The following is a 1,144,367-nucleotide window of genomic DNA, read 5'->3' as shown; positions in this document are numbered from 1 at the left end:
GTATCCTGTGGTTATTTGTGTGTGAAGATCCGGTGAGGGGGTGCGTTAAATGTGACACATTTGTGCCTTCTGATCTCATCTGACAGAGCTGAGACAAAATGGTGGTGGCAAAACAGTGCTGATTTGTGCAGATGTGGACAGTCCCGAGGGAGCCCTTTTGCACACGCGCTTCATTGATTTCGCAACCAAGGCTAAGAGTGGAACCAAAGGTCAGACCCCGGTGCCAAGTGCACAGATATTCACCATTTTTATGAGAATGGGATGCACACGGTAAAGTGTGTTATCACACGTCGCCGCTCGTGTCCCGTGGCCTTCTGTCGCAGCGAATGGACAGCCTTGAGGATGAGGAGGACGTTTCAGAGGAAGATAGAGAAATGTAATTCCAGTCGGTAACCCTTGGCGTCTTTTGGTTGGTCTAGCAGCTTTCCTGGTGAAGAGCATTAGGAGCCACCACATCATTAGTCCCACAATGTCAGCCCAGAAGTGGCGTGCGACTCTTTCACTGCACATTAATCATGCCGTTAAGACTGGGCTAGGCCAAGGAACGAAAAAGAAGAAAACATAATTTTAATGGCATTTGGAATTGATTTCAGTTGTCAGTGCCGACACATCAAGTAGTGTTCATTGGACCAGTAGTTTAATATCATGGCCTATTCCATCAATGTCGTTTCTCAATTCAAAATCATCAATCTATTTGTTGGCTGACATTATAATAGTAGTATATTTTCTCTTTTCTTCAGCCAATCGGTGTTATTTCCAAAATACTGCATTTGAAAAGACAACATTTCACAATGCGTTTAAAAGTAGATCTGGGCTAAAAAATTCAGCAGCTAAATAAAAGTAGCAATTTCATAGCCATTTATGACCATGATTTGCTTTTTTTGGATAAAACGGTTACCTGCTGACGTGCACTCTTGGCCGGCCATTTTTAGGGGTTCTTGTGCAATCACAACCTGAAAGACATGGTTAGATTCATGAACATAGCTCTTTCTAACTGGAGGTGTTGATAGACCACTCGTCACACAGCACCTCATTGCCGGTATCGATGGCTCTGTATTTCAGGGTGGGACCTTAGATGCTGTCGTGAATTGCCTTACTGTCACGGTCAAGGGTCAAAACTGCAGAAGATGACTCACCACTCTGTTTCCAAGTAGACCAGGATCTAAATCTGTGTACGTTGAAAAGTAATGTATACAAATTCCACCATAGGGATGGGTGCAAATTAATGTTGAGCAATGCAGCGTAAGAACTACACCTTCGCTCACAAACACACAGATATGCTTCAGAGATTCACACCACAGCCTGTGCTGTACACTGCACCCCGTCTGCACTCTAAACAAATGTTAGCTTGCCTCTTCATGAATGAATTTGTGTTTACATGTGTCAGTGTGCGTGGACAGTTCCATGTGTTTTGCTTAATTAAAGCGTCTTGAAATATCACAGGTTTCAATCATTTGTGCTTCTGTTTATGTTTGTGTTGGCACGGGTTGGACAGCTCTGGACATATGACAGGTGAAGCCTCCACCTGGCTCCGCTGGGCCCACCTGCTCCTCGCTGGCAGGTGACGCAGGAGGGGGGCGGTTGCCATAGGGAATGGGCGGACTGGTGAAAATGTTTCTTCTGGGGGCAATCTGGAGGACCATGGGTGAGCACTTAGTTCCTCGGGGCTACTGACGCCGCGTGTGGACTGGCACAAAAGGTAACACGTCATTAACGTCATTACGTTACCTGGCATCGTTAGTCTGGTTGAGAACATGTTTTTTTAACCTTTGTGCCGTCTGCACTAAACACAAGCTCATGCATCAGTGTGCTCTTTGCCTCTGTGACGTATTTCAGTCTCCTGCTTATGTTTCATTGGAGCGCCTCCCCTGAAGCCACCACCCCCTTTCACGTCGGTACCATTATAGCTCCTATGATTGCACTTCTCTCCGTCTTTCTCTCTGTCTCTCCCTTTCCATGTGTGTTTTTGTGCATCTTGTGCCAATGCACGCAGAAGCTTCCACTGACGTCGTGTGCGTGTTGCTGCCCGGCCACGTGACTGGAAGGAATCCTGCATGTGCAGTTGGAACGCATGTCCTGTTTCTGAAACACACAGCTGGCCGCAACGGATGACGATATCATGATGAAGAGATGACTAATGCCTGGGAGATCTGTGATGGAACAATACGGATGGATGCCGGTTTTGTTTGCGTTGCTTTTCTAAGTGCACACAGTGCCAGGATGCCAGAGTCAACCTGATGACCTCATGTTTGATGAAACAATTCAGAACATACAGCTCTAATTGGAAACATCAGGGAAAAAACAGTGCATCTGCCATCCCAGGATTTTACTACGCTATGTTTCTGGGTACATGAGGGTCGTGAACCCAAGACTGATGGATGTCCTTTTCTAATCAGATCATAAACAAGGCCAGGAGTACAGCTTGTGTTTCAAAAGAGGGTGCCATACTGCATCTATTGACTGGGGAAGATGCCAGTGAATTTGCATTTCTCAGCAGGATTTGTTAAAGGAGGGATGTTGGGGGGGGGGAATGGGGAAACCCCCTTGAATTGAACAAAGCCGACAGAGATTTTTGGTCCGCTGAAAGTAGGCCTCACGGTGGTGGCAAAACGAATGGCATCTACACTGTGTCTCGTGAGTGAGGCGTGGGTTGGTACAGAATTACTCCACAACATCACGCTCATTGGTTCAGAGAGGAGAAGACAGCTCAATCCACTTCTGGGGGGGAGGGCTTTGGTGAAGGGTCGACAGCGTGGAGAGAGATGCGTGTCCAGGAGAAGAAGCGCACATAGGAAAAAAAAAACCTCCACGAGGAGAGGAAATGCCGTCAAATACGGACCTGTGCAAAACCGATGATGAGACGAGAACCACAGAATGCACTGAACACGGACGAGAAGGCTACATTAGACGCTGAAGGCTTGCAATATATGGTTGCCATGGAGATGAGCAAGTCTACCAAGCCTCGTCATTTCTCTGACTCCTCCCGTGAACACCGGGATAAAAATAGACACGAGCAGAGAACAAAGAGCTATTTAAAAAAAAAGAGAGAAAAAAAAGTCTGGATGAGTAAAGAAGAAAAGGCTGTGGAAACATTGGCACATGTGTGTAGTGTGCAAGTGTGTGTTTTTATGTCTGTGTGCCATTGGTGAACGAATTGGTGTGAAGGAAACTTGCAGCCACGTCTCTCTGTCCGACGGTGGAGCGCAGAGAGTGATGGACAGAGCCAGCTTGTCTGGCCGAGGAAATCCCATCATTACCATTTGTTGTTATTCGAGCGACAAAGGAATCGTGTGAGGGGCCGTTGACACTACTGGCAAAAATGGCCACACATACAAATACATTTTCTTATTCCTCCTTATCCTGTTTTCATCCTCTTTGATTATTATTTTAATTCGAATGATTATTGTAAATATTGTTATTACAATAATTATCTTAATTATCAATAGTAGTGGTTGTGACATTATGCAGATTGTGTGTGTATTGTGTGAAATTCTTTTGTAATATTCATTCCTTTTTATTTTCCCTTTATTGTCTTATTTTCATAAATACAATAAAATACTTTACCAGTAATATTATTAATAATAATAATGACACAATAGTTCAACAGTGAATAATAGAAACAATAATATTTAAAAGGCATAATGATCATCATCATCATGGCATCAAAATCTACTTTTTGTTTCTGATCTCGGGTTACAGATGCAAGTGTGTGTGTGTTTGTGTGTGTGTGTGTGTGCGTGCGTGTGTGTGTGTGTGTGTGTGTGTGTGTGTGTGTGTGTGTGTGTGTGTGTGTGTGTGTGTGTGTGTGTGTGAGTTGCAGGGCAGGCCAGGCCTTGTCTTACTCTTTAAAATCAAACCTTAACTGTGAAACGATTCTTAACGGCTGCGGATGTGACACTATGGACTCCTGCATGCAGACTACCTTCACTGCTTCGTAAAACGCAGCTTCATGTGAGCAAGATCCGCTGGCAGGTCGTCAGAACAACAAACCGTGAAGTCAAAATGGGCTCATTCTGTCGACTCAGGGGAGAAGACGGGCCCGCAGAGAGACCTAGAGAGTGGCAGCTGGCCCAAGCTAACAGGACAACTGCTAATGGGACAACCCATCTGCTGCTCTGCTTTTCCTGCCCAGCGCCCGTCCTCGTGCCAACCTCTGGGCTTCTGGAAAATGTCCCAAGCGGACCTGCTGTTTGGCGTACATCATCTCATGACATTATTTACATCCACATCGCCATGAACAGCTGACCTAGTGTGTGGAATCATATTGCAAGTGATCAGCGGTGGACGGCGCATTTAAGAAAGTACTGCACTCAAGTCTAATGCTGGATTGACTTGACTGTTTTCAAATTGAAAGATTTTATACTTAATTCAGTTACCTACTTATTTACTAACTGCCCGACGGGGGGAAATGACTACACGTGCAACACTAACAAGTTTCTGTGTTCGTGTCAACACATTAACAACCAAAAGTAAAAAAAAAAAAAACATTTTCCCTTTATTCTGATACATTTCAAATGCAGGACTTTTCATTTATAGATAATAGGTTTTATACGGCGCTAAAACCAACCTTCGAAGTTGCTTTAAATTAAGAAATCCACCATTACTGTGATTGTCCTGATTAGGGGATTTTACCTATTATCTTGTTAATTGTCTTCAGCTACATTTAAAAAGCCATAACCTTTTACACATTTTGCGTCTCAGAAGCAGCTCCAAGAACCGTGCATCCATCCGCTGCCATGCAACCACTTTCAGAATGGTCTGTTGTGGTAATACAGCTTTTCCGTTAACAAGTGAACATTGACCCCCCCGGACCCCCCTTATTTCTAAAGTGCAAAGCATCCCTCTCCCCCACAGCATATTTAATAGCCTCTTTTCTCTCGCGCTGGATTTATAGCCGCCATCAGTCAGTTGTCGGCACGCCAGACACGAGAGTTATGATGATTATCGTGTAAACCCTCCACTTCCACATCCCTTCATCCTCCTGCCTGGAAGAGCAACACATCAAACCTGCCTTTGCAGCACCATCTGGTGACCACTGCTGTGATTCAGGAAGGTTAATCCCAGTTCAATGAAGGAACAGAAATTCCTGCACTCTTTGCTTCACACCTGTAATACCACTCTGGACCTCTGGGTGGTGTCTCAAACCTGTGTCCTCCCTCCTCAATGGTGGCCTGGGGGATGTCGGAACCTGCACACAAACAACCATTATGAGAATTGTGATGCTTTTCTGCTTATTTACTGGCACAATTCCTCCTGAAACTATTAATCTTTGCTGCATATGGATCGACTCCGCCATGAAGGATGTGTGTTGGTCCTCACACGGCCCCTGTTAATATCTCACCTCCACCCACAACTCGAATTGAAGCTGCTTCCTCACAAGCCACTACTGAAGGCACAAATATTACAATTAGCAGCCACAAACAACAAACAGTGGCTCTTCTTCTAAATTATGTTTTTTTTGCATTAACAAAATTCCAATTGATTTCAGCCATGAAAAGGTTTCAAAACATTTTAAAATCGCACTTCATGGTTTATTGGAGAGATATGAATTTCGACCAATGAATGAAAACTGTCCTGTTTTGTGCGTATGACATTAAGTGGATAAAAAGGTCATCGCTCTTTAAATTCAAGGTTCTTACGGTTTCAATCTCCTATTTTTCACATTGCATCTGGAAAGCCAGCTGAGACTTGAGAAGACGACCCTGATCTCGGACCTCTCTCAGGCGAGGACATGAGAACAAGCTGTGTTCACATGACAACGGAGGCAGTCATGTGATGTGATTTCAGTAAGTACGTGTTTTATTGGAGAGGTTGCCGTACTCTGGCGTCATGTACTTAATTGAATTGCGGAATGTTGGCCGACTTAAACCCATCTGATCAGGCCAAATCTACATTGTCTCTACGTGCCGGATTAGCGGAGGTTTTGACTGTTGAACTTTTAGTGAGAAAGAATGTTATTTCTCAAAAAACTACCACAAATAAGCTTATTTAGCCAAACATTTTATATACTAACAGAATTACTTAATATTAAAAATGTAATCCCCTGGGCTTTAGGAATCAGTATGACCTTATCGTTCGCACATAATTTACATGTAGATGATATGTTAAATTGTCGTATAAAATTTAAAAATAATGTATATTTGTGATTGAATTATCAAGTGTGATAAAGTGGATAATATGTTTGACTTTTCATAAATCCTCTTTGGAGGATGTTAGAATTTGCCAATCGTAGAGTGGGAGAGAAAGTGTCAAAAGAATATGGATTTTGTTGATGATTGTTGTTCTAATAACAAAAGATATGCTGACCAAAGTTTGACCAAATGACCCTGATGTTGTGATCATCTGTGTGTCGAATTTGGCCCCATGCCTTCGAGGCACCAGAGATGGAGGCTGGTCTTGTAACAAACTCATCTCCTTCATCTGTATTTTCAGCAAGGTAAAATTAGCAATGCTGGGCACTGAGCACAAATAACCTTTTTACAGCTGAAAACAGACTTTGATCCTGTTCTTAGGAAAACAGTTGAAAAAGGCTTCACTGTGATTGACATATCAAAGGCAAAGCACTGAATTACGTCTGGACTCATTTGTAAAAATGGGATGTAAACCAACAAGATGGCAGGTGTGAGTACCAAAACAGGAATAGACTACATTACAAGTAAAAGTACAGAATTAGAATCAATGTTGCCAAATTAAAGTTCTGATTTTGCATATATATCATATTACATCATTCAAATTTTACAGATGCTGTGACCTAAATGCATTGTAGTGGGTAGTTAGTTGTTATTACTTTATATACAGTTTGGTGACTTGTTCCGCTGGTTTCCAAAGTACTGCAAGTAGTCAGATTCACTCACTCCCACAAGTGGGTCACAAGATAAATCTCATTAAATTCAAAATATATCACTACTGTACTTGTACTTTTTTGAATGTAATCTTTAAATTAAATAGGCCTGCAGGGGAAAGATCTCTTTGGTGGAACTATCAACACTTATACATGTTGTTTGTAAGGTGCCAGAATGTGTGTGTTGTATTTTACACCAATACATCAGCTAAATCCTAAAAACCCGAAATCACAAAAAGTCAATCAGTATGATCTGAAAGGGTAGACTGCTGGATTACCGGCCTATTTACTTTTACATTACTTTAGATTCGACAAACAATAATTAATATCAATTATGTGCAACAACAGCTCAACAAAACAGAAATAAAGCTACTCTGACATCTTCGAGAACGCTAAGAATACCCTTTGTGCAAGATGTAGTTTACTCCATCATTTTGTGCAGTGACTGGAGACCTCGGATTTCAATAGTGATTGTGATTCATCACTTCACTGAGCTGGCTTCAGGGGAAATAAATATGACTTCATTTGTGTGAGCTATTCTTGATCTCGCATTGACCTCCTGGGTCACGGAGAGTCGGGCCACGTTGGGCCGTCTCTCATCTAAACTGCGGTTCTTTGGTGCAAAAAAAAAAAGACACTTGTCTCAACACTAATTTCCCTGAGGCCTTTCTGTATGAAGGCGTCTTTAAAGACGGGTGTGAGCCACACACCCACACACAGTACACCCATCCAAACACTTCTGTTGTTTACTTCCTCACATGTCTGCAGTACGTCTGCGATAAAAGTCTGTCCTATTTCAACATTTGGTATTTCCAGCCTCTGTTTGTCATATTGGTTGTGATGGCAAGTCAGCGGGAGTACACCGTGTGCTTGTTCTATTTACCAAGGACACACATACCCTTTTAATTCAACGCATAAACCTGTCATTCTGTCTTGAGACCTGTTCCCGCTACGCAGATGCGTTATTTGTGGCCCTTTTTGCACCCGTGGACTTTGACCGTCCTCCGTATTTTGTCCGGTTAGACTGTATAAGGCACTCTAATCAGCTTAAGGGGTATGTGATTTACATTCACTGGCAGTTCTCCCCTCCTCTATCACCATTCCACACATGGCCAAGGTCACTTTGCACTCGAATCCGACAAATAGTCGGTCCAGCACTGGCTGTTAATATTACAGACTCTCCTCTCCTTGACATTTGTCCCTTAACAGGAAAGGAGGCTGTTTACACGCCATGTATGACTTATCTATAGACAGTGCATGTAATACCTGGGTGTACTACTGCATATGCAACCAGCGGTTTGTCTACGTTACCCCACTGGGCAAGATAAGCCACTTCAAAGCATTTGTCATGAAAACAGGCAGTGACATTCCTGTGAAATATTGCAGCACAGCAGACAGTTAAAAAGGTGACCATTAGCCACAGTCAGCGCCACGGCGGAGGGACAGCAGCCGCTGTGGCGCAGGCAAGAAACTCTAGATAAAATATAGACATATAACAACAGGCCCTCTATGTAAATGAACACAAATGGAGAAGAACTTGTTTCGAGCTAAGAAAGTTGTCCACCCTTAATTCTAAATTGCCCTGTTTCCATGGTAACGATCTCCGTGATACTTGCTGCCCAGCGGCAGCCAACGACAAAAGAAGAAGAATATGCTCTATTATGTGTGGTAAGTTAAGGTGAGGAGAGACAGAGAGACTCTCTGAGAGATTGCAGCAACCTGTTGGTAGAACGCAGCGGCCTGACGTACGAGTTAACACCGAGCCCACGCGCAAAGAAGCTCCTGCAGCTCAGCTCTGCTAACCGTCTGCAGGTGGTTAGCAAGCTCAACACATCCGACTGCAAGGAGGTAATCGTTTTCAGTCGATCATCATTGCTACAGGCCAGCCGATACCTCCCCGGAGGGGGAGCTCTGGGAGAGTCGGCATCAAAAGAGTCGTTTGCCTTTAAGCGTGGAGGAAGGTCTGTGAATTTCATCTAAGACAGGTCAATAGATTTGATCTTTTACAGTGTGATTTATGACCCGATGAATATATCTGGGTTACATACATACTCCCTTATTTTACTTCACATACCATGTCATCAGTTCAGTCATGGCTTGGGTAGAGGAGAGCAGACAGGATCAATCAATGGCGAAAAACGGGCTTAGAAAGTTATGTTGATTAGAAGTCTCCATTATAAACACTTTTTTTTTCAAATTAAGCCATTTAACTTCTTAAAACCAGCCCATATTTTAGGCTGCTCAGAATTTACATACCCATTTTTTTAAAAGAGTACATCTCTGCAACCTTTAGGTCTATTTAAATATTTTTTGTGATAGAAGATAGATAGATAGAAGGGAAGACCTATAAGATTTGTTCAAATGTGTAAATATTAGTGTATTTGTTACTTGTTACTAGAAATATGTAATCAATAGATCTAATAGATTCACACTGAAAAGCATTTTAGGCAGGTTTTTTATTTTTATCGCCTCCAAATCACCAAATTGATGCTTATTTCGATTAATGATTTATGAAAATGTTGATTCAGTATTTTTCGCAAATTCAATTTACCTTTTTTAGTAGCTCCTTTATGTGTTTGGATCATGGTGCAATGAATACCGTTTTCAAGGGATTGATAAAAAAAATGAATCACAGCAGTGCACAGAGCGCAGCAATATCCATCACACCATAGTCTCAAAGCGTTGGGAGAAAGACGGTACAAGCAGTTTCTATCACACCAGCTGTCCAGAAACAGAGAGCGGGCAGACGGAACAAAAGCTGTTTTGCTAATTCATTTTGGATGTTAGGTGCTGATAGCAAAAACAATTACTGTGGCTTTAGGCAGCAATTTCACAGAGTGCTCGGGTGCTTCAAGAGCCCAAATAACAAGGTAACAGATCCAGAATGCACCCACAGATTAAAGAGTACCAAGGCAACAGTCAGCTGATGGAAAAGCCAATCGACCTGAATGGACAGGGCGCTATGATGAGTGAAAGACAACATCACCTCCCCATTATAGGCCGTGTGAAAAGCAAAATGACACAGGGTCATGTGCACATAGTAAAAAAAAAATCAACATTATATAGGAGCAGAAGAATGGTGGAAGAATTGTAACGGGAAAAAATGAAAGCGAGAGCGCAGCACACACACTGAAATACCTTCAGCTCTGCAGTACTTTCCTTCACGGCTTAGCGTTAAAGCTGCACCAGCACCACGATTAAATTATCATGTGTGTTGGGCTCATGCGAGTGCATCGAGGGTTGCGATACAGTAATGAAGAGCAAAGAAGGAACAGGATGAGAAAAGCGCAGAAACATGTGGAGAAGTAAAAGAGCTTCTGTACTGTAGTGTGAGCAGGAAAAATAGGCCAGGGCTAATCCCCATACAGCTCAGCATATGATTAGGGGGTGCAGGAGTATTTGTGTAACGGCAAATGCCATTGAGTCAAAAAAAGTGTTACTGTTTGTCCGGTTTTTCTCATTATGTGTTTCTCAAATCTACATCCCTGTGTTAATCTTTTATTTAAAAAAAGGTCAAATCTTACCAAAATCCCTTAAACTAATTCTTTAAGCATGCAGGGCTAAATATTCACATTTTGGTTGGAAGATGTGGACCAGGACTTAAAGCTTGAATCAAATAAAAAAAAAGTGATGTCTAGCCTTTCATGAAAGAGTGAAATAAACAAGTGCAAAACAATCAAAAATAAGCTAACATTTTAAAAAGCTAAAAAGTCAGGCAATACTCAAAGGAGATCAAAAAAGAATCACAAATGAGGTGCAGCACATTTAAAGAATAAACCTCATTACTTTTACATTACAATGTCCTGGGGGGGGGTTAGGTGCCAATTTCTTACACTATCCCATGTATTTCTCTGTCATATCACAAAGAAATTAAATCCGATATTTAACATCATCTATGAAGATTATTGCATGATTGTTTTTTGTATTTCATCTGAGGGAAATTCTTCCTCACTATTTATTTCCCGCAAAAACAAGCTCCATCCCTGAGTCGTTGGCCAGCTGAGAGGGTTGTTCCAGATAAAATAAAGGAAATGCCCAACATGTGTTATTACAATCAACGGTGATGAAACAGTTGGCTGGTGGTCGGGTTATACTGCTGGGAGAGTCGGACACGCACTGCTGGACCTGATCCAGTCTTTTGATGTAAACTATGGGAGGTTTTCCTTATTTGTTTGTTGATGAAAACACATCAGACGTGACCGTGTTTCAGATACTAGAAGTTGTGGTGTCGGAATCAGATTCGGAGCAGGCTCTGTATGACTCGTCAAGCTGTGCTCACTCTTCCTTGGAAGAAATGAAAAGGGTGGTGCTCCAGGTGAACAAGTGGATGGTCAGGTAGATACCACGCTACTATCTGGAGAGTGGAGAACTAAATCATTTAGTGTAATGAGTTCGTACCTTGATTTTATCAACCCGGTCCCCCAAACTGTCCTCTGATGTTTCCTGTCTCAACATCTGTACTCAGCATTCACGTTTACACTCAAATGTGCTGCGTCACATCTCCAGCTTTTACGTGCTTTAGGAAAACACAAGTTAAAATTCTTCGCCAAGAAAATTGTTTGTATGACTCTGATTTGTTGTGAATGTAAATGCAGTTATTTACTAGTAAATCATCAACTGGTATCTTTAGTGATGAGAAGGACTAACAGGACGTGCGTTGATTATCTAAAAGGATATACGAAGCCTCTTGGGACCCGGGGATCTCCGTCTAGATGATCTGAGGTTGCACACAAGCTCACAAGGAATTAAAAGGCCTAAATGTGTACTTTCTGAAGCACACCAGAGCAGCGAGGCTTACATGGGCATGATATAGTCTTGACTTTGTTGATTGGTACAGCGGGTGCACGTTGCACTAATTGCAGAAGGTGGAGTGCCTTCTGGGAGAGGATGGGATCAACTAATCTCGACTAGAGATGAAAGCAATGATAGCTTTGTTGAGGGCAGTGAGGGATAATAAAAGGAGGATGTACTGAACCACTGTCTTCACTTCATCATTAAAACAGAGATTGCAATGGGATACCCAGTGGCTTAGCTCACTAAACCGTCCACTGTGAAAGCAGCCTCCCATGTCTCACCCCAGCAGCCGTTTCTATCCCTCTCAATCAACGCCCTTGCATTTCAGCTATGAAACAAGCTAAAATGTCCAAAACTACTGTTGAAAAAGCAAAATAAATCCCCTTTTAATCTACAAAACAAAAGTGCTATTGCGAACGGTTCAATAATTTAGATTGTTGTATTTCTAAATGTGCACCCGAATGTGTCACACTGTGCTGCAGCATCCCATGCAGCTCCCGTGTAGGTGTGCACGCTCTGAGACAACCACGATGAGCACTTGCAGCCAGACGCCATCAAAATTTATATCCACTACGTTAACCTCGCTGCTGTTTGTGGCAAGATCCCTGACAGGCTCTCACAATTTATACTGTTCCACCATCTGCACAGCTCGGGATGCATCACTGACAAGGCTAGTGCACTTATGGTTTCAAATGGAATAAACTCTAACATGTCAGTTCCTACCCAGAACAAGAGGAAGATTATGTTCGGAATATGCTTCAAGATCGAGCCAGTGATTCATCTGTCATCCGTCTATCGGGCAAATTTGAATTTACTTGTGTGATTGGGGGAAATGGATTTCTCTGACATTTCTTTTGGACTTTGTGCCAGTACCTCAACTGGAACAGTTATAAAACAGAGACGTACCAATGTCTACTTTTGAAAGACGTGGTGGTGGGACTGAACAGGTCAAAGGTAGAGCAAAACAACAATAAATATAAGATTAACTTGATATTAAAATGATATTCAAGGTTAGCCGGATAACCATACGAGCTTATTGGTGAGGCAGACATCACCTCTGTCGTTGGCATCCGGATATTAACACAACAACTGTGGGATCACTTGATGTTTGGGAAACGTGGAGTTAAATGTTTAAAAACTAAACTACAGGCAGATCTAATTAGTGTCTTGGACATGTGTATGAATAAATCCACATATAATGCTGTAGGGAATGAGATCTAATTTTCTAGGCCAAGTGAGCATCGGACTGGTTCCCTCAACAAATGCATTAGCAGTGGATGTTTTCCTGATTCAAGTCTGCATTTCTCACCTTGACAGTCCCATGGCCGCAGTGGTGGAGGATTAATTTTATAGCAAACTAGCTTACTCTTCTGCAACTCTGTGCCCAAAGCAAACAGGTTTTGTTTTTTTCCTGTTTGAAATGTGTTATTGAAAATAGTGTCCTGCAGTGCAGACCACACAGCCAGCTCATTATGAAAATGTTCATTCATCAAATTCAGAGGACAGAGAGTCCTTCAATGTCGAGCCATGTGTACAGTATTAACCGAGTAACTGAAAACCTGACACTGTTTCCTGGTTACTGTCCCTTGTGGGAGCGCATAAAGAGGAAGGATGGTTCCAGTGTGCTTCTTTGGAACCAGGCACTGTTATTAGCCCCAATCCATTCATTTAACAGAGCATCTCCGTGCTGTGAAGTACTGCACTCAGAGAAATGAAAAGACATTATCATATACTAAAAATAAAAGGCCCCACCTTGACAAAAACCTTTGAAATTCCAGCAAAATGTGTGAGGCTTAATTATTTAGCAATTTTTGGGGATTTTTCTTTAAGACAAATTGTTTTCAAATACATCTTATTCTTAAAAGTTAAAGGGTACAGTACTTTAAACGTGAGAAATATTGAGATTTCTGAACCAATTAGAAGAAAGGCACAACATTTAGGAAAAAACACTGATTTTATTTCTCGAAAAAGGAGATTGATATCACTCCAATCTGTTTTATAAATTTTGCTTATAATAAAAACATTTTTTTTCTGGAGAAATGACACTGCAAACATATAATGTGCTACCATCCCGTCTTCAAAGTTTGAAACATTTCCGAGCAATAACAGCCGACTTGTACTTAATGCAGTAAGTTGAACAATCAGCAGTTTTGATAATTACTCAATATTCTCCAGCTGTTCATTTGATATCATTGTAAATTGAACCTATTTATATCAAAATAAATGAATAGCAAAATTAAAGCAAAGAAAAAATATTGTCTTGAGTGACAAAAACCCCTGTTCACAAGTAGAGCTTTGCTCTCTGACCTGATAGACCACAGAATGAGTACCGGTGCTACGCTACCACACCGTTGGGTTTGTTGACTTTATATGCTCCACTGCAGTCCTTGCTGCTGTCGTGACTGCACACACTACAATGGCTTGTGTCAGATCTCCGCACACCTCTGTGACACACACACACACACACACACACACACACACACACACACACACACACACACACACACACATACACACAAACACATCGCTCAAACCACCACTTGTCAGATCTCAGAGCTGTGCTGATGTGCTTTTGAAATGTGACATTTGAATTGAGGCTTAAAGTCACAAAAACTCCCCGGTGGGGATTATCGCACCGTTTTCTTTGACCGGGAGGCTTCAGAAGACTCCATGTGATTGTAGACATGAGGTCACATCGGTTCAATGATCATACAGAGAATCCCGTAGATGACAAGATAATTGCTTCAGAGCCTGTCATTACAATACCTCCTTTGCTCATTGTGAAGGTCATGAACCTCCTTGTCACCCTTTTTTCTGCCACCTTGTTGATTATTCCAGTCATCAAATGAGCTTTATTGATTTTCTGTAAATGGGCTATGATCAATCTTTTTTTTTACTTCTTAAGAATGAAACATCCAGTGGGGATTTATGTTAACCTCAAATGCTCAAGCATTTGACCTAGAAATAAGGGTATAGAGTGGTCCAGTCCATCCGGGAACTGCATTACACTAAGCACAAACTGCCATCACTCTGTATCACAATCGGCTGTAAGCCGCCTACAGTAACCCCTGAGATGCATTTGCAGACTCCGGGTCCCAGATACAGTAAAGTTGTTTTTCTTCCACCACAGGCGCTCAATGCACTTTTTTTATTTTTGTATCTGCCTCTGAAGATGCCTTTGGCTGTTGATGAAAGCCCCGGCCACATATTTCCAAGCTGTAAATTGTTCACTGTTCAGCATTGGCTGCAGGCTCAGAGTGTTTCCGCTACTTTTATGCTGTTTCCTTCCATATGCCTGATATAAAGTGTTTACTGCATCTTCCTATTGCACAGTGAGCCCCCCCCCCCCCCCTCCCCTAAAGTAAACAAAAAGCCAAATGATGGACTTCGGTCTTACAGGCTAGTGTGCAGTGTACTTCTTGCATTTCCTCGTGTACCTCTGCCTACTCAATAGTTGTTGTTTTTTTTCCTCACCTGAAATGCCATAATGATGTATGGTTGTCTCTCATAACACATCAATAATTCATTTCTGTTAGTTTACTAGGAATTACCACGTCCATGCACTGCAGCATCCTCAATCCTTGGGATGTTCACAGGATTTGAACCTCTGCTGTTTCTCTTTCTAGATAGTTTCTTTCCCTCATTTGCTTCTGAACTCATCACATTTTTCCACTTGGGAAATGTGTTAAATACCAAACATTTGTGCAAATAAAAGGATGATTTCAGCTCAGATCTTAAGTTGTTATATCTGTCTGACTGCTTCAGGATATTTTCTCTGTCAGAAGACATCTATCAGGTGAAAAAAATCTTGAAAGCACATAGTTTCTTGCTTGGTAAAATCCACAACACAGCAGCAAAACTCTTTGAAGCCTACGAGCTGGCTGCTTCTTTCCCAGTGATGTGGCCACAAGGGCCGGCCCGGAGATGAGATGTAACAACGTGGTTTTTTGTTTTTTACTCAGTACAAGATAGAGATTGAATTAAAAAAAAGGGTGAATTATGAAACGGGCGTTACAGTCGGCATGCAGGTAGATCAATAATGTGTGCAGCTGGCAAAATGTGATGCGTGCTGCGTGTCGTCCTCCTCATCCTTCCTGCATTGATCCGGGAAGACAAAAACGTTGCTAGACAATAGACGTGTAAATCTTTTCCCATCACCCAGCTTATCTAAAATCACATAATTAGAATATGACAAATACATCTCATAAATCCCTCTTGTATTAAAAGGAGGCATTCATAATGTAGCTTGTGTTCCAACGTTATTAGAATTTCGGGAGCAGTATTAGCAGATAGTATTCACCCTTGAATTGCTATTGCCATCGCATTCCTACAGCGCCGCGTTTTTTCTCGATTTCTTCCCTAAAATGAACATTAGTTGAGCATTATTCATGAATTCCTTATTATTCTATTGAACTTGAGAGGCTTATATACTCACGATAGCAGAGTTGGCAGCTGAGATTGATGCAGCTTCGCATAAAGAGTTCTGGGTGAAAACTGCAGCATTATACAGTTTCAGCTCTTGGGGTTCTGGTCCAGAGTTTCGCTGTCCGTTTGTGGTTGTAGGAAAACTGTTCTGTGAGGATTTCAATACAATATGTTTTTGAATTTGGGGAAAATCTTTTTCTTTGGAGACAAAAAATGTTCTGTCATGAACCACACATGATATGGTGATGATTTGGAGTATTGACCAATAATACAAAAATTCAATCTATCTTAGTTTCATGGAGAAGAAGTTTGGAAACCATCTGTGTTCGTGTGTGTAGGTTTCCTGGTATTTTAATTGTCTCATGAGATGGAAGATTGCCGCATCAATCACAGCGGAATTAATGAGGCTGATGAACAGACAAGACCGGGCTAAGTTCGTTAAACCTTCAGTTTTAGGGATATTAATAATGTCTACTTGATATAGAGTTAAATTACGTGAAATGTTTTCTGATAGATCTGAAGCTGAAACAGGAAACGTCATCCATATGCCAGTTTTTAATTAAGCAGATACTCTTACTTACTGCTCATCGAATAAATATCTGCATTTCTTTTTTCTTGAAGGCGGATGGTTGTTTAGGGACACAACTTATGTACGTTGTTATGAAGGGTTCTTATTAGCATCTATAAAGATCAATAGAACTCAAGTGACCTGCACTTTTTATTGCCAATAATACAATTTTTTGGGCCAAATATGTACTTGGACTTGGTATATGGACAACAAATTAGGCTACAACACAGCTGTGGGGCAAGCAATGCTCACCTAGTCTGACGGGCCAGCAGTATATAAACACATGGACGGGGGGGCTTTTCAGTGTGAATGTGTTCTTGGCGGTCATTTCAGCCTTGTAATCGAGGGGCTGATTAAGGACTGAGAGAATGCAACAAGCTCCAATTAACGAGATGATGGGATGGAGAATCAGCCGTACCACCAGTGATGAGAACCGGGATTGAGGAGCATCGGCGTGGAGCGGCGTGGAGCGGCGTGGAGCGGCGTGGAGCGGCGTGGAGCGGCGTGGAGCGGCGCGTTTGGCCAGGAGCACCTCTCGTCCTCACAGCAGTCACACATCTTGCGTTGAAAATGCCACAGTCCCATCTGGGATCATTCTGAGCTAATTTCATCTGAATTCCGATGGTGGACACATTTAAATTGAATCGTCGCCGTTCTGTACGTAACCTTAACAAACCCGAGTCATTTGCGAGCGCACTGCCAAATGATCTATTTTATCGTTGTGTTTACTGTATGAGTAATGAGATGGGGCGAGCGAGGGCCACAGAGTGCACAGATTGATGGATGGACTGAGGATTGTTTGCGAGCAACAATATCTTTCCAAAGCAATTAGCATCAAGCTAACCGCGTTTATGTGCTGAATCCCAAAGCACTTGGTGATTAATTATAGGGCTGACAATGATTTGTGACGCTTGATCTTTGTGTGATGATCGCAGCACTTCCTTTGTTTACCACAACTCCTCCTGAAGCAATATTCGCAGCACTTCAATGCAAACTCTCTGTGGTTAGTGTGCCGATTTCAATTTAGAAAGCATCTCAGGGCGCGCAGAGCCCTTCAAGCGCATATCACGAAGGTGTAGAAGTTATTATGAGGACAAGCTCAAAAACATACCACTGCGTGTGTATTCGATTACCAGGGAACCAACCAGAATGGGAAGAGAGCCGCGTGATGAATCCACACAATGAGCAGCGCGGTAGAACCACTGAATGACAGACGCACTGATGCCGTAAATGAAGGGCTGACAACGTCGATGAATGGCCTCGCATTAAATGCTGACAGTAATTAGCGCTACTTACAATGGGCTGATGGCAAGCTGATGTGGCGTGCATAACTTTTATTTCCTGCCTCAACGCCAGCTTTGCATGCAAGTATATGCGTTCAACACGTCGCCTACATGACACCGTCTTATGCATCGTGTTGGGGCTGATTGGTCATTAATTTGAGAAGCTACTTAGGGCTTTCACAGGGGGTTCCAAGGTGGGTAATATTAATGGATGCATGGATCTCGTCAGACAACACAACGCCGCTTAGTCTGTGAAACAAGTCTTCAAACTGCCTCGCATTTATTTATGAGCCCTTTATCAGCAACCTTTGCACTTGTGGCTCAGACCTGCCAAAAACAACGACAACAACAACCACCGCCCCTCGGGTGAGTTTTCAATATGCGATAATGAATGTGGGAGGAGCCGCCGCCTCATTTTCAGGAATACGGAATGTCGAAAAGGTCACGCGCATTAGATAGAAGAAGAAAGCGAGTGAGAAAGCACAAAGCCAGGCGCTGAATGCAAGAGCCAGCATGACACGAGGGAACACGTGTCCCCGCCTCAGAGCCGCCAGGTGCAACCTTTCTGCAGTGAGCACCTGTCGAGGCTCGAGTGTCTCACCGAGTGACCCCTCAAAGGGAGATGTTTTTGCCTGTCACAAAGTGACAATCTTTGAGTCAGCTTCTTGAACAATGTGGCCGCAACGATTTCAGAGTTTGGAGCTGCAATCTGCGGATCCGGAGATGAGGTAATGGTAGCATTTCATTCATGCATCAGCCAATAGGGCTGAGAATACACTCCACCGCTAAATCTTTCTCACACAGTCGGTTGTACATGCAATATTTTTCGAGAGTGTTGTTGAATAAACTACGGCACATTTTCTCCAAACAGTTTTTTTTTTCTTCGAAAAGCTAACACATCTTTGTCTGCAGGCCGGGACTAATTAAGAAAGAAGCCGAGACATACACATATCTCAGTGTCAGTTTTCCAGAGTTTTATAATTGTGAGCTGGAGGACATGATTATGCAGGCTCAAGGATTTATTAAAAGGGAGCAAACTGTAAGGCACTTGGTAACTGTACTAATCGGTGCAATGGCACATTGAGTTTGATTCGTTGTTCCGCTCCAGCCCAACCCCATATATTAAAGGAGAAAAGACAAAAACATGCCGTGAAAATGTCATGCTTTCAGCTCGCCCGCGCTTCCAAGTGGAACGTTTTGGGAGGGGACACATAAAAAACAAATAAGATGAGAGATTAAAGAAATTTTCCAGAAGGCAGCGCACACAGCGGGTGGCATGGATGATATATAGGGATCGTTTAGCTTTGGGGAGGAGGGATGAGTTTCACCCGACACCCGAACTGTGTCTCAATAGGCGGCTTCCAGGCTCCTTGGTAGAGCCGGCCTGCACCTCTTCTTCTTCCTCGCCCACAGGAGCAAATCAGGTTTATTACAGCCTCTAATTACAATTACTGTCTCAAAGGGCTTCACAATGAAACAATAAATGAAATTGATAGATGAAAAGGGCACCAACAACCTTACACCCAGAGTGAGAACGAAGGGGGAAACCCTTTCACAGCAACTTAATTAGCGGCGAGGAAGGCGGATCTCACAGAGAGGAATCCCGCAGTCCCTTCGATGCAAAAGGTGGCCAAAACGGAGATGTGTGCTGGATTCAAATCAAAACAAAAGTGAGGTCCATTGCGTGCTTTTTAGAAATAAACAGTTAACCCAATTAATTGTGTTAAAGTCACGCAATTTCCTTAAATTATGGGGTTTTGAAAGTTGCCAAATGTAAATATATAGTAATCAAACTTAAATAGTGTCTGTTAACGGCTATTCAGTTTTTTTCCCCAATTATTACATTACATTACATTACAAAGTTTTATCGTCCATCATATTAAGTGTATTTAAAACTAATGGCTGCAATTTAAGTGAAGTCACCAAGGTTTGAGCACCGAGCAAGATGATCCGATAATTTCAATCCCAGAGGGCTCGGTTGCAAAAATCAGGAATCAGGAAACATTTATTGCCATAAAAACAGTGCAAAAGGAATAGGTCGTCTACGATCTTTCTAGCTCGCTTCAGGCTCATAGAAGCGAACAAGTCCTGCAGGGACGGCAGATTGCAGCTGATCACCCTCTCTGCAGAGCGGATGACGCGCTGCAGCCTGCCCTTGTCCTTGGCTGTGGCTGCAGCGTACCAGACGGCGATGGAGGAACAGAGGATGGACTTGATGATGGCCGCGTAGAAGTGCACCATCATCGTCTTTGGCAGGTTGAATTTCTTCAGTTGCCTCAGGAAGAACAACCTCTGCTGAGCCTTCTCTGTGATGGAGCTGATGTTCAGCTCCCACTTGAGGTCCTGGGTGATGATGGAGCCCAGGAAACGGAAGAACTCCACAGTGGTGACGGGGGAGTCACACAGGGTGATGGGCAAGGGTGGGACTCTGTTCTTCCTGAAGTCCACAACCATCTCCACTGTCTTTAGAGCGTTGAGCTCCAGGTTGTTCTGACTGCACCACGATACCAGATGGTCAGACTCCCACCTGTAGGCGGACTCGTCCCCACCGGAGATCAGTCCAATGAGGGTGGTGTCATCCGCAAACTTCAGGAGCTCGACGGAAAATATCTCATTTATTATTGCTGAATGTTAAAGCTACACTGTGGTCAACGTTGAGAAAACCATAAAACAAAGCTATATTCTAACTATCCAACTGAATAACCAAAACAAGTGTGGCCAGCTGCTGCAGCAGCTATCAGCAATACCCCCAAATGATGTTAAATCCAATTATGTTGTTCTGTAAAATAAAATGATTGGACGGGCTTATGAAAGTCCTGCAACAGACACCACATGTGTTTCCTATTTTTTGTTAGGTCTTTTGATCCCTATTGGGATCAAGATATAGCAACAATTTATATAGGCATTAACACTGTCATAATCTGAATCAAAGTTCTGTTGAAACACTACAAAATGTAATAAGTATTAGAATTGTTCTTAAATTGTTATGAAGCAACTCGGCTCTGCAGTCACTTGAGTGCCATCACTGAAATGTTAAGAGTCAACAATTATTTTAGATTTTCATGTTCAACAAAATAACACCATGAAAGTCATCACAGCAGGGTTTTCTTTTCTCAGGAAAATGGGGCTGTTGAGGCACGGCTGAAAAACTGAAAAGCAACCGGTGTGGTCTCAGGAAGGAGCAATTCAATATCTCCGAGGGATGCTGCAATCAGCAAAGCATTGAGCTGAAAAAGTTCGGTTTTTTGCCTTTCATTTGTAATATTTGATCTCGTAACGAAGTCAGAGCCCAGGAATGAAGTTGTTGTACCAGCAGCCGCTGCATGAGGGTCAGACGTGACATTACACGCCTTGCACAAGGGCACCTTGCGCATATGTTGAGTTGATGGAGTGATGTGTCTTCCTTTCTTTTTTTCCCCTCACCCCGTGCCAGACCCCCCCCCCCCCCCACACACACACACACACACACACGCCCCCCCCCCCCCCCCCCCCCCCCCCCTCCTCATCCTGCTGCTCCCGGTGATTAGACCACACCAACCCAAGGTCACGCAGTGGGAGTGATCCGCTGCAGTGACTCGGATCAGGGCGCTGGATCACTGTCAGCGCGTTTTGGACCTCGGGCACCTGCGTCAGACCCTCGAACCGCGCGCAGCCCGCTGAACAAGTGGGCCCACTCACCGCCGCGTCTCGCCCGGGAGGCAGCTGTGCAATAACACACGAGGAGGAGGAGGAGGAGGCGGGGGAGGGGGGGGGAGTCCCTTCCAGCTTCCGAGAGAAGCACTGACACAAGCTGGTCGGTTAACAGTGAACCCTCGCGCACGTCCACCGCATGTCCACGTGGGCAGCATTGATCGTGACAGACCCTCTAATGAAGACCCCCACCCGGGTCCAGGGTTCGCCCCTCCTCACCGGCGCCAATCTCTAGATGAGTGCAAGGAGGGGGGCGGGGAGGTTAGTTTGAAGAGAGGAGGGGGCGCGGGGGGCTTTTTGTGAGAGGACGCCGATTTCCCGACTACTTGACCGCCGGAGGAGGAAGGAGAAGAAGAAGAACAGTAACAACAAGCAGAATAACATGTCCAACCCCGGTGGACAGTAACAGCTGGGGGAGAAGAGAGAAACCAGTCGGACCGCGCGTCAGAAGAACCTCATTAACTCCAGGGAAACCCAGAAAGAGGGAGAAAGCGCGAGAGAGGAGCCAGCGAGGAGGGCGCATCGCTTATTGCTGCTGGTGAGCTTCTTTTTAATAAATATTTTTAATGATTGTCATTCCCGAATCCCGGTGTTCGGTCTCACGTCGCGTCATTCATTGGGTTTGGCGCGCGTCGCCGCTCCGGAGGAGAGCCGGAGATGAAGGGAAAGCTTCTCCGCGGCAATGTTTCATTCACATGCAACAACTGCAGTTTGTGCACAGCTACCGCAGTATAATTGATGGCTTAACAGGTCCCCCATCCCCCCCCCCCCCCCCCCCCCCACCCCTGAAGAGGACGTGGTGCTGATGTGAGATGCGGCGCTGCATGCTGTTGTGTTGTCTGCCATGAGATCCGGTCGGGGATTTAAGTGTTGTTTCTGGGGTGTAAAGCAACACATGTTTTTTTCTTCCTTTTTTTGAGGGGAGGTGTGTGTGTGTGAGGGTGTGTGTGTGTGGGGGGGGGGGGGGGGGATGCAACTGGGACAATGGTGGCGTTCAATGCTTTCTCCAGCTTGACTTCTCAGAACGGTCAAATGCAAAACAATGCGACACTGTGAGAGTGTGTGCTGTCCTTTAATGGCCAATTAAAGGACGGAGAGAGGGGGGGGGGGGGGGGGGGGGGGGGCTGTGACCGGTCAGAAAAACACCGCAACCAGTGGCAAGACTGTTGAGCAGATGCTTAACCTTGGAACCCCCCCCCACATCTCCGTGTGGCCGCCCCCCCCCCCCCCCTCCCCCTGACAGACAGGTTTCTCCTAATGACACAATGTTGTGTGTTTGGCCGAGGAAGCGTAAACCCGCCTCTTCAGTCATCTCTTCAGCCTGTGATGTAGTGTTGTAACAGCCACACATGAGCAATGATGTCTAATCCCAACACATCTCACACCCCCCCCCCCCCCCCACCACCAAAAAAGAAAAAAGTGAAAAGCTGGTGAAATTGAGTGGCATGACGACTACACAAAAACAACACACACTTAAATGGCTGTTTCTTTGACCCCCCAACAAGAAACAGAGACGGGCAACAGAGGAGGGGTGGGGTGGGGGGGGGTAGTGTGGGCCCCCCGACTCGGCGCCCATTGATGTCTAACAGCATGTGCGCCGCACCACCTCTGTGTGCACAACCTGCTAATTGCCAACAAACCTGTTGCCGGCCTGAGTAAAAAGACATCGTCGCTCGGCTTTTGTAGCGGTACCGACATGCAGACGGATAATGACGGCCCCCGTGTCACAGGCCCTGCCCCCCCCGGGGTTTTTTTAATTGCTGGACATCACCAGCGAGGAGTCCCCCGCTCGGAGCGTGAATCCCCCCCCCTCCCGCACTCCCACTATGTCCTCTGTTCCTCCTCTGCACATCCCACATGTGTTTACCACGGCCTCTCTCGTTTGATGCAATGCACAGTCATCTGTGGCTCCTCGCCGCCCCCCCCCCCCCCCCCCCCCGCTGCCATATCTGCGTCTGCACGCCGTACAGGGCCCATAACGCGATGACTCCCTGCACTCAGGAGTGTGACCAGAAGTAAATGACTTTTCTCTGCAGTTTCTTCATCTGTTGAGACGCACACATTGCTGCCCCCCCCCCCTCCTCTCCTCTTATTTTCTCCTCACAGCAAATGGCTGCGTGGTGGAAGGGAAGCACCCTCGGATGTATTGTCCAGCGTGGAATGTGTCAGCGAGAGCAGATTTCTGTTGAGGCAGGTGTCCTCTTTTTCAGAGAGACGCAGACGGACAGGTTGAGCCTCCGTGGCTCGACTGCTGTGAAGCTCCGTCTGAAGCGGCGTGATGGAGGATCTCTTTGTAATTGCTGTTTTTTGGGATTCTGCACGCGGACGCGGGCTGCGGAGCCGGAGGCAGATTGTTTGCGAGGATTTGACATTGTTTCTGGGAGGCACAGTAAGGCGCGATGCAGTAAAAACGGAAAACACATCAGCGATCACAAAACAAACGTGGGTGATGTCCCCCGAGAGACTTAAGGGAAAGCAGGAGGAACATATGCTAACCATAAAGTAAAGTCAATGTTCGCAAGATGTTTGTAAATGGTATGCTAAATACTATGGTTCCTCCCCCCTGCTTGCCACACACACTTCATTCCGGACCGGAGGCCGTGGCGTCAAGCTACTCGAATAATCGCAACGATCGCAGCTGACAGGAAGTAATCACGGGAGCTCTCCAGGTTTGTCGACGCCTCGACCGCGACCATGTCAGTCGTGACCGAGGGACCACGAGGAGAAAATTTTGCAGCGCCTTTGCCGCAAAGGGGGGGGCGAAGGGGCAGAGAAGTGGGACGAGGCAGTACGAGGAGAAGGAGAAGGCCACGGCGGGTTAATGCAGATGGGTGGGAACAACCAAAAAAATCATTTGTAGGAATGAAGTGAAGAAATGGAGTATTTCAAAGTGCTGCTGCGTAAGTCTTAATTCCCCAACATTTCCAACCGCTTCCAAGAATTTCACTTACCTTATTCATTCTCTGGCTTGGTGGGCTTCCATCATATCCCCATTTATGTGCAGTGAGATTGATCACGGAAGCTGTTCACGCCGGAATAATGTTTCCATCAGACGCCCGCTGATTTATGATCATTTGTGTGATTGCCACTGATCTTAATCCTGCAGATTCCTCTCCCTTAGCTGTAATTTCTTACGTAAAAACCTCCACAAAACAAATGATCCCTGTTACTGTATTTCCGGCAGAGATGGAGGACTCCTGACAAGAGCAAACTCATGTGAACAATATTTCCGTGATATAGGGAAAGGACCCGCTTGCCAAAACGGCATAAAACATTTTCAATAAGCACATTCTGTGCAGAGCAAATAATCGACTAGTTGTTTGATGAAAGGCTCCTGGAGCTGCCACGGTTGCAGAGCCGCTGCATGCTGTTGAAATTGTTCTCGTTAGATTATCATTGATATTGGATCCGTTATTTAAAAGTATTTAGCTCTAGAATGCTTGTCAAAAGGAGGTTTCTTCGGGTTTTTTCGTAGTCTAGTTGAAACACGACTCCCTGATTTTGATTGAATACGTTTGTTTTAGTGAAATCTATATTTAAGGAGAGGTTGAAGCAAACATAATGCCACCTTGCTCTTGCTTATTTCACCTGCTATGCTCCCACCTGCTATTTTTATCATACGCATATTATTTCTATGATCTTACACAGTCCCAAATATTAGTGTACAGGAACCCTCCAAAATGAAAAAACTAGATTGAAAAAACTCAAATCAGTGATGTCCTAGATGTGGAAATAGAATAACCTGGTAAATATGTCATAGATAACACCGAGCTCCCGTGGGAATGGACTCAGGCGACGTTTTCTGGTTCACGGCTGACTTCACATGTCTGAGAGTCACGTCTCTATTTTCTGGCACAGAAGAGAGTACAGATGCTCATGTTCACAAATATTGATTGTACGTTCCAAGGGCATGGAGATCACATGTGGGAATTCTTCACTTAGGTATTGTTCCCCTTTACGCCTTCCATGATTCCCTCTGACCTTTTGAAGGTTGAGAGTCAAATGTCTCAGAAGCAGTACTGCTAAACTGTGCTACACACATCTTAGAGCCGAAATGAAGCCGAACAACGGCGCTAGTCTGTCGTAAAATGACTGTAGATCTATGCCTCTCGTGGCTTACTGCTTAATCCAAAACCGAGAAAACCTCTTTAAACGTTTTTTCGTTCAGGGAAGATTGGCTCAAGTCGTGCATTAATTTGATCAGCCGGAGAAGGAAGAAAAGGATGTTAAGCATTAAATATTGGGCTTTTGATTGAAGTTGGCGGAGGACCGAGGGCTTTTAGGCTTTTTAAGTGTAACAAAGATTCAGATTCTGTTTGTGATCCTGATGAGTTGAGAAATGAAGAAGAGCTGGAGGGCGCGTAGACGATCGTTGCGCGCGTTGTGACTCGAGGTGCACAAATCGCAGTCAGGTGCGGTATGTGCAGAGGGAGTGGTGGCGCACTCGGTGTTCTTTTGATGCTTCGGGCAGTTATACACAATTAAACTTCTCCACGGTTGAATAACCTCCGGTACTCCCTCCCCCCCGCCTTCATATCTCTCTGAAATATAACCACCACAGTTGCAGAGTCATTAGGCTCCAACACATCACGCTGACCATCTCAGTCACAGGTGTCTCGACTGCAATTATAAATGTGACGCTTCGGGCACCGCTTTCGCCACACATGCTGGAGAGAAAAGAGACGACGCGCAAAGCTGTTGCCTCGGTTATCCTTTGTTTTTGGCTTGAGATATGGAGAGGGGGATTATTGGGAACCGATGGTCCTGAGGGCTTTCTGCGATGTTAAGAGGAGAGAGAAACTTTAATTGTCTTTTTTTTTTTTTTATGGACCCTGATTAAATTGAGTGTGTCCCGAGTGCTCCGGGGGGGAGACACCAACTTTAACACCGATCATTTTTACGGCTTGGGAAGCTGCGCAGGGACATCGAGACATAAACCGTCCAGTGGGACGGGAGCAAGGCGACATGTTTTTTTGTGGTTATTTTGCAATCGCCTGAGGCGCGCTGCACAATATGTAATGAAGAAAAAACGGTGAATCTGCTGTGTGAGCCCCCTTTGGCGCGGCGCAATGAATCTTGATCAAATTTCAATCACAATTTTGACATGTACCTGACTGAGTGAGCGTCCACTTCCATCACAGTGCAATATAACAGGAGATAAGATAACACATAGCTGGGAAATATTGTAATGTCAAATAGGATGGGAAGCTGTGCAGCTTATAAATGAGCAATTACCAAACATTGACACTGATTTTTAACATTTTATAGTCTGTACATGAAAAAGAGGTGAGGGCCTGTGCAGAGGCACGTTTGTAGATTAAGCCATCTGAATAACTCTCCATCACATTGTGCGGCCAGTTGAATGTACCATTGTGTTACATCCTATGCAGAGGACTGCAATGTTCTTATGTAACTATAAGTACTTTCTGCACAGACATCAACAGCTCCCTTTATTAAAAGTAAGCTCACTACCGAGACCATAGTGTTATTCTTTTTTTTGTATTTTTTTAATTCCAGGCCGCCCAATGATTGTGTTTTTTTTTTTAATGCGCGTAGCGTTTGGCCGCCCTCATGTTTATTGCACCAGGCATGGCAAAGCATCACTTCCTTCACAGGGATTGTTTTACATCACCATTGCATTGCAAAGTCTGTGTAGGTGTGATGATGGCTGCCAAAATGTATCTTTTTAGTGCACAAGGGGGATTTTACTGCTTAAATTGTACCATAAATGATTCCTGTCAAGAACAATAACTATCAGATTTTCTGCATTTGCCACAGGACATCTGTCAAGGTTATAATGACTGACTAACGGAAAATGCCCCAATATGAAGAGGGAGTCATGGGGATAGCTAAATGCAAAACACCCAGATCAGACGAGGCTGCAGGGATGCGAGAAGAGTAAACATCAAATATGATTAAAAAAAATGGATTTAATTGCGATGCTACTTTGCTCGAAGCTTGTTGATAAGCGGAGGAGCCCTGACAGCAACAGCATGGTCACCTTTAGTAGACAACCTTGACAGAGAGAGAAACAGTCTGCAGGATCATGCTTGAGGATTTTACGTCATGGGGGGACCCTTGAGTTCAGAGATAAGCACATCAGCAGTTCTAAAAAAAAGAAGAAAAAAAAGAAAAAAACAGGCATTTAATGACAAGATGCTAAAACAAGACAGATGTCACTCAGCCTCTTTGCTTTAGTTAAAAGCCTTTGCTGCAGCCTTTGTAGCAGATTCATGGTTCAGGCGGTCAACGAGAGCATTGAGGTATCGGAGTCATTGCGAGCGCGATGGCGCATTATTTTCACGGTTATTTGAAATTTTAAACGGCCACTCAGTCATTTTCTAATAGCGGTGAAATAGTAAGTAAGCTAATCAATTAGATTGTGAATAATGTAAACGCTAGCACTAGCTGAGCAAGAGCCAAACCTCAAAACGAAAAGCCTCGCTAGATGAATCCATCCAAGTGTGCGTTTAGTTATTTGTGTATATTTAGCGGCTTCAAGTTGCCGTCAGAGACCCTGCTAATCTAAGCCGTTATATCGCAGTCTCTAAAAATAGCATTTAGAATCTTAAGACATACATACTTTCACCATAACTTGAATGTTTGCATTTGAAAACATAAACACTACTAGAAGCCACAGAATGAATTACAAACCTCGACCAAAAAAAACCCTATCAACACATAATTAGATTTCATTTAAAGAGCATATTTCTTTGTCTCACCCAAGAACTGTTTGCAACTAAGGGAGATGTAATAATAAAACGTATTTTCTCAAATGTCCTGACCCGCAAGCACTTTCATCAAGAGACACTGCTATTTTATTGCATTTGACGGACCATGAAAGTGAATTGTAGACACAATATACCTCAACAAAATATCATTCATGCATCTAAAGGTTAACCTGGTTGGGACCGGCATAGCAGAGGAGCTTTTATCAGCTTTTTATCCAGCCGGAAAATGTTCACCATCTTCTCGAACTGCAGCTTCTAAGACACTTACAGCATCCGTTTAAGCCCCTAACAAGAGCTACTGGGCATTCCTATGAATACTGATTCAATCCTTTGTTAATCTGAAAACCAGGGGCCGTGCAAAAGACTTTCTCATTCCCTCAAATAAAAACAAATGAATATATGACGCGGCTGTCAGTGCGGCGTCACTTTGTCCCTTTATTGCGCAATAGTGCAAGCTGATACTTCTATTAAGCACAATAAGGACTTATATGCGTATATATCAATTTGCACAAACGTCCCATCCTAATGTCACCGACGGTCAGACCTTGGCTTTGCCTCGATGCGTATCCATGCACATCACAACCGGCCACAGAGACAACTCTGTCAGACTCTGACACACACCTTCAATGCGCTTGACTCGATGCCAAGACGGCAACTCGGGACAACGGGGTCCTCCTGTAAAGCCTGTCACAGGTTCCCGGACAACGTGCCCTTTTCCAGACCTGCCGCTTCTGCATTTGGAGGCACGGAGAGCAACGCAATAACAGCGTGACTTTTGTTTCCGTGGAGTCATGTCAGGATAATACCGTTGGACAGGATTGATGATTACAAATTCTAGCGTTAATGATTAATTTCCTGATTATAGTCGCAATTAAATTTGGTCTACCAAATGGGGGGAAAAGTGAGAGACGCTGGTCTCCTGTATCTTTGAGAACAAGATAACATTATTTAATAGAAATAACCAAACGAGACCAAGAAAACTAAATTGTAACATTTGAGAACCTTCAAATCTTTGACTGCAGGTTCAGTTTTGCCACAAATGTTTCAGACATATCTGCTAAACATTTATTCCCTGAACTATACTTCGGCATAGTAGAACAATAATATATTTCAAGATTAGCAATGCTGTTGAAGCCATATTCTAAACTAAAGATAGTATCAACTGTTCCCTCGGTTAGGGTGTGAGGCGTGAAAATAAGCCGTGCTCAGCAGTTATCGTGTTATGGATTTGATATGAGAACAATGAGACACGAAACAGGATTTCTGCCGTACACAGCGATATTGCCAGCAGTGTATCAAAGCTGTAAATACCTAATATTTGCATCTTTATATATTCCGAATTCCTCTATTCAGATTGTTCATTTCGCCTTCAAAATTCCAAATGAATTATTAATGTACTGTACTTGTGTTGTTTACATTCCTGGATCTCAGGGCACCAAAAGTATTTTAGTGACAAGCGTGCTTTGTTTTTTCCGATCCAGTAATTTTGTAATGGTGTAGTAAAAATTCAGTACCAAGAAGGACATAAATAAATATTGTAGTTGGCAGACTTCATGCCATCACGCTGTGCTGACTGAGTTTTCAAAAAGTACGTTTTATGGATAAAACATGAAAGGGCTGAGCGGCCTTTGCGAACAAGGAATCTGTCGGTGGAGTCTGACGGACTCGTTTTAGTCTTTTCAATGAAAGTGCACAGAAAAAGTGGAAATTAAAGTGACATGTCAATTCAAAACCAGAGTCCATGCTGATAATGACCAGTGGGAAACACAACGACAGAACGATAAATCAGTCCTTGGATTGAAAATCAGTTATTTTCACTTCATTAGGTAATTGATTAATCAATTCTTTCCACGGCAATCTCATCAGACTCAGAGTTTTCTATTGATTGGCGATGAGTATAACGGCGAGTTAGAGAAGATGAAAGCACCGAGGCTCGGCTTCAACAGCAGACGCTGCAGTAAGTTTCAATCGCATCCTAAAAATAAAAAAGCACAGAGGGACCCGCTTCTTCACAATATCTTTATTGATCAGGCGTTGGGTTTGGCCGGTGTTATTAATAATCAAGTACTCTGTTAGTCATGGTGATAATCACTACATGCCTCTGTCAGGGTATCTTAAGGAGTTTTGTCGGATATACACCATGATATTACTGAGTGGATCCCCGGCAGCACTTGTTGTTCTTTTCTTTGGAACCTCACACTTTTGAATGCAGTGTGTTCTTATCGTTGTGTTACTGTAAGAAGTGCTTCGGGAATTGAACGTACCCGCCGCTTTGTGGGGAGTGTCGCCTTGCCGCTCATTTGGAGGCCGGACTGTGATCTCGGCAGCGAGCCGCATATGAGCGGAACCAAAATAAATGAAGGCTGCCTCCCCTTTCTGAGGCGGGAGAACGATAATCAAACACCAGGCGCACTTAGGGATGATTTCTGTACAGGTTTTAGTGTGTAAAATAATCAGTTAAGGATTATTCTCCTTTGGGCGGGAAATATGCGTCCATTCAGTTAGAAAAACTTGAATTACTGACGCGCCATCGTACCTCGCGTGTATCCGTTAAGTCAAGGTGTTCGAGAACAAGTGGCAGCATGGAGGCCTTGTCCACGGCCCGCTTACGTCCGGGAGGGTTTCTGACAGCTACCCAACGTGCTCCGTGCACTCTGTGAACTGGAAGTGGCTTTTCATAGCAGCACAACTGTTATGCACGAACACCTCCGAAAGCGAAGGCATCCCGGAGCACTTTGTCAAGACGGCAGCTGCAGCAAGACAGCGGCGCTCTGTTTACTTGTTGTCCTCACCACAGCGTGATGAATTAGGATTATCAACACGTGGAATGTGTTCCTGGTGGTGGGAGTCACTGACAATTGACTTCCCAATGTTTGTTCATGTTAACGCTCGTTTATCTGCCGCAGCTGTTGTGGTAACGTAACTTTACACCACGTGTCGCTTGATGTTGTTATTGTTGTGTAGAAAATGGTTTACAACGACATCAACATGTTCTTTGCAGAAATAGATTTGATCACGGAAACGGAAATCTGCTCTAGTGATGAAATTCATCCATTCCATGATCATGGAAAGTTTCAATTTAAATACAAATAAAACAAGAACACAGATTTAAGTAGTTTTGTCTTTTTGAATTTTCTGATCGTTCAGAAAGTTTTTTGTATCATTTCTGGAAGTAAATAGATATGAAATTGAAATATGATCTTTAAAATCATTTGTAGGCGTGACTTAATCTATAATAATATAACCGGCAATTATACAACAATATACAAAATGGCTCCAACCCTTGTGTGCCGGAGCCGGAAACCCACTCACCTGTGTGTGTGTGTGTGTGTGTGTGTCCAGATTGCACCAGTACTGGAGCCTCTCAGCCTCGCACTCGATTGCCCCTAGAAAAACAGAGTGAGCGGTGCTTAACCTGGATCTCGCTCGCCCTGCTGCAGTCAGCCGCACTTGCAGTCGTGTTCATCTCGGGCCACAGTGAAAACTCTGCCCCCTTCCATCAGCAGGAATAACCTCGCCACAGAATCACACCCGTCACAGCTTCTTCTAAGTCGCACACGTAGCCGGCTGCACCGCCCCGGCCTCCGCCGCCATGATGCCACAGTGGCGGCCGGCGTTGCTCTCGCCGCGTTCAGCATTCGGCTCGCCCCGGAGACGCGCTTACCTCGGTATACTCGTGCTCGCCCGGAGTGCAACGCAGCCCGAGCAGCTGCAGCGCCGTGTGCGGCGTGAGACCCAGCAGCCGCGGTGTGAGTCGCTGTTGCCAGAGGCCGCCTCACAGCTGCCATCATTCTCCGTATAGTGGGATCCTACCGACACAAAAGCCCCCCGCTAAGCGTTGCGTCCACAGAGACGCTCAGCAGCCCCGAAAGCTGCTCACGGACCCCCGTCGGGAGTCTCACTCGGCTCATTCACATTGAAGGGAATGTTGATTATCATCTGGACCGGGGGGGGGGGTGACTTACAGGAAAAAGCTATGAATTGGATTATGTACTAACATTCATGGGACATATATTGTCTACCCATCCGTGCCGTGTAATAACAATGTAATAAAATGTGATGCGTGCGCATGTCTTTATTGGTGGGATTCAGATTTGCTGCGTTAGGTCTTTTTTTTTCTGCTCTTGAGATAAGATGAAATATTTCTTGCAGGCTTAATGTATTTCAGGGAAGAACTCCACCAGTAATATCCCTCTGTGTCATACGGGAGAAATGGGTGGCCAACTCTCGCCTGTGGCACACGCGCCTTCATATCTGGCTGAATGACGATACGTTAAATTATGAATTGGTTATTTAAAATTCAGTCAAAGGGTTGTATTTGTTCAATGAATGGACTTTTCTAATAACACACGTGACTCTGCACATCCGGTTCAAAGTCTTCTCAAAGCCTGAACTGCATTAGATTGTGTTATTTCTCTTTTCTTCAGGGCAAATCTTTCAAAGTTTAAAACATATTACTGCATAACCCTCAATGTGAAAAACTCAACACGTGCATGCATATGAGAAACGTTCGCTGATCTTTTTCCTGTCTATTTGATACATCATGTTAGTCAACAATTGTGCTGAGAGAGTGAAGAGAAAGTGAAGGTCTGTCCTCTTCTTTTCCTTTAAAGACTAGATACATGAATCACTGAAGCAGCAGGTCAAACTATTTCCAAAAATACAATATGCTCGCTGCTTTTAAAAAACGGCTCATTTATTTCTAAGTTACAAAAGTCTTACTGTACATCCCTGTTTGGATTTAATAAGAAAACACGATCAGAATTCAACACAAGTACCACCTAAGTTGCAAAGATGAGCCAACAGAGCTTCAAGGTGAACCCAAGGCATGGATGTTTGATTTATGGCTTAAATTACTCTGTCGGGCCGGTCTAGTGCGTGTGTTGAACCCTGCTTCTCTTTGCATGGCCATTACCAGAGAGTGAAACATTGCATTCCAATTACAGCCGGCCCATAGAGCTGTCCTTCACGTTAGCAACGGCAATTGCTTCTACTTACACTGAATCGCCAACCTGCCCGTGAATACTTTACCGGTTAGTGTGATCGATAGCTAATGATCACACTACTTTACAGACGCACCCTTAAGTTGGATGGATTCAGTGACATTAAAAGGCCCTCTCGACTCAAAAGTAAGCAAACAAAATGTGGTGCTTTGCATGAAGTTTCAGGCTTCCAAAAAATATTTTATGGGCTCATTCAGGGCGAATGTCACTGTTTGATGGACCATTTGATTTAAAAACACCATTTTGACACATTTAGAGAGTCAATAAGCTCTTATATTAAAAGGACTCTTACGCATACTAAACTCCTGCAAAGCACTTTACACCTACAACACTTAAGTGTATTCAGAAGCAATCAGCAATCCAATGGCAACCAATCCAGTAGTTCGAGGCATTTTACTCAAAAATCACAAATGTAAACTTGGAAATCATCAACGCAGGAACTGATTATCATCACCAAAGTCGTTCAGTGAATTCAGTGAACGCTGCCAATCCATCAAACCGATATTTCAGCAGATAAGCCGAAAAGTCAAGAGGGGTGGAGGTGTGGACACCTGCCATGTTCATACGCAGACCATTTTGTTACAGTAGTGAAACAAAGTGATATATGGGGCCTGTGATTGATGGCATGGAAGTCACATCGATCGGAAAACAGCCCATTTCGTGAAATTGCTGCGCTGCGTCTTAAATCTTTGTGAAACCACGAGGCGCAGAAGGAAAGATGAAGTCCAGACAGCTATTTGCCCTGTGACCCGTCATCACGTCTTACCCTGGTTCTCCGATGACTTTGGAGGACTATCCGTCAGCCCTGTGAATGGACGACATCAACATGATGTCACAGATGCAGCGTTTCCTAGTGAACAAAAGGGTTGTAAACCTACGGGAAACATCTTCAGTGTTGCACAACATCTCTCTTATGTTGCTTTTTGGACCAATGGTGGTGGCGTTTAGGCCTGTGAAGATCAAACCAAATGCAGCACATTCAATTAACAACTCATTAGTATAAGAATGTGATCCGAGTGGTTCAGAGAAAAACCAAAATGTGGAAAAGGATCTTTTTGCCGAGCGCCCAAAAACCTCAATGTGACATTCTGGGTTTGGCTCGTTAACAAAACTAGACAGTGTGAAAGTTTGAATAGCCGGGACGCAGGAGCTTCTGGGCCCGTCTTGAAATGTCTCGTTAGCCGAATACTTTATTGGATACTTAACACTAAAAATGAGCAAGAATGTAACCTGTACACTAATGATTCATTATTTATTGCTTCTTGGCTTCAAGCTAGCGTTCCTTCGGGGGACAAATTTGATGGAGCGGTGACTCAGCGTCTGGCATAGTGGACAATGGTTTGTTCTGCAGTCGAGTGATGGAAATGTTTTCTCTCATTCAAAGACTTTGCACATAATTAGTTTTTAGACAATTTCTTGATGATAATTCAATTGTACCAGTTAGCATATATTGCGGTTTTATTTTGAGTTGAATTTTCATTTAAAATGTAAATTTGTGAAAGAATTTTAGGGGGAAAGTCTTACCATATTTTTCCATTTGAGAAAGCACGTCACTGCAGCATTTCGGATTCAATGCAACTTCTCAGCGCCTTTTTTAAAGCTAGCTGTTTTTATTCACCTTAAATAGATTTTCCCCAGATTGTTATGTTTCAATGGCTAACAACAAGCACCGCCGCCCTCTCTTCATGCTGCTTCACATGACTAATAATGCATCATCATCATTTGAAATAAGATTTCTCAGGTGATAAACACACCCATCACGGCACTGACAAGAACGTGGAGGGATTTTGCGGTTTTGCTCAGGGTCCAGGGTGGCTTGGCTCCACGAGGCTTGTTCAGGAACTGAACGCCTGGTTGACCCTCGTTCAGTGTATCTACTGCACCATAAAGTCCACAGCGACTTCCTTTGTTCTCCTCCTCTGACACGGCACCAAGTGCCGTATTGCATCCTTCGCCACTCCACACTCATTTGTATTCCCACAGCGGACTGACAGTGGCGGGTTTACGGTGCTGACCCGCAATATCATTCCCCGCGCGCAAGTGAGCGGTCTCAATGCCACTGTGATCCGACAGGCTGAACACGTGTGTCCATGCGGGCGGCACGAGACAAGCCTCTCTGTGCTCAGCCTTCGGTGCCGTTTGTTGGTCACGTCACAAGTGCACTCAAACTCCGCCGGGCATCTTTCCCTGCTTTTGTCTCCTTTGCTCACAGGAGTAATAACAGTAACAGATGGGTCGTAGTTTAACTGGATGCTTCATTTTTTGAGTGGGTTAGTTTGAAAAGTTGCAAGAGATGAGGATGAGAGAAAAAAAGCTGTTTATTTACTTTATGAACGACGTGAGTCAATGGCTTGTCCTTTAGCGCCACAGCAACAAGCAAATAACAATATGACGATAGAAAACACAAACACACATGTGACAGAAATGATAATGTAACAAAGTTCTTGCCTGTAGTTGCCCCCACAACACACTGGGGCAATTTCCAAGATTGGACAGCGCACGGCGGTGGATTGAATTGTACGTCTCACTTCTCAATCCTTTCCTTCTTGTGCCCACTTCTCGTCTTTGTGTGCCAGTTCAGCCGCCCCTCCTAATTCCAATGGTCCTGTGTTCCAACTGTAATCATAATCCATTGAGGGGATGCAGAACTTGTCACAGTCTGAACTGAGATATTAATTTCCCTCAGATGTGGGGCCCCGCTCTGCTGGCCATGTAATGCTATCAGCTTTGAAGGAATCTTGTCTGGTTAAGCCGTTTACAAACGGTCTGTTTGACATCAATTCTCTTAGAATTCAATTTAGCTGACGAAAATTGAAAATTGCTTTTGAGAATAAAAGCAGCACGGCTGTAGTTTGTACTTTAGATGTCTTCTCTAGTATCATCGAGTGAAGAATCGTGGGTTACTTTTCATAAAATTTATAATTGACATATTTGACATTTAACTGTATTAAACATACAATACTTTGGTGTTGTGACATCCAGACAAAGAGTCACAGCTTTTAACACTTAAACCTGCCGAATGAAATAAGTATTTCTGTGTGTATTATAGTTTAAATTTAAACCCAGAGGAAACATTCCTGCCTTTCCAGTATCCACCTTGTAAGCAACATTAATTGTGTTTTTATTTTTATTTTCTTGTTTTCTCTTGTCTTGAGCAAAACAGTGGCTTTATTTTCTTGCTCTGAAGCTAACAATAAATCTTAGCAGTAGAAGCATTGTTCCTTTTTTTCTGTTTATTAAATGATGATGGTGAAACAGCATTAGAGGAGAATTAGTTGAGTGTTTCTTCTAATCAAGATTTGTCTTCCGCATTCCAACATGTGGCCCCAAAAAAACGCCCCTTTGGCATACTTATTCTCCCTTACACAAAAAGGTTATTTGTGAAATGCAAATCATTAATAACGATGTGGTCATCAAAAGGAATAATCAAATGTAACAGTATCAACGTCGGAGGCCTGCATTCTAAATTGCGCCGGCATTGAGCTGCAGACAGCGTAACAAGGCCGGAGGTAACACGTGTGCGCAGGTGGCGAGTGCTCGGCGAAGGTATTGCTCTTCACCGGGAAGCTTGATGAACTGTGACAGATTTCACCTACGAGGCAGGCGCCCTGTCCGAGGCTCAACAGCTGCTTTCCGCTTGTAGTTTTTGCTTCGTGGCCGCATCGACTAGAAAGCCGATCCCCCATTGGTTTAGTGTTCCATACTCTCTAATTGTTTTGGTCACAGAGGACATGATTATTCTTTTTATCTGATCAGATCCTGTTTCTACCAAACAGTATAATGCATATTTACTGCAGGGACAAAAGCCCCATCAAGGTTCCTTTATAATCATGTGTAATTTCAGGAACAAATCAGAGGTATTTTCTATTTATGCAGAGGTTGGGACATGTCAATTATTAATGGGAACATATTTAGATTGAAGGCAGGTTCCCATGGGAATGTGTTTTTTTAATCATGACGGCATTGCGTGAACACAGTTAAAGGAGCTTGGTTGGTGCCAGTGTCTGGGAACAGTCTTTCTGGATTGTATACTTTACAGATTGGATAAATGAATATTAAATATTGTAGAGCAAATTACCCACATGCTCAAATAGATAAGCATTATAGGTCTTAGCCATTATTGACTTGACGGGTTGACAGCTTATAAAAATATTGAACTAAAAAGGTGGTTTGCCATATCAGCTTCATTAGGAAACGGAAGGGATTTCCAACTTTCACATGTGAAAGGGGATGAAGACATGGGTTCAAAACACACCATGCAGGCCAGGGAGCAGTGCTATAGCACATGAGGCCATTTCCAGAGCAGCAAGCCATCATCATTTTGTGGGAACCAAGGTGGCATGTCAGTGGGTTTAAACACTTCTGTACCCTAAAGTGCTGACAGGAATTTTCAATTCTGTGGCCGTCTCTTGCACAGCCTTGAAGGGATCCTAAGCGCTTTAAAACCTTGTCGAGTATCAAGTTAGAAATCACTGTCACATGCGCTGCATGCACACCATTTTCTTGCGCCAGCAGTTTAAATTTGACTTTAGGGAAAAATGTCTGAGCTCCTACTGAACATCAAATTACAAATGTTTAAGGGCTGTGACAACCTTTTGCTTTTAAGCACTCTGGCTTAATAATGGAGAACAGATTTCTGTTATTCTCCCTCTACCTTTGGGTGAATTCACCCACACGACACAGTCCAAATCTATTTCTGAGTTAAAAAAAAAAAAGAATCCATCTGGTATGTTTTTTTTAATTCATTTCTTTATGCTAATGAGAGACCACAGCAGGTTTAGAGACGTCGTACAGTATTACAGCTTGATAAAGTTGCAGTTGCAGAGCTTTATCCACGAAAAGCTTGGCAATAACAGCCAGAGACTTTATTCTTTAGATGCCTGCCAAGTTCAGCACTAACATCAACGTATATATCAAATCACTTCTCCTTTTCAGAGGAGATAAAATATGTTACGCTTTGATCAAAATGGACCACTTGGGCTGTTTCACGCAACCGTTTTATAGTATCATATACTGAAAATGAGTCAGTAAACCCTGAGCATGATGAAAGAGACAGCAGTGCCTGCCCTAAAAGCAATAAAGGAGGTGCAATGTCATACAGTGCTTTGCCCATAATGTATTCACTGTACTCTCATTACAAGTCTGTGAGGAACAACCTAAATCTTGACAAATGATCACTGGTATAACATCATAGAGATGCGCCCTAGTGGAGACAGCCTTGCCCGGCGGCCCGATACATTGATCATTCGGCAATGATCATAATGCTCACGCTCACAGTCCCAAAAGAAAAAACAGGAAAAATTGTTCTCGCTCATTATTAGTTCCACCTGTGTTCCTCTCTTGTCACGGACACCAACCTCCATGTTCCTAATGTGGCCATTTGGAAGCGCGTTAAGGATGATGCGTTTTACTGATTAGTGATGAAAAGCCAATAGGAAATTTCCATTGGATTTACGTTTTTTTTGCAGAAAGTAAGCTTTGTGGCAAACAGAGTTGATGATACAGGCATGTTTTGTTCAGCAAGATAATCTTGCTCACAAATGAACACCATTTAGATTTTTGGAAGCGCATTTGCACTGGCAGAAATAAAGGGACTGTAAATGAGCCGCGCTGCGGTAACATGAGCTCAGTGTTTCATTATCTGCCTCTACATAACCACATTGGGATCACATTCACAATCAAGACAGTGTTTACAATAGTACTCGTACTGGTTAAATACATTTATTTCCCTGAAAACTGCTCACCTTTAGTTACCAGCAGGTGAATACCGGCGTGTGATAGTAACGGCTGTCTGATCTCAGTATCTGCCATGAAAAGCAGCTAATTATCGGTGTTAACTAATAAACGTTGTACTATCACACTGAATACAACATCGGTTTCCCACCACTGTGGGTACAGTTTGGAACTAGGATTTTTAAAATATGTTGTTGAATTTGAGACCACTGGTAGATTCCCAGCGCTAGACTGTCACATCAAGCCGAATGTGACAGGATTTAAGGCTATTTTTACTGAACAGCCACTTGGATTACGTGACTATAGAGATGTGTCCTAAATTCGACAATTACTGCAGTCGGTGTTTATTGGCTGATGAGGTCTTTAGCTGCTCTTTGACTTCCTGAGCAGTAACTGCACCACTGGGGATTTAGCTGAATAGAGAACATACCATTAACTCTACAATATGACATTTCAGTTCCCTTTAGATCATGACTGACTGGAAACTAAAAAAAATATAATAACTGAACTGAATTGGCCCCAAATGGCGTTTTTCTAAGAGCAAACTAGGCCCTGCCGCTTATTATTTTACCCCTTATTATCTGTGTTGTTTAACAAGTCACCCAGCATACTCACTCAGCCAGATCATTCAGCTAATTTGCATCAAAAACATTCAGAGCCTTTTAATTCTGTCAAATGTGATTACATTACTCACTGCATAGAAAACAAATGTTGGAATAGTGGAAAATGGAGAGTTTCGTTCCTGTCACCTTCGGCAAGCTATTTTTAATTTGCCAACAAAAGGACCGTTATTGTTTTTTGCTTTCCTTTATATTCTCCGTTTCAAGCACAATCCGAGCTCTGGGGACCGCTGACGCACTGAGCCCCTCATTTGCATGACAGGTATTTGTAAATCGGGTGCACAATTGTAGGCCGCGGCCGGCAGTCAGTCTGTTCATGCCCGCTTTTCTTTTTTTTCTTCCCTCTCTTGTAGGAGTGCAGTCTAGAAAGCTCTCTGGGTGGATTTTATTTCTGCTCTAATTGGTGCTTGTGCTAAGGAGACGCGTACTGAAGAAGCAGAACAGACATCCTATAGAAGATCTGACTATATGTTTTTAGTCCGTCTGAACTTTGCTTTTCGTGCTTCTCTTTAATGAGGACTCACCCCACTATTGAATTACAAACTGTAAAGACTATCGGTGTCGAAACAGTGCTGGGACTGAACTTCTGAAATCTGAGCATGTTCATTCAGGAACTCATTTTGTCACAAAAAAGATTCATTCTTCCAGGACATAAAGCATTGGAAATGGGCAAAGGTGATACTTGTACGACTGGAAGTGTCTTGAATAGGTGCCGATATTTCAGGAAATTAGCAATGCGCTTTTTAGAAAGATATTCAGACACCAGACGGCATCCAGTAGTGTTTATGGGGGACATTACATGTTTAATGGATAACAATCCGGAATGGGTTTTAACCTAAATCTGCTTTGCAAAATGTCGTGCATGAACTCATTTTAGGGTGATAAATAAATAAGAAACCTGGATACACACATATTCGGGTTAAGATCACATGGCTTGCTTCACATATATACAATATGCAGATGTTTCTAACTGGGACAGAAGTAAGCCACCACAGTATGTTTCAGCCATAAGAGGAAAAGTAGATAGATGGAGGTTTATATCAGCAACGAGGACACTCACAGGCGTGTTAATAACAACGACAGTCAATATTGTTACATCAATAACACCTCATGGTCCCTGGATTGATGGAGCAGTGTGCCCAAGTATATTGGTTACTGTCAAATCCCCATTAAACCAGTAGATTGAAACCGTAAGCGTTAGAAAGACTTCTGAAATCCCTAAATACCCAAAGCATCGATGAGAAAGTCTATTTGGCAGAGGAAAGTTCTTACAAGTGGCTCTTGTCGAAATATTGTTGGGTTACACACTGCCAAGAAATTACAGATCTAATCACCCATTCACAAATACACAACTTATAATATTTGGCGGGTATTTCAGAGCTTTTTGGCTCACAAGCATCGCTGTCAGAGTAAAGACTTACTAGATGTGAAGATCATTCACTTGGTGCTCGGCCACAATCGATATGGAGACAGGCCTTTATAGAAAATGGCATCGCAGCCGTAGGAAGATGGTCACAGGTTGCAGCATTATATAGTTTCAACGCTAACCTATGTGTCCTCACATGTTTACTCCTCAGTAAAGGTGGGCAGATTCTCACAAAAATCACAATGCAAGCCCATTTCGTTGGACGCAGCTGCTATACGTGTGTGTGTGTGTGTGTGTGTGTGTGTGTGTGTGTGTCTGAGCGCTCGAGCGGCCGTCTAACCGCTGCAGACATTTAACTTCCTTTTCCCCCTCCTCTCCCTTCTGTTTTCAAGCTGCGCTCGTATTTGTCACGAGATGTAGTTTCATCTTTCTGCAAATTGCCGGACTGCAACCGGTGTGTCATAATTATCAATGATTACAGTGTCGTGAATGCAGCCGCTATGCGCTATAATGTCCATAGAGTGGAGACAAGGAGGAGACTGTGCTGCATTGTGTTTGTTCCAGTGTTTGTGTCTAGTGTGCTGCTCAAAATGTTGGAGCTGTTAAGCTTCGTCTTCTCTCGTGATGACCGAGGGTCACGTGTGCGAGTGGAGACACACATACTCACAATGAATGTCATTTGGCTCAAGAATATTTAGGTGGGTCACTGAATATTTTATGTGTTCGTTTTGATTATTTTGTCACACATCTCATGATGTGATGGATGGATGGAATAGTTGAAGCTAAAAGTAGTTTAAGTTAAGTCAAGTTAATAAATTATTTGTGTGGGGATCTGATTATAAAGGCGTCTTATAAATATTGTATAACCCTTCCCATCACCTAGAAAATATAAATATTATACATGTTTTACCCCAAAATATGATGGAAGAAAAGCAGAAAGAATAAAATCACAAAGAACGAAAGATGATCTACAACAAGAAATTAACATTTTGAACCTTCAAGTCCCATTAAAAATGGAAATGACCAATTGCCGGCTGTGCAAACATAATAACATGGTCCGTATCCTGAGCTGATTGTATGAAGCGGTCTCCGACTACGTGGCTGCTGACGGCCTTGGGCATCATTAAATTTCCATCCCACTGAGGAACTAAATAAATAATAAAACTAAACATGAAGTCTTGCCTAATATGAGCTCAAGTAATGAGCAGCCAAAGAATCAGAGGAGATCGTTTCCTCCAGACAGCCCAACAACAAATAGCAGACATCACCACCCAAAAACAAACAGACACTTTTAATCACATAAATCCATTTGCGATGGGATCACCCAAGCCGGGATGCCAAATCAGGGTAGGACCGGACTTCCTACCCCTCTACTGTTGTTGCCCCTGAGTGAACAACCCCATCTTCATACTCAGTCTCATGTGTGTGAAACCTGACTTGATACATTAGCTCAGTAAAACTCGCAAAGCGGAGTTCATGGTCTAGATTGCTCATCAAGTCTTCTTCAAAACAGCACCGTTACGTTGTGGCTACGTTGTGATTGACAGTTAACTGCCGCTGCCAGAGCTGCACACGCCGTCCCTACGTCATTCCTTCCTAGCCCAGATAGGGTTACGTTACCAAGAAGTCGTCTGCCAAAATACGATGAAAAATGTCTCCGAGCTGATAACAACATGATACAGATAAGCGAATGCAGGTTAAGGAGAGTGGCCCACCGTGAATGAGGCTTACAAAATTTAAAATAAAATATCAATTTGTCAATCATTTGATGACAAACTTCTGCATTTCCCTGTTAAGTCATAAACATTTTTTTCAATTCCTGTGACAAGTATCGTTTGTCAGTGAAAACTGTATGACATCATCTCCCTCTACCTTTCCGCAGGAGTCCTTTTTTAAACTGATATGGCTGCTGCACTTTGGAAGCCTAAACCACTGGATTTGGGCTTGTGGATCTTCCTCCTGCTCCTCAACTTCCTTGCTGAAGCCAGGTACAACAATACACCTAATTTCACTTCTCAGTCCCCCCCGACACCCCTGTTGACCATTCACCTACTCCGCCCCATTTTATTCCGCACACTACGTCCCTGCGGAGGATGCTCAGGCGATGCGTTTTGAATAATACCTTTATTAATCAGGCTCCCTGCTGCAACACACTTTCTATACCCGACGTCATTAGAAGCTGCAGTTGATCTGTATTGTAAGCAGAGAAATGGAATGAATTGTGTTTCTTATTACACAGTGAGATGGTCTTAGCTGTAAATGTCACTTTGGCATATTAAATAACCAAACCTCTGTAATGATGTTGACAAAAAATGGATTAAAAAAACCTGCAGGACTGCCTCGGAAAACCTTTGGAATTGATTGATCAAGGTAAGGATATTCTTCCTTCTTTTCTCCTGCATTCCTAGTAGATCCCTCAAGGACCTCCAGGGCAACACTGTGGCTTTAGCATGTTGTCCTAAATTATGGTCTTAAAAGATCAAACATAAAGAAGTTAAAAAAAAAGCTCCAGCATGTCTCGAAGTCATTCTAACCAGACTCCTTGTAATTTCAAGACCAAGAGATTGCACAGGGAGCCGTGGTAGCATTGTTGATAAGGTAGGATGTTATGGCGGGGAAACGTGGCGAAATGTAAATCACTTTAAGATTTTGCACCCTAGGAAAAGCTCATCAAACCTGGAAGAAGGCAGAATGGGGGAGAGAAATCAGAACAGTGTGCAAAGGGATTAGCAAAGTTTGCTTTTGTCAATGTGCCACTTGGCCCTCCGTGCTTATCAGGAGCACACCGAGTCATTACTCATTTCAAATGTGTAGCCAGGAAAAAGATGCTGGCAAAAACTGGAGCGAGATCATTCACGAAAACATGCCATATGTGTTATTGTAATCCTTTCCTTTTAAGGATATCCTGGTTTACCTGAACAACATTGTGATAAACCTGCACACTGTCATCTTGTGGCCATGTAGGCCTACTTTTCATGGCTTGTGCTAAAACCCTTGAACATCATAATGACCTGACATGTGATTTTAGTGTAGTTAAAAAGGGTTTTCAGGAAACAAAACCACGCACAAAAAACAGAAAACCGTTTTCAAAGTTAGGCGTGGGAACATTTGACAGGTCCACATACAGCGGCTGGCAACATTCGAAACATTTAGGATGAACACCGATTCTGAGCCAGGCGTCATCACCCAACATCACCAGCTGACTTCACTGCTTCTGATTCTCCCCCCGAAAACATATTTGTGGGTAGGTTTCCCAGAGGAGCGGAGGCTTGTCAAAGTAGCATATCAATGCCCATGGTTCCTGCGTTGAGACGTAATGCTCGGGTGTCCAGATCCATCTAGATCCGAGGTTTTCAAACTGTGAGGCGGATGGGGGGGGGCTGTGGGCACAGGCCGTTTGAGGGGATGGAAGACGCTGAGCCGCAATTTGTGACAAAATGAGTTCTCCAGCTGCAGACATAATATACAAATTCTTAGATTCAGTGTGAAGTTTACTCTGAGGATGCCATTTCCATCTAAGAGTTTAAAGCTCCAGCACTTGCCCGAGAACTGCATCACGTTGTGTCTGGGTGCATTGTAAACCGGAGATGCTAGAAGGTGCTTCTGAACACATAATGGGGTCAAAAATGTAAACAAATATAGACAGAAGGACAGCTCAAGTTGTAGTAAAACTTTCTGAATTGTGTAAGTTGGGCTGTGACAGGTCTTGAATACAGTTTTGATAAATGGATGATAAATACTATTAAAAAAAAACCACACACACACTCCCCCTTTGGCAACTCCAACAAAGATTAGGTAACTGATAATTACGATTTCCATAGACACATTTGCTCCGAATGTTGGGGAGCCTGTCTGTGGATTTGGTTTGATCGTGCATAAGGAGGCCAGAAACAAAGATTGAGGACAGAATTATTTACATTAGTATTCAGGATGTTAATAAATAATATGGGAAACCATTAGATGGGATGAGAGCAGCAGGTTAATAATGGAAATGTACGTGTTGACATATTCAGGGCCATTACACCCTTTCCAACTGGGCCCGAGCAGCCAATGCAATTCATTATGCATGGACCTAACACAGCATGTGACAACGGTTTCCACAAACGTTAATCCCTCTGAAATTACTTTAGACATGATGTTGTCCACATAGGCAAAGCCCTTGCACAGCAGTCTCCATTTAACATATTTTATTCAGTTTAACCTCTACTAAATGAGGCTCTGCCCGGGTTCAGATGAAGCAAGACGCCGTGCTGCCTCTGGAGAAATCCAAACTCCTGGAAATTTGTATCTGAAAGTAAAAAGTGCATATTAATTGTCCATCAAACTCCCAACTTGCCGGAGTTCCGAAATAATCCTCAGAATGTCAGCGTGCAAATGCTCTCAGAACATCTGCATATCAGCAGAGCCGCTTCTCGCTGAGAGCTTCCTCCTCCCCGATGCCCACTGATGCTATCGGCAGGCTCCAAATCGGCTTTACGACAGTTGAGTCAGGAGACTTTCCTAATGGATTAAGGTGTAACAGACAAATCCTACATATACGGGTCTGTCATTCTGCACATCACCACCAATGTCCTAATTCCCCGCACACACAGAGAGACAGGGCTGATTAGGCCATCATTCGCAGGGATCCATGTATAACATATAAATGAGAGGGCTGTGTTCGTTTCCTTTTGGGAAGTTCTTTCAACCCCTCCAGCTCGCCTCTCCTCCAGCCGCTGGCCTTCCAGTCAACACTTAACAAGTGTGGACAGTGAGGATGTCTTGTTGTCTATTTTGTCGGTAATCTGTTGCCAAGCTTCTGGCCAACGTGGCACATAATCAATAGCTATAAGGACGAGAGTGCTACGTGTACACTTTGCCTATGGATTGGAGGGACGTTGCCTGGCCTGGACTTGCTTTCCTCCCCTATCTCACATGAATTATTCACGGCATGGCAGAGAGTGGCGTCGCTTTGAGATGTGACCTGGTCAACAGATAACGTTCTGTTTCGGTAGTGTTGTCAAGGTTAATGTGTCACAGGTCTGCACAAGGGTAATGTATTCATGGCTGAGCCACTTTGCTGATTGAATGACCAGGCAACTACTTCAAAAGAACAGAAAGTCAAAGGTTGACTCGGCGTAGCTAACGTCAAATCAGAGACGACGAGGTGATACGTGTGAGACCCTCAAGTGATGGGAACGACTATTCATTATAAAAGGAATTATTTTAAAAAAGCAGCTTTATTCTATAAGTGTAAACCCACCTTGTTAATTATCTTGAAGTTGCATTGATCCATTTTGGCCATTACCTTGAGTTACTGTTTATATTCTATTCACAGTGGAACTGAAAAGTTCAGCAAGTGACAAAGAAAAGTCTGGTTTCCTGGAGAATGTGCAGACTAATGTAGAGACATTTGAAAGCAGACTTGTCATTGCTTTTGATTGATTTTCAGTCAGAATTTATATTGATATAGTAAGCATCTGGCCAATGCTCTTCAAAGTAACCAATTAGCGAACAACCCTAACAGGCCTGAATTGAACTGAAGCTGGATTGGATTTGCCAGATAAGGTATCAGCACATGCAGGTTGAACACTTGAGCAAGGAAATACACGATCGACCAACTTAGAATGGACCCTAACGATTTTTCACACTGGTTCGGTTGATCTGTTGCTGTTGTTCTAACATCACTAAAGTCGTATCCTTGCACGTCGTGTTCATGCCGTTTATTTCACTTTCTGCCTCGAGGAAATGTGGCTGTCACCCTCTTTTCGTGCAGCATTGTCTATGAAACCATATAATTGCTTTATACCACATACCTGCCACCAGCAACATCCTCCGTCAAATGTGCCTGAGGTAACGTTGTAGATACAATCCATTCAACACAGCTTCAGAAAATGTTTCACCTGACGGTGTACGGAGCCAGATCCAGGCCAACAAAAAACAAACGTGAGCCAGAAAGTTTAAGTTTTGGTCTTGAACATTGAAAAATACGACAATGTATTCAAAATAAAAGTAAGTGGATAAAAAGTATTATCGATAAGTAGTTCAGACTTTTTTCCCTGATCGTAGGGGGCGGGGCATCAACTGAGGGGGGGTGTAACCATCCTCAACCGCGTTGCCTCCGGGAGACGTGGGCACATCGAATGATCAAAACTTTTGGCCTGGATTTGACTCCACAACGGTGGCGTTGGAAATGCTGCACAGTCAAAGTATTGTGATCAAAGGTTTTGTAATGGCTTTTCATGGAAAATGTAGGCGTACAAGGAAAGAGTAGCTGTAGGATTTACAAATTGCAATCATAAATAATTACATACCACACAAGGCAGGAACATTGTCTGCTGCTCAAGGCTTATTGTCATGTTTTAAAAAAAAAGCTCCTTCCTGTCATGAAATCCAATTCAATCAGAATATCTAAAGACACTGATTTATCCACCAAAAGGCTTTTTGGGGGAACAGGCCTTTTAATATTTCCTTCAGGCTGAAAAATCAGAAAGGATCAAGATAATCACAATATCTTTGACCTTGAAATGAAATAATAATGAAATAATGATGTCCACTATTTAAGCTGATAACAATCTCATCTGCATTTGTTTTATCGGCTAGCACATCCTTTTATTGTTGTGATTGTTTAATAAACTATTGCTGGATTTGCTCACAGATTAAGAACATACAGTCAATGACGTTAAACTGCTATTAATCCCCCTTAATTCTGTTGATTCATGTTACTGTTGTTTTGAGGCTTTGCCTTTCCACTCACTACTCACGGATGTTGGGTTTAGGGCTCAGCAAGTATTACTGCTGTTGCAGAGGGAAAAGTGGGACAAAATGTGGAACAAGATGACAGCAAAGTGAGCTGTAGACGCGGTAGTGTTCTGCAGGCTGCAAGAAGAACAGCCACATTGTACACAGTCTGGTTTGGAATTAACTGGACATATTAGTCAACTTGGTGTCAGATGGTGTCTGGTGCGTTTAGACTTGTGTAAAGTACACATAAACATACTGATACCATAGTACAAGTTCCTGTGTAGGTATTTATACACAGCTGTATTTTGGTTTCTTCAGATATCTTGTAAAATGTGTTCAGTGTCTTTGATTATATATTGAAAGTAACTTGCCGCATCATAAACAGTGTTGCTTCCTTTCCAGTGCACTTCAGTTTAAAAGCAAAGCAGTAACTGGAAGAAAAAGAACAGTAGGTCCACAACGCATTATGCATCACACTTTGTTTTGTAACCCTGTGGAATCCATTAATCAGTAGGCCGGCAGAGTATTAGAGGAAAAAGGGAAATATGAAGGTATTTATCTGTTCTTGATCTCAACAGAGCAAAATAAATGTCCGGAAGTTCAATTTTCCAAACCTTGACCCTGGACAGTTTTACTACTCTGTCTGTTAAACTCGTCACTGGTCAGACAGTAACACTTAGTCATGTCGTGTTGTCGTGGCAGTAGAACATTTACAAGACGAGATTCATGACTGGACAGCGACGCGTGACTCATAAAGTCATCCGCCAAGGACAAAAGACGATGCAGCTGGCATCTAATCGGGGGGGAGCTTGGGCCGCTTCTGTTCTAGTGTTGGGTGCAGTCCAGTTATTAGCTACGCTTGACTACTCTTCTTTTATGGATTACTTTTTAAATTACTCACTGTTTAAATTGGCAGGATAAAGTGTTTTCTTTCAACATTATAAACCCAGCTTCTTCTCATACACTGTGTGGGTGTGCACTGTATCTTCTTCTGTATAGCGGGAAGCCATTTTTCCTTGAGCGTACAATTAAAAAGACCAACAGCTCAAAGATACCAGCAGTGCTGCTGTTAAATTGCCTCCCTGTTTTTATTGGAACCTGTAGCTCTGCCACCTCGGTCTCGCCAGTGGAGGTGTGATGTGCGCCACCGGGTTGTCGTAGAAACGTCTTGACATATTGCCCGTAGTTGTTCTGTAGGCGAAGTAGCTGCCAGGTTTTGACATGGAAAAGTACCTGTGTATTGAAAAAAAGATGATATCTCTGGATCTGCTGCATCGACTTTAAAACCTTTGCCTCTAAAATGTCCATAGACTTCTGTTATTATTGGGGTTACTTCTGCAATACTTGTATATTAAATGTACATTAAATACATATATACTCTGTAATTTCTTGCAAACATTACACATTCCTTTAAATGTATTAAAGCAATATTCCACTACGTTAAATCTATTCCAGAAGGTCGTATCAATGTCCTTGACGTTGCACAGTGGTTGGCATGCCAAACCGACGGCTTTTACATGCAGAGGCCATTCTTTCTGAACAACGTGCACTGGTTCAATAGAATGAGAATCCTTTACATCTACAAATGGGCTGAAAAACGGAGACACTGGAGTCGGCAAAACAAATAGAGTCAAAAAGAACATAGCGATCAGAGATGAGGACAGAGAACACATGTTACGGAGATGGAGAATGATGAAAGCATAACACTGCTGTCAGGGACGCGAGTAATCAGCGAGACCAGCGCCGATATTTTCCTCCTCCCGTTCCACTGCGGACCAAACGCTCTGACACACGCTGCCCTGCCAGATGGGGAGTCATATGTCGGCTGAAACATTATCTTACTGTATGTGACCTGTGGCTTCAGCATCACTAAATCATAGCAATTTAGCTTTCCTGGGGCTTCATAGGGAAGTTTTACCATATGAACCGTACGAGTCTACTGCTGCCCTCCCAGAGGTGGGGGAGGTTTTGCACAATTCTTACTATCGAGCACGCGTGCAGTTACAAGAAAGCTCTTCTCTCATTGATGCTGAGGCAAGTGATGGCGCTTTTGTAATCCCTGGTAGATATCAGTGCTGCGTGTGACGGCGCGAGGCCGGGCCTTTCTTCTACGAACGCTTTGGAGAGTAGGTTGGTGTCACAAACGTTGATATCACGCATCTCAGATCCTATCTTATATGTTAGATAATTTCCTGCTGCCTTTTGTACACACAGCCAAGGCTGTTGTCCTATACAACCTTTTTCAATTTGTGGTGCTGGGTTTCCAAAAATACATTTGTTTCCTCTTCCAAAATGTATGTAGTTTAATCACAGTTAGTTGATTGAAGAAAGGTTTGTTCCTTTCAACGACATGTTAAATGAATTCATTGCAGTAATAGCTCGCGTGCATCTACTCCCTGAGCCTGCGCCACAGTTTCTGATTACGTTGGAATTGTTTGCCATGTTTTGATGGGAACACTGAACTTAGCTGACCTAGCTCTCATTATTTGTCAACTAACATTTCTCATTTTTTTTCTCCTTCTATGAACACAGAGCCTTTCAGATGGCGGGTCCGCTTTCTTCTTGCAGCTTAAAGAGACACCGGAAAGACATTTCCCTGCCCCTCTCTGTGACCTTGGTTGTCATGGCAGTGTATTCAAGCTAGTTAAAGATCAAGGATAACACGAGAGGCAAAAAACTGAGAGGCTTCTACAGCTATGCATTGGAGGATTGAGGGGTGTGGGAGGCAAAGACGGGATGAATGCGTATTGAATTTAGAGAGAAACACATTTCCAGACAGGAGAAGAAAAAAAAAGTGTTGTTTAGCTTAAGAAAGGAAAATGCACCAAAATAATACTGTTCATTTAACTACAGCTCGACGCATGAGATTCATCTGCGTCATAACCCAATATGGGATTTCTCAGTGGATGACATACAATCCAGTGTTTCCCCTACCATTATAACAGCCCCCCCCACCCTCCCCACGCACGGCAGTTTCCGCCCGACACGTGCCAACTGCACTTGATTGTGCCTGTTAAAGAATATTCTCCAACTTGGCTTGTCTCCGACTTCTTCCTTCAAGTGTCAAACAGATGCTGGGGAGGAAGCGCCATTGTTGCTGAGCACCTATCGAAAACATTGAGCTCGTTTCAGCACAGCGCTGTTCTGAGCAAGAAAGCCAATGCAGATCTCTGGCACCCTCTGAAATTGTCAACATTTTTGTCCATTTGTAGAAGATATATCCCCCAGGTGCCATGCTGTGCCAGGCACGGCCAACTGGGATAAGGCCCAGGGGCCAACCCATAAACATGCTGCAGGGACTCCAGCCCAGCTGGCAGGGGAGCTCGTGGGCATCCCGCAGGAAGAGCTGGAGGAGGTTACTGGGGAGAGATGGGCGGACTTTGTACAGCTTTTGCTCGACAGCGGATGTTTTGTAAACAGCTTGGGAAATCAGGGCCCTTAGCCTGTTTTTTGGCCTCGAAAAAAATGTCATGGCCATGATAGAAAGTGTGAATACTCTTGAACTACCTTGTGTCTCCGGATGATATTGTGCGTGTTCTGATGTGAACAAATAAATCAATATAACTATATAATTATATAAGAATTTTGAGAATGGCCTGAAAGAAAATTAACTAACGACCCGTTTAGTCCTATAAAACGTGGAGATACCAGGCTAACATATGTAATCGATAGCCCAGTGTGCGGACAGTAATGATGGAAAGTTTCACGTTGAAGAGGCTTTTGTGCAGGCCTCACGGCAGAGAATCCTCAAGTCAGGCTCTGATTGGCCGAATCGTACGGTTCAACCACTTTTTTTGATCGCCTGATCCTATTCGAACCGACTTACACCACCTACTTGTTTGTGATGAATACACAATATTGCTGTTGGAAGTTGGTTTTGGCTCAGTTCTCAACCAAATTGATTCGGTTCACACCTTTGTGATTGTGGTGAGTGTGCCATTCTGGTACTTGTTTTTAGCGATGCCCCCCGTAACTCTGTTCTAAACGGGAAACATTGTTACATTTGTAAAAAATAAGGACTATTAAAAATCCTGGTTCTGCTACCGGTACTTTAAAAGTACTTCTGTGAGATCTCCACAGAAAACCTCCTCTCTGTGACACTGTGCCCATCTTTGCCCGGCAGTCGGATTGTGCTTAGCGTTTACTGAGCGCTGGGTCAGTACAGACACACGTCATGAGAGGAGAAAAACATCGGACCCTTGGATACATTTTACCCAAGTATAATGTTGATAACTTTCGTTGCCACTAATGCAACAAAACACTCACAAGGAGGTAATATCTAAACATCTGGCAAACAAGCAGAACATGAATCTTATATAAGAGCAGCCATCCATCCTTGTCCATTGCAGGTGAAGTGAGCGATGCCATATAGAGTTTGCTAATACGAAAAGGTTAATAATTGACAGCCAATCACTTCATAAATGTTTGCAACATTCTAACAATCTCACTAAAGCGATGCTAAGATCCTGAAGCAGGTGTAACATTGACCTTGCTCACCGTCTAAGTATAGCACGTTTAGCTGAGGGTGATGGGAGTGTAATTCGTTTTACAGGCCTTTTTTTATTATTCAGTGACTCACCACCTAATTACAATTCATCCAGAGAGGAACATGAATACATGTAAATCTCATTTCACGAGGAAAGAGTCATGGCAATATGTGCTGCAGCACATATTTCAGTCTAGGCCAAAAAGGGCAAGACCAACATTGTCATATATGGACTGCTGTGACGTTCAAACTCTTTAAATAAAAATAAAGGTTTGATCAAGTGAAGAAATATATAAAATATGAATGCTTGTCCTGTAAACTAAAAAAGGGACTTGACAGTTGACGTCTGGATTCAGCCAAAGCTACCACACATAGCAACGATCAACCCCTTCAGTTTCTCCCCACGTGCGTATTATCTGCACAAAACAGGCAAGTGGAAAGCGTAAACAAAGAAAAATCAGTCATACTTCAAAGGCTTTGAATGTTACAAGCCCTCCATTGCGAAGGGACAATATGCTGCATAATGCGCCTGCTGCATAACATCATCGGTATATTGTTGGTAGACGAGGAAATATGAGCGGGAGGACCTGGTGAGGAAGATTAGTTATGTTGCAAAGGTTAACACATGCATGAATTCAAGCTTGGAATTTACTATTTATTTATTAATCAAGAACGTGCTAATTAGAAATATCCTTCCCTCCACCCCCCCCCTCCATTGTGGGATTCAGATGACAGGAAAATGCAATTAAATATTTGTTGCCACATATAATAAATAAACCAGTGCCCCGACAACCACAGTCAAGACAAGTCATCATCTTTTTCCTCAACGCCCCGAGCAGCCTCACTAATCCCCCTCCATTGGATTCTCGGGTCGGCCTCTGCTCTGAGGAGTGGGACGGTCCAGCGAGTGCATCGCCCGGCCACATTATAGCCGAGTACGCGCGCGGGGATTCTCAGGGCGACACTCACAGAGCGAGATGAGGTGGTTCGGGCAGAATGCAGAGGTGTCCACTCTGAATTCAAGACGCATGAACAGCAGCCGAGTGTTTGTTGGGACGGGAGCGCCTTCACTGCAACATCACCGACTCCACACCCCCAGTTTTCCCCCCCTCGCTTTGAAATTTGTAGTCTTCAGCCATAACCGGCTCTGACTCAAGTGACATCACTCGAGGCAATGAGATTTCACGCAGCTCCATCTGGAGCCACCGGGTTGGTGGGGGGGGGGGGAGAAGATTTTGTTTCATTGGGCTTCAAATATTTAACATCCAGAGGCAGTGGGGTAGAATAACTGGCTTCATGAAAAGCGTCAAATGAGTCAATGAAAATAACACACATTTGCCGTTTAGCTGGCACTCCTCGCTAAACTATTTGCCATCGCTGTCAAATCGCGAAGCACCTTCATCCCACACCGCCCGCCCGACAGCTCTCGTTACCGCCCGCTTTGCTCCCGCTTGCCCACTTACTCCACACCCCTCCTGGCCGACAGCTTGTCCGCGCACCCTGGGAGACCACCGCTACACCTCCTGCCTGGCAAAGCCAACCTGTCACACTGGTTCAGTGCACTAACCCTGAATCAGGTCTAAAGCCACTCATTCAGTTCGTGCGCCATCCACCAAGTCGGACTCCTCGGCCCACACATACATTATGGGAAGGCCAATAACGGATAGTGACGAACTAACTACTGCCTACTGCCCTCCCCCCTTCTGTCTCTGGTTGGCTGTTACCTATGGGGTCAGATCGGTCGCAGTAATTGCAAAAAGGCCCACTAATGCAAACAGAAAGATTCACAAATGCGCAGTTTCACAAATATATAAAATTTACAAATGCACAAAGAAGTATTTACAAATACATTCCAATGCACAGAAATAAATTACGTTTATTTATATTTTTTTGTGGATCGCATTTGTGTATGTGTGGGTTTTTTTAGACTACCCTGACGGTGGCTTGATTTGCAAATGCGCTTTTTTTTTTTCGACATGGACCCATCGATAGCCAGCGGCCCGTGCTCGATCTTTATCCGACATACATTAAATTAATAAGACGGTGCACAATCTTTTCTGTCAATCGTGATGATGATATTCGGCCCATTGAATCCACATCCGTGACCAAGAAACAAGTGTTAGAGCAGTGCACCTCAGCTGAATTAAATGAACCGGCTGACCCAGAGGTCCCTTAGCAGTTTACCCACCGTTTCATTGCAGCGGGAGACACACAGCTGATGGATGAGCTAATTAGAGCAGTTCAACGCCAGTTCTCACAAAACACATTTCATGTATTTTTAACATATTTTTTATTACTTAACTTTTAAAGCCAGCAAACCAGTTCACACTCAATGCATAGTGTTATACCAAATTAACATGATCTATTACATAAAACCCATGACTGATCTAAATATTTAGTGAATGCAGGATTTAATATTCAGCACCACGTTGAGTAGATTTACATCTCGTCAGTGCACCTTTACCTTTTGTGCCCTGCGTTGCAACTTGTCGTCCTGTGGGCAAAACTCTGACCAACATTCAACAACGTCGTTCCCGACTGAGTTCTTTTAAATGTTTTTCTTTATGTGTGAATAGCTGAGGAACGTAAATCACTATTCTTGCCTTAATTTCTGTATTGGGAACAGCCAGCTGAAGAAGTAAAACAAGCGGCCGGCTCGATAAACAAACCCAGTGTATTTAAATAACGATGGCATATTCAAAGGGAATGTGCCATTTCCTCGCCCCCCTCTGGGAATCTGAACAGCTGGCCGTTACTGAAAGACGTTTGAGTGCGTGTGTACTTCAGCACACAGATGCTACAAACCACACAAGTACTTTGTTGTCCTGTGGTGGGTATATTTATTTTAGGGTGGAACACTCAATGCTTCAGAGGGACTAAAGGTTTCTCATTCATTTTTGACAATCCACAGATGCTTCTTTTTTCTTAAGTTTCTTAAGCTTTTTGTATTTGTTGTTGCCTGAGTTGCCTTGAACACGTCTCTTTTTGATGAGCCCGAAATGTATTCTTCTTTCGAATATATTGTAATTAGACTACATTGTTATGCAGTCATATTCTAACCCATTTGACAGAGCTTAATTATACTCTTGACAACCAGAATATATCAAACTGTGCTCTGCTCAATGAAGTGCAAATCGTGAGCTCGGTGTTACATTTTTTTAGTCTCAGTGGAGATGTAGAGCCTTGAATATCTGACATCATCTGGCTAATCAGCACTTTCTTCTTAAAGTTGTATTTCTTAAGATTTCCGTCTTCTCAATTGGCATCACAGCGTCACGGTGCTAACGGCATGTTGGGTTTCACGTTTCAGCAAACAGTTGTGGTGTTTTCCTTTCTGTTGAGGATTACAACTTTAACCAGCAAAACAAAACCCAAAATGTTTTCAAATTGAAAATAAGTGGGCTGCCGTTCAATTAGAGGATTGGTGGTTTGATCCCCGGTCAGAAGAATTGCTCCTGTAACAGAAATAGAATAGAAATACAATCCCCTTTACCATCAATACAAATGCATTTAACATGAGGAAGCCATGATGCTTGATTGATGCATGTATTTATTGCCCATGTAATAGGCACATTTTCCCATAAGCCTCAAAACTATTTCAGGACATTCTTGTGTGCTCTGAACAGCTGTTGTAGTGACCTTCACCTACTTCGTTTTAACGTTGTTGCAGCTCATATGGAGTTGTTATTACAGGACACATTAAGTTTCAGAAAGCCGTTCCTATTGAAGATAGATTTGCTATGGAGAGCTTCCCTTTGAGCAACATTCAGACCTCGAGCGCTGCATTCCTCAAAGCTCCGTCTTTACCGAGCAGCACGATACGGCACGTCGGCACCAGGGCCACATCGTAATGGGGTTTATTTAGATATTACAGGTCAGCTCCTCTGAGGGGTTTTGGTTTAATTAATATACACTACTAGTTAACTCATCAGCGTTCCACCTACAGTACAGTGGCCTTTTTTTAGGCCTTAATTAAATCGAATTACAATATTGTTCTGCAGGAGGTTGAGGGTTGAGGTTTCAATCTGTTAAGACCAATACAACAAAAGGCAAACACAACCACTTACTATCCAAATATTGATTGAAGCCTGTGGCGGATCGATGCAAGAGATTTTGACTGAGAGAAATGTTAAAACAGGGGATTGTGGACTCCATTGTTTTTTACCGGGGAGACGAGTATTTTTTACAACTGTGGATTGTATTAAATATAAAATGGTCAAACTCAAAACAATAGATGATTTATATTTTTTTGAGCCAACCTTTCTGCCCCGATCTCTCCCTGCAGGGAAGTCATTGGACACAGAGAGCCGTTGCCTGATGACAGTAAAGACAACATCACCATTTTCACCCGAATTCTTGACAGGCTGTTGGACGGATATGACAACAGACTACGTCCTGGACTGGGAGGTGAGCAACACTAAATGGTTATCGGACCACAGATGGATTATTTTGTCATGGTTTCAGCTCTTGGAAAGAAGAATATAGGTGATTGGCCAACAGGAACATATCCACCGATTACTTCAAGTCTACAAGCTGCTGCAAACAATATCCTAAGATCTAAACTGTATAAACTATACCTCCTTTCTTTTGTCAGCATTCTAATTTTATGGATATACTTTATAATTCCAACACTAAGATCACACTGATGTCAGGTCGCTTGGTGCTCAGTAGGTGGGAGTCTTTGTTCTACAACGTCCAATTGGGAAATAAGCACATGTCAGTGGAAATTATTTCTCTAACTATTTCATCCAAACCTTCGCACCTGCCGGTGCTGCATAACAGCAAGTCCACACGCTCAAGCAGGCTTTCCCTTTCCTCAGTCAGCCAGCTGGAAAAGTCCTTTTTGCTCTGCTGCGTGCCGCTGAAGCCACAAGCTCGGCTTTCAGGCTGCGAACCCAGCAGGCCGGAGGACCTGGTCTCCACGACAGCAGCTGGAGAAAGGAACCAGACGCCGGCCGTTCTGGTCGCATTCTGCATCTCCAAGGGCACGGAGAGTGAGAGGACTGTCGGTCCGGATGGTTTTCCTTTTGTAGTGCAGACACTGAATGTACAGAGCGGTGTGGTGCAGCTAAACATAAACAGGCTTTTCCAGCAGGCTTGAGAGAATATCGCAGGCCGGAGACAAACACAAGAACAGCAACTAGAACAGTATAAGCCACAAGCGCTGGAAGGACTGTAAACCTCCAGGGTTGGTTGAAATGTTACACTTCATTCATATACTAGAAGGACATTTTAGCTCTAAGCAGCCTGATCTCCAAAACCTGTTTGTAAAAATTTATACGAAAATCTTGAACATACAAATTCATAGTGATACATACGAAATAAATACGGACTGCAACTGTCACCCTATTCAAAGTGAATGGGGACCTGCACCCCGTAAACACACTTTGTGAAGTATAACGATGTAAAATAAACGTGTTATGATTGCATTTTTAACCAGAAATCAATGTTAATCTGTAAGAATACAATACTAACCCTAACCCCTTCAAAAAATCCAACATGGCGGAGAAACGTTCACTCAAGAATCCGACATGGTCCGCGATGTTGTTCACTCAAGGGGCGTGGTTAACCACCGCCAGTTCGTATGTATTGTTACGAATTTGTATGTTCAAGATTTTCGTATACATTTTTACGAACAGGTTTTGGAGATCACGTTGCTCTAAGAGATCAACAAATGCTTAGCAATGCCAACATTAGTATGAAACCTTATGTTGTAGAGCTATTTGTATGATTTATTAAGCAGTAAGATGGACACAATAAGATGAATTCCTCTTTACGTCTATATTTTTTAGAATAATAGTGTCCCCTTTGTGTATTTAAGTAACCAGCAAATAAACGTATCTTTCACTTCAGATAGAAAGAAACAGAAACTCTTGACAAAGATAGCAGTACTCAACACTATGGATTATTCTGGTTTAAATCTAGTTGATATTGCATGTGCCATATAAATTTAATTGTTTTGTGTTGCAGTTAGATCTTTTTTTTAATCTCATTTTTTAAAATATATCACATTACAATTAAAAGACCTTTGGTCTAGAATAAAGACGTTGATAGTACAACCATCCACAAGCGAAAAGAGTCAAGAGTCAGTCAAAGTCCACAGCTTCAACGTGTACATTAACAATCTTCCTCCCCCTGCTGCACCCCTCCCTCCCCCACTCAGCCACCGTCCTAGTGTGACAAGAGGGGGTCGCCTCAGACAAGACGGACGGGATAGAAACTGTAGAAAACCCATTTCATTTAATTTTCAGCACCATATATTAGCGCTGCCCTGGTGCTCTGGTGCTTTGTCATAAACAGAAAACAGGGCAACGCATTGTGTTCCCCCCACCATGCAAACTGCTGACCGGCTGTTGTGATAATCACGCATTTGCGGGAACCATTTGTGTCACAGGGATGATTAATGTGGAAGTGGATACCCCTCCCTCAAGGGGAATCTTTGCCAGAGGATTGAAAAATTCACCTGTGGGTGGTCAGTTAGATCTGGGACGCAGTTGGAGCCGGGGATCTGTTCACTTTTGGAGAAAAGCCTCATCACTCTACGGTTGCACCACAGGGATCAGCTATTTGTCTCACCAACAGCCCAAAAGCCTGCTTCACACATTTGCCCCAGAGGAGCTGATTCAGCCCACTCTGAAGAGGGGGGATTTTGATCAGTCATGACTATCACATCAGGCCCTGCCTGATGCTGTGTTCAAATCATTTGAGAAGTATTTGGAAAAACAATTATTACACAGCTCGCGATTAATAAAGTCCTGACTAATTAACCATATAATGATGAGTTGGAATGTCTTACAACAATGATTAATCAACCCCTTTGGACGCTGTAACGGAACAAAGGCAGCAATGGAGCCTGTAATGCAACTTAACATGCAACATTAGATTAGGATTTAAGAACAGTGGCTCTCTACAAACGCACAGAGCAGACAAAGCTTGTAACCGTCATGCCCGATACATACAATAGACTACAACATGGGATTACAATATGTGCATAGAATTGTGTAATATTAGTAAACTGTTCCCATTATTTGTGTAAAAAAAAACACGCGCACACAGCTGCATTCTGAACAATGGCTGCTGTTTATTATCCCTTAGCCAGTCGTCCCTTTGGGACTGGTAAATGTTTTTGGGGCAAGCCAACTCAATTTGTTTTGGGTCAAAAGGGACGTCTTTTCTCCAAAGACACAGACTTGAGCCTGGCCCAGAGCATGTTTTATGCTGTAGTGGACAAAACTAGGTTTAGCTAAATAAATGGTAGTTTTAACCTACTGAAAAGGACTTTCCAAAGCATCTACGATGCTGCTCAGCAACATTTTGCCCCAGAATCAAGGTTAAAGAAACCCTCCTGGGACAACACTTGAGAATACTATTACCAATGCCGACTAGCAATGCATTTCTGGAAAAGGCCTTTAGCATACTATTTGTTCAGCATTATGTTCCCAAACCTGCAATCGCTGCCACAGCAAAGTTGTCACGGATTTGAGAAAATGATGCACAAAGACGGCAAGAACTCAGATATTAAGCCGTCCAACAGGGGCACGAATCCTCCACCGCTCCTACATGAATCTAGTTTGTCCTCAGTTTGATGCGTTCTTCTAACCCTTCGTTAGGAATTTTTGTGTGAACCGGCTTAGTTAAATGCCAACCGGCAGACTTTACTGACGTGTACACAAGCAATCAGCTTATCAAAGACAGAGCTGGAGCAAAGCTTTTTGTACATAGACTTCACTGTAATGTTTTCTTTTTTTTCCTTCTTCATTTTGTCGGGTTCTTGTTTCTTTCTTCAGAGAGTGTGACAGAAGTGGGGACAAACATCTTTGTTACAAGTTTTGGGCCGGTGTCGGATACAGACATGGTGAGTATGTTTCATGTTTCCATGAGTCATCTCGTCTAAGCATATTATTGGAGTTCACTTTACTGTGACAGAACTAGTTGGAGAACATTTGTCATTTTGGATTATTCAGAGTATGAACCTTCCCTGCACATTAATACAATTACATTGAAGCCAGCTTCTCTCATTTTCTTTCTGTTCCTAGTAAGTGCTGCATGCAACATTTATGACTTCCTCTTCAAAAACTTCTTTCTTTTGTAGTATGAAAAAAATATATATATTTTCCCTCTTGCATGTAGTGCTATCTAGCAGTCGGGATTGCTTTGCCCGGAGTTGCATATTTTTGGAGATTTCAGTGATGTCCGCCTCCTCTCGAATATGAGGAGACTTCATGGCACTTGATATTAATAAAGTAACTATCTATTTATTTAACCAACCGGGGTCGAGCGACACAAGACCCCGGTTGCTTAAATAAATAGATAGTTACTTTATTAATCCTGAAAGGGGAATTTATTTTGCTCATTTATACACACACACAAACAATAAATTACACAAACATAAATGACAAAAATGCTAAATGTATACAATTATTTTTTTTCAAACTAATCAATACTACAAATATCTAAGCAAACAAAACAGTGTAGTGAGGATAAAGTATAGGCAGGTTCCCACTGGAAAATGCTGTTACTGTCCCCTATTGAATATTTTAAAATCGTCTTATGGCAATATTGTTGTAGCCCAACAGTAGTAATAAACACTTTTATTTAATTAGTAGATCATTACTAATGCGATTTGTAGACGATTGTCCTCTAGGTATAAGCAATTAGGCCTTACAATGTTAATTTCACTACTCGGCTAAAAAAGACAAAATCAACTGCGGGTCAGTTTTAACCAGCAGGGAAATATTACATTTATGTGATGACATTGTATTATGACAACCGCCGTTGTCTGTCTGCAGTCAACGTACTCTCTTTATAAATGGCACTGTTCTGTGTTAATTCCATTTTGGGCCCCGGATGACCTTCTTTAAACAGCAGATGCCGGAGACGGTTCATGCTTTGTCTTGGGACCTTATGCAGCATTTGACATATTTGATCAAGCCGCTCTAATTGACCGCCTCGAGCACCGGGTTGATTCTCCGGCTCAGCGCTGAGATGGCTCCACAGCCTGTATGACGTAGCATGATTAATGGCTTTGTGAAACATTTTTTGTGGTCTCACCAGAGGGCCATTGTTACAAATCTCTATATATGATCTCCTCTGAAAAAAGGCTTTCTTTTTGTTGTCTATTTTCATGTTTTATTGCTCATTACATGGTCATTTAAGGGCTACATCTATTTAGCAAAATGGCCATTGTTTATGATTATTTCTTCTGGATGAATTACTCTTAATTGTTGCTAATGTGTGCGAATTGGCAGGCTCAACCCCAACCGGATCCTTTGCCAAAAAAGAAAATATGGTTGCCCCTTTTTGGGACCTTATGTTTTGATTAACAAAGACAATACGTTGTAGTACTTTACCTTGAAAATGAATATTTGACAGTTTATTTTGCTCCATAAAGTCTCTCTAAAACAGATGATTATTCTACACACACACACACACGCACACCAAAGCACATGCAATGTTGGATAGCTCTGGTTCTTATTAACGTATTTGTTTGAGATTTTTACATTTTGTGGGGCTGACCGACGGGGGTGTGGAGGTGGGGACAGACAGACGGACTCAGTCATCTTCCAATGTGCTCTCTGTCCACTGGTAGAAGTGTGCACACCTGTGTGTGCGCGCGCAGACATGTCTTCTCCACACATCTGGAGAAAGCTGCAGGTCTGCTGAGACTCTCAGCTGCTTCAAATCAAGACTGAAGACTTTCCTGGTTGCTGCTTTTAATTGAACCGGATTCAAGTCTGTCTGTTTTTACTTATTATTTGAAATGTCATTTTCTTTTGCCTGTTTTAATGGTTTAAATAGTTTCATGTGAAGCACTTAGAATTGCTTAATTGTTGCTATGCTATACAAATACATCCGTCTTGCCTTTAATGCAGAGACCATTTGACAACATTTTGTCGCAATTCATTTATAGCTGTATTATTGTGACTAATGGGCTTCTACCGTCCCCCTGCTATTCCAAAACACCCACACACGGTAGGTAGCTTGCATTATTCAGTGACAGTTAAATACTTAATCACATTACCTTTTGCATATTAACTAGAGTGATATCCCCGAGTGACTGATTGTTTCAATCAGCACAGCTCTGGGTGACATCAACTGTGAACAGAAAATATGAAGACATGATTCCAAGACCACTACCTCGGTCCCCCGCTCCACTCTCCCCACCTGTCCCCCTGATATGAAATCATGAATGGAACAAAATCTCTATTGCTCACCACTTTCAAAGCCCTAAACAACGTGGCCCCTCCCTACCTCTCAGACATCCTCCCCCTCAACGCCCCAACCCGTTGCCTCCGGTACGCTGAAAAAAAGAAAAAAAAAACTCAAGACCATCAGGAGCGTGGGCAACAGGGTCTTCTCAGCTGCTGCACCTCTCCTCTGGAACACCCTCCTATCATTCAAGCACACACCTCTTCAAACGTGCCTTCAACTGCTGAAACCTACACCCCCACCATGGACCACATGACCCACTTTTTCCTAAGAGTATTTGTTTGTTTCCCTGTTTCTCTTTCTCTTAATATTTGTAAAGCGTCTTTGGTTTGGGTACTAAGAAAAGCGCTATATAAAATTAACTCATTATTATTACGATGATGCACGTTCTGTTGATTTCCTGTACACGTAGGTATACAGTAAATGCAGTGGGTTCTGCACTGTAAGGATGACGAGATTTCAATTTAGCACAAAACATATTTTGCCGACTCTGGCAGGCACTTGTCTTAAACTACCTTTAATACAATATACAATAGCCATCTAACACCGTTGTGATCTCTTTCCTCTCACAGGCATTAGGTGTGAAGCGTTCGTGTTTAGTCATCAACATTGTGCGTTTATCTTGAGTGGTCAGTGTTGCCCGAGCGTGGCTGTTTGGATTAGGTACTCTCTGTGAAGTGGCTTGTTAACAGTTGTTGGATGTCAAACAACTACAAAGAAACAAGAATAAAAACAGATGCACACCCAGAAAGAGTTGCAAAATAAACACAAAGCGAACATGCATCGCTTTTTACACGTCCCTGCTGCGTTGTCTTATGATCCGTACATCAGTCAGACTACTGAAGTTACAAAACAGCAGATTTTTATTTATATTATAATGTATACGGCCGTTTGGCGTGGTGAGGATACAATTAGTAACTTTAACTTTTGTCTTGGCACCTCCCCCCCTTAAAACTGCTACAGTCTATATCTGTTTTAAGGTGCTGACAATAGTGGGTTGAACTTTGTGAGAGGGCTAGCCTCTTTTTTATCCATTACAATAGAAAGTGATTCATCTTCTTCAACAGATTTCACCTTTTGGGTCTCTTTGGGCTCAATTGGAGGCCATATTTTTATTCTCCTCTCAGTCTGCACTTGGCAACATCATGAATCAACTCCACAGAGGACAGTCAGTGGGACACGTGATGTCTGTACAGGACATGGCAACCCACTTGTGGTAATGTTTTGTTACTGAGGGGACATCAGGCGTTCATGTCTACTAGTAATGTCCCAGGCAAAAATACCGGTAGTCCCTACACACTCATGCTTTTGGGATGTATTCAATGGGCCTGTAGCTGCCAAGGATTCCACAGTTTTGGTAAATATCTGGAATGTTTTAGGAGTTTTAGAAGGATTTCACTGATCTTTACCCAAATTAAGGCTCTGGCTTTGGGCTACGCTGCCTAATCTGTCTCCTTCTGCACAGAACACTGCATTAAGAGTTCAAGCATCGCCTTTCAAGATTTTCCACACCTTACCGTCAAAATTGTTCAGGCTAAAGAGCCCTCAGGACGCATCACGCTACAAAACAGACGGCTTAGTACACGTTCCAAGTTGGTAAATATACATTTGAATGTAGATTGCACATGTTTACATCTATGATGTAGTGGTGTTTAAAGCAATTTATTCCTCGTTTCTTTCTATTTACATTGTTGTCGGCACACCGAGAAGGTTATCCTGTGCAAATGTCCTACTGCATCCCGTATTTCGTCCTGCACAATGGCAGAATTTGTTGCAGAGCTAGTGAACATGGTTGCATGATATCCACAGGAATAAACCGTTGGACACAGATCCGCTCTCGGAGCTCTGAGGCACTTTAAGCAGTGGAGGGAATCAGAGGACAAGACGATTCTACAGTGCAGCGAGCAAATGTGGACAGTTGGCTGCACTAAATAAGTCGGCCCCGTCCGTGGACTTCAATAATGAGTGGCCTGATTTGCTGAAACCATTTCCCAAAAGTCAGGGAACCCTCCAGGAGTGAGTGGGTGGCTCGGTTTGAATTTGGAATTTGAAGAATAGAAAGTACTGTTGCTTCGGCGAGCGGAAAAGTGCACCAGGTTTACAGATCAGGTAAATGTGTGAGGTGCTGAATGGCTCGTTGTTTTCCTGATTTTTAAGAAAGTTATTTTTTGGCAGAGTCCTGGTAGTCTGAGCCAATGAAGTCAAATCTGCAGGAGGTCAGGGCCGTGCGATGGTGTCTTCTGGTTTGTGAGTGTGATACAGAGACGGGTGTGTTACGTCGATGTGGAGTATTGTGCATTGCAGTGATCGGTTCTGGGAAACAAAAGCATGGGCCAGATTTTTCTAGGTCAGTTAAAGGATCTCGGAGGTATTTCAGAGGTGTAGAGAAGCTTTTTAAGATCTTTCCTTGATGTGTTCCCCAAAGGAAAGTATTCTGTATCGGAGACAATTCGCCAGAGTTTAACAGATTAATTTAGGGCAGCTATCTAGTCATTAAAATAAAGTAGGCGAAATACCGCTGTATGCTGCCAAGGACATGCAAATGATCTTTTAGTCCTCGCTTTGTGTTATCATGATGTTACCGCATTGTTTCGCTCAAGATTCTTTTAATCATTCATTTGATAAACCTTTATAACTGTTTAATGAGTTTTAAATAGAATTAAGTGGCTCCTCGGTATGAATGAATAACCCATGCCAAAAACGCCACCGTTGCTTTTGATGCCACGCAAGTGAACCCAGACTCACCCTTGCTGCTTGAATATCTGTTCACACTCAAAAAAAAGGTGAAAACATCAGCTTGTATGTCAAGGTGGAAATAACTGGTTATCAGTCAATAATTAGTAACCGTGAAGCTTTAAAACACATAATGGGATGTTTTCATGGTTAGCGTTTTAGATTAAACCGACATTTAAGGATTAGAGCAGCGGTTCCCAAACTCAAGGATGCTGCAGCCCGATTTGAAATCTGAAAATCTTTAGCGGCCCACCCAAACCTTTAATCACAACTCTGATCAAAACATAAACTAGGGATGATTAAATGACCATAAGAATTTAACCGATTAAAAATCTATTAACCGACAATGCATGATTTGTATACCATCTTCTCCGCAGCTCATATATATTTACTTTAATACTGCAAGACGGCGCCCCATTTGACCTGTTTCGTTTGGCGGCGCCTTTTGTTGAATAACGACAGGCGGACAAGAGCAGCCTTTCCGAGCGAGAGCCTTATTGTTTCATTAATCTGTTCGTTTAAATTGTTTGTGCTTCATCAATTAATGTTTCACATAACTAATGTGCTGCTAGAATTGTTCAAATAATAAACTGAGAAAAAGATGTGCGTTTTGTAGATAATCAATTATCAATCGTTTTAAGTAAAATACAGAAATTTGCAACCCTAATGTTACGACCAGGTGTTACAAATAGGTTTATGGTACAACTATATACACAGCAAACAGATCCAAAAGGGCAAGGCAAAAATCAAGGCCGGAATAACACGTAATTTAAATCATAAATATTTTTATAGTCATTTCAAATTTTTCAAAATTGGAAATTAAAAACATTTTATTTATTTATTGTAAATAACCTCTCGCGGCCCACCAGTGGGCCCACACTTTGGGAATCGCTGGATTAGAGGATGGAGTTCAACCTGTTATTTTGTGTAAGGCTAGCGGACACAATGGGACACTGGAACAGCGCTGGATTGTACGTGGTGGCGCCAGAAGAGGAAGTCCTCAACATTCCATCATGATAAATCACAGTCAGGCAGCACGATACATCACCTGGGGACCATGATCACACATTTTACAGATGCATAGATGGATTTGTGAAAGTTCGGATCTGCTACAGTGATGTTGAATAAGAAGTCAGGAGATCACCAACGTTCTAAGGATTCATCCCGTCAGGCTTCTCGGGGTCACGCCGCCAGCGCGACCGAAATCTGAAGCATAACCCCGTGGAGAAACTTATACAACTAAGATACTGCCAGACCGAGCACACTTTATACCCTAGGCATCTCATCCTTTACGTTGTGAACATCGAGTCGTCCAATTACCCATCTCAGTTACATCAAGTGTCCCAGAAATGTCTGCTTCTCGCTCACCCTGCGGGCCACACGTTCGGCTTGCACTCGGACCCAAATACGCCGCATCTGCCTCCAGTGTGCCACTATCGCAACAGGAGGGAAGCAAACTGCATAAATCGGAGCGAAGCTCGAGTATTAGGCCGATAACGGGGGCCGTTGTTCGGAGTCGTGTCGGATTTCTGCAGTGTGTCACACGGAGACCCAGAATGTGGGTTACAATCTTGATGCTTATCTCCGGTAAGTAGGTAAGTAGCTTGTGCCGCCCCCTTTTTTTTTACTTACTCTTCCTTATCTATTTTTCTTCGGCCTTTTTTCCAGTCCCCCCCCGTCCCTCCCACATGAGTTGCATCTCATTCATGCAGTGTCACGGCACATTTAGCAGTTTCATGTTGGGATTTGACAGGTCTGCTGTGAGGAAATGGGACGCGATTGAGGCTGTCACAGGTACTGAACTGAAGCCTGGTTTGACAAAGATGTCAGTGATGGCCAGGTCACACCATGGTTTCAAAATCTCTGGAAACTCCAAACTCCAAAACACCTTAGCAGCTCAAGGTCTTTTGAACACAACAGATGGAGCTTTGTGTTACTAAAAATGTGTGAGTGAACTCTCGTATTCTGCATCAATCATCCTGACCCGGTTCAAAGAGTTGCTATTCCAATTGAGCCGTATTCAACATTTTTTTTTATTTGTCTTATAGCACCTTTCAGACAAAAAATACTTTTTTTCACACACCATTCATGTCATCGTGTTCCTTTGAGTCACAATCTGATTCATGTGAAGGGCGAGAACAACTTGAAAGTGGAGCATGCATAGTCCATTAACAACCTTAAACTTAATACGAAAATAGGAGTCACAAGAAACCGAAGGCTTCATAACCCTGCAATCATATTTCAAACAAACGGCAGGAAGTGATTTATTTTGGATTAAGAGCAACCCATTGTATTCGCCCTAGTTTCAACGTGTTCATTTTCTGAGCGTCGAGAAGATTACCCACTGCAAACTGCAATCACATCGGTGACGACAACAACATCGGAACAAATGGTGTAGGAAGGGACATTCCTCGCTTTTGGCATCCTGCGGACGTGAAACATGTGTGTTTGACTGATAGGGAAAAGAGAAAAACAGGGAAAAGTAGAACATGGCAATCCGTGTTCCACAAAACACTAACTCGGATTTATTCACTATATCAATTATCACTTCTCGGTTAATTTAATCATCGTTCCAACTGACCTTTATCAGTCAGATGCGTTTTGATATTGATTATAATCCACCCTCGTCTACAGTGGCATTTGAAATGAATCTTCAAAATGTACAAGAATGTATTTTCAAATTTACTGTAAGGAGTTACGTTCATGACAACCCAGTCAACACAACTGCAACACAAATTAGGTTTTGGACAAAATGTGATACTGTCCAGATCATTTTCTTTTTCTTAACATAGGGTGGAAACATGAATAAATATATGCATTTGTACTAATGCAACTAAAGAAACTAGTGATTTTTGTGGTTATATTTAGGTTACTCAGACCAAGCCCAGTTTAAACCCCTCACTCATTGACCAAGAATCATTTTTTCGATCAGTGGTTGTTAGACATGCAGCTGGATGCTCGATGACATTGGCGCCTGATCAATAGCCCAACAATCAATGGCTTTCTTGTTCCAAAATCTAGTTTCCAACATGGAAAAAAGAGGTGTCGTAAACTACAGTGAGCTGTCAACATTATTGGAGTTATAATTAACATGTAGTGCTAAACAGCGTTGTCTGCACTGTGGAATAGCGTGACCATATCGATTGTATCCTTTTCCAACTTACAGCTCTATATTTTTTACTTTACATTCAAAATCTTAAGACACACTTGTCTCACTTGAATAGAACTTTTAACAGTCAAATGATAAACCCACACTGCTAGCTTTCAAGCTAACGCGGAAGAGCGGCGCAGGGTACCGACAACGTCCGTGTAGACCACTGGATTGATCGACATTTCTGCCGCCCGCAAAATGTGGCTGAAACATTGCCGTCTGGAATCAAGGGCTTAGCACTTTGTGGACGCTACCAGTCAATAAAATAAAAGAGTGAATCTGCTCTGAGTGTTCTGCTTGTCAAGTGACAGCCACTTGTGTTTATTTCCCTGCAAACTGCTGCTAAAGAAAAGAAATCATTTTAATAATATGCCTCAGATTTAAAAAATACATCATGTCGCTGTTTTGAAACCGTTCCGTTTTGTTCACTGCAACGTATTCTTGTCTTTACCACCTTCAGATTTCAGGCTGAATATATTCGATGCCAAAGATGTTAGTTGGGCACAATGAAAGTGCTAAAGCATGTTTGTGCCTCAGAGCTGCAGAAGCTGATGAGCACTGGAGATAATTTGAGTTGGTACGGGATTCACAGCTCATTGAAAAGTCTCACACAGGTTACATTCCCAGCAGGGAAAAGGTGAATAGCACACAAGAAGTGAAGCGAAAGAGAATAATTGACAACCCGAGAGCCAGAAGGACCAGTAATTAGACTAGACATTAATCAAGTTCAGCAGAGCAGAGTCGCATGGATGCACCGCCTCCAGCAAGCCGCCTACATCATCACCACGCCCAATAATCAGAGTGTTATCTCTGGTCTGCTGTTTACTGTCGAAAACAAGATATCCTACCATACATCCCGTGCTAAATTTATACACAAGAATTGTGGAAACGATTAGTTACTGTGCAGAAATAAAGACGGATGTAATACCTAAATGTTTAGAATTTGATGAACCTATTAATTGAAGACAAAAGGCTATTAGATATTAGACACAACCTTCCCGCCATCACCAGAGAACCAGACACTGTCGTTTCTTTTCCCGAGTCTAGACTCATTTGGCAGTGTGGTGTACATTCTACCTTAACTGACACTCCTATCATTTTCCTCATTTCCTTTCCAGCTCTCTCACTCTCTCCCCCGCTTCCCTCAACGCTAAGCAATGAGAGCAAAGGAGACATGTTTGCATGTGCGTGACAAGCTTGTTCTTCCCTTTGTTTCCTAATACCTATTTTTATCCGTTTGTGCGTTCTTTTTAGCACTGCTGTGACAATCCTGCAGTATTTACTGAAAGTGTTCGGTAATTGACCTTGACTTGAAAACATCAGGGATCCTTTTAGTTATGGCTTACAGGACGATGTAAATGACAATGAATCATGTAAATTAACTAGAGATCGTTTCACCTGATCATTTGAATTTATTGACAATGCAAAAAGCTGAAAAATTGTTGTCTATATGCAGCAACTAAAGCAACTTTAAATTAAATTTGTTATCAAAAACTTAAAGAAAGTGAAATCCTACTGAGCCATTTTATTGCCCAATACATTTGACACGGCGCAAGTGTCTTATTTATATCGCTGCAAATATTTGGCTATCCAGTCGCTAAAAAACACGTGTGCACCAGCTCGGCCGCTTGTCTGTCTGCCATGTGGCGCTGGGCAGGACGTGCACATCGGGTCAGTCACATCCTCACAGCTGAAAAAATAGCTGCCAGCTGTGTCTGGAAATAATCCTGATAAGAGAGAAATCAAAACAGCAAAACTGTAGACCAGACACATAAAACAATGAGCTGAAAGACGGGGAATTGCGCCGCAGAACTGTGATGAACCGCAGAGTCATTGTCTTTCTCTTTGGGTTTGTCCCCACTAGTGCCTCCCCGCTGGAAGGCTTTTGATCCATTGTTTGTAGAACTCGAAAAACGCTCCACCTTTTAGGTCCCACTTCTAATCCATCCCGGGGCAGTTGTTGAATGCCCTTTTTTCTCTCCCCACATGTCCTTTCTTGTACAGGCGGGATTTCAAATATGCATATACACATATTTGTATGTGGGTGATTTGGTGTGCATTCTATTCAACAGGTGCCATGAATGCCATTTAAATTACAGTCGCTTGCTACAGTAAATCCATTCATGATCCGCGTCGCTATAAAAAAATAAGACTTGAAAAAAGATTTGAAAACTTCTGTTGGACGGAGGCTCAGCTCGGCCTCCTCTGTCTAGGAGAAATCAATCACTCACTCTGGAGGAACACCAGCTGGCATTTCAACCCATTGTGCCATTTGGACGAGCGTGGAGATTGACCACGCTTTTCCTCGATGCCGTCTTTCAATCTTCAAATGAATTCACCGTGTTTGCAGGAGTTATCTGTTCCAAGGGAAACAAACAAACCATGGCTGAGATGAGCCAAAGCCACTACCGTCTGTTTATTCATCGCTGGATGCTTTACACTGATTGGGATGAGGTTTGGCAGTGTAGTTGGATCTCAAAATGAAAAGGACAGAATAGTTAAGTGCTTACAAGAGTTTAACTATGGTAATGGAGATTTAAATGGCTAGGGTGGCTCTTGTGCCAGTATAAAGGTATTAAAAAGGAAGCTTTCTTGTGCTGTTGCCAAAAAAACACAGGACAAAGATCAACACATCACGAGAGTGTTCATCCTACTGCCTGTATGCGGTTTCATCACTTTCCTGTGATCTGAACAATTCTTCCTGCATTGGGCATTTAATGCAGGACTAAACTCGATGTGTAGTAATTGGTGGGAAAGAAGATAGATTACCATTGAAAGAGAGTGAATGTAATTTGTTACTTGCCCCCCTGAAAAAGCTTTAAATCCTTTTTTTCTACCGAAACTTAAAGGAAGAGTTGGAAGGATTAAAGTAGCATTTATGGGCAAAAATTCAAAACACAATATTCATAACCAGCCTTAAGGAGCCTAAAAGGCTTGATGCGCCCACAAGCATTTCAGCATCCACAGCTCGTTTTATCTATTGGTTTAATTACAATTTTTTTTTAAAAACAAAGTTGTTCTTTCAGGTAATTCAAGTAATATTTGGTGTCAATCCGCACCAGTCGGAAAGCGTTCTTTAATTCAATAGTTGTATCAAGCGCCATCATTTTACTTGAGTAAAATGTATTAAAGGTAATTAATTACTTTTCTTATATATATAATTCCAGCCCTCTAGCCATGACTATTTTTATTGGATGCGTTTATTGGAGATTGTGAGAAGAACACATGTGCAGAGTACACGTCTCACGGCATTATATGCAGACCACCAGGAGGCCAATCCCATCAATTAATAGGCGACCACCCTGCACCGTTCAGAGGGGCCCTGTTGATGGGTTGAGTGGAAACTGTACACCTCTCCCGCTGAGGATAATGTCTTTCTGTTGTGAAAGCCACTGAAAAATTACTTTATCTTTTTTTTTTTCCTTTCTCTCAGGGAGGTGAAGCCGGTTGCAGCTCACTGGGGAGCGTTGCACTACGCGAGCCCCTTTCACAGCGCGAGCAAAAGCCCAGAGCAAAATGAGAGAGAAGCACATACACGGCGTGCTTTTATTGATCACCAGCGATGTGTGCTGTTGCGTGAGATACGACGTAATTCCATCTCACTCTGTTAAAAACAGCTGCGTTCGGTCCTCACAGCCAGTGTGCACAGCTGATGAGGGAAGTCTGTTGCTAGGACACCAAGTCCCATTGAATGAATGATGTGAAATAAATTCCTTTTGAGGGGCTACTTCCTGCAGTAGTTTCATTTTTTTATTTATTTTTTCTCCGTCTGTTGGTTCAACACAGAAACACTTTCTTACATATTAATATTTCATATATTGCATAACAAGAAAACATGAAACAGATGTATATCAAGGTTACTAGACGGGGGTAATTTGTGTCTCGGGCCTAAAACACTACATCATTAACATAGTAATTGTTACATGATGGGAGACTACACGACTTTGAAAGGGCAGTATCTTTTGCAATGACTGGTGAAAGATGTACATTCGTCTGTTGGATAGAGGATACTTGGTGCTCGCCAGTTTGTGTCTTTTAGAGCTGTGCGTTTACAGATGGCGAAGCAATCGTCGGACTACAGCACATTCACACACAGCTGGGAAGTCGCGTTTCCACACAAAACAACACGTGTTATTTCTGTTATCAAGCTTTGCACTGTACTCCCCTTTAGGAGTACACCATCGATGTCTTCTTCCGGCAGAGTTGGAGGGACGAGAGGCTGAAGTTTGACGGACCCATGGAGGTTTTACCCCTCAACAACCTCTTGGCTAGTAAGATCTGGACTCCCGATACATTTTTCCACAACGGAAAGAAATCGGTGGCCCATAACATGACGACTCCCAACAAACTGCTGCGGCTGGTCGACAACGGAACACTTCTCTACACGATGAGGTGAGACGCTTTTGAAATCACTGCTCCCTTTAGAACACGATGGAGACTTTCTACAGCCGTGCCAGTAGTCATGGTTTGAGCTGAATGCTACAGTTAGCACCCCAACCTGCACCGGGTGAAAATGCCAACATGCTTTTGATCTGCAGGTGTAATTTTGGTCTAGTGTGCGTGTGTGTGTGTGTGTGTGTGTGTGTGTGTGTGTGTGTGTGTGTGTGTGTTATCATGCTACCAGTACCATTGAGCACTAAACACAAAGCACAGTTGTGGTGGGAAGGGTCTCTTGCTGGTGACTGAAAGCCATCAGCTCAACTCTAAAACTGCAAAGTTAAAAGCTACATGAAAGACTGCAACAGAATCATTCAACCATTGCAAACAGACGTACGTCTGGTGAGTTGTTAACTTTATAATAAAAATATAATAATGCTTGTATTGGCCTGATTTTGTACTGAAATGAATTTGCTTGAGCAAGCAGGGTTACGGTTTACAGAAAGGCAACGCGTTAAAGACAGATGGGCCCGCCTTCATCTGAAGTCAGCTGGGATTGGCTCTGTAAATGTGGGAATGATTTCGGTCACCTCCATACAGTGAGGCATACAGATTATTATTATGATTAACTGCCTTCTGATCTCATCTGACTAGCGTAGTAAGTATTGAGGGTGACATGAATATCTGGACCAAACTTTAATGGAAATTCATCTGATAGATGTTAACCACATTTCACTTAATCACACAAGAAGTCCAGGGATTTAAACTTAAGATGTGTGCAGCCAGTCTTATGTGCCACATATGTTTCCCATGCAGACAACTCAGTGAATAATTACTTGATCAAAGAAGTAGAATGTGCTACCAAGACAGTCACAGTCTGTGAGCAACACTGCTCGACTGGACAACGTGATCTCCAAAAACTGTTCGTAAAAATGTATACGAAATATTTGACATAGAAATTCGTAACAATACATACTAACTGGCGGTGGTTAACCACGCCCCTTGAGTGAACGTCTCTCCGCCATGTTGGATTCTTGAGTGAACGTCTCTCCGCCATGTTGTATTTTTTGAGGGGGTTAGGGTTAGTATTGTATTCTTACAATTTAACATTGATTTCTCGTTAAAAATGCGATGATAACACGTTTATTCTATTTATATTTCTATTTATATCGTTAGACTTCACAAAGTGTGTTTACGGGGTGCAGGTCCCCATTCACTTTGAATAGGGTGACGTCATCAGTTGCAGTCCGTATTTAGTATGTGTCACTACGAATTTGTATCTTCAAGATTTTCGTATAGATTTTTACGAACAGGTTTTGGAGATCAGGCTGGACTGGAGCAGTGATTCATTGCTTTTCTACCCATCTGATAATTAATCATTTTAACTTGAATTAAATACTTTTTAGATGCACGGCAAACAAGGTCAGTATTTTAAACCGTGGAAATGAAATAATGAAAAGGAATAATTGTGTGTCACAAAAGAATAGTTTGGTGATGTGTTAGCAGTTCTGCCAAAGGCCAAGAACGTAACATTACAAGTACTGTTGTGGTTGTATTACCAAGTACGTGTTTGGTGAGTGAAAGTGTAATAAACCACTATGAGACTTAAGAAAAAAGTTCATTTTCATGTTCAGTTTACTGGCCATGACATATCAAGGTTAAAGCGATATTTCTATCCAATTTCAAGAATCCATTAAAAATGTCAGTTCTAGAGTGGCTTTCGTTAGTGTTGCATTGGGATTTATTTCGACCCCGTGGTTTATTAATGGCATCAAAATCCACAAATTATTCTTTTTACCTTTTCAACTGACACATTGAAAAATAAAAAAAACCTTAATAAGTACTTGAAAGAAAGGCTTGCACTTATCATAATAGAGCATTGGCTGATTATTTGAGGGGGCTTTACTCCAAATTTATCTTCATTGTTAGAGGCATTGAGTACCACTCCAAAAGGAGACTGATAACTGAAATTTGTCTCAGCATCCTTCTCAGGTATTAGGTTTTAGAATATAAATCCATCCATTTTTATAGGACGTTTAGTCAGATGTGCATCACCATGGCTCCTTGTGTTGGTTTACACTGCGCCCAAAACAACCGCTTGAATCCATTTAATGAGCACGTCTGCAGCCTCCGAACTGACACATTCTGTGAGGGCCTCCGCTCTGCAGGATTACGTCATTATTTTTGGATTGAGAGAGCTGGTATTGTCGTTCAGTGCTGCTTTAGTCTTGTGTTTTGTGTGCAAGAACTAATTTCTCACTCAGTTCAGCTCCAACTGCTTACTGAAGCAATTATGTTCCAGTTTTAGACAATAAATAATAATAAATATACTCACTTTAAAAAGATAGTGCTGTATATTTTTGGTTTAAACTTTTTGCCCAGATTTGTTCTTAAATCTCCAGATTGGACTAAACAGCTCATGAACCACCAGACGCAAATCATCATTTGGTGCAATACTTACAATACTTTTCCCGCAAAACGGAGGCGCGCTTCCTGCGACAGGCGGTTTGCGCGTTCAGCTCAGTGCGGCTTGTTTGTACAAACTTCGCCTTGCTTTTACGTGTACATTGCGAAACAAATGTGTTTGTTGCACAGTTATGGGGATGGCAATTATGACTGAAGTATGTAAGTAACTGTTGGACAGATGACATTCATGTCCGCCTGAGGATGAGTTGCAGGGATTTACTCATTACTTTAGATGTCAGATCGGAATATTCTTTCTCAATTCTTAGGTTTATGACCATATCAAACAATACTCACCAGTCTCAGTAGGACTGTGTGTTTAGAGCTAATTTGCAAAGGTTAGCATGACAATGGATGTTGCTAAGATGTTGAACATCCAAATCATATTTATTAAACAGTGCCATTATGAGCAGGTCAGCACGCTGCCGTTAGCCTCTAACTCAAAGCACTGACGCGCTTCAGAAGCCCGCTAGCTTGGCTTTAGACCTCGTTTTGTTCCCTTTATACTTCATGATTCCACAAACACAGCCTGCTTTGTTGTATTTGATCAAAGTCATTTCATGTTGTTCTGCGTTTCTTACATTTTGTTTTTCTCTTTTTTTTCCTTTTTTTTTTAAAACATCAGTACAGCCGAGAGGAATGAGATGAATTTCATCACTTAGTGGCTGGGTTAAGTGCTCTATGATATGCGGCGGTGCGTTGCTCCAGTTTGATTTATGCTGTATTGCGTCAATTTGGGTAGTTACTGAGCCACTTATCAGTAATGAGGCAGCACCACAGAGCAGTCAAGAGGGTGTAACAAGGGTCACAAGGTTGTTGCAAGTGCAAAACAAGGAGCTAATTGGAAACCGTAAGTTTGACTGAAGATGTGGTTTGTGACTTCACTAGCGTTAATGCTTGGGCTGCAATACAGTCCAAACTGTTTACAATGGTGAGTGTACATTGCTTCTTTCATGACGTCTACGAGTCTACATGTGAAATCTGTTAACACGTTAAAAGTACAATAACTAATACTGGGATGGCACTGTAGAAGCGACATGTTTTACAAATGAGAATTACATATACTACAACATTTACTTCAGATATTAGATATATACTTAAGAAATCACATTTTTTCGCTCCACCTACGTGCACTCCAGTCCACTGCAGGATGGCTCCGCTGTTTGGTTTGAACTCAGCAAATGTAATCCCCCATGTTGATTAAACATGTATGAGAGTGCATTGTGTGGCTCTGCTGATCTGACAAAATGAAACAAATAAACTTTGGTTCTCTCTGGAGATTTTTGTCTTTGTCGTCAGTCTACGCTGACAAAGTGTCTACCGGAGGGAGGAGAGAGAGCAATGTGTGTTCTTCCTCCGGCACACCTCACCAAATAAACACCACACCAAAATATTTGGACTGGTACTGATATATATATATATATATATATATATATATACAGACACACGTATAATATTGTATTCAACATTACTATTACAATAATATATGTAAATGTGTTACTGTTCTATGACATTATGCGGTGTATTTATTCACACTAACACAATATCTAATTAAATCATTACACGATCATGTATAAATCATTCCGTTGTAGGCCATGATACTATCTCACACTATCTACATTGCTTGTTAATAATCACGCCACAACAGTATGACACATTGGTTCATATACCTACTGATTGTGAGTACTTTGTTTACTGCTCTTGCAATCTTGAGTTAAATTGCTCTTATACATTTTCTATTTGCATTGGTATTCAAAGAACAATCCAGTTATTACTGTAAATATATATTTAGCAATTTGTACTTTTATCTTTCTGCTGTCCTTTTTTCCTTTTTGCTGCTTCGGCACCTGCTTTTGAGGATGAATAACAGCTAATCTTATTTCATCAGTAGAATAAATACAACATAATGTGGATTTAAAACAGCTTGAGTACTCGGTTATTAAACCAGTTACTGTGACATGTAAAATTAAATCATTCAATTATCGTGTATAGGACATTCACATAACGTGTGACTGTAGAATTGTGGTCTAGGAAAATGCCCGGCTTTGTTTCTGGTGTGTTTGTAACTCAACCCGCAGCAGCCTGACCGGTGGAGTGTTGTCTCTCCCGCTCAGGTTGACCATTCACGCCGAGTGCCCCATGCACCTGGAGGATTTCCCGATGGATGCACACGCCTGTCCTTTGAAATTCGGAAGTTGTAAGTCAGTTCAGTTGGTCACAACAAAACAGACTTTAATGGGACAGACAACGCACAGCGGGAGGGTGGGCATTGTTCTCTACAGGCCTTTCCTTTCCTGGAAACACTTGAGGGGGGGGGGGGGTACAGCCACCGGCATGAAGTGAAAGTTTCCTTCCGTCAATTCCTACCAAAGAGTCTGTGTGAGTGCATGTAGCCGGTAGGGTTCACCATGCTCATCATCTTAGAGTCACATGCTACCATTTGCTAATCAGTAGCACTAAACACAGCTGGGGCTGATGTGAATGTCATTATTTTTGTTTTTTTGCCATTTTGTGCCAATTGCTGTTCTCTCTGTTGGCCAGATGCTTACACCAATAACGAGGTGATCTACCTGTGGAGCCATGGAGACGAAAACTCGGTTTCTGTTGCGGAAGATGGCTCCAGGCTGAACCAGTATGACTTACTGGGACATGTTATTGGCAAAGAAACCATCAGTTCCAGCACAGGTACATGATATACCCTCCTCAGCTCAGAGAGCAGTGTACAAGGTTTGCGAAGTTGAATCCAATTTGGTGCGTTTGAACGGGAAGAAGGTTTGGTCCAGAACCAAACAGCACACCGCATAACACACTGGAAACCCAAGCAAACCTTATTCCATCTAGAGGGAGCAAAGAGCAAGCAGTGAAGCAAATAAAAACTATTATTGCTCTTACTGCATTATGTATGTAGTAAATTAAATTGCCTTCCCTGTTTCCGTACACTGGCAATCTTTTGTTTGTTTTCAAAAAGAAACCGTGTGCACTTTTCTCCTGTTTCTGTCATTTCGTATTCAGCTTAAATTATTCCGCTCTGGCAAGAAAATGTCTCGGTTTTCGGGGAAATTGTTCAGCATATTTACAAAGATAATTTGAGGAGCTGTGCCGGGGGGGCTGCAGCCAAAAATCAACCTCGGTAGGCATTTTGATCCAACAGGAAAACATAAATATAACATTTCTAACATCAACCTCCGGCTTGAGGGAACAGTGCAAGAAGCTTGATGAAGTGCTACAATACTGATTACTGCAAAGCCATAGAAAGGTCGCTTCTGAGGGGTTGTTGGTAATTACCAATTGAGCAACACTGGCTTTCCGTTCTGAGAGATTTAACCTCTGCAGTGAAGCGGTTTGCTCATGCAGTTCTCAAGAGGGGAGCCATCGAGTCCCACAGATATATCGTGTTCGGAGTCTAAACCATCATGGAGCCGATTTGTCGGGTGGCTCTCAGACCGTTTCCCGCGGGAGGCAGAACGGCTGACTAAAGTTGTAGAGATAAAAGCCCTTGTGTCGCCCTGCGGAGGACACTCTCTGAGCTCATCTTGATTCTAGCGCTGCTCGGTAGTTTAACTTTAAGTCCTGAAAACTGCAGAGGAAAAACTAGTCCGAACTACAAACGCAAAAACTGGAAGTGGACTAAACATGATTTGTTTTTTCATAAACTGGTGCAGCTTGCAGATGTGGGGGGTGGGGTTCTTTAAACCTAATGGACTGCAGTGAGCCAAGGGAGGGGGAGGATTTGAGCCAGTTCGGCTCTGGTTAGAGTCTGCTCGGAAAAGACCCCTCAAGGAACAATGTTTTTCCTCGTATCTTTGCAACACAGATCACAGACATGGCAATGAGAGCTAGTGCTCGGGGGAACATTTGCTGCCGTCAGTGACCAAATCTGAGCTGAAGGAAATGTTGAATACCAAGGGTTAGAATGACACAGGCCACCGATCGTCACATCTACAACTGTGGGAAAATGTAAATGTATCGAAAGCAGCACTCCACTGAAAATGTCCGGTGTAATTGGACGTGGCATTGTTTCCCTATGCGGACAGCGCAAGCACTGCTTTTCCACGACCTCGTAATCCTTTCACAGAAAGGACAATTGAAGCGTCAAATCTGAACCAGAAACACTCTAACCGGGGATGTCTTCTGTCATTTCATTTCTTATTCCACCCGTCCAAATTCCACCTTTCATGCTTGTCTGTTCGGATCACAAGTCAAACTGAGGCTAGGTCGGTCATGTGACCAACATGTACATTACATCTATTGGAATACTGGAGCAGCATTTTCTACGTCCCTTCTATGGTTCACTTGCTCCTCTAGGAGACTTTAGAGAATACTATGAGCTACTTTAATGATGTAAATGTTCCACCTTGAATATTTCAGCTTTTGCATCTTCAAACTGTGCAAAGCTGTATTAATAATTATGAAACTGTGTCTCTCTCCGTCTCTTTCTATGTTTCTCTCCTCCCCCTCAGGAGAATATGTAGTGATGACAACATATTTCCATTTGAAAAGGAAAATTGGCTATTTTGTGATTCAAACCTACCTCCCGTGCATCATGACTGTCATACTGTCTCAGGTCTCCTTCTGGCTAAACAGAGAATCTGTTCCCGCTCGCACTGTATTTGGTAAGTGCCATTTTGTGTTTGTGATATAAAACATGCACTTAATGATTGATTGGACAGGTCAGATCATTCTGCGGCGCTTTTAAAATCATGCAGCAAAGTACTAAATGTGCAGAGCCGCATTTATTCACATCAGATGATTCAGCAAACAATTTGAGGAAAAGGTTTCTGCTCAAAAAGTTACTACTAACAAAAGAAACCAGGCTGGGTGTGTTAAACCTCCTCTTAAGTTACCATAAACCACAATCACACGTTTGCTGCAATGGGAAAAAAAAGCTGTTTAAAGAAAATGTCACAGAATCAAATCCTCACCATTAGAAAATGCATTTTAGTATCTAATATTGCGCAAATAAAGTACTCTGCTCCATATGTGACACAGCATTTTGTACTGTTATCAATGTATGCAATCTGTCCATGCAGCACCATTCACGATGACACCATTGTGTCTGCTTAGATTTGGGGCTATACAAAATAAAATGAATTGGATTGAATTAGATCACCCTATGCTTAAAGAGGAGATGTAATTTGCTCTTACTGTCCCCGCCTCCCTTGACCTGTGCTTGTTGAATAATCAGCATTGTGATCTGGAACTTGAGCACACATGTGCATGGAGTAGCACACGCTGTACACCGTAGGTGGTAAATGGGATTGCAAAGCGGGGGGGGGCATCGTCTTCATCGTGTTAGCCAGGAGGGAGAAGCCCATTACAGCTGCCTACCTGTCCCACTGGGAATTTCTGAGTAACCAAAAGGTCCTTCAGTTGTCCACAAACGCACGCCTACACAAACGGTTTACCTTTACCTCAAACGGAGGAGTTTGAGGAGCCGCAAGTGTCACTTAGTCGGTGGAATGATTGAGACTTTATCCGTGAGGGACACGGTTCCCTGCAGTGCTCACATCTGTTTTTCTTGTGCGCACAGTCGCATTGAGTAATCAAGTTATCATGTCTCACAGATTCAATGGACTTTTACCATAATTTATCTTACCAGAAAATAATGTCCAACAGAAAGTGTATCAACATTTCTTTCTTTTAGTGCTTTAAAAATGTCAAAGATATGCAAAATGCAGTAGCCGACAGTAGATCAATCTCTGTCCTTGATGAAAGTGAATAGTTACCCATCAATCCTTTTAGTCCGGAATTAGAATTTCTCACCTATGACTCAGTGAAATTGGTTGACTTCCCTGTTCTGCAACACAATATTCCTTTCTAGAGCCTATTGTGTATCTATTTTTCCATCAGATGAGATAGGCTGGAACAGATGAGGCGATTGCTTTAATGTGGTTGGGTGGGCAGCCATTGTCCGACCCACATTTCATCCCCTGCAGCACAGAATGTAAAGGCCAGGATGTGAAAGGATATGTGTAGATTGGGTCCGTCTTCCTTTTCAAGTTTGTTTTTTATAGACCTTTGCACTTAGTTATGCATTTGACACTTTATAAATCATCTATGTTGTTTGCTGGAAAAAAGTAATTCAGATGATTAAGCTAAATCAGATGTCCAAAGTTGCTCTTACATGGAATTCTGGTTCCTAAAATATTCCCCCACCCCACAACAAGATTTGACCTGGGTTGTAGATTTAAACTTTGATTTAAAGTGTTGAAAAAAAAAACAGAAGACATTTTCTGATGTTCTTGTTTTCATCCTCAGGGGTCACCACTGTCCTGACCATGACCACCCTGAGCATCAGTGCTAGAAACTCCCTCCCTAAGGTGGCATATGCCACTGCCATGGACTGGTTCATGGCAGTGTGCTACGCCTTTGTCTTCTCTGCCTTGATTGAGTTTGCCACAGTCAACTACTTCACCAAACGCAGCTGGGCATGGGATGGGAAAAAAGAGGGCATGGAGATAAGGGTGAGTGATTCTTATTTATATACTCTTTTCTTTTTTTTCCTCTTTTCTTTTTTTTTAAATTGATACGACACGGCCACACCTTTGCGCTGAATCAACATCAATAATCACAAACGCCTTTCCCGAAAATAACAAACGCAACAGTTTTTTCAGAGACGGGTTTACGTCCGCCTGTTTCCTGCAGATGATTGCAATTGTTCCTCGTCTTTGGATCTGATAGCCTTGGTAAACATGCTCCAAGCTGCTCAACAGGTCCTTATTTACTCCAAGAGGAGCGACGAGAGAAAATTGCACTTTAAAAACCGAGAGAAAACTCCCTCCTTAAAGCAGCCTGTAGTCTTTTATAAAGAGCTTTTATTTATTCATCAACAGCCAAATGGAACAGGGACAGTGCGGCGGAACTGTGGGAGCAGAAACAGAAGTAAACTCCCAAAGACACTGGCCCTGATTTACGATGGCAGCGTACGTCTTATCCTTATAGTCAATGGAAGATGCCGCCCCAATTCCCTCTCAGAGATTGGGCGTTGTGTGCATCATCTAAAATGACCCACCCGAGGCTGATGCGTTTATTCATAAACTCTAATAAATCACAGCCAGTGATCGTGTCAACAGTCTGTGCAGTTTGCTTGTTGTTTATGAGGACGTTGAGTGACGGTGAGTTTTTTTTTTCTGGTGCTCTGTTCAATACAACGAGAGGTTTTGCAGGCGTCCCTACGAGATGCCGTTTACTGAAGCAATGATGCAGTTGCATGAATGAATCTAATTCGGGCGTAATAACCTCAGTGCTTGAAGTCAACATTATTTCTATGAGTTTTTTAAGTGGTCACATCAAAAGTGTAATATATTTCAGAACCTTGAGTTAGTATTAAAGCTGATACTGAGATGCAACAAAGGGAATTTAAGCACTTGGTCCCGTGCTGAATGTATGAAGTTCTCCATCAATTAAAGCTTCAAAAAGGCTCATTTGCACTTGTAATGAAAAGAGCAAATACATTATTTCCTATTTTGGTTTGGGCCGCATCAGGTGTTGGCAGCCCTGTGGTTTGATTGACAGTGCTGAGAGGTAGAATATGAAACGTAATTTTCTCCCATTAAAAATAGCCTAGACTATAAAATATATATATATTTAAAATAACTCTCATTGAATGGTTTGCCCAGATCTGTGTACATCTGAGTGTTTAGTGTATTGTAGGTATTTCATACATGAATGAAACTGCATATATAAATAGTGGCCATATAAAAGATAAAAAAGAAACATGAAACGTGAAATATGTCCTACAGTGAAAAATATTGAATGGAATACTTCTAACAGCCACACATACAACATACCTCCTCTACTGCGACAGACATTGCCACAAATCTATTTTCTGATACTAATGTACAGACAGCTTGACACAATCAGAACAGCCTCTCCAGTGTTTTTTATAGTTTGACATTTGGTCCTCGGAGTGATTGGCACAAACGCATATTGCTGCCATGGAACTTTTCAGTTGGGGAGAATAATTTGTTTCATTGCAGGGGTTTTTTTCCCCCCTTTTGATGCCTCGTCTAAATGGTAACAGCCTGGGCTGCGTTCTCGGGTGCTGTGCTGAGCATGCAGTTGTCATGATAGATAAAAAAAGAATGGGGTCACAGAGGGAGACGTGGCGCTCCCATCACACTCACCGCTAGAACGGGCTACTGGAAAGCAAAGCGATCCGACTACACTTGCCTTTTCCCCTTTTATAATATATCTATAATAAAAACTTGAACTTATAAGAGGATGCCTATCTATTAGGCTGATGTGTTTTTTCAGTGAGAGAAGTTTGAGATCCCAGTCATCGCCCTTTACAGGACCAAACGATGACTTCATCATCATCAGGCTCCATCTCATTTGAAGACTGAAATGGCCGCAGAGTCAATGTGGACTAATTTACTTGCCTAGTCACAGTTTCTTTGACATTTTCTCTCTCTTTTGTCGCCCAATTCTCCGTATGACAAGCCAGCCACCCAATTAGAGCGCCCCTCGCCGGCCGAAGGTGGGCTTATTACCGAAATTAGCCAGTGGGGAGGTGGGTTGGATCGAACGCCCGCGTACTCTTGGTGACACATGATTGGACTCCGCTGTGTTGGCCGTTATTCGCTGGTTTCAGCAGCACGCGCAGGGGCACCGGCTCATGTGCAGCGGGCGTCGCTGCTGGAGCCAAGGAGAGATCGCGGTTAGACGTGTACAGTATGGCTCACGCCTGCAGCACAAACCACTGCAGATATTTTTCAACATTAGTGGTTTGGAAAATTGGAGGCACAGCCTGTCATCATCATCATCATCATCATTCCTGGCAGTCACATTCCAGCGCGACACTGAAGCTCATTTTTCCCCTCCAACAACAAGGGAAGTTTAACCAAACTTTTATGTGGTTAACACGCAGTGTGCTCGGGTGAAAGAAAAGACGAAAAAAAAAGGCCGCCATTTCTTGAGGCCGTTCTTGTTAATTGCCCTTTTGCACACTATTTCTGTCCGAGTTGGCAGTGTTGTGACGCTTGATTATTTGCCTCTTGGCCAGCTTCCTCCGACTGCCGTGACTTGGAATAACCTCTTTAATATAGAAATACAAGGTGGTCATATCTGACCACCGATCTTAAATATCAACACTAGGTTAGGTAACCTGTAACACACAACCTGAGAGATTAAACTCATGCAACTACAACCTAAATGACACACACAGGGACACGTTGTGGTCCCTAAAACACAGCGTGCATGCTCACTTAATACTTGAGGCAACCAATATGCCAAAACTTCATCGGCAATCTTAGACAAGGACAGACTGTGACAAGGTTCCGTTACATGCACACATGCACACACTGAGCTGCAGACAGCAGGACACAGCAAGACATCATAACCGCCACGATGCGCCACACTCATGAGGAAATTCTGATGCAACAATCTGTAGAAGTAACAAAGAGAAGGTCAATAGATGCATTGTGTTTGAGGTTGTATTTTTGCCTGCGGCCAGCCAAATTGGTTTGAATAGTGCGTGAAAATCTTTGGCCGGAAGTAAATTATGTGGTGAATCACATTAGGTTCATAACACACACACACACACACGGCCCGCTGCCACATGTGGTTTCCCCAATAATTCGGCTGGCAACAGCTTGGCTAAATAGCGACAGAAAGTAAGTTTGCTGGGCTCGTTTGTCAGGTTTCTGTGCAAAGAGCATCCCTACTACCGAGGAGAGAAGAGTTTAGGGGGCTGTGATTAAGGTCTTAGGACACAATTCGGAAAAACGGCCAGACGCTCTTCCTGCTGACGTGACGCCCTGGCTGTGACAGACGAGGCTGGTGGAGGTGTTGAGCGTGGAGGAATCCATAACCTGGGAGAGCGTCAGGTTACCCAGGGGTCGCGTCGAGCGTCTGGTTACCCATTAGAGCAACTCTCACTCTCTCTCTGTACTAATTGACTTCAGATAGACCCCTTCAGGCAGCGTCTCACCATTCCTCTGCTTAATGCAATCAACCGTCTGCGAGCTTTGTTCGGTTCTCCAGCAGACTTATTGTTTCTGCAGAAGAGCTTGAAGGATTTTCCTCCTCCTGCTCACTTGAGGAGTAATCATCGATCGCACTGAGCACTTGTCCTCCTCAATCCTGCTGCCTCCATCTCCTCAGACAGATATTCTGAACATCACGTGTAAAGCCATTTTTCCGCCTCCATTTTTGAGGAATGGTGAATAATGAGGATAAAGACCAAACAAAACCGTTGGTGATGAGCTGTGTGTGAAAGAGATGCAGCGTGTAAGGGGATGGGGGAAAGAGGGGGGCGCTACTTGTTATGCTAATTTAAGAGATTGAGTCAAAAAGAAAGGAAAAGTAAAATGAAATAAAGCTAAAAAGTTAAAGCTGGGCTCAAAGTGAAAGTTAAAACAGGGAGCACAAACGCTCGGTTACGTGACACGTAGTGCTTCACTGGGGCCGAATGGTGCGAAGCGAAATTACCCAAGTCCAGGCTTACACGCTTCATGCCACACAGGACACTAAAACTGTGCCCGGTGATCAATCTCGGTGCCCTACTTGTTTCCTCACATCTACCTTGTGCTCTGCACTCTTTTAGTGCCGACAGATAACTGAAAGTAGCATCACCAGAGGATTCCGAGTGTATGAATTTAGCAAATAAAATTCTAAATTTCGATCCGGTGTTGTGAACAAAGCCGTTTCTCCAGCCAGCTGTCACACACAGCCTTCGTTGCGTTTGCTGTATTGCGAGCTGTACGAATGAGAGCAGGCAGGCCTCTTCAGGCCTCTTTAGTTTTCAGGCACTGTTATTTTGCTTCCTTTCCAATGCGTCTCCATGATGTTATTGTTAGCGGTATCAGACGGCCTTCAAACCTACTTCTGTAGTGAGGCAAAATATAGAGTGCTGCAGGTTTGACGTATTTTGTAGACCATCACACTGGATCCATTGACAAGATGGATAAATGGCAAAAAATAACCTCTGTAGCAAACATGCAGGCTCGATAATATTTACAAAAAACGACGACACCTTTTATGATCGTTAAAGCGTCGACGCAACCGGCGAATGTAAAAAGCTTACATTAGACTATAAACAAAGTACACTACGGTCACATGACTTGCCGTCACCATCGCTAAGCTAAAGTCATTTAGCAGTACATGAAAGCGTCAAAATTCCCGAGAGGGGTATTTATGTTGTGGAACAAAATGTTGAAATCTCTTAAGCATTTCTGAACCACAGAACTTATATCATTCATCTAAAATAAAACACTTATTAAAAACATTGAATTCATGGGACTGAAGGTGCAAAAATGCCGACTCAGTTCTTAGTTTTAGAACTCATTCCTGCAGCACAATATTATTATTATTTCCACACTTTAATTTGGTCTGGAATTTTTTTCCCAAGCTTTTTCTGCAACCCGGATATATATGATTTAAATCACCATACTAATAGCGTAACATGTTCAAAAGTACTTCTAGCTAGATACTGATGAATAGAGTATGTAAGTTGGGTAATTTTAATATAATTGGTAAACTTTTTTTCTTTTCTACTTTTCTTTTCAGGAACCGTTTCAGGCTAACATGGCCAGGATTAACGATATGGTTAGGCTTTTGTTTTGTTCTTGTGTGTGTCGTGTCTCGTGGTGTTGCTTCTATTTCCTCTTTATGAGTTCAAATGGAAGTATTGTTCAGTCTGGTGCGTCGCCCCTGACAACCTTTACCTTTACTGCCTTCTTCCTTTTCAGAGAAGAGAATCGTCGACGTTGTCCAAAAAGACAAACAACACCTTCAACATTGTTGGAACCACCTACGCCATCAACGAGGCTAAAGACCAAGGTTTAACGACCATTGCCAAGAGTGCCGCCGCAGCGGCGGCCAAACACCAATACCTCCATAAAATGGAAGACCCCTACACGGAGGCCAAGAAGTCCTACAACCGTGTCAGCAAAGTGGACAAGATCTCACGCATAATTTTCCCAGTTTTGTTCTTCATCTTCAACTTAGGCTACTGGGCCACGTATGTCAACAGAAAGCCCGCCATCATGAAGGCAAACAACTCAAACTGAATTTAACCAAATGCTAGGCTTGATCTGGAGGTAGACAGGTTTGCAGGAGGCCAAGTCCATCGCATCTCATTGTGTGCGGGCTCGTTTTGTGGGTCTGTTTTTTCTTAAGAGTTTGATATGTTGCACGTCTGTATAGATGGAAGGCACATTTTAACATGCAGTAGATTCTCATACAGTCGTGGACCTTGGAGGCAGCACATTTTCACCCCAGACTGTGTTTGCGTAGATTTACTCCCCCCCCCCCCCCCTCTCCCACTTAGCTCTAGCCCTATTCCCTGTTGTGAGTAACCAAGTGTCCCTTTGCTGTATCTTGATGCCGGCCGTTTTGTAGAGTAGTCAAACTATGTTTTGACATGTTTGTGCTTTGCTTATAATAAGTTAAGAGCAAGCATGCATTTGACGTTTTCATTGAAGCTCATTAGCAATGCCGATGACGTTTTGACGCGTCCATCGAAGCTGACAACACGCATGCACGCAACCAGCAATGCACACCAGAAGAGCCATTCGGTTTTGGGCTTTACCATGCATCTGTTAGCCGGGGGCAGCCTGTATCGTTCCATAGGAACATCATTAATAATAGTCAGCGACTGGCCTTCAGCTGCTGCTGAATCTCAACAGGCCCGATGGAGAATCATTTTGAATTGCTGGCACGTCGCGTGGGGGCTGCCTGTACATTTTCTAGTCCGGTGGCGCTTATTGTTTTTACCGGGCCGCGTACGCTCAATGACGGAGAAGCTGTGTGCCTTGGTAAATACACGCAAGGAGGAAGGCTTTTAGCCACTCGCATTTCCAGCGCGGTGGTCTGTGTGTATACATTAAATGCACACATATACTGGTGTCCACAGGTTCCGCACTCTGCAGTATGTGGCTGCCCCCCCCCCCCCCCCCACTTATCCCAACCCCCCACGGGCATGGGCACAGAGTGTAAAATTGCCCATTATAGTGGAAGGTTAACAGACCTCTGCCTGTGAAAAGATGACGCAAAAGAGATTAAAAGGATGCAGCGTAGTCCAGAATAATTATCATGTGCATTTGTGTTTTGGCTCGTGAAGTATCCATGAGCTAAGCAGTCATAACAAACTGCCACCATTACCTCAGACTGGAGTGGAATTCTGAATTTTTTATTTTGCGTTTTCCATGGAAATGCAAATAACATTAGCTTTTTTATACATTAGAATCATGATTTCTTTCATAGGCAGGCACCCTGGTGCCTTTATTTCTTTGTTTTCTCAGCAGTGTTTGCTCCATTTTGATTTCTCTGCATTGTCATAAAATAATTAGTTTCATGTTGTACTTGATTGTGTAAAGAATATTGGTGTCAATTATTTGATTGTCTACATATGCTTTACCGTTTTTGTGTTTTGAGGTAGACAACCAAGTCCAATATGTCTCAATCATGCAGTATTTCTAAACAGATTATTGTCACTGGAGACTATCATACTACAAAATACTGTGAAACAAAATAACAAAAATTATGATAAATAATAATTGTTTTGAGAGCAAATTAATCAAAATGATTTATTTTTTTAAATAGCAGTTTGTCTGTAGTTCTGGCTGCTGTCTCCAACTTCGGTTTTCTGTTTGTTAAGATCTGTATTTGGTTTTGTATTGAACTTGGTATGCGTTTTACACAGGTTTGATGTCATTCTAAAGTAATTTCCGTTTCTGCTTGATGCATTTATGCATTGTCTTCATTATGAACTCTTTGATGACCACTTGCTACATCCAGTGGATTCAAACTGTACCTTCAGCGGTACAGTAAGCCTGGGAGAATGAGGGAACTGTGCTGTGGCCTCTTAAAAAGGTGTGTTAGTAACACAAAACATGTACAATGTATGCATCATAGTTTCATGCATGACAATCTGTACATGTGTATGTCTGCAACCTCCAATAATGAGGTTTGTCACACTGGAATAGGGCTAAGTATCAGTGATTCTCCCCAGTTAGTTGCCATGTACATACTCATAACATCAGCAACATCTGCGTAAACACCAAAAAGCCCAATTATTTGTGCATATTGTTAGGATGCTAATATTTTACAGCTTCTGAAAGTGTTGTTAGCCTTATTTGGTAACACGTCTCACTTACCGTAAATTAAAATACAAGGTGAGAAAAGGGGAAGACGGTTTGCAATCGACTATGTAAATACATGACCACTCAACTTTTTAGTTTCCGCCGCGGAAAAAGCATCAAGGCCACATTTCAAGGTTCTTCAAAACCTGAATGATATAATTAGATGAATTTGTTAATCAATGATTGAATGTCGGTTGGCATCAGTCTCATTATCTCTAGTCCTGCAGTGATTTTTCAATATTTGACTTTGTAGTAAATTAAACACTGCACAGGACCTTGGAACCTTTAACTCAACCAAAATGCATGTCAAAAGTCATAGAGAGAACATTTTGTTCACGATCTAAAAACTCGCAGCACAAATGGAACAGCATGAACTGGTAAACCATTTAAGTTCAAACCCATACACAAACCCAAACAATGACAAGATAAATGACAACACTATAAACTTTTGATGAGATTCGTGAGGCGCTTATAACATTTTAATAGTCGCGATAAATCCCATTAAATTCATAATGACAAACCAGGTGAAAATGTCCCTTCTAAATAGCAATTATTTTGTACAACAATCAGACGCCATGCTGCGGACACGGTGTGACTTCTGGAATTGAATCCACTATTGCTGTGAGGATGACTGAGGGCCAAGTCTCGGTATAAGACTCAATTTTGATGATTTTGTCTCAAACAAATGGATTCCCGTCTCAAAACAAAACTGATAAACATCTGCTGAGGGTGTTAAAAGCCGACTGGCTGCTGCTAATTCCATATCTGATGCAGCGTTATGTTTACGCATGATTATCTGGCTAATGTGATCTAGGTCGTAAACAGTCATGAGAAGAAGCCGCCGCCGAGTATTGGATCGGCCTTCGTCAGCCTCAAAAAGACAGTCATGCTGAGTGACAGTCTTCTCATTTCCAAATGTCACGAATCAAGCCAGTTGACATGATAATTATGTTGTAAAATGTGGGTATCAACGATGCACTCGCATTTTAGCAGTGTAAAGGAATACAATGGAATTAGATCGTAGAAAAGATGATAAAATGATAAAAACCCTGTCCAAATATCTTTAAGATGTGAATTTCGGAAATATTTTCCTGCTGCATCTTCACACATAACTGATCATAAATGGTTTGCCGGGGGATCTGTTTGGTCCATTTGGTGTGTGGGTGACCCTTGTAATCTACAGGTATATCCTGTATACAGAAGCCTCTGCTTAAGACAACTAGCTTAATACATGTCCCAATTTGGCCAAAATTACATGTTTAGCTTGGCACGACATATGAGATAAGTGTGAAAAAGACTTTCAGATACACAAAAGCCCGACCTGCGGCCTCCGCAGCAGAATCCATGTCATCCAAACTGCTCAGACCGATAACTCTACAGCCATAGCAAGTAGATCATGGAGTAGTTCAAAAAGTATTAGATGACGGATCAACTTTAAAAAGAAATAAACTAATAATGCAAGTATTTCAATGAGTATGCACGTTCATCTGGCATTATAAATGATGGGCTTGTGGTATTTTGGGAATTATTTCCACATATCCGTATCCGAGGGGTTTTGATGGACAGGGCTCTTCTCTATTGTTGCCATTTAAGTTTGGTAATGACTTATTCGTGTCATTAATGTTATAAATACTTTCCTCGCAAGACATATCATCCTATAAGATACTGTATATTAAGAGTGTATTACTACTGTATATGAATCTATCTATTCAGTATAGCATTAAATATAATGTTTTATACAACATAACCGCTACAATGATGCAAATCTCTTGATGGGTAGAAAGCTGTAGACTAATAGATTACCTAAACGACGTATAATGAACTAAATGGCAACAATTCTAATCGCTCAGAATAGAGATACCAACTTGTGAATTTGTAGATATTGTGAAATCAATTGCTATAGTTTTTGTGAATATTGATAAGTCACGTCATTTATTTTTGACATCCAATAGGTACCGCTGTCATGCATCGCGCTCTGTGACATCACGTCTTATGGTACTTTAAAAAAAAAAAGACCCACAGTAGAGACGATATTCATCAAGCTACTTACTCCATCTGTACCTTGTGTGCACTTTTCAAACCCAACTGTGAATTAGCAGCTGTCTGCAAGCAGAGTTGTACACACTGTGCTCTTTCTCCAGCAATTTCACTGCATGTCTCTACGCGTTGAGAGATCAAAGACGTCCTCCACAAAGACAGCGGCGGACATCGTGGACTTTGTGTTTTTGTTGGGACGTCGCTCTCTATATGCTCAGTGACTGGACTCTGGATGTTGCCCTCTCGCTCGTTCATGTTCTTACTGTATGACATGTAGCACATGGAGGATTAAAAAGGAAGTTGTATTTTGTCTTTGAGTTGCAAAGACCCTTCTTGGTCTACATGGTGGACGCGCCCGATGCTTGTTTGGGAAATGTTTGGGTGCGATTCTTTTGTGTCATTGTCGGGAGTTGTTTTCTCTGCGGTGCTTACACTGTGATTTGTTGTTCGAGATGAAATAAAAGCAGTGCAGTCTGAGGATATCCCACCGGGAAGAAAGAAGGTGTCACTTACATAACAAATCAAACCAATTAAAATGTCTTTCTGGGACGTTTGGCATCGTGCAACGTATAATATCCAGAAGGACTGTAACATATTACACACAAAACTGTCAAACCACAAACAGGGCTAATTTTACATTTCAGTATTGGTGACACAAAAATACATTTTAGCAAATTGTGTTTTCCTATAAAAGCTGCTGGCAGGAACACAATAAAAAGACTGAATAGCGTGTGACAATGAAGTATGTTTTAAGGCTTAACTGGACGACTATGGTCAGAAGGTTCTGCAACACTCGATCCATTTAGAACTTGTGTATTTTTAAGCTCTATAAAGTAAAATGACCCACAAAAAAAAGAATATGGTTTGGTTTTAATATGTAGCGAGAATTAACAATACGAACATCTAAACCAGACACTCTGCGATGGATCAGTTAAAGATATAATATAGTCCTAAAACATTAAATCTCCTGTTGTGTGTACAGAGCACTGAACTAAGCTGAAGGTTTTCAGTGTGTGATTGTTTTCAATAAATAAACGCTGCAGCTGTCGACAGACGTTGAAGGTCCCTGTTCCTGTCTGGCTCCTTTCTACTCCTCACTGCCCTGAAGGTGCCTTAAATTAAGTGCACAGGAATAGTATCGTGTTTAAAACTAAAAACACCTTTTCTCTCTGCAGGCCAGGAGCAGGAGCTCTCAAAAGACACCTTCACGGACACGGAAGGTCGTCTGTCAGACCTGGACTTTAAAGAGGACTCAGATGCAGGAGGATGAACGTGTTTAGCTGTCTTTATTAGGATCTCCCACACTCAGTGACAAAATAAGCAGCTGTGAAAATTCTATATAATCTATAAAACGCATTAACAAAATCAGAAAGAAATTAGAAACAGAAAATCACTCTTCACAGAGGAGTACCTATAAACTCAAAATCAGTCCCTTTGGAGGAAAACCACAAATGCTATGAAAAACTCGAGACTAATCTATGAAAACTTACAAACAGAAAATCACTTATAAGAGGCAAAAAGAATCGGCTAAATGTTGTTAGAACAAGCAAGGCGAGAATTACTGTGGTGGCAGGTTTGGGTGAACGAAAGATCGAAACACTCGGGCACAAGACAAAGGGAGACGCAGACTAGAAGACACATGAGAGAAATGGGGAAACAGGTGGACACCATCAGGAATCAGGGAAGACAATTTGACTGGTGATGCATGAGGAAGAACAAGTGACCTGAAACGAGAGGAAGGTTAATCTTTCAAAATAAAACAGGAAATGACAAGACAAAACCCCAACTTGACCTGTGACAGTCGTCTGCGTGCGATGTTGAATAAAACTATCCATTGCACATGGAGTGGCTTTTAATAACAACTCCGTGACCGGCGCTTTTCTGTTTGTGAACTTGCGCTGACCTCAAACGCACAAAAAGTAGACGACTTGTTTGAGGATTTGCACATTCATTTTTAATGAAAGCGAAGGCCGAACGCTACTCGGAGGATATCTCTATTTGTATAGCAGGAGAGAGAGTCTTATATATTAAATCTTTGAATTGTTGTGCCATTGCCAGCAGATTGGGTTTTACCAGAAACATACACATTACTTGTGAATAATGACAGTGGTATTGTCGCAATCTAATGAAAGTTTCAGCAAAATAAAGTTTGTGTAACTTAAAGCAACTGGGAATTCTGAGTGTTTAGTGCAAATGAGTTTAATTTGTACGGACTAAACAAACTCATGAGCTCAGCCTTTCGTGGTAAACCAATAAACATGCAATGCTAAACATGCAACCAAGTCGAATGTGCTTTTTTCTGTGACCTCAAGGATTTGTTCTTTGTGATGACAGGGTCATACAAAAAAAAAGGACTTGGGCACCAGGACAGGAGGGAAGTTATCCGATCTCCACTGACTGCTTAAGGTGACGAGGGGAAATCTCTTCAGACATCAAGTAGAATTCTCACTCACTTTCAACCTTTGTTAACCGTCATCCTATAAAGGGTCAAACTTTTTTTTTTTTCCCCACGGAGGTTTTATGTGAGGAGCTTCTGATAAACTGTTCCCATCCCTCCGTCCAGAAATTGCAGTTCTTCACAGTGAATAAGGACAAAGAGCTTTCACGTGTCAGTTGGTGTGACCGAGTGTTTGGAGAAATACACGACAGCTTCCAGTTAATGAAAGACATTACTGAGAAAACTGCAGCCCAAAGACATCCACAGTAATAGTCTGGTCGACTGAAAGCCATTCGGAGGAGTCTTCAATCTCACAGACATGCAGTTCTGCGCGGGGGGGAGGGGGTTGATGCCATTACACTGCAGACAGCCGGGGGGGCACTTGATGTAGTTCAAAAGTTCCAGGAACAATTTTCAAATTTAGGTTGGCCGAGTCGCGTTGGAACACATTTACATGAATGCAGACGGCCAAGTTGTGCGTGCCGTACCCGAGAACGCACCAGTATCATCACAGCAGAAACCACAAAGGGACCATAAGAAACCCCCATGGCACCACAATCACATTAGGCCACCTGATCTGACCAGATTGTGTCAAATTCACCGAGTGAGGATGCCGACCGCCACGTGGCCGTCACCCAACAAATCACCTCCAAAAAACACTGCAGAGAAAGAAACCACGATTTAAAATACCTAACCCAGCAATCCGGCTGACACGCGCCAACAGGCAAGATCTTTGCAGCAAATTATTTGGAAGGAAAGGATATTAAAGTGTGTGGCTTTGAAGCAGACACTCTGCTTATAATGGGATGCAGTGCTATTAAGCAGCAGATGAACTCAAGTATGTGGAGACGGGTTGAAGACGGTGATAAGTGGAGCGGAGTGAAACCGCAGCATTAGGGGGGAAAAAAAGACAAATGTGTGTCGAGGGGAGTTTTCTACAAAGCCAATATTATGAGGGGAATGTTATGTGTATGAGACAACAGTCACATTTACATCCTGAAAGCCAAAAGGCTCGCAACATTATCCTCTACAGTGTTCCCCAAAATAACAAGAGGCTTGGGGGGGGGGGACAATTCAGCTCATTCAGCTCATTGTGCTTTTGACATTTGAGTCATGTTGGGGGTCAAACAAACAGCCTGTGGGAACTCACCATGTTATAAAACTACATGAAACCCTTATAATGCACCGGCCACATAAAACCAAAAGGAGAAAGCTTCAACTAGAGCTTCACTCACGTTGATTGAATCATAAAAGCCGATGCAAACGCTCCACGCAGACAGCAGGACTGTGGCAAAAAAAAGTGACGTCATCAGATGCCAGAAAAGCAACCACGAGCAGCTGTACGACGGGAGGAGCAAATGACCAGACACACCTGGCTGCAGCCTCAGCATTCTGCAGAGCACACGAGCCAGACGAGACTCCCCACAATGCAACATTCGCCGGGTCAAGCACTTAACCTACCTTGCTTGTGTAGCTGACGCAGTTGCACTCTGTGACTTGGTAAGTGTGAAGAGGACTGGAGGGGTGTCCCAATAAGCAGGGAGGGGAGTTGGTTTAAGGCGAGTAGGTGACAGATGCAGCATGATCAGGGGTGTGAGAAGTCCAGCCTGAACTTAAACCGTCACTCCTCCACAAATTTCTCCTCAAGACGTTTTTGGCTGCAGGTGAGCCGGATTACAAGCTGCAGCGTTAGTGGCACGAGTTACAATAGGCCTTCATCACACAAAAAGAGTGTTGCCCTTATTTACATTAAAGACGTATCTGTGTCCCAGTAATCCATTACTAACGGAATATCACCATCACATTTTCACCTACTTTACAGAATTACTATATTCTTTTACACGTTTTATATTCCATCATATCATTGCATTAATTCAGTTAAAGACAGCAAGTTATGTATTTCTTTTTTCTGGAAGTACAGCTAATAACAATATTATTGTAGTTTAGAGTAGTTTTACTCGATGATTTTTTGAGTGCCAGAATATGAATGCCACAATTAAGACAAATTGTGCATAACATTGTCATGTTTGATTAAAAAGACCGATGAATGTAGCAAACTAGTCCAGCTTCATCATATTAGATATATAAAAGAGAAAAAATGTAAATCTATAAAAGTACTAATCTCTCTGGGAGGTCCAGCTCATAAATTGTCAAGTTTTAAAATTGGACTGACATTTGATGAGCCAATCATTCCTTCTATCCTTCAACTTCTTTCAACTTAAAAGCCTGACCTTTCCTCCACCTGATGTCACCGGCAACCGCATTATTATATTTAATCATAGCGAGCAATTGCACTGCCTCCCCATCTTGGAGCAGCTCCTCCGTGCCAACTCCAACTGTCACTACAGCCGGCTTCTTTCCGCTGCTCGGTTTCAAGGATTCAAGTGGATGTTTTTTCTAATAGTCCTGGCGATGTCATCTAACATTTGTACGGAATCATTTTCAGCAATTCGCACTCTATAGTTCCTGTGTTAGCACAATGCACAGCATGACTTGTATTGTTATTACAACATTATTCAGATGAAGTAACCTTTTTCTTATCTAAGAGGAAAATTGTCTTATAGTGTCCTCGGTAGTGCTTCCCTAACAATGGTCTGTATGAAGTAACACGTCAGACATGATGCCTGTTCTATTTGAAGGTAATTATTGCTTAGAAATAATACCATAAGAGAATGACCTAAAACTTTCAACAGAAAATGATCCTCCCAATTAAATTACAATGTACCATGTATTAACTGCAGTAAAATAATAATACAGGTATTATCATCAGGTCAGTGCAATAGAAGTGAAAGCCATTGTGATTTATTATGTCCTTTACCACGAAAAGACCGTCCACACATCCCGCAAATGTGAAACGTATTCCCGGACCAACCAGCATTTGTTTACTTTGATTTTTTTCCCCTCCGGGGCGCCTTTAGGTCCCCTCTACTTTGACGACACCTTGTTCACTGAACCTTGGCTTGGCGTTTTTTCGCTGAACAAGATTCCCGCTGGCCCCAGGTGTTTGCTACTTTTCAGAGATTTGTTTAGGTGCTGGAGCGCTGCAGACAGGTACTCTGCCTGAAGGGCTTGTCGGGAGCTTTGTTGTTAATGAGGTGCTTGTTTTGTACACTAGTAGAAAATATTGCTTGAATTGTTCTGGATGATAATTCCTATTAATCAAGTTAATCAAAGTGCTTTATAGACTACCAGCAAAAACTATTTGTGTGAATTGCCCTGTAGTGGAATGGGAGAAGCTCAATACGTAATGAAGCCCAATCCTCCAAAAACCTGAAAAATATTGCAAGTTTGATTCATTTGGTGGCATTTTGTTGTTTTAGATGATCTTGTGGATGAATATTAAACTAGGGGATGTGCATTTGCTAGTTTCCTACAGCCACCAATAGTTCTCACTGAAGAGTCTTTGAAGGCTCCAACCACCTGGTTTGTGTTATGAGTATTAAACCTGAACCAGTTCTGCCCTGTAACCACTGAATACAGCGAATACCTCTTGTCCCCAATATCACTGGCGCTTAGTGGACGGCTACCAATGGTGGTTTCAATCAGGCGCTGGAGAGCAGTCCTGTTCTGGGCCGTGCACCTGCCAGTGTGTAATTTTTCCTGACAGATTTCTATTTGCTCCTCTGTTACTGAACTTGGCACAAGAATTTGTACCTGCGCCAAATGCTGAAGTTACCTTAAGGAATACAGAGGTTTTTAAACTTTTTTCCACAAGAGTTGAGAAGAAGTGATCATCATGTCAGATTTGAATCTCCTTTTGCTGTACACTTAGCTAAAAGGACATTTTACACAATAATCTTTGTTAAATAAACTATTGCTCTGTTTTTTTCTTTCTGCAAAAGGGTGTATTTTATGTTTTTTCATTTTATCTGCCTGGGAAGAGAATGCCTCGTAATCTTTATTGATTTCTCCAGCACACTGCAGCAGACTGCCTGGTCTAAACAGCGAGATGAGGCCATTCATCTCCTTCGGTTGTGACAGTGCACTCTGTTGCCGAGACAAGCAAAGACCCCAGCGGCTTCAGGACGACTAACAAAGGGGCTTGAAAATGAATATATATTACGACCCAACGAAAACTTGGGTCGTAATATAAAACATGGAGAAATGTTTGCACTTACTTACTTGCCTTGGATGAGGTGGAGAGACAGGATAATGCAGACTGGGAATAGCACATCACATCACATGGGCATCGGTGGAACATCCCATGACTGTCGTCACAGCTGCGGAGAGCTGTCACCAGTATGCAGTGAGTTCTCCAGTTTAGAAATACAGAGACTGACATAACAAGGAGACGTGACTTGACTCTGCCGAAACCTCTGCATCCAGTCGCATCATTACGGCTGAAGCGGGAATCGGTTCTAAATTGGCTTCTTTTCAGGCCGACCGTGACTCCAGAGGAGTATGATTTCAAATAAGCGCATGAATCTAAGCTTAGGCTTTGCCATTGGTAGGCAAGTTAATATCGACTGTGCTGAAGTGTTACTGTAGCCGTTGACAGTCGTGGTTCATTAGACTCGCTGGGGAGTGTAAAGCTCAGATGCCCTGTGATAGAATGTGCTGCCCGCACTCACATTAACACGTTAGTACGACGCATTCCTCTTTTCCCACACCGGGGCCCTGTGTTGATCCTTGCTGGTTTGGACTGTGGCGTTCTCAGATCTGTCTGACGCATTTCTTTAATGCATTTAACGGATTCTAATGCGGTCCGGTGCAGCTAGGCGTGAATTTCAGTTTTGATGGTGCCAACCTCTTCGGTTAGGGGGGATTTTATAGTCTGTGTGCCTAAAGTCAGCCCACATCACATCTGAGATGATACCCTGACATACTTACCAATTCAACTCTCTTCCTCAAAGCCCCCCATAGCTCCCCCAGGAGATGCATGGGTGAGCAGGCTTATTCTCCTTGTGGGGTGTTCCCCATGCATGACTGATGTTTAGATTAATATCCTTGACTGATTCCTGCTCTGCGGTGAAGAGGAGTAGGCCTATCAGAGTACAGCCGCCCCCTCAGGAGTCCATTGATTTTCGCACCATTCTGACAAACATAAACCTTCTAGACCCAGAAAATACTTTATTTGTTGTCCATTCAGATGCCATCTCCTCGGGCCCAGCTGTCCGCATCAGCTTTTGTTTTTTTTAAACATCATCTATGTATGCAAAGTAGAGTCTGCTGCCTGCGTGATATTCATCGTTCATATTATTAGATTATTTTTTTCAAATGTATGCGATACGTAAACGCTGAATTTTAATAAAGACAAATACAAATCTGGTTGCTTCGAACTTGCTTATTTATTTGTTTAATTTGGAGTCCAGATAGCTTCTTCTGAAGCACTTAAATGATCAAATCAATATTTAATAAACAGAACTATAAAATGTATTACCTCAGACAGGGGAAGGCAATCAACAGCATAATGTAAATGGAGACAAAACAAACTAAATCATCATCAACATTCGTGTTCTATAATGACTTGCATAGATTCATGTGTAATGGGAGTTCTAAATGTGGTCCAGCAGCTGCCCAGTGTTGATTTGGCTCCTAACGCTTCAGTATTTGCAATTGTGTAAATGATTCTATTACAATAAAATGCAGCTCTCCGTCATTAATATCGTTAATATAAGTGCAGAATAAGCTGCTAAAGAGCAACAGCCATATCGGGTCTGTAATTACACTGTATTTGTAAAAGGTTCATATGCACAATGTATTGCTGCTTTTTCAGATATCATCCAAAGAGCCTCAAGTGGTAAAAGCTGAATGCCAGGACGGGGAAAATGGTAACATCGCCCCCTGGTGACACTAACCAGACAGCAAAAAAGCACTGTGCTTTTGAAAGGGGATCAAACTGCGTTTCAGCACAATTCAAACTCTAAAGTCAAATGTATTTTGTAACGACTGTTAATTTGGTTGTCTATCTCTCATTAGCTTTTCTTTCACAAAACAGCACATTAGATGCAGCACTGGCACGTGTGATACAGGCTTCTGTCCATCCCTTTGAGCTTTTTTTGCTTCAGACATAATCCATTTCAGCTTTGAATGAGGGGTTCATTCAGTTATGACAACACTTCATCTCATCATTTGAGCAGGAGAGTGAAACCAGCTTTCCTAATGCGTTTTGCTCAGAACTTAAAAACCGACACGCCGCTCAGAAAGTCTTTTTTTTCAAGGACAAATTGTCTTGGATTGCAAAATATATCAAATAAGTATCAAAGTTACAAAACATAAACGATTATAAGTGAAAGCAGCACTGCAGCTGCATGCTGTAGCAAAATCAAAAAAATCCCATCAAATTGTTTCTGACACATGGGTTACACTTGCACTGACAGAATGAATTATCCGTCGCTGGAAAAAACAGGCGAATGCTGCAACTGACAGCTTTTAGGCGAGAGGAGCTGTTGTTAGGAAATATTGCATTTTTATTTCACCATTGGGACTAAACTTCTGCTGTCTGCTTCCGAACAAATGAGCAGCCGTGAACCAAACTGAACTAACAGTGTATGCAGAGAGTTGAAAAATACATTGTGTGACTGAGGTTGTGCAGCTGTTTTTCCTCCCTGTTCAGCTGCTCTTCCACAGTCTCCTCAATCTCCAACTAATTGGACTGTTTCAACAATACCTACAGGTCTTCATTTCACTACATTGCTCATACGTGACAAGTTATTTCTCACGTTCCGCCTCTCGAACCAGAAGGCCTGACTCGCTCTTCATCCCTCAGGATCAAGTGCTGTGAAGCCAGTTGGTCTTTAGCCTCCTCTCTGGTCCTCTCCGCATCATGAAGCAAGGCCCAGAGTTTACAGCCCCCTTTGGATTATAAACTGTAAACATGTATACCACTGTTCAGGATGTTGAAAGGCTCCATTTCCTTCTTTCTGGCCATTAAAAGTGACGAGGAAAAGTCTACTGATATGACATTTCCTTATCAAATGACGCCAGACCGTTAAGCTCCCAAATGGAGTCCTGAATAATCCTGTTTGGCTTTTACTTTCCTTAATTTCCCCTTTCTACAAATATGTGTGAAACGTCGTTTTATTCGTCAGATCAAGTCACGGATCGAAGTCTATGGGGCCTCTTGTCCATCTGTGTCTATATACCAATGAGTCACATTACATGTCATTTAGCGGACGCTTTTATCCAAAGCGACGTACAATAAGTGCATTCAACCACAGGGATACAAACTCAGAAAAGCAAGAAACAAGAAAGTGCAATTTCCGCAAATAAGCCAATTTACAACTTGCTATAGATAATTGGCGTTAAGTACAATTTAAGTGCTACAATTTGTAAGTCTTTTAGTCGAGGTAGAGTCTGAAGAGGTGTGTCTTTAGTTTGCGGCGGAAGATGTGAAGGCTCTCTGCGGTCCTGGTGTCTTCAGAGAGCTCGTTCCACCATTTCGGAGCAAGGACAGCAAAGAGTCGTGATCTAGTCGAGGGATTTGCTCTCAGTGAACCTTGAATTAAAACAATGGGCCCCAAACTAATGGGATCTTTTTCCCCTCACATAAATATGATAGCTTGTGTTGAAGTGCACTGGAATATTTCACAGTACACATTTTTACACCAATAGTTTTTTTTTGTGTTATAAATGAATAGTGACACGTTTACCTGTGAGGAAAACACATTGGCTAATTTAATTCTCTAAAATAATAATCGTTCGGGGGGGAACTGCTTTATATTAATCTATGCTAACTCATGGCACATGTATGAGAAAAATCTACATTTCTATCTGCACTATCCTGTGTTTGTGTGAACAAAAAGACCGAAATCTATAATGTAAGCCATTAGTTACACATCAGTATTAATATTGGATGGCGTGATGGATTTGGTGATTCATTCCTGGGAATAGAGATGTTGCTGTGCATAAGGAATGACCAGTGTATACCTCACCTGTTTTCCTCCTTGTACGTCCTCTTTAAGCATTTATCAGTAAATCCTGTGCATGTATCTTTTCATTTAAAACGTATTTTATTCATGCAATTAGAAAATTAGAGAGCAGGAACTTCAGGCTTTTAGTCACAATTACAAAATGTCAGCGCAGAGTAATTTGCTAGACCTACTTTCAAACAGGCCGTACACTGCTGAGTACTACACACACACACACACACACACACACGCACTAATGGAAGTCTGTCAGCGTGGGGTTATTGGGGGAAAAAAAGGGCATCAGCCAACCAAAGCAGGCGCTGTGGGATACATTAGATGTCTCTCAAATATTATTCACTTCTCCTCTTTTCTCCGTTCATACCCCACGCCCTCGTTCATTCCTCTTTGTCTCCCCTGGCTGGTTTGCGAAAGATATTCGCCATATTGAAGCAAATCCCAAACCAATTAGTGTGGAAAGTACGCCCCCCCCACATGATGGCAACACAATGCCAAATGAGCATGGAGGAAACCAGCTGGCAAATTAGTTCTCTGTGAACTTTCATTTGGCAAGTATATATTTTTTATATATGTATATATATTCACTTTAATCAGACATAGCTGTTTTTTAATGAAGTAGTTTCAACGAGATGTATGGCTCCCAACCAAGTCATTCAACTTTCCTGTTAATGTGGCCCTTGATAATGTTTTATCCTAATTAGAAGGATACGAATTATGTGATAACAGTGGATTTTGATTTCATAACACAAATTGATAGCAATATTTTCTTCCATAAATCCGTTATGGTTCACAGTCTCTTTCTTGCCGACTGCAAATTAGGGACACCTTGCCAGGAAGTGACAGTAAGTATAAATGAATAAATAAAAATAAATACATTTTGCTCTTAGGATAATAAATATCCACTTGCACAGATAAGTTAATGCCAATCTGTTCATTTGTTTTGAGGGTAAACTGGCCCCAGTCAAACAAACAGTAAATAGAATTAGAGGTTACTGTCAATGTCTGACCTCCACAAATCCTTAAAACATTGTCCAACGGAAGCTTTATCTGGTGGGGAATCGCAAAATGCACACAATGTTGCCACCTTATGATGAAAATATTTGTATTAATGTGGTCTAAGATACCACACTTAATGTTTAACGGTGTCCCCTCTATGTAGAGGCTACATCTGCTCAGAAATATTGCTCTGAATTAAGTGCAACACATTATTTAACTTTATAAATGCAGGTAGGAACGCATACCATAGATTTGAATTACTGTTGTTTCCACCCTGGAGAAGGAAGACAATTATAAACATAACGATTATACAGTTTCTTATTTGGCAAATGTGGTTTGAATTAAAGTTGTTCTCAGTTGACTTAGGAGCCGCTCTACTGATGAAGCGATGTAGGTCAAAATGGAAACATTAGCACCTCCATTCACCGGCGATTTACTTTTCAAGAATATGAGAAGTTTCCGGATAGTTCTTGAACACACCATATTGGACATCACGTGGGTTCAGAGTCCTCCGTGGTTTTTACCTGAGATAGAATTTCCCTCATATTTGACTCTCAGGCAAAGTACACATTTTTTCATTGTATCTGCCTGGGAAGAGAATGCCTTGTAATCTTTATTGTTACACACATCATCATTCATCATTTATCATATTATTATTTCATATTTTATACATAAATCAACCTTTTTTTTAATTGCTGAATTATGCAGCGGCTTCCGTCAAACCATACATGCTAAACGTCTGCCCGTGATTGCAGCACTGTGCACCCAGCGATGCCACTAGCGAGCGTGCTGAGCCTGACAAGCCACGCTCAGGGTGACACGGACCCTCGCCTCCAGTTGAGGTGGGATTGGTAGCTAAGCTAGCGCCCGTCCCGGTATCCACGCTGTTGCTAACACGCGCTAACTCGCCTTCCAGCAAGCCGCCGCGCCGCACTTGACACTCGGGAGCACGTAGACCGTTTCTTTCGCCGCAGATCTGATTGTCGACGTGTTAGCCGTCGACCGTGCGAGGGGGACGGGAGGAGGGACGGCGGCGCGAGAGAGAAGACGGAGCCGGTAACGGTACCAACTAGCTGCGGCTACGGGTATTGTCGACTTATCGCCCTGCCTCCCGCTGCTAGCCGAAGTTCCTCATCTGCCCCTCGACGCGGGACTTGGTAGAATCAGCTAGCTTAAAAGGCGCCGAGGGGGGTGGATACATGTCCGCCTCTCAACCGCCACGACAGGGACATCTTGCAGTTCATGTTTCGTCAAGAGGTCGGTGTGACGTCTTTTATTCCATCCTGTTCGCATCTTTTCCAACACGAGAAGAGGAATATGTCGAGATATAACATTTACAGCCTGTTGGACTGGATCTACGGCGGGGTGGACCCGAAGTTTGAGGGCAACGGGGGCCCCGAGTGCGCCGCCTTCATCGCGCCCCAGCAGCGCGTCAGCGAGAGTCTGGTCATCGTCCTCATCTCCGTGGTGGAGATATGCGTGGCGCTGCAGAAGATCAACCTCTCCAAAGAGCTCAGGGTGGTGGGGAAGGAGAGCGCGAGGGCGAAGGAGGACAGCATGGGCAAGAACCTGTTGCTGGTGGCCCTCTGCATGACTTTTGGAGTGGAGGTCGGGTTCAAGTTCGCGACCAAGACCGTGATCTATCTGCTGAACCCCTGCCATGTCATGACGATGGTTCAGGTAAGGATGAAGTCGTGTTTACCTGGACTGACTGAGTGTGTGTGTGTGTGTGTGTGTGTGGGGGGGGGGGTCTTCCAAGCAGAGAGCGGTTTATGATGTAACTCATATTGCAATCTGGGATCTGACTCTGGCACTCAGCTGCTCGTTGGACCGACCTCACCCATCTAGAATATGATCATACAATTATGCCTCCATAAGACTCCAAGCTACAAAACAAAACGGGAGCAGACACACAGTTTTTTCTCCTTTTCTCCATTTTCTTTTCTTTTTTCCATCCAGCAGTTTGTGTGTGAACTTTGCACAGCATTGACACGGCGTGTGAGTCGGTAATCATCCCACTGAAGAGACGGGTACGAGGCGAAAAAGTGGAGTCTGATGGGAACATTTTTTTTTATTTTTTGTTGAATTAAACAGCACCTGCACGTCCCGCCTCCTTGTTGGCTGACCTTTGTGGCGCATGCTCGCGACCCCTGGGTCGTGGCCACTGTGCTTTAAAGTGCAGTCAGTGTCCCACGCGTGCGTGATGGAGAACAAAGGAGAAGTGTTGAGTCTTCCTGATCGTGTAGCCAGAGGACGTTGAGGAATTGGCCGACGGTTGCCTTTGCAAAATGGCCCCACGGTTGAGACCCCAGCGGGTATTTCCTCATGTCACCCAAAGGAGGTGGAAGTTTAATTTTTCACTCGTCTCATTTCTGTCTTACTTTCATAATTCAGGATAACTGAGGAAGCATTCTTTGTGTCTGCAGAGATCCTCTCGAGTTAATTTGTAGGCGAATGGGCCGGGGGTCTGGCTGCTGATTTACTTTGTGGTTCCAGGAAAACCGGTGGAACAGGAAGCGCCGTGCGTTTTTTTTCTTCTTTTTTCTTCAAAGGTGATGGGCTTGTTGGTCCGACATTAGTGCAGTTCGTCCTATAGATGGTTTCTCAATGAGATGGCTGGACCGAGATTTCACATTTGTGGAATTTTTTGAGATCTTTTTCCTGTGAATCGTTTGTTCCCCGGATGCTACTTTGTCTGCCTGTAGACATGTACCACGGTTGACTCATTTGGTAATTGGATTCCACCCACCCCGGTCCACATTACAGTTTTGTATTAACAGCATATGGGTGTGGTGGCACATACTTTAATTCCCTACTGCCACATTCGGGCCATTTTTCCATGTCCCCTTTTAGCTTGTTGATCCAGCAGAAGTGCATAAAACATCAGTAGAAAAGAGAGCGAGAAGTCCCGACGAAGTGTCCATTTTACAGGCTGAAAGCTGTCGGCTCTCGTAAAGTTCGACTGTTGCTCAGGGACGAGTGCCGAGACGAGTGTTGCCGTTTCCAAAGTCACCTCCGCCCCTTTGAGTAATCAAGGCATCGACTCCCTGCACGAGTCGTTGCATCCAATGCGAAGGAATCTCGCCTTGTTTTAATTCACACTGCCGCCAAAATAATGCTTTGTTGACGCCTCACATCTGACAACACTGTTGTCTGTTCTATTTTTTCCTCCACTCGTGAAACGAGAGCAGTCACGTCGCCGCACCACCAGACGTCCGGGGGGCTCCATACACAACCAAACCCGAGGGTCTCGGTGGGCTTAGCACCGCTTTCTTTGGGTTTTTGTTTTTTAGGTCTAATACGAGCAAAAGCTGCTGTAACATGAAAGCGGCGTGACGTGTTCATGTGAGGAGTCCAGTTCGGAAACATAAAATCCAGTCTTTAAATGCCAGGAGTCCAATTTTAGATGCTACAAGGGCCAAGCAAATCTAGCGATAGTCCTGATTTCATTTTATCTTGAATGTTTGCAACTCGCATCACCGTGAGCACGCCGTCCCCAAGCGGTGGGTGTTCTCGGATGATGGAGGAGGCTGAGGGAACTGAACCCCCTCTGTGGCGTCTACGGGGGAGACTCCCCACCTCCTACGAGTTTACTTTAAGCCAGACAAAGACCCCCCCTTTTTTATCATGGGAACTTTCTTCCCTTGTAGATCTTGCCATGGCTCCAGACTGGCGGTTTGAAGCGTGATGGATCTGCGGTAGGCTGGTGGTAAATGCTGCTCCAGGCTCCAGGAGAGAATAACTCATCCCTCCGGCACCTGAGCAGCAGCTCAGACCGTGTTTGATGGGAGTTTTGAACTGCTGCTCGTTCGCACACTGCAGCGAGAACACGCAGCCGCTGGGCTTTGTCTTTGACCCGTAGTCTGGAGGTTTGCTACTAAATTGAAGTGAAAATAAACCGTGTGCAACATCATAACAGATTACACGGTTACAGTATCAGCATTATCTTTTGAATACAGCCACGTTATCAGCTGTTCACATAACACCTGGCAGAACACGTTGTTGACTCAGTCATTTGGATCGACGCTCAGTGCTCTTTACCGTATTACTTAATGACTGGACTTGTAAAGAGGAAGTGGGGTTTATCAGTAATGAATTGTGTCAATCTGTAAGTAGGCCATTGATCTTTTTTCCCGATGTTTTTTTATTTATTTACACAGTCACAACTGGATCGATTAAACAACACTGCAGGGATTTTGTTTTTTTTAGTTTTGTTTTAGCTTTTTAAATGGTTTTATACTTTCACTAAACGTGTGTGTGTGTGTGTGTGTGTGTGTGTGTGTGTGTGTGTGTGTGTGTGTGTGTGTGTGTGTGTGTATTTTTATATATATATGCAAAGACTCCCTTTTCACTTCCATATCCAATATTTTTCTGAGAAATTTCTTTGTTTGGAGATTGTCAACGTCTGTCTTTATGCCTCAGCCTGCTGATCCTCCAGATAAATGTATATTTCAGTCGTAAAAATGAATGAAGAGAATTGACAACGCTGTTGAAGCCGGTTTGATGCTCATAAATGTGATAATCAATGCAGACAGAACCTGGACCGGAATGTTTGCTGGAAGTGCAAATTTCTAGAATCATTGACGTGCAGACTCCTTGAATTGTTACATTATCGTGGTCACAAACACACACACTTTGCTGTTGAGGTTCAGACACAAAGCAAAAACCTCCCATTTTTTTCCAATGACTCGTGCCTGTTGCCACAACGGCTTTCTGGGGCGTCGCACAAAGTGTTCACACAACACAAGCACAAACTGCGACGTGTCTGAAAGAACCAAACCAACTCCCTGTAAACACTAAATGGGAAAATAAAGGTTAATGGCATGAAATGACTGAATTATACTGTAAAGAACAACTTCAGAGCAACTCGGGGCATTTCTTAGATAACAGATGAGAGGCCAAACACCTAATTACCTACAGTCACACGTTTGAGGTTCATGTGTATTATTATGACATGAAAGGAAGTGCTAACCCTTTCCAAAGAACTAAGACACACGTCCCATGAAGGCTTGATTAACTTAAATGAGATAATGACAGACAGGGATTAACCCCACCTCCACACTGAAGTGGCCTTTTAAATTACATTAAAGCAAATTCGCTTTCCCAGGCGCTTTTTGTGATTGGACCTTAATTGAGTATAGTCTCAAATAAATTGGACCAATTTATGAAAGAATATCAGTTGGTCAGGATGTGGACGGTTCAGCTGTGGACGAACACGCCGGACCAGTATTTACTGACAGTCATTTGCATGACGTCCGTTTTCTTGTGTACGAGGCGGCTGCAGTACAGGTGATGGAACAGGCGACCGGCTTCTTACGCAACTCTTTCCATCAGCTAAATGTGTTTTGGGTTCCATGTAACGTAAGAGAATGTTTGCATTACAAAGATCTGCTAGATTTCTACCATCTACCCTTTGTGGACTGTGGCCTGCGTCCAATTTTAATTCAATGTGAGTATTACTGAAAAGAAAAGTTACAAATCAATGTATTCTACAAATTCTCAATAAGAAAATATTTGCTTTACGTGCTAGTTGCTTATTGGTTTTAACTAGCAAAGTGGGCTGGTTTTATTAGTCGTTAACCCATTTTAAAATTAAAAAAATAAAACTATATGTAATAAATAAATACTGACATACTGCGTAAAAGTTGTATAACTGCCCTCTTGGCTTGGTCGTCTGGTCAGTCATCAAAACTCAAGTTCTATTACGCTCTCTGTCCTCTGTCTCCCTGCAGTCCCCCCTCTGGTTACATGGGGCTTTAGTTCCTCTTCTGTTCCCTTTTGTTTATTGTATTCAGCTCGCAACTGACACACACACACACACAACACTACTGACACCACTTCCTATGCCTTTAGACGATCCAACGGGTGCGTCTCCCACCTCGTCACGCCCTTAAGAGCCACCATAAGGATTTCTTTGAAATTTGTTTCAATAAAATGAAATGCACACCTGTCCGCTTTGGCAAACCACGTTCATAAAAGCTACATTAATGTCATGTTCCTTTCTTTTGAAAACAATGTCCTAACATTTAAGGAACGTCTATTTCTCTTAATAATAATTTAGATTAGACGAAAGGATCATATATGCGCCTTATCTCTATTAATTACCTCTATAAATCTTTTCTACTTGAATGAATCCTGCTCGGCGCTTCTCTTGGTTGCAGATGGCGTCTGCAGAACCAACCCTCGCTCCTCGTGCAGGCTGACAGGAGTTGATCGGCGTGCTGCAGATCGGTCACTGAGACATGTTGTCCCCCCGGCCAGTGTGTACTTGTACAACAGATCTCACCTAAATTGCTTTCTCGTAATTCTGTTTGCAGCCTTTGGCTTCCCGGCAGGCCGACTCTTTCCGGAGTCAGATGGCGTTTCAAACCAATCCATGTGTGCGGTATCCTCCAGGAGCCCAACGGCTCGGCCGCTGAGCATAGATGAGACCTAAAACCGGGATGACGACCCCCCACTGTGACCTGTATTCTCATTCAATTAGAAAGCCAACGCGTTGATGTGATTGCTTTTCGAAAGAGGAAATGAATGAATCGGAAACCAATTTTAAAATGTGAAATTAAATATGGGCCGCTGTTATGTGGAGCTGTGAATATATTGTTGTGTTCTGGTAAATCGCTTGTGGTTCTGCTGTAAAGTGAACCTGGACTCATAAGTTCAAGGGTTGAGTCCAGAGCCTGAGCACAATGCACCACTTCTTTCCCAATATCAGACACAATGGCCGACGGGAACTCTTTGAGTGGACTGATTCAAAGCATCATCAGTCTGGGATTTATACGCGGCCACGGTCATGATTTTCTTGGACAGAAATTGATTATTTTCCCCCAGGTTCCAGTGAGTGGTAGGCTGCTTCGATCGACTGCCCTGAAATCCGATAATAAAGTACATTAACGGGATTGTTTGCATCGTTGGACGCATGAGACACTCGTCCGCAGCCAGTTCATTACACGATGTTCCAAATTTGAAAGAAGACTCACTTTAGCCTCCCGGAAGAAAGACATTCGGTTTTAATTTCCGTACAATGTTCATAACCTTTCCCCCCGCTTCGCCTCTCCATCCGACGGCTGAGCGGAAGCAGTTTTCTGTTCGCTCCTCAAAGCCACTGGGCTCCTTTTCAACCAAAGCTCTAATTGCGCTGTCGGTCTACCGCTGCCTGGAGCTGCCCGTTAGATTGCGTTATTGTGTGACCCGCCGACACCTGTCAGTTATTTGAATACATTCAAATCCGCCACAACCGTTGGCCCAACTTCCCTGCTCCCCGCGCTGTGGGTTTTACTCTCTGGAAGCAGGAAGCAGCAGTCTGCTGTGGCTCCGCTCAAGGCTGCTGCGCTCGTTATATTAATAAAAACTTGTTAAAGCAATTTGTTTTCCTTTCCTTGCAGCGCTGAGCGCCAGAAGCTCTTGAAGCAGTTAGAGTTAAATGTGATAATGTGGTTTCTCATCTCCCTCTCTCTCCCTTTCCTGAACAGATCTTCCTGCTGGCCTGCCCGCCGTGTAAAACAGCAATGGTTTTATTTAGGTGAGTACATTCTCGCCCGGCTTTGGTGTTAATAAATAAATATTCGGTAGAAAGAAGCAAATTATACCCCAAGTCTACAGATGTTTATTCATGGTGTTTCATTGTAGTGGTCTTGTTTTAATTTAACCTTGTTTTTTTCTTCTCCACAACAGCTCTGGTCCGAGCGCTAAATTATTTACAGGCCACAACAGTTTTTTTTTCGCCGTGTGGGAGCACAAAGTTGGGTTTTGCATAACTACACACCGGCTGGGTCACCTGGCTCATAAAGGCCAGGTAGTGAGGAGCTGTGGCCCTTTTGTCGGCCGCCTACCCGTCCAACCGGTACACCGGTTTCAAATTTCCTTACGGTTATGAATTCTTCTCACACCGTCGTACCGGTGCGCAGCCGTAACAACCGTTGACGCTCTTCGGCAGGCGACCGAACAGATTGATCCCCGCCGAGGGCGCCAGAATCATCACAAAATACCGTGATATGAATTTTGGTCACGCTCTTCCTTCTCATAGTTGTTGTGATACCGTATCGGCTTACCAGAGGTTTCACCGGTATTTCCCATGAGAAATGCTTTTGTGGTTTATATCCTTCTTCAGGACATTAAAAGTTGTAGTTTGTTTAAACATGGCATTTTATCTGCACATGGATATGAAACCTGCAGCGTGCATAATATCTGTATATTATATTTACCTAAGATTAGAAAGAGCAAACGGCTGTGGTCACCTTAGCAACAGCGAGGGTGGTTTTAATCCAAGGGCAAACCCTGTTTGAGCGGCACACGTTAAACTCTGTCCCTAAAGTTGGGCCGCCCGTCTGTGTAGGAATATTTAAGACCGCAGGGAATGAAATCTGTAAACGTCATTAGTGTGATTATGAATGTGTAGTTATCAAGATAATCACAACATCGTAGAGCTTCTTTATACATGCGTCATTTTGAAATAAAAACTCTTCCTCGCCGTTCGAGGGTCGCTCACGATCGATAACCGCGGTGTATTTTAATTCTAACAAAGCGGCCCGAAAGCCCGCCGCGCCTCCCGGAGTGACAGCCGGGCTCACTTGAACAGACATTGCGACAGCACCGCTGTTCCCACGGTGACCTTGGCTGTCGCAGCAGTTACCCCGGCTCATCTCAAGAGCAGTGGCACGCACCCCCCCCCCCTCGCGCGCAGCGGCCCGTCAGCTCCCCGCCGTCTGCGTGTGCCGCCTCTTGGAATAATTGTTGATTAAACAGAAATGTGCATCGGGTCGTTGGATCGAAGGGTCTCTACGACACACGACCCCCCCTCCCCTCCCCCTTCCAGCTGTTCCTCACATCAGCTCTGAAATATGTCATAACAGTGTTATGCTAGAAGAGTGATAATTGTCTGCATTGAAGTTTAACACGTGGAAAGCAGAATGGTGCGAAGTTTTCTTCAACTTTCACTCGAGGTGTCTCGCCTGCTTTGTGAGGGTCATGACCTGGTTCATATCTCCCTATACGGTGTAGTGGTTGGGATTCGGCGCCGCTGCGGGATGGATGACCTTAGTATGTGTCGATAACAGCTCTGCGTTGTGACTGCTCGGAGACGCCGTCGCCACAGAGCGCTGTAATACGTCCTCGTGTGTTTGACCTCCTGCTCGCAAGCAATACATCGATTTTCACAACTTTGATCATTCGTCAAGACTCCTGTCCTGTTTTTATCAGATAAACATTGAAACAAATCATCCTCTTCTCCCCAACCATCAGCTCTAGTTCAGACTAATATGTCAATAATGCACTGATGTGTGCGATGCGTAAATGATTGTTAAAATGTTCCTCAGGCAGGTTTGATGGAGGACGTGAGGTTTATAGGAGCGTTTGGTCTTAAAGTGTTCTCCCCTGTGTGTTCCCAGGCTGCAGGTGCACATGCTGAACGGCGCGTTACTGGCTTTAATATTCCCAGTAGTCAACACCAGACTGGTGAGTCCTCTGCGCCACTCTTCTGTCTCTGGAGTTCGCATGGATTGGTGTTTTGTTCATATTTTCTTCTGGCAGCCCAACAGGAGAGTTTGATCAGCATGATTACTATTGATTCCTCTCAAAATGTAGTTCCTGTACCAGAGTCCGACTCTGAGCAACAAATCCCAGCTCACAGATGACTCAATGTCGGGCATGATGTGGCAGAAGATTACGGCTTTAATTGATGCTGGAACTGTGCTTCTGTCTCATGCAATCTGAGCGGGTTGAAATCCGGTGACACTGCCTGCTTGAAAGACTCTCACAGCTGCAGACCGTGTGCAGTAGACAACATGAGGACTTCAAATTCCACGCGTTTGCTTGAATCAAATCAAGTCTTGGCGGTTTGACCTTTTGTCCAATTCTAACGTGATCCCAGTAAACTTCAGATGGTCCTATTACAAAACCCCGCTGACCCTGTTCCTAAAGTTCGTTTGTGTGGCCTTCAAAATATCTTCCAATAATATCTATTAAAGTGTGGGAAATTAACCCAAATCAGTTGTAATAATTTATGTATCATATGTGTTTAAAACGAAAGAACGAACTGTTAAGCATTTACAGAAGAACTACTAAATGATTTAATTGATTTTAAAACCGTAGACTTGACTATGTGGAAATATCTGAATAATGTCTTTGGTATATTATACCATGAATAATATGTCAGCTCTGTGTGTCTAGAAGGGTCACTTGGTGGTCTAGTAGTTTTTCATATTGTTCATGTTCTACTCATTGGTGCACTCTGATCCCTGCGTCACGCCCACTAATGACTCCGTTTCACCAGCAGTAGAATGATGGACTATAATGAGTCTCACCCCGGAAACGCCTCCTCCCTTTTTCTTCTAAGTATCTCCTCCAAGCTAGAAGCTCATTTTTGGTCAAAAAAATCAGCAAATATCATTCCTTAAATGTTCAGACACGCCTTCTTTATCGCCGCAAAAAAAGCAATACTACTGCAAGGAGGCCGTAGGTGAGTGAATACTGTGTGTTGTGAAAAAGTTTGTTCTCTCCTCAGCTTCCGTTCGAGAAGGAGATCTACTACATCCAGCACTCCATGTTGTACCTGGTGCCCCTTTACCTGTTCAGGAAAGGAGGTAGGTGTTGCTTTTATCCTCTAACCTTAATCCTCTTTGTGGAAGACCTTTAGAGTGGCGGCAGATTACCGCTTTGCATTTGTCCGTTCAACCGCGCGGGACACCGCCGCCCTCACGGTGCCCTGGGAGGCAAACGCTGCGAGGGAGAAGTGGGGCTGTGCAGCTGCCAGGTGTATGTCACGTGAAGGCAGGCCGGAAGGATTCCGAAAAACAGGTTTCCTGCTAAAGAATTGGTCATTGCAACATAAACCAACCTATGCAGTCAGCCCTATTTCCATAGCTCCATAGGTTGAGCTGACATAATCGGTGCACTTATCTAACCCTTCTGGTGCTCTTGGCAAATGACAGCAGGGCAGAAACCGGAAAGACCAGTATGACTACACATCCTGTTACAAGCTGCGCTGCGGCTGCAGGTCGTTTCACCTGTTTTCTCGACTAGCGCGCAAATGTACCAGCAGAAAGAGGGAAGTCAAAGGGGCCTTGAGCAACCGGTTCACATGTGTCTCTCTGCAGGTGTGTACAAGCCGGAGCCTCTGGGGGACATGTGGTGGGCACTGCTCTCCACCGGCATCCTGTTCCTCTACCACTTCCTCTTCCTGCAGGTCCTCGGCTTGGTAAGACAGAGCCCCCTGCTGGGCGTTACGTGACACCTCACTTTGCAACGTGCATGGGGGGGATCACACACTTGTGACACGGCTTTCATGGATAAGAAAAAAAGTAATTTCTTCAAACATAAACAAGGCAGACATTGAGACATGATGCACTATAATTGTGCTTTAATAAATAACGGTGGTTTTATTACACACTTATCTGACAATATTGTTTAAGAAAAACAATCTAGAGAATAAGGAAATGAGTTATGCATACACATGCTTAAGCCTAGTTTATGCTTCTGCGTTTTCAGAGCGATGCAAGGAAACGCAGACGCAAGACCCCCCTTGCGTGTCCCTTGCGTGCCTTTTCACACCTCCTTGCGTGCGTTGACCCATTTTTCTAGGCTTGCGTTGACGCAAGCCTCCCGCAGCGCACCAGGCTGTGATTGGTCTGCTAACTACATCCTTTACGGAGTCTCACATTTCTGGTTTCATAGCCCGATACCGCCATTATTAAGATTAAGAATTAAAGAATGTTTACGAGAGAATGAATCAGATTGAAGAACTTTTGTTGGAAGAAATGCGTAAATATAACCGTCATTGGAACTCATTTCATTTCTGCAGCAGGTTCCGTCACAATAAATATGTTCTGTGCCACGCAATTATTTCACTTTGAGCAGAATAACAGTTTTAAAGTTTTAAAAGTGAGTTTCTAAGCTTAACAGAGGTGAGGCGTGATTGCTGGATCCAGTCGTCAGGGTTTAATGCAGTGCCACTGCCTTTTTGCGGGGGGGTTTCACTCTCACAGATCAAACTGACAAAAGCCCCGGAAAATCCATAGAGGTCCAAATAAATTTGAGATCAGCAGTCAGGGCAAAGTATGCAGTGGGATAATGAGCTGCGGATGCTTCGCAGGCCACGGACTCATCCTTCAGTGACTAACGATTGTTGCAGCAGATGATCAATGACCGTGCCATTCGCCGGAACCTCATTATCCAACCGAGTTACGCTTATTATTCCAATTTCTGTCAGCGTCACATTGAGGCTGTGTGTGTCGCCTCCCCCTGCAGGCGACCGAGGTCAACCTGAACAACATGCTGTGCCCCGCCGTGTCCGACCCCTTCTACGGGCCCTGGTACCGGGTGTGGGCGACGGGCCACCAGACCCTGCTGACCCTCGTGCACGGGAAGGCCCTCACGCTCCTCTCGCACCACACAGGCTCGGCGTGCCGCGGCCTGAAGGACGCGCTCCGATTGCGCGGCAAGAAGGTCGACTGAATGTCCGCGAGGACACCACACAGAACTAGCCTTTCATTCAAAATGCCTGCTCTTTGAGATTTTTTTATTTTATTTTTCAAACATTCTAATGTATCTTTTAAGACTTACTATCTGTTTCAATGAAAGAAGCGAATAAATACGCCGTTCTTTTAGTGGTGGTGGCGGAGGCTTGCTTTCACACGCATGAGCGTTTCAAGCCTGGAAGTTCACATTGTGCAGTTAGGCGGATTTAGCCTTTTTTTTATACAATTTTAAGAAACAACAGAAGTGACTTTTGGGGAGACTTCTCACGCTGCCTTTTTGTAAATGTGAAATTTCAAGGACAGGATATCGGAGTCACTCAAATGTCTATACTGACCTGCAGTTGTTACTTTTAGTTCTGAACGTCGTAGTCATGGTCCGGTCTCAAGTGCATTTTCAAACCGATTGAATGTGTGAGCTGTTGTAAAAGTTATTGCCGGTTTAATGTTGGAAGATTTGGTTTGTCATGAACGAGTACCTCTCATGACTGAAAATAACCCAGTAATTTCATAATACGAGTGAGACATCTCACTCATATTACTCAGAGAGCCGGGGTTATGTAAATAACCTAGTTATTTATGGCGGCCCTCGGTTCCTCTTTCTCCACACATGTACTGTTAAAGCAATTTGGCCTCCTGTGCGTTTGTGTCTCCAGGCTGTTTAGATCATTCCAGTTGTGATAATCAGGGAACATGAAGATGTGTTGCGATAAATCAGTTCAATAAACAAAATGCATCGGATGATCCTTTGAGGTCACCATTCGCCCGTATTAACCAGCATTGGCAATATTGAAGTCATGGTATATCATTTCAAGTGTATAGGGTGTGTATTACTGTATTTCACTATCAAAAAAGGGATAAAACAAGCTTTTGTATTTCTATTGGTTCCTGTGTATGTGCTGTATTTACAATAAAAGTGGTTACAGTTAACCAAGGTTCTTCCAGTGGATGTTTTTGTTTCTAATCTGGCCTCGTCCAGGATGTGTTCTCCCCCTCATCTGTCCCCTCACAATTTATGAAAGCTGCACACGGAGCTGCGTAAGGCCGGACACGGGCCTGTGCCCCCAAGGCATTACCGGTAAGAGCTCGGGGGGGCTGCAAAGACTGTGAGGGAGGATCGAGAGCTAAACTGAAGCCGGAGGTGTAAGACAAACCCGATTCACCCGGTTCCGTAGTTATTGGAGTGCGCAGGGAAGGCCGCAGAGAAGCCTGATCTCAGACCAGCACTGGGCTCGTGTGTGGTTTCTTGCAGATCGGTGCGCTATTACGTATCGGAGCGCTCTGCCCTGAATATCAGGTAACCGGCAGCAATGTATTTTCAGACTTCTCCTGACCTGGAACTGACACAAGCATGTGGTAGTCCTCCTTCGCACAGCCACATGTATTCACCCTTTATGCTGCAATGCGAACAAAAGTACAAGCAGCAACAGGTATAAAAACATACAAGTGAAAGGACTTCGGTCAAAGTTCATTACCCATCCACCCGAGCTTTCAAATTGAGAAAATACAAAAACACTGCACCTACCTGTAGGCGTGTTTGCTGAAAGAAAACAGAATGACACGAGTTCTCTTTTCTGCCGATTTATTTTTTTTATTGAATAAATGATTTTAAAAGGTAATAACAATGTTTTAAACTACATTATCTTCACAGCCATTGCTTACTCAGATAACCCATCTATATAAAGTCTTTAAACACTTTAATTTTTTTTGTATATCTGTTCATTTTTTCTTTTGGAATCATACTTATCTTAAATGCCCATTTCAAATAGTCACACCAACAGCAATTCAATAGGAACGAAGGGGTTGAGCTCTACAGGGATGAAGTTCCCAGTTCATATTTTTCCACCAACATTTTTCAAATTTACCAATGAAAAAGGATCAAATTCAAAAGAAAATCAAAACATAAACCAAGCAACCCTCCCAGCCCATCAAGCCACTGCAAAAGTTATTTTGTACAGTGAGATGTCTTAAGAGGTCAGTGTCTCAAAATTTCAGAAAATCATTAAAATAATTTTGAAACTAGATCCAAAAACTTCTTTTGAAAAGAATTTATTTTGATGTACAAAAAGTCATTTTCTTTAGTTTTTTTTTTTTTTTTAAATAAAAGCTTCAAACAAGTTTATTGTAGTTCTTATTTCATTTGTAATTATTATTAATAATTCATTTATTCTTTTTTTTTAATTTGTTTTTATTCATCCATCAGTGTGATTGTACACCAGTGCAGCCAATGGGTCCAGAGTAAAGAAAACAGGCTTTTTCATCTTTAATGGCATAAAAAATAAGGAATCCATCTTTTATACAAAGTATAACTGCTGGTCTTTAGGGAAAAAACATTTAGAAACCCATAAAGCTAGGAGGCACACCATGGGATTTTCATTTTTGTAAATTATTGTAATACTAATAATCCTAGTACAACTAATAATAATAATGATAAACAAACAACTACCGTGACCACAATTTGTTTTCTTTTTTTTTTTTTTTTTACTATCATTGATTCCATGTACGGCTTCAGAGATAGACTCAATAAAAATTCGTTGAAAAAAAAAATAATAATTGGGTTGCTCAATAACAAAAAACAAAACAAAAAACATTTCGTCAATTGCAGGGATGTCTTTTGGAAGGACAGGAAGCCAGGAAGCGCAGCATTTGGGCACGGCCGCTGGCATCTTTGGTTCAGTCGAACATACGAAGGTAACATGAGCTTGAGCATTCCACAAAACATGAGAATGACCACACGAGGAATGCTGAGGCTGACCTCTCACCCTGGTACGGAACCAAATCTCAATCTGCTACAAGAAACTACGAACGTCGCTCCACCATATCCTATGAGGTATCAATGCTTTAAAACAGTTAAAGTCAGTACCCAAGCAGGACCATTTGCTCTTCTACGTGAAACGTTAACTCTGCGTCCCGTTGCAGGAGATGCTCACCTTCAGCACAGCTCGGGAAGCTGGGAAAAGGTTCTGCGATGGGATCCTTCGCTCATCGACTAATCAAACCGCCACCTTCACCCAGGTCGTAACAATTGAGCAGCTAAAAAAACAGGAAAACGGAAGGCTCTTCTCTGAAAGGAAAAAAAAAAGCCGCATTTTATCTTCGAGGAGATAAAACGGCTCCTACTGCTGCCGCTAATCTACCAAACGATGCACGCCGCACCTTGACCGACCCAGCCATGAGGATGGGACACAGTGTAGGGCGGGATCGAGGGGCGGGGAGGCTACATGTGACTTCGTGTCCTTTCAAACCCTGCAGGGGTGTTGACTTGCACTGGTAGGGGGGGGGGGATAAAAAAAACACAAAACACCTGTTGAACAGATCTGCATATATCAAGGATAGTAAAATGTAACACATGTAGGATTTTCTCTAAACATGTCACTGTTAAATTGCACTGACGACCATGAACAGTACATTCCGTAGCCCCTATGAGGTGTTTGCTGCAGGGAGCGTCTCCTTCTTCGTTACATTTGTCAGAGTATCGGTCTCAAAGTGGCCCGCGTCGCTCAATGAAAGCAGATGCTTGGGGCTACCGTTTGTATCGGCGCCGTCACAAGTCAATTCACACCAACACCCCCGGGAGAAAATCTTACATGCAGCATCTTTAAGTATGATATGATCAATGAGTCCGCATGACCAGTCACCAGCTGTGACCACCCCAATATGAGGTCCGATAGCACCATATTTGTCTTTTAAATCTCTTTAATGGTTAAAAAGAGCGTCTAAGCCATAGATCAAGCATATCATGGATAAAACCATAGGTCTCATACTCATACATACATGCAAATAAATACATTGCATGTGTATACAAAGACATATGTAAAAGAGCATGGTCAATTTGGTTTTGCAGCAGAAGAATTCACGTTGTGCTGTGCTAAAAGTGGACCTGGAAATGAATGCCGGACTGCTCCTCTTTCAAGCTTTTTGTTTTGTAGTGTGTTCATCATGAAGGCGTACATCAGATGAGGCGTGATGCAGTCTTTCCATGCTCTTTGAACATTTGAGGGTGACGACACCACAGTGCCCGACATTAGTTCAAGAGAATGTGTCCATGTGGGGCTTTCAAAAAACGAAAGAATTGAGGGCCAGCAGCTGAGTGCGACGCGAGCAAACAGGAGACCGGACAGGACAGGAACCCCCATATGTCCAAGACGGTCTTAGCATTCACATGACGGAAGCAACAGCTGAGGCCCGTTCCTACACTGTGGTGCGTGAAAATGGGGGTGGGGGTGGGGGCACGGGATGGAGGAGCAGTCAAACTTGCATCTACTGGTCCACCATTTACTAGATCATTCATTTAAGGCAACACAACTTAAATCTGGGTTGTTTCGGGTTACTGTGGATGGAGTTCCAAAAGCCCTTGACTTTTTTGCATAACAAATAAAATAACCTGTCAGTTAGTAAAGGCTGTTACGAAGTAAGATGTCATGTCACGAGAACCTCTCAAATGAGTCCCGCGAGCAGAACTAAAGCCCAAAGCCGGCGGGTCGCGCTGATCCTCGACGGCTCAAACCTTCCACAGAGGGCTCTCCGATCGGCCGTGTGAGACCCACGACAAGTAAACGGATTAAATTAAATGGCTTCTTGAGTCCCGACAAAGCCCCGGCTTTGTGTTCGTGGATTTGGAACTGCAGGCCGACGGGCCCGGCGCAGGGATTCTGCTCGAAATCATTTCACTCGGACTTTCGCTAAACGGCTGACCGATCTCACCGTTTCCTGCGCCGTGGAGACGCAGATCTACGGCTGACCGGCGGAGGGCTGGGTGTTTGAGCAACTCACTGAACCGGCTGCGTCGCTGCAACCGCTTCAGACTCCGGACGGCACGATGACACGGACAAACGGCAACTTGAACCCTCTTTGAACTAGTGACAGATGGGTCAGCTGGAACCTGAAGAGGCTAGACAAGGTTTCCACGGCGATTCGAGCGATGAACAAAGCATCCGACTGAAATGTTCAGCGATGCCGCCTCGTCCGAGGCTGGCTGGTGTTTGCATTCAGAGAGGGAAGACTATGTGTTAGAAGTGGACCACTAAGTTGTGACAGACGCACACGCCTCAAGCCAAACAACAGATCGCTGTTACAATGTGTGGAATAGAAAGAGAATATGGCTTTAAGTAGCTTTAGCATTTCCCTATCAAGTGACTCCCTGCAGGTAAACTCTGAAGGTCAATTCAAATTCAAAGCAATGCAAAATATATTTTTTTCTTCTTTTAGCAACCTGCTGTTGTGCCCGCTCACCTTCACCTCCAGTCAAACCCACTTGAAGCCCATTGTAACATTAAGAAAACCCCTGCCCAGATGTGATTATCCACAGACAAAATGGCTTCTTCCGCAAACTAAGATAAATTTTAAAAAGTAAAAATACAAGAGGGAACTTGGCTGACAGCTCTAGCCAAAACAAACTCGATTTGATGTGTAACAGGTTCCACCACAAACCACTTCAAATACTAGGGGGAGATTTTCACAAAATCTCGGTGGGGAATCTTTAGGTAAAATCCAAATTGTAATTCCCACTACTGGTTTTCATCTTGTGGCACACAAATATCTATATCCACACACAGAGATACACACACACACACCAGCGGGAGCTCAAAGAATACACACTACTATCAACGGGCATCACAATCCTATCTACACTTGAGTATACAGATCCCGATATATAGTTCCAACTACAACACTACAAGAGTTTACAAAGCCCCATAAGTCAGTCCGTATTTTTTTTGTTTTTTTGAGAGGAGTCAGGATAGAATCGACACAGCCTTTGAGAACTGCAGTTGCCTTGCTACATGGCATAGATGTCTGGATAGTAAAATAAAGAAAAATGGAAAGAATGTTTTTTTTTTTTTATATATATAGATAGTATAATATTGTAGCAAAGCTTTAACAATGTGCAAGATTAATCCAGCGAAAAAGACTTTCTTCCATCCACAGAAGCAAACACCTGATTAGGTTTGCTGAAAAGAATCTAATAGTGGTTTGATTTCCAGAAATGTTATTGATAGGGGTGTGTTCTAAATATTCGAATACATGAGCTGCAAAGGCAAAGAAAAAGAAATGTGGATCTTGCCGTAATGATGCTTCGTTGCCACCCGTTGCCATGTCAACGTCTGGGAGACGGCCAGCATGGCAACGGAAACTATCATCATAAAATGGTACAGTAGTAGAAATAGCTAGACCAGGAGGGGGCTGGCTCTCCTGGGAAAAGGTCCGCAGAGAGGTCCAATGATTGGTCATGCGGCTCGCTGTCAGGAATAATGGTTGTAGGGTGGTAGAGGGTGCCCAATGCCATTCTGGTAGTGATGGTGCTGGCGGTGGGCGATGTACTCTGCATAACCCATTGTTATCTTCTCGCTACGGTACCTGGGGATAAGACGAGAGGTGTTGGTAAAGGCGGGCTGACCTTCACGGAAGGAAAGCTGGGATCAGCCGCCGCCCGCATCGATACACAGGACCTGCTGTGACCCGGTTTAGCAGACGAGTCAAAATCGGGCTTTGAACTTCAGTCAAAATAACAAATGTTCATTTCAACTGCACATATTCCACATCATTTGTTTCACATTGGAACTTTGTTTTTAGGTAATTCCATACATTCTTCTTCCTTGTCTGTTACATTACCCATAATGCTACTGAACCAAGAACAGTTTATTTTCGGATGAGTTACTCTAGCGTCTGAGTCTGTTAAGGCCACTTCTTCCCACTGCAGCAAGTTGCTGCCTCAAATGACTTAAGTCCATTGAATCAGATTTAACAGCTCCCTCTGGATCCATAAAAAGCATTACAATGCTTAATATATGAGATACAGTACCAGTCAAAGGTTTGGACACATTTTCTTATTTAATTCAATGAGTCCAAACATTTGACTGGTACTTTTTGAGATAGTAATCCCCAAGACTTGACTTTGATGTGTTTAAAACGTATGGAGATCCCCTCTAAGGGCCAGAGGATAAAATATATACAGACATTTTTATGTTCAGTTAAATTGACTTTGCTTGCAAAACAACAAAACATACTTCTAGGCATTAATCATTGACTTTGTAGAATTTCAGGACTTTCCTTGGCCTTTTATTTGGGGACACCGTTCCAAATAAATGCATACGGTGAAGTGTACATCAGTGACACAGTAAACTGATGTCGGCCGGCAATACAATCCACGAAATCTTACCTGGTTAACTTAATGGTCTTCCTGAAGTCGTTTGTGATGGGAGCTTTGTAACCTCCCTTTCGTAGTAAGGAATCTATGGTTTGAATATGGTCCCAACCTTTATAAAATAAGAGTTCATGTGTCATTACACGTTCCTGACAAAGAGCAGACTAGGATGAAATGTTAAGATCTTACCTTGCTCCTTCGCAACCTCTGGTAGATAGGTGGCGGTGCGCTTTGATCCTTTTTCATTGAAAAACTCTATCCTAATACCGTGAACACCCACCTACAATTCAAAAAGGAAATACCATTTGTAATTTTGTCACACAATGTAAAAGCTTAAAAGGAACAAGCCTTAATGAAATACATTTAAAACACAATCATGTGTAACAGTTCAAATGGGTCAAAGCTGATTACAATTAAGCTTAGCTTTATTCGTGTTGGAGTAAGCCGATGTGGAGGAGCTGATAGTAATTGTATTAATTGCAGGAAGACTGAGCGTTGAAGCACCACAGTTATAAAAAAAATTATTATAGAATTATTTTTTTTGTTTACAAACCATGTCTCCCTTACCTCCCAGTCAAGGTAATCACCAACGTCTTCAAAGTTGGTGAGAAGAGACACTGAGCAGAAGAGGCGAGGCAGCTCATCCCTTGTCATAGGGGGGAAGCGGCTGTCTTTAAGGGCACTGCAGGCACAGAAGCACAAAGAAAACACCCTTACAAGAGGTCCACTGGCGTGACAACGCAAAGCACTCAGAACATTCTGTTTTTTCTACTCCGGGCCGTCTGTAATGTGTATATTTGTACGCGGAATCAGTAGAAGACTGTGTTCAGATACATTTGACACGTCAGCTGTCTGCCCTCTGGTCAAAAATGCAAGTGAAGAAATTCCACCCAAGGTAATTACAGATGACCATGTGTGTACACTGCAGGCACTCTCCTTCTCTCCCATTGGCTTATTGTAAATATCAGTAAGTAGATTTCTATTTAAAACACTTTACCACCGGCGCCAAAAGGTGCTCAGCCGGTGTTTAACCCACCAACGGGGGTTTAACCTGTGTTCGTCTGGTCCTCCCAAATACAACTACACAAGGACTCTTTATTGTCACAGCTTTACATTTCTTTGCATTAAAAACATGTTTACAACAGTCCATACATTACAGTTATAGTTGAGTTGTCAACACGTTTCCTCTGCGTCACTGTCTGTCCTTTTGATCCCATGAGTGCCAGGCCATGGAGGCAAAACTATTTTGGTATCTTCTACATCACATCCGTGTTGATAACAAGTTGTGTTGCTAGCATACTGTAACTGCAGTTTGTCTAACTATTAAAGAAAGTGCTTACACAGACAGTAAACTATATCAATTTCTTTTTCAAACAAATATATGTCAATGGAAAATTGTTAATGGAAAAACCTACTTAAAGACATTAATAACTTTTGAATATTTTTTGAAGCCCCAGGACCTGGGATCAATGGAGATACGCACTCCACACAGCGTTACAGCGGGCTACATGAATGAAACAGAACAAAAGTAAATACTATAAGAAAACAGAAAATTGTGTTTTGTTTTTTTGCACTCATGCACAAGCCAACCATACGTTCTGGGCGTTATATACTACTGTTGGTACAAAGTCCCCAGTGTTGGGGCTCTAGATTCTAACATGCTTGTTGTTCACTTAGATTTACTACTTCACTTTTGTACCTTTGCAGAAATTGGTCTACAGTTTTGAAACAATAGAAAGGTGACTTTGCATTGTTGCTTACCTGGTAAGGGTGTACTCCCTGAGTCCTGAGTGCAGATTCATGGCAGAAAATGTACCTATACAACCCCTCAACCGCTTGTCTCTGCCTATTTTCCATGTGACAAACAGCGGGCTGAAAAACAACAAGGGACCATGTTTAAGCAGTTGAACAATTGATAACGTGCACATCCTTTCTACATTCCTGCAGGACTCAGAAGTTGGTTAGGAGCACACATTGGTTAATTGTGGTGCAGTAGGCCACAGCTGCGGTTCACATTTGGCAGAATAGGCACACTGGTCTTCTACACTCTGATTGGATTAGCGTCAATCAAAGAAAGACTGCAAGCTTTTGTTAATGATGCCTGGCCGACCATGACCAGGCAGTAACTTTATATCTTCCACAAATAGGGACTACGACTTCGTTTTGCAACTGCTTCCAAAATGGCATTTAGATAAGCCTAGCGTTTGGATGAAAAAAATAATTGTACATGTCCAGATCTTAAAAAACGTATTACTAGATGAATAAAATGAGTTGAGTGACAATGATGAACCCCATAAATGATTGATAATAGAAGCCACCGGTTCTACCGAGGAGTAAATGATGATAACCGGTCAGGGGTATATAATTTGGGTTTGCACAACTAATGTCTATTACACACACACACACACACACACACACACACACACACACACACACACACACACACGTACGTCTGGTGGAGCAAATCGTTTTTCCTAGAACAGTCTACACGAGCAGCACAACAGCTGCTGCTTCAATGTAACCTCTTTTATGTTTCACTGTACTTTCTGCCAGAGCACTGCAATGTTTGTGTATTTTGGTGAGTGTTGTAGAGCCTTCAGGTCATATTCTTCTACCCGGGTTGCTCAGCAGTGAATGAAAGCTCTGGTTTTGATCATTCACTGCGGAGCATGTCCATTTTAAAGCGCATACATTAACCTCAGATTCAATTCAACACATTTCAGGCTTTATTTCTGTCTGTGTTACTTGATTAACACAGATTGGATAGCTGATTTGATCAGAAACAAGGGTTTTCTCATCTCCTTCAGAACTAAGTGACTCATTACAAGCGCAGAGACGTTGCTACTACTTTTGTTGTCGAAAATAGACAGTTATCAAGCCTCTGCATTTTCTGTAGGTCTTCCTTTATTAATGAACATGAAACCTTTTAAAGAGAAAGGAGAAAAGAGAAAGAGCTTAAGAGTGTTTCCTTGGTAAAGAAATGTTCAATACCAATACAAATACTTCAACACTGTCTTGCATGTTTTTGGTATAGTCCAGTCTTCAGCTAGAACTCCAATACTGTTAAAAAAAGGCTTTGAAAGTCTTAATTTTTTACAAAAAAAACAAAAAGAAACATACATGAGACATTTTCTCTTTGAACATATCTTGAATTTTATTTTTAGCTTCTTCACATATAAAACCAATGTTTTACAAAAACAAAATGTTGCTTTCTTACTCAAAATTCCAGTAATAAAAAAATACAAAAAATGTACAGCTACAAGCAGGCAAAGGGTGCAAATAGTCTCATGAAAAACAATGCGGCGTCTAACGGTCACCGCAGCAGACTGTCTCACTAGACTTGCAGTCCCTCAGAAAACCTGTGCTGCTGTTGCTTCATTATACCTTTCCTGGAACTTTTCCCTCCTCCTCCAAAAGGAAACGCTGTTGTCTTCCGGTGTCGTTGGCAAAGGCCAATGTACAAAAGAGACGATTGCTAGTATTCACCAATTGGTAATACAATGGATGAGATAACATGTATTCACAAGTAGCATGTTTGCAAACTAATTTTTTACTTTGTTTTAGTAGTTTGTTTAGCTTATTAAAGCTATGCAACTTAAGTAGCTGACATCTATATACAAACATAACATTACATAGATATTAAATAGTTACCCAAGAAGAGACTACATTTGCTGCATCTAATTCAACAACCTTTCAACCAAAGAAAGCTAGCTAAATTAGCGTACTAGATATGCTCACGTACCTGCAGCAGCGCTAGCTGACTAGCATGGTCCATTGGTCTTCTTGTAGTTTAAAAATGTCTGCTTTGTTGGTGCTCCTTGAAGTAGCTACCTTTGCGCATATATTGAGTCACAACTTTCAGGGGGGTTTTTTCTTCTTTTTTTTATACTGAAGACCAACAACAGCCAGTCTAAACAGCAAAAGTTCACACTGCTTATGGTCATCCACGGACTGCAATGAGTTTACCGTTACGACTTGAAATGAAGATTGCATTTACAAAGAGGCAAGAGCTCTTGTTTCTAGAAACATCACAGCATGTTTAGGTTTTGGGGCCCTGAAATGCTGGATAACCTTGCAGAGCACCGTGTCAAATGCCGTAGTGGTTCGGAGCGTTTCAATAATTAAACGCCCCCCAAAAAAGGACATGTTCAGGAAGCCATAGAGCATAATTTGTGAGTTTTGACTCATGAACCTGCTACTTTCCTAGTCATGATTGGTTGGCTTTAGACCATGGTTTTCAAATGGTGAGGTTACAGTGAAATCCAGATTGCACACAGAAATGGGATGTTGGGAAGAAAAATATTGCATGAGAAGATCTAAAAATGTGGGTGGGCCTTTAAAATAATTTAATAAAATAAAACATTTTCCAAGTCCTGTATGAACGGTTTCCACATGTCCCTGACCTAGGATATGATACAAGACTTAAGTGTTTTAACATTGGGGAGGACAGGAAAAAAAAAAAAAAAAGGATGAACTATTTGTCCGACTACGACCACCCCTAAATTTGTTGGACATTTCATTGTTTGAGATTTGCCTCATCCATTTCAGTATTAAATAGGAGTGTAGCGATTCATTCATTGAATTGATTAATATTCCTGCAATCCGACTGAATCGATCTGTGCTCCGCAAATCGGCATTCCGGACGACATATATTGATTACAAATCGATTGAAATGGTACATAATCCATTGTATCGATACTTTAAGTACAAAAACGGTATGGATGTGTGTTTGTTTGTTTGTTTTTTAGCACTTCAGACACGTTAAACGTTACTGGATTCAGTCTGCCTGTCTGTGACGTCACCAGTACGCAGCAGCCGCCGCTCAAATCTCGGAACAACAACAAAACACAGCGTGGAGGAGACGACTGCGAGCGAGACATTTACAAACTAACTTATCGATCCAGAGTGTGGAAACATTTTGGCTTTTGCAAACACGGAGGTGTTCTAAATAAGTCGGTCGCTTTTTGTAGAATATGTAAAATAAAAAAACAAATAAAAAACCACGGAAACACGACGAATCTTTCCGGCCATCTACTAAGGCGCCGTGGGATTAAACAACGCCGACAATCAGGACCTCTAGCAGTGTCACCGCTGCAGCAGTTTATCTGTAAAGACATGCGACCCTACAATGTGGTTGAAAATCCGGGTTCTGTAAATTGATCCAAACATTGTGTAATTATTGTGTAATGTTTACATTGAAAATGGCAAGTGATTCAAATAAAAGGTTAATACATTTGCCATTAGTTGTTGTTTGCTTGTTTATAATATCCATAATTAATTTAAACCTGATTTCCTTACAAGAAACAACAGGGATCTCGGAAACTTTGCCTGCACTGTCCAGTAAAGTTACTGAATCGATTTCAAGTCACTGAATCAAATCGTTCTGAATTAACCCAGATCGTCAATGAATCGAATCGGCAACCATGAATCGCGATTCGAATTGAATCGTTAAAATGAATCGTTACACCCCTATTAAATAGTGCTCATATTTAAACGTGTATAAAGCCATTTCCCCTGGGATTTTCTGGAGGTAATTTTAAGGTTCTAAATAGAAGTTAGTGTGGTAATTAAAATGACTAAAAAGGTCCAATGTGTTGGTTTTTCCTCAAAAGGGTCAACATGCAAGGTTATCATACTGTCAGTTTTTGTATCTGAAAACTAACATGCTTCAGTTATATAACGTATTGTTTGTTTAATCCTTTCGGGATCATTGTAACTGAGGTTAATAATAATAATAATAATGTTGTACCTAACTATGTTTTTTCTGAGATGGTAATCGTACTTGACATATACAGAGGGATTGTTGCCAATAATATATAATGATTAACGTTACCTGCAAACACCAAGAGAGTGTTCGAACAGTTTACGTAAACAAACACATAAGCAACTGTACAAAACATCTTCAGTAGTATCATGCTAAAGTGAAGTAGTACCTTTATGAATAAATATATATTCAAAATTATAGCCAGTGACGGTTTTGATCGTTGTGATTTATTTTAACGTGGTCCCCCTGTCAGCTCAATACACTAGAATAGTACACCGGAGATGCAAGTAAAATGCCTGCAAAGTCATTTGCGATCACATTACAGCGCTCCTCTGAGGTGCGGTCAGAATGCTTCAGCGGAGGGCGCACGAGTGCGGCTACAGGCATGAAACATACATGTATGGATACAACTGTTAATTTACACATAAAAACATAAAAAAAGGAAAAGACAATTTTCAGCCAGTTCAACACATTATTTACTACTATATACGTTTTATTTAAGATGAGCTGTTTATTGGTTAAAGGTGGGCATACGGAATGCTTGGGACTGCTTAACGCTATTAACGTTAGGAAATAACATTCTCTTTGTTGTTTTGGGCTAAAGTTGTCCCTTAATTCAACATCAGGCTTGACGTTACCGAACGTAAACTAATCCTGCTGCAAACAGAGTTCGTTGAATGAGCAGTTATCCAACTGCACGGGAGATTTCGAAGACATATAACGTGTTAGTGTTAAATTATTTCAGGTTTTCGTTGCTAAGCTAATGTAGCTTGTAGGTAACAAAGCTAACCCTGGTGTGTGGCAATCGAGAGTACATAGCGGGCAAGATATAAATAAAGATTTGTAACGTTTTACGTTTAACTTTTAACATTTTAGTAGTTTCATTGTTAAATCCTAACTGCTCAAGTTGAACCAAGAAATCTATTTTTCACGTTACACCCTCTCTTTTAGCTTAATGTTAAATGTTAGTGGCTAGCTAGCATAGCTAACATTAGTGGCTTAACGTTAGCCAGTGTTTCTCGTGTTGGACAGTTTTCCCAAATTATTTTTTTTTACCAGGATCATTCGTGACGGGAAATGGGAAAGTACATCGTCTTTTTACATTTATGGATAGTTGACATAGAGAACACATTTCATTCCGTTTAAAGTGAACATTAACGTTAGCATAGTGCTGCCGCGGGCCAATGCCGACTGGGCCCCACATTCCAACTTGGCCAAATTAATTATGATCGCGAGCTTTTCACGTAAAATTCATTTTAAGTTCCTGTTATTTCGACGTGACAGTTGCTGCCCCGAACACTTTAGCAGCTCCCGCGGGCAATCCCTTCGAGTGTGCCGCAAAACAAATCTCTCTATAGATTACACAAACAAGCTTTGACATGCCACAAAACAACAAAAGACAAGAATACTCACTAGGGATCATTTGTAAACCTGGGTGTTCTCGGGGGTTGGTATCCGTACAGATGGCAATAAAGAACGTCAAAACAGAAGCAGCACATCTCCGCCGAGACGACCATCTTCCTGCCGCCACTTCCCGAACCAGGTCCCGAGCTGAGATTCGGGGAGAGGCCGGATGAAGAGTAACCGGCCGGGGACAGGGAGAGAGCGTTCGTGCCGCTGCTACCACTACTGCTGCTGCTGCTGCTGCTAACGTTACCCCCAGGTCCCCCCAGGCCGTTGGCTCTGCTCACGTTCGCCGCTGTCGCAACGGTGGCCGAGGAGCCAATCCCCAACTCCGAGCCACAATGCCCGGTTCCTGCCACCCCGTTTGCCGCCCCCATCCCGCCGGGACACCCCGACCCAGGCGATCCCGACAGTTTCTGCTTCTTCACCCCGCAGCACCCGGCCGCCATCTTGGAACAATCTGCACCGACACACCGCTTCCGACCCATAACCGTCACCGCGGGAAGGGTGGGGGGGGGAACGCCGACCAGACGTAGAAATCCCACTGCGCGGATACGTAGGACGGACAACACTCCACTTTCACGCTTTTTCTTTTTCTTTTTTGTCGGACGACAAAATAACCGATGTGTTGAGAAGACTGCAATGTCACCCTAGCCTTGCCTTTAAAAACGCGTGACTTTGCTACGCAAAATCCATAGCTGGATAAGCGTGTTTTTCCTTGAGTGGTAAGCCAGTCCAGCTTTGGACCACGGTGTTCCTTCCGATCACCGATAACGTCCAAGTCCAAGCCAAATATTCACCCCCCTGGTTGTTTTGTTTTGCCTTAACACGACACCACCCGAGGCGATCCGGTTCGGTACCCCCTTACACATACAAGTTCGTGGAGTGCACGGTCGGAACAGGCCGCAGATGACGGCAGTCAGGCGGTCCAGATGTGAAACCGACAGCCAGTGCGAAGTTTCCCAGCCGCGAACCTCTCCAAGTGGAAAGCCGGGGAGCTCGAGTACGCAGGACCCATAAGCTTTCAGCACGAATGGCGCACGATGCCTTCGACGGCGCAGCTTGTCATTGCGCCAGCTCGCTTGCCAGCTGCCTCACGAACTTCTGCTCGCACAACGGGCCCAGTGCGTTGGAATTCCGGTCGCTCGGGTAACGCAGGGTAAAATGGCATCTGACGATGCGGGGTTCTGCGGCCACAACGAAACGCGTCAGCGCCGAGCTACTCATTTCAGTAACGCCGGCCCGACCGTTTGCACCTGCACGATGCTCTGCTCTTGGTACCTGGTTGACAAAACACAACCCCCACCCCCCCAAAAAAAAAATCGCAATTCCACAGCTCCGCGTCAAATTCGGGGTGGAAAGTTTTCAGCGTAGGTTTGTTCTGGAGGCTGTCATCCGTTCGTGGGGATACATGTACAACAGCATTCTAGTCCGCGAGCCGTGAGAAATCCTGCGGGTCTGGCAACCCGCGCTCCGCACTCGCCCCTCAGCTGCTACCATTGAGTGCTGTGCGGGTGGAAACCCCGCGATCGCTCCGTGGGCACCAGCGTCGGTGTCGTCGGCAGACGCCCGGAAGCGGATTCAGAAAGTGCGCTGCGCCCGTTTGCTACACATCCTGCGTAGCTTCTGGGGGGCGGTGGGGTTGGTGGTGGTGGTGGTGGGGGGGGGTCGAATTTGTGCAGTTTTGAAGAAGTGTAGGATGCCGTGGAGGCAAGCGCGCTCCCGACGTTCGTGCGCGTGCACGGGGAGGTATCGGAATCCGGCAGCTGAAAGGCGTTATTAAGGGTCGTAGTGGTCAGTCTGAGCTGGGCCTGATTATTTAAATTGTCTGAATTAGTGCCATGAAGGGAATTGATTTGATGCTCCGTTGGCTTCAAACAAAGGTGAGTTTTATTAGGTTTGACGTACGACTGCCATACAAACATACATTCCTCATACAGATAGAAGCACAATAAAATTGACAGTTGTTTTGGTTTTCATTTGTCAGGAGAGTCATATTACATTACATTACATGTCATTTAGCTGACGCTAAATAAGTCCAAAGCGACTTACAATAAGTGCATTTCAACCACAATATTTGATCATAAATTTTGTTTCTTTGAGGTTCATGGGTCAGGTTGATTTTAAATCTTAGGCAAAGCTGCACACATCTGGGATAAAAATAGGAAAAGACAGTGTTTATCGTCCAAACAATCATCAGTATTCCAGACAGAGTAAACCATCTCAGAGAAAATGGTTTCCTGTGGCTCATCCTTATAAAAGAGACCACGGGTTATGTTAATGTTTACGGTGGAGCCTGTAATATCCTCAGTGCTATTTGCTTTATGTGCGCCATTGACTCTGATTAGAGAACATCACCTACCATTCCTCTGCTTTCACTTTTCAATGTATCAAGAAAACATACGTTGTACAGAAAGCAAAAAAAGACCATTTTAAGACTTTGTATTTCAAATGAGGCACCAAATGGCAGCAAATCCCTTAAAATTCATTGCGTCACGTCTTTGCCATTTGTATTCAAACTTGAGATGATGCATGTACGATCGCTCTATTGTCACATTCAGCCCTGTTAAGTTCCAAAGTATTGATTTATTAACTCAGATGCGGAATTTAAACAAACGACTTCAAACTCATTCATTTAGTTTTATAGCAAAATAGTCATTTTAATTAGCTGATACGGAGTACTTAATTAATTTAGCAACTTGACATAGATTGCAGTTCTTTCATCATACATTACATTTTCCACAGTTAACGGAAAACCCCATCACAAAAAATTTAGCTTACAGAGCGTGAAGCTATTATGTGCACGTTGCCTGCAGCTGAGCAGAGTGTATCCTCTTTAAAACCTCATTCATTCACCCATTATATTTTGGGAGTGGAAGGTTGCAAAGTGATGCACCACAGATGGTCTTTGGAATGTAATCCAGAGGAATCAGGCTGCTCTTCCTCCCATCAGCTACAGCGCCAGAGGGGACAATGCTGTTCAAGGTCAAGGTGGCTTTACAAGCCAAATAGGATGAGTTGACAGCATTATTCCTGCCTTTTTAATCTTCCTGTTTAGGAAAAGTCCGCATGCACAATCCTCCCTTACAGTATGTTCCATTCATTCTCTTTGTTCTATTCTTTGGCGCAGAGATGATCTGGCATGTTCTTATTGGGCCTTGTGGTGGAATTTCCTGCAGCAGCAGGACTCACTCGCCTCCAGTCTATGAGCACAGTGCTGAGTGAAGACAGAGAGTGAGCCATACTCATGATGATTAAAATGTTCTGTTAAACGTCAGGGGTTCAGGAATTTAGCTGATGGCATACAATGATTACTTCTTCAGTCTCCGGTCCGGATCGTTACAGTATCATAACAGTTACTGTTGACAAAACCGCATGTTTGGGCACAAAACCTCTCAATTCGCCAGAATTTGAAGGCGTTGTGAATTCCCCCAACCTTAAGTAATATTGTAGGGTTTCAACGGCTCAGTAACGGCTGAAAAATAATCTATGCGGAGCCAGCAATCAGCATTAGAAGATACTGTAACACGTGTTAAAGACCTTTCTGCTCGTACCGTGAAAATGTGCCTTCATTGTTCCTGTTCTGTCACAGGAGGGGTGGAGGCTGCGCCAGACATCTGTGTTGGAGAGGGATAAGCTCTATCGGGGTTATTGTAGCTCCACGTGGTGACAAGGTTAACCGATAGAAGCCCTGGACTGCTCAGTTACAACTCCGACTCAGTGTGTTTACATGATGTTATGATGCTCCGGTATCTCGTACATTTAATAAAGCTTCTGTTGCGTGGCTAAAACGTGGACAAATTGTTTTTGGGACTCAATGTTGTGGAAAACATTTTCTGGAAATACTAACGCAGTTTATCAGAAGCACACAACTGTAATATGAGTCCATGCTCTTGTCTTCCGGCAGTATATTGCCTACTTAGCTCTCTCTTTGCTGCAGAAACCCCCATCCCTTTATGTGCACTCAGATTCCCCTCTGGCTCAGAGTGCGATGGCCTTTCTCTTTCATCCACAACAGAGTCACTTCAGCCTATTTATTTCTTGACATAGCATGTCTGTCCTACAAGATTAGTCACATGCTGTTGCCTGCAGCAGTGTTTCGATGCTCGTTCCCTCAATTGTCTCTATCACACCCTTATTTTAAATTGTGATAACGACCATAAAGGAAGGGACAGAAAATATTATCACGTCAAATAGCAGCGGTGATTCACTTCCTGCCTTCTCGTTGACATGCTGCATAAAATTGTGGATTGTTGGTCAATTCAGCTTCCAAGTCACCAAAGAGACTTCAGTTAGGTAAGTTAAACTTGCAAACTTGGGTTGAACAAAAGTCAACACAGGAATCGACTTGATTAACAGAACGAACAGAAATGTTATTATTCTTACGGCGCTGCAAAAGTCTGACCGATAGCTTACTGAAATAAACATTAATCTTATATGTGCGTATCGCCACAAATACTTGAATGCTTAATCATTTAAGACAAGATGAGGGGTTGCTTTAGTCACAATTAACAACGTTTTTGGCCCTCAACACCTTAAAGAATATCTTACCACCCAGTCCACGAAATAGTGACCAATTCCTAGATCATACATTGAACTTATGTGTCATTTTTACCGTTGAGTTAACAAATTAAGGCGATCGATTAGTGCAGGATTGATTTTTTTAAATGGTTTATCTCTGTTGCGGTGTCGTGCAGATACTGTGTTTCATGTTCTGTCCTGCAGAGGGCGACCATGCTGCCGAGTTGCGTCGACGCAACAATAGAATGACCAGTAGAAGAAGAAGCAGGGGGCGGGGCCTGGCGTTTGAAAGTCGCGGGCAGTGACAACATGCATCGCTGAGATAATGGTGGCACGAGCAAAGGACAGTTCTTAATCACGTTATCCGGAATCAGTGACGATCTAATTTGCCCTTTTTTTTAATCAAAAGCGTTCTACATCCTTGCTGACTGCTAACAACTAGAACACTGAATGCAGACTTTGTGATATCCAAACTTTGGAACTGGAGGAAACGTGAAGGTAACGTTGAGCTAAAGATGAAGTCGTCTTCTTGCTCATAACTAACGCTAGCTTGCTTGCTAAGTCAAGACGAACGATCAACCGACGCCAACTTAAACGTATTACACCAACGTGATGTCAGCTGGGTCGAAGACTTAAGTGGTCCCCCGGCAACGTTTTCATTTCAATACCATTAAATGATTTCATTGTTACTCGACCCTTCGACCAGTGTGTGGTGGTTTCTCAACATACAGTCGCTGCAGTGATGTCATGTTTTTTTCACAACAAAAAGTTGTCACTTTTAACCATATACGTTTTTTGTCTTTGTTGCACACCGTATTCAATCAATATGTGTCTATTCTGTTGACTTGAAATGTATTCCTTATTTTCTCACCGAAGAAAAATATAATTAGCTCGTTAATAACACCGCTAGATTTGAGTTGTGTCATTCATTAAATGGTAAATGGTAAACGGAAAAAAGGAAGGGTTTCAAGAGCTCTCATGTCCCATGACTGGGCCGATGTTGCCAGGTTTCATTGTGATGACCTTTTTGTGTTTTGTTCATAGGTAGCTAGTTTTTCATCATGAAAAACGAAGACGATAAGGTGATCCCGGTGAGGGTCGCCTTGCGATGCCGCCCGCTGGTCCCTAAAGAAACCGACGAGGGATGTCAGTGCTGTCTCACTTTTGTGCCTGGAGTGCCGCAGGTTTGTGCTCTATTACATCCGTGTACATAGTGTGTTTTTTTTTCTTCAAAGGCTGTGCAAGCGAGTCTTATGTGTGACAATAGTTACATTACTATTGTTTGTTTTCAGGTGATCGTTGGCACAGAGAAGGCGTTCACGTATGATTACGTGTTCGATCCCACTGCTGAACAAGAAGAGGTCTTCAATACGACTGTGTCCCCCTTGCTGTCTGGGCTTTTCAAAGGTAGCTGTGCTTTTATAACACAATTGATTCAATTCAGTAACAAAATTCTCCTCTCTTTTTTACCCCTTTTTCTCTTTAAAAGGGGTAAAAACAAGAGGAGAAGACAGGTCATTCAACATTACAAAAAATCATGGTTCGCTAAGACGCTTCAGTGAGAACTTTCCTGACCATTGGCTGCACACAAATGAAACATATAATTCAATTAAAGATTTAAGATGGTTATAGGGATTGTTTTTTCTATTTGTAATCATTTGACATCCTCACTGACGTGTCCTATTTCTAGGCTACCACGCCACAGTTCTTGCATACGGACAGACCGGGTCGGGTAAGACCTTCTCCATGGGAGGAACATACACATCAACTCAAGAAAATGATCCTTCGGTCGGAGTTATTCCGCGAGTTATCAGAAGGATCTTCGAGGAAAGGGAGAAGATGACGGCCTGTGAATTCTGTCTGGCCGTGTCTTACCTGGAGGTTGGTGGAAATGTTGCATTCCTTGGCTTTCAGCAGTAGTTTGCTTTGTTGAAGTTATTTGAATGCAGTTTTCCCTTTCAACTGTAGATCTATAACGAGGACATATTGGATTTACTCTGCACATCTAAAGATAGATCAAGCCTCAGCATCAGGGAGGACCCCAAAGAAGGCATCAAGGTGAGTTCCTGACAGAAAGAGAAACTTCCATCTCTCCCTTTGGCTACACCTTTCGCTAGTACGGTCGCGTTATTAATATGATAGTGTGACCGCTTCCGTTTGGATTGAGAAATACCCTGTTCCCCAGATCGTGGGTTTGACCGAGAGGCAGGTGTTCTCCGCCCAAGAGATGGTGGGGTGTCTGGAGGTTGGGAATTCTGCCCGCACCGTGGGCTCCACGGCCATGAACTCTGCGTCCTCCCGCTCGCATGCGATCTTCACCGTCACGCTGGAGCAACGCACAGGGAAAGACAAGTCAGTTCGGTTTGGTATTTTCTTACACCGTCACTTTTGATCCACGTGTCTATTAAGTGGATGAACATTGCACTCTCAGATTTAATGGCAATGTAAATACTTTGCGATAAACAGAAGTATGAATTCTCTGTAAATCATTGTATTGGCTCTCGTCTTATTCTAGATCTAACCATATTAATCTTGCATTCATTCAAAACAGTGTTTTTTTGTTGAATGATCAGATTTGGGATTATAGGAAGCAGTTTTGGGTTTAATTAACTTTTCTCCTAATTTTGATTGTGAAGCCCAGAGAGAGGGCGGATGTTATCAAAACGATTATGTACAAGTAAATAACTGAAAACTGCTACGGGGCAAAAGATAAATATTTGTGCGGTCTTCTGTGGCAGGTCCGACTCGGTAGTTTCAAAATTACACCTCGTGGATCTGGCTGGTTCAGAAAGGCAAAAGAAGACCAAAGCAGAGGGAGACCGGTTAAAGGAAGGTAAATAAATACATTTGTATTCTCCCAGTGCTATATTCTGTAGTGTTTTCTCTCTGTGTTGTCTCTTTGTACGGTAAAAGTGCCCTTTAACTACAGCACTTTGGTTTTGATGATGTTCATTTTGAATTTATTTTTTATCTTCAGGCATCAGCATCAATCGGGGCCTTTTGTCTTTGGGTAATGTGATCAGCGCCTTGGGGGATGAAAACAAGAAAAGTAGCTTTGTTCCTTACAGAGACTCCAAACTTACCCGCCTGCTACAAAGTAAGCTTTCATTTACATGTTCAAAAGTTCCTTGGTGGTCCGAACATTCAAACCCAAGTTTCTCTTGGCTTTCACTGTCTGATGGAAAGTTTTCCCCCTGTGCTCCACTGATCACTGTAATGTTGAACAACATCTATGTACAGCTTTAGTTTTAAGGCTAATCCAACACAGTTGCTGGTTAATACACATGACAGCGGGCTGCCTGTTCAGAGCCCCGGCGATGCCGCGTGGTAGACGACTGCGGGAGGATTTCACTAAAGCCCCTTTGGAAATCGCTCTCCTTGTTTGTTGCCAGACGCTTTGGGAGGCAATAGCCACACCTTGATGATTGCGTGCATCAGTCCTGCAGACTCGAACATGGAAGAGACCATCAACACGCTGCGATACGCCGACCGAGCGCGTAAGATCAAAAACAAACCCGTAGTGAACGTCGACCCGATAGCTGCAGAAATGAAGCGCTTGAGACAGCAGGTAAATAAGTTTGTGCAGTTACTTATTGTACATGTTCAGAACCTTTTTTTTAAAAGATGCATAGAACAGAACGTGGTGATGCTGGTATTACCTGTTGGACTAAATGTCCCAACTGTATTTATTTCTACACTTGTTTAGGTTCAGGAGCTGCAGGTTATGCTGCTCCATGCGCGTGGAGGAGTTGCCCCGGTGCTCTCTGGGTAAGACCTAATATTTTTCTATAGACTAATGTCTGACCAGGATAAGGACAAATGCGCCAAGGAAATGTGTCACCCACAAATAAAAAAAGACTATTATTATTACTATTATTTTAAGACTGTTTTCCACCTTTTTACTCCTCATGCTTAAAGCATTTTTTAGATTTTCTTAGATGACCAAATATGTAAAAGGCTGATTTAGTTTGAAAGTGATAAACGTTTCTAACGGCCCCTCTGTCGCAGGCCCGAGTCGACCGAGAAGGTGGCTAAGCTGCTGGAAAGGAACCGCGCTCTGCTGGATGAGAACAATAAACTAAGCCGGGAGCTGAGTGAGGCAGCGGGACAGACTGCCCTCATGTTTGAAAAGATCATTATGGTGAGCCAGAATCTCCGGTTTCTCTTTTACGATGTTTCTCTGACACGTTGCCGTTTCACGTTGTCACCCGTCATGTTCATCACTTGGTGTTTGCTTAATCCCGTAGACGGAGCTCGCGAACGAGAAACTGCAAAGCAAAATGGAGCAACTGAGGGAGCATTCAGCGTGAGTAAAAACACATGCTGGCAGAACGTCGGGACGGGTTTAACCTGAAGAGGAGACTAAGACTTTGCTTGATTTTTAACGACAGTCAGTTTTGTTGATTGTCGCTATGTTTCTTTGTTGACGAACTCCACAACGACCACGTCAAGCTGCAATCTTTATTCACCTTTTTTTTTTTCTCTTTATTTTTTCAGCTGCACGGTGGATCTCGAGAAAGTGCTGGAGACACTGGAGGACCAGGAGTTGAAGGAGAACATTGAGGTGATGAGGAACTTGCAGCTCGTCATCAAGGAGCTCAAGGTAACGAAGTCTCCTGGCGCTCCGTCACTTGAATGCAGCACCGTCGATTTGAAGGTTCATAATACTGAATACTGTGGTTTACCGTCCGTTGTTGTGCATCAGAATGAGAGTGAAGGCATCGCCGCCTCCATTGACGCCATGGCTGCAGGAGATGGGGGCGCTGACGTGTCCCGGAATGGCAGTAAAAATGACGACTCCGCGTCGGTACGTTGGCTCTTCTGAACATCGATGTTCACGTTAGATGTTGGTTAATATCAAAGCTTTACGGTATTGAGCTTTATCTTTACTCTGAGCGTGCACATTTCGTTGACGCGCTGATGATGATGATACGTTTTCATTCATTTTTTTTTGTAGTACCACATTTAATTTTTATTGAACGCGCTCATTGATCAAACAATAGATTCTTCTCAGCTTTCATTTTATTTCTTAAACGGATGTTAATGAAGATTGTTCCCATCGAATAGGAGGTCGCCGGCCCTGCTGGCAAGGACTGTCCGGAGGGCTTTTCTACCCATCATGCACTGCGACAGGCTCAGCTCTCCAAGGAACTGATCGAGCTGAACAAAGTGTTGACCTTGAAGGAAGCTTTTGTGAAGAAAATGTGCCAGAATGACACTCAGCTTGAGCCAATGCAATCGGAGCACCAGGTAAGAACTCCCACAATCCTTTTCAAATCCTTTTCATTTTTGGGCAATCCTTTTTTATTTGTTTCATAATGCTTCAATAAATTGGTGCGAGACTAAGAGCAAGGGAATCACCACCAAACTGACTTGCTCTCACATTCTGTTTAATGGACACACATATAGCAAATAACAAAACATGAATGAAGCGTTGGCCTACACCTTGCAGAATACATGTTACATGCAATAGTTGGAGTTAGCGCTGAGGTGCAACACCTTTGGGACGATATTGCCACGAGAATGAAGTGTTGAATGAGTTTAAAGAATAGTATTACTGTTTGAATATGCTAAAATGACCCATATTGTATCACTTTGCAGAAATGCTGCACAGGTTTGAATCTATTTGGCATCATGTCTTACAGAAGAATGTTCAGACTCTGCAGACTGCAGTGGATTCTCTGCAGAAGGAGAAGGAGGATCTTGTCTTCGCACTTCAGTCTGCAAAGAAAGACACAAACCAGGCTAAGTATGAAAACCTCTTTTGTTGGGCTGAAGCGGGGGGGCTTTTTTCGTTTGTTTGTGCCTGTAGCTTCATCATTTGGCAAAAAATCTAATTTATTTTGCAATCTGTTTTCCGTTCCCCCTTTGTACCACTGACACTGCATTTTTCCAGGCTCAGTGAGCAGCGCAGGAAGAGACTGCAGGAGCTCGAGGGCCAGCTGGGCGACATGAAGAAGAAGCTTCTCGAGCAGTCCAAGCTGCTGAAACTCAAAGAGTCCTCTGTTAAGAAGGTTGACAACCTCGTGCAGGAGATTCAGGTATGTTTTTTTTCTTTACGTTTAGTACTTTTGATGGGGAGCGGTGCCTTTGGTATGTTGCATGCAAATGTGCACTACTACCATACTGAATGGATGGTTGTGTTCTTACTGATGCTGGGCAGCGGTTGAATCTTTTTAAATCTTTCATGATTTCAAATAATCAATTAATTCCAAAGTAGTGTATTGCAAACTTTTATTTATGCAAACACTTTAAAACAAATAGTGCTTTTTATCAGCAGCATCCCCTCACCACAGTCCCCTTACCACAATATTGTAAATCTCAACTTCCAAATCAAATATAAAAAGGAAATATAAAACCAAAGCCAACTGCCACTGCCAGGGCATTAACATTGGATCTATTTTGTTTGAATAGCTACCAGTAGAAACACAAACCGTGTCTGTTCAAGCGTTGTAGTATTTCTTATAAATGTTGGTACATTGATGTTTATAATGCTTCCTGATGTTTACAAGAAGCAGTACATGTAGGGACATACCAACGGTATTGGTGCCTAGAATATGGGCGTAACCATCTTTTTCCACTCATCTCAAGCGTTCTCGTGTGCATTGTTTTGGCACAGAGCTTCGCCGATGTTCAGTTTGACTTGTATCGCATGTTTGCCACAGTTGCCCAAATCAAAATGCGTTACTTTTTTTGTTCTCCCAGGGCATGAAGAACCAGCGTACGCAGCTCATGAGGCAGATGAGGGAGGACTCTGAGAAATTCAGACAGTGGAAGGCCCAGAAGGACAGGGAGGTGCTGCAGCTGAAGGAGAAGGCATGTAGAGTCCTGTATACCTGCAATCAACACTTTATTCATGGAATGAAATCCTTATTGTTATTTTTTTTACTGCTTCATAACATCACGTTTTTGTTTGTTTGTTTGACAGGACCGTAAACGGCAGTATGAGATACTTAAACTTGAGAGGGACTTCCAGAAACAAGCCAATGTTTTGCGTCGTAAAACGGAGGAGGTGAGCACTTTTGGTTTGCAGTCTTTGCAATTCCATTAAGATCTACCAATAAATATGCTGTATTCAATGTATCCAACATCCTTAAAGTAGCACAACCACCAACCTGGCTGCAAAGTCACTTCCCTTTGTTTCTACATTTCTGCCAGTAGTTGAGTCTCAATAGTGCGCTTATGTCAGACTCAGAGGATTCAATGTCACTCGAAATTATTCAAAGCAATTTATTGAACTCTTCACCTCAGGCCGCAGCTGCAAACAAGCGACTGAAAGATGCGCTGCAGAAGAGAAGTGAGGCATCAGAGAAACGCAACAAAGGAATGGAGGGAGCTGCTGCGAGACTTAAGGTAGAAAAACTTGCTCTGAGGAAAGACCTGCACCTGTGGACAAAAATCCCAACAGTATTTTTCATGCTTCCGATATGAGAGATCAGTTACAATGTTGCTGCATTAAACTCTGATTGTCTTTACGTGATCAGACGTGGCTTCTCAACGAAGTGGAGGTGATGGTGAGCACTGAGGAGGCCCGGCGCCACCTCAACGATCTGCTGGACGACAGGAAGGTGTTGGCTCAGGAGATCAACCACCTCAAGCAGCAGATGGAAGCAGGGGACCGACCAGCCGCCAAAATTAGGGTGAGACGTAAATTCTTGTATAAAATCCGTAAGAGACGTCCAATGCGCCAGAAAAGTAGAAACACAGGATCAATCCTTCTTCTGTGCAGCGTCGGACACTAATCATCTCCGAGCTGGAGACCAACGGGGCGCTGGAAACGCCTCTGACCAAACAGGTGGAGAACCTGGAGACGGAGATGGCCCTCAGGTGACTTGGACGAAAGCGTTTAAACTGCTTCTTAAAACTCCGTTGCGCTCGTCATCGATACGGATTCTTTGTCTGTTGTCTCCAGGAAACACTGGAACGATTCGGGTCAGATCTGAAGAAAATATTTGTACCTTTACAGGAACGCACAGATCGCTGACCTGCAGCAGAAGGTTCTCGTCGCCGACAGCGAGGGCCGCGTGAAGCACCGCCTCGATAGCGTCCAAAGCATAGTCGATGCCAAGTGCGCACTCAAGGTCCTCTTGTCTGAGGTGAGGGAATGCTAATTTGCATTTATATTTCTAAGTAGATAACGTTTGTGTTTCTTCAAAAAAACATTTTCCCCCCCTTCTTGTTATTTAGCTGGTGTCTGCTAAAACAGCCAGCGGCAAGCTGGAGAGCGAGCTCAAGCAGGAGATGGGGAATGCTCAGGATTTGAGGAAGATGCTGGCGGATGAGAGATGCGTGATGTCCACCATGGACGTGGAGCACCAGCAGCTGCTGTTGGAACTGGAGCAGAGGCACCAGGAGAAGGTGTCCTTAGATGTTACTCCTACTCCAGTACCAGTATCTCTTTTCAGAGACGCGTATACTAATGAGAGGTTCTGTTCTCTATGCTTTTCCATTTATTTTTACAGGTCTGTTACCTCCTTAGTCAGGTGCAGCGCAAGATTGTATGTGAAGAGTCCGACGAGGCAAAGCAGAAGGAGGAGGAGGATTCAAAGCAAAACGAGCTTCTCCAGCGCCTCAAAGTTCAGGTGAGGCTTCAGTCAGCAATTTGACAGAATTTTCCACTTATTTTGTAGGAGCAACGAAATAGTGATCATGTGGTTATCTGGAATGTCGTTTTAGGAAGAAGAGCTCGGAAAGCTTCGAGAGTTAAGTGAGCAGAACCAGGCCCTGCTGGAGCAGAATGAGGAATTTAAGGAGGTAAACTTTATAACTTACTTCGGTAGATGTATACCGTGTACCACACACATACTGTGGGTTTCATTGGCTGTTTTTGTTTTACTGCCAAAGAAACTCTCATCGCTCCAAGTGCCAGGTGGAAAGAAAATTCTTGCGCTCACAAGCAACAATGAAAAGACGCTGGACGACTCTTTTGAATACATTCCTCCAAAGGTAATTACAAGTATTGTACCTTCTACCTTCCTGTTCACCTTTTATTTTTATTATTTTTTTCCCTACCAGGTTTCATCAGTGTTTAAGTTTTCCCCAAATTCATTGAGGGTAATTTATTCAGAACTGATGTCTACCTGTCTAAGTTTTCACCATTAGTGAATTATTCTGCAAACAATACCCAGTAAATGGAAAATGTAAATATAGTAACAGTCAAAAGTTTGGAAACACTCATTTAATTGAAGGAGAAAATGTGTCCAAACTTTTGACTAAAATCGATAAAGAAATATTCATTTTAAATCCAAGTGTGCATTATTTTCTGTGTTTTTTTTCTGCTGACCAGCCTAAAGGGAAGCGCTTCACAACGGCTAAATCGCAGAATATGACCATCAATGTTGAAGAGCTGATGTCTCCCAGCGAGGACGAGAGCGAGGGGGAACCGGACGAGTGGCGTCCTGAGAGACCCAATAAGGGACGCAGAATATCAAAGACAGCCAAAGTAACTGGGGTAAGACTGATCGGGGGCATCTTCTATAAAACCGCTGGAAGACACCGTCTGTCCTCAGCGATATTAAATCAGCCTTCCAATGAAATGTCATATCACTGAAACAACAAACGCACAAAATAAGAGTTGCTATGAAAAAAACAAAAAGCAACCTTTCTTCTGGTGCTGAGCTGTGAACGCCTTTTTTTATGAGATCAGTATTAATTACAATAAAAAGAAATGATATCTTTCTTTAGTGTGCGTGTAAAGGTCGCTGCGGCAACAAGCAGTGCAGGTGTCGCAAAGGAAAGATGACATGCGGGGAGAACTGCCAGTGTGATCAAGAGAAATGTCGAAATCTGGAAAGCCGCGTGCCTGCTGAGGTAAGTCCTCTCATGATTCACACTCGTATGTGTAAATACACATCTTGCGTGTGTTTCATCCACACTGAACTTATTTATCCTTACTGAAAATATTACATAATAAGCATTTCTCCACGTAGTATACACTGAATGTAATAAATAATAACAATCAAAATCCAAATTGAATTATAGTAATTCTAACAACTATGTTGCAGTCATTAGAAAATACTAATTAAAAAACAGGTGTGTAATTTGGGCTTTATTACATCATCCACATTTCTTCTTTCAAGTTAGATGTACTTTATGCCAAATACCTTGATTTGCTTTGTTGATGATATTCGAGCTATTTTGGGAGAATACAATAAAGAAGTTGTTTTACTTTTTTACCCATTTCAGGATGCAAGTCAGACGGAAAGCGCCTCCAGAGGATCTGTGTCTCTTCAAGATCCAACTTGCGACAGTCCCGACAACACCACCTTCTTCAAGCCGCCGTCCTGTACGCCTACGAAGAAGGTGAGATACAAGGAGGAATGACCGGCGTGCATCGCGTCGTCGTCCTTGACATGCGTGTCGATTTGTAACTGTGTATTTTGCCGTGTGGTGTCGTGTCTGCAGTGCTCGTTGCACACAGGACCTTAAAGGATGTAATCCTCATTACATTTGCTTATCTGCACTATTTCAGGTACTGAAAGAAATCGGAGACATGGGACACACCACTGCTGACCTGAAGTTGGTCAGGAAACCTTCCTTACCGGAGGAAGAGGACGAGGAGGAGGAGGTGGATGAAGACGATAATAAGGACAGAACAACAGTGAGCTTCCTCAAGAAGAAGAAAAGACTCCTGACGAGTTTTCAGAACAGTTTCTTCTCCGGATGCACTCCGATCAGAGAAGAATCTTAATCAGGACCGAGCCGTCTTTAAATGTTCTCTGCCTGTCTTTACAACTGCAATTAAACTGTCTTGTACTGTAATGAATAAAGTCTCACAGTCAAATTGTGTTTTTAAAGAACAAACTTATTTTTTGTCTGAATATGTACTAACATTTAACATCCATCATAAGTTGATGGAAAATAATCTAATTTGATTCTTCAGTCGTTAATGATTCATTGTTTACGTTGCAGTCTCTTAGTGACGTTTTTAGTGGAAGTGTAAAATATTAAACAAAAGGAAATCTTAAATCAACTTGTATTAATGTTACACTAATCTGAATTTGTAGTTTAGTACAGCAGTAGTTTTGGAGGAGTGCATGTATCCTTTAAATGCTATAAAGAACAAAAAATTTGTTTGACCCTGTTTTGCTGTTTCTTAACTTAACTATGTTGTGCTAACTTTTTTTATTTATATTTCCACCGGGATGAAAAGCCTGAAGTCATTGAGATCTGGTGACCAATTGGATTGGATCTTATTGGCTTTTCTGTAAAGATGTTCTACAGTAACATATTTGTGTTATAATGAAATCTTCACATCTGATTCTAACGTTACCTGGGAGATAATACATAATTACGTTGCTTTAGAAGAAACACAGATTGGAAAACGTATTTAACCTAGCACGCCTTCCAAGCATGTAATGGCTCCAGCTTCTCATTTGCTCAGCGACCTGCTTTCATAATTTGTGTTATTTAAGATCTTTGGGGTTTGGGACTTTTTTGGAGCAATAATTTCCCTCCAGAGCCAGAAACATCAAGGAGGGTTTATTAAAGAATTCTCACCATAAAGTTGCCGGTCTGAGGGCTCATCGATTTGACACAAACTCCCTTCACTGTCTCAGGCAGAGAGTTTTCACCCCGTAGAGATCCTCATCTGTCACAAGCCTCAAGAAACCGCCTCTGTGTTATCAAGCCTTGACGCACGTGGCTCCGTAGCGGAGAGCGATCCGATGGCTTCTGCTGGGAGGATGTTTGGCTGCGATGGCTTCTTCCCCCCCGGGGCCAAACCGACCCACACAATGCAGCGTTGTTCTACTGCACAACATCTGTTGTTTCTGTTTATTGATCCTTTTATGACCATAACGCAAAGTACACTCAGACTTTTGTGTCCAAAAGCAGAGAACATGTTGCACCAGACAGGAACATAGAGGAGGGGGGGGGATTACAGAAGGAACACTGTACGAGATTCAAGCAAGAAAAACAAATCCAGGGGCTCCACATGAAAGGGTAGCAGCACACAGAGAGGGGGGAGAGTCCGTCCGGCCTCGGGGGAATAGTTTATGAAGGCTCTCTTCATGATTGTGGCAAATATTCACCAGATCTCTGACAGACAAGGTTCTTTTTGTTTAGGATCCTATAAATAATTTAAGAAGGAATGAGGACAAGTAGTGTAAGCGGAGTCCATCACAGACACAGTTCAAACATTCAAGACATTGGGTGGATTTAGGTGGAAGTGTCCAAGCTCCAAATATGATATTGCCCGTTAAAGACTACCTCATTGATATTACATTACATCACAGGTCCTTTTAGCTGACGCTTTTATCCAAAGCGTCTAACATTACACTTTAAATCCATGGCTTTTTACATTTATGCCCAGGGAGCAATTAGGGGTTAGATGTCTTGCTCAGGGACACTTCGACTTGAGACAACCACCAACGTTGCAGTTCCCAGTGCACCCGCTCTACCCCCTGCGCCACGACGACCCATAGAAATCCTTTTCCTGCCAAACATTTACCAACGAAATGTACTTTCACAAGTCCCACTGTGTTTTGTTGGGGGGACCTGAGAGCTCATCGTGCATCGTGTCATCTCTGCTGTGGAGGGAAGATAACAAGGTGGCTGAGCGCTCAGGAGGGGCCGCTGAGCCAGTGGCCTCCTTCAATGCCTGCTGGTCACTGCTGGGGGGCGATAGAGGCCAGAACACACCAAATAAAATCCAGAAAGTGGACATTTGAATACTAAAGTGTATTTCTACTGCTGTGTAAGCGCTGTTAGATCATCAGCCTGCGGACTCTCCTTGTATGAAATGGGTGCTTGTGTTTGTTGCACACAATATTGTGGTTTTAAGATGCAATATGATATTGATCGCTCCAATGATTACATTACAGGTCATTTAGCTGACGCTTTTATCCAAAGCGACTTACATTACATTTTTAACCCATGGCTTTTTTACATTTTGCCCAGGGAGCAATTAGGGGTTAGGTGTCTTGCTCAGGGACGCTTCAACATGGAGCACCCGGGGCTCAAACCACCAACCTTGCAGTTCCCGGCGAGCCCTCTCTACCTCTGCGCCACAACGACCCCCTGATTATGAAATCTATTGTGTGTAAATCAATTATTTCATGAGTATCATTTTCTTAAATACTGCTGTAAATCAGCAGCAGCCAAAGCGCTTTAGCCAGTCAGCTTGTTAACGCAACCTACAACCTCTTTATGTGTATGTCTCTTGAACTGTGCGTAGAGAACCCAATGGAAAACACTAGGGTTTAAAGATCAAATGAGCTAATGGGGAGGATAGTAAAATAGTTTCCACGACTCAGGTGAAGGCTGACCACCTGTGGGAAGACATGGGTGTGAATCCGAAATGGGTCAAAAACAACTACTGTAGGTCCACGTTAAAGACAAGATTAAGATATTTTAAAGCCCGTGAAAATGCTTGAAGCTCATTTCAAGGTATCGTAACACTAATCTATGTCGTATGCAATGTGCGGGTGGGGCTTCATCAGAATCGAAACGAGCAAACAGTCAGATCATCAGATTTGATTCAAATATTGTAAAACCCTGATTGGTGCAAAGAGGTATGTGACCTCACCTTTTTCCAACCGAGTTACGCCCACTCCAAGGCTGTGAGAAGATAATACTCTCATGAAACTAAAACGTTGCAGACGTCGTCCCATTCATTCCATTTCAAGTTTCTCGGTAGTACGTACTAACCCGAACCCGAACCCGTGGGTAGAAGAAATGAAAGAGGAGATGTGATGCATCACACGTGCAACATATCAACACATGCACAGTGAGAGCTGGCCAGCGTTGGTGAAAGCACAGATTGTGACAGGTGACAAGAGAAGGTGAGCTGCAACCAAACGCCGATTAAGACTTTTTCAAACAACCAAAATGCCACGATGAACTTTAAGGAACTGAAAAAGGACACTGAAAGGGTAAAAGTTGGAAAATTAAAACACAAACAAACTCCCAGACTAGGCAACACCGTGGAAGAGACCTGCAAAGAGGACCATCGGTTACTAAATTAATCACTTATGAACAGCGCTTAAAACCTTATAGAGAATCAACTAATATCTACAATGTTTATTGAGACTCGTCCCCTCATGGTAAATGGAAAGAATTGGAAAGTTCAAGCCACTTTGACACTAGTGCACTTTCGATTGATTTGATACTGATTTGTATGCTGGAGGCATTGCCGGGGGAGGAACAGTCAACTATGTATTGTTGATTTGTAAACGTTGCTTTGTATATTGGCCCTTCCCCACATTGATTCCCTCACACCCCAAACGCTGCAACCAAATACACTTCCAGCGCCATTTGACCATTTGACGTAACACCCGGTGACGCGGTGGATATATGCCGTGTACCCCATCGCTTCAGAGCGCGTCCCTAGGCTACATTACGACCCAACCTTTATCGGTTGCTCAGCCAAATGTGTCTTGTACTCAAAGGCTGCTCACATGAAGTGACACATGACATGACATATTGTCTTACCATCTCAGGGGCCACTGTTTAACTACACAAAAAAGAAACAGGCAAAAAAAGTAGCATTTACTAAATCACATTATAAAAAACACTGATGGCACAATATGCATCCAACAGCCATCAATGGATGGGACCAAGTACATGAGCATTTTCTTTCAATTTTTTTTTCAATATGTTTTCAGTGTCTATTTATTTTTGGACTGTAGCTCACTGCGAGTTCTGTTGTCACGTACAACTACCTAACAGGGTCATAAAAGTATATGAAGTAAAGCTTATCTGGGAAGCTTAGATCGGAGCAAAGTCCAGTAAAACTGTGAGTAAAATATACAAACAGCAAAGAAGTAAGACATGTGTAAAAGAGGTAAATCGGGGCTTACATCATGTCAGTGACCACCGGGTCAAAACTTGACTAAACATAATTCCTGGATGCAAAACAAAATGAAAGAAACCGACTTCAACTAGAGATTGTTTGAAAGTAGGAATAGCAAGTTTAACTCGGGAAACGGAACTCCATTAATAAAACAGAGTCAATCATTTCTGAAACGAGAACTTTGTGCGATGAGATTTGAGCAGCACACGTGACTCTCGTGCACAAGATAATTGGATGCTGAGCAGATTGATGTCGTTATCTGATCTAAAAGTGCAGCATAAGTGATGATGACCTTGGGCACTGTAGATTCAAAGGGGCAACAAAGGACTTTATCTGTGCAACAGATTAATGCTGCGCACATATTCCCTCTCCTGGAGACACTGGACTCTGCACTCGGGCACAGCAACTTTTGAGATAAGATAGTATACGAATGAAAGAGGAGGCAGAAGGTGTCCGAGATGCTTTAACTTAAGGAGCATGTCTATATGCCAGTGCATATTGAATGTCTTAAGCTACATTTAAGGGGTTTATGGAGGAGACCGTGAAACTGTGACATCCATGAGGAAACTGTTTGCCCACTTGAGGACAACAGCCCGACCTGCTCACACACATTCTGTTTCATTATGAATCTGCTCATATAACTTTTGCCCCCATTAGGTCAGATAACATCTCCTTTATCCCTCAGGCACTCCTCTACCCGATTACAAAGGAGAGATGTTGGAATCATATTAATGGCAGAGAGGAGTCAGATAAAGAAATGCAGGGTACATAACAAAATATAATAAAATATAACACTCTGATGGGAAGAGATCCTAAAGGTTGAGTAAGGTCGAACCGTTTATGAGCGGCAGTTTGTGTCACACATCATGAGTTACTTTTACAGGGCCCTAAAGTTAAAGAAATACATATCTGATAGAGTTCATCATTCAGTTTTTGTCATACCGTAATGTCATATGTAACACGATACAACTTTTTTTTATTGCTCTCTTTGCACTTATTCTGAATATTTGGGACATTTTGAATACTTTGTATGCCTCAAATAGTGCCCCCTGCTCCTTTCTCCCAATTTTTAGGAACCGTGAGTTTGCTGCTTTTTTATAGCAGTTGTGTGTCGGTGTGTGTGTGTGTGTGTGTGTGTCCATCAGTAAATGTCGACCGGCCTCACTTGCTGATACTCCAATGCATCATTCTGTAGCTTGTGTTGTGCCACATTTCAAAGTAAAGCAGAAAAAGCAGAGAGGTTATAGTTCAACTCGTCTTGCCGTGACCTTTTATGCGAAGGCCAGTCTTTGCTATAACCTCAATTCATGTGTAAAAAGTCTTGTGAGTTACGGTAGATCACACGCAGGGTATTAAACCATCGGGGAGACTGGTCAAAAAGCACGTATGGCACTGGGTGCAGTGGGATTTTCTGCGGGCCTTGAATACATATGTTGTGAAGGTGACAAAGGAGATGTGCTGGAGGCCGGCCCTACCCTCTGTGTCAGTCAGTGTGGAATCAGGATGTTGGACTGAGGGGCAGGGCGCTAGGCCTGTTAAATATTGACTGCAGGTGTAATAATTAACCATCCACCAACTCCCGATCACTTAAACCGGCCGCTCGGCCTCGGTGCCATTGCTTCGCCGCCTTTGCGGACATCTGCATCGACGTGCGGCTCTTTTAGCAGCTTCCTGCTGTTGGCAAAACCCTCCGTGTCTCCACCGGTCTTGGTCTTTTCTGCTCCGTTTCTTCTTTTTCTGCTCTTCCCCACCGCTGCTCTGTTCCCGGCAGCCTGCGCCTCGTCGCCCTGCGGCTCTTGAAACCTTTGGCCTTGTTCGGCGAAAGCCTCCGGATGGGCCGTGCAACCAGAGGTGAGTACAGCTTCCACCCAAAGCCGAATCAGTCGCTGAAATGTTCAAGATTGATACAATGCACGACGACAAGTTCAGTTATTTTTTTTGTGCTAAACCAGAAAGATAAATATTGTCAGAATACTGCATTTTACATGGAAATAGCTCCGTGTTTCAGGAAACATTATGTCTTATAACACAAAATCGGTCGTTTTCTATTTTCTGAATATATATATTTTAAATAAATAAATGTAATAAAACCAATAATGTGTAATTATAGTCATTTTCAAATTGGTAGCACTGTTTCCTTCTTCAGAGGGGCCAGGGGTGCCGTCTGATTGCTTTTCTCAACAGAATAAAAAATGAATAATTTAATTGCTTCATAGTTTTATTGCAAGGCAAACTCTACAGAGGCATCGCTCTGTACGCTGCTGGCAGGCTGAACGAGAACAAAACTCATCACAGGATTTGAAAAATAACTGAATTAGTTTCAAACAGATTGCATATTGGAAAACTATGGAGCCAATCTTTTAGTAATCGTGAGGACAAATGTGTGTGCAGGCAGGAAATGTCGGGCCTGCAGGTACATAGGTCAGCCACACCCAAATATTCACATATTGAAAAGAGCCCTGATGTTGACAGCAACCATAAAATCTGTGTTATCTGCTCAGGCCGTGGCCCTTTGGCCGGGGCGATTGGAAGAGCGTGAGGAATGGTGGCGTCTACTTGAGGCAATAAAACTGGGCGGAGGAAATTGCCGGGGTCAAAGTCACTCGCGAGTGGAGACGCCTCTCGTGCTAAAGCAAGTGCCTCCAAGTCTAAATCCAGAGTTGACCTTGTGCTGTCTCTTGCTCCTTCTCTCCGCTATCCCCCTAACCCTCATCTCAGGTATTTCCACACTGAGCGTCCTTGTAGGTCTGTCCATCTGCAACACGGCCGACTTGGACAACAACAACCGAAGCAGATGCGGTTCGCTGTCGGCTCTTGTGGTGTTCGCTGGATGTAACAGCAACTCCATGTGGAAGCTGCGTCCAGTTCCAGTGGAGGTGCTGTTACCTGCAGAGGACCACCCAACGCAACACCAAGCCTCAGCTCTTCCCGAGAGGGCGAAAAAGCTGGTCGGGTCCTTTTCCGTTTGTAGGTGCAGCCGAAGAGCGATGGGACATAAAGCGATGACCTATTAATTGACAGCCAGTGGTTGTAAACTCTGCCTGTCAGTTCTCTAGGCCACTGCTGTGTTTCTCCCTCCCGAACGCCGGCAGAGTCTGTAAACAATGTGCATTTGGTTTAGTGGACGAGCTAACCGCTTCTCTTGTGGCTGTAATGTAAATCAATTGTTTTTTAAATGAGGTTTTATGATGAATAAAAGCCGTTACGTTATGTGAGTGTGAGTCGGTCATGTTTGCTCTTTTGGTCTGTTGATGATTATTATTTGTTTGCCAGGTTAGTAAACTTTTTTTTTATTTATGCAACTCAAAATTACTTTAAAGGGATTGAGATAGCAGAACGTTAAGCGAACATCTATGGTACACTGGAAGAGGAATATAGTATTAATATTTAATTGAATATGGATATATATCGGCTGACACTTATACGTCATGACCATGAAAATTGCCGTAATAATCTATTCAGAGTGTCTTTAATTGAAATCAGAAAAAAGTGTGTTTTCAAAATACCCTTAAAGATGCTCAATACCAAATTCATCTGTGTCCTCCACACAGCTCCTAACGTGTCGGCTGAGCTGGTCGCTGCTAGCAGCGTTCACAGCGCGAGCAACAGCAACAGTGCTGAGAGAGCATCAAGCGCTGTGTACTTCTTTGAAAACACAGTCAGGCAGGTCGTTAGAAGCTGTATCGCCCAGAAAATGTTCATTTTGCATTCTTATATAAATTAACCATTTAGACAGTGGGACATGTTCAAATATTGTTCATTATCAGCAGCTAGTTAGTCGGTCCATTCCATATGCTTCAATATTTCTAGGTGTAATCTAAATAGCACAAGACTCAGCTACTTATATTGGCTCGGTTTTCCTTACAATACAATATTCACAGTTTTTACATATATTTACCTCTAAGTGTCAACATGTTGGAGTACTGAAGGGCCGCCTGGTCCAGTAACACAATTGGAGTGACACCACTCTGAAAATCTGCTCCATTGAATCATCAGCCACAGTTATTTGATAAAGTGTGTGCACATGAACCTCATGGTCACCAGCAATATTATTTAGTTGAAAACCACACCACAAAATTATAATAAATACAGTAATCATTAAGGTCACGTCCCTGTGGCACCAGTGAATCACTACAAAAACATGACTGAAGGAGGGGTTTTGATTGAGAAAGGCAGCCGGCAGCCGTGTGCCAGAATGTGACTTGGCCGCAAGTACATTTTGGGTCACCTTGTTAGCAATGTTATTAAATGCAAATATACATTGAAATATGCACCAGGAGTGTACAGCTGCCTTTGGTTCTACCCGGTAGCCCGATGGAAACGTTGTTGAATCCATACTGGGTGTGATCAGCAAAGACACCAGACCTATTGTGTCCAATCCGACGTGGCCGCTGAGGATGGGGTGGAGCGACTCTTTTGGACAAAAGACCTTACTAATGCCTCGAGGCAGATCGAATTTATCAAACTGCCTGAGACGTGGTGAACGAAGGCAGTTGCAGTTATTTAAAAGCATTAGATTTGAGCTGCTAAAAGGGGGGAGGACCGAATATTACAGTTAGGTTCAGTCCGCCCGTTGATAGAAGCGAATACGGAAGTGCAGAGGAGTGAATCGCACTGCATTCGTGTACTCTTCGTAAATAGTGACGACGCCTCCGCGAAGGTCAATCATTTAATGAGCTAAACAAAGCTAAACAAACAAAGACACCGAGTTACGTATAATGTCCGCGTGGTAGTTAATTGATTATAGACCAGGTTAATCATAATTAATCATTATAACTGTGCCCGCATCGGACAAACTGTGTTTTGAGACTCGGAACCAAGAGCATGAGGGGAGACACGGCCACCTGGCGGCGCGCGAGCACTTCCCGTGACGCAGAGAGAAACGCGGTAAAACGACGTTCCGGTGTGTGAGAGCAGAGCAGCAGCAGCATGGCATCCGACAGCAGCGAGGCTAACGTTAACGGACGGGAGACCGTCTCCCTCAACGGGGAGCCCGTCGTTAAGCGGCTGCGTGTCTCGCACGATTCTTCCCTCCGCATCCCGAAGGAGCCGCAGAACAAAGTGACCGTTGTGCTCGGGGCTCAGTGGGGCGACGAGGGCAAAGGGAAAGTTGTGGACTTGCTCGCGATGGATGCGGATATCGTATGCAGGTGCCAGGTACCCAGCTACTCGATTGTTAACGTTCACATTCAGACGGACTGCTTCGCGCTGTGTTACTTAAACGCCCGCCATCCTGTGCCACGGCTTGTTTGGTGGAAATAGTGCTCTCTTCCCTCCGTCGTCCGGCGGCCGTTAAATATTAATGATCCGGTTCCGACGTCAACAACCTTGTCTGATACCCCGGATGTGGACGTGCTAAGTTAGTGCTAAGTAGATGCTAATAAGAACTGTTAAGAACCCCCCCCCCCACCACACACACACACACACACACACACTCTCCCACACACACTGCGGCTGTAACAAACCGACCGCCAGCTGTTGCCCAGCTGTTCTGCTCCCCTCCGCTTTTCACCCAACGACATTTAACAGAAATGGTGCAAATGGTGTAAAAATTAGCATAGCTCTGTAATGCCACCCACAGGCGACATCAACCGTCCCCTGGGTGCATGGTCTCTGCTGTTTTACCCTCCTTTCGGTGTAGATACCCTCATTGCGCCGAGCTGACCCCCCCCCCCCCCCTGGTGTTTGTGCCGTTCGCAGGGAGGCAACAATGCGGGTCACACGGTGGTGGTGGACTCCGTGGAGTACGACTTCCACCTGCTGCCCAGCGGCGTGCTCAACAAGAAGGCCGTCTCCTTCATCGGTACGAGGCACTGCGTGTGTGTCTTATCAGTTGTTGTGTCGTGTGGGTGGGGCACACTGTTTATGTAGTGCACTTGTTTTAAGAGTATGCTTGTGTACGTACAGAAAAGTCTGCACAACTGCACGTAAGACTTGTGCACATGGGTTCTCTTGATTTCCCCATTTTGGTAGATGTGTTTTTTTTATTTCTACTAGGGAAACAGGAACCATTTAAGGAACAGTTTTTGCTTGAGAAATGTCTCAAGCACGGGTCTATGACTTTATTCCTCATGTGGTTTGTTAAGTTAGATTTGTTTTTTTCCCTTGTTTTAGGCAATGGAGTTGTGATACACCTCCCAGGCCTGTTTGAGGAGGCTCAAAAGAACTTGCAGAAAGGGAAAGGTAAAGTTTTCTAAATATGAAGCAGTTTTTTATTATCAGTATGATAAATGGCCCAAAGCGTAGTAACACTACATGTCAAATTTCACCCCTTTCTCACGCATTTATACGCTGATTGTAGAGTCTACCATGCAGGGGGATAAACTGCTCGTCACACGGGGGTTAATCAAACTTATAGACTTGATATTTTTTTTTTTTTTTTTTAAATGACAGTTTCATTTGCATTAGTTTTGAGACTTTTAGAAATGTGTATAATTATCTTCTAATATGAAAACATTGTATTAGCTTCGGCTTCAAAGACATCGAGGCGTCCCTAAAACGCTTGAAACCTGCAGTGAAATGTGTGTGATGAGGTCATAACTAATCATTTGGATGAGGTTCAGCCAACATGGGATGTGTTTTATTGCGTGCAGGATTACAAGGTTGGGAGGAGAGGTTAAAGATTTCCGATCGTGCCCACCTCGGTGAGTCAGCATTTCCTCACTCATATTTTTGAATGAAAAATGTCCCTTATTTTTTTTAATTGACGACCCTTTCTATCCCCCTCCAGTGTTCAACTTCCATCAAGCTGTCGATGGAATCCAGGAGCAGCAGCGGCAGCAACAAGAAGGAAAAAAGTAAATCTCCTGTAGTTTAAATACTGTATAGATTTTATTCTGACGTTGATATTATGATGGATAAATTGGAGTGATTGCATTGTTTTAAGCAAAAAAGGTTGTTATGAAAATTAAGTTTGCCATTCTTTACTTGTCCTCCAGTTTGGGAACCACCAAAAAGGGTATCGGTCCTGCGTACTCCTCCAAAGCTGCTCGCAACGGTCTGCGAGTCTGTGATCTTGTGTCCGATTTCAAGGTTTTTGAGGACAAGTGAGTTTTCTGTTTGTCTCTTCAAATTTCATTCACTTTCATATATTCACCAGTGTTTACACTATTATTATAACAGGAGGGTGCTCCTCACCAAGAGTTCATCAAGCGTTAATCACATTTTAGTCATCTGCAGTGTTGGGCAAGTTACTGAAAATGAGTATTTAGTTACAGTTACTAGTTACTTCATTCAAAGGTAATTGAATTACTTACCAGTTACTGTGTATCAAAAGTAATTAGTTACTCTGGACAGTAACTTAGGTTACTTTTATGTCTGCTTTTTAAATGTAATGAATATAAATAGTACTGAACAGTCAAACACAATAAACATATTTTTTAGACCTATTTATTGTAATCAACAGGGCAACAGGCCTTCAAATCAAGCAATAGTACAAAAGTCCTTTTTAATACTTAACTTAATACAAAATAACTGTCAGGCATTTGCCTGAAGGCAACTGACTCAACAGTTGACAGGATGCATCTCATCTTCAACATAGCGAGCAATCAATCTATTCAGCTCTGCCCGGTTTATCGGCTGCACTGCAGTCCGTGTAAAGTGGAGCCGTGGTTGTTTGCGTGGAGCAGCGCCTGCAGTGTGGTATATTGGATCGAGCACTCAGTGCTCAATTGTGTTTGACTGTCACTATGACGGAGTTTTGTGATTGTTTGTTCATGCCTGCCGGTTGTGTGATTTGAGCGCCAGTAAATTACCTAACTTGTACTTCATCCTCGTCTCCGTGAATTTGTATCGATTTAGATAACCCACGTATAGTATACGACTATAACAATGATTATGCATGTAGCATAAAGTCACAACATGCAGCATCCGCGGGCCTGCGGTCTTTCGTCATGAGCGACGCGATGCTGTTTACATGCACGTACGGCGACTATTCTGTGACACAAACGTTTGGTGGCCACAACTATTTTGTGCTGACAGGCAGCTATTTACTTACTATTTGCCGGCCCTCCGCTTCGCGTCACAAAAGAGAGTAACGCGAGTAACAAACTCATTTCAGTAATTGTAACTGCGTTAATTTATTAAAAAAAATACTTTGTTACATGCTCGTTACCGCTAAAAGTAGTGGAATTACAATAATGCGTTACTTTGTAACGCGTTACTCCCAACACTGGTCATCTGGGGGTCCACGGTTCTATTTAGTGTCATAGTAAGTAAGTTGCCCTCATAACTGTGTCTGTATCTTCGCCTTCCACCAGGTGGCAGCACTTGAGACAGAAGCATTATGATGCTCTGTATGTCATTTGCACTTCTGATTGTTGATGATGGTTCTGATGTTGCTTACAAATGTCATGCGCATAAAGTTTTCAGCAGCCTCTTAAACTCTGTCCTCCACAGGTTTCGCATGTTGGCGGAACATTTCCTGACAATGTATCCAAACCTTAACTTGGAGGTTGACAGTGAACTGGCGCAGCTGAAGGTGAGGACGGGTTAAAACTTCAGTGCCTGGAAATATGTTTTCACTTCTGATAATATATCTTCTTCGTGGCAGACCTTTTTCTTTTTACCCGTCAGTGGGCGACGCACACGTTTAAATGTTAGAATGAAGGATTGCTGAATTGTGCTGCCGCTGTTTCAAGGTCATGATGTTGTGCGTCCCGGCTCGCTGAGACTCTAGAAAAGTTGTTACCAACTACTCAGACAATTATACACCAATAAAACCTGTTTCATTTGTTTAAATGTTGATACGGTAATGCCACTTTTAAGACTATAATAAATAGGAAATCAGGATGATGCTATTGTTAATTTACCGGTTTTGTATTCTTATACGGCTGTTACTTCTCACCTGTGAATTGTGGATGGTTGTAGTTGGTATTTATTGCTGAGCAGTATTCAGTGTTTTCATTCTTCTGGTAATATGCTGGTCACTGTTTCTATTTGTTAGGGTTTTGCAGAGAGACTGCGCCCCCTGGTGACTGACGGGGTGTACTTCATGCACCAAGCTCTTAATGGTCCCAGTAAGAAAATCCTGGTGGAGGGAGCCAATGCTGCTCTGCTGGATATTGACTTTGGTGAGCACCTCTGTATATGTGGAGTCAATTCTAAATACAAGTCTGAGTCTCCCTCTTTGGTTAACTGGCGTTTCTCTGTCCAGGAACGTATCCTTTCGTGACGTCTTCTAACTGCACTGTGGGCGGAGTGTGCACTGGTCTTGGCGTGCCTCCGTCATACGTTGGCCGAGTGTATGGCGTCGTCAAGGCCTACACCACCAGGGTGGGCGTCGGTGCTTTCCCAACAGAGCAGAAAAATGTGAGTGAAAATAAAAGCCTTTTCCCAACTTGTTGATGCAAAGGCTCCCGCAATGACCGATCAATGTCATCGGAGTGAGCGAACATCGAGTTGTGATTTAAAGAATCAAATTCGCTGGGAACTACAGCAAAATGATGATTGCATAATGTCTTAAAACATCCAGAGATTAAATGTTTGTGACCAAATCGTGTAAGCTGTCTTGTCTTACAAATTGGCCTCAGAGGGCTTTACACATTACATGCGTTAAATAAAAGCTCACCTTGTTAGCAGTAGCCCCCCCTACTGTGAGCAAAAACGACACTAATGGCATCAGCTTTCCAGTTCCGAGTCAGAGGCAGACTTGTGGTCAGGCGTAAGCTCAAATCGAGGAGCTTCCCGGGAGAAAGGGGAAAAAAGTCTGCCAGCTTTTGCATTCTTCCGTCAACGGCAGCGGAGGGCAGTTGTTCTGAGCAGCTTCCACGCGAGTTCACAAACCAAAGCCACTTGAAAAAGGACATGTGCACTGTCCCGACACAACACGAGCCGAATCAACACCGTATCTCTTTGGTAAAGTAAACCATGTTTCTGATGTCCCGGTAACAGACGACCGCTTGTTTCGTTGTGTTTTAGGAGACTGGAGAACTCTTACAGACCAGAGGGAGAGAGTTCGGTGTGACGACGGGCAGGAAGAGGCGTTGCGGTTGGCTCGACCTGGTCTTGGTCAGATACGCCCACATGGTCAATGGCTTCACTGCGTAAGGAACAGTCCCGCCATTTCAGAATACTACGCTATTAGTGAAGCTGCACTTAAGCTTCATCACAGCTGAAGGGAGGGACTTCTTTCCTTGCAGAATCGCCTTGACCAAGCTGGACATTTTGGACACGGTGTCAGAGATTAAAGTGGGCGTGGCCTATAAACTTGATGGTGAACCTCTACCAAGTTTTCCCGGTAGGCCAAAACTTTTATAGATCAGTTCTTTGTCTGCCCTTTACAGAATAAATTGTATTTGATTTACACAATGCATTCAAGTAGGGGGCAAAGATGAATGAAAAGTAGGGCTGCATTTGATCACTGTATCTTCATGTCATTTATTTGTACAATTAATGGCTTTAGAAGGAGAAAAATATGCACCTCACAAGTCATGGAAATTCAACATACCTTCCTTTTAAATTTCCTTCTTGGTTTCAGACTTCACATCCCAGAAGTTATACGAGCATCATTGGTATAAAACTGTGCTGGTTAAGCAGAAAATCCATATGCAATTGAGAAGCTGTAACCAGTCCTATCAATTCTCAAGGATTTTTTTTGTACTCACTAGACTACAATACAAGGTCATGTGTCATCTCGACTTCCTGATCTCTGGCCGATACATTTTCATGTCTAAGACATGATGGATCCACAAACATTCGGCAGAACACTGACTACTGTAAACACAGGAAAGGACCTGTTCTCTCCATGGATTTATGTTTCTGAAGGACTACAGCTTTAATGCTCCCTAATGTGTTGTTTTACACAGGTCAGCTTCTACTAGCGGGAAATGCAACATCTTGGCTTTTCGAAAATCTATTTTTCAGCAGATTCGATGGAGCGTTTATCTTCTGCGTATCTCTGCTCGCACCGTCAAACGGAGCAAATTGAATTATTAAGCCAATGATCCAGAGGAAGATGAAGCAACGCTTTGTGTGACTCTGTAGCTGCTCTCTGCCTGCAAGTCATCAATGACGCCCTTATTTATTTATCATCTGCATTGAGCTGAACGTTCGAGTCGCCTGTTTTGTTCCTGATCTAGATTTGTTTCTGAGAGTGCTCTCTGCTTGTGTATTAGATCGATTTACATTCTGGAGTAAGGGACCTCTGATCGGGCGCTTTGTGTTGATTTACGGAACTGTTCAATGATTCTATGGCATATTTGAATGATTGTGTATTAACTTTTTTATTAACATTGTAAAGTATGGTTTACAATTCTGGGATCAGTATTTGCAGACGACACAGGAAACCTGTTTCCAGCCGTGCCGTATGGACCACGGCTTGACCAAAGTAATTTATGGTCGACTGTCCAGATTCAACAGTTTTTAAATCACAGATCTGTAAAAATGTGATTCTCAGTTCCACTCCAGAAATGTGCGTAGTGCTTTTGGAGGCAATCTCACATCTCCTGTTTCATACAGAGATGCTGCCGGCTCAGCGACAATGTCCCTATTCTGTCTCCGTGCCTTTTTTAAAATACAGGACACTGAGGCGGAATCGCAGCGCACCAGTCCTGCCTTGAATAACAAGCGACCCAGAAGAACACCCTCACTCAGGAGCATCCCATCCTACCCGATAATAAACTGTATGGGGGCGGCTAAAGGGCCGCCTTCCCGTGTGTTGTTTGGACTGAACATGTGACGATGCCAGAGCTGTAAACCCGATCCGAACTGATCCCTCACTCGACGTTCCAATGTGCTTCTGCTGCAGCAAACATGGACGTTTTGACGCGGGTGTCGGTGGATTACGAGACGTTGCCCGGCTGGTGCTGCAGCACCGAGTCGGCCCGGAGCTTCGAGGAGCTGCCGCTGAAGGCACAGAACTACATTCGCTTCATCGAGAACTTCCTGCAAGTGCCAGGTTTGTTAAAGTGTCACTTTTACACCGCCACTGTTGGCACGCTTTGCCAAACATGCCAGTCACACCTTGTCATTTTTATTTTTTTTATTTCAGTGAAGTGGGTTGGAGTCGGCAAGTCCAGAGAGAGCATGGTGAAACTTTATTGATCCGCCTGGATGAGTTCAGGTTTTGTGAGGATTACCAAAGGAGTTTAAAATGCGAACTCCTCAAGGAAACACGTCACCAGCAAGGCTGTTTGTGAAACGTTCTGTTGCTGCTTGTGCATCACATTTGCAATCATTCCCTCCCCCCAGAAATAATTTATGCATACACATAATGTTTCCTGTGTTTATTTGGGTGTTAATTTTTAAAACATGGTGCAAAGGGTGGATCGTCCTTATTCCATTCCACAGTAACAGTTTTTTTTTTTTTAACATTTAAATTGACATTAATGCATTTAATAGCTGTTTGCTGTGTTTCTTTTTTTTTTTTTTTCCAACATATTTGAAGAGCCATTGCTGAACAGAAACTTTGAATTAAGGGGCAGATTATAGTAAGGGATCATTTCAGGCTTTGTAACTAGATATAAAGCCATTGGGCGACCACTTCGATAAGTAGCTTTTCTATTAAACATTTTTAAAACACTTTAAAAACATGAATGCATCTCAGTTTGACGTTTGTCATGTTTTAGAATGAACGTGGTTCTTTTTAGATCATCCTCAAAATGGAAAAATCAATACTAGATGCTACCTGGGGGTTGAATAGCTGTTACTTTCTAATTGTGGAAAAGTAAGAAATTCCACACGGACATTGGCTGGTCTTTAAGAAGTTTGTCTAAATGTGAAGAAAATGACAATATATTTCAATGTGTTTTCTAATCCATTCACTGTCAATGATGTAAAGACCCAGCTTGCTGTTATCAATAAAATTTAAACTAAAATTGTTTTAATTTGTCTTTTATTTAGGTTGATGTAAGTGTGCAGCAGTTAATTCAATTGTCCCCAAGTGTTAAAGTGAAATGTTTTAATCTAAATATAATGGCTTGTGCTGTCTTATCATCCCTGCCTTGTTTTGCGGATACAGATTTGTTATAGCAGTATTTCTTGGAGGCCTTTAGGCACTATTTGCAGTGTTATTCATCATCTCTGAAGGTCTCGGTTCCAGTTTTAAATCTACTCCAACCAAAATTGTTAAATCATTGACCGATCATGTGTAGAGCTGTCACTTGGGGGAAACCAATGAAGAATTGTAATTAACTGCACTGTCCGGGGAGCTTCGGTCCGTTCGCTCAGTTGCGTCTTCACGTGCAGCACGTTTTCTTTCGAGAAAGCCCTCATAGGACACGGTGAAGGACACAGTCAGCAACCCTGTGCATCACATAGAGGCCCATTTAGCAGCTGAAGTGCTGGATATTTTAGTGTGATGGTGGACAGATGTCTGCATTCTTCTTGTGTCATATTCTCCTCCCACTCTCTTACCATACGCCCTCCTCAGTTATCGTACTTCCTCTCGTGATTTAAAAGCTTCTCGTCATGGGGGTATTAGATTAAAGTGTGGAGTGGATATCTTGGCAGATCGAGGATTTTAGGTGTAACAGATTCCTGGAGCTTCTCAGATATTAGTCTTATGCGTTAAAGTGTGGAGCCAAATCTGAAATATGATTGAGTGTGTAGTCACTGCGCGTACATTGATGTCTGTCCTGTCTTCAAACACAATTAATCCAGCTGAAGTGGCTCTGTTCAATTGACTGGAGCCCGACCGCAAAGTGTTTTGAATTGTCCGCTTGCTTCTTATTTCTATTTATAGTGAATTCAATTTGTATATGTCTTTATTCGCCGTGTAAACATCTTGTTCACTTACTTTGAATGTTTGTTTTCTACCAGCATGGTTTAAAGGTCAGATATCTTATTAAAAGAGTCAAGTCGTCTCACGCAACCTCACAACTCAACACAAAAGCATGGGCTCATTGAAATGGGACATCACGAAATACGAACACAATAATGATAAAAAAACTTCATCTCCAATGACTTAATGTGAAAATATGATTAGACGTTGGACATTTTGGGGCTGTACACGTCACCGCCTTTTACATCCCGCATGAATCATAATGTAGAGGTTTATAATTTAAAACTTAATTACTTCTACAGAGTTACAAAAACATCATTACTTTCCTTTTTAACGGGAACCTGACTGAAATCATTAGACCATTCTGCCAAATGGAGTAAAAAATATAATTTTCTGACGTTTTTTCCTTCTACTGTTCATCGAAAGTGCATCTCCGGTTAAATAGGCAAAATTGCAGACGTTTGCTAACCAATCAATTTCCAGTGTAAGAATTCCCTGCGTCATCAGAAATGGCAGAAAGAAAGTGAACTTACAGTAGATGACTTAATTGAAAATAAAGTGCTCATATATCGGTGTAGTCCTCCTCCCCCCCGACGCCTCTTTCGGCCCCCTTCCTCCCTCCCTCTCTTTTGTTTACCACCACCTTCCTTTACTTGCGATTGAGAGCACATGTATCATCAGAACAATCAATCGGAGCCTGTTATTCAAGTGTGGCTACTTCTCAGATGCTCAAACTCACCAATTGTTTTTTCTGCCAATAGCTGGAGGCTGTTTGATTTACCTTTAAACTGCCAGCTAAATCCTATGTGATATTAAAACGACACCGGGAATTGAAGCCATCAACCTATAAAAGTAAGGATTTTCAGATTGTCTTTTCCTTTGCATGTGTGACGAGGCGCGAGATCTGCTTTTCTGTGAGGATCAGAAGGGATTATGGAGGTAATGTAGATCTTCAATTATGTTTTATAATAATTAACATATCGGCATGACCTTTTTTTTATCAAGATCACCCTTTTAAAATATTTGAACTATTTTCTGTTATTATGAAGACTACGATTCATGCTGTAGGAAGGAAATGTGTGTGAGCAAAAAGTAACACGGTTGGCAAATATTTTTCCTGCGTATCCTTCAGAGCTCTCTGATCAACATTGACCACTTAAGTTACAAACGATCATTACTTTATTCCTTCTTCATCCTGCACCGGGATGATAATGATTTACTGTATGTAGCCATAGCAATCAGACACCTGATTCAATGGGGTGGGACTGTCTTCAGCTTTCGTAGGAAGAGAGAGAAACAAAAGCTCTCCCAGATTGAACTGAAGGAGCTAAATGTATTTTATTGGGTGAGTGCATGGAAAAAAATAGACACAAGTAAAAAGTATTTGGAGGGAAATACGGGAAATGATGTCCAAATACATTATGACATAGTGTTCTTGTTGAATGGATTAATACTTGTGTAAGCTTCTGCCAGCAAAAATACTATCGTGTGCCAGCACAAATACTATCATGTGCCAGCTTAATTTCCAATCGGTGACAAGAGCTCATCTTTTTATTATAGTCACCAAGCTGGTAAATCACCTATCAGTGTTTGTAAAACCTTTCCCTTGCTTACAAGATGTGTAAAAAAACGTTAGTATTTTGTAAAGTAAAGCCATATCACTCAGAAGGTACGTTAACATTTCACTAAATCCAATGTGAGAGTTCTGCATCTCATGATTTTTCTCTCACCTTGTGCTGTTACTTGTACAACAGCCCCTCTTAGCCTGGAATGTTGCGCTGGCACACGTGGCCCTTTACCCCCTGAAAGCTCAGCTGAAGTAGCTGGCAGATAGTTTGTTACTTAATGGCCCCTGATTAGTACGAATTGTATTAAATAGAAATGTCTTAGGACTGTTTGACTTACTGATTGATCACCAGCATCCAAGCAGCTCCAGATTTGATTCCTCACTTCCTTGAAGCAACGACATCGATTCAGTCAGCAGGAAACGCACGAAAGCCTCATTCACAAAACAATGCATGCATAATTTTTTATGTTCAATTAAAAAAGTGTGGCCAGCTAATCAGCATCAAGTTCCTGTTTATGTTTGCCGATAAAACGCTTATTTTAACAGACTAATGCATCGGATCTCGTGGTCGGCTCAGACTGAGCAAACACTGGAGCGTCTTGGGAATTTGTCAACTTGACTTTGTGACCCCAATGAGCCTAAAGTTCCTGAGCCTAAATACTGCAAAACTATTATGAGGGACAGCAATGCAACATTACACAGTGTATTATATATTTCGTAGTATATCTTGTATGAAGATAGTTTTTCCATATCATTGGAGAACATACTGCATATTCCATTTGTTGTGGTCTATTATGAACCGTTAACCAAAAGATTTTCAGAGAAATCTTATCCTCACCCCTGCAAAAAACACACACACACACACACACACACACACACACACACACACAGAAAAAGAAAGAGAGCAGCAGTTCTGTCAAGCAGATTGAATCAAGGATGGGACAGCAGGGTGAACGGAGGGCTGAGCTCGGCTTCCCGCTGCAGTTGGCAGTCAGATCTCAAGTACCAAGTATTGATATGACCACAGCCACCACTGCACTGGACATTCAGTCTGACTCACAGGAGCAAACTTCATGGAATAAGAAGAATTCTACGAGGAGACTGAAGCAAATCAAGCTGCATTTTGTCTTCACATAATTATTAACAATAATATCTTTATTCATACACTAAAAGAAAGTGAATTCCCAAACTCCATTATCATCTCTGCCTCATCCCTGCTGCACCCTTTCGCCCTCTCTCTTTAATTCACTCTCTCACACTGCATATCAAGTCAATTTGATTGAGTATCTTTTTCCTCACTTTAGTGCTCAGCAACAGCATCCCTCCCCACCCACACACACACACACACACACACACACACACACACACACACACAGACAGACACACACACCTCCCTGTATGCGGCTGCCTGAAACACCATGCATGAGACGACTGGTACCCAGGATTCTTATGATTTTTCCTTTTTAAGGTAAGCACAAATGGGCGTGATTCTCCAGCCCGCCGGTCGCTATCATACATTTTTATTAATCAAACAGGATCTCTGCGGCTTTGTCTCGGTTGCAGCAGCAGCAGCAGCTGCACAGTTGGCAGTTACAGTAATGCAAGCGTGTTACAATCTTCTTTCTAGTGGTGCGTAATCTTTTTTCCATGTATGTATGTATGCAGAACATAATGATGTTGTGAACGGCCACAAAATACTTCAAAATACATTTGAAAAGTGGATCAGTTTTCTCTTCAACTGACTAGTGTATTTTTGGTATGTTTTTTTATGGACAATCACACATGTATCGTTGTGTCCGTCTCCTTATGTAAATACTGCATGTATATAAAAACCAGCCATTTAAATAGTACTTTTAATATGGGTATGATTTACTCTGCTAACTTGTGGTTGTAAGTGAACAGTCTTTTATTATGAATATTCCCTGCTGCTGTAAATCTGTGGAGAGAAGTGTGTATTTTGTTGTCAAGCGGACACACTTTATTGTTCTAATTTGATCAGATCTGCTGACTAAAGCTGGTTTTATTGTTCGGGCTTGCAGTCCTGCGGGTCAATTTAAAAAGGCAAGCTCACTGCTACAAATCTTTGCCCCTTAAATCATTTACAAAATGTGGTGACAAAGGGGAATATCGGACACATTTAATAGTTTCTCACCACCTCGCTTTAACATGGCGAAAATCAATTAAAGTGCAAAGCCTTGGCTCCAGTTTCAGTTTTAAATGAGAATGCGTCTTGGTTTGAGCCGACAATAAGGAACCGTATGGCGCTGAACCTCAGGAGCTTCTGCTTCTCCAAAGAAACGACATACTCTGTAGTCCATATCTGATGCATTTGGAGGTACCGGCCCATTACATTTCTTCTGCAACTGCTGGTCTGCATTACATAAAGAAAATCGATCATCCTCTATGATTGTTTTCTCCACCCTGATTCTACAAAGGTGTGACGTTCCAAAGACTTACCGTTTGCGTAGGATTAGAAGATGGCCACAAATAAGGTGTAACCATCAGGAAAACAACTGGTGTTCTGTGTGTGACGCTGTCCGGCCTCAGAGCTTCACCTTGTTTTTCACTGAGGATTTCTCTCACCAATGTCAGATTTGGCGTGAAAGTGAAGTTATTGACGTAAATGCTGTGAATTCCAAATATCCCGTGGAAATAGGTGCCTCTGCTTCTATCTAGTGTCCCCTCCCTCGGAGTGTGAGGTGGGCGGCCTCCCCATCGGGTACGGATCCAGGGACTCCATCCTCAGGCCTGGTGACAAGGAGCACTGGAAAAGACGAAGGCGTGGCCCACTAAGGCGGATCGATAGGTAAGCTAAACTATTATGGGGGCATCAATCCGTCTATTTATGACATGGATCGCGTACGTTGTTGTACTCGTCCAGACAATTGGCTTCAGAACGCCAGGCGGGTCCAATGAAGGCCGTTTTATCGAGAATGTTTCATTCAACGTGTGCGTCGGCGGTGCGGTGCTGCCTGAGTCCATTTAATGCCTCATGCGTGATGTTTCAGCTGCAGCAGCTGGGATCCAGGCCACACCGGCGGCGAGGCCGGCAAAGACAAAGCGCAGGCTGCGTTCGGACTGAGCAGAGGTGCAGCAATGCGCTGCTCCACCCTACTCGGTATCCTCACCGGGGTGCTTCTCTACTTGGTGCTGGGAGCCGTGGTGTTCCGCTCCTTGGAGGCTCCGCGAGAGGAAGGCAAGCACATGCGTCTGCAGGACGCGCGGCGGGACTTCTTGTTGAACTTTACCTGCATGGGCCCAGATGACCTGCAGACGTTTATAGAGGTACAGCAGAGCTTCTCATGACATGGCTATTCACAACATAGATTTCATTTGGAGCTCCTTTGGGTCCTTCTCAAGTTTAAAGCCCTGAAAAAGTATTATAAACACAACTAGCGAGCGACAATAGCGCCTCAGTATTATTAGTGGAGTGTGTGCGTGATGCAGGTGTGGTCTGAGCGGCTTTGTTTGGCCTCTCGGGACAGAGTGGAGCCGTCCCAGTCGTACATCACCAGTCACTTCTTTGTCGCTGACTGCCTGCGGCTGATACCATGACAACATTAACATGGTTATTTAATTGGATAATAAAAACAAACTAATTTTACTGTCAACATGTCAAAGGGGAACTGTGTGGGCTGACTGATGAATTGCTGAATTGTTACATGAACGACCCACTAAACTCTCCTCCATTTCGCCGTGACAGGAAGTAGTGGAGGCCGTCGGCGCAGGCGTGGATCCCGGCAGTAACCTAACCTTCGTCAGCCAATGGGATCTGGCCAGTGCCTTTTTTTTCTCAGGGACAATCATCACAACCATCGGTGGGCGTCCAAGAGGAACAATAAGCCTGCCAACATGAATTCTGATTAAATAAGACTACTTGTGCGCAAAGTGTTTCATTTGTGACCTTTACGTTTGGCTAATCTTCCAGCTCTCGCATCTTCAGGTTTTGGAAACATCTCTCCCAAGACGGAAGGAGGGCAGCTGTTCTGCATTTTCTACGCTCTGGTGGGAATCCCGATGTTTGGCTTCCTGCTTGCTGGAGTCGGGGACCATCTGGGTACTGGGCTGAGGAAAGCTGTTGCCAAAATAGAGACCCTCTTCCGGGTCAGACCCTCAACAGAGCTTCCAATGTCTTTTTTGCTTGCACTGCACACGCACTGCCTTTTATTTGTCTCATGCTACTGTGTTGTTTCAATCTGCTGACAGAAATGGCGTGTTAGTCCAACCATTGTGCGGGTGATCTCAGCCGTCCTGTCCATCCTGCTCGGTTGCCTGCTCTTTGTCGCTGTGCCTATCCTGATTTTCCAGGAGGTGGAGGACTGGACTTATCTGGAGTCGGCGTACTTTGTCGTTATCACCCTGACCACAGTGGGGTTTGGAGACTATGTTGCAGGTATGCAACAGTAATGGAATATGCACGTATTTCTTGTGGTGTGCACATGACAAAGGGTTCATCTTTCGTTCCATCAAGACTTTACCATTAGGCCTGTTTACATACAAAGTATTTAAGTTATGATCCCATTCTAACATAACATGTACTTATACAACCGTCCAATAACTATTATTTATTTATTTATTATTATTTATCGCACTGTCATTATGGAAATACAGGACATGGAATCTGGATTCAAGAAAAGAGATAGAAAGAGGGAGGTATAAGACAAGATAAGTGTATTATTATCAATCTAGGAGAAAAATAATATAATATTCATCAAGTGCAATCACTTCAAATTAGCCGGTCTTATCTGCTCAGGAGGTGAGTCCTCGTCCCGGAGTACGCCATCTTGCACCATCATATTCCGAGTGAAGCCCAGAACCCACGAGCCGAATGTTACATCCAGAGCTTTTTGTGTTCCCCATTTCCTGAAGGCCACCGTAGTTCTATGACGTCACTGGACATATGACACAGATCAATAAATATTATAATACATATAACTGTGCAGAGGCTGAACTTTAACATTTCCTTTTTTATATATCCGACTTGCGCTGCCTTTTTAATATTATTGCTTTTTCACAGATGAGAATGAGCATGATTTGATTTACCGCCCATAAATATAACTGTCAGTTGTAATGCATTAAGTTCACTGAGTACAGACAATTTTCATTTGCCTCATATATAATTCAGGATGACTTTCTTTGATGAATTATTGATGATCTATTTTGCTATATAGTATCTCGTATCTTAAATGTTTAGTTACTCTTTAAAAACAGGTGGATGGATGAATGCATTGCCTCTACACAATGCTACTGTGTAATGTGTCTCTCTATATTCTCAAAGGGGATTCAGGAAAGGCGGGCAGTGACCATTGGTACAAGCCTTTAGTATGGTTTTGGATCTTGCTTGGTCTTGCCTACTTTGCGTCCGTCCTGACGATGATTGGTAACTGGCTTCGGGTTCTATCTAAGAAGACCAGAGCTGAGGTACTTCTCCTCCTTTGGCGTCTGTTTTTATCTCTTCCACTCCCTCTTCTTCATCTCTGCGTTCATCCTCTTCTCTTAGATGGAGGAGCTGCGAGCACACGCGACTGACTGGACTCAAAACATCCAGAATATGTCGGTGGATTTTCGCATAGCAGGCAGAATTGATGACCCCTTCAAACGGCGTCGCCGAAAGCGCCGCCACGGCCCTCGCAGCCAAGGTCACGCAGCGTCGGCCGACGGGGCCCCTGAGGGTAAAGATGAGCAGGGTGAGAGTCAGACAGAGTCGGGATCTTACTACTCTTCCTCCTCCAATGAGTCAGGGTCTGAATCAGAAACAGACTCTCAGGTCACTCAGACGGAGGCAGTACCCGAAGAGAAACCCGCGGAGACTCCTCCAGATCCTCTGCTGTCTCAGCCTCTGGACCACTTCGGGGAGAACCTCGCCTTCATCGACGAGTCTTCCGATGCCCAGAGTGGTAAACTACATTTGGATCCTCTGCTGGATACGTTACAATCCAACCGCACACGCTCTCGGATGCCCAAGAGGAGACGGCAAAGAAGGCCAGTGCCGCAGAGAAGCCCCAAACTCAGGAGCTCCAGCCGCGATAAGAAGGAGCCCAATGGGAACCCCCAACCAATTCCAGGTCTTCCAGTGGAGCCTTAAGAATGAAGCTGAAAACAGACACCCCACTGCTAGCACAAGTATCAACCTAAGAGATATGAGAAGCGCTTATATACTTTCAGAGAAGTTGTCAATATAGGCACAGGTATTTGTGTATATGTGTGTATATATGTACTGCTTACCTACAGACACTTAAGGGGAAAACCTGCGGCAGCAGCTTTGGCCCCTTGCGGTTTGCATTTATTGCTCTTAGCATGCAAGCGTGTGTTCCTCAACAAAAGATGATGAAGCGATTTGAATGCCAATGTCCCCACTACTTTCTGAGGAGTTACTGCCCTCTACTGGACCAAGAAAGAAACACACTACCACTCTCTCTGCCTTTCACTAATCCCAAAAATGAAAAGCCACCAAGAAAACGCAGCAGTGGAATTCTCTTGTTAAAGAAAGGTAACGTTGGTTAGACAGTTACTCTTAAATATTGAATCCTGCCATCAACTAAACGGTTACTAAATAGGCTCTTTGGTATGTAATAAAACCTTTTTAAAATACTGTGTACAACCAGTCTGATGGCCAAATACATTGATCCTACTGTAATGCATTTTCCTAATAAAGTTTCCTTTTTTTAAGGGAGCTGCATTGAGTCTTAAGAGCACGTTTAGCCTTTTTTATTTTTAAAAGTACTGTACTTGCTTTTTCAAGATGCTGTCACAGCACATTTGCTCCTGTGGGAAACATGATAATCAGCAAATGTGTTTTATGTCATCACATGTTGGGTTGGAACCCCAGTGCACAAAGAATGGTGTTCCATACACAGGAGGTCAAAGCTGAGCATAAGAGAGAGCAGAACCGTGATGGGTGTTTCCCAGAATATGTATATTTTTATAGACGGGTGAATTGATAGATGGATAAATGGAAAATTAGATAGACAAAGATAGAAAGCTCTCTCTCACTATAAATATTGACGTATTTTGTGAAAATTATTCAGGAATCGACAGCTGTTATATTCACAAAGAACTAAATTAAGTGCAACAATATGAATATTCTGCAGCCACGGTTAACCCGATGCTGGCGCCAGATGAAAGGTCACGGGATCACCAAAGACATTAAAACTGATCCTCCGGAAACCATAAAAGTCTGTAGGAAATCTCATTGTAATCCGTTGAGTTATAGTCGGTAATATTTAAACTGTACCGTCTAAATAGATGTGCCAACTGCCATTTTCAGGGCAGCTATAAGCGACGCTAGAGGAATATTAGTTATTAATAACATGAGTTTTTTTCTGAATGAAGTGTGGCCAAAAACTGAAATGCAGGCCATATTTGATGCATAAAGAGGGGGGTGAGGATGAAATGACATTAATGATCACTCTAGAGAGGCTTATGCTGGTGGCGACAAGCCAGACGAGCTGCGCGCTTTTAACAGCATACATACAGTTCCGTATTACGGATGTACTGTATAGATGACCTTCAGGTTGTCAATATGGCCCTTTTAGCATGTGCTGTTGCTCCTCAGTTGATCCGTGTAAGTGATACTCCGCTGGAAACCCTACCTTTGTGTTTCAATCTGAAAATGGCACCAAAGACAAACATGGTGCTGCAGCAAACTGTAACTGCAGGGTTTTTTTATGCCTGTGTTTTATTTTCCAAAAGTTGATCTTGCATAATATCCACATAAAAGTTGATAGTCATTTGTGATTGCCCCTCCCCTCCCTCGCTAAGTAAATGAATGTCGATTTGATTTTCTTTTCTCTCCTTGAACACAACCAGCAGATGGCACACTCAGACATTTCCCTCCCTACGCAAATTCAAGACTTGTTAAAACATCATGCTTTCATTTATCCAAGGTTTTATGACAGAACTTGTTGTTTGTTTGTTGATGTCCAAATGAGTTTGAAATGATACAAATCGAACTATGCATTCGGTTGGTGAGTCAGCACAATATTATGGTGAGTAAGCGAAATGTGTTTTGAAGGAGCAGAAACCAAGTTGACTGTTGATCGGCCCCTTAGAAATCTGACACTTTACTGCGGGATGTGTAAAAAGAAAAGGCCGCGTTCTGGCAGTGCGATCAGGAAGTCAGCAGGCAGTGATGATCTGCTGTGGCAGTGGGTGACCTTTCACTGGAGGACATACACTCAGCTGCTATAACGTCATCAGTTCCGCTGCTGCGGGTCCCCGCCTGCTGCCACTAGAGGGCCGATAATGGGCAGCGTTAGTAGTGCTGATGTAGGCGACACTCCTGACCCGGAATTAAAGGGAAACTTCACCCTAAATTTATAAACAAGACAGGTTTGCACACCTCAGTTTGATGACAGAACTACAGACTGTAGTGATCCCCTGTTTGAGAGACAAATCCTGCAACTGTTCCATTGGACATATTCTACAATTCACAAAATGGACAGCGTGGACTAATGGGATTAGACATCTTAGACAAAACCTCTTTGAACACATGTAATTAGTCCTTGCAGTGGTGTGAAACACCATCAAATGAGTTACCTTGATGGCATTGATACTCTGATCTCCAATTTAGTCAAACATCTGTCAGCATTTCTAGATCTAGACTTTTAATCATTATAATATATAATGCTCAGTTTTAGGATACTTTCCCTTTAGACTATACCGCTATACGAATATGTATAAAATACATTACGACAAAGACAAAGTTTTTGTTGTTTGGCCACAACAGATTGAAACGAGTCCCATATGCAGACCAATGTGTTTGTAGAATAGGTGGAGGCTGTTCTCTATCAGTTGCAACTCACGGATATAGTGCCCAATGCTATTTGTATATCAGGCACAATGGCGTCTTGGTATTCATGTAGCCTATCAGCCGACACCTGTCTGGGGTCACGACCTGCTGTAAGGAGCACGCTTGGGCACCTCAGCTGGCATTCAGAGTTTAGCCTCTTCCTCCACTTCTGCTCGACCACAAATCCTCAGCGACGACTAGAGCTGTCAAGAGCAACACCGATGTACTCGTACCTTTAGAATGCAATGAATCTCAGAATAACATACTGTGGCTAACAAATCCCATCTTTTTCATTTTTATTTGGGCCTGAATCTAATGAATATAGCATGCCCGGTTTCCCCTCTGACAGGCTGTTAATGCAGACTCTGCACCAGTATGATGCAGCCCCGTAGAATTGCAGTGTCTGCAGCAGAGCCTGGATGACCTTGCTTCAAGGTCGCAATGACACTGCCGTCAGATTTTCCTCTCGTGCGCGCACACCACGAAAAAAAAAAAAAGATCACGCCGCGCCTCGAGCGCGCTGCAGAGCCTGCACGCAAACGTCTCAGCGCGAGCGCAGCTCTCGCACTTATTGGTTTAGAGAGACCAGACCAACGTTTATTGGTCTATAATTAGAGGGATAATGCTGCGCTCTTTGGGGGGAAACACTCACTCATCCAGAGTACGAACGTGGGCTTCCCACGTGTTCTCTACCCAACGTCCTGTTCGTATTCTTTAGTGGACGAGGTTCTCTCAACAACTCTTGTGTGACAACTTCTGCGCCAGCTGTTAGCAGGCATGTTGCGGAGCGCATGGGGCGGCCTATTTCGAGAAGCGCTGTAGCCTCTCAGTTAACCAGAAAAAAATAATTTAATCGTTGTAATCGGCTCCATCCAACACAAGAGAATGAGACCTATTCGATGGTGCTATTTTTCTGAAAACGTACCTGCAGGGTGGTGTTTTATTCCCCAAACTACTATCCCTTAATTATTTCCCCGTCTCATCCCATTGCAGTGATCTCCTGATCTCCTCTTCCTTGGCTCCTGTCCAACTAGTGTAGTGGCGGAAAGGGCCGGTTCAGTGTCACAAGACTGACAGCACGACTACATTTTCCAAAGATGTGCACATGTGACATGTAACCCATTATTTAGGTCTGTTCTGAAACTGTCGCTTAAAGCGTGTGGTAAAAATAACTATACGCTACTATACAAGGAGAAATGTAACTACAATGAGGGGCAAAGAAAAACAAAGCAAAATGTAATCGTAGTTTCATTGTCGAGAGCCGCTAAAGTACTAAATATGTCCCTGTAGGAATGTCATGCATTTTGTTTTACGGTCGGAAATGTATGCCTCAGATCTTAATAAATATACATGGACAGCATTTGTAGACTGGGGGATATTTTATTCACGAGTTGCAGGCCCGCATTATAATGCTGATGACGCCAGTGGAAGGTGCGTGCGGACGTAACGGAGACTCAGCCGACGCAATTTGGTCAGAGGGAGGAGCGAGCACGCGGGGCTGGAGGCTACGTCACTGAGCTGCGTCAAGCTGAGGAAGAGGGTGGAAGTCGCGAGGGAACCGGAAGTTGATTCGTTTGAGCTTGTTCAAATAAAACCACGTTTGTGAGTTTGTGTTGATTTCAGTGATATACCCGTTGATTGTGGATGTAGTGTTATGGGATGGCCAACGTTGTAACCCTAGAAATCGCTTCGGTTTTATTATTGAATTGTTATTTATTATTATGCGAGTCGAGTCAAGTTTTGTAGTGAAGCTTTTTTTTTCTTACCGGATATTCAGTGTTGTTGCTACAACCTCAGCTGGCAGCAAGGCAAAGAGAATTTATAACCCCCCCACCGTGTACGGAACCGAACAGGCGGACAAGACCGTCGCCGGTTTTTGTTGTCACCACCTTATCCGCACGGCGACACGGTGATGCGATGTGAGGAGCCCCGCGAGGACAGGACGGCCCCATTAAACCGGTCAACTGTGGATTTACCAGCCGCGAGGACGTGATTCGCTACAGATTTTTTTTTTAAAAGAAGAAGGAAAAACACATCAACAACCCTGCGATGCTTCTGCGTTTCCCGGTGAGTAGCCTCTCATCGCCTTCCCCTACACCGCAGCGATGGAGCCGGGCTATTATTAATCTTAGTGCGGAGCTGTCAGCTGCCTCGGCGGCGGGCTGATGTGCACACGCACGATCCGCCCGTCGGAGCTGATTTCGCGTGGCCACGTTGTTTGGGGCTCGGGGGGTAAAGGTTTAACAGACTGCATTGTGAAATCATTTTGCAGTTAGAAACTACACTCTGTCTACTTCCCACGGAAATACGTGCCGTACTACCATATGCGATAGCCAAAGCTGCACTCCGACCCCCCCTATACCCACACACACACACACGCACACACACACACACACACACACACACACACACACACACACACACACACACACACACACACACACACACACACACACAATACGCCTTAATACATGGGATGCATGCCCACTTATTGAGTAAATAAAGAATGCATGGTTGAATGAGATGCCGCGGGTGACTGTCTCGGTTCCCCCGCAGGTCCACACGTGAAACGGCTCCTGTTTAGGGAAATAACACCCCGCACTTCTGCAACTGTATACAGTAGCTTCTTTTTGTTTATGTGTCCTAACCATTCTGAGTGATTTCTTCTTTCTGTCTCAGCACACTAAACTATGCATGACACCGAGCCTGCGGGACCCGGGATTGAGGTCGCTGATCTTTAAGCATAATCCACTGTGGCAATTAACCTTTCACCGGTCCGAGATCAGTAGACAAGGTCACCCCTGGGTGCTGTTCTCTCCGTCTCCACAGCGCGCCGCATTTAAAACCTTCCAACTGGGCTTTATAGGCCGTGCAGTCAGTGTGATGGATTACCAGTGAAAAAAAAACTATGGATGCCTAGCAAATTAAGTTGGATGAGAAAGGTCTGAAACCATTAAGGACTGGCTGGTTTTACAAAATGTGCTGGTTATTCAGAGATATACATTAATAGCCATTTTATTTTTAATGGTCATTTAAACAATCTAAATCCACATCTTTAACTTCAATTAATATTCGTTATTAAAGTGTCCCCTTTGAAAACTAAACTTGTCACACATTACAGCCTTGAAAGTTGCTTGAAGAAAACGTTTCTTTGTGTTTCAATTTAAACAGTAACTGAATTATGCTGTGTGTGTTTTTTTTTATACATTTAAACTGTTCTCTTTAATTATTTACAGAGAGTTATCACCAAACTTCAGCTTATGACATTGCATGACTAAGAGAGACAAGGTGTTGGCTTTGCTCTTTCTGTCCTTCAAGCATTCCTGTGACTGTGACCTTTGGAGTTAGTCATGGGGGGGGCTTTTGCAGCGTGCATGAATATGGACGGATACATTCAAATATGTATTTTAGGAAGGAGAAATCAGTCATAGAAAGTGTGGGCCCAGTTACAACTCATTAGTAATCTGATAACTTTAAGACTTGATAGAATGTTCTGTTGTGACCATTGAACTGACAAATGGCCGCTGAGAACACAGAAAGTGACTCGGCTGCCCGGTGACGGGCCTGAACAACTCTTGCTTGCTTTGCAGGTGTCCTGATAACTGCAGCTTTCAACCCAAAGCAACGGCACTCGTTTAAACTACGACTGGGAGCAAATACTATAGGCTTCAGACTCCAGCTCGTCTAACAGGTAATGTGTACATATTATCTTTGATGAAATATTTATGCCGCGCTCCATGGGAGATATTTTGTCCTTTATTTCTGAAGTTCATTCTTCTAAGGCTTTGAAGGAGTTGAATGTCTTGTTTTTAAAACACTTATGGCCACATGAGGGATGTGGACTGAGAAACGCATCAAAAACACCAGAGAAAGATTTTGATTGTGTTGGCCTTCCATTTCACATCCAGAATATTAAGATAAAAAAGGAAGTGGCTTGTGATGCTTATCATTCTGTTGCAATCGATAACTTTGTGTGGCATGATGAAAACATGGGTGACTGCCCTGCGACTGCAAAGAGGACAAACAAAGGACAAGTCGAGGAGATGGAAGATCACTCTCCGCTAAACCAGGATAAATCAATTTGTTCCCATCCAAAGTCTATGTGTGAGGAGAAAGGCGCAGTCCGAGGGTCCCAAAATCTATTTCTTTTGTGGATGCTGAATGTAGCCTGGGACAAATAAAACCTCTTACAGCAATCAAGATGTGTGCCTAACACAACGTAAAGCAAGATGCCTGACATTTGCTAATATGCAAAAGGAATGTACTTTGTATACCGCTGAGGATTAATGGCTATAATACAACGTTCTAGTGAGCACATTATGAGCCTATATCACGATAACAACTAGGACTTAACATATTTATCCAAGGACGCCTCCTCTCTTTTATGGCATTCAAGCCAATGCAAAAAATACACGTCTACTTACATTTCGTTCATTTGGCAGTGAAACCACGATGAGAAGGGCTTCTACAGCCCCTTGACCTTAATGTGTTACAGCTTCACTATATCCAACCATTATCATCTGCCAGCTGTTAGAGGAAGCGAGTGTAGCCCGGCCCATTCTCACACACACACGCACACACACGTAGACACCTTTCACACACACAGCAGGCACCGGCAATCTGCAGACGTATTTTCTGTCAAACTTGTGTCATGGTGTCCCACCGTGGAGAGACATAGAGGCCGTCCTGGTCCCCGCTATCCGGTAAGATGCAGCCTAGTCCGGGTCAGGGAGACATAAGTACGCGTAGGCCGCAGCGGGAGAGCGCCTGGTCAGTCAGGATTAACGCTAGCTGCTACTAGCTTAGTTAGCTAAGCTAAGCTAACCCGCCGTTATAAGGCGTCCGCGCTGAAGCTAATGCTAACGCCACTCACAGCATGCTGGTGTATTAACTTTGTTCGCGGGACACGTTTCACGTCGAGTGGCCGAACCGTCGTGACTGAGACGAACAGTAACCACGGAGTTATTACGGCTTTCTTTAGAGGATTCCGCTTCTGAACGCGATGTTCCTCTTTTGCTCGAGGAGATGCCGGAGTGGCCAGCGGTGCACATGGGGCAGTTTTACTTGTTGTTGTTGTTGTTTACTTGTACTTGCTTTGGACGAATCCGTGTCCCACTGTGTAACATCTGGGCTCGTGTAGCAGCGGGGGTGTCACTGGCTCACGTACACCCCTCGGCCCAGGTGAGCTAAACTTTAAACCAGAGTTTGCAGTGACCCTGTTTTTGCTGCTTGCCAAACAGCTACAATCAAGTCCCGAGGGGGCAAACTCCACAGAGAAGACAAGTCCGCTGCCACCGGGCTGGATTATCAGACGGGGCAGTAATTATGATAAAAGGCACACTTGTTTTGCCATGGTTTATAACTGTTCCTGGACGTTAAAAGTATTTTTCTACAGCCATACTTGTATGCACATATGTTGAGATGTTGTTGTGGCATCATAGTATCCATGTAAATAAAGCCTGCCACTCTTTTCCTCAGTCGGTAACCAAGTCTGATATTTAAAAAAAAAAAAAAAAAGACTTTGATTGCTCAGATTTCCTGTACTTGCTCTGACTGAAAAAGGAGGCAAATCTATCTAACAGATGGATTAACAGTGTCTCTCATCTGTTGTATGTTAGTGCAAGTACAGAGCATCATGATAGGAGTGTCAGGTCTCTGAAGTGTATCAGAATGTTGACTTATCAGTTATGTATGTTATACATGTCCATAAATAAGTAAAGTAATGAATATGCATATCAGATTGGCTTGGAGAGATCACGTACACCCCAGGTCAGGATTGAGCTCCTATTGATTTTAGGCCTCAAACACACAGATTGATTGACACAAAACAGGATGATAGTTGATTTGTTTTGAGACTGCACAAAAATTAAAAAAATGATAATTTGATATGTTGTAAACGGTATGTACCGTATAGAAAACACTAAGAGCCTTTTGGCGGATTACACCCATACTGACATATAATTACGTCAGTAAACCATAACGGCGCGTACAGAGTAAACAACCACACGTAACGTTGTCGTTGTTGGCACGGTGAGGGATTTGAGCATTGAACCAATAAGCAATGCTTTTCAAATATTGCACCGCTTTGAAAATACACAGCCTGCAAATGTATTGTCACCTTTACTGATGAACAAGGAAAAAATCGGTTGTTAATCGCTGTCAGTTGCCAGTTTTTATCAGTATGAAAATATCCAAGTCACTTTTGGTTCTTAAATGGATTAAAGCTATTTAGGCTGCAGATATCGTCCTCACACAGGAATCTATTAAGTTGGAACAAGAGCACAATCGTTGGAGTGTGGCTCTGCATTAACGTATCCGCTGCTCAGTTGAAACCCAGAAACGACCTGCAATTCACGCCCCGCTGTTCATCCATTTTTCAGATCCCTGTTAATGGGGCCAATCAACAAAAGCGTAATCTATGTCTCTATCATCGTTTGCTAATTTCAGAACAAATGGACATGCACACGTACTGACTTGGTGCCCTCATTATGCAACAGGTACACCGATTTATGAAGTGACTGACATGGTTGGGGGCATGGCAGAGTGGTGGTCACGTTAATCTCACACTTACTCAAATATTGACACTCCTTAAAAGCACGAATTGCAAGAGTTGTCACTCCTGACATTGAGTTAATAGAATTGTAATGGATTTTGTGATCATTGTCGGTGACAGGAAAATGTGAAGAATACATACAATAAATTAACTATAATCTTGGAGCCATGAGTATTGTGTAAACCACGGCTGTCTCTGCATTCAAATTGAGAACTAAAGACGGCCCTTGGCAGGCGAGCAGGTTGCCGCAGTACTCTGGCCGCCTTATAAGTTATGTGTCTGACTCGGGAAGAGCGGTCACTGTTTATGAGCAGAGTGACCTTCATCCAGTCACCTTGGCTATTTTCATGGCTGGAAATGTCACAGACCAAGACTTCCCACTGCAGGGAGAATTAGAGAACCTGTATAGTTATATTTCAGACGTAAAAGGTTCTGTTTGAGTGAATCTAAGGTTTTTTTTGTCGGCCTCAAGAAAAACTGAACTGAAAAAAAGGCACGTACGACACAGGAAATAATCTGCCGTAGAACAAGATAAGGAACACGCTGGCCCTTTGTCATGTTAGAATGCTGATAATGTCAAATCTCGGTGCTTTTCACAAACCATGAAGAATACTGACCGTGATGGTAATTTGACTTAACCACAGTAGATTTGGCTGCTATACACCAGGGGCAGTTTAGCGTATGTTGGGCTGTAAATCATTTTAGATGCTGTTCTCTGCATAGGTACTTTTGTTTTGCAACCAGATTAGGGCAACAATCTCACTACAGCTCTTTATTCCCAGTTCTAGCCGGTATCCTTTTAGCGTTTTGCATGCCTGTTCCCTCTAATTCCTGTCTACTCTCAAACAACCCCGTATGCTTAAACTGTCAGTGATGGTTTTCACCAGGTGACATGACGGTATTTTCAAAGAGAGGAAGATTTTGTATGCCTTTTTTATTTACCACGTTGTTTATTGTTCCCCCTGTGTAGATAATAATGTCTTCCAGGGAGCGTCGGTCAGACGTCTACATAAAGGCAGAACCCAGCAGTCCAGAGGGAGGAGGGGGTGGCAGGATCAGCCCTGGCGGGGCGTCTTCGGACTCCTCCCAAAGTGGAGGTGGAGGAATCCGAGGCGACGGCGTTAAGCGGTACTCCCCGCCACTCTACACACCGGCGCTCCGTTGCCACTTCAAAGACGAGGGCGGGGACGGAGCGGAGGAGGGCTCGGCCGGAAATGGAGCGGGGCGATGCAAGTACGCCCTGAGCACGCTGCCCAAGAGGCTGTGCTTGGTGTGCGGGGATGTGGCCTCCGGGTACCACTACGGCGTGGCGTCATGCGAGGCCTGCAAAGCCTTCTTCAAGAGAACCATCCAAGGTGTGTGTTGTTGAGAAGTTACCCGCCGTCTTATCTTCTGCAAGGACTTTTACATCTGGGGAACTTCGATCATGTTAAATGTGAGGTCATTTCCGTGATACGGACCACAACGACCCTCCACCCAGGGGCGGCGCACTGAATGGAGGAGGCTGTACTGTATGCAGGCATTCTCTAAGGCATTTCCCTCCCTGCCTCCATAACTCTACATCCCAATAGCTGTGTGGGTCTTTGTGTGTGGAGGGACCACAAAGCTACTAGAATGAATAGCTTAGGAAATTATTTTCTTTGAAGTGCTTTATTTTAATTTCAACCATAAGGGCACTGCCAGTTCAAATGTCATGGTAGCCTGATTAGAACAGATATCACATTTGTATTTAATATGATCAAAATCGGTATAAAGTTTCTCATATTTTCTAAATATGTCTCATATTACTTTCTCGTCTCTTTGTGATCACACACTGTAGAACTGTTTCTCTACATGTTGTAGAGAAAACAGGGTATAACATTTAAAGACGGTAGTTTTCATTCGCATCAAATGCTTGTTCGTATTTGGATTATTTGAAATGTAAGTAGACGTGTGATGAAATCTTACGTGTCTTACTGTTGTTCCTTCATGAAGGTAACATTGAATACAGCTGTCCAGCATCGAATGAGTGCGAGATAACCAAGAGGCGCAGAAAGGCTTGTCAAGCGTGCCGCTTCACCAAGTGCCTCAAAGTAGGCATGCTGAAAGAGGGTGAGTGTCGCTGGTGTGCAGAGGTCCTGTTTCCGCTCTTTGAAATCAAGTCTTACGGGTTTTTTGAATGCGTGATATGTTAATTCCTGCGTCCCAATGCAGGAGTTCGTCTTGACAGGGTCAGAGGTGGAAGGCAGAAGTACAAAAGACGCCCAGAAGTGGAGAATGCGACATACCAGAGTGCTCCTCTCCCACTGACGAAGGAGAGTGAAAAAGGTGTTGTTTATATTCCTCTTGTCATTAGCGATTTGCTCAACAATAAGCAGCGTAGTGTAATAAAATGAGGTGAAAGGGCATTTCTTCAAACTCAGCAAAAAAAACGTCACCTTGGAGCCTCAAGAAGGCTCGATTTCAATTTGGCACAAACTTCCACTTGAACTTTGGCAGGAACTGATTTTATTATGGAGGTCAGGGGTCAAAGACACTGTGAGCTCCCTTCTGTCCCATCCTGTACACGAGTATCCCGGAAATGCCTTCAGGAAAATACTTAATTTTCAAATAAACCTCGACTTCAAGGTCAAGGATGTATTCATTTAAATTGGGTGGTCAAAGGTCAATATAAAACCAAATCAATTATTACAATTCAGCACAAATGTTTAACAAGTTAAAATGACTAAGTAAGGCTATTTTGGATTGAATCTTAACTGGTTAGAGAAGGAACACAAATATGAGGCAGTAATTCTAGTTTGTTTGTTTGTTTTTTAACTTGAGGACCATGTTTCTCTCAAACATGCGGGACATGAAACATGAGGTTCCCAGAGCATACAAGCAACATTTGAAACCGTAAGACAACGGCGCCCTCTACTGCCAAAGAAGGGATGCTGGGCCTGCCTGTACTTTGTTTCTGTGTTCTGGTGAACTAACCGGATGCTCCTGGTTCACGTACATCACGTAGTACAGTAAACACTGGTGCAGTTTTTCTGTCTAGCTGTATGTCCATAAATGTACTATGCACCTGCACATCATATTAATCCCTCGTTTTGTGTCTATTTCGGGACATAGGTTCCTCCAACATCATCGTGTCCCACCTTCTAGTGGCAGAGCCAGAGAAGTTATTTGCCATGCCGGACCCTCTGCAGCCAGACACAGCTCAGCGCACGCTCACCACCCTGTGTGACCTCGCTGACCGGGAGCTAGTTGTCATCATCGGCTGGGCTAAACACATTCCCGGTAAGAGATGCTCCGAGGGGGGAAATGATAAACCCACTGCTGGCTTTACAGGTCTCCATTTTTCTTATCTTCTGCTTCTCATCAAACCTGCCACCCGCCCAACTGCAACGACACGCATTGCAGAAAAAATAATAAATACATATATGCACACATATATATGATATATATGCATATGTATATATATGATAGTTAAATACATTTAATGGAAATTTAAAACTTCTGCTTACACTATTCTCTCTCCGTCTATTCCTCTGCAGGCTTCCTGTCGCTGTCCCTTGCAGACCAGATGTCCGTGCTGCAGTCCGTGTGGCTGGAAGTGCTGGTGCTGGGTGTAGCGTACCGCTCGCTTGGCTGTGAGGATGAAGTAGTGTTCGCAGAGGATTTTGTCCTCGATGAGGAGATGTCACGTGTTGCTGGACTGACGGAGCTAAACGGCGCAATTAGTCAACTTGCTCGCCGCTTCCGGGCGCTAAACGTGGACCGAGAGGAATTTGTCATGCTTAAAGCCATCGCACTCACTAACTCAGGTACTTACAGTACTTCACATTTGTTAAGAATACAAGGAATTACAGCCATGACAGTTTTTGTGTACCCTTATTAGCTATGTTGTTGATTTTCATGACCTGGAACTACCCCAAAAAATGTTTTTCTGCAGCCTTTTCATTTGTTCCTGGCTGAAATCAAGAGTTACTCAGTTTAAGTCAGAGGAAATTATTACATTTATAATTTTAGACTTATTAAGGTCCAGTGCTCACCGGCAAACACACTCTGATGACATGGGAAAATAGAATATTAACAACGTTTTTGAAAAAAATACAGTTAGTTTCCAGTTTATTAGGTAATTTATATCAAAAACAAATCCTAGTAATGACGGTTTTAATGTTCAAGTTCTGCTGAAACTGTTTTAGAGAGGTGCTCATTGAACTTAAGGATCATTTCGGAGGCTACAGTTCTAAAGCAATGACTGTTGCAAAATGAAAAGAGGTCAAACAGAGAAAAGACAAACCTACAGGATAGAGTAGGGCAGTTTTGTAATAGTTGATGCAAGGTCATTAGTTCCACCTTCATGTAATTTTCCCTTAGGGATTGACTCAGGATTACTGTCAACAAAAGTTGACGCAGCGTGTCCTGATTGCACCACAGACGCACTTTTTGTTTTGTAAATAAAGCCCACAGTTTGTATTTGTGGTAAGTCAATGGGCAACATGCTATCTTTCTGTGGCAAAGGCTGAGAGAATGTAAACACCCTGAATGCCTTTCCATCTGCTCCCTGCTGTTCTGCTAGACTCGGTTTACATCGAGGACACGGAGGCGGTGCAGAAGCTGCGGGACCTCCTCCACCAGGCCCTGCTGGAGCTGGAATGTCAGCGGCACCCAGATGACTCCCAGCGGGCAGGACGCCTCCTTTTAACGCTGCCTCTCCTCCGACAGACTGCTGGCCGTGCTCTTACCACCTTTTACAGCATCAAGACCCGCGGTGGCGTTCCCATGCACAAACTATTCCTGGAGATGCTGGAAGCCATGATGGACTCTCCGTAGAGCAGAGGGCAGCAGTAAATAGGATGCAGAGAGAGACCCAATGGAGATCTAGGTTTCACAAGTGGATGAGTGGTTTGTGAGAAGATTTTATTAGAGAATTCTTAATGGCGGAAATGGTCCCTTTTTCCCGTTTTCCATAGGCTCCACATGAAGAAAGGAAAATAATATGAGAGAATAAAAGGCTCATGCATTCATGTCCTGAAGTGGGAATTGGGTATTTGCAGTAAGACTTTTGTAAAAGGCTTCAAGAGTGATGACATTTAACGCGAATGCCAGAATGCTACATGGTTTCAACCATTTTCATGGTGAGTTCCATCCTGGCATTGCTTTGCAGTTCCATACTCATGTAGGTGGCCGAGAACAGACTGACACATGTGGCTTATGAACTTTTAAAAACAACACTTACTCATGGAAGTCATAACAACGTCAGGCAAAAGACCGATCGATACGCACATGGAGTGCTTGTATTTACTATAGTTTAGTGTGCCGTTGTCAGCAAACTCATAGGAACTACTCGCAATATGTTAAAGCAATATAATGAATCAATTTGTTGTCCGTCACATTTAAAATGTGGATAAAAGTGTCCGGCATCTAGTTGTGTGTGTGTGTGTGTGTGTGTGTGTATGTGTGTGTGTGCGTGTGTCCGTAGTTCTCCACTCTCAGAACCCCAAGTGCTGATTTTTGAAATTCCCACTGCTAGCAGAGAGTGCTAAAAAAACACTAGTACTTTAGGGGCAAATGGCAGAGTTGGGAACTACTGATGTACCAAGTAGGTGGAGGACTCTTTACAAAAGGTTGTGCAGTCAATTTGTAGTGAGGGAGAAGTGCATACAAAGATTGTGGTGATTCATTCGGTGCTGCACGTACGTCCTATCGGCACGCAAAAAAACTGGCTTCCTTTCTAGTGGGCGCGTGCGCTCGCGTGCAGGCGGAACCAATGAGCTATCTGAGATCAGGGAAGAACGCAACTCTTTGACAATAAAGCGCGGCTAACAGCTAAAGAAGTGGTTAAAAAAGAAATGCAACGGCCTCATCTGCTTTTTTTTATACTGTCCTCTACCAGTCGATCTAACCAGGGTTTCTGACTTCAGCAGCTGTGCTGTTCAAAAACAACTGTCTGACCTGTTCAAATCGTGGGCTCTAATACTTATCCATATGATTGATAGACGATGGACAGATTGTGCTGCATTTTCCGCAGCCGTGATGAGCGTTGCATATAAGACCTGAATGGTTTCAATGAGAGATCCCTCCTTTGTATGTGCACATCGTGTGAACTCAAACTTGCAAGTGTCCGTTGTGGACTCAGGACAACAAGAAATGCAAAATATGCAACATCTTCTTTTTGGATGTTGAAACCCTGGACAAAAAAAACCCTGAAAGTTGATCATTATAATAAGCTTCACATGCAATGCAAGGCTACAGTATCTGATCAGACAGAGTATTTAGTGGCCAAAGAGCCATTAATCGTTCAGCCATGTACAGTTTCAATTAAATAAACCGAAACATGCAATTTCTAGTGGAAGACAATAAAGCCAGCAAATATGATAGAAATTCCCCATAACAGTTATATTTGTGCAGCTTACAGTGCTCTGAAATTTGTAAAGCTTTTTCATATATTTTCCTTTCTAGGATTCAAGGGTATTTTATTTACATTGTGACACTGTTGTGGGTTTGGTATTGAAATTACGCTTTCCATTCAGGATTATATAAATACTAATTGTTTTTTTATGTAAGCAGTTGTTTTTTCTGAATCTGATTGTCATTTTAGGGATCACTTCTACCTGGCTCTATCGATTTTAGCGGCATGGTGAGGCTACAGAGGGCTCCCCCAGGTTGCAGAGAAAGCCAGACGGCCAAATAACTGTGGAGACAAATGGATCTTTCTAATTGGTCAACTGAAATTTGAGCATTGGGCTCATGAAATATTTTGGCAGCTGTGAAAAGCAGCCAAGATCATGTACTTCTTTGTTTTCACATTATATATGGCTGGTTAATCCTGCTTCTCGGCATACATGTTCCGTTTTTTTAACAAATAAATATAGATGCCACGGTCCAACTAGAGCTGTTAATATTTCTTCATATTGACTCTGCCATTTACACGCTGGAAGCTTCATTAGCGTACAATTGTGTTTTAGGTACGATGGATTTTGGAGGAAGGCAGGGCCGTTTGCAGTGTCACCGCTATAATGATAGTCATTTGTGGTTTTCTGAAATATGTGCGCATTAATATGAATGAGCAATACAATAAATTACCAAACCTCACACATTTCCTTGTATAGCCTGTGTAAATGTAACAACGCCAGTTATAATGAAGAATAGCTACTAAACGTTATATTATTTAGTTCAAATTAATGTTTGTATTTTGAAAAACTATTTAAATGATTAAATTCTATTTTTTACTCAATTTACTGTTGTTTGTTGACACCGCTTTGTTTTTGCGCGTGATATTGGCTGTGAATTTCTGTGTGTAGATTTTTTTTTTTCTTTTCATTTAGATAAAACGGTTTGATGTCCTTGTCTAAACATGTCCACATAAAAATCACTGTGAAAAAAGTGAGATCATCCACTGTCTGACGCAACGGGGAGTGGATTATTGTAGGTGCTTTGTGTTGTGTAATAAATGGACACACCACCGCCACATATCATTGGTCTCATCTCTACCTGTGTGTGTGTTCGTGGTGCGTGTTTGTGTGTATTACATTGAGGCCCATCATGGGGGGGGGGGGGGGCGCAATACTGTTTAAACTGTCAACTTCCTAATTCAACGAATTTTGACACTCTTAAACCCACGATGAGGTAGTCGCTGAAGGAACCAACATGACATACAAATACTCCAGAATAAAGTACTGCATGGATGCTAGTAGTTGACTGCATACTTGAGCGTACTGCCACTGGGAACTGTGGGTTTATTGAGACCGCATTAGCAGCGTTAACCTTTACAGCTGCATTAACCTTTCAAGTCTATTGGTGTTAGGATTGCCAAAGAGTATTGCAAAGCGCCTAAAGTCTTTACTTTTTATATATATATATATATACAGTTTTTTTTTAAATACATGATAGTCCTACAGTGATAACATGACGCAGTACAACTGACCTACCGAGTAGTAAACATTTACTTTACAAACTACAAAGTCAATATTACATTAAGATGTCCTCACACCATGTTGAAGTCAGACATTTCCTCCCATTTTTATTTTTGGATCATTTGTATTAAATATCTGTCATTCCATTCCCGTCTTAACAAAGGCTACATTAGGCACGTGCTTTCGTGCTGCCAGATGGCGCAGTAAATAAGAGATTTAGCAGGCCCCAAATCAGGGAGCTGCGTTGAGTTCTACGCAGACAAAGTCAACGTGGGACAGCAGTGGGAGTCAGAGAGACAAGCAGGCCGTACGTCTGACAGCGCAAACACAGCGCACGCTACGTCGCACGCTGCTGGAAATCTGCCGCAAGGACATTTTGCGAGCCACAATGCTTTCCGTCACGGGCACCATCGCCAGACGCAGCCGGGCCCTCCGTCTGCTACACACGTCTCCCCCTGTCAAAATGCCGATTCAGGTAGGAGCCGTCGGCGTCGAGCTGACGCTTAGCGCGTTTCGCTTCACATGGCGCAGAGAGAGCGGTCGATTCACGTCGTTGAGGAATAACTATCCGCTTCCCGTGTTAGCTCGCCGAGCTAACTGTCCTCGCGAGGGCCCCCTCTTCGTCGCCATGACGATCATACGAGCGGTTGACTATGTTGGTTTCTGGCCGATACCCTCGGCTTGGTGACGTCACTGTGACCGGCAACTGCTGGTCAATTGAACGTTGCACCACGCAAGCTGTAAATAACTGGTCCAAAGGCCCGTCTATGCGTTACGTTAGTCGGTAGGATAAACGTAGTTTGTTCCTTATAGTGGCGTCAGTAACTGTGACACTATGTGAGAGCGTACGTTACGTATTATTTTTATTCCCAAAGTAGCTTATTTTTGGAAGTAAACTTACATCTATGGCGTGCCTGACCTTCTCACGTGAAAATATTGCGATCATACCAATGGTCAATGATCTTTTTTTAAATCATTGACTATATATATATATATATATATATATATATATATATTTTACAACATGCATGTATTAGATGTGGCTGAAAGTGTCACGTCGTAGACGCTCAGTATTCGGGTTAAATTTAGAATAGGTATTCGGCCATTTTAACCGAACGCATGCATTTATAATTCTTGTGATTTGTCGCCCTCCAGTGGCATTAAGTGTGCGGTTATTACAGCTCAAACGTCTGTCCTCTTCAGATTATTTAGTCTTCGTCATTTGCTAAACCACTATGTTCATATCTTTCTTTATATTTGTGTAACTTTGTTAAGGTGACCAAAGAATGCGGCTCTACTTTGATGCATTGCTGTGTTCTTAATCCCGGACAGGTTGGTGAACAGCTCCCTGCCGTGGAGGTCCACGAGGGGGAACCAGGAAACAAGGTGTCCATGGATCAGCTCTTTAAGGGGAAGAAGGGAGTCCTCTTTGCTGTACCTGGAGCTTTTACCCCTGGTTGTTCCAAGGTTGAGACCACTATGTCATCTCTTTTTTTTTTCTTCTTTTTTTTGTTGCTGTGTCTCACTTTGCATGATCAGCTTATGTTGTATTTCTTCTTGTTGCTTTCAGACTCACCTCCCAGGTTTTGTGCAGCAGGCACAGGACTTGAAGAGCAAAGGTGTGCAGGAGGTCGCTTGCATTTCCGTCAATGATGCATTTGTCATGGCTGCCTGGGGAAAGGAGCACGGGTCAGATGGCAAGGTATGGAGTGTATTTTTTGGTGCAATGGGCAATCTCCACGACAACGTGCATCGAGTCAAATTGTGAAATAAAGCTGACCACGTATTGCCATTTTTCAGAGCATATTAAAATTCGAATAACCATAAATTCCTGTCAGTAGCAAATAAAGTAGGAATTCTAATTAGTGATGGATTTGACCAGGAGGCAATCCCAGCGATCTCTTGAATAAAAACATACTGTGCACCAGAGAGGATTTTGAAAATAGTAACTAATGGCACACAACTGAGCAGTCGGCTTACTGTAAGTGTCTTCGGCAGGTTCGAATGCTGGCTGATCCTACTGGAGCTTTTACAAAGGTAAATCTAAATATCTGGTACATATCAATTATTCTTTCCTGTGACTGTATGTACTCATTTTTTTTTCTTCCTCTCAGGCAGTTGATCTGCTACTTGACAGTGATCAGATTGTGCAGGCACTTGGGAACAAGCGATCCAAGAGGTATTCATCTTTTTGCCAATTTCAGTTTTTCAGCACCAATTGTATACAATTGTATCTGGTAATTTTATTTTGAGAGTATAATTTCTAGAATAATACTGAGATAAAACCCTAAAATGTGTTATCACTAGTGCATTATAGTCAGTGTGTGGCTTTTACTGATATATTTGAGGTCCATAGCTACAAATCCTTGTTCTTCATTCTGTCTTTCAGATATGCCATGTTGGTGGAAGATGGCGTTGTGAAGAAGATCAATGTAGAGCCGGATGGCACCGGACTGACCTGCAGCCTGGCTTCCAATGTTCTGTCTGCGCTCTAAGCTTATTTAGAGCTCAATAAACCCAACTGCAAAGACCGTACTTGTAAAAGTTGCACTAACAAAGCCCAGCCTGTTCAATCTTTCTCCTTTTCCCAAAGACGGATGCAAAAGTCACATGACATTTGTTCTTTTCTAGTTCTGTCAAACAAAACTTAGGTTTTTAATGCGCACAACTGATATGACTGGCAATCCAAAGCAACTGCGTTCCTCCTCTGTATACCAGTGAGTAAATAAAATTCAGTATGAAAGCAATAATCACGTTGTTGGTGTGCATGTATGTGCGTATCCGAAAGCTATGATCTTACCATATGAACAATATTGACAGTTGTTAAAGGCGATCCGGTATTTGCGCCGCTCCACCCAGAATTTAACATTATTAATGACCGATCTCTAAATCGCAGGAGGAGACCAAGCGAACCATTAAACATTGTATGGCAATACATGAGTACGACTATCATAGACCTGCTCTCAAATAGATGTAACCGAGGCAATCTATATATACATAGATATCTACACATCTCTATATGTGTGTTTGTGTGTGTATATGTGTGTGTGTGTGTGTGTATATATATATATATATATATATATATATATATATATATATATATATAGATGTGTGTAGTGGCTCCCCGCATCCAGTTCAAAACATTGGTACTCACATACCATGCTGTATCTGTCTCTCTCTCTCTCTCATATATATTTATATATATATATATATATATATATATATATATATATATATATATATAAATATATATGAGAGATATATATATATATATATATATATATATATATATATATATATACACCATATATATAAGATTTGGGTTCCTCACCATTGGGTAGCTACTGATCAAGCTCTTCTCCAGGCACAGTCTGTTTCTTTGCTTGTTTTTGATTACAGTTGCAAAGAAGGAAGTCTGACAAAAATATGTGAAGGCGAAAGGGTAGAAGCTGCTTGTAAGCTTTCTGTTTCAGGTCTGGGTGCTCCTGGTTCACACACAACCAAAACTATGTGTGTGTGGATGTGGCAAACTTCATCTGGAGGCCACAGTCACAGGACACTCTCATGCAATCCAGCTGTGCAGATTTCCCCCCCATCTCAGGAAAGTGGGAATGAAAATCTTGTCCCGTTATGACCAACATGACTGCTGTCCACATCCTGACTTGAGATGAAAGCAGGTAAAAATCCCCCTGTGTGGATGCTGCTGCAGGTTTTTCAGCTCTTTTCACAAAAGAAGGTGTTGACAACATCAAAATTTTTGCAGAACAGATTGCGTTGTCAGTAACAATGTATCTCACAAAAAAAAGTTGTGCATTCCCGCAGAGATCTGTGGATTCGTCCAGCTGGAGTGAGCCATTGATAAAGTCTTTAATGTCTCCACTGGTCTGCAAAACAATGGCTGGAAGGAGCAGGTCCGTAGGGAACGATTTCTTGGCTTTAGCTCTGAGCAAAGACGCTGTATGATCGACCTCCAGGGCTTTTGCCGATATAGCGGAGGCTTAGGGGGCCTACCAGCATGACAGTGATTGACAGGTGATGGCAGGTGGTGTGTGCCAGGTTGGGTCAAACCATCCCGGTTTGGGGGAGACTCTGGGGTTTTAGGATAATTAAATTGAATAACCTACTAAATATAAAATTCTGTTCATGAGCTTATGTAACAGATGTGTTTAGGGCATGGAAGAAGTCGACTCAGACACTGATCGTTCTAGCACTTATTTGGTCCTGCAGAAGACAATAAAACACAGACATTGCCTTCTGGTCTCTCTCTGCACATCAGCTCTCTGGACACATTATCTGCAACAGAGTAACACTTCTGTGAAGGAAGAATGGACCGCTACCCCAAATCTAAATTATAACTTGTCAAAAATCTGAATCATGACAAAAGGGCAAAACAACAACCCCAAGTGAACAAAATAAATTACTGAGTGACAACTGCAAAAATTCCAACATTAAAGAAAGGAAAACACATACCTGCAGGAGACAATAAAACACAGACATTGCAAATGACAAAGTGTATTTCTAACTCTGTTACACTTATATTATATTTTATTGAATATTTATGAAGTCATTATCTTTTATAGAATTTTTTTAATGGATGATCATATCAAATATATATATTTTTAAATCTTACGTACCTCGAAGGGTACGCGTGCCCCCCTTTGAGAACCAGTCCTATAACTTGTCGATCAGAAGCGCAACCCTCACACGCATCTGGTGACGTAAGAAGCGGCCGCATTGCATTGTGGTCTCCGGTGCCTGACGGAAACTGAAAGCATCCAACTTTTCAGGCAGCTACGCTATTATTCTGTCAGCACGGGGAAGCAGTTGGTAAGTTAATAATACTCAATAATACGGCCATTGGCCCCGAACATGCCGTAAACGAAAAGTAGCATCACGCGACAACAGTTAAAAGTGTTTATCAATGGCTCCTGCTTAATGCTTTTGAGGGCGCCTGAATTGTAAGCTAGCTGCAGTACTCTCTCGGGTCAAAATGCTAACTCAACGTTAATCGATAACGAGTTGAGGAACATAACCCCATTCATTAAAAAACGACTGGACCGCTAGTAAGCAGCTGCTGTGATTCGTAGTGAAGCGAACAGTAACGCGGTGTGAGCCTCGTGAACGTTAGCTCTGTGTGCTACAACAGTTAGCAATGGACTGTAGCGCGCGCGCAAATCCATAGCCGCGTACCCGCTTTGTCGCTGTAACGATGAGCGTAAACTCCTCCGGCGCGGCAGTATATTAAGTACCACGCAAACTTTTATACTTTAAGATATTTACCCCAGCGTGCAGGCTGCTCGTCTGCTTCTTTTGTCAAAACGACGTGTTCTTGTCAAATATCTAAAGCTTTAAACCTTTTGAGTCACGCCAGTTACTGAAAAATACATCGTAACGTTAATCCATAACGATCTCTGACCCCCTACAGCGCAGCCATGTCGTCGACATCCCAAAAGCATAAAGATTTTGTGGCCGAGCCCATGGGGGAGAAGCCTGTCGGGGCTCTTGCAGGCATCGGAGACGTGCTTGGCAAAAGACTGGAGGAGAAAGGTTTCGATAAGGTAATGAGATTCTTTCTTTGGCTTTTATGTAATATACAAATGTTTACAACATATCAAATGCACTGTTTACAGGGGGGGGGGCTTAAACTCAACTCTATAGTGTGTTTTATATGTATTCAGTTTTGGAAATTCATACAAAAAATAAGCAATGCAACAAGTTCTGATAGTTGGTCATATTACTTTAAGTATGACCGTCTGTAATGTAACTAAAGTAACACATCAATTTTAGTTCATGTAATATTTAAGTTATATTTTTACTGTCATATATATATTTTTTATATGAACCAGTATGTGGTTGTTAAACCCAAAGAATATGTACTGTATCATACTGGCAGTCAAGACATCAGGCAAAAAGTAATGAACAAACCATTCAGCGCTCTTTTTGGATACTCAGAGAAACTGCATTCACAGGGGAAATGTCCTCAACCTCTCTTGTCATAGAACTGTAAGGTATCTCAAGCCGCCCCCTTTCTATAAAACAATCATCTGTTTGTGCATTCATCACTATGCAGCTGGAAAGATGTATGCGTCATCACATTGACGGTTTGACAACAGGGCCGTCAATGTGGTTAATACTGTGACGGATACATTCTTGGCTTGATTCAATTTTTTTAAATTGTTTTGTTGCTTTTATTGTATTGATTTTATTGTTTCTGTCTTCACAGGCGTATGTCGTCCTTGGGCAGTTTCTAGTGCTAAAGAAAGATGAGGAGCTTTTCCGGGATTGGCTGAAGGACACTTGCAAGGCAAATGTGAAACAACAAGGTGACTGCTATGGCTGCCTTAAAGAATGGTGTGATGCCTTCTTATAAGGTATTCTGCAATGGGTTTGTACTTCTGAAGTCCAAACTGTACATTACCTCTTCTGTGACCTTTGTTCAAATCAGCTGCACCATATTTATATGAACCCACTCTTCACACAAATGGGGTTGTTGAGGTCAATTTATTTTGTACTTCTACCCAAAGCTGTTGGTGTATTTCTGAAACCCTTTGACAGATTTTACATACTTACTTTAATGGTCTATCACTAGTATGTCTGGACTGATACATGCTCAATTTCTTGAAATTGTCATTGTAAAAAAAAAAAAAAAAAAAGTTAGGTGGACCAAAACGTGACGTTCGTTCTGCCCGTCTGCCCTCCTTATTGAAGTCATTACACATCTTTGTACTAAAAGCACGGGTGAATCTAATTATAATAATAATAATGGAATGGCCATTGGCTCCATGCTCGCGATAAAATGGACAGAGTACATGTTGGCAGAACTGTGACACTAAATGTAATGCAGGACACGTGTCATTGGGGGGCGGGGGCTGCTTCTGTTCATCCTATTCAATTTTTCAGATCAGTAAAATACTGCATGTACTTTTTATTAAAGGTTGAATTTTAAATTTGTGATTCATCTATTGTCTATGTGCTGAGAATTTATTTTTCTCAAGCCAAAATGACCACGTTGTTCTACATTCAAACCTTTAGTGTCAGCTCGCGGCCTTCGTCCCCCAATTGCCTGTTTTTAAAGCCGTTGGAAAGTTAATGTAAGCTGTGTTATTTTAAATGGTTCATTGTTGCACAGTTTTCCATCACCAACGATGTTAAAAGGATTTCTCAAAGAGGTGGATGGTCTGTTTGAAGTATCTTGCAGAAGATGGAACTGTTTTATGTGACAAATACAAAACCTCCAACCTTATGCCACACTTGTCTCGGAAAATATGTAGATCTTTTTTATTTTATTACAAAAATGTTACTTGATTTTGTAAATCAAGTAGTAGCATGGACTTGATGGGAAAGTATCTAAATAAAGATGCAGAAGCAATGACTCAAACAATGTCAAATGTGTCAGTCTATTGCAGATGAGCAGTACACGTCTAGGCTCACCATCCAATCTATGGCTTCTTCTAAACAAATGTAACTTCTGGTAGCTTTAACTGATGCAAGCTGAACATGTGGCGTGTGTTGTACAACCCACAGTTCTCATAACTGGTCTTGATATTATCATTCAGCTGTGTTTCCTAAAGATGCCTTAAGATTTGTTCAGCTGAGCTATCAGACCTGCATGTCCAGGCTGTTTATCTTCATCTCCCACAAGCAGTTTGAGGATGTCACCGGTGTGTAGCAGCAGCTTTTTGTTGAATTCTGGCTGAATGTATTTGACGGAAAAACTCTTTTTAATGCTCATCATTAAAATCTAAGACCAGTATTGAATTTGCAGATGTGTTTTTTTTCCTAACCTGTCCATCTAAATTATTCCATTTGTATCAAATAAAATCACAAATGAGAATCTTTGATAGCAGGAAGTTTTATTTCAAGACATGATGTTCCATGATCTCTTTAGCCAAAGCTCATCATTTGGTTTTTGCCTGATATTGACAAAGCATCGGTCCATTGTTTTTAAATGTTCACGATCTGGGGTTCACAAAGATTGTCATATTGAGCGTGCCATCAAACTCTGTGGATATGATGGAACAGACCTAAAGCCTAATTGCCTTCACAGTGACCGTAGATTGAGGAATAAACCCACAAGTGACTGACACCTGTGTAATTAAAAAGGAATCCCCCAGTCGAGTAAAGACGTCCGGCTGCTCTGCAGAACCTCACGTCTGATTGTTTAAAACAATGACAGACAATTTGTTAAAAGTACATTTTAACTACTCTGGTTTGTCTAAAACGAATATGACATTTCTTTAAAGGCGCAGATTTTTATGTCCTTATGCCCTGGAATGTTGTTGTTTTGTAGGGAGGAGCTGTGCAAGCGATTTATAAAATGTTGATTTAAATGAACCGATGCCCCTAAGCTGCTTACCTTTGACAGTAGCACCTATTCACACCCTCGCAACAGCATAGAAATCAGCTAAATGCTAACATTGATGATGATACTCAAATCATAAGCGGCTGTTGTCTTGAACTGTCGAAAGTGGATGAGGAATCCAAAATGTGTACACAAGAGATGGGATGTTTCTCTCAAAGACAATCTAAATGTTGGACAGAGAATGAAGACCTCTACCTGTAAGTGAAGCACATTGAAGCGTTATTACCTCGACCTGCAAGTAATCACCACGTGGAAAGTACTTCATTACCTCATACAGGCCGGTCGTTTTTTTTTTTTTTTTCCCCTCATCACTCTCACCGGATTTCAAATGCACGGACAGCTTGTTATGGCAGAACTGATCCCCCTGACTTATCAGAGCAGCAGCTGAGACATGTAGCACCAACACAATCCAAAGACCTAATGTGGGAGTTCCTCCCAGAAAGAAGAGTCACAAGCTGCAGAATCCATGAGTCTGTTTTCCTGTGACCATTAAGACACTCGATGCCCACAAGGTTTTTTTTCTTTTTTTTTTCTCCTAGTTACCTGTTATATAAATATAATGAAGATGAGCGTGAAAGGTTTTTCCAAAGAGATGAGAGCTTTTTCTTGCAATGATCCTAAGACTTCCGGTCTTATTTTTCATAATGATATCTGACTGATTTGCTTTCTGGTTTAGTTTTTTTTTTCTTCTTTTCTTTCTCCTCTCAACACCGACAGACCTCTGCAGGCAAAGAATTTAGTTCGAGACGCTTTGTAGTTGATCATGTGTTCTGTACATCGGCAGCTTTTATGCAAGGTTACTATGGTACATCGATGTCTTATTCTGATCAGTACATGTACACACTGTGCATACATGTACATACATGTACAGCTGTACTATCAATCACAACAATCCCTGATTGGTCTCAAAGGAGAGCGCAGAAGAATTTCTTCTCCCTGAAAGGGTTCTCTGAGGTGGGCACGGGGCTGATGAGCGGGTCGTCACGGGAGTGCGTGTCGCAGTACGCCATCAGGTCGGCCGCTGCCTTTGACACCTGCAGATGAGGAAGATCACATTTAGGGAGGATGAACATCAGTACATTCCATATTCCCGTTTTCATGTGATTTAATTATTCTCTCAATCTGGATTTATATTTCTTATGAAGTGAAAGGTTTCCACCTTAGTCTTAAATATTGTGTGTTCAGAAAATATTTTTTGTCAATGCATTATGTTCCCAAGATGTTTCTTTAACCTTTTTCCTCTTTTTGTGGAATGTGCCGCATGTTCAACTGTTCATTTAACTGCAATTATCAAACACACTTTATTCAGGGTGATACAGATGTAGCAAAGTTTATAACAAAGATCTGTTTTAAAACCTGTCTGTTTGACCCTCATGAGGATCCCTGGTGAATTGTCTCATTTCCTTATTTCATTTACATTTTGTAAGCCTCCGTCTTGTTTCAGTGTCTTTTATTGGCAGCTGAGATTGGGCTGAAGAAGATTAAACAAGTCAAAAGCTAGAATGAATCGTTTCAAATGTTTATTCCACCGAAGCTGCAATGATGTCTGGACATTTGAAAATGCAAATGACTATACTGACAATAGGACTAACAGGATGAGCAGTTAAATATTGATTTATTTGAAGATACAAAGTTATGGCGGTAAAGCAACAACAGGCGTAATTGAGCAACGGAATGATACAGAATCCGTAACAGTATTGAGTTGTAAATATGGGCATCAGTACACAACTGATTGGATTTGAGGGGTCGTCGTGGCGCAGAGGGTAGAGAGCGTGTGCTGGGAAGCAATGTAAGTCGCTTTGGATAAAAGCGTCAGCTAAATTACCTGTAATGTAATTTGAATTTGAGCAGTTTTTAGAAAATATATATTTATTTTTTTCTCTGAATTTGACAGTAAATTAAATTTTTTTAACAGTTCCACTTGGAAAGCTGTGCTGGCTCTGGCAAAGTCTTGGAGTAAAGTGAAGAAAGTATATTTTGGAAAATGTGCTAAACATGATATTATAATTATTTTGTATGTTTAATATGTTGAGTTTTTTTTAAAGAGGAAAGAAACCTCTGCAAGGGGTTTTTAATGCCATTAGGAACACGACAGAAGATGGTAACCTTTATAAACTCCAAGTCCATCCCAGTTTTATCTTTCACATCAGGATCCAAGGTGTTTTCTTACCTTTATCCTGCAAAAACTAGCTTCTATCTTCAGTTGCTCCACCAGCTTCCTGGCTTGGCCGACACTCATGGCGCTGTTCACTGGGGTGTCTCCTTTCATCCTGGCCACAAAGACACAAACATTTAAGTCCTCGTGGATGGAAATACTCTTTGTAAACCCTTACATTTGTTTCTTAAAGTGTTTTATGAAATAGTTCCCCTGTAGACCTGCTTCTCGGCGAATGGTGCATTCATATACCCTAGTACCCTTTGAATAGGTCTATTTCTAAATAGCGACATTTGAATAAATCATGTTTACAGACTGCAATTAGTTGTGGTCCAAACTATTATTTCCTATTGATTGCAAAGTTTGCTTTTCAGTGTGGATCAAATTAACTAAAGTATATGTGTGAGCTAAAAGTCTAAAGACAAATACAACTTGCAATATATGTCACATGATAAAATCTATACTGATCAATTATAACATTGATTACTTATTAATATATTTAATTGCATGAAACAAGTCAGTCCCAAATAATGGAGAATAAATACTGGTCAACATTGTGTTATAAAATTGTCCCATCTAATACCTTGTGTCATCCCGTCAAATGCAAAAGAAACATAACTAGGCCGAATGGTCACCATGTTCAACAGATTCTCCCACTACAAGAGTAGCCACAAAAATATCAAATGTAGGATGAAATGAGCAGCCATATATATTCCTTAAAATTGTGAATAAATGTGCCAGAAAATGTGTCTCAGGTGAGAAAGTAATCAAGTAGGATTAATTGTCAACAGGAGGGATGGGGGGCAAAGCAGCAAAAGGAACAAATCTATTTGAACCATTCTCGACCTTTCTCCATTGTCTTTTCCCAACCATCTCCATTAACCGCCCCTTTCTCCTTACCCGTATTATAGTTATCCTCAGGTGCAATCCTCCCCCCTCTTCTCTCTCCTGTTTTCCTCTCTTTCTGCCCCTCTGTAAGCTTACGTTTGGTGGTATCGGTGTAGCCGGACCCCACCCCTCACAGACAACAGCCTGGCTGGCACCCTGCGTTATACAGTCCAGTTCACCGCAATCCATCCACAATGAGCACTCGGTTTGTGGTGGATGGATAGCATCACCCCCCCTCCCCCGCAGCAGTAAGTGGTACATGCCAAACAGAGGGAGGGGGAAACCATTAGTGAGGGTTTTATCGTGAGGGTGGATTGTACCATATCTGTGCCTGGGAAATTGGGGCTGATGGATATCTCTCAGGTTTCAACTTATCACAGCGAATAGGATGATTTTGTTTTTAGGGCTGAAAGATTATGTACGGCTTGGGTTTTGAAATAATGTGCCCAAGCTCATTACGTATCTCTCCTTTAGCCCTTTGTGATGCGCACCCTCTCCTCTGTTGCCATGGGGACTACTGCAGTCTGATTTAGTGGTTCACCACTGTTGAAATTGTGAATATCTCGCAGCCATTTACTGTGGATGTCATAACCTACACATGGGAAGAATGTGTGCTTTCTCAAATACGTTTATACAGATAAAATGAAATGTATTTGAGGAAAAAAAGCGCAGTTGATGTTTTTTGTCAGGAACTATTATGAGGCTTTCAGACCAAAGACCCTGTAGAGGAAAGAGTTGCATTATGCCACAACAGCTCTGTCTAGGTTGCAACGCTATTTGAGTGAATACAAATCATTTTCCGTGTGTGTCTGTAACTGTTGCTTTACAAAGATACTTTCCCTCATGTGATGTTTTCCATTGTTTCAGAGGACACACATGCAAAGGGGCTTCGTCTTACTAGCAACGGATGGCTAGAAAACAGTCAGCCTCCATCTTTGCTGGCTAGCTTTGAGCTTTGCGCTATGAGCATGTAGCTTGCTTGTGTTTTTCGCCGGTGACCTCTCTCTCCAGTTGTGTTGTCTCTGATTGGTCGAAACAGGCTCGCTCGTTCTCGCTTGTTTATCCTTAGTTTGTCCTTAGTGCTTGCCGTCGTACACTTCTGGCAGTAGTCGTGGGTTTCATTTAGATCTTTTTTTTTATAAAAGCAACGTTTTAAAAAAAATGTATTTACATTTCTGGGAATTCGATATAATTATAGGTATAATAATGTAACAAGAATGGTTTAAAATTACCATGAGTGATGTTTAGAATCCACTAAATATGAAAATATGCGTTGATCACTCTTATGATTGTAATTTTTAAATTTAATTGTTGTTAAACATTGTGTTGATTAAAGAAAGATTAAAGGTAATTTATATGTGAAATAAATGACTGTTTTAGTTGATTGTAATGAATTGAAGGCCAAAAGGATAATTATGAAAACGAACTTTCCCAGCATAAAGTAAAGAACTGTCCTGCTGCTTGATCTCAACATTTTTGTTCTTCATTGTGTTGAACTGACCGATTTTGATCTTGATTACCTTGCTTCATTTGTATTTTTAAACTGCGGCTGCAGTTCAATGACTCCATCTGCTGGATGGTACTAGCAGGTTTAACGTCATCACTGGCCTGCAATGACCACATTCACAATTAGCCTGCTCCTGATGGACCAGCTTGGTGATATGGGAACCCCAAGCTTCTTTTGAGAACACAGGGGAAATCTTATTTGAACTTCTTCTGCTGGAGTTGGATAGCCGAGGTTTCCCCAGAAAGAAAGGAAGAAAGAATTTCAATAGGAACTCGGTTTATATAGTTGTTCACATAATTTCATCGATAAATATGTTTTATAGCATTTGTCTGCTGTTAATTCATGCTTCATTGATGGGTTATAGTTGTTGACATCATTAATAGCCATTTAAACATGTCTTTATTTCTGCCTAAAACTAGGCCACAGTGTGTTATAAACCTTTATAATGCACAATCCTTATGACTTTCCGAAAGGTAAATGCTCTCGGCTTATGAATGAACTAATTCACAAAACAATTCTGATTTATCTTTCGGCTGTTTTAATAGCAACTATCAACTGTCACACGCCATGTTTTTTCCATTCTTCTGCTGAGCAGGTTAAGCATTTATTAATTCAGCAGGGACTCCCAGAGAGCACCTTCAATCCTTGTGATTCCTTTTCTTGTTGTTGAAAATACTGAAAAACAGTGGCAGCAGGTACAAATCAGTGCATGACTGCAAGGTCTGTGTCTACACGCCCCAGATGGTCCAAGAGACCTCCTGTTTCATCTTTGCAGATTATGGTGTAACTAGTGGGGCTGCTTTCTATCCAACAAAGTCATTTGATAATTTTCTGCAATGATGATAATGATGTCACGGTTAAAAGTGTAAATGTATTTTCTGTAGAAGCGTACAAAATTTCAGCAAAAATCTGTGAATTATTAACTCATTTCTATGTGTAATTATCTATTCGTCTATAAATATTACAAATAATTTACACCTAGTTTATTTATTTAAAACTAATTAATAATCCTAATTAAGTTGAAGTTAATTACTGTCATGGCTCACTGGAGGCCTCAAGTCCAGAGACCGGAGGGCTGACAGCCTCACTGGATTTCTAGATTTTATTCGGCAAATAAAATCTGCAAATGCAAATCTAAGCAGTTTGGTGAGTTTGACTAATGGAGAATGAGACCATGAAGGTATTTTGTTACCCAATTGTGTAATATTGTTGGATCATCATTGCCATCTCAAACAAAAACTGTTTAAAATATAGCCTTCATGACCCGGTCAAATGCGAGTGACATTTAGATTTGAATCCATGTGGACAATAGGGGACTTCTCAGCCTTGAGGTTGATGTCAATACATATTGGACCGATGTTGATTTTCATTTCAACCCATTTGAAGCCATTGATCCCGTGATTGGCTTGCAGACACTCAAATGCTGGACAGGTGACAAGCTCAACGGCAAGGTGTTGATATTGAAGAATAAAATGTTTGATGCATTATGTGTGTGACTGCGAGCGTTAATGTCTGATGATTGAGGGATTTTAACAGCTGCTGCACCTCAATATGCTACAGAATCGAACCACAGTAAAACATCCACTACAATAAACCATCACATGGCAGTGGCTGATGAGCTATTGTGTTAACCGCTACAATTCGTTCACATAAATTAAATGTAGTGAAAATTTCCTGGAAGGTGAAAACAGATCTGCCAGCAATCGGGATGCAGGTAACAAAATGTTAATATGGAAACACTGGGGCCGATCTCCACGGAGTACTAGATCAAAAGTCTGTGTGTTTTTTATATTGAATTAGGTGGATCAAAGATTCCTAATTGTACAGTATGTTATATTTTGAGTTATGGGGAATTAACATGCTCTCCATACAATTTCTTTTATAATTAGATTGTCGCTAACAGATTTTAATTATTTAAATCGGAGCCAATGTATAGTGGATCAATACAAGCAGAGCAACATGACTATTTCTAGAGCAACGCCTGTAGCATGGCTAAACATTTAAATATAGTTTTAACAGGAACAATTCTACATTACTACTTGCACTGGGATTTTTTATATAAGAGATTAAGTCAATATCAAATTCACAGTAGCATGGAGTCGGCCCAGTCGTGCCTTTCACGGCTCATCCTTTTTTATCCACAGTGGTTATTGGCAGGCAGTGAGTTTCTTTTTAACCTCTCACCAATCAATCCGCCCCGGGTGCTCAATCACACGGCTGTGAATCCCGAACCAGCTCTTATGTCATGATGGGAAATGGTCTGGGTGGGGTGATCATCTGAATCATCAATTGCAACTGGCCGTTTGTATTGACGGCAATGTAGACTAGTCAATACTTTCCAAATAGACACTTCTGACTTCATTCAGAGTGCTGGTGATCTGTCGGTAGAGTTAACTCCAGCCTATCATGTGTTCATTGTATGCTCGAGTTCACCGAAGCTTTCAGTGCACGCAGGAAAAGACAAACATGAATAAAAACAAAAGACTCTCAGGAATGATTAATTTCTCTTTCTCTTTTTTTCTCTTTTCTTTTTTTTTTAATGAAAAGAGCCAGTTCCAGTGTGTTTACTAGAAATGGACATGGAGAACAACTTCACAATCCAGCCGTCAGTTTATGGACTGCACACTTTGGAATGCGACTACGGTAACATTGTATCATATTTAGCTATAACCAACATAACAGGAAGGTAAGACAGAAACTAAATCACTTGATGGGAGAGCATCAATCCTGTCACCCATTAAGGAACCACAATTATCAGAGGTGCTACTAATCAAACATGTAAGAAATGGCGGGAAAAAATGTCATGTGTGAACTCAGTTGATCCAGAAAGCACCTCCTCAAACGTCTTTATGTGAAGACTGTGTCCATGTACTCCCCAACTGTTCTGCCTGGTTGGGAATTGGACTTCATGCCAACAAAGTCACATCTACACCGTAATAAATATCACGTTTCTTGTCACCTACATCCTTGTGACTGCATGGGACAGATGCTGCTGTCTAACTGTGAAGCTTCTAAACCTCATTCTTCTGTGGGAGGAAACGGATACATGGTAGCCTGTGTATACTTGAGATGATAATTTTGCCACAGATCTCAGAATTGTACAGTATAACTTCACTTGATGTTTTGCATTTTATATAGTGCTACACAATGGTTTAAAGATGCTAGTTTAGGGTCTTTTTATTTTTTATTTTTTAGATAGACTTGAGATTCTCAAGGTTTGTACGACTAAAGCCCCTTTAAGATTAGAGTATATCTGGTTGTGTAATGATGCAAATTAAACCAGGTACAATACTCTATATGTTAGTATTACTGAGTGCATTATCATTATACATGTGGTGTATATACTGCAGATATTCCAGTTTTTTACAGTTCACACCAAAAAGATACTGTAAAAAAACGTTTTACCGTAATGATCGTAACTCGATTGAAATATAGCAACTAACACAAATGCAGGTTGTATCACAATAATGTTAATATGAGCTGTAAAATTCATTTGGCAGATATACCTCTGTAATTTTGACAGCTTTTGTACTTTTTTATGATGTGGATTAGTCTCGAAAAAGATGTATACAGCCATGCGGGTGGCCGCAGGACCAGCTTGCTTTGAGCTAAATGCTAATGGTAGCATCCTAACATGCCCACAGTCATGATGCTAACATGTCGACTTTTACGTTAAACATCTTGATTCAGTTTAAAAACGATGCTGCATAAGAAGTCATTTTTTACATGGCCCCCTCCGGGGGCCATGAATGTCTGTAACAAAATGAATGGCAGTCCATCCAATACGTGTTGAAATATTTCATTGAGGACCAAAGGACGTGGCCAAAACATAATTATAACTTTTTTTTTTTTTACTATGTTAATGTACCTTTTCTCTGCTGTATTTGATATAACTTAAATTATGAATCTACACTTAAAGCTTATCGTATTATGTTGCACATATCAAAACCGTATAATACGTATGTCGACAGAGGACAAAGTCTAAATTTGTGCTAAATATTCCCGTGGATGGACTTTCCCTCACATACTGCCTGAAGTTAGTCATAAAACTATGACCAAACCAAGGCAACATTTCCCACATAATAAACACTGTTGCAAGAAGAGCAACATCACAGTTTTATTGAGCACAGTGAGCGAAGACATAGGCCATTAGAAATACTTCACTGCTACATTTTACTCTCTTTTCCTCGTCTCATGCATTTAAAGGAAGACCAACAGGAACAGCTGCAGATCCTGTTGTGGTGCACACAGTCAGTCTGAGAGTGACACACTGCAGCAAGGCAGCACAACAATAAAGCCTGGATTGAGTCGGAACAATGTAAGCAGTGCCTCTGTATTCAGGCCCACTTTGCCAGGGTCACCTTTAGCAATATTCACCACTTTTGCATCGGCTAAATGTGACATACTAAATAAAAGTCATTGTAATATAGCAGCATTGTATTTGTCACAGTGCACCTCAAAGAATTCTGAAGAGTATAGGTAAATGGAGGCAAAAACATTTTCTAAATACTAGGACCAGTAAATACAATAGGAAAATATTACATTGGCTTAAGAGAAAGAATCCATCATTGAAAGGAAGAGCATAACAGGTTAGATAACATGAGTTTTTCTTTTTTTTGGAGGCGGTGGGGTGAAACAGCACAGCATTACTATGATAATCGTACCTGAAGAGTTCTTACCCCCGTTAGAAGGGAGGTGGTGATCTGCTTTTTTTCTTCTCATCATCATCATCAGTCTTTTGAATCAATAGCCGTGAACTCATTATTTGGTACAGGAAAAAGCACAATTATTTAAATTGATTAAGTACAAACAGGAATAATCATGTCCCCATAGATAAGAAATTCACGGATATACCATGTTCTCAAAAGCTTATCAGTCAGACTGTAACAACTTTCCTCTTTTCAAATGCAAAACAAAAACTAGAAGGTTTTTTTTTTCTACACACACTGAAACTCCCAGAAACACTGGCTTTACCGTTTATATGACGAAAAGGTCCGTCGGCTTTTGATGCATCTACAAACGTCTGCGGTCAACACTGACCAAGTCCATACAGCCTGGAATTAAAGAAATGGCTTTGACAGCCATTTTGCATATAAAGTCTGTATAAAAATCAAGGAGCAACAGGCTTTCTTCAATGGTAAATACTACACCAATTGTGAGCTGAGCTGGACAGACTGGGGGAAGAAACAGCATGTTTGGTTGGAAGTCTCTCCAACTAAAATAAAGGCGAGAGTTAAAAACAGGAATGCGGTATGTTGACCCACGTTTACTGAGGTCTGATAACAGTGACACTGCAGTGCTGCAACGCACAGCACGGCTCAAGATCCTTATTGTTGCTACAGAGTTGGAAGATGGCATTCTGTCCAAACAGCCTTTCATACAAAACAAAGATTCATGTAAAAAAAAACTGTAAATACAGAGTCAGAGTAAGTTTGTATACTAACACAATGAATCAGTTTGACTGTAGAAAAATATATAGCCTATATCAAAGTCAGTTTGACAGAAAACAAATACACCAGGCAAAAATCAGGACCATTCTACAAAGTCATAAATATGATGACAACATGGGAGGACCAGATTACATATGGCTAAACCGAAGGCATTTTGGTTGAGGAAACTTGGAACAGGGTATTTTCCTAAATTCTGGAAAAGGGCAACTAGAATCTGGTGAAAACATTTAAATACATAACAACAAATACTGAGGAACTCTTAACTCAAGGTGTAAAAGTTTGTATTTAGTTACGTACACTCGGTTTTGATTTGACTATCCTGAGTCCGACTGCACAACTATTTGTTTCCGCAGTTGAAGAGAAGAGAACACAAATAATAACACATGTGTTCCCTCTTCTTTAACCTGAATCTTCTCATATCTGACAATTAATGCTGTCAAAAACATTGAAAATGCTGGAGTCATAAAGTACTGTTTTACATTAACAGCATTTATGTATGTGGCATTTATTTAGAAAATGTGCAAAATAATTCTCATCCCTTTGCAACCGGATTAGAAAACCGTATTAATCCAAAAGTCAGTGATTCTCCTAAAAGTGTGGCTGAACTGATATAATATTGAGTCTGTAGATAGTATGATTTTGTTTCACACCATGTACTGCCCTATATTAGTACACTATAAGTATCAATCTGCACTTACTTTCTATATTAAAGTTGATGAGCCAGTGTCTTATGCCACTGTTTATTATAATAATAAGATTCTAAAATCGTTTTGGCCAGAAAGGTTTTGTATTACTGTAAACTATAAAATTGAACATGCAGGCGTTTGAATGTGTATTGAATACAACTCAGGCCATGGCTGTAATATATTACATAACTGTAATAATATAGTGTATCAATCTTCTCTAATTAAACCAAAGCCTACATAAAAAAATGCATAGTCAGGAGGGACACAGTTAAGAACTCCAGTACAGACAATAAGGCAATAGAACAGGGAGTAATGAATATCAACCACTCAACTTTCAGAATCACCGTCATTAAAAACTGTTTTTTTTTTCCAACTCGTTCACAAAGGAACTAAAATAATAAATATAGAGTAGGTTTGACTTTAATATTGTTCATGGCGCCGGGAAGCCAACCATTCCTATGTCGGTTCCCTTTGTACCTTTCTGGGACTGTGGGAAATAACATGTATAATCTGCCACAGGATGTTAAGTCAAATCAAATATCTGAAATAAGGGTTACAAAATAAAAGCGCATACTGTCGAGCAGTTATTAACACATAACATATTGTCTCTATGTTCCCGACCAGACGGGGTAGGTGTTAAATGTGGCCTCCTTTCTGTTACTGTGTTGTCTCCTGAATATCAAACTACCATGTGCTTTTTATACATGGCAAAATACCTGCCTGTGCACCATGACAGGCCGCTTCCATGCAAAACCACAAAAAGATAGTTTTATATGAAATAATGCAGTTTCTCAATGAATTAATAGCGAAACCTACACTGCACAGCTTGAGATGGTAAGAGAGTACCTGCCAACGTACAGCTACGGTCAAATATACTGTAAACCATAGTTTGCACAAATAACCTCAAAGTAGTCTTGAGTTGTGGTTTCAATTACGCAGTAAATGTGTTTAAATGTACATTTTTACTCACACAGATTGCTACAGTTATGTGTTGTATTGTTTAACTCTACCCTGTCAGTGCACAGTATGCTAGCCGCTTCAGTGAACCAAACCATTCATACGTATTTTCATGAGCTGTTTGTCCCTTTTGCAAAAGGTTTCCCGGGTTAATCCCGTCACGGCTCTCCTCAGTTCATAGCACTGTATTGCACAGTTTCCAAATAGAAAAACACATGATAAATCTGAGCAGAAAACAGTGACTGTGGTCTATGCTATGAATTCCTCTCATCTTTGTGACAATTTAGTCAGTGATAATGAAATGTAAAGTTTGCATTAATATCCTTTTTGCTACGTGTGATGGGAACATCAACCTGGTGTCGCAGAGGGGGGTGGCACATTACCAGTGATCCTTTTCCACAGTTGCATATCCGTTCAGCGTGCGCTTACGATTTATGGCGACCCAGTCATTGCATTTCCGTTTAGTGGCTGTGAATGTAAACGATGGGAACCAAAAGGAAGAGGCATCAGAGAAAGATGAGATCAGAGACTGATGTTAGGTCCCTACAAAATATTGGCACATTACTTTAGGAATAGTATACTGGGTGATGGTCGTGTGATGAAGCATCCGGTCTGTTGTTTGGTTCTTCGTCTCATGTTTCACAGTATTAAAAGTGCACCGGCCGCCCAAAATACCACCGTTTTCCCACCAAAGTATTTGTGGCCACGTCACTCTTCTAAAATCTGCTGCACTCTTTCAACGCTGCTTCAATCTCTTCGTCACCAGCAGTATCTCACGCGCTCCTGACCTTCCTCACACTTGCGTCTCCACACCGCTGAGCTTAGGCATTAGGATACGAGGAGTCACGCCGGAGTTGAGGTCCCTTTCGAACTCCAAAAGCTGGCCCATGAAGTTTAGATTGGGGGAGACCACTGGACGACGACTCCTCACGTATTTGTAGGCGTCTGTCATTGTCATGAGGGTGTGCTTCATAAGGTAGGCAATGACAATGGTTGCAGAACGGGACACGCCGGCCTGGCAGTGTACCAACACTCCCTGTCCACTCTGATATGCCTCCTCTGTTGATGAGAACGACAAACCCGATTTAGAATGAGGCAGAATTAAAGAAGTAAAAACTGGCCTAACATTGCACGCTGATTATATAGAAAATGTCATCACTGTCATAAAAAGGAAGAATTTGTCAACCCCATCTCTATCTGATTGAGGGATGTAGTGTTCGAAACGCCTGCTTCTTTTTGCCCATGTTCTCTGTCTTTGGGACGCAGCTGGAAAAATCTGTTGTTTTTCTGTGTATAGTGACATGACAGTGACGTTGCAAGGAAAGGAAGAAATACAGAGTTTTACGTGGCTTAGTTTGTGTAAGAAAGAAACTTGAATGGAGAAGGTGCACCATTGTATGTATCAGTTCAGGTGTAACAATATTTCCTTCATTGACATTTTGTATATATATCAGATTTAGTGACCTTGCCTCATGTGCCATGCATCATGCGGCCGGAAGCACATCTACGCAGGAGAGATCAGCTTCACCGCTCAACAGAGCATGCACCGGTGACATTATTCTTACAGCAATCTTATATCTAGCATGTTCTATGACGCGTATCATTACATCCTCAATAAGCAGTTCAAAATCTATAAACCAGTAACACCCTTCTTAACAATTCATCTGATAAACCACGTTCTCTCTGTCACACAAAACCTGTCTGAAGGTGAATCTCTTCTACCACAGCGTGGTGGCACAAGCAGAGTCAGTGATAACTGCTGTTGGAAGTCAGATTGAAATCAATAGAATCTCTCCCTTCTAAATCAACTCACAAAAACAATCAACAAGACTCTCACCAATGAACTCAAAAACCTCCTCAAAGTATTGCCGAAGGTTTTGCTTGCTGTTATCGGTGGCTGGCAGCCTTTTGTAGCGCAATCCAGAGTTGACGTGGTAGAGCGGCAGGTGCGTGGTCACGTTGACCACGAAGCCAATGTTGAGGCGCAGCAGCAGGTCCAAGTTCTGGGCGTCTCTCTCGTTCCCCAGAAAAAGGAAAGGCAGGATGGGACTCACCACGGCGTTCTCCGCATCAGGACTCATCGCGGTCTCATCGGACAGAGAAGCCGGCAAAGAAGAGGACAGCGGCAGAGAAAGGTGCACTGGATGAAGAGAAGACAAAGAGAAAGTGTGGTGAAATATTTTTCTGCAGTCTGTGCTGCCACAGAGCAAGAGATGAGAAAGGAAAATACTTTAAAACGTTCTGTTTTAAAGGGGCTAAATCACCAATAAAATCACTGATTCAAAACCGGGTCCTATTGGTCAGAACGCTGATTATCTGTATTATTTGTTGAGAGGTTGGGGGGTTTGCCCTTTGATTATCTTATAAAACATCTTGTTAGATGTTTCTAAATGTAGGTAGATATAAAGAAAAACCCTAATATTTATACCAAAGCCAGAAATGTTGGACATCTCTAACTAAAAACCAACCAAACTGCTAAATGAAGTAAAAGATGAGTTACTTCATAGATATTCTGAATATTTTCCCACTTGTACGTGAGATGTGAATTGTAAGATATTCTTACTTCTGCTTTTTTCCTCATCTTGTTCTCTGTTCAGGGAGTTGAGAGCCAGGTGAAGGGACTGAGCGGATGGCAGGGAATGTCCCCCCTCCCTGTCTCTCTGCCAGGGTTTGGGCTTGATTAGTGTGCTGGGAGCGGACGGTGGAGGAGAGAAGGACACAGGTGACGGCGGAGAGGCTGAGCGGGGAGAGGGGGAGCGTGGATATGCTGCATCTCCGTCTTGCTCTGTTCCTGCATCTTCTGTTTTGTTCAAGAGCCTCTTCAGTGAGTTCTGTCCCTCGTCACACCCGGATCCCGTCCTGCGGCCCATGAAGTCAAGGGCGGCCATTTTCCCCTGCTGAAGCCGGCGGCGGCCGGCACGGTCTGTAAACTGGGACTGCGTGTATTCCTGGAGGTTTTGACAGTCCAGGAGGGCAAGGCCTGGTCTGTTACTGCCATTTTGGTCCTGGGTTGCAGGGGCCTTCCTCGCTCCTACTCCCATCACGGTGCAGTGATTCTTTTGGGCTTTAGAATGGGTCATTTTCTTGGCCAGTTCTTCAGGCCAGATGGTGCGCACGCTGTAGTCGTCATCATCGGCTTGGAACGTACCCATCTGAGGAGTTGCTCCTGTGCCTCTGCCTGGGGGTTTGCACCTGCGAGGGTTAAATGTCACCACTATGGGGTCGCTGCTGCAGTAGCTGCAGGTGGAGCTGCCTGTTTGGGAAGCTTTGGGGTTGCAGCCTGTGACGCAGCTCTGTATGGCCCGGAGAGGGGCCGAGGAGGACAGCGGGGTACAGGGCAGGCATCCCCCAACCAGTTTTTTGCGAAGGATAGCTGGACTCTCAAAGTTTCTAGCCTCCCCAGAGCAGGAGGCACAGCGGAGAGGTTTGAACAGGTTGGCTCGGCAGTCAGACACGGTGCTGTTAGAGGAGGAGGTGGTGGAGGTGGTGGAGAGACACCCGCCTAGATTCCTCAGGCCCATTTCTTTGCCTCCTCTCTTCACTGCTCCGACATTATGAGCTCGTGGAAATGAGGTGGAAGCACTCCCTCCACCTTCTTGGCAGTTGGCAGAGTGTCCCTTACAGCCTGTGCATCTTACTAACCTCCAGCAGCCACAGCTGAATGGGTGGGTGCAGTCGATGGTGCATGTGTGGTCAGGGCTGGGGAACCCTCCGGCGTGGGAGGAGCAGGGGGAGAGGGGAAGACCATGAAGAATGTGAGGGCGGAGATCCCTGGTGCGGGACGTTTGCGGCTGGCTGACCTTCTGAAAGGGGCCCGGGACATGGGTGGGTTGGGAGGGAGGGGACGACGGATAGTTGGAATTTAGGATGGAGGCACGGGGCACAGGGACGGAATTTTGGTGGTAGGGTAGATTTGGGCTATTATGGCTTTGACGGACAGTCCCCAGTTTGGAATTCTTCTTGTGACCCAGTGAAGGAAATTCTTGGTCACTTCTGTTTAAAAAACTAGCGTTTTCCTTTTCTGTCCTCAACCTTTGCTGCTGCGCCTGGGCTGGGACGAATTGCAGGATGCCCCCGGGGGAGGGCGACTGCTGACTATGGCGACTTCGCTGGGGCTTGAGTTCGGCACCACCCGGCCTCCCTGCGGCTCCAGTCCTTCTCTCACATTGTCCTTGATCCAGCTGTGAAGAGACGCATTTCTCCCTGCCACCTTTTACAATTCCGCTGCGCCCCAAGGAGTTGCTGATTCCTCCTCCACGTCCTCCTTTGTCCACCGTCACCCTGATATCAATAGTATGTGTGTGGGAGGGCAGCCGTGGGGCGAGAGTGACTGTGCCGTTGCTATGGCAGTGGCTGGGGACGTGTCTGGCACCTGCTGGGACGACAGGTTGATCGCTCTTGAGTCTCTGCGTGCGAGAGGATCTACGCTTGCATTCGAGAGTCAGAGGATTACACGAAGGTGCATAGAAGTGGGACTTCGAGGACTGGAGATGGGTAGGGTGTCCATTGGACGAGGCTGATATTTGAGAGGAGCGCTGAGGGATGGTTTGTGGGGAAGCCTCACACAGGGCCAAGTTTTTAGGGTGCTGAATGACCACTATACGCTCATCAAGAGGGAGGGGAGGCATCTGGGTTTATGCACAGCTGTCCGACGACGAGGGAGAGAGAGACAGAAAGAGAGTCGTCAGGAAACTACTGTCATCTTACAATTCATGGAAAGGGCACACTTTATATTCCATCATTTTACACACAAGGAAACGTGAGCCGCACTTTACATACCATCATTTTAAACACGAACAGCACATGCTGATGCGAATTACCAAACATTGCAGCTACTAAATATGTATATGAAACAGTGAATGATGATTAAAATAATACTGTGTCATTATATTATAAAAGAATAAAGGCAAAGTATTTGTGAAATGTAAGGTCAAAACCCAAATCCACCAAAAGAATGACAACACACTGTTTACTTTCTCTTTAAGTCCGTATAATCTCTTAGATTTATCTGAAAAACAAACCAAGAAAAATGACAAAGCCAACAACATCCTTTTTTTCATTAACATGTCACACGTATTTCCTTTTACATTTGCTTCAAATGAAAGGAGAAGAGAAACCCCACTGAGATTCATGTTTGATTTGAATGAATTTGAATGCACATGTACATCAGTCTTTTAACTTAAAACAGGGCCACTTACATTAATTGCTCACCTATGTTTGTAGGGTTTCAAAATGAACCTTTGCCTGAGTGTGAACCTGTTTGCTGTTAGCCGCAAATGATCCCATCTGATACTGATGGCAGTGAGGCTTCTCAAAAGCTCAGTCACAAAAGCTGCATCAACAGAGCTGCAACACACTGCATCCTTCCAATGAGTCCTCATTCTTAACTAGACAAAATAATGAGTCAAGCCATGGCTGATGGTAAAAATAGCTTAATATGCTATAAAAAATAGCTGTAGTGTGCATGTTCACTGCTCTCGTTGGAGAGGCTTTTAAATACAACGACAAGCCACACTGTGACTCTCAAAAGCTCAGTGGGATTCTTCACTGTAAAGACAGCTGTATGCAAAAGAGCCATGCGATTACCTGAAATTAAAGTACTGTACCAGTCAAAAGTGTGGACTGGTACAGTATTGAATGAGAACATGTGTCCAAACTTTTGACTGGTACTGTACTTAAATTGAGTTTTTGCCACACCAGCTGCAGGAAAAGCTATGGCAGTCCGTTTGGATGATGTTACTATATCAATGTTAGTATTGAGTTCAAGGCGCAGCTGGGGGAAGTGGAATGGACTTCCCAGTCAAAAGTGAGTTTTAACACATAACGAGTATGTCGATGGTTTGGCATTGCAATATGTTGAGGCTATTTGTGTCTCTGCCTCCCGATGAGATTGTGAGAAATTGGTAAATGAGGACCTGCTCTTTGATTGTGATGGACTGATTCCAAAACTTGAGGTTTCACCTTGACTATTTTGGCAGTTTTAATGGATTGAAAAGGTTGTTTCACATTACTTACAGAAAAATACATTTGAATCACGTTAGTGGCTCTAGAATTGGAAACAATGTCAGTCCGCCCACAACTTTGGTCCAGTCCAAAGTGCCTCAATAACTAAATTGTTGGATTACCAGGACATTTTGCACAAACATTAATGGTCCCCAGAGGTAAATCATTGTGACTTGGCGTTGGATAAATTCCAAAACTAAGACTGCAAACACTGTAAACGTTGTACAGTTCATTCTTAAGGTCAGCATTCACATTGTGAGGATGTTAGCATGCGGTTGTTAGCATTTAGCTCAAAGCACAGCTGTGCCTAAACACTGCCCAATACGGTCGCTAGCATGGCTGTAGGTCCTCATTCTTTTCACATAACAAAACTCATCTTTTCATCCCCTTGGAATTAAGCAAGACATTTCAGAGATAGATAGCTCAAAATCAGGACAAATAAAAAGCCACTGGGGTAAGTAACAAAACATATTTTTTCTAATTTTAAATAAGTCACATTTTAAGGTACAAAACAACATTGTTTATATTTGCCCACCAAACATCATGCTAGCCTGTAATTGCACTGCACATCAAATACAGTTGTTCAAACAGTGTTTGCTACGGTGGATTTTTGTTTTAACCAGAGGCTCATCAATCCATATTTAGCAAGAATATCTTGCTAATGGAAGACCACGACATTAGAAGAGGGACTGGGAAGAACAGATACTTAAGACAACACTGGCCGGCAGAAACAAAGTGGGTCGTGAGAAAATACAGGGGGACAGATTACAATGTGACACTGTAAACCACAGACCACAGGAGAGGAAGGAACACGTCAAATTAATCTGGGGGACGCCTTCAGTCCCAACACAACGCAGATACCAACCCATGGAAAAAGCAAACCAAGCTCCAGTGTCCCCATATCCACGCACTGAGTCTGGTGACGGCATCCTCTTCTTCCCCCCCCTTTTTTTCAGACTTGCCTGTGGTGAAGGGGGTGGGGGTTACATTGACCCAATTTATCATGGTGGAAGTCACTATCACTCTGATCACTTTGCTCTCACACACTGTAAACTGCGGGCAGGCTAGTGGCCTTTTCACTCAGTCGTAGTCACAGCCTCAGCAGAACACACAGATATGGAAAATGTTACAACAAAGAGATGTCTCTTGAAATTTCACTGCCACATGTTGACACTTCAGAGCAAAATTAACACAAAATGCAAGACAGACTTTAGTGGAGCATTACTCCATTACTGAACGGCTTATAAAGTGCGTACAATTCTACAAATGTAAGTAAATTTTTCAGATTAAGACGTGTGAGTTGTTAGCAGTGCCACCAAAGAGGGTTTTAATTCTCCATTCAAATAATCCACTATTCCTTTCCTGTCCCTTTGATTAGATTACTTTTTTTGTCATGCTTTAATGGGGCCTGACCCCTATGTTGGGAACCACTGATTTTAACAATAATAAAAAATAAATATTTCAGTCAGTCACGGGGGAAGTTTTCTTTTAAAACTGCAGATATTGGTTTAGGTTAATTAGAAACTTTGGCGGAACACTGTTAAAACTTGAAATATCCTGGCATCTTTGTGCGTTTGTTCACTGGACCTGAGGGCAGAAAGTTTCCACTTACGAGAATTAAACTGTAAAGTGGTATGCGCGCTGTTGATTAGAAGTTTAATTAAAATTGTGTTTAATTAACCGCATTAATGTGACATCCCTCCAGTTGGTCTTTCTAACACATTAATGGAATCTGATAAAAGGCTGTAAGCTACTTAATCAGCCAACATACAGCCTGCTGAGTGCCGTTGTGTGTTTGTTTGCTTGGATACAACTCAGCACAATGATAAACTCCTAAACCTGTCTGTGTTTATGCTCCATCGGTAGCTCATCGCTTCGTAAAAGTCACAACTGAATACCATTTTTATGACTCCAGCGATGTTCTACATCAGACAGCTGGTATCTGTATGTGAAGATGCATAATGTATCTTCCTGCTATTATTGACTTCAGAAGTTTGCACTAAAGTGTGAATGAGTCATGAGTTCCTCTCAGAAGAACTGAAACGTAACAGCCACTCAGTACCCTATAAGAAGGTTTTGACATCGTTAGATTATTCGGAGTAACTAAAAATGTCACAGGATGGATCATGGGGCGGAGTGTAACAGGTATGTGTGCGATTAGGTGTATGTTAACATTTGAGGGAAAGGCTAACTTGGGAATCACGTCACCGGCCTCCAAATTTGAGCACATGAAAGTGTAAAAGAAAAGTATGATTCAGATAAAAGGAGTGTCACTCTCTTTCTGTTAGCGAGAACTGCACGAGCCTGCAGGAGGGATCCCGGCGCCTCGCTGCTTCCCCACCAGCATGATGAAGATAACAGCCTCACAGTCACAGGGAGAGGAGAGCGTTACACATGCTAATGTGTTTCCAGATGATTTCCCTCTTTACCAAGCACCTGAGCAAAACCTGCAATATCACAAATAGTTATAATTGGCTTGCTTAAGGCCCCGAACTGTGTAATATTTCGTAAAAATTAAATTCAATGCGAGCTGATGTCATTTTGACGGTTTCTTGGGAGGAGAAAAGAGAACCGATCACAGAGTGTACTGTTGAGATGATGATAGGACAGGGCATGACTTATGGTCAATGATCTCACAGCGCTTTACAATAATTAGGCAAAGTGTGGATTTTAGGGGCACACAGTGCGTCTCCAGCTGCAGAGGCAGTGAAGCGAGTATTTTCGTGGACAAGTTGATGTTTCCGGGAAACAGATGGCTCTCTGACTGCGCAAGATTGACGGAGATCGTTCCGTTCCCCTTCTCCCCCCCGGCTTGATGTAGCACCTTTATCAAAAATGCACCTGAGAGCCAAACACCCGTGTCAAGTCAAGTCATTTTATCATTCCCGTGTGGGAGAGTGGTCCACACCAGAGCAAAACACAGGCCATAATATCGGCATGTGCAGCTCAACTACGGGCTTGTGGAGTTGCTTGAGTTAGAGAATGTCTTCCTCTGGAGTCGAACAAGATTATTTTTCCATTACAGTGAAAAAAGAAAGAAAAAAAGGCTCATGAGATTGTAGATGGTATGAAAATGAGTCATCGGAGTTACTTTCCAGGGGCAGATGAGCAGGACATTTTTTTCTCCACATTTTTGCTTTTGCTCGACATAAAAAGGACGGAAGTCGCTCCAGTTCTCTCGTTAAATGGCCGTTCACACATACTGTGTAAGCACGCTGAGAGGTGGCCACTGGACACAAAGGGGAAAGGCACCAGCATGTTCACAATGAAAGAAATACCTAACAGCATTGAAGGTTGAGCGCAGATCCCACAGTATCGTCTACGTCCACACAAACTGTTGCTATTGTAACTGAAATCAATGAACAGGTTGGAGGAAGGAACAGACTCCCACTGAGGAGGACGCCGTGTCAACATGGGAGGGCCATGAAAAAAGGGCCTTGACGGATTTGCGCTGTCAGCAAACTGTTAAGGGTCATTGAGCAGATGTGCTGTAGTTCTAACAGGCGCTGGACGGCGTGAACCGTCTCAGGTGTCTCTGTCCTCTCGCCACTGAAACCTCGTCTCGCATCAGCGACCGAAACTGTTTCTTTCGTATGGATTAACTGTGAAAGCTACAGTTGGTAACTAATATATAGAGAACCTTTGGTCGGTTTTGTCAAACCTTCGCTATGGCCTGAGTAGTATATGGTAAATAATCGGTTGAAGAAATATACGGTTCCTCTGCTTTCTGTTAGCGATCCTAACGGATTTACAAGATTCCGCTTTGTCTGAAGGAAAAATGAGCAAACCAGCCGAGGAGTCGCCAATCACTGCATCACTGTGAAGCTCGTGAACTCCGCTCAAACTGTCACTGTAGACAGGTTTAAAATAATTTGAAGATGGTTTATATCGCCAGAACAAGTGGAGTGGAACAACAGGTATTAAAGGACAAAAGTATAAAATCTGGCTTATACAGAGCATTTTGATTGACAGTAATGACTCACTAACTCTTTTCAGGCTTAGGTCACACATCTAATGATTTGGGACAAAGTAGAATGACTTGCAACTTGAGGTGCTGCTGGATGTGATGACTTGGTTGTGATTCAGAAGCCCGAATGATAATGTGTTTTGTCAACAATGGCATGATAATAGTACAATGATGGAATAATGATGAGCTCTATGTTGCCTGATGTCTAAAGAACAGGTCCTGTTAATTCATCGGTTATGATTCTCAACTGAATTAATGCTGAGTGATTTGAAAAGGCAAATTAATTCAAACGGCTAATCTTTGTTAGCATGTTGCTGAATTTGCCGTTTCACTGTAAACTGATTTGTTTTACCGTCTCATCAGAACTCACAGCACTGCAGGCGACTGAGGGGAAGTCAAAATAATTACATCACCCAATCTCCACAGTCAGCTGACGGAAAGTGATGGAAGCAACTGCAGAAACCGGCCAATCAGTGGCCAGCGGGATTGGGAACATTGAGCTGATCTCTCATTTCCCTTCTCTATTCAGTGTCAATTTAAACACTGATACCTGCCTTTGAGGATAGCCACTGTTATAGTACAAGGCTAAGCTATTTTTATGTTTATTAAATTCTTAAAGCAGCTAAAATTAGATCTGTGGCACGTTTTCTGCAGAGCAATTTAATTTTCCGCCTGTGCCCCATTTTAGACATTTAGTCAATCAAATATTTGAATCAAGGAGCAGACCAATGCTAATCAGTTGCACAGCGCCAACAGCACAGGGATTTCAGGCTACTGTGTGCCTGCACAAAGCCACATTGTGATGGTAAAAGCAATTCAAATTTATAAGAAATCCAAAAAGACAACTGAATCCTAAAATAATATACTAAGAATAGAAAGTGACAAAAGACGTTTGGAGAAAGGATTTGTGGTCGGATTTTTACCTCTGTCACATATAGATAAGAACAGCAGCAACGTGCTTTTAATATACTTTAAAATGTTTGAAGTATCTAAAAAGCATACTGTGACGGTTACAGACTGAAATATGAACACCACCAAAACGTAATGTCATTTTCTGACAGGATGTTTTTGCAAACAAACAGTCAAACAGACAGGGATGAAAAACGTATTCAGATTAATTAAGTTAGACAACAGCCGATCAAACGTGGTCTAATATTACATGGCGAAAGCCTCTGTGTATTCTGTATTTGATCCTTTTTGGTTTCAGAGTGTATTCTGATCCGAACTACAGAAAGATTTTCTGCTTCATAAGAATCCTCAGAAAAATAACCCCTAAAATGATACAACAATTCTATTTGACAGAAGCTTTCAAAAAGAAACATCCGTCTGTTTTATTGCGGTAATAACGTTCTGTTTATTTTACCCCTCTGGAAATGACACAAGGCCACCCTCATATCCTCAAAGAAAACCTTAGAGAAAGTAAAACTGCACGAAAACAACAATCACATGAAACCCTGAGGCAGACATGGTCGGCCTGCAGCGTCAACATTCTGAGGAAGGTACCCTGAGTGAAGTTATCGTTATTAATGGTGGGAGGGATTCTAACATAAAATGGATCATTTTAATTCTTCCTCTATTGTTCAGTCTGCAAATAATCCATCCATTGTTTATCTTTTTGTTTTGTTTCAGAATCACCAAAGATTATCCCAGCATGCATTGGGTAAAAGGAAAGGTAAGGTCGACAGTATGGGGGACCGGTCCATCACATCTGTAAGCTGCCTGTAGACTGGAACAGTTGGAGAAGAGGAGGATAGCATGTGTAAACTAGAGCTGATACAATTAATCAGCAACTACTTAGAGATTATAGTGGTTCTAAAATGTGAAGATCTGACGGTTTTCTTTGTCTTACGCCACAGTAAAGTCTCTTACTGGACAAAAAGAGACAAGATGTTGTCTTGGCCTGGAAAATTTGACCAGGTACATTATTAAGAAGATTTTTCACTTTGTTCTAGTTCTAATTATTCAATTTGATTGATGACAGAATGATTTTGTCAAAATATTCGGTACTGTGTTTGTTCTTAGCAGTAAATTTCATAAATAGCTTTTAACCATTCACAGGGTCATTACGTTTCTCTCTTCAACTGTTCCTTGGTTTCATTGTAAATAGATTGTTGATTAAGAAATGTTGAATTAGTTATTTTGCATTTTCTAACCTTTGCATTTGCTTTGAATGTAAGATCCAAATAAACACTGCATCTTTCCTTAAAGATTCTAAGTCATTTGAATCAATGTTCCATAAGCATGACACTACCAGCGATAGTTTTAAAATGGGAAAAGCAGTGAGTCACCTTGACAGTCTCTTTTGTTCAGGCCAGAAAGCCTAAATCTGAACAAAAGCAGCTCTCACAGCAGTGACTCTTATGTGTCCTGATAGTTAATTCCCCATAACAGATTATTTCAGTTTTTTGAACAAATACATTGTGACAACAAATACATTCAACCGTAGACTGAAAGTTTGATCCAAATGTAATCTTAGCAATCAACCACTAACACACGTGTGTGTCCGCTCCTTCGTATCCTTCTATGAGTTCTACTAGATTCACTCACTTAGCCTACTGGCAACGCCGATAGAGACAAACCCAAGCTGCACATCTCTCCTGCTCTGCTCTTTGAAGCATCTCATCAGCACCACCGCCAGCAAAAATAAACCAGCTATTTATATGTACCTTCTTCTCCTGCATTGTTCTTTCGAGGGCTGCTGCTCTGCGGTCCAGCGATGAAACATCTATTAGTTCCTATTCATACAGCCGCTAGGTGGCGCGCTGCAGCCTGGCTTCTCGGTGTTTTGAATCGCATCTCCGGTGCACATTCTTTGAACCTTTACCTTGATGGCAAATAAAGCTGATGTGTGCGACAGCACCCCCCCCCCCCCCCCCTCGACCCCCCCATGCAGCAGGCCTGTGCACATGTGTATAATTAGCGTCCATTTGTTGGCTCTTTTCACATGTCTGCGGTCCTCTCTCTTCCCCCGAACCATAAAACACGCGCATCACGGGGCAAACGATCACAACTGCGGACCTGCAGAAGAAACACGAGGGTGCAATGCGCGGGTGTTATCGTGTGGCATCAGTTTGACGGCCAATGCAAACGCTTCCAGAGACATTTAAAGAGGCGCCTCCTCTGCGCTGCGTGCTAAAGCCGACCAGCACGTAGCGATGTGACAGCAGCTGCACTCGGGGACCGCGAGGCCGACCGGGACGGCGACAAGTAACCTAACCAAAAAAAAACCAAACAATTCAAAGCATCACTTACATCAAGCGTGGCAGCCCCGAAGTGTTTCCATCATATGAGCGCGATCGGAATGAGACCACCTCATGTCTGGAGTGGGTCGAGTAGCGCGACCCGCTGCGTTGGTTTGATCCAGATGTGTAACACCTTCCCTGCCTGCTCGTTTGTTCATGTATTTCAAAAAAAAAAAAAAAAAAAGGAGGGGAGGGGCGGTGGGAGGTGGGGGGCAACAAATATTTAGCCTGAATAGAAGATGCACAGCTCTGTTGGACTGAAGATAAGTAAGATGGCAGAATGAAATGTCATCTGGAGTGCTTGGCTAACTCAGCTGGCGTCACGTCACTCTGAGCTGCGATGCGCGTGTGAGGAGACGCTGACGGGGAGGTGGGCTCTATTGTCTCCGCTGTGGATGACATCATCCCAGACCAATGGCGAAACACACGAGATGGAGGGCTCGGGGGCGAGCACGCAGCATTTGCGGACTGGTGGAGGAGCAAGAGGGGGGATGTTGAACCAACAACACATCTTCAAGGAGGAGAGAGAGCAACTCAGGGCACAGCTGGTGGTCCAGTGAAAATGTAAGGTCCTTCTTGAGCATTTTTATACAATTTTTTTCTCTGGGAAGCAGCATCTTGTGCTTTATATTCCACTACATTTACAATTTAAATTACTACAATTTAACTCAGCATTTTAAGTGAACGCAGTGAAGTGCTGCTGTGTAGAAAATAAACCAGATATGCACTATAGTGTGACATGTCTAATATGTTGCAGTGTTGATATTACTTATTACTTAAAACTCTTCCGTTCACTATTGAAACGCTCTCACACACACAAATGTTGTATATGTATTGTTTAACACTAATACATTTGCAACAGATATCAAAAGTTTAGATACAAATGCAAGTGTTTGTATAAATGTTTAAATGTGTATACATTTTTGTATGTATATGCGCTTACATGACGATATGCAAGCGCATAATGATCTGCTTATTTGGTAATATGAATTATTACTTACTGTTAATAGGAGTGTGCATTTCAACCTTTGAATGTGTCATAATGATCTGCTTATTTGCTAATATAAATTATTACTTACTGTTAATAGGAGTGTGCATTTCAACCTTTGAATGTGTCATAATGATCTGCTTATTTGCTAATATGAATTATTACTTACAGTTAATAGGAGTGTGCATTTCAACCTTTGAATGTGTCACAATTAAACATACAGATACAGAAAAATACCTATGATTACAAAAAGTATCCAGAAAACATGTAATCTTATTTCATAACCCATTCTCAGTCACTGAATGAAACATTCCCTCAAGAACTTATGTCCTGGTTCATTATTCATTAGTCATTTCAGAGCAGCAGTAATGGACGGACAGTGATAAATTTCAATATGCCTTTCTAACCTCTTCATATCTGTTCAGGAAGTTAGCTCACGATCTCTGTCACTCGTTTGCTCGCAGGAATTTGTTTAAGCTTATTTAATTAGTAAAAGGGACCTCATATTAAGGATGTCCAAGTGATCTGAGCTAAAACTAACGAGATTCTGTATATGAAGGAAAAAGTAAATAAAAAGAGGATTCTAACTTGTGCAAAACCGCAATCTTTTACTAACCATAAATATGTATTTGCTGAACTGTCATATACAGTATGTATGGTAGCTGCCGTGAAGCAAGGTAATCAGAGCATATTCAATGAAAACAGCTGCCTACTACTGCTGGAAACAAAACTGATTAGAATGGTAAAGCTAGAAAATGAAGTGTTCAAAAGGGAAAAGTCTCCACCTTTCACAGTAAATATAGTACATTTATTCATACATCCAACTTTTCTCTCCTTTAAATTATTTTCTGTAGTTTGTTGCCGCTGCTGAGCATCAGGCTGTTTCTCTACTCAGACAGCAATCTAATGGGTTTTGTAATAACTCACTTTAATAAAAGAGTTAATAGACTGATTCATTCTAAATCAAAAGGCGAGTTTTTTTTAACTACATGTTTTGGTATTTGATAAAGACCCAGTCTTGATGTAATCATTGAAGGATGTGAAAGTAAGACATCACAGAGTTTTATGGCATCATGAATGAGCAATATTTATTTCCACTTTTTGAACATTAAACATGCATATCAATAAAACTAAATTGATCATATAAATACTTACACCGTAATACTGTTACAATAAATATGGCTTTAAATATTCAAGGTTAAATAAAAAACAAACTTCAATATCAACCGCTGTAATACACACTCAGGAAAAACTCCGACAAGTCTTTGCTTTTATCACATGTTTTGATCCCAGATGATGGAACAACAATTATTATGAACAATTATTAGGTGCTAATTACTTTCATTACGACACTCATCTGAAAATTGACCCTTTGCTGAGCTGTGCTTTTTCTAAATTGATGTTGAAAAATAAAAACTGATATCATCTAATTTTGTTGTCATCCACACAATTTCGGCAAACATGACACAATAGGGCCATAACTTTTGCCAATTTGTGCTGGGGAGCACAAGTGCACACACACGCACACAAACACACGCGCACAAACGCACACGCTCAAACACACACGCACCGTACACAAAAAATTGTAAATGTGCTCAAAGAATATATACTTCATAAACAATTTTAAGACTTATTTTGTAAAAAAAAGCCTTTTTAACCCTGGCGATGTCCAACATGATACTGAAACTCTTTGTGCGAGAGCGGACCAGGCAGTTAAGAGATAATGATACAGCTGAGATTCACGTGTACACAAAAACATCAACACGTTAACAGCCATATCAAAATGTTACATACAGTACTTTAAAATAGATTACCGAGAAACTCTTAATCTGATCACGTGCAAAAGCAAACACGCCTACTCTTTCACAAAACTCCCACGCACAATGTTCATCTTTTACGCAATATACAATGAATAGTTAATGTATAGATTGAGTAATAAATATCAACACACACTTATGTAATTTGAGCCTCGGTGATGGCTTTCATTTTAAGTAAATTTCAAGAATAACATCCTCCCATGCACTCTTTTTAACTTTCCATTTAATAACACCATTAGAAATATACTGCTCCAATCGTTTAATCTTTAACACTTAAAATTAGCAATGATTGGATAAATGTAAAAAGTAGTTAATAGTTAAAAAAAAGGAAGGAAAGTTGAGAAGAGGCTGATTTTCAGTGGGTGGTAGCAAAGTTCCAAAGTCCAAAGATTCAAAGTCAATCAAATATTGTGCGGTATCAATGATGAATATGATAGAAATAGTTATAAACCGTTGTGAAAGTAGACAAAAACCGAGAGAAAACACGTTCAGCAGACTTTAAAAACAAGGAGAGGAGCCGTGTCTGTGCGTTTCCCTCTGTTTCAGAAGACAGGCAAATGGCAGTAAGCCTCCAGGGAGGACAACAGGATGTAGATGAACCACAGGGAGAGGAACATGAAGAAGGTGAGGAGCTTGGGTGTCCGTGGGCCCCCAAGCTCTCCGCCTGAAACGCTGGGACGGCGGCGGTAGAGCAGCACCATCACACACACCAGCGCCATGATGGTGAAGACGGTGACGGAAAAGGCCAGGGAGCCCGGGTCCACCTTGAACACCTCTCCTTTGCTCTTCCAGTAGACGGCAGCGATGGTCCACGCCACCCCGATGCCCAAGAACACATTCACCGCATTGCTGCCCGTCACGTTGCCGATGGAGGCGTCGGCGTACTGGTCCTGTATGGCAGCGACTTTACTTGCAAATGTATCTGTAAAAGAAAGAGATATAATTTGAGCATTGATAAGAACAATAAGAAAAACAGGTGATTTATTTTGAAATGAACTCCTCCCTATGGAGTTCTTTTCAGGCACAGCCAGCTGGGAAGACTCAGGACTAACTGGGGAGATTATATCTCCACCCTGGACTTGGCACGCCTTGGGAAGCCCCAGTCAGACCTGGTAAATGGGGAAAGGGAAGTTTAGGGTCCCCCGCTGGAGCCGTTGCTCCCCTGCGACCCGATAAGTGGTTAAAGATGAGATACATGAATAAATAGCTCCATATTAGAGAACCCTCATCTACCAGGGACTTTAGAGCAAATATTACAGGTATTATGAAATTAAACAACTCAGTTGACACAAAGTGAGTGAGATCATTTCAACTAACCAAGAGGTGTGGGGCATAAAACTTTGGTACAACTATATAATAAGACACATTAAGATGATTGTTACTAAGTGCAGAAGTAAAAATGAATTGTATGCCTTTATTAGATAGTGGTAGCTTTGTAGAAACAGGGATTCCCTGGATAACTAATCTGCAAACTTTATGGAAGGTTTATGGGGCTCACTGACCTGTCAACGTCTAATTTAAATATTCTGATTTAGGCCTCCCTGCGGTAGTGCGATGGGGATAAAATGAGGTAGCACGGAGAGACTGACATGCAGAACCGGCTCTGTCTTTGTTCACAACTTGTAATGTTCCAGACAAGCGCTCAGGAGAGAATTAGTCTGACAGCACAGGCCGAGGCAGAGGTTATACAAGTCGTCTACTGCAAGCCCGAGAGGAAACCCAGGACGAGGCTACGATACAGCTGTTAGAAACCACAGCGCCCACCTGGAACGGAGGTGCCGAGGGCCACGAACACCACCGCGGTGACTGAGTCTTTGAGGCCGACGGTGCAGCCGAAGTGAGAGGCCAAGTCCCCGGTCACAGCCGTCAGAGCGCCGATGAGGGAAATGGACACGATGAAACAGGCCCAGCCGTTCCAGTACTCAGTCGGTGGGACAAAAGCAAACAGGACTTTCCAGAAAACGGTCAGGAAGTGCATAATGTAGTCGAAGCAGGACGGCAAACGTTCTTCCCCGCTCTCTTCCTCGTCATCGTCACCTTGCAGAGACAAATAGATGAGTTAAGGCCCGAATAACGAATGAGATCATCATTGTTCATGAATTACTAATAAATCATAAAACAGTTACAGCTTAATTCGTCAATCAATCTTTGACAATTACAGTCCAATAGAACAATATATATAATACAAATATAGCTATGGTTTCTGTGAGTGCATACTATCTCTCTCTTCTATGCCTCCTGCCTATAGATGCCTTTGTTATGTTACTCTCTGCATGAAAATATGTGTGACCTCAACAATAGAGAGAAAGAATGAAACCCGAGAGAATCACACATCTCTGGTTTCTACGATATGCTTTTAGCCCAAATGCTTTGTGCACTGCTGCAGACCTAAAAGGTTCACAAAGCCAAATTAGCCATTAATCATCCAGGCGGTGCTGGTCAGTTTAGAATTTATGTTGAGCCACACAAGGAATTTTCCCTGTCATACATTTTTAATAAAATGTCTGGGTTAAAAGAGAGTAGCATATAAGTACAGGATTGCTAAAATATATGAAAACAGCCTGTGTTTTTCTAATCTCTTTCATTCATTATCCATTCAATTAGGCCTGCTAATTCTGCCAGCATTTGGGATTTTATTCGACACATATCTAAAAAAAAACAACAACACTAAAATACAGCACAACAGTGAGCAGCTGGTGGGCCGGATCCAGCCTGCAGACTCAATCTTCCACAGGTCTGGTCTCAGCGGGATGGACAGATGAGAAACTCACCTGCACTGACAGTGACAGCACTAACAAACTGCTCCCTCCAGCTGCTGCTCCCCACCACCAGAGCCAGGTTCGTCTTCTTAATCAGCTTGTCCACTGTGCTCTGTCGACGGCCACAAAGGGGACAAAGACAGCATGAGGACAGCTTGTTAGTAGCTGTCCTTTTATAGTCATGCAGTAACAGTAATAATACAATCTTAACGTCATGTGAGACGCTAATGTGGTAAACTAGGTGGCAATTCAACCAAGTCACTCTTCCCACTGTGGTGGGCAGTGAGTCAGTAAGGCAAAAAAGTTCACTACCCCCCCAGGAAAAAAAAGGTATTGAAAAGTATTGAAATAAACAAACGTGTAATTGGTGAGTGCGCATCCGAGGTAAAAAAAGCTTATGTTAAGTTACCTTGAATTCATAGGACTCCTCGATTACCACCTCCAGCTTCCTGTGCTCGCCCAGACTCGGGCAGCCCATCTTTGACACGTCCTCCGGTCCCACTGCTGTCTTGTTATCGTTGGTGTCTCCTGCGCCACAGAGACAGGTGTGTAAGCTATCAGCCAGTACATCCCACATTACTACAACCGTAAAGCAAACCTGTTGCATGAGAATTAAGTATACTAAGGATCACATGCAACATTAGGATCAGGGATAAAACCTTCGCTGGGAATGGAACACATTGGTTATATAACAAAGTTCTGCCTGAGGAATTTCATACATACATCTTACTATATTAGATTATATATACCACACTGCTGTATGACCTCAGCAGGTTTGATAACTGCTTTGATGGGGCAATTTTTGAGGATAGTGGTTGGTAGTAGTGCTAGTATCGAATAGATATCCCACATTTAATGAAAAAAATAAAACTAGAATAGATTGAGGACAAATGCTCTTCATCAATGTGCTGATATAAGCAATACACAAATGAAAAAGGACCAAATGTGAAATAAATTGAGTTTTGTTTTGCAATATAGTCAGCCATTACAATATTTAAAAAATATGATAAATATAGAAGGCGTTTAAAAAGGTGAACATACTATGAATAACTCCTTTCTGCCTTTTGGTTCTAACTTCTAACCCAAGCTTTTTTAAAGTACCGCAATTAAACCCTGTGTCCTCCAGGATGAGGCCATGAGATGCACCAAGAGGACTGACGACATCACACCTTAGTGTTGTCTCAAGGTCAAGAGCAATTTGTATCAGTCAATACAAACTGCTCTAATCCAAGAATTAAAATGATATATAAACGACAGGAGACATGAAATAATATTAGTTCACCGTGTCTCTGTCCCACGTCCAGCAGGATGGGCTCCGCCAACACAATTATGAAAGTCTTGTTCTTCTCGTATTCCTCGTCATCAATGACCTTCACATTCAGCATCTTCCTGAAAACAGAGGGGTCAAGGGACAAGAAAAGAATTCAGCCAAACAGAGAATCGTAAATTAGCGTAAATCATGAAATATCTGCAGCAGTTAATAAGCTTTAACCAGCAGCGTGCATTTTATACTCAAATCCAATAAAAAGTATTCCTCAATTCTAGTAAGAGGAGTTCTTGCCCATGCTTCATACAAATTCAAAGTCTGTACCCAAGAGGTAAACTGCCTACTCAATAAAATACTGATGTTAGATTACAAGATGGAAGCTGGAGATTTGACAAATAAACAAATATCCTGTTGAAAAGAACACTGTGTAAAACATTGAAAAAACACATTCTTTTATTTTATTTTATTTCCAGCTGTCCACAAGAGGGCGGACTCCTTCTACACCATTAATTCCAGTAGAGCACAGGAGAAACATATAGCCCACACCCCTCCCACACACTTCAAGCTATAAGTCATTGGAAATTGAGGTATGTTGTTCTCAGTGGAATTCAAGCACCACCGATGTAGGAAACCAATGCAGCTTTGGGCAAATTCTTAACACACATTTACAAATTCAGCTCTGGTACTAAAATCTGGGTGCTACGAAAACACGTGAGGACGTGGTGTCAAACTGTGGTCGACATATTTGCCTCAGCCCGCTTCGTTCTCCCACACTGTCACACAGTGAGTCTTTCTCTCCCTCTCCCTCCATCTCCCTAATGATATGTGGGTGGCTGTCTATTTCTGTCTACTCGTGTACACTCAGAATTCGACATCGCGCTGGTAGAGCTTTTTGCTTTGCAGAAAAGAAGAAATTTTATTTTAAACATGAGCGATACGTCATCTGCAGTCTAATGTCAAGGAAAGTCATGCCAGTGGGAGCAAAGGGAATCGCAGCATAGCCTACAGTCCTTTCAATGGAAAAAAATAGTAAATCTTTTGAACAAGATGATATTTCAAGTGTGGTATGTACGTAAGTTCACTCTAAAGCATCGGGGAGAGGCCGTGGAATAAAATGTGTATTAGTTGCTATTGAATGTATTCAGACTGCAGCATTTTTTCAAGTCCACATCTCACTTTAGGTGGATACTTTATTGTTGAGGATGTAAAAGATACAATCGACAGGGATTAAACATTTACATTTGTGCAGACCTCTCGCTAAAACCTACTTTAGATTCCGCATTTAAAAAAAAGATGAATGTGAAAATACTTTATTCATTACGTTTACCAAGTAAAATGTAGATTTTTTTTCCTGGTTTAACCCTAAATACGTGCAAGGAAAACATACTGGTACCAAGTTAAAATGAAAACTCAAGAAGGCATTTTAATTGCATTTCCACAAAACAAATCAAAATTATAACTTTTTCTGGTTGGGTTAAACAGAGACATCTTTTGAATAGTTTGAAAACCTGATGTGACATATTCCAAATTGGGAGAACATGTCCTACTATCATCGCGTATAAAGGATGTCACTACTGTCTCGTCTGACGTCTGGAGTTCAAAGGAGTTTGTTGATTTTTCTCTGGCAATCTATTAAATTCCAAAATGTGAATACGTCTTGTTTGAGCATCAGGTCGCTTCCTCCCACAGCCAAAAGACATTTACACCAAGTCATGACGAAGGAGTGGGAGTGAATTTATGCCTCCACGTTCACCTCTGCTTTCTGCACTCTGCATGTCTTTATGCCCATGAGTGAATGGGCCACTGCCAAAGTCATGGCATGTGCCGGGCTTGCTAGAGTGTCCTTGAGCAAGAACTCCAACAGCTCCAAAGAAACTGTATTGTAGCTGAAAACAAAAACAAATGCAGCAGCGCAGGGAAGAGATGTGTTTCTCATATGTGCAGCAGTTAAAAGACAATCACGTTTTCTCTACAGTGAACTGCAAAATACGGTTGTCGCGGCGGTTCCGGCAGTGACGACACATCCTGCCGTGTCATTGGGGAACTGAAGCGGGCCCCCAAGGGAGCGGCGGAGCAGACATCCAGCGTAATGGTGCGGCCCCCACCTGCCGCTCCAAGCTGCAACACTCCCAACATTGAAGCCGCTATGTATGACATCCATAGCATCGCCGTAGCAGCAAACAACTATTTGCAGAGGTAGAGCGGATTAATGTCCACCCGAGCGGAGAATGAAATTGCTTAACCCTCCACCCTAACCCTGTGTTGTTTTCCAGGCTTCTCCTTGCTTCGTGGACATAAAGCCGGGCTCGCTCAATGCCGCCACTCAGCACTGTTTTGATATGGTTGTTCCAAAGGATAAGATAACCCTCCGCTGCTCCACTTTGGTTGTTTCTCACGAAATGCAGAGCGATATTGATGCCGACCACATTGAGCGTGAGAAATAAAACATATGAGGGTATTGATTTTGCTTTTCACAAGTGATCCCCTCACATCTCTTTCATCTCAGTTTACATAACTGCCCCCGTTATCCACCTCAGCTTCAACTGGTGTGTAGTGCCACACATTTTGAGGCACTAACGGAAACAGATACAAGAGGAAGCTACACACAAGCATCAAAGGGTCTTTGTAGATCTTCCTCTAATCCATAAACACAGAACGTAAAACGGTTCAGCCTGTTTATTTTGGCTCGGAGGTTTGTGTCTCTATCATAATCTATTTACTGCAGCGCAGAATTTAGTTGGTAAATTATTATTTAACTGCACGCCCAGATTTTAAACCATTCCTGCTGGTTCCATGCCAAGAGCTTAAAAACTAGTCTTCTTCCTCTTTCGTTTCTCTGCGTGCACAAACATCGTCCGGGTCTGGTATGTGTACAGAAAGAGACACAAAGCAAGAGGCACTGTAACAAACAAACACACACACACACACACACACACACACACACACACACACACACACACACACACACACACACACACACACACACACACACACACACACACACACACACAAAGCTGCCTGGAGGGCTTCTGCAGAGTGTCAGCTCTTTGTCCTGAACGCCCAGGGAAACACTCGGGTAAGAAAAGACAGGTTTTTTTTAAGGCTGAACTTTGGCAGCCTGCTGAGCAGTAAGATATAGGAAGATACATATTTAACACGGAGCATTTGCGAGCTTGTTCGCACAAAGACGCAAATAGATGGGTTGCTACTAAAAGCCAAAATGCTTTAACAGTGATGTGGCTTCACCTGCATCTTTTAACAGGACTGAGAGAACGCTTCCAATTAAACAACCTCATAAAATATTCAGTCCAACTTGAGGATCTCAGTAGCATGAAGCAGGAAAGAAATGTGATGATGCACAAGACAAAGATCCTTGTAGACTGGTTCATCAGAGGCTCATTTGGCTCTTCACTGATGAATACTTTGTTTACTGTGTTTAGAGATGTATGCTGCCTTCGATTCTCTGACCTCCTGAAGATGGAGCTGGCTAAAAACATAAGCATGCTGGACCTGGCCATTCTCATTCATGTCATATGCAAGACGTTTTCAGCTACGATCAGAGTGCCGCTGCATTTGTCTTTAAGTCCTTGTTTGCTATTCAAAGGAGCACAGGAGCAGCTGAGGAGGCTTTGGCATTTCCTCGTTGCCTTTGAATTTTCTATTCATCTGTTTTCCCGGAGCAAACTGTCCTGCTCTGCTGGATCCTTCTCTCCATAGTGCTTCTCCTCCTCTCGCACATCGCGATAATGTGAATCGTGCAGGTGCTTGTGTCACTGTCAGCTTGCTACAGTTAGATGAACAGAGTGTCGGCTCAGTAGGTTAGGATTTCATCTAAATCCTGATACAAGCTGCCAGCTTGTAATGTTCATGCTATGCACTGCTGTCTCATTAACCACAGCTTCTGTTGCCACCTGCGCTGTGTTGAGAACTTTTGGGACTCCTCTAACGCGTCTTCACTCTCTGTAATTAATTTTGATGTTCTAGAAGCTCTTTTTAGATCCCGTTTGGAGCGACTTTTTATTTGATGTGAAGTTAAAGTGGATTCAGCGTACAGACACACACCCTTAAAAACACACGCAGACAAATGCACAAAAAGCTATTAAAGATGCATACAAATGTGCAAACAAACTGACGTACATGTAATAAAATTTCCACTGCACTGCGCGGCAAATAAGACAAATAGGGAGATCTGCGTTCTCTTTGACACAGTGTATTCACCTGCCTTTCCTCCCACTCAGCCAACCTACACAATACACCCACACACAAGACCTGAAATTCTCCTCACACAGACGTATTCATCCAAATCATTTTATTCCTTTTTTAGCCCTTCAGTGTGCTCTGAATTGTCGGTGTGTGATGAGGTTGATACAAAGCAGGGCATTCTCTTTTTAACCAAAAAATCGCCGCTGTGGATAATTGCCGGGTCCTTTGCTCGTCACATCATAAAACAAACGCAAGAGCACTCGTCCTGCTGCCAAACCCTCCGCACAGCGTTGAAGAGAAAAGCTGGAATAACATCAGACTTGAACCTCTCTCTGTGCTCTTCCTCCCTCCTCTTTTAATATGCTTCTTTGCCGGTGCATCCAAGAATCCTTTTGGCAAAAAATATCACACAGGTCTCATTGTAAACACCTGTTTCAGTAGCTGCTCAACCCTCATCCCCCTTCTATTGTGCAGTCACCTGCCGGATTTTCTTCCCTCTTCTCTGCTGCTAACATTTACTTCCTTTGTTTTCTGCAGTGGATCTTTCCTTTCCCTCCATTAAAATTAACTGCATCCTGTTTTAATTCATCCATTGAAAGCTGCTTCTATACGTCTTTCTTCTTCTCTTCTATACCTTCTCCATTGTTTCATTATCTGTCTCACAATTTTACCCTCTTATCCTCCCACGTCATCGCTCTGATCTAAACTTCTCAGAGCAAACGTATCTGTGACTCATAAAAATAGTCCTTTTATCCTTCGCCAAAATAGATAATTTACGGTAAGGTCCACAAGGACTGTTTAACACAGGGGCCCCCAACAACCAATCGGCTGATTATTTGTTTGTCATGTTTATCCGCCGCACCTTCAAGACCGGTAATATTTTCTAACATGAAACCGGTCTGTGAGGCAGAAAAGGTTGGGGGCCACTGGTTTGAAGGGTCAACGTGTGGGCTGTGATGTTTGATGAAGCGATGAGAAGGAAACAATTGTCACTCACATGGTCTCATCGTTCTGGAACTCCAACTTGCCGGACACCTCCTCGTAGTCTTCCCCGGCTTTGGCGGTGCCCTCGGCGGTGTGGTAGGGCACTGCCACCTTCCCCCTCGCCCCGGACGTCCGGTGGACCTTCACTTGCATGCTGCCAATGCTCTCGCTGACCCTCATGGAGTTACTCTCGAATGTGAATATACCAGCGTGGTCGTCATCGTAGATGGTAACCGTGGCCGTGTGAGCGCTGCCCAGCGCTGCCTTGGGAGGGACATGTGAGATGCCCGCCGCGCTGCTGCTGGAGGTGATGGAGCTCGGCTCCAGGACGGAGACCTCAGCCCGGTGTGCGATCCGGGGATTACTCAGACGCACGTAGAAGTGCTCGTCCTCTTCAAAAATATCATCATCAATGACGCCAACGGTGAACTCTTTGGTTGTCTCACCGGGCTTGAAGACCAAAGTGCCCTCAGCAAACTCGTAGTCTGAGCCAGCGTTGGCCGTTGCGTCCTCGGTGCGGTAATCCACCTGGGTGGCAAAAGCAAAGAAACACAAACGTTATGTCCGCAGGTTTAATAAAAGGCTTAATTATTGAGAATTCTTTTTCCTCGAGCCATTGCATTTGATTTTAAATTGACCTTTTACAATCACTTCTTCTCATTACCTTCACAGTGCAACCACTTTCTCCTCCGTGCCGGGTCACTGACAGCTTCAGTGAGCCACAGTTCTCAAAGCACTGGTAGTGAGATGTTTCAAACTGCAGGTAGATGGTGTTGGGATCTTCCTCTTGACCAGTAGCCTCGTGACAGCTCACCACCTTCCTGGCTTGGTCGGCGGCGTGCTTTTTCAATATGTTCCCGGCTCCGATCATCATGCGCGTGGCTTGAATCCGGTAGAAGGCCCGGCTCTTCTGTTGTTGGACCAGCACTTGGTAGTTAGCCATCTCGATCAGTTGCTCCATGTCCTTCTCCGGGTGCCGTTGCTTCAAGTCTTTTAGGGTGCGAGCCATGTCCCGCCGGGCCTCTTCCTCTTGAATTCGCTCGGCGCTCATCCCTCCGCCTTCCTCCACCCCCTCCAGCATTCCGTCCAGAGCGTCGCTGGGGTGAGTGTGGGAGTTCACATCCTGGCCGTCCATCTCCAAGTCCATTTTAGTGAACATGGCGTCTCCCTCGGACTCAATGATAATGCCGCGGGTCTTGTCGGCACGGTACCGCTTATTGACATACTTGTAGAAGAGAAGCCGCCGGTCTGCAATCCAGGCTTGCAGCACACAGAGAGGGAAAAAGAGGAAGGTAAGGACGGCCTCCCAAACCTCCACCTCTCCGGGGGAGACCACAGAGAGGATGAGATACAGCCAGATGTAGGCGAACACGCTCCAGGCAGCAGTGACAAAAAACACCCGCAGGTGCTTTACCTTGCGAACTTCATTTTCTGGCACCACATAAACACAGATAGCGATGATAATGAACATGTTGAATGCAGCACTCCCCACGATCGTGCTGGGACCCAAAGATCCAGCCTCGAAGTTGTGGCCGACCACTTCAATGACGGAGAGCAAGATCTCTGGTGCGGATGAGCCCAGCGCCATCAGAGTCAGGTTGGACACGGTCTCATTCCAGATGCGTACAGTTGTTGTCGTCGTCTCACCGTTGGGCTTCTTGATTGTGATCTCCTTTTCCTGAGAGGTGATTACTTCAATCGAAGACATGAAGCGGTCTGCAATGATGGACATGCCCAGGAACATGTATATGAGGGCAGCAAAGTAAACGATGGCGCGTGCCACCTTGTCACCCACCGCGGGGTTTTGGGGGTTCCACATGGGCAGCACCACTCCCTCGGAGCAGTTATCAGTACTGGAGCAGTTGCCCGGTGTGCTGCCAATGTCTTCATGGCTGGCGCTGCCGTGGGAGAAATGAGTGACTCCCGGGAGCAGAACCAGCAGGAAGGAGATGAACATATACGGCGTGAACGGTGGAGTGAAATTCATGATGCTCTTGTGTAGAGACATTGCAGCGGGACGGAGCTCGTAGTCTTCTGATACCGGAGATCGATCCGTGTCACATTTGAAGCTCTATCCAAATGCCTGGGAGACAAAGGAATAAGAATATTTGCGTGTGAGGTCGTCACATTCCCAGGGTCCGATGATCAGCATTCGGGGTTCTATTCTCTCTTCAACTTATACCAGCATATAGCATCACAGAAGTACTCAAAGTTATGCGCTTTTTTTTACAAATCTTGTGGGATCCAACAGTTTTGTTGGTCCGAGTTTCGAAGCCAGAAATATTGGCACCCACTAATCATTGAGTCATTGGTATTGAACTATCCTGTCAAACTCCCACACATATAATGTGGTCATTCGGTGCTAAACAGCAGTGGAAATGTTACCCTCTGCAACTGTAGTATTGAGGGAAAAAGTGACTCAGTCCTCCATGTATTGTCAAGTTAGAGGGGATTCTAAAAATATTCACTGACAACATAACAAAGAAAGAGCAGTTGTTCTTAGGCAGCATCACCGACTTACCAATAAATATATTACACTATTATTCATAGGAAAAACAATCCTGATCTCCGATGGAAGTACAGCAGGCCTCTCAACTCTACTCATAATTTATTGCTAAAAATGTTGTTAATAAATTTAATGTTTTTTATTTTACTTAAGCCATTTAAACTATGTCTTGGCAGCAGCTTGAGTGAACAATTAAGAGAGTACAGCATCAATGCTGTCCAGAGGATTAACATCTGCATTGATGTGAGCAGAGAGAAGGAGAGGGGAAAATAGCCCTGCCATGTAATCCGGGTCTTCCTAATTAAAATTTCAAGACCAACTCTTTCACAAAAATAGGTTGGCCACCTAAAGCAGATTTGACAATGCTTTATGTACAGCACACGCTTCCATTGACATGCAGGAGAGAGCAGCAGCATTCCCTTCTCCGACCTGCATAACTGGAGTGCACATTTTTCCATCAAGGCAACATTTTGGTCCGAATCACAGATATAGAAATTAAGTTGTCCATTTTTTCCTTGTAAATAAACCACCAACAGATTTTATTGGTGCAAAAATAGATTCCTGTTACAACTCAGCATACTGTATGTCTGCCTATCAGATAGAGTTAATTCAGAACCATGGACAGCGTCTCTTGCGACAAGAAGAAAATTGTGAAATATCTGATCCTCAGTCATTTTTTCGAAGATTATGTCATAATTAAAAGACGTTTTAGAGAGGTGAGAGTATAATATTGTGTACTTTCATCATTGAGTCCTTTCTATAATATAATATGAATCTACTTTTGTCTGGCACACAAACCGTAACAAATTTTGAGTGGGTGATGTTTCTATGGGAAAAGCAAGCTCACAAAACTGGTTGTTAGCCTGGAATAAAACAGTACGATATCAACAAAAGGTGTCAACATGTTTTTATCTGTCCTGGTGGTGCCGTACAAAGTTCATCAATATGCATTTCTCACTGAAATCACCTGGTGGGAACAAGCTAAGACAGTAGAGAGAGATGATCTGTCTGTTTCCATGAAGAATCCAGGATTCATTAGCCAAAGCAACGAGGACAGTTTTACACCTTACATTGACGAGTCCCATCAGAGACATTTAATAGATTATCTACAAGCACAAAACAACAATTCTCTGCACTGCCGAAATTTTACATTAATCTTTTAATCAGTGCAAGTTTTATGCCACTGAAAAACCCACCAAGATGCTACTTTCCATTTCATTAAGTTTCTCATTTAACCTTTAAAGATTCCCAAATTATCCAAACTGAAAAAGATGCCTCTGACCCAATTAAATGTATGATAATTTAAACCCTCAAATGTGTTCCTGTTTGCTAAGCAGAGGCTTCAGGTTGGCAAGTAAACACATAATGAGTCACACTTCGATGCCAGCCTCTTTTTTTTTCAGAGATGTTTTTTTCTTTTCTTTAAATGGTGGCAGTCTCAATTTGTAATGATACTCCTGATAAATGCCATTTCTACTATCTTGGTAATGGGAAGTCATCACAAAAGAAACAGGAGAAAAATTAAAAGTAAAACGGACATGAATCCCTTGAGTCTTGAACAAGAGCACAATAAATGATCAAAGATAAGCATACGGTAGATCATGTGCATGCAGATACTATGAGCTGTTAGATCTCAGCATAGTAGAGAAAACCCTCGATGCTCATGCAGGAATAAATCTCCTATTTTTTAGATCCTTGGATCTACATTACTCACCTGAGTGCAGTTGTCAGGGAGTCAGCGCAGTGTGGAAGTTGTGGCCTCAAGAGATTAATTTATTTTTTATATCCCTCTGTGGAGAGACAGCTTATTTTAAATCAAGAAATTGTAGAAATGTATAATCACCAAAAAAAGTAACCTAAAAGAATTCCACATGAGTTTTAAGAAGCTTATTAAAAGCCAGATATGTGGGCCAGCAGATTAAGCAAGAGTAGAAACACAAACTGTAACAGACGATCAAACATGTTGAATTACAAACGTGTACTGAGAAGACCAGAACATTGGACACAAGACCATCGCTGCAAACGAGGGACAAATGGACCTGCCCGTTTGTTGCGCACAGCGTGGGTCCCACAGGATACTCACGGAAATCCCCGAATCTCGCGTGGACCCCCCTGGTCTCAGCGTGGCACCCTGCAGCAGTTCACGACACCCCGTGTGCCATCCGCGCAGCGGGCTGCTGTGATGCTGTGGGCTTGTTGCGCTGGTGCCTTGGTGATGACGCGTTGCTTTCCACGGTGCTTCTTCGCGATTTTTCTTTCTTCTTCTGACAGGTACCCTACCTCAGCTAACTTAACACCGCCCGATTAGTTCTTTTGGGTTGAATTCCACTCGCTCCCGCACGGCAACACACCTTCCGCGAACCTAAGTCATTTTTTGTTGTTTTTTCAAAAAGCATAAAACGTTTTCAGTGTTCTCCTGTCCAGGCAAACGTTACGTGCGATTGTTGATGCGTAACATCATACATGAAATCATTCGTCCCGCTCCAACCAGTCAGATATTCTTCCAAACTGCTAATTTATGATTTAAAAAAGGCTTTTAAGGGCGTTCTTTGCATTGGAAAAAATAAAAAATAAACTGAGTGAAAAAAATCCCTGTTTTACCTGTCCGAGCTGGATGAGGCAAAGAGCCAAAGAGGACCGCACATGAGAGGAGGCGTGAATGAATGAATGGTGAAGGGTTGAAGAGAACGCGAAGCACACGGAACACGGATCAGGACAAGATGGAAATCGAGCACAGGGATGGTGGCAGACAAGAAAGAGGAGTGTGGTGGTATGCAAATGGTAGTCTTGTCTTACTCTTCTTGCGGGTGGGCAGCTGTGAGACAAGAAACGATGAGCGAGGTGGAAGCACTGCAGAAACAGGGGAGGAGACGTTCAGAGACAGCGCTACACGCACGGATGGTCCTTCTGACTGCGCATCGGGAGTCCAGGAGGAATGGCCATTTCACTCCTGAATTCTGATTTTTTTTCCCCCCCTTCATTTTCTTTGTTAGTCATCATCACAGACAAACCTCCAGTGAGCTTAGAGCTAAAGATCTGGTATGCGAGTCAGGGACTCAGATATCCCAGATGTTGCTGCTTGAAGGACTGTTGTGTGTTGGGTTTTTATTGTAATCTGGATGCTTATAGGCAGAGACATAGGAGAGAAAAAAGCACATACCCTGAAATCTTGATACATGCTATAAAAACCTGTAGAACAATTTAAGACAAATACTAACTTTGAAGATGAGGGAGGAGGGAGGAGGCTTTGCAGTCACATTGATTTCAATATTGACAGTAAAATGTTTGATGACACGTCAATGGCGTCATCAGAGGTTTTGGGTGCCTTCATAAAGGCATTTTGAGGCTGTACAGTAAAATATTCTTTAAAAGTTACAAATAATTTAAATCAGTGTGGATGACAGCCGTTATGATGAGACTCAAGACTTTAACAACAGGCCTGTGAGCAGTCAGAAAACAGAGGTTACTAAGGTTTCCATTTAGTTCAAATGTAACCTGTGCTTCGCTTAATGTTGTTATAGCAAACAAGTTTCCCATTCACTGTGCTTGGCTTGTTTACACCCCTCTAAGAGAGTAGTGCTCGTAGTAGTGCAGTAACTGAGTGATAAACTTTGACAGAAAACATTAAATTATGGTCTACAATTGAGATGCATTGTGGGAATTGTAGTGATTAGTATTTTTGGAGTTTGGAGCTACGAGCCAGGATTTCGCTACCTTTGCTGCAGATGTTGACCATCAGTTCTTTTGCAAATTAATTTGGGGAAAATTAAACTCTGTGCATCCCCCTATCATTAATCCATAAAGTTGTATTGGTCAGAATTGGCTAAACCGTCTTTAATCTATTTTGTACTGGCAATTTAGAGGCAAGCTTTTAGTTGTTAGAAATTCTAAACATACCTAAAGTCAAAATTCACAACAATAACAATATCATGGAGATTTTTAGCCTCTAAAATGAAAACAAATTGCAATGCTATCGTTTGACTTAGTCCATTTTGTGTTTTGTAACCTTTTGGGCAATGAATTGCAATCAAAATACAATTGTAAGAATGTAACAAACGGTTGATCCGGCCAATACTAATGTTTCTGATAATGCCTGATAGGTTTGACTATTTTTTCAGCCTCATAATGCTGAATTCTGCAAGGGTACCACCAAATGCAAACACAACATTTAGAATCACCTGCAGACCCACTATCTGCTTAATTTGTCATGGAACAATGAGGGAAGATGTTACACCTGGTCATTAAACCGGCTGGCAAACAAGTGTCCAAATACCTCTGACCCTGTCACGGTGTGGTTCACTTCCTGTTGTATTTTGTAGTTTTCTGCCACTCGTGTCCCCGGGTAACTTCACTTCCTGCCTTGTCCCGTCATCCCCTGTGATCGTCTAATAGTTTCCACCTGTGTCCAATCACCTGCACCTCCCTTGTGTATTTAAGCCGTGTGTCTCTTGTGTCACTGGTTGCGTCATTGTCTATTGTCGTGGATGTCCGTAGTTTCCTGCCTGCTGTTTTCCCCCTGGTTCCTGTGTGTTTTTGCCCCTTGGCCTTTTGATTTTGCCTTTTGACAATTAAAGTCTTTTGTTTCCTGAGAAGTCTGCGCTTGAGTCCTGCCTCCTCCACCCGCATCCCTGACAGACCCTGTAAGAAAGGGGATGTAAAAATGGCTGTGATTCCTAACCTGTTAATGTGGTGTTTTCCGTTATAGCCATTGAATTAAAGCGTTGAAACAAATATTGAATGTTCCAGTCCAAATCATTTGAAGTTGTTTGAAGAGGCAACATTTAGAAAATGTTGTCGCAGTTCAATTATTTATGTTCCTGAATGTAGCAACGCCTCCACTAACAACTAGCATGCATGCATTAGTAAATTACATTCAGCACATTATGCTCACATGTTTTGTTTGCACTCTTTTTAAAGTACATATTCGGTCGTTAACTCAAATATTGGACAGGTGACAATTTTAATTGTGATCACCACCATAATTACCATCAATCCCCCAGGTCCTATGAATGTCTATATCCAATAACAGCCCCCAGTATTTGAACCCCTGACTGACGGTAAATTGTCTTCATTGGAACTATACAGCCAGCGAAGCTAAAAATATAGCTTTCATTTGGATAAAATTAATTTAGTTTTTATTGGTAGATGATTGCCTGCCGTAATGACAGGATTGAGGCTGCGGACTACCCACCTCAAGCGATGATTACGGCAAACCTAGGGGAGGAATAAAAATGATTAGACTGATGACGAAGGAAAAGGCCAGGGGAGGGGTTAGATTGTTACTCTTCTTTTAAAAAACTTTACACTGACCAAAAAAAGGAAACACGATCCGATGTCCAGTCCAATCCTGCCTGTCTACCCCTCTGCCTGCTCATATTATGCTGGTGCATGCTGCTCAATTTGATGAGTAAACAATCGTTTTTTTTTAATGGATTTGTATAGAGATGCCTTCAATCTTTCTGTGGGTCAAATCCATTTTTCAGCAACCACTGCTTAGTCACGTGGCGTGATGCTGACTTTGACCTTCGACCGTTTGTGTAAGTAAGACGCTGAACAGAGGATTCATGAGTTTAATAAATAATTTCATAATCTTACAGAGTGAAGATAGAGATATAACTCTGCAAATAACGATGGCAACAGGCTGGACAACCAGAACGCCCTTTTAATTTTTCCCTCGGTAACATTTCCCTTTGACAGAAATTCCTCATAACATGTGTTTTAAATGGGTGTTGGTGAATTATGACATGTTGGTTTAAAGCACTTTGAGTGGACAGAAGACTAGAAAAGTACAGAACAATTGAAAGTTCATTAGCCTTAGTCTTGATATTTGTCCGATTGGTGATAAGAACCCCTGATTAACAGAGCACAACTCATTTAATTTTTCTGCTTGAATGAAAGAAAACCTTAAAGTGTTTGCTTTTGTTGCTGTGGTAACCGCTCTGCTGCTATGTATCCACGGATGTTGAGGACCTTTTAAACAGTGCTTCCGAGCATTTTTTGTCAGTCTCAATTTCAAATTCATTTCAGCTTTTTTAATATCAACTGTCTGTATTTTCTGAAGTTCATTTCAGCTTTCAGCTTTTAGCATTCCAACGCATTTTCATTAAAAATGCACACGTTAGGTCTTAATATACCTCCTTGTTGTTTTTCATCTCAATTATAAATAAGAAAGCTATCTTAAAATGAAGTAGCACAGGGGCCCCAAAGCCCTATTGTGCGGAAAGCAGAAACACTGCCAGAATTTGGAATAGAAGCCTTGCGAGCGACTCGTGTGATCACAAATCATTACTGCAGTTAGACGCCTGATATGACCATCTGTTGCTGCTTCTGCTGCTCGAATATTGCCATCTTGTGGACAAATTATAATTGGTCACTCATTTAAATGTTTGTTGGAATTGCATATGCAGATTTGAACACGGTGATTTTACAGCCTCGGTCATCAGTGCAGTAGAATCAGTAACAGTCAAAAGAACTGACAGAAGTGCAACTGTAAACATATTTAATGGGAGGAATTTTATTTTGAAGCAATACAGAAGATTTTTCATGTTCACTTGTGAAACCAGTAGTTTTCCAGTGATGAAAACAACAGACCAATGTTAGACTTTATGATAATAAGAACATTTTACTTTGATGTGAACATGATTTATACATTTGCACATCTGGCTTAAAGGCTAAACAACTCCCCATTAACATTTTCATAAAGATTGGCAGACATCTCATTTAGTACTTTTACGCGCAGTATTTCAAATATTTAATTCCTCTCAAAATACCAAAATATCTCTGTCACCAAGTATCAAAAAGGAGAGAAATGTATGCTTCAAATATTCTCATCACTGAAATATAATAAATGTAATCTTGGTTAATAGTGTGTATATCTATCTGAACGATAAAAAAGATTTAAAAAATACCTTCAGCCCACATTAGAGCATACGTGATCCTAACATCAGTTATCTGGGGTTTCACTCATCGGATTTCATTTCACGCCTTTACAGAGTGTCAAGAATGTGGAAATGAGTGAGATGCAGTTACTAATCATCACCACTAGTCTGCAGCCTAAAGCTAGCAATGGGACAAAAGTAAATCTGCAAGTGAACAAACATCCCACTCTTCACTATTTCATTTCGAGTCCACTGATCAATTATTGGGGGCTGTTAAAGGGACTAAGGGCAACATCTTTGACTTCTAAAACTTTGACAGAAAACATTAAGCTATTGTCTACAAGTATGGAATTTAAAATTTGAGTTAATTTAACAGATAGGGAAAGATGTGATTTAGTTGCATTATGGGACTTGTAAACATTGTTTTTGGAGTTTTGAGCTAAAAGCCAGGATTTCTTTACCTTTGATGCAGATGCTGACCATCTTTTCTTTTTCAAAATCATTTTTGGGAAATTTACTCTGTGCATCCCTCATCATTAATGACCATGTATTTGGTCATAATTGGCTAAACCGTCTAAACTATTTTGTAATGATTAAACCGATAAAAATGATAAAAAATGATTACTCAGTGTTCCTAAAGGGAAACTTATTACATATTTTTATTTACACACACTTATTTGTTTTCCATGCCAAAATGTGCCCCTAGATCCTTGTTAAATCAGTGCTTGCATTTTTGGCTCTAGATAAGTATAGTAGCTGTTTTACATTGGGCCCTCAGCAGTCTGCTTATTGGCTGGATTGAAGAGTTTCGAACTGTGATTTGTCGGTTAATATAATGTCATATTCCAGCTTTTTTGAGGCATTATTGTGAAACGCCGGCACTGATCAGGACATGGTTCCTGTTTAAATATGCACAGGTTGATGCTAAGTCTCAAGTGTTTTATACACCACAATAAATACTCTGACTCTTTGCATGTAAGGTTTTCTGGCACACCTATATGATGACCATGTGCAGGACGTCTTCAACGGTTTGCAGACATCCTACGTAGAACTTAATCCTCATTTTGCATCGCAAATAACTTTCCCACAAACTCTCAGTGAAACTCCTCACTCTGGATCTGACACCTGCCCTCTGTAACTGGGTGCTGAGCGTCCTCTCAGGCAAACCCAATTAGTCAGAGTTGGCATTCGCAGCTCCAACACAAGAACTGTGAGCTCAGGCACTCCCCAGGGGTGAGTACTGGGTCCCCTGCTACACCCTCTTCACGTACGCCTACGTGGCCTCCAAGGAAAAACACCAGTACCATCAAGTTAGAAGAGGACACTACGGTCACTGGAATAATCACTGGTGGGGCCGAGGCTGCGTACAGAAGAGAAGTGGAGGAACGTGCGGCCTGGTATCAAAATAATAATGTCTCCCTGAACCCCTACAAGACCGAGGAGATGATTATTGACCCAAGGAGGTGCAGCACACACCGCTTTACATTGGTGAGACTGAGGTGGAAAGGGTGAAAACCTTTACATTTCTGGGAACTCACATCAGCGAGGACTTCACCTGGTCTCACAACTCATTCCAGATCACAGAAAAGGCCCGGCAGAGGCCGTACTTGCTAAGAAGGCAGAGGAAGTTTGGTATGCAAGCCGAAATTCTCAGCAACTCCTACAGAGGTACGGTTGAGAGCGTCCTCACCACATCAATCACCATGCTGTATGGACACTGCCCAGGACAGGAAGGCACACCAGTGTGTAATAAAAACAGCATAGTTCATCTGAGGAGCAGCCTTCCCCTTACTACTAGGACATTTACTCCACCAGGGAGAGAGCCCACAACATGATCACGGACAGAACTCCCCCCCAGCACAGACTCCTCTCGCAGCAGTCTGAAGTCCAGAACCAAGAGACTAGCCAGAGACTAGCCAGGGCCACCAGTGATCCCCCGGGTGAAAGAGCGGCTCTTCACCTCCTGCTCACCTGCCCCCACTTCCCCGTTTGTGAGTCCTTAGTTGTTCAAGCCTCTGTCCTCTGTCCATTACTCTTCTCTTTGTAAGTTTCTTCTTGATTAAGAATATTTTTAAAGGCTATTTTATTACTTTCACGACTTTGAATATACTACGCTGCCATTTTCACATCCTGACTTGAGAAAAAAAACATCTTTCATGATGTCTTAGTCAACACAATATCACTGATTCTGCTAAAGAGACAGATATAGTTTTCAGTTAGTGGAGAAGAAAACTGAATTAAAAGCAGTGTCGGGCAAGTTACTGAAAATGAGTATTTAGTTACAGTTACTAGTTACTTCTTTTAAAGGTAATTGAATTACTTGGTTACTGTGTATCAAAAGTAATTAGTTACTCTGGGAAGTAACTTTTAAGTTACTTTTATGTCTGCTTTTTAAATGTAATGAATATAAATAGTACTGAACAGTCAAACACAACAAACATATTTTTTAGACCTATTTATTGTAATCAACAGGGCAACAGGCCTTCAAATCAAGCAAGGGTACAAAAGTCCTTTTTAATACTTAACTTAATACAAAATAACTGTTTCAGGCATTTGCCTGAAGGCAACTGACTCAACAGTAGACAGGATGGGTCTCATCTTCAACATAGCGAGCAATCAATCTATTCAGCTCTGCCCGGTTTATCGGCTGCACTGCAGTCCGTGTAAAGTGGAGCCCTGGTTGTTTGCGTGGAGCAGCGCCTGCAGCATCCGCGGGCCTGCGCTCTTTCGTCATGAGCAACGCGATGCTGTTTACATGCACGTACGGCGACTATTCTGTGACACAAACGTTTGGTGGCCACAACTATTTTGTGCTGACAGGCAGCTATTTACTTACTATTTGCCGGCCCTCCGCTTCGCGTCACAAAAGAGAGTAACGCGAGTAACAAACTCATTTCAATTTCAGTAATTGTAACTGCGTTAATTTATTAAAAAAAACACTTCGTTACATGCTCGTTACCGCTAAAAGTAGTGAAATTACAGTAATGCGTTACTTTGTAACGCGTAATGCAAATTATACAAATTGTACTTTGTAATGCGTTACTTTGTAACGCGTTACTCCCAACACTGATTAAAAGTATTAATGAACCAATATTCATTGAGGGGACAGATTATTGCTATAGACAAATAAAGTTCCTCTGTTTAGGGAAATTGAGACATGTTAAACATGACATGACATGAGTTTACAACTTGTTTCTATTTCTCCCAAGCAGCCAGAAAAGTTTTTTTACTGGTATAAAAAAAGGTTCTTAACATTTTTTCCTGCTAAAGAAAAATTATATTGATAAACATTAGTTACAAATGTTGCATCTTCATAAGATCTGAAAAAACAAAACAATGCTCAAAATACTGTCAGATAATTTATACTTAACTCAGCATGGTATTCGCTTACTTCTACTGTGTATAAAAATGTGAATTAATTATTCATACTTATAATCCTGAGATCCACTGCAATAATATTATGTCATACACAGCAGAGCTCTTAAGATCGCAGACTTTCGGCACCCTCTTGCAATGGTAACTGTGTACGCCATGTCAGCTGGTAGAAGACGTCTCCACACTATATGTCCTTGGGAAAAGAACATGGCGGCCCGGCACTCGGATGTGCACAAAGCCCCCTGCTTCTTTATGTTATCTTTCAACCATATATTACCGCTCCGAAGATAAAGACTCTTTAGCCTCGGCGCATGACGCATGACTATTTTTCAAACATCCAATGAAAGTCAAAGTCATAATAAATATATCATAGTATTTCATGAAAATATCTGAGTGAAGTACGTCACAAAAGCTTAGAGGAAAGTTACAGTACAGTTGGAAGAGACATATAAAAAACAAATGTCATAGTATAGTGTGTCTTAAACGGACATAGTATTGATTGTCACAAAAAAGTAAGAACATTTTTCAAAATTGCATGATAGACAGTGCCGAAAGAGTGCCACTATGTTGAAGAAATGTCATTGAAATATATACTGTGGCTGTCATTAAAAATGTAATAGCATTGTATGTCACTAAAAAGTCAAAAAAAGATAGGTGCACTTTGTCACAAAAATGTCATATATGTATCCTGTGGTAGAATAAAAGTCATTGCATAGTATGCTCGAAGAAGCAATCAGCCTCAGGCCTAACATAACCTGTCAAAACGTCCCATAATATAGTATATAGTATTATTTCATGAAAAAAATGGAATAGCTACGTGTTGAATCCATGAAAGAATCCTGTAAACGTAACTTTATCGTATTTCAAAAAGAGATGTGAAAAATGATTATCACAAAAAATGTTGTGGAATGGCATTTCATAAAAAATGTCTTTGTACAGTAGCATAAAACGCATAATGAAGAAGTAAAAATCTTCAACTCTTTCAACTAATCAACGGTACACGTTCAATAAGCAATGATCTCTGCCTAAAAACGCTTTGTACCAATTACTTAATGCCACGTGACCTGAAGAAGAGGAACTGGTTAACTAGCTGACACACAGTAGCACAATATTGAAATCCCTTTACTAATGAGAATGAGAAATCAAAATCTAATGTGTGGTCATTTAAGCTGCGATCGTGTCAGACACAAAGGATTTTGAACTCCATTACATCATCACATTGTTTCTGACCTCAGGTTAACAACAGAGAACAATGACTATAAAGATATAGGGGTAAAGTCCTATAATAAATGCCATCTTTGTTATGCAGTTGCTCCTCACAGGCTTTGGTAAAAGGCAAAAAAATACTTACTACGCATTTCATAAAATGACGGATGAATGAGGGATCTGATGGACGGGGAAGACAGACGGAGGTAGAGAAATGCAAAGAGAGAGAGAGAGAGAGAGAGAGAGAGATAGAGAGAGAGAGAGAGAGAGAGAGAGAGAGAGAGAGAGAGAGAGAGAGAGAGAGAGAGAGAGAGATGCAAACAAAATGAAAAATGTTTGCAGGCTGCCCTGCCCCCTCATCACTCCCTGGGGAACAAGGGATTATGGAAATGTATAAATGCAAGGGAGAGGGCGAGTGACAGACAGAGAGAGGAGGGAGAGAAAAAGAGAGAGAGAGAAAGGAGAGAGCAAATAAGAGCGAGGGAGACTGCGATGCTATTGGTTGCCCGTTACAACATCAAGGCTGATAGAAATATTTCTCTCGCAGTCTAAGAACCAGAGGGTGAGACGGACAGACACAGTAGACTAAGGAAACACATTCAGGTGTGTTCCTAAAATCTCTGGAAGAGATACAAAAGAGGACTATAGAAAGGGAAATAAAGAGGGTGAGACCATAGAAAGGTGGACTAATTAACTCATGACTACCAAGAGCGATGGAGATTTTTTCTTAAGAGCAGAAGATATTTCTAAATCAGAATACATGAGACTCAGCATGTAGACGTTCCGCAGGATTTGGTTTAAATTTCCTCTTCTCCTCCCTCACCCAGAATTGAATAATTTATCCTGCGTATCAGCAGACAAATCTCAATGTTTTTGGAGAAATCCGGGGGATGCGTCTGAGAGAAAGATGCTCAGCAGAGAATTCTGACATGGTGACGATCCAAATTGAAAGAGACGAGGAAAGAGTGGACTGTTGAGTGGCAGACACGTCTCCAACAAGACACAGGTATTCTCTACTCGATATTAAGATTGGTCAAGATATTAATCCGTCCTTACTCAAATTGTTATAAATATTGTACTCTTGTATTTGTAAGTCGGTGTGCGATTTTGGCATTGTGATGATAATCTGATTTATTTGATCATTTGAAAGTCAATCGCAGTATTTGTTGCCTCGCAGGTTCATATTATTAAGTTATTTTATGACATCATTTTATTCCAAAATCACCAAAAATTTGCAGTGGCAGAATATAAGCCCCATAACTATTTAGCGTGCAAAGCAATACCTTGTATCTTCAGCAAATTATCAGTTTCATGCAGTGGTAAATAAATATTCTTCCCCCAAAGCTGTGAAATAAGTAATATAGCAAGAGACTGTCTCTGTAAATAACTCACTGGTGACCTGCAACCTATAGTTGTTTACACCTGTGTTAAATAGATAAGACAGATAAACCGAAAGCCATTCAACAAACTCATGAACTATCACAAGCCATATCCATCTGAGACAACAATCCTCACTGTTATTTAAAGACGGTCCTGTGCTTAGTATCGACAAGAATCCTGTGCTTCTGTTGACATAGCGTCTGCCAGACACTTTGGGGCTTGCGACACTGTGAAAAACAGAAATGTGTTGGCTTTGTCTGAAGAGAAACTACATGGAGGAGGAGGAAACAGACATCTTGCCTGTCAGAGGCTGAAAAAGGGAGCATTAGGCCAGTGGCAGACAACTGTGGCTGTGAAAAGACATTTAAGCGTTTTCCTATATCAAAGCTGGGCTCCCCCCTGCCGCCACAAATACAAAAAAGAGACAACAGCACGAGTGCAACAAGAAAAGCCAAGATGATTATTGATTTTTGCTAAAAACGGAGGCATCTGCCCTCCTGGACGACACAGACTCCGCTCGCGTCGGAGGGGGAAACAGAAAATAACCTCCACTGAACGGAGGCAAAACCACAGCCAGAGAGATAGAGAGCAAGGGATTTCCCTTCCTCTCTCTCTCGACCCATCTCGGCATCAAGCTGGCAGACTCAGCCATGGCATTCACCTTTGCGGCCTTCTGCTACATGCTCACCTTGGTGCTGTGCGCCGCTCTCATCTTCTTCGTCATATGGCAGGTGAGTAGCACCGCGCACGGCGAAGAACACTGCACTCACACTGAAAGTGAAATAGGAAACACGTAGGGGCCTGCGAGCGTCCACGCTCCATCCCGCACACGCAGACACACACATCCACCAACGCAGGAGCGAAGCCAACACGTGACACGTTCAGGTGCTCTACAGGTAATGGCATGTATAAGTGTGTCGGCTGAATCTCAGTGGAATTGTGCCTGACTGACATTGAGAAGTGTCTCTTGAAATCCACCAAATAACGCTTTATTCCTTTTAATTTCAAACATTTAGCTGCAAAGCGATAATCGGTTGAAACAGACCACAGAGGATGTGCATTGTTGTTAAAGTCATCTGTGTGTTTCATTGTTTCCATACAGCATTCTAACCTGCTTACCAGTGTAATTTACCTGAGCTTTTCTGACGCTGACATATTTGACAAAAAGACAGATTCCAACCACCTCCATCCCTTCACAGACAAGCAACTTAGTGACAATAAACAGTTCCTCAAACAAGGTGTTCACGCTTCAGCAAACTCCAAAAAATGCGTACAGGGAGGCGGCAAAACACAATAATCATAAATCTGTCTGCCAGGGTGTTGTGAATCGCTCCGCCTGAGGCATTGTGACTGGAATTTGCCTGCACAAGTGCTGACGAAACAAACACCAAAGCTTTCATCCCTGACCCTTAACACTGGATCCATGGAGGCAGGAATGTGAAATATTAAACACATCATTATAAACACAAGACTTGAAATGACTAACGTGGCAATTGACTAAGTGGGTGAGACTACACATGAGTCAGTCGGTGTGCTGTGTGTGAAAGAGACGGGTAGAAGCGTGTGTCTGGCTCAGCACACCAACCATGTGATGGAAGCGCTTATCAAACTACGGTAATGTTCACCCCCTCCCCCATCTGCCTCCACCCACGGGTACAGCACCCCAATTCTCTCTGGCTCCCAACCAATCACAGCGTTTGTTCACAGCTACAGTAACCATGGAGCCCACAGAGGGGCTCACCATGTCGCCATGGAAACTGCATCTGTTTACAACAGAGCTAACGTTAAGTGTGTGAGGGGACAACGGGGAGCCTTCTGGAGTCTTGTAGAGAAATTACCTCCAGGACTGCTGCAATTTCAACACGTCTCATTGTTAACACAAATCAGATGCTTATCGGCAAAATGCCTGCTTTTTATTCGTTTTCATTGAACAGACCGAGTTGAGCGTTGCTAATTTAAAAGCTGAAATGATGAACAGCACGTCGGATGGCCTTTACGCTGAGAATTATTAGTACTCTTATAGAGCTATTAATCAGGGAGCTGTTCATATTCACCACACAGGGAGTAGACAGCAAGATATCAGCCTATCACATCTACACAATGACATTGCTATCTCTACAGTGAATTTTTGTTTTAAAAGGAGAAATAAACAAAATAGTACCACATTCTATACAGATCTCCAGCCGACTATAATCCCCTTAAATACAAACAAAGCACATTGCTTAAGTCTATGCAATAAATGCATGCATTATTAGGAATGTGTGGGTGTTTTGATGGTCATTTCATTGTTTTTAATATATATATATATATATATATATATATACATTTTAATATATTTTTAATATTCATTATAATTGTATAATGAAGAGGAGCTCCTTAGATAGTGAGAAACCACATAATGGCACGTGAATCACATCACAGCTCATACATGGCATAAAGCAGGTGCAAGGAGGTTATTACACATCCACACATTCTCTTGTGTGTTTGGCAAATGTGACAATGTGGCTGCAGCTGCATATCATGAAGTGTGTGTGCACTACAGTTCTAGTTAGTTATTACACTATTGCACAACAGACTAGACTATAGTTTATTAACGATACCGACTATGTATTAGTTCCATATGGATGCATTTCTGTATGTGCATTCATTAGTGCGTGTGAGTAACTCCCTGTGTGTGTGTCTGTTATTTTTTAGATCATTGCATTTGACGAGCTTCGCACGGACTTCAAAAACCCCATTGATCAGAGCAATCCTACCAGAGCGGTAAGAACTCTCCTGTTTCCCTTCGAACCATCAAAGGCTTGGTGCACAGAAACCTCTTCCTTTTAGTTCCAAGAAGAACATTCAATGATCTACGCGTAAGCGCTTAGAAGAAACGGAGGGTTCCACTCCAAAGATTTTATGATGACCTTTAATTTGTCAGTCTACTTCTGAACTCTGTTTTGATAAAAATTGTATTGAGTTCAAACAAAAAATAAATCCTTTAATGAGAAACCCACAGCAAACCTCCTGAGTGCCTGTTAAGGAAGCCACCAATCATCTTAAGTAAATGAGGCTTTCGAAATGAAATCTTTGAAACATTTATTTTGCCACATTTAATCAACATCTAATATTCGTGAGACGTTTAATAGAAATCCTACTATTCAAAGCTTCCATCTACATGCATTTTTGAGCATTTTCCCTGCATACTCATTTGTATGCAGATGAATGCATTTTTTAATAGATACCCGTTTGCTTAATCTATTCAAGGGAGGCTTTGTTTATGTAATGAGATACAACAATAACGAAAAGTGCAGATAAAAGGCTTCAAATCTGTGTGAAAGAATAGTTACTAAATTCACATTTGAAAAAGCCTGTCTCAATCTATTTTTGCAAAACCATAAATTTACATCGTCATGTAACAACTTGCCATTATTCACTTAGCAAGTTGACAGCAGCTGTGAATGTCGTTTTCACAAGTTAGCTAATGTTCCAGCGATCATGTGAACCTACATCTGAACTACAAAGACAGAGAGTGATGAGCAGTGGGAGAGGAAACTGTGAAAGCAGACTGTGGGAGTGTGGAGGCACGCCAGCTACACGGGGGTGGACACAATAATTGCAAAACCTGTCAAAGTCAATGCATTATCCTTTCACTCAGGTACAGATGAGGTGATGAGAAATTATGAACATTGCAAGCTTCTTGGTAACAGCAAGGTTACGGTTCAAAGCTACTTATCAAGGCTACGTCAGCTGTTTCCCAAAAGCAGTATATATTATATTAAATTATTATAAAACATTGTAACAAAAGAAACTTTGCCAGTTGCCAAATCAGGTTAATGTTTCAAGCCGTTGGCAATGTTTGAAACTTGGTAAAATCGTACTGTACAATCGTACAGTACAAAAGTTAACATTAGCATTAACATGTTTGACATTTGCATTTATAAATTACGAGGCTGTCGGTTATTGCCCTGCAATTTATTTCATTTGTTCTGTGTATTATGAAACATTACTCTTTGAGCGTGTTGCCCTGGAACAGTAAATGATTTGCAGTGAAGTGTCTGACCGGACACTAATCACGCCAACTGAGGCTGTAAAATAGTAGCTACTGCAGGACAACAATTTCAAGTGCAAATGCTATCATAAATTGTTGAGTAATGTAGCGGGCAGATCCAGCGCTGAGCTCTTCATGTTTCAACACCCAATGTTGCGGAAGGATGCACTGCACAAAGCAAGCAAAAGGGAGAGAACGACACCTACGCCAAACACACACCAGTGTCTGGCTTTGAGGCTGGATGTTGTAGATTCAGGGCAAAATCCACTTTGAGATCACCGGGGGAGTTTGAATTTACGTCCACAGTTTCATGAAATTTGTAGCCTGTGGCTCAAAGGCAACGGACATCAGAGAGGCCTCAATACTGGAAGCCATCGTTCCTGTAACTAAGATTCCTCAATATATCAGTGTGAGAGTCTTTCGAGTGTTTCAGTAAATACATAGGCAACAAACACCAGTATGGTTTCCTCACGCTAAACATATCCGCATACGTATCTATTTAATATATTTGTGTTCTACAAGATAAAATTGACAAACTATTTAATTACGAATCCGTCAACAAGTCTCTGACTATTGCTACATTTGTTTGCTGATGGACACAGATTAAATTAGGTCGATGAACAGCAAAACTCATTTGAAGAGCCAAATAAAAGATCCCTCGAAGAGGCCACAAGCAGCTGGCTAGAATAAGATGGATGGTTTCATTTGTAAAACAGATCGTTGAGCCCTCATTGCTGCTAAAAGTATATTAAAACTGCCATCCTTAGGGCAAAATGTCAGTACCAAACAGCCCTATGCCTCAAATGTAAACGTCTTTATGTGCTGATGAACCATTTGCAACTGTGTTCTTACTTAGTTTGGGGAAAAATATACACTCAAAGAGTTTGAGATACAGGGTTTTCTTGTGTTTGTATTTGAAACCACTCACTTGGTCTATTTTCGTTATGTTATTATTATATCTGCCTTGAGATTCATTTTCATGGATAGACAATTCATAATTAGCGAGGATTAAGAGGATGAAGGAACACAGAGACTGTTGATCAGCCTTTCTTTGTATCAACAGAGGGAACGGATTCTCAACATCGAAAGGATCTGCAACCTGCTCCGCAGGGTAAGTACTACTCATTCATTACCTGCTGATGGTGGATGACTGAAATAGATGTGCTTCAGACATGAGCCGTTGCATATGCAGGACCGCGCCGCACACTGTTCAATCCCCACTGCCCACCATCACCGCTATATCGTATAAGTATAGGTGTTGTGTGTGTGTGGAGATGTTCTTCTATTTCAAAGCTTTCAGAAAGAGAACATAATGTCGATGATATGAAATCAGACTTGCCGCAGACAGAGGCCATTTAAAGCATGCAGAGCAGGAAAACGTGTAACTCTATTGGCCACAACAGGGGACTTAAAATGAAGAAAAGTTATTAAATCAATAAATAAACATATTGCAAGAGGAGGTTTAGGGAAGGTAGCACACTAACGGTACCATTGAGACCAGTGACAGGAAGTTGTTTACACTATTATCTAAGGGTTGCTCACTTTGAACTCCAATGTACATCTTTAGTGTAAAGATTACTTTTTTTTATGGTTAAATTGAATGAGCAGTTAGTCAGGTAAAATGTCAATAGTTGAATAGAGCTTTTCCTCTTTTAATGGCAAAGAGATGAAGATGATGTTGTACAGATTGTATTGCCCTCTAATGCAAATTTGAATTTAAAAAGAAATGTTAGCCTCAAAAAGAGGAAAATGTTTTTTGGAGGTTAACCTATATTTAGGCACAGATTCATATTTTCTATTGGTTGATCAACATAGTATAATTCATTGATTCATTATTTTTCCCACAGTGATCTAAATGCAAACAGGGCAAATATCTGTCATGCGCATTTTTTAACTGAAGGAGGTACATTTAACATCTTCATCTTGGATTTATTGTGTAAAATGATGCAGTGTTACTAATACAGCTTTTCAAGTAGAAAGGTGATCAATCTCGCATGGTTTTCAGACAAATAGTTTTTTTCTCTTCACTTCATTTGTCCGACATTCAGTTCATGGTTTCCAGCCGGCGGTTTGTTTCGCCCCAATCCAAGTCGTCACAAATCTGTCCCGTAGAGAATATTGTCAATCAAAGGGAAGCTATGAAAATTGATCGGATCAGTTAAAAGGCTTCATTTATTAATGCTGATTTAAATGTATCTCTTCAAAACAGCATAAATAAAGTAACAGTAACATGAACATAGTGAAGCATTGAGCCGTGAAAGAGGCAGATATCTTTCAAAGGGGGATGAATATTGGACTCACATCAATCAACATGACCAAATAGCTGACTTAAAATGAACTTACAATCAAGTGTTTCTCAGTATCAGCTCCATGTGCAAATAGTGTTTGCCATTTTCTACATTTAAAATGTTCTAATATGTCACTGATTCTGTAGTCTGGAACCTGAGCCACCTGAACCATCTCTGCCAAAACTAGCCTACGTCAATTTATACTAACGTCCAAAACCAGTCTACACGTACACAAAACTACATTTGCACTCGTAGCAGCAGCGAGCTGTGAGTAACATCAACCCCCTCAGTGTGAAAGTGTTTGCCTCACAGTGTGATTCTGGTTTAGTAGATTGTGGCTAAAAACCCATCAGCGTTTCAGTGTCTCCCCCACCGGTTGCTGAAGCGTGATTATTGATCTCTGCGGCCTGACTCCCCGTGTCTGTCCTGCTCAGTTGGTGGTACCAGAGTACTCCATCCACGGGCTCTTCTGCCTGATGTTCATGTGTGCCGGAGAGTGGGTCACGCTTGGACTGAACATCCCGCTGCTCTTCTACCATCTCTGGAGGTACATTCCCATGACGGATGTGTGACAGTTCTCCTGGCGGTCCGGTGCCGGCGTCGGCCTAACGTCTGTGCTTCCCTCAGGTTTCTTCATCGGCCGGCTGACGGCTCGGTGGTCATGTACGATCCCGTCAGCGTGATGAACGCCGACATTCTCAATTACTGCCAGAAGGAGTCCTGGTGTAAGCTGGGCTTTTATCTACTCTCTTTCTTCTATTATCTCTACAGGTCAGTTCAAATTCACAATCTACTCAATCAAGTGTCGCTTCGTTAGGTTTCAGTGATGCTTTCTAGATGTGTTGCAATGTTTGATGAACTTAGTGGGAAAAAAAGCAGCACAATTACTTTTTTCTCCCAATGTTTCCGTCTTTTGCCCCGGGTTATTTCCTCCTGAAGTATGGTCTACGCCTTGGTGAGCTTCTAACACACAGGACATCTGGTGGAATGAAAGGATGTATCTGTAAGAGAGACTAAGATGAACAAATGGGAACATTATTTATTCCTCTCCATCCTTCTTAATACTTTTTCAAACGAGAAGACCAATCTGAGTGATGATGTGAATGTGAACTCGATCATGCCGCTTTGACCTGGAGACTGCTGTCACACAACTGGACAAAGTGTTGAAGGATTGAAACTAAACAGAAAGAGGACACAGCAGGTGGTTTGCCTTTGAACAATTACACAAACTGACAATATATCTCTGAAGGGCTGGAGTTTTCCCTTGCTGCTCTTACTGATCCAGTCGTCAACTCACTGTGAAACTCCTATCTCTTAGGGGAGGGAAAACAAAATGATATGTGTATTTGTTGGTTTTAAATGTACTGAAAGCAGGATTGTTTTGGTATCATTCCGTGTATTTACGCTGATTGACCTTCAATTTCACACAGGTTTTTCTTTTGGGATTATAGGTATTTAAAACTATAACAAGCAAGGTAAAAATGTACGGGAGAAATTTAAAGCACTGTAAGAAATTCAGGGGACAAGACACCGAAAATAACTGATTGGTGTGTGAATTCTGAACTAAAAGTAGGATGAAGCATTGACCTTGATGCCAGCCTCCAAAGTTAAATTTCACACTGTCACAAAAGCAGAATTAATCTTAAATTTGACTGCAAAGGTCAGTCCTTGTAATGTGTATTCAAAATAAGTACGTCCATTGCTGTATTGACATAATTTATGCTACACCTTGGGTTCATGCTTTCCAAAGAGCTTCACGCTCAGACATTTAATGCCAAACGTTTATGTCATTAAATATCAAAACATTGCACCAAATAAAGTCATTAACAGGGAGTGAAAAGAAGAAATGACGGCACAGTATCATAATCTACATGATAAGGCGCTGTGTTACATTGACTTCATGCCAGTAACTCACGTTCATTTTAAACTACTACTTATTTATTATTTCAAGGTGAATCTCTTACTCATTTGCATTTATACTGTAGTCCTTTTTGCTCAGCAACTTTACTCTGATCCGAGGTAGAATATATAAATCTTATGTACAAAAAGCAATTAAAAACAGCAAACTGTCAATGTGGTATGATTAATAAGACATATCGATGCCGTGTTATTCAGTGTTTGTTATACCGTTGTTTGAGACTAGAGTGGCAGATGAGACAATAATGACTCTTTGACAACGTTTTAGTTAATTCAGGAGTGTAAAGACATTGACGTGATTATGATACATCGACACAATCACTCAGCTTAATAAGGGACAGACGTAAGACGGTCATGTTGCTGATGACCAAGATTTGTATGGAAGCCTTTCCTCAGCTGGTGCTGCCTTTGCTATCACGTGTTCATTATATTGATCTATAAGTAGATAAAGTGATGGTTGAAATGTGTAGTTTTAACATCCATAGAAAAGCCGAGTGTGATGTTTTTCATACGCCAGCTCCCTGTGTGGTAAACTGTGGTGAGAACGTCTTAAGCCTAATGAGGATGTCACTCATTATGTCAAAAAATCTAGGTTACATGATGATGATGATTTGACAATGGTTGTTTCACTTATATTGGTATTCATACTAATACTGTTTTGTTACTCTCACTCTTTAAATGGCAAAATATATTCTAGAAAACTTAACCACAGAACAAAATCTTTTTAAAATAATTCACAAACATTTTTAGTTTTAGTTTGGTAATTTGTGAATGTAAACATATTTGTGACAGGTTTAACAAAATTTCAGTTGGAACAACAGATACCAATATTAGTTGGACAATAGCGTACAGCTGGGAGAGTTATTTTGTTTGTGTGTTGTTAATTAAATGAATGAAAAGACTGAAACCAACAATGTCTTCTTTACTTCAATTTCTCGGGCAGCCGCAAATACATTTGTTTTCCGCAAAGTGTAAATTTTACAAACGTTCGTCAAAGTCAATAGGTAATTAAAACCGTCAGTAGTTTATTTGGAAACTAAAAGAGGAGCAAATAGAGCATTTCTTGGGTTCTGTTTTTAGCAGCAGATATTAGCAGCATATTTGCGGCACGATATTTTATTCCTGAGATTGATTTTAAAAAGTGCTTATTTTAATAATTAAGGATTTTTTCCCTAGTGTAAACTTGTACTCAATCACTTTGTTAACATTCACGCCAATTTCAAAATATCATTTTAAATATGACAATGTTCAGAATCTGATACAGGTCATAAAAACCGCATATTACCGTTCGATTAAGCATTTTCAAATCTTCATTCAGGTTTTAGGGACATTCTTAGGACACAACGCATTCAGAATATACTCAACTGACCCCTTGCTTTCCATCTGCAGGTTTTGTGTGTTCTACTGATTGTTGTACATAAACAATCTTGCTAAACAAACTTGCTAAAACTTGCAGAAACTTATGACAGAAACAAAGGGACACATTTTTTGAATGTTTTCATTAGCCATGTAAAGAGCTAAGAAGGAATAGCGTCTATGGGCAGAAACCTAAATATTTGTGTGTCAACGTTGTGATTGATGAGATCTTAGCGGTTAGATGAGTTGGATCAGGCTTTTGCTACACTGGCACTGTTGGTTTTGGTCTTTTCACAGGATTATTGACAACAAAATAATAAATCTATAAATAATCAGAATGTTTAAAAACGTAGTCATTATTGTCAAATTATGTTTAAAATGAATCTGTAGTATCTGCTTCATACAGTTCGTTCCATATGCTTTACCTTTCAAGACAAACGTCACATAATAGCGTCACTGCAAAAGATGATGAAAAGATGATTAGAAGACATTTTTTGCTCAGTGGCACTGCAGTAGTTGCATCATGAATGAATGAAATGCCAATGATTACAAAAAGCTCAGCCAACATACACAGTTCTTATGTCTATTAAGTCAGTTTAATGTCACTTTGGTACCAATGAAAAGTTTTGAGAGAGCAATTGAAATGGCTTGTGGGATTAGAATTTCCACAACAACAGCACCGAAGCAATTTGTAGTCTTTTAGGGTTCCCGAAGACAAACATTAAACAGTATACATACTGTGCCAAATGATGCTCCCATGTAAGTAATCAAGGACTCTGAAACCTCAAAACTCTGCCAACATTGTGAGTGTATGACAATCACTATTAAAGCACAGGAACATGTGGGAAAAAAGGAGAAAACAGCTCAGTTGAATGTCATCATGTAGTTGCTCTAGACAAAGCATTTTAGAAAATTGTATTTAGATATATCTATTTGTATCTATCTTTTATACATTTATCATCAATGTACGCTACAGTAAATTTGGTGGATTACTTAAAATTTATTAGGTTACTCTATGATGTACAGTTAATAAAAAGCGATTCTCATGCCATATTCTAATAAAACAGTAATGCCATTAAGATTATCTACAAGTTTCTTGCTTCCTGCATGTTGAAGGTCAGTATTGTTGCCATCTGTGTTTTGCAGACATGATGCTCTGCCAACACCAGAGATGTGCAGGGGGAGAAATGTATAACTGAGGATTATGTGGGCAATTCAAGGATGCAAGGATGCTGAGTGGTGCATTGGATGGAGTATACAAGACAAACTGCAATATCAAAAGCTGTCGAAGGGGTCTCAGAGACGTTCACCCGAGCTCTTAAAAAGCACCAAAATACTCAATTGCCTAAAAAAACGTTGCTGATGTGAAAAGTGCTTTGACTGGAGAGGAGGTAAAGAGAGGATGATAGTCTTTCAATACTGCCTGCGCCGCCATCATACTAACATATGAAATTATGGAGCACTGGATGCCTGTTGGCCTGCATAACGAAACTTAGTTGAAACAAGTGCATCGGAAAGAGATTACTGACAGCTGTATGCTCAGCTACATTATCTTTTTCTTGGCTTCAGAATAAAAAAGGAGACACTGCAGAAAGAGCATGTCTCTAAATCGCCGCAGGGAGTCATTTGTAGGTTCTGCAAGGTTTGCTGGGTTCTAACTTGTCTAAATAATGATTCAGACAGAAAAGTGCAACAATGAGGCTTCGAGCTGGCGTTCTCGCTCTGTTTGAAAAGGACATATCATTCCCTGTCTGTTCGCTGTCACCATGGAAACTACATTGTATTAGAGATTCCTGTTGACTCACTGTGAGGCTCTCACTCAACACACACACACACAAATCCAATACAAGTTGGCTCATATGCCCGGTGGCATAGTTTACCTGCAAAACACATTCTTTTTCAATTTCACATTCGATCCCTTACATATTTAACATAATCTATGTGTGTAGTCATGACGACCAAAACCTTAAGGCTTCCATGCAGGACACCTGTTAATCACAGGATACACACAGCAAGACGCACGCACACAAACAACTCTTTGCTCACTCATGAGACACGATTCTCATGCCGTGGTTCACACTGTTCACACTCTCGGGCTCTTCCCTTTTCAGCGCTCTCCACCACTATAATTGTCTCAACTCCTTTCCCCGCTCTCCTACGTCTCTGCTCTCAGAGAGATGTTACCATGGAAACTGGTTGAAAACTGATGGGCCTGAAACGTCACGATTGGCATACACATTCGGCAAGCGCACGCACACATGCAGAAGTGCGTGCGTGCGGATGCACAGGACACACACATTTTGCTCATTCATTATTATGCGCGACGCTCCGGGATGCTGCATATTATTATTGCTGTACGGACATGCATACATAGAGGAAGACCACAAGGACATGCTGTACTGTACAGTGACTTCAGGTAGGACAAGATAGTTGATACGTCGTCAAATACCTGATTTCCATTTTAAGAATTATTTTAGTACAGCGTTAACGTACAGACAGGTTTTTCTTTTCTTTCAGTCAGACAGGTGGCCTTGCAAGACATTTGAAGATATAACTTAAATGATAATAAAGGTTCTATGAATGGGGCGCTGTTAAATCAGATGTTTCTGCAATGCTTCTTCTGCTCTTTGCAATGATCATGACAGTTTATCCCAATGACAGACTACAAGCAATGTTGATCTTCAGTAAAAAAATAAAAAAGACAACTTATATTATAGAATGGAATATAAGATTAGTAAAAAAAAAACACATTTTGTCAGCTTAGACAATAGCAACTGATTATATGTTTGCTGCATGGTATTAATATTGGAGTTTGGGTGTTTTGGTCAAAATGTTGTCATTATCGTCACTAAGAAATGCTGCTGTTTGTTTGAATCAGCAGTGATAGAAGTACTATCATTTGCTTAAGAAAAACACAATGTGTCAATGTTAGTTACGTCGGGGGGGGAGGGGGGGGGTCTATCCCAGCTAACATCGGGCGAGAGACGTTAAATAAAAATGAATAATGCCAATAGCTAATAAAAACGAGGCACCACGGCAGGAGTCGCGAGCACATACGTAAATCAATGCCCTGAGGGTCCTCAGGGTACCATGATGGGTACAAACAATATACATTACGTTTATTGTTGACTTTCCTTCGTAGTGATACAATCATCCCGGTTGGTTGTATCACATATTTGCGTAATGCTTAAAAAGAAGGTACTCGCCCGTCTTGTGCACAGTAAAGTCTTCCCAGGTTAGGTTAAGATATGCGATATATCTTTGACTGGTCCACTCAACTTACCTGTCTAAATAAGCAGTCTACTCAACATGTTTGCCCACCAATAACTTATCCACTAAACTCGTTCCCACTACAACCAGTCCACTCGTCCTCTCTGTCACAGTCTCTCTAACTAGTTTCTCCACAGGTTTTCAAACTGAGACACTCAGGCTCAAGATACATACATGCTAAAGATGATGCAGAAATGATACCTCTTATGCAAAGTAAATCTTTAATTTGAATTGGGGTGCAACAACAACAGTGATGAGAAATGATCTATCATGATAACCCGCCATGTACCACAAACTGTCACATAATATAGAATCATATTCACACATGCATTTAGTATAAAACTATTCAACATTCAAATAATTAACTATCAAATGAGACTATCAATAATATTACATTATGTTGTTTTCTAACAGAAGTATAACGTGTTAAAATGACAAAACAAAAACCGAATCAGAAAAATACATATGTACATAAAATGTAACAATATTATGTATTAATTCAGCACGAAGGCAACCACAATGTTGACAAGCCATTCCTAATTAGCACTAAGGGTATGAAACACAACAAAAAATAGCTCAAGTGCTACGTGGGCAAGATCAGGGGCCAACTGTACTGTAAATGGGCTTAAAAGGTGAAAATGAAGGTGCACATCAGCGGGGAGCTCTGTCATCTGTGTGGGCAAACCTCGCTGCGATGTGACAGCAATATCATCTGCAGTGTAAATGCTCAGGGATTTATATATTTTTTAAAAGGCCCACTTTGATTTTAGACTGGCTGTTAACATTATAAATAAATATGTTAAAAGGGAGAAACAGACTTGTTTTTGAAATGCCATGTGAACCAATTTAACGGCCGTAATAACCAACCTTAGTAAGCGCCTATTAAAAAAACGTTCCTGACTGCAGGTCCGTTAACAATCCAACCACCTGGCACAGAGTGAATCAACCTTCTCTGGAGGAAGGTTTGAATGACGATTGGGGCTATTAGCTGTTCTAATGCAGCCCATAAACTATTTGTTCCTTCGTAGTCATCAAGACTGAGAAAAGGCCTAGAAGCTGGTGGGACGTCTGCTATTAAGACCGTAATCCTGCAAAGAGAATACATACAAAGAGGCTGATGGTGACAGTTGGAAGACGTCGTTATAAACTTACACAGCTATCGGATTTTCTCCACAGTTTTGAAAGGACATTGATCCTGCTCTTCATATACAAGCTTTTTGAGATCCATATTAACACAATACGATTGTGTTTCCCACAATGCTGAGATTCTAATAAGGGCGATTACAATACATGATCAAGTGTTTGTTTATTTATTTTATTTCTTCATTTTAAAAGTATTTCCATCATACACAGAAAAATGAGATAGTAAAAAAAAAAGAACAAACAAACAAACGGCCATGATAATATTCTGTGACCCATTCTTTTCCATTAAAATAGGTTCTAGAGTGTACAGGGGAAATGCATTTTTCTTTTTCTGGAATTACATTTTCTAGATTCAAGATTTTCTCAAAGTTATCACATTTCTTTGGGGTGAACATACCCACAAGACCATGACAATGTCTTCAGACGTACAACAGCTAAACCAAAGTCGAGTGAACGCAGGCTGATATACAAATATTAGATTCCTCTGAGGTTTAAAAGCAAAGTCATTATTGATATTATGAAATCCCTGCACGGGCCCAGTAACTGAACTAGGTCATATTTTGTGGTCTGTACAACTGAAAAGGAATCTTCATTGCAAGTTATTGCTGAATGTGTGATGGGCAGTTTTGGTCCCGTTTCCCCACGTCTGCTTTCCTGTTCAGTAGATATAAGGGAAGATCCTGTAGGGGACACGTCGACAGTAGGTGTCCCAAGCCAGTCCGTATTTGGCTCTGCACTGTCTCTCATCACGGTCCTCTCGGTGAATCAGCAACACAGTGAAATATATCACATAGAAGTAAGGCAGAAGATGGGAGAATCCTACAGAAAAGACAGAAAAGCATAGCAGACTGTGAGCAGCAGTAAACACAACATAATGATAACTAATTTAAATGTAGCTGTACATTATCTTTTCTTACTGCATTATACAAGAGCCCTGCAGTGAATTCCGCTTTCAATAAGCTCATAATGTTTCAGGTGTTGAGTCACCTCAGGGGTCATTTTTTTTAGGTGTAGAATGTTTTTCAGAAAAATGTTTTAGCCTTTCAGTCAAGGTCTGGATGTTCCTCCTTCTCTGTACGGGTTTCTTATCGCTTCATTTTTTAAATCCATAATTTAGTTGGTTATGACTTTCGCAATGGAAATGGAGGCAGATTCTATCGTACATCTCAATTACAAAGGCAGCTCCACCAGTGAGTCACATTTAGTTTGAATAATGAGCAGAATGTGTCGGCTGGAACAAAAGTCTGACAAACTCCTTTAGAGGGAGTGCGTTTTCAAGGGAATATATGGCAGTTTACAGAAGAACATGGAACTGAAGATATTGACCGATTTTAAGTTTGTACGTCTTACTGTGTTAATTTGTCGCTGAAAAAACGGTATTGTCATAGTTGCAATGGTTTACATTATTACGTGGACTCACATACATCGTTATGACGTGACAGTTTCCCAAAGATTTCAGGCATATTTCTCTTAATTGTTTTTTTGTTTTCCAGCCAGCAGCTTTATTGTATTTGGTTCAGCCTCACTGCTCTGATAATGTGGTTTTCAGGCGCTTCGTCCATCTGTTTTCAGTGGAAAGCTTTAGAAACCCACTGCAGACTATTTGCACAACATTTAACAACAGACAGAGCGAGCAGCTAAGCCCGGAGCATTTTGTATCTGGTTGGTGGACGGGATGATTTTGGACAAACAAATAACAGAATAGGATCTAAATCTGATAGAAAAACGGGTCAACAAAGAAACTAACCCCTGCTTTCAAATGCTATATGAACCAAATGGCTCGGCCATGTAACAGACCATTACAGTAGATGTACTCCTTCATGAGCACCAACTCAAACATAACTCCCCTCAATGGAACATTATGTTGCTTAAAATGACCTTCTCAATCCCGATGTGAATACCAATATTGGGCTTTGGCTATCAGACAATACAAAGGTTTTCATCAATAAGCGCCTCACTGTGTGGAAGAGACTGGGAGACATACGGCAACATTGTAGAAAAGAAAATGGAACAGATAATTGGAATCCCAGAATCAATTTGAAATAGTAACCCTTTTTAGTGCAGCATCACAATGATTAAAACTTAACAAGCTATTTAAGGCGACATCAGCAAGGCCTCCAATAGTGGAATCTGTGCAAGCGGCTTACATTCCCTGGGAGACGGCAATGACGTTGTTGTCGGAATCAAAACCTCATACCCTGTTAGCAATGCATAAAATACACTTATATATACTGAAATGAGCAAACTAATGCAGGGTCGCATTACTGTTACTCAGCTGACGTAAGATGTAGTGATTCGTCCACGGCAAACAGGAGGAAATGACAGTCCGACAGAAGACTGCAGATCCCTGGCAAAGCTGTTTTTGAAAGATTTTGACGCACGCCGTGACCTGACCGGTCCACGTCTCACGGAGCTCAGCAAGGCATGTAAACGGGCTAAAACTCTAGCGGTTTGTCAGCTAAACCGTTCGTCTTCCTTATTTCTTTGATTATAAAAACAATATCATTGTACCTCGTGCATCACGGCTTTGGACGCCATATTTGCCAAGTGAAAATGCTTCAGCTCGTTAATAAGTGCCAGTGTACATCTGTCTATGACATTATGACAGTGGCGACTGTCATGTAGGAGTTCCAAATAGCAGAAAAAACACCAATTCTTGCATAATATTGCTTTAAGGTGACAACGGTTTGAACATTTGCGTGAATATTTGACAAACATTCCCCGAAATGAAAGCTACTGTTGCTCACAATTTGAGCTGCTTTTGTTTAATATGAAAGAGTTTGACAAAAAGTAAAGTATATTCTTTTGTGTATATTGGGCATAAGTCATTCAGCCTTAAAAATATATTTTAAATTGTAAGATACACACTTGACATTTGGATTAATCAACACGCTTTTCTAGATCATATTGTAAGTTCTTTGTGTTATTTTATCCAATTTTTGTAAATATCTCATGTTTTGATTGTGTCATTTAAACCGCAACACCATGTTTTTTGGTTTCTAATAATAAATATCGCTGAATAAAATGAAACTCTCAATCTGTCATTCATGACCATGTCCACATTTTCCAGTTATGTCAGAGTGGCAATGCGTGAAAAAAAGGCCTTCCAGAGGCTTTTAAGGCTTCCTACCACATGGCAGGGACCACGCCAGAGCCATGAGGAGGTCTCCCAGGTAATTGGGATGTCGGACGAGCCCCCACCAGCCAGACACCAGCAGACGTTTCCCCGTTGCTGTGGCGATGGTCTCCAGTCCTGCAAGTGGAGAGCGGTGATATTTCTGAGTGCGTGAAGTCCCTTCACATATCAACACCCACTTCCCTCTGTTATATGCGGCATGTGTCGGGACACATAATCATGAGTGAAAGAGTGCAATGTGGGAGTATTTGTCTTGATTCAGAAAACACATCGAAAAGGCCGGAGTCTTGAAAGATGACTGACTTGCAACACTCGGGTGTGTAGGGTCTCGTCTGAACTGGTTCTTCTGTGAGTTGGATTTTCTGAAAATATAATATCCAATACCTGATGGCAAAGAGACAATTGTTAACGTTGCGATCTTTAACCATGACACACAAATATATGAGAGCTAAACAGTGATTACCATTGAGTGCTATAATGGTTAGTGATCCGAGGGGACTTAGGGTCTGCGGGTGCTCAACAAGGAAGGAGGCCTGCAGGCCGTATGTGAAGGGAACCCAGGCCAGGTCGCCGAAGACCAACATGAAGCCAAAGCCATCATGCACAATGTCCATGGTTGTCAGAACAGCCTCCTGCATTACAACACAAGGGCATTAGTTTATGACTAATAATGAAGTTATAAAGATCTCTCACCTCGCGGCGTGCCATTCATTTGACATGTGCGAGGACTGAAATGGTAATGCGCGTACGGCATAAGGATGTACGGTACTTTGCCTCACCTCATTCCACAGAGCATCTGCCACGTACAGCAGCTGGAAACTGTTGACCAGCATCATGGCGAGCGAGGGGGAACCGCGGAGCTCCACCTCCTTCATCAACATGCCAAGGTTAAGGACCACCTGAGAGGTGAAGTGAATACTGATGAACAAGCTCTGCAACATTTTTCAAGTACTTGATGCCAAATTCATTATGTGATTAACTGGGTGCGAACAAAAAGTCACCAACAGGGGAAACATCAGACACGCGACAAACAACATGACAGAGACTCGCATAGAAACTGCAACCCAGCACGAACATTCAGTCCAGAGACAATAGCCTAATACTAAGTGGCCTCATAATGAGCTTCCCATTTGAATATAATGTATTACATCAGCACTACCATAAATGATCCATCTGTTATGATAATTGCATTGTTGGTTTTAGAAGTGCTCCTCTGTATGTGCCCCTCTCATGTATGTAAATAAGGAGGAAAAGAAATCACCTTTGACTATGAACTCAGAAATAAACATTTATTTGAAGTTCCACATTTTCCAAAAATGTCACTAAAAACTGAATATCGAAGGCTTTGTAAGAACAGAATGTTGCTCTGTAGACTTGCGTTAGATTGCACAGCCCCCCGACTAAAGTAGCTAATGTCACCATTAAATGAAAAACAATGTTGAAATAGACAGAGAGAGTAGAGTTTATTTATGCAAAGTGTGTGAATTACTAATCTAATGTATCCATGACTCCAGGTTGGTAAGTTTGTCATGAGAACAAAGTGGTTGAAATTATAACTCAACTCACTTCTTGTCACGATTAGCTCAAAAACTATATAACTATATAATACTTACTTCACTGAATTCATCATTATTGTTTTAATTTCCTTAAAATTAAGACGTATTGTTCTCCCTGCAGCATCCAATGATTTATCTTTCCACTAGTGGAAGGATCTAACATCTCACACATGCTTAGATAATACATGTAATGACAATCATCATTTAATATTTAATAATTTTGATTGAGAAGCTCTTTATTGGTTTATTTATACATGTCTTTAAAGCATCATATGTTAAGAATATATGAATATTATACCTTAAAATGTAAATTCTCAGCAATTGTAAGACGTTCAAAGTTAAAAGTGTATCCTTTAAACATTCAGGAAACACACATCTCCCACACACTGTCTGTAGCCAGTTGGCGAAAGCTGTTTCTGTCCTCTCCTACGCACCTGGCTCGAGAACATTCACATGTGCAAAGGTTTTACTGTTTATACGGTGAATGCAGAGACAAAACAACTTGAATAAAGCACTTTGTATCTTGACAATTTCCAGAGTGACTCACTGGTTTTACTGTCTCTTAAGATTCTTTTTTCGAACTAGTGAGGATGCAGAGAAACCTGCTGTAACCTTGTACATTTCACCTCATGATTATGACTCAAACATAAATGATCAAGCCTGCCCTGGAACAAATGTCTCACTGTGTCAGGTCTTCAGGGAGGAAGGCTTTGGATTCTGACTGCTAATTATTGTGGAAGATCAGTGTAGAGCAACATTGCCACCTGCTGGTTGTTCGGCTCTAAAACAAATCAGCATTAAAGTATGTTTTTCATCTGTATGCATTTTTTTTTGTTCTAATGCTTTAAATTTAATATTACTAATTACTTAAAATGAGAATATTACTTATCTTTTTATGGAGAAAATGACAAAGGCGTCGTTTTCTAAAATGAAGTGAAAATTGTTTTACAATTTGTTTTACAAAACAAATTGAAAGTGAATTGATAGTGCAGATTAACTCACCCAGCCAATCAGACCCGGTCTGAGCTCGCAGAAATACTTAAAGTCGAAGTTTCCGATCCGGGGGTTCAGCTCCCGTCCGATGAAGAAGTCATAGAGGGGATTTCCTAGACAGGACGGAGGAATGGAGGCTACAATGAATCCACCGGACAACAGGAGTAATTCTGTGCTTTCAGCATGCATCTACATGCATTTTAACATTAATGCAATGCTCACCACCTTATTGATTAAATATTAACTAGGGTGTGCACACTGACGGCTCAATTACATGGCACGTACGGAGGACATATTTATTATAAGGTGCGTTAAATCTGGTAATTATAATTTGAAACGATTGTTGTTTATTACTTTCTATCCTTTTAAAGAACTACCGCACACGGAGGAAGAGTAATGAAGGCCGGAAAGCATTTGTATTTTCCATTTTGTTTCATCTTACAAAATGAAGTGTGCACAGCCGGCTTGCAGCTCTGTGTGTATCTTCATCTCATTTATTCACCTTTCTCAAACCTACCATCGGTTAATAATACCATCTACGACTTCATTAGTTTCATGTGAACTGAAGCATCATGACGTTATAGTATGGCACCATCTCAAAAACTAAGACAAAACTTAATCATCAGCTAGCAGAATCTGAATCGCACTACCAGATGGTCTCAGCTGTTTGCCTTCAGATACTACACGGCGTAGCGCGGGGGGGTCAGCTTACTCGACGAGAGGATTCACTCGATGCCTGCAGGCTCCTGAAGAGCTCGGCCGTTAGATAATTGCCCACAGGAATACCAAAACGATCCTCCGAAACAATAAAAGAGCCCCGAAAATGCACACTGGCATCTGTTATAAAACAGTGCTCTAAGACGGATGCTTGGTTCAGTGATGAACCTCCTCCTCTCACCTGTGTTTCCCCCCAAAGCAAGAGCATGAGACGGAGCCCAAAAGGAGCGGATGTAGAGGTAGATGGAGAAGAGGAACGACAGCGCTATCGCACACACTGCTAGAGGCAACAGCAGCTCAAACAGAGACCCCAGCGGAGCCCCGAGCTCCAGCAACAATATCAGCAACACGCCGCTGACGCACAGGCCAAGAAAACCTGAGGGAGAGAAACAAACAAAGCTAAATGCTGTAGCCAAGGGGAGAGAGATACACAGACACACACGGGCAGGTTTAAAGAGAAATATAAAAAGTTGGAAGAGATAAAACTTCTGATTGTGTAACTTAAGTAAACTTTAGCTCAGGGTCACACTGGCTTCAAAGGGTTAAGAGGCCAAACTAAAAGTAAGTAAAGAAACATAATTTTCGGATCCTGCTGGAAAAAATATGACAGCAGGTAAATTGCAGCGCAGCCAATGTGAAAAAAAACACATAAACTGTTAAATATCCAATGATAACATTAGTTCATAGTACTACAGGATTGTAGACAATAAAGTTCAAGAGCACAAAAATGTACCATCAAAGCTAGAAAATTAAAACAAACAATATGCTGCAGGGATCATGTTTTGTAAAGATCAGTAATGTATATACCATTTATGGGATACTTGAGGCGTGTTCCATCCCTCAGAGTTAATCCTTCAGACACCTGCAGGTTAAATACACTCATTTTTAATTTGAACAAATGAAAAATTAAAATAAAAACCTGAACAATTGAATGCAACATTAAATCTGGTGATTATAATTTGGTAGTTTAATGTGTCTTACCTTTCCTAACGGCATCGCGTAGAGGAGGGCATGCAGAGCAATCCAGCCCAGCAGGAGAACGAGGGCCACAGGGTCCCATAGCTGGTGGGTGGAGGGAAGGACCGGGGGCCACTGGAGCAAACTGGCCTCAGGGGATCGACTCACACTGATCAGGAACAGCACCGTCAGCGGGAGAAGGACGGGTATGCATACAGCACCTGGGAGAGATGATGTAGTATCAAGTGGTGAAATGTCCTAAATGAAATGATTTGATGGTCGCCTGCAAACAGCTGTGACTCACCCAGAGTTCCTCCAAATTCTCTCTCTGTTTCATGTAAGGATCTTTGTTTGAGAGCTTGACTGTTTGGCCTCATTATTGGGCTCCTGAGGAAATAATTTGGAAGTTCTATCAAAATAAAGACATTTGGTGGAGAAGTAAAATAATTGTAATTAGAATACAATTTGCACACATGCCAACTAGCCAACAGGTAATACCAATTAATTAGTTCAACGCAGCATCAATTTACCTGATACGTTAAAATGCCAAACGTATATCTTATAGCACATCAGTTGTACAAACAACAAAATTACAATAGATGAATATAATACATTTAACACTATGAAAGAGGTCACTTTTCAGGGGCTTTTACTGGTATATTTAGACGCTTAGATTAGAATAAAGGACTTAACGTTGTTACAGAGTGTTGACTAATAGGTGCAAGGCAATTAACGATGACATAAAGAGGAAAAAAAGTGGAAACTTTTATTTTTAAATCTGTAAAACAATGTAGCCCTCCGGATTGTATTGTAGTGTTATTACATTGGGATTGTAAACCACCGAGACAAAGTTCAGGTTGGTTCTTGAGCGTGCGAGCGGTTACACCTATTATGAGACGAGAAGTCGTTTCAGGTTACTGTCCATTACCTGCGGATTATCGAGAGAAACGATGTCTATGCCGTAAAATACAGCTCAGTACAAAAAACCCAAAAGTTGTGTGTCTTGTAGCAAATGCAGCGTCTTACCGGTGTGAAGCACGGAGGTGCAGAGGGGATGATACTCCAATCAATCCGACCATCCAGCAGCCCGCACATGGAAACGCCCCCGAACCGCGACGAAGAGCAGGAAACTGCCTCTAAGCCAATCGGATTCTTCCGTGGCTATCAGAAGAGGGTGGGTACAAGAGCGTTACACCAATCAAATGAGCGCATCAGGTGGCGACAGCGCACACTGGAAAGGGGAATGGCTACAGACGTTGAGAAATAATTCATGTTTTTTTTTTTTTTTTTACATAATGCAAGGATAGTGACTCATTTGTGATTTATAAAACATATTAGGCCATGTTAAGTAGTCAAGTAATAATTCTTATGTATGGACTGTTAATAATGGACTACAATCCTAATAGGGAGCCCCAGCCCTTCAGCCCTGGACACATGAACATTTTTCTAAATGATAATTAAAGGGAGCTTGAATGTGGTGGAGGAGCCATTTAGCTTCTCTGCTAAAGGTAGTCTTAATTTGCTTTCTTCAAATGTTTTTTTTCAAGAAGGAACAGTATTATTAGTCTTACATTCATACTTTTATTGTGGACATAAACTTTTAACAGATTCCTCAACAAGTATATTTGTGAAAGAAATGGACAGAAACAGAGACTCTACCAACCTCAAAGCAAGAGTTACAGTAAATCTGTTGTAGTTACTTTAATGCAGGGATTACATCATCAAATGGCATTCAGACAGATCGTTTTTGCTGAATAATTTGCTAGCGGAACTTAATATTACAGCAGAATCGTCTCTTCAGTTATTTATATTGTGTATTCACATTAAAGAAATTTTGTTTAAGACACGTCTTATAAAGTTGCTTTTATTAGAGATAATTCATTGATTTTTATCTTTGTAGATAGGGGAGATGAGAGGGGTGCATATTATTATGCTCTATATAATTGTGTAAATTACTGTAATATTAAAATCAAGTACTCAAGGCTCATGTGCACTTCGTATGGCAGGCGCCAAGATGTAGTGTTGATTGATCTCAAATTAACTGACTGACTCATGTTGGATGATCTTCATTGTTGACGCAGTTCTGCTATTGCTATTCTTATGCCAGTTTTACAGGATACCATGAATCTCGATCAATACATTGAACAATCAACAGTAATTAAAGAGGAAGTCTTGAAATTTGGATGCACGATTCCAGGGTGTATCGTCCTTCTGTCTGGATTTGTGATCAGGCATTTGGAGAAGACTCGCTGGCTGTGGTGCACTTTGAGCTTTAACCCCGCTCACAGATGACTTCGATCACACTCTGTTCCATCGGGGCGGGATCCAGGCAGCGGTGGGCGGAGCTTCCCACTATCTCATCCAGCAGGAAGTGTACAAGGTTCTCGTCGGAGACGAACCGCCACAGGTACATCTGCAGGTAGTGGCAGTCAACCTGGATCTGCTGCAGCCCGAAACGGCCGAAGGTGCGCAGGCGAACACACTCCAGGAACGTCTTCAAACTGATTTTGATAATTCCAGTTATCACGGAGACCTGGGACAACAAAGGGCTGTGTGTGAGTGTCTGTGACACTAAAGACTACACAACCCTGAAGACCTGCACCCACCTTGTTAAACTCAACCGAGCTGAAGATGTCAATCCTCTCAGAAAACAGCTTGTGTATATTGCTCAGTAGATTAGTATCCATGGGAGCGCTGCAGGCAGACAAAAGACACATCACTAAAGTCAGTCCACAATTAGCATAAATACCTCATTTTCATGATTAAAAAAAAAAAATCTCACACAATGTCTCGTGCAGTCGGATGTGTGGTCAACATATTAGAATACCGTCTCTAAACCAAACTAACTGAAAGCATTTGGAGGACGGCGCTTTGTTTCAGGACGTTGACAGTTTATTTTACCGCACGGTTACCTTGGCGTGTAGCTGGCGGCGTAGCGAGCTTGCTGCCTCGAGCTGCTGTAGACGGAAAAAGTCCTTTTGCTGGAGTCACTGCTGTGGGCCTTCCTCACACCTTCCTCATACAACAGACCAACCTGTTGGTAGAGCAGAGACGACTGATTAGACGGCCTACTCGTACGCGGTGAGGAAAGCAAAATGAGTTTTATGTATTGTGAGCAGTGACCTGCACGTCAATCGAGGTGGTATCCTCTACGACTCGCTTCATCACAGCACGGACATTTCGAGGCTCGATGGTGTTGACCCAGTCCCGCGTTTCAACGCTCTTTCTTAACATTTGGGAGATTATCAGGCCTTGAACCTACAAAAACAAAAACGTTTGTAATGATTCATTTGCTGCATGTATGTCTCTCTTTTCCCTCAGTAAGTAAGGTTGGAAGTGAAAGCCTTCGCCTACCTTTACATAATGGTTTAAGAGTTTCTGCGCTGCCTCCCTGGCTTCTGCACACAAAGTTGTGACGGGTGTTACAGGACTGTGGTGCTGAGAAAGAACAAGAAGGATAAGAACTGTTTAGTAAAATATGTCACCTTTTGGGAGTGATATATGTCAAAGGTCAATAAAGAAAAGTTTAGTCCCAATCACCAGTTCTCACACACTTACAAGAATGAATGTTAGATCGTGTAATATTAACTTTTGTACATGAAGCTGCATTCATTAGTTGAGGGGCCATTTACCTGCACAAGGAACTGCTCATCTGTGAGAGTAAGTATGTAGGTGATAGTAGAGGTCTCGTAGTCCAAGCACAGGCGAGACAGCAGCAACAGAAGGGCCGGAGGAGTCGAGCCCCCCTTGTCTCCGGCGTTGTCGCAAAACTGCCGAGAAGACTGGCACACAAATTTGATGAAGTTTACCACCAGGCTCTCACGTACACCCTGGCTGCAGAATTCCCCCTATTAGGAGGAGAAGAGACTGGATCAGCTATGCGGAAAATTACTTTCTGAGGCACCTGGTAAATAAAGAAGGAAAAAACATTTACCTTAAAGTATGGCTTGTTGGAGAATGTAATGTCCTTTGCTGTGAAGAGATGCACTGACGCCAACACTGACTTAATCTGATTAAGAATGGAGGCCGATAGGGAGGAGAGAAGCTCTGGCAGGCTGGTCGGAGCATCTCTGCCGGAGGCCGCCGCCCCCCCGAAATGGGCTCCGCCTCCGGGCCCTGAGGCACCGGCAAGCCGAGGTGTCGCCAGGGCCTGCCGCACGTCCGTCAAGCTGTCCATGTAGAAGCTCTGCAGGGCGGAGAGATACTGCTTGACTCGCTCCGTTGCAGCCCGCATCACAATCTCAGTCCCCCGGTGCGCCACGGCGGAGCCCGGCAGCAGTTTGGTCACAGCCTGAAGTCTTCGGTGGAAGCGGTCGAGTGCGCGGACCAGGAGGGAGTTATCTCCGACCCCTTTCTCCTCTTGAATCCTCCGCTCCACGAGCGAGAAATACCGGGCAGCCAGATCGTCCACGAAGGCGTTCAACTTCGCACTCGCCATCTGGGGGATGTTTTTGGACGCGAGCTCGCCCGTCTGAGCGTGGGTGATGAACAGTTCTTGATAGGATGTTATGACTAAACACAAGCTGCTGACAAACTCGTTGCAGCCCCTGTCAATGAATTCCAGGATGTCGGTGTTGGAGGTGGGAGAAGGGGTCGCGCCCGTTTTAGGGAGGTTATCGGTCGGAGATCCGGCGGCTGCAGCCGACGGCAACCTGCGTGCAGGAGGATCCTTCACGGCCGAGGCGGACGGGCACGGTGTTATCTCTGCCTCCAGAGCCTGGAGCTCCAACTCAAGGCGAGACCTCGCGTGGCTCAAGAATTTATCACAGAGCTCCTCAGCTGGCTCATCCAACTGTAGCAGCAGCTCCACACACTCAGATAAATCTTTAGCGCTTGACCCGCCATCCCTATAAGACCACAACAAAACGGGTAGAAATAAAAAACTGTGTAAAAATGAATTTGTACTGGCCAGCACGACATTGAATATATTTTTTTAAATGTCATTTTTAGTTGAATGTAGCAAATTAGCAATATTAGTTTCATTTTCAATGCATTTATTGCTTATTTATTTCTATAGTTCATAAAAACCTTTTTCTTTTCAGCGATAAGTGTGACTTTTAGGTGTGATGTTTCCGAACAGTAGAGTCTGCAAAGCGAATGGAAGAGATTCCTACCTGAACTTCTGTCGAAGCTCCTGAGCCAGTTTATCCATGATGGCGTGACAGTCGTCCTGGATTCCCTTGAAGGAGGGCAGGTGGCTGTACTGCTGCAGCACACAGCGTGCCCGGCGGTGGGATCTCACCGCCTGAGCAAAAGCCTGCAGCTCCAGACACTTATTTAATCTGGCCGGCAGTTCAAATAGAAATTGCAGCTTCCTTAACAGAGTGTGAACCCCTAAGGTGGAAAACGAGACAAAAATATTAGAGTCTCCACCTTGACGTTGCCAAAATGGACACAAAACAAACAGTTCAGGCCTCACCTGAGAGTTTTGTAATCTGTGCATGCTGGTCTTGCAGAGTACCACTGATGCTGGCACTGAAATCTGTGATTGCCGCCATGTTGGCAGACAAGCCATCCATTTCATCCTCCATCTTTTTGAAATCGTTCTTCATCTTTCTTATGGTGTCTGAAAAAAAAAACATGCAAACAAAAGTTCAGCGATTCACAAGTGGACAATGCAAGAAAGTCAAACTACATTTCAACAGTAACTTAATAATGAGCAAGACGTTGCCTCACCTGTAGCAGATATGAACTTATTGTAGTTTTCGTAGACCAGCGTCTGCATGTCACTGTCCAAAGAGCGGATCTGCTTGACCATGCAGGTTTCCTGGTCCATCAACTCTGCAAGGGAGCACTCCCTCCTCAGCTGCATTTGGACACAAAACCAACAAAGGACAATATTATATAAAATACTGAGAAAACAGCTGTCTTCAAAGCATTGCATCTTTCAACGGAGAGCAGAACGTATGCAGTGTGTGTGTGTTTGTAGCACGTCTCTGATGATCATACGCGTCCCATACACAAAATGACTTTCTTTAAAATATTATCATAATATATCCTGACCACTTAGCAGAAAATTGCATTATGGGTTATTGTTTCATCAGCAGTGGGCTACGCAACTATGGTACTAAATTGAGATTGTGCTAGAAAGAAATGGTTCGTCAAATGAGTTGACACGGCAGCATTGGTCACCTTGTTGAGGAAAACTTCGTGGTCAAAATGCGGCCCGTTGATGTCGCAGGGATCCAAAGACTTCGCCTGCTCTGCGGCCTTTCCCTCCTCGTTCATCCCGTAGTACAGCTTCAGCATGCCGTGCACCCTGCGCTTCCTGCTGGATTCCTCCGACTCTGACATCGCCACCATTCCGTCCTCCTCCCCGTCCATTGCGCGCCCGGTCGGCTGGGAAACAAACGATAATAAACCAAAATGACGAAGGCGTCCAAGCCGGAAGGAGAAAACTGACAACTACAGGCTTAAAACGTAAACTTTGTTCTCTAAAGTGACTGACATTCGTTTAGCTGTCTGCTCTGAATTCGCTTATATTGCTAAACAATTAAATAGAAAATGGGATGTTTGTCCTGATACACAAGCTGCTAGCTTGAAATCGTCACTTCTTCCGGGTTTGTAACCTATCCGGTGTTACGTCGTCAAAGAGTAAATGTAGTCAAGAGAATAAGCTACGTGCTTGCGTTAGGAACGTAATTCTAGTTTGACACTCCGGAAGTGCACTACGGCGCACGTGAACTTTTACACAAATGTAAAGGTTTTAATAAACAGGTACTATAGATATCTATCTTCTCTAGATTGTCAGAAGATTACAAAATATATCAACAATGAAATTAAAAAATGTTAAAATTCATTTATTTCCTAATGTGGGAAGTAGGCTGCATTGTTGACGCTGCCATGAAAATAAGTACATTAATTTAGAAATGAAATATAATAAAAATAAGTTTACTAGTTGATCTTAACTCATCAATCGTCAAATCCTAATGCTAAATCGTAGATTAATAATCATATAGACACAACAAAAATGTATTTTTACCATACAAGATATAAACCTGAGCCTAAGATGCTGAAATGGAATCTAGAAAAGAAGAAACATAAATCCAAGAAAAAAATATGGCTTTTCTGGTTTTGTCTTAAGAGAAAGAAAATTCATTTTATTGGTCAAAGATTAAAAATATAACAAAAGATACATTGCAGCATGGACATCAAAAAGGGAATAATATCCTCTGATTCACTCAGGCCTATAATAAGTCATTATTTATGCCCAATTCTGAAGTGCCTGTTAAACCAGTTTGGAATTAGAAGTGTTACATCCCTTAAGCCTCTGCACATTTTACAACCAATATCGAAATGTAGTACTACATGGGTTGGTGAGTTATAATAGGGCGGTCAGAAATGCAACTGTACCTTTTGGGAAGACACTGAGCAACCATCACATAAGTTGAAGTTGAAGTTCATGAAATAAAATACATTGTGACCGAATCTCTGTTTTAAAAGGAAGTTTTCGCCTTATTCAGTGCCTCAAACCAGAGCAAGACCTTTCCCCCCCCCTCATCAGGCTTTCATCAACAGCAGTTGACAGCACTTACTGCAGAACAGGTCAAAATTTATAGAAATACAAAACGTATTGCAACAAAATCTCACAAAGTAACAGTTAGTGTTAGTTTCAAGCAAAATGACGTCAGTACATTAAGGCAGTAAGTATTAAACACTTTTTACCATTTCTTTTCAGAGAAATTAGCCACACTTTGCATCTGTTTATTTAAAAGAAGGCATAGATATTTTGATAAAGGCAGACTGACCCCTTCAGGAACGCGCACATCAGGCAGGGAGAATAAAATGTACGGGCTGAAAATGTGTGAGATATATTACAAAACCAAATACTTTTTTCAAACAGTCATTCAGATCCCCACTCGGTACAAACAATAAAGGCACTTGATGCTTCTGCAGAGTGATTGCATGAGAAGATTTCAACACTTTCAATGACTCATTTTTTCATTGTGTACCAACACAGACGAGTATTTGTAAATTAAATAAAAACAGTTCTCTTATAAAAGCCAACAAACAATACAAAAAAGGGTTCATAACAGTGTATTAGTTTTAATTGTGCAGTATCACATGTGTGGTCAGATGTGGAATGCCTACTCTATATTGTGACATGCATAGTGTTAAGTTAGCAACAATATATTGGACTGCTGCACATTTAAGTCCAAACATATAAAAGTAAAAGTTTCCAATTTATAAATGGCCATTGTTGAGGTGAACTTGTTTGTTAAATGTACAGCAAAGACAGGAGGTGCCTGTGTCAGCATTAGGGCGAAGGACTCGGCCACGAGGTGGACCCGGCGGTCTTCCTCTGGAGAGTTACGGCAGCTCACTGTGATGCAGCACATTAAAGAGGCTTTGGGTACAGACAGATTGGAACAGGGTCATCAAGCTGTCATATGCACAGAGCACATAGTTGTGTGCTCTGTAAAGCACTTGCTCAGAAAATGGGGATTTTATATTTCCTAGAACAATTGAATCAGTGATGTTCTTTAACAATGAACCGTGTGCTGATTTTAGACTAAATAGCCCCTCCCCCTTTGAGAAATGCTGAAAACAGACAGAAACGACAATTTTATACAAAGGTAGCGTTCCTCTGCCTTTTTCAAATTATTCACATGATTGTGTGAACGAGGGAAAAAAACATTTCTAAAAGGCAAATCTTTTAGGCTGCAGTTTTAATTAGTCAGTTATTCATTAGTCACTAATTAAAAGAGCTGTTAGTATCTTATCAGGGAGAACCCTTTATTTCTTTGGTCACTTGTGGCAGAAGATTAGCGTGCAGATGAGATTTTTTTCAGTTAAACTGAATATGAAATGCTGGCCATTCACTAAGAGGAGGAGGAGCCTGGTGCCAGAAGACAGCGTTCTATTGAGTAATCTTATTATTTGTACCGTTTGGTTTATGTGGTCCTTGCCTCCAATTTGACTGTTTTATTGGTACAAATCAATTCAAGCTTTCCAATGAGGACTTGATACTGGGTCATTTTTGCTTCACAACTTGATGTCGTGAAATGTCTATTTTATCACAGACATTTGTGGACTATTTTTTCAAAGTGCGATGTCCCAACTGCACTTTCTCTCCACAATGATAGTTGCGAATATCCGCAAACATTAAATGTATATTAAAATCCTGTGCTTACAAGAAACTTCCACAACACAAATAATGTGCTCGCATGCGGACTCCTATCGATCTGTAACACCAACACGCCTTTAAGTTTGCCCCCTGACAAATGTCTGTTAGATAAGGATATATTGTTCTTGATGTCCAATACAAGTAAAAAGAGGTAATGCAGTGGTTATACTCTAACGAGGTTTAAGATGTTTTTGTAATAACAGGTCAGAGTGATGCTAAAGGGTCAAAACTGCCATGACATACCATTCACTCATCAATTTGAGTTGTTGTCTACAGAGTTGTGTGGCTGGTCTCATGAAGGAGGTCCTCAGAGAACACTATATTGGCTTTATGCAAGACCATCTAATGAACGGCCACTTCAGTTTAACCTGGGAAGCATACGAGTTAATAGACCATTTGGTTTTTCACATTACTGCACTCTTAATACACACACACACAACGTCAAAAGATAAATAACATCACTCACACCTTGGTCCTTTGCATATTCGTATGTCATCAGTTATGGGTCTTTTTCTTTAAATCTCAGTGTTCAGGTTTGGTCTTCGAGAGGCACGGGGCGGAGCCAGACAGCGAGTTTAACCTTGTTCCAGACTCTCCGCCACTTGCACAGCGGAGTATGAGGGAGCAGACACCTGGCGAGTGAAGAAGGACGCAGCTCTTTTCGGCTTCAAGCGTTTGATTTCTTTCCCTGGAAGACAACAACAGACGACAACAATTGACTACAGGGAACTTCTTGATGTGGAAGTAGATCACTCTGGAAAGATTATACCGTAATTATGCTTGGGCTGAAAAGGTGCACTCTGGGCTCACCATTGTCCACGTAGCTGATGGTATTAAGCGAATGCACCCGACTGCACACCACGCTGCTTTGCCTGCGCAGCATCCCGCGGCGTCCTTCCCGTGCGTTCTTGTTGCTGCCGTCCTGCTCAGCAGGCTGCGGAGACCGACCCCCCTCACCGTCCATTTCCGCTGCAGCTCCCCCCTCAGACACCGACTTCAGCTCCACACAGAACTCAATAAATCCGCACATCAGCTCTGCCTGGTTAACGGAACAAAAGTAAACACCGATGAGCCAAAGACGTATAAACATCATGACAGCGGTGTTCTCTTTACAATGTCCATTTCTAAACCACTCGCACACAAAGGTTCAGATTATCAGCCTGGGATTAGGCCTCGCAGGCATTGCATTATATAACATCTCTTCCCCGTCTGTTGTTAGGTAGGAGATTATATAATGTGCAATCGAATCACATCGGATGATGTTGTGACGTTAAATTAGACAAGCATGTTCAGACCTGTTTTGAGTAGATCTTAAGCAACTTGTTGACAGGAGTGCCGTCTTCATCTCCATCAAACTCCAGCCACAGAATGTGTGAGTCGCCCTGCTCCTCAGGGTAGCTGTGGTCCCAGGAAAGCTCATTGAAATGCAGGCCAAGCAGCACATGCTGCAAGTGATTGGGTTCCAAACAGAGAAATCAAGTTTTAGCTCATGAGGAGAAACAAAAACTGCTTCGAGTGTATCAGCGGTGGGGACGGTGATTATCCAAATATGCACACACGAAGGGTGAAATGTGGCTTCACGGTGTCGCTGCTTTACAACCAAAAACTCACTTTCTCTTTGACGTCCATCACGTAAACTCCCTCCAGGCAGATCCCGACATTGACAGCTTTGCGTTTGGCCCTCTGGAGAATCCCTTGCGCTGGTTTGTCAATCTCGCCAAAGAAGAAAGCGCACCTGTTTGTGCAGATAATGCCAATTAATTCCTAATAAATGAAGAGATTTGACCGAAAAAGAAACCAACGCATGAGTGGCCCGTTGTCCCAAGTCCTACCCGTAATAAGGCAGAGTGTGACATGTGTTGAGGTACTGGTGTAGGAGCTGTGTGGGCTCTGCAGAGTTTCCAGCAGGTGGGATGATCTTTCTGTACTCGTCCATGAGTTTCTGCTCCAGCCCCGTCTGACGGTTCGACTTCCCTCTCAGAGTTGAAAGCAAACCTCCAGTCCCCATGGCAACATGTGCAGGCAGAAAAGAAGACAGCTTCTTCTTTCTGTGGAACCAGATGAGAGTGCTTCCATTATGCATTAGGTCTAGGGCTGTCTCAAAAATAAATATTCGCTTTAAAAAAAACACAGACATTGTTATTGTTAGATATAACAACGAGACATAACTACTTGTATAGGTAATTTATTTAAGCTTAAACCGATTTAACAACATATTACCTCGTGCCCACCCGCAAAGCAGACTGTCGCGCTTTTTTTTTTTACACTTGAATATTAATTTTCACATTCGAATAGTTGTTTTTAACAAATATTCAAATAAATATTCGAATATATAATATTCGTGACAGCCTACTTAGGTCCCGCTCATCTGTGGCAATCTGGGCTCGGTATTATGGTAAATCCACTATTCATTTTATACAATGTACTGTTGAACGGTCTTTACGATTTTAAGCACAGGGTGCTTAAAGAAACAAAAGCTAATGTTGATCTCAATGCCTGTGGATTTTCAAGAAATAAAAGCATGTTGGTGCTTAATCTCCTAGCTTCTCTCTAAAAACATGTGGGTTGATCAATCAGCTGGGTTGTGCATTTCACAACCAGCATCATTTTCTTCCCCTACATTTTGGCTGAAGCGAGGCATCCGCAGGGGCCAGTAAATACTTCTCCATTTTCTAAAAAAGGCAAACTTTGAGTCAACTGGGAACTCATCAAAAATGTTCATGCAAGCAGAACGTCGGGTAGGATCTTGTGTTGAAAAGAACAAACGCTCTGTTTTGTCGTTTTATTGGCATGCTGGGGGATGTGACTGGCTGAGATATTGTTTAACAATTGCCAAACCAGCTGATCTATATTCGCTTTCACCAAGCGTGTCACGCTGCCACACATATATGAGCCAAAGAAGGTGCATGTGGAGAGACTCCCTTGAGTGCATTCCTTGCATTTGGGTAAAACTGTTTAAGCAGCCACAACATGTTTAGCGAGATTGTGTAAAACTATTGAGCAACTTCAACTTACCTTAAAGTAGTACTAAATTGTTGCCCGTCAAGCCCGGTTCCCTCATCGAGAGCGAGAGACAAGGCTCCCAGACCAGTCCAGTGCTCGGGGTCGCAGGGGTAGCGCCCCGTCAGAATATTTCCCCTGGCCTCCTCATAGAGAAGCCTCAGCACACCCTCGTCATCGATCTGCTCAGCAGTACCAGGACGACAACAACTAGCCATCAGTCAACAGGAAAGCGAACTGCAACTTTCAGACATGAACCATAAATCTATATGAAAACCCACATAGCCTTTTGTGCGTCAACAAATTGACAAACTGTACCTGTGATAAATAGCAATGTCTGAAAGATTTTCTCATGTGTGATTATTGAATGTTCTTGTAAAGAATTAGGCTTAATGCTACCTGCAGCTCTTTAGATTTGGGATAAAAGACGTTCCGACGGTACTGGAGACATGGTTCATCTGAGGAAAAAGCAGAGGACGATGATTGATTAGGGTTTGGTGGACCTGTCATTTCTTTGGGTATGTTCGAGCCGGGTGATATTCATCCCAACGCCCAGAGTGGAGCAGTGAAGGTATAGTGTTTGACACTGTGGTGAAAAACACACTCCAACACAGTCCTGTACTGCGCGAGAAAGACCTACTCAACAAAAAGTACTCAGTATTGACTGAGTTTATGATTTTTTAAAATTTTTTATTAGTGGTCAGTTGCAACTATCTACCAAAATCCAAAGACTTTTAGTTTAACATGAAATAAACACTTTTGAGGGATTATATTTTTAATCCATCCATCCATCCATTGTCAAACCGCTTATCCTGCACACAGGGTCGCGGGGGGGCTGGAGTCCATCCCAGCCAACTTCGGGCGATAGACAGGGTACATCCTGGATTGGTCGCCAGCCAATCGCAGGGCTACACAGAGACACACAACCATTCACACTCACATTCACGCATCTACGGGCAATTTAAAGTCCCCAATTAACCTGATCCCCAGAGCATGTCTTTGGACTGTGGGAGGAAGCCGGAGAACCCGGAGAGAACCCACGCAGACACGGGGAGAACATGCAGACTCCACACAGAAAGGCCACTGGGTGGAATCGAACCCAGGACCTTCTTGCTGTGAGGCAACAGTGCTAACCACCACGCCACCGTGCCGCCGTATTTTTAATTGAACAATTAAAATTATTGTTCATCAAAAATGTTGCCAAATAGGTTTCTCTCCATGAGAAAATTAACAAATTGACAAACAGTTAATATTTGAGAAAAACAACTGAAGGTTTGGTCCAATTAAAATGTTACATGGCCACTTTTATATGAGAGGATGGTCATTTATTTTAAAAACATTAAACTTAAACCATTGTACATCAAAAACCACTTAAACTCTACCGTATAATGTCTTATTTTTCCCCCAAGTGGTTTCTCACTCCATGTTCCAGGTTTTAGTTCCTTGTCCAGCCACAGCTGTTTATATCAACTTCTCTTTTCTTTTATTTATTTAAAAGCAAACCTGAGTGCAATTTTACACTGTGCAAGCTACTAAGCACCAACAATTTAGAAGTAAGTAACTGATAATAATCTGCTTTTATGCAGTGAAAACCAAAACAACCGATAATAATCTGCTTTTATGCAGTGAAAACCAAAATATTTTTCAATTTAATTTGTGCAAGTACTCCAACCCTTACCGGAACCCGGTTTATCCTTCAGATGACTTCGGGGAAAAACAGTCCATGCAATGCAGTAATGAAGTTACATGATGCATGCGAAGACAGCGGCACACAGACATAACGCTCACCTTGTGAGATGTCTTCTTCTGAGGCCTCAGTGAAGCGATACAGCAAATCCTGCCACTGCCGACACAGTTTGTATGGTTGATGTCTTGCCTTTAACTGCAATTCTGAGGAGCAGAGAGGAGGCAAGCGTCTGAGATGTGTCTGACAGCCTTCTCCGCTTTATATCAAGCTACTAACATCAATGTGAGGTAAAATCATTGAAAAAGAAAATATATGCATGAATAATATGTGACATTTTGTAGCCAAACTACAATATATTTTTGGAGAAAGAAGCACATATACACATTGCCAGATAAAAGGTTGCAGTATTTATGAGAGTAAAAAGTGTGTGTGTGTGTGGGGGGGGGGGGTTCTTACCAAGCAGTGGAGAACAAAGCCAAAAGGCAAAAGCATCCTGCGCAGTGTCGGGAATATGGAGCGCCTCGCGAACACTGCGGCCCAACTCCTGCACGGACACACTGCCGAGCCCTTCTAAAGTTAAGTGCACGGCACTGTCGCCACAGATGTATACTAGCACATCTTGAGCTGGGGGGGGAGAGGGAGGGCCGGGCAGAAACACAAATGAACAAACAAATTGTTTTAAATGACACCACATCAAAACAATTATATTTAATGCACTGTACCACGCAAAAGTGTTGCAGAAGAAGCAACACTTCCTCTTTGCGAGTGATCATCCGATGAATCTGGAGGAAAGTTGCAGTCGTCTCCATCCATCTCTTCTCTGAAACCCAATGAGCAAACGCAAGAGGGGTCACAAGACACACACGATGAGATAATGATTGTTATCATGGAACATGGAAACTCTGCATGTTTGAGAACTTTTTAGCCAAATACAGGATGTGGTGGGACACAAGTGTTGCATGCTTGTCAACACAGATCGACATTATAAATATGGCTAACAAGGGACAACAGTTAAGAGGTCATGTGTCAAGGACTCAAACTGCACCTGCGCCACCAAATGGTATAAAGACCCCGATTAAGCAGAACATCCTATTCGACTGCTGTTGACCTCACCCCGTTAAGCTCCACGTACCACATGGCCCTGACCTGTACATGCTATTAAGCAGCGTTTGTACGGCACTTTGGGCATTGATATAACGTTTATACGACGCACCAAATACAGAGGATACAGTTATAAAGACAAAACGGTACAATCCCGAGGCCCGTGGAAAAGCGCTAGCTAGCTAACGTTCACCGTGTCCTGTCGTTACATTCCCAAAGAAACACAAACAATCTTTGAAATATCCCGGTGTATTCAAGACCTGCTTAGTGCTTCGGGTAACTAACGAAGCAGCCGTGCTAGCTAACGCTACTTACGAATTGAGCTGGACGTTAAACCTCATTGCGACTCTTTTAGATGCAATATTTCAGGCATCAGTTGATGACGATTTGGTCACTTTATTAGTTCGTTAGCTGCCTTTAGGTGTTTTCGTCAAACAGTTTGACTTAACGTTAACGAGTAATGTACAGAGTGAAGCAAAAAATATCACTACCTACCAGACGTTAAATGATTTTGTATGTTCCCCTCCTCTTGCTGCCTATGCGGTCGCCAGGAGACTTAACGTTACTTTTGTAAATACCGTCGCTAAAGACACGTCAAGTCGACGGTTCGCTGTTACCAAGTGGCTACAGCTAGCCGCTACTCCGCAGCTAACGTTAGCGCGCTACGGGCAGCTGAGACGCTTAACGGCGAACGATCCGTTCATTCTGAAACGCCCTTTACTGGGCGCGACCACCTGAGTTTAAACAACACTTTAAAAGAGACGTTCATGAGCGAGGTAGATATTAAAAGAGCCGATAAGAAAACGTACAAAGGACACGTTTGGAGATCATTTGAAAGGAGCCCAGACACTGTTTGAACGCTTTCTCATGGGGAAGGTCCAAAAGGTTTGATCTTCTAGATGAGTCGAGTTCCGGTTGACTGACGTCATCGCGTCTGGCGCTATGCAGGCAGCGGATTCATTTTCTTTACATTCTTTTTCTATGACAGGTTGTTACTAATATATGGATTCACAAACAAAAGTTAAAAAGCTAAAATTAGATATATAGTAACAGAAGTGCTCTCCCAAACTGTTCTGTACACTTGAGCACACACAGCCACGCATCAAATTTATGACAAGCCTAGTGTTCAGAGCCAATGGACCGGGAGGTGTAGAACCATGATGACATGTTAGTTATGTCCTGCACGTGGACAGTAATACTATAGACGTCACTGTCATACAATAATAATAATACCATTATGTAAGCAACCTAGAAAAGTACAAAATGACTGGATCAAAGAAATAGCGTACACTGACCTTGACAAGGGGACATTTATTTCATGGCTCTGACCTACAACAGGTCTGGCGTTGTAACATCAGAGTTATTGTATTTCATCAAGCTATTGGCAGGTTTATAACTGATAATAATAACTGATGACAATAATAATAATGGACAGCTTGGGGTGGGCTGAATCAGTACAATTAAAAACCAGGTAACATAGATATTATTAAGATACTATAACAGATTGGATCTTCTGCCATAAGAGTGCATGGGAAGCGTGTGAGATCTATGCTGGTGATTGCTGACTTGTTTTGAGTCAGGAGGTCTACATATCCCGAGAAAATTACTCAAGATACTCATGTTTTTGAAAGGACCTAAAATAACACTATTCACTTGGATTGAAATGAGAAACTTGGATTGAAATTAGAATAATTATCTTTTATATCATATTAAGCTGCCCAGTGACATCGCTAGGGAAATCAAATTCCATTTTTTTCTGTTGGGTATAAATTTAAAAGTTAAAAAACTCATTACATTACATATGCAGACAACATATCTGACGCAGGTGTGTAACTGCATGGACAGCAGGTTGAGCATTAACAAATGAGATTATAAGCTTAAACAAAGGTCTCAGAGTAGAGGACACACTTGACGGCTTTCACGGCATTACTGACATGGTTATATCAATCTTCACAATCCCATCTATTACTGACAGGGAGAAGACAGGCAGGGACACACTTTAAAAGTGGAGAACCTATTATTGATGGTGACATCTGACATTTTAAGAAGGTATGCATGCTTTTAGAAAAAAGAAGTAAGTGAATCCACTCAATAAGGTATTCAATAACATCAAACTTTAATAATACATTGTTATATTATGTCCATTAGTCTTGTTGTGCAGCAGAGCATAGTGCCTCATGTCTACCTGACCTTATATAACATAAAAATAAAACTGGGAAGTAATTTATTTTGAATGAAGATCTTATTGACAATTAACTGAAAAACCATAGGCTTACAATAAGTCCTGCGGGTTATCAATTCCTCATATGGAATGTGAACAGGAAAGAACAGTAATATAGGAAAAAATTCACCTTCACCTGTGATGGTGATTGGACAATAAAAAACACTATCATTAGATCTTTGAAATTGCTGATATTTGTCATTAATATTTTGCTTTTTAAATTAAAATAATGAATTATCTCTGTGTAAAAATTATTTACATCTGTGTCCATCATTTGAAATTTAAGCGGAAGCTGGGTTTTCAGGATTGCCCTCCTCCACCTGGTTTGTGAGCAGGAAGAACTTCATCACTGGTTCGATGTACTCCATGACGGTTTCTTTCACCGATTTCTCCAACAAGTACCCTTCTGTCTCAATCTCTGTATTCTCATTACCGGCCACTGCCTCCATGGCAGTCTGTAGTAACCGCAGGCTCACCAGCACAGAGCCCTGGCAGGGAGACAGGTGGAGAGAATGTGGGTGTGGGGGGTTTAGATGTAGAAGCAGATTCCATACGAGAGCAATTATCAAGGATCTAAATACACGACCAAAAGCAGGCGGAAATACATTTTTCCCATCAGCACCAAAAGAGAACGACAAATTAATTTGTGATCATTTCTATATCAAGTCTGGATTCTCATGATTTAATGGCATTTTTATCCTGCGTGTGCTGTATTTGCATAATTGTGGGTTGTTGCAGCCCATTGTCCCACCGAGCTTGTGAAGACATGAAACAATATTAGATTTTAGAACGAATTAGCAGTCCCCAAAAAAGCCAATGTTATCCCTCTGCGCCTGACATTATGGTAAAAACACATTGATTCTTCCCAAAGTGTACCTGTAAGAGGAAGACTGACATTACTCCAGCCCCGATGGTGTTCATCAGGCCCATGTAGTAGTTGACCAGAGCCTCCCTGCAGCCTCGGAGGTAGATATTGAGCTCCTCGGTTTGGTAGTCATAGTTATAGTGAGCCGAGTTGTTGGTTAGCTGGTACTGGAGGCATGGCCGTGGAGAGCTGGGGTTGCAGCAACTGAACGGGACTCCATCTAACAAGTATCGGCCATCCACGTTGCTCTTGACGCGGCTAAGAAAACAAAAGATACATGATGTGGTTTTCACATTGCAGGTACTTTACAACTATCAGAGGTCTTTGTTTTTCCATACATATCCTCAGGATGGGAGTTGGTAATAACTGTGCACAACTCACTCTTTCACTTCCTTGGAGCTGAAATCAAGGTAGCGGTTGCTGATCCACTGGACCTCAAACCAGTCCCTGAAATCAGTGTTTCCACAGCACTGAAACTCCATCTGCAGCCGGTCAATGTTCTGTTTTAGGAAGCAGCGTCCCGGGGTGTCTGTGTCCTTGTAGAAGCGGACGCCGTTCTTCAGGCCAACCTTAAGGGATGACTCCAGGCTGCCCTTCATGGCATAGCTCATGATGACGGCTAGCAGCATGAGGACAGTGAAGAAGCAAGAAACAGCGAAATAGGGCTTCAGCATGGTCTTCCAGCGAGGAAACCGCCCTGCATCCAGAGCATCCTGGCAGACCCTCGTGGCAAAGTAGTTGATGCCCAAGGACGCCAGACCAACAATCACGAGGGTGTTGGGCACAAGATGTATATCTGAGTTATCCATTACCTGCAAGTGAGTCCCATAATAATAACATTCAATACAAATTGTTTTTGTTTACTATAAGTGAACATAGATTTTGTTATAATGACGGATAACATTTCAACAATCGTGAGAAAATACGCTGCATATAAACAAAAGTAGTGTCAAAGTCAAATTCGCCACAAATTACCAGAAAACCCACCTGAAAATACATGTTGCACATCAATCAGAAAAAGCTCAAGAGACTTCAACCTTTATCTATAATATATACCTCCGGAGATCTCCGAAATCTATGTGTAAGGATTTTTATTAGCAGCATAACAGTCAGTCACAGTTTGAACAGAGTTTAATGAGCAATTAGTTGCTCACTTCAAGCCATTGGAGCTCAGCTGTGTTGCTTAAATGCACACACAGTTGTTCTCTTGCATGGTCTAAATTCTGCTGGCAGGATTGTTAATATACCGTTAAAAACATAAACAATTGCAAGTACATAGACCAAAAGATTTGAAATCAGTTTTTATCTGTCCCTCGTTAATCTAGAAAGGTTAAATATGCATATTATATATTATTCTCCAACTAAACTTCTAAACTTCAGAGCAATATACAATATGACATGACATGTTATAAGAACATTTCTGTGGGCCTCGTAGAATTTTATATTAGTAAAATAATAGTTTGTTTTTAGTATTTTATCTTATATCTCTTTTTTTTTTAACTGTTAATAATAATACGTATAATAATAATACAGTGTATAATACTCACACTTACATTTTTCACAGCAATACCAAAAAAAAAGGTTCATTACGTTTTTCCCGTTCCAATGTGAGGGTTTTGTGTAAAAAGGCAAATTTTTAATTTGTGATTTTGGGCTATAAAAAAATTAATTGAATTGAAAATAAATATTGTATTTTCATAGTTGATTTAAAAAAACACCTGAGAGGGCGTGAATAACAAAGTTTAAAATGCATCGCAGTTTTTAATGCTGCAAATTAATGAATTAGGCAAAACTACTCACATTTGAAATACACTAAATTAAAATAAGGTTGATACAAGGTTGTGATGGCGGCCTTCAACTGGATTAAGGTGGTTAAGACTGTCAGATCATGGTTTATTAAAGGATGAGTCAGGATCCAAAGTGAGTCACTGGTGCGTTAACCTCTTATATGTCTCTAACAAGGACAAATCTTTCATCGTATCAGATTTAATCAATGTTCTTGATCTAGACATGTTTTCTCCAAAAAAGATTACAGCAACGTCCAAAAACGCTGTTCGCAAATGTAACTTTTATTGGAAAACTTTACAGAGTTTAGAGGTGTATGTGTCATTTGTTACTATGTTGGTTTTCCTCCCAATAGGCACACGGTTGGTCTACTCCTTTATAGTTACACTGAGGAAAATGATGTCACTCACTTTAAGTTACTACACTACTGATTGTTGCAATGTGTTAAAGACATATTCATAAACCAATAGGCTATAAAATGAAATTAACCAAGCTTCAGTAAAATTTGAATACCTCTGCCCTCCTGCGGAGCTCTGTCTTGAGGATGCAGCCCAGGCTGAAGGTGATAGCACCAGCAACTGTGGCACACCAGGAGAGCAGCCACAGTCCTTGGGCTAGCTTCACCCTTTTCTCAAAGGGGAACTTCATCTTCATGACCACCATGGTTGCAGCGAGGGAATCCGAGTCTTAGCGCGGGAACAGGGGAAGGAGAGCAACGAAGTCACAAGGGTTTCTTCTGCCAGGAGGAAAGAGAGGTCAGAGGCAGGACTCAGAGATGATGATGACAAAACTGATATTCAACACTAAATTTGAAAAACAAATTTCTAGATACTGAGCGAGCACAATTAAAAATATACTGATTAATTTTTTTGGAGATCAAACTTTGACCCAAGGATTACAAAATCAGTGGCGGTTTGTGCAAAATCCTTGGAGAATAAAGTTTGACAGCTTCATAAATTGTGCATGCCCATTCAAACAGATGGTAGAGCATCCAAATTCACCTTATTTGCCTCCCCAAAAAGTCCAGTAAAATGTCCAGTTATCTCCACCGACAACTATGTACCATCCAGTGTGCCACACAGTGGATTTGGCACACTGGGTTTGGCCAACCTGGATGCTGCGAGCGTCTTAACACTAATGCGTACCTATCCTATTAAAGTGGTCCGTGAATCCAGGCCATTGTCTGCTCAGCATCCATCACTCATACGAAGGGACATGGATAACAAAACAAATTGAACCTGACACGGTGATATCATAAGCCAGTGTCTGTCAAACAGTTGTCATTGAATGAAAATATAAACTAAAGTTGATTTGACATGGAAATGACGATATATTATATCTATTTAGTTCAATAAATTCAAATTTATATTTTACTATTATATCATATTTTTATGTTCTTCATTTCTGATTTAGGTTCTGTAGAATTCAAGGATGTTTCAGTCACAGTCTAGACAGCATGATGAGGCTCTTTTTGCCACCTTGACATTGGTTCAGGTTTACTGTTAAAGTATGCATTTGGAATTAAAGTATGCATTTACACTTAAAGCATGCATTTACTGTTAAATTATGCATTTACTGATAAAGTATGCATTTACTATACGCAACTACAACAACTACAATCTCAATGGCATCCTTTCAGGAGAGATCTGGTACAGTCTTTGTAAGTTCTGCCTGTCATTAAAAACCTTTTTCATTGACAGGCCATATGCACCTGATTTAAGAGAACCGTATCTTTCTTATGCTCAACTTCTCCAAATCTTTCCTACACAACTCATTTAAAAAAATGTTTTTAAGGAAGGCTAATCAGAAGTAAAACAAATGTAGGCAGTTATTTTGGTTTCATCCGGTTTATTTAATGTAGCATGGACAACGGCAATATATGGAGGATATTTACACAAGCTCATGGAATGTGTTTAATTGGGAGCAGGTTAATTAGACTGAATATAGGACAATAGTTTTAATATGCAACGATATTTAAATCAATTTCGTATATGTATTTAGAATTACACCATATTTTATACAGTACAGGCTAAGACTACATTTTACAACAGTGAAATTCATAAGCAAGAAAACAATGAAAACTTTTATTCTCTAATATTTTGAGATGGATTGGATTGTGCTTGACACTTTTTGCATATAGCATTAAACACTGTTTAAAACAATGCATGGATCCTATAACATGAATAAACTATAAATGAATATATAATGTTATCTACAATAAAGCTAAAAGAATAAAATGTTAGAACACGTAAGTAAATGGCTGTATCTGTTAACATAGACCAGAAATAATCATTTACATTTTAAATCAACTATATTTCAGCTGTAGAGGATGTTTCATTGTAGAGAAAAATATAGTTTCATTATGTCCTTCACTGCCCTTCAATTCCACTTGACAACTACTAATATATTTATCTTGTGTTTTACAGGCTTGTTTAAAACTACAAATATGTGTTTGTGTCTCAGAAGACTTATTGCAGTTTTGACTCCCCGGTTAAGTCTTCTAAAACTAAATGTTAATTAGAGGGGCCAAACCTCCAAGCCACAAGAGCTTCATTTAACTTTTTAGGATAAATAACGATTAAAGTCAATTATATTTAACACCCAGTGAACGTTGCACTCATATGTGGGTCACAGCTGTGTTCGCTCCCCTTTCAACACGTCATCTGGAATACCTCCAGCCCTGCCGTGAACCCCGGCCCTGCCGTGCCCTTGACCTTCAGCGGGTGGCGATCCACATATGAATTGACTGAGCATTCGCTCGGCCGACTCCAGGGTGGCCAGGCTGCTATCCGTCTCTGATTTCCTGCTTTCTATTGGCCGGTCGTTGCTTGATCTCCAGTGATGAATGATCTCATTATCTAAATCCTTGATAACTTCGTGCCCTTGCTGGTGGAGGTCCATCATGGCCTCCGTGTCTCGTAGCTCCTTCTGCGTGTGGTGGCGAGCCAGGGGGATTTCCTCCAGGCTCGCTGAACGGATCAGGATGGCAGAGCCGATGTTCGGGCTTGTGGTGAACCTGTATGTGCCCTCGCCTGTCATGCCATCAGACAGGTCCTTGTTGTGAATGGTGAACTGGAAGTGCGGTACCTGCATTGGGCATTGAGAGTGTCGTCTGACAATTTCCTCACCCCCTGACTCGCTATCTTTGTCCACGTCTGCTCCCCGCTGGCTCCATACTTCACCTCTGTTTGATCCTGTCAGTGTAAATCGTGGGGTCTCATCGCCCCTCTCTGACCAGTCCGATTCCTCCTCCTCCAGAACTGGCCCGAGGGATGGCTCCTTTTCGTAGTTATTATGGCCGTCCATGAACTGCACCGGAGGGGGAGTGATGGGGTGAACCATGTGATCGACAGCAACATCGGACTGAAAATGGAGGTCACTTTTGTGGAGCTCTGGTGTAACCTACAGTAAGTAGAGGTTGGAAACCAGTCAGTTTTTTGAATAAATGACGCAAAGGCATAAAATATGCACTGTTTAAATCAGTCTGTTTTGGTATTGGTATTCCACCCCTGCCTCTGGATACATTTTTGAAGCCACAGAATGTTGTCTATACTTTAAGAGGGAAGTAAATATCTTACACTAAATGGTTCCACACTGTTGGCAAATTTAGCATCTGCAAGCTTCTCTGTTAGTGCTGAAATACGCTGGTTCAACCTCTCACGTTCTCCTTCCATACTCTGAGCCTGAAACAGAAAGTACAGGAAGCACAATTGTCATAAGCAAACCTTCAGTAAGTGCGAAATTTACATCAGAATTACACCTGCCAGTTTTCATAACTCTTCACTGCTCGGTGAAACCAGTTTTTATAATCATTTTCATGTTTTTGATGCTTCTGTCTCACACTCAAGACACACAGAGATGCTTTAATTCTCACCACTGAATGAAGCTTTTGCTCTAGGAGGTTATTTGTCTGTTGTGTGGAGGAGCAGTTGTCATGTAGTCTGAAATTTATATAAACACAAAGAGAGAGAAGTTACAATGAATTGCAGTATACATAAACATTCTATGAGGTGGAGTAATTCTGCGTTCATTGCAGCTATACTTTTAGGTCTGAACCTTGAGACGGATAGCAGTGACAAATTGATTTGATTGATTGCTCGTTCAGCTCTCTATTACTGAGATCTGCGGGAATTGACATGTCTCTCCAAAGGACATTTAAAGATGACTTAAATTATCTGTGTTTAATTGTGTTTAGTGAAAGGAAAAAAGTGTTGTCTGTGCATTTGTTACCTCTTAAACCTCTCTGTGAGGTTGCCAAGCTCAACACGTGTCCACTGAAGTTCTGCCTCCAAAAGCTTTTGGCTGCTCATGAACTCTTCTCCTAAACACTCCATTCTCACTGCTGTCTTCAGCAAACTGTGATGCAGTCCTTCATTCTGCCCCTGAAGGTCCCTACCAAGTATAGAAACAGAGAAATTGAAATGAGTGAGAAAGTGCACATTAGAGGAATTAATTTAATAATTCTTGATGAAACATTTTGGTCGCTCTCATAACTCACATTTTAAAAATTAAGCGATTATTTTCTGTGACATTTAAATGAAGAATAATATGTGTGTAACAAAATAACAGTTGTCACATGGACTGCAAGTTAACAAACCCAAGATGAATTAGTTGAATTAGATGAATTAGTTGAATTAGACCTACTTGATTCTACCAAGTTCGGGTTCCTTTTCCTGTATGAAAGAAAACAAGATTACTTCAATGACTAAATCTGAAATTATTTGAATAATGGCCAAAGAATAAAGCAAATTAATGAAAATTGAAAGGGGAATAAAGAACCTCACTGTTGAGTGTCAATTTGATTACCATTAGTTTGGGTATGATAACCAATCTATTGTTCTATAATAACTAATCCATTGGGACATGCACACCGTGGGGCAAATCAATAGACATACAAATGAATGGAGCATTCTTACATAACCAGTTAATCAAACAATGTACTACAAGGGCAACTATTGACTTGCCAATAATTACTGTGGCCTAACTTAAAGAGAAATGTCATACTTTATGTAATGATGAGCCAGTGAAGCTTGTCTGCTCCTCGTCATGACTGGAAGGGCTGCTAGTGTTGCTTGCTGACCCCGCCTTCCTTGAAAGACATTCCAGCTGCCTCTGTGAAGGGGAAAAGCTGAAGGGGGCTAACTGACGGTTGTGGTCAAGGTCAAGATCATTATTTTTAGAGTGGGGCTGGTCAATATGGGATTCAGGTTGATGTTCCAGATGATGATTTTTGCTATGGTGATCTCCATGGTGATGCTGATGACCTGGATTATTGTGGGCTCCGTGGTGATGCTGATGGGCTTCACTATGGTGGTCGCGATGGTGATGCTGATGGTCTGCAAGTTGAGGTTGATGGTCAGGACTGTGGTGGTTGCCATGGTGATGCTGATGAGCTTTACTGTGGTGGTCTCCATGATGATGCTGATGACCTTCACTTTGCTTGTCTCCGTGGTGAAGCAGATGGTCTGGACTGTGGTGGGCTTCATGGTGATGCTGATGAACTTCACTTTCCTTGTCTCCATGGAGACGCTGATGCTGTGGACTGTGCTTGTCTCCATGGTGATGCTGATGGTCTGGACTGTGGTGGTCTGCATGGTGATGCTGTTGAGCTTCACGTTGCTTGTCTCCATGGAGATGCTGATGGCCTGGACTGTGCTTGTCTCCATGGTGATGCTGATGGTCTGGACTGTGGTGGTCTGCATGGTGATGCTGTTGAGCTTCACTTTGCTTGTCTCCATGGAGATGCTGATGGCCTGGACTGTGCTTGTCTCCATGGTGATGCTGATGGTCTGGACTGCGGTGGTCTGTATGGTGATGCTGTTGAGCTTCACTTTGCTTGTCTCCATGGAGATGCTGATGGCCTGGACTGTGCTTGTCTCCATGGTGATGCTGATGGTCTGGACTGTGGTGGTCTGCATGGTGATGCTGTTGAGCTTCACTTTGCTTGTCTCCATGGAGATGCTGATGGCCTGGACTGTGCTTGTCTCCATGGTGATGCTGATGGTCTGGACTGCGGTGGTCTGTATGGTGATGCTGTTGAGCTTCACTTTGCTTGTCTCCATGGAGATGCTGATGGCCTGGACTGTGCTTGTCTCCATGGTGATGCTGATGGTCTGGACTGTGGTGGTTGCCATGGTGATGCTGATGAACTTTACTGTGGTGGTCTCCATGGTGATGCTGATGAGCTTCACTGTGCTTTTCTCCACGGTGATGCTCAAGCCCCGAATTGGGCTTTTCTCCATGGTGATGCTTATGGTCTACACTGTGGTGGTCTCCGTGGTGATACTGAAGAGCTTCACTGTGCTTTTCTCTGTGATGGTGCTTATGGTCTGGACTATGGTGGTCTTCCTGCAGATGCCTATTCGATTTACTTTGGTGGTTTACATGGTGATGCTGATGAGCTTTGCTGTGGTGGTCTCCATGGGTAACTCGAAGGTCTGAAGTGTCTCGATCTCGCTGGTGATGCTGATCGTGTCGACTGTGGTGGTCTCCATGGTGACGCTTATGATCTGGACTCTGTTCTCCATGGGGATGCCTACAAGATTTACTGTGGTGGTCCCCATGGTGATGCGGGTGAGCTTCACTGGGGTGTACTCTATGGTGATGTAAGTGAGCTCCACGCTGGTGGACTCCATGGTTATGAGGAATTGTTGAGCCGTGGTGATCCCCATAGTGACGTGGTGTTATAGGGCCTTCAATGTTTGGTTTGTTGCTGTGGCGGCGGTGAGCTGAACTGTGATGGTCTCCATGGTGATGTGTTGGCGTGTGGTGACCTTTACGATGTTCCGTTGTGAGGTGGTGGTTGCCATGTTGATAGATTTGACTACGGCTTTGGTGGTCTCCATGCTGATGGTGAAAAGAAGATTTATTGTGGTTGCCATGTTGCGGATATATTTTTGCACTGTGATGCTCTCCGGGTTGGTTATTTGGGCTCGAGTGGTCTCCACAATGATGGTCTCCAGAGGGACGGCGGTGGGATGTGTTGTCATGGCTTTTGTGATGATGGTCATCATAATGGTAAGTTGGGCTGAAATTATCCTTATGGGGATAGACAGGACTGTGGCGATGTCCGTGGTGATGTTGATCAGAAGGGCTGTGGCAGTCGCCATGGTGATAATGATGACTGGAAGTGTGATGGTCTCTCCGGTGATGGTGGTGGTTGTGCCCATAGGACGGTGAATGGGAGTGGCGCTGGGGATTTTGAGACCATGAGTGATTTCTTTTTAAAGAGCTAACATCAATGCAGCTTCCTGGACTGTGGTCTATGCGATGGGGTGAGTCCGGAGAACGGTGATGGTGTCGGAGCGATTTAGAGGGACAATGACCTGAGTGTTTGCTGGTATGGGAATGCTCGCTGGACGTAACTGACTCTGCACTGGCATGCCGACTTCTCTGCTGTGTGTGTTTCTCTGTGCTTTCTACTCCTTTAGTAGATCTAACAGAGACCCTCCCTGTACTCCGGAATCCATGAGCATTTGTAACCCCAAGAGTGGTCAGTCTCATTGGGCTGAGAACCTGCCGAGTGATCTCATTGAGGAACGCAGAGAACTTCATTTTTTCCTTAGTTAAATTCTTCTTAGCTTCACCTTTTCCCCTCTCTAGTTCAATTCCATCTTCGTTTCCATGCCATTCCCTTTCTTTGGGTCGAGCGAGAGCCTCCATTGATTTGGCTTTGCGGAAACATCCATAATTTCCTGAGCCTCTTTTGGTTCTCTGTCTGTTCTTCAAGGTGCCATGAGTGGGGCCATTGTGAGAAGACTTGCCTTTCTCCTGTTTGCCACTGTGCCTGTTTTGATGACCTCTTTTATCTATCAGAGGGGCTGTGTCGTTGTCTTCATTTGCAAAGTAGTTGTGCTTCCTGGAAATGTCTGTACAAGACTGTGAATGCTGGGGCTTCTCACTTGGATGCCTTTCTGAACACTTGTTGCTGGTGTCAGAAGACAGGCTTGAGGACGAGGAAGATGTTGAAGAGGAGGAGGACAAAGAAGAAGAATTGGAGGAGGGTGTTGACGAAGAAGAAGTAGAAAAGGAGGAAGAAGAGGAAGGTGTTGATGGAGAAGAAGAAGAAGAAGAAGAAGAAGAAGAAGATGAGGAAGAAGAAGAAGAAGAAGAAGAGAAGGAGGATGAAGAGGAAACAGTTGAGAAACTCAGGAGACTTTCTGAAAGAGAAGCATGCCGATGGTTTTGCTCGTGATGGTTGTGGTGAGGATGATGAGTTTTGTCATCATCCCGCTGCCGTTGATGGTCGGGTTGATGATCACTAAAAATGCCTTCCAACACTAGATGGGTGCTGAGAGAAAACACAAGTGTTAAAGACACCCTGGATACCAATACAGTTGCTAAAGAAAATGATAACAGTGGCAAAAATGCAATATAATAAGAAGCAAATATATCTCTGGTATTGTAATTCTTCTAGGTAAAAACAAACGAAAATTTAAAAAAGAAAGAAAGTTTTGAAAATCATATCATCAACTGTGGAAAACATTTCCAAACTTACTCATAGCTAGCATTTTCATCTGAATGATGTAACTTTTGACGATGATGAGGGCCTTGATTCAGTGAATGTTGCTTAATTTGCTGAGATTTTGAGTTAGCGGTCTTTATGTGTTTGCAGTCTTTTTCTTGATGGTCGCTCATTTCGGTCTTGTGGCCTTTGATGCCTCTGGTGTGAGGAAGAGGATGTAAAGGTAAGAAATATTTCTATCAACTGCCGATGCAGCAGAGAATCGTCCGCGGCAGCTCGCACAATATTGATCCCTACGGAAATGGGAAATAATTCAGTAAGCAGTCAAAACTATTTTCCTGTTTGGTTACAGAAATAAAAACATGGCAATACATTTTTATTCATACTATTATTGCTGCAAATTATAAAAAACCAGGTGATAACATAACAGGTTATCAATAATTACAAAAAAAACTATACCGGTTTACTACAGTAGTAACTGGATAGCTGGTCAGTTTTTAGATTTAATTAATTATTTAATTATAGTGTATTCATAAGGTTTCATATCTACTCTCCCAAACACATATGACGCTCTCTGCACTATGAATGCCAGTATAGAGGCAACTTACAATCAATTATATGTGCAAATGTCTTATGGATAATCTTGACTTTTTATAAACAAGAGGTCGACTGATGGGTTTCTAATACACTACAACTACCTGAACTCCCCTATACATACCTGCACAATTAGCAAGCACTCATAGTATGCTATAATTAAAAAGAACACACAGAAATTATCCAGTAAGTTCAGCACATAAGGATGCATCGGTGATAACGCATGATTTATCACAAAACCTCATTTTTGGTGGTAAGAAAAGAGAATTTGCGTTTCAATGCATTTAACACTGTCTACTGCATCAAAAGTGAGAAATTCTATAATCAATTTGAAAAAATCATGAAGGTTGTATAACACCCACTGTTGATTGTTCATGCAAATCATAATAAAACCTTTTGAAAGAATGAATAAAGAATGCATTATTAGACATCATCAATATTTACTTCACTTCACGCTCAACACATAGTCACAACTATGATGTTTTTGTGTGCCACATGACGAATTAGAAATGCATTATAAGTCAGTACGAATGCCCTCGTAATTCACTGTGGTTGTCTTAGAAAGTGTTACCAAAATCTTCGTATATATTTTCTGCTAAATGTTAATTAAGGCAACGAGGTTACATGAGGTGCAAATAAATCACATGCATACTTTTGTTTAAAAATCAGCTCACGAACAGTGCTGTGAAACATGTTATCCCAAAAGAAGTTATCAGTTTTTAATGCAAGATAAATCTTATAACTCATATATTTCATCATGAGGCCAATGTCTGTACTCACGTTTTCAAAGAAGCCTCGGGAAAATGACAGGCAATGGTCTTCATTGAAACACAACTGAAATCTGTGATGATCCGCCTAATTGAACTGGTAGCCACATGTGAAGACCACTAGGACGAACTCATCAATATATAGTGCTGTGCCCTCCAATGACAGAGGGGGCGGATGTTTCCCGTTGCTACTTTGAAATGTATCAATGAAGTTTATTTTTTTGTATATGACGACTCATGCTAGTAAGATATTGAACTATGAACATATTAATATCACTTAAAATTCAATAATCAGATGATCAACACACAATATACATTTGCATAAACTATAAATAGAAATATTACTGTACAAAACAACATTTTTAATGGGTTTTTGGACATTGGCAGCCACATGAGTGATCCTAAATTTTCAATTAAATCTAGTTTACTGTGTTTTTTTGTTTTAGATTTCCTTAAAATTTAGGCTGGTCTTCCTCAATAATTTCTCAGCCTGTACATGGGTTACAACAAGGGGTGTTCTAATTGATAATAGAAATCCTCTCTTTTGATGCAGTAGAATGTGTTAAATGCATTACAACGCATTGGTCTTTTCTTACCACCAAAAATGAGGCTTCATGGATAACTTCTGATGTGTGTTCTTTTTAATAATAGCATACTACGAGTGGTATGTACAGGGGAGTTCCGGTAGTCTAGTATACTAGTATACTAGAAACCCATCAGTTATACTCTTGATTATAACAAGCTAAGAACCAAAAAACTTTAAGGTAACAGATATTCTGTCCCACTTCTGATTGTCGTCATGTGAACAGAGGCGAGGAACTCTGTGCTGCCCACAGGATGCACGTAACTACAGTGTCAGGTTATTGATCCGGATGTCCCTATTATGTCAGAGCAATGGGCAATCTAATAACTCACAGCTGACAAAGACATTGAACTCCAATAGAGTGACAATCGCATTTACACATTACACGGCATATGACGTTATATCACATATATATATATATACACATTTATAATGTTATAATGTCAAGAAATATATCAGACATGACTAACCACAGCTTTGTGGCGTGTACGAGTGCAAGATCTGTCATCCTTGATGTCATCTTGTAGAGCGTGTGGTCGTTGCCGCTGGCAGGTTTCCCTCCATTAATGTGAAATGAAACAGATTCACAGAGAATCAATGAAAAAACCCACACTGCTCTGACTGGTTGGCCAACGAAATGGAAAGTTACATGAGGCAACCGGCATTCACACGTAATCACGTGACGTATTGGGAGGGGGTTGTGACGAGGATTCCCAAGGACAGCGTGTGACAATGTTGCATTAAACAGGATGTCCAGTAATGATTGCAGCGCCCTCACTGTGAAACATTTTTTGTCAAATGCTCATTGTTGCTATACTTTCAGAAAAAATAATACTCATAGGTAATAATACCTATGAGTAGGAAATACTGTTTGACCTCTGTACTCGTCCTTGCTATGAACTCTTTCAGGTTGAACAATACCGTCTCACAGTTGCAATCTATGGCCAACTGTTGGGATGACAAGATTTCACATCAGATCAAGGTTTATGAAGAAAAATTATTCAACTTTCAATATTGTGACAGTACAAGATGGAATAGTGAATGAACATTATTTGTTTTACTGTAGCGTAGAGCAAAGTGTGTGGGACTTGCGGAGGCCACAGACCTAACGCTGGTCCCTCTCACCCGATGTATTATTGTATTATTATTTCTGTAGCATTTGCGACTGTCTCGCAATAACTGTATAGCTAATATTTTTAAAACTTAAGTTCAATTTCAGTTTGCTAGTTTAGCTCACTCTAGAAGTGAGCTTTTTGGCACAATCACGTACCACTACTACTGCTACTAATACGTTTAAACTTTCACCCAAGTAAAAGTTGCAATACCACAGAGTAGAAATACTACTTTTTTTCTGATTAGCTGCATCAACGAGGAGGAGGAGGGGAGATAAGTAGGGACTGGGTTATTTTTAAATAACAGCAAGTGATTCAATATTATCTAAGTTTTTGTTTTATTGTGTTAATTTATTATTTTTTTTACAGAATTTGATTTCAGAGGCCAATGCCAAAAAAAGTAAATGTTGACAAAGACTGATTTGAGAAAACAGTAAAATAATAAGTTAACTGCAGCAAGTTTTGTTTTATGTTTTAAGCTTTTTACACACGGTAACAAACTGCCATCAATTCTTTCGGTATATATAATTTCTGTGTATTTTGTAACGTTTCCATTTAATTTCCTGTTATCTATAACTGTTATGATCTTGTTTTTTAACTACGTCTGTGTGAACTTCAGCCCTTTTGTTGCTATAATCCCGTAAATCCCCCCCCTGCCGAGCTAATAATGCATTTTACCACTTAATATTCATTGTCTTGAAAATGCAACTGACAAGTCAGATATTTTTCACTTAATTCTTCCAATGCACAGCGGGAGCTAATGGTCACTTTAATGGACATGGAAAAAACAATTGAATACTGACATTCTGTGGTATTACCATTTAATAGACAGTCAAATAAACATCAGGAAAATGTACATACAGTATGTATCGCAAATCTAAAAGCAATGCACTCAATTTCAGAAGTAATGCAGACACCCATAAATATTTATGTGTTCATTTTCCGTGGGGCATATTTGATTCAAGTCGTGACGGCCACATCATCTCTAAAGGAGAAAACTCTACAGCCGCTCAAAGCAAATCTGCGAGAGGAGTCAGTTTACAAACAGGTCAACGTTACTCAACGTTTATGCAGCGGATCACATACATGTTGACTTGTCTTTCAGCTAACCGTGTTCTTTCCACATCCGAAGGGTTTATGGAGTTTCTACTGCACTGAGATAAAAAAAAAAATCAACTAACAAAGATCACGTACGACTTGGAGTTAGATTTGTGAACATAAATACTACCCCTCTTCAGAACAATAAACAGCTTTTACGTGCACCTGCCATTGGTCCCCCTTTGCGTTTGCGAGTTGCTTTACTTGGATCAGAGGAAACTTGTAAATGTTGTGAGACGCCTTTATGGTCTGAAGGTCCGCGCCATGTTGCTAACGCCTGATGCCAGAGATTGCATCCATTACAAAAAAGGTACAGTGTCTCGTTCTGTTTTCCACTCAAGTTTGGTAAGCGGCTCCCTCTGCTGTGCTAACCAGGTATTAGAAAGTCCCATTTCAGCTTGTTCGACACAGGCTTATATTGTGTAACACAGAAGGTAAAGGCGGAACCAATGCTGGTCATCAGTTTTTCCCCACACGAATGTTAGGGTTAAGAAGAGGATCTAAATTTGGGTCGGAGCTAGCGGAGGCGCGTCCGAGTTTAGCCATGATGATTATCAACGTAAAGAATCCCAGGACTCCCACCACGAGGAGCATGAAGACCCGCTGCTTCCAGGACAGAGACGTTCGCTTTCCACCCGTGCGATTTCTGACAAGATAATGAAAATGACAATAATTAGGGAACACAATAACATTTGCATAGAAATTTGTTCATAGTGCATAGCAGATCGTGATACTAACTTGAGAATTTGAGCAAACCAACTTAACGCTGGCCGTCGGCGGTACTTGTCATCGTCAAAGTCAATCTGGGTGACAGAGCTGTGATCGATGCCCCGCGTGTCGTAGATCTTTCTGGGCGACGATGCTGGAGAATAATAAAGAATGTATTATGATGGCAGGCTACACAAAAGGTTAATTCTTCGGTATGTGCTAAATATAATTTCTTCACTTTAAGGCCCTTTGTAAAGATGGGCATTACTTAAAGAGCAGCAAGCGTGAGATTAAGAGGGCCTTGCATTGATTTACCTGTGTGTAGTGTAACTGTGTCACGTGTAGTGTCATTAGGGAAGTTGACCATAGACTGCTCTTGCATATTTGGGTCCCCATTTTTACGAGGACCTCCGAGGTCTTCCTGTGCCTGAGATGGGACGGGATGTGGTGGAGGGTTGAGGCTGGCGTCGGAAGACTGGTTGGGGTAACAGTTACTTTTTTCTTGAGCTGTGGAAAGAAAGAAAAAAGTTTTGGATTAAACCACTTGAATGATGTTGTGTAATTAACAGCTAAAAGTGTTTTGCATTTAAATAAAGTGGACTTTGAGACTCACCATCAAACGTTGACCAGTCAGTGTAATCAGTGATATCATTAGCTGTGGTCTCCTCAACGATCCCAACGGGCTCTTCAATCTGTCAGTCCAACATGACATTTTATTAACATCTTACAAAATCCGTATGCTTTAAAGTTTATGTAAAAGAATAATAAAAATGTGATTGTTTTTCTGGAGGTCTATCTAATGGTTTATAAATCATGATGCAACAGCAATAGTCTGTTACCAGCGGCAGCCCTAAACCTGCTCTAGCCCAGTTAACAGATGACAGGTGTTGTTTCAGCACATCGGCAATTGGGCTGGCAAGGTTGGAAGGGGGAAACACTGGACCCTGACAGGTGGGGCACTGGTATCCCGCTGGAGCCGTATGGAGGGGCAGCCGAGAGGCCAAGTTATTAAGACAGGACCAGTGAAACACATCTGGGGAAGAAAGAAAACAGCTTTACGTAACAGCGACAATGCTGCATTGTCTATTTCTCTTAAGACAAAATGAGATGAATATCCATTGCTTATCATCTCTAGACGCAAACGATAAAACAAAAAATATGTTTACTGTACATTGATTTCAGTTAAAAATTGGTGTATTTGCGTAACACAAGTGAATATATGTATTCTCAATGGAGTTCATACTGAACAGGAGGATAATCTTACCATAGCAGACCAGCCTCACGGTGTCTTGAGCATTTAGTGGATGATTACACAAAGTACAGTTGGGGTTGTAATCGCTGTCCTGGAGCCATTGCAAATATGACTGGACGATACACTGTAGGGCACCAAGTGAAAATACAGAAGTTTAATGAGATGTGATCTTTTATACAAACATAGATGGATATGAATGAATACTCATTGACTCACTGACCTTGTTGTGGTTGGAGACCAGGCAATGCTCGCACACATTTACGCGATGCTCAAAGCAGAATAAATTGGTCACTTTTCTCTTCGGACACTTGCAGAGACCCATAGCCACATTCGCTGCGTTGCGGCAAAACAAACAGAAATGCAGGTTTAATATGAATGCAACAACAAAAGCAACTCAAACTGAGGCTCCTTCTTCTCATCAACAGTCCGCCGTCCTGTTTAGTACAAGTTAAATCCAGAAGCATAAGACTCTTTATTCGAAAAAGCTAATTATATTAAAACGTAATTGTATTTAAATTTCACTGAAGTGATGTATCATGTGGCTAATGTCATTAATGCAGACTAGAAGAAACACAAAAGAGCCAATCATTAACATGACTTCATCTCTTCCCAGAGTGATGCCTGAAATGTACACCATGAGAAGTCTATGAACCCCAACGGGTTACACAATGTGTAACTTCCAAACCAGTGATGTAAAGGTTACAAACACGACTGTTTGATTATCCTGATGTTTTTTTGAAAACTAAGGGGAGCTAATAATATAGTGCAAAAAAAAATTACAAATACGCTGAGCTTTTTATCCTCAGTACCTACTTGTATTTGGTCATTTAGATATAACGTTAGTAGGCTATGAAAGTTGCCATGTCAATATTATTGGATGGATCCTAAATGCTCCCTTTGTAGAGATTGCTGTAACTTGAGTAATGTTGCATTTGAGGAGCAATATCGACAGTCAAATCTTCCATATTATAGTTATCAAGGGAGGGTAAACATAACACACACGTTTCTCATTAGCTAACGTTAGCAGGCAATGACACAGAGTAGTAACATTGGATGCTAACGTCACACGTCACCCATGTTCGTGTGAAAGCGCAAATATTCTGGCTGTTGCAAAGCTGACATCAGATTCATAATCAGCTGTATTGGTCATGTATGATTACGCCCCACATGCGTGAGTAAACTTAGTCGAAAGTCCGTTGTTCTGTTACACATCTGTCCGCACCAACAAAGAAGTCATACAGCGAGAACACCTCCAGGAAGTAGAATCAAATAACATTGATCTGAGCTAACATGTAGCTGCTACCGTAGCTGGAAGTTGTTAGGCGAGGAAACGTTGGCGAGCTAATCCGGCTAGCTGTTAAGACTTGAGGAAGTTCCCACGTAACGTTAAATGAGAAATAACGTCATATTACCTCATACACTGACTTTAATCAAGTCCCGTTGGCTTCAGGTATCGTTCTAGGACCGTCATTTAAGCCTTGTTGTCAAATGCAGGTGGAATGCGTCTCCTGAAGCTGTCATCAATAAAGTTCACAGCAGCTAGCTGCTTCCTTCCTCTCACTGTTTATGTGCCACGTCTCTTCCGCTTCGGTTTCTTCTTCGTGGATTCCTTAAAGAACCCAACATCTTTACTCCACCTATTGACCCGGAGTTCATGTTTCTCCAGATTCCTTTTTTTTTAAATGTTGTTTTATTACAGTTAATTCTCTGTATGATTGCTGTACGATAAAAACATTTAACTCAATTTCACTTGGGATATGCGGTTCAGTTTCATGCAAAATATAAATTCGTTTGTTTATATTTTGCACACCGCCATTTTGTTTTTTCTCTTCTTCTGTTGTTGCCTAGTGTCATTAATCAATGTGAAAGGACGTGTCGATCATACTGCACTGAAGGAGGCCCTGCTTTATTTTACATGCACAGGTGATTTACAAAATCCAAACTGACACAATGACACTGTGAGTTATATGAACGAAGATAAATGATGTGACAGTTTACCATCATCTTCAGTAAGGGAGATTTATGACTTATAATGAATTATTCATTATCCACATATGTCTCTCTGCAGGTTCTACAGATTCTTGTGGACACTATAATGTATATGCATTTAAATGTTTGTCATTCTGCAGAAAAGAGGTTTATTATGATTTCTGTTTTGGTTGTGTGGAAAGGAGAGTCATCAGTGTGAGGAGATTGTGTCATGTTTCTGAATTAATTAAATGTTGGGGATGTTCTTGCAATGGCTCCAGACAGTGGCAAAAAGGCTGTGTTGTTTTTCTCTTGGTTTTTTGTACTTTGCAGGTTTATGTCACATTGCAGTTAGTTGGTTTAGACACCAGATGGTGTACAAACTGACAGCCAATAATGTATTGGCCATTACCAAATGTACACAGAATGTTGGGTTCAATCCTTCAACCATAACAACCATGTCTCTGTAGATCAAAATATTCTCCTTGCATCAGCAGAAGAAAGTACAACATTTAGTTATTATAGATATTGTATGATTTATCATCTCTGTGTATGTGTATATGGCTGTGCTTTATTGCAATGACTTCGTTAAAAGTGGAGATATATGTATATGTCTTCCTTTATCCTGATGGTGTTCTCACAGTTTGAGTTGATCTGGCCGAGAATGTCTACCTGTCATAAATGTAAATCAAAATGAACAAAATCATATTAAATAACTGGAAATATAGGACATTTCCTGCTACAAAAGAAAATAGGCCATAATTGAAACAGTGGTACAATGAGCCGCAGCTTTAAAAATTGAAACTACGTTCTATCCAGCTGTGACAGGTGTTTAAAAAAATACATATTAATGACATCAATGTTTGCACAAGGCTGTCCTTTCATGCGTGATAATGATTTTGTGTCTCTACAGTATGCATGCTGTCTGTGTAGATGGCCATGCCTGTATTTGAGAATGAGAGTACATTTTGTGTGCCTTCACAGTTCACTGCACATGCAAAGTGCCTGTAGGGGGAAGCAATGGAAGTAAAATGGGAAAATGAAAAAGCCAAAGAACAACAGTTAGAGTCCCAGAAGTGCAAAGGAAGGAGGCGGAGATGTTCTGTACTATAAATCTTACAAAGTCTAAGGCACTAAATCAAATTGCGCTGCATTAAGTAAAAAACGTGTTAAATAAAGTATTGACTGTAAAATCCTTCTTCAAATTTTTGCATGGCAGTTAAAAAGAAGTACATTTGCAAATGCTCTTATTCCTTTAAATAGGTAACATTTAGCAAGTAGTAGATTCAATCAGTGCTGGGGCAGAATATTAGCATCCACTCCTCCAGACCTTTCCCGATTTGGGAACTCTTTAAGCAGCAGACTTTAACAACTATGGATTTGTGTTCAAATTCTCTAACTTATTATAAAACTAAATTCCATTATGCTAATGAGCATGAACTTGTAGTGTCCTCGGTGATGACCAGACACACATATAAATCACTAACAGGGGGTAAGGACACTAGGAGAGGGCATTTGAAAAGCACTGAAGCTATCAGATGAAAGGGAAATCTAAAGACAAATGACAGAGGCTCTAGAGGACAAATCAGCCCTGGAGCTGAGGCAGCTGGGTCTGAAAAGACAGAAGAGGGTTGTCGGGTTGGGGGAGACGGTGGGGGCATTGATTGATCGAGTCTGGCAACTATTGATCAGCTATATCTGTGGAGGAAAGCGTAAAGATTCCTGCATGACTTGTAACGCATTGGTTTTCTGATGTTACTGTGAAAGGGATTGGTCATAAATTAGATGAGTGCTGAAAAAACAGATGGTCCCTGGGGGCTGTTGCTGTCTGAAGTTATGACTTTTTAGGTCTCATACTTGACACCTACTTGCATATGTTGCATTTGCAATACTGCAATAAAAAAAACGGTAAGACCAAACATTATACTGACAACCTGCAGTTCATTCCCTTTGGGTGTCTTTGGGGATTCAGGACTGTCTCATAAAACAGTGAGAAAAACATTTTTTGTAAATTCATCTCAGGTTTGTCAATGTAACTTTGGACGTGTTTAATCATACCATCATTTTTTATTTTTTTTACAAACCTTTTTATGACTGTTGCCAAAAGTATGTTCAGTGCAAAACAGGTTAAGTAAAGCAACAATAAACTATATTTTGTCAAATATTTATTATTTTTTGCACGGATAGAACCATCTTTGCGTTTTGCAAGAGGTGGGACATTTTTTGTTTTTTCCTGATGGAAATGGTTTTCTTGAAAGTGAAACGTTTTATTCCATTATTTGAGAAAGCATAGATGGAGGAGTCACGAAATGTTATTTCACTAAAAAGACAATATCTTTGTGGTGGTGTGGCATGAGCATTTTTCTTCCTCGTAAGCAGGTCGTGACAATGATTTATAGACAGCCTTAACGAGATAGAACCCAATCATTGATGCACTAAAAATTAATAGAATTATTCAATTTTCTTTCCATAGATGGTCATCAAACTCAGTGTGGTCATTTTAGAACTTTGTATCTGTGACTTCGCATGATATGAACATGTTTTTGTGACAAATTATCACTGTAAACTGTGCAACAACATCAAGGATCGAATTGTTCATGTGCATCTATTTCTAAAAACAAAGACTACAAAGGTATTGTGGAGTCACCCCATTTGAGTGAGTTCAATCCATTTAAGTATAGAAGTAATAAAAAAAGTCAATGATTCTTTTGTCCGCGTATGAGGTCCTGTTGTGTTACTATAACAAACAAGTGAAAAAAACATCAGCATTTAAATGAGAAAAAAAATCTGAAATAAACAAAAGCCATTTGTTTAGAAGAAATGTGTTTTATTTGTGTTCCATATTTGTCTGGAGTGCCTGAAACAATCCATCACCCCTTTGGGGGTTCTGGTCTCAGGAATAAAATGACTGCATGCGTTTACCCCATTTCACAGTCAGCTTAAGCCATGAAATACATCTCGCTGGTTGCTGTATAGTTTTCTTTTATCCGCTTTGTTGTTCTCCCTGTACGTATGTGTGTGGAAACCAAAAATGAAGCGAAATCAAATCCATGGTCATAACCACATCGTTTAATTTCTAATGTAGTGACGCGGTGGATACTCTTACTTTATGTGGACGGTGGCTTGGAGGCGAATCCATCAGCCTTTGCTCTGAATGAAATTGGATTGAGTGATTGATGTATGTATGTCAAGTGAAGGGCAAAGAGACGGACAAAAAGAAAACCGCAGTGTTTGAGCGGGTCAGGGGAGGGGAGTCGCAGCTCTGTGGGTGAAGCATGGGCCCCTGATGGGGGAAGGAGAGCATTGAATCAGACAGAGATAAATGGAGTGTGTGAGACAGAGAGAAAGAAATTCAGACATATGCCTGCTGACCTCAACCCTTTTTCCGCCCCAACTAATCAATACAGGGAAATGTGTGTGTGTGTTCGTGCTTATGTAGAGGGAGGGAGGTTCTGTCTGTGTCCCCCCCAATAAAGATCAGCACCACGGTGACATTACCTCAGGCCTGTCCAACTCATCGCTGGCCCTATAACCTTTGCACATGCCTCTATTTAATTTCAGAGGCTGTAATCTTGTAAGAGGACTGAGAGGTCTGGAGCACTTAGCTTGTCACAGCGCTTGGTGAGGGGAGCGGAAGATAAAACATAAAACATCACTGCTGCACAAAATAAACATGAGTCCTCAGGTCATGCATATACTGCATGCATGCAGCACCAGTCAAATGTTTGGACACATTTTCTCATTCAATTCAACGAGAACGTGTTTGACTGGCACTGTATGCACCAGTTTGCTTTCCTTTCTCTTGCTAATGTGTCTTAATAAGTAGAGTGAGCAGCATTTTTCACCCAAAATAACTAAAAAGAAAAGAATAATATATGACTTGTTGAATATTAGAAGCCTTTTGTCGGACTGCCATATCTGTCTTATAAACACACATAGACCAATTCCATTTAAGTCTGAAAAAAGGTCCATTAAATCACCCAGACTTCTTGAAAGGACACAGAGTGAAGGAATATACATGTCTTTATGTGAAATCATGACAGGAGACAGTAGCAGCCCAAATTGGGGCAGCGGTGGACCGAACACATGCAGGCGAGGATAGTGTGATGTGGCTGAGAGGGAGTGAAGGTGTTCTGGATGAAGGTACCCTCCCCAAACCAGCACTCAGCTGCTATTGGTTCCTGTAATCACCGTTAAGTGTGAAACAAGCCCGCTTGTAAGCTAGTAAATTAAATCCACAGTGTGAGCTTCACCGGCTGTGATTGACAGAATAGAGCGGGGTGACGGTGAAGGGTATCATCAGCGAATTTTCTCCCCTCTGTAATCTAGTCGGCTATTATGACAAGACAGCGTCTTCAGCCTCGCTGGCAGCTGATGCTCGGTGGTTTATACTAAGCAGGCTAACATACAGTGATGTTTACCAATCTTCACCGCCTTGGTAGCATTTAGCTACGCACTTTATATTTGAGGCTTATAAGACTGTCATTGCTGAAGAGAGAGAGAGAGAGAGAAAGATGATGTTTTGCAATCTGAACTTACTGCTGTTTTGTTTTCCTCAGTTGTTTTGTTTGTTGTGTTAAAACAGCCTGTTTTTTATTATCTTAAATCCGGGTTTTTTACAGTGGTTTGTGATTACTTTGGTTTTATTGTGTTAATGCAACCTTTTCTTAATGATTTAAACAAACGTGTCTCTGCCTCATCCACACTGACTTATCTGTGTGCCTTGGGGGCTTTTATTTAAATCTTACATTAGTATTTCTTGGGATGATCATCCCCTAAAGCCCCGTCGCATAATCAAACTGAAAATGTGACCATATGATGACGCTAGAGCGACAGTCACCAGCTTGGCAGCTTTGTTACGTCCCTTCCTGGACAATGCAGAGGAGAATGCAGTGCTTTGATGACTATGATTTGTAAACTCTCTGGTTTGATGTAATTTCCAGCAGCTGCCTGAGAGTCAGCGAGCCATCTGTGACGATCCTCACCCATGGGCTCTGTTGGGCCACGGTTAACCAAGCTGAAATTAAACTCGACCATTCAATGTCAAAGCACAGCCGTGACATCTGTGATGCTAAAAACCTGTTAATTTGATTACATCCTGTTTGTCCACCACCACACCCTCCGATCCTCTTCCACAAGTGTGGATAGAAAAGGACCGGAGCCAAAATCAAAAGATTAAAGTTGTTTTTAGCGCAGTTGATTGGAGTGATATACGACAGTGTAATAGATATGCTCAGTCTAAGCGGAGGTTGATGAACCATTTCAGTCATGTGTCAGAATCACTCACCTTTGAGTTGTTTGATCACAATGGCTTTGTTGACAATATCAGAGGGTGATTAAACGTGAACACTCCGCGTGATGTGCAAAGAGAAAATAACTCCAAATACAAAAATGAGTAGTCATAGCAAATTTGTCATAACATTTTATCTGACTCATGGACTGGTAACGGTTCACCCACTGAGAATTTTCAAAGCCAAAAAGAAAGACTCGATTAAAAAAGGGGGCCTGTGGTTCATCCAAGAGGGCGGTTACGCCATTAAGTTATGAAAGTGGTTGTCCCTTTGTTCAGAATTAAGATTGAATTGGATTTTTGCAATAAATGAGCAAATAGTATTTTACTAAATTAAATGTAATGCACATTATAAATTAAGGTGTTTAAGAAGGGGTTATTTACATTTTAGTCTATAATGAGGTTTTGGGAGTTAGAATTGTGTCAACAGCTGGGCTGCTGTGTAAACATCCATCAAAGGGAAGGCAGGGAGACAATAGCAATGAAAATCAATGGTTTCTCTACACGAATCCACGGTGCTGTTAGAATTTCCCTTTTCAGGAATCCATCGATTTGTAAATACCAAAGGAATAGGAAACAAATGGTACCGCTGTGTGTCAGGAGAACATAAAGAAATCCGTTAACCCATTGATTATCTGTAACCAGGCCGAAGACAACCCTAGCTTATAGAGGACATAGAAAAGTACACAGACAGACAGACTGTCAGGCTTTCAAAGGGCTGACACATAAAGACAGTCAACACTGACACCTCGCATCAACAGTCATCAATTAATGAGCAAGCTCCACATAGAGGGACCCAAGCCAGTGAGCGTGTGCAAAGCCGGAACCCTGATGCTGTAAGGTAACAGTACTAACCCTTCTTATTTAGCCTACAGTCTATTTGCTAACCACTGTGCCCGACCCAACATAAGGTAATGATAATGATTAAGCAATACTTAAACAGGTTGATGTGTTGAGCATCCATTAATGTACAATCGTGAGCCGAATAGAATATCAATCATTTCATACAGGGGTCTTCAACGTTTTTCAGGCCAAGGTCCCCCAAACTGATGGCGAGATTCTATGGAGTCCACCATCTTTTATTTTTGAGCTTCGCGCTCTTTAGACGTGAGCATTATTTTTTTTTAATTGTCTTATCAACCAAACATTTTTTGAACAAAATTCTTAATACAATATTAAATAGTGGGTTGATGTCTGCTAGAAAGGAGATTACATTTTTTTCTCCATCTCCGTTTGACGTTATTCCAGTTCTCCTGGCTTTGTTGACATGCATTTTATTTCATGTGAGTGTGTCGCACATGTTCACCGCCTCACCGCCACTCTGCACTCTGCTAACATGGCGGTTGCGGCTACTAATGTCCTCCTGACCGACAGCGTTGTAGCGGAAGCATCGCAACCAGACAATAGCTGTTTAGCACTTCCACTGAGGATGATGGGAATTTTAATGGCTTTGCAATTTTGCTGTTTTGTCATGAAGTATAGATGATAAATCAACTCCTGAGCACAGTGGGGAGGGGGGCTAAAAAGATTTCTCTCTAAATGTAACAGCAGGTTTTTTTGTACAGAACGACTAAGAAAATAGCCAAATTGCAATGAATCAGTAACGTAGAAACAGTCCAACAGTATCTGTTTTATTAAGTGACACCTGCAGAGTCCATTTACTATCTGAGCCCTGCCAGAACCACTGCGTGAGTAATGTCCTCCTGATCTAATTGTTGAACAGCTAGGATAAATGGATTTACAAAATGGAATCGTATTGTAGTCTGGAGCACTACTTCAGTCATCTGAGCCACATCCTCGTGATTACTACCACTACAGGATGAATAGCACACTTCATAGAGATGTCAGGTTACCCACAGCAGATACGTGCTGCAACGAATCTCTATCGCATAATTCTTCTTAAATTCACTCTGAGAGAAAATCTCCTACACCTACACAAACATTGTGTCTCCAAATTCTCTTCTAAATTAACACTTGTAAAAAAGATGGCAAGCTTAATAGTAACAACACAAGAAAAGAATACAATATGTCTACAGAATAAATCTGGAAGCTAAAACCTGGGAACTAACAATAATAATATGTGTGGGCTCGTATTGTTTGACTCGTGAGGTATGAAATCCCAATTGATAAAAAATTAAAGATGCATTACACAAGACCCCATAGCTGCTCGTGGCTAATGATGCTACCCGTGCTGCCTGCACACACTATGGCAGAAGAGGTTTAGAGGGGAGCGACTTTATTCACTGCTCTGAGTTCTCAGAATTGATTTTGTGAAGATAGAGCAACAAGAGATTTTTAAAACATGGTATAACCTGTTGTAGCAACCTCTCTGAATGCTCTTTGTCATCTCCAAAGTAAAACGTAACACTGAGTTTGGGACAACTATGTTGCTGTCCCTATTTGTGTATGTTAGTGTGTCTACAACGTTTTGTGATAGTAGCAAATGCAGTCTCTTTAGGGGTGATAAAGGTTTAGGGCTTTTTTTAGGTTTAAAAAAATAATAGGGTTGTTCCTTATTTGTTTTAAAGAAATTGCATTATAATATATGGACTATAAAAAAGTGTTTTTGTTCATGAAATATATTGAAATATTAAAATTTAAGTTGGGACTACTGCTAAAACGTATATTTCCATCAAACACAACATTTTTCCAACCATTTTTTCTGTGTCACACTGTGTCTTTTCACTGTCTCTCTCCTCTCTCTCTCTGCCTCTTTGCTGCTTTGTCTGCTTGTAACCTGAGCCGCTCTGGGGGGCGAAGGTTCGGACACAACGTTTGTCTTTCTTTCTTTTAATTTTTTTTCTTTTAGGGTTGGTGATGAAGCTGTGACTCCCCCCCCCCCACACACACACACCGCACCCCGACCAGTTTTGGAACCACTGGCCTAAATTATGGGAGAGACATTCTTAAACCGTCTGTGTTAGGAACCAAGCAAGTCCATCTGCTGTGAGACTTAACATCTCCACAATCTCTCTTGCTGCAATATTCTCCCTTCTGGCTTCACTGCCAGTTTTTCTCATTTTTCATTCCTCACCGCTTTTTCTCTTTGCGCCACAGAGAGATTTACAGGGGGCGGTCTTAAGTTGTCCAGGAGTGAGGCAGGAAACAGCTTGGCGGCCGACCTTCAGTTCACAGTTATTTGAGTAGTGATCCAACTGACCGTGACGATGGGAAACTCTTTATTCTGTGAGCACGAAAGATTTTTCTGAAGGGAAGGGTGCCGTCCAAGACCCGCAGAGACATGTGTTCTGCTGCCAGTGAAGACCTCCATGACGACCACGAGCCCGGTGTGGGCTGCCCTTTGGACAAAGGCGGAAATATGTGAATTATGATCTTTCTTAAGCAACTTTTGTTAATACAATACACGTCCATTGGCTGTAATGAAACAGATTTCTTATGTAAGCATTTTCATCTCTTCATCTCTTTCATCTCTTTTTGGACATGATTACACTAAAATCAGAATAAGTCTCTTTTAGTGAGTATCTTTTCTCATGTTTCTATTTCTTAAAATTCATAATATTAATGTAGCATTACATTCCTATAAGATTGTGGGATTGTTAACAACTGGTTCTTACATTTCCCACAATTCAGTGTGATCACCAACTGTTCTGGTTGTAGATTTGGATTTGTAACCTTTGGACAAATATTTCAATGTATATTGAAGTATAAAGGGATGGACTCCTTCAGAAACACACTCAAAGCAAAAACGGAGACTTTAATGCAGGAATGCCCAATAAGTCGATCGGCAGCGCAGTGCCGGTAGTTCGCCTGCCATTGAAAACAAATCACATCGGGTCTCCACGGAAGAGAGGCTTGTTATTTTTTTAAATTATATCTACCTGTTTTGCGCTTCCGGTACACAGCATTGTTATTCCGTTTGGTTACCGCTACTACCTGTTTGCTCGACTAAAAACATTTGGCGGTAATTTAAGGACGTTTCTGTGGTGCACAGAAAGAAATGGATCATTAAAATTCAAAGGTATGTAAAGTATTCTCCCATGATACTTGCAAACTGTTAATGCATCCATACCCTTTTTCATTTCAGCACGTTTTACCTGAACCACACTTGCCCATAGACGTCCTGGAGCGTAAAGCTGTGATAAGGTGCTTTCCAGATGTTTTACTTCCTCTCTGCTGATCATTCAGCCTTGGTGTTGTTTTATTGACACAATAACACCAAGGTAATCACAGGTATACAATTGATATATTTTTATCAACATTGAAATGAATTAAGGCTTGTTGCATCGACTCACAGCTCATATATACTCTGGGTTCTGCCGTACGCTGTGACCTCGGTGTTCTGGGTGGTTACATGTGCAACATCGCACACCTCTAACCAAACCAAATTACTCTTAAATGCCAGCATTGTTTAGTTTTTAACTTAGATTGGATTTGTACTAAAATGCAAATAAAACAACATTTTCCTTTATTAAAATAGCAACTGATTTCAAAGGTGAAAGGAATTCAGAGGTAACTGAAGGGTAGAAAGCAGAAACAAACGTCGGTAGAGAGAGATTTTTTAATCTGTTTTAATGAAGTCTACATTTGGAGTTGGAGCCCCAGGCTCAATGTAAATGTGGGGTCACTGAGGGCAGCAGCCTTTTTGACTATTCTAAGCTTCATCTTAAAATCTCAGCTGGTTTCAGATGTCTGGCCTCAGGCCGCAGTGGGCAGTTTTATCTATCCCATAGCTGTTCAGAAACAATCCAAACAGTATGTACGTTTAATTTTTACACAAAGCCGGCTTCTTGAGATAAAATATCATCGTCAACCAATATTCATGACAAGTCATAAAAAATATTCTGTTTCATAAGGTGAAATGACGAAATGAGGTTGCAGTAATAACAAGATTATAAAACTTTTTATTGATCCCTCTGAAGATGAATTCATAAAGCAAATTCCACACATATCTCAGGTTCACATAATACTTTCTTCTTCTTTTTTTAACGCAAAGTTATGGCACCATTACTTTCTATAATTTCACCAGAAAAAATATTTATGGCCATGGTTTTATTTATACAAATGATAAGGAAGTATGTCTCTTGATTTGACCCACTGTAAAATAGCAATTACACCATATCAACATTCCCCAAAACAGAATTAGCCGGGTCAGTAGGATGTTGAAGCCAGTGAGTCTGGGTGCAAGTTAAAATATACATTCCACTGACGCATTGTCTGACACCAGTGTAAACCTCGGGCGGACAGAACAGTCAATGAAGCACAATTGGTTTCCCCATTGTAAGCAACACAGTGGTAAACAACTGATGGACAATATTAGACCTAAGGGAAGAAGCTGAGTATGACAAACAGATTTATGCATGGGTGAACTCCACTGCGCCAAAGCCATCTATTATCCATCCCTGTCAGTGCCTGGAGATGTTTCCTTTGCCTCCCTCTCACCGTGGCTGTCGTTGCATGTATTCCTGTTCCTCTGCTAAGTGCTGATACATTAACATTTTTAGTGCTGCCCAGTAATAAAAGACGTGGAATGAGTGGAGGCCTTTTACCATTCCTAAAGCAAACACCAATGAACTCATCTCAATGAGAAATACCACCACCTTCAAACAACCGTAAAAGTCCACCCACCCTCCTGCAGTGGGGCCACTGCTCCACAGTGCAGGTCAACAGTGTCGCGGTTTGAATCTCATCAGTTTTCACCCACAGTTCTCTTTCTTCTCATTTTGAGGTTCACTCACAAGAGTCTGCCTCACACGGGAAGCTCCACACTGGTCGTTTCTCCAGTCTTGATTCTCTGTGAACGCCTTTACGATGTGGAGGAAGCGTTTTGTAAGCAACATTTTCCAACTATAGTCCCAGGCTAAGCACAGAGGCACAGAAGAGCAGAGAAGGGGTTGAGCTTGTCGAAACCGTCTCAGTGGACCGACATGCTAGTCTTTGGGAGGGGTCTAATTTTTATTGTGTTGTTCAGATGAAACAATTCCATTGCCTTCATATATCGTAACCGGGTTTCATCAGTAGGGGTCAAAATTATAAAAAACAATTTCAACAAAGACAAAATCACAAAACATCACTTAGAAAAAATAAAATAAATAAAAAGAGCTGTGTAGGATTTGATTACTAAAACAAACAGCAAAAAATAGCAAAGCATTTTTCAACACAGCCCAGTCGCTTTCTACGCATATTATCTACACGCCTGTGCTGCATCTCATCTGATACAACACTACAATACTGACCTTAGGTGAATGATTTCGAGAGGTATAACCAAGGCTGACCAGCCATGATAAAATCTTCACCCTGCCAACAACTGAACAAGGTAATAACAAGCCTACTTTAAGACAAGTGGTTACTGGGTTGTTTGAAATAGAACAATTCACAGCTTTACAAAGCCCTTTCCTTGGATAGCTGGTAGGGCACATCAATATAGTTGAGGCATTTGGAACAATGACTTGATAAGACTACATAATGTGTATGATTGGTGAGCAGGGAAAGAGTAACAAAAGTATGTCTTAATCCCTTTTGAATTGGCTGTTGTGGCTCGAGTGTTTGAGACAGGAATTCTGAACTTTGCAGCACTGCTAAGTTTGACCTCTCCACAGTGTATACATTCTTTGTTTACATGTCACACGGAAAGAGCAGAGAAGAAAACATACACAGTCCATTACTAAGATGGGGAAGAAACCGTCAGCTGTGCATTTACACCTGGGGCACTGGCTTCCTGCAGGGAACTATTCTCACACGGTTGCAGTTCCAGTTAATCACACACAGTACTTCCGTTGTTATTTTGGAATGGGAGACCAGAAAAAGAAGGCACAGAAGGGTGCTTCAGAAGTGTCCATGCGAAGGGAAATTGTGCATCTATACAGCTTACCAATAACACTGTGAATAGGATCTGGTGGAGTACCTCATGTGTAACAGTAGTCTACATCTGGGATACCTCCTTCTCTATAGCCGCGGTTGGTGCCATGTCCTGCATTAGAAACCTGGTTGTCACCCTTGTACACGCCGGTGCCATTGGAGGGGAATATGGTATGAATGATATAATCCTCTCGTAGGGGTTTTGGCTGCATTGGTGGGCAAGCTGTCATGGGTGTCATCTGGAACCCCGGACTACGGATCTCCAATATGGTGTTGTCCTTCTTGGTGCCCGACTCAATGTAATCATCATAGGTCTTGTTTTTTCGGGAGTTGCTGCGAGTGTAGTGGTCCCGAGAGCACAAGTGCCCAGTCCTGTGTCCACACCAACAAAAGATGCAAAAAATAAGAGCCAATGATACAATGATGGTAGCCCCACCAATAATCCCTGCCAGAGCCAGGACCGTCATGTGCTTTGAGTCTTCACTCTCTACTTCCTCCAAAGGGGTGAGGTCAGATGTCTCAGCTTTAGCACACACATGAGCTTCATCAGAGTCCGGATCTCCAGAAATCCCCCCTTTGCTTTCTGAACTTGCCGCCAGGGGCACCATGCAGATGATGTAGCTAGAGCGTGGTTGGAGGGAATTAAGAAAGTATTCTCGACGGTCGCCCGGGACCAGCGTCTCAGTGATTGATCCCATGGTGCTCCCAGTGCCCAGTCGGAGCCAGCTTAGCCTGAAGGAGGAGCTTGGCTGGGCCACGCTCCAGGTGACACGGACGCTGTTGTGAGAGACAGGCTTCACGTTGAGGGCCAGGCTCTTTCCCACACCGCTGCTGCTAAGAGTGTAGTCCAAGCCAGAGTCAGGAAGCCCCAGACCTGGTCGCTTTGAGCGCAGGGTGAAGAGGGAACCCTGTGGGGGGGTGTGAGTCGTGGCGCTATCGACTCCCCCTCCGCCCACTCTGTCTCTGGTCCCCGCTGTCCTTACCACTTCACACTCCTCCATCTCGCTGCCCAGGTCTATCAAAGCCATATCTCGCACCCGGTCAGGCCCATGGCAAGTGAGACCTCTAACAGTGATGGAGTTGCCTCGGGCATGCAGCCAGTCATACAGCCAACGCAGGTTGCATCCACAATACCAAGGATTGCCTCTCACCAGCAGTTGGCCCAGGCTGTCCAGGTCTTTGAACAATCCCCTAGGCAGCGTGGTCAAGTTGTTTCCTGACAGGTCCAGTCTCAGCAGCCTCCGCATGCCATCCAAGGAACCACGTGGCATATGAGTTAGGGCATTTTCCTGTAGAGACAGGCGCTGCAGATGGGCACTGGGCAGATAAACAGGTGGGGTCTGGAGGGAGTTACGGACCAGGGACAACTCGGTTAAGTTGGAAAGGCGGGAAAACGTATCATCTGCGATGCGCTGGTTTGCCAAAAGGTTCCCATCTAGGACAAGACATCTAAGTGAGGCCAGGCCTCGGAAGGCGTGGGTTGGGATAGTGGAGATTCTGTTGTCATCCAGACGGAGTTCTTCCAGTGAGGCAGGCAGTCCTGAGGGAATACTGGACAGGTGGTTGCGTGAAAGAAAAAGAAGGCGCAACCGTGGGTTGTCAGCAAAGGCTTGGTCCTCAATGCTGACAGTGGAAATTGAATTGTCATCCAAGTGGAGCTTCTCTAGCAAGGGCATCCGAGCCAACGCACTGCGGGGAATAGTGCGTATGTTGTTGTCCTGCAAATGCAGTTCACGGATGGAGGGTGGCAAGTGAACCGGAAATTCATCCAGTTCATTATCATACAGGTAAACTACACGGATGGCAAGCTGGCGTTCCAAGGAGGTGGGCAAACCAGGGTTGTTTATCTGGTTGTTTTGAAGGTAGAGAACGGACGCCGAAGGAGGCAGTGGAGGGATGAAGCTCAGCCCACGATCATTACAGTAGATGAAGTCCTCGTCACACCGGCATACAGACGGGCATATCATGTCCCTGTCCCCTATGTACCCTTGTAGCGTGGCTGTAGCGAGCTGATGCATGCCGGCACGTAGCGTCAAGCAAAGAAACAGCAGAAAGAGTCGGGCCCGCAGCCTAGCCACACCTACAGGGGCCATTATGGTGAACATAAGCGCCGTCTTTATTTTCAACGTGTTTTCTTAATCCTCAAATCGTCCCGGTGAGCTGGAATCCTGAGACCTCCACCCTGAGAGAGAGAAGGAGAAATTACAGTCAGCACCGAAGCACAAATTAATTAGTCATTGGTCAGAGGCTACTCAAGTGATTTTAGTTCCGCTTTATATTATACTTATTGCCTTGTGTCTTGAACAGCATTAGAGCCTTCATTCATGCTACAATGATCACATCTAAAAATGAGCTACAGAGATATATTTTAATTAATGGCCATTGTCTGGCTAGGTGACTCTAAGCCAAAAAAAATGAAGGATAACTGCACAGCCAGCCATGGTTATGTTGAATTACCGACAGTAATCCAAGATTAGTCACAGCTAGAAGACTAAAGTTTACTTTAGGTGGTAAGAACATTCTCTGCTTCTGAATTAGTTAAAGGACCTTCAGATAGTCTATAACTTCATTAGTAGTTGCCAGCGGATGGCTGCATTAGCCAGACAGAACTGGAGATAGTTTTCACAATCAAGATAAAACAATGTGTTTGAGCTCAAGGCAATGGTCTTCAAGAGCTAAATCCTCATCAGGCAGTAAGAATACCACTCAGCACTAAAAAACATCTACTTAAATGATGTCCTCTCAATCTGGGGGTATCAAATTAATAAGGAACAATAAAATGCTAATGGGAATGTCAATGCCCAACATAATGCAAATTATGTGACAACTAATTAACACATTTCTACTCAGCGGAGTTGTGGGAGTCCACATGAGCTGTACTCAGAATTAGATTGGCATAACAATTTTCTTTTGTTATTGATTAAGCGATATGCGATAGGCCACAACAGAAAGTCAATTTTTGACTTCAGATATTTGGAATTCTGAGTGACAACTTCCGTCCATCACAGTCTTTATTAACCAGGGCCATTTGTTTAAACCAGTAAGGCCCAACAGCCACAAACAGTCAGGTTGTAGTATTGATTTACCAGAGCCAGTTGGCTCTCGTGCATATTACAGGATTCGCAGGTAAGTCACACAGCGCAACAATCAACCATAAGAATGACAACTCTGCTGGGACAGGTGAACATTTTCAAACGTTAATCTGCGCTTATTCACTACCAAAATATTGAACATTATGAAAGCAATCTTTGCTGACACTACACTCATATACACTTCAAGTGTATGACTGAAAAACAATGAAACCCGTGAACAGTTGTTCAGTTGTTGCTGGTCAGGAATCATTTAAAAGCAATTACTGTCTATCCTTTCAAACTTAAAAAAAATCTTCTTTTAAACAGAGGATTGTGATATTGTCCACTGAGAATAAGACACCTTTAAGCTGCCAATATGCTTCTTCAGTATTGCTTGTCAGATGGGATACGTCTTCAATACTCCTTCCCTTCACATTGTTCAAAACTGTCAATCTCAAATTCACCCCCACATTAGGTATTGGATGGCGGCAGCACATTGTGTCGCTTCATTTGACCTCACTCCTTTAAAACAACACAGAGACATATTGTATTTGATTTTAAATTAAAAAATTATCATACTATAAACTATCTTTATAGTTCAGAAGTAGTATGATAAAAACATTTGTGACTTTTACATGTGTGTTCTTTTGCTTATCGTTCCCCTGTTCTATCCAGATATTGTTCAAATATTTCAATATTTACCACCCTGGCAGATTATTACAGAAATCTACTTACAAACTTTCAATCATGCAGATAATCTGTTCTCCAAGATCGCATTTGTATTATACTGATCAAGACACTCCATTTTTGTACCTATATCTACTTCAGTCATCTTGAGAGGGAAGTGGGAAAATTTAATTTCAAATTTCGCAGATTTTTTGTGACATTTTTGTATTTTTATGACCAAGAAGGCATTCAGATGTGAATGTGTACAATTTACGGTGTTTGTAGATTGACGTGTTTTATGTGTGTCTGTGTGTGTGTGTGTGTGTGTGTGAGGGGAGGAGGGGGGGGGGGGGGGAGTAGTGCTAAAGAATGAATGACTGAATCCCAGGAGGATCAGCAGCGATTCTCTTGTACACTAGAGTATTTGGGTCATCCCTTAAAAACATTGTAGATCTTGTGTGAGATTGTGAGTGCCAGAGGGATTAATAGAGCATATTGAGCTGTGATTCTCTGGATTAAACAGGTGCTACAAAGAATGGAAAAAAACGTAATTTCAGGACTTTTCTGCCCTATGGTTGCTCATTTTCCCTCTTCCCTATATTAGAGAATACTGTAAAAGCGCACCTTAATGCTCTTTGTGTTTGTGAATGTTTCTACTTTGGATGTGCTTTGTGTTTGTCTGCCCATGCATGGAGACAGTCCATATGGTGGCAGTCCGTATTTCAGTGGTCTGTAGAGGGTAAAGAGGGATTGTAGGGTAATGTATTAGCCAGACAGAGAGCCGCCTTAGGCAGAGTACAGGACACACACAACAACCTCCAATCTAATGCTGGAACCCAAGACTGGATCGATTTACATAGAAAAACAGGGAGCAGGAGAGAGTGACAGAAAGCGGCTTTGAGCTCGACCTTTGAATCCCATCTCCCCACTAAGTCCCCCACAGAGGAATAGGAATGGGAAATCTGGAAAACAGGATTTTTGCTGACCGAAGGGGCTACTGATGCATCAGGAAATCCACTTTACTGATAGCAGGGAAAAGATAATAGTGGCCAACAGCTTATCTTACATGCCATGCCCATGGATCGTATTTTAGAGAGGATGACGCAAAATAAGATGCTCATGGTGATGATAGGAGCAAGTCCAGGGATCTGACAAGGAAAGTAATAGGGGCAATAAAAAGTATGGCCTTTTCATTTTGTTTAATCATAGAGGTGGTTGGGTTTTCTATCTGTGCGTGTGTCATATTTCTGGCAACGCTCAAGCTAATATACCACGTCTTTGTAATAATGTACTGTAATCTTCAATGTGTTAAAACATGAAGTTAACAAACATCAACACAAACTTTAATCCCCCCAAAAAGAAACAAACAAAGCGTAAATACACACTGCAGCGTGCATCAAACAAAAAAACATTTTCCTTTCTTTATTCTCATGTCTTCATTGTCACTTTTGCAAAAATAAACTGACACTGCAGTCATAATGGATGTTCAAGTGTTGTGAATAAAGCCATCTGTATTCATCACCTCGCGTATCCCATTCAAACCAAATGAGCATGTGAGCCGGTTGCTTAAAATGAGTTATAGTCTTGAATTATTTGATGTGCCGGTGAATTGCAATCTGTTAAAATGTTGTATTATCTTCTCTCCTTTGAAAACACGCCCGCCATGCTATAGAGGCAAATTGAATAACATGTTAAAGGCTGAAAAAGTACCGGATTCCTACCGCCACAGTAACGCAGTTTTATTCTGGGTTTAAGCGCCTGTTTCCTGGTATGAAGGATTGATTGGATTTGTACTCAGCAGTTTCTATTCGGAGCTGCCGACACAAAAACCCGGGGTATGGGACATATATTAAGATTTATGTCTTTCCAAATGGACTACATTTTCTATTTTTTGACATATATATAATAACACTCAATGGAGAAATACCTGTATTTTCTGCATTGTTGGGATGGAAAAGAAAAGGAAAAAATACTCAATCAAGATTAAACAATTTGATAAAGTTTCTTATATATTACATTTGTACATACAATTTTGTATACGGTATATCTAAAACTAGGCCAAACATTACAGTACACAAAGTACTTTCAGAGATGTTTACATCCAATTGCTATATAAATTTGACAAAAACACATACAAATAAATAATGGCCCTACCTATTGACAGTTCACAGAGTGTGTTGTACTCACTATTTCTTTGAAAATATGCTGTGGGCAAAGTAATAGAAATAGTACAGCAGCAATATAATGCTTAGCCTAATTTACATTTGGGGCTTCACCTTCACCATGCAAGGAAGTAAGTTGATATGTAGCGCCACAGCACTACAACATGTTTTATCTTTACAGCTCTATAATATCTTCTGTCGAGGGCGAGTCACCAGTAATTCCCCGTCCTCTCCACTGCATCTACTGAATAATTCTGACAGTGGTTCCTCCTCCAGAAAGCCACTTTACAGGTGAATCATTTCTGCATTAACCAAAGGGCTCATTGCAGCAATGTGGTCCTGCATTGTGTGCAAAAGTGTGGGGGGGATTATTTTGAAAACGTAATTGGATGGATCAGTCATCAGTATGTTTTTTCAGTTTCTCAAGAATAGGTTTGGCTTAGTAATGTCCCTCATTCTTTGGTTTTTAAACTGAGTAATACAAACATCTGATGTTTACGTTGGCGTTCTACTGCGTTCCAGACTGAAATACCTCCCAAACTTTTCCAATATGTTGATTTTTGTACCCAATAACCTGCAATATTAATGACATTCCCATCAGCCTCTGCTGTACTTTGAGGTTGATGCTAATTAGCATGCTAACACAAGTAAATGGGATACCTGCTAAGCATCACAATTATGTCATATGAATGAAATTAATTTATTCTCCTTTTCTCCCTTCAGGGTGACTTTCACATTTCTTATTATTTCATATTCTTAGGGAGTATAAATTATACATGATCTTATTGTTAGTCTATTGTACTTAATATAACTTTGAATAATATTTGAATATCTGTTTTTAATGACAATATTGCTGAACTTTAAACCTTTTACCACCTTTTAAGTCTTTGATCAATGCCTCACTGGCTTGGCAAATCATTTGCACAATCTTAAATGTTGTTGGTTTTTCTTAATGCTGCAAAAAATAAAGGAATTCTCGCGGGAAGAGTCTTCTGCGAAAAAAACAAACAAACTTGATAATTTAAAATGGTTTAAGTCAGGGGGTCGGCCTGTTGTTGTCACGCTTCAGCTAGGATTTATATATAAAAAAAAGAGGGGCTGTTGGGTAGCTTAATTGGTCAAATTTGAATTGAATTCAAGTAGTAATATAAATACAGGGCTGAGGGAGGCCAGGCAGCGGAGCCACATGACAAGACTGTGCTTTCAAGTTAAAAATGAGCCCACGTCGGAAAAATTCAACAGGGACATGAAAAAGATCAATGAAAATGCTTTCTGTGTCCGACATCTTTACAAGGCTGTGGGGTTACGTCTAAAGGCCATATTGGAGCTTTAACAACTATGAACTGAGAACACCTGTAAACTCTTTCACCTCTGCTGAAATGATGTGAAAAACGTATGTGCCTTTACAATGATGCGATTAATTGATTGATTAATAGATTTCTATGGGATCATTATCAAGATTCATTTTTATGTTAAATCATAAATAGAATTTATACATTTTTTTAAACTCACAAATATATATCTCAATAAGGACTGAAAGCACATAACTACATGCAAGTCATCTCATCAAGGAATGAAAATCAGGGCTTTGGCAGTCACACAGATACCACGTGAGGACCATGAGAACTGCTTTGGGCTTATTGTTCCTCCAACAAACAACATTAGGTAAGTTGAAATAGCAATCTGCTGCTTTTCAGTGACACCCTGACAGCGCTTCTACGGCCTTGTGTCAAGTATGAATTGACTTAACTTCTCAGGTTGCCTCTGCTGCACGGTGCATATTCCTACATATACTATTCGTGGAAGCAGTTCAATTCAATGTGTCCTTGTCCACAGGGACATTTCCAAATACAATTCACATCCTTTACCAAATCCACAAAAAATCGAAAGCACGAGCAGATCACAGGCCAGGTTTTAAAGGCCAGTTGCATGCTGGTTCCATGATCTCAGCCTGCTGCTCCCAGTCTACTGCATGACTCATATCCCTGAAGGCTGTTCGCATCTCATCTACACCCTCTGTATCGCAATTTACACATCAAATCCCTCACTGTATTTTTCTAATTCAAAACATGCTTGTGCCAGCCTTTGTGCCCACAGTGTGAATGTCTGAGGACTCAGTTTCAAGCTAATTCATTGAACAGTTCTGTTTTCTAGTTAGAAAGAAAGATCTCAGCTTGTGTATCTGTAAGACGCTTGTCGGATAATTGCGTAATCATCACGCCTCCCTTAACAATCACTGCTTCCTTTTTACTTTTATCTGGCCTGTCAATCCCAATCCCATTTTAAACTGTCCATATTTCATTCCGACAGAAACCTAGAGACAAACAATGAAACAATAAAACACAAATGTGGGAACATGCCATCCTTTTAGGATCAGCTTTCATCGAATGAAATCTTTTTAGCAGGATGCATCTTGACAAAAATGAATTACAAAGCCTAAAAATTAAGATAAACAAAATAAAAGTGAGTGTGCCGGGAGTGTATATATTAGTAAATTGGAATCTTATGGATATTAATCATTTAATTTTAGATGCTCATTGTGCAGGAACTAAAGACTTCTAACATATATTCATAGCATTTTATGTTGGATTGACGCTCCTTGCGTGTCTCGATGTATTGACGTTATGAATGCAGCAGGTGCAACACAGAAGAGCTGCATTAGGCACGAGAGCTTATCGTTTTTCTACCGTGTGACAGAATTTATTATTTGTATATTTACTGCTTTGCTGCATAGAATAAAGACAAAACTAAAAGAATCGAACAATATGCTGTCATTCACGTAATGAAATGACATCACTGTGTCTGCAGCTCAATGCAGCTTTTTGACAAACAACACCGAAGCAACGTTCTGTTGTATGATGTAGTTATGGTTCAAAAGGCACTTGTTTTGTTTGTTTGCTTGTTTGAGGTCTATGTGTTTGTCTTTTACCATATGAGAAATCCCAGTGGATGAAAAGATACAGGCTGCCTCCGGGGCTCAAAAAAGATTCTTGACGTTGACTTCTCTGTCAGTGTGTGTGTGTGTGTGTGTGTGTGTGTGTGTGTGTGTGTGTGTGTGTGTGTGTGTGTGTGTGTGTGTGTGTGTGTGTGTGTGTGTGTGTGTGTGTGCGTGGGTTTCTGCTACATGACACTTCAGCTGTGGGAGTATTCAGATCTCAAAACAAAGTTTCTCTGAACACCGAGTTGTCTCACTCTTCACGTGATCTCACTTTCACTTCTGCAATATGATCGGACTGTTCTTGTTGTGCCTTTGCTGAAAAATCTATGAAAATGGTACATTAGAATGTGATTTCTTAAGCATCATGGATGATATTTTGATGGTGATTGAAAAAACTAAAGTGAGGCAGTCATGGAGTTAGTATATTTACCTTATTGGGTGCTGGATTTTAGTACAACCTTTACTGATTGCTTGGTTTGGCCTCTTGCCCCAAAAGAGAAAATGAGGGAGATAATCGAGCTCTGTTGCCAAATGTTTAACCGTTAATAGGTGTGTTTTTTAATAGCTTAATGTATCTCTTATTTAATTACTGACACTATTTGAGAAGATACAGTTAAAGTGCTTCTCTGGCTTTTGCTGTTATAACATTTTGAGGTGAATGGTCAATTTTTTTTTTCCATAAAAATACTGGATGAAAGAAAACTGCAGACAGTTGTCTTACTTACGAGGAGTAACTGCATTGCATTTTGTGCATTTAAGCAAATGTGTTAATGCTTGCCTAATGCTTTAGAAATGTCGATTCTAACATTGACACAGTTTCCCCGAAGGTTGATGAACACATTCACATTTAATATTCTCTGTAAAGACATTCATGTTTAATTTGATCAAATTTTCCCCAGCTTCATTTCCATCCCTTATGTGCTTGCTCCTCTTGTAAAACGCATGCAAAATGCTCATTCATTTAGAATGAAAGTATAAAATATTTGAAAGAAATAACAATAGACCAGCATAACATTTGTACAATTCATAAAACTGGTCCACATTGAGCAATGAGATATGTAATTTCCTGCTGACATCTTTTTAAAAAAATACCTCTTTGTAATATATTGTCTAATTCAAGAACAACTGAATACATGCTTACGTTTTGATGTGGGGTTGCCAGGAAAGGTGGTGCTGAGGCACCATTTGCACTAATCCTCCCAACACGATGCCCTCAAAGTCTGCAAACTGTATCTTCTCCAGCTTTTGTCGAAATGCAGTCCATCAACTCGGGTGCGCGGGCGCTGGTCTCAGGAAGAGTTCTTCCTCCTGGGTTTTTGTGTTCAGCTTTTGTGTCGCTCAGTTGTCACCACTGGCTTCAGATCAGTTCACTGTGGAGATAGAGAGCAACCGAAAAAATCATCAAGTGAGCACAGCTTACCTCCATTGGCAATCGCAGAGGTCAAGGTGTTACATTTTTCTGATGAAACTGTAATGGCATTAAAATATATTTTGAGTCAAGAGTGTGTTTGCTAGTCATTCTGTATACAGCATCCTGGTTTATTACTTTCATGATTTACTCTTGGTTAGAGGATTTACTGATTTATCTTTCATTTACCAAACTTTCATTACCTTATTCTAAATTAATCAGATGTGGATTTGGGATTCAATTTAATAAAAAACTGAACTTGCTGTTTTAATGGCAGTTAGAAAAGTATAAAGTCAGCCAACTTTAAAAACGCATTACTTTTCCCTAGATTTTCAATCAAGTTTAATGCTGTGCTCTTTCCGGCTGAGTCGGTTATTGCACCACCATGATAGTCCGACGGTTGCTTAATAAACTTCAGAGAAGCTGTTAAAAGAATGTCGGCGTGAAAGGTTTCCATCTAAACTTTTTCCCAGATGAACCTCAGCCAGCATCCTCCTCCACCCTGATCGCACCGTCCTCATCGTGCTGATCAGGTCTCCTGCTCACAGCTGACTGCTTTGTGACACGAGACAGCAAGCCGTCTTCCTCAGTTCCACTTACTCCTATGGTCATGGAGAAAAACCTCACCTGATCACAGACTCAAAACGACTGAGCAGTATTGCTCCCTTAATATGTATTATTTTTAGATTCTTCAACATACCGCCTCCAAAGACCTCAGAAGAGGATTTTTTCCAACACAAACTTTGGAGGCCACCTGTTGGATTATTTCACTTAGGTATCGGCCAAACGTATACATGAAGATTTCATAAGACTGATGAGTCCCCACTTGTTTTACACTCTCTCAGGTATTAAGAGTCCCGGTTCATAACCAGTGCTGCTCATTCAACTCTTTATTGTGTTTGGACCAAACTACAATTACTAACGTCACATTTTTATTGAGAAGGTTTATAGAACCTTCTCCTCATGTCAATCCATCCGTTCCAACTCAACCCCCCGCAATATATCTAACTCCCCCTGCATTGAAGTGCAACTCTTTGAACACCTCGGACATTAGCTGAATTCTTAAGTGAAACAACTGCAGCAGCTGCCACGTGTTCAGACAGTGCTCATCGCCTAACATTTAATTCCAGCATACCGTCAGTTATACGGTTGGCTTATGATTAAACAATCCTCCGTGCCGACAAATCAAAGTGACATACTGGGGCGTTAGAGTGTGGTTAACATGGTGATGGTGTTTAACTTGTATATCAGAGAGCAACACTTGTGACATACATAAACAAACACATTTGGACAGTAACAGTTTTATCTACAGAATAACTGTCATGTGGCCCCTTCATTGCCAGTAAATGAACACAGAGGCAGATTGTGGGAGGAGCAGAAGCAGAGTAGGTAGGTGTCATAAAAAGGCTATTTTCTTCTTCGGGGAGGTCCACTCTAAACCCCTCAGCATTGTCAACACATCCCATAATTCCTCCATTCATTGCCATGACACTTAACCGACCCTTTGATTCCCAGCTCTGAGACGCAGGTTGGGTTGCACATCTCCAACTCCTAGCCGAAATCTCCAATTGGATTCCTCCCAAACACCTCCCGATCGACCTTGACAAGACTGATCCGCTGTTCCCCTCTCAGAAATCCTGCTCTTAACAAGGGCCGTCAATCACAGTTACACCCGCGCGGTCGCTCTTTCCCAGACTGACGTTTAGTGCGATCCTGGACAAACAACTGCTCTTGCAGATGTGCTGCTGACTGAGATGCAGTTTTTTGTACAGACGCTCTGTGTCTCATCTGGACTGCTGCAGCTCCAATCCGGCAGAGAAACTTTCAAATAACAGAGACAGTTGTCCGACATAAGCTTCATAATGGACTGAAAGCTAATTTCTTATGTGCAATTCAACAGCATCTGTGTACAATTACTAGTATTTCCATTTCAGTATATCCTCCCTTTTGTGCTGCCATTTGAGAACAAATACAAAGGGACATTTTGGGAAATATGTATATTGCTTTATTTCTTATTAAGAACACACATAATACCCATTCTACGTTAGGGTTTGAGGTTAGATGCGTATAGTTTAGCTTAGCATGAAGCAAGGAGACTTGAGGCTGCTTAAATACACATTTTCTTATGTCAATCATGTCCAATCAACTGAATTTAGCACAGGTGGACTCAATCAAGTTGTAGAAACATCTCGAGGATGATCAGTGGAAACAGGATGCACCTGAGCTAAATTTTGAGTGTCATGGCAAAGGCTGTGAATACTTATGTACATGTTATGTTTTCGTTCTTTATTTTTAACAGATTTGCAAAAATGTGCAAAAAGGGCCTAATTGTTCCTCTTAATGTTTGGCCTCACATCTTGCAAAACACTTTTAAATACACACAACCCTTTTAATAATGATATTCCCTTTTTTGTAAAGCATATATTCAACCTGCTAGTTGTTCTTTCATACACAACATTGAAACTATGTACAACACTTACTATCGTTCCTCATCGTACTCCCCGGAAGTAAGCATGCCAGCATATCTCCCAAAACATTAACTATTCATTAAGGTCATAATCGCCATGTCACGCTTTAAAAAACAGCAGATGATTAATGGTGTACAGTGATCGTTTTTGCCTCCATGCCAGGCGTCCATGTTGTGGGTCAGGCTGCCTCACATATCGTGGTTGCTATAGTGAACCCTTTGGTTGCTGTTTCTATGGAGGTATAAAATAAGAATCTGTGTGTGCACGAGTGTTTTAAATTGTTTGGAACTCGCTGCGCTTTAATAGTGACAGACAGCGAGGGTGCAGAACCTGCAACTGGAAGGATTTGACACACACACACACACGCGCGTTACTCTGACACACAGATACGCTGCGATGTGATCAGACTGTCAATGCGGGCAGCACATAATGCCTATTCACTGACAGGGAGGTGGCTGAGGGCAGCGCGGACCGGGATGACAAAGATGACGGATAATTGAGACGGAGCCTACTAAGTGAGATGATTTCACACGAGCGGCTGGCCGGACCTTTCGTTATCATTGTGCCCAACGTGTCCTTGCTCTTTCCCATTCTGTGCTCTGCTGTTTCCCTCTTGAGGCCCGTCTCAATGACAAGCCGAAGAGCGTTCTCTCTTCGCTCGTTAACCGAGGAGTGCATCAGTGCTAATAAGAAAGCTTTTACACGGTTAATTAAGAGACACAGTAATGCAGTATGTAATGCTCAATTTACTCATCTCACTCTCCCTCTGGTCTTCTTTAGTTTCGTTCAGCATTAATCCGTCGGACTCTCCTTTTTCTCCTATTATGTGGACTCTTATTCATCTTTGTTCCTGTGCTTATGTCAAATTTGCTCATGCAGGCTCCATTTTGAGCCTCTACAATGCCCTCCTCTCTCTCTCTCTCTCTCTCCCTGATCGTCCATTTCTTTTAAATCTCAACCTTGAAGTTACTAACTCGGGCAGAGGAGAGGGGAGAGAAGGAATAGAATAGGAAGAAGGGGAAAAAAGGGCCAAAGTTAAATAAATGAGCTGTTTGATAAAGATATAAAGATGATAAATTACTAGAAAAAGGGGGCAGCATTCACCACAAGAGAAATATTGGCAGGCACTGAGCTGCAAGGACTTGCCAGTGAAACTAACGCAAACATGGAGGGAATATAGAGCGGAAGAGGAAAGGGGGTCTGTGAAAATAAAGGGATGGTATTGAAGTAAAAAAACGGATGAGTAAATAGACCAACCATGATCGAGCGGGAAAGGAAGAAGAGGAGGTGGGTGAGAGAAACCAACCGAGAGAGAGGCGAGCTGAGGCTGCCGATTTAAAAGGTCCCCGCGATTCAACATTAATTAAAAGTTGTCCACTGATGAATTGCCCTGTGATGAATTGTTTCCCTTATCATAAAAACTATGCACCACAGAGGGACAGCGGTAGGCCAGTAAATCTGTCATCCATGTTTTTCATGCTCTCTGCCTTCGACAGTAATGAGCCAGGCCAGTATGATTGGCTGCTCAGCTGCTGATTAAAAGCAGTTTCCTCTAATACATGGATTTACTTTGACATTTCTTGCGCAGGACACATAATGGCTTCATTACAGCGGTGAAAGCAATAATTATCTTCATTTGCAATTCTTCTCTCATTTGTTGTTCTGATTAATGAATGAATTTTTTTTTTCCCCAAAGGTCAAAGAATTGTGAAAAATGCCCATCACAGGCCACGGAGTCAACTGGAACTAACTGGAACAGGTAATTCAGCTCAGCAAAATTAGCCTGGCAAAAGGCATAAAATGCGTAATAATGAAGAAACAGACATGTTGCTATTTGCTATTTGTACACCTTACAATGAGATCATCTGCGTTACAGAACTTTAAACTTTTGAATCTCAGATTGACTCATTAATAGATTAGAAAACAATAAAAACAATTCTAACGTAACAAACCAATTGGGAAGGACTACTAGGAATATATTTGTATTGATTAATCAATACATTCAATTTTCCTATTGGGAGCCTGACCGTGTGCCAGCTTTCGTTGTGCCCTTCAGTTGACTTCACTATTCCACGTCCAGATGTGTGCACATTTGGTCCCACTTCTAAGGATTAATAATCCGTAGTTGCAGCCCTACAAATAGACTAATCAATTAATCAATGATTTATTTTAGCACTTCTTCATAATGGCTTCTCCGGAGACTCATATCTACTAGGAAGCCTTTATCCCCAAACATGCATTTAAAGCAAATTCACAGAATAAATTAAATTACGTTGACAGCGACACTATAAAACACTTTGTCATGCAAACGGTTGATTTGCATCTCACCATTGATTAATTCAAATATACCCTGCAACAGGAAGACACCTACAAAGGCGGGACAATCAGGCATTTTGCAAATGTGCACAAGCAAGCCACATTGAGGCTGTTATGTGACGCAAAGTGGGAGACAAATTGCAGAGTTGCAGCCCGAAATGGTTCATGGCCTCGGCTGAGTCTGATAAATTCTGTCCGTTGAGCTCCACTAATCACTGCAACCTTTCCCAGACACGCCCCTCTTCCCCGGAGAGCTGACGATCACGCTCCCGGGCTCAGGGCAGCCACTGGCAGACCCCATATAACACACCCATGGAGCCCCTCCACTCACTCAGACGTGTGCTCTTTATGCATGGATTCATTGATTGTAAGAGGGATCACAATCAAAATATGGTTTCCTCTGCTTCTCTCCCTGGAAACAGAAAGAAAAAATGCAACCGTTTGTCCTTTTTTTGTGACTCGCATGAATCAAGAAACCGCATACGACAGCACAAACATTTCCATACGTATCATTCTTAATTGTTTTTTTGTTCTACCTCCATCTCACATACACACGCATAGTGCTCGTTTGTGACCTGTATCAGAGTAATTGATGCAATGACTGGAAATAAACAGGCAATTTAAGTGCTGGACACCTCACTGCTCTCTGTCACCTTTAGATCCTCTTGGTCCCCTCTCTCACATGCACACACAAACGCACACGCACACAAACACAACGGCATAGAGGACCGTCTCACATTCAAGCATGCTGTAATAAGGGACAAGGTCAACATGCTGGAGGGAAATAAAACATTGGAGTCGGAGAGGAAATTAGGAAGGATATACAGAGTGACAGAGGGCTTGCAAAATAACAGAGAGCAATCCTACGGATTATGACTCATGTCTAGGCGGCCTGTTTATTAATGACAAATTTACAGCCCCACGAGAGAGAGCAACAGAGCGCAAACTAAACTACTTATTTCTTTTCATCTTTGATGCTGTGACCACTACAGCCTGCAGAAGAGGTGGAGCCCAGTGAGCACTTTCACCTCCCTAAACGTTTCCTCTAAAAATTCTTCCCACTTGCGCGACGGGTCACCCTCACCCGACCCGACCCGAGCAGACAGCGTTCCAAACCTCTCCTCCCTGCAGCGAGCTCGGACCAAAAAAAAAGACAGAAATAGCCGTCGCTGATCCGACCGGCTTACTTTATCTTTTGACCGCCTCAAAAGTCCCTTGTGCTGTTCAGTGCATGTATCCACATCCTGAGCCATGTTAGCACTAATTGCTCAAAGAGGCTACACGTCACAAATGTGTCCTTGCTTGTCTTGTTCCACATGTGCATGAGCTGGCCTTAATTTGAGCCCACTTGCTCCTGTGAGCATCATTTGGGAACAGTCATGCTGCATAAATATTAAAAAGTTGCAGCCAATCGCGTACACTGCACAGTTCATAATAAACAAGGTCTAATAGTTGAATACGTTTGCATGTTGACGTGCCCTTAGGAGCGCCGTACTGTCTGCACAGTTTTAGGAATATAAAGTCAAGCATAAAATGATGGAGCAGTACTTGACAAATGGAGTGTAAATAGGAAATCATTTGAGAAGTGGTTTCCATAAGAGAATGCTCTAATCACCCTCGTCACAGGTCAACAAAGGTTGTATGCGCTTATTCATGCAGGAAGGTCAATTAAATTAAAAAAAACATGACTTTTTTTTTTATGTATCGTAGGGGTTTGAGTTTCTTCCATTTGAATGATGGGATTTTCACTACAGAGAATGAGGTCTCAAAGGAGTCTGTGTAGTTTCTATTTCCATCATCGCATCTGTTGACTTTCTGATGACTATTTCTGGGGAGAAAAAAAAGCTGTGTGTGTGAACACTCATATCATGACCTTTGACCTCAGCACTGCAGCTCAGCCATATTTGTCAGGACTGATGACATTTGGGCTGATTTCGAATAGTCCCAAAAATGTCCTACTAACATCTATTGCTAACCTCTTTTCCTTGACCTCTGTGGAAAACGTCATGGGGTCAAGAAGAGATGGTTGGGAGAATGCATGTGGAGTTTAGACATAAAGGATGGTCCAGAGGTTCCTATGCTAAAGGAGCTAAGTAGGGAAGCATTGAAGCGCCTTTCCTTAGAATTTGGGGAATTCAAAGAGCTCTTATCATGGCGGCCACTTACAACTTTCGAGTCATTTTACTCAGTTAGGACCTTTATAAAGCAAAAATGACTATTTGAATCAAGCCTCAGTTGTTATCTTTCAAACCGCGTGGCCTTCACTCTAACAGAGCAACACGGCCTTGACTTTGACAGTGTTCTGCAGAACAAAGTGACGGTTCAATTCCCTTAAAATAATTCTGGCTCCAGCTCTTGTTTTTAAAGTGAGAGTACTGCTCTCTAACCTCAGATAAAAGTTGAATATACTGTGCCGTCATAGTACCCGTAGGCATATTTCTGCTGTGGACTCCTTCTGTCCAGGTTTTTTGCGATAAACAATATTATTGTAATTTTCAGACAATTTTATGCCACTGATTACATAATGACAATATAATAACATGACCACGTCCTTCTTCTTCCTCCACTAAGATTAACCTCTGTCTCCTTTACTTCTTGGACACGCTCCTTTCTTCCTTGAAAGATTCCAAACCCTTTCTGTATGGCAGCATCATCATCGCAGCCCCCTGATAAAAACAAACCCCACTCAAACAAGAAAGCACACTGACGCACACTCGTACTGAAAATACAAAAACACAAACACACAAGCACACACTGCGTAGGCTCTCTGCAGTGCTTTCACCTCATTGGCCACAGCATTATACTTCATTAACTATAGAGCAGATTTTACCATTCTAAGTGATTTGCTTCCTTTGTCTTTGTTTAGCCTCGGAAAAGCCGCCTGCCATAAACCCTCTGTGCCGTCTCAGAGTCTCAATGTCACAACATTTTACGTTTTCCTTGCAATTTTTTTAATTATCATTTGCTATTCATTCCTTTATTCCCAGAGAGAGAGAGGGAGAGCACTGAAAGAAATCCACGGCCATATGAGTGATTGGGACTCTTGACAATAAAAATTGGAAAGAGATAAAAAAAAGACGAAGGACTTCCAGAGGGGTCAAACACTGCCATTGTGTTGATGAAAAAACAAAGAAAACAGACACTTTCATAAAAAAGGTGTGATGTAATTTTCTAAAAAGCTCATAAATTATAAAAATATATGTAATGTGTTTATATATTTAACAACTCTCTGAAATATTAAACACCTTCAGTATTAAAAATCACACTGCTTACGGCTGTTACATAAAGGGTCGCCATTTGTCTTTCTGCACAGAGGAAAGTTAAACAATTCAGGAGGCAGAGCGGGGCCACAGAACCATTTTAAACCTTCTGAGAAACTTCCAGTGCAATTGATCATTGCACTTCATTTCACAAGGCACAAAGCCTTGCAGCGCAGAACGAGGACAGCTCAGAGGCAGGAGGAGGGGAGGAAATCAGAAACAGTAAACCTGTCCATCTGGGCCGCGTCTGTGTGGGCGGCAGTTATTGCCCCCGGACGGGGCTTCCGCACCGCCAGCGCCCGGCGTGTCGCTGTGATCTGACCCGGTGTGGGCGGTGCAACAAGCTCCGATTGCTTCTGTGTTCTGGTCTCGCAAAGTTTAGGACGGGCAAGTTATTTGTGACTGTTGCTTTACCACAGCTGACCGCATGCAAGCACTCAAAGGGGAGCAACAAACTGAGACAACACACTGGAAATGTCACAAGAAAAATAGAGCTGTGAGCACAGATTTTCCGCTTCAAAAGGAAACAGGCAATTATTATATGTGAAATTGTGAGGTGCTGCTGCCATACAGATGACACATAATAATCATATATGTATGATATTGTATGTAATAAGTCAAGCATAATGCTCATTGTTATTCCGTTATTCATTTTTCATCATTATTATACAATCAAAATAATGTTTTCCTTTTTTTTACTCATTTTTCTAACTTTCTAAAACATTCAATAATACATTCTTATTATGAAGAATAGAAGTCTGAATTATTATTTTGTTTTGGAAAAAATGTACCTGCTGCGTCTGGACTGTGTGGTTTGTCGGAGTCAGATTTCCTGGACAGTAACCAAAAAACTGATCAAGCATTGAAAGCAGATTATCACACCACATCATCCTCTTTTCCCACCCACCTCAAAGCAGTGAAATGAAAAACTAACTCTTAAACATGAGCTAAAAACTGACTTCACTTTTATAGAAAGTGTGTTCATGGTGGCTCCAATGACTCATAGCACAAAGCTGGCTGACGAATCAGGTTTGCAGGGTCTTTGATGTTCCGTTGGGCGGCAACCAGTTGTTCGTGCATATGACAATTGTGCTTTAAAACAGCCCTTTCTTGGAGATGATTACTGATAACTCGTTAATCTTGTGGCCCACAGAGCGTCTGAATACATCACTGATTTACATAAATGTTCCCTTCACTATCCCACTTTGCAATTTATCCACTTTTATTGCAGTACAGGGCATGTTTAGTGCCCTGCTAGTGAGCCTCTTCACTAAGCCTTCTGTCATGGTTTGTGAATAATTCATTTAAACACGATTGACCGGGGGATTGAATTAGGGGATTGATTGACCAGTGGGCTCGTAAAGAAGGTATCCCAATGACCACTGAGACCCAAGTGTCGCTTAAATGGCTATTGGGCAACGTACTCAACCAGTGCAATGCATCACAACAGCATGCATTGGAAATATATGAAATAAGCATGAGTAAAAGCTATGGCACATCTGTGTAACGCTCCCAATGTGGAAATGTAGAACGTTTATTGAGGAGGTATATAAATCATCAGCAAATCATGACAAATACACTTTTCGAAACTTTAAAGGTATTCACAGTGCTCTCCAAGGAATCAAGGATAATTTGTCATTAAAACTATTTATCACATTTCTAGAGAGAGAGAGAGACACACAATGTGTGTTTGTTTTGACTGTTAAACAAATGTCTCAGCTGTTATTAGTAATGGCAGTAATTAGTGTCAGGAGGCTGGAAGTTAACACCTTTAACTGGTGCTACCAACAAGATTCACACAGACATCAGGTTGGATAAAAACTGTCTGTCAACGGTTTCCAGGGTATTATCATTGCCACTGATTCTGTCTTTGTCTCCCTCTGTCCGTTTCCTCCATCAAAGAAAAAACAACAAATCCCTGTATCCCTGATCTTCCATTACTGCCTGTCTTGCTTTATCCCTTCAGGTTCAAGTCTGAGCCTCATGTTTTGTGTTTCTTTTTTCGATTTTGTGCATTTCTGTGTTAAATGAAGTGCTGGACATGCCCTCCTTCTACAACAATACCGGATTACCCGTGGATATTTTGTGTGTGTGTGTGTGCGTGTGCGTGTGCGTGTGTGTGTGTGTGTGTGTGCGTGTGTGTGTGTGATCATATTGTGACAGGAGACACATCTTGGGGTTTTTTTCTCTTTCTGTATGCTAAATGTAATCGCGTGTCTTGCAATTTCCTCTTCGAAACAACTGACCTCCGCCTGAAAATTGTTGTAAAATTCAGCCATCCAGCCTCCACAAAGCACTAATCAGATCTTGGATTTCCAGAGCTGCTGTTCAGTCTACATCAACCAGAGAACCTGACCCAGATGTCACTTCCCATTTAGAGGGAAGGAATGAAAAAAGATTGCCATCGGGGAATTCTTGAAAAACAAGACAATTGTGGAAATTGTTACTGATGCTCGTTTTTCATGCAGGCTCCTCCTGTATTCAACACCACTTTACAGTCAAGAATCTTATGATATATCATAATCATATGTAAGACTCAGTTTAACGTCAGTTGTGCTGTCTGTAGTCTATAGCTGAATTCTCTATGTATGTATATATATATATATACATATATATATACATATATATATATACATATATATATACATATATATATATACATATATATATATATATATATATATATATATATATATATATATATATATATATATATATATATATATATATATATATATATACATATATATATATATCAAAGATACGCACAGAGGGGAGAGCGGAATGGCATACGCTGTTTGTATAATAAAAGGTCCTGTTTGCATTTTGCAGAGTCATTTGAGGAGGTGTCTTCTTTTTGCTATGAATGAAGCTCCGGCTTTCTTTTATATTAGGAGAAAAAGGGGAGGAAAGAACCCACACGAACAACAAAGCAGAGCTTAATTATTGCTACAGTAAAAAACACAAAGAAAGTAAACCCACTAGCCTTCCCGAGACAATGAACACAGATATCTTCATCATAATATGTGAACGTATAGGGAATGGATTTCAGTATGTTGATCCGTTTCCATCAAAGAAAAAAAAAAAACCTGAATCAATCTAAATTTCAAATCCGCCTATAAAATAACACAAGTGTTTTAGTTTAAATCAATTCCTCTGTGTGCGCCGCTGCTTTCAATTATTGATTTTTCTGGCAACTGCTCGCGTGGCCCTGTGCCTCGAGTCCCTCTGGATTAATTTACAGGCCTTTTGTCAACGTGCTTTTGCATGTTTTAATGGCCACAAAGCTGTTTGAGCAGCAGGGACTGCAGCGTGTTTGCTGTGTGCATTAGAGCCACCCTTAAAAAAGGCAACAATAGGAGACTCAGAGTTAGTGAGTCACGTTCATATGTGCTTTTTCGCGAGTCAGTTGGCAAATATCTGTGCTTGTCTTGGCATGCCCGCTGCACCCCACTGGCTGCCTGTTGTCACTCAGGGGAACAGAAAGATGGAGGCTAGTCAAGGGAGTGGGGACGATGTGAGGACCAGAGTCCCGAGGCTTTCTTTCTCTATTGTTTCTCGTTTGTCTCCCTGATGATAACAAAAAAACATGGCAGACCCGAAAGAAGAGAGGGTGTCATAAGAGAGAGAGAGAAGGAAAGAATGCTGAAGGGAAAGAGGGAGGGAGTCTTATGTGGAAAGCAAACATGACAGCGCATTTTTCATGTTAATGGAAAAAATTACCACAACATGGTGATTCTCAGTGCATTAGTCCACATGAGCGCACCCTCGGGTTTAACACGACACCAACCACACCCAACAATGTGTTAGTTCATGCATACTCTGCATGGGAACAAAAATCCATCAATATGAAGGAGGAAAAGGGGTTGTGATTGATTCCACGTTTGGCGTCGCACTTTGGCGGAGAACACAGGCTGCGTTTAAGTGGAGTCAATCATGTTGTAAGAAGTGTGCCGTCCTCATTACGATCCAAACACAAGCACCCTACTGTACAAATACTAATAATGAGGCAGAAAAATGACAGGTCAAAAAAGCTCTTTCTTCTTGTATGAAGCATGACGACTTTTACCCCTCAAGTATCCAGCTGCACTTACTAACCAAGCAACACGCTTTACAAAGCCTGTTGTCAGGGCTACTCGCTCATCAACAATCAACCTACAGTTGCAAAAAGAGCATTTTACAATGTCAGCAACATGTATGGGTTGAGCATCCTCTGCATAAACACTTACATTGGATTTGGCATAAAGTATCTTGGTAGTCTTTGCTCTGCTGCAGCAGATTTACAGATTAATAGATTGTTCTAAGCCTTTCATGTTACACGACCAGCCACGACACACGCAGATACAATCTGCTCGTATTCCCCCTCATTGGAAACTTGAATATTTAATACATTTGCCCCAGAACAGAGCGGCATTCGGCAGCTTTAGAGTCATTTGGACTGTTCTGAACCTGCGTGTGTGTGTTTGGTCGAGCCGTGTCCGATGCAGCTCTGTTACTAACAAACTCAACTGAGCATGCATTCTCAGGCGATTCATAGGACACTGATTTCTGTGATTTACAGGGTACAGGGGGGGTTTAACAGATCACTAAATCACTGGAGGACACCTTCTCTAACTGGATTTAAACGCTTTAGTGTCTACAAATGTCAATACTGCTGGGCCTCAGAAAGCCTCCTCCAAGTCTCATTTAGATAGAGATGTTGTTGTTTATTTAGATTAAGCAAAGCCAACATTCAGGTGTTGTTATTTTGGCATATTTCTTTTTACTATTACTTTGGGGATTTTCCAAATAATTGTCAGCATGTTCTCCTTACTTTAAGCTGCGGGCCGTTTCTCCTTGCGTTGCTCAAGATGTTTTGGATTAATATACCATGAGAAATATTTCAGATTAAACACGAATAGCCAACAACAACTATCGGCCAACGTAAAGATTACAAGATGGCATTCTTAGTAGCTTTGGGGTTGTTTTAGCTGACGACTGTTAATTTACACTGCATGAAGTAGCAGTAGAGGACAAAGCCCCCTCTGAGAGCACCCTGCACCATTAAATGAAACATTGTTTCCAAGGCTGCATGAGACTACATTGTCAAAGAGATATTGCTAATATACTTAGATAACCCCTATTTCCACATACACAAGTTGTGTCCCAGGTTGTGTTGAAGCAGTTAGGTTGATTTTGTTTAAAATATATTGTATTGTTTGTTTGTTTGTTAGATTAAAAAGGCCTCAAGAATACGTAGGATCGAGAAAATCCAGACGGCAGAAGAACATATTTCCAATGGGAGGAGCAGAATGTTTGATTTGCCACATTGAATATGATGGAGGTTATATCCCCTGCATCAATGTACTCAGAGCCGGTTGAAGCAGAAATGAAAATTGAGCGAGGGCGATGTGAGTCTCTCAAGGTGGCACTGTAATTCATGAAGCAGGAAGTTATGCCAACAAAGGCTCTTTTGAGACGGAAGAATTGGGATTTTAATCCAGCACAGGTCGCTCTTACGGCATCAGCTTTAAGCTACTGATGTCCGTTCCTGCAACTCATGCTATTCCAGCGCATGTAGAATGACACTTTTTTTAAAGTAAAGTCACATACTCGACAACGTCAACGCAATGAGGACGACGCCCGCACCCTCCTGCAGCTTTCATCAGCGAAGGGCTTTTATCTGAACTGGTCACTCTGCATGCGCAGCGGAAGAAAAGCTACTCAGTCACTCGCAGCGTTAAGCCGTCCGCTTGGAAAAGATTGACACATCACAAGTTTTTTTTTCTTTGGCTTCTGTAAAAAAAGGCAGACATTCATAACACTCAAAAATACATAATGAATGCAGGAAGTTGTGTTTTTTCAAACCTCAAACCACAGTAAATGGTCATATCACCACCACAGCTGATGTAACAGGGGGAAGATATGCAATGCACAGAGAGCCAGACTGAAGCACAGCAGGGGGGGCGGAGCAGTTCCTGTCGGCTCTTTTTAGCGATATCATGTCAATCTCTCGTCTTTGCACCTGCACTGGCTTAGATTCAGTATTAGAATGTGAGCTTGAACCTCATAGATCTTACATATTTATCAATGCATTCTGATAGGTGGGATCCATAGGAGTGTCTGCGTGCGGTGGGACTGCCTGTTAGTGTAACAGTGGTGGTTATCATCCCACCAGATGATCCCAAGCACCCCTTCAGCACCCTTTATGCCACGAATTGGCCTTTTAACAAAATAGGGCATTATCAAAATAATTTAAAGTGTCAATTAAATAATTTGAGCCATCTATATGATCTGGTTCATCTATTCATTCAATATATTCATTACCTTTTTCAACTCCTCCTCCTTCTGTGATGCTAAAACAATTCAAAATTGAAGCAATCTGCAATCCTTCCTGTAACCCTGAGCAACATGAACACGTGCCAGTATTGGTGGTTTTGGTGGTGCCATCACACATGTTTCGTCGAGCTAAAACATCTCCATTGAAGCTTAATTTTAGCCGCTCCGCTCCAACATCCTTATCAATATCTAAAAGAAGCTGAGGAGGAAACAGCTGAACCACCTGGCTTTAAACAAACTCATCTCAGAACTCATCGGCTGTGGTTCCAGCAGAAGATGAATGCAGGATCTGATTATAGAGATTTTATTGGAGATACCAACCCAGTTACAAAGCGGGCATAGAGGACGGTGTTGCTCATAATCACAGTTTTGACACCAATGTTTTTGGGGTTGGGTTGTTAACAGCTTGACATGCTTTGGTATTTTTCTGCTCTTCACGATGACACCATAATGAACTAATATCTTGTTTACGAACATCTGATTTAAATAAAGTAGACTGTGTTTTTCTCTCAGTTGTCAGAGAGTGAGACTGTAGAGAGCATCAACACTAATGGACACCACGCATTGTATAATAGGGGCTATGCTTCATTATGGATTTTCTTTGTTGACTTTCAGATGCTTCATTTTGCTCTGTTTCACCAGAGAAGATTCATGCTGTCTTCTTGAGGCCAGTTATAGAGGTTTTTGAGTTGTACAAAACTCTTTTCCTTTTCTTATTGCTACATAACCTTCTAACAACATCTAGGACCACATACTGTTGGAAGTACTAAGATCTTGCTGGCGGTTAAAATTGATTCATTAGTATATCATATTTCATACTCATTTTCAATCAGCAATCAAGAGCCATTAGGGAACAATCAGACATGTCCATTTGTATTTAATTTGCCTATGGGCCGGAGTGCATGTGCTGATACCCCTGTTCCCGCTCTGCCAAATAAATAGTACTCATAAAACTCCTGCGTCTGCTGCACAGGATGGCAGGAAGTTTACAATAAATGTCTGGATAGATCTATGAAACACTGTATTGCCAACTATTTGGAAATGAAATACACTAATGGCTGCCCAAAATGTCCCACAAAGGATATGATGTAATACCTCCATTTACGTGTAAATTACATTAATAGGAGCTAGTCATCAGAATGGAAGACTGCAGCATGAAAACAAGAAAGATGGATGTTGAGGAGTGAAGGGTGAGCTCAGACTGGGCCGTGAAGATGCTTCATTAGCTGCTAGTAGAGAGACACAACGAGCCACAAACTGACCCTTTCTTGTCTCTCCATCACTGACTAAACCTCCGTTTCTTCCAGCAGAGGTTCAACGGGCGGTTTGCCCTGCAAAATGTAAAACTAATTATTTTGTGGTTTTGGCCAAAGATAGAGGCTGTCCTGTTCAGCGCAGGCCCTATGGCAACGGTACCAACACCACCCCACTGGCTCCAGAGAGCCATGCCAAGCCTTCCCTTCCATTTCCTTTCCTTTCCTTTCCCTCCTTTCCTACCCTGCAATGCTTGCAGTGGAGAAAAGGGGAGAGGGACTTTTTTCCTGGTAGTAGCTTCAGAAAAGCTTTCATTAAAAACAACAACAAAAAACGGTTGGGTGCAAAATGCAGGTTACTATGACCAATTCCATTTAAAGACTTTTTTGTAGAAATTAGATCTCTAAATGCGACTGAGAAAATACCACTTTCTCTTTTGGCTTAATTCTCCCACATCATTTTAGAGCCCTTCAATTTCCCCCTGCCGTGCGAGAGTAAATCATCTTCCGATGTGTTCCATCACATAAATGTGGGTGTGCTCTACATCATGACACACGCACATACATTTTGGATTTTGTTTTGGTACTAGTTAGTAATCAGTTTTAGCAATATGGCACCACACTGTGGAGTTCTCTTTTGGATTGACTTAACCTGCAATGAGCGAATGGTGAGTAAGTATAGGTGCTTTTTGTCTAACTCAATCTGAAACCATTTCCATGTCCTGTTTTAATCCCACTTGTCAGTCCAACTCCAATCTGCTACGACAGGTTTCCACCTACCGACCAGCAGGAACACTGCAAACCATAAATTTATCAGCGGTTAATGGTGACAATGGGCAGCATGAAGGCTGTCATTCCCATAATGACTGGGCTGTCATGACCGACTGTATAATAGCTAGGCTGTTATGTTTAATAGACAGGAAGTTTGCCTACTCAAAGTACGAGCAAAAAGTAGAGTAGGGTGGTTTAGTCAAGGCCATCTAGCTCAGCTGAGCCGACGTCATCAATCTGTGACCCCAGGGATATTTTAATCTGTATATTGTTTTGTTTTAATTTTTCCATGCAGCGTGTTCTTGCTCGTTTTTATTATTATTATTAAGAAAATTATTTCTACGTGGATAAAACATGTTAACAATCTAATCTGCCAAAGTTTGGGAGAAAAGGCATTTGGAAAAAGAACATACGTTTATAACGTGAATAGGTAAAAAATGTGCAGGTACTATACACTCACAATTGAAACAGGCCTGGAAACTGGCTGATCACCGGCAGCAGCAGCACGAGGCTCTGATCCGCTACATGTTGCCAAACAAGGGGCGCTTGCAGGTTGAGGTGGTCATTATCGAAAGTAAGCTCCTAGACCAAGTGCAATAATGAATGGTTCCGTCTACATTATCCTGCTTATTACATAGCTACTTAAAAAAGGCATTAATCAACCGACACAATATACTGATTTGAAAGGTTTGCAGTAATGCAATGAGGAAAATCAACGAGGCAGCTCAGCAGCGGGGCCATAGAGACGCTTGTAACTGGCATGCATGGCCACGTGCAGAACCCGCTGCACAGAAAAACAGCTCAACAAATAACACACTGTGGGACCTTTGCACTACCGATACCTTGTGCCTGATGATTTTACAAACGAATGACTAGAAAGCCACTAATCCTTTAATAGCCTTGGTAGAAACTTCATCGTTTGGTCATCTCATAGCACAATGTACATTTCTCGCATATTCACTGACATGTGATGAAGCCGTGCAATGGACCTCCGTAGCTCACCAGACAGCCACTTCAGAGTACCGATCCAGCAAGATGGATGCATCGGTTAGCGAGTGATACGTGTTGTTACCGTTAAGTGCATATGCAACAATAAATTATATGATAACGCGATAGCAGCTCGTAGAGTAGACTCGTGTTTCCTCCGAAACCTTATATAGCATTTCAAGTCTTATCAGCAATCGTTATCGGTATCACAGCAACTGTAATAAGCATTACGGCTGCAGTGCAACTCCAGGGATTTTTTTTTCCTTTAAAAAAAGGTATAGTTTGTGGTGGAACATGGGTAAGTCATAAAAGTGAGCAACGTTATCAGCAAGGCCATTCACCACGGCTGCCTTCATTACTGCCAGAAGCAGGAGTCTGTGCCAATGAGTCAGAGGGTAGTCCATCCAAGAATATCTCTTCCAACTTCCACAAGATGAATTCCTCTGGAGATGCCATCTGTTTGTCTATCGCCCTGTACCATGTGCCCAGGTTGGATCAAGTTGTGCAGCAGGCATGTCTCAAGCCTCTGCAGCTCTTTATTTCTACGAGATTGGTTACGGCTCTCTGAAGTGCCCCTTCATTGCGGTTTCACGCGCAACGTCGACCCTGATCCTGATATTCAGCACACAGCATTTATTCATGTGTTGCATCGGGCAGCTGTGTCGACATCTTTTACCCAAATGCTGTCACGATCAGACGTTGATGCTTGAAAACTGATTCTCTCAGAGGTGTTGAAAGAGCTATTGTTGCTTGACTTTTTGCACTGCGCTGAAAAATGTGACGTTTTCTGATATTTACTCTGGATCATAATGTTTGTAATTCACATCTTTAGATCTACTGCGCGATGTGTTGATTCCAGCATGCCCTGCTATTACGTCCAACTGTTTTACCAACTTAATGACAATTTAATGGGCATTCATGGTGGGAGGCACTGCTGCAGGAGTAATAAATGCAGTCATTCCGTCCACAAGTCAGATAAGTCAATGGGAACCCAGCAGTGGGGGTGGGGTGCGGTTGCGTTCAGGCTATTCAGAACTCACCAACTTCTTCATTCCAAATAGTAGGCTAGGTATTTTTTTGTGATTTTTCTTTAATGCATTTGCTTTGATACTTCTCCACCCAACTGGCATTAAAATGCCGACATTGATCTATTCAAATTACAAGTGTAACTGCATTGTGTTTTATGGCATCAATATGCAGGGGTTTTTTGCTCGTTTTATTCTGACATGCCCATCACCCTGAAGCTTTAATATTGTGTCTTCTCTCCTTTTGTTGTTTGAATTATATCCAGCCTGGGCCTTTGAACCACAATCCACTTCTCACATTATCACTCAAACAGGAATCCTCAATCAAGTGGTTTGGCATTTGCAAAAAGGCGACGGTGTCATTTCACATGCAGACCTTATTATTTCTTGAAGTGATCCTCAAACGTCAGACTAGAATACCTGTTGGGGGCTACAACGCACAATGGAACACTGAAGGGGTGATTTTACCCCCCCCCCACCACCACCCTCCATGGCCAGATCCCATGATGAACAGCACATTGTCAGTCCGCGCACATCGACAATCAACGCTCACCTACCGGATTCCTCTCGCTTCTTTGATGCAATGTCCCTCGCATTTGGCCGCCTCCTTTAGTGTGTGTGTGTGTGTGGGGGGGGGGTATGTCTCAATCCCACAGCACGGGTCCTCCGGTGTCCTCCAGAAGCAGGTGTGACCACAGGCTCGCCTCGTTGTATTCCCTTATGTTTGTCGCGGGCGCAATCACGAATGCTGCGGTTCGACCGGTGACCGGAGAGCCGGTGCGATCACTCTCTCTCTCTCCCCCGTCTCCGTCTCCTCTCTGCAACGGCTCCCTCCGCCCGGCTACCTCCCCGCTGCGGCACTGCCTACATGGTAATACGGAGGAATAAAAAAAAGATCAGGACAAAAAAAACAAAAAAAAAACGTGTTGCTGGCGAACTTGCGCGCCTTATTATGGCAATTAGTCACCGGGCCGGCGCGTGCTCGCTCATCCGTGCTTCGTTTGCTTAATAAAAAAATAAAATAAAACAACGACAAAATGTGCTGGCTCGCAGCTATATCCGCTGTATGCGATGAATAAAGCGCCGAAACGTGTTTTATTCTCCGGAAGAGAGGGAGAGAGACAGAGAGGGAGAGAGAGAGAGAGAGAGACTGAGGAAGAAGAAAAAGGATGGATGGAGAGGATTAAAGGAGAGGGAGGAGGAAGCTGGAATACATTTGAGAAAGATTTCCTCTATGTGTCCTTTGAATAATAGTGAGACATGGTGCATATTGCACATGTCTCACACTCTCTCTCTCGCTCTCTCTCTCTCTCTCTTTCCCTCAGCTGCTCCTGTGCTTTGACTGTGCTCTGAGCTCGTGCTAAATGAGACACAAATGATTGTCCATCTATCTGTCCGTCTGTCTGTCTCCATCAAGAAATCCATCCTTTGATGAACAAAACCCAGAGGGAATGTGTGCAGATGCATTTTCAGTTCTCCACACGTTTCTGCACCGTCTGGTCTCAGTCTCTTTACCTTTTTGTGATGCATTTTATTTATTTATCCTTTTTGGGGGGAGGTAATTAGAGCTCCACTCTGATTTGCGCAGCGTGTTTGGCAGGTTATGTGTCTGTCCATTGGTGGCACTCTTTAGTCCGAGCGTTAACAGGGAGAGAGTGTTTTCGAAGTGGTCCTCATAAGTGGTTGGACATCTGCTGCAGTCCCCAGAGTGATGTGGGACCCGTCTCACTGCGGGAGGAACCGAGTGCTGTGAATCCCACCGGCGTGGCTGAGCTCAGACCTGCTGCTCACACTTGTGCATCAAAAGCCAAAACTTGCCTGCATTACGAGCCTCCCAAGAAACCGCCAGTGTGAATAGAAGTGGTCCATCGATAGTCACTTTGTCCCCACACTTATTTTTGAATTAGCAAAAACTGTCCCTCAATGAAGCCAGTTTTGTGAGATGTTCAGAAAAGCTGAATTGTACGCAAAGGTAAAACTTTAAGCGAGGATCCGAGGCTGTTTTAATTACAACGTTGAAGATCAGTGTGCAATGCCAATGATTCAGAAGGACCTTGAAAAATGAAAAATACAGCTACACATTTATTTTGTCACCAAGCTTCCAAGAATGAATAAAACACAGATGATTTAAGAAGGTGGAGAGAAAGTAGGCGTGTTTGTAGCTGTCACAGGTGCTAATCAAAAGTGCCTGTTCCATGTCAAACTGAGACACCGGCGTGGAGCTGAAGGGGAGTCAGGGGAGCTATCCGTCATTATGTGCGTGCAAGCAGAGGCCGCACCGAGTCCTTGTTTTGTAAGTCTCGAGCATGCCTCGAGTCCTGTGGAGTCCTGAACTTGGTGTTGCCAGTCCTGCACAAGTCACGATGCGCTCTTCAACAAATGAAATGCCACAATTCACACGTTTCGCACCCTGCCATTCGAAATCACCACTGGTGTGGTTGTTTTCCAACATGCACCATGGTACATCTGTACCATGATGTTTGTTCTTTGGGGTTCTCTCCTGCAACTTGGCGAGATGCTGTTGTGTTGGTTGACGCTAAGTTGACCGGGTAGATTCCGGTCGAGCAAAAGAAGGGAAGTTCATCGATTTGTTGCACACTTTTTAAATAACATTTAACGTTTTTTAATCTTTGTGCTTTAGGGAATGTATCCAGTAGTTTATAATGAGTAAAAATGCTCAAATAACAGTTAATTTACCAGTTGTTGGTGACGAGTTCCAAGTAAAAGTCTTTTTTTGTTATTGGCAGGCTGATGTCATTAAATTTGTGACTCAAATCTGACTGGCGGTCCGGATCATGCGACTCAATCCTACACCTCTTTGTGCGAGTCATCGACAGGTCCAATCACCGTCAAGCTGACAGCTGCAGACATTACAGTGGCTCCGCTGCCTCAATGGTGACTTTCACAGCTGCAGTAAGGTGATCTGATCCTCGTGGTCTCTGTACTTCATTTATTCTTCTGCATGTTGAAGCCCTGAGAGGACTACAATACTCATACACCAGTTGTCTTGTACTGGCTAATATAAACTACATATGACCTAACATAATATATGGGGATGTATAATGGGCGTGGGTCTTGCCAATTTGCATTTTTTATTTATTTTTATAATATTTTTTTTATGTGTTGAAGTGTGTATGTGTGTGTATACATATATATGCATATGTACGTGTGTGTACATCGATATGTAAAGTCATTGTTACGGATGGTTGATTTTAATGCACATCTTGAAAATCAATAAAAAAAACATAGTTTGAGTGCACAGCTTGTCAGCAGTTGACATCATGGTTTCAAAATGTGATATTTCAATTTGCCTGGACCTCGTAATAAAGGCCATACGCTCAGGCAGATGATGCTGCCATCCTTAAATGCCGTGTGCATCTGGCTTTTGTTTAAAGCCTGCTGTTAAGATCCGTTTGTGATAAAGGGGCTTTGAGTCCATCCAGTGACCTATTGTGCTGCTAAATGTGATTTGCCGTTAACGCGGCCACATTGGCAGATAGAGCGAGAGCCTCGGCGTGGCCTTATGTTTGACTGCTTCGAACAGAACATTGAATATAAATTCAGAGGAAATGGGAGTTTGCCGTAGTTTAGTTGCAGTATTTGTTCTTTAAGACCTAATAACCACTACGGTGATTGCGATCACGGAGTTCAAAGTCACCTTTCAACCCCTAATCTGAAGGGTCCCCATCCAGCACCAGGAATTTAGTGAAGGCGAGAATCTGTTGTCTGACCCCTCTTATGATGTTTTGTTTGTCTTCTCCCTCACCCACTGCCACGGCTCTCCAGCTCTACTGCATTGTCTTCCTTATCCTCCCTCTCCAGGGCGTCTCAGTGGGAGTGGGAGTGTAATTACGTAGTCAGACCGTGTTTACAGACGCAAAAGCGCCTTAATTTATTCTAACAGTTAGCAGTAATTCCTCACTTTAATTTATAGCTCCACCACCCAGTGGGAGAACGAGAGAAGCAGATAGATTGAGCGGGTAAGGAGGAGGAGGAGGAGGGGGGGGGGGGGGGGTATGGATGTTATTTTATGGAATACAGTTGAGTAGCTGCTATAAACTCACCCTAGAGCCCTCATCGTTGGTTTTACTGCACAGTAGGTGATTTTTTTTTCACATCTATGGTTTGCTTTAACTTGCTCCGAGAGGAAAGAAGAGCGAACACTAAAAGATGTCGATGACGGTTTTATTTGTAGCTGAAACATTATCATCTTGCTATTTTGTAAGAAGCAGCAGCAGTGATTTCAGGTCAGGCTCTGAACCGTGTAAAGCAGACGGGTAAAGGGTGGTTTAGTTTGTCTTTACTGCCATTTAATCAACACTGCAACCCCGTGCAGCACTTCTCTTCTTGTAAACAGGTCTCAAACTGTTTAATTCACCACAAGCGGAGAGTCTTTTCACGCCAAGGGTCCGTTTATTCCACTGTTTCCTTTACAAAGTCCCTCTAAAGCTGTGAACACTGGTGAGAAATCTGGCATTGATTACATTCATAGCGCCGCCTCAGCACAGATACAACGGGTCCTATTGACTTTTTGGAAACCGTGTGAGGTACAAAACCTTAATGGCCGCACTAAAAGCCAAGATACCTGGAAAAAACTACCTGTCCCAACTAGCGTAGGAAACAAGCCTCTCCACCCCGAGAATGAAAGAGTAGTATCGATGCAGCAGTTGATGGCCATTTGAAACAGAAAGAAAGGAAACAAAACATGAACCGGAACTTAGTTTGTCAATGAATGAAACACTCACTAAATACCTCTCAAGTTAAACTCAAATTATAGGAAGTGTAATGCTTGAATAAGCTTACATTTTACCAGATAGTCAACATTACAGCAAGTATTTATAAGATCCTTAGGAGTGTAAAGGCTTAAGCCACATCGGGCTATAAAAGGTAACAGAGGTAAGAATGATGATTTAAAAAAGAAACAAGAAGCCACAGTTCTGTTGCTAAAGGAGAAAGATGACCGAGTGCACTTCAGTAAGTAAGCTGCTCGCACATGTCAGCAGCAAAACCACACAGAATTGACGGAGATTCGTGTCATCTGGCAAGTCTCGCTCAGTAATTAGGCCAAACGATGTCACCGTGTCGCCATGTCGAGCCAGTGGTCTCCACCCAAGCTGTAGAATCCCACCCAGCTTTTAAGCCTCCAAGCAAGGAAGGAAACGCTGGATGTCTGTGAGTCTTAGTCACAAATTGCAACACCCAAACACCTCAAAATGATATACAATGGTACCGTAGCGTAGGTTTGCTTCTTTAATCCAAAGGATACGTTGACAGCCAGCCTGGCAAATTATCTGCTTTATTCCCTGTCATAGAATTATTCTCCTAACAAGGCGCAGTGATCGACCCGACCAGCTGGGTAACCCCCACCGCAAAAGCTACTATGAGTCCAACAAGCAAACCAATCCAACCAGGAAGGACAGCTGTATTTGAAATTAACAAAAAACATAGCATACCTTCAAAACACAAATGTCCAGCGATTCAAAATAATCACATCTTTAGGGACAAAATCAATCAACTGAAAGGTCTTTTGAGGAAGGTCTTTATGGTAGGAGTCCAGATATTGTCAATTTGTTGTATACGAGAACAAGTAGAGTGGTTGGGCCGGTGTTCTGCTACAGTACTTATTTCAATTGACTTCACCCACAAAACTTTACATTTGTATAACAAAGACTCAACCGCAGTACCTTTGCTTCAAGACTTTTCTTGATGAACTGACTTGACTGTTGATTCTCCATTCACCTTGGAGGCCAAGAGAAAAATGTTTTCTTAAATAATCTGAGGTAACTCAGGGTGAGTGGTGTTGTGGGTAAAGTAGTCATTTAAAAATGAATTACTATAAGAGGCCAAGCTTACGGAATACAAGATCTTACCCTCCATTTGCAGCATTCCACTGATTCAGCATATTATTGTCATAAAATCATAAAAATATTATCTATTTTAGCCCAATAAAGAGCTAATCTGCTAAATCGGGATTGCATGGTTTGTTCAAAGATGATACAGACATAAAACCCAAACAAACAAACCAACTGCCTGATTTGTATTATTGTTTAAATCCGATGGGTACCTGACATCCCTTTTCGAGTCCTGCCCACGTCCAACCACTGAGAACAGCACGGAAAAACAACACTGACATAAATTAGTTAGTGGAATAACCAAAAACGTACAAGCTTTGGCAGAAAATAGTGTGCAAGTAAAAAGCGGATTTAGAAAAAAGGATTTCACAGCCTTTAAAGTCTTCTGAAACTTTCAGAGGGAATATTTGCAGCGTTGAGGCAAAGACAAAAGTGCTGTATAAGCTCCAAAAATTGTGAACAACACGTTCCCAAAATATTTCCACCATTTGAAAGAATCATTGCATATATGACACTTTAAGAAGCTTTTTGTCACAAGATTTAGAAAGGCAGCCATTTGTTTCTCATCTCGGTGCAGAGTCGTTATATTGCGGATGCTTCAGTCACAGAATGTTGTTCATCTGGCAAAGAGTAATTTGACAGAAGTCGTTTGGAATGTGAAGCCAGTACTGAATGTTATCATCGGATACCACGGAAGCCCATAAACACTGCAGAGCGGGAGATGGATTGATCTTTGTATTACATGTTCGGATGGTATGGTTCGTTTTACGTTTTTTTTTACATCCTTTTGGGTCACCAGGTATTAGGAGGGAGGGGAGATATAAATCACTGCAGTAAATCTCCACAAAGACCCTCAGGCCCAATGGAAGTATCTCATAAAACATAATCACAGAATAATTTGTGGATAATACATTTAGTGTACAGTGTGTGAAGCCCGCAAAAGTGCACTTTTTCACAGACACTTTTGGCAAAAAATGTCTCAAAGCTTTCTTCATCTTTAACACATTTACATATTCAGAATTGCTTCAGTATGAAGATTAAAGAACTGAAGTAGAAATTCCCCTACCTGTCACATCATCCAATTTTAAACAGGCAGATAAAACTGAAAAAAGCATGTAATGTTCAAAGGACTGCTTATAAAAGTGCAAAATTTCAGTAAAGGGAAAGTAAATGGGTTTTGTGAGAAGCATAACAATGTGAGTTCCAACCATATCACCTCTCTATGGGCCCTCAAACACAACCACGTTCCCTCTCTGTCATTAGACATTTCAGAGCTCCTTCTCCCTCCAAACAAAACCATCCAGCTGCATTGTCTAAACATTAGAGGTGCATGAAATACGCAGTAGATGGGGAAACCATGTCGATAAGCATTTGAACAGGAAAGGAGGAAATAGAAATGTCTTAAACGTGATAAACATGCATAGATGGAAGGAAGGAAAAATGCAAAATGTTCATTCCTCTGTCCTCCTATTCATGCTAAAAACAATCCATTTAACCGTACTGAAAAGGGTAGTGATCCATTGCAGCACAACAGTCGCTTTGATGAGATGAAATGAGTCAGACCGCTCAATTAAACCACCAAGCAGCTGAAAAATTCTACTGAAATGACATGACTTGCTAATTAATAAATCCTAATTGCTGAGTACAGTTTATTTGTCCTTGTGGGTAAATTACATTTATAAAAAAACAATGACTGACCTTGTTTCTCTTACATCACTTGTTGTTGCCGGGGAACAGGACTCCCCGGGACTCTCTTGTTATTTTTGCCACACGCGGAGTGGCATTTCCCCACGGGACTCACCAAGGCTTGAGCAAATATTTACACAGGCGCATATTCTTGAATCCACGTCGCAGTCATAATGTGTCCCCTGCAGAGGCAGAGGTGAAGTCTTCTTGGCACAAGCCAGGCCGGCACAGCAGGACGGGCGGAGGCAAGAGGAAGCGAAAAGGGAAGGTGAGCTAAAGAGGTGTTTGGGATCAGCATCGCCTGGTGTTAGAGGTGCAGCAGTGGTAATAAGGCCGTCGACATTACACATTTTTTCTTATGAAAACATAATTCTCGCAAATACTGCTTCTGTGGTTAAAATCTGTTATGTGTTATATGTTGTATTCCTATGTGCTTTAGAGCTCCTTTGTTACTAAAAGGTGCACTGTTGCCTTGTCGTTGATGCTTTATTATGGTGAATATAGTCAATCCCACATGCTGGAAATACTCCCAGCGTGTATTAATCCACTGCTGAAAACAGTTGCCAACAAAACCAATATTTATTCCGGTTTGACAATTGCTAAGCAATTAAAGTGAGGACTTATATCTTCAGGCTGAGAGCCAAAGACGGGTGGTATTGAGAGACAGATAAGGCGCTGTTGTTTTTTTTGTAAATGGGATTTGACAATAACTAAATCATAAAATATTGCCAGCTTTATCCTTTGATAGAAAATAGGGAGGGAGTTGTTCTCAGCATAGAGCTCATCCCCCACAGCCACTAAAGACTCGCTGAATTACTTATCAAAGATTCTTCGTTGATGATTCCCAATTAATGATGTAATTTTCCACACCACTGAGCTGATTTACTCCGTCCAACAACATACGGGACAAGAATACTGGAGGCAGGGCAGAAGACAAAATCACCACAATTACATATTGTCGGGGGGGGGCGGGTGAGTGTTAAAATAGAATACTCTCTGTTCATGAGGAAAGAAAGTGATTCAACCTAAATTCATGCCTCGGAATGCAGTCATACAATCACACCAAAAGTCTCTCTCCAAACACCAGTGAATACCACACTGTATTATGTGGTTTAAAAGAAACTCTATTTCTTTGGTTGTTTGCTCCCCTCTAGGCATGTTGGTTCGTTAACTCACAATTACAGTTTGAGCTTCTTTGATTTCAAAGCTAAAGTCAGTGCTTCCAATATCCATTCAGTCTTAGCATCAGTGGCTCCCGCGGCACCCCAGGGTGCCTCACGAGCTGAGGGTGCAGCATGATGGATCGTGTCATGGTTCATATATCGTGCGTATCGCCTTATTAAGAAACCTCATTTTCAAACCCATCAAAACACAAGAAAAAAAACATAAATGTTAAAATCTCTATTAAGAGACTGTTTAATGTGCAGTAATGTAAACCACGGTTGCCAGTTGTCATGGTAACAGAACACGCTTTCTCTCAGCAGTCAGAAAAATACCAAGGCTGTTGGAAAGACCAAGAAAAAAGATGTCAACGTGAACAGAGCTCAAAGACGCCCTGACACATCTCAGCCCGTCAGCCCGTCTGACGGGAGCCCGGCATCAAAACAACAGTGAGAAAAGCAGATATTCAGCGTTGTCCACTCTCGCCGTGGTTCAGTGTGTTCCCAGTAACTTGCGTGTGTGATGTGGCTCTTTCGTCTCTGGTATTCACAGGAACCAAACAGGGAGTTGGGTTGTTGTCTCTTCACACGTCACGTCTCCCGTGATGATGCATGCAATATTTTGTTGTTGTTGTTGGGTTTCTTTTCCGTCTCCACCTTAAACATGCACTCATTTTCATTTTATAAAATAAACACAATCAACACGACCTGTTTTCAGTGTCAGTGTCTCTCCCCAAGTGGGAGCCACTGGGGAGAGAAAGTGAGGGCAGCTATCGATCCTGTGATCTGCTCCGCATGTTGGCAGTGAGTCACCAGTGCAATACAGTCCTTTATTCTCCACTAACCTGCTGGAGGACGGTTTTATGGCAGAAGAAGGGCAGGCTTTGCGAGGACAGCCGCGCTCCCTGGTGCAGTAAATGGCTTCTCACCGGGCCGAGCAGCTCCGGATGTTGTGGATTTCTTTTGTCACACCTTTCACATCTGTCCGGCCAGGGGGAAACGTCTGCCTGAGCGAGATCACAGAGGTCGTGAGTGACAGAATTACGCTGAATTACCTTTTCATGAATGTGAGCTAATTGGATTTATCAAAAGTAAAATACTAAATGTGTAATCAACTAATGACTGACTTAATTTGTCATTAGTTAAGTCTAGCATTTCCTAAACCAGGCGTGGAGTGGAGAATTTAGAAGAGAGCATTTAACAAGAGTAAACACGGCATTTGGTGAGGATTATTTTCAGCCATGGATGAATACGCATTTGGTGCGATTTCAGTGTTTTCAGCAGTAGCTGAATGATGATTGAAGGATTTTAAATAAGCTTCAGTGTCCAGCGAGTTCCAGATCTATCTCGGGTTGAAATTTCTAACGCTAACTAGTTCTGGATTGTGCAGGTAGATTTTCTTTGTCAAGCAAAGAGGCCGAGCCAACGGCCCCTTCTTCAAATAGGGAGCACAAATATATGTTTGTACCATCTATGAAGGTAAGAAACTGTACATGCAAATGATCACATCAGGCGATACACGTTAATAATGAAGATACCACAACAAAAGATTTTTCTAATGCTTTGTCAACAGCTTCCACATTGTTCCTTCACGCACGCAGACACAACAGTCTTCCTGCTGCCAGCGCGTGAAGCCTCTCGTTGGCGTTTGCTATGCTGTTTGTGCACAGGAGCAGAAATGCATTTCACGTGTCCTTCGGCTATCGTGTACCAGTTTGGGCACCAACGTGGCCAATGCATGCCTAGTTGCCGTGAGGAGCGAGTGGTAGCCTCAGGCCCCCCGTCGGCCGCCGTAAACGCCAACAAGAGCAGCGCCGCAAGAGTCCACAATAGAGATGATTGTATTTCCTCTGGAACGGTGGTCCAGTGTGCTGCATGAAGGTCTAGTGCTCGCCTGTAAAGGCACTCATGCATTACAAGGGCTTGACCCAGATCACAGATAGACGTAATAACGCATGACAGGTTGTCCTTTTGAAAGCCCTGTGTCCTAAAAGGCAGACTGGCCATTCGCAGCCTCTATGTCTGATACCCTCGTGAATAAAGGAACAGTCTGCTGTGAATGTCTGAGATTCCTTTTGAGTTCCACCGGAATCTGTAAAACACGTCCCCACTATTTTGATATTATTACACATTGCTTCAGTAACTGTTTGTCCCTACATTTATTAACATCAATATGATGTTTTCTTTGAGGGAAACACTGGATAATGTTGCTGTTTATTTAATATCCCGGGAAACTTAAATAAAATCGTACTGTAAATGAGTTGAGTTCAAAAGGACGTTTATTGAAATGTCCTCGGAACGAGCGCCCACATTAATTAGTGGGATTTGAGGATGTCAACTTAAGCAGTTTCCATGGCATCTGTGACTGTATCCAGATTACAGTTATTCATTATACATGGGGATGTGCATGCACGATATTAAATATGCATACAAACAACTTATTCCAAAGACTTTCAAGGCGCTCCTCCCCGAACAAAGACGCTGTATTATTTAAACGATCTCATGTTGTGAATCTGTATCACACAATCCTCTGCTTTGAGTTATTCAGGGTTAATGAGGCTGAACTTATCCACTGAGTAGTGCAATCGGAAGGGTGTGCAAGAGGTGAAGGGGCAGTTGATCCTCATTTACACTTACTTCACGTAACTAACTCTACCTTGTGAATGGCAACCCAACAATCTGACTGCTCAGAGGATCTTTAGTAGGATTGCAGTTAATTAAAGGCACATTGTGCAGGATTCAAGTTGGTCCCTCCTCCCCAGCTGAGGCTGGATTTAGGGTTATTGAATGTTACCATTGTTTCTGCACTGTGACGGACCTTTTTGTAGCTTCCCCTTGGATGATTACTCCTGGTTTGGCCTGTTGGGCTTTTTGAAAAACAGTGAGCGCTGAATAGGAGATCAAAGTGTTACAACTAGCTGTCAGGACTTGAAAACCCAGTGTGAAAGGATTAAAGCACTCAGTAAGAAAAACGCAGACAACTCCCTCAATCGCACTACAACAGAACAAAACCGATGCAAATGGTGAAAATATCTTTCCCCCGGGCGCATTTAGAAAGACACTCTGCTAAGAGAGATGTTGCCTTGCTTTCAGATTTCTGGGCAGTAGGTTTTCAGTGAGGACACGTGTCTGACATTTCAGTGCTCTAGATGAAAACGAGATCCATGCAACACAAGTCGGAATGTTCTTTTGCTGTGGCTGGATACTGCATGTAGACATGCTTACAAAACAACAGCGTTGGTTATTCCAGCTGAATCCACGTGCAGGTTGGTATTCATCTCTCTCCATAATCTAGTCTGTTAGCGCTCCTCGCTGTCTCCTGAAGCGTTTAACCTTGTCAGAGATAGGCTGGGATCCATTAGGATTTCCTGAAAGGGTTGAGCATTACAGGCTCATTTAGAAGGACTTCCATTTTTAATAAACTGCTCACAGCCCTGCAGATCAGATACGGAGGAGGTGCACTTAACAATGCCGGAGAGATAGATATGCCTCATAATTTATATTACACAATAGCTTAGGGAATCATACCACTGCACCCACCATGAATTTCCCCCCTGCTTTCATTTTGCTGCGGCTCCTTCCTCGTCTTTTTGAAAGCACTTTTCAAGCCCCACGATCAACATGTGGCAACGCTTCCTAATCCTCCCTTAGTTTGCCCTGCTGTAGCTCTCTTTTATACGGTGCAATACTGTTTGTCTTAGCTTTTTTTTTAACAGACTCAGGTTATTTGTTTTTCCACGGCATCGCCGCTGCCAACTGCATCCATAACAGCAGGAATAGGCTTGTTAAAGTGAATTTAACTGTCCCGTGGTTATAATCATCCACCATCGGGGATTTTGCATTTTGACACAACGCACATTACCCTGCTCTTCGCATCGCCGCACTATCGTGCCCAAACGGGGACGTGTGCGGAAAGGTAATGGTCGCTCCTCAGGTATCATGGGATAAGAAGAGAGGGGACAAGGTTAACGGACAGTGATGCGGGGGGGGGTGATGGGTGCCAGGGTGTGTAGGGCGAGGTTAATGGAACTGGCGGAGTAAAAAAAACGCAGAGATGGCTGTTTAAATGGTATGTGAATTGAAAAGGCCTCTTTAGCCGCTGAATCAATACACAGTTTCTCTGTTCTGAGAACATGTCGGTTGGCGTGAACTCCTAGTAAAGACCTTTAAATCTACTACGTGCCTCTTTTCTCATCCCATTTTGTCGATATATTTATAAAGCATCTCAGGTTCCCCTCATTTTCCCCCCCTCCTTTTCTCATCTCCGTTGTGATCCTCCCAGTCAATACAGCAAAGAATTATGCTGGCAGACGATTATATAAGTCTTTATCCTCTGAGTAACTCTTGGGTCAACCTGCACGGTCGAGTGATGTGCTCAGCGCATGACTCAGTTTTCTGACATCTATTCATAGATGTTAACTACTGCAAAATTAAAGTTGCTTGTGTAAATGTCACAGTCAGAAGATGACAATGTTAAGAGGGAGTAGCTTGTTGGCCAATGACGCACTCTGCTACTCTGCGTGGTTTCATAAAGCAAATACATCCTAACACTCTCCACCGCGATACAGAGAGAAAGATGATTCACTCATTAGCCGCAGAGTGTTAATTTACGCAGTGCCGTTAGATTCCAAACTGTCACTGCCGTGTAACAACCGCATATGGTTGTTTTTAATTTAAAAATTCCATTACAGAAAGATGTAAGCAATGAAAATGTGTTGACCTTCGGGTTAATGAAACCTCTTTGATGCAGTGACACGGACTCAAGCTCAAAATGTCCGGTCGTCCGGTTCAAAACTCCTTGGATCAACTGACAAAAGTAGTTTTGAACAACGGCTGTATTGTGACACGTTTGTTACTGCTTCTTGTTTGCACAGTAATTTACTCTGTTAGAGCAGCAGCATGAAAGGAATGTGTTTAGAGAGAGTGTGGAGTTGACTTTGTGTTTAAAGGGGTATTCCGTTAATATTGCTCATCCATAAAGTTTGGGGTCAAGCCGCCATTCCCCAGAACACAATTCAACATTTGAATGATTTTTGTCATTTTTTTCAACTCGTGTCCTCCGTTTGTAACAACTTTTATGTCGAAAAGTCTAGAGCCCAACTTCGAATATCCCCAAAGACATCACTATGACATCATCTGGGTTATTTACTTTAGGCTCTCAAAAAAGGTCCCACAGAACACATTCTAACTGTACTGCCAATGATGAGTAAACCTACCGTACATGTAAATAAATGTACTTGTTAATTCACTTGTCACATCAACCTCATCATTTATCATTCATCCTTCTCATTCGTGTAATGTTACTGCTTCAGTTTCCATCATGTAGCACAAGTCAATATAGTGTCTTTGTTCCACTAGTTTCCACATGGAGCTTTGCTCAAACTCACGTTTTGTGACTGTTGAACAGTATAAGACTACTACTGCATCTGTGATTTGCTCTGAAAACTCATCAATAACTGACATCCCAATGGTGCTACGGGAAAATGTCTCCCCTTTTTTGTGTGTGTGACACTGGCTGAAGAAGCGCATTCAGTCCTTGGGTCATTAACAACCCGCACGGACTGTAATTGATGATTTTAAGCGAGCGTTCCACCCAAATCCATCTTTGTCATGCTCAATATATTACATTAACTCTTTGCAAATCATCCACCTGGGGTATTGATTTGATTAATGACCCAATGTTATATTCATGTTATCCATTGCCTCTCCATTGCTCATTGTGCCATCAGTGCCAAGCGCCCTACTGACCCCCGGTGGCGTGGAATTTATGGTGCAGTGCTCAGGACCACGGACAGCGTCAGAGTTCATCAAACTCCAGTGAAATAATAGAGCATTGTGGGTCCTTGACAGCAATTTGTGACACATAAAGCTGCATATTTTAATAGACTGTTAAATATTTCATTAGGCACTCTAATCAGTTAAAACATTTAGTGCGGTTTCTTAACATAAAGCTTACAGTGGACTGATGCACAAGAGCAGCTAGTCGACCAAAGACAGAAACGTGCAACATTATGTTTGCTTGCTTCGTTAAAAGCTGCTAAGCCTCGTACTATTAAGACATGTAACACAACACACGATTGTTTCCCTGTTAACTGTAAAACGCTCACATCTCCAAATGATCTTCCTCTCAACCAAAAAATGGCTGTATGCACGCCTGTTTAAGGACACTATTAGACTGCCTGATTATTAAAATGTCATTCTTTACACAATCTAAAACACAGCTTCAGCCCTCTGCGGCCAACAGAGATGTTTCCTCTCCCAGCGGTTGGGAAACAGGGGTCTTGCCCTACAGAAAGTGCAACTGTTTGTTAGCTATGAACGGCCAGAAACAGCAGCCAGAGGCACATGTGTGAAATATGTGCAGCGATGAGTTTGATCAGCCCAGAGGCTCGGCTGGTCATTTGTCTGCTGCCAGCGATCAATGAGCGGACTGCCAAGCATGCCAAATCAGTTTTTAGCACTTTCTCCTTGGTTTTGCGTTCATCCCATTCATCAATCCCCCCTCGGTTATAAAATCCCCCTTTGTGGCCACGTCATTGCTCCACGCGCACACTTCACACTGTCCTATACAGGCTCCACGCTTGGTGGTATGTGAGGAAAAGGTGTAATTAAGGTGAAATGAAGGTCTTCTATCGTTAGGTGCACTCTAAAAAGTATCACCGTTAATTAACGGTATTTTTCTGGCAGCAAGGACGCCAGGAATTTACCATTATTGTACATTATAATACCGTAGATGGTTTTTACACTATGTTACCGTAAAATGGATTACTGTATGTTACCATGAACTTGAACAAATTTTACTGTGAATTAACTGCAATTTACTGGCAGTCGACTGTGGTAATTTACTGTTTTATTTACAGTGCCCTACCGTATATTGGTATACACGGTCGTATATTGGATTACAGTTTGTTACCATACAATTACTGTTTTTGTGTTATAAATACCAGAATGTTATCGTTTACTTATAACCGTATACTTTTGCATCGAATTCCCCACAGATTAAAGAAAGACAACCAAACTAATTTCGGTCATAGTGGTTGGAGTTTATTAGATGCCTTTAAGACAAAAATGTTAGGCATTTGGAACCAAGAACAAAACATAAAATATGCTGCATGTATACAATAATAAAAAAATGAATCATAAAATGATTAGGAACAAGGTAAACTAACTGCAACAATACGCTATGGAACACTTTCAATTGACCGCAGCAAACGGCTGGCGTCCTTAATCCAGTCCCTCTGTAAAACAAACCAAAATAAAATATTTAGAAACACTGTCATTGGTAAAATATTAAAATTACAAAGTTGAGGAAGACAACAAGATGAAAGGAAGGAGAACATTAATCATGCTAGGCAAATAACACTTACCAACGTTACTTGGGAGACGAGGCAATGAGAAACTCCTCCGATGTGGAACTGCACAGGTGTTCTGGATGAACTGATATTACGCGTCTGACGTCACGTTCAGGAGCAGTCAGTCACGATTAACACTCAAATGACTTTTAGGCAATGAACACTTTGAATAATACAAATATTTATAATCTTTATATTCCAACCACTGAAACGACAGCAAAGGCAGCGCATGGGATAAGGAGGGTGTGCTGTGCAGCACAAGGTTGGCGGTTTGAATCCTGGCTGCTCCCTGTGCCAAGTTGAAGTGTCACTGAGCAAGACACCTAACTCCCAATTACTCCACATAAAATTATGTCAAACCATGGGCGTTTTGGATAAGAGTGACAGCTGCATGTATAGTAATGTCCTGTAAGTCAAAGTCATCTCATTATGATGACTTACAGGACCTGTTTTTCAGTGGCTGACATGGGCTTCCATACATTAACCTACAACAGATGTAGATGGATTGTGATTCACTGCACTTGTATGTGTATTTCCACCACTTCATAAAATATATGTAACATGCAGTTGAATTACGGTAGTCTGCTATTATTGTAAATTGACAGCTTTAACTGTTTATTCATGACATTGGCCGTTAATTTACAAGCAAGGGATGGAAATTTAACTGTATGTTACAGTTATTCTGACATACTGTAAGATACCGTTAGAAATGCACCGTAAATCTACAGCAATTTGTTACAGTGTGGCCCCTGCGTCCTTCTCCATCGTGTCCCGTGTTGACTGCGTCTGTTGAACATCAAGGTCAAGTTGTGAAACAGGAATGATTTAGCAAAAAAAAAGCTCAGGGTTGGTAAGATTAGAATATTGTACTGTATATTGTAAAAGAACTTGAAATTGATGAGAATAAAACTTACAACATCATTTTAAAAAAGGGGGAGGGCCGGGATTGCATTTAATGTCATGATGCAACATGAGCCAAAATACATCAGTACATCATTTTTTTATGGAGGTCACTTTTCAACCTGTGTGCAACTTTTTTATCAACTCCTTACAAAGCGTGTAAGAATAACAGCGTGAGGCCTGGCGCCTCTGAGAGGATCATAAGGAGATCAAAACCTGTCCATACAACATGTATAATGTAGTAAACTATAACGTTAAACAGTTTAAACAACGCAGCAAGTAAGCAAAGGGAGAGACGGCTGCACGTTCAACCCGGCACTGAGTGCACACACAACTCTACACTGTTAAACAAAGCAAATCATCGGTGTTGAGAGTTAATGGAGTGTGTTGTTGTTGTTGTTGTAGTTTTACTCACTTTGCTAAAGGGCACTCTGGGAATTTATGCACCTCAAGGTCCCACTCAGTCTCCTTTAGGTTCTTTCTCTCAGTATTGGCGTTCCTGAAGAGTCCCACAGGGTGGAAATATATCAACTGACTTTTTGTAATTCTCTGCTGCAATGATGGGCATCGCACAAGAGCCTGAAAGTCGAGCCCGGAGTTTCCTCAGGCGCACCATAACGGCACGCATTGGGGCTGTTTAGCTTGGATCTAACGGATGCAGTTTGAATATTAACACTTTCTATAAAAAAGTTCATTTAAATAGGTTAACATTGAAAATAGTCTAGCCTTTTTTTTTAAGCCTACACAACTAATAGGCATAGAAAACTTGTTTTTGTATAATTGTACACTGACATTTCTAATAATAATTTGCGAATTGTATGATCCTTAGTAGGTTGTCGTTTAAAGCATTAGAGCACTCCCAGAACATAACTATCAAATGACTCAATGCACAACCAAGTCTTATTTATTTTGCACCAAACTAAAATACATGGTGCAAAAGATAAATTCCCAGTTACAACATCAGTGACAGTGCATCTCTGTAAAATAATAATGCTCAAAAAAAGGAAGCAAAATTTCATCAATGCAACAAAAAAACACCAATTAATTAAGAAAAATAGCAAATGTCCAAACACAAACAACCTTACAAACAGACAAAGAGGGAAAGCAAGAAGGAAATAATACAGTAACTTGCAATATCGATTCATCTGGTACAGAAATATTGGTACGACCAACTTCCCAGCACCATTCATCCTCCCACACAATCGTTCAGTCCCACACACACACACATCCTCTCTTATGTTGCTGGTACACAATAACCAATTCAATAATTAATCCCATTAGCACAGCATTAATATCAATTACATGTAATAAATATAAAGGAAAGCACCTTTAAAGCTGAAATGTGTTTAATTGATCAACTGTCTGTGCAACACGTAAAAAAACAAAAAAACATCAGAAGACTAATATACCATAAAAACAGTTTTCAAATCTTAAAATCATTCCATACATTGCTCTAAATCAAGAATGAGTATATACACAGAAGTTGCAAGATGGGCTCATTGGAACCATATTAAATTCATTATTAAGTGTCTCTATCTGTGAATTTCAAAGCCATACAATGTTTTAAAAGCACATCTGCAGAAAGACAAATTCGGGAGAACCTTAAATCACAAGTGGCATCCCAACGGGGGACATAAAATGTCACTTTATCACATCAGATCCTATTTGTGAGAGCTGCATACGGCACTGGTCTGACAGGGCAGCAAAGATAACTAAAATACCCTTTTCACAAGCGAAAAAGGCGATGGACACATTAAACCACAAAGATGGATTGTTCTCCAAATCTACGTACAAAGACTCTCGTGCACTTGCTAACATTAAAAACATCTCCATAGCACACTTGGGATACCAAAATATTTTTTTTTTTAAAAAGGTTTTTACAGTTCATCTCCACAACACATTAGGATGCTAGAAATGGTCAGAGCGGCACAACAATGCGGATCATTTACAGTACGAGGAGAAAACCACACACATATTTCATAACCGTTTCTGTCGCCATCTGCGTTTACTAGTCCTACCGTTGGGTTACGGTCAGCTCTGCGACCGCTTTGAGTGTAAAAAAAAACTAAACAAAAACGTTATCAGAGGAATTGATGGAGACGTGCAGTTGAGACTGCGTCCAATAGAGACCACTGTGACAACAGCCTGCTCTGTGATCGCAAAGGTCACACGTACAGAAGCGTTTTCCTCTGGGCTTTTTTGGATCATCTACGCTCTCGGCAAATAGTGCAACAGCAAGAAAAAGATTAGTGCTTTTGTGTGGGAGAGCACTCGTGGGCTGAGTTTTAGACAAATTGTTTTGCGTGCAGTAAAGTTCAGAATAAATACACTATCGAAGGATTCAGTTTGTGAATTTTCATTTGCAACGTACAAATCTGTGTTTTCTCATAACGTTTATTTCACTGCGTTGCTATAAATATGGCTTTGACTCATTTATGGCTCCGTTTTCCCTTTGTTCCTATATAGCCAGGCACGGTTTCTTATCAAAAGTGAAATCAGGCAAGTATCTTTTTTTTGACTTTTCAGTGTGAGCTATCCTCAAACTATAGTCAGCAAATACTGGATACAAATGTTTTTCTCAAGGCCACAGATTTCTGTACATCTTAATGATGTAAAACTAGACGTCTACCATCTACTCCATCCATTCAAAGAAAAAAACTGTTTGGTTTGGGGAGAATATGGCATGATGAACAATTTTGCGTTGCTGTTTTTTCTACCGAAAACAACCAACCTGGACCGGTCTTTTGGTTTGTCAGTGGGGTTTTTTTTGGGAACTGGGTGACCCCCCCAGAGGACACTGCGTTAACGTATAAGCATATACCTCTTTATTTCCCTTCCGTTCTCTCCGCGCCATTTCGGCTAGCTCGTTTCCTTCGGGGTCCCGCTTTTCTTCGGGGTCCCAGTTTGTTTTGGCTGAGTCTTGGATGTGGTTGCAGAAGCAGAGGAGGACGTGGAGGAGGAAGACGATGAAGAGGATGAGCTCCAGCGGGTCTCGACGCCCGTGCTCGTCATCTTCAGCTTTCTGCGTTTTGCAAGCGGAGCATTGTCGACACTCTTCAGGAAGAAACCTTCTCTCTTACCGAGGTTGAAAGCCTGGCAGGGGGCGGAGGGGGGGCACATTGAGTTCATGCAATCGTGTATTTTCAGTACTCAGCCAAATGTTATACACGATGCTCCTACCTTGTAGGTGGCATTGACATAGGTGCGAACAGTAGGCCCGCTAGACTCTAGCACATCTGGAGTGCACAGAGGAGTGGTGGACATGGACGCTGCGCCCTGCAGCCAGCTGTTCTCTTTCAGATCCGACAGTTTGAGACGGGTCTCTGGGTCCACGGTCAGTAGGCCTTAAAAGAACCGCATGAAAACAGTCAAAAAAGGGGAAGCGGACAGAACAAAGAGAAAAATCCTTTCTCTGACTTCAGACGAGTGCTCTGCTCAGAGGGAGCTCACCAACCACACAGCAGGCAGAAAATCTACCAAACATGGACCAAGTCCCTTATGTAATGTTGCTAAAGCAAACTGAAAACTAAAACGTATCAATCACATACCTTTAACAAGCTCTTTGGCGTTCTCCGATACGCCCTTCCATGCCTCCCCATCCAATGAGAAATCACCCTCTTTAATCTTCTGCATGATGTCAGCAGCGTACGATGAGGTCATCCCCCGCTGCTCACTCTGAAATGGCACCTGGCCTGACAGCATGGTGTACTGATGAACCCCGGACACACACACACACACACACACACACACACAGAGTCATTAGTACTTCTATTAGTGCAACTTATTTGACCGAATCAGCGGTTGTAGGTCAAATTACCAAGATGACCCCAAGACTCCAGAGGTCGCAGGCTTTGTCGTAGCCTGCACTCTCAAAAAGTTCAGGTGCAGCGTACTGCAGCGTGAAGCAGGGAGTCTGCAGGGGGGCGCTGCCTGCTGGGCACAGGCGGGCAAATCCAAAATCTATTACTTTCAGCATGGAGTCCTCCGCCTCATCTGCAAACAGCACATTCTGCATGGGAAGAACACATTTTGTGATCACTTTTCATTAATTTTACTGAAGACTAGAGTAGCTAAATAGCACGAGTAAAAGAATATTACAACTATAAATAAGCTTTCCTGTGCCAATTTCCGTGCGCAGTGCAGCACATGTGGTGCAAAGCTAGCTGTATAGGGGGAACAGATGGGAGTTTCATAAAATAAAAAAAATAATAAAAAAGCCTCCCAAAATTTGTTGATATCTTGGGGAAAATTTGATTAGATGCCGGAGCAGACCAGCTATTTCCACATTGCCCATCTGACCACAATTCATCATTTGGTGGTTCCGTCAACAAGCGCAAGCCCAATACTTTTTGGAATTACGGAGTAATGTAGACAAACAATTTTAATTAAAACACTCTCCAACCAATCAAAGCCTTCAGGTTGGCATCAAATATAAAAGTTTATGTGATTACGACAGCCGTCTCAGTGAAACGTTTGAGCGTTACTAAAAGTTAATGGGTGATTCGTACCACTATCTGTCATTCACAGCTGCTCTGTACACCTTCCGTTAATTAAATCCCACTGCCATCGGAAGACGGGAGGATATGCATGTGATAAATCTGCAGCCTTCATTTTAAAAAGTGCGGCAGCGCACCAGAGACATTATGCACTGTTGTCCATTGTAATTCTATCGATCAAATCATGTGCAAAATGATGTTTGCAAAAAGAAAAAAAATAATAATAACATCCCTCCACATCACATGGATTGCTTATGTCTCTGTATTAAGCTGGTTTATGAGAGCCATCCAGGGAGAAAACAGAACACATACAGTTCACAGAGGAAAAACACAGAGAAGATTAAAACTTTGTTCTGTTCTCACTAATTCTCTCCGGGCCCATGATTCCACACACCATGGCTTCGTTCTAAGCACCTAAGCTCTCTGGAAAACATTTTAACTACTGATATGTAATTGCAATTTGAATATGATGCGATACAGTGGAATTACAGATGCAATGACTTTGGACTGATGATTTGTATTTGGAAAGCAAATCACACATACACGTGTGCACAGAGCTTTGTGCTATTGAGTCATCCGGTTACTCCTTTTTCAGAAAGAGAGACTGAACATTTGGTGGAATGAATCAAGTCATCAAAGCACAGCTCACTTCTGGTTTGAGGTCTCGGTGCACGACTCCGGCCTCATGCATGAAGCTGACCGCCGAGACCAGGCTCTGTAACAGCTGACTGGCCTCCGCCTCTCCAAAGAGTTTCTTCCTCTTAATCCTTTCCAGCAACTCCCCACCTCGCAGAAGCTCCATCACTAGATATGTGTGGTACTAACGGAGGAGAGGAAAAAAAAAAAAGAAAAGAGGTTTCAACATGGGTTCTGTACACTAAATTCATTTGTTTTTAACTGCACATGTCGTCCTGTGTGTGTGTGTCATTGGCTGTACCTGATCAGTGTACACTTCATGCAGCTTGACGATGTTTGGGTGAGTTTCACATTGCCGCAAAGCAGCAACCTCCCTCTGGGTGTTGGCCTCCATTCTAACGCAGAGAACACAATGTGCACATGTTAACGAGGACGTTCTGTGACTTGTGCTATCAGAGGGTACGGTGATACCGACGAGTACTCAAAGCTGAGATGGTGGAGCAGGATCTGTGAGTCATTTGTTCTCTTCATGATAAACATGGAATAGAAAATCAGAGAACAGTTCATTTGTGATTCACTTAGAAACGCAGCACAATTAAAAAGGTTTTGAATAAAGAGGCCTCTGATTCAATTCAATTTGGATTGGATTTAATTTGGCTCTCAAAAGCTCACAACAAGGAGTCACCGTATGTGCATACTGGGAATAACAGATCTTCAGATTTCAAATTGTTATGTTAAAGTGAAGCAGGCAAAGAAGTCAGTCAATTCCCGGTCGCACAAATATAACATTCTAACTTAAAGAATTGGAATCAGCCCGTGGTTTGTTTTTTTCTAAATATATTTGGCTTGAACATAAGAATGAAAGCAGAAAAAACAAGCTTCTCTTTGTTTTTGAAATTCAAAACAATGTGAATTCATTTCAATTTTGTATCCTCCAATTAAATATGAAAGAAACCAATAATACACAATTATTGCGGCGTCACATCTCACCTTCGGCTGACGATCTTGACGGCAAACTCGTTACCAGTTTGCTTATGTCGGCATTTTCTGCACACTGAGAAGCTACCCTCACCCAGGGGTGGCCCATGAAGGCACAGCTCATAGTGCTGAAAGAACTGGGACTCCTGAAAGAAGAGGTGGAATGAGTCACATCGAGCAGAGTGATTTTCCAGCAGAGTTAGAAGGACCTGACTTTGGTGTGCATTGACCAATTTGTGATACAACCTGAAGTCTATATTTAAGTACTTGAAAAGGGTTCGCTGAAGAAGAAAATGGACTTATAGGAGGGATGCACGGACACAGATATAACATTGTGCTAATCAGCATCACAACATCTACCTTTTATCTTCTATCCCTGCAATTATTTGATATAACAAGCTGTGATTCACATCAACACAGTAGTTTTAGATGCAGTGTAGGACGATAAATAAAGACTAGACAAGCTGACCTTGGACTTACCCTTCCTTAGCAAACAGTCCACCAGCGTATAATAAGTTATATTTCTTCAATATTGCAAAAGTAGAGTAAATAAACTTGGCAACAACAAGTGTATCTTCCTCTCTTCCTTCCCGTCTGTCCTGATTAGGAAACACTGCTTACAAAAACACTAATGGCTTCATGAAACATGAACTAGCGCTTTAAGCTCTGTACCTCTAGTATTGCACTACGTTGCACCGAGGCTGAAGCCGGACGATCATTGTGGGATTTAACAAAGTCTCCCATGACCGCATTCTTGTTGAACAGGATGGAAGGGGCAACAAAGGAGTAACCCTAAAATGAAAGGTAGGTAATATTAGGTGTGTGACACGGTAATAACAGTCTGCTTAGAGAGAGAGGGAGACGGAGAAAGAGAGAAATTACAAATGACTTAAAAAAAGCTTCAGCATACCCCAAACTCACAACGGTATCATTAGAAAAGGCACATTACACCACTATTGGATTTATAAGCACACACGTTTTTTAGTTGCAGTAATAGTATCGTATTATAATATATCAAGTGGATCCAGCGTCGATAAGGGCAACAGGTCGCGAGGCGGCGAGGCTGACCTGGAACAGGCGGTCGGTGCTCGGCGGTGTGCTCGCCGGAGAGTACACGGGATCCATCCCGGTGAATTCCTCAGCAAAGTTCCCGACATCGAGTTCGCTCTTCAGCTCGGGCCTGAAAGGACTCTGCACCTTCCTCTGTGCCAGGTCGGCCCAGTTCAGCCCCTGTGAGGAAGCACAGGGAGAGTTGTGGATGGATGAGAAGGAGGCGACCGGGGAAGGTGATGTGAAAAAGACGGGCAGTCGCGGACCTTGAAGAAGGCGTGTGTTTTGATGTCTTCGGACCCCCGTGGTCCGGAGCCCAGCCGCCGGTGAGGATCTTTCACCAGCAACTTCCTCAGCAGGTCCTGAGCAGTGGGTTCGATCATAGAGGGAAACGGGGGATCACACCGAAGAATACGTCTGGGAAAGGTGGGGGGAAAAAAATGGTCACGGAAATAAAATAGTGTCCGTCTCGTCGGCTTCTAAGAGCATACTGCAAAATCCCAGAGTAGACTTCATGTGGGATGTACAATAAGTCCAATTTGTGCTCGATGTCTGAGATAAAGGATATGGCCTGAGAATAAGGCACGCTGATCATTTGAATACATGTTTATGGATTTGGGAGTCACTCACTTTGACACCTCGCTCTGGGAGTTTCTCTCGCCCTCCAGAGTAAAAGGAGAAGCGCCTGTCAGAAGCTCAAACATCAAGATGCCGAGACTCCACCAATCTACCGACTGAGGGAGAAGAACATAAAAGGAAAGAACAGATGCGTAGTTATTCACCGTGGTTTTCTGTCAAACTGATTGCCTTGCATGATCACGAAAGTCAATCTTCTCTCTGATCTAAAGGTTGCCTCATGGCCTCTACAGTGACTTGAGATTATTTTGAACCTTGCACAGGAAAACCACAGCTATCCAAATCCAATACCGCATTTAGACTAGCATTTAATATCAAGAGCTACACTTCCAGTCCCAATGGAGCGATTGCTTTACAGCTCAACACACGGGAGAACTTGGAACATTTAACATGATCGAAATGAGGTGAACACTGAACATCTTCCATGCGGTCATAGATTTACCTTGCCGTGCCCCGATTTCCCCCGGATGATCTCAGGTGCCATGTACTCGATGGTGCCACAGAAAGAGTAGGTCCTTTCCTTCTGTAATGAGGACCAAGCAATAAAGATAAAGTGAGACCATTAATGAACACAGCGTTACGAATGCAACGACAGGTCTCGCATTGTCTGCCCACGCGTTAAGATGTTGGTATCGTGCTTACGTACCTCTTCCTCCAGAAACTCCTTGCTCAGCCCGAAATCGGTCAATACCACATGGCCTTCACTGTCCAGAAGAATGTTTTCCAATTTGATGTCTCTGTACACAATCCCCAGCTGAACAAAAGCACACCGCGAAAGGATCCACGGTAAGTGTGTGAACAGAGACGGCAGGCAGTACACAGCTTCACAAGTAAAGATGACAAAGATCACACATTCTCGACTGAATACTTCCATCGCCAGTCAGTAGTTATAATCCATAAACCTGTAAACGGGGCTTTACGTTGTTAAGCAGGAGGCAGCAACACTCACCTTGTGCAGGTGCTCCAGGGCCAGGATTATTTCTCCAATATAGATCCGCACCGCGTCCTCGGGGAAGTGATCCCGCTGGTACAGGTGGGTGAACATCTCCCCGCCGCTCACATAGTCTGTCCTCACACACACACATACACACACACAGCTTGAATAGACATCATAAAAACCGCCTTCACACAAAATGCCAACGGAGTAATCTGACAAACAGTAACAGGCAGGGATATAAAGACGACATTCATTCAGCCCTTTGAAGCTGAGGAAATGAGAGCGCTCCACATTTGGTTGAAGCAGGCCATCGCTCACCCAGGATGAGATGCAGCTTGCTCTGCGTCTGAAAGGCGTAGTGAAGCGTGACCAGGAAGGGGGACTGGCGGATGTGCTCCAGCACCTGCCTCTCGGTGCGAGTGTGTTCGGTCGTCTTTGCCTTTTGAACAATAGCTGCTTTCTTTAACACCTGCGGTAGTGATGAAAATGAACTTGACATCTCACCATGTGCAGGGCAAATATTCAAAAGGCTTTTTTTTTTTTAACAGGATCGGTGAATCATTTGCATAAAGATCATAGTGGGTTCAATAGTGGGTTCAATTTTAAAACATAGCCCAGTAATTTAAATGTGTGTCTAAGGAATTGTTTTGTACGAAAGTGTATTAGGGGGATAAAAACAAATTCTAACTTAGCCATGCAAATTAATATATTTATGAGAAAAAAACTCAGATATTCTCTGAGTAAAGTAGCAAGTTTACGAGAAAAAGATGAGGGGTCCAAAATCGTGGTAATGAAAACATTTTTCTGATATATGTCAGCACGATATAAACAGTCTCACCTTCATAGCATAAAGCTGGCCCACATCGTGACCCGTATTCTTCCGGACCAAAAACACCTTACCATAAGCTAGAAAAACACAAAGAAATATCTCATCAAGTTGTCTAAATTTCTTACAGCACACAAGTGAAACTGAATTAGAATGTGAGCAAATATTATCTTGCACAGAATTTATTCTGTGCTCTCTAATTATTCATTACGAATGAGCTCTAATAACAAAGACGTCTACACCTTATGGTCAACCTTCAGAAAAGCAAAGTACTCGCTTGAGAAATTTACACCTGCCAAACCAGGAAGGGAATGTTTCACTGCACATTTTAGTTCTCAGGTATATTTTCTCCTTACAGTCTATTATGAAAATAATATGATAAAATTATGAAATAATTACGCTTCATTTAGACACTCACCTCCGGTGCCCAAGACTTTAAGCAGCTCAAAGTTCTCCATACCGACCCTCTCAGTGTGACCTGTGAGGTTAGCTAGAAGCAGAAAAAAACAGTAAAATATATATATTTTAAATCTATACAGTATAGGTATGTATATTAGAACCATGAAAACACTGACATTTTGGTTTCCAAAGGATATAAAGACACATTTAAATAATATCTTAAAATATGCTTGAACCTAATATTGAAGAGAAGGCATATTTTAATTGTGGGCAAATCAATTTAGCCAACAGCGTAAAATTGACACTTATAAAAGGCAAAATAATTTTAATTTTAAGCTTCATACAGATACAGTGAAACCACACATCTATGGTGAATATGTATTCAACTATACAAGTGAAGGTTTTAAATATTTAGTAATTATTTGTTCACATAAATATAAAAATACATATAACAATATATAATATATGTTTTGACATATATACATTTATATAAGTCCTCGTATTGTATTGTATTTACTTTTGTTGCTGCTGCTGTTTTATTTGTCTGGAAAAAAAACTAAAATATATATATATATATATAATCTGTTCAATTCCAATACAGCCACACCTGATTCTACTTATTGAGGTACTGACTAACCAGTGTTGTGGCCATCACTATTATCTTGCAAGAGGACCAGCTGGATGGCAAAAACAGTACCAGTTGTGCCTCAAACCAAAAGAGTTTAACATAAAAGGTTCAATTCTGGTTTTACTGGCACAGGGATCCAGTGAGCGTTGCGTTGCTTCCAAAACAAAGCGTGTCTGCCAACTGGTTCAAATGTCACACAACAACCGAGGGGTGACATCAAATGACCTCCAAAAAGAACAGCAAGTGGCAGCTGGGGTGAAGTGCGCGACCAGGGCAGTTAGAAACAGGCTCCTACGGGTAGAACTGAAGTCGTGCAGCGCTGGAAAAAAAGCCCCTCGTCAATGAGAAGCAAAGAAGATTCAGACTGAGGTCTGCAACACACCATTACGATCGGACCACAGTAGTATGCCATCTTCCTCTGATGAGTCAAACCTTCAGCTTTGCGCAATACCCGGTAGTCTCGTGGTTAGACGGAGACCTGGAGAGGCCATTTGATGGGAAATCTGGGAGTGGTTCAGCAAGAGCCACTCCCAGATTGGGAATCTGGCAATTGCTTTCGTGTTCTGAGGAGTGTTTTTTACTCCACAGGACGATGCTCTACGCCACGGACAGGTGTGTCAAGGTGTGGATGAAGGACTCCCGGATCAGGAGCCTGTTATGGTCATCCCGATCTCAGACCTGAATTCCATAGAAAACCTCTGGAATGTTTGGGATGGTCAGAAGCCATCAAACAAAGCAGAGCTGTTAGAATTCTTGCTCCGGGAGTGGCATAAAGTCACCCAACAGCCAAGTGACTGATCTGTAGAAGATCAAAACTACTACTACATACTAGTAGATGGTAAAACCATAGAAACTGAATATTTCAGAGCTGTATGTTCATCCACACACAGCTATTTTTCATTCAAATTCATTAACCGTGTCCAAAAATCGATGCATTTAGAAGGTTTAATAAATGAAAGGATGGAATGAATGGCCGGTGCAGTGTGCAGGGCTTGTGCTTGCGCAGTGTACAAACAACACAAACACTTACCATTGGTGATCTGATGCTTGACGGTACAGGCCATTTCATTTGTTTTTGCATCGGAGTCATCACTACTATCGGATGTGTCCCCGGACATAATTTAAAAAAGAAAGAAAACACTCTCGCCTATGTAGACTGCTGCCAAGTGAACTTGGTGTTCAGATGTCCTAGATTGTGCGATATTCAATTTACACTTACACGCTGAGCAATGTAAAGCAACTATTGTGTCTGCAGTATAAGAGGTATTCGGGGATTACAGAGATGCGCGCAAAGCTGTGTGTCCTACACAATACCGCTGCTTCAACGTTGATCCCCATTCGGTTGACATCTTAGTGTTTCGCATTATTTATCTCATGTTATTGGCCGCTGTCGATCAGAAATCGCAGTCTCGTAGAAATGCAGGTTACAGCTGTTAACCAGCTGCTGTCCGCTTTATTTTAATATTAACGTTAGCACCGAGAAAGGCATTCAGTAACGTTACTGGTTTTGAGATACTGTGTTCATCTTAGTTAAGAGGAAGTTGACGTGGGTGACGTTAGCATAGGCTGCTTAACAGTTGTCATTTTCCACAATTTAGCTACCCTCGAGTAATAATAGCGTTAACGCGGATACGTAAATACACACGATGCTAGTTAGTTAGCACAATTGCTACGATAACAAGATACATTTCCTGGGCTAGCTGGATTGATAGTAGCAATTTGACAAACTAGCAGCTGGCTAACAAATTGTTGCTAGTGCTCGTCAAAGTTAATATTTAGTTAGCAGTGATCACGAGCCTGTTCGGATATCCGCTATTCAACCATGTCAGAAAAAAAGGCCGTTTCGGTTGTTTCTTATCCTCTTTGTCCTGACTAGAGCTTCGTTAATATTCGCCCAATACATAAAAAAAAATGTTGACAAATGTAAATGATTAGCGGTAAGCTAACTGCTATCACCAGGATGCTTTCGCCACAACCTGGGCGACGGTCCGTCACGTGACCCGCTCAGTGTGGGAGGAGCCAAGCAGCTCGAAACCTCGAGAACTGCTCAGACTCTTTAGATCATTTTTCTACGTTGGTACTTGTACATTCTTTCCATATAAATAATAGATCATATACAACAGCTGCACTAATTACAACATCAGTATCCAAATGGTTGAGAATGTGCGGGTGGGGCGATACGTTCACGTCGCAGTCATAAGCACGTTTTTGGGTTGTAGCTGACTTGCTCATTTAACGAGTATTGACACTTCAACCGTTTGTCCTGCAAAACGTTTCGTTTTTGACAAACAAGGCATTCATTCACCTTTGTTCATGCCTGCGGCACGTAACGCGTGTCCATCAATAGCGCGTTGACGTTTGTAAGAGTAAAGATTTACACATTATATTATGAAGAATCTTATTTCACTTTTCATTGGCTTTTAATGTAAGGTTTGAATCACATGGAATAAGACCTTACCATTAAATGTAGCTCTACCACTGTATTAAGTCAGTTAACATGGTTTGGTCTTTGAAGGAAAAAGACAAAGCTGACCTTTGAAAAATACATTCAGATGTTGTACAATTGATTGCCATTAAACCTTTTGAGAAAGTTTCTTCCACATCTACTGCGTGTGGTTGATAATTACAAACTTGTCTCATAACCCAATTTCGGTTGTCAGAAGTTAGAGGGAAAACCAGATGCAGCAAATCTAATGTGGCTATTCGACAACATGTTTATTTGAAGGTATCCGGAGCCATGTCGCTCAGCTATATTAACACACATGTGGATTTCCTTTCCAAAAACAGAAACTAAACCGCCACGGCGCCACTGTCACGGGGCAAAATTAACACAAAGTAGTGACAGCTAATAGCAGGGCTTTAGTACTCAAAGACAAGTCAAAAAAATAATAAAGACACATCATAAAGTGAAATAATTGGAACCCCAATATCTCAACCACTAACTGCTGGTTTAGAAAGGAAAAATCCACCCTAAAATGTCCGGTTTTTCACACGTTGTGGAAATACTCCAGCCAGGGATGTAGTCACATATTGCACAGCAGAACTCTACTTTCTACTTTCGGAGTGAGGAATCTCAAGCCTGTCAAAAACATTCACTTGGACTTCAGTAAATACAATGGAAAGTTTCAACGTGATCACCAGATCAGAACACTGTGGGAGGACCGTTGCGTCACGTAAACACACGCCACAGTATTCTTAGATACTTCAACTGGCACAAGAGCATTGCACTAAAGTTTACGTTTATTCTAGATTAGTAGTATAGCAGATTTCAAAACAATAACTTGGGTGCCTCGATTGCTGTCTGACATTTTAAACCCCTTTAGCAAAATACCCCCTTCCCTTATGGTATCAAGTAACTTTACCATTTGATTAAATCCATACTCTTACCAGCAAATTCAACACGCCCGATATTGGCTGTAAACAAATACCATCGTCACTTGGGCCCAAAACAGAAAAGCTAAACAATAAAAAGCAGAAATACAAAAATGATGCCTAGCATGCTTACAAGAGTCAGGACCAGAAGATTAACCAAACATGGTGCTTAAAGTTCAAAAAAGGACCAAAATAGTTCGTTCAAATGACCAATGTTGACAATTTCAGTTGTGATCTACATTACAGTCTTTATTTTTTTCTTTCCTTAAACCAATAGGAACATGTGATCTGAATCAGGGTGGATTTCCCCTTCAAACACGGCATGTGTTAGTGCACTAAAACTGTGCGGTTTCAGCATCTGTACACATTAATGCAATTGTTTTAAGAATTTTTTTATGGAGTCCTGAAGTTTTCCAGGAGAACATACAAGACGGTTTCTCAAATACAATGAAAAAGTTATGAAACTGATTTTAAAAAATAAAGAAACATACACATCAAGTCTCAGGGAGACTGACAATAATATTATTTTGAATTTGAAGGCAAAAAGGAGGCTGTAATAATCGAAGGGATTTTCACGTTTTTCCACTGTTGTCTTGGTCTCTTGGTTCTCATCAGCGAATGGCTATCAGTCCAATATCAATAAGTTTCTGGATCTTCTGGGCAATGACTGGATTCTTCAAGTGGCTGAGGATCAAGCAGCAAAAAAATAAAACACATTAGATTCTTCATGCAGAGAGACAGAAAGCAAGATTAAAGAATTGGTAAACATACTCGCTGAGCGCCTGAGGGTCCTTCTGCATCTGCTCCAGGATCATGCGCATGGCTGGGTCACTCATGATCTGCTGCACCTCAGGGTCAGACATGGCCCTCTGCTTCACTTCCTCCGGAGTGTCGTTCCTCGTGTTCTGACTGACCATACAGCGCTGAATGCCTTCTGTGGCTTCCTGGATTGGGAAAGAAAGACAAAAGAAAAAAAAACAGCAATTATGTATCAGACTTAATATTCCATCATCAAATACCATTCAAAAATGTCCCTTTGTTGCATAGATTTGTGTTCAACATGTATTTCGATTGTAGTTTGACGGAGCGAGCAGACGGGCCACAGAAGGACGAAGGGTCCTGCCTTCATTGAAACTCCAGAACTTTCCCACATACGTTTTTTTACTGAATTGAACTGATTGAAAGTAAAGTAAACTGTCAATCACAACAATTTAACTACATACTACACATAAGAATTAACTATCAATTCACATTACTTAATCGTTTGACGATGCGAGTGCTCAACGCCTCGGATCTCCTCCAGACTGTTTTTTCAGTGTTAAATACCTTTGAGGAGGAGTCCAGCTCCAGTGCCTTCTGGTACACATCCACAGCTTTAGTGAAGTCTTTCATGGCCTCCAAAGCAGCTCCTTTGCGTGTGTAGCCTTTTACTGTGGAAAGAGGAGTGTGAGGTGTAGAACCAAAACGATCTAGTCCTGAATCCAAGTTATGAAAAGGTTCTACTTGGTGCTTGTTTCTGGACTTCTCATATCTGGGAAATCAAGCAGTGTCTGGTCTGGGTGCACAACATCTATCATCAATGGGTTTTATCGAACCACACGTCAGCTGGACGAACCCAAAATAAAGAGATTACGCTGTTATTTCATAGAGGCAAAAAGGGCTTAAGGATGCCCATTTGTAAAAAGTATGAATTCATGTTGTTCGAGAAAATAGATGAAGAAAATCACTGTCTTCTTCACACTAGTTGAAATATGTGAATGCGCTCAGGTTCGCATTCACTATTCCTGGCTTTGCATTCACTTTATATGGAAGCCAGTCGCACAAAGATTTGCTACTCGTTTAGTGCGAACGCGTAGCAAACACGCTTGATTAAATTTCAAGCCAAATGCGTTTAAAAATGGTAGTACCAAAACCACGTGATACTTACTGAAGGAGGGCTCCAGTCGGATGCACTCTTCACAATCCTGACAAATGAAAAAGGGTTTTTTTGTCAGGTTAGAATGTCATTAAGGAACTAACGAAGACGCTCGCTAAGGAAGCACTGTACCTTTAGGGCAAGTTGAAACTCCAACAGCTTTGTGTAGCAGGCGGCTCTGTTACTGAAAAGTTTGGCATCCTTGGGGTTTCTCTTGATGGCCTCCGAGTAATGTTTCATGGCTAAGGGATAGTCGCCTGGAGGAGGAAAAACAGTGGTTCCCCTTTATTCCAGGTCTTGAACAAAGAATGAAATGACAATGAACTATGAATTTGAGTTACAACTATTGCGCCTGTGTGCGCGCCCACACACACCCCTACCTTTCTGGAAGGCGTCGTTGCCCTTGGTTTTCGCTTCCAGGGCTAAGTCGGGGTTGATGTATGCTAGTTTCTCCTGCTCTTTCAATATCTTCTCTGCCTGCAGAGCAAATTCAAGTTTAGAAAAAGAATGAATCAAGAGTGCACTTATGTTCACATACTCTGTCCAGTAGCCCTCTTTAAATAGTTTGGATAAATTGGAATCCAAAAGCTTCATTGGGTGGGAAATTTGCTTGCACTGCACCTGTTGACACCTCTTCAGGACGTCGGGTGTGCGATGCTCCGACAAACTCTTGTTCAAATACTGAATAGCTTCTTTATATTTCTCCTGCTTGAAGTACGAGTTTCCAATCCTAGCCAAGGCCCTGTACAAAGAAAAGGAGAAGATAAACATATCAAATGGCAAGACAGGATATGGTTCTTTTCTCAACTACACTTTAAAGAAAACATCGTTGACCATTATGAAACCACTAACAAGAACCAGTCACAACTACCGTTGTAACTCATGTTCTTTGGTCAGATGGGAGTGATAAGTAATAGGGCAACACGGTCACCTAATGGTTCTTGTACAATACATTTTCTCTGGTGATAAACTGGTTAGATGTACGTTGTTTCACATCCAGATGAGAAAACATTTTTTATATATATATATATATATGCTACAGGAGCAACAAACCACCACTTCATCCTCTAGGTCAGAGAGCAGAGTAGTTATATTCACTCCAGTAAAGACAGAAATCAAGATAATAAACCAAAACAGGCCAATACTTCTGGACTCACTTAGCGATTTGTCTGTAGTCTTCCCGGTTCTCTCTGCCAACATCGATGGCCTTCTCACACAGCTCTCGGCACTTCTCGAAATCTCCCATCTCAAAGTACACAGCTGGAGGGATGGAAAAAATGAAAACATGATTAACACTCACAGCCTAAACTAAAGGTTATATTTGGATCAATTTTCATTGCATTTGTAAACACTGGAGCTGTCAAAGATAACGCGTTTATCCATGAGATTATTGTAGGCGAGATTGAAGTGCTATATTATTTTAACGTGACTTTATTTACTTCCGGTATCCATTGACCCCTGAAACGAAACCGCTGCATGCTGTGGTCAGTTAGACCGGAGGGAGAGAGATGGCAGTCGAAAAAGTTAAAAAGAAAAAAAAAAAAAAGAAGAAACTGAGGCGCGACACAGAGCGGAGAACTGTGCAGAGTAAGCTGTCCACGTGTCGAACAGAAGGGGGATGAAAGGCAAACAGACCACTTTAGGACCCGGAGTGCCCAGAGCAGGTTAGTAGCTGCTAGGCTACTTCCATCTCAACATCTACCCTGCACAGCACAGTCTGCAGAGGACCACCACTGTGTGCCTAAAAGGCAGTGGTTTGGAAAACGGCCTGGCTAAATGTCGGCTGTCAAATGATGGAGTTGAGAGCACAGCAAAGTGCACGAGGACAGCAGAAAGAGTCACTAGTTCAACATGTTCCACGTGGTGGAATTCTGCCGTGGAGAAGATCAAATGTGTGTAGTTTCATGTTAAGATAAAATACACGCTTGCTGAAGTGATTAGTAAACTAACTTTTTAATCTAGATTAATGAATTTCAAAATGTGAGATCAATTAGTAATTTTTTGTAATCTATTGACAGCCTTAGTAAACACACTTGTCACTGGATGTACCTGCTTGATTAGATATGTAGGTCATGTTGGTGGGGTCATGTTTGATTGCTTCTTCGTAATGCTTCAGCGCTGCATCAAAGTTCTTATTCTTATATGCGTCATTCCCAAGTTCCTTTTCTTTCAAGGCCTATAAGAAAATGGAAAACAAGAGGATTAATAAAACTCATAACACAGAGAAGGCACAAAATTACTTTACAAGATTGATGATTCAGTTAATTGCCTTTTTGTTTTTCTTTACCTTTCTCTTGTTTTCGGGAAGGTCTTCCTCTTTAGGAGGAGGCGGCTGGGTCTCTTTGGGTTTGGGGGGAGGAGGGGGAGTAGGCTCCTCTTCTTCCTCCATCTCAGAGAGGTTCAGCCCCAGCAGCACAGAGAGAGTGGTCATCACTCTGGGATCCTGCAGCTTCCTACAGAACAGTCAGGCCAACAAATGCATTTCTAATACAATACCAATCAGGATTAATGCACGTTTTTTAAATTAACTTGAGATATTGATTGATTTTTATATTTGTTGTATTACATTGTCGAATGATGATGAAAATTATAAAAAAGGGAACAGCAAATTGTATGTATTGTTGTACATTTATCAAGCTATAACTCTGTGCAATCCTATAACTTACCTATAGCTTTCTGTGCAATCTTATTCAAAATAAACATATTTTGGATTATCTGCCTCAAACAATTTGCAGACTTAAATCAAAAAAATGTTGTTAAATGCACATACGTGCCAAGCTCCGACGGTTTGTTCCTGAGCTGCTCCAGCAGTTCTCTGTAGCTGGAATCTGACAGTAGCTCCCGGGTCCGAGAATCATTCTCCAGCTTCTGATACAAGTTGGGCATGGCAAAGGGGTTCATCATTGACTTCTCTGGTGAAACAGAAAGAAAAAAAAGTTCATTACTATAACTTGTATGGTCACACAGAAACACATCTTGCACTGGTCTAGGATTAACTTCAGCAGAACGTTCTCCTTGCAACCCACACTACTTGCATCCTGAATTAATAATAACACTCAAAACCCAAGTGGGCTACCTACTCTCTTTGAAAACTTGAGCACTGATGATGATTTCACTTCAGTGGTCCCCATCAACAGTCGTATCTAAACTCTCTTTACATGTAGGTGGCAAAAGTGACATACTATTTTCAATGTTTTTTTCTCTAGAATGAAAGGCATGACAAATGTAAGAGTTTTTACCAGCAAGCCGGGCCTCAATGTTCTGCAAACCCTCTTTTAGCTGCTGATTAGCAGGCTCTTGCCTGAGGCCTTCTTGGTAAGTTCCTTTAGCATCCTCCAATTTGCCAAGGAATTCCAATGCTGCAGCTTTACGGGAGTAACCCTAGTTGATAAAAACAACAATGTTGTAAATGGCCTTCAAATTGTAATTCAAACATATATTGTCCACAGAATAATGACAGAGCAAATGACGTCTTACCTTTCCCCAGTTAGGCTTGATCTTGATGGTCTCACAGGCATCCTTGAGAGCACTCTCATAGTTGCCTTTCTTAGCGTAGGCAGCAGAGCGGTTACTGAACAGGACATGGTTTGAGGGGTCAAGAGTCAAAGCTTCGGTGTAGCATCGTACAGCCTCATCAATATTTCCTGCACTCAGTGCCTTGTTGCCTTGGTCTTTCAATGCTGAAACCTGGAAGAGTGGAAGATAAATCAAACTAAGCATCAACTTCACGAGAATATGGCAGAATATTTATACAAAGAAGCCCTCTATACCATTGTCCCAGGAAAAAAACCTGTTGAGTGGCATTACTTTCTTTCCACAGCTAACAGACTTGATTTAAATCATCAGATGTAACATATTTGAAGACATAATGTACAACATAGCAATCCCCTGTGGTTCTGTGGGCTAGGATTTACTAGGTATACTGTGGAGAAAATTTTCAGTAAAGTGCAAAGCAAGGGGAGACATAAAAAATGTTTCTAAATAAACTCAGTCGAATTATCAAATCTGTACAATACATATTTCACAAACTGTGGCACTATTCAAAATTATTAGCAGAATAAGGCATTGTTCAGTGAGGTCTAATCATCATTGATTGTGGTGCTTTCTTTTGAAATACTCATTTGTGCATCCAGAAGACGTAATGTCAAAAATAAGTCAGGAAGCATGTTATTCGGTACAAGAGTAAAGATGGAGAAATACACTTTAATCACTGTCATTTTTTTCTCCAAATAAATTATGCCGATAATTTAAAATATATTTTAAAACAGAGTAACAGCATCAAAATGAACGGATCACCAGAAGTATATGAACCGCACAGTTACAGAACCGTCAAGAAGACGCAGCAGGTGACAAACTGCGGCCGTAGCCATGACAGCGGGGCCGTGTGCATCTAGAATGATCCTCCGGTCTGAGTGAGGCTGCTCAGACCAACGCTGAAGCAGATCCAAAAATACTCCTGCAGCATGTGCTACAGACGCGCTGTCGCAGTTTAGCCGTCGGTCCTGTGCCCCAACATTTGAACAAAAGGCGTTCACGGGAGAGCTTAATGCACGGCTTACATTTGTCCCTCGTTTAATTCAACGTTCACGTTGGCTGTAACGCAGTTTAACGCTCGTAGCCGTGAGGGTAACGTCACGTTAACGTCAGTAGTATCTTAACGTTAGTTAGCTTAACGTTAACACAAGAATATCTTGCCGGGTATTGGAAAGGGGGGTTAGCGAAGTGCCGTGTTGTATCGAGTCACAGGCTCGAAGTGCCAGGGCCAAACCTGCTGTGGCATTTTCAATGATAAAGCAGCTGTGGTCATTTGTTAAGTCATGAGCGCTAGCTTAACAGTTAACGTTAGCTAACCTTGACTTGTGCATTTATTAATTAGCCACAACCGCTATTAGTTAGCATAACGTTAGAGAAGTTTGTACAGTTCGGAATCCAGCTTAAGCCCATTGTAAATTCGTCATTCAAAATATACGCCTTGAACTCATTCAGACAACATCGGCTAAACAGCTACAGCACATTAACGTTACTGCCAGATTGACGCGAAGCTAACAAGCTAGTCAGCTCTCCGACGTTAGCAAACAGTGAAGTTAAGGTGTAAAGCGGTGATTTACTACACTTTCAACGTTAGTATTTCATTGGAGACACGCATAACAATAGCGAATCCTCAATAATTCAAGATAAATTAAGTTTTCTAAATAATTACGAAGACGGTTGCATGACACTCACTTTCTCCATGGTGCAAGCATGAGGTTCCTTCCAGAAACTACTGCGGACAAGCGCCTCCCCCTGAACAACACGCAAGTTGCCAGGTTGGGATGTACAAATTCCGCAAAACAGCCCCACTATTTACGTCTCACAGGATGTTCCGAGGGACATGTTATATATATAGGCCGCAAATGGAAACTTCGAGAAGATGACGGAGTAAAACCAGGATGTGTTAACGTCACACAAGATGAAAGCCTTGCCCTCTGTTAACTGTTTAGAGATGGGCAATTGCAAATGCTTTGAGTTTGTTGTACGGCTTGGAATGAGAAGGCAAAACCCAATATCTCTAATGTGAATAATTTATGTTTTTAACTTTTGAAATGTGTTAGTCTACCTAAAATGGTAACATGGTAATAGCTAGAAATGTGCATGGATTTTTAAGGAAATCTGTAAGGTCATATCATCATAAAAGACACGTGTTATCAATATATAATACAAAATGCAATATTTTATACCTCTCTGCCCCCGATCTTACTCCCAAGTCATTATAACTACAGGGTGCTACACATCAGTCCATTTGCTTTGTCAAAGTGCAATCTCATTTTAGCAGACATTGTAAGAACTGCTATAATTTTATTTATTCATGTTTTACTGAAGAACATGAGTTGTGCTTCAGCAGTCGTTGCTCAGTGAACTGTTTTTGACTCCAGTGCAGAAATGAAAGAGATTCAGAGGATTCGGGAAGCAGCTTAAATATTGAGTTGTTTCTCACCTGCAATAACATCCAATACAACACAGAACTTGTTTGAAGATTGATCATTTCTCAGAGAAAAAAGGATGTTATGGAGGCCATCCTGAATAGACCATTTATGCCGCTGTTGCCATGGAATCACGAGCAATGATACACAAGACTAAGAAGCCATATGTCAATATCAAACACGGTCATATTGTAATATATTTATCCTTTAATATAATATATTTATTACATGATATTTATATTGTATATTTATAATAGTTGTGGTAGTTCTGAATATTGCTATATAGAGCATGCCTTGTCTTTCCATATGGACTCTCCAAAAAGATGTCCCCCATCTGTATCTACTGTTCATCCCCTGATCTCAGCACCACCGTAAAGAGGCAAGTGAGGTCTACTGACGATAAGAGCATTGCAGCATTATGGACCACGTCAAATGAGATTGAGGTCACAACATGAGGCTGTGGCTAGGACGATCCTATCATGGATGAGGGAGACTTACTGACACATGGGGCTGGAAACAGGACTAAAAAGTCAAATAGAAGCCCAAATGATTCATTCTTCTTTTTCATTTTAGTATGTGTATTATAATACCTCTAGTTAAGGTAATGCAACTAGTTGTCTATTTGGGGTTAGTAGTACACTGTTCCATGTAAGCAGGGAGGAATAGACCTAAGATCTGAATTTTCAACTGCTTCTTCAAAGTCTAAACTATCACTTATTGTATTGAAAAAGAAAATTGAAGTTGTGTTATATTTATAGTCTTATAACAAGCAATGTGGTGTTAATTTTGCATACCAGCAAAACAGTAATCTGAAGGAAAAAAATTGGCAACCAGATTTTTTTTACTAATCCTAATAAAAGTGCCAAATAGTTAAAGTGTGTGAGTTGTTGGATAGACCACCTGTCCATACAAAGACATCGGTGACATGTGCCTATAATGTTGTGCTTTTTTGTCTGTATTCAGTCAGTATTCTCAAAATGCACCACAAACAAGCGCTGCGATTCACACAAATAGATTGCCGGTACATTTAACTGAAGCAGGACCTCCGAGCTCGCTCGGGGTCCCTGAAGGCGTCACGCGTCCCGCGGTTTTGCGCGTTCTGCTTTTCAAAGTGCTGAACGACAAACTAACGTTACATCTCTTTATAAAAGTATAAGGGTCGCGACTTTTGTTTTTGCCAACAAAACGAGTGAGTCATTTTGTAGTGTGTTCATAGAACTGGTGACTGTATATTAACTTGTATAACAGCTGTAACATTTCCTGTTAGAGACCTCAGCTAACATATTGTTACAGTGTTAGCTAGCGTTAGATTGTTAACAGTGTGCTACACTCGCTAACGTAACGCTACTTTACCCTAAATAGACTAAAAGACATCAACATTCAAACTGGCTTAACTTGTCAAGGTATTTCCATCTGAGTGGGTGACCAACACTTCCCAAAGTGTTTTCCATATTTATTTGATGAGCTTTGATGATTTTTTTCCCCCAAGCACCACAATGAGGAGACAAGAAAACCAGCCAGCCAGACCAACAGCAGGTTAGTAAGAGACATATTTCACAATCCCATAACAAGTAACGGTGTGTTCTACTTGTTGTAGTATTTGTATGACAATATAAGCCCATTGAGGTACATTTTGATTAGTTTGACCATGTTCCAACCATCCTCAAATCTGAAACATTTTATTCTGTCTTGCATAATGTACTGATGTTTTCTCTGCTGTGTCCACCAGGCTGCATGTCTGTCCCACTGTTTAACCAGAAGAAAAGGAACAGACTCCCTCTGACATCTGCGCCCTCGGAGAACGAGTTCTTCTCCCACAGTGAATACACAGCAAGCGGCTCAGCTGCATCTCACAGTGCTTCAGGTGAAGCTTAAGTCGGGCTGTTCAAGCTTCTGCTGTATTTCAGACACTAGGTGGCAGTACACCCCCAGAAAAACATAAACTATACACATAACACTACACAAAACATCAGAATTACCATCTCCTGCTAAATGACACCATTGAGATCACTCTACATAAAGGATAGGACCACGTTTTGGAACGTCTTTGTGTGAAGTAGGACGCACGGCTAGAGACAAAGGGAGGGCTGCTCCAAAAACCTTCCCCTGAGAACATACCTTTCCTCAGGTACCTACGGACGTTACCAGGCCTCCGGTCCGACCTGTGCGGCTCCACAAAGCCAGCAGTGGAGCAGACAGGGCATCCCATCATCTACTCCGCCCCAGCAGTATGGCAGCAGCAGACCTGCTCCGGGACCTGCCCCTCCAATTAGAACCTACGCATCCATAGCCCACCCATACAAAGCTGGAGGCACAGGGTATGTTAAGACCATTTGTATGATGGTTGGATATTTTTATTATCAAAATAAGAAAATGTTAGTCACCCTTTGAGAAACCAGATAAACCGTTGGATAGGTTTACAGAAATATGTCATTTAATTTAGGCTAAAGATATTATAATTTTGCTATTTAACAGTTTAACGTGGCTAGTGATTTTATGTATGCTGGGTTTCCATTTTGGATCCTAAAATGTGAAAATAAGTTAAAATATCTTTATTTTCAGCTCTGAGATGGGAAAGCCCATCAACTCAATGAGACAACTGGATTTTAGCCCCAGTGGTCATTCTGGACAGAGCAGCTATCAAGCCTCCCAAATCAGGCAGAGTGCACAAATTAAGCCAGTGCCCCATCCAAGCTTCTCCCCAATGGGTCAGCAGTCATCTTACAGACCACACAATCCCACACACCAGTATTCTCCGCAGCCCAGACCTCTGTCTGCTCCTGTCCCGCCACCCAGCAGGCCCTCTGCCGCTGCAGCAGAGCCACAAAGAAACTCCTGGAAGTTTACTAACAGCTTTGGGCCGCAGAGATTCCCCTTTGAGGGAAACAGGGGCACAAATCAACCTCAGACTCTGCGACAAAGTCAAACTCAGGTAGAAAAATATATGATGATAATATTACTATGCAATGATTCTAAAATGTACCATTAATGTGTCATGACATTGATCTGATACGTCCAGCATTTGTGTTCACGCTAAGCAGGACAGATTTCCAATAAAGCCAGCCATCGAGAACTCACTGAGGATCATGACTTCAGTTATTGATGGCATGAGACACTGGAGCCAGTTTAAAGACAAGGTCCCATACCTGTTTGAGATATTTGGTCAGTTTTTTTAGGAGTAGCTATGATCTCTGATGTGCACGTATTTTGAAACACCATTAAACGGGCAGGCTGTGCTCCTCCCTCAGCTACTCTGGACTCTGCGGTCACGCTGGGTCTCCACGGAGCAAAGAACTTCCTCATGAGAGACGGGAAGGAGGTGGTGCTGTGTGTCTTCTATGAAAATGTGAGTTGAGAAACAAGCTTCTTCCTAATAAGTAAATGGAAGGAATTTGTCAACGTCCATTTGCTCACATTAACTTGCCCCAAGCCTCCTCAGCTCAAATCATATAAAGTCACGGCTTTCACTGAAAGGGATTTTGTGTTAACCACGTTTGGTGTGAGCGCTGGTATTTGATTTAATCGTCAACCGCCCCTCCTTTCCAACAGGAACAGGAACTGCCGCGTCTCATCCGTGGTCAGGTTCACCGCTGCGTGGGGAACTACGACCGCAGCAGAGACGTCCTGATGTGCGTGTCCATCCGACCCGGCCTGCCCTCAGAGCTGAGAAACGCTCCGGAGGCCGTCAAAGCCTGCGACGCAGAAATGAGAGCGCTGGTGAAAACACTCAGTGAAGTCTGAGCATGAGTACTGTAGGTGTCTTCAACTAGTATACCAGTGTTTGATGAGAGTTCATTGTATTGATAGATAACTGGTGTTTTGGGTCGGAGTCACAGTTAGTTACAAAAAGCATGTTTAAAGAATAATAATTGTTGACGTGTGAAGGGCGCTGTTGCGCTGATGTACTGGACTTTAACAGTTGAATTCACTTGCGTTTGCATCCATAAAGAGTTATTTCCTTGAACTCAAACCTGAATGGAAAGTAAAGCCTCTCTTCTTTGTAAGTTCTGAAACATTTTTATTACAAAGAAAAAGTCACAGAACAGCAAACATTGTTTAGATGTCAATAAAGCAAACACTATGAGGTAAGATCTCAAAATATGTCTTTGAAAAACTGGGCAGTCTGGATTAACATGTGATACCAAGTACAGTTAGTTTATTTACAGTCAAACATCACAATGGAAAAAAAACAATAATTCTACTCTACCAGAACAGATCCACCAGCGCTGAGACTTTACACACAAAGAGGGGAAGAAGTCCAGAGCCGCCACAGCGCAGCACAGTTTGAGGTCCAATACGAAACACGTCCCTCCCGACCTTCACTCAAGTATGGCAACAGAACCACAGTCACTTTCTTAATGTCGGGACACGTCGTCATGGGAACCTAATTTGGGAAATATTTAAAGATAAAACCATTAGCAAAAACCAACCCATTATTCAACACTAATACGCACATAAACACCCACTAGGAAAAGGGAGTCTAGCTTGATGAAAATCGGCAGTGTGAATGGAGAAGTAGACGTTTTGTCCTTGGGACATGACAGGAACGGTGCCAGCGCTTTGAAGAGGAGAAGTGGATCGCCGCAAACACGGCAGCACGTCAGCGCACTTCAGGAGCAAATGATTCCGAAGCACGTTCTGCACATAATGTGAACGATGCGTCAGCCTCGCGCAGATAACCCAAGGCAAAGTTCAATCTGTACAGCTCCCTCCTCAGCCACTCACTTTTTAAATCACGTAAAACAAGGATGCCAGGAACTAATCCGCTAGCTGCACGTCACAACCTTTTAAGAAAGCAATTGAAGTGATTTACCTCTTCTAGGTAATTGGCTCGTACTGAACACGAGTTGCTTTTTTTCTCTCCTCTGGCTGAGAGGATTAGGAGACGTCGTCTTTTTTTTTTTTTAATCCTCTGGAACATTTTCTCAAGTTAATGAGATCACACTGCAATGAGTACAGGAGCAAGACGTCATCACTGAGAGCAGAAAATATTTTACAAAATAAACACATACGTACTCAACAGGATCCAGAGTTTCTCAGCAGAAAAAGATGCTAACCTGATAGTTGTAATAAACGCTTGTCTTGGTTATGTTAAAAGGCACAAGTTGGTCTGATCACATTTAAAATCGAGATCAATCGTTCTACCGTTAACAAAGCCCATCTCATGCTGCCTTTCTGACAAAGTTCCTTCACCTCTGTGCCTTTTTCTTCCTGAAATAAGAGTGTTTTAGTATTGTGTGTTGGGAGACATTTGTTTCATAATTAACAAGCGGGTTACACAAACAGTTCTGGGGAAAGGGTATAAAAAAAAGAGCGCAGTATCCCAATATAACATTTTTTTGACCACACAGCTCTGGTACCACCACAATTTACAATTTACATCCTGGTGATAGGAGGAGAAGAGGAGATTCCCATTTGTCCTCTTCTCCCCGAACGCATCGTCCTTGAAAGCTAAAACGTCTTCTTGACCCTCACTGGTTCGACGCCTGGTCACGTGACTTGACGGCAGATAAAGTCTGAGGAGCAAACATCTTGCGACGCATCAGATTTCCCCTTTTCGACGTGGTACTTTGAAGGCTCAGACACCAGCTTTGTAAAGTCCAGACGACAGGTTCAGTCCAGTGGGAAATACATCTTCAGTTGAACCTTTTTCTATTTGTATTCTCGGCCTTCAAAGTCGCCACATAATCTCATGCTCACATTCTTTATGCCCCGAGCCTGTAGTCTGTTTTGTGATGTCACATCTGTGGACTTGCTTTGCACAAACTGAAAACAAAACAAAAAAACATTTTTTTATTATCTGTAGTCACCTCCTTAAATCGTTTAAAATGAGCTCCTCGCATCTTCTGACCGCATCTTCCCCGTAAATCACTAAAACACAAAAAAGTTAAACTGCAGAAAACTATAACCACTGAGTAAAATCTTAACATAAAACATTCCATCTATACGAACTGAACTTTGCAGTAACCACGTAACAGACGCAGGAAGACGGTGTTTGCTGTCGGGTGTTCAGCCTCGGCCGAGTCCCAAACAGCATCACTTTTAGGAAACGGGATGCAGGCGTCTGTCAGTGACGTCACGGAGGGACGAGGTGCACTATAACAGCGTGGGCAGAGGGGTGGGGGACAGCTGCTCCTTCGGCGCGTATTTGGCAAAAAAGGGCAAGAAGACAGTGAGCATGACTCCGACAATAGCCAGCATGTAGCCCCATCCGATCTGGCACTCGCCGGCGTAGTAGATGTCGGCGTCCCCGCAGGAGGACCGCACCAGTGAGGAGTTGAGGCCGAAGGGGTAGACCAGCAGTCCAGCAGCCATGATGAACACTGCAGAGGGAAGCGGATAGACATTGTCATTCGTTAATGCTCTCGGAGGGAAAGATTTCAGGCAACAGCGCGAGCAGGAAAGGACGATTAAAACAGTTATTCATTCATATAATTATATAATCATGTCAATCCTGTGGATTTATTGAGAATACAAAAGAAATGCAAATAGGAGATGACTGACTGACAAAATAACAACAATAAAACACATTTTCTAGATTTGAACTCTGGACCTGTGTGCCAGCTGGAAGCCACTTGGTGGCAGTAGAGGATTTGTCCACAACGCTTCCGCTGCGCTGTGTGAATGAGGTCCTTCATCAGTGGCCCCCGCCGGCACTTTTGCTGCATTCTGTCCCCTCAGACTCCGTCCCCTCAGACTCAGAGGCCGCATAGCGGCTCACTTTTAACAAATGGAGTCAAGTCTCCCGGTCCGTGTTGCCAAAGCAGTTATTGGCCGCGCTGCCGGCTCTTGGTGGTGCTCGGAGTCACTCTCGAGTGCCGGCTGGATTTCCATCACAATGCCAGGTTCCATGGTTGCCTTTACCGGGGGGCGTGCGGGGGGGCGGGGGGTTACTGGCAAAGCTTGAACCTGAGAAAGCGAGCAACTTTCCATAAACGCAACAAAGCAAATCTGTTGTCATGGACTCCTTTCTTCATGTGAGAGCAGCTCCACGGTACCTGTGGGGACATCACGTGGAAGGTCTGTGTGGGCAGAGCTTGGCTGGCAGCACAGGGGCGAGCGGGCCGGGCCGCTCATACCGATGTTCTAGTTGCACGCTGGCGGCTTTGGGATTTACTGTTAGGTGGCGAAAAAAGGTATGAGGGGAGGAAACAAACACCAGAGGCATCTCCCACGTGTTGTTTATGAGGCCTGTCGTCTCTCTGTGGACCTCAGTGAGGATCCTCCGCTCCGCTCAAACAGTTCAGAGTGGCCCCCGTGTTTTATCTGCCTGGGACCAGCGGCTCGAAGCTTACCCGTCTAATGGCGCTTTAATGACCTTCTTTATCATTTTATCGCTGGTTTTAGTGGAAGTAACACAAAGGCCTCTTCCCTTCCACTCACAAAATGATGGAAGCATCAGAACAGAAGAAAACTTGGACACAAAACTGGAACGATGAACCACACAGCATGACCCCCAAATAATCAATACGGGAACAAAATGCAGGGGCCCACTTTCTAACAAGCGCCAGGTAAGCAGGATGAGGATTGGATTTTATCAATCACACCAGCGATACGCAGGGCTGGATCAGAGCTCTGCAAGCCCTTAATGAGAGGAGAACTGTTGAAACACTGGAAAAATCAACCTCATATCAAAGGCTAACACAAAAATGGATCCATTTCATCCTGCAGGTCTGAGAGGGATGAAAGCAAACCAAAGTAGACTTACAAAGGGGAACTCTGGCGATAACGCACGTCAATGTGTTTGCAGGTCTCGGGGTGTACTGCTGCTGTAAAACTCTGTCAGTCCAGAGGGAGCCGTGTAAGTCTGATAAAGTGCCGCAGGTGATGTCATTTGAGTCAGAACTGCATGGGGCTGGAGACCAAAAGCTTGAAAATTGGAAAACTCACAAGATGTGTAGCTGGAAAAAAAGTGGTTATACGAGACGTTTGTGGCTCCTGAATATACAACATATCTGTTGGCCGTCAAAGAAGTTTTTTCAAAGGCTTCCGCTGTGGCATTTATCTACAGTGTCAAGGAAACCTTATGCAGTACAATGAGGTCTATGTTTTGTGCAAAACACTCAATTAAGGTAAAGAAAGCTTGAAGGACAATTCCCCTCCAGGCTGGCTTAGCGTATTTTCATCAGGGTCTCACATGGAGAGTTGGTTCTCTGATGAACGGGCAGTGTGACGAAAGACGCTGACATGACGCCAAGACGACCATGCAGGGAAGACTGAAGACGCAAAGTGTGCATTACTGGTGCAGCCAGGAGAGCGATGTGCATGTGGAATTGACGGCACTGAGATAAGATAAGAAAGACGGGATGACAACGCCGTACTGTTGTTATGAAAAGCAACTTAAAAAAAGAACAGAGACTCCACTGGTCGACTGGTAAAGACTTGAATTCTCTCTTAAATGCAGTTAGGGAGTGTATGAAAAGGTACGTACAGTCCACCGCACAGGAGGACTGTATTATAAAGAGCGATCCACATCCACAGCAGCGGACAGTTTACTAACCCTTCCGACTCCTAATTAGCGCTCTGCTTTTGTGAGCTCGAGACTGGGAAGAAAGTCCCCCCACAGAGAGGAACAAAGTGTCGGCCCCGATCAGATGAGGGCCCGCTGAGTGTGGCTGGCTATCATAATGTCTCAGGGATGATGAGACAGTGAATAACGACGATGCATCCATTTAGCTGCATGGAACTAACGTGTCCCAGTTTCACGGGTATAAATCACTTTGTCTTTTTTATTTATCTCAATTCACCCTAAAGAGGAGTCAGAGCAGAGTTTCTTCAATTACTCCTTCATGGCTTCTGCTCATCATGGCTGTATTTCTCATTACCCATTACAACTTGTTTGAATGGACACTTGAGTAGCTCTGGAGCACGCACAGGACTCGGACCGAGGGAGTAACATATCGATCTGGGAAGGAAAACCAGCCAGAGGCAGCCAAGAGCACTGCACATCATTGCTCCCCGTCAAGCCGCTTCCACGGGACGCTGCCAGGCTGCGCAGGCCTTTGTGAGCACTAATGAATAGCGAATAACTTCATGGGCTGGCTTCTCTGTTTTTGTTCAAAGGTTTTTTTTTTTTTGTGCGCGCGTACGAGCCGAAAGGGTCGAAGAGGAGTCGCAAAACCAAATCAGAACCTTGTACTGCCACACAAAAGACTTTTGTGCCACTACGTGACCTAAATGTGCCTTGAATCTCTTCTGGAGGAATGAAAGCTGCTCCCGGAGGCGGGGAAACGGGTCCGCGGCAGCAGAGAGCGAGAGAAAGAGATTGAACGGGTCTGTGGGATCGGGAAGGTGTGCAATAACCAATCACTTTCCTCACGGGCGTCTCGCACACAACTCCCTGGCTTAGATCATAACACCAATCGCTGGATCGCTCATGCGTTGTTTTAGGATTTGCTCAGCTGCAGTCGGCTGGAATCTATACTCTTCAGTCAGATAGCGTCAGAAATCCAATATACTGTACCCCCAGATATTCATACGCCTGGTATCTGATATTGAATTTCATTCTTCCCACCAATTCTGTGATTTTCCAGGGCCCTTTCATTACAATTGGCAGACTTCTGCTTTGGATCAAACTGTATTGGCCTCGGTGCTCAGTGTCAGAGAGCTGAGTTGAGTTGTACTCGAGAGGAAATATCTGCTGTAGATGCTGGGCTCCCTCTGGCAAAAACACTCAACATTATTCTATCATATTTATCATTGTTTTTTTTTAGGTACAGACACACCAAGAAAATGGAAAGTAGAATGGGAAACATTCAGTGAGTGATTAAGAGATGTGCAAAATACCTGACAGAACCGAAGCGACGGTTTTGTCTCACCTGGATTATTACTCAGTAGTTTGGTATGATACTAAATAAAGGTCAAATTGCAAAAAGTAAAGGGTCTTATTCAAATACGTGATTGTTAAAAATCAATCAATGTATTTGTTGGTGTTGTTGTCATTGTAACAGCTCCATCATTTTATTTGACAAAAACAGAATTACACATTAGACGTCCGCCATTGGTTTGTGGACTGCTGTTCCGTGTGAATGTTGTGTAGATGGAATGTAGGTATGTGGTAGATTGTGGTAGATTCAGTCAGTCTATTCTATATCTGTGACGTGTAATCTGAATTGTGTCAGTGGTTATTGTTTTATTTAATAGTGCATCACAACGTGTTTAATTAAGAGGAGTAGAAAATGTGTATTTCTTTATTTCCGCCGTGCAAACTGCCCGGACCGTAGGAGGATTTGCTACTCCATTTCAAAAACTAGGGTTTTTGATAAACAAATAGTGCACTGATTATTGCCCAGACAGAGAGACAACTTGCACAGAAGTTATACTAATAACTATACTAAATAATATACGAGCCTTGCCGCCAGCAAGAAGCAGAACGTACATGAAGAGACTAATGCGCTGCAGATCTTCTCCTGAGAGTCAGACAGACAGCAGTCCAACGTGTGAGTGCAAAAAAAATAATAGCATAAGATCCACAGTGCACCTTTGCGGGTCACCACTGCTGGCTCTCACTTCTGAAAGGAACGTCTCATCCGGCTGATTTCCACACGAGGACAATATCTGCTCTCCACCTTAAAGATACGTGAACAAGTGCACACACTAGACTGTCGCCCGACACTCGCCCGCACGTCTTTGATGTCACATTCGCTTTCATCCTGAAGACACCACAAGCCAGTGTGAGGACAGAAAGTAGTATTTTTTCTTGTGAGGATGCTGCCCGCCCTCTTCAGAATATTAAAAGAACCCTTCGATGGGGAGAAAAGGGTAAGAAATGCTTAGGGAGAACGGCAGAGGAAGATGGACTGCGATGGATGTCATGTGTACAGAATGTAAACAGGGTAAAAGATGTACAATACTAAGAATAATATAATATTATGGTCTTGAATTCCTCATATTTGTTCATAATCACCTCCTGCCTGTCAGCTGAGAAAGAAAGAGACTCTTCCTTTGAGTTTATTCGCCGTCGTACTGTTTCTGTAATCGACTCTTCCCCCATTTTGAAGCTGGCAAAATTATTCTGATGACTGAAGTTTAGTTGGAACTAACGAGACTGTTTGAGCGAGGATCAGCCTTTGAGGAACCGAGATAGCCTGACTTAAGTCATCGTGTTAATTTAAGCTGGCTAACATTGACACTGTTGATCGACTCAGTTGAACCACGTTCGAGGAACGGGGGGCCAGGCCCCTAAGGGAGCATCTCTGGATCTGATCCCGGTCTAGTCCCAGCTGAACATATACACAGCCGACACTGCAGGAAAAGAGTGGCACAAAAACACTTTGTGGTCAATAGCGGTTTACCAAGAAACCAAGAAACGATTAAGATCTCAATTGAATCACTGTGTGTCCAGTAATGAAAGCATAACAAAAAAGGCAGTGGATAACAGGCGTGTGTCTCTAGGAAATTGCATTTTCATCGGCAGCACAAAAGGAGTATTTCCAACCCCCCCCTCCCTTATCGAACCCTTATCCAGGCAAATGGAAGATGGCGATGGATAATTTCGGGTTTCCCTCGAGTGAGCGCGCTCTTTCTTTTTTAAATATCCCCTTGATCTCCAGTCTGCAAGCTTGGGAGGAGGAAGCGGCGGGACGTCCAGCACGTTAAGGAGATACCACCAATGAGGCTAAAAGGAGGAGTGAGGATCAATCAGCGTTAAAAGAAAATGAGTTGAAATAACAACAACTCAGCTCTGCGCTGACGCATCTAAATGTGCATTGACTCTGCTCCACCACTTCACTTGTCCTTCTCCGCAGGTTAAAGGGGAGGAATCGTAGCAAGTTGATGGGAGTTGAACTGCGCCAGTGATGAATCTCCCGGTAGTCGACTGGGACCTGGCGAGGAGTGGGCACAAACAGCAGGGCCTCCATCCTAATGTGAATTCCAGTCTGCACACAGCCATGGTGATTATTAAGCTCAGTGCTCCTCTGGGAAATTATGCTAATGACGCCCCTCCCACCGCATACATTCCTCAAAACATTCGACTGAAAGTGATGTAGTCCACAGCAGCGATTACACAACAAATGTGCTAATAAATGTTTCTGAGCGTGATTACGGGGAAGAGAGAAAAGGGACAATGCGGACACAGAGGGAGAGGGAGAGAGGGAGGAGGAGCTCAGTTCTTTGGAAAAACACGACAGCAAGTGCAAGGAAAAAGTGTCTAGAAACACTAAAGTAGTCGAAAGTGAAATATTTAACGGTGAGTGGCTTTAATGACCAATAGGTGTTGGGTAATCGATTAGTTAAGTCCAGCTCGCCCTTTTCAGTGAGCGTGTGGCACAACGTCCACCGAGTTCGTCTGACACCGAAGGGGAATTACCTGTTGGATTCTACGCGAAAGCGACTTTTTAGAGAGAGAGAGGATCAAACCATTTTCGGGGGAAACGGTCCGGTGCTGTCAAACGGGGGAGGAGGGGGGGGGGGGGGGCTGGGGGAGGAAGCGGCTGACCTTGACCTACGGAAAGAGATAAAAGCGTGACAGAGCGAAGAAAGAGAAAGCCAATGAGGAAATAAAACAGTTGGGAGAGATTAGCGGGGCAATAAAATGGCTTCTGCTATCTTCAGAGTGAGCAGGCCTGCCTGTGGACTGGTCAATCAGCGCAGTAATAGCTCTGTTTATCACCGACTCATTCAGACTGCTCCAAACTCTGCAGAGGTGGTTAAAGCCCCCGGTCCAGAGTGTGTTTTGCGTAAATGTTTAGTTTAGTTTCATAGACTCATGATCGCTTTGTGTATCTTGGAGATCCAATCAGAGGATTAAACAGGGCTTTGATGATTCCCTGTGTGGCACTGCGGCAACCGAGACACTGATACAGTCGCACAGAACTGAAAATAAGACAATAAGCAGCTAACATATCACAAAATAAAGATGCCTTTGTGCAGGGATTACAGGTGAATAAGACATTTTCCAAAAAATAGGCTTCTTCACTTTCTATCAGAGGGTTTGATGACCACACAATACCACATGGCTCATCATCAGCCTACCAACACCTCTAAAGCTCACTACATGTAACACTAACTGGGAGTCCCTTCGCACTGGCTTTATGCTAAGCTAAGCTAAACAGCTGCTTGCCCTCGCTGTGTATTTAGTGGTATCTACTTTCTCATCTCACTCTCCAGAAAACAAATAGGTGTTTTTTTGTCCGGAAAAAAATGAGCTCCTGGAATTATCAACCAGAGGATCATGTGAATGCAAATAGTTGATTGAGCAGCACAGCTAAAGAAAAGCAGTCCGTGGGGCTTCAGAGGTTTAGGAAACAACAAGAGAAATGAAGAAATACAAGATGCCCAACATGCAATGCAGTTAGTTGGTTGGGCACCATTTTGCCACTTCAGGGTCTCTCAGCTCCCAGCGCATGCGGAGCCATCTGAGCGCTTGCTTATGACTGTGGATCTCCATCCTGGGAGCACTGTAGCGATGACACATGAATCTCACACGCTGCATCCAATCTGTCATTTTAATTACTTTCATTTCCATATCACCATCTATTTTTTCCCCCCGACGATGCAAATGAATTTACACCTCAGACAAATTGCTCGTCCTTGACTTTCTTCTATGAGGCGACCCGCAGCGCACGTGTCGTTGTTTCAGCGCGCAGCCTCCGCCAACCTAATCCCTCCCTCCCTCAATCCATCCATCCTCATCTCGCAGATTGAATTAGCAGGGGAGACAAAGCGCCTCATGCGCACTGGATGAGAAAAGAAATAATAATAACGCAAGAGAGCAAGCGGCGAATAGATTGGAGACATCAATCAACTGTGTAAAGTTGCGCTCAGTGTGACGAGGAGTTGTTGTGTGAGGAAGCAAGGAGGAAACAGCGGTTTGTCTGGCGAAACCTGAAGGTCTCTGTGTGTGTGCGTGTGTGTGTAAACAGCCACGTGTCTGACATTTAACTCCCTGATTGTGTTGACAGCCTTTGGGCCAGAGGCTAAGCCCTTAAGTTAGACGTCTCCTGGTTCAGTAGCTGCCTCAGGTCCAAAGGGGGAATGTCAGAACGCAGGTAGGTGCATCGTGCATCCAGCTGTGCTGTGGCACCACAGTTAACATCTGTGTGCGGTAGAGTGTGTTGGGGGCACAATGAATACGGTATGATACAAATCCTGATTTATTCTTTATACTGTCTTTATTATGAAAAGCAGATCGAGCTACTTTAAATTAAAATTAAAAAAAAAAAAAAAAAGGTTTCCTAAAAGTTAGAAGGTTATGCATAACAGCTACAAAGAGACACAAAACAACGGCAGAGACAGACAAGAAACACCAGGAACAAAAGAAAAAAATAAAGGAACACAAAAACAACAAGAAAGAGAAGAAAAAAAAGACACAAAACCACAACAAAAAAACCCACAAGGAAGTAATTAAAAGACAACAAGAAGATGCGTACTGACCACAAAGTGACTTGTTATACAACTTGAGACACAATACGTAGCCGCATCATTTGCACTTGTTGGAGTAACACAAAACAGAAATTTGTTGATATTATTTCAGATTGGAATCTTTTAAATGTATTTGTTGCAGAATAAACAATGTAGCCACAACTATTGAATCCAGACCTTAAATTTTAATCTTCATACCATTTTTCCATTTTCTATTTACCATTAGAAATTCTCTCCGGACAGGATACTCATTTTCCAAATTGAATGCCAATGATTTCTTTAAATGGCGGTATGTACTCGGAATGTGCTTCCTGCTGTCGGGGGTCACCGAGCTCGCACACGTGTGACCCTGTAACTCAAGTGAGAAAATGTGACAAAGCCTGCAGGAACTTCACCTCTGCTTTGTGTGAATTCATTTTGCATCCATGGGCAGTTTTAACAACATGCCTTGGCAGCGAGTTGTTTATGAAGCGAAGGAAGTGGGGGAAGTGGATCAGTGTGAATGTGCTGTCTGCAAGGCTGCTGGAGACAAAAGGAGACCAGGAGCCCTGCACCTTGGTGCAGGAACCATAAATATGAGCTCCCATTAATCAGCCTGTGTGTCGGTGTGTAGAGAGAGAGTGCGACACACAGATAAAAATGAACAATTTTCCATTGTCTGTTCTATAGCTTTTAAAATATATGGTATTTGGCCAAAAAAGAACTTGATAAAGGAAATACCTTCAGAATATCAGGAGCCTTTTGAATTTTCACTTTATTTTTAACTAGTTGAGATTAAATCTCCTTTACTATTAAAAGTGCACATCGATTTCATACATAACCTTAAGAAAAAAGATCGCTACTGACAAAAATTGTCAAACAGACATGAAGGACTCTGGATTGAGGCGAGGCCAAAGATCATTCTAGACTGGGCCGTAGTAAAATCCCACTTCTGAGACTTCTCCGGTCTCAGTGTGCACAGACGTCCCCTTAAAGCCCAGCCAATTACTGCACCTAAGGTAGTGGTATTTCCTACAGCGCTGACAAAGGCTCTTCGTACCTGTAATCATCTAAGCACAGTGATGGACGAACCCACTTAGCTCTGTCTGTGGGTCCAGGTGGTCTACCTGCAGTGAATGAGACATCCCGTGAGACGTCCTCTGAAACATCCCGTCCTCAGTCGTGATTACTCGAGGAGTTAGATTAGTTAGATTAGGCAAATAGGATTTTATCCTCATGGGATAAAAAGTCCTGCTGTGGTACAAGCCTAGAGGATTGATGTCTGACAACATGTGGAAGAGCGCCGTTTGTGTGTGTGTGTGTGTGTGTGGGGCGGGGGGGGGGGGGGGGGGGGGGGGCAGCAGCTACCGAATGAATCCCTACAGGAGATGTGGGTCCCTGCTGAGCTGCTGTAATGAAGCTCTGCCCTGCCATCGCTCTCTGACCCACTGGCATTAAGGAAACCATTACCCTCAGCCTCCCCCCCGCCTACCAAGTGGAGGACCCGGAGCATACATGGATGTGTGTGTGTGCGTGTTAGGAATGGTAACGAAATGAGGTCAAGATGGTTCCTATGCGGGGATGCAGACGACGTAGAGCGCCTACTGTATATGAGGACTATTGACAGGCTATTTTAAAGCGTGTTGGTGTTTGTGGGTCATGTAAAATAAAGCCATTCATGCCAAAGAGAAGGTTTAAAAAACGTGCAAACAGCTGGAACAGCCTGAACATATTTGAATTCAGACACACAACGGTTAGTTCAGAGGGTGTTAAAGGAGATTGGTTATGGCGTTTCAGTCTCATTCCAGAAGTCTCAACAAGTGTGTGTGTGTGTGTGTGTGTGTGTGTTAGCTCCGCATTTAATCTCATCCTCTGTTGAATGCATCCTAATAGGGCTGAAGTGTCCATGTTCCTTATGGATTTCCAACAGAGTAAAGCGACCATGCTTTTCAGATATGCGTGTGCGCGCATCTAGAGGCCACGACACCCCGAGGGAACGACAACAAAAGGGAGCCTTTTGTCTCAATTTTCCACAGATGATATTTTTGCGGGTTGCCCGGTGTCAGTGGCAGCGTCCTCCTCTGCTGGGTCCCTCAGATTGGAGAGACAGCAGATCACTGCAGGATCAAGTTCATTACAAGAGATGAGGCACCACGGCCGCCCGCCCCAGATGAACACTTCAGATAAGATGGGCGTCTTTCCCAGTGGCTCAGCTTTTCCTTCATCTCTTCTTCACTTTGCAATATAAATATTTGTTAGTGGCGTTATTATGGTTTTCACAGGGGTTCACATTTCCTGAAATATATTCTGTTTGAATCTTCTCAATCTTCCCTAAAGATATTAGAACCTAGCGAATCTAATGAGCCTTCTGCTTTTGAATAAGGGGAAGGGTGTTTTTGTACAGAAACTAGTGAGGATGAAACTCCCTTTTCAAGCTTAATGCAGCTGACTGTCACTGTGTTTTATGGCTGTTTACCGAAGCATGCAGAAGTTTGCCAGGCTCCATGCCAAACCTTTGACATGAGTTAAAGTGTGGGAGTGGTTGACAGCTGATGATTGAAACACTGTCACAAAACGGTGTGCAGAATCTCCTTTCATGATAAACTGTGGCTGTTAAATAACACTTATTTTTAAGTGCGGTTCTGCCTGAACGCATGCACGTAATTCATCCGGCATATTCATGTAGTGTCTGCTCTGTTTAAAGGTAAACTGCAGGATTTTCAGTCAGTAAGCAGTGTGGGCAGGTCGCTGGAGAGCTGACAGTCCACCTCCTGGCCACTGCCGAGGTGTCCTTGATCTAGGCATCGAACCCCTAACCGCTCCCTGAGCTCCTGACTATGTGGCAGCCCCATCACACAACGTGCAGATGACAATGTGTGCGTAAAAATTAAAGGAGGGAACATTTAAAATGTCCGCCAAGGGGTTTAATGAGTTTTTCTAAGGTTACTAATATAATATCTGGGCTTCTGTCCTCTTAACTTTGGTCACCTAAAGGTGAGATTTTATTAAGGTGTCATTTATATAAATCAGAAATGTCTTCTATATGCTTTTAGGTGAGATAAATACCTGCAGTACAGCAGTGAGTATAATTATAAAAATAAATTTAATTCTACCAAAATGCATTTATTTAGTCTAATTTATATTACAGATATTCAAAATATTGTTTGCATAAAACAAAGTGCTAATTCGTCAACCTGATCAATGTTGGTTTAAGATATTAAAAAATAAAATAGAGAATAGAGACGGTCAGGAAATTTCATTTAGAACAAAAGTCGTTCTTATCATGAATTTGGTTTCCATGGTTCGACATATTCAAAAAGTGGGTCACCTGAAAGATTTCGGAAACACTCATGAAGATGATTTTGGTTTACGCATCATGTGATCGCCTGTTTTGACTAGTTTATTCTTTTACAAACTCTTATCTCTTACATCTTTAATGTCTTCCTTCCTCCCTTCGACCACGAGCGCGACACACAGGTGCATAAAAACCCACGCGCGCAGATCCTAATGACCTCTCTTGAAGCGCCCACGTTAACAGGTTAATAAGGGACATCAGCAGCTCCCCTCAACCTCTTCTATAGTCTTCTATAGTCTCTTGCTCTTCCTGCTCTTTAATCACCAATATCTTTTCCTCAGAAATCTACCTTCAACCAGGCCGATAAATGGCTTCCATCTCTCATCTCAAATCGATACCATGCTTTCAGGTCCGTAAGTGAAGGCTTGGGTAACAAGAACGGCAAGAGGGGTAATCAAGAAGACCACCGAGACACAAGGGAGGGGAGCGCTAATGTGGTGAGAGCATTTCCTCGGTTACAGCAGCACTTCATGAAAGCAGGCACAGCAGACGTCTCTCTCACACACACACACACACACACACACACACACACACACGTGCATACATTGACTTGTGTGTGACTGGGCGACATTTGGCCCTCCTTGGGAACAGAGTCTCTGAGACAACAGCGTGCCCCACTCTCCATTATTTAAAGCGCCGTCCTGTCTCTGCCACTCACGCATGCAGGGTGTCAGCGGTCCGGGTCAAAGGTCGACCTGTGTTCATTCAGGCGTGAGTCCGGAGCTTAATCACGCGTGCTTTGTTGTATCGCAGCTCTGGGCGTCTATCATGGGGAAACTGACAGACATCAGGGGAAATGGCGTGGCAACTTATGAAATGTTCATTTGAAAGTAAATGCCATAATAATTGTTTATTATCGATAATAGTCCTTGTGGGAAAAAGTGATGCTACATTATTATGAGAGTGAAAACACCATGTAGAGATTCAGCGTCTTGATTTTTTCTGACGACTTGCTTATTCTCTCAAGTGTTTCACAGAACTTAATGGCATCGCGAATGATTTATTAAATTGTATGTCAACACACACGCGAGCAGGGTCACGTGTGATTGCAAACGCCACAGCTTTGTGATGGGTTCCACCCCTCTGGTTTCCCACTGTGTGGTTACGAAGCTCAATTTCAACGCCAACTCCCTTACAAATACACAATCACAGCAAATAACAGCACGCTAAAAGGTCTGTCATGGCTGTGTAATCGTGTCAATAACCAGGTACAAGGTGTCCTCATAGCAGGAGACGTTTTCAGAGTACAATGATAACAGGATTTTTTTTTTTACTAAGAGTTCCAGTTCTTGTTTTTTCTTTCCAATGGCTCAATTTATCACCATGTGACAAGTCTGGGTTTGTTTCAATCTGATAAAAAAAGGTGCAAAAGGTGGTTTCTGTTTTTTGTGGTTGATGTCCACAAGTTGCAGTTGGTTTGTCAACCCTGCTGCTGTTTCCTCTAACAGATCTACTCAAACTACAGATCATTTCAGATTAAGCACCTGTTAGTAATGTGATCAAGTTGAGATTACCTCTTAAATGCGTGTATTTAGGATTCCGAATTCTCGAGCAGGCACAGCTTTATCTCTACTCTCCTGAACCCCTTCCACTCTATGTTGCCGCTTCGCTCAAAGGAGCAAAGCCACCTGGTCGTCTTGACGTCTGTGGGAGGATAAATAGGCAGAAGACAAAAGCCGGCGGCAAAACCGACCGGTCGTGCGTAAATGACGCGGCGTACTCCTTGTTATTAAGGCGTGCAATAAGCACTTGTCTCTATTCTCTGGACAAACATTCCCTCATCCTAAAGCATCTCACGCGCGAGTGGAAAACCTCTCGGTTAAAGGATGGTAAGACTGCAAAGCAAGGAAGATGCAGGATTTGTACTATTACACACCGCTGTGACCCTAAACCTAAATGCACGCACAACATTCTCCCAGTACAAACACTGTGCTGGGCTCACTTCAATCGATGTCAATGAATCATCATAACTGGAGCGTTCATCCCGCAGCACAAAGACAGGTAAACATCTTCAGTGGTTACTCTATCAACAGCTTCATCACTGAGCAATAGAAGCCAACCTCACCCCCCAATATCTCTCTCAAACACACACACACACACACACACACACACACACATGCACTATCACGTTAAATGTATTGGCGCAGTGTGTATTTTGGAGGGTGTTTGACAGACAGCATTTTAATGACCCAGCGTCTGGGTGAGGACTTAAGCTGACAGAAGCATATATGGGGCCTCTATTATGTCATAGAGAATTACTTTGAACAGTCAAACAAGCATCAATGTAAGGGAGTGTTGCTACCATCATAACATTCAATCCAAATATAGAACAAAATGCAAAGGCCATACAGTGAGACATTGAACACCAAGTCAGCCCTTCTCAGCATAATGCTTTGGCACCCTGGGAGTAGTGAGTGGCATGTAATGAGAATAGCCATGACGCTTTAGTCATGAAATGCCTAATTAGGCATTAGCATGCACTAAAAAGCAGCTATGAGACCATAACGTCTTGTCCTCCACCATCCCCCGCTGAGAGGATACAATACAGCAAAGTATTGTATATATATCCGATATCGCTGGTCTAGCACAGCCACACAAACTGCGCGCCTCCTGCTCCTCTCATTTTGAGGGTTAATTAGAGTGAAGCTGCCATATGTGGTCCAGATAAAGCCCGTCAACACTTGTGTTGTGTTCAGAAGAATGGGCTTCAGCGAAACACACAGATGTATATACGAGCAAAATGTCACACAGAAACCCCCTGTCATTAGCAATTATCCTCCCCCTCGGTTTTGGGCTAATTAAGCAGAGAAATTTGGTGCACATCGTGGCTAATGAGAGGCGATGCGCTGCTCAGTCTGTATGTTGGGGCAATAATCTAGATAATTAGAAAAAGACAACACTAATCGACTATTGAGTCAAAATAATACTGTTGTCCCAAAAGAGAAGATCTCTTGCCGCATCCACAGGGAGGTCAGAGGTCAGGTTTGGCTGCAGCAAAACACCACCGAGCACCCGTCAGCACGGGTGATTGTCAAACTGAATCGGAGCCCTGCGGCTCAGAGGCGGTCCGTCACTTTGCCCGCAGTTGCATCTTTTGGCCCTACAACAGTTCAACTGGTATGCGTAGGTTCCCACTGAATACATTTACACTCATTAACGCTGACATTTGCCATTGTGGCGCATTGACGTGGAGTATTAGCTCTTGCTGGGTGAGTGATTAGTCTATTGATGTCTGAGCTTGGAAACCACTGAGTGTGTGTTTAGCCGGTAATGACGGTGTAATTTTGGCGAGGAGCAGAATCAGACTGAGGTTCTTCAGGTCCGATGTGTCACGGGTTGAAAAAGGACGACAAACTGAATATGCAGACCTGCACTCAGAGACCCGAACAGCGGGATGAACTAAATATCCCCATGAAACACATCTGTTAAGCCAGTCACTGTGCATGAGATCGTACCTGATCAGTACAGGGTGAAGTTCAACTCTCTTCAGGCCTCTTTATCTGTGTTGCTGTCTGTGCCACAAATTGTAGAACAAATAAAAAAAATAATGATAAAGTCAGTGAATACAGTGACGCAGTAATATCTAGCGTTTTACTAGCTTTAGCCACCATGAACTACGTCTTGAAGACGCTGTGAGGGTGCATGTATCAGATTGCACCTAAAACAATAAATTTGCACACGAAAACCCATTCAGAAGACATACTATCCTTCTGTGGCATGCACATAACATAGGATTTAATTTGTTTGATAAGTTTGTTTAATAAGTTGAAAATCCCCTTCCCACTTTCGTGCAAAAACTCGACGCGCTGCCAATTCCCACAGCCTCCAATGTGCAGCCCTTTAAACACACGCAAAATGCACAACCATGAATCCTGCATTACCTTCCCTCACTAGTAAATATGACCAGTGTGCCCGTTGAAAGCCAAAGCATGTCTGTGTGCCTCCATCAGCCACATCGCTGCCCAGGCACATTTCATGCCCAGCCTGTAACCACCCAGTGTACCATCTGCCTTGGCAGTCAACCGCACCAAACCAGACCACTGCTCGAAAGAGGGCTGGGTCGGCGATGAAAGGAGGGGGGGGTCTCCAGATGCTCCCCAATCCAGCTGCAGCCTGTTGGCTGGATTAATGTCCCACCTCCCACACACTGCTTGTTTCTTGGGCCGCTGTGCCAGTATCTGTATGGTGCCTGCCAAGCCCATTATCCATGCCCGGTTTAAGTCAAAATGCCACGCGCTCACGAACTGATCGATGGCGTCGTAAACAGCGGGGGAGCCATTTAAACAAGGGGGCCGGGGGTTTTGTGCGCATTTACTAAGAGCCAACCAATCACGATGACGGACAGCTTGGTGGAGAGCGCACCTTGGCTTTTAATAGCAATGCCCGTGTTCAAGCGGAGAGCTGAGAACAGATAATAAAACGCCGGATCAAACACAGCGCGACACCCGGCAGGCGGCCGCCGTAGCCTTGTGCATCGGCATGAGACGGACGAAGACATAGAGGCCGACGCCCTCGAGCAACACACACACACTAACACACCAAAGCAATGCTTCTCAAGCCAAAGGTTGTTTCGCTTTTCTCTCGTCCTGTGTGTGCCACTGGTAGACTGGTATTACAAAAATACTCGGCAAGGAAATGCAAATGACCTTGTCTCATCTCAAAGCAAACACTGGGAAATTAAATTAGGGCTCCCTGCGACTTGGGAAGTGCTGTTTCTTCAGTCTTGTTGGTTACGCGTGTGTGTGTTTTTAGTGTGCGTGTGTATGTGTGTGTGTGTGTGTGTGTGTGTGTGTAGCCCGACTGTGAGCAGCGGGTGATTATCTTCGAATCTCGTTAAACCCTTTTTCACTTCTGTATTTCTTTAAACCTGCGTGAATAATAATCAAATTTGACCATGGCAATTTCCAAACATTTGTGTGTGTGTGTGTGTGTGTGTGTGTGTGTGTGTGAGAGTCCAGAAACATGGGAGTGTTTTCAGTCTTGTATGTGTGTATGTGTGTGTGTGTGTGCAGTCTGTGAATCCAGCTCTTTGTCTGGCCTGCTCCATTGTCACAACTGCTAATAGGAATTCACAGCCGTTTAATAATTCACGCTGAGTTAGTCGGCTACAGTAAACTGTCAACAACACAAGCGCCTACTGAAATCCCATTAACTGCCAATGAATAATTCCCACAATACATATGTCCAGGCATTTATGCACACAAAAACACACACCAAAGACACATGTGCGCGTGAATCGCACTCCCTCACAAAATTCCTAATGGCCCAACGCTAAGCTGGGTAAACCTGGAGAACTGGCAGGGCTCTGAAGCACTTTCCATTATCAGAGCGGTGAAATGGAGATCCCACTGGCCTCTGGGACGGGGTGCTAAGCCCGGGGACATTATGCTAATGGGGGCTGTATGTGGAGACGATGCCTGTCTGGTGATAGCATACACTAAAAGCACCCTTGGGTTGGGGTTGTTCCTTCTTCATCTAAACAGTTCTTCCAAGCTTATCTGATTTAATGTCCTCTGCGGCATATTTTGCTTTGTGTGGCTTGTGCTTCACCCTCACTTTTTGTTGGTGTGAGAAAACCAAGTTGAGTGTGGAGAGAAGCGCTTGATGTCTTTTTATTGTATTTGCATTTCCTGTATTTGAGTTGGCATTGCAAGCGTTGATTCAGGTTAAATAAATCAATACAATTCTAATTTAATCTAATTTAGTTAACTATTGAAATTGAGCACCATTACATTAATTTATTATTCATAATATATCCTTTTTTTCCCACCAAAAACTGTTCTCCCAGAATCTTGTCGTCACTGTGAGGTTGCCAGGCAACAAGTGGAGACTGCAGGAAGTCGCTGCTCCTGGCCAAGAAAGACTGCTACAAATAACCCCCAGTAAACAACAGGTGGTTGATTTTACACTGAGCTAACAGCTTCACACCGAATGGACAGCTATAAGTCTGGTTCTGGTATTTTCATCCGACCCTCGTTAAAAAAAGCTAATAAGAGTTTACCAAAATATCCTTTGACAAGCAATATTTGTGGAATAAACTCCTGAGATGCGGGGTGCTCACCGCAAAACAAAGTTACACAGTGTTTGATTAAAATCAATTTCAAGCTACAGTCATCTCTAATAATTAGTGGCTTAACAAATAAATGGTCCAATTATTAATGTACCATTAAAACAAAGACACAATTTTATTCTAACTGGGTGGTATGGGAAAATAATAACAGTTTCACCCATATATATAACATATAAGTTTAGGTTTTAAAACTACCTAATATTTAGTACACTGGGTGGTTACAGGCTGGGCATGAAGTCAAACTGGAGCCTTCACTATCAGTCGTTCTGGGAGAGATATATGCGTATAAATTTAAACTAGCAAAAATTGTGTATGAGTTTGCGATATTAAAAAATGGTCCTGAGAAAAGAAATAAACAACAATGTATTACTCTACATCCCCTGTGTGGTGGAATATATTATTTAATTTGAAGGGACACAGCCTTTCCTCAGTGTTTCCACATGCAGAGCGTCTGCACAACAGCCTTGAACAACTGGGGAGGGAGCGGCTCTTTGTCCGCCTGCATTCAGCTTGCGCACACAGTGACACACTGTGACGCTCCTCCAGCAGACAGTCGACTTATTTGTCAGGTGCTGAGATTATACCTTCCATCGGCAGCGCCGCAAAGCTGATGTGAAAGCTTTATGGATTTGTATGTAATGGTCGGGATGCACCGGTTACCCGAGTGGAAGACTGGAAAGGTTTTGGGATCCCCTCATTGTCCTTTTCCTCTCTTCAAGGTAGATTAGGACGCTTTAAACTCCCAAACTGGCAGCACAGACCACTTTGGCCAAACCTTTCTCCTTTTCGGTGATCGCTAACAGGAATCGAGCTATTAGGAAGCTGCAGCTCAGCGCTGAAATTGAATGTGTTTTATAGCACATACGCACCTGCTTCAGGAGCCAAGAAGCGTCGCCTCAATACTGTCCATCCACTGAGACTAACTGCTTCGATTTGAGATGATGGATCAGAGGTGGAGGGGCAAATTAACAGCTACCAGCACAGCCCATAATCTCCCTACAAAGACACCAAACTTATTTTCCTAAGATGACTGTGGCTTCTGATTTCCTCAGGAGCTCATCGACCAAGGTCATCGACACGGTTTCTACAGCCTGCGGATGAAATTTGTATTTACCCCGCAGACGCAGACCGGTTTGGAAAGTATAATTATAAGTGTGCATCATAATCCCGTCGTAAATGCTTTACACATGCACACAAGCCCTTAAAGCAGCATCAGGGTTTGGAGAACTTGTATGTCCTTGGAAAGGGAACACTCCGGTGATATGATGCTTGAAATGTGGTTACCCAGCCAACCACAGCTGTTGGAGCCGTACAGAAGCCACAGTTAAACTAACACAACTGCTGGACCTGCTGCATGGCCGGAGGGTTTGGGCGACTCGGTCAGAGCGTATAACCTTTACACTCTGTTACAGTTCACTAATCTTTTGCGCGCGACACCTGGGGGCCAGCGGGGGCTTCAGAGCGTCACCAATGCTGCCACGCTATGAAAAAAAACAACACATTATAGCACCACATGTAGAAGAGCGAGCGGCCATCCCGTCGGCATCCTCCACCCACGGCTGGCTGCAGCACTACATTAGCAACAGTCTTTATTGGTGCTATTAGGACGTGCTATTAGGCGTTTTTTTCATATCCAGGCCATGTTAATGTGAGGTTAGATTGATGATGATGATGATGATGATGCTGCTTGGCGTGGAGACCTTGCTTCTGATTTGCGGAGGGCGACAATGAGGGCTTCATTTTGACTTCATTTCCATAATGAATCCTCAGTGCTTATTTGATGGGCTGTTGACAGAGGAGAAAACAAAGTGTCTTCCAAAGATAAATAATGGAAGAGGGGAAAATGAGAAGTCCAGTAAACGACTCAATCGGAGAGAGTTTTTTTTTTTTATTCCTTTTTTTTGCTTCCTGGGAATTCTAATTGAACAAAGTAAAGTTTTAAGGCCACTGCTTACAGGCACAACCATCTAGCCTTAAACCTTCTGTCGAAGACAAAGCCTTGTCTCTCTTCCACACATGCCCTCACACACCCTCCCCAGCTCCAAAACAGCCTGCCTTCCAGCCTTATTGCCAGAGAGCGCCTCTGGTTAGATGAGATCCCCACACAGCTTAACATCTGGGCACTTTGCCGCAGATGCCCTCGTAAATAAGAGATAACCCCTGCCTTCCGCGCACAGTTGCAAAGGTATAAATCATGTATATGGGCTTTCACTCTCTCTTACAGTCCCTCAAACCCCTTTCCTTCATTCTGCCCCCTTTTCCATAATTCTTCCCTCTTGTTTTTCTCCCTTTGCACCCCAGCAGGACGTTCGCCAGACAAAGGAAGATGGCAGGTAATTAGAAACTAAAGCCTAGTTTATGCTTCCGCGTTTTCAGAGCGACGCAGACGCAAGACCCCCTTGCGTGTCCCTTGCGTGCCTTTTCACACCTCCTTGCATCCTTGCGCGTGTCGAGCCATTTTTCTAGGCTTGCGTCGAAAGCGACGCAAGCAACGCAAGCCTCCCGCAGCGCACAAGGCTGCGATTGGTCTGCTAACTACGTCCTTTACGGAGTCTCACTCCGAATGCACTCTCGGTACATTCTCACATACCGCCATTATTAAAACGAAGAATGTTTACGAGAAAACGGATCAGTTTAAGAACTTTTGTCAGAAGAAATGCATAAATATGACCGCCTATACAAGCCGTCATTGGCGGGTTGTCTTTTTATTTTGACCACAGACCTCCGAGAGGGGCTCGTCTCACAAGACAGACCGGACACAGAGTCCTCACAGTGGCAACAATGGCAAGTCTAACACTCGATTATTACCCAAACAAGACGTTTCATAACGCGGTTGATTTTTAGATCGTTTCACTCTTGAACAATAAATTATATTATAAAGCATGATAACTCTCTCTCATTTTCTGTTTTGGCTTTACTTACATTTTTAAAAAGAGATGCATCTATTGACCGAAGCAAAAAGTGTACCAAAAAATAATGTTGACAATCCCCAATTAAGCCATCAATTATCGTGTAACGAAGCCGTACAATGAGATCTCTACCATTTGATGCATAGTCAGACAGAAAATGAGTGCCGGGTAGTTGAGCCTCCAAACCTTGAACCCTCATTTTTGTTTTAAGCAACATTCTCACTATTTAATAGTTTGTGTGATGTAAAATGTTCAGGGTTCCGGGCTCAGTGTTTAAGAACAGTATATTACATGCCTATTTCAATGTGTAATATTAAACTGGGAAGATGATCTGTTGTGAAAATGAGGTCTGGGAATGTGGCCTCGCCAATAACAACACAGCTTTATTAATGTTCAACGTGATGCTTCAGTGAAGCCTGAGGGAACATCTTTTTTCACCTGCCAACCGAACACGCCACATCATATTATCGTAGGCATGGAGGAATTGTGTGTCAGGTCATGAAGACAGACACACAACAGGGTTAAGAGATCAATAAAATAGACCTACAGATAAATAACACAGGTCAGGTCATGGAGGAGTCTCAGGGCTTGTTTTGGGGAAACTGCAGCCTGAAGGTGAATAGTTGAATGATGAGTTGAATGGCAGATACATATAATCCCCAAAGACAGGGGGTCCAAATCAGCCAAGTCTCCTTTGGCTGATGATAAAGGATAATTACTTTTTTTATTATTCTCGCTAAAGCCGAATACATTCCCTCAGATGTGGCGACGTAACCTTTAGTAAAAGCTGCGTGATTGATGAGGCGCCTCATTTCCCCCTTCCAAATGATTACCGATCAATGTTTCCCTCCTTAGACACACACACACAAAGAATGAACAATAAACAGTGAAAACAATCTATCCATCCTCTTGACCGGCCACAAACAAGTTTGTGCGTGACACTTGTAAAGGGAAAACATCTAATTTCAGGACCTTCATCACTCATAACATCTGATACCTACATCTGCAGCTCGCCGAGATACAATCACAAGGGGAAGAGAGGGGGCTCTGCTTTATCTGTCCAGGGAATGAGATCCATTCAAATCCACAATGAGCGTTTTTGACAACAGTGTCAGGCACATACAATACCCTGCTATATCCATCCGTCTCTGGCGGCGAGACACTCGGGCGGTGGGAGCCGGTGATGAATGAGACATCGTCCTGCGTCAGATACATATTTCTCATTTCTATAAAAAGCAATTCAGATGTTCTGAAATGAATACCGCCGGCTGAAAGAACAAAACTCACTCAGCAGGCAAAAGGAAATACACGAGGAGACCTGGCTGTGATTCCCCAAAAGGTCACAAAAGGTCCCCAAAAGGTCACAAGAGTCAAAAGCCGGTAGACTTTCACCACTACGCATTGGTAGAAAAACGTTGGGGCACCAAACAAAGCCCAGGATCAATGGGCAGTTCGTCCTACTTTCTGCGTGATTGTTTTAACATTATTGTTGGGTCAAACCAACTTACTATTTTTAGCCTTTACAATATGCAACTAATGCCAAGTTTACGATAGCATTGGTTGCACATTTGAGGTGGATGTGGATTGAATGTGATTTGCGTGTTAATATTTTTCTATTTCTATTCATGGGTATTGGGTTAAACTAACCTAATATTGCAGCAAAAGCTTCCTCGGACAAGTTATCCTCCCGACCCCCACCCCAAAAAAAATCGTCATCTTGGCCTAAGGAAGACTATTAACTTGTACGTTCAGCCTGTGAGATTAAATGAAATGAGACGGCCTCCCCTCCGACCCCCCGTCATCCTAACTGCTTGTGTGAATTCCTACGAGCCTACAGATCAACGGTACAGTATCTGCTGGCTGTGCTTCAGCCCCGACACTTGACAAATGTGGTGTTCCCCTCTTAACCTGGTTACCGGCCGTTTGTCCAATGACGGCAGCCATTCGCTGTTTAATGCCACCAAATCCGATTATGCCTTTACGGGGTGCATTCTCTAGCCGACAGAGATAGATGGAGATTAAGGGCTTTGGCCGAGTAGAACATTTTTTTTTAAAGGTTAGGAAAGACATAAAAACCGTCGGCTCAAGGACATCTGTGGTTAGATCCAAGCAACCACGGTCAGCATAGTCACAGTGGAGGCAACGCTAGCTGGAGCATGGCAGAGTATTTGGCGTCCTGCAACGCCACTAACCTGTCCAGAACAAAGACTTTATCAAATATTATCATGATCATTTTAAATTATGACCCCACGAAGAAAAAGGAAATGAAACAGATGGAAAGACAGCAGGAGGGATGTTTGTCGTCAGTAGGAAGACACCATGAAGTCCAGGTTCTTTCTAGATTTATGGCTACAGGTGAGCTATGAGCAGGAGACACAGATTCCTATCAGGGATCAATACAAGCTAATCAAAAGCTAATCGCCCCCATGGCCAGAAGCTGTTCCCAGAGAGGGGTGTTTTCATTCATCTGCCAGTTGTTTAGTGCGAATGTCAAACCACCACACGTCCAGCCGAGACAGTTTCAGATTCCAAACAGGCCTCAGTGAACTCTTTCAACCGAATGTTTGCCAACACAGTCCCTGGGAAATCCAATAATCGCATTCCTCCTCTTGTTTTGTCTTGTAGCCATTTTCAGCTGCTGGAAGGCTCCTTTCAGAGAAAAAGGACCATTCTACGTCCTCTTGAAAGGCTTCAAACCTGCACCTCCGTTGCTCAATGGCTGAGAACGGACTGGCCCGGGCTTTCTCTGGGAAACACAATTAGCCATGGGGCGACAGGGCCAAGCCTCCATTCACATGCAGCCTGTGTTGGATGGCCAACTAGCCCCATGACTTCATCTAAGCACACTATCAGCCTATTGCCATGCAAAACAGCAGCTCCTTCTCCAGCCCCGCGCCATCTCACATGGCATCCTAAAAGGATCTCCCCCGCTCTACTCGCGCTTTGTCCCACAGCTGCTAACGCGTGTAATTTTTGTGCGAACGAGGGACGGAGACTGTGAGCAAACACACCTCATTCAACCAGAGCCATTATAGGATTTGGCCCATATGGTGGGAGGAAGATTTGTAATAGTGGCCCACTGGGGAAACAGTGGGAAAGACAAGGTTGAGGGGAGCGGTGTGAGGGGGTAGTGTGTGGCATCCAGTTGATAATAGAAAGAACTGAATTCATGGGGCACTAATTGCTTGTGTGGAATACTGCGATAATACTCATAGTCCATTATCCGAAACTCCAGAATAGATGTACGTTCCAAACATAAATGAGAAAGCTGAGAGCGAAATGTGTCAGTTTGTACCATTCCTCTCAACTTCTCAAAGTTTTTCTGTCTAAATCTTCAAGCTGCTTCCCTGTTAAATAACCATTTCAGACTCTCCTTTGTTCCCATAAAACTTCCACACATGATTTCAGGCTCCCCAGTAGAGCGAGGAGGAGAATAAAAAAGCCGACATGAGCTTCAGTGAAGGGTTGAGACACTTTTATATGATTAAAATTGACTGGCACATTGCACGGGCCCACACCCAACACCCACCCATAACAGATATTGAAGACCCCCCTGAGAGGGCAGGCAGGCAGAACCCCTCCATCCATGAATGAGACAGGTGCCGCCATAATCAATTCTCTTCCTTTCTTACTTGCAATGCATGCATCTGTGTGTGTGTGTGTGTGTGTGTGTGTGTGTGTGTGCTCTGTCCTTGTACTGGAGTACCAGGCACCAATTTCATCAGCTCCATAGAAATATAACTGAAGCCCCCCTCGCCATATCTCCCACCCTCTACAACAGTGGCGTGGAAATAAATATTTATCACATCAGAGGACAGAGAGGCAGGCCGAGCAAAACTGGAAAATAGAGAGAGAGAGAGAGAGACACACACACACACACACACACACACTTGTGGTTACGATGACAACAGCTTTCACTTGGCAGAGGACAGAAACTGATGGAAATGGCGCAGACTAAAAAAAACAATTAGGAGCAACAAGCTGAGGAGCTGTGAGGGCCTCAAAATGAACCCACAGTGGTGAGCTCCCATCCAGACGATCCGCAGCGCTGGTCAATTCCCCTCAGTGAACTCGGCGGAGTGTTTTTCTGGGGTTTGTTTCCAGTAGAACAGTGATTCTCAACTGGTGGGTCGCGGACCCGCTTTTAGTGGGTCGCGGGCCTTTGCCTGGGAAAATAAAAATTTGAATTAACAGCTGGCTGTTTTGTTTTTTTCATTAAACTTGTTTTTGTGTTGGCATACGTATTCTGTCTCCATACTATCTCAGGTTCAAACTGCACCATATTTTCATTAAATAAATTTGAGAAGTTGAGAATGTTCCTCGATTTGGGTCGCCGCTTGTCATTAAGGGGTGATGGTGGGTCGCGGAGCCAGACCAGTTGAGAACCACTGCAGTAGAATATCGAAATATTTGCAATTCCACCAGTCACATTCCACTCGGCTTTTCCTTCAAGTCCAATAAGGAATTAGAATATTCGCAAGTGAGGAATTGGTCATATTGTTAATATTTAATAATGTCTTGCACACACACAGAGGGATATGTAAATATTGGAGTGGTGAGCAAACTGTAGTCTTACCGAAAGTTATTTGGAGTGCTTAAGGTTGTAGGTGCACACTTTTCTGGGTGGATGAAACCTTAGACTGTCCCCTGTCATATGTGGAGAACACGCTGCCTTGTGTGGCCAACAATCCCCCAGAAAATGGGTATTTAATAAGGACGGGATAACATCAATATGCTTTGACATGTTTTGTCATTGTTGATATGTTTGGAAGGAGAAAAATCTCCATATGATCGCAGTTCACTATTTTGTTAATTGACCCTGATTAGTGAGTTTAACTGGTTGTATATGGACCTGAATGCAACACACAAGATTCTAGGGATCTTTGGCTTTTATTACCGGCGGTCAGTCCACGGGAAAGTGCTGGAGACTACGGCATGGAAAACCAAAGAACAACCTGGGAATGTGCGTCTGGGGGCGGAGGAGTCTCTATAGCGACTTGATTAATGATCAGAGGCAGGTGGGTGAACAGGTGACGGGAGTTTAGACTGATGAGGAGGGAGGGTGGGGAGCTAAACTGTCACACTGAGTGGTGAACCTGGGCTGGATTCCAATTGTCAAATAAATTACCCCCTGAAGTCTTTTCGTAACCGCTATTCCTTGACTTCTGTGGAAAACGTCACAGAGTTAAGGAAAGATGGTTGGAAGAATTCATGAGGAGTTCAGGGAATCCCCAGACGATTTGGAGCTTGAGCCAAACTAAAAGTCTCTGCCTCTGTTACTTTAAATTTAAATTCTCTTTTTACTTTTCTGACCCACCTACTTCCTGGAAGTGCTATGTTAGACCACCTGGTTACTGCTTTAGTAGACCAGCTGATTAATCAATCAATCAGTCAAAGAACTAAATGTATTTCACTCACTAATTCATGCAAACAGATACAAACCCATTTATATCAATTCCTTGATAAATGTCAGAAATCAGCCATTAATTTGATGAATTTCTGTCATTGTGTAGGCTTATCCCTTCAGGCTCTAAATCTGCTTTTATGTTAATAGACAATTTCCTTTTTGTTTCTTTAATAGGGGGTTTAATAATGCAAGAGCATTCTTACAATTCTGTTAAATTAAATTGTGCAAATCAAGGCCCGAAGCTTTTCTTGTCCACACAATTCCACGTTGACAACCTGGAGAGGTCTTTGGCAGTTGTGTCCACAATTGTGATCACAGATAAAACCATTCTCTCCTGTACTTGATCCACCTCAATCCTCCTCCAAAATTATATTTCCTAATTAAAGAAGGTGTGGGGGAGTGCAGAGCTATCCCTCAGGTCTTTTCCCCGACTCGCCACCATGTTACCTCCATCCTTTGCTCAGCCGTCTCTCTGTTTCACTCCATTCAGTCTCACTCCGCTCTCTCCTTTGATTCTCTATATGTTTTCTGTTCTTCATTGCTTTGTTCTTCTCTTTTTTTGTGCCCCTTATATGTCTCTTCTCTTTCAACTCCTCGCTCTCTTATTCTTCCGCGGGCAGCGGGCTCTGACAGCCGAGGATGGTTTTTTGAGGAGACGTAAATCCCCAGGAAAGCCGTACAGGAGGTGACACGGGTGGGAAAGATAGAGTCAGTCAGTGTGGAGACAAAGCGGAGCGAGAGAGAAACGCCTAAAGTTCAATTTGCAGTAATTCTGTTATCTGTGGAAGGCAGCGCTGGGTCACGGCTTCAGCGAGTCCCCGTAGTCCCATGTTCACCCATGTCCAACTCTCCACCCCAGTCTGATGTCCCACTGCTGTTTGTGTGTGTGTCCTTTAGAGCGAAGATATTGTCAACCGGAAGGAAGCAATGGGACATCTTTGCCAGCCAATTTCAATAAGGGGACCGTATAGTAGGAGAAGAAAGAGCAGAGAAGTATGCAAAACTTTTGGTCATTGTAGCTCCTCCAAATACACAACCCGATGGATTCTTCGGCCATGCTTGCGGCTCTGTGACGCTGTACTTAGATAGTGCTCTGGGCTCAGCATGCTACAGTTTGTAAACTACCTTAACTATAATAAAGGTATCATGAAACCGCTTCGGCTGTAAAACTAGTGGCCATGTGGGAAATTGTTCCAATTGGCGCCACGCAGGACCTTTTGTCCTCCTACCTCTTTGGAAATTAATAAAAGAAATGAGCGAGAACCGACGCCAGCACTAAAATATAACTATCTGTGATGTCTAAAAGATTCTCACAGGCTTCACTGCAATCCCTCGCGTAGCATCTGAAAGTGTGTTTTCACCGCTGCTAAATCACTCAAAACCATCCTAGCCGTCATTAAGCCAGGCAGCCAACACAAAGGTGTGACCTTCAATTACTTCCCTGCACATTTGAATTCACCGTTTAAAGCAGGAGAGATAGTGGGTGAGGAGAGACATACAGAGACAGAGAGAGAGAGATACACTCAGAACATATAACAGGTAATGGGATACAACAAGAGCACTAAGGGCCAAAATCACACAAAATGTGTTTAATGCTTTGAGACTAACCGCAGACTTTAATGAGCCTGAGATAAACCCACTTACATATTACCCAGCAGGTCAGAGCTCAGTAAACAAATTAATAATGAATGTGTATGCAGTGAGACTCTATCACTATGTGGCTGCTGTATTTGCATACTGAGTGCACGGGTGTCGCTAAAGCCAACAGATAGAAACCTACAAAACATCCACACTTTGTTTTAAAGCGGTGGGGGGCCTGGATGGGGGTGGGGGGGCGAGGGAGGGACGGGGATTCTTGTGTGCTTAAGGGCTGCCGTGGGGCAAAGAACAGATATCGACTGGCTTGGGCAACGTGTTGGAAAAAACAGCCCACTGTGGAGCCGGGCGTATTGGAATCTTCTCAGGCAGGGTTGTTTTAAGTGGGAAAGTGAGCGGTGCTGCTGATGCTGAGCATGTGTGTGTGTCCCTGTGTGAACGAGACACAGACAAGCGTGAGCGCTGCTGTTGATGACATCTCCATGAATGAGTAAATCTGCTACTTTGCGCTCGTCACTCCGGCGCTACTACAGGTTTACTAGGAAGTGGAGGGCCAACAGCTGCCGCACTTCCATCTCAAACGCACGTGGAGAATCCGGCACGCACACAAATTCACACACACACACGAATGTGCAGACAAAAGCAGCGCTCAGAGACGTAAGGGGGTGGGGGGTGAGGGCGTTGAAAATAAGAGTGTGCAAGCTGTGACGTTGTACATTAATGGGGACAGCAGCTGTAGAATTAGTGAGGCACATCTGGGGGGACGGAGCAGGAGGGCGACTGAGGCTCTGAGAGGTAGCGATGAGGAAGAGAATGAGAAAGATGAGGTGAGGGAGGACAAAGGTATGTTTAAGTGTCCCACATCAGTCTCTCTTGATGTTGTCTCTCTTGTATTATCAACATCTGGCTGAAATATTTTTGAGAACTTAGAAGCACTTTAGCCATGAGAACTTTTATTCATCTAAGGAAAATGAACTCTATTTAGACGCACGCCCACTATAACCTGGGCAGCTCTGTGGTCTCACAGCTACATTTTGCTAAATAATTTACCAACGGCATCCTGAGGTAAGTGGGCAGTATAATAAGCTATGAATTTAACCACAAACGAGAAGTGGAAAAGCCTGGCCGACATATCGAAGTCCATGGGGATATCATGCAGCAAAGGAATAAAAACCAGAACATGTTCACAGAGCAATTAGGCTGACAGCAGAGGGCGGATCTTTGTCTTTTCTCCTGTAGACAGCCACCTGGTTGCCACCGCTGGGACAACAAATACAACTGGGAATATTTAGAGGGGATTCGGTGTAACAGATTCATCAACCATTTTGCTTCAAGGCAAGGTCTTCTTCTCCCCGCCCCACCCAAGAGCTCACCTGGGAGCTCCATCCAACAGGCATTCAGAGGGAAAACCTCAAAGGCCTACGCAGCCTACAACCTCTCCGCTGCTCGTTTGTTGGGTTTAGCACCTTCACAGAAGGTCCTGAGTAGTTTGGAATAGATATCTCTGCAAGAGTTGAAAGACACAGGCGGGCTTCAGCGGCTTTACTAGGTGGATGAGCCAGAGAGCTGCTCGGATCAGCCAGAGGACACACCCACAGGATCGGTAGAGCAGATCCACGTTACATTTGAACCGAGCAGCGCACGGTATCAACAATATGTGGAAGGGAGAATGAGACAGGAGGAGAAAACATGAAATAGACTTCAGCCACGCTCTAGATACCCTTTAAAACCAAAACATATGGTCTGATGCTGCTCATCCGCGCCTCGATGAATGAATGGGCCTCTTTATTGGACGCTCACAAATACCCAGTATTCACCTCTGCACTTAATATGTTTTTAACTCCGAGACTGAAGAATAACAGCTGACCCGCTGACGGTGAATATTTGACTGTAATACAGAATGAAATGGCTTGAACCCGAATCTGGGTTAAGGGTGTTTGCCACAGCCTTTGTCTGCAGTGCATGAGAATGTTTGGGCACGTTGCAAGAAACCAGCTAAACTTTGCATAATCTCAAGAGCAGCATCAGAACATTTAGCAGTAAGTCGTGCAATGGTTTCCAATGTTGCCGCGGCGCAACGTTTTGTTGATCAAAGGGCCGACTTTCCAAAAACCTCATGGTACGTCTTTATAAATGGAGAAGAGCACAGGAAACAGAGGGGCCGAGAGTTCAGATCAAGACTTCTGATGCTTACTTATTCCCTATTAGAAACACTGTCTACAGGCAAAAAGTAACGACCAGTCTGCAAGGCACACTTAAAACTGAGATGAGGATGTAGACCAAAGTTTCCTTTAATTGGCTGATTTATTCTGTGCCACACGCGGCTTGATGATGGGTTAGCGTGACGATGGCTGTAAAGAAAAGCTGATAACCAGTCTTTACACTCTCCCCTCCGGGTCTCTTTTTCTCAGATATATTGCGCCATCAATCCCACGCAGCAGAAGCCAGACAAGGAAGATGAATAAATTAATATGGAATAAATGGCCACCGCTTGACACATAATCACAGATTAGGCCGGGTCGGCTGGGAGTGATGGATTGAGCCGAGACGTGGGTTTTGCGGGCGGGGACGGGGAAGGTGCAGATTAACCCTTAAGCCCAGCGGAGCCTCAGCCGACGGGGAGCGGAGCTGTGAGGTGAGCAGGTCTGCGATTTAAAACCGTGGGAGGCGCCCCCTAATAAGTGGTTCATTAAGAGGTCAAACCGGCCCTGTTTACACCTCGCTCTGCCACGAGCAACCGTAGCGTGAAAGCCAGTGGTAAAAAGGTCTTGTTGAACTCACTGAGCACATTGTGCGTTTCAACAACTCTTAACATATACCGAGCATACAAAATCCAGCCGGCCATCGTCACGCTGCATCACAGTCCCAAACCACCAAAAACATCCTGCTGAGCGGAAACACGATTAAAGGTGAGCGGGAAGATTCGTCATTTTGATTTATCCCACACGTCACCTAATGAAATTTTTAGCACATTCCCTTTCGAGGGAAGTGGCTGAAGGGGTGAAAGAGAAATGAGAAACTGAGGATGTGGCATCCCTCCGCACCCCTCGTGCCTCTATTTAGATGAATGAATTACACCGCTGTTCCTTTCATTTCTCTCAATTAAGCGTTTGCCGTTTGGAATTCTTCCCGGCTTCGAGATCATTAAAACCTTTGCATGTCACAGCGGGTTGAGGAGGAGGAGGAGGAAGAGGAGGAGGAGCATGAGAGGCACTCAATTCAATTTCACAGACTTCATTGCTGCCGGCCCTCATCGACAGTAAGGAGGACAATGTGAGACAGGGTTGGTTTAAAAGGGAGACAAATAATGACAATAAAAAACTATTAATCTGAGGGAAGCTGCAGACATAAAAAAATATTATCCACAGTACAAATCACTTCTACTTTGTCCAGGAATGAGTCTGAAAAGCTTGAGATAAGGAAAAAGAGATTCTGATTCTGATTCAAAGTTTAAAAATGTAAAACACTAAATAGACATTTGCCTCGTGGAGGAACTTCACGTTAAACTCAACATGAAATGTTCATACTACAACGAAGACAATATGACAATATGTGTCAGTGGCGACCGGTGGAAAATGTTCTAGGTGGAGCAATCCGATGAATTTCAGCAAACATCCCAGGTTGATTTAATGCAAAACAATTAAGGTATTGAACACATCACTACTTTGCTGTTAAATGTTTAATATTTATTCCAACATGATGAAAACACTAAATAAAACTTTGACAATCGTATTTTTATAAACCTCACAGGCAATTCAGTTTAATAATATATATATCTTCTAGCCTTGGCAAGAACGCCCAAGCTCCAGCAAAACCAATGTTGCCCCAAGTCTATTTAGGGCGCTGATTGTAAATGTATTTTTTAATTTAATCAGCAAATGGCTAAAGTGCTTCTAAGACCTGCCTTCTGCAGGCATTCTTGAGATTGCCCCTAGCGCAGCTAAAACAGGCGTGAAGACGTGCGTATCACAGGCAGGGATGTGCAGGAAAAGCATTGCCCCTCTTAAGATTTTCGAAAGTGAAAAAGAAACGAGTTGTGAGCCGACATTCGTCTTCCTGGAACCCGAATAAATTCTGCACAGTTTCTTTATCTTCCTCCTGATGTTGCATTGACCGGTGCATAAACAGTGAACTCGGCGCGCTTCAGCAGTTAACGTGATATATATTCATATGTCGATAGCAGGAACGCAGGGGTGAAATCGATGCAGATAAAATACACTCACATTAAGAAGAGACAAAGCCCAAGGAAATAAAAGGTGTAAAACAAATGACGGGTTGAAATGAGATTTTAAACCAGAATAGTGAGTTACTTTCTCTTGCAAAAGTGAGACAGGCCACTGGAACTGTAAATCCCTAAAGGTTTCATTTAGAGGGGAATGCTAATTCATATCGACCCTCCAGTCAAGTCTGGAAATAAGTGATGGTAGTCGGGCGCTGCTGCCTCCCCAACACCATCACAAACAGAGGAGGAGGAGGAGGAAGAGGAGGAGGGCGGGGGGGAAACACCTCGGGCATAATCACATTCATGGCTCTTCCACCTCAGTGATTTGCAAACTTGGGTCTCGTGCTCCCAGGGACCGACAAATAGCGCCTAACTACTACATAAATTAATTTTAAGTTTGATTTAGTGTGCAGAAAAACTGGTCTCCAACTAGCAGCTCGGTGGCGTCGCGCTAAATGCGCCGATGTTCAGCAGATAATGTTAATGATGACGGTACGTCCTGCGGGGGAAGTGAGTGTGGGCACCAAATTTCACGGCGAACCATCGCGCTGTCTGAAGGTCGTTAAAGTCATCTTGATCCATAGATGTGGAGATATTTAACAGGGAAAAAAAGAAATGTCATGCAATCACCAAAGTCATTACAGAATTCATCCTCCAGAGACCACGAATATATGGACCACATTTCCAAGGCGATCTTACTAAATCTCAATGCAAAACTAATTGTTATTGGGGTTATTGAGGGAATGTGAGGGGATCAAAGTCAGTAGTCCTCGTCCTCTGGGAATACCATAACATAACATACAGCATTTCATGGCAATCCATCCAGTAATTGTAGAGATATCTCAATCTGGAAAAAAATAGGGCTAGCCATTGTCCCCGGAGTCACTACCATCCGGGAATGTGACGATCTAAGAGCAAACCCCTTTGAAGCCATTGTAATGTCCCAGTATCTCGCCACACTTGCTAACCTTGTCAAACGAGCAAATGTGAGGCAGCGACTACACCAGGTGACCAAAGCACACCTGAGGCCTCTCTTTGCCTTGAACTTACCCGAGTTCATGAGGAGCAGTTATGGGCGGCTTATCAGCTTGCCTCCGATGGGACTGAAAGAGTTTCAGAGGGCAACAACACGACGTGTGCGCTCCTCTCTCTCCCTGTGACCCACTTCAGTATCGAGCAGCAGTCACCCTGTCGACATGCACCCATTGATTTATACCACCCCACCCCCCCGGCCCGCTGTCTCCACTCTGCATTCCTCCACCCTCTCTGGATGACTATATGTCGGCACTGGGTTGTCCAGCACGTGGATTGACTCTTAATATACGTCTCACACACATGGACACACACACACACACACTCAACAGTCTCCCCACCAGGTTTGATTAATTTGGCTCGTAACGCGTGTGAGCAGAGCTATCAAAGACATCCAGATGTTCCACAGCCTTTTTGTCTAAACCCCCCCCCAACCGCTACACGCACACACACACACACACACCTGCTTTCATCCCTTCCCCTTGCCTCCAGTAGCCGAGGATGTGATGCGGCGTGTAGTGTGCTGCTGTTTTGATTATTTCTAGGGGACGCCTGAATCCAATTTCCCAGCTCTCTCTCTCTCTCTCTCTCTCTCTCTTGCCCCCTCCTGTGTGGCCCGATACAGTCAGACAGCCACAGCGAGCGCTGAAAGGGATCCTGCGTCTGCTCCCCACCTCCGAATCTACTGTTATCACGGGGCAAACCCACCCAACCGCCCAAGGCTTTTACCATCTCGTAAAAAAAAGGTGGGGTCTGGACACGGGGAGCAGGCAAGACAGAGAATAAGAAATGGAGTTGAGGAAAGAGGGCAAGCGTGAGAAACACTCGGAGGGTCCGGGGGAGGGAAAGATAGATCGCAGTCATTGGGGATGTAGATCAGAGGGACGATAACCACAGTGTGGATGGAGGGCAGCGCTAAAGTTATGCCGCAGGGGCTCTCTTTGATATAGGAGCTGTTGTTTTTACAGGGATTTGACTTATTTGTTGTACCTGGCATTTCTCAGAACAACATGAAGAAAAATGTTACAGCTTTTTGACTGTGCATCATAAATGAAGATGTATAATAATTTAATTTATGGTGTCAGAAGCTTAATATACTATTTATTTATAATACCGGTTTGTCCATGATTTAAAAAAGACCTTCAATTAAAAGTCTGCACTTTTCATCTGATTAGAATTTTAAAAAACATTAAGCCGTTACTTTAGTAATGACTTTTCCAAATAACACTGACGGATCTGGTCGAGTACTATCTTGATTCCCACAGATCTCAAACAACGCGGTATGTCATTGTGTAAATGTAAATATTTACGCTATTAAGTGACAATTACTTTTCAGATTTCCAGATATTAAATTGGTAATTATTATTTTCTGTCTATAACTGAAAATAGGACTTCCATTTACTCCTACAAATTAGTCTTGATATTTTTAGTGCTGGTGGCTGGTTGATTCTTTTTGATTTTATTGAATTCCATATTTTGTCTCTATGGTCTTTTATTAACTTTTGTAGGTTTGCTGTTTGCTTACAAAGTCAAGGTAGGACGATAACAAAATCCAACAACTCATGCCAGCTTAATTGTGATAAGGAAACGCACACCCATGCAGCAAATGGCAGATGCTGGCACACAAGGACACATGCACACACCCTCGGGGTATTTGTATTTCGGAGGCATATGTGTTGCTGTTTTTACCAGTTGGAGTTAATACGGCTCCGTATCTCAACAAGCAGCTTCAGTCTGTTCTCTGATGATCTGAGGAGAACACAACATGCTGCGTGTGTGTGCGTACATGTTTGTGTGTCCTCGGATATGCAGAAATACCAGAGCACAGATCCTCCCGCTATGTTTCGTTCCTCCACGCGCAGAAGGGGAGGCGGTTCACGGTGTTCGTTGGAAAGCGGCGATATGAAGCTGATGTCTCAACGCTAACATCCCGGCGCTCAAAAGCTTCATAGCGCGGCGTGTATTTGCATACTGATGGCTTAGATCCACGACAGCAATCGTAAAGAATCCCCAAACGCACACTTTGTTAACGCAAACTGGGAGCACACACACATTTTCCCACAAACAAACACTGGAGCCAAGGATGGCGTGTGCTACACACTACAATCACTACAAACACTACAATCTGTCCTCCACTTGGTGCAGCAATATGAGCAGTCCTGTAAAGTACTGAGTATATACAGTACATACATATGTATGAAGAAAACGTGTATTTCAGACCGCGACGTTGTGAAGCGGGCGGGTAGCAGTTCATCCGAAGCCCGGATAGGCAAGAAGGTTTCAAACCTAAATCACCCGGGTGAAAGAGGAGCGACTACAGTAAAAGTGTGACGATACGCAAATAGAACACAAGGCAACAAGTTAAAACACAAGGCGACAAGTTAACCACAACTGCAGAAAGCCTTTGGTGTTAGGAAGCAGCCACCCGTGAACATCATCACAAATTGTTTCACCTTGGGAATTTACTTTTGGAACACTACGTCAAAAAGACAGCAGGTCCCCCCCTCTCGCATTGAAGGTTGTTGTGAAGGAATGTGAATGAGTAGCAGGCAGCCGCAAAAAAAATCATTTTCCTTAAAAGTATCCTGAATAAATTTGTGCTGAAAAGAAATAAAGGCAACTGTGGCTTGTTCCCCACCAACACAAAAAGGGTTCAAATCCAGCTGTAACGTCTGTTTGTTTGTGCACATGGAAGGTTGGTACGTTGGTTCAAAGCCCTCGCACAGTTTGACAGCCAGGGCGTGCGACTGGCTTTGATTGTACATGACTGACAGAAACGGCGTCACTGTGGTTGCAGGATGTGTGTGCGAGAAGTGTACATGAAGTGGATGCGACATTTAGCCATGGGTGAGGGAATCATGTGTGTGTGTGTGTGTGTGTGTTTACATGCCACTTCCGTAATCCGGGTATCTGGCACTGTGAGAGCTTGTCCATGTGTATTAACTCTCCTGGACATTTGACCTTGTAAATAAGACGATTTCCACATATGAAACTCCATGAATCAGCCAACTCGAGTGCTGCGCAGTCGCTTCTTGAACTTGATCCACTGCGAAATATCTTGCAGTCATTGGTCCCCACGGTGTGACAAAAACTGGTGTGTGTGTGTGGGGGGGGGGTTGCAGAGAGCTGAACACAGATGACACTGTGCGCTTGTATGTTCGTTCAAATGGACGTGTTGCTTCCGTAAACAACAGCAGAGAGAAAGAATGTTCCTGATTGTGTCCATTTTTATTGTCACATTTCATCATGTTTGCTTGTGACGCAAACATGATGAAACCCCTCTTCAAACCCCTCTTCCATGTGAATTCATTGTTTGAAGAATATTCAGGGTAATGCACATTTCCATTTCATTATTTAACAGTTCTTTGTTGTTCAGTTTCTTCAGTAGAGTTATTGTTAATGTTAATGTATGGCCTGGACAATGGTCAAATGGACCAAAGATCAAAATGTTATTGTTGCCTTTTTGTTGTCTCATTTGGTTTGTGTTTTACAAACAAACCAAGAGATGTAAACGTGAAGTCAGACTTACAGGTAACTCGTTAATTGGAGCGTTTAGGCGACAGACAGCCGTCATTTATCTTCTCTGATGAGTTCACCGAGAAATGATAGGAGCATTATTGGTGTAGGCTGAAACTGGACTTCTTGCATAACACATAAATGGGATGGATGGTATGAATGAAGACATCTTATATCTTAACATCACGCAGGTATGGCTACTGTGTGGCCACTACAACTTCAACAGTAGTGTTCTTAACAGCTTCTAAATTTCTGATCATACTGACATGACATTGCTTAAGTGTATAATGTGTTTGTTTCCACGGCAACCACACAAGCTCACCAGCTTTCACATCAGCGTCGAAAGCAAACGGCTAAAGTGCAAAGTAACCAGTGTTTGTGTTAATTTGATGTGATCTACAGTAAACTAACGTCCGGATGTAAACAGCTTCGTTCACTAACGCTGAAGTTTGTTTGCATTGCAGAATAATATGTATATAAATAAAATAAATAAATGTCGTCCTCCCCAGGAGAAACACAGCAGCCACGTCTCAGGTGAGGCAAACATTTGGTCGAGCAAGACCGAGGACGGGTTAAAGAAACCCACACATACACAAAGAATTTTACTCCTTTCGGGACAATTTGACACTAACAGCAACTACTCGTGCACAAAGACACAGTCCGTCTCTCCCTCTCGCTCTGACACAAACACGCACAGAAACCTCAGGCCCTATAATTTACACTACAGCACGGCCTGCAGCTTAATGAAAGGCCTCTCAAGCAGAAAAGGACAGAAACTAAATGAAAAAGTAAAACAAACAAGAGTAAAGCTTTCGGATCAATAGCCCAGAGCGTGGAGCAGGCTGACAGGCAGTGAGAGGGTGTGAGTTCATTATCTGTGAGCCCGGGTGTTATCCACCGGCCTTCTGCCCCGTCACCGGGGTGGAGAACTCATCCTAACACACCGCTATCTGGGAATCAGATCTACAGCCGGTGAATCAGCGCCCCTTGTTCCCCGTCGCTCTGGTCTCTCCTCCCTGTCCCCGTGTTTTTGTTTCTTTCTGTTTGGTTTTGTGCTCATCCATCCCTCCCTCATCTGGCTGCTGTGAAGCAGGGAGGTTCTGATTACAGATTGCTGGCACGGCGGCGGGCCAATACCGTGACACGGATCGTCAGAGAGAGAGAGAGAGAGACGGAGAATGAAAGGAAACCTGGCGGTAACACACAGACTGCCAACTGCACAAACCCTAACACGAAGACAAACACGGCTGCAAACAGAGGGACTAGGACTATTTGAACTGGCACTGCGTGTGTGTGTGTGTGTGTGTGTGTGTGTGTGTGTGTGTGTGTGTGTGTGATGTGTGGCTCAGCAAGGGAGCGTGTTCGCCAGTCATATCACCGGGAGCACAGCAGCCCAAACCTGCCATCGATGCCTGACATCTTTGTCCAGGCAGCCTGGCCGCCTCACCCGAAAGCCTCCACCACCCGTCCAAGTCACCTCCATCAGATCGCAGTGATGCAGGGGCCGTACGCACACAAACACACACACCCAAGATTAAAAGCATTACTCATCTGTTTACTTCCACCAGAAAACTGTACTTAAGAGTAAACTTGGTATTTGGAAATGACTGTTTGTTAACAGTAACACTTAATGACAAAAAACTTCATTCTAATTATGTTAAAAAACCAGACCAGAAAACCACACAAACCTCAGAAATAAACTCATTTCTTGTAGGGGACGGGACGCTTGCAAACCACCCTAAAAGTGTTGTTAGGCTCATTTCGATGTGACACAATTATAAAGAGGTCGGCCACACGCACACATGGGATTTGACTCCGGTTACACTTTGGTCTCAACGAGCATACACAGAACCTACTAATAAACAAGCATATGTCAAACATTACATGGGATGTCAGCAAGTTTAGCAAATAAATACTAACATTTGCTTACATTAGCACTATATAGCAAGTAAGGTCACAGACCACAGACCTCCTGGTAAAAATTCATCATAACTGTCCATGAATCCACCCCTTTATTGTCGAGAAGTGTGAAATATTGGTTAAAAGTAGCCATTGACCCTCAAGTTCTTGGAGCTCCACAGAAAAATGGATACCAAACAACCACACCACTTTAACCTATTTTAGGTCTGCAGCGGCGGGCAGCCCGACAGTGCACAGACAAGCAAATAAACAGGCGGCCAGTGCCTTGCCTGTGCAAGGCACTGATTAAAAAACTGCAGGTGGGGACAGACGGGGGGGGGGGGGGGGGGGGGGGGGGTATCATTATTATTCATCAGCCCAATATGGCTTTTCCAGCACAGGTGAACACACACCGCACGGAGCATGGAAACAAAGAGCAAAGAGCTGCTGTAGCGTTGGGATGTTTGATGTGCAACGATGGGGGCAAGAGTCAACGTTCAAAAACTTAAAATCAGCTAAATCCTTCACTGATCAGAGACCATTGGATCAAATCGGCACTTTCGAAAACGAGTCAGGACCATGAGGCGCTGAAAGGGGGGGGTTCCTACTCTGGTGAAGAAGCTAATTGCACTCAATCCCACTAATAGAGTCACGCGTCACCAATTAAAGACAGCAGAGACGCAGCGCGGACATACACAACTCATTACTCACACAAGCAGCCACGGTTCTCACAGGACAGGGAGATTAATGGCACTCCTCTTATAGCACATACATAGTGTTTGTATGACGCAAACACGAGCGGCGGGGACAGAGGAGACGCGGCGCTCGAGTGCGCTCGCGTGCGGTTGAGAAATTACGAAGCCAAAGCAAACGAGTCTACACTGTAAGAGAGTCGGAGTCGTCAATCGACACCCATTTCCCCGTCCAGGGTCCTGGTTGCTAGGCAAGACAGCAGACTCATTTTAACTTCAGAGAATTTCAAAAGATTCCCCGGGGGTGATGTGCGGGGAGGGTTAGCGGGGGGGGGGGTTGGAGGGAAAGATGAAGAGGCGATGGAAGGGGCGATAAGAGTCGGGAGAGGAGGGGACAAAAGGAAGAGTTGAAAGGATGAGCTGAAGAACAGAAGGCGAGAGCATATTCCTGAGAAATGCTGCACGATGTGACTATCATTTTCCCGTTACATCTCTCTGTGAGGCCCACCTATGAGGCACTGTGGTGATAATTGCATCCCCACTTCAGCTGTCAGGAGCTCCTCTGATCTCTTCTGATGCATGCCGGAACATCTCCTCGTTTGCCTCTCGCTCCCGCCCTGAAACAGCGGTCAGAGTGGCGGCCTGCTGACATGCTGACATGAACAAATGCAGATCGGGTCCTGGGACTGAGAAAACATGGCTATCCTTTTGCTGAAGCTCTCTCAGTGGACTGAAGGCTGTGTGCTCCTCCCTCAGCTTCTGACAGGCTGTAATTCTCCTGCAGCACAAAAAAAAAACCTCAGCAGGCCATCATCTCTTTTATTCTTCTTCTTTTAGTATTTTGTGCCTGGATTAGATGAATAGCGCGTCCCTCCTCGGTCGCACAGTGTTGATTGTCCTTGTGACCTCTCATGGGGGTTGTTGACTTCCTCTGGCCTCTGCGTGCCCACACCGTGTTAAACAGCCGGGCTGTAAAAGGCAAAGCGGAGATGATAGAGGGATTCGGGCCGTGGTGTCACTCCCGTTTCCTATTAGACCTCTGATCTCCACCACTGTGTCTCCAGTGACGAGTAGTCATATATAATACTTACACAGAATCTGTCAAAAACCAGCATGGGTCCAATTATATTTTAGCTATATTTCACTATGTGGATGGCCTAGTTTTATTCTATCTTGTTTTAAATGTAACCTTTATATTACTGTTTTATTCATGGGCTTTATTAATAAAACACCAACTTATATGTCTGCTTTGTTCCGACTTCCCTTCAGGGATCACTGAAGATCTTTTGATCTTCCAAAGCCAGCAAGATACTTTTGTGATTATATGAGTATTCCGTTTCATTTTATTTTCAGTTTTGAAACTTTCTGATGAAGAAATTATGAATGTGGTTATCAAAAATAAATGAAAATGCGAGTTTTTTCTACCGTGTATATTAAGGAGAAAGATCTGTTTCTGTATAATAACAACACCTAATGCACTATTGCAGATGTGACTTGAGTAAAACGCTAGCATGTTGGCATGATTATATTGGGTAAGAATAAAGTTTTCCATCCTCACTACGGTGTCTTAAGTGTCCTTTAGCGACTTGTCAGCAACTTTCCATTTTTAGACGAGATAAAGTGGATGAAATGTGAAGGGGTCAAGGTGGGCGGGACTATCTGAACACTCGCACTTCAAACCACAAATGTCGACTTCGTAGTGACGCTACAGATTTATGAATTCATGAAGTTCATCAATGCCTGTTCTGTTCAAAATGCCATGTGATGGTAAAGATGTTTCACTGTTCCTATTCTTCAGTGTGATCGAGGTGAGTACGGTGAGTGGGCTGTGCCTGTGTTTGCATGTGTGTGTGTCCTCTCCTCACTGTGTGGTGACAGATTGAGGGTGCTGGGAGGCTCTGGGGACCATTGACACCTCTTCCCCTTGTTGCTGCAGCTACAAAAAAAGGAGCTAGAGAAAAGAAAGAAATAATGAAACATCAACCCGCACTACTTTCTCTCCTTCTGTCTGGTCCCGTTCTTCCCTCTCGTTTGTCTTCACCCAGGAGACAACTTGATTCGCATCGATGTCTCCTGCCTGAGAAGCTTTGCTTCTCGTCATTAAATTGCTTCTGTGTGACAGACGGAAAGAGGAGCAATTTGCAGCCAGTTTCCACACCTCATATCTCATCGCAAAAGAAGGTAAAAAGGAGTAAGACTTGTCTGCAAGAACAGCACTTTCTTTTCTGAATCAGCAATCATTCTGATAAGTGAACACCAGTAATTCATCTGCTTTTGGCCCAACAGAAGATCCACACTCCTGGAAACTGGAGTTTAAATCCAGATTGTGAATTTTGTTTTTCTCCCTCTACCAAAGCAAAAAGAGATCTTTAAAAAAAATCTGAGAAGATGAGCACTGTTCTACAGCATTGGACTGCCGAGAAGAGGATGAGAGTCAAATATACTCCCTCTCCGTACTCACCTTCCCTTTGACCTGCTTTGGTTAGAAGTTGGGAACCTGGGGAGTTTCAGCGATGATGAAAGAGTGCAGCCAACTCCAGAGTAAACAAGGCTGGACCCAAGTGAGAGACCAGCGGAATCATTAATGCATCAAAGGCTGTCAAAAGAATACCGTCTGAGAGTCGGAAAGTGTAAGCACAGCAGATGGCGCGCCTCTCATCCTTGGACGGGCGACCCGCTGACACGGTATCAGCCCCGACTGAGGCCGTTTGTATCAGCCTGTCAGGGAGAAGCCACCAAGGGGGGGAATAGTTGGACGGATTACGAGATGAGAACTGGAAATGACAACAAGGACTACCAAAAAAAGAAAAAAGAATTATTATTATTATTGTAATACACTTAAAATGATGTATTACAGTCTTATTTTGGAGGCTTTGGTCATCGCATCGGTTTTGATGACACTGTACTCTAATAGAGTCATCGCGGAAAGTGACGCTACGAGAAAAGTCTTTTTTTTGCCTCGTGGCCGCACGTGACGGACGAGGAAATCCTAATTCCCAAGGAATTTATGTTGAAATAATGAAATCGGTCTAGGAATATTTCTAAGGGAACCATCGAATCAAGCATACTTCAACATGCAACCTCAGCCCCTGACTTGGTTAAAACAAAATCCAACAAAAAATCGGCAATGAAGGGTCTGGTTGAGCAATGCGGCCGTCAGAGTTCTCCTATTTCATTCATGCTTCACTTCCTGCCCGACAGGCTCGGCTCGACCCCACAGTCACATGGCGAGACGTGCGGTGAACAAGGGACCTGGTGGGGGAGACCGTTTGGTCCAAGACTGGCGGCTCGTCTTGCTCCGCTCCTGTGAGCTGGCGTCTTTAAACCGCATTCAGGGAGCGGCGAGCGAGCTGAGGGAGGTGTTGGGAGAGAAAGAGAGAAGAGGAAATACAGAGGTCTCTCTCTTTGTCTCCCACTCTATGTCTCCCTCCCTCTATCGATCTTATCCTTTCTATTTTCAATGTGTGAACTTCTTTGCTGAAATGGATTAAATCACAAGCCTGACAGCATCCATCCCATCGTTCAGCTCAATCAACGTGAGCCGCACCAGCGCACATGGGACATATTGATGAACAGGTGTGTGTGTGAACAGTGTGTGTTTGTGTGTTTTACACAGTATCACAAATCCAATTTGGTTTCATAAAAGGTTGATACCAAGAAAGTGAACGCATTTCCTTAACTCACTTGAACAACAGAGGGACTCACCATGAAAAATCTGTAAAAATCCTGAGACAAACCTTCAAATTACAATCAATTCTTCAGCTGTCACCAAGAAAATAAAGCGATCTTCCCTCTACTCACTGAGATTGAATGTTCAATATATATGACTAGCTCCCTAATGCAACAGGCCACGTGTTCCATGGAGGCAAAACCTCTCCACACACACCTAGAGCTCACGATCGATGGCGATGAAGTGGATCAGCGGCTGAAAAGACGAGGACAGATTTCATTACGAAAATGATCGATGAAATCAATAGACTGTGTGTGTGTACGTGTGTGTGTGTGTGTGTGTGTGTGTAAATAGATAGGTCGAGAATCATTTACAAGTCTGGTCCTGTGATGTTAGGAGAAAGAACCGTCCACACCTGACTGCTTATGTGTGTGTGTGTGTGTGTGTGTGTGTGTGTACGAATCATGTGGCCTCTCACAGAATACTTGATAATACATCCAAGCTCTATCTTTGTGTGGAAATATGATCGCTGCTTATAAATAAGCTCAGAGGCGATGCACATATCACATCCTCCGCAAAGCCAGAGATACACATCTGCGGGGCCGACAACAAAGGTGCGTATGTTTGTGTTGGTGTGTGTGTGTGTGTGTGTGTGATCCAGACCGGGAGAGAATATTGCATGTGTGTGAGTTCAGCCACATGTCTGCCTGCCTGTGTGCGCGAGAGGGCAGCGACGTGGAGTCTACACCTTTTATACCTTTTAGCCGTGTAGCATGTAGTCGTGTGTGTGTGTGTGTGTGTGTGTGTCACAGAGGGGTTATCATGCACCTGTGGCTGCCATCTTTGACACAAAGATGGAGAGGTATGTGCGGACTCATGGCTTGAAGGAACACCTCATTAAAAAACACACACTTCGGCTTCTATAATATCAGTAAGTGCCATCCGTCTTTCACCGGGGTGGTATATTGTGGTGTGTAGAGTGGAGAGACGGACAGATGTGTGTGTTCATCACACTGCAAGCTTCGTTCTCACTGAGCGAACAACACGTGACACATCAGTTAGAAAGTGCTAGTCGGCGCATGAAACAGACAAAATGAATAACATAACATTCCAAAGTGACACTGGGATTGAGATCCATCCTGTTGCTGCAAACGCATCCGATGTAGCAGCTGTGGAGTGCATCAGCAGTAGCTTCCTTATATTAAGTAGGAGTATTGACATCAGCTACATCAGCATGCACCACCACAGCAATAAACTCATACACGGCCATTAAGTCTAAAAGCATTTTTTAAGAGACCAGAGAGATTCATTGCAACCCTCAGGAAACCGATTTGTGCTCAAGACAAAAGATTTCCTGTCGGCCCTGAAAGAAAAAGCTGCTACACACATAACATAGCTTTATAAAAACATGTATGTATGTACTTTATAAGATTTCCACATGGCTTGAATTTTTGCTTGACTTCCTGAATGACAGCATAGTGGAGTTGATCTGTCCACTTTGTGCAACATATTCTCTGTATACAGTCAGTCCCCAGCCAGCACGCCGCTACTGATGTCCTTGTGGGAGAAAATATTCCCCCCACTGCGCTCTCTCTGCCTGTATTGCAGACACATGAAAGGACAAAGTAAGTTCATTCAGTTCATTTCTATCAGAAGTTGTACAAAGAAAACCACCAGTTAATTCCCTTGGATTCAGCTGCAGATTCTTCTGGGTTTCTTAACATTTTAACATATATTTTAAGCAATAGTCTCACATTTTTTTAGAAGCAGATTTTCTTTCTTGCAAGATTTATATTCATCTTTATGCAAAGCGAGTAGCGAGGCTGCTACTGGATGCAGATATGAGAATGCATATGAAGGGGATAAGCATATTTCCCAAATGCAATGAAGACTGAAGAGACTTTTTGACTTAGTTTTATCATTGCTTTACTGATGGAATGATCAAAGAGCCAAAACTGTTGAAAGCTTTCTTGAGTTTGAGCTGAAATCACTTTGTTCTTTATAAGTACATCACAGTTCAGTGTACATGTACACACCCGCGATCCTCAGATGCAGCCGTTTTAATTCACTTACCAGAGCGCAGCAAAAGCAGTAGTGCGACATTGCCTAATCAATCACTGTGTGTGTGTGTGTGTGTGTGTGTGTGTGTCGCAGGCTCCCGCGCCTTCGGTTCTTCATATTGCTTACAAAAACTAATTCCCGAACAACACAGATGGTACAAAGAAAAACACAACAACGCGGCGCTCTCACTCATCACTGTGCACTCATGAGAGGCCTCTGGGCGGAGGATCAATCACTGCATGAGAGGCAAGAGGATAAAAGGACATGAGAGAAATGAGACGGAAAGGAGAGCATGTAAACTTCCACACACACAGTGTGTGTGTGTGTATGTGTGTGTGTGTGTGTGTGTACGTGTGTGTGTTTTCACAGCTAAGGGCCCAGTGTGCAGGAATAAAGCAGCTGCATTCCAGCAGCCACAGTCACAACAGTGAGTCATCCCGGCTGTTTTTCCCATCCAACAGACTGTAGTGGGAAATCCTGAGATACACACACATACTTGGGAATGATCGAAACTAAGTCATTCTGCTATCGTGCCTGTAACCAGCGACCATTTAGAGTCAGTAACAAACTGGTCAACAGCCCCACAGGAGCAGAGGTGCCTCGTCCTATCGAGTCTATCGAGCACAGGAGACGGTTTCCAGTACAATTTAAAGGAAAAACAATAAGGATTATTACAGAGAAACACCAGTACATCAATAGAAAATAGATTTTCCTTAATTTCCCGTCTCAAGTTCAATCATTAGACAAAGACATTTGGGAATGACATATTCATGTTTTCTGGCCTCTGCAGCAGCGTAAGAGAAATAACCCTTAAGTGCAGAACTGGCCTCATCATCTCCGCTGTGAGTTACAAAAAGGAAAGAAAAAAAAAAGCTGAGGCCTTCGGAGGTGGAGAACTCATGTAATATGCATAGCCACTAGTTCCTTGAGTGTGTTTGAGTGCGAGTGTGTATGTGTGCGTTTTCATATGGCAGGATGACGGAGGAGCAGCGAGACAAAGGGAACGGGAGAGGAATAAGAAACAGCCGAACACGCTTTTGGGACGCTGCAGCGCTTCTTCTCTACCTGACAACCAGTGAGAGGACCAAGTCGGTCCACCGGAACACATACGATAACATTCCTCTTCCTCCTCTCCTCTGTCGACTGGTCATTTTCTGCTTGCTCAGGGGGGGCGGATAGTGTTATGTATGTGTGTGTCTAGTGGCAGAGATAATCAAAGCGTATAGAAGATAAAGAAAGTTGATTCACATTGTGAAGAGGGTTGATAGCAGAGGAAAAAATGCCCCTTCTGGGCTACTGTAGAAACATTTCTGCCCCATAGATTCCCCCTTAGTGCTACAAACAGACTCTTTAAATATACTGGTATTTGCCTCACATTTGATGAGGAAGAAAATATAAAAGCACATGCACCCTCCCAAAGAGCAGCATTAGAGATAGACTGAAAAAAGATACAAGAGATGATCTCACACAGCTGCATGTCTGACATCATCTCAGACATCTGGGGGACGAGTGTGTGTGTCAGTGAGCGAGCAGAGTGCAGCCGTCCTCATGATTACAGCGGACATCAAAGCTTAATATGCACAAACAAACATACAAACACAGGCTCTGATCATACGTGGATATTAGGACTAATTAAGCCATTTGCAACCTTGATAAATGCTGTAATACAGCGACGAAACATATTAAAGAATGAATCAAGCTGCATTGCTTGTGAATGCGCGTTGGCAGAGGAAGTGGCCGGGTCGTGTTTCTCCAGTAAATATGAAGGAGTTCTGCTAGTGCCTTGTAAAATTAATGGGATTTCTCCAGCTTCAGCACAAACCTAAAGAACATTTAGATTACTCAGTGTGTGTCTGAGTGCAAATGGCGAGAGACAAATGTTGCTCTGGTTATCCAAAAAGTGGCACTAACACTGTGACTGACAAGCGGCACATCTATGATTAATCTCTGCACACAGGGCGCTGTGAGTCATGCGCTGTGAGTCACAGGTGAAAAGGTCACAGTGTCAGCGTCGCGCTGCATCTAAACTGGGTCACATTCTGTCAACATGTGCCAACGCAGGAAGGTAAATCAACCTTTTTTTCCCCCGATTCATCTGCAAGATAGATACGGCTCGGTGGTGGAACAAGTTCTCCCTGCAAAAGTGAGGGTTCAGGGCGTGCGAGAGCCTCGAGCCGGGCCGACTCATGATGAAACGGAATGAAACATCAGTGACGGAACAGAAAACAAGCCCAACGAGGATTGGGGGTTGTGAATGTGTTAAAGACGTGCTTGTAGGGGCTACTCCTCAGCGAGGGGAGAGCAGCCGAGAGAACAGGATGAAAGAGAGAATTGGATGAAGGAGTGAGTGACAGGCCGGATAAATGAGCGTTGATTTGAAACACACACACACACACACACACACACGCACAGCATAATAAAAAAGAGGGAAGCAGCCTTGAGGGCGGCGCAGAGAGATTCGGACCAGAAATGAAAGAAGCCCAAAAACAGTCGGCCTGCGAGGAACGCTGACATGAAGTTTCTGACCCATCACACAGACAGACAACATGCCGCACTGGACAGGAGCGGCTACATCTCCTGCCTGAAGGCTGCTGGAAGGAGCTGGAAGGAGACTGCACCGGTAGTCAAACAACACCTGAGTGGTTTCTGCTCTCTAGGAAACCTTCTCTCACTCAGACTGAAGCCGGTGCCACGTGGGCTCCGGCGGCCACTGAAATAACACGGCAGGTGCTTTGATGAAAGGCAACTTCCTATTTCCATCGTCGCCCTTTCGGAGGAGATCTGCATGGCAGCTTTGCCCAGAGGAACGCTGACACAGCAGCCCGGGCTTCCTCGGCATCAGCACAATGCAACTGGATGCGAGTGTGTGTATGTGAGGAGCACACATTTACACACTGCCTTTTCTGCAGAGCAAAAACATATTCTGATGCAGATGCAGATTAGGGGGCACAGCTTCACAGCGGTTGAACCGGGCGGGGAGCTTCACTGGGGAAATGTCCACCGGTAGCCGGGGTTGGATGGAGTTTAGCTGTAAATTAGAAAAGCTCGTTTGGCCAAAAGTAGGCTCACTCTACGAATGACGACAATCCCCCACAGATCACTCTCATTCATCCTGCTGAGACAGCAGAACATGTTCAGTCGGTGCCAAGAGCGGTGAAGGTGGGGCGGTTTTGATTTGAATGAAGTCCTGCGGATGAATCAACGGTTTAACAATTTAACCTGCCTCTGCACACATCAAACACTGCTCTTAATTAGTGGTTACCTGTATGGGGGTTGAAGCCGCAAAGGACGTCTGCAAAGGACGCAAAATAAAATCTAAGGGGTAAAAGTTAAGCTATCAAACCAAGGGGGAAATACTGTCCCCTGTTTTGGGGGACGATTATCGCTTTGAAAAGTCACGTAAAAGATTTCTATCTTCAAAACAACACTAAGAGCTGCTCTGTAAAGCTGTACTTGACCACAGTTGTGCTTTTAGTTCAATGTTAATAGCAGCATGCCAACATGCTCGCAGTGAACGTACCCAGATGTTGGTGTCAAACAAGCAGCACCTTTACCATGTTTATCATCTCACCTTGTTCTTCATTCAATGTTTGCATGCTAACATTCGCATCCTGAGTGAGAAATTAATGAACTTCCACATCAATCTATCCAATAATTCAGTTCGGTCAGGACCAAAGTAATAGAGCAACCAACTCAAGGTCAAATCAACTTCAGCCGACAAATGTCTCCAGATAAAGGGACTCCAATCGGATCTTATTTTGGAAGCATTCAGGCAGCAGAGCAAACGAAGCATCCCTCGTCACCACCCCTGTACAATTTGGGTTCACATATTGATTGTTTGAAGAATCCGTCAGCAGAAGTAGCTGCCAAATGCTGCATAAAAAAAGCCAGATTTCACTCGGGGTTTGCCCATCGTGCTGTTTCTTCCCCTTTTATCTCTCCATGTAAGAATGAAAAGCCACAAGCAACACAAACATCTCTAACTGTACAGAGAAGAAAAAAACACTTCAGCCGCTTTCAAGTCCTCAACCCGAGTATCTCCCAAAGAGCCGTTTTCGCAGGAAAACATTTTTCTTTTTTAAACTAGAAAACTACTCCCATGCCGTCCCATCACCAAAAAGAGAAAAACAACAGGCAATCAATGCAGCTCATAAAATGCCCTGCACATTTTTATGTAAGCATATAATGTAAATGATCTCCATATGTTAATATGGCAATAACCCTGCAGGAGGAGCGCTGAGATTGAGCTTGTGTGTGCAGCGAGCGCTTGTACACTCAGCCGAGTGTGACATGTCTTCAGCCCTGAACAGATAAAGCACCGTGAACGTCGTACCATGACTCCTCTGCACATGTCGCGGGGATGAATCTTCTGAAATTTCTACTTTCACTTTTGTAGAAATTTTAATAAAACTAATGATTGTATGTCATTCATGTGCATTAAATCAATAATGCATGTATCTATTTCCCTTCCCTCTAAAGTGTGGAAATTCATATGCAAATACTGTCTGTTCCTCCTCTAAGCACACGCGCACACACAAACAACTCTCACACACACCGAGCAAAGTGCCATCCATCCAATGGTACCTGACCACTAAGAAGAACAGGCCCATGAAATATGCATGACAGGAGAGAAAGCTCCCCGCCCAGACACACAGAAATGTTCTGCCTTCCCCTCTCTCTGGGCATGAAACATTGATGCTTGCGGCTGAACCGCTGGATGCAGCGCTGAGCTTAGCAAGGTTTAGCAAGTTTGCATCTAATTCTGGACTTTCCCTCCAGGACCCCGAGGCCAAGAAAGGAAAGGGGCGCCAAAAAAGGGTTTTCCTAGTTCAAACCAGCCCTCGGCCGGCAGTGTGTGTGTGTGTGTGTGTGTGTGTGTGCTCCGCAAGACATGAATTGTGGATATGTAAGGTTGTGTGCTTCTACCTCTTAGAGGGCTGACGGATGTTCTTGGGTTGTGCCTCGTGCATTTCTAGCTGTGTGATAGTAGCAGTGAAAGAGCAGATGTGGCAGATGCTGTTAGAAATGGGAGCAGCCAGTGTTGCAGGTGCATTTCAGGGTAAATGATGATTGCGTACTCCTTGACATTCCTCAGTCTGAATAACCATATATTGGTCGGACAGGGATCTGCAGATGTCAAGCATGTCTAGAAATTTGGTTCAAGTACTTTAAAAAGTCCTCCTCTATTCCATCAGGATATTGGTATTCACCACAACATTTTGATGTGGTCTTAATTAAAGCTACAAGCTGATGGTGGAAAGATGTTCAAAATGTCAAGCAGTTAATATGACCTCAACTTGTAACATAAATAAAGATAGCGCACACACACACACATTTTCGAAATGAATCAATATTTGCATCTTCATAGAATAATTTTTTTAAAGTGTTTTACTTTTATTTCTAAAAAGCTAATTGTGGCATCCACTTGTTTAAGTACAACAGACTAAAGTTGTGAATTATGGCCTTGTAGCTGTAATAACATAATATATATAGTCTCTAATCTGTACATTCACTTTCTGCAATCCTACCGGTTTATAACATTCCAGTCCCGGCCAAATAAACCCACCCCTCCCTTCCTATCGGAAACTTTATTGGTTTACACTTAATACTCTGCAAAAGAAAGAAAGAAGCTCTCAAAACGCTGCTTCAAAGGGACTTCAACTACAACCTCTACCCTCGTCTTTCAGAAAAATTCTCAACCTTTAAAGTTACACCCGGCAATATTTCCTCACTTGTTTAGAAAATCTCTTTGTATTTTTGTCCTCGTAAGGACTTCATAAGAAAAGTAACAAACCACACACACTGCTGTAAGCAGTATTGTAGTAAACATCTGGATCCAAACAGACTTCTAGGTTGACAAGCGTCTCGTCGGCAGTTCATTCCTCCCACTCGCTGGGGAAACACACAACTTCTTGTGCAACCCTAACAAGATGCACACTTCCAAGAAAAGCATTGTTCTCTATCTACCTGTTTCAGGTCACCGCACTGTTCCCTCTCAAACGCACACATCGCACACGCCAACGCCCCCTGCTCAGCGCTGGGAAAAGGTACCAGGCACTGGTCTAATCTGACCTCATCTTCTATGAATCCTCTGCACACCGAGACAAGACTTCGACCCGGAGACGGAACATTGATCTGATTCTGGTGTCAGACAGAGACAAGAGTTTAGCGACACTTTATGCACCATTAACGCTCTCTGTGACAGCCCCCGTTCTGTCTGTAATGATTTAACCTTCCCGATGAATCCAGCCTCTGATTACAATTAGTTAATTGCCACATGAAGGGATTTCAATTCCAACAATTCATTGTTTGTGGAAAAGTTAAGCTGCTAACAGCCTGAAAGCCTTCAACATACACAAAAACAAAATACTGCTGTTGGGCACGTTAACGCGGAAATGCGCTAATGTGGCAATCCATCAACGCTGGCAAGGATTTTATCATGCGTTGGCGGCATTTCTTTCCTTTTTGTTTTGCGTTGGGAGGGGCTTAACACTGCTGCGTAAATTAACCGCGAAAATAGATAAAGGCACTGCACTCTTAAACGGATATTTTAATTTGAAATCTCTTCCAGGCGGCATGGTCGATGAAAGCAAAGCTACTTGTAACCACGGCAAACCGGAAGTATCTTATCACCAGAGTACTATGAGCCTGAAGTACTATTAAAAGCGTCACACAGCATTGATGCAGCGAGACCTCTGCAGACTACGTTGGATGCGACGTGCGGGAGCGTTGTTGACAAACCAACGCAATAAGAATGAAGCGTCCTTAAAACTGCAACAAACGAGGCGCGGACGAGCCGCTCCGACGTAAGGAGAACACACTTGATTGTTGTATGAGTTGTAAAGTCGGAGGAAATGGATATAAAAAGTGGACGTTAAAAGTACATTTTTTCATTGTGTATCTGTTCAACCTGCATCCCTGAAAGGTTTTTTTTCTTTGAGTGAGATTCAAAGGAAATCCACAGACTTTACAGACTTTAGCTCACTAACGGGGATCCTTACTACTGAACATATGCTGCATTCTGCACCCTGCTGTTCCCCGATACAAGACAAATGTTTCTTGTGTTGTATGTTAACCGTTGAGCGCACAGTAACCGTATCCGTACCGAGCAGCGACACGAGCTGCGCCGCTTTAAGGGCTTTAGAGGCCGCCGCGCTGACGTGACCGTGCTTTGTTTACGAGACTACTTCTCTGTTTGAGTGAGAGCGGCGGTTTGATAAGTCACACGCGACCCTGAACGGATGACCTGTGTTAAGGAGGCATAATTGTCTTTTCAACAGCAGGCTCTAAATCTATCCTCGCCCTTCCCTTCGCTGGTTCACCCCTTCAAGTGCTATGCAGACACGGGTTGCCTAGCAGCAGCTGTCCTCGAGCTGCTTTCTATTCTTCCTCCTTTTTTTGTTTGGCTGACTGACTGACGAGCAACAAAGTCAGCTTCTTTTTTCTGGAATAGAAAGCGATGTCAGTGTTGGTTGCAGAGATAAAAGAAGGGACATAGTAATGCTGTTTTTGAGAGGGATCTCAGTTTGGATCGGGTAGGAGCAAGCTTCTGCTGTTTGTCTGTGTGCGCATTCACATCTGTACCAACCTGCAGCCATCTGCATGTATCCCGCCAGGGTGCAGATCCTCCTCTCGCATCCTCCGCTGGGCAGGAAGATGGTGATGATGGCCAACAGGGAGCTGACGGCCAGCAGGGCGCAGCCTCCGGAGCAGAGCACCGCGCTGGTCTGAGGAACAAAAAACACACAAAAATGTCATTTCTGCTCCGTTCTTTGACAGAAAGCAACGGACTGGCACTCGTACAGTTGCACTCATTCAGGGCAGGAAGCACATTCTTCTTCTACAGGCCGTTGTCATGCAGCCTCACACAAATAACGCTCAAGTCTGTGTTTCTGGGCAGGTTGTTGTGCATTCGGGTCAATGGGGCATCAGGTTAAGGAAGGTCACATACAAACGGGGAATTCATTCCCAACTTTCCTGACGAGCAAGAAGGATATTTTATCCTGCGGCTGTGAGAAAGTCGTTGGTACAATGTGCTAAACTGGCCTCTGCTTTTACAGAAAGACACTTGGGAAAGAGTGCGTTCCTGGACGAGTGGCAGCTTCAAGTTTAAAGCACTTAGGAGGTGTGTGTGTGTGTGTGTGTGCAGCATTTGTAAGTCTGTTCCCACAACCAGCATGTCGTTCTGGTGCCACTTGATCTGCATGACATAATAATACTCTCCAGCTTCAACAGCGCCACCACACGTCCTCCTCGACGCATTTCCGAAAACACAACAAGGCGCGGCACTTTAAACGCAGTCAGCGACCACGTTGGTGATTAGCATGCAGGCGGGGGGCGATGGCAGGGACACGTCTAACGCACACAAGGGAATTGCAGCCCCCAAAACACGTGTTGTTGTGCACGTTCCCGACGTGACGGATGCAGATAGAGGGAGGATGAAAGCCTGACAGAAAATTTAATTAGCTTGATCTGGGTGTTTGGCAGGAAGGCAGAGCGAGTGCTTGATGAGGATGCCGGTAGAAAATGATGATGATTGTTCGTCTGACCTTTACTCGCGCGTGTTTGATGAACAGGAGTGTTGTTCTCGTCTCGATTATCGCAGCGCGAACATAAACAGTGACTCTCCCATTGGGTTACAGATCAGCTCCTTGGGAACTGCAGGGAGGAAAGTGTCACGCACCAGGGCACCTCGACCGCAGCCAACGACCGCAGCAAACGAGTGTTGTGTTTCAGTACTAAATAAACAACATTATTTGCATGCTTACATGGAAGACTTTAATTCAGTTTTTGAGACTGAGGCTGAGAATCACCAATAGTATGGATGGTGCTTGATGTAACGTGGTGCCAAAGTTACATCTCATTAATGTTTTTTGCCTGGGGACGTCTCAAGGATTTCAAGGGACAACTTCTCTATAGCTGGACAAAAAATGGCTAACACAGCCTTCCTTAATATTATTCCTTCAGCCAAAGGAGATGTCCTTTGACTTCCTGTCCGATAGGAAGCAGCGCGTGAAGCTGGGGAAACACGTCTCAGCCTCTCGAACCATCAGCACCGGTTCCCCCCAAGGATGCGTTCTTTGCCCTCTGCTCTTCTCCCTGTACACCAACAGCTAAACCTCCAGTCACCAGTCCGTCAAGCTCCTGAAGTTTGCGGATGACACCACCCTCATTGGACTGATCTCTGGTGGGGACGAGTCCGCCTACAGGTGGGAGTCTGACCATCTGGTGTCGTGGTGCAGCCAGAACAACCTGGAGCTCAACGCTCTAAAGACAGTGGAGATGGTTGTGGACTTCAGGAGTCCCACCCTTGCCCATCACCCTGTGTGACTCCCCCGTCACCAATGTGGATTTCTTCCGTTTCCTGGGCTCCATCACCCAGGACCTCAAGTGGGAGCTGAACATCAGCTCCATCACCAAGAAGGCTCAGCAGAGGTTGTTCTTCCTGAGGCAGCTGATGAAATTCAACCTGCCAAAGACGATGATGGTCCACTTCTACACGGCCATCATCGAGTCCATCCTCTGCTCCTCCATCGCCGTCTGGTACGCTGCAGCCACAGACAAGGACAAGGGCAGGCTGCAGCGTGTCATCCGCTCTGCAGAGAGGGTGATCGGCTGCAATCTGCCGTCCCTGCAGGACTTGTTCGCTTCCAGGTCTCTGAAGCGAGCTAAAAAGATCGTAGACGACCCCTCGCACCCCGGACAAAAACTGTTTGTGCCCCTTCCATTTGGCAGTTTCTTCCCGTCGGCAGTCAGGCTCATCAACAGAGCCGGTCCCCCACTGTCTGACTGTCATTCCACTGGTCACTTTCTTTGACACTTTCACTTGTCACTTTCTGTTCGCTGGTGCACTTTATTTTTAATTTCTAAATATTTTTAATTTTAACTTGTATTCCTTTATTTTGAAACTAACCCATAACCTTATACTACTAACCCCTAACGTTATATTTTATTTTACTCCTCGTGCCCTGTTGTCTTGTCGTCCATTGTCGTACTGTCTGCTATTACGCACCAACCGCCAAGTCAAATTCCTTGTATGTCTGACATATTATGGCAATAAATGTTTCCCGATTCCTGATTCCTACTCATCTCAAACCTTCTCAGACAGCATTTGTGTCAGATACTAAGAGAGGCGGCACAGCTCGTTACCACTGCTTAACAATCATAAAGGAAGAGGTCTGTATAATCATAAACAAAGTAGCGATATAAAACAGCAGCAGCACACCGAAAGATACAGAAAAGTCATTAACGTGGTGGGTCTGTTATTCTCCATCTCACTTGCTGGAATGATATTCATGTATGCATGACGGAAGTCTCCTTTCCCTCCCTTGCTTGATCTTGCCGTGCCTTGTGGGCACCCGGTGTGCGGCCTCCCTCCCACCCTGCTGTTCTCGATTCCCCACAACCCCTTGAAGGTGTCTCATGTAGGTGAAGCGGAGCGCGTTAGAGAGGGAGGCCTGGCCACGCTCAGGTATATCGGCCTCACTCATTAAACAATAAAAAACCTTACGATGTTGTAGTACGCTAAATTTAAGTTGGACAAGAAATATTTGCATAAAGATGTGTTTGTGAGTAAAATAAAGATTTTTTTCATGCTGTAAATCCAGCTGCTTTGTTCTGCTGTGTTCAGCCACTTAATTATAGGCAAGCACTAACAGATTCATACACATGACATTTTCTGTTTGCCATTTAAAAATAGCCCGAGAGACTAAAAAAGGCTATCACAGCGCTGCACAACTGTTAATACGGAAAACGGCCAACATTTCAATAATGCTGTCCCAATTAATCAGCTCCCCGATGAAACAAGCTCATAATCATTACCACTTTTACTTACAGACGATACAGAATGATTTTGCAGGCCTGTTTCCAACACTCTGCTGGCTCTGAGCACAAGTTAATTTAGTAGAAAATGAGCCGCAGCACTGGTCCTCGCAGTGATGCTTCCTAAATAGATAATTGTGTGCTAATAACGGATACAGCCACAGCAACAGCTGGAGCCGCAGAGTTTTCATTTGGCAGAAGGCAGAAGGATGATTCTTAATTGTCTCTTTAGATCGCTTTTTGTCTTTTTCTTTGCTGTGGTCCAAAGACTTGATTTTCAACATCACGTTGGCAGATTTCACCCAAAGACGCAAATTAATCTTAAAATGATGGTAACCAGCCGTGAGCATGCAAATGCTGATAAAGTTAAGATTGGTTTGTGGAGATATAGGGAAATATACTGTATATATCCGCCATGGTGCGCTTCAGGGACTACTTGGCGCCATCATAAAGAAACGACCCACATATTAACAAGCCTGTTGGAGACCAATAACTACACTGTTACAAAAACCCTCCATCCGGCTGCTTAATAAAGGGACAGTCTGAAAGGGACTCTTTGGCTTCCAATTACATTAAGGAAGTCGGGCACTATACACGACAGGCCAATGAAATTTCATTGTCCCCTCAATTGGGGTTTACAAGCCGAGGATGGCAGGGCATGTCTCATTAAACTCACTTTTCCTTTCCAAGCCGTGGCTAAAAGTTTCAGCGCAGGGTTGTGAAAAAAACGGAAGGTTTCTGCCCCCCCAAGAAGGGCCAGAAGACTCATCCCCTGCGCCTTGCCAGAAATAACCCCACCACTTTAACAACAGACGTCTCGCCTCTATGGAGGACAAGCGGCGAGGCAGGAGCTGCCTAGTTTGCTACATTGCTTGTAATGTACGCAGGTATGCCGTCCGCGGTGAGCTTGCCTCCGCCCTCCCATCACTAATCAGCATTCAGCGGCGCGAGAGCTCGGCGGTCGCACTAAAGCATCAGCCTCACCATGTTCTGCCTCTAGAAGGCCACTTGCGCAACAAACGCAGCTTCCCAGAGCATCGCTGAGCCGCCAGAGGTGATTCTGCACCGTCCACCGGCAGGCCGCTGTGTGTAAACCGCTTCCCTTCCCCTGTACTTTCTCTCTCTCCTTGCGCTTCCTGTGGCTTTCTGTGGAATCCTGATAATCCTGCAGAGTGCCAACACAAAAGCAAGCAGCCCCGTCCACCTCTAAAATGAATACGCTGAATAATACATCCATCTTCCTCATTGATCTTCACTGGGCGGAGACTGGCAGAGGGAGTGCAGTAAGCGCCTGTGTGTGTGTGTGTGTGTGTGTGTGTATGACAGTCCTCCGAATGGCTGACAAAGCTGCGTGTACAGAGTGAATACGAGATGGAAAGGAGATGAGGGAGAGAGAGCAGAGCGGAGATTAATCACCTGACAAGTGGATGGAGTGTCCATTTGTGCCTCAGGGACAGGCCGCAGATAGGATGTGACATTCAGGAGCACTTAAGAGGACATGGAAGCGCTCGCCGTACCCTCTCACACACAGAGACACGTGCACATGCAGTACAGCATGCAAACAACTGTACATTCAAGAGGGGGGGGGGATTCTGTTACGGTAGATTGAAAAGTTGTGACACATTCTAAAGTCCTGAGTAGAACACTGAGGTGCATCTTCAGGCCAAATAACACCTGTCGGTTAATGAGTGAAGGCTGGAATAAGGTTTTGGATGTATGGCTAAATATCAGTTATGCATGTAAATATGACTAACGGCTTTACTTTCATGAACCATGTGCAGATTGCAGTGAGTCAAGTGTGTCAAGATTATCATACATCCCGTTAGAGGCATCCTCAGGCATGATATTGTGCGACATCTTACAAAAAAGGCCCTCCTCATTTTTTTCATCTCTTTTCCTATGAAAGACAGCAACAAGTCAGGTCAGATGCATACAGGCCTTTCAAAATAAACGTCTCTCTTCACTGGAAACTACTTTTGGGAAGAATTTGGAGAACTTAATTTAAGGAAAGCGATTGTCATCTGAGGTCAAGACAACCACAAAAAAAATTATTACGGAAGTTATATCAACATAAAATAAATCAGTTTTGACTTCTCATTTCCCACGGGGAACAAACAGCAGTCTCCTGGTTGAAGGATTTTAAAACTTTGAAGATCTCATTGCCGCAGTCAGTCCATACACTGATCAATACAATAACTATCTGCCATCAAATACAACCATACTGCGATAACTAAAATGGAAATGTAGCTAAAAATGTGGCCTATATTTTTGCATGTTGCAAGTCAGTTAAATTTGAGTTTTAAATGCAAAAATATATAAATAGTCGCCCCTTTTGCTACATGGATACGAACCTTGGACTGAGGGAGGAAGCCGGAGTACCCAGAAAAGCCCACATGAACGTGCAAACTCCACACACAAAGACCAGACCCCCCCAGAAGCTGGACAGGTTTGAACACCAAGACCTTTGTGCACTGAGGCGACCATCACCATGTCACCATGCCGCCCTCCATGCAATTTAAATGATTCTCAACTGATTGTGAAGTCCGACTCTGTGAGGAATAAATCCCCATATCCCACTACGGTTATTCTTTGAGGTATGCTTCTACGACACATCCATCTTATATCATTGTCTGCCTCAAGCCTGCCTCTGTAATCATTCCCTCAGGGGGAAAGAAGACTTTCAGAGAGAGATGTGTTTCCAAAAAGGAAAAAAATACTTTGTGGCGAGCATGATGTGTGCAAGAAAGACTCTCTTCACACGTACTATACTCCCTTAACTCTAACGTTGGATCAGCTGATTGACACCATCGGTTGTGGAACGTAAAAAATCCCACCGCTGATTTCAGCCTCCTACAGTTTTTAGCAATTTGTGGTCCCATTGTATAGTGCCTGATACACAGATATATTTGAGATGTACATACAACTCATAAACCTTCTCGTCACGTATGGAGAGAACACAACAATGTATATTTCATTTGTCTACTTGTGTTCCACGGCTTTGACTGACAGGCCTCTCGTAGTTGTTGATGTTAGCTCCTTCGCTCACTTGATTAGCATTAGTTGCTATAGAACGGTTAACTTGCTAACTGAAGTCGATGTTTCCTACGACCTCCCATTCTGCTGCTGCAGTGAGACAGAACAACTGACAAGTGACTTTCTTAGTGTGTAAGCGGCTACAAACATAGAGGGGGCAGAATTTTTTTATCAAAGCAATAACATAAAAATGAATAATTTAAAAACTGAAATGCTTAAATAATTTAATGTGCTCTGAGGGACATATTTTTTGCATTTCAGCACATTCTTCTTCAATCTCACCATAAGAGCTGATTTAGTGGAGCTGTTTTGGTCTCATGTTCACATTTTACCAACAGAAATGTTTCTTCCCGTCTTCACGGTATCTCCAACACAAGCTTCCGCTCAGTTCGGCCCATGAATTAGGACATTTATAACGTTTTGTGTCATCGCTGCTTGTCAGTATCTCTGATCGTTCCCCAACGAGAGTCAAGAAACGCTGGAAGGAGTTCACACGAGAAGCTCCCTGCTGAAAGCAACGCTTTAAAGCGGCGTTGAGTCTTTGGTGCCGTGTTAAATGAAAACACTCTGGGAATCTCTCGTACAGTGAGACAGAGTGACGCTTTCACACACAGTGAGAGTTGAATGAACTGGGAGAAACACAATATGAGAATAGTAGATCAATCTACTCTTGTTTCACCTGTCAATGAATCACTGCAGGGAGTCAGTTAACTCATGAAACATCATCACGTCATCTGACCGGGTCGTCCCTGCTTCTGGTGTTCTGGAGTTCCATTTGACGTTAAGGATAATTGAAAGTAGTGAGAGAAGATTCTTTATGAATGCAGTGTTTGGTCTTGTAGGCGGGGGTAAAAAAAAAAATCTATTTTATAAATTATTTCAGATTACATTTCGCTCACATTGTCCTTATGAACAATTCAAGTTATGTTTAATCAAAAAACTCCAAATTGATCGACATGGCAAAAACCCGGGACCAGGTATCTTGCTGGTTGTTTTTAATGATACCGCCATTTATAGTGGGAAAGTCCTTAGGGGCTCAACAACAGTTTCAATATTTCAGCAGGTTAAATCCAGCGCTCTTATGTAGCCGGCCTGGTTCCAGTTTGTCCACAGCTGAACTGAATGCCACCATCTGGAGACCGAAGGGACGCCTGGGCTCTGCGGTGATGAATGAATGCAAGTAATTGTTAATCGATGTGACAAAGCTGCTCTATGACCCCGTGTCAGGATCCACAATTGGCTAACTGTCTTCACACTAGCCCCCATTTCCATAAACGTGCGCTACGCACAGTTCAAAGTATCGTATTCAAAAAGCTGTATGGAAAAAGAAAAAATCCACATGAACAGCTTATTCCAGAAAAAACAATTTCATGCTTCAGGTGTTTTTTTGCTGGACAAAACGTCTATCTAATATAGATTTTCCCATAATGCACCAAAATATCTGCAGTAGCAACAACAAGTAAATGTGAACCAATGAGCATGTCAAAGTGGACTGGCCTTGTTTTGTTCGATTAGCAACCACCAGTCATTTTACTTGTGGATTAAAGGCCTTAACTAACAACGTCTCACTACTCATTGCACAGCCGAGTTAATTAACTCCAAACCAGTAGATGGATATAAGCCATATTTGTTTTACGTTTGCCTGCAATTAGCTTGACATTACACAACAAAATCCAGAGAAGCATCTTAAGGCTCATATTCCAGTTACTTGTGGGTCTGAGAGATGACATGTGGACTGAATCAATACTTTATTTACGCATTGTGTAATTTAATATCTTTAACTGCAAGATTGTTAGCACAATGCAGGGTAATGCAGTTTTCATTCTTTCTGATTTTCACATTAACGTTAAACACTTAACTACATTTTTTGGCACGTTGGAGCCCCTCCATCTCCATTGCGTTCTCCGTTTTCAAAAGGCCGTTTAGAAGAAGATTTATTTTCTGTCTGGTTAGAATCTGTATGAATGTAAATTGCCTCGGGGTACCTGCCAACTTGCCAGAGAACTGCAGTGAGTCTCGGGTCCCACAACTGCTGGAGAAAGACATAAACCACAGCTTCAGTTTCACATCAGCGGCGGCACAGAAAGAGGAAATAGATGCATTCTGGTATGTTTCATCCCAGCGGAGAACCATCCTTATAAAGAACTCTCTGGTGGAGCAGCGCAGACAATGACTCACACAGAGAATGTTATGGAGGGTCTATAGGACACAGATAAAAGCTTCTATTTTAGGCACATCGCTCTGAGAAAGAAATACTTCTGTTTCCAAACTACGAGAAGCGCTGAAGTCCCGCTGATAAACAGCACAAGAAACACGGTGGAAAGTTAGGAGATGAGTCAAGTCCCTCCTTGATCCACTGATCATGACGATAATGAGGAGTTATCAAGAATTATATGACAAGTGATTAAGTGATCAGTTCGCTCACACACACACACACACACACACTCACTCAGCTTCTTTATAGGCGCCTCCTCTCTCCTCTCCACCGCACTCTTCTTCACAATAGGGAGGGGGATCCCTTACCGTCTGATGTAATGATGACATCCTCAAAAGAGAGGAACCCCGGGCAGAGTTACTCCCTTCTCCGCTTTCTAAAAAGATGCCGTAATTGAATTATAGCGCAACTGATATTTTTGATCCACCCCCACGAGTCTCTTCAAAAGACACCAGCAGTGGAATTTGTCTTGTTTTGTCTCTTGTCTTTGCAAACAGATGGTAGTAAGAAAACAGATTATGAAGCGTAGTGTTCATGTTAATATTTTAAATGAGTTGAATACGTTCTTTGGAGGAAAAAAAGAGAGCAACTGTTAATCAGCAGTCTGTTTGCTCAGAAAAAAAAACTTTTGGCATCCCAACAAACAGTGTAGTCTAGTTGGTGCACAAAGAGGCCCGATCTAGATATTATGTTCAATTTTTTTAAGCACTGCAGGAGGGAGAGCGACAGAGAGAGAGGTGGGGAGATGAAGGAGGAGAACTTTGCTGTTTTTTAAGTGAAGAAGAAATACTGTACTCTCACGACGGCATAATAACACCACAGCCCACATACGGTACGGATCCATCTGGACATGTTATCCGCAGCTGAGCTCACTCAGTAAGATTTACAGATAAGCAAGATGTAGGAATCAAGTCTTTGTAATAAAAACATCAGTCCGCCTACTCAAACTGTCACCTCTAAGGTAAAAGCAAGCATAACATCTGACTTGAAAGGTTTGTACACACACACACACACACACACAATGTACCTTGGAAAGCTGTATATAGAATTACAGCACAGAATCGGTACATCTATTGATGAGCAGCCTGTGATGCTGTCACATATATGCATCTAAATAAGGCTCATGATTTTACACGAGTCCGCATTTCTTTAAAGCTGGTATGAAATGTATCTGGAACTTGTCAGAGCAACAAGTCCTCATGAAAGCTGGATTATAAAAAATACATTTTGGACTGAAAAGCCGTATATGAGGTCATATTCAGATACAAAACACACGAAGATGCAGTTTATTAAGAAACCAATATGATCTTGTTGGTGTCATTTACACCATTTATCTTTAAATATACCTGATGAAATAAACACATTGAAGTAGTGAACTCAAAACAGGTTATTGTTAAAAGGCATTTAATGTAGTGTCATTTAAACAGTATATCTTGGGAAATACGATTATTTCCCCAAAACGATTTTACTTCTTGAAAGACATTAGCAAGTTTTCAATTAGTCCAAATGTGATTAGGATGTGGAGCTAATATTCTAAAATGTAAATACTTCACAGCATACAGGAGAATAATTAGCTGGAGCAGGCTGATAATTACCACTTCAAAGTGATGTACTTTGTATTTCTAAACCTTTTAGAAGGAGCTCATTATTGCACCACAGTACCACACTGACTTGCTACACATAATTGTTGTGTGGAGCGCAACGTAAACCGCAGTAACACATCAAAACAGACTTGTCCACGACCAAAGGGTCTGTGCTGTAGACCCCCCCCCCCCCCCACACGCACACACACACCAGCACTAGCTGCGTGCTGATCGTGGTTTTGACGCTCTATTAATGCTGCCTTTATTCTGACTCTAACTAACCAGGACTGACAAAATAAAAAAAACAAATAGTTTTGTTATAATTTAGAGGATACCTTCACCTTAATAACATTGTGTTAGCCTGAATTAGCGAAGCCGCATTTGAACAGCAGGGCTGTCAGATATCCTTTTCATTGAGTGTTAGAGATGTTAGGATTAATACCACATGCGGTTGAAACTTTACCTGAGTTGCAATCTATAAATCGCTCTGCATAGAGGAGAGCTTCTTCTAAAGAGTGAGCTTCTTTCAACGACGCGGTTGGAACCGGACGGCTAATCCCGGATGAATGTTGGGTTTGCAGGTTGGCGTGACAAGAACAGATCTCTGCACCGGTTTGTGATAATACGTTTGAACAGATAGCGGACACAGAGTGTGGCCAACAAGGCCCGGCCTCCTCCACCTGTAATGGAGATGTTTATAGGAGAGCATGTGGAGGGGGGGCTTCCTTCAGCTCTAACACCCTCAAACACTCACACAGCACAGCTCGCTCTTACATTTATGCATGATCTGCACCGCAACCGGTCCCGAGTGCACATTTCATAATTCATGCATACTGTACTGTAGCGACTCAAAAATGCTACTTCATCAGCCTCCCCCACTCTGCTTTATTTTATCTGCAAGTTGAACTGGTCCGCGTTACACTCGGATTCCAGAAAACATCCAACCGTCCCCGCAAATGGGCTTGTGGTGCAACATTCAGAAAGGTTTCAAATCACCTAATGAATATCCTCAGAAACCCCACCGCTAAAAGTGTTATCTCTCAATATGGAGCAGAGTGCTTTTCTTAATGGTAAATAAGTCAGGAATCTTCTTTTTTCACACAAATAAAAAAAAAGCAGATCCTCCTTGGATCAAACAAACAAAGCGTGTTACCGGGTCTGGATCTCTGTTGCATCAGCCTGATGAAGTATCAGAAGGAGCATCTGTGGCATGTTAAGCAGTCCAAAGAGGCTTCGAGGTGAACGATGAACGAATGATGTAACTGGACAACAACACGCTGCTGACAGTTCATCAGCAGACGGTGGGTCGCTAATTACGGTCAGTTATGTGATCTGATAAATGAAACATAAGTTAAGCGCGTGTGCGACCATAAATGACCACGTCAACAATTGTATCTATCTAAAAGCTTGATGCAATTCGCAAAGACGGCTTTAGAGCAAAGGGGAGTTGTGCAAGAATAACGGTCAGCAATTAGCAGATGATTTTATTAAAGTCATTACTTACTGGCGCTCTAAAAGGGAATAAACACAGAATGCACAGACCGCCTTCGTCTAGCCTTGAGAGGGTTGCGACATTCACAAGCACAAAGGACTTATTATGGTAAATCAAGCTTTTAATCTGAGATTTTACACTGATGTACAAATTGACCTGCATCCTAATGGCTTTATTATAACGCTTTACTCATGACGTGCTGCGTTTGCCCACATTCTTCTCTTCTTTTCATTCAGCTATCTCTGTGGAGCAGCGCTTTAGCACAGCGACAATTTCACTTTTTAATCAGGGAATATTTACTCCTCCTTACTTTCTTGCGTGAGAGCGAAATGGTGTTTGAATCAACTTGAAGGGCACCCGGTTTTCCAAAGCGGTTTTCCATAAGTGAAAAGTTGTGTGTCTGCCCTGTACTTTCATAGTAAACTTTCCCTTGGCCATCAGCAGTTTTTCTGTAGTCCAAAGATGACTAAACCAATAGCATTTGATCATAAAAATACCTTCTGCCGTCCATTTTAACTGTGTGCAACAAGCTGTAAAGGCAGCTTCAGTCTACATACAGTCAGTAATCACAGTATCAGAAATGCGATGACATTCTCATTGATATAACACTGAACAAGTGTGCACACTCTAGAATTGTGGATTTTCCTCCACTGAAGCTGCACAACTCGCTCTGGGACATGAGGTGAAGTTATCTTTTGGAACTGGATCCCGAGAGCTTTGTGTTTTGTTGCAGGATTTTGTGAAAAGGTGAAGGAGTGGAAAAAAAACCCACATCCGGACACAGTGAGTAAGGTACCACAAAAATGTATTTAGGTGCATCACACTGGCGGCATCGCCTGCAACTAGTATCTTGCAGATGTATTTACTGTGCCAAAGGGTTCCATTGCAACCCCCTGTGCTTTGACTACTGATGGAGCCTCCAGTGCATCCAGAGCCAAGTGAGCCATCATTTATGTTAAAAAATTGAGGAAGGCTCTTTTCTTTTTTTAAATCAATACATAAACTACCCGCAAGATCCACAGGGAGGGCAGCGGAAGTGACAGTCCGCTGAACAAATGGGCGGCGGCCTCCTGGAGCCTGCTGACTCAGCCATTTCCCCCATGGAGGAAACAGCGCTTGATTATGCTTTCCCATATGCCCCCCGCACCCCCCCCGCACCCTCTCTCACAGCCGGGCAGTTTGCCGTTTCTACCTGGACGCCACTGGTCAAAGGAGGTTTAATTCAGAAGAGAGATAAACTCTCTCAGTGTCGACGCGCGTGTTGTTGCTGCTGGAGTCCAATCTTTCCCTCAGTATTTTGACTGTTTTGCCGTGACGCCCGTTATACCAGATGTAAAAAAAACAGCAGCAGAAAATGATGTCCTGCTGCACTGTGCATCCATCCATCAAGGCCGATGAGATCATAAATCCTTCTCCTCCTCGGCCGGACTGATTTCTCCTCTGCTTCTCCTAGATGGGTTTTGGAATGCATGTCAACATGTTTCCGCTCTGTCTCCTCTGCTTCTTCATCACCGTCATCATCATCATCCCACCACGCTACCTGTTCTATCCATCATCTGGACACCTGCTCCTCTGCACATTCAATTCCTCTCTCCCGCGCGCTGTGTTTGACCTCGTGACCCGACACACTCCCTCGAATCATCTTAGAGCCAGCGCTTTGGGAAAGAATCTGCAGATGCTGGAGTGGGACTGGATTGCCTTGAGTAGGACGCACCTTTCCCCAAGGTAGTGAGGCGATTCCCGCAATTTAAAATTTGGTCATCTAGAGAAAAAGAAAAAGCATTCAGCTGGCAGCTGTAGCTCAGGCAGCAAAGGCTTCCTTGAAGGACGTGTCCGTGTTTGTGTGGCGATGGTGGTGCACGAGGCAATCGAACGGACAGCCGCTACTCTTCGGAGCCCTTTCACTGGATTTCTCGCATATTGTTCTTCTAAACCGAACTAGATTGGATCATTTCTGCAATGTGAGATTGAAACATTGATGTCGGACGTTGGGAGAAACCTAGAAGGCATCGCCTACATTGCGACAACAGTGTCCGGTTGTTGCTGTATTTCCATTTAAATGTGATGTTACAGTGTGTTGTCATGATTAGCATTGGAATTGCTAAGGCCAATAGAAAGCCTGAACAATTGAAGAAATGGCCTTGAGTTGCTCCTAAATACTGTTGTTGATGAGAAGGGGACGATCTGAAAACATCCGCCAGCATGGAGGCATAAAAATAAAAAGACCAAGGCACGTCGTACTCTGCATTATTTTTCTAAAGCAAGTCGCTATTTGTTGAATTGTATCGTGAGCCAACATTTATAGGTACGGTTAAAAAATGAAATTTGTGTGACATTTTAAAACTCATGGTGCGCTTTCCATAAGGATGAGCAGTTATGCATCTAGTTTGCACCATTTGTAGTTAACGGTGTAGTAAATGCTAGCTGCCAGGTCCTTTTAGTGTCTTCCACAGACATCAGTATTGACAAATTGCTGCTCATGCAAACAGCAAAAAATATATACCGGTCCAACATCTCAGCGCACCATTATAACCTTCTAAACCATTCCAACATCTATTGTATTCAAATTGCAGGCGTAAACACACTGGAGGTTTGGTTTATAGGTCAAACGAGGGAAAATGCAAATTGTGGTATTAAAAAAAGAATCAGGAACCATCCAAATGGCGTATATTCACCCCCAAATCTATCAGAGCAAAATGCTCCTCTGTATACACATAAACGGCCATTAGTTCTGTAAGCTGGCAGATGGCGGCCCTGAAGTAAACATGCACAGTGTGATAATAAGTCAGCACACCACACGTTTCATGCGGGACTTGCTGTCAGAAGGACCACACATCCGTCTCTTGTACCGCGGCTTCTCCTGCTCCACACCGTCCTAAATGTGTGTACCTGCTAGAAGTCAAGGTGAGAAGACAATCAACAACAGAGTACTTTCGATTACATTTACCCCCCCGGGGCAGTGGTTACTGTATGTGATTTGCCACCAGTGGGAAGGGTGGAGGCGAGGGAGGCCGTTGCTCTGCTCCTTCCGCCCCGTCTTCACGGGCAAATGCGCGGACAACAAGAGGCCGGGCCAAAGGTCAGGGGGGAGCCGGGGGGGTAAATGGACTGGAGGCTTTACAGGTAGAATTTGTTCTATGACACCAGGTGAAAGGAAGCTCACTAGATCACTGAGAGAGACGGAGGCTGCTCTGTGCCTGTGCAGGGGGGGGTTACTGGTTCCTTGTTTCAACGCCGTTAATGTGCCGCTTCAAAAGGAAGGACTTTTATTAAATCAACTCACAACAAAAACTAATGAGGTCACAGAGAAAAGGCAGCCAGACAAGTCTGCCTTGTGTGTCTCGTGCCACCCGGGCAGTGGGGGGGGGCACATTGGACCTCATAACATAATTTATTACATTCAACCACACTTTCACACAAATGGCTTTGCACCGCAGAAGGTTCCACCAATGGCATCAAAGGAGAGAGAGGCAGAGAGAGAGAGAGAGAGGGCGGCAGAGAGAGGCAGAGAGAGAGAGAGAGAGAGAGGCAGAGAGAGAGAGAGAGAGAGAGAGAGGCAGAGAGAGAGGCAGAGAGAGAGAGAGAGAGGGCGGCAGAGAGAGGCAGAGAGAGAGAGAGAGAGAGAGGCAGAGAGAGAGAGAGAGAGAGAGAGAGGCAGAGAGAGAGGCAGAGAGAGAGAGGCAGAGAGAGAGAGAGGGAGAGAGAGAGAGAGAGAGAGAGAGGCAGAGAGAGAGAGGCAGAGAGAGAGAGAGAGAGAGAGAGAGAGAGAGAGAGGCAGAGAGAGGCAGAGAGAGAGAGAGGCAGAGAGAGAGAGAGAGGCAAAGAGAGAGAGAGAGAGAGAGAGAGGCAGAGAGAGAGGGGCGATTTACTGCTACAGTAAATCTGAAGGAGCAGCTCCAGCCCGCATCGAGGACGAAAGGAAGGCTTTCTGTTCACTGGGGGTTTCACAGCCCTTTGCTAGTCTGTTGAACCATGCACCGTATTTGTCAGCAAGCGGCAGGGAATGCATCAACCTCCTCGGGAGTATGTGTGTGTGTGTGTGTCATAGGATCTCTGGGGCCGCCGGCCCAAAGCTCAGATCCTTCAGTTGTGTCTCAGGTTGTTCAGAGACGGAGGCCGACCCTCGTCCATCATTCTTTTATTAGTCGGCGCTCTGGCGAGTCTCTGGCTGAACTTGCTGTCCACCTCGCAACAACTCAACTCCTTCTCTACGTGATCTGATCGACTAATCGTGTGAACGCTTCGACTGTCAGGAGAGCATATTCTGTGACAAAAGATTCTGAGTTGAATCATGTAATGTATATATAAAATTTCAATTTAGGTCCTTCAAAATATGTGAACATAAGTGATGTTGACTTTCTTGTATTCGGTCAAAACTACTTCATGTTGAGGTCTTGTAGACTCGCTCCTTTCGATCTACACATGCCTGACTTGTCGTCTTCAGCGCACACTGAAGCTGAATTCATCAGATTTCATTCAGCTCCCTCTGGAGCCACAAAAAGGATTCACACCACTCTTCCCCCCACATCAGCAGTACTTCTGCCCGGGACCTATAAACATACTTTGATGTGTAAAATTGGTGGAATTGCCTTTAAGGGACCATAGAAATGATCAGGCTGGTGAGGTGAGATAAGTTTCGACCCCCCTTATTAGTGCTTTCTTTGACTTAACAGGTGCTTTCACTTCTTCTGGCTGATTGGACCTCTGTTGAAAGTGGGTGGAGCGAAGATTGCAAATGTTATACCAATAACAATCATACAAAAAAATAAAGAAAATCTATTTGTCCCGCCCGAACAACATGTCAATCATTTATGACAGAAGCTGTAGACTCGAGGAGAGCTCAATTGACTTAAGATTAAGTGCACGTAAAGATACCAAACCAAACCAAGTTGAGTAAAGTTGAAATAGTTACTAAATGTTTTGTTTGTCTTCTGTTAGAATCTTTTTTTGATGTCTTTGGAACCCACCAGACATTAATTGATTTTTCGATCATTTAATTGGTAAATTGAAGCTGTAATCCGTTTCCTCCCCTGAATATAGTTACTTAATATTTACTGTTCTACTAGTAGAATATTTCTTCAACCAAAGAAGCGTAAAACCTACAGCACGGTGCTTTAAAATCATTTTACTATTGACTACAAAATGAAACAGCTTTCTGTGTGAACGAGCATCCTTTTTCCTGTTAAAACTATTCTCATTAATGAAGGGGGGCCGAGACCGCAGCCGAGCAGCAGCAGCAAGACCAGAGAAGTGATTTCCATTAAACGAGTTATCCATCTACTTAAAACTAGCTGTGGCTCACTGGCTGGTGAAATGACATTTAGAGCGTCTTGCAGGGTTTCTGCTCCAGTAAGTGTTTTTCATAGGTAGATGCAATTAGGCTTGGTAAAACATCTGTAATTCATCTTCCTGGCGCGTGTGCAGCACAACGATTGTTTTGTCTCGTGTTGTCAGGCGGCGGCGGCGGACAAAGGACGAGGAGGAACTCGCGCCGCTTTCCAATCAGTGTTCCTGGAGCTCGGCCTGCACTCGTTCACCTTGACATTCAGTGGCAAACACACTGTGTGAGAAGCCCAAAACACGGGACACCAGACGGCTGGCAGACGCCACCTCCTGTGTGCGCGCAAACACACACACACACACACACACACACTACGCTGCTGGCTGGTCACCACAGAGGCCGAGCTAATCCAACTCCAGTGTTTAGCGCTGTGAAGCAGCTGGAAGCACATAAGCCGTTAACAAGTTAAGGTGAAAACGTTTTCCGGCGGGTCCTCCTCCTCCTCCTCCTCCTCCTCCACGCTGCAGCTTGCTGCACATCTCTTCCACGCTTCTGTTTGGCACATGTGCGCTCAGGCTTGCGTGTACACAAACATGCTCGCACATCACTGCTACACATCGGCCTACGCCGATGGGAAAGAATTAGCCGACCAAGCAGAAACAGGCAGAAGAAGCACAAAAAACTAATTTGGTCAGAAAAGACCGTTTACGCTGGCGTTGCCGTGGCACGCAGCCAAATGAGCGCTGCGATGATTAAGACTTTTATGGACCATGGATTACGTTACAGCAAAGACCATTTTCGAACACTTATATGGCATCAATGCTTCTTAAAAGGAGCAGGCTGTAAGATTTGGCGTGATCTAGCGGTGAGGTTGCAGATTTTAACCGACTGAAAACCCGGCGTGTCGAGCGTGCAGCACGTGGTGTTTGGTTTGTCCGCTCTGGGCTACTGTAGAAACACTGGCCCTGTGTGAAGACGACTGCCTTACTCTAAAATGTAACTGAAAACACTTTTCTTATTTTCAGTTAATGATGTCACACTGCTTTTCCCCCTAAATTCGCTTTCTGCACGCTTTATTTCTGCTGTGCGTGTTGAGATCAGATACCTTACTTATCAACAATGTGACACAAGTCCCACCACCCTTCGCCCAAACTCAATCAAAAGGGGTTTTTTGCCGACCTGTTCTTGATCTCACAGGGTTTGTCCGTACGTGTTCTGTGTGTTTAAATGGATAGAAAGAACCTGCAGGTACCCTGCCAGCAGTGGGCATCTAAGCGCCAGAAGCAATGGACGGCAACGCGGTCCAAGCTAAAGCTTTTTGACAGCGTGAAGTGGCAGCGGACGGGCCAGAAGGAACCACAGCTCAAGTAGGCCCGCCTTCCAGGGAGCCTTCTCCCCTTCCTCTTCCTCTTCCTCCTGCCCCCCATCCTGGCTCCGCTCGGGTTTTCAGAGTGGGCCAAGAGTCCACTCCTCCATTCTGGATGGACAGTTGTCTTCTCAGAACACAAACACAGGTGGGACTAATGTGTGTGTGTGTGTGTGTGTGTGTCTGTAACATTTGTCGCCTACATGTGCAGGTTCAGAGTCTCAAATGTGCTGTTGTGTTTGGGAAATGGAGGCCGTCAGCACAACGCCCTCTTGTCCTCGAGGAGTGGTGGAGTAATAAAGTGGCTCTGATGAAAGCCTAATGGCCACCTTCACCTTTGTTAACGGCCGTGGCAGCGTCCAACCCGCCGGCAATAAGGCGCGTGTTGGATCAGCAGCTCCGTCCGCCCCTCCTCCACCTGCGCTCACTAACAAACTGTGGGAGAGAAAGCTCATCACCGATGCTGCTAATTGACTCCCTGGATGCTGACTAACTGGCCAAATGATGAGCGCGAGGCTGAAAACACTAAGTGGGCCGCACTTCCGCTCGTGGCGACGCATGTGTCTCGGCGACGGACGCACACAACCTGCTGCGTGCAGTCTTAACAGCCTCCCCCACCCCCCAACCCCACCTACTCCTTCCTGCAATCACAGTAGTCACTTATTAATATATCCCTTTCAAATGCTAATTCTCCTTCATGCATAAATCATAACTCCAGAGGTGGCTGCTATAGTCTAACAGTATATTTAGTTTTGTTAGTTTGTTTGTGTGTGTGTGTGTTGGTAATCACCCGACACAGCTTTGTGTGACAGCGAGCACCCCAGGCATTAAGTTGTCACCCTTGTTGTTTGCTCAGTCAGGGTGTCCGGGTCAGGCAACCTTCTGTGAGGTGAAATCTCTGGGCTAAAACATCTGGAAAGTCACACGAAACCGCTGTGGAGGCCCTGAGGTAGCAGCTGATGGAGGAGTGGATGTTGGGTTATTTACATCCAAACCTCTGAAGTCATTTGACCCATGGAACTAAATGATAAACGAGTTGTTGTGGATGCAAAGTGTGATGCAGGTGTGATTTAATTTATTTGGTTTCTTCTTGGGTCAGTTTTAATAGTTTTTTCTAACTTATGGGCGTTAATACCAGTTACACTCTTTCCCGCCATGCCCTCCTCCACCCGACGCCCGCGCTTCTTCCGTCCACGTGTGATGGACGCGCATGGTCACCTACCTGCCAGGAGCTGGAGGGGATCTCAGCGAATTTGCCCAGTCCGCCGAAGGTGTAGCAGCGGTACATGTGATCCAGAGACTCCGAGCAGTGCCACAGCAAGCCGAAGCTCACGGAGTCCTTGTGGTGGTGGTGGTGGTGCTGCTGGTGGGGCTGGTTGCTGTTCCTCAGCTGGTCCTTAACAATCCAGGCAGGGGATATGAAGCTGAAACTGCACAAGGCGACCAGAACGGAGGAGAGGAGAACCCAGAAGCATCCCACGCAGCTGAACATGGTGGCAGCTTGGGGCAGGAAGCCCGGAGACAGACCCAGATCGAACCCGAACCCGGCTTCTTCTTCTTTCTTCTCCCGGCACAGGAGCGAATGCATTTGGAGCTGACGCCTTCTAGAGCAGGACTTCAACTTCAGCCCGCCCGACCGGCACTAGAGAAACCACTGGACACCCGCAGCGGCGCGCCTGGAACGGATCAACCTGTCTGGACGGATCAACCACGAGGGGAAAGGTCCAGAGCGCATCAGCCAGAGTGGAGGCGAGGCAGTGGGTGAAAACAAGTCAAGTCATCAGCGTCTTCACTGCTGGATAAGCCTGAATTAAAAATTAAAAAAACGACGCACACACGCGCGCCCGAGAGATGTTTGTCACACCCCAAAACTGGATGCGCAGTTGTCACACCAATGCAGGTGGAGGAGCAGTTCAATGCGGACCTACAGGAAGGACCATGTCCCGGAGCCGCGGGTCTCCTCAGTGCGACTTGTCCTGCCGCGCTTCAGGACGGACAACCGCGCACTCCGCGTCTCTGAAGAGTGCGCCTGCAAAGCATCAAGCTGGGGCAGCTTAAAGAGGGGCAGCTTCAGGGTGGGACTTTCAAAGTAATACTCCGAGCGAAGATGCGCAGCGAGGTTAAAGGCAGCGCTCTATCGTGGAGACGTCACAGCAAAACAATGTTTACATTTGAACAATTTAAATAAATGTGATTACAGATAACTGTAATCATCATGACGACCAGTCTGCTTCTCCTCAGTTATTTCAAATGTTTTGGTCATATTGTGTGCGTCATCTTATTGTTTTTACTGGGGACTTTGAGATGTCCTCCATGTTATGGAGCACTTGGACCTAACTAATTACCTCACTTGAGATTATAAAGTTGGTATAAATCTGATAAGTTTATTCATGGCGATTCAGTTTTATGCTTCCTATTTTACTGTGTCTATAGCAACATTTCAACCGGATTCAATGCACAAAGTGAATTTTCTGTGTTTTGGGGAACCCAGCATGAATGTAGATAATGTTCAGTTGTGTGGATGTGATGTTTATTGGCAGGACGTTTGTTTTATGTAGGATCTGTGGCAGGAGTGCCGTGAAGAACAAAACTCACTTTTATTCTGAAGGCAAACGTTCACTTTCCGGTATTTTGCACATGTCCTTTGCAACCTGACAGATTAGCCGGCCAGTCGCAACTGCTTGTCAAAATGCACCTTGCACTCATTAAGCGCATTGATACCGCGTGCATTAAGACCACGAGCGACATCATTTTAATAAACACAGAAAAATAACTTTTTCTTTCACCGTTTTTTAATTTGAATTATTTGTTATACTCCGAAAAACAACTACTTCTCAGCATCGACACGTACAGTAAAAGTCGTCACAGTCACCTTCTGTAACAGCACCTCAGCCAATCAGGGCCAGTTTGTATTGAGGTGGGCGTGGCCTCCGTGCAAGTAGCATTCAGTCTGAAGCTCGTGGGGCCTCAACCAGTGAAATAGCATATCGCTACTGACCTCATTTATGTGTGAAATATGACTCCCACCAATTACCTTTAGAAGGACAGTTAAAGCGCTGAAATACAGTTTTGAAAATAATTCTTTTTTAATAGTATTTCGGTACTAGCAGAGATAATTCTTCTGCATGTTTAGTATGTCTGACAGTAAAACGAAAAGAAACAATGACAGCGTTTTAAACGCTGTTGTACTGGACCGCAGGTGACTTCTGTGCTCTTTGGGATAAACTGTACTTTACAATTTGTGGATATTTCTGGAGCGGCCTCATTGAAAGCAGCCATATTAAATTATGTTAGAAGTACTTTTCTGCTATCGATGTTGTTTTCTTTGTTTTACCTCCAATGTTGCGATGCAGCTTACATCGCCCCCTGCTGGTCAGCCGTGATACTACTTCTCCCTTTGACTAGTCCCCTTCTCCCACATTTATGCTGTTATGAAAATTATTTTAAAAAACAAAACAATTTGCTTGTACACAAAGGACAGTATCAATGTAACCAAAATAGTAGGATTCAACCACAAGAATATACCAATATTGAAATAGAAAAACAAAATGGGGACGGACAAACATTTCATAATATATGTATTTAAATCAAACACAATTTAAATATATTATAGATTAAGTACACATACATACATGTCAGAAAACATTAGTGGTACATAGTACCAAGAGTCTTTTCTGGTTCTTTTCCACATATTGGTAATGCTCTAAAGAAATCATTTATTTTAAAAAAGAACAAAAAAAGTAAAATGTATTTACTGAGCAGTTTCCAGTTGAACAGTCCGATCATCAATGCTGTTTGTTTTACAGATGCATTAAAAAAACAAAACAGCCATGACTATAAAAAAAGACAAACTTTAATATATGGTATAAACCAGAAAAATCTACATTAAGGACATGGAGTTGAGTTTTCCGACACATCTAGAGCACTTCAGTTCATTAAGGGAGTATTTATTCTTCTACGCTCTTTTAAAAAGGTCCCGGGAGGTTCAGATGGGAGGCCAGCCAGTCTGAGGGACTGAGTCATCTCTTCTTTCATGTCATTGTCCTCTTTCCAAAATCTTCCACAGTACAGAAAACCAATGGCCAAGTGGCGGCGCAGCTCACGCCAGCCAACAGCAGTCAACCTTGCTCCTGGGGGGACGAGGGCGGCGCCCAAAACTGTGCAGCGCTGATTACCATCTGCTTCAGCCTTACCTGGCTGACCCAAAAGAGAGAATTTCATCTAAAACCAGGAACGGCGATAAAAGGAGTTGTGTCATGATGGAAGGGGGGTCGGGGGGGGGGTAATGTCAGGTCCTGTAGCGGCTCTCCATGACGACAGGCTGCTTCTTTGTGTGTGCGCCATGTGTTCTTCTCGTCTGATTGGCTTTACCTTTGGTCAACTACGCACGTACCTTTGGAGTGTTATGGAGTTGGAAGATTGGAACAACGGTGTACTCCCACCTCCATCCCCCGCCAATAATCCACTCATTCCCAAGCTTAACGTACACTTAGAGACAAATAGGAGGTATGATGGGGGGAGGGAGGGGGCATGATAGAATGCCTTGTTTCGTTCTCCAGTAATGCAAGTTAATGTGTGGCGAACCCGTCGTGCAGTTTGCCATGTGCCTGACCAGCGTCGGAAAGGAGCGACGGCCCTCTGGGTCCTCAGTGGGGTCATAACTACAGACGGAACAGAAGACACCACTTAGAGCAGATCACACACACAGCGAGGGAGGGAGACTACCGAGGGGGGCTTCGTACCTTGGTGGCCTTGCCGGGGCTGTGGTTTGACTGGTGGACGACGTCGTTGACGATCATCTTGGCTATCTGCCACGCCATCTCCTCCTGGGCCTTGACGCCGAGAGACAGGGCACATAAGGACAACGCGGTTAACCACAGGGGCTGAAGTCTTCAGTCAAATTAAAAAAACATGCCACCGGGAGGGGCCGCACTATGAGCCTCAGACCCCGGGATCATTCGTGAATATCGCGTGGCATCACCTCGTCAGAGTTTCCTTGGACCCATTTCTTCATGGCTTGAGAAAATATTGAGCCTAAATGAGAGGAGAGGGAAGAATGAGTGACACATGATCTTAATCTGAGCAAAGAAACTCAACAAACTCTTGATGTATTGAAGTGTATTTTGACCTAGTTATTCTGTAGCCAAATGTCTGGCAATCTATTCTAGAGCGAGAAAAAGCACCGTTGGAAATAATAAATTAAGATTTGATGTGCTCTTCAAACTTAAGGGCAGTGGAGGCTGGGTGGTTCTTAAATAATTCAGAAGGCGGTCGGGAGAACGGGAGCAGCCACAAATGAGGTTTATATTAACGGCAAGAGAGTCGATGTTTTGCAGGAGGAGCAATGGGATAAAATCTGACCGAGTGAAGGAAAGGAGGGCAAAGACACAATGACGAGACAGAGAGAGCCGAACAGGTAGGAGATGGTGGGCGGCGGGGAGGGTGTGTGTGAGGTCATCGTGCCTTTAGATTTCTTCACGTCCGGCTCTGGCTCTGCCTCCCTGATGAACTGGCCCATCTCGTTCACCTTCCCAAACGTCATCCTTCTGAGCGGACACAGAGAGATGAAGACAGATCCGACACACAACAGCGTTCTCTTTTTTTTCCTAGATCATGCTCTTGAATTATTTCGTGCAGGATATTGCGAATATATTGCGAGACAATCCAAAGAGCGAGAAAGACAACTAGGAAAGTGATTTGAAAAAATGGATTTAGCTGCCCATGTAGCTTCGGCTACATTCGCCACACGGAACTCACCCAGCGTAGGGCCGCTGGTACAAGGACTCAGGGTCCAGGCTGGCCACGTCCACCGTGATCGCCTCGTCAAAGTTCTTTAGGATCTTGATCGCAGCCCTTTTGGCCTGTAGAGCAAGGAAACCATGAATTGGATGTTTAGCAGCATTACAGGGATTATATGTGTGGGAGAGGGGGGGGGCAGGTATGGCCGCAACCTTTTGGCATTAACAAAAATATCTCATGTAACGAGGCGGAGCGCGGTCTAAATGTCAGCAGACAAGAGGAGCACCCCCACAAGGGCTAAAGACGTAGGTTAAAGATAGAGGGGGCGGGCGGGGGGGGGGGGGGTTCACCTGACACTGCGAGGCCTCGCCGGCACTTGAACTCGAGCGTTCGTTGTCTGCGGGACCGCCCTGGCCTGCAGCGCTGACATTCACAAACTCGTCCGCCCGCACCGAGTTGATGAGGTCACTCAGGTACTTGTAGTAAAGGTTGCTAGACAGGAAGCCCAGCATGTAGACCTGCACAAAGGCAACATTCACCGGCAATAATGAGCTCCGGCATGCATGTGTGGGCACACGCTACAAAAGGTCCGTGCCTGACCTTCGTGTGCCCACAACAGCCTTCACTCCTGATCTCATTAGCATAAAGTGCATTTGTCAGCATAATGGGGCAATTCATCAGTGAGTTAAAAGACAAAACCTTTGGGAGGATGCTATTAACTTCAAGAAAACCACTTGAGCAGAGGATATTGGGTTTTTTTTTTTAGAAAAATACCTTATTAAGCCCTTTAAAAACGGTGATGTGAATTCATTAATTAAATGGTTTAATGATTTCTTGCAGAGTAAAAGGACATGAGAGCTGGACCTTCTCCATGGTGGTCCAGGCCTGCCTCAGTGGTGTGGTGAAACAGTCGGGGAGCGGCCCCCCCTCTCGGCAGATATTCGACTCAATCTCCATCCGCACAGAGTCGCCAAAGCCCAGTGGGTTGGTGGCCTGGAGTGAGAAATACCTGGAGAGGAGATCCAGATTATAATCAATACCCAATCAATCTTTGGAGACCCAGAGTTAACCCTTAAATGGCCACGCTGACACCAAATTCTGAGTTTAATTCAGCCAGGTTATTAACACAATAACCACAAGAATATAAACTGTAGAAACACTAGGAATTGTATTAAAAAAAAATCAATGTCAGGCTGTGTACACGTTAATCTAGGAGATTAATGGGATAAAATATTTTAAAGCAGTCAACGCCACTTGTTTGCTTGCATTGACTCCTGACCTAGTTTTGTGTTTATTACAATTACAATTTTTGTCTAAAATACATGCAATCTGAAGTGATTACTAGTTAATAAAAAAATTACGCTTCAGAAGAAAAACAAACTAGATTAATTAATCTAGATTAATGAATTTCAAAATGTGAGAATAATTATTTAAGTCTGTTGACTGCCCTAATTCAAAGTAAGCATATACTGAAGTGTGGGGATCATGATCGATGTCGCCATGATTCCAGTATTTTTGAGGCACAAATCTTCGTACATTTGTGATGCGCATTATAAAGTGACGTGAACTCAAATGCCGCATTTACAATCATGGGAGCTAATTAAGAGTGTGGAGATTATTAGATTATTTTCCTAATAAAAGACGAGTGTGTGAGTGGAAAAGCACCAAGAACCTGGTGGGAATAAAATAATCTTTGTTGAATTAAAATGCAGCTCCAATCATCACTGTGCGTTAACCCTCCACTGGTTGTAAAACAGAGGCTGGAAAAAGCAAAACCCGGCGGACTTTTTAATACTCGTCACATATAAACCGTCACTGTAAATCAGGGTGAGGAGGGACGGTTATTGTCTGTTATCTGATTGGTCAGCGCCTGTTGGTGCAGGCTGAAGCCCTTCACCGAAACATGACTTTGTGAAACACAAACTACTTAAAAACTGACGTCGTTTTTTGTTTTTTAACTTGGTTGATGTATCAAGATGAATCTCAGGCCTTTTTTTTTTACAGCCATCTGTAGTTTTTTTTTTCTTTAAGGAATTCCCTAGATAAGACTAAACCTACTTAATTAAGCAAGTACCAAGTCAAACCCAAGAGCTTTGCTACAGCTGACTAAGCGTTTTGGAGCACAGAGGCGGAGAGAAGGCGTACTTGTCGTAGAGGATCATGGCATCGTTCTGAGCCTCCTGGCCGTCATACTGGCCCTTTTTAGCTGCCAACTGGTTCTGGAAGTTGTCCGCCGCCAGCCAGAACTGCAGTACATTCATTGCCTCCTCCTTTTCCATGTACTGCAGGGATGAGAGGAAAAAGCACGGTCAGAAAGTCAGCTTACCTCTTAACTGTGCGTCCGCAGTACATGCTGACACCGAATACCAGCTGGGCCCGCTCACCTCGGAGAAGTAGAAGAGAGCCGACTCGCAGGACAAGATGTCAGCCAGGAATACTGAGCCGCTGGTCAACACTTCGATCTGGTATTTACAGAAATGATGGCTCCGCAGGAATTCACTAAAGTGCCTGGAAATGAAAGAGAAAGTGGAAGTTGAATGCAGGCGCCACTGCGGATGTCCAGGAGGCGAAATGACAATAGCAGGCAGCATTTGAACTTTTTCTCTTGATGTGGAAACCCGGCAAAACCCCCCTGAATGAGAGTATCAAGTCCTGTAGAAAATGAATACTCACTGTTGCTCCAAGATGGCGAAGACTACCGACTGTGCAATGACAAAGCAGTTTGGGTCCACCATGCCGTCCTCGCCACATATCTTAGCTACACAGGGAACAGGACGAATGATGTGAGGGATGACTTTTTGTGACTCAAACCAGTCAAATTCTTATTGCCGTTGTCTGTGTCTTACCAACTATGTCGTTTCTGATCTGTTCTGTGATGGGGATGGGCCTCACTGCGTCCGGAGAGATGTACTTGGTGAAGATTGTAACTGCATCTTTCTCTATACCTGAAAATAAGAGACAATTAGCTGAGCATCAAGTGATGCTACAACATACATAGAAGTGATGTGAAGGAGGCTTCAGATCACTACGACTTCTAAATCTTTACATATAAAAGGGCATAAAGTGCTGATATTGAAGTCAACAAATATTTGCTATGCAAAGATATAAAAGGAGTAATTGTTTGTATGAGAATAAAGTCTGCTCGTCATGTGTGTGTGCTTGTGGTGTAAGTAGGTCAATGTGTGTGTGTGTGTGTGTGTGTGTGTGTGTGTGTGTGTGTGTGTGTGTGTGTGTGTGTGTGTCAGTCAGTGCGGGCAGTTAATCGTCACGACTCTCCACCACTTACAGCTGCTGGCTTCTAGCCGTTCCCATGTTGAGAGCGATTTGTGAAGACAATCCATCAATACAAGATATGCTCGCAATTTTGACGAAAATACATTTAACTTAAGCTAAAATTTACATACAAATCCAGACATGAACCTCCTTTCTCCAGTGAGAACAACGGGCAGTATTGTTCGTTTGGGCATGTTGATATGGTTTAAAAATAAACAATCTTTTAAAAGCAGCAAAAGATAAAGTAGAGCTAACAAAAAGTCAAGATATGACAGAAATGAAGTAGAATGCGTTCGTGGTCACATTGGATTTTATTTGAGCAAAAGATGTCAAGCCACTGGTGAGAAATATTTTGAGTGGTATCAGCAAAAGGAAGTGCAATCAATGCACTATTGCAGCGATTCCCAAAGTGTGGCTCACGAAGGTACTGCAGGTGGGCCGCGAGAGGTCATTTACAATAAATAAATAAAAAGTTTTTAATGTTCAATTTTGAAAAGTTTGAAATTAATATAAAATAGGTATGATGCGGCACATTAGTTATGTGAAACGAAACAGATTGGTTAATCGGTTGATCCATACTGGTTGCACACGGCGCTCAAGGCGCTCTGCCAAACATGCCAAAGCTCGGTCTACGGCGGCGAGATGCTGAGCGGGCGCTCAAGCGCGCGAGCAATGGAGCTTGTTTCAGGGCGCGTCGGAGAAACAAAGCTGTCGTTCTCTCCGAGGACTTCATGAGATTAAAGAGCGAGAGACGGCGGCCTTTTCTTTACAGTAGCTGAACCATCTTAACGGGGAAAATAAGTTATTCTAAAAGGAGCCCTTGGTAGGCGGCGTGGCTGGAGAGCAGCCGAAGATGTAAGGCGTGGATGGCGAGGGGGGCGGCGGGAGCGGACGCACCTCGCAGCATCGATGAGACCCTGAAAGCACCGTCTCCACCTCCCCACACCCCCCCGCCCCGACGTCAAATGTTTGACTGCTATGGCGGCAAATCACCAGCCGGTCTGCGAGCTGGACGCATTGGTCTTAATGTGCCGGTAATGATGGTAAATGATGGTTGTAGCTGGTTGTCATCTACGGTCCACTACGGCTACATAAAGGTGTCGTTTGTGTTTTGACGTTTTATCTCATAATCTTGACTTGCATCGCTCCAGCCACTCCAAAGACGGGGTTTGTAACCAATCAGATGTAGATACCGTGGTGACTGGCTCCGCCCCCTCACTGTCAGAAAGAACAACAGCGAGCGCGTAGAAAACTCCTTTGAGCGCGAGCAGAGATTCTCCTCGCGAGCAACGAAGTTCACGTTTCGCAAGCGAGCAAATGCCTCGCTAAAGACGGACTTTTGCTGGCGGATGTTTGATTTACGCGCGCGCATCAACCTGATTTGCGCTCTCAAATTTTGACAGTGATTTGCGCTGATTGACTGCAGTATCTTATGCGCCTTATTGTGCGGAAAATACGGCACATGAGCGCCGGAGAAAATGGTATACAAAACATACATTGTCGGTTAATACATTTTGAATCGGTTAAATTCTTAAGGTCATTTAATCATCCCTAGTTTATGTTTTGATCAGAGTTGTGATTAAAGGTTTGGGTGGGCCGCAAAAGATTTTCAGATTTTCAGCATTCTTGAGTTTGGGAACCGCTGCACTATTGTAATGCAAATTGGGTAGAAATTCTCCACTCTGACAACTTTTTAAAAAAGGTTGTAAAAGAAGAGGCACAGATTGGATGCACATCATATACATAATGTGTTCCCTGTGCAGCCCACTGTTATTTAAGAAAGTCACAACCTTGAATCAGCACAAGTATAAAGCGAGACGTCCGTGTGAAGGTGACTCACTTTTCATGAGTTGGTCAGAGAGGTCTCGCAGGGTGCTGATTGACTGCACCTTGTAGGGAGTCCCCGTCCTGGAGTTTGCCTGCCTGCTGGGGGTGTCTGCTCGAGGAGTGCCAGGTCTCGAGTCTGCCTCGGCACCGGAGGAATCCAGCCGCTCCGAGGGCACCGCCGGCCGCTCGCCAACGACGTCCCGGGCGAGAGCGTTGGCTGTGTGTTGGGCCGGCTCGGAGCCGCCGGGGGAGGCGGGGACGGGCTCAGCCAAAGAGCTTTGTTTGACAGAGTTCAGGCTGTGGGCTCGGACCCGCGACCAGCTGACGGAGCGGAAGCTCTCAGCCTCGAGCCAGAACCGGACCAGGTGGACGGCGCCCCGGACTTCCATGAAATGCAGGTAGTGGGGTATCGCCACGTTGTCCCGGAGGACGTGCTCCATCGTCTTGGACAGCCGAGAGCGGTCATCCTGGGGGTGATAGTTTACACTGGAGTGACCTGGAGGGCACAAAGGTACACACGTTCATATCAATAAACTGAGCAGAGATCACTTTTTAAAGGCTTCAAAAGACACAACTTAAGAAAATAAACACAATTTATTTGCACATTTTAGACATTTTAAATTCACCATTTGCATTTTGAACTAACCTGTGATACAGTACAAACCTGCATGTACGTAAAGAATGTGATTTGTCACAAATTTGATTTTGCAAAAGGTCTCAAGTTTTAATGGTAAATGATACACTGCAGCCCTCCGATACCCACCTGAGGAGCACATTTCTTAAAAGGTACAGGCGAAAAGTATCATACGAGGAGAAAGATTCATGGTGCCGTGTATTGATGGGACTGGTAACGTAAAGTGATTATAAAAAAATAAAAAATAAATGTTTGTGTACAGCTCTTTGGTGACTGAAGCTAAATCTAAATCAACCAACAACATCGCTCTTCCTCTCTCTTTCCTGGACTGAGCAATTTTGAGTCAACTGTAAAGTCAAATGATTCGTACTCCTGAAGGAATGCAGTTTAATTGACTTGGCGATGTCTGAAATGGAGTGTTTTTCTGGGTAACGCCATCCGCTACAAGCAAAAACACAATCCAAATAAACAAGAGAGCGTTTTCATTGGATACAAACCCAGACGCTCACTGGATCCTGAATCAGAGCCCATCAGCTGTAGCTGAACCTGAAGTGTGGGATGAGGCTTCTTGGGTGTTTTGTTTGTGCTTTGAAAACAAAATAACGCTTTAAGAGGCGTCATCCTGTGTAAGGCGCGTATCAAGCAGCCTCTCCAGATTCACTAAGACCGCCCAGGCAAGCCCACCTCAATACTGACAAGAAAATCAACAACCAGTGCAGCAATCTGCATCTTCACTGGATCATAAAAAATAAAAAAAGAGCCTCATCTAAATATCTTTTGAGCGTCAGTCAACGTCTGTTACATAATCGGCTCTATAAGCTTTCAGCCCCGAACAAAAGAGAGAAGATAAATCCTAAGATCATGTTCAACATAATGGTTCTAACAGCCATTACAGCTTTGAGAACTGACTCGTTGAGTCCTCCCCACCTAGCATCCTTCCGTCCGTCCTTCCTTCTTTCCTCAACCCTTGTTAAAACCAAAAGTTGGGAAACACTGGTTGTGCTGTGCAGGCGGCGGTGCAGGTTAGTCCACCTCCATCTGACACACCCCAGATACTCCCCGGGCAACTTGCTGGTGCAGTTCTCGTGGCTGCTGTCCTTGATCATGCCGTTTGGTATTTAACCTCCCCATTTTGTAACATACGAGAAACGAATTGACGAGAAGCCGTGCTGAGCTCCCGCGTGACCTCTTGAGAAGACGGACTGCGGCGGAATGTCTGTGAACGCATTGTGAACGTGATGCATGAGGCTGAGTGAGTGCGTCACACAGGACTAATGATGGGGTGTTCTCCGCCAATTTTCACAATAATCAATAGTTAACAACTAGTTAACAACTCAACTACTTTTGCTGCCCCCCCACCCCTTTCTGTATATTGTTTGGATAAAATCAGACAAGAATGTTTGTAATGAACTTATTTTAAATTCAAATCAGTCTGGGGTTTCAAGTTGAGAAACCCCAGACTGCAGATGTACCGCTTAGAAACACCAACTCTTTAGTTACTTGTCAGAATGTACCTCAGACGTTTATTGTTGAGGTCGGACCGCCAGGCAGTCGATGATGCTGCTGCCCTACCTAGATCTCCGAAGTGCGCAGCCTCCATGTGGCTCGGCTGTTTCTTGAGGATGGCGGTGCGACCGCGGGCAAAGGAGTCCATGTTGGCGGAGATGGCGTTGATGGCCACATGGCTGGGCCCGGCAGCATCCAGGACAGCATGGTGGTTCCTCAGTCCTCCTGATGGAGAGTGAGGGCTGGGTGGTGCTGCCGGCGGAGGACAGCAAAAGAGGCGTTAGGCAACAACAACCAAGAAAAACAAAAACAGAGGAAGAAGGGTTTTAGTGGAGATCTTTCAAACAGCTGACTGTCAGCTCACAGCAGCCTCGGGGTGGACAGGGGACATTTTTGAAAAGACAAGACGGCTCTGTGTTTGTTTCAATGTGAGCTGCATGTGTTTCACTTGTAGCCAGCGGTTTAATATGTTAGTCCTTGTGATAGCATGGAGAGCAACGATCAAACATCATAAACCAACTCAAACAAAGACCCACACAAACACAAAAACTACTCGGATACGTCTCTGTGCCGATGAACTCACCTCTGTTGGCTTTAATGTCCGTCACTCTCTCTGGTTCTTTGCTTTTGGCTGTGGGGAGAAAGACGAGAGGTGAGATGCAACTGGAGATGGATACTGCATTGTGATTCACAATACAGGGCGAGGCACATGGGGACAAGGTGACACCAAATACGTGCAACGGTAAAGTAAACACTGGACCTCACTAGCAGTGAGGAAAACTGAGATACCAGAGAGGCAAACAAATTACTTCCTGCTTTCCTGCTGCTGCAGAAAGACGAGGAGCGAAATACGGAAGCTGTGTCCTCATGCTTGAAAGTCCTGCTGTAAGTCAGTGTCAAGAGTCCTTCGTCACCTCAGCTGCGGTGGGTGGAGCGGACAGTCTGACAGCTTACAGCTTAAGTGTGTCTGACTGTCAAAAAAATGATGATTACAATCACATCTGTGGTGTAATTCAAAACTATTTAGCGCGCCACTCCAAAAGCTCTGTGGCCGACTGTCAAATCCAAAATGAAATATGTAAGTGGAATAAGTGCACAGCGGCTGACGTGGTGGCAACCTCCCATCAGAGTGACTCACCATTTGTACCTTTCTGCGGCAGCAACAGAGGGCGTCCAGGACGCATATCCATTTCGAGCACCAATATGACAAATGGACTGGGAGGCCCAAGAGTCTCAGTCGGTGGGCACTGAGAGGCTGTCACAGCTACAGAGATGTGGAGCTCCAACAAGGTACATGAAGAGGCCATTGCCTGGCCCCTAGAAGACAAGCCCTGTGACACCATGGTTGTTAAGAGCAGGCCGGTAGTGTGGGACAGTGGAAGGGAGTGCAGCGCTCTGGTAATTTACCAGGGAAGAATACCACTCTAGAGGACATTATTAAGGGCTTCTCAGAGCAGAGCTGACCATCGCATGGAAAGAAGGCCTCGCTCTCGGGGAGGAATACAAACGAGACCAGGTTGGGAAGCCCAGACTACGGCCCTACAGTTTACAGCCTATTTTCTTCAGATGTAAAATGGAGGGAAATATTGCGAGGAAGTGGACACGGCGAAAAACCAAAAGTCAATCCAGTAACATCACTCAGCGTGGTTACATGGATTCGAATAACTGGCTTATTCGGACTGAAATCGAATTATCCGTTTCATGTAAACACCTTTGTCCGACTATGTGCGGTCCGACTACGATCCGACTAACACCCCTCGATAACTCGATCCGATCGAGTTGATAGTTTGACTATTGCGGCATGTAACGGTGAATTGGATAAGGAACTGGACTTTGCGTCTTTGCGCATGCTTGAGATCCCGACGGCGTCTTCTCTCCGTTATCAAATCAGCCAATAGCGCCATTCGCATTCACTGTACTCCTATTAACGTCATGCACAAATAGTAGACGGATGTAGCTTCACCTTGCTCTCCGTTCGCCATCTTTCTCGTAATGTTGATGTTGTTGTTGTTGTTGTTGTTGGTAGTGGTGAAGCGGTCAAGCGGAAATGGCTGTATCACAACTAGTTGTAATGAAAACAGCGCCACCTATCGTATCGGATATGACATGCTTTCGGCCAATGATTTGATTTATTCACTGCTATGTATATTGGGAAAATAACACTTGCCCCGAAAGATAGCATAGTCTGACTAAGCAAAGATTCGAATTATACCATCATGTAAACACACTGAATGCATCTATTTAGGAAAACTGGCCACCTCGGATGCGATGAGCCAGGCTTTCTCTTGACCATAAGCGGTTGCTTGAGCGTGCGGTGGGTGAGTGTTGTGCTTCACAATAGTGACTTGATCCAGACTGGAGGGAAGTATCTCAAGTGTACAGATTTGTACGTAGCAGAGAAAATATCTGCAGCTCGGATAGTGGGCAGATTTACAGAACACATACCGGGTGATTCTGTTGCCCAAGTCTAAGCGAAAGGAATCAATCCAGCATCTGCTGATAGCTGGTTCACTCATTACCTGCAGCAGTCGTTGAAATGTTGCTGGCCGATTACACACTCCAAAAAAGGCGACCAAGAGCACTGGTACAACCCAAAGGGTGTCGTAAAAGCAGCCAGCTCCTGTTACCCAAACGTTTGCCTCTGGAAGTGGTTGCTGTAGATTTCCCTGTCTTAGGGCCTGCTTTAGATGTCAGAGAGAGTGTTTTGGTTTGTGACAGACGTGTTCACCAGGTTAACCCAAGCCTTCCCTACCCGTGATCGGAAAGCTAACTGCCAGGATTCTCCTCCAGGAGTGGTTTATCAAGTACAGTGTGCCTGACAGACTACATTCAGACCAGGGTCAAAACGTTGAGAGTGAAGTAGTTGCAGAGCTCTGTAAACTGTATGTTGTAAAGAAAACTTGCACAATGCCTCATCATCCCCGTGGAGATGGACAATGTGAGAGATACAATAGGACCCAACATGATGTCTTGGGTACTCTTCCCCAAGAGACGAAGCGACGTTGGCCTGAACACTACCTACTACCCACTACTACAGCGTGCAACCTACTTTTTGGGGGTCCATCAGCACCTCTCAGTGGATGCCCTGATAGGGCAGGAGCAAGCGCAGGACAAGAAATGTGATTGGCTAATGGTACATCAGGAGCGTCTCAAGGCAGCCATTGCTAGAGCTAAAGAATATGCTGAGCAGAAAGCGGCAGAAAGGGTTGAGTTGGACAAACGCAAAGTTTACTGTCCCTCAGTTGACGTGGGTCAGTTAGTGTACTTTCGCCACAGGTCACAGGGCAGGTAGAAGATCCAAGACACTTGAGGTCCTACTGTAGTAGAGGTACAAGGTACCATTCATACTGTGGAGGGTGGTCCAGTCAAAAGAGTCCATGGACCAAGTTTCAGACCTTGTGTAAGGTCTATGAAGTTCATGAAGATGTAGTGCTTTTACAAACCTGTGTCCTGTGTGGGAGAATGAGGATGTCCCTGGTGATCAGGTGATCAGGACAGAATGGACACGGAGTCTGGAGACAGTATTGAACCAGTAAATCTAGTGGTGAAACTGTCGTAAATCCACCTATTCCTACAGCCAGGAACATCTCTTGTTCTAGCAATCCAAAGGAGCAAATACAGGAGTACACTCAAACCTGCACCATGTCCCGAAATCACCATGTAATGCCATTTCACCCCATCCCGACGTGCTGTCCCGGTTGCTAAGCAGCATAGGTGCTGTCTTCTTCGGGAGAGCAGCTTTTTTACGCGAGCTTTCTCAGGAGTACAGCGGCTAGTGGCTTTAGTGCCAGATACATTGTTATTTGACATCAGGGTTGTCACTCGGCTGCATGAAGAATTCAACCATGCTCTACAGCAAACACCAGGTTCACTTCCCGTAAGTACAGGGCGTCATCATGGTCCACAGCAATGTAAGTGCACGGTCTCTCCACTATTGCCTCATTTTGGAGACCGGCTGTGTCAGCTGCTTCCGAGGACTACCTCCGGATCTCGCTGATGCAGATGAGTGAGTGTGGTCCAGAGTTGACAGTGAACTTGACGGGGTTCCTTCATGATCTGCCCTAATTGATAGGAGTGGTGTGGACACAATAAGGGATGCGCATGAGATCATCGTGTAACCACGCGGCCTTCCACATGAAGCTCAGCCTACAAACCGGTTACAGTGTCATCACACACTGGACATTACATCCATCCGTAAGCGTTTAGCTGGGTGCACAGTTTGACCATTATGAGGTGTCCACCAGCAGCTCTCTGAGTTGTAGCGGCTGAGTAAAGATGACCTGATGACACAGCTGATATAAAGTATGAGGGGGTTTTATCCTGAAATCATGCGAGGCCATGTCGGGGTTTGAAAACAAACCATTCAGGTTCAATTAAATCAGATCCTTCAACTTCACGTTGGAAATCATCTTAATCGCTGCCACCATTTGCATCCAACTTGTCCTTACGAAGTCTGCCCGATTTCTATACGACAACTAGCAACTCTGATTTTAAGACAGTATATTGAATGTATTTTCTTTCTCTAGATCGCCGGCTGTATGTATGGAAATGCTACGACGACGCTAGCTAACGTTAGCATTCCACAGCCCAGTTCGACACTGGTGACAAGTGGAGACAATCAGGTGGGAATAAGCACTATTTACCACTAACAACGGCCTATTTACCACTAAGAACGGCCTCGCCGGGTCGACGTGCCGCTGACAGCTCGCCGCGGTGGATGCACCCGCACGCCGGCGCGAGCCTCCATCTCGGCCCGGCTGGAGAGGCTGGAGAGGCCACCGCTAGGCTAACATGGCGGCTGAGGGAATCTCGTCCCCCCCGACACAAAACCCCACGGTGTCCGCGGGCAATGGGGCTCGCGGCCGCAGTCTCGCCCACACCAGTGGCATCTCAGCGGGGAGGACGTCTCTCCCCGGGCGGACTCTCTCTCAGGTTACCCGGCTTGGGCTAACGCTAGCTAGCCGTTGACGTTGCAGCACTCAAACAGGGGGGGAAGCTTCCTCACCTTTCCTCTTGAAAAACGACATGACGGGTTTCACGCTGTGACCGTTTCCTCAGCTCACTGACACCATCCCGTAGATCCGCGGGTCCCTTCATTCACATGCATCGGTTCCGTACACTCCTGAGGTTGGAAATGGGTTTTTTGTTCTCTCAGCCCCCGGCGGGTGCTGTCAAATTCCAGTTTTCGCCAAATCCAAACCCAGCACAGCGGCCATATTGTCAATAAACGTCTTACTTCCGGGCTGGTGCGGCAGCAGCATTGTGGGACACGGTGTGTTATTCCTGCTGCGGCCAGAAGAGGGCGATGTTTCAACGCTTCACAGTTACAGTAATATGGTTTCTACTTGTGTATCGCGTTCATTTAAACGCATCCTCTTGGCCTCCGTTGTAAGTAATCAGACATTTTCCGAGCAGATATCAAATACGTAAGTATTAAGTTTAACATCACATTTGAGACAGTTTTCATCTTAATAATGACCATGCGTTGAAAATAGAAATTGTTTTATGATGAGGTGTGTGATGCTGTACCAAGGAAAAGACAGCTGGAAGTCTGAATGAAAAACAAAAATAAATGTGTGGGTTTGTAAATGAGCATTTATTACACACATTGTTCAGTCAGTTTTTATACGGTCATTGTGTGTCCAGTGTTGACAGTCAATGTGTAACTTCTAATAAAAATAGAAAACATAGAAGTTAAAAAAACAAGTGAAAGCAACAGTGTCTTAAAACAATTATTGTTCTAGTTTCCCCTCTGTGTCGACTGTGCAGAAATGACATCTCCCGTCGGTTTTGTCCGAGGTCCAATGTCCCACTTTTGTTATTCAACTACATTCATTGTACAAACAGCCACGACCATCAGACTGCAGTTTAGGAACACACAGTGCTCCATATAAATCACACATTACTTGTTCAAGACTTACGAGAGACGACGTGCTGCAAACTATACATTTTTATTCACTCGTCAATCTCGTCCAACTGCGTGGGTTTCTTGGGGCCGGTCGATGCGGTAGACAAACTCGGCCGGCATGAAGTAGCCCAGGTACTCCACACTGTCGGGTGTGGTGTCTATGTAGTAGTGGCCCCCTTCTCCGTGGTGGCTGAAGCAGTGGGTGTGCTCCACTCGCAGGTCCAAACCCTGCAGCAACAGCAAATGCATGAACAATTGCGCATTACAAAGCGGTCTAATTTACGGAGCGGCGCTCATCTTATGCCCGGCCACCTGAGCGAGAGGAGCGCTCGTTTTACTCACGGGGTCTCTGGAAACTAGCACTGACTGGCAGATGAGTGGTGCGCTGACCTCAAAGTGCTTGAGCCAGCTGTTGACGTCGTCGTCGGAGTTGAGGGGGCAGGCAGAGAACTCTCTCGGCTAACGATGTGAGGATATTCAATGAGATGGGATTTTGTGACATGGAGCTGTCAGCAACTACCGATCCTGTATTGTGTTTAAATATCCAATATTTACCATGATGTGGATTTTGGCTTTCCCTTTCTGGATGATAAAGGTGCCCCCCAGAGCCAGGCTTTTATCGGGGTACCGATCTCTAAGAGAGTTCCTCAGGGCCGTCACGAGACTGTGGCCTCCTGTTCTCTTCTTGGCCCGCACCTCAATGACCTGGAGAAGAAGAGGTGGCACGACAGCTCAGCCACTTTCCTTTTGTTAATGTTTATCCCCTCATGGGGCTGAAGTTCACACAAGTTACTAACCTACAGATCATTCAGTTTAAGTTCATGTACAACCAGAGGTGTTTATTATTCAGAAATGACAAAGCGTTTTTCGAAGAAGCCCCAGAGGTTGCAACACGGGTCGCTGTGTCAGAGACAAGAAGTTGCAGAGCTTGTTTGATTAGACTCGTTACCTTCCCAGACTTCCCCTCACAGGCGTACAGATTTCCCAGCAGTCCGAAGCTGCAGTCCGAGAATTTGTTGCTGTATTTTTCTTGCAGACACTGGCCATCAGCCGGGTTGATTGAGGAGACGTAGCTGCTGTTAACTGCAGGCCTGCCCTCCGCTTCTGTTAGGACCAGAGGCACCAGCTGCGGACGAGAGTATTTAGTGGGGTTTTCCCCTCTGATTTCCCAATTCGATTTTTCCATCTTTTAATATACCCAATGACACCACCCAGAATCAAGTCAGTTGCTTTATAGTAGCTTTCAGTTTCCACAACTACCAAAACTTGACCAAAAGTCAAGTTTCAGGGTTAGGGTTAGGGTTACGAGTACAAAACAAAGCTGTCCGAAGTAGGACGTTAGTTATCATTTTTGGGCCACCGCTTGAACAATGTATTGTCATTTTGGAGATAACTCCATGGAGAAAGACTGGAGAGCTGCAAAACTGACCTCTGCATTCATGCCGACAATTCTGCTGGGAGCAGCTGCCGCGCCGAGGACGAAGCCTCCTGGCAGCTCCAGCTCCTTTGAAATGGTGTTCATGTTGTATTCCTGGGAGGATGACAGGCCACAATTTTATATTCCCATCCCGCTGCAGGTCATTGATCATTATTCCAAACTGTTTTTTTGTGATGAAAAAACTACCTTGTGCTTTTGAACCAAGGGGACAAGGTACGGCACACCACCCACATCAGTGATGCGAGGCTTTCCACACAAGCCTGAAGCACGAGCACAAAGGTGACTTGATTTGATGAACAACATGTTACAAATCCTAATTAAACAATTTCACAATCCAGACAAAAGGCTTTTTGTAACCATCAATTCTAGATACAATCATATATTTTTCATATACAATCAAATAAATTAACAAATTGACAGTTCCTGGCCCCCCAGTGTAAAGGTAACCCAAATATCAAAATATGCGCAAGTGGACTAAATACACAATGTAGGGCATGCTGCCTCCCAGATGTACACGGAGTGTATCGTTTAATGTATTACATTAGTGAAGCTGTGACTGCACACTGGGGGAAAGCTGTGTACTTGTGCTTTTTTAAGGCTCTTACCTTGGACAGGAAACTGGAAGGGCTCTTTGGTGAGATCGGGACAGTCAACAACACTCACCTCAACTTCTGCAAAGTTGTCTTGTAGTCCTGCTTGCAGTACTGCAACCAGCAATAAGTATGCATTTTTCGTATTATGTATGTACATATTAACATCCCGTTTCATCAACAATCCTTTGCGGTGCGCCCTGTGCACTTACCACCACGCAGTTCGTCTAAATCGGGCACGTCCAGCTGAACCTTTTCAGTTTTGCTGATATCTGCCATAACTGTTTTGTTTTGCCTTAAGAGGACCAGCAGACCGTCAGCGGTGCAGGAAAGGTGGACTGCTGAAGTAAGCACACAGCGAATGTTTGAGGAACCGCCAAAGAGTAAATATCAGCAAGATGTCTGCTACCCCACACAATTCTGTCTTCGTTTTTACAGCCCATTTATAACGTTTTATAACAGTGTCTATGGGTACAACAGTAAGAGTGGAATTTGCCCCTTAGAGGTAAAACTGGTAACACGCTCACTTGTTGATGGTAAATAAACGGAGCAATAGGGTGACTCGTATTTCCTGAGGAAATCACAGACAAATAGACTAAACGGAAGTAGATGGAGGGAAACCTCTTAATATTTGAGCGAATACTTCCTTTTCCTGCAAGCTCGTTGCTCATTGGCCAGCTGACTATTCGTCACGTCGGATGCTTTCACCGGCTTCCGGATTGGTTTGTATACACGCACATGTGTGTTCAACGATGGTCTCCTCGGTTTTACTTTGATGCCCGATGTGGTGCAACTTGACATTTATGTGCGACATTAGGGAGATGTTCAGTTAATAACCACCCGCATCGATCTAAAGTCAACACTTAATCGCAGATTAACTAACATACAAAGAGCGTCTTATTGTTGGAGGCTACATGCTACTGTAGCTTAACATCAAAGACCTCCTCGTTTCATCTCTGTCCCACTCAAGCCGAAGCCATGGACAGAGTTCGCACATCGCAGTCACGCCACAATGTCACGGGAACGTTGCCGCTTGGCCAGAGGGAGAAAATATCTCGATATTTTCAGTCCTCCGTCGGACACGACGGACAGCATAAAGTATCCGAAGCACCTGCAGACGAAGATAGGTGAGCGTGTAACGTTTCTATACGTGTCACAATGAGGCAGCAGCCCCAAAAGAAAAGCTCCAGTTTTCTAAATGTTGTGCTGAACGTTGTGCCTCCTCAGTGAGTCGGGAAACAGCCTGTTCCTCACCCAAGCGGATGTAACGTTACCTGTGGCCGGGAGGTCAGGAGGGCAGCGGCATGACAACACAAGAGCAAAGCCCACGTTTCCCACAGATCTGGAGGAAAGAGATGACCGTTCATTGTCGTCCTCTTCCGACGAGGGACAGTGGAGAAGGAAGAAATGCTCCCTGCCAATATTCAATTTCCCTTTCCTTGAAAGTCAGAAGAGGAGGCCCAGAAGATCTCCGTTCCCTGACCAAAACAAGGACCTTCATGTGAGGACGACCAATGCTCCCACACACATTTGTTTGTTCGCTGTAAAAGTGCTTTATAAATGTCGCTTGACGCTAAAGTCGATGCCATTTCTCAGATGTACATGATAGGAGGCTTCTTTAAATGCCTCGGAGAGCTGAGGCAGAGCGGTGAAAGAGGACCGGCTGTGGAGTCGTCTTTACCAACGGTTGACGTGGACGGGGAGCACATATCTCCATTGTCAGAGTAAGTTCATTTCAAGGAATAATCATGCTTCTTTGAAGTTACACGTATATATGTTCTAGTGGCTCAAAAAACAGCAACAGACAGACTTATTTTTAATATTCCTTTATTAGGTCCTGATATAGAGAAACTCTGCAACAGTTTGACAGTAGTTTGAATGAAATATAAATCCTTTGTAAATGCATTAATCTTGTGTTACGCCTCTTATCTGTCAGGCTGAGAATTCTCTATTGTAATAAATTAAGAATATAATAAATAAATATATAATACATTTTAGGGCTGCCACTTTTTAAATCTGAATTCTTAATTCTGTTGCAGAGAAGACGGAGAGAGATCAGAGGATGAAGACATCAAAGTGGTGGTAAGCTGTTAGAATCGTGCACATCCTTGCACTTTTTGTTTGTGAACTGGGCTATAATCTGCCTTTCGCCGTACAGGGGATCAAAGAGTTTGTGGCATTATCCACAAAAAGGAGCAAACAGAACTGGTGCAACCAGTTGAAAAAACAACACCGGGGGAAAGGCACCAACACTGGAAACCCCCCACAAACAGAGACGTGTTATAACAAACAAATCATGCCCTCCGTATCTTCAGATGCCAACAGCTCAGGCATTGGAAAATCTTCCTGCAAAGTTCTGGCCCAGAAAGGGACGACCGCAAAACAGGCAACAGTGGACGCAAACTCTCTGGCCACAACTGACACACGAAAAACAAAGCGATGCCTCGCCCGAGGCGACGGGAACGTTTCATTTCTGCAAAAAGCAAATGAGGGACAAAAAACGTGCAATGGGAATGATGCCGGCGTTTTGAAGTCTCAGAAAAGTTTGAGACATGCCACACAAAAGGGAAGTGAAGCATCTCAGCCGGTAACGGGACGGGAAGGAGACGGACAGGAAGTGGATGGAAACGTGGAGAGTGAAGTGAGAGTGGAGAATGATGGAAAGAAGAAACGCACGAAAAGAAGTGGCGCAGATGTTGAGCATTTACAGCCCAGCACAGCTGCCGAACCACCAAATGATTGCGTTAACATACAGAAGAAGAAGAAGAAGAAAAGGAAAAAAGATTTGGGAATAGTAGTGACAGAGGAACGTAAAGCAAAGGGGGCATTGAATAGGTCTTTGGATTTGCCGGCGGTATCAATGGAACAGTTGAGGGAATCAGAAAATTGTTTAGATATTGTTGCGACCTCTCAAGAAACGTCAGGGTTGAGTTTTGTAAAAAGGAAAAAGGACAAAAAGAAGCAACAGTCACTTTCTAACGATGCTCCCGACAAGGGAAAAGAGGTTGTAGATGTGAGCTGCTATCTGGATGACCCTGTTACCACGGCTAAAGACTCCAGGGCGACACCAAAGAAGAAGAAAACTATCTTTGAGGAAATTAATGACTCTTTTTCCACCAAGAAGAAGAAAAAGAGTGAAGGAGTAAGCGGGGATAAATATGAAGACACACAGGCACAAAGTGATTATTCAGCATCTACACGGAAAAAGGAAAAGAAGTCATCCTTCCCCGTTGCTGATGTAGAGGAAAACAAGGTGCCGACAGACAGCAAACTAGGCGCTGCCTCTGCGCCCCATGTCGGGGGCCCAGAGGAACTGGAGGTCATGGCCAGCGATCAGGAGGAACTTCTCAATGGGGTCACAGAACAGAAGAAGAAGAAGAAGAAGAAGAAAAAGAGTGAAGGAGTTAGCAGGGATAAATATGAAGACACACAGGCACAAAGTGATTATTCAGCATCTACACGCAAAAAGGAAAAGAAGAAGAAGAAGAAGTCATCCTTCCCCGTTGCTGATGTAGAGAAAAACGAGGTGCCGACAGACAGCGAACTAGGCGCTGCCTCTGCGCCCTGTGTCGGGGGCCCAGAAGAACTGGAGGTCATGGCCAGCGATCAGGAGGAACTTCTCAATGGGGTCACAGAACAGAAGAAGAAGAGGAAGACGTCTGTGGTGCAGGACAGAGTGGAAGAAGATCACGAGCAGAATAGACAGGAACCAGGCAAAACACATCGGAAGAGGAAAAAGAAACGTGCGGGAAGTGAAAGCGAAGGATTAGACGGTGCACCTGACGCGGGGTTTCCTCCCCTTGACGAGGCCTCTGGGCTGAAAAAGAAGAAGAGAAGGTGTGATGTTATTGAACAGGATCCGCCGACCCATAACGAAGCGACCACGGAAGCGCCGACCTCAGACGAACGTGATTTAGCATCTTTGGAGACACCCGGGAATCAGGCGTTGGACACGAGAAACAAGAAAAAGAAGAAAATTAAAAATGGTGGGGGCGAGTCGGCTGAGTCAGAGCGCAGAGAAAAGAAAAAGAGGCAGGAAAGAAATGAGAAGTCTACAGTTGCAGAAACTTCAGACATTATGAAAAACAAGCATGGAAAGCTCAAGCGGAAACTTTTTAATCCAAATGACGAGTTCTTTACCGGCTATTAATTTAAAGGCGCCGATTGAAGGAACAGTAATTTGTTTGATTGGTGGAGGGATTCTCCACAAGATAAAGCAACTGACAACTGAAGCAGCACTTTACAGGACACCCTGTATCTTTTTAGATGGACGGGGTACCAGGGAAAACATTTCTTAAAATAGGAATTTCATCAACATACATAATGTTCATGGTTGGTTATCATGAGGGGTTCTTCTTCAATTCATCCCAACTTAATTATTTTCTTTTTTTAGATAAATGTCATTTTTAACACTTGAGGAAGAAATGACAAAATGTTGTTTATTAAAACTACATTAAATGAATAGAAACACTGAAACACCTTCAATCTGTGTTTTTATTTTGAGTATGTTTTTTTAATGTTCGTTAATATACAGCCACCGCATTGTCAACCACTGGGGATGACATATCTGTACACAGCCTGCCACTCGATGGGGGTTTGGCTCCCTGTCTGATGGGGAAGTTGTGTCTTTTCCTTAAAACGTTCTTGTATTTTGCCCTGCCATAAAATCACACAAATGTGACTTTCTGTGTGTATTGGAAATAATATTTCCTTTTGTAGCAGCCGTTTCCACACGTATGACTTTTTATTGGCAATGACCTTATTTTCTAGGTGGCTATTGGTGTAGGTTAGAGCTATAAAAAAAATGGGATTTATAGGAAATAGCCACTGCTTTTGTTTTTTCATGAAAGTGGTTCATCTTTAAGGGACATTTTGTTGTATGTGTGTTTTCTCAAAACATATATATATGTACAGTCACCAAATATTCAGTTATTAAAAGTGTGTAAAGCTCCTTTTGTATGAAAACATGCAACCGATCAAAAGCCTCCACCTGTCACGTGTGTTTACGTGTCTGGGGTGCGTAGTGACGAGCGTGCGGTGGCCGAGAGGGGAAAACGATACATGCACAATACAACGATTGTGGGACGCTTTTGTTTGATGTTAATTATCTTAGGAGAACAACATTTATACTGAGATGTTGAATTAAAAAAATTTTTTAGACCAAATTCCTCGGGGTAGTGATCGATCATAAAGTAACATGGACAACATATTGACTATCTGAATGGTGAAAAGTCAATAGCAATACTGTGTAATAAATTTACTAAGCTAAGACCTTGCATATTATCTATCTCGGAGTCAGCCTATAAAACACTTATAAACTCTTACATACGTATAGCTTGTTTTTGTTACAAGACTATCATAAGGCTGTTTTTATGAGCACACAAACACATTGTTTGTCAGATCTCATGTCATAAAAGTTAACAACTTGATAAACTACAAAATTGTGCAAACAATGTTAAAAGCAAAGTCACTGCCAGACGCCGTACAAAGTGTTTCTTCTATACATGAGTCGTAAATATGGTTTGAGATGTTTTTAAGTTCCTCGTACAAAAAGCTACAAAAGGGATTAAAAGATGATTTCTATTGTAGTTCTAATTATGGAACAACGCTACAGCAAATGTAAGAATGTGTACGTTTTTTTTAAAGGACTGTTTATTAAGCTTTTTTGAGGGTTACAAGTGCAAAGGAAATGAGTTTTGATATGCATGTGGTTTATTTTTATTTTTTTTGTACTTTGTGACTTATTAGAATATATCAAGGATGTTTAAGCAGATCAGAATTGGCGGGGCGAGTCACATCCGGGCATTTGAACCGGACGTTTGTTCACAAGTCCACGAAAACAGAAGAACGCACACTGAGAAAGGGCCCTAGTAGTGTTTTGAATACGATTTTGGATTTCGGAGAGAATTCACCGGAAACGAATAGTTAGTTCTTCCCGTGAGTTTGGCGGGTCAAAAAAAAGAAGTAAACAACGGGAGGAACCTTGGTAACTGGAGATTTGCGTGCCTCTGGAGATGACGCGCGCAAACTCGCGCAGCTCACGCGCGCCGACTGTTCCCAACAACCCCGCGGGCACGTTACGTAAGCGCGCGGCCGCGGCCGGCATTTAAACAGCGAGGCAGCGAGGCTTCGCCTGGAAACTTTCTCCTCTGAAAAAGTCTGCGTGTCTCCATCCGGATCCTGCGCAGTTTAGGAAGCAGGCCATGTCCTCTTACGGCAGCAGCGTGCGCGTCGCGGAGGCGAGCAGGGTGGCAATTTTCGGGGGAACGCACGGGAACGAGATGTCCGGCGTGACGCTGGTTAACCTGTGGGTGAAGAACAGCGCCGAGATACAGAGGAAGCGAGTCGAGACCAAGCCGTTCATCACCAACCCGAAGGCCGTGGAGAAGTGCAGCCGATACGTGGACACCGACCTGAACCGAGCCTTCACCCCGGAGAACCTCAGGTACACACGGCGCACCGCGGGGAACGTCAGGTACCCACGGCTCATCCATGGCGCACCCCGGGGGGGGAGGGGGGCCTCAGGTACCCATGGCGCACCTCGGGGGACCTCGGGTACCCACGGTGCACCACGGGTCTGCTGTCATACGTGTTGAACGGGAACTTTCTCCTGGAGCGGATCCACAAAACACGTTTACGTTTCACGACTTGAATTTTACTGACAGGAGTATGAGATCAATTTGGTTAAGATACCTTTTTGCATGTGACATCTGGATGGTCCCGCGCGCGTTGTGGCTGCGAATGAAATGACTCAAATCGATCTAAATCAGCGGTGACCTTTTCTATGGAAATGTGTTGTGACTGCGCCATTACGCAACATAATTGACATGCCAAACCGTGTTTGTGTGTGTGTGCTTTTGTGTATGCGACCAGATCAACTATAGGGCGAACATAATATTATCTCCTGCTTAGAGGACGTCTGTGTGACACGGTGGGAGAATACAGAATACAGCACGGACGAACGATGCACTACGTTACAGCATTTACACCGTTTTCCTGATAGGAAATCCTACAGTATTGTGGTCACGTGGACATGCCCATCAAAATGATGTTATCTCAGGTTGTGCGTGTGTTTACCATTGGCCGTGCTCCCCCTCCCACCATTGCCAATAAGAGCAGAGCAGCGTGTGCCCCCTCCCTCCCTCCCTCCTCCCCCTCCTCCCTCCCGGGGACGCGAGCTGACCGTCAACCTGCAGGAGAAAACGTGAGCGCAACGTGACCGAGCTGCAGATGAATTAAGGAGATTTTCTTTTTATGCGTGTGCGTTGTTGCGGAAGATGAAGTCTTGCGAAAATGCTGCCTCACATCGCCAAGCCGCACGAATAGACCCAGCAGGAGGGGGGGGAGGGGGATTACATCATCGGGTCCCACTACTCACAAATCAACGTCCGGTCACAAGAACCCCAAGGTGACTGTGGTGCGCAGCCCTCGTCCCCAACATGACTTTATAAAATTCTGATTCATAATTTACCCCATAGTATATCTTAACTATCTCTGTAGTAGTATTTATTTTTTAATTGAAAATATGGTAAACCTTTGCATCACTGACTGGATTAACTGTCCGTCAATTTAAAATGATCTTTAGAGCTCTCCCAAACGCTGAACGACACATGTAAGAAGATTAAGCACATGGAAGCTCTTTCTGTCAGGCAGGAAGGAGGAGGACTCGGACGCAGAGGGTTCAGCTGATATTGCTTTTTTAATTAATAACAAGAAAAAACTGAAAATCTCTCTTAACGAGGAAACACAGGTCGCGATCAAAGTTCAAAAGGAAAAAACTCAAAATCTCTCTTAATGAGGAAAAAGGTTGAGATCAAAATTCAAAAGGCAAAAACTCAAAATCTCTCTTAAACGAGGAAATGTAACAGGGATCAAAAGGACGTGACAAACGTTATCGGACTTGACTTGACTCGTGACGTGAGGGCTGGTGTGCAGGGCAAAACAACAAGACACACTGGCACAGGACAAGGGGCGACGCAGACTATAAGTACCCATGAGGGAGTTGTGGGAACAGGTGGACACAATCAGGAATCAGGGGAGACAATCAGACTGGTGACACATGAGGAAGGGCAAGGGACCTGAAACGAGAGGGAGTTAGTTTCCAAAATAAAACAGGAAGTCAAAAAACAACTGGAGACAGGACAAAAACGCAACTTGACATACAGGTGTGACATTACCCCCCCCTCAAGGCCGAATACCAGGCGGCCTTGGAATGTCCGGGTGTGCTCTATAAAAATCTCGAATGAGATCCGGGTCCACTATGAAGCTAGACGAGACCCATTGTCGTTCCTCTGGGCCGTAGCCCTCCCAGTCCACGAGGAACTGCCTGCCCCGTCCCCGCTTACGTACCGCCAGCAGTTTCCTCACCGTGTAGACCGGCCCCCCCTCGACCATTCGAGGGGGTGGGGGTGGCTTGGGGTTTGGCACCATTGCGCTCTCCTTCGCTGGTTTGATTTTGCTGACATGAAAAGTTGGGTGTACCCTCAGGGACCGGGGCAGACGGAGGCGCACAGCTGCTGGATTGATAATCCTCGAGATGGGGAACGGGCCGACAAAGCGAGGGGCCAGCTTTCGTGATTCGACCTGCAAGGGTAGGTCCTTGGCTGAGAGCCATACTCGCTGGCCGGGCTGGTACACTGGGGCCGGTCTCCTCCTGCGGTCCGCTGCTTTCTTCACTCTGTCCCCTTGTCTGATCAGCGTCTGGCGTGCCGCTGCCCAGATGCGGCGGCAGCGGCGGACCAAAGCCTGGGCGGAGGGCACAGACACCTCTGGTTCGGACTCGGAAAACACAGGGGGTTGGTAACCAAAAACGCAATGGAAGGGAGACATGCCAGTGGCGGAGGTGGGAAGGGAGTTATGGGCGTACTCTACCCACGTCAGGTGTTCGCTCCATGACGCAGGGCTCTGGGCCACCAGGCACCGGAGGCTGGTTTCCAGTTGTTGATTGAGGCGCTCCGTCTGTCCGTTGGCCTCGGGATGGTACCCCGATGTGAGGCTAGCTGTGGCTCCGATGAGCTTACAGAACTCCTGCCAGAACCGCGAGACAAACTGGGGCCCCCTATCGGACACAATGTCTCTGGGGAACCCGTGGATCCTAAACACGTTGTTCATCAGGCAGATAGCGGTCTCTTTAGCGGTGGGCAGCTTGGGTAGGGCTAGGAAGTGTGCCATCTTTGAAAATCTATCCACCACGGTCAACACCGTGGTGTTCCCCTTGGAGGTCGGTAGCCCCGTGACAAAATCCATCGAGATCTCTGCCCACGGCCGGGACGGGATGGGCAGCGGCTGTAGCAAGCCTGCGCGGGCTCTGGAGGAGTTCTTGTTCCTGGCGCAGACGGAGCATGCCTCAACGTACTCCCTGACCTCCGGCTCCATGGACGGCCACCAGAACCTCTGCGTGATGGCGAACATGGTTCGACGTACGCCCGGATGGCAGGTGAGCAAAGACGAGTGAGCCCAGTGGATCACCTGTGGGCGCAGATTAATAGGGACAAACAGACGATTATCTGGGCACCCACGAGGTGGGGGGGTCTCACCGTTGGCCTGCTTCACCTTGGTCTCTATAGGCCAGGTAACCGCTCCAACCACACAGTGTAGTGGGAGGATGGGCTCAGGTTCCCTGGCCACGGGCTCCGGGCTGAAAAGACGGGATAAGGCGTCAGGCTTGGTATTTCTTGATCCCGGTCTGTAGGAAAGGGAAAAATCAAAACGGTTAAAAAACAAGGACCAGCGGGCTTGACGGGAATTCAAACGCTTGGCCTTCTTGATGTACTGCAGGTTCTTGTGGTCTGTCCAAACCAAAAAAGGGTGCTGTGCCCCCTCGAGCCAGTGCCGCCACTCCTCCAGCGCCGCCTTCACTGCCAGCAGCTCACGATCTCCCACGTCGTAGTTCCGCTCCGCTGCAGTCAGTCGTCGCGACAGGAAGGCACAAGGATGAAGCTTGTTGTCAGACTCTGCTCGCTGGGAGAGAATGGCCCCGATCCCATTATTGGAGGCGTCCACCTCCACCACAAACTGGCGAGCCGGATCAGGGAGCGTGAGGATGGGTGCTGTAGTGAAGCGCCGCTTAAGCTCCTGGAAGGCTGCGTCTGCCTCGGCGGACCAGTGAAACGCCACCTGCGGGGAGGTAAGAGCATGGAGCGGGGCTGCTGTCGCGCTGAAGCCTCTGATAAACCGCCTGTAAAAGTTAGCAAAACCGAGAAATTGCTGTACCTTCTTGCGGCTATCAGGAGTTGGCCACTCTACTACCGCGCTTACTTTAGCCGGATCCATCTGAACCCTCCCAGGGGCTACGATAAAGCCCAGGAAGGAGACAGTATCGGCATGAAATTCACTCTTTTCCGCCTTCACATATAACCCGTTGTCTAAGAGACGTTGCAGGACGAGTTCAACATGGTTCCTATGGGTGTTTAGGTCGGGGGAATAAATCAGAATGTCATCTAAATACACATACACAAACTGGTCTAAAAAGTCTCTTAACACATCGTTTATCATCGCTTGAAAAACTGCTGGGGCGTTTGTGAGACCAAAGGGCATGACCAGGTATTCATAATGTCCAGACGGCGTGTTGAATGCCGTTTTCCACTCATCCCCTTCCCTAATGCGAACCAGGTGATAGGCGTTGCGTAAGTCCAGTTTGGTAAAAATCTGCGCCTGTTGAAGCTGGTCGAATACTGAGGTCATGAGAGGTAGAGGGTATCTGTTCTTAACGGTTATGTCGTTAAGCGGGCTGTAGTCAATGCAGGGGCGAAGGGTTCCATCCTTCTTTCCCACAAAGAAAAAACCTGCCCCTGCTGGGGACGAGGAAGGTCGGATCAACCCCGCCCTCAGGGAGGATTCGATGTAGTCCTTCATGGCCTGCCTCTCGGGCCCGGAAACAGAGTAAAGACGGCCCTTCGGGATGGTGGAGCCGGGCAGAAGGTCAATGGCGCAGTCGAACGGGCGATGAGGTGGTAGAGCTGTGGCCTTGCTCTTACTAAAAACCTCAGCGAGGTGGTGGTAGCAGCTTGGAACTTGAGTCAGATTGGTGATCTCCGAGTCTGTGACAGGGTGAGTGACGACACGGTTTAGCGTGGGGTTCTTCCCTTGGGGGCATGATTCCCGACATTGGGTCCTACAACCCTCCCCCCATACCATAATGTCCCCGGTGCGCCAGTTTATGTGTGGGTTGTGATGAATTAACCATGGGAACCCGAGGATGAGATGGTGCAGAGGTGAGTGTATTAAATACAGCTGTATGCGCTCCCAGTGATTGGTGATGCGAAGCTCCACCGGTTCTGTAACATGGGTTATAGTGAACAATGCACTTCCATTAAGTGCGCTCGCTTTAACCGGTTTACTCAATGGGTCAACCCGAAGCCCCAGTCTTTGTGCTAACCCCCAGTCGATTAGGCTCTCATCTGCCCCTGAGTCAATCAATACCCCCAGCTCTAGGTTCTTATCCCGGTGCTTAATCCTCACTGTGGTCAATCGGCGTGGAGTAGGAGTTACTTCGGCGACTTGACTCACCGACTGGTTGGCCTTTACTGGACAGGCGGTGATGAGGTGGCCACGCTCGCCGCAGTAAAAGCATCTGCCCTCCTGGTAGCGTCGCTGTCGTTCCTCTTGAGAGAGCCGGGCCCTCCCCATCTGCATGGGCTCCTCCTCGCCTCCGGCACGGGTTCTTGAGAGTCGCTCAGGGGAGGTTTGACGCGATGCGGCGCCCCAGAGCGTCGGGGAAGAGCCAGGTGCAGCGGGTGTCCCTCTGGGCCCACGCTGCCGCCTCCGTTCCTGTAGGCGGTTGTCGGTGCGGATGGCGAGGGCGATGAGGGAATCGAGGTCCAGAGGCAGGTCCAATGGGACCAAGAGGTCCTGGATCTGGTCGGAGAGCCCTCTCAGAAAAACATCGTAGAGGGACGTGGTGTTCCACCCACTCTCCATCGCCAGGGTGCGAAAACGTATGGCGTATTCACAAACGGACTGTCCACCTTGCTTTATCTGACTGAGCTCACGAGCCCTTTCTCGGTCTGTTGCCACAGGGTCAAAAACAAGTCTGAGAGCGTCGGCAAACTTCTTTGGTGATGAGCAAACTGCCGAACTCCTAGCCCACTCAGCGGTGGCCCATGCCTTGGCCCTTCCCGTGAGATGGGACATCATGAAGGCAACCTTGGACCGTTCTGTGGGAAAGTGCATCGGAGAGTGCTCGAAGTGCATTTCACATTCAATGATGAAGGACCTACTTTGTCCGATGGTTCCGGAGTATCGTTCCGGAGGTGCCAGCCTCGTGCACGCATCTGCTGGTGTGGCTACGGGAGGGGGCTCAGACGGCGTGGGGGGTTGTTCGGGAGAAGCCGCGGGGTTCCTGGAGAGCAAGGTGAGAATTTGTTCTACCTGACTGTTTAGGAGTCCCACCTGCGTGGTCATGGCAGTCTTAAACCCCTCCTGGCTTTGAGCAAGTCCCCGAACCCCTCGATCGAGGTCAGCAACAAGGTCTTCATGCTGCGCCAGTCTTGATGCTTGAGCGCGCAGCGCCTCCGTCAGCTGGTCCTTCTCTGCCGAGTCCATTCTGGCCAGTGTGTACTGTCAGGCAGGAAGGAGGAGGACTCGGACGCAGAGGGTTCAGCTGATATTGCTTTTTTAATTAATAACAAGAAAAAACTGAAAATCTCTCTTAACGAGGAAACACAGGTCGCGATCAAAGTTCAAAAGGAAAAAACTCAAAATCTCTCTTAATGAGGAAAAAGGTTGAGATCAAAATTCAAAAGGCAAAAACTCAAAATCTCTCTTAAACGAGGAAATGTAACAGGGATCAAAAGGACGTGACAAACGTTATCGGACTTGACTTGACTCGTGACGTGAGGGCTGGTGTGCAGGGCAAAACAACAAGACACACTGGCACAGGACAAGGGGCGACGCAGACTATAAGTACCCATGAGGGAGTTGTGGGAACAGGTGGACACAATCAGGAATCAGGGGAGACAATCAGACTGGTGACACATGAGGAAGGGCAAGGGACCTGAAACGAGAGGGAGTTAGTTTCCAAAATAAAACAGGAAGTCAAAAAACAACTGGAGACAGGACAAAAACGCAACTTGACATACAGGTGTGACACTTTCTAAAAACAGCTCATGGTGTGCTTTTCTTCAACGTAAACAGACTGAATGCACCGTGTCCTCTCGGTCATAGCGCATGTTGTATTTGACACACTGTGGTTGCGGTGCCAAAGCGCTGGCAGTCCAGACAATGCCAGATGTTCTCTGAAAACGGTGGTCTAAAGAGCAGATGTGAGAGAGGCGAGACAATATGCGCAGCAGAGGTGCTGTTCTACAGTAGTTTGGAGAAGGTCCTGGACCAGGGTGTATTCTGAAACGTGTTGAAATAAAGAGCCAAGAGAGGGAGGGAAAGGGGGAAGCTTGCATTCTCTGCTCAGAGTGCGTAGAATGTCTGTTTGAAGGACAGGGGGGGGGGCAACTTGATCCGGGCTGACAAAACAAACCTTTCAGTGGTCCTCAAGAGCAGTGATGCAAGGACTGGAGAAAGTGGCTTGAATGACATAGCATCATAATGCTCACAAAAGGGTGGGTGGTTCCCTGCTGAATCCAGTTCATATAAACCAGCACATAAATGAATGGCAGACGGGATTTCATGCATTAAAGATTAGGTGGAATCATTCAGTCACCACCAGTGCATCAGTTTTGCTTTTATTTGCATTCATTAAAATGATCCACACCATACGCCTGACCCAGAAGTCGGTGTGATATACTTTCAGTAAAATGTACTCAGTAGGTATTTTTAGTGAAAGGGTTCCAGAACACGTAGGACAAGCATACAGCCATGTGTGAATAATTAACTCATTGTCCCCTTCTGGAGAATGGTCTGATAAGCTGTAATGTGAATTTCTGACGTGTGGGTGTGTGTGTGCGTGTGTGTCTGTGCCTTGCAGCGCCCCGGCAGGAGACGAGCTGCCCTACGAGGTGCAGCGAGCTCAGGAGATCAACAGGATATTTGGGCCCAAAGGAAGCCCGGAGGCCTATGATGTCGTCTTTGACCTCCACAACACCACGTCCAACATGGGCTGCACCCTGATCCTGGAGAGCTCCAAAGACCACTTCAACCTGCAGATGATGAACTACATCAAGGTGACAACCTTAGAATTATTCTTTTTCAATCAGTCAGTCAATGTTCTACTGAACGGTTTCTCTGGAGAGGTCCAGTATATGCGGACAACCTGTCTTTTCCTTCACGTCTTAAACAAACTCATTAAAAGCATCAACCGCCTGAACACACAGGCATGTGTTCTTCTTACCTCTCGAGCCTCAGAGGACCCATTATTTGCATTATTCCTTTGTTTCATACAGTATATGTAGAAAAATAAGTACGGCCCATGAAGAATGTCAATCTGCCCACATTAGTCCACATTACATTTGTTTTACACTTGTTAGAACACCGGAGTCTGAGTGACAGTCATTTAACCTGTTAAATTAGGATAAATTTCCGTTTCTGGCTATATTGACGATATTATCTGTAAGCAGCTCTGGATCTCGCTCCTCAGCACAGAAAAACAAAGGCCCGCAGAGCAGAGACCCCCGGAGAGGAGGAGAGCAGCCAAAGGCAACACGCACTCTGTGACTGTCAGCAATAGAGGTTATGAGAAATACGTTTTGTTGACTCCCGCTCATTCAAAGACCTGAGGCCAAGCAAGTGAGAGCAAACCATCTGCTCATATAATATTTTTGAATTTTACTTCAGTCAAATGACGCTGTTAATTATAATGACAATACTCCCAAATCAGTCTCTGCCATCAACACTTAATTGTACTTTTACTTTAACACATATTTGTGCGCGTGGGTGCTGGTGTTGGTTGTTGTGCATGTTATGTCTGCTCCAACGTGAGCTCGTGCAGAATAAACTTGCTGTGGAGGAAGAGGCCTTGTAGCTCCCGTTGGTTTGTGCTTCGGACAGGTTTCTGACGTGTATCCCTCCATGCGACTCTGTGTTTCTTTTCAAATTTCTTTTTAAATATCTGCTGCTGAGATCTCGCTTCTGTTGGCTTCGTGTTGCAGAAAGCCATCGCTCCAGCCAGTTGTCTCGTTCTGCTGAATGAACATCCTCTTTTGAAATATTCCACTTCGCGCTCCGTCGCCAAGCACCCCGTCGGTGAGTCTCTCGAGCCCGGGCCCCGGCGGCTTCTGGGGGCAACGGACGGAAGATGCGGCCCCCAAAAGACGTCCACCTTAACGCACGCCTACAACAACAACAACCCGTCTCTTCTGATTTTTTGACTGCAGGTTTGGAAGTGGGTCCTCAGCCTCAAGGGGTCCTGAGGAGCAACATCTTTGAAGCCATGAGGGTGATCCTGAAACACGCGCTGGACTTCATTGAACTGTTTAATGAAGGTATTTTTTCAGCTGTGACGTAGCAGATGAGGCTCGTGTGCGGGAAAAGTGTCTCTCTGGATTTGGGGGAGGACTAAAATGGTTCATGTTTGTCATGCGATGTTGGTGACGACAAAGTGCCCACGGGTGCCTTGTCTTATTCGTCCAGATGCACCTGCTCTCAGATCTGTACAATGTATCCCCGGCTCATCGCCCCTTCTCTACCCCCCCGGGGTTTGCTAGGTCTAGGTTCTCCTCTTCCCGTAAACAAGGCAAGCCGTGCCCGGCCCGGCCTGGCATGGCATGGCCCGGCCTGGCATGGCATGTCCTCGCGGGTTGAATGGCCTGTTTGTTGTCAGGATCCGGCTGCCAGTGGTGTGGTGATGAATCAGTGTCCCTGGAGGAACTGCTCGTTGCTCCTTGACAGAGCGAACGGGTCTTACAGCTGAAAACAACTTCCTCTGAGAAAAAAAAAAGTGTTTTCTGTGTGTGGGTGGTGTGCTGCCAAATGCATATTAAGGCGGATAAGTGTTTAATTACTGTCTAATCCGGGCCAAATTAAAGAAAATCCCAGTGCACATCCTGTTCAGTTCCAGAGAGTGAATGAGGCCCCTCTGGCTGCGCGTGGCCCCTTCCAGCTTCTTGCTTCAACACCCCTTAGCAGAGGGCTGTAAAGTTTCCGAGACTCGAGGGATCCACAGGAACTTGAGACTGGACTTGCAAAGAACGACTGGCGGCCATCTCTTGATTTGAGACCGAAGTGGATTCTAAACTGTGGCTGGAGATCCCGTGTTCATCATACGGCGTTATTAGTAAATAGGTAAAAAGGTTGTTAATATCACTTGCCTAATAATCTAGCAACATTTTCCCATTACCCTGAGTAACTTTAGTGCTACTTCCATTTGGGGAAGGAAAAAATAAAGTTAACTTCAAAGGAAAGCTTTTCATCTTTTTTAAATGATAGTAGACCAACAACTAATCAAAGCTAAGACTGTGTGCTAATAGTGAAGGAGTGATCAATGTATGATAGAACCCTAATGACAACCTTAATAAACTTGATGTATATCAGAAATCAACTAAACGGACACTTTGAAATAAGAGAGTAACAACCTCATACCTGATTTGATTAGTTTAGAATATTTGCAGGATCTGAGTCAGCATTTTTTTCCTTCCGTACACTTAGTTTTGATCTCAGTTATGAAGCAGACGCAACGAATTCCTTTCTGTTTTTGTTTTTGGCGTGTACAGTTTGTTTTTTTTAACGTCACATCTCAGTGCCTGACAAAGAAAATACATTTATTAGGATACAACTTAAATAAGTTGTTCGTTTTTAAATTAATTGGTAATCCCACTGTGCCGTCAAAAAGCACACTGGGTTCCACATAAAGAGGCTGTAGGAAGCCCGTCCTTAGTTTATCGTTATCTCAGAGCTCCCATGGTACGCCTTGTATGTGTTACGGCCTCTCTTCTTTCGGTTCCATATCCTTATTATTTCTCGCAGGAATCCTGTTTACAGAAATCCCATCTTTCTTGCAGGAAAATACACAGTATTGGTAGTCCAATGATTTTATGGGTAGATGATTTTGCAGGATGCTTACCATGTTGGCCGTGTGGTCTTTGTCGGCGCGTTGTTCAGGCATGGAGTTCCCTACCTGCACAGTGGAGGTTTTCCGTGTCTTGGACAGGATCGACTACCCCCGAGATGCCAACGGAAACATCATTGCCATGGTGCATCCCAATCTGCAGGTAAAACTAGGCCGCCTGTGTATTCGACCTTTTGAACCTGTGATTATGAGCTGTTACGAAAGAGGAAATGAGACCGCTTTGCTCAATGTGTAATTGTATTCTGTCAGATTGAGGGACACACTCAAGTTACTCTCCTTCGGCCTGCCGCTTGTTGTTTCAGGACTGTGACTGGGAGCCGCTGAACCCCGGTGACCCTATGTTCCAATCGTTTGATGGGAAGACCATCCGCTACCAAGGACTGGGCACCGTCTACCCCACTTTCATCAATGAGGCGGCCTATTATGAAAAACAACAGGCCTTTGTAACCACCAGACGAGAAGCCTTGGTGGCGAGCGCCATCAGAAAAGTATAAAAACTGGTTGCCGTTAGCCGCAGCAACAACCTGTGTGTAGATTTTGCACTTTGTTCTGTTAGCAAATGACAGACTTTCCCCTCTCGCAATGACTAGATTTTCTCTTTTTTACACACTGATTTAGTTTGCCAAACATTGACTTTCAAAGAATCTATTAACTATGCAAAAATGTGTGTGCAAGGTTTTCAAAGAGTCACTGTGAAAGTATAATGCTGTGGTAGCTATTTATGATACCGTTATTTAAGTACACATATATATGGATTTACATTAAATCAAGTTTTTTTTGTATAATATTAAAGTCCAGGCCTAATCATTGGTGGCTTATAAATCACTAACTATCTCTCTAAGTTTCTTACGACTCCCTAGGCTACATTTGACCCAAAACTGTAGTTGTGAGTCCTCTTACACACACACATGAATATCAATATATATATAAAGATGTGTGTGTATGTACGTGTTTGTGTGTGTAACGTCTTGGTGAGGGTTTGTGGCCTTTGATACTGCCTACCTGTAACTCCAGTGGTTGCATCTGTGGTGCTGTCCTATCCTTTGCCTTAATAGAGATTTCAGACAACAACAACAACAAAAGACTTTCACAACCGATTTGCATTGGAATTTTTAGATTATACGTGTCAGGTGACAAGATACTATTTTGATAAGAAATTGCGTACATGCTGTTCACTTAAACAACTGGGATGCAGTAAACCGTGTTTTATAATAATATACCTGTATATTTTGATATAATTGTCCTTTTATGTTTGTTTTAAAGTGATATACATAGTACCTTGATCTTTGAAAACATATGTGCTTTTTAAATGTTTTCCGTCTTTTTATTGTGTCCAAGTGTATCAATGTGGTCTCACAGAAACTTGTGTTTCAATTAGCAATATTTTGGTTGTAACATTCATATTAGTAACGTCTGCTGTCCTTGACGTCCTGTGGAAATGATCCAATCAATAAATGTAGTGCTGCGCCACACTGTGCTGTTTGGTTCGATGAGGCACCCTTCATGTAGTGTTGCACTTGGACCACTAGGGGGCGTCACGCACCCACTGATGGAAGGTTGTACCAGATGAGCCAGTTGCACACTTACACTAAATACCACGTGACGTGACTGGTATTTCAGTTTCATGACCCCAGGTTGTTCCTGACCTTTCCCATCTATGCATTGGATGCAACCCAATTGGAGATCTCAGGGCAATGGTTCCTCCTGGCTTCTATACTGAGCGCCCATCCCCGTGTCCATAGTGGTGGCGTTTTCTGTTTTACTGGAAGCCTTGGCTGCTCGCCAAGGTGGCATCTGTTTGCAGCTGCATTTATCCTGCTGTAGGTGACTGGGGTTTTCTGGATATTAGAAATCACTGTGATCAAAAGTCTCCAAGCTTAGGTAAAATAAATGTCTCCTTTGCTTGATTTAACAATGCCTAAGTGGTAAATGTAAAGTGTTTGCCTGATGGGCCACACAAATTGAATGCGGTTTGACAAAGAGCATTCTGCAGAGATAAAATAGCAAGTCAGCCAAAACAATCCAAATAACAATGGCAGGTGTGTATCTGATGTGCATGCACAAATGCGTGGGAAAATGCAGTGTTGTCATGGATGCCGGGTAGCACGCTAGACACCACCCTTGGCTTCCTTCCCTGTCACGGAACAGTCCTGTTGTGCAATAATGCAAGGTAGTAAATCACAACTATTGTCAGCGGGAAATGCCTATGTCCGTGTTGTCAAGACAACGCGTGAGACGAGAGAGCAACTGAGTCAACACAAAACAGGAGGGTCCACATTCCAGTTTTCCTCAATGCAAGTGATACCACTCAGCCCGTAAATCCTGGATTTCTTGATAGTGCTTTTAATGAGCAATAACAATCGAATGTGTTTATCGGGCACGTGCACAGATTTTGGGGGGCAGGTGCTCAAACCAAAATAAAAGGGCACCGATTACCTAAATTACTTATGAAATCAAAAATAATATTAATAATTAATCTAATAGACTAATTAAAAACACAGTATGATATTTTCAACTTCTATATTTATTTTTGTTAAAACTAACTCAATTTATCTAATTGGTTAAATAAATGAATACCAGGCAAAAACGGACTAAACAAGGTCATATTGTACTAAGCAAGAGTATCGTTACTTACTGTTTCTGACGTTGTTGAAGCATAAGCAGCATTACACTAATAATATACCACAATATACCTCACCACCAGACTGTCATGTAGCTCTTAAGACCTTTCATTTCAATAATTCAATTAAATTAAACAAAACTAGTGGACTACTGAACTTGTCTAATTTGTAAAATGAATGAAAATTCTCTGCCTGTCTGTATCTCTCTCCTTCTCTCTCTTCATTGAACATGACACACGTCAGTAAACAGCTGGACAAGCCTTTGAAATCACGGATTTTCGACTTTTTTGTTTATTTTCTAGGAAACGGACCAGTTTATTGGTAGCGGCAATTAATGTGGTTAATTTATAACCAAACAACGTCATTACCTGTTTGTCTGATGCTGCAGCCGTTTGGTGCTCAGCACTGCACTAAGCGGAGGAGGAGGGAGGGGCGTCCCGACATGCTCACAAGAACTCGAATAAATGCCCCATCAGATATCAAAACACATTTTGGGGGAATCGACGACAGAGAGAGTAGTTTTTAATAGTAGCTTTTTAATTCTTAAATATTGAAAAAAAGTGTGCTCCAGCAGAAGGGGCACTTTTCTCACCCAGGGCAAAAGGGCAGGTGCTTGGGCACCACTAGGGGTCTATCTGTGCACGTGCCTGGTGTTTATATCATGCATATGTTCAGGTGTCTTTGTATGAGTACCTTAAATTACTTTTCTTTGACAAAAAGGCGAAGCCAGCAGATCTGTGGAGACGCACACCATCAATTTCAGTTAATATGCCCCCCTATTCCCTTATATATATATATATATATATATATATATATATATATATATATATATATATATTTTGTCAAATGAATTTGAACAACTCTTCCGCCTCAGCAACGCTCGTTGCATTCAATAACTATCGGAATTATTTTGGTACTGCTGCGCATTATAGGTAATGTCTCGCGGTAGCCTGCTCAAGTGCTAGCAGATGTGTTATCTGGAGATAGAGGCAGTGTAATCGTTTGATCATCGACACTTGTCGATCATACATCTTACTATCATACAGCAGGCAAATTATGAGCCATTTATATTCTACAGAGCATCGCTGCGTGGTTGAAATGTTGAAAAAGTTAAAGGAACAAGGTCTGGGTATTTTGCCAAAGAAAGTCAAACGCATCTGCTTTAAAAAGTCCGACATCGATTGCTGACTAGTGAGTTGATATAATTTACTGTCACACAACTATGGTGCTGCTCATTTTTTACGAGTAGCACCTGAAGGCAGCACGTCTAAATCCAGGAAGTCTCGAAACTTTTCAGCGTAGTGACAAACTTGTTCTGCGCATCACTGTCCGCGCGCACAGTGCGCGCGCTGCTCCTACGTGTGGCAGGTTGACGATGGTCAGAAAACGGTCGAGTTAAAAAAAAAACAATCTTAGAAGACGAAGGCGGCGAAATGCGAAGGACACGCCGCTAATTGTCGCTGAAGAGGTGGGTGCGCAGAACATTTAACTCCCAACGTTTGTCTCTTGACTGTCGCGAGCCCCGGGCTGACAAGACGCCCGGTTTGAAAAAACGATATGTGGGAACAAGACGAATTTGCAAAGCACTGGAGGAACGAATTCCCCGATGGGAAAGTACCTCACATGGCGTTTGAGTCCGTGGAGGACATCGAGTCGGAGCTGGAGGCGAGCAAGGCCAACCTGAAGAGGCTCCAGAAGGCGCTGGCGGAGGAGAAATTCAAGGTGATCTACCTGCAGACCACCATGGCTCAGCGGAAGACGAGGTTCCGCGGGAAAGATGAGAACGCCAACGTGGACAAGAGCGGGGAGACCAGGGGACCGCGGCGGCGGGTGGACGAGGTCGACGGGCAGTGGACCGCGGCGTGCGACTCCGGGTGCGCGAGGCTCAACGCGGGGGGCGTCATGAGCTCCTTCGGGCGCGAGCGGGGCAGGTTCAGCGGCAAGACGGGGAAGCCCGTCCCCATCCCGGTGCCCCCGCCGAAACCCAGCTTCCAGAAGAAGGACCCGGCGCCGGCCGGCGGCGAGGCGGGCAGCGACCGAGAGTACGAAGACGCGGAGCTGAACGAGAACTTCGTCCGGAGTAACTTGTTGGCGCCGAAGGTCGTCTGCGGCGACAACCAGAGGACGCCCGCCGGCTACCGGGAAAACCGGTGGCCTTTCCGCCTCAGCAGGGACTTGGACTCCGGCGACGAAGGCAGGGTGTCCCCGTCCTGCCTGCGCGTTCCCGGGAGCAGCACCCCCGACAGGAGGAGCGACGGGTACCTGAGCTCCGACCATGACGACGACTCGTCTGCAGGTATTCTAATGGAAATTAGGAAGTGTGTGTCTATCATATATATACAAAGCAATGCTCCAGTGGAGCCGATTGCATTGTGGGCCTGACTGGATGTTGAGTGACATCGGGCAAGTAAAGCATCTTTACAGATGGCTGTGACTTCCATCACCTCAATGTGCTCAGGCTGAGCAGCTGCTCGCAGTTTCAGCACGAACCTCACTCATTTATTCATTCTTGCCGTGTCTTGCCGGCCCCTTTTGACATTAGAGGGCCAAAGAGAGTTTGGCTCTGGACCAGAAGACCAAATGCGGTAAGTGGTGTTGAATGTGTCAGGCCTGACTAGAGGTCGATAGTACCTATAACCATTAGGCCCGCTGCAACAAACCACCGTATTTCCTGTTCAAACCTTCCTGCTCATGTTCCAGCATCACTGTTATTTTTGATTATGTAGCGTTCACCTCTAACTGTGGTTTTGGTAAAGAATTATAGCATTTATACACTGATAATTTTATAGTTAACAATACACTAAACCATCAACAAGGTAGAACATGACAGTCTTGTCCTAGTATTCTGTCATCACGCTGCTTCATTTTTTTTGCATTTGTAAAAGGACATTTATATGTCATTTCTGTTCATGCAGCATTGACATGAGAGCTAATGAACACAACGCAAAGTCTGGTGATCTGACACAAGTAAAAATCGAAATAGTCAATGGATCTCAATTTAGCAAATTGAGTTTGACTTTATTGGGTAAGATGATCTCAACGCATCTCATCAGGAATACTCTGTTGATTCACACAGACTTCCTCAAAGTGTGGCAACATCCATGGAAATTGTCTGAACAGCATTAGTCAAGATTCAATGAGTAAGAGCATGAGAATAGATTTTCAAAGGCTATTGGAGCTGACAAAACATTTTGTGACACATTCTTCTTCCCAGTCTGTTAGGCCCTTGTTTTTTGAGGATAATAGGCTTGTGAGGCTCAGTAGTAATTGTCAGCTAATTGCTTTCCTTTTTGTTGTGGTTCTGTTTATTGGTATTCAATAATAACTAAAGGGATTTGCTGCACATTAGCTGTCAAAATGATAAAAAAAGGATTTGAGGAAATTGTCTGGGTTCAGTGTTTGAAGCAAGAAGTCCAAAATGTAGAAGTGGTTTTAGATAGACCTTCGTGCCCAGTGAGCAGCAACCAGACACCAGTGCAGGATTGAAGCTCAAGCTCTGTCTTTGTATACAATTGAATGAAGAAGGCTCTTCGTTTGATTCGATTTTTAAACCAGGTTAAGCAAAAACGGCATGCGTCATATTTGAGGGGGCCGCCACTTTTATGGAAATGTCCGACGTCACAGAGGAGCAGACACGATTGTGTGGGGAAATGGCTCTTTAGTAAAGTCACTGGAGGGGGAGATCAGTGTGGGGGGGCCTTGTTTGTCTCCGAAGCCGGCTGCTCGTCTCAAATCCACAATTGGAGAAACACAAGCAGCGTCGCTTTCTAATTAAGACGCACCGTTTGTCCAGTGAGGGAGGATATAAGGGATACGTATTAGGGGAAATATTTTCCCTTAAAGCTGTGGGTCACTAAAGCGAATCACTTACTGTTCCATTTATTCAATCTTTATTCTCCAGCAGGATACGGATGTTTTGCTCTGGCGAATGGGGAAATAATCAGTGCACAGACTGTAAACAATGAAGGGCGTGTAGTCCTGCGGGAAGTACTCAAAACCTTTTTTTGGGGGGGGGGCTCTGCACTCGGCTGTGAGGTCAACGCTTTTTAACAGCGGTGACAGCAGTTGTCCGGCGCCCGGTCGCTTGGCATCATGGGATGCTCGTCCCAGCAGGGCGCTTGTGCCACGACTCTTGCTCACGCTGATGCCTTTGTGCGTTCCCTGGGAAGGGGTCAGTCATCAGCTCGTGTGCGTCTGAAGCTGCATGTCTGGCTTCTCTGTGAGCCGTGATTCAACCTGTGATTCACGCCGGCTGTCGGTCGAAGCCCGGAGCCGTCCATTGTTATTTTAAGACCTGAGCTCAGTGGAGTTTGATGGATTTGGTGGTGCACAAATCGCTTTTTGTGCAAGCAAGCACAGGGAGCCTGTGTAATACCTTGTTTACTTTTTGACCGACATACTTCTTACTTGCAGTTACAGCTGATGAATTGGATGTGACAGTTTAAGGGGAGTTTGTTGGGTCAGTTGATTGAGTTTGATGTGTTTTTTGTCAGCTGAGGGCCCCGGTTGCTGTTTCTGTTAACACACTTAAATCACAGGCCTGCCTTGAATTCGAAATTCAATGTTAAAGTATTTAAACATACATTTCTTTCCAGCTGACCTAAAGGTCTGTTGTAATTATTTGAAAAAACTAACTTAAAGGCGACGTGAGAAGGGACAATACCCAAACAGTGACTCCACTAGAGCACATTCAGTGATAACAAGCATTTTGTCTCATGCTCTTTTTGAAAATGAAACTCTTAAGTTGAAGTTCCTAGCAGAACATACAATTATTTTGCATCACGTTTAATACCGGCACGGCTTCGCAGAGGATTGCAGTCATGATTTTCCAGTTGCTTTCAAATAAAATCCCTGCCTGCTTTTCAGAGATTATTCTACTGGATTAGGTGTTTTTTTGGCAGGTTTTTGGCACAATGAGCAGCTTCTGTAATAAGATGAATAAAAGAAGGCTGATGTTGTCATCCTGCACATAGGTTTAGTTCTCATTGCTCGTTTCTTTTTTCTTGAGGCAACTGAATAGTGGACAAACCTGTTCTCCACACTGATTTGCTGAATACGACACATATTTCACATCGTCCCTCAGATAAGCATGTCTTGTCCAGACCCGTTCTAAATAGCATGCACTGATTGGGGGAATTGTGGGCCCGTCGTAACGTTTCCATTGTAACACTCTGTAGCTTGAGTGGCAGCTCTGAATATTCAGTTGAGTTGCTTGTCAAATAGACCCGCAGGCCTTATCCCGTACACGCACTTCGAGGCTTATTGGACAGTCTGACGGCTGAAGGTACGGCGGTTTACTGCGAGGTGAAGGCTTCACACTCTGCCAGACGATCCTCCAAGAATTTAGGCTAAAAGAAAAGCAGCAATCAGCGTTACCCTCCCAAAAGATATTTCCCAGGCAATACTGCTGCTCGGATATGTGTGCTCCCGATAGTAGCTCGCTAAGGTAAACACAGGGTGCATAACATTTCTAATACCATAAGCTTAGGCTCCTTAAACCTTTTTACTAGATATGACATTTTCCAGACTACATGAACCAATAGAGCGAAGATAGAAAGTATCTTTCCAAAATGAATGCAGTAAAATAATCCACGCTTTACATCATAACTAAAATACTATTTATGGTCTTACTTGTTACCGTGGTGACGAGTGTGTCGTTGTGGTTGTGCGGGCGTGCAGACAGGATGTCTCTGTGATGGAGTAGGTGGTGTGAGTTTTGCAGCATCACTGCTCGTTTTCTAAGATGGATGCGGGAGTTGACCTTGGTTCTATGTCGTCGCTGAGAAATGCAAGGGTAGACCTTTGATATTGCCTTGTGCGCTCATATCTATATTTATACCCCGCACACCACGCGCAAAAACACATTCAGGCGTACAAAAATCAAGCTCTAGATCGGCGCATCATCATCGGCGTTTGTGTGTGATTGCTTTTGTTAGTAATTCACTTAACAGAACCTCTGTGTAATCTCGACCTCAAATAACACTCAGTGTAGATTCTGTTACCCGGCGTGTCATCCTGTGAGTCTGCAGAAGTCAGCAGCTCCAATCCTTAACTGATGAGACAGTGATGAGCACACACACACACACACACACACGCACACCCCTTCCCAGAATCAACAGAGGCGTGGACCTCCCTCAATTTACAAAAAAGCCTCCCCCTCCCAGTGTTGCTGCTCTGAGCTCCTATTTCCCTCTATCTTTCGTCCACCCCCTCCTGCCCTGAGTGCGTCTCCCTCGCCGCGAACAGAAACCAGACAAATTAACTGACACGCCCATATCTCACTTTGTGCGTTTCCCTCAGATTGAGGCTTGGCGCTGGGGTTTTACATCCTGGGGAATACAGGAAAACACAAACTCATTCTCAACCTCTGAGCCCCCCAGTCGAACAGTCGCTCGAGATTTTAATGTTGACCTTTTGATCTTAGTTTCTCTCAGTCAGAAATCGGCGGAAACCCCAGCCTGACCGCAATGGGGGGGAGGTGGGGGGCTGTAGAAGCATGTGTCTGTGTGTTCTGCCAGTGGGTGTGCACGGCCACAAGTATCAGTTCATTACTCCCAAATGATTTATTCAGCTACTCTCACTTTGACTGGAGCGGAAAGCGGAGGGGTCTAGCATGCAACCGTTTGATCAGGATCCTCCCTGGATTTTTGCATGTTCAATGAAGCTCAAAAGTGTTCAATTTAGGGCTGTGCGGTCAAAAGTCCATATCACGTTATTTAGAAAGATTCTGAGCGAATCCCGGTATGTGACGGTGTTGCTTTTCCAGTAAACACATTAATCTATTGACCCCGAAAAGGACCGCCGGCTCCCCGAACAGCTGTTCGCTGCTAGCTGGCCAACTTGCTAGTAACTGGCCGACGAGTTAGCGCGTTAGCTCGTTGTGGCTGCTAGTGTTGCCACCAGAGGCCCAATCGTTTTCTGATCCAACGTAACTTATGTCGGATTTTCCAAAACCAAAAACCCTCCAAACAGACACAGCTCCTCTCTTGGGCACAAGTTCTGTTGGTGCATCTCTGTTCCTCCTGTATCGCTCTTTTCCGTGTTTTCATGTAGCAACAGAGTTACCTCTTGTTGTGAGCTGTACCCAGCATGCACTTTGGCGGGGTCATTTTATTTATAAATGTACAATTCTTAGTGTTACAAATTGTTTATGTGTTACAAGCTGTTGTGTCGTGGTGTTTTACCCTGTTAAAGAGTGGTTGTTGTGGGTTATTCATTATAAAGTTATAACTATGACTCATTCTCACACACGTAAGACTAGTTGCTCCAACCGCTGCGCGCTCTGTGATGACGTGTAAAAATGCATTCTGCCGCCTGCCGAAGAGCGACGTCCGTTCTTATGGCGAAATTCATACCGTACGGAAATCTTATACCGTTTGAACCGGTATACCGCCCAGCCCTAGTTCAATATTTAATCATTTCTTCATTTATTCCCAAAATGATTCTTTCATATTGTTCAAATAACTATTTATTGGATAAAAAATGAAAATTATCTTTTGTTAGACTGAACACTTTGGTGCTCCAAAGCCTTTGTCCCTCCTTTGCTTCTGTGTCATTCTTGGGAAAGTTGTCTTTGTTATCAGCTACACACCAATGAATCAAAGTGGTTTTGAAACACCTTTACCGGCACTCTCAGTTCTCTGTCTCTGTGTGCTCCGGTTTATGCCTTGAGGACTTCCTTTTGCTGCACTCAGCACATTCACTTCCACCCATAGCCAAACAAATACAAAACAAATACACAGGAAGCTGTATTGAAAGACTTGAGACAATGAATTGTATAATAGAAACCCCGTGGTGCGGGTAGTTCTCCTGCACAGAAGGACATTCTAATGGTTTATTATGCACTTGGACAAGCAGGGTGGTCAAGTTACCAGTTATGTGACGAAGTCAATATCCGGATGGCAGAAAGGAGCGAGTTTGAGGTCACAGGCTCCCCAAACGAGGGTATCCTGTGTCATTGTGTGTGTGTGTGATCCTTGGTGGGGAAACACTAGCTTCACTGAGCCTGCAGGCCCGGGGGCCCTGGGGTAAAAGTATAGGCAAGGCATTATGCCAGGAGGGAGATCACTGCAGTAGAAAGACCTCTTCCCTTCAAGCGGTTTGGACATTTTCGATCACGTAGGACCACATGTTGCTTAATTTGTCTCGCCACACAAACCGCTCATCACCCGAGCCCCGTCCCTTTCTGACTGACATGCCGCGCTTCACACTCCACATGCACATACACTTGTCACATACACTCAACACACCGTTGTGTAGAGTATGGTTATCCGATCGCCTGTGCACATTATTTTTAACTTTTTAGTTTCAATTTTATTTTTGTATCTTTATTTTTATTCTATATCCCCCTAGCCTATAGCCTTCTATTTTATACAGTGGATTTGGCCATGGTCTCACAATGTTATGGACCAACCGCCATGTCAAATTCCTTGTATATTTTGGCAATGGATGTTCATGATTCCTACAGCTGTCACCTGTGGGTTTTCTCCAGCGCTCGCTCGCGGCGGAGCAGGTGACGCGGTGTGTCGACTTTCACCCTGCAGGTGGCAAGAAATAGTTGTTGACTGAATCCATACATGTATCAAGAAAGGGATGTGGTTGAAAGGTTGAAAGGAAGTGCTGCTTTATTCCTCTTGTCATGGGGTGAGCGTCATTCCTATGTGTACATTTGTGCGTCCTGATGATACTTCAGGAGAGCCGGTCACATGAGCACCAACACCATTGTTCAGATTGCAGAAAACTGAGAGGAGCGCAAAGGTGTGGGGAATAATGGAAACAGCGCCATCATGTGGACATGTGTAACAATGACCGTTTCACTGTGGTGTGTTCCCTTCTCTTTGTACAGTTTTCATTGAAGGATTTTATGATAAGTACGCCTAAAAATTCTATGCAGTACATTCTCTTTTCCATATGTGACTATTGTCACACACGTGTTAACACCGGATTGGTAATTTCACTGAGCTCACGCTACCGTAACCCATACGGCCCGACCCACAATCTCTGCTGTCACACATGTAGTAAGGGAAGGAGTTGAAGTTTAAAATGTTCTGCCGGTTACGTTCAGTGAGTCAAATGCTTGCTTACTGTAGCGCATCATCATGTCATCTGCATCACGCACACTGAACATATTGTCGTGTCTCATACGGCCGGTGTTGACAGGAACTGAACACTAGAGTTCAGTATGTCTTTGTTCAGTTATCGGTACCTTTACCTCCCTCGTCCACTTCATAAATGGTGTGTGTGTGTGTGTGTGTGTGTGTGTGTGTGTGTGTGTGTGTGTGTGTGTGTGTGTGTGTGTGTGTGTGTGTGTGTGTGTGTGTGTGTGTGTGTGTGTGTGTGTGTGTGTGTGTGTGTGTGTGGCCACGGTCAGAAGTCACACGTGTGTTCATTCGCACGCACACACACACAGACAGACAAAGACGGAGAGCTCTGTTTTTGTTGCTCATCTCGTTGATAGCTCGTTTTCAAAATGCCAGACAAGCTTCCTGTGCAAGTGTGTGACGCTCGGCTGTGCTACAAACAAAGACGATCAGCAAACAGTATAGATAACACATGAGAGGTTTGACAGTGTGTGTGTGTGTGTGTGTGAACGGCAAGTCCTCTTTATCTGGTGTCTGTCCAATCACAGCATGATTCAGATGATTTCCATGTTGACCTCAATAGATCAAAGTGAATTCAGCTGGCAAGGAATGAACACACACACACTCTCCTCCACTGAGGAGTCCCTTCTCTCTTTGTCCCTTCTTCAGTCTTTCTGTTGGACACAAGATCGTATTCAAGGAGACTTGGTGGTCTAATAAAGAGGCAAATGAGGTGATTGTGGATCTCGCATGCCAGAACACATACTGGGATGCGTCACACACACACACACACACACACGCGCACTCACGCATGTACACACAAGCTGTTTTTTTTTTGCTGTAGATTTCAGATAGAATTGCTTGATGAAGAAAGGTTAGTTGACATGACGAGATAATAATTACACTAATGTACAAATATCCTTGTTCTATTGACACAGACGCACACACACATATTGGAGTAAATGAAGGAGTGGTGTGAACAAAAAAGTATTTGTTGAGAGAATTATTAATCTTTCTCAGTGGATAAAACTAATTAATAGAGAATAAGGTGACTGACAAATGCAGGCAGACAAATCACTTATTTGTGCATTTTATATTTAAAAAAAAGGCTTATCACAAGAAAGACGCAGGCATTCAAATTGAACAGACGTTAATCACAAGTGCACTCTGGGCTTTTTAATAATACATAGTCAGTGCTCACTTCCCCCCCGACCGTCCAAACAAAGGGACATGTCTAAAAACATATAGCAAGCAAATATAGTCAGCAGTCTCCATAGAGTGTCCACACTTTACAGAGCTCCTCGGAGCACAGTTGTTGTGTTGTGGTTTTTGTCTCTGCATGTTGTAAATGGATCAAGTGTGTTCAACCATGTTTTCGTTTTATTTTTATTTTGGGTTCATTTTGGACTCAAATAGTCAAATAGAGTATATAGAAAAAAACCTACAATTTCTTTATTAATTTGCATTAATAGTTTTAATTATTTTGTCAACTGACTGCTTAATTCCAGCGTCTCTCTTTGGTAAAATACATTTCAGACGAAAGGATTTCTACTTCTATGAATTCTGTTTCGCTCCAGCGCTTCGTTAAGCTTTTCTGAAGCCATTCAAATGGAAACGCAGCCTCCCGCACCCCCACCTCCCATCTCGCATATATTGTACTTTCACACACAAACCGGTAGTGCTGGAAAACATTTTAATGTGGGATGCAGGAACGGGTTGTGAATGATCTTGTTTAAATAGGAACAGATCATTTTTATTGTTTTAGTAGTGATGAGGGGGGGTGGGGGGTGGGGGTGGGGGGGGGGGGGGTGTTATGAGGGTGGAGTGGCACAAACACACATACTGCCACCACTCAGGATGCTGCCCCTGAGAGCTGGGGGGGATGGGTGGAGAGGGGGGGGGGGGGGGGGGGAGGGAGGACGGGGGGGGGACGGGGGGGGGACGGGGGGGGGACGGGGGGGGACGGGGGACTGGGGACTGGTAAATTAGTGCCATCAACAGTAGCACCAGGCCTGGGGGGTTGGATCGAAAATATATAGAAGAAAAAGTAATTGGGGGTGAGGCCCGGGTATCTGGGTAGAACCGAGTCAATAGATGGGTGGCTGTCTGGTGGGCTGCCAGGCTGCCAAATTACACACACACACACACACACACACACACACACACACACACACACACACACACACACACACACACACACACACACACACACACACACACACACACACACACACACACACACACACACACACACACACACACACACACACACACACACACACACACACACACACACACACACACACACACACACACACACACACACACACACACAGGGAGGTGACCACCATCTCCCTCCTGACAATGTGACAGAAAATCTTTAGTTGTTAAAAGGTCGCGACATTGATCGATAGAACACAGTAACGGATGGACCTGACAATCATTGATGATCCTAACACAGGTCATGTGTCCATCGTAGCTGAAACCACGTCAACAGCAATGGGTAGTATTATTATTATAATAATAATTATTTATTATAATAATAATAATTATTATTATTATTATTATTATTATTATTATAATAATAGGGATGTGGGTGACCTTTAGCCTTTAACCAAGAGCTGTGATTCCCCAAAACAGGCAGAGGCCGTTTTAATAAGTTAATTAATTAATTTTAATTAAAATACCTTGTTTTCCAATAAACCATTTCCATCACCATCTGATGAACTTTCAGTTGCTCATTGTGTGAAGATTGTCATTCTGTATAGACATTCACGTGATGTTTTTATTCACTTTTACTTTGGACTCCCTCAAGCACAAGCTGTTTTTTATTTTTATTTTAGGTGCCCTAGAATGGGGCTTATTGTTTGCAGCTTAACAGAAATGGTGGAGCAAAGGATGAGATTTCCCACGGGAGGACGTGTTGCAGGAGACCTCCAACTCCCATTTGACTTTGTGGAGCCTAAAAATTCCTCTAAGGCGCAGTCAGTCGCATGCAGCGTATTACAGGGGTGATCAAAGCGTGCTGTGGATTTTAGGCTCTTTTGTTCTGTTTTAGTCCATATTTCTTGCTGTAATGAGACATGATGTTTTGTATTTCTTTGTGTGTTACGCCAACTCACAGGCTGCTTTCCCGACATCTGCATGAGTACGTGAGAGTCTAGATCTTATCCATTCATTCAATTCACCTGCTCGACCCACAGACACACTCATTCTCCAGCTCCCTCAGTGGAGGGGTGTGTTTGTGTGTGTGTGAGAATGATGAGCCATTTGGGAGGAACTCATGCACCCACTGTGTGTCCGTCCAAGAGAGAAACGTGTCTTTTTGTTGTGCGATATATTGCACCAAAAGGAATTGCGATTAACAATATTATATTTCTATATTTTTTCAGACCATTTATTGTGATTACATTTATTTTAATTATGACAATATAATCTCATAATAATGCTGCCGGCTGGGCGGAACGGAGGACGGAGACGTCGCCCTGCGCTCAGCCCTCCCGGCTAAAGAGACGGACCCTCGGTGGGATGGTTGTGTCTTGATTGAGATTTTTAGGTTAGTTGTGTTGCCTCGTCTCATTGCCACTGTTTCTAAACAAAGTCAACATACAGGCTTGTTCAAGTTAATTAGCCCTTTTCTCTCATGCGGCCTACTGCCAAACTGCCAAACCCACACCAGAGCTGAAGATTGAGGCTTCGAAACCGTGTGTGGGTGGGTGGGTGGGTGGGTGTGCGTGCGAGTGCGCTCAAAATCTTGAGGAATTGCATTCCAGTGTAATTTCCCTCCTCCATAATGACACATTCATGGCCATTAATAATAAACCTGACATCCATTAACACATGCAGGCTTACATTAAATGCCGTGGCCCATCATATATATATGGGGGGGGGGGTTCCCTATGGTTGAACATGTGCATTTCCTCCAGCCGGCACATAAGAGATGTGCAGCCAGACAAAGCGCGGTGCTCGGGGGGGCCTGGTGCTCAGCCTGCCGAGGGGAGAGGGGTGCGGGGCTGCCTCCTGTCAGCCTTGTGGCCTAATTGAAGTTTTTCTGCCTCTCCAACCCTCTCGTCTTTCCTCCCCCATGCTGGTTTTAGGAGGATCACAGGATGGGGGGGGCAATGGACCCGACAGGGGTTTGAGTGGCGGGGGGCGGGGCTTCATATCAGGCTTTGTTGGCGATGGCACGATCCTCGTTTGATTTCTCTCCGCCGGAGCACACGCGTTGCGGAGCGAGGGAGGCCGTCGGCTCCGTCTCTGGGAGCAGGAGAGCAAATATGCTTCCCAAGCTGATGCTCATCACAATCTGAACGTTTATTTGAAAATCAATAAAGCAGTCTATGAAATTCTTATTTATTTAATGAGAATGATGATGTGTTGTGCTTTAGTTAGCAGATGGAGGTTGTACTGTAACTGTTTTTATTTCTGTCCCTCTGTATTGTCAAATTATTTTATTTTACAAGGAAAAACAAATTGCTACATTAATGTCTCTTTACTAGTATATTATTTATTGTGTCAAATTCCAAACACACATTTGTGTCTGTGTGCCTGGTGAAGTTGAGCTGATTGTGTTGTGCCATTTCCCATATAAAAGCCATCCTCTAGATTAGGTAACCTAATCTCCCTGTGGACTAGTTCCTCCTCAACTAGTTTTACAGTCAAAACAAACATGATGTTTTACAGTTGTTGGTTTCCCACTGTTAGAACGTAAATTCCCTCTACTTCTACTCCTTTTGCGCAATTCCATCTCAATCAAAGCACAAAATGACGAGGTAAGAAAGAAACTGCTGCTAATGGTCGCAGAATCCGCTGCAAATGTTTTTTTCTGTTGGCTTTGTCGTGATTGTCACAGCATTTCTTTCTGTGATGCTTAAGAATTTAAGCAGTTTTTTTAATTTATTCCTCAGGCAATTTAATTTGCACACTGCTGGAAGGAAACCAGGGTTTTTCTTAAAAAAGAAGGACATGGTAAAAGTGACTTTGCATCCATAGAAAAGATCATTAACAGTTGTCACAACGCACACGTTATCATCTCTTCAGAGTTACTGTGAGGAGGAGTGGGGGGGGGGGGGGGGGGGGGGGGAAGAGGCTGAACAGCCATTCGCGCAGAATCAAGAGAGAGAGAGCCGGGTTGGATGGGAGTGAGCGAGCAAGCCAAACAGAGAGGGAGGGAGTGCTTCTCCCTTCCCCTAGCAACGGTCCTCGGGTGGTTGTCTCCAGCCTGTTGTTTAGTCTCTCCCTCATGCACAGCACTCACCCATACACCTCCTCTCTGCCTGCCCGCCGGACCCCGGAGGTGTCTTTCTGAACATCCATTCCAAATGCTTCTTTGAGCTTCTCCTTGTGGGATGAAGGCGGTGTGTCAAGGATAAGGATAAGAGAAGAGGGGAACGCGAAAGGCGGCGACAGAGGAAAAAGAAGAAGGAAGGAACAAGGAAATCTGGAAAGGGAGCAGAGTGACAGGAAGAAGAGGATGGAGCCCCTCAGTGCTCGCGGTCTGCCCCGGCTCTCCTGGATCGACACCCTCTACAGCAGTACGTACCCCATCCACCCATCTGCTTGCTCCGCTCCACACGCTCCTTGCATGCGTCTTTACCTCTAGCCATTTTACCCAGCACCCCTCCTTCTCCATCTCACAGGCTGCCTGTTCGCGTCGGGAACGCAGCAGGCTGAAAGCACTTTGCACTTTGACTCAGCGAGAATCAGTGTGTACCGACACGGTCAACATTTCATCCCCCTTCAGTGGTACCAACTTGCTGTTGCGGAGCTCGTTGCTGGCCAGTAGGCACAGAAGGGGGGGGCTGGAGGAACTCTATTGAGGGGGAGTGCGTTCATGCCTTTCATGTGCCAGGAGGTAGAACTTCATGTTCCATCCTATCGAGGACACGGCTGCCTGACGAATATGAATATTTAATCTGCTCTGTATGGTTGTTTTTGCGCTCTGTTGTTGTCTGACACGTCGCACTGTACGGTGGATCCCTTTGCGCTGCTGTGATGTCAAGTTACCAAGAAAAAGGTTGACAAAACACATTTTGAAAAATTTGCTAATTTTAAGGCTTTTAAATAAATACAAATTCCCATAAAAGGAATAATTTAAGAAAGCTGTGTTAAATAGACCAGGATATCTACAATGGGTTCTCGCGCTTTAATTCAGAGTGTGTCCCACTTAGCCAGCGATCGCACACATCCCGTCATGCGCAGCTGCAATTCTGTGTTTGTGCCGTTGAGATTCTGTGTTTGTGTTGTCAGTCGCGTGCACATGACGCAGCCTTTTGGATTAACTGTAGTGTCACCCTTGTTGCCATGCGTTAATCTGCAGCGAGGGAGTGAACGGGAGAGGAGGGGGGGGGACCAGGGTCGTGGTGTTTCTGCGATACAGAAAGAACGAAGCCCAGCTTGTTGGAAGTGTAGTGTGTGTAGCAGTTACTCTAAAGCAGCCAGACTGTGCGATAATGTCGTTATCACCGCGTACAGTCATCTACGCTTCAGCAGTCAATAAATGTGTTTAAATGTATTATTATTTAAAAATCTATGATTTGCTAAATGAACGTGTAATTGTGGTGACGACGATGCCACGATGACGAAGACGCTCTGATTTGCTTTCCCACTGACCGCTGAATAATTGGTGCCACCTTTTATGTTTTGCACCTTTTTATATGAAACCAGCCGAAACCATTTTGAGGTCCTCTGTGTACGTGGCCTTACAAACTCCTAAAAGACTCCAAAACAGTCCGCGCGGGCTAATGAATCACGCTGCAGTAGCCCGCATCACTAACTCCTCCGGTCTGATTGAGTGGGAATATTTTAACTATATTGGCCTTTTCATCAGTGACCATTAGTCGGCAGTAACCGTGACTGACAGGGAGAGTAATGGGGACGCTCTGGTCCACTTTTCCAAAATGGATAAGTTTATGTAACTTGCGTGACTGTGCGGTGATGCTTCAGTCACCGGGGACTGTACGTATTCGTGGCCTGTGTACTACGTTCACGTTGCTATTTGAGTTCTTGCCTTGCTGTGAGCAGAAAGGGAACGCATCATAACAAATGGAGTGGTCTTTGTTTACGAAGCACTTAAACACATTTGAGATTCAGTGAGCGGCTGGCTGTGCAACAAAAAGAGACTATTAACACAACCGGCTCCGTATGAGCTCTGAACCAACAGGGTCACAATCCTTTTAAGGGCTTGTCATTTTATCGTCCTCTTGCTTCCCCATCATCCTTTTTTCCCTTCATTGGCGGAGTAAATTGGGACATCAAGGGCCGCTGAATGGAACACCTCCCGCCACTGGGGGGGGGGGGATACACAGACAATGTTGTGAGCTTTTCTTGAGAAAGGGTTACTTTCTCAGTAGTCCACTCCCTCGGTACCACCACTCTGACCATGAAACAAACCGCTCAGCGCTTCACACGTCAGGACCAGTCCCACCCTGCCTGCAGTGTATTCTGGGAAAATGCAGTGGATTACCAATCACGGGGCTGTAATTGCTTCCTCTCTGTCTCCTCACTGTGTTAATGGCTCAGTGTTAAGCAAAGACGACACGTCCTCCACTCGCCAAGCAGAGTGGGGGAGTGGACGCTCAAAGCCACAACTGCCCCGTTCCCCCAGGAGGCTCGGCTCCGCCGTTGGGCCTTCTCTTCCCGGTTGCGCTGCATCCTGTCACTGCCCTGTGTTTGTTGTACCGATGATAGTTTCGAAGCACACGGCCCAAAAAAAATGTCCATCCATCCATCTTCAACCGCTTATCCGGGGTCGGGTCGCGGGGGCAACAGCTCCAGCAGGGGACCCCAAACTTCCCTTTCCCGGGCCACATCTACCAGCTCTGACTGGGGGATCCCAAGGCGTTCCCAGGCCAGTGCAGAGATATAATCTCTCCACCTAGTCCTGGGTCTTCCCCGGGGCCTCTTCCCAGCTGGCCGTGCCTGAAACACCTCCCTAGGGAGGCGCCCAGGGGGCATCCTCACCAGATGCCCAAACCACCTCAACTGGCTCCTTTCGACGCAAAGGAGCAGCGGCTCTACTCCGAGCTCCTCGCGAATGGCTGAGCTTCTCACCCTATCCCTAAGGGAGACGCCAGCCACTCTCCTGAGGAAACCCATTTCGGCCGCTTGTACCCGTGACCTAGTTCTTTCGGTCATGACCCATCCTTCATGACCATAGGTGAGGGTAGGAACGAAGATTGACCGGTAGATCGAGAGCTTTGCCTTCCGGCTCAGCTCTCTTTTCGTCACAACGGTGCGGTAAAGCGAGTGCAATACCGCCCCCGCTGCTCCGATTCTCCGGCCAAACTCACACTCCATCTTCCCCTCACTCGTGAACAAGACCCCGAGGTACTTGAACTCCTTCACTTGGGGTAAGGACACATTCCCTACCTGGAGTAGGCAATCCATCGGTTTCCTGCTGAGAACCATGGCCTCAGATTTAGAGGTGCTAATCCTCATCCCGACCGCTTCACACTCGACTGCGAAACGCTCCAGTGAGAGTTGGAGGTCACAGACGGAAGATGCCATCAGGACCACATCATCTGCAAAAAGCAGCGATGAGATCCGCAGCCCCCCGAACTGTAGACCCTCCTCCCCCCGACTACGCCTCGATATCCTGTCCATGAAGACCACAAACAAGATTGGTGACAAGGCGCAGCCCTGGCGAAGGCCAACCCCCACCGGAAACGCCTTCGACTTACTGCCGAGCACCCGAACACAGCTCTCGCTTTGGGCGTACAAGGATTGGATGGCCCCAAGCAAGGACCCCCTCACCCCGTACTCCCGCAGCACCTCCCACAGTATCTCTCGGGGGACCCGGTCATACGCCTTCTCCAAGTCCACAAAACACATGTAGACTGGTTGAGCATACTCCCAAGCCCCCTCTATGATCCTGGAAAGAGTGAAGAGCTGGTCCGTTGTTCCACGACCAGGACGAAAACCGCATTGTTCCTCTTCAATCCTTGTTTCGACTATCGGCCGAACCCTCCTTTCCAGCACCTTAGAGTAGACTTTACCCGGGAGGCTGAGTAGTGTGATACCCCTGTAATTGGCACACACTCTCTGGTCCCCCTTTTTAAAGAGGGGTACCACCACCCCGATCTGCCACTCTTTTGGCACTGTCCCAGACTTCCACGCAATGTTGAAGAGGCGTGTCATCCAAGACAACCCCCCAACACCCATTGCCTTTAGCATCTCTGGACGGATCTCATCAATCCCCGGGGCTTTGCCACTGCGGAGTTGTTTGACTACCTCAGTGACTTCCACCAGGCTAATTGACGATGATCCCTCCTCCGCCTCCAGCTCCGCCTCCACCAAAGAGGGCGTAGTAGTTGGATTCAGGAGTTCCTCAAAGTGTTCCTTCCACCGCCCGATAACCTCCTCAGTCGCGGTCAACAGGGTCCCATCCTTACTGTACACAGCTTGGATGGTTCCCCGTTTCCCCCTCCTGAGGTGCCGGATGGTCTTCCAAAAACACTTTGGTGCCGACCGAAAGTCCTTCTCCATAGTTACCCCGAACTCCTCCCATACTCGCTGCTTTGCCTCCATCACGGCAGAGGCTGCTGCCCTTCGAGCCTGTCGGTACACTGCAACTGCCTCTGGAGTCCCACCGGATATCATAACCCGGAAGGCCTCCTTCTTCAGTCGGACGGCTTCCCTGACCACCGGTGTCCACCACGGAGTTCGAGGGTTACCGCCCCTTGATGCACCTAAGACCTTGAGGCCACAACTCACCGCCGCGGCTTCAGCAATGGAGGTTTTGAACATAGACCACTCTGGTTCAATGTCCCCTACCTCCACAGGAATGTGAGAGAAGCTCCGGCGGAGGTGTGAGTTGAAAATCTTTTGGACCGGGGCCTCCTCCAGACGTTCCCAGTTCACCCTCACTACACGCTTGGGTTTACCGGGTCTGTCCCGAGTCTTCCCCCATCCTCTGACCCAGCTCACAACCAGATGGTGATCAGTTGACAGCTCTGCCCCTCTCTTTACCCGAGTGTCCAGAACATGCGGCCTCAGATCAGACGATACGATTACAAAATCGATCATTGATCTTTGGCCTAGGGTGCTCTGGTACCACGTACACTTATGAGCATCCTTATGTTCGAACATGGTGTTTGTTATGGACAATCCGTGACTAGCACAGAAGTCCAGTAACAAACACCCGCTCGGGTTCAGATCAGGGAGGCCATTCCTCCCAATCACGCCTCTCCAGTTATCTCCATCGTCGCCCACGTGCGCATTGAAGTCTCCCAGTAGGACTATGGAGTCCCCTACAGGAGCCCCATGCAGGACTCCATTCAGGGTCTCCAAAAAGGCCGAATACTCTGAGCTGCTGTTTGGTGCATATGCACAGACAACAGTCAGAGTTTTCCCCCCCACCACCCGAAGGCGTAGGGAGGCGACCCTTTTGTCCACTGGGGTAAACTCCAATGTAGCAGCACTCAGCCGGGGACTTATGAGTATCCCCACACCCGCCTGGCGCCTCACACCATGGGCCACTCCGGAGTAGAATAGAGTCCACCCCCTATCCAGGAGTTTGGTTCCAGAGCCGAGGCTGTGCGTAGAGGTAAGCCCCACCAGATCCAACTGATAACGCTCCACCTCCCGCACAAGCTCCGGCTCCTTCCCCCCCAGAGAGGTTACGTTCCACGTCCCCAGAGCCAGCATCTGCCGCCCAGGTCTGTTCCGTCTAGACCCCCCACTGTCACTGCCACCCTTGTAGCAGCGCACCCGACCCCATCGGTTTCCTCCACAGGTGGTGAGCCCATGGGGAGTAGAGTGTTGGGCTGCCGCGTCACTCCTTCGGGCTGTGCCCGGCCGGGCTCCGCGGTAAACCCGGCCACCAGACGCTCGCTGTCGGGCCCTCCATCTGGGCCTGGCTCCAAATGGGGGCCCCGGGCTTCCTCCGGGCCGGGTAACTCCTTCCCTCTTCCGTTTTTTCATGGGGGTCTTGAACCATTCTTAGTCTGGCCCCTCGCCTGAGACCACTTTGCCAAGGGTAACCCTACCAGGAGCACAAGGCTCCCGACAACACAGCCCTCAGGTTCATAGGGACACACAAACCTCTCCACCACGATAAGGTGACGGTTCCCAGAGAGGGAAAAAAAAAAATGTATTTGTTTTAAACCACACAGAACATACTCATCAGCAGGATGCTCAAACACTGGCTCAGACCTCTCATCAGTCATCCTCAGCCCTATTTGTCCAGTCAGCAGCATAAGTGGCAGACTCCCGGGCTGCTATTAGTGTTGTTCTGCGTGTGTGTGTGTGTGTGTGTATGTGTGTGTGTGTGTGTGTGTGTGTGTGTGTGTCTGTGTCTGTGTGTGTCAGTTACAAATAGTGCTTCCTCAAAACCCTTTTTATTTCCCCTCTCATCCTTCGCTTTTGTCTTTCCTGTTGGGGCCGTTGTCTTTGCCATTGCCTGCTTGTTGTATTTCTCCATTGCTTCAGCGGTCTGTGTAATTTTGAAATTGTCTTAAGCAGCTGCTTTCTATCACTGGAGAAAATGCGTTAATTGGATATAGTAAGTTGTTCTAAAGTTGCTGTGTATGATTGACCAAGAGGGCTTGCACGTTTGCCAAATTTGACCCGACCTGAGACTCTGAGGCTGAGTCAGCTGGCGGGAGGAGACCTAGATGATCGGAGAAGAAAGGCAGTAATAACTGAGTAGTCTGTGTTTAACATGAGTTTCAAATACTGCTCTTTGTAGGAGTGTAATATTAGGGCCCATTATGTTACACCTGTTCATATCAGCCGGCTAAATGGAGCTAACATGGATTTATGAACAGCCCTGTTGCAGCACACAGGCACTTTTGGTTGAAAACCCCAGAATGAGCACCTTTCAAAACCACATGCATTTAAGCACACGCTGGTTTTAACTGGTTAGAATCACTGCATCACCCACGGGAGCATTTGAGTTTCCCTTGTTTTCAATGAATCATCCTTTCTGAGCCACGTGCCAGACTAACTTCTGACTCCGGCGGTCGGCACGGTAACCTTCAAAGATCTAGCCGGCCTCCTCTCTGGCTCGCTTCGGTGCCATGTGATGCCCAAGCAGCATGAGAGGACAGCCAGATTACGCAAGAGTCGGAATATGGCCGCTTTGGCAACGCAGAGCCGAGGTGGCACGTGCACAGAGACTCTCGGGCGCGCACGTATGTCAAAACAATTTTCCCTAATCCGAGTCTCTGTGAGGGAGGCTTGAATATTTGTATTAAAGACTTTTCTGTGCATCCTGTGAGTGTGCTGTTCTAGAGCACCACTGTGTGAGGAGTCCGGTCGGGACGATGGAAGTGCAGCAGATCCTATTATGGAACAGCATGTTTTTATTGGGAAGTAATCCTCTCTCTGTCTGGGTGCCATCCAACTCGTGCAGTCTAACTGCAGAAAAACATAAATGCAGTGTGGACTCGTAGGTCTCAGAATATCCAGATCCTGTTTGGAACAAGGCATGACCAACAGTGTGAGGTACCTGACCATCGAGGCAAACGCGCTTACTAACAAATACCCACTAAAAATATATCTCATCGGCTATCAGCACAAACAAGGGAGAACAATTTTGATCATGAGATTTCATCACGAGCCACTACTGGATCCACCAGTTCCACCTGTTGGAGTGGAGTTTTTGGAGCGTTGAAAGTTGTTTTGACGTGACCGTTGGGGCTTTAGGCTGAATGTATTCAGAGTCAATTTCATTAAAAGTGAAACGTATTACTGGTTGTAACCTCCCCCCCTGGCTGGGTGTCAACTGCTCTGGGTCTCCTCTGCTGCTGTGATGGATGGAGTTCACTTCCCTGGCGGCTATCTGCTACTGCGCTCCGGTCCCAGTTCTGTCTTAAAGTGTTTGATGGTGGTTATTTGGCGAACAAGGGCCCGGCAGAGTGATTCTGGATGGCTTCCCAGCAGACTCTCATAGGGGAGTTTTATACATTTATCACACCCTACAAAATCATTCTGAGCTGTTTTACCCAAACATGTAATTTGTGGCTTGACTACAGAGAAGAATGCAACACAGGCCAAAGGGTCCCATTGCACCGCTGGTTCGCTGTGGAAATACGCCGTTTTTTCTTGTCATTACGGTACTCCTTACTCCTTACGGTACTCCTTACTCCTTACGGTACCATTTAGCCAACTGAACAAATTATATTGAAATATTGTTGTGGGAGGCCCTAATGGAGCCTCAAGGAATCAAATGATTTGTGTTCCCAGGAAAACTTGAGAAAGCCAAACTAACCAGTATCACTCTCCAACCCTCATCGGGGGCAGAATGTTGAAGCGCAGCTTTATGAATTAATTGCTATCAGCACTACGGCCGCCGCCACAATAAAGTAGCTGCAAGGTAGGACAGAAATGTGTGATGTGCAATTCAATCTGTGCTGAATGTCAAGTGTTGAATCAATGTCTTCCTGCCGTAACAGCTCCTCCATTATGCTGGTCAATAGACGAAGCTGTTCCTTCCCTTCTCAATACCGTAGCTATAGAAACAGACGTTTAACTCTGTTCTCTTACACACACACACACACACACTCGGAGTCAGCCCACAGCAGTTGTGTTATGTAATACCGTCAACTCTGCTGCCTCTTCGATCCCTCTCTGCTTTGTGTTTGAGCATCTTTCTCCCATTGGGGTTCACACTTATGTAATCTGCTTCATATTCGCTCCTCCAAAGCACTTGTTGTGCTGAGGGAGATTCAAACATTTGGTGTTTTGAGTATTTAACAGAGACTCTGAAGTACTGATGGCAAAGTAAAGGGTTTAACTGATGGGTGTGTCAGGATTAGTCTGAATGTGGTCTGTGTGCCACGGCCGCGTGGGTTCATCCTACGACGACCTCGTCTATAATAGATGAAGCTTTTGGCCCAGCTGAGTATGTTGTTGTGGCTCTTTCAGCTGGAGACGTTCTACTGTGGCTGAACAATTTTCTGAAAAATACTGCAGTTTGAAATTTTTTTTCAAATGAAATTAAACTAAATTGCTATTAATAACTTGTTTTATAATAATGATGAAGTGCTAGCATTGTAAATGTTTGTGTTACTGACAACATGTAGCTGCTCTATAAAGGCTGGCGGAAGATTCTGCGTCTGCATATTTACACGCAGTCGTGTCGACGCACTCGTTTCAATTCATGGTCCTAAAAGTCTTGCGTGTGTTGCAGAGCAATTCACCGGCAAAACAACAGGCGGAGTAACGTGTTTTTGTTGAAGACGACCTAGAGAGTCACGTCTTTGTGTGTGGAAATCGTTGGTTTGTTTATTTATTTATCATAGACTTTATTGCCCCGTGCATGGACACTGCTGCTTTTCATCGCGGACACATTTGTCCCGTATTTTCCTCCACAGCTTTGTGCACCTCTCGACCGGCAAACCGACATTTGCAGAGATCTCCCTCCGTGAATCAGAGGCCATCCGCGCCTTATAGTCCGCCAATGAAGGCTTGTAGAAGCGGTCATAGTTACGCATTTCTTCTGAAAAAAGCTCTTCAATCTGATTCGTTCTCTCGTAAACATTCTTCGTTTTAATATTGGCAGTATTGTGCTATGAAAACGGAAATGTGAGACTCCGTAAAGGATGTAGTTCGCAAACCAATCGCAGCCTTGCGGGCTGCAGGAGGCTTGCGTAGCTTTTGACGCAAGCCTAGAAAAATGGGAGGTGTGAAAAGGCACGCAAGGGACACGCAAGATGCATAAACTAGGCTAAAGAGCTAATGTAAGCTCATAAGCAGGACTGTACCAAATAGCAAAAGAAAGAAAAACAACCCCCATATGATTGAAAATGATTCAGTGCCCTCAGCTTGATTGTTCTCTGCCATGTATTCTTTTTTTTAAACAACAATTAATAGTGAAAATATCTTATACGGAAAGTACTGTTTAGTCGCAGTAGTAGAGTTTCACAAGCCAGAGGAGCCGGCTTTGTTTGTGTTTTTTAATATGCGTTTTGCATAGAAATGAGTGAATTATGTAAATATGGTAAACGGGCTGTAGAATCCAGGAAATTGCAGCATCAGCTGGATTCTCCTTTTAGTGCCAATTGTCTCGCCGTCTTCACGTGGGTGAAGCTCCAAAATCCCTTTTGTTGTGCTTGATGTTAGAGGGTGTGTCATGTGTCTGAGAGTGTTTGTGTTCTCAGTCTGTGGGGACATTAACCATGTCCTCAGGGGCTAGAGCTGTGTGTGTGTGGTTTGTTACTATGCGGGGCGATGGTAACCACCAACCCTCTTCATCTTCTCCTCCTCCTGCCACCCATGCCCTCCCCTCAGCCAATCCGCACAGACTAACACCACTGTTCTCAGCCAATGGTGCGGCGGGCGTGTTTACGCGCTCCCGGAAGGCCGCGGCCACGATTAAGCATTCAGGGTAGTCGAGCGGATGAGAGCAGCGAGTGAGAGAGGAGGGGACAGGAAAGGGAGACGAGGCCATTATGAGTTGAGAGGGTTGATGGATGCACTCCCGCACCGGCCGGTCTCTCCCGGGCGGATTCAGGTGAACAGCCGCGTGCAGGTCGTATGTCGCCTCAGGTCTCCTTAGACAGACTTGAATTCTAAATCATGGACATAAATCTTAAGTGTAAATGTTTGGTCACATGTTCACAGGCTGTGTTAGAAGCTGTCAGACCAAGAAGCCACCAACCTGCAGGTAGGCCCCTCTCTCTCTCCTCCCCCCTCATTTTCTTTGTGTATATTTAACACCAGTGTTTGCGGGGGCGTCATTAAAGATTAATGCTCCCCATAAAGGGTTGGTGTTCTGTAGCTCGTCTTTCAGCGTGGATCGGATGCTGGCACCACTATACACTATTCAAGGCTGTCCACTTTTTATTTACCACTTAACTGTGACCTTTTGGAGACGGATTAAACTCTCAATCAATGCAGTGATCGCCACAAGGTCTCGGCCTCGGTGTGTGCGTGCGTGCGCGTGCGTTCCCCAAATGGCTTTGTGTGTCCGAGTGCTCTCTCACTTTATAAGGCATCACACTTTCTTACTTTCTTCTCTCTTCCGTCTCCCTTTCCATTGTGTCGTTGGGTGAAAAAGCTCAGAGGAGGCCGCCCGCTTTGTCTGTAAAGGCCGGTTGGTTGCAGAGACTTCACCTTGTAGTTGTTCTCTGCAGGGCAGGAACAGTCGGCTAATCGATGGTTGGTGAGAGAGAACAGACAAGCATCACTGGGGGAGTCTGCAGAGGCAGCAGGTGTTTCTCCTTCTAACTACACTCCGGCCATCAATGCTCTGCAGGGCCGAGGAGCTGCAGCAACATGGGACTGTTTTCAGCCCTTTTTCTCTGAATAGCTTATTTTAATCTTCCGATCCAGTCTAATTGACAGCAAAATATTCTTTACGTCTACAGTTACGTACGTACAGTTATTTAATTTTTTTGCTCAGATGGGTTTTATCTTCCTGTTTACACCAGCTTGAGCTCTTATTAAAGCTTGAACTGCTGATGTATCTGGCTTGGTATCGTTTCACATGGGTTGATCTGCAGACAAATTTATAATGTTTTTAAGCCATAACAATGACACAATTTAATAACACTAATTCTTTTTCATTTAAATTCTCCATGAGCCAGCTAATCCAATCTGTCTCACAGAGCAACTTAATTGGTGTACATTGTCCCTGCAAAATAAACAAATCCTACTGAAAACTGCCTTTTGAAGTTAATCACAATAACTTTGTCAAAGCGTTCTCCCTTGTGGTGTTTACACCCACCCACAGTTTTTAGTCTTTTAGTTCTCATCTTTGTCTCCTTTTGACATAGTTTCCTGATGTAGCACACGTGACTGTTTGATTTCCACGTATCCACACAGGCGCGTATAAAAGACGTGATCAGTCGTGGGTTGCGTGTCTCTTTTGTGCGCGTGCATGGGTGCGTCCGTGTTTGATTGTGACCTCTCGTGTCCGCGTGTGCAGACAGACACGGCTTCGGGCCCCCTTGTTGTAAAGTGGGGGCCCTTTTAATCTATGGGAGCAGTGGTCTGTATCCAACCGGTCCGAGCCTTGGGGATTTCAGGTCGGCTAATTATAATGTGTAGTGGTTGGCTGCCATGGTGATGTGTGGTGGAAGCTGCCTGCCGGCGCATGGCACGGGACGATATGCAGCTGCAGTGGAGCTGTCAATAACGTGAGGTATGAAGGGACATGCTGGTGTGCTGTGGATGTGAGTGCACAGGTTGTAGAGCGGATAACGGCCACACGTCTTCATCATCTTATCGGACGGCTTATGCAGCCTGAACTATTCAAAGTCTGCCAGCACTTGCTTTTGAGGTTGTGGATTGGCGGCTTTCCTGTCGTCTCCCGTTGAGGCGCGAGGCTTTAATTTCAGTGCTTCCTTTTCTCTTTCTGTATCCCCTCCTGCAACTCAGTCATAGAAAATATGCTGTGATACAGTGATTATACAGCATATTTTCTATCTAAAACAAATGAATACGCAGAGAGTGAAATTCTTTAGAGGTCAAATTGGATTACACTTATTTCAAGATGAAGTGATCCGAGTTCAATATAATTCAATATAATTATCGCAGGCCCGTTTCCATCAATGTTCTGTTAGCTTTCAACGTGTGATGCAGCCACTCAGTGCCATGTCTTCATCGCTCTCCATACCTGGCTCCCACCTTCTGCGTTCATGTGAGATCCATGTGTGTGCAGTAGTTATTTTTAGAGCAGCGATTCCCAAAGTGTGGGCCGCGAAGGTGCTGCAGGTGGGCCGCGAGAGGTCATTTACAATAAATAAATAAAAAGTTTTTAATTTTGAAAAGTTTGAAATTAATATAAAAATATGTATGGTGTGGCACATTAGTTATGTGAAACATTAATTGATGAAGCACAAACAATTTAAATGAACAGATTGGTTAATCGGTTGATCCATACTGGTTGTACACGGCGCTCAAGGCGCTCTGCCAAACATGCCAAAGCTCGGTCTACGACGGCGAGATGCTGAGCGGCGCTCAAGCGCGTGAGATATGGAGCTTGTTTCAGGGCGCGTCGGAGAAACAAAGCTGTCGTTCTTGCCGAGCACATAATGAGATTAAAGGGCGAGAGACGGCACCCTTTTCTTTACAGTAGCTGAACCATCTTAACGGGGAAAATAAGTTATTCTAAAAGGAGCCCTTGGTAGGCGGCGTGGCTGGAGAGCAGCCGAAGATTTAAGTCGTGGATGGCGAGGGGGGCGGCGGGAGCGGACGCACCTCGCAGCATCGATCGGACCCTGAAAGCACCGTCTCCACCTCCCCACACCCCCCATCCACCCGCCCCGACGGCAACGTTTGACTGCTATGGTGGCGAATCACCAGCCGGTCTGCGAGCTGGACGCATTGGTCTTAATGTGCCGGTAATGATGGTAAATGATGGTTGTAGCTGGTTGTCATCTACGGTCCACTACGGCTACATAAAGGTGTCGTTTGTGTTTTGACAACGTATTATCTCATAATTTCAACTTTTTATCCCCTTTCTTCAGTGCGGAAATGAGCTTCTATAGTTGTGTGAATGCATCGCTCCAGCCAATGCAAAGACGGGGTTTGTAACCAATCAGGTGTAGAGACCATGGTGACTGGCTCCGCCTCCTTACTGTCAAAAAAAACAACAGTGAGCGCATAGAGCGCGAGCAGAGACTAACCTCGCGAGCAACGAAGTACCTCGCGCGAGACAGACTTTTGCTGACGGATGTTTTACATTTTTACATTTACACGCGCGCATCAACCTGATTTGAGCTCTCGAATTTTGACAGTGATTTGCGCTCATTGACTGCAGTATCTTATGCGCCTTATTGTGCGGAAAACACGGCACATGAGCTCCGGAGAAAATGGTATACAAAACATACATTGTCGGTTAATACATTTTGAATCGGTTAAATTCTTAAGGTCATTTAATCATCCCTAGTTTATGTTTTATCAGAGTTGTGATTAAAGGTTTGGGTGGGCCGCAAAAGATTTTCAGATTTCAAAGTGGGCCGCGGCATTCTTGAGTTTGGGAATCGCGGTTTTAGAGCATTAGAAGCTCTCCACTTGTCTCCAGCATAAGTACACGCAGCATGTACCGTGTGCAGTAGCTCGTCAGTTCAATCACTTGAGCCTGGTCGGCGTTCGATCACCGTTCGATTTCGTTAGCTACTTTTGGTTGCGTTTCTTGAACAATTTGCTCCAATCTAACATATCACATAATGAAATGTCCTATTGTCCGTCTGCTTCCCTGTTAACTAATCTCGTACTGAATCTAAAAACATCATCAGCGGAGAGAACAATCCAAACTGACTTTAAAAGCTGATATTTTATTAAAATGCACACTACTAAGCTATTCAGATGTGGCCCCTATGTACCAATGGGCCTTAAGTGTCTTAAGTCTTCCATCCTTTGTTGAATTCAACTCCTCGTATAAGACTCTGTTGTGGTGCAGCAGACAGTAGCCTATTGTGTGACACACGTCGTTAACAGAATGCTGCTAATAGTGTCATTTGTCAAACAAAAATCCAATTGGGGGCTCAATCAGCAGAATAGATTAAAATCTGTCACTGTGCAGCGAGATTTCCCTCTGAACACCTGCTGTGTGCGCACATACGTTTGCGTGTTCAGTCACATGCGACTAGTCGTGTGTCTGTACAGAGTGGAGAAAGCGTCTGCATATCTGGGTGTCGGAAGTCTGACTTATTATCGTTTTGACGGCTCCCGGGGAGAAGCAACGTGTAGAAAAGGACACCATCTGTTGCTGCACCTCTATCACATCTGGCCAGCTGCTGTTTTTTTGGTTGCTGTACGGTTTTCAATCAGAGATCGTATGACGAAAAATCCTATTCATCCCTTGTGGTGCAAATAACGATAAAACTCACAAATAAAATTTACAAATTTTATTTGGACGGGCGGGCGGACGGGCGGACGGGCGGACGGGCTGGCTGCTGGGAGCTCGATGGCATCCGGCTGTCGCATTATGAGTGAGAGTCCTTTGCATACAAACATATTTTGTGGCAAAACGGTTCATGTAAATGGTTTATTATGCACAAAAATAGTGCAGCTCTTCCAGGAACGCGGCGACCTCCCGACACGACCAAACTGCTTCTTGGCGAGCAGGAAGCGCCCGTGTGCCACTGCCAGCCTTCGTCCTCGCCATGGAGATAAGGGGCCAGTGATTGAGATGGACAGGTGGATTTAGAGGCGTCCGCCAGGGGCGGTTACCCGTAACAGTGATGTGAGATGACGTTGGGCGGAGGACATCGGGAGGTGGGGGGACAGGGATGAGACAAACCGGGTAGTCATTCAACTATCTTTGATCTCGACAAGCGTAGCTGATCACCACGAACGAACAAAATTATTAAAGAGGTGATTGTTGAACAGCTCTCTCTACGATGTCAACATTTCAGAGCTTCCTTGAAGGCATCAGGGAATAAAAATAATGAATGGCATCAGAGATTGACGAGCGCCATGTTTTACTAATGAGTGCTGAGGTAGTTTTCATTTGCCACTCTGCCGCATACACTGAACTGCTGGCTTCAGAGTGTGTGTGTTTTTGTGTGTGTGTGTGTGTGTGTGTGTGCGCGTGTTCTGCCCCCATGAAAGCTTCCCGGTGCTCCTTATTAACTGGAGCCTCGGTGATCCAACCCGCCGAGCCTACGCATAATTGTGTAGAGCACGTTTCTATGATGTGAGCGAAACGGTGTCCGTTTTGCCTGATGGGCAGCACTAATTTCCCTCAGCGCCATGTGGAGTGCTAGCAGGTGCAGAGAGGGAACAGCTTCAAATACAGAGACACACACAGTGGTGTGGTTGGTATCCAAAGAGGGAACAGGAAAAATAATCAGATTTTTCATTTATATTTTAATCCGGTTCCCGTGGGTTACTGGACATACGGAGATTACGTAACACCACAAGTTTCAGAATGTGACCTTTTCAGTATTTTCAGTATTATAGAACATTGAGGCAAATGTCAGGTTTTGCAGTCAATCCCTCTGAATCAATCTGTGTTTAATCTGACATTGCACACTGACTTTTGATGAAACTCTCAGCAGTAGTCTCACTAGACCAGAATGCAATGCAGGGGGGGGGGGGGGGGTCAGATGATTGGATGTGCGACGGAAGCTTTCTTCAGTGATCACGGAATGTTATGCTGAGCCACAACATTTCAAAAAGTAGGTTTCCTCATATTAAGGTGTTGACCTTCAAAGGGAACTTTGAGTGCCTCTTTATTGTGTTGGTTGCGACAACTGTGTTTGTATTCAAACTAACTGTGTGCAAAGTGATAGAGACTCCTGAGCACCACCAGCTTTAAGGGGCGACGTGCCGCATGGGGCTGGGGAGTTTGTGCTGGTAACTGCAGGGTTGAATCCCGGCTGCTCCATGACTTTAGTCAAATGTCCCTGAGCAAGACACTTAACCCCTAACTGTTTCCCGGGCGCCTTCACGGCAGCACACTGCTCCCACGGTGTTGGATCCCACGTTACTACAAATTATCAAATCTAACATTTTCCACACATTTTTTTCACATTTTTGTGCAATATTTTAGTTTAATGATGCAATATTTGGTTAGTGGGAACTGGGAGGCCTGGCATTGCATAGTATACTGTTCACCAATGTAGTGTAATCTGGTGTATAATTTGAAACTGCAGCTCTGAGTGAGTCTTCCAGATGTCCATCAGTCAGGCGTGTTCTGTGTTTGTTCTTTATGAAGTTCATGTCAGGTTGATCTACAGAGATGGGTTGAACTAAAAAGACAGGCAATTGTCATTAGGGTTGCAAAGGGGCGGAAAGTTTCCGGTAAATTTCCGCGAAAGTTTCCTCGGGAATTTTGAAAAAAATAATGTGCTTTTTTTGCAAAAGCATATAACAGGGAACATAAATGTAGTTGAGAATAAGACTATCCACGTCTAGCTTAGCTGGACCCTGAATGCAGCTGGTTGGGAACATTGTCTGCCAGAAACGTACACGTAAACCAGTGGCAATTTTAGGCTGAAATTTCTGGTGGGGCAATTTTGTATGACGTCATGTCACCGTCACAAAAATAGAGGTAGCTGATTATTATAAGCAGTAGGCCTATATAGACCGGTAACATATAGTATGGGCTGCATTTTGAGTGCCAGCAGGGAACAGAAATCCTATTTCAAATACATTTCACATGCTTCAGCGGCGAGTCAGATGTCGACATCGACATGACATTGATGAGGTCCAGGAAGAAAGCATTTAGACCTAAAAGGATTCAGGGAAAAAATTTAGGTTGGGGGTGGTGATTTTTTTATTCAACGTTCATGTTTTTGTTGTTCAATGAGCATGTCTGCTTATGACAAGGTAAATACAGTTAAATTACCCCCAAATTTCCAGTTTATTCCCGTTAATTCCCGTATATTCCCGTTAATTCCTGTTAATTCCCGTGGAAAGTTTCCAACTTTGAATATTCCCGGAATCAACCCTGATGGTCATAGCTGCTGTGCATACACTCCGTACTTCTCTGTGTACACAAGGCCCCAACTATTTGGCGTCAAACGACTTGCATGAAAGGGTTTGAAGTGAACAATACACACGTGGCTCAAGTTGATGAAAGTCACAACCTGTTCTCAAACTCTTGACTTCTTTTGTCTGTAAATGCACAGAGAACATGTTCAGCTTGGCTTTAAATGCATTGACAGCGCAAGAGATTTACCTTCGCCCTGCAGCTCACAGTGCAAATGGTTCAGTTTCTCCGCGATGTGCGTTAAAAATGCAAGGTCAAGTATCTGCTCCGTGTCCTCCAGCAGTGAGCAGCATCTTCCCCTCTGGATTGCAAAAAAAAAAAATGGTCACCTGCTGAGCCATTTGATTTCTGTGTGCAGTAGCAGGTCCCCATATTCAGCTGACAGCTTCTCTAATAGCACTGGCTCTTAAAGCAGATGCCATTTGTGATCCTTACGACAGGAGTCATCACATAATCGAAGCCGGTTAATTTTGCACAATGCGCTTGCTGGTGAATGACAGTGGTAATGTACCGGTAGACATTTTGGGAAGTCTGGGTCACCTTTTGCATTGCACGGTGAAGCCCTCATGCCGGCCCGTCAAGCTCTGCACTGCAATGTCAATTCCCCTCGCTTGTTGTCTTCAGAAGCAGAAGTGTCAGGACTTCTTCTTTTGTGGAAGAATCATCAAACACCATTTGGATAAACATGATCAGCTGAGCTGTACTGGTGCGGTTCACAGACTCCTCGCACTGGACGCTAAACCGCCTGCACTTCAGATCCCCGTCCAGTTGCTCCGTCAAGTTTTCCGGCATAGCCGACACTCTTCTAACAGTCGTGCTTTCACCCAGTCGGATGTTGGAGAGAGTGGAGATGGCATCGGGACCCTTTTTCTCGTCTTTGAACACGGTGTTAGCAACTTGCATCATTGCTTCTTTCAAGACCTCCCCGTCCGAAAAGGCTTGTGCGGCTCTAAGCGAAGCTTCAGTCGCCTTTTATGATTTTCATCGGCGGCCTCATGAAAACAGACTCTTGTTGGCCCAAAGCTGCTTTCAAGTCACTGGCCTTTTCTTTCCGCAGTTAGCATCGTAGCTTTGGTGACACATACTGAAGTGTGTCTTCACATTGTGTCGCTTGGTTTGGCCCACAAATGAGACACACATGTCTTTAATTTGTACTGGGGAAAAAAAACTTCAACAATCACTGTGTAAATCGAAGGTTTTCTTTTGCTTTCTTGCCCATGGTGTCAGTAACACAATATTAAACATTGACTTCTGACAAGGTCCATATAAATAAAACATTTCAGTTTATAACATTTTATATTAAATATTGTCATTTTAAAGTATACAAACATTAATGCAAGTGTTTTTGAGTAAAAAAAGAAACGCAACATAAATTTTAGACCGAGCTTCATAGTGACCAGAGACATTTTTGATCATGCCAGCGGGCGACTCCGTTGGCGACCCCTGATTTACATTTACAAATGAGTCTGGTTGCATGACGTACCTGGTTCCCTATTTGAAAAACAGTGCAACAGGCTGGTGTTTGTTGGAGTTACAGATACAGTCTTTTAATCTGCCACAACAGGATTGGAATAATTTCCTAACCAGCAGTCTTTTGCTCTGGTGCGCTTGGCTTTTCCTTTACGTTGATGATCATACAGTGTTGGTTGACTCCCAGTTGTGCGGTACGTGTAGTGTACTTATTATCAATGCGCACGCACTCACGTTGTTAATCTAAAAGGTTGCGTGACCAATAAGTCATCAAACCAGGCTGTCTTTATTGGCTAGCAGGGAAGTGACGTGACACTATTTAGTGGAAAATGTTTATGCATCCAGTACAATTTGTGCGCACAAGTCTGTTGCTTCCTCCTCCTGCCTCCTGTTGCTTTTTCGGATGCAGCGGCCAGCCCTCATTTGAATGAGTTTTTTTCCATAAAGGATACCGCATGTATTCAACGGGGAGCACGTCCAAACCATAACGCTCTCGCTGCGGTGCAGCTTTTTAGGCTTTTAAAGAAACGGGACCAGTGGGACTTAAGCTGAGACACAAGGTTCTCCTCGCGGTTTTGGTGACATGGATCCCGAGCAGTGAAGGAGCTCCGGTCAGACGGCGTTCATCACTTGCCAGCGCACTCATGACTTTCTTCTTCGAAGCCCTGTGTTTCGTCCGTTCTCTCGTGTCCTATGACGGTGAGTGTGTGTGTGTGTGTGTGTGTGTGTGTGTGTTGATTTCTCCATAGGACCTTCCTCCTCTGCAAAGCGCTCCTTTTTCCGGACTTTATCGCCTGTTTCATTGCCTTCCCCAGTTTATACCCTGTCAAATGTGGCTGTTTGGAGAAGTTTTTAACCGGTTTGGGCTGATGAATCCTCTCCACAGAAATGCTCTCCAATGACCTGACAGGGCGGCATTGTTTTTGCCGTTTGTCACGCACGGACGGGGTTGTCAAGTCAGACAACAGTCGGACGTAGAGCAAATAAACATGAACACACGTGACTGATATTCATTTTTCTAACCGCTGCAATGATCAACTTACTTGTAGATTATTATGAGCGCTACCTTCAGCTGGTCGTAGGGGACTTTTTGCTGTTGAAGAGAAGGAAATGCTTGCGTGGGCAGTTTTCTCTGCTTTGTCCTTCAGTATGTATCAAATCTGTTCTTGGTGATGGACTGGCTCTCTGCACACAGCAGCCAACTCATTTCTCAATGATTCCTGATGCTTATTGATGTTTCTGCAAATAGTTTGTACAGGAGGGACCAGACCTCTGTGCTGTTCTACACACACGTGCCTCGTTGAGTGCACCGTGTGAGTCTTTCTGTGCTACCAATCCATCCCTGCAGCTCACAGTTGAGCTTACAAAACATCCACCTTGTGTTGCGCTGTTTTACTTTCGGGTAATTATCTTCACTTTCATCACCTCTCGTCTTTTTATTTTATCCTACGCTCCTAACACTAATCCTAATTCTAATCCTAACTCTCACAAATATATTGACATTAGACAAACTAGCCTGTCCCGATGTCAGAAGGTGTCAGTGAGGAAACGAGAAAACAAACGCGCACAAACGCGCTTGCAGATCTTTTTCTACGGAACGATCACAGCACAGTTGGAAGTGTACTAATGTCCTGTCCCGATGACTGCCGTCTCCTGGGTGTGGTGCGAGTCATCCCGTTTTGTTTTCACATTGGTTGTCGTTTGCGGTTCGTTAGTTCTTCTTGCATGTTACTTGCACATGCAACCTCTCGGGCACATTTGTGCGGTCATCGAGGCTCACCCACGCACGTCCCACATACTTTGCATTTCAAGCATTGTGTTCTGCTTTCTCACCAGCCAACGGCTGTATGGCTGAAGTTACACAAACCGTGGTGCATGTTCTGCTTTAATTCTGTGTAAGTGTATACGCAACCCGTTTTTAGATATTTTTTAAGTTGCTTATGGTAAAAAGAGCTATTTGTTGTAGTACGTCTTTGGTTCTCGCCGTCACACATCTCCTCTAATAAGGAATCGCATTTAAAAAGCATCGACCAAGCTTCTTTTTTTTCACAGAGGCTTTTTATGTATTTTTATTTCACTTCTTTAATGTGTGTTATATATATATATTTTTTTTTTTTGTGCGTGTGTGAAGGCCGAGCAGGAGTGATTTCGGAGTCTGAATTGTTCCTTTCCACTGTAGCTGCCACTGCTACTCAGGCATGACTGCCAGCCTTGTCAATGGCCACGCTCAATAAGCTCAATGTATGAATCCAAAAGACTGAAATGCGTGGACACAACAATGCAACTTTGAGGGACAGACGTACATGTGCAGTGTGCTGCTTTGGAGCATCCTCAGCACAGGGGAAGATTCGATATCTTTAAAGAAGTGTTTGGCCTCTTGCCTTTTTCATAAAACTACGTTGTCTATGTGGTGGAAAAGGCTCCCGGATTTCTGAAATTAATGCGTCAGAGAAAAAGTAGTATTCCGTAGTATTCTAAGTTCTGGCCCTGAAACCAGTTCATCTGTGCTCGACTGTTTCACGCTGTGCTTTCAGCTTGTTGGGTGTCGTTGAGCTTCACACCCGATTTAGCAATCCAATGCTATTCTGTGTGATTAAAGAAGTTTTGGTGTTTTTTCTTGTCACATGTGTCGTGCCACAATAACTGTTGGGTGAAAGGAGAATCCCGGTTTGCTAAAAATAGCCTTGAGGAAGTTCCAGATTGTTCCCACTGAGTCGTGGTGGCGTTCTTCACCGCGGCCAAAATGCTAACTGGCCCTTCTGCTTCGCTCTCTCCCTCCCAGACTTCAACTACAACACAGATGGCTACGAGGGGGACGGAGCGGAGGACGGCAAGTCCCAGGACGGCTCGGAGACGCTGCCCTTCATAGACGAATCCCCCACCATGTCGCCCCAACTGTGCGCGACCCAAGGGCCCGACGGAGAGGCGGTGTCCCCTACACCACCCGAGGGCCTGCTGGCAGGGGTAAGAGTATGCATGTATAGAAATAATCATTTCAATGTCTATTTATTTGCATGAACGTGCATGCATCCGCTCCCCAACCGTATTGCCATATGATGGCCATGGGACTTCAGTTTAAACCTAAAAGTGACTAAAGGTTCAACGTTATGAGCTTTTTAAAATGTTTTACATGATGTTTTGCATCATCGTTAGGCCTGTCAAGATATGCAATATCGCATCAATATGGGAAAATGAGCGCGATCTTTTTTGGTGGTGCGATATTCATTTTACATACATTTTCATTGTCAGAGGCGGGGCTTAGGCAGCGCCTCCACACGCAGAGCGGACACACACAGGGGAAGCGAATGCGTGAACCCACCGTGTTATGAAGTGTTATTTTTCATCTGACATCTACAGGCAATTAGGATAAACAAGTCCAAATGGACCCGGTTACAAAGCAGCAATCTTGTTGTATTTATTTAGGATTTTTTTTTTCAAATTCCGATTCTAATGTCCACCTGTTCGTTGAAAGAGCGTACTTGTATTACTATGCTATTATATTGTCATTATGTGATGAATGGCAATAATATCGTATGTCGCAATAAAAGTTGATGCAATACTTGCACAACAAAAATTAGATTTCGTGACAGCCCTAATCACCGTGTCGGGACTTTACTCCAGTTGAAGCTGGTTCCTCCTCAGTCGGTGTTTCACCTTGTAATAAGCAGTAGGAGGAGTAGGATCTGTACCAAAGTAGACCCGGTTTAACTGTTGGCAACTAGCCACATTGAGCGCACCGTGTGCAGCACACCACAGGTTGTGTGTGTATTCCCAGGTAGCAGGACGCTGCCTGTGACCCGTATGGGGATCCACAGGAGCGGAACCAGTCTGCCACACTTATCCACACACTGTGTGTGGATGAGGAATATATGTCACACGATTGCAGTTCTTATTTGCTCATCAATTGGCGTTGAGGGAAGTGGTCTGTTTGGAGTTTACACAACCTTCTGACCAAGAATAGCAATAAGCACGAATATAGAAACGCTGAACGTTTCTTTATTTTGAGCTGCATTAATTCAGCTTCCTGATATTTTCTCATTACTTCCCTCAACGCCAGCCTCCACCTTGCTCTGCCTGCTCCCTCCCATCGGCTATTTTCTTATCCTTTTTCCAAGCAGCTCTGTTATCACCGTATATCTTGGTAATGTAAATACAACGTGGCCTGGAGAATTGCCTTTATTATAGTGGTGATTAATGAATTATTAAACTTCCTGTTCTCTTGAATTTAGCCACTCCTTGCACAGCTTAGGTCCTGTAAGTGAAAAGGAGTCTCCATCTAGTGGACATGTGGCATAAGAAGAGGCATGATGAAACCATCTATGAGTTAAAGCAATAGTTCAATGACTTGTTGCAAGAAGCAAAGTAGAATTTAGTATTTTCACTGGTAAATGATGAGTTCCACTTACACCACCAACTCCACCAATACAGAGAAAAAAGGTCGCTATAAAAGATGGTCTTAAGTAATTGAAAAACGTGTGTTGTGGTGTTAAAGGCTTTCTTTTCTTTTCCTTTTCTTTTTTTTGATCAGATTGATCAAAACCAGATTGCTCTCAAAGTAGGTTTTCACACAAATTCACAAAAAATAGATAAATTAAGTACTGGAAAATATAAAGAAACAATAAACAAAATAAAAATAATAACGTGTAAAAAATTATATAAATGTAAATAGAAAAAAAATACAATGCAGACAGGAAGCGATACCTTCAATATGTGAAATAAAAGATAAGGAGCTGCATAGTATTATTTCAATTGCGGTGCTTTTGGTTTGTGTAAACTTTAAAAAAGGTTTACAGTACAAAGTCTTATTACATTACATTAGTTCAAGAATTATTACAAGCATAATGTTGCTCTTGGTAATCTAGATCTAAAGTTCTGGATGGTTTATTCTCCGTATTCTGCGCTACCCTTTAGCAGCACGCTGAGTCGGAGCAGCTCACGCTGCTTTCATGCAGCCAGAGACTGTTTGTCTGTGGAGGCTTTGGATCAGACGCTGCAGCCACGTGGACTATGAAAGTCTATTTCCACTGAAGCCGTCCATCTCCTCACCACCTTGTTAAGTCGACCCTTTTCCGCTGAGTTTGCATATCATCTGCTGACGTGAGAGCCAGCGCAGACGCCACCGCGCCAGGATTCATAGATTCAGCGTGAGGAGCGCGTTTGTAAATCACATGCATGAGGGATAAATAAACTTAGAGGTTTGTATTCTGGGACGCTTTAGAACCATAGTTTCTTTTCTGTTTCTTCTAGAGAATTGAATTCCCTCCCTTCGGTCAAAGGGTTCACCTTGTTTTGACTGCAGGGTCAAAGGATACAGGATGCTAAATGAGGCAAATTTGTGATTTGGGGTGATGTCAATCTAATGGACTTGACTAGTTTTAAGCTTTTGTTTTCTCCATTTTCTTTTTTATTCTCGCTGTATTTATTCTTTTTTTGGCCCCCAAGTTCTGTCTTTCTTTAGACCTCACGTTATCTTTTTTCTTTTGTCTTCTTACTTTCTTCCGCCCTTAATAATGGCTTAAAATGAAAGAGAATATATTCACAGGCATACATGTGCTCTATTTAAGGCCTGTGCTTGTAAAGTAAGTTTGACGTTTGGGAACCAGACTTCCTGTGAAGTGCTGCCTACGAGGCAGCAGGAGGGTGCGAAGAGTACGCACAAGCTCATAGATGAATCCTCGCCTCCTGCTCGGGACAAGTCAATCACTTCCTTTTCTAGCAGCCAGAGTTATTGATTTCCCTAAACGCTTCTCTTGACGCCTTCATCTTCCTCATTTCATTGTCATTTTATGTTCTGCACGCTATTTTCCTCCCCGTGTTCTGCTGTAGTTAACCGCTGTCTGACCAGCAAACTGCGTGACCTGTAATTACAATCGGCAGCCGCAGCACATCAGCCATTTTCAGCCCCACATCCCAGGCTCAGCAAATCAATAAAGACACAATGGCCAGAGGGGGGGCGGGGGAGAGGGGGGAGGCATAAGCACTTGGCCACTGGAGGAACAGAGAGCCACTGTGCGTCCGAAGCAAGTGCCTTTTTGCCTGAAGATATACAAAAGAAGGAGGCGAAGGGAGAGCGGAGCGACGGGGAGGAGCAGACCGGAGTGCTTCACACTGAGGAAGTGGCTGGATAGTGTTTGCTGTGAGGGGAGGGGCGTGAAGAAATCGACCGAGGGGAACAGTGCCACACACACACACACACACACACACACACACACACACACACACACACTGAAAGAACGCACACGCACACACCAGGAAGCCCAGCAGAGGAAGGGGGTGGGGTTGCGTAGGCGGAGTCCTCTCTCTTTCTCTCCCTCTTTCCGTCTCTCGGTGTCCAGATGACTTGCTCTGAAGGGAAAACCTCGATGTGTCCGGGCAGGCCCTGAAGAGAGGGAGTCTCGGGCAGAAAGGGGAGAGAAGGGGAGAAAGACAGAATCATGGAGGAGGAAGAGGAGGAGGTGCTGTGCTACTTGGACAGGGTGCTGGAGGAGGAGGAGGTGTTTGAATATGGAGATGGGGAGCTGGATCCCATCACTCCGACACATAGACAGTTCAAGGTGAGACAGCGGCTGGACTGCTGGATGCAGGGGATACACACACACACACACACACACACACATTACACACTTGTGCGACTAACATCCTCACAGGACCTGAGCGTGACTATATATAGCAAAGTTGAAGTCTTATTGGTATCTTTTCCCGGCAGTGCACTGCCTTTTTGCGAGCAGTCTATGCTGCAGGAGAGAGTGTGTGTGTGTGTGTGTGTGTGTGTGTGTGTGTGTGTGTGTGTGTGTGTGTGTGTGTGTGTGTGTGTGTGTGTGTGTGTGTGTGTGTGTGTGTGTGTGTGTGTGTGTGTGTGTGTGTGTGTGTGTCAGTCAGCGTGGCTTGATGAGGCAGCTACTCTTGAGCACATATTCTAACCTTGCTTTAAAAAAGGCCTGACACTAACTTATGTTTGTTAAGAAGCCTGTGTTTGTGTGGGAGTGTGTGTACGCACGTGTGCACTCCTCCCATAGATGAATGGACAAATGGCAGGGCTGCCTGCAGTGACTCGTTCCCAGTCACTCTTCTAATCAGCTCCTTTTATCACACCGAATCAGAGCAGAGGGCGCGATATAATACAGAAAAAGGTGTAGCTGGAAAGTGCACATGGCGTAAGTGAGCGTGTTCCAAACAGGAGCAGGTTACCATGGAAAGAAAAATCCTTTCACCGCTCATCTATTTCTCATCTCGCCCTCTCGCCACACAGTAGCTCTTTGTACAACCGACGGAAAATATTCCCACTCTGGTGGAAAAAAAGATATTTTCCTCCACTTCTAATTCTCTTTCCTGTTTGCTTTTTTTTTGGTTTGTTTTGTAATCTTGCTGCGGCGTGTTTTTTCACTGAAGGAGTTGAGCTCTTTAACGTAATCAACACATACTTGTTTGCTTTGACGGTGAAACTGGGAGAGTCCACGGATCTCGTGTCATTTCAGCAAAAGCACAATGTGCTTTATCGAAACCAAGGGGTCCGGAGACATGCACACATGGTTTGTGGTGCTTAGAATAAACGATGAGCCTGCAGCCTAGCATATCAGAGACGCATCTAAGAGTCTCAAGAGGAAATGTGACTCGTCTGTAGTGCTGCCTTTTTTGTCAGAAAGGAGAACTTTTCTTTCAGCTTCTCAAAGAGGAATACCAGCATTGGAACTCTCACAGGCTCCACGATAACGCATCAATAGAACTTGAATATGTGAACTTATCTCCTTAACAAACTTTCCAAAAACGTCTGTGTATGGCGCCCCGGCTACACACTGTACCTCCACCTGTGAGGAAAAACACAAGGGACAGAAAGTGGATGTCAGTGGTGATTGGGTTAATAAAATGCCTCAGTCTTATCAGGAAGCGCCGGTGTGCCAACTGCATCTTAAGGATCTGGTCGTGTTAATAATTAATCTTCCTTTCTGCTATCATGGCTGTTCTTTGACCTCCCTTTAAGTCCATATGACACTATGTCCCTCTGGCTGTAGTGTGTCTCTATCCGCAACGAGTGAATGTGTCGATTTACTGTCAAATGTAAAATAAAAAAGGATATAATATTTTATTTTTTACACTCTTCATTCACACAAATAATTAACGTATTCACGTGTTCCTCCAACTTTGTTAGGAACAAGTTGCGTAGATGGTTTTGAACACGAGTTGAACTAAATGCTTAAATCAGACCCCCCGGGTCGCCTGGTACACAAGAGTAAACACCTCACGCCTTTCAAATCAAGGCTGAAGACTTTTTTCGTTTGCTCCTGTCTTTTATTCAACTTATTATACAGCTAAACTATTCATTTCATACTGGTCTTATTCTATTTTTAGCATGTTTACTATTCCCTTGGCTCTTAAATGATAGTTTTTAATTATATTTACATGAATGTGTTTCATTTGCACTCTGTCTTTTGACATTTCAGTCACGACGCTTTGAATTGTGCAATTTAAATAAACTCGCCTCTTTTCTGTTCTGTATGTAATGGATTTATATTTTAAAAACTAAAATAGGGTCAAATAAGTAGGAGGTGCATACTTTGAAGTGCTTTTTAATCAAGTATATGTTTGGCTTTCTTAAGGGCCGTAGTACTTTTGGACCCCTTTTTCTTTTAAAACCACGTGAGGTGTCTATAGTTCCACCCAAAACAGATGAATTACAGAAAAGTACGGTTCTCCCGTTTGACCTTTCTGTCTCACTGCCTGCAGACACTTTCTCTCCTTTAAATCCTTTTAAGAATTCTCACTCCCACTAGCGTTTTCCTCACCGAAGGAAGAAAGAAAATCCGTGCATTCTGTTTTGCTTTTGCTTCATGACTTCCCAAAATATATTCAAAATAAAACTGTCTGGAAGCCATAGGAGTACGATTTTCCCACAGAGGAAACGAGTCATCTGCATGTTTATAGACTCGCTAATACAGCTTCTGCTCATTCGTACACACTTTGCGTGTGTGTGTGTGTTTACCTGCTGTGGTAAACTGCAGTACCATCAGTCAGTCAATGAGCTTGAGTCACCGCACCGTCATGGAATTAATCCGGGATACAAGTGGTTTACCTGAAGGATTACGCGTGTACGGTAACGCTGTTATTACATCCGTGTCTCCTGCAGGGAGGAATAGAGAAAGGACTGGAGATGAAGAAACTGGTGCTGTCTGGTTTCTTGGCCAGCGAGGAGATCTACATCAACCAACTGGAGGCCCTGCTACTGGTACGACACACACACACTGCAAAAAAACAAAAAAAAACACTGTTTTGAAACAGACCATGTGGGAAAACCAAGCAGGACCTGATGCAGGGAAGGGGCCTCTGAGAACTGTCAGTTTATTAGTGGCTGATGGTCAAACCGAAAGCAAAGACCACATTGGCTGCAGTTCGCAGTAGCGCTCTCTGAACATGCTTCCCCAAAGCGCAGACATATCCCGTCATATCCTGCCGCTCTCAACCACATGGTGCACTTTGGCCAACTTGTAGTCAGTTTGACATCAGACACACTCTTTCAGCCACTAGTGACGACACCAGTGATGATACAATATCCAGCAGTACAGAGCCTGTCTGTGGCCTCTCGCTCACGGAAGTCCCGTTCTTAAATCTAGCGCCACATCGTTAAAGTCTGCTAAATTCAACACGGAGCTGCCTTTTCTGTGTTCCATGAACCGTAACCCATCTTCTACAATATTCAGGACAACATTGCATGTGTCACAGAGTAAGATGATAAAGACAAAAGGATTTGAGGACATTCTGAAAAGTGCACTGCCGAAACAGTCAGTTATAGTAAACATGATCACTGGGTGATTCATAGAAAGATACAGATTGAGATATGTTTTCCCTCTTTCCAGACACAGGCCCAATTTGGCCTCTGACTGGGCAGATAACTGCCTCAAATTGTAGTCGTAATCAAAGTCTGCTCCTAAATTAGACATTTTTATCAGAACCTGATGCCATAGTGCGATGCTTTGTACAGCTTCACAAAGGATGTTTGAAATGGACAAGAACACAAAAAAAGTTGTAATAAACCTAATTTCTCTGATTATCCAGCCCATGCGTCCGCTAAAAGCCACGGCCACAACCTCGCAGCCCGTCTTGACCATCCAGCAGGTTGAGACCATCTTCTACAAAATCCAAGACATTTTTGAGATCCACAAGGAGTTCTACGACGCCCTCTTGCCCAACATCCAGCACTGGGACGAGAAGGTCACCGTGGGACATTTGTTCCAGAAGCTGGTGAGTCGTACGAGGGCTCAGATTCTCCAGCGTGTTTCTTACTATTTAATTCTTTTTCACCCTCTCCCATCATTTGCAGGGTACAATTAAATAAGCGTTAGAAGAAAAGTTGTGAGACGCTATTTGTACTCTGGGAATCACTTACTTAATCGTGTGTGTGTGTGTGTGTGTGTGTGTGTGTGTGTGTGTGTGTGTGTGTGTGTGTGTGTGTGTGTGTGTGTGTTCTTTTTATAGAATTAGCACAGTTCCACTCCTCAGCTTTAAATTGTCACATTTGCTTTAAGAGCGACTCTCTTTTTAGATGCTCATTACATCCTGTCGGCACACTGTGGAGTGGCTGACAGACACTTTCAGCAGGGATGTAAGAAACTGGACTTCGCGCAGGAGAAGTCAGTCCACGTAGAGATATAGTATACATGAAGGGTGTAAAGAGCAGAGGCAGTCATCAGGAGAGGTTGTTCACTTCAGTACTGAGAGCAGTAGGTCAAATAAACCGTGACTACGTCCCACTGTGGGGACAGAAAATGGCGGGTTATAATTTTCCTGGAATGGAAACTAGACGGACAAACGTGTTCTCTATTTAGAGAAAGTGTTTGTGAACACCTGCCAGCCTCTTTAACCCAACAGGAAAAACAGGTTTTTCTCCACAGTTAGGAACTCTTTACACAGAAAATGGAGAATGAAAGGATTTTGGCCATTTATATTATTAATTATTTCAGTTATTTAAATGTTTTGTTATCCTGGTTGTATTACTGGGACGTTTACAGCCTCATTTTGTGTTTAAAAAAAAAAAAGATAATGTACAATGTCTTGTCATTTATAGAAATGAAATAAAGCATCATTCCACACAAATATGTAATTTAGTGACATGGGATCAGTGGACGATGTCCCGGCTTCAGCTCGCACCCTGTGTTTGGATCTTAGGAGACGTCATTTATTCTCACTAATGAGCTGCATGTTACTTAGATGTCTCTTTGCGAGATCCATTTTTCCAAATCACGAGCATGCTGTTGTTGGGTCTAGAGGACAAGAATAAGTGCCGTGTCAGCTCGGACAGATTAACTCTGGACATCTGTTTCGCTCTTTTTAGAAAGAAAGTGGAACGTATGAAGAGTAACTATGTCTTGGTGGACAGTTTGACTGCAGGTCTGAACTTATTGTCATCATATACCGTATTTCAAGGCAAAAACAAGGTGTTCCTGTTGTCTGTAAGGTTGAAGTACATGCTTCTGCTCCGCTCAGCCAATCGTCAATGACTCAGCTACAGTCTCTAACCAAGCCGAGGCTTCAACAGATGTTTATCGCCACTTATAACAGCATGTCAGTGTGCTGTTATACTGCAAGGGGAAACACTGGGTTCATATACATTTTTATGTAAAAAACAAAACAAAACATGGGTTATTTTCAGTAATCCACTGTGACTCAATGATCGCAGCTTGAAATTCAGTCAGTATGCACCGATGAAAAAAACCTGATGAAATTATCAGAAATTTAAGTCAAAGGAATAAACCAAGGAAACCGCTTTCCCTTTAGCTGTTTTTTAGCACTGTGGTAACTTCCATCGACTTTGCTACTCTGTCGTGCTCAACTCTGATGTGTTTACTACAAAACAGTGAATTGACCTAAGTAACTAAAATTAGCTCGCTAGTTAACTCATAACTGAAAAAACTGCTGTAGTGGAAAACAAATCATTTACAGAAACAACGCCACAGAAATGAACCATTTCAGTCTACGTTGCTGTTCATGGTTCATGTTTCAAGCACAGACTGATAATTGGTGTTGAAGTTTGATAACTCTGAACTGATTTTTTTTTAAACTACTGAAATGTGTTAACATGGTAACACAAGATCTTTATCTTGTCACTTGGGGTGATATTTCCTCCTTAAATCATTATTGCGATGATCACAGACTGTACAAATGTTGATGTTTGGAAGGCGTTTGCAGCTCAGAGTTTGATCGGTAGAAACAGAATCCTTTTAAGTACTTGTGCCCCCCCCCTTCTCTCTTCTCACCACCAAGTGACACCTATTAGTGTAGTCCTCAGCGGCCATCTGTCCGTACATGAGCGAGTCATGAGGCGGCTAAACATTTAGTCAGAGTGACGATGTGACAGTACAGATGGCGTGTAATTATCTGGTCGGCTCCTGGTCCGCAGCATGGGGGGGCGCTGAAGCAACAAAGAGTGACGAGAGGCAGGAACCAGGCAGAAGGGGGGGGGGGGTGAAAGCCTGCCACAGTTATTCTCACCTTCTTCTGACAGAAAAGGGGCTCAGCTGAAGCCCCGACTGCTAGGTTTGCATTTGATGACATGTTAAGTGGGTTTAATCTCTCGCCATGACCGTTGGATGCATCGAAACAGAATGGTCACATTAGGTTGACATTATTGGCTTAATGTCAACAACTATTGGATGGATGAACATGTGGCGCAAACATTGATGTCACATTAATGACGTTAGATATGGCGTATTTCTTTCATTGCTCGCCCACATCAATCAGTTAAAGTTAAATCTGTGACCAAATACGCCATCATCCTCACTACTCGTCTAAATGAAGACATGGTCGTATCGTGCTAAGGTGCATCATTGTAAGCATCATAGCATGCTGATGTTAGTATTTAGGTCCTTAATTTGGCAACAAGAGGATCTGTGGCCACTGTAGACACCATAGTGCTGCATGTAAAATATTTTTGATTATGCATTTCGTTGTTTGGTTGTAGTCAAACCTGTCCACAATACAGATCTTGCTTATTTAAAAAAGCTGATTATGCTGAATATAGCTTAATAGTTTTAATACAAGTGTTGAGTTGTTGACATTCAGTCTTAGACTACATAGTTGTGCGTTGCATTTAGGGCTTTAGCAGAAGATATAGTTAGAAACTGTCGTTGGGCTCTCAACGTGCCAGTGAGGATTCAAGTTATCTGAAGGGCATTTTGAACCACTAGAAAAGGTCTATTTCTAGACGGGACTCCAGCGTTGTCCTCCCCTTCTCCCTCCATCCCGCCTCCGCTCTCAAACACGAGCTGTTTTTTTTCCATCCCGCCACTCTGACCCGTGATCTCGCTGTATGAAGTGTGGGCGCTGTGCTCGGAGCGTTGCTCAAAGTCCTGCGTCTCCAGTGACGGACGTAACTGGAGAGGTGAGCCGATTTAAAAATACCCCGATCACGTCACCGCGTTTGATTTGTGCTTTCCAGCCGAGCTGCCAAGTCGAATATCCTCTCTTCATCAATCTCATGGAGGCTTCTTCCTTCCCTCCAAGACTGACTTGGTGAAGTGTCCAGTTATGAAGAGATGATACACAGACAGGGAGGCTTGTTTAGTTCTTGTCCGAATAAGTCCGTATGTGGCTAAATGTTTGGGTCAGGAGTTCATCACAAAACCACTATTTTCTTTGTTTAATTTTCTCCGTCATCTGCTGCTTTTGACAACAGCCGTTCTCAAACGGGGGGACTCAAATCCTTAACATTATTTAATAAATATTCAGTAAAACACAAGACAAGTTCATAAACTGAATTTTAGATTTATTAGGCTATTCAATTTTATTGTCCTAAAAACTCCAAGTCAGCGATGTGTGTTTCCTCTTTTTCTCTACCAAAAATTTCCCCTAGTACGTGGCAGGGAAAATATTTCACAAGAGGTACATTGCTGAAAAAAGGTTGAGAACCACTGATTTACGACATCATTTTATAAGGGTCATATAAGGCCGGTGGTTCCTTCATGGCTCCTCTCTTCACACGTCGAGGGGAAGTAGAAGGAGAGGGAATTAAAATTTGGAGCAAGGAGGCCTGTAAAAGACAAAAGTAACAAGTCTTACTCATTTACTCTATTCAATTGAAACCAAATCTGGTCGCAGTCAGCTCTTCAGTACGTCCATTCAAGCCAGGCTGCAGCAGGATGCATATTCCTGCGAATCTGGTCTGCAGCTTGTGTTACAATGCGCACACAGCGTGGCTAATGAAAGGGCCCAGGAAGTGAAGACCGCGTGCAAGTGAAAGCAAGCTGATGGAGCCAAAGACGGTCTGCAGAACTCTTTGCAACCTCCTGATCTACGCAAAGATCCCAATGGGAAAGTTAAATGAATGAATCTGCCCCATATAAACTTGAATAGGTATATGGGACATTTTGTACGTCAGAATTTATACAAATGATATTTGAAGTTGACTGAAAGCTGCAGTCTGTTCTCTATGTGTTGGTTTCTTGTGTGGTAATCGTTGATGTTCTGGGCAGTAAAACGATTGCTCATAGAGTTGTCTTTTTACAATTACAATTCCCAGCAAATAAAGGAGAGGTGCATGCCACTATCATTGTCTCACACCAGCTGGTTGTGTCTTTTTCCACAGGCCAGCCAGTTGGGGGTGTACAAGGCCTTTGTGGACAACTACAAGGTGGCGCTAGAGACGGCAGAGAAATGCAGCCAGGCCCACGTCCAGTTCCAGAAGATATCTGAGGTAGGTCCCTCCGCAGAAGATGATCAGAGACTGAGGGAAGGCCTGTGTGAATGACGCAAGAGAGACGTGTCTGAATAGCAAATATGCCACGTTTAATAGATTCTGAATGTCTTTTTCCGGTCACATAATCTATTGTTTGGTCTCTTAAGCCATCAAGTTAATTGCCTTCGGTAAAGTGAAGGAGAAAACAAATGTGTATGGAACGACAGCAGAGGAGGAAGCAAGACCGGTAGAAACATCCTCTTTTTGACTGGAAGCAACAGTGTTTACGGGAAGCGTGGTCTTATTTTGAGGAAGACGAGCTTAAAACACAATCAACAGAAACACTGTTGTTAAAATGTCCTCCACTGAGTACATGCTGGCTGGTCAGTGTTCAGGCAGATGAACTGAGAGAACAACAAAAGATTCCCTTTAGTCTCTGAATATAAAACCCTCCTTTTCCTGTTTAACATTTAAATGTAAATTTCACTCTTGTGGCAATTTTCCACAAAAGGTATGCTGACACAATGTACAGCCGACTACACCAGTAGTAGCAGGTAGCAGACTACCTGTACTCTGTCTCCCCCTCCTTCAGCCGCCAATGCAATGACCCTCTAATACGCTGTTACTCCATCAGCTGAGCAAGCAGAGCGCTTGGACACACGGGAGCAAGAGTGCGGTTGATTAAATTCATCATCCTTCTCCTGTTTGTTTTTTTCCAGAATCTCAAAGTTAAAGGTCCCAAAGACTCCAAAGATTGTACCACAAGTGTCTCAATGGAGGGTAAGGTGTGTGTGTGTGTGTGTCTCTCTCGCTCTCGCTCTCTCTCCCCCTCTTTCTGTCTGTGCGCGTGCGTCTCTTCCTGAGAACGGAGGCAGTGAGCAGGGGAGCACGGTGAGGAGAGAGGATGAGGGATATGGAGGTGCTTCTGGTCATCAGACTGTGTTGCAACTGCACGTACGGTAACGTTATTTTATGTTTCGTCGGATTGTTTTTTTCTCTCTGTCGTTTCTCTCTCCGTCGTCATTGAATCTCTATTGATGGATTCACGGTGTGCGCTGTGAGCTCGGGACAGCCGTTGACTTGATTTGTATTCGGAGCGTTAACAACCGGTGCTGGTGAAGCACAAATAGTATCGTTCTGCTACGTTAATGTGCAGCAGTCCGCGTGATGAGGTGATGAAATCTCTCGGAGCGCCGGAGCTTTTGTGTGCTTGCTGAGTGATGATCCTCTGAGAATATGCAGCTCATAAGGACTCACAGGCTACAGTTGTTCATGCCATCTCAACTTATAGAATAACGGAGTTACAATAATCAGACCTCGCTAATCGACAGAGGATCGGAGGGAGTGTGATCCGTGTGGGAGTTAATATCTGTGTTCGTTTGATTGTGCTCTGCTGTTTTTTTAGAAGCAATAATAGACACAATGAGTAAACTGTGGGTCTTTGCCAGGCTGGGAGAGGGTGTGTGTGTGTGTCGGTCAATTAACAGCCTCATGTACCTGTGAAAAGTCTCTTTAATTTGTGCGCTGTAAATGAGGATTAACCCAAACTTGCTGATTGTTTTACATTAGTTTTTCCCCCCGTACTGCAGAGACGGTGTCATCTACTGAACTGCTTTGTGATTGCTCATATTTCCTCAGTGTTCCTCAGCTCCCGGCAGGGCCAGTTGCTTTGATTGCGCTTTGTGCTCCTTAATTACCTGGCCAGGTAACACCTGCGCCCTCTTTTTTTTTTTTTAAGCGGATACCTAACCTTCCCTAAGCCTTTGCACATTTTCTTCATTAAAATTAATCAATTAGTCAGACAGGTTTACATATAGCTCACTGCTTCATCTGCCAGCCCCCGCCTATTGGTTCTACAAATAGCATTATGTGTGTTAAATCAAACATCCTACATCCTGTTTTACATATAAATTGTGACTGCTTTTTGCTCCGTTTTCTTTTCCCTCCCATCGCTTTATCCTCTCCGTGTCCTCCGTCACGGCTCCTGCTGCACACTGGCGGCTGAATGTCTTATGCCATATAAAGCTGGCAGCCCCCCCATGCAGTGTGATGTTGCTCAAAGGCCTCGCCCACATGGTCCGCCCCCTCCTTAGCAAAGACTAACTGTCCACCAGACAAGTCGCCGAGACGACCTTGAGAACAGGACCAATCGGAGGCACCTCGCTGCCACGGCTCATCGACTTCCAATAATCCGCCTCCTCCCTGATTCTCTGTCTTCCTCTCGCGTCCCGTCTCCTGACTAGACTTTGAAGTTTGCAGTGGAAGCTGTTATTGATCTCTCTATGGCCGCAGTGGGACCTCGTCCGGACAAAAATATCTCCTCTTTTTTTTGATGGATTAGATTTGATAGATATTCGTGATCCTCCACGGACAGATCATACAGACTTTTGGAATCCCTTAACTGACGGCACCGTCATTGTTATCGTTCTCATTGCGAGCATGTTAGCCTGCTGACATTAGCATGGCATTTTGCTCAAATGTTAGCATTGTTGTCAAAACTAGTTTCGCACATGCGGCACAAAGTACATCCAAACAATCCAGCTGATGTACATATAGAGCACAGTACTAACACTGCACCCAAAGTCACCTGGACAGCCGAAATCTCTGCACCTGAGGTGATCACGGACAGGCTCACCCACATTACGAAAGAGTTGGTGGCCGCCTGGTTGTCCGTGTGCGTGTGTGCATTGCGCATTTGAGGGTGTGTAACGCTTGCTGTGACCAGCCCTATCGGGGGATAGAAACATGCTCCCTGGAGGTCCGTTTTTTTTACTTCTTTTCAGTTAAAGAAGAGAAAAGAGGTAGAGCACTTGTAAGTGAGGGTACAGAAGAGAAGATGAAAGGAGAGGAAGGTGTTGCTGTACAATCCACTGCAGCAATGTTCAACGGGTTAAACCGAATAGTGTGGAGTGTTTCTCCCTCTTTCTAGGACGCTGAGTGCTGCCTGTCTGGGACGACTAGCCGTGCATACACAAGTCTCTTCCCTTGGCTTTTATTAATTAGTTGCGTTAAGTTTGCTCTATAATGAAAGGAGATTAGCTTGATCGGCGAGTGGAACATTGTCAGCTGCTTCTGTTCCCTCGCAGGCCTCGCTCTGTCCTGACGGTGGGAGTTTGTCATCTACAGCTCTCTTGTATGTCAGATACAGACAGCAAAGCTTTCCATAGAGGAAACTATCCATGTGAGGCTGTGCAGCCTTAAACTGTGTTGAAAACATTGGAATACTCCCTTGCACGCAGATAGAGGCATACAGCTTATTGGTATTAATCCAAAACTCCGGTATCATTAATAGGAATAGAAAGAATTATCGGTTGCGTCCCGGCAATGAATGCTGACTGTCACTAAGTTGAATGTCGTCAACGAAGGATCATATAGTCAGTCTGAAGTTTAACTTGAGATCCGAGAGTGAGTCTTTGTCCCCATTAGAGCTGTGGAACTGTGACCTCGTGTGTGTGTGTGTGTGTGTGTGTGTGTGTGTGTGTATGTGTGTGTGTGTGTGTGTGTGTGTGTGTAAGCGACAGTGACTCACAGCCCTCCCTTTCTCTCCACACAGCTCTCCTTTACAAGCCCATTGACCGTGTGACCAGAAGCACCCTGGTTCTACATGTGAGTACAGTGCACTTCTTACCCTCCCACGACTTTAAAAGATCGTTCCCCCCCAATTTATAGAAAAGGGGCGCGCTGATCATTTATGTCACCGTGAGACACACATCGTAATGGTTTGGCACTATTTGAGGAACTTTTACTTTACCTTAGTGTTTAATAAACGCATACTATGGAAATATAATACACTACATTTGTTTGAATGTATTGTTTACTTTTCACATTCATATAATTCCTATATTTTTATGAATCAGGGGCAAAACTAAACTGGTAGATCTTAATATTCTTGGGTTGTTGTGACCCCCATCCGGGCTTTTGTGCCTGGTTGTGGCCTCGTGTCACCTTTCAGATGTCAGTGTGTTGTTACTAGTAAAAGAAGGATTTTCCCTTTTTTAGTGTCTCAGTCTTATCTAAGTAATTGTTTGGGATTAGAGGGGCGGCGTTATTCCATATTGCACCAAAAGTGAGAAAATATGTTTCGTGGTTTTGTTTTGTAAAATTGGTGAACTCTCTCACACTCACTCACACCCAAATAAACAGTTACTCAGTACTCAGAGTTCTCAGACTCTTCTCTCCTCCCAGAAAAAATCCCAACTACAAAGCCTTAATTAATGTTTAGCAATTCCACAAAGCAGCCCAAGAGCTGAAGAATGTGAGCCTGCTTTGTGTTGTTCATCGCAGCCTCTCAGCCTGAATAGGCCTCCCTCTTTGGATGAGTAATAATGAGGTGGTAACTGCCAATCAAGCAAGCAGAAAGACATTTGTCTAGTCACGGACTGCGCTTGCACGAAGCTGTCGAAGCAACAACCTGACCAGGTGCATGCAGGACTGCTTCTGTCATTCATGCAAACCAAGCGGTGATTGTTTTGGAGAGGAGGAGCTTCTGTCCTGCTCTCCATCCTGCTGTGCTGATGACAGCAGCTTCAAGCAAATTGGACTTTCAAAGATCACTTAACTATTCATAAGAAACCCGCAGCACAATTATGATATAAATTAAGAAAGCCACATTCAATCAGGGTTACTGCTAATGCTTTGATGGATTATTTTGAAGTGAAAGGATTTATAACAATATGGAGGATAAGACGTTTGTTTACCTCTGCAACAATAACTGTTTATGTGATGTAAAGTTGTATGCATGGAAGGCGTCTGTGTCACAATCTCTGTTTGTGTGCGTTCTGCAGGACTTGCTGAAACACACTCCGAAGGACCACCCGGACTTCCCGCTCCTGCAGGACGCTCTGCGGATATCCCAGAACTTCCTCTCGTCCATCAACGAGGAGATCGACCCTCGCAGGACCGCCGTCACCACGCCCAAGGGAGAGGTGTGTGTGTGTGTGTGTGTGTGTGTGCGTGTGTGTGTGCGTGTGCGTGTGTGTGGTTATTTGCAGAGGAACTTTTTTTTTTTTTTCTTCAGAGCCCAAAATATGATGATTGACTTGATTGAGTTAGATGCTGTCATTTGGCTCAATGATTTAAATGAATTGTCCAATGATTTAAGAGACCCCTCGAATATTTGCGATTTTGTGGGGTCTTAAGTGTCAGCCAAGGGATCTCGAATTGCATTTCCAATTCAGGTGAATACATTCGCAAAATGTTTTGATCTGTTTTTTTTCACTCAGCATTGTTTATTCCGCGTTGTGTTAAGCAGCTTTGCGCATGCGCTGGTAGTACACGTAGAAGTGACACCTGGTGTTCCTCTAGGCTCGTCAGCTGGTGAAGGATGGCTTCCTGGTGGAGGTGTCGGAAAGCTCAAGGAAGCTCCGGCATGTCTTCCTCTTCACGGACCTGCTGCTCTGTGCCAAGATGAAGAAGACCGCTGTGGGGTGAGTCCGCTTCTTCTCTCCATCCAGAGGACCATAGCCGTGTGTAAGCACAGAGCCATTTGAACATCCACCCTCTCCGGGTGTGTCCCATCAGTGTCTCATTTATTCTGCCTTCCTCGTCGCCGTCTTTTTGAAGCCACACTTAGACAGGGAGACTCACATGGGGGATAGAGCGAAGACAAACGTGTGTAGATACACAGGACTGCGTGACATTAGCTCCTTCAGCGCGGCGGAAGCTGTTGGCCTGATTGGATCTTTTTTTTTTTTATTGACACTCCCCGGGATTTTTGTCGTCTCATGTGAGAATTTCATTCCAGCGTGGATTCTCATTAACGAGCGAATCAAATGGCCTTCTGGTCTGGTAATGAGTTGACTGTGCACCCATAATTCTAATAGGGGTGTCATTAGGGAGGATGTGTGTTGTTCAATTAATCAATTCTCCTTTTCCCTCTTCAGCTTTTAAAAAAAAAACGTTCTAATGTTACATTTACGTGAACAGTGATATCATCTCTCTCCAGTAAAGCTTTGTCCAATTTACCCAGAGATTATGATATCTGGTTGGTGGTCATCATGACGAGTTTAGACAGGCTTTTTTTCTTTGCACTAGTCCTGTGGATTCACAAATGTTAGTTTCCACTGATTTGTTGATTTGCTGTATGACCCTTTCACTTATCGTGTTCCTCTGTCCACCTGCAGTCGCCATCAGCAGTACGAGTGCAAGTGGTACCTCCCTCTGGCGGACTTGACTTTCCAGACCCTGGACGACTCAGAGTCTTGCCCCAGTATTCAGGTCCTCCCCGAGCACGAGATCGAGGAGATGAAGATCAAGATCTCCGTTCTGAAGAGTGAGATACAGAAAGAGAAGGTAGTCCTGTTGTTCAATGGGATTTTTTGTCATCTCCATGGCCCTTCCAAAGCTCCTTTTAAAATGCGGGGTTCATATTGTTACAATAAACACATACGACTCAGGAGGGAAGTTTCCACTGGTCAGTTCTGTTGAACTTTGCTTGCCACTTATTTATTGATCACTTCATACGGCAGCTTGCGACTCTTGTGAGGGCATGCAGGTACATCTGAAAATATGTAGTATATTCTCAAACTGGGGGAAAATGCTAAATCAACCTGTTTCAATCAGTGCGGAAACCACAGAACTAGAATGAGTTGCTGTGGTCATTTCACTAGTTCAAAGGGAAATGATGCTCAGCACTGAGCATTGGCCAAAGAATCAGAACGGGCCAGAACGGGCCAGCCAGGCTGAGACACACTGGGGGCTTCAGGAGCAGAGAGTTCCTGTTATTCCCCTCACAGCGTGTAACTCGCCCCCCTCCACCTGGAGGCACAACGAGTGACCGCGGCTGGTGTTCGGAATCAGAGGAGCTCCGAGCAGTGGGAGGTTCAGCTGATTGTATCCGGGCTCTGACTCACGGCTTCCTGCTAAGGGCAGGGAGGAAGTGTCTATTTATTTTCCTTCAATGCTGACTGGAAGCCCAGATCCTCGAATTACATAACTACATGACTCTCACGGCACAGTGTTGTTGTCTTCGAAAAAATGGGAAATGTGTCGTTAAAGAATACTACGCTGATGCAAGTAATGACGTAGTTAAAACTATTGTATTTTGAATAGGTTATTAAAACATTTTCGTCTGGGATTTCTGAGGAGATTTGTGGATTGTTAAAAGGTTGATTTGTATCATTATGTTGGGTGTTAATAAATAAATGCCAGCTAGACCAGCAGACTCTCGTTGCCCCATAACCTCTGTTTTAGAGGCTCTATCGCAATGTTTAGTATTTCACTTGATGAGTGTTTCAGGTCTAAATGAGATTCTGAATGCCTGCACGTGTGTTTTAGAAAGCACCGAAGGGTCAGAGTCGCGTGGAGCGCCTGAGAAAGAAAATGAACGAACAGGAGTCGTGGCTGCTCCTGCATTCTCCCACCATCCCCTTCCGCATCCACAACAGACATGGAAAGGTACTGTGTGATCCAATCCCAAGTCTCACCTCTAGAGGGAGACACTCCCTTTTGAAATAGCCCCTCGACAGATTTGATTTAAGTTCCCAGAATAAAAATACTGTTTAAACGTGCGATAATTACACATTTTTGGGGCTTTTTGTCAAAGTTAAAATGATTCTTTCACAGTCTTGTCCAATAATAATTTCTGTGTTGGTTCTTGAGGTCTTTAACATTCTTGGTTTTCTGTGTGCATCAAGAGCTACCAGTTCCTCATATCCTCTGATTACGAGAGGTCGGAGTGGAGGGAAAGCATCCAGAAACTCCAGAAGAAAGGTAACATTGGCCTACAGGTCATTTATGTGGTTAGAAAACACTGAGCTTCCCCTAGAAGCGGGTTACAACCACTCTTTACTCACTCTACCTCAAAAAAAGGAAAAGTTTGACACTGTGTGTGTGTGTGTGTGTGTGTGTGTGTGTGTGTGTGTGTGTGTGTGTGTTTCAGATCTCCAGGCGTGTGTATTGAGTTCTGTGGAGCTTCAGGTCCTGACCAGCTCCTGTTTCAAACTGCGAACCGTCCACAATATTCCGGTCACAAGTAACAAAGACGGTAAGAAACTTGCACACAGCATCTTCTTTGTGTTCTTGTCCCCTCATGCTCGGATGCTTTTCGTGTGTCTCGGTTTTCTCCTTCTCTTAAGCCGCATTCGAACAAACACCTTCCTCTTTGCTTTGAGATTAAAAAGGCCTATTACACTCAACACAACTAGCAGCCATGCAATGAGGGGAGGGGGGGAGGGGGGCTTGCAGGAGAGAACTAGGTTACAATATGTTTCTCATCTAGCTCCTAGCAGTCAATGCCAGGCAGTGTGCCGGCGGTGGCCTGCGCTCTTGGCCTCTTTGTGTTTGTTTTTTCTCCAGGTCTCCACATTGCACCACTCTGAGGCTGGTGGTGACATTAAAGCCATCTGGTCGACCTTCTCTGATCTCCCGAAATGGCACGAGGGTCTCTGCTTTCACATGCACGCACAATACACACAAACAGCCACGGAGCTGACGAGGGGCCTTAAAGCCACTGAAGGGAACACTGTCCAAATCTTTCTCGCGTTGTACAGAGAAAGAGACCCGTGTTTGCTTCTCAAACAACGATATCTCTGTACGAGTAAGCCTGGGGCTTTATTTCAATTTAGCATTTTGATGAATTTTGATGAACTTTTGATGAAGTTAGTGAATTTCCAGCACAGTACTGTGACCGATTTTGTGCTCATATGAATTACCAGCTTCCTTCTTCTATTCCAGAAATTAAACTGCCAATGTTTAACAAATGGTTTTGAAAAAATTTTTGGAGCCAACTCAGGAGCAGATACTCCCCAAGAGCTTAAAGTGTTATCAGATAAATTTTCGTGGGAACAGCCTGGACATAAACTTGCTGTAAAATCATCTGCTGCTGCCTATCAGCTCCTACGGACCCAACGGATTATCCCACAAACACAGTTTACCGCTTTAACCCTCGGTTCACTTCTGTGTTCAATCAACTATTCATTTATCCATCTAGCTCTTGGTCAGCTGTGGGTTACACATGTACACACACACACACACCTAGCACATCACGTCATGTAAACACTAACTCCTCAATCAGAAGGCAAATAAAAGGAACATTACAAAAACCATCGTCTAATGTTACAATCAAAACATACCTTTAGGCAGGACATCTCCTCTAACCCGGATGGACTGTGAGGTCAGGTAACAGGTCTGTCGTTTAGTTTCAGGTCAACGTGGTACCTTCCGTCTTTTCCCAGGCAGTTGATATTTCCCCGGATGTTAAAACAGAGCTCAGGACTCGCTGACTTTGGAAAACACTCCTCGGTGTAAAGCAAATGTAAACCCACACCTCGGGGACTTGAAGAAGCAAAGTAGGGGTTTAAATAGAGACCAGCTGGTGAAGGAATGTAACAATGACCATGAACGATGTTGCAGAGACCATTAGACACACTTTTATTTAAATCTTTCCCATAGTGGTAACAATTGTCACGTATTACTTCATCGATCAGGGGCTGCACGGTGGTGTGGTGCTGCACAGCGAGAAGGTCGTGGGTTCAAACCCGCCCAGCGGCCGGGGCCTTTCTGTGTTGAGTTTATCCCCACGGAGAAAAGGCACATGGGCCACCTCGAAGCTGAACCTTTGCACCGTCTCCCCCATTGTTCAATACAACACACAACACACACACACACACACCACACATTGTGACCGGCTTCCTCACAGCCGCCTGCACACATTCAGTTTATTTACCAGGATTCACAGGCCTCAACCAAAGCAAGAGGCCACCCAACACACGTCCACCAAACGTCCAGCCGCTTGTTATGGCAGAAGACTGCTTGTTGACGTGAGGCCTGATACTGATCTGATGGGAAGCTTGACGTATGATAACAGAAATTGGGGACTTGGTGTTGGAAGGGGTGAGAACCGTTGTTGGACATGATAGTCATACGTTTGTGCACATTTCAGACCACCCAACCTGAAATGAATAAAAAAAGCACCCAGGCTTCCCACTGAGCAGGTATTTGTTGATTATCCGGGTCTTTTTTAACGTGCGGATGTTTCTATACATTAAGAAGAATAGTTAAGTCTGTGTCATGTTGTATTCTCTCAAGTCTCAAGTGCACAAACTTGTCTTTTAATGTCTCCTTTCTGCCTGACGATTCCCACGTGTCAGATTTAAAAGCCGAAAGTACCATCCAATATGTCCATATAAGACTGTGTGTCCTGCTGCGGTCGTTGACAGGTTTCATCTACAGAAACCAAGGAGAAACCTATAATTGGTATTGGTTTACAGAAATTAAGAGGGGATGCTTAGCTATGAAGTTAACGCTTACATGCCGTCATGGCAACAGAGGATGAAACTGGACAGCATCTGTTTTCTAACTAAAAAGTATCTTATTGTATTTGTAAGTATTTCTATTGTGTACGATATCTGCTGCAGATTGAAGCGACACAGCGGTGCCTTTTTCTACACAACCTGATTCTGAAAGACGTTATAGTATAGTTATAGTTGTATAGCTACAACGCCTCACCGCTCTCTGTGTGCTTGTTTTCCAGATGAGGAGACTCCCGGCCTGTACGGCTTCCTGCATGTGATCGTCCACTCGGCCAAAGGATTCAAGGACTCAGCCAGTAAGTCGGCCACAAACGTCTTTTTTTTTTTTCACCGCACGTAGCTGCCGTACAGGTATGCGTCTGCCAGCAGAACGTACGAGGTCAGATGGATGGACGCCGTTTCAGAGCATACATGATTAGAGAGGGAGCAGGGGGGAGAGAGAGAGCGAGAGAGGGAGAGAAAGAGAGAGCGTTTCAGAGGAGAAGTGAGGGCCAGAGTGCAATTCCTGTGGTTGTTTTCACTCTAGCAGTCATCATAAAATCACTCACAAGACACATGAATAAAGAGAGAGATCATTTTGGAACTGAACTGTTGGCAGTTGTCTCTGACAGAGCGTACCTCGGACACGAATGCCCCTTTGTATAACAATCAGGCGAGTGTGAAGTTTGCAGAACCAGACAGACGTGTGGACAGCTGCTTCGGTACTTTTTCTGCCCCTTTGCACCAGTTCAAATAACAAATATCTGAAAAAGAGAACGAGATGAAGAAATGTGATTTTGTCTGTTGCCATGACAGCCTTTGGAAAATGAGATATGGCCCGCTAGAATTTCCCAGGAAATGTATTGGAAAGCTCTCTCCTCTGAACGTCTGTTTGATCCTCAGTGAAGCTGAGGGGGTTTAAAATGAAGACGGTGTGTGTTGGTGCGTACGTGAAGGTTCGGTGGCGCCGCAGAGACAGTTTGATGTCAGTGTGTTCAGTGAGGCGTGTCGAGGTGGGGGGGCATCAAAGCTAGTGCGGGCTATCTGTCGCTGTTGCTACTCTAGTGGTGGTGATGACGACGACAATTACACAAGCGGCTTTCTTGAAAATAGATGAATGTTACACATCTGTAGCTGCCGCAATTATTTGTCCTAATAAACCACCACACACGGGAGTCAACACTCCCATGTGTGAGAGGTGGAGAGCAAATCTGCTTGAAAATAATGACACCGTTTGGGAACGAACGGGTCGATGACACGGGAGAGAGGCGGAAAGACACCGAGGACTGATCCTATGTGTTCAATGAAATCATAACCCAAGAGCATGAATGTTATTAATATTTGCAGCTAAAGCTTCAGAATCAACTGCATGAATCCATATCAAGGGAAAAGAGACGTATCTGTGGGTCAGGTTGCTCATGCCATAACTCATTCTAATTTATGCTTCTGCTCAGTCCACGCGACACGTTGTTCACTTTGCTCGAAACGGACTCTCATGCTGCAGCACCCACAATGCAGCTGTATGTTACTGGTTTTGGAACTTGCTGTGTGGGTGCTTAAGTGTTTATACATCTGTAAGAGTGTACCGGCTGCAGCCATGATGCTAAAACAAGGTTCACCCAACCTTTCATTCACCGCAACAGCTGTTTATCGGTAGTTAAACATTTAATGCAAAGTGTACAGGGTACACTGACGCTATTATCACGCAATCAATACCTTTTATGAATATAAACCGTTTGCTTTTAACCGCTTACAACAGTTGAATGATTCTGATAAAGTCTCTGTATGGCTTATTAGTTGACTTAGCTTTGCGTTGCAATTGCATTGACGCTCAGAGGTTATGAGACAGTTGTGTCAGCAGTGCGTCGTTAACACCGTTCAGAGATAGATGGATGTTTGTAATATTTTTTCTGAGTGTGAGTGCGTGCATGCGTGTGCGTGCCAAGTAGTCAAACTGGGTCACAGAAGGAAAGAGCAGGAAGTCGAAAACTCTGTGGTAGAATAAAAAAAAAAAACAACTGTGGAAAAAATGTTCACTTTGCTCTTGATTTATTTTTAAGTATCCACAAGTGACATCCCCCATCCTCCAGACGGGCTCAGCAGCTGCTGCTACCCGTGCTGCATTCAAAGATTCAAATCAACAAAATTCTTGCGCTTTTACATATGTCGCTAATAAAGGAATTACAGGTCTCTCGCTCCCGAACTAACATTTAACAGTGCTTTTTGCACATGAATCAGAACAAAAGTTTTTGTCACAATGAAGTGTCCATATGCTCTCAAGACTGTTGTGTGATGAAATCTGCATTGCTGTTCGTTCTGCTTTTATTAGTTCTCTCCTTCTGGATGCTATAAAAAAACAATTAGATTACGCCTCTCCCCCTCATTGTGTTCTCCTGGAACGTTTCGAGCAAACCACAGCTGCTCTGGTGAATGTGACTTGTAGCTTTGGAGACGCTGCTCACTTTAACTGACTTGTCTCCTGGTTCTGTGAACCCGCAGTCTGACCCAGCATCCAGCACCGCCTCGGGCCGAGATTAGCCTGCTGTATAAAAACACACGCGAGGCCTGCAGTTAATTGAGATGGAAGAGGATGGTATTCGTTAACCCATGCATTTGGGGGTCACCGACCGATTTACGCCCCCCCGAGCCAGTCGCACAGTCAGAGCCTGCTGGTGACCTGCCAGGAAAATATATAAAGTATGAGGTTCCAGGGCTCATGGAGTCCGTCCTACTTCCCGTAGCCCTCTTGGATTTGCTGCAAGGACACAAAAATATCATTTCTAAATATGCTCTCGCTGGCCTTGTTTGAAATTTACGTCCAGGCCAAATAAAGCCATTGCAGAGGACTTTGAGTTTAACATAAAAGTGGGAGCTGCTCAAAACTATGAATGCGCTCTCCCATCGGAGAGAACCCATCAGTTCAGATCGCAGCCGTGCCTGAAGGAAATGCCTTTTATTGGAGGGGTTTTGATCGGCGGAAACGTCCGACGATCGCTTCATTCAACCAAATGTCCCCCAGATGGGTCGCGCTGAATTCCTCCCTGCCAAACGTCCCTCATGCCACCGGCGCTGAGCTCTTCCTCATTGGGAGCAATGATGCCAGAGCCCTTCAGGATGCTGGGACAACAAACAAAGGGGAAATGAAACCAGACGGGACGCGGTTCCAGCAGGCCGCGCAGTGCCGTCAGGTTATACGCGGTCGTTGTCGTGACAACATGAAGCAAGGCCCAGCTTAGGCTGTTAAGATGGCGCCGTGTAAACCTCCCTCAGTGTTTCGTACGCATGTGAGATTCGTAGTGAAAGGTCGGGCCGTGCATCCATCCGTCCATCCATCATGTTGTCCGACGGGGGAGGGGAGTGCACCCCGAGGGACGGGGTCCACTGACACTTATCAGACAGCCGGCAGCGAGGTGTGCAGCCGCATTGTAAAGAAACACATTAACAGACTTAATTGCTCCGTGTAAGAATTGAGCGTGAGTCTATCCCGAGGGAGAGGGGGCGGCGCGGGGGGGGTACGTGGCTGTAGCGGCAGTGTGTGCACACAGGCAGGAGACTGATGTCGGTCAACACGTTGACAAAGTGAACCTTTTTAGGGCCGAGTCATTAAATCCGATGCCAGAATTAGACGCTCAACTCCTCAAAGCCTCTTGAGAAGTTTTTGCTTTGACACATTTTCTACTTGATGACACAGGTGACACTTTTGAAAGAGAAATTGAATCAGTCTGTATTTATATTTTTCCTGCTGCTTATGCACATGTTACAGAGTGACGCCTTTAGCGCAGCAGACATGGGGGGCGGCTTTTGGCAGCCCAGAGGTTCTTTCACTCAAAGGGATGAGTCGTCCTGCATATGCTGCAAGTAAATAGCTGAAAACGGATGAACGCATGACTTTGAACAATAACCACCTCGCCGTGGTCTCTGCAATTGGGAAAATAACTGGCAGATTGTATGTAATTATTTTGCGTTTTGGACAATATTGATACATGGCTTTAATGTAGAGAAAATTGAATATAATTAAATGGAATTTTTGCCTGTAAGTCTTCTTTGAGTAGACAGCTATACAGGGACGTCTTTTCTAATGGATGTAATAACTGGTCAATAGCGGCACTTTTGCTGCCAGATGACAATGGGATTAACAAACATGTCCTTTGACTCCACAGTGAAACTCAATTATTCTAGTGTTTTCCAGTGTTCCTAATGGATCTGTTTCCCCTCCTAGATCTATACTGCACCCTTGAAGTGGATTCGTATGGATACTTTGTCAGCAAGGCCAAGACCCGAGTCTTCCGGGACACCTCCGAGCCGCAGTGGAACGAAGTCAGTTCCCTTCTGCTTTTACCACAAATCCTCTGCATTTCTGCCGCTAAGCGATCGCTAAGTGTGCCGTTCTCCTTTTCTGTGCTGCTGCTCAGGAGTTTGAGATCGAGCTGGAGGGCTCCCAGTACCTGCGGATCCTGTGCTACGAGAACTGTTACGACAAGAGCATGCTCAACAAGGACGACAACGAGATCGTGGACAAGATCATGGGCAAAGGGCAGGTCCAGGTAAGCGGGTCGCGACGGAAACGCCTCCGTCCTCTCGGGAGACGTCTCTGCGCCTGTGACTCATTTTAAATCAGCAGTCTAGCCACGACGCAGAACGCGGCGGTTTTGTCTGGCCTCTAATGATGCTGGTTGGCTCACTGGCCTTAATGTGAGTTTGCTATGAAAATGTCTGTCTTGTTAAGTGGATCCTGCCAACCCAGTGGAACCTGTGGGTGCTTTGGAAGTGAGGCCTCAACACCACTCTTTGTGCGCCGTTGTTCAAGTTTTGCATGAGCAGAGCAGTCTTGTTTCCAATTTTCCAGAACTTCTTCTACTCAAGTGAAGCTTGACCCCTGTCATTTTCCCCTCCACGGTTCAATCCAATTGCTGCCGCTGCAGTTTTCCTCCTCTGCAATGGGCAGAGCCTCGTTCTGTGAATCAGGTCAACTGTGAGGGGGTTTCAGCAGCTCTCATCATCAGCTAGTGTTTTTCTCAAGTGGTGCCAGCGGGTGAGCTGGAAGCGGCTTATTTATGAACCCTCAAAACTTGACAAAAGTTATGAATCTGTTAACTTTTAACAGATCTGTTGCTGCTGCTGCACGTAGAATGACATGGTAGTCACAGGTAAGAGCAGCATCAGTGGCAGGTTGCACAGGGAATACAAAACTGCAGTCTTAAGATGGAGAGGAAAGTGGGGCAGACATGAATCATTCATGTCTCATCTTGGAGGAAGGGACGCGACTCAAAACATCTTAGAAATTCTATGTTCTATTGATATTATCTCCTCTGAACTATGGTTGGTGAAAAAAACACAGCATATTTGCTGGAGAATTTCCTGTTTGGCATCACAACTTGCTTGCTTGCTTTTCTCATTCAGTGTGATGATTTTAGTTGTCTTTGATTCCTTCTGAAGAGCAAATGGAATCATCATTTCTTTTTCCACATATCCACATGCATCTTACTGTGGCATTGGATTTATTACTTTTACCATTGGATTAATGGCTACCAGCCAGTGTCGGAGCATATTTAACCCTGGCCGTGTGATTGGGATAATTGGGTCAGGGGTCAACTCCGGATAAAAGATTGGTTGACCTGTGAGATGATCAGAGTCATTGTGTGACATTTTTTCTGTGTGTAAAGCCAGTAACAGAACGATAACGTCATCACTATGAAATGTTTATTGGTTAGCTCTGTTTTTAAACCGTTTTTTCCTGCATAAGAAGAATCATAGATATGACGGTGCTCTCATATCTATCTATATCTCTATCTGATTCTGGGCTCTATTAAAGTGGTCTATCCCGTTTCTCCACAAACGGTCCGTTGGTTCACCAGTGGTTCAGTGGACTGTATCTTATGACAGTAAAAACCCAGCCTTTCTGCTGTGACTGCCGGTAGGAGACACAAACGCTGCTGCTGGGAACTTCAACTTCCAGCCAACAACAGTCCAAAAAAAACAAATAAACACACCACATTCACGTCCTCTGGCTCGCTGGGTAAAACAGAGACGGCGATAGAAATAGATAGAAGAGAATGGCACGTTCTATCACAGCCTAATGGGGTGTACTGTTGCTGTGGAGAAAGCACTGCACTTTTTGTTTGATAGATAAAACAATCCCCGATAACTGCTAGTATCCACATTGTTCTGAGTCCCACTCAGAGATCGGGGCCAAGATAAGAATGTGTGTTTCATCACACGGATGTGTCATGTCATGTGCGTACATCAGCCAGGGAACCTAATTACTGTACATTTTGGGAAGAATTAGCCGGAGGGACCTCCGTCTGCTCCAAAGTCTAGAGTGGGTACTGAAAGACTTTCTCTTGGACCCGAGCTGTTTGCTTTTGTGGTTGAGCCGAGTTTAAAAGGAGTCTTCAGTGTTTTGCTTTCCTCTCTGGAGACCCTCTGATTTATTTAACAATCTTTTGGAATACTGACAGTCTGAATACTGACACACCGTAAAAGGGCATATTGGGATGGAAGGTTACTTTATTCCGTGCTGATTCTCCACTTTGATACTCGGCCATCAGAGGACATTATGTTCGGGGCCAGATCTTATTATTATTTTGATGCAGTGTTTTCGTTAAAACGTGATGCCTTTTTAAATGCACGGGAGTGAGCACATTCACACACAGCCGCGTTATCGCGTTGCCAGATTGAGTTGCTTGTCCCCCAACTGATAACCTCTCAATTTGGGTTGGGTTGTGTTGGGTTTGCTCCCCCCCCCCGTCTCCCAAATCAACATTACAAATGGATTTTTTAAATATCTCAGAGCAGGCGATTTGCAAAATTGATTAGTATCCGCTCCCACAAGTCGCTGCCTCTGGCGTGTTGTCTCTTCGGCGTGTTGTCCCTGATGTTTTCTGCTCTGTAACTGTCGATTGTCCTCTGGCTAAACACATTTCTTGGGTGCTCACAGTGTTTCTGATTTCATTGCCGGTGTTCCGCTCCATAAATCTCTGGCTGCCGGGGTTTCGTTCAGTCTGTCTTTAAAGCAGCACCAAACAGATCTGACTTGAAGTGGTCACGGGTGGAAAGAAAAAAGGCTCCTTGTGAGCCTCCCAGCTCTCCCCAGTGACCCTCGTGTGTCGGCTGCAGCTTGCGATACTTCAGAGGACCGGTTATGTAACCGTTTAGGTTGACCGCCCCAGTGCTGCGCGTGGCAGGGATGCGTCACATGACGCGGCGTCAGCCGTCCGTTTATCTGCTTGTGTGGCTCCTTGTCCCCCCCCTCAGACTCCTCTGCGTTCACCTCTGAACCCCTTTATCACCTGTCTTATCAGGGACCCACCCACCTCTCTTGGTCGTGCCACCGTTAAGGAAAAGGGGGAAAGAGGTTCACTGGACATTTGGTGCTTCTCAGGGCAGTCTCCATAGCAGCACTACACTTTGAATCCCCAAAGTTTCATCAGATCATTGGGAGGCTGCAGAGGTTCCTGGACCCTTCCCTTTCTCTTCCCATCACTCGCGCCCCCACCTCTGTTATTAGCTCCTCCGCATCCAATTTTCTACGACTTCCCGGAGATAATGTGAGTCAGAGAAGTTGGGCATTAGGAGCGAACGAAAGCCCTTAACGAAAGCCGAGGAGCTGGACTGGGGGCGCACGCATTAGCCGGGAGTTACTTTAGAAGTACGGGTGCAGAGGGGTTGTAAAGTTTAAGGGCGAGCGTCTAGCTGCACTCTCACTGCCACTTAGGAGTCGGAGCGCTTCCCTCATTAGACGCAAAGTTTGACATTAACAAGCTACGCGACGGGCCGCCGTTTCGGGCTAATGGCTGGAGGATTGGCGGTAAGGCTTGTGGACCAGTGTTACTCAGCCAGTGCAGAATTGCGGGCCTGGTCTAATCTCTTAGCGCTGGATCAAACATCATGCGGCCCTCAGGCTGTCATGAGGCGGAAGTAAAGCCTGCGGGTGCTTTCAGTAATCCGTACAGCAGGTACGAACACCGTGGAGAGGCCCGTCAGAAAAGTAGACGTGATGGAAGGCAGACGGGAGAGGTGACAGGTCGAAACTAACCTGTTTTGGATTATTTAAATTTTAAATTCAACTGAAAAAAATATATAGCTGTGCAGCACATCGTTAACACTAACGTGAACAAAATAATCATTTTCTGCCTTTTGCTGCCCAGGACTCAGGTCTGTCTTCAGGGGGATTTTCAACAGAAAATGTCTCTGTTGCCGCATGGGGGTATTTCATGTGGAATTCATTTTGAAGATGGAGCTCAGTGGTTTTAATGAGGGTGTGGGACTGTGTGAGAGATGAATACACACACACACACACACATATATTAATGTCTATGGTGTCATTTATTTTCTGTCATTTGGGGTTTTCTTCTGTTTCCATCTTACACACCCCCTGCAGCCACAAACTCTCACCCACACACACACACATAATTGTCAACAATGTTAACAGATGGGGCTCTGCTGTGTGTGTGTTCAGTTTCCCCAGGGGACGAACCAGATACACACACACACAAATGAAACGGCTTATATATTGTAAATGATATCAATAACTTCATTACACTACATTTACTGGTGTGTTTACTGGCTTGTGTCTCCTTTGTCTGGCTATGAGTTATATGGGTGTGTGTGTGTGTGTGTGTGTGTTGGGTGGGGTTGAAGGTGGGTGCAGGTTGTATTCGTTCATTACTAAAGAGCGTCCCAGACGTCATTGCTCTTTTCCTCATATACCCACTTAATTCAGGCTTTCGGTTCCCTATAGTTTTATTTTATTCACGCATTCTTCTCTTTAATGAGGCTCATCCCTCATAAACTGTCTGTGTGTGAGCATGTGGTGAATTATTTTATTGATGAGTCCCAATTAAGGCGACTTCCTCATCAGACGATGATCAGTGGAGCTGATAGCAGTGTTTTGATGGATTTTAGTCTTGTCATCTTTCCACAAAGCAGCTTCTCCGTCGCAAAGTCTCACTCAGAAGGTCTTTGTTCCCACTTAAAGACATCCACTCCCCGCCGCTTGGGACACGCGTGCCCTAAATAACTGCACGCACCGCTGTAAGCGTTCTTAAATCATACAAAGACGCAGATACCTGCTGCTTTTCTCTGTCTGGGTAGAACAGGAAGAGCCCCTGACCTGCCGGATGTTGATGTGCATCAACGCATTTGTCGTCCGCTTTATTTTTGTTTTTGTTGTTTTGTTTTGTCAGTCGTTTTTTCCCAGCTGGGAAAAAGGCAAGAATGAAGAATTGTAATGTTGCCATCTTATAGCATATAGATCTTATAGAAAATACCATAAGGAGGAAAACGGCAAAACCAAATGTTGTTGTTGGATGTTCCAGTCTTATGAAAGTGACTTTGCTTAAACATCCGTCAGTGGAATGATGTTAATCATGGAGAGCAAATAGGTCTGTGTGTCACTCAGTAAAAACTGAGACGCATCCCTGCCATGCCAGTCGAAAAACAAGGTTTGTACATTATGTCCTTGTCTACCTGATGTACTGAACATCTTCTACTGTGAACTATCATTTTACACAAAGAACAGATGAGGCGAATTGGAATCCATTTTGTAGGTATTACGTCATAAACCAAGGTATTGAACATCAAACTAAATCGTGAGGGAGCCACGAATCCATCCGGTATTTGTTGAGACATGCGTAGAAAACAAACCTAAGCCGACTGTGACACGATGGCTGAAGTCTTCATTCACTGCTAACATTGCTAAACAAAAACCATTACGGATTTAATCTGTGACAGTGAAATTCTGAATGCAACCAGTTCTGAGAAAAGTGGTTAAAGTCTCTGTGCAAGTCGCAGGCGTTTGATTCAGCCGAGTAGAACGAGTTCTGTGACACCGTGTAGGAAGAGCAAAGCAAGTGCAAATTGAAAGGCTAATGGGTCCCTGTTAGACCTCCTCCACACCTCTTCGCCTCAGATGTCGAAGGCAAGTGGGCTTTGTAATCTGCCCCCATTAAAACGCTCCATAATGTTTCAGGGAAGACTAAAGGGTTGAGAACAGATGTAGGATTACCTACCGTGGACATCATGCATGTGCTGCACACGTTGGTGGCGCGTCCCAGCCACAGAACAGAACATGAAGAGATGGAGGAGGAAGAGTGGTGGGACGAGAGCCCCAGATGGTGGCCAATTATGTGACGCTGAGAGTTAAATGGAGAACAAAGGAGCTCATCACAACACGAGAAAGGAAACGCTCTCCAGAGAGACACACCGCGAGTCTCTCCGTGCATTCACAACGCCCCTTTTGTTGGGCTTCAGAAATAATTGGAAACTTAAGGCAGAGGGGGAGGGGCTGATATTCAGAGCGTCACATTCGGTGGTTGATGTTTGCGCTCTGATAAAAGGCGGGAGAGGTGGCGTAAGAGCTCGACCCTTCCGTGGTCACCGATCGGGATCAGCTGCCACTTCCCAGTGGCTCTCTTATTGTTTCAGCCGCAAGGCGTTTAAAGCTGGAGGCTCTGCAGTCTGAGACCAGAGCACGGAGAGAACCGCCCCTTAATAATGGCGCGTCATGTCGCCCTTTGTGTTTAGAACAATTCGCTCTCTTACAGTTTTCATAGCAAGGGGCCGCTGCTGGCCGACCAACCGCAACAATATGTTCTCTTTCTTTTGGTTAAACCCTGTGTTCCCTCTTTGGTGATCGCTCTCTAACAACAGCTATTCTTTCTTCATATCCTGGGACATTCTTAATGTAGTTAAGGTCCCCCCCCCCCCCCCCTCGGCGTAGTGCAGTCATCTTTTCTATTAATTGACACACAAACGTTGCATTCCCCGGCTGCTCCCAAGTTGCAGATTTATAGAAAGCAGATGACATTGGGAGCTTCACCTCGCCCCTCTCATCACGGTCCCGAACTGACTCTAGGGGAAAATCTCATTTCATGCTCGACTCTGCCTGCCAGCAAACTGAGAGGCTCATCTCCTGGATTGACTCGGGCCTGTGAAACCCCCGGGTGGTCATTGGCTGGGTGTCCTGAGTGAGGAAAGCTGCCTCAAGTTGCATCCTTTGTTTCTGCTCTGCCCCGATTGGTCTGTTTCCAGGATTCATCCGTGGTCTTATGCTGGTATTTAAATCTCTATGATATGGAATTCATAGAGAACATCATATGAAGTAGTTTCAGGACATGTCAAATGAAGGCACAACAGGAATAATAGGACAAATGAAGCTCAATGTGTTGCTTTTGTTATGGTTTTTTGAAACCAATGATTGTAGTTGTTCTTTAAACGGTTTAATTTGCACAAAAACGTCACTGAAAAACGTAGTTTTATTTTACAGCAGGGTAATGTGACAACTACATGAGAGTGGAATAGATTTTGTCATCTCAATCTGTCCTGAAAGCAAACACCGTCCTTGGTTGACAGCTTGGAAAGTTCTACACAGTGTGCCGCTGTCCGCCTCGTTTCTCTTTCTTCATCATCAGATTTCACCTCTCCCACCGCCCAAAGCAGCTCCGTCTTCTTCAACCCCCCCGCAAACAACCCAGTAAGACCACAACACTTTCTCCCTCCCTGCATCCCTTCTTCGTCTTGTTGTCGTTGGCAGACTTCTGGCCCGTGTTGGGGTGAATGGGCCCCAGCACCACACTGTGTCCCAGCGTGGAGAGGGAGCCCATTCCGGCTTTCAAGTGGCTAGTCACACGGGATGAATACATCTACAGCTGACGTTCGCTCCGGGCTGCTTTTGTTTTGGGGGGGGTCTGTCGATTGGGTTAGACTGTTCCGAAGACGTAGGCCACTTTTGTTGGGGCGCTTTCCTCTGCGGGTTTGTTTAGTCGTGATGCTTTCCACATGGCCAGATCTGGGCTCTGAGATTGAAGTATTGCCCAGCGTGGTCCTGCACCTCATTAATCAGGAGGGGGGAGCTGCTCCGGGGACAGGTTGAGGTTTGGGCTCTTTGAGGAATTGGAGATACGGTGGGGAGGACGCTGGTCAGACCCGGCACCAAGAATGAAGTATTAGGTATTGTGTGCAAATGTTGTTTTCTCAATTTTAGTATCCTGCATATTTGGAAAAAACGTATTTAAATTATTATGGTATTATCTTTTTTTTGTGAGATGAAAACAACAATATTACATTTTTAATAACGTTTTGACACATTTTCTCTCCTCGAGTTGAAATCTCATTTCAAATATTCGGGCAGCCATGGTCAAGTAATGTCTGTAGAGCTCATATAAATTCAATATCTTGAGAAGGACGGCCGGGTGCTTTTCTGTTGAACGGTGAGCTCCCTGTTCGCCACACGTCCTGTCCGCCGCGTCGCCTCCCACCGTCAGTGGTTTCCCCAGAAGCGTCTCACAAACTCTGCAGTATAGTGAGTCACAGGGATTACCGACATGCAGGGATGTTCTTTGCAGCATGGCCAGAGCTGGGCGGAAGAAAGACAAGACATATCGGCAGAAGTAGTAGACGTAGTCAGGCGACCTCTCGCGAAAGGACGGCAGAAAAACGACAAATGGTTTCTGCCAAGAGCTCATTCCCCGGGTGCACTTTGTCCTCGAGCCCCGTGGTCTTTGCTGAAGTGTGCGTGTGCGCGTGCGTGCGTGTGTGTGTGACTCGTTCATGCAGGACCGTAAGTGCTCCTGCTTGTTGCAAATCTGTGAAAGAAAAGCAGTGTTCGTTTCTGAGGTTTTGGGGTGAAGATGAGTCCTCGGCGGTGTTGGGTTGGTGTTTCCTTCGCACCTCCTGCGTGTGAAACAGTAGTGGGCTCTTAATCCGTAGCTTGTGGTACTGCAGCTGTTGTTCTCGGGTTCCTGCGTTCAGCCTTTGCACGTGGCAGACGCATCTGCTCGGCTCCTTTTGGAGATCTAACCGTGTTTGCGAGTCAGAAAGCCCCCAGACACAAACGTGTGCGCGCGCACACACACACACACACACACATACTGATTTTACCTGTTAGACGGGGAGGAAAATGAACATGAAAACAGCTTGTTGAGGGAAATAGGCCATGAGCAGGATTTAAAGGAATGCAAGGTCTCTGAGCTGTTCCCCATTTTCTAAAAGTTAAGACCGCAAGATTTAGAGGTTATTCTCACTAAAATCAGTTCACTTTTCAATGTTTACTGCGTATGTACTCATCTTAACTAGCTAAAAACCTTTGAATGCTATTTATATAGCCATATAAATACTCCTCGAGAGGTGTTTTGCACGCTAGTTCCAGGTCAGTGCTTAAACCTGCGTGCTCTCCGGTTTGTTTTTCCGTATTCCGTGCACTCCGCTTCTCACAGTGGCTCCATGTTTAATGGGAAAGTCAGCAGTGCTATCTCTGAGATGACTGATCCATGAGGATGGGGGGCTCCACGGGCGAAACCCCCGCCCCCTGTGAGGGGATCCACTTTTCATAACTTGGGTTATTGCAGCCGGCTTTGAGACGTTACACCGTTGATATGGCAGCGCCGCCAGCAGCCTGATCCTGCTTTAGCACTTCCTGTCCCAGGGCGACCGAGCGAGGGAGTCTGCCCATTTCCTGTCCGGACTGGGAAGACCGCTTGAACTCTGTGTCGACGTACTAATCGCAGAGGCCCTCTTCGTCTAATTCGTTTTTATTTCAATATCGGAAACCCCTCCCACTGTCTAAGGCTTTACTGACTTCCAGCGGACGGACGCCCCTCTGACAGGTGTTTAACCTTTGCGGATGTAACTAAACATCTGCTCACTTGGCAGATGTACACAGGCTGTAATGAGTCCAACTAATGTCAACATATAGTGATGAAGACTACAAGGCGGATTCTTTGTTATTGTTTAACCCTTTAATGCTGCTGTAAGCTTGTTGAGTTCTGTCCTGAGGCCTGGGCATCGCCTCCCTTTACCCCCACAAACAAGGCTGCTGGTGATGTAAGTCTTTTCATGTGGGGGAACTGATGATTCTGACCCCCGCCCCCCCCCCCCCCCCTCCCCCGACTCCCTGCAATGTTGTTTTCAACTTGTCAGCTGTGTAATAGATGACGTCATCGCCCGTTGTGTTTACAACCTCGTCAAATCCAGCTGCCGTTCAGCGCGGATCAGACCGAGGCCCCATGTGACGTGTCAGGCATCGAAGCATTGTCGCTAGAAATGTTTAACTTCTCTGTTAACAAAGGTTTCTTCTAATGTCAGCTATTTACATCACTATTTTGCTGATGTTAAACTTGAGTGCGGCGCAAAATATCCCTTTTTAAGGTACCTTGAGGGAAAAAACACGGTCCTCAGTGTTTCTCAGATGACTTGTGCTCTCGGCGCTTTGCGGCATCTTGCGGCACCAGCTCGTCATGCTGAAATCCTTTGAGCAGATTTTATCCGGCGGAGGTGTTGTACCGGCTCCCTGTGCTGGTGCAGCTTTCAAAGCGCCGAGTGGGTGTTTACGAGGGAGGGCCCCACAGGAGTGTGTTTCACACAGTCACAAAGCGTCCGAGTTATGTAATGTGTGTTGTATAACAATTTGCTAGCATGTGTTACGGGAGCTGACCAGGAGTTGTTTGGGTTGATTCTGCTTGTATCTTCTCCCTCCAGTACAACTCTCCAGCGTGGAGGAGGCCGGGTCAGCTCGGGTTAGATACGAGTCACAAACATCGCCTCCGGGCTGCTCGTTGACGAGGGTTAGTGGGGGGAAAAACCTTCTGGCCGTTAAGCCGTCTCCTTTATCTGTGAGTTTAGAAGCAGAAAGACGGAGGATTAAAGTAGATGAAAGAAAAGAAGAGACGGAGAGCAGAGAGAAAGAGTGTAGCCACAGCTGGAGGGGGTTTAATGTTCTGCTCCGCTAACACCGTTAAAACAGAGATTGGTCACCATAGCAACCCACTCATCAGACTCTCCATTAACTCATTGATTTACCTCTTTGATGGCTACTTCACCCGCTAATGAGGTTTGACCCCGACACTAATTTATTTATTTATTTTACTCATAGTGAGGGGCGGGGTGACGCTGCTGTGATTTACAGTTAATGTAACAGCTGACGCAGTTTTGATGGAAAAGAAAATGTCCGCTTATAAAACATATTTCTTTGATGATTGGGGTTACACGTCCCTCGTCAATGCTGACTCAGCACGCCACCTCGGTCTCGTTCAGCTTGCTCAAAGGAATAGTTTGAGCAAGCGGTGGATTTATACTTTTAAGAGTGAATTATTCAAGCGGGTAAGCAGCAGCAGCGTCTCCCTGTGAGGCTGCACGCTCCTCATCACTGCAACTGGGTCAAACTACTTGGTTGTAACAGTTACAGTCAAGCAGAGGGCACAACACTTCAGCCTAAAGGCATCACATCCACAATGTGCTAAAAGGGCAGGATTGTATGGACGGTTGTATGAGGAAGTGGTACCCAGCTCCAATGTGCATCACAAGTTGAGAAGAACGTCTCACTGAGGCTTATGTCTGACCTTTGCCCTATTTACACAAAAAGAGAAAATTGAAGTGTTGAATCTACAAGTGGGATCTCTATGTTGGACACGTAGCGATGGCTGAACCAGTCTCAGATTTGTGAATGTTCTGATTGCAAAAGTTATTTTGCTTGTCATCTTTTTTTTTTCACGCAAAATATCTGTCTTCAGCTTTATTTTGAGCTTTGGGTGTTTTTAGTGAAAGCAAACCCAAGTTTCAGCTGCACTCTGATATTGTGGTTCAATGTTTGCCGGGAATGTGTGGATCAGTTTTAATTAAAGTGTGCTGTGTTGTTTAGCCATAATAAACTCCACTAAGGAGGATCTGGTGAACAAATACACTTTGAGTCGAGGAGCGGCGCGTTTTAATCTCGTTGCTACTCATACAGATGATCAACCGTGGTGATCCTCACCGTGGCAACACGATAAACGCATCGTCCCAAGGAATCAGGACATCGGAAATGAGAGTAAATCAAGATCGTTTTGATCAAAGTGACTGTTAATAGTTACAATCAATAAGGAGGAAGGCGAAGTAAGGAAGTCAAAGTGTGAAGCACTGCATGTATAACAGGTATGACCTCATTTAGTTGTTGTTACTGCTTCACCGTTTGCTCTTGCATCACTCTGCTCCTCCACATCTTTTTGCGCTTGGTTTTTCTCTCTGGTTTTCTTCCCCTCCTCCCTCTGATCACAGCCCAAAATATTCCTTAGAGAAACAATAGTCATAACACAGCTATGCTGCTACACTAAGCTACCACTTAGTGAAATGGAATTTTGGTCCATTCATATCATTTCGTATCCCGAATTCTCCCGTTCTGCACCCTCTCATCCCAAGCACACACCCAACAACCCACTGCAGACTGCAGCTACATGCCAATGAAACTATCCCATTTGCTTCCTCCTCTTCGCTCTCCATCCTCACTATTGTTCCTGTGCTAAATAAGAGATGGAGGCTGCGGTTAATCTGAGGAGGACGCCCCCCACTCCCCACCCCCCACCCCCATCCTCCCAATAGCTCAGATGAAAGGGAAGCAGGAATAATCTACAGAGCACCCTAAGGCTGTGATTTCCCACCCTGCCAAACCTCTTCCCTCCCCTACACACCCATTTTAGCACACCCACTGTACCCTGAAGGACCCTCCCTTGAAACACACACACACACTCTCGCACACGCACACATATGCTTCCTTTATTTTTTAACCCATTTTCTCTTTCCTCTTCCCAAGCTCCAGTGAAGGCAGCAGGAAAGATGAAAGCGGTGTGGTGGGTCATCCAGTCAACATACTTATATGGGCCGTTTGATTTAAATCAGATTGAATTATCTGCTCGCTACAGTCACCTGGCCTGTTGTTAGCCAATCATAGGCCGCACGTGGCGCTCGCACCAGCGAACAAACGGACTGTAGCGGACTGTAATAACATTACATACATACATACATACATACATACACACAGACCGACACTGTGCAGAATGGGTTTGGGCTGCAGTTCAAAACCTGTATGAACAGAAGGATACTGTTAATCATATTTGTCCACAGAGGTTGTAACAGAACAGCAAAGCCCTGTGTGTTCACTATTATAGTACAGGTGCACTTTAGCCGTCTGCGCAGACAGTGAATGTATTGAGTGACTTGATTTTAAATGCTAAATGGGCTGTATTAAATGCAAAAAGAAAAATAGATGTCAGCATCAAAGAAATAGTTAAGCGTCAGATGACATTTCTTCCACTCATGTCAACCAGGAGCATAATAGCTTAGCTTAGCCCAAAGAGTAGAGCAGGGGGAAACCGCTCATCAAATCAAACTCATTGATTACCAACCTTTATTTAGAATGTTAAAATAACACAATGCAAAGTTGCATGTTGAAACTGCTCTGCGTGCAGAGAGCTCCCTGAGTTACTGACTGTTGTTGAACACATTTTCCAGTATATCAAAACATTCCTTTAACCATCGAATGTACAAGCCACCTAACCATACACCACAAGTCAGGCAGAACACAAACACACAGAACGACTGCGCTGGGACCTTCTCGCTGTGAGGAGAGCCTCTGCACAGCTTCCTGCTGGACAATCTGGAGTTGTTGTTAAAAAAATCTTGTTACTGTGTTTTGGAAGTTGCCTAATATCATTACGGACTGCTTTCCATTACTCACAAGCTTTCCTTCACACCAAAAGGGAACAAACAATGGAGGCAAACTACAAAAACATTTACAAGCAGATGTTTTCAGCAGCTGTGCGATGTTCCCAGGATGTCCACCGTACAGTCGCCGGAACTCCTCACGTGTTGGGACCGTCCCGTGCACATTAGCCAGGCACGCTTTAGGAGCAGCTCCTTATTTGTGACGGAGGACCAGAGCCTCACAGCAGAGCATCAGTTAACCCTCGGCTCTCGGACCTGCAGAAAGCCAGCAGGAGCGCAGGCCGGAAAATCCCAGAATCAACATAATGACGGTGGCGTGGCGGGAAACAGCCGCAGTCACGCATGGAGTTTAGAGTGGAAAACAGGACACATCTTCCACACTCGCCTCCCCCCCTCCCGCCTGGTCGCGGGGCGCGGCTTTACGAGCGGCCGTGCCACGCAGCACATCTATAATTAAGATGTCCTGATGTCATGTGGACACTCAGGGCTCAACCATCTGCTTATCATTTAGTTCAAATCAACTAGATTTTTTAGTATTTTATTCTTTAGTAGTGATTTAATGTCTCGGAACATCGTTCAGTTGCCTTAAAGGTCGAGGCGTGGTTGCCCTCGGGGGACAAATTTCCTGCAGGGAAAGCGTGTTGTTGAAATAGAGGGAAAATAATGCGTGAATTGAGTAGCTGATATGACCCACAGAGTCAAAGAGTATACAATAGAGGGTCAAATATCAGACGAGTCAGGTGATCTCTGAAGTCCCACTAACATCTCAAGAATTACCACTTTTTCTAATTACTTTTTCCTCCTCTTCTTTCATGTGGCCTCCCTCAAGAACCCTTAATCTCATCTCCCTGTTGGACTGCCTCCTCCCCTCGCATCTTTCTTTTATCAACCTCACGTCTCCCAAGCTCAGGGCCTCGCTCAGTTCACCCTCTCAGACGGTTAATTGATCTATACAGTACGATTTTCTTTTTATCCACACAAGAGCCTTGAAGGAAAATAAGTGCGCTTTGTTGCCCTCCTCACACGCACAGCAGCAAAACACAACCAAGCAGCCAAACACGAGCGTTTGCCTCCAACAAGGCAAATGATATCCACGTACGTCGCTATTCGGTTGTTTTATTTTAGCAGTAAATTTGGGATTTGAGGAACGGTGCATGACTGGCTGGTCGGTTTTTGGTGTGTGTGTGTGTGTGTGTGTGTGTGTGTGTGTGTGTGTGTGTGTGTGTGTGTGTGTGTGTGTGTGTGTGTGTGTGTGTGTGTGTGTGTGTGTGTGTGTGTGTGTGTGTGTGTGTGTGTGTGTGTGTGTGTGTGTGTGTGTGAGCGAGCCCACAGTCCTCAGCGTGTTTTTCATGCCGTGAATGGTGCACGAGCTGACCCTACAGCAGAGGAGAGCGCGCACGAATGTACAGTTCTTCCGGGTGAGGGAGTCTGTGATTTCTCCTGATCTGACTCGTTGTGAAGTGATGGACTCCATGTGACCCGTGGCAGAGACGCCGCTGCTCCAAAGCGCAGCCGTGCTCGGGCGTCTTGTGATGGCGGGTGTGAACATGCAGGAAGAAAAGGAATTTTGGGACTAGCGACAATTTTCATTGTCTCTTTGATGAATGCTGTGGTCGCAGAAAAAACCTTTAAGTGTTTTAAACACTTAAAACCTACAGTTCTATTTCTGAGTTTTCCTTTTCTCTCTCTCATTGTACCCAAGTATCTCCCGCCTCCCTGTGGGGTTTCTTTTCTTAGCCCTCCCATTTCCAAAACATGGTTTTCCCAGACATTCCTTCCAAGTTGTGACGCATGGAGAGTGCCCGTCTTATGTTTCCGAACCCTGGGAGTTAAAAATACTGTGCCCCCCCCCCCCCCCCCCTCTCTCTTCCGTCGGTCAGACGGACGCACAAACCCACCGCGCCGCCATACCGCCTCTGGCTCTCTGGGGCTCATTGGAATCTTACCGTGACGGGTTGCTTGGCTGAGGCTCGTTTGACGTGGACATGAAAGTAACCACTAAATATGTTCTCCTTACACTTTTTCTTCTGGCATCTGCTCTTCAGACGAAATATACAAATCGTAAAATGTTCGTCTGGATTATCAATAACCAATAACTTGCCATGTTGGTATTGGATAAACATCGATGGTACTTGTTGACATTGAGCCGAGCAGGTTGTGTTGCAGAAAACGTTATTTCTTCGTCTGCTCGTGAACACAGCTGTGCTCCTCGCTTCTTCTCTGAATCCCCTCATGAGTCACCGGCCAATCAGCATCGGCGCACTGACCAGCAGACGTCCTAAGATGTGGCCCCAGAGTCTGTAACCTCTCTCCCAGCAGAACACCTCACCCCCTCTGATTCTCTCTTTTCAATGGGACGGGACATGACAGAGTGTGAGAGGCATATACAGACAGACCCCCCTCCCCCACTCCCACCCTCATCCATTATACAGAGGACCACTACCAGCCAGTCCTGTTGAACGAAGATGCTGATGCGTGCAAGTGTGAATGTAAGAGCGTGGTGAGGAGAAGTCCGTGACAGTCGGAATGGAGGAGGAAGGGGAGAACAATGGGAGCTCTTGGACGAGATGTTAAAGCTGTAGACGCTTTTTTCCCCTGTTTTAGACACCAATATTTAGTCACCTTAAAGTTTCAAGTCTTCCTCCACCTCTTTCTCCTCGTTCACATTCCTCTTTTTGCTCATTTCCTGAATGCGCTGACCAGCTCTGGGAAAGGTTGACAAGAGGTCAAAGCGCTGAGCAAAACACAGTGCAGCATCCCTGTCTCTCTCTGCCTCCCTCCCTCCCTCTATCTCCTCTGCTTCTCATTTCTCATTGAATGTCTATTGCTCCCTCCTCCCTTTTGGTGGATCTTTTGGAGGCGTGTCCATCAACATCTGGAGAAGCAGGGCGGCTCAGCGACAAACGTGAGCTCATTGACGCCCCCAATCTCTCTCGCTCTCGCGCTCTCTCTCTCTCTCTCTCTCGCTCTGGTCTCTCTCGCTCTGCCTCGCTCCAGCGCTGCGTATCTGTGTTTGCCGTTGTGGAAGTCAGATTTGCACAGCGGGAGATGTCGGCAGCTGACTGTGGAATGAGCTCACAGAGGAATTATTCTCAAGCTTATCAAGGCGACCATGGCAGCATCTCGCTCTCCTCTCATCACTCGTTCCTTGTTTTAAGTGAACATCTTTGAACTTTGCATCAGCCGCGGGACACTTTTTCGGTTTGTTTTTTTAGAGAGCGACGCTTGGCAGGGATCCTTCCTCCCCTCGTTTGTTGTCGGCAGCGTCCTCTGTCCACCTGCGCTCCGGTCGCAAAGGACCTTCTAAAAGCTTCTGGGATGACGGAGATCTTGGTGTCGGATGTAAACTTGAACTCAGTGTGCGAGCGCCTGGAGCAGCACTGCTGCGTGGGCCAGAACCAGCACAATCTGTCCAGCCAGCCGCAGACCCCCGTGCTAAAAAAGCACACCAACACCGGGGCCAAGCTATGGGGCCGCGTCCGCAGCAAGCTGCTCAGACAAAAGGTCTCTTGCTTTTGCATTCAACATTTGCACACACACACACACACACACACACGTAACAGACACACACACCAGCTGTGTTTCCTCTCATTTGTGTTCTCTCCTGTTGACCACTCTGTCACTCCCATCAGTTATCTGTGTCTCTCTCTTATGCTCATTATTTACCCCTCTGTGTGCTCGCTCCCCCTGTGTGTCACAGTTGACTATTGTTCTCATCGGATGGCTCTGACCCGTCGAGGCCGTGATGTGGTGGTGAGATTAAGACTGATCAGCTTTTCTACTTCTCTATGTCAAAAGCTTTACTATCTGCTCTCTCATCTCCGTAAATGATATTGTTCTTTAATAGTTCACATTAATGGTGAAGAACAAGTGCTTCCTCTTTTTAACATATTGATTAATTGCACAAACGCTCGCTAAAAATCTCCCATCAGTTTAATAAAACCACTGCTTCGGCGGTTTAATTTCCTCTCTTTCTTTCCTGAGGTTTCATGGTTTGCCCTTCCTACATCCTACACTGTTATTCCTTAATTAAAGCCACTGATGAGTTCATGGTATTTCCATCTAAAGCGTCTCAGTATCCGCTGAGCTCCCCCTGCTGTTTATCGTATTCGCCGCCCCCCTGTGGCTGAGCACTTTTGGCATTTCAGGAACAGCTGGCCCTAATTAACCGTCACATTATCCCAAATGACCTGCAGAACACACGACCGGCATCAGATGTAGCTACACAATACGCAGTGCGGGGATACAGTTTGAGTCAACTCTAACTAAAAACTATTGCCTTGTCATTATGTTTGTATGAAGCGTTCAGCACAATCCTGTGTTTGTCATGAGGTTCATTCAGACCCAAAGATACACACACACACACACGCAGGTCAGGTGTGGATGTTGATTCCTGCGTGGGAGCAGGTAAAGGGCTTTTTTTTTTTGTTCCGGACACTTTCTGTATATGAAAGATGGAAGAGAGACTGCATGCATAGTCCTGCACACGCAGCAAAAACTCTTGACACATTTTCTTTCTTTTTTCACTGTCTTGGCACATGAGTGCATCGCCAGCATTTAAAGTTGTAAACCGTGTGCACTGACCAGGACAGTGGAGACTGGGTTTGACCTTTGCTTCAGTGTTTCCTATTTATTCAACAGGAAGGCTGAACACTGGTCACGAAGCTCGATGAAGCGAGGATTACATACTAAACCCCGGCTTCACTGCATCGACCCGAGGGTCCTGTATCGACCCGTCTGTTCATGCGTCTCCACATCTTCGTGTTTTGTTTGCAGCCAGATTTGAGTTATGAAAAGGGGTTTTATATGAAGCCAGGACAGGTTAGGCATAGTTTGTTTCGCTGGGTTTTTTTTAAATGGTGCAAAGCCCTACCTGGAATATGTCCTCTATGGTGATTTTTTTTTAATTACATGCGAAGAAGGAGGATAAATTCTAATAATGACCGAAGGGGGCAGGGAAAGAAGATTCCGAGGTTATTGCTTTTTTGTGTTTGTGTGCATCTGTGGCATGTGTCGCCTTTTTAACAGGGAGTTGAGCGCAATTTTGATGTTGTAGGATTTGCGGGAGGTGGGTGAGGGGGGTGTACACCGGGGAATTGTCCCCACTCATTCCGCCTAAAGCGACACCTAATTAAGACGAGGTGTGATGAGAGGGAGGCGGGCTGGGAACACTAATTAGCATGAAAGCAGACACAACGCATCATTTTTGTCCCACCAGAAGAACAAACGATGATGAAGCCAACTTCATCATCGTACAACTTTGGGGTTTTTTGGCTGGCTTGCCAGCTTGGCCGTGGAAGACAATCGTCATCCGCCCGGCTGCCTTGCTCATCCCATCTCTTGCCCCTGCTGCATTTTAACCGACCCACGAAATGATGCTTTTTAATTTGAATATGTTGATTAGTGCTGATGAGATATTTGGGTTTAATCCCTCCTGCATGCCTAAAATGCCAGCCAGTCCCCTAATGGCATTTTTATATAGGCCACATGAATCTCCGTCTGTCCCCACCGGAGGGCCGAAACCTTTTATTTGCCCCAATCCATCCATCTTCAGTGCGCAGAATCTGCGATCGGTTAATGAGCTCCAGGAGGGGCGCGGCAGGTCAAGTAAAGCGGTCTCTGGTTGAGACCCACGATGACCTCATCTGATAAATCCAGCCTCATTGCTCCTGGCTTCATGCACGGTGGCATTAATCTCTGCAGGGTGATAACACCGCATTAATCATTTAATTAGGTGGGAGGTGGGCAGGGAATGTCTGAAATAGTCAAAGACATTGAGTTCAGGACTTTTTTCCCGGTTTAAAGTCACAACAGAGGAAGTAATTGCTTATTTGTTTGTTTTTCAGCTCATGGGAGCGCTAACGCTTCGTAATCAAACTTCTCTCCAAGAAAGTTGATGAATGTTACATCACAACCGAAAGCAAGACGCCTCTTGGTGATTTCGCTGGCACCTGCTTCAAGAGAGACACGTCACACTCCACCTGGAGATGAGCTGACGGCTCACAAATGGGGCCTGCTGTTGTTGGTTAAGTGCCCGAATGACCTGAATAGTGAGGCAATGACCGAGCCCACGGCTACGTGGCGTCTCCCCAGAGGCAGGCGAGTGGAAAAACAGCCCTGCAGCTCTGACCAAAACTAACACAAGCGGTTCATCACGGGACAAAAATGGGACTCAGATGACAGTCAAAAATTATAATCATATTTGTCTTTCTCTGTACCTAAGTGCAGGATAACTCAGATTTTGTGTGCAGGCTGCAGGCAGATTTGTGTGGCAGGATTGTGGCATGTGAGTTTGTGGGTGGGTGCGTGTGTGAGAATCACATAATGCCCTGCAGAGATGCAAAGGCTACACCGTAAATAACAACTGTCTGCCGGCCGAAAGACTCGTGCCGATAGAACAAGGAAGCGAGGGACGAAGGCAACCACGGTTCACGAAGGGACGCGGTGTCTGTTGAGTAAAGAGGGCTGCTGATGCAAAACATTATGCGAGTGTGCTTATTTATCTAAAAATAGTCACGCTGCTTACTATTCTGTGCAGCAGATGCTCCGCGGCGCTATGTGTTAGCATGGTGGGGGTTAAAGGCTCAATCACTGCACAAACACTTCCCATGATTCAGCTAAAAAAAACAGTGAGCCGTGCAGCTTGAGCACTGTTCTAATTAGAGGACTAATAAAAAGCTTTCTGCAGCTGAATGAATATTTAACCTGAGAAGATTGCAGGGCAACACCAGGCTATGAAAAATGAAACAAATTAATTAGGCATATCAAAAAATCAAGTTGTTTTGAATACTGTCGCCAGCTTGCATTAACTCTTCCGCACAGCAACACAGGCTAATTAAGCACGTAGAGATTTTACTGTGAAAGGTTTTTAACATCCTTTAATTCGCTGACTGTTTGGCTCAATCATCGTTTTTTCTTTTTCTTCCTTTGATCAGCAATGAAGGATCTACACTCTAAAAGGAAATCCAGTGAAGCAACGCTTTTATTCACCTACCGCTTGCACCATGCCTAATGGGTAAAGCATACTTCAATGTCCAGTGTTCTGTTGGACACGTCCCTGAGGGCCCTTCAGTTGTCACAATGGGACAAACATTTCCCGAAAGGACCTCTTGCATGTTTCTTGCATGTGCCCTTATTCTGACACATCCAGACCCTGGGTGCTGTTCTCCTGCTGTGGTGCTGCCTCCCTAGAGCCTTGCGTGTGCTCGGTAGGAACGTGAACTGTGCCTGAGCGTTTGCAGACCTCTGACCGCCTTGCTGCGTCACTCTGCTGCTGTCAGTCCACACAGGCTGCAGGAGTCCACGTCACATGCCCGGTGCAGGATCGAGTTTGGAATATGACGTTAGCTTAGCAAGTGAAGGGTCCTCAGTTGTTAGCCTGGCTGGAATAGCATATTGTGGTACATGTATTTTAAGGGGAATACATTCAGGAGCAGAGTGTGCAAACATCTTTGTTCCATGTGCGTGCTGTCTCACGTCTCTGTTTTTCGCCCCATTCTTATGAGGGTACCTGAAATCCAGCCTCCAGTTTTGGTGTTCAAATTTTCAGATACACATTATTTTTCGAAAAGCTGCATCATCTCGTGGCGCTCTATGGAATCTTATCAAGATCTGAAGCCACTTCCTGTTCACCACGTAACACTGTAACTTATCTTATCGGCTGTGTAGATCAGTGGAGACAAAGTGCAGGCTGCCTGAACGTCCTGCCTGCTTCTTTTGAAGTTAAGACTCGTGCTCGCTGTACATACTGTCCTGCTTGAGGGGAAAGACACTGACGCCAACCACAAATCTTAAGTCTTCTGCAGAATGGGGAATCAAGGGCGGCCATGTCTCGTGGAAGCCACGTGCCTCCTGTTGCATTCGCTCAAACACACCACAGGAGTAAAGTTCATAAGGGCCTCCACGGTGCGGAGAGATGAGCCTCTAACCTGCTCAAGGAACAATGAGTTCACATGTGACACACAGTGATGCACTGGTTTAGCTGCTCCTCCAAACACGCACACGTCTACCGAATTCTACACGCGGGCGAAAGCTTAAAGCGTGTTCCTCGATCAGAATCTGTTTGCTAGATTTGAAGCGTTTCTGTGCTTTTTGCTCACGGCTGGAGCTCGTTGTGTCCTCTGTCATCGATATCTTTTACGGTCCAACAATGCGCTTTGCCGCTGGCGTGATTCCATCCTAATCCGAGCAACATTAGCCTGAGGGATTCTAATAAGAAATGGAAAAGGGAGAGACACTATAATGCACAAACCTACTTTATAGTAAAAGCTCATGGGTTCAAAACCGCCTTCAAGCTTTCCTATGAGCGGAAATCAGTCTCCTCTTTGGACTGAGATGAAAGGGGACTAAAGCTGTGCTGGTTTTCTTTCTGCTGATCCTTTTAAAGGGTTTTAAAAGGTGTCACAGTATCCAGTAAATAAGTTCCGTGGAAGTCGAATGGTTACTGTGCATGCTAGGGATGCATCATATATAGTTACCTGAAATGTAAATCCTGTTTAAATTAGGACAGATTTGTTCCCCCATTGAAAAGATTTACACTTGAAATGTAATTTCTGTTCGTTTTGAAAATTGATTGATTACCTGGTGTATGATTTATTCGTTTTTTACAACAAATTACAATGCACTGAATTTATATCAATTATGTTTTTGGTAACATTTTGTTTTGCAATGTCCCGAAAGCCATTTTTAAGTCAAGCACATTAAAGACGGAGGCCAGTGTCTTCCACCCAATGAGGCGGACGTCATATTGGCCTGTAAGTCAGATACAACTAAAGACGTACCGGCTTCGATTCCAGCTTAGGGGATTGTTGTTAAATCCCTTCTTGTTGGATACGTTATTCCCTTGTAACACCCTGACTTTTCTTTTGTCGTTTCCTACCATGTCCATAAGGTCCATCTTCAGTCTGATTAAGTCCTGTCACCCAGGATAAAACCTCAAATCCTCCGCCTACTGGGCGCATTCCCCTTTAACGTCAAACAATTCATTTCCGAGAAAGACACGACTGTTGTCATGCAACCCTTCTCTCCTAATTCTGAGTGATCTTTAGCATGACCTGTGAGTGCAGTCATCCCTTTAAACCGACTTGTTTCCCAGGAAATTCAATTTATTTTATTTTTTTCTTTAAAAAGAACCCAGCTGAGGATTTAGTTTGCAGAGGGGTGAATGAGTGCAGCCACGGCCCGTAAAGAGCCCTCTTTGTTTTTACAACCCTTTTGCGGTACATTCATTTTTAATCCGTTTTTTTTTTTTTTTTGTTAGGGATTAGCAGAGAAGTAACAGGAAGGAAATGGGTGGGAAGGGTAGTCTTTGTTTTTTCACTGACGGGAGGCGTCTGGAGCTTTGCCCAGTTCTCTTCTTGGCAGTAGCTGTGTAAAGACCCGTTTGCAGTGATTACCCGTCCCTCGTCTCAGGCCCGTGTCCCGCTGGGAGACCAGGCCTTAACGATAATAGCAATGCATGAAACCGATGCCAAATGGCCTTTTTACGAGGTAATGAAATACTCGCACTGAGAACTTTTAATGGTTGCTGCCTAATGTTGTCAATAAGAGAAGTGTGCTGCTCATCCAACCACCATTGTTTTTTCTCCCAAGTCGAGCACATCGGCACTCAGGGTTGTAATCACATAGCTGTGTCTAGTGCGAACAGCCTATTAAAAAAAAGTGCATTAGCCGCTGTGGGCGCACACAGAAACACACACTCCAGGAGACTTAAAACAACCGCATTGTGTGTCAAAGGGCGTCATGAGACGTTGAGAACGTGTTCGGTGAAGTGAGTCCATCCGCAGCCCTCGCTGGACCCCAGCAGACTGCAGGAGGTATTTGTCAGGAAGCTTAAGTGGCATCTTTTCTTCCACCCAAGTCGACTTTGTGACTCAGTTGTTGTGCAGCCGCAGTGAGCGGGGGAAAGGCCACAAAGACGAGCAGGCAAGAGGTGAACTTTGTGTTTAAGTGGATGTTGCAGCGCTGTATTTTCTTGTTCCAACATTGACGTGGCCCCATCTGGGTGTATGCGTTCCATTAGTAAGCGTTTCTGCGTGCCTGCTTTAGGGTTGTCTATCTTTAACTCTTGCCTGTTTCTTTAGGGTAGTGGTTCTCTTGTTGCCATCACCTCATGTCTTTCTGTCTCTGTTGTGTCTTTCAGCTGGATCCTCAGACTGTGCAGTCCAAGAACTGGCACATGGACGTCATCGAGATGAACGGGGTAAGACGCAAAACCCGCTTGAATCTAGCTTCCACTATGACACGTGTGTGGATATTATCATGTGTTGTGTTTGCTAAAGGCAACGCAGGTGTTTTTCTCATTGGTCGGCATCTTCCTACATCCGTGCAGGAAGTCAAAGTGATTTAGGATTCCAAGTACACCAATTTGTGTACCGCATCTGTATGGCTGTGGTGTTTACAATAAACTCCAAATGTTTAGCCTGAAGACGTCGGATATTAAATATTTATTCCAAGTGAAAACAAAGAAGTGGTTTGTGAGAGCGATGCCAGTTTACTTCAGCTGTCTTGTTTGTTTATCCTCAGATCAAAGTGGAATTCTCCATGAAGTTTACAAGTCGGGACCTCAGCTTGAAGAGAACACCATCCAAAAAACAAAGTGGTGTGTTTGGAGTCAAAATCAACGTGGTGACAAAGTAAGCATGTCCAAATTGTGCAAAGGAAATTCCTCCGACTTCATTGCTGACAATATCGCGGCCCAGAATTGTTTCCATCTCCTCAATTTCCCTCACGTCATCAGAAAGTTAACGTGGGTGCACTTTCTGTTCACATCCTCAGGCGCGAGCGCTCCAAGGTGCCTTACATCGTCCGCCAGTGCATTGAGGAAGTGGAGAAGAGGGGGATCGACGAAGTGGGAATCTACAGGATCTCCGGGGTGGCCACTGATATCCAGGCCCTCAAAGCAGCATTCGACACCAGTAAGTCCCCCGCCCACTGCCTCCTCCCAGCCTCATGACCGGAGAACATTGTTAACCAGCAAAAGGGTGACCTACATTTATTAATTCCTGTCTTATTGTATAATACCATTTTAGTAATAAAGCAATTTACTACTTTACATTGCCAGTGCTATTTAATAAATTGGAGGCACATCTGCTCTGTCAAAGTGACTCATAAGAGCAACTTTTCAGTGGGGATTTGCCGTGGCGCTCCGTACTGAAAAGAGATAAAGAGAAAAGAAAGAGAAAGGGATGAGCAGCACCAGATGTCACCTCTTCCTGTTGCATAACAGTCGCTGAGCGTAGGTCCCACGGGCACAGTACAGTGCCACCTTTAGTTGTTCTGTGGCCTGGATGTGGTGTGACTGCCAGATTTACATCCTTACCGGAAACTGCACCTGTGTTATCGTCCGTCAGTAGTCATGCAGCGTGCTCGCTTTCTAATCTTTGTCTCACCTGCAGATACCAAAGACATCTTGGTGATGCTGAGCGACATGGACATCAACGCCATCGCAGGAACCCTGAAGCTGTACTTCAGGGAGCTGCCGGAACCTCTGCTCACCGACCGCCTCTACCCCGCCTTCATGGAGGGCATAGGTGCGACCTTTAGGCCCCCGAAAGTGTGTGTGTGTGTGTGTGTGTGTGTGTGTGTGTGTGTGTGTGTGTGTGTGTGTGTGTGTGTGTGTGTGAGTGTGTGTGTGTGTGTGTGTGTGTGTGTGTGTGTGTGTGTGTGTGTGTGTGTGTGTCGTCAGTGGGGAGTTGAGCTCAACCAAAACTGGATTCGACTGACTTGTCGAGTTCGATCTAACGTCCCCCCCGTCCTCCCCTTCTCTCTCGCAGCGCTCTCAGATCCGGCAGCCAAGGAGAACTGCATGATGCACCTCCTGCGCTCTCTGCCCGACCCCAACCTCATGACCTTCCTCCCTCTGCTGGATCACCTCAAACGGTACGTACACACACACACACACACACACACACAACCGACCCTCAGACATAGAGAGACTCTTACTTATGAGAAGTCTCCTCAAATCGGATATCTGGAACATGCGTTTAATATTATTGTTGGAATGCATTGAGATGCATTCCAAGTATTGTTCTTCGAATCTTTATTGTTGGAATGCATTAACGATGCATTCCAAGTATTGTTCTTCGAATCTTTATTGTTGGAATGCATTAACGATGCATTCCAAGTATTGTTCTTCGAATCTTTATTCTTCATCTTCTATTTCTTCCGCGGCACCTTTCAACTCCTTCACACTTTCAGCTATTAAAACCGTTCAAATATTAAAATGTTCAGCTCCTTTCTGGCTTGAGGGCTATGACTTTTCAGCTTTCTACCTCTTATGCTTGAATTTATATAAATCAATAATCATTAATATTTTAACATGGTTTTCAAATGGAGTTTGCTTTCAAATCCTCCTAAACTTCTTCAACTTTCAGATTTTTCAGCTTCGCGAATCTTTCAGCTACAGACACCATTTCAACTCTCAAATGTTCACACAAGTCTCAACTATTTTATGAAAAAAACTGCTTCTTGATATCTATTGTACTTTTTTCATAATCACTGATTATGTTTCACTAGTTCTTCGCTCCGTTTCTGACTTTTACATGAGTGTGTATTGCGTCTGCTAGAGGGGGACCTCGACGGCTAGAGTGTGGGGCATCGCAGGAATCTGGTAAAAAAAATATGGAACTTCTGTCCTTGCAGCCAAAGTATACACTCTAGAGGCTTCATTTCTTCAGATTAATGAGGGTATGGTTGTGCTGATTGGATTAATGTGTTCATGGAATCCCAGAGTTCTTTAGTTTTGGCGCAAGGAGTGTTTGAGTGACACAACCTCTGCCAAAAGCCCCATAGGCTCCAATACAAATCTGCCGACATATTTCTCACAAAAATCCACAAGGTACACGTTTTGTCAACGGCCATAGGAGCCGTATTTATTACCGGACAGACATAAAAACACATCCACGCGTTCGGTAGAGTCTTGGGTCTCATACAAACGCCGTATTTTTTAGATAGCTGTTATAGTTTTGCGCTGGTTCTCATTTGTTTGAGGTGTGGATTCTGTGTAACTCGCTGTCCTGTGTCTGCACTTTTGCAGCCGCACAGGTGCGTCGTTGTCGTGGTTACGAGCACTCACATGCTGCAGGATCTGTCTGTGGCTCACAGCTGCTCCTTGTGACCTGATTAGTGGAGTCACATGACGCAGCTATGCTTTCTGTCAACAGACCAATATGATAAAGACACTCGCCCCCCCTCCCCCCTCCACCCTGACCTCTACTTACTGTTAATCACTCTCAGTCAGTCAGTCAGTCTAATTCTCCTCCCCTCTCCCTCTCTTCCTCACCACCATTCCCTTCCTCACCCTCTCACCCTCCCTCCCTCTATCTACACCCCCCACCCCACCCAATCCAATAGGTGCGCCGTTGCCGTGGTTACTCGTAAACACGCTGCAGTATCTCTGTGTGTGACTCACAGCTGCTCCAATGACGTGATTAGTGGAGTCACATGACGCAGCTATGCTTTCTGTCAACAGACCAATATGATAAAGACACTAGCCCCCCCTCCCCCCTCCCCCCTGACCTCTACTTACTGTTAATCACTCTCAGTCAGTCAGTCAGTCTAATTCTCCTCCCCTCTCCCTCTCTTCCTCACCACCATTCCCTTCCTCACCCTCTCACCCTCCCTCCCTCTATCTACACCCCCCCACCCCACCCAATGCAATAGGTGCGCCGTTGCCGTGGTTACTCGTAAACACGCTGCAGTATCTCTGTGTGTGACTCACAGCTGCTCCAATGACGTGATTAGTGGAGTCACATGACGCAGCTATGCTTTCTGTCAACAGACCAATATGATAAAGACACTCGCCCCCCCCCCCCCCCCTCCACCCTGACCTCTTCTCACTGTTAATCACTCAGTCAGTATGTCTGTCTATTTCTCCTCCTCTCTCTCTCCCTCTATCTCTTCCTCACCACCCCTCCCGTCCTCACCCTCTCACCCTCCCTCCCTCTATCTACACCCCCCCAACCCACCCAATCCAATAATTTCAAAATAAAAGCCACATGGAGGGAATTTTTACTGTAATGTTTGTGATGAGGCCTATTAATTAAAAACTTCTTAGTTTGAATAACAAACATTCTGTCTCCCACTACGAATATTACTCGTACTTCTAGTACTACAACTGATACTTCTACTACCATACTACTAGTATTTCTACTGCTATTAATACTACAACTACTACTAATGTTATTACAAATACGACTATGGCTAATAGTATTACAGCTGTTTCTACTGCTATTGATACTAAACCTACTATTACTGCTAGTACTACTAATACCACAATTATAACTAATACTACTACTAATATTACTACAAACAATTTTAAACAAATTTAAGCTCCTGCAACTTCTGTTTTTAGAAAATCTATTGAAATTCAGCTTCCCCACTTCCTGTATTTTCAGCAGTTCTTTAAAATAATTTCAGCTATTCTTATGCCTCTATCAACAGCAATTTTTCAATATTCATTTCTGTATTTTTTTGCAATATTTCAAATTTATTTCAGCTGTTTTCATTTCTGCTTTTTCAGCAAATCTATTGAAATTCCTTTCAGCTTCTCCCATTTCTGTATTTTGAGCAATTTCAAATTCATTTCAGCTTTTCTAATATCTATAATTTCAGCAAATGTATTCAAATTCCCTTCAACTTTCTGTATTTTCAGCTATTTTAAAAAGTTCATTTCAGCTTTCAGCTTTTTGCATTCCAACGCATTTTCAGCAGGAAATGCATTTTCTAGTTTCTTCATCTTCAACTTCTATTTCTTCCGCGCCACCTTTCAACTCCTTCACACTTTCAGCTATTAAAATCCTTCAAATATTAAAATGTTCAGCTTCTTTCTGGCTTGAGGGCTATGACTTTTCAGCTTTCTACCTCTTAAGCTTGAATTTATATAAATCAATAATCGTTAATATTTTAACATGGTTTTCAAATGGAGTTTGCTTTTCAAATCCTCTTCAACTTCTTCAACTTTCAGATTTTTCAGCTTCGCAAATCTTTCAGCTACAGACACCATTTCAACTCTCAAATGTTCACACAAGTCTCAACTATTTTATGAAAAAAACTGCTTCTTGATATCTATTGTACTTTTTTCATTATCACTGATTATGTTTCACTAGTTCTTCGCTCCGTTTCTGACTTTTACATGAGTGTGTATTGCGTCTGCTAGAGTGGAGAGCTCGCGGGCTAGAGTGTGGGGCATCGCAGGAATCTGGTTAAAAAAATATGGAACTTCTGTCCTTGCAGCCAAAGTATACACTCTAGAGGCTTCATTTCTTCAGATTAATGAGGGTATGGTTGTGCTGATTGGATTAATGTGTTCATGGAATCCCAGAGTTTTTTAGTTTTGGCGCAAGGAGTGTTTGAGTGACACAACCTCTGCCAAAAGCCCCATAGGCTCCAATACAAATCTGCCGACATATTTCTCACAAAAATCCACAAGGTACACGTTTTGTAAACGGCCATAGGAGCCGTATTTATTACCGGACAGACATAAAAAGCACATCCACGCGTTCGGTAGAGTCTTGGGTCTCATACAAACGCCGTATTTTTTAGATAGCTGTTATAGTTTTGCGCTGGTTCTCATTTGTGTGAGGTGTGGATTCTGTGTAACTTGCTGCCATGTCTCTGCATTTTGCAGCCGTTAATGAGCACAGGTGCGCCGTTGTCGTGGTTACGAGCACTCACATGCTGCAGGATCTGTCTGTGACTCACAGCTGCTCGCTCCTATGACCTGATTAGTGGAGTCACATGACGCAGCTATGCTTTCTGTCAACAGACCAATATGATAAAGACACTAGCCCCCCCTCCCCCCTCCCCCCTCCACCCTGACCTCTACTTACTGTTAATCACTCTCAGTCAGTCAGTCAGTCTAATTCTCCTCCCCTCTCCCTCTCTTCCTCACCACCATTCCCTTCCTCACCCTCTCACCCTCCCTCCCTCTATCTACACCCCCCCACCCCACCCAATCCAATAGGTGCGCCGTTGCCGTGGTTACTCGTAAACACGCTGCAGTATCTCTGTGTGTGACTCACAGCTGCTCCAATGACGTGATTAGTGGAGTCACATGACGCAGCTATGCTTTCTGTCAACAGACCAATATGATAAAGACACTAGCCCCCCCTCCCCCCTCCCCCCTGACCTCTACTTACTGTTAATCACTCTCAGTCAGTCTAATTCTCCTCCCCTCTCCCTCTCTTCCTCACCACCATTCCCTTCCTCACCCTCTCACCCTCCCTCCCTCTATCTACACCCCCCCACCCCACCCAATGCAATACGTGCGCCGTTGCCGTGGTTACTCGTAAACACGCTGCAGTATCTCTGTGTGTGACTCACAGCTGCTCCAATGACCTGATTAGTGGAGTCACATGACGCAGCTATGCTTTCTGTCAACAGACCAATATGATAAAGACACTCGCCCCCCCTCCCCCCTCCACCCTGACCTCTTCTTACTGTTAATCACTCAGTCAGTCAGTATGTCTGTCTATTTCTCCTCCTCTCTCTCTCCCTCTATCTCTTCCTCACCACCCCTCCCTTCCTCACCCTCTCACCCTCCCTCCCTCTATCTACACCCCCCCAACCCACCCAATCCAATAATTTCAAAATAAAAGCCACATGGAGGGAATTTTTACTGTAATGTTTGTGATGAGGCCTATTAATTAAAAACTTCTTAGTTTGAATAACAAACATTCTGTCTCCCACTACGAATATTACTCGTACTTCTAGTACTACAACTGATACTTCTACTACCATACTACTAGTATTTCTACTGCTATTAATACTACAACTACTACTAATGTTATTACAAATACGACTATGGCTAATAGTATTACAGCTGTTTCTACTGCTATTGATACTAAACCTACTATTACTGCTAGTACTACTAATACCACAATTATAACTAATACTACTACTAATATTACTACAAACAATTTTAAACAAATTTAAGCTCCTGCAACTTCTGTTTTTAGAAAATCTATTGAAATTCAGCTTCCCCACTTCCTGTATTTTCAGCAGTTCTTTAAAATAATTTCAGCTATTCTTATGCCTCTATCAACAGCAATTTTTCACTATTCATTTCTGTATTTTTTTGCAATATTTCAAATTTATTTCAGCTGTTTTCATTTCTGCTTTTTCAGCAAATCTATTGAAATTCCTTTCAGCTTCTCCCATTTCTGTATTTTCAGCAATTTCAAATTCATTTCAGCTTTTCTAATATCTATAATTTCAGCAAATGTATTCAAATTCCCTTCAACTTTCTGTATTTTCAGCTATTTTAAAAAGTTCATTTCAGCTTTCAGCTTTTTGCATTCCAACGCATTTTCAGCAGGAAATGCATTTTTGTTGGAATGCATTAACGATGCATTCCAAGTATTGTTCTTCGAATCTTTATTTAGTTGGAATGCTTTAAGCATTCCAAGTATTGTTCTTCTAATCTTTATTTCAACTTATTCTTATTCTATTTCTTCCGTGCCACCTTTCAACTGCTTCCCATTTTCAGCTATTTAAACCGTTCAAATATTAAAATATTCAGCTCCTTTCTGGCTTGAGGGCTATGTATGTTCAGCTTTCTACCTCTTAAGCTTGAATTTATATAAATCAGTAATCATGAATATTTCGTCTAATGGTTTTCCTATGGAGATCGTGTTTAAATCCTCTTCAACTTCTTCAACTTTCAGATTTTTCAGCTTCGCAAATCTTTCAGCTACAGACACCATTTCAACTCTCAAATGTTCACACAAGTCTCAACTATTTTATGAAAAAAACTGCTTCTTCATATCTATTGTACTTTTTTTATAATCACTGATTATGTTTCACTAGTTCTTCGCTCCGTTTCTGACTTTTACATGAGTGTGTATTGCGTCTGCTAGAGGCGGGACCTCGCAGGCTAGAGTGTGGGGCATCGCAGGAATCTGGTTAAAAAAATATGGAACTTCTGTCCTTGCAGCCAAAGTATACACTCTAGAGGCTTCATTTCTTCAGATTAATGAGGGTATGGTTGTGCTGATTGGATTAATGTGTTCATGGAATCCCAGAGTTTTTTAGTTTTGGCGCAAGGAGTGTTTGAGTGACACAACCTCTGCCAAAAGCCCCATAGGCTCCAATACAAATCTGCCGACATATTTCTCACAAAAATCCACAAGGTACACGTTTTGTAAACGGCCATAGGAGCCGTATTTATTACCGGACAGACATAAAAACACATCCACGCGTTCGGTAGAGTCTTGGGTCTCATACAAACGCCGTATTTTTTAGATAGCTGTTATAGTTTTTCGCTGGTTCCCATTTGTCTGAGGTGTGGATTCTGTGTAACTTGCTGCCATGTCTCCCCTTTTGCAGCCGCACAGGTGCGGCGTTGTCGTGGTTACGAGCACTCACACGCCGCAGGATCTGTCTGTGGCTCACAGCTGCTCCTTGTGACCTGATTAGTGGAGTCACATGACGCAGCTATGCTTTCTGTCAACAGACCAATATGATAAAGACACTCGCCCCCCCTCCCCCCTCCACCCTGACCTCTACTTACTGTTAATCACTCTCAGTCAGTCAGTCAGTCTAATTCTCCTCCCCTGTCCCTCTCTTCCTCACCACCATTCCCTTCCTCACCCTCTCACCCTCCCTCCCTCTATCTACTCCCCCCCACCCCACCCAATCTAATAATTTCAAAATAAAAGCCCCATGGAGGGAATTTTTACTGTAATGTCTGTGATGAGGCCTATTAATTAAAAACTTTTAAGTGTGAATAACAAACATTCTGTCTCCCACTACGAATATTACTCGTACTTCTAGTACTACAACTGATACTTCTACTACCATACTACTAGTATTTCTACTGCTATTAATACTACAACTACTACTAATGTTATTACAAATACGACTATGGCTAATAGTATTCCAGCTGTTTCTACTGCTATTGATACTAAACCTACTATTACTGCTAGTACTACTAATACCACAATTATAACTAATACTACTACTAATATTACTACAAACAATTTTAAACAAATTTAAGCTCCTGCAACTTCTGTTTTTAGAAAATCTATTGAAATTCAGCTTCCCCACTTCCTGTATTTTCAGCAGTTCTTTAAAATAATTTCAGCTATTCTTATGCCTCTATCAACAGCAATTTTTTAATATTCATTTCTGTATTTTTTTGCAATATTTCAAATTTATTTCAGCTGTTTTCATTTCTGCTTTTTCAGCAAATCTATTGATTCCTTTCAGCTTCTCCCATTTCTGTATTTTCAGCAATTTCAAATTCATTTCAGCTTTTCAGCAAATGTATTCAAATTCCCTTCAACTTTCTGTATTTTCAGCTATTTTCAAATATTCAGTGCAGCTTTCAGCTTTTTGCATTCCAACGCATTTTCAGCAGGAAATGCCTTTTCTAGTTAGTTGGAATGCTTTAAGCATTCCAAGTATTGTTCTTCTAATCTTTATTTCAACTTATTCTTATTCTATTTCTTCCGTGCCACCTTTCAACTGCTTCCCATTTTCAGCTATTTAAACCGTTCAAATATTAAAATATTCAGCTCCTTTCTGGCTTGAGGGCTATGTATGTTCAGCTTTCTACCTCTTAAGCTTGAATTTATATAAATCAGTAATCATGAATATTTCGTCTAATGGTTTTCCTATGGAGATCGTGTTTAAATCCTCTTCAACTTCTTCAACTTTCAGATTTTTCAGCTTCGCAAATCTTTCAGCTACAGACACCATTTCAACTCTCAAATGTTCACACAAGTCTCAACTATTTTATGAAAAAAACTGCTTCTTCATATCTATTGTACTTTTTTTATAATCACTGATTATGTTTCACTAGTTCTTCGCTCCGTTTCTGACTTTTACATGAGTGTGTATTGCGTCTGCTAGAGGCGGGACCTCGCAGGCTAGAGTGTGGGGCATCGCAGGAATCTGGTTAAAAAAATATGGAACTTCTGTCCTTGCAGCCAAAGTATACACTCTAGAGGCTTCATTTCTTCAGATTAATGAGGGTATGGTTGTGCTGATTGGATTAATGTGTTCATGGAATCCCAGAGTTTTTTAGTTTTGGCGCAAGGAGTGTTTGAGTGACACAACCTCTGCCAAAAGCCCCATAGGCTCCAATACAAATCTGCCGACATATTTCTCACAAAAATCCACAAGGTACACGTTTTGTAAACGGCCATAGGAGCCGTATTTATTACCGGACAGACATAAAAACACATCCACGCGTTCGGTAGAGTCTTGGGTCTCATACAAACGCCGTATTTTTTAGATAGCTGTTATAGTTTTTCGCTGGTTCCCATTTGTCTGAGGTGTGGATTCTGTGTAACTTGCTGCCATGTCTCCCCTTTTGCAGCCGCACAGGTGCGGCGTTGTCGTGGTTACGAGCACTCACACGCCGCAGGATCTGTCTGTGGCTCACAGCTGCTCCTTGTGACCTGATTAGTGGAGTCACATGACGCAGCTATGCTTTCTGTCAACAGACCAATATGATAAAGACACTCGCCCCCCCTCCCCCCTCCACCCTGACCTCTACTTACTGTTAATCACTCTCAGTCAGTCAGTCAGTCTAATTCTCCTCCCCTCTCCCTCTCTTCCTCACCACCATTCCCTTCCTCACCCTCTCACCCTCCCTCCCTCTATCTACACCCCCCCACCCCACCCAATCCAATAGGTGCGCCGTTGCCGTGGTTACTCGTAAACACGCTGCAGTATCTCTGTGTGTGACTCACAGCTGCTCCAATGACGTGATTAGTGGAGTCACATGACGCAGCTATGCTTTCTGTCAACAGACCAATATGATAAAGACACTCGCCCCCCCTCCCCCCTCCACCCTGACCTCTACTCACTGTTAATCACTCAGTCAGTCAGTATGTCTGTCTATTTCTCCTTTCTCTCTCCCTCTATCTCTTCCTCACCACCCCTCCCTTCCTCACCCTCTCACCCTCCCTCCCTCTATCTACACCCCCCCACCCCACCCAATCCAATAATTTCAAAATAAAAGCCCTATGGAGGGAATTTTTACTGTAATGTTAGTGATGAGGCCTATTAATTAAAAACTTCTTAGTTTGAATAACAAACATTCTGTCTCCCAACCCCCCCTCACCCAATTCCATCATTACAAACTAAAAGCCTGAATGATTATCTGTACCTTAACCATGAAGCGGTTTCGTTGAAATACGCATTGCTCTTTCAAATACTACTATAACCACTACGAATATTACTAGTACCTCAGTAGAACTACAACTGATACTTCTACTACCATACTACTAGTATTTCTACTGCTATTAATACAACTACTACTAATGTTATTAAAAATACTACTATGGCTAATAGTATCAGTATTCCAGCTGTTTCTACTGCTATTGATACTAAACCGACTTCTACTGCTAGTACTAATACCCAAATTACAACTAACATTACTACAAACAATTTTAAACCTCTTTTTATTCATCTCAGCTTTTGTTATTTCTGTACTTTTTAAAATTCATTTAAGCTCCTGCAACTTCTGTTTTGCAATATTTCACATTTATTTCAGCTGTTTTCATTTCTGCTTTTTCAGCAAATCTATTGAAATTCCTTTCAGCTTCTCCCATTTCTGTATTTTCAACTATTTCAAATTAATTTCAGCTTTTCTAATATCTTTTATTTCAGCAAATGTATTCAAATTCCCTTCAACTTTCTGTATTTTCAGCTATTTTTAAATATTCAGCAAATGTATTCAAATTCCCTTCAACTTTCTGTATTTTCAGCTATTTTTAAATATTCAGCAAATGTATTCAAATTCCCTTCAACTTTCTGTATTTTCAGCTATTTTTAAATATTCAGTGCAGCTTTCAGCTTTTTGCATTCCAACGCATTTTCAGCAGGAAATGCTTTTTCTAGTTATTATTATTATTATTATATTTCTTCCGCGCCCCCTTTCAACTGCTTCCCATTTTCAGCTATTTAAACCGTTCAAATTTTAAAATATTCAGCTTCTTTCTGGCTTGAGGGCTATGTATGTTCAGCTTTCTAGCTCTTAAGCTTGAATTTATATAAATCAATAATCATTAATATTTTAACATGGTTTTCAAATGGAGTTTGCTTTTCAAATCCTCTTCAACTTCTTCAACTTTCAGATTTTTCAGCTTCGCCAATCTTTCAGCTACAGACACCATTTCAACTCTCAAATGTTCACACAAGTCTCAACTATTTTACGAAAAAAACTGCTTCTTGATATCTATTGTACTTTTTTCATAATCACTGATTATGTTTCACTAGTTTTTCGCTCCGTTTCTGACTTTTACATGAGTGTGTATTGCGTCTGCTAGAGTGGAGAGCTCGAGGCTAGAGTGTGGGGCATCGCAGAAATCTGGTTAAAAAAGTATGGAACTTCTGTCCTTGCAGCCAAAGTATACACTCTAGAGGCTTCATTTCTTCAGATTAATGAGGGTATGGTTGTGCTGATTGGATTAATGTGTTCATGGAATCCCAGAGTTTTTTAGTTTTGGCGCAAGGAGTGTTTGAGTGACACAACCTCTGGCAAAAGCCCCATAGGCTCCAATACAAATCTGCCGACATATTTCTCACAAAAATCCACAAGGTACACGTTTTGTAAACGGCCATAGGAGCCGTATTTATTACCGGACAGACATAAAAAGCACTTCCACGCGTTCGGTAGAGTCCTGGGTCTCATACAAACGCCGTATTTTTTAGATAGCTGTTATAGTTTTTCGCTGGTTCCCATTTGTCTGAGGTGTGGATTCTGTGTAACTTGCTGCCATGTCTCCCCTTTTGCAGCCGCACAGGTGCGGTGTTGTCGTGGTTACGAGCACTCACACGCTGCAGGATCTGTCTGTGGCTCACAGCTGCTTCTATGACCTGATTAGTGGAGTCACATGACGCAGCTATGCTTTCTGTCAACAGACCAATATGATAAAGACACTGGCCCCCCCTCCCCCCTCCACCCTGACCTCTTCTCACTGTTAATCACTCAGTCAGTCAGTATGTCTAATTCTCCTCCTCTCTCTCTCCCTCTCTCTCTTCCTCACCACCATTCCCTTCCTCACCCTCTCACCCTCCCTCCCTCTATCTACACCCCCCCACCCCACCCAATCCAATAGGTGCGCCGTTGTCGTGGTTACTCGCTCACACGCTGCAGGATCTGTCTGTGACTCAAAGCTGCTCCTATGAGCTGATTAGTGGAGTCACATGACGCAGCTATGCTTTCTGTCAACAGACCAATATGATAAAGACACTCGCCCCCCTCCCCCCTCCACCCTGACCTCTTCTCAATGTTAATCACTCAGTCAGTCAGTCTGTCTAATTCTCCTCCCCTCTCCCTCTCTATCTCTTCCTCACCACCCCTCCCTTCCTCACCCTCTCACCCTCCCTCCCTCTATCTACTCCCCCCCAACCCACCCAATCCAATAATTTCAAAATAAAAGCCCCATGGAGGGAATTTTTACTGTAATGTCTGTGATGAGGCCTATTAATTAAAAACTTTTAAGTGTGAATAACAAACATTCTGTCTCCCACTACGAATATTACTCGTACTTCTAGTACTACAACTGATACTTCTACTACCATACTACTAGTATTTCTACTGCTATTAATACTACAACTACTACTAATGTTATTACAAATACTACTATGGCTATTAGTATTACAGCTGTTTCTACTGCTATTGATACTAAACCTACTATTACTGCTTATACTGTTAGTACTACTAATACCACAATTATAACTAATACTACTACTAATATTACTACAAACAATTTTAAACAAATTTAAGCTCCTGCAACTTCTGTTTTTAGAAAATCTATTGAAATTCAGCTTCCCCACTTCCTGTATTTTCAGCAGTTCTTTAAAATAATTTCAGCTATTCTTATGCCTCTATCAACAGCAATTTTTTAATATTCATTTCTGTATTTTTTTGCAATATTTCAAATTTATTTCAGCTGTTTTCATTTCTGCTTTTTCAGCAAATCTATTGAAATTCCTTTCAGCTTCTCCCATTTCTGTATTTTCAGCAATTTCAAATTAATTTCAGCTTTTCTAATATCTGTAAGTTCAGATGTATTCAAATTCCCTTCAACTTTCTGTATTTTCAGCTATTTAGTTGGAATGCTTTAAGCATTCCAAGTATTGTTCTTCTAATCTTTATTCCGACTTATTCCTCTATTTCTTCCGCCGCACCTTTCAACTCCTTCACACTTTCAGCTATTTAAACCGTTCAAATATTAAAATGTTCAGCTCCTTTCTGGCTTGAGGGCTATGACTTTTCAGCTTTCTACCTCTTATGCTTGAATTTATATAAATCAATAATCATTAATATTTTAACATGGTTTTCAAATGGAGTTTGCTTTCAAATCCTCCTAAACTTCTTCAACTTTCAGATTTTTCAGCTTCGCGAATCTTTCAGCTACAGACACCATTTCAACTCTCAAATGTTCACACAAGTCTCAACTATTTTATGAAAAAAACTGCTTCTTGATATCTATTGTACTTTTTTCATAATCACTGATTATGTTTCACTAGTTTTTCGCTCCGTTTCTGACTTTTACATGAGTGTGTATTGCGTCTGCTAGAGTGGAGAGCTCCAGGGCTAGAGTGTGGGGCAGCGCAGAAATCTGGTTAAAAAAGTATGGAACTTCTGTCCTTGCAGCCAAAGTATACACTCTAGAGGCTTCATTTCTTCAGATTAATGAGGGTATGGTTGTGCTGATTGGATTAATGTGTTCATGGAATCCCAGAGTTTTTTAGTTTTGGCGCAAGGAGTGTTTGAGTGACACAACCTCTGCCAAAAGCCCCATAGGCTCCAATACAAATCTGCCGACATATTTCTCACAAAAATCCACAAGGTACACGTTTTGTAAACGGCCATAGGAGCCGTATTTATTACCGGACAGACATAAAAAGCACATCCACGCGTTCGGTAGAGTCTTGGGTCTCATACAAACGCCGTATTTTTTAGATAGCTGTTATAGTTTTGCGCTGGTTCTCATTTGTGTGAGGTGTGGATTCTGTGTAACTTGCTGCCATGTCTCTGCATTTTGCAGCCGTTAATGATCACAGGTGCGCCGTTGTCGTGGTTACGAGCACTCACATGCTGCAGGATCTGTCTGTGACTCACAGCTGCTCGCTCCTATGACCTGATTAGTGGAGTCACATGACGCAGCTATGCTTTCTGTCAACAGACCAATATGATAAAGACACTAGCCCCCCCTCCCCCCTCCCCCCTCCACCCTGACCTCTACTTACTGTTAATCACTCTCAGTCAGTCAGTCAGTCTAATTCTCCTCCCCTCTCCCTCTCTTCCTCACCACCATTCCCTTCCTCACCCTCTCACCCTCCCTCCCTCTATCTACACCCCCCCACCCCACCCAATGCAATACGTGCGCCGTTGCCGTGGTTACTCGTAAACACGCTGCAGTATCTCTGTGTGTGACTCACAGCTGCTCCAATGACCTGATTAGTGGAGTCACATGACGCAGCTATGCTTTCTGTCAACAGACCAATATGATAAAGACACTCGCCCCCCCTCCCCCCTCCACCCTGACCTCTTCTTACTGTTAATCACTCAGTCAGTCAGTATGTCTGTCTATTTCTCCTCCTCTCTCTCTCCCTCTATCTCTTCCTCACCACCCCTCCCTTCCTCACCCTCTCACCCTCCCTCCCTCTATCTACACCCCCCCAACCCGCCCAATCCAATAATTTCAAAATAAAAGCCACATGGAGGGAATTTTTACTGTAATGTTTGTGATGAGGCCTATTAATTAAAAACTTCTTAGTTTGAATAACAAACATTCTGTCTCCCACTACGAATATTACTCGTACTTCTAGTACTACAACTGATACTTCTACTACCATACTACTAGTATTTCTACTGCTATTAATACTACAACTACTACTAATGTTATTACAAATACGACTATGGCTAATAGTATTACAGCTGTTTCTACTGCTATTGATACTAAACCTACTATTACTGCTAGTACTACTAATACCACAATTATAACTAATACTACTACTAATATTACTACAAACAATTTTAAACAAATTTAAGCTCCTGCAACTTCTGTTTTTAGAAAATCTATTGAAATTCAGCTTCCCCACTTCCTGTATTTTCAGCAGTTCTTTAAAATAATTTCAGCTATTCTTATGCCTCTATCAACAGCAATTTTTCACTATTCATTTCTGTATTTTTTTGCAATATTTCAAATTTATTTCAGCTGTTTTCATTTCTGCTTTTTCAGCAAATCTATTGAAATTCCTTTCAGCTTCTCCCATTTCTGTATTTTCAGCAATTTCAAATTCATTTCAGCTTTTCTAATATCTATAATTTCAGCAAATGTATTCAAATTCCCTTCAACTTTCTGTATTTTCAGCTATTTTAAAAAGTTCATTTCAGCTTTCAGCTTTTTGCATTCCAACGCATTTTCAGCAGGAAATGCATTTTCTAGTCTAGTTTCAACTTCTTCTATTTCTTCCGCGGCACCTTTCAACTCCTTCACACTTTCAGCTATTAAAACCGTTCAAATATTAAAATGTTCAGCTCCTTTCTGGCTTGAGGGCTATGACTTTTCAGCTTTCTACCTCTTATGCTTGAATTTATATAAATCAATAATCATTAATATTTTAACATGGTTTTCAAATGGAGTTTGCTTTCAAATCCTCCTAAACTTCTTCAACTTTCAGATTTTTCAGCTTCGCGAATCTTTCAGCTACAGACACCATTTCAACTCTCAAATGTTCACACAGGTCTCAACTATTTTATGAAAAAAACTGCTTCTTGATATCTATTGTACTTTTTTCATAATCACTGATTATGTTTCACTAGTTTTTCGCTCCGTTTCTGACTTTTACATGAGTGTGTATTGCGTCTGCTAGAGTGGAGAGCTCGCGGGCTAGAGGCTGAAGCAGCGCAGAAATCTGGTTAAAAAAGTATGGAACTTCTGTCCTTGCAGCCAAAGTATACACTCTAGAGGCTTCATTTCTTCAGATTAATGAGGGTATGGTTGTGCTGATTGGATTAATGTGTTCATGGAATCCCAGAGTTTTTTAGTTTTGGCGCAAGGAGTGTTTGAGTGACACAACCTCTGCCAAAAGCCCCATAGGCTCCAATACAAATCTGCCGACATATTTCTCACAAAAATCCACAAGGTACACGTTTTGTAAACGGCCATAGGAGCCGTATTTATTACCGGACAGACATAAAAAGCACATCCACGCGTTCGGTAGAGTCTCGGGTCTCATACAAACGCCGTATTTTTTAGATAGCTGTTATAGTTTTGCGCTGGTTCTCATTTGTGTGAGGTGTGGATTCTGTGTAACTTGCTGCCATGTCTCTGCATTTTGCAGCCGTTAATGAGCACAGGTGCGGCGTTGTCGTGGTTACGAGCACTCACACGCTGCAGGATCTGTCTGTGACTCACAGCTGCTCCTTGTGACCTGATTAGTGGAGTCACATGACGCAGCTATGCTTTCTGTCAACAGACCAATATGATAAAGACACTCGCCCCCCTCCCCCCTCCACCCTGACCTCTTCTCACTGTTAATCACTCAGTCAGTCAGTCTGTCTAATTCTCCTCCCCTCTCCCTCTCTATCTCTTCCTCACCACCATTCCCTTCCTCACCCTCTCACCCTCCCTCCCTCTATCTACACCCCCCCACCCAATCCATTAGGTGCGCCGTTGTCGTGGTTACTCGCTCACACGCTGCAGGATCTCTGTCTGTGGCTCAAAGCTGCTCCTATAACCTGATTAGTGGAGTCACATGACGCAGCTATGCTTTCTGTCAACAGACCAATATGATAAAGACACTCGCCCCCCCTCCCCCCTCCACCCTGACCTCTTCTCACTGTTAATCACTCAGTCAGTCAGTCAGTCAGTCTATTTCTCCTCTCTCTCTCTCCCTCTATCTCTTCCTCACCACCCCTCCCTTCCTCACCCTCTCACCCTCCCTCCCTCTATCTACACCCCCCCACCCCACCCAATCCAATAATTTCAAAATAAAAGCCCCATGGAGGGAATTTTTACTGTAATGTTAGTGATGAGGCCTATTAATTAAAAACTTCTTAGTTTGAATAACAAACATTCTGTCTCCCAACCCCCCCTCACCCAATTCCATCATTACAAACTAAAAGCCTCAATGATTATCTGTACCTTAACCATGAAGCGGTTTCGTTGAAATACGCATTGCTCTTTCAAATACTACTATAACCACTACGAATATTACTAGTACTTCTAGTAGAACTACAACTGATACTTCTACTACCATACTACTAGTATTTCTACTGCTATTAATACTACAACTACTACTAATGTTATTACAAATACTACTATGGCTAATAGTGTTAGTATTACAGCTGTTTCTACTGCTATTGATACTAAACCAACTTCTACTGCTAGTACTACTAATACCACAATTACAACTATAACTACTACTACTACTAATATTACTACAAACAATTTTAAACCTCTTTTTATTCATCTCAGCTTTTGTTATTTCTGTACTGTTTTAAATTAATTTAAGCTCCTGCAACTTCTGCTTTGTTTTGCAATATTTCACATTTATTTCAGCTGTTTTCATTTCTGCTTTTTCAGCAAATCTATTGAAAATCCTTTCAGCTTCTCCCATTTCTGTATTTTCAGCAATTTCAAATTCATTTCAGCTTTTCTAATATCTGTAATTTCAGATGTATTCAAATTCCCTTCAACTTTCTGTATTTTCAGCTTTTTTTAAATATTCATTTCAGCTTTCAGCTTTTTGCATTCCAACGCATTTTCAGCAGGAAATGCATTTTCTAGTTGAAGTTGGCGTTATCACTGGTTACTTATCAACGATTGATAGGTGTAAGAATTAACGGTGTGTGTGTGTGTGTGTGTGTGTGTGTGTGTGTGTGTGTGTGTGTGTGTGTGTGTGTGTGTGTGTGTGTGTGTGTGTGTGTGTGTGTGTGTGTGTGTGTGTGTGTGTGTGTGTGTGTGTGTGTGTGTGTGTGTGTTCGTGTTCCTGCAGGGTGGCTGAGAAGGAGCCCATCAACAAGATGTCCCTCCATAACCTGGCCACCGTGTTCGGCCCCACTCTGCTCAGGCCCTCAGAGTCTGAGAGCGCGAAGGGACTGCACATCACCTCCGCCTCTGACATCTGGTCACACGACGTGATGGCGCAGGTACCTTTGCGCAGAAGCACTTTCTTTTTGGGGGCGGACACAGTAGCACATAGATGTTTCCGGTCGCAGCACATGTTTATCTGGATGAGTTTTTCTCCCACGTCCCCAAGTGACCCGTGTCGCTGCGCTGTTCTCTCCCGGCTCTATTTCGGCTGCAGGCCATCCCCTCCTCTCTGCTCCATAGTAAATCATCATAACGTGGCCAGCATGAAGATGCAGGAGGCCCTGTCAGTGTTTGTACTGGGACTTAAATTCTTAATGTTTACTGCATAAGTATACAAAATTTCAAAAACCAAAGGAAGGCGCTTTGGTTGTTATATTCTAGATATAATATAATAATGGGGATTGATGATGTTATTAGAAGAACCATCTAGAAATCTAAATAGAGATCTAGAGACATTCCTGGACATGTTTATGAGGATACAATTAAGTCCACATACTCCCAAAATATGCTTTCTCAGAATAGTACTATAATATTACTGAATTTAAATTCAGTTACACGCTAGCAACTGTTTGTTACAGTATCAGCGTAAAAAAGCCTTTGTGACTTATGCTATATGCTATAGCCATGCTATACCCAACTTTAGACACATTCACATGTTTAAATGAAGCTGAAACAGCAGACTTAAAAAAATAAAATAAGATTGAATCTGCTACATTACATTACATGTCATTTAGCTGACGCTTTTATCCAAAGCGACTTACAATAAGTGCATTTCAACCATAAGGATACAAACCCAGATTAACAGGTAACAGAGAAGGGACTTTATTTCATCAATATAAGCCAATTTACAACTTGCTATAAATCAAGCTTGAAAGAGATACCAGAGTAATTAATTAGTGCTGAATTAGGCAGAGGACCAACGTAAAAGCAGCCGAAGCTACTTAAATATGAACTAAAGTTCTGTGAACTAAATACAGCAGTTGAAAATGAAAAAGCATTTGAAAAACAACAAAAGAGAGCAAAGTCCTTTAAATTGTTCTGTATTGAGCTTTAGGATGTATGCTTCCCATCATGAGGTACATCTTCAGGGGGAAAAACAAGTGAAATCAAAGACACATACTCATTGGTAGAAGGTAAAAGGAAGCCAGCCATCAGCTACAGTCTGGCTGATCTCTTGTAGACGTCCCACGGAGGTCCTCAGAGTCAGACCTGCCTCGGCAATAAGGGCTCATTTGGATTGAAATGAAAGGAATTTCTAATCAAACCAACGTGTTTTCTCTCCTCCCAGGTCCAGGTGCTGCTGTATTACCTGCAGCATCCTCCCATCTCCTTTGCCGAGCTGAAGCGCAACACGCTCTACTTTTCCACTGATGTCTAAGCTCCACCCACCTCCCTCAGGGCGCCATCTGGAGAGGAGAGAGTGAGAGACTCCGTACAAACCCCGGCCCTCATTGCTCACTCCTCCTGCCTCACCTCTCCTCCCAGCAGGCAGCGCATCTCGACTGTACAGAGCCCGCCCCCTTCTCCCCCCACGTACCCCACACACACACACCCCTCTCCTGTCTGCCCCCCCCAACTCACAGTCAACCCCCGACCCGCCCAATCCTGAAAAGAGATGTAGCCCAGCTTGAGGGAGATGGGGAAGGAGATTTGCCGGTCGTCTCCTTGTCACACGTCACGTCCCGTTGTTAATGTGAGGAGAGCCGCCGGGCGCCTCGCAACGCCAAGACGACAAGGAATGCTTGGACCGGGTGGGGTAAAGCCGCGGTCCCCAGCGGCGGCCCAGGATCAAACCTGTGTGCATGTCTCGATCCCAGAAACCATTCGACTCTTTATTCCCGATCAGAGGCATTCCAGAATAAATGGCATTTACATGTTTAATAGTTCTGTTCAACAGCTGTTCTGTTTCCTTTTTCTGTCGTTCTGACTTTGTGCATGTGGTGGAGGCCGGGCGCGTGTGGTTCTACAGGAGGGACCATGAGAACATGTGAGGTTTAGAGGTGGCTGGGAAGCCATCCTGCTCAACGGCTGGCAATGCGCCTCTCTGTACTGACAAACAAGAGGGAACCGGCCTCCCCAGTCATTCTCGGCCAAATTTGCCCTATTTATTTGAAATATATATGATATTTGTGCCTGTACAGTTCCGTGCAACTAGAGAAATGCTCTAAGCAGTCTGTTTTTTGAAGTTTATTCAGGTAGTGATGTTATTTTTAGGCAGGATTTTTTTCTCATTTACCATGAGGAGAAAAAAAAGCATAAATAGGAAGTCTACCAGTTAATGTCGCACACTTTGTAGAGGAGAAAGAGCACTCTGTGACAAGACGTTTGTTAGGAGTGGAACATTTATAAAAGATAATTCTCATTGTTCCATTGCAAGCCTGTTCCAAGTGTTTTACTGCACCGTCCATAGACTCGATTTGTGTATAGTTGCCCTCATTGCATGTTCAGCTTGTCAAACAGGCCAGGTAACACAAAGCCAGGGCCAGAAGGATTTGGACCTGACACCATTCCTCTACATTTTGCCTCCTTACGCAACCCGAAAGGATTTAAACTGAAGAGGCCCAATTCTTCTGTCCCTGACTGTTGGTCAGGCTCTCGCCACGACTGGCCCAGCTTTCTGCTATCGAGCCTGCGACATATCTTAAAATACTGTAAGCACCGCTAGATGAGTTTTATTTGATATTTTTAATATAATATATTAAAAAGGAATAAAAAATGTTGTATTTTACCTCTACGGAGAAGACATTTCAATATACTGTAATATTAAGACTCGATGTGAACTTTTTCCCCTTTTTCTTTTTTTTTTTAGTAAAATAAAAGTTACCAAAACACTCTCACTTTGTGTCTGTCTGTTTCTATATTACCGTGGAAACAATAAGGTTTATTTGTCAGTCTACTACCGGGTTGTACAGAACTATTTAGATTGTCGTCACAATTTGATACATGAGAAAGAAAATGTAAAAAAATCAAAAAACAACACTACAGTTGGATGAAGGCGTCACACAGGCAGAGAAAAGAATCTGATAAATGTGATTAGTGCTCATAGAGACGGCAGCCAGCCGCTTGTGGCTTTTTGTCTTTTTAATAACATGTGATTGTCCTTTTCTCACCAACATCACTGATGAGCAACAGATGAGTGCCAACGGTGTTCTGGATGATCGACACATAATATTACACTGTAACAATTTCATATTCATGTATTGTGAGACCATGCAGCTAAAATAACTATTCACATAGCACATTTTTAAAATCATGTTTAACATCGTTTCAAAGAAACCAAAATATTGATTTATGAAATAGGTAATATTGTATATATGAAACGTGACGAACAACCCAACTCTAATTCCAAAGGCACTTATTTGCTGTTTTGTAATCTCTAATGGATCATTTCCACTTTTAGACAAACCCACTAATACTTCAGAATCGCGGCTTCCTTCTTTTTATGATTTTCTTGTCCACATGATTCAACTAAACCTCATCATCTAAAATGAAACGATTCAAGATTAAACTAAAAATTTAAATTTAAAATGTCAGATCTTGGTGTGTTGCACCTCCTGCTGGTCGATTTAACACATTGTCAAAATGTGTTAAACTCGATCACGTCAAAAAATATATGCTATGATGACATATTTAGGGCAGCACCCCAGACATGTGCCCTCTGGAGCCGACCTGTAAGCAACCATCAGAAATCACGGCTGCTGTGAGAAGACTCACTCGAACAAAAAAAACCAACATATATATATATATATAAATATATATTCTATATATTCTTCTGGTGTAAAGTCTCTGACGTGCGTCAGGATAAGCCATGGAAACGACACAACTGAGGAAGAAACAGGTCAGCAGAGTCCTCACTTTGAATTTGAAGCCGGAAACCAGTTGACCTCTCGCGAGGCTGACGGAGGAAGCAAGACTTTTATTATACTGGAAAATCAATTTAGTTAAAAAACAGTAAAACAAAATGCGTCTCTTGACAAGCAGTGGAATACCAAAGGACCCAAAAATGTCCCCCGATAGGCCGCTGATAGACGAGAAACCCCTGCTGAAGGACGGCCACCACCCAGTGACACAATAGCCGTGCCGGTTAGATAGCCTTCACATTTATTTTATTACAAATCATTGTGTTTTTTAGTAAAAAGGTCAATGTTTTTTCTGACAAAAAGACCCAAAAGAAAACTTTCGCTCGATGATTATGCCGAATAAGGTGAATATTTGATGGACAGAATGTTCTAAAATGTGTTATTTAGTCTAGTTGTTTTTAGTAATATAAATATTTAAATTCTATAGAATTAGAAGTCAAACTTGCAGGTGCTGTTTTCCCCTCAGGTTGTATAATCTACATCATTGAGCCTCCTGCTGAATCGGTGTCATATTAAGTAAGTCTGGTTAACTTTTTACGACGTTCATCAGCTAGTGGAAATATCTGCCACTATGTCTGCGCACAAAGGTTTGATTTACACTTAATTATTTATTAGAATTGTCTTTTTAGCCAGAGTTCTGTAGACATGGTTGTCTCTGGTCGGTTTATGTGAGCACAAAATGTTTCTGACAGTAAGCACTTCATTTGGGTTGTTTTTCTTTAATTCTTCCCATAAAAATGGAAATTTTGTCTGAAACCGCTTCCTATGTGATAAACCCATAAAAAGAATGTGACCCTCGCAGGATGTGGTCACATTAGCGTTCAGTGCCTTTGACCTAAAACCAGTTTTATGACGGTATTAATGTTAAAGCATCGGTTAGGATATTGTTCTTTAGACAAAATGCCACACTGAAGCCCATATAAGCTTTACATAATGTTCATTCTGATATTAAATTAACACTTTAAATATGTCCATTTAATCCCTTCGCACATGTAGCCAATATGACTCACTCCCCGTTGTTTAGTTATTTCACATCTGAACGTCTTGAGAAAAAATACAAATAATTCATATGATTTGATTTTTGATGCAGTTCAATTGATCTGAAATGCTCCTGATGTGACACATTCACCTCAGACAACAGTATGTTGGTTTATCCTAAAGCCGTCTAACAACACGAGCCTACTGGCACTATACTATTCACTTTATTATTTTCTTTGTTCAATAATAATTGGATTGTCATGGACACTTGTGTGTATACTTAAAAAATAGAAGTTCTGAAAAATTCAACAAAAAAAACAAACATTTTTAATTAAAATGATTTGATGTGGATTAGTCCGGTAGACACATCATACAAATGTCCTACAGTAACAACAGTAATAAGAACATTTTATGCCTTCAACATAGAAGCAGAGATCCACTCTGGTCATGTCTGGAAAGTCTCGTCAGGAAGCTGCTCTGCTTTTCTCAAACTGTGATGAAAGAACCGAGTCTCTTTCCCCACCACTGTACACAAATCCGTCGCTCCCACCCAAAACATCAGCTCTGCTTTTTCCCCGCAATCCTCCACGTGCAGGTAAACAATCCCATTGGTCACACGGCTTGTCCACGCGCGCATCCCACAGAGTCCCGATAAGAGTCGCTCTTTTGTGGTTCACCGTAAATAATATTCAATGGCGGCGGAGAACGCAGCAAAGCCTCCACATCCGAGCACCCCGGCTTTCAGGCCAGCTGCAAGAACAGAAAGAACAACGCAAGTGAGGACCAAAGGAAACTCTCGTTTAAAACATCACAGCCAAAACAGACGCGGTTACGTACCGCGGAATCCGATGGCCCCCCCCGTGACACAGCCGCTGTACACGCCGTTCTTCCAGTCGGACTTCCCCCGGTGCTGTAGAAGAGAAAAAAAAAAGGTTAACAATAAGAATGATCAGTTAGCATAGATCCAACAAACTTTCCTCTGTCACAGGTGTGCGGCAGAGGGAGCTGTGAAGAGGAGGCACAATGCAACGACCCCCAGGTCCCCGAAGCACCTCAGACCCTCTACATGGGATGTCAAAATGCACCACATGCAACAGCAACGGCTAAGTGCCATCAGAGACCGTTTAAAACCCGGCTGCTACATCACCACTGTGCAACATAGAAGCCAGTACGACACTGCTCTCAAGTCACTGGACACAAATAAATAAATACATTGCATTGACTGATTTCCCGAATATTTGGAGCTAAATCACAAAATTAAAAAAAAACAAAAAAATACATTTCCACCTAGTTTGAAATCCACCTTCTGATTAACGTGATCAATTTAGCGATCTTGTAGAGCATCTTAGACATAATTCAACATGATTGAATTCGTGACCTACTGATTCTATGATGCACTCTGTGCAGGAGAACATGGCGCCCACGATGGCAAAGTTCTTGGCGTACGACATCCCCCTCTGGCCCATGTCTTTGAGGACTTCTCGCGCTGACGGGGTTTTCAGGGGGTCTTTGGGGTCGAAGCCAACATTGGTATCGATGCCTGCAGTGAAAACACCAAATGCTCCTCCGAGGACAAACCCTGTGGAGAACAAAAAACACCTGAGAAATCACAACACAGTTCACAGGTCGAGGGGAATACAAGATACTACTCTACTGTGATGTGAGAGATATGTTAAGGTTATTGACCAGGTATGTGTAATGTACAGCATACGTTGTGGTGCCACTATTAATATTATTTAAAGAGAATATTGTTTTCTGTCAATCGGTTAATCATTTGAGCACTACATCAGAGAAACCACATACTAATGTCCCAAAGTGTCCCCGTCATATCCACTTCCACATACGCATTAGAGCTCCTGCAGCAGATGGTTGACCTGAAGCTGGACGGGAAGAGACGCACGGGTACCGATCGGCTGCCACAGCTTACCTCCCACGCAGGCCAGAACCGACTTGAAGGCGCAGCTCTCCATTCCCCTCTCGATCATCTTCTGCTCGTCGCTTTTAAAGGGCACCGGCAGTCCGCCCATAACGCCGGGACTCAGCTCCTTCACGGCCCTCTTGTCCCCGACGAGGTGCTCCAGGATTGCGCTGTACTGGATCGGGGGGTTGTCCGTGCTCGAATCCGCCGAAGCTGGACCGCGTAAGTCGGAGGCAGCAGCGTTTGCAGCACCCGTGGAAGCAGCCATGTTTCTCAATGACAGACGTCGGTGTAGGTAAATTGAGTCAAAGACAAGTGACTGCAGATTCGACACGTCGGCAAATCGTGCTGATGTCGGAAAATGGAAATATTATAACCACTATTTAAGACGTTGTATTTCTAAATTTTTAGCAGAACTACTAACTTGGATTATTATTGAATTGTTCATATACAAGCAAAACAAAACTACTTTGCATTATGTACTGTACTCGTGTCAGCACATTCTACCCAAGACTTCAGGAGCCCTGCAGCGGATTGTACCTTTTTATTTTGAGTTTTTTTTCTTGAAACCTTATGGTCATTATTGAGTTTGTGTTGTGATGTTGACTATCACCGTCTAACTGTTTTAATACATCCTATCTCTTCAATAAATCATATTTGGTCCGATGGAATGTGTATATTGTTCCCTTAACAGTGTCAGTCAGTGGAATGAGTTATTCAATAGAAATACTACATTTCCCAGAAATACAAAAAAATACTACATTACCCAGAAATCTCCCCGCTCACTGCACCAAACTCGCTGCGCGCGCTCCACCTACTGGCTCCAGCACGCGCTGCTGGTGACGCTTAAAGGACTCGCGTGCGCGAGGCGGGCATCCTGATCAAACGACGGCGGCGCGACACCGACCAGGTGAGCGTGAGCTGGGACTCGTTTCCTTTACACCACCGGTGTCATTTGCTCTTCTTGTCATCAAAATGTCTGGGTTTAAAATGTGTGAACTTGTTACCGCGGCGCAGCTGTCAGAGAGAGAGACGCGCGGTGTCCCCTCGTGTCCTACTGTCTCTGTTTCCTCTCCTTTACCGACGGAGGCGGACATGTCTCTCCCGATGCGACAACGGCTGTCATTTGATAGCAGGAGGACAGGTGGTTTCCCCGCTAATTGGACTTGTCCCAGCATTTCTGTGATCTCGGTCCAATAAACGGGAGGACTGCGGCGCACGAGGCGCGATGACGCGGCGGCGCTCCAGATACTCGTCCCCGGTTCTTCTGTTTACTTGTTAACGTCGTCCGGTGTGAAGTCGTGAGTTCAACAGGAGCCGTCGCTCGGTAACGTTCCTCCACATATTTTCTTTTAACATCTCGTTGATGACCTCAATTCTTCTTCCTCTTAGTGTGATGCGCTGGTCATGTTCTCGTCAGGTAGTGGCGTGTTTTATTTGCTGTCCGACGTGGATGTTGTTTTATCCATCGAACATACTCGTGACGATACACGGACCATCCTTTACGAAATGAAGAAACTATAATGTGAATTATTTTGCTATATTTTCTTTAAATTGTACTGGAAGAGTAAGAAGTCATGGTGTCAGGAGGAGAGAGGAGCTGTGGCTTTTATTTCTAGTTTTTTTTGCCTAAAGTAATTCAAATTGAAATACATTGACGCTATAATATATTGGATTAGATTATCCATGTGTAGTCCCCTCAGGTTGCTAAAACTGCAAACCTCTCCTTGAAATGATTGAAGACCTAAACTCTATGCCCTGAACCCAAGCGGTTTTAACTATGCAAACATTTACTTTCCCCATTTAATTTGAATGATAGGATCAATATGAACGGTAGCAACAAGGCACCGTTTACCACCTCTTTAACAGCGTTGTCATAGTGTGCTTCTTTAAATAACCGTGGGTGGCAAATGTATTTATGTAGGGTTTTATGTACATTTAAAATTTGCTGCTCCTGGCAAGTTTCCCTCAGAACCGCTTGTGCACTGCAAGCTGTTTTTCTCCACATGATCATGCAGCCATTTGTTCCTCATTAGATCAGTGCCATGTGAAGCAGTCAAACAAGGCCTTGTTGTGTTAAGTGCACTGGTTTTTGAAAGGTTGTTTTTCATGTCTTCATTAGGTCCTTAATTTCTTAATTCTAGCAAACTATCCTGGCGAGGCTCCTGTAGTTCTACTCTTGCCACGTAACATTGTACCTGTAACACAAAGCCTTTCAGAAAACTCAGATCCCCGTCCAAATGACTGATGCTTGACCTTTTTTATTTTGGTCATGGCTTTGCTGTGATACAAAATTGGACATCTCAATAATGACAAGGTCGCCTCGCAATTAAACGCGCATGTGTTCTTTGGGGGAAACCAAATGGGCAACAAATGACAGCTTTCACTTTCTGTTCCTTTTGATTATGCCAGTAGAAAGGAGATCTCAAACACAAGCGGCCGTTGATGTGAATATTGTCGGTTGGTAATTATACCCTTTGTTTTTCTCATGGTTAACCATCCAAGAAGGGGAAACCGTTGAAGTCTGTCTGGGTTGTCCTCAGGATAGGCGGTGCTGGACACAAAAAGCCCCAAAGGAGGCTTATGTTGATGTAATGATGGCCTAGTAAAGTGATGGAACAACCACTGATATGCACTGATGGATGTCATGTGAAGGGGCTCCTGTCTCTTCTGTGTCTGCGGTGAGCGGGAAATCACATGAACACATCTGTCAACAATTAATGAAATTCATCAATTTAATATGATATCTCTCTGATTGATTTCATGATGTTCTGTTTGCCATTAATGTAGGTATAGGAGATGTTAGATGGATATTGGCGTGTTCTTGTAGAGCCTAAAAGACTGAATCTCCCTCCATTTTTTTTTTTTTTTTTTTTTTTGTGTCTAGAACTGCTCTCCTCCGCTGCTCAGCGTATTCCCCAGGCAGTTCCTGTCATTGGTTTGCTATTTATAGCCATGGGTTATGTGGGGAGCACCCGTGTCTGCGTCGGTAGGTGCTGTGGCTTGTTTTGTTACACAGAAAATGACACCCGGTGATCTCGTGGTGCGCGTGGAGATCACCGGGTATCATTGGTGCTCGATGACTCACTAAAGGAAATTCACGTTCACCGACATGCTGTGACGGACACGTGAAAGGAGTAACGGTGAAGGTTGATAAACCCAGTTATCGTGACCTTGTCCAGCGGTGGGGAGAAAAAAGGGGGAAAGGTGCTGCAGTGATGTAGTTACTCTGTAAGTCAGAGGCTCAGATGTTGAATCCACGTAGAGAGGATGAGAAGATGATTGCACCATTATAACGAGCTGCAGGCGCACTATCACCGTGTAACACATCGATCCGGGTTCACACTAAAGAAGGCAGAAAACGCACACTTCATAGATCCGGCAATGTCTTTGTGGCAATTCTAAATGCTGTCAAGAGATGCAATCACTGTCCAACTATATGGTTATACTACTTTATCGAGTCAAAAAAGTGCTGATCAAGCTTTTAAGGTGAAATGAAGACTTCACTCCCCACATTGATGAGGACCAGGGAGGATGCTGAGCTGGACCGATTTGAATCTGAGCTGACGTCAATCAATCGGTGGCTGTTTAGTGTTTCCCTGAATCAATGTTGGGCGACAGTTCTGTGTTTTCAATTTTAGTTAGACGGGACATGAAAGTCATACGCACACGTCAGACATATTCTTCAGGGCACATTCACAATTGCTGAAATATTTTGTTCGTGAGAATGCCTGTTGAGTAAAGCAGTCCGTTAGTTTGAGGCTGAGCCGCCCTCAACCAACGGAGCCCCGTGTTAACCGTCAAACAATTTGCCAACATATCATTTTGTTGAGTTCCTCCACAAATAATCCCACAAAAGCATTGGAATAAGTTTGGTGTAGACCAAAGATGTGTTCATATGTTTCTTGGACTGAAGTTATTGTAGTTAATGTAAAAAGAGCCCAACATTTGTACGAAGTGGCAAAGTTTGCGGTATCGAAAACAAACCCCTGAGAGAGCAGAGCAGCTTTGGATGCACACGCTTCTGGTTCATAAAGGGATCAACCTAGCAACCATTTCCCCGGCACATATTATAAAGTCATTAGGAGTATACGGTTCGAGGCAACGTGGTTGCTCAGATGGCACGGCGTCAAATTTGAGGTTCAAATATGAACGAGGCCCGAGATGTTGTGTTTGGATCAAAAGTGACTAGATAAGTTAATGCTTTTGGAGAGAGAAGCTGACTGCACACCGTTGATGAATCCTGAGCAACGCAACTGTTCAGCTCCTCACAGGACGCTTCATGCTCACACCACAGTAGCAGTAAATGGGTTGTGTTGAGGTCAGGTTGCTGTAGAACCCGGCTTTGTCCCTGCGTAGCCCCCCTACTTAACCTTTTCCAGCGGGGAATGTCGACGCTCCTGTTCGTAACGGGATTAGCCTTCAGCGCGAGGATCTCTGGAAAATACTTACACGGTGAAAAGCAACATTTTCTCTCTTCCACAGAGAGACCCACATTGAGGGGAAATAACTAATCAAAGAAGGAAGCCCTGTACTCTGTGCTGAGGAGGTCTGCGTACAGTTGGAGTGGCACGTCCTTCGCTGCGGCGCAGGAGGCTCTAATTGAGGAGATAAGAGGAGATGGACCGATTGGCGCAGGAATGAGCACCGATCTGGCCTTTAATCCGTTAGTTGAATCAGTACGCCGTCAGCAAGTTACCGATATGCTGCGTGATATTTGAACTACGTGCCGTTTGCTCGGCAAAGACAGATGGGAGCAATGTTGTAATGGCGTAATGGGGGTTGATGCATCGGTTAGTTGTGAAAGTAGATTTTGTCTAAAGCATCGTCTTCCTCTGGCTCTGTCTTCTAGTTCAAGAGCGTCCAGGAAGCCGGCCGCATACTTGACGAGCACAGCAGTCCAACTCGGTGGCCCCGAGGAACGCTAGAGTTTCTGTAAATGGGTCATCCAGGCCACGGAGTAAAGCAGTAAAGCTTTTTGAATTCTCCGGCCTCCAGAGTGGATAAGACTAATGATTTGGTTTATTAAATGAGTTATGTCATCCAGCTGAACAGGATACGCAAGTTCACCAGCGTGACGTTTACACGCGCCAGTTGGGAGTGTCTGCGTCTTTGATGCGTCGTCTCTGGTACCGGAAATAGTTCTGACCCATTGTTGTCTCTCGCACGGGTTACATGGAACACGCCCACAGCATTGTGTACATCGAGCAGCTCTCAGGCCACACGTTTGTGTTCGGCCGCAGGGCCAAAAAACAGAGCAGGGATTGATCCTTTCAGTAGCTCTACTAACTGGCACTATTACTCTGATTATTCTGTTTCTATGGGATCGGCCCACACGCTGTACATGCAGCCGGCCGAGCGGAAAGCAGCTGACATTCTGCCGTGTGGCTCTGACTAACTGTGTATTAGTCAAGAACTTTGACACTATCTGAGCAGGAAGTCGAGCCCTCGAGGGAGCGCTGCTCTGAGGAAGATAAAAACCCGAAGATGAAGTAGATGAACTATGCAAGATAACAGTATTTATATCAAACCCTATTCTTCATGTCAAGGGCATCCATGGACACTCGGTAGTCGTTTATAATGGGTACACTTATTATACTCAGGAGTCATTTCTTATTATTATTATTTTTTTTTTTCAGAAAGCAGAACATCTATGCAGAACAACCACGAGTGAAATAGTATTGAGGACAAACAATTTAAATTTGAGTTCAGGATGTGAAGAAAAATTGCCCAACTCGCACGAATTAAAGTAGCAGAGTTGAAGTGTGAACTAACAGGATGTCATAGTCAGCACTTATTTTTTTGAGTTTTGAAAGCCCTGCTCTATAGGCTCAAAAGCCAAGCAAACAAGAACCTATTGGTTTAAATCCAGATCTAACGCGGCATCGCTTTCTTCTCAAGCGCTGCTTTCATCTCTTCTTGAGCTAAACGATGCCGACTTAAGCAGCAGCTTCCCTCTGCATTTCAAATTCAAACGCTGACGTGTAGTTTTTCTGTGTTTTGGATGAGGTTCTTGTATTACTCTTTCTAGCAATAATTCACATCAAAGTCTCCACATGGAAAGGCAGTTGGCACACACAGCCTCACACATAACGCACACACACATGCATACCACTTGTTTTAGGTTCAGGGCTTCAGTGTGCAGTTTGAACTTTTTTTTTAAAGTGTTATATTTGTACAGCTTTAGGAATTCTGGTGTTTTTGATTCTGCTCATATTCAACTCTTAGAAATTGCCACTGCAGACAATGTCACGCATTGGGGAAGGACGTTTGCGTGCTAGTTTCATATCCCTTCAGTGCAAAGGGAAAACCCAGGGGGAGAGCAGAGACCGTCTCACAGTGGGAAATACAGACTCGACCCGCACTCACTTCCTGTTTCACTTTAGCTCACATACTGGCTCTGCACGGTTTCCTCCAACCCACAGGTGCTGTACAGATGCGTCTGGGCTACTACGTGGTCGGGCTCTAATTAATAAATGATGGCATAAACTTAGTTTATGACTATTTGAATGTTACGTGTTTATGACTATTTGAATGTTACGTGTTATCAGTTAATGTCTCCACCTTTGATCCCTCAAAAGGTAGTTGAGCAAATAACCGTTTGCTTCTTCATTCATTTGCTCCCTTTCAGACTTAGTTTTTCTGGACCTTTGTGCTGCTTCTTGTGCTGAATCTCGCATACAGCTGAAGAGGCTGACTAATCGTTATGTTAGAAAAAGGCTGTGAAGCCCTGAGCGTCAGTTAGTATTACACGATCAATCCTTTTCCTAACAAGACTGAAGCTTTGCATGACGCTTGTATGAATTTGGAATCCTACAGTATCTTTAAGTATTCTTTAGCACACTTTCTGATTGTATTATGAGAGCAGGCACTTTTGTCAAGAACCATGGAACAAGCTGTATTTTAAGCAACACACTCACCGTTATTTAGCGTTCTACGTGTGTTTTCACATCCTTTTGCGACGGTGTTGTGTCTATGAGAAGAGTTTGACTCTGTGCTTTTTCCTGTGGAGGGAAAAGGAAGAGAATAAGAGGCTGTCAGCATGTCTGCTGCCACCTCACCTGGTGAGTGTCCAGCCACATCGCTCTATACTCCATTATTTCATCATGTTCAGACACTTGTTCATACTCCAGTTCTTTGGCTGTTTCCTTTCTGCAAATGTCGGGTTTTAATTTAGACAAAGGATCCTGGCAGTATAGAAGCTGCTTTCAGTCGGCTGTTTTTATGGCAGAGAAATGGTCCAGTTGCTGGAAATTACAAGTCTCCAGTGGTAAGCTTTTCCTCCCAAGTCCATGTCCTATATTGGGACTCTTTGGACTGTGGTATTGTTCCTAAACTATATGGCCACCTACCAATGGAAAAGTGATGTACTGTTGGCTGCACAGGGGACTCCTACAAGCTAGTCGGGATCCCCAGACTTTTTATTTAGCACCAACCTCATTGAGGTGGAAAAGTTTTGTTGCGTCCCTTTGAGTGAAATGTCTCCGCAGCGATCGCCTGGATTGCTGAAAGTCTTTACTTTTCTTTTCTCTGATAATAGAAATACGCTTCCCAGGCATGTTTGTTCAAACTGTGGCCATCCATGAAGAGGTACACTGGAATAGAAAAAGTCACATTAAATAAGTTTAGCAGTGTTTCAAGTGTCGTGACCTTCTAAACATTAGACACATCATTGTGTACACTGGACATGTGTATCTGCAGGGGGTGAAAACCACGTTCTAAACATTCCTCAATCCTTCGCAGCATCCCTTTTTGAAAAGCCCTGTCTGTGGCGGTGTCGGAGTGTGGGCCGACCGAGCTCCTCGGTTAACCACTCGCCGCAAGCTGAAGCCGGTTTCATCCCGGACCAGAGTTGCAGTACGCGCTCCACATGCTCCGCGGCCTTGGCGTGCCATACGTCGTGGGATCCAAATTAGACCAGTGTTGTACAGCAGGAAAGGCAGAGTCCTCCACAAACGACACGCCCTCGCTTTAAGAAGCGTTTCTCAAACAAAGAAGGTCTTTGTCGGCGCTGCGGGCTGCTGTTTGTGCCCAACAGCCCGCAGCTGATCGTAAAAAGTCAGCCATAAAGTTAGACATTTTACTGTGGTGATACAAGTATTTACATGGTGCTTTTTAAAAATTTAAAAACCCACACACACACGGTCCCGTGTTAAATCAAGTTACAAGCCACTGCCCTGAGAACAGAAAGTGCCGACACCTGCACTTCTAACGCCACCGTTTTTGGGCTTTGTGATCGCGATGAAGCGCCGTTACCCTCGTTCACACAGTGCTTGGCCACAGTAGTCGCAAAGAGCCATATGTTGGAGATCTGTCCCTCTTCTTTATCCACCCTCCCTTTCTTGCTCTGTGTCTCAAGTAAAAAAAAAAAGGTCTGGAAAAACTGAGGAAAAAAAAACCTTCCCACATCCGAGACTCGTCCTCCCTCTCTGAGTAAGAGTAAAAGAGGCGGCGGCCCAAACGGCACAACTTCCTTGTCCTGACTTCCGTGGTGAGGCAGACAGCCGGTGGCGCGGCCACTTCCAATTGGCCCTCGTGGTCTCTCCAAAGAGCGCCGCAAAGGACGCGTATTTTGGTGTGTTCTGCTGCGGCAGAACATCCAGTAACCCGACACGTGAGTGAACTGCACCTCTGAGCTGTTTGTTGTTGTTTTTTTTAATTTTCTGTGACACCAATCTGTCATCACCCTCCTTCTCTTTACTCATGTTTTCGTACGTTTTGACGTGGTGTTTCACGTACAGCTTTATAGGGACGATGGCGTTTGTTTGGGCTTAAAGATTAGTGAAGGTTTTGAATATTTGAAGAAGTTGGAAAGAAGAACACCTGCTAGTCATGCTGCTAGCATCCTACATCCTTTTTTGTTTTCCCAATGCTGTCAGGAGCATAAAAGATGTATTCGTTGAATCGCTGAATTGAAATGTCCGGGTTCTGATGGTAAAGAAATACCTAAATCCAACATATGCTCCTGTTGTTTTTGTCTAAATGCTTGAATCTTTTCAAACGTATTTTCTACAAATAGAACAGGATCAATTCTATTGATTGAAGCTGAGCAGTGCAGTCACACCTGAGGGCACCTTGTCCGATTAAGGCAGCGGGTCTTTCTGTAATGTCTCTGCAGTCCGTTTCCTCCCATGACAACCATTTATGCGGATGTATAAAAAAAATAAAAATCAGTGGCAGGATGTTTGTACTTGTACGCGGTTCCTGGTGACGGGAGGAAGCGTTTCATTCGCTTCTGCTCCATTTTGTACACAAACACAGGGACTGAATAATTGAAGAGCAGCTTGCATGTCCTGCACCGTACCGGGGGAACCGGCCTCTGGTGGCAGAGAGAGCAGTCAGGACGGGTCGGCTCTGTGTAGCAGCTGTTCGATGTTGGCGTTTGGCAGTACGGAGTAATTATTGGTTTTGTCTCAGCTGCTGTCCTATTTTATGCAGTTGACTGTATGAGAGTTGATGTTAAAAAGCACGCCGTCCATACTACCTCGAGTCTGCATGGGATCAGATGATGCGTGAGAGACTAGTTGAACCAGGACCACTTGGTGCTTTCTTCTTATTTACTTTCTTTAAGTACTTTCTTACTTTCTTTACTTACTTACTTTTTGGAAGTGATGTAATTAAGTCAGCTGACAGTATATCTGTGTGGTGCTTATGAGTTATAGTTGGTTTTCTGATTTGGGATTTCTTTTTGTCGATATTTAGCTTTTTCCCAGCCTCGTGTGAGCCACGATAACGCCGTCCATGTTTTTTTCATTCCGGGTAAGCGGCAGTGATCGGTATTTGCTGAGCTGCTTCAAAAGGAAGATGCCCAACTCACACACTGCACATTCTCTTGACTGCTTGATGTCTAAAAAAAACAACCTGCCGTCTGTCCCTCAAAGACATATGGGTTCCTATTCCTAACTAGGCCATTGTAAAGTAAGTGGGGCACAGTTCTGGCTCCTGGGGATCTTATCCCTGCATGCGGACAATTATGGTGAGGTCATATTTGCAGAAAGTTCTCCCCAAAAAGGTGAAAACAAAGAATATTCAACTAAAACTGGCCAGCTTTTTGATGAACTTTGATTTAAACAGCATGTTTGTGTCACAAAGCTGGAATAATTTGGTTGGTTGTTGCTCAGTTCCCTCCTATTTGAAACAAATAAACTACTATAATCTCAAGGGTAATATCCTCCTTTTGCCTCACTTCCTCATGAAGCCTTCACAGGCTTCATAGCAATGAGTGTGACCTGATCTACAATGAGGTGAGATGTTCCATGTTAGACCAGCGGGCCAGGCAGGAGTTCATCACGGGTTCTTGCCCGGAGACGTCTTTGTAGCATATGACGGGCCAGCAGGGGACAGACAAAAGCTCTTATATGAGCAAAATAGAAAAATAAAAAATAGTACATGCAGTGTGTTCCTCCTCAAATATGTCCTGAAGCACCCAGAGAAGTCACCTGATAAAAAAGCAGTGTAAATATGCCAAATTGGATGAACATTTTATTAATGAGGATCGCATATGTTATTGTCTCAAGTGGTTGGTGTCTACCTCGCTCCTATTACACATCAGGACATTATTTATTGAACTGCCAACTATTAGTTTCTACAAATGTTTGTTTTTGATGCTACTCTTTTCTTTCCGCTGAACTGTTGATGAAATATGTAAAGCAGTTTAGAGCAGGTTACCTGAAGCCGGGTCAATGACTTAGTTAGTCCTTTCCCTTTGGTTAGGTGCACGTCCACCAGCATCTAGTCCTCCCCCAGATGAGATTATTTCCCTCTGGACACCGAATGCACACCTTTAACAGTCTGTGACAACATGCTGTTGAAGATGGAAGAAACAAAGCCATTATTCTGTTGCTTTTTGATTGTTGGACATCTCTGTGGTGTTTTGGGGACCAAATATAATTTGTACTTTAATCCGGTGCTATTTGCATCGCTAAACATGTTTGCATTTGTTATATGGTTGCCTAATATTTTCTATATTGATTTGGTGTGTCTTTTCCTGCAGTAGTCATCATGCATTTAGTTAAAGGAAAGGAACAAGGAGAAAAATTGGCTTTTGTCAAAATGATTCACTTAGCATTTAGTTTCAATTAATTAATGAAAAGTTAGTCAGTGAATTACATGTATCTGGAGCTAACAATCTCATGAAAGTGTATTTACAATGTAACAGGATTGCACTGAGGATTCAGACAAAAATGTCAGCGCAGCAGTCAAGAGGCAGATGGCTTCTAGTAGAAAGTGTTATTAGAACAACAACGTCATGAAACAAAACAGATAATCAAGTTCAGCTCCAGTCTGTTCGCTAAACTAAACTTAAGGAATTCGACTGGGCCGCTATCTGACTTACTGGGATTTCTTTCGCCACCCTGGAGGTCTAAGGGAACCCCTTAAAAGGAAAGGAAACACTCCTTTCCTCCTTGCCCTGTGATGAGGAGATGACATCAGGTGTGTCACCTGGCACACCGGAGATCAATTCCCCTGATGGAGTACGTGAAAGGCTTTTGGCTGGAATGTTCACTCCCTCCACTATTCGGCCCCTTTACAACGAGCGTTTTTTTTTTTTTTTTTTTTTTTTTTTTTTTTTGATAAACGCAGTTTTACAAGTCAACCGTGTAGTTTTCAGATGGATTTTCTAGGAAGTGTAAAATGACGTGTTTATCTTTTGGCATTTTTTACTGACACGTGGGTAAAGAGAGCAACTTTGAATGAGCCTACTGATCATCTGCTGGGGGAGCTGGATACACAGGCACTTTAACGCATGAGGATAACGTCCCAGGAGGTTATTGAGCAATAGCTTCTCTTCTCTCTCAGGTGTAGTTCGCTGAAGCACAGCCATGATGAAATCGGGCGCCACAAGGGTGGGGCTGCCCAAGCCGGGACTCCAGGAGTGGACGAAGCAAGTCTCCGTGGCTCCGTCTTCCTCCAGCACCACCTCCACAGCCATGAAGACCTCCAGATCCTCCAGCACGCTGGCCTCGGACCAGCGCCACAGCAGGGTCGGTCACAGTCGCACTACAGCCTAACATGATGATACCTTATCACATGGAACCGGTCAAATCACGCTTTTGTTTTGACATTAAGCCTAATACTTGATACTAACAGCAGATGTGTTTCTAGCTGAAAAGAGCCAGCAGCGACGATGCCTTAACAAAGCCTGCTCCCGGAGCCGCGGCCTCGGGCTCCCGGATGAAGAAGACTGTGACCACTGGAGCCATCTCCGATCTCGCAGAGGCCCGCCCTCGCAGCCTGTCTGGTAGGAAACCATCACTAACTAACTCAGCAACTCGTTCCAGACTCTTTGTTTAGTGTAAAGCAATATGATGCTAAAAAGCCGCAGAAAACGGCTGTTCTCTTCACAACTTATGGATGTGATCTGTATATTGGGTCCAAGTTTAGAGGTCATCATACTTGAGTATGAAAGTAGTGGCACGAACCACATGTGACCGCTAGATGGCCACAGAGCGCCGCTGTAGCTGCCAGCTGCTGGTTGTAAGTGGAGGCTTGAGAGACGCTCCGTCCCCTGCACCTGGCGTCTTTTTCTAGAAACTGAAAGACTGGACGCGTTCACAGAACCTCCTCACACAACACCGGCTCAGCAGGCGATGTTTTAGATGACAGAGAATTTTGGTGGTGTTTTTGGCCGGTCTTTTGCCTTGGGGGTAAAAAATGGATGCAGGCAGGAGGATTCATAAAAGAATTTTGTGCTTGTCTGCTTGTCTTGTCTTTTGTGCTAAGTATTAACAACGTTCATCAAAAACACGTTTGTATGTTACGTTTGACAAACTACTTCTCCTGTGTGAGATTTACTGCATTTGTTTGTAGGGATTTTTTTAAGACTGACGTCACTTCATTAGAAAATTTTCTACAAGGGTTTTTTTTAGCGCCCGTCAAATGTCTCCCTCTTTTGCAACAAAGTTGTGCACTCACACGCTAATTTAGGAAACAGTGTGGAGAGGAATCTCGTGAAAACACGTCAAACTGCTCAACTTTATTGACTTGGACCGAACATTTGAGTCGTGCTCCTCAGATATGTTTAAGATTAAAAAAACAAAAAACATAGCCGCTGGTAAACGCTATATTGTGTCTATTTAACATTAGCAAGTTAAGAGGGCAAGCAGCTAGGGCAGGAAAGCCTTGGCTTGCTTGTTACAAGTCTCTGTGTTTATTGTTGGTGTTGCATTGAGGATGTGCTAAGGGAGTCCAGAGGAAGACCACCTCTGCATTTAGTGTACACGGGAATACAGCAATGATTCTAGAACTGTGTAATCATGTAATGAGAATATTGTAAAACCACTGTAATTTGTAATTATGAAACTAATCTATAGAATAATGCCAATGTACAGCTATATTGTATTTAACCAACCGAAATGCATGCATGTAACACTCGATCGCACCACAACGGATATTGACTGATAGACATTCGAAATCCGAGTTACATTGAACTCGCCAGGAGACCACTCCCAGGGGTGTGGACACTAACTTTCACACCTTTTTACTGGTCCGTATAAATGCCTGCAAGCACCCATTGTTCTAGAGTTCGCTGGTAGAGGCAACAGACCGTCCCTATGGGAGAGTCAATGAGCCCTGGGGCCTGTTTGCAGAGAGACCAGCGGCACCTCAGCCGACATATTCTTTTTAGCACAACACCCTTTTCTGTTATTAAATACTTTTGATTTTAACTCTTCAATACAAGATGTCTTCTGTCCATCCGGCGTTTCTTCATTTTGGAAAGTGTTTGCACTGCTTCACCAGAACCAGCTAGCTGTCTCACTGGTTTTGAGTCCTTTCCATACCGTTCACCCTGTGGATGATGTTAATCACGCCCTTGTTGGGGCCCCCTCATGTGATTGAAAAGAATACAGACATCTGATAGGCTACAGATAATTCCCCCGTAGGAAAATAATACTTAACGAATCAAGCAAGCGATTCTCAATAATACACACATACGTGCAAATAGGTAGACGTGTCAAGCAGTTTGTAAATGCAGGTTCACATTAAACATGTCAAATATACTGATCTACCATTCTGCATTGACAGATCTGTTATGTCTCTGGTCTTGCATGAGAACGCTGGAGGAACTGTTGAGATACCCGACAGTCTTAAGCTAATTTATGATTACATCAGACGCCGGGATGGATGGTGCCGTCTCCTGCATTTAACCACATTGCTGTGGACGGAGATTTGTGGTCCGTGCCATTTCATTTTCTACACATGAATCACACTTTCTTTCCTAGTCACTGAAAACACTTTTGGCTGCATTATCAACACGATGTCACAATAAACTCTTCTACGGTATTTTTATTATCTCTTAAATTGTGGGTTGGTATCGTACTTTTTTCACTGGAATGAGCACAGTAACCACAAATACAACTGATAGCAAAACATGTATTACGCGTACGGTAAACATGGCGGTTGACTATGGTTGCGATTTGTTTGCAGTAATTAGTGTTGTTTCCAGCATGTGATGGGAAAATCCTCTGAGAAGAGTTAAGTGTGTGGTTTTTGTGGCTCATCTACATATTGTGTGGATACTGTGCTCTAGCTAAACTCTCCTACAAAGTCTTGTGCTGAAGCAAAGGTAATTGAATTCTACTTGACAAAAGATTCAGAGGAGCTAAGAAACGACGGCCAAGTGAGCCTCTCCATTCTTCAAACGCAATCAGACCAGGATTTCAGCCGACTTTCATTGGATTGGGTTCGAAGTGTTTCCACACTCAAGGAAAAGTTTGTGATATATTCATCCTTGATACATGCTTCTAATGCAACAGTTTGACAAGCCAATCTCCACTAGTCAACCAGTGAATATTAATAATATTCTTGGTTCCAATTTTTTTTTTTTTCTCCCAGTTTTGATGCTGTTATGAAGTGAAGATCGGGGAGAGTGGCATCCTTTATCTAAAATAAATGATCTAAATCTGATCCAAAGCATCAGTCGGACAAAGCATTCTCTTTTTCGCTTCAGCAGAAACCTGCATTCTTTGCTTTTATGTGCTCCAATAAAGAGAAAGTAATGACATTAAGCGCAGTTACGCGTAATCATGTTCTCATGTCATGGGACAAATCCGTTTTTTCTGCACCTGGGTTGGGACTTTCCACATCAGTGCACAACAAGACATTTAACGACAGACGCGTTAAACAGGTCTCAGAAATCCAGCCAATCAGCAAGTGGAAAATACGATCCGACACCTGAAAGGGCAACAATGGTTAACTACGCGTGCAAGCTGTGACTCAATGCCCAGTTACTCAGCCTGACCTCAGGTTTCTGCTCGAATAGCCACACAGCATGCCATGATTTGAATATAGATTGGGGTGGTGATCTGTGGTATTTTTGAAGTCATTGATGTCGAGATGCAACGCCCTGTAGTGTCTCAAGTATTTGCATTCATTGGTATTGAGCTGGAACGCCCTGTAGTGTCTCGAGTGTTTCCATTCATCGATGTGGACGGAAAGTCTGTGAAGCACTGTTTTTGGGTGAAGAGAAGAAGAGCGAAATTTGCATTTTCTTCATGACATTTTGGAATAAACCCATTCATACTAATACGTGTCTTCAGGGTTTTCTTAGTGATAGGTCCTGTCATCAGTGCCGTCAGGTTCTTCATAAGCCGATCAGGCTCCGGCCTAGTAGATGTGTGACATTACACACTGATTTAATCAGGAATAACTCAGATCTGAGACCAACTGCATTAAAACTGTCATTATACCTTTTAGGCAGTAATTGAGTATTTTCTCAGAGGACGAGTACATCTTGTGATGACAGAATCCTCACTAGTGGTGAGAACCTGGTACGGTTATTAAGCCACGTCTCTTGTAATTGTACATTAATTTAGCAAATCATTGTTGGTTGGAATGACGACTGCTCTTTTATATCATTTTGACTGTACTCTCTCTCATCCACTTGTCCATCCAGGACGTGAATAAGCTGAGATGTGAATGATGGGTGTCATCGGACTCTGTCGTCTTTATTGTTGAGCACAAAAAACAAGATTGAAGCTCAGTGGCTACACATTGGTATTTGCTGAACCGTTCAGCTGACTGACGGTTTGCCCCCCCCCTGAATGCCCTCACAGCATGGTGCGCTAATGAGTCAAAACTGTTATTTTTGCTAATGGAGTCCCCCCCTATCCCACTTGGCACTTAACCAACTGGACCGTGCTGCCAGATGAGGAGTTGAACCCAGCCTCTTCCTGATGACTTATTTAAAACTCCTCCATTAATATTTCAGCAAAGCTTTCACTTGGAGAGGAGTCCCTGTGGAGTGTGCAAGGGGACGAGACCGGAGGAGACGACCCCCTCCTGCTCCATAAATAACAAGCCTGGTGGGGGCGGGGGGGCCGCAGGCCACAACGTCACAAATGGCAGCTTTAATGCGCTCACATTGATCGTTAACGTTTCGGTTGCAGCTAATGTAGCCTCGAACCACTAGCCTGATGCAGAGGAGGAGCAGGCCACAGCTGTCCGGTGACATTCACTTCTTTCTTTTCTCACACAACCACATTTTCAAGTTTTAAGTCTTCAAGTCAAACCGCTGACTCAAGTGTTATTACTGTAATGAGCCAGGTTTGGATTAGCTCCCGTCCTCGGCAAGAAAAGGCTTTTGTAAACGGTTATAAGCAGACTTTATTACCTGCTTTAAAGCCCACATTTGTGACTTGTAAGGTTACTCGGAATATCTGATCCACTTGGAGAACATGATTGGAAATAGAATACACAATTATTATAAGGGACAAAAGTTCTCACCCTATTTATTTTGCCTCATTTCATGGTTTATTCCATGTTGAACTTGTTTGTGTTTTGTCACAGCACCAGTTTGCAGGGAAGTTGGATGCAAGTTACAGTTAACGGTCACCGCCAAGGACAAGCAGAGCTGTGCATGCGCTTTACTATGCACAACTCAGACACCAGACTCAGCCGTAACATGTGGTCCCAGCAGGCCCGTGTTTGGGAGGCAGCAGAGAGAGAGAGAGCGAGAGAGAGAGCTCTCTCCTCATATCTGTCAGATGAATGAATCAAACACGCCTCAGTCCACAGCAACACCTCAGCCTGCATAAGCACTCAGCTGTAACAGACATAAGCTGACACACATGTACATGCAGATGGACACACACAGAAATAAGCACGCAACATGATTCACATCCTCTGTTCATTACACAACAAGGGTTATGGAAGGAGGCAATACCCTTACTCCTGTTTCTGTCTTCAACCATGACATAAACACACCTGGCAAACTTGGCTTCGACTTTGGGAGTTGCCCTTTATGAGAAGCTCGTGCCCTCAGCAAGTCCCTTAAAGATGGACGACAGAGAGAAATGGTCTCGCCAGATCGAGCAAGAGGCCGGTTTGGGCTCGCGGAGACTGACATCCAGTGGGGGGGGGGGACAGACATTCTTAGCTGGATTAGAGCCGTGTTTGTTTAACAAGGTAGATGTGCTGCTCAGAGATGAGGAGACATTTAAAAAAAATTGCCAGTTTATGTAACATTGATAAGATATAAAAGGAAACCGTATTGTATCAAAGGGCAGAATATTCAGCCTGACGTGGGCAGAATCTTGCAGCTTTTGTTCACCAGCTATGGGGGATTTATTTTTGCATACTGTAACAGCAAGCACTTTAAATGATATTGCTCTGGTATTCTGCTTATTCATTCTTATTTCCATGGATGTTTTCACCTCCTCAGAGGGAATAAACCATCCTTTGGTTGTTTAAGTGTCTGCTCTGTTTATTCTTACAGTTAAGACCGGGACATTAGTTGTCATTTCTCCAGTTTTCAACTGCTGTAAAGGTATTTTTGTTACTGGGTATTACACTCATATAAATGTTTTTGGCCCATATATGAATCATAATGATCACTTAATTAATGACAGCAATTTGCCTATGGCGTGTAGAGGAGGAAATCAGAACGTTCAAGTGGCATTTGCAGTGGTTCTCCCGATTAGAAACAATGAGATGGGGACCCAAAAAAGAGACCAGAGCAACTGAAGACAAGTCATTCTTCCCACTTGCTTTCTCCATGTAGCTCATGCCATGATAAATATTTAACATGTGCATACATTGTGAATGAGAAAGGACCGAACAAAAGCAAGTCTTGCTGCAATCGCTAAAAATTAGAGCACCACCCCCGTACACATGCAGGCACATACACGCTGGCCTCTTATCCCCTTGGACCCGCACCTCCGTCCCCTGACGATAAAGACTTTTTGTTGGGAAATTGCAGATGTGATTTTGTGAGCGGGGAGACTTTGTGAGATCGCTGTCTAGTTCTCTTTAAGAGACCCGAGCTGCACTGTCCCCCTCTGCCAAAAATTCAAATAGGTCCTTCCTGCTTCCCTCTCTCCCTTTTTATTAACTTGTCTTTTCAGTAGCAGTGGGAGGGCCGGTGCATCTCACCATTGTTCAACTGGTATTGATGAGAGTAAACTGTCGGACTGCAGTGGAGGAGGTGTGTTAGTGTGTGGGTGTGTTTGTGTGGCCACGGCAAGCCACTCCCCCTCTGGGCTGATTCCAGTCATCACAGCAGTAATGAAGAGCACACGACGCTGCCCCTCCACCCTCCTGCCAGTGTGACATAGTGTCACGCACACATTCTCTCACACACACACACAAGCAGTCACTCCTCACACATGCATGAACACAGTCATCCGCACAGCCCTGGGAGGGCGGGCAGAACAGGCAAGCAGAGCAGGAGGAGGGAAGGATAAGAAGGATCCCTCTCTATGTGACTGACGGCCGCTGGTTGTGGGCGCTTCACACAACCCACTCACACACACGCACGCTTCTCTCCTCCTCCTCCCCCCCCCCCCGCAGCCACGGATCTTTGGACTAGTCCGCCCCGGCGTGGAGAGTGGGAGACGCAGAGCAGACCAACATGGGGAACCAGGCGGGGAGACCGGAGGAAACTGAGTCAGGTCTGCTTCTGTTGTTGTTGTTTGCCTCAGGATCACATCTCCCGTGTTTGTGTGTCGACCTACGAGACAAAGATGGGCGTTTTTTTTTTTTTTTTTTCATGAATGCAAAAGAGCCGATGAGATCATCTTTTGTCTTGTCGTGTCAGAGTGCATCTCTGACACGACAAGTCCTGACAGATGAGTGAGGAGCGAATGAGTGACGGGTACCAATCGTTGTGTTATAGGAGCACAAGTTTGGTTCGTTAAGCTCCGATCTTGTGCCATCATTTGTGATGCGAGCACGGCCACGTTCCCTGTGTGTGAAATTACAAATTTTGTGTGTGGAGGCATGGGAAGGGGGGTGAAAGTGCTAAGTGATATTTGCTTGACGGTAAGCATGAGGGGACGTGTCAGAGGAGATGGTATTAGCAGTCTCATCACTCCGCTTTCCCCCGAGCTCACTGCGCCTCAGAAACTCCTCCACCAACCTCCTGAATCTAACAAGGATTTGCATCTTCTTTGTATATGTGCGCTCTCTTTCTCTCTGTCTCTGTGTGTGTGTCCATCTATATTAAGAGATATATCTGTAGCCTAGTGTATTTACTCTGTGTATTTGTTAACAGAACTTCATAATGTTGTGATTGTTTTCATACAAACATAAATGGATGCTGGCGCAACATACCAGAAACAGTAGAACCATGCTAGGGCCATAGGCATGGACACACACACACACAATGCCAAATAGAGTGAAGTATTTTGTCAGCAGTGGGTGTTGAACTGCATCACTTCATGGCTGTAGTGTGTGTGTGTGTGTGTGTGTGTGTGTGTGTGTGTTGCTTGAAGATAGAGCATGGTATGCTCGCACCGGGAGGCAATGGTAGCAAGCTGCTGCATGCTTGAAAAGATTAGCTGTTTCCTCCCCCCCCCCCCCCGTACCCCCCACACACACACAGACATACAGCGTGAGCAGGATATAACCTACACGAAACCAAAGATTGTTTAGTCAAAAAGTAGGAACAAAGGAGGATAACCTATCAGTCTTCAATGTCACTAATTATTCTCCTAAATATTAAGTAAAATTGGTCTGTTTAGAGATTTTCATATTGGTTTGTGGAAGCATGTGGGATTGAATGATGAAATGAGTAAAACGTCTGCTCAGCCAGAGAAAACAGTACGCCATCCGTTACACTCCCCATAATCAATCATGTTCTGAGAAATATTCAAACTCTGCTTGGTACAGTCCTTCATGATTCCACCTCCACTGTGAAATTAACCAGTCGGCAACAGTTTTAATTGAGTTACTCATAGAAATCAGCACACTCTATTTTCTCAACTGAGCCTCTATAGCAAATGAATGATTGATTTTCAAATGGCCTGATTTTTATTTATTTTGGTTGCCCCTGACAAGAGGCTTTAAATGCCAAGAGAGCTCCCCAAAGAGACGCAAAATCATCACCACCTCCCGAGGCCCTGCAGAAGTCTGCAAGTAAACGGGCAGACGTTTAAAAACCTCTAACAGAAACGGTAGCTCAGTGTCATCATTTGTCAATATCCATCTTCAGCTCAATTTACATGAGCTTAACTTCTGCCCAGCTGAGGCTCGGAAAGCACAAAGTTCTGCTGCTGGAAGTAAGGAAAGAAATGTGGGAACGGGAGGAACCCGTCCTGATTTGCTCGACACCGTTATCTCTGAAGTGGGAGGCCAAACGCGTAAGCTGTCCGCTGCCGTGATAAGGAGGTCGTTATCGAAGCCAAATTACAGCCAAGGCTACTGCAGCGAGCCTCTCTGTCTCCCCGCTGGCTCACTGCATTACATTACTATTCTCATTCTGCATTGGTGCTGATAGAGGTAACTCCGCTCAGATGAGGCAGATTTGATCACTATAATTGCAAAATGAAATGTAAATCCAACCCTTTCTGGTGAGCTTCAGTCAATCTGTTGGTTCAGGTGACCTCTTAAATCTAAACATATTGCCAACCGACAATATAGTGAGAAACCGCAGTCATGCGTGTGCGTCTGCTAAAGGACATTTTTATTGGTTTCAGTTTCCTAGCAGAGTTAAGTGGCTCTTCAGTGACCGCCAGGCAACAGTATATTGTCTGCTGCTGGCTTCAGAAGCTTGGTGACATTGTGACTTCTTGCAGGTTTTATGACTGCACATACGATTCATAAATCTCAAACGAGCAGGTGATCAAAAGCCTTTTGTGTCGTGCTTAAATAGAATCAGGTTCACTTGGTCCTTTCAGTTCAGGCATTTCATCCTCCGCTAAACGGCCGTCCTCTCGGACTCATAGTCTTCTTCAGACATTCCGATGTCTTTGCCTATTGCCATTATTTTACCAGCTGCCTTTTATGTCAAATATATCACAGCATTTAACTTCTAACACTAGTGTGAAACGCGAATGTTTCTGAGGAAGCTCGGCTGCAATGTGCCTGGCGGGTAGCTCTCCCATCCAGAGCAGGATTCAACAGGACAGAACGTGTAAATACTGCACGTGTGTCATCAACTATCACAACATCTTACCGGAGCGCATTGACGTCGAGCAGGGATTCAACGCGAGGAAGCGAGTTTGTCCAGCCTCTAATCGCCGGGACGCTGGGAGGAAGTTACATCAGTCATACTTTCCACGGCAGTTAACAGTTGGTCCAGTGAACAAACACACCGCGCTTTCCTTTTAGAGCGGCGTGTTTGCAGAGGAAGGTGTGTGTGTGTGTTGTTTAAGTGTCCTGAACTGGAAGCTGCAGCCCAGACACCAAAGTTGGTGTATCGTAGGCTGATTTGTGGCTGAGCAACTAACAGCGGGTGTATAGAATTGACACACCAGAGCCCTTTGAGTTGGATCTGACGTGAGACCGTGTGTTGATGATATGAGCATCTTCCCTCTCACCGCCTGGCGTTTCTCTGGATGACTCTTCCCTGAGAGTGGACTTGGGGATACCAGGTGCCATCTTGTTGTTGTTCTATGAAGTGACACAGCGGAGCTCCCTGTGCTTGAATGCAGCGCTTCTCTTTACCTTGCCATCTTTTACATAATACTGGTTCGACTGAGCTCTCTTTGTTGGTTTTGTTTTAAGCTGCAGAAAGTGAGCCAAAGCAGACAAAGTATTAGAAATTTCTGTTTGTTTTTTTGTTTACGGCTTAATATTTCTACAGAATTTGTGTTAGTAAAATTTTTGTGGCCAATCCAGGAAAAAAAAAGATCACATCCTTCTTCATCCTCCGGCTAAGATGTAAATTTTTAAAACTAAGTTTAGCAACAATCAATCTGTTGCCCATCACACACACTGATCCTATAAACCGGCAGTCATGTAGACGGCATTCTGCTATTCCGTCAGTGAGCTCCTTCTTAAACTCTTTTCCATGTGAAGGATAAAGAAGGTCCTCTCTCCGTTGGCCAGCTCTTGGATATCTCTGGAGGGTATTTGCTCCATACATGGTGTAAAGCGGAGGGGATCAGCACAAGGATACTGTGTTAAAGGTCTTAACGTGCAGGCCAATTGAAATGATTCAATCAAAATGATTAAAGGAGCCTAAGGAGCCGGGCCAAGTGGCCCTCTGTGGCTTGCCAGGTCTCTTGTTGCGCCTCCACGCTGTGCCGCAGCGGAAGCACAGAGCTGTTCACTTCTCAGGCAGGAAAGAAACCCCTCAGATTAAACCCTGTGATGTCTCTATTCATAAAAGCAGGGTGAGGGGTTTGCCTGATCAGTTGTAAGCACGATTAACGTGCCACCTGCTGACTGGAGAGGCATGGTATTGACATGAACCAGTCAAAGCTTAATAATTTCTTAAGCCTTTCCTCTTTCCTCTTCATGATATTCCTTTTTGATTTTTCAAGTTTTGTTATTTTATATGCTATATTATTGTCCCATGAACTCTGCTAATGAGCATTTATCTTCATCTCCTCGTGTGTCCTGCACATCAGCTACTGAAAGAGCAGACTTTCCTCTGACTCCCATCACACTAACACACTTCCCACAAATACTGTTCGTGTTATTACAGATGTTATTTATTTCCAGCTTATGTTTTGCCCTCATGCACTTGGTTATACTGAAGCGTTTGGACTGAGCCTGCAGATCATATCGTACTGTAGCAACTTCGATATGCAGATTACAAATATCTTTTGCAGTTAGAAAAATATTCTAAAACTAGCCAAAATATCGGTGGTCCAGCTGACAAAATAAAACCTAGTGGATTTAATGGGTGTAAAATTCACCATTTTATGAATGCGCTTAAACATTTAGCCAAATGTAAATGTTATTTTTGGATGAACTCACATCAGTCTTTTTAAACTCTGCTGCAAACAGTCAGTGAATCTGCGCCGCTTCATCATGTAGTTGAGAATATCTGGTTTTCACAGCCGACAAGTGCAAACACTGCTCCTAGAAAGAAATCTGATTGTCCTGTTTGCTTTATTTATCACTTTTGCATAGGATGTCCTCTCCTAGGAACAAAGCAGAGTCAGATTCCAACAGTGTTTTAGGAAATATTGTGTGACACCGGATAAAACATTCCTGTAATCACGCCACGTTTATCTCTATTACAAAACGTATTATTCCAACTTGTGTACTTTGGGTTTGAAGATGTTATAATGAACACATTTGTATCCTCAACAAGTAAGTGTTGTCATGGTTCCCTGTGCTGTACCGTGAGGTTTTCATGCAGCTTACCGTGCCGTCTAATGTCTGCTCAGTCACTGACGGCCAGTAAGAGGAAAGGAATGCCTCCGAGTCCCGGTGTCTGACCCGTGGGCGCCTGTTGACCTTTTTCATGCCCTGGCAGTTGGACAACAGGAAGGCCAGAAACACACACACACACACACACACACACACACATGCGCTGTTTTGTCTCTTTCCATTTCCACCTGACTGAAAAAACCTCACACAACATTTCCTGGAACACTGAAGGAATGGCAAAGGAAAGGCGGCGAGACATTCCCGTTCCACGGCTTTGTTTGTGAGGATGACGAAGCAGTGCGTCATTTCAGGTGCCAACTCTCTGACACTTGACCATTAATTCACAACGGCGGCGGCGGCCGCGACGACTCCTCCCCCGTGAGCCCACTGTTCTCTAAATTGAAGACTCTGTGCACTCTGCTCACAATGTACTCTGTCACTCTGTACTCTGGCAGGGAGACTGGCCGCTGTTAACCGGCACGGTGCTGGACCGCGTCCAGCCACACGGCCCCGGCCGTGATTTGAAAGCTTATCTTCATTAGACAGAAACCAGTAGAGTGCATTACTGTGATCAGGGAAACGACTTCCCTGGGAATAACTGACTAGTTGGAGTATTGGAAGTCAGTTTGTGCAAATACTTTAGATTAAATGTAAACAACAGAATAAGTCCCTAGTCTCTCTCTTCCATCAGGTTTTGGTATTCGTCTGAGCCGGAGACATCTTTGGCTGGTGGCGTTGTCTCTTTCGTCCATCAGTCTCTTTCTTCAGATTTGGCATAAAACGTCCATTCGAGGATGAACTGATTTTAGTTTTGGTGGTCATGTTATACATGTGATGTATCTAGGTCAAATTTTAAACACACGTCCACTTGGATTCGAGGTCTGACGGATTAGATTTAAGTGGTCAAAGGTGACTTCTATATAAACGATGACCTTTATTTAGGCTTTTAAACGTACTATTATTAGTGTATCTGAAACTGTTTCTAAGATATTGAATATAAAAGATTTCCTTTTCCTCCAAAACCGGTGATTGACTGCATTTGCTCTTTGGAGCTAGACACCGTCCACTGCTTGAGGATTTATTCCTTGCTGTATGAAGAGAAGCTGTGAGCCAGTTAACTGCCCACTCCGCTCAATCTCGTAGATTTAGTGCTTCTCGGAGCTGGCCATTGATGGTCCTGGAACTGAGCCGACCTGCATCAAAAACTGCACTAAAGTACAACAAAGCTAACTCTTCAACCATCTTGCTCTTGGATATTTTTGTTTTGAATTGTAAAAGAAAGATTTGTGCCCTAGACGTCTTTTTCTGTGAGGACCGTAGAGAGCTGTAGTTATTGTGGCCTCTTGAGCACCAAACAGTGTACAGATTTCACCACATTAAACTGACCTGGCTGAACAGCACTAATGTGATGTGTGTGGGTTTTATGATGGGGCGGACATTTCATTTGGAAATCCCTCTCTGCATTTCTTCCACCATTAATCTCAGCTAGAGCAATTGGAGGTTAATTGCCTCTTTTCAGGGACGTCTCCGCCTCAATTCATCCAATCTTTGTCACCTTTTTATTTTAGATGATGCTGATGGTTGTCAAATGCATTCAAGAGACGTCTTGTGGTGTGATGTCAGAGACGTTCCTTTGTTATTGACTCTGTCTGGCAATGTGGGGATGTAAAAATTGAAATAATAAACATCCAGTTGCTGTGTTGGTCCTGGAAAGAGATTGTTGAACTGAGGTGCCATTTTTGGATCGACCAGATGCACTCGTTCACCGTCAGCACGGACGGCCAATTTTAGCATTAGAAAATATCATTTTTTACCATTGTTTTCATAGCCAACTGTTGATCTTTTTCTGATCTTTATTTTAGGCTTATATTCCCAGAAATAGAGATCCTCTGACTATCGGATTGTACTCGAGCAGCGGTTTCTTTCTCTCCAGGATACTTCAGCCTGTGCGGACTCCTGGCATCTAGTGTGTGTTGTCAGTTCTGTGTGCACACTAAGCCGCTGTGATGATGTCACTGTTAAAGACGTGGACGATCCACATCAGATGAGTGAGTTCATGTGCTCCATCTGGGCTTTGTTCACTAAAAGCTTTAGAGGAAAACCGAATATGAAGGAATCCAACCTGATCGGACTGATCTTAATCCCATCTAACAGCTCTCTCTCCCCCCAACAAGGCCCTGACGTCCCTGTATTTATTGCCACGTCCAATCTGTATATGGCCATGAAATGGCTGAAAGGGAAAGGTGTGTCATTCTTTTTCTGCCTCGTCTGAATGAAGCCTTCTGGTAAATAGTAATTTATCTAGTCTTAACATCTCCCATGTGGCGGTACGTAATGTCTGTCAGTCACAGCTCCATCCTCCTCTGAAGTGGAGTTTTGAGTGGCACACTGGATCTCTGTCAGTGCAGCAAGTTCATCAAAGTGATCGGGATGAAGTGCCGCATTTGTTAATGTGAACTTTACATGAAAGCTATTATTTTTCAAAGAGTGCCTGATCCCACTGACATCCAGAACTGACGGACCTGAGGCTTATTCTGCCACTCTTCCTTTCTACAGTGTCTGTTTTTACTTAAAATCTCACCCTCTATTGTTTACTCAACAATTATCACCAGCAAGCCCGCATAACTTTTTTTAACCACAGCTGCACACTCTGAGAATGCTAAACGGCTTTGAACCCCAGTGTTTGTGCCGGCGTTGGCAGCTTCTGCCACAGTTGCCTGTTTATTCAATGAGTTGCTACAAAGTGCCCATCAATGTGCTTAAAGAACCCACAGGGATTTCCATCCCAAACTAGGCCATTTGTTTGTGGATTTTGGGTTGTGCGTGTTTGTGTGTGCACGCTGCTATGGCCGATGTGTCACAGCCTGTCTAGCCTCTGCTCAGTGGGTTTGTTGATGAGGAGGATAATGTATGCGTGTGAGAGCCACACAGGGCCACTCTGTCTGAGCACGGCTGAAACAGAGTGCACGTGCACAGGGACCTTTGTCATCCTTTGAAAACAAGCAGCCCCCTTGTGTCCGCGTCGCCATTCGCGCTGATGTTTGGAAAATAAACAATAAACCGTTGTCGGGCGGCACCGTGCTCACGCTGAGTAAATGCTCTTCATATCTGAGAGGGGTCTGGAAAAAGGCTGATGACTTCTGAAATGCCACAGTGGAGCTGTGCTGCAGCGATGAATGACGATAGGCGCACAGTGGCAGGCAGATGCTCTGTTGTCCGAGCAGAGGACAATATGTGACTAGGGTACAGGGACCAGCGACATAAAACCGCTGAATGATGCAGGCATCTGAATGTGACTCGCTGTCCATTGAACTCATCCAACAGTGTCATTACGCGTTGTTAACAAATCCACGGTCCCAGCATGTCTGCACCCTGATTCCATTGACCTTCTCTTCTGAAGGGCAAGCGTGCTGCGTTGCAATTCTACTGAGAAATGTTTTATTTTCTAAACTTTACCATTTCCTGACTGTGAACTGGAACCCTTGTCCAGTCAGTGCTGCCAATATTGCAGTCCAGGTGAATCAACATTAGATTATCTAAATCTAAAACCATGTAATGTTATTGATTACTTTGTTTTTGTAGAGTTTGCAGGGATTGTAGCAATACTTCCCTTTTTCATTTAAACAATATTACACATTTCTATTGCAAATTTGTGAATGTAGGTTATAGTTATTTAAATGTATTGCTAATGTTTCAAGATTTGAACTTGAAAGGGATGTATTGACAGTATTGTATTAGTCAATAAAGTGTAGCTGAAATAGGAATAAAAACCCATTTTCTCCCATGTTCACATTTTTAAATCAGAACACTCTGCCGTCTGCTTTGCTTCTGGTCTACGGCAAAAGGGGATTTGATCTCTGAGGTGCTGGAACACGATTTCATTTGTACCCGTTTTGATCTTGTCTGCAGGTGTACACGCAGCCAAGAAGTCTGGTATCCCGGCTCCTCGAGAGATCCCTGTATCCATAACGAGAGACCGCATATCTCTGAGGGACCAGCTTCGAAGCTCCACCACTAAGAAGATGGTCTCGAGTGCCAGCACCTCCAGCCTTTCCACCCTGGCAAAGCCGACACGCAGTTCAACCAAGTCCCGGGGAGATGCAGAGGGCCAGGAGAGGGGCCTTCTGGAGAGCCAGGTGAAAGAGCTGCTGGCTGAGGCGAAGGCCAAAGACTTGGAGATCAGCAATCTCAGGACGGAGTTGAAGTGTTGCAAAGGCAAAGCCTCCAACTCTGTTTCGTGGGAAAAGCCCACTGAAGTTGGAGAGCAGGGACAGGCGGCGGAGGGCCTGGCGCTGGTTGGGGAGCTGAGAGAGAAGAACGGGAAGTTTCAGAGAGAGCTGGCGGCACTTCGGGAGGAAAACCAGGCACTGAAGCAAAAGCTGCTCTGCTTGGAGGCCTCCCCTCTCTCCAGTACAAACTCAAGCAGCCCTTCCAAGCCTTTGGTGAATGGCCTGCACTCAGAATCCAACTCAACGCCGCAGGACAGTCTTCCGTGTGCTGCCAGACCTCTCAAACCCTCCGTCTCTTCCAGCTCTGACATCACCAAGGACTCCCCATCACCCGACTCCTCAGAGTTTGAGAAGATCCCATCTTGTTCAGAGTCTGTGTGCAGCGGTGTCAGTGAAGAAGTCGTTGCAGTAACCAATGCGGGGGGGGCGCACGCGTCAGTGGAGAGCCTGAAGGAAAAGATTAACAAGATGGAGGAGAGCCACCACAGTATGGCCGAGGAGCTGCAGGCGACTCTGCAGGAGCTGGCCGACCAGCAGCAAGTGGTGCAGGAGCTGACGGCTGAGAACGAGCGCCTGGCCGAGGAGAAGTGCCTCCTGCAGACCTCCCTTCAACAGCAGAGGGAGCGCCTGGAGATGCTGGCCCAGAAGAACGAGGCGCTTGCTGGTCGACTGCAGGAGCAGGCGCAGGCTCAGGCCCAGAGGGACGAGGAGCTGGGAAGTCAAGGGCCTCGGCTGGCCGAGCTGGAGCAAAGGTATGCCGAGCAGGTTGAGAGCTCGCGCTTCGAGCGGGAAAAGCTGGTGGACATCCAGCAGCAGCTGACTGGCAGCTTACGGGCTCTGGAGGAGGAGAACCAGGAGGCCCAGGGCCAGGCGCGCTGCCTCAGAGAGGAGGTGGGCAGGCTGCAGGCCCAGCTGGACAGAGCGTTGGAGGCCGGAGGTCAGTCAGCACAGGCTGCCGAGGAGCACAGAGCGGCAGCAGATGGTCTCAGGCTGGAAAACGGCAGGCTGAAGGTGCAGGTGGACATCGAGAGGCAAAAGGTCGGTGAGCTGAAGGCCATGCAGAGCGCCAGTGACGGCACTGAGGTGCAGAATTTGCTGAAAACTGCGCACGCTGAGAGAGACCGGCTGGAGGTGGAGCTGACGGAGCTCAGGCAGGAGCTGCTACAGGCCCAGGCCGACACTGAGCAAGTGCGCTCCACCATGTCCAAGGTAGGAGGCAACACACAGTGCAGTAATGGTAGATATTACTCTATTTCACAGTTACTCACAGAATTCAGTCATGGTGTAAAAAGGGAATTATTATTTTTCCCTGAATAGAACATGTTTTTGAGCCTAATGTCAACAAAGCTTCAAATGAACCCTTTAAAAACTAGACTATGTTGGTCTCTTCACAATGTTTTTTGCTTGGTTGCTTGTGTTGTGCTAAGGGCTGGATGTGAAAACTGGGGATGGAATTATTCTGTGTGGGACTCCCTATTAAAAAAAGTATTATGTTAGTAATCTCATTAGTCTTGTATTTGTTCCCGAAACAACAATCTCTCCATATTGACTAACATTGGAGAAAGTGAAGGTTCACTCGTCCAGAAGCAGTTCATTACTTTTAGTTCAGATTCTCTGTTGGCAAAGCGTTTATTTTCAGGAATAGTTTTCAAAGTGAACAGAATGCATCTGCGATATGTTTATTACTTGCTAATGGATTAAAAAAAGGGGTCAAAAGGGCAAACATGAATGTTTTTGATCATTTTTGGCAGACCCACACACACACACCGATTTTCCACAGTGTTTCAGACTTGCAGTCCTTTTTTTATCACTTCACCACATGAAGTCATGTTCACTCAAATAGTTTTCAAATGATCCTCGGGAGTCACTTTGGTTTTCCCCTTCAACAACAGAACGGCTCGGGCCGTGTAAGTTCATTTCGGGGGTTGTGGATTCCAGATTTGGGCGTGTTGCCGTCATCTCAGGGATGTTGTCATTGTTGGACTGTAACTGTAGTGCCGACCCGAGGGACGGCCACCAGTATGTGGTCCTCCTGAGTCACGCTCCTGTCCTCTGCCACATGGGCGTGAGGCCGTTCCACACATCATCCCGATCCATTAGAGCCACGTGGTGAGAGGGACGCAGTCCTGCTCAACTACATGACTTATTCTAGTATATTGTGCTTTCTGGGTGACAGCGAGCATCATGGAACACTGACTTCAGCTGGTACGTAATTCAATAGTTGACGCAATGAACACATTGAAGCGGTCGGATCTGATCAGCCTGAATCCATATTTCCATGACTGTCACCTTGCTTGTTAGTATTGTGCCCAAACACTCGTGGTCAGACATAGTTAAGCTCTCGGTTAACAGCAAAACAGGTTACATTTACCCTTATTTATATGCAGCTTTTATCATATTTGAAAATCTGCTTTACTTGAGTGACAGATGTGGATGCTGCACCAGCCTATGCGAAAAGAATACGATGCATGAGGGTAATCAGAATCACTGTGGTTACTTTTACTTTACTGCTTGATTTTAAAAAGTTTCTTTTCATCAGATCGACTGGGGAAGATCTAACTTGGTAGGTGAAGGACCGGTAGGGGTGATGTGGTTTGGGGGGAGTGAATGTTGGGTGAGCAGACAGTCAGAGTGAGAAAATGATGCAAGGCAGGTTGGATGTAACACCAGTAGTTTATTTCCTTTTTGTAAGCTTGATATTTATCCTGTGTGCTGCATCAAAAACATAAACAAAGATACAATTAAATTAAATAACTGAGTGGTCAATCAAACAACAAACAATCCTTCGCAGGTCACAAAAAGGCATCACAAAGGCATACAAATTAAACAATCAAAAGGATAAATTGAATTGACCACTCACGTGAACTTGAATACGCACACTTCAGGATACGCTGGAGTACTGGCAGGGAGTGGAAAAAGGTGAACTGCCAGGGGAGCAGACTATTTATAGCCAGCAGGTGAAGCTTGATTGAGTCCAACAGATTCACCAGTCATTCATAAAGAAATTAACAGAAAAAAAGCCCAGGTTCCAGGGAGTCTTTTCAGTAGGTGAAAAAAGGAAGCGTTGAGGCCGATTAAAACACATTGCTGGCAAAAAGAACCCCCTTTAAGTAATGTTCTATAACTTGCTGACACACAATAAGTGCATTGTGTTTAGAGTTCATGTAGAATAGAGACCATGAAACCCCCCACAGAATAAGCACACAATTTAGATCAGACTTGCATAATGGACTTACTTGACTTACTGACTTTTTTTCTAATTGCACCATCAGCCTTCAAACGGTACCAGACCTCGACACATTGAAGCCAGCTTTAATTACGTGTTGGTCAGTGGCTCCCGCACACATACGGCTTCTCATTTTCATCCAGCCATTAAAAAGTCAGATGCTGCTTCATATTTGTCGAGCTCATCTTTTATCTAATGATTGGAAAGACATGAATGTAAGAAAACGCCAAAAGGAATGTGATCCCTGCACCAGAGTGATGTCGGGAAGGTCATAAAATGACATTTTATTGAGTCAAATGTGACTTTAACGCTTCCATCTAATGACGGCCGGCCATGAGATTCACGTGACACGTTGCCCCTTTTTCTTTTCCTCCATTTCTGTTCCTGAACCCACGATCCTCTCACAAATACGCACGCGCAGGTGGAGACCAAATGCCATCAGCTGCAGGAGCGGGCTGAGATGAGGGAGCAGGAGCTCAGCAGCCGGGTGTCTTCGGTAGAGGAGGCCGGGATCCAGGCTGAGAACCAGGTGAAGGAGCTGAAGGAGACCATTTTTGAGCTGGAGGACCAGGTGGAGCAGCAGAGGGCCGTCAACTGCCACACCAACCAAGCCGTCCTGGACATGGAGAGTATGTTCCTCTCACTGCCGATATTATTCATGGAGGTTTGGTTTATTCAAGGGCTACTGTGTTGGATGGGTTAGTTTCAGCCGTGTGTCCCTGATGACAAACCTTGCTGTCCCCAGCTGAGTGAGAAACTGCCTTAAATGACTGCACTCTGCTCCAACTAGGAGACATTAATACAGATGGGTCTGCAGTGGTTTCTATATAGACTTCTAGAGTGGTCGAATATGTCCAGATGTAACTAACTTTTATGGGAGCATATTTGTTAAAGCTCGACTGATAGTTTGGTTTTGATTGCTGTGATTCTGCCCTGAATCTACAGTACGATGTCCCTTGAAACACTTTGAATAACTTCTCATTGCAGATCTCGTCAAAAAGCTGGAGGAGCAGAAAGGCGAAGCAGACCGACAACTGAAAGTCTTGAGCAGGCAGATAAAGGTAGGAGTCTTCGATATGAAAACCCATGTGTTTGTTTGAATTGAAATTACAATTTTTGGTTGGAAATGGTTAAGGTGGTTTTTAAAGATAGTTTGGACACACCTTTTCAGAATAAGAAAGTGTGTCCAAACTTTCGACTGGTTCTTTATCAGGGAAATTAGTATTTTTGCAATCTTTTAAGGGCAGGATGATGTTCTAGTGCTCAGTTACCTTCTTGTCGTTTTGCCACAATCATCTGTCCTGCGATTGTTATTCCTGTAGCGTCCATGTAGGCTGTTGAGACCGCCTGCAGGTTTTTTTTTTTTTACATTATACATACAAACTTCTTTTTTGTTCCTTACAATAAACATGAAGTTTCCTGCTGTCCCATCTTTATAACTGTGTAGTCTTCTCTTTTATCTTTATCACTAGAAGATGCTAACGTACAGCTTAAAGTCATAACAAAAAACAACTTATTGTTAGTTATGGCTTTAAGCTGTTGTAGTATTGCTTGTTTGTTATGCCTGGGTTTTTTGTACTTTGAGCTATACACAAAAATTGGTTAATTTTGTCAAAGAGCTTGAAGAGCAGAAAGATTTTCCCACATGTTAAACCTGATCATTGTTACGGCTGGATGTCGTTTTCAAAAGGTTGTAAACTGTATTTTACTGAACAGTAGATGTTTGCCTGAACAACACTGAATACAGGCCTACATTTTATTTCCCTGTTTAAATTTAAGCAATTCTAAAGGTTCCTGAAATCTGGTTTGGATATTTTTTTCCCTTTTTACCTACTCAGTGAAATCCTAGAAAATCGCATCCAGTTAAATCCAAAGAATACTCAAACAATTCCTCCTGTCTGTGTGGATTAGCGGGTCTTGACTTGCTTCTTCCAGTATGTTAAACATAGATATCCATACGCTTGTTACTTTAGGACGAAAAAGAAGAGTGGCGTAGGTTCCAGGCAGACCTCCAGACGGCAGTGGTGGTGGCAAATGACATCAAGGTGGAGGCCCAGCAGGAGCTGCGTATGCTCCGGAGGCAGCTGCAGGAGGAACAGGATCGCAGTGCAAAGCTCTCTACGGACCTCGAAGCCCTGCAGGGTGTCAGGTACCATCTCCTCCATACAAATTTGTATTTAGGCCCCTCCCACTCCACCAATCACCCAGCTCCCGTCTGTTTAGCATCGGGCTGCAGTTCCTTGTTCTCTGAAGCTAATGGAGACATAAAGTACCTGCCAGAGTCTCGCCGTATCCCCATCCAATGATGACACGAACAGTGACATATTACAACTTTAACTCTCAAGAATTGCTTGCTTAAGAGGTTTTCCCAAATTCCTCCCTGTTGTTAGAGCAATATGAAATATTAAACTGGATGTGTTCATGTCTTGGTATTTTAGATTTTACAAGATTAAATCTTATTTTAGAGTTTAGGTTTCTGGGATTTGGCAGACTCTGTTGGCAAATTAGTCTCCTGCGGTATTTCCCTCTGTGTATTCTCCTTCTTTAAGCTGCTGCCCTCTGTCTCCCCTTTCCACTCTGAGCATTGCCCTATAGGAACATTTAAAGCAGTTCACAACAAACTACAGAAGGTTCATTAGTGGAAATAATGATTGTATGAGAAGGCGGAGAAGTGTTATTTGCACAGAAGCTGCTTTGAAGGGTTTTGCAGTGCAACACAGAAGACAGTTCTTCTCCGCCAAACATTTCACGCTAGTGTGTCACAGAATGTAGGGTTTGCAGTGGGCTTGTCGTGGCCATGCAGTGATGTGATCGATGTACTTAGTGTTGCATTGGTCTTTGTATGGTTGGACTGTATATACACATATATGTGTGTCCAAATGTCATGGTGTTTTTGACAGTTTTGTCCCCTTTAATTATGATGCTAGGTCACATACTTTCTGTGGCAAATTCTGTTTATTATTTTATTTGTACTAAAACATATTCAGCGTACTACACCAGCTTAAAAACCTCATTACAGCCGTATTGGTCTATGAGAAATATTTGGTTTAAAACCAAATATGTCTTTTTGAAATTTCATGCAGTCCAATTTAGTGTAAGATTTTGTTGGTCTGAGACCACGGCTAAAACGAGATTAGCTGTTACGCTGCGTCCGCCCCCCACCTTCCCCACCATCAGCAGCTCCCTGTGAGGACCCTGTCAAAGACGCCCCTATGACCCGCCTCCCTATGTAAAGTCCAGGTGAGTTCCCTGTCAGCCCTGCAGCATGCATCCCCCTCCTCTGTGCTGCTGCTCACCGAGTCTGTGTTTGGCTTTGTGTTGCTGCTGCACCTGTGTCACTCTGTCAGTCTTTCTGTTTGCTGGCTGTCTGCACCTTCGGGAGTATCTTAGATTTCTGGTTTTCTTTGCCCTCATTCTCTAAACCTGCAGTTCAAGTCGATGTATCTGGTGCCACCTGCAGTTCTTTGAATGAATAACCCTCCCACGTTTTGGTTGAGATGGCAGGTTTGGCTGCACGGCATGACTGGATTAAACTCATGCTATGCATCACGTGCTCAGAAAAGTGTGCATAGCGTCTTCATCACTGAGTAAATTAGCCTTACTAGACATTATGAGGGACCTTATTGATTCTGTTATGTATGCATGGAATGGAGTTTTTAAAAAGACCAAAAGTGCTCGGAGGTCTGCTTTTCATAAGGGCACTGTTCACAAGAAATGTAAGATCTCAAGATTTGCTGCACATGAACAAATACAATTTGAATACAGTATAAATGAGATAATCTTCCCTCTTCTTGTCTTTTTTTCAGAAAAAGCACCGGAGCCACTTTTGACACAAAGACGGCAGTAGAAGGGCACTAGACAAATAACCCCCCACTACGTGAAGACAGTGTTATTGTTGCACTTATTTACTTTCTGCACCATTCAAAATGCAATGTGTTGAACCGGTCTCATTCAAAGACATTTTGACCAGATGTAGTACAGAGTCTCACCATCCTCAAACTAGCTTCAATTTCTTTACCTGTCTGAGGGAACCTTTTCAAAAGGAATTCTGTTTTTTTTGTTTCTCAATTAAGCTATTTCTTTGTTTGTAAATGTGAAAGAAACCGAAGACTCCTTTTCATACTGTGCAAAGCTGATTTGTGCCTTTTTAGGAAGTTGAGATGGTACAGTAGAGGGTAATAATCTGTTATATCAAAAAAATTCCACTTGGACCTCTGCCTGCTTACTTTAAACTCAACATGTAGGATCACTTAATTTGAAGATTTAAGTTTTTCTTTGGTCCTGAAATGAAAGTGAATGCAGTACCATTATTGTGCCAGTAGGTGGTAGTATATAACACACAATTACATACAGGGGTCATCAATGTGGACAGACTGGCATTATTGTCTCTGTCGCTTTTTGTATATGTATTGTTGATGATTGCTGTGTTTCTTTTTTTTTATCCCCAGATAGAATAACCAGGATGAGTTTAATGTCAGCCATGTTGGAGGATCCAGATCACTGCCAAAATTAGATATTAAGACTTCCACAAACAGCCGTACCTCAGAGTCATGTTTTACTATCTTCCACTATGCCAAAAGGTTTATAGTCCATTTAGACACAACACGTAAGATTACTGTGCAATCTATTTCTGAAATGACTGTTTCCGCTGTAGGATGAGTTGCTCATTTTCTATCCTTCCCCTTTTCAGCAATGTTACTGATGAGGATAGAATAGATAATCAAACACATGAACCTTAAAAGGACACAACTCTTTAATACATGTTGATCAATGTTGAATCGCTATTTTAAACGTATTGAGAGATTTCTTCAGCATCCTTGTTGCACACTTGATCACTTTTCACATGGTTGATTTATTTGACCGTTGAGCCAGACTCGTACACATTGTCCTGTGTAGTCGTAGTATAAAAGCATATTGCAGGATCTCAGGTTCCTTTTTATCATAAAAATTCAATACTTTTATTGAAAGCCATGAAGTTCTACCAGATAAGGTACTGGGGCTCAAAATGTAAACATTTGGATGTGCTCGAAAATACCATCTATAGATCAACAAGATGGTGAATGTGTAATACTTCCTTTTGTCGCCTCTGTAAAGCCATTGACTAAACAAAACATTGAATGTGTTAATTTATTGTGCAAAAAGAGGCTGTTTCTGTGCCTGTGAAAGAATACTTAAGTGATCGTATATCTGTTTGACTGTTGCTTATTAGGCAAATGAATAAATTACATTACACAAGTCCAACTGTAGTCGTCTCTCTTTCAGTACATTCTATAGGGGTGAGTATAAGAAACAAATTCCTTACTTGTCATTTCTCACTGATAAAGAAATCCCAATCCCCTTACTCTGTGGCCTGGAGTCCAATGTCCAACGGGGGGGAAAGGGATCCAAAGGGCCTTGATGACGGCTCAGATTTAGTGTTCCAATTTTAAATCTGCTGTTGCTCATTTGGTTATTGACCGTTCTTCTGTTCACATGTTGTTTACATCTTATCAATGCACTCGGTAAACCTCTTATTCTAGAACAAACCAGCATGAAATCCTAAAATAAACTGTAAAGTTAAGTTTACAAATGCACATGCGGTCTCCTCAGACTTTCCCCTCTTCAGGTGTATTTTTAGTACATGTCTCTACACCACAACCCTGTTCATCTCTGTCGGTTAGGTCCCACGGTAACGAGGTGATGGTGTCCGACACCTACAGCCAGTGGAGCGGCACCTGCATGACCCCGACCACACCCTCCGACGCCAGCGGAGATGCCGACTCGGAGCCTGGAGCTACTGTCAAATCCCTCATTAAGTCCTTTGATACTGTTGTCCAGAGTGAGCGCGCACACACACACACACACACACACACACACACACACACACACACACACACACACACCAACCAACCGCTGGTCCGATTTCTGTCATTTCTTTACAGGAAAGTAATTTGTAGTTCATTATTTTGGAGTCTGTGTGATCTATGTACAAATAGGAAAACCTGAAAATTGTAGACACAATTGTTGCTTTAGGCTGTATTGGTATACTTAATAAATGGGACATTGCATATAATAAATAGTAATAAGTAAACAAGGCTAGGATTGTGACTCTCCAAATGAATGCCGATTGATTGTAGAGGATTCAAAGAGTACATGTAGGAGTAATTATTTGGCTCCTGGTTTTGAATACCACAGTTCTCATTTTTTTAATTTTGTTTGTCAATCCGTAGTTCTCTTTCCGCACAGTAATCCATGGGTGTGATATCCGGTCTTTCAGATGGACCAGGCCTCACCGTTCAGATGCATTCCTCTCCCAGGAGCCCGCTGAGTGGGATCCCTGTTCGCTCTGCGCCTGCTGCTGCGGTCTCTCCTGTCCAGGTATCCTCCGAGAGACGCTTCCTGCTCAGATGTACAGAAATCGACCTTCAAGATGCGATTCTGTTTCACACTTTGACGTGATGAGGTCTCTATTCTGTTTTATGTTCTTTTAGAGACACACGAACATAAAGCCACTCTCCAAGTCATTAGAAAAAAGAATCCACCACGGAGAATTCCCTCCTCGTCACGGTATGTATGTATGTAACCCTAAAGTGGTTTCAGCTGGATGTCGTGATGCTTGATTTACGTCTATATAGATATTTCATTTATGATAACAAATAAATGGCCTCGCCCACTGCTTTTAAGATCAATGGACGGTTAACCGAAATGCTGCTATGAGTCAGTTCCTTTCCTGAAATGAAATCATGAGATAAATAAACGGGAGTTTTATGATTTTATTTTCTAAAAGCAAATCGTGTATACTTAAAATGTCTGCATCTACAGTTAACAGATGCTCCAGCTCCTCCTGTGATAAAGAGACAGTAAACTGTGCACACCCATGTCTATAATGCATTAGAAACATATTTCTAATGAGTTATATTCTTCTTGTAGCATTGGATAATTATAGATAGAAGCAGTGGAAACAATGTGCAAAGGTATTATAAGTGCATGTAAAGTCACTTCCCTGATCTTATTTGACTGCCTGCCTTCTCCCAAACGGAAACTTCCCCCTTGTGTCTTGGTGTCGACAGTGGACACAGTATAGACTTGTGCTGCGGGATTTTGAGTGTTTTGAAGAATTGGCTGGAAACAGAAGGTGGCAGTGTCTTCTTAGTAGATTTGTCCTTTAGTAACTTGAATTGATTTCCGTCTCCATTTCTCATTTCAAAACCAACTCGTGAATGTTTATTCTCACACATACTTTTGTTGCAATCCCACTTTACAAATATGTAATGCATCTTACAATGTGCGTTATAAAAAGCGTTACGCTCTCTGTGTGTCTGACAGAGAAGTTGTCGAGCTTCGGGGACAACCTGAAACCAAATAGCCTGATGAGGAAGAGCCCTTCTCTCGAGTCTGTAATCAAACCCCTCGCCTCCCTCCGCAGCCGCACAGCATCCTTCAGCTGCAACCGAGGCAACAGCAAACTCAGGTGGGCGAAGCAGAAGGATTTTGTTCAATTCACTTTACACCACTTTACATATTGTATTTCACTACACGCAACATGATTGTTGGTTGAAATAGAGCAAAGAAGAGAAAGAAAGAAAGCGTCCTTTATTATTAATATCGTGGGGGATTTATTCTCTGCGTTTAACCGATCCCACACAGTGGCAGCAGTGTAGCGGGGTGCTGTTGGGGGCTTGACACGGAACATATAGCAGCCGAGGTTTGAACCGCCGACCCTTCCATTTACCGGCGCATCCTCCATACTCCATGTGCCACAGCCGCCCAAAAACGCAGCACATCGGAGAGAAATACAAGTTGAATGTTGTGAGACCAGGTGTGTGCTGTCTGCAACACCGTGCCATCACTTACACATGATCTGACTATAACAAAAACGCAATAGAACAGCTCAATAATAATAATGAGTTCAATTAAAAAGCACATTTTGGTAAAACGGGTTCCCCTTCATTATTTGGAAACAGGCTATGTATTAATCTGTTATTTTGCAACATGGTAGTCTTCCTAAGTGACAACATATTGTACTGCAATTCCGTTTTAATTATTCAAGTCCCAAATGAAACCGTTTAACTTACAACTTTTCTTGCCCACAGTGTTGACACAGATGGCTTCACCAGAGTAAATGGAGTCTGGCTTATCAGATAGGGAAGAGAGTCAGATGTTAAACAAAAATATTCCCTCTCCTGACCTCTGGCATTACAAGCATGTTCCCGTACAGACCGCCTATCTCTCTGTGCACACAGAAGAGGCCAACGGCAGGGCTCCATTTAGTTTCACCCATGCTCAACTCCCGCTGCAGGCGGTTGGGTCTGAGCTAGTTTTTGAGTTTTCAGGTACACGTCGTCACACTGAGACGAGCCGAAGTAAGAGGCACTAAAAAAAACGAGGTCAGCGCACAGGACGAAACCTCCGTCTCACACCAACGTGGTATGAACTCACATTCATCAACTGTCAGTGTCACGCCGCTTCTCTCTCTTATCGTGATGTTATTTATTATTGAATCCATCAAGCTTTCTAAATCCCTTCACATATTAACACGTCTTTATGCGCTATTATTGTAAATGTGTGCAACTGTGTGGCAGACCGTCACGCAGGCCTTCTCTCAGAAACCGCAGATCAGCAGCAGAACATTTCCTTTTGGTTTCTTGCTGATTACACGATGCAGCTAGTCGCTCACTGGGGATGAATGTACCAGCCCTCTCTGGCCCCTGCAAAATTGGTTTGGAAAGGGCCTTGCTGCCTCTGGGCCTGCGGATCCTTAAACAGAGAAATAATGAATTTAACAGCAGAGCTGCTGCGCGTTGGGAAATGTTTACCGCGTTCATAGCGGCGGCCGTGTCTCGTGGTCTTCCCATGGCCTCGGCTGCAGCGCCAACCCCGAGGGAGCAGACCCTAACTGATAAATAAATAAAACTTCAGATTCAACACTTTCCTCGGACACTGACATTAGAAAGTGGTACACCAGACCGGTCAGTGTAATGTATAGAGATGGAGAGAGATGGAATCAAGTAGAAAGAAAAGAAAAGAAAAGAAAAGAAAAGAAAAATGGAGGAAGGGATGCTCGCCTGTGCTAAAGCTTTATATTCCGCTCTTAAAGCCAAACTTGACACTGAGCTGTGTATATATAGTGAAGCCACTATATACACATACTGTATATATATTATATATATGTATATATATTAGTGGCTTCACTTCAAAGCAATCGCGAGCCAACTCTAGACTCGATTAACACTAATACACCAAACTGCAGAGCTGCTTCAATCTTGATCTTCAATCAATGATAACATATAACACAAGATCAAATAACAGATGTATTTTTGTTGAGAGAGAGCATTTGGAAAGTAATTAACTAGGTAGAGTAAAGGAGTAACAAATTAATCACTTTATTTCTTTGACATATTTTCTTTTTCTCCATTTTTTTTTTTTCCGAGTACGTTCTGTGAGGACCATTATACACTAAAATCATTTATTACACCTCTATCTTAATCGTATTAGCTTTTAAGCTGTAGAGGTAATATGTCGAATACATCCACTTTCTTTGAAGACATATTTAATGGTGTCATTATCATAATTTGATGCACAATGTTAATGGCCGCTTTTTTTGCATTGTGTGGTTTTCAACTATTTTGCTGTGAACAGGATTACTTAACTTTTTTAACTTTCCTGATTCCAAAAAATATTTACAAAATAAGAAGTAACATTTTTAGAAGCATGAGACCATGAGCAGTAAGGAACATCTGTTTTTTTACATCAAGGCGTCATAGGAACTATGCCATCTATGGCAGACGTTCAAATTAGTTACACAACATTTTTCTGGAAAAAAAAAAAGTCAGTTAACCGTGCACATTCTTAAACTATGAGTACCTACTTGCAGAACTTATTGTTTTGACTTTATAAAATCATAATCGTTCCCCTCTCTCTCTCTCTCTCTCTCTCTCTCTCTCTCTCTCTCTCTCTCTCTCTCTCTCTCTCTCTCTCTCCCCCTCCCTGTGTGTGTGTGTGTGTGTATTACTGTTTGTGTTCCCGTGGTGACAGTGTGGAAAGAAAGGACCCCTTGGCTGCACTGGCGCGGGAGTACGGAGGATCTAAGAGAAACGCTCTACTGAAGTGGTGCCAGAAGAAAACAGAGGGCTATCCGGTAGGGACCACAGGCCACGGACATCTCCAACACAGGGCGGGGCTCCGTTCACTTTCACACCCTGCCTTTCTCTGCCTCGCTGTCTGAAAGCCTTATTTTAGTCTTATTGCATCCGTGCAGCTCGGGGCCGTCTGTGCCCGCGGGTTCGTAAGGCTATTTGTCTTCAGTCATTACTACGGCATTAGTGCAGTTGCACATACATGTTTGCAGAACCACAATTCACCCACCTGTCATCTCACTGGGAGGATGAACTGTGGCCCAGAGGCAATGGAAACACTGATGCCAAGCACTAAATGTTACCCACACACTTGATTTTATACAGCTGTGTATTCATATAGCCCTGCTGGTCTTTATGCAAGTCCATTTGTTTATGCATTGTTATTGTGTCTTGTCCCCATCTGTGTTTCCTGTGTCCATGGAGCCGAGTGCTGACAATCACCTGGTTTAGCTGCTCCCCTAATACCCAATTTAAGGAGCCCATTGAGTCCAGTGGGATTAGAGATTTGTAATAATCAGGTTGTGTGCCAGATTGCCAGCTAGTTTATGCAAAAACTCTTACCGGTAGGCAGAGCGGTCCCAACCTCCGAGTCATTTCAGGCCTGATGAAGTATGAAAAGGCGTGGGTGTCGATTACCGCTAAAAATAGACCCAGCTCTGCCACTGATTGACGCTCTCAATAATAGGATGAGTTGTCAGATCAATAGTTTCTACTTTTCAAGCACAATGCTGCTCAGTGAACTTTGAGTCACCCTTCCTTCATCTGAGGATGTTTGATGGTCACACAGGGCAGTGTTGTTAAAACACACACAGAAAATCACCTGTGATGGAAATATCTGACCAGATGAGATAAAACTGCCGTTGAGCAATAGACTCTCTGATGATCTTCTGTCATAAGATGACTAAGCTGTTTGCAAGCAGCCGGGGCTGCTTCAGTTCAGTTACCATTTCCACCTCCAGCTGCAGAGGGAAACTAAGAAGAAACTTCATTATATTGGTAGACGCCGCACTGTAAAGTAAACCAGCTCATTGCAAATTCAAGTCGTTAAGAGATTAAAAAGGCTTAACAAAGTCATGCGGTCGGATGTTTTGAGGCATTTTAAGTTTCCCTGTAAGTAAGAACAGCAGCTGATATCCAGGGAAAGAGGAAGTACTCTATGCTATTGCTTATTAGCAATAGTCCTGAATTCAAAATATTACTTTCTAAAATTACAGAACTGCTTTCTGAAAATGTACAGAAGTGTTAATGCGGAATCATCCCTTACTCATATGTGATGATGTGTATATGGGGCTTGAGTTTGTGTAGTTTGAACCAGAGAATATTTTTGTTTTATTTTCAAATGATTGATCAAACATTGCTAATATTGATAGCTCTGCAGTCAAGGGCGAGCTCATTTTAACCACTGGACTTGTTGGAAATAGTTTAAAACTAAAAACACCGGTGTTCTTTTGTGGTTTATCATATTTCATGTAAAATGTAATAATCTTAATATGCCAACTACAAATGTAAAATCGGTACAGTAAAGGTATATGTAGCTTTTAATTAAAGATGACTTAAAGATAACTTACTCTAGTACTTGAGGGTTGTACTTAAGTGTAGAACTTAAGTGAACGTGCTTAGAAAGGTTGGTGTCCAGTGAATTGAGCCTCATTTCCATTCCAGTATGGAATCTATGATCCCTTCTCGCCAAGGCTTAGCAACACAGTGTGCTTAAAAGTATCAGGAATGCAGTAAGAAGATTTGGCGTAATCAGTCCCCTCCTCGCCTCGACCCTTTGTGTTTGTGCCTTTTCTCTTCGTGTTTCATGTGCCTGACCTGTAGATGGTTTCATTCACAGACTATTAGGCAGTTAACCATTAAACGGTCTATTTTCAGAAAGAGTGTGACTGCACACACTAATTACAGTAAACCAGTATTCATGCAACTTCAATTTTCCCAAACATTTTGTATTTTACGTCATTTAAGTTTCCAAGCAAAGCTCAGGGTGACTGTTTCTGACCTCCTGGGATTTTTGTGGTGCATTCCAGCACCTTCCACAGGAATTAAGGATTTCTCCACTGCGTGGACATCCGCCGCGTGTTTGTGTGTGAGACGTGTGGTGTTTGCGCGTCACTTAAAGCAAAGTTGGGGTGCTGCCACCGGCTTTGGTCTGGCGAGCCTCAGCAAAGGTTACTGTCAGAGGACGTGTCCGGTGAAGGTTAAGCTGTTACTGTGTTATAAGGCCACCGTGCACACGAAAGCCACTAATTACAGAGCTAATGCCCAGAGACCGTCTGACCCGTCACGCAGTTTGTAGCTCCAGGACGGAGACTACGACGGCCGCCTGAAATACAACATCCAGGTTGCCTGCTTTGTCTTTCTTTATCTCTGTCATGCTTGTGTTCTGCTCTGATAAAGGTCAGCGAGGTTTAGCTTTATCAATACACCCAAATGCAATTTGCAGTTCTCCTCTTCTCTGCTGTGAAGTAAGGTCACAGAGGTAATAACTCAACACTAATTGGCTCTTAAGTTCGGAGTGAAGCAGTTGTAATTTATGCTTGGCCTCTTCAGGCTACATAATGAATGGTTACTTGGAAGAGGCAGCTGTTTACTTTGATAACCAGCTCTTATATCGTGCTCATCTGCCATCACGCAGTCAGAAATGCTGCTGCGTGAGACGGGGACAAAGCCGACGGGGGTTCTGCCCCGTGCCGCCTGTTATTACAGTCACATTGTTAGCGGGCCTTTCTGTCAAACAGCAGCGTAATTAAAGTGAAACTGAAAACCGGAGTGATTGTAAGCACGCCGGGAGGTTATTTGATGTTTAGATGCAAATGGCTGCCCGGGGCACAATGAATCAGTGCGGTTATAGATGGAGACAAAGCCTGTTCACTGCGATCAATAAAGAGATGAGAGAGATGAGTGCTTGTACTCATCTCATGAAGAAGATTAAATTCGACCACATTGTGGGTTTTGATGGACAAACAAGAATTAAAGCGTCTTTGCTGATCCATGTGAGCTAAGGTGTGACTCTAAAAATGCATGTTTATCTTTCTCTTTAATGCAAATAGGTGACAATGGGGGGAAATAACGTGGCTTGAATCACGCATCATGAGCCGTGCGTGCGTGTGTGCAAATGTGTTTGTGTGAACAGTCGGTCGGGGAAGGGAAAGCACACACAGGATGCATAGGATGACTGTGCCGTCGCCATGGAGAGGACCCCTCGAACCCCTGAGGGGGGAAGTGTGGCGTATGAAGGGGTGTGTTCACCCGACATCTTCATCCACACTCTCAGCGAAACGTCGCGTCCTCCGCGCCGTGAGTCCAGTCAAGCTCGAACGCTACAAATGTCAGATTCTGGGAAGCACGGATCGATCGGTGAAGACCTTAAGCTCTCTCTGATTAACTCTGCCCCGTGGGAGTGAGGGGGGCCTCTCACAGGAAATTGGTATTCACAAGGGATTCTGTGTACGTCAGCGCTGGATTGGACACGGGCTTTAAAACACAAGAACGCTTCCATGGCAATCTGTCGAGTGGCTCACGTTGCTGCACATCCTGTCGCTGGACGTTTTGTGACTTGTATACAAAACCAGTCAAAAGTTTGGACAGTGTGTCCAGACATTTGACTGGTACTGTATGTGCATTACTTTGCTCCACAAGTCTTTACAGAGCCATTTAATACCCGCCAGATTACAAACCAAATTACAGTTTATATCAAATTCTACATTTTTCGATCTCTTCTTTCTTTCCTAAAACTTTTGAAACCTCATTTCAAAAATATCCCCCATTTTGACAAAATGCCTGCTTGTTGTGGTTCCAGTTTTATTAAAGCGGCCATTGGCTACAGTCAGATTCTAGGACGTCAGATCGGATGGAAAACACGCTGAATATTTATCAGGCTCTTTGATGTCTTAATTTAGGACAGCTCCAGACACTTTCAACTTTTTTTTTCTTCTCTCAATTAACCATAGAAGCCAAACAACAATAAATACGCTGTTTGTTCATGATGGGAACAATGAGCAAAGGCTCTGAGCAGCGGGCTCAGCTGGGCCTGACGGAGCACAGCTCATCCGGCTACGTCTGGGAAAGTCGGACGCACATGCACATGCACACGCATGCACATGCACACGCTCGCTCAAAGCCGCTGAAGGGACAGGAATGGTCCCGAAGAGTACATGTGGAATAGAGGTCAAACATTGAGGGGCGACGTTTGGAGTTTAAAGAGTAGCCATTAATGTATATTGGAATTCACAGTACGGGTGCTGTGAGTGGGATCATCAGTATAAAACCATATGTAGTTATTAATATATGGGGTTTTCTTTTTATTCCTCAAATTATTATAGATTAGAATTTCTGAACAGTAATCTGGTTTGAATTTCAATTGAAACTTGGTTTGTCTGTACTTAAGTGCATAAACCAACACAACATATTAAGTCACCGTTGACATCCGGCAGGTGTACTAAATAGTAATATCTGATTTCCATGCTTTGAATCGGATGGGAATAATAAATCAATGCTACAGCAGCAGCAATAATTGTGTGTAGCTCACAAGTCTCCTCGAGATAAAGATTATAGAATACAGGATATGAACATTTTCCATCAAATGTAGATCAGCCATAAAGCACCCGTACAGCTCATATGTGCCCTGTTTAACCTGTGTGACCCCTCCCCACTCTGTTTCCTGTTTTCTGTGCAGAATACAACCATTAGATCCTACGGAGAGACAGGCTGATTCTATGCAGAGCAGCTCTGTGACCTTCCCCGTTGCCCCGTCTTTTTCCCCCCCAAAAGTCCCGGCCGCCTTTCATCCTGTCGTCGCTCATGAGGCTGATTCATTGCATCGCTCTCAACTCTCTCTTTTTGTTACTCAGTTTCAAACTTTCTGATCCCTGGTCGTTTGTCTCTGTGACGCCCTACTAATTCGAAGCAAGGCAGAGAGAGTCTATGACACTAAATATACTGGGACCGGCTCATCAGTCGGATGGCTCTCTGCCTCGCCGTCTTCTGCTTTCACTCTTCAGACCGATGGCTTTTTAGGGAGCCGTGTGTTACACACCGCCTGTTGCAGCGTGCAGGTGTTTTTTGTAAGTGAGCTCAACATGCCATTGTGTCATGTTGACATCAGGGGGCCAAGTGTCATGACAGCGGGGGGGGGGAGAGAGAAGAGAGTCCAGTGCAAACTTTGCTCCCACTGCTGCACGCAGTGTTAAAGTGCTGCCGGTGTTGTTGTCGCTGCTCGGCTCGTGTCCAGCTCGTCAGTCTGTGAATTCCAACAGTGGACGGTTTACAAAAGAGGGCTTTTGCTGTGCCCGGTCTGTAACGTAAAGTCTCATGTATAGTGCCGGTAAATGTTTGGACACACCTTCCCATTAAAAAAATAGAAACCCTATTTGCGTGAAACTACCAAGGCTCATTTTCACTTGAACTGTATCTGGTGATGCCATAGAACCTGCTTCGCTCTTGGAGGCAGACCAAAGCAAATACGGGCCTCTACTGATCACTTTTTCTTTTTCTTTCCCATAAGCCCTAAAAAGTTTGAGCGAGTGAGACACTTCCTGTCGCTCAATGCTGTGTTTGCTTTTTCGAGCCCAGAGAGCTGAGAGCTGTCCGCTGCTGTTTTAGCATTCATGGCATAGCATGGCTTCCCCTCTGCTTCTTCCCGGAACGAAGCTCAGCGCGCACACACACAATGCACTCTGCAGCCTCTCCTATCAGCGTATTTGTCATTGTCTATCAGGATATCAAAGTCTGTGGTGGCCGATCAATCCCCATCAGTCCGTCCGAGTGTGCGTTTGTCAGCATGCAACATTAGCACACACAGTGCAAGTCGGGCTGTTGATGAGCCAGCTGAGAGAGGGACGGGTTGGGGGAGTTATGAGGAGAATGTGGGATGACATGACTGCACAGGTCTGCCCTCCAAACATAACAGAATGCCATTGACTGAGGGAGAGGAGACTCAACCATCCAAACATTTCTCATTTCCACCCTGAAAGCATTAGATGACAGAAATGTTATCTGCAGTATGGAGATCCTTTTTAGGCTTGATTGAAAACATTATAAACTTGTACTGTAGTATTAATGTGGTTTTTTTAGTGCATAAGAATACCAGTGTTGTTAAAAAATGTTCTTTTGAATTGATTGTGGCTGTTTCCCCTGAGGTAATCATTAGTTTGTGACTGATTCTTGATCGAATGTGTATCGCCTGAAATATTTTTTTTAAAACAGCTGCTCCCTCACTTTTTATTGTGGACACAACTGCCCGATGACTCATGTTGGACAATGATTGTCTGCACTTTTTACAGCTATTATATTCAGCATTTTAATCCTATTTAAGGCTGATGGATGCTCGCTGCCGTGATATGAGGCACATTCAGTTTCAAATTTAGGGAGACGTTCAACAGTAACAGAATTATAGATCTTCTGCATATTAATATAGAACAATTGTTCAACATTTGAAGACATTTAATAAAGACCGAGTCTACAACCACGCTAGCAGCAGTGTGAACTCTGGGAGGGGAAACGCCTCTCACCTTGAAAGCACAGCTGGTGTTAAGCAGCGGTAACTGACATCCTGACCACCAAAGCAGACGATCAGAAACTACAAATCTGTGAACAACTCATAGGCTCTCAGGGCAGAGTCATTACTGAAGCAACTCAAAAGTGGGATTTTTAACTCGTGTGGCGTCACATTTATGGCCCAGTCACTAGTTGGACTAGCTCCGCTCCTCAGGGTCAGCATTGAAGACCAGTGGCTGCGAGTAACAGTGAACAACACATGCTGCATTTTCTTTAACATCCAACTGTAGCCAATGTGCACGGACGCAAAGACGAACCCAACGGGGATTAATAAAACTGAGATTAATAAATGACAAGAAACCGCAATTACCTGTCTGACAAGGAGCCAAACAATGACTTGGGGGTTGTCAACCGGCTGACAATGCGCTGTGAATAGCGCGCGCACACACACACACGCGCACTACAGACCGGACATGCTGCTGAGCACCCTGCGCACACAGAGGAGAGATTACAAAGCGCATTGGAGGCTTCAATGGGATCCAAGAAGAACCTCCCAACATCCTCCAAAGGAAACACGACCTGGAACAGCATTTGATTGTAATAATTATATTCTCTTTTGTGGTTGTGACTTAATGGATTTCTTCATAGCTTATTCATGCTGTAAAGAGGTTATTTGCTCTCTTACACAAATTATGGGCACTCTAAGCTCATTATCAGTATGTGATATTGATTTTGACTTGTCTGTAACTTCTTTGTGTTTACTTGCCTTTTGTCGCCTCTTCTTTGCCGTCTACAGGATATCGATGTGACCAACTTCAGCAGCAGTTGGAGTGACGGCTTGGCGTTCTGTGCTCTCTTGCACACATATCTGCCTGCCCACATCCCTTACCAAGAGCTCATGAGTCGAGATAAGGTAGAACATAAAGGAGAATTACACGCAATCTCACACTAGTCTCAGTCTTGAGACCAAAAGTGCACAGAGGGCATGGAAACCAATGTGTTTATGGAAAGGAAGCACACGCATCCTTTTCCAAATAAAGTGAAAACTCGATGGTTTCTTACCCGTTTTTACCAGAATTGTGAGGTCTGACTTGTAACTTCAGGGGAATTCAGATTTGTAGCCCCCCATTTTGACGGTATCAGAATGAGGGGAATCGTAGGTGGATAAAAGGTAGAAAAGAAGGTTGAGAAGCTCTGAGAGCTCTGAGTCATACAGACTGCACGATGATGACGGCGAGTGGGCGGTGCCTCGGAGCGCTGCCGTTTTAAGCCAAATGAAGAAACGCTAACCAGGTTAGCTACAACAATCTGGGATTTACTGTGATCGGATCAGAGGAGCAGGAACGGCTGTGTATATATAGGAGAGGTTACTTTCCATTGTCCCGTTGTCGGCACAGTATGGGACGACTCGTAGAACACGCGGAGGCCTTGACAGCAGCTAAGGAGTCGGTTCCCACCTGCAGTCCTTTGTCTGTCATCCCCTCTCGCATCCTTCCTGTTATTCCCCAGCTGCAATTATACGGTTATTATATGTTATTGTAAGAAATACAGAGAATTTCAGAGAAAAGTGGTGTCAAAAGTATTTTGACAGGGTTTCATAAAACTTCATTAGAAACCAGAGAGGAGTTTGATATACTATGCTGGGACCTCTTTATGGGGGGGGGGTTCAACAGCCTTGTTACGTTTTTTGGACATACTACACAATGACTTTTTTTAGACAGAGAAAATTAAAATGTTATGCCTTTTTTCAGCATGCTGGGTTATGAGTTGTCAATTTTTTGAATGATGACATGTACAGTAGTGTCCATTTAACTAATGACTGTTGATATAAATAAAGCTCCATTTAATAACTTACTAATATTTATTGTCGGATTTCAAATGAAACTGGGTTCATACACTATTAATAAATGTTATTCTGATTTGAAGTAAAATATGCCCTTGATTATAAACATCTATATACATAACAGGAAGTTTAGGAGACAGTGACTAGAAAGACGAATTTAGCTTAATTATCCTAACAATGTATTCTATTCAGTTGGGAGGTGATCAATCAAAAAACATTTCCGGCACACTACACTTTGATGTTCTGGGATAAATTAAACACTGACTTTAATGACTTTTATGAGTTTTCTTTCTTTCGACATTTGATATTTCTTCTATTTATTTTTCCCACTTATGTAGAAAGAGTTACAGTTCAGAGCAGTTTGTTATCACGTCTTATGTGTATTTAAAAACGAGTACAAAGTATGCAACTGTGTTGCTATTTTATTTATGAAATTTAGTTTATAAAAGGATTTGACACTAACTGGATTAGCGGTTCATCATTTGTGTCTGGTTGATTTAAACAGGAAGAAGAGGTGAATAAATCAGGCACTGAGCGTGTATTACATCTCTTATAATCCTCTGATGGGCCCTTTTGTCACTTTGTGTCTGTTGGAAATCCACTTGAGGTTTATATATATATATATATATATATATATATATATATATATGGGAAAACTAAGTCCTAAAAAGCATATAGTTTGTGATGTAAGCTGTGAATACATCATACCTGAATGTATGAAGAGAATGATCTGAGGAAAGCAAACAAAGTGCATGTTCAGTCCTATGTTGTCCTCTGTGCACATGCAGGTGCAAACAATACAGTTCCTCTCTGGGGACGGCCAAGTCATTAAAACAATAGACAATAGAACAACACCTCGAAGCCAGGCCGGACACCTCCTACGTGACAAATGAGTCATATAGGTGTGTGAATGCGTAACACCGAGCTGACGACGGAGACATCTCTCTGAATAATTCAATAGACCGCTGTTGGCTTTAATAACTCTTGCTGAGTGACTTTTCCTGAGGCCCAAACACCCGACCTCCTCCCAGTCTAATCTGTTCTCCCAATAATCCCATTACTGCCCGCCTATGCCCTTTAACATAGGTGTTTTAAGCAAACAATGTTGCAGTTGGGTGAAAATTGTTCTCTGGCTACAACAAATTGTCAACTTCCATGACGTCTACCGTCCGAAGTCTGTTTTGATTTCTCATTTCCTTTCTTTGGAGAAGTGACCTTACAAAAGTCTACAGTTTCACGAGGATAATTGGGGCTAAATCTAAAGGAATTTAGCTCATAAGAATGTTGATTAGGCTCCCCTTATAGCTTCACGCGTTCAAATAAACACAGACGATACTATAACACACTGAAGGGCTCGTTCAAACAAGCTGAGGCTTACATATGTCCTCTGCTGTCTCCTGGGTGTTCGGAGGTGTCAAAACACGTATTTGTTGGCGGTCAAACCATGGAGCGTTTCGCTGCCTCTGAACGGCCGATGATTTGTTTTTCCTCAGGGCCGGAATCTGACCCTTGCTTTCCAGGCGGCCGAGAGCATCGGGATCAAAACCCCTCTGGTGAGTTGAGCTGCCACAGACCACACACACAAAGAGGGATAACACACAAGGACCCTTTGATTCCACAATTGGAAACAGCGCATTTTGATTTAAATGTGTGAAGCTTCAGTACAAAGATGTCCCACAAATATTTTATCTGACCATCGGACAGTCTCCAGCTCACCTGTTTCATTTTACTTGTAGAGTTCTTTCTTGAGAATTTAAGAATTGAAAAATAGATTCCACTGAAAATGCAAAGCTAGGGGCTGCAATTGGCTTGAATAAAATGCTGAAGCAGAGGTAACGGCCGGCTTGACTCCTGTAGACACAAGACAAATGTGTAACAAGAATCATGCTGGTGACACGATGAGGGGGACAGAAATGTGTTAAAAGTTATAAATAAGCATCTGCAGTGTTGGCAAAAATGTCCAATTATTATTTTACTTTTTATTTTAGTAAAAGCATGGTACAATTTTTCTTTAAGCCGCAGAAAAAAGGTTTTAATAGAAATTGTTTCTCTATAACATACTGAATACTAGAACAATTGACGTTAACGTTAAAGTTGGGGAAAAGACTTTCTTGGCAACCGTGTATTAATAACTGTCCAACTCTCTTTACAGGACGGTGTGGGTGTTTTTTGATCAAATGATTGACAGTAGCCAAGCAGCATTGGCAAACATCGCCGTTACCTGTTGTCATATTTTGATTAATCCTTATTAGTGATAAAAAGGTACATGAGTTTCTATCTAAGCCCCGCCCTGTTTAAACCACTGAGAAAAGCAGACAGGAAAACTCACAAATTTCCAAATCTAATTAGGACAATTCAATATGGGCTGAGTGAAGGGAAATCCTCTGTTTGATAATACAAATCTTCTGTAAACGTAATCAAACGGATCAGAATCTAAGGGGTATCCATCCTCTCTGAAAGCCCAACCCTAAAAAACTGCTCCAAAATGGCTGAGAGAAAACACACAAATCAGGTTGAACAGTCTAAATGGGTCCGAGCCAGCTGGATGTCAGCAAGGAAGTCAATTAGGCTTAAATGTTTCCCTGGGACCAAAAGTCACACTTCTCAATAATTCTCCATTATTACCAGATAGGTAGCTCGTTTCCATGCCAATGACTTTCGTCGTTTCAACGGCGTCCCGCTCTGCAGCAGAAACGGAACCGGGGACGCGGCCCGCAGAGTAGCTGATCGTTCTCCCGTCAGGAGGCTGAGACATCGCGGCAGCGACTGTACCGAGACCTCTGTATAAATCTGCAGGAGAGGAGGCTGCTGTGACGCCAGCTCGATACGGAGTCATGCGAAAGCCTCGGCTTGCGGTCTGACTAAAGCGCCATAGGTCAGGATTTATCGGAGTGGCCCACTGCACTCTCACAGCACCGTGGAGTGCTTTTTGTTTTTCACAGTAGCATTAAGAACATTTTCGAAAACACGGTGTCGTTCTGGGCAGCACATCACTTTCGTACGTCCTGCAAAGACATCATTTTGGGGCCGTGTGTGTCTGTGTGTGACGTGAGCTTGGTGGCTGCGCGTTTGGTTCTACATTACAGCTGATTGCACTAATGGCAGTGCAGTCATTTTTCATGGACTTTGACGCCCTTTTCAGAGGGGCTTCATAACAATGCTGCTCGCGTTACATTTTTTAAGAAACTGATCAGAACAGGAGATGATATCTGATGTACTTCATCATTGCTTGACAGGTGCACTGCTCGTAACGCTCGGAGATTACGGTCCTAACACCCCTAATCCACATGACTCTTTTTCTTTTTCATTAGCCCTTCTTTCTGGTCCAAACAGGACATGGAGGAGCTGATAAAGACGGACAGGCCAGACTGGCAGAGCGTCATGCTGTACGTCTCCCAGATCTACAAGTATTTTGAGACCTGAGCGAGGAGCCGGAGGCCGAGGAATCGAGGTCACTGCAGCACTTTGAGGTGCGGCGTCGGTCAGCACTGCGATGACCTTCCAGACGACCGAACGCTGCCACGTGAACACTTTTCCTGCTCACTGCTCCACTTCAGGGACATATGAACACACTCTGTGTGTAGAGGTTCAAAAAGTCACAGAAACACTCATGACATTTCTTAACGGGACACTACAGTGAGGGCTGAGGCCCAAATTGATAAAGACTGCAGCAGGGAAACACGTTGACTTTTTACCAGCCGTAAAGTGGCCATTGAGCATCTGATTCTCAAAGAAATGAGAGCACACAAACACATTATGCTGAAAGATACTTGTCGCGCCTTGTGGCAGTTGATGGAATGACTAATTTTATTTTTAATCTCCCTCTATTGACAAAAATACATACAGTAACAGTCAAAGGTTTGGACACAAGTTCTCATTAAACCAAACTCCTAGAGTCCAAACTTGTAGGCTGCTGTAGTGACTTTTGTCCAGAGAAAAGGTACTTTTCCAGTATTTTTCAACATGTGCCAAATGTTCCTCCAATAAGCATCTCGCTGAAGAGCGTTTGCATGGCGAAAGGTGCACCCTAACCTCCAGTCGCTTTTCCTGAGCAACATGCAAAAAACAGTTGGGTTCCATTTGCTGAAATGTCGCTTTAAATAATTTGTCTCATTTCTCATACTGAGTGATTGTTGTGAGCTACAGTGTTTGGAGCTGTACTTTGCAGAGTATTTTGAGCTGAAGGGTTTGAGTAGAACTGAATTTATATTTTTCACCTTTAATTGTGTGCATTAATAAGAATAGAAACTAAGCAGATCTGAGATGTCATCTTGTGGAACTTACATACGATTCAAGGACAGGCAGAATCAACCTGTTTTCTTCACATTTTCAATGAAAACTGTCTAAATAATGGTACTGTAGCTACTTTGCAAAATATTTGGCATTGTCATGTCATGTCAATTATGAAGGAGATGACTGATCACATGTCAGGAAAGAGACGCACTTTCTATGTGATCATTTAGACTGGCCTCTATTTGCAAATGCCCTTGTGTTTGGGAAGATAAACGTGGTGTTTATTTATTACAATAATTGCACCCTGAAAATGAACAGTGTGCAGTTTTCTATGTGCGGCTTTCAGATTTGAAGGCCTAGTGGATGGACAATAAAAACTGGTCAAGTTTTATATTCAATTATCCACTTAAACAATATATTATTCAGGTTATGTTTTTACACGAAGATGCTGCTTTTCCACGGTTCTCGTTAAATGTCCATGGCAGCGTTGTGAAACATTTGGGCATTCGCCGACATTGTGTGGAAAAGTGTGGCTTGCTTTTCTCCCCACACCTTTTCTACTTAAACACATCCCGACACAAATGTATTAACGCAATAAAAAGTCTGAATAGAACTGCCAGTGGATCAAACTTTGCGTTTCGGGAATGTTATGCGCGTTTTCCTCTCTTTAAAACTTCTATCATATGCATACTTTTCCGTTCTCTTTGGTCCCACGTGTCAGCTTCAGCCAACAGTGCGCGTGTGTGCAGCACAAACACGACAGCATTTGCATCAAACGAAAAGAGTGCACGCGTCGTTGCATCGTGTTAAATGGGCGCGTAATTACGCACGGCTGAACTCTCGTCGGGGATTCCACCCATTTTGCGCTTCTTGTGTCGGTTTTGGGGCGTGGCTTTTCTGAGTAATTGAGGGATTTATTTTCATTAGCTGTTTCTTTTTTCTTTTCTTTTTCTCGTCCACTTCATAGCCGATGTCAGGGGGAAGTTGTGTGACGCGCTGCCTGCGTTTCAGATGTACACATGCCGCTTAAGCGGATCGGTCGCAGAGAGCGAAGAACGCGCGTCGCCCGGTGCGCAGGTCGGATCCGCGCGTTACACGCCGCTGGCGCAGCTTTCGCCAACTCGGCGGTGCAAGAGAGCTGCTTTAAAGTGAATTCCTTTCCTTTCAACAGATGGCTGGTTCGGCGGCTCACACTTGTGGGATATTCCTGGATTACAGCAGAAAGACTTCTTTGCTCCTCTGTGACTAGAGGCAGCGCGCGCGTGTGACTTGTCTTCTGTAATGCTCTGCCTGCAGCTTTTAGTCCTCCGACACACATTGCTGAGATGGATAAGTTATACATTGTGATTGAGGTATTAATTGCTATTCTTTCTATATCCGGCAACATTCTGGTTTGCTGGGCCGTCGCCATCAACACCACTTTGAAGAACGCCACCAACTATTTCCTCGTGTCTCTGGCCGTGGCTGATATTCTGGTCGGTTGCCTCGCCATCCCCTTTGCCATAACCATCAGCATCGGCATACACCTGGACTTCTACGGATGCCTCTTCCTGGCCTGCTTTGTCCTGGTGCTGACCCAAAGCTCCATCTTCAGCCTTCTCGCTATTGCAATTGATCGATATTTGGCTGTGAAGATTCCTCTGAGGTGAGTACTGTTATTGTCTATGACTGGTGTGAAATTAATTTGAATATTCTTTAGCGTGGGAAAGTTGTTTTTCCCCATCTGACGAGGTAATAAAAGAAGCCAGTTGCTTGATTAGCCTATTTTTTCTTTTAAATTAAAAATTAAAAGTTAATTAAGGCGTGAGGTTTTAATGAAAAGTGTTCTGGTGGTTTAATCACTTGTTAATACACAATGTGCCAATCACGCAGAAAAATGCTTTCATAAAAGTACCACTAATTGACACGTGTCCCCTATGTAAAGTAATCTAATTCAGATTCTGGAAGAGGAGTACATCAGCTGTGTGATCTCATGAATCGTTTCCTGTGGGGCTTTAAGCCTTATGAGAAAACAGCACAGTTGGCGTCTAAATTTGGAATGATAATCAGATAAAACCTCTCTAGACATTTACTGAGTCTGGTGTTTGAGACGTGCTTTGAAAGTGACTGTTTCACAACCCTGATTGAATAATGTCAAGGGTTTAGATAATGTCCCGTTTACGTACAGTATGGTGCCGACGGTCAGCGGCAGGGAGCCAATAAATCGTCCTTGTTATCTGACGCCTCCCGCAGCGCATAAAAACACGCAAAGATCTGTCGTGCAGCAGCTTGATGTCACGCGCCAGGAGAAGCCTCTCGGATCAATACCTGTCCACACTGTGTCACCTCCACAGGCAGCGACGACAAAGGCCACCGACATCCTGCTCCGCCTGTGAGCCGTGTCCGTGCGTCGCCCAAAGGGACAATGTTACTTGATATTTCTGTAAAAGCATGAACACACGCTTTGTAATCAGACCGCAGCTCTCGGTCTCTCGGAGTTGTTGTTTTTGGGCCTTTTACCGCGTCCGAGAGTTGTCCGTTTTTTTTCAGTCACTCTCTGCAGTGACTGTCGTGGGCACTGAATGTGTTTCCGGGGGCTGTCTGTGCCGTCATTTCCATTAGGCTCAAACGCTGGCAGGAAAGGACAGCTTGTCACCAGTCTGGGATTTAAGTGGCTTGTAAAATCACCACGTCCCGTTTCATAGTTTCATCTGGAGTCGCAGCATCACGACACACATGTGACAATGAGAGCAGTTTTTATATCCACCGCAGGCTACATGTGCACATGGATGTGGCGGCTGCGTGTGAGTTTGGCCGGTCTGCAGGCCTTTAGGGCGCTCGGGTGAAAGTGTTTTCACAGATGGTTTTAGTGGAAGTAAAAGGCCAAAGCCAGATGTTTTTAACCCCTTGAGATGACCGAGGCGCACGCCCACCAGACGCCTTTTCTTTTTTTTTTCAAGCCCCCGTCTTCATTGTTTGCCGTCCCCAGAAAAATACGCTCGAGCTATTTTGTCCCTCTGTTCTTTAGAATAACCTTTAGCACATTAGAGGCCTCAAAAGGTTTTCCACCCCAACGCAAACACTAGTAGCACTGCCTCGGGGTGGTAAGTGGGAAGCATCGTTTGAATAGACATGTCATCCTAGATGTACATCCTGCGGTAGTCTCTCACAAATAATGCAAAAAAAAAAAAAAAGAGTTAAAAAAACAATCTGGTTCTGCTGATGGGCTCACAGGAATACGAGACGCTGGTGGAAATATGCTGTAGTTGTTGAGCTTGACGGTTAAATAAACTTGTCACAGAAATGTAGTCAAAACTACACACATCCTAAAGTGACTTTCAAGTGATTTCAAAAACATGGCTTTATTAATGTGACTTTACCTTTGTTATACAACTTGTTTTTTAGAGCCATGCTCACAAATACAATTCATAATGCAAATGCTGAACGACTGTTTGCATACACACCCTAAGTAACCCCCCCCACACACCCCACCCCGCCTGTGTGAAGGGCCACCTGTTAGATTGCGTTTGAAGCAGGACACTGTCGCACATTTAAGCTGTGTGTGTGTGTGTGTGTGTGTGTGTGTGTGTGTGTGTGTGTGTGTGTGTGTGTGTGTGTGTGTGTGTGTGTGTGTGTGTGTGTGTGTGTGTGTGTGTGTGTGTGTGTGTCCCTGTCCCTGTCCCTGTCCCTGTGCGGAAGCACAGCAGCTGAGAGAAAAGGGGATGTATGGAGAACGGATCAGGGGAAGAAAGCAAGTTAGCTGCCAGCGTGCTGTTCTCATGCCAGAACTAATCCAGCCGCTCGCCGCCTGTGTCCAAACAGAAAGAGGGCGCGAGGGCGGAGCGGGTGGCCGCCGGAGATGGACCCCGCTAGGAAACGGACCCTGTGCCGCCAGCTGTATTTGTGATTAACGTTTACAGGGAGAAGGAGAGAAGCGGGGAGACGCTGCAGAGATGTGGGGAGGAACTGAGCTGTGGAGCCTTCTCTCCTCCCTCTGAGTGCTGTATTATTCATGGAGCCCGGGGCGACCCACCATGTCCCTGCAGGGGGTCGCTGGACACAGTCAAAGTAGCTCACCGTTGATAAATAATTGAGTGTTGGCAATATTAGTTATGGTAAGGTCCCCATATTATAATAATAATATTTTTTAATATTTTAGGTGGATTTCGGCCGCCAGTGATTGGGAAGTGTCCTTGCAGTGCACGTTTTATAATAATGTGCTACTGAGCACAAACGTTGGTTGCACATACTTCCTGCTGTAAGAGTACGAGGGATTTGCATCACCCATTTCCTCTTCGCCCGGCTTCATCATAGTTTCTTGCTTCTCTTGTTGGACGGCTTAATTTTATTTTATCTATAAATTCCACAAAGAATGATGAGTCTGTAATGTAGATCGTACAGCCGTGGCACACAGATACGTAATTGTCCTAATAGTCACAAACTTGGAAAAGGGACTTATTTTGTCACTGGATGAACTCTGTCCTAACTCAACACTATCTGCACCTACCTAAGCAAAACAAACACGGGGGGGTTGCATCTCCAACAACTCACACAGAATAGTTCAATCGGGGGCGGTTCATGTTTATACTGTAAAAAGAGGACAGGCGTGATACTCGTAATACGTCTGGAATTGAAGTGCAAATGCTTTGGGGGGGAAAAACTGAAAAATGGTGGAGTGAAAAACCATAGTAAAAAAATAGCACGAAAAAAACATGGGTTTTGTAAAAAGGAACACACCCATCGCTGGTATTTACAAGGTTGGAGGAAACTTAAAACACCACTTCTGCCACTGAACACTGTGGCAACGTGAGGTGCAGAGTGCAAAATATATAATGTTGTAACCGACAGAGGCAGGAGAGCAGGACCTGCTACTTCCCAAGGACACTCAGGGCATTATTCACCATATGTGACTTCTCTGTCTTGTTCTCCCTTCACACTTACAATGACACTTGGGCACAGCCCCTTAAAGGAGTCAATGTGTAACCGTGGTAACGCAGCGTGATTGGAGTAACGTCTTCACAAAGATTAGTTGGTTATTGAGTTGTCAGATTCAAGTTCATGAAAGAAAGAAGATCTTTCAGCTCCTCGATGCAGCCACTCGTAATGTAATATCTATGTGTATTTTAAATGTAGAAGCTCAATGTAAAAAAAAAAAGCTTATACTGAAGGACCATTCGCACACAACATCACAGGAGTTTGCATTTAGAATAGAAACATGTTACTTTAGAAAATGGAAGGAAAAGGAATTATTTTTAGGGATCAGCGTACTGACTAAATGCATCTTGTGATATTTTGTCATTTTTTAAAAAGTATGAGATTAGATGCATGCAGGGTAATATTCAGTGAAATACATTTTTAAAAGTCGTCTGTGCTTTCAAAGCAGTGGAACCTTTCTACTTTTACTTGGCATAAGTTTTGTCATTAATTTAAAGCAACTGGGTTTTGATAAAAATGTCCACTAGAGCCAAATAGACAATCAGTTGGAATTCGATGAAGCCTTTTAGATGTTTAACAAAATTCAGGACATAATAGCCAGTGACCCGGACAAATGAGAACTTTTAGAGAGATGAATTTGATTCTTAATATAGTAAATTGTTTCACAAATAATTCACATTACTTTAATTGAGCTCACCACGTTTCATGTGGACTCCCTTTATATGTACATTCCTCCGCTCCACAGCTTCCCCTGCCATTGTTCCAGAGAAAGTGCTGCATCAGCATTATTAGGCTGGACAGTAGTGTCCTTTCCTAAACGGCCTCTGGCCCAGAACCTGATGGATACGTGATGGATGCTGTTGTATTGCTGGTAGTTGTTGCTGTGTTCGGGGTACCGACCAGTGTTGGACAAACCACTGGCCTTGCCTTCTGTGGTTAAGAGGCCAGACGAATAAGGGTTTGAATTGTGCACCTGAGACATAGAGCAACTTTTTGTGTTTTCCTGATGTATTATGAAGAATATTTAACATACTTTGTTTGTCATTATGTGAATAATGTGAATATGATGGAAAGCAGATTATTACAAATGATAAATACGTTAAAAGGTCATAGACATGGGCGTTATACAGTAGTTTGTGTTGGTTAGGCTTCTCATTAAAATGATTCAGTTATCACATTATGAGGTGCTGACCCTTTTCCCTTTTGAGATCCCGGAGGTACCGCCCGCATTGTTATGACGCACTATGATATAATGTTGTATTCTATGACCTTTCTAATGACACAATATAAAGACATAAAATGCTCTAATTGGACATATTTAAGACTGTTTAATGGCTTTTAATATGGTGTTCAATTTCTTTCATATTATACATGACATTTTTATGACTTCTTTTATGTCCTGTGGCCATAAAATAAACACACTTTAATCCCTCCCCTCCCCCCCCCCCACCCCTACTCCCCCTTTGCTGCACGGGCCGCTATCACTCGCTTATTCAAAGTTTATTAATATTGAAAGCTTTCACAGCAAGTTCTTGATTTCCTGGCAATGGACCCAGAGAGTCTGCACAGTTCACAGGATATGTGAAGGATACGACCAAACGGACCCAGACAGACTCCTTGATTTATGGTTAGATGTGAACCTTATCGCTCAAAAACCTATCGCATACTTAATTATCCATAAATGAATAAACAACGCACACACACACACACACACACACACACACACACACACACACACACACACACACACACACACACACACACACACACACACACACACACACACACACACACACACACACACACATATATATATATAGAGAGACATGGAGATGTACATACACATGATTATTTCAGATCATCCATGGCACCTCCAGCTCAGACTGGCGTGTGTGTATGTGTGTGTGTGTGTGTGGGGGGGGGGGGGGGTTGTGTGGCTGTCAGCATGTGGATGAATCATTAGCTTGCGGTTTGCTGCCTGATTCACTTCAAGGAAATGGCTCCTTTGGCTTCAAGCGCTGTTCATATGATGAGTACAGCCAAGACGACACTGGATGAGTCAGCCCCAAACCTCCACACGCTGCATCTGTGCCCCTGACCTTCATCATTTCATACATTACAGTGAGAGATGAGCTCTATATGGAAAACATGGGTAATCTGTGTTTATCAAGAGCAGACAAACTGAAAGACTTTTTTTTTTTTTTAAGTGCCTCAACACCTCGAGCAAAGCACGTCTAATTTTAGCAATATGTGTGTTAACGGAAGTTGTATGTCAGAGTTTATTGTTTCATTTAGCAGCGGATATGATCTTGATATAAACAGATTCTGATCTAGTTTTCACTGACTCCTCCTAGATGAGACAGTGATATTGAACTGGGATGAAGGTAAACTCGTATAAGGTTCATTCGATACGATTTATGGTTGTGTGACTAGTGGTTGAACCGATTAAAAACAAAAACTGAATACAAAGGGCCTTGTTTATTTGAGGGTGCATTCGTGCACCAGCCTGAAGCTCTGATATCAGGCCCATTATTGGGATGTTAAATGTTAACATCTTCAGGTAAATCTAACTTTATTGTTAAAATTAATTCGGTAGCTTTTAGACTTTGAGGCTAATCTTTGTCCAGCTTTCTGTCGTCGTTTTTAGCAACGCTCAATAGATTATTAGATGGATTTTTGGATTGCATATGCCCGGCAGAATGGAGGCTTGTGTCTGTATTGTCTTTTGTTGTTTAGTTTGAAGAAAAAAAAATAGTAAAAGAAAATGAATGAATAATGTAATAATAAATAATGCAAAGATAATATACTTTCTACAACATTTGAATGCACCAAGTCACAGCAATTCAACATCACACTTGATCATTCATAGCCGGCCTAATTCATACCCATTATTGTGCATTAGAATAATGTGTGTATTTGTATCTGTTTATAGCCGAGTGTGACCTTTGTCCAAAACGTCACCGTTGTGGAAATGATTAAGAAAGTTACCTGTGCTGTGTTTTCTCCAGATACAAGGAGTTGATGACGGGAAAGACCGCCAGAGAGATCATCGCTATCTTATGGATCCTTTCCTTTGTCATTGGCCTCATCCCCTTCTTTGGCTGGAACTTAAAGTCCACGGGCTGCGGGAACAGCATCTCTGACAACGCCACCAACGGCGGCCCCGTGGACGGGCCGAGGGGCGGAGGAGACTTGCTACAGAGCTGCAAGCTCCAGTGCTTCTTTGAGAGTGTGGTGGACATGCGCTACATGGTCTACTTTAATTTCTTTGTGTGCGTGCTGCTGCCGCTCCTCATCATGCTGGGCATTTACATGAAGATCTTCACTGTGGCCAGAAAGCAGCTGAGGCAGATCGAGCTCAAGTGCGTGGGCAACGGGGACAGCCCGCACCACGGGCTGCTGCAGAAGGAGATCCGGGCCGCCAAATCGCTCTCCATCATCGTGGGACTGTTCGCCGTCTGCTGGCTGCCCGTGCACATCCTCAACTGCCTCACGCTGTTTTACAAGGAGCTGCCGAAGGACAACGTCGTCATGTACGTGGCCATCATTCTGTCTCACGCCAACTCCGCGGTCAACCCCATCATCTACGCTTACCGCATCCAGGACTTCAGGAACACCTTCCGAAAGATCCTGGCCCAGCACTTCCTCTGCCGCAGGGAGGAGCTGTACCTCAGCTCTAACGGCAGCAGACACAACAGAGACCAGATCCACATGACCATCGACCCTCTGCTATAAAGACGGGTGGGGGGGGGGGTCCATCTTTGTCGACTCAGTGTTTCAGCCTTGACTTTCATTTCCACTGAGGTTTATATGTTTACAGAACAAGGGTAATGTGTGAAGAACCGATGTCAGGCGCGCCTTGAATGTGGACATTTATTTATGAATCGGGTCAGGCAGTGCAATGTTGAATGGCGAGTCTTACATAACCCTTTGTCTTGTGAAGGATTTGTTTTTCATTTTTTTAATCACATTGAAGCTAGCTGGATTTGCTGGACTGTGAACAGAATCCAAACATTTTAAATCCACTCTGACTAAACTCTTTACACTCATTTTCACCTGCTATTTTATATTGTCAGTGTTTATTAATTTATCTAAAGATCAAAAACCTTGTGTGGCTTGGACTGTGCTTGTGGACCTTGAGAGGCACCCAGTAGTTCTTTTAGCCTCACTTACGTGAATTCCTACTCGTGATCATCACCAGATTCATCTAAAAACATATTTTTTGTACCAATACTTTCTTTGATCGCAGAGATGCTATTGAGCTGTTGCTTCAACTAAGTGCCCGTATTGTCCTGCTGCTAGTAAACGCTCCACAACGAAACAAATGTTACGCCCGAGGGAGAAGGTCGTCCAGAGAGGATCGACGATCACAGGGACTCTCATACATAAAACAAGCATGATCTGATTCAGTCGTGTAGACCCAGACAGAAGTGGTTAAACATACCTGCGGCAGTGCTCCATATATAATGTATATGTTGACATTTCTTCAGACAAGCTCAGGAAGTGAGAAAATGATTGTACCCTTTCTAAAAATGTGGCATCTGCAGAGACGTTTTGCTCTGAGCCATAAAATGTCCAATTTGACACTTTAAATCAATGCAATTCATGTTTTTCCTCATCGCCCATGCTTCTGGCACTGATGTACCTTGTGGCTTACACCGCTTAAAGCACTATTTACAATGAAACCCCCCCCCTCACACAGCTGGGAACCTGAAGCTCTCATCTGCCCTGTTGGCAGTGAGTCCTCCAACAAACCGTTAAAAGGCACCGACTCAGATGAGCGGTTTAAACGGTGAAACCTCTAAAATATGTTGCACTGAGGACTCAATCCACTTTAATCGTTACACTTTATTCGTTGTTTGAGGCAACACAAAACTTAAAGCACCTGTGCGCTGTCTTTGTATTTGTGTTATTTATTTTTGTGTGGTGGCAGGGGTTAGCATTATCGTGAACGGTCCAGTTGTGCTTATGGAACGTAAGAAATCTGGATATGGTGATTAATATAACAAACGAGCAGAGTTCTGTTTAGAGAATAACCAGTAAAAAAAAAAAACGAGGGTTACCCCGGAACCATCACTACGCAAATGAAAACACATGCACTGACATTTGAGACTAGTTCCTGTTTAGTGTGCGTTACTGGTGGTGTTGAACCATGTCGTGTTGGTGTTCTAAGACGTAGTGAGCCTCCACTATTCACCATCGCCCTGCATTTGTCGTTGTGTAACACCTCCAAGGGCTAAATACAGGAATGTGCCAAAGTTTTAGTACATTCCAGAGACATCTATACTATAACTGCACTGTACTGTTGTGTTGTCGTTGTGTGAGAAATGTACCGTAGGTATCCAACTTTCTACAAGCTATTGATTAATGTCAAACTATTGCCTTTTGTGATTCTTCAAGGTAAGATGGACAAAAACATGTTGATCTGGTTCAACATTCCTGCCTTTCATTCCGAAGTACCTGTCAGTGTGCCAGTGTTGTTATTCTAATCAGGAGAAACATCCACCGCGGTCAAGCTCAACCTTTCAAGAGGCCATCCTATATTTCATTCAACAAAACTCCAACTGCGAGCGGATACTGATATTTAACATGATACAACCTGTGTGTATGGTGAATCATTTTGTTGATAAAGGCAATGTTTATATTGTTACAGATCAGTCTGTATTCCTTCATTTCAATTTTTACCCATATGACAATTTATTTTTACACGTTACACATTGGAAGCATTGGAGGATGTAAATGTTTCTGAAGAGCCTAAAAATAAAGGCAAACATGCTCGATGAACAGCTGCATAGTTTACCCCGAAACCGATTAAAATTCCTACCAAAAGATGAATAAATAAGGCAACATCTGGAACCTTTCAGAGGGACAAAAACGAAGGAGCAGAAAACTCATCCATAGGTCCCAGGACGACGCGTCAGCGCGCCTGCCGCGCTGCACGTACCTGGGGGGTCACGGGGCTGCTGTCCCGCTGAGCAGCGCGGACATCTGCTGGTCGGACACGCTCTCCTGCAGAGTCCCACCTACGGCCTCACACAGGTAGATGGCCAGGAGGTGTTTGCACTGTGAGGAAAGGCGCGCAGACACTGACTCAGTACAGGGACGTGGGCGATGAGGTCGACGGCACAAACATGAAGCCAGGAACAACGCTTCAATAATGTAAATTAAAATATCTCCTGCAAACAGCAGAACACGGAGGACCTGCTGGAAATTTACCCCCTGAGTAAATTTCAATCCAAGAATATTAGTCACAAAGCGAATGCAAAACAACTTTCTGATATTTACATAAAATTATAAAAATTTCCAAACAAGAAAAATGCAGTGATTGAGAGAGTATTATTGTCTGTGTTTTTGTCCTGAGGGGCCCTTTGTGTGATGAACAAGACGTAACTGGTGACGTTAAATACAGGTTTAATGACAGTTGCTGCATCTGTGTACATTCGTCACTGGACTCATTCTATTAACGTGGTAATCATGATCTCAGCCTATTAAAGAGATTTCCTCCACACTCCCCCGCCTGCGGCTTAGATGTTTACATAAAGAGCCAAAGGCTGGTGAACAGGACAAAAGGTACAGTCGTTTGTTTACCAGCTTCTTAGCTCATTAGCGCCTGGCTGTCTGCTGTCGCTGGGAGAGCTGCTTTATCTGTCCTGTGGCCCACTCGTCAGCGCAGCGTGGACCTTGTTTGGTCTTATCCAGTCATGTTGGAATCTAGAGAGCGGCTCCAGCGGGAGAGGACTGCGACTCCAGAGTACTTCATGACTGGAGAAGTTATGTTGAAACACAGAGCCTTATTTTGCACCAACTACATACTATGGAGTCTAACTTTATCCAACGGGCTATACGTGTTGGTTGAGGGGGTGAGCGGTTTTATTTCTGTCTTTTCATGGGGAATGACGTGCTCGTGGGGAGTCTCCACGGTCCGTTACAGCTCTCCGTTTCTCACACTGATCTGAGCAGCATCCTCCAGGGAGCCGAGTTTCCTCGATACTCGGAGCAGGAACGGAGGCGGTTTCCTAACAGATATTTTGAGCAACAGCAAGTCAGAGAGAGGGGAGACCGCCTATAGTGACCACGAACACAACCTGACCACAACACATTCCGTGGTTTGCTTTGTCTTACTTTTGAAAGATTTCTCACAATGGCTTTCATGTATTCTGTGTGATCATGCTGCTGTACACATCGTGTGCTTCCAAGAGGGTCTTTTTTTATAAAGATCCACTAAACGTTTCGTCCGCTTCTGTCTCAGGCCTTGTTGCTAATTGGGGAGGACGTTGTTAATGGAATATTGAGGTTGAGCATGAGTGTAAAATAGTGGCAGGTCATCTGCCATCAAGTACAAAAAAAAACTTTGAGTAGTTTTTGTGCATGAAAAAGTCACATACATTCTTTCTACTTCTACTTTCTTTTTATATATAATATTGAGAAAACTATGAAAAATCTGAATTATTTCAACAACCATTAAAGCATTATGGACAGATATGTCATGATCACATTTTGTGATTACTAACTTTGAAACATGTATGTCTACAAAATACTAAATACAGAAACAATACTAGGTTTAAAAAATGTTGTAAAATGATCAAAGTATACTGGAAGTAGAATCAAAATCTGAACAAGCATCAAGTGCCAGCCTTCGCCTGTGAGTGTAGATGTTTGAGACTCACCAGCAGGCCGTCGTTCCTGCGCAGCACGCTGTAGGCGAAGGCCGGGCACGGGCAGTAGTGACAGGACGCAAAGCAAGTGTACAAACGCCCCGAGCCTCCGATTACCTGCAACAGATCATGCAAAGTACATTTAAATATGTGGCAACACGTTTGTGCATCGACCTCATTAGAAAAAGAGACAAGTGGGAAGATGGTCGCCAGTCAGGAAGAATCAAAATCCTATTTGTACTGCCGCTCGTGCGTAATGGAGCTGAGGAGCACTGAAGGCCCGAAGGAAAACAAGCTCTTCCTGGACCCCAGATGTTCCCCAAACTGGTCCAGACAAGACCGGCTGGCCGAAGGTCCTCAGAGGAAACCTCTACTGAACATTTAACTTGGGCCAATTCCTTGTCTATTTTTCTCCATCCCCCTACACAAACCTTAAAGATCGTCACAAATCATCATCAGTCGAGACTAGCGATGATGTCGTCCAGTGACGAGTCCTGCAGCTGCTTCATGTATGAACTCACCCTGTTAACACGCAAGTACACACAACAGTCCTGGTATTTAACTGTGGTAAAGGCATCTCTTCTAACCAGTCCCCAATCAGTCGTGATAACAGAATTGTAAACAGAGTTGTTTTGCCGACCGCTTATTGATTGGAAGTCACATCATCCCCCAAAACTCTTTGATGTGATTGAGAGAGCTGATGTTTTTTGTTTTTTTAGTTCTCACTGCAGGGACATCCTGTGTAATTGTGTTCTTTTTACTTTTGAGAATCAACATAATGCACAAAAAGGCACGTCTTCTAAATCACAGCTCAGCAGTCAGTCACAGAGTCACATCACCTGTCGACGTCACACATCCAAGTCTCCATGCAGCAACTCCCCCTTTTTGACCGACTTCACAGTCCAAAATCACAGTAACATTCCTACTTCAACCCTGCTTCAGGGTGGACTCTGCTTCTGCATCTGTCCAAGAAGTGGCCGACTGATGGTTGGGTTGAAGGTGAGGTTTGCCCCCACCATCATCATCGTCGTCGTTTTACATTAGTTACCTGGAGGAAACGATGCATATTTAAACAGCTCGTATGTGTCGTCTAATGGCCTCAGCTGACAGAAAGTTCCGTCCAGGATGCTGCCGCTGCATCTGCGCAGCTAGAGACAGTGATTTAAGTCCTGTCGTCACGCCCATGAGGACACGAAGTCGGCGGATTAGCTTGACACTTCACAATAACTAATGCCTCCCAAGGTAGCACAGCAGACTCCATTATTCTCCGGAGCATCGATAAATTACCTTTCCCTGTGACCTACACAAGCAAACACGTCCCATTTCTTCAACGTGACACTTCATTATAAATAAGACACATCGGAGACGATCGCATGGACCTAAAGCACCTGAGTGCAGATGAATAAAGCGCCATTGCACAGCGAGATGAGGATGAGAGAAAGCACAACTGTGGGTTCCAAGCCGAGGACCCCTGCGGGTTCTGAAGAGTCAAGTTCGTTTAAAACCAGCTCACACTTGGGCCTCTTCGTCGTACGCGGTCATCATTGATTGTGTGACTCTGTGCCAGCTCACACCGCAAAGTCGTCAGCAAACATCGTCAGCGCAGCACAGTAATCAAGAGTGACGCTGTACATCTAGAGGTTCCATTCAGTCGCCGCAGGGTTAAAGCCACAGCAGAGCTCCGGCTCCGTCTCAGCAGCGGCTCTCACGGGGGAAGCAGCCAGAGGACCCGGACTTTGGACGGCCCTCCATCCACTGCTTCCAAGCCACAAACACGACGTCAGGGAAATGTAAGGCTCCGGGAACTCGTTGAGCTGGGGAATCTTTGTGTCTGTGCAGCATACTGCATGAAGTCCTTGGCCGACGGAGGATGTTTAGATGCCTCTCCTCACAGCCAGCCACCCGTGTTTACAAAGCGTCATCACAACTTACGAGGCCACTTTTGCTCCGTTGCCCACGGACTAATCAGACATGTCTCACAGATATCTTTTATTGTAGCCCACAACTTTATTGGTTAATTTGGTTAATTATTCTAGCATATAATGTCAAACTGCTTGTTTTGATCAGCCTACAGTCCAAAGCCCAGAAATTTTCTATTTCCAGTTATAGAGGAAAAACATGAGCTAATTCCTCAAATGTGATGAAGCTGGAACCTGAACATGTTTGGCATTACAGCTCTAATCTTGTTAGTGATTAATCAGTTATCAAAACGGTCCATGTAATTAACACTTGAAAGAGCAAACCCCGTCATACACAGACGGGTTGTGGTTCATTACTCAGTCAGTCTTCAGGCTAAAATAATATTAACCGGGAAAGGGCAACATTTGTAAACTTCAACTAATTTGGCATCACTGACACAGTTCGCACGCGCGTCACAGTACTTCCAGTAAACTCAACACTCAGCATTGTCTAAGTATACATTTATATTTTTTCGGGAAAGCGTATGAGAAAACGTTCCTCACACAGGAAACTCGTAACTACCCTTGACAGGCTAACCGCGGTGGGGCTCCATCTTCTAAGTGAGTCAATGCTTCCCAAAATGTCATTACTGCTTTCACTCTCTTCAAGAAGTTCAACAACGTCCTTCCAACTGTCCCATGCTGCCCAAATATGGTCCACCCAGAGGGAAGAACATACGGGCTGACCTTCACCTCCTTTCCTCCAACTTTTATATCTTGAAAGTCTGGTTACATTAGCTGGGGCCTTGTGCCGTGCCATCCACCTTCTGGTTCCAGATGAGAAGCATGAGAAGAGCACGGACTGTTTTCAACAGATGCTTAATGAAGCACTCGATGTCATGTTAAAAACGAGAGTAGGCTAAACATTTCTGTCATGCCTTTAGAAGACGCCGTCCGAGCAGACGGCTGACATCAAAAACGATGTGCTCAAAAGAGAAGCCTGTAGTAACTAGTTGGCATTAAAAGTGTCGTTAGGAAGATTCTTTCAACAGAGGCTGGCTTGATTTTTCCAGCGGCTTTTTTGTTTCAAACCGGTGTGCGTGGAACAGCGCAGCGACGGATCAGAGAAAACATGTGAACCACCCACATGTTCCCACACACAAGACTCCCACTGCTCACTGCAGTCTGCGAGACACTGCATCCAATGTGTTGTTTGTTCTCAACAATCTAATGCCGTGAATCAGTGCTGCAATGAGGAAATGGACTGACGAAGGCTCCAATTACCCTCTCAATTCAGTGATACATTTTTTTATTCTATGGCACTATGTTTTCTCCGACATACAAATTATAAATCTATTTGTATGGTGAAAACTTTCTCTTCTCGTTCTCCCTAAAAGAACAAAAGTTGAAAAGGGTTTGTGACACCAGATAACCTTGAGGGAAATGAAGTGGAAAATGTCAACAGATGTCTTTATTTAGCTGCATTGTTCTTTCCTTTCAGAAAACCATTTTTTGTAGGCTGAAGGAGTTTACAGGAAATTTGGGTCACAATGACCACAACCTCAGTGTGGTGGGCTGCCTTGTTTCTCCAAAAACAAGTCTGTCCACTTCCCACTGAGATTCTGTTTCAAGAATCAAGGAGCCCAATCACATCTATGGCAAACACTCAGTCAGTCGACATTGTTTCAGGTTTGTAATTATATGTTTGCATTGATATATTATAATTTAAATCACAATAAAAAGGTCTTACTCTTTTCTTCCGTGAGTTTGAGACACTAAAGTACATCAGTATCCATCTCTAAGGGGCCAAAAGATCAACGGAAATAAACACTACACTATTGCGTAGAACTATTTCACTTTTGAAAAACACAAAATAAATAACCCTGAGTTACCCGGAGTCAGAAAAGAATGTTAAAATGCAATCAATTAGTTTTATGGACAGCATGACATACCTGGAATGCTTTGCGTCCACTGGGCGAAGACAGACAGGTGACTGAATGATGGTCAACAAGGTCCAAAGCCTGCAGCGCACACGACCCAAAAACAAACTTCAGCCTGAGAGAGGAAAACACAGAAGAGAGTTGTTGTTAGCTCTGTTTAAAAGATCTAAACATGAACATTATGCATCCAATGAAAAATATCAAAAAGAAAAAAGAAAACAGTTTTAATAATTGTTCTGCCAGTGTCAAACGTTTACTATAACTACACCTGTGTAGATCACACTATGACTGGACCCCCTTTCCCTTCAGAACTGCCTTAATTCTTCGTGGTTACTTTCAACAAGTTGTTGGAAACATTCCTCAGAGATTTTGGTCCGTGTTGACATGACACCATTACGCAGTTGCTGCAGATTTGTCAGCTGCACATCTATGATGAGAATCTGCCGTTCCAGCACATCCCAGAGGCGCTCTATGAGATTGTGCAGTATAGTGAACTCATGGTCATGTTCAAGAAACCAGTTTGAGGTGATATGAGCTTTGTGACATGGTGCATCATCCTGCTGGAAGTAGCCATCAAAAGATGGTACACTGTGGCCACAAAGGGTCAGTGACAGTACTCTGGAAGGCTGTGGCATTTAAAACATGCTCAATTGGTACTAAGGGCCTCCACACCATTACACCACCACCACCACCACCACCACCACCCTTGATACACGGCAGATCCACGCTTTCATGTTCATGCCAAATTCTGACCCTACCATCTGAATTTTGCAGCTGAAATCAAGACTCATCAGACCAGGCAATGTATTTAAAATCTTCTATTGTCCAATTTTGGTGTGGTCTTCTGCTGCTGTAGCCCATCTTCTTCAAGATCTGATATTTTGGCCCGTTCCCTGTAAACCCTAGAGATGGTTGTGAGTGAGAATCACAACCATCTTTTGTGACGCACTCAGCCCGTCTGGTACCAACAACCACACCACGTTCAAAGTCACTTAAATCCCCTTTGCTCCCCATTCTGATGCTCTTTTTGAACTTCAGCAAGTTGTCTTGACCACGTCTACATGCCTAAATGCGTTGAGTTGCGGCCATGTGAATGGCAGACTAGCCATTGGTGTTGACAGGCAATTGAACAGGTTTAACTAATTAAGTGGCCGGGGGTCTTATATGGTCTTTATCTATATATATATAAAAGAATATTACGGCAAAAGGATGAGAAATACCATGCACGTTTATAATAATGACATTGAAAGCAATAAGCAGAAAAACTCATAGATCAGACTTTATTTTTGCAATAATTCATTTTTTTCTAGTTTTCGAAGTTACTTTTTTCCACCGAGGCAAAGAGAGAAACCAGGAAATGAATGAAAACAGATCGATGTCTGGTTGTAAATACCCACAGAGTGTGATGAAGAGCCCCTGAAGTAGAGGCTTCCTGACAGACAGACGGACAGGATGTGTCGACTAGACAGTGAGCATCCCTTCACTTGCAGAAAGTCAAACAACAATGCCAGGAAATGTCTCGGTAAAGACACAGCGCAGCATTGTGACTTTGTGTCCCAGTGCTACGTCACTTTGGTAAATCCAGGCAGTAAAATATTTCTCCCTTTTTCCTCCGAGTAGTGGTTTCTGCACTTAGTGTAATTGATGTTTGCAGAATTATTGATAAATATCAGTGATGTAAGTCAATGGGTAGTAATGGAACAAACAAGATTGATACTCACGCAATAAGCAGGTCATCAGGAACTGCAATGAAACAGAACAGAGTATTTGTTTTGATACAACTAAAAAATCTCAACAATTTAATCTAATTAATATTGGTTTAGAAGACATGAAACACAATTGACCTCTTATTAGAACCCTGCTTTGTTTTGATGTTGAGGTAAATATACTATATTCAGATACAAAGACAAACATTTTACTTCTTGATTACATGTTTGACTTTGCTTGTTAATAAATGTTAATTAGCCACTGGAGAATTTTGCCCAGACATGAATGCTTAGTGCTTTGGTTTTGTGATGCATTGTTATATTGACTCCTTTAATATAAAGTGTGCAAATTTAAATCAGGTTTACGTTCTGTAAGACTTTTACATTGTGGTAATTCCACTTTTTGGTAAAGGTTTTGATTATGTTTCTATCCACTCCAAGTGAGCGATCTTTCATTTGTGTAAAAAAAAAAAAAGAACAATTGCTGAGATGGCCTTGCGTTGACTATTTAAACCTCCAATATTGGTAAATCCCTCGGTGCACAACCAGCTTTTCTCAAAGTCAAAGCTTCGGTGCGCTTCAGTTTGGAAGATTAAGCGTGGCCAACTAACACTGGCATACCAAGCAATATTTGGATTTGTTGCTTGGCATGAGGTTATCCTTTATGGACAATATACACAAAACCTTGTTTTAGGTTTTTGACAGAATTACATTTGCATATTTTATGGCATGTCAATAATAGCGGATTGTTTTATGTAATTAATGTTCAAGAACTGCAATGTTATCTGCCTATTTGAGAGCTTGGTGCAAACAATACTTTTACTAATAAAAGCTGATTTAACTGCTTTGGCGCCATGCATAACGGGGGACACATAAAAATAACAGAGCTGTTGTTATTATTACTGCCTATTGAGGTTTGACAAGTTAATATGTCTGCTCTCAAAAATGTCTCATTCTGGGACCCTGGAAGTGACCACCTAAATGATGTCCTCAATTACACAGTACGGTCCCTTCTACGTGTGTGGAGTGAAAGGTACATGTGAAGCTCTGTGTCGGTGTGCAGACAGAAGCCTGCTGGATGGAGAGAAGAATTTGTGTAGAAATGTAAGACGGCAGCGCCACCCACAGTCCAAATAATGAACTACATCGAAGTAAACCGCTGAACGCAGATAAAGTGAATCAACAAATGCTATAATTAAAGACAACTGGATTTGAATGAAAGGGGGAAATACACGTTTGTTATACCGAACGTAACGTTATATTTGACTGGGTTTGAGTCACGTGCGGCTCTATTAGCGCTTAATGGTTAATGTTGCAGCTACTTGCAGCTGCAGCTCCCCTTTTACGTGTATCTGATTCACAACCCGTGACTTACTTTGGGAAGTTTCCTGGTGTGTCTTTTGAATATCTCGAAAAAGCTGTTCGGCCACTGCAGGTAAAAACGAACGCATTTTTAACGCCGGTTCGTTTCCGGATGCCACGGACTTCAGTGGCCAATGGGGGCAGACCACAACATTACGACTTCCGGTTTGAACTTTTTATTTCCCTCCAAAATAAACTGACGTGAAGGGAAAATGTGGATATTATTTAAACAGCTTTTAACAGCTACTGTACGAAACCACCTGCATCATTTTTGTAAAACAGACTTTGTCATTTCATAATATTCCGTACAGAGCTGCCAACTCTCACGGTTTTGCCGTGACGCGTTTGCATGTTTTCACACGCACACATTCAGTTTCTCACGCAAAAAAAACAAACAGAGTTCGTTCCTTTTCAAAGTCCCCGACGGTAGAAGGAGCTGTAACGCTGTATACCCCGCTGCATAGACGTCCTTTCTCAATACGGCAGGCTTGTGTTCCCAGGAGAATCAAGTAGGAGAATAATACAGTTCTTGACTGTTAAGTATTTTACTATCAAGCTTGTTTCGTTTTGTTTTTTTAATAAAAATGGTATATAACGTTATATTATGGAGCACTAGATTGTGTTGCTGCAGAACTTTACTGACAGGTGTACATTTAATTTGTATTCATATACGATGTATGAAACCCATAAAACGTTACTGAGGAGAACATTAACTCAGGGCTGTTGTATTACATCACACTACAATAGCTTTATAATGGTTTCAAAAAGTAAGAGGAGGTTGTCATCCATCATATTGCTTCAAAATGCTACAGTTTAGGCACTTTTGTGTTTGATGAACGTGTGTGGGAGGCTTTGAATAATGAAAAATATGTCTCCCTAACTAATCTTGCCATTTTTTGTTGAACATAAATCATTAAGTGCTCTTAAGAATATAATTGTTAAGAATATAGGTTGGGTTTCAGTTAAGAATTGGTTGAATACCATTGTAATCAAAATGTCACTCTACCTCGGTCAAATCTTAAACACAGGTCTATTAATTAGGCTTTATTGTGGTACATAGACCGTCATTGAGGCACAACAATAGTTTTCTGGTTGAATGTTCAGCTCAAGTCTAGAAGCCCATACAAGTCATGAACATGAACATGAATTGGAAGTTCTTTAGCATATCAAACATAGTTTGTGGTCACTTGCCATGTACATTTTGTACTAGTATAATTAATATCAAATGTATTACATTACAAATAGTTTTGGCACCAAAACACAAGTAATTATGATTAAAATGTACTTTTGTCCCTTCACTGTTAGATGACAGGGGAAACTGTTGAAACAATTTTGACCCCTTATAACCTTTGATTTTATGTTCCTAAACTACATTAACGTAGATAATTCAGAAAATAAAAATATATAATTGTTGATTTCGGACTTTAAGTACTAGGTAAGACGTTACTTTTGAGCCTGTGCAGGGATGAGATTGAAGAGGCTTATACCATAATATTTCAGACCATTGTATGTTTAATTAATGTTCTGTGATCCAATTCATATATTGGTAATTCTACACTGACCCTGTTCTATTAAGTTTTTAAAAATAAATTTGCTTTCAACTGATTACCATAGTCAATTTCTTCGTATAATTAATGCAATATGTTTAAATACTAAACGAGAGGATTGAGTGTATCACATTTCTACCTAAAACAAATCTCCTTATGCAGGAGTGTATAAAACAATCCAAACTGATAGATATCAAGTTAGAAAAAAAAAATATTGCACCACGTAAAAAAATGTAAATGTCAAGCCTTACTTGGTTTGAGTAAATGTTTTAATGCACTTATGTTGCCCTAGAAGGCCAATCATTATAAGCTAATGACAATAACAAAACATACCAATACTTTGTTGCTGAGTATCTTGTATAGACTCTTCTCGACATCTGTTGAACTAAAGCAGAAGAATGCAGGTGTCAGAACACAAACTCGGCAGAAACAGGGCTCATAAAAGGCATTTTGCTTGCCGAAAACCAATTTTGCTTTTACCTGCTGCTGCGAAACATCCATACAAGTCGAGGTACGGCACTGGCTCACCGAAATGGAAAGCATTCTAACACATCCTTTGAGCCAGGTATAACGATGTCCCCCATCTTGCACTCTGCCAGTCAGTCTCAGACAAAAAGACTAGTAGGACACTCCATCGACTAAGCAGTAGCATTCTGCAACACACTGCGATTCAAAGAAAATCCCCACCATCATCTTCATTTAGCGCTAAGGCACATGACGTAATGCAAAGTGAACCCATGTAGCTCAAAAGCAGATTTTTCACTTGGCTCAGGTTTAAAATATGTGGAGTGAAAGGATAACCTGCCAGCAGCAGACAGGTGTAAAAAACGGTTTCAATACTGGGGAAATACTGTCCAGTCGAAGTCTTTAACTTATAAATAGCTGATCTATTTCAAATGTTGTCTTTTCATATGAAATTAATTAACTTGAAAACGTTTAGTAAAGAACCTGAACCTTAAGAACCTCTCTTTTCAGTGGTGGAGAACTGATCCACTTTATTTGATTGGTCTGAACTCTTGTAATAGCCTACTAAGAGACATTGTGCGATACAAACATTGCATTTCAACATCAGGATACACGGGTTTTCAAGCCTCAATTGCAAAAAGAAACAACAAAAAAGTCACCACCGTGTGTTTGATAGAGAGCTGAAAAGTTGCTCCAATTCTTTTTCGGCTTCATGTCAGATTTCCTTAAGATTCAAGTTTGTAAACTTTTTTGTCATTACCTTTGTAAACACATACCATCCGGTGTAAACAGGATTAATACCAAAGATGTTGAAAATGACAGAAAATTTAAAATCTAAAACAATGCGCTATAACAATGATGCAAAATGAAAAAAATATCTAGTTTAAAGCAGAACGGTTTGTTATCTGAGAAATGTGAAAGCTGAAAGCCAAAGTGTGGTATTTTCTTCACATACTTTCAAAGGAACATTACTACCATTTATGAAGTTGACCTATAATTCATATTCAGCGCTGTATGACATGGCAGGAAACTCAAACATTTAACAGTACCATACACTTAAAATTGATAACTATGATGCAAGTGTCAACGCTACAGAATCATGTACCAGGTACAAGAAAAAACAGGATGTCAAGACATCCAGATTTCTGTGAGTGTTGGAAAGTTCAAGCACAGCTCAGTATACTCCTATGCTGGAGGTTGAATAAGTTACACAGCAGGTAGTATGCTTCTTTTGTCGCAAGCTACAAAGCAAAAAAAGTGCAACAATGGTGCAGACCATTCTTTATGTTTGGTTAGTTGTTTTTTTTGTGTGATGAAAAAAACAAAAACGTACAGAGTTCAGATTTTTAACAGGACAGTATCAAAAAGAAAAAAAGGTAACAAAAGACTACAGAAACAAATACATACAGCAAACACAAACGTATATCTCTGAGAAAATTAGTTAAAGCTGCCTTCTTTCTCAAGTCACAAGGCGTAGCAAAACCTGACTTACTATTTTATTTCACCACGACAACATTGCAGAGCAGATCATTGTGGACAGGTTGGAAACTGCAGAGACATGTGACACACCATGGACAGCTCTATTGAAAAGAAAAAAAACATTGGCTCACTTTCATTATTCAGCCGGGTTCAGAAGTAGAAATTAGAATATATTTTCCGGTAAGATTAAGCTTATATCAGACTTTTCATCTTTCTGCTATGACACCAGTGTTCTCAACTTGTTTTGAAGACCCGTCTCCGTCTAGAACGGCCCGAGAAGTTACCGCTACCATCTGATCGTTACAACCCATGCATCATCTCCACTCTGCGTGACGCAGATGGTCATCGAATATCGTTGCTGTTTGAAATGCCAGTCTGTGTTTTGTTTACATCCTCGAACGTTCACGCTCTGGTGGCGCAGAGATGGCACAGTAGCTCTGTGCTCCACTCGTGGTCAAGGACAAACCAAGTGTCCGATTGGCGTCGCTATGGTAAAAATATTAGAGTGGCTGTCAGGTTGTGGAGTTGGGGTGGACTGGGAGAGACCAACTTTGATACTCAAGTTTACACCCTCATTCTTCCCAATTAAAGTGGATCAATTTAAAAGCAACATTAAAATAAGAAATCTTCAAGTTAAGAAAACACTGCAAAAGGTTACTCTATTTACATACAATGGTTTTCTTAAAGACATGGTACATCTTTACAGAAATCTCCAAAATTAGGAAATAGTCTCTCATTTTAAGCTCCTCCTCTTTACTATAGCTCACCCGCCTTAGCTCAGGGTATCCCCTTAGTCAAATCTCGTTTATTACAGGCTGGGTGTGCCTTCAGAACAAAGCCAGTTTTGCTCTGGAGAGCCCCCCCCCCTCCCTGTCCGAGAATGTTGCTTGAACTCTCATCTAACAGCCAGTGGGCACCATAGCACCAAAAATAAAAAAAAGGACACAGTCACCATCAAAGATAGTTCTGGGAGAGATGGTAGAGGGTTTGGGGGGGGGGGGGGGGGGGGTAGACCTTGACACAGGCCTTTCTTCTGGTTTTTGGGGCTGTATTGAGGGCTCAGTCGTCGCTGTCAGACAGGGTCTCGTATTGCTCCGACAGCAAAGACCACACACGCTGCTGGGCCACCGGGGCTCCAGCTGGAGGCGGCTGCAGCTGTTGTTGTTGCTGCTGCTGCTGCTGCTGGTGGTGCTGCAGTTGTTGTTGATGTTGATGCTGCTGTTGATGCTGCTGCTGCTGCTGCATGGAGGGGGAAGCCATGGAGGTGGGTGGCGTGCTGCTCAGTATGCGCATGGTCAGCGGGTTGTAAGGAAACTGCATGGATCCTGGGCAAAGAGAACATTTTGGAATATTTGCATAAGCTAGCATCAGGAGCCAGTTTTTCATGAATTTTCAGAGCAGAGGCAGGGCAGCTCACCTGTGGACGAAGGTCGATCGTCCCAGCCCCACTGGGGTTGGGCTTGTCTGTGATAATCTCCCTCTGAGTGGACGGAGGACACAGAAGACGGACGCTCGCCTCCAGCGTAGGCCTGACCAAGGTTAGGGGACTTGGCTTTCCGGCTGCTGGCTTTGCTGTGCTTCTGCTTCCCTGTGGATTCAACAGGCAGAAAGCGGAAATCAGCAATGTGTAAGACAACAGATCCCCGCTGATCACGTGCCAAATTGATCATGTAAATTGGGCCTACCCATGCTGGGTGACGGGTTGGCCTCCTGGCGTGCGTCGCTGCCCTGGCCCGGTGTGTTGCTCGTGGCCCCGTGAGTCCCTACTCCTCCCTGGTGCTCCTCCTGTCTCTCCTCCAAGTTGCCCATCAAGGCTTTGCGGATGATGTCCTCCAGGCCCAGGTTACTGGCCGGGTCACTAAAGGAGTGATTCCTAGGATTGATGCTGCCTACAAAGCACAACATAATAAATAAAATATACAAGGAGATATCCAATAGAAGGTGGAGTGCTTGAGTGAGATAGTTGAATTGTTACTTGAGCTGGTAACTGCAGGCAAGTTGAAAATTTCTGTGCCTGGTTGTGCGTTTCCTGCAACCACAAAAAAATACTGGAGTTTAAGTTGTTCCTGTGTTATCACAATGGTTATTTAGCTTGAAAGATCAGATGTAATGAGTTAACTGCGCACACAAATGTTTTGCATGCACACATATCGGTGTAGTTTGTCAGACCGTAGAGGTCTGCACGTTATTATATGCACGTTAGATTGAACGAAGAGGATAAAAAAAGACCCACTTACCAACATCAGAATCACCGACACCAGAGTTGGAGTTCAACTTACGAAAGATCTCCTGCTTCTTTGATTTCACCATTGGTGAGGTGTTCTCCAGCTTGGTGAAAAAGGAAGGCAGATAGCTGCCACTCCCTGGGGACCGCGAGTCATTCCTTGAACAAGACAAAAGGGCAAAAAGTCAAATAGCCATTTGGCTCTTGGCACAGGGGCCTCGCAACCTTCCACTGGAATGTCAGACTGCTGACAGGGACGACGGTTCTGCCTTCTGTCTCAATTCATACAAGTGGCAGATTTTATTTTCCTCAAATACAAAATTAACCCTCAAAATGTTACTCCTCCTATTGCTACAATGTTAATATCAATATCAAAACTGATTCTGAATCAAAGTTTAATTAAACCAGATGTTTTTCTTCCTCAGTTTGGAGCGTATGATAAAATAGAGTTTCATAGAAGAAAAAAACAGGGTAAGATTATGAGGAATCTGAAATCCTGTACCTGATCTCAGAGTTGTCAGCCTCTCGCCTTTGGGGAGGAGGTCCGCTCGTCTCCGGTTTGTCCATGCCTTGGTAGCTCTGTGGTGGAGAGATGGGTTCATAATGCTCCATCTGCCTGACACCACGCTCTGGAGATTTACCCGGCCTAGACAGGGAGGGGAGAGAGAAAAATTGTTGACAGATGATGAGTAATACATTAGATGCATTCTGCTTATTTCAGGTATAACAGGCTGTTCCACGTACCTTGATCTAAGCTTGTCAGAGGTATTCTCTGGAGAAACTCTGCTGGAGGGTCTCTGGTGGTGTGAAGCCGGGACCTGATTCTCAGGACTGTAGCGGCTGGGCATCTTGGATCGCCCTGAGGAGGAAACATGTGGCACCGTGCTCTGGAATGGGGCCGAAGATGAGGAGGAGACGGGAGGAGGGTCCTGATTCCGGGCGAAGTCCTGGGTTATAATATGCTGCAGGAAACAACAATTATGTATGATGGGTTGATAAACATGATAATGTCCTGCTTTACTTTTATTTAGATTTCCCAACGTTTTTTACCGAAATGTGGTCTGCCAAGGTCATGACCCTGTGAGTCTTTGTAACCTGGGAGTAGCCATCAACATGGGAGGACGGGGTCTGGGGTGGATCCCCTGATGACCGGTAACGACTCATGTCGTAGGCCCGCATGCCAGCTGGCGAATGTAGTCCAGAGACAGAGGTTGGAGACAAGAGTAAAGATGAGGCGTAGAGACAGGGAAGACAGACAGGGAAGAGCTAATACACTGTATGCCAACAACAAATGGTCCACATTTGTTTGCAGGAGACAGGAATAACTTCAAGTGGAGTCTCGTGACGAGACTGGTGCAGAGGAATGTAACTGAAAGTCTCACATGACAAGGTCAGTGGGGTAAGTCATTTCAGTTAAAGCCAATATCCAAGCAGCTAAATTTAGCCGCCACAGCTAAATCTGATACGTGTCCTCCAAAGCACAAAATCTTTGATACAATCTTTGAATGAAATTAACCATTTTCATTGAACTACTTACTCGAAAACATCATATGCTCAAACGGAGTTGGTGTGTTCATACTTGCTGCCTGTTGTTGCCCTTCCTCAGGTTTGTCCTGTTGAGGCTGGACTGGGGAACTAGCAGGGCTTATCACCTCAATGGCTCCTCCGCCAGGGTTTTCGTATCGACTGGATGACACTGCAGGACAAGTACGGACCAAGAGTTACTATAAATGCACAGCCCAAGATGCAATCTGAAGCTTTGGTCATTATCTTCTATGAAAAAATAAAAGGTGCCAGTTCTATGAAAGCTAGTTCCAACACATGTGGCCAGTTTGAATAATATATAATTATTTGAAATTATATAATATATCATTATTTGTAATAATTATTTGCATGTATCCAAAACACTCACAGCTGCTAGAGGAGTCAGAACTCTGAGAGCCTCGCTCTCGTGAGTCTTTGTCTGAGGCTATCTGCCGTGTGATGATGACATCTATGAAGTTAGCGGCTGTAATAGTCGTCTTTCCACGAGTCCGAAGCTCCTCCTCGATGCGGGACTTTGAGGTTTGAGGGCCCTTGTCCTTATTCCCAACTCCAGGACCCTCAGAGTAACCTGGATGGGGTTTACCCCCTGGCAGAGACATAACGCCATATGGTGACTGCATGGATCGCCTCTCTGCCTCCTGCTGCTGCTGCTGCTGCTGCTGCTGTTGTTGTTGTTGTTCGGAGAGGCTGGCCGCTCGCCGGGATGCAGTCGACGAAGACATGTCGTCATCCCGTTCGTGTTTGCTCTCCTTCACCTTGGCCACATCCATCTGTGGGGCAGCGGCAGCGGCGTCCACCAGAGCAGCCAGAGCATCAGCTGCAGTACTGTAGCGCGAGCTACTCTGTGCTGCTGCTGCCGATGATGCTGCTGCATGGGGTCTGAAAAGGCAAAATAAAGATCAAAGAAAGTCCATATTTCCTTATGAATGGGTCCAGTTAAAAGAGGCAGTTTGAAACATGTGTACAACTCTAGAACAAACCCTCATACATACATGAGCGGACATTTTATAGAGAGTACGAGTGAGCTCATCTAAATGTAGCCTGAGACTTACATTAGAGCGGTGATGACACTCTTGCCCTGGAAGATGCTAGGTCGCTGCTGAACCACAACATCCTGCGTCCTGAGCGAGGGAGAAGGTGAGTGCAGGTAACCTCGACTCCCTGGCCGTCCTGGCTGCTCTGGTCCACCTGATGGACACGCAATTGTGAAACATTGAAAAAGTGGGTTTTAGAAAATTCAGTCCAGTTACTGTTTAACATTCGTTGGGGTAGTAAGCTACTCCACAAATAGATTACACATAGAGAAAGAGAGGGGAGCGGTTCTGAAACTCGGGCCAAAACCATCAATGTTCGTGTGTGGCCTTTTGAAAAGTAAAAAAATTAGATTTTCACAACTTTTAAAACATCAATGAAACAACTCACCCCCACGGAGGTATTCATTGGTTCTCTCCCGCTCTCGCATTTCTCGTTCCCTCTCTCGATGCTCTCTTTCTCTTTCCTTTTCTCTTTCTTTATCCTGCTGCTCCCTGTCCCTCTGCTCCCAATCCCGCTGCTCCCGTTCCCTTTCCACATTGGCAGCGGCAGCAGCAGCAGCAGCAGCAAGGTGGGCTTGGTGGCCTGGGGACAATCATGACAGACATCATACACACAGACTACACATATGTTAACTCAAAGGGACTCAGCAGGAAGGATTGCGCTTCCTCTTGATATTGGTACCAAAGGCCTCTCTTTAGTTCTGAATTCACCATATCACAATCAAGGTACACAGTATACATCCTATTTTCTGTGCCACTAAAGATGACGTATTGAGGAGCACAGGTAAAATAAAAAAAACACTACTGACGTGGGACAATCCAACATTCTTGAGAGAAATCCCTGCAAGATGATTAAGACTCGACCTGTCACTGGGCAAGTAGAGCTGATCTTTGACACCTCAGGCCAGTGCAGGGCTGCACTCATGCAGGTGTGAGTGAACGCAGAGAACGTGGCGGGTAGATAACGGAACAGGTGGGGATAGGGAAGGGAGGGGTCCTCACCTGGCGATATGGAGGTTGGGTTGAAAGCCCTAGAAGGGAAAGGGGGCTGAGCTCCGGGGAGGTAGGCGATGCGTTCCAATGTGGGTGCACCTGTTCCCCCAGGGTGAGGCAACAGGATAGTTGGAGGCATCTGGGCTAGATCAATAATCCCTTTTACAGACAGAAGCAAAGGGCCAACGGTGAGCAAAAATAATCGATCCATCAATTTCCGAATATACACCGTTTACATTTAGCTGTAACCCATCACCTTCATCTGCTCAGTAACAACAGGGCTGCAAAGGGAGTAATAGTGGTCAACTTGAAAGAGGCAACCAATCAGAAAATAGAGACTTTGATGACCGGACCCAATTGATAAATAGAGTATTGCAGCCCCAACACGAAGAGCAAATAGGATCAATTTGACCAGGTAATTTGCTTCTGGGCGTCTGGAAAAGGTATCCACGAGCACACAGTCTGCATACTACAGCCCCTGCCTGTCGAGGCAGTCAAGAGGGTCAGCTGGTGCAGGTCTGTACCTCGAGCCCCGGCTGCGTAAGGGATAGCGACAGGCTGTTCCCGTGGTGACAACCCTCTGGCCATGTCAGGTCGGATGACTTGCATCTGCTGGGAGGTGATGTAATCATTGAGGATCGTCTGCCGTGTGTTTTCCATGGCGTACAGCTGGTAGGTGTTGTGGTAGCCTGTTGGAGACGGCTGCCTGGGGAACATGAACGCTATAGCAGACGGTAGGAGAAAAAAAAGAACATAACACAACATATGAACAGAAGGCTCACAGATGCCAATCGCCATTGCTGACGTCTTCAGCTGAAAGATATCCTGGCCACGCAGTGCCTATGAATTAGTGGGCCTGAGCTGCCTTTATCAATTTACCCAGAGACAAGGCTATTTTTGGTGTTTCAATTGATGGTAGAAAGGAAATAAAGACTGTACCAGGATCCAGCCCTCTGTGGAGCGTCATAGCCATGGCAGGGTCGAGATGTGGAGGCAGGTGGGGTCTGTACACTTCCCCTGGACCGACGGGCCGGTGGTGGGGGTCGAAAGGGCTGTGAGAGGCTCCTGGGTGAGGGTCCCCGCCCAACACTGGAGACTTTGCTGGAACATTGTCCCTCTGTGTTGGTGTGATTGTACTTTTTCTTTCATGAGCAGCAGGTTTCACAGAGCTTAAAACACCTTTGTAGCAGAAAGGAACACACAAGACCCAAATGGGTGCTTGGTTAGGCAACAACTGAATATCATCTCCTGACAGTATATCCGTGTAATAAATGCTTGCCCAATGCACTCAGCACTGGGTGCACATTTTCATTATGAAAGATGACCTGGTTTAGTGAGATAAATGCCTCAATATATTTAGTTTGGCTCTATAGGGCAACTGTAGGTGAGTGGAGAGCACCTCCGTCCTTCAATCAGAGGATTGTTCATGTGTTTAATGGTTTTATTTAGAGTAGAGCTGCAAAAACAAATCAATGAAATCGATCAAATTTGATGAGACTGAGTGGAAGAGACCAGAGCAAAAAAAGAAAAAAACCATTCCTGTGGTGGAGGGCTAACAATGACAGATATCCCATGATGGCGAGACTCGCCACGCCTTACCTATGTATCCCTGCCACCACAACGCCATCTAAGCGGCTGAAATAGCCACCAAGAAAAGAGCGAGCCTGAGCCATGAGAGAGTGCGGACTTGGATGCAAAGTGTCTGAACAAAGGGAGTGAGAGAATCAGTGCTTGTGTGTGTGTGTGTCTGAGTGTGATAGTTTGTGAGTGTGTGCATCTATACAACTGATAGTTTGCATGTGTGTGCATGTAAATGTAGTATAGAGAGCAAGTTCTGACATTCAAACAAATCCTGTCTAGTTTTCTGAATTGGATTTCTAGATAGCTCAGAGATGTTGAGGAGCAACCTGGTCGCATAGCTTTGCACTGTGAATTTGCACAAACAGTTCAGTTTTTGAATAAAGGGTTGGAAATTAATGATTTTGTTATTCTCAGATTAATTGAAAAAATAATGGACAGATTAATCGATTATTAAAATAATTGTTAGTTGCAACCCCAATTTTGCATGAACTGAGACGGTCAAGTTGGATAGATTGTCAAAAAATGAGTTTAATATATTACCCTCTGGTCCACGTCCCAACATGGGTGACCCTCTAGATACGGGATTGGTGCTGTAATTGAGAGGGGTCCTGCGAGCATTAGCGTCCTCGTACATGCTTGGGCTAAGTTGGGATTTGCTAGCCTCCTGATGAGTGGAGCGCAGGACAGAGCCGGTGGAGTTGACCACGGTGTGGCGCACTGCCTTGCCCTCCTCGTACTTGGCCCGTTCCATGGCCTCGAGCTGGGGCATATTGTGGGGAAGCTTAGACGGACTGGTGATTAAGGACTTGACGTTGTGCTTAATAGTTGACTGGTTCAGAGGGTGAATCTGGTAAATGAGAGCAACAACATGTCAGTAATCAATTCCATCACCCTCATCATAGGTTGCATCAAGTGTGTTTATTAGTTAATTCAGTATATTCACCAATTAACAGATTAGAGGTCAAATACAGCTTCAACGCCCAGAATATGGTATTTGTTCGCTGAATTGATCTAAAAATGCAGTAGTAAATACTGGTCTGCCGTAAAAAGGGTCAAATTGGGTTACCTGAGACATGGTGCCATCCATAACCCTCCTTTCTGACAGGTCTGGGGTCTTGCAGAGGTCCTGTCCTGGCTGATCTTGTCTGGGGATTTCGTGAATGGAACGTCCCATCTCTTTGATAGTATTGACTCCCTCATAGGGCTTTCCCTTTCCGATGCCCCCTTCAAAGGAGCGGATCGGTGGGCTTTCTCGCTTTATCTGTTTTCCATATTTCATGGCATCTTCATAAGTCTCCGCGGCTGTTCTAGGTGTTCCTGGAAAAATGATGGAAAAGTATTACAGCCTTATATCGTAATTCGGTGCTACAAGCAGAGATGGGAATCGTTTCGGTTTTCGGGGGGCGGGGAGGGGGTGTAGTTTTGCGAAAGCGCGCCGGTGTGTGGGAGCGCAAGTGTCTTTGTGTGCGAATGTGTCGGCCTGTGTCCATAGGGGAAAAAACTTCAAGCGTTCAATAGTGGTAGGGGAAATACTGACTTAAATAAATATAAATGGCTAGCTTGATACTGTGGCTTTCCTAACGGTAGGCTACCGTAACCTGCTGCAAGGACGAAGACATCAGAGTAGCGTAAATAAAGTATTTCAGCTCAGGCACCGAATGAAACACCAAAGTTTTTGTTTCATTACGTAGGTACTGGTGGTATAAGCCCATATGGCAGCGGTTTCCGTTACCCAACCCTACTTGTAAGCATGAGTGATTTACGGGACTGTGGCTAACTTTACAATGATCTACCTTGCATGATAGATCCTGTGATCAATGGTCTTTCCTTAGGCTCTCCATGTGGACCTTCTCTTGGCATGGCTCTGCTGATCAACCCTAAGAAGCAAACGAGCACAATCACTCTTCTGATACAGAACGCATAAACCAGGACACACTGCGTATACTTATAGTCACCGCAGCAGTACCTTCAAATGGCGCTCCTTCCCTGCCTGGGTGTCCTCTGCCCATTGGTCCCTCCATCATGTCATAGGTACGTTTCAGCTCATGGCCTGTTCTGGGGCTGCGGGTGTTTTCCCTGGGGTTCTTGATAGCTTCCAAACACAAAGATAGATGATGAGGTATGTGTGCGGGGTAGAGAAATACCAGATATAATTTCAAATATCAAAACACTTACCATCATACGAGAGTATGTGACCACTTTTGCCTTCGTAGATGACATGACCTTTAGGGAGCTGTTCTCCCCTTGACTTGTCTGGGTTGTTCAGGTCCTCCGTGGCCAACTTTGTGATAGTGCCCTTCAGAAGGTCAGCAGCAATGCTGGGCTGTGGCAGGGCCGGTGTGCCCTATTTTGTAGAGAAGAAAAAATATATAATACAACATAAAAAGGAGTCACTTTTGCAGTAAAAATAAAATAAAAAAATCACTCCATCCATTTATTACCTGAGTGATTGATCCTCTCATTGTCAGACCCTCGACCATCTTCGACGGGTTGCCTCTGCCATCTTGTATGGATGAAACGGCACCTCCTTGAAAGTTAGAGGGAAAAACGAAGAGCTTAAGCAACAAACGTCAAACCTGTCAAATAAGGTAAAAGACCCCTCTGAAGAAAGCTCTTGCAATCAGTAATTAATATATTTCTAATTTTATGTTTGAGCTCATAAATGTATTATTCCATAAAATCTTGCTTTAGTATAATGTTATAATGCAAAGAAATAAAATAATACAGCTTTCAAAATAAAGTAATCCCTCAGGAGGTGTTGTCCATAACTAGGCCAGGTTGGGACTTTATGGAGCCTACTCGTGGTAATGTGACGGTCTGTGTCCTACCAGGCTTGTTCAGATCCTGCTGCCGAGGCAGACCCAGAGAGATGGAGCCCACTGTGCTCTTACTCCCCTCTGGACCATAAAGAGAATGGGACGTCAGGTATGTGCCAGGAGTTCCCTGGAAAAGCACGAACAAAGATAGCATTTCAAGGTCAGGTCAATGAGTTCATGAAAACAAAAAAGTAATGCCAAGTGACATTGATTTCGGTTATTAATTTACTTACTTACTTTATAGGTCAGTTATTTTACTGTGGTCTAGTTTTTAGGGCTGCCAACATTAACGCGTTAATCAATGCGATTAATGCGATAAAATATTTTATCTTAGTTAGCGCAACTTTATTTACTTACCGGTCTGCCGGAAGTAAATAACATGGCTTAAATCAGGGGTCTCAAACTCGCGGGCCAATTGCGGCCCTAGGGACGATATTTTGTGGCCCCATCCTTAATATGAAAGTGTAATGTTAGTGCGGCCCGCAAGTTTTATACTGTAACCCCACTGTCAGCTGCTGTGTGGGACAGGTTATGATGTTCTGGTTTCCTACTGTGTGCTTGTCCAGTGAACGTGGCATGCATGTGACTGACATGGGGGGCGGGTCGTGTGTGTCGGCCGAGGTGCAGAGAGCAGGAGGGTGAAATTTAGTTTCCTGCCCTCTTTCGCGCAGGTGATCATGTGACTAACCGTTAGCATCGCTCGTTTGATAAAGTTTTCCTTTACGACTCACACTAACAACACATGAAGCATCTGACGTCACCAACGAGCGTCTCCGTCCATTACTACGCAGCTTCGATTCACGTAACTTCACGTTTGGCTATAAAGGAATTCCACGGTCACATGACCTTAGGTCTCCCCCGCTGAGTTAAAGGAGGACTAGTGTTGTAGTCTCATTCGGACCGATCCCCCGGGGTGGGGTTCAATGACTGCTTTTGAAAGTGAGTGTTAAGTTGTGTTATTGTCGACCATGCCGTTCGGACGCTAGTCTGGCCCGCGTTCGGTTGAAGTGGGCTGCATCTGGCCCGCAGCTGATTTGAGTTTGAGACCCCTGGCTTAAATTAATTTAAAATAACTGGAAATTGTTGTTCTCTCAGCCTGAAATGTATCATGCTCCGGAGGTGAAGCATACCTTCCAATAAGACAGATTACCGCCTCGATCTGTATTGAATACGTTTTTGGGCATTAAGGCTTTTACTGCTAGGCAACGAGAGCAGCGGAGGTAAAGCTGATGACGCAAGCAGGAAGTCCCCACAGTAGGCCAGACGGTCCCATTTAAGAGACCGCTTGGTTCAGCATATGTGATTGTTGGGAGGACCCAGCCCAGGTCTACCGCAAAAGGCTGGGTCCTAAAAGGTTAAAGCCCACCGAATTGAGACATAGCGATAGTCTGCCAACCACTGTTACCCTAAAAGACAGTCGTTTTGAAAACGTTCAGGCCAAATGTCAGGAGACTGTTGGCACTTCAAACACAGCCCGTCAAATGATGGAGAATCGAGAGCAAAGCAAAGAGTCGCTAGTTCAACACGTTCCACCCGGTGGAATTCTGTCTTGGAGAATATCAAATGTGCGCAGTTTTTTATGTATGAAAAAACAACAGTGTCTAAAAACCACGTTTGCTAAAAGTAATTTCTTGTTAATTTATAAGATTTAGTCTTGAAAAATAGAAAGAAGAATAAACAATCAACAGCCCCGATTAAAATGTAGATGGTCCTTCATTCATTGGAAGACTAAGGCATTGTGTGCAGTATTTTGCCGAAGTTTGTGCTTACGTCAACAACATGGTTACAATCTGCTTTATGGTTTTAATTTAGCACAAATTAACCCTTACAATTTTACAGCAATGGTCACGTTGAATGGGAGACCTTGATACAACGAACAGTGTTTGGTGTGCCATGGTGTCTTTTATGTTCATTCTGTCCTCACGTTGGAATAAAATGATTTAAAAAGTGCTTGTGGAAATCAAAACATTGTGCATTCTAGCAAATGTGTTTTATGTATTTCTAGAGGTTATTGAATATCTCAACATTTCAGTAACAGAGGAATATTGTGAAACTATTTGAAGGAACATGTATTACACCCCCCTCGCGCATCACTGCTTGCATGAGCAAAACAAAATGGGAACCCACTTGGGAAAAAAAAAAAAATTGCACTGCAAGAGGTAAACAAAACTCCAGAGATCCTTTAAGGTTTGTTCTCATGAGAATGTCAGTGGTGTGGGGTTTACGTGTCCAACAGTAGACCTCATCCACTTGGTGCCTTACCTGTGAGATAGAGCCACCCTGGATGAAGGAGGGCTTGTCCGTGGGCTTGGTGGTTGGAATGAGAGGAGGAGGAGAGGGAATGTTGGGAGGTCGACTGGGTCTGCTGAATGTCACGCGGACTCCATCTGTCATGCTCTGGACCAGCTGGTTGGCGGCAGGGTGGAGGACTGTTGACAGTATAAAAAAAACAATTAAAAAAAGTAATCCGAGGTGGCTATGAGCAGATATCGAAGGACAAAATACATACTTAAACAGCATAGAACTACAAACCTTTTCCAGAGAAAGAAAGCCTTATATCTGCTCACACAGTAGTTGATCCACTAAAGGTTCCTGTCAGACACCAAAACCTCAACCAACCCAACATAAAGGGTTCAATTAAGCTCCATTTTACAAAAGATCCCAAAATAAAATATCCATCTTAATTCTGAGTCACTCCAGCGTGTGACAAAGTGACCACTGAAGACCTCAGTTGATAGTTTATCCTTAACTTGAGGTGACCATGGCCCATGCCTGCATTCAAAATGGATCATAAAAAAAAACAAGACCGGGCGTAATCTCCATGCAGTGCACTACATGCTCTACACTCAAAAATGCAAATGATTCAACAATCCTGCCGGCTCATACGAGGACAGACAAGTATACAAGCAGCTCTATGACAAATTTACAAATACTTGTTGGAGGGAGACCGTGTCAAACATTAACATTCATGCTATGGTTCACCATCAGGGACAACGCATCTGTCAGGACATGGGAAATATGTTTGCCCAAAATGATAGCACTATCTTAGTACAACTTAAGGCAAAATCCAAAAGTGATCTCCACATCAACAACAGCTGTGAATATTTTTTATAAAAAATGTACTGCAGCTGAAGCAATCCGTTGCTCCTCACCATGAACCGTATTCCTCGAAGTCCAGTAAATAAATGTGGATCTTTGAAGAAATTACCAGCTATTTTACCAGTGGGATCATCGTCAAACTTCTTCATAGTTTTCATTCCACTACTGTTCCTGTCATGCCTTATTGCATTTGTATCACTATACAATTCTTGTAAACATCTGAAGAAAGTCCTGCAGAAGAAAAACCTTGGGTGAACCACCGTATGAAGCTTTCATTGAGGCAATTAAAGAAATCATGTTTTAAGGGGGGTATAATCACTGATGGGCCTGGGGAGGAAGAGCACTATCCATCTTTAAAAGAAGGAAAAAGGAATTGAACTGAAAAAACGTATTTGATACGAGTCTCAAAACAGTTCATTCTTCTAAAGTGGGTGTGTGAGAGCATAAAACCTTGTCTTTATTCATATAAAATAGGCAAAGTTATGCCCTCATTAATACTGAAGCCCAGAGAGGCAAATACACAATAATTCTGGTGATACATTTTCTAAGTCTGCTTTAAATAGTTCTCTCCTGTGTTCATGACTTTGCTCTTTGCTTCATAGAATAATGTTATAATTGGTAAAACATGATCAATTGGGACGTAAATACATTAGGGGTGTTTTTGTTAGGCATTTATGTTTTTCCCCATTAAAAAACTAAATTTACGTAGTTGCGCCATGTTAAGGGTAATATTATTCACAACAAATTGAGCTCATGACATACTACATTATAAATAATAAACAGAAAGTGAGGAGATGGGGATTTATGGAGAATTAAGGACCGGAGGTGATTGACAAAGCCAACGCAAACAGAAATGATGCTCCTATCTATAAATGTCATCATATTATAACATATATATGAAAAAAAGGCAGAAAAATAAATAGGTGATGATGGAAGTATTGACAGGGAGGGATTCACACACTCACTCAGCATGTTTCGGAGTCAGAATGTTGGACAAAGGCCAAAAAGTTGGGAGAAAGTAGTGTGCTACGGTGCTTTATGACTCATGCACATAATCGGCGTTATAAAATTAGATTGACTGCCAGTGCACATTTGTACAAGTGCACATTGCACTTTTTTGTAATGTTGTTTACCAACAAACCAAAACATACTATGCAGAAAACGGCACGGTCATAAAACTAATAATCTTTAAAATAATTTAAATTTGTTCACAACTTTGGGGGGGCGGAGAGACAGTCCAACACACTAGAACTTGGACTTCAAATAAAGACAATCAACAAAACTGTATACGGATGTAAAAACAAGCTGTGCTGTAAAATATAAATAGCATAATACATGTCAAGTGAGATAAAAGAGGATCTCAAACATAAAAGTAAACTCCAACCGGTAGTACACAACATTCGATTGCTAACAGAGTCCAGAAGGGCCGCCATTGTCAAACATAAGAGACTCAATTGGAGCGAGGAAAGCAGCGTTTGTATCAGCAAAGGAAGGGAGGAGGCCAAAAGAGGGAAGGAAGGAGTTGGTGAACATGTGTGCTTTTACCTGGTGGCACACTGTAGCGGGAGGAATTGGGGTCAGGCTGGGGTGAGCCCTTGCTCAGCTCCCTGGGGGAGAGTCTGTAGGGAGAGCCTGGCCGACCAGAGTGGACCTCCTGGTCCAGAGCCAGCTTCATGTCATAAGGCATGTACGGTAAGGGCTTACCTGCAGTACATAGGCATAAACGGAAGACATCCACTATTAAAACAAGAACCCAATGCCGGTGAGCATTGCACCTGATCTAGAATGGACGGCCCTGTACAACCAACCCCGCCAACTGGACTCACAACCGCTGGAACCGCTGACTAAAAGGTGCTAAAAGCTTTGCAAAAATGCATTTGCAAAGTAGTCTGCCTAGTGACTTCACCAGCCTTCACTCTGAAGCGAAGTGGCAACTTTCATTCAACTTCTAAATAACACCAGAGTCCCATTTGTCATCCAAAAGGCATTTTAAGGGGGACGATTTTGCCTTGGAGTTTGCATGAAATCATCAACGCTTTTGTCTCAACTCCGGCTGAACCACATTTCGGCGGTCCCAATCACCCACAAATGTTTTCTTTTTTTGACAGTGAATAAAAATGAATGTGGGCTATGAAATGCACCCGTTAAAAATAGTCCAATGCTGGCAGCGACAGGGGGGAGAAGGCTGAGTGATGAACAGGACGAGGGAGCGATGAGGACAGAATGAGGATATTGTTTTTCTTTTCCTCTTACCATCTCTGTCTATCACGCTGGGGCTGCGGGTGTTGAAGGGCGCTCTGCGCTCCAGGTCTCCCTGATCCTGCCTCTGCCTCTCCTCTTGGTGTGCCGACTCGTGCACGGCTTTGATCTGGTGTTGCAACATGGCAAAGCCACTGATTGGCACTCCACCAGGGCCGAAAGGGCCCGGCACCTGCATATAAACAAAGGAGGGAAGGAAATAGTGGTCTATTGACTGCAACCCCAATGCATATCCTGCCTCTGTACCGGTCTAAATGGATCAACCTGAAGCACTAACTAACCATAGGTGGGATGTTTGCAGCCCGCTGCTGCATCTGCTGGATGTTGTGTTGTGTTTGCTTGGGTGAGGACACCAGCACAGAGCCTGGTGGGTTGAGCAATGTAGGCTTGTCCGTGGGGAATATTCTGCAGAGGCCCAAAGCATAACGTACATGTCATACTCAAAAAACGTAAAAAGGTCCCTGTTCTTGTCAACCGCAGTCATGTACACAGACATAACTGTGAAAACTGAAAACACACCTCTGTCTTTCGGACTCTGCTTCCACATCCTCGTCAGCACTGCAGGTGGCGCTGGAGTCATTATCTGAGTGGAGTTCACTGTTCCTCTCACCATGATCTCCCTTTTCTCCTCTCTCCCTGATGTCAGGCTCCATCTTGATCTGAACCTCTCCGGTCTTCATGTCCACGTCCTGAGGTTCAGTCTTGGGATGCACTGGGGCTGCATAGGAAGCCATCCTGGCCTTTTCTTCCTGAGATCCTGTCTCACTCTCTGGGCTTTTCTCTTCCTTGACACAGAGCCCTCTGTATAAAGGCTCCGGGGCCTTTCCATTACTGGTTTGAACTTTGTCCTGGTCAGAGCAAGGAGCATCTTTTGGAGCGCTGTCGGCCCTCTTGGAGTCGCCAGACTGAGAGGGGGATGGAGCACTCTCTGTATCGGAGCTGTTGTCACCGCCTGAGGAAGCATCAGAAGATGAATTAGTGCACGTTAAACAATGCTGTTAAAGCTCTACTTGATCAGGAATTTGACAATACACTAATAATAATAAAATCTGATAATCTGTTCTTTGCACTTGAGTTTAAGTATCTTAATTACAAACTGCATAGACAGCAAAAGCAAGCTTGAACAAATCACACTTTTTAAAGGGCTAAAAACACGAATTTGTGATATTTTTTCTTTTCTTTTTTTAATATCAGCCTTCCTCTGTTTGCTTATGGTCTACTGCTGCAGTTGTTGCCATGACGGTGGGGATGGCGGTCCAGTTGGTATGATGCAGATGCAATTTATATCAACAAGAATCAGGAAACATTACATTGTTAGTATGAACACTTGCAGAGCTTTACGAGTGTGCCTCAGGCCTTTGGCCTTTATGCTCTGATATATTTAGTGTGAGATCAACAGGGTGCTGATCACTAAGACCTCTGGAGCACAGTTTGAGTTTCCATGGAACATAGTCAAATAAACACGACAGAAAAACTTGTGACCTCCCACCGTCGCCACAGCGATCATGTGAACTGGAAGCGGGTTAAATTACACATAACTTGTCTGAGCCTTTAAAGAAAAAGGACTGTATTACTTTTATTTATTTCGTAGTTATTCATCCATTTAAATTTGTTGCTTGTTATCTTTATTCATAGGAGGCTGCATTCATCGTGCAACGCGAGCAAAGATAAGGACCTCTGGAGAGCAGGGAGACGGGTAGACAGGCAGTCTCGCTGGATCAAACAAGTGGACCGGTACTTTGTGTTCAAAGAGCAGCCTTTGTTGAGTCTTCAAAGCCAAGAATTGTTATGCAATAGGCGCACATGTACTCAGAATTGGTTCATATCTTTTATCTCCACATCTCCCCCTCTTACTTCTTTTCATTTGATCCTTTTTATTCTATCGCTCGCTCTCTCATTAAAACTACAGTAAGTAGAGACCAAAACAAGTGCCATCAATTGAAATGAAATCATTACGCGATAAGTCAGACAGCATTTACGGCTTTGCACTGTACTTATTGCCACGCCGTTTCTGTCCACACACTCTTGACTGAACGGTGTGTCCTTCACCCGGGACTCAGACGAACGCGTAGAAAAGTCTAAAACAAATGTGTTTGAGCATGGGTGTCTGCGTGAATACTGATGCACACGTGTGCCATATCATTCATCTCCCTGACCTTCACTGTCATCTGCGTTGTCGTCGTCATCGTCATCATCAGGTGACGCCGAGGCAAGACCTTCACCGCGAGACCGATCAGCACGAGCCCGCCGTGTGTCCTGGGAATCAGAAAAAGTAGCATTTAGAATTCATGGTTCAACATTCATTAATCTCACTCAACAACAGTTGAATGAGCTAAAATAAGATATCGAGCAGCTTACCTGCTTATGCTGCTGGAGCAGGTTGTCCAGGTTGTGACGTCTCTTGTAGTTGAAATAGAAATTCTTGCACTGTGCCTCACTTTTGGTGCCCACCATTTTGGCAATGGCTGTCCAGTTTCGCCCGTGCTCAACAAGCCCTGGTGCAGGAAAAACAGACATTCAGCTTGGTAGACTTTCTGTCTTTAGACACTTGAAAGAACACAAATGAATGAGGAAAAAACACCATGTCAGATGTTATAAGCTGATACTATCAGACCAATAAAGTTGGATTCAACTGAAATGATCTAAAGGAAGAGGGGTGAAGCAAAGCCATTTAATCCAGATACTGTGATTCAAGAAGATGCTCTCAATGCATTCCCAACCGTTGCAGTTCAATGCGATCAATGAGGGCAAATCGTTGGTATTTCTGCAGAATGACCCTGTACTCCGTTGCCATGGTTTCACTGCTGGTCTTGCCCGTGCCGTTGAGCACTGAGCTGTGCACACAATCAGCTTTGATGGCCTGGCTAAACGTTGACACTTCTCTGCCAAGCTGCAGTGAACTGGAAGACTGCCATTTAACTGTGACATTAGGGCCTCTAGTCTCTATCCTGTGACCCCAGTGACCTCCCCCCTTCTGAGATGAGGGATACTGGCAGCTTGACAAATCACCAGAGAACTAAAACACAAACCCCCATTACTGCGCGAGTTCAATGAGGGAATGTGGGCATTGTGACTTTTCAGAGTGACTCATCTTTGAGTGGGAAAAAAATAATGTTCATGTAGCCTCCTTTGTTTTGCCAACTATGGTATCTCCATCCAACCTCTTAAGAATCTGCACTGTTGAAAGTGATTTGTTAATGGCCAAATCAATGAAAAAAAACACGCTGGCACTTCAATTTGATTGCAGATGAAAAATGTTGTATACAGGATTTTGCAGATAGTATCAATAGTTTTAACGTCTAACTAACGTCTTAGAGGGAAACTGTTTTATGTGCTTGTATGACCATCCATTCCTGGCAGCAAGGAATAAAAATTTCTGAGTGTGCTTTGTCATCTGACTTCAGGAGCTTGTGCTGGTCTCTTTTAAAGTACTAATCCACAGACATATCTGGCATAAAGGCCTGAATCACAGCAGGGTGTGTTTTTGTTAAGATGGAGGCCAATCTCAAAGAAGGTCTTAATTAATCAACATTAATCCCTTTATTTACTTCCCCGGCCTTTTGGTTTTGTTGCTCAGGGAACCCTACATCAACAAAGCTGAGCAAAAAGGGGGCGATGGGGCATACTTGAGTGGCAGCGGTGCAGTGAGAGACCAGGCATTGGTATTGAACAAACATTTTGAACAATTTAAGGATAAAGTAACTTAAAATTGTAAAGAAAAATGTAAGTAGTAGATAGTGATCTTTGGAGGAAGGCACAACTGCCACGGTCTATTGCTTGATGGATGGCCTTAATAGATCACTTCTGAGACGCCAGCGCAAAAAGTACAATGAAAAGGAAAAGAATCCCCACAGCCCTCCAAGGGTCTCTGACAGCTTCAAGCAAAGTAGCAGCACAAGCTCCTATTTGGCAGGGCGATGCAACATCTGATAATCAGAAGGAATGGAGAAAGATACGTGAAGGGGGCGCTACAGGAAATATCATGAAAAGAAAAAGCCACAGCAATGCAGAGAGAGAAGGACTGATTGACAAAGAAACAAAAAAGGAATACATTGAAACACTACCTTTCTTGGCGACTTCCATCTCCTCCTCGGTCCAGCGAGAAGTTTCTCCAGTTTCACCAGCTAAGTTGCAAAGAAAAAAGACACGGCCCCGTCAGCACTGACAGAAAGAAAGAGGCGGACAGAGAGAGTAGAGTGACAGTTCTCCCTTTGCCTCTCTGCCTCGCTCTCCCACAGGGGGAGGGCCTTGGTCAGCTGATGTGGCTCCAGACAGAGAGTGCCCCCCCTCATTGGGAAATGGCCTTGGCTGGAGACGAATGGAACAGCCAGCACAACACCCGCACACACGCTTTCTCACAGTTGGACCCCCCCTCACATACACAAAATTCACAGAAGTGCAAAAAGTCACATGTTCCGCTCTTGACAGTTCCGTCTCCCCATCAGGTGGCACACACACGCCAGCCACCACGGCATTAAACAAGATCTCAACCCCCACAGATCAGCAGCTTATGCCAGCTTTACTGGCATAATTTCAACTGGACAACACTGGCAGATAGATACACTTACTTCTGAGAAGCACCACAGCTGCAGGGGTTACAACATAGCAAGCAAACAGACACACAAAATCCACAATAAAGTCACTAAAGGAGATTACGGTTGACATAGAGTTCATGATACGGCCAGAACAGGGCCAGACCAGGTCAGAGGGTTAAGAGGATGGAAGGACACGCTGCAGACAGACATTTAATCACATTATAAGATAGACCCAGCATAACTCAGCCTGTTGGGAGAGGTAGAGCTCATCAGACAGCAGAGGGAGCAGGTGGTGGAAAACCAGAGCGCACTTACCAAACTTAATACAGGTTCACGCCACAACAGGTTTAACACACAAAGACTTGGACACCTGAAAATCTGAGGTAGCATTGTCTCAGCTGCTGACAACAGAAGGGTGGGCGAGTAATCGTCCAGGACCGAAAACCATGACAACAGCTTAACCAGAGCAGCACATTGCCATGGTGATACGGGTGATATACGGCTTCCTGAGCGGAGTGCAGCCCAGGACAGAATCAGAAAGTCAGCAGATGAACACAGACACAGGTTTTTAAACAAGACAAAAATCCTACTGTATAAACACGGTGCCCTAGACCAGGCAACCTGATTATTCACTAGGGAAACAAAGTATCTATTTGCCTCCTTTGACCTTTAAGAAGAAATGAGATACCAGCAAATGGACAGTGTGTTTACTTAAAAGTAAATGTTAATGTGAATTGCCATTGGCTCCCAATGGATGACCAATGTTAATATCATAAAGTCCAATTATAATTAAAATACAACACTGAATGTTTCTATATTGTGTTTATATTATCATTAACTTGCATTGTTAAAATTACTGTGCAAATAGCTCACAAAGCTATGCAGCTAAGGGCTACATGGCTTTCTTGCATATTACTGCAACTATGCATGTAGCCCGTAGCTGCATGCACAAAGACCACACCAATAATAAAATTGGTAGAAAAACAGAGAGAGAGAAAACTATTTATAATTTCATCTACAGGCCCTAAACAACAAGGGGGCAGCAGCATCAAAACTAGTGTTTTTGCCTTATTTGTGCAGGGTTGTCAAATCATGTGAATTTGCAGTTAGCCTAAAAAGTGTAGTGACTCGAGTAGTGCCACCAGAAAATGTGTTATGTGCCTATCCAAAATAAATAGTGAAAGCATTATATTTATATGTATTCATGCTTCCTTGCTTCCTTTCCCTTACTTCTGCGTCACTAAGCGTGTAGCTGGGGCTTGACGTTTTTGCTCACCTGCCACTGCGGCTAGTGGTTTTCCAGTCAGTTACTAGCCACTCAGCCATTTAAGTAGCCACAATTTCTCTTGTTGGGAAATTGAGTTTAGTTTGATTAAAGTTGACTACGGTTTGCTACAGTTTACTTAAACTAAATTTACAATCCTTTCAAATGTAAATGACCATTGTAAACACCCAAATCCAGACTATATAAAACGTATATATGTAGTCACCAAATCTTCACCTTCACCTTCAGTGTGTAAAGCGCTTTACAAAAAGAGCTCATTGCATATAACTGGTGCAGGGGTGAAAAGCTCTGCTGCCTTCATGGAGGACAGGGACCTTATTTACACACCTTTTGAGTCCCGTATGTCCTACAATCAGGGCAATATATTCTCTTCTTGCCTGGATCATAAACCAGCCGCTCTCGACTGCACGTTTTCTTGGTCTTCTCTTCATTTTCGGTTTCATCACCAGTTTTCCTCTTTTCTGTCGGCCCTCCGGGTTTTCCTACACCTGCTCTGTGCCGGCACATCCTTCACTTGCACGGAGCAGGTCTCGTTCTATCAAAAACCTCCACTTGTCACATGTGTTTGCTCGTCTATGTTACTTAGTTACGAGCGCACTGTGGCCCAAACTGTTTAACACAGTGCTCTCAAGATGTTGCGTGTGAACTGGTTGAAATGCATGTGTCTCACGGTCAATGCATGAGGATTGAAACCCCTGCAATGAGGTAATTATTTTAGAAAGAAGAGCATGCAGGTCCACAAATCTCTGCTGGCCGACCGCCTGCCTAACAGCCCTGAGCTGTGAAACAGATCTTCATCTCCTCCCACATGTCTCTGAAGGGCCGCTGTTTTAGCCTGACAAACAGCAAAACTCAGACAGCTGAGCTAAACTAAGGAAGTGCGCACGCACGTCGCCGCGGTCTGTAGTCGGTGCACAAGACCATGTGACCGAGGGTTCTGGGTTCGTGGATGATGCGCTCAAGACACATTAATAACCGCCGTTACACTACAATATTAAAAAATATATAGAGACACATAGAATTACACCCGGCTAGTGAGTGAGACTGCTTTACCTGCCACGGCCCGAATTCTACCCGCATTGGGCGGGTTCTAATGTCTCGCACTGCGTGTAGCTGTGTTGTATGAAAACACTAAAAGGACTCACCTTTATTCATATCCATGGAAGATACTGGAGTCTGGGGTTTGACAGGCTCCTTCATGGACTTTTGCATTGGATCAGACTTTGGGAGCTGCGGAGGATCTGGCAGGGCGGTCTCGGGGGCGGCGGGAGGACCCTCCTCGGCCGCCACAGTTGCGGCCTCATTGGCCATGGAGCGTGTGGTGATCCTTCCCTTGCGTCGGCCCTGGCTGTTGGCAGTCTTCCTGCCACGCGGTGTGTTCTGCTCCTTTCCGTCCTCGTCCTCCCCACCGTCACACTTGTCTTTGTCCTTGCCAATGTCCCTGTGGTTTTGGATGGGGAAAAAATACATGGCTTCAGAGACTGTTGGTAGAGAAAAGATCCATTACCCTTTGACTCAGCAGTAACAGGCCCGTCGGCTAATCCGTTCTTTTCCTTCATGACTTTGCACAGACTTATGGACAAGTTAGCGAGTGGTCATGTTGTTGGCCACGTGCACAACAACATGACACAGTGCTATCGCCTTACAAGTCACAAGCATCATCACTCCAACAAACTGGGGATGTTAAATCTTCCAATCACTTTATTTGTTTTAATAATTAATTTAGTTTACTACAGTCATAATCAGTTAATGACTCATAAATAACTACATTAATGTTACGATGTGTTAAAAGTCAGTCTACTTAGTTATAGCACAAAGTGAGAAAAGCTTTGTGAATATTCTCTCATGTTCATTCACAGTTCCTGGTATGATTGCTTCATAAAAAGCACAAGCAACAGGTGTGTCTAATTATTGGGTGGAGAAAAGTCGGTGACAAAACACAGACAGTAATTGTACTGGGTTGACAGACTAATAGTTATGTTAAATAAGAGGATAAAACGTCATCTAGCAGGAATATAATGACTACAAGAATTAACTGAATGGACTGACTAAGGGCAGCCACATTTTAACAAAGCGTTTCCTTAAGTTGTATGGAACCAAGACCGACACCACATGGGGAGAGCTTTAACTTCAAGGCCTAGTGGACTATAGAGAACCCAGGACCAACACATATCCAGAACCTCACCTAGGATCCTCCTTATCATCTTTCTCTTCCTCGTCCTTCTTTTCCTCGTCCTCTTTTTTCTCAGATTTCTCGGTTTTCTCCTCTTCGTTTTTTTCGTCTGACTTTTCTTCTTGTGAGGGACGTGTTATTTGCTGGAGACAAAAGAGAAAATATTTAGCAGTTTCTGCTTTGGGAAAGAAAAGTGTCAATGAGTAGATTACTCAGTCAACAAAAAAAGCAAGGAATCATTTTCAGTCCTTAAAGATATCAGACGAGAAGCCTGTTATACATTTAAATGGTCATTCAACCACAAGAATTCAGTTTTGTTTGTTTTTGTTGCATCTTCCACTAATGGCAACTGCCATTAATGCAAACTGTCTGCTTCAGTTTCCTGCATGCTATCAAGCAGTAGCAACTAAGTTGTAAAGCAGTGCCTGCATTGGCCCTTTGAGCCCAGAGGACCTATCTGAAAATGCAAAACAGGGTGAAAAAGAAAAGAAAGCTCAAACATTCAGTGATCAGCAGACAGACCACGTCAGGAAGAAGGCAGACATGTATGCTGCAATTTCCTTATATGACTCCTTGCTGTCAAGCTGCACACTTTCCACAAAATGAATATGACCAATGATAATATAAGAGCAGAATTACAATGACTGAAGGTGAAAATAAGGGTCTACGGTTTAGAGCTTGAGGGGTGGGGAGGATTTCCTAAGTCTAAGGCTATGCTGTGTATTGATCTTGACAAAGTACAAACATATGACAACGTTGTAAAAAGAACGCAGATACTTTAATTGATTAATCTGCTTTACCTACAAAATGTCAGTTGCAATAAACACATTTAACTCCGCTTTTAGATTGCTTTCGTATGAGCAGTTTCCTGGAGTCTTGCAATGTCACAAAATTACGTGAGAACTGCCGGATCCCACGAAGACACTTCATGCAATGTGTTTGGGTCTGCCAAGCCGGTGATCGGGAGCTATACTTAGCCAGTTGCTAAAAAGTATCAATGTAATTTCTTTGCAATGACTGTTCCCGGTAGGACAAAAATAGCAGACGGTGACCAAACCAAAGTTACTGTGGAAAACGAACCGTAGTGTGACCTGTGCAGGTTTGCAGACTCTAAAACGATGACAGTCGCTGGCACGAGCTCCAAAGGTTTGTGCAGTCATCTCACACACGTACAAGACAAGCCAGTCAATTGAAGTCGGCCCTAGTGTTCACCGTTAAAAGAATGTGGCACAGACCATTGTACTGTTTTCTTTGCAATCAAATGTCATTGTGTCCTTCTGGTGTCTCGGGTGAACTCAAACCGGTTTGTGATCTGATGCCAGGTACAAGCAGGACCAAATTTTCTGTAAATCCCGTCAAATAATAAAAGGGCTCGACCGTGACGATCGTTACAGATGTGACAACACTGATAAAGAAAGAAAATTATATATCTGATGTAAAAGTGATCATCTTAGTATTTCAAATGAAACCAACTGGAGAGTCGGGTTCAGATACGAACTACCAGACTCGAGTGAAAACACCATTCAAGAGTGATTTTTTTTTTTAAATGGATTGAGGACAGAGAGATATTCTTTATCATCGGCGCTGGCGCGGTAGCCACAGAATGCTTCCTCCTGCCTGTTCCATGAAAGCCTTGTGCTGGAACAAGTCTGGCTATGCCAAGCCAAACATCCCATGCTGGTACCAGATGGGGACAAGGAATGTGCTCCACTGGTAAAGGCAAAACATTTAGTCGAAGGTAAAAACCCAAAGAAAACGAGGAAAAAAGCAGGGTTATAGTTGCCGGCCTTTTCAACAACGCTCATCTGCAAACGTGGTTTCCGCCTTCCACGTGCTTTAAAGTGTGATAAAGGAATGCTTGGCAATTCTTTAGTGCGTAGTACTGATGCGTAGGATGAGTTAAAAAAAAAAAGAGGTATATGTATACTACATGTGCGACAATTGAAATCAAGTTTTTAAAATGGGTTTTACTGGCGGTTCTAGCCAAAGACTCAATAATCACAGGGGTTTTGCTGCAGTTGAGCAACATCAATCGCTAAATCACATTTTCAGAAATGGAAAGAAAACCGCATGTGATGCTCTCACAGTCTTATCCCACATATACTGTTGAGTTCATGTTTCAAGCTTAAAAGGTCAAACTTTAAACCAATTGAAGACAATACTGGAGTTGATGTTGCGGTTAGCTCCTTAATAGTCACGATATTGCTTACAAAGAACTTATTAGTCTAGGACTGTACTTTTTACAGTGATTGAACAGGGTGTTAACTCTTGTTTGAAATATCACAAGCAAAAACAGCATGAGAGTATTTACAGTAACTTTGTTATGATGTTCGTAAATGACAGTATGACAACGGAGCTCGACTGACATTTTTTGAAGGAAGCCCCGCGGGTTCGGAGCTCACGTTCTAGGTGCATATATGCAGAGAACCATGTCAAACTTGGACCGCCACATCAACTCCGGACTCATTTTCTGCCTACAGTCGTCAGTGTACGGATGCTTTTGGCACTCAACAATTTCAGAGACTTTTTGCAGGGCGGACCAGTCTGTTTCAGATCAGTTATGCTGCACCGTACACGTCTTTCAGTGAGACGTTGTTCTGGTTTGGTCCGGGAGCGCTCGTGTTTGCTTTGGAGGTAGTCAGAGAGCCGTTGCATTCCCGGCTCTGCTCCCACATTGCTTAAAAGAGCCTCTACACAGATGTTCTCCAAATGTCAATGAGGCCCTGTGGTCTTTCACTGGTTTTAAATGAAGCGCTCTCCTGACATGGCTGGAATATTTCAATTTCTCATATTTCCCCTTTTTTGCTGATTAATTTAGGAAATGACAGAGTCACAAGTCAATCCTCCCTTTCCTACCATAGAACTTGGGCTACTGGAGGAATGTCTCACTTTTGCTTCAGGCCATTTCAGTGCAGGAATGGAAAACTATCTGACATATCTGAAATGATTGATATGTATCGCCTCAATCATTGCAATTCATTATAGATATTGGATTCATCTAACAAAACTACAAACATTAGTTTTGTAACAGAATGAAATGAACAGGAAATGAATGTAAACCAAAACATTCAACAGCAGCATTTAACCTAATAGTACATGGCTTGCATTCATTCTGGATAAAATGCATTATCCAGCAAATTGAACTCTCAAGCGATCATTGAGGGGAAAAGGGTACTGTCAAATAGAAATGGAAAAAGTATTAAACATTTTCCACAGTTGCCCTGGTTACTAAGAGCTCTGCGAGGGAAGAACTGCTCATAATAAGTGTTATACAAGTAACTAGTTCTACTTGAAAAACGTTCCCACCAGGTAATCAAGAACGGAGCTCTTGGAGGTACATTTTTCCCATTTGGAACCCCATTGAAGAGCACTGACTGATCAAATAGTGATGATAAACATGTAATAAGTCATGCTTTATATAGAGCCTACTGACCATAATTTACACAAAATAATAATTATAAACTATAAACAGCCAGGAGACGGTTCCCGAGGGAAGATTTCTGTCAACTTTATTCCACTTGACCAACTGGGAATATTAATTCAGTAATATGTTCATAAATTAAACATTTGGCGAGTTTTCAAAACACTACCAGCTAAATAGAGTATAACTAGTAAAGCGTTGCAGTGACAACTGCACATTTCTCACATATTTATTTAGAAATGCTGATCTTATGTTCATTTGGCCAATTACCACAAATATCCTCTGGACTTTTGCTCTTCTGATGAACGTATTCCTTTTGCAAATTCAACTATGTAACATGGCCGGTTGCTAGAGTTATGTTGAACATCTGATCTAATTTAAGGGATTTGTCTAATAAAGTGCAGGAAACAAAAATTCAATACTGTAACGTAAACGTCATTCTTGCCTTAACAATGTGTCAATTTTAAAAAGTGATGAACCACTTCTCTAAAATATGATTTAGTGGATAGTGAATTGTTGTGATCAGTGCTCTATTAAATGACTGCAACTTTACGCTGACAAATAAACTGTAATAAAAAGAAAAGTACTTTGTTTTCTGCTTTGGGAGTCAGGAAATCGGTGTCATAAGTTGCAGCATATATCTAGTTACATATATGTGATCATCATGACTGGCTGACGGCATCTCTTTGAAGGCAGATTGATATTAGAAGTCCATAAAGATTTAATATTGATTACAGAAGGTAACGTGCCACACCAAACTAACAAAACTTTTGCCCACCGCAAATAAATAATTTGCATGCTGTTTCATTTGATCAGATTTATATGGCGTGTGACATCTTATATCTTCAGATTTATATGTGAAATGTAAACTGTTAAGTGGGGCACTAAGGCTTCGAACAAAAACCACATGGGTATTTGGCAATTTCTCTCTGTTCTAACTTATTTATACATAAAAAATACTTGATACAGGCACTTTAATAGAAATATACGGGCAACGTTGTAATATTCTGGCACCAACAATGGTCCGCATGTCAAACATTTAACTCTTTATTAGTGTTGTGTAGATACTTTGAGAGAAAATTCATTTTATAAAAAAAAGGCACGTGGGGCTTTCTGGTATATAAAAAAAAACAATGTTATTTTTTTGCAGTGCAACTGTTTGAAAAGCACACATTTCATACTGTTCGTCCAGTGAGAGGTGGCCGGACACAGGGGGGTGTAGCCTGCGCAGGAGTGTTGTCACCACCGCGTGCGCTCATAAACCGAGCGCGAGCGTTCATTCAAGTTATTTAGATTCAGCTGACATGTTTCCACAATTGAAACACATTCCTCAGAAGGAATTGTTACGAAAGCTACCAGCGTGCCTAACGCTTATAAGCACTATGATATGTATATTTAAAATCTAACTAATACAGAATATTAAATGGTCCCTCCCCAATAGCATGAACACGATTACATATTCATTCCACAAAGCTTTAGCTTGACTGCTAAATCTAAAATAATTACACGTCTCCACGTGTCCCGGTGAAGTGCATTTGACCGCCTGCGAGCCTCAAGTAACGTCAGAAGTCAACTGAGCCGAACAACACAAAATACGACACAGCAACAAAAAAAAGGGGCAAAACAGAGTGTTGTATCGACTAAAAAAAACCCCGCAAACCCCTCGGTTTCAAAGCCGGAGACGTTGACGTTACCTGCAGGCTCATTTGCTGGTCATAAAATCCCTTTCGCTGCGCCGCGAGCCACAGTTTACTGGCGCGGAGGAGGCGAGTTTACCCTCCGGCGCTTCCATAGCGGCTGAAACGGTAGCAGTCGAGGGGCAGGACCGCACCATAGCAGAGCTCCTTAGAAGGGCTGCCGGGCCACGCCACTGCCGCACGTATTCCGGGAAAGCGTGTCACCGGGCCGCTTAAGCCGCCCAAAGAATTGTCCATCTCACATGCACGCACTAATCTATGCAGGGTCACCCAAGGTAATCCCTGCCGAGCGCTCCTCTCTGATTGGCACTCGCAGCAGCGCACGGAATTTTCGGGCCTGTCTGAAGGCTGGACAGTACCAACTCCGCTCTTCCAGAGGGGGGGTGACTGTATCTATCCCGCTCTCTCACCCCCCCCCTCCTCCTCCTCCCAATAGGAACAGAGGAAAAAGGAAATGGAAAGTGGGGAAAAATAATAGCGTGCATGCGCGCGCGCACACGATGAATTGCCAGCTCTGACCTTTTCTCTCTCAGTTTCACTCACTCGGCCTACATTCCACCGCTGTGGCGCACTCGGCCATCTTCCTCTCCTCTCCAGTGACTCGCTCACACTGCATTTGCTAAGTCACACCAGTATCTTGGAAATCAACTACACTCTGACGTGTGTTAATGCGCGCACACACACACACACGCACACACGCACACACACACACAAACAGCGGTCACCATGTTCTCAACAACCACAAGACGGTTTGGAAAAAGAAAAAAAAAAAAACAGTAACTGACCAGAATCTCAAGCTGTTGGTGGAGGCCATCTGCAAATATTGTTTTAATTACAGTGACAACCCATCAAAATGCTGCTTTGGTGTTCCAGCCCTGCAGCACATGTCAAAAAAACATTCATGACACCAATGTTAAGTGGTGCACTAAAGATGCTCAACTGGATTTTCAACAACCTAATTTTGAGCGTTTCAGCGTTCAAAAGTCCAAAGAAGTACTTGGCCAACCATCCGTTTATTTAACTGGAGATGGTGAATTATGACGGTATAACTATTAGAACAACAAAACACACGTCGCTTAACAAACCAAAACGAACAGACAACCAAAGCTGGAAGCGCACAAAGCAAGTACTGATACACTAATTGAAATACCTCTCATCATGTGAAGACAGTCTTCAACAGCAACACAAGATCAATAACACAAGAGACATAATATGTCCTGTACAAGGTCTCTGGCGTCATTGCAGTGGGGGAAAAGCCCAGTAAAGAAGTAAAAAATAAATAAATAAAAACATCCAACTGAATGAGTGATATCAATATTTAATGTCAGCCAAGACAGGGTTGTGTGATTGTGCATCTTTTTCTACTGAAACTTGGTGCAACAACATTCATATGAAGCCCACTGCAGCCATTTTGTAGTTTTTTTCCTTGGCATCTACAACGTTCAAATTCCAGGTTTCAAGTATATTCACACAAAGGCTTTAGAAGGAAAATGTGGCTTCAACTTGTCTATATGCTTGATAAACAGGTTTGATACAGTGACAAACACATTTATGGAGCCACGTGCAGCAGAGAACACATGTTCACGTCTTAAAATTAATCCGGCTTCTTCATATTTGTCACAGTATCAGGAATAGAGAAAGAACTGGAGCGTCGACCTTAAAAGCTTCAGTGTGCAATTATTCTTTTGATGGAGAAAAGGGATCAGCTTTGTTGCAAACTAATCCTTGATACAGCACGGCCATTTGAGGATGTCTGACGCTCAAAAGAAGACAGAAGACTTGCTTGTCAACAGACTCAAAACCTTGTCCAACAATAATTTACGGGGAGGATTTTCTAGAATGAGCAAACACCCATCAATAAAACGAAATACAAAGTGTATAGTTCTATATTTGATGAAGTTTACATATTCTATCTTTGACAGATGTCGTTACAGGTCACATGTATCTGTAACACACTAATTGCACAGAGACCTGACAGAGTCGTTAAACAGGTGTGCCAAAGTCTGACAAAACCAACGAGGCAGGTGAGACCATCACACCCACAGTTGTAAACGCTCTGCAAATACATCTGTGGTCATAGATCTGGTGAAGGACAGGAAAGGAATAAAAAAAAGGTTATCTAATAAAGTCTCAGGTTTACCTGGTTCCTTCCTCTCCGTCTTCCATAGTTCCGCCTCACTAGCGTCTTGTAGTTGTGGTTCTTCTTGGTCAAATAGTAGTAAAGGACACAGTCAGCCACACACTGAAACAAGAAATGGCATTTTATTACACACGCGACAACCAAAACTGGAGACAACCTGGCCAAGTCCGTCATCATCAAGATGTAAAATGTAAAGTTGATATACGTGGGACGAATGGGTGAAGGATTATTTGAGTATTTGATATATTTATGTTAATTTAGAAAAGCCAAAATTGTACACATAAAGACCAAAATAAAATGCTTGGATCAGCCTAAAAGGGTCTTAAAATAAATAAATAATATTGTATATATATATATATATATATATTTATCACTTCTTGTTGTGAGCTGTACCCAGCATGCAGTTCGGCGGAGTGATTTTTATAAATGTACAATTATTAGTGTTACAAATTGTTTATGTGTCACGAGCTGTCGTGGTGTTTTACGCTGTTAAAGAGCGTTTGTTGTGGGTTATTCATTGTCGTTATGAAGTTATAACTATGACTCAATCTGTAATGACGTGTAAAAAATTCTGCCGCCTGCCGAAGAGCAACGTCACTTATTATGGCGTAACACCGGTATGAACAGTACGTGAGAAATTCACACCGTACGGAAATCTTTTTTTGAACCGGTATACCGGCCGGCCCTACGACCTGCAACAATCACAAGCTTCGATGATTTGAACCGTTTAAGTCAACGACACGTAAACCTCCTCCCGTCCTCTGGATTGCGTTGTACACATGCACACACGTATTTCTCAGAACATTTGCTGTAAAGGTTTATAGAGCATAAAGGTCATGAACCAAAAGGTATTGCATATCTAACTGCATATCTAACTGAAGGAGGTTGTCTTTAGTGGATCACCCAAAAATATATTGATAATATCCTGCAACACAACCAAAAAAATGGGCACATTAGACTCAGTTTACCTTTCTCTCCAGGTAGGAGGCAATCAGGCCAAAGTTCTTGGGGTGTTGGACGAACCTGGAAAGAAATGCCACTCGTTATTCTTGTGCTGAAGCCAAAAGGAACATCAGTGAAAGTCCACGGTGGCATCAAGGCCTACGAACCACAGGCGCTGCTCAGGCTTCACGGGGGACAAGCTGAGGCACTGACACGCTTGTGCCACCGACGAAACAAAACCACTCACTTCTCCTTAAAGATCTCCTTCTCGTGTTCGGTCCAAACATTCATGAACTGCCGGGCTTTGTAAACTTTCATGGGGTCATCCATCAGGCCGTTCATGTTAATGAACTTCACTCGCCTCTGCTCCGAGTCGTACATCATGGGAGGAATAACTGACAGTTGCCTCATCTGTTTCTCGTTGTTCTGTGGGACATGCGCAGGGGGATTTGCCTCAGTTACTCCAACAAAGAACAGTCTGCCTTGTTCAGCAAACACACTCTGCCTTTTTACATCTGCTTTGTTTTTAAAATGTATTTACACCCACTAATTAATTTCAAAAGAAACTCAAGATGAGACCTACCTCCTGTTCAGAAAGGCCATCAATGATTTCAGAAATCTCATGCTCACTTCTTGCAATTGTTGCAGAAAGGCCCGTTCCTCTTTGCCCAACCCTGTGGAAAACATGCCCATGGAGTGTTACCAATAATATATGTATTTGATTTAATTTGTTAAAAGATGCAATTTGTATGCTGTGCAAATACATTATCAGGGCCCTGCCCTTTCTTTTCTTTTAAGAGGGAATACAATTTTTTTCTTTTAGGCACCAATGATCTTTTCCACCCAAAACCAGAGTGAAAGTGTTAAAATGAGCAGTAGACAGACTTTGAAAGCTATGTAAACAAATACAAACTGACTAGACAGTTTGCATTAACAGTACGTATTATTATTCTGGGATTTTAATGAAAGCACAAAGCCCGGGAACAACCAGACGCTGGAGCCTGGTTCCCCTTCCCTCCTTTCCCAGAAGCCCCCAGACAGCCCGTAGGCCCAGGTAGGCCTCTATTTAGGCAGTAGCTGTACAAACATTGTTTAAATGGAGGAGAGCATTTTTATGTCCGGGTGAGTCTGTACGGGTCTTTTCAACATTAGAGAAGAATGAAAACAATGACTGATAATGATTTCAGTATAGTGCCTCCATCTTTGACCACATTCCCACATTAAGTAAATCCCTCACTGTTTAAAATCAAATGTTTTTCTACTTGTGCTGACAAATTTGAGGCGAAGTGCATAATCTAGTGCCAACAAAAAAAGGCCCACTCCTTTGTGAAATGCAAGCAAAAGCTTTTTTTCCACTGAAGGCATCAAATTTGTCCGATGTAAAGCCCTGCTGTTCGCAGCATAAAGCCGCAAAAATATGTGGAAAGAATAGTGTGTATCTCCTTCCACCACAGCAACAGCTGCTCCATTAACAAATAGAAAATGATAATGTAACTTCAAGAATCTATTAAAAATTGTTGCATAAACAGAATTATACATATTAAATGTTTTCACATTTCAAAGTTCTACTGATGAATCAATAAACTGGGAAAATAATCCTCATTTTTTAGTTGCAGCCTTGGCCTGTGTAGTATTGTATAATGCTGACTCTTGACTCTTGCCAATGTAGACCAATAAGCACTTTGGAATGAAGGAGGAGGACTGCAAAGCAAAAGAGACTGGAAACAGTAATATTCTGAACCTCCAAACTACAGAAGAATTGTAGCAAAACGCACGTTGTTCCACAGCGTGCGGTATAAGGTCATGGCGTTGGCCAGTCACGGTTACCTCTGGAAGCGCTCCTGCTGCTCTCGCTGCTTGCGGATTTCAGGGAATTGCCTTTCATAGTACTCCCGTGTTCTGCTGTCCTTGGCTTTGCGTCTGGGGTTGTTCTCCATTCGCTCAACCTTCTTCTCCCACGCTTCCATCAGCTGGTCGTAGCGCTGGCAAATATTCTGTTCCTGCGTACACAGCATAGGAAAGGCCCCATCAGGATAGCTCACGCCAATAGAAAGAGGATACAAAACCATGAGGGAGCAGATAGTTTTGTATTAAAGCCACCTGCATCTACATTGTTTCCATAAACCCCTGACCGATACACACTATACCAGAAAGTAGTCTCAAGATCTCCAAGATTCTCCAAGTTGCATCCCAGCACTACTGGGATGCAACTTGGAGAATAAATTCTCTGGTTTCTGATGAAGTAGAGCTTAGTTTAGTTTAAGGTGCCTGAGAAAAGGAAGGTCAAAATAATTATTCAATTCTAACCATTGCACTACCTGGCAAAAAGGCTGACGTCCCTTATTATTACAGTCCAGAGGAGGAAATAAATCAGAGAATGATTTTTCATTGTCAGTGCACCTGCAATTTATGCAATGTTGTTACAGACATGTTCTTTTCCGTAAGCACATTTCTGTACTTTGTAAATGCATTTACGTTGTGTCAAATTATAATGTAAAGGGGAAACCGCAAAAAAATAGCAGTTTTACAAACTGAAATCAGAAAGGAGTTGAACTGTTGAGAAGATTTGCAAAGATTCCTGTATTGGGCGAACAATACAGCCTCACTTCCACTTCACCTTCCTCTTGGCATGATGTCATGTGCACTGTGCCATTGTCCAGAGTCCACAATGTCTGTCAGAACCCAGCAGACAGACTCACTGAACCGTTGGAAAACAAATAACTAGTTTCAACATTGGGACATTCAGAAATATTGAAATCACTAGTTACTGATAAGAGACAGAAACAGTCCATTTCCCGTAGATTGGTTCTTTGATGTGGTCATATTTAGATAAGAATTGTACTGCTGAATAAAACAGGAAACCAAAGCGTTTCCTGTGCTGTAGATAAAACACATTGTTTTCATTAGCCGTGGTAACAGCGTGGCTCCAGTGATGTCAGTCCACCACTTCAGACAGAAATAGTTTTGATTGCCATGAACCTTCTGGAGACAGTCATGGCCCCCAGATAATAGCCCACACGCTTGGTTGGTGGTACAAGGGAAATGTCTTAAAAAATATTGGATGGATTGCCAGGACATTTTTTATCATGTCAAAATTTCAAATACTTTTATACGCTTAATACCAAATACCTGCTAAACTGATGACATTTCCATCATTCTAAGCCGCACTTTGTTTCAGCAGATGTCAGCGGGGAGAATGAAGATGGGGACCCGTGTGTGGTAAACATTATACGTGGTGAACAGCGCTGTCCTTCTGAGCATGTTAGCATATAGCCTCATAGACAAACAACCACACCAATTTTCTGAAGGCAAAAGCTAAAGTTTGCCGTAAAATGATTTATGTGTTATATTAAAACGGTGTTCTCTTAGAATTGGTAAATGTTAATACTCAACAGTTTGTTGAATCAGATTGTGTCAATATTGCGTACCTTTAAGTAAACAGTGAAGAGAGCATCTATCACAGGTTTCGACAGACCCAACAATAGTGATCCTATCCTGATCAGCGGAGTTCAAACACACAGATGGTGTGATGCGACTGTGAAGCGGACCATGGGAATGGGCGTCACCTCTGAGGTGGCGTCTGGAGCACGGACACAAGTACCTGAAACTTCCACAATGCCTTCCTAACAGTGGGGAGACTTACCCTTTGTTTACGAGCATGGTTCCTCCTCTTAAAAAACAAAATCAGCTTCTTCCGCATGACTTGGTTGCTAAAAATAAAAAAGAAAGAACACTACTTAACTTACACATAAGAGGAATGCAGGTATCAATATGTTCATGAGTAAAATGAAAAGAAGAAAATAAAGTTTCTTAACACATAAAAAAGTTAAACCCAACACAAAACACCATTATTCATTATTTCAGCAGAAAAGATCCAGTCAGTACAAAGGCAAGAGAGACGTAGACCTTTCAGCTGGTTAGCTCACGTGCACATTACATTGTAAGTTTGACCATCCTTAGAGCGATAGCGCTTGGTTTATTTCTAAACACCCCCAATAGAAACAATCATTGTTTATTATAATCCTATAAATAGCAATAATGTAAATCTTTATAGTACTGTGAAGGGTTCTGGTGGAACCCGGTGGTGGTTGTGGGAGAGTAGACCTTGACAGCGTGGACTGAGCAGCCAGATGGGCCTCTCCCCCAGACCGACCGACCACCCGCACACAGATAAGCGGTTTATGCTCGACAGTCTTTCCTTTGAACCCCAAACACGATCCTTCTATGAAAACACACCTAATTCAGGCACATGTTCTGTGCTTGTCGTGTGCGTTTGTTTGTTTGTTTGTTTGTCTGTCTGTCTTGCAGGTTCCCGAGCGGATGGAGGGCAAGGTCGTTAGCCAGATTGGCGGCAGCTGGCCAGCGCGTCCGTCCTTTTACGCGCAACATGATGCAGCGGCTAGGTGCACGGTGTTGTCTGCAAGCATTCCCTTCATGAATGCCCTTTGATGTTTAATTTGAAAAGTATGGTTTATGTCAGTGGAGCAACTCGATCGAGAGACTCGGCAATCAGATCAGACGTAATGATTAGCTGGGCTCATCTCGCTGATTTAAGCACTTCATAAAACTACCTTTCCAAGCAGGCATCATGTCTGTTGGGCTTTTTTTGCACATTTCAAGTGTGACAGGTGTCCATGACATCTAATCTGTAAGAAATGTAGATACTCACGTCTTGATGTTGTCATGGTACACCTTTGTGTCTGATGGCTGATTGTAGAGGGGCTAAAAGGACAAAAAGCAACCAGTGGATTAACAATTAGCTATTAGACAAGCAGTAGTAGTAAAGTGCCACTGAGTTAATCCAGTGCAAGGACAAAAAGCATCATTAACCAATAAATCACATACCAGCTCAACCTTAGGACCAAGACCTTCCAGTACTTTATGGGCCTCTTCAGCTTTTTTCTAGAAAAAAGGAACAATAGAATGAAACTTGATTATAAAAAAAGGTCCACAAAACGTAAAGTTCTAAAACAAAACATTTCACCTGTAAAAAAGTCCCACCCGACCATCATTATTAGAAGTTATACTCCTACAATAACTGAGACAGAGTAGCGGCTATAGGAGCAACGGCAGCTTCACTTCGTGGACTAGCTTAATGTGGCCATCAAATGCATGGCCACATTAAGCTACAATTTTCAGGATCAAGGATGTGATCTGTAACATAATTAAATAGGCAAAGCTTCAAAAGAGCGGAAAACTCAAACCTAAAAAAAAAAGGTAATGTGCAGACCCAAATGTAGCCCAGATTCATAATTTTAAATGCATTCAATTTGCTTTTGAAGAATGAGCTTGTAGCTGCAGCCGCCTTAAAGTGGTGACATATGGGGACACGGGGTTGGCTACGACAGTTCCCCTGGATCAGTGAAGCCTGGGAGCTTATTCAAGATCATCAAAACGATACTGAATAACTAACTTCCATTTTTAATAGGCCCCATCTACAGACTGGGACAAACAACGGTGTCTGGCAGACTAAACGCTGCAGCAGCTGAACAGCCTGGAGCGTTAACGGGTGACTGAGAAGGGAGGCGTGTCTCAGCACTCTACCACAACATCGTCTGACACACATGAACTACAGTGACCTCCACCAACACACACTCACCCGGCCCCCTATTGTTCAGCTAGAATATAGATAAGCAGGATGGCCTGTCCTTGCTCGACTTCTAGTAATAAGTGATGACATATCCTTTATTCAGTTTTGGATTCGACCCCCCCCCCCCAAAAAAATATCGAAGAAAAACATCATTAATGCATAAATTACAATAGAGTCTGACATATTGAATATTAGCTATTATATTTAAAGCATTGCTATGCCACACGCTCCATTCCCGGTGAGGATACTCAGAGGGGGATGGGCCTTGAGCAACCATTCAAAGAATGATCAAGTGCGTACTTTTATTGAAGCACTTGGAACCACTAGAGAAGTCCTATTCATTCTGGCAACTGGGACCACCTACATTTTAAACCAGCAGCAAGAGGAAAAGTTCTGTTTGCATTAGCAGTAACTTCACTTTCAGTTGTATCTGGGCAGTAACATAACAGGAATACGTGATAGCTTGAGCAGGCACATGAGGAAACTACAACCCCAAAGAACAAAGATCCAGTAAGAAATACGAAGTCGACTCAGACAGTTTAGCGAAATATGGTTTGAGGGGGGAGACTAACTCTTTTGCCGTAGTCGCCATGGTTATTCCCTGCTGTGCTGAGCTCGGGCAGCTTTGCACAATTTTAGAAAGTAAAACCTGGCTTGTGAAAAAAAGAATGGAAAAAAAAAAACTGTAGCTTCTTTCTTTGAGCCTTCAGGATGCACAGAAAAAAAGAAAGAAAACAAAAACATATCTGCAATTGTTTAGGACACAATACAAAATGGCCCGGAGAAGAAATAGTCGACGGCATGTCTTTGAGTTCCCAGCGGATTACTAACCCTGTTCTCATCGTAGATGATCTGGACGATGCTGCGATGCTTGTGCTCCACTGGGGGAGGGGTCACTGGCTTCTCTGGCTCTACTGGCTTTGCTGCTTCCTCCTCCAGTTGTTGCTAAGAAACAACGGCAACACAAAACATTTTGACCAATAGCCCAAAACACCAAACACACAGGCAAATATGGGGAGCCTCATTTTCTTCCTATTCACGAAGGAAGAAATGGTGGATAAAAGGGATGCAGCAACACGGTGTTGAGCTCAGCGCTGATCTATGGCATGATTACTCTGCACGGGTTTCTTCGAGGATAGAAATGTGTAAACAGAATTAAAGATTTCAACTGGTGAGTTTTTAATAGATCAATGTTTACAGGTTAAAGGTAACATAAACCGGGTCATAGAGACAAGATTAGGAGCAACTGCAATACCTCAAATAAACAAACAAATCCATGATAGTCTTAAGAAAAAAACAAGACGTCCTCTCTCTCCGAGCAAAGCTTCGAGGCGGAATTCCCCAAAAAGATATCTGGAGAAGAACGGTACAAAATAATTAAAAAAATAATCCTGCCTGGTCTTTCAGAGCACCTTATTGGGCCAAGACATACCGTCAGATGATGGTAACAAGCTTGTTAAGCCATAGATCCAAAGGTATCTTATGAATTGCTTTCAAGGACTGTTAATGTGCCGATTAAAACCAAACTAAAACAAGTGGGCTTTGTGTGAACGTCCGCAAGCAGGCAATTTGTCATGACTGCCACTAGGTTACAAGTGTTAGAGCAGCAATGTAGAGTAAATGTCTGATAAGCGCGCTCAGGCGGACAGTTTAAACACAGTTGCTTCGTGTCAGCACGTACGTTTGAGAGTAGAATTGAGGCCTGAAGGAACGGCATGTAGCACTGATTTTGTTTAACAATATTTTTATTCAAATGGATTAAAGTGAGACCGTCGCTGGATAAACCATGAGTCACACCTGACCTCAATCTCACGGGTTACTGCTTGATTATAATTGCAAATAATTACTTTACAGACATTTTTAATGTGTATTTTATTTATTCACTTATTTGTGCTTAGTGACACAATGCCACACTGGATTAGGTGTGTAGTTAACCAACCTGCTTTTTCTTTAGCTTGAAAATCTGCTGTTCCACCTTCGCAATCTCTCTGTCCACACGGTCCATGCTTTGGATCAGCTCCTCTTTGGATAGTTTGGAAGGAGACGCATCCTGATCATCGCCCATGTGTAGAGGATGTCCTCCTGAGGACCGGGACTCCTCTTTGACAGAGAACGGAGACTCCTGGCCAAAAAAAAAAAAGAAAAAAAGAAAGAAAAAAAAGGTTCGTTGAGCTTACAAAACAAAAACAGTTCAAAATCTGTAGACAACTGAATGATTACATCTCGAATTTCAGGAAAGTCAGAAGTTCTTTTTCATTATGGGGAGAGGGATGAGAGAGTTCACTACAATCACGCGTGCTGTAAACCCTGTTGTTTTAATATCCTTTAACTAGAACTAAAGAAATTACACAAGTACTGTCTCTGTCAGGACAAAAATGAATAAGTTACTTCTTGGGTTGCAAAAGTAAGCGGAAAACGCACCTTTTTGACTTCATCAGCGGTTCTCAGACCGTCCTGTACCGAGTGGGTCATGGGCAGCACTGCACCCCCAGCGGTGGGAGGCGCTCGGCTGATGTGGCCCTCAACAACAGTGTCCATGCGAGGACGTTTAGCATCCAAGGAGTCATGTTCCGATTGGGCCGACATGGAGTGAAACTGCTGTTCGTAACCATGGCGCCTCTCTGGAGGCCTGAGAAACAGAAGTAAACAAGGAAGTTTACAGAAGATACACCTGGTTGTCTGGATGTACGATTCCCAAACTGCAAAAACAAATGTGGGGAGATCCATTGCATACGCGAGGAAGAGCAGGAGCAGGAACCACTCTCCAGTGCAAACCAACATAAGAGTATTTTAGGAGAAGCCTTACCTTTCAGTTCCAGGGTGGAATTCAGACAGTAAAGAGGGTCTCCTCCGACCCTGTGCATCTTGCATGTGAGTCCGATAGTCAGGGACGGTGAAATCCTGAAGGTATTAGGAGCATACCAAGACAAAATGTATAATTCAATCTGATCAAGGTCAAATTAGTGTGAAAGAGGAGGGGGGAGGGGTCAAGAAACACACAGGTCGGCAGTAGAAAACACACACACGCGTTGCTGCAAGTTTTTGCAAGTTAAAACTACAACAATGCACTTCATAGCTGAGGTAACCACATCACGCTTCTAGAGAGACAAAGTCCTGTCCAAACTGAGCAACTCATCCATCTTATGCAACAGATACGCTTCAGTTTGAATCAATACAGCGGTCTACACTGGCTGCTTTATGCACACTACAAAAATTCTTTCTTACAACTTGCACAACACAGATTGTGTATTCTTCTGCGAGCGCTGATAAAAGCTGTTTGAGGGGCATCCTGGCGGCCTGGGGCTACGAGCCACTCAACATTTAATTGCAACGTCCCAAGTTCAAGTTTGGCTGGGGACCTTTATTGCACACCACCGCCACCCCACTCATTTCCTGCAAGCACTCTGCCTTTTATAAGATTGAGTACAGCAAAGTTCCTAAGTGAACTCTACGGGCGTTTCTACCAGTAAATGACGCTCTGACACACAATGTCATGATGAGGTCTATTAGTTGAAGATTTTTTTTAAATGAACGCTGGTTATCCCCATTGGTTAAAAAAAGGGAGGTTTGCTTATTTGTTACCAGTCCCAGAAGAGATGCCCGGTGTTACTTAAGAAAAAATAAATGCTGGAAAGAGGAAAGAAAAAAAAAAAAAGCCGTAAACTGCAAACAACAACTGGCCAGGAAGGGGGCGGGACTTCGGCCCTATTTAAAACTTCTAATCAGTCAGAACACAATGGAATTGCCAGTAGCACAGCTGTGGTTTGATTTGGCAAACTGAATTTTATTCTGTCGATGTCAAGATACTTGATTAGGCACCCCTTGAAAAAGTGCAATTTTGGGGGGGGGGGTATTTTTCCACCCACACACTGACATGAATATGTCGCAAACACGTCCGTGTCGCTCGTAGCAGCAGGGCAGGGAGCAGCAGAGTGACTGAAGTTGTAAACCTTGGGAAAACACTGCTTCCTAATACACCAACGCTGCAACCAAAAAAAGCTTTGGATAAAGACGCCACAAGCGCCATCAGCCCTGCTGGACCAAACAAACCTGAACAAGCCTTTACAGGGAACCTTTCACAACTAATTTTGTCCCAGATTTAATTAAACAGTCCTAATGCCTTAAAACGTACTATAGACAGTTTTCTGTCAAATTAATCTTCTAAGGATGTCATCCAAAATGGCTCAGAAACATTATCCGATATTCACAATGATTTAAAAAAAACTTTTGATTATGATCGACCTGAATACCACAAATATTTGGTCAGTACTGAGACAATATGTTTCACCAAACTTTTTTTTGTTGAAAAAGTTGTAAACACCGCAAAATTGTTCTATAAAAAATGTACGGTCTTTCATCCAATTTAATTAGTCTTATTCAAGTTCAAATACTAATAAAAAACATCAATAAAAATACAAATCCTAATAATCATCCACAGCAGGTAATTATATAAAAAATCAGCAAACGTCTCACTAGCAGCCAGTCAACGCTATGGAAATACAGTCTCTGCTGCGTAAGTGGAACCAGACGGCACCTCCGACTGTGTGCAGCTGCAAATCAGCTGTGAGAAGGTGAGCGGACTGTAAGTATGAGGCCAACACACTAAGGCCAATAGGTGGGCCGGAGTCCAAATACTGTTATTATAAAATCTGACAGAATCGGGCTCCAATCCTGCGTCAGGATGAGCCGACGAAAACAATGAGAACGCATTACCTTGAATTCACCCCCGACCCAGTGGGAAAGTTGTACCTGTTGGTGGCGCGAGCCGGAGAACGTGTACTGGACCGAATGCTGCGGGTAGCGTCCCTGCTCGCTGCTGAAGCTCCCCTGGCTGGGGGGGTAGCCCGAGCTGCTGGACATCCTGACTCAGTGCAAGCGGGCTGCTTCTTCTTCAGAAACCTTAGCTAGACCATGTTTGGAGACACATACCACCTGCACAAAGACACAGAAAATGTAACTTTTGTAAGCCACATTTTAGATATCAAGACGAAGAAGCAGTGTGGAAAAAGTTTATTAAGCATCCATTATGCTAACAAGTTAGCATGTACTACCACAGGGAGCTCCACAAATCGTACTTAGGTTTAAACACTGACGGTATTATTTGACAAAGAAAATCAGAGATGTCCAGCATCACTTTTCTCCAATATTTCTGTTTCTGTGGAGGTGAGTAGAGGCGTGAAGGAACTGTCCTGTGGAGATCACCTCGTATTGCCACTGTGCTTAAGTTAGAATCATATCTAAAACATCCCACTCTTAGCTCTTTCTTTACCTGCAGTGCGGCAATCTAAATAAAAGGCTATTAAACCAAAAGTGACAGGATGATAAATAAAAAATGGATTTCTGGAAAACCCCAAAACAGCATCTCTCTGGGTGGAAAAAACAGTGTCCTGTTTATTGGAAATGGATATTGGAAATGACTTGATTTGAGGGTTGAATTTGTTATCTGCATTGATTGTCTTTTTTATCTTTGTAGTGGTCTTAAATATCATAATATGGTGTCTCAGTCCATCAAACATTCAGATGTCTTTTTTATCTTTGTAGTGGTCTTAAATATCATAATATGGTGTCTCAGTCCATCAAACATTCAGATCTACTTCACAGTTGTATGAACCCAATTATGTTAGGCGTGGTTGAAAAGAACAGTTCTCGGTTTGAACAGCTTGGTTTAGTAAAAACGTTGCCAGTAGGATTTTGCGGATGTATTGAAATTACTTGTGTTACTTGTGTTGTGTATGTTAATAGAACACAATTTTTGCACACAAAAAAAAACAAAAAACTACTTTGTAGTAGTTTTACCTTTGTACGGTAAAATGGTATGTATGTCCTTCTGCACATGAAACATGCTAACAAATTATTTGGGACCGGGTTAAATTGTAAATTCTGATCACAGAAACTACATCAATCTCTTAGATAATTAAAACAGGACTTTTGTAAGGGTAGGGTTTTGTAAGAGCCATTTCTCAGCTACACATACTATCATTAGAAAATTCCTTAAATTTTAATGAACTTCAGCCATGCAACCGGGGTAAACAGGAAAAACCTTACAAGTCATACCAACCCATCACACGAACAGAGATCACGGTTTCAGCTTTCCACTCAAGTTTCCATTAGGCGTCTGAATAACATCCCATGGTAATCGGATTATAATTTCATTCAAGATTGACAAATAGATTTTACAGCTACATTTAAGCAGATTGATGTTAGGAAATTATTTAGTACATTTTAGCTGCTTAAAGTCCTGTTGGCTATTCTTCACTGTACTTTTCAAATGAACAAACACTAAACGTTTTGCTAGGTTTTCCCTTTATGGACACCAATCACACAGACGACACGTTTATGAGTCACTGGATTTTTTTGTCACGGGGATCAAACATATCAATCTGTGTTCTGCTGGCTCAAGCGTTTTTATTCTAGGCATGCACGGTTTACAGCATGGCCACAATGCCCAGACATCACGATGCTGACTTCAGGGATGGAAAAGCACCAACCGTTGCCTCCACAACCAGAGTGGGAAGCTGTTATTTTATTTCAATCCGCAGGCCACATCGTTTGGTTAGTCCCATAATTTGAGATCCTCTTTTTTTTTTACAATATCCAGAGTTATACTTAAAATATCTCAGTGACTAGCAAAAAAACAGTGGATGACTGCGTTTTATTTGCTGAACCATGAATCAGAGCCTTTACCCTTTTTAGAATAACAACTCCGCATCATACATTTGAAAAGCATGAATGCAGTACAGCAAGAGCTGTTACGCCATGATTGTGTACACAAACATTAAACAGTTCGGGGATCTGGTTTTTCAGTGTGTATGAAGTTTCATTTTCAGCAGCACCTTTCGGTTTTGAGCCAAACTAAGAGAGAGCAAATCCTCTAAATGCTGAATTGTCCTCATTTGAGAGGCAGACATGAATGACCAACATGTGAGGAGAAACAGAAATGACTAAAAAGAGCACTTTGCATCACTACAGCGGCCTCAAAAAACCACAACTACTAACCACAATTTACTTCTACATCATTTTGGGGGTGTTTGTTCAATGTGATACACCGAAAAGATAATTAACCAATCAACCTTTCATTGACAAAATTAAACCAAATTCACATGGATCTGTAATAACTTGTAAAGAAATCCACGAAAGGACTCAATTAGTGGACCTTTAATTAGCACACGGTGTGCAGTCTCTCTTCGTCTCCCATCTTTTTAAATGAAGCATGAATTTCTTGGAATATAAAATGTTATGTTGTGACTCTAGCACATTGGTGTTTTCCTACAGTTGCCAATTACATTTCGTGTGTTCGTTTGGTTGCATTTATAGAAGAACATTTTGAAAGTCGACGCATGCAGTTTCAAGCACAATAAAAAGACTCACGCGAGTTAGCTTTTCGTTTCACGGTGAAGTTCGCAGAGGAGATCATTTAGAAATCATTTCCGATGGTCTGTGCTGATTTCCATGCAAACCCAGCAGCCGTGGCAAACTACCTGGCCTCATACACGGCCTAGCAGTGACAAATACTGCTTTTGTGTGTTGTTATTATTCTCCTCCTTTATGCCACACTGTCATACAAACGCAATTGGATTGGTAGCTTATCTTGGGGGATGGGTCTATTTCCACAACAGAGCCCGACCGGAAATGCACCGAAAACCCGAACACTAACCAACATTGGCTTAAATGGTAGCGCTTCTTTAACGTTGCAGAGTAGAAAGACAGCGTCTACGGTGTTGTTGTTGTCGCTAGCTAGCTAGCCTGTATTTCACCTTTGAATTCTCAACCACGTCGCCATCTTGCAAGGCAAATTTCAATCGCAGAACGGGGCGCTTACATTTCGTGCCAATTAGACATGTTGCTTTGCTTCTTACGGGCAGTGTGCACTCACCTCATTAAGGAAGTATACCGATAAGAGATCAATGTTTCCCGGGCAGGTGTATGTGTCAATTGTTGATTGTAAATCCGCGGGTTCTGAGCTGTGGACGACTGGGCAGACTGAAGGCTGCGCCGCATTTGTCGGTCGATGTCCTGGAAGGGTAAAATACATAGTCCTGAATCCAAGCCGTTCTAGTTGTCATCAACGCATATTTATGTACAATGAATCTATAACTTTTAGTTTATGCTAGTTAGTGGACTGTTGTGTCAAAATCTTCCGAAATATAAGGCATTCTCGTTTGTTTAGTTTATACACCTGGAAGGATAAAACAGTGTAACGGCTAAATGGTTCCTTCCAACACGATAACGTTCCCTGAGTTTGTTATTTTAATTTTTTGAAAATATGAATTTCGTTTGAGACAACTTTGCACGTTCTATTTATTCAAATATGCAATACAAATTAATCACATTAATGAATTCGTTCTGTGTAGACGCAAAAAAATAGTGAATAGTATTCAGAAAGCGACAGTGACTTCAACTCAGAAATACTCTACCGGGTGCCTAAAAGTTGGCAGCTATTGCTAGGATGAACTTAATCGTAATACTTTTTTTGATGCCATATCTAAATACGGGATAACATAACGTATATCAGACGAACTGTGTTTGTATTTCTTCACTTGGAACCACTGCCCTGTTTGTCCTTTGTCTTTACACGGACGGTTTACGGTAACGTTCAAAATAATGATTGTTTACGTCGTTGTCGCCATAGTTTTATCCTATCTGATTTGGATAAAATGCATTTACTGTCGACAGCGTCCAACGTTGGTGAAGTCGTTGAAACGTGCTATTAACGTTTTAACAAGCAGAGAAATAAACGGCGACGACATCAGCGCTCTGCTCGTAACTGCGCACCCGGATGATGAATGTATGTTCTTCGCGCCAACGATCATACGACTGGTTGAATTAAAAGCCAACGTTCATTTGCTGTGTTTATCTGAAGGTAAGGTGATAGCACATTATTGTTTTCAGACGTGTTTCATACATGTTTTCCTTAATTGGGGAAACTGTTTGCAAAACCATGCAGGTCTTATCGACTTAGAAGGAAATCGAAAGAAGAGCTCACATACATTGAGAGTCACAATCTGTACATTTCCATCAGTCTCAGGTTTAAGGATGATTGAAATGATGACCAATAGAAGGGTAAAGCAGCACACTTAGTGCGTAACATAGTTACCCAAGCAACTAAGCTTGCTTTTATAAGAAATGCCTAAAATAATGTTAAACAACAAGGGTTATTGGGTGAAGCTATAGGCAATGTAATGTTATGATAAATTATGAGCTAAATAGAAGCACGGATACATATGAGTAGATGTAATTACATCTGCACAGCATCGTATTTTAGCAATCAAGCATATGTCATTTTAAAGCCATTGGAAATGTTTCACCCAGACATCATTTAGAATTGCATTTAGATGCTCTTGTCATTACGGTGTAGCCATAGCCTAACTTGTCTTCCAAATATGTACAGGAAACTACTACAATCAAGGAGCACAGCGCAGACAAGAACTTCTCAACAGCTGTGCCGTGTTGGGGATACCAGACTGCAGAATCACCATAGTGGACCATAAGTAAGCCGTCGTCTGCACGAAATACAAACAAATTACATTTCCATTGTGTGCCTTTAAAGTTGTAAACCTGCTCACGCCTCCCCCCTTCCTGAGGTCAAGTCTCAGCATGTCTGCCTATTAGAACCCATCCTGTTAGAACCCACCTTTCCATCTCTTTACAGTATATATCTGGTTGTATCCACCTATAAAGAGCGTAGTCTAACATTTCTTTGAAATTATCTGGTTTAATTTGCCATTCAGTGATAAAAAATGACTTCTCCTTACTGGAACTATGACACTGTTTTGTAGTGTCGGTGATCTCTACACAGGGGCAATTGGGTGCATTTGGATGACTGGGGCGGATTAATATTATTATTTTCGAATCAATTGCCTGTTACATTTTCTTCTTCACCACTGAATGAAATGATTTAGTGCTTCTCTCATTCATTCATCCATAACTACTGAGCCAGGTAGTTAAGACTTCTCTTGTGTACCTGTGCCGGGCAAAATTCTGTTCAAAAATGAAACCATACTTTTAAAAATGATTTTCCCAAAAACTTGTAATGCTATAAATGCTGTACAGAAACGGCTATCAACGTATGTATATATCTATATATATGTATATGTCATATCCACACGTATGTAATTTCACAATCAAAGCAGTGAGCAGAACCAGGGGCAAGAACTTTGAACAGTATTGTTGGCCAAATTCCCTCGGGAACTTGCTCCTCTTGCTGTTGATGCAGCTGTAGGACTTTCAGCCTCCTGGCTCTGGCTCCCGGCACGGTCTAGTTACAGAAATTTTAGTGTTAGAAGGTGATGTTGAAAAGGGGAATCAAGCCTGCTGCTTCTCTTGAAAATGTTTTGAGTTTCTAAGACCGCAGGCTGACTAAATGTGAGTCTCTTATACATGTTGGCTCACCAAGAGGGCTGTATGAACTCTGGCACTAACCGTGAACTCACAGTAATAATTTGGCAGCCTGCACAGGTTGTCTGCCCTCGAGAACATTGTTAGTCGTGTGTTTGCAAACACACACAGACTTTACGCTGTTATCATCTTGTGCACACAGAATTTAGCTGAACTTTGATCTTGGTGCGGTCTGCACCTGCTGAACGGGAGTGTAGCCCATTTTCCCCTTTCTGTGTATTCTGTTGTTTGCCCAAAACACACAAACCTAATCAGCACTTCTGAGTGCCCCACTCACACAACCGAGCTCCGTTCCTCGCTCTCTTGTCATTGCTGTCCTCGTCTGTTCCACTCCTCCACTCCTACGCCTTCTACTCCTTCTACTTCTGTTCATGTCTGCTGAAGCCAACTGCGGGATACATTTTGGGAATGCTCTGAGCACTGCTAATGTTGGTCATTTCAATTTTTCCTCCTTGTGCGCCTTTACATGGGTCTTCACCTTCTCTGCCCAAGTATGTGCAGATGCACACCCGATGTGTTGACTTTCTCACTGGTCTTCTTATTGTGCACAGCAAAAGTGCATGCAAAACAAACAGTTTTGTCAATGATCTGATGCATGATGTATGTGTACAATGATTTCATATTATTCCAAGCTGTCTGCAGTTGGCGGTAACCTATCAGGATGTGCAGCAATTACCAGCAAAGACAGTGTGTAGACTGACATTGTCTTAATGGGAGATGTGAAATCAAGCTATTATATTTTGTACTGCATGAGAAAGAAGCAAAATAAGGCAGTCAATGCCAGAATAGATTCATGTCAATATGCTTTTTATTGTAGTTTTAGCTGTGGCTGCTATACCATCATGTCATTTCTCAGGGTAGTGTGACAGAACCGCCGTACTTTTTGTTTTCTTAACTTAACAACCAGTCGAGAAGGAAGTGTGGATTGCGCTTAATGACGACACATCTGGACGGGACTCACAACCGCAGCCCGGAATGAACCGGAGTAATGCGTGAATCGTATGAATTCCACCTCTGAAACGGGATTTTCCCTTGCTCACTGAATAGGACAGCTGTGTGGACAGTATGTGGGGCCCCAGTGCATGTTGGGGCCTTTGTGATCAAGCTCACTCTGAGCACGCTCTGCTGCCTCTTTACTTGCACTGGCTTGGCCTCTGTCTGCTCCCTGGACTCGAGTCTAGCTGCTCACTGCACAAATCTACATTTGTCTGTTTGAACTGACGCAACTTTCTAGCTTCCCCCATCTCATTTCTTTTGAACCGTAATCTGACTTCTTTCACGACAACGCACTTTTGAGATAATATTTCAAAACACTTGTTGCAGGGACACTAGATTGTATCCCTGCACTAGGGTTTAGATTAGATAGATTGATTGATCAGTGGTAAAAATAGCCCTAGCCTATTTCTAAGCATGCGGCAGGGCTCTCTAACCAACCCCCCCCCCTCACTGTCCTCTGGCTGTGCTTTTATCCTCAATACATTTGTCACTCGCTGGCCACGACATAGTCATCTGTTGGTTAAATGCACTTATTGTAAGTCGCTTTGGATAAAAGCGTCAGCTAAATGACATGTAATGTAATGTTGCCTTTCCCGTGTACTGAGTCTTGTGGCCGATAACTGATGCATTACCAAAAGCATTAGCTCCACAGTTGACTGTTGTTATTCTCCATGATTGTTTATATGAATTTTATCAATATAAAAATGAACAAAACTACAACCACGGATCTCTGGATCATTGTGAAACCGCATGCGTGTCTTTTGGTGTAATAACTATGGTTGTAACTGCCTTATTACAGTGTGCCGTTGTGGGCGTGCTGACGGTTTGTATTGGCATCTCAGCCTTCCAGGCAGGACATATAATCTGAGTTTGTGGACAGAAGTCTGGCACTTTCTCTGGCTTGTGGTCCATGTGACCAGACTAAACAAGCCTTCTGTAACACACACACACTCACTCTCTCTCTCTCTCCCTCTCTGAAACCCCTAACTGGGCCAAAGTTCAAAATTGCATACAGACGCCTGTAAGCAATTAAACATCCACATGCAACGCTACAGAAGGGGGAGTTTGGGGGTTACTTTAGGACATTTGGCACTGTTGCCATGGTGAAGTTAACACATCCTGCTTGATAATGGTCAGCTGTCTTGTGCCTTTTTCCGTTTTACTTTTTTTCCCTTCCCCCTGTGTCTGTGCTTAGCCGCGGCTGTTGAACTCTAAGGCAAAATGTCTCCAAAAAAACATGAATAAATACAACAGCAAGGAACAAAGCCTGTAAAAACTTAATATTCATGGACTTTTGCCAAATTCTCCCCAAATCCTGTTCTCAGTTTTGTTAGGACAATTAACGTGTTTGATTAATTCAAGCAGCATTAAACATTATGTGAGATTCCCTGTGTCATCCTTCTCTAAAACACACACACACACACACACACACACACATCCTGGTGTGACAGCAGTCCATTCAGTCTATGAAAGACCGTTTTAAACTATCTCTGAACCCCCAACCCACCCCTCCTCCCTGTGACCTCCGCCCCTCACGCCAAAGCCTGACCCTCACGTCACCGGCGGCCCGATAGATGTGCAGCTTAATCCATCACTTCCCTCTACCAGTTTGACTGTCCTGAATCATTGTTAACAACGAAGGGGAGGGGAACAACTTTTCATGCCCCCCACCACACACACACACACACACTCTATTTTTATGTATACACATATAAATATAACACGTATGCAGGCAGTGTCATGTGCTACCCTGATTGTACAGAAACACCTCTCGTCTCGTTATTGTCAAACCGAGACCCCCTCAAAGTTCAGTGTTGTTGAGTAGTCAGAACAAACTGGATTGAAAACTGGCCTCCACTTCAACCCCAGGACTCCTTGTGTTGGCTCAACTCGTATGTGAGTTTCGTCATGTTTAAAAGCACTTTTTCGTGGCTGCTTTGTCTGCAAGGGGAACATTGAACTATCGAACAAAGCGATGCCTTTCGGTCTTAAAACAGCAGGGAAAATAAGCAGTTTGTACTAAAAAAAGAGAGTCATGCATGTTTAGTTGGCCAATAGCTTGAGCTGGCCATGTGGGATGTTCCGTTTGTACGTTCTGTTTTGTCTCCGGGCTGTAGTTTCAGCTGAAGACGATGCTACGGGCCGTCCGACCCTTTAACGCCCTCGTGCTTCCCAGCACTCCCTTGTGTTTGCATTCTACTGGCGGCCTTTTTAGCAGTTAAATCTGCTCTGCAGAAATGTGTTTATGACAGCTCGGCTTGAGAAACGCCTTGCATGCTTGTGTTGTGTACAGTTAACTTTCAGTTGCAGTGAGGTTACAATGCAAACATAATGCCCTCTTGTTTCTCAGTGAAACACTGAATACTTGGTAGATAATACTAGATAACCAGTCTCTTTGTTTTTTGCCTCTTCAGAAAACTTCCAGATGATCCCAAAGCAGAATGGAGCGTCTCACTGGTCTCCTCTGTAATTGTGCACCACATGAGAGCTCACTCCTTCAACATGGTATGCCAGCTGCGCACTGTATTTGCTTTTCTCTCATTTAACACATTGTTTCATGCCAATCAGTAAACAAAATCCAAGTATTTGCACCACAGCTCTCCCAGTTTATGCAGTTTCACTGCAGTCTGCACAATAATCCTGCCCGTGTTTTTATTTTGGTGGAACTGAGAGCGTATTTTCAACCTCCCTTCAGGGGACATGTCCTCTGCTGCAGCGGAAAGTTTGTTTTTATCTCCTGTGTTTACACACAGCGTCTTATCTGCCCCGGTGCAGTTCCGCAATATTTGCCGACGAGGAGGAGGTTCATTTAGATTCAAAGAATTTTCCTCCACTCATTTTCGACAACGGCACAAGCATAGCCAAATGCGAAGAAAAGCTTTGGGCGAAGCAAAGAAGAAAGAAAAAATGGCAACCCTCAGTTCTTTAGGGAAGATCATTTCACACAGCCGGGTGCCTCTATGCTGCAGTCTTTGTTATCAGAGATGACAAACAAACACACAGTCTCCTCCCTTCCTGTTAGGCTGACCAGCAAAAAAAAGCCTCTCGCCAAAAAGTAAGCTACAGAAAAATGTCTTAAAAAACAAATCCAGCATTATAAAGAAAAAAATTCAGCACAAATTCAGCACAGAAGCACACGGAGATAAACATGTGGATGTACAACACTCTTACTGCTTTTAAACAGAATAACTGGTTTCCTTTTCCTGACCCAGTACCATTCCTTTTCTTTTTCTATGTATAAGCCAGCCAGTATGAGGAGAGAGTTCATTTGTTATAATGTGCGGTTAGGAGCTGAAACGTATGCTTGATTGCAACGGCATAGTTATGTTAGAATACGCCTGAGCAGAACAAATGCCAATTCCTCAGTCAAGCCCTCCTTTTTTTCACTTTGACCTGATTTTTTTCCACTGGCTTCCTCTGGCGTGCAAACATGCACACAGGATATTAAAAAAAAGACTTTTAAATATCGGTTGTCATCTGCCAAGCAGCTCCACATTCAGGCCCCGTAAACCATTCCACTAACCCAAGAAAACTGGTCTGCCCCCATCTATTTAAATTCCCGTTTAGATAACCAGCTTCTGGCTTTTCACCCACACAGTTTGCTATTTTGTTGTTTCAGGTGCTGACCTTCGATGAGAGCGGCGTGAGCAGCCATGCCAATCACACGGCCATCCATAAAGCTCTCCGGTACTGACTCAACTGGCTTTGGCATCAGGAAAAATGCTTCCTCAGGGACATTATGTGGCTAACACATGCACACTAAAAAACAGCCCACTTCACATCTGTAAAATAAAGTATCAAGGAAAACATTTGTACTATGATCTACATCCATCTTTCCAAATGTTTCTTCACACACACCATTTATGTTTTTTAGAAGCCGCCTGTTACATAGCTTTAATCCAAACAGAGTCCCCAGAGGATCTTGGCTTTGCTCCCAGAGGGCAGCAGTAAATCCCGCCCCGGAAGTGGCGAAGCGGGTGCGCAGATCTGGTTTGGGGAGGCCAGCCAAGCAAGTTGCATCGGGCCGCTGGTTTTGCAGCGTGACGTGTACGTCGCCGTCCCTGTGTTGCCTCTTGATTGCACTGCCGTGTTAGTCACGGGGTTTTCCCTCCCTGAGCCCGCACCGCCCTCCGTCCATCCGTGGGCCTCATCTATTGAAAAGATATGAGCGCTCGAAATCACAGCTCATGATTCCCATCAGGCGCGTTCGTTTTGCCGACCTCAACGGCTTGTTGTGGGGTTTTCTTTCGTCTAGGACTATTAGTTTGGAGACTTGACTCCAACCGAGATTTGCACGGTTTACTGCGTGGCCTTTTCCTGGGCTTTTACAGTCATTGACTTCTCACCCAATTTGTTTTATAATCAGCGTAACCAGATCTCTAATCTCCGTTACATATTGGCCACCAGAAACATTACACTGAGGTCAATTCTTTTGTAGAGGTCGCCAACAAAGGAGACCCTGTAAGATGTAGCACCTCCTCAACGTTTGCCTCCTTGATATTTTCTGCTGGTAACAATGTTATTTTTTCCATTTACAGCCATCTCGCTTTCTCCGGACAAGTCCCCAATGGTAGGTGTGTCATGACGAAAAACCTTTGAGAGCCTCATGTTTGTGATCAACGAGTCACAAGTTGGATTTTACTGACTCTTAGAAAAGTAATCTGTAAAAGTAGTTAAGTAGTAAATTCTGGTAAAAAAGTGTTTTCCAGAATATGCCTGGAAATTGAAGCATTGAGCTGAACAGATCACTCCCATGGGGAGCGCCACACCTCCTTTAGAGAACACTGGAAAGTTGTTTTTTGTTAATGTACGGCGCCCTCTACTGTTCAAAAGGGTTACATCAGTGTTGGGTCTCTGAACGTTTTGGTCTGCTGGTGGCAGCATAAGGCCGGTTAGATATTTCACCTCAAAAAACATAATGATTTCAGACTGATGTTAAAATCAGTGCATCTGACTTCTGACACGTTTCCTCTTGAGGCAAAATCTATGCAAATTGTATGCTTTCCATTTTCAACAAATGCCAAAGTCCTCTCTGGGTACATGAAGGTAGACGTTGGACAGAGAGAGAGAAGACAACAGGCTACAGAAGACTCGGGTTATGGACCGCACCCGCATTAAAGTTTGAGATGACAGCACGAAAAGAAACAGGCACAGCAGGCCGGAGCGGTTAGTCATACATAAGATGTCAATGTATGCACCGTGCTATCGAATAGAGATATCGTCATCTCGGGGCCTTCGGCCACAGCAAACACGCACCAGCCCACGTGTCCTCGTATTACATCATATATATATGTGTATATATATAAATATAAATATAAATATGTAACTGACAGGACTTCTCCTCACGAGATCCAACAGAATGAGAGGACGGCCCGCTGCTGTAGTCGACCTACAACACATTAACTGGGTCTCTTATCTGCCGCAGACTGCTGTTTGCTCTCCCTGGTGACCGTTGGCCCCCTCAGGAAGTACATCTCCTTCCTGGAGCTTCCCTTCAGCTGGCTGCAGCCCGCATGCCTGCGCTGCATTATAGGCTCACAGGGCTACAGGCGAGCCAAAGTAAGCCTCCAAAAGACGCTTTGTTGGCGTGAAGAGGTCGACGGCCAGGTTTTTTTTAGTAGATTTAAACGTGATTTAAGCAGTATGTGTGCTGAAGAATTGTATAAATCTGAGATGCTTTGCTGCAGTTGAGGGTCCCATCAAGCTAATGTTTTTACATCAAAGATATAAATAAATTAATACTAAGCAGCAGATTGATTTTCACCACGATTGGCTGTTATTTTAGGATGTAAGCAATAACTATTTAAATAACTTTGGACAACACCTCTTTCCTTTTTCAGGACGCCATGTTCTGTCACCGGTCTCAACTCCTGTGGTTCCGTTACCTCTACATCACCTTCTCTCGCTACATGTTCGTCAACACGTTCCAAACTATTCCACAAGGACCAAAGAACCTGAAGATGTATTGAGTTTTCACCACGTTACTGCAGGTGTTCTGCTCCTTGATTACTGTGCAAGGAGTACAAGTAGCCTGAATATCTTTTGTGAAGCACTTTCCGTAAACCAACGCTGACCCAAATCAATCAATCAAAAAAAATGATTTTGCGTTTATTGCTACAGAAACGTCTTTAATGTCTTTACACTGTATAGAAACAACTCCAGGGCTTGAATGAGTTAAGGCTTTTTTTTTACAATATGTTAAAAATACTCTAAAGCATTTCTGTTGATTCATAAAAAAGGATTGATTCTCCCATCAAGTTGGTGTTATTTTGTTTTGCTCTCCGCCGGGTTTTGGGACATGTCTCTGATGCTCTGATGGGCCGCCATGCTTTCCTCCCATTTCTCACCACAAAAGTTCTCCACTGTGACGCTGCGCACAGTACCGGGATCCAGACAGTGCGGCGCAACCCCTGAGAAGAAAAAGCAGGAAACAAAGCTCCATTATTTACATGAGAGAGAAAAAACTTTGCCTCCAGTACATTTCACTCACAGCTTATGGCTCAAAAATATTGGGTTCCCATCACAGAACTGTGGTGTCTCTTACAACATTTTCATGATGAAAATAACAGTGCCACAAATCTAGTAGAATGGGGCGGTTAGTTTGGAGTAAACACGCCCAGTGTACAACACATGAGAACGGTGTGACTGTGTTTGCGATCATACCGTAACCATCGGGGTTGGAGCGTGGAGTGTAGAAGCTTTGAACTCCACAGGTTTTACAGAAGGTGTGCTTGGCAATGCGAGTGTTAAATGTGTATGTGGTCAGATTGTCAGACCCCTTTGAAGATAAGGAAAATACTAATTATTCACTTAAATATTCACTTGGATCGAAGGTTTGCGCTTGAGTTTACCACCTGTAAGAGTGTGAAGAGATTCTTTGGAACGATGAAATGGTTGTTTTGTTTCTTCGTGCAAATGCTGCAGCTGGAGAAAGATACATGATACAAGTCTGTACTACCAATTAATCCTATTTATAATGATACGTGTCTTGTTTTTGTCGCTACACGCGTATTGGTGACTTAATGTCCTTAAATGTAATATCCGTACTTGCACTGGAAAACATGGAGGTCCGGTGAACTCGTGACTTCAAATCTAACAGCCCCACAGTGGCAGCCGCCCGTGTGCTTCACAAGATCCATCCTGTGGGTACAAAGAAAACAACAAACCATCACAAGGAATGAATAGGTACTGATTTGAGTATTCTGGGATTTTAGAACTTACTTCAGCCGTTGTGAACAAGGATCAGGCGTCTGTTGTTATGAAACTGGTGACGCGTTTCTTGTGAAACCTGTTGACGTGGAACTGAATGTCCCGATGCCCAAAACGGCTCCAATGACCCTGCTGATAAACCAGTTGACCACTGATAAGGGCCTCATTTACATTTCAAAAAAAGTTAATTTAATTTAAAAGGTTCCCACCTTTTAAATTGAATTAAATTTGTTAGCCCCGAGCCACTTGACACTTATTTCATGCGATACTAGAGTCGGCGTCCACAGTAATCAGCTAGGATTATGCCCTGCTTTAAAGATTGCTTTAACTAGAACACTCTGGGGCATTCCATAAAAACTCAAAGTCACGGGTCGGAGCAAAGTACAGAACACTTGCACAAACACATTCCCCAGAGGTGGAACTAGTTGACCCAGACGCCCAGTTTTGTGTTGGAAAGTAGTTGCGTAGGGCATCACGGGTTGGGTGTCATATGACAAGGTTGCTGTCGGGTTGGGGCAAAAGAATGCTGTGACCCAAATACATACGTTAGGACTCTCCCAGCTGCATCATATCCATGATCCCATTAGACTACAAACCCCCATATGAGTTTTGTTCCCTTTCTTTTGTAATAGAAGCTGAAAGCACTGGTTAGAATATGAGCATTTATGCACGGGTCCTCTGTTGGTTGCTTTAACCAACTTATCTTTGCTGCCAAGTATGTTTAACAAGGAACTTCCTGACACCAAAAACATATCACATATCTGGGCGTCGACCCCATACCTGGCATTCAAACGCAATGCTTATGAGTAAGAGATCAAGCCCTTGCCAGTTAGTTTTACAATACACTTAATCTCTTGCCATTATACCGTGTGAATGAATACTTAACGACAAAAATAACCAAAGACTAAAAAAGGGTTGAAAGGGGTGTGAAAACTTCCATTACATCCCTATGAACTAGTTACTCAGCTTGAGGCACAAAAACAACAATGTCCCCATAAGGCTAAAAACATGATGTAGAGAGAAACCTTAGACCACATTTACACAATGGGCTTGTGGATGCTTTCTTTACACCTGTCATGCAGTTCTCTCAAAGGACTGGTGACGTCATTCTTTCTGTACAGTATGTACATTCTGATAAGCAGGAAATGGTCACACCCGCCTCCACTACTGTCACTCAACTGCTGCCATCAACATGTTTTCAGACGGATGAATGTGGACACGTAGTCACACCTAATTGCCTAATTGCCTCGTACTGAGAGAACACTTGTGGTTGTCGAAAAAATAAAGCGCCAGTAATCCAGAATGTCTCCTTTACTAAGAGGACTTTTGTACCACGGAACTCAAGGTTGTTATCTCTTTATCGCAGAGACTTAACAGCAGCTGGCAGCACGTTCACCACGCATGTTTCCATCAACAGGATTCCTGTTTGCACACGTCCCTCTGTCGTGTCACATGAATGCAGTGAGATGAGTTCCTAATAAACCGCGATACGTGTGATATAATGTTTTTCAGAAAGAGGGACGATGGGAAAAGCCAAAGTATGTGTATGGCTACGGTACCATTACCCCCTTCCGCATCTATTTACGCTTAGGTCTTGAAAAAAATTCCCGAATTATCTGTTCTATAACGCCACAGTCATAAATGTCACTTTAGTCATCAACCCTTACTTACTGTATCACAGCAACCAATCGTTGTTCAAACAAACAAGACTGCAAACCAATCAGAGGCTCGGGGATAGTTTCTGTTGCTATGGTCGTTCTAGCAAATTCTAAAACCTGAATGTACGCTTGCGATATATTACTCCGCCACCAAGATATGTCACAATATCGTTTTCGCTCACACTATTTTTTGCTAAGTATTTACTTTTATGAGTAATCGTAATCGATTGTTTGAAACCAATATGCTGTCACCATAAAATAAAATGTTTTGGAACAGTAGGAACTACTTTCAAATGCGGACGGATATCAACACATGACGTATGCAGACCCGGTGTATAAGTACACTGCCGCAGTCCATTGCTCAACATTTCTCCTACACTGCAGTACGAGATCAGACGCTAGCATTGAACAACAAATCTAACTGCGTTACTATTAAGTAAGTACCCTTATTAGTTTTATTTTTACAGTATACCGGTTTGTTCAATATATATTGCCGTTGTTTGGTTACCAGTGCTTTACTAATGTAACCTCTAGCTACAGCTTCGTAAAAGATCATTGAAGAGACGTTGACAATAGATAAGTCCGACCTCAAGTTTACGTAACATTTACGCTACAATACTTTTTTAATCATTGTTTACCGGTTTCGACGTACGTAGTTCGTCGATTTCGTGATAAAGGAGCGTTCGGTACAGCAATGACTCAACATATCCAGGAGCCTCCATTAACTGGTAACGTTAGCTGAACAAAGGGGAGGTCCGTATGATCTCAAAATGGCGCTGGGACCGCGACTGCGGCGTATGATTCAGAGCGTCGCGTAGTCATTTTTTCTTTATACCGTATGTTCGCATGGTAGTTTCATCGAAGAGTCTTATAATTTATATTAATTCATTTTATACGTTTGACGGTTTGTTTTTTGCCAAATCCTGACTTTTTTTTTTCCAAAGGTAGAAAATATGCAGATCTTTGTGAAAACCCTCACTGGCAAGACCATCACGCTGGAGGTCGAGCCCAGCGACACCATCGAGAACGTGAAGGCCAAGATCCAGGATAAGGAAGGCATCCCCCCAGATCAGCAGAGGCTGATCTTTGCCGGCAAGCAGCTGGAAGATGGCCGCACCCTCTCCGACTACAACATCCAGAAGGAATCCACCCTCCATCTTGTGCTGCGTCTGAGGGGAGGCATGCAGATCTTTGTGAAGACCCTCACTGGCAAGACCATCACGCTGGAGGTCGAGCCCAGCGACACCATCGAGAACGTGAAGGCCAAGATCCAGGATAAGGAAGGCATCCCCCCAGATCAGCAGAGGCTGATCTTTGCCGGCAAGCAGCTGGAAGATGGCCGCACCCTCTCCGACTACAACATCCAGAAGGAGTCCACCCTCCATCTTGTGCTGCGCCTGAGGGGAGGCATGCAGATCTTTGTGAAGACCCTCACTGGCAAGACCATCACGCTGGAGGTCGAGCCCAGCGACACCATCGAGAACGTGAAGGCCAAGATCCAGGATAAGGAAGGCATCCCCCCAGATCAGCAGAGGCTGATCTTTGCCGGCAAGCAGCTGGAAGATGGCCGCACCCTCTCCGACTACAACATCCAGAAGGAATCCACCCTCCATCTTGTGCTGCGTCTGAGGGGAGGCATGCAGATCTTCGTGAAGACCCTCACTGGCAAGACCATCACGCTGGAGGTCGAGCCCAGCGACACCATCGAGAACGTGAAGGCCAAGATCCAGGATAAGGAAGGCATCCCCCCAGATCAGCAGAGGCTGATCTTTGCCGGCAAGCAGCTGGAAGATGGCCGCACCCTCTCCGACTACAACATCCAGAAGGAATCCACCCTCCATCTTGTGCTGCGTCTGAGGGGAGGCATGCAGATCTTCGTGAAGACCCTCACTGGCAAGACCATCACGCTGGAGGTCGAGCCCAGCGACACCATCGAGAACGTGAAGGCCAAGATCCAGGATAAGGAAGGCATCCCCCCAGATCAGCAGAGGCTGATCTTTGCCGGCAAGCAGCTGGAAGATGGCCGCACCCTCTCCGACTACAACATCCAGAAGGAATCCACCCTCCATCTTGTGCTGCGTCTGAGGGGAGGCATGCAGATCTTTGTGAAGACCCTCACTGGCAAGACCATCACGCTGGAGGTCGAGCCCAGCGACACCATCGAGAACGTGAAGGCCAAGATCCAGGATAAGGAAGGCATCCCCCCAGATCAGCAGAGGCTGATCTTTGCCGGCAAGCAGCTGGAAGATGGCCGCACCCTCTCCGACTACAACATCCAGAAGGAATCCACCCTCCATCTTGTGCTGCGTCTGAGGGGAGGCATGCAGATCTTTGTGAAGACCCTCACTGGCAAGACCATCACGCTGGAGGTCGAGCCCAGCGACACCATCGAGAACGTGAAGGCCAAGATCCAGGATAAGGAAGGCATCCCCCCAGATCAGCAGAGGCTGATCTTTGCCGGCAAGCAGCTGGAAGATGGCCGCACCCTCTCCGACTACAACATCCAGAAGGAGTCCACCCTCCATCTTGTGCTGCGCCTGAGGGGAGGCATGCAGATCTTTGTGAAGACCCTCACTGGCAAGACCATCACGCTGGAGGTCGAGCCCAGCGACACCATCGAGAACGTGAAGGCCAAGATCCAGGATAAGGAAGGCATCCCCCCAGATCAGCAGAGGCTGATCTTTGCCGGCAAGCAGCTGGAAGATGGCCGCACCCTCTCCGACTACAACATCCAGAAGGAATCCACCCTCCATCTTGTGCTGCGTCTGAGGGGAGGCATGCAGATCTTTGTGAAGACCCTCACTGGCAAGACCATCACGCTGGAGGTCGAGCCCAGCGACACCATCGAGAACGTGAAGGCCAAGATCCAGGATAAGGAAGGCATCCCCCCAGATCAGCAGAGGCTGATCTTTGCCGGCAAGCAGCTGGAAGATGGCCGCACCCTCTCCGACTACAACATCCAGAAGGAGTCCACCCTCCATCTTGTGCTGCGCCTGAGGGGAGGCATGCAGATCTTTGTGAAGACCCTCACTGGCAAGACCATCACGCTGGAGGTCGAGCCCAGCGACACCATCGAGAACGTGAAGGCCAAGATCCAGGATAAGGAAGGCATCCCCCCAGATCAGCAGAGGCTGATCTTTGCCGGCAAGCAGCTGGAAGATGGCCGCACCCTCTCCGACTACAACATCCAGAAGGAATCCACCCTCCATCTTGTGCTGCGTCTGAGGGGAGGCATGCAGATCTTTGTGAAGACCCTCACTGGCAAGACCATCACGCTGGAGGTCGAGCCCAGCGACACCATCGAGAACGTGAAGGCCAAGATCCAGGATAAGGAAGGCATCCCCCCAGATCAGCAGAGGCTGATCTTTGCCGGCAAGCAGCTGGAAGATGGCCGCACCCTCTCCGACTACAACATCCAGAAGGAATCCACCCTCCATCTTGTGCTGCGTCTGAGGGGAGGCATGCAGATCTTTGTGAAGACCCTCACTGGCAAGACCATCACGCTGGAGGTCGAGCCCAGCGACACCATCGAGAACGTGAAGGCCAAGATCCAGGATAAGGAAGGCATCCCCCCAGATCAGCAGAGGCTGATCTTTGCCGGCAAGCAGCTGGAAGATGGCCGCACCCTCTCCGACTACAACATCCAGAAGGAGTCCACCCTCCATCTTGTGCTGCGCCTGAGGGGAGGGCAGTAAAGTGATTCAATGTTCTTAATTCTCCAACATTAATGTGCTATGTATGACATGCCGTATTATAAAGTTGTTACACAAGACTAAGATGTTCACAGTTACATGACAAAGTTTAGCCACATTTAATAAACTCTTAAACTGAATCTCCTGCCTTGTTCGTCCATGTTTCATATAGTGTAATATCAGGTTTTTTCTATTGGTCAAACGCCTTAATCTAAATCTTTGAGACGTTTCAAGTAAATCTCAGGTTTACAACATGGCAATAATAAAGCTAACCAACCGTTTGGATTTTTCATGATTAATTATGCAACTACGAAGTGCTCCATGAGTGGTAATCGAGTAACTTTTTTTGTAAAATACACACAAATTGTTAAACAAGGTCATTCAAAAGATCAACAAATATAGGATGGGACTTGAATACATTTAGTCTACTTTATGATTGTTTTCAAATGAGAGCAGAACTTATTCTAGTATTGAGTGCATGTAGTTGTGACTAACTGAAAAATGAGCAATTAATCTGTTTACAGTCTGAGGTTCAGAAACTTGCAGAAAAATTTGACAGCTACCCAGCATGAATCATGAACTTCCATGAATCCTGCTTTTAATTTTTCTTCATAGTGCCCCATGAAAAATAGTTTTGTGAAGCAATGTATAGAAAGGAAAATCTAACCCACATTTACATGATTAACAAATGCTCACGTGGTCACAAAATTAGTTTTTAATCTGACAAAGCATTTCTTTGTAACTAATAACCTGCGACTATAGAAAGATTCTCTGCAGAGCTGGCATATGTTGATGTGTATCTAGATATCTACTCTACTTGGTTCATAAGGGAATTAATGACGGGTTAATTTAAACTAAAATAATGCTCCTTGCTTAGTAAATAAAGTCAAATAGCTCTTGCAGAGGGTCCGTTGATCTGGAGGAGAGCTGGTGAATCACACAATACTTGGAAAGGTACTTTTCTGTTCCTGAGGCTGTAGCGCCATCTACCGGGTGCAGGTTAGCATGATAAAATGTGCACCATATTCATAGCAGATTTCAGTACAAATATCTAGATTGTCTAATGTCGTGGGTGTTCGCAGGCAGAAAGAAGCCCGTGGGGCGCGGTTGGGTGTGGACATGAATAGGACACAAACTAAAAACAAGTTAATGGTTGGTGAAACATCAAGACGTTAACATTAATCAGTAGCAGACAAATGCATACATTACACCCTAACACGTCAATTAGGTATGTGTGCAATTACTTTTGTGAATTTACAGTAGAATAAAAAAAGTTCAAAATAATTGAACCCCTGGAGAAAGCAGCCTACAGTCTCCAGTGGAGAAAGTAGTGTGGGTTTTGGATAATAAGAGGATTATTTTCTGCTATTCACCATCTAATCCCAAACCAGACTGGCTCAACACTGTTGGCTTCTTATATATATATATATATTACATATATCAACATATTAGGCCTGGGGCAATATATCTCATATTGTCTAAGCCTAAACTTTTGATTATTGACAGTCCTATAGTTGGTAAAACAGGCATAAACCAAACCGTATCCTAGAAATCGGAACTATTTTGGAGGGCGGATGAATATTGCCGGATGGCGCGTCTCCCGTATAAATACTCCTGTTCCCTTGGTAACAGGCAGAGGGAGATTCTACGAGCCACAGCAGCACAAGATACCGAAGCACATTGTAAGTATAATAGTCCGTATAAATACGTCAACATTTTAGGACAACTGCTTTACCATCCGTTTACAGATGCCTTAAACCAGTTGCTTTTCTTTTAGTAGCTAACGTCGGTTAACTGCTTTGTAAACAACGTTGAAGATAGGCCGCAACATCGATGGCGCGTCATATGCGAAAGAGTAACAGTTGGCGAATGTTAATTTCGATAACCGTCAAAACGATTAAGACGCCAACATTACCGTATTCCACAAGTTGAACAACAACGCGACACCGTTGCAAAGGTTACTCAACGTTACTAACAATGGTTGAACATTTCTAGTTGGGTCTTCCGTCAGATGGTGACGTTAGCTGAACAAAAAAACGGCAAACAATAGCTAACGTTACCTTATTGTAAAATGGCGCTGGTGCTCGAATCAACGACCTCCGACCAGTGAGTTCGTGTTCTGCAGTGGGACAGCTCCGTTTTATAAATCATGGTAAAATATACTGATAAGTAACGAGTTCTCGAAAATGGCGGCTGTATGCAAAAAAAACCTGTGTTAAATGTACTACGCGATTCGACACGTAATGTACTTATGACAGGAAGAGGCCCTCAACGAAATGGCCTCATAATAAACGCTAGACGTAAGATGTTCTCTTTAGAATGAGATCGCCATCATTTAGTCCTGATGTAAGCTGGTCAAATTAATTTGATACCCAATATAGCTTTAGAGTATACCAATGTTAGTTGGTTATAGTCCATTTTAATGTAGTTTTATTGGTAACATTGAACCTTTTTTGATCTTTAACAGGAGAAAACATGCAGATCTTTGTGAAAACCCTCACTGGCAAGACCATCACCCTTGAGGTCGAGCCCAGCGACACCATCGAGAACGTGAAGGCCAAGATCCAGGATAAGGAAGGTATCCCCCCAGATCAGCAGAGGCTGATCTTTGCCGGCAAGCAGCTGGAAGATGGCCGCACCCTCTCCGACTACAACATCCAGAAGGAGTCCACCCTCCATCTTGTGCTGCGCCTGAGGGGAGGCATGCAGATCTTTGTGAAGACCCTCACTGGCAAGACCATCACGCTGGAGGTCGAGCCCAGCGACACCATCGAGAACGTGAAGGCCAAGATCCAGGATAAGGAAGGCATCCCCCCAGATCAGCAGAGGCTGATCTTTGCCGGCAAGCAGCTGGAAGATGGCCGCACCCTCTCCGACTACAACATCCAGAAGGAATCCACCCTCCATCTTGTGCTGCGTCTGAGGGGAGGCATGCAGATCTTCGTGAAGACCCTCACTGGCAAGACCATCACGCTGGAGGTCGAGCCCAGCGACACCATCGAGAACGTGAAGGCCAAGATCCAGGATAAGGAAGGCATCCCCCCAGATCAGCAGAGGCTGATCTTTGCCGGCAAGCAGCTGGAAGATGGCCGCACCCTCTCCGACTACAACATCCAGAAGGAGTCCACCCTCCATCTTGTGCTGCGTCTGAGGGGTGGTCAATAAATGGTTTCATCTTTTATCTTGCTTTACATGACAACCTAATCGAATAAAAGGTGATATTAAATTAGTTTTGTTTTTGTCTCTAATGTGACCAATGGAAGTGTCAGTGTTTACAAAATGTCCTCACTGTAAATCTCAACACGGTTGTACATTTAGGATCTATTAATCCTATCCTCATGGAATAATTTGAACATCACGATGCCATCTTTGGCAAGTTGGTGTTAGTAAATCATATTAGGGGATTCTCAGTTTTACTGGAATTACAAATACATTGATAATGCATACATATGGTTTATAATGTACTTTTAAAATCATTCCAAGATAGCTGCACAATGCTTTTTCTATTTCCATCACAATATGCAGGCAATTGATAAAGGCTGTGTGTGCTTCACATTTTTTTGGGATCTGGGAATTTACAGAACTGAAGAAAGATGTAAAAATACTGTAACTTTTCTACTCTCCGCACATACCTCAATTGATATAGCAATTAAGTCCCTAACAGGAATTCAATCTTACTGCATATGTTGGTGACTACTGTGTTGTTTTTTAAAGCATGCAATGTCACATACAGCCACTAGATGTCCCTAGCAATTACCCTGCAAATTGCAGGTACATTCTCTCTACAACTATACAAATCTGTGGTTAAAAGTACCAGTGCAGCCGGGCTCCCATAAAACTGCTTGTGATCACATAAAAAGCAGGTCAAAAGCAGCTGCTTGCAGATATCCACAACTGGGTTGGCGTAGCTTCTGCATGTAGCATGAAGTCTTGTGATACCGATCATAAAAAATCACATTTCGATAACTGATTTACAAAAGTATAGGGACCCAATACCAGATGATGAAAGCCCGTGGCAAACATTTTAAAGTAGAAAGATGGAGAAAAAATCAATATTTTCACTGTGGAATTCATTGAATTGCTCTAGTTTACACTTATAAAATACAACATGGAAAAACACATTTTCTTCAGTTCTGTTACTGAAAGCATTAATTATCCTTCTCATTCAGTATTCATAATAACACAAATTCTTATTGTCCTACAAGTCCCTTTTTGAGTATGGTACCTGTCCAGTATTATAAGGAAACATCAATGCAATTATCGTATTGCAACAAAAATAATTAAATCCGTGAACTACCTTAATCACCTGAGATTTTTTTATTTTATTTTGGAATTTCACAGCAAAATTAGCCAAAGGAGGCCATATACGGTCAGCGATCACTCCTGTGGAGCGTTTCGCGGGGACCCAAAGTGACACATCGTGTCCCATCGTGTCTCGGGGGGGTGGGGGGGGGGGGGGGTGTTGGTGCTTTACAGCCCCTCTCGCGGTGGGTTTGCCCGTCACGTGACGCGCTGGGGGCAGCAGGCTGTCTGTCAGCAGGGAGCGGAGCGCCTCACTCGGGTCCGGCGTGCAGGGGGGGGGATGGCGGGCTGGGGAGGCTTCTTCGTGTCACTCCTCAACTACAAGACAGAGAAATATGTCATCGCGGAAAACCGGAAAATCGGGATATTGTTTCGACTGTATCAGCTGGCCGTGCTGGGATACATCATCGGGTGAGTTTTATGAGGGCCACTAAGGCCCCCTTTTTTAGGCATGGAATAAAGCAACCTTTTAAAAATGGATTCACAAAGTTAAAAATAGTTAAGCTTCCCAAATGCGTTGAGGGTTTTTTTTTTACTGTTAAAGTCACAGTACCATAGAGTGTCACATTTAACTATTTTGAACTGTGTAACTATTGTGTGTCAAAGAGTTTTTGTTGTAGACAGGAAGCCCTCGCTGAGTGACGTCACGCTCGTGTGTGTGGCAGGAATGATGGAAAGTGAGCAGGTGACTCGGGCCGTTTGAGTCCATATATCCGATTTAGCCAATAAAACTTAAGTTTTAGTGAATGGCTGCAGGGGGAGTGTGCGGTATAAATTCCTATTTGGCTTTGTGTCATGTCCTGTACCTCGGGAGGGTTCTCTGTGGGTGCGGCTGACACCCCCAGATGCAAATGGATGTGATGAATAGTTCAACGCGGTTTAAGTGGAGATGCAGAAAGTTCCACGATGCAGGGGAGGAGATATTTACACAGCATGACATCAGCATGACGCTGGTGATGTCCGACCAACGCGCTGCGCCGATGCATGGAACCCCAACTCACCATAACGCGTCAGGATGTTTTGATGAACGTCTCAGGTGGGTGTTCGTGGTGAAGAAGGGTTACCAGGAGAGAGAAGAGGCCCTCCAGACGTCAGTCATCACCAAGCTTAAAGGTGTTACACTGACCAACAGCTCAGAGACCGGGCTTCAACTGTGGGGTGCTGAGGATTATGTCGTACCCCCGAATGTGAGTGAGTCTGTCTGTCCACATATCCATTGATCTATAAAGCCTGATTACTGCTGCCTGCTTTAGCTGGTTATCATTAGCCTCGTCATCTGTCGCCACAGATTTGGCAATATTGGACGTTTTAGAAGTCTAATTTGTTTAACCTTTTGCTTCTCAATCACATTGCATGGTCCTAATTTTATTTCACAGGGTGAGCAGGTGTTCTTTGTAGTAACAAATTACATAGAGACCCCAAACCAGAGGCTGGGGTTCTGTGCTGAGGTGAGTAAACGGAGGGAGGCAAATCAAATTATTATTATTATTATTATTGTGATTGTTTTTTCTCCATCTTAACACAGTAACCATAGGGTAAACTGGGCCTGATTGCTATGTCCACACGAATGTATTTTCACATCCCACAGAGCTTCAAGGTGCCAAGTGGACGATGTCAAAGTGACGCTGACTGCATCGAGGGGGAGACCGTAATAGCAGGCCATGGTGAGTCATTTCACTCAACTCAAAATCTTTGTTTTTTTTTCATTTTGGTTATTAACTATCTTTTTACAGTAATAGTTTACGTATTCCAATTTGTCTTGGTGTAACAAACTTTCCTAAAGCTCAACATGGCTAAGAGTCTTTGCGCTCTCCGTCAGGAATAAAGACCGGCTTGTGTTTGAACAGCACCGGGACCTGTGAGATTCAGGCCTGGTGTCCCGTTGAATCCGGCCAGAGACCCACGTGAGACCCCTTGTCCCTTCTTGCAGAGCTCTAGAAATGTGCCATTTCTCTCTCCTACATTGACACTCACTCTGATCCCTCACAGGGGCCGAGATATTTCACAAGTTCTATTTATTAATGCAGCCTGTCAGCTCCGCTCGTTTTGTTTTCATTTCACACAGCTGCCTTCTTCTTTCCCCACCGCAGAGAGCCCTTACTCAGCGAAGCGGAAAACTTCACCATCTACATCAAGAATTTCATCAGGTTCCCAAAGTTTGAATTCTCCAAGTGAGTGTCCGTAAGTGGCGCTGATGGCTGGTGGTGCCTGTGGTTTCAGAGCGCCGTGACATAGATCACCGAGTGAGACCGAAGGCCGCTGCGAATAGCTTTAGGGTGCAGAGAGACGTCTATTTATACCGGCCTATGCATTGCGCTCAGCGAGACAGTGAAACAGTCATCTGAGACGCCCTTGACAGCAGGCCTGGCCCCGGACAGGTGTCCCATCAGACGAGGTTGACCCGGAGAGCTGAGCCGCTGCCATCTATACTGTCTGTTAAAGTCCTGCAGAAAGAGAAGGCAGAGAGACGCCATGAGCGTCCACCAGTGCATCTGTCACTCTCCTATTCTAATTACGCAACCATCTCACTAATCTTAATTAGGTTAATTGGCCGGTAGTTACAAATGTGTTGTGACGGGTGTTACCAAAGTCAGCAGCAACTTAGTCTGTCTTTCTCATCCTCAAAAGTCATATTTGTCGTTTTTTGTCATTGGTCAAACTTAACAATACAGACTGCATTGCATAGTTCCTGAAGATGTGACATATGGAAGTTGTGCTTTGTGTCGGCTGACCTTTTTTAGGTCCAACGTCCTTGAAACCTCAAATGACAGCTACCTGAAAAGTTGCACCTACGACAGCCAGGACGACGTGTACTGCCCCATCTTCCGCCTCGGAGATCTGGTCAGCTGGACTGGATACGACTTCCAGGACATGGCTGCTAAGGTACCGAGTGCACCAACGTGCCACTTGAGAGTGTGTGTGGGAGGGATTTCAGTTCCCGCCTTCTTTGCTATCATTTCATATAACAATTATTAACCTAATCATTGCTATTATTGACGAGTACGCACGGCGGTCAGATTTAAGGGGATCAAAACAAAAGTCTGACTACATTAGACTCTAAAGGAATATTTCATCACGGGTAAACCTTTAGAAAACATTTAACTTCTGCGCCTACTAAACACAAGAACAATACTATTCTGATGGATTACGGCTTCATTGGAAATCACAGTGGTTGCGCAGAAATAGTAAAATATCAATTTTGGACAATTTTGTGGCTTTATAGTCTTCACAAGTCGTTCCTCAGATGTCACGGAGCTGTTTGAACATTATCACGTGACCTAACAAGCACGGATGTTTGGTCTGATGAAAAAGAAACAATTATCTCCGGGCGTAGGTCCACTTGATAGCAGCCGAACCGTCCTCATAGAAACTGGGCTCCCTGTGCTGACGGACTGACCCAGTCACAGGGCCCTGAGGCCCCATCGTCATGTCTTACTGGGATGGAGCCCTCGTTAATGTTATCAGCAACCTGTGGTTTAACATCACACCGTTCCCATCAGAGCTCAACCCAACGTCAATCTTAATTAAGGTTTACTCAGCCAGACGGAAGGCAGGGATAAGACACCGAGCTCAGTGGAGAACCTAAAAGAAACCAACAAAAAGAGATGGGCTGCAGTAGGATGTGTGAGGCTGCTCCGATAATCACAATGGTCCCTGTCTTCGTCCGGCAGGGCGGGTCCGTCGGCATTCTCATTGAGTGGGAATGTGACCTGGATAAGGACTCCTCACAGTGCAATCCACAGTACAGCTTTTCCCGTTTGGACATGAACTTGAACAATTCGGTCACATCGGGATACAACTTCAGGTATGTGGCTTCACACATTCAGCAAGAAATAAACCATCCGACAAATAAACCCCCTGTGACCTGCTTTATTGCCATGTTTTATCGACTGATTTGCACCTCCAGATATGCCAGGTACTACAAGGATCAAAATGGTGAAACCTTCCGCACTTTGTATAAAGTGTACGGGATTCGCTTCGATATAATGATCAATGGACAGGTACAGCAGTGGTAGGATACGGTTTGTTTCAGATGGAGGTACATGATTCCAGTGTCACTTGCAGTTAATGCGTGTTGTTGTTTTGCAGGCGGGGAAATTCAATATTGTTCCCACAATAATTGCCATCGGCTCTGGCATTGCCCTGCTCGGTGCAGTGAGTAATTAACTAGGATATTACGTTGATGTGCGAATTGGTGATTAGCAAGATATGACAGGACAATGGATGATGACCAGCAACCTAAATAATGATTCCCTGCACCTTGTGAAAATCCAGTTGATATGATTTTCTTTCAGGGAGCCTTCGCGTGTGATATGATACTACTGTACATGATGAACACAAGCTCCTTCTACCGAGAGAGAAAGTTTGAGATCATCAACTTCAAGTAGGAGTAGCTGTGTTTGCACAAACATCAACGGTGGGCATTCTTAAAATCAGCCATTTTCCAAACGTTTAACACAACATTTCTTGGCACCTCTCCTTCGAACTGTATGTCATAGGAATGATAAGAGCAAACCCAAGGATGGGAAGACAGGGCAGCGGGAGAGAAGAAACAAGAAACCAGCTGCGGAGAAGGAGGCCGCCAACTCCCTCAAAAAGCCAGAGGACACCGAGGCTGCCGCAGGGAGCCAGCTGCCGGAGGACAAACGGGGTCCCACAGTCCCACGCAACACAGGACAGCGATACTCTGCCATGGTCCCTCCCCACGGTGCAGAGGCGAGGCGTCACATCACCATATCTTCACACAATTAGGTTAAGCAGGCAGACCAAGACCAATCACCTGCAGCAGTCTGCGAGAGGTGGAACCCAAAGACGGACAGATGCTCAATTGTCACCTACTGGCACGACTGCTGGAATGCAGAGTGATGCTTGACCTGAGTACTAGCACATTGGTCCAGAGAAATGTAAATGTTCAGCACTGGAAGCAAGCGCCAGGAAGCAGATACATACACGATACATCCAAAGGGTCCAAACCTGTCCAAAACAGGTCCGGGGATAAAATGACAGAAGTGATTCATCTAAGACTTCAAGTCGAATGCCAAATATTGGCAGATTACTTTGTGAATAATAATGCAAATAATTCATTTTACCGTGCAAATGAAGGTTTGGCGATTATTTGCCTGTTGACCAGACTAATTAAGCAAATATACAGTTTGCATCATATGATTACTAAGGATTTATTTTGACATTTCATGGAAAAGTACTAGCTGTGAAGTCATCAACTTCAATAGCAGGATTGGATTAAGTAAAATAGACATTGCCGGCTAATAAATAAAATCAAGTTGTCCCTGCTAAATCAAGTCACAAAACCCCTTAATGATTGAAGTATAGATAAAAAAATTAACTGCACCAAGAAGCAATATGAAAAAATAAGTTAACGGTCTTAATTGTTGGCACTTCTGTTGAATGCATCATGCACTTCTGTTAAATATGAATGTACTGTTAAACACTGATCCTGCTTTCTGTCGACGTTGAGCTCAGCCAGGCAAGGTCTACAACACAATCTTATTCACGATACTTACACGTGAAGCTGTGGAATGTAGTTGTAATGTCCTACAAGTCTACTGAGTGCTAACGTTCACTGGCTGATTGTTATTGAATGGTGCAATGCACAGACTCTTTTGTTTGTTACTATTTATTAAATGGTCTTTGAAATACAATTGTAATTTCATTTCATGTTGTCAAAAAAATGAAACTGCCTGATGACAAACTGATAAAAAGATATAAAAACAAGTTGTACAGTGTCATTTATCAGATGTTATAATTTAACTATAATATTGTACATGGAAAACGCTAACATGTAGGATATCATCTGGTTTGATCTATATCACATATGGGCTACATTATATTAGCTCTCGGCGTGTTATGGATGATACGGAGCACAGAGCAGGGTATACACGTTGAGTCACTTAGTCCTGTGGAGCAGGGAAAATAAGGTTATTCTGCGTACTATAATTGACACATCACATTTAATCAGCGGTTCAAAATTGAAAAATGTATTTTACTAATGGCTTATCTACAAACAGCAGGGCAGACAATAGTGTTAGGCTAATTCAAGGTTATTTGTGATGGATCATTCTAGTACACATGCACCATTCCGTAGAGGAAAGTCCAAAACAGGACATAAGTGAAAAGACCGCCGACAAGGCCCCCGGTGAAGAGCAGCCGCCGTGATTTAAAGAACTTATTCCACCGCCGTCCGGCCTTCAGGATGAGCAGCAGGGAGAGTAGGAAAGAGGAGAGGACATAGAAAACGAAGCCGTACAGTCCAGTCAGCCCGAGGATGCCAGCGGTGGCTCCGGACAGAGCGGACACAGAAGTGCGGCAGTAATCCAGCACGGCGGCGTTCCCCCTCACAGCGACTTCACTGATGAACTGTGGTCCCTCACGCTTGGCTACAACTGCTGCCATCTCGACTCAGGTCAGATATCAGAGGACAATTATCCTGTTTTAAAGGGAGATTTAGACAAAAATAGTAACATTTACTCATACGATCCAAACAAAGAAAGTGTTTACTCAGCTAAATATATTTCAGAGACATGGAGAATAAAACCTAAAAAACGGTAAAAGGACTGTATATGTAAAGCTTTTATGTCATCAGTCACCGATTCATACACTGATGACAAGGGCCAGATTGTGATGCATAAATGACAAATGTCCTTGCAAATGACACGGTAGTACAAAATGAAAGCCAAACTTTGGCGTTTCATTATTTACTTTCCTTATACAATGGATTGTGAAAAAGGTTAAAAAAAAAAAAAAAATCTGAACTCAACTCGGACCTACATCTGGTTAAATTCGTCATACACATTATATACAACACTCACTGAATCCACACAGCTTTTACCTTTAAGGATTTTTACACTGCTGGAAATTAAGGCCATTGAATTATCGCCGAAGCTCATTTAAATAATGACTACAGATGCCAATAAATTGACATCTTATGTGACAACATATTCAACGACTATGGCAATAAAATGACAAAGGTCGATGGTTTTCGGTTCAATGACAGCCCCTGATTTGTGTGGCAAAGACAAAATGAGAAGAGTCATGTCAGCGGTGGGTAATGTTAGCTTAGCCCAGTACGGACCACCATCGATCAAAGTAGATAACGTTAGCTAACCAACATGTTAAAGCGTCATGGTGACAAACACATGCCCACATAAGACCAGTAAGAGACAAAAGGACGCGTCTGGAGAGCCTGATTGCCATGATACACTGCGTAACCTATGACGCTAATAGGCTAGCATTAGCCACTAGCTAGTCAACTGGGCTGCTCAGACGGTAACAGATGACAGATTCTCACCGGAAATGCACGCAGGGACTCGTCGCTCTTCACAGTAAGATTACAAAAACATAATCTGTACGTGCAACTTGACAGGCTTGAATAACAGATTGCTTTTACGAAATGTCAGCGTATATGGCACGGAAACGGCACGCTCATTCTCCTCTGGACAGCGCACCTACAACACGTTCCGCCATGTTCTTTCGCAGTGCATTGTGGGACGCGTCCAAACCGGATCAAACCAAACAGGCGGCGACGATGTGATGCGTTCTCAACACATTCAAGAGTAGGACACTTTTATAGTTTGGGTAAATACGTTCTAGCATTGCTAGCCAACAAAACAGATGAAATTAAGTTAGAATATCATTTTTTTTAAACGATAACAGCGGATATTTATGTTACAATTGCAATTATCAAGCATGGGTAGCATGGGTAAATTATGCCGAGCGACAAAGGCTTTCTTTCCCATTTCCTTTCCCTCCTTATAATCTGAATATCAGAGACCAATAAACAGCAAAGTCTGGCTTCATGGCTTCTCACAGATAATGGTTGGCCTTGTCATATCATGAAGGTGGAATTGACCAATAAGTGAATTTCATACAGTGAGCCAGCCACTAAATTGAAAGCAGGCTTTATTCTGCTGAAATGTTTCTCCCTCTTCGGCATGAAGGCGCAAACAGAAATAATTGGGGTGGTTTTATTTATTCTTTCTGAGATTTTTCTTCAGTATTTTATAGAAGGAAGTAATCTGTGGGTGTAATGTGTAATTGTCAAAATTACTACATCATTGAATGCAGCATAGTGGATTTTGCCCGAGTGACACAACACAGTTTCATCATCACCAATGTCTACCTATATCCTTGGTGTGGACGTTGGCACCACGTCGGTAAAAGCTGTTTTATTAGAAACTGGCTCCAGGTCGGTGGCTGCGAGTCACGCTTTGCCAACTTTGTCTGATATAACAGACCACAGCGGAATAAAGGTGAGTGCGTTCCGTGGTGCGTTCACGTAATGCCAAACAGTTCTTCCTAAAAGTGCAGCAACATTGACCCCGATGTGCGTGTGTCTCTTTCCGCGCAGGCGAAAGAGCAGCAGACCGGTCGGATCATAGACACTCTGAACCGGTGCATCGGCCTGCTGCCAAGTGACAAACTGCAACATGTCGTCGGTATCGGGCTGTCCGGGCAGATGCACGGGGTTTTACTCTGGAAAGCACGAAGCGGTAAAACAACAACACTACTACCCACTTACCATGCACACTTTGCGTTTCAAAAGTTGTGGCACGTGTTTTGGAAAAAAACAAAACGGATGTGAAACATTAACCGTTTCAGCAGCAAAGAAACGTTTCATTGTTGAAGTCATTTGAAGTGTGATCAAAGAGGAAACGTCAAGTGGTTGTAAAGTGTCAATGTTTTAAACCATGTTAGTTTGATGGTCCCGGCTTCCCAAATTTAGATACCTGTCCAAACACCAATTAGCCTGAAATAAAGAGGTGGCCCTGTACAGATGAATACCCATGTCCCGTGAAGGAAATCCCTCAGGCTCCTGCGTTATTGGGTCATTCACGTTGTGGCCCCTACATTTAAACAACGCACATCTGCCCAAGAAGATCTTTAATATTATGACGCTGCAAGGGTCCCAATATAAGGGTGCCAAATCTCACTCTCATAGCCGTTGAATGTATTCTAAAGAGCTGCATTCATTCAACCTTCTTCTCATCACTATTGGGAATCAATTGGTTACACTATTTAAATTAACTGTAGAGTGACATTTTTGTCTCAGTGTAGCTTCTATCACGCAGTCTCACTGTTAAAAGGGCCTCCCGAGTGTTAGTCACCCCCCCCCCCCCCCCTTATGCTTGTTCCCATTTGTGATCAATGGGAACAAGCATAACGGTGATTCAAGTTGGAGACGGTTTGGATGTGTCACGGTTCTTCTGGTTGCAGTGCAGTTGTTTTTCTTTGAGCATGTGCTCCTGACAACCTCTTCAGTCTTTACAGCCCAGAGATAATTTACTATTACATTTTTGACAACAGTTCCAATAATGTTTAACTTGAGAATTGTCTTTAGAGAAACATTTACTAGTGAAGGCCGTTGTGATTTGTTTTCCACACTGTTCAATCGCACTAATTTTCCACTCTGTAATACTGGTGACTTTTTAAGTTGCTTTTTGAACATGGATCGTGGAGCTGGGAAATTAGAGGAACTGGAATCTTCTCATAACCTTTAAAACAGAAACTTGTTGCTCGTTATAGCTCTTTAACAACTACGCCTTCTGCTGGTTGAATATGATATGAAAACAAGGTTAGTTGTCATTATAAATATACCATTAAGGCACATGCAAGTCATATTGTCCCCTGCTTTTTGAACATGGATCGTGGAGCTGGGAAATTAGAGGAACTGGAATCTTCTCATAACCTTTAAAACAGAAACTTGTTGCTCGTTATAGCTCTTTAACAACTACTCCTTCTGCTGGTTGAATATGATATGAAAACAAGGTTAGTTGTCATTATAAATATACCATTAAGGCACATGCAAGTCATATTGTCCCCTGTATCTGTCCATGTACCTTCGCAGGTTGTGTTTGGTCCAAGAGGAATTTCTTCACATGCGGCGACACCAGTCAGCTGATCACCTGGCAGGATGGGCGCTGCAGCAGCAGCTTCCTGTCTTCTCTTCCAAAACCAGACTCGCATCTCGGCGTAGCCACGGGGTTCGGCTGTGCATCGATCCTCTGGCATGCAAAGCACAGGTCGGCATGCAGCGTTTAAAAAAAACAATCCCACGTAGAGTCGGTTCAGTGATATGAAAGTGAAATGTGTGCTTTCACTGCAGACCTGAGTTCCTCGAGGACTTCACCGCGGCAGGTACCATTCAGGACTATGTGGCGTCCATGCTGTGTGGTTTGGAGGGGTGTGTGATGACGCCCCAAAACGCAGCCAGCTGGGGCTTCTTCAACACCTCCTCCAACCAGTGGAACTTAGACATGTATGTAAAAGGAAGAACTTAGTGTTGAGTCTAAGTACTAAATACATAAAACATTTTTTTATAGTTTGTGCACCTTGGTTGTAGTGTTGTTGTAATGCGTAACAGCGTAAATCGTGTGTGTGTGTGTGTGTGTGTGTGTGTGTGTGTGTGTGTGTGTGTGTGTGTGCGCTCTAGCCTGAAGGGTGCCGGCTTCCCTTTGCACCTGCTCCCTCAGTGTGTGCCATCTGGGTGCGTGGCGGGACGAACGTGCTCTGAATGGCACGGGATCCCTGCTGGTACGCCAGTAGGCGCCGCCCTGGGAGACTTTCAGTGTTCTGTGTACTCCTGCAAGAGTGCTGGAACAGATGCAGGTGAAACAGGAGGTCTTGGTGTTTCTTTCACTGGCTAAGCTTATACTGCTTTACTTTATTTAGGTACATTTTCATGCACCTCAGATAAAAGAATCCATTACGGCTTTCGCATGTTTTAATGCATTGATTGTATTGCTTGTAATGCACAACCAGTAATGCTTCAATACAACATGCCTAAGTTTAACATAACAACGAAGAAGGTACACAGCAGCAAACACCCGCGTCTTTGTTTGTACTCATTATGTTTGATCACGCAGATGAACAAATGTACACATACGAGTGTATTCCTGTCCTCCGTGTCTCTGGTATCAGAGGTTAGTTCATACTCCACTTATGTCAGTTTGACTCTTATTTTCGCAGTTCTTAACATAAGCACTTCAGCCCAGCTAAGCTTCGCCATGCCAGCCAACTTCAAACCTCCAGATTCTCCTCAGCCCGCCTCCTCCGTCTCCTACTTCCCCTACTTCGGCGACTCGTACTTGGCGGTGGCGGCTTCGCTCAATGGCGGGAATGTGATGGCCACTTTTGTGGGAATGCTCACTTCCTGGATGAAAGAACTTGGTAGGCATTTTTCGCCATGCTAGTAGTTTGGCTCTTCACGGCATTGGTCCACACCAAAGTTATTATATTTAATATGGGCATTCATGGTCTCCAAATGATCGATCCTAATGACTTCGTTAATCCTGACTTTTCCTTTTCCATGAGATTGACACATGTAACTTTGTGTGAAATGGCTCAACAACTATTGCATTGATTGCTAAGTGTTGTACACACATTCATGTTCCCCCTCGGGAGGAGTTATAAATCACTTTGGTGATGCTTTACCTTTTGGTCTAGCGCCATTGTCGAGTCAATGAGAGCCCAGAGAGGGCAGGGCCCCGTTTATCCTTGATAGATTATTTCCATTTTAAGTGTTGAATCACTCCTCTCATCCCTGGCAGGTGCAGAGGTGAGTGATACTGGCTTGTACGAGAAGCTGATTGACTGCGGCCTGAATGCGGGAACGAGCGACCTGAGAGTGAGTCCTACAATCCTGGGCGAGAGGCACAACCCGCTCGGCCTGGGTCAGGTCGCCAACATCTCCCCTGCCAATCTCTCCCTGGGTCACCTGACCAGGGCGCTGTGCCGCGGAGTCCTGGACAACCTCACCTCCATGATGCCCGCTGAGCGTTTGGAGCAGGCCGGCGTCAGCAGGATTGTGGGCAGTGGGAGCGCCATCGCCCGCAATGAGGTGCTGAGGCAGGAGGTGGAGAAGGCGTTCACTCAGCCGGTGGTGTACGGCCAAAACGCAGACTCTGCTGTGGGCGCGGCCATGGTCCTCTGTGACCTGCTCTGAGTCGTAATCTACAAGGCAGTCGAACATATATGCGAACATTTGGACGTAAAAAAAGAAGCATTAAGAACTCAATTGCTTATTTTAAAAAGGGAATAATCCGGCAAAGTAAAAGATGCTTTATGTAAGGTTTATTTTTTTCAGATGCATCTTGTTCATTCTCATTGACCCTCTATTCCGGAAATGCATTGTATAAATTCATGAAGTTGATCAAAATCACTGTGCTGCTGGACTGCTTCAAAGATCCCAGACATTCTGAAAAACAGGATTTCCGGTTGGACTCCTTCTCTGGATGAAACCATATCTGCTGCATGGTTTTATCAGCGAGATGACGGGTTGCAGCTATTAGCGTGTTGGCATTCATGCAGAAAATAGGCTATGATGGGGATGTTATTTTCCTCAGTTCAATTTCCTTCATATCTGCCTATCAATGTTGCATACAAGGAGCTTATTTTCTTTTAATTTCCACTCAACAATAAGTCTAAAAGATGTAATTTCCAAGTCACCACATTACAGTGGTCCTGTGTGGAAACATGGTTGATGTGATATGCAATAGGATTGATGGGACAATAAAACAATTAGTTAGCCTGTTGCAGTTTGGTGTATTTAGAAGCCTTGATTTGATACCAGAATCAATATGAAATATTTATCACATGTCAACTTATTGTAAACATAAACATTCATCTATGTCGGATCCTGTAGGAATGACAAGGAGGATCGTTTTGTTAGTGAGCTGATTAGAGTGAATATTTTGCTCGGACTGTTTGCAGATCGTTGGATTCAAAGATTCTGGTTGTATTTTCTTTAAATGTTGTACTTCCAGTGTCCTCGTTTTGGGAAGGAGATCTTTACGTTGGATTGAAATTATTCATGTTGTTTTCTATTAAGGTCTATGTCTAAATTAATGGATACTGCTCTTTTCTCATTTTCTCTTAATTTTAAGCCTTGACATTGACTTTGTAATTTGATCTTATCACTGTTGTGTTAGTTGGGGCTTGTTGACACATGGTGTATTTCTAGTGACAATGTCTATAGTATAATAATAAGTAACTACAGTTGTGACAACATCAGTGTTGTTAGAAGAGGAAGTCATTTGGGTCAAAACTCACTATTAAAGTGACCACAGTTATATGTGTAGAAATACATAGGGTAATTAGCTCACAGGTTATGTGGCCATGTAACAAAGCACTAATAATTTAGTAATTAATATTGCTTTGTTACTTAACATCTGACACCAAATGGTCATGTATTTCGGTACCATTATACATTTAAGAGGGAATAACTGAATGCAAAGGCATTCATAATGAAAAGACCTTAATGTAAAGTCTTAGTTGCCGACTTGGTTGACATTTGAATCCCTTGAACCATCCGGTGCAAACTGTAACCATGTTAATATGTGAGGCTCTGTGCTCGGTAAAAAGGGGAAGTTATCTCAGGAGTACACGTCAGACGATCTCGTGAATGCAGATCCAAACCCTGGTACGCGCAGCCGCTGTAACCACACGGTCACAGCAGCGCTGAAAAACAAACACACCCACATGAAACTAGAAGACACACACAAGGCAACGTTACGGACACAAAAAAAGGGTAAGTTCATTTATTTAGTTTTGTCAAAGAGCCACGAGGACGTTTTCCTTTTTTGACGGGGCCAATAATGTTCCTGCTCGAATGCCTCATGAGAAGGTCAAACCTCTGCGATTTGCCGATCATGAACCATGTTCCGTGTCCAATAACATGCTGTTACTTTGTTGTATCATGTAGCTGTCTCAGCATACTCCGAGATGGTCAATACATCCTTTTAAGCACTCCAGCTCCAGTAATGTGCTCTGATATTCTCTAGGGCGTGTCACTTTATCGCTCCTCTTCCTGCCCTCTCCAACCGATTGTTAGTAGATGAGCATCTGAGGAGGCCTCGGCTTTGTGCTTGGAAAGCCTCTTCTCCAAAGGTCTCCATTGTGTGCACCGGCGGCTGCTGTTTTGATCTGATTTTTAAATCAAGAAGACAATCTGGAGCAGGAAGACTTCTGGTGAGTCAAATGATCTGATTTTGTATCCCCGGTATCCTCTTTGTCTGGACGTATTTTGTACATGTTGAACAGAACTAAGATGCAATGCACTGCTTTGTTTATCCTGTTATTTATTGAGATGAAGATGATATGGGAAAGAATGAAAGTGTTTTTTAATCGATTGTGTCTCTTAATATTTGTGATATTAGTATCTTGTACATCTGCAGGATGCCGTGGAAGAATGTGCTTTATCACACATAATTGAATAACAAAGCGCAAAGGAAATAGTTTTGTCAGTGAAAACGAAATAATTAAAATCAAACACATGTTTTTCATTTGATTTGACATGTTTCTAAAAATAAGACACGCGCGATACATACTTCTGCATTTTAGATCCTTTTGTAACTTGCTGAACTACACATTCCTCTGGATCTTATGATCAGAGTCTCACGGCATTCTGATGAGTCACCAATTCCCCATTGAAAAGCGGAACGAGACGCCACCAAAAATTAGGTTCTCATTATCCTTAAAACAATATTTTAGGTCAAAATGTCAGATGTCCTTTTATTGTGATCAGCAGAATTCTGCAGGAATCTTTTCATGCCATTCACACTGCGTCTTTGCATGTGATCTGATTATTCCGCAAAGAAGTGGCTGCGTGCCCTGCTGCCATGGAAATCCTTTCCTGAATACACTCTTTTGTTAGTCACTTGGGCTGAAACATCACATGTCTGGAAATATGTCAGTGATGTGATCCCATGTGGCAAAGATGTCTCAGACCCAGCTGATCCAAACACATAGTAACACATGATAAAGCACCAACACGACACCTGGGGACCGCTGGATCAAAGCCAAGCGCATGTGTGACACAGTGGTGCGCTGTTCAAGCAAAGAGAAAAAGATTTCATGTAACCTGGTAGAATTGGTGTCTTTTTTTTGCCTTCACTTGAATTGCTCCCTCGAATTGGAAACCGAAAGTTTACAGGAGGTAAAGTTCCCTAGGATTCAAAAAATCAAATTCACTTCACACGATGTGTTGGTTGTCTGAATGATGCACGCTCGTGCTTTACGCCCATGCAGACCATCGGGGCAAGAGGCCAGGATGGAGAAGTCAGAGATTGGCTTCTCTCTGGAGGCAGACGACCGGACCGAGGAGGAGAGAGCGCGGCAGAAAGCGTCAAAGAAGGGCGGCGTGGCCTCTGCCTTGGGATTGGGCAAGGAGGCGCCCAAGGTGCCCATGGACACGGATTACCAGGAGGAAATGGAGAAGCCCAAGCCTCAAATCAGATTCAATCTAAACTTTGACAAGTGAGCCTCGCCATGCAAAGACAAATTGAGTGCTGTGCATCACCAAACCCCACGGCGTGAATCTTTCGCACCCTCGTTGCGTTTTGTCAACAGAGGCATTCGAGGCGAGCAGCGGAACAAGAGGGACAGCAGCACCTTTACCATCGACAGGCTATTCGAAGCGGCCGCTAGCGGGGATGTCGGAAAGCTGGAGAACCTGCATCAATACCTGCGGCAGAACACGAAGAAACTCTCCGATTCCTTGTGTGAGTGGAATGAGTGAGACCCGATATCACCGGACAGTGAGCCGGAGACCTGTGTGTCATCTCCCTCAATGTGTGGCCACACCTGCAGATCGGTCCTACGGTAAAACCGCCCTGATGAAGGCTCTGCTGCACCTCAGGAACGGCAAGAACGAGACGGTGGAGCTCTTAATCGACATTTCAGAGAAGATGGGCGACATTAAGGAGTTTGTGAATGCAGCCTACACCAACAATTATTATAAAGGTAAATTGTGTACATAAAATGATTGCTGTGAGAACAAACTTCATCAGATTTGAATCTGTTTTAAATTGAATGCACTGTGTGAATGTGTGACTCTGGCAGGCCAGACAGCTCTCCACGTTGCCATCGAGAGGAGAAATATTTCCTATGTGAAGCTGCTGGTCAGTAAAGGAGCAGATGTCCATGCTAAAGCCTGGGGGTTATTCTTCCAGCCACACGATGGCCCCAACTTCTACTTTGGTGAGTCGGAGGTGCTGCAGAGAGGAGCATGCAACTCATGAGCCTCCCACGAGGTCACGTACTGACTACATCCACATTTCCCTGCTTATGTTATTGACTTTTTTTGTATTTTAACAGAATCTCGTTGACAATGAGCAACATAAAGCAATACATTTTTTTGTTGTAAAATGTTCTAATAATTTCTTTGCGGAATTCAGAGCTAATCTGCTCCAAACGGGTCACAACATAGGAGTGAAAATCCAACAATGCCATGAAAAAGCTAACAGCGGTCGTTATCCTTCTAGGCAGAGAGTGACCCATTCTCTGCTCATAAAAAATATATATTTTGTTAGCTGGATCTGAATCCCCATTTAGCAAAATTAGCAGAGTCAAAATTCAGTTTAACTTCTAACATGTCTTCAAAGATATGGAATGTTTAAATCAAGTCATCTTGCATCCTTAATAACTATTTTCATGATTTACCCTTAATACTCTCATTATTTAAGTTATTTGTGTGTGTGGGGGGGGCGCGCTCATGCATTGATGGATTCAATTTATGCATGTTTCACGTTCAGACAGCTGCATTCAAGTTATGTATATTTTGAGAAAGTGTCTCTCTGTGTCCTCAGGGGAGCTGCCTCTGTCTCTGGCGGCCTGCACCAACCAGCCCGCCATGGTGGACTTCCTCATGGAGAACGAGTACCAACGAGCGGACGCTAAGATGACGGACTCTCACGGCAACACGGTGCTGCACGCCCTGGTGACGGTGGCCGCCAGCTCCAAGGACCAAGACAAGGATAACACAGAGTTCATCACCAAAATGTACGACCGCATCCTCAAGACCAGCGCCAAACTGCACCCAAACCTTAAGCTGGAGGACATCGAGAACAACAAGGGGCTGACGCCTCTCAAAATGGCTGCCAAGACGGGCAAGATCGGGGTAAACCCTCCAATGCAGTCCCTTCAGACGCAGCAGAATATACATGTTTTGGGGCCCGGGACCAGGAATATACTACAGGCCTCTAGCTCCTCAATCGTACAAATACAATCGTTTCTTGCCTTGGGAGCTTCTGGATCGGGTCATAGACAAGTCTCAATGTAGTACTACATGGATTGATGTGATTGAATTCGCTCTAAACTCCCTTTTGTTTGTCTGCAGCTTTTTACACACATCCTGAAACGAGAATTCCACGAGAGTCACACAAAACATTTGTCCCGTAAATTCACCGAGTGGGTTTACGGCCCAGTCCAGAGCTCCCTTTACGACCTTGCCTCCGTGGACTCGTACGAGGACTGCTCCGTCGTGGAGATACTAGTCTACGGCAGTGACATACCCGTGAGTCCCAGCATCATGAGCCGGTGCAGATACCCTCGTTGTTCTGTGCTCACGCATCCGTCTCCTCTCAGAACCGCCACGCGATGCTCCAGATGGAGCCGCTGAGCCAGCTGCTGGAGGAGAAGTGGAATAAGTTTGCAGGTCGGATGTTTTTTCTCAACTTCCTGGTCTACCTCGTGTACCTGAGCATCTTCACTCTTGTCGCCTACAATAAGAAAGTTGGACAGGTAAGCTGGCCGCTACCAAACTTGTGACTGATCCGTGTCGCCTTCCCAGACAGACCTGTGCCGATTGTTGTGCTTTCGTTTCTTTTGTGTCCCTCAGCTGCCGTATCCCATCGAACACACCACCAAGGGATACCTGTATGTTTCGGGCCAGGTAGTGACAGCGGTGGCCAACTGCTATTTCTTTTTCATAGGGGTATGTTTGTGTTTTAAAATACAAAATCCAGTGGCTCCTGTCACCACGCAGTGGCAGCTGTGTTCAGCTGATGTGATTAATCAAACATGTTATGTAAATTCCTAGATCTTAGACATGAAGAGGAAACGTCCAAAGCTGCAAACGCTGCTGATTGATGGATATTATGAGTTCCTTTTGTAAGTATGGCTAAATAGTAATTGTTTCTATAAGTATATGCCCATGCTATGTCTGGATTGTCTGTCCCCTTTAGCTGTGAGGGATCCTCTGTCTTTCCGGTGCAGGTTTTGCCTACAAACACATGATCTCCATTTTACAACCATCCATTTTACAAATGACGTGGCCTGTAAAAGCACCTGGCTGCACCAGTGATCATTCAAAGGACGAGTCTGGAGAATAACCACTTTATTATTTAAAATAGTAGCACTAAATGATGGTCGTTCACTTAACTGACCACTTTTAATCACGATATAACTCGGGGGATTTATTGCACAGCTCGGACTGGTGATGTGTAACAGATTTGGATGAACTGGGAGGGATTATTCATGTGCATTGATGGAATGTATAATCACACACCTGTGCAGGTTCACAGGGACTTCTCTGCTGTTAAAAGTTTTGTGCAGGGCGTCCTCTTCCTGATCACAGCTGTGCTGTATCTGTGCGGGAAGAAGCAGTACCTCAGCTTCCTGGTGTTGTGTCTCGCTCTCAGCTGGGTGAACATGCTCTACTTCTCCAGGGGCGACAGACACATGGGCATCTACAGCATCATGATCCAGAAGGTAGTCCACACCGGTCCCACCGCAACACAATTAACATCAAATCGAACGGTTCCCTGAAGCGCGTTGACACTTTCCATCCTCGTAGATGATCCTCAGTGACATCCTGCGCTTCCTCCTCGTCTACATCGTCTTCCTCTTTGGCTTTTCAGCAGGTAGTGTGGCGGCAGCGGCCTCAGTTGGGATCCAACAATGTCACGGCTGGCGGTTGCACTGTACGTAATCGGTTTCCTATGTCTTGTCACAGCGGTGGTCACCTTGCTCATAGAGCCTGAAGTGAAAAACTCAACTCTGAGTCAGCCGTCGAAGGGCCGTATCTTTGGTCCCCTGGATCCTGGTGAGGAGTGTGTCAAACCCTCCTTCACAAGCATCTCCTACACCACGCTGCAGCTCTTCAAGTTCACCATCGGCATGGGCGACATGGAGTTCACCCAGGAACACGAGAACACCGAGGTCTTCTACCTGCTCCTCATCGGCTACATCATTCTCACCTACATCCTGCTGCTCAACATGCTCATCGCCCTCATGAACCGCACCGTGGAGAAGACCACCGAGGAGAGCACCAGCATATGGAAGCTGCAGGTGAGGTCTCCAGCCAGGGCTCTGTCGAGGACGAGGGGAAGGTGTCTTTAGATGGCGGACGTGAGCTGATGGTGAGTGCTGTGACTGTTTTCAGAGGGCTATCACCATCCTGGAAATGGAGAAGAGACTGTCTTGCTGTCTGAGGAGGAGGTTCCGCTGTGGGGTAGAGAAGAACCTCCGCACTGCCCTCGGAGACGACCGTCGCCGATGTTTCAGGTGTGCTTGTTTAAGTTCCCAGAGGCTCTGCCAGAAGCTGCGTGTGAACCAAAAGATAAGGAACCAAAGTAGCCATTGCTGTGTACGAAAATTACACCTTTTTTTTCACACCACTAAAAGTGGATGAATCGTAAATCTCAATCGATTGATCACATAATATCTTCAATTCCATTGCATCAGCCGTGCTAACATTCGAGGCTACGATGGTGCAAACTTTAAACATTATACGATGTACATGTTCATTGAGTAAATGTAAGCATGCTGAATTCTAACTTCAAGAGTAGAGGTACAAGGTTGGTGGGCAAATTATAGTGAAGCAGTCTGCTGTTTGCACCGCGTAGCTGGCAGGTAATTACAGGATACACACATAATAAAGGTTTAGGTTTGAAGATGAAACACTAGATCCAGCTGTGTGAGAGGGATCGATTGACTCGCAGCACACTGTGTTCTTCACTAATTTGCCTTCTCCGGAAGCCAATTGATGCATCACACCGCAGACATTAATTGGAGCATGTGTCCTCTTGTCGTTTCAGAGTGGAGGAAGTCAACTGGAACAAATGGAACATCAACCTGGGCAAAATCAATGAGGACCCCGGCTGCTGGGATCGCGGCGAGCAGCCTGCCTCAGACACCGCGCCGCACAGAGTGAACAGAGGTGCAGAAACATGAACGCAGGCGCAAGCTTACTTAGATCAAAACATGTTTTCATGCCGCGTATTTCCTCATTCATCCACAGGGAGGAGCTGGAGAAGTTGGAGGAGGCTGACAACTCAGTCCACAGAGATGAGCCTTCTGAACACCACAGCGGTCTAAGAGACAACACAGTACCTCGGCCTGGCTGACCCGAGCATCGGGCCATTCAGACCTAAAGACATGGTTCCCTTTACAAAGAAATGGAACTGTCAAATGTTTAAACTGCCTTTGGGACTGGTAGATATTGCAAGTTAGCCTGTTTTTGAATTGACATTTTCCTTGAGGCAATATTTTACTGAGACGAGCACATCTTTGTTGACATAATGGTGTAAAGCATGTGACCTCTCAAAGGCCGGAAGCTGCATTAAGAGCAGTTTAGTTGCAACACATTTAACATTTAATCCAAAAGGCTTCTGCAGATGCCGTTTCTCCCACCACCTGAACAGGATGCGAGGCCGCTGTGCACAAAGTCCACAGCCTGCAGGCACCTCTGACATCGCTCAAAATCCTTCAGGGAGTAATACTGATTACGAAGGTGCTGATCCTGCCCTCCTGCGGAGTGCCCTTTATACAAGTCCCATTTTCATCACAGCCAGACAAGCTAAATCTACTGCAGCCAGATAGTCCTGTGGATTTCACAGCCTGCTTTGTCTACCCTACTTCCCTTTTTCGATTTGGCAGAGGCAGGCTCTGATAAATGGCATGAAAGCGCCGCAATTGGTGCAACAATCGCCACCTTCTGCACTAGCTGTCTGGGTTACAAATTATATGTGGTGTAGGCAGGGCGCTTTGGACCGTTGTAAGGCTGATTATGCAAGACAGCGATCTGTGAATAGTAACCTACCCGAACGGTCAGGCAGCATGAACTCATGCAGAATGAAGGGAGCAGGAGAAAAGAGCACACCTGTGGTCGGCGTCAGGTTAAATCAGTGTTGCAGGTAATCTACACAGGGGCTCAGAACCATTTCAAAGCATAAATTAGAACTTTATTTTATTATTACAATATTACAAAAAGAGTAGCACAACTCTCACGCTCTTGCCCCTTCTCTGTTGTACAGAATGACACAAAAGAAAGGCTCGTGGACCTTCTTCCATTTCACAGCAATAGTACAAGAAACCAAAGGAAACACAAATTAAATAACAAGCAAATCAAGTATTATAAATAGTCACAACTGCAAACTGAAGCTTTGAGAAAAAAAAAAAGAAATGTTACTGTAACTACACATTACTAAAATATATAATTACAAAATATTACTCCTTTTTGCTTTCCATAAGGAACGGCTCTATTCATCAAAACCTCAATAAAATAAACAAAAAAGAATTGCTGTTTCTGCTTACTCACCATCCTTTCATTATTTGGGGTTTTCATTTAAACCATGCTCTTTTTCAAGGGAAGTCCAAGGACCAAACACTTAAGGCTTTTTAAGGGCTGTTAGGGAGTTAGGTGAACAAAACATGGGCGCCAATGTGTTCATTCACACCCGCACTCTCACACACCCGCACGCGCACACACACCCACCCTTAAATCTACCCACTTCAGCAGGCAACACTCACACAATCGTTAACGTTTAAAGTTACGAGTAGGTAAGCCAGTGTACAATAAAATAAACAATGCATTTGCTGTTTCACTTGAAATTTAAAAGTCAGTTTTGTTTACCTTCAAGTGATCTTGCAAGTGATCAATTTGGTCTTCACCTCAGAATCAGTAGCAACTACATATAATTTAAGTTCCTGTGGTCAGGATAAAATCTCTGTTGAGGCTCGTTGTTCCGTTCTGCGTGACGTTAGAAGCACGATCATTTCTTTGAGTTTTTTCCTCGTAACCCACCTGTCCCCTTCAATAACTGCAAAACAAAACATCTCAACATTCAAGTAATACATTTGTGATGGTTACAAAAAACGATGGTTACATCGGAAACAAACACAAAATGGCACATCTTCATAACAATGTGTCCTCGTTAACACGACTTTGGCCATTTTAAAGTATGACAGTTGATCTTTCAAGACCTATTCTGCGCCTATCATTTCACTAGCTTTTTTGCCAAACCTTGACAGAGACGGGTTTTTTTCTTCTTTTAAAACACCTGAATTAATTGCAGCATTTTCAGCAGGACAAAGCATCGCCTTTACAACCTACTTGCTCCCTGCTGGATCATGACTATGTACAAAACAACCTGATTACATGCTTCCTTAACTGACAGAGGAATCAATCTTGAATAGTCCTATGATACAAATAAATAATTACATTTCAATGGAACAAATGTGTACATGTGCATACCGCAGGTTTTTCTAACTGTACTCTGTAGTCTCCACTATCTGGTGGCTTTGCGCCGTAATAAGATTATTTTTCTTTTCTGTGGGTTAAAACCTGCAGTTACTATGAGGTTGGAGAGTTTCCACCAATAAGAAAATCCCACAACTAGTCTGAGCCAAATGTTCCTGACATGACCCTGTAAAAAAAACAAAAAAAAAAACATCCAGCACTAGATGTTGTTTTTGGGATTTGTTTTTCCTTACATGCATAAGAAAAGATTATGGATGGATCTGCAGCAGGAATAACACAGGATCCGTTCTGATCCAGTCCCACAGAGAGAGGAGGGAATGACACAGTACAGATGTGTTTACACACGCACATTAACAAATTCCCTAAAGTGCCAGATCAACGCACTAATTTAAAAAAGAGAAAAAAGGGTAGCAATTGATCACTTGCAAGATTTATAAAAAAAACAACCACAAAAAAACTACCGCTCTTTATTAAATATATTAATTGACCCTCTTCAACATTAGGTGTTTTGTTTACGTTATCCATTTAGTTGTATTTCTGTGTTTCCTTAAGACTAAACAAACGGGTTTTGAGAACTCGTGTAGACAAGGCCATAGCTTATCTGTACCCTGGGTGCTGGGTGAGAGCGGTTCTGCCGTCCCCCACCTCTGCACCGACCCTGCTCAGAGGAGGCCTGTGCATCTTGCTCACCAACCCTATATTCTGATCGCGGAAGTAGGGAGTCTGGAAGTCCCCAGCAAAGTAATCCGCCGTTTGCATCAGATTACTCTGGGCCGAGGAGGACGAGGTGGATGAGCTCGATCCTAGCCTGTAATGGGGGGCCACAGGGGGCCCGCAGTCTAGTGTGGTGCACCCCCCTGGGCCCGCACCGTGGAATGGCATGGGTATGTCCTGAGACCCGGAGCTGTCACTGTTGGGTGTGGGTAGGATGCTGTTGTTCCAAAAGTGGGACTGGAAGTAGTGGCCATTGCCGTAGTGGGCCATGGGGCCGGGCATGCAGTTGTTGACAGGAGGGGAGGGGGTGGGCCTCTCTACGGGAGGTTTCAGTGTGTAAGGCTGACCCACACACACCTCTGCAGGGTAGCCCATGCCCTTAAAATGGAAGGCGTGGTCCCTGGAAGGCTGCATGCAGAGATGGCTCCCACCGTTCTGAATGAGGGGTAAGTGACCCAACTGGTGCTGATTCCAAGAGCGCATCTTCTGCTGCTGTGTGTTATGTTGCTGCTGCTGCTGATCCTGTTGTTGATGCAGATGCTGCTGCAGGTGGTGGTGGTGGTGCTGCTGCTTGAGATCTGTGTGGTTGGAAGGCAAGTGGGTCATAATAGCCACGCCGTGTGGCGGGTGGGCTCCCACAGAGGCGGCGGCATTCTCTTGAGCACCGATGATGCAGTTGGCCGGGGGAAAGCCAGAGGTGGCGGGGTTGCTGTGCATGGACACCCTGGAGCAGGCGCTGATGAGCATGTTGCGACCGATCGGGTTCGGGTTGGCGATCTGGCCCTCGCACATGGAGTTGGCTCCCACGCCATGGGCCCGGGCTTGGCAGAACTGGTTGATCTGATGCACAATGGTGCTCAGGTCAGCCTGGCGGCCCTGGTGCAGCCCGGCGACCATGGAGAGTGGAATGGTTGAGGTAGAGACGGTAACATTAGGCGGTGCGTCGCCATCTGGCAGCTTTCTGCTCCCCTGCAGGCCGGGTGGTGGCTGCTGCTGCTGCTGGAGGTGCTGCTGCTGAAGCATGACGGTAGGGGGCCCCTGTGGGAGACCAAGGGCCGGGATCTGAGACAGAGTCTGGAGTCTGGGTGGACCCTGAGGGTGCTGGGCCACGTGGGCAGGGTGTCTGAGGCTCTGGGTGTGACCCTGTTGTTGCTGGAGGGGCATCTGTAGAGTCTGAGGTGGGTCCTGCGGCGGAAGGGGTGCGCTCTGCTGGAGCCGGGGCAGAGCCGGGTGATGGTTTAAAGTGCTGGTCGAGGCCACATGGTAAGGTCTGCTAGAGGGGTTCATGATGACGTCGGAGTGCAGGCAAGCCCGGCTGCCGTCAAAATCTTTTAGGATGCCTTTGACTGTGGGCACCTTGATGATGGCGAGGAGGCCCGTCTTGGCAGTGGCCTGAGCGGAAGGGTACGGGCTGTAGCGCTGCCCCGACGTATCCAGCCCGTTGACCGTGCGGCGCACGTGGTTCCGCTGGGGGACCTTGACGCTGTTGGGGAAAATCTTGATGGTGAGGGGATTGTTGGCAACCTTCTTAGCAAAGGCATCCAATTCTGCAGGGGTTGGAAACGGAGCGGATCTCATCCTTTGCGTGGTGTCCCCTGGGGTGGTGGACAGGACACAGCAGAGACAGAAAGAAAAAGGAGAGGGGAATGGGGAGAGGGAGGAGGGACACAGAAAGAGACAACTTAATCCAGGTGAAAGTGTATAGATCGGTTATAACTTGAGCAGCTGAGAGCACAGTGCTCATATTCCATACCTCGCTGTTTTTCTCCTAAAACCCTCACAGCTACCGTCTCATGAGGCCAAAGAGAGAGAGATCCAATCTCATTCTCAGCTGAATTATTGCGGTCGAAACATTTCCCAGTTTAAGATCCAATCTGGTGGTGGTGGAGGTCAGTGGCTTTCAGTGGCCTTAATTGACGCAGCATACGTGCAAACAATTCAGTAGGCATCTCAAGGGGAAGGGGGGAAAGAACGGGGCTGCGTTGTTTGCTCCTGACTCACAGACTAAACAAAGAATATAAGAAGCAGTGACGGTCCCCTGCGTCTGCTTTAAAAAGATCGTCGCAGTGAGCGGAGCTCCGTGACAGCAGACAAGTAATCAGACGGAGCGGCTCGTCTCTGATCTGCAGGAGCACCTCCCAGGCCTCAGCTCGTTCGTTACACCTGCGAAGGGCCGGGGCCAAATTTAACCCACGTGACAATGTGAATACAATTTTGTGACTGTGCAAGCGCGGTTTCATTTTTTTTTTATAGCCTTGTTTAAAGATGCACGACAGGAATAGTTCAACGTGTCGGCTAATGATCGCACCTTTCCATTAAACGCAATATGCTCAGCGCCACTTCCTTCACGCAGACAATGAAAGTCAGTGATAATAAAGAAGGACGGGCTCCTCTCCCGGCTTAATTCGGTCTCCACCTCGGCCCCCGCCAGTCTGACCTACTTACATCACAGCTTTTGGACTGATGGAGATGAGAGGGGCTGATTCGTAACAGTGCTTCATTTCATTTTCTACCGAGGACCATGTCACCATTACAGCACACAGGCCCCTTCCCCTTTCTCGCTCAATGGCTGGCAGAGGTCCGCGGGTTCGATGCGCCCGTGGCTGTTCCGCTCACGCTGCCGGCAGGCATGCTGGACTTCAGGGACGAGGCACAGAGCTGAACAGCGAGCTCTCACACGCCGGCGCCGAGAGCCGTGCCAACTTGGCTAATTAATTCCCGCTTCATTTGTGAACTGGAAACAATGGGCGGCGACGTGAGGGGCCCCAATCGAACACAGGGGTCCACTGTGACCGAGTGCTAAGCCTGCTAAAAGCAGTGGTTCGGGGCTAATGCCTGCCGCTAAATAAATGACTGGGTAAGCAAGCGCAGATAAATGAACGCTTTGACACGAAGCTAATGAGGTTGGAGATCACCTGTCAAGCTAATAAATTCAATCTCGGGTCAATGTAACAGAAGGTTGGAAGAAAGCCGTCAGCTCACGCAATGAATAAAACATCTTGTGTCATAATTTCCTGGCAAATAGATTCCTCTTCAAACCAGGTGTAACGTGATCTCTGTGTCCACTGTTATCAGAGGAGCATGGACGGAGGGAGGGGGGGGGGTAAAGGGTGAAGTCGGGGTAAATGATGAAGGCTCATCAAAAACTGCTACAGACAGAAACTTTTTGCTTCTCTGGGGTCGGATGTGTTCCTATGATCTAAATAATTGATTCAAAATAATATAACAAACAATGCAATTTAACACCTGAAATGAACGGCACATAAATATAAATGTTATAGTTTCATATCTGGGGTATTTAGACAACGTTGGAAATGTAGCAATGTAGAAAAACATCTGCGGCGAGCGTGTGGCTGTAGTTTGCCACAGGCACTTGTGTAATGAGTTTTATACTCAAGTGTGAGACTCCGGCAAGTAGCAAAGAAAGCAATGTCAATGTCTGGAAACTGACCAATCCATTAAATTGAAAAAGGGATTATACATTGTTAACAAAGCTTAGGCAGGAATTTTGAGATAAAAAAAAAGCAAATCAGAATGACGGGTTTAGCAGAAAGAAATGTGTAGTAAAATTGGTAAATGCTGTTTAGTTTCCCCCAAACAGTGGATAAAATATTGCTGTTTAAAGCTCCTGGCAGCTGTTGATCGTGTGTTCTAGTGAGCAAGCGTAGCTCATTAGCATTTCAACCCTAACCTGAAACCTGGATTAGTTGAACAGCTTAAAAGTATCAAGGGAGGGTTAATGAGGATATGAGTGAAGTTTGTAGGCGGCTGCGAGCATCTCGTCTCTCAGATCTCCAACGGAGCATGTTCTCAAGGAGGGAACGGGGGAAAGAGGCCAGTCTGGCCGAGCGCTAATTACCCCGCTGCCAGCTAGCTGGCTGCAACACTAGTGCAAAGTCAGCAGGCAATAATTAGGGTGTCTTTTATTCAAACTACTGTTTTTATTGAACGCGGTTTAAGCAGCAGGAGGACCGGGGCTCGCGCTGTTGCAAATTGCAATTTTCACACAAGAGCAGGAAATTAGGTCTGATGCTTCGGCATTAAATTAGACATGCGCTTTGGCTTCCCACATAAAACCCACCTCCTTATCACTTTTAACAGACATTTGAACAGAGCCTCCCACGCTGATAACGTGAACCCCCCCCCCCCATAAAAAACGTGATAAAGGGGAGGAAGAAAAAAAATGGCGGCTTGTGATCTCGGTGGCGATGGAGAATAAGCCAAAGTGGCCCAGCTGCGCTCGCCGTTTGTTCTGCCCGGGAGAGGCAAAGACGAGGGCCACTTTGCGGCGTTCGAGTCATCCGGCCCGGAGCATGAGCCCTTTTCTTTGTGACCCACAACCGTCTAATCTGCTCCTCGGACGTCCTTTACGTTTCCGAGCCATCCTCTGTAAACAGCCAATACCCGGTGATAAGTAGAGCGGCTGCTCTGCCCTCTGACGGCGACCCCGCAAGCTCGTAACCTTAAATGACTGTGACTCACCTGCGGGAGAAGAGGCCGGCCATCTGGGGCTCTCGGTGCGCACAGAGGGAGGGGAAAGTGGCAGGGACGTCAGTCCGTAACCTATGCGCCAGCATCAGAGTAGCTAAAAGCATGGAGCTCGAGGGCAAATTAACGGGAACACAAACTAGAGTTAATCATGAGCCACCTGAGCCTTTTTTCTGTGGGAACCCGTCAGAGTATTAAAATCAAGATTTCAAGTGACAACTAGTCCATGATTTTATCTAAAAGCATCCGGGCACACCTCCCATGGGGTTGAGCTGTCAAATTCTCCGCCACGCTGGGTAAAGGACGGGGCTCTGCAGAGACAAGGAGTCCACTGGACGGGACGGCACGGGGGGTGAGGGTTACCTGATGGCTGAGGCCCAACTCTGGACAGGAACAGGAAACTCAAAGAACAAACTGTAGACCTCCATACGGGGTTCTGAGGCTGGAAGCTATGGAGCCCACGTGAGCTTCTAAAGATTGTTTTATTCTTCTTTTATTTTATTCTTCTTTTATTTTTTAATTCTATGGCACTTTGATAATAAATGACTTGGCCTGAAATGAGAAGCAGCTCCACCGCTTTTGATGTAACACCATGTCTGTTAATAGTACTTTGAAGAGCGGATGAAAAGGAAAAGCGTTATAAAAGAATGACGAGGAGAAGGGAAAAAACATTTTTGATAGAAATTACACTTCTAGGACGGTGCGTGCTGCGGGAAGCGCACTCCATCACCAAAATGGATTACGGCGTTGGGCAGGAAAACGAATTGATCTCGAGTGGGGCCTTCGTGCGCCGACGTGTCACGCAAAGGGAGAGCAGAGACACGGTGCAGCTGATGGGGTCACAAGGCTGCTTCGGTGAGGCAACAGACGCTGGCACTTAGCAGACTCCCTCACACGCACTGATCTCCTGGGGGTTGGCTGATTACTGTGATTCTGAAATTACAGTCTTGATGAGCTGGAGCATCTTACACAAAAAAAAAAAAAAGCTGCTGCAGAAATGGGTCAAACCGGCGCTGCGTTGTCACTCTTAGATAAACAGGCAGGACGAAGACGAGATGAGATAAATCTGACCAGCTGGATGGGATTCAGTTGTTGTTCGGGGAGTGATTGACTTTTGGGTTTAGGTAAAAAGATTGAGAGAAACCCATGACTACGCGACGTGACCGCTTTTCAAAAGTGATCAATAATTAGGAAACTGTCACTGACTGTGACCATTTCTATCGGTGTGTCTGTCGTGGATAAATCTCAAGAGCCGGTTAGCAGTTGGTCCTCAACACTGTAGAGTCTCGATTTGTCAGCAGCAGAGTTGTGAAATTCATAACACATTGAACGAACTGGGCCAGCTCCGACTAGTCTGCCGTTAAACCGGAGCAGCAGATTGCTCCTTAAATTCACTCATTACGAGATCATCGGGGCAAAACCACTCAGCCGCAATCTGTCTGACAGCCTGACAGAGATCGACTCCTCCTGATGGCGAGAAAGCATCCGAGATGGTTGAATCTTACACGTGACGCTGGCGATTGGACGCGCGCAGACAGACACACACACACACACGGGCCGCACTCTCGTGGCTGACAGATCTTGAGGGGCGGCGGGGGAGGAAATGGGGCACAAAAAAACCCCAGCAGGCCCGGGTTGGCACGGACATCCGGCGCTGGGCAGCAGCTCGGCTTGTGTGGGATGGTGATGGTAGTTCATGCTTTGCGCGTATGTATGTACGTGTAAGATACTTACATTTCTGATGTCCAGTGTTCATCTGCGTGTGGGGGAGAAGCTGGATGGGGAGGTCACCTGGCCGTGGCAGACAGGCCAGCATTTCACACAGACACTAATGCAACATGGGACACGCACTTCTCCTCACACTGCAGAGAGAGAAAGGGGAAGGGGGAGGCAGAGAGGGGGAGAGAGGTCAGCAGTCAGACATAACCGCGAGGCAGCACATGGTGCGTGGCGATACAGCGGCTGGCTCCGCACTAATAGAACTCTCTGGTTGATCCCCGGAGGCAGAGGGCTGACGGAGACGTGGTTACCTTTCAATTAGAAACCCGATTCACACCTTGAGCACCAGGTAAGGTGACATTTGATGCCAATAACAACTTCAATTAAACATCAAACAGCTGAGGTAAAACGAGCGGAGAGCGCCCGAGGGGCATGCAGCTTTAAATGGACCCTTCCCCTCGCCCTGCGTGTTAGTCAGCCAGCTGCACCCTGCTGCCTGCGCCTTACCGCCGTACCCCGGCGAAGGAAATGAAGGACTCATGTGCGCTGAAAACACACTCGAGAGACCTGGCGCTAACAAGTCAGCGAGTCTCTGATTGATTCTGAAGTCCTCTAGACTTCAAAGATGCCTTTATTTTGACGACATTAAACAACTGAGCCGGCTCCGAAAGATGCCCGCCACTTTCTGCAATAACCTGATGCAATAGAGGGGGGAACAAACGTTGGCCGCGCTGCACTTGGCTTACCGCTGTATTCAAAAGAGGGCAGATGCTGGCTTAATCAGCGCCGAAGAACAGTCGGGGAGCGAATTAAGTCGACAGAGTCCGCGCCCTCCCCTTTCGCTGCGTGGCATCAGAGGAGGGCGGCGAGTGTGCACAGACAAACAGCGGCTGTGAGAGAGGCAATTACCCACAAAACAACCTTGGCGTGCCTGTCTGCCGCAGGGTGATGGCTTAAAAGTGTCTCCCCCCGCAGGGGTAAGAGACAAGTGGAGGAAGGAGTGACAAAGCGGGGGAGAGAGAGAGAGAGAGTAGGTGGAAGGGGAGCGAGACGGGTGCTGGGGTGGTGGCAGGGGGGCTGAACTTCCTTTAAAAAAAGCAGGAGCTCAAAAAGGTCACGATGACAGCTCATTTAAATCCTCCCAGCAAGAGGGGAGGAAAAAAAAAAAAGGCTTAATGAAGCTGCCGGCTCTACACAGATACCTACGAGCGTTGCACCTTAGGGTGCTGCTGGGCGGCAGGAAGGGTAGAGGGGAAGGAAGGGAGGGAGGGGGGTGGGAGGCTGTGGTCTTCAGAGGGGATTCGTGGGAGTTTTGTGGCGTTGATGCTACGTCACTCTCTTTCTGATTTACAGCCTGGACCAGCATATGGCAGCTTTCCTGCCCTCCATCCAGCGCTTCACTGTGCGTTAGCTTGGATTGGCACGATATCTTATTCTTTTCCATAGTTTATTTTTTGTTGTTTGTTTTTTCAGGTACACAGCGCCTTGATGTGAGCAGGCAGGACTTCCAGGGCTCGCATCACCGTGCCAAGATTTCACACATCTCTTTGACAACAGGCAGGTTCAGGGAGGATATAAACTAAATATCAAATGATGGCAGGAGACTGCAATGAGCGGGTGGGAAGGAGGGTGGAGGGGGTCGGGGCTGCACGCACGCACGCACGCACGCACACACACCATAAGCTGTCAGTGCATTTGTTATAAAAGCACACAAAAAAAAGAAAACAGCCACCCGCCCGCCCCCTTCCTGCATCCCCCACAGCGCCCCTGAATGTCAGAAAGCTGTGCAGTGGGGAGTGCAGCGGAGAAAGGTCAGCCTATGGTAATGCCCCAAGCTGACAATCTGCTTTACAGAGGAGAGCAGGGGGAGACGGAACCCAGCAGACAGAGCCGACGTCTACCGACTGGCCCATCAGCACCACGGCGGCTTCAAATATACATCAGACGGCAAACCGCGGCACTTTCTACAAAAAGGCACCTGCCCCCACAGAGGCTTTTCCCAGTCTGTATCAGCAGCGGGATGACTACAACTGATGGACTGTCGCGCCCAGACGGGCACAGAGGCCCTAAACGCCACATGACTGCCTCGGCCGCTGGCTGGTCCTGATGTCCCGCTGTCCATGCAGGGGAGCGGGTCAACACTAGTCTGGACAGAGGCCGTCTCTCCTGTCGTCCACACATCCAGGCAAACAGGTGTCCTCCCGGATTGGCCTAACTGCCTTTATGCTGGGGAGACTCCCGAACCGCCTCCGCCCCCCCTCGCTGTCCTTCCGGAAACAGGGGTGCGCCTGTGGAGGCCGAGCCGAGCCAGCCCTGGCAGGCCTGTGGAGCAGGGATTGGGCTTGATGGAGTTTAGCCAGGCGTCTCACACTATCAGCCCTGTGCAGACAGACACTGCGGGGTTCTCACAGTATTAGTGGGGGAGCCCGTGACTCGACAAGTCTACACCAGCTACTCATAGAATCGGAATTAAAGTGTGCGAATAACTGTGTGGCTTTCATTAGACGCATAAAGACGAGCAGACAAAAAGGAGGACTTGAGCAAGTGATACGCACGGCTTGTGTCACGTGTCAAATTGCTCACATAAAGGCTGACCTATATTTACTTTTCGTTCCTCAGAGGGGAAGGATAAAAAGAAAGCCATCAGAAAGTTAAAAAAAAAGGCGCAAGCTAGACGGGAGCCCATTTAGGAAATTGGACCTGCTGATTGTTTTTATGTCCAATCTTTTGATCAATAACCTTATCATCAACTAGGATCTGCATTTGTAGGCAATTTGGGAATTGCATCAGGCTAATTACGTAGGAAGTCATCTATTAAAATACCCACCAGCAGTAGAAGGCAGGAAAAAATGCGAGGATTGTGCACCAAAAATAAGCTCATTAAGACACACAAGCAATGTCAGAGCAGACAATAAACAAAGAAAAAGCACTTAATAAACAGTGAGAAAAAGGTGAGAAAGTACATTCAGTAACTAGTGGAATATTAACAGCATTTCTACAGCAATTAAAAGCAAAGGCAATTAGGAGAGCCAAGTCACCATGTTGTACATTGCGTGTGCTAACGGCTGAAGGAGAGTGGAGGAAAAAGCAGGCTGCTGTTATTCTAATTGCATGTTTACCCGCAGGTTATGGGTCTGAAATAGAGCCAAGAAAAAAAATGTTGCAGTAGAAAAATTCAATGCAACATCACTGTGCCTATTCTCTCAGGGACAGAGGGAGCGAAATTACTTTTCTTAGCGAGCAGAGTCTCTGAATAGGAGGTAAAGAAAGAAATAAAGAAAGAAAGAGCAGGAAATAGAGAATAGCTTTTTGCCCTTGAATACCAAGCCGGAGCACTCTGTCAAAAGAGCGCGGGGAGGGAGAAAGCGCATGTTAGGTAGAAATGATACATCAGTGTGGCCTTCATTACCCCGTCAGGTCCACAAACAACGGCCCGACAAAGGGATTCCTGCCGCTAGCAGGACGCGTGTTGGGCTCCACGGCCTCTCACAACGGATCCTGATGACTCCAGCACATCCCGAGGCGCTCAGGACGGGTCGTTTGCTTTTTCAGTCAGCAGAGACCCCCCAACCCCTCCTCCCCCCTTCCCACCCCAAATCAACCCGAGCTGTTATCTGACCCCAAAGGAGAGAGGGCGAGAGAGTTTCCATGTTGCCATCCATGGGGTGTCAGGCATAAAACTGTCAAAAAAGCTGCAGCAGTGTACGAGAGGAGAGGGGAAGACAGCTACTTGAAACTACTCCTCTTTCGGGACTGGAGGGGCGAGGGGTGCGGCGGTGTTGAGAAAGAAAAAAACTGTGAGTCAGTATGAATGCTCAATAAATAACTGGTGATGGAGTGACAGTTCCCCCGAAGGTGAGCTGGTGGATGTGGAGCGGAGAGAGACGACGTACCCCTGGAATAATGCAGTCCACAGCTTCGCCGGCTAAATCTTTGCACAGGCGTGAGATGTGGAAAAGTTGGGTTCCACGGTGAGAACCCGGGCTCTCAGAGCCGCTCTGCACTCTGGGAGCGAGAAGAGGAAGCAAACCGCGAGGCCTCTTCTCATCAGAGCGAACCTGATTGGCCTGATTGGCCTGATTGGCGCGGGGGAGACGGCAGCAACGTGTCATTGGAGCCATCGGAAAACGGGAGGTAAGCGGTCACGCCGAGCCGGTCAGACGGAAAGCGCAGTGGCCGCGCTGCATGCGTGCGTGCCGAGGGCCCCCGGCTGTGCCGTTTGACGGACATGTTTACACCTGAAACAAAATCCAATGTGGATGGCCTGCCAAAAAAAGAGGGGATCCAGAGTGAAGGGGGGCAGCCTTGTTATTTATCTGCTGCATATCTATCCAGAGTGCAGCCAGAAGCTCTCAGGCATGACACGCCTTAAACCACTTGAGGGAGAGGGGGGGGGGGACTTGACGTGGAGTAAAGGCAAAGATCCCGCTCCCGAAATTTGGATTGGATTTATACACGCTCTTAATACATCACAGTAATTAATGATCAATACTTTAAATAACCCGGATTAATTGGAGGCCGGGCCTGCTCTTAGTCAGCATTGAAATTTAAATAATTGGATGAGGTCGACGTTAACACAGTGAGGCATCGCCATCCCTCGCCAGCTTGCACGCACCGGACGAGAACAGCAGAGAAAACACCATGAAAGAGACGCTTATCCTCTGGAGAAACTTCAGCCTTGTGGTAAACATCAGATCACTCAACTCAGAGACCACCCTCATACATATGAGAGCAACCCTGCTCCCTTTCATCTGCTGCGTGTTGCCAACACACCTGTGTTATCTCCACATATCCCCATATCGCACCAGACAAGTCACATGCTGCCCTGTCAGATGTCAGACTACAGGGCTTGGACTAGGACGGCAAGATTAAAACAACACAGACATACAGGTATTAGACATTGATCTACTGCCTGTGTGTGTGTGTGTGTGTGTGTTGCAGTGATATAAATCCTCAAATTGCTTGGGAGCATAGTTGTGAAACGGGCAGGATGAAGAAACCTAAACATGAGAAGGTCTAACGCAGGAGCGCCCAGACAACCAAGTCATGGTTCTCTTACCCCCCCCTCCGTTGTCCCGTTCGGGTCCACCCCACCCTCTCCAGGCTGTTCGGCCGAAGATCAGTGATAACGACTAGTAGCGGTAAACAAGTGGAACAAACGGGCCTTCAGTCCGACACATGGCTTATACCCTTGCTGTTAATTCCTGTCAGGTCTGAAATAGATATGACAGGACTGGATATGACTTCTGAGCATGTCGTAACTATCTGACTGCAAGTCAGCCAGTTAGAGGGAAATAACTCAATGTGCCGAGAGCTAAAGCACGGCAGCATTATTCCAGCTGGCGGGAAAAAGGGGAAATGAAGATGGAGTGGTTTGATTTCATTTGTTAGCAGGTGCATCCATTTTGTGTTCCTCCCCACACCCACCTCGCCTCTCGCAGTTAAAGCGCTTATCCGAAATTGGACACCCCAGTGACAAATTGAGCCTGCGATTAAAGGGAGAAAGAGGAAAGCTTTGTTAAGTGCTGCTGATTGGGATCCCAGGCCACCCTTGCACATCAGAGGTGTGCATGTGCATGAATTGTGTGCGTGTGTGTGTGTGTGTGTGTGTGTGCTTGGAACAGAGCCAGGAGCAGAGCTGACACCACCACCTCCTCTTCCCCCATTTCCCCCTCTCTCCAGGTGTTCCCACGGCTTACATTTCTGCTCTGAGTACTCGGCAAACAAAAACCAAATCAATGCAGCTGTTCCCCAATCTTCTCACACACAGTCACACACACACACACACACACACACACACACGCATATCTATATATGCATAGTGCATGCACAGGACATTACATAGGCAAACCTACATGCACACCAGTGACTTTCCCCTGCGGGAATAGTGACCTCTAGCATTTCAATGTTTCCTTATTGACATGTAGACTGTGTTTAACGGAGAGAGAAGTTAAGCCTCTGTTTATTTGTCCCACCCGGGCCCATATTATTGACCCAGCATTAACCAGCCCTGGCCTGTTTGCAAGCGCAGCTCGGCTGATTTAAGAGCGGGGTCAGAGCGGCTCAGCTAGGCATATCTGTGCGAGCGCCAACTCCCACAAATCATCCTAAAGGGGCTTAACGCACAAAAACAGCCTCCAGTGTTACACAGGCCTGCTGTGAGAGATTTATCCACTTTGCCATTATACTAACTGGCCTCTCTCCCGTATGAGCCGCATATACTAATGCACACAAGGACACACACACACACACATGCACATAAAGAAAACACCCTAATTAAACTCATGCCTGTTCCAGCTCTGCAGGAGGACACACTCAAACAATGCAACCTTTTGTCATTACGCATTAAAAGCATAATCTTGTTTACCATTAGTCTGTATGTATTTACTGCTGACACGCTGCTCACGTGCGGTCGGTTTAAGCACATTAATGTTGTAAATGTAGCTTGGGACAGAATAAAAATGGGAGCAGTGTCTACATTCTAAAGTTACCATTAATTTGATGCGCTCAGGAGCTGTAACATTGAATAATTATGCGGTCATTAATAAGAATGGATTTTAACTGTGTCATTCCATGTGCAGTTAAATTTGTAATCACTTGTAATTGCTGCGGTGGCAGGATTTTCTTCAAATCGAACACAGATCTTATTAATGCAGGCAGCAGAAAAGGAAAAATGCAGGTCTGGTCTGCTGCAGCCCCACAAGTCAAAAGCAAGTGGCTACATGCCGATAGCAAACCCTGCTGCGTACAGATAAAAGCCAATCCGTCCGCATCCTGTAGCTATGCTAAGGTTGGTAAGGTCAGCCGCCCGCACGGCAGCTCTGACATTCATTCTGGCCTCCAGCGAGACCAAACAAGTCCCCCTCGCACCTACAGACCAGCCGAGGAATGAAAGACGGCCTTTTTTCCCCCCACAGAGACAGGCTTGTATGAGGTGGGCTCCTCTCGCCCTTTGTGACACCCCAGACGTTTGTGGTCTCTCCTTCTATGGCCTGCGTGTATGTGAGAGCCTCTCTGCCCCCCCAGTTCTTCCCCCAGCAGACACTGGCTCAGGCCACCGGGCAGCCAGCTGGTGAGCCAGGCAAACAGGGTCCCGGCATGGCAAACATCTCACGTCTGTGTCTGCGAGGGAACATCTGGCCCTCCCAGGCTCGCAGGACTCGTCTGTCGGTCTGTCAGCACAAGTAGGTGCGTGTAGTTTTTTACTACTACACAGGTACTGGAATTAATATCCAAAAAGCAAACGAGCTAAATGTCACGGAATGATTTCTGATAAATATGAGTGAAATAGTTCAATGTTTTGCCCAAATAGGTAACTGTGTCTGCATTTTCCTCAGGCCTGTCCCGGCGAGATAGAGTGGTGAGAGTAATGGAGTTAGCGGAGATGATAAAACTCCTATTCCTATTGCTTACTTTCTCTTGCTGTCTTGCATCATGCCCGCTCTTCTCAGATCTCCCGAGGCCATCTGATGATTCAAGACTGATGAGGCATGCTCACAGGTCTGTGCCATTGAGCACAGCATTAATGCACCCAGAAGCAAATTTTTTTGCCATCGACCCCCGTTCGCCGCAATAACTGACGGAGCCATCAATCAGGACCAAGATAGCGGACGCCAGACACGGGCTGATGAAGTAGGGGACTTTGGAGCTAATGACAAATGGATCCCTCAGATATGGTCAACGAATACGATGACAGTCCGCCGAGAACACTTGACCTTTTGCAAAAATTCCAGAGCAACTTTCTGCCAACACCCCGCGAAGCAAGATGGAGAATATGCAAACGGCTGTGGAGCGAGTGTGTTTTTTTTGAGCTTGTGGGTCCAGCTGAAAGTCTCAGAGCTGCTCCTGATCGCCACGGCCCTCCTCTGTTTTCACACCAAAGCTCCGGGGGTGACCTTCAGGAGGCCTGCTAGTCGTGGTAATTGGGGTCTCTACGGAGCACAGCAATCACACTGCACTGGAGGGGGGAGCGTGAGAGAGATAGCAGGGTCTCTGTTGTCTGTTTGGTGGGGGAAAAAAACAGGTGGAACTTTAGAATACAGAAATAAACTTGGGCTGCACGCAGGTTTAAGAAGAGTCCTTTGTAAGATGGCTGACCGACAACAGACCCGGAGATATTCTGCCCCATCAAAAAGCCAGCTAATCCTCACAGTGGAGGAGTCACTGAAATATGAAATGTTTCTGAATACATTTGAGATAAGAAAAAGGCAATGAAATCACCATGAATTACTGTCAGAATATAGCGACAGTTTGAGCAAATATGATGCTGGGAAGATTTAAAGATAGGCTTGCCAGAAACTATAAAGGAGAGAAAAAAACTGTAAATACTAATAAAAGTAAATAATGGAACAAATAAAAGTAAAAATACAGTAGCCACTATAAAACAAAACCTTAAAAATGACTATGAACTACTCATTTAAACCACTAAAAAAAAAGATGGTGGTATTTAGAAAAAGAGATGGGGAACGTATGTTGCATATCGCTCACCAACACGCCGTCACAGCAGGGGCCACTTCCCATCAGTGATCAGCCCTCCATGAAAGGGAAAGAACATGTACAGGAAGCCATCCTGTAAAAACAATATACTGAGAGCCCCAATGTCGGGAAAGCTGGAGGAGTTTTAAAAAAATGCATTTAAAGGGCAAAAGACACTCTTCATGGGAATTTAAGGACATACAGTGAACCACGTAACCGTTTTAAAGTGGTTTTGCCATAGATCGAGTAAATTAGACTGAGCGAGGATGGCCATGAATGGAAAAGTCTGCATTTAATTTGCTAATCCATCACTCCAATTGTACTGTGTAACAAAAAGGAGAGTAGAGTGGTGGGGCATTCAGAGGCAACGGAGCATGTTGAGTGGTGCGTGTGTGGTTCTCCATGGAGCCAGTGAGGCCGTGGCCCTTGGCCCTAAAAGCCCGGCCGGCTCCCGGGAGAATGGGCTCTGATGAGCTCAGCGCAGGCAAGACTAATCCCCCCCCAGGTCCAAAGAATTGTTTAACTATGTCCGACTGATTAACCCAAACCCCAAAATTGCACTCGCAATCTATTTGTCCAATCAAGTCTCCAGCACTCATCACGCTGCACTGTGTGGGTGGCGAGGGAGACAAAAAAAAGGGGGTCGCAAAGCAATCCATTTGGAGGGCGCATACAGAAGTCAAAAGGACAGGGTTCTTTTTTTTTTTGTTCCACTTGCAATTCTCCAAATGCATAAAGCAAATGGGTCCCAGCAAACCAGCTGTTGGTAACATTCAAAGGTCAGAGGACTATTGCCTTGAGAGATTTCAAGTAGAAAGTCAGCCTTTGTGTGCTAGCATGCCGCACTGACTAGCGACATTTAGTTTTTTTTGTGCCAGCTCCTTGTGGAAAAAGGGAAATGTAAAGGCACTGTCCCCTGTATGGAAAAGAGGCTGCAGGGAAGATTAACCCCGCTTCCTTTTATAGCCTCCGACAAAAGGTTAAATCACACATTAAACCGCTTCAAACGTCTCCTTGTAATTAGATCAAGAATATTGCTCCCTCTCTCCTTCGACTTGCAGACTGCAGCTGATCAAAGCCTAATGATGGTGTCAGTGCAGTGCCGGCTGGTTAAATCTCCCAATCTGTCAGGTCTGCCAGGCCCCGCTAAGCGCAGCACAGGACGGGAGCACAATCGTGGCCCAAACGAGCCGCAGCTCTCACACTGAAAATCTGCTGAAAGATGATATTTGTGCGGCGAGCGCAGAGCCGGAGAAATGCAGGAGACACGTGTGTGTGTGTTTCTTACCCCGGTAACAGTGAAACCCACCGCCGGTACATTTCCATGCCAGTAGTAGATATAAACACCACCTGGTCCCTTGATGGGGGTTCAAGGGGCTACTGGCTATTAATTAACAAAAAGCCGACATGCCGCTCAAGCAATCCCTCGCTATGACGCTTCCCCGTCACAGCGGCAAGACTCTTTACAAACCAGCACCTTTGAGTAGGCCGCGCTCCTTCCTCTGCCTCGACCACTTTCTGCAGATGTTCCACTACTTGGTGGGGATATTTTCTGGCTGGTGCCAAACGCCTATGCAGTAAAATGATACAAAATTGACATTTTCCTTCTCTGATTCAACGCTCCTGTTGTAAACAATGCTTTTTTTTAATGCAAGCACTTCGCACATAATAGTCAATTTCAACCTTTTGCCGCCGTGCTCGGCAGTGGCAAACAAAAGGGGGAAATGGCAGGAGATGTGCCAATCATTTACTCGTGAAAGATGTCCGACAAAAGAGGCCCTCTAAGCCTGACAGCTTTTCCTCTTTCACGTCGGTCCTCCGGCAAAGGGGGCCCCCAGACAACAGACCCCTGCGAATGGCCTGACCCCAATCTTAACCCCATACAGGTGGCACGGCGCGAACACAAGATGCAGGAGTGCCATTGACGGGACGCAGGAAGAAAACTTTGTTCTCAGCCAAAGAGGTCATTAATACAGGCACAAAGACGCCTCAAAGCCAGTAAAGTGCATTCTAACGGGCTGAACAGCAACCCCCTTGAACACATTTATGGCTAAAGACTTGCTCTCAGTGTAGACTAAAAGCATCTGGTCATGGGGGTTTGAGAGTCCCGGTGTAGGATGTGGACAGCTACGCTGTATTATATCCCTGAAGGCTGCTAATCTTTAAGTGGCAGTAGAAATGTAACGGTTGTGGGTCAAAGCTTTAATTAATGAAAACTTTAAAACCTCTTAGTGTTGGAAAAGAAAAAATAAACTAAAAAAAAAAAGGTATGCTCCTCCTAGAATGGATAACCTCCATAATAACAATCCTGTTAAGATAACCCGCACACAAACAGCCACGTCAGGTGTGGTCCCTCTGGCTCAGGAGAATAACGTGACTCCTGGTCGATTGAGAGTTGAACTATGAACCCCCCCCCCGCCGCCCACAAAGCTACAACTGCATCTCTGCACATTCCAGGAAACGCAGGCAGCGTCAGACAGCAAACAGTCCGGAGAGGAGGAGGCATGCGCGACAAGGGCCACGCCGATGTTTACCGTCTCGCTAAGTGCATTTCATCCCCGCCGCTTTCACAGCACCGGCGGTATTTCAGCACGCAGCTCTGCTGATGCCACAGGTCTGTGTGCAGAGGGCTCACTCACAGGCTGCAGAGACCGTTTGGACATCGTAGGTGTCAGACACGAGGCCCGTCTGGAATAACGATTCAGTTCAGCTGCAACAAAACAGCCCCCCCCCCCGGTTCCTCAACAGCGGAGGCTCGATTCAAAAGAAAAAAACAGAAACTGACTTGACCGTTGTGTGGCGTGTAACTATTATAAAATCCAACAGGAATTTCTGCCCGGTTTGACTTGCTGCGTTGCTATCAGGGAGAAAGGTCGGCGTTTGCCTCAAACAGGCACTGAATGACATGCCAGAGATTAGCCTGTGAAGGTCACAGTCTCCGCCAAACCTTTCAGCTGCTTTTCACAACACAACCCTGGGCCCTTTGGAACAACAGGAAGAATGTCATCTGGTTACTTTTCAAGGCACGGCGAAACCATTCAGCGCGGCCAACAATGGTCGCAAACAGGGCCAGGGGGGGGTTAAGAGGTTATGAAAGGGCCCCATTCTATGCGCGGCTCGATCTTCAGTGCGCCGCAACGCACGCGGAGAGAAAACACGCCTACGCGGCGAGGACCCGAGGAGTGATGCGGGCGGTGATGAGCCGAGGGCCGGTCGCAGCAAAGTGCGGCATGTAGACCGCTCGCCTCGGCCGCTCTGCCCAGCAGAGCTCTTGACAAAGCAAAGCCTCCGAGCATCACACGCCTCGCCGGGGCTTCACACTCACTGCCTCGTAACTCTGGAGAATATAACCGTCAATACCCAGAGGTCCTCATTTCTTTTCTAACTGCCATTTTTAAACGACATTACATTTAGCATTAACACTTTTAGCCAAAGAAACTTGCAATAAGTGGACTTCAACCATCAGGATCCAAAAATAAGTAGATAATAAATACTTACAAATGCACTACTTGCACTGCATTGTGATTGAAGAGAGAGAATATGAGGGAACGATGCTTGTAATGAGCCGCAAATGATGAAATGCACCTATGTAACACAATTCAAAATGTGGGTAATCAAAAGAAGCATTCCTCTAAAACGCACTACACCCTGTGTTTGATGACTCGGGATTAACAAAAAATGATCGGATTATTCAGGTTTTAAAGCATGTTCCGAAATAGACACCCAAAGACTACAGCGGAAGCCCAAATGCATCACCAAAATATTAAAAATAAAGCCCAATTAGCCAACAGCATTTTACATCTTCTCCCTCTATAATCCTCCGGTGGTTCAGTCTCACCTAACGTCTGCGCCAACTGAGCCGTCTCTCCCTCCGTCCCTCCGCTTGAGATTCCCAACAGCTTCACAGGCGCCTTGTTGTGGCATTCTCTCTGACCCCGCACGCCGCCAGCGGCTAATGATGCGGTTGGCATAGACGTAGGAAAACTGCGGCAATGAACGGTGGACATACTAATGGCACCTATTAGGATTACTCAGGGGTGATACGGGACTCGCCTGGCAACCCTCTTATTTTACAGGGTTGGTAGTGAGGATGCAGAGTGTCAGCGATCCGACTGAGGCGGCCTTATCTCGTGCCATAAACAGATAGCAGTCCCTGGCCTGCTCGGCTGCTGTTCCTGTGAGATGGAGGCAGATAAACAACCCTGTCGTCTCAGACAGACGCCTTGCCAGACCGGCTTCTTCCTGCTGCCGCGACTGCCAGTTTTGCCTCGAATGTCCCCGCGAGGCTTAGATCTCTTCCCCGATTGCCCTCAAGCTAAAAGACACAACATTTCTCAGACATTCAACATTTTCTCATCTCGTCGGGTTGCAGCACTCCCTGGCTTGGCTTTTCCTGACTACACAAACTACCCAGCGGGAGCAGGGTTTTTTTTTTTGGTCCTACGTGGAGCTGCCGGTTAACATGCAAATCCATGCAAAAAGATGAAGGTACACCAAAATATAACAAACAAAGATACAGAGCGCATCTTCCAAAAGGGTTGGTCGTCTGTCGTCACCCCATAAATCAATCCCTCGGGAACTAAACTAAATACAAGCTGCAGCTGAGCGGCAGCCTGAGCCCGCCGGGTCGGTGCCTCGTCCTCAGACGCATCCAGAGGTTGCCCCGTGATGTCACAGACACCTGATCTGCGTATGAACGAGTCACGTGACTTTCCCACAAAGCCTAGGCAACGTCTGTCTGGAAACAGACTCGTATAGCGCTGGGTGACCTCAAAGAGCGCCCCCCCCCCCCCCCCCCCTCCATGCGGTGGGTGGCTGAGCACGGGCTGACAGCTGACCTGGCGGCAGCTGGACTGAAAGGTGGAGCCTGCTTGCAGATTATTGTTACTTGGGAAATCTCTGACCTGCTGCCTGGGACAGGGGGTAGGGGGGGTCAGCATTATTTAGCAAATTGACGGGGAACACCTGCAGGAGATTTATATTACACGGACCCGGGCTGAAAAATGAAAAGGAAGAGCGTACTGGCACACATTTCGAATTCAAGTGTTTCTGAAATGCAACATCAAATGGCTGGCTTTGAATAAACCAAATCGAGCATCAGCCGAGCGGCTCATTGCATTGCAGGAAACCCTCTGCATCAAAGGATACGCTGGTTAGTCCAAGCGCTCCACGCTCAACAATCACAGAAACACGGCCGTCACCAATCAACGCATTCTAATGAGCTCCCTGCGAATCCCAACAAGAGCTGAAGCATACAAATCTGTTATTCAGTGTCTCAAGTCTCGGGCCAAACAGAGCAGAGCTTTGATGGCGTGCTCCTAGCTGCTGTGGGCTAGTCCGACGCGGGGACCGGACCGTTTGGCGGCCGGGCGGAGAGCCTCCTGCAGCGCTGAACGTCTGGGATTCAAAGCAAGGTGCTCGGGGTGATGGCTTTGGCTTCATGAACGCCATCATCACTCGCTTATATCTGCTTTGCCTCTTGCTTGCATGAAGAAAGTTAGAGTGAGATTAGTATCTAGAGAGCCGTGTGGGTGTGCCAACTACACTCACACCAAACTACTCACTACTCGGCTTTAAAGCGGCCACCCAGGTGCCCTAAACGCGCAGGTGTGGGTGTGATTCTCTTTCTGCGGAGGTTTAACCTCGTCTACATCTGTAGACTGAGGAGCTACAGCAGCCGAGATGCTACGCACGTATTTTAGAGGAAATTACTCTCCTCTGCCCACAATGTAATCAATAAGTACCAATACATTTGTCCGGCGGGTGGGCTGACAAAAAAACAAAAACTAGGCAACTTGCTTTGTTGTCAGTTGGCCCTCAGCAGGGACTGAGGGATGGCTGTGACAGGTGTGAGAGTCAGCACAAACCAAGCAGGAAGACGGGGGGAGACACTTTGAAAAGCACATGCAGAGATTTAATCAACACAGCCATTCAAGTGGCATTTCAATTTCCTCCAATGCTGACCAGCATGACAAGAACAAAGGAAACCAGGTGCTCGTCTGCCGTGTTAATAAGTAAGAGGCGACGCACGAAATCATGGGAGTCCAAGTCAAACTTTTACTTCCACGCTGGAAACGGCTGCCGCAAGCCTCCGCATCGCCGTAGCTCAGTAACTTCGGAGCATTTTACTGTCATGCTTCCAGGTATGTGTCATCGCCGTCATTAGAGGCGACCTGCGTTTTAACAGATGGGGAGAGGCCTGGCAGTCATTTGTTTTTAAGACCTAATTAATCTTCAGCGGGATGGGAAAGATAGCACCCCGATGCAAAAAGGGATCCTTCTACCCGATAATTGCAGGCAGTCTCGGGCCGAGTTTCCCAGACAACAGGGTCTGAAATTTAATTATCTGCTCTTTGGGAAAGAGAGCTACAATGCAAAACTGCACTTTTGGGCAAGTAGTGTCACAGAACACTGAGCACAACCTCCCTGCTGCCACTAACGAGACACCAACGGACTCATCGAACTTTAAACAAATAAAATAAAATGCTCATGTAAATGCAGACATCATTTTTTTACGATCTCTTGACATGTCACAGTCTTATCCTCTTACCATGTGCAGAGTAAACCCAATCACTTCCATAGTCCAGTCAATCGCAGGAGTGTTGCTTTACTGCGTTTTGGGGGGTTTACATTTTTTATTGAAAAAAAAAAAAATCATATCCGTCAAGCTCCATGACATTATGGACCCACTACGAACAATGAAGCCGGACTCGGAGCAGCTCAAGACAACACAGGCGGTGGCAACATGAACATTCCGCCGTGTGCACATCAGGCGCTGGTTTGGTTTGGGGGGCGGGGGTGTGGGGGGACATCGATAGGATCCCATTAGTTAAGTGTGCCCTTAGGTTACCTAGAAATTTGATCAGAGCTAGACCCGCTCCTCCCAGACACGAACCATTAGACGTTATGGCAACAACAACTAAAACGAAAGAACGAAAAAGGAGCTGCTCTCCTCGCGCGAAGCTACCACCTCCTGCACGCCTCCTCCACCGCCTCCCCTCGGCGGACGGGGTTGTGCGGCAGCATCAGGATGAGCACTGGGTGACGTCAACCTTTTGTTTGTCACCTTTAACACTCGCCGTCGCGAGGTCTCCTCCGGCGTTACGTGGAGACGTGCTGTTCACGCGGGGGACGGCGCGAGCGAGGAGCGTGCACAACATCTGGATCACGAGGGAGGACGACATGAGGGTGCGTGCGTGTCCTAATGGAGACCATGGGACACCACCAGTGGGAGACAACATGCCGGACGGCTATAGCGTACTTTACAAAGCAGGAGATAAAGCACACGTCCAACTTCGTAACCGCGGAAAAAAGGAACTTATTGTTTCTCTCGAAACAATCGGCTCCATGTCTATGAGAATCAGTGAGGAGAATATATCAGGGGGATGATTTGGCAGGCCAATTGAGCTCTGCATCACCCTCACGGGTTGTTATCGCATGCAACAAAAAGAAAACTAGCAAGAAAGCTCAACTACACATTCAGTTTCATTCAGTTAACACCAGCTCGTAGCAAGATTTTAAAAGGCTCCTTCGGTGCCTGAATAACATTTGTTTGGCTCATAAAAGACAGTTGGAGCCGCCAGGGCTTACAGTGAGCAAGGGGGCACTACCGGGGGGCAGTTCCGCGGATATACCCCTGCGTGGTGCCAGTCGGGTAGTGTGCCAGCTGACTGCCCGGGCTCCTGGCTAGCTAACCTAGCCAGGACGTACACAGTCCCATTGTTGCCTTCTCCGGCGTTCCTAATATTTATGCCACGATTCAAGAGGATGCCACGCGGTGTCAGGCAGCGGCCGTGTTATCAAGATACAACTCAAGATACTTACTCTCCGTTTAACTCTGCGAAAGCCATCGTTTAGTACGTCGCCATGGTTAAAACGGACCGATTTTCTCCCGTTGCCTGCGCCGCCGAATCACTGCTGCTGCTGCTGTCTGCGGCAGCAACTTCCGGCGCATGCGCAGCAACGTGGGGGCGTGCCAGACTCTGGTGACGCGCTGCGCATGACGGCCGGGAGGTTTAAAGGGACAGTCGGTGTGGGCTTTAATTGGAAGGCTGTTATTATCAGGACTACACTGTAGTGTTAGCAGGACGTTTACCAAGCGGAAGGTGAAAATAACATGTTAAATCATTGTGCCGACTGCGAGACGTAAAAGTACATGTGAATCATTGGATGTATTCATATTTCAATATGTTTGTGTTAACGGAAATGTACTACGACTTAAATTAAAATGAAAATCCCCCATAATCTTGGCTATATTCAACTATTCGCATTTTTAACAATGAGTAAGTGTCTTTTTGTAGCACTTTGTTTATCTAATAAATGTTGCAGCTTTTATTCTTAGGATCAATTGGGACTGTAAGACAGTGTACCCCTCATCTTTCTGGTGAAATCAATAATCCCCACCTTTGACGTTGGTATGGAAGCAGATTTGTTATACAATAATGACGTAGCATTTAGTAAGCAATAATAAGTTATAACATGTTTCAGTTGGAAAAAAAACAACTTAACATTTCTTACGGTAATGGGCATCACAACCCTGCAGAGCAGCTTCAATGTGCATTAATGGTTTCACTTTTGTTTGTTGGATTGACTTGAGGTTTATTGGCGGTAGTGATTTGACATTTTGCTCTGGATTCATCTCTCATGATTCCGTTGAAGGGATCAGGTGACTTTGAAGGCCATTCACAAATCATTTTCATAACCCTCAAACCATTCAGTGAGCCTTGATGCTCCAAAAGCAATATTTATAAAGGTCACCATATTACTTACTTACTGAGCAGCACTGAGAATCAGAGACATTTATTTGCATAAGTATATTGGGAAATTGTCATGGTGGGTGGTGCATACATTTCATTGAACAAAAGAGAATCATTTACAGTTAAATTAACAACAGAATATAAAAATAATATAAAATAAAATATATATTTTGCTCGCTTCAGGGTACTTGAAGTGAACAAGTCCTGGAGAGACAGCAGATTGCAGCCGATCACCTTCTCTGCAGAACAGATGACACGCTGCAGCCTGCTCTTGTGACGGTAATGGCGGAGCAAAGGATGGACTCAATGATGGTGGTGTAGAAGTGCATCATCATTGTCTTCCAGGAAACGAAAGGACTCGACAGCGTCGACGGGGGAGTCACCCGAGGTAATGGGAGAAGGTGGGGCTGCATTCTTCCTGAAATCCACAACGCAAGATGTTGCCTATACCGTAACAATAAACCTAAATCAATTAAAATACAGCACCATAATTTAGGTGAACAGACTCTTTAAATTAAACCCCCTGAGGAACCAGTGTTTCTGAGGAAGTCACAAATCTCTAATTCACTCAGTCATTTAATACTGATAATCATTCGTGTTTGCATTAAAGCACACATCTTGTTCATGCGTTTGACTGGTCCAAATACTCATCTGGTACACCGCCTTGCCTTGAGCTGTATCAACCTTACACCTTGCATCGCTGCGCTCTGCACACATCGTTCTGTGAATCTTGTGTGGGTAAGACAAAAACCCAGAAAGAAGACTCTGCGTTCAATAGTGTCACATGCTTTGTGATTTGATGAAAGATTCTATTTGTGCAGCCTGATGTGTGTGTGGCTCCCTAATCAAACACTTATATTTCTGTGACAACCAAAATAAATGACTCCATTACAACCACCCACCTGCCCTCTCCACAGTATTGATGTTATTTTATTACCAGAGAGAGACAGATGGACGATAGTGAACATTGTGGCAAGTCCTAAAAATGTGTGACCTCACTACGTCATGTTATCTCAGGCTAGAACCTGCACAAAAGTAATCAAATGACCTAGAGGGAAAATTACAAACGTTTAACTCCAAAAACAGTCCTGAGACCACGCACGGTGCAGGCCTGGGCTCCAGTACGGACCGGCCATATTACAATACTCCAGGCATGCAAGCTTCACTTCCTCCATCAGCAAGTGAAAGAGGGGAGAATTCGGTCTGAAAGCCCAATCACACGGAGCGCTCAGAGTTCAGCAGGTGGGGAAGTAGCAGCAGCGGGATCCATCACGTAATAATACAAAGTTAATGATGCCGAATGGTGTCTTTCTCCATGCCGAAAAAGACATCAATACGGGATGTTTAAGGACGCTGTTCCTAATTACACTTTTTATATTCACCACCGACGTGATTGATGATTTCAAAGAGAGGCTTTATTGATCCACTTCACAGACAAGTCCCGTCGATTGCAGGTCTAGAATGAATAAAAGTTTCTCGCCCCCTTTATCTCCCCCACCGAGCGAGAGATTGTACAATCAGAGCATCAGTGTGACCTATATGGGTAATTTGGGAGCTAAATCACCTCCTTTTAAAACACAGACGAATGGAGTAGTGATTGCTGAATGGAGGGACCTTGGGGGACCTTTGGGGCATCAGGCAAGAAGTGACAGTGAAATATCACCGTTTTCTCATTCCTTGTGGGAAGGTTTATCCATCCACCCGCTAATCTGCGGGAGCCTTTGCTAATAGCACATATCTACGTTGGACTCCGCGGCGTGAAGAAAATTCAGGAGCTGCTGTTTCACAGAGAGCCAGCTGCACAGCATCACGTCTCTCACAGCAATCAGCGGTGATGGAGCGATGGAGCGGAGGATGCTCTGACGCAATGACAGATTGGGGTTTTTTTTGCTTCCTTTTTAAGTTGCCCCATGGCATATTACTCTGAGAACTTTGGTATTCATGAGCAGGCAGATCTTCCTATTACTGCAGAAGCTGCCAGTAACTGCATGTCTAATCCCAGCACGTGTTATCAACAAGAGGCTCTTTCAGAGCACAGGCCCATGTGAAAGAAAGTCTGACATATCCAGCAGAGAAATGCTGTATATTCAGGGCAATTTGACCTATCCCCCATCAATACAGAGAGTTTAGTTTAAATTACAGAAAACAAAATTGATTAATTGACAGCACAACAAATTGGAGCAGCACGGGGAGGATTTCCATCACACCGCGGTGAATCTCATTGGCAAGTGCACTTCAGATGGAAAAGTGCGCTACAGCTTATGATTAAATGGTCTGCAGGCGAAGCCTTTTGTCTTTTTTCGTGGAGAGCGAGAGAGAGGGAGAGAGAGAGAGGAAGAGAGAGAGAGAGCTCTTTCTGAAGGCCAAAGTTAATGCAGTCATAGAAAGAACTCTGATACCCTCCCACGTAAAATGGCCATGTGAGGAAAGCCCGGAGGGAGAAAAGGGCCTTGAATGAATTTGAGAGGGAGAGAGAGTGGGAGGGAGGCCGATAGAGAGAAAGTTCAAACATTACTGATCCTCAAATATCCTTTTGGTTTCTAGTTCAATTGGAAATTTGGCAGTAAGTGTCTGCTAAAAGCTCCATTTTTCGTTTCCCCTCTATTGCTACCGAGCTTTTAGAGTTAGATGATGACAGATTGTGAGCTACCTGATATCCTTCATCATCCTCCCCAGTGGAGGTTTGTTCCGCCCTGAGCAAGTCCTCGAGGACTCACAGCCGGCGTGTTTGATGGACTGCGGGGAGACATCTGCTCTGCCTGGCTTTGCCACACAGAAGAAAACAACATGTTACAGTAATCAATCAATATGCAAAACGGTGTCCATTTAGTGTGACAATTAACCTTACAGACATTATATCAGCTTGCCACCGGGAATTAGCGCTGAGGAGCTGCAGGGTGTGAGCTCCTGCTGTGTTTTTTTTGCCTCGAGCGTGGATGTTCGATATATCCTCAACAACACTGACACCGCTGGGCTTCAAGCCCCCCCGGGTATGAGCTCTGTTTTTTTGTACTCAAGGGACGAGGAAGGGATGGAGAAAAAAAAGTCTGCACGGTGCAGAATGATTTGTGGTTATTGACGCACCATCCCTCACAAAGTCATCCACAAAATGTCCCCCCAGTCTAAAGATCCTTTGAGCGCTCTCATTGATTTTGAAATCTGTGTTGCTCAAGTCGGCGATGTGTTTTGTGCACTGTGACAAGCTGTATATATATATATATATATATATATATATATATATATATATATATATATATATATATATATATATATATATATATATATATATATATATATATATGTATATATACACACGTTGGCTACATGCAGCATAAGTAGCTTACGTGACCAGCACTTACTTCCAGTCGTGTTCCAACTCATTTGGTCCTGAAATTGATGCCAAATCCCGTGCATGTCTAACATATTTTGGTAATACATGTTCCCAGTCGCCAGGGGGCGCTGTAGGCTCCACGCGAGCATCCGCGAGCACCTTCTTCACAGCGGAAGAAGTCTCCTCTTCGGTCAAGGCAACATGGTTCCCCCCGGCAGTCAATGTGAACGTAAACAAGCGGTTCACCTCTGAAACGACTGACAACCGTGTCGCATCGTCTCCGCGAACAGAAGCGGTCCAAATGGCTCTCAGAGTGTGCGGTCGCCTCCTCCGAGACGGCGCCGTCCTCTCCCGGCTGGCGGCCCCGGAGGACCGGGCGTCACGGCTCCTCGCGGCGGGTCAGTCGCAAAGCGCGTCCCCTTCAATCCACTCGAAGCAATGTGTAGAGCTGCTTGCTAAGAGATACACGAGATTAATGCGAAAGACGTTTACTGCGTAAACATGTATTTAAAGGGAGCAGGGTGAGAGAATACAGAGAACAGTATCTACTGTACATTATACTGTACACTGTATAGGTCATATATTAGTGTATTTATACTGTACATTATGTATATAATATATATATGGATCGAGCAGAGTAAATGAATAATGGTGCCAACATGAGAGGTGAAGAAGTGGGGATTTGTTATTCGTAAAACTAGACCTACACACGTGGTACTTAAAGCCCCGCCCCCACTCACAGGCGTGTGTCTGTTTCATGGCTGATTCAGCTGGATGTCCGAGCTTCACTGCACACCAAACTGCTGAAAGAGGAACAGCTCTTCTGTGCTCACCTCGAATCGGAGGTTGATGTGTCATCTCTGAAACTGCCCTGAACAATAGACAGGATGGACTTTATTTATTAATAAGCAGAATGTGGCTTGAATCCACTGGTCACGCATGTGTTTTTCTGCACACACATGCAGGGCAATCGCTCTACAACACGTTCCTGCACAAGATTTTAGTTTTAGTTAACTCCAAACCGTAGTGATATAATAATCACTATTATATATAATAAGCTCTAGTTTGATCACCAACGACAATAACAATACTTCATGGCTCATTAGCTACAGGCAGAGTTGTCATTTTTGGGGTAAAACAGTTTAAAGCTTTTAACGGTTACATTTCTGCAGTTCCCAGGTGACGGCACAATCTGTGCTGTCCTTCTGAGGGCTCTGTAATGAATTTATTGACTTTAGGAGGAGATTCACACGAAGCACTACTCTGCATGCAAAGTGAGCACATTGAATCAGGCAGCCAGGTGATGGAGATGTTGATGTCTTTACAGGAAGGGCGACCTGCGGCCGAGGGGGGGCGGCCGGATGCATCTTCACTCCGGCTTGTTTCATTACATCAGAAGCGTTTCTCAACAGGCTGATTAAAGGCAAAGCAGCCGAGGAAGACGGCGCTCTCTACCGCCTTCCAGCCTCGGTTCCGCCGGACAGCGGTAATCCATCAGGCGGCCTCCGATATTGTGATCAAACTCAATAATATGATGCCATACTTACTGTTACAACGCCACCAGTGATACGTTCTGTTTGTGTGTTTTCAGGCGAACAAATGTCTTTGTTACTGAGACATCCAGATCAACCTGACAACCCAAAGGTTTTGAAAGTGGCCGTTATTGGCGCCCCAAATGCTGGGAAGTCCACACTGTCCAATCAGCTCCTTGGCATAAAGGTGTTTGTCTCAAGTGTCCTTCTCTTGAACCCGCACACATGGAGGTCACTTTGTAAAGCCAACAATTATCTCTTCAAGGTGTTTGCTGTATCCAAGAAAGTGCACACAACGCGGTCCCGAGCCATGGGCGTCCTAACCGAGGATGACACGCAGATCGTAAGGGCGTTCTTGTGTCTTTTCTGGTATAATACAACAACTATAATATATAAATATAAATATATATACACACTTTTAAATTGAGTGCTCTTCATTTTTTGCAGATTTTACTGGACACTCCCGGTCTCACCTCTGTATCGAAGGTCAAAAGGTGTGTTTTGGTATCCTCAGTCAGCAGTCTATACGCAGTGAAATCACACAGTCTAGTATATGAGAGGACCCTCTGTTTCCACAGACACCAGCTGGAGAAGTCTCTGCTCACGGATCCCTGGAACACGGTCAAAGAAGCCGACCTTAGTATGTTGTAATTTTTCACTCTGAGCTTTTTAATTAGTTTCCTTTTTGGCACAGATTTAACGTTGAAAGAGAAACATGGCGCTGAGTTTCTGGGGCGTATAAAATGAGACTGTGTCCATTCCCAGTGGTGGTCCTGGTGGATGTATCGGACAGATGGATGTGCAGCAGGCTCGACTTCGAGGTGCTCAAATGCTTGGCCCAGCACCCTGACATCCCTGCTATCCTGGTGCTCAATAAGGTATTCCTCCCCAGATTGATACAGGACCAGTCAATGCAAGTTAACACCTGGATCTTAAAAGGGTCATGGATACCTTGAGAGTCATTTCAGTAAACTTTACTTACATAGGAGACGTTACCGGATTCATTGGGGATTATTTTAGAGTCCAGATTAATCAATATGGTGCTCTATTGAGTATTTACACCAGCAGGTCGGTGTACGTGAAATCAAGCCTGTCGCCATGTTAGTTTTGTTCATTTATTGATGGTTTGGGGCTTTTCTTTGGATCTGTTGACAATCAGAAACATCTAGATTATCGCAGGACTCAAGCAATTACCCAAAACATTGAAAGAGTTCTGTTCCTCTGTTCTTCAGGTTGACAAGGTCAAGGCCAAGGACCGGCTGCTGAGCATCACGGCCGAGCTGACGTGCGGAGTGGTGAACGGACGGCGAATGCGCGTCAAGCCGGCGATCAAGCCACCGTGGGCTGAAAGAAGAGAAGAGAAGGATTTTTCGGAGTCACCGGCTGACGATGACGGCACGGAGGGGCCCGCCGATAGCGCGGGGGGTCACCGGGGCAGCGACGGGCCGGACTCTGCGCTGAGCCGAGAGCAGCTGAAGGCGCTGAGTAGCCAGCGGGGCTGGCCTCTCTTCAAGGACATCTTCATGCTCTCCGCTGTGGACAGAGAGGACGTGGAGACGCTGAAGGTAAACAAGACAACAAGTGTCATAAGTTCTTCTTGCATTATCTTTTTAATGACTGATAACAGAACATACTCGGTGCAGCTTATCTGTATGTCTTTAGCTCAGTGCCGTTTTTATTTTGTATCAGTTAGTTTTGATTCGATGGCATTAACCATAATTCCATATCTTTCTTTTCTATCTTGTCGCCATAGAAATACTTCATGGCCGGGGCCAAACCAGGACCGTGGCAGTACCACAGTGAGGTCCTGACCGACCAGAGTCCAGAGGAGGTCCTCAGCAACACCATCAGGGAGAAGCTGCTGGAGTACCTGCCCCAGGAAGTGCCCTATTCAATGACACAGGTGAAGCAGTTAGTGCGAGGACCTGCTGTGAATCAGGCGTGATGATAAGCTGACTGACTCCACCCATCACATCGCCCCCACACTGTTTATTTAATGCCTTTTGCACTCAATTTTACTCCCCGTGTTGACTTGCGCTCCGTTGAGGATTTTGGCATCAGTATCCATCTGCTACACCTTTTATATTTATATTGCTCCCTGCATGTTAATTATCATGGATTCTTTCTGCATTTACTGCTTCTGCAGAGTCCCCAGAGCTAAAGGTGTTTCATCGCACCCTCTGACTGCCACACACACACACACACACACACACACAGATAGGCTCACCGGCCACTTTATTAAGTGCACTTGTTACTTTCAACAAAGTGTTGAAAACATTCCTGAGAGATTTTGGTGCATATTAACACAATAGAATCACAGAGTTGCCGTAGATTTGGTGGCTGCACATCTATGATGCAAATCTCCTGTTCCGCCACATCCCAAAGGTGCTCTATTGGATTGAGATGTGAGAACTGGAGGCCATTGAAGTACAGTGAACTCATTGTCATGTTCAAGAAACCAGTTCAAGACAATATGAGCTTTGTGACATGGTGATGGTGCTGGTGGTGCTGCATCCATCAGAAGATGGTACACTGTGGTCACAAAGGGATGGACTTGGTCAGCAACAATACTAGTAGTCAAATAGTTTGACGCCCAATCCCAATCTGCACCCGTAGGCAATCACAGAATTTGAGGCGCTCCCGGGTTTAGGGATGTCCCATTGTCAAATGGTTGAGGGTTCGATGGCTCTCAGGCCGACATCATGCAGCCTTTCCGTGGTTCAGCATTGGATGGTGACTTAACCCCAAGTTAATTACCCACTGAGTTCATTACCCATAATAAAATGAGACGTTCAAATCAGACAGTAAAACGTAATAAATAAATACCCTTTATTGTATAATAAGTCATAGTTTTTGACGTTGTCATGGTGACGGGACATGTTGCAGCAAAGTGCTGTCGCATTCATTTTTACACCATTTAAAGCCCTCACGACTCTCACACTCAACCACTTACCGGGTGACGTCAGTGAAGTCCTTAAGGGTTCAGGGTTTAGGGGGAGATTGGGACCTCGGCCCCCTGTTCTCAGCTGACAGGAGTGGCACCAGGTGTGGTCTTCTGCTGCTGTAGCACTTTTTCTTCACAAAAAAAATAAAAGTTCTGGGATATTTAGCGGTGGACTCTCAGCCAACGGCTGCTGTTCCACAGTGACCTCATGTAGAAGTTATAATAATCAAAAGATTTTCCCTTTCAGTCAATTGAACTCTGGCAAGATGGAGAAAACAGCGAGCTGGACATTTGGGTGAAACTTTATGCAAAGAAAGACACTCACATGGTAAGTGCGATGGGGACACTGAAATAAATGTTCTCTCCTGGTCTTGAATCAGCCGTAACATGAATGCAGCACGAACAGACGACTCTGTAAGAAGTACCGCTGTTTGAAAGCTGGAAGTGGAGTCTTTCCCTCCACCTGTGGCCTCTGATGGGTTCTAATATTTATTTTCCATTACACAGTTTCTCCACATTCCTTTCTTTGCCTTGTGTTTTTAACTTTGTAAATATTTGAGCAGACTTTCGAAACCATACATATTTAATGAAAAAGAATATTTAATGCTGTATCTTTGGTGCTGAAATGCTTGCATCTGTCTGCAGGAATGTCTGCAGAAATCTCCTCTGTGTAACAAATATTTTCTGGTATAACAATAAGTCAACTGAGATTACATATCTATCAATTTGTGAGCTTGTTGCAATCCCTAAGATAAAAAATAAGCCTTGGACAGAAGCCTCAGTGACGCTATTCAGTAGATATTTAAACAAAGTAATTCATATTATGCTAAATGGACCAAGTATCTTTTATAGAAAGCAGTGATAAAACCTCTGGTTCTATATGTGTGCTACTGGTGCCTGATGTATTTCTTGTGTGTACAGAGGATGGTGATCGGCACAGCCGGCCAGATGGTAGCACGCATCGCCCAGGAGGCGAGTGAGGACCTGACCCGTGTCTTCCTGAGGGAAGTGAAGCTGAAGCTTACAGTCAAGCTGAGGAAGTGAAGAGCGATGGAAGGACTTTAAATGGTGGAGAGGCGACTCATTGTCCCTACAAAAGACAGCATCCCAAAGCGGAACAAAGGATAAGATCCCATCGTGAGTCAGACGTGGAGCTGAGATGGACCGTTTAAAGGAACTATTTTGATTCAACAGTAGCATTCTTCCACACACCCTCAGAAGACCTGGCTGTTGTAATGACGATAGTTCATTATTATTTACCAAGGCAAACTCAAGTTTGACACATCTGCAGAGTGATGAACGTATTCACATTAAAAGCAGGCCACAAATGCTTGTAAAATTGAATTATTGGCCTTTATTTAGCCGAGGTATATTTCAGGCACCGAACACGACACACACTCCCACCAAATGGATGTTTTGACCCTGTGTATCCGTGGATGAGCAGGTCCGGTGACCTGTGAAGAGGGCGGTGGTTTATCTCTGCCTCTCAGAGCGAGCGGGGCCTCCAGTCATGTTCACTCAAACGTCCCTGATGTACCATCCAGCCCTGTTCCCTCCACTCCCACACCACTTTAGCCCTCTCTGCGGCCTTTTCAAGTGTGGCCATCCATCCCCGCGACTATCTCTTTTTTTTTTCTTCTTTTTTTTGTTACGCCGCTTTCTTCCCCCTTTTCTCTCGTCCTGCCCCCCACTCAGCTTCTTTTTCGGGCTCTTATAAAGCCCAGCTCGGCCCCCAAGGGCCGAATCGTCTCCCTAATGGATGGCAAAATGGAGCACTAACGCAATGCTAAAATGGGTCAGATAATGGTGATTGGATTCGTTCCCGCTTGCCTGTGAGGTAACTCAGCAGTTACTCTATCCGGGGCATCTCGCTGAATAACCAGCTAGTGGCCTAAAGCGCTGTGCGACAGGAGGGAGGGAGGGGGGGGAGGCTTTGGATGTCCCACAGAAGCTGCGTCAGCCCCTCAAGCGCTCCCCGCTCTGCGCTGCGGCTGCTTCCCGGTGATTAGATAAAGACGCCCTGCGCAGCGCAGATCCCCACTTAGACAACTGCTGCTCGCTCGTTCTGCAGCCTAATGCACGTCAGCCAGCACATTAAAGGAATCCTTACAGACATTGTATATATTGTTGAATATTTGAAACCCTGACTTCAACGTTGTTTTCTAAATGAAAGTAATGAAGAAACTTTTTGTTTTGTTTTGGGAACCACAATGTTTATTGACATGCGGATGCCCTCCAGGGGTTCACATACAACACGTCCATCACACAACTCTCCTCGTCCTCCCGGCGCAGATGACATTGAGCGAGGGCCGTATAACCCTTACCATAACTGAAACTCAGTAATGGTAACGGTTTGACGGCCTCTCCTCTGAGCAGTCGGTTAGCGTGCGCTGATGGTGTCGGCGGGGGGAATGAGACCCTGGATAGTACATCATCTATACTGTAGTGTCTCTTTAATAAACTTACAGTATAAGATGATATCCTGTCCGGGGTACAAGACATAACAGTTAGCAGCAATTTCCTGTGTTTGTGATCTGCAAGGCGGAGGTTGACGGCTCATTAGTGATGCTCGGCAGAGAAGGTCAACCAGTGAAAATGTTAATCATCTGGAAAAGATGGTCTTTTGGAGCGAATAAAAAGGAACGCCTTCAAATGCCAGCCAGAGAAATAATATTTTACAGCAATAGAAAAGAAAATGGTAGCGCTGGAACCTGCTGCGGCGCCACGAAGCGCCCTCTCCTTCTGTGTGTGTTCTCACCTTCTGGCGTCGGCCCGGTTCTGTGGCCTCTGCGTGTCCACGTCTGGAGCTTCTCACCCTTCTGGCCGCTGGCCGCCGACACTTAAAGGCCCCCGGGCTCATTAGCATACTGTGATGGCATCTGGGGTGGACCAGACAGCAGGGGGTGAACTTTTTCTTATCTAGTCCTGACCTGGTTGCCTCTGGCCCGATGATTACCCACACCCTGATTACACACGGCAGGAACTACACATTGTTCCCCGTGTGTATCTCTTGATGCATGTATCATGTTAGAAAGTACAACTGGGCAAAAGCAAGAATGAACTTATAAAAAAAACAACCTTTTTTGAGCAAACACTTTTCATCCATTTGTTAATATTTTAGGAAAACATTTTTTTTCATCATTCATTTACCATTTTCAATGAATTAATGTAATTTTGTGCCATTTTTTGTTGTTGTAGTAATCAGTTTGACTTGCAGCAGCCATAAAAAAAGGCTTTAAATGTTTGTTATATTTCCCAAAATATTATTCATGTCTGAACCACTTTGCCGAAATCCCTGGTGAGTTTAAGCCTTTCTTGGTCAAACGTGTGTAATTGAGAGCTCCCAGCAGTAAGCCAAAACAGCCATTAAAGAGCGTGGATGTGGTAATGCATCGTCAATCCGCTGAATCTCACAGCCTTGTGATTTATGCGTGATGGTCTTCATGGGTTGCAATTTAGTGCTGCGATATGTCAGCTGATGTCATGTCATCCGAACTGTTTTTCATGCACTCAGCTAGATTCCAGGAAACGGAGAGGAGCTGCGATGATCTTTTTTTTCTGAGATGTGTTAGTTGACACCGCTTGTCAAATTCACAGCATCAAATTGTGCCTGTGCGGCGATAACGCTGTCGTTTGTCTTCTATCCCTGACATTTTGTCCCTTACTTATAAGGCCATCTTTGTCTTTGCAGGGGACTTGAACTGCGACATTATGCTCTTTAGCAATGTCCGAGTTAGGCGGGACATGGCAGTTACCATGGTAACGCCCTCCCCATTCAGGGTGTGGAAGGTCATCTTGTGGACACAGATAAAGGTGAAAGTAGGACTATCCTTCCCTCCAACCCCTTATCTGCTGCAGCAATATAGCACTTTATCTACACATTTTCCATTTGCGTTCATAGATACGTGTTTTTAAGTTCTCACCTCACACGTAGAGATGAAAAGGAGGAAGCTCTCGTTACGACATAATTATGTTTCATTCAGAGTGCTCAGGAGAAACTTGTTGGGGGGGTTTAATCCAACTGTTTGCAGTTAGCTGAATGGGAGAACAGCTTTCTCTGAATATTGAACGCCTCAAGTAGAGGAATTATTTAAGTAGCCATCATGTAGTGTCCATCACCCTCATCCCCGTGCCTCCATCATGTTCCTAGCTTTGTCTTACCACGCCTTGCTTTTTTCTCTTTCATCTGAACGTTTTTTATTTATCCGCCACTAACCATGTTCGTGTTTCCACGTATGTGTGGAACATCTGGCCTGGAGTAATGTGAGCCACATCGTTTTTATGTTCTATCTTCCAGGTTCAAGCGTGAGGGCCCCAGACGGAGCTGTACACCAGTTAAAGTCTCTCCCAGTCTGGCAGGTTAATGCTGGCACTTATTCTACACTGTGGATCAGGTCTCCTATTTTGATCCGTTAATGCATTTTGAGTTTGATCGACTTAAGATAAAAGCCCTTTCATGTTGCTAGAAACCCCGGGTATCCTTCAGAGGCGTCGCGCGGATCGGATGTTCTGAGACGCGAGAGAGGATTTCTCCAGTGGCATCAAATTCCAAGTTGTATCCATTTTTATGCACTAACATTTATATTTACACACTGACATTTTATTTCATCTTTGGCCACACGTTGGTTTTGTTAGAAGGAAGTGTATACATTTCTTTTTCACTATTTTTCCTGACTCAAATAATTTCCAGATTATTCATGTCTGATTCTCCTACAGTACAGAAATAAATAGTAAATGATCTTAAACGGTTGCCTCCACTGTGAGACATCATTTGCTCGTGTGAACACACGAGCCGTTGACCCTTGTTGTAGTTCTAGGATGAGCGCTGGTAGTGGAGTTTGTTTCTGCAGCCTCCGTGTCCTCTGTGAGGGGACTGCCCTCTTCAGGTGGAATATGGACTGTGAGTCGGCCATTTAAACACGTTCCCCTATCAGCTGCATGGCCGCTGGTGGTCTAAAGACACGCACTGCTCACATGAATCAGCATGTCTGTTACGTGCCAGCTCCCTAACTAAGGGAGGAATACGACCGTGGCACAGTAGGAAATGTCCTCTGGTGAGGAGGGTGTCCCGCTGTCCCAAAGCTAAGCCTCTGTGACTCAGTGCTCGTTTTTCCATAACAGCGTACACATTATCGTGGAAGTTTATTTGAGAAGTCGGGCCTTCGCAGTCCTATTATCTGGAATAAACGAACAGAGAGGCCAACAGGATGTGGTATAATGTTTATTATAGGGTGAAACACAACACAGAACAACATGAAGACGTGCATAAAATGACATGCTTGACAAGTTATCCAAAGGCCAGTGTGAAGCCACAAGATAAATCCACAATATATATATATATATATATATATATATATATATATGTATATGTGTTATTAATAGAGATAACAGATGATTTACATGACAGATGGACATGTTTCAGGTGAGTTAAGGCGTAGGTCTGTCTAGTGTTTGGTCTTTAATCATGCTCTCCAACATTTCACTTTGAGCAACAGAAGGTTGCCTCTTTTCTTATTAGACAAATCAAGAAATTGTAATTTTGGCACAAAATATAAGGTTCAAACAAATGAAACACTTTGAGAAGTCCAGATACCAAAAGTGAAGCTATTTATTACATTGTCATTAATTTACCATTTAAATAGATGGTATATATATATATATAATGATGTTCCTCTGTACATTTAGATCACAGAATGTAAAGTTAATAAACAGAAAAGGCAGGAAGAATAAACGTACAAGTGAACATTATATGGATGTTTTAGAAGCAGGTCTCTGTTTTACAGTAACTCCTTAAAACTACTCCATTCTTAACGGTGCATCCGTGTGTGTTTTACCTCTTCATTATCTGAAAAAGGCACTGTGTACAAAAACAATATACTTTTATAAGTAAAGGATTTATTAAGTTAATGATTTAACCTTATGCCAGTGTGAAAACAGAACACCCAAAGTTTACTAAAAAAACACGGGAGTGGCCACTTTTTAAACCGTCTTAGATTCTGCAACTGCTCCAATCCTCATCTGAGATGTATTCATAAACTACAGTGAGACGGTAGCAAGTTTCTGTATTCTCAGTGATATGACAACGATGACAACGATCACATTTAGAAATGACATTTGTCTCAACCCTAAAAGAACCTGCTGAGATGTGGCTTCTCTCAGCATGTAAACAAGACCATGGTGATCTTGGCTGGTGACCGATATCGGATGTAAAAAAAACACAGGCAGCAACTTAACTTCTGGTGGGAAGTGTAGCATTTTTTTTGTCAAAAACAGAAACCAGATTAAATTTTCTCCGACCAAACGAGCTGCACGTTTATTCAAAGGGTGTAAAGGAAAACGGTGCCATTATAATAACTTCTTAACTTTCAGTGGCAGAATGAAAACAACACGTTTAAAAGGGTCACAGGTTCTGTTAAGTGGTCAATGATGATTCACAATGATACGGGTAAAAAGGGCAGTCCTCCCGGTCGGGTGATGTGGCAAAAAGTGCGATATGAAAATAAACACATTTTTAAACAACAAAAGGCTATTTCATATCAAAGAGCAACTAAACACAGGAACGTTCACTTCACTTTTGCCAACTGGCCTTCAACAGCTGAATGATTGTAACAGACTAAGTGATTGACCTGTAAGCAAGAAGAAAAAAACGCAGGAAAAAGCAACTGGTCCAACTGCACGACATTACATTTACCAAACTGAAGACCCCCCAACCTCCCGAACACAAACGCCACATCAACCTGAACACGTGCTCATCTTCCCACCTAACGCAACACCAAATTCCTGCTTTGTTATCACACATCGGTCGTGGTCAGATAAGCAACAAACCGGCAACCTGCGAAATCTCTTAAAAGGTCATAAAATATGCTTACAGGCCGCAAAAAGGGAACAAAACACGTTAGCACACGTGAGCAGGAGGAGAAGAGAGAGGAGTAACAAAATGAGTTAAAGCTCGGACCCTGAACGTCTACTATGTACTACCTGCAGTTAAAAAGGAAAGGTGGGTAAGCCTGACAGGCGCCCAAGGGTTGTCTTTTAAGGCTAATCTTCTCGAAGTATGGCTTCGTCTGATGCGTTTTGATTGGCGTTTGTATCTGCCTCTGTGTCTAAACACGGGATCATTGTTAGTACGAGCAGATGTTAGGAGAACAGGAAGCGATATTAAAATATCATCCGTCTACGACGCATTAATATACTCGGACATCCGACTAAAACCAAACCACGGTCCTACGGTTTGGGCACTTGAGTGGTGAACAGGCACTGCACTTGAGAAGGAGAAGACGACCCGCCGGTGAACCGACGGCTAAGAACAGACACGCGCAGAGGCTGCAAATTCTACAGTCACAGTGGGAGAGGATCTAGGGAGCATTAAGTGTAACAGCGTTTTGGTAAACCATCAGGTTCTCCAAGTTGGAGTTGATAAATCTATAAAAAATAAAGAGTTTTAAAAGCAAAGAGGAAAGGAAAGCTGAACGCGCCGTGCTCAGTGGACTGCAAGTTACTTCACTGACTGGGACGTTCTGCTCCTAAAAACATGTCTTACACCCGACAGGAAGGAGGCGCACTTCAAACTTCAGCCAGAAACTTGAGCATCTCTGGAAGAATATGCAGATTTATTCTTAGTGTTAAGGACTGTTTCCAGTGTTTTTTCCTTCAAAAGAATCATGTTTAACACCTCATTCGAAGTGGGCCAACTCAAGACGTTTGCCCTCAAAAACACCAACAAGTCTCCTTGACTGAAATAGTAGAAACAGCATAACATCCTGGATAACTAGTGCAGTGTGACAAGGAACGACTGGTTGAGAACTCAAAACAACAGAAGATACATATAGACTGGTCCTCTGGAGGTTAAGGCCCCAGAAATTAAGCGACCTCTTAAAAATATATATATTTTTAAAACTTCTTGGCGGATGTCAAGTGTTTCTGGTCAAAGGCAGTTGCATACAGGGTCATAGGCTGACTCCTCAAAAAATACACAAAAAAAATAAAAACTGTCATGCTTCAGGCAAATGAATGTCGAAGGCTTCAGAGAGACGAGTCTCTGGCCTGATTCTTCACATGGCTGTCTGGCACGGTGGGTTCATCATCTTCTGGAGCAGAGGGATCTGGGAATCACACAACAGGAGGATTAACTGGCTAGAAAAAACAGAGAGGGGCCTCGCTCACGAGGCTTTCCCCCCCACATGCCTGTTATCACGTCATAAAGGTGTTGTGATGACTGTGTTGCATATTTACAGATGCAGGTACATTGCAGATGGATCAACAACAGTATTTGTGAGCCTGCTTTGTATTTGTTGACACTCAAAGCTTGTCATTTCCAGCAATCACACAGGCGTCCTTGGGGATAACAAGAGGGGTCAGATGTCACAGACACACGCTCACCTTAGTCAGATCCACTCCGGTGAGGGCGTTGACGGACACGGGGAGCTCAGCCAATAGACGGTTTACCTCTCCGGTCACGCGGCTGCCATCTCCGCTCAGGATGACGATCTCACTGGTCCTGGCCAGAGGTGCAGCCACCTTACTGGCAATCTGATTAAAAAAAAGAAAACGTTATGGTGAAGACTAGAGAAATAATTATTATTTTCATGCCAGCAGTGTACAAAAATAGATAAACATACCATAGGTAGAGCCTCCAGCACCAGAGCCGTCTTGGCCGCCTCGCCGTACTGCTGGTAGGCTTCAGCCTTCAGCCTCATCTTCTCGGCCTCTGCCTTGCCCACCGCTTCAATGGAGGATGCCTCAGCCTCGCCGATGAGGCGGATCTTGTCGGCCTCAGCCTGCGCCGTGAGCACCGTCTTTATCCTGGGGTGAGCCAAGCATCAAAGGCACTGTTTACTGTGATTAGCGGTGAGTCATATACAGTTCCTACAGTTCAGTGATACATATGAATATAAAAGCCAGATTTACAGGTTTGTTGTGCTGACGTGTTTATTGATGTAAAACCATCAATAAACATTATCAACTAAAAATCTCTAGTTGTTATCTGACACTTAGAAAAACGTGTTATTCAAGTTAGAGAGTATATTTAAATCATGTGTTTAAAGTATTGGTGGTGGGGCTCCATATGTCTACTTTTGGATTAAAGGCACCGTGTAGCATTTAGGGGGAGATATATTAATATTACTCATATAAAACAGTTTGTGTTTACAATACCTTGGAAGAAGCTGTTCAAATCTACATATGGGAACAGGCCGACGTGTTGCTACTACACGCGTGGCACATGGGAGATCTAAAACCTCACCACCGAATGCCGTCAGACTACGCAGTGAACCTTTAACAGGTGTCATTAAAGGGCTAGACCAGGACAACCATCTGGGTTTTTTTCACATGCCTCCTTACGGTTTATAAAATAAAGTGTGCCAACATAATTAGCGAGTGCGGAGACTGTAAGACTTAGACGATGACGAGGGAAAGTCTGCAGTGGGAGCCACTCACTTCCGTCCCTCAGCCAGCTGCTGCATCTTATAGGCTTCCGCCTCGGCGGGTCTCTTCACGGTGGCGACGAGCTCCTTTTCAGTACGAATGACCTCCTTCTCTTCGATGGTGATCTGCTTCTTCCTTTGCACCACCTCGATTTCAATCTCCTCCAGGCGGATGTTCTGCTGCTGTTTGGCCGCCTGCAGCTCGTACGCCAGCTGAGCCTCTGCTTTCTAGAGCGGGTGGAGGTTTTCATTAATACTTCACTTTCACGTTTAACCGTTGACAACATTCAGCTCAAAATCAAGTCCCAACTGTACAAATAATACCTTTGTGTTCACTTCCTGATTAAAGGAAGCTTTCTGCATTTCCAGCTCCCGTTTGGAGTCGGCCATTTTTGTGTCAGCCAAGAACTTGACATCCATCATTTCCCTCTTACACTCGGCTTCCTGGAAAAGACAGTGTGCATGACATTGTGACGTAATGATCCATGGCCGATGGATTCGGAGCGGCTGGTTGGTTTCTTAAGGCTACAGCTATTAGCCGCAGCAACAACAATCCGAGAACAGATGCTTTTCAATCGCTTATGTCTGACGTCTTAATAGCCTCCTAAAGCTCCTCTCACCCTGATGCCGGCGTCCCTCTCGGCCTCTGCCACTCCGATGTCTGCGTCCCTCTGTACTGCGGCTGTCTGAGTTTTTCCCAGCGAGCTCAGGTACTCCACTTTATCATACACATCCTGTCAGGGGGATCAATGAATGTACGGTAAGTAACTAACTTGTTCTAATTCAAATCGGATACAGATGTTCAACAGATGAATGCAGAGTGATGTGATCTTGATCTTTTCACCTTGATGGTGAAGCTGAGGATCTCGATGCCCATGCGGCCCACATCTGGTGATGCCACCTCTCGCACCAGAGTGGCAAATCGGTCCCGATCTTGGTAAATTTGCTCGACAGTTAGGGTGCCTGAGGGGACGAACACGGTGTCAGCACACATTCGCAGATGATGTGTGCAAGTCAAACACATTTTACTAGAGAAGTTGACGGGGAAGAGCTGAGTTGGCAACCAAACCGACTTCCTGGCTTTTGGAAAATGTTCCTCCACAACTCGTGGTGAGGTTCATATCTCAAACAGGACTAAAACTGCCTAAAATCACTACATATATAGAAATCAGCACGATTATTATTATGACGGCATTTATAATGTTCTGGGAGCCAATCATGTTCATATTATGATCACATCTCACATGTTTTGTTTCAAAGATAATGGAAGAGATGTCGTTTTTTTTCTACGGGTCTCCTTTTTCTCTCACCGCTGAGCAACCGCTTATAAACTACACAGAATGTCTACAACAAAACAAGCAATAGCAAAAGGCCGTTGGAGAATACCTACCAAGGATGGCGCGCAGGTGACCCTCAAGCGTCTGCAGGATGACGCTCTTGATCTCAATGACCGACTTCCCTAGGAACTGTTCGCACGCGTAACCCAGCAGCTCATTTTCTGTCATCACCTTCACCTGGTGCCAACGTGGACAAAGAGCGTCAGCACACATTCGCAAATTCACAATAGTATGTGCTTATGATGACAAGCAAATTGTGTATTTATAATGAAATAGCTTCTCTAAACCTTCACAATGCAAAGATATATTCCCTGCTAGAGAAGTTCAAATTTCACAAGATAATCCCACAAAATCCCAACATCCAAGCAAGATTCAGGGTAATACAGTCAGAATCTAAATTTAGCAATATGCTGTACGCTTCTGTTACAACATTGGAAATTACCTGAGCTTAATGATGTAAACACAAGGACATTCATTGACAGTAAGAGATGTCGTCTATACACTCAAGAAACCAAAAACAGATGGCGTAAGACACATGGTTTTGGGGGATATTGTACTCCGAGCTGTAAGAAAAGAGAGTGAACTGGGTCCTTAGGCGAGAGGTCCGCACGTGGTTTTGCTTTGCAACATGCACTCATACCAGCAATGAAGGCAATACAAAGTCAGGGTCAAGATGGATGTCATTCCAAGGAAACACATTTCTGAAAACAGAGGAGGCTGCAAGCCAGCCACGCAGACTCACGCACACTCACGCACACACGCGCGCAGACAGCAGGGGGAGCTGTGCCGAAACTGACACAGGAACAGAGTCCTCTCTTGCAGTTAAACCCCAACCTCACCCACCGCACCCCGGCCCCCAGTCCCCTCGTGACACCACCCTTCCCCCTGCCTCCAGCTCTGTCAAGATACACAAGTGCAGGAAATGAAATGGAACGAGTTTTGTAAGGTGACAGATGTGCAGTCTTTCAATGTTCGGTTTTACTGCCACCTAACCACGAAGGCTGAGTTAACAAATATACTCCCACTGAGAGTCACATGGTCGAACATTAACGCTAACTTAAAGCAATATCGCAGATCAACACTCGACTCCTTTACATCCAATCTGCTGGGTGACTCCCTCTTACTCTAAACCTATGGGTCTCTTTTATTCCCCAAGGACAGTCCTGTTGCCATGGAACATTCGCTCCACAATGGCTTCTAGCTTAGGTTGGACTAATCAAACCGCCTCTTAAAAGGGAACTATGTGAGAGTGAGGGGCCGCTCGGCTCCCAAACAGTGGGCTCATTATCAGCATGCATGTAGGAAAACAAAGAAGAGACACTGGCACGACTGTGGTTAAAAGGCAGAACTGATAATGAGGCATCATATTTCAAACACAAAAGGAAAGGCTGGCATGCCGACAAAGGAAACAAACATGAGCAGAATTGCATTTGCAAACACAAATGCTAAAAATTAAATGTAAAGTCCTGCAAGAGAAAATCCACCGTGAAAAATCAAAAGACTGAATCAAAGAACTTTATTAATTGATTGGGGGACTAACAGTACCGCCGTAGATGCTAACGGTATGTGTTTGGAAGTTCTGTTACCACTGAGAGAAACTCCAACACTGTGCAGTGCGTACGTTCTCTCCTTCTCTTCAAGGTGTCGACGGAAAGGTTCGCCCTGGTCTCGTGTCATTACTATTCCCAGAAAATCAGTGTTTATCGTATTCCATTAGCGCTGACAGAGTGACAATCGTGGAGCACTAAACATTTACTGTGGAGCTCCAGGAGCTTTGTCTTCATCATCTGGTACTGTTTTGTTTGTTTGAATCACGTCGTGTAAACAGCATTATTAATAGGTATCAGCGTTCATAACTTCTTTTCTTTTCGGTTTGGAAAAATCACCATCTACTAATAATAATAATTTACAATTTGTGTGTGTGGAGTACATCTGGATGCAGAGTTCTTGTATCAATGCTTGTAACAGTAAGAAACTAAGTCAAAGGTGGATTTTCTCTTTAACATCCTAAGTTGCCAACATAAAAAAAGAGTTTGCACTGAACATGATCAAAACAACCAAATAGCAGAGACTATAAAAACAAAAATAAAATATTTAGATTGGCACTTAAATGCACATCCGGCTTGACACAGGCTCCTTCTCCTGTCACACCAGGAGCAGGTTCAGACTGAAAATAACACGGCCAACTAAATGCCAAGCGCTGCATATTTACGGTGAGCTGCTACAGGGAGCGACAGGACGATAGAATACAAATTAGGAAGTAGGTTTGAAGCTTCGTCAGACAAATTAATTGTGTCGTGCCATTTAATTTAATAAGGAGTCTTGGTTTTCTTTGACTCTGCGCTACAATCAGTCTGGAAGCAGGTTCACATTATGAAGGTATATTGCGGCAAATCACTGTCAAAATTCGAGAGCGTAAATCAGGTTGATGCGCGCGCGTAAATAAAACATCCGCGAGCAAATCTCCGTCTCGCGCGAGATATTTGCTCCCTCGCGAAACGTGAACTTCCTCGCTCGCGAGGTTAGTCTCTGCACGCGCTCGAAGGAGTTTTCTACGCGCTCGCTGTTTTTCTTTTTGACAGTAAGGGGGCAGAGCCAGTCACCCTGGTCTCTACACCTGATTGGTTACAAACCGCGTCTTTGGATTGGCTGCGGTAATGCATTCACACAACTATAGAAGCCCATTTCCGCACTAATGTAAGGGGATGGAAAGTCGAAATTATGAGATAAAACGTTGTCAAAAAACAAACGCCCCCCTTCGGTAATCGTAGTGGACCCTAGATGACAACCAGCTACAACCATAGTTTACCATCATTACAGGCACATTAAGAGCAATGCATCCAGCTCGCAGACCGGTCTGTCAGTCTGAATCTGAATATCTTGCCAACTTTACCGAACTATGGAGGAGACTGCGCATATCTTGTACATCACATATCACATTCACTACAACCTAATTTTTTTCCGATCCGTATTGAAAGTTGGCAAGATATTCACAGATTCTGACTTTTTCCCCGGTATTTTAAAAATACGGACCGTTCTGCGAGCTGGACGCATTGCTCTTAATGTGCCGGTGAGGTCATCTACGGTCCACTACGATTACCGAAGGGGGGCGTTTGTTTTTTGACAACGTTTTATCTCATAATTTCGACTTTCCATCCCCTTACATTAGTGCGGAAATGGGCTTCTATAGTTGTGTGAATGCATTACTCCAGCCAATCCAAAGACGCGGTTTGTAACCAATCAGGTGAAGAGACTATGGTGACTGGCTCTGCCCCCTTATTGTCAAAAAGAAAAACAGCGAGCGCGTAGAAAACTCCTTCGAGCGCGAGCAGAGACTAACCTCGCGAGCGAGGAAGTTCACGTTTCGCGAGGGAGCAAATATCTCGCGCGAGATGGAGATTTGCTCGCGGATGTTTGATTTACGCGCGCGCATCAACCTGATTTACGCTCTGGAATTTTGACAGTGATTTGCCGCCATAAAGGTACATCCTGCAGACAACATTTTCACCCAACATTTGTGTGTGTGTACATTGGACTCTGGCGGGCATCTTAACTTGAGCACTCTGTATGAAACACCACCTGTGCTGTGATTATGGGGTGATGCCGGGTAGGGGAGAGGTAGGGAAGGGTGTGTGGGGGTTAGTGGTGTCTGAACTGGCATTCCCAGAAAAGTGTAGTGATTTACCTGAGCCACCCCAGTGACAGTAATAGCTACACCCTCCGCTGTCTCTACATCCTCACACTTCGGCTGGAGGGTCATAATCTCAAGCGTTATCCTGTTGAAGAATGTGGAAAAATATGAAATAAAAATTGACGGAGGGAAAGCAAAATGAAGGGAAGGGCCAGAACACAAGGAACAAAACAGGACAAAGTGAAACCATTCACCCAAGGACTCCAGATCACTAACAACGGAGCAAAATGAGATGCTACCCACAACTCAAATTTGTGGGATTTGGATTTTTGCCATGATTATTTTCCATTCCATCTTTATTAAAATAGTTCAATTTGAATTTAAAATTGGGTTCCTCAAATCTTTTTTTTAGCCATTTCTATAGCCTTCATTTATTGACCCCGTTGCCAGAGTTCAGCTTTAGTTGCGAAGCCCAGGTTAGTGACAGCTGCCTGTCTCGCCTCCACTGCAGAAGAAAAGAAGCCATAGAGACGAGAAGAAGAAACGTTAGCTTGTTAATTGAACCTTCTTTCCCGGGTCTGCCTTTGGTCTCCAGCACCAGCCGCTGCTGTTTTTCGGGGGAGGTTTTTTTTTTCATCTTTTGAAGTGCATTACCTGAGCCACCCCTGTTACATCCAGGGGAACACCCTCCGACGTTTCGATATTCTCGCAGCGACAGAGGATGGTCATAACCTCCAGAGACATTCTACGCAGGCAGGCAGGCGGGCAGGCGGGAATAGCAGAGGCAAAACAGTAAGTTGGACAACAGCTGTTAGGAATGTCAGTCACCAACGTCAAGAGAGAGAGGGAAGAGGGAAGGGGGTGAAGGGCACAACCAGACCTCCTGCTTTTCTGGTTGGAAGCCCAAAGGCTGTTTCAAGTATGATGCTGAGACATCTTTCAACACCAGGATGGTGACAGCTACAGCAGTGTCTCTCCTCTCTGTCTGTTACTACATCATCTGGGACAAAGAGCAAGACCTGTAAATAAAAGGGCCGTCGAAAGGAATTTTTGAGGGAAGCTCCTTTTTGGGATTAAATTAGAATGAAGATTACGTAACCCGAACCATCTTTATCCTCCGCCTCAGTCCAGCTGGATTGTTTAAAGGAGAATATGTGGATGCTGATCAAAAAAACGCAGGCGCAGCTTTGACTGACTCAGATTGGTTGTTGTAGACACGGGTGGCCGATTGCAGCTACGAGCAAGAAGAGACTCTCTGGTTAGAGGCTCCGCTGCTGCTTTTAAAGGGAAACTGGATCGATGAGTCACATGCCCGGACATTAACATGATTACTGCATCATGAGCAGGAAGTCGGACGCTTTCCTCATGCATTTTAGCAGAAGGGGCCACGACTCCCTCCGGTTTCTACCCACCACGAAGGCGTCTGAAATGACCAAACTGAGAGGATTCTGGGGACAGCAGGTTTTTCTAAACGGGGGTTTATGAATCCAATAGCACTGCGGTTTATTGTTAAAGTATAGCGTTACGTTTCATAGCGACACTGAGACTAAGAGCAGTCCCGAACGGGGAATGGGTCCCTGAAGGGAGACACACTGGGGCGTGGACGAGGGGAGATAAACACAAACAGCAAAGCAGGTTAGCAAAGTAGAAACAAAGAGACATGCAAACCCTAAAAGATACATCCTTTAAAAACCTGGAGCTCCACAGAGAAGGAGTGTTAGATTTGGCTTTTTGTTTTTAAGCTCCACAAAACACAAATTCTGTGTGTTCACGATCACATTTACATCCTTTGCTTCCGAGGCAGTGTGGGAGTTTATCCAACTACACGGACAACAATTTTTTATTTTTTTTTAAATATAGTTTTGTAAACGTGAAACTTTTTCTGACCTCGTCATTATGTATCATCTGTTTATCTTGGCAATGTTTTCTCAGAAGCTGATTTGTTGGAGGTGCATTTAAAAAAGGGGACAGAAACGACCCTGTTTACACATTTAGTAAACATTGGGTTATAATATTGCCTCTGTTTACCATGAATAACTTGCTTATTCTTCAATAAATTTAAAATAGGCAAGTTTCAAGAAAAACATACTTTTTAATGGGGTCTGCAGAGATAAACTTAAAATATCTACCGTATAACTACTTAACACAACTACGACGACACAATTCAAACATTTATTTAATCTTCAAAATAAGTAGACTTTTCATAAATTCAACTATAATTTTCAGCTGTTTGGGTATTTTGAGTATTTATAGCACATAGTTTATGTAATTTTACTTGTAAATTAAATGCGGTTTCTATTTTTATTGTGTAGCTTATTTGTGTGTGTATTTTCAATGTAATCACCTAGTTGAATGAATGTCAAATGATCAATAGTGATGTGAATTTCTAAAACACAGAAAGGAGTTTGTAAATTTGCATTTTCTTTGCAAACCCATTTACTTCCCGTTTTATTTTTTGGTTTGGAGCCGGAGCAGAGAGGTCTTACCTCTGGATGTCAGAGATGAGCCACCAGGCCCAAGCCCAGCCCCCCACCACGTACGTCTTCTGATCCGAGCCACAGCAGCCACCTTTACAACCAAGCACAGGAGACCAGCCCGACTTCATTAGCCCAGAACTTTCATTCACGCTGTTTGCACTGTTTTTGCACTCATATTGCATAATGACTTGATGACAGTTCAATGCTGTTATCATAATTTCTTTTTCAGCTACTAGCTAGTGGCAAAACATCTGTTATTGCAGGTTTAACATCACCAGTTAAAAGTAAAAAAAAATAAAAATGGACTACTTTTGCCAACAATTCACCAGTGAGTGTGCAGTCAATAAAACACAGTCACACGAGCCGCACGCTTGTATACATGGAACTTCAATGCATGCAGTTTATTGGAAGGAATACATTTATAGTAATACTTATGATACATAGGCCCATTTGCAATTGGAGCAGCAGATTTGGTTTTAAACTTAAAGGAGTAGTTCGGTATTGAGAAAGTTCTATCAGACCATGAGCCAGTTTTCATTGTCTGCGAGTGCTTCTGAGGAGGAAGGTGATCATGTGCTGTTCAGTCATAGACAAGCAACGCTGCGTCTTCCAACCACGGCGCCCACAAGGTTTCCTCCTGTTAAACCAGAAGCATTCACTCCCTTTCAGAAACACTGGCAGGCACTCAAACCATCTACCCAACTCACGCATCACTAACGGTAGTAAATGGTTTATAGCAGCCGTGGTGGCGAATGTGAGGCCTCTCCAGATGTGAGTAACTTGTAAGCAAACACGCGTACGTCCAAGCCACTGGCCTCCGTCGGCTCATTTAATCCGGAGCGTTTTGTGTGACATTCCCAGCTGCCGCGCGCTAACTGACAGACGGAGGGACAGGACTATCTTTACAGACACATAGTCCCCCCCAACAACCAAACATTACAGCGGGACATACTGACCCACATCTCACCCACAAGTGTTTCAATGTTTCCATCAACAGGGTTACAGTTAAAAGACTGACTTTAGGTTCGCATTAGGAGTCTGCCACGGAGGACTCTTGCGTTTCACATTACTCAAATGATGCACACCGCCGTGCTGTGATTGAGAAATATCCCACGAGAAACAGTGGCGTAATGGGCGGGCATTTTATTTAACTTGAATTCAAAATGTTGAACTGCTGAGTTTTTCTGTGTTGTGTCGTTGTGTTACTCTTGTTAAGACCTCCCTCTAACCATTCTGTGTATGAGACAATGTAACAGGATTTCATCATATATACACCCATACTGACCTTTTCAATAAATCTTACCTAACTGAATCGTAAGCTAAATTTCGGCTTTCATTATTGATTCTCAAAACTGAACCGCATGGCTAACCAGCAGACTATCTACCATCAATATAGATCTTTGAACTTTTATACAACATAATCTAGTTTTGTTTTGATAAAAAGGGAATGTAGCTGGGCCATGCTTTTACTATTAAAACCCACCTGACTTCTGCCAAATGTCATTGCCAACTAAAGTAGTATCAGGTTGAGGACCTATTGGAGCAACGCACCATAATAACCCCCGCGTGCCAGCGACATATCTGAGATTCCTGACTGCATTCAGCTCAGCAGAAGGGGGAGAAGCTTCACGTGAATGAATGACAATTCAAAAGAAGCAAAAACTAAATCATGGCATTACGTAACTTTTTCTTGATCCCAGGTTTTATTCTGAAAAATAAATAAAAACCTTTATTTACCGATAATTACCCTTTGGCAAAAAAAAAGGAAATTGTGCTTTGCACCCAATTTTGAAATGAAAGTACAATCAATGCATTTTACATTTCCGAAGGAAATTCGACTTTGAATCAGGAAGTGCAACTCAGGCCACTTACCTCAGCTCCCAATTCCTCTAAATGTGGAAAAAGTTTATCTCACCATGGAAAATCACACCACTCTGTCTTTTCGTTTTCTTCATCACAAGCGAGTTAAACAAGAAAAGCTCCTCCGACGGAGTTAGCTACTCAAAATATGTTATGCACTTCAGTGACTAACCACACTTATAGACACAGATTATCAATAACGTATAATAATTTCTTAAAGTCCAATGTCCATCAGGGATCCATAACCTATCAATGGAAAATGAGAGATAATGCATTAATGTATTATGAGCCCTGTTTCAGGTCTGAGACACATCAGTCTCCACTGTAATTGAATTGAACGTTAATACATCTCTGCAGCAGAGAGCCAGGATGCCCTGAATAACAATAACTTAAATAAAACCACAAGCCAAGCTTCTCCACACCCATTCTTATAATAACGGCTTTAATACAACAACATGCCTAAGATCGTGTGCCTACGCTGCGCTTAGAAACAAAAACAGATGGGAAACCAGAGCCCATTTAATCCCCTAACCAATCAAATGAAGAGAGGCCTTAACGCGCATTACGGCAAATGGATCCTACCGGGAAGAAGAAAAAGAAGCAGAAAACAGGTGGGATGTATTATGAAAACGGAACAAACTAACAAAAGTCTAAACCAAATGGGAGAAACCCGTAAGCGAAGGTACGACATTACGGATATAAAGGCGCCAAAGGGCAACAGATTTTTCCAGACGGCTTGTTAACGTTACATGACCTGAAACACGAGACTCGACGATAGGCGCGAGACATTTTTGTTCTATTGGCGATTGCGTGGAATGATCATCTAGGTACGTCAAATGGTTTAAATGTTTGCATGTTGCGGTGAACAAACACACACGTGGACCGTTTACTAATACATATGAGTTTACGCGTCGAATGAAAGCAGGAGAGTGATTTGTTTGTCCATGGTTTTCTTCATAAAGCGTTAAGCAGCGCATCGAGCCAGGGAGGAGCCCCGGGAACCAACGTTCAGCTAGCAGCCACACATCGTCCACAACGCGTTACCTGAAACCACCAGGGCCTCGTTCGGTCCAACGGTGTGGCAGTTTCCCATGTTTCCGTTAGAAAAGGCTTGTATCCGAACCCACTCGACGCTTACAAAACTAATTTCACTTTTACAGGGTGTCTTTTCTCGTTTTTTCACCCACAACTGTCAATTATCGACGGGTTTGTTTAGACAGACGGAGTGTTCTGCTACAACTGGGTCACGTCAAAAGTAATGAGACGTAGTGTTTCCGCTTATGATTTTCAAAATAAAAGCACCACTGAGGATAATCTGTTTAAGTAAGCGATTTGATTCTTTTAAAGTTTTGTTTTGAAGGCTAAACTACTGCTCTTCCCTTCTTGTTTCATGGTCACTTGACTGATCAGATACCCCTCCCATCTATTCAGCCCCTCCTCCACCACGGAGGGATACGATTCTGTAATAAAAAAAAAGGCGTGGTTGTTTAAATTCCCTCTCACGAAAGTAGCAAAACAACCGGGGTCCTCGATAGCCTCCTCAGCCACTAATGACCTAGTATGTATTTATTTTGGTGTAATTCTCCGATTGTTCTTCTCTGTGTCACCTAATGCAAATCGAAGATGTTTTACTTGACGTTGTACCGAACCTCTCATGCTTTCTCCCATTTCTCAATTTCCCATTTCATTAAGCTGCTCAGTTTCTCCGTTTTTTATTTTCACAAGCAGTGAATGGAAAATCCAGTTAAAAGGCAGTGGGTTACGAGCATGCATATTCAAAGCAATATTGTTATGTTAAACAACAAAACTTATGCTTTCAGATTCACATTTGTTTTTCAAATGATCAAAACTTTTGACCTGGATTTGGCTCCATACCCCTACGCCACATCAGTGTCAAAAGTCTGAAGGTGGAAAAAAAAAATTGAGTGCGAAAAAAATATCTGAAAGTGAAAATATAAGATTTGAATCTGAAGACATAAAATATGCAACCGAAAAATGCAATACACACAATATCCCAAAAATATATGAGTGAAGATTGAAAAAAAATATTTTATTCAAAAAAATTATAAAAATGATTAAAAACTATTCAACCCGAAAATACTTTTCGTGCACTTGTTTTTATTTTTAATACATTGTTGTATTTTTCAATGTTGAACAATAAAACTTTTAGGTTCACATTTGTTTTTCAAATGATCAAAACTTTTGACGTGAATTTGGCTCCATACTATGGGTTTTGTTGTCACGGACAGATTGATGTGTGAGTGCTTCTGTGAAAATATACAAAAGGATAATACATTCTGCAGGAAAGAAGCAAACTGGGCCTAAACCCATGACCGCAACCTGTGAAGATCCCACACCACAGCCTCTCGCGAGGTTGTCATATCCTTCCAAAAGCTGCGTTCTCAAACTTTCCCGGGGTGAAACAGCATACAATCCGACTGCACTCGACAGGGCGGCCTGCGTGCTGTGTCCTCTGTTGAGGGTCCTCAAGAACAACTATGTTGACATTGCACAGAGGGCAACATTGCTGAGTCATAGTACACACACATCTCAATTCAACCATCCTCTCTTCAAAAACAAAGTTGAACCTTGCACTGGAGTTAGAGCAATAAGGTAGGACCATTTGTAAACTAGTGCAGCGATTACCAATCAACCTCCACCCTCCCAGGCGCCAAGCCAAAACAGTCTATCCAACAGGTGAGCCCACAATTATAAACCACCTAAGTGCCACGATGACCAGCATCATTTGAGTTCTCTACCTTTCCCCATGGTCTCCAAATGTTAAAATAAGAGGTTTCTTTTAGTGTTATGGATGTACATTCTCCCTGTCGGGGAAACTCTGTGTGGCTCAAACCTGATAGGAACTCTCTTGACTTTCATATTTTTCACGTCACACGTTTGACTGGGGCAGACGTGCGGCTGTTGGTTGGCCGACATCTTGGTATTCTCTCGGACTTCAGGATGTCCAGTTCATTACCACTGCTGCTGAGCACCTCGGGATCCGGATCGAGGTCTGTAGCTGTTGAGGTCAGAGAATGGATATCAGCAGGTCATGAACTCGTCACAACAGGAGGTGGATTACCAAATTTTGCCTTGCTGCAGCACATTTCTCCTTTTCAGCAGAGTTGGCTTTGGCGGTGGCACAAATTCTGAGGACATGTTTCCCGAGTAGCTGCAGCCTGGGCCTTTCTTTGTTGGCTGCGTTTCCTCTTTAACCATCTCCCAATGTGATGGATCATAAGGGTGTCTCTCCATCTCTGTAGATATAGAACATTTTGTCAGCAGAAAATCACACAATCACTTGTCTCCTTCTGACAGACAACATCCTATTAGGCATTCGCCTAATAATGTTCATTCCATTATTTACTCACTAGCCAGATAGTGTTAATTGTGACAGGAAACATGAATAATGTTGTACTCTCATGAATAGTATTAGAATAGTTTGTATACTCATTGTTTGTCACTGTATATGCATTAACCAATACTTTAACTCAATTCCCATAGCATCATGTGGCAGCTCTCTTTGATGATGAAAGTGAGAACTTTAAGAACGACAGTTTCACCGTCCTGACTCCCAGCCTTGCTTTGACTCCCATATGAGACACCAAGATGCCACTTGCCTGAGTTTGACTCCTCTCAATGGATGTCTTTGTTTCTTGCTCTGCTATCTTATTATGCTGACCTTGGAAATTGAATGGTGTAGTAGGGGTGTAATCCGCCATGTTTTGTGTCTTATTTGACAGCACAACCGTTTTCTAGTTATTTGTTTCCCATGTAGACTGCTTGCACTCTGTACGACCATTGAACCTTCTTTGCAAAGAATAAAGCTTTAAAAGACACGTTCTGGGATATGGATGTGTTTTCATGACAGCATTTTATGGACAGAGTCGGCAATATACATTTTCCACCACCAAAATGTTCTCTTTAAAATGTCAGTATGGAGAAAATCTTTGAGATGTTATGGGACAATATGGAAAATCTATAAATGTCCAACTTGGACATGAGCCTAAGTGCAAATAGATAATTCACACTGATAAGAGCTTCCTGGAAAGCTGTCATGTGGTGTTGATTGGTTGGTTTGACCACAATCTGTACAGCACGTGTCACATATTGCACACGTCTAACATAGTCATAAAAGACGTAAATGATTTATCTATCTCCACTTGTCTTTAGATTTCTAATTGATGTAAAGGTATTGGTGTTACAGAGGCAGAGCTTGCGCAATCCATGAAATCGTATGACTGTTACAAGTTATAATTTTTAATAAAAGAATTTAGTCGTTAAGCTTTTGGACTGAGCTTCTGATTCCAAGCTTCTGATTTAAGTAAGTCAAACATATTTAAAATCCAAAGGTGTTGTCAATGCAACATCTATGATTTCAAATTTAATTTAACAATGAATGGAAAAAAAAGATATTAGGTTGTGATTGATGAGTTTACTCTCTTGAAGATGATCTGTTCGACCATCAACAGAGTAAGCATTATTGTCTGTATAAAATATTAGTATACATTCTTTAAAAACCCAAATTATTTTATTATATATATATATATATATATATATGTATATTTTTTTAACCCTTGTGCAGTCTTTATTTAAAACCATAAATCTGATGAGTTTATGCAAATTTGTGGGCCTCGGAGCAGCCACAGTGTTTCTGCTAAGCTAATCATTAAGGATAATAAAAGGCAAGGTTATATCACCCCATTTAAATCCCGGCCAAACTTTCCTTGGAGTTTGGCCCCAGATGAGCGGCAGCAGCGACACGGCGAGCAGACATGGAGCAACAGCTCAACAGACCGACGTGGAGCAGGCAGATAGAGTTTACTCTGGCTGGCATCGGCTGTGCCGTGGGCCTGGGAAATGTTTGGAGGTTCCCTTATCTCTGCTACAGGAGCGGAGGAGGTGAGAAGTGTTATTTAACGGTGCTGTTTCCAAGCCCTTCTTCTGACCCTTTGTATTGGTGTGATGCAGATTGTGCTGAGCCGTTTCTTTTTAACTTACCTTTGTGCGCTGTTGTTGTTGAATAATATACCTCGAAAACCCCAGAGCAGGATGACATTCATAAAAGTTAAATATTAGTGAATGCCACAAAACAGGGACCATGGAAATCCTTCGCTAGCTAGACAGTGGGACGGTCAACCTTCCATTTTTTTCCTTTTCAGGTGCCTTTCTGGTGCCCTACCTGCTCATGCTGGTGGTGTTGGGTGTCCCTCTGCTCCACATGGAGCTGACAGTGGGTCAGTACACGAGGAGAGGGCCCGTCCACGCTCTGGCTAATCTCTGCCCACTCTTGAAAGGTACTTTGTGGCGTGAATTGATTTTCCAGCTCACTCAAAGAGACACAAACAAAAAAGTGTGCTGTTCTTTTTGACGATGTCCTTCGTTTGTCCTCAGGAGTGGGCATAGCATCGGTGGCCATCTCCTTCATCATGTGTATCTACTACAATGTGGTCATCACGTGGGCCCTCTATTATCTCTTCAGCTCCTTCCAGGCACCGTTACCCTGGCAGAACTGCAACAACACCTGGAACACCCCCAACTGCGCCAACATCGCCACCAACAGCAGCTTCTCCTCCACAGCCAGCCAGGAGTTCTTCAAGTAAGCCCTCACTGTGCAGGAGAAACCAGTGCTGGTTAACTTGCAATTATGAAACCACACTAGATAATAATTAGTTTGTAGCAGGATTACAAAACCCCTGTAGCTTGACACAACTGCTTACACAACTGGAAGTTAGTGTTTATGTCAAAGGAGAACAAACGTGAGAATAAATTAGTCATGTGAGGGGAAGCTTAGTGATAAGAGGCAAACAGATGCCATATTAAGCAAGCTTCACATCACTTTTAAACATGAACTTCATCACTTGTGTTTATTCTCCTGCTGCAGCGGTTTAGTCATTAACTTGTTTGGTGAATATATGTGGGAATGGAATGTAAGTTTGTGACCAAGCAAGGGGTTTTACTGAATTAATGCTGCAAGAACTCCCATTCAGTGTTGGGCGAATGGAGTTGTGAAAAATGGCTTGCAAAGTACTGCCTTCTTACATAAACATGGTGGTATAATCTGTGATAGTATGCATGGTAGCTGTTTTATCAATGCAAAGTGAATGGCTGAAAATATCCACCTTTAAAATGCAAATCTTTATTGAAATGTTTTCCTTGTGTCCCTTCGAATCAGAATTTCCCACTTCTGGTGGCAATAGATTAACATCTAATCATATAACTATTTGCATCTTTGTGCAATAGGAGTTTGCTGGTCTACCAAATATAAACTGGCCTATTGTGAAAGACAAACACTTAGTATAGTTAGATATAAGAACTTAGCGTTAAAGGCATGATGTTATCATTTTCTGATTGTCCTTTTTTACTTGTGTTATTTCTTTGAAGGTATAAGATGTTGGAGCAGACAAGTGGAGTAGAAGAAGCGGGAATAATCCGCTGGGAGCTTTTTCTCATTCTCATTCTGGCTTGGGTCCTCATTTACTTCTGCATCTTCAAGGGGGTGAAATCGACAGGCAAGGTGGGTGAAAAAGAAAGAGGACTCACAGGACAGAAAAGGAGAATGCCGACCACTGTGTACTTTGCTTTGCAGGTGGTGTATTTCACGGCTCTATTTCCGTACGTTATCCTGATCGCCCTGCTGATCAACAACGCGCAGCTTCCCGGCGCATTAGATGGAATATCCTTCTTCATCTTTCCAGTATGGGACAAGCTGCTGTCAGTGGAGGTAAGAGGAAAGAATCAGAGGATAATAGGAAGTGAAAAAGCAGTTAACTGGTGGATTGGTGACGGGTATTAACTGCCAGGGACGGTGCTTTTGGGCGATATTCCCTCTGGGTTTCAGGTGTGGGTGAATGCTGCAGCACAGATCTTCAACTCCATCGGGATTGGTTTTGGCTCCCTCATGGCCATGTCCAGCTACAACTCCTTCAACAACAACGTGCTGAAGTAATCACACAAAGCGCTCAGTTTTGCCCATCAGGAGTGACAACAACGATCACTGGGCAGTAAGAGAAAGACTTCTGCTTTACCCACAGGGACACCCTGACTATATCCATCATCAACTCCGCCACCAGCATCCTGGCAGGGTTCGTTATCTTCTCGGCTTTTGGATACATGTCCCATCTGCAGGGCATCCCTGTCAGCGATCTGGCCGTGGATGGTAAGAAACTAACCCATAGCATTATATTTTGTTTTTTTACTCGTGCACTGTCGTCTTGTTGTCTACTGTCTACTGCCACGCACCAACCGCCAAGTGAAATTCCTTGTATGTCTGACATATTATGGCAATAAATGTTTCCTGATTCCTGAAATCAGAAAAAGTGAAAAAAATTCTCAGCATGGCTGGGTAATTTGTTTTACAAATGTTTTTTTTTAAAGCAACAAAAATCTCATTGGAAGTATTTGCAGTTACAAATCAGTATTTGGGCAAAGCAATGCTTCATACTACATTGTTACAGGTATTTTTCAAGGGAAAGCAGAGCTGCAATCCAGGGAAATAAGAAGCATAATAGCCAACTAAAGACCTGATGATATGAGGAAAAATGATTGAAATCTGACCAACAAACAACCAAAATACTGTTAATCAGAGACTAGAAGTTACAAGCTCACAACACATTACACACACCTTCCGTGCGCTTATATCCAATGCATTGTACCATAAGAGATGTTCAGAAATGACCCATTAACTGCTCGGTCCATTACAATTTTCATAATTTCCTATTTCATGAGCCTTGACCCACTATCATCTTGTGTATTTGTTGCATTCAGGTCCTGGACTGGTTTTTATTGTTTACCCACAAGCCTTTGCCAACATGCCAGTGAGTCAGCTGTGGGCTGTGTTGTTCTTCTTCATGCTGCTTTGCCTCGGACTGGACAGTGAGGTAGGTAATGGGAGATAACAGAGGCACTTCAGTGATAAGAATGAGATCCTGTGCAGACTGCTTTTGTCTTTGTCTTTTTTTTGTCAGTTCGCAATGGTTGAAGTGATGGTGACCAGTCTCATGGACCAGTACTATCAAAGTTTGATGGGATTTTTCAAGCGAAAGGAGCTGTTCATTCTTACTATTTGCAGTGCAGCGGCTCTTCTAGGGATTCCCTGTGTCATGCAGGTACAGTTTTAGAGGCTGCGCTTGTCACAGTTCAGCTCCGCACCCTCCTCACTCTATTCTTCAGTCACTTCCACCTCGTCAGTCTAAAGCCCTTCACCTGTTCCTCAAATCCATGTGTAGTCTCCTGCCTCACACACACACTTTGTTCTTACGGTTAATGTCAGACTCTCCAGCACTTGTTTTTTCCGACGAATCTCCTACTGCCCGGTGAACCTGCCAGCCCTTTGTCCTATCGGTATTCTGCCTATAAAAGGTCAAAGATCAAAGATCCCTGGAGTTGTGTAAAGTGCATTTGGGTCCAAACAAACCAGTACAGAGCTTTATTTAAAGTGAATCCCCGCGGACCTAAAGAGCGTGTCTCTTTTCTTTAGGTCGGCATCTATGTGTTCCAGCTCATGGACCATTACACTGCCATAGTGTCCATCATGTTTCTGGCTTTCTTTGAGGTTATAGCCATCTGTTGGAGTTATGGTAGGCAAATGTTGTGTTTCTGTTTTTCAGATGCCAGTTAATGTAATGTGCTACATGTATCATTTTCAATACCAAATGTTGTAAAAGGTCTGACAACATGCAAACAAACTACTGAAGCAGCTCTCCATGCGCAGGAGTGAATCGACTTTCAGACAACCTACAGGAGATGACTGGGAAAAGACCAAACATCTTCTTCAGACTATGTTGGCTTATAGTGGCTCCTGTTCTGATCACTGTAGGTGCACATGATTTAGATTGGAGATGTTTTTTTCTCTTCCAAACTGGAATCCATCTAAAAGTTGTTTCTTCTTGGGGCAGGTCATCCTGATTTTCTCCGTCATCCAGTTCAAACCAGCCCGCTACGGGGACTACGTCTTCCCTCCCTGGGCTCAGGGGGTCGGGTGGGTCATCGCCATGGGCTCCATCATCTGGATTCCTTTGGGTGCTGTTCACACATTATGGGTGCTACCTGGCTCATTTATGCAGGTGAAGCAGTTTTTTTAATCTCAAATCAAAACATTAGAATTGTGTGTGTTGTTACTCTATGTGATAACAAACATATTGGTGCATTTCTCCAACAGAAACTGAAGCTGTCCGTCGATCCATACGCCCTGAATGAAAAGTCAAAAATGCCATATTATGAGAGGGGAGGAGCAATACCTCCAGGCATCGCTGTCATCAGCTCTGACATCCAGCTACCTGAAAAAACTCCTATACAGACAAACCTGTGATGGCTCTGCGCTTCGGCACGAGCGGCAAGTTCATCGCAAATTTTTGTTTACCTTTGGTTTTAACAATCATTCTACAATAATGATCTATCGCTGCATATCTGCTATGCAGATATATTGAAAGAGCCATTGTGTGAGCCTATTCATTTTCATTTGTTTGTTTTGTTTTCTAACCGTTCTGCTGATAAAAAGACCACGTCTAGAATCATTTATTGAGTTAATCTTTACTATCCGACTTTGCAACAGAGCTCCAAAAGACAAATGTGTTACTTGGGGCTTCCGTCACACGTTCCCTGCCCTCTTGACTTTGCTGAGGCTGCCCTCTCTTGGCCGTGGCTGCTAATGCAAGTATGAGTGTTGATAAATCTGAACTCAGGTACTGTGCGTGGATGTAGTACACATTTTAGTCAATAAAATGACGAAGCAATGCCACCACTTCTGTTACGAACATGAACCACTGTGGACCAATCCATTTTGGCTGACGAATGACATCCGTCTGTGGTTAATGAAGGAGTACACAGGTCAAGCAATGCTGCGTCATGTGTTATAAAAGGCATGGCAAAGTCCACAGCTTGTGGCCTCCACGATGACAGGTGTCCTTTGAAGTTACCAGTAAAAATAGCACAGACCATAACTCACTTCCGGGCAATTGTTTTTATTTATTCATTTAAGGAGACATGTCCACTGTAAAGTGCACATTTCTAAAAAGGTATACATGTACACGGAGTTAGTTTCCCCTAAATAAGTTGTTATTGTTTCCTTCTAATTCCTCACAAATGAATCCAAAGTGCAGAACAAGTGAAATTACACGGGCAAGAGGTGGATAGCAGGAACAGACGTGCTGAACAGACAATGCCACCTGTGCTTATCCTCCTTATGCGTGTTTGAAAGCCGAGGAGTGACTGAATGCGTTTGTGAAAACACACGGTGAGTAAAGGTGGCAGCATGACTCATGCTTGTTACAGTAGGTAAGACATAGTAGTGTCTACGGTTAGTGTCTATGGGACCACTTCTATTTATGATCAAAAGTTAAAACATTTATAAAAAAAAGAGTTTAAACTAGAAAGAAAGTAATTCTTATAAACAGCAATTACTCTCTCCATTTAATTTCAAAAGGATATGCCATGTGACCTACAAAAACAGACAAGCATGTGCAATCGATGGCATACTCTTCCCTCCGAGGTGATGGTCGTGCGGATGACCACGCAGCACGGCAGCAACTCTCTCCTGTTATTGGTTCCTGCCGCCGGTTGCAGTCAGCTCAGTTCAGGGCCTGTGCTCAACAATTCACAAATACCGGCTCGCCGCATTCAGTAGTATTATTCGCAGTGGTTAAGTCCATGCCCTTCATTTCCTCGCCACAGCCTCTTCAAGGCTCAAGCCCTCTCTGACCACGTCCCTGCAGATCCAACACAGCTGTAGTTGATTTGTTTTAAAAACCCTCCACCCCCCCACGATCACCCACCCCCATCCTCGCCCAGCAGAGGTCGCTATGGAGTCACCATGGCTGCCGTCTGGTCTGCTCCTCCCACAGCTTCCTGTTCGACTGCTATGAGACCTGCTCTACTGGCCTCATCTGCACATCTCCAATCTGGTGACACAAATGAAAGAGATCGATACAAAAACCAGTCGCCACACAACGCGGATCCCTTTGACGGTGAAAAAGTGAGAGAGAAAGACACAGAGCGAGATACCTGGACGTGAGCAGGGGCACTGAGGACAAATGTGACAGCGCTGGCTATGTCTTCGGCTTTCAAACACTGAGAAGTGGAGAAAAGCAGGTATTATCGGTGCAACAATCTGCTGGTATTTTCACTATGTGAAATCAGTCAAAACATGTGCTCTTACTTTCATACTCTCATACACTGCAGCTGCCTTCTCTGGATCACTGTTGTGGTGCCGGAAAGCGAACTCGGTCTCAACTATTCCAGGAGATATACACTGCAGGAAAGGCAAACGCATCAGAAAAACGTACGCACGGACCGCTTGGGAGTGCTCAAGGACCTAGTGTGGAGTTGATCGTGTGATCCAATATGCGAGCCACAGCACAGGTCAAAGCAATAAACTCTAATGAAACCGACACTTACTGTGGCTCTAATGTGGGTGTTTGCTTCACGGAGCTCCTGCCGTATCCCCTCAGTCAACGCAGTCACCGCATATTTAGTGGCACAGTAGAAATGCTCATCGGCACTCGGGACCACTCGGTGCCCACCCATACTGTAAGAGGTGGAAGGGGAGAGAGATGCATGAGCCGGTAACAACATTAGAACTACTTGTGTAATTCTAGAGCAAGATTTCTCACAAGTCTCATGTACTTGTGTACGGGTTGAATATCACATGCATCGTCTTTATTGGGCTTTAGAGGCCCAGGGCAGTTATCCCAAAAATATAGTTAAATCAATTAATAGATCCATTAAGTTCAGAGACAGGATTATATTACCTTCGCATTGCTACATGTGCAGGCTCACAATGGGCTTTACTTAATGCCTGCTGGATTTAAACCACCTCAAGAAAACTTGCGGAGCTATTTATAGATCAATCCATACATTTATTCTTGGGTTCAAAGGGTATAGCTTACCTGTTAATATTGATGATGTGGCCGTCGTCCACATTCCTCTCCTTCATCGATTTGTACGCCTCTCGGGTGCAGATAGACAAGGCTAGGACATTCACCTGCAGGGTGAAGCGAAGACACAAACTGTCTTGTCTTGCTTTTCTATCAATCTCTAGGCGCACTAACCTCAAGTTGATATCAAAGTGCAATGTGATTTTAGCAATATTTAGCAATAGCACTTGATGAAAGTGTATCAGCTGACTGATGTTCACAAGGTCACCAGCTGATCCTGCTGTTCCTGTCCAGCTTGTGGCCTCTAAGCGGCTCCCGTGATGTCATTGGTAGATGGCATGTTAAAGCCAACGTGGTGGCAAGATAGGGGGAAGTGACCAAACAAGGTCAGCGTGGAGATTAAACACAGGCTAAAAATACACTGCTGTACACATTCATGTGGGCTGCCATGACAACAGATGGACGAGCGTTATGAATGCAGGACCTGGGAGGAAGGGACTTTGGAGCGGGGGGGTCTTCAGTAGTCAAGAGCTCTATGAATCACAATGTAAGGTTTAAACAAGATAAATAGTGCTGGCTTTCATTAGTGGGCCTCTGCTGTGCATCTCCTCAAAGCCAATGGAGCAGCCTCTGTGAGAGGAGGGAATCTGTGCGAGTGCACCAATAAAAACCAGTGCAACATACACGGAAGACGATAATTCTAAACAACCCTACACTGAATAAAAACAAGGACTGTTTTGGTTGCATCTACATTATGATATGTTCTATTTGTGTGTCTGTGGTGATCCACCCACGTCGATCATGTTCCTCCAACCCTCTGTTTTTCCACTGAGCAAGGGCTCATTGTGGGCCAATCCGGCGTTGTTGATGCACACGTCCACGCCCTTGTGCAGTGTCTTGATCGCTGAAAACATGGACAGGATCTCCTCCTCGTTGGACAGGTCACACTTGTAAGGAATCAGTGTGCCGCTGTAGCCTGCACTCTGACATTCCGCTGAGAGCTTCTGAAAAGCAAAAATCAAACCCGGCTCAACAAAGAATTTTCAGGAGGATAATAAAGACAAAAATGTGGGCACTACGAGTTGCCGTGAATAGGTAATCGGGACGGATACACTATTAAGCAAGGGCTGGAAATGATCAACCCTCAGCAGGGTAATTAAGACTGATAAACACTCTACCCGCTCAGACAGGGGGGGAGACAGTGAGCGCGTGCAGCCGTAAAATCAACCACAGTTGAGGGCAAAAGGTCCCTGATAGCGCCTCTGAAAAAGTCTTCTTCTTTCACCTGATAACAAGGTGCGCATTGATTAAAACTTCATTGAGTAAAATCTAAATCTGGACCCTGGACAAGAAGAGTGAGCGTTTGCACAGATGGCCTCTTCCTTTGGGTCACAGCTGGGCTGAGCCTGCTGCAGGGTCCCCTCCAACCAGAGAAGAGATTCAGAGCAGCCATGTCACATATTGAGAGTGTGACTGTGACTATGCTTATGTATATACACAAGTCCAAATACTCAATACAAAAAGGGGCAGGATTTTTGTACTGATGCCTATCCCCACAATGCCATGTCAGCAATGTGGGCCCTCCACATGTTTGTTTTGATGTTTCTTTAAGATCCCTTTCAACATTCGTACTTGCATTGACGGTGAGAACTAAATCTAAATTCTACGCGCAGAGCGAAGCACATCGTAACGCAGGTACACAATCATAGCTCACAATGCTGAGCCCTATTTTGTGTGGTGCAACTATTTCGGGAAAAGAGGCAGCGTGATCTGAGTTTTCCTAAGCACCCAAAATATGAGAACAGCATAGTCAGAATATAAGTGAAGAAAGAGCAAGAGAAAGGCAATCACTCCTCACGTGGAGTAGTGTGGATCAACGTGACTGAATTTTCTGTTGAATGTCTGACATCTGGACACGAGTACTGCAGCCAATCCCAAAAGAAGTGAACTTGTGTGAAGCCTGCTTTGTGTATTTAGGATGAAATTGGATTGGATCATTGGGGCTTTTCTTCTTTAACAAAACATACAATAGAGGGAATGTGTTGGGCCCTCATCTATGCGTTGCTTAGGCCCTTGAACATGCTTTCCAGGAGACATAAGGAAGGACAATACATGTTACAGGTTAGGAACTTACAAACGTACAAGTTTGGTCTTAACTTCGCTGGACGAACAAACACTCTTACTGTATTTTGTCCATTTTTCTTTGGATCCGGGAGAAGATTGCTTCTGGACCGATACCATTGGACACAGAACCGAATCACCTTTGTCTGCTGAGGACAACTAAGGACCTTGAATCTTCACCGATTCAAGCCGATCCTTAAAATCGCAGACTCAACGGCAAGAAGATACGTTCAGAACACTGACCCACTGAACAGCAAGAGGCTGGTTTCCTGGGCAGTAGTGTATTTATATAAACTCTAATGTTTACTTTAAAGTCATAACTTGGAACTGCAAAGCCCTAAATCAGCGGGTCGTTGCGCATGTTTGATTTGTGTTGTTCAAGGGCAGAATAATTGATGATTTTAGATAATTTACTCTGGTAATGCGCCGCGAGATTTTGTTTTGTTACATACTTCCTTCCAGAGTGCAGCAACTGTAAGCGTTGCCATAGTGACTCCAACTTTTTCTCCCTCCATGGTTGAATTAAGTCGTACTACCGCCGTCCTTGCTCTCGCTCGCCCCTAATGTGATGGTCAGTACTAGACTCATTGTCACGCTTGTCCCCCCCACTGTTGCCCCGCCTTAGTATTTCTCCTTAGTTTCCTTGCATCCTCCCTCCTTTTCCCCTCCTCTGATCAATCACATTATTCTGATGTTGTGCGTGCGTTGTATGATGTAGCAATCTGGATTTATAGCCAGTGCTCGAGATTAAAACCTTCCAAATTCTTTACTCTTAAGAGGTGAATATCATTTGAGACTAATTATAGTATTGGTTATTAGTCCCTGTAAGCTCAGGGTGGTGCCCTGTTATTTATTTATTTTGTGAATTATCTTAGTGATTATTAAAGAAATTCTATTGCTCTCAATAATTTAGTTCCACACTTGCCAACAACCAAATACGACCCCCTGCCGTTCCCAACAAACGCATCCTATCTCACACTTGGAGCCTGCAGATTTCCCTTGCTCATCCCCTAAGCTGTTTAACTGGGATTATCCAAAGCGAAGGCATTACCTGAATAAAGCTGTCAAAATGCCAAAATACTGAAAACACTTGTCTCATCTGTAAAGACTTAAAACGAGCCCCCTCTGCACGTGTAGGCCAACCATTCCCTTCTGCCCGTCACCTCACAGGTGAGGCTGCGATCGCTGCTCTGTTCAGACATTAAACGGACTGGTGCCTCTTCTTTACTCAGAAAGGAGGTTAAGGTTGAGGGGAGGGGGTAGTGGCTGGGCTTTAAGTGGCAGCAGCAGAGCAAACAGGCTGTGGTCTTGGTCCAACAACAGGAAGTCTCAGGCTGTGAATCTGTGTGTGTGTGTGTGTGTGTGTGTGTGTGTGTGTGTTCTGGCACCAGCTCCACCACCATGGCCAGCACGAGGGCCGGCACTGGCCACGCCTCCAGCAATGGCACAACAGAACCCTGTTCTACCGAGAAGCAACAGCCACTCTGTTGGCAAATGTACCCTGCGCATGATTCACTTTAAAAAGCACGCATTTTAAAAGACAGGGAGGAGGAAGAAAAACAACAACAAGTGAGCGTATCTTGATGAGGTACAACATTTAATCAAACATTTTTGTGTGAAGGCATCCTTCACGTTCTGCGTACTAATCTTGTACCTCTCTTGACTGTATTTACTGAATGTAAAACTATTACATACACGCCTATTTACCACCTGCATTATCAGTTACTCTCACATGGGTTTGCGCGTGGGCAGTTTGCTCTTACCCACGCAGTCTTGATAGGGCCGACAGAGATAACAATTCTCACAATTCAAAAAAGACTAACAACGTTCCAACAGGTCATAAAGCCTTTACATAACGCAGTGACGGGTGTACATACATTCATCGCAGGCCCCTCTGACACATGGTTAACATGCCAACTAGCCCACACTCACAGCCCTGCAGGGGGTGCGGGGCTTATATAAGATCTACAATGCATGGGACATCAATGTCCCGCCACATGTTTGGCAATCACTCACCCGCTCACACGGTGGAACTGATGGAAATGGAGCGGCAAAAAAATTTAAATAAAAAAAACGTACTGGGTCAGAGGGAAGGGATAAGAAATAAAGCTGCCCAAACACTACAGGCAGCCGCGATGTAAAGTGGTGAGCCAGATCAATGGCAGGAGGCGGCAGCGCCGAGACAGATTACATTTGTCTCATGACTTAGGAGGTTTTGCTGACGAGAGATGGATGATGTTGCTGTGGGCCACTGTGTCCCCTCATATATGTGGTAAAAGACTGGAAGGTTGTTACCAAAAAATCAAAAACGTGCAATGCAGCTCCCCTCCCCTCTTAATCCGTCCTGTCTCAACTATTAAATACCTGTGACACACAGAGCTATTTTTCCTGTCAAAATGCATTCTCATCCTCATTACCGAGACCAGTGATCACAAAAAGTGTGCAGACGGAGGGAGGAGCAGAGGGCGGGTTGGCAGCCAGAAAGGGAAACAGGAGGAGAGTGAGAAAACAAAAAGCTGCGGCCCGCTGCGTTGAAGCTGATCAAAACACATTCAGATTTCCCCGTGTGTTACTCGGAGAGCAGGAGGGGAACAGCAGCACAGGAGAGGAAACCCAGCAGTCGCATCGCGACTAATTTAGAGCAAATATCTTCGTAAAACTGGTTTTAGAGATACCGAGACGTTTTTACTATGAATAAAAAGTAATTAGTGAAAGAGATTTATCTTTGTTAATGAAAAAACAAAACAAAACAGTCTCCGAGACCAGTTAAGACACTTTATTCTTTACTCTAGCCCTGTCCATCGCTCCCTATCCAGCTGAACTACTACTGTGTGACTTCAAAACAGACTCTTTTAAGTTCAGCCTGAGCATAATCATACTGTGTGGGGGTCAGAGGACATAGTGGGTCAGGGGGTTTAAATAAACAGATAAAACTGAGTTACTCCACAAAGGATCACACACAAAAGCACTATTTCAAATCTTAATTTACTTAAGATGTGCAAATACGTTTTATTGAAAACAAGTCTTTAATCATAAATAAATAGCATGAAAAAAGAACTAATTGAACAAAAACATCTTAGTCTGTTTTGAACAAAAGGGCTAAATTAGAGTGTCCCAATTAAGCTTTAGAAAAGGATTGCAGCGGAAAGGAAAGTTCGTAGTGTGATTATCTCTTCTGCCACCAAACAGTACAAAGGTCTGAAAGGGCGGTTTTATAGCACTTCTTCAGGACGGTCTCATCAAGACAAAGAGATAAGAAAAATAATTACACCCTTTGTTGGGAACTATATTCATTGACAGACTTTTGGGGAGTTCCAACCAAGGAATACGTTTTAACCCTGAACCTTAATGACCTTTGAACCTTAAACATGGTAACTACATGGCAACCGAGTGTCAGGCGCAAAGAGAAAGGCTTTCGTAACCTTAAGAGTCCAGACTAAACAATGAGCAGGCAGCCAGGTATTGTTGTGTGTTCTGACACATTATTTCTCATTGTCAATTCAACATAACACACACAACAAAGTGCAAGTCTGACATTTGTCAGCCATACTGCAAAACTAGATGACTTGCAGAAAGAGAGTGGCCTTTGGTCACATATTCACACGCTCTTGTTTGTAGTCGAAACATGCCGAGTGAAGCTTCCTCCTGTTCCACCAGCACCCATCACGTGTGTGAGGAGTGATCCGTGCACCGCAGCTGGATGGAGCTGCGAGCCACACCATCATGCAGGCAAAGCTTTGGCTACCAAGGACAGGCCCATAGGGACGGTGTCGATCGGGCGCGTCCAAAAAGCCTTCTCAGAGGGCGCCGGCCCGAGGCCTTTCCGCTTTTGAGTTAAGAATAAACACAAAATGTTTTGCCAAAATCAGACAAACACGCACCAACGTGGAATTCTTTACCGCCAACCCCCCCGCGGTAGAAAGCCTTCCTTAGCACTCTGCTCCGTCGTTGCTACAAATAAGCATTCGCTAACAAGCGTCGGCCTGCTCCTGCTGTTGCACTTAGCGTGGTGGTGGTGACGCCTTCCTGCTCCCGCGGCAACATCAGAGGCCTCCCCCGAGCCCCCCGCACACAGACACACAGAGACGAGCCTTCCAGAAAGTCTTCAACAGGACCGGACAGGAAACGCCCCACCTATCATAACGGGAGGGGGGCGGTGTTGGAATGTCAGCGCCAATAAACCTGACAGGTGATGAGATGTGGTGGTGGGGGGGGGGGGCGCAAAGTGGCACTGAGCTGCCGAGACCGATCACACTGAAAATTAAATGAGACTCTGACTCTTCAATTTAAAAAGCAGTAGTTAAAAAACACTCGACACATGAGCAGTGAGAAGCAACTGAACTGGTGGGTTTTTATAGCGGGCCATTAATGCAGGTCTGAGGAAACATCTTTGCAGGCTGAGTTACGGACCAAAATCGCAGGTATTTCAACACCAGAGTGTACAAATCAAAGTTCCTTACACAGCATGTCAACCCCAGAAAAGGTGAAGGAGAGCTTGAAACTAATGTCAAGGTGAGAATGTGACGAGGTCAGCGGTGTTTGCACATCGGAGAGGAACGAGAGCAATTTCTTATCTGCAATTTCTTCCCCTGGTATCATAAATCTGTGTGTAGATACCGGCCGATGTCCTCTGACCTGCAGCGAACGGGGGATTTATATGTGAGGAGACGCTGTTATTTGTTGTGCTGGCGGTAGAGTCGCCTCTCACTTGGGGGCAGAATCCAGGGAAACGTTAAGGATTATTTGTGAGGAATAAGTCTTTGTCAGCTGGAGGGGGAAAAAAAAAACCCAGCCGTCAGTGGAAAAGCTTTCTGCTTGGATAAGACAAAAGCCTAGGAGCATGAAGGAGAAGCCGCCACGCAACTCGATGAGCTCGGGTTGAAAACCAAACAGCTCCTGTGCAGTGAAGGTAGCGGTGCTGGGGTTTCTCTCACCACCGAGTGACAAGCAATGCAGGGAATTCTAAAAAAGGCCCAATGACTGAACAATTATTCATGTATGTACAAAGGTTAAATGGGGTTTTACGGTTAAAGAACAATGTTTCATCAACTAGCCCACTCTATATTTTGCACATCCAAATAATACAATAGAAAACTATATAAAGAAGCACACGCACGGACTAAAATAGAGGTTGAAACATAAAAGTGAGTTAGGGAGTAAATCTGTTTGATTGACCCACTTGAAATCTTTTCTGTGGTGTACGTATTCTGCACCTACTGGTCGTCTTTAATTGTGTCACCTCAGCTTTCTAAGCATGACTGAGCTCCTTTTAGCGCCCGCAGAATGGGCACCAAATTCAAGCTGGTGAGCCAAGGTCTTAAATTAACCTTCTGGCTCACATTTCCCAATGGTTTCGCATTTATATTCAGATTTTCTCACTCGCATAAAAGTTGCTTTGGCTAGTGACAAAAGGCTACTGCTTTATGCAGAGTTGCACGATATATCAAACCCCACATATGGGCTATGTGGGCCCAATCCCAATAAACCAGTAGCTTCAGTGGATGTCCTCTCCTTCTGGATCAGATTTGCAAAAGAAAAAAAAGATGCATAACGTTATACTAAGTCCAGAGAGGACTTTAATGTCTAAAACATAAATCTGCCGTGCGTACGTACGGCTCACGAAGGCCCACTTTAGTACTGCGCGGTCCTATGCCCGGAGGCGACTTGTAAATCTTCTACACCCCCAAACAATACATTGTGTGCGCTGTGACGAGAGAACGCACCTCCAGCTAAACCATTGCGCCTTCCGCTAGGCATTGAGAGTTAATGAGAAACCGGGTTGTTGCTACTTGGGGGCGTCCCCGTCCCCATTCCATCCCCGAGCCCATGGTGACCACACGTCTCCCTTCTGCTCGTTGCTCCCTTGCTGCCAACGCTACGGTCCCACGGACAGCCGAACAATGGAGCAGCCGGGACCCTCAGCTCCACTTTGTCCGCTTTTTATCTACACCAAAATCTACGACATTTGAATATATATCGAGCCGTGTGCCGTTTTATCTGGTCTGCTGTTACGAGTGGGAATGGCGGTGTTGGACAATAATGACATCAAAAGCAAAAGTAAAGAATTGAACACTTAAAAGGGAAGATACAGACTAAGACTTAGTGATGGACACTCGCACTCTCCACTAGCAGCATGCCAAGTTTGGCACAACTACAGCGAGAACTCAGTTTACACTGCAAAGAGTACGTATTGGCTTGGTCCCTCAGCTCACACAGACTACTCCCCAAGGTCTTGTACAAGTGAGGCAATTGGTCTCCCAAATGGAGGAATGGAAACATGTCACTCAACACAACTTGATATCAAAAGTTTGGCTAAATATTTCGGTACTATAACGGTTTATTTCGCCTCTCAAGATTGTTGCTGTGCCGGGACCATCTCTTTAATGTCAATTGATTTTGCACATTGCGCTCTTATCACACCCAAATGGATGTTTATTCTCAGTAAAATATAGCAGTAAAATAATAAAAAGGTTTAAAATGTTGCGACCATGTTTTGTCACAGACAACTGAAACAAGATGCTGCAGTTAACTATTGACAGCAGGGACCATGTGACCAGATTATAAATGGAGGAAAGCTATTTATTTATTTTTACAATTCCCACTCACTATATGGATGTGTGTGTGGGGTTAATGTGGAAAACATCTTGAATTTAATAAAAACAAGAGCTAACTGAAATATGCTTGGAAGAATAAAAACAACTACAACTTTGAAATGGTTTAGTCACCTCTTATCTTGCTTTCACAAAAAAAAAGTTCCTGAATCTGTCGCTCTAATTCTCAGCTCATGCCAAATGATGTTGTTGTAAACACTAAACAGCGTAGTAAACGGGTATAATCGCCAAAGTACTGCTATTACATGAAGCTTGATGTAAGAAAAAATGTATACGACAACTACCATCAAATTTAAGTTCATTATTCAGCATTATTCACACAAGTGGATGTACTTAGGTCACATGCTACGGCACAGAACGCCTAAACATTCAAATATGACAGTTTTGTTAACAAGGCCTGCTACGCGACAGTGCTCTGCATTGAAGAAAAACACGTTCGCTGCCTATAAGGTGTCAGAATTTAGACCGGACTGAATTTAGACCATTGCTGAAAACTGGGACAAGTGGAGGCTTAATTATTGGCTGACAAGATCAGCAAGGTGTACAGCCGTGTGGCTTTAGGTTAGGCAAGGTTTAGTTGGGTGAGGCCACTGACTACAATATACCTGGATTCTGCCTGTTAGTCCCCCCCCTCTTTGAATATATAATTTTCTAAATTACAGCCATAAATTCACTGGTTTCATATGCGGCTCAAACATAATCACCCCTGTCACTCATATTTATCTTTAATTACAAAATTGGTTATAAATTAAGCTCTATTGTTATACAGCATTGACTTCAAACATATCCAAATGTGATGTGATGGTTAATGTTTGCTCCAAACCCTGCTCAGAAATGAAAATACCCAGAGAAAGTTGAGTTCGGAGACATGAAATAAAAGAAGACAGGAGACGTCCTAACATTTGCCAAAGACCCATGGGCACCAACTGATCGCTCTTTGGAAACCATAAGGAGGTCATTTGACTCTAGCCGAACCGGAGGGAGGGATGGGAGGGCGACCCACTAGTTCCTTGGTCAGTTGAGGAATCTCCCTCCCTGAACTGTCATTTGGAAAAGACCGACTTGCATCCCTACCAGCCGATAAATGCTGGTCTGCTGCTGACTGTGACCTCTAACCTCACCGGAGAAGGTCAATCAAAAGAGTGATTTTTCCAAGGAAGGATTAATAATAGAGATTAAAAAAAGATTATGGGTTTGTGGGAGATGCAGAGTTGATGCTGGGGCGGGAGAATCGCATTTGCCTTTATTCGGTGGGTGATGCCGTTTGCCAATCCGGGGTACAATCAAACCCCTGAAACTCGCATGGGAAATCTGAAGGGATAGTCGGCATTTAGGTGACGTCACTGTTTATAGCTCTTATGATGCCGGTTGCTACGGAAAAAAAACTATACGTTACTAATATTCTGGATTCAATAACGGTAAAATACAATATCCACGTTACAGTCAAACTATTAGGATTAGTGCGGTGCTTTTCGTTCCGTAACGTTACACATCGACTTAAGGTTACCTAACGTCACGTTGACAAAAGAGACGGCTGAAGTTGTAAAGCTAACGTTTGCTAACGGTGGGCGTCAGTGAGCTAACGTCAGTTTGTCATTGCTCCAACAGAGCTAGCTTATCTTTTTGAGGTCGGAGCGACTATTTCGCGGGAGGTGTTAAATGACATGAAATCAAACGCCCACCTCTATTTTGTCGACATTCCTGGCACAGCCGACCACCCGCATGCCTTGCTGGACCAGTGCCCGGGCTACGGCCGCTCCGATGCCCACCGAGGCTCCGGTCACCAGGGCCACTCTGCCCTTCCACCGCTCCATCTCCACCGCGCGCTCGCTCTCTGTCCACCCGTACACGGAGCCTCGGCTGCGCCGCTGCTCCTCCGTCCGCTTTTAGCTGTCGGCAGTGCGGGTCAGACGCGTTGGGGTTTGAGGGATGCAGCAGCTACAGCCTCCCGTCGCAGTGTGCACAGCATCCAGGGCAAGCGGCGGAAAGTGTGCCTTGAGCCCGGATCCATGCAGCGCTCCTCTGGAAGCCCCTGGCGTGAGTAAATGTTTGGTTCGTGCCACCTCCCACTTGCTTTTTTTTCCTTTTTGAGTCCTAGTGGCCGAGCTGCATTGAGAGCTCGCCCCGTGTTGTCATCTCCCGCCGCCTATTGGGGAGAAAAAGCTACAACACTGGTGTTTTGCACGATAACAGTAATCACAAAGGTGTTGCTGGGAATATACTTTAAGAAATGTCTTCTAAGATGAAATAATAACTGTGGCTTAAACCGAAACAACATACCAGTGACATTTACACAATTGAATAAAAATGTCTAAATGAGCACGTGAGGTCAATAAAAACGCAATGAGACAATGATAATGCATATTAATAAATATTTATTTAGTAAATTTCGCACATTGCGCTCTTTTCACACCCAAATGCTTATTACAAATGGATGTTTATTCTCTGTAAAATCTTTTACATTTAGAATGTCTGTACACATTTCATGGTACAACCATTACCACCAAGTGTCACCAAAGAGAAAAACAAAATAAGACTCCTAAAATGTATCCCTAATGTGCTAGCTTGCAAAGCTTTATCAATTATGAATTCCGCCGTGCTATTACCGAACAACCCGTTATCCTACAGAAGACCAACAACAAATAGCTCGGCCTGGTCAAAGAGAACAAATATATGTGAGAAAGTAGCCCAGAAATGAGATCTTGGTGCAAAGGGTCTTGGTGCAAAGGTGAAGAAGAGAGAGAGAGACAGTGATGATCAAGAGAAAGTAAAAATCACATTATCTTTAAGGGAGAAATTTCGGAATATAAACATCCAATGTATTTTGTAATCATTTGTTTTCTATAGACGTTGCAGCAGTGGTCATGGATGTTTTCCCCCCCCCCCCCAGTTATTTAACACGGGTGGTGGTACAGCACCTCCCACACTCTGGCCTACTCCGCTCAGTGGCACGGCAGTAGTTGGTGAACTTCTCTTTCAGGAGTTGTCTGTACTGGTGGCGGTTGTTATAGAAAGACCGGTTTCTTTCCAGAAAGGCCCTGATTTCATCCTGTGTCAGACAGTTCCCTTCATCTGAGCGCCCTTCTGAATCTTCCTGTATTAGCAAAGCAGTCAGAGTGCAGGAGGTTACATAAAGCCAGAATCCAACCACTTCATTCATTTATTCTCAAGAAGAAAAAGCTAAATCTAGTTAGATATAAAGAATACAAGAACATAGACCCTCCATACTGTCATTTAATCTACATTTCTCACTGACCAGAAGTTCCAAGAGACTCGCGTTGCCCTCTGGAGGCCTCGCATCAAGGCTCAGGTTGGTTTGAGTCGCTGTCCAAGGTAATTGCAGTGCAATGCTGGCAAATGTATTCCCACATAAGGAGGAAAGGATTGCTTTTGTTCGGCAAGTGTGCGATGATGAAGGACCTGGGCGCGTCGTGTTCCCGTCAGACATACAACCATCACATGTTTGTCCCTGCGGAGGAATGCATGGTTTTGTTGATAGAAATTGTTAAATATTCTGCTTAGAGGATTTAAATTGTGGAATTAGTTATCTCACCTGATTGTTGCATAAACCCTTGCCCTTCCGTTTCTTCTTTTTACTCTTGCATTGAGGGTTCTCCACAGAGTTTGGCCAGCAGTCCACACAACTGCCTATCCCATCCTCCTCCTTGTCTTCAGCACAGTGATGAACATGTGAGTCCTCTTCTGCAGAAGGTAGACGAAGACAGGATTTAAGTAAAGCAAGTTGTCTTTAAAAAGACCATGAAATTTCTCGGTATCTGAAAGCAGCTTAGACCTGCATCGTTATGGTTGCACATTCCCTCAGAGCAGGCAATACAAGAACCTTCTCCGGAGCCTGTCTCACTGCCCTCCATACTTGAGGAGTATCCGCAGTCGCTACCATTGCTGTGGGCAGGCAAATCTGTAGATATACATGGACAAAGAAATCTTAGAAGAATCTAATGAAAAGTTTGTTGTTTTAGTAAAGACAGAACTGAATATTAAAAAAAACAAAAAACAGGATGATACGATTCCAAGCTGCACCACAAAGTCAAGATGCCGGTGTGCATTTCTACCCCGTTTGATGTTGTCTGGGCAGCTACAGGGAGTGCTTCCATTGGCGGCAGTGGTCTGATCACATCTGGCCTCCTCCTTCTCCTCATCAGGGCTGCCACACACTTGGCAAGTTGCTTTGATAGACTCAAGAGAAACCTTTAACAAACCAAATGGGATGGACTTTAATAAATACAGGCAATCAAATGTGCAGATGAAAACAGTCATTTGCGAAGAGAGCGTTGTCTCGCACAAGTACCTCCGCCAGAATATTCTCCTTGTCATCTCCCTGCAGTTCAGAGCTGTCAAAGCCGCACTTGTTTTTGCGACGATTCTTTCGCTTTTGCCTCTTTTTCTCCTGCTTCAGCTCTTTGACCCTCTCCTCCTCAGACAGCTCCTCAACAAACTGCTCCAGCCGACTAAATCCCTGCATCTTCTCCACAGCCATCTAGAGGCAGGTTATAAGTACATTATGACGCAGCCATGATACGTTTATCGGCTGATGAATCGGTCAAGAATACAAACCATACAAAACAGAGGCTTAGAAGTACCTCAAAACTCTTGCGTAGTGCATCAATTCCCAAGTGAAACAATATCTGCCACGTTTGCTCCTCTGCTCGCAGCTTCTGCCAGATCCTGTGCAGTCGCTCATACAGATGAATACCGAGACAGGTCAGGACTTCTTCTTGTGCAATGTCAATGGTCTTGGCATGCCGCTCCCTGCGTCTTTTAAAAAAAAATTTAAAAAAAGTATAAAAGTACACATCAACCGAATGCATAAGAACATTGACGGGAAGTAATATAACCTGGCATGACAGAAAATGCCTCAAATAAAACTGACTTGCTTAATGGTAAAAGAGAGCGTTGTAGTTTTCACTGCATTGACCTCCACTTACTCATAGCCTCCAGCAAACTCGGGCTCTGCCCGGCCCAGGAGGTGAGCGATGAAGTCTGTCTCACAGCACACATGGATGTGGCGTTCATGGGGGCAACAGCATAATCCCTCATACAGGGCAGCGCAATACCCCTTTTCTTTACTGCAGTCCAACTCCCCAACAAGGATGTTGTAGGCCCTCAGGACTTTATTCTTGCAGTCAGAGCAAAACCTGCAGACAAGAAAGTACTGCACAGTTAATGGGGGCTCTTTACATACCTTAAGGAGCATTTTGGAAAGGAAGACCTCCAGTAAAACCAAAAGAAAGGTACGATAGTCACACCTCACCTGTGTTTACGCAAGTATGTCTCCAGTGTCTCTAAGAGACAAGCACTATCGATGAGGACCACCTCTTCCCTGCACTCCTGAGACATCAGCTCCCACACGTCCATCCAGCTTCCTCTGTAAGCAAGCATACAGCGGTCATAGTTGTGGCAACTAATGTTTGTATGACTATCAAAGGAAACAAAATGTGTGTAGATGGTACACAGTGATGACTGGCCTAAAACAGAGATGCTCTGCAGGCTGTAGATGCACAAACGTGTTGTTTTCTATTGAAATACTTTTAACCTGTCATTCTCTTTGTGCACCTGTCTCTACGTTGGCTAGAACTGATTGAAACACACTGGCCCTGTCCGCAGGGAAGAGTTCCAATTAAACTTCTCAAATAAAGCCTTTAATACAACACACAGAAAGAGAAGAGGAAGAAAAAGCTGATACAGATAAAAATGGTAATATTACTCACCCCAAGGGTTTAGGTTTGTGGGTGTCTAAGGAGTGTAACTGGCAGCGTTTGTTCTTTTTACTTTTTGGAATGGCATCGATCATGTTGTTCAACTTTGACCTGTTAAAAAAAAAATTTAAAAAAAGGTTTTCATAGTATACCAGAATTAATTGAGTTTACAAACAGAGAAAGTTGTACATTTGCTAGGTATGACAAATAATAAGAATAAAATCTAACAGTGGAACATTGTCCGACACATCTCTGTAAATGCACGGTAGGAACTTTTTAAAAATCAGTTTTTACTTACCAAAAGCACGTACTTAAATGCAATTAAAAACTGTTAGCTTGGACTGTTCTCCTTGTATACATGGTACCTGGTATTACCCATGGTATTTGGCAGTGAAAATGAAAAACACTTTTTAAGATCTTACCCGTGGACGTAGAAGAGGGTGTAGAGCTTTTTTACGTCTGCTAAACAGTCTCTGGTGACAGAGAGCATGCCCGTGGGTTTCACTGTAAGGGGCTCCAAGGCTGGGTTTCCCGATTCCACTAAATGCGAGAAGAGGCGCTCCACACTTCGTCTGCAGCCCACGCATGGCACCAGCTGAGATAATGCACCGTACACTTCTCTGGATGTCACCATCATGGCAATATTCAAATCCTGTCGCTTCAACTTGGAGTGGTACTAAAGGCCAAGGAATCATGCATCTGTTACCACTTTTTTAACAAGTTATATGAAGACAAATTACACGTCAATCAGTTCCTGAAAATTAAAACCACAAACCTCAGAAAATTGTTTCCAATGAGAAGTGTTTATTTCCTGGCTGCCAACATCCATGATACTGTCAGAAAATTCCATCACCATCTGACGACAATAGTTGATATACAACAATTAATATACATTAAGGAAATTCTCAGAGACCCTCTTAAGCCTGTCATCTTGTATACCTACACAGCCATACTTATAGTCAAAGCTCTAAGCGTTCTCTGTTCAGCTGTCTGATAGATGAAAGATAACCGTTTTTCCCTTGGTTATAACTACACCTTTGTTTCTGGACAATGAACCAGTTGAGGGCAAACATTGGTTTATGAGTAAGCCCATTCCATTCTCCATCTGGTAAAATATTTGGGAAACCCTACTGACCGTGAGACTATCATCTATATACAGGGGAATCTGTCTGGCGAGAAATGGGTAGTCCTCTTCCCCTTCCCTGCAGACTCCCACAAGCCGTGCCATGACCTCTTCCATTTTGGCTGCGGTGAAGCTCGCCTGCAGGTGACACACAAAAACCCACTGATAACGTTTGACATCAGTACAGGTTACACCAAGCTAATGCTAATCAATAGCAGGTCATTGAGGGGTAACTGCACCATTGCCTTGTCACGGCAAGCTATTTTATAGACCAAAATGCATTAGCACATGGTACAAAATGCAGAACATTTACCGATTCAGCGTCATTAACACTGTTAAAGTAACGTTACACACACAGGTTTATTGATCAAGATTTAGCTAGCTGGCTTTATGTTAGCATGACAGCTTTCGAATGAGCTAGAGGGAGGACATGTCTATAACCTTTTGGTTTGTGAACTCTGTATTTGTCTTGGTTGAAACTATTTAATAAATGAAAATAGGATTAATCAGGCACACGCATATCGTTAACGTTACATGTTGGGCAATAAAAACAGTAACCAACAGCTAACGTTAACGTTAGCCTGCTAGCTAAGGCATTGAGGAAGCCGGTCAGGGTATAATATCCACAATGTTTTCAAGTGCTAACTATATACTGAGCTCAACAATACATTACCAAATAATATATGTACTGCAGTATTGAAATAACGTTAGTGTTTGTACGCCATGTCGATGCCAGCAAACTTGGCTAACTTACTAGCTAGTTAGCGTCGGTGTCATACACCGCTAACGTTAGCAAGCTCCAATACGGCTAATATAAAGTTGAACTGGGTGACTAGCTATGTAGCAAATGACACTTTCATTAGCTTCTCTGAATAACATTTAAAATATAAACCAGAATCTAACGCGTTGACATAGTAAAGGTGCACCTAAGTCAAAAGCATTGTGGTTACTCACCCGCTTTTAAAAGTTCCTCTTAAAAGATAAACAAGTGCGACAGTGAGTGAAGCTGCTACGGTGACAGAACCTTCATTACTGATGTGACCTTTGCCCCCCTGAGCGTAGCAGCTGATGTTGTAATGCGCGTGGCCTTCAAGGGGTACGCGCATTACAACATGTCTGTATGTATTCCCACACATATAAATATATATGTGTAAATATATATACACGTTATATTAGATTTCAACGTTAGCTTTTGAAGTCGAAATATATACATACAATTTCTCTGCGTTATTACAGATTATCTCTATAGATAGATATATAGGTATTGAGATCCATCTACGTATATATCAGAATCATTTTAAATGAGTTTCTTTCTACAAAAATGTCAGATCCTAACTGGACTAGGTCTTAAAATCCTAGAATATGTGATAGCAATTTAGCAGGACTGGCCCATATAGGCAGAAAGCATTATTTTACAGCAACATAAAAATGTTTTTATTGCACAAAGAACACACACACACACACAGACTTTTAATGTTTTTGTATTCCACTGTGTATTTGTATGTATATTGTTTGAAGTTGTTGAGGGCAACCACACAAAATGTTGAATAATGAGAATAAAAACCTCTTTATCTTTAAAAATGAAAACAATGCACTGTGAGAACAGTCAGTGTTAGGCTTAACACTTCATTTTACTCCAACTTGTCACTTATTTGGAGACACCATTGTATAAAGACATGCATTACAAGAATATTTACATTAGTATCTGCAGCTTTACAGAATGTCAAAGTCTGTAACCGCTAGCCTCACAAAAATAAAATTGCAGAATGAATCTAGTAGTTTTATGAATGGAATTTTACCAGAATTTCACTGTAACTCCACAATGATGTAACACACCTATTACTGAACAATTCACAAACATGTAGGACAGCAACACAACCAGAGAAAATGAACTGCTGCAACTAAGTGTGTCCACTATTGAGTTTGTCAACCCGGTCATGACATTTGCAAGCAGGAAAAATAGCAACTGATTCCTGCTGACAGCTTGAACAAGACAGTGTCTTTCTATGTCACTTGTCTTTTTGTCATAGATTGAGTCTGGTTGCTTCTTATGCGGATTCCACGATGAGGGTACAAGGTGACAACCTGATGTTCTTTTGGAAAACAGTAAAACCATATCAGCAACACCAAGACAGGTCATAAAAAACAGAGACTGAGCAACACTCCAGAGGCAGAAAGGTAAATTAGCTAAGCGGCGAGACACTGGCTCCACGAGAGTCTGACATGTGAACAAAGCAGTGTACAGCACAAAACTTCCCAAAAAGAGGTTAAAAAGTGCTTTGAGCCACTGTCTAACTTGGGTTCTTGGTTGTATCACATACAGTCCAACCTGCACTCCTGCAATGTAGATGGCTACATAGCCCGCTGCAGAGAATACACCCTCCTTGTTAGCGTGCAGAAAGCTAACTTCCCTGTCTTTATTGTGGATAATGAAGGTCTTCAGCCCTGATGTCTCCAGAACCAACTGATAAAATCCGCTGATCAGAAGGGCAATGACCCATGCACGACTGACTGGAAGAACGGCCAAAAGCACAGAAGCCACAACTCTGACAATGGCTAGTGTGAAAAAAAAATTCCAGTGAATGCCATATTCTGTCACATGCTCGTGGTAGCCTGAGATTTTTAGGCTCACTAGCCTTCCCATACCAAGAACAACCAGGGGCCAGACAGACAGGAGCTGCTTTACGATGTGATTCACCTTGGATCCTGATATGTTCTTTCCCCGGGCCTCTGGACACACAAGGGCATTTGCAAAGACATATGCCCCAACACCAAAGTCCATAACGCCGGTGCCATAGGTTTCAGTTTTAGCATATCGCCTTGGGAAGATACTAAAGTCCACGGCAAGAATGCTGATGGCAGTTTTCACATTTACAAACACTCGGAAGATGGTGACAAAGGGAAGCTGGTTAAATTGAACGTGACTCTGGAGGAAGTTGCTAACGGTGTTTTGTGGAGGCCGAGATGAGCAATGACTGTTGGTACGGTAGATATAAGACAACACACAAGCTGAAATAAAAGCCAGGCCCAGGATGACTTGGTGAAGAGCATCACTCAGGATCGTGCATGACAGGACAAGGGGAAGGATGAGAACACAAAAGTCTAGGAGCAGGTGAGAAATCAGTGGAAGTGGCAGCGGAAGAGTTCCCCCAGCCTGGTGATACAAGGTCAACATCAGTCCTCTGCTGATGAGGCACAGTGGAGTGAGAAATGACCCCAGGCCCACCTCCTGCAGAGTGGTCCCATTGAGGTTACTGATGAATGCTTCCTTCAGGTCCCTCTGAGACATGGCCTGTGAATATTTAAAAAAAAAATTGTAGTTGAGAGAAACATCACGGTATTTAGTGGCAAATATACATATTAACATTTTCAATAGACACTGGGAAGTTAAACAGCATTTGGGACTCTATTGCAGCACCCGCAATCAATTCAGGAGTGACGCAGAGATCGAAAAGTGGCAGGTGGCAGGTTCCTATTTCAGAACGGCAGGTACATCTTTCAAAATGGCATGAACCGATCTCCTTCCTTTCTTCCTTGGCTTAATGCAAGGCTTCATTTGGCCAATGTTTTGATAACCTACCGCAACCAGTCCGACTAATCAATGGGAACAACGTGTGTGTGTGTACTCAGACTTATTTCATTAGGTTGTTACTGGAAAATGGGTTCTCGATTAATGTTTTTTATAAAGCACGGTCGACACATTCCTCTCTATTGGTTCAGAGTTGGCAGCGTTGTCTGAATCACAACATGTTCCAATAAGGTGAATGGCATGGCATGTCCGAGTGATCGACATGTTTCAATCGTAAGAGTGGCATGTCAGTCTCAGTTATTGGCATGTAGCACTTATGAACGTCATGGCAGTCTGATGCGATCCTTCACCATTTTCCACCAGCATAAATATGATGGATAGCAGTGTACTTTCCCTCTTGATCTCATGAAAACGTGGCTCGAGTCTTCAGTGGCAAAACTCATTGTCGTAAAAGATACTAATTTACATGGGATTCACATATGGATTAGGAGGCGGGTCTATGTCGTTACATGGCGTTTTGAGATCAGGTTATGTCCTTCTGGAAAAGGTACCTGCCACCTGCCACTTTTCGATCTCGGCACTAGAATTTAGTTATAGCTCTGACGTTATTTGTTCTCTTTATGAGTTAGAGGTAACAAAAAGTAAGTTATCCCCTAATTCCATCAATTAAGTTACTCAACTCTTCATCGGCTGACCGTCGGCCAGCAACGAAAGTTAAAAGCTGAAGCTTTGTTCGTGTTTTCTACAAAATAACATTGTAAAACATGTTGTTTCACTTTGTCAGTTTTTTAGCATCGACCACGAACCATGGTCATAGTTTTCTGATCTATTCTGCGGCATTTGATACGCAAGCAAGGTATTTCAGCGTCTAGTTAATAGTACTTACTACGGATGTTTCTTCTAGGCGCCGTAAATGAAGTTTCACAAGATACCTGTTTCACAACATACCTATTTAGAGTTGCTTGACGTCCCCGTGCGTGATGCTATCCTGCAGTGAGCAGCCCACAGTACGCCTGACAGCTCAAACGCTTCCGCATTCCGCCTCATGAGGCATTCACAGCACCTCGGGTTTCTGTAAATTTCCAACGTAGACTAGACTTGAGTTTAAAGCATAAAACAATTCAGGAAAATAGTATCCTCGTGAAAGAATTAGTAGTGTCTTAGACAGTCGTTAATATCCTTAATAACTCTGGTTATTAAGGTCTGGTCCAGGCAACTGGTAAATACACGGTAGAGTTCCACTTTTTGGAACAACAAAAGAAAAACATTTGCATCAAAGTGCAAAATATGAATTCCTAATTTTAAGTCCATTTAGGTGGTGTTGAAATGTATGTTCTAAAGATATAATATTCTAAATGAATACATTATTTTCAAAAGAATTTAACTGACAAAGCCCTTACTAGTTTAATTCTCAGGCAACGTTGGACAGAAGTTGGACAGCTGGTCCCTGAAGCGGCAGGAAGAGGGCGGGAACAAGTGAGAGGTTGGGAGCTTGGGAGGCAGTTGGAAAAGCAGCAGACACAGGAAGTTCATGGGATTTCTCAGAGTGTGGAAAGTATTCATCATCGCAGGGCTACAATTTAGAATAACTTCAACTTTTCCTAAAGTGAACAATATTCACTGAACATTGCTCAAGCTCCTATTGAGGATTTGGGAAATTTGCAAAGTTAACGGTAAAATCGATGAGTTCTGCCGACAGCCGACGTATCGTCAGCTCAGGACTTCTCCCCGGAGAGGTGAGGACCCGAAAAGACCCGCACAGTGTCACACTTTCATAAACCTTTGAATAATCGCGGACACAGGGCTACAACTGCTGCGATTCCCTTAATTTGCTATGAGAACAAGACGAGGGTGCTCATTAAGAAGTGTATCAGAACGTATTAAACGCTTCATGTGTTTGATAAGTAAATTTAAAGTGTTGTTTAGTCTGATCGTAATTGTGTTATTTGTGCATTAGGTAATGAAACCAATTCCATTCAGACGATTTCCATTGGATGTAGGCTAATTGTTATTGGATTAAACCTGTTTGCACGAATGTAGTTAGTACCTGTTGGCAGTGGCAGGATGCAGGTCGATCCCACGTGACCTTGGCAAGATCAAGCAGACTTCTATCAGGCTTTTTGACGAGGTGAATCCACGTGACCCATTGACCAATGTGGCTCTGAGAAAATACTTAAGACCCTGAACTAATTTAAAATTGTATTAATTGTTTTTAAAATTTTAAATGGGTTGTCGCCTTCCTACTTGTCGGAGCTCTTACATGTCCACACACCTATCAAAGCACTGAGGTCGTCTAATCAGATGCTCCTCGATGTGCCTGGATCCAGGTTAAAAACCAGAGGTGACCGAGCCTTTTCAGTGGCTGCTCCAAACCTCTGGAATAGTTTACCTATCCATGTAAGAACAGCTCGGACCATTGCAACGTTCAAGTCCCTGCTTAAGACCCACTATTATTCATTGGCTTTTAATTCAAGTTGAGCTTTGATATTTTGACTTTATTCTTCTCTACTGTCAGATATTTTGTATTATGCTCTGTCTGTGTTTTATTGTATCGCTGCTTTTCGAGCTTGTTAAGCACTTTGGTCAACCGAGGTTGTTTTTAAATGTTCTATATAAATAAAATTGAACTTGAACTTGAATATGTTTTACAAGCAGTTTTACTTCATTTTTGATGCCCATGCGTATTTTAGGTTACAAGGTGCCCCCTCACATTTGAATTATTAATATCATGTTTGCCTAATTCATTCAGGTGAACGGATTTGTCCAGAAAGTCCATTCCCCTCACTCGTCCCCAAATGATCCAGTGGAGGGAGAAATCCAGGCCTTCCTCATCGATGAAGACCAGCTCCACACTTATGACGACCTCACCAAAGTCAACCCGGTGACCACGTCAACAGGTAACAAATGGGGCTCTATTGTCACTGTGGCCTCTAGAGTCTCTTAAGATCACTAGATAAACACAACGTGTCACGGGACTCTGCATCTAGTGCTGCCTGTTTCAGCAAAGTCGTATTGAAGTCATTGTGGGCTGATTCTAATCAACATATGACCACTTCCTCTCATTTCATAAATCTTGATGTCTCTAGTGAGTGCAACTTTGTTTTTATTTATTAAAACACAGTCTGTGTGACGCTGTGTTTTCCAGCCATGTCACCTTGGGCTGCAGCATTTACTGTGTATTGTTCAAACAATATCTAGCTCAAATCTGATATCCGTGATAAAGAAAAATAAGAATGCATGAATTACTGCAGTGTACAAATGAGAGGGATCAAGTTTCACTCAGGAGAGGGAAACAAGGGCATGAATTACTAGATTCAAACATTCCCAAAACAACCATTCTTGTATTCCTTGTGTTTTTATTGAATGCAATATGACCACAGGTGAATATGAAGCATCGTATCCTGTCCATGTACACCAATATCTGATTTGATCAATTTACTCTTCATTGCTTGTCTTGAAAAAAAATGCAGTGCCATCGGCATTATGCAAAAAGTACAAATTAAATCATATTTCATATAGCTTTTTTCTAAAGCTCCGGAAGTTATTTCGCTGCATCTGTGACATGAAACATATTTTTTTATCCCTACCTAATTTAGTAATAGATAAAGATATCTTTACCGCGTTGGTGCTGCTGTTTTCTCGTTCCCGCCTCCGTCGTCTCTCCTCTAAAAATGGGCGTTTATGTAGTTTCCTCTTAATCTCTAATCTCATTTTACTGTGTTAGTGCTGAAATGCCTGCAGGCCAGGTACAGCGCGAAGGTGTTCTACACCCATGCTGGCTGCACTTTGGTGGCTCTGAACCCATTTGAGCCGATCCCCGACCTCTACTCGCTGGATGTGATGAAGGAGTATCACGGCGCTCCTCAGCCTCAGGTAACAAAGTAATAACTGTGGCTTGTGTATTTTTCTCAAGGGGCTTTTTCAATCATGGTGGTTGCAGGAGGTTTTGGATGAGGGTGGGTGACTGTTACAAACTTTGCAGTGTTTTCAAAAAAAGCCAAAAAAAGTCCAAAAAAAGCATCAACCTCCCTGTTTTGGGGTCCAACATGAATCCTCCAGCTCCTTGTCTGCTTATCAACTATCTTTTTCAGCAAACATCTTCAAAGTCAAACTCATTCAACTGCGAGCATCTCCTTAAGTCACTGACGGCTCTGCCAGAAGTCTAAAACGACCCGTTTCTTTGCCAATAGGAGTTCAAACCACACATCTTCATTGTGGCAGAGGAAGCCTACAGGAATGTTCAGGGCCAGCTGGAGCCGGTGAACCAATCCTTGGTGGTCAGCGGGGAGAGCGGTGCAGGGAAGGTAGGGAATGGTGTGCTACGCTTCAGGGGTGTTATATAGACCAAGATAACTTGGTAAGTTCTTTGAATGACTCTGAATATCATTAATGCACTTCTTCATTTTCTTCCTATTTGTTGTACTTAGCTCAGTACAAGATATTAAACTAATGGCATACCAGTTAATTTGCTGCTCTGAATGCACAAAAAAAAGCATCCGGCACACAGGAAGTGATGTTTCCTTTTCCTATTTCAGCAGCACAATATAATAAACATAAATTAAGCTAGTTTCAGCTTATGAATTGTGAGAAACTTTTGCTTTTCTCTCACAGCCCTGTTTTATTTTTAAATAACTACTGTTAATATAAGCACAAATCAGCTGTTGGCCATTCGTCTTTTTTTTAACCATGTCACACACTTAATTAGTTAGTTGGTTAATGGATAGATACATCTATAGTGAAGATAGTTGATATGAACAGTTTATCACTGAGGAAAACACCACTGCAATGAGCCAAAAGTCAAATAACAAAGACAAATACTTAAGAAGAGATTAAACAATTGCTATGTTTAATTGACTGAATAAATTGATCAACATCATTTATTCGCGATTACTCCAGTTGTGAAGAGCATTTCCCTTCTTGTATTTCAAACACAGTGACGGGATCGGGAGAAACGAGCGTTAACGGACTTGTGGATTTGTTTCTTTGCAGACATGGACGTCCCGTTGCCTGATGAAATACTACGCCACTGTGGCAGCTTCCTCCTCCGTGGTGAAGAGTCAGGACACAGTGGAGAGGATAGAAAGGAGGGTGCTGGATTCCAACCCCATCATGGAAGCTTTTGGTGAGAAAACGGGTGATCGCTGGTGTCTCGTTAAGGTAAATACAATCACTGTGGACGTTCCCAGAGTCAACACTTTATCCGCCGTGTGTAGGCAATGCCTGCACGCTACGGAACAACAACAGCAGTCGCTTTGGGAAGTACATCCAGCTCCAGCTGGACAGGTAGGTACTCGCAACTGATCCTGCTGCACGCTCTACTTCATCAAGTGGGATCAGTGCATCGGTTTGACGTGGTGTTTTTTACACCAAGGTGTCAGCTGTTAGTGGGAGCATCTGTGCAAACCTATTTGCTGGAGAAGACCAGAGTGGCTTGCCAACTGGCTAATGAGAGGAACTTCCACATATTTTACCAGGTGAGTTAACGGGGCTGCCCATCGTCGTGTTTGGGTTTGGGACTAACATTCACATGTGCAGATGCTGAGCGCATGTGGCTTTTCAGATGATGAAAGGTGCCACCGATGAGCAGAGAAAGGAGTGGAAGATGCCACGTAGCCGGAGTTTTGTGTGGCTGCCAAATGCAGAAAAGACAGTTGATGGTTTGTCTTTAATTATCGTGTGTATTAAGAAGTTTTTTTTATTCTGTACATTTATGTACCTACTCTCCATGTGTTGTCTTCATAGAGGATTGCTTTGATGAGACTGTCGAGGCAATGGTCCATCTGGGCATTAATGCAGAAAGGCAGAGACAAATATTCAGGGTATGGTGCTCTTCATCGCTAACACTTTTTAAGACAACTTAACCTCCTCTGTTTAGCATTTATAAACACTACGACACTACAGTTAATAGGCTTATCTTCTATGAAGGCATATTTTTTATTATTTATATATTTTTAAACTGTTTTGGTCTTTTTTTCTGTCTTTATCTTCATTCATTATGTTTATGCAACGACATCCAGCTGTATGAGCGGACAGGAGGTGTTAGTCACTAAAAAATAGATGACAAATAGTATTTACATCTATACCTCTTTTTACATGCATCCATGCATATTAATAAGATTACGTTAAGTTCCTTTTTGTGTGAATGTGTGCTTGTTCTTATCAGTTTAATTGATGTGTCCCACAATGTCTTTGTATTATCACCCTACTTGAAGCGTAGTTACATGCACACGTTATGTGTTCTAAATTATTTATTAAATGTTTATTTTTTACTTATGATTCCTAAATATAATTGTTAAAGTAAATTATTACATATTCATAAATTTCCAGTTCTATTTATTTTTATTTCTCTCTTGGCACAAATTTTACTTTCTGTTTGTTGCGTTACAGATATTAGCTGGGATTCTGCAGCTGGGGAATGTGAATTTCTCCTTTTCCACGGATGAATCACAACCTTGTGATCTAGATGAACAGTCCAAAGGTATTTGACACAATTTTATTTTAGATTTAATTTTCTCACTTACGGTTATTGAGCTGTACAGAATAATGCTCAAGAGGTTCTTTGAGAGAAACACACAGCATAAATCCCACAACACCGTGCTCTCTGACAACAACTGTAAAAAAACTGTATGAAATACATAGTTAACAACCTTCCACTCGGGTCTGTGTTTCAGACTTTTGGCAGAGAGCTGCCGAGCTGCTGTGTGTCACGGCCGAGGAGCTTCGGACGTGTTTGAGGGTGAGGACGTTGAAGGCGGGGAAACAAAGTGTGCTGAAGCCCTGTTCCCAGGCAGAGTGCAGCATGAGGAGAGACTGCCTGGCCAAGGTCATCTACGCCCAGTAAGAAGGAGGATCTGATCACGTCCAACGGCAATGTGATAATATTATGTACAGAGGGCCGGTCATGCTGGCACTTGTTTTTGTCTTGTGACCAAAACATTCCTTTCCACCAGACAATCAAATGTTAAACCAACATGCTTTTTGGTTTACAATAAACAGAGAGGAAGACGTGTGTAAATTCCTCTTTACATTCTAGTCAATTTTTTGGAAAGGAGTTTCTTTTTTTCTTACAGATTATTTGATTGGCTGGTTACGTTCATCAACAACAGCATGTGTGCAGACAAGTCCATGTGGTGCAACTTCATAGGTAAAGACATGTTCTTTTACTTAGTTGAATATCAATGTGAATAATTTGTTTTCATTTTTCCTCTGACTCTTTTCATCAGCTCACACATTCCTCTCCTCTCTGTGATCTGCAGGAGTTCTAGATGTGTACGGGTTTGAATGTTTCCAGATCAATAACCTGGAGCAGCTGTGCATCAACTACGCTAATGAGAAACTGCAGCAGCATTTTGTGGCTCATTATCTCAAAGCTCAGCAGGTACGACATTCATCAGTTCTCCGTGCAGAGATCTCAGAAGAGCCATAGTTTCTCTGCCTGATGTGTTGATGCGCGGGCCTCAGACTGTGAGCAGGCGTCACGAAGTCTCTGCTGATCGAACCTTTCGCACATTGTACAGCGTGAGGAACAAAAATTGTACTAGAAAATTTGTGTTTATGTCTGCTTCTCCCAGGAGGAATATGTATCGGAAGGGTTGGAGTGGTCTTTTGTCAAATACCAAGACAACCAGAGGTGTCTCGATCTTCTAGAGGGAAGTCCCGTCAGTGTGTTTTCACTTCTTAATGAGGTATGCTGGTAATTCATTTTAAACACATTATTTATTGATAAAATATGCATTTATAACCTGCACAACAAAAAACAAGCAGGAAGACACATTAATAATCTGAAAAGAATACATTTAGAAAACCAACATTTTATGGATTTCTATTTTTTTTCCAATGAGAAGCTGTGTCCAAACTTTTGACTTGTACTGTGTGTATCTGTAGGAAGAGAAGGTTGACACCATTTGACATACCTTTTCTTATAGGAGAGTCGTCTCAATCGAGTCTCAGACGCAAAGACCTTCATGGCTCGTTTGGAGAAGGAGCTCTGTGTTAATGCCAACGTCAGCTGGGACAAGTTCAGCAAGGTGCCACACTTCACTGTGGCCCATTACGCCGGCAAAGTCAACTACCAGATAGAGCGAATGGTGGAGAAAAACAAGGTGCGTACCACAGAGAAAGCGTTCAGAGAGTTCCCCACGTCTCCATCCACTCATCCACCGTGTTGTGTGTGTGTGTGTGTGTGTTAGGATCCAGTACCGCCAGAGCTCACCCACCTGCTTCAGAAGTCTGACAACCCCCTGCTCCGCCAGATCTTCTCTGATAAGGAAACCGAGAACACAACCAGCAAGGGGCTCAGTAGAGTCACCGTGGTCTCCAAGTTTAAGGTGGGAGCCCACCAAAGCTTTATTTACTGGGACTGCATTAGCTAGATGGGGCGTGTAGATTCCTCTCTGGAGAGTTTAGTGATGGTACTGACTAATGTCTGATTGCAGAACTCTCTGGAGAGCCTGATGAAGATCCTCCACACCACAACTCCTCACTACACCCGCTGCATCAAACCCAACCCCGAGTGTAAGCCGCTCACCTTCAAAAAGGAGGAGGTAGATATTTTTGTCTTTTTTATTAATCGCAATTACAACAAAAGTGATTCCTTCTATTTAAAAACAATGTAATGGTTTGAATGGTTATTTCCTGTCTTCTCTCAGGTTATCTTGCAGTTGGAGGCCTGTGGGATTGTAGAGACTATTCATATAAGTGCTGCTGGCTTTCCAATAAGGTGAAAAAAATGTGATTCAATGAGATTAAAGATTGTAGATGGAGAGAATGGCCTCAGCGCTGTTTCTTTAAACTGGGGGCGTGTTGCTTTCTATCTGCTAGATTAATAAACGGCACAAGTAACTCAACTGAACAAATTTGGTGAATCTGAAAATTAATCTAAACTATCCCTTTAATATTTGCTTTGTTTTTCTTGGATTTTGGTTGACTGGTCATTTCTGTTGTACAGGATTCCTTTCAAAAGCTTCTTGCAACGCTACGGACTGATTGCAAAATATTTAATTTTCAAGTCAGGCAGTGTGGGTAAGTACAGTTTGTTTAAGGTCCATTTTGGCATGTTCACTGTTGACAAAGAGTGACTTTCTTTCCTCTGTGGGTTTGCTGATGTATTCCCCTTTTCCTTCACTAGCCTTCCTAGTAAGCGTGACCCTCCGCTCTCTACTCTCCTGGGGACTTTTTCATTTGGTGTATAAAAACAACCCTTTCTAACAAAATGGGCAACATTTTATGAACTTTTCAGGTAAATGCATGAACCTCTGTCTATCAGAGCTCGCGTTGCGTGTTTCCTGTATCTTAACTCATTCCTTACCGGTGCTTTACTTCAAATTTATCTTAACACACTATTTTGCTGCTTTTCATCCACGCCGGCAGCACTGCTGTGTTGGTCAGCCAGTGTGTCTGCCGGTATGTTTCAGACTAGAATAAGTCAGCTGTTGGATGGATGGCTCTGATTGCCATACAATTTGGTACACGTTCACCTTCCTTGGATGAATTCTAATAATTCTGGTGATTCCCTGACTTTTGCTGTAATGCCGCCATGAGATCAAACACTTTGGCTCGAGGTGCTGTACTTTGTGTTTTAGCACGCTGAACTAAGAACCTGAGTGTGTTTAACATTGCACCTGCTGAACATCAGCGTGTGAAGCACTTGAGAGGCTGTACACTCTCAAGGGATCTGCTCTCTAATACCACTGAATCAGGTTTGAGTGATTGATTGAATTCAGACGGAGTAATGGTGTCCGACTCTGTGGAAGCTGCCTGTGCTCTCTCAATCATAACCACTTTTCAGCTCACTCACCGAATCTGATGCGGTAAAATTGACTCTCCAGACAGTCGAGTGCTGCTCTGCCCTTCCTTTATATTATGTCTCTTGTAATTTGCTCTAATTCCAATGTTCCTCTTAGATGTGGAGGCTGACCGCAGCGACACGCTCCGGCAGGAGGTGGAGAAGCTCCTCCGTGTGGTGCTGCAGCACAAGGCGTTCGACCCCTCGCACAACCGGGACTGTGACAAACCCAATTCATGGGTCCACTGTGGCAGAACCAAAGTTTTTCTCACTCAGTTAATGGTCAGTCACTTACATACACCGACATCCTCACATCATATGAAGAATATGTGTAACTTGGAACACAAATACCTCAAAGGGAATAAGCTAAAATACTACAACCAACACTTTATTTCTTCGTATCTTTCCTGTTTGGTGTTTCAATTACTTAACAGGCGCATGAAGCATACAAAGGCTCCGGTCTGCTTTTGGAGTTCTGACCTGCCTGGCTGTTTTCCCACAGCTCGATCCGCTGGAGGATCAGAGGAAGAAGATCCTGTCCCAGTGTGCCTTCTCCATTCAGTGCTGCTGGCTGAGGTTCCAGCGTCGCCGGCGCCACGCCCGCCAGCGGTCTGCTACTCTGATCCAAGCAGGTAAACTCTTAATGCCTTAAGACCTGACCTGTCTGGCCAATCGGAGGCAGCAGCTCATCGGATTAACTGATGTGGACCAAATGGATATACATACAGTTTTGTCTCCACGATGCAAAGCCTACACTTGCAGAATGAATGGCGTGGTCAGATGTTGAATGTGTCTCGTGCGTCCCGCAGCGGTGCGGTCGTGGCTCCTCAGGAGGCAGCTCCAGAGATGCAACAGAGCAGCTGCAGTCATCCAGACCGCCTGGAGGAAGAGGAGGGTGAGATCTGTAAAGAAAACATAATGTGCCTCATGTCTTCTTGCTTATTTTTCATGTTCCAGAGTTTTACGAAAGCCTTTTGTCAGCGTACGTTGGGTCTGAAGATCACAAGGAAACTGAGAAAAAGTGATTTTTACCAGACACCACCTGTCTCTGCTTGAATCTACATCAGCTGCTCCCTGCATAACACACGTATCTCTGACCATGTAGTTGTCAGTCAATGAACAACATAGCAACAAATAGACATGCACTATTCGCAAGAAGCAAAAAATGTATGGCTCAGTGGGGTTTTGTTTTTGTCGCAGGCCCTTTTGAAATCATTGGCCGAGGCAGAACTGGACGACGCAATGGACCTAGCGGAGGAGGACCTGCCGGCATTGAACGCTGTTATCAGGGAACGGGGCTCAGTGCAGCTCTCCTCCCTGCAGGAGCCCGTCACAGTGCGAGGGTGGCCCATGGGCCTGGCTCTGGCCTCAGCGCCGTCCATCACCATGTCTCTGACAGCCACAGGCTTTCAGAAGATGATGTCTGTGTTGGCCTCCCTCAACGTGCCCTCCAGGAGAAGGGAGTATAAGGTGAAGCCCAATCAGTACTCACAGGAGCTAGCCTCCATACGGGCTCAACCTAAGGTGAGGGCACATAGTTGTGTTAGATGTACCATCAGATTTTTACTATCAAGGATTTTTATCATGTGGGATTCAACTTTTTCTTGTCTTCTCAGGGATCTGTAAAGCTGCACTATCAGCGATCTCCACTTCTCTATGCTGACACGCAACCAGACATAAAGAGAGACGTGACGGGATTCAACGCAATCCTGCTAGAAAAAACTTTGTAAGCAATCCCACGGTGCTGCCGGCCAGAGGTGGATTTCATGTTATGGTGGGAAAGCATTTGCACCTCCATGAAAAGAGGGGAAATAATATAATTTTTGCTAACAACCTGAATCCTGGCATTATCATTCTTTTTTAGCCACCAGGTTAGGTAAGATTATGCACCGTGCCGTGAACCTGACTTCATCGTAAATCATCTGTAGGCCCCCCCGGGTTCCATGAAACAAAAAAAATCAGATCAAATCATTGAACAGGATTTTGGTTGATGTCGCTGCAGGACAGAGCCTATTGATCAAAGTGTTGGGCCTTTGACAAGTGCCTTTCTTATAATCTACTCTCAAATCAAGAATGGGCTGTCGATACAACTTTATTTTAAAGTGATTATTTATGACTGATTTTAGGGATTTATTATCGTAAAATCGTTTGCACATGAATTAAGTATTGCACATTATAACCACGGACCTGCAACAAGCGCACATGAACAAGAGGACACACAAATTGTGTGAAATAGGGAAAGCAAAAAATACAGTTTTTGTATAATATTTTTTTATAAAGAAATCTGTAAAATATTTGCTTAATCCACATTGTGTAGATTTTCATCTATTGCATTAATGAAATTACTGCACAACCGACCAAAGTCTTATTACACTATTTTTTGTTTAAAAATGGTAAACCTCTTTGGCTTTAAGTAACGTTAGTAGTTATTCATTTAACTTTGATTTGATCCTATGCAATACTTACCGACAGCTGGTGATTCCTTTCATATCTTCAGTTGTGCGCTCTTAACTTTTTCCAGCCATAGATTTACTCAAATGTGGCATTCAGTCATTATGACAGTTGATCATTTGCAATATGTACACTATTTTGTAAGTGGTAACAAGGGATTGTTGTAAAACTTGAAATGTTGATATTTAATGACCATTTCTTTTAAAATAAGTCTCTTAATAAAAATGTAACTGATGCACCTTCCTTACTTTGTTTCCATGTAATCATCTGTTGCATATATTTCTTTAGTGGTGACTCAGATCATTTCAAAAGGTTTCAGCATTTATTTGAATACTGTAGCATGAAAAAAAGGGCAGGATCACAGTCACAGATTACAGGAACTAAACTTCATGCTAATGAATCAGACTTTATACAAAAAGATGATCAAAATGGATCTGGTAGAAAAAAAAACTAATGTTGGCAGTTTAGAAAACTTCATCTTCATTGCAAGATTTGGCTTCATTTTCAACAATTTTCAAACATCGATCAGAAAATTCCACAAACAGAGGCTCCTGCATGGCCGCCTTCATAGCATCCGCTTTGCTATCTGCACCGTCTATGGAGCGAAGTAACTCTCTCAGGTGGGGGTTGCAAAGAACATCTCGTAGCTCTTTTGACTGACCTTTAGAGAAATTCAAAAACATGAATTACACACCTTGTATATATTATTTTTAATAAATGAATGTGCGTATTAGAGATTACGGTGTGTTAGATAAAGTGTGAATACTGTTGGTTTAATACCTAACAGCTTAAGCCTCTGCAGAGGGACTTTGTCAATGATGTCCTCTTCGTGCAGAAGATCCTCAACAGTCCACGTTTCTGAAAAGACATGAAACAAAGTCCCTTATCCATCTGGGGGAAACATTAGACTGCTCGCTTATATCGTACCTTGGCAGGTGGAATTCTAGATATCTCACTATTTTTTTTATTGTAGTGCAACGGTGGTTATTAATGTGTCATAAGTGCATCATCCACAAACCTAGATTGCTCCGTTACATTGGTGGCCTTCTTAGTTTAGCGTAGCTGTCTCAGTTTAGCTAGGAGGCTAAATCTGTTGTAGTTGGGACAAGCTATTTCAAAGTGGAAACAACAAGGACCATAAAGTTTCCGTTGACCAAGTCAAAGGCATTGCGACTAAACTAGACGGCTGATTGGCTACAACAAAGTGTTGCGGTAAGGTCCCATGTCCTCATGAGGTTGGCGGAGCTTAACACCTCTGTTATATGCAATGAGCGGCTCTTTTTGTCAAAAAAAGAGCCGCTGAAGATTTGGTGACCGTACATACACATTTTATGTAGTCTGGCTGGTGAGCAAACCTTTTAATGTCAACCCCTACCTACAAACATCTTTGTTGTCTTAATCTACTAAAGGGACAATTGAAAATTTTAACACTAAGTGGTAGAAATAAGTCCTATCATCTTAACTACTCTCAGGACTGGGAGAGCAGTCCTGACACCTGAGACGCCTGTGTGAACAAAATACTGGACAAATGAAAAGTACTGAATATAATAGGATAAAAACAGATGTGGAAAAATAACAACTAGTTAAAGTGTAATTAGAGAAATAAAAATGAATAAATATTTCCAGCTGAGTATGTTTACATGCATGTCCACAAAAGGAGTAATACAATGACATCAATAGTCTCCACAGGATCATTCGCAAAAGTAGACTTTGTGTTAGTATGTGCATGTTATCAATTTAGATGCCATAATGATGATCACGCTATCGCCATATGATAGCATCATGATGACGATTCCTTGATTTTATCAATGTTAGACAGTCCAACATATTACATCTTAGTTGTGTTGAGCTCACGCTGGCAGGGACACACTATACAAAGAAGAAGAATCACAGAAATAACTGCATACCAGTATTAAAAGAATCCGTTGCTTCAGGATCAATAGGTGCAGGCCGCTCAACAGGCAGGCAAGTGTCTATGGACAAACAAAGATTCCAATGGTTGATCAGTGGACGATGACCAACGCAGTATGTTCTCCAAATATTATCACAACTAGTAACATAGTAACTATAGTATATAGTATAGTAGTATAGTAACATAGTAACTAGTAACAACTAGTACAACAAATAACATTGATAAATAATCACCAAAATACTAAGATCAAGCCAATTTACCTTTATGTGTCTTATAACAGCCAAGTGAACAACTGAAAGACAGAAAAGAAAGAATAGCTCTAATAAAAAACAAATGTATCGGGCTATATAATAATAATAATTATTAGGTAATACACATTGACATCAGTACACTGAACAGATGTTGTATGTTAGTGTTTCAAAGTAAACATTCTAAATGGGAGATGAGATCTATTCCTATTAAAGCAGGAGTTTGATAACTTCAACCCAGGATGACTAATGACTTTGTGCATCAATTAATTTGTCAATCAAAAGTATTTCTTCTAGAGAGAGCAAGGGCCTGCGAGTTACAAGTGACGTATGTAGCTGTCCCATGTTTCACGCGTCATACAGCGGCATGGTTTGTAAATGAGGACATCTTTTTTGGTTTCTGAATTTGTATCTACAGCCTTTTTTGGCTGTAGATACAAATCTACATGTTTTTAAACGGCACGTGTCGTGCATGATTAAGTTAAAAGCTTACGATAAGGTGCTGCACTGCGACCGTAATCTCGAAGGAATCGTTAATTTAGCTAATGTCAGCTCAAAGTTTTTATTGTTAACGGTATTTGCTTATTTAAACTCGTCGTTAAACGTTAGGTGTATCAAACTTAAGTATGTGATAGGAGCAGAGGAAAAAATATCTCGGAACTGTTGTTTTTATTTTACTTGATCCAAACAACTCGGTCGCCAATTGAATGCTAACTAACGTAACGTTAGCTAACGTCGGCTAGCTACAGGAAGTTATTTAAAGTTACTTACTATCGTATTTTGCATGCTGGACATTTGTATTTTGGTGTGGGTTCACTGCATACACTGCATATCTGCATCCTGGCGAGTAGAATAAATAACGTTAAGTGAGGAATAAATTGGTTGTTATGCTAGCAGGGGAGCTCCTCGCGCATGTGTGTAAACCAGGAAATAAATTGTATCGCTTCCGGTTGGAAATCCTTCCTTCAAAATAAATGTATTATGTACAGTTCAGTCACTAACACTTTTATAGATTAGCGAACCTCTGGTTCAGCTGAGAAACACTTTATAACAAATTTATTTGGGGAACTTTTCAATGACTGTACTCGTTTTGTTTACAGTATGTATGCTGTAGAATTGCAGTAAAATACAAGAAATGTGGCTGCCAGTAGATTACTGTAAATTAACGGGGAAATGTGTTACAGTGTAGGATGAGAGAAGGGAGAGAGCAGAGCCTGAGACACCAAGTTCCTGAAGGGAGGAGAAAATGATCTGGTGCTTTACTGTGTCAAACGCAGCAGAAAGGTCCAGAAGGATGAAGACAGAGGAGAGAGAGCTCTAGCATTGTGGAGTTGCTCTGAGACAGCAAGGAGAGCAGTCTGTGTGGAATGGCCTGACTTTGAAGCCTGACTGGTGGGGGTCAAGGAGGTTGTTATGGTGGAGATAGGAGAGTTTCATGTCAGCTTCCACAATTTAAGTGACAGACTATCTCTCATTAATAAAAATGAACCTGCAATTTGAAATGCACAAATAAATCTATTTATTTGCTGTGGGTGATATCTTGAAGCATTTCTGAGAGAACCTACTGGACAAATGTACAAAATGTAAACGTAGCAGGCAGTCATTCCCCTCAGAAAACACTTGACTCAGGGAGAGAAAAGCTCATAGAGAGCAGGAGGGTAATTGGTCTAAATGTGAGGGTCAGAGAAATAATACATTCTGCATTAAAAAAACAAAAAACACAAGAACCGTAACAAACCTATGACGCATACTAAACTAGCTTAATTAAAGCAAACTGTTTCTATTCTTATTCCGTTATGAGCAATAAATAAAACGATCTGGCCTGGTTTTGTTCAGATTTTATTGAATCAAAACACAATATATAATATATTCAGCACCCACATGGCGATATCTAACTCTTAATATGTATCAAGCACACACTACTGACCTAGCTGCATACAAATTCTACTTGCAAAGCTTTAAATTGAGAGTAGCAGGTCTCGCTACAGAGAAGGGAATGAAGGGCTGTCCCGTTGCCCGATTACTGGGCCTTTTCCTCGGAGTCACAGCGCTCCATTCACCGGGTCAGGGAAAGCAGGGAACCTCGGCCAGAGTCAACATCAGGAATCCAACTTTGTGTCCAGATCTGTGTGAGAATTCAATGGTGATCACAAATAATATCCTGCAACCGTTTCATTGTCTATTTAACTGCAGATTGCTATTATGCTATTCATAATTTAGTCTAAAATGTCAGAAAAGACCATTTCATTCCTCAAACCCGTTATCCGTTAATAAGAAAAAGTATAATAAATGACCTATTTGATTGCAGTTTTTTTTAAATCTGCTGTTACGTAAGGTATGAAATGAAGCAATTGTTCCATCTGAAAACATACAAAAATGGAATCGCTTGATCCAGTATTTATGACGCTAGTCTGTCAAATAATGGACTAATCGGACAAAGCAAACTTGACTGCTGACTAAAACAGTCGACGTCCGTCTACTGGCCATTGTATAGTAAATAATAAAAACATTTTTTTTAAGAATGGTTAATCACAAGTTTAAGAAATTACCTGAAAACACCGAAAGCGATCAAGACAAGATCTTGGGTCTCCTGCGTTTCACTTCGCTGTTGTGATATTTTTCTGTTATTTTCCTTTCGTGTCCTGCGGGGCAATGGCGGTTTGTGTTCAGCTCGATCTCTCGCTTGGATCTTCCTTTCCCACAAGCATGGCACGAGTATTCACGCAGATTATAATAGTCGTATTGATCGTAATACGTTTCCTCGAAACAAACGAATCTTTCCATATCTGTCGCCATTTGGAGACGGAACGCAGCGGCTTTGACCAGACGAGTCTCGGAGCCTGTAAACAGATGAGGTCACCCTATGTTTATATACTTATAGTCACGTGATCCCGGCTGTGCCACTTTTAGATTTGGGAAATATGGACTGTAAAAAATATTTTATTTAGAAATTTTGCATTGTAGTGCTTGTTCTAAATTTATTTTCAATTTTATTTTAGTGGGGCTGTCCTTGTTTATCATGTTAGATTGAATCCTTCGGCTTCGTATTTCGTAACACACACGTTATGCAATGTATGACAAACAAAATGTTCTTATTGAATAAATGTTGGGTATTAAAACTGCTGTTATAGCAGTGTTTCAACCGGCTTCATCAGTCGAGGGGACGTTCAGGGACTGCATTGTGTTTGTGATATGAAAATAAATCCACATCCAAGGAAATGCACAGTGTTTATAATTATGTCCGGTATGTATGAAAGTTAATGGAGTAACAATGCAGAACACATTCCGCTCAAGCCTGATACGATACAAAACGCACGCTGTGTGTTCGCATAAACATTTGCACAACCAAATCTGCATGCATATATTAGCAGATCCCAACGCGTCCGCATAGAAAGCCGGAGTTTTCTGTATGTGTTTTTGTTCCTCGGCGCAGCGTCCCGCCCCTGACGGTGTGGCACGTCCTGACGCTTTTCCACGTCGCAGTCCCGTCTCAGGCGAACTGGCTGCGTATGTATGCGTGTCTCCAGCTAGGCCACAGAGCGATGGCGGCGCCCGTCCTGAGAGTGTCCACCCCTCGGTGGGAGAGAATAGCTAGGTTCCTCGTCTGTCTGCTGGGCATAATGTTGTCCCTATACGCCTTCCACGTCGAGAGGGAAAAGGCTCGGGATCCGAGCTACAAGGCCATGTGCGACGTCAGCAGCTCCGTCAGCTGTTCCAAAGTGTTCAGCTCAAGGTAATTTGAATTCAGCAAAGAGCGCTCAATGGAGCTGCCCGCTATTGTGCCAATCTGGGAAGGGCTGCGCGCCTCAAACTGTCAAAATGCTGCCCGCTAGCATTCGCCGGCTGCCCGCTAAGGCTGAAGCTAACTGCGGACCCCGACTGCCGGCGCGCCCCGAGAGCCGGCTGCTGGTTAAATAAACCCGAATGGAATAAGTTAACTTTGCGGTTGTCATTTAATAAGCTAATCTAGCTCAGTGAAGCTAGCCCGGCTAACCGTTAGCTACGCGACCCGTCTGGTGAGGTTACTTCTTAGCGCGCGACGGTTAGCTGTCAACAGTGAGCCGTCAGCGTTCATTCAATCGATCCAGGCACCAGTCGCCGACGGGCTCGCTGGTGTTGGCCGGTCGTACGTATAACACCAACTTCAGCACAGAAGTTGTCCAGAGTGTGTCTATCGATGTTATTGTTGCGTGTGTGTGTGTGTGTGTGTGTGTTTGCTGAATGAGTCCCATTCATTCCGCCCACCAAACTAGGCTGGTAGTTGGTTAGCTGGCTTGATGTAGCTCATTTGGGGGGAACTTTTTTTAACCTTGCGGCTAGCGCTATCGTTAGCTGTCCCACAGTGGTCGTTAGCCGCGATGCTAACGTCGATCCGGGCAGCGCGTTCGAGGCAAACGTTGCCCCCCGGCAGAGGGACGGTGCACAGAGGTCAGGCCACCGGATCGTCACGAGGTTGGACGCCTTAAAGTGTCGGTGCTGCTAACAGTACCACACAGAAACACAATTGGGCAGAGTTTTTATATTATATCCATCGCGGTGACAAACTGAGCTGGTTGAATCACAAATATTTGATTGGGCAAGCACTCCATCATTTAAACCCCCCCCCTCACAAATACACTTTAACTCTTAAGTTGTTGCATAGAACTGTCATCTTATCAAACCAGCTCTACTGTTGACGACTTCTACTCCATCCCATTGAATGAGGCATTTGCAGGCCGTGTGGACGACTGCTGATAGAAAGTGTGACATGTAACCTGTTCAGCACGAGTGAGTGAATCCACAGTCTGCTGGTAAGAGACAGTCGTGCCTTGGTCACACAATCAATGATGACTGACTGTGTTCAAAATAGATTCATTAATGACTGACTAAACTCATAGGAAGTGTAGTAGTTTCTACTAGCAGTCTAAACAAGGTGGGTTTCTGAGAGTCTAACCTCTGCCGCCATCAAGGCCCGTCCAGTGAACTCCATATTTGGTCTTGTATTTGACATGTAGTGTTTCAGTGTACATCACACATTGAATGAGTTATCTAAATATATTTCACACTAAGGGATGCATGCTATCAAAAAAGAGAGACTTTCAAATGATAAAATATTTGCACACTTGCATTATCCTCAACTTTTAATAGCATTCTTCCCTTGTGGTGAATAAGATTTTAAAGAGGGTCAAAGTTATTTAACAATCTCAATGCTCACGCTGAATAGCCTCAGATGAAACATAAATGTATTGTCTTTTATGTCATACTGATTAATTACCCAAAACCTATTATACCAAATAACTATAAGAGTAGCAATAGAACACTAAAGTTGTGCATAAAGAGACAAGTGTATATTTAGAAATTTTCAAACAACTGTGGAACCTTCTCATTGATTAATTTCGATCACTACTTTAGACAATGTGAGAACGTACATAAAAGATACATTTACTGAACATGTTGCAATAATGGAATATTCCCAGTAAATAAAATATAAGTGTGTTTGTGTGTGTGTGTAAAATAAATATATATATATATATATATATATATATGTATGTATATATATATGTGTGTGTATGTATGTATATATATATATATATATATATGTGTATGTATATATATATATATGTGTGTGTATGTATGTATATATATATATATATATATATGTGTATGTATATATATATATATGTGTGTGTATGTATGTATATATATATATATATATATATATATATACACACGCACACACACACATTATATATATATATATATATATATATACGCACACACACACACATATATATACACACATATATATATATATAAGCTTCCATTTTACTATAACAAGCTGTAGACTGAATGTGTTCCATCGGTTTAAAGTTATTGGTGATTAACAGAATGCTACTGTGAGCGGTTTGACCGCTCTTACAGAGTTCTTAAGCCGGCACGGTGGTCGTCATCGAGCAATGTGGTAAAGAAACCTCTTCGGTTCCCAGTATTTGTTTTTCTCCTAAAAAGTCTAGCTTGGTTTAGTCAATAAATTGATTTTTTTTGATCAACACAAAAAAAATTGTCAGCAATTGATATGGACTATTGGTCAGACAAAATACGTTTGAAAATTACATCAGTCTGTTTTACATTTTTTGACAAAACAATGTATCCAGAAAATAATCATTAGACTAACAGTGAGCCAAAATAATTTTTAACTTCAGTTTTAGGTCACTGAACACAAAAAATGGTTTCCTGGAAATGATAATTTTCCTATCCAAGAACACAATTCTGCTAAAAAGCAAACATTCCCCAGGAAGGAAGACCTGGGTGTGCCTGCAGTGTCCCGTCTCCCTTCTTTTTGTTCGACTCATTGTTCGGCTTTTCGGTGTGTTAGATTTTGTACTCCTGGAGTAAAGTTCACCGCCTTCTTTGCTGATGTCTTGGTGTGGTACAGGTGGGGTCGAGGATTCGGACTCCTGGGTTCCATTTTTGGAAACGACAATGCACTGAACCAACCCAACAGTGTCTATGGGATTGCCTTTTATGCCTTTCAGCTCCTACTAGGTAAGATGTCCTTTTATCCAGAGTCAACAAGTGACACATTCCCCTAGCTTGCTATAATTGGCAGTTATTGCTGATTCAACAATCTGCCTCCTTATGTCATTGCTGTATTTTCCAAAGTTGACTCTCGTGACCCTGACTCACTCGCATCATATTTAGTGGCCATGTGTAAATATGATAATCTGGGTATCTCGTATTTGTTGAAGCTCACCTGATCTCCAATCAATATTTTCCAGTCTTTGGACTTTATTCTAACTCATTTCCATTGAGACTGCAGCGATGACGTGCTGGTGTAGTAGGATAAGGAAAGTGATCGATAAGACCTTGATCTACAGACAGTACCCCCCACTCTTTAGTGTTTGTCCCAGTTTAATGTGGCAATCAAACCATAAATATTTCCCCCTGTGGTTGACTTGTTTTAGCCCAGTCATGCCGAGTGGCCTGTTGGCTCGTCTGGCCACCTGGCGCTGCCACAGAACAAGAGGCCCTTTTAGCCACATCAGTTACCACTCATTTGACTGACACAATAGTTGCCCAGTTAAGCTAAGTCGCTGCATCAGGTTAACATTTCCATATTGGAGTTAAGACCACGCTGTTTTAGAAGTTTCATTATCCTTAGGGCCTTGGGCTGCTAAATGTTAGTTTGCAGGGATGACTCAAGAGTTTGCGTATGAGAAGTTTAACCTTTGATCAATGCCAGTGTACAGCATTTAAATGCTGTCAAAACATGATACAAGATGATTGTACTGTACCCTCGAATGTCGAAACCAAGAACAAAACATAGGCTATTGTGCCTTTTCCCATTGTGGAATTTCTTTAGGCTATAAATGGATAAACAAACGCAATAACCATATTGGTTTCCGTTATTTCATATACTGGAGTATTCTAAAACAAAAATCCTCAAACTCATGTAAAAATTGAAGTAGTGAGACATCCATAACATTGACTTTTGATCAAGGAATTGTGCCATTGGCTGCACAGGCCATAAATATCCTTGAATTTATGAGTCATTTGACTAGTGAGTAATTAATTCCACCAGTCCACGCCCAGAACATATTGTACTACCACATTTTCTATAATATCTGGTTGTGATTGGTGGAAGTAGCACCCGTGATCTTTGACTTGAGTAAAAGCAATGCCACAATACATCAATGTAGAAATACTGTTACACAAGTTCCGAAAGTAAATGGCAAATTTCAGCATACCACGCAGTATATTGGATGGCATAGATCACTAATGCATTAATGTATGTGTCTCTCTTAATGTTGCAGCTGATAAAGGTGAGACTGATTTTTAACTGCTAATAATACTGATCATACCATTTATTCGTTAATCCGTTCAGTTTTAATCTGAATCGTCAAAGCAACTTGTAAGTAAAGCTTCAGTGTGAACAAACAAAATAGTTTTTACTTCTGTATTGTAGTTAAGTAGAAATGCAAAGTATCAGAAAATACAATTACTATTAAAGTACCTCAAAATTGTAATTTTGCTCAATACTCGACTAAATGTACTTATTTACATTTTAGCGCACCGTGCAGCCTTGTCTTTGTCAGACTGTAGCTGATCAGTCTTTAGATTAAACCCAGCATGCCCATACACACCTTTTCTGTGGTTTCCCAATGAGCCGCTCCAGCCCTCAGCTGTACGGTTTAGTCATGTGACTCACGCAGTCAGTTAATCTGTATTAAGAGAAATCAGCATTCTACCATTGCGGCTTTGGTTCTAGAACAGCCAAATTGCTGTGTCTGCGCCTCGTGTGCAACAGAATAACACGACATGTGGTTAAACGGTGTGTAATCACAAGGCGCTAACAACACAGACTAGTCAGGTCATTTGTGTGTTCTAAGGTTGCCTTTTTTTCCTTGTTTCCTCTGCGATCATTTGCCTAAGCTTTAGTTTGTGTTTCTCGCCGTAGGAATGACTGTCAGTGCAATGGCCGCCCTTATTCTCATGACGACATCCATCTTGTCGGTGGTGGGCTCACTCTACCTGGGCTACATCCTCTACTTTGTCCTAAAGGACTTCTGCATCATCTGCATCACCACGTACGCGCTGAACTTCATTCTCTTTGTCCTCAACTACAAGCGACTGGTTTACTTGAACGAGGCCTGGAAGCAGCAGCTTCAGGTCAAGGAGGACTAAGCTGTCTGGAGCGGCAAGAAAAAGTACAACAAAACAAGAAGAAAAAAAAAGAAATGTGACCTCTGAACATTTGACTTGCCACCAGGAGACCTTGCTTCCAAACCATGTTTATTCTGCTGTGTGTTTAAAAAAAAAAAAAAAAAAAGGAAACTTAACTTAAGTGTTGGGCCGGACATCTCAATGTTGCAAACACGGGAGGAGTTGTGAGTGAAAGCTATTTCTTTTTTCCTTATTTAACATTGAACGCAGCAAGCAGAGGCAGAAATCCACAATACCGAACAATGGAGGACGGCGCTCTATCGAACAAAAAGGATCGCAGAACGTAAGAAACCAGGACATTAAAGGGGTTTACTTGAAACGGTTAGAGAAGTCCTATTGCTGCACGGCGGATCTGCACTAAAACTCTGAACTTAATGTGTCCCAAAATAAAACAACAACACATTAGGTCACCCTTCAGTTTGCAGATTTGGTTCAAGTACGGGTGGAAGGGGGGGGGTTAACATTTATACAGAATAGTTTGTTTTCATGTTTACACTTTGTAGTATGTTTCTTTTATGAAGAGGACCACTAAAAATCAACACAGGACAATGTGAGAAAATGTGTGTATAGATCAGTCTGATTGTTTGTCTTTGCTATTCTGTACATAGCTGCTGAGCAATATCCCAGGCTAGATTGTGATTTAGTGTTGACACAAACCTTTCAATGGCAAAAATGAAGAGCGAAACCCCCACAAACAAAAATCCAAGAAAATCTTCAGAAAATCAGGAACAAAAACAAAAGCGATAAAGGTCACTAGTAAGGGGGAGGAGTCTGAAGATGCGCTTGGGACGTCCTCCGTCCCGGGGATCCGGGTCAGCCATGCAGTTCAGAGTTGTGTGGATTTCTTTTGTTGCAAGTGGCCCTCGTTTCATCTGAAGCCACGATACGTCTTTCAAACAGAACTGGATTCTTCTCTCCCCATGTTTGCATAAAAGCACACTCACTCTTTTCTTTCTTGTTTTTTTTCCACTGTTTTTTTTGTTGGGTGAAAAGCATTCCTGACCTCCACACAAGTGGGACCCATAAAGACTTATGTGCCTAAAGGAGTGCTAAGGTGAATTTTCTTAATTTCGTTAACACCAGGTATGCTCCTTGTGTTATTGTCACAGGTCTGAGACTTTATTTTTATGATCACAGTTTTGTAAGTTAAGATACCAGTGAAGTGTTTGTCCCTCCCCATCAGTCTCATGAGGTAGCGTCGGCTGCTACACTGTGATTGTCTGCATTAAGTGTAGAGTGGCATCTCTGATCTAGCGGTTTTAAATGTGTTTAATGCTCACCTGGCTTCTGCTCTCTGTCCAGCCTGTATACCTTTGATGTCAATTGAACAGTAAGGGTTATCGGGCCTGGTGGAGTTAGTTAATTTGGAGGACGTGAACAAAACTTTGTGATGCTTTCCGTTGACCTGAGCGGGCGGCAGAGGCGTAACTCCCTGCTGGACAAAGAGAGCAGTGCATTCAGCCATGTGCGGCGTTTCTGGGAGTTTTGGATCCAGTAGGACAAACCACCGCTGACAGCGATGCTTTCCGTGGTCTCCTAACATGGCACGGTTTGCACGGAGAGAAGTCCCAGTATTGATGGGTAAAGCAACCACTGCTGGTAGTGGCTTGCTAGACATCCACAGTATTGGCCCGTTCAGTCCAGCACAGAGTCCGACCATCGTCTCTCTCTCTCCTCCAGAGTCCACTAATTTAAAGTACGTTACCCGTCAGATGCATGGTACACTTTGCTTTTAAGCATATGTGGGACATCGGACAATCTTATACTCAAAGATCCCGAAACAGTCGTCGTAATAACTGTAACAATGTGATTCATGTGTGGTGTTAAACCGGCTTATTAATAGTTACCCGTTACTGCAAGTCTTCACGCCCCTTTACTCCGATCAGAGTTCAATTCCTCCCTGAGCCCACTGTGTGGAGTGAGGCGTGTTACGGTTTTGATGATAGCAACTGCCAGGAAAGTAACCTCAGTGACGCTTCCTCCGGTGACGTGCAAAGTCGTCGCTCGTCTGTGAAAATGGAAATTGAGGAGACGTAATCCCCGCGACATTTAGGGATATTGTCCATTAATTCATGTTGTAACCTATTTACTTTGAATCATACGGAGTCTGTTACGTTATTTGTGCCCATTTTCCTACTCGTACGTTCTTCCTATGCACCAGGAAGACGGCCATTCCCATCCACTGCACCATCTGATACACTTAATCCTTCAGTGAAGATCTATTTACTGTTCAACGTATCAATGTTTGTCCATTGGGTTTCAGTATAACCGACTGATACCTCAACTTAAAGGAGTACTCCCAACATTTCAGTATGCACTCTAATAACATTTACTCGGAATTGATGCAGCAAAACCATCTTTTTATTTATTCCATCGAGTCTTCTGTTTCGTAAAAACGAGGGCCTACAATACCCACAATGCAACTCGACGCACTGTTGATTTAGCTGGAGGTTCGAGTATGCTGTAGGATCCCCCCCCGACCTTTTATGTGTACATTTTGTGGAGTACCCCTTTAAGCACATTTCACTGTCTTTGTAGAGGGGAGGAGGGCGACGACGCTGCTTTATAAAATGGTTTGTAGTTATGTTACAATTAGTTACATGATTAGTAAGCGCAGTCCCTTTTAAACATACTGTACACTCCTCCATAGAATGGCTCAAATGTTTGCGTCATTTCTCAGCAAGTTGTCTTTAAGATCTTCCATATACTGTATTGCCTTGTCGGGCTGGCGTCAGATTCGGTTTCATCTAGACTCCGAAAGAGCTCAACAACTGCACTGTTTTGTCTTTGACTGGAAAAATCCTGCGCACTCACATGTGACTTGTGCTAGTGAATTCTTATTAATTCACTAGCACAGGTCAAACTGATGTAACGCTTAGGTTTTGTGGGGCCTGTGAGTGCTAGAACATGCATGTGCACAGGAGGCATCTTTTCATTCAGGGTTCCAGCTGTGTTAAAATAAATGGGATAGGAATTGAGGGCAAGTCAAAAGTTTGAAATCTTTGGTTGTGTGCTGATCTAATGTCAAAGGTCAAAACGATCAATACTGCACTCACGAATATTCATTTAGGCCCCGAGGTATAACTGCCATGTTAGTTGCATCATTGATGCCAACAAAAGTGCCTTCAGTTTGATCACTAGGCCATGAGCCAAAGACGAGCAACAGTAATAGCCTTGTAAGATGAACGGTAACTGTAACGGGCACTAAATGCTTGCCTTCCTTAAAATGTAATCTAATAAATTGGTAATCCCCCTCCCCCAAAGAGTTGGTATTCAGTATTAGTGCATGAGTCCATTTTCAAATTGCCAGACAAAAATGCCCTATCGAATCTAAGGTCAAACCCATTCCCCTTCCTGAACTCTATATAATTATCTTTATTTTGTTTAGCTAAAAGTACACTTAGTTTTAACTACATGATTGTAATGTTCTTTTTGTCATCCTTAATTATTCCCTTTAGCTGTATAGACTGTTAACATTCTGGGTTATTTTAACAAAAAAAAAAAGATGAGGGGTTGGGGGAGGGAGGGGGTCGAGAAATCAATGTGTCAGCATAAAATGTTTATTAAATTTCTTTGTGGAGGAAAACTTACTGGGTTTGCTTCTGTATTGCCAAATATGTTTGAAAATGCTGTCTTTTCTTACATGGAAACGTGTTACATGAATGGTAGGAGAGTGCAAAAAATAATCCATCTTACCTTAAGGGAAAACTGTGGTTGACATGAGAACATTTTTAATTGTCATTGTCATGTGGAAATGATCTACCATTAAAACATTCCCTCTGAAACTGTAGCTCATTTGAATAAATTCAACTACTGTTGTAGATAAAGTAGCACTGACCGATTTGCTGCTAAATGTAATAGATACTGGATGATTTCTTTGTCTCAGAATAAGTCCGGTTCTGAACATTAAAACGGGTTCCTTCATTCCTCCTGTTTAAACTGGCCATTGAGAAGAAAACCTCCCCAGTGTGCTTTCAATGGGCGAGTAGACCACATCCAAAGCCCATTTGGGTGTGAAGCTCTTCCAAAGTGCTGCAAGAATTGGTGTTTGTAGTAGCACATTTCCGCTGTCAAACTGTTGCATATATATCGACACGGAACGAGAGCCGTGGATTTTCTCCATTGAAGGGAAAAGAAACTAAATTACATTGTTGTAAGACGGATCTGAATGGTTCCACTTTCAAAAGATAATGTCTACTTTGAAACCATGGAGATATTCGGATTAGTAGATTCTAATGTCAAAAGCCATCACATCGTGGGATCCCAGAATTTCCTAATCAGGTTTATTCACTATCAGGTTTAACTTGTCTCCTCCATTGCCACACAATGGATGTCCAGGAGGCACATCGTGCCCCTTTGAGATCAACAAGTCTATCAAATCCTATACCCTCTCTAAATGTGGCCATCATTAGGTTTCAGGACTTTAATAAAAATGCACCGACAGTTTGTTGAGTTGATTTATGACACATTAATCTCCAGTTTTGCAAACGCAATTCAGCAAATGGACACATTTATCCAAAGGACTTCCAACACATTACATGCATGCTGGTAGGTGCTGTATGTTTGACAGAAATGTAAAGCGGTGTCTTAATATTGGTTCAGCTGTAACATGGAGGTCAATCCTGTGACGAGGGTCCATGCAGCCACGGAAAGTTCCAAAGCCGCAATGCACTCGTGCTGTCATCAACAATCACGGTGTCTCTGGTTGAGCTTTTGAAGGCATTCAGTCACAGTGACTTAAGAGAATTAGCACCGAGACTCAGGCTGTCTTCTACCAAACTACTCAAGTAAAATTGTAAATGCTTAGGGGAAAATAAATACAGTTTGCCTATTGACATCAGGATTTTTATTTAATAGCTTGATTCATATCAAAATTTCTCTTCACATATAAATATAAAACGTTTATGATCAGCATGGCAATTCACATTAACTATCTTTTTATGACAGCAACAGAAAGGCCTGCCAGGTATGTATGTGTATTAAAATCCTGTAACAACTAAATGAAGTGCTACTCAGTCAGTCATGGGTATCATAAGGAAACCATATCAACATAATTCACATTATAATATGGAGTTGGTGGTTTTGTTCATAACTAAGGAAGCATAGCTGAATGTCATGGTGGTTTAATCTTTCAAACAGTTAAACTGCCTCAAGAAACGGGCAGAATTTTACAAACTAGAGTGTGTCAGAGTGAGCACGGGTACTTGGTCCAAGCAGGTAGTTTGCCCGTTTCATTCGCCAGTCTCCAGTACCTCTCCTTCAAGATGAATGCTGCTGCTTTGGGCTGCCTTTGCCTGCTGAAGACACCCTTCTTGTTCCCCACCACGCGCATGATCCCTGCAGACACGAGAAGGACCAACAACACCTCGTCACGCACATTGCCCAGAAACACAGGAACCCTTTCAAAACGGCTGCTTCTAAGATTCATACACAGGAACAGATATCTGGATTTTTAGCGAACGCCTAATCACAAAGACGATCTGGTGTAAATCCTGTGATCCAGCTGGAGCCTAATCGTTATTTGCAAATGCGCTGCGAAGGAAGCGAGTTGACATATCAGATTTTCCAAGAAGGCCTGGAAACGGAAACCACAGTAATGAACGTGTACAAAATGGTGCATTCACATAATCCACTGTGTGATTTGTTCCTCGTGCTGCAATAAAATAGCCGAATCAACTTCGGACACGAAGAGGAACAGAGTACCATTAATGTTCTCCAACTGCAGTACCTTGTGTGGTCATGAAGTCTGCAAAGTTCCAGATGAGTTCGCCGATGACGTACTGCTTCCTTTTCTGGTCGAACACGTTGTGGTAGCTCTGCAGGACTAACTTCTGGTACTCCTCAGTAAACATCACGGGTGGATCCTGCAGGGAAAAACGACAGCTAAGACGGGTGTGGGCGGGCTGAGGTCGCTGCAACTCAGATAGTTGGATGTGTGCGAGTCCTCACACTGTGAAGCCCCGGCACCGCATCCGCTCCGTATTCGCTCTGGATGATGGGTTTCTGGTACTTTCCGTACCAGTTCTCAAACTGAGTGTTGAGCTGGATGGGGATGACCTCCGGGTGGCCCGGGTCATGGTACCAGGAGAAGTAACTGTTTACGCAGATGACGTCCACGTAGGGAGCCTGGAGACGACACACAAGACTCAACACGACTCGTAGAGACTCTTCAACACGCCTCACACAGTTGGATCAGTTGCTCGTGAGCGTTCATTGTGAACACGTGATGCCCCCGTTTTGTAGATCAACACATATTTTCATAATGAAGCAGCAGATTTTCTAGTAGTAATAATCAACTCTAATGAGGCGATTACAAACCAGTATTCTCATAACAATAAAGTGAATGTTTTTCATTGTGGAGTGCCGGCTTTCTCCCGTTTGGCCATGATCACAGGTCATCCAGTTATTCGCCCCGAGCTGAATAAACATTATTGATGGGGCGTTTAAATTGGACAAGCGGGTCAGCTCTGTGGTTAAGGCTAGATTCTTTCAGCTTCGGGCTTATAGCCAAAGTCAAACCGTATCTAAACAGGGCTGATCTTGAAAAAGTCATGCATGCTTATATATCTTCGCGTTTGGACTATTGCAACTCCCTGTATGTCGGTATCGGCCAATCAGAACTCTCCGTCTACAGCTTGTGCAGAATGCAGCAGCCCGTCTCCTAACCGGGACAAAGAAGCATGGGCACATAACGCCAGTGCTTTCCTCTCTCCACTGGCTTGATTTTAAGAATCTTTTATTTGTTTTTAAGTCCCTGCATGGACTGGTCCCAGAATATTTATCCAGCCTTATTAAGGTACATCAACCCTGCAGAGCCCTGAGGTCAGCTGACCAGTTGCTTCTGAACGTTCCTTGGTCGTTCCTTAAAACATATGGAGATCGAGCCTTCGCAGTAGCGTCTCCCACACTGTGGAATGCTTTGCCGTTTTCCTGTGCGGTCTGCGACGAGCCTTTCCACTTTTAAAACATGCCTTAAGACCCACTTGTTTACCTTGGCCTTTGGCTGAGTTAAGTCACCTGTATTGGATCTTTTATTTGTTTGCCTTTTACTGTTTTTTCTTTTTTTCTTTTGCTCGTATTGTTTATTACTGCTGATTATTTTTATCCTGTAAAGCACTTTGGCTGGCCATTGGCCTTTAAAAGTGAGCCATGTCAGCGGGCGGCGGTGGTGTAACTCCCAATGTCACGTAGTTTGACATTGGGTGAATAACACAGCGTGATGACTCGACAGTTCGACGCTCTTAACTTTTTAACAGGCATTCATGTGAAAAGCAGCTGAATTATTTTTTTTGGCCCGCTATCAAATCATCTCAAATTTAATGATGCTGAACATTTTTATTGCTGATCTCGGGAAGGATTATCAAAAAATGTAGCGTGCAGTTCAGTCGACTCTTAACTGGCCTTTCATATTTGTTTACATTACCTGTCCAAATTATTCCTCAGATATCAACACCACTTCACAGCACCAATACAAATAATTACTAGTAATGTGCTTTACAGGATTTCACGATTAATAAAACTCACCCCTTTATCCCTGGCATAGTTACTGTCTGTGATAAAAGTGACGGGCCGGGTTGGATCCAATTCTTTGGTATGTTTTATCAAGGTTCTGTAAGAAAAACAAAAGCATGCTTTGGTTATAATTACAGTGTTATATAAACACCGCCACTTTAACCTGTAAAGTATCCGCTTTAGTTTCTTTTACAACTTCAGCGTGCCTGAGGTCTGTGTGTGTGTACCCCACATTTCACCCCCACTGCTTTGCTTAATTGGAACTCCGGTACCTGGGCGGCTTGAGCAGCACTTCCTGAAGCCTCAGGCGATTACTGAGCTCCGGCTGTTTGTGTTCAGGGCAGTTTCATGCCTACTCTTGCTGCATTCCACGCATCAGAATAAAGGATAGGCCTGAAGTGAGTATGCCTAATGGCTGAATAACAAACCGGTATCTCGAATACAAAAAGGTTAAAGCTTCACACTTTATTAATGTTTGACTTTATCCTAACGACTCCATGCGAAGTGAAGGACCTTGAATCCAAAAAGGGGAAGCTAAGTCAGTGTGTGCATAGTGAGAGGATCCATTCACCGCTTCACATCTTAACAAAACCACCAGCACTCACTTGAAATAGTAATCAGCAGGAGGCATCTCTGCAGCCGGCTCATTGGCCACTGACCACATGACCACAGAGGGATGGTTCTTGTCCCGACGTACCAGCTCGTCCATGACGACCAGGTGATGGGTCAAGGAGGCGTTTCCAAAACTGCGACTACAGCAGCAGGGCACAAATATATCAGCATACACCTTGATGGCATTGTTGGAGGAAAAACACCAGTTTTGCCCGTAATTTAAAAAGCTTACAAATTCTCAGCCCAGCACACAAAAAAACACTTTAAACATCTGTATGCAAAAACAGCAAGGAGAGGTCAAAGTGTATTTGTGACCTCACATTTGTTACCGGATGAAATTGCCTACTGTGAACCGTCAAACACCTAAAAAGGTCACAGCGAGGTCAGCGGGGAGACTTACATGTCTTTTATGCCCACGCCCGGGCACTCGTCTATCACCACGATGCCATGGCGGTCACACATCTGCAGGATCTCCTCTGCATAAGGGTAGTGGCTGGTGCGGAACGAGTTGGCCCCCAACCACTTCAATAAGTTAAAGTCCTTCACCATGAGGGGCCAGTCCAGGCCTTTGCCTCGAATCTACAACAGAGAAGGACGGCTCAATTGGATTATTGGACTGGGTCCACTTTTTTCAGAAGAGTAAACATGGTGTGAGGATGTTAGATCGCTTTACAGCGGATGGGTCTTTTGGTGAAGGTCTTACTTCCCACTACTGGTACTCACATCAGAGTCCTCGTGTTTATTTACTCCGTGGAAGTAGAAGGGCTTTTTGTTGATGAGGAACTGGGTGCTGGTAACGTCGACCGTGCGGATGCCGACTGGTAGAGTGTACACGTCGTTGGAAGCAGATCCTTCAGCAGCCAGTAAGACAACCTAGATGGGGAAAAAGCAACGGTCAGAGAATCTTTCAGCAGACGCAAGTAGAAGAGGCTTTACTGAATACCCAACAACTGCATTGAGTCCATTTCAAATGGTGCAAAGAAAAATATCAGGCGACCAAGTTAAAGCATTGGTAATTCAAACTGTAAATGCAGTTACATTTTTAAGTCATCATATTGGGATGTGGCTTTTTTTCCTTTTATTGTTTAATTTCCAAGCACTAGTGCTGATTTGAGTCCTCAAGCACAATGTCATTGTTATAAACAATGGTCGCCGTCATAATGCCGACTTCTATCAATAACCGGTTATTCTTTCTCAAGCCAGCTGCCTGATTAACTTCACATATCTAGTGGCAATGCTCATGTGACCCGCACCTCAAAGAGACATGTTGTCTTACCTCCAAAGAGTAAAGGTAACCTGGGTTCTCGTGCATCAAGTACGGCCACCATAAATTGACATCCACGATCTTGAGCACTCCGGACGGCTCGCTGGAGGAGGCAATGCAGTGCCCGCCTTTGTCCATCAAGGTGATCTTGAAGGTGGCCGAGGCGGCATTTTGGACTGATACTTTGTATTTGACAAGGCCTGAGATGAAGGGGAAAGAACACTGAACTATGGCACATAACAGCTCTTTGGTAGTTTACAGAGATGGCATGTAGCTACTCTGAAAGGGTTTAAAATCAACCAGTTTCATAATAATCACAAGCATTCATTTACCAGTGTTATCCGAGAAGTCCGTTACCACGGTGATGTCATCCACATAAGCCGTAGGTGTAGTGTACAGCAGTACAGGGCGATGTATGCCAGCATAGTTGAAGAAATCAAAGTAGATGTTTTGCACAAAATAACCCTCAGGATACCTGTTGAGCAATTACATTCTCCTCAGTATCCAAACTGACGAGCAGCATTACACACATTCAATCCCGCACAAGTAGGACATAAACTAGAAATGGTCGCATTTTCAGATAAAAATAAAAACCGCCACGTTTCTATAGAAGCCCAGAAGGGACAAAGCTTACATTGGCTCTAGGAGCAGGTTTCACTGCAGAGTATCATCCGTATTGGAAGGAATGTCAGGACTGTAAGCATTAATAGAACCAAACTGATAAGTGTTTAACAGAAACGTTTCTTACAATTAATTGCAATTGAAGTGAAACCCGAACCGGGTAAGTTTCACTATTAATTCTCATTTGAAGATTAGGACAGATTCCAAAATCTCGATGCATATTTTGAAGATTATTCTACATATTAAGAGATCTAACTACGCAAAATGATTGAAATTCGGTAAGACAACTTCACACATACTTGAAAATCATGTTACAATAACGGCCCCATGCATTTCACATCAGTGGCGTCAGCAAGCAAAACAATAGAGGAAGTTTGATTTAGTCAGCGTTTCACTTCATGATCAAGAAGACTGAGTTTACTTGGTGTGGTCGGTCATGTGCTGGATGACTCCTGGGGGAAGAGTGTCCAGAGACAGAGTGTTGTTGACAGCGATGGTGATCCTGCACGGCTGAGTCGGGTCCTTGCGCAGTAAAGCGCCTATCTCAGCCTCAAAGGGAAGATGCCCCCCTTTATGCTCCGTCACTCTCACCCCATTCACCCACTGCAAAGCGAAGAGACAATCAAAACCAAATCAGCGTGATTATAATCACATTATTACAAGAAGTGGATGATGTAAAATGGATTACATTCTAAAAAGCGGCAAGAAGTAAGGAAGATTACTTTTATTTTTCAAACTGACCGACGTGGACGGGGGAGACACGCATGATACTCACCACTACTGAATAATAGTGAGCACTTCCCACTCTGATAACGACTCTCGTTCCTTTGTCGGCGATCCAGCGGGAAGGCACCACCACCTCCCTCTCATACCAAACCCAGCCAATGAAATCTCTCAGCGTGGGGTCCTGGGTGATGTCATTGTAGCTGGCAGGAACTGGCATGTCAATCACTGGGCCAGTCTGCGGAACATAAAGCATCAATGACGAGGCCATTTTGAAGTTCTGACAGCAGATCTGCCCCGGTGAGCTTGTAGTTTCGGCGACTACTTTAATAATCGGGAATGATGACAACGCCAGTTTGGTCCCAAACTCTGGGTGACGACCCCGCACGATAAATCACAGGTATCACAAGATGTTTAAAAGGAGACTAAGTTGAAATATATTTTTGTTACAATTATGAATGTAGCTTTGGACTTTTTTAAATCTGTGGTATTATAATAAAGGGATCTAGGAACTTGGAGGTGCCTGTGAAACCGATATAAAGTTGGGCATAATTTAGTCTATTTTAATCTTAGTACTATCCAGGAAGAAGTTCTGCTTAAGACTTTAATGTACTTGGCTGTGTATTGTATCCTCTATGCGAAGTAGATGAACTATTACGGTTTTTCATTTTTCAGGATTTTATAAGTTTCAGAATTGCAGTATTTGGATGGAATAGAGATGTGCACATTTTAAATAAATAAATAAAAATCATCCCTCACAATTGCACCTCAGTTTACTACGGTTCATTGATTACTTGCCAATGTCGTCTTTGTACGAAGTAGAAAAGGCCCTTTCAACTTTTAATAAACAGTGATAACATGGCATTTCCCCCTCTGCACAACGGAGAGAATAGTGGTAAAAAACGAATAGAGGTTTTATTGTGTGTGGAAGTATTAATTGTGGGGACAGAAAAAACACTTCATTTGATTTCATTAGTCGACACAAACGCAGTGAGCCGCTGTGCTCGGCCACGATGCCTCGGCCGTGCTCACCTCTGCGAGGCGACGTTTGTACCATGCCGCGTCGAAGCCCTGGTTCCTGTCCGGGGACCTGTCCGCCCTGAAGTTCCACACGCCGTTCAGCTCCTTCACCTCTCGGGAGGAGGACTCCCGGGGGAAGAGCATGCCGGTGTCCAGCAGACATGCCGCTTCAAAGGCAGCGAACAGGCACAAACAACGGAACAGCTTTTCGGGTTTCAGCATTCTGAGCGCAGTGTTGCCAACAAAATTTCTGGAGAAGTTGCTAGTCGATTTGTTGCTAAATGACGTTGTGATGTCACTGCGTGATGATGTCATTACGTAATAACGTAAACCTGCGTTATTACGCAGAGTACAAAATCACGTACGTCAAATCTACTGTCCATCTCGGCAAAAAAAATTGACATTGGTTAGTTTAGATTTGTTTGCTCATTATCATATATGTTTATGTGTACAAGTAATATAAACACAACACATTTTATACGATTGGATATTTTTTAACACAACTAAATTATTGAACAATTGCATATTTTGTTATTAACAAGTAAACCTACACATTCTGAACAAGTATAGTTTTAGCAGTCTTTTGGTAGTTGGTTAAAATCAAACTGATGAACAATTATTGCTACAAACTAATAATAGTATATATATGCTATTTTAATGAACAAGCAACTTAACTCCAATAAAGATGTGAGCACTCGGCATCTTTTTCCAGCGGACTGTTGTGCTGCCGACTGCTGCCTGTGCACGAGCCGGGAGCCTGTTGTTGAAGTCTCACAATGCACTTTTGTAGCCAGGCGCATGTTATTTTTGTGTCATTTAGGGAAATTTAACCCATTTCTAGGATCTGAGTCACTTTACAAAAGTTCCTCAAAGTGCCAAATATATATTTTTAAATAGTTATTTTTTGCTAGGTGTCGTTTGAAAAAAAAAGCTTGCAGGGTAGTCTGAAAAGTTGCTGAATCTAGCAACAAAGTTGCTAAGTTGGCAACACTGTCTGGGCGACTCTTCCTGTTACCCAGCAGCTACGCGGGGCCTCTGTGCTGATTTGGTCACGTGGCTGGTTCCAAAGTCATGTGACCGTCATTCTCGCGTCGCCTTCAGGTACAGTCGGAATAACCGATTAAAAGATGAGGATAGCGTCGTTTTTACACATTTTATTGTACTGTAAACATGGGAGATGAAAAGTGAGGGCGATGTGTCTTAAGTAAAATAAAAGCTCTGATAAAATGTCAATGTCGTTAAAAATCAGGCTATTATTTGAATAATCCACAGAACGACATTATACTTTTAGTACTTAAGCGTCCTACCCGGATGCAACAGTGACGCATTTACACCGGATGGCGCCAGACACTCACACAGCCGCACATTTAAGAGAACAGAAGCGCGACACGGAAGCCTCAGCTCACTGATAAAGTGTGCAATTAGCAACCACATTGTCTTTTCATACATGCACGTAATCCACAATAGTCTTTCTGATATTCCTAGTTATTATTAAAAATGTATTTACCAATGTGCACGTTTTCACTAATTAAATGACGACGACCCTACACACTTTCATTGAAGTGTATCCTTGGGGATCTCTCCCTGATTGTGGGTGCTATATGTTTAGGGATTTAGGGTGTGTGTACTGTCAGTAAAGTCTACTGCAAAACTATAAACAAAACTATCCACCTTAGTGATGGTAATACTGACCTGTTAATGTGGTAATATTTGGCTGTAAAACCACTAAGCCGCGGTGGTGTTTGGGTTCAGCCTGCGCTGTTCATGGAGTAGTTCCACTTGATCTTTGTTGTTTGCCATTCCTCATCTGTCTCCCCCTCATTATCTGCTCTCTCTTCTCTTAAATGGCGAATATTGGCATCAAATTGCCAAGAGTAAACATATTGGGGGTTATAAGAACAAAAGGATGCTTAGGCGTATAATAATATGTTCACTGCGAGTGTTATTAGTATCATCAGATTTCCTTGTGACTCGATGAAGTCACTAAATGTTAAAAAAAGTAGATAAATGTCAGTTGAAGTAGATTTACCACTTAAAAGTTTACGCTAAAGAGGCTGATAAATGTGTGTGTGTTATGTAATCCAATGTTACTTGCTTATTGCAAATTAATCTAGATTAAAATGTACCATAGTTAGTGTTATTGTATACCAGCACCTTTAATAAAGGATTCGTTTACCTTGTTACATCACTGACTTAATGCACCACCTAGCCAGCGCCACAAGTGACACAAATCAAACACCCCCCATGAAGTGTGGAACTAATATGTGCCTCCAGGTTCTGCCTATCATGCTAAATGATAAAATGCTCAAGGTTGATTCTCCAGCAGGAGACTTCTGCCGTCCCTCTGAAACCTTTCCCCTGAGCGCTCAAGAGGCCTTTCTGATGATTTTGAGAATAGTGTTTGATTTCAGCTTAAACGTGTGGAACTTAAGAGACAATTTCTCTTAGTGGGACAGATCAACCAAGTAGACTGGTTAAAGTGGGGCAGATGGCTGCAGACTGGTTATATAATGCTTCGAGAATGGACAAGCAAACAGCAGACCTGGCGGTTCACTAGTCACATAGAATGCCTCTGAGTTACGTTGAGGACACACAGAAGGAGGAGCTGGAAAATCAATCCATTGTGATTTTGACCTTCAGGGCTTGGGGATGTGATGTTGTTCCACTGGTGTATATGTTGACAATTAATATAACTATTTCTAGACTAAAGGTGTTCTTTAATTGATCAATTATATAATTATTTAACATTCTTTCTTGGGTAAAAAAAACATTTCTTATATATGTCTTTTACTACCGCCTGGTTCCCGTCCAAACCTTTTGTTCTGATTCCTTCTTGGGGAGAATGCTTTTTAAATGAATCAACATAATTGCTTCATTTGACTAAGTGACATACCACAGTTGAAAAACTTTATTCCCAAGAGATAATCAAACCAACCAACCCCTGATTTTTATGCTGTGTGGCTCATAGAAGTACAATTTACTGTAGATCTAAAGTACAAACAATAAACATAAAGTGCTTCACATAGTGGCTCATGCAAACAACCCATAGCACTGCCATCGGCCTGAAATGATTGTAAGGTTAATGGGGAGTTCAGTGTTAATATCCTCTTTGAAGTCATTTTCCCACAAGTTAATTGGCAAAGATTCAAAATGAAAATACTTGTAATATCTGGATCCTTTGGCTCCCATGTCAGTGATGCACATGTCTATCCCTTGGGCATGAATTCAATGTTATATAATGCATATTATTACGGCCATATGGTTTGTTGATACGCTGTAAAAACCTAAAGGAACTTTACTGTGACGCTCTGATGACACCCGCTTACTCTCAGTAATTATCCACAACCGGTTCACGTCGCACCTGGGATTCCACAAGGTCTCGGAGCCAAGGTCTCTGATACCTCTTATTCCTCATATTCTGCTCACATTTTGACATTTGTCCACGTGGTGCAGGTCCCTGCCATAAGTTACCAGATCTTCACCAAGATCTTTGACACATTGTAATTTCTCTGCCAAACGCCAAACCGTAATGACTTTTATACCTTTAAGAAAGGGAAGGGAAAGTGTGGTATTCCCTTTTTATCTCAGACATGGTGTGCATTTATTTTTCCATGTACCATCTCTGCAGCCTCTGTGACTCACAGCCGAGCTGTGCTTCAAAATGCTTTGTTGTCCAAACATCTCCTCTGTTCTTTCAGTCTTTTGAAGTTATGTTCTCTTGGATTCTCTATTTCAGAGCAGTTTATGGTTGTGGGAATGTAATTAAGATCTCAATATTTGGAATTAAGAAAAAATGACGGTTAACTAATGGCACACTGTATAAAATTCACTCCAGACTCCCAAATTGCAAGTAGATGCTATCCATCAAAGAGAAGCTGTGCACGTCTCATCTTTATTATATTATGAACAAGTTATTTTCATAGTTGACCTGCTGTTCTTACTTTTGTTGTATTTTTTATTAATACATTTGTTACTCAGACAAAAATAAAAACGCATCTGCAGTGAAACCAGTTCTGAAAAGTGTTTTCCTCCATGCATTATTGATCAGAGAGAAGTAGAAAGGGAGAATAAAGGAACACAACTTCCCTAAGCAAGGGCTTCTGCTGCGCCTGTGTGACCACCAAATGTGAGGAGTGGAAACGGCTTTTGTTTTGACCTAAGCAGACAGGTCAGTAAAATATTAGTTAAAACCACATGGAAAAAAAAACCCTGACAGAACAAGTTTAATTGCTTGTTTAAGGATGACGTGCAGATTGAGTGCAAAGTACATCGGCCTGCAGTTTGCTTTCTTCCTTGATGCTATTCAGTTTTATGGATGAAATGAAGCTGATGATGCTGATGAATATAGAACTCATCAGTGGGAAGGTGATGGCTTTAGATGGGGTTAGCCACATGTGCTGTGGGTCCGTTTATGTAAACCATGTCTAATAATAGTGTTCCACAGTTATTAACAGACGGCTGCTGATTAACTGGTTCCAGCGTAGTGTGGATGTACTTATGGGTTTCCTATTGTGCTCGCTGCATCCTGTCTCTTTTTCATTGTCGAGAGTGTTGGATAAACATTAACGGCTTGATGGCACATCCAAAAAGGACCCTGAATGATGTTGCTGTGCTCCTGAAAGAGGCACGAGCCCCATCAGGGGTTGATTCAGAGGCATGAGCCACAGCAGTGGCTCATTACCGTCCCCAACTCCTGCCCTACCCCCGTCCCCAGTAACGACCCTCTCCATTCTGGAGAGAGACGTTAACAGGCTTTTTGAAAAACAGGACCCCCGTAAAGCAGCTGGCACGGACTCTTTCTCGCCCCCCCAGCTTGAAGCATTGTGCTGATCAGCTGTCTCTAGACATCTTCAACACCTCCCTGGAGACATTCCTCGTACCAGCCTGCTTCAAGGCCTCCACTGTCGTCCCTGTTCCCAAAAAGTCTACAATCACAGGACTTAATGACTACAGGCCCGTCGCCCTGACCTCTGTAGTCATGAAGTCTTTTCAACGGCTAGTCCTGACCCACCTAAAAACCCTTGCAGTTTGCCTACAGAGCCAACAGGTCCGTAGACAATGCTGACCGACCCTTCTCAAAACCTTTTTGTGTCCCTTCCATCTGGCAGGAGGCTGAAGTCCATCAGGACCAAGACGTCACGCCATAACAACAGTTTCTTCTTGTTGGCAGTCGGGCTCATGACAATTTGACAACCATGACAATTTTCTCATATGTCCAAGATACCTGGCTAATTTCGATTGACCACAGTCATCCAACATGCTTCAAAGTGCATGCTGTCTGTGTCCTTTCCTAAAGTCACAGATTGGAAGACAATTATTTTGTGGGGATTTCTCGCGAGAGTTCAGGGAAATGAAGTGACAAAAGAGTAAGGATTTCTTCTTGCACTGATGCCATACTTACCAAACTAGTCAGAGCAAAAAGGAGGGGCTTTTTGTTGTTCTGCCCATTACAAGGTGAAACCATTCGTTGAATGAACCTTGCTGTGTGCTTTCTTCCTGAGTCCACATAGCCGTGCGTCCTCAGTACAGTACACAACATGTGTTGTGTCACAACACTTTGTTTTCAACTTATTTCATCTCATCTCACTCATTATTTTTTTATACGTTTATCTAATGCAATAAAACACTTTATAATACCTAATGAGAGAAAAAACTTTACCGCATGTAGTAAATACTGAGTACATATTCATGCCATTACTCTGTGGGAGACCTTCTAAAGACATGTTTTATATGTTATATTACTAATAATCGATTATAAAACATTATATATATTGAACATTATAAATTGGTGGGTTACTATGAGATAAGACGTGATAGGTTGTGTGACCTTTTAGCAAAAGCACAAGGAGAGATTTAGACTTAATAACACCACACATTTGCATCATGTGCAATGGTCTCTGAACCAGAGATGTGAAATGTGTGTGGCAAAGGGAGGAAGCACCAAATAAGGTGTCGTTGCCCTGAGGGCCCTGGGAGGCTTGATCAGATGGCAGTAGTGGCAGATTGGTTGTGTGGGCGCGTGCATGACAGAGTAGGAAGCCGTCTCTGAAGTCCTGCCGCGCCACCCTGTGTGCAAAGTTTTCACACTGCCAAAGCACCGGCTGTGCTCGGGAGCCTGCACAACCGCCGCCACCTCTCATCACGTTTCCACGGGCACTCTCGTGCAGCAAGGCCGAGTTAGAATAGATTTCTGGTGTGGATTGACTGCTCAGACCATCACCACAAGGAGCAGAGCAGCTTTTTCAGCTTGCTGAGAGGATCGCCATCTGTTAAAGTTTGCGGCAGATCTGGTGTTAATATTAGCAACCAGGATTTACACGCCTTAATTGCTCTCATGCAAATAAAAAGCCCCTGGGCCGCCCAGTAGAGCGCAGCTTCTGAGACCAGAATGTTGTATGAGGTGCGAACGTCGATCAATCTTAATTCCCGATCCGGACAGGGTGAATGAGAACTGCGTGGCGGCTGCATTGCAGCCAACCCTGAGATAACCGACTCATTTCTAGAGGGAACAGTGACGAGTGACAACCGTTTCAATATCTCAACAAAATTTCCGTCAATATCCTGCAAGTTCATCTTGTTTCCACTGCTACATGTGCAGGTGAGGAACAAAAAAATATATAAAGATTAACCGTCTCATCGCAACCTGGCCCTCATGCGGCCGGGGCTGTGGAGGGAAACGTCAGCGGGGCAGAGCAGAGGTCAGCAACCTTTTCTGTGGATCTAGAGCGCCTTTAGTGACACGAGGCAGGCGTGCTGCTATCTTTCTGCCATATTTCGATCAATTATTAATCTAATGACGAAATGAGGAGTTGTTTGTATTACAAAATAAAGCGCTGTAGATTTATGAGAACCTCGTCACAATCTCTAATTCCGTCGTGTACATAATTCAGTTTCTTCACTCTATTTGGTTTGTTTTGAGGCATTAATGATGTGTTTGCCAACAACATCAACCAAGTCTCTGTTTTTCCATTCTCCCACCTGGAGGGTAGAACATGCACACTGATCAGAGGCGGGTGATTTCCCCTGTCTTTGCACTAGCAGTTTCAGAGCGACAATGGTGGAGGAGGAGGCAGATGAGTGGGAGCAAGGGTAAAGGCAGGGAACAGGCATTTCCTGTGTCTTTTCTGGCTGTTCTCATGTGGAAATGCAAGCGTTGAATAATTCATAGCCTGTGGGAGGTGAATAATGAATACGTGCAAGTGATTAAAGGATGCATGCTGATGAGTGAGGAATTGGAGGGCTTCCCCTGCAGAGCGATCTCTCACCTGCTTCATCAAATGCAGACGAGCTCAAATTGCTCCAAAGCTCTCTGAATACCAGGATGCTGTTTAAAGGCGGTGATAAGGAGAAGAATGTTTAAAGATAGTGAATAATACATGACTGCAGCATCACGCAGTGCTGTTTGTATGCTGCTGAGGTAGGTGGGAGCAGTGGCGATACACTGGGTCATTAGTTCTAGTTTTGAAAGTAACACCCACTGTTACGCACAACTATTCTAAATATACATTTCACATGTATGTGAAGAAATAACACCTCCCACAGGCAAGACATAGGAGATTGATTCCCTTTTACTTATTGAAGCGATGTAGGCGCGACGTGCGGGGGGTTATAACTCAACGCTTTCATTGAAGCTACATGGCAAAACTCCAGGGAGCCGAGGCTTTTGTGTCATGTGCCCTGTTAACACTTTATTTTCTTGTATGTGAACGTGTGCAGCAGCATGTGTGACAATCTGTCAATTCCATGTGGGCTTGTTCTTCTGCAGGAATGATTCCTACTGTCAACACACACACACACACAATGAAGAAATATGTAAGGGGAAAAACATTTTCAGAGTCATGATAAAGGTTACATATCATGTGACATCAACTGCATTAACCGAAGGCTACATCCTCACCACAAATGACCCTGATAGCTGAAATCAGCATCTCCTGATTCACCGGTAGTGAACAGGAGGTTCAACGGAATGCAAAAAAATTAAATATTTGAAGGCTTTCATTGGAATAATTTCACACTAAAAAGAGAGATGTTTTTTGAAAGCTCTGTCTATTTTTAAAAGTACCTTTTTTCATTTTGATTCAAGTTATTGATTTTCAGGGAAAAAATATGTTGTGGTTCATCTTTTCTAATAAATTAAATCAATATTTGTCTAATGTCTGCCATCTACAACAATTAGCTACTAAACTTCCCGATAATCATCTGACTCGGACGCAGAACCATTTGCTCTAATACAAACATAAACATCTCCCATTGTGAAGCGTCTTAAAACAACATTTTGGAAAACCCCAACCACATTAAAAGTGTTTTTATCAGTGCGCCATCAATGAAGCATCTTTGATTACTCGATCACTATTCGATCGCTTCGCACAGCTCGTGGCAGATTGAAACGGGGAGGACACGTCCAGCAGGAACCACCACACGTCGAACCTTTGCTACCAGGGTTGCGGGCGTGCAAGTGAGCCGCCGCGGCACAATGGAAAGAGCTCCTCCACCTGCTGCCTGAATGTCTGCGTACAACCATATCATATTTAGCCCTATCTCTACAAGTTGTCTGCAATTGTATTTGATATCATTTTTTATTTTAGATTGTTTAACCGGTGTGCGTGCCTGTGTGGATCAGATGTCCATGCCTCTGGTGTCACTCAGGTCCTCATGTTAAAAGCAGGTGTAAACCAGAATGCGGGTTTCCTCACATGTGCCTCCTGGTGAAACAGCAGCAGTAATCCGAGCCAGACGGCGACATAGGCCAAGGAGACGAGCTGGAAGGACTTTGGTCACAAGGATCACACTTTTTCAGTTGAGTTAACACAAAAAAATTACACGTTACAGATTGAGCAGCTATTTAATATGAGAGTTACTGGAAGAAATCAAAGATGACATTGCATCTCCAACCCAGCGTTCACGTTCCATTTCAGCAGTTAGTGCTTTGCTACAGCGCACTAGTCAAAACATACAATTCCCCACTACTGATGCCCAAAAAACACATCAACTTAGTTGTTTTTGTTTTTGCTGTTTTGACTTGATTAGAAAGAGAAAAGGAGGCACATTTAAATGCTCACAATGTGCGGTATCGTGGGCGGAGAAAGGCCCTGGTTACCTAATGAAATGCAGGTTTCGTAGATACGACGTAAGCTGAAGTATCACAACGAGCGCTTTCTGCAGGTTTCAGGGCTCAGTGTTTTCCAGAGTGGTTCAGTGTCAAGGGGTCTTCAGCTGAACAAATATATCAATGTTTCTTCTCTCCTTGCCTTTGCTCTTCAAACCGCTCCAGTTGCATTCCTTAACATTGCCTGAGGAAGAAATTGTAACTGACAAATTAGTGATTTTCCAAGAAAACTTTAAATGAATAGTGGTATGATGTGGTAGAGGAAATGATAACTGGCCTAAGAATAAGCAACGATAAAGTAAAACATCATAGGTAGATATTTTCACTTATTTCTCGTAGTCATTTGTCATATATTTCTTTGCCCATGACATCGTTTGTTATTAGAAGAGCGGAAAGTTGTGATTGTTGTGAGTGTTTGCCTCCCTTACACAACACTCAGCTTCCTCTTCCTGCTTGTGGGGATCGAATAGTCGGCCGGCACGTCTGTAGAGGGTTCACAAAGAGATAGAGAATGTCTGGGGAACCATTTCTCATGAAACCACAAACACACACACATTTTTTGCTTGAAAGAAGCGCATGCCACAGACTTGAGGCCTCAGTGTTGAGGATCTGACATGACAGCAGGTGTTGACTGTGAACTCTTCTCTTAAGTAAGTGCACACATATGTTGACCTCCTGATAGCAATGTTTACATGAAAGCTCCTTCAAGGTGAGTTGCTACTCCATGTTAATTTTCCTGAACGATTAGATTTCTCTGTTGATATTAATCCATAATAATAAAAGTAATCAGTTTCATCAATCCATTGTCCATCATCTTTTCCTCTTCTCCTAGGGCCGTTTTGCAGGGGCAGCAGGCTCAGGCCCCACAGAACCCCCACAAGACCCCCACAGGGCCCCCACAGGGCCCCCACAGGGAACGTCGTTGCAAGCCATCCACCGTTCTACAAAATACATTTGAACAGCTTTATTTGCTTAAGCATTTTTTATTGTACGATATAGATAGAACTTCATAGTTTGACATTTCTGGGAATAAAGCTGGAGGGGATCTCGACCAACTCCAGGAAGTCACGCTGACCAGCCGCTGTTCACAAAGAAATTGTTACAGTGCAACTCCCCCACTCGCTGTTTGTCTTCTTGACTCAGCGGCCTTAGTCTCTCTCCTTGCTGTTTCCCGGGGTACTGAGAATGGTTGTGGGCCATGACGTGACACATTCTTGCTTCCCATTGTCCCAGGGTGGACAAGGTGTCTCTACCTTTTCCTCTTGCCGAGTTAGTCACACAAACTGTTTCCTGTGCTTTTCAAGCAGGCAGCCCTGATGGAATATAGTCATTTGAAAAACTTAGGGAGTAACAAGGAATTATCGCTATACCTAATTCTGGCGACCCAACCCCCAAAGGAATGTGTAGCTACGCATTTCCTCTCCAGTTTTCCAATTGAATTAACGCAGCTGTAACTGTAATTAAGCATTTAAACATTTAAATGGTGCTTTTTTAAAATATTTGCTTATTCAGTACCGCGAAAATGATCTGTTCTATTAAGAAAAATTACATTTGCCAAGGTCATAAAATACCGCAAAATGATCTATCGACTATCACATGTTAATGGGGTGTTGCTGTCAAACTGTCATTTTTCCGATAATTCAAAGGATTTTCAATGAAAAGTCTGAGAAAACCTTTCGGCTGAAAGTGCACATACAATGTTCTTCAGCAAAAACAACATATCAAGCAAATCCTTGACACAGATTAAGTCCAAACATTTGATTAGGCCACCTTGACCTTCCCTGCTCCAGGCTGATAAACCTCAATCGACAATGACTTTATCTGACCAGAAAACGTGCTTGTCATCACTGATCTTCACCTGAAGGTCATGGAAGGAAACGTAAGCACCACTTAGCAACAAACCAGGTCCCTCTGCGTAAAGAGACAGACCAACATTCTCTCACCTGCTCTTTGTGTCGACTTACATGTATTAGCCAGGGCCAACGTGGGGCCTTAAGCCTAGTCTATGCTTCTGCGTTTTCAGAGCAACTCAGACGCAAGACCCCCTTGCGTGTCCCTTGCGTGCCTTTTCACACCTCCTCGCGTGCTTTTGTGCGTCGACCCATTTTTCTAGGCTCCGCAGCGCACAAGGCTGCGATTGGTCCGCTAACTACGTCCTTTACGGAGTCTCACATTTGCGCTTTCATAGCCCGATACCGCCATTATTCAAACGAAGAATGTTTACGACAGAACGGATCAGATTGAAGAACTTTTGTCGGAAGAAATGCGTAAATATGACCGCTTATACAAGCCGTCATTGGCGGGTTGTATAAGCGGGTTGGATTCATGGAGGGGGAAACTCCACAAACGTCGGTTTGCCGGTCGAGAAGTGAACAAAGTTGTGGAGGAAAATACGGGACAAATGTGTCCGTGATGAAAAGCAGCAGTGTCGATGCCTGGGGGAATAAAGTCTATGATAAATAAATAAACAAACTTCCACACACAAAGACGTGACTCTCAAGGTTGTCTTTACGGTCAAGGTCTAGGAAGGGTTATGACTGAATATGCAGAGGCAGCATTTTGGAAAAGAGGGTAATGATGAGAAAGGGTCGGCCTTGTGCAAAGACCGCCCAATACACAAACCAGGGTCACACATCTGAAACGGCCTGAAACTTCAGTGAGGTTTTAAGCTGTGAGCACACTGGTCATGTCCAGTGTCTAAACTGGTCGGGCCCTGCTTTTACTATAATGAAAAAACAACATTTGCACCTTTTTTTAACCATCGCACGCTGCATGTTGGGTTTCAACTTCCCGTATATGCAATGACCAAATAGGAAGAAATGGGTTAGAAAATAGGCAGATGATGCATTGTTTGCCTTATCTCCAGTCCTCTGACTCGCCTGTCCTCCCCAACTGAAAACAAACATGATTGTTCTCCCCCTTGTCCCTCCTCTGAGCGAGTGGTGATGTCACTGCGCCCCTATAGAGACTTATCACCTATGTCGTCCTGTGGTGTCTCGGCGAGTGTCCCGGTGCCCCCACACACAATGTGTCTGAGACCTGTGGCTTGAGGTCGAGAGTTCAGGTCTGCAGCCCATACGCCAAACAACAAAATAAACCGGATGAGAAAAAGGCGATGTTTGGTGGCGCGTCTCCCATTGGTCTCAAACCCTGTGATTATGTTATTTACAATAATGGGCAGATAGTACATTATAAAGATATTTCTTGCCGATGAGATTTCTTGTGAAACTTGCTCTTATGTCCTTATGTCCTTAGGACCAACATCACAAGGTGTTTAGTTCGTAACCCATTGCTTAGTTAAAGGTTAATATGATTATTAATGCTTTGGAAACCTTTCGGTTTTACGGGTTGTACAAATCTATTCCTCCTCGGGCATGTATATTTTTTCCACATTGTCCATCATTCATTTACAGCTGCTGCTTTAATGGCTTATTAGAAAGGCCAATAGCTCCTTTCTGATGATTTACTGATATGTATAAATGCAGGATAGATGACTCATTCGAAAGTCATTAAGTAATTCAGGAAAGTCTTTTCTCACTTAATATGCCACGTCTGCAGTTATAAATCTTACTATTTCATTAATACATGGTTCTTCCACTACAGGAATTCATCACGATAAGGGGTCATTAAAGACTTGTCTGTCATTTGGACGGGTCTTTGTGCATAGTTGAGTACAGCACTACATCAAGATTAAAAGTTATGCTGAGGGAGGATAAGTGTTGACTGAAGCCGTACTGGAGGCAAAGTTAAGGACGGCTTAAGTCATTAGGATGCATCCTCTTGGGAGCCTGAATTGAAAATTCAATTCAATAGATGTTGACACATCAATCTGGACCAAAGTGATGGACCAACATACAGACACACTACCAAAACATATCCTTATTATCGCTACATTAATTATTAATGTATTATTATTACAAGTATCAATTTACCATTTGGGACGGCATCTCCTGAACCCGCCGGTCCTGCCAATAACTATGTATATCTATTTCTCAGTGAAGTGCACAAATCTGAATCATTATCATGTAGTTGAATTCTGTTTAAATCAGTCTCATACAGATATGAAGTGGAAGCTGTGAGGCAGGCAGCCAGCCCTCCTGCTGTGGGACTGGATCTGGGCAAGGACAGCCGGAAAACACACATTCTCCTTGTCGCACAGGCATTTAAGCTAATCTAATTTAAAATTCCATGTATAGTGGAAATGGAATTTAATGAGCAGCTCAACTTGCCCCAGGTCGGCCTCATCACTCTATGCACAAAGTTATTTCTTCAGAGATGGTGTTGTAGAAAGCTGTTGCACTATTTACGGCTTGACCTATTGACACCGAGCAAGAGCAAACTGAACGTTGATGTGAGTCAAACACAAATAATGTCCTCCACAGTGGCGCCCCTGTTTTTATAAATAATCAACATCAGATTTTTTCAACTAGTGACAAATCCCATCCCATTCAGGACAATAATTCACTGCAGGATGTGTAATGATAAATATTAATAATTTAGGGCCCTGATGTTTTGAGAGCCACTGATTCAGGACCAGATAAAACCCAAACATGCTTCAACAAATGCCAACAGGACTGTGGGAAAATATTAGACGACAGATTCAGGAAAAAATAAGGACTACAGTGACCATTAAGTGCTTTTTTCTGGCCGCAAATGAATCTGTCCACAAAAAAATCCCTTTTAAAGACTGTAGTTGATTGTTGAAATATGTGCATTAAGTGTATCTGTAAAATCAAGCATTTGCAGATTACAGTAAATCAGTAAATTGGGTGTAGAAGCATTAAACAAATGCAATATTTAATAATGATTTATACCCAAGTTAATTTTTCAGTATTTGTTGTTGTAGTTTGACTTATTTGAGTTTTGTTTATTTAAAAAACATGTATATGTAGTCCTTTATCCAGCTAAAAGGTGAATGGCAGTTATTCATTCATTTTACATCCACGTTTGCTTCTGTCTGCCCCATGTGCGTGCACGTCTCTGTGCCTGTGCGTGCACCACCCGTGCAGGATAGAAACTGCAGAGTGGTGCCGGTACGTCACAATGGAACACAAACTCATGCCAATTGAAGCAGAGCGTCTCTTCAACCTGACCCCCTGCAAAATCCCTGCCTGACAGGAAGACATTTTGCAGGTTTTCTCCTCCCCTAGAGCAGATCAGTCCCTGTATGTGGTCTACACATGTAATATATGCTGGAGACTTCTTCTTGGGTTTGTGTGATCTGAAAAAGAATTCCCAGCAGCCATCGGATGCTGATAAATAATGTCATCTGCGCAACATCACAGAATGAGGACACTCGCTTGCAGCTGCAGGCAAACAAACAGTTGCGGCTGGGGGTGCGTGGAGGCGCGGAGAGAGAGGAGCTTCATCCCGTCGGGGGCCCGCAGAGTCCTTTGAAAAGTTCTCTGCCTCTCGTTCCAAAACAGCACAAAGTCAGCAGAAGCCAGAGAAAGAGAAACCCCTTGTACCTTTTCGAAGCAGCAGGAAAAAAGGCTTAATGAACCTTAAGCAGACATCTGAGAGGCATGAAGTGTCACAAACTGCACAATGGAGAAAAACAAATCCACCACGAGCCAGCTGGACAGACAGTGAGTGTGAGGGATTGATGTGTGCGGATAAAGTAATGAAATATGCTAATCTCCTCTTTCATCCTCCTGCAATCCACCACAGCATCTGTCCATATGTTTACCTCTGTGTTTGTACACACAGTAGTCCTTCCTCATGGTGTTCATGTGTGGATACGTGTGCTGTGCATGTGTGTGTGTCTGTGTGTGTAATGATTGATTTGGCCACAGAAACACGCGGCGATGCTCCCCTCCAAACCCTGCCGATGCACTGCCTTTGAAACCCGAGCGCTGTCTCATTCTCAAGAAGCTGAACATGATCTGTGCCTTCGCCCTGCAGCACAGAGTTCAACCTCATTCAGCTGTGAAACCAACGCCTGATAAGGAAGTTGCCTTTTGTTTTAATGGCTGACCGAGGCCCTAATGACGACCTGCTGAAAGCCAACCAACAGGAAGGAAAAGAGAGGGAAGTTTTTGATATTTCCTCTTTCCTTCCTCTGACGTTACAGGTGAGGGTTCGCTCAGCCTTTCGAGGGTATGGTTTTTGGCAGCACCGGGCCACTAATCCCGCAATGTCTCCCCCGGGAAAGGTGGTGAGGTGGTGTAACAATATATGGTTGGAGCGTTTGGCCACAGAGAGGACAAGTGACATAAGTGTCCCATTGACCCTCAGCAGGCTTTTTATTACAGAGGCGGCGCTGCTTAAAAACATCTGAGTCACTGTGGAAGGGGCAGAGACAGAAAGCAAACTTATGTATTTCAGGATTCAAAGCAGTCGAACCCTAAACATCCGAATATTCCCGTAAATTACATTTTTCTATTTGTATTTTTCAACAATAGCCATTCAGTTTATTTACATACAGTAATTACTTCTCTATATACATGTTTTCATTGTTAGTGGCGGGGAAAGCCGGACTCAAGTAACCTCCAAATCACGAGGGAAATGATGCAGCACACTCTGCTGCTCCTTCACATGAAAAGCCTTTAAGTGGTGGAAATGTAAAGGGCCTGAGAGGCAGTACAGAGACTCCAGGACCAGGTCCTGGGAGCAGGAAAGTTCTTATTTAATGGACAGCAGAATGTCCTACACGGCTGATCAGTCAGGCAGGCGAACACATCTTACTGGGAGTCGGCTGTAATCCCAAATCCCACAAAAACAGGCAAAGGTCCAGAATAGAGGAAAAACGATGTCCTGAGGAACTCACAGGGAGGAACACCAGCGGTGGATACAGGATACAGGTGGATACAGGTGAGATGAATGGGTAATCAGGATAAACCCAGCCTGCAGCTAATGAGGTGTTACAGGTAAAGGGATTGTCTTTTATTGTGAAGCAGTCGAGTCATTTTCATTTGTCAAATAAAAAGACATTGGGGTTACAACATCAAGAACAAACAATGGGGGATGTTTTCACATAATTTAAACACATTTTACAATAACCTAGCGTTGATGTAGCCTATTTCTGTCAATCTCAACTCCTTAATAACTATCTTAGCTTTGTAAAGACACAATTGCCGATTGGTCTTGAGCCGGAGCTTTTTTATCTTCTCATTATTTGGGTTTTACTGTCAAATGCACTGTATTGTTTAGTTTCACCACAAAGTCCACCATCTGGACTCGGGGAACTCAAACCGCTAACACCACTACACATCCGCCCAGTCCCAAAGGGCAGACAAAGTTAGCGACTAAAGTTAGCTTAATGTGTAACTTTAGTGTAAACTAAAAGTACTTAAAATGCGTATAAATACTGGAAGTCATTGTTGAAAACCCAAAGCTAAGCATATTGAGCCCAAGTGACCAGAGCTCTGCACTTCTTAAATCAAGGACATTTCCGTCTCCTGTCTCTTGTCCTCTCATCTCCTCATCCAACGTGATCTCCAAAACCTGTTCGTAAAAATGTATACGAAATATCTGACATAGAAATTCGTAACAATACATACTAACTGCCGGTTGTTAACCACGCCCCTTGAGTGAACGTCTCTCCGCCATGTTGGATTCTTGAGTGAACGTCTCTCCGCCATGTTGGATTTTTTGAGGGGGTTAGGGTTAGTATTCTATTCTTACAATCTAACATTGATTTCTCGTTAAAAATGCAATCATAACACGTTTATTTTACATCGTTAGACTTCACAAAGTGTGTTTACGGGGTGCAGGTCCCCATTCACCTTTTAACGAACAGGTTTTGGAGGTCAGGCTGCCTCATCTGGCAGTTTGCTGTCTGTCTCCTTCCTTCAAAAATATAAATATTAATTCTTGAAAAAGATAAACAGCATTTGATTCTACATCAAACATTTGTTTAGCTGTTTTTTTTTTCGCCAGAGAATGGCTTTATTTACCTTGGAGGAGCAGTAGAGAAGTGTGAGGGAGGAGGCTGGAGGGAAGGAGGCGAGGTGCCAAGTGTGGACGGTGGGTGGATGGGTGGCTGGTAGGCGGTGGGGGGTTTGTTCTGATGCACCATGAGACTTCAGCCTCTCATTGTCATTGTGGATGGTCGGGCAACTTGGAATTCAATTTAATAAATAAATGAAAGTGGCGGCTGCTTCCTCACAGTGTCTGGGCGAACAGGGCTTGAATGAATTGTATCTGCAGTCCTATGACCGTAAACGCTATTCCCATTTGGTACATAATAGAATGTGCATCATCACATCCTTGGGTGGATTTGGGAATTTGATTGAAAACTATTACTCAATGTGGCCTTTGAACAGGATGTAATTCCTCTAAAACTGCCAGGATTTCCGTTTTCCTGATTTCACCAAGAACTGTTATGTTAAAAATCTTTAATGTGATAATTACTACATAATCAGACCTCTTATTCTGCTTTAGCATAAAATCTGGTTAAACTGAAAATGTGGGGTCAACATAAAGCTTCACATCAATGTTCTTGTTTTTACAAGACCCCTCACCCACTACACTGGCCAATACCGCCAGAACAATGCAGCCAAATAACATTGTTGTCAGAAATAGAATGACTGAAGCATGTCGGCCACCGGCTCTTTGTGAGCGCTGGTACTTACGGTAGCTTTGTTTCTGTGAGAAGGGGACTGTCTGTCACCCCGGCCTGAGCATTCTTCCTGTTGATCTACGCCACGCCGGTCCAAGTCTGCTCTCAGGTCAGCGCGGAGTGTCACTTTCACAACGAAAGTGCAATGATAACGGTTTCCTCACACGTAACATTGCGCATATTTTTTTTTCTTCTGTTTCTTTCCATGCAATATCCTAGAGGAATGATATTCAAGTGTATCCTATTTCTTCAACTATGTTTTACCATCGGGGCAAATTTGCCTGGGGTAAATTTGTATCATATCTTTGCTGTGGCTCTCAGACATATCAGGAATTTCAGTATTTCATTTCTATTGCGTGATAGTGTCCTATCGATATGTACACATATACTGCTATGCTTAAACCAGACACTACGAGAGAACGGTCACACTGTCACGTCCCTATCATTACTCTGAGATATGAAATACGTCAGTAATGAATGGAATAAGGGGACTTTTCATGGATAGCATGCCTACTAAAACCACCGTACCATCCAGTTTATTTACAGGTTTCAACTTTAAGAATAGGGTTACATTTTATACTTGATGTTTAAGAATTTCTATATGTTTTATTTTTCAGGTCTTGCCCGTTCTCGCTCATTACTAGATTACTTTTTCTAGAATACGGGTCAATAAGTTGGTCAAAACATGTCTTGCACTGGTTTCCCCTGAGTTTCTGTTCTCACACTTGTAACTCTGCCAGACAGCTAAAGTCTCGCTGGAAAGCATTTATGCTTTAGATCGTTCACAGTTTCTTTGTGGCCTTCACAATAGTTGTGCATAGCAAAATAAGCACTGATGAGAAAAGGGAAGCACTCTGTTTTTGTTTATTGGTTTCTCAAGTGGGAAACGCCGGTATCTACTTCAGAGCTCCCAAAGTCTTCGGTTTTCCTGTCCATGCTACGTCTCAAACTCACTGACCTACACGCCGCCTGAAGCGCTTCCAAACCCCTCTGTACTTTAGCCTATCAAGGTCTTCAGCAGGGTGGAAGATTCCTTAGCTGATTCTGATGAAGAGCTCAATACGCACAGTTGTTCTGTGTAACAGCTAAAATGAGACCAGCAATCTGAGGGTCCAGGTCCACATATCTTTTTTCAGCATTCCCACGCACTTGTTGAAGATTTTTATTCAGTGTGGCCACTACACTGATGGAGACCAACATTACCCTCTCCTGAAGTCTTTGTGCTCCCCACAGGCTTCTGTGGATGGTGTTTCTATCTGATGGTGGTTGCCCCTGCAGTGGTCCTGCTGTGCACCTGGCTTGCTACTGACAATTATTTTTTATTTATTTCTGTCATAGGAACTGAATGTATTATACATCTTTTACATTTTTCATTCTGTACACATGGCATCCATTGTAGTCCTCCACCTATGGAAGGGTTTTTCATTTTTTGGGCAGTTTTTCCTGCGCTGATGTGAGGGTTTCGGGACAGAGGACGTTGTATGTGTACAGACTGTGAAGCCCTCTGAGGCAAATTTGTAATTTGCGATTTTGAGCTATAAAAAATAGAATGAATTGAATACTTTATTAGAGTGATGTGGCTTTCTTTCCCATCAGTACATCCACCTCTTTTGCCCCCATCATTAACGACTGTCTACAGTGGGCCGGACTAATCAGGATCACTTTCCCCAAACTGCTGCTCTTAGAAGGGATTACAGTGGTTAATTATTGCTCTAGTTGACTCTCACAGACTGGCTGCAGAGCCAAGTCTGTCTGTGTTACTGACTCCGCTTTTATCGGCCCGACACCGGCACATCTCAGAGAACCAGACAACTTATTAGGGTTCAAACGAGGCTCATGGGCAAAGGCACCATCGCTCGTCTTGGGAATGTTGTGTGGGTTTTGACCATGGCGACCTGTTGCGTGCCCTTCAATGGAAACTGGAAGTTTTGTTAAAGGGAAGAAGTTAAGCCGAGTGATTTACTCGTTGGCCTGCTCTGGGAGATCAAATGCTTTCAGTTGCTTCACATTAATTCTCGGCATCCATCACAGCACTGGATGTAAACTGATGTCATCCGATATTATTCCCACTGATGGGAAATGTAGCTAATGGCTGTAACAGTGTTGGGGCTGTTATAAGAAGGCTGCCCCACAATATATTAGCAGCTATTGTTCCCCCCCACTGTTTTGTTACAATTTTCCATGAATGAAAGCCATTGCAAAAGGACAAAGCAACTCATAGCCACAGTTCAATTTAGGAGGAAATAAATGTTTGGCACTCTTTGATGGTTTCGTCCGTCGGGCTATAGAGTCACTATCCATCGCCGGCTTACGCTACATCATGACCGCCACAGCCGGCAGACACCTCTGTGAGCTACATCACCGCAGCACAATAACTACATTAGCAGGTGTATCAATCGGATTTGAGTGTGGTTTATTCGGGGGAACAGATATTTCAGCTGGTAGAAGCGACGCACACTTGGCAGCGTCCATCAATGCACTGCATGTGATGGAGGAAATAGGCGCCCACATAGGGAGGCAGTAAAGGTGACGCTGTTTGTTTTTCTCTCCACCACATTGACAAAGATCGACCCCAGTGACCTTTAACTGCAGCTGGATATCTGATGGGAGGCTGCGTGTGTTTCAGAGCGGGTCACATGAGGATGCCTCTGGTTTCTCCCGGGGAGAATGGTGCCCTTTGTCTTAGAGACCCCAGGGACATATAGGAGATGGTGAGGCTGATAGATGCTGTCCTGGACGCCTGACTAGCAGACCAAGGTACCCCTGCAAGATATTAAGGATCCACCCTTTGATCCCCGAACCCTCCAGATGCTTAACTGAAGCAACAATAGAAGCCAGAGCAGTGGAATGAACGTGGGGCTTTCATTCAAGCTCTTGACCGTAGTCTCTGTCCGTCTGCATGCATGTGTGCGTGAAGGCAGGCTGTCCTTCTAAGCCTGTCCGTCACAATAAACCTTTTGATTCCTTAATGGGGATGGGGTGAGGTGAAAGGAAAGGGGATGGGGGTCATAAAGTTACCCTGAAAGGGGAGGAAGTTTGAGAAATCACCTGCAGTCTCAGAGCCGGTGAGAAAGGGAAAGATGTGTGCAGCCGTAACAAGATTTGAAACATGTTTGGTAGTTTTTGTAGTCAACTGTGTCTGACGACCTCCTACTGCATGTGCGTGAGCATGCGTGTGTTTGTGAACACGGGCCAAAAATCTCCTCCGTCACATCAAGGACAAGTCATTTAGAATAGGATTAGGGATTTGCAACCATGAGCGCCCTCAGACTCTCCTGACAGAACGAAGGGGAATTGGGAAGAAAAGTGAGACGCTTGTCCCTGTCTCTGAGCTAGCAGACAAACAGCTGGGCCAGACATCAGTTTCTTACACTGCAGAGATGCCAGGGCCGAATACTGTTTTGATCACTGGCTCGAATGATTTGAACTGTGCTCGTGTCCAATAAAAAGGTATATACGCAGTTTATTCATTTGTTCAGTTGGAAAACATTCACCATGACACTTTCAAGTATTACAGCATAAGACAACTTCATTGCTTGTGGACAACATGATGCTTCACATATGGTTCTGCATTCGGTAATATATATAAACTTCTGCAATACATAAATAACAATGACTGTACGTCTCCTATCAATATACACATTCAGTACATAAATGACTATACAATGACAGAGAATAGAAATATAACTCTGCCTTATGAAACCATGGAAAATATACAAATTCCTTGTTCGGTCTTCACAGCGAAACCTTCTGGCAAATTGCACAGATCTCTCGCTAGAATACATAACAAAGTCCTGGATAAATGAGTGAGGACTCAGTGGGGTGTAATTCACAGTCGATAACATTCAGTGCATCTGAAACCATGTAATACAAACCATCAACACAGTCAAATGTTCTCAAGACAAGCTCACTGAACTTCACAGGTCCAAAAGGAGACATGGAGTGGCCGGGGTGGGTCTGTATGAATCTTTCTAGCATGTACACTTATACACACTCTTTAGGAACATCTGGAACATCAGGACATACAGATCCATGCGACCCATGTCTAAGATGCATGAAAATAACAACGTGGGGGGATTTTCTCATCTTCTCCCTCCGTGGATGCTCCCTCCTCCCTCTGAAACTGTCCCGCACTCGACAGCTTTACCATCTCTGCTGCTTCAGCCGTGTGTCAGGTGTCAGCAGCCTCTAACTTTGTGTGGAAACGGTCCTAAAGGCAAGACCTCACACCCCCTCGCCTGCAAATGCAGCGTTTTTGTTTCACTCTGTTCTGCTATTAATAGCTCGGTGGCGTTCACGTGCCCTGCTGAGCACAGCGCTTCACGTCACCCGGGTCATGGGGCTGATCTTGTTTCACAGAGTGCAAAAAAAAAAATGGCGACTCACACTGACATGCAGACTAAATTTACCTGACATTGGCCAAGGAGGAAGTGTACGACGGCGCGCTGGCTTTTATGGGATGACAATGTGAGGGAAAATGAGGGCATGACCGCTGGATCTAATGTTGTGAATTCAGTTGGTGCTTTGAGGCCTTGATGACTCGCTTCACGGCTCATTCATAACGCTGAAATGAGATCTACTGCCTCACTACGCATGCACGGACGCTGACCAAACCCTCACAGCACAGTTCGTAAGGCGCTCCTCGAACGCCTTTGTCATATGTGCTGTTAGGGAGGAACACCAGGAGAGGCATGACTGCACTACGACGGGGTCGATCATCTTAGCGACCATGCGATGAAGATGTTACAGACGGGAGTTCAGCTGAGGAGGGACGAAAAAACGTTTTAGTGTCCGTGGAGGTCGCAGTGCAGCACGGGACGCCTCGCCGTTAGTCGACTGGGGACAGTGCGAAGGCCATGGCGATGGCGGCCACGAGGAGGGCGGAACTCGCCAGGATCGCTGCGCCTCCCGACCGAAACACCTGCCGACCGTTCAGGGGCTGCACCGGCCGGAAGGTGCCCACCATCTGCTTCCCATTTTGGAATTTGAGCTCAGAGAACGCCCGCAGCTGGAGGAACACAAGATAAACCCAAATGTTACGAACCAGAATGTCGAAAGCGATCCTGGAGGTGTGTAATCTTTCCGAGCCCAACTGAGACAAAGTTTTTTTTCTCAATTTGTATATTTTCTCATGCCATACATTATTGAAGAACTTCTACTTTGAGCCTTTTCATTTTCAGCTTGCTCCTCTATCTGACAGCATTATTACAAGTTACTTTACTGATTAAGCATTTACTTATTGAAATACCATACATTGTTCACCAGCAGTTACCCAATGTTATGCGACCCCTTACAAAAGGACAGTGTCCAGATGGGGCCCCTTGTCAAAGTTCAAAATGTTTATGAGATCCCGCAAATTCCAATAGATCCCCCCTTTAAATACCTGATGGAAGCACACAGAGGTGAAAAAGCTCACTATGTCTAAGAAAAAACTAGGATTAGAGAACTGTACAAACAACAGTTCTTGTCTTATTCAAAGACCTCATTCATTTTCTTTGAACTCTTTAAAACTTAGTCGGGGATCTAAATACATTCTGCACCATTCAAAGAAACGTTCAATGGCTGTAGATTTAACAGGAATATCTCCTCACATTCCTTCACTTCTCCGGTCAATAATTCTAACCTGTTCCACGCTCAGAGGGATGGGATTCTCAAACAAAGTCCAAATCACAGCCTCGGTGCACCCTGGGGTGGTCAGAGAGCCCTTGTAGCGGTAATATGTGGTCAGATTCTTCTCAGGTGGGATCAGTTGGGCCAGGGAGATGGAATTTAAAGAAGTATTTCCATCTGAAAAGAGAGAAACAAAGATGGAACATCAGCAACCTTGCTGTGCAGCAATGTCTTACGTTGGTTATTTTGATTACGTACTTGCAGCTTTGATGTTCTGCAGAGCCTTAATGATGGGCTCGTACTTCCGGTTGGCACTGGTGGACCTCTGAGGATGTAAATACACACTGTTTCATACTGATTTGAGGTCTGTTCTGTAGTAGCAGTTTGATTTCGATGCCGTCAACAATATGATTACCTCATAGAAGAACCCAAGGACAGCCACTCCCTCCGGGTCCGACAGCGCTGTTGTCAGATCAGTGTAATGCTGCTTCATGTGAACAATGTGCAGCTGTTGGGACAAAATTACTGGGGTTACCGTTTTTTTGTAAATGGGACTCAAAAACAAAAGTCACGATCGAATCTCTAACAATAGACCTGGATACCTCAGGGATCAGCTCAAGTTTATCAGTTCTTTCTCAAAGACATATTTTTAATTACGCAATAAGTATTTTCGACTATTCAAAGAATGGAGCTTTTAATGGGCAATATTCTCAAATCCTCTAAAAGGTAAAAAGCCAACAATTAATTTATCTAAGTCTGTGTTTGGGTAGAGCTCCGTTTATAAAAGTATAAATAAGATATCAATGTACCTCGTCATCAAACTGGGTGTTATATTCATTTGCTCCAACAAACAATTAGGGGTGGGGGAAAAATCGATACAGCATAGTATCGCGATATTCGACGTGGCAATATTGTATACTGGAGCCGATTCAGTCAGCTGTTTGAGTACCTAATCATTGACCGCTGCCCCGTGCAAAGTCCGGAAGCCACTATTTGCTAACTGTCATGTGTCAACGCACGAGGCACCCAGCAGCCGGCTCAAACAATAACTGGCAAAACTGTGGTAAAGGCCCTGTCGCAATTCATGACCGTTGGCATGACTGTTGACCCTTGGCATCCCTAGAGTCATACGAAGGGACCAGGGAACCAATTTATTTTCTCACCTCATAGTCCAAGTGTTAAAACTGCTGAGAATTAGACATAACCAGTCGTCTGCTCATTGTGCACTGAGCTAGATGGAGACTGGGAACACGATCCACCATGGGAGCTGTTAGCAGTCAGGCTTTAGTCCAAATGATGTAGTGATTGGCCAACCTATCCGGGGTTTAAGGACAGTGTTTAAGGATGGTTGGACAGAGTCAGATCCACTCATCAACCTAATTGATTACGTGAATGGGTTTCAGGAATCAACTTTATTCTGCAGGGGAGTTAGCAATACAAATGTTGGCTGCATCACAAGCTAAAATGAAGAAGAGGTATGATCTCCAAGCAGAGATCCATGAGCTCAGTGCCGGTGATCAAGTTTTGGCTCTTTGTCCATTAGTGGGTTTTCTGATCCGTTTGCAGTGATCAAATGCATCTCTGACAAGAATCACTTGGTTTCAACAGTGGCCTATCAAACCTATCAAATTGTTTCATGTTCAACTCGCTGAAACCCTGTAACGCTCACTCTTCAAGTGCACCTGGTAATCCAGCAGTTACAATTGAGAGTCCGGACGAGCTGATTTTGGAGTCTCCAGACTTGTTTGGCGACGTACCTTCCCCTACTAACGGGGCTGAGCACGACATTGAGGTGGAAGCTAGCCATGTAGGAGCGGGAGCCGTGTTAATGCAGAACGATGAGCAGGAAATTGACAGGGCAGGTTTTTTTTAAAAAGAAATTTAACCGTTGCGTTTAAATTGGCAGCTTTTCACCTGCTTCCCTTGCAGATGTGGAGGTGGGTGAGGCACAGAGTTGTCAGGCAGAGGGGAAAAACCTGAGGCCACAACAACACTGGCCCTGTGTGTTGAAAAAATGCCCTCTGAATAGTATTAGATGGATAGATGCTCCTTTTGGTTTTGCTGACAGTTCTGGTTTGTTTTCTCACTATACAACACTGCATACACACTCTCCACAAACACACGCACTTAGACAGCTGAAATTACTGACTTCACACGTCACCGTTAGTTTATGTTTGTCCTTCATGTTTGCTTTAAAAAACCAGTGGCAGAAAATAACTTGTAACAAATGCTATATTTACTGCCATTTTAGTAACCTTTGCTAAAACTTCTGTGTCTGGGGACTATTGGGGAAAAAACAACAATGTATTTGTGGCCTTCATTGTTAAAGATTTATGTCTTGAGTGGGAATAAACAGGCTTGAGGCTAAGAGCCAGACACAGTAGAGAAGTTACTCATATTATATGTATATATATATATATATATATATATATTTATATTTGAGGTGTGTGTTAGTATTTACTTATAGACAGGTTGTCCCTATAAATGAAACATTTCCAAAAATATATATATTAATATATATATTTAACGTTATAACGTTATATTAACGTTTAACATAACGTTTAAATTATATATATATATATATATATATATATATATATATATATATATATATATAATTTGAAAACTTTACGTTTATAGGGAGAACCTGCCTATGATCCTAGTTCAAACTGTTGGTTTGATTTTTCTATTGAGTTTCCAGCTTTTAAGAGTTTGCAAACCTTTTAGAGCTTCAGTTCAGAACTCAGAAGACAGGACGTGTGTGTGCGTATTACGGTACCTCCATGGGATACTGCTCCCCATCGATGGTGTGTTCGGAGCCAGGCCCTCCATTGTTGCCCCAGTGCAGGTGGAACTGCACGGCCTTGTAGCCGCCGGGTAGACCCCCATCCGAGATGGTGCTCAGGTTCGGAACTCCAACCTGAACTGCAGTAGGCACGCATCGGGCGTGAAGACGTCACAAAACGAGCGCCACAGCACTGACGGCCATCTGATGAGAATTGGAAGGCATGCTCACCCGAGTGGCCGTTGTTCTTGATTGTGGCTCTGAAGATCTGCTGGTAGTTGTCGAACTTGAAGGGAGTCAGCCGCTCGTCTTTCAGAGTCTTTCTGGTGACCACGTTGATGGGCGACTGGTTCCTTCCTTCACAGTCGCTGTGGGCGTGGTTCCAGTTGCCTGGCGCTGAAATAAGCAAAAGGACGGAGTTAAACAAGTTGGACTGCTGGGTTTGGAGTTCCGCAGTGACTCATCAGTCTTCTCCATCAATATGTTACATTTAGATATATTATTTAAAAGAAAACAATACGATTTTTTTGTTTTCTCAGAAGTTCTTTCAGTTTCAGCTTTTACTGCATTTATTATTTTTAATTTGAATTAGTTAAATTGCTCTTCATCTTAATTGTTTGTATTTTATTGTACATAACATTTGTTGGATTTATGTGAAGCACGTAACTTGATTTTGAAAAGTACCATATAAATAAATCAATAGATCAAATAACATTACACTTTTAGTAGTTAATGAGGCTTACCATTGCACTGATGGTCACAGGCAAACTGGGACTGATAACACCAATCTGAAATATGAAGAATATAAATGCATGTTAAAAATCGTGTAGCTCGCCATTTAATGTATAAAGCAAACACGGTAAACAGTACAACACCCGTCAGTCAGCCTACACTGCTGACCCCTGACCCCTTGGCCTATTGTGAGTGTTTCTTCTTAGAATAAACACTGACAATGTCCAGTTTGATCATTTGTGTGTCCTTTTATTTCTTTTTAAAAATCTGTCTTTTTATTATTAATCACTCCCTCCCTTTATTAAACTCCTCCCTTATTGCAAACACTGAATTGTTCTCCAATGTATGGGATTTGTTATTCCCAGCCATACAAAAAGCCCTAATACATCGGAATTGCCTATTTACAAAAAGTTACCGTTTGGTCTGTATCTTTCTGTGCTATCAGAATAAACACAGAGCCAATATTTTACATCAGCGAGGCCCCATTCCCACATGTTTGTCTGAGGGTTTATTAATATTTAATAATTGGTTTGGATGTTTCCATCCCGTACAGACAAATATCTGCAGCTATCTCACAAATCAAATATTGATGAGAAACACACATGCCTTTGAAAAGATGCAGGGATTGTCTCCTGCTTGTTATTGGACTGGTGATTCCTCTCAGTGTTTGTGAAGGAAGTCAGGGTTTCGTTTATTATTTTGGCAGGTGTATCCACTGGTGCCATTATTCGCTATATTGGTAGCTGGACATATAGAGAATAAATTGTTGTAGTCTGATTCAATATTAAAATATTTTATGCATTGCCCAATGTATTATGACTTCTGTTTAACGTGTAAGCAGTGGTGGGAGGTAAATTTACACCAAAGTACTTTACTTACTCCATTGCATTTATTTGCTAGGCATAAGTATTTATTTTTGAGATATTTTATGGAGTTGATGTGAGATGTTGAGAATGTGATGTACAGCTATGAATTCCACAAACTGAGAGGAACTCTAGGAAGGAAGTCTAGTAAAATTGTTTCACCTTCACCAAATACGGCTACAACAGAAATAGTACTGATGTTATAACATTAACAGTCCTCTGCATATAGGCTGCTTTTACTTTAATTAGTCTACATTTGCTGGTTGAATATTTCTCCTCACACTTTACACTACAGTACTAATCAACTAATTGCTAGTGAACCATTAGTTAATACGAGTCACTTATAATTTATTAAAGCGGCAAAGGATTCGCTATTTGAAAAATGTGTAAAGGGGCAAATGATGAACGAATCATGTAAACAAACTCGAAACTACTTAGTTACTAATTAATGAGTTGTTAATTAAAGATAAGTTCTCGCGCTGTTTGTGTTTCCCTTTTACTTCGTATCAGAGTATTTTTACAGTGTGGTATTGTTAGTTTTACTTGCGTAAGGGATGGAAACACTTCACTATCGGCGCTTTATAAATATCTCTATGGCTCAACGTGACTTTTCATCTCAGCCAATCAGATTACTGTCCGCACAATTCTTGACCAATGGCTGCTTGGCTTTGATGTCTCGTGCTTGCAGAGAACAACATACAAAGGTTATAAAGGATCCTGGAACTTTAGTCATCAGAGCAAACTGAAGAAACAGTCGAGAAGAAAACAAAAGACGAGGAAAGGAAAACCAACAGGTTTCATTGACCGCAGTGGGAAATGTCGCGTGAACGCGCGCTGCGGGCACGGACGTGTTTGTCTGAGCCAGACGTGAACTCGAGCACGCGGTTCAAAAGACAAGGAGAGACCGAGAACCTCTGCGTGTCCCCGCGGCATCTTTTTGTTGCGTTTACCACGAGTTAGAAAATATGGCCTCTTTTATTCACCGTGTCAAGTTTGCCTTTTCATCAGAACGTCGAAGTGATTTAGCGACTATGCAGAGACGCAGAGGTGCTCCTCTCCGCGTGCATGTGAGGAGGAGCAGCATCCTGCACCTCCTCACATGCACCGAAGGAGCACCGATGACTGATATTTGTCATAAGTGCACACCGATAGAGTCTCAGTTTTAACCCTCGGGGATGTTTCACTGAAGTCAACGCGTCTCAATCACCTGCTGGGAATTTGGAGCACTGGTTGTGCGCAGCTTGACGCATCTCTCTGCGGCAGAGAGAGAGAGAGAGAGAGAGAGAGAGAGAGAGAGAGAGAGAGAGAGAGAGAGAGAGAGAGAGAGAGAGAGAGAGAGAGAGACCATACCATACCTAAGCGGCACTAAAGGGCGCTCAGCTCGTTTGGATCTTGCAGCTTTTGTCTTTGACTCAGTTGTGAGCTATCTGCTCTTGAGAGAGGAGGGGAGTGCAGGTTTGGGACTGGACTGTGTGTGTGTGTGTGTGTGTGTGTGTGTGTGTGTGTGTGTGTGTGTGTGTGTGTGTGTGTGTGTGTGGAGAGCGTCACGCTTTTACCGATGATCGAGCCTCTCATTCATCTGGGGAGAAATTGCGCTTCCTCTGAATCTATTTTTAGATTTAGACCAAATTCGAGAGATTCTGTAATAGATTAACTTAAATAAACTCTCATTAAATAGTAACTGACATGGTTGGAAAAACTGGTAAAAAAATAGCAACCACTCATTCCTCTCATTGAGAAGCTTCATTCACCTTATTGATTAATATAATAAACTTACATAGAATCAATTATATTCATTCTTAGATGACACAACTCACAGATTTGAATCAGAAATATAAGAAATACATATTAAAAGACAGGGTTCAAACCTGGAAAAACATTTCCTCTCCTAGTAAGGTTACTAATTTGTTAAAATATAAGCAAACCTCTGGTTGTAGGACATAATGTCCATGAAAAGAAAGCACACCTACCTCCTGCTCTTGTGCAAGTTGTCAAAAATGACACCAGGAGAACGGGCAGGATCAGCTGCTGCATTTTGGAGCTGAATCGGCCGAGGGAAGAAAACACAATGACTTGTTTTTCTACTGTGATCGCATTCTTGCAGGGGGTCTAATACTTATCTATCAAAGAAACAGTGGCCCCTCCCCCTTTTGGGCATCGTCTCTAATAAAGCTCCCCACTGATAAGAGCTCCAATGAGGGGAGGGGGGGTATCAATTGGCTCCTGGTGTGAGGAAGGCAGATCTAATCAAATCATCACAAGGCGTCGATAGAACTGCATCCCGGTGAATGGGGGCAGGTAAGCCACTTAGGGGACTGATGGAGTTAATGATCAATGTGGCTGAGCAATGAGCTATTGCTCCACAGGTAACTGAAGGTGGCCCTCAGATGATTAACTGTAAGGAAATAGATGAATATTATTATTAGAGGACTAAAACTACCTCCCCTTTGTCCTTTACTGTAAGCAATATCAGCCTGTTACAGATTTTACTTTGATGTTAAAAATAGCATGGTTTAATAAGAAACATTATTATTAAGGTAAATGCAACTAAATGTAGGCAGGTTTTTTATGAATATAAATGCATTAATATACGGTGTTACTTGGTAGTAATGGGCTGATAATGCATCATATTAAAGTAACTGTTAAATGCATGACAGTAAAATGTAAACTGTTTCCCTCTCAAATGCAGTGGGGCAGAAGTGTGAAAAGTAATTCAATAATCAACTAATTCAAAACATACACAGAGTAATACCAACACCTAATATCTGGAATAAGGTACATTTTCCAATTCACAACATACAGAGAACCTGTGGAGTAAGTGCAATACTTTGCAAAGACATGTCATTGTCTCCCAGCAGTGTTTCCTATAGAAAAACTGTCATTCTTACAGAGTAGAAACCTACTCAGTTATTGGTAATTTCCTCTTAAAAAACATGAATCAACTTGGAGGAAAAATACAGCCTGGAAGTAAAAACATTTTTTTTGATTTTTAAAAGACATTAATAAACAGGTAACAATAGAACCTAATGAAAAAATCTAATTGACAGAAAGGGTCTATAAAGGAAGGCTCTAAACTAGTGATTTCAAAAGTCGAAAGTGAATTGCGAAAGGTGTAGAAACGAATACAATATATATTACGGAGAGATGGGAATGGGAAACTATGTATAAAATAGTGTTTTATACATAGGGGATGATAGATGATGTGTTTTTTACATAGGATGAAAGTGCAAAAGGAAAAATACCACCTTGAAAATACAATAGCAGCAACAAAAGCCCGTAAATGGTTACAAGCCGACCCACCTTCTGTAGAAAACTGGACTGAAATTGCATGCGCAGCAAAGTGGGCAAGGTGGATCCAATATGGCAGAACGACAGACTGGCCCGATCTGGTCACCTGGGTTTCTGTTTTCTCATATATTTTGGGATTTTGTCTGCAAGAGTTTTCTATTATCTTCAAAAGTAAAACTACCACACAACCAAGATGCGATCCTGTGCATATAATCCTAAAACTAAGAAATGTTGTGACCCGGACAACGGAACAAAATTCCTACCATCTGTCATTTGGATGAAATACAAGGCTGACCTGCCTGACTGACGACATTGTTGATGTGTTGTAAGATTGTTTTGACAAGTTTGTATGTATGTATTCGTTTTGTATTACTTATATAGGCAATATGTTTTCCCCGACCTAATCTTTGCCAGGTGCATGATTTTCTCTGTTTTTTGTGTCCTTTTTTTGTTTTTCTGTTATTTTTTATAATAACATTTCCTATAAAGTGTTGTTTTCCCATGATAAAAATACCCTAAGAAAATGAATAGAAACATGAACATGACTCAGCTTGCGTTACTGTTCTTGGGCAAATGAGGAAAATGGGCTTGATTGTGTGTGTGAAGAACATTCCTATGTTTTTGCAGTAAAGGAATTGAGGCTTATAATGGATGATCCTTACAGCCTCTACTAGAGAAAATAAATCCATAATTGTGAACTATGCAAAGATCTCTTGGTATGATTTACTGAATGTGGCGGTCTTCTTGAAGACCACCAACAAAGTACAGATTTTTTACTACTACCAGTAATAAAAAAGCTCCATCTGGTGGACAAATGGAGGAAGCGCTTGGATGTTTTTTTTCTTAATTTATTAGTTTCCGGATACTCGAAGTGTTTCATCCCTTTTCGACCTTAATTACACTACAATTTACAGCGCATGAAGCATCATAGTCTGCTGATTGAGACGGAATTTACTGTAACTGTCTGTTTTTTAGATAATTTACTTACGGACAGGGGGGCGTTTGCAAGATGTGTATGTGTGCCTGTGTGAGTGACTGCACTAATTAACTCCCATCAATCACCTTTGTGATTAGAGGCAAACTAATCGAGAAAGAAAGAGGGGACAGATTTCCCACAAAATCAAACTAGTGGCCCTAGATGCAAAATCAAAAAGTCCAATCAAAAAAGATTAAGATTTCAATAGAGACTCAACACTCTGCCGAACGGGGAGGTATACGTCATAAGTAAGACTCTGTCAAAAAGTAAAAAATTTGTACCGTCTTCTTTCTTTGAGGAATTGGTCAGCAGATGTAACATTGGTCCAGATGGAGAGAGTTAGTTGGACTTTGTCTCACTCCCTGGGGACTGTGGCAAAAGGTGTCTTTTGGATTCCATAGTCACATGTCACCGACCAGAACAACATGTCCTGACTTAAGATTCAGCACAACATGTCCTAACCTTTTATCCCAAAATGATGCATGCTTATTTGACTAATGTCCGGACAACACGAATAGTCAGTGTGCTGCGGCTAAAACCTAAACGACTTGTGCAGAAGCACACTGAAAAACTCATAGTATAGAACACTTTAAAAAGGCATATGCCAAAAATATTTGGTAAAGTATGTTTAAAAAGTCATAAGAGTCATAGTATATAAGTATATTGAAACACTTTGCAAGAAGTGATACTATGTTTTAAAAGTCATCCAGAAATGAAATAGAATAGTGAATAAACACACTCAAAACTGTATTCAACCTTAAGAGAAGATCTGATGTAAGAACTACGACCTTTGGTACAGCCTCCGTAAATATTACTTATGCTTGTTTCAGAACCCCGGACAGCGCCGCATAGACAATGTTTCCCAACAGTAATAGTACAGTAGGCGGAAAAAGTCACACAGTGTACAACAAAATTAGGAATGAATGTCTTATTGAAGTCATAATATATTGTGTCAAAGAAAAAAAAAAGTCATAAAATACAACAAAAAAAAATTCAGTTTATAGTACTGAAGTGAATCTTATGGTAGTGTCACCAAAAGGGGGATAGAAAGTAATTTAGTATTTTGAAGAAAGAAGGACGTTACTGTAGAGGACAAAGATAAATCAGGAAAAGCAATAGAGTAATATTCATATAAAAAGTAACATTTTGTAAGTTGAATAGTTTTGCATAATTTTGAAAAACAAATAATCATGAAAAAGTCAAGGCACAATTTAAAAAGCCATAGTAAAGCCATAGTATAGACAATTTCGAAAACGCAATGAGTAAGTTACTCAGCTTAACTTGTAAAACATTTCAAAATTATATAAAAAAAAAAAAAGAAAAACTAGAAAAAAGTATAATAAAGGCTTATTATATTGTGTGAAAAAAAGTCATAACATGTGTATGTAAAAAATTCATAGTGAAAGATGTCGTGAAATACAATATTCCATAGAATTGTTGAAAACAAAAAAAAACTCAAGTCAGTAAAAAGTCCACAGCATACTGGATGATAGGCATATCATCCAGTATGCTGATTACAAGTGAGTGTCGGGTAAACGGTAAAACTGTTTTAAAAACTGTCCAAATGGAATTTCATGGTACAAAGTTGAGCATTTGACTTTCACACATTAGTGATTTAATTTAGTTTCATTTTATTATTTCAATTATACTCTTCCTCTTCTATTATTTACCAGGGTATTTACAGTGTGTCGTAGACCGGTTTTGGATTTTCAGCCAGATTTGCTTGCAATCACACGCTCATCTCCTGACTTTGGAAATTGCACATTGATGCCTAAAACCTTTGAAAACTGAGTAAAAAATAAAAAGCAGAAACAGATCCACGATATAATCTTTTATTTTAACCCATGGGATTTGACTTTTACAGTGCATTTCTTAACAACAATTATTCAGTAAGTGATAAGTTTTAGCCACCACTCAGGATCAGATCAATCTGTATGTTACATTTCTGAGTTCCTCTTAAAGATTTGGACTTTGAACACCGTGTGAAAAGATTCCAAATATTAGACATTGGATAACCTCACAGGTTAACTAACTTAGTGACATCTCTCATCATTCATTGCAACGGGGAGCCTCACTATCAAACCGAACCACCTGTTAATCTTTAGTTGTCTCAATTAAGCTGCTAACTATCTGTACTTTAGAACAGACATTAGGTGGCCAATTAGAAACCGGCTGCCATCCAGAAGGGAACAAAGTCTTTAAAATTAGACAGAACTTAATATGGCACTATCGTCTCAAGGAAGAAAACAGGAGACACAAACACATTTTTAAAAGCGGACTGTGGCCAAACTCCCCTCAACGGAACAGGAAACTCAAAGCACTTTATTCAGTCTTTTCCCGAGCAGTCATCACTGCCAGCTCACCATTCGAGAAGGAGTCATCAGTCAGATGGACATCAAGCTTCATGTGGACGCTCATTCATTCGCACGTCTCCGCCGGACAAAAACAAAACAAACTTCCCTCCGGCACATCAAGGTATCCTCCAACGTCACATTCTCACATCAGAAGTAGATATTACAGAAATCTGCTCTTCCCAACGGTCCCGTGTTCTCTCTCACACACACACGCACGCACACGAAAAGCATTGATAAAAGACAGAACCACGTGGACGGTGCACATACATCGTTTTGAAAACACGTTGCAGCAATGAACACATACGGCCCACCAAATGCACATAGACTCGATCCAGTTATCCATTACATATTACATTCAGGCCCCAAGAAAACGATGCAGCGACAAAGTAAACAGCAGATTTCTCCCTTTTGCCCAAGTTTGGTCTCAAAATCCCTCACACACACACACACACACACACACACACACAACAGCTAGTAGTGCACAAAATAAGAATACAAAATTAGACTTTTAAATACTGTAGCAGCAATTTTTTTCTTTTAGTTGAAAGCCTCCAGTAGTACGGGTCAAGGCTTTGGAGTCCCCGACGCGTGGAAGGGTGGTAGATTGTCCTCTGAAGTAGGAGACGGTGTCTATAAGGAGGGTGCAGATGTTTGGTGCTAAAGGTGCGTGACTCCTAATGGGGGGGCCGGGATGGGGAGGTGTGTCTCGGACAGGGCGCTGCTAGAGGACGGAGCTGTGTGGAGGCCACTCGACGCCTCAGTGCTTCAACCTGGAAAGGTCTTTCTTTACAGGACCCCCCCCCCCCGTGCGGGCACATCTCCGTCTCACACCTTTCCTCCTCTCCATCCTTCAGACAGTCGCACAGAGCAACTCCGTTCCCAGACCGAGCCTCCCAAAGAGTAACAATTCTCGCTGCGGGAGGGGAGTGAGGGGGCTCAGCTAATTGGTCCAAAAGGAGCAGGACAGAGCCAAGGCGGGGCCACGCTACAAGACACTTCTCTCAGCTGGAGGCGGTGGCGATGGCCTTCTTGAGCTGCTGGCTGCGGATGTCGCGGGTTCGAGCCACCAGCAGCAGGTCGTGGCAGCTGTTGCAGACCAACACGGCGTCATACAGCTGCTGGTCCGGGATGGGCAGCTTCAGATGACAACAGTCTTTACAGAACACATTGCCACAGTTCCTGAAGATGAAGACCCCCAAACCAAGTTAGTATACTTTGGTACATAAAAAACTATAATTCTGTGTGGTACATTTTTAAGTCAGTATTCAGGCCCGGTAGCAGAACTGAATGGAGTCTGACCGTAGTGTCTGTGCACATACAGCTACACGTCGCATTAGCTACAGATACAGCAGGCTGCTTCATGAGGGGCCACGCAGACTAAAGATTAAAATATGGCTATACTCAGCACAAAATTAATTCATAATAATTCTTGAGTTGTTACTAAAGACCGGTTGTGTTAAGTCACAAAAATATTATCAGTTAATCCTCGAGTCCAGGTTGATATTAATGCCTCAAATCATATAATCAATCCTAAAACTGCCATAAGTGTGTCGTACAGATGAACAATCCAAAAACATTGTGCAAGTATTCAAATGTCAAAGTATTTTCTAAAAAAACAGACACCTCACAATGAACAAGATAAACTTATTGAATCAACTTAGTTAATTCAATAAGACAAAAAAAACGTTTTGAGTAATTAAATTACTACGTACTGACACTTAATGTCAGAGTGTGTAAACACACATATATCTACCTACCTTTTTATTTTTCCTGACTTAATGTGATATTTTGAGATTGATTGTATATTTAGGTAAACCAGAGTGAACCCCCACCTGCAGTGATGACGTCTCTTTGCTATCCAGAACTCACAGTCACAGTTGAAACAGTGAGAGGCCATGTGGTCAGGCACCCACCTTGTGACCTGCACACACACACACACACACACACACACACACACACACACACCTATCAGAACGGAGCCGTACAGGTGAAGGAGAGAAGGAAGGTGTGAAGAGTTGAAATAGAAATGATGAAGAAAGCGGACCTCTGTGTCTTTGCGATCCACTCGATCCCAGCTGCCCTCAGACAGGCGGTCCTCACTGTGGGTCGAGAGAGAATCCTCCTCGTTACTGTTGTCTGACTCTCTCAAACAGGTCTGAAAACAGAGAGAGACATGAGGTTAGGGGGTGCGAATGAGAGAAGAGAGAAAAAACACCTACAAACGCTGCTCTCAGAAAAGACTAGACTGAAACAAATGACTCACAATGTCATCCTCGTAGTCGATGTCGGGCTCCGAGGGAGGGCTGCTGTACTGTTTACTCTCCAGCCTCATCTGCAGCTGGCGCACTTGCTGCCTCAGCACCTCCACCTCCTGCTTGTAGCCTGCCTCGATCTGCCGTAGTCTCTGCTGCACGGCGTCCATGGGCACGGGAAGCCCGTCATCATCGAGGTAGGCCGGGGCTTGGGGCGGGGGAGGGGAGCTGGAAGCAAAGAGCGAGGAGTAGGACGCCGGCAGGAGCTGATGCCCCGCCACGGAGGCGCTGTTGAGGGCGGCTGCGGCCGGAGCGCACAGGCCGCTGTAGCCCGCGCTCCTGGCGGCGGACCTCAGGGCCTGCAGGGGGCTGCTGGGGTAGCAGAGGGCCTCCCTGCGGCAGACCTGGGAGCCGTTGGCCGCGGCGACACCCTGGGAGCGCAGGAGCTTGCTGGCAAGCCGGCGGCTCTGGTAGGCGTTGTGCTGCCAGGCGCGGCTGACGCCATAGTGACTGGCACTGCTGCAGGCGGACTGCACCAGACCCTGGACGCTCTCCCAGTGGGAACCCAGCAGGGACAGGTCGGTGAAGGGGCTGTGGGACGTCAGGTGACGGGGGGCTGCCTGGTTACTGTCGAAGGGAGCTACTGCAACGGTTAACACGGGCTCTTTTCCGCTCACCCCATCTGGCCTCGTGTCCTCTTTCTCCTCGGGGGGTTGCACCTGTGGCTGCGACTCCGGCTTCTCTTTGTCGTACAGATGACTCTTGGTGAGGTCCGGGCTCACTGTGGGAGGCGGGGTGGGCGGGAGGTCTCCATCACCTGTGAGAGTCTCTGTGGAGTCCTCCATGGGCAGGAGCGTCGTTTGCGGCTTCAGAGCCAGCAGATGTGCAGATTCTGGGGAACCGTCTTCTTGCCCCTCAGGGTGGCCGCTCAGCAGCGAGGTGGGGGCTGCGGCTGCGGGCTCAGTGCCCTTGCAGCGGAGAGGTAAGCAGGGCTCTGATCTGTGAGTGGGTGAGGCTGTGCTTTCGCCAGTCCTACGGGGGCTCTCGGCCTCCAGCGGTGGTGGAGGGTTGGTTATCTGGGGCCAAGGATGTTGAAGGACAGGAGTGGGGGAGGGAGTGTGAGCAAGTGCAACATCCTTACCCAGTAGAACCGGGGACAGGGGCAGAGAGGGCAGGGGCTGTGTGGTGAGACAGGGCTCCTCCATTGTGTCCTCACAGCTCTCGGCACCCAGGACACCCTCGGGGGTCTTGGAAGGACTCTCTAGCAGAGCTTCCCCCTCATTTCTGTCCAGGCTGGTGTCAGGTTTGACCTCCTCAGACAGGTCGGCAGAGGTTTCTTCAACTGTTGGGGAGGACTCTGGGGCAGTGCGGCCCTCCTGGCAGTGCTTATTGAGATTTGGATCGCTGGAGGTTCGTGTCAGAGCCACCCCGTTCTCAAAAGCGGATAGCAAGTTGTCCATGGAGCGGGTCTTGGGAAGTCTGCAAACCAGAAATTACATGAGGTTTGTTTTTTCCTCAACAGATACAGCTACGGCAATTTTGCCATTCTCTCTTTCAGACTGTAGAGGGCTCTCTGGCGCTCTGTAACATGAGGAGTATTTAAATGAATGTATGTAGGGGCTGCTAAAGCCTGATAAAGAGTACAGATACTGTGTAACCCATATTTGTCAGACTCGAGGCCCGCGGGCCGAATCCACCGGATGACTATTGTGTGCATGTGAGAATTACAGAAAGACATTTCTATAAAAGTAGCTGCTATTCCTAATCATTCCACTGGGGGTCTCACTCTGAGTGAGCGCATGCATTAGACCAGGTCGATGGCCAAGGCAGTGCTGTTAAATCGTCTGCGGACGGACTGGAACCAACCAGACAGCAGCGATCGCTTAAAAATGCGCCCCCCCCCCGTTGGCCGGACCATATTGTCTATGATTTTACTGTTCTGGTGTGTACAAAATGAGTTTGACACCCTTGGTGTAACCGATCACATTTGCATCAAACCAACCCACCTGTCCAGGGAGCGGAGTTCATCTCCGGTGACACTCTGGGGGAAGTAGAGCTCCATGGAATCGTCCACAGCGGTACAGGGGGACGAGGTGGGCAAGTACACAGCTGTCCACAGCTGTAAAGCCCGCGTGTGGCACACTGGCTGCAGAACCTGGCACACAAAGAGGTGGTGGGGACAATTACAACCAATGCTTTTTCATATATATAGTTTGAAGATGTAAGGAAACCACTATACATTAACAGTGTTCCTTTCAGCAAATCCTCCAAAAGTAGGAGGCTTTAATGGTTGACTCACATGATTCATTAATAGTATAATGGTAGTATAATGGTATAAAACAGTGTAAGGAAACTGTGGACAGGTACCATATCGTGACTGGGGATGTAGAGGAAGTTTTGGAAGTTCTTGTTTCCGTTGCGAAGCAGGGACCACACAGAGCAGGTGCGTTTGTAGATGTTCCTCATCTCCCTCTCGCGAGCATTGTTACACAGGAAGGTCCCGTAAAGACACGAGTATGTGTGCTGCACCAACTTGACCTGGACACACGTGGAGGACACGTGAAGCATGAAGTCAGAACTTTCACAATGCTAATGATTTCCTTAAAGATGTACAAAGTCCGCAGCACCAACCAGGAAGGCCTCGTTGAACTCGAATAGGCACGGGAACTGTTTCAGCAGCTGGTGAATACAGTCCAGCCACTGCAGGAAGACGGGACACTGCTCGCTGACATCATCAGCGTTCTCCTGGTGGCCACAGCGGTCCCCGAATTTATGACCATAGTCCAACCACTCAGTCTCCACCAGCACCTGGAAGCCCTGTGGACGACACGATAGTCAGTACTGAGGTGATGAGGTTACAATGCAACAACTGTACTGAGAAGACTGCTGCAATCAATCAGCAATAATAATCCTGTCAAACTCGCAATGGACACTTAAAAAAAAAAAAAAAGATCTCCTCGTTTATCCCACAAAGTATCTACAATCTAAAATCCAACTACATGGAATGTTTTGGGGCCAAAATGTGCAGATTCAAACCTCTAATGTCCTGTAGTAGGGGTCAAGCAGGATCTTGGAGAGGGCTACAATCTGGGGTGTGCGGTCCCACCCGTCCGAACAATGCACCAGTACAGGACGGCCGTCCCTCTCCACCGCAGAACCAACCAGAGTGGCCGCCTTCAGCATGACGGACAGGTGCTGCAGCCAACGGGTGCTCTCAAGTGCCGAAAGCCAGCTGGAAACACCACAAGGGACAGATTAGATAAGTCCGAATCGATATAGACTGTCCCAACACAAGTGATCTGGAGCGTAGATACTGGATACATGAGCTTTGCTAACCCAGGGTTAAGTTAGGCTGCTGGGGAAAAAGGATACCTTTGACCTTAATATATGGAGGCCTTCCTACACCATGACACACTCCCATCAGAATATCATCCAGTCTTAAAATAGCCTGGTGGGACACAACAGCAGCGGGGTAACCTATGTACTGGACAGGCCTCCTGACATAAAATACACAGAATCTGAGAAGTGTAAACCCACAGATGTTAGTGGATATGTTTGTACATTACAAACATATCCACTTTCAGTGTGTACAGACAGGCAGCTGGCCACCACAGCAGGAAGGAGACTGGATAGTGGCAGCGTTCCCATTTCTGCCTTACTGTGAGGTGAAGCATTTAAAAGGGAGGGAGGCACAAATGAAGGCAGAGCCGCTCACAGAGAAAAGGTCAAACAGATCGACTTACTTCCCTGGATCCGGGATCTGACTGCAGACGGTCCTCAGAGCCTGGAAGCTGTTCCTGATGGCGTGGATGTTGGCCATTCCCATGAACATCACCTCGCAGTTGGGATAGTACTCTAAATACAAACAAACAACTCTGATGAAGACATAAACAAGGCTTCACTTCTGAGATACTGTAATCACAGTGGCAGTAATCACTTTCTGAATGTCATATGGGAAATATTCTCAGTAGGTGTGGCACTGTGCATAGCGAAGCCACGGTTTACCATCCAGGATGGAGAAGAGACATGTGATTAAAAAGCAGCAAGGACCCACATTACGTACTCGTATCCTTCAGTGATTTTAGCTCATTCTTTGGCTGACAGGAGTTAGAATGTAGAATCTGAAGGGACTGTTTGGAGCGGGGTCCCAAAATGAAAATAGTTAGTATTTAAATTGTTACTAGGAAGAACTTAATTAAGTTGTGCCTCCCTTTCACTTTACTTGAAGTAAACCTTGCAGTGTGAAATATTAGAATTAAAATTTATAGTCAATAGTTTTAAATCTAGTAATAAAAGACATGGTTTGCCAAGGGAACTTAATCCCTAAATCTGGCCCTGAAAACACACATTCAGGCCAAAAATAATTCACTGATTGTAGACAACATTTTTGGAATGTTTGGTCGCACTAACTGACCTTCACATTCGCAGCCTCCGCCCTTGGCTCGGTTGGCCACTGCAGCGGTGTACGAGCGAGCATCCAGAATCAGCAGCTTCTGTGGCACAGTTCTTTCATCGCAGCCGGAGCCGCCCGTCAGAGAGGAGTCTGGAGATAAATTTTACTTTATGTGCATGGAACTGCTGAGGAGAGGCGGAGATAAAAAGTCTAAAAGTAGACAGAGGAAGTCAGAAAAGAACCAGGGGCATCATTAGCAGAAATGAACCATTGGTAACCTACTAAAAATATATACATTTCCACCTGATGACGCAACCAGTGTTGCTGTTGCTTACAACCTAAAATGAAACAAGTGAACATTTTTCACATAATCAGCCCAGATTTGAATGCAGTCTTGAAAGCTTGACTGTTCCAGTGCTGCATGCATGAATCTGCCAGCATAAATCAAACCGCTTTACCAAAATCACTATCGGAGGAGTCGTGAGCTTCCCCGCGCTGTCGGCAGGCTAGTGCTCCACAGGTATCCCTGCCTCCGGTGTCCATCTGACACGCCTTGGCGATAGAGGTCACCAAGTACTCATCATCAGTATTCCTCCAGCCCCACCAGCTGATTTCAGGCTGGCTGCATCGGGAGATCACTGCCCCGTTCTTCTGGTGCCTGGGGGTCAAGGTTATAACGTCAGTAAACAAGTAAAAAGTTATAGGACATGTGATGTGACAGTGAGTATATGGCTGTCGGTTAGTAAAGCCACCTGTAGACTACCACAGGGATCCTCTTCCAGGATCTGAAAGAAGCCACACTCTCCAGCTCCTTGTCTGTGATCCAGATTGGAACCAGGAGCTTCTGTGGGTAGCTGGAGCAAAGCCTGTGGGCAACATGGACAAGACTCGATCTCTAAAAGATGAAATGTCTTATGCACACAGCTGCATACATTCATAGCCAGACTCAGTGAAGAGAATCATCAAAAGTTAACAAAGCCCCCAAACAAAGACAAAATAGTGACATTGAGGTGCAGACAACAACATTCTGTTTTTCAGGGTCACTACTTCATCAGGAACTCTCAGCTCAGGCTGAGAATAAATCAGTGTGATTGCCTGACTCCATCTGCTGTTGGGTCTCCTCATAGTACTTTCTTCATTGTCTGTTCACCTGCTGACGGTCTATGGAGGGAGGTGACAGTGCGTGTGTGTGTGTGTGTGTGTGTGTGTGTGAGAAACACGGTGTGCTGAGTCATGGGCCTCAGCAGGCTGCGGTTTGTTTAATTAGCTGGTTGTCCTGTGTGTCTTTTTTCCTCAGCAGGATGTGTTCTCCGAGCAGACTGACAATTATATAGCGTTTATTTATCCAGACAGCAAAGGAGACAGAAGAGTTTGATGCGCACGCGCACACGCACACGCGGTGTACCGCATTGTTCCTAAGCGAGTGCTACAAAGTAATTTACTTGTGTGTCTTGTTAAATACTTGGTAAGAGGACCACAGGTATGAGGTCAGACACAAGGAGTTGTTGAAGGCAGATCCGCCTCCACAATGCCCGTTTCAATCGCTAAATAAGCTACTTTCAGTATTTTACTATTATTTTAGTAACATGAGGATTGTATAAAACACACTGCAAATCTATAAATGTTGGAAAGAACAATGCAGATGCTAGGACAAAGAGTTAGAAGAAGAAGCTTTTTCTCTATTTTTACGGATTTAAGAACATTCTGTTCAAATTCAATGACTTTGGTGAATCACAGCAAATCCAAAAGTGATGACGTGATGATAATGTGTATACGGACATAATAACCAGGGTACTCCTGTAATTGAAGGGCTGTTACATATTGCTACACAGTGCTGAGATATGCAAGCCCATATGGCCACAAGTTGCTCTTCATCTATTCAACTGGGACGCATGCAGTTACTGTGTCTAAATGCTGCCTGATCCCAGTCCGTCTCTATTGAAAAAGGGTCACTCACCATTCCCTTCATAACTCTTTATAGTAACAGCATTGTACAGCGATCTGATATCCATGTGTAAGTGTCTATGACCTACTTGAAATTGCAGTTTAGGTCTGACACTCTCCAGACGTTCTGTGTGTCGAAGCCCATCCGCTTGACCTCCATTTCCATTCTCTGACGGACGTGATCACCTGTGCATGCAGACAGAGTAAGAAGGGAAGATTATTTCTTTAAGAATAACAACATTTCCACAAAATAACAGATCCCACTTTGGAAACGAAAGTTCAGTATCCATTGCTGCGCTGACCTGGGCGGCAGAGATGAATGTGCTGGTCCTCGTCATCAACGTTGCCTCCCAGACACCACGCGTGGTAGGCCAGCGCGAACAGGTTCTCCAGGCGGGACGGGTGAGCTGCGGCCCGGTTCAGGCGCTTGACCCACTCCTGGCATTGCTTGAACGTTGCAAAGTGGCATCTGTAGAAAACCCAACACGAAAGTTAGGAAGATGGATGAAGAGGAGTTGAACAAAATATCTTCTTACAACTTCATGTAGTAGCGACTGCGAGAAGAAAAACATGAAAAAAGGTGTTCCAGTCTTGAAACAAAACCCTCATTTTGAACGTCACAGATGTCCATGAACATGCTGTTTATAGTGTTGTAGTAGAACGTAGTGGGCATATGACAATTCAATCTAAAGTATATCAGACCACCGCTCTGTATTTACTCACGTTAATAACCTATCTACCTGCAGGGTCAAATAGGGCTTATTCAGCGAGTGAGCGAGCGTCTCTCCTTACCGGACAACTTTGGAGTCTTTGCAGATGATGTGCAGCTGGAACATATCCCTGCTCTCCACGTTCTCTATGAGCCTGAGAGGCACCTGTAGGGGAGACACAGAGTACGTGTGATCGGCTTGATAGGCTGCTGGCAGAGCAGACAGCACCCAGCACCCTGGACTTTGTACGTTCTACAGGTTTACTATACACAGCAAGGCTTTGTGAGCTCTCTGTGGAGGAGAAGAAAGACTGGGAAGTGTTCTGACTTTGGTATTGACACAGGTCCAGAGGAAATCAACAGCTATAGACTTCCGATGCGCAGGATGTCTTATTCTCCTTTATAAATTGTCATATTATCCTGTGAGGTCTTATAAAAGGCGCAGCTTGGATCACCCACGCAACGTCACTTTGATCTTAGTAAAATATAGTCTTATAGTAAAACAATAGTAAAGCAAAAACGGTTCTTAAGGTCAGCCAACACGCTGCACCACAATAACAGTTTCTACTTCCACAGACAATAACAATGACTAGGTCAAGTACAAATTACAATTCATCCACGGCACACTGCAATCGCTCCAAATGAATGACTTGAGCTGTCTAGACGGGGGGGGGGTTCATCACATGGTACTCACAGATATCTGACTTTCCACACCTGGGTAGGTCTAAAACACAGTGACACCATGGAGTACACACAGGGGGAGAGGATGGGGGGGGGGGGGGGGGGGGTGGATAGACACAAGACAGGAGGAAATGGAAGAAAAAAATGGGAGAAAAAAAAACTATTAAACCAAAAACATTCAGGAGACAAAAGGAAATGAAGTGGTTTAAAAATAGAAGATAAGTGCAAGGGCTTCTTGCAGCACGTGTCTATAACAAACAGTATGTAGAGAAAGACAAACATGGACGGGACCAAAGGGCATGAAAATAGCATAGAAGTCAAGGGATGGTGGGAGGGTGAGGTGGATGGGGGTGTTGATGGCATTCATACTGGGTTCATTTATGTTGCTGGGCTTAAGGCAGGACGTTAAATAACGACGTTTGACCTCCATGTGCGTGTCAGTCTCTCCTCTGAACATCCTGGTGATCTGCCCTCAGCACCTCTGTCCCCCCCCCCTCTTCCTCCTCCTCCTCCTCTCCCCCCTCTTAAGAAAACAAACAAATCTCAGTGATCCGTTCCAGAGGCTAAATTCTTCTGGAAAAGATGACTGGGATTTGGGAAGGAGGAGAAATTCTGCTGCCAGTGAATGCAAACAATTGGTCCGTTTGTGTTTGAGCAAGGTCTGACGTCAGCAGGAGCGGGCTAGCGGGCATCAGTGCCAGTGGTGGGGGCGAACCTTTGGAGCCTAGATGTTGCAAAAAAACCTCTTGACTGTGGATCAGAGGGCTCGCCACTCCTGTGGTAAATCTCTGGTGCAAACAACTTCAACCCAGCTATGCTGGGGATCTAACTGCAGAGGCTTTGTGGGTACTTCATGGAAAATAGTAGATTTTTTTTAAGCCTGTTTTGCACAATGATGTGTTCATAAATTTGATGTAGGGGAAAGGGGTCCAACCTCTCTCCATTGCCCACTCCCTCGCCCACTCCCTCTCCCTCTCCCTCTCTCCCTCTCTCTCTCTCTCTCCCTCTCTCTCTCTCCCTCTCCCTCTCTCTCCCTCTCTCTCCCTCTCTCTCCCTCTCTCTCTCTCTCTCTCTCTCTCTCTCTCCCTCTCTCTCCCCCTCTCTCCCCCTCTCTCCCTCTCCCCCCCCCTCTCTCCCTCTCCCCCTCCCTCCCTCCCTCCCTCCCTCCATTCGGACTGAAGGGAGACTGTACTTTTGTGGCCACTTTTGGTGCCACTGTGTGCATAAGGTCTCAGGCGTGCGCTCACGTTAATGACAGAGTCCTTGAACTTGATGTGGAGCCGGTAGTTGGAAATGGCAATGACGGCTTCATCGGCATAGCCAAGATATTCCACCCCTTCCCCCTGAAGAACAGCGAATGGCACCTGCAGAGACACAAAATAGGCAGATTCTTGAGTCGAACATGTTGAATATCCACATTGAAATTTTTAAAAGGGTGTGCTCTTCATAGTGATTGTAATGAGAGCTGTGTACAGAAGTCTTGTTAACGCGACTTCTGTGAGGCCATGACAATGCTAAAATGATGTTTAGCAGGTGAGTTATTAAACATGATTACCGTTTGTGGTAAGAATTATAGCATTATATAGTTACCCCATTAAACCAGTGTTAAAGTTCCACAACAGTTCAATAATTAGCCTTGCTCGATCAGATTGTTAGTCCCGTTTGCTGCTTACATTCCCAACTGCTGTACAAATTTATTGACATCCAAGGACAGCGCATGATGTCTGCTACGACAGAAAACATCCCTCCTGTACGTCTGGGTCAGGGCTCGGGCTCCAAAAGCCAACCACAGGGAAGGAACCCACAGCTACAGCTGCCAACTTGGAAAAGATTTCTCAATTCATGTAAAGACGGAGGCGTCCACAAAAGCAGTTTATGGGAGCTACTTCTCTGAAGGATTTAAACATTTTCAGCCAACTATCAGTCATTTTATGTCTATTATAACATTATGCAGCCTATAGGGAACAACCCTTCTAATCTCTTGCATAAAACATTTGTTCTGGAAGATGTGAAACTCTAGGGGGGTACTTTAACCGCTAGGACATCCTTCGCTCCCATCTGACAAATAAAGGATTGTGTAATGCACAGTCATTCCTCATTCACGTACCCTCTGCGTCACTTCTGGCTGCTTTTACTTTATTACAAGTTATTGGGGAGCACCAATTGCGACCCAGGTCTCGTACTTGAGCCATTGTGGGTGGTGGTGGGGACAACAGTGTTGCTTTGAGATGATATTACCTTCTACTGCATTAGCATGCCCTGCTGAATCACGATATGGGGGCAGATAAGTGTGAATGCACACAGAAAGACTCACAAGTACAAAGATTTGTATAATGCACACAGATCAATTCAAATAAATTTACGAGTGCACACAGAAGGATTTAAACAGACATTTTTAAGCACATGAATAAATCTCGATTCATGTTCGTTTGTGGATCGCTTCACATTTGTGAGTGGCAGACGAGTCGCAAATCCATTTTTTTCAACATGGGCCTATCTGTGGCCAATTAGTTGTCACCATCATTTTAAACCACAATCACATGTGCACATGAATTATTAGTTGTTGATTAGTTATAATTAGCGTTAGCGGAGATAATTCCGTGAATTCAAAACTTCTTAGTCAGTTTAATCTTGTAGCTCGATAAGCTTAGTTAGCTAACTTGGTTAAGTTGCGAACTGCCGTAATTTCCAGACTAGAGAGCGCACCTGAATATAAGCCGCACCACCTAAATTTAGAACGAAAAAAAGATGTGTAGGCGTCAACGTGGCAGAAAAACGAGACGTACGTGCCGGAGTTCTTCACATTGAGTCACCAACGTCTCACCATTGATTCATTAATGGCAAGTTTACGTGCAGCCGCTCTGTTGCCCCTTTCTCTTCCATCAGAGGAGGTGCTCCGTGACTCATGAACATACCCAATTAACCGGCTTCTTCAAATTGAAGCTCCCCAGACACTTCCAGAGCAGAAGATGATGACGATGGCCATCAGTTCTGGTTTTGGACGTGTAGATGAAAACATCAAGGTTTTGCACTTGAATTCCTGTTCACGTATACCCTAGTATAGTTTCTGAACTAATAACCTGAACATAGTAAGCGTCTATTATGTCATTTAGAGCACTTAATCAAACTAAATCCTGACAGCAGGCAAGTGGTTTAATATTTAATTAATTGTTTGCTGACGTGGCGAGGGGACGGGGGAGCTCCGCTCATGTGATTGGTTGAAAATTGGGGTGACTGACTGAAAAAATCCAGCCACACCAGGGGAGTCTCAAAAACCCCACGTACAAATGTGAAGCGATCCACAAACAAATATAAATCGTGAATTATTAATGTGTGCTTTGGAATGCATTTGTGAATATTCAATAATTGAGACTGATCTGAAGACCCTCCTGTGCCAAAAGAGGACATGCAGCAGGGCTGATGGGGGATTATGGTAGGAAGTCAGAAAATGTACCAAAAAACTACAACATTAGCCAATGCAGTTAAAAGCACAGCCTGCCTTAGTTACAGAACAATTTGCACACAAGCAGGATTCATTGCTTATTTAGAAAGGAATACTGTCAAAGGCTCAAACGTTTTTGATTAAGGTTGGTCCAGACAGCTTATGTTAAAAAACAAGCAAACACCGACATTAATCTCTGTGCCGCTGCTCATTATTTACTGAAACTGTCTGTCTGAGCTAGGGCAGGAAGAATGATGGGGGAAAAGAGTGCAGCTTAACCTGGGAAATGGAGCACGTAGTACTCTGCACTCAGACACCAATAGAGACAAATATAGGCCGCCGGCCCCCTGGCACTTAGCACTGGGACTTCAAAAAAGTGGAATATCTGAAATCAGACAGTAACTGGCGCATAACCACAGCTGAAAGTCACAAAGATGTTGCGTATATGAAAAATGATAGAAAAGGGGAAAGCCTAATCTTAATAGTCTTTGATTTCTTCATCTGTCAGGGGATGTAGGCAATTTGCATTAAACACTGCCTCAACGGAAGCAGAAATGGCTTAAATGAGACTGTAAATGAGTGTGTGTGCTGCTCTGCCGAGGAAGAGACCCAACATGTGAGAGCGCCATAGTTAACATGCTGTACAGACTGGGCGCTGCATTAAACAAGATGTGCTCCAGAAGTAGCTGCATGAGTCACCGCCAGCCAGCAAGAGCAGCAAAGGATACTGTGGCACGTTTCTTCAACTAAGCTTTCGGCAGCAGAAATATTTCAGAGTGAGAGAGAGAGAGAACAGAAGGAGCCATGAATAACCCTGACTTGTGACTTCCGGTTCAAGCAGCCTGCCTGTGAAGACATGCACGTGTGCAGACACAACTGCAAGCATGTACCACGGCTTGCACGCACACAGGATGAAAGGCAGCAGAGTAATAAAGAAGGTGGGGTAGGAATGCCTTTATGAGGCATCAGCTGTCAGAGGATCCATCATGGGATGGCATGCACACAAAAAAAACAAAAGCCAAGAAACGGTGACAAACAGCTAGTGTGCATGCAGGCGGAGGGGAAAAACACAGTAAATAAGAGCAGTATTTAGTAGAGGCATCCAAGATGCACCTCATAAACTTTGTAAGACACTACGTTACTGTGTTCTCACATTGCTTAGCAGGAAGTGATGTAATCTATCAGGCCCTTTGATACACAATGCCCCTTTAACAAATAATAGTCACTGTAATAACAACGAAAACGGCACCTTTGAACAGGTTGATGCTGCCTGCAGTTCATTGCAACCCAAGTGGAAACCCAGGACACAGGCAACCTCGCATAGAGACCCCAGGCTGGGACAAATGCCTCCACGTGCCCCTTTTCAGTTCCACAAACACATGATGCCGAGCTGACGCTGGGGGAGGTAGGGGGGTAGCAGTCGTTGCGGGCGGACATGTGCTCTCTCCGCCGGTGCGAGCGTGCACGCTCGCTGTATGAATACTTGTCTGTAGAGACCAAAGCTGCAGGCTTATTCACATGCAAATATTTTCGCTCTCCACGGAGTCGTTGAATGAACAAAACTCGTTTTGAACACTGATAAAAGAATGGCTCCTCTAGGCCAGCGTCATCATCTCATGGGTGTGTGCTGCGCTGTGACTTACATAAATACAGTGGTAATCACACCACACAAGCTTCATCCGGGTGTTTCACAGGAACCCTGCTGGTGACTTGCCAGCAGCCGGGATCGAAGATGAGGTCATAACCAGGAAGCGCCACACTCTGTTCTTTTCACCGCTTCGTGGAGGGGTATGTGTTGGAAAACATTGTTCTGCTCACCTGAAGGCTTTCATCCTCCTTCACCAGCTCTTTCTGGGGGAACAGGTCCTTTGCCTTGATATACTCCAGGCTGGGAGGCCCTTCTTCACCCTGAAAGACAGTAGAACAACACAGCGGTGGTCAGACAAATACCTCGGTCATACCTCTGTCCATACCGCAGGGGGAAACTCTACTAGAGGTGCATGACAATACAGTTTAACAGAATATCAAACCACATGAACATAAAAGCTGAATTACTTATTAAACATTTATCAGGGTGGTTGATCTTTGATATGAAATGCATGCCAGGTTGAATTTCACAATCCCCACCAACTATCTGACATCACACAGCAGATTAAATATTGACAATGACAATGACTCAATTTGAAAAAGGAGGCATGTGACCATGGATGTTGGGTCAATGAAGCAAGCGATTTTAAAATGTTCTCCACTCAATTTTAAAAGGCTTTTCCTTGATTGATAAATGGTTATGCTGAAGGAAGAATGCACCTTGGGCGTGATAGTGGGACTAAGTAAAGTATTTCACATGATTCAGACATTAACTTCTCACAGAGTTTAAACAACGCCCTGCTGAGGTCACTTAAACATGACTGTGCAAGAGACACACGTGTAGACTAATTCAGAATTTACTTTCAAAGGGTGAAAAGGGAATATCACAATACAGGTTTATCAAGAGCACACGTGTTGGAATGGATGATTTGCTAAACGTAGACTGCAGCACCTCAAGAAGCAGCAAATGTGAGCAAGACCTCCGTATTCGCAGGTTGTGCCGCTCTGAGGTTAACACACAGCAAAGTTCGGCCCTGTAATTGTTTAACTAAAAAGACAAAGTATACACAAAGTGCATCTACATGTTTACCAGTATGCTGATTTTAGTTCTCATCCTGGTTAAGATCATATTTGTGATTGGGTGTTAACATGTATATTGAACTTTTTGTCACATTATTCAGGATAAGGATGGTCCACCATGACACGCAGCCGTTCTTTTCCCTCTTTCCTTACAGCCTCTTTGGGTCACTTTCAAAGCTATTGATTTTGGTTAAGGAGGAACCCACTTTAGTTTTTGGCTGCCTGAAAACTGCAACCTCCACTGGAAAATCAGCAAATGAAGTCCCGATGGAGGACAGGAGGGAGGCAGCGTCACTGACTCAGGTGGGTCCCTGGACTAAAAAAACAACACAGTAAAGTGTCATATATTATGGCAGGGAGGCCCTTGATGTCCCACTACGGAGACCTCCTGCCATGCTAGCAATCAATCAGATCACCGGTCATCCAAAGCACCCTACAAGAAACTAACTTTACACCATTCCAAGTCAAAAGGACGAGGGATGATAGGAGAAGAACAGCCAAAGCAGAATTGATCAGCTTCTGTGTCATAACAGCTTTGTTGACGGAGGGAAGAGGCAATTTATTGTCGGCCTACTGAGTCTAAATCACAATCATTCCAGCCCGGAATGTCGTAGTCCTCGGAGTTTGTATTGAAGGTTTACTTTGGGTGTGGGGAGTGTCTCTGTGGGAGAGGTTACTGGCACAAAGTCACTACACAAAGCCAGTCTAACTAGTACATTTTATAAACGGAAAGGGCTGATGGCAGCCATGAAGGTTGGTGTCAAGGCTGTTTCTACGCTCCTTAAATGATGGTCCAACGTTAAGTGCTGTATTATTGTGGGCTCCATTTCCTTCAAATGATGCCTTTGTATTCATAGTAATGCCGTCTTTCCATCTTCCGGTGATGCACTCATGTGAGGATGAAGAGGGATCTTTCTAGCATAATGCTGCATCCATGTAATGTGACTAGAATAGGAAATAAGAGGAGGAGTAGGTGTTCAAGACATATTCAGAGAGGGTTAGCCCCACTACCAGATAGTAATACCAGACATACAGTTCAAGTTAGATACTTTTGTTGTGTGACTTCTTTGGATCAGCTTCTAAAACATTGCGAGCAGATACAAATAGTCTCAGTCACCTTTTAAATCAGCAAAGCTTTTAGTGCTTTATTTTCAAAATGGTAAACTTGTCCGAACTTTTCCGATCCTCCTTGCAATGCAATCGTTCTCATCCAGTGACCTTTGACCCGAGCCGGCCTTCAGCATCAGACGGATGAGGCTGCTGTGCGTCATAAATCTGACCTGAGAAGGGGTAGACCATGACAGTGGCCATCAGTCAGAGGCTTCCTGCAGGTCGGGCCATTAAATGTTGATCTCCCTCCCACTGTTGCTGGGCAGTCTGAGCAGACGGGCTGCCACCCAGGCACAGACTCCTTTCCCTTTACTAATAGTCTTTATAATGCCGTGCCAAACAGTCATCATATATTACTGGTGAAGCGATCGCTATTAGTCTTCATCTTAGGAAATGTGAGGAAAATTGGCTGAGAGGAACGTTCAATCTCTACATACACGCCCTATGTTGATAATCCCTCCAGTCCTTTGGATGCTGCACTATCTGGTAATTACTTGGCATTGTTCACCCTATTCACTTATGAAGCAGCACAGCCATTGCCCTCCTGTGAGAAGCCTGCTAGAACAGTGTATTCTGTGTGCTTAGTTGCTCCAAACTGAGTTATACAAATGCATTGGTGCTTAACATTCTTTATAAACATTAGAATGACATTTAAAGAAACCAGCATCCATTAAACCACAGACCTCAGTTTTGCGATGTTGGTGAATGACTTGCAAATGAAGCCTCTCCTGCTTACCTCTGTTATTACATTCACATGCAAAAACAAAAAGGCACGGTTTCCTGATTTGTGATCTATTGCATTGTGTGACCACAGCCAGACAATGAGCTTAAAGAAGATTAAAAAGAAAAAGAATATTCTCTCACCGGCTCACAAAGATGGAGCACAGCTTGTCCTGTACTCACGTTTTTTTTTTTTTTGCTTCGTCACTGCTGTGGGCCTGCGCACCCTCCCCCACCTTTGTCCACCCAGCAATCAAAAAGCTGGAGCGACCAGGCATGCACGCGTATGCGTCCATGCATTCCTCCAACAACAATTATGTTATGTCAAGAGTGCAACGTCTTGAATATATGCATTGTTGTGACAGTGACGTTATCAACTAGCAGCTGACTGGATGGCTACAATAGAGCAGGGGAACGTATGCATGTGGAGGCGAGAACGTGCACGCCTAATTTAGAGTTGCAATCCTCTGGGGAGAGCAGAACTGAAAAGAGAAGAACTCTTCCAGAGAATTCTACATGCGAAGGAATTGAAAAAAGAAAAAAGGTAGAAGAGGAAGAGAAAGAGACACACACAGTGTGAATAAGAGTCTGGTTGCCATGGATTCAACAACCTCTTTTCACAGTCGTTCAGTAGTTCTTTCTAAAGCTTTTAGGAAAAAAATGCTGTCTCACCAGATTATTTACTTGGTGTGACCGGGCCTTTGTGCTAGAGTTGTGCAGATTAAAGAACCACAACATGATGCAAAGATGACCTCCTAAATATGAGGGGATCAGGTGCACAAAATAACCGCTGCTAGATAAACAGTTAGTTGCTGCTAGGGACATATAATGGAAGCAAACACTTCTGTATGTAAAATGTAAAAAATGAGCTCAAATTACGTATTAGAAGGAAGGAAAGGCCCAGGGACGATGGAAAGAGAGGACGACATGAAGTGGCAGAACAAAAAGCACCAAAAAGGGAAATGAGAAACAATCAAAATGGAAAAGGTTTGTTCTTGGCTTCACAAGGCAGAGCAGTCAAATTCACTGGTCAGGATCAGAGATGACAGAGTATGACAAGTCTTCCCAAATGCACTTTTTTTTTTTACCCTGACTATTTTAATATTTCATAGACCACCATGTTCTAAATGATCACTCCCATTTTTGTCCTTGGCCGTGATATAAGCTGAGCATACAAGGCAGAGCCGGCGCCTTTGAGAAGGAAGCAGAATTGATCGGAAATAAGTGAGCTACAAGTAATCAAATCTTTCTATAAAACATCTAGCACATTTTAACCATACCCTTCAGTGCTGCCGTTAGTATGTTTAGAAGCTACAGTGCTACTGTGGGGTCTCTTTGGATGTCGCGTTGGGTCTTTTTAATCGACTCTTATCCAGTATGCATTTAACTTGGGGCATAGCCAATATGTGTGTGTGTCGTTGGCAGCATGTGTTCCACTGTTCTGCCAACACAAGTTGAAATGTGTTGGGGCCATCTTATAATCTGGTAATTAAATTCCCTCAAAGTGTTTTAGTTTAAACTAGGTGTGCCTGCCTGCATATTTCCTCCCAGGCATCCTATGGTATGATCCTGTTCATTTCCGCCATCTTGGTAGGTAATAATGTAGATAGAAACAAGTTTTATAGCTTACTTATTGTTTTCTTTGTGTCATCTATATTAAAAACCTTTCTACAGGCGTTCGTGTAACAAACATTTTGGATGTTGTTAGAAAAGTTTTCTTCAGCTGCACAAATGTCTTGAGGTTGTCCTAATTAAATAGCTGGTTGAGGTAAAAAATAAAATAAAAATAAAAATAAAATATTTTAAAATGGATAAAAAAAAAAAAAAAGTCAACAGAGAAAAGATAAACACTCTAGGTCATATAGGTTACAATGACTTCGTACAACCTTTATCTGATTTCCACCACAACCAACATGCAGGTAAATAGAGACATGGATTTAAGGCGATGCACACTGGTAAAGAAAGTTTTCTTATTAAAAAAACAGAATCATATTATCGAAAAGAAAAGCTTTGTCTTATATGGTCTTATATTGACGACTTTCAGCGCGCTATGGTGCGAACACATTGACGTGTGTGTGTTGCGATCTTGGTGTCAGGCAGAGTTAAGAGCCGACCAAGAAGTTTTATGTCCTGAGGCGAATCTCCCGAAAAAGCTTTTGGCTGGTGCTGCTTACCCCCGTAACTCATTTAGCCGCTGGATTGTTAGAACCTGAGTCATGGAAAAATCGTAACCAATTCAATTAGGCTTTGTATAGCTCCATTTGGCGCGGACAACACATCGTAGAGAGATAAACATGATATGAGGGAACGGTTAAGGAAGCTGCTTTATTTCCATAGTTGAATCACATAGATGCGATGACGCTGCAGCCCTCCTCCAAGAAGAAGCCGGACAGATCTGTGATCCACATCAGTAACAGACGACCATCATGAATTATAGAAATACTGATGCAGAAGAGGAACTGTTGACTCAGCTGCACCACAAGCATTTAGCAAGAGAGATCATAAATTTGTAAGGCAGGACAGCAGAGCAGTCGAGCTCTGCCTCAACGTCCTGAAAACTTTGGGACCAACACATTGCTTTGTCTCAAAGAAACTGAACTAAATGAAATATTTTCAAGTTATCATTAATGATTGTTGAATGATCGTTGGAAACACTGGGATGTTACCGTTACATAGGGTGATGCTAAAATGCTAAATAGAATTGGTGTGTAGACTAAACATCACAGAACACAGATTTCTAATGGATTTTCTACTATTGTTTTATTTCCTTTGAACCAACTTAGTATTTTTAAGGGTCAGTATTGTCTGACCAACAGGCTTACGTGGTCATCCATAAAGTCATGCAGCAACCACAGCAAAACAGGATCAATCGGTTTATCCACTCAGGATGAATAGGAATGGCTTCCATCTAGCGCACCCATCATTGTGAAATTATGAACTAATATTATATCTCCTAAATAGCCGCAGTAGCATCGTGAGCATGTTTGCATGTCTGTGCAAGTACAAAGCAGAAAGGAGCCCGAGAGCCACAAGCCTGGCTGTAGACTTTTGTGTTTGTTTACTTATAGCTTACATTTCGGCTATTCATGTTTTTACTATTCTATTTCTATACAATTTAGACCTACTAAGTTTGAAGAGTTTGATTTGAAGGTTTATTTGTTACAAGACAAACAAACAAAGTTATACAATGGCAAACTTGTTGATGAGGAATACAACTGGAATGTTTTTTACCCAGTTTGGAAAAGTCTTACAATGATTAATTTGAACTAATATTATTAATAAATTTGGAAAATCAAGCAATTGCTACTATCGTCCCAAACACACAGCACTCAGTAAGATGCAAAACAACCGCTCCACACCGGTCGTAGTCCTCTATGCCCTAAACATGCCTGTTACCAGATGATGCAAATGAAACTCCTCCACTGCAGCGAACATACATCCCCACTTTAAGGGGCTGCGCTTAGTGCACACACACATCTCCCTCCTGACAGGCCCTCCCTCCCAAACAACACACCGGCAGCTCAAGGTCCTCCGTGCAGCAGAGGTGAGTGATGAGAGCAATTGATTAGCACTTCATCATCACACGCATGAGAAGACATTAGGAGTAATTTAATTATTTCTGTGGGCTTCTCACTAATAACTAGAGCACTCACGTGTCAACCAACATCTCCACACACAGCGTGGCCAGACCAGCTGGCTAGCAAGGTAGGTTTGATGCACAACAATGACAAACCAGAGTCACAAAACAGAGAAGAAACGCACTTACAAAGCAGTTGAGCATGGAGCAGGACACCCTCCCTGCGAAGCTCATGTCGAGGAGAGGCGGAGCTGTGCCGGAGTGACACGCAGCCTACAGAGCAGCAGCGCGACCGCAGCACGAGGAGCCGGCGTACCCATTCTCCTCCCTGCCGGAGCCCGTCCACCCCTGGTCCGCTCCAAACTCCTCTGCCTGCCGCTCCTCCACTGCCCCCCCACACCGCTTGTCCTTCTCAGGAGTTGCTGCGAGCCAACCCGCCGGTCCCGGCTCTTTTTCAGGAACCCCACCCCGCCCCAACCCCCCCCAGAGCGGGGAGAGCGAGAGCACGCTGGTGTCTGACGGCAGCCCCTGTTGCACTGCTGATAGTGGGAGGATGGTCCATAGAAAGGTACAAACAAGAGCAGCAGTCCATGCGATCAGCTGAGCGTTGAATCACTGCAGATGTGCCATCTCGCATGAAGCAAATGGATGAGGGCGGGGGGGGGCTGCTAGAAGAGAGCATGCGGGGAGGCAAGACAGAGGGAACTGCCTGATGCTAGGCTCCACCCTCTGCATGCGCATCTACAGCTCTTTCTCCCTCACATTCACTGGCTCGCATCTCTCCTTGTGCCCTTCCCCCCTCCCCCACTCACTCCTCATTCAGCCTTCACCGGCATATCCTCGTAAATATGCTGGTCCATACAGCTCAGCATGTGCCGCGGCAACTAGAAGATGCTCTCACCGCCACACAGGCACCATTATGACCATCTGCAGCATCCTGGGTCTCTTTCCCAGGCGAACGCACTGTATGCGAGCAGGCGTGTGCACAGAACACAACCTGAAGCCAACTCACGCGCACCAGCGGGGTGCACAGAGACATCCCTGCAAGGTGCCGGAAAAGTGTTCCGTCACAATAGCGTTGCATTGGCAGCATTTGGTCTAGAGCAGGAGGGGAATACGTGACGTAGGGTGTTGAGGAGAAAGAGTGTATGCGGAGATCTTCAGTGACAAAGGACTCCACATACATGAATCCGACCCCACCTGTCCCTTGGGTGTCTCTGTAGCACTGTCCCACACAGGTGCAGTGCATCTCTGCAGTGGACGCTGCTTAACTGCATGGTCCTGTGCTTTGAAACAGGGAAGGTCACTGGATGTACCGGTATATATATACGGTGAACATTGTACTACTGGAGGGGGAGGTTAACCCAACCTCCTCCCTGGCAGAGTCGTGACAGCCATCCGCCTTCAACTGTGGCTGTCACATTATGCAACGCGTATAACATAGTACACGTGTAACACGCACGACGCAGCACTATTAAAATTGGACTCACTACTGGGGGGGGGGGGGGGGGGGGGGCATTTTTGAAATGATAAACCATCCAAACCAAGGATCTCTTTCGCCCCCGCGGCAGATGCATCAGAGATCTGATCTTCAGATCTAGTTGGAAAAGACACATATCAACGGTTTTTAGAGGAGCTTAATTCCTATGGTGCCTGTCATTGCAGTCTGTAAAGAGTATTTAAGATCTGTGGGATCAGGTGGTGCACACGGTTACCTTTGCTTTACTTATCATTGCAGGTAGACAGAGATACAAGTCTATTGAAGGGGGTTGAACTGCTAGATATGTGTATATTTCATCTCCTGGCTAACAAAGATTGAATTCATAAAATATCTGCGGTTATCATTAGCAGGAGGCAGCAAATTGTTACATAAAAGCTACTAATCTGCTATAAACATAACATGAGATTTGGCCGGCGGGCCGCAAGTTTGACATATGTGCACTAGAGGATATCAAAGATTTTCATAGAATCACACCCATCAGCCAGATGGGAAATCTACATATTCTTTTAGTGCAGACACAGGCCCAATGCATTAATACTGAATTTATAGACACACAAATAATCAACAGCAAAAATATCTGTATGGATCAATGTCCCAAATCACAATGGAGTCGCTATTAACAGCAGGACATTTCAGTGTTGAATTCAACCTCACTGTTAACGGATTTTGCCTGCACAGCAACCCAACTGAAGATCTAAATGAAAACAAAAACTGCACTACTTTTTGATTAATAATATTATTCGGCAATTTAGTTTTCACATTGTAGGTGCATCTATGTCAATTTCATGATCCAAATATAAACAAACTACTTTTTATGGCTGGTCTAAATCAATTATTTATTTATTCGGCAGATTGTGACATTTCATTTTGAGTGCAACCTCATCAAGTTTAGGAGTGTGGTGGGCTTACTAAGACCTTCAGTAATAACTCAGTAGGTATACGGTTCAAAACTGAAATACACCGACAACACGCCCCACGCCCGCCCTGATCGGCCTAAACTGGCCCTAAAAGTGAGCACCAGATTTGGCCTCTTGAGTGTGACTTTTTATTTTAGGAAAGGAGGTCAGCAGGTCATCAATACAGAGTGTCAGTTCACATGCATCTATAGAAGAGGATACAAAAAAATAGATTAGAAGGCATTGGAGGACTTCACGCAGCTATTAAAAGTACAGAAGATTTAAGTTTAAGTTTATGTAAATGCATGTAGTTATTTTTGGTTGTCTATTAAAATGTCAATCTTATAGGACATATCCAGTAACTATTCTACAACCTGCAGTCCAGAAATAAGTGTGTCACAACTAATTAATGCTGTGGGTAAATGAGGCAGTAGAATGTCATGTGTGAGTTGCACATCTAACAGGAACCAATCAGATCTTTTAGTCTGAAACAGGATTCAGCTTATGTGCATTAACACGTATGCTGTCCAAAATGAGGACTACAATGGTAAGCTGAATTGCTTTTATAACACATGACCATGACCCTCTGCAGGATGAGCTGCTCTACCACTGAGCCCATGGAACTAAATGCTATAGCATGGCTCTGATAAAAAAAGGGACGCGGAGCACCGAGCAAAACAACACAGAAACCAGCAGGCCACCTCACAACAGGACCACTGACAAAAAAAAAACGAACAAAAAAACAAAACAACTCGCGCATCTTTGCATGTTGCCAACACGGAGACTCGCTCGCTAGTTCCCGACAAAAGGTAGCAGTACATTGCATTGTGAGCATTGAGGGCAGGGTAACCCCCCCCCCCCCCCCCCCTCCCATTGTCCTAGTTTCTCTGCTCGCATTAACCAGCTAAGAAGAACTCAATACTATCCCCCCCATTTATTTTCAGAAAAAAAAGCTAGAGGCTGCCTCTTAACGACGGACCAAAGGGGTCATATTACGTGTGGAACAAATGTCTCACCATCCCACCTGAAAAAACAAATATGCTGTGGCCAAACAAAAGAACAAAACTGCATATTCTTGTTGCATTACGTCAACAACGTTTCATTGATGGCCTGCATTGATCTGCTCACTTGTTGCAGTTTATACAGCAGATAGATTTTTAAACCCATGAGGGAAAATAATGAACATGATTAAATAAATCCACAATATATGTAATAATATATAATAATATTAAATGAAACATATGAAATCGACACAGGACTGGCAGAGGTCTGTATGCAGCCTTTTATGAGACTTAATGGGCACAACATGTGCTCATCAGCCTCCGCCGTCAATTATGCCCAGAGCTCAACTGCGTATCCCATAAATGGCCGGGAGCTGGGCAGCGGGCCACCGCGGGTTTCTGTGGACCCAGTAAAGCAGAACCTTTGGACGCACATCCTCCTGGTACGCTTCCTGTTTCTGTCCCACAGAAGCTGCATCTATTAGTTTCAAGAGGAATTTGTAATTTAATTGGTCAAAGCTTGGCTGAATTGGGAATAATGTGCCGTCAGTGAGAAAATGAAAAGGGACAGACCATTATGCTCATTAGGCTCTCTCCAAAAGAAGAAAGTATAACTTTTCAAAAAGCAAATCACGAAATACAGAATTTTCCACATTTCATGCAAAGAATGCCTATGGCTATGTACATTTATTAAGCTCTCTAACTGAACTTTTATAAACAGTCATTAAACAATAGTCAACATAGAGAACATAATAATTACCTTCAAACATCACAGCTTACTTTTTAATTGCACTTTTCAGAATGCGGTAGTGAAAATGTGGGAATCAGCATTTCCAAAGAAAACAGAAGAGCATGCGTTCATGGTACCGTCACATAAACTCATTTACTTTTAGATGTTCTACAGAGCAGAATAGACTGGAATACCCAATAGAGGGCGATCGGTAGAAATAAACAGATCCAGCTCTTAGGGTGAGAGAGAGAGATATTTGGAGAATTATTATTGCTATTTTATTTTCAGTAGAAAAATAATACACTCAATTTGATATGGTAATATATAGTATGGTAATATATAGTATAACATATTTATTATGATGCAATTCATTCAAAACAAAAAATCTAAAACCCATTCGGAGCAGGGAGCCTTCAATGTTCCTATATCACCATAAGGGGGTTGGCCTTCCTGAAGGAAACAAACATGAAGACAAGTCGTAACACGTGCTGTGCAAACTACTGGGCTGTGGGCAGGTCGACTTTCACTCACTCACATTGGTGATGGTTTGAGTCCAAGAGTGAGCTGGAGGAGTCGAATGGAACCTGTCGTCTTTGGAGAGGTTGTCCTTTATTTAAAGCAATGTTGATCCCTGATCATTTGTATTGTTCATTATGATCCAAAGGATTTTCATACATTTGATAAACAAAGAGCAGAGCACTTTGTTGCTGTGGTTGAAGATTCTGAATTTCCTTTAATATTAGTACCCTATCATATATGGGACATGCTGAATTAGAAAAGGACTATATTGTTTAAATGATCATGCAACTCTGGAAAGTGACAACATTCTGAAAATGTCCCACAACCCTGTTCTGTGTTTAGGTTTGAAAGAACATTGTGTGTTTCCTCTGTGAAAGAAATCTCTGCTTGTCATTTACCTTGAAGTCAGGCAGGGGGTTCTGAAGGCCCACTAGTTTAATAGCAATCAGCAGCAGGGCACAATATAAACAACACACAGTGGGACTGGCTCACCATGCTGCCAGCCAGGGTTGTAGACGGTTGGTCTGGGCGCCCTTCTCCGGATCCCTCCGTCTCCTCCGGTCTACTGAGGTCCTCTGTGCCAGCGATGACTCCTGCCAACGTAAAAACACATTAAGATCAGACATCGGGCTGTGTGTGTGTGTGTGTGTGTGCACGCACGCAAACACACATGGAGGCAGTTGTAAAGTGTGTGGTTGCATATTGGAATACAAATAACTACCTTTCCTGGACGAAAATTACAGTAAGTAGAATCCTGGCACTAAAATCCCAACAGATCTCATTGTTAGAAGAAGTGGAACATGTGGGGGACCAAGAGTGCACTCTACAAATCAGGTCAAGTCAATATAAAAAAACACATAAAAACAACACATGCAGTGCTGCAGACAGACGCGCAAGCTCTTGTGTGAAGACTGACGCTGATGTGGAAACCTTAAAGGGGGGTGGAGGGGTCAGCTGACCTGGCCTGGCCTGACGGGAAAGACGCCGATATACAGGAAACGCAAACCCAACATTCCGCATCAGATTATGAGCAGCCCGACTGATAACTGGAGGAGGAGTAGACACCAAAGGGTGCTGCACACTGGCAATAAGAGACACACTGATATCCTATTGCATCCTCCACCCACGCATACAAGCTCAGTCAGGAAGCGCAGTGTGTGTTTAGTGTGAAGATAGTAACCCGCCGACAGCTACACAAAACACGGACACTGGGTTCACTTTTACTTGTTTAGGACACGACTACAGTAGGAATCACTCACTTAAACCACAACTTGAAACTGAATCAAAACGAGCACCATTTAATGCTGTCTTACTTCCTTAGACATTTTTTTTTGCCAGACACACCCCCTTTTGCACACAGCTCAAAAAAAAAGAAGAGAAAAAACTACACTAAACTCATAGGAATACTGTTCCCAAAGTTCTCTTACCTGTTCAAAGTGATGAATTAGGGCTGTGTAAACGTTTTGCTGAAACGGTTGTCTAACCTTTCTAAAAAGGTTTAAGTGAAGCTCCTTGCAAAAGGAGCCGTAGTCTCCGTCTCCCAAACACACACACACACTGGTTGTAATCCAGTGCATGGCATACCGCCCTCCCTCCCTCCCTCGCTCGCCCGCTCTGGCTCTATTGCGACTCTTTCTCCCTCCCACGCGTTAAGGGCCAGGCTTCTCAAAGAAACTATGCAACAGGGGACAAACTGTGCATTTTAGTCAACTCCACTCATGACTCATTTTATCAAAAGGGATCAGCCACCAAAATCACCACATGTAGGCAAATGGTCCTAAAATTTATTTTAAAAAGATGTAATGGTAATATCACATTCAAAGCAATGAGAGTCACCTACCGACTCAAAGAAAGTTGGGACTATACAGCTCCAGGGGAGGGGGGAGGGGCCACGAACATAATCGCACAAGAGTTGGGGGCGGGACTGCCCTGCGTGGGTAAAAAACAATATATTTTTTTAATATACATGGGGTAGAGGAAATTTAGGGTTTGGGGCGGATGAGATAATGGTAGGGGAAACACTGAGCAGAGGGCAGAGAAGACTGTTCTGCAATTTGCTGCAAAACAGTCTCCGCTGTTTGGATTGATCTCAAAAGATATGAGATTCCAAAGACAAACGTTGCGTCTGAATAAAATATAGGTCTGGCAAAATTAAAATGAATTATTGTCAAAAAATAACAAAGTAATGAAAGTCTGAAAAAGCAATCATTACCAGTTGCAAAGCTTTGAACAGTGGACACAGCGAAGGGCTTTGGGCTTTTGGGGTGACAGCAGCTTGTTGGGGGGGGGGGAATGCTTTACACCGCATTTAACTTAAAGATATACGATTTCATCGTTTCTTAATCTCCACGCATTTAAGAAAGTTTGTTATGTTTATGTTTACTTTATCAGGGTGAGATTTAAAACATGCAGTTTTTTCATTGCATTCGTCTCTCCATTCTGTCATCCGAGGGCATTTCTTAACGAATGTTAGATATAGAGAAATAAGTGATGCACACTAATTTAGTCCAACCTCTAAGTTATATTCTATTCATTCACTATATTTGATCAAGTTCTTTGATTATTGGAAATATTTCTAAACATAAAATCCTCACCATCTACATGAGGTTAGCATTGTAAATAGATAGTATAAAATACATGTCCCAGTCCAGAGGCAGGCTACCCCCCCCTCTTACCAGACCACAGTTCGATCTGGAATGTACCGGTCGATGTACCGGTGGGATGGCCCCCGCCCCGCCCCCCCGAGCACGGGATAACAGGTGCGGTGTTTGACTCGTGACAACACAACAGGTGTGATTAACAGGGCCAAAGTTTAAAGACATGTAAGGTGAAAGTGAAAGTGGACGCGAGACTCACCACAAACACCACCGTGCCCCGTTTTACGAAGCAACTCGTCGGCAAACCGAAAGTGTGCGTGTGTGTATGTGCGGTGTGTGAAAACCATAGCTTCATGCTAGCCACCGGATACCGGTTGTAAAATTCGACAATTTACCAACAGAAAACGACAAAGCGGCTCACGGTTCACACGTCCAACACAAAGAGAACAACAATATATCATGTCACACACAATATATTATGTGGAAGTTACTTAATTTTAAAATATAAATCGAGTTACTCACTCTGAAAGATCAGCTGACACAACGATGACTCAGTAGACTACACAACTTCCGCATTCTTCTTCGATGACAGAGGCGTGGGCCAATAGGCAACGACGACACTAAACGTTATAGACCAATAGCACGACAGAATTTGCAATAACCAATTACGATTGACAGCACTCGCGCAAGTGACTTGCACACACCCACAAAGCAGCCAACCACGTGCCTTAAAGCGCCCAGAGCGCACCAATAGAAAATCACAGCGCGGCACAAACTGGACACACACAAACACAAGGTACGTGCGTACAACCACGCGTGGTTGTACGCACGTACCTTCAGTCATAGCCCAGCAGGGCTTTGACATAATCTAAAATAATACAGTATTTATTCATTTTTTCTTTAAAAATGAAATGAATGATCTCGAAGTGTGGTTGGGCACTACATTACATGATATGTCATAGCTGACGCGTTTATCCAAAGCGACTTACAGTAAGTGTATTTCAACCATAAGGATACAAACCCAGAAGAATATGACAATAAACAAGAAAGTGCAATTTCATTAAATAAACCCATTTACAACGTGCTATAGATTAGCACGTTGTAATCAGCCATTATAAGTACGATTTAAGTGTTACATTTGTTTAGTGTTTTTAGTCAAGGCATAGTCTGAAGAGGTGTGTCATAGAAGATGTAAAGCCTCTCTGCGGTCCTGATGTCATCAGAGGACAAGCAAGCGATCTGGGAGGTCAACTCGGAATAAAGAAACTCTTGATGGGAACGATGGGAACTATTTTCTAACATTTAATGAACAAAACATTGAATGACATTATTTATTTTATTAAATGAAATAGACTAGCAATAATTGTTGTTATTCACTTGGACCTCTTATCTTGAAGATAGTCAGTACACACGCAAATTTGCAGGACAATCAAGTTAACTGCACGATCCTCACCTTATTTGTGGAACTGTGAAGTCAGCGGGACATACATCTGTCATGGCCAGGTAGTTTACAGCATTGTAGCTGGGGCCAGACACTATTTTGGTTCATCAGCCTGGTCTGTTACAGCCTGGACCTGTCAGCAACCACACAGCGCTTCACTCTATCCTCAAAGACTGTCAAAAAAACAAAAATAATCACGTGTTGCTGTCACAATCAGGCCTTTATGCCAGATACTGTGGTGATCCAGGGTACATTGAAAACGAGAAGGAATAAGGTGTTGTAATTATCTTTATTTATGATTACAGACGGTTTATATCTTTATTCCAGTTGAAATTAATGGGTTTCGATAGAACATGTAATCACTCAGAATAATAATGAAGTGAGTGATTATTAAAAACTAGTCCATTTACAAAGAGACATTTCTGAATTTACTTAATAGTTTTGAGGTATATGATCTGTTTTTAATTTCAATCAAGTCATATTGCACCATCTGGTGGTGCAAACCAAGAGAGGAATGTGAAAAGAACTATAGTACAACAGTATTATGCAGGACTGTCTTTTTTATTCACTGCTGCGCTTTAAGTTCAGTTATACATATTTTGCCTGAATTTCTTCATTTACAAGTGTTATTTAGTTAGTGTAATATTTGTACCTCATTGTAACCTCTATGCTGAGCCGTTTCTATGACGACTGAGGCTCTGAGTACCGATTACACACTGGAGTCAGAGGAGATGACCAAACCTCTACTACTACTTTCACTAAAGTGCAGCAGGAGGCGGACAGGTGGGATCCCAAAGGACCAATCACAGGTGGTCATTCAGTCTCTACTTATCTGCACCCTCACGGGCCAGACACTGATTTTGATCTCTCTTTTCTCTGAACTGTGGCCCATCTACGATCACGGCATGGTAGAGACTCAATTATGATAAGCAGGTGCTCTCAGTTGCGGGTGGATAGTGGGGCCGGGGGGCCGGGAGGGGCCTTAGGTATTGTACAGCTAAGTAATTGAGGAGATAATTATATCCTTAGAGATCTATTGACTGTATGAGCACTTAGGAATGAAGTTGTAATAATGGCTGTCTATTCTTTATGGACAAGCTACATAGATAAAGGAGAAAAAGTATGATTGAAGCTGCTTCTGACAACGGACTGGAGTCTGTGTTGTGTTTGTTTTAACAGTACTACTAGATCTGCAGAGAAGAAGAATGTTGTAGGAATAATGCATTATTCAAAAAAAAAAAGTTAATGAGCTTTTAATACAAGTCTTCAGTTGAACTACACTTGAACGTGTGAAAACATTTTGTTAAAGTGTTGTGTTTTATACCCGTAGGAGTCGGGTTCAACCGACAATCAACTGTTAGATACATTTAGTTATTTTTCATTTTTTCTTCAATTCAATTCTGTTGTACTTTTTTCATTTTAGCACGTAAGGGGAAAGTTTGTCAGGTTTCATCATGTCACTTTCTGGGTCGGCAATGCCAAACAGGTCAGTGCCAAAACCCATACGACCGAAGGATGACATCTTTTTGTCACATGTGACAGGTTTTTTATTTATTTTGACCATAATGTCACACCTGTATGTCAAGTTGAGTTTGTGTCCCGTCTCCATGTTGGTTTTTGTGACTCCCTGTTTTATTTTGGAAATTAACTCTCCTCTCGTTTCAGGTTCCTTGCCCTTCCTCATGTGTCACCAGTCTGATTGTCTTCCCTGATTTCTGATTGTGTCCACCTGTTCCCACACTTCCCTCATGTGTACTTCTAGTCTGCGTCTCCCCTTGTCCTGTGGCAGTGTGTCATGTCCTTTGCCGTGTACACCCGCCTCATGAACCACCTCAAGCCCAGGTCACAGTTCTGGTTTGTACGTAGCCCTTAGTTGGCCTCGTGCCGTTTATAGCTCCTAAACTAGATTAGTTTAGAGCCTTTTTGATTGAGTGTTTTTGTTAATTCCTCTGTAAGTATTTAACTATTCAGCTCTCCGCCGGAGCATTTCCCCGCCATCTCCCTTCGGAGAAGTGTTTTGTTTCCAGGGACCTGCCTGTGTTTTTCTTTATTGGACAATAAAAAATGTCAGCTGAAAACCTACTCTGCGTCCGAGTCCTCCTCAGGAGCTCCCCCCGTGACACATAATCCATATTTGAAACTGGATGAATCTTTTTAGAAATTGAGATCTATTGTGTGTCAACATTTCAAACATCTTAATCGTGCTTGTTTATACTTACTTCTACTGGATAATTATAAGTAAGTTCCAGTAACCATAGAAACAACTGCAAATTACATAATAACTTAATTTGTTCAAGGTTCAACCCTAACATTCAGCTTCTGAAATTTCTGTGCAAAAAAATTAACACACAATGAATGAATGCAGAAAATTGGCAGCAAAAATTAACATTTTTTTCTGATGCTAAATTGGCAAACTTATACTAATTCTACCTTTAAAATGTGAGATGTGGTGATTTTTATTGTAATATGTGATAATGAGCTTCATATCTTTGGGTTTTGGAGAAGAAAGTGCATACTACTACACTTTCAATTGTCAACAAAATATGGGCGTTTTGAACATCTTTCGACATACTTTGAACAAAATGAATAGGCTCAGCTTACATAATAGGTAAAGTACAGAGAACACGACATACTGTATGTTTGCATGACGATGCGGTTGTATTTTCCCTGAGAGATGGGGGAACACTTGATGAAGCACGGAGACGGAGTCAAAGACATCGGCTTTCAGGTGGAGGACTGCGACTTTTTAATCAAGGTGACGATACCAAGAAGGAAGACTGATAACTAAGAACTGATATTTCTTTGCAACAGGTTGAAACGGACCAGTTGGCATCGGTTATGGCTTGACCCATCTTCTCTTTTTGGAAAATGACAAAAAACATTAACATAATTAATTGAAACATCATTAATTACATATTAGAGAGCATAGAGTTTATTTACTGTGTTCAAAGAAGTGAAAAATACCACAGGACAAAACCTGCAACTGTGTTTCTAGTTCAAGAAAAAAACTAACGTATATGTATTGTAACGCTCACCCCAGTACTGCAGCGTAAATAAGGAGGCGATGACTGGCGTGCAACTTCGGTGCATTTATTTAGGGAACTCAGCTTAACTCTGGTCCCTGTTGGCCGAGATCACGCCGTACAAACGCTTCCGCACACACAGCCCCCAGAACTCGCGTTGTCTCGCGAGACAATCCCCCCACCTCAATAGGTCTCATATAACAACATTGACTTCTGCTGGTAACTTTAATTTGTGCATAACAGCAACACATGCAACATCTGCATAACTGAAGAACTCATAATAACAGGGACACATTAACTCAGCTCATTACACAGCTTCCCCCCAACAAAGTCCCTCGTCCCGAGGGACTACACAAAGTCTCTGAGATGGCCCGGCCGACGTCTCTGTCTCCGCGGCCGTGAACGAGTGGGGGACGCAGGCGCCCCTGCCTGTCGGGGGGGGGGGGGGGGGGCTACACCCCTGTGCAGCGAAAGGTGCATGTGGTGGCAAGGGGGAAGGAGGGGTGTGAACAGGGGGGTCAGTCACTGTCTCTGGGGAATTAGGTGCAGGGGGGACGGGGCTCTGACAGGGCTCGTGCGTGTGTCTGTGTGTAGTGATTGTGCCGTCGCTTCTCCGCGCAGACGTTCGGGAAAGGAGGGAGTCTCCTCTGTACGGGGCCAATTTGTCTCTGTGGAGTGCAACCTTCTTCCTTTTTTCCGGCAGCTGGACTCGGTACACCACTTCACCCAGCCGTTCCACGACCAGACACGGCCCCACCCAATGACAGTCCAGTTTAGGGCACCGTCCCTTCTTCCTACGTGGGCTGTACACCCAAACCAGTTCTTCGGCTTGGAAGTGTCTCCCTTTTGACCTCATGTCATAGTTCCTTTTCTGTCTCATGCCCGCTTTCTCCAGCTGGTCTCGGGCAAAGACGTGGGCGGACTCCATCCCATCCTGGAGTCTCCTGGTGTACTCTCTCCCTGGGGGAACAGCAGGGGTGTCAGGTGGTTTGCCCAGGGCCACGTCCACTGGTGTCCTCAGCTCCCTCCCCAGTATGAGGAGGGCAGGCGTGCATGAGGTGGACTCCTGAACAGCAGACCTGTAGGCCATGAGGACAAGGGACAGGTGCGTGTCCCAGTCACGTCAATGCTCTGCAGTAAGGATTGCCAGCTGCTTTGCCAGGGTCCTGTTGAACCTCTCAACGAGGCCGTAGCTCTGGGGGTGCAGCGCCGTGGTCCGGGTCTTATGCATGCCACATACGCTCACACATGGTGGCAAAAACCTGTGATTCAAAATTCCTCCCTTGGTCGCTGTGGATGGTTTATGTCACCCCAAACCTGCTGAACATGCCCTCTACCAGAGCGTCAACCACTGTCTCTGCTTCCTGATTTGGCACTGCATATGCTCAGGCCATTTTGTAAAATAGTCCATGGCTACCAAAACGTACCGGTTTCCTGTGTCCGTGCGGGGAAATGGGCCCATGACATCCACAGCTATTCTCTCCATGGGAGCCCCCACTGCCTTCTGTTGTAGTTGCGCGCAGGACTGGTCCGGGGGGCCCTTATAGGCCGCGCAGAGGTCGCAGCGGCGGCAGAAGTCCTCCACGTCCCGTCTGGCCCGCCCCCAATAAAATCCCTGACGGAGCCGGCGGAGTGTTTTGGCTACTCCAAATTGCCCCGCCCCTGTGTTCCCATGGGATGCTTTCAGCACAGCGTTTCTCATTGAGCTGGGGACTATCACCTGCCACCTCTCCTCTCCCGTGGCAGGCTCCTTCCAGGCTCTCTGCAGTACCCCATCCTTCACTCTCAGCGCATCAAACACTGACCACAGTCCTTTTATTGCAGTGGAGCTCCCTGTGACCTCTTCCCAGGGTGGTCTCTGCCCAACTTCCACCCACTGTCGCATTGGATGTCTCTGTCCTGCTCCTGTTGTATCTGCCACTCAGCCACGTCAACCATCCGCGTACCCCGGCAGACTGGTCCGGCCCCTTCGTGCATGGGGCATGTCTCCTCCTCGATACGGAGCTCCCTCTCACGCGCTTCTCTCCGCCCGCAGTATCGGCACCCGCCCAGGGCGCAGGGGCGGCGGGACAGGGCATCTGCGTTGGCATGGCTGGCTCCGGCCCTGTGTTCCACTGTGAAAACATAGGACTGCAGCATTTCAATCCATCGTGCGACTTGGCCCTCTGGTTCTCTGGACATCAGAGGACATCAGCCACTGCAGCGCTGAGTGATCCGTCCTGACACCCAGATAGAACTTGAAGTGCTTTATCGCCGCGACCATTGCACCCATGCCCATGTCGCTGGTGTCCGTGTCCAGAATGAATGGCAACATGGGGTCAGGGGGAGTGAGGATGGGGGCCTCTGTCAGTGCCTTCTGGAGGGAGTTAAAGGCTTGCTGGCACTGTGGCGTCCAGGTGAAGCCCCTGCCCTGCTGCAGCAGGTGGTACAGGGGGGCGGCTGTGCAGGAGAAACCTCGCACAAACTTCCTGTAATATGAGGCCAGGCCAAGGAAGCTCTTCAGTTGTCGTTGGTCTGTGGGTGTGGGCCAGTCTCTCACTACCTGCACTTTCTCTTCCAGTGTGCTGATGCCTTCTTCCCCCAGCCTGTGACCCAAAAACTCCACCTCTTTCCTCATGAAGCGGCACTTTTCTAGGTGTAATTTCAGGCCCGCCGCAGACACTCTCTGCAGCACCAGCCTCAGCGACTCCAAGGCCGTTTTGAAGGAGCTCCCGTGGGCCAGGATGTCATCCAAATACACCAGACATCTCTGACGGGGAATGCCAGCCAGCACCCCGTCCATGAGTCTTTCAAAGGTGGCCGGGGCGTTGCACAGGCCAAAGCTGAGGACCCGGAACTGCCACAACCCCCTGTCCATACAGAAGGCCGTCTTTGGTCTCGCTTCAGGGCTGAGTGGCACCTGCCAGTATCCGTTTCGCAGGTCGAGTGAAGAGAACCAGGAGGAGCCAGACACCAAGTCCAGTGACTCATCGACCCTGGGCAATGGATATGCGTCCTTCTTGGTTACACTGTTCAGCGGTCTGTAGTCCACGCAGAATCTCATCTTGGGGCTCCTTTTTTTCGACACCATCACCACCCCCGAGGCCCATGGACTGTCTGACGGTTCGAAAATGCCAGCTTTTTGCATCTCTTCCACCACTCTGTCGGCAGACTCACGGTGAGTCATGGGAAGGCGCCGGGGACGCGTCTTGATGGGTTGTGCATCCCCCGTGTCGATTTCGTGTTGCACAAGGTGTGTCAGGCCCACTTCGTCGTCTGATGCAAAAATGTCTGTAAAGTCAGATAACACCTCCCACAGCTCCTCCTGCTGCCATTGCTCCAACTGGTCACAATTCTGTATCCATATCTCCCTCACCGCAGCCAGCCTGTCCGTCCCCTCCACCGTAGTCACGTCGGCTGGGTGAGGTGAGCCGGAATGTGCCGAGCTGGGCTGGACGTTGCTGGGGGCATGGGGCACCAGAGGCAGGGCACTGCGGACTTGGGAGTTGTCGCTCTCGTCTGGGGTCTTGCCATGGCAGTGTGTCTCCACGGCTGTCCTGACCAGGGGGCGTGGCTTTGAGGAACCTGTAGGTGGTATCATTCTGACAGTAGGGCCCCCGGGAAAGGTCAATGTGTTCTCCCCTGGATCCAGCAGGCAGCACGCAGACCTCAAAAAGTCCAGCCCCAGTATACATGGGTCCTGCACCTGCGCCACCCATACTGTAAAATTGATCGCTCGACCACCCACATTCAACGTCATCTTCCCCCTACCAAGCATAGGGGCCAGCTCACCAGTCACTGTCCTCAGCTGCATTGTAGTCTGCTCCAACTGCGTCCCCTCTGCAACCAACTCTGGCCGCATCAGTGTTGCTGTTGATCCCGTGTCCACAAGGGCGGTACATGAGGCCCCACATATGTTGACAGGGACGTGGCAGAAATTCCCAGCATGAGTCCAGCCTACCACCATCGTGGACTCCGTGTTGCCATCTGTTTCAGGGGGGAGTGGAGCCCCTCTCCCCCGTCTGTGCTGTTTGGGTCCCCCTCCTCCTGACGATGCGTCATGGGACATAATGCCAGGGGTCCGTACCGTCCCAACTATACGGGCCCCGGTCCGTTTCCCTGGTTGTCGGAATGCTTGGGGCACTGTCTGAGGAGATGGCCAGGCTGTCCGCATCCCCAGCAAACCAGGGGGCGGTGGCGAGGGCGTGTGGCACTTTGTGGCAAATGCGTGGACACAGCCCGGATCAGTTCCAGGGCCGTCTCCCATGTTCCCGTCCCCCACAATCTCCCTTTCCAGAGCCAGTTCCAAAGCCTCCTGTATGAAACAGGGATGGGCAAGCTGGGTCTGAATGCGCAGCTCCCTGGGAGTTATGGCTTGGATGAACTGGTCCCTGGCGAGCTCCGTCTGCACCGCAGGGGGCATGTGGGCATAAGCCCGCCGGGCTAGAGTTTCAATGTCGTTAGCTAAGGCACGGAGGGGCTCCCCGGGCTGCCTACGCCTGTTGGACAGTTCAGAGCGCAGGAGGCCGGGCTGTTAATGGTGTCCAAAATGTCTTTGTAGGGCTCCAACAAGAGCCTTATAATCGTTTCTCTCTTCTGGGCTGAGCAGTCACAGGCACGCTAGTGCATCATCTGTAAGGCATAAGGCTAACTGTAGCACTCTATCGTCCTCTGACCAGCCCGACGCCTGTGATAGCAGTTTGAATTGGGCATGAAATGCCTGCCAGTCCGCCTTACCGGAGTACTTGGTACTGGTACTGGTGTTTTACATGTGGCCCGGTAAGCATTGGCACCGCCATTTTGCCATACCTGCTGCACGTTCACTCCGCTGTAATGCCGTGCGAGTGAGGACGCCTTCCTCATGCCCCCCGCTCTGTCGGGGGTCAGCAGAGCCCATTCCCGCGTCGTTGGCCATGCTCCTCGCAGCCAGCTTCAAGCGGGCTTTGGTCTCCGCAGCGCGCTCAAACACCGCCGCCAGATCCTCTGCCCGGGCATAACCGTAGCTCACCTCCTCCTTAACTCTTGGCCGTGCTCCTTTCTCGTGCGGCATGTCCATCGACCGTACACACAGCGGCTCCGCTCGGCAAGCCCGCTAGCCGGCTAGGCTAACACCGGAGAAGAAACCAGTCTGTCACTTTTAGACTTCTGACACCAGTGTAACGCTCACCCCAGTACTGCAGCGTAAATAAGGAGGCGATGACTGGCGTGCAACTTCGGTGCATTTATTTAAGGAACTCAGCTTAACTCAGGTCACTGTTGGCCGAGACCACGCCGTACAAACGCTTCCGCACACACAGCCCCCAGAACTCTCGCGAGACAATCCCCCCACCTCAATAGGTCTCATATAACAACATTGACTTCTGCTGGTAACATTAGTGCATAACGGCGACACATGCAACATCTGCATAACTGAAGAACTCATAATAACAGGGACACATTAACTCAGCTCATCACAGTATCATCAAACTACCATATATGCGCTGTACATTTGCCCTCATTTGACTCCTCTACTCTGTGTTGAGAGTGACGGTTTGAAAAAACTCTCTATGTTAAGCATCAGCTGGCGACCACGAAATTGACTTTTGGCTTCACACAGAAATAACCTTTAGTCTCATTTGAGATGTAAGTGTATCACGGCATGTGTAGGGAGGTATTCTGTCTGCAGCCACTGGAGGGCTCCGGCTCTTCACACTGTAAAAGCTGTTGTCAGGCTATGTTTTCCAACTGATCCCAAAACTACTCCACGGACAGACGGCTAAAGAGCGCGGAGCTGTAATTGTCAGGGAACCCTGGGAGGAGCGGGACGGCCAGGGGTGGGTCAAGTATGCTGTGGTTCAAACGGTACGTAAAGATGGACGCACATTTGAAAGCCTCATGAGAATACACACAGAAAACTGGTGAGGGAGAATAATGTTGTGTCCATGTTTTGTCCTCAGTATGGAGATACTACGCACACACTCATTGAGTACCTCAGCCCCTACAAAGGCCTTTTCCTGCCGGGCTACAAAGAGCCTCTGTTTAGGGATCCTCTGTTAGCTACGCTGTGAGTCTCTGATAGTACCATGGGCTACAAAACATAAAGAAAGTATTCACATTTTATGTCCAAAACTTCATGGAAAAGTACCGCTGCAATGCTTTGTTTTTTCTTCTGTTTGTAGACCACCAGCAGGTTTAAACTTCATTGATCACCTGGTGGGAAACCAGCCAGATGACCACATGGTCCCAATTTCCGACTGGTAGGACTGTATAAGAGAACGTACACTGCATGCAAAACAGACACATAGGACAAAAGGACAAGTCAACACAAACAGTCGCTCCACCTCCCACATAGTGGGTAATGTTGGTGCAATATTCCAGTGCATCATTACTCTATAACTGGTTTATGAAATAAAAGAGAAAAAGGGATATTCATTGAGCTTATCGTCACATTTTCTATTTGTGTTCTCCAAATTCCAGGTACCAAAAGTGTTCGCTGTTCCATTGGTTCTGGTCCATAGACGACAAGCAGATCCACACACAGTACAGTTCACTGAGGTCCATCAAGATGCCCATTAATAAACCTGCAAGGGGGGAAAAAAATCACAAATCCAGGTGACTTTAGAGTGTTGTGGAGACTTGCAGGGGATTATCACGGTTGATCACAATGGTTGATCACAGTGCTTTATCACAATGGTTAATCACAGTGATTTATCACAATGGTTGATCACAGTGATTTATCACAATGGTTGATCACAGTGGTTAATTAATTCATATACCGCCGGCTGCAGCAGCTTTAGGAACAGTTGTACAATTTGGTAGTAAATGAACCAATTTGAAACTGTGGGACACCTCCTGGTTTACTGCACCTCCTCAGTGCATCTTATGTTCCTCTCCGTCTTCACAGGAATACGTGGACTACAACGGAGGACCAGGTGTTCAGCACATCGCTCTCAACACATCAGACATTATTCAGGCAGTAAGTCGCCTGCGTTAAGCTGCAGATTTCACATTAATCCACAAACCTCGTCTTCACGCACCCCCCCAAATCTGCAAGCAGAGGCAAGTTTTAGATCCCGCTTTCTTTTCCCCTTAACTCAGGTAGTGAACCTGCGCGCCCGAGGGATGGAGTTCCTTTCAGCGCCCAACATGTACTACAACGCACTGCGGCAGAACCTTAAAACCGCCAAGATCAAGGTCAAGGAGGACCTTGACCGTTTACAGGTGAGGTGGCACACAACCACAACAAGCATGGGATGATTTACAACCCTTTTGCTTTTGTCTAAACAATACACTTTGTTATCTTTGAAGGAATTGAAAATCCTCCTTGATTTTGATGACAAGGGCTACCTCCTTCAAATCTTCACCAAACCCGTCCAGGACCGACCAACCCTTTTCCTAGAGGCCATTCAGCACAACAACCACTCTGTAAGTGCCACAGACCACTCAAACCAACTACTGACACAAATGGTGAACGGAGGGTTATTGATTATGTGTGTTCATGGTGGGATCCATAAGCTTGTAGTGCAGTTTTTTTAATTCACCGCCTTCAAGGAGCCGAGATCGAGCCGTCTGAACACCTGTTTGCAGCTCCCACCCAGTGTGAACAGTAGCCCACTTGCAGGAGTTCAGTAAATCTGTCACAGGTACAGATTAAAAGGCTCTTGGGATTGTTGGATTGGGTTGCACCCTGTGGCACTCCATTTATAGCAACTACCCATTCCGCTTGTTAGAACAGGGCCCTCTTGTCACTCTGCAACATTTCACTGAAGTCTGCAGATGTGGAGGCAATCCGAACTGCAGCAAAGAATCCCTCCGAGCGACAACAAACACCTGATCTTTTGATTATCTGGCACAATATTTACATGATTAATTAGCCAGCCCCTAGTCAGCTCAGCTCCCCTCCAAGCGAAGTGGGTGTTTGAACAGATATTTATCTGTTGTGATCTCACATCAAAGTTTTATTGATGCTCCAAGCGGTGTTTGAGAGGAGACCCCCTTGGGGCCATGACAAATGACACACAAGACGGTAGATCTTCTGGTAATTAGCCATCTGCGAGCGCTCATTCTCTCTCCAGGGCTTAGGGGCAGGAAACTTCAAATCTCTGTTTGAGGCTATCGAGAAGGACCAAGAGGCCAGGGGCAACCTCACTGTGCTGACACCCAAAGGGCAGTCCAAAGCCTTCAACTGATCCTCCAGCTGCTGCTGCCAAGCCACGCTTCTACTGCTGTACACGGCTGTACATGTCAGGAGCAATCAACAACCTGGTGTATCAAACACAAACTGAATGCCTTCATGTGACAAGCTGCAAGTGCTGATATGCTGATATGCAGGTATGCTTACCTGCACGCCGTATTACTGAATGAAGAAATACCCAACCTACTTTAATCATCAGACTACTTTAATCATTACATAAATCTTTCTTACTGAAATGTATGACTTTTAAGATTAAGATCATTGTGTACTCTGTACAATGCCAGTCGAAATGTATTAGTAGATAAAAAGGCGCAGCTCCATTCGATCCTTTGCTTTATCTTTTCGTTTGGTAGCGCAGTGCACTACTTTTTTAGATCAAAATATTAGAACATTTACAGCTCTTAAACAGTGACGCACAACACAAAGAACTCTTTTAACTCCTCACTTGTGTTAAATGCTCTTTAGATTTGACAAAAAATGATAATCACATATCACGGCTATGACCGGAGAGGTTCGGTTACAATACAAAAATAAATAAAAGACATTGCAGGGGTGAATATCGTGCGTGGTAATATTCATTTGTTTTTTATGAGCAATCTAAGTAGAATTTAAGGACAAAAAAACACATCAGACAAGGTAAAAGGGTCATTTTAGACCATGTGGCATTGAAACCAAGCCGGACCGGAGTTTATTACCATGTACCATGTTTATTATGTTTTTTTTACTGTACATAAGTATCTGATTCCAAACTTTGTAGAGTAACCTTGTGTGAACTATTCCTTATAAATGACACTAGCAAACGCAACACATTTGACTTCCTGAGTTCTCCGGATTCTCCAGCAAAACAAATGTCTTTTGCACAGACGTTTGTCAGGCGGGTGATGGAAGGCAGGACTCAAATGCAGAGGATTCAAAAAAAGGGGTTTATTTAATAATTAACGAAAGTACTTCTTGGGCAAACGGTCCTTCAAGAAGGGGAGGGGAAATATAACAACCTCAAAATCACTCCGTCCGGAGGAAATAACCCGGTCTACAAAAACTAAGATCAAACAACAGGCAACAATAATCTTAACTTAATCTTGGCGTGATCGTGGCGAGAATGGCTTTGGCGAAGTCGATGGGAACGAAAACACTTCGGCACAAGACGAGGGAAGACGCTGACTAATAAACACATGAGGATAATGAGAAACAGGTGGACACAATCAGGGATCCGGGTAATTGGACAGGTGATACGAGAGGAAGGGCAAGCGATCTGAAACGAGAGGAGGGAACAGACTTTCAACATAAGACAGGAAATGACAAGACCAACACACCGGTGTTACAACGTTGTATTTCAAAATAATTTATTTGCATATAATTGGAATGAAGACAGGTTGATACATCTGTGATGGCACTGATCAGTTTCCATATAGAAACATTTGGTCTTTAGAGAGACCACTCTTTCAAACCTGGACAAAATGGATAAATATATTAGTAAATAAATATATTAGTGACATGTCACTATATTGAAATGTTCTATTATATATAAAATACAACACTATTTCATTTCTGTTTTTTTTTTTGTTCTTGTTTTGTACTCAAAGTATCCAAAATATACTGACATATCCCTTAATGTTCTGGAGGGATTTTAGACTCATAAAAAGGCAGTTTCAGCTCATTATTCTTGCAAAACAAAACAAAACAAAACAAAACAAACACATACAATAACACAAGAGAAAGATCTTGAACAGGGTGAAATTGCATCAGATATTTTGTGGCATTTCTAAACGCTATTTTTCATGTGCGGGAGGTTCTGGGCTTTTACTAATTTGATACCATGTTTCATTTTGTTTTCTTATTTGTAAAAGTGCTGCTTGTAATTCAGTCATTTCCATCTCAACCGCCGGCACTGTTTTGTCACATCGACACGTGACAATAACAGACAAGGAAACACTGATACTTGAGCTGGACAATGTTGCGCTGTTGACACATTCAAGGTGAGGTATTAGTACAACGGGACTGCAGTGAAAAATGCAAAATATTGATTGTTTGCATTTTAATTCCTGTATCCTCTCTCTTGTTATCGAAAGCACATTTCACGCTGATATTTAAGGAGGACAAGGCACAATATATAAATTAATATGTTCACTGTGTTCAAGATTGTGCCTCTTTGGTCAGACAGGTAAGAGCTTAGTGTGTTGGGAGATTCCTAATTCAGGATTGTGAGCATTTCTGTATGAATAAGACACATATGAGGCTTTAGTAAGTGCTACTAGTTGCATTGCTATACCTATGAGCTTTTTCTCTGCTATTAAACTGAATCTGAAGTGGGACCGAGGCTTTAATGGAAAGTCCACTCCACAACAGAATTCCTATACGTCTGATCTCGGTTCACTGAGCCTGTCTGGTTAAGAAAGCCCTTTTTGACCTCTACTTACACAGTCAAAGTGTTCAGAGTAATTCCCCTCGAGTATAAACACATATTCTGTCCACCTGTCTGCCTGAGTGGCTCCATGTGAAGAAGAGGGAAAATATGTAACAGAGATTCAAACCGTGATTCTGTCTTTTATCATTGAAAAATTATTCATCTGATGAAATGAAAATTAAAAAAAAAAATACTGTCTGATTTTGGCTGGATCTTCCTTCGAAGCCACACTAGCAGGGATTAGCAATGCACATTTACCACGACAAACAATGTTTTACCAATTCTGTAACTTTGACATGAATTATCCCCCATTTTTCCAGTGTTTGATTATTCCCGACATTTGTCGGGCAAGTTTGAAATCCTGGGAAAAGCAGACCAGCCTGGCTTGAATCGAGTTGTATAATTAAAAAGTCCCTATCTCCTTACTATGGCTGCAATGTAGAAAATACTTCTAGGGCTTTAGTTTCCGGAAGACAACTGGAGAGCATAGGCACTTTTCTGAGGATAATTCAACATTGCGATAAATCAGGCACTAATGGAACGGACAATCTAGTGCTCATATGTCTGATGAGGCCTGTTCACTCTGCCTGGATTGCGGTGTTGGACAGCACTGAGGTCAAACATGTGACCTTGCCCTTGGCAAGAGAAATGAGGAGATCGAGACAATAGCCCGCAATGATGCAACGAAATTCAGTCAAACCGGTTCCTTTTGAAAGCTTAAAAAATAATAATCACGGACTGCAAAAACAGATCCAAATGATCCAAACACATAATACAAACGTGTTGAAAACAGCTGCCATGGTTGAAATAATGAAAACAGGGCCTATGCAAGGCTCAGCCGCCTCAGTAAATGCTTCCCATTCGAGGGGCTGAGCATCAACCTTTCTCTCCATTTGGACAGCTCGGATTGCCATGAACTTTACTTTCTTGTTGAGTTTATGGGGAGCTACATGGTTGTGACCAAAAAACAAAAACAAACAAAACAACATCACTACAGCAGTACCTTTAAAGACCCCCCCTGTGTGAGGCATGTTAAGAAATCTGAGCTGAGGTAGGCAGGAGAAGGAAGACAAAGATCACGAGTGAAAGAAAGTACCTCTAAAAAAAAAAATCAAGTGATGTTGTAATAGAACGAGCAATGCAGAGATGGAGTCTCACTTCAAGAGGGCTCATCACCCTGAGCGAGGATCATTCGTTGCTTGTCACTAAAGACCATGGGAACTGGTGATATAATTTGGTAATTAATGCCTTTTCAGAACTGATGAGGACAAATCGAAAAACTGTGTTTGAGTTGTTTCCCCAGCAACTTCCCAACATTCATCAAATTCTATATAGTTTCGTATACAACATTATAAAGGGTCGGGTACATTTCTTTTGCATTATTAAATCACGTGGATTTCAATCTAACTCAGATGAAAGAGCATTTCAGCATGTGAGCTTTTAAGAAGCCGGGGAATCGTCTGAACGAAGGCATTGCTGGTGGAATTAAGTGGAAGACACAAGAGCAATAGCCAATGAGAGGCTTGTCCATTCTGGCTCTTGTGTAGCAGCATGGAAACAGGGATGCAACGAGTTCTCACACACCAGACTCCTCTTCTGATCCTGTGGACATAAAAACAGCTCAGGTCATCTTTAAAGTACAATCTAAAAAAGCAAAAGAAAACAAAGAATACAAAAAAAGGTTATGGTCAAAAAGGATGATTAAAGTTATTTCCCCCATGTTTCCTATTGGTTATAAAAAAATACTGCACTCAAGGTCAAACAGGTGAAGAAATTATCCGATAGAGGAAATAAAAGTGAATCAATTAAACTGTCCATTGTGAACAACTGTCATCATGATCCAACAACATACCAAACTATGAAATTAATAACCAAAATGATCCCCTCTGTCTAAGAGGCTGTTAATGTCATAAGCAAGTGAGACACCCACCCTGATTGTGGTGTAATGTTTGGCAGTACAAACAAATGTCTGTGTCCGCAGCAGGGCCGTGGTGGAACCTGCAGGGTGGCCTGTCCATAGAGGTCCCCGGCCCCAGCAGCTGAGGCTCTGAGTGGGCCTGTTGCACACGTTTTTGCCACACAACATGGGCCCCTGCATAGCAAGGCCAGTCCTCTATGCCTCCAGAGTCTAGGATGAGGGGCACGGGGAGCAAAGCCGGGTGCAGATCAGGAGGCGAGCAGCAGAAGCCCGGGCCCTGACCGTAGTGGATGTGGATGCTCCGGTCGTCCTGCAGATCGAGGCTCTGGTGGAAGCGGACCGAGGGGCCATCGCGGACACAGCCACCCACTCGCCCGAGAGGAGCTGTAGGGTGTCCGTGTCCCTGGTGGCAGCAGTGGGGCTGGAGCTGTAAAGGGATGGAGGATACACGTACGGAAGGTCCTGTAGGGCTGCTGGGGTCAAGGTCCTGGCCCTCTGTCCCAGCGCCGGGCCGATCCGCAGGGTCGGGCTTTGGGCACTGGCAGGTGATGTGCTTAGGAGGGCAAACAGGCATGTCTCTTTCAAGGACAAGGGGAGCCGGTGCAGCAGCAACAGCGGCGGTGGCACCCTGCTCCTCGTCGGAGCCTCTGCTTGGGCCCTGGCTGTGCTCCGCCTCCTCGTAGTGGTGGTGTCTGTGGCGGTGGTAGTGGATGTGGCTGAACACAGTCTGCGGCTGCTCTTCGGGGCAGCCAGCTTTGTTCACCACAGAATCCAGAGACCTGGGCCGGGCCTGGGCGCCTGCCTCCAGGCTGCCCCTGCGGGGGGGGCGCCCAGAGCCCGGCCCGTAATACACAAATGGGTCATAGTCACTGCTCAGAGAGCTGCGGAAGGTGGACCAGCTGCCATAAACCCCCTGCAGAGACACGTCGGTACAGTTCAGAACAGAGTCGCTGGAGGAGCCGTGGCAGGGCCCCGAGCTGGAGTCGCTTGCCGGCCCATCGGCCAAGTACCCACTGCGTTCCGTGTGGTAGCTGCCCCCCGAGCAGCTGCCGTCGTCCTGCCTATTGTGGGCTGGCGCCCCGCGGTGCTGCGGCGGGACGGAGGTGGGGTGGTGCAGACGTGAGCTGGAAGCACTGCGCTGGGCTGGACAGGATGAGCGATAGTTGTGGCAGGACCGACGGGGGGTGCAGTGGTGCGTGGAGGTCCGGCAGTTCCCTCCAATCCTGTGGGGCCGCCCGGGACCCTCTCCGGGAAGGTGGTAGCCGCAGCCAGCAGAGAGCGGCCTGCTGGCGAGGAAATGTAGTGTTTGGGGTTCCATGGCGGACGGGCCCGTGTAGTGGCCAAGCGAGGGATAAGGTCCCGAGGGTCCGCGAGGATAGTGGGACCTCATAGCGAACGGGATGGCGTGCTGGGGGATAAGGTGGTTGCGTGCGCTCCTGTAAGGCTGAGGGTGCAGGAAACTCTGGCTTTGCTCTGAACTCTGCTGGAGTCTGGTCCTCTGGGGATGCCGCTCCGTCCCTGTGGAGCACAGCGGCAGTCAGACTACACAATATACATCAGTTCCAACACGGCTTCTAATTATTAAGCAATTATTGCAGCTGATTCAAAAGATCAAATCTAAAGTCAAGACAGAAATTACAAGCCGGCCAAAATCCTTCTATAGGCAGCAACAAGTCAAGGACTGCATTTTCAAAGAAGATAGTGATGAAGTTGATCTGAAAATATGCTATTCCTTACCCATGATGTTGTGCATGCAGAGGGGACAGGTGCGGTGCTGCAGCAGCCAGGGGTCGACACAGTCTTTATGGAACTCATGCGCACAGGAGATGATCCTCAAATGCTGGGAGTATAGCAAGACAGAAGTAGATTTAATGCTAAACAGCTGACAAAGGACGGTTGAATCTGCAGACGCGGGATGTTTCCCTCGCTCTCTCTCTTCTTACCTGCCCGTCCTGGAAGTCCTCCAGGCAGATGGCACAGACGGGGCTGGAGTTGGAGCTGCTGGCCGACCCCCAGGCTGCTCGGTGGCGCTGGGACCCCGAGCAGCCCTGAGAGCTGTATGTTGTGGTCTCCAGTCGACTGATGGCCTGTATGGTCTGCTGATGGACAGAGTCCTGCACGAATGAGAAGCAAGGGTTGGAAGAAACCCTTTAAAAAAAACAGTCTCCCACTGAGCTACGGCTACTTTGCTTTCACTCACCCAAGTCCTGTTAGACTTGCACTTGTAGCGGAAAGCAAAGATGAGGACGATGGTCAGAATAGCGAGGACAATGGTGAGCAGGATACCCACGTCATAATGTGGCTGGAAGGGAAAAGAGGAGGGACGGAGAGCGAGATGTGGGTTTTATTTCACAGAGTATTCCAACATGTCTGAAACTTAAAGGAACCCCTGCCTGGGTGCTCAAGCACCGTTGATCTGTCTCCCACCCTCTCCTCTCTACACTGGAAGGTCCGTTTACATCATAACCATGCTTTCTCCGCCAGCACGATGGCCATTCACAAGGCTTCCTTTCTGTGGTGGGTAAAGCCAGAGAGAGGTGGGTGTGTGTGTACGGGTTTCTGTGCTTACCCATTTGGGCTGCTCCGCCATGACCTCAATGATAACTTTGGCCTCCTCGTTCTTGTTGACCAGACCCATCAACTCTTCGGCGTTCTTCCCCTCCACCAGCACGACTGGACGCAGAAGGGAGTCCGATTCCCGAAGCTGTGAGCAGGTGCGGTACAATGGAAGTGTGATATTTTCTGTGAGCTCTAGCTGTGTCTTTAAACTAGGTTTGCGTAGCTGTAGCTCTGTGTTTTCACACTCACCTCAGCAGCAGCATTCGCGTCATCACTAACATCAAAGATAATTGCCTGAGCTCCTTTGTCCAACGCCATGCGGGCCTGAAGGAGAAAACACAGGAGAGGCGACAGTTAAACATACGGAGAGCGAGGACATTTTCAGGGGATTCGTACACTCGTGTGATGAGGATAGTCAGGAGGAACGATCTCATCATGCACAACATCTCTGTCTTCCGCCATCACTAGGTGGCAGTAACGCACTGAGCATCAGGCCAAACCTTTTCCACCTGACTCTGACTGACTAAAAAGTGTGTAAGCAGGAATCTGATGAAGGGTACGCTTCATATTTAAACTAGGGCTAAAAAGATATAGTGAACAAGCATAGCTGGTTTTCATATTGTGTCTACCCAGTTCTGCAAGTAGCTTAACTTTGCTTAAATGTCCACTAGCTACAGTATTCCCCAAACGGTGTCGGTTAGCTGGTTGTTCCTGAGGAGGTAGCTGATGCCATGAGAGCGGTGAGAATGGCCAATGGCTTCATTACAAGAAGGAAAGTGGTGGAAACATGGCGAACGTGATGAGGAGACACAAGTTTAAACTCAGGTCAAACACAACACCAACCAGGGATTTCTCTCCCACTGCAGGGAGGAGCCCACACGGACACACACACACACACACACACACACACGCAGGCACGCACGCGCACATACACACACACACTCAGGTTTGTGTTGTGGGTGCATGGAATTCAGATCACAAAAGCCAATGCATGACTATGAAGAAACTTAATTTGTTGTCAGAAAGTCATAGTTGTATCTCAAATCTCAAAGTACTGTACATTACAGATCAGTATTTAAAAAGCACCTCAATGCCCATCTGCGAGCTTAAATACTATGTGCATGTGTTCTTGCAGACAGTTAACAATACTGCGCCACAGAAATACTGGTGGCCGTAGTATTTACTGTCAGAGAGAGGTCAAATAGAAAATGAACATATCCCTTTTTATCTGGTTTTTCAGCTGTGGTTCCACAGCTTTTCCTCTGTTTCATCAAAGCAGTAATTGTAGTACGTGCATGGGCCTAAATGGGGTGCGGTCACGAAGCAGAAAAAAAAAGAGAAAAGAAGAAAAAGCTCGATCTGTGACATGTGGGAATTTGCTTCACCTGTGGTTCAAAAGTTCCCTTATGCGGCACTAGAAGTGAACATGGCCTGTAATCGTGGGGATCTTGTGGTCCGACACACACACACACACACACAATAAGTTTAAAATAATTTCCTATAGTTTAAAAACATACCATAATACACTTCCCCAATGAGTGCTGCTGTGGTCGTATTAGATCGTAGCGCAGTAGTGACACCACAGACTGCTCGCCAAGCCCTACTCCACCACGAGCTAAAGACCTGGAAGAGGCCCCGAGAGATCTCATTAAATCATTATTAGAGGATATGTTTAACCTTTAATGGCGCAGGGAAAAGCTGTGACGCTAATAGGGCCAGTTAACGGGACTGCCATGGCCGGTACGGACGGAACTGGAGCAGACATTCTCTGTGGCTGGGTGGAGGCCGGGTGGAGGCCTCGTGGAGGTGCAACTCGACACATGTGAGTCAATGCTATTTGACGTTTGAGTAAACATTAACAACTGCCGCATCGGAGCCGAGCGCGGTTTCCAGGGGTATACGGGAAAGGACGTCATTGCTGAAAAACTAACAAACAACACTGATTGGATTTCCACAGAGGGGGACATTATTTCAGCGAGGAGGAGCAGCGGATAGTTCTTGACACAGGCCGGCTGTCACAAACATAAACACTTATGAGGGCAAAGAGCGAGACAGGAGCCCTGCGAGGTCACACAGTTACACTAGCAGGTACGCCTTTGCCACAGACAACCTATTTCTTGCCTTTTCTCTCCTTTTTGTTAAGGTGTAAAAGGAAAATGTTTATGGGTATTTTAAAAGTTACTACAAGTATTGAACATTAACTTTGGCGCCTCCCTGTATATGAGGAAAAATGCTCAAGTATGTTGTTGTGTATAGTATGTTGTACCTGTAGTTTATACCACAGGTACGATGTACTAATACTCAGTAGACCTTTGTTGCAGTAACCATTTAACAAATGAATGTCATTTGATCATAAAGGTAGAATATCTACATACTCACGCTGTTAGCATGGGGAATAAAAACATTTGCTGCCCAGCATGAAGTCATAAGATTCATTTGGTCTCTTTTTCCTGTCCACTTATGTCAAGTTTTTGTTTTCTCTGCCCCATTATCACAAATCTGCCCCAGTGGCTTCCGTTTGAGCAACACACTAACAGCCTATGTAAAAAGAGCACTACTAAGGATGCAGACCTTTGAGGGCTTCTTGTCCCACTGCTTACTGTCAGTATCCTCCCACCTTATCCTCTAAAACCAAGGTCAAGGGACTCATCTGATTGGCCCATTTGATTTGACCGGCCCATTAATCGTCTGGATGCTCCCTCGGGTAGTTGACTCTACTTGGGTTGCGGGTTGTGCTGTCGGGGAGCCAGGCCTGACATCAAGGCGTATCCTCGTTTTAAGGGTCTCGCCGTGGTTTTTCTGTCACCTGACAACATCGCCTGTCAACATCTCAGCGTTTGTCCAAAGGGTTTAATGCGGCGCCGAGAAAATCAACCCAAAAGGCGAATACCCCTTCATCTGCAGCCATGTTCCAACATAACGGTGGGAAAAGAGAGGGGGCGAGCATGAGAATATTACACAAACACAGATACATTCAGCCTCAGCCACAGGGAAACATCTGCTGTGTTTTTATTGAACATCTATGATTACAGAACTCTATTCAAAGTCCAATTGAGATTTTATTCAAATTTCTCCATTAAAGGGGAAGTAAAGACAAACTTTGAAGTCACTCATCTGCAGTGGTGAGCGCAGGGCAACAATACATCTGGCTTAGCGAGTCATTTTCATTCACAATGAGCCATTATTTAACATATTTGTTATGTATTCTGACTAGATCTGCCACTGGAGTGAGATCATTTGGCTTGTTTCAGGAATCTCATATATGTGTGCAAAACGTACAGAGCAGGACAGTAGTACTAGTAACTATACAATTGAATGTCTATAAAGAAAGGTTGAGAAGAAGTTGAGAAGTAATGTATTTGATTCTTATTTATTTCATTTACTATGACTAAATGACTTGGACGGACATTTTATTAGTGCAGCCAGTAAGTAAGACATTATGATCTTGACCTAAGCTCCTCGGGGAGGCTGGAATGTGTGGAGGATACGGCCATAAACCCCCTCGCTCTCCAAAAACCCTTCCTGCCTCTTCAAAGCACGCCGCCAGACTCCATTCAACACAATCTAACTTGTCTTTTTCTCAGCGTGACTTTCCAGATCATTCATTGCACGGGTAAATTATATCGGGGAATAATATGTGTGGGAATAAAGAGTGAGAGTGAGAGGCAGAAAAAAAAGAGGAGGAGGGCGGGAGAGGAGTGAGGCGAGCAGGCTGTGATGCTGCTGCATGAAAGTGTCTAATGACAGACTGCAGCGCTCCGGCCTGCAGGTCTGAGGCCGGCTCTCTGCTCTGTCATTTCTCCTGACTGGCCCGGCACACTGGAACCATTACCCGCGCACTGGGACGTCGCCGTGCGGCTAAATGAGGAGCAGATGGCACCAACAGGGGGATGATGTTGGGGACAGGAGGTGGGGTGCAGGTGAGACAGGTATTACTCAACCCTGTACGTCTCCAGGATTCGAGCACCTTCGCTAGTCTGTTGGTAACATGAGGTATCAGGATTTAATGATTTCATGGAGCCAACAGACCTTTTGGAGATTCGTCCACTGTTCTGTTTACCTGTCAGAAGATGCGAGTCCTCCAGACATCACAGTCATCTCTTATTGAACAACCAAAAGTCTGTGAGGGCATGAATGTCTGTTTAAACTTAAATGTCAATTAATCCAATGATTACTGAGATGTTTGGACCGAAGTCCGATTGCCACGTTGCTAGCATAAAGATAACCACATCCTCTGCATTACCATTTATCTTTCTTTAATTACTTGAAAGATTTATTAGACAATGAATCTGGAACTCAATGAGCAATATCAGAAAAGAGACAGAAAACGTTCTCCTGGTGACTGCATTCCTACCTGTGTAAACGCACAGCTTTGCTTCAAATACTGTTTACCCTGTTTTGAACTGGCATATTTAAATCTAATTGTGTGTGAATAACTGCTCTGTGTGTGTGTGTGTGTGTGTGTGTGTGTGTGTGTTTGATTGCCGGGTGCCACTGGCTCAGCGGCATAAGAGTTGGTCTGGAGGAGGGAAGGGTGTAGCCCGGATGGGTATCCATTACTCACAGGGGTTCTTTGATGTGTGGCCGCCGAAGGGGGGGGAGTAATGTATGAGGAGGAGGAGGAGGAGGAGGAGGAAGAGGACGGGGGTTAGGGTGGGGGGGCATGTCAGGGCAGGTGAGCAGATCTCAGGAAAAGTGTTGAGCCGGAGGGGGTTGGGTCTGAATCACACACACGCACCTCCTCCTCCTCCTCCTCCTCCCTACAACTTCCACTCATTATGGAACACACACACTAAACACTAAGTCTACACACCGGGCTTGGCTACTCTTCTCATGCAGAGGAGTAAGAAAGACACTGGAAGACGTTATGAACCCGATCTGCCTGTGTGGAAGTTAGAGAGGTCTTCTAGAACAAATAGTATTATAGTTCAGCCCACCCTCCTTCTTCCTCCCCTCTACACTCCCCCCCCCCCCTCCCCCCTCTTGTTAGCAGACCCCGGCTACGACGAGAAACACATCTGAAAGGCAAAGCAAGCGCAGGGGGACACGGAGGGAGTCATCTGATACACTGTCACCTGCTAAAGGTGTCCCTGAAACATCAAGAGACGAACGGCGAGACAGAAGGGACTGATGTGGGTAACGATGGAGCCCGGAGGCGTTGACTCCATTGTACACACGCCACCACCTGACCTCCCGTTTAAGTTCTTAAACGCAGCCTGCCCAATGCCCGGGAAGGTGACACAGCCAGATAACAGATAAATCACAGCAGGAGAGAAAAAGTACTTTGGTTTTGAAGGAGCCGTGCTGACCGCTGAGGAAATCAGAGAGTTTGCTTTATTGATAAGTGTAAAAAGATCTGCATCCTAAATATAAAGCTAGTGCCAATGAATGGTTAGCTTAGCTTAGCGAGGGACTAAAAACCGAGGGGGGCAGATAGTGTGGATCTGTCAGATGGTAGAAGAAACGAACTCGGTCGGCCATCACCAGCGCAAAAACAACATCGTCGTCACATTTTCATCATCACTTTACCCCGTGCACTGACTGAACAACCCCCTCAAACAACTAAGCTGTGTCAGCACGTGAAATACTCCTGAAATGAATTACAGCTGTAGCTGTCGAGATACTTTAATCACAGGAGTTCCTGGCTGTAATAAGTATAATTAAGTAAACCACCTAAGTTACGGGGCAGGAAAAGAGTTGTAAAGAGGGTTGGATCTCTGGATTTACGCCGTCAAACACGCCAAACCCCACCTTTCTCCACTTTCTCCTAACGTCCAAGCATCCAGAGGGCCCTTTTTATATACACATTTCATTTTTATTTTTTTATGAAACTGTGAGAGTCCCACAGAGGAGCCACTATCTCTTTATTGTTTGTATTGCACTCCATCGAGAGATCCAGAATAATCCTCACTGGAGCGGAAAAAGACACCCCGTTTTGTAGGCTTGGTATTGGTATGTTGATACATTCCTATGGCAGTGATGAGAGTATAACTAGAGGAGGGAGAGAAAGTGTCCTGCATGATCTGTGGCCGGGGCATGGAAGAGGATTTTTTTCTCTTTAGCGACAGGCGGCAACACAGAGACTCGGGGGAAGCAAATTAGAGGGCCTTTCCCGGCCTTTTAAGAGGCAGATAATGTTCTTGTTTTCATAAAGCATCCTGTTATTTAATCAGGCCTGTAAGTGAGAGCCTCCTACAGCGTGGAGCAGCCTCCCTCCTCTCCTCCCCTCCCATCATTCCTGCCCTGAGCCCTCCATCTCATTCAACAGCTCTTGTAAGCCTCCAGGAATTCATTCCTGGAACAGGCCGTGCAGTAAGCCGTGTCTTTCTGCATTGCAAACACTCACACACACGTACACACAACCAGCACAGTGACAATTGAAAAAAACACGCTGGATGTCTGTTCATGAGGTAAACCTAGACACAATTAAAGTATGAACCCCCCCCCCCCCCCATTGTTGTATTTCTGTCATTGGAAATCTTCTACTTGCAGCGGTAGAAGAATTACGAATTATAAAATAAAGTATGTTGTTAAATAAAATGGCCTCAGGGTGCTTTACAGTCTATATACATGCAACATCCTCTCTCTCAAAGCCCTCACATCGGCACAGGAAAAGGTCCCGTCCCCCAAAAATGAAACGAAACACGGGGGAGAAAAAAAGGAAGAAAGCTTAGCGAGAACGGCAGAGGAGGATCCCTGTCCCGGAATGGACAGATTGCAACGGGTACAGAATGAACAACATAAAAGATCAAATTTTGATAAAAGGGTTTTGAATAAAGCCCTGTTTACTGTAGTGAAGTCTAAGTATAAGACAATCAAGTACAAGTGGCTTGAAATTGTGCTTAAAGGAACAGTGTTGTTAAAGGTTGTTTTCTTGCCGTTCATGTCTACATGCGGAGGGTGTCCGCTTCATGAAGCATGCCGCCTTGTTTTTACAGCATTGTCGAAAACATAATCCGAACACTGCCTCTATTAACAACTATTAATTTGTTTCAGTAGGCTGCAATCTGCAATCTCATCACTAGATGCTGCAAAATCCTACACACTGCACCCAAGACACCGCACTCATTCACGTCTTAAATGTAGTTGTATTTCACAACTGTTTAATTGACATCAAGTTATTTCAGTAGGTTCAGTGGATGTTAAAGGAGACACTTCACCGTGGGTTTAAATTCCTACTACATTTCAGTAAAAGCGAATCCGTGACCACGCTAGCCGCTCTGAGAGACTGAGCAGGTTTGATAGGATAAATTAAAAGAGTGACCTACTGATGGCGCTAAAGGACCGTTCAACAGTCATTGAGGTGATGACAAATCCTCCTGCACCGAATGTAATGGTAACCCATATGTTGTTGTTTTTGTTGACTCATAACCACAAATGTGCAATGTACGTCATGATGGGGAAAAAAATGAGAACTAGAGTAGTTTGATTTTTGTGGATAAACCGGGAAAAATGTTTTAGACACCACCAAAAAAAAGATTAGTGGAAAAGTACAGCTCACATTCACAGACTTTCTGAATAAGACTCAATATAAAAAAACCTTTTAGTCCCGAGTTAGCTGCTAGCTGCTTACCCTGTGCAAATGAAATAGTCTAAATAGTCCCATTGCATCCTCGTGAGTGACAAGCTTTGGAGAGTTAAACAGGCTCATGCAGCAGAGGAGCAACAAGAAGTCGCTGCCTCTGCCTGCAATGTCGAAAAACACCTGTTTTCCGGCTTGCCCGGACTCCGACGGACGCTTGGTGCTTGCCTGGCGAAGTAGTTATTGGTAAAACAAACCTGTCTACTTTCCACATCACTTTCACCAGCAGCGCTCTCTTGCCAAAGCCTGAGGCGGGCCAAAAGAAAAGAAGAAAAAAAAGAAAGTAAAAGAGGCAGAGATGAAGACACAAAGAGGAGAAAAGTAAGACGGTGGAAGGACATAGAAAGATGTCTTTTTTTCTCCTTTTTCTTTTCTTTTTTTTATGCCAATGTTTCACTTAATCTCATAAAGGCAGTGTGAAAACCTCCATCTGTTTGCCGAGCAGTTCAAAAGAGACTCCACATGCCTCTGCTTGCTGCTATATAAAAACAACATTCTAATGCAGATCTTAAAGAGGGCCAGCGGCTCAGGCTGCACAATGAGAACTGGGACGTGCCAGACGCGCCGATGGAGGACGGGAGGGTGGAAAGAGAATTAGGTAGGCAAACATGGGGGGAATGTGAGCGGCAGAGAGGGACTGGCAACAACAAAAAGGGAAGGGAGAGAGCGAGAGAGAGAGAGAGAGACGTGAGAGAGTCCAATCAAGGCAACAAATTTTCCTGTCAACAGCTCTGCTGCTGACCTGCCAGACGTGACCTTCAAGGACCAGACAGACAGCAGTGCTGTGGGTCACCCCCCCTCCTCCCCTCCGCCCCCCTCCCTCCTGCCCCTCCCCTCTGAATCAACCCATTCACCTCTCTTGACTCTGCTGCTTTCTCTTGCCTTCTCCTCTCCCTCGTCATGTTTCACCACGGGGCTTACCGGTCGCCTTTGTCGTTAATGGAGGAATGTCCTGGCTTTGAACGTCATCTTGTGTTAATTGTGTGGCTCATGAACGGGGAGGGGGTGGGGGGTGAGGGGGAGATCCAAGGGCACCGCCTTTAGACTCGGAGCGCAGAGGTGAAGACAAGACTCAATTGACGAACCAAACAAAAATACAACAGATAATGAGATAATGGTTTCTTTGATCCACAGTCAAAGGTGTCTGTAGGGTTTTCCTGCAAACGGGTGGCTCCACACACCTCCAGGGCTCCTTACCCCCAATAGCCGGGGCAAGACCAGGCCCGCTATTTTGACAAGCCCCCCGCCGCCCCCTTTAAGAATTCCAGGGTTCAAACTGCATGAAAATCAAAGGACTAATACAGCAGTAATAATAAGTTGCTGCCCTATGAACGCCTCATTCACCGAGGACAGGCAGTGGTAGAGTACAGTTGTAACTGGGGGGCCATTAACCACTCATCATACGATTCAAATTTCCATCCTTTGGTGGAACAAACATCTTCAGCTCCGCAGGCAGAGTGAGAACCAAGAATGAACCAGCAGTGGCAAAAAAAACAAACTGAGCTGATAAGTGCACAAACTTCTGACGAAATCTCCCCGAAATCCTGCCCCAACACTTTGTGCACCCCCACCTCACCTCTGCGTGACTGCACCCGCACACCACTGGCCCCCTTGCAGCCATCTGAAGGAGTTTGGGAAGGAGGGACTTTAATAAAAGCAGTTTGGCACCGAGCGGTATCATCTGGCCTCTGTCTGTCTTTACAAGCATGACACGGCGTTCTATTTTTAGGGCCGCATTTCTTTCGGGCGGCCTGCGCCGTCGACAGCCCGATGAAATCCTGAACCCTGCGCGCTCCCTTTGAAGTGACAAGAGAGCGATGCGCCGCAAACACTTTGCATTCTCCAATGACGGCGTGGAAGGCCTGAAAGAGGGTGGCGCGCACGCCCTCGGGGAGCGGATAAGGCCCAAGCACATACGAGCTCATATGGGAATATGTACAGTGTCTATCTGTAAATGTGTGTTCGAAAGAAAATATTCTTTCCTTTGCCTCACAGAAAAGTCATGGTAGCCGAACAACAGTTTTTTCAAACCAAATCCACTATTGCATCTATTGCTGACAACGTTATTCGTTTATTATCATTGTTGGTTAAATACATCCGCAACAGCTGTTAGTATTAGTAGTCATTTGGGGCTTACTACTCTCGATATCTGAATAATTTCGGTCTTATGCATTGAATGTATTGTATTTTTACATGTATTGCATTAGTTGCATCCTCCTCTTTTTTTCCCTCTTTGGGGGAGTTCTTTCTGTGCCGACGTGAGGGTTTCGGGACAGAAGATGTCGCATGTGGACAGATACATCAGCACAGTTGTCTCGACTTTGCGCACACAAACACAGTGACAGACAATCAAACCCAGGTGGAGTCAAGTGAATTCAGAACAGACTGTAAAACAGAAACTACATTTTAAAGTTTAAATTACTTGAAATTGACATATGTTAGGTTTCAAAATACGAGTTCCTGGTGGATGATTTCCCTGTCTGTACAAGTGAGAGTGGAAATATTGGGGAGTTCTTAGCTTATCCCAGGAAAATAGGACTCCAGACAAAATGTTAGCGTGAACTTTATAAGCTGGTCATATTTTGTTAATCCACATGCAGGAAATATTCCAACAGCTTCTATTTCGGAGAGGTACTTCCCAGCGAGCGGCACTGCAGACATCTCACTGTTTGTTTCTAAAAGTTTTGCGGTGTTGCTGTCGACAAGCTCAAATGTGACCAGCTGTAACCGTGCTGAGCCAGAACACAGCCCAGTGCCAAGGCAGTGAGGGGGGGCGGAAGGGGCAAGAGCAGAAAAGTGAAAAGGGGAGAGCAACAAGCTGCTAATCTCCAGTCGCTGGAAAAAGAGAGCCAGCATCTAAAAACGCTACCTCTCAAAACAAACAGCACTTCTTCCACATTTTACGTGCGTGTGTGGAGCGTTGTTTTTTTGTGCCACAAGCTCAGGGTCAATGTTTAGCTTAGCAACGATGGCAGCAAAAATCCCCCAAAATACACCAAGGACAAAACATACGCTGCAGACACAGCCGGAGCGTTGTTGCTCTGAAAATACCTCGACGGATGCCACGGGAGCAACTCGCGCACCTTTAGGCCAGAGAGTATTCCACCTATTTAAGGTGACAGGTTGAGTGGAAAGAGTGCAGCAGAGACACGCACCCTGCGCAAGTCACTCGCACCTCGTTAGAGCGATGACAGCGCTGCGCTGAGCCGAAACACCACAATGCCGCGGTTCACGGTGAAATCTGTCAAGCAGGAAGACCTGCAGTTCAACTGCTCCTGGTCACCTGCAGGTTAGAGATGTGTGTGATTGATTATTAATGAACTAAAAGGCATGTCGGCTTGTTGTAAGCTGCGTCTGCAGCGACCCCGGGGGCCGGTGAGCAGCTTTCTGACAGTAGAAATGCATGTGATGGTGTCGATAGTCTCACTGTCGATAGTCTCAAATGTACACTGCTGTACATTTACCCCCCCACCCCACATCCCCTAACAGACCATGTCTGTGAATTAGCATAGCGACCGGCTGGTGACCTCATGTTTCCCACTGACTACAAGGCACTCATGCCCACTTCAGGCGTATTTGTTTCGCAACGCGCGCGTAAAAGCATGGTGAGGTTTGTACAGAAAAGCCACACTGAGGTGAAAGCGCAGACTGCCTGTCACGGAAACTGAAAACGTCACGCATATGCATTCACGGGAGGATCAAGGGGGAAGTGGGAGATTCCCATAAAGAGATGGGAGAGGGATGCATAAAATGCACCTCATTATGTATCCAGCAGTATAAACGCCCGTAAAAGTGCGCCTTCCTTTTGAGGTGAAAATTCTGCGCCTCTTAAAAGTAGGTGTAAACCAGGTTTCCTCACATGTGCCTCCTGGCAAAACGGCAGCGGTAATCTGAGCCAGACGGCGACATATCCCAAGGAGACGAGCTGAAAGGACTTCTGCCACAAGGATCACACTTTTCCAGTTGAGTGAACACAAAATCATTACGCTGTAAGCAGTTACTGGAAGAAAGGATGACATTCCATCTCACACTCAACGTTCACGTTCCGTTCCAGCAGTTGTTAAACTCCTCGCTACATTACAATTATTGGCATCAGGATAATTTAAAACACTTAACACCTACAGTTAACCTACGCTACAACGCACTTGTCAATGCCCAAATAAAACATCAACGTTGTAGTCACTGAATTTTTGTTTTTATTGTTTTGACTGTGGCTGATCCATGATAGAAGGAGAGAATGAGGCCCATTCAAGTGCGCGTTTAAATGCTCGCAATGTGCAGTATCGTGGGCGGAGAAAGGCGCTGGTTACCTGATGAACTGCAGGTGTTGTAAATAGGCCGTAAACTGAATTATCACAGCGTGCACTTTCTTGGGGGTTAGCCGCGGCGATAATAACGCTACGTTTGCAAATGTACGTACATGAGGGCCTCAGGTGGAAAAAGGAGGAACACAGCATCTACAGACGTTCCTAACGAGCAGGAGCTCCTTCTCTGGGAAATAGTGTGCAGGCTCTCCCGTACAAAGCGAGGTCAACGCGCTGCAACCCGAAATTGGAACTCAAATTATTATAATTTATTATCTCACTTTCTCCCATGGGAACATTCCCTCCTGTCTGTGTGACGACAACAGGAGACTTATCACCCTGTTTTCCTGTCCTTGGACAACGCAGCAGATACTTCACGGACATCCATTACCCCTGACGGCTCATCTGAGCTCTCACAGGTTGGGCTGATCCTTTTTGGAAGAAATCGCTTCGGATGGTCGGCCGTCAGCACTTCACCCGAGTGTGCGTGAATGTTTTCATTTGGAAAGACAGGCGTTACCCTGAAAGACGATTGACCACTATAACTCATGTTTATGTTTGTCATGGCTGGAAGAAAAGTGACACTTGTGAAAGTGAATATATCATACAGCTTATTTTTTGTTTTCATTTATAATCCAATGGCTCCTTTTTCAATTTATATGCATTCATTTTTACATTTTAATCCAAAACAACAAGAGTACGTTTTCAGCCATGCATCATGAAAGGAACAAGAAGCAGAGGACGCTGGCTATGACAGTCACAACACACTGTATTAAAAGTTATCTTCCCGTTGATATGAGCTATGACAGCAGCTAACTTTAGCAGCAGAGGAAATGGAGGGAAAAGACTGTCGGGACAAACAGAGTGTTTTCTAAAAGAGAAAAAGAAATGACAGCTACGGCGCCAATATCCTTAAAGGAGTTAAGAGCGGTAAGACATATTTGGAACAGTCACTCTAACGCTTGATAGAAAAAGGGAAAAGTAAGCCCAAATCTACTTCTGAAGCAGTTCAAGATGAAAGACCAACAGCAGTGTAAAGGTTTCTGACAAAGAGCTGAAGGACCATGACAGGAAAACAGGGCTTATGCTCAGAGGACTGAAAAACCGATTGAGAAATGTTGCGTTTTTCAGACTTCTTTTGCATTCATTTACAGTTCTTCTCATTTCGGAAAGAGAGACACAGAATTGTGTGTTGTCTGTGCTTCAAAGGACAAAAAGTGCACACAGTAGTTTGAGTGCAGGTTCCCTTGCCGGTCGATTAACAAAGGGTCCAGCTTTGACTAATAGAAAGGAACAGGAAGGTATAGTTTATCCCTTTGAAGACAAGTGTGCGACCGTCTGGCAAAGACGGGCGAATAATGAAATATCTTGGGAGGGAAATCAAAGCGAACACTGATGCATTTCAGACTAGCCAAAATGTCTATTGTGTACCTGCTGCTTTTTGCATTTACTCTGAAAAGCTGGAGAATTCCCCTTTTCCCAGATGTTTCCCTGTGTTCCTGCTGCTTCACTCATCTCTGATGAACTGGAGACGTTAGGCTCGGCTACTGGAGGAGCCAAAGGCAGCTGCCATTGCATTTCCAGTCCCTGTCTTTGCTGAAAAACAGCAGGCAGGAATAGCCTGGGGTCAGTGTCACCCCCTACAGACAATCAGACACAAGGAGGCAAAAACATAGTCGTGATGGCCGTGATTTATTCCCCTCTTAACGGGCTTCCCTTGTTTTCTACCACTTCCTGTCAGTGGGAGAGCTCTTCCTGGCCCGAGAGTCCAGGCCACACACAGAATTGACCATTCGCACCAGTTTTCAGAACTTGTGCTGAATAAAGTATCCGTATCATTCTACAGCTGCACGAGTTGTTAAGTGCTTGTGATCTATTCTGCTGGTGGCTACTGATTCCCAGGAAAACAACACTCCACTGGCAATAGGGATATATTATATACTTATATGCACACATGCAGTAATGGAGTCATGAAGTACATTTTGTTATCTAATATCATCACTCACAAAACTAAAATGTTAAATAAATTGTACATGTTTTTTGACTTCCAATCAATTTTTTTATTTTTCCATAAAGACGAATAAATACACACTATACTACTACATACTAGTACATTTTAACTAACAACTTTTGTTGTAGCCCTCCAAAACATTTGCTATTTTACTCTGTGTGACAATAACGTGGCCATGCTAATGTTAGGGATTGCAGAAGAAAAATGATCTTGAAGATAATTTCCTAACATCAAAAGATGAATAACTTGTATTTTCAGGGCAGGGATCTGTACACGGATCAGTTTTGGGGCTCCATATATACACAAACCCAGTTCCCAGTTAATAAGGTACACCTATAGTTAAAACTACTTTTTAGCTGTAGGTCAATTCTGTTATTGTGTTACGTGCACAAATAGCAAACATGAACCATCAGTGTTGTTCGCCTCTCGGTCCCTGATACTGACACAGTCTTTGGATCCGCTTCATCACAAAGTCTACCAGATAGAGATCAATTTGGAAGGCACATTTAAAGAAATACACACACACACACACGTGCAGTATTCAAACACATGTAGATGTATCTGTAGTGAGCTGGCGCGTTTAAACAGGATTAATGCCCAATGGGTCGTAACCCTTTTCATCTAAGAGGAGCAGAATCAATAAACGAGGCTTTCTACACAAGCTAACAAGTTCAGACACGGGCCGAAGACCCGACCACTGCAAAGGCTCGCCGTTTGCTCGAAACCGTGCATTCTAACCGACGGCATTTCAGAGTTGCAGTGCCCGCGCACAGATTGCAACCTTTATCCGGAGCTACGTTAGCCCCGTGGGGCCTTTAGAGTTGCACTGCAGGCAACCCGCTGCGATGCCTGTTCTCGCCGGGTCATGTGACAACCCTTTCAGGGCTTTGGTGTAAACAGGCTGGCTAGCGGAAAGCAGACAGATCACTTCCAGCAGGACATGCTGGCCAAGGAAGCCCGTGGTCTCTGCCTATGTTGTGTTGTGTAATGATGCAAAACCACAGGAGCGGTGGAGGGTTTCGATTCAGGGAATGGCATAGAGAGAGCTGATCCGTGGGAAGCAAGTCTTATGCTGGATTATTCAGAGTTGACTATGTAAAGCTGTGTAGAAAAGCAAAGAGTACATCCAAAATAATGAAAGTAAAGTTAACTATATGCCAAGGGGTAGCCTGAACTGAGACCAATAGGTAAAAAAGGGTAGCACACATCACACATCACAATCAATAATATTTAGTATTTTCTTAATTTGAGTACTTAATTGAGTATTCCTTTAAGGTAAGTGCCATCTATTGTTCCCCATATGTTGTTAAATTTGGTTTCCTATGGGGTTATAACAGTTTCGTGATTGAATCACATTAGTGTGTGTGAGGAAAAATATTAAATGAAAAATATCCATCTAATGTTTAAAACATTATCCAATTATTTAAGACTTCCACATACAAAAAGTGCTCATAACATACAAATATGCAAATGTGGGTGAGAGGTTGCCAGTAGTGCAGAACGCACCAGGAGAGGGCGATGATTAAATGCACTTCTTATTGAAGCGGTCTGCTTAATTTGACATCATTTGAAGAGGTTGTGCAGCACAGACATCCAAGCACAAAAACCTCAGAGGCTAATTGAGATCCACTCGCTGAAACAAAGGGCTAGAGACGGCACAGATTGCTGTGAATCAGCAAAGGGATCTCCCATGTTCACGATGTCGCCGGGGATAGAAATCTGTGAAAACCAAAATAAAGCAAAGGACAACAATGAAACCTTATCCCTGAAGGTTTGGAGGCTCACTTTGTTTGGTTTACAGTCTATTCTGAGTGTGCGCGGTGCAACACGAACCCTCTGTGGCCGTCGAGGTATCTATAGATCAGCGGGGCGGGCTGCAGTCAGACTAAACTGTAAACAAGTCCCATCCAGAGACCACGGTCGACCCAGCACCGCACATCCCGAGCAGTCTGATTCATCCTCCTCAAAAGGACCAAACTCTTCAACAGCTGCACGATGAATCCCCCCCCCCCCAAAAAAATCCACCCTGACCTAAACGCTTTGAATCTCTCTACGGAAGCGAGGATGCAGGTGGTTGGAGCGGAGTTTACTGCAACACATACTTTCCAGGCAACTGAAACAACAAGAGCCCCCCCCCCCCCCTCCTCCCTCCCCTTCGCCCCCACTCCGTCACTTCTCCTGATTTCAGTGGCGAGAAGGCACTCGGAAACGAGTCTTTTGTTCCAAGGTACTCTTGCGTCGGGAGGAGGCTGTGTTTTGTTTACGGGGAAACATAGCGTTGCCATTGAGGCTTTAATCAGAACTGTTTTCTGGAGTCGTCCTCAAGTGACAAGCCCCCCTCCCCCAAACTACTACCACCCCCATTCGCAGGAAGAAAGGACCGGGAAGTGTGGGAATGTCTTCATATCGTCGCCATGGCGGGCAGCTCCTAAACATTGCTTTAAATTAGGGAAAAAGAAAACACAGGCTAAAAAAAGGCAGTCGCCTAACCATAACTACTGCAGCCTGCTAATTTGTCACCACTTAAAAAACGGGGGGGGAAATAGGAACAGTTTTCAATCACACTACTTTAAAGTTAGGATGTGCAGTGTGTATGGCGGGACACTTACACACGGGGGGGGCGGGGATTTAGGTCAGTCGCACATACATCTAAACCATTGCGGGCGGAACCTGTGGAGCTCCGGCTGCATTCATATTAGAGGGAAGCCGAGTGTCTGGTTCTGGCTGGCTGGTCAGCCTGCTGACTGGGATCGGACCAGTGACAGCTGAAGCTTGGAAAACCCTTACATCTAAAGCCAGGGCTCGCTGCCACTTGCTACATAGCAGCACTGAGCTAAGCCCCCCCTTCTCCCATCCAAGCCCTCAATCTGGAAGATCACTGTCCCGAACAAAACATTAATCTCCTGCCAAAGAATTGCCTCTAAAACCGTCTTCTCTTTAAAGGCTGAATCCCAGAGCGGAAGGAGTACCGGAGAAAAAACATGACTAGCAAGACGGAGAATCTGTCTGAGGGGCGAGCGGCGAGTTTCTCAAGGCACAAAGTATTTTCAACAGAGAGTGTGTGTGTGTGGGTGTGTGTGTGTGTACCTTGTCGAGCAGCGGCAGACATCGGGGAACCCTGTGCTCCAGTTTGACAATGGTGATGAAGTCGCTCTCTTGTCGCTCATCCTCGCTTGTGTTGCAAAGGGACAGAGGGTGATACTGCAAAATTAAAAAAGAGAGTGAGAGGTTATAATCTTATACAAGGTCTGGAAAATAACATAAATACACAAATACATGTAAATATCTTAAAGAAAAGCAGATGGTAATATTTTTATTTTTGCACTAGAGATTTATGTGTGCATCCCTCAGCTAGGAAGCACGAATGTCACAGGTACACAAAGAGCTCATCCACAGCTCCCGAGACAAAGTCTCTCTACCCGATCAGACCGCTGTATCAATTTGTTGTCCTTTCTGAAATGTGAACTGGTCACGGTAACGCCTGGTATTATTTGTTGAGTCTTAAAAGTACTGACAAATTTCTGGGGATTTGATTTTGAGAATGAAATTCCACAAAAAACGTGTAGTGCATAATACAAACTGCATTAATTTTCTAAAACAAAGATGGAAAATAAACCTCAAAACTTTAATACAGATATTATGTACTAGTGACATAAGACAAACTTCAATTGGCTGGATGGAATCCCTCGAAATATTTGACATACTTGAATGTAGTTTGGTGGAGACCTTAATTATTGTATGCACATCTGTTACAGCTTAAGAAGAAGAAAATATAAAAAAAACAATTAATGTAATTAAGTGTAAAGATATTTGTCCTCCGATGAGTGTAGATGGAGGAGGGGGAAAAAAATCAAACGACTGCCGTAAAAAGAGATAACACTAACCACTTCATCTTACATTGAATATTCAATATATTTATCCTAATAAACATCTGGACAGTTCATGTCTCCAAGAAGTTGTTTCCTCTCCGAGCCATTTACAGTTGACTTTGGCATCCCGCAAAATCAGTTACACGGACGACGATGTTCACTAGCATTCAACGCCTTGAGGATTGGAAGAACGACAGATAGTTTTTAGCAAGAACATTTGATCCCCTCTGAATGGGAGGAAATTCGTAGCTGCCGAAAGGCTACATTTAAGGGCTCAAAGGATAGCGGCGGTGTTTGCTAGTCACAGACATGCTGTTACGAGTACCGGGAATCGCACGACAGTCCAAAAGGCCGCTCCTGAAAAACACCCGTGCCCATCGCAAACGTCGACACAATGCTCCTCAAGCGGTCCTCCTTAAAGCAGCCCGGTACCCAGCACCCACCCACACCCCAGCAGAGCGGTCCTACCCTGCCCCGCCCCGCCGGCCTGCTTCTGCACCGGTGGGCCTCTTCATGTGGCTGTGGGCTGAGGTCATGGGGCTGCCCCTGATCTCACCCAGCGGAAATCCCTAAATTAAAAAGACCCAGGGGTGACATCAACAGCTGGCAACCTCCGCCCCCTCCCCCGCCACCAAACACATCCAGGGGAATTGACGTAATGTGCTGCAAAGGGGCTGGTGCATGTCTGTCACGAGGAGAGAAAGAGAGGCCGAGAGAGACAGCAACTAGAAAATGCACAAATTCAAGTTTTAACTCCATTAACGAAATGTATACAAACGTTTGGGTCTAGGAAGAAAATGGGTCAAAATATAAATTGGTATGATTGAGATCTTAGGAGCCAAATGGAGTCAGGTGTACCAGCTTAAAGCAGGGACCCTAGTGAGGGAAGATCCACTTTCAAATCGACACATGAGGGACGGTATCAGTGATGGAGTAGCTGTGCTCATCTGATTGGGACAACTTCTCATATAACAGTTTGCATTATATCTTCTTAAAATGTTGAGAAATGTTTGAACTTTGTCGTTACCAATGTTGTTACCAATGTCCAGGAACACGAGCAATCAAAGTAACAGTGCGAGCCCCGAACAACAACACCTGGGTAGGTTTAGGAACAGATTGTGGTTTGGATAAAGTGTGTTTATTTCGTGACTTGCTACAGTATGTGTTTTCTTCTGTGTTTAATTTGCGTAACCAAAGTATGTCAAAGCCAGTCAACATTAACTCTGCGTTTCCCTTGAGACACGTACAGCAGACTCCAGTGTGAAAGTTGGGTGTATGTTGACCCATCCGTCCCTACTACTAAGTCCCGGCTCATGAATTCCTGGGTTACGGTACTCACAGAGAGTAAACCATCCCAGAAGCAGTTGAAGATGAATAACCATCAACATGTTGCCCTGCGTAAAGTTTTTCTGCTCTCTTTCATTAGAAGTTTCTGGGAAATGTGGAATAAAGGAAACATATTTTACCGTTAAAAAACAACAACAAAACACTAATCTTTAATCTTTAGTCTTGGCTGGTCATGTTTGTTTATGACCTTGTTATGTTAGATCTCTTTCATCTAAAGTTGTTTTAGTAAATTAACTAATATCAGATCACCATGATCTATTTTGTCTTACTGAAACGTGGCTGTCGAATGGAGAATATTATTATGTCAGCTTAAATAAAGCGACTTTCCAAGTCTTGTTAATACTACTGGAGGCACAGGCCGAGGAGGTGGAGCGGCAGCTGTTCATGACTTCTAATAAACCTTAAACCTAAACTGGATTATAACTCTTTGTTGTAGTGTACAGGGCCCCAGGTCCTTATTCTGAATTTCTATCTGAATTTTCAGACTTCTTAACAAGTTTGTCTTTAAAACGGACAAAGTAATTATAGTGGGTGAATGCTGGGTTACTTGTTGTTCCCAGAGTCTTAAAAAGAAGGATGGGAGCCAGAGCCTTCAGTTATCAAGCTGCTCTTTTGTGGAACCACAGGAAACTCATTTCAGATGAAGCTTAAAACTTTCCTCTTTGATAACGCCTCATTAATGCACATCACTAATTCGGCATTTTCCCCAGAGACTTTTTGTGCTTTCTCGCCTCGCAGGATTCCATGGATCATGGGTCTGTCTGGACGCTGTTCCTGCCTCCTGCCATGGCCCTGCCGATACCTACCGCCTCTAATCCCACTACTATCACTGTCATCATAAACCAACACTACCCGCTTTGTGCTTTCCCTCCAGTTGTTCCTGGAGTGGTCCTGCCTTACACCCAGCTTACTACACCCAATATTCGACTTTGAATGTATTATACATTTTCCTCATGTTTTGGCATCATCCGGGACTACACGTTAACTTCTACTTTAAACAGGCCCATGACACTTACAATCAGATGGCTCTGAACACTGTGTGTCCACTTAGAGACACGCTGCAACAGGACTATAAATCTCAACCAGGACAGACTAGAACAACAAAAAAAGGAAACCGAATCACTGAGTCTCCATTTCACAGGGACTAGAAATCACAGGGCAGGCAAACAGCTCCCTACAGAGTGTTAACAATGCTCACTCCTCCGTTCCGCCTCCTCCTCCTCATCTGTCTAGATCTGTTGCAAAACTGACGGGGACATGTCACTCCGTTCCTTTGTGGCAACGATTGAAGGCATTCCTTTCCAGCTCAATCGAAAGACTACCCCAAAAATATTCTGAGGCGAGCATCTAACAGCCTCAAAAACAAATACATGGACAAAAAAGGGGAAAAAGAAATAGTAGCTGCGGTGAGAGGTCAACAATAACCACCACCCCCCCTTGCTTAGCCTTGCGGATCTTGCTAATAATAGGCGAGAGAGCGTTTCTAGTTCATCGGCTGCCAGCAGGGAACCAGGCCTAGGCAGTAATGTCGGGAGGGGAAGGGGGGGCGTAATGTCTACAACCAATTACCAGCCGCTTAGGTCGTAGAATGATCAAAACGAAGCAGATTGGTTCAGTGGGGGGTGAAAGAAATGCATCAGTGTGAATCAGGACGGCTAACGGCTTCTCCCCAGAGGCCTGCAAAGCCCGCCAGGCTTCTGCCCCCTCAGGGCAGAATTCAATTAGCCTTGCCACATGTGAGCATAGAGGCAAACACATGCACACGCACCTGAAAGCACATACCTTCTATTCCCGAATTCCAATTCCTCAGACAATGAATCAGCCACCCAGGTCTGGGCTCCTAACCTGATAAAGTCTTTTTGTCTCTCTCATTCTATTGAAACACCATTTAAAAACACACCTGCTCTGTGCATTCACGCACGCACGCACACACACGCACAATAAAGGTTGTGTAAAAGGAGTCAGTGGGTTTAGAATTTGAGACCAAGCTTCAGCTTTTGGTTACCAAAGTTATCAGCGTGACCTGAGGTTTTATATGTTTGGATAATAACTGTACTATCATTAGACTCCTTTAATTCAGCAATGTAAGACGGCATCAGAAAGTTGATTTCTCTTTTGATTCTCTCTCAGGCGGGTGCACAGAAAGGGATTTGGCCCTTGGTTTGAATCACAGACTAAAAAATCCCCAAAAGAGGAGGAGCAATGGCACCAAAGTTGAAAGAGATCGGAATCTGGTTGCCCCGGGTTACCGGGCAACAGGTACCGTGCGTCCGGCTGAGGTTTGGCTGTGTGTATGTGTTTGTTACTGCAGTCAACTCAGCAGACCCTTGAATCTTAGTGGACCTAGTTGCTGACATTTACGGTATTATCATTATTCAGGAACTAAAGATATATAACATATATTGAAAATGTATGTTGTATTGACGCTCCTTGTTTGTCTCGATTTACTGACGTCATGATGGTGCAACACAGAAGAGCTGCATAAGGCACGAGAGAAAATCGTTTTTCTACGTGTGACAGAATTTGTTATTTCTTTATTTAGTTAATCCTTTGCTGCACAAATAAAAGACAAAATTTAAATAATCTAACAATCTCCTCAATTGTGGCTTAATGACAAAGAACAGCGAAGGCCGCTACATCCTCTGTTTAGAACTTTGGGGGTGGTCGTTGTGGACGTGACACCCATGTGTGTGCGCATCTGTCCAGTGGGCAGCCGCAGCAAAGTAAAGTTCACACTTTAATAATGGGAGGGGAAACACTGACTTAAATAAATATAAATAGGAGCTACACAAACGGTAGGCCATCGTTAGCTGCAGAAGTGCTGTAGAGTAGTGATCGAACCAATTGAGAATCTATGGCAAGATTTAGAAAATTGCTGTTCCAATCTGACCATGCTTCACCTTTTTTGCTAAGACGATTGGATGAACAAAGCCGGTGGAGACATGGCCCAAAAGGGGGTTGTATTGACTCAGGGGGGTGAATACTGATGCATCCAACATACTTTTTTGTTCCCATAATTGTTTACAATTATGAGGTATTTTGCACCTCAAAGTACTATGCATGTTGTGTTGATCACATGTGAACAAGTCTATTTAAACTGAATACTTATGCAAGGTGCTCTATGTGTGCACAAGTGCGTGCGTACTGATCCACTAGCTATAAAAAGTCCTCTCGCGGTCCTGCAGGGCAGTGAGTGACTCAGCGCCGGCTGTGTGTAGAGGCCTTAGCCGCTATTTAGGAGGGTGGGTGGCCCAATAATCATGTAGCGCTGGCTTACACACAAAACCACGCACACAGACACACACATGCAGATACACATTCCTAATACCGCACTCCTCCACCCAACAGTATGTGCGCTCAGCAGATGGACATGGCAGGCTGACATGAGAGTGACGGCGGGTCGGGCGGTGCCATCCAGGTTTGAGGGTCTCTCTCCCCGGCCCCCTCCCCTCTCCTCCCTTTGCAAATGCTAAGCGAACAGGAGCCAGTACTGCTTTGGTCCTGTCAAAACAAAAAGGCGTGTCATCTTTCCCTCTCGCTTTATTGACGGTGTCAGCCCCATATCCAGTAACAGTTACCGCGGAGAATGACTTGGGGGGAAACGCGATCCGATAATGAGGCCAAAATAATTACCAGCAGCCCCAAATTTGCCCGGGTGCTTTCTTTAAGTAGGATTGCCTAGCACCCCCCCACTCTAGACCGTCAGACTGTCTCCCTGTACTATAAAGGGAATTAGACGGGGGTGAAGAAAGAACCTGGGGAGGGAAGAGGAGTTTTCTGAAGTGACCTTGACTGTTGTCCAAATACCACATGACGAGGGGATGAACTCACTCACATCCATCTTTTGCCTATTTATCGGAAAAAGTTATCTAAAAGTTTTTTCCACACAATCTGCAAAGGTATTTAACCAGGCTTTGGTGGCAGATCTAAAGAAAGAATGGACACACCCAGCGGGTTCCCAAGTTCCCAAACCCAGAGTACGCACATTAAAATCATGAATGCTATGCATTTTGCAACAAACTTTATAAGCTACTGACCAGCTGAAAGATAATTCACACACGAGGCCACAAGCACACATGTTGTGACGGTGAGACCCTCGTGGTCTGCTTACACGAGGTGCCTCCTGTAAGCAGACCGTACTGAAGCTGTGTTTGTGCCACCAAACACACCGTAGGGCCTTTTTTAGTTTGTATCATCTTTACGGCTGCTGCTTAGTCGCACTCCGATCGCCATGGCGACCGCTTGTGAGGGATGGAGCCCAGTGTCCTGTCCACGCTTCCTGCGCGGGTTCTGAGGTCTTACACAAACACACATCGGCACAACCAAAACACACCACCAACAACCAGGGCCGCTCCATCAGCCTCGGGCCGGCGCGGCGCTATACATTTCAAATCTCCCCAGTTGAACATAAACACAGCACTTCCCTGTCATAACAAGTCCGTGGCTCGGTAACCCGGCAGTTTGTTGGCATTGCAGTGATCCGTCTTCCCCCCGTAGACACGGGGGCCACATCCACACGTCCTGCAGGCTTCCTCTGGCCCCGCCCTGGCTCCCAGCGCAACTCTCAGATTCTCTCAGCTTCCACAACATCAGTCGGAGAGAGAAACCCACACTTTTTTAAACGTGTCAATCACTTACGGTTGGGAACATTTAGGTGAGCTATGTGGAGATTAGCCCAGAGAATGAGGGAGGAGGAAGCTCCAAATAATAGGAGGGAGGAGAGACACAAGGACACAGACAAAAGAGAAATACGAGGCGAAGAAGCAGGAGGCGAACTGTCTTTTTTAAGCCAATATGTTCACTAACCACTGACAATTGTGAGCTTTTTATGGACTCCTTGTTGTGAGTAATTGCACTTTAGATCTCTCAATTAGGAAAACATGTGAGGCCAAGGAGATTATGTCTGTTTTGCAGGTACTTAGTATTGGACAAAGTTTTTATCGCGACTAAACGAGTTATGACGAGGGGATCATGGACATCATGATGGAGCTAGAGGAACTTCAGGATGCACGGTCTGAATACCATGTGAAGATACCGAATAATGTACCAAGCCCTCCAGTCGATGGGGAGGTATTTGACCACATAAGGCAAAGATTCATCCTCTTTTGACAACGATTGCCTGCACTTATTTTCATGGCGATCCATCCAAAGGTTGCAGACTGACATCGCTCTCCACAGAAAAGGAGGAGGAGGAGACAGGTGCCCTTTTTTTTACACACTTTCATGTAAAATTAAAAACCAGTGAGCTGCTGGGGGTGCTTTTAACATCCCTCTTTCATTTGGAAATGCAATCCCACGCCCCTCCCCACCCCAACGGAACCCACCCATTAATACGTCTCCTGTGGCAAACTGCCGTTCTTGAAGTAGGGTCAAACTTTATTATGGCATGTGAGAGGGAGCCATTCTTCCCCTTCCCTCTTCCTCCTGCTGCTCCCGCTTTCCAAATGTCCTTCCAGTCAACCTCAAAGAGTCTTCATCGCGGCTTGAGGGCTGAAAATGGATGCCACTGTACGCAGACATACGCAGTCAAAGAGCTTTTTCTTTGTTCATGGAGCTCTGTGTGAGGACATGGACATCCTGTAAGCCTCTGTGGAAATGTAACTATACAACTGACATTTAAAATCAATCATTTAAAGCTACTGTTGGTAAGCCTGAGAAATTAGCAAGATGGTGGATTTTAAAAATTCTAAACCATTTTCCAATGAGAAGGCAGCACTCGGACTAGAAATTTGTGATTCTGCTAAAAAAGTCCCCAAGTCGTCCACACTGACAGGTCTCCATTCAAAATTACACCTCCAAAAATCATTAATATGGGACAGCCACATATGCAGGATTTATCTTTTTTATGTCTGATTATTTGATTTATTGCTGTTTGTTGGGATGTAACAAAAATGATTTTGGAGATCTTGTACTGTGTTGTGTTGTAATATTACCTACCCTAGCTTTAAAAAAAGAGCATGCATGGAAATCAGTTCAAAGTATGTAACTGACGTACCCTATTTAACATCATATTTTGTCATATTCCACATTTGCATACCATGCTCGATCATCAGTACAAGTCGAATACAATGCAAAGGACTCTTTAAATTGATTTATAAGTAGGAACATTATTTAAATGTTGAGAACGGGCACACAGTCTGACATGCTGTTTAGTGGTTGGGTGGCAGGTGTGGTCACCTGTTTGCTGGTGAACATAATGCAAATGCAAATCAACTATAAACAGCTGCGGAGAAACATAAAGCTCAGTTATATGGGGCGGAAACGCTGTTAATCCTTTTGCCTGAAATACTGTCCGAGGCCTCCCCATCCTCCACATCTGCTCAAAACAAACGACAGACAAAAAATGACTTAACCCACTGGCTTCCTCTTTCCTCAGTTGGTCCCTATAACATCTGTCCTCCAGTATGTGCACTCACGGTACAGTACACAGCCAAACGTTCACACCAAGCTGTGTTGTACTGTTTCTTCTTCTAGTGTGGGATTGCAAAATTATGGGAATATTCAAAGTTGGAAACTTTCCATGGGAATTAACAGGACTATACGGAAAGTAACAGGAATTAATGGGAACTGCTAACCAAAAACCTGTTTTGGGGTAATTTAACTGTATTTACTTCACATAATACGAAACAACATTTTGTTTTGTCATAAGCAGAGGTGCATGCAAATATTTCTAATACAAAATTACACTTTTGACTTAATCCAATTGTAAGTAGGACTTTATTCTTTCAACAACAAAAGGTCAAAACCTATGTTAACCCCCCTAAACAATAAAAAAAATGGAATAAGCTTCTCAAGTCTCTGGTTTGAGTGTTTTTCACTGAATCCTTTCAGGTTTAAGTCAATGTCGGGCGAGAGAAAACAAAATGTGGTTTACAATTGCTAGCTACATCCTTTGCAAAGAAAACAGCATGTGCTGGATTCCATACATCTATGAAATACAGCTTTGAAGTATGCTAGGTAAGTATGCTCAGCCTTTCATTGCAGTACTGACAGCCACGAATAATCAAGGTGATGGTGTACTTTAGTGTGGACATACACACATTCTAGTCTCACTGCTGTAAAAAGCCTACTACGTACAAATGACCTTAGTAATAATATGAACATGGCTTCAGTTTAGCTAATCCATATGTTAGATAATGACGTTCAAAAACAACTCGCTGCATCAACGTTCCATCTGAGCTAGGCTTGCATAGTCTTGATCTCAACTGCATGCAAGTTCCTTGTTATATGATTTTGCGAAAGAAATTCCAAAACTCCGAGTTTAGCTTCCTGTGGGAAGTTTCCGAAAATATACCGGAAATGTTCCGCCCCGTTGCACCCTATTCTAGTGTAGAAACCGACTTCTTTAGAAAGTTCTCTCTGGTGTCTCCTTTTCAGATAAAAGACTCCTTAAAACCACTTAATCTGAAGGATATTTTTACGGTGCAGTTGTCATCACCTTCCATTCGGTCATGAAAGGCAGCTAATTCAAACCAGGGGAAGAGTCCGTGTAAAGGAGAAGAAAAGAAGAGAGACATACTTCTCAACAGATGTCACCGTCTGCCTTCATCCCTCCCTGCAAAGAATCCTTCTGATCAAAGAGCGAGTGCACCTAAACTGGAGTTATTCTCCATGTTATTTCTCCCCATCTCTAAAGCTTATGTGACCTGATTGCGCAGGCTGTGTCAAAGCCCAGTGACCAGGCTGCACAGAGAGGATGAAGCAGCACATCTCCTGACTGCCAGCCTGCGTCTTTTCTTTGTTTCGTTTTTTCACCTCTATATTTCACTCGGACTCGGGCGCATGCGTTGAGGCAGCCTGATTTGCGGCCCGGCGATGTGCGCAGATGTTTTTTCTCCGGCGTGGGTGAGAGGAAGCGGACTGACGTCTGCTGGAGATCCACGTGGATCCGCGCGCTCGCCTGCCCGCCGGGCTCTGCCTTTTGGTTGTAACGGGCAAACGAAGCCGTAGAGATGTGTGTACAAGTGGCATGCACGCACCATGTGGGCATAGGGGTGCAGGAGAAGGAGGGGGGGGGGGTCGTCGCTGAGGCGTGGGCACGCGGCCAGGAGCTCCTGGTGGAATGCCATGGAAAAGTGAGACAGAGGAATGCAGACTCCACTGAGCAGTGTAAACAGGGTGCGCTGCTGCGCCTCTTTGAAGTCGCCTCATCTCCCTGATGCGGCCGCGCGCTTGCGCACTCGTGACCACTGTTTGACCGGCCAATAACGCACGATCTGAACCACGGCGACCGATAAGTTGTGCTTCGTTTTTCAACCTCACCCACAGTAGTGTTAGTCCTCATAGTCGCAGCACTGGATCAGTAGCCGGTAGACACAGATATACAGACTACAGACTATTACCATTACTGCCCAAGATGCAGTTCAACATGTGAGCACACGCACGCATTTACGCACACGCACACACACAGGAAACGCACACCTGCTCCTTCTCCGGCGGACACTTCAGACGGACGACATCGCGGACGATAGTGAGTTTTATGGGCCGAGTCCTTCTATTTCCCTCCCCCCTCCCTCCCCTGTAGGCCTGCTTCAATATGGCCTTTCAACATCTTTGATGGGCGCGCGGCGGTGCTATCAGGCGAAGAATGTTTCCGGCGTAGACAGCAGACACGCAGGAGCCGGAGCCTCCACCTCAAGCGTCTGAGGAATCCACTCGAGTGGGCAGGTAAACACGGCTGCCCTTTGGATCGCCACTCTCTCTTACAACCAGTGTGTGTGTGTGTGTGTGTGTGTGTGTGTGTGTGTGTGACATCATGGTTTGGTGGGCTTTCTGTCCGGTAATGAGAAAAACTATTAAAAAACATTATTTATTTTGGAATACATTAATGTTCATGGATCATAATTTGCATTTTTTACAGAAACAATGCATATGCGTATATCTGCGGGCTGTTTAAGAGCAGGTGAGATTGGTAGGACTTATATGTCCAGCCATTCTTCTGATGTAAATATTTCAAGTTTTTTTTCTGCCTTACTGTCTTTTGATGGGATATTGTGTTTCTTAAAAGGCCACAAAAAGATAGAAGATATCAATTTTTATTTGAATTTATTCCAAACTGCCTGGTTTAAAGGGAGTGCAATGAACATACTGTCGAGCTGGGAAAGTTGGGAATTTGGTCTTCGCCTTCCCTATTAATGTGATTCTAGCTAAACAGGCTGTTCTAACATGACTAATGAACCATGTTGAGCTGACGCAAACACGGCCAACAAGTTCTTTTGATTTTACTCTGTGCTCCTCTGGTTTCAAACTGCAGGCTGTAATTAGGTGAGGTTAGATCAATAATTGATCGCACTTGACTGAAGCAAGTTATGTAAAGCATCAAACTGGACATCCTGTAACAAGCAGTTTGGGATAGCGTGAGTTTGTGAGGGTCACAAAATTGCGTGAATATTCAAAGTTGGGGAAAACTGGAAAATTAGGGGCAGTATTTATTGAACAACAAAAACTTAATATTATTGAATTGAATAAAAAAGCATATTCCCTATGATCAACCCCCCATCCTCCAAAGTCCACTAAATGTAAAATGAATAAGCTGTTCAAGTCTTTGGTTTTAGTGTTTTTTTTGGTTAACAATAGCTAGCTACATCCTTTGCAGAGAAACCCAAATTCCCCAGCTGGAAATTTACCATAAATATTCCGCCCTTTTGCAACCCTAGTGGCGAATAAATGGACAGTTACACCCCTCCTCTTCATCTAAATCGGAGGATCATCCAACAGTAAATACAATCGGCGCAGGAAGTCTTAAATACTGGACACAAGTTGTATGATAACATCTGCCTGCTCCAGCAGCAGCGCACACTCAGCACTGCTTAACAGCACGTCCATATGCACACTCGTAAAAGTCTGTGTAGCTTATATACACACAAATCACTTGTCATACATAGTAACATTGTGTATACAGTACACAAACTACAGACACTAACAAAGCAGAGCCGAGCCCGGACGGATGTCTGCCATCGGAGGTCTTTCATTTTTCACAGAGCTGTGCCATGTCGGCAGGAGGAGTCCGGACACCAGCTCAAAGTCCCATGAATGAACTCTGCAGCGTTCACCTACTGCAGTTGTATTGGCCGCGGGGAGGGGGGGGCGTGTAAAACATTAAAATATGTTTTGTGCATAATTACACAAGGGAATCCGGACTCAGTCCACCTCGGTAAACAAAACACTGACGTGTCCGCAGAGCAGCAGCCTTCCTACTTTAAAGGCCTTTCAGTCAGTCAGTCGGTGTCTCTGTGTGTCTGTGTGTGTGTGTGTGTGTGTGTGTGTGTGTGTGTGTGGGACGAAAGGTAGGGAACCCTGGAACGAAGGGTGGCCTGTCATCACCACTTTGCTGTCATATCATAGGGAAGCTTTCAAATTGGTACTTGTGCTGCCTGGCAGGGCAGGTCCGTGTGTATCCTGGTAGCCACTGGACAAATCCCTTCAGCAGGGACAGTCTGTGATTTAGGGGGCCGGGCCGCCACCACAAGCAGGCCTCCACCACTTTGCCCCCAGATGAGAGAGCGCTCGGTCTGGAGGGCACAGTACAATAAAAGAATAAACAGCATCTACCTCAGCTATGTCTGGCTCTCTCCTCCTCCAGACCACGAGCATTTGTTTTTCTTATTACTATCATTGGCTGGGATTCGTTGAAAACAGAGATTCCAAAGCCCGAGTGCAGAGTCCTCTGCAGGAATGAGAAGGTACGTCCCAGACAGAACGTGTGCTGTCCTCCCTCTGCTTCCGCCTATTAGCCTCCGACAAATGACTAAACCAGCCTGTGGTCAGTTCTAGGGAGCAACTGAGCCAATTTACTGATGGAATATTGATTTATTTATCTCAGCTTTTCAGGGGGTCATTCTCTTCACTCCTGCCTGCGTCCCTTCTTCTGGGCCCCATCAAACAATTCCCTCCCGCCCCTGCCCTTATGTTCGGGGGTAGATTTATTGCTGTAATACGGTGGGCAGCCCGACAGCTCTGGACACAGGCCCAGGCCATCACTGACGTACACAGAGAGAGAGTTGGCAATCCTCAAAGTGCATATCTCTGGACTACAGTTTCACAGTCCCGACCGGCTGACCGCCACCAGGAGGGCCGAGTCACATGGAGACTTCATTCATCACACAGCGATCCTGCAGATGGCAGGACCAATGCTGTGAGAGGGGGGAAAGCAAGTGTCCAACACGACTAAGATTAGCCTGACACTGGTTCCTCTGCCTAACTTTAATCCATCGAGGCAAATATTTAGCTAACAACCCATTTATTTCCCGTTATTTCATACCAGAAACAGTGGTGGAGTAAAGGGGAAATAATACGATCCCTAGCGAAATTGTAGTACAGATGACAATTAATTCCTACTTTCACTTAACTTTCAAATAACATGTTCCACTTGTGCATGTAAACAAATCTGCCAATGATGTTAATTAAGTAAACTAAAATTGAAACTGGAAGTCAGCTAAACAGCTTTTTTACTACAATTAATTGATTATGATCTTGAAGTGACAGATAGTTGTTAGTTGCTATTTGCAGATTTCCATTTCTGAGGAAGTAACCAAGAACGCAGGAGAGAGCGCTTCTTCTCTCCCCTCACAATGAAGGGTATCGTCACAGCTGTGACCTCAGGATTTACATGCATTCCTCAACTATCGTGTCAAACCGATTCACGATTAAATTGTGTTGTTCCCTTGTGTCTCACAGTAAATCATCTTGCTTTCTACCATTAAATGCTGAATATTGTGTACGTCATGGCCCCTGCTTCAACTCCTTTGTGTTCGGAGGTGAACCTCTCTTCCAATAAACGTTAAAAAGCGAGCCATCCTTGTTCCTGAGCCATGAAAGAGAAATGACCTGAATCATTGGGCGCGGTATCTTTTGTTCCAAGTCAAAATGCATGAATGGCATTCCCCTGTATTACAAAGGAATTGAAATTTCCACTGGTGCATTCTGCGGTTAGCGCCTTCAGGCAGGTCCGGGGGTCCACGACACAAACGGGACCGCGCTGATGGAGACAAGGCTCCTTCCCCTCGCCAGATACACTCACACTCATCCTCATGACAAAGGCCCGGCTGGCCCCGCAACTTGATCTATTCCCTTTACCGAGTCAATCAGCAGCCTCGCATTAGACCTTTACACTTTGTCTGCTGGGTCTCCTTCCTCTGGCCCCGGGTGTGTGAATGTGACATGAAAGGAGACCCGAGAATCCCGTCTCAACCGGAGTCAACCGGAGGGTCCACAATGCTGCCAGTCCTGCAGTTGCCTATTAAGTGTCATGTGAGTCAAGTTCGTCTGTTGAACCGCCCAAGGCACAAAATATAAAAAGAAATGCTGCATCGGGGTTTTCCTACTGATCAAATCAGAGCAGTTAATCGAACAATTAAACAGTCAGTCGCTAATTGAAGTGGGGAGGAATGTTACCGCTAATGGTTGGGCAGATCACAACAGCTATGTGGCAATAACTTTTCAGCACCTTTTCTCCTGCAGCTGTAGGTGGTTCATTGGGTTGGTGTGTAGCGTTTACTGCGGGGAAGAACGGCGTTTAAAGTGGAAACCAGAATTTTTTTCACCATCCATTCATTGTAATGGAACTGCCGTGTGTGGGAAAAACAAAAAATGTTTTTTATTCTACACTGTTTAAGGGGGGGTAAGGGCATTTCAAGGTGATATAATGGAGACAGTAGAGAGCAAGGGGAAAGCAAGGCTCCGAAGGGTCCGTCCAAGCGGCCCGTCTGTGTGGGTGGGCTGTGTATCAGAACCAGCTTTTACCATCACAGCCACGCCGACCTTTAGGAGCACTCCTCAGCTCGCTTTCCTGTTCACGCACGCTTCCCATTGCAAGATGGTAAATTAACATAGCCGGTGGTACCATTATTAAACTGTTTTGTTAAACAGCTCAAAATTAGCGTTCTACTAGCTAGCTCCAGTGGGTGTTATGTTAATATCAAAACATTCTGCTAAAAAGAAAGGAACACTCACATTTTACATATGGTCCACAGTACATGTTTTTGTATTATTTTGTGGCTTGCTATAATGTAGTAAAAGACTTATCCAAAGAATTTTGAAAAAATAACATAAAATTGAAAAACACAACGGTGAGTTGTTAGTGGGCAATCTGCAGCATAATACAGCTGTCAGACAGGTTACAATTCGACGGGAGACGCATGTTAGTGACGTCCGTCTGCAGCGGCCAAACTATAATTTCTCTGAAGATGGACAACAGGAAGCCTTTGTGTGTTGTTACAGTGCTGAGTCATGCAGATGAGATAAATAAACCAGGTTCAACATATTACTTTATTAACAAGGTTGCAAAATAAATGAGTTTTGCTAATGTTTAAATACATCATCTGCGTTTTTTGGTCATGGTCGTTAAGTTCTCAGCCGAATGATACGTCACAAGGAATTGTGGGACAAAGTCCCTTTTCCTATCATAAAGGACGGTCCAGACGTTCCTATGCTAAAGGAGCTAAGTAGGGAAGCATTTGAGCTTATCATATAGAGAATTTTAACAGCTCTTATCATGGCGGCCACTTAAACTACTTCGGGGTCATTTCACTCAGTTAAGAACATACCCAAAGCTAATTTGTCAATTTGAATCCAGTCATAGTATCAACACTTTTTACCCAGAATGAAATCAACAGAGCACCGCAGTCTCACGCACTCTGTGCATGCTTTGTTCTTGATTAACACTTTCCCCGAATCCAAAATACCACTATAGTCCACTGCAAACATAACTTTCTCTGAGGCTGCCGCTGCAGGGAGTGTGCATGACTCCTCCCACCTCCTTCTCCGCCTGGTGGTTGGCTTACTGTTAGCCGAGGAGGCACTTGATTTGATATATAGCAGAGCATGCATTTTAAACATCAATATAGCTAACAATCATGCTTGTGGCAGCCAAAATTGTGATCGTGATTAGAATTGAATTAATTGTGCAGCCCTAGATACTATATTGGGACGAGTTTTAAAAGATGCAATAGAAGGAATTGGTGTGCCCTGCCACTATCGTAATATGTTGCTAAAAAAGATCACATAGTTCATGAAAAAACACAAACATGATAAAAATCATTCTTACTCTTTAGCAAGGAATTTCCTACTACGGCCTCGGGGTCAAAACGGGAACACACTAATCCAGCGCTGGTTTCCTGCATTACCCTATATTTAGTTTAATCGATTTCATCATACATGGTGTGAATCATGGGACCCGGCTCGGTAATTGCAGAGGAATTCATTCTGTCTAAACTCATAAGGCATTAGGTAAGCGGTGGGTGTGTCGCCCTGTGTATTTCGGAACAGTCTCGTCGCCTAGGATGAACTGTTAAATGAATACCGGCCGACGTGTGCGAGTGAAGCAGATGTTTAGTCATCCTGACTCTTTGCCAGCCGTGTCTGACTGCGATACCGAAGAGCCCAAGGCGAGTCATCCTGATAGCACAGGCTCTCGTTCTCTTCAAGTTTAAGCAGTATTACTATGACTTAAGCGGTTATCGCTACTCTCTCTCTGTGATTCTTGGCACCGACGAGTTATTCAACGCTCTTTTTCTCCATGGTGCCAGCTGCACACACCACTCGGGTTAACAAGACCGCAGAATATCATTAGTACCGCTCCAAATGCCCTAATGCAACCACAAACAAGGACGACCCCATTCCTAATGCGTGTTATTTTAAATGTATTGAACATTTAAAATAAAGTTTACTGACAAGTAGGGGGAGCAGGAATCCTCACGATTTGTGAGATAAAGAGCAGAAACTAAAAAGATGCTCTCTTGTTACTCAGGATTTAGGATTTTTAGGATTTACTCCATGCGATGGCAGTTTTCCTGGGAGTTACTTCCTCAAATAGACCAGTAGGCACTGATGGACAGTGCAAAGGGGAGGTCACCAGCCAGCCTTTTGTTACCCCTTGTTCTAAGTTAATTAATTATTAATTAATCATTGATCAACTGTGATTTTTTGTCTCATAGTTTCGGTATTCTAAAAGGTCACATCAGACCAACCCTCCTGGCCTCGCATGCAGGGGAACCATTTCTTAATTGGCCTGAGGGTGATTCGCTAAATCTCCTGCTTTAACGATCTACAGTAGCTCGTAAATAAGATAAATATTAAAAAGAGTGACAAAGGAGGTTAAATGCTACGATCAAAACGGCTTATTTTTTCACGCTCGGGGTGAAGCTGGAGGCAGCAGCTTAGCAAAATTCAACAAAATCCACCAGCACCTCAACAGTTCAACAGCAGATATTAGTGCTCCTGACTGCGTAAAATACACTTTACACAATAGCATACACATAAAAGGTGAACAAGGTGAATTTAGTTATTTATTGGAGTCTGGTCCAACCAGTGATACCAGCGGCATCATAACCCCAGCTGGAACGGGAAGCAACAATCAAAAGAAGAACTGCAAACTAACAGCGGGAAAAGTTACAAAAATAAAACACGATGGTTGTGGTAAAGATGAGTCATGTAACGCACACTACTTAAAGTTGCCTTAAATGTGGCTTTGTATAACGGCGATGACGCAGTTAGGGCCGCCCACTGTCATTGGTCAACATCGAGACACAAGCAAAGATCTGTGTTTACAGAGAACTGCAGCATCTGCCAAAAGCCTCACTCTTGGTCGGCGGTTTACTTGAGACATTCCTCAGACATAAATGAACGTGCACAGCCCAAACGCATCGACGGGCACAAGAGCACGAGAAGCGCGGCGTTCATCGGGAGGGGTGAAGTGACGCTGGCAGTGTTTTTACAGCGAGTGCGAGTGTGTGTGGAGCGCAGCCCACGGGCCAGACAGTTCCAGCAGAGGAGACGGGACAGTCGCCCTCAGGAGAAATGGAGGGGCCGGGAGATCAGGGCGAAAGGTGTGAAGGGAAGGCGGTGAGGGAGAGAGCGGAGGAGGGGTGGGAGTGTGTCTCAACACGCAGCCCTTCCGGGAAGACGGGCAGTGTCTTCCAAAGCACTTCCTCCCTCCAACGTTGTTTGAGGTAGAGAAGGAGAGAGAAGATCTCACAGATGCATCACAGGGGAGAGAGGCCCTCAGGAAAACACATCCCACATTCAAGGCCCCAGCTAATTGTTCAGTCAGTTGCTGATGCATAGCTTTACGACCTTTAATGAATTTCCTTTAAAGCAATGGACTTGACTAGAGTGTGTTCAGAAGCCAACCACAAAAAGCAACAACAATCTGGTTTAACGGCAAGCTGCGGCTGCTATGAATCTCAGTATTTTTTGTTGGGCCTTTGAAAAAAACAAGGGAAATATTTAACATAGCTACGGCTGAATTCAGTGGAATAAACTACAAATCTCGAGGGGATTGTAAAAACCTACTGGCATGTGAAACCCCTATCGTCTGTGGTGGAAGTGGAGCCGGCCCGGGGTGTTTTCCACATTACATGCAGCACTAATATCAAAGGACATAACAATTCCAGCTGCGTTGCTGTTGCTGCTACACACAAGATCATCTGGAGGAGTCATTCCCCGACAGTTTTCTGCAGCCCCCCATCCACCACCGAACACAATCAGATCCACACACACTCTGCATGCACAGACCTAGAAAACAAGGTATCGAGTCTATAAATCAGAGCAGCATAGAGGTTTAACACGGGCCTCATTTAGTTTATCTGCAGCCAGGGCGTGGAATAAGAAGGAGGCAAAAAAATAGAAGGAAGACATTTCTATTCTCAATGAAAGCTGTCGCTCCCTTCTGAAGCTTAATATGAGGGTGAAGTGGTTGCACGCGATGGATCTGGCCCTAGGCGCAGGCCTGCGACAGCTGAGATGCTACCGCTCAGATGTGCACCGTCTATTAGCCCTTTGGGCCAAACTGGCAGACAGCAAAGGCAGGTAGATTGGGTATGAATCAGAAGCACACCTTTCAAGCTGCAAGACCCCCAAGGAGTGCAAGATTCATGGTGGAGACGTCTCTGCACGCATGTGCAGTAAATTGCTCATTTGTAAAGAGCTGGAAAAGGTAGTAGCTCTAATGTCTGTATGCTAGATATGAAGCTAAAACTAGTGAGGGTTAGGCTTAGCACGGGGACTGGAAACAGCGTTAAAGCTACCGTTGTCCACAGGTAGCAAGATTGAGCACCCACAATCCCCTCTAAAGCTCATTATCTAACACGTTACTCTCCACGTTTAGTCCGTACGAAAAGTATCAAGGAGCCACTTTGGGGAAGGTATGTGAGGGACGTCTTACGACTTCCTTTACTTTTTATGGTGACCGTGAGGTTGCTGACCATACGCTTTACAAATGTACTCCTCCAACCAGTGCATCAAAACTCCCTGAAAGGAAGCTCGAATGATGGGTAAGTCTGTCCTGAGAAGAGAAACAGAGGAGCATTTTATATTCAGTTTTTTATTTATTCTTTTGGTCCAAAACCCACATGTGCAAACAGTTTGAATGCCTATCTACCAAACCCTTCTAAAATAACGTATTCACTGTTGGACCAACAAACTGCTTCTCGATAGTGTGATGCATTTGTAAAGATGAAGACCAGCTGGTCTACAGAAAGAGGGCACCAGAGATCCCTCACACAACGTTGGAGTCAGTGCAGTCAAACCAGTGTTGAATGCAGGTGGATTTTGGCAACCTGGCCGCATTGCTAACTGAATTCCTTTGAAAAGAGACAATCGTTATGCTTCATAAAGTGAAAGACACTGGGGAGCAAAGTATCATTTATATCACTTAAGTATCTGGCCAAGATTTGGTTTAGCCGACTCCTGAGCCACAAAAACATGTTCACACAGGCTTTGCTGCTCCCCAACACCTATAAAAAAAACCTTTGATTTATAAAATTAGCATCCCACCGCCAACTTAAATACAGCTTTTTGGAACGAAAAGCTAAAGTATCATATATAATTTGAACTCCATCGACTTCACAAACACAAAGTCTGTAAACACATTTGACAGCCCCCTCTGCATCAATTTGGATCCTTGATTTAGAACTTCAATTGGACAATTTTATAGGAGTGCAACACTAACTTGGTTGAGTAGTCTTCCGTCTCTCCACAGAGAAGAAGTTCAAACTCTTGACTGAACTTCCCACCTGCTAAAACTGTGATTCGGGCTGAATGTATTCACTACAGCTTTAACTGTGATGAAAGTTGTACAAGTAACAACAATGAAAAAAAAAGTCCATACTCCGGACTTATTTAACAATAATCAAAAAAATTTCCCACTTGTTTCTTTTGTATCCGTCACTCACATAGGAGAGAAACTTTGGCCTTAAAGTAGGACCTTCCTATGAAGGAACTTATTGTCAGCAACTGTGGAAAAATAAAAGTACGGCGGTAACATTCAAGGGAGAAAAAAAAAGCTGAGCATAAAAGGGAGCCGATAAAGAAGGTAGATTGGCGATAACAGACAAAGACTGTACATGCAGAAACGCGCCAAGAGCAGGAGACGAGGGCCTGCGATAAGACGTGCCGCGCTGAAGGTGGCGAACCACAGGCGTCTCAAACTGAGAGACAGGAAGAGGGAGAAAGACTCTGGCACAGAGAGGGAGAGAATGAAGTGTGCACGAGTGTGGGCGTCTCACAGTTGCACCTGTGAGTAATCTTTGGTGTCCGTCAGTGCGCCGTCGACAGGCATCTCTCTAGGCTTCGCTTCCTTTAAATGGACCAGATGAATTTTCAATCTGCCCCCTTTCATCCCAATTCCTTTATTTTCACCCCGGTCACTTACAGCAGCCCGGCTCTGGTGCTGATCGGAGTGGCACGAAAACAGCACGAACGTGACATGCCGTACACAAGCTGCACAAAAGACGGGCTTCGGGGTCAGATCCCCTCCAGCAGCCAAAACCACTGAGCATGACGGCAATCTTGAGATTAACTAGGCTTTGTGATGCCGATCTGTAGACGCCAACCCTGATGAATGCGACAGTAAAGAAAGAAATGGTCTCATTCAAGGCATAAGAAACATCTAGATATTACTGCTGCCGAGGTCTAAACAGTCAGACAATATTAAGGAGGATGAATACCAATGACTTAACAATTCAAAAAGGACAACCATCACAGGTCAATTTTTGTTCCAGATCCAGGTGAACCCCTCAAGTTAGACCGACTCCTATAACACGCAGCTTGTGGACTGACTTATTGGCATCTGGTAGAGGAATTCAACTTTCCTCTGTTTTATTTCATTGTATTGTAATGTATATAAAAAAAAATGTGACTTTGTTATATTGAACTCCAGACAAAGGCTGTGCCAGAATTTTCACAGTGTTATGGTGCAAAACGAAGCTCAACAAAAGACTCGGTGTCAATGACTTAGGCACATAACCTATTATCTGATCTGGCCGATGTCTGATATCCATGTGTAATGTTCCATCACCTTCATCCGGCTCCCAGTTGAAGTCAGACATGACTTATAAAGTTGCAAAGATACAAAGGAAAGCTTGACAATGACAAATGACAAACCAACCCTATAGGAAAAAACGAAGTAATGCTCCAGGGGGGTGAAGATGATAAGCGATCTCAGTGTTTTGACTGTCAGCAGCATCTGCTGGGTCATGATATGGACTGAGGGGACAGTGGAGCCCACAGGTTAAGGTAGAGTTTATACTGCAGTTTCATGTTGTCATGCGACATGCATGAAAATCGTAGTAGATAGGCTACGCAAACAAGCTAAACATCAGATACCAAATATGGATGAGCAACTGAGGACTGACTTGTAAACAAAGACACAAAAATCCAACAGAGACTTTCACTTCAAGTGCTGTTAGCCATCTACGAAGACTTCCTATCTTTCTCCGCCAGCATTTAGTCTCCATGAACTCCTGCCTAAATAGATTAGAAAAAGCACTCTTGTTTTTCTGCAGACATGGCAAGCTGTCTGCTGTCCATCAGTCCACATCAAGCACATCCAATGTGCAGGCCTCCACCTCCTGCACCTCCTCCTCCTCCTCCTGTTAGAAACAGAGGCCGAAGACGGGCAGTCGGGAACCATGCCAAATACACCAGATAGTTTCATCCACAGCTGCAAGCAGGCCGCTCCAACTAACAATGAAGTCCACTCATTAAAGCCAACCCGGGATTGACAAAAGAGAATTGCAGGGAATGAGTAGGAGAAAGGGGAAACATAATAACAAAAAAGGCATCCTGCGATGGAATAGACTCAAGAAGTGATAATAGCTCATACCAGATGTAAGAGAGATGTGTTTTTTCCCCCTTGGGCTATGCAGGTTAATGCAAATGTGGTGTGTAACATGGTGTTTAACAACCAATGTTTGTTGTTTAACGGCCTGTTATACTACTCATGTAAATAAATAATGTGCATAATATCAATTCATTCAGAAGAAAACTATTTATACTGTATAGTTTGCTATAAAAACTATTTTTACTTTATTACTTATTAAGTAATAAGTAATATAAATATATAATTTTTTTTTCAAGGCCCGTTAAAAAAACAGGACTACAGGCTTGCAACCAGGCTACAACAGTTTGTTGTTAGTGAGCTAAATGATAAAATCAGCATGCTAACGTACTCAAAATGACGACGCTAACATGCTGATGTTATGCTTTTTACTTATGCTTCATTTAACGTGTTAGCATGCTAACATTATCTAAGTAGCACTAAACAAAGTACAGCTGACGTAGAAGAAAGTGTTGGTAATGCTGGCAGGTATTTAGCCTTCCTGCCAGCATCGCTAAACAGAAAAAAAACGCCGGAAAATACGAGTCACAAGTGTTGTTGTTGAGGTGGCCAATGACTGAAAATGAGAGTAAATGACATGGCTAACATCAGCTGTAATTATCTTTCCATTTTCTATAGGCTGTTATTGGCAGTGACATTTCTCCACACTGTGTTTGATTAGCCGCAGCTTCAAAACAGTCAAAGATCTCTCACAGACCCAAAAGAGCCGACCACACAGGCCTTCATGTCTTCCAAGGGGTCCCACCAGCAGCCTGTGTTTTCCTGCCGAGACTCCAACATTAAAGACTGCTGCCTTCTATTTCGGTCATACGGTTAACTTTAACGGAATTGGGCTACGAAAACCAGGACCTTCAAGTGCTGTGTGTGTGTGTGTGTGTGTGTGTGTGTGCGTGTGCGAGAAAGAGAGCGTGCAGAGCGGCAGCGTCACGCTGGGAGCGCAGTTAGCTTGTAGCATACAAGTTTCTCAACACATCCTTCGTTAGCAGGAGGGACATTGCTTGGTGCGATGCCCGTGTAACCGGAAGCCGCCGGTAATGTCGTTTCATGCTTTCACACGAGCTCGGACTGTCTGTGTCTGCGTGTGTGTGTGCGTGTGTGTGTGTGTGGGAGAGTGTGTGTGTGAGTTGGTGGGGTGAGGGGGGTGACCAGCGACCGTCGAGGCATCTAACGGAGGCCCGGGCAAGAGGGCGGGGAACAGCTGGCCTTTCATTGAGAGGCTTTTTTGCGCTGGCAGTTAAGATTACACTCAAAGGGGGGGGGGGGGGGGGGGCTTTGTTCAAATAGGAGCCAACTGTGTTTGGAAAAAATATAAATGCGAAGGAATTAAGTGGCTTGTGGGGGGTAATTGTGTTGTCAAGCAGTGTTGTCTCTCTTGACAATTGGAGTTACAGAGCAGACTAAAGATATTACCACAATGTACAGTCCATGCAATTTCTAGAGAAAAGCTACGGCTAATTACTTTTTGTAGGCGACGCTAACTGGGCTAAGGCTTCAACTTGCAGCACTAAGACTGTATTCTGTGATGTTCTGCCAACGTAGCACCACTCAAAGCCTCACCCACAATAAAAGACTGGCAGAGCAGAAATAGATTCAGTTAGCAGGGTCCCTTCATATCCGCCGTTGAGATGTGAGCAAATGTTTACTATCCCAGAACATATTGAGAGAAAAATGTGTTGTTGCACTTTCAAAATGGTGCAAGAGAGCGGTGGTGACGTGGTTTTAACAACCCTAAAAAGTCATGATATGATGCCGCAAAACACAAGGGTACGTGTTATTCAGAATACACAGTTTTCATTCTATTCATTTTTTACAGCAGACTTTTACAGAGCATGTATTTCTGACTTATGACAGCTATATTCAGCATTTTTTTTAAAGCATGTGATAAGCCTATGGATATTGATATAGTTTAAAGTAGTTGATTCTCACTTTTTGGGGCCCTAACAAAAAACAAACTCTAGTTGGGGACCCTTGTCATATTTTAGATGTCTAGAAGATACTTCAACGCTAGAACTTTTAACATCTAAACAGACAGTTAGAGGATAAAAAGGTCAAATTAAAAAAAATGCGTCATCACTGCTGGCCGCATCTAAAATAATATTGAACATTCTCACCCGCAGATACTGGATTGAAGTTGGTGGCATCAGCTATTCTTTCACTGATTTTTGTTATTAATGTGATGGGATCAAATGATTGAATAAAACATGAATTCGAAGAAACACATTTAAATTTCAACCTCGTGCCACAGAGTTTCTTTCATTGTGTTTGACAAGAGGAAACACTGTGCTCATCGCATGCACAGCAACCGCTTGGTCCATTCATACGCTGCGTGTTGTTGGATTCGGTATCAAGTGGAGTACATATTTTGAACCCTCGCAGAATGATTCCATCTTGTTATTTTTAGCGGCAAGCTGCCGTAGCGCCCCGAGACCCGGCAACCTGCTCTGTTCTGCAGCCCCCATGGAACTAGGCCACCCAGTGAAGACATCAAAATGCTGATTGTTGGGCTCCGGAATATTTACCTCATCCTTTATCCCCACCCCCATCCGGCCAGTTGGTTCCCACACTCCCCTTTCTGTAGCAGGCATCACTGCTCTCCAACCTCACCCCAACAAAAGGGCAAATGAGCAGTGACCTCACCGCGTGGAGGCTCGGTGCTCGTACGCAGCTTCACATGCACGCATTGTGACTAAACACACACACACACACACCTACTCCGGGTGTCTACCACAAACTGTGAGTCGTCTTTCAAATGTGGCCATGACATGAATGAGAAGCATTTAATGGGGATTTTGGGGAATTTGGTTGCCACGTATGCCAAGATCCAACCATATTGACACTTGAGCACTTTTAGAAAAAAGTGCCCCCTGGATTCTGACCAATGACGGGTTGCCATCGGGCATGACATCGACAAGCCATCGGGGCCGGTTCCCGGCAACACTTGTTCCACCGCCGGCTAGTGTTCACCATTAAACAACACTTGGCCCATGAGGCGTGCTGTTTAGAAAGAAGGTGTATCCACACAGCATACATTCAGATTCAGGTACTGGTCCAGTTTGAGCAGATTAGAAACAAAACACACAGGTTTAAAAAAAACGCTGTGACTGTGTCTGGATGATGTGGTGTAGTTTGCCCCCAGCTTCTGGATCGGTTCAACGAAAAACTTTTCTGAGAGGTGTCAGCTGTACTCTTTTCTCCTCGTCGTTTTAGGGGAGCGTTTCGGATCACCGCTGCTCCTCTGGCTGCCTCTTTGTGGTTCCCCGTCCACACCTCCCGGCTTCTCAAGCTTACTGGCAGAATAAAAGGCCTCTCTGATCAAAAGGATCCAGCTCCAGCTGAAATAACCTGCAGCTATCAAAACGGCTTGTTTATTATGCATTGCCATGACAACATCAGATAAGAGTATATAGGGGCTAAAGCAGGGGGGCAGACGATGACAGGGTGAAGCGTGCAGGTTACAGTGACTGAGTCTGTGCGGCGGCGGAAACGGGGGGAGATAACACACAGGCCAGGTCAGCTCTTCGGTTACCTTCGGGTCAAAGCTTGCGTGTGGATTATCCCTCAGTGAACTCAGGGATACATATCGTAAAATACAATTTAAAAGCCGCCTAAATGCCATTTCTTTAAAGTAGGGTGGTGCAGCACAACTATTTCTACCGCTGGAAAAACGAACTGATAGCGGTTTTAAAATAGCTGACTGATATAAAAGAACCTTTCATCTATTTACACTAGATAAGCCTTGTGAATAACAGTAAAACAACGAACAATGCAACGTTTCCAAGCCATATCTTAAGTACGGTTAACAAAGAGCAGTGGGACTCACATTAATATAAATTATTGATTTTGGTATACTGTGTGGCAGTAAAGTCTACACCTCCAACAGACCTCACCCCTCCTTCCCCCCGGCATTCAAGTGTGCTTCTGTTAAACGCCACAATCAGACGCATGAGAACAGAACAAGTTGAGCCGCTGTTCTCCCCCCCGCGCCGCCGCCGGTGCACCAAGTGTTCAAGAGTTGACCGTGGGCGATGGGTGGAGAGCTCGCAGTGGGCCGTCTGGGGGAACACGCCCCTGACGGCCAATGATCCCCGAGTGAAAATGTCACTCTGAAAAAGAAAATGATTGACAGGCCATAGCTTTTTGACGTTAGTGAACGCTACGGGGGGGAACAGGCAGAGCACGCCCGCGCGGCTCGGAGAAACATAACTCGGAGCTAGTGTTGCCTCCCGTGTCTCCGATAACCTCCCATTCCGGCCGCAGACGTGCAATACTACACCTGCTAACAAGGCCGCCTGACATTCTGCCTCGGCTATTTACTTTCCACTATATTTACGATCTCCTGTGGCCAAGCCTTTTCATATTCCCTTTGATTTCTTCCCATTAAAACGGCGTCGCTTTACCGCGTCAATGATTGCCGGGACCTTCGTCTGAACTTTGAACCCCCGACCGGGCAAGAGTCGCTCTCTCTTGTGCGCTGTGGGAAGGCGAGGCCTGCAGAGAGGGGGCTCTGGGTTGGGGGTTAACTCTTTTACGACTCGCACCATAAAGCTTCCTGAAAAGGTTGGTTGGGCCGAAAAAGCGAGGGTATGTTAACCTGTCACCTTCCCACGCACCAGAGCAGCGCAGGGTCATGAGGAAACGGCTCCTCGAGGACGTGTGTGTGTGTGTGTGAGAGTGTGTGTTGGAAGTTATTTTTGTTTGTGTGCCAGACGTGTCTTTCTCCTCTCCTAAAAAGAAGGTGTTTGTGAAAGCCATCCCAGGAGAGCCCACCCCCCCCCGCCCGCGGCGCTGTGAGATCGCTCCCACCTGTGAAGATCAAATATGAGACATTTATTATACGGGGGGGACTTATCTAGCGCTCCCTATCTGATGAGCTATGTAATGGAGAGGTCTTGGACGGATCCACTTTCACTGCCCTAAAAGGCTGGAGAGGTGACCCAAAAGGAAAACATTATGTGAGGAAACAAAGGCGCTGTGGGCGTGGAGGAGAAACCCTCTGAAGAGTACTGCCCTCTCTCTCCTCCTCAGACGCTATGTGTGTGCTTTATTAGTGTGTGGCAGATCTGTTCGAGATCTCCCCACTCACCGATTTTACAGTTGTGTCTAATAGACTGTTTACAACAATAACTGGGTTTCGGGAGGTGGAGATTGGCTGTATGTGTTGGATCTATTGATGTGCTAGCAAGTCAAACTGTAGAGCTGTAATTTTACCGTATCGTGGACACCGACACACAAATCAAAGTTGAATGAAGCGTTCCTGTTATCAAAGAAGGCCGGGACTTCCTGATGGGGAGAGGAAGTGTCTCTGGAGAGGCAGAAGGAGGGTTGAGAGATTATCTCTTCACACTGAACCAACAGAGAAGTGTATGGCCCAAGGATATGTGAAATCACACTTTCAGACACAGTCCTCGCCTCGCACCCATGCAAAGGACTTCATGTTTATACATCAATAATAAAGAATCAGATTCCAAGTTTAATACGAACACAACTATAACAATTCAAAGATTCCAATTCAAAAAGATGCCAAAAAGGGTGCCATGTGCCGTCAGACGCAACCTAAAGTGGGCGAGCACCTGATTCAGGTATGATGAGGCTGCCACCTGAATAAATGAGATTAAACAAAACAATACACCTCTAGGAAATACAATAGACCTTCAAGTTAAGCGATTGTCCGTCAAGGTGTATAATGATGTATAATTTATGTCTGAGTCTGGCTACAAATGCCATTGTATGATGATTATATTATAACCCATAGCATAGCATTTTCTTATATTTTATTTTATTCCTGTTGCATTATGTTGTCTTATCTGTTTTGTTGTCCATTGTTTAACTGTCTGCTGCTATGCACCAATTGCCAAGTCAAATTCCTTGTATGTCTGACATATTTTGGTAATAAATGTTAAATGTTATTCCTTTTATTGGGGTTCACCAGAGCTTTGTGTACATTATATAGACCAAACCTGAATGTTCTGCTATACCAAATAGTGAGAAATGAAAAATCCAGAAAATGTTTTTTCCTATTTTTTAAATACACTATCTGGCACCAGTATTTTATATGTTATTTTAATACATTTATTTTAGGGGTATTTTGGCCATTTATGCCTCAACTCCACGTTGAGAGCAGTGAAAAAGCTATTCCTAAATCAGATTTATCCTCTGAATTAGCATATCTCCTTATCTTAAAATAGCTCATTTGGCTTTTCTGCTCCTCAGAGGCCTTATTGATGATACAATTATATAATTAGCTCCATATTAAATTGTTTTCTTGTGATTGTGAAATAGATATCTCGCTGTCCCGAGAAGACAAATGTATGGCTTTACCAACGCCCGACTAGATGCGGATTACGTCGGTTTACTCATTCGACCTCTACAGTGAGTCAATTATTGATTAAAATCTGATTAGTCTTTATTTCTTTCTGTCAAAGGCTACTTTCGCCACAGAAATGAATTGTGCCGCCAGTCTGGACCGTGGCTCAACCACTAGTCTCTCATGTCATGATTACGCGATAATAAAGCCATCATCAGATATTAATATGTGATATCTCAAGATAGTCCAATAATTGAATAGTCATTTCAGAAAAGTGTGCTGATAAAATTGGCTCAATATGAAAACATTTGAATTTGTCATTTGTAGTTAAACACAAAAAGTTCATAACAGGTTCCAGTTTCATCTTTTGGTTTATAACCTTTGGATTGTTGATCTAATAAAAACTTTTTGCTATGTTTTTTCATAATACTCAACTGTCCCACTGACCTGTTGGTACTACGGCTGAAACGAGTAGTGGAGCGCTTACCAAATTAATCTGAAAGTAACTGAATCCAAACATAAAAGGGATTATTAAGAAAATAAATGTAAGTGGGTGAGGTACCTGCTGAGGACAGTTTAACCAACATGTGCATGTTCAAGCAAGGGGATTAGCAGAAAGAGAGCGAATGGGAGGAGGAGGGAGGGATGGGGGGACCAAAACAGGAGGGAGTGCTCAGATAGCGCTGCGATGCTGGGATAGGTCCTGAAGCACAAACTGGGGCTCTGGCCTTTTTGGAAGGACTCCAGAGCTTGTAGTGCAGGTCTCCTTTGATAAAGGGCCACAGTATGTGTAAGAGTGTTGGGCTGCAGCCAGGGTACACAGCCTTTTGGTAATAGTTAACAGAGTGGGCAAACAGTGGAAGTCAGCGGCATGGAGGTAGGTCAGAGTACTGCAGGAGGCCGCACTGCCCCCCTCCCTCCCTCTGGCACTGCACCGAGACACTTGGCTCAGCTCCTGGCAGTTGGGTTTGATCTAGAGCTTCGTCAACATGCTGTTGACTCATGTAGGACAAAGTGCTGTAATGAGCACTCAATAGGATTTTCTTCATGAAATGCTATGGGATGTTATTCCGGTTTTAAACAAATGGCGTATGAATGACAGGAGGATTTTCCTCCATCACGGTCGTACGGTCTGCAATGTAAACATACTGCAGTTTACCTTTTACGTTATTAACATGTATTGTTTTATTTGACATTCTTTACGTTTAACATTGTTTCCATTCCAAGTTGTTGTTAGTTTGTAAATGCTGCTACGAAACCACTTTATCCACAGCAGGGGAACATTCCAAGCATATACAAAGATGGTGAAGTTGAAAGCCATGGACGGCACTTTGAATGAACCAATTCCCCCATTATCATTAAACTTTTGACGGTATTTCTGGTAACATGCACACTTCCTCTCAGCTCCATTTTGATACGTATCATCACAGCATACAGCCATGAAGACTTATTGCTCTGGAAAATCGCATCTAGAGCCACTGGCAGAAGTGGAAAATGATGACTATTTGTGGCTTACCATGTCACATCTCATTTGGCAGAGATCGCTAATGTTACGTTGTTTCTGTGACCACAATGTTATTGTGTATTGGTGATTCTTCACGGTCACATTTACCCTGCCAGAGGTAGAAGCGCCACACAATTGTGTGTGCGCGTGGTGTATATACGATATACGTGTGTGTGTGTGTGTGTGTGTGTGTGTGTGTGTGTGTGTGTGTGCGTGCGTGAGTGCACGTCCTCCTTTCAAGTGTTCCCCGCAGTCCCACACTGTCCCAGGACTGCAGCACGGCACACAGCATGTCATTACCCGGTCCTCTGCCAACCTGCTGCTCTAATCTCAGAGAGAGCAGACCAAACACCAAACCACACACAGCTCTGCTTTAGTCTTCAGAGCTGCCTTTCAGGGCTGCTGTGGTGTCATGCTGTGCTAACCCCAACCTAGGGCCCAGAACAAGGAGCAACACCATGCTCCGCTCCACTCCCGCACAGCAATCTGGGGGTTTAAATAGCAGCCTGTGAGGGCCTGGGCAGCTCCGGTCGCCAACGGACCGTCACGAAGTAAAAAAAAAAAAGAAGAAAGAAGAAGGAGCCCACATGACTGCATGCAGCTCTGCAAACATGCCTTGTTAGCAGCCGCGTACAACTTCCATTCTGTCTCGGAGCGGCTCCCTCAGAGGAGGTTACCGGGTGAATGGCCCTGATGAGACATCATGGCCCCTGTTCTCTCAAATACAGACGGCCTTTTGATCCGCCCACCTGATTCCCGTAAACCGCTTTACTCCAAGGGCGGCTGGCATGGAAACAGCGAGGTTCTGTTTTTTTGGGGGTGGTTTTGTAGAAGGAGAATCCAGGATGCCTTATGTTGGAGTAAATGTAAATACAAAGATTATGTAAACCCGATGTAGAAGATATGCCTCCCCCACCCCCCTCCCTCTATCACTTCCCTCCAAAGTCTGTGGTCAAGGCCATTTGAAGAGAGACCGACACAGCAATCTGGCATAGAAAAGCCAAGATAGTGAGGCATTTTTTAAGCGAGTCCCAAAGTAAAGTCGTTTGTGTTTCCGATGCCAGCTACGCCACACTGGTAGGTTAAACATGAGGGGAGGCAGCGAGCGTCCCGAGCCACTCTCGGAGCCCCCTAAACAGCCGTCTGTCTAGGAGCATTCCTGCTGGGTGCCAAGGTATTTCCTTTGGACAAGAGAGGGAGGCACAGAAAAGGACCGCTTCTAATTAGGAGCAACTAGTCGGAAGGTCGTGGCCAATTGGAACGTCTCTCCTGGAAACGCACTCCTCTTTTGAGGGCAGTTGGACGCTCCGCCGGACGCTCCGCCAGGCGCGGCCATGTTTGGGTTCAGTTGTTTTTTTAGTGCGTGCAACAACGTTACCGCATGGCTTGGGGGCGCCATTGTTATCGCATGCTTTTAAGGGAGTACGTAGCTATAAAGTAGCGTCACAGTGGCTGCGGGGCCTCTAAAAACAAGAAAAGCATGTGGCGCCGCAGTCCTAGGCAGCTTTATAGCTGGATAAATATTGGCTACAGTGTCAAGCTTAAACGACTGAACAACCCAGAAAGTTGATTTGTGGGATTTTGACCTCCGTTTTTCAGTGCAACATGGACTCAAATGAAGAAGCCGAAGCAGGCAGACAAGAGCTATTGATGGCAGTGCAAGTGCTGTATGAAATGCATTTGTATGTGTGTGTGTGTGTGTGTGTGTGGGGGGGGTGTGGAAAGCTGAGCGCAGGTGGCAAAAAACGAATCTCCAGGTCCACTGTGACATCTTTAAAGGCAGAATTCCTGATTATAATTTTGAACAAACCTTCCTCTCTGACATCATAACTAAAAACAACAGTACACGTGCGTTATTCACTTCTGTCGACACGCTAACAAACCCTCCAGTGTCCGTGGCTGCTGGGCTCCAATCTGACAAATGTATATTACTATATCACTATCCAATAGAAGGGCTGGGTGAATGCATTGAACAAATCTAAAACTAGATGTGCCCAAACTTTCTTCAATTGAACAAAGAAGTGGAAACAGAAGTAGTAATTTCTTGGTAACAAAGATGAACGATGAAGTCAGTGCTGAGTGTCAATTACTGATGTTAAAAACCCCAAAGCAAGCCAGAAATCTAGGCGTAGTTATGGATTCGGACCTGAAGAATATATTAAGGATTAGAGCAGTGGTCCCCAACCACCGAGCCGCACCACAGAAAGCTTATATATATTTTTTCTGAAAAAGGTTTTATTTTGAAAATTGACCGGATTTTCTCCTAATTATGTGCGCTCGTCCCTCCGACATATTCCCCACGCGGCATTGTCCCTTCGCCGACCAGCGAGAGCGCGCGACTACTACCACTACACCACGATTTTGAAAAACTTGCATTCATCTTCAGACTGTAACGGTGTGTTGACATGTCTGTAAAAAGTAGGGCTGTCAATAGATTTTAAAAAACTAGTTAATGGCACATTTCAAAATTGTGTGATCGCGACCAACTCCAACAAGTAATGAGTAATCACTTCTAGACAGTGTTGTTATCTTGGAGGCAGAATCCCGCCGGGCGGAACATGTTGAACTAGCGACTCTTCCTGCTGTGCTCGTGCACTTTGCTCTCATCTCTCCATCATTTGACGGCTGTGTTTGAAGTGCCACCAATTACCGACATTTAGCCAGGACGTTTTCCCAACCACTGTCTTTTAGGACAACAGTGGTTGTCCTCTGCAGACTTGTGTGCCTTGCATGGATAGATGTTGAGATAGAAGTAGCCTAGCTTAGCCTAGCCTATCAGTGCGTAACGTATAACCCTTCTGTTTGACACGTGGAGGAATTCCTTTGCAGTTCTCTGTATGTTTGCTGTATGTGGTGCCTCTGTTTGTGTCACCTCCCATGCAAAAAGCTCTCTCCATCTTCTACTGCCGTCCTGTCTCTCCCGTCTAACTGACTGCAGCTAGCGGCAGTTCCATTTCCGGCACACCGGAAGTAAACAAAGTTGCTTTCAAATATTTTAGCGCAATAATCTCGGCCTCATTAATCGCATGGATTAACACGTTAGTTCTGACAGCCCTGATAAAATGTCAATCAGGAAGCAACAGACCACTGCCGTTCGAGTCCTCACTAGTACCAGGAGGAGTGGATCACATCACTCCTGTTCCCAGGTCTTTACACTGGCTTCCTGTCAAACAGGAGAATTGACTTCCAGAATCCCACTGTTGGTTTATAAAGCACTGAATGGTTCAGGGCCAAAGTACATTTCTGATCTGGCTGATCCGTTATGAACCGCCACAAACCGCTAGGTCGTCGGGGACGGGTCTACTTTCTGTCCCAGAGTCAAAACTAAACATGGAGGAGCAGCGTTGAGTTTTTCTGCTCCATATTTCGGGAACTCAGTCCCAGAAAGCTGCAGGTCTGCTGAGTCCCTCGGCTCCTTTAAATCCAGATTACAGACTTTTCTGTTTGCTGCTGCCTTTAATTGACCATTTCTGCTTTTTGGAATACTGGAATACTACACTTATCATTTTATTCTATTTTCATTCATTTTTTTAACATTGTCTTTTAAAAAAAAAATCAATCTGTTTTAATTAATGTTTTAAACTGTTTTTAAATCTCCTTGCTTTATGTTTGAACACACGTTATCTGGTTGACTGTTTATTTTCAAGTGTGCAAGCTGAACAATTAGCAAGGGACACAGACACACATTTGCAGATGAAGTACTTACTTACTAGCTAATCCTTTCATGAGATGAGATGTTTCTTCTTATGTCATTCAGAGTTCCCCCTACCATTATATCCAGGAGGGTGGCGAGCTCGCAACGCCCCGTCCCCCTGAAATGACCCTGTGCCCCCCCCAAGAAATGCAGGTGCACGTGCCGCTCGTGCCAGCGGACAGAGGCCGCACAACCGAAAACGACAACCCCCCCGGTTGGCTGATTTGTTCCCCCGACCGGTAATACTACCCCCCCCCCCCCCCCCCCCCTAAAGTTGTAACCATTTTTGCGCCGTTTACAATTTACGCACAAGGGACTCACAGGAAATGATGATATTGAATCGAAGCCATCCTGTTTAGTATCCAACACAGCAGATGATACAAAAAGTACTTAAAATCACATATTCAAACAGGCGAAACACAGAGTGACTTTGATTGTGAAGCCGTCAAAGGAAGCGCCACATATTCGTCAGCAAGGTATGACGCTGCCCGCTCTTCCTATCGAATTCCGGGAACTCCCGTTGGCGTTTCTAATTAAAGTGTCTTCCGCCAAAAGGATTCTGGGATGTGTAGTGTCAAAGTGCACTGGCTGTTAATCGCCAGTAACCACAGGGGTTGTGACACATCAAATAAAATCTCAATCTGTAAATCAGGTGCAAGTGGTCATTGTTTCAGAGTAAGCCACAGCTACCTGGCTACACAGTGTTACAGTGCTGCAAGGCCACAGTGGAAGGCCACTTTTACCTTCAGCCTTTCTATTTCAATAAATCAAACTCTCAAACTCAATATTGTAACTAACGCTAAATCTCTTAGAGAGAGTAGAGAGCAAAAAAAAGAAAGAAAAAAGCTCATAAATGGGACACGCCGTTTGTTGTTTGGAAGTGACCATGTGACTTCTGCGGCATAAAGCGTTTTTTGTCAGCGGCGCTATCTCCCTGGATCTGGGGTAACAATATGGCTTTTGTAGTCATGCAGCACTGAAAGATCTAAGTCACTTTGATCCCGCCTAATAGAGTTTGGTAAATGATCTCAGCAAGGGAGCTCCGCCTCCTGTGCACACACACACACACACTTTGTGGACACACTCCCAAAGGCTCACTCATGCTCACACACACACACACACACACACACACACACTTTGTGGACACACTCCCAAAGGCTCACTCATGCTCACACACACACACACACACACACACACACACACATAAAGAACCAGACCGTCACACAGGTGAAAGCTTCTCTCGCGGATCGTTGGGCCAAGCGTTCAAGCAGAACAGTAGAAAATGTGCTCCCACTGATAAGACTAAGCTTTTCAATACTAAACAACATGTTTCTGTCTGGAACATACTTATATAATATAAATAACTCTTGGCTTCTATCACTGGACCCAAAACAACTGTGTCTGGAATTGTGTTGCCGGGGTGTTGTTGAAGTGGCAAACACACAAAAACACAAAGAATGCCTGAGAGAGTGACTGGAGGATCCAAGGGGAGCCGGAGGGGGGGTTGTTGGGGGGGTTGTCAGAGAGCATTTATCTGTGGTATGGTGATGACTCTTTTCCTCCAAGCCCTCAGCAAACTAGGCGCTTCCTGCCTTTCGAGTGCATGTAGCCATTTTTTTCGCCCTTGAAACTGAAAGCGCATGCAATTAATTACCAGCGTGCTGAAGAGCTGTCGAGAAACAAGAGAGGACTGGTTGAAGGAGAGGAGGTGAGGAGGAGGAATTCTAAGCCGCACCGTGGGAGGAAGAGGACTGAGAAATGAGAAACTCCAGAGAAGCTTCCGAGCCCTTTGATGTCAGCGGGAGCCGGGGGGCCGCCCCTGCCCACCGCGGGCAGGGCTCCGTGATAAGAATCAATATGTATGAAGTCATTTGGCTGAAATTAACAGGACTTTACTCGTCTGACGATAAAACGACAAGGCTCAAATTACACCTCGACTGAGTAGCAGCAGTTGGGGATTCCATTCGACACCACATTTCGTTTCAACTGGTGCACGGACGGCGGTGCTCCAACGTGGGCGTGCCAGTACGCCCACAATAACCAGGGCGACAAGAGGATGTGTAGCAGGTGTAAGATGGGCTATTTTATCTGATCGGATTTCCTTCGTTACGAATTATGTTACAAATCCTCTAAGAAAATCTAATGAATTGTTCCCCTTTATCTTGATGAGTGTTTTTATAGATTGTTTGTTTGAAAATATTCACCCGTCTTCCTTCACCTCGAGGAGAATACAGTCAACCTCCCCCTGCGTAACTATCGTACTCCCATGTGGGGCATTTGGGATCTGTTGCAACATGGTTCCCTGCAAATCTCTACAAATATTGCCTTGATCCCTGGGGGGTGGAGGGGTAGTTTGGCCTCCACACGCCCAGTGACTTGGTTTCAACCGGTGGATTGGAGAACAGGTGCTTTACTTGACCTGCCCTGACGGAACATATCCACAAAGGTTGCAACAGATACCAATCTTAGTGGGAACACAAAAATACAGAGGTATTCTCAAGCGTTTAACCCGACATAATTGAATTCCGCTGACCCTGAACACACCCTGGCCCCGCCTGGCCCTGTGTGAGGTACGAAGCCATCAAAGGAAAACCAACGCCTGCGCTTGTATGTGTGTGTGTGTGTGTGTGCGAGTGCTCTTTTATATAAGTCAGTGGTGACTCACTGCCCTAGATTGTAATGGATGCGTGGCTATAGACGATGGCACAACTTAAAAGAGCCGCGTTCCTTTGCTACTCCTCAGCTGGCCCGTTGGTTTCTCAGAGGGACACACAATAAAAGTACTCCAAAAGAAGGGCGAGAAAAAGCCTGTGTCATTACCATTTTGGTTAAGTGCTGTTGTTGAGTGTGTGTGTACCAGTTTAAGTTTTTCCACCACTTTGTCTGAGATCAATAAAATTGGAGCATATGAAAGCAGACGCACACACACATACACATAGAGGTGTAAGAGGACAGGTTCTCCCTTTAACGGAAGGTTTTGTAATGTTTGTTCCCCTTTCACTCTCCAACTCGCCCCGTCTGTGGGCCTGCTCACAAGTCGAAGTCAAGTAGTAATTCCTTTACCATACTGCATTGTGTCTGCACGGAGCATGTGTGTGTGCTCTACATAGATGTGCAACCAAAAAAAAAAAAACATTGCAGCCGTGACTCTCTCCTCTTTTTGCGAGAGGAGAGCAAAGACATAGAGAAAAGAATGTGTCGCACTCCGTCCATGAATTCCAGAACTGGCCTAATGACTTAAAAAGAAGGGGGCCGGTGGGATTAAGAGATTTGCCATATTGCCCCCTTCTCCTACCTGCCTCTCCCCTTTTTTCTGCCCATTGCCCCGAGAAACATCTCAGCAGCCACCTCTTACTGTGGGCGAGGGCTCGGCGGGACAGCACTCGCCGCTGCGCCATACCCCCCTCCCGCACCCTTCTCGGGAGGTGAGACCAGTGGAGGGAGGATAGAATAGGAAAAGAACTAGCAGGCTGGACCGGTGGCCACGTGGAAAGGCAAAGAATGATGAGGCCACATAAAGGCCTCCGTATCAACGGGGCTCAACGTGTTTCTTATCCGATTTGCTGGCTTTAATGTTTGCACTCGAGTAGCATCCCTTTAAAAAAAACAAAAAACACAAACAGCGGCTGGTCACAACAGGCGCGGCGGCGAAGCGGGGGGAAATTGTCACCTTATGGCGATTTCATTGGTACCTTTATATAACTGCCAGTGTCGCCGAGGGGCAGATAGGGACGAGGACGTGGTCTCATATGGGGAATGTGACCCAAGGCCTTTTCTACTACTGCTAAAAAAAAAGCAACAATTATTGGGTGGCCAGATGGGTGTTTTTTTAGTTATGGATTCATGAGCAAGCAAACAAGCGGAGGTTCTGTTGAAGGAAAGTATTAGAGTGAGGGCAAAGCTACGCTAAATGTATGTAGCACTGTCCTTTCACCCGTCTTATTTCGTTTACAATATGTCGCTGCATCCCTGTTGTAATACAAACTCTTCCAAAGGTCAAGCCCATTTCCTGATCCCGTCCTGATGATTTCCATACTTCTCCCAGTGGTCACGTCACAGGGAGTTTAGACGCCAAGGACCCCGTCAGCTTCAGGTGAACAAATAAATATGTATTTGTTTCGCCACGTGTACAAAAGCAAAGCAATGCAAGAGCCGAGGAGTCGCGGACAGGCTGTTATCTCATCCAGGGAGAGAGGACGCATGGACAGGAAATCTAAAAGGAGTTGGGGTCGGGGGGCGGGGGGCCCGTATGGGAAGTGCAGTGTAAACAGCTTCGGTTTCTTAATCGGTCCGGCTCACGTTCGGAACTGGACGCGCTTTGATGTTTCTCCCTCGGCGCCGCCTCCGCCCTCCCATCTCTCGCTCCCAAACGGGCCGTGGCGAAACGCGCAGATACCGGCATCAGACGGGTTGAAACGGGGAGTCACTCGGTACCTTTTGGGACACTTTGAGATGGAGACGGAGGAATGTGAAGTGGTGCACTGGTGGTGAAGTGGTGAGTTAACTGGCGTTCAGTCAATTGCCTGCCCTGCCTTGACTATAGCGGATGTATTTAAGGAAACTCTCAAAAAGGTCAATTCAACATTTCAAGGTACAAAAGACTAAAAAAATACAGCGCAAGGATGAAAAGAGAGTCAAGATGGATTTAAGCAAAGAAAAAAAGAGGCGGAGCCCTTATGATGTTCTTTGTGGCTCAATGCCCATTGGAGGATAAACTTCAACTCTCAACAGAGGACAGTTGAAAGTCCTCTCAAGTTCAAAGTTATCCCAGAAGCCTTTGCACTTTTCCTCTGGTCATAATGCAAGCGTTTTGGAAAGGAGAAGGGGGGGGGGGGGATTCCTCAGCACTTTTTTTGTCCAAAAGCGCTGGCAGGACCCCAGCCAGTGTTCCAATGAACGTGTTCATTCAGAGGACAGGGCACTCTTCCAGGGAGAACGCAGTTTAGCAGATCAGAGGGTGATGTGTACTAAAGCAAAGTCTCATGACTTTCAGGAGAAAATTGGGAATTCCTTTCATCCCAGGCCCTCGCAGTGGGGCCCTCAGATGTGTTAGCAAACATGGTCACAACAGGATCTGATGATTTATAAAGGAGATCACACCATTTCTGTCGATTCAAAACGAGAGTATCGGGAGAAAGGCTACAAGTTACACTGCTTTTAGCTTATTGAAAATGCTGTATTCCTGTTTAACTTCGAATGCCAAATGCAGTTTTTGCAGTAGAAATCAACTGCAAAGAAATCAATTATTGGCGCTACTGAATGTATAAAATCAATATTGATGAATGAATAACACTGCAGGTAAAAGGAAAAAATATATTAATCTACAAAAAATATATTTTTGATTCGGGGGTGACAGCGGGGCAATTTAAGAAGTAATGAGGACATTCGAGGCAGGAAATCAATCAGTGGAGCGCACCCGTCCGCTGGGAGAGGAGAACGGGGCCGTAAAGCGGCCTGCGGGGCAGAGAGGACCTGTTGGAACAGGCCTAAGCTGCAACAAAGAGCATCCTGCAGCACAACACGTCCTCTGTGCACTGTGGGAACGGCCTGGAAAGAGTCTGTCCCTTCTTAACCTCGGACGGAACCACAATAACTTGCCCGACTCGGAGGAAACAACTACAAACAGCACCTGTGCACATTTCTTCACACTGCAGGCAGATATCACTTCAACAGTCTCTGTCCTCCACGTGCTTTCCTTCACAGTGTCTTCCTGAAGCTCTCTGCCCAGATCCACCGGGGTTAATAACTTTTGTTGTATTACCTCTCCAGCACATGGAATAGTAAAAAAATGTTTTACGGGGAAGACAAAAATAAAATAAAAGGGAGCTTAAATGAGCGTTTGATCTCACCTGCGCTGTGATAAGCATCCATAACATGGTGTCAACATCCTCCACGGACACGTCAGCTTTAACTGGAGGGGGAAAAACACCGGCGGCTGTTCGCAGTGTTTGAAACCGGGCTTTCTCTGTGGAGAAGCTGTATGAATCTGGGCCTCCATTCACAAAACCCTCCCACGCACAGTGAGTGAGAAGAGACAAGATCCTGCAGTAAATCCTATCTCAGGAGAAGCTAAATAAATTGACGCTTTTTTTTGCTTCAATTGTAAATTTGCATGAGTCTATACAGGATTTGCATGAGTTGTTTAATAGTCTTCGACCACACTTTAATATTAAACATGGAGAGTTAGAAGATTGGATGCCAGGAATAGCTGTCGTCCTTGAAAAGGCCCTCGAGAAAGGTTGGCAACCTCAACCGAACCCCTGGTGAGAAAAATCGATGGAACCACAAACTAACCTCAACAAAATCGGCGTGTCATCACGGTTGTTCCAATGGTCACGAAAGCATTGTGATAAGACGTACGCTTTAATTATTTTTCTCCTATTGGCAAAGTTTTATAATATTTCTTCCCGTACATATTCACGTTCAGTTGTCTCTAAATTATTAGTCCACATTATCAATGTGAGACTTCATTAGGACAAAATGGCAACCAGAGCAATATACTTCTGCGGGTGTTTATGAGTGACCTAAAGGATGCAATGTGACAAGGTCCGCATCCACCCACTCATCCACATTGCTTAAGTGTCTTTGAGCAAGGCATTGCATTCCTGACAGCTTTGAGCTTTGATTTCCTCGCGGCAGAGCCAGTAGAAAATGTGACACAGGTGTGCAACTATCACAACAGGTGCCCCCCCCCCCCCCCCCCCCCGTGACCCCCGGCTGTATGTTCGGAGGTGAAGCGGCTCGTGCCGATGCGCCCGTAACGTCCTTACCTGCATTAGTTTCCCGTGCGCGTAGCCGGCGCTTCTTCCCACGAACACCCCCTCCAGAGTGATGGTCTTGCCCGCCGACTCGTGGTTCAGCAGCTCCACCTTGATGACCGCTCGCTCGGACTCCGGGCCCGGCTGGCCCAGCACCACCTGCAGGGCCGCCATCAGCAGCCACGGCCAGAGCCCGGCCAGGCGCCGCTGCGGGACGCTCATGGCCTCGGCTGGAGAGGCGGTGCCCGGCCGCACATGGTGGACTTCAAAGCAGGCGAGCACCGCGGAGAGACGGCCGAGGAGAATATCTATGTCCTCGCTTATGTGTACACGTCCCACTCCTCCTTCTTCTTCTTCTTCTTCTTCTTCTTCTTCTTCCTCCTGCGCCGACAACGAAGCGCTAAACGGATACAATCCAAACTTTTAAAGCCGGAGGACTGTCATCATAGCTCGGGCCTGAATGTCCCACAACGTCCATTCAGCACCAGAGTTTATACTCAAACTCCGCACGTCGCGCGAGTGCCTTAGACTCCGGTCAGCGGCCACATGGAACAAAAAAGAAAAAGAAACTGCCCTTTTCGAGCTAACTATTAAAATAACTTTTATCCAGTGTCACGGCTTCCAGCAGCCTGGTCCTCACCAGACAACAGGACACATGTCCTCACCAGACAACAGGACACATGTCCTCGTTCGTAGCGTGTTCCGCTGCTGCACGCTCTCTTGCGCGCTCTCTCTCTCTCTCTCTCTCCCAGAAGAAGGGCAGGTCCTTATTTATCCGTATGCGAGCTGGTACGAATGTGACAGTGTGCACACAAGTTGACTTTGCCTTACGAATCGCACACCTTCGCGACCAAACACAAAGACACGAAGAGGAGAAGCCGAGGACAGCGCGTCCCCCCCGCGGGCGCTATGTTTTCTGTACGAATCCACACGCGGAAAAACAGAGAGGGACGACTTGAACTTCAAAGGCTGAGCTGCAGGTTGCTGCTGGAAAGTTAAGAGGCATGTTGACGCGTAGCAAAACGTTGAGTAATATCAATGTAAATATGTATTGTTTTACAACCTCACTTAAAAAAAATGGTTGAAGAAGTTGTTAAATTCAGCCGTTCTCTCTAATTATTAACCAAAGCGAATGGCCCGCTGTCTTGCTTCACTTATGACTTAGTCGCTGTACTGGGTCTGAAAACCGAAGCGACTTCTCTAACAGACACGTGGACTTTTTTCCTGCAGTCTTCATTTAATCCAACTCGCCGCGGGGAAGAAGCCGCTCTCGCTCAAACACACGGCTCACTGCCTCCGCTGCACCGTGACAAATGGGTGACGATCCTCCGGAGGACACCCGAGGGGAAAATGAACTGTTTGTCAAAATCCATCAACGAATCCCGTTCAGAAACACTACAAAAAGTACGAAATACAAGCACTCCAAACTCCCGGTGAAGCCCGTTTAAAGTTTAGAAAGCGAGGAGACACCGTGTGCGGTTATGACACCGTCCTAAAAGTCTTCCTCCCGGACTGCGCGTCGCTCCCCTGGGATCCCACCGACACCCTCTACCTGATCGCTGCTGCCTTCACGTGCTGTCGGAGACTGGGGCTCTTCTTGAAGCGATGCACGTGTATGACACGATCTGTTTGGGAGAGGCTGCATCTTTGACACCTAGCTACTTAAAAACTAAAGCGAGGGCCATGTTAATATTATTACATGTGCATACGGTTAGAATGTGGTATTTATGATGAAATAGCGGTACGGTTGGGTCAAGAGTTTACACGCAATGGGATGTACATTTCTAGTCTGATGATAAAGTGTTCTAATACTGCAGCTGTTCCAGGGTTTGTTTCCAACACATGGATGTTAAGAGTATCTAAAAATTGTTACGGTAATATCAAAATAGCTCCCGAGTAGCACCTGAAGGCCACATTGCGGGGAGGGCGGGGCAGCCCCGCACATGAGAACCGATCCGGCGGCTCCCTCTAGCGGTTACAATGCACAGAACAAGCAGGCACCCCAGTACAACAAGTGCAGCATCAACAAGACATTAGGAAAATACACGTAAACAACACACCATGCAGCTGAATAATGAGAAATATGTTTAACTTTAATTCTAACACTTTTACACACTCGCCTTTAAAACATGTCAGTTACACTTTAAAAAAATACATCCTTTGAACCGATGCAGCAACAAACAGCAAACAAAAGGTGTGAAATTCTACAATCACCAGGTTACTATTACAAACAAAGCAAACATACACTAAAAAATCTAATCTTTTTTTTATTTTAAAGCAATTCATTCAATATGTTCTTCCCCATTAAATCAACCTACTACTACTTTGGCAAACAAACTGAAATGGGAGTTATGTAAACTTATTCGATTTTCCAAATTCAAAAACAATAAAGAAACACACAAATAAAACAATCAAAAAATCCACAAATGTGGAATAAAATGTTGCACAATAAAAATGGAGAATATGGTCTAGTAATACTGAGAATTTAAGATCTCATCGTGCAGACTGGCTGCCAAATAAATCAAGAATTGACATGAAAACAAAAAGTATAACCAATTATGAATAAACTTGTATTTACATTTTAAATATATTTCCTTCCAATGGTTTTATTCTAATCATGCTCCCTAAATGTTCAATCATATCTTACTTAAAAATGAGGTGCAGTTCCTGTGCGCTTGCTGACTGAGTGTCGTTAACTTGATCACCTCTGAACCTCAGTCCTTTACATCATCGATGGTAACCTTGCCAGAGCACAGAGGAAACATCAGCAAATAATGTACAGGTATTTGCAAATTAACAGTTGAACGACACTCATCTACAATGTCTTGGCTTACCTCTAATATGGCATCTTTCAGCATTTCCTCTGGTTGTGAGTTCACAGATAGCTCCCGCTGTGCAAATAGATAAGCGCTGTCTATCTTGGACGTAGTGATGTTTCCAGAAGAGAAATAGTTTGCTTTTGTGGTGTTGGCAGGGTTGTTGTTGTGGGCGGAGAGCGGCACTGACAGGGGGCCTCGCATGTCCGGTGTAACAACTCTAATCAGGCTGCTATTGGGCTGAGTTTGCATCACCTCATCTGCAATCTGGAAAATGGTGTCCAAGTTAATGTCACATTTTTTCACCTCTTGGTATTCCTCGTTCTTTAACGTATTCCCACGGTATCTCGCCTGGAACAGCAGAAGAAAAGGTCATTTTCAAGACACAGTGTTGATAAAACTCCGTCTGCCTCGACCAATCAAAGATCTGGTGTAAGTCGTTGGTTACATGACAGGGTGAATCTGGTACATTTTCCCTACCTGGTGGTGACATTGGGTAGGGGAGGAACTGTTCTGAAGACCACTACTTGCCATCTGTGATGCCACAAGGTTTTGATGGTAGCACGCGTAAACTTTCAGAAGGACAAAAAAGATGAATTAGAATTATACACATTTACTTATATTTAAGTATACTACTTAAGTATATTTTAATATATTACAACTAAAATGTAGCTTTAAAAAAATACCGAGAGACAATTTAATTGAAGTGATGTAAACAATGTGGCTTATTACTGTTCTACCCATACTCCGTACAGGTCAGCTATGGTCATGCTCACGTGGGCAATAGTAGCCAGGCGGATATTGCACATTGTATGGGGAATTTGGATTCCAGCAGTTTGAGCAGGCCAGTAAACCCTGCGGAAGGAGCATAGCGTTGGAGCTAGTGGCGGCTCCAGTATAATTTGGGCTCAGAGATACGGGAATCCCTTTGTTTCCAGTGAAGTCGCTAGACGAAGGAGCGGCACCGTGACCCCTCATCGGTAACCGCGGTGGGACTGGGGTTCCATAGTAAGGCGGCGCGGCCTGAGCTCTGTTTGGAGGGTAAGGATGAGTTGACTCCTTATGGGTGTGGCTTAGCAGGGAATAGTCACCCGCAAATTCTGGAAGAAGAAAAGCATGATACTTGTCAGACAGCCATATTGAAACAAAAAATCCCCGTATTGTGTAACACTACGGTGAAACGTATGACCATTACATTGGGTTTTTCCCTACTAACAGTTGTGCGGTGACACATGCCTCTTTTCACATCTTTATCCCTGCCTTCATCACTGTATCGCAGGTATCTGCTCGGGCCCCTGTTTTTCACCTCCAGACCGGCTTGTATCTTGGCCTTGTTGAGGACCGTCAGCCTCCGCAGACTCGCGACAAGTTCAGGGTGGTTCCGCTTGAAGTTTGCGTGGTAAAAGTAGTGAAACTGCACCTGGTCCGCGTGGCAACAGTCTCTCATGTTGTCATCGGCTTTCTTGAAGCCGTACAGATTGAGCTGACGGACAAAGCTGGAGAAGTTGGTCGTTTTGAAAGTGTCTTTGTTGTCCAGGGCACTGCTGCTGCTACTGCTGCTGTTGCTAGGTGACAGGATCTGCTCCTCGAAGAGACGCTGGTCGATGACGATGACCAGGCCGTTTCTGTCCCAGCGGATGGCTTCATTTACTGGGTTATTCACCAAACGCCACAGTTTGGCAGGGAAGTTATTAGGGTTGATGCTCTCGGGTAGGGAACTGTCCCCAGCATCAATGCTTTGGTCTGTAGAGTGGGTAAAGTTAGAACCCAGTGAACATAGAATATAACCGCATGGATTTGCTGCAAATATATTATTGAATATCACAAATTATGAATACCATCATTTTATTTGAGCTGTCTTATATGTATTGCAAAATATCATTAAAATAGACATGGACATGTTGTTCATCTTGAACAAGAATCCAGTGAAAAGAATAGAATAAAACCTTATAATAATCTGATTTTGCGAAATAATATCATTATTTTATTTGAGCTGACTTTCAGTTGAAAACTGTACAGTAGTGTAACTTCATATGTTGTTATAATGTTATTTCATCTGTACAATGTCCAGAATAATGTTGTTTTTGACTAGTTATTTCAAATTGGACAAACGATTGCGTAAATATGGGTCCGTCTCGGTGCTTTTTGGACCGTATAAGCCCCCGTACCGTAACACCTCGAATAAAGGTGCATTGGCTAACGATACATTTCAAGCTGCAGGTCACACGACCGCTGTTTATAAAGTTAACGTTAATTGACGTAACGTTGATTGAACTTTTATGACATTAATGTTGAGAATTAGCATACGAACCCACATTAACTAATGTCTCCTGTTTTTAAAACAAATTGACTTCTGGAGCTACTTATGTCAATGCAGAAATAACAAAATACAAATGCTCAACGCGAGACCTGAACATAATTTACATTTCAAGCTAAGTTAGCTAGTTAGTTATCAGTTGACGCTTCCTCGCCAATTAACGTCCCTGCTCTGCATTTTAAATGAAATTAAGCAAAGCACGCTAAAGTAGAGCCGCATAAAAGTATTTCGAAACATGTGTTTTGTTTGGGGCGTCTGTCACGCCGAGAATAACACTCGTTGATAGAAACTGTGACTTTACCTGAATCTCCAAACATGTCTCACTCCTGAGTTCACAACCGTTGAAAGTTCCTCAACCGTCGAAGCTGTTGGAGTTTCAACGTTTTTCATCACACGCGAATTCTGAAACCAACTGCAAAAGTTTATCGGCGTTTGAGGGCTCGAGGGGGCCGCTAATGACTCAATGAGATGAACAAATCTTAGTTTTAGTTTGAGAAAAGTTCCGAGTCCTTATGTATGTGTACAGAAGTAGTCCCAGCATGATGAAATCAAAATTAATTGTTAATTAATTAATATATTGGATATTTTACGATATATATATATATCAGACAGTTTTGTTCTCCAAATATAAATTAAATGATCAGTTTGTTTTGCTATATATATATATATATATATATATATATATATATATATATATATATATATATATATATATATATATATATATATATATATATATATATATATATATGAGCTTATGAGTGACATCTCTATTTTAAGGATATTCGATGCTTTGCGGGACAGTCTTTACATATTTTGTAAAGTGGTATTAATTGCTTTTCAAAGAAAATGCAGTCAAGTGGTGTTTCACATGGAAACGTAGCCGGATGACATTAGAAGTGCAAACGCCCATAACATTAGACTTCAAGTCCAGCACGAGTAAGTTAATTTACTTAATGCTTTATAATAAATTAGCTTTATAACCATTAATATTGATAATTAACGGATGGATGGGTATGAAGACAGACGGATAGATAATTGGATAGTATGAGATTATGTGGCTAAATATAGCAAAACCAACTGAGGATCATTTAATTTGTATTTGGAGAACAAAACTGACTTGCATTCCAAATTAGAATATTGATCAACCATTTGTTATTTAAAAAAATATATATTAAACGATAACGATAGTTGTTATAACATCAAAATATTGACAAAGATAATAAGGAAGAAAACAATGAATGAAAAAAGACAACGACAGAGGGAGACATTCAATGACTGTTGGTCATAGATTAACATTTGGTTTAACTGGAAAGTAAAGAAAAGTATAATCCAATGGGACACTTTTTTTTTTACAGAAATCACAGAGCTCTTCCAAGTAATCACAGCAGCATTATCAACAGTCAAGAGAATATACAGGATCTTAAAATGTTCACAATAAGTTAGTTTTCGTTTTAAGTATCCAGATGGTCTTCCTTTAGAGATACAAAAAGCTTGTATCCTTCCACGGTCTATCCATCCATAAAATAATTCGTTTTAGCATTTCAACATTCAAATATTTCAGTAGGCACCACATTTTCCCTCTTCTAGATCCCGATGGTTGGAATATATTTATGCATGACTATAAATGTAATTTAATCTTAAGCATATGCATAAAAGGGGCATATTTAAATTACTATACAGAGTGCGTTAAAGCATAATAACTCAAACATAGTCCCTGTAATTGAAATAATTGTTTTAAATACTGGCGATATAACTAGTTTTACACAGGCGCACCACATCTACCCTTCCGCTGGGATAATAAGGCCCTCGGTCTGTGACGTAATTCCCCCGCGACTGGAATCATTCAAAACAATAATCTTTTTTATATCTCAGTTTTACACTAGTATTTTATCCGAGAGCGGAACACAATGGCGTTGGAAACTGTCCCCAAAGACCTGCGCCATCTGCGAGCCTGTCTCCTTTGTTCTTTAGTGAAGGTAAGCGGTTAATCGCCATAAAGCAACGCTCAAACTAGCTTATTTGCTAACGTGTAGCCGGTTCCTGTGCTCTAGTTTTCTTGTTGCGTAACATTAAATGAAACGTAAACGCGTTCACAGCGACCATAATTCACTTAATAACACCAATACACAGGCGTACGCTTTCCCATGCTTGTTTACATTAAGACGCCTGGTCTGATTTGTTCCTCTACCATCGTTAACCAGATTCAAACATAGTGTTAACCCAAGTGCTTTAATCATTAATGTAACTTTACTTTATTCAAGAGTCTCTCCGTTTTGTTTGTTTAACGCTAGATCTTTGCATATTGCAACTTAATACTGTAAAATATGTTTTCTGCATATTGCGCACTCAAACGTAAACATTCTTTTGTAGCGATAACATTTCGTGGTGGTCACTGTACACCCAACGCTGTGTCCTGCTGTGTAGTTTGTATCCATTCTTTGCTGTTATTATTGTCCTTGATTTAAGAGTTCCCTTCTACTTGTTTTCTTTAGACCATCGACCAGTTTGAATACGACGGCTGTGACAACTGTGAGTCGTACCTCCAGATGAAGGGGAACCGGGAAATGGTTTATGAATGCACAAGCTCCTCGTTTGATGGGTAAACATTGATTTTAGCATGTATTTCAAAACAACAACAAAGCTTTTCTTTGTTTTCTAGATGTTTATCATTTACTGTCTGTGTGTCCACAGTGTGATATCCATGATGAGTCCTGACGACAGCTGGGTAGCTAAATGGCAGAGGATAGGTAAGGAAATGTGAAGAAGACCGAGTAGAAGAACTCTTAAGTAAGCTTTACGGTATGCCGTCCCTAAGCTATGGATACATGTTTTTATAATTGTTTATATTTTCTCCATCCTACAGGCAACTTTAAGCCAGGTGTATATGCAGTGTCGGTAACGGGCAGACTACCTCCAGGTACACTTTATTTAAACTAATCCACCTCCATATGCATCAAATGTAATGTTTGGCTTTTTCTTGATTGGAATTCAGGGTTCGTACGGTCATGGAAAACCTGGAAAAGTCATGGAATTTCAAAATGGTCATTTCCAGGCCTGGAAAAGTCATGGAAAGAAATGAAATCTTAAAAGTTTTGCAAAAGTCATGGAAATTTGTTATATTTCTATGGTCATGTGGTTCATTTAAGATTACGTTTGAAATCATTCATATGGTTTTAAAGCGACGCAGGACGCTCTGATACTCGCAGCGCAAATAATTTGCACCGCGGCTGTGTAAAGGCGCCTTAACTGAAAAGTTCGGTAGCTCAGGAATCATCCAGTGTCAGGGAAGTGTAGATTTAACCGTGGTTGGCTACATATGGAAAAGTGCATCTCATGAGTTACGACAAACAAAGACCCGGGACGAACAGAATGTAAGTAATGTGGAGGCGGAATATGATATATTTTAAACATGGGAGAGCGGCATTAACAAGCCGTGCTAAAGGAAGCAGACATCACTGCGCCGCTGCTAGCGAAGCTACTACAGAAACCCCATCAGAGGGCGACTGCTAGCGAAGCCACCATGCCGAGCAGCACGTCTCTCTCTTCGGCCACCGGCGCTGTACGCGACACCGACATTTTCCGACGTGCGCTGCCCGTCTGCCAGCAGCAATTCCAAGTTGTAAACAGAGGGCGCGGCGGCGTTGCTTCGGTGTTCTTTGTCATTGAGCCGTATTAAGCTGCAGACACGTGACTTAATTTTCCTCCTCGAATGACAGGAGATCATTTGATTCTTTTCGTTTTGTGTTTATTTTATGCTGCAATGCGTCAACATAATATACAATTACTACATTCTGTCACACGGCAGATAATGGTGTTGCACCTACTGCAATCGCGACGTCAATACATGGAGACACACAAGGAACGTCAATCCAACATAAATGCGTTCAATACAAGTTACATATCCTTAGTTCCTGCACAATGACCATAAATTAAATGATTAATATTCCCAAAATTCCAATCAAGTAATACATACACTTCAGGCTCTTACAGAGACTGTTGTCTACTGTAAACTGTTAACAGTTCATGTATTGTCCATAATTTGAAGTAAAATAATGGAAAACAAGTATTGTTTTAGGCACTGTTTAGGCACCGGTATGTTTTATAAGTATCGTTTTAGCACTGGTGTCAGGAAAACCCCAAACGATACTCATCCATAGTGGATAATTGTATGATTATAACATCTTGAGACCGAATTAAATGGTGGGGGAAGCACTGTATGCTTTGGTATTCTCATTGTTAGTTTAAATACTACATTTTCTCACTTTCATGTATACACTGAGATTTCACACTTATTTGGTCATGGACATTTTGTTTGAAGTCATGGAAATGTCATGGAAATCCACTGGTCAAAATGTGTATGAACCCTGGGAATTCCATCATTGATGAGGATTGCATGTTTCATTTTCTTTTCTAAAGGTGTGGTGAGAGAGTTGAAAAGCAGAGGAGTGATCTACAAATCCAGAGACACAGCAGTGAAGTCATAAACCCGACTAGTTCCAGTTGTCTGTTCAGTGACACCATAGCCGTGTGCGACTACAGCGACAACTCCCAGAAAGAATGAACAAATGTGGGACTGTACCTGATCATGTCTGTGACGTTGTAACAAACTGCCCTTCACTTTGTGTTTGATTGGAAATATTAGCATCGGTGCATATAGGGGAGAAGAAGTGGCTGTTTTTTTGTATTTCTTGGATAAATGAGGAAAATAAAGGTCTTTTGTTCATAAGAAATGTGAGTTATGGTTTATAGCAAAGTCGATTCGGGGACAAGCATTCGTTTATCCAGTTGACAGTGACCGACATGGCAGGTGTCACATTTGTGACCCGGTTCAAAAGATGATTACGCACACTCTGTGAAAAATTGTCAATAGCCAGAAATTCTTGTTAAAAACAACTTTATACTAGTAAGAAAATATGAAGAAAACTCATCAAGGCCCACAGTGTACATTTCACACAAGCACATTTGTCAGCTTGTTTTTGCATAATACAATAACTTTGACTGATTTCATACACCAGAGAAGAGAAAGTAAAGATTCGTATCACAATACGACACCAGTGTACCTCTTTATTTGGGTCACACGATGGTGCTTCTCACCGACTGATGAAATTACAAGCAGTACCAAACATTGCCAGTAGTGGGAAACATTTGTATTTTTTGTACTTATTGTCTCATAGTTTCCCTGCTTGAATTTAAAAAAGGTTTCTAGTTTCCAGCACTGCGGTTTCATAGTATAATACGCCGTAAATAACATCTGGGTTATTTGGGGTTGTCGTCCTGTATCACTGTTCAACTATGCCACTATGATATTTGGGCTTATATACCTTTTAAAGGAAGATTTGTTTACTGCTAGAGGCTCGGGAGGAAATGTATCAGTCACACATAAACACAGGACTTCTTAAATCTCTGGAAGGTAACACAGTGAGCTCTTGCTATTGACTTGCCAAAAAAACTTTCCCCTTTGGGATTAATAAATAAACAAAAACCTTATTTATTCACTGCTTGGTATGTGTAAAAAGTGTACCGACATTGACCATCAATAGCATTTCCTAAGGGGGCTTTTATCATCTAGAAGGACACGGTGACCCTAGACTACAGGCTTCTCTCCTCCCTCTGCTAATGAGATCTATTTGTGATGTCATTACCAAATGATGCTGGTTAATGACCCTGCCTGTAACAAACAAACCCTTTACTGTTCACACCAAGTCTAATTAATCTCTTCTGCATCTAGAACATTTTTGCACCCTGGCAATTAAAACGTGAGTATAATGGGAATGAGTGATATTTATGAGTTTGAAGTGTTCTTGAGAAACTTAAGTACGAACCCCCCAACGGTCACCTCTTCTCTGGGCTTCAGGAGATCGGCCTGCGAGCTCAGCCCCTATTCGCTGTTGACACCTTTGCATAAGTTTGGCATAAGCCTTTCTTAGTATGCAAAGTGTGATAAAAGTTTCATTATACAGTACTTTAGAATGTTTTATAGTTATTTGCTGCGATGGTTTTGAACTAAAAGAAATTACTGTGCATTTACAAAAATAACCTATTCATTTGTAAAACAGGCTGAATGATCACAAGCAATGATGTCGCAATTCATCTATAATGTACCAATAAATGTACCATTTAACATTGGGTATTTAAATCAAGGCAACATGAGCTTTTGGAAATGTGTCACTTTAAAACACTAATATGTCTGAAAAACAGTGAAAATAAAAGGCAGCAGCATGCATCCGCTCTCTATTCAATCTACCAGATGTCTGTGCGGTCACCATGGGGAATGAAATTAAAAGGTACTGCGTATTATATTGACTGAACTGTGAAATTTGAACTGTTTGAATAAAGAAAAGTGACAATCGGCACATGCACACTATTTCTATTTTTTAAGTGGTTTAATGTGAATCACTTTGAATGGCCTTGCTGTTGAAATGTGCTATACAAATAAACTCGCCTTGACCATCTCTCTAAAAATCTTAATTTGGGCTTCTGTGGATGACCTTTTCTGCCAAATAATGGAATTCCAACCAAATGCATTGACTGAGACAATCCCCTCCATAGTGTGACTGAAACTGAAATCATCTTGCACAACCTCTGTACACCGAAACTGGTGCACAAGACCTTAGTGGTGTTAGCATAGAAGGCGAGGGTGGTATGATAGTGTGATTCAGTCTGACCCAGTTACATATATAATAATGCTTTTACCTCTGCAGTACTATATTGACACTAAGACATATAAAAAAATATATAATTCTCCCACGCACAGCAGTTCCACACCAACACATGGCACAGCACAAATATGTCCGTTTAGGACATATACGTTTAAGACTACTACCCCCCCCATCGTCAGCCGAACCGTTCGTCCGACTATTCCACCTCGCCCCAGACCCCCTGAAGTTGTAAACCTAGAAGAAACACTGATTTATATAAAAAAAAAAGTCCACGGAAAATCAACAGATGATTTCAATTTAATTACATGATGATTAATACTACTACATTACAAAACAACTCCTCTATCTATCAAAGGCAACTACTAACACTATAAATGACATGACTATTATTACTACTGCATTACATTACATGTCATTTAGCTGACGCTTTTATCCAAAGGGACATACAATAAGTGCATCTAACCATAGGGGTACAAACTCAGAAGAGCAAGAAACAAGAAAGTGCAGTTTCCTCAAAAAAGCCAATTTACAACTTGCTATAGATGAGTGACGTTACAAGTACAATTAAGTGCTACAATTTATTAGTCTTTTAGTCGAGGTAGAGTCTGAAGAGGTGTGTCTTTAGTTTGCGGCGGAAGATGTGAAGGTGTATGTATCTATTAAAGGCAACTACTAACACAATAAATTACATTAGTACTAATGCCTTACAAAAGAAATGCATATCACCCTACTTTGAAACTCTTTTTTTAGTTCTAGAGAGAGAAACCTTTTCAGAGGCAACTTTTCTTTGGTTACATAATAATAATAATAATACATTCTGGTGGGTGGCAGAGGGAGTCATCGGCGCGCAGTGGAGCGGACCTGCTTATCCTGGATGTGTCCCATAGCATTTTCATTAGACGGTCTAGTCAGAAAAAACACAACCCACCTGTCAATGGTGTGACACAAACTTTAAAAACTCCAAAGCATATGTTGAACCGTCTCCAGCTGTTGCCGTAACATCTGTGTCTGATGTACAAGGGGCCTGTTTTCCTTTGGCCACAAAGCGTCTTAAAACCTCTCATTTACTTATTCGTTTTCTGAAATCTGGAAAAATGCTGTCAAATTCCACACTATCTACCAACGTACTCTGTAAAAACAACGCTTACTTCTTCCCCCAGATCACAGCTGGTGGATCTGTGACGCGCTGAGGGAGTCTCCCAACACTTGGACAACAGTGTTCTCAGCGGTGTCTGGAAGACGGCGATCGCGTAAACCATGTTGGCAAAACATACAGCAACAGGACACAATACATTAACTCCATTTTGTGCAAGCATTAAAACTTACAGCAGCCATTCCACCGTCACCACGATCACTTCGCAGGTATGCCTACTGATGACAAGAGAAAGACGGTGGTCACGGCTCTCACAGCTGGGAGCCCTGATGATCCCAGACTGGAGACCACTGAAGTCACCAAACCATCATCAAATGCCATATTATGTCATCTTAATTGATATCTATGATTTCTTTCGATTCTGAAACAGAAAAGAGAAACAATAACTGCCACTGACCCGATGGTTGGTCCCGTCCATGTTGATGCTGGGGGCGATGGGCAGCGTGAAGCGGGTGATTCTACGGTCACGTTCCTTCTCTCACAGCACCGCAAAGTTACCGGCAGTATGGCAGAGCTTTGAGACACAATGCGTGTTTTTAAGAGCAATCATACACATACATAAAATAATATACTACGGTGGAGTTATAGACAGGAGCGGTGGTTGATTAGGCAAATATTTGTGTTTTCATGTGTAACCTATTTTCAATGAAAAGTGCTATTGAAACTGAAATTCTAACAAAAAAAGAACCTAAATTGAGCAAAACATAACCTTATACAAGTGGTATTTTTGAATAACATATATAGACATATATTGGTAGTCTTGTGGCAGCAGGTTAATCCTCTGACTAGTGACAATAGGCAAAACTAAGTGGCAGTCCGAGACAAACAGAACAACATGCTCAGCTGACAAAATCAAACCCAAGAAATTAATACGATATTTAGAGAAACGAAACCGCACTCAGGTCAATAAAGAACAAAAGATAGCTTGGCGGCGTCTTGTGGGGTGCGGATCGAGTGTCACTTTTTGGGACGCCAGACAGACGACTGTCACCGAGGTGCCACGGCGAACCACCACCCACCAAACTCAGTTGAATCTGTGAGCGAGACGCTAGTGGAAGATGGAGAGAGCTTTTTGCGTTGGAAGTAAAATAAACAGAAGAACTGTGCAGAAGAATTCCTCCCTGTGTCCAACTATTCTGTTATATTCAATTCATTTTTGTATAGCCCAAAATCGCAAATTACCAATTGGCCTCGGAGGGCTTTACAGTCTGTACACATGCGACATCCTCCGTCCCAAAACCCTCACATCAGCACAGGAAAAACTACCCAAAAAAAGAAAACCTTTCAATAGAGAAAAGGGAAGAAACCTTTGGGAGAAGGTCAGAGGAGGGTTCTCTCTCCCGGAATGGACAGACTGCCGCATGTCATGTGTACAGTATGAACAACGGAAAAGATGTACAATGCATTCCATCCCTGTGACAGAAATGATTCAAATACTGCAAGTAGTGAGCCAAACAGAAGGGGGATGAGTGGCACACGGACCACTTTAGGGCTGCTAGTGCCCGAACATGTTGGTAGCTGCTAGGCTACATGCAGCTCAACATCTACCCTGCAGAGGACCACCGCTGTGTCCCTGGTTTGTAAAACGTCCTGGCTAAATGTCTCACTACGAACATAGACGTCAAATGATGGAGAGTTGAGAACAAAGTGTGTGTGTAGTTTGTATTTAAAAAATACAACTATATATATATATATATATATATATATTAATTAGCGACATTGGTCCTTTACAGACTTTAGTAGTCTTTTGAAACATTTGTCACCATTTTCCAAAGCTACATCAAACCATTTACCAACAAGGCTTTTAGACTTTTTACAGGCTTTCTACATCTTTTTAAAGACCGCATTGGGTTGTTTACTAAACAACAGCCTTTTCCAAGGTTTTCCAGTCTTTAAAGAGTTTAAAGACTACACAAGGGCAATTCCCCATGTACCACGGAAACAACAGAGGCAGAGCTGGCGCTTCACTGCTCGGGACTGGATACAAAGTGAATATATCACACTTTCTCGCGCCAACAATGAAGTGAACACCCTGAAAAGGTTTTTTATGTTAAAAAACTAAATAAGCTTCATAGTAAAATACTTAACAGTCCAGAACTATATTAGCAAGACCAGCTGATGCGGTGACGTCATCAAATCAGCTGCTGTTCCAATTGCGGCAATGACCGTTGTCCCGTCCCCATGAGTCAGGACTCCCGAATCTGTCTCCCAAGTCTGTTCTCCTGGGAACACAAGCCTGCAGTCTTAGGTATTGAGAAAGGACGTCTATGCAGCAAACAGGGTTACAGATGGGCTCTGTGTACGCCATCTACTGTCGGGGAGTTTGAAAAGGAATGAATGAGTCCCGGACAAAAATCTGATTTTTTTTTGTGTGGCGTGAGTGCGTGTGAAAACAAAAGTGTGTGTCACATGGCAAAACCGTGAGAGTTGGCAGCTCTGCAGTTGATGCACTGGCTAACCTAGTACCACACCTGTCGTAACCAGAGGAATGAAGACCAACTCAATTATCCCGATCAGTAATTCTCCTGAAATGTTGACGAACATTTTCTGGCGGTCCATGCAGATGTTCACATACAAGCCCTGTGTAAAAATACAGACATAATATAATGAATTAGAAATGATCAAAACAAATGATACATCAGCCAGAATAAACACATTTAATAAAATTATTCTATGGATAATATCATTGTTCACCAGATGAGCGAGTTTAATAACGGGATCAAACCCCCTTGTCTCACACAGTAATGCGTACAATGCCAGACACGGAGCTAAAGTTAAAGCCCGCGTGGCTTTAAACGGGGAAACAGAATGCGGCGCTTTAAACCGGATTCCCCACACAACGGGGCCTCGGAGCAGCGTCCCCCGTCTTCAACTTGTTGTCCATCGGCCGTTGTGCATGTGGGAGTTCCGTCCCGATGGGCACAAACAAGACACGTGCTCGCGTGAGCGCGCGCCCCCCAGCGGACATAGAGCGCGCGTCGGAAAATGAAGGTGCCGCGTGCGACACAGCGACCAACGGGCGGCGCTAAAGCACAGCAGCCCGTTGTTAGAAAGACGTCCATGACCACCGTTGAAGAGGTGTCGAAAATTGGTGTAGTTTATTTCACTTCAACGGACAATAAATGTTTCATCCTCCACGTTTCGTTAAGTTCTATCATTATTTAGAGGTTTGCAGAGAAACTACGTTCACATTTGTATGTTTACGGCCAATATTGAAAATCACGTTGAAAACTGGTTAAAATGCTAGCAGGGAAGTTAACTCAGACTAGCATAGACTGCTATGCAGTGGCGGCTGGTTGATTTATTTTTTGGCAGGGGCCAACCAGTACTATTCAATGCGAAAACGGGTATCAAACACGCATTATTACTTTGCAGTTAAATATTTAACATGTATTCCAATAGTTTAACATAATAAAGGACAAAATATATTCATATAAAATCTATTAGCACATGTATATGTAGGCTATACATTGAGATGCACCTAACATTAGTTGGTTGAGGAAACACCCGATCTGTGTGTTGAGGAAAGACCCTCAAAACTTCACACAATTGACTATTTTGGATAAAATGTGCCTGTTTTCATCCACGTCCTGGTTGTGTGTCCTCACCGCAGTCCTGTGTGCGTCGCAGCTGTCATGCGCGAGGTGCGCGAATATGCGGTGTTAGCATGTAGCTAACTAGCTAGCTAAACATGCCGGTGTAGCGTCTCTACAGAGGCCTCGGCTCCCCTTTCACGCCGGTCCGTGTTCTGAACGCGAGGTCCGGCTGATCTGGGTCTAGCTGTCTTACCTCTAGTTTCTCCGCGAAACGTTCTTCTGACAAACGGTACGGAGAGAATGTACCGAGTTCGGGTTTGGTCTTGTTGGAGGGACACTCCAACATAACGCCATTGTCATGTCGCTAAATGGGCGCGTCGCGAGACTCGAGACTCGCCCGGAGAGCGCAGCGCAGGACGGCCCAGGTCTGGCCCCAAATCTCAATGTATTTTAGGGCCCTGAAATTACAACGTCGCTGATTAACTTTATCGGTGATTGGCTAACTGCTTCTTAGACCCTTCTGCCTTTTGGGACATGCAGGAAAAGAATATATTTTGTGCAGATATCTTAATTTACAATATTACCGGGTATATAATCCATGTTTCAAATACACAAACATTGACTATTTGTAAAATGTATTTTTAATATAAACAAAAATGACAATGTTGTTTTGGTGGGGTGGGGGGCCCCCCCATTGCCGTCAATGGACCAGCCGCCACCGCTGCTATAAGTAACGAAACAAAATAATATAATGTTCAAATAAATACAACCAAAGGAATGATGACCATCATGAGTCAAAGTATCAACTAAAGTTAGTTAACGTTATATTATTTGGTGAGTTACCTTTTAAAGACGCACTAACAAATGTCCTCCAAATAAAAATACCATGACTCACTTAAAGTAGCAGCTATCACGTTGGGCGACTGTGGGTGAGTGGGGAGCACGGCCGTCCTCCAATCAGGGTTGTCGGTTTGATCCCAGGCCCGGCTGACCCGCATGTCGATGTGTCCTTGGGCAAGACACTTAACCCAACATTGCTCCTGTAGCTGCGACTACAGTGTGTGAATGTTAGTTACTGATGGCAGGTGTCACTGTGTATGGTTCTCCTGTCATCAGTGTATGAATGGGTGTGAATGGGGGAATGATGTCATGTAGTGTTAAAGCGCTTTGAGTGGTCGGAAGACTAGAAAAGCGCTATACAAGTACAGTCCATTTACCATTTACGTTTGCAAACAGGAGTGCATTCTCGAAGTATTTCCTGCTGCTGTAACCAGTCCCTGATCGTAAGCTCCCCGTCCTCCTGTCTCCTCCACTTTTGGCTTGACTAAAAGTAGAGAGTGAACCGTAGAGACTAATGGTTGTTGGGTGAGTACTCATGAGGATAACCATTGGTGTTTTGGTTCAAAACTAAATGTAAATCATGAGAGGAGAAAAACATAACCGCCAAAACAGATAAATTATAATAACGAAATAGATTTAAATGCATATAGCCAAGACAGGCCAATGTGGCCGAAAAACAAAAAGAAAAAAGTAAAAAATAATATTAATATGGATTCTAGATAAGAGGATGTAAAGAGCAGATTTTATCGCCATTCAAGCAGACGAAACAACTGGCATATTATATCATACTGATTATTATTTGATATCTATTATGTTATACTGAAATGCCTGAGAGGCTTACAAAATAAGATTGTCAAAGTGTTATTTACTGCTTTTCTCATGTTGAAACAAATATGAATTATTTAACTATATTAATTGTTTTGCATTAAATCCACCTGGGATGTTAGCTCAAATCTTTTTGAATGCCCTACCTGGAACATTTTCCATCAGCTGCCACTGGTGTAAAGCATCACACTGCGCATTATATAATACGTAGATGTGCAGGAAACCAGTTTTTTTATGTACACAGGAAAACTACTTACTTGCAAAAACTAGTAATGGCGGGATGCATGCGAGAATAACATTTGTCAAAGCTATTTTTTTCTCTCTCCTTTTAATTGTACTTGCACTACTGACATCCTCGGGCGTCTTGCACTGCAGGATGCGTGAGAGTGGAACACGTCAATTTGTTGTCTCTTTGAAGGCCGTGACGCTGTGGCCTCACATAGCGTGTGAGGGCTCGGCTAGATCGAGTTAAGATCAGCACACATCTCTCTCTCAATGTAGGTTGTTCGGAGCAACCGTTTTAACACTTTACAGGATCATTCATGATTGTTTGTGATCGTCAAGTTTAGCAGAAAGAGCAGCGTCGCTACGTAACTTGTTACAGGTGTATTTTATCTCATGTGATAATTGTTAAAATGTCTGTTTGGTTTTAGCTGACTGTCGCAGGACAAGGGAACAGTCAGCAGTTGACTTTTAGGTATTCATGTGTAATGTAACGTTTCCATTGCATTTACACAGCAAAGAGCAAAATTAACAATATTTTGTTGTTCACTGACAACAAATTAAACTTATTGGACTTTATAAGTGTTGTATAGATAACGTTTCTCATCAGTATTATGGATGTTGAATGTCCTGTGTGAAATCCAGCTCAGGTGGGCCGAGACACTGAAAGTGTAAACAGGAAGTGTGAGTGGCTGCTTGATGGTCTATTCAGGGTTCTTCTCCGACTTGTGCAACATGCATGCTGGAATACCCCTGTGAGTCAGAGCGTGAAAAACCGGGTACGAAATGATTCTCGCATGTGCAGCCGCCAATAGTCTAGCAGTTCACAAGGTGAAATGATTCTCGGATCGATTTAAGAAATCCCACAACCGTTATGTCTGGAATGCAGAGATTTTACAAGTGAGAAAATACCTCAGTTACGTTAACATCCATTGGACAGGACCAACATCGCTTCTTCTGGGGTAAAACACAGTTCAATCTATTTGCAGTTTTGAACTCAGATTTTACTTATTCAAATAGAAAAGGAACTAAAATTAAAAAAACAACAACTAAATGCCAATAAATATTCAAATGTACTGATCCGTAGAGTGATGAGAGACCGTTTATATTCCAATAAGAGGAAAATAAAACGTTAGTACGCCTCCATGTGGGGTTTTAATGTGATGCCAAACTGAGCACATGAGTGGATGACAGGTATTTTTCTTAAAAATAGTAAAAAGCCAAATAACTTCAGTTAAAAAAGACTAAGTTTTTATCACTACCCCACCGGTTGACGTGGAACGTTTTCTCTTCAAACTGCATGTGAGTGAAGTAAGAAAGCTACAAACTAAAACGAAACAGAGAACAGACCGCGCTCCACGACCACACAGACGTTGTCAGGAAGCCTCTCGGCTCCGCCCGTGCTCTTTGTTTTCACACTCACATGGGGCCCCCGTCCGCCTCGGCCCCGGCCCCGGCCCATAGCGTTTGCCCTTATTTGGATATTTCAAGTATTTGAGTTGCGGGGAAGGTCGGTCAGAGAACGAGGTGTTGTCTCGGCTGCTTGGTGAGCTCTGTTAGTAAATACAAACTGATGAAGCAAGTGGAGGCTTCTCGGTGTAGCAGGGCGCTCTGCATGACGGGGATAAAGTGTAGATGGGGAAGTAAAGGGGATGTGTTCTACACGGGGGATGGTCATTTTCAACTGACGACCACACAAACTAGTGTGTGTGTGTGTGTGTGTGTGTGTGTGTGTGTGTGTGTTTCGTCAGGGTGACAAAACCTCCCGTCGCTGTCCGACTAGAAATGGTGAGATGATTAATGAGTTTGAAAAGAGGAAAGTTCCCTCACACAAATGTCTTTCATTTTTTCCCCACTGTGTAGTCTTTTTAATTTGCTTTTTTAGTAAAAAAAATAAGAAAAAAAAGAAGTTTGACATTGATATCTCGGCCTTGAACACGATTTAAATGTAACTTTATTTTCCGTCTATTCAACAGAATGCACTTAGCATGTTTTATTTATACCCACATGAGTTATGATATTATTTATAATAATCATAATAATCATTTTATTTATACCCACATGAGTTATGATTATTATATCATGCAGAGACAACCTGAGAAACAGCTGCACATGCTGATGTGGGACTCTCTCTCTCTCTCACACACACACACACACACACACATTTATGTTTGTAGATCCTGATCATTATTCTAAAACTGTAAATGACCTATTGTTTATTACCTACAGGCCCCATTGTGGTTTTATTTCATGCATTTTTTTCTCTACACTTCTCCGTATATTGAACACTAACTCCTTGAGAGTTTGCCAAAATGAGCCTGGACTCACATTAAATGACACCACGTTAGAAGTTTGCAGGGCAAATGGAACTGGTGCAACTCAACAGCTCATATTAAATGACTCTTGACCTGAGAAGAACCCCCAGCTGTCAAATATATAAATATAAAATGCACTTGCTAGATTAACGTGCAAGTACCTCAGAAGTTGACCCAAGTACACTTTCCACCGGAGCTCTGCAGCAGGAGCCGTCGAGAGCAGCTCAGGACCTCTGTGGAGCTCGCAGGCCTGGGACTGAAATAAGCATCTGGGTGGCTCGGCCCTGTGCTCGGCCCAGGAGGCGGCTGGGGAGCGAAGCTTTGGGAGGGGAAATGGCTGTCAGCCCTGATAAGGTCTATCAGGGCCCGGCTTTACAGCACTTAATCGTCGCACTCTTGGGTACAGACACTTGTGTTCGACGGCCGGTCAGGAGATTTTGAGGATTGAAAAAAGAAAAAACTGTGTGGCTTTTAAAGAGACCATATGTCGGATGTTTTAAAACGGCTCTGCATTGTGAGCCACGTGTTCAGGCTCCCGTTTCGTCTCATTAAGTCTCGTACATTCAGTATGAGACCCTTATTTATCTGCTGTGCCAGCTGATGTCACCTCCCTCTTCTTTTAGGAAGCGATGCGTCGCAACCAGGTCATCTGCTCTCCGATGACTTTGTTGTATGCTGGACACAAACCCATCAGCGTTGTACATCCGCTCTTTTTCCTCTCTGACCTCAACCGACATGCACGGGTGATCAGGAATATATATCGTGTGATTAATGTTAGGAGACCCAACCATGTCAAAAATGTTTTGAATCCTCAATGAGAAAATCAATGTAAGAACGCTCGCGGACCCTTCACACACCCAGGGGTCGGAAGGGAAGCTATAGCGCATTTACTCTGCTGAAGTACTTTATGATGAAGTAGTACTTTTTACTTGCATATTGCTCATTGAGCTTAGGGGTCGGAGTATTTATGCGTGAATTCACATAACAGCATAACGGGTTCCTGACATCTTTCTCTTAAAGGATACTTCAATACACAGATAAAGAGATTTTCAGACCTGGTTTAAAAAGACTAAAAAGGAAGAAGAGAAATAGGAAGTTGCTGGGGTGAAGATCACAAATAATGGAAGGGACAAACTGTTTTGTCTTCCTGTCAACACTTAACAGCACGCAAGTACATAAAGCAGCTTATTTTTTAAAGTAACGGACTCATTTGGAGCTTTAGAACATTGTGAGTTATGCTTGTTAACCAGCAAATGGCACAGTGCACACAAGCAGCTGGCTTTTGGTGACCCCGATCAGAGTGTAAAATACAAAAGCAGAGTCTTCTGATCAAGAGACGGAAAAGGGTTTTCTCTTAGGGTTGTAAAAAGGCGCATTAGTTCCATGCATGCAGTACAGAGCTCTCCGCCAAACCCCCTCCCCAGGTTAGCGTTATGAGAAACCACCCGGTTACAGTTGGACATTTACGAGGAACTGAAACCAGCTGCCTTTCACTTTTGAAATCCAACAGATTACCAACAAGGTAATGTAATGAGTGACGCAAACAGCCCAAAACAGGCTCTTTAAAAAGTCCTATCTTAAGTCGGTCTTAAACCTCAGGAAAAGAACGCTCCTCTTAATGCCTTTTCTGATAGTACTCCCCCGTGTAGTGAGGTATAAGTGAGAAACGAGATGTTCTGGGCTGGTGGGCCTTGCTTCCCTCAAAAAAAGAAACTAATGATTAAATCTGACGGAAACGTATGTGAAGGACTGGCACTTCTAGTGAGGGGAAGATCATGAGTGAATGTCGATAAAGGGAATCTGATATACGTTAAAGGCTCTGTATAAAGGTCACAGCCACCTGATGGGAAAGCTGCAGATATGCTCACACCTGCTGTGTGTCGTAATCTATCACCACTTCGTTATGGATTCATTAGCCAACTTCACAAAAAGATGCACAAAGCTACTGAATTTCGACACAGGAATCAATTACATCATCACTTGACTGCGTAGATACAGTTCTGTTGAAGAAAAAAAAAAGACATGATAGTTTATTAAGAGAAAGGAGACAAATAAAAGAACAATTAGCGTATGTTTCTTTTTACTTGAACGTATCTTACATGTTAACCATTTACGTTTGTAACAGTGTGATCGAAAAGGTCTCTAAGTTGCCGTCAGCGCTTTAAAAAAGCGCTTGCAGAAGGCAAGCAGTCAGGGCGGAAGAGGAGAAGCGGAGCGGCTGTGACTGTTAGACCTCTTCCTGTGGTTACATCACGTGGTCGTGGAAGGGTTCAAAAGGAGACAACTTCTTCTTCTTCTTTCAGTCCTTGGACAGACAGAAGACACCCGTGAGACGCCTCCCCGGGGCCGTCCTCACTCGAAACAACAGAAAAGACGCGGCGGTCGGGGTAATGTATGCTGGTCCACTCTGCATTTAACGCTAAAACTATTTGTGTCGACAAGGTGAAAAGAGAAGCTTGGTATGAAAGATCTTTTACTTTATTTCCTCTGCATTTCTTTTGAACCTTTCGCAGAGTGACTTATTCAGAAGTCCATTTGGTATTTAGATTAAAAAACACAATACTGAAAGATGTTTAATATTATTTTATGTATTAATATAAGTGTTTAATGTATCTACTGGATCTTCTTGATGTCTACTTTGACTCTCAACTGTTCTCCAATGACTGCCGTCGTTCTAGAAAACGTTTCAATGTACGAAGTGATCTGGTTAGAAAAGCTTACTCACGGTTGCCAAAATGGCTTCCTCAAGATAGCGCTTCCTTCACCAGGCGGCTTAGTTCAGACTTCTGCTGCTGCACATGGGTGAGGCCTTTTGGAGGATTCTTTTCCCTCCCTCAAAAGGCCTGGCTTGGATTGTAAAGAAGAAAATGCATGCAAATGTTTCAAAGCAAATCGGAAGTGCGCATTTTCTGGTTTGACATTAAAGGGACGAGACTTTTCTACGTTGGGTTTAAAAAATGTGCATCTGCCCGAAGGGGTGCGGTGCAGCTGCAGAGGCAGGTGCAGGAGAAGAGAAAAGTGGAAGAAGACGGACAACAAGCAGCGGATGTACAGTGCAGTCATCCATAAAGTAGAAAGCACTACTAAACTCATCGCCACAGTGTAGTGTTTCCTACTTTATGGATGAGTGTACTGTTGGCTTCAGGGGAACAGAGAAGACAGGCGACGGCGAGGAGCCGCGCGCAGGAAGTCACAAAAGCGGAAGCAGCTTTGTCTCACGAAGCCTCGCGTCGCCCAGAGTGTTGCACGTCAGTTCACATGGGCGGCGTGCAGCGCGGAGCGAAGCATGCAACCCTTTCCTCCATTTTAGATTTCACTGGTTTCAACTGTCCAGAGAAAACATTGGAGGAGTTAATCTGTAATCTGTGTGAAATGCAATAAAGATAAAGGGAAAAAGTACCAACTTGTGCCAACTTCTGTTTTCCAGGAGCACCATACACACTTATGTTTTCTGTGAAAATATACATACTTTATTCCTGTAAAAAGATCCATATTGAAACCAAACAGTCACAGTTTCAAGTCCTCTGCGTACTACATCTTCAGTTAAACTCCATAAACGTGCAAAAACAACAAAAGAAAATATCTGAAAAACAATATTAACAAAAATATTTACACGTGCGCTTCAAAAAGGGTAATAAAAACCTGAATATATAAAAAGATAAATCTTTAAAACAATGAATGCAGGTCGGGGAAGAAGAAGAAGAAGAAGAAAAAAAAAAAAGGTTTCCCGCGATGTACGAAAATATAGGACAAGTCCCAACACTTCATTATGTACACATTGCTTCTTTTCCACTGCATTGACAATCTACAAATATAACATTGTAGACAAGTCTGCCCTGGAAAAACACAAATATGACAGTAACATATTAAGGCCGAACATGGGTACGACATTGGTATGCATGCAGTCAATGAACATCCTGTAAACAACATATTAAGACTAAACAAGGTATTCTTGTAAGGCTAAATATGATCAGCTAAAATACTACCAATGTGGGTGTCTAGGTCCTATTCAGTCAACAGCCGCCTACTCACTGCACAGCAGGTAGAGGAATACCTGTTCATTGAAGGCCGTCAAATACAAGAGCGGTACAAATAGTCGCTGTACATTTGGGCAACGTTTGAGCATTCAAACCTCTTTACATAAGAAACGAAAAAAGGAGAGGAAAATAAATAAATAAAACATACAGCACAGCCTCAGTCTTGCCTCTATCCCGGCGATCTCACGTCTAAAGTGTCTTTGTTGATCCACCGTCCCTTTTGCTCTTGACGTCGTCGTGCTCCCATTATGCAACGCCGACAAACATTTGAAACATTCTGGACATTAGACACGTAAGAGAAAAAAATAATTTGCCTCCAACTTGTGTCATTAGGTGTTTCTACGTCAACAACTGTTGTGAAATCAGATCTGACCTATAAAAGAAACGAAGTTCCGCACTTTGACCCAGATTGGCCCCCACAAGGACCCCCCCCCCCTTCCCACGCACACTGCTGCCGGATGCTAGGCTCCCCGTCACTGTGCTAACAGGCCAAGCACCTACGATTTTGGCATATTTCAGTTTTTGACAGTCAAGAGTCAACACGTGGCTCCGCATCAATAAGAAACTACAAGTGAAAACCTGAGAAGTTACCCAGCAGCGCCCAGAAGAACAGACTCAACCAGGGTGTGTTAATCGCTGAAGGCCTGGTCCGCCAACACTGAACACTCGCAATACCTCTTAACGAGAGTAAAGCGGAATGCATCCATTTTTGTTCTGGTATCTCAGTATTGCTAAAGTTGTATTTCATTTAGCTTAAACTAAATAATTGAACATATTCAGATGAACTTTGAGTTACGGGGCCGTGTGCCATTAGACGCTGGGGAGCCGGTCTGACATAATACTTAAAAATACTTGTTTGTTTGAAGGATTAACTAGCTAGAGCTGCTATCGATTAATTAGTCCGACGGTTTGTCAACTTCATCAACAAATTGCCTCTAGAACTTGCCTCGGGACGCCCTCATTTTCACTAGCGAAGTAATGCAGTTTTACATTTTGTGTACATTTGTGGAGACGCTGCAAAACAGGAAGTGCTGTTCGATCATTGGGTACATTGTTTAAGGTGGCAATTTGGTAAAAATATTGGATACATAATAGGGATTAATTTGTGGCCCACAGCTAATTCTGGGACCCTGTGAATATTATACATGTTCACATCCCCACAAGCCCCTAAAATCCTGGAAATGTAGTTCAAAACATTAGGGCACGATTTTCCCTCTAAAATGGAACAATAATAAGACAAAAGCCATGAAAATGAACAGTCCTGTGACGGTGCTAAGGCTCAGAATCTGTCCATCTTCACATATCTATAATGCAATCTAACTAACGGGACAGGGTGGTATACACACAGGGCGGGTTATAGACGGTTGCAGCAGTCTTCCTTTTGACAATTGGGGCGGGGATTTTAATTCTGTGCATCAGTCATTGGAGAGAAATGAGTTTGGCAATTCGTTGATAACAGATTGTGATTTAAGAAAATACATCAAATAATTGATGGGTTTTGGATTCTCAAATCTGAGAATTTCCTTCTGATGTTAAGAAATAATAATAAACCAGACCTTGATACTGTTGATGTTCTACAAGTCAAACAATTATTGGATTTCCTTAATCACAATCATTAGTTGGAGCACTATTTTCTTTCTCTCGCTCTCTTTAGAGTTCCCGTGTTGACGTCTGAGAAAGGCATCTTGTTCAGTCTCATCAGTGGACAGACATACACACACAAACACACACGAAAGAAGGGTGATCCTCCACATTCTTTACCTTCAGTAAAACACTCACTACTAACCTCAAAACCCCATAACTAATTTGATCTCAACTACATGTATCAAAGCGTCTGTGGCTGCTCTAAATGACTAAACCTCCTGCCCCGATGTCACGTCATGCATTGTGGGGATGGTTGGGGCAAGAGTCGGATAAGAAATAAATAGCACGTTCTGTACAAAGCACGGTATAAATACTTAAAGACGAGAAACGCATGCGAGGGGACGAGCGGGTATTTAAAAAACATCCAATCTGGATAGTGCATTTTTCGTACAGACGACTGCTTCTGTTTGTTTGCTTCAAATAAATATGGCTCGAGAACATTAGCGCTAATATATTGTTAGCCGTGTCGGAGTTGGGCTGAAGTCTTGTGTGCTGTGAAACATTGTTCTAGTTGTTCTACATATAAGCGACACATCAAGAGACAGTGAGCTACAAACAGTCAAATTTAGCAAATGCTTAGTTAGGTAGATATATTTGTGTTTGCACACTTTGACATGCTTGTGTGCTGCTGTAAGCAGTATTTTGATGTACTTGAATATTTACCAGCTTCTAGCAGTGCCTTAAGGCAAATATACGATTACTGACGGTGGAAGCATCAGTTATTAGATCCAATGGCCCCCAATCGCACCAGCTGCTAACTGAGACGAACAGTGAAGATAGAAAAAGTGCTTTAAATGTGACGCTAGTCACTCCTGCTAATGACTTTGTTGACTCAATCCCTCTTGCTGGATCCCAGTTTTCTGAACAGCTTCTTGCCTTTGGAGAAAAAGCCTTTCTTCTTCTTGGCCGGCGCCGAGCGGTCCGCCTGCGTCGGGCTGTCTGCTGGTGGGGGGCAGCTGGCCTCCAATGCTGCAGGAGCCGGACCCGGAGCAGAGCCCAGGTCCGACGGGGGGCTTGCAGTGGAGGACAGTCTGGGGGGAGGGTCTGTGTGCTCGGTTGGTTCTACTGTTTGGGGGTGAGCAACTTCTTCCAGGGTGGACGGCTCAGGATCTTGTGGCTCTGTAGAAGTCGTCCCCTGCAGGAAGAAAGTCAAGACTTTTAGAATGAAGACGGAAAACATATTCAACAATATCTAAAGATAAGCTGTGCTTGGAAACTGTAGTCTAAAGGGGGAATACAAGGATAGGAAACAAAGAGGGGAGAAAGAGGAGGAGGCAGTGGATCTGACAACTCATAACTGATAAAACCATCGGTGAGTGCAGGACGACAGTTAAGGTGGAGGGAAAAGGACGTAAACAGGGATACTAGCTGTGATCACTGCGACCGCGACAGAGCAATCAGAGAACACTTACGATCAAGTCTCAAAGTGTACACTTCGTTTCTGCTTCTGCAAAGGGCCATGCAGGAAATAGTGGGGCGAAAGAAATGCGACAGGGCCAAATTAAAGAAACAGAACAGAAAATCAAAGCAACCAGACGCTGCAAATACATGGAAAAAACTCAAATGAACTCAGCGTGAAGTGAGACGTAACGTATGCCTGAAGGCATCGCCCACGTTTCCAAATACAGTAGTGCAAGCTAGACGGACAGATGTGCTACGTCACCTGGGATTCTCTCCTGGGTTCTGGTGCAAGATGAGCAGACGCAGCTGTGGCTGGAGCATCGTCTGGTACGGCCTGCAGGAAGTTGGAGGGCACCAAGCCGCTAAGTCCATTCAAGTCTCCCTGAAGAATGATTACACGAGGACATGAGAACGCGGTCGTCTTATTAGTCAATCAACAGACAATAAGTCAACGGATATTCAAACAATTGATTAATCATTAATTTTACAAGCATGAATGTTGACGTATACAGGTTCTTAAATGTAAGAAATGTGTTGCCGTCATGGTTTATAGTTTAAAATAAAAAAGACAACATGTTGAATTGGGCTTTAAGAAATAAAGATTAAAAAAAAGTTACCATTTCTGATGTTTTATATAGACCAAACAATTCAACAATTCATTTTTAAGAAAAAAAGAATTGTTACAGGCCTGCTATATTACTACTAATGGGATAATACATATAAGATATGTTTAATCCTAGTATTATTTTCTATTCTTATATTGTGTTAAAAAATGAATCTCGCAAAAATGATAACCGGATGTCAGAACCTTATTCCACTATTTACTGAATAAATAAAAATAGACCAATGTACAGTATATATTGTACATTTCATTAAGAAACAGAAAATGTGTTTTAAAAAAAATGATCACTTCTGATGAAGAAATACTCCTCTGATTGTGTACAGACACCAGAACTGCATCCATAACAACGATACCGGTCCGTGGGCCGTTTGGTACCGGGCCGCACCACAGAAAGCATATATATATATATATTTTTCTGAAAAATGTTTTATTGACCGGATTTTCTCCTAATTATGTGCGCTCGTCGCTCTGACAGATTCCCCACGCGTCACCAGGCGTTTTCTTCACGTTTACAATTGTTCTCTCACCGTGCACGGCAGTTTCGCCCACCAGCGAACACAGAGCGCGCGACTACTACACCCCCCGTCGGACCTTCTCGACCGGTCCGCAAAATATTGTCTGACATGAAAACGGTCCGTGAGGTAAAAAAGGTTGGGGATCACTGCTCTATGGGATTGAGATGTGGAGACTGGAGGCCATTAGAGTACAGTGAACTCATTCAAGGAACCAGTTTGAGGTGATATGAGCTTTCTCACATGGTGCATCATCCTGCTGGAAGTAGCCATCAGAAGATGGTACAATGTGGTCATAAAGGGCTCATGCTCAATTGGTACTAAGGCGCCCAAAGTCTGCCAGGAGAATATCCACCACACCATTACATCACCACCACCAGCCTGAACTGTTGATCCAAGGCAAGATGGATCCATGTTTTCATGTACGCCAAATTCTGACCCTACCATCGGAATTTTGCAGCTGAAGAGATGTTCAGAAATGTTCAGAGATGGTATTCTGCATTCCATGGTTGTAACTAGTGGTTATTTGCGTTACTGTTGCCTTTCTATCATCTCAAACCAGTCTGCCATTCTCCTCTGACCGCTCACATCAACAAGGCATTTTCGTCCACACAGATTTTCTCTTTTTCGGATTATTCTCTGTAAACCCTAGAGATGGTTGAGCGTTAAAATTTCAGTAGATCAGCAGTCGGTGAGTTTATATATGAACATATTTAGGGACAGGAAGGGAACACAAGAACCTCTCATCACTAAGAGCAACAAACAGACCACTGTTATCTTGAGTCGCGTTAACACTCACGTAGAAGAAGCCGTCCTCGTCCATGTCTCCGAACACGTGGATGATGTCTCCGGCACTGAAGGTCAGCTCAGCCTGAATCCAGTCATGAAAAACAGGGCAGACAAATTAGCAAAAACTACCGCCGGTAGAGAGTGTAATGACCGCAAATGAAAATATTACGCATTTCTGACCTCTATGTCAGTGTTGGGGGAGCTCTCTCGTGGATCATAATCAAAGATGGCGAGCATCCTGCGAGCGCCGGGGGTCGGTTTCCCCACAGCTGCTGCAGCAGGGGCGGTCTGCTGGTGATCTGTGGGTCACAAAGGGAGCAGGAAAACATTACAGTCTGACGGCCAAACGGTTAGAGGAGGAACACCTCTACAATGAGCTTATCCGCATGCAGCGCCCCGGGTCTGCACAGGCGAATCACTCAGCGGCATGCGAAGCTGAGGAAAGGTCACTCCACTGCAGTCAAATGCAAGGAAATAAGAAAATTTGAAATAAGGAGGGAGAGTTAGCATCTTTTATGGTCATTGGAAAAATCCTCTGGCTGTAAAAGTGAAGACAACTGAAATGATTTAATGATTTCACTGTGAAATGAAAAATGGGAGTTAGGTGAAGGGACTGACATATACAGGGCAACTGGAAAGTATTCACAGGGCTTCACTTTTTCCACATTTTGTTACGTTACAGTCAAATTCCAAAATGAATTGAATAATTTTCCCCCTCAAAATTCGACACACAACACCCCATAACGACAAAGTGGAAAAAATCTCTCCAGAGATGTACAATCAAGTTCAAGTCAAGGCTCTGGCCGGGACGCTTTGTTGTCTTGGCCGTGTGCTGCGGGTCGTTGTCCTGTTGACAGTCTGGTGCCTGGTTTCCTCCAGACATGACGCTTGGCATTCAGGCCAAACAGTTCAATCTTAGTTTCAGACCAGAGGATTTAGTTTCTCATGGTCTGAGACTCATTTGCCTTCTGGCAAACTCCAGGCGGGCCGTCACGTGCTTTTTACCACGGAGTGGCTTCCGTCTGGCCACTCGACCATGCAGCCCTGATTTGTGGAGTGCTGCACAGATAGTTGTCCTTCTGGAAGGTTCTCCTCTCTTCACAGAGCAACGCTCACCTCTCTGACTAAGGCCCTTCTCCCACGATCGCTCAGTCTGGCTGGGAAGCCAACTTCAGGAACAGTCCTTGTGGTTCCAAAGTTCTTCTTATTTCCGGATGATTGAGGTCAGTGTGCTCATTGGAACCTTCAATAGTGCAGAAATGTTTCTGAACCCTTTGCCAGATCTGTGTCTCAATACAGTTCTGTCTCAGAGGTCTACAGACAATTCCTTGGACCTGATAAGGACAGGTGTGTGCCTTTCTAAATCGTGTGCAATCAACTGAATAAAGCAAGGTGGACTCCAATCAAGTAGAAAAATGTCCCCCAATTCTTTTTCACTTTGTCATTATTGGGTGTTATGTGTGAAATTGAGGAAAACAAATAATTTAATCAATTTTGGAATAAGGGTATACCATAACAAAATGTGAAAAAAGTGAAGCTAGGTGAATACTTTACAGGCGCACTTTATAACAGGGTTAGTCAACAAATGAAAAGGGAAACGTTTGTATTTTTCATACCTGCACCATATTTTCTCATGTTTTGGACACAAACGTTCAGGTACCACAAATCTACGCTTTCAAATAGTTCAACAAAACAAACTGACAACTGGCACTATTCTCTGTGACACCTTTTCTCTGTGACAATCTTTTATTAATTTTATGCTGCTTTAAAATAGCAAATATATTTTGCTTATTATTCTTTCTCAACAGAACACCTACATTTTTGGTAGCCTTGTTTTGGATCTACCCCCGAATAATCAAACAGTCCCTACTCAGGATGAATGAAGGTGAGCAGTGGTGTTATCAGCAGTCCAACAAATAAGGCAAAGGTCACAGATGGGTAAATGCATAAAAAAAGCAAGTAAACACATGCGGTCTTCCAGTGGACGTAGAAAGGGTCGTCATGCAGAGAGGCAGAGGGGTCAACGGGTCAACTACAAACCTTGGCCGGGGGAGTCTACGCTCTCCTCCCAGAGCGCGGCAGACTCCACTGGAAGAGATGAGGTACGGGAAGAGAGCAGAGACACAATCACAGAATGCCAGCAGTCCTCAAAGGGACAAAGAATAACTCTGCCTGAAGTCAGTATCAAGTCCCAGTCATCACACAAAGTCACACAGGTCAGAGGGGATGAATGTCTCGACAAGACAACTTTAGCTGATCATGTAATGCAGTTGTGACACCGGAGCAGAATACTGTCCAAAAGGACTTTCTTTTAGCTATAAGCATCATACAGCCACCAAGGCTGTACTGAATGTCATTTTCAATTACAAAGTTACTAAAAAGGCTTTGGAATGAAGCTTTGAATGGAACTAGTCATATTTCAAAGGTTATCACACTAAAACATTGCTTGAGGTTATTGAGTCATAAAAATAATTTATGATGCTGTTAAATTGCTGCTAGACTTCAACACTGGTATGTGCCTCCCTCCACTCGCATCTCTCCCGCTACGAGCGGCAGAGCCACCGGTTGTTCAACCACGGAAAAAATGTTTATGAAAGAGTAAACGCCAACAAATATGGAAAGGATTAAAGCTGGAATTTTCTCTGGAGGTAAAAGTTAGTCAATTTTAAAACTGATTGATCTTTATTCAATAAATTTGCCCTTCACCCAGAGGACTTATTAAAACTATTTGGAACGGCCATAACAGATTCTGCTGCTTTGTCTGCAATGTATTACATGAATGTCAATGAAAGCTGACAGGACTGATTCAGTGATGTATGTGTGCATGTGGGAAGACGTGAAACAGCCTACAACAATCAAAGTGGAACACTTTGCCCTAAATATCGAAAATGAAACTATTGTGAAGATTTTTCAGAGTTCTAATACTTCACCAGGCTGCTGCGAAGCTGTCTGATTTTATTACTACAGTATCTGACCTAAAAAATCCCCCCTGGTCGCTGAGTGAGAAGCAGCAACTGGAAGAGCAAAAAGCTACAGTGAAAGAGGCAGAAAGAGAAGCAAACCAGAGAAGAGAATAAAGGAGGGGGGCTGGGAAGCCGCGGTCTGCAGCGAGACACACCTTTCTTGGTTCGTCTCGGTTTAGCCGGTGGAACAGGGCGACGTGGAAGCTGTGCGTGTGTGCGACTGCCTTTATGGAGTTTCAGAAAGGAAAACCAAAATGAAATAAAAATTTGAAACCAAAAAAAAAAAGCAGAGGGGGGCAATCTTTGAGAGGAGCAGACCAAACGAAGTACACAATGAACAGCCAGTGAAGAGCAATTAAAAAAAAGTGAGCAGCAGACACAGTACTGAGAACAAGTGAAAGTGAAAAGGTTAAACCATCTACAGCTGCACCACTCAGAGTAGAAAGCAGGAAACAGAAGCCAAGTGTCAGGTTGATAAATGTGTCCTCTTTTAGATGCTATGCTTTCCTTAATAGCAACAGCGTGAACAAAAGGCACATAAAAATGCCATTGGGGGGGAAGTTTTGGATGAATTTAATTACAGTCCAACTGAGCTTTCTTTGTGCTTGCTGCTGGATCAAAACGTCATCAGGCCAGTGGGAGTTTTTGCATCTTCTCTCATCTGGAAAAGAAGCTTTCGGAGTTTCCTTGATTAATTGCAGTCAAAACTATGACAACTTTACACAGGACTTAATTCAGCTGGCCAAGTCGAAGACTAGGCAAATGAAAACTGTATATTTGAGGTTTGGATTCTGCAACACTTGTGATGCTATTTTAACTTACCCCTTTCAACACAAACACAGTGTTGATATATGACGTAAAACATTACAGTTTTGGTAAAGGATGTACTTGTTTCCAACTGGAACGCACACATAACACATAATGGCACACGGCATGATTACAATTTACACTTGTAGATGTGCCAACAGGCACGTCTCTGGGCGGGTTCACCTACCTATCTTCTCCATGGAGGCCGCTGTGGACAAGAAGCCCTGCCGCAGCAGCTGCTGCCGGGTCTCCTCGTCCTCCACCTGGATCTCAGACACCATGTTACAGGGCACGTAGCCCAGGTGACTGTTGCTCTCTCCTCGGTAGAACCCGTCTGCGTCTTTATCTCCGTAAACCTGGGGAGTGTAAAAACGGATCTACTGAAAGGGGACACGGGCCCGTAGTATCGCTAAACAAAAACTCAGTACTTTAAAGTGACTGGGGGGCTCTGAATGACTGATGGGAAAACCAATACATCCTCTTTTTACTGTGAGCGTGTTAGGGATGCTTGAAAAGAAAACACAAGCATGACTGTCAGGGTTACTGGAGCAGCGTCTGAGCTGTGTGGGGACGTACTTTGATGATCTGTCCCTCAGTGAAGGGAAGTTCCTCCTCGGCAGCATCAGGATTGGGTGACATATTGGCGGGATCATAAGGAAAGAGGGCCACAAAGATACGCACATTGCCGTCTCTTTTGATCTTTGGTGAATCACCTGCAAGCACACACACACACACATACACAGTCACAATACTTCTTCTGCTACCCATATACAGCATTTAATTACACAAAAAACAGGGTACAGTGGAGGCGATCGCCTCGAGTTAGCTACCAGCTGTTTGTTTTATTGTATAAAGAAGAATATATAAGTACAAAGAGTTAAAGATAGAAGTACAATGCATGCTTTTTTTCAGTGGTTTGGTGTCTGTGTGCGTTCCTGCGCATGGGAGGCAGCCAGCCGCTGCAGAACTTTCAAACTCAAATATCAGATTAATTTATTCATATATATATATTTGAATTTAAAATGTTGACAGCCCAGTTTTATTAAACAATCATTTCACTTGTTCAAGTTAGAGAATTCTTTTGTTTTTATGCAGTGTCTCTTTGTTAGCTTTAAAAATACCTAGTGACAGTCTTGGCACACAAGCCAGCTCTGCAAATAGCACAGCCTACTCGCTCCGCCTCCCCCTCCACCCGTAACGCTGCTATGATGGCTGCTCGTTGAGCGAGCACATGCAAGTCCTGACGTAGTCAAGCAAACCCACTGATTCTAAGCTCAGTGAGCCGAATGTGTACTCATCCATGATCTGCAGCGAGCCGAGCGCCGGGGAGAACCCACCAGGTTTGACCCACTCAACTGGAGAAACTTACTGACAAATACACTCATGGTGTGAGGTGCAACATCCCAGCGCGGCGCACTGCGCAAGATGTGACACCGGTGTGCCTAAAAGCATTACCGCCAGTGACACATTTGAAGAGCTGTAGTGAGACTTTAAGCTGCACTGAAGGGACGTGTTCTCTATCTCATTAGGGGGAATCAGCCCATCTGGGACAAAAGTCACGGGCAGCCAACTTGTGCACTTTCACATCCTCACTGCTTTTTGAGTCCCTTTTTGAATCTCCCTGCTCCTTCCTCTATCTGTGCGCACATGCTTTTGTGTGTGTGTGTGTGTGTGTGTAGCCAACTGTGTATGCGCACATGCACTTGAAATGTTTGGTTTATGTAATCGCCGTGGCAACCGAGAAGAAATAAGGTAAGCTGAGGCAGAGAGACACTCATACGTCCTCTCTGCTGGCTAACCGAGGTCACTTTTTTAAATTCTGTCACTTCCTCCTGTCATGACAAGCCACTTTGAGTTAAGCCAGTTCTCAGCTTAACAGGCTCTCTCACACTTCTCCGCAGCTACAGCACCTTCTCCACCCTCCCCCCCACACCCTGGCTCTCACTTCCTACACAAGGTGCTACTCTCACTACTCTGACTGTGAGAGGGCGGCAGCCCTGCTAGCTGAAGGCAAAGATGTGTCAGACAAGTGCACCATTGTAGTAAAGCGAGTGAATTAAGTAAATGGACAGACAGAGGACACAAGAAGACCAAAAAGGGCAGAGTCCCTGACCTTTCAGTTGCCTGGCCTGCGATGGACCGGCCTCCGCGGGAGGGATTTGGCTGGGCTCCTGCTCCACATACAGCAAGAGAAACAGGACGATAAGAGAAACCCTCGAACACAGAAACACAATCGTGCTGTTCATTTAGCAAAACCATATTCAATGATTCATGCTTCTAATAATCTATTTTAAATGTTACTTATTTCAGTTGCCTCATACGTGTCATTGGTTGCATTGTGGTGGCTAGAAGATACAGACCAAAGCACATACATCATGAGCTAATGGAGGAACAGGCAGACTATTCCAAGAAAAGAGCTGAGTGGCTTTCAAAGTGGAGGGAAAAAAATGAATGCAACAGGAAGCAGTGCAGTTAGAGAGAGGGAGAAAAAAAAGTGAGCTACTCTTCGACTGACCCCAAATCTTAACATTCAAAGTCTGAAGCAACTGGCTGGTGGTGGACTTAATGAACTGTACTTTGCCTTTGGCTTTTAGAAGAGCAAACTACGCCATGAGTTGTGCCAGCGTGGCGAAGAAAACGTAGCAGTCTACCGATCGATGTACTTCGGTGACATCCACAAAACAACTCAGAGGGCCGAGTCTACGCCGCTACTGGACAGGGGAGAGGAGGGGGCCGGGACAACATTTACCAGCGGGTCAGCCTGCATCCCCCGGCAGTGAGCAGCTCTGCTGTGCTCCGCTTGAGCCCCCTCTACCCGCCACTCGGGTGTCATCGGCTCCGTCCCCGTCTGCCCCGGGCCGCAGATGTCATCGGTGCCGTACTCCACGTCAATCTCTTCCCCAGGGCCGATAGGCGGCTTTAGGCCCTGTAGCGTTTTGCTCACCAGGTAGGGTCTTGGCGGGTTGGGACCATGGCCGGGGTCAGCAGCCGCGGCGACAGCCATCTGACTCCTTAGCATGGCCTCCCTCCTAAGGCGGTCCCCTAGCCCTTTTAAGCCTCTTTCTTTGCTGGTGGGGGTCAGCTGTGGAGGACAGTGGGCCCGCCTGCTGGTGGGACCCTCGTATAAAGTCTGGTCTTGATCTTCCGGGTAACCGATGGAGTCCACTGTGTCTGTGTAGTGCACCCTGTGGGGCGTCCTAGACTTGACCTGCCTGAGAAGAGGCTCTCTGGTTAGGGATCTGGGATCCCTGTTGTAGTGGTGGTGGTGGTGGTGGTGAGGGGGGACGTGTGCGTGTGCGTTGGGGTGATGCTGGGGGAAGCGCTCTGGGTCTCTGGGGCCGGGCCTAGGCCACGTCTGACCCCGTCGGGTTAAATGCTCTTCTTGACTGCAATCTCTGTCTTCAGTCGCCTCAGGAATGCTGAACAGCTGCTTTTGGTGTTGTACCTGAGCCGGCAACTTAAGGATCCTCTCTAGCACCTCCTCGTCACTGTCTGACGCCTCCAATTTGCGGGACTAAATGGCAAAAGGTCGAAGCAACCAAGAGGTGATTGGTGAAGGTGGGATGGAAAATTAAATCGTTAAGTGAAAATAAGGGCAATAAACGTGCAGAAAAAACAGAGGCCAAGACGGTCATGCAAAGGAAATAGAAAAGAAAGAGGAAGAAGAAAAAAAAAAGGATCTTAATCGAGCACTATCAAGAATATGACATAAGGCCACTGAGTGACGACTTAACTAAGCAACACAAGCACAGCAAAGCATATTTGATCCAAAAAGCAGAAATCGTGGTGCCTCTGCAAATAGCCAAAAATGATGCAGTGCACGCTTTCCTTTACCCTGTTTGCTCTGAATATGTAGCCCCGGTCCTGTGCTTCCCGAAGGTGGTCGGAGTAAAGTTCCTCCTCCTCCTCTTCCAGGATGTCCGACAGGTCTGAACGGCTGTTGTCTGCGTGGTAGTCACCGGGAGGCTCCACGAGCCCTCTGCTGTAACTCTGCAATAAAATACGTCAACATACTGATGCAAACTCTCCAATTTAACGGAACATTTCTTATATTCATTCTTATAAATCAACAAAAAATACATCTGCAGCGAAACGATAACATGTCGCAGATTGAAATGCACACCTGAAACAAAGCCATAATAACATATTCGTGCCAACAGCTACGTGGCCCGATGCATTTAGCACTGGTAAGAGCTTACTTGACTGAAATATGAATGGAAATCTAATAATGATTGATTGATTGATGATTTCATTATCTCCATTAAGCCATCCAGGATAAAGCAATATTTTAACAACAAATATTAATAAAAATTAATAATATAAGCCATCTTAGTCCTGACGCCACATGGAATGCAATTCAGTGTGTAAAATACGTTTTTCTGCGATCCCCATTCACTTTGCTCCCATAATCTGGTGATTCACCAAACTGGGGTAATAAACTGACTATGAATAAGTACCTCACACAACCACTCTTCAAAAAAAATAAACCATGCCTTTATCTGGTGTCAGAATTAATTAGACAACACCTCTCTAGGGCTCCGAATGTAGCTTCACCTTATATGCCACATCCTTTAGTTACAGTGCCTTCCTTTAGTGACAAGTAAACTATTTTGAGTAGACAGTGTTGACAAAAATCACTGCTGACCTGCTGCGTCCGACAGTAATCTGGCTCCTGGTCCTGTGTCAAGAAATCATCCATGGAAACCAAGCGGGAATTCTCTTGCTCCTCCTCTGCTTCGGACTCCAGCGGGGAGCTGCTCGGAGGGCGGTGAAGGTTAATGTTCGGAGGATTAAGGAAGTCTGTGAGAGGGGCTTTGGGTGGGGGAGGGATGGGCTCAGCGTTCGCGAACTGGGCCTCGGCCTCCTCGATGAACTCCACCATAGAAGGGAAGGGCCGAATGACTCCGGGGCTGTTGGTGTCTCTGTGGCGCTCCAACACCGTTGCTGCCGCTACTGGTGCCGCTACTTGAGGTGGTGAGATGGTGGGAGAGGTCACTTTTACCTGACGACGAGAGAGAGAGTCAACACTAATTAACCTTTGATTCCAATTATTCTAGATATTATTGGTGAGTAGTTTGTTAGTGGAGGGCAACACCACTTGTTTTACATTTCGGCAAGTTGTCAGCATTAACAGCATGCCGAATTAGCAGTTCCTGTTTCCATCCGAGAACTGTCAGAGAAATATTTCTATGAATTCTAAGCGGATGTTTGTGCGGGAATCGGCCGTTCAGAATTAAAGCCTTAATTGCATTGTAATTGTTTAGATGCGGCAGCTCAAACTGCCAGAGAGTAGTCATAATCTGGTCAAGATACAATTAATAACTTCCAGACGCCTCAACATCTGAAAACCTCTGGAGAAATAAATGAGGATGGAAGAGTGAGGATTACCTCCAGAGGAATGCTGGTGGCTACCGGTAATGTGGCCTCACGGTCAGCCAAGGCCGCAGCAGAGGAGGGATTGGCCCAGGCATTCACATACGCAGCTGATAGGAGAAGGTCGTCTGGGTGGGGAGCTCGAGGAGGGTTGGCAACGGCTCCCACTGCGTGGCCGGGGATGTTTGTGTCTGATGGCAGAGCGCTGGGCGGCATGGAGACTTTGGCAGCAGAGTTCCCGTAGGACGGCGGCGAGGGAAGGTGACTGAGGTGGTGGGGCTGCGGGGCGGTGGCGGCTGGACCTGCCATGATGGAGGCCAGCTTGGAGGGCACATGGACTGGCAGAGAGTCGGAGGACTCCCCGTGGGCGGACATGGTGCGGAGAGTGAGCTCGTGAGCGGCCAGCAGGGACTGCATCTGAGAGGGGCCCAGCAGGGCACTGCCGGCCGTAGGGGAAGACACCTCCAGCACCTTGATGGGGAGAATGACCGGACCCTTTGAGCAAAAACACACTTCCAAAACGGATTATATACTGAAATAAACCCGTAAAGGACTTAAAGTTCTTGCCTTCTTCTTGTCAGCATATATAGTGTATCCAGTGACACGGACTCCGTTGGAGGTCCCGGCGGCATCGATGGTGACTGGCAGCCAGCTGATGAGGGCAATGCCCGGGGAGGGGCCGTGCTCCAGCTGGACATCCAGAGGAGCATCCGGGGGACCTGCGGGGATTAGCAGCCAGTGGCAAGCAAAAGATAGAGACATTTCATTTTATTATAGGGTCAAGTGATTCACACATTAAAATACAGAATACAGTGCTTGGGATACGTAATGAACTTCACATGGGATATGTATAACGCTACATATAAAAGAGAGAAGGGCCATCTAGAACTCTAGAGGGACGTTTTAGACATTTAGAAACCATATACCTGCGTTCCCAGACTGTGGGCATGAAACTTAAGCAAATTTGAAAGATAATTTAGAGATCACAAATAGGCAGATTCATTCATGAAAAACCAAAACAAGATTGTGGAGTAGATTAGAAGGGGCATGGTAGCACTATGGTACCACAATCATGTGTTAATTAATAGAATTAATGTATAAACTGATGTCCTTGTGAATCACCACTAAATATAAGACATCATCTGAATATTACGCATTGGCTTAACATGTTTGCTGATCGCTGCGTTGACTTGAAGAGCTGGACGGAACCAGCAGTCGACCGAACAAACAGTTTGGGGATTGTTTACCATTAACCACTGTCAATTGTACAGTCTCTCCCATGATCAACGCATGGCCCATGCTACGCTCTATAAAATATCAATCACTACCATTCACAATATTGAACACGTGTATCTAATTGAAGCCACAAATATTTTATAAATAATGGACTTGCAAATTGTACATTTAAAAAGATTCCCAAATTGTGCAATTTACATTTTGATACGAATAAACATCGAATGAAGAGAATCCGTTTCTATTGAATCCTGATCCATTTATTATTAGGTGCAAGTGGAATTGGACAGACGATAAAAGATAGATTTTTGATATAAAACAAGATGCTGAATCCTGACCTGCCATCAGTGTGGTGAAGGTGATGGAGGCGCTCCGGTGTTCGCGCCGCTCCGCGGGTAACTCCCATGGCGTGCGATGCGGCCGTGCCTCCACTTTGACCGAGTACTGCAGGCTGGGCAGGAGGTTATTGAGGCACAGCGAGCTGCAGCCAGCCTTCACCAGCTCACACTCCTCCTCGTTCAAGGACACAATGTGCACATAGTTACTGTTGCTGGGCAGCCAGGTCAGATTGGCAGAGGTGGCGGTAATCCTCTCCGCCCGCAGCTGCGTGGGCGCCACACAGACGTCCCGACCGACCAGCATGCTGCAGCGCAGCTGGTCCGAGGGGCCCTTCTCCGTCAGGCTTTGCACTGACACGCGGTAGGCCTTGAGGTTTATGTCCAACCGCTCCAGCACCGCTTTGGTCTGGGCACCGAAGGGCACATTGAGCCGCAGCTCCTGGTCCACGTACACATTGTAGCTCCACACATTGCCCCACCCGGCCGGCACCAACGGGGGGTCCCAGCCGATGATGATGCTTTTGGCGAGCTGCTTGATGAGGGTGAGCCTACGTGGGTAAGGCACAATGTCCACTCCCACCTCCTCCAAATCCAAGTCCAGGCCGTTGGTGAAGGGGGCTGAGACAGCCAAGGCCGACGCTGGATCCGAAGGGGCTGAGGCGAGGCCAGAGGCGGCGGCCTCCGTCCTTTCCGAGGCGCTGACGCCCACGTGGAGTCGATGCTGGTGGCTGGCACTGTGCAGGCTGCTGTCTAGCAGGGAGTTGTGGGACACGTCCCCCGTCTCTGGATGGTGACTGCTGATGACATCGTCGTCCGACACACGCTCCACAAAGTTAGAGGGGACCAGCCCTCTCCGCCCATCCATCAGCTCGCCTGTAAGGAAGCCACGTTAAACAGGAGCGCCCCGTGAAGACTAAAATATGAACTGCTGGGTACTTCAGGTACTCATGGACTTACCTTCATAGAAGCCGTCGTTGTCCATGTCTCCGTACACATAGATGTATTCTCCAGCTGTGAGTGGAAGCTCCACCTCGGGGTTGTCATTGGGGCCATCGTATGGATTATAGCTGTCAAAAAGTAATTCGCCAGGAAGTTATTTCTCTATCCCATATTGAAGTGTTGACATTGTGAGTAAGCTCGTGCCTAGTTTGAATTTACCTGTATCGCGCAATAAGAACTTGAAGCTTGGCTGCTCCTCTGCTGGCTGTGTAAGGTACAGGAGCTACGTCAATGTCCAGCTCCTCCACTTCACTGGCAGTGTCCACCTAAAAACACCACGAACAGAGAATGGATTGCCCGGACTCTTAACCTGCTAGCAATGTGCATGCAAAAACTAAGTGGACATTAAAAGTAAAAAGTAAAATGATGCAGTGAACTTTTTTCAGCGCAACTTATTAACATTTGTCTATAAAATAAAACCTTAACTATCTGCTCATTTATACACCGCTGGAACAGAAAAATTTGGGCTTAAGGGTTGACCGACTATGTGGATACAAAGACAGCAGAGGAGCGGCAGGAAATCCCCCCATTTTATGTTGGCAAAAAGAAAGCCAGCATTTTGGATGTATTAACCATTTGACGGCGGTACGTTAGAGGCATTGCCCAGGCCGGTACCTCATGTGTGGGGCTTGATTTGTGCGGACTGAGGTGCGTGTCGGACTTGGTGCTGAGGTGGGCGGTCTCGGACTTGCTGGACGAAGAGCCTGACTTGCTGACGCTGATGGTGGGCAGCTCGCGGTGCTTGGTGACGGGCGAGCGCTCCACCCTGGACAGCCCCGCGGCGTGGGGGGTGGCCCCCAGCCGCAGCGCAGCGGCCAAGTCTAGCAGGATGGAGAGAGAAAGAGAGAGACAACGAGGTTAAGACATAATCTGTGAGTTTACTAGATACTCCCGGCCCTCTCGCTAGTTTAACAGGTGGATTCCATGAGCTGCTGGGTGGGACGAGGTCATCGGATTGATGCGGAAGCCTCAAGGTGAACTGGACTGATTAAAAAAATCCGATCTCCATCTGTCTGAGGTCAAAGGTGTGTCACACCAGCACGGTTAAGGGGCTTAACTGGTACATTTTCTCACCTCAGCCCATGAGCACTGACCCTCATGTGATGATGAGCATTTACAGGCAGTGCAGGACGGCGACAGTGTGGGTGAGATGACGGTTATAAACATGCCGTGCTTTTTGTGACAGTGCCCAACACTCATCATGGGGTGACAGAGACGGAGGAAATACCGGGGCGGATTTTTACCCTCGGGGCAGGAGAGAGTGTCACCTCCCTCGAGACTCCAGAAGGCTATTTCACCCAGAGACACCATGTCCCATGAGCCACCAGTGCAGTCTAAAAAGACATGAACAGTGCAAGGGGAAAGAGGTTGGATGGGCACATACAGTAGAAGCGATTTGGACTAGTTTGCACTGCTGAAGTAGTTGTGGCTGGGATTACATTATAATGGATATTCTCAAAAGCATGCACCTGTGCCTTTAATTCACAGCCTGTGTTGAACATTCGGAAACGTAAGAGGTTGTGCTCCGTTTGTAGTTCTGACACACAAAAGAGAAGGAAGGCATTCTGTCAAAGAGTGGACTGAGGCTGCTGGTCCATATGTCCCGAGCCATGCTTTGTGCCAGGATTTCCCTAAGAAATTAAAGTACACTAAAAAGGATTATCTACCATGAAAGTTGGGTTAGGGATTATTGAAATGTAGCTGTTTTTTTAGATTCCCTTCAAAGTACTAAATAGTACATAATAATAATGAAAAAAGGACCTTGTGATGTACAGCTGATGGTGATTCATCCACTAACACGACCCAAAAGCCCTCAGCAACTAAGACTTTCTCTCTCTGCACAGGATGTACTGTGGTGCTGGAGAAACCTTCGGGGTGGTGTGGCTCACCTCGCTCTGCAGTCAGGCCCACCCCGTTGGTCAGAACAGAGAGACTGGGATTGTTAAGGAGGCTGGCGCCGGCCAGGTCCACCTTGGAGGCCTGCAGTCGAAACTTCTCCAACTCCTGGGAGAGGGCACCAAACTGTTCTGTCTGGCTGCGACATTTGTCCTCCAGGTCTCGTACCTTCGACTGCCCAAATGGTGAACAGTGACAGTTAGTAACCAGAAGACGAGACACACTAACAAGTGAGCACAGCTGTTCTCCAGTCTCAAGTGGAGTTTGTAGAACAGTTTGTAGAAGTAACCTGCTTTATAAATTGTCAGTGGCATGCAGAAACTTCTGATGTCTGTGTGATAATACTATAAGGTAAAAACACATTTGACAAATCCAATTGTACATCTGATCTTATGGTCATGATTATTTTGGTGTATGAATAAATGGAACTGTTTAAGAAAGGGTACATCATAGTTCATACATTGCTGCCTGTATGGGATCATTACATAACAAAGGACTGCGAATACAGTTAGTTTTCTACAAAACAGACTATATAAAACATTTTATATAAGCTTTACACAAACACAAACTACAGGTTTAGTTGAAAGAAAAAAGGGGGTAGACAAAAAGAAGAGCTTTCTGGTTGGATGGGAAAGGAGGGAAGCCTACAAGCACGTTAAGAGAAGTGACTTTTTCGGCTTCTTTTTTTACACGCCGTTCAGGTTTTACTATAGAGGCTCGTTTTGGCTCTGCTGAGTTTCTACATGCGGCTGATTTCACTTCAGGTTGCGTGAGTTTCCTGTCAGGCTGATCTGACAAAAAGCCTCAGCACGAAACTGTGTGAATAACATTTCCTGTTATCTCTCACCTACGCAAGAGCCTCGCCTGCAGCCGCTCGTTATCCGGCTACACCGAGCTGAAGTGGAAATGAGGACCGAAACGCCGAGAGAAATCACTTTGAACCCTCAAATGAATGCTGAATTACAGAAAGCCACCCTGCTCAGCAGTGTGTTGGGGGAGCTCTCATGGGGGATGTGTACATGAAAACGATCAAATAAGAAGCCTGCAAGGGCGCTCAGTGCTGCTGGGACGCTAACCGTGCCACAGATGTTATCTGGTCTCATGAGAATGACCTGCACACGGCTTGCAAGCCTAAAAGAAATGAGTTAATTAATAAAGAGTTAAAGTATTTGTGGCCTCTGTGGCCCCATGAAGCGTCTATGAAATTGATGTTTATGAAGTAAAAGGCCAACTCAAGGGGTTTAAATGAAAGCAATTTGGTTTTGCTAGTTCTATAAGTAGGGGGCTTGGGTAGGGGGTGGGATTAGTGTCAGGGAATAATTAGGCCAAGATGGCTAAAGGTCAACAGTACCTGCATGCAGTCCAGTGTACTCTGGTTAGCAAAATGTGAACACAAAGGACAGAAAAAACGGAAAGACATGCTTTTGAAACAATGAAATTGAGAAAGGAATAAAGCAGAAACACAGCAGTCCGAGTTCAGGTCTGCAGGTCAAGAAAATCCTGTTGTGAACCAGTATCACTAGAACGTGTCTGCAGCTGCCTGTTTTAATATGCACAAATACTGGGGTTAGTCGTACAGGCATTGCGTTGACTCGGGAAAAGACACTTTCTCCCTTGATGCTTTGGGTTTAAATACACGCAGCAAGTGAGAGAAACAAAGCAAGAGGAAGGAAACAAGCACTTAAAGAAAAAATAAGGAGTCGGGAGCAGGTATACTCTACCAGTTCCCTCTGCAACACAAGCTGAGTCAACTCCTAAAATAAAATACACACGTCATTTCAGCAAATGCACTGGGTGAAAAATTGTAGCAGAGACAGCGGACACACAGTCGGTACCTTTGGAAGACCTTTTAAGGCTCTTTTTTTTGTGTCATCATTCAAAATCATCAGCCAATCAGACAGACCAGAGGCTCCAACCGTCACAGACTGCGTCGATTTGAATTCATGTTTAAATGTCACATGGCAGCGGAGAAGCCATCTGTTCAAACGGTTTTCAGGACCCCAAATGCAGTGCAGTATAAAGTACCAGTACAAATGTTTTCTGCCAGGTGTCTAGATTTGAATAATGAGCCGCTCCACTGGTAATGGGATGCCTTTTTTGTCCTCTAAACATCCCCAAATACTGTTTGATTTGGTTAGAGAGATAAGAAACCTTTTTTAATGACAAAGTCGATTTTTTCAGATTGCACCACACTAGTGGATTAGGGAAACACTCTTTCTAATGTCGGGTCTGAGTGAATTTCTCCCCTGTGTGACTGTAGTAAACTCTTGACGCCTTCAGGATTTTTGTCTTGGTAAATCATCCTGAAGCTTTTAGAAGCATCTCAGTGCTGGACTGTGCGGCAATAAAAACCCTGCCTGGTATAGAAAAGGATTTCTCTGCTGTCACACACTAACTTACCTCCAGAACCTGAACCACCCCTTCATGCTCCCTCTTGGCGTATAACTGAGCCTGAGGATCAAACAATAAAATATTATTAAAAGGTATTATTTTAGTGTAACTTTTGTGGTTTGCTCATAAAATCCCCAACCCAGGCAGCTGTGTTATCAAACTGCTTTATTGGTGTGCAAAGGTTGCCTCCTGCTGGACAAAGCCACCCATGAGACATGAGGGTCTCTTTAATTTATCAGGGAAAACTTTAAGTTAAATACAGGAAGTGTAGAAGAGGCCGAGCGTCTTACCCGGTGTAACCGTTTGATTTCATCCTGTTTGAACTTAAGGATAGCCAGTGCCTGCTCATGTTCCAATTCCAGCTGCTGCCTTCGCTCGGCGACCTCTCGCATATGCTGTTTGGAGAAAAGAAAATATATATCAGAGCGCAGTTTATCTCTCTCACAGTGAAATAAGAATGAAGAATGAAAATAACATGTGGAGCGCCGGAGCCCAGCCGCACCTTTATGACCTGCTCTAGGTTCTCCAGTTTGGCACGGAGTCTCTGGTTCTCCTCGAGAACTGAATTGTGGTGAGCGGTCACTTCAGAGAGATCTTCCCTCAGCTCCTCATTCTCAGCCCGAGTCTGAAGAGCAATGGGAGGAGAGAGGAGCACATGATGTCCCTGTAACATGTGTCAATGTATCTCTGTTTGAGCTTTTACTACAAAAGGTGCTTTGATTGTCTTGCTAGTTGGTGTGTAACTTGTATCAATTGATGTGATTGCAAACACTATGAAATTCAGATCCACTTCACAGAGGGGACAAAAAGCTAAACATATTTTTCTGCCGTGGAGCTCGACACTGACCTGGTCGAGCAGCTGTGCCTTCCTCCTGAGGAGATCTGCCTCCTCCTTCAGTTGCTCATTTTTGCCTTGCTCATCCTCAAGCCGGTTCTCCTGCGATCAAAAGGAAAAGTTCACATCGATCTCACATCCCTTCCCGTCACCGTATCTCCCGTATGCGTACGGTGCTCAAAACAGGACTGGAGCCACAGAGCAAGTAGAGTGCTTACCAAATCCAGACATCTCTTCTGTCGCTTCTTTACTTCATGCTCAAGGTTTTCACATTCTTTTCTCTTCTTGCTCAGCTCACTTTCCTGGAACAACAGTGATTACAAAGCAAAGAAGAGTTACATTGAATCCTTACTTTTTGGGATCTCTAAAACATTTAATAGGAGATAATGTACAAGCCTGAAGACCGTGAAAACAACGTGTCACAAAGTGACAAATAAATTGCGTTTACATTTCGCAATGCGGAAAATGTTGGCTTTAGTTGACCTCTGACTAGATAACGATGAGGTATTACAAAGCTTAGCATCCTTTAATTATTCTAAATGCAGCTTACATGCAGGACCAGCATAGGAGAAATCAGCTTATTTCAGCACTGCTACAGGACCTCAATTACCGCTAGGACTGTTTGGGGGGAACCTACAGAACAGACGGCTAATTGCAGACAACCAACCGATGACACAGTGAGACAATAATGATAATAGAACTGGATCTGTTTGATTGGGTATCGCATAAAAACATGGATGATTGTAACACAAATGTATTGTCAGCTGTTTGACAACCAACGAGGACAGTGAACTGAACAGTGTCCATTTGTTTCTTCTCCCTCTTATTTTCTGCATCCTCCATACGTCTTTATTGTCATTTGAACCATGCACCAAGTAGCTTTTTTTTCCCGATGGGACCTTCAAAGCTGGTGACATCAGCATGCAGGGCATCTTTTTCATAGATCTGTGAGGCCGAGCAAAGTGCTAACATTGTGTGCTAGCATGTTCCCAATGCTAATGCATTTATGTTTGGTTTGACAGGTACGAATGGTCACCGCGCTGACGGTCTTTGCTTGCATTCTTATATTTGCCAATTGGCACTCAACCCACAACAACAACAGCACACAGTGAAGGTGAGGCTGAACCTGATGATGGCACTGTGGAAAATGAAGGGGTTGTTTAAGTTATTTATTTATCCTGTGGGTACTATTGTAACAAAGTTGTTGTACTGACCGTTATTGCTAATGGCTCATGGCTAAAACCCCCATCTACATGATATCTGGGCTAACACTGTCTTTCTGTGAGAGCTCAGCGCTTACTCATGATGTAACCCATCTAAGATATTTGCCAGTTGGTTTATGATGTGAGCTGAAGATCCAACAAATATTTAAAAAACAGTCAAATAAACCTTCAAGCTTCATGTGCAACTAATGCAATTGAGAAACTTATATAAATGTGAACTTTACACATAAATTACAACTTCCACTCTGACAGAAAACTGCACAACGGCCTTTTCAAAGCGCACAGACACCTCAGCGAGAGCACCGCGGGGCGTGCGGCTCTGCACATGCACGGCTCACGGCTAAAGGGTGAGGAGTCATGCAGCCTGTTACTGGCACTAATGCCATTGTGTAATCTGCTCCCTCTTCACATCGTTAGTTCATGTCTGGAATCTCCATTTCCCATCCCGAACCAAGAGAGTCAAGAACACAGAGCTGAGAGGGAATATGTTCCATTTAAGCCGCGAGACCCTTGTGGAGAGTACGCGAGGGCAATGTGCCACTCTTCGGTTTCCAGCGGACAAGCTCAAAATAATCCTGCTGCATTACATAACAAATCTCACCATAGATTGCCCGTCGGTGGCAGTGAGCTCCGTCGCAGCACTGAACTCAGGCTTCAGCCTCGTGAAAAAGCAACGTGAACGTCGAGATTTCTGCATCTATACCTGCTTAACGGACTTTCAGGATAGAATCCATTTGAAACGTCCACTGCTGATCTCTAGTAGCCTCCTGCATTACTAACCCATTTAATTTGAGCAGCACACAACAACCATAATTGGTGTATTTGACAATGTTAAATGGTTTTAACAGATTTTCTCAAGTGAGTTTGTCTTCATCAAGGTCTAATTAAACTGGATTTTACATTGAGATTCAAACTGAAAAATGTAGGACATTCGCACGGGAAACTCTTGTATGATGATTTTTAATGCATTTTGCGCTACATGCGTATGTCTTTTTCAAATATCAGTAGAGTGCTACATGCTCTCACCAGAAACTGTAGGTGCTGCTCCTCTGTGTGTTCCTCCTGACGGGAGGGGGGCGGGCTCAGGCCCGTTTGGGGCGTTACTCGCAGCCCCGACTCCTCCGCCTCTTCGGGAGTCTTCGCACACCTGGATGGAGCTTCATTTAATGCCACCCGCGGGGTCTCTCCTACAACCTGAAAGGGGACAATCATTCATTCAGTCATTTCATATTTACACACGTGATGTGTCAATCAACCTCAAGGACATAGTTCAAAACAATCAATACACATATTTCCTGTAGTGTTAATTATTTAAATTGTTTGGTGCATCAATTCATCATGATGATCATGATTTCAGAGACACTGCTGTTGAGTTCTTCAATGCATTTAGTTTTTAAGCACCACAAGCCAGATGCTATATGGAGCCATTATATTGGGGAAGCCGATATCTCCAAAATAAGGTCACTCACACCAAAACAGCCAAAATTGCGCGACAGGTGAGAGGGAAAAATATGCAGATTTGATTGGGCGGTGAACGGTCTGTTTAAAAACGTGTTACTGAGAAGGTAGCCAACATGCGATTGTTAAACTGTAAAGTCACCCCCCCCTCCCACTCCCACTGTGAATGAGGGATTAGCATCAAGCCTTCTTCCCAGTGGTCCGACTACAATTAAAGAATAATCCAGGAGGGGAATCCCCCCCAAAGCCTCCAACAGGACGACCTCACATAGAAGAATACCAGTTCTTTCTAATTAGGTCTGTGGGGACTTTAACTTTAGGGACAAAAGGGACTAACGTTTCACAGGACGCTGCCTTTCTCAGCTGTTGATTTTTATGAATCGTAAGATTTGTCTAACTTGGATCCAGGTTGGGGGGCAGGCTGACATTGGTTGAGGGTTAAGAGTCGGGAATCAGTGTCTAATTTTAGAGCAAACCTACTTATGCTCAAAGTAGAACTGTGCTAGTGCAGCCAAAGCCACGACCCAATAACAGGTTTAAAGGCGCTCTGCTGCGAGCTGCAAAGTGATTGTGACAGAAATGATGAGTACTGTTAAACCAGTCACTTACACATACAGTTACAAATCAACGAGAGTGATACAGTATACATACTACTTATGTTATTGTTGTTATTTGTTCTGACAATATTTGGCAAATACACCAAAACACATTTTTTTATGTCTATTATCAAGCATACAATACAAATGTTGCAAATTGTTTCAAATAGTTTGGTTCATGAATATGATGCTATTTATAATAGAGCCAGTTGGGAAACACACTTGGATGCTGAGGGTAACTCCGTAACTGCAGACTTATTTCTACTAGAATTAAGCATTCTTGTCTATCCCTATAACAAGAGAAAGATGAACAATACAGGCATCCCTGACCTTACGGATGTATTTAGTTGATTTGCATGGGCGATGATAGACGTATCTACCAACCAAAACCACTTTAGTGCAAGTAGAAAAACTAGCAACAGTTATTACTTGATTTTCATTGATTCATTCATTATTCTCATAAACCGGGAAACTTTCAATGACAATGACATTTCACAAGATATTCATCGGAATGACATAAAACGACACGCCTTGGAATTCCCAGAATCCTTTCATTCTGCCTTCTGCATGACTTGTAGCAGTTTTCTGCACTTAAATATTTGTTTGTTAAAACATGCAGATGCTGTGAACTAGTCTTCCTCTCACATGCAAAGTTCGCATCATGAAAGGTTTACGGTCTCAAGCATCATGGCAAATACAGCCAAATACGGCCTGAGGACGAAGCCGATGACCCACTGGGGTGATTTAGCACCACATCAGTGTCATGTCTGTTAAGTTAAGTGTGGCTATCCCTGGTTTATCTTCTCGGATAGGTGACCAGATGGTGTCAGTGCTGGTGATAAAAGGCCAGCAGGAGGCACTAATTCCATTGAACCCCTTAGAAAGGGGTTCCTGTGCACAGGTACGAGGGCGCTCTGCAGATTGCTCTTTTCCTTGTCATTAAAAGGTCCCGTTACATCCATCACAAGTGCAGATAAACCATTTGGTCCCAGCATACCAAGAGAGTGGGCTCGCTTCATCGTGTTTGCTGCTATAATCTGGCAGCCATGTGCCAGAATCTCAATGCGATTCTGAACGGACCTCTTCCTTTAGAATCATTATCCCACTACTCAGTTTCTTCTGAACATATTTGCTGCTTTAGCTCAGCTACTTCTGGCACAGGTGACTTCAAGGCGAATTTGTAAACTTTAGCCTGACAGGGACAATGCGTTATTAACAGTGTTGCACATTGATTGCTATGAGCCTGCAGGGGAAATCCTTTTGAAAAGAGCAAAGGGAACACGAGAGCTCACAATAATGAGTTCAAAGTAAATATCATCAGGGTTCAGGCGACGTGTGATATAATGTTGACATGGTTTTGACGTATGAGCACAGAGGGGGGAATGTAACATAATGCCCACAATGTTGTGAGGAATAAAAGAGCATTATAGATAGCATTACACACCAACACTTATACACCAACGCTTAGGCTTTTACCAGTAATTTCAAAGGTTTATGTGCCAACACAGTAACAAAACGTAGTGTGACCTGATAGGGGTTACAAGATTTCACTTGGTCACCATTCTATCCTCTTCTATCCTCTCATTCAATCTATTCTATTCTATCCTCATGTGAACAATTAAGGAAAAAATAAATAAAACATCAACTTCGAGAGTTCCAACTGATTCAAAGAGGACAGCTGAGCAAAAAGTACTCAATACTCTTGACAGCAGGTCCCATAAACGGCAGCAACAAAGCTATAACATATTTGGGGGGGTTGAAAACTGTGGCACATTATGTTATTGTTTAACTCAAAGCAAATACATATATAACATTTTGGGTTATTGCACAGTTATACATGAGCTGAAACATCCAATATTGAAGAAGTACAATAATGGTTTTAATATAAAGGGGAACAGCCTCCTCTGAGGCCACATGGTTTAATAACTGTATACTGACAAAAGTAATTCCTAAAATAGGGTTTGTTTGCATTTTGAGTTTCAAAGTGTATAACTGTATGATTTGTTGATTTATTGCAGCAGTGTTGCATTAATTATCAACCATCCAGTCAAACATGGTTAGCATCGGCTTTAAATCTAAATGATCAGTTCCAGCTTTTATTATTAGGTTATTATTATTAACGCCATTTCTGCAGTAAAGGGCATTTGTCCTTTGGCTTGAATTGAGTCATGACAGACGTTGAAATACACCATAAAGTGTGTACAATGGGGACTGACGCTTTTTAAATTTGAAAAATACAGCAATCAGAAACACCATTCCCGTCTCTCTGCTCCAGTACTCTTTGCAAATGCACGTGGTTAATAATATTACATAACAAACTGAACTTCTGCAAGGAAGCACTTTTGGCTTCTCAGTCATAAAAATAAAACAAATGAAAAACTCTACGCGTCTTCCACAGGGGAGGCAATAAAACTGCATCCACAAGAGCGCACAAACTAAAACACAATTGGAGAGAGAAGATCCCATCGCTGAATTACAATCTGATCGTCATCAATAGACGCCCGGTGACAGATGCAGCCATGTCGAAGGTCTGTCCCGCTGCCGGAGCATCATAATCGTTTTGTAGACGAGTTCTTATCACAAAGAAGCTGGCCTCCGCTCGCACGCTACTCGACGGCGTGAGGTGCCACTGTGCACACTTCATACTGATGTGGTCCATATATACTAGAGGATCAAGTACACCTTGGGCCCGTGCGCACTAACGCAGGGTCAGATCCCACATTCAGCAGGCCCTGAATGCCATAAGCACATTGGGGTAATCCCTGCAGACTACTGAAACGGGTAACTGGATCACTTCTTTTAAAAGCACCTTAATGGATTGGCCTGGACGTTGATTTTCTTTTTTAATACGTAGCATATCAATGTCCACCAATCATACTCTCTGCCCGTCCTGTCACTAAGTCGGCCCCGTCTAAATTCTACATCTGGAAGCGCCACAGATGACCGTCATAAAAGTGGGTTTCTGACAGGCTGCCCTTGACTAGGCCACATGCATGTTGTGTCCTTCTGATTAGGAAGAAAGTGGCATTCCACCTGCATGTGTGGGATTTACTGAAATGATTATTAAAAAAAGCAACTGCAGGCATGAGACGGTGAAAGAAAAATCCCCTGAGCTGGGAGTCATACTGCGCACCATCAAGGCCCGTGCAACATGCTGATAATCTTTCAGAATATGTTGGGGATTTTAACATGTAACACAAATGCAACGCTCGCTGCCTTGAGCCAACGCTCTCACACTCACGATACGTCATGACACGGATTCGTTTTTTTAGTGTTAAGTCTTAACTTTGAGTGCTGCACGACTCCCGGCTCGCATCCGAGCAGACACATACGAGGTTAGGCAAGGAGGACTACAGTGGTGCAACAGCGACTGACATGCAGGCAACAACAATGTGACCTACCCCTTCGGTCTGTGGCAATGTCGAGGCTTCTTCTGGCCCGCTAGTTATCCAGAGCAGGGCGGGAGATAGAAAAGTCTCTAGTGCGGCCGGAGTCTTACCTACCACCCAAAACCCTCTCACCGCTGCCACGGCAACAGAGAGCGGATTACTGGACTGTACCATTCCGTTGTTAGAGGGGATTAGAGTTCACACAACATGGCCCCTTTCTGGGTGTGCGTGTGCCACTGGTGGTGCGTGTGTGCGTCCCACGAATGGGAGATTACCACAATCGGCATTCTCATTTGAGCTTCACAGGCAGAGAATTTGCTCTACTTCGCTGGCAGTGGTGCATTTTACAAGAAAAACAGCCATACATAAGTTGTGTGCCTTGACGTAGACGGATATTATTGCACACTCAAAAGGACACCATTTAAAAACACCCCTATTACGGATTTCTCACAAGATTTCACATTTCCAAATAATATCCTTTCTACATGAAGGATCCTTTTTATATGTGGTAAATGGTCCTTGCGTGGCCTTTTTAGTCTTTGGACCACTCAAAAGTGCAGAATACGTTTTTACTGGTGTGACTGAATGTGTGGTTCAGTATTTTAGCCAAAGGATGCCGGGGATCGAACCGCCGATCTTTGGATTAGAGGATTCAACCCGTTCCCGGACATCGCAGCGATTCGGAGCGGCGGTGCTCGATAACGAGTCGCACCCCGAGCATTTTGGTCCCAGCAAGCGCGAACGTGAGAAGAACCCGGTTGGCCGTGTAGCAGTTTGGGACGAGCCTAAAAAGCTTACAGTTTGTGCGTTCTTCACATGTTTGGCCAGTTGTTGTTTTATGTGCGCCTCACTTCACGGGTGAAGAACGGTTTCTAAGAACCAAACCGAGAGGAGAATTAAATGAAGGATCAGAGCGTGTGACTTTTGTATCTTTGCTCGGGCCCAAGTTCAAGGCGGGGAATCATCTCATTATGGCTTGCGGCAGATTAGTATCGGGACCAACGACAAGCCATTATATAACACAGCATCCACGCCAAAATAAACATACACTGGGTTCCAGGGGGAAAAAACACGTATTTACTGCAGCATGGTACCACACTGTCGCTGGTCAGAACCTGCTCTAGTGTTAGTTGTCATCACATACCTAACCTCAATTTTGATGAACAGCATCAGCATACCAGTTGCATTTTTTAGACAGAGCTACAGTTTTTCCTCCTTTACAATATCTGCATCATTTAATATATAATGTATTCCCATTTACAGAAAAGGACCCACACTTCAAAACAACTATTAACAAATTTACTCAGCGGTTGCCATTTCAATGTCATGTACAGACGACTTGATGTCATCGGTTTGAAAGTGCATAGACATGGGTCTCATGTTCAAATTGCTGAGGGCCAACAGGGGTCAGCAAAGAGTTGTCCTCTGTTAGGAGGGGACTTTACCTTGTCTTCCTCGTCCTGCTCCTCGATGTCCCCACACTTCTCTGAGCCGTGGTCAGGAATATGGTCGCGCTGCTGTTTGGAGGACGTGACAGACAGCTGCCTCTGGAGCCGCAGCACCTCCCTCTGAGACTCCCTGAGGAGCCTCTCAAATTCCACTCTGCCAGATGGGACAGGGGAGCCCTTCACAGTGACACACACACACACACACACACACACACACACACACACACACACACACACACACACACACACACACACACACACACACACACACACACACACACACAGATCAAAGACCGCCGCAAGACGGGCACATCATCGTGGCAGCACATTATCCTTATTCTAATTGAGCTGTTCTCAAGCAGCATTGCGAGTTCACCTGTCATCTAATCAATAAATATCCTACCAACTCTATTGTAGTCTAGAGTGGAACTATTTTGGAAGATTTAGAACCTCTTTTATAAGTCCTATTAGATGAAAACAGTAATACAAATGACAGTCAAAGGCAAAACTCATGCAGTACAACGGATTCTGGGTCATGCACCACCGAAGATGTTCCAAGTCATTTCATCTGGGCATTTCATCTTAATGTTCCCATTGAAGATGAGAAAACCCCTTGAGCCTGATCATATGGTGGGAAATGTGTTGAGGATGACCATGAGATCCAGCGCAGACATGCTCACTAGACAGCTCATTCTTCATTATAAAAATCCAGCAGATGTTCACTTTCAGTAAGGAACGACCTCTTAAGTCACTGGAGCAGTAATTAAAAACAGGCACTTAGAAAGGCAACCTATCCCTGCACTCATTACTCATCACCAGTGACGCAGTCTTTCTAATACGGGCTTAAGAGGGAGTTAGGATGAGTAGTGCCCACGTCGTCCAGCAGAGAGCAAGCTTGTGGCAGGCACGGCGAGGAGGGTTCAGATCAGCGGTCTGGTTAGGGTTACGGTTCATATAGTTCCTGAGGAGTTCTGCAGGAAGTACCTTCGTGGTGCCCTGCCGGGCCTCCAGCTCTCGGCACTCTTGCTGCAGGGCGGCAATCTCTTTGTCCTTAGACAGCAGCAGGTCGGCGTGCTGGGCGAGGTCACGAGCTCGCTGGCGGGCGAACGCCCTCTTGCACTGCTCCACGGACCCGGGCCTCAGCAGCGACGGGGAGTTCACCTGCACAAGGGTAGGGAGGGCGTTTGTATCAGGACACACTTCTTGTTTGTGCGTTGAGAGAGACGCCGTGCATCATGCAGCGTTTCAGTAGAAAAGTATTACAGTATCGGATTTGATTGTGGCATTCAGGTCATGTTTCAAGAGACCACTTGTGAAATTATTGAATGACGACTTCACCACTGATTTGTGAGTTGTGGCGATATCTCTATTATAAGGGAACTGCCCACTGCATAAGCGTCTTTACGTACTATAGGAAAAACAGGTCAGGGACTTGGGAATACATTAGCTGAAGCTACAGTTTATGCATGCGGTTTGCAGTCTAACTAGCTTTTTCAAACTGACAGATTCAATCTGTGTACTACATATTTCAGACCAAATCTATAGAGAAGTTGATATTTATGTCTGAAAATATCACATCAAATTGGTTTCCTTTCATATTATAATTAAATATGCTTAAAACGCTTAAAATGGCACCGAAGAAAACTGTAAAACACAAAAACACTAACATTTATATTGCATCACAGAAGGGATAAACATTATCTTAAATAAGGTAATCATTAATTATACTGTCTCCAAAAGAATAAAGAAATGTATTTTGAGAGTCTTCCATAAATAATTATTGCATTTTTTACTTCTCTACATAATAGCGAGCTTGACAGCTTTCTCTAGTGAGGACGGAAATGTAAATTTATCACAATGAGCTCATTGTGAGTGTTTGATCACAACCCGTTGCAGCTGTTCTGTAGATGAATTACATCTCAAGAGACTTCTGACAATAAACTGAGTTGTTACAGCCAATCTAGTGATGCATTAAATGATTCAATAGTGTGCCGGTATTTCATAACAAGGCGGTGAGTGATTTCATCACTCTGAACTATTCCATTCCACCCGTTCCCGGACATTGCAGTGATTCGGAGCGGCGGTGCTTGATGGCAAGTCGCTCCCTCGAGAATTTTGGTCCCAGCAAGCGCAAATGTGAGAAGAACCCGGTCAGCCGTGTAACAGTTTGGGCTCCTTGGATTTCTGCGGCATACCACTCTGAGGTTGGCCTCCTGCAGTTTCCGAGCTCTCTCCTCCAGCCTCTTGGCGAGAACGGACAGCTCTGTGTTCTTCCTCCTCAGCCTCCTGACCTTCTCCTCCGTCTCTGGGGCGCTGCTCTTCCGCTAAACACATGGGAGACAAAATATCACCAGCGGGCTAAATTCTAACGATTGTCCAGCCGGGCTTGTTAATGGTTTAAAGAGTGTTGTTTGTTACCAGTGGGAGGCTCAGAAGCTACGTGAGGAAAGGCCAACACACTGACCACATAGACATTTATTTATAAACTGAATAAAAAGGAGCGGCACCTAACTGAAACAATGCCCGTTTAAAAATGGGTTGCTGGCTGCTTCTGTGCACCTGGCCTACTTTCTAGGAAGCCTTCCGTGGAGACTACAAACCCGGTATATTTTTAGTCTCACCAGCAGGCCGTTCTCCTCCCTCAGTGTGGCACAAGTTTTCTCCAGCCCGTCGAGGCCTCGCAGTAGCTCAGAGTTCTGACGCACCAGGAAACCGTAGTCGGTGCCATTCTGGAAAACACAAGCACAACAGTTTTATTAGTGGTTTTATTTAAACAACTCAAGGATTCTCAGGTGCCTCCCTCAGCAATGATTTCCATGCTTCTATGTAATGATGGCTGACAGATGATAGTCCTATGACAAGGCTTTTCATTAGGCACCGAACAGCTATTGCAACATCGTTTACTCAGTGGACGAGGAAAGAGAGCTCGGCTCTCATGTGCTGTGAGGAGACGTGCAGGAGGGAAAAGTGGATCCTACTTTTTATCTGGAATATTGCTGTAATGAATACAGCTTTAACAGTGTGAAATTATCCTGGGTGTTACACAAATGAGCTCGTTATTTTTGTGAGCCCTTAGTGAAGGGCCCAGCTCAACAAAGCAGCAGAAATGTGGCAGAAATCCACATTCCACAATCCACCGTCCTGTGGAGAAGAACCGCAAAGCGGTGCACGGATCAGATTGGTCTTCTGGTTTAAAGGCCGACAATGGCAACTTACTTTCCGCCACGGGGATGCTCTAAAACGAGCCCGGAGGCTCAGGGCGGAGGGGTGAGAGTCGACCTGGCACACGTGAGCACAAATGGCTCCAGTGAGAGCAGATGGACGGACGGGGTGAACGATAAGCTGGAAGTGAACGGGAGGGCGTGTCCTCAGAGTGAACGCCCACAGCTACTGAAGTACCCACAGACAGATGGAGGTCCAGACCAGACAGTGGTAGAACACACACCTCTCTTAATACACCGGGGGATCTCGCTACTAAAGTAAAAGAGCCTTCGGCTGCAATCACATGAAAATGTTACATTGCACATCTTGATGACGTGGACATAAAAACCACGCCAGCGTCATCTCAGATTATGGAGTTTTGATAACTGTAGATGACCGGCGATCATTCGGCTCCTTGGAGGGTTTTATTTCGACGCTGCTGTACTGGTTTCTTAAGTCCACACTAATGACCAGCTGCTGACTGAACCAGCAGCTGAGGCTCCAGAGTGACGGTAACGGTAAGTCAGACACGCTGTGTCAATATCATAATAATAACAAAGTAGTGCCAGAAAAGACCATATGTTTTCAGAGAACACACAGAGTAGCGGACACAACGTTTGGGACTGAAATCATTAACCTCCACGACCCGAGGAGGAAAATAATTAGCAGAAGAAAAATAATTAAAACCGTAGAAGTGGAAGCAATATTTACAAAATAAATTGCATATGATTGCAAAAATCCCTTTATCATGGCTGGAATCACACACTTATTTTATTTCATAAAATAAGTGTGTGATTCAGTAAATTTCCAGTCCTATCTAAATTTGTAGCGAGTGTTGTCAAAGCAACAATTTAATCAATATTTGACCGTAGACAAAAAAGCCCCAACAAACAACAACATTTACAAAATACCGCTTACCCTTAAATTGAAGCATTATTGATTATTATTATTGATACATTATAGAGCCACTGTGGGTAATGTTGATGTTATTGCATTGTGGGATATTCACGCATTTGGCTTCATACTTACTTCATACCGCTGTCATTCAGTTTTAGCGTATATAGCATGTCGTTAGCCACGGGATGCTACTATTCAAGTAACCGATACCAAGCCAAAGGCATAAGGACACACGCCACCACCAGGTTTCATTGAGGTGATGCTGAGATACGACCTGGCAGAAATAGCTGCAGCCCAAAGTACTTCCACAGATTGAAGCTGTGTTATGTTGCCTTCTCTTCACAGCAAACACTTAACGGCTCAGAAAGTGTTGGCCTCTCAATTGATCCTTTGTGTCTTGGAGAGTTATTTTGCCATCAGTTCCTCTCAGGACGACAATGATAAAGCCCGATCGATCACCTCAGAGGAAGTCCGGCCAGAGCGAACTCTGCCTCCATTCTGATTCTAATGATCTTGGAGTGCGTCCATGTCTTGTAATTGTTCCCTAGCAATTGCACCAAAATACTCCAGAGGCTTTTCTTTAGCTATGAAGTAATGCCGGCTTCCTGCGGTGAAAAAAAAAAAAAAAAGAGAGAGAGACAGAGCCCGCTTCCTTGCTTGTCTTGCTGCCACAGAAAAAGGGGCTGCAGGTGGTGAGGTCCACTCAAGGTCAGTGTATTAGCATTCAGCCCGCGCTCCGCTGTGGCGGCATGGCGGTTCTCACGGGGGCCTGGCTGGGTTGGCGAAGCAGACAAACGCAGTAGCAGGAGGAAGGGGGTCCGCATAAACGTCTGTCGGGAAAGCCTGGGCCTAATGAAGCCATGTCCCTGCGCTCCCTTTGAATCGATGCAAGCAGACAACAGAAAGGACTGCAGCGGATTCAGAACGCTGCAGCTCGAGTCGTCACTAAGAAAGAAAGTGGATCACACTTGTGCTTGTGTCAGGGCTTCGGAACAGAGGATGTTGCATGTGTACAGACTGTAAAGCCCTCTGGGGCAAGTTCCTAATTTTAGGATAATCAAAATAAATTGAATGTCTGTTTTAATTCTGTTTTTGAATTTACTTTTATTTTGCCTGATGTTTAATGGTGTTATGTGAAGCACTTTGAAGATGCCTTGTTGTTGAAATGTGCTATACAAATGAAGCGGCTTTTCCTGAAGCGGTAGATAAAACAAAACCTTTTTTTTTTATAGCTTTCGCTATAAGAGGACTAGTGGAATCCTTTTGGGGTCGTCAGATTATGAATACAATGAACGCTGTAACACAGCTTCTCAGAGAGAACCCCGCTGCATAGCAAAGCCTCGACCTACAGGGACAGGAGATCTGCTCGTGTGTAAACACAAAGATCCAGACAATCAAACCCAACAATGTAGGTAGATTTCTCGCGTGAAAGGCAGAGTACACACACCGAACGGCAGAGAGCCGTCACGTCTGTCACTCGGCAGGCGGCTCCATCGCCGACACACGCCGCTGGCCCTGTTTGCGAACGAGAGCGGAGCTATGCTGAGGAGCTGTGATGAAAAGAGGTCTTAAAAAGCTTGATCAAAACTACCAAACTTCATATTTGTTACTAAAAGCTGACACTGCGCTTCATAAGGAGGCAAGCTGCGTTGCCTCTTGATTATCTGGGTCAGTTGCTGGTTTAAGTGCCTGTAAGGCTCAATGAAAATGGCTTAGTGCTTTCTGGAATTCCTCCCGTCGCTCGTAGAGAAGCAACGGCGACACCGTGGAAAGATTATAGGGAAACCAGTCAATAAAGACAAATCTTATATCCAATCGGCCTCTCTCGCTTTACGTGTCTCATTTGAGGCGAATGAAACTGCCTGAGAAAAAAATTGCACACAAAAAAGTGCACACAAAGTGAGAAATAAAAAAGAGTGACTGAGTAAAATAAAATAAAACCTTCAAAACAAAAAGTAATGCCTGTCTGAAAGCTAAAATAGTTCTAAGAAGCTTGCCACTGCGCCAATGCAGCAACTTTCAAAGTCAGTCTACGGTTTTAAGAAGTCATACGGTTAATAGAGCTTCACCGTGCGTTGATTTACCGTTATTCAAACATCTGCGTGTTGACGCTGTGAGCTAGAGCACATGGAGAGATGCGAGACACAAGTTTATGCAAGAAGCATCTCGCAAAGCATCTTGACACCTGCAGAAGGAGGCTGCAAGGAGAAACGTTTTTTACCTTTAGCGGCATCTTTTGATTGTGTGGAATCTGAAAAGGTTTTTTCCATTTGCTTTCTGTGTCACTGTACATGGTTCTCTTTTTCTAAACTGCTAAAACGTATAACAGGAAGGTGTATTCCTGATGAAACAAAACATAGGACTTCAATAGTAGCCGTCCATCTTTGCAGTATTAGTGAGGAGAAAGCTAGACAAATACAGACAATATTGATATCAAAAGAGAAGTGAAGTAACTAAAGGCAGAAGAAGTTTAAAAGATTTGAACAGATCATCGAATGTTCAATGTAACCTTACATATTCATGAGGACCCCAACCACATTATCCTTTTGTCTGGGATCTCGGGGGAAGCTTTGGTAAGGCGTGTGGAAATGTCTAGACTGGTTTTACCAAAACACCAACATCAGCATTTTCAGCTGACAGCTCAAAATCCCTCCTGCTGTAGAGTCTACGGAGGCGTGAAGACAAAGACACAGACCTGCACACGGGACACACACACACACACACACACACACACACACACACACACACACACACACACACACACACACACACACACACACACACACACACACACACACACACACACACACACACACACTTAACTGACTCTTAATTATTAAAGCAGCATCATGTCCGGTTTATATTACAGCCGCTACCCATGAAATGCCGCGGTCTGCTTTTAACAGAACATCAGCATACCAGTAATCATAAATATAATCGTAGGTTGGGGGTTGGGACAGAAACAATATAGAGCTTATTTGTAGGGAAAGATGAGATAGGAGGAGGGGGGAGACAACGCAATACCTGAATAAAACAAGTCTGTAAGTCTCCTGTCTGCATACCGAAAAAAAAGCAGCAGCATAACATGATAATCATTATTTGATTACAATGTTTAGTGTGGGAAGCAACACCGTAATACTTTATAGTCACTATCATCCTACATTTATTTTCCGGAGTTTTAGAACCCTAATGCTTAGTTAATTCTTAATAAACGCTGGCTGCTGAGTTTCCTCCTGCAGTGCTTGCTCAGAGGATTGGCATAAAGGAGGCAGGCTGCTGAATTTGGAAATGTGCCTTAATTAAGCCAGACCCTGTCCGCTCCCGATAATGATGGAAAGGAATCAACCCCACGCCGGCACATTGTAGGAGGACGGACTCTTGAACCCTGTTTTAATTGCAGCAGAGGCGAGTAACTGAAAAACCTATAACCCGTCACTGAAGTGGATACTAATGGACTCCACAATATCAGTGGGGTGCTACAATTTACAGCCAAATCAATGACTGTCTTTAAAGTGGGGGCGAACAGACCGGCCGACGGGGTCAGGGGGTATTGACCGGTGGTGCGAGCGTGCACGTGTCTCTATGCGCGCACGTGTCTATCAATTTTTCAGTATGGATTCATTTGTCTCAATTTACTGCTAACTAACCAACTGTTGTTCCAATTGCTAATCAAAGTAGCAATATTCACTGGTTTTAAACAACCTCAAACTAGGCTCACATTTTTTGGAGATCTGTAGTGTAAACACTTCACAGCGAGGCTGCATTCTGCAATGGCCTCAAACAAAGCAGAGGAACATCTCTGTTTGTGGCCTGAGGTATTTTCATTAACACCGTCTCTCTCTCCCTATACTCATATATAAGTCATGAAGAGGCCCTTTTAAGTGTCCTCTCAATTCCCCTCCTTTGTTTATCATAACCCCCCCTGTCCTCAGGGGTACCTGACGGTGACAGATTAGGGGATCTCTCTTAGTGCATCCGAGAACAAAGAAGCGACACGAGAGAACCCCCTTTACTTCCCGAGGCGCCGACCACCCCTCGTACCAACGACCCCTGGAGGAGCCGGTGCAAATGGAGATGCTCGTTAGGGGCCTTAACCCCACGTTTAGAATATGAGATCTGCATACATTTCAGCATATGACCTCGAAGTGGTGTGCACTAGTTGACACCCAGGGATGTGTTTTTTTTTCAGTCGCGTGTCTTGGTGGATTCTCGGGCAGCGATGGGCTAATTCATTCTAGCACGCTGGGTGCAGCGTTAATTAGCGTCAGCATTCACATCCTTGCTTATATAAACATTTACAGTCACGCCCCCCCCCCCCCCCCCCCGCACTGCAGATAAAGAAAGTCACGGTGCAAGGGGCTTCAATGGGTGTCAAAGACGCAGAGAACATCTGCTGCTCTAAGAAGTCACAAGATGAACAGAAAGCGGGCGGGGGGGTGTAGCGTTGGATTTTCCCGTATAGTACAGTGTCAGCAGAAAACAAATGGGGTGGAGGGGGGGGGGGGTGATTTGGTTCATCCCCAACCCTCCACAGGTTCAATAGAATATAACCCTTAATCTTGCCAATGTAAATTGCATATGCATGCAGCTCCCCGTAGGAATTGCAACAGCATAATTTGTGGTCCAGCACAACAGACAACACGTAGAAGTGGTTGGTGGTTAAATATTACAATTAAAACCACATAAATGATGATAAATACAACGAGGCAATTCTTTTATGCATCCTCCTATATACAAATATTGATGGCGCATTTTTTATGCATATTAAAGACACTAAAACTGGAGCTGTGTTTCGGCAGGATCTGTATAGTTGATAAAAGGTTATGGGTCTGATTTCTAAATGAGGATTTAAAACATCAAAGCAAGCATAAGCATACGACAAATACGGGCCCACTATTTTGCCGATGTCACTGGCCAACACGAGTTGGTATGCAGCCAGAAGTGGATGTGCATCCAATACATTGGGAGAAAAAAAAAGATCAAAACAGCTTTGCAAGGACGGTCACCAAAGAAAATGAAAGCAATCCCTCCTCCTACTCAGCCACTGTCATCCTGCACTTCTGCCCAGACAGAAACTCGCCACTACAAGCTCAGATCCCACTGCAGGTTTCCAGTTATAAAATCCTCAAATTGTTAGTGATCAGTTGGCCGCTCCAATATCACTGACCTGCTGGTTTAAATGGAACTTGATGACTGAACACGATCATGCTGGAGTCTTTGTTCTCTCTGTTGCCGATGTTACAATATATTGATTGGTGTCCTTGACACTATAAAACTACCTTTAAACAACACTGTTCTTCTATACATAAATCCACAGCAGGATTTTCCCCTAAAAAGTTCTCTCTTAAATATCTAAAACACATCAGCTGACCAATTGGCTACTGGCCCTTTTCCACTCAGTCGACTTTCAACACAATCAGGTGGTATCAGGATCTAGGAGGTAGCTTAACGCAGGAAACTGTATATATTCAACATATTCAGAAGAACACGGGCCTGAGAGTCCCTTTCCAGACAACAAAGCCCATAATGGAACACACCGTCATTTACCCTTGAACAATAAAGTCTGAACAATTCAAATGTCTAGACGCCATAACAGCGCTCCACAACGAGCCTTTACCAGTCACATTCAATAAATGCACATCTGGCAGAAGCAATCCAGTAATGAAATGCCTGGGCGACCTTTATTGACATTCAACAAAATGAGTCTCCCTTCCTTCCTCCAGGCAAAATAGGTTTCCCCATTGTGGGAGAGGGGGTGGGGCACAGGTAATCAAGGGATTAGTCCCTCCAGCAGTGTGGGAGCAGAACCAAATGGTGCAGATATGTCACAGACAGCAGAGAGCATTTGGCCAAATGTTTAGCTGGTGGCTTGTGAATGAAAACATGCTTTTGGGAGATACAAACAGCTGATGACAGAGCTGTGACACAAACGTTTCGCCACCTTTACAAACCCTAGTTACTTGTGTGCCGTTGGTTTCACCCTGAATGAAAGTGTTGTACTTTAGGTTAATCAGAGCATTAGCAGAAGGTGAAGAGACAACGGGGGAAATTGAGAAACGGTTCTCAATCGTCAAAAGATGCGCCGAGAAACCACACCTTATAACAATCATCATCCTCATAATAATAACAGTGCATGTTTGCTTTTTTTATGAGAGATATGTAAAAAGAAGTTCTCAGGTGCTGGCGGCTGTATTCTTAAGGGCAGCTGCAGGGGGGAAAGTACAGTAAAGTCTCATGCCGTTTTGAGTGTGCCATATATTTCCATGTTTGGACAGAGTGCAATCTTTGCACCGAAAACCTGTGCACCAGTATGCACACTATACCTACTGGTCAACAGCATGTCTTTCGTCAGACCCAAGGCGAGCGTGGAAGGACGTGGCAGAGCGCGAGGGGTGTGGGGGGGGGGCAGTTCTGGCTTCAAAACTGTGAACGAATGTGACAGCAAACGCAACGTCGGATCCCCTCGTAGAGCCTCTATCCCTCACTGCACCCACAGACAGACAGACACAATCACACAGACAGCAATGTTTGGGCTGGAGTAGTGCGAGACGAATACTTCAGAGATTCCCCTCTCACTGCTCCATCAATTATTCACAAGTCTTACAACGTGTCCGGCCAATGAAACACTCACATGTACCCACACACAGACACAATGAAAGGAATCGTCTACACATTTCCACTACAAAGTTTAAGATTTCAGAAGACAATTGGAAGAAACAAGGAGAAATACAAGGAGAAACACGTTTCCTTATCAAACGTTAACTCGATCCACAAAACCCGAACTCTTCTGTGGTATACAATGCCAGATAGGATCAAGGAGATCTGATTATTAACATCAACAGACACTATAAGAGCAGCCATCTTTCTATACACACCATTTATACCGGGGTTGAGGAAGATCATGCAGTCTTCCAGCTACAGTTTCACCCACTTGCATTCTGCTGGGGAAACACCAGGTCTGCATCTTCTCACAATGTTTTACTCTCCAGGAGCTGCAGAGATTCATTATATTCTTATAAAAATGTGTCCTGCCGTACACACATACCAAACAAAGTCAGCCATTATGAATATAATACAAAACAACAAGGACAACAAAGAAAACCCCACTGCAAATAATGGCTTGAATACTAACAATAGTGTAAGACTGACAGGCCCGGAGACACAAAATAACCAAATAATCTAGTCTAGTTCATAGTATGATTCTCCCTGTCAGCTTCTGATGCTGAGGATCTCCTCCCATGTTGCGTGTTGACAGTTCATTAGGGGTTCTCACTACACGGCCATTGTTTGGTGATTGGGTAATGAGGTGGTGGGGGTGGGGAAGACGGCGGGCAATGTTGCACACAGGAGACTACTTTGGTTAAAGGATGAAACCACGGATACATTCAACCCAACAAAGGAGAAAAAGAAAGTCTGAGGTTTCATGAAAGAACTGGTGAAGGAAAACATAGCAGAAATAAGATAATAACTATTATTAATCATTCCTTTCCAAAGAAGAATTGAACAAGCTATTGAGCTAGCCTTAAATTTAGCCAAGAATGAACATAACCTGATATTAGAATATGGTGTGGAGAAATGCTTAAAAAAAAAGGTCCTTCACGGTGACTACTATAATGAAATATTATGTATGCTTTATTGAGAAAAAATGCAATGCAATGAAATAACAATGAGACAATTTTAAGATAAATGATAAAAAGTATAATGTAATTGCATAGTCACACAAGTACAGATGATGGAACAGAAGCAGCGCATTGACAGTAGAACGTCACTCAATAAAGTTTTTCATTCTGTTAAAATGAGCGAAAGAAAGTCTGATGATTGCAGCTCAACCCGTCTGTTCATCTTTAGTCAAACGCAGCGGGCGCTGTCTAGTTTAGCAAACAGGATTGATGGCACGTCAATTCACGTCAAGATTCATTGAAGTCAGTCTTATCGAGGTCACGTCCATTTATACTGTACAAAAAGTCATAAAAGTAAATGTGTTCATGTTAATCTCCCAATATGTCACACGATAAAGCAACTAAATAAAATCCCATATCCATTTTACAATAATTACCGTAAAGTTTATCGGGGTCACCTCCATAATTCCACAATATGTCAATATTGTAAAAATGATGACGGTCATGGCCACACAATGTAAGATAAGTTGATTATTACTGGACGGGCCAACATAAAAGCACATGTGCAGTCTGTGGTCACGGAGCAGCTCAACATGGCACATGTAGATTCAGTTATCTTCATGGTGTCTTATAGAGACATTGTACCCAAAGAGGTACTTTACTTGTGTACTGCATCTGCCAGCTGTATTTAGTGCCGCTGAACAATCAAAAACTACTACTTTTTTTCCATTTATTAGGTACATAACAATAATATCCGTTTTGGGATTGGACAGAGTAATTCCAGTTATTCTGGAGGCACGTCTCACTCTGTAAAGACAATGTTACGAGCGGCCATTGCAAACTTTGACATCCGATGGGTTTCCTATTGATTTTCAATGTCAGTGATCTGATCTAACACAAAATACGGGAGGTGTGAAATTATGGACATCATCACCGGCAGTCAGCAAAACACTTACTAGCCCTCTGTTCCTACTACAGCTGATACAGCACGGCCCTGGATGAGGTGTCGAGAAAATGCCGACACACAAGTTCAGGGTAACATCCCTGTGATCCAGCACAAACGATAATCCAACAACTTGTTCTAATATGTAACACATATTCTGTTTGAACCTGTAACTTCACCATTCTGTTTATGTTTCAGCCAAGATATTAAAGTGCAAACCAAAAGGCTTGAGCAGTATTGAGTTTTCTACTATTCTTCCACAGGCCCCCAAACGTTTTGACGGCAACCATCACAAAAGGCACCTGCCGACTCAACAAATGTTTCAAACTCACCCTGCGAAGGCCTTCCGCTTCGAAACCATTGAGGTTTGCATAAAGCGAGTGGTGCCTTTTCCCCAACAATGACGAAGTGACGTTCGCCGGGATCGGGACGGCCTTGTCCGAGAGCTCGCGCTGCTCCTCGTCCTCCTCTCGCGACCCCCTCGACTCCAGCTCACGTTGCCCGGGAGCCTCCGCCGCCTCAACGCCCTCCATGTCTGCGTGTGCCGGTGCAGGCTCGGGCTGCTCAGGCCGGGTGCAAAGGTCATACATCGCTCACTGTCGAAGTCAAGCGGCACAGGCGGAATCAACAGGACTAAACGAGGCGCCCGGCTGACACAGAGCCATAGCAGTGGTTTCTTCAGCCGGGGGAGAATCACCCGGAATCAGCTGTGGCTGCTGGACCTCAAAGCGATAAAAGCTGTCACCGTCCTCTCCGGCGGCTCACGGAAACTGTTACGGTCATGCTCGGTTGGGTTGGTAGCCCCTATAAAGTGGGGATAGTACGCTGACAGAAACGGTACCAGTGAGGTTCCTTGTCTCTGAGTCTGTGTGCCATATCCAAGACCCAGCCCCAGTTAAATCAGCAGGTGTAAAGAACCCCCCCCCCGCCTCTTGCCGCTGTGACGTTTCTCCGAAACGAGGACAACCGGCTCCAAAGGGATCCACAATATTTTCGAGCCTTGGCTTAAATGCGTGTCGTCCTCCTGCTAGCATTCCCCAGCATCCTGTGGTTAGTATTCATCACAGAGTAGCATTCAGACCCCCCACCGTTTCTCCGTGCCGTACCGCTCTGCTATCGTCAGAGGATGGCGAGGGGGGGGACATTAGTATAACTACATGAGCAGAAAAACGGAAAAGACACAACAGTCCATTTAACCTTCGTAGCGGCGAGATAGCTCAGGGAGGCCCGACAGATAGCAAAACAAGGAGAGACGTGCAATGGAGGAAGAAGGTACCAAAAAAAAAAAAAAAAAAGAAGAGATGGTTTTAACTAACAGGTCTCCACTCCGGTCCCCGTCCTCTCAGCGAGGCGGAGGTGTGGGCGGCACGTTGACTCTCCGGCTGCGAGTCTGTCCTTCTCATTGACGCCGCTGTGTGCAAGAGGCATTTCATCCACATCCAATGCGGCTCGGCAGGCGGTTTAATCCCGTCTCGGTTACAGCGTCATATAGGTGAAGAAAGAGGACGCAGGGAAAATGTGTGTGTGTGTGTGTGTGTGTGTGTGTGTAAGACAGCGAGTGTCGCCAAGAGAGCAGGGGGGTGGGGAGGACTGCTTCCGCCGTCCTATCACAAAAAGGCAGGCTTTGAGTCGGGGCCCAATCATGACCGCGACCGGAGCCCGTTTCCATGGAGATGACGCTGGAATGATGTCGGCTGCCTCTTGAACAATCAATAGGCATCCACACTGCGACGTAGGGAGGCTGCTGGAGGCAGGCAGGGGAACAAGTGGGTCCTGTCCAGGCTAATTCGGAGGTTTCAGTGTAACAAATAACATGTCTATGAGGTGATGAAGGCTGCTTTTGTGTTGGTGATATAGCTCTAAAAAAGTGTAAATGCAAAAGAATAACTCAGTCGGTTTACTAATGATCTTGTCATTTAGCCGCACTGCCCAACTCCCTTAAATAATATGTTATTTTAGATCCAATGAGCAACTGAGCAAAGCAGCTTAATGAATCTCATTAGTAGGCAGCGGCCTGGGAGGGCTGGTAGGGGGTTGATTAACTTATTTGGGAACAGTGAATAAAATAGAAGGAAATAATTTGAATAAATGAATAAATGCTGCTGCTATTAAACTAGTAGTAGTAGCTTTGAGTAGAGAAAATGCATGAGTTTGGAATCCGTATTTCACAACCATAACAACTCACTGGGACTCGTGGTCAGTGGCACTTAAAACTGCCGCCTGCTGCGACAGAATACGTGCAGCTGGTTGCACTGGGGTTTAATGGCACAGACAAAGAAAGCGTCCTTTAATAACCCGATCGCCTCTGTTCTGGTGCAGATACTGATCTAGTGCACCGGATCGGTGCGAGCTGGGGACAAGTTGGTAAATTCCACAAATCAATCAACTCGGGTGGAAAATAGTCATGTCCACTAGAGTGGACTTCACAACTGTGGAACAGATGCTGTTGTGTTTGCATTTGAGAGTCGGCTACTATCGCAGTCAGAAATGTTATTTTAATCATCCGCTGCGAACATACACAGTATCAAAGTGCACATAAAGACTGCTCGCTGAGGCTTTGGCGTGTGGCTGTTTTGATGAAAGGCGACTGTCTGCCTTGTGTTGCTGTAAAAAGGTCACTGTTAGGAAAGCCACAGCCGGGTGCGGCAAAGTTAAAAATAGACGTAGTGCCTTCATCTTTTTTCGCAAGTGGCAATTTTCTGGTACACCACGAGTGTTTACCGTCGCTCAGGCTGAAAATCAAAGTGACATCCTATCTTACGATTTGTGCACTCAGTAACACAAGGAATAAAAAAAAAGGTTAACTTTCACAGATGGAAAAATGTAAGATTCTCAGCCAGACAGATCACTCCGGGGAGAGTAGCTTCCTACTTTGTCCGAACGCGGCACATCACAGCTTCAGCGTATTCCCTTATTATTTACAGTGTGCTGATGGGCCGTGTCTGGAACCAAGCCTGCTGACGTGAACTCCACTGACCATTACTTACGACAACAAAAGGAAAACTCAAAAAGGTCAACCAAGGTGCCGACAGGAAAACAACCGACAATCAGACAGCCGTGCTGTTGTGGACTTACGTCACGCTGAATAGAGCAGACGTTTGGTGACTGTAAAACAAAGGAAAGCGTCCAGGCAGCATAACTCAATGCATGTCAGACAGCGTTACGCTCGGCACAGAGTGGGATCGACGTTCAGTCATCGCGCTGACATATTTTGACAATGTGTGCTGTCACGAGAACAAAGAGCCGACTGCTGGTTAAATACATCTCGTCCAACTGGGTTGTATCACATCAAATAACGGAAACACACTTTTCTATCGTTTTATCTAAACTGTCTTTGGATTATTTTAGAAAATCACAAATGCCATTTAAATAGCAAGCACACCATACATAAATGTGTATCCTCACTGTTGCACCTTTCTTCATAAGCAGCACTCAGAAATATTCTCATAATGAATTAACTATTTCTGAATTTGCAAACAAAGAAGAAAAAAAAGAAGCAAAAATAGCATTGTATTCAACCTAAAAAGGAAATTTTAAAAAACAATGAAAAAAAACTATTGTCATTAGCAAATGTAATAAAGTGAATAACAATTGACACACTATTGAAAATATCATATAAATAATTGAAAGAGGCACGAGTCGATTATTGTTTTTGAGGGCCACGCAAGCGGGCCCGGCTGCTTAGACACAGTTGGAAGCTTTGATTAATTATTAAATTTCCTCGCTATGTCATGAATCCAAAATTTGAGAAAAACTGACCCATTTCTGCCACTCGAACAAGAGTCATGAACAGATGCACCCACATGTGCTCGCATGTCGAATCATACTCCTCTTGTTGTTTATCTATCCATCTTTACACTGCTGGCGACACACCACTTGCTGCCCTGACAAACATTACTGGCGGCTGAGAATTAGACCATGTGCTGAGCTTGGTTCAAATAGAAGAGATTTGAGGCAAAAGACTGACAATAAAATTACATTTTGTATATCGTCAATACGTTTTGATGGTATTGGTTAGCATTGCCCTCCTGTATAATTACCGTGATGATCATCTTTTTATTAATTTATTCCAAGCCTAGTTCTACATTGATTTACATCTCATTAAAAAGAAGAATGTTATTGCTGCAATCCTTCTGGTTTTCATAATTATGTAATGAGACTATGGAGTAAAACCCCGACAGAAAAAGACATCATACGTTGTCTATATGCCAGGAGTGCAACCAACACACAGTAAGCAGCTCCAGAGTTAGAATAGAAAACACTAAATCCTTTACACTCCCTTTATTTGGGAACCATGTGTGGAATTTGGAAGACTGAAATAGCTCACCTCCATGTCTCCGTCCGTGCATTTGGAGGACTCAGCGCAGCAGGGGGGGCGGTCGTCCCGGCCGGCATGGGGAGCGTCGTCAGGGTGACAAATACCCAGGAGGCCGCTCCGACAGGTGTCCACGACTGCAGCGGTGGTGCGGGGGTCTGCGGCACAGAGGGCCCCCCCTAAATGCGGCTCTCTCCCAGCTGGTTTGATTCTCCTATTAGCCGAGTGGGGGGCCGTCTGGGCCCCGTGTGGCGAGGCCCCTGAGTAGGTCAGGAGAGGCTTTGTCTGGCAGGAGTTACTGCCGTTTTCCTGAGCTGATTTTCTTGAGAGACCATTAGAAATGTAGCTGGGGTGTCCTGCCCCGTGCCTCCCCTGCAGCACTCTCCCGTGGGCCTCTAGCAGGTGGCAGAGGAAGACGGCTTTTTCCAGCTCAAATTCCTGCCTGTGACACAGCTTATGGACCGGCTGCTTGCCCTTTATCTTCTCGTACAGCGTCAGCAGCAGATGATCAAGCTTCCTGTAGGTTTCTCCACTGCACAAACCTAAAAACGCTTTCCCTGTCGACCGCTCTCCGTCAGAGGGCCCGTCCTTCCGGCCCCTTTTCCTCGCCGCCGGCTCCCTCACTGCCTGCTGCCGATCCTGCTCCGCCTCTTGCAGGAGGCACCGGCGCTCCACAGAGAGGGGTCCACGGGCCCGCCGGATCTGCTTCTTCTCTGCTTCCCAGTCAGTCCGCAGCCTCCCAAGCTTCAGTCCGCAGTCCACCTGGACCCGGCACGGCTTCTTGGACGACAGTGTTGGAGGGTTATCCCTGTCCGCCCTCATCACGACCCGTTCACGGCACAACATGCGAGGAACGGCAAGACGCGTGGATTTCTAAAAAGGGTCCATGCAATCGGAAATGAGAGGGCCGTGCGAGTGGGCGACAGTTGGTTATCAGACATGCAGCGTGCAGCGATCACCCCAGGTCACTGAAGAGGCGCGAGAGAATAGCAGAAAGCGTTACAGCTGCATTCAAGTGTTTAAGAGGTTTTCAAGAGTGGGGAGAGCAGGCAATGATTTCACTATTTATGTTAAAGGAGGGATTCAGATGAAAAGGAGAAGATGGCAGGACTCGGAGGAGCTTTAGAAAAGCAAGCACATTAAAAATAAATTAATTTAGGACTTTTCAGAAAAAACTTCTCTATGCAGTAGTGAGCAAGGCGGATGTGTTAAAGGTGCGAGCTTGGTAAGTCTTAACTAGTTTGTATGGATGCATGCATGACGTAATGGTGAATTACATGTGCATTCCACCGGCAAATCAGGGCTACCGGACACTTGTTTTAATGTGTTCTATCCAAACCGGGCAGAACTAACAACTTTTAAACAGACAACAACATGAGAATAAAACAGCACGAGCACGCAACAGGTGGACCGCTAGCGGTCACTACGGAGGACGGGGTCTAATTCACAATTTAGCAAGCTATTATATGTCCGAGCAGCGATAGGTCATGCCAATTTATTTATGGCTATTTAGTAAGCCGCATAACAGTCTTACGTGTATTGAATGACCACTAACCGGTGTTAGCTGTGCGGTTGCGTCCTGTTAGCCTGTTAGCTCACCGTTACGCGTTCTGCCCACAACTCGTATCAAACTCAACAGCGGACTCTCAGGTCTCATGTTTTAACTTCTCGTCGACGGACTCCGCCTCTTTCGGCCAAGATGCTTATTTGGCCCGCGTCAAAAGCAGGCCCGCGGGGGCCAACGAGTGTTTACGTCGTTGTTGTTGTTGTTAAAGGTCCGGGGAGCCACGCTAGAAGGGGTTTGTTTACCTGTGAAGCGCACAGTGTCACGCGGCGTCACTGCGCTGACCCGTCCAGGCACAATGATGCCTTCACGTGCGCCTCCTTGCGTCCCCTCTCAGCGCGTGAGCACCGGCTGCAACTCGTTAAAACTTCCGTAAATACCCAATTGAGATTAAATGTCGATTTTGAAAGGAAAGGGCAATGCATTTGCAAAAACACACCGAGGTGAGTTATGCTGTTTAATAAAAGTTTTTTAGTTATTCTAGATATCCGTATCATATGCTTCTAGTTAAACGTTTTCCTACCGCTTAACCCTCTACTTAATATACAGTTAGGCCTTTAGTAGCTGTATTTACAGATTTGTTATTTGTGCTTTTTTTACAATAATTTCAGTATTGCCAACACTCCCTGAAGGCCACATAATCATTGAGACCTTCTTATGGACGCGCGGATGGCCTCCCGATTCATGGAGGGAGATCTCCACAAACGTCGGAGAGGTGCACAAAGTTGTGGAGGAAAATATGGGACAAATGTGCATGCGCGGCACCCGTGAATTCTTTAGCGAAAATCCCTAAACCAAAACCCATTCATTCTCTATGTTAGTGCTAAACCACTACGGATGTAATATATCTTTGGCCACCGGTGGCGCTGTTGTGCGGACCGAGCGTGTACCCGGATGTAAAGCGTTTCTCCGGACATTCTCCGTCAGTCTACCCGGGAAAGAGCACCGAAGCGACAGTCCACCTCCGTCGGACCTCGCGCTGTGAGGAAGTCACTAAACAGTAAGTCAGTGACATATAATGTGTAATATTTATTTATCTATCTATATATATTATTCAGATAAATATGCAGCGATTGCTGCTGTACGTCATTTAACACAGATTCTAACTGTTCATCATATACTGTTTAAACATTATATACTGTAAACGTACTTCGAGAACAGCCAGCTATAAATGTCTTTAGCTGTAAATACTAACAATATAGTATATGTTGCACTATACCCTGTATATTTATAATGCTAATAATTTTGTATATTACATTATATTCTGTATACATATTATGCACATACTGAGAGAATAGTAAACTATAAACGTCGTTAGCCATAAATACTGTACTTTAGTACAAGTGTCATGTCTATAAATGCATTTATGTCAGTGTCACGCCACATGTTAGTTTATAGTTCACGTGTGTTTGACTGCATCAATTACTAGTTGCATATCACAGATGTTACTCAACTAATAAATGAGGATCTTGTAATAGTTTAAACGACCAGAATTGTTTAAAGTCAGTCAAATGTAAACACATTAATGCCTCAATGATTAGGATATATTATTATATTATTATATTAGGAATATATGATATATTTGGCATCACGACTAGTTTAATCTTTCATTAAAGTTCATTTTGATGCTAAGTCCCTGAAGCCCATGTACGAGGGACTGGCACAGCGCTACAGCGCTGCAGGCATAGAAAAGGCACAATACCAGTGGGTAGACAGGTAAATTATATCAATATTTTTGACCATCATTGGTGACACAAACGGCTCATAATCACAACTTAGATTACTTTTCATTTTTTTCAGTTTAATTAAAGAAAAGCCTTTTGTATTAAATTTTATTAAGGTTGCCGATGTCACTTCTGGTAACCTCCCGAAACACATGTGCTTCAAGATCACATTTTAATGCAAACGTTAATATCAAGCTGGACTTGTTTTACTGCATGAGGCGGTTCCTCCGTGAGTGTGTGTCTGAGCATCACGTCCTGTACAGTTCCTTTGCTCAGTTCCTCTGGACTGGGACCACTAGTGTGCCAGTTTTTACGATGTGTTGCAATTGTTCACCCACCTCCACCTGTTCAGATGCTGACTCAAGCCTCTGTTGAGAAGATTGCACTCGACATCATGGAAAAGCAGCAGGAACAACAACCACCAAGGCAAAAGAAGGGACACACGAAAAGGTGTCTTTCCTGTGGCCAGCCAAAGTCTAGGTGTGAAAATGATGGTTCTTCAATCCACTTCTTCTACCAGCAGGGCCCGGTCCAATACTTCTACTGCTCCACTAAAGTTTTTAAAACTTATGGTGCTGAAGGTCTGACAAACCCCAAAATGCCTTTTGTAGACTTTACTGAGACAAAGTTCTCTCAGCTAGAACTGGATGCCACACAGAAAAGGGTGGCAGAGAAAGGACCGCAGAAGAGGAAAAGAACTGATCGCCAGTCCGCAGGTCGGAAGTGTCTGTTCTGTAAGATGGAACTGAAGCAGGGCCCATACAGTCGTCACATTCACACTGGGTTCCCTGGAGTAACAGGGAAGTATATTTTCTGTTAAAATCTTTTCACTATACAAAGACCATGGACATGGAAATGACGTGGAGAGAGTTCCAGGGGTCTGCTTTCTTTGAGAAAGAAAAACAGAGATGGGAGGCTGAAAGGAGGAAAGAAGAGAAATAATAGGGGGAGTTCCATCCAGCATTTTAAGTCCAATTATTTGTAATATACATGTTGTAATTAGTTTATATATTGGTTTCTTGCATTTGTGACTTTGTACATTACATATTATCTTTTTATTTATTCTTTATATTTGGTTTTATGGTTTGATATTCATTAGTTGAATTATTTAGATGTCTTTATTTCGGTAACATTTTTGTTTGTATAGGACTATACACGTTAATAAATATATTTCAATTACTAATGTCTACATGTGTCATCAATAAGTGAATCACTGTAGTGAACAGTAAAATAAGTTGGTCTGTAAGTATAATCTAGTGATAACCAGTAGACAGCAGATTGGAGTAAACATTTCCTTTATTTGTTAATAGCTGAAAACAGCATAATGACATTGAACCACCGACCTTGTGGTTCCCAGATCACCCTCTCTACTCCATGCGCCAGTTACATTTCAAACCTATGAAAGAGTTTAACTCTAAGTGTCGCAAATGAATCTGATCTTGACACTGGATAATGACCTCAGCTCTTTCGTACAATTGACGCTGTAAGACTCTGTAAGAGTTAAATCAACTTTATGCAGTGTGATTTCAACTCTGCACTTCAACACTTTTGTCTAACACTGGAAAATTAACTCTAAGAATTTTGCTGTGCACTCTCTAAATAAATGAAGGCAACTTGATGCATTTCCCTGAAGCCCCAACGTGGAAACGAATGAAAAGTCTGAGTAGCTGCTGACGGGAGTCTGAAGAGCAGCAGCTGCCAGAGCTGGAACAACAGAGCCGGGGCAGGAATGCTTATACCCTGGAAATTCAATAAGCATTTCATGTTAAAGAAAGAGAAGGGAGAATGGAAGACAACTGTGCGGTGTCACAAACTACCTCCTTTTAGGGTCCAAAGACTCCAACATGACGAAGCATCTTAAAGTAAGTTTATCTTTTAATTAGCCAGGGGTCGTCACCTGCTGTAGTTCTACTGCTCACCTTGCTATTGTGTAGTTGTATCAGCCAGACGTGCGACTTTACATGTCGCCGGTGGGTAACGTGTTCGAGGCACAGCGGACACTCGCCGACCAGATACGGCGTGTGGAGCGGACCAACCCGGACTCCTTAGTTATTGCCCTCGGGGACTTTAACAAAGGAAATCTCACCCATGAACTTCCTAAGTACAGACAGTTTATTAAATGCCCCACCAGAGAGGAGAACACGCTGGATCACTGTTACACGACAGTAAGCAGGGTTTATCACGCCGTCCCTCGTGCTGCACTGGGACACTCTGACCACGTCATGGTCCATCTGATTCCTGCATACAGGCAGAAACTAAAGCTCTGCAAGCCTGTGGTGAGGGAATTTAAGAACTGGACCAGTCAGGTGCTGGAGGATTGTCAGAAAAATTCTCACTCGACACCAGCGTAAAATCATCAAAACAGGTTATTTAATGTTCGCAAACAGGATGCAGAGTTGACACACATACAAGTCATACGCCAAGCCTGCTCAAAGGTTTTCATCTTTGGAGCAGGTATATATTCTGCAGGTATGGCATCAAAACATAGGGATGGTTACGCACGTACAGAAGACTGATTGTTTACCCTCACAGGACAGAACGTCCGTCCCGAGGCCAGCGCCCCTAATCTCGGCAGACAAGATGTCTGCCAGCTGAGGGTAGCAAAAACCCTGTGTAGTCTAGCCTTATTGATATCATGACACACATTATTTGCAGTTTTTCCAACAAGGATCTTCGGGCGTGCTTGGACTGCACAGACTGGGATGGTTTCAGGACTGCTACTAACAGTCTGGATGAGTTCACAGAGGCTGTAACCTCTTACATCGGCTTCTGTGAGGACAGCTGTGTACCATGATGCACCAGGGTGAGTTTCAACAACGACAAACCCTGGTTCACAGCGGAACTCAGAACACTACGTCTGCAGAAGGATCAGGCATTTAGGAGTGGGGACAAAGACTTGTATACAGAGTCAAAATACAAGTTTAGCAAGGCGGTGAGAGATGCTAAACGACTGTACTCTGAGAAACTCCAACAACAGTTCTCAGCAAGTGACTCTGCTTCGGTTTGGAGAGGCCTCAAACACCTCACAACCTACAAGCCAAAAACCCCCCACTCCATGAAACAGTTTCTTCCCATCGGCAGGCGGGCTCATCAACAGAGCCCGGTCCCCCACTGACTGATTCTGACATTCCACCGGTCACTTTCTTTCATAGTGCACACGTCACTTTACTGTCATTTTTCTCGTCACTTTGTCACTTGTTCGCTAGTGCACTTTATTTTTTAACTTTTAAAATAATTTGTAACTTTAAATTTATTCTCTTATTTTAACGACGGACCAATGAAACTATCGGCCTACCTTCACAAGTTGTCACTATTGATTCGTCAACCCAGCCGTGGTAGTTCATCCAAACACCGGCCAAATGGCTAGGTTCAGGGTATATGCGCAGATACAGAAATCCCCTCATCTTCATATGCAGCCCTCCTTTAGCCAAAGAAGGAAATGGACGAGATGAAAAAGATTCCTCATTCGTCAGAGGCCGTGCCATGCTACTGTCCAGACGATAAAGTTAGAAAAAAACACTTCCTAGAGCACGGGGAATGAAATATACAATGGCAATGATATTTACCAATGAATGAGAAGGCGGTCCATGCCTGCAGCGCGGTATTTAGCCCTGTGAAGCACAGGTGGAAGGGGCGAGGGCGGGGGGGCGGCATAGGGGGGTATTTAGCGTTGTGATGGCGGCGGCGCCGGTGGTGGTGGTAGGGGGGGGGGGGGGTCTTGAGCGCTGTGAAGCGCGGTAGGAAGGGGAGTGGCGGTAGATGGATGAGGTAGGATGGAGTGGGATTTGCGTTTTTAGTTTTTTAGTTTTTAATGGGGGAAAATGGGGGAGGGGCATATAACTTTTTGGCATTTGAGGACCAGACTCCTCATTCAATGGGTATATTTTATTCCCTGTGCTCCAGTAAGTGTTCTTTTCCAACTTCATTGACTGGACAGTAGCACAACGCCTGAGGAATGAGGAATCTTTTTCATCTCATCGATTTCTTTCTTGGGCAAAATGCAAGGCTGCAAATGAAGATGAGGGGATCTCTGTATCTGCGCACATACCCTGAACCCGGCCATTTGGCAGATGTTCAGATAACCTCACACAGAAATCCCCTCATCTTCATCTGCAGCCTTCCATTAACCTGTTTCATCTCATTCATTTCTTTCTTGGGCAAAATGCAAGGCCGCAAATGAAGATGAGGGGATTTCTGTATCTGCGCAAATACCCTGAACCCGGCCATTTGGCCGATGTTCGGATAACCTCACAGCCGGTTTGACAAATCAATAGTAACAACTTGTGAAGGTAGTCCAACAGTTTCATTCGGTCGTCATTGGAAACTGCGTTCTCGGTTTAATTTCTCAAGTTATACATTATGCAAGGTAGACACACATGCCCCCCTCTATACTTTGTATTAAAGGCATGGCTAGTGGTAAAAATAGCATCTGTTCAATTATATTTATGATATTGTAATAAGATATTATGTAATATATTGAAATATAATGCTAAATTTATGATATTAGTTCTATATCATGTTAAATGGTATTAGAAATATGGAATACGATGCTATTTTATGATATTAGTTCTACGATATTATGTTCTCAGTAAGTATAAAGCCATATCTCCTATATTAGTTCTACTATATTATGTCATATCAGTGTTTCCCCTATGTTCCCAACTATGGGGGGGCGGACGTACCGGAGGGGGGCGTGGGTGTTGGGGCGCGCCGGGGGAAATAATGGTAGGGAAAACACTGTATATGATATTAAGTTATATAATATTAGAAATACTAAGTATGATGGCATGTTTGTTATATTAGTCCTACATAATGCTATATGATATTAGTCCTATATTATCTTGTTATTATCTATGATATTACAAATATGAAGTATGATAATATGTTATATATATTGGCATGGCATCAATGTAATATTGGCATGGCATTATTGAAACTATAGAGGGGGACATGTGTGTCTACCTTGCCTAATGCATAACTTGAAAAATCAAACCGAGATCCCAATTTCCAACGACGGACGAATGAAACTATCGGCCTACCTTCACAAGTTGTCACTATTGATTCGTCAACCCAGCCGTGGTAGTTCATCCAAACACCGGCCAAATGGCCAGGTTCAGGGTATATGCGCAGATACAGAAATCCCCTCATCTTCATCTGCAGCCTTCCATTAACCCGTTTCATCTCATCCATTTCTTTCTTGGGCAAAATGCAAGGCCGCAAATGAAGATGAGGAGGGGGGCGTTGGTGTTTGGGCGCGCCGGGGGAAATAATGGTTATGGTCATTGGCCAGGTTCAGGGTATATGGGCAGATACAGAAATCCCCTCATCTTCATCTGCAGCCTTGCATTAGCCAAAGAACGAAATGGATGAGATGAAAAAGATTCCTCATCCTCAGAGGCCGTGCCATGCTACTGTCCAGACGATAAAGTTGGAAAAAAACACTTCCTAGAGCACAGGGAATAAAATATACAATGGCAATGATATTTACCAATGAATGAGGAGGCGGTCCATGCCTGCGGGGGGGTATTTAGCGCTGTGTAGCGCGAGTGGAAGGGGCGCGGGGGTAGATGGATGAGGTAGGATGGAGTGGGAGGTAACCGTGCACGCGCGTTAGGCGGCCACGTTGTTTAACCGTTATTACGTTAATAACCGCTACCGTCCTGTCGCACATTAAATATGTTAATACATGTTTCGGTTAACTAACGTTAACATCAATTGTAATAGCGCTAAGTGAAACGTGACGTCGTATAAGTGCAGTGCAAGTTAACGTTACTAACGTACAGTTGTTGTTATATTTAACGTTAGATTTATTCTAGAAGGTCCCACACTGATGGTCAAGCTAATGTTAGCTTAAATGTTAACAGCTAACGTTAGCTAGCTGAGATAAAAGTTAACCCCCAATAACCAACGTTAACTAACACGTGAAGAATATGGCAAATGGACGAGTAAGTTTGCTAGATAGAACGGTGCCAGTAAACGGTAACATTTTATCATGTAACGTTAGCTGAAACTTACCTTCTGGACCGAGCAGCGCTTTCTTCCCGCTTCCAGCAGCCGCCTCAAAGGAAATTACGTCTTCGGGGGTCAAGTGTGCATGCGTATTAGAGCCGAGTGCAGCCGAGGTTTTGGGGAAAGTTCTTCGACACTCATTCTTTTAAGTAAACGTTACTTGAAATCATAAGTTTCATAACTTTCCGGAGCAGAAAGTGTACTTTACTAAGTTTCCTTCAGTATGGTCAACAAATTAAGCATAAATTAGTTAAGGGCACTCATTTTTTTAAGTAAGGTCAACAATTACGGGGAGCGGGGGTAGATGGATAAGGTAGGATGGAGTGGGAGGTGAAGGAAGGTGTTACTTACTTACTACAGTCTCAGGCACGTTGATGTTGACGTCCTTGATGGTCTCCTTTTTCTTCTCTTCTCTCTCCTATTTCTTTGTCTCTTTGTCCTGCATCTTGCGCCTCATTTTGTCCATCTCCGTCTGCCGGTCTTCCATCCGTCTCTCCCAAAAATGCCTCTTTTTTTTTTTTTTTAAGTCGAGGCAGATGTTTTCAAGGACGGTTTTGTCGTCCTCTAATTCTTGGATCTTGGTGATAAGGATCTGATGTTCTTTGGGGATGGTATCCTCCGTTTGTTGAATCTTAGAGATCAGGCACAAGTCAGTGAAACCACTGCTTGCATCTCAGTTCTGTGGTCAGAATCGCAATGAACAGATTAATCTAATTTGTATGGAACTTGGCCTTGAAGATTCCATTCCATTGTCATAGAGTGGACTCCGAGACAACGGAATGGAAAATACAACAAAACCCACTTTGTGTGGTTTTATATATACACATTATTTATATATATGTAAATACTTTGTTACTGTACTTAACTGGAGTATTTATTTTTCAGACTTTTTACTTCTACTCCTTACATTTTCACGCAAATATCTGTACTTTCTACTACATTTTAAAAACATCTCCTTACTTACTTACTACCGGCTAGTCGTTTTAAAAACACAAACACAAAAAAAACTATCTAGATAAATGGCGCTATCCGGACAGTGAATTTGATTGTGGTTGAATGAGAAGTATAAACCTTTAGCCTTCAGACACCCGATTGGTTTTCTTCGCGATGCGCAGATCGGAGTGACACCGGGTGGGAAAAGTGGTTGGTGGAAAGTTGGTATTTAGCGACATGGACCCTCCTCCTCTTCCTCACGCAGATTCCATGTAGCGTTAAATGTATGGCGTTATATTTGTGCCACAATCCTGAGCGCGTAATTTTAAGTTTTGAGCACAGAGAACTATGTTGTAGCAAAGAAAAACATTCCGTGCGCGCAGTTTACTGAGGTGCCCTCTCCACAAACTGGTTTTCTGCGCGCAGGCAGCCGTTGCTGCGCTCGCTCCACGGTTCACTCACGCGCTCGCTCGACTTGCAGCAGCGTTACATTTGTGCCACAAAACCAACCAATCAGAGAATTAAAGAAGGTCCATTGTGATTGGCTGTTGGTCTCCAATCACAACCTAAAGAAGACGAAAACGAGTGATATTAGAAGTCCGGCTAGCGACCATCAGACATGACCGAAGCAAATGATGAGAACAGCAAGTGTTTTAATCCAGGCCATTAGCATTTAGCACAAATGCTGCAAACTTCAACAACTCGCTGAGCTTCCGCGATGCTGTAGGTAGTTCTACTAGCGTTGTGATTGGAGACCAACAGCCAATCACAATTGACCTTCTTTAATTCTCTGATTGGTTGGTTTTGTGGCACAAATGTAACGCTGCTGCAAGTCGAGCGAGCGCGTGAGTGAAACGTCGAGCGAGCGCGTGAGTGAAACGTCGAGCGAGCGCAGCGTGAAGAGGTGGAGCGAGCGCAGCAACCGCTGCCTGCGCGCAGAAAACCAGTTTGTGGCGAGGGCACCTCAGTAAACTGCGCGCACGGGATGTTTTTCTTTGCTACAACATAGTTCTCTGTGCTCAAAACTTAAAATTACGCGCTCAGGATTGTGGCACAAATATAACGCCATATGCGTGCGGTCTGTCTGGTGCTTTGCGTGCCGAGTATCGGTCGCCACGCTGCACTGCCTGGCGTCCCCGGTTCATACCTTTTTAAAACCTTTATCACGCCTGTGTTTTAACCGGGGCTGTGTCCCTGTGCGTTGTTGAATGGATGTTCATCTTATTGTAATTTTGTATTTGTTTTCCTTTTTTATTATAACTCTCCACCAATTTGTTGTGTTTTTAAAACAGCTGTGTCCTGGAAAGCGGGCTCCTCAATACGTCGGGTGGTTTTGAGTTTGTGCTCAATTTGGTGGGTCCACCCCCCCTTGTCCATCCACTCAGCTCCAGCCCTCTAATTGATTTTCTATTGATTTTCTTTTGGGATGAATGAAATTGCACTCATTTTAAAACTATTTATAATGAATCTATATTTCGAAACCGTGAACTGAGTGTCTTGCCTCACAGAGTAAACTAACCTGTGTTCCTTGTGCTTCCCAGATTATTTCTCGGGGTGAAATTCCCCAGGTGGCGTTGTTTGTTAATTTAGTTTAATGCCCCTTTTACACCCTATCCTCGCCACATCAGCTTTAGTGGAGAGTGGCGTTTTGAGGTCTGAGGAGTGTTTGTTGGACGTGGCAGCTGTGGCAACATCGGTGTCTGCACCCACGTCAGGGCTGACTTTTGAGCAGCAGAAGGAGCTGTTGATGTTTCAATTTGAGCAGGAGAGAATCCGAGTGAACATAGAAACTGAGCAGCAAATTCAGATAGACTCAATTTATACTGCTGCAAGAAGACTTGCAGCAGTATAAATTGAGTTTAATTTGTGGGGATAAGCTTTCAGTGTCTAGGTCTGTGCAGGTTGGGTTCGATGTTGGCGCTAATTTGCATTTAATGCCCAGATTCAATGAGAAGGATCCTGATAAGTTTTTCACTTTGTTTGAGTGTATTGCAACCACTGCACCACTGCAGAGCGGCTGAGCTGGTGGACGATTTTGTGTTGACGCACAAAAGTGGGTTTGGTGAGGTGAGCTCAACACGTGAAGGTGACCTTGGGAGTGCTCGTTTTTGGGGTCCAGTCTTTAGTAGCCCACCCCACGCATGCATTTAAAGACTCGTATGGAAATACTTTTACCATCCTCCAAATAATATCCTATGAGAGCGACATGTAATCCAGCAATGAACACATAATGTTTAGTGAAAGTGTACATGTAGCCTGATTAAAATGATGACCGGACACTAAGAAATGTATTTCTCTTTAATGTGGGCTCTTTATTTCCGACTGCACTCCTGGAGCACAGCCTCAATGTGTCAAATTAAGGAGACACCTGGGACAGTGTACAACAAATGAGAAACTCCAACAGTTCTCAGCAAGTGACTCTGCTTCGGTTTGGAGAGGCCTCAAACACCTCACCAACTACAAGCCAAAAACCCCCCACTCCATGAATGACCTCCGCCTGGCAGACGAGCTCAATGAGTTCTACTGCAGATTTGAAAGACAATGTCCTGATCCCATCCCCCACAGCTCCACCAACCTGCTGCAGTCCTCCTCCCCTCCCTCCCCCAGCCCATCAGGTGCTCACGCCTCTTCATCATTATCACCTTCCCCTCCCCCACCAGCAACGACCCTCTCTATTCTGGAGAGAGACGTTAACCGGCTCTTTAGAAGACTAAATCCCCGTAAGGCAGCCGGTCTGGACTCCGTCTCCCCTCACTCCCTGAAGCATTGTGCTGACCCGCTGTCTCCGGTGTTCACTGACATCTTCAACACCTCCCTGGAGACATGCCACGTACCAGCCTGCTTCAAGGCCTCCACCATCATCCCTGTCCCCAAGAAGCCCAGGATCACAGGACTCAATGACTACAGGCCCGTCGCCCTGACCTCTGTAGTCATGAAGTCTTTTGAACGGCTAGTCCTGTCCCACCTGAAGACCCTCACCGACCCCCTCCTGGACCCCCTGCAGTTCGCCTACAGAGCCAACAGGTCTGTGGACGATGCTGTCAACATGGCCCTCCACTACATCCTCCAGCATCTGGACTCCCCAGGAACCTACGCCAGGATCCTGTTTGTGGACTTCAGCTCTGCTTTTAACACAATCATTCTGTCTCTGCTGCAGGACAAACTCTCCCAGCTGCACGTGCCCGACTCCACCTGCAAGTGGATCACAGACTTCCTGTCTGACAGGAAGCAGCACGTGAAGCTGGGGAAACATGTCTCAGCCTCTCGGACCATCAGCACCGGTTCCCCCCAAGGCTGCGTTCTTTCCCCTCTGCTCTTCTCCCTGTACACCAACAGCTGCACCTCCAGTCATCAGTCCGTCAAGCTCCTGAAGTTTGCGGATGACACCACCCTCATTGGACTAATCTCTGGTGGGGACGAGTCCGCCTACAGGTGGGAGTCTGACCATCTGGTGTCGTGGTGCAGCCAGAACAACCTGGAGCTCAACGCTCTAAAGACAGTGGAGATGGTTGTGGATTTCAGGAGGAACAGAGCCCCACCCTCCCCCATCACCCTGTGTGACTCCCCCGTCACTATTGTGGATTCCTTCAGTTTCCTGGGCTCCATCATCACCCAGGACCTCAAGTGGGAGCTGAACATCAGCTCCATCACCAAGAAGGCTCAGCAGAGGTTGTTCTTCCTGAGGCAGCTGAAGAAACTCAACCTGCCAAAGACGATGATGGTCCACTTCTACACGGCCATGATCGAGTCCATCCTCTGCTCCTCAATCACCGTCTGGTACGCTGCAGCCACAGACAAGGGCAGGCTTCAGCGTGTCATCCGCTCTGCAAAGAGGGTGATCGGCTGCAATCTGCCGTCCCTGGAGGACTTGTTCGCTTCCAGGTCTCTGAAGCGAGCTAAAAAGATCGCGGCCGACCCCTCCCACCCCGGACATAAACTGTTTGTGCCCCTTCCATCTGGCAGGAGGCTGAGGTCCATCAGGACTACGACCTCCCGCCACACGAACAGTTTCTTCCCGTCGGCAGTCGGGCTCATCAACAGAGCCCGGTCCCCCACTGCCTGACTATATCACTCCACCGGTCACTCCCCCTCATACTGCACATGTCACTTTAACTGCAATTCATCACTATGTCACTTGTCACTTTGTGTCTTGTCTGTTACTTGTTTGTCAGTGCACTTTATGCTTAATATTTTTCAACTTTTTAATATTTAAAATTTGTTTAACTTTATTCCCTTGCTTTATACTAACCCATAGCCTTATTCTTACTAACCCATTGCATTAGCATTTCATTCCACTTTATTTTATTACCTGTGCACTGTTGTCTTGTCTGTCTACTGTCGTGCACTAACCGCCAAGACAAATTCCTTGTATGTTTGACATATTTTGGCTAATAAATGATTCCTGAAATAACCAATTGTTTTTCTTTACCAACTAGTAACAGTATGGCATAGAATAGAGCTCAGAATTACATAAAGTTAAGTTACATAAAAGCCTCCTGTTAAACAGAGACAAAGAACATGCAGTCTCATGCCGTTCAACACCCACACCACTGTCGTTCATCCAAAAGCCCCGAAAACAATAAACCCACTCGAACGCCGGCGCGCACAGCTCCATTCACGTGCGACCTCAACCCCCGGCAGCTTGTTACTCCCCTCTAAACGAAGCAGAGGCGTAAAACCCAAGAACATGCACTCAGTTAACAGTTCAAATCACAATTTACATGGTGAGTCAGGTTTATTAATGCGAGAACACTTACGCTGACCTGCTGAACAGGTATTTCTATAGCGCTGTTCTGATGCTAAACGCTAACACTGTGTTGCCGTCGGTAGCCGCTGTTGTGTTTAAAAATGAAGAAACGCCGGACGGACAGAGGGCATCGCAGATCGAAAGGTTAAATCAAATGTATTTAATAAAAAAGATGGTGTTGTGGTAAAAAGAACATCTCAGCTGAGGAGCTGCTGGTCTCAGCCACCAACAGGCCCCAGGTCGGAAGAAATGCGTAAATATGATTCATGTTGGGAGATCTCCGCAAACGCTGGTTTGCCGGTCGAGAGGTGCACAAAGTTGTGGAGGAAACTACGGGACAAATTTCTCCGCGATGAAAAGCAGCAGTGTCGATGCACGGGGCAATAAAGTCTATGATAAATAAATAAACAAACCAACAACTTCCACACACAAAGACGTGACTCTCTAGGTCGTCTTCGACAAAAACACGTTACTCCGCCTGTTGTTCTGGCGGTGAATTGCTCTGCAACACACGCAAGACTTTTAGAACCATGGATTGAAACGAGTGCGTCGACCTTTGGCTCTCCTCCACCAGCTGACCCAATGACTCATGCGCAGCAGACGACCACTAACGCGCGCTCCTTGCCAAGTCTCCACGACGCTGCTTCTCATAGACGCTCCTTGTCAGCGGACACCCTCAACGTATCACTTGGAGGAAACTTTGATCATGTAGATCATCTAATCAGATTCCCAAGCCAATCGGAACGTCTTGATTTTCTCTCTGGTTTTCTCTCTGACACCTTGAGATGTACTATTGATCAATGTGTTTCACTTGATTGCTTCTTGGTCGTCAACACTTGATTTCTTCATTGGATGACATCTGGGAAGAAGAAGAAGAAGGCGTCGCTCCACAGACCTGCTGAGGGAACATCTCTGCTGCGGCTGTGGGTGTCGACGTCTTTTCTCATCAGCATCTATTATGCGAAAGTCCCTTTTTTCCGTTCGATTGATCGGTTATTTTAAACCCGGGGTGGCCAATGGTCGATCGCAAAGGCAGTGCCAGTAGATCGCCGACCATCGATCCTTGCTTACTAACGGACTCATTTAATTTCATTCATAAGAAAGGTAATGAACAAGAATGTATGGAATGGCTCAATGTTTTCTTCATATTATTTGCTTTTGTTGAGGGGAGGGTAGATTGCCATGACACGGGTGGCCCGGCTCTTCCTAAATCTTTTATTATTAGGCAACTGACAGTCATACGATATCATAATAAAGAGTTAATGCCCCTGAGACGGATTGGTGCATCTTGGAGGATCAATCACGCTGTTCATGCTTTCTTCCTGCATTGGTATTCACTTTGGGACACCCAGAAGGGACTGATCTCTAAACTTTACAACCAGATCCTAATTACAATAGTCACCTTTCACACCAAATGGGAAAATGAGTTGAATTTGAACCAAACAGAATTGGTGGATGCGCTAAAAAGGGTAAACAAATCTACGTCCTGTGCCAGACTTGGTCCTATTCAGTTTAAAGTAGTCCACAGGTGCTATTACACAGGAAGTAACCCTCTCCCCTCAAAAAAGTCCAAATATGTAAGATGGAATAGTCACGTGTCAAATTAAGTATAGTATAATGCCATGGCAAAAAAAGCTACAATTCTCTGTCCTGACGCTCAGAGGTAGGAAACTTCTCAATATTATCTACTGCAATTTGTATTTTCCTCTTCAGGTTTGTTATGAAGGTCCTCCCAGCTCCGACGAAGCTGACATTTGTTGACAGTTTGTTCACAGAGGAAAGACAGGAGGTTTTGGGCGAGGAGCAGAGGACTTCAAGGTCGAATTATGCATAGTATAATGCAATGGCAAAGAAGCTACAATATGCAGTGAAGCTAATTAAGGGACTTGAACTTCATCATCGAAAAGATTCTTGACAATTCCACCTAAACTCATCTTCAGTTTTTGCATAACACCCTGCGTTCACTTCTCTGGAACAACCAGTGGGGACAATGCCCCCACTACTACCTCCATGGTAGCGCACTCAAGACTTGGCAGTGGTGGGATTTGAACCCACTAGCACCTATAGAGGTTTTGGCCCCCTACACCACTACGCCACCAGTCCTGCTCACACTTGAGAAACTTTATTTCTCCTATTTAACCGTGAGAATGTGCTTTGCGTCGCAGAGAACTTCAAAACTCTAGCTGCTATTCCACATCTGGGCTTGAACCATCAACCTATGGGTGCAGGCATAGATTTGAGACAGCAGCTCTTCAGCTGTGCTACCTCGCCACACACTAAACAACTCTTTGTTTCTCGTAACAAAGACTTAATTTCTTGTATTTCACCTAGAGATTACGAGCTAAACCGCACAACTCTTTCAAGGCATAATGCACGCCGCTCAAAGGGGCTTCAACCAACAACCTCAGACAGCAGGTTGGAGCATGCAGCCCTTTGGTTGTTCCCTTGGCCTATTCAGCCACATGCTTCATAATCTCTCTGTTTCTCCTATTAGAAATGTGGCTCAGGAGGTTGCAGGTCTGTTTTAATTCCACCAGAACCCACCGCATTGAGGGCATCAGTGAAGACATCAGCGTGCATCACCGCGGTACAGTAGAGACGTCCGGGCTTTCCCGGTCAAAGTCTCAGAGTGACTGCAGAGCAGAAGAAGAAGCCCGTCGTCCTCAGCGCTGGAAACTGCGCCCTCGTGTGGAGAGAAAAGAAGAGAAACACAACATTAGAAAATGCATCAAATTCACAAACTTGTATGAATACTACAGCAAATACAGCAAGTTGTCAAAGTTCTAATGATCGCAAACTACATTAGTACATTTTATGGCAAACTATATTATGACTGTAAATCATGTAAATCATGTTAGCGGGTGGTGTGGTGGTCAGCACTGTTGCCTCATAGCCAGAAGGTCCTGGGTTCGACTCTGCCCAGAGGCATTTCTGTGTGGCGTCTGCATGGTCTGCGTGGGTTCTCTCCAGGTACTCTGGCCTCCTCCCACAGTCCAAAGACACACTCTGGTGATCAGTTGTTGTGGCGCAGGGGTTAGAGAAGGTGTGCTTGCAAGCACAAGGTTGGTGGTTTGATTCCAGGCTGCCCCATATTCCACGTCGAAGTGTCCCTGAGCAAGACACCTAACCCCTAATTGCTCCCCCAAAAATGTGAAAAAGCCATGGGTTTAAAGTGTAATTTACGTCGCTTTGGATAAAAGTGTCTGCTAAATGAGCTGTAATGTAATCTTACTTTAGACTACATACATAATATACATTACTCATGCGCTGTATCCCCATGATTCAGTTTACATCTTTTAACCGAATAAATACATCATCCCAAGTGATAGATAGAGGACGGATGGATAGAAACGCCAACTTCAAATGAGTTAAAACATGTCTGGCCGGGTGAAGTGGGGGCAGGGAGGTTTTCATACTGTTAGATGGTCTACATGCAAGGTTGGGGAAGTGACAGATGCTGCTTCAAATTAGGGTGTACTGTCACTTTAAAGGATGGAGCATGCTTCTGCGTCTGCGTCGTTGTGTCGACGCACTCGTTTCAATTCATGGTTCTTATATCCAACTAACTTGTGTGAGATGAATGCCGACTAGCGGCCACAGGGTGACAGTGCACAGTACGAACGTTTTTTAAAATGTGGCTAGATTTTGGTGTCCTACAAAGAGGGATCATTGTATTGGATGGATGTTGATTGATCCTGAAAATGTTAATAATGTTCAAAATGAAAAGTTCTCCCAATCCTCCTTAGGTTGGAGGATGGAGGTTAAGTTGGCCGGCAGAGGGACACACAAAACCTGCATTATTTTCCTTATTTTTTAATAAAAAAAATGTATGCTACAGTTTGAGAGTCATTAGTTATGTGCAGTAATTATGTCCTACGTGAGAAAGAATTTGATTTTATGACATAGTGACATATGACACTTCTGAAAGGATCTCAAGGGAGGCAACTTCTGGACAGGGGGATGACAGAACCTTCCATAAAGTTCCACCACAAGCAGCAACTCAAAAAGGAAGAAAAATATTGGTTACCAAATTGCATACTTTTTCTTTTTACTTTGAGTACACACAGCAGATTCCCTTTAACATGCACTATACATGGAACACAATGACTTGGTCATAAAACTGCACCGTGAACTTTGACCCCTCTTGCTTATGTTGTTGCAGCACAGAGCAATGTAGCTGCATTCCAAATCACGCACTTCTTTTTTTTTGTATTAGTTTTAGCACATGCTTTATGTGTCGTTACAAACTGCATTCTAATACCCACACTAGATATGTCAGAAAATGATTAAGTTGGCCCCAAAACATAGTATGGTAAATGGTGAATTTGACCCACGATCCTTTGCGTCGCAGAAACAAGACCAAGAGGGTCCGATTTTTAAGCTCTAATTGTATGAGGAACCAGCAAGAGTTATGTACTGCGTGTCACAGTAATGTATTATTGCTACTTTCACTTCTGCATGTTAGGATATAATCAACAGGAATGCACCGATTCATGTGATCCCTGGGTCTTTGATAATGTACTTCCTGAAGTTTCACTATTTGGCAACGGCATGGATTTGGAAATGTATAAATCCTCAAAGGTATGTACATACCTTTTCAATATCATGTTGCCAAAATCCATCAAAGAGACAAAGCATACCCCGCCTGACCGCTGAGTGGAAGTTGTATATGCAGAGAATTAGGCATTCAGTCTGTATTAATGTCAATCTTCTCGTCTATACTTTGGAAGTAAGCTGATGAACTAATGCACTCGCAATAGTTGAGAGCCTCTAACGGCGTGTTTTCACTCGGAGGATGAAAGAGACAGAAAGACAGAGATCCAGCGATCCACTCCACGTTGTCCAGGTGTCCTTTGGCCTCTCGTTCCCATCTCGGTCTGCTGCCTTGTTGCTGACTGCAGAAACAGATCGAGAGAGTGAGAGGGGGAGAGCAAATCAGCCAAAATCCAGCTAGCAGTGCACAATTATATTTAACCAATTTACAGCATCATTGTAGTTTCACACTTTAATCAGTCATGAAAATGGTCAATATCAATAATCCTCAATTGATATTGATTTTTATAATGAGAACAAAGGAGGAAAAAAAATGAAATTACATTGAAATAATAACCCTAACCCCCATACAATAATTCATTGAGAATTAAAATCCAAATCCGTATGAAGAACATCAAAATGATACATTATTATAAACAAAATGAATTAATTAAATGAATCTTGCTGGTTTTACAGCAGCGACAACCTATATTTCCTAGAGCTCTTTTTTTTACCCCCAAGAAAGTTTCTTTTGGGAGCCTCATCTGAAGCCAGGTTAGAAGGACAGTGGGTGCTAACATTGCTCATGATAACATGGAAACACAAGCTGATAATATTTCATTGCTGTATTACTACTTGTTACTGCTGCCCCATAGTGGAAATACAAATGTAGTCAATGTTGAAAATAAATAAAGGAATATGCTGCCAGGATAAACAAAAAAGTGGATCTTGTGCAAAAACTTCCAAAGGTGAAAAGCCGCAGACACCCCAAAACTAAAACACAATGACAAGACAACTATTGAATCTGTAACTTTGGCTGCGTACGGCCTGTTGTCTCAATCCTATCATGGAGATTAAGAAAATTAGCTTAGTGCAGGGAAACACCCGTATTTTGGCTAAACAACCGATTTTGGCGACACTCCAGGAAGGAGTTAAGAATTGGGCCCTGAAAAGCCTGTTAATGGCAGTGGACAGCCTGCACGTTTCTCTGTGGCTAAGAAGGATTAGTGTTCGGAAGCTATTTCCATTAGTCTGCTGCACAATGCAGAGATGCCTCAGGCTTTTTATCAATTGAAAGGACAACAGACCGTCTTGTGTGCCACACAAACACGTTTAGACACAGTATGCCTCTTTCTTGTTCAAAGGAGTAACTTTTTGGGGACCAAAATAAACAAGGTGGACTGCAGGAAAGTAATGGAATGTAAGAGTTTGTGGAGGAAAATGTCTTTCTCGGGATGTGTATTCTGACATGGAGATTGTGTTGAAGCATGAAGATTATAACAATCTTTAGGGCGGCGTATCGATCTATAAAAAAAGTAAATGCGGTTCCTGAGTCCCATACTGGTCATACTGTTTGCACACAAAAACCTGCATTGTTAAGAACACTACCAAGTCGTTAATGTCATCTTTTTATTCCTCTGTCATGAAGTCAGTTTTGCTTGTCAGTGTTCACTATTCTGCAGCGATTTTTAAAACTCTCAAAAGTTTTGTTAACAGCGTTTTGATTTTTACCGCCTCATAGTTGCATTTTTTTTGCTGCAGAGTACTTGGGTACAGTGTGGGATGTGCACACACACACACACACACACACACACACACACACACACACACACACACACACACACACACACACACACACACACACACACACCCTGAGCCAAAGCCTCGTCTCCCTCTGAGAGTGTGTGCAGAGATGAGACGGACCGCACCTTCTGTAAGCGCTAACTGACACTGGAGATGCAAGGGTAGCAGTGAAGGGTCAGCTTTCATTGCATTGTCTTTTTTTGCTCCTCCTGCTTCTTTTAAATATAGATTGTTGGGGAGTGTTAGGAATATTAGCATATAATGATCTGGTATTCTGTGTTTTTACGTAATATCGGTCACTGGAGCCAAGTACTTATAGTCAACCAGGAGGGATGAAAGACATTGAAAAAGGAGCACCGGATGTTCTGGAGTTCCCTGCTTCCATCTCGACACAAACTTTCTGTGTGACCTGTGGAATTAAGCTGCCAGCTATCTGAGCTCGAAAGACAACTTTTGGTACTTTTTCTGGGGGGGGGGGGTGGAGGAATCCTATTTATTTTTTTCAATTACTTTCACAACAGGTATGTATTTTTTCTTCTTTTTTGAAATACAGAGCTGTTTCTGCTGTATCTGACATGTTGAACCGGTCTGTGACATAATAATAGATCAAATAAAGCGATCTTCTCTCATTCAAGTGTTTTTTTCTATAACCGGTCCATTGTAACGTGAAAGATAGATGCAATTATTATGTTGGTATTGTTGAAGATAGACATACATTAATATCATACATATATTAATGTATATATGATACGTTAATATCATAATATACATTCATATGTCAAACATGTTGATATTATATGAATTATTACCTTTAAATATATTTATTTAGGACCATTCCTTATGAAAAATGAAAAAAATCATCTTTTGTGACATTCTGGTCTATTTCACAACAAAAGACAGTGGTGTTGGGGGGGAAATACTGCTCATAAAAAGCTGTGGTCAGACACACTCTCTGATAAAAGCATTGCTTTTCTGTTTAACTGTAGTGAAAGTCTACCAGTTAAAGAGACTTCTGCAGTTCATCTCAGACATTGGGGGGTATTTTTGTGGGCCCCGAGATCTTTCAGCTATTTCTCAGCACGGTGAAGTGAGAAGGGAGGGGAAGCAGAGCCAACACAAAAGGCAACATTATTCCCCAGCGGATCTGCGCTACATCCTACTATGAATGGAGTATTGAAAAACATAACATTGGGGACTAGATTATTTTTCATCCTTCACAAATGAGCCATTTGTCCAGGAGTTTCGAGTGGTTTGTTGGTACGGTGTTGTGCTGGTGTTAAACTCCCCACCTCTAAATTGGAGGCACAGGGATCCCTCTGTGGGCCTCTGGCCTTCAGCGCCGCACCATTTCAGACTCCAGGACAGTCCAGGGAAAAAGGACTGGAACTGGGTGAAGACTGCACGGTCCAGAGTCTTGTCTCGGGCTGCTGTCAAGTGTTTGTTTTTTTTGGCATCCTACGGCCCTGCAAAGCTTGCATGTTACGTTTAAACAAACTCTCTATTTACTGCAGAGAAGCTAACGATTTTAACACCCTTACTCCCCCCCCAGGCTCTACCATTCTACCCCTTCTCCTGCTCTCCAAAGAGACGAGAGGCGCCCCTGCAGTGTCATCAGGTGCCTAAGCGTTCTGCAGGGTTCTAGTGACAGATTGCAGGAAGAAGCGTTTATGCCTGACGATGGGGACCACAGAAAGCAGAAATGTCTTTTTGTGCCCCCTGGGCCCGGAATGTCCACTATCTCGAGGGGCCAATATCAAATTCTCCCCTCATCATCCCCTAATACGCATTCCTGTGTAGGGTCAGGGGGAATTCTGCATGAGCAAAGAGACAAACAACCCAAGGCCAAGCCGCACACTGTGTATCTCCTAATGTCAACACTTCTTCAATAACAGTATTCTCAGATTCCTGGGAAATGTGCTTATTACAAATCCCCCATTTCATTAATTAATAATAATTAAAAAATGTAGCATTATAGGTTTTCCCTCACGCTACAGCTGATAGCATTTTAGTGAAGTATTTAAATTCTACTGCAGTATGAATGTACTATGGCTATTCAGTGTCTGGCTCAGCGCTATCTAACCCCAATTATTGAGTGATCGTTGTAGAATCCCAATATTCTTCGTCCGAGGGGAAATCCCCTTGATTGGTGCTTGTGTTACAGACACGTTTGACACGTCTGTAACACAAACCCTCCCCAGCTGTTGACGATTGGAAATGAATTGTCCTCATTCTGAATCTCTCGCTGTTCCCGCCTCCGATACACGCTGCCAGCGCAGGTGCACGGCGGCCATTTTGTACTGACTAAAACAGCAGTGTAACTCTACTCCATGTCCCTTGCGTTTTATGGCAACAGCGGCACTATTTAATTTTGGGAAACCTGGTTTTGCTTTGAGAAGAGTTGGTGTGCAGTGCCTTAAAGTCCACAGGAAGTGATGTGCACTAGGTGGAGACAATTTATTTTTGAGCTCCAACCCTGACCTCTGCCAGACTACCATCAATACATAGTTCAGCACCATGACAACAGCTGCAGGGACCACCAGAGAAAACAATCCAATACTATAATTAGGCTGCACTGAACCAGGACAAAATATAGTGATTGTATCTACCAAACAATTGTCAATTACATTTAGAGATGTGTTCCCATGCAAACACCGGCCTTTTGGGAATCTCGATGAGAGAGACTGACTAGCGTGTGAATGTGTGTGGTCAGTCAGGCAGCCATGCGAGGCCAGCGTGTGGTGGAGAGCAAGTGCAGGTGCTGGAACCCAGCCGTCTGGCTCCTGCTATCCCTGCTGGCGTCCCTCGTCTTGGTGGCCGTCTCTGTGCTGCTGCGACTCGGTGAGTGTGTGTGTGTTTTTGGGGTCGGGGTCAAGGCCACTTGGTTTTCCTGCCTGACTGTAGGGGTTCCCCTTCTGATGTACAGAATGCTGCATGCGATCCGGAGAAGGAACTAGAAGCCATTTTGGAGAAATTTGGTCATACGATGGTTTAGTAAAGGCATATTCAAAACACAGACCGGCTCACAGTCATGACAGGGAAGGCTGCATTTGAAAGTATTTGCCACGATAAAGTACAACTGACCAAACATGGATTCCTCACTTTACAGATTCTCAATGTAGAGGAGGTGTGGAATAATTAGGATTTGTGTGTACACTGTATATATGTAGGTGTACGTGCCTTGTATCTATGTATGATGATAATACGTTCAAATGAATAGAAATTTATGAGACCATCTAACAAATTACTATTTTTTGTGTTTTTTACTTTGACGAAAGATCACTTGACATGTTTTCAAAGGAGTGTTCTTTAATTACAAGTATGACAAATTGTAATTGTTAAGTTACAAAGTGAACAATGTGAAATATATACCGAAAAGTAATATGCCTTACGGTTTGGTGCGTTTGTTTAAAGTTCTCAACAACAAGCTTCAGATTAATGAAGTATATCATTTTTCATATACTGGGTCAGGGAGTTTGGTTGCATCCAGATTGAAAACGATTCCGACACATTCTGGCCGTTCACATGCCTCAGTAACGAGGTGTGCCTGCAAGTGGAGCTCCCTGTAGTGGAGTTCTTTTGTGTCCACAGTTTCTGTCTGACCTGTGTTTACCAGTGCTAGCTGGCTAAAAGTTATTTTTTAAGTATCAATTCAGCTTACTGGACATTGTGTCCACATTGTGGACAAATATAGAGAGAAATTAATTAGAATGGATTGCTTGTCTCTTGGTAGAGACATGAAAAGTTCAAATGAGGGCCATTTACTAACTTTTTCTTTTTTGTTCAAACTTCAGGAGACTTGAAAATAAACAGACGGGCTGTAAACAGTAAGTAATATTTCAGGTATTAAACTTTTTTGCTATAAAAAGTCCTTGAAATGTAAACCATAATGTAACCTGGTGCCAAGAACAGATGTGTTCCCAGCCCCCGAATTTAAAATAGTGCAAATATTGTACCCTTTCATTGTGTTTTAATACCACAAACAAACTGGGAAGGTCTGTGAGACGACCTATTGGGTGTGAAGGGTGAACAAATCCATTCCGCTGTCATTGTGAGTTGTTGAAACCTGAGATATTAGGCGCTCGTGTCCTCTATACAAGTCCAGAAACATCTTCCAGTGAGACTCTTTGTTGTGTCAAAACAAGCATGTCTCATAAATATGTATTATTAAAATATCTATTGTTTTATTTGGTTCATTTGCCTAACACTAAAGACAAACATTCAATAAATGGGCTATCATAGAGCTGTTCGGTCTGAGATCATTTCCTCCCCACTCACAGAGAAGAGCTGATCATAAAACATTTGTTCTAATGTTCCCGAGTAGGCGACTCCTCTGGGTCCTAAAAGATGATGTCTTTCTTGAAGTCTATGAAAAACTTTACCTCAACATTACCTCAATATACATTGTTAACGCATGTTTGTGGCTTTAATTGCTAGTTTCAAGTAGTCTTTAATAAGGAGTGGGGTTAATTTAGTGAATGATGGTCCCACTAAGAGGAAAATAGATGAAAAAGTCTAGGATAATTTAGGGCCTGGCTATCGTGTGATCAATAGGCCGATACTACGACGTTGGGAGTTTTTGTCTCGCAAAGTGTATTCTCTGGTTCTGAATATTAACTGCAACATTCTGGTCACCCAAGCTTGCTGAGCATTTGGTTTCAAAGTTTGATCCTATTGTGTCACTTCTGGTTGCAAAAACCAAGACTGTGACGGCAAAGCTTCAAAAGGCAGTCCACAAACCAATGAGGGACCACCTTCTTCTCCAACTTGCTGTCTGCCGGTGGCGCGAGAAGTCAGAGGATCACCAATTTTAGTGGGATGGCATCCTCTGCAGACAATGTCAGCATAAAATGATCTCACAGCTGTGGACTTTCCCTCCCTTCCCCTTGCTGCTAGTGTGGCAAAAGAAAACAAATTAAAGGAATAGGCGAACATATTTCAGTTGTGGCTGGTGCCCTGTGTGGTCTGAACAGGCCTCCTGTTGGGGTTTCAGTCTGTGTCTAGTGTTACAGGAAAATGGATATAGTAGATATAGAGTACAGTAACTATGGAAGGCCAAGAGCCTCCTTTCAACAAATAATTTGGCCGCACTCTCCCTTTGTCTCTCTCCATTTCCCCTCCTCCCTCCTGTTTCAGCCGATGGCGTGCAAACCCCCGTGAGGATGCCGTACCAGGGTAAGCATGTGGGAGACGTTTACCTGCACACCTGCCCAGACACTCTTATTGAGGAAAAACATGTCATTATCCAGGCGACGATATGAAGACATATTAGTGGCTGGCTCGGTGAAAGAGAGCACAGATCAGTGCTTTGGGCTGTCTTGACAAGGTCACTTTCCCATCTTGCCATTTCCCTAATCCCCATGTATTTGCTATGTAGCCTCCCACCCTCCTGCATCCATCTGCCAAGGACTCATGTGGCGTATTTTGTGCCTTAACCTGGTGTTTTCTCTTAACAGTCATTACATTGCCCTTGTTTTCTCACCAAAACAAAAAGCCAAACCGAATCATGCAGTTAAATTGACCCTGAAACACTTTAGCTTTTTTTAGGGCCTTGTCAGTTTGTCAGTGAGGTGGGACAATGACAATCATACAACCGGGACTTCCTAATCTGACTCAAAAGACATGGAACAGAGTTGTGTTTAAACATTAACAATACAAGGGCCGCTTATCTCTCCAAAGTACAACTAGTGAATGGACGTAGCCGGTGTGAGGGTAGAGTGGAGGTGTTCTACAATAACTCATGGGGCACTGTCTGTGACGACGACTGGGATATGGTGGACGCCAACGTGGTTTGCCAGCAGCTGAGCTGCGGAGTGGCGGCGGCGGTGGGCAGCAGCTCTCAGTTCGGACAAGGCTCAGGGCTCATCCTGCTGGATAATGTGGACTGCAGAGGGAGTGAAGCAGACCTCAGCCAGTGCCGTAGTCTGGGCTGGGGCGTCCACAACTGTTACCACTACGAGGACGTGGCCGTTACGTGCAGAGGTAAACTCTTTACACAACTTCTAAAGCCTAGTGTGGCATCCACGCAGGTGGCACCATGCATGGTAACCAGTGGTTGAATGGGTGAATGGCATGTGGTACAGAGCGCCGGGACTTTCTCGGGTCAATGAGGACAATGTGACTAAAAATCCCTGCCTTTTTTTTAAATTTTGATGCTAGAACCGGCGGTGGTGGGGGCGAAAGGTTTTGAGCATCGCACGACGCCTCTGCAGGGGAACTTGGGTTTACGTAAGTGCCGCCTGCTTTTCTCTGAGTGAGACTGGTCGTCCGCCAACCTGGAACGTCTAAGGGTCGGATTTGTATCCAGGACTATTTTAAAAAGCAGTATCTTTCCATGACTATTGAGATCACATTGTTCAGTACATAAAATGGGTTACTAGCTGCTGAAAATTGGAGCTGGACTGTATACATCAAGGAGCCAGGAATATGCTTCTAAAGGTAATGCTTGTCTTTCCAACAGGTTAGACAAATTGAATTAAAAATCTGATAAAATGTCATCCGTTTTTTTCACAGCTTGTTTCCACTGCTCCAAAGTTGCCAAACAAATTGCAAGTTTAAGCATGTGACCTTGAAAGACACAATGCACATCTGTATTTGAAGTTAATCTTCAGCCAACATGGCTGATGAAATTACTCACCCACCTCTGAAAAGGGAATTATGCCAGACTGATTTCCAAAAGGTTTAAGGACAGATGTTGCACTGTCTGTGGAAATAGGTAGACCTTTACTCCAATGTGTGTCTAATGCGCTCATTCCAATGCAACCTTAAAAATATGTGAGGGAAAACTTCACTAGCTTTTCTGTGTGTTTTTTTTATATTATGTTTTGCTCTAGGATTGAATTAAAAACACACACACACACACACACACACACACACACACACACACACACACACACACACACACGCATGATAGTCTAGCAGGTGGCATGCCAGATGTTACAAAATACAAGGGCAGGTTTCATTAAATAATGAGTTGTGGCTTATTTTGTTATTGTATGGGTCCCAAATGCAATTTGTGAACAAAAGAAGATGAATTGAATGTAAGGATATATTATATCAGTTTTGTGAAACTGTCATCACATTGTACATAAGATCAAAGCTTTTAGCTCAGAGGAAAGTATCTTTTGGGAAACCGTACAATACACCTCAAAGCCCTCTTGAATTCCAGGCTGTCCTTATTGTTTGCAGGGTTTGCTTTTGTTGTCGTTGTTTTCTACCCTTATTTCCCAGGGCGATCCCGAGAGACAGGAACAGAATTCTGTTCACAAGTGACGAATGTAGCAAACCCTCCGGGGACCTTCGTGAAACCCATCGGGCAATTTACTGAAGCCATCCAGACATTTTTAGTTTATTGTCTCGGTTAGAAGGTGTGTTTCTGTCCGGGCCCGGGGCAAAATGACAACATCTGCGCTACATCAGATGTTCACCTGAACTTCCTTGCTTTAGAAACCAGAAGCCAACACCCTTCTACTTACCCGTATCAATGTCTGTTTGTCATCACCACACACACGCATATATAGAATTTGACATTTGTGAACATGACCCCTATAATTCCCTCCCTCTCCTTCTTGGTTTAGGAGACGGCACTATCCGTCTGGTGAATGGACAGAACGCCTGCCAGGGCCGTGTAGAGGTCTACTACCAGGGGGCCTGGGGGACAGTGTGTGATGACGACTGGTCCCTCAACAATGCCCGGGTGGTCTGCCAACAGATCGGCTGCGGCAGTGCCGTCCAAGCACACACCAACTCCTACTTTGGCTATGGAACGGGTCGAATTATCCTGGACAATGTTAACTGCCAAGGCACGGAGCAGGACCTGTCTAGGTGCAAAAGCCTGGATTGGGGCAAACACAACTGTGGCCACCACGAGGACGCTGGGGTTACCTGCACCGGTACACTGCTCTCAGTCATGGAATATGCATTAGCACAAGTCGCACAGACTTTGTTGAAACGATTAATAGTTGTGGTAATAAGAGTGGTTGTGCCACCAATAACTTGGCAATAAAAATAATAGTGGTGGAGATGATTAACTTGATCACATGTAAAGAAGAAGTCCAGTTACTAATGCTGAAGTATAATTATGATCCGCTAAAATAATAAAAGATAATTTCTCAACTCCCTGGAAATACTGAATAAGGAGGATGAGATGATTTTACACTGGTAGCATTATAGTAGTGGTGTCTGTATAAGTAACACAGTAGTAATAGAGATGACTTTAGAAATAGTGTAAATAATAAAATGGTATTTCCTTTTCTACCCCCTTCAGGATCCACCACTCTACCTCCTTTGGCAACCGAAAACAAGAGAGGGCTTTTGGTAACATATGAAACTGAAGGTATACATACATAGTCCAAATGACGCACGCACGCACCACTGCTCCTTTTCTGCAGCATTTCTTATTTGCTTTTGCTAGATTTATCCCTTGAAAATGAAATGTGCATTTTTGCCAAACGACCAGAAGGGAGAGCTATTTCTCCCCCATTGACCTCCAATGTATTGCGCCACAGTGCCATGAATCAAGGTGGTGAAAGTGTGTATCAGACCGACCTCACCATATTCATCTGGAACAGGTCTGCCACTCTGGAGACAATAAATGATCCAATTCATGCATCTAATCTTCCCTCCAGCAACAGAAAACATTCCAGTCACCACAAGACCAACTCCAACGACTGTTACCACAACTGCTCTGACCAAAGGTAACAATTCAAAACTGCAAACACGATTACAGTACATTTTGGACTTATCAGGTAAAAAAAATGGGGCATCCGTCTCTATATCGTTGTGCAGGCACACCAACCGTCCGTGTGATGAACGGTAACAGCAGCTGCCAGGGCCGCGTGGAGGTCCTCTACAAAGATATTTGGGGAACGGTGTGCGACGATGACTGGGACATGCTCAACGCCAAAGTGGTGTGCCGTGAGCTGGGCTGTGGCCAAGCCATCGCGTTCAAGGGCCAGGCCTACTTCGGCTATGGTTCTGGTCCGATCCTGCTGGACAACGTGGATTGCGTCGGTTCTGAGCGGCAGCTGTCCGACTGTCGCCACCTGGGCTGGGGTCAGCAAAACTGCGGCCATCACGAGGATGTCGGAGTTATCTGTGCACGTAAGAGCCGCCTTCAGCTCTCTATCCCCGTTTGGGGCCACAGCGGGTCCCATCAGACGGGCTTTCAGGACAGAGCACAAGGCAGCCCTGGGAAAACGTCAGCATTGCAACGTGACATCTTACGTCATCAATTGCACTGAAAGTTCACACTTCCCTTTTATTCCCTCGCCCTGCTGAGCTGTCCGGTTGCAATGCATGACTCGGGCACTCCGAGGAAGAGACGGCCCAGAAAGCATAAAAAATACAGCGGATGAGTCAACGCACATCAGCGTCACTGCTTGCCTGCGGGCCAAACTCCACTTCAACAAGGCTGAATCCAAAGCACACACAAGCTCCTCTTTAGTGAGATCTTTGGTTTAAAGTCGATCACAAAATAGGGATTATACATCTTTTGCATTTATTATGCAGTTAATATGTTATTATTATATAGAACATTAACTAAACAGTTGTTCAAATTGCTTAACAATGTTGCGACAAAGTGTGTCTCTGAATTGTGGGATTTTTCCATTTTCCTCTGCTTCCCTCAGCTTTCGAATTCTTGAATGCAAATAGCCGTGACTTCCAAGTGACAGAAGGCATGCCTGCCACCACAAAGCCTCCCTCTGAAGGTACACCAAGCATATCTTCAACCGCACGAAAATGAATTTCTTCTGGACAGGATCTAAATTGATTCACATCTTTGCAGGAATGGTGAGACTGGTGGGGGGCCAGCACCAATGCGAGGGTCGGGTGGAGATGTACTCAAATTCTGGATGGGGCACGGTGTGCGACGATGCCTGGGACCTCCCCGACGCTCGAGTCGTGTGCCGCCAGCTGGGCTGTGGCGAGGCCGCGGTGGCGAGGCCGGAGGCGTTCTTCGGTCCCGGCTCGGGGACGATCCTGCTGGACAATCTCAAGTGCAGCGGCACTGAGGCCTCCCTGCAGGAGTGCTCCCATATATCCTGGAATGTGCACAACTGTGACCACTCTGAAGATGCTGGCGTCACCTGCTCGCTGTCGTGATTTCAGCAGAGCCAGGCTCTCGTCTCCAGGAGCAGGAGGCGGGCGTACCAACCTGGCACTTGTATATTATTATGTAAATAACAGCTTCCACATTGCACCACCAACATGCAAAATAACTAATGTGACGATATATAATTACGTACTAAACTATCTATGCCTATTAAGCACTTTATAAATAAATATATTTGAAAAACAAAACTCTCAACTATCCGACTCACTCTTAATCGACCCGAGATGTTTAAAGGTTTACTGTAAATGTGATTTGTTGATGATTAGCTGAACACAAGTGGAAGTCTGTTATTAATTATGTGGATGGAAGAGGAGAGGTTTGTAAACTTTAGTTCCAAAATTAAGCAAATATGTAAAATAAAGAAAGAAATGAACCACAAATAAACAAGCAAATGATATACTACTACTGGAATGAGAGAAGAAACATCCCCAAATAAACGTGTCATATGTCGAGCAACTCTCCACCCACAAATACATAATGTGTCAATTCTGTTCTGCAAACCACCATATACATAAATTGCATCAGTAACCATTTACACATTTACACACTTATTTTCGGTATTTAATATAATGTTGGTGTAAAATCCATATACATCTTTGTCCTAAACATGCTTTAATATTGTGTTTTTCTCAGATGGAATGAGCATATATGGTGATTCCACCTTTTGATTTGAGGATTCTTGGGACTGCGCAGCCACCAGCTCATAATGTCTTCACTTATACGGGGAGAGTATTTTCGGATGTTTACACATTTTATGTTGGTACCACAACCATTTCTAGCTAAAAGAAAGATGCTAATTGTTGATCTCATACATGTTTAGCAAGTCAGACAATGTAAGAAAAAAAGTAATTTAGTACCTATGTATCTCTAAATTGAAATTATCCAATAGGCAGAAATATATATTAAATATTTTAGTAGGGACAATTATAGAGCATTTCAGATACCGGTCAGAATAATAATCTTTAATAGGTTACAATCATAATTAAGCCAAGATACTGAATGTTACATCTGTTATGACAAGTCATCACTTTATTTTGGAGATATTTTGGCATCCATACCAAAGATAACGGAACTAAAAATAATGTAGTATCCATATTCATTTAGCACATTAAAATGATTATTTTGAAAAGTAAAACAACATTTTACGCTGGAATTGTAACTCATTAGTTAAGATAAATAAGCAGACTTTAAGAAGACTTCCAATTTCCTGTCTGGCTCCAGTGTCTCTGCAGACCGGGCGAGAGGGCGTGTTTGATGACTCATGATACTTACTCAGCATGTCAGCGGTATGAGCTTCAAGTACAATCATTGGAAATGACCTGACACGGTTATCCATGGAGATAGATGTTTTTACAAACAACTTGTATTGCATTCGGACATATTTTAGAATTAGAAATAAGAATTCAGAACTACATAATGGATTAAAAGATTACAAAAATGCACATGCTGTAAATCTTTACATCAGATATTATTTGGCTTTTCTGCAGCCAAGCAACAAGATTCATGTGGAACACAAGATAAAGACCTCATTGAAAATAATTTGCAACACGTTCTTTAAGTATTACCGGTTAATACTTCAAATGTCACATTCACCAAAGGAAAATTGGGGGGCCATTTGGGAGGCCATTGGGGTCTTGGGTACCAATTAGCTGCTGCGCTCCTGGAGGAGGAGGTGAAATTCACTCACTTATGAGCCTGATAGCAGAATCCACGATGATACATGCTTACACCTCCTTTTGCTCGGATGTATGGAAGTACACATTGCCGGACCGTGGGGGCCAGTAGGCCGTGCCGTCGCTCTCTCTGGACAGGCCGGGGTCGTTACGTCACTCCAGTGAGGACACGCCTTTTTGGGGTGGCGACGCGGACCGAGGGAGAGCGCTCGGAGGGGGGAGGGGTGTCCCGTCGCCAGGCGCACAGACAGCAGGCAGCAGCTGCAGCAGCGAGAAGGACCCCGGCGCCGCTCCTCTGCACTCACACACGGCCTCAGTTACGACTCCTGTAGCTCCGAAACGCAAGAGACGAGCAACCAAACGCACCCAGCACATCCGCCCCAAAAATGGTAGACCGCGAGCAACTGGTGCAGAAAGCCCGGCTGGCCGAGCAGGCGGAGAGGTACGACGATATGGCAGCGGCCATGAAATCGGTAAGTGTGTTTCCTCCGCCGTGGCGCGTTCTGTCGGAGCGTTTTAAAGGAAAGAAATACGTGTATAAATAGCTTCATTGGTACTTGAGGGATTAGTGACAGCGGGATGAGCTTTGGGGCAGCGACGCGCAGCCAGGGGACCGGTGCCCCCAATCCACCCCACCCATCCCTTCTCTCGCGGGGCACGTTTTGGACCGAATGCCGGTGGGCCACGCGAAATTGGTGTATGAAAGTTATGATTAAAGGAAACGTCTCGGGGAAAGAGATGCTCGCGGGAACAATCGGTCACTGCTCCGGTCAGGTTTGGCCACCATCATCCGCTGGGGACGGTGCAGAGATCCCCGCGACGCCGCGGCGCACATCCACGGGGCGCACACCTCGGGGGGCTTTAGTGACGTGACGAGGTGCCATTAAAACCCGTCAGCTGGCCCGAATCAACGTCCGGGAGGATTGGGGCGCGTTGTCGGCGGTTTGCAGAGGTGGATTGTGGCTAAAGTGCGGACTACTTGATGTTGGGGCGGTGCCTTTCACAAAGCTCTTTAACAAAACAAAAAAAAAACTGTCAGGTTGCTCGGTTGTAAAATACAATTAAAAAAAAACATGGACGATGAGACGTGATTTAACGTTCAGCCTGGGTCAAATGTGGAATTGGTACAAATGTGGGGTGTCGAAATGGGAGTCGAAAGATGCGCACAGCGGCGCGGCGCGGGGATGAGAGGGAGACATGGACGCTCCGGTTCCGGTTGGCGTGATGCTGAGAAATAACGCCCTAAGAGTGATAACGTTACACCACTTTCCAATTGCTCAATGTGAAGGAAGCAACGAGAAGGCATGTCCCCCCCACACACACTCCTCGTATTGGCACTCGTTTTTGGCGCATTGGGAAGTGCAATGTTGGCTGAAGGTTGATCGCAATCGATTTGCGCAGAAGCGAGCGCACACGAGAAGGGAAAAAAAGGAAAAAGAAACGCAAAGCGTCCACCTTTGCTGACGTGGGTGGTGTCGGTGGACGGGCGGCGTCTCCGGAACCCTCGGTGAATGTCATATTGCAGCAAACCGTCGGGTTTTTTGGGGAAGGGGGGGGTGGGGGGGTTCTGTCTCCCTCCTCGCCGTAGCATGACCGATCGGTGCCGAGTAGCAATCGCATCCCCCCCCCCCCCCCCCACCCCCACGAGGCGTGCCGCAGCATCTGGCCAAGATGCAGCAAAAGGCCCACCAGTAGTGCACCATTGCGCTTATTTCTAATTATTTGAATCCCAGCTTCACAAAGGCTGCATCTGTGTGTGTGAGAGACAATGAGAGCACGGAGGAAGGGACGCGCTGCCAGCGGTTATTCAAGAATGAGCACAATACATCTGCAGGACTTCATATGGTCTGTGATTAATAATACTGAATTATTAGAGATAATATTGTACTTTTACAGCCTGAAATGTTTAATTCAGATGCTAGTACTTTTGGAGTCATATTTCTATGTTTCCCCCATAGTGACCATAGAACGTCTTATTTCCTAGAGTTGCATCAGTTTGCTTTCATTCACAAGGCCGGCCCTGCCAGCAGCAGCCTGAGCACGTGAGCTGGAGCTCACATGCCATTGTGCAAGCCAGTGGTTGGGTTTAATCGCAGGGGAGGGAAGATTAGTGGAACTTTTTTTTTTTTTAACCACATCAGCCTCAACACCAAATAGTCAACAAGTAAGCAGCCGGCGCCAGTCGCTATGGACCAAGCCGTCGGCCCTGATTAATGCCGAGTCAGAGAGAGCGAGCGAGCAAACCTCTCACACAGGCCGTCTCTCTGCAGCACCGAGGCAGCGGGGTGTGTCTGCTGCCTCGCCCATCATTCGATGGGGAATCCCTTGCCACTGCAGACATGGCAACCCGCCCCCGGGAGGCACCGGTGCCAAATAGCCGGGCTCCACAGAACACAACGCTGCACCCTCAGCGAAAAAATGCCCCCAGTGGACCCAGCAGAGTCATTATCGGGCCTACTGTGTCTTTCCAAATTCATCTTTAAGAAGCTATGTCACAGCGGCCTAAAGTCCTGCTCCGTGGGGCACGGAGGGCTACGAGCAGAAAGGCAGACCTGGTGTTCTTTTGTGGATCCTCCTTATACATAAGGAGCACATAATTGGTGAGATTTATATGTGAGTGTCCGTCCAGTGAGCCGGTTGGCTTTTGGATCCCGGACTTCCCGAAAGAAAAGCCAAATGAACAGAAAACAAGGTTGTATAAATTATTAAATGAAGAGTTTTGGCCCCCTATGATTTGATAAACTGTACAGTGCATTCAATTCACCACTGATATGGAATTTATATTTTTGGGTCATTTTCAAAACTCCCCTAGAATATTATTATTCATGGTCTATGATGCCAGCATGACAGTATGCATAGCTAATGAAGCGGTTACATCACAGCAGCTGCACGTGCACAATGTCTCAACCCTTTAGTAGAGTTTTCTTCCCCAATGCTGGCCCACAGGAATACATCAAAACAGATCCACCAGTTTTAATGTAATAAATGCACATTATGATGAATTTGAAACATTTGAGATTTTTGAATGAGCTTTTTGTACCTTGCGGCCACCCATCGCTTCCCCTGCATTCTCATACAGAACAGACACATGTAGTACAAAATAAGTGTTGAAATTTTCCAAGCAAAGTACTCAATTGCCAAATGATCCAATGAAATGTTAGCAGTGGGTCTTCATCTGAGGAATGATGAAACTCAAACAACATGGCGACGCCTGAGAGTGCAAACAGCAGCGACGTTGCTGCCGCCGGGGGAGATGCTTATCAGCAGTATCCGCTGCAGATCGCTGCAGATCGGCGACTGCTAGCTAGCCAGTGGTGTGGGGGAGGGGGTACGCTCAAATGGAGACACTACTCTAATATTTCTTTATAAAGCCAGCAGTGGCTCGCTGCTATTTGAATGCTCAGAATATGAAATGTTTCACCATATAATCCATGAACCTAAAGTTAGTATTTTGTGAATCATATTGATCGTTTGAGCCAATTCGTTACCAGTTATTCCCCGAGAGTCACAGTTCACAGAGACTTCAGTAGCTGAATACAAACAACTGACTTTGATTCGGTAAGTAACTACACCGCAGGGGCTTCATTTGCTCTCAGCCTTTAATTTTATTAACATTCAGCTTCATTAAACTAGCCAGGTCACTCATAAATATTAAAAGCAACTCCAAACACATTCCCGCTAACACTCCCTTTGGAGAGCGTCTTGGGAAGTGCAAGGCACAGACAGCCCCGGCTTCCATCCTGCTTAATGAACTGGATGCATTATTCTCTCATGGAAGTCTGTGCGATGCCTTATCACGTGCATTGTGCTGCAGCTGCTGGATGTACACTGAATGTATGTGTAATATCTGTATTCACTGAGTCCATTATCTAACTGCCTCCATGATGTTTCGAGATAACATTTGTATTTATTTGAGACATGTCTTTGTTGAAATATTGGGGGTTTTATGTATTTACCACAGACGCAGTGTAGCCCATCCAGATGTGTACTAGTAGGGAGTGACCCAAAACGGCTGCATAATATACCTGCGCCGTTAAAGGTGGGACTGAGCGGGAGTGCAAATATCTAGTATATGAAAACTGAAGTGTTGTTGGACCGGACTGTCCACATTCTGCAAGTGCAGTAAGTGTGTGCGACCAGATAATGAAATAATTTCAATGACATTTCAGTTTAGGCTTGACCGAAAACCATCACTGCCAATCTGAAGTCTTGACACCTCAGCACCGGATTCGCCTGTCACTATGGGAAACATTAGCTGGAGGAGAAGCAGGGACATGTTCTAGCATTGTTTTTTTTTCACTTTTGACCCCCACTGGCCGAAAGCAAACTTAGCTACCACGGTCTTATTTTCAGGAGAAACGAGTGCTGTTGGAGTGAGCTGAATCTCCAAAGAAGTGGGTGTGAGTGGGATGAAGCATCTTGTGGGAGATATCCTCAACACCAAGCAGATTTAATGTCTCAAAATGTGCCCCTGATGTTTATTAGACACCTACAGTCATTTTAGACCACCCCCATTCCCACGCGCACTGCATTCAGTTCCGCTTCACTAGGTCTTCCTTGCTTACCATGGGATGTGCGGAATTTAAATGAGCGATATTCTCCACAGCGGTACTTCGTTAGCTCGCAGCATCATTCAGTTGCCACAATGTCTACTTTTGCTTAGTCATTGAGAGCAGGCATGGACGTAATTAAAGGGCAGCATTGGTTTCGTGACAGAGTTTGTACAAGAAGAAGGAAATCTGTGAGGGTGAAAACCGTTGTTGTAGATCAGATGAAACGCAGCAGTTTCTGCAGTTATCTGGTACCCTCCGATGGGGAATAATTGTAAAAATAAAATAAAAAAAGAATAGTCTTTTATGGAGCCATGAGCGCGTTGAAGTGTCCCATTGCAGGAAGGACTTAATCGTGGGTTTAAAGACACAAACACCTGATCTCCAGACTTTTCTAACCTCCTAGGAGATGGACCAGTCCTAAAAACAGTGTGAAACATCATCCGCTGCCCCCAAGCCAGTCCATTACCAAGTATTAATAATGCAATTACACAATAATCTCAGGGCTGTTGATTGTTCGTAACACTACCAGCCAATAGGTGGTGAGTCTGCAGTCCTCTGATCTGGGAGCTTGTATTCTTTAATGTGAATTAGTAGTTATTGTGTAACAGGTAAACATGAATAATGTGCTGACAGAAATGAAACGGGATGTGCCATTTAAAGACCAATCCGACCTCTAAAGTGGAGCCTAAAACATGCAAACTTGTTGTTATTTATTTTGATGAGCAGTTGCTTACTCACAGTTTTGACACATTTGACGCATGTCACACGTTTAACTTTTGGTCACGCCTGTCTGTTTTAATGAAAGCCGAGAACAAACAGAACCTAATTTGGTCTGCACGTTGTATACATTCCTTTTGAGTGAT

At 43.8% G+C, this 1,144,367-nt stretch overlaps 60 protein-coding genes, 5 long non-coding RNA genes and 1 other non-coding gene across 161 annotated transcripts in view; 31 read left to right on the top strand and 35 right to left on the bottom strand.

The window, feature by feature from the left end:
- Positions 1–21,773: 21,773 nt before the first annotated feature.
- gabra3 (gamma-aminobutyric acid type A receptor subunit alpha3) lies at positions 21,774–88,878 on the top strand. 2 transcript variants are annotated; one of them, XM_040181781.2, is made up of 11 exons: positions 21,774–22,139; positions 42,937–43,042; positions 56,549–56,670; positions 60,051–60,118; positions 72,528–72,748; positions 77,311–77,393; positions 77,738–77,881; positions 79,657–79,809; positions 81,455–81,660; positions 86,705–86,743; positions 86,887–88,500. In XM_040181781.2, exons 2-11 carry the CDS (start codon positions 42,957–42,959, stop codon positions 87,205–87,207), a joined length of 1,443 nt encoding a protein of 480 aa, XP_040037715.1. In that variant the 5' UTR covers positions 21,774–22,139; positions 42,937–42,956; the 3' UTR covers positions 87,208–88,500. The 2 variants fall into 2 exon arrangements, with proteins under 2 accessions (XP_040037715.1, XP_040037716.1); XM_040181782.2 differs by lacking the exon at positions 86,705–86,743 and having other exon boundaries at positions 86,887–88,878.
- A 14,435-nt stretch (positions 88,879–103,313) lies between these two features.
- tmem164 (transmembrane protein 164) lies at positions 103,314–116,015 on the top strand. Its single transcript, XM_040183066.2, has 6 exons — positions 103,314–104,298; positions 110,088–110,137; positions 112,002–112,068; positions 113,117–113,195; positions 113,709–113,809; positions 114,859–116,015. The coding sequence occupies exons 1-6, from the start codon at positions 103,861–103,863 to the stop codon at positions 115,063–115,065; spliced, it is 942 nt and encodes a 313-aa protein (XP_040039000.2). The 5' UTR covers positions 103,314–103,860; the 3' UTR covers positions 115,066–116,015.
- A 640-nt stretch (positions 116,016–116,655) lies between these two features.
- ammecr1 (AMMECR nuclear protein 1) lies at positions 116,656–132,150 on the bottom strand. 2 transcript variants are annotated; one of them, XM_040183064.2, is made up of 6 exons: positions 129,404–132,150; positions 123,988–124,098; positions 122,794–122,908; positions 122,416–122,506; positions 122,242–122,338; positions 116,656–121,439 (listed from the first exon to the last, which is right to left on the bottom strand). In XM_040183064.2, exons 1-6 carry the CDS (start codon positions 129,880–129,882, stop codon positions 121,325–121,327), a joined length of 1,008 nt encoding a protein of 335 aa, XP_040038998.1. In that variant the 5' UTR covers positions 129,883–132,150; the 3' UTR covers positions 116,656–121,324. The 2 variants fall into 2 exon arrangements, with proteins under 2 accessions (XP_040038998.1, XP_040038999.1); XM_040183065.2 differs by lacking the exon at positions 123,988–124,098.
- Positions 132,151–133,415: 1,265 nt separating this feature from the next.
- kif4 (kinesin family member 4) lies at positions 133,416–144,718 on the top strand. Its single transcript, XM_040183063.2, has 31 exons — positions 133,416–134,413; positions 134,960–135,099; positions 135,208–135,322; positions 135,606–135,796; positions 135,884–135,973; positions 136,101–136,267; positions 136,654–136,748; positions 136,893–137,012; positions 137,308–137,483; positions 137,622–137,683; positions 137,924–138,056; positions 138,163–138,221; positions 138,413–138,518; positions 138,621–138,722; positions 138,983–139,165; positions 139,561–139,664; positions 139,812–139,956; positions 140,621–140,731; positions 140,844–140,927; positions 141,167–141,268; positions 141,400–141,555; positions 141,645–141,742; positions 141,882–142,011; positions 142,103–142,273; positions 142,378–142,497; positions 142,592–142,669; positions 142,760–142,861; positions 143,202–143,366; positions 143,600–143,725; positions 144,101–144,217; positions 144,387–144,718. The coding sequence occupies exons 2-31, from the start codon at positions 134,977–134,979 to the stop codon at positions 144,603–144,605; spliced, it is 3,750 nt and encodes a 1,249-aa protein (XP_040038997.2). The 5' UTR covers positions 133,416–134,413; positions 134,960–134,976; the 3' UTR covers positions 144,606–144,718.
- Positions 144,719–153,043: 8,325 nt separating this feature from the next.
- Positions 153,044–161,524, top strand: adssl (adenylosuccinate synthase, like). Its single transcript, XM_040182138.2, has 13 exons — positions 153,044–153,866; positions 154,410–154,512; positions 154,824–154,892; positions 155,303–155,353; positions 155,440–155,506; positions 155,648–155,755; positions 157,107–157,188; positions 157,654–157,780; positions 157,864–158,018; positions 158,628–158,752; positions 158,849–158,946; positions 160,456–160,605; positions 160,699–161,524. Exons 1-13 carry the CDS (start codon positions 153,639–153,641, stop codon positions 160,749–160,751), a joined length of 1,416 nt encoding a protein of 471 aa, XP_040038072.2. The 5' UTR covers positions 153,044–153,638; the 3' UTR covers positions 160,752–161,524.
- A 5,490-nt stretch (positions 161,525–167,014) lies between these two features.
- On the top strand, positions 167,015–170,436 carry kcnk4b (potassium channel, subfamily K, member 4b). The gene is made up of 6 exons (XM_040183212.2): positions 167,015–167,281; positions 167,700–167,814; positions 167,940–168,100; positions 168,203–168,389; positions 169,275–169,417; positions 169,497–170,436. Exons 1-6 carry the CDS (start codon positions 167,093–167,095, stop codon positions 170,079–170,081), a joined length of 1,380 nt encoding a protein of 459 aa, XP_040039146.2. The 5' UTR covers positions 167,015–167,092; the 3' UTR covers positions 170,082–170,436.
- A 3,887-nt stretch (positions 170,437–174,323) lies between these two features.
- Positions 174,324–186,782, top strand: esrra (estrogen-related receptor alpha). 3 transcript variants are annotated; one of them, XM_040181936.2, is made up of 8 exons: positions 174,324–174,854; positions 176,378–176,478; positions 180,311–180,695; positions 181,315–181,431; positions 181,534–181,647; positions 182,434–182,601; positions 182,859–183,128; positions 183,887–186,782. In XM_040181936.2, the coding sequence occupies exons 3-8, from the start codon at positions 180,317–180,319 to the stop codon at positions 184,138–184,140; spliced, it is 1,302 nt and encodes a 433-aa protein (XP_040037870.1). In that variant the 5' UTR covers positions 174,324–174,854; positions 176,378–176,478; positions 180,311–180,316; the 3' UTR covers positions 184,141–186,782. The 3 variants fall into 3 exon arrangements, with proteins under 3 accessions (XP_040037870.1, XP_040037871.2, XP_040037869.2); XM_040181937.2 differs by lacking the exons at positions 174,324–174,854; positions 176,378–176,478 and adding an exon at positions 177,196–177,490; XM_040181935.2 differs by lacking the exons at positions 174,324–174,854; positions 176,378–176,478 and adding an exon at positions 177,652–177,968.
- Positions 186,783–186,860: 78 nt separating this feature from the next.
- prdx5 (peroxiredoxin 5) lies at positions 186,861–189,973 on the top strand. Its single transcript, XM_040182669.2, has 6 exons — positions 186,861–187,698; positions 188,556–188,690; positions 188,794–188,925; positions 189,222–189,260; positions 189,338–189,402; positions 189,613–189,973. Exons 1-6 carry the CDS (start codon positions 187,612–187,614, stop codon positions 189,716–189,718), a joined length of 564 nt encoding a protein of 187 aa, XP_040038603.2. The 5' UTR covers positions 186,861–187,611; the 3' UTR covers positions 189,719–189,973.
- A 1,948-nt stretch (positions 189,974–191,921) lies between these two features.
- Positions 191,922–194,976, top strand: banf1 (barrier to autointegration nuclear assembly factor 1). The gene is made up of 3 exons (XM_040179888.2): positions 191,922–192,050; positions 192,649–192,781; positions 193,447–194,976. Exons 2-3 carry the CDS (start codon positions 192,656–192,658, stop codon positions 193,591–193,593), a joined length of 273 nt encoding a protein of 90 aa, XP_040035822.1. The 5' UTR covers positions 191,922–192,050; positions 192,649–192,655; the 3' UTR covers positions 193,594–194,976.
- Positions 194,977–195,059: 83 nt separating this feature from the next.
- On the bottom strand, positions 195,060–198,870 carry gng3 (guanine nucleotide binding protein (G protein), gamma 3). Of its 2 annotated transcripts, none has more exons than XM_040179890.2 (3): positions 198,641–198,870; positions 197,756–197,855; positions 195,060–196,619 (listed from the first exon to the last, which is right to left on the bottom strand). In XM_040179890.2, the coding sequence occupies exons 2-3, from the start codon at positions 197,852–197,854 to the stop codon at positions 196,491–196,493; spliced, it is 228 nt and encodes a 75-aa protein (XP_040035824.1). In that variant the 5' UTR covers position 197,855; positions 198,641–198,870; the 3' UTR covers positions 195,060–196,490. The 2 variants fall into 2 exon arrangements, with proteins under 2 accessions (XP_040035824.1, XP_040035825.1); XM_040179891.2 differs by having other exon boundaries at positions 198,725–198,839.
- A 3,762-nt stretch (positions 198,871–202,632) lies between these two features.
- LOC120821402 (uncharacterized) lies at positions 202,633–220,798 on the bottom strand. The gene is made up of 4 exons (XM_040179886.2): positions 220,451–220,798; positions 209,792–211,872; positions 209,066–209,368; positions 202,633–208,287 (listed from the first exon to the last, which is right to left on the bottom strand). The coding sequence occupies exons 2-4, from the start codon at positions 211,854–211,856 to the stop codon at positions 208,022–208,024; spliced, it is 2,634 nt and encodes an 877-aa protein (XP_040035820.2). The 5' UTR covers positions 211,857–211,872; positions 220,451–220,798; the 3' UTR covers positions 202,633–208,021.
- Positions 220,799–222,489: 1,691 nt separating this feature from the next.
- Positions 222,490–238,203, bottom strand: slc8a4a (solute carrier family 8 member 4a). Its single transcript, XM_040179884.2, has 9 exons — positions 237,048–238,203; positions 236,679–236,754; positions 233,123–234,541; positions 232,472–232,986; positions 227,287–227,393; positions 226,414–226,532; positions 226,017–226,116; positions 225,010–225,282; positions 222,490–224,167 (listed from the first exon to the last, which is right to left on the bottom strand). Exons 3-9 carry the CDS (start codon positions 234,464–234,466, stop codon positions 223,788–223,790), a joined length of 2,838 nt encoding a protein of 945 aa, XP_040035818.2. The 5' UTR covers positions 234,467–234,541; positions 236,679–236,754; positions 237,048–238,203; the 3' UTR covers positions 222,490–223,787.
- An 8,763-nt stretch (positions 238,204–246,966) lies between these two features.
- Positions 246,967–258,476, top strand: cnih2 (cornichon family AMPA receptor auxiliary protein 2). 2 transcript variants are annotated; one of them, XM_040183176.2, is made up of 6 exons: positions 246,967–248,534; positions 250,498–250,566; positions 252,900–252,947; positions 254,559–254,671; positions 254,752–254,895; positions 255,064–258,476. In XM_040183176.2, the coding sequence occupies exons 1-6, from the start codon at positions 248,454–248,456 to the stop codon at positions 255,089–255,091; spliced, it is 483 nt and encodes a 160-aa protein (XP_040039110.1). In that variant the 5' UTR covers positions 246,967–248,453; the 3' UTR covers positions 255,092–258,476. The 2 variants fall into 2 exon arrangements, with proteins under 2 accessions (XP_040039110.1, XP_040039109.1); XM_040183175.2 differs by having other exon boundaries at positions 246,973–248,534; positions 254,752–255,090.
- A 3,482-nt stretch (positions 258,477–261,958) lies between these two features.
- tm7sf2 (transmembrane 7 superfamily member 2) lies at positions 261,959–270,277 on the bottom strand. Of its 2 annotated transcripts, none has more exons than XM_040183172.2 (11): positions 270,196–270,277; positions 269,474–269,556; positions 269,194–269,390; positions 269,020–269,074; positions 268,394–268,588; positions 267,505–267,608; positions 265,726–265,845; positions 265,410–265,578; positions 265,250–265,330; positions 264,941–265,063; positions 261,959–262,629 (listed from the first exon to the last, which is right to left on the bottom strand). In XM_040183172.2, the coding sequence occupies exons 1-11, from the start codon at positions 270,246–270,248 to the stop codon at positions 262,469–262,471; spliced, it is 1,341 nt and encodes a 446-aa protein (XP_040039106.1). In that variant the 5' UTR covers positions 270,249–270,277; the 3' UTR covers positions 261,959–262,468. The 2 variants fall into 2 exon arrangements, with proteins under 2 accessions (XP_040039106.1, XP_040039108.1); XM_040183174.2 differs by having other exon boundaries at positions 270,098–270,228.
- A 453-nt stretch (positions 270,278–270,730) lies between these two features.
- Positions 270,731–275,857, bottom strand: vps51 (VPS51 subunit of GARP complex). Of its 2 annotated transcripts, XM_040183168.2 has the most exons (12): positions 275,618–275,749; positions 275,302–275,508; positions 274,846–274,975; positions 274,589–274,735; positions 274,284–274,503; positions 273,104–274,016; positions 272,802–273,017; positions 272,524–272,607; positions 272,293–272,427; positions 272,082–272,203; positions 271,776–271,863; positions 270,731–271,702 (listed from the first exon to the last, which is right to left on the bottom strand). In XM_040183168.2, exons 2-12 carry the CDS (start codon positions 275,491–275,493, stop codon positions 271,442–271,444), a joined length of 2,508 nt encoding a protein of 835 aa, XP_040039102.1. In that variant the 5' UTR covers positions 275,494–275,508; positions 275,618–275,749; the 3' UTR covers positions 270,731–271,441. The 2 variants fall into 2 exon arrangements, with proteins under 2 accessions (XP_040039102.1, XP_040039101.1); XM_040183167.2 differs by having other exon boundaries at positions 275,302–275,857.
- Positions 275,858–276,241: 384 nt separating this feature from the next.
- frmd8 (FERM domain containing 8) lies at positions 276,242–285,009 on the bottom strand. 2 transcript variants are annotated; one of them, XM_040183169.2, is made up of 11 exons: positions 284,580–285,009; positions 283,706–283,803; positions 283,440–283,607; positions 283,085–283,186; positions 281,696–281,754; positions 281,312–281,478; positions 280,129–280,344; positions 279,908–280,031; positions 279,592–279,741; positions 279,107–279,335; positions 276,242–278,984 (listed from the first exon to the last, which is right to left on the bottom strand). In XM_040183169.2, the coding sequence occupies exons 2-11, from the start codon at positions 283,794–283,796 to the stop codon at positions 278,872–278,874; spliced, it is 1,419 nt and encodes a 472-aa protein (XP_040039103.1). In that variant the 5' UTR covers positions 283,797–283,803; positions 284,580–285,009; the 3' UTR covers positions 276,242–278,871. The 2 variants fall into 2 exon arrangements, with proteins under 2 accessions (XP_040039103.1, XP_040039104.1); XM_040183170.2 differs by having other exon boundaries at positions 284,894–285,009.
- A 1,167-nt stretch (positions 285,010–286,176) lies between these two features.
- On the bottom strand, positions 286,177–290,240 carry rom1a (retinal outer segment membrane protein 1a). Of its 2 annotated transcripts, none has more exons than XM_040182936.2 (5): positions 289,957–290,240; positions 289,469–289,691; positions 287,552–287,982; positions 287,182–287,428; positions 286,177–286,793 (listed from the first exon to the last, which is right to left on the bottom strand). In XM_040182936.2, the coding sequence occupies exons 2-5, from the start codon at positions 289,616–289,618 to the stop codon at positions 286,587–286,589; spliced, it is 1,035 nt and encodes a 344-aa protein (XP_040038870.1). In that variant the 5' UTR covers positions 289,619–289,691; positions 289,957–290,240; the 3' UTR covers positions 286,177–286,586. The 2 variants fall into 2 exon arrangements, with proteins under 2 accessions (XP_040038870.1, XP_040038871.1); XM_040182937.2 differs by having other exon boundaries at positions 289,469–289,688; positions 289,957–290,083.
- A 549-nt stretch (positions 290,241–290,789) lies between these two features.
- On the bottom strand, positions 290,790–298,893 carry LOC120822943 (uncharacterized). 3 transcript variants are annotated; one of them, XM_078106217.1, is made up of 9 exons: positions 298,794–298,892; positions 298,138–298,166; positions 297,453–297,617; positions 293,960–297,245; positions 293,600–293,628; positions 293,186–293,347; positions 292,830–292,896; positions 292,534–292,638; positions 290,790–292,357 (listed from the first exon to the last, which is right to left on the bottom strand). In XM_078106217.1, exons 3-9 carry the CDS (start codon positions 297,590–297,592, stop codon positions 291,584–291,586), a joined length of 4,563 nt encoding a protein of 1,520 aa, XP_077962343.1. In that variant the 5' UTR covers positions 297,593–297,617; positions 298,138–298,166; positions 298,794–298,892; the 3' UTR covers positions 290,790–291,583. The 3 variants fall into 3 exon arrangements, with proteins under 3 accessions (XP_077962343.1, XP_077962342.1, XP_077962341.1); XM_078106216.1 differs by having other exon boundaries at positions 297,453–297,712; positions 298,794–298,882; XM_078106215.1 differs by lacking the exon at positions 298,138–298,166 and having other exon boundaries at positions 297,453–297,712; positions 298,794–298,893.
- A 2,386-nt stretch (positions 298,894–301,279) lies between these two features.
- Positions 301,280–305,357, bottom strand: zfpl1 (zinc finger protein-like 1). The gene is made up of 8 exons (XM_040182565.2): positions 304,946–305,357; positions 303,754–303,866; positions 303,546–303,657; positions 303,121–303,314; positions 302,895–302,973; positions 302,597–302,788; positions 302,312–302,435; positions 301,280–302,219 (listed from the first exon to the last, which is right to left on the bottom strand). Exons 2-8 carry the CDS (start codon positions 303,853–303,855, stop codon positions 302,033–302,035), a joined length of 990 nt encoding a protein of 329 aa, XP_040038499.2. The 5' UTR covers positions 303,856–303,866; positions 304,946–305,357; the 3' UTR covers positions 301,280–302,032.
- Positions 305,358–315,635: 10,278 nt separating this feature from the next.
- flrt1a (fibronectin leucine rich transmembrane protein 1a) lies at positions 315,636–347,408 on the bottom strand. Of its 2 annotated transcripts, none has more exons than XM_040182448.2 (3): positions 346,808–347,408; positions 327,586–327,814; positions 315,636–319,789 (listed from the first exon to the last, which is right to left on the bottom strand). In XM_040182448.2, the coding sequence occupies exon 3, from the start codon at positions 319,710–319,712 to the stop codon at positions 317,655–317,657; it is 2,058 nt and encodes a 685-aa protein (XP_040038382.2). In that variant the 5' UTR covers positions 319,713–319,789; positions 327,586–327,814; positions 346,808–347,408; the 3' UTR covers positions 315,636–317,654. The 2 variants fall into 2 exon arrangements, with proteins under 2 accessions (XP_040038382.2, XP_040038383.2); XM_040182449.2 differs by having other exon boundaries at positions 346,804–347,400.
- Positions 347,409–364,088: 16,680 nt separating this feature from the next.
- Positions 364,089–375,813, bottom strand: rps6ka4 (ribosomal protein S6 kinase, polypeptide 4). Its single transcript, XM_040181873.2, has 18 exons — positions 374,817–375,813; positions 373,178–373,249; positions 372,772–372,839; positions 372,252–372,402; positions 371,946–372,061; positions 371,643–371,750; positions 371,439–371,519; positions 370,991–371,094; positions 370,627–370,777; positions 370,379–370,540; positions 369,983–370,102; positions 369,323–369,456; positions 368,634–368,727; positions 368,346–368,516; positions 367,018–367,209; positions 366,749–366,908; positions 366,381–366,544; positions 364,089–366,293 (listed from the first exon to the last, which is right to left on the bottom strand). The coding sequence occupies exons 1-18, from the start codon at positions 374,902–374,904 to the stop codon at positions 366,060–366,062; spliced, it is 2,370 nt and encodes a 789-aa protein (XP_040037807.2). The 5' UTR covers positions 374,905–375,813; the 3' UTR covers positions 364,089–366,059.
- A 1,573-nt stretch (positions 375,814–377,386) lies between these two features.
- On the bottom strand, positions 377,387–384,549 carry stip1 (stress-induced phosphoprotein 1). The gene is made up of 14 exons (XM_040181969.2): positions 384,297–384,549; positions 382,551–382,760; positions 382,313–382,454; positions 381,844–381,985; positions 381,361–381,526; positions 381,123–381,249; positions 380,231–380,333; positions 379,695–379,815; positions 379,454–379,550; positions 379,206–379,330; positions 379,086–379,122; positions 378,485–378,588; positions 377,930–378,102; positions 377,387–377,842 (listed from the first exon to the last, which is right to left on the bottom strand). The coding sequence occupies exons 1-14, from the start codon at positions 384,303–384,305 to the stop codon at positions 377,770–377,772; spliced, it is 1,629 nt and encodes a 542-aa protein (XP_040037903.2). The 5' UTR covers positions 384,306–384,549; the 3' UTR covers positions 377,387–377,769.
- A 2,212-nt stretch (positions 384,550–386,761) lies between these two features.
- Positions 386,762–389,003, top strand: spata22 (spermatogenesis associated 22). The gene is made up of 6 exons (XM_040179999.2): positions 386,762–386,897; positions 387,162–387,351; positions 387,596–387,965; positions 388,075–388,195; positions 388,282–388,379; positions 388,583–389,003. The coding sequence occupies exons 1-6, from the start codon at positions 386,768–386,770 to the stop codon at positions 388,772–388,774; spliced, it is 1,101 nt and encodes a 366-aa protein (XP_040035933.2). The 5' UTR covers positions 386,762–386,767; the 3' UTR covers positions 388,775–389,003.
- Positions 389,004–389,030: 27 nt separating this feature from the next.
- Positions 389,031–463,814, bottom strand: lhfpl7 (LHFPL tetraspan subfamily member 7). Of its 2 annotated transcripts, XR_013468274.1 has the most exons (4): positions 462,819–463,814; positions 443,394–443,532; positions 389,847–391,356; positions 389,031–389,417 (listed from the first exon to the last, which is right to left on the bottom strand). XR_013468274.1 is itself a non-coding variant. In XM_040180007.2 (3 exons), the coding sequence occupies exons 1-3, from the start codon at positions 463,182–463,184 to the stop codon at positions 391,130–391,132; spliced, it is 732 nt and encodes a 243-aa protein (XP_040035941.2). In that variant the 5' UTR covers positions 463,185–463,814; the 3' UTR covers positions 389,031–391,129. The 2 variants fall into 2 exon arrangements, 1 of the variants encoding a protein (XP_040035941.2); XM_040180007.2 differs by having other exon boundaries at positions 389,031–391,356.
- A 1,343-nt stretch (positions 463,815–465,157) lies between these two features.
- Positions 465,158–479,834, bottom strand: akap10 (A kinase (PRKA) anchor protein 10). Of its 2 annotated transcripts, none has more exons than XM_040179997.2 (15): positions 479,581–479,834; positions 475,159–475,206; positions 474,642–474,827; positions 472,449–472,931; positions 470,182–470,280; positions 470,009–470,093; positions 469,720–469,843; positions 469,481–469,617; positions 468,200–468,344; positions 467,686–467,853; positions 467,354–467,457; positions 467,060–467,142; positions 466,578–466,630; positions 466,339–466,428; positions 465,158–466,257 (listed from the first exon to the last, which is right to left on the bottom strand). In XM_040179997.2, the coding sequence occupies exons 1-15, from the start codon at positions 479,600–479,602 to the stop codon at positions 466,252–466,254; spliced, it is 1,833 nt and encodes a 610-aa protein (XP_040035931.2). In that variant the 5' UTR covers positions 479,603–479,834; the 3' UTR covers positions 465,158–466,251. The 2 variants fall into 2 exon arrangements, with proteins under 2 accessions (XP_040035931.2, XP_040035932.2); XM_040179998.2 differs by having other exon boundaries at positions 467,060–467,139.
- Positions 479,835–480,152: 318 nt separating this feature from the next.
- Positions 480,153–483,130, bottom strand: bkgd (beta-keto-L-gulonate decarboxylase). Of its 2 annotated transcripts, XM_040180001.2 has the most exons (9): positions 483,039–483,130; positions 482,724–482,852; positions 482,527–482,625; positions 482,108–482,181; positions 481,913–482,014; positions 481,433–481,609; positions 481,039–481,188; positions 480,826–480,942; positions 480,153–480,711 (listed from the first exon to the last, which is right to left on the bottom strand). In XM_040180001.2, the coding sequence occupies exons 2-9, from the start codon at positions 482,788–482,790 to the stop codon at positions 480,538–480,540; spliced, it is 960 nt and encodes a 319-aa protein (XP_040035935.2). In that variant the 5' UTR covers positions 482,791–482,852; positions 483,039–483,130; the 3' UTR covers positions 480,153–480,537. The 2 variants fall into 2 exon arrangements, with proteins under 2 accessions (XP_040035935.2, XP_040035936.2); XM_040180002.2 differs by lacking the exon at positions 483,039–483,130 and having other exon boundaries at positions 482,724–482,883.
- A 50-nt stretch (positions 483,131–483,180) lies between these two features.
- LOC120821457 (uncharacterized) lies at positions 483,181–486,987 on the top strand. Its single transcript, XM_040179996.2, has 5 exons — positions 483,181–483,638; positions 483,739–484,012; positions 484,108–484,235; positions 484,551–484,593; positions 484,670–486,987. The coding sequence occupies exons 1-5, from the start codon at positions 483,490–483,492 to the stop codon at positions 486,659–486,661; spliced, it is 2,586 nt and encodes an 861-aa protein (XP_040035930.2). The 5' UTR covers positions 483,181–483,489; the 3' UTR covers positions 486,662–486,987.
- A 1,228-nt stretch (positions 486,988–488,215) lies between these two features.
- aspa (aspartoacylase) lies at positions 488,216–500,940 on the top strand. The gene is made up of 6 exons (XM_040180005.2): positions 488,216–488,956; positions 496,433–496,628; positions 497,553–497,646; positions 497,778–497,885; positions 499,501–499,610; positions 499,771–500,940. Exons 1-6 carry the CDS (start codon positions 488,715–488,717, stop codon positions 499,960–499,962), a joined length of 942 nt encoding a protein of 313 aa, XP_040035939.2. The 5' UTR covers positions 488,216–488,714; the 3' UTR covers positions 499,963–500,940.
- A 2,403-nt stretch (positions 500,941–503,343) lies between these two features.
- Positions 503,344–609,295, top strand: abr (ABR activator of RhoGEF and GTPase). Of its 7 annotated transcripts, none has more exons than XM_078106210.1 (24): positions 503,394–504,385; positions 526,737–526,779; positions 537,812–537,993; positions 544,151–544,249; positions 545,077–545,262; positions 549,602–549,709; positions 550,411–550,471; positions 553,245–553,297; positions 554,476–554,616; positions 554,996–555,117; positions 555,814–555,982; positions 556,967–557,086; positions 557,326–557,401; positions 557,571–557,675; positions 560,163–560,237; positions 564,140–564,237; positions 564,333–564,464; positions 587,534–587,593; positions 587,917–588,026; positions 588,169–588,308; positions 588,789–588,923; positions 589,167–589,272; positions 606,361–606,514; positions 607,747–609,295. In XM_078106210.1, exons 1-24 carry the CDS (start codon positions 504,365–504,367, stop codon positions 607,834–607,836), a joined length of 2,586 nt encoding a protein of 861 aa, XP_077962336.1. In that variant the 5' UTR covers positions 503,394–504,364; the 3' UTR covers positions 607,837–609,295. The 7 variants fall into 7 exon arrangements, with proteins under 7 accessions (XP_040038105.2, XP_077962336.1, XP_040038108.2 ...); XM_040182173.2 differs by lacking the exon at positions 503,394–504,385 and adding an exon at positions 526,504–526,626; XM_040182172.2 differs by lacking the exon at positions 503,394–504,385 and adding an exon at positions 526,567–526,644.
- A 2,209-nt stretch (positions 609,296–611,504) lies between these two features.
- timm22 (translocase of inner mitochondrial membrane 22 homolog (yeast)) lies at positions 611,505–614,356 on the bottom strand. The gene is made up of 4 exons (XM_078106214.1): positions 613,224–614,356; positions 612,679–612,875; positions 612,134–612,206; positions 611,505–612,046 (listed from the first exon to the last, which is right to left on the bottom strand). The coding sequence occupies exons 1-4, from the start codon at positions 613,480–613,482 to the stop codon at positions 611,970–611,972; spliced, it is 606 nt and encodes a 201-aa protein (XP_077962340.1). The 5' UTR covers positions 613,483–614,356; the 3' UTR covers positions 611,505–611,969.
- Positions 614,032–667,297, top strand: specc1 (sperm antigen with calponin homology and coiled-coil domains 1). Of its 6 annotated transcripts, none has more exons than XM_078106211.1 (16): positions 614,085–614,124; positions 625,014–625,198; positions 625,320–625,455; positions 632,004–632,104; positions 640,668–642,196; positions 644,635–644,842; positions 645,201–645,274; positions 646,187–646,362; positions 649,874–650,031; positions 650,470–650,570; positions 650,684–650,759; positions 651,519–651,663; positions 654,228–654,330; positions 661,620–661,736; positions 664,160–664,219; positions 666,000–667,297. In XM_078106211.1, exons 4-16 carry the CDS (start codon positions 632,065–632,067, stop codon positions 666,087–666,089), a joined length of 2,877 nt encoding a protein of 958 aa, XP_077962337.1. In that variant the 5' UTR covers positions 614,085–614,124; positions 625,014–625,198; positions 625,320–625,455; positions 632,004–632,064; the 3' UTR covers positions 666,090–667,297. The 6 variants fall into 6 exon arrangements, with proteins under 6 accessions (XP_040038113.2, XP_077962339.1, XP_077962337.1 ...); XM_078106212.1 differs by lacking the exon at positions 614,085–614,124 and adding an exon at positions 621,799–621,828; XM_040182179.2 differs by lacking the exon at positions 632,004–632,104 and having other exon boundaries at positions 614,032–614,124.
- A 184-nt stretch (positions 667,298–667,481) lies between these two features.
- On the top strand, positions 667,482–677,463 carry adora2b (adenosine A2b receptor). The gene is made up of 2 exons (XM_040182184.2): positions 667,482–668,544; positions 674,822–677,463. Exons 1-2 carry the CDS (start codon positions 668,225–668,227, stop codon positions 675,546–675,548), a joined length of 1,047 nt encoding a protein of 348 aa, XP_040038118.1. The 5' UTR covers positions 667,482–668,224; the 3' UTR covers positions 675,549–677,463.
- Positions 677,464–677,485: 22 nt separating this feature from the next.
- On the bottom strand, positions 677,486–686,510 carry zswim7 (zinc finger, SWIM-type containing 7). Its single transcript, XM_040182187.2, has 5 exons — positions 686,388–686,510; positions 685,028–685,049; positions 683,319–683,421; positions 679,481–679,585; positions 677,486–677,876 (listed from the first exon to the last, which is right to left on the bottom strand). Exons 1-5 carry the CDS (start codon positions 686,461–686,463, stop codon positions 677,766–677,768), a joined length of 417 nt encoding a protein of 138 aa, XP_040038121.1. The 5' UTR covers positions 686,464–686,510; the 3' UTR covers positions 677,486–677,765.
- Positions 686,511–688,172: 1,662 nt separating this feature from the next.
- Positions 688,173–735,220, bottom strand: ncor1 (nuclear receptor corepressor 1). Of its 8 annotated transcripts, none has more exons than XM_040180103.2 (46): positions 735,073–735,220; positions 731,949–732,131; positions 730,006–730,100; positions 729,621–729,828; positions 729,139–729,321; positions 728,031–728,144; positions 726,455–726,511; positions 726,279–726,331; positions 725,253–725,319; positions 723,437–723,609; positions 722,193–722,283; positions 721,857–722,035; positions 721,636–721,690; positions 720,668–720,769; positions 713,422–713,552; positions 712,382–712,677; positions 709,481–709,540; positions 707,775–707,911; positions 707,573–707,672; positions 705,936–706,368; positions 705,698–705,821; positions 705,411–705,588; positions 704,703–704,861; positions 702,321–702,487; positions 700,071–700,185; positions 699,684–699,769; positions 699,418–699,586; positions 699,209–699,334; positions 699,036–699,119; positions 698,309–698,559; positions 697,783–698,089; positions 696,601–696,840; positions 696,186–696,383; positions 695,671–695,820; positions 695,057–695,251; positions 694,687–694,822; positions 694,002–694,513; positions 693,627–693,785; positions 693,140–693,273; positions 692,834–693,051; positions 692,592–692,735; positions 692,103–692,248; positions 691,841–691,894; positions 691,551–691,754; positions 691,283–691,453; positions 688,173–691,190 (listed from the first exon to the last, which is right to left on the bottom strand). In XM_040180103.2, exons 2-46 carry the CDS (start codon positions 732,057–732,059, stop codon positions 690,925–690,927), a joined length of 7,338 nt encoding a protein of 2,445 aa, XP_040036037.2. In that variant the 5' UTR covers positions 732,060–732,131; positions 735,073–735,220; the 3' UTR covers positions 688,173–690,924. The 8 variants fall into 8 exon arrangements, with proteins under 8 accessions (XP_040036037.2, XP_040036040.2, XP_077962320.1 ...); XM_040180106.2 differs by having other exon boundaries at positions 693,669–693,785; XM_078106194.1 differs by having other exon boundaries at positions 731,913–732,131; positions 735,073–735,207.
- pigl (phosphatidylinositol glycan anchor biosynthesis, class L) lies at positions 734,848–744,847 on the top strand. Of its 5 annotated transcripts, none has more exons than XM_078106206.1 (9): positions 735,085–735,220; positions 735,873–736,059; positions 736,588–736,687; positions 741,005–741,095; positions 742,210–742,277; positions 743,129–743,164; positions 743,641–743,756; positions 744,016–744,149; positions 744,431–744,847. In XM_078106206.1, the coding sequence occupies exons 1-9, from the start codon at positions 735,104–735,106 to the stop codon at positions 744,557–744,559; spliced, it is 978 nt and encodes a 325-aa protein (XP_077962332.1). In that variant the 5' UTR covers positions 735,085–735,103; the 3' UTR covers positions 744,560–744,847. The 5 variants fall into 5 exon arrangements, with proteins under 5 accessions (XP_040036060.1, XP_077962332.1, XP_040036061.1 ...); XM_078106207.1 differs by lacking the exon at positions 735,085–735,220 and adding an exon at positions 735,411–735,785; XM_040180126.2 differs by lacking the exon at positions 743,641–743,756 and having other exon boundaries at positions 734,848–735,220; positions 743,129–743,160.
- Positions 744,698–748,310, bottom strand: cenpv (centromere protein V). Of its 4 annotated transcripts, none has more exons than XM_078106209.1 (6): positions 748,096–748,301; positions 745,812–745,931; positions 745,638–745,730; positions 745,445–745,514; positions 745,254–745,368; positions 744,698–745,000 (listed from the first exon to the last, which is right to left on the bottom strand). In XM_078106209.1, exons 3-6 carry the CDS (start codon positions 745,727–745,729, stop codon positions 744,855–744,857), a joined length of 423 nt encoding a protein of 140 aa, XP_077962335.1. In that variant the 5' UTR covers position 745,730; positions 745,812–745,931; positions 748,096–748,301; the 3' UTR covers positions 744,698–744,854. The 4 variants fall into 4 exon arrangements, with proteins under 4 accessions (XP_077962335.1, XP_040036064.1, XP_040036065.1 ...); XM_040180130.2 differs by lacking the exon at positions 748,096–748,301 and adding an exon at positions 747,471–747,735; XM_040180131.2 differs by lacking the exon at positions 748,096–748,301 and adding an exon at positions 746,009–746,216.
- LOC120821518 (polyubiquitin-C) lies at positions 747,757–754,378 on the top strand. The gene is given in 3 exon segments (XM_040180134.2): positions 747,757–747,893; positions 748,402–751,153; positions 753,620–754,378. Coding segments are annotated over 2 exon segments (3,438 nt in total). The 5' UTR covers positions 747,757–747,893; positions 748,402–748,410; the 3' UTR covers positions 754,315–754,378.
- A 1,325-nt stretch (positions 754,379–755,703) lies between these two features.
- On the top strand, positions 755,704–761,184 carry p2rx5 (purinergic receptor P2X, ligand-gated ion channel, 5). The gene is made up of 12 exons (XM_040180120.2): positions 755,704–755,862; positions 756,488–756,638; positions 756,828–756,899; positions 757,040–757,115; positions 757,271–757,355; positions 757,542–757,622; positions 758,193–758,334; positions 759,123–759,256; positions 759,359–759,452; positions 759,541–759,606; positions 759,747–759,835; positions 759,951–761,184. The coding sequence occupies exons 1-12, from the start codon at positions 755,732–755,734 to the stop codon at positions 760,201–760,203; spliced, it is 1,374 nt and encodes a 457-aa protein (XP_040036054.2). The 5' UTR covers positions 755,704–755,731; the 3' UTR covers positions 760,204–761,184.
- On the bottom strand, positions 761,071–763,109 carry LOC120821516 (uncharacterized). The gene is made up of 2 exons (XR_013468273.1): positions 762,758–763,109; positions 761,071–761,896 (listed from the first exon to the last, which is right to left on the bottom strand). It is a non-coding gene; the product is annotated as an uncharacterized LOC120821516 (transcript).
- On the top strand, positions 762,942–768,318 carry shpk (sedoheptulokinase). 2 transcript variants are annotated; one of them, XM_040180121.2, is made up of 7 exons: positions 762,942–763,718; positions 763,817–763,958; positions 765,314–765,488; positions 765,572–765,724; positions 765,899–766,074; positions 766,435–766,635; positions 767,016–768,318. In XM_040180121.2, the coding sequence occupies exons 1-7, from the start codon at positions 763,581–763,583 to the stop codon at positions 767,408–767,410; spliced, it is 1,380 nt and encodes a 459-aa protein (XP_040036055.2). In that variant the 5' UTR covers positions 762,942–763,580; the 3' UTR covers positions 767,411–768,318. The 2 variants fall into 2 exon arrangements, with proteins under 2 accessions (XP_040036055.2, XP_040036056.2); XM_040180122.2 differs by having other exon boundaries at positions 762,945–763,718; positions 767,022–768,002.
- Positions 768,319–768,863: 545 nt separating this feature from the next.
- On the top strand, positions 768,864–776,764 carry trpv1 (transient receptor potential cation channel, subfamily V, member 1). 5 transcript variants are annotated; one of them, XM_040180113.2, is made up of 17 exons: positions 768,864–768,994; positions 769,248–769,434; positions 770,494–770,721; positions 770,815–770,966; positions 771,055–771,207; positions 771,307–771,444; positions 772,053–772,363; positions 772,583–772,759; positions 772,831–772,986; positions 773,084–773,179; positions 773,285–773,355; positions 773,790–773,955; positions 774,041–774,107; positions 774,200–774,534; positions 774,629–774,750; positions 775,284–775,405; positions 775,487–776,764. In XM_040180113.2, the coding sequence occupies exons 3-17, from the start codon at positions 770,516–770,518 to the stop codon at positions 775,561–775,563; spliced, it is 2,349 nt and encodes a 782-aa protein (XP_040036047.2). In that variant the 5' UTR covers positions 768,864–768,994; positions 769,248–769,434; positions 770,494–770,515; the 3' UTR covers positions 775,564–776,764. The 5 variants fall into 5 exon arrangements, with proteins under 5 accessions (XP_040036047.2, XP_077962327.1, XP_077962328.1 ...); XM_078106201.1 differs by having other exon boundaries at positions 768,877–768,994; positions 769,298–769,434; XM_078106202.1 differs by having other exon boundaries at positions 768,893–768,994; positions 769,301–769,434.
- fam222ba (family with sequence similarity 222 member Ba) lies at positions 776,408–801,138 on the bottom strand. 2 transcript variants are annotated; one of them, XM_040180116.2, is made up of 3 exons: positions 800,948–801,138; positions 784,664–784,791; positions 776,408–780,036 (listed from the first exon to the last, which is right to left on the bottom strand). In XM_040180116.2, the coding sequence occupies exons 2-3, from the start codon at positions 784,743–784,745 to the stop codon at positions 778,325–778,327; spliced, it is 1,794 nt and encodes a 597-aa protein (XP_040036050.2). In that variant the 5' UTR covers positions 784,746–784,791; positions 800,948–801,138; the 3' UTR covers positions 776,408–778,324. The 2 variants fall into 2 exon arrangements, with proteins under 2 accessions (XP_040036050.2, XP_077962331.1); XM_078106205.1 differs by lacking the exon at positions 800,948–801,138 and adding an exon at positions 799,674–800,122.
- A 4,217-nt stretch (positions 801,139–805,355) lies between these two features.
- eral1 (Era-like 12S mitochondrial rRNA chaperone 1) lies at positions 805,356–811,025 on the top strand. Its single transcript, XM_040182414.2, has 11 exons — positions 805,356–805,608; positions 806,538–806,696; positions 806,802–806,929; positions 807,008–807,085; positions 807,190–807,236; positions 807,321–807,382; positions 807,508–807,620; positions 807,975–808,307; positions 808,496–808,645; positions 809,934–810,014; positions 810,608–811,025. Exons 1-11 carry the CDS (start codon positions 805,512–805,514, stop codon positions 810,728–810,730), a joined length of 1,371 nt encoding a protein of 456 aa, XP_040038348.2. The 5' UTR covers positions 805,356–805,511; the 3' UTR covers positions 810,731–811,025.
- A 2,350-nt stretch (positions 811,026–813,375) lies between these two features.
- Positions 813,376–814,431, top strand: LOC144410303 (uncharacterized). The gene is made up of 4 exons (XR_013468270.1): positions 813,376–813,499; positions 813,984–814,045; positions 814,153–814,241; positions 814,377–814,431. It is a non-coding gene; the product is annotated as an uncharacterized LOC144410303 (long non-coding RNA).
- A 463-nt stretch (positions 814,432–814,894) lies between these two features.
- LOC120822621 (flotillin-2a) lies at positions 814,895–829,781 on the bottom strand. Of its 2 annotated transcripts, none has more exons than XM_040182415.2 (11): positions 829,458–829,781; positions 826,563–826,644; positions 824,131–824,221; positions 820,499–820,622; positions 819,953–820,071; positions 819,729–819,842; positions 819,433–819,552; positions 819,122–819,336; positions 818,305–818,488; positions 818,066–818,215; positions 814,895–817,788 (listed from the first exon to the last, which is right to left on the bottom strand). In XM_040182415.2, the coding sequence occupies exons 1-11, from the start codon at positions 829,504–829,506 to the stop codon at positions 817,738–817,740; spliced, it is 1,299 nt and encodes a 432-aa protein (XP_040038349.2). In that variant the 5' UTR covers positions 829,507–829,781; the 3' UTR covers positions 814,895–817,737. The 2 variants fall into 2 exon arrangements, with proteins under 2 accessions (XP_040038349.2, XP_040038350.2); XM_040182416.2 differs by lacking the exon at positions 824,131–824,221 and adding an exon at positions 824,731–824,821 and having other exon boundaries at positions 829,458–829,689.
- LOC144410302 (uncharacterized) lies at positions 828,993–829,645 on the top strand. Its single transcript, XR_013468269.1, has 2 exons — positions 828,993–829,240; positions 829,376–829,645. It is a non-coding gene; the product is annotated as an uncharacterized LOC144410302 (long non-coding RNA).
- A 667-nt stretch (positions 829,782–830,448) lies between the features above and the next one.
- Positions 830,449–833,254, bottom strand: LOC144410304 (uncharacterized). The gene is made up of 2 exons (XR_013468271.1): positions 833,114–833,254; positions 830,449–831,670 (listed from the first exon to the last, which is right to left on the bottom strand). It is a non-coding gene; the product is annotated as an uncharacterized LOC144410304 (long non-coding RNA).
- LOC120822619 (sodium- and chloride-dependent GABA transporter ine) lies at positions 833,130–837,928 on the top strand. Its single transcript, XM_040182413.2, has 13 exons — positions 833,130–833,315; positions 833,576–833,710; positions 833,808–834,012; positions 834,798–834,930; positions 835,003–835,137; positions 835,255–835,358; positions 835,448–835,572; positions 836,181–836,293; positions 836,381–836,521; positions 836,893–836,992; positions 837,127–837,227; positions 837,311–837,478; positions 837,574–837,928. The coding sequence occupies exons 1-13, from the start codon at positions 833,189–833,191 to the stop codon at positions 837,721–837,723; spliced, it is 1,737 nt and encodes a 578-aa protein (XP_040038347.2). The 5' UTR covers positions 833,130–833,188; the 3' UTR covers positions 837,724–837,928.
- A 431-nt stretch (positions 837,929–838,359) lies between these two features.
- Positions 838,360–851,186, bottom strand: dhrs11a (dehydrogenase/reductase 11a). Its single transcript, XM_040182417.2, has 7 exons — positions 850,701–851,186; positions 841,081–841,290; positions 840,299–840,393; positions 839,808–839,937; positions 839,569–839,661; positions 839,415–839,480; positions 838,360–839,311 (listed from the first exon to the last, which is right to left on the bottom strand). The coding sequence occupies exons 1-7, from the start codon at positions 850,830–850,832 to the stop codon at positions 839,270–839,272; spliced, it is 768 nt and encodes a 255-aa protein (XP_040038351.2). The 5' UTR covers positions 850,833–851,186; the 3' UTR covers positions 838,360–839,269.
- A 187-nt stretch (positions 851,187–851,373) lies between these two features.
- On the bottom strand, positions 851,374–856,953 carry ggnbp2 (gametogenetin binding protein 2). Its single transcript, XM_040182412.2, has 14 exons — positions 856,813–856,953; positions 855,871–855,996; positions 855,511–855,591; positions 855,158–855,411; positions 854,748–854,846; positions 854,291–854,404; positions 853,965–854,174; positions 853,620–853,794; positions 853,328–853,516; positions 853,092–853,227; positions 852,812–852,937; positions 852,572–852,720; positions 852,275–852,487; positions 851,374–852,112 (listed from the first exon to the last, which is right to left on the bottom strand). Exons 2-14 carry the CDS (start codon positions 855,973–855,975, stop codon positions 851,909–851,911), a joined length of 2,055 nt encoding a protein of 684 aa, XP_040038346.2. The 5' UTR covers positions 855,976–855,996; positions 856,813–856,953; the 3' UTR covers positions 851,374–851,908.
- Positions 856,954–857,268: 315 nt separating this feature from the next.
- Positions 857,269–860,445, bottom strand: pigw (phosphatidylinositol glycan anchor biosynthesis, class W). Of its 2 annotated transcripts, none has more exons than XM_040179773.2 (2): positions 860,336–860,445; positions 857,269–859,150 (listed from the first exon to the last, which is right to left on the bottom strand). In XM_040179773.2, the coding sequence occupies exon 2, from the start codon at positions 859,145–859,147 to the stop codon at positions 857,654–857,656; it is 1,494 nt and encodes a 497-aa protein (XP_040035707.2). In that variant the 5' UTR covers positions 859,148–859,150; positions 860,336–860,445; the 3' UTR covers positions 857,269–857,653. The 2 variants fall into 2 exon arrangements, with proteins under 2 accessions (XP_040035707.2, XP_040035708.2); XM_040179774.2 differs by having other exon boundaries at positions 860,274–860,415.
- A 342-nt stretch (positions 860,446–860,787) lies between these two features.
- Positions 860,788–871,869, top strand: myo19 (myosin XIX). Of its 2 annotated transcripts, none has more exons than XR_013468268.1 (24): positions 860,788–861,123; positions 862,137–862,284; positions 863,112–863,260; positions 863,578–863,691; positions 864,377–864,509; positions 864,601–864,670; positions 864,759–864,861; positions 864,948–865,044; positions 865,130–865,206; positions 865,775–865,865; positions 866,059–866,224; positions 866,458–866,531; positions 866,644–866,765; positions 866,959–867,072; positions 867,313–867,489; positions 867,577–867,714; positions 867,823–867,930; positions 868,036–868,106; positions 868,335–868,408; positions 869,290–869,453; positions 869,674–869,803; positions 869,981–870,192; positions 870,372–870,695; positions 870,788–871,869. XR_013468268.1 is itself a non-coding variant. In XM_040179768.2 (24 exons), exons 1-24 carry the CDS (start codon positions 861,070–861,072, stop codon positions 870,899–870,901), a joined length of 2,898 nt encoding a protein of 965 aa, XP_040035702.1. In that variant the 5' UTR covers positions 860,788–861,069; the 3' UTR covers positions 870,902–871,869. The 2 variants fall into 2 exon arrangements, 1 of the variants encoding a protein (XP_040035702.1); XM_040179768.2 differs by having other exon boundaries at positions 869,981–870,066.
- A 55-nt stretch (positions 871,870–871,924) lies between these two features.
- On the bottom strand, positions 871,925–876,677 carry znhit3 (zinc finger, HIT-type containing 3). The gene is made up of 6 exons (XM_040179776.2): positions 876,332–876,677; positions 874,554–875,907; positions 873,795–873,826; positions 873,530–873,595; positions 872,403–872,480; positions 871,925–872,283 (listed from the first exon to the last, which is right to left on the bottom strand). The coding sequence occupies exons 2-6, from the start codon at positions 874,619–874,621 to the stop codon at positions 872,087–872,089; spliced, it is 441 nt and encodes a 146-aa protein (XP_040035710.1). The 5' UTR covers positions 874,622–875,907; positions 876,332–876,677; the 3' UTR covers positions 871,925–872,086.
- Positions 876,678–877,264: 587 nt separating this feature from the next.
- On the top strand, positions 877,265–886,270 carry vkorc1l1 (vitamin K epoxide reductase complex, subunit 1L1). Its single transcript, XM_040179775.2, has 3 exons — positions 877,265–877,515; positions 880,198–880,307; positions 882,220–886,270. Exons 1-3 carry the CDS (start codon positions 877,292–877,294, stop codon positions 882,444–882,446), a joined length of 561 nt encoding a protein of 186 aa, XP_040035709.1. The 5' UTR covers positions 877,265–877,291; the 3' UTR covers positions 882,447–886,270.
- Positions 886,271–887,316: 1,046 nt separating this feature from the next.
- On the bottom strand, positions 887,317–894,582 carry gusb (glucuronidase, beta). Its single transcript, XM_040179772.2, has 12 exons — positions 894,250–894,582; positions 893,270–893,455; positions 892,916–893,097; positions 892,206–892,348; positions 891,886–892,073; positions 891,333–891,482; positions 891,010–891,188; positions 890,603–890,749; positions 890,010–890,094; positions 888,435–888,611; positions 888,214–888,349; positions 887,317–887,822 (listed from the first exon to the last, which is right to left on the bottom strand). The coding sequence occupies exons 1-12, from the start codon at positions 894,550–894,552 to the stop codon at positions 887,671–887,673; spliced, it is 2,028 nt and encodes a 675-aa protein (XP_040035706.2). The 5' UTR covers positions 894,553–894,582; the 3' UTR covers positions 887,317–887,670.
- A 20,764-nt stretch (positions 894,583–915,346) lies between these two features.
- On the bottom strand, positions 915,347–924,047 carry ca4a (carbonic anhydrase IV a). The gene is made up of 8 exons (XM_040182527.2): positions 923,867–924,047; positions 921,045–921,089; positions 920,533–920,697; positions 920,296–920,441; positions 917,932–918,024; positions 917,775–917,841; positions 917,530–917,693; positions 915,347–916,914 (listed from the first exon to the last, which is right to left on the bottom strand). Exons 1-8 carry the CDS (start codon positions 923,928–923,930, stop codon positions 916,735–916,737), a joined length of 924 nt encoding a protein of 307 aa, XP_040038461.1. The 5' UTR covers positions 923,931–924,047; the 3' UTR covers positions 915,347–916,734.
- A 3,931-nt stretch (positions 924,048–927,978) lies between these two features.
- On the bottom strand, positions 927,979–957,939 carry mtmr4 (myotubularin related protein 4). Of its 14 annotated transcripts, XM_078106190.1 has the most exons (21): positions 957,776–957,910; positions 955,149–955,249; positions 943,579–943,843; positions 943,185–943,422; positions 939,741–939,857; positions 938,507–938,536; positions 937,896–937,978; positions 937,406–937,572; positions 937,193–937,289; positions 935,912–936,025; positions 935,618–935,817; positions 935,181–935,309; positions 934,510–934,621; positions 933,803–933,998; positions 933,398–933,583; positions 933,134–933,304; positions 932,773–932,921; positions 930,778–932,245; positions 930,559–930,669; positions 930,347–930,435; positions 927,979–929,693 (listed from the first exon to the last, which is right to left on the bottom strand). In XM_078106190.1, the coding sequence occupies exons 7-21, from the start codon at positions 937,937–937,939 to the stop codon at positions 929,516–929,518; spliced, it is 3,411 nt and encodes a 1,136-aa protein (XP_077962316.1). In that variant the 5' UTR covers positions 937,940–937,978; positions 938,507–938,536; positions 939,741–939,857; positions 943,185–943,422; positions 943,579–943,843; positions 955,149–955,249; positions 957,776–957,910; the 3' UTR covers positions 927,979–929,515. The 14 variants fall into 14 exon arrangements, with proteins under 14 accessions (XP_077962316.1, XP_077962314.1, XP_077962313.1 ...); XM_078106188.1 differs by having other exon boundaries at positions 943,185–943,843; XM_078106187.1 differs by lacking the exon at positions 938,507–938,536.
- A 9,395-nt stretch (positions 957,940–967,334) lies between these two features.
- On the top strand, positions 967,335–970,681 carry hpda (4-hydroxyphenylpyruvate dioxygenase a). The gene is given in 10 exon segments (XM_078105060.1): positions 967,335–967,346; positions 967,448–967,537; positions 967,633–967,739; positions 967,855–967,932; positions 968,153–968,259; positions 968,262–968,287; positions 968,580–968,651; positions 968,774–968,896; positions 968,984–969,100; positions 969,751–970,681. Coding segments are annotated over 10 exon segments (846 nt in total). The 3' UTR covers positions 969,865–970,681.
- Positions 970,682–971,195: 514 nt separating this feature from the next.
- On the bottom strand, positions 971,196–1,035,791 carry rnf43 (ring finger protein 43). The gene is made up of 9 exons (XM_078106176.1): positions 1,034,252–1,035,791; positions 993,735–993,848; positions 977,000–977,074; positions 976,761–976,895; positions 976,392–976,493; positions 976,135–976,305; positions 975,929–976,031; positions 974,204–975,709; positions 971,196–973,875 (listed from the first exon to the last, which is right to left on the bottom strand). The coding sequence occupies exons 1-9, from the start codon at positions 1,034,459–1,034,461 to the stop codon at positions 973,850–973,852; spliced, it is 2,442 nt and encodes an 813-aa protein (XP_077962302.1). The 5' UTR covers positions 1,034,462–1,035,791; the 3' UTR covers positions 971,196–973,849.
- A 2,187-nt stretch (positions 1,035,792–1,037,978) lies between these two features.
- hsf5 (heat shock transcription factor family member 5) lies at positions 1,037,979–1,039,923 on the bottom strand. The gene is made up of 2 exons (XM_078106177.1): positions 1,039,674–1,039,923; positions 1,037,979–1,038,798 (listed from the first exon to the last, which is right to left on the bottom strand). Exons 1-2 carry the CDS (start codon positions 1,039,687–1,039,689, stop codon positions 1,038,182–1,038,184), a joined length of 633 nt encoding a protein of 210 aa, XP_077962303.1. The 5' UTR covers positions 1,039,690–1,039,923; the 3' UTR covers positions 1,037,979–1,038,181.
- Positions 1,039,924–1,041,156: 1,233 nt separating this feature from the next.
- On the top strand, positions 1,041,157–1,044,105 carry supt4h1 (SPT4 homolog, DSIF elongation factor subunit). Its single transcript, XM_040182716.2, has 5 exons — positions 1,041,157–1,041,351; positions 1,041,868–1,041,974; positions 1,042,067–1,042,122; positions 1,042,239–1,042,292; positions 1,043,792–1,044,105. The coding sequence occupies exons 1-5, from the start codon at positions 1,041,283–1,041,285 to the stop codon at positions 1,043,857–1,043,859; spliced, it is 354 nt and encodes a 117-aa protein (XP_040038650.1). The 5' UTR covers positions 1,041,157–1,041,282; the 3' UTR covers positions 1,043,860–1,044,105.
- A 2,212-nt stretch (positions 1,044,106–1,046,317) lies between these two features.
- On the bottom strand, positions 1,046,318–1,054,165 carry LOC120822794 (uncharacterized). Of its 2 annotated transcripts, XR_013468267.1 has the most exons (6): positions 1,051,619–1,054,165; positions 1,049,659–1,049,767; positions 1,047,585–1,047,701; positions 1,047,361–1,047,405; positions 1,047,183–1,047,266; positions 1,046,318–1,046,938 (listed from the first exon to the last, which is right to left on the bottom strand). It is a non-coding gene; the product is annotated as an uncharacterized LOC120822794 (long non-coding RNA). The 2 variants fall into 2 exon arrangements; XR_013468266.1 differs by lacking the exon at positions 1,047,361–1,047,405.
- Positions 1,054,166–1,058,372: 4,207 nt separating this feature from the next.
- On the bottom strand, positions 1,058,373–1,107,727 carry tspoap1 (TSPO associated protein 1). Of its 31 annotated transcripts, none has more exons than XM_078106161.1 (33): positions 1,105,867–1,107,727; positions 1,091,501–1,091,608; positions 1,091,075–1,091,203; positions 1,089,864–1,090,040; positions 1,088,877–1,089,056; positions 1,083,015–1,083,182; positions 1,080,984–1,081,067; positions 1,080,778–1,080,867; positions 1,080,433–1,080,555; positions 1,080,221–1,080,325; positions 1,079,940–1,079,990; positions 1,079,261–1,079,293; positions 1,077,533–1,077,713; positions 1,076,888–1,076,977; positions 1,076,259–1,076,464; positions 1,075,803–1,075,909; positions 1,075,602–1,075,711; positions 1,074,645–1,075,517; positions 1,073,641–1,073,792; positions 1,073,089–1,073,544; positions 1,072,346–1,072,702; positions 1,071,535–1,071,690; positions 1,070,450–1,071,214; positions 1,069,814–1,069,871; positions 1,068,277–1,068,413; positions 1,067,888–1,068,056; positions 1,067,049–1,067,117; positions 1,065,971–1,066,018; positions 1,064,111–1,064,229; positions 1,063,941–1,064,012; positions 1,062,270–1,062,389; positions 1,062,019–1,062,053; positions 1,058,373–1,061,741 (listed from the first exon to the last, which is right to left on the bottom strand). In XM_078106161.1, the coding sequence occupies exons 1-32, from the start codon at positions 1,106,698–1,106,700 to the stop codon at positions 1,062,021–1,062,023; spliced, it is 6,360 nt and encodes a 2,119-aa protein (XP_077962287.1). In that variant the 5' UTR covers positions 1,106,701–1,107,727; the 3' UTR covers positions 1,058,373–1,061,741; positions 1,062,019–1,062,020. The 31 variants fall into 31 exon arrangements, 27 of the variants coding, with proteins under 27 accessions (XP_077962287.1, XP_077962292.1, XP_077962293.1 ...); XM_078106166.1 differs by lacking the exon at positions 1,062,019–1,062,053 and having other exon boundaries at positions 1,105,867–1,106,631; positions 1,107,454–1,107,692; XM_078106167.1 differs by lacking the exon at positions 1,062,019–1,062,053 and having other exon boundaries at positions 1,105,867–1,106,631; positions 1,107,410–1,107,686.
- Positions 1,107,728–1,108,055: 328 nt separating this feature from the next.
- On the top strand, positions 1,108,056–1,110,321 carry LOC120821592 (uncharacterized). The gene is made up of 2 exons (XR_005712568.2): positions 1,108,056–1,108,418; positions 1,109,495–1,110,321. It is a non-coding gene; the product is annotated as an uncharacterized LOC120821592 (long non-coding RNA).
- A 17,264-nt stretch (positions 1,110,322–1,127,585) lies between these two features.
- Positions 1,127,586–1,137,467, top strand: LOC120821235 (scavenger receptor cysteine-rich domain-containing group B protein). 2 transcript variants are annotated; one of them, XM_040179615.2, is made up of 13 exons: positions 1,127,586–1,127,688; positions 1,128,717–1,128,782; positions 1,129,878–1,130,005; positions 1,130,959–1,130,991; positions 1,132,301–1,132,339; positions 1,132,844–1,133,146; positions 1,133,324–1,133,392; positions 1,134,742–1,135,056; positions 1,135,431–1,135,499; positions 1,135,792–1,135,860; positions 1,135,952–1,136,266; positions 1,136,794–1,136,874; positions 1,136,952–1,137,467. In XM_040179615.2, the coding sequence occupies exons 3-13, from the start codon at positions 1,129,888–1,129,890 to the stop codon at positions 1,137,266–1,137,268; spliced, it is 1,728 nt and encodes a 575-aa protein (XP_040035549.2). In that variant the 5' UTR covers positions 1,127,586–1,127,688; positions 1,128,717–1,128,782; positions 1,129,878–1,129,887; the 3' UTR covers positions 1,137,269–1,137,467. The 2 variants fall into 2 exon arrangements, with proteins under 2 accessions (XP_040035549.2, XP_077961407.1); XM_078105281.1 differs by lacking the exons at positions 1,127,586–1,127,688; positions 1,128,717–1,128,782 and having other exon boundaries at positions 1,129,800–1,130,005.
- Positions 1,137,468–1,139,111: 1,644 nt separating this feature from the next.
- ywhag1 (3-monooxygenase/tryptophan 5-monooxygenase activation protein, gamma polypeptide 1) overlaps positions 1,139,112–1,144,367 on the top strand; it is a 10,618-nt gene continuing 5,362 nt past the window's right edge. The window contains exon 1 of the mRNA XM_040182136.2: positions 1,139,112–1,139,424. Within this exon, the coding sequence (XP_040038070.1) occupies positions 1,139,338–1,139,424 (87 nt within the window). The 5' untranslated portion in view covers positions 1,139,112–1,139,337. The remainder of the gene's footprint in view (positions 1,139,425–1,144,367) is intronic.

The sequence above is a fragment of the Gasterosteus aculeatus genome, chromosome 7 (genome assembly GCF_964276395.1).
Source record: "Gasterosteus aculeatus chromosome 7, fGasAcu3.hap1.1, whole genome shotgun sequence".
In the NCBI taxonomy this organism is placed as follows: Eukaryota; Metazoa; Chordata; class Actinopteri; order Perciformes; family Gasterosteidae; genus Gasterosteus; species Gasterosteus aculeatus.
Note: the sequence above shows the minus strand (reverse complement) of the source record. Positions and strands in the feature narration are given on the sequence as shown.

Excerpts from the sequence above, each read along its gene's own strand:
- rom1a (XM_040182936.2), bottom strand. The coding sequence starts at position 289,618 with ATGGTGGTCATGAAGATGAAGTTCCCCTTTGAGAAAAGGGTGAAGCTA. Across the intron at positions 287,429-287,551 it reads AGCTCCAAGGAAGTGAAAGA|CCGCGTCAAGAGCAACGTGG; the intron begins GTGAGTTGTGCA and ends TTGTTTTCTTAG. Across the intron at positions 286,794-287,181 it reads TGTCAGTCTTCCTCTTACAG|GGCTCTGTGCTGGTGAGCCT; the intron begins GTACACTTTGGG and ends TCTCCCTGCCAG.
- adora2b (XM_040182184.2), top strand. The coding sequence starts at position 668,225 with ATGGATAAGTTATACATTGTGATTGAGGTATTAATTGCTATTCTTTCT. Across the intron at positions 668,545-674,821 it reads GCTGTGAAGATTCCTCTGAG|ATACAAGGAGTTGATGACGG; the intron begins GTGAGTACTGTT and ends TGTTTTCTCCAG.
- LOC120821402 (XM_040179886.2), bottom strand. The coding sequence starts at position 211,856 with ATGCCTCCCCTCCCTCTTGATGAGCGTATAGTGGTCATTCAGCACCCT. Across the intron at positions 209,369-209,791 it reads AGATGAGGAAAAAAGCAGAA|TGCACCTTTCTCTGCCGCTG; the intron begins GTAAGAATATCT and ends CTCTTCATCCAG. Across the intron at positions 208,288-209,065 it reads GGAGGTTTTTGAGTTCATTG|AGGAGGCATATCAGAGTGGA; the intron begins GTGAGAGTCTTG and ends TCTCATCAACAG.
- fam222ba (XM_040180116.2), bottom strand. The coding sequence starts at position 784,745 with ATGCTGGCCTGTCTGCCACGGCCAGGTGACCTCCCCATCCAGCTTCTC. Across the intron at positions 780,037-784,663 it reads GAACACTGGACATCAGAAAT|GGGACACCACGCAAAGGATG; the intron begins GTAAGTATCTTA and ends CCACCACCCCAG.
- pigl (XM_078106206.1), top strand. The coding sequence starts at position 735,104 with ATGTTTCCCGGGCAGGTGTATGTGTCAATTGTTGATTGTAAATCCGCG. Across the intron at positions 735,221-735,872 it reads TCGGTCGATGTCCTGGAAGG|CGTCCAACGTTGGTGAAGTC; the intron begins GTAAAATACATA and ends TACTGTCGACAG. Across the intron at positions 744,150-744,430 it reads AGGGCTACAGGCGAGCCAAA|GACGCCATGTTCTGTCACCG; the intron begins GTAAGCCTCCAA and ends TTCCTTTTTCAG.
- trpv1 (XM_040180110.2), top strand. The coding sequence starts at position 770,462 with ATGATGCACGCTCGTGCTTTACGCCCATGCAGACCATCGGGGCAAGAG. Across the intron at positions 772,987-773,083 it reads ACAATAAGAAAGTTGGACAG|CTGCCGTATCCCATCGAACA; the intron begins GTAAGCTGGCCG and ends TGTGTCCCTCAG. Across the intron at positions 775,406-775,486 it reads GCCGCACAGAGTGAACAGAG|GGAGGAGCTGGAGAAGTTGG; the intron begins GTGCAGAAACAT and ends ATTCATCCACAG.
- supt4h1 (XM_040182716.2), top strand. The coding sequence starts at position 1,041,283 with ATGGCGTTGGAAACTGTCCCCAAAGACCTGCGCCATCTGCGAGCCTGT. Across the intron at positions 1,041,975-1,042,066 it reads ACAAGCTCCTCGTTTGATGG|TGTGATATCCATGATGAGTC; the intron begins GTAAACATTGAT and ends GTGTGTCCACAG. Across the intron at positions 1,042,293-1,043,791 it reads AACGGGCAGACTACCTCCAG|GTGTGGTGAGAGAGTTGAAA; the intron begins GTACACTTTATT and ends TCTTTTCTAAAG.
- abr (XM_040182171.2), top strand. The coding sequence starts at position 503,647 with ATGTGGGAACAAGACGAATTTGCAAAGCACTGGAGGAACGAATTCCCC. Across the intron at positions 564,238-564,332 it reads CCGAGCCGCAGTGGAACGAA|GAGTTTGAGATCGAGCTGGA; the intron begins GTCAGTTCCCTT and ends GCTGCTGCTCAG. Across the intron at positions 588,027-588,168 it reads AAAATCAACGTGGTGACAAA|GCGCGAGCGCTCCAAGGTGC; the intron begins GTAAGCATGTCC and ends TCACATCCTCAG.
- ca4a (XM_040182527.2), bottom strand. The coding sequence starts at position 923,930 with ATGCAGCAGCTGATCCTGCCCGTTCTCCTGGTGTCATTTTTGACAACT. Across the intron at positions 920,698-921,044 it reads CTGTGACCATCAGTGCAATG|CGCCAGGCAACTGGAACCAC; the intron begins GTAAGCCTCATT and ends TGCTTATTTCAG. Across the intron at positions 917,842-917,931 it reads TCCTTGGGTTCTTCTATGAG|AGGTCCACCAGTGCCAACCG; the intron begins GTAATCATATTG and ends TTACATCCTCAG.
- eral1 (XM_040182414.2), top strand. The coding sequence starts at position 805,512 with ATGGCTCTCAGAGTGTGCGGTCGCCTCCTCCGAGACGGCGCCGTCCTC. Across the intron at positions 807,086-807,189 it reads CCGAGGATGACACGCAGATC|ATTTTACTGGACACTCCCGG; the intron begins GTAAGGGCGTTC and ends CATTTTTTGCAG. Across the intron at positions 808,646-809,933 it reads TGCCCTATTCAATGACACAG|TCAATTGAACTCTGGCAAGA; the intron begins GTGAAGCAGTTA and ends TTTCCCTTTCAG.
- tspoap1 (XM_040180327.2), bottom strand. The coding sequence starts at position 1,106,700 with ATGTTGTGCCGTGAACGGGTCGTGATGAGGGCGGACAGGGATAACCCT. Across the intron at positions 1,089,057-1,089,863 it reads CCCGGCAGGGCACCACGAAG|GGCTCCCCTGTCCCATCTGG; the intron begins GTACTTCCTGCA and ends GTCACTGTGAAG. Across the intron at positions 1,072,703-1,073,088 it reads CCACCAGCATTCCTCTGGAG|GTAAAAGTGACCTCTCCCAC; the intron begins GTAATCCTCACT and ends TCTCGTCGTCAG.
- p2rx5 (XM_040180120.2), top strand. The coding sequence starts at position 755,732 with ATGGCGGGCTGGGGAGGCTTCTTCGTGTCACTCCTCAACTACAAGACA. Across the intron at positions 756,639-756,827 it reads ATTATGTCGTACCCCCGAAT|GGTGAGCAGGTGTTCTTTGT; the intron begins GTGAGTGAGTCT and ends TTTATTTCACAG. Across the intron at positions 759,453-759,540 it reads ATATAATGATCAATGGACAG|GCGGGGAAATTCAATATTGT; the intron begins GTACAGCAGTGG and ends GTTGTTTTGCAG.
- aspa (XM_040180005.2), top strand. The coding sequence starts at position 488,715 with ATGTCCTCTTACGGCAGCAGCGTGCGCGTCGCGGAGGCGAGCAGGGTG. Across the intron at positions 497,886-499,500 it reads CATTGAACTGTTTAATGAAG|GCATGGAGTTCCCTACCTGC; the intron begins GTATTTTTTCAG and ends CGCGTTGTTCAG. Across the intron at positions 499,611-499,770 it reads TGGTGCATCCCAATCTGCAG|GACTGTGACTGGGAGCCGCT; the intron begins GTAAAACTAGGC and ends TTGTTGTTTCAG.
- kif4 (XM_040183063.2), top strand. The coding sequence starts at position 134,977 with ATGAAAAACGAAGACGATAAGGTGATCCCGGTGAGGGTCGCCTTGCGA. Across the intron at positions 135,974-136,100 it reads ACCCCAAAGAAGGCATCAAG|ATCGTGGGTTTGACCGAGAG; the intron begins GTGAGTTCCTGA and ends CCTGTTCCCCAG. Across the intron at positions 141,556-141,644 it reads GACCAGCCGCCAAAATTAGG|CGTCGGACACTAATCATCTC; the intron begins GTGAGACGTAAA and ends TCTTCTGTGCAG.
- ggnbp2 (XM_040182412.2), bottom strand. The coding sequence starts at position 855,975 with ATGGAAGAGGTCATGGCACGGCTTGTGGGAGTCTGCAGGGAAGGGGAA. Across the intron at positions 854,405-854,747 it reads CACAAACCTAAACCCTTGGG|AGGAAGCTGGATGGACGTGT; the intron begins GTGAGTAATATT and ends GCTTGCTTACAG. Across the intron at positions 852,488-852,571 it reads AGGGTTTATGCAACAATCAG|GGACAAACATGTGATGGTTG; the intron begins GTGAGATAACTA and ends ATTCCTCCGCAG.
- LOC120822943 (XM_078106215.1), bottom strand. The coding sequence starts at position 297,592 with ATGAGCGACCATCAAGAAAAAGACTGCAAACACATAAAGACCGCTAAC. Across the intron at positions 292,897-293,185 it reads CTCACAGAGAGGTTTAAGAG|ACTACATGACAACTGCTCCT; the intron begins GTAACAAATGCA and ends TATAAATTTCAG. Across the intron at positions 292,639-292,829 it reads AGCAAAAGCTTCATTCAGTG|GCTCAGAGTATGGAAGGAGA; the intron begins GTGAGAATTAAA and ends TTTCTGTTTCAG.
- myo19 (XM_040179768.2), top strand. The coding sequence starts at position 861,070 with ATGAGTTCTGCCGACAGCCGACGTATCGTCAGCTCAGGACTTCTCCCC. Across the intron at positions 867,073-867,312 it reads TGTTTTCACTTCTTAATGAG|GAGAGTCGTCTCAATCGAGT; the intron begins GTATGCTGGTAA and ends CTTTTCTTATAG. Across the intron at positions 867,490-867,576 it reads GAATGGTGGAGAAAAACAAG|GATCCAGTACCGCCAGAGCT; the intron begins GTGCGTACCACA and ends TGTGTGTGTTAG.
- dhrs11a (XM_040182417.2), bottom strand. The coding sequence starts at position 850,832 with ATGGAGCGGTGGAAGGGCAGAGTGGCCCTGGTGACCGGAGCCTCGGTG. Across the intron at positions 840,394-841,080 it reads GTTGGAGGAACATGATCGAC|GTGAATGTCCTAGCCTTGTC; the intron begins GTGGGTGGATCA and ends TTCACCCTGCAG. Across the intron at positions 839,481-839,568 it reads CAGTGTATGAGAGTATGAAA|TGTTTGAAAGCCGAAGACAT; the intron begins GTAAGAGCACAT and ends TCCACTTCTCAG.
- akap10 (XM_040179997.2), bottom strand. The coding sequence starts at position 479,602 with ATGTCGTTTTTCAAGAGGAAAG. Across the intron at positions 469,618-469,719 it reads CTCTCTTCTACTTCTCCGAG|TACATGGAAAAGGAGGAGGC; the intron begins GTGAGCGGGCCC and ends TCATCCCTGCAG. Across the intron at positions 467,143-467,353 it reads TACCAGCGGCCCTACGCTGG|AAGGATGACGTTTGGGAAGG; the intron begins GTGAGTTCCGTG and ends GTGTCCGCTCAG.
- lhfpl7 (XM_040180007.2), bottom strand. The coding sequence starts at position 463,184 with ATGCATTCGCTCCTGTGCCGGGAGAAGAAAGAAGAAGAAGCCGGGTTC. Across the intron at positions 443,533-462,818 it reads TCCCCTCCAGCTCCTGGCAG|ACCAGCGCGGTGCTCTGCTC; the intron begins GTAGGTGACCAT and ends TTTGTTCCTCAG. Across the intron at positions 391,357-443,393 it reads ATACATGCAGATGGCTGCAG|TGTTCATCATGGCTGCTGGA; the intron begins GTTGGTACAGAT and ends TTCCCTCTGCAG.
- gng3 (XM_040179890.2), bottom strand. The coding sequence starts at position 197,854 with ATGAAAGGAGACACCCCAGTGAACAGCGCCATGAGTGTCGGCCAAGCC. Across the intron at positions 196,620-197,755 it reads CTAGTTTTTGCAGGATAAAG|GTGTCAAAGGCAGCGGCCGA; the intron begins GTAAGAAAACAC and ends CCTCATCTGCAG.
- vps51 (XM_040183167.2), bottom strand. The coding sequence starts at position 275,493 with ATGGACGGGGAGGAGGACGGAATGGTGGCGATGTCAGAGTCGGAGGAA. Across the intron at positions 274,017-274,283 it reads GAGCTTCGACAGAAGTTCAG|GGATGGCGGGTCAAGCGCTA; the intron begins GTAGGAATCTCT and ends GTGGTCTTATAG. Across the intron at positions 272,204-272,292 it reads CCACCTCGATTGACGTGCAG|GTTGGTCTGTTGTATGAGGA; the intron begins GTCACTGCTCAC and ends CTCTACCAACAG.
- cenpv (XM_040180129.2), bottom strand. The coding sequence starts at position 748,163 with ATGTTGAGTCATTGCTGTACCGAACGCTCCTTTATCACGAAATCGACG. Across the intron at positions 745,515-745,637 it reads CTCCATGTTTTCCAGTGCAA|CTGCAGCATTTGCACGAAGA; the intron begins GTACGGATATTA and ends ATCTTTCTCCAG. Across the intron at positions 745,369-745,444 it reads ATCTCTTCACACTCTTACAG|GGGTCTGACAATCTGACCAC; the intron begins GTGGTAAACTCA and ends TTATCTTCAAAG.
- esrra (XM_040181937.2), top strand. The coding sequence starts at position 177,272 with ATGTGTTACAGCTTCACTATATCCAACCATTATCATCTGCCAGCTGTT. Across the intron at positions 180,696-181,314 it reads CTTCAAGAGAACCATCCAAG|GTAACATTGAATACAGCTGT; the intron begins GTGTGTGTTGTT and ends TCCTTCATGAAG. Across the intron at positions 181,648-182,433 it reads GACGAAGGAGAGTGAAAAAG|GTTCCTCCAACATCATCGTG; the intron begins GTGTTGTTTATA and ends TTCGGGACATAG.
- zswim7 (XM_040182187.2), bottom strand. The coding sequence starts at position 686,463 with ATGCGTTCGTTTTTACCTGCAGTGGCCGAACAGCTTTTTCGAGATATT. Across the intron at positions 683,422-685,027 it reads CCTGATGACCTGCTTATTGC|GCTGAAGTTTGTTTTTGGGT; the intron begins GTGAGTATCAAT and ends TTCCTCTCTCAG. Across the intron at positions 677,877-679,480 it reads GCAGGAACGACGGCCTGCTG|TGCAAACACCTCCTGGCCAT; the intron begins GTGAGTCTCAAA and ends CTTTCCTCACAG.
- prdx5 (XM_040182669.2), top strand. The coding sequence starts at position 187,612 with ATGCTTTCCGTCACGGGCACCATCGCCAGACGCAGCCGGGCCCTCCGT. Across the intron at positions 187,699-188,555 it reads CTGTCAAAATGCCGATTCAG|GTTGGTGAACAGCTCCCTGC; the intron begins GTAGGAGCCGTC and ends AATCCCGGACAG. Across the intron at positions 189,261-189,337 it reads CTACTGGAGCTTTTACAAAG|GCAGTTGATCTGCTACTTGA; the intron begins GTAAATCTAAAT and ends TCTTCCTCTCAG.
- vkorc1l1 (XM_040179775.2), top strand. The coding sequence starts at position 877,292 with ATGTATGCGTGTCTCCAGCTAGGCCACAGAGCGATGGCGGCGCCCGTC. Across the intron at positions 877,516-880,197 it reads TCCAAAGTGTTCAGCTCAAG|GTGGGGTCGAGGATTCGGAC; the intron begins GTAATTTGAATT and ends GGTGTGGTACAG. Across the intron at positions 880,308-882,219 it reads TGCCTTTCAGCTCCTACTAG|GAATGACTGTCAGTGCAATG; the intron begins GTAAGATGTCCT and ends TTCTCGCCGTAG.
- timm22 (XM_078106214.1), bottom strand. The coding sequence starts at position 613,482 with ATGGCTGCTTCCACGGGTGCTGCAAACGCTGCTGCCTCCGACTTACGC. Across the intron at positions 612,876-613,223 it reads GGTTCTGGCCTGCGTGGGAG|GGTTTGTCCTCGGAGGAGCA; the intron begins GTAAGCTGTGGC and ends TGTTCTCCACAG. Across the intron at positions 612,047-612,133 it reads GGGGGCCATCGGATTCCGCG|CTGGCCTGAAAGCCGGGGTG; the intron begins GTACGTAACCGC and ends CTGTTCTTGCAG.
- bkgd (XM_040180001.2), bottom strand. The coding sequence starts at position 482,790 with ATGGCAGATATCAGCAAAACTGAAAAGGTTCAGCTGGACGTGCCCGAT. Across the intron at positions 482,182-482,526 it reads CTTCCAGTTTCCTGTCCAAG|GCTTGTGTGGAAAGCCTCGC; the intron begins GTAAGAGCCTTA and ends CTCGTGCTTCAG. Across the intron at positions 480,712-480,825 it reads TGCTAGTTTCCAGAGACCCC|GGTTTGGACCTGCGAGTGGA; the intron begins GTGAGTAAAACG and ends CTGTTGCTGCAG.
- flrt1a (XM_040182448.2), bottom strand. The coding sequence starts at position 319,712 with ATGTTCACCATAATGGCCCCTGTAGGTGTGGCTAGGCTGCGGGCCCGA.
- LOC120821457 (XM_040179996.2), top strand. The coding sequence starts at position 483,490 with ATGGACAGAGTTCGCACATCGCAGTCACGCCACAATGTCACGGGAACG. Across the intron at positions 483,639-483,738 it reads GCACCTGCAGACGAAGATAG|TGAGTCGGGAAACAGCCTGT; the intron begins GTGAGCGTGTAA and ends GTGCCTCCTCAG. Across the intron at positions 484,013-484,107 it reads ACCAAAACAAGGACCTTCAT|ATGTACATGATAGGAGGCTT; the intron begins GTGAGGACGACC and ends GCCATTTCTCAG.
- shpk (XM_040180121.2), top strand. The coding sequence starts at position 763,581 with ATGTCTACCTATATCCTTGGTGTGGACGTTGGCACCACGTCGGTAAAA. Across the intron at positions 763,719-763,816 it reads CAGACCACAGCGGAATAAAG|GCGAAAGAGCAGCAGACCGG; the intron begins GTGAGTGCGTTC and ends CTTTCCGCGCAG. Across the intron at positions 765,489-765,571 it reads CTCTGGCATGCAAAGCACAG|ACCTGAGTTCCTCGAGGACT; the intron begins GTCGGCATGCAG and ends CTTTCACTGCAG.
- cnih2 (XM_040183175.2), top strand. The coding sequence starts at position 248,454 with ATGGCATTCACCTTTGCGGCCTTCTGCTACATGCTCACCTTGGTGCTG. Across the intron at positions 248,535-250,497 it reads TCTTCTTCGTCATATGGCAG|ATCATTGCATTTGACGAGCT; the intron begins GTGAGTAGCACC and ends GTTATTTTTTAG. Across the intron at positions 250,567-252,899 it reads AGAGCAATCCTACCAGAGCG|AGGGAACGGATTCTCAACAT; the intron begins GTAAGAACTCTC and ends TTGTATCAACAG.
- adssl (XM_040182138.2), top strand. The coding sequence starts at position 153,639 with ATGGCATCCGACAGCAGCGAGGCTAACGTTAACGGACGGGAGACCGTC. Across the intron at positions 155,354-155,439 it reads TTCCGATCGTGCCCACCTCG|TGTTCAACTTCCATCAAGCT; the intron begins GTGAGTCAGCAT and ends ATCCCCCTCCAG. Across the intron at positions 158,019-158,627 it reads TCCCAACAGAGCAGAAAAAT|GAGACTGGAGAACTCTTACA; the intron begins GTGAGTGAAAAT and ends GTTGTGTTTTAG.
- frmd8 (XM_040183169.2), bottom strand. The coding sequence starts at position 283,796 with ATGGATGGAGACGACTGCAACTTTCCTCCAGATTCATCGGATGATCAC. Across the intron at positions 281,755-283,084 it reads AGAAGAAGACATCTCACAAG|ATGAACCATGTCTCCAGTAC; the intron begins GTGAGCGTTATG and ends CTTTTTCCTCAG. Across the intron at positions 278,985-279,106 it reads CATCAGCTACGTGGACAATG|GGAAAGAAATCAAACGCTTG; the intron begins GTGAGCCCAGAG and ends GTTGTCTTCCAG.
- kcnk4b (XM_040183212.2), top strand. The coding sequence starts at position 167,093 with ATGCGCTGCTCCACCCTACTCGGTATCCTCACCGGGGTGCTTCTCTAC. Across the intron at positions 168,101-168,202 it reads AAATAGAGACCCTCTTCCGG|AAATGGCGTGTTAGTCCAAC; the intron begins GTCAGACCCTCA and ends ATCTGCTGACAG. Across the intron at positions 169,418-169,496 it reads CTAAGAAGACCAGAGCTGAG|ATGGAGGAGCTGCGAGCACA; the intron begins GTACTTCTCCTC and ends CTCTTCTCTTAG.
- mtmr4 (XM_040181063.2), bottom strand. The coding sequence starts at position 950,243 with ATGAGCTTCGCAGGGAGGGTGTCCTGCTCCATGCTCAACTGCTTT. Across the intron at positions 937,290-937,405 it reads CATTCATCTCTGCCGCCCAG|GTGATCACGTCCGTCAGAGA; the intron begins GTCAGCGCAGCA and ends CTGCATGCACAG. Across the intron at positions 932,246-932,772 it reads GAACTCCGCTCCCTGGACAG|ACTTCCCAAGACCCGCTCCA; the intron begins GTGGGTTGGTTT and ends TCTGGTTTGCAG.
- slc8a4a (XM_040179884.2), bottom strand. The coding sequence starts at position 234,466 with ATGTCTCTACACAAGAGCATCATGAATTTCACTCCACCGTTCACGCCG. Across the intron at positions 226,533-227,286 it reads GGACGTGGGACAGAGACACG|GAGACACCAACGATAACAAG; the intron begins GTGAACTAATAT and ends TCTGTGGCGCAG. Across the intron at positions 225,283-226,016 it reads TGCTGTCACTGTCAGTGCAG|GTGACGATGACGAGGAAGAG; the intron begins GTGAGTTTCTCA and ends TGTCTCTGCAAG.
- banf1 (XM_040179888.2), top strand. The coding sequence starts at position 192,656 with ATGTCGTCGACATCCCAAAAGCATAAAGATTTTGTGGCCGAGCCCATG. Across the intron at positions 192,782-193,446 it reads AGGAGAAAGGTTTCGATAAG|GCGTATGTCGTCCTTGGGCA; the intron begins GTAATGAGATTC and ends CTGTCTTCACAG.
- rnf43 (XM_078106176.1), bottom strand. The coding sequence starts at position 1,034,461 with ATGAGCGTCCCGCAGCGGCGCCTGGCCGGGCTCTGGCCGTGGCTGCTG. Across the intron at positions 993,849-1,034,251 it reads CGCACGGGAAACTAATGCAG|TATCACCCTCTGTCCCTTTG; the intron begins GTAAGGACGTTA and ends TTAATTTTGCAG. Across the intron at positions 975,710-975,928 it reads CTGCATGCACAACATCATGG|GGACGGAGCGGCATCCCCAG; the intron begins GTAAGGAATAGC and ends TGTGCTCCACAG.
- stip1 (XM_040181969.2), bottom strand. Across the intron at positions 380,334-381,122 it reads CTACATATCTAATCAAGCAG|CTGTGTACTTTGAGATGGGA; the intron begins GTACATCCAGTG and ends CCATCCCTCCAG. Across the intron at positions 379,551-379,694 it reads TCCTGAAGAGGTGTCAACAG|GCAGAGAAGATATTGAAAGA; the intron begins GTGCAGTGCAAG and ends TTTGCTCTGCAG.
- pigw (XM_040179773.2), bottom strand. The coding sequence starts at position 859,147 with ATGTCTCAGAGGGACCTGAAGGAAGCATTCATCAGTAACCTCAATGGG.
- tm7sf2 (XM_040183172.2), bottom strand. The coding sequence starts at position 270,248 with ATGGTCGGATTGATTGGAGTATCATCCCCTCTGCACCTCCGTGCTTCA. Across the intron at positions 269,391-269,473 it reads AGAATTTGGAGGAACTCTGG|GTGCTGTATGCATACCCGTC; the intron begins GTGAGTCACAGC and ends CATCTCTCCCAG. Across the intron at positions 268,589-269,019 it reads CCTCAAGTATCCCATAAATG|GTTTTCTTGGCCTGTGCGTC; the intron begins GTATATACATTA and ends TCTCTCCCTCAG.
- specc1 (XM_040182179.2), top strand. The coding sequence starts at position 625,037 with ATGATGAAATCGGGCGCCACAAGGGTGGGGCTGCCCAAGCCGGGACTC. Across the intron at positions 645,275-646,186 it reads TCTTGAGCAGGCAGATAAAG|GACGAAAAAGAAGAGTGGCG; the intron begins GTAGGAGTCTTC and ends TTGTTACTTTAG. Across the intron at positions 664,220-665,999 it reads TCGGGATCAAAACCCCTCTG|GACATGGAGGAGCTGATAAA; the intron begins GTGAGTTGAGCT and ends TGGTCCAAACAG.
- zfpl1 (XM_040182565.2), bottom strand. The coding sequence starts at position 303,855 with ATGGGTCTCTGCAAGTGTCCGAAGAGAAAAGTGACCAATTTATTCTGC. Across the intron at positions 302,436-302,596 it reads CACAGTTACACTACACACAG|CATCGTCGCCCAGAAAGATC; the intron begins GTAAATCAATGC and ends ATTATTCTCCAG. Across the intron at positions 302,220-302,311 it reads TGGTTTGCTCAAATTCTCAA|AAATCGCACGGGTGGAAAGC; the intron begins GTTAGTATCACG and ends TTATCTTGTCAG.
- LOC120821235 (XM_078105281.1), top strand. The coding sequence starts at position 1,129,864 with ATGTGTGTGGTCAGTCAGGCAGCCATGCGAGGCCAGCGTGTGGTGGAG. Across the intron at positions 1,132,340-1,132,843 it reads CGTGAGGATGCCGTACCAGG|TACAACTAGTGAATGGACGT; the intron begins GTAAGCATGTGG and ends ATCTCTCCAAAG. Across the intron at positions 1,136,875-1,136,951 it reads CACAAAGCCTCCCTCTGAAG|GAATGGTGAGACTGGTGGGG; the intron begins GTACACCAAGCA and ends ACATCTTTGCAG.
- ncor1 (XM_078106194.1), bottom strand. The coding sequence starts at position 732,059 with ATGTCCAGCAGCTCGGGCTACCCCCCCAGCCAGGGGAGCTTCAGCAGC. Across the intron at positions 726,512-728,030 it reads TCATCTACGATGAGAACAGG|AAAAAAGCTGAAGAGGCCCA; the intron begins GTTAGTAATCCG and ends CCTTTTTTCTAG. Across the intron at positions 699,587-699,683 it reads TGAGAGGATCAATCACTCAG|GGCACACCGGCCCTGCCACA; the intron begins GTAATAAATGGA and ends TCTACAAAATAG.
- gusb (XM_040179772.2), bottom strand. The coding sequence starts at position 894,552 with ATGACATCATCACGCAGTGACATCACAACGTCATTTAGCAACAAATCG. Across the intron at positions 891,189-891,332 it reads ATAAACACGAGGACTCTGAT|ATTCGAGGCAAAGGCCTGGA; the intron begins GTGAGTACCAGT and ends TCTCTGTTGTAG. Across the intron at positions 890,750-891,009 it reads GGCGTGGGCATAAAAGACAT|TCGCAGTTTTGGAAACGCCT; the intron begins GTAAGTCTCCCC and ends CTGCTGCTGTAG.
- gabra3 (XM_040181781.2), top strand. The coding sequence starts at position 42,957 with ATGGCTGCTGCACTTTGGAAGCCTAAACCACTGGATTTGGGCTTGTGG. Across the intron at positions 77,394-77,737 it reads TCCTTTGAAATTCGGAAGTT|ATGCTTACACCAATAACGAG; the intron begins GTAAGTCAGTTC and ends TCTGTTGGCCAG. Across the intron at positions 77,882-79,656 it reads AACCATCAGTTCCAGCACAG|GAGAATATGTAGTGATGACA; the intron begins GTACATGATATA and ends CCTCCCCCTCAG.
- LOC120822621 (XM_040182415.2), bottom strand. The coding sequence starts at position 829,506 with ATGGGAAACTGCCACACCGTTGGACCGAACGAGGCCCTGGTGGTTTCA. Across the intron at positions 818,216-818,304 it reads TGCTGGAGGCTCTACCTATG|ATTGCCAGTAAGGTGGCTGC; the intron begins GTATGTTTATCT and ends TTTTTTAATCAG. Across the intron at positions 817,789-818,065 it reads CCGGAGTGGATCTGACTAAG|ATCCCTCTGCTCCAGAAGAT; the intron begins GTGAGCGTGTGT and ends TGTGATTCCCAG.
- rps6ka4 (XM_040181873.2), bottom strand. The coding sequence starts at position 374,904 with ATGTCCGGGGACACATCCGATAGTAGTGATGACTCCGATGCAAAAACA. Across the intron at positions 372,062-372,251 it reads CAAGCTGCATCTCATCCTGG|ACTATGTGAGCGGCGGGGAG; the intron begins GTGAGCGATGGC and ends GTGTGAGGACAG. Across the intron at positions 368,728-369,322 it reads GTCAAGATCGTCAGCCGAAG|AATGGAGGCCAACACCCAGA; the intron begins GTGAGATGTGAC and ends TCTCTGCGTTAG.
- LOC120822619 (XM_040182413.2), top strand. The coding sequence starts at position 833,189 with ATGGAGCAACAGCTCAACAGACCGACGTGGAGCAGGCAGATAGAGTTT. Across the intron at positions 833,711-833,807 it reads TCTCTGCCCACTCTTGAAAG|GAGTGGGCATAGCATCGGTG; the intron begins GTACTTTGTGGC and ends GTTTGTCCTCAG. Across the intron at positions 837,479-837,573 it reads TACCTGGCTCATTTATGCAG|AAACTGAAGCTGTCCGTCGA; the intron begins GTGAAGCAGTTT and ends TTTCTCCAACAG.
- tmem164 (XM_040183066.2), top strand. The coding sequence starts at position 103,861 with ATGTTTCGTCAAGAGGTCGGTGTGACGTCTTTTATTCCATCCTGTTCG. Across the intron at positions 110,138-112,001 it reads ACAGCAATGGTTTTATTTAG|GCTGCAGGTGCACATGCTGA; the intron begins GTGAGTACATTC and ends GTGTGTTCCCAG. Across the intron at positions 113,810-114,858 it reads TCCTGCAGGTCCTCGGCTTG|GCGACCGAGGTCAACCTGAA; the intron begins GTAAGACAGAGC and ends CTCCCCCTGCAG.
- ammecr1 (XM_040183064.2), bottom strand. The coding sequence starts at position 129,882 with ATGGGTCGGAAGCGGTGTGTCGGTGCAGATTGTTCCAAGATGGCGGCC. Across the intron at positions 124,099-129,403 it reads AGGTTTACAAATGATCCCTA|CCCGCTGTTTGTCACATGGA; the intron begins GTGAGTATTCTT and ends GTTGTTTTTCAG. Across the intron at positions 122,339-122,415 it reads AGAGGTTGCGAAGGAGCAAG|GTTGGGACCATATTCAAACC; the intron begins GTAAGATCTTAA and ends TATTTTATAAAG.
- spata22 (XM_040179999.2), top strand. The coding sequence starts at position 386,768 with ATGTCTGTCCCACTGTTTAACCAGAAGAAAAGGAACAGACTCCCTCTG. Across the intron at positions 387,966-388,074 it reads TGCGACAAAGTCAAACTCAG|GACAGATTTCCAATAAAGCC; the intron begins GTAGAAAAATAT and ends CACGCTAAGCAG. Across the intron at positions 388,196-388,281 it reads ATACCTGTTTGAGATATTTG|CTACTCTGGACTCTGCGGTC; the intron begins GTCAGTTTTTTT and ends CTCCTCCCTCAG.
- znhit3 (XM_040179776.2), bottom strand. The coding sequence starts at position 874,621 with ATGCAGATATGCAGTGTATGCAGTGAACCCACACCAAAATACAAATGT. Across the intron at positions 872,481-873,529 it reads AACGGATTCTTTTAATACTG|AAACGTGGACTGTTGAGGAT; the intron begins GTATGCAGTTAT and ends ATGTCTTTTCAG. Across the intron at positions 872,284-872,402 it reads GCAGAGGCTTAAGCTGTTAG|GTCAGTCAAAAGAGCTACGA; the intron begins GTATTAAACCAA and ends ATTTCTCTAAAG.